Source organism: Hyla sarda, chromosome 8, assembly GCF_029499605.1.
Source record: "Hyla sarda isolate aHylSar1 chromosome 8, aHylSar1.hap1, whole genome shotgun sequence".
Classification (NCBI taxonomy): Eukaryota; Metazoa; Chordata; class Amphibia; order Anura; family Hylidae; genus Hyla; species Hyla sarda.
In genome coordinates this window covers 48,275,167-49,169,818 of record NC_079196.1, presented here as the reverse complement: position 1 = coordinate 49,169,818, position 894,652 = coordinate 48,275,167, and the positions used below count along the sequence as shown (strand labels likewise).

At 43.2% G+C, this 894,652-nt stretch overlaps 2 protein-coding genes, 1 long non-coding RNA gene, 1 other non-coding gene and 1 pseudogene across 11 annotated transcripts in view; 3 read left to right on the top strand and 2 right to left on the bottom strand.

Moving 5' to 3' along the window:
* Positions 1-51,082: 51,082 nt before the first annotated feature.
* B3GALT1 (beta-1,3-galactosyltransferase 1) lies at positions 51,083-494,859 on the bottom strand. Of its 6 annotated transcripts, XM_056536926.1 has the most exons (6): positions 494,639-494,859; positions 313,995-314,052; positions 285,838-286,004; positions 210,730-210,863; positions 180,612-180,754; positions 51,083-54,025 (listed from the first exon to the last, which is right to left on the bottom strand). In XM_056536926.1, exon 6 carries the CDS (start codon positions 53,840-53,842, stop codon positions 52,862-52,864), a length of 981 nt encoding a protein of 326 aa, XP_056392901.1. In that variant the 5' UTR covers positions 53,843-54,025; positions 180,612-180,754; positions 210,730-210,863; positions 285,838-286,004; positions 313,995-314,052; positions 494,639-494,859; the 3' UTR covers positions 51,083-52,861. The 6 variants fall into 6 exon arrangements, with proteins under 6 accessions (XP_056392901.1, XP_056392899.1, XP_056392902.1 ...); XM_056536924.1 differs by lacking the exon at positions 285,838-286,004; XM_056536927.1 differs by lacking the exons at positions 285,838-286,004; positions 494,639-494,859 and adding an exon at positions 368,511-368,561.
* On the top strand, positions 380,711-380,820 carry LOC130289995 (U2 spliceosomal RNA; annotated as a pseudogene).
* A 3,110-nt stretch (positions 494,860-497,969) lies between the features above and the next one.
* On the top strand, positions 497,970-608,836 carry LOC130285478 (uncharacterized). 3 transcript variants are annotated; one of them, XR_008847344.1, is made up of 5 exons: positions 497,970-498,123; positions 500,437-500,502; positions 500,588-500,752; positions 515,600-515,651; positions 608,444-608,836. It is a non-coding gene; the product is annotated as an uncharacterized LOC130285478 (long non-coding RNA). The 3 variants fall into 3 exon arrangements; XR_008847345.1 differs by lacking the exon at positions 608,444-608,836 and having other exon boundaries at positions 515,603-516,052; XR_008847343.1 differs by lacking the exon at positions 608,444-608,836 and having other exon boundaries at positions 515,600-516,052.
* On the top strand, positions 596,916-597,103 carry LOC130290062 (U2 spliceosomal RNA). The gene has a single exon (XR_008847501.1). It is a non-coding gene; the product is annotated as a U2 spliceosomal RNA (small nuclear RNA).
* A 49,202-nt stretch (positions 608,837-658,038) lies between the features above and the next one.
* XIRP2 (xin actin binding repeat containing 2) overlaps positions 658,039-894,652 on the bottom strand; it is a 468,169-nt gene continuing 231,555 nt past the window's right edge. The window contains exons 5-14 of the mRNA XM_056534393.1: positions 761,182-761,330; positions 751,886-752,011; positions 713,454-713,546; positions 713,166-713,238; positions 678,294-678,412; positions 669,023-674,523; positions 667,016-668,968; positions 664,764-666,805; positions 661,011-661,144; positions 658,039-658,173 (exon numbers count right to left, since the gene is read on the bottom strand). Of these exons, the coding sequence (XP_056390368.1) occupies positions 661,050-661,144; positions 664,764-666,805; positions 667,016-668,968; positions 669,023-674,523; positions 678,294-678,412; positions 713,166-713,238; positions 713,454-713,546; positions 751,886-752,011; positions 761,182-761,330 (10,151 nt within the window). The 3' untranslated portion in view covers positions 658,039-658,173; positions 661,011-661,049. The remainder of the gene's footprint in view (positions 658,174-661,010; positions 661,145-664,763; positions 666,806-667,015; positions 668,969-669,022; positions 674,524-678,293; positions 678,413-713,165; positions 713,239-713,453; positions 713,547-751,885; positions 752,012-761,181; positions 761,331-894,652) is intronic.

Genomic DNA, 894,652 nt, shown 5'->3' with positions numbered 1-894,652 from the left:
AAAAGGGAACAATGGTGACATTAAGAGGTTATACTCCCCATATTCCTTAATGAAAAATGTATGGAAGTTTGAAGCAACTGTGTCCAAGCCCAGGGATGGGGGAGGGAAGAGGCGTGCATGCTGCAGCTCAGCCTGGCCTCTACAACTCTTGAGCAAAGAAGTAAAACATGATTTTACAACTTTACAAACAGCCATCAGCTAAGAGACTAACAGTTTAGGTTGTATTATCCCAGATTGCACTAAGCCCTGGTATATGCCTAGGTTTCCCTGGTGAGGTCTCTTGAAGTTCTCATAAAGATTGGCATGGTTACCATCTATATGTATGTGATAGTAGCTTTTATTTTGGTGTCCTTGCCAGCACTTTCCACCCCTTCATTGGTGCAGGGAGTATTTTCTTATTATTTTAGCTTTGAGGAGGGTAGATGAGATCACAGTTCGAAAGAGAATGGGAAATATTCAAAACTGACTTTTTTGTGCATATTGCGCCAGATTTGGTAAAAATTTGTGAAAGACACAATTTGAAAAGAATCTTGCCTTCCTCACACCATGTAAGATAATTTTTCTAAGGGGTGTGGCCTTTTAAAAAGCAAATGTTAAAAATTTTTGAAAGTCTGCAACCAAAAATTTTTGTCTTTAAAGGAGTACTCCGGCTAAAAACATCTTATCCCCTATCCGACGGATAGGGGATAAAATGTCTGATTGCATGGGTCCCGCCGCTGGGGATCCCCGTGATCTCCGGCGTGGCACCCCGGTCATCCGTTTATAGAGCGAATCGCGGCACCCCGGTCATCCGTGCATGGAGCGAACTCCTTTGGATAGGGGATAAGATGTTTTTCGCTCGAGTACCCTTTAATTAAAACCCCCATAAGTGCTGTAGACTAAGCACACAATGTAAACTGCACCAGATTTTAAAACAGCCTGAGATACTTTCTTAAACTCTTATCTTAGTCCCCCAATGTCCCAAATTTTCTAAAACTGCCTAATTCTTAAATTGTGTCTAAAACTTAGACTAAGAATGTGACAGATTTATTAAACAGCATTCTTAGATTATCTAGTCTAAATTTAGACCAACTGTTAGGCCTAAACTGCCTAAAACCTTGCCCCAGAATTCTCCATAGTGATGCATCGTAAGCCACGCCCTTTTGACGGAAACCATGCAGATTTTACCGAGGCCGCACCCCTTTTTTAGGACATTGAAGAAAAGGGTCTTAAACTTTAATGTGGAACATGTCATGCAAGTCATGTTTTTTAGCGCATGATGCACTTGCAATAGGAAATCAGCTTTACTGTCTTGCTGCTGAATTTATAAATCCAGCCCATAAAATGATTTCATTTCTAGTTTATTTTACACTAAATGTAGACTAAAACTTAACATTTATCAAATACCTTATAAAAAAAAACAGGCCAAATACAAATGTGCACCAAAGCCCAACGGTGTTGTCCGTTTTTTTGAGGATATTTATAAGGTATTTAATAAATGTTAAGTTTAAGTCTGCATTCAGTATATGGTTTTGTTGGTAGACTTTTTGATATCATGTTTTGTGATTCTAATTTATAGTTCATTAGCTTATTCATGAGTAAAGTCCAAATGGCAACTAGCTAACAAAATCCCTATTGTCTTTGCTGTACTTTGTTATAGTGCCTTGCACCAAAAAATACTCTGCAGAGATTTCCAAATATAAAATTAAAATGAATTTTCTAAATATCTGTTCTATTTTAGTTTGTGTGGGCAAGCTAATGCTAGTGTTCCCAGCAGGTATACAGATGAAGCCTCCCTAGGAGATGATGCTATATTTTTCATATTTTTCTTAGGCTATATATAGACATTCCAGTTAGAATTTTTCCAAAAAGTTTGAAAACTTTTTATATTTTTGATCAGCCTAGGATCGTTTCAAAACAGCTATATTGGGCTTATGACTATGCCTACGATAGATCTGTGATGAGTATGTTTAAAGGGGTACTCGGTTGGAAACATCTTATCCCCTCTCCAAAGGATAGACATGAAAGATTGAAACAGCTTAGGCTGCCTTCTTGCAAAAGTTCTCAAGACCCTTTTGTCCTTTACGAATGGACATGATGAGCATGGTGGGACTCCCAGAAAAATGGTGGGACTCCAATGAAGGTCTTTGTGGGAGTCCCACCATTTTTCTCCTACAAGCCATGAGCAGCGTGGTCAAACAAGAACGGGGGCTACCCTGTCATACCTACAGATGCCTGAATTAATACGAGAACAGGACTTCTTTTAAGGAAAGCTGGTTGGACAATTTAGTCTTTAAAACCACCCCTTACTGCCGTGATGATAAGGATTCCTATAGTGTCTTCGGTATTGTTTTTGCACAACCAAAAATTCAGCCTTTTTTTTTTTTGTATGGAAATAAACCTTGAACAGGCATCGGGGCATTCTTTACCACTTCTTTTTTGTATTCATGCCTCTCATTCATGGAAAATATGCAGGACGTCACTTGCTTGCTGAAATCTCAGGTGTGTCCATAAGCGATGATTGGCCTCTAGTCTGTGTCATTGTATTAGGCTGGGATTACATATGTCCGGTGTCACATGCATGAACTTAGCCCAAATCTTGACGCAACTGATGCCACAACGTCACATCAGTTGTGTAGCATCCGGCGTCCTTTGTTTCTGAACGCCAGACAGGGCAATGCAGCAAGATGCGTTCCCCCTGTCCGGTGCTGGTCCGCCAAGTCCAAATTGAGATGCCAGATGAATGTGAACTGTCTCATTCAAATGAATTGGATCAGTTCTAGTATCAGTTTTTTCAGGCTCCAGATGAATATCCTGCGGCAATCCTCTTCTTCAAGGCTATAACACAAGCGCACTAAGGCCTCTTTTACATATGCCTCTGGTATCTTTTCCCTCCGGCGCATTTTCAACAGCACCGGAGGGAAAAGATACCGGACATATACAAAGAAGGCCTTCGTGTGCTTGTATCATTGCTGCCGTACGTCCATCTGGAGCCTGAATTGACCGTAGGAATTCAGGCTCCAGAAGAACATTCCATGGGGATCCTTTCCTTTAAAATAATGTGGGGCTATGATGCATGCGCATTGAAGCCAATGTGAGAAGTACAGGATTCTCTGCGCATGCCCAGCCTGAACAGTTTAGCAAGCAAACATGCGATATTACAGCCTCTTTGTCCATTAGTCATGCCTAGAGATCCATAAATTCATTCACTCTAGTCTTTGACCTGATACCTACTTAGGGCTTATTTGCATATGGCATGTGCAACATGAAAAGTAAGAATTTGTGAAGACGCGGTAGGAATCCTCATCATTACAGCACTTATGCGGTTTAATAGTGTACATAGTCCTTATTTAGGATCACCCAGGTCTTTAGCATGTAATCTGGATCAGCGTTTCCCAACCAGGAGGCCTCCAGCTGTTGCAAAACTACAACTACCAGCATGCCCGGATAGCCAACGGCAGTCTGGGCATGCTGGTAGTTGTAGTTTTGCAATAGAGGTAGGCATCCTGGTTGGGAAACATGGATCTAGATAATATGAAATAGTGGATACAGCACTACAAGGGTGGAGGGAAAACCAAGAACCAAAAAAAAGTTAAAAAGATGCCATCTGAGAACCTACAAATTTACATCCCATAAAAATAAAAAAAAAGCCTTATGCCGGAAAGCATAAATAACTGAAATAGGCTGCAACCAAAACATATTAGTTTTGGCTGATTGATCACAAATTAAATTACTAAAAGTAAATGTCAAGAGTTTCTCGGGTTACAACATACGCAGGTCACCCACTTACATCATTCAATGAGCTCCTACAAGACCGGTTATAGTGCGCCAAATAGAAGTAATTAGCTTAGACGTAATTTATCGTCTGACGCAGCTCGTTGAATTATTATTATTTTTTTATTATATATACCTTACAGGCTTTTCTTGCAGCTTTGCCTTAAATTGTACAGCGAGGAAAAATAATTTTGCACGATGATGTAACTAAAGGCTGAAAAGTATAAATGTTAGAAAATCCTCAAAAGGTACAGTAAAATCAATACATTAACATGTTTTTCCTCTTGAGACCTCCTTTAATAGCTCTAAGGGTAGGGTCACACGTAGAGTATTTTGCTGCGTATTTGCTGCTGGCATATTTTCCCACCCTTTGAAGTCAATGGGTAGTAAAATCAACTGCACGTTTTACTTCCAATTGACTTCAATGGGTAGAAAAATACAGCACATTGGACCCTACCCTATAGATGGAACATTCTATTTATTACCATGTTCTTTAGTCATTAATGGTCTATGCCCAGCATTTATCATTGTATGTGTAAGTGAAGCATTTTTTTACACATTTTTTTTACGCATTTTTTTTTTGTGTAGGAGCAACAATGTATTAAATGGTCACAGGGCATTTTCTGAAATTTCTCTCTTCACATACACCAAAAAGCTAAGCTAAGTCTGGGCTGGTGTAGTTTAAGAGACTTTTCAGTGGCTTTGCATCTTTTTGCGCCTTTTCACAAAAAGGTGCAGTTCATAAAACCCGTCCATATCATGTGTATTGCCAAAATCAGTGGATTGCAACTCAAAATCACCAGAAATGTATAAACCAAAAGGCACAAATAAACCCTGTTTGCGCCTTTTGTAGACCCAAAAACAGTTTAAAGACAATGATAAATGTCGGCCTATGTCCTCAACCGATTGCTAGGAGCCGGTAGGAGTCCGCTCTGAGCGCATTCTGGCTTGAGGCTTTTCCTGGCTCAGTGTCATGTGACTAATACGGCCTCATAATGCAAGTCTATGGGACTATCTTGCTCACGTAGACACCCAGACCCCGATCGATTAAAACCTTTTACCTGTCCAAATTTAATGTTTTTCTTTTTAAAGGTACCTTTTAAAGTGAATCTCTACCTTTTATCATCATGTAATTTTTAAGTCCGACTGTTTTTTTTTTTTTGTTGCTTAATAACTGCTGGAACTCTATTTTTCTAATACAGAGCCTCAAATCCTATGGCTAGATATAGAATTACAGATGTAGCAGCTGCCAAATATGGTGGTGGTGGTGTGACATCATGAGGCCACAGTGCAGGGTATGGACCAATGTACTTGAGCATTTATGCATCAACCACCTGCTACAGTACGTACAGGAGACCCTGCCATGGGAGTGACAGGAGTCCCTGCTCTTATACTACTTTCAGTGGCACATTACACTATTAGCATGAATTGCCATGGAAAGTACTAGAGGAGCAGGGACTCCTGTCAAAGAAAGATATGACTCACTGCCGATCATCTTGGCGTGGTGGCTACATCTGTACATAATAAAATTCTCCCTGCTGGCAGCCATCTTTAGTGGACGCTTAAGAGTTTACTGCATACTGTTTATACATTGAGCTCAACACTAAACCTGTATACATTAAACTCTTGAGCTCCCTCTATTGGGGACTGTAGCCAAACAGAATTGTATCATTGAATTTATTTCTGGGCAGAGGATTTGGAATGGTATAGCTTTGACCTAAATGAAGAAATATTAGGTACTGAATTTTGGATTTATTTAGTTTAAAAATGTAAAATCTTTTTCAAGGATGCACATTCACTTTAAAACTTCTCCCTACTTCAGTATGGACCTGCTCATTCAGAAAAGCCCTTATGTCCTTGTTCTTTTACTGGTGGGCACTTCTATCCTGGACCCTATATGTTGTATTGTATACATTAGAAAATATTATGCAAAAAGAAATATTAGCTTTATTTGTACATTTTACAGGGAGATACAAGAAATCGAAGACTTTGCAAAATGTTCACCATTGTAAATGGCAGCGATATGATATGTGTGTATGTAAAGAACCAATAGACATTGGTGTGCAATAAAACCTACTGATATTCAGATTATGTGAAGGGAAATGTTCTTATTGATTTACTGTATCTCTATTATTATTGGGTAAATCTAGGAGAGATACATTTCTTTCTGTGCTGACTTCAGCCAGTAGTTCTCCCCTTCGGAAATAGACCTGTTATTAATAACTCAAATGTTGCTGCGTTCAGAGCATTTCCACGTGTCTATGTATTTCCATTCTGTTGTACTGTTTACACAGAGGTGATGCCGAGATGACAGATACAGTGAAAGGAATTAAAATCTACTACACCTGTTGTCTGACTCTTTATTTTGCAGTGGATGATCTGAGTGATGGAACCGTGTGGGCGCTGACACCATCTAGATATTGCATGTGAAGTAAATCTGGGACGCTTGCAGAGATGTAGCAGAGCTGAAATGTTCATGTGTGGTTATATTACTGTAATCAGTGCCTCTGGTTCTGGTAGCAGTTCCTACCCCTCCTGTGTTCAGCTGCAGCATTACTCATTGCTGTGTTGATCCCATCCCTGTCCCTCCTGTGAAAGACAGTCAGCTGGAAGCAGAGCCCTGTTTCCAAATTTCACACCTGCACACAATTTGTATGTGAAGCACAGAATTGAGGTTTGGAAACAGGGCTCGGCTTCCAGCTGACTATCAATCAAGCAAGGACAGGAATGAGAGGGGAAGCGAGGAGACATTCCAGCCTTCAGCACTTCAGGGGCTTGGGGACCCCTCTTTTGACACTTGACACTGGAGAAAAAAAGCGTATTTCTATGTTATGGAAGCACAGACGGATATATAAGAGGTACCATGTGATAACAGTTTGGAACATGAATTTCAGCTGACAGATTCCCTTTAAAGGGGTACTCCGGTGCTCCAGCATTCTAGACATTTTGTTGTGAATGCTCGGAGCCGGAGGCTGTGATCGAGACATCACGGCCACGCCCCCTCATGACGTCACGGCACGCCCCCTCATGATGTCATGTCACGCTGACATGCCCCCTCCCATAGACATGAATGGAGGGGGCGTGGTATGACATCATGAGGGGGCGTGGTCATGACATCACGACCACTGCCGCAGGAACCCAGCGTTTGTTTAAAACTCCAGGGGCTGCGGGAGATCGCGTGGGCCCCAGCAACGGGACCCCAGTGATCAGACATCTTATCCCCTATCCTTTGGATGGGGGATAAGATGTCTAGCGGCGGAGTACCCTTTAAACCTTGTATCTATTGCTCTTCAGATTCCTCTCATAATTTGTAACAACCTCTATAATTATGGCATCTGGTAGTTAAAATTGCCAGAGCAAAGCATCTTGGGAAATATAATTAGAAGAGTTACTGACAGCAATCTACAATAAAGATGGAAGGCATAAACAGGATTCTTCTTTTTTTAGAAAAAGTAAAAGTTGCCTGGGGGAAATATTTTCGCTAAGGTAGGTGAGTACAAAATGATCACATGTTTGCTGGAATTTCTCATCAACTAAGTTATGATGGAGGCCAAAATAAAATGTTTAATACCTTAAACAGGTTTCCTTTAACCTCTTAAGGACCCAGGGCATATGGATACGCCCTCACACCCTGGGCCTTAAGGACCCAGGGCGTACTAGTACGCCCTGGCGTTTTCCGGTCTCTGCTGCGCGCCGGGCAGAGATTGGAACCGGATGCCTGCTGAAATCCTTCAGCAGGCATCCAGGGCAAACGCCGAGGGGGGCCATGTAGGCCCCCCATGTCGGCGATCGCCGTAAATCGCAAGGGAAATCGCCCTTGCGATCTGCGGCGATACCGGGCTGATTGGGTCTCTGGGACCCGACCGCCCGGTAATTTTGCATGATCCCGGCTGTCACAGACAGCCAGGACCATGCTAAAGAATAGGAGCGAGGTGGCAAACCGGCCACCTCCTCCTATACCCTGCGATCTGTCGGTTAGTTAACCGACCAATCGCAGGGGGGGCGGTTACTTCCTCCCGTCCTGCCCGGCCCCTGAAAGTCCGGAGAGGACGGGAGGAAGACCGGAGGACGCTGCGGGGGACGGGGGAGTGCTGGGGACCGGCCCCGGTACTTATTTCGTCCCTGAAGACCCGGATCCCTGCGATGAAGACGGCGGCAGCGGCGACAGGTGAGTAGATCTTCAGCCGCGGTCGGGCCCTTTACAGAAATGCACGTCGCCGTAAAGCGACATGCATTGCTGTATTGGGACCCTGTAAACTACAACTCCCAGCATGCCCAGACAGCCCTTGGCGTCTGGGCATGCTGGGACTTGCAGTTTTGCAACATCTGAAGGTCCACAGTTTGGAGACCACTGTGCCCTTCCAGATGTTGCAAAACTACACATCCTCAGCATGCCCTTACTCTGCAGGCATGCTGGGAGTTGTAGTTCTGTAACATCTGGCCCTTCAGATGTTGCAGAACTACAACTCCCAGCATGCCTGGACAGTTTTGGCATACTGGGAGTTGTAGTTTTGCAACATCTGGAAGGGCACAGATTGGGAACCACTGTATTAGTGGTCTGCAAACTGTAGTCCTCCAGATGTTGCAAAACTACAACTCCAAGCATGCTGGGAGTTGTAGTTCGGCAACATCTGGCTCTAAAGATGTTGCCGAACTACTACTCCCAGCATGTTTGAGAATGCTGAGAGTTGTGGTTTTGCAACAACTGGTGGCACACTGGTTGGGAAACATTGTCTGTTTCCTAACTCAGTGTTTCCCAACCCGTGTTCCTCCAGCTGTTGCAAAACTATAACTACCAGCATGCACTGATAGACTGTGCATGCTGGGAGTTGTAGTTTTGCAACAGCTGGAGGTCCCCCCCTGTGAATGTACAGGGTACTTTCACATGGGCAGGGGGCTTACAGTGAGTATCAGGCTGCAAGTTTGCGATGCAGCAAATTTTGCGCGGCAGCTCAAACTCGCTGTAACCCCCCGCCCATGTGACTGTACCCTAAAAACACTACACTAACACAAAATAAAATAAAAAACACTACATATACACATACCCCTACACAGCCCCCCTCCCCTCCCCAATGAAAATGAAAAACGTCTGGTACGCCACTGTTTCCAAAATGGAGCCTCCAGCTGTTGCAAAACAACAACTCCCAGTATTGCTGGACAGCCGTTGACTGTCCAGGCATGCTGGGAGTTTTGCAACAGCTGAAGGCACCCTGTTTGGGAATCACTGGTGTAGAATACCCCTATGTCCACCCCTATGCAATCCCTAATTTAGGCCTCAAATGCACATGGCGCTCTCACTTTGGAGCCCTGTCGTATTTCAAGGCAACAGTTTAGGGTCACATATGGGGTATCGCCGTACTCGGGAGAAATTGTCTTACAAATTTTGGGGGGCTTTTTCTCCTTTCACCCCTTATGGAAATGTGAAGTTGGGGTCTACACCAGCATGTTAGTGTAAAAAAATAATTTTTTTACACTAACATGCTGGTGTTGCCCTATACTTTTCATTTTGACAAGAGGTAAAAGGGAAAAAAGCCCCCAAAATTTGTAATGCAATTTCTCCCGACTACGGAGATACCCCATATGTGGGCGCAAAGTGCTCTGGGAGCGCACAACAAGGCCCAGAAGGGAGAGTGCACCATGTACATTTGAGGTGATTTGCACAGGGGTGGCTGATTGTTACAGCGGTTTTGACAAATGCAAAAAAAACTAAACCCCACATGTGACCCCATTTCGGAAACTACACCCCTCACGGAATGTAATGAGGGGTGCAGTGAGAATTTACACCCCACAGGTGTCTGACAGATCTTTGGAACAGTGGGCTGTGCAAATTAAAAATGTTGTACAGACCACTGTTCCAAAGATATGACAGACACCAGTGGGGGGTAAATGCTCATTTTATGCCTTGTTACGTTCCTCAAGGGGTCTAGTTTCCAAAATGGTATGCCATGCGGGGGTTATTTTGCCTGTCCTGGCACCATAGGGGCTTCCTATATGGGACATGCCCCCGAGCAAAATTTGCTCTCAAAAAGCCAAATATGACTCCTTCTCTTCTGAGCATTGTAGTTCGCTCGTAGTGCACTTCAGGTCAACTTATGGGGTACCTCCATACTCAGAAGAGATGGGGTTACAAATTTTGGGGGGTATTTTCTGCTATTAACCCTTGCAAAAATGTGAAATTTGGGGGGAATCACACATTTTAGTGAAATTTTATTTTATTTTTTTACATATGCAAAAGTCGTGAAACACATGTGGGGTATTAAGGCTCACTTTATTCCTTGTTACGTTCCTCAAGGGGTCTTGTTTCCAAAATGGTATGGCATGTGTTTTTTTTTTGCTGTTCTGGCACCATAGGGGCTTCCTAAATGCAACATGCCCCCCAAAAACCATTTCAGAAAAACGTACTCTCCAAAATCCCCTTGTCACTCCTTCGGTTCTGAGCCCTCTACTGCGCCCACCGAACACTTTACATAGACATATGAGATATGTCCTTACTCGAGAGAAATTGGGTTACAAATATATGTATACATTTTCTTCTTTTACCCCTCGTAAAAATTCAAAAATTGGGTCTACAAGAACATGCGAGTGTAAAAAATGAAGATTGTGAATTTTCTCCTTCACTTTCCTGCTATTCCTGTGAAACACTTAAAGGGTTAATAGGCTGACCGAATATCAATTTGTATACTTTGGGGGGTGCAGTTTTTATAATGGGGTCATTTGTGGGGTATTTCTAAGATGAAGAGCCTTCAAATCTACTTGAAACCTGAACTGGTCCCTGAAAAATAGTGAGTTTGGAAATTTTGTGAAAAATTGGAAAATTGCTGCTGAACTTTGAAGCCCTCTGGTGTCTTCCAAAAGTAAAAACTCATCAATTTTATGATGCAAATATAAAGTAGACATATTGTATATGTGAAAAAAAAATTAAAATATTTTGAATATCCATTTTCCTTACAAACAGAGAGCTTCAAATTTAGAAAAATGAAAAATTTTCAAATTTTTCATAAAATTTTCAAATTTTTCACCAAGAAAGGATGCAAGTTACACATTTTTTTTACCACTATGTTAAAGTAGAATATGTCACGAAAAAACAATCTCGGAATCAGATTGATAACTAAAAGCATTCCAGAGTTATTAATGTTTAAAGTGACAGTGGTCAGATGTTCAAAAAATGGCTTGGTCCTAAGGTGTAAAATGGCTGGGTCCTCAAGAGGTTAAAGGGGTACTGAATTAGCACTGTTTAAAGGGGTACTGCGCTGCCCAGCTTTTGGTACAAAATGTTCCGAATGCTTAGAGCCGATGCCGGGAGCTCGTGATGTCATAGCCCCGCCCCTCATGACATCACGCCCGGCAGGACGTGATGTCCTGAGCGGCGGGGCTGTGACATTACGAGCTCCTGGCGCCGGCTCTAAGCATTTGGAACATTTTGTTCCAAAAGCTGAGCAGCGCAGTACCCCTTTAAACAGTGCTAATTCAGGATTTTTTGTGATATAGGCCATTTAATACCCATTCTATACATTCTTTTTAGTGTACATATCTGTAATTATTTAGGTCGTCTTTGTAAGGCTGTATTTACATCAGGTTTGGGGCATACAACAAGCCACTGTTCCCTTATTTATTTTGAAAAGCTGGTTGGGGTCAGCTAGTGACTCCGGTCAGGTTATTTTCTAGCCGTTTCAAACTTTTTCTCCAAACTGAAAACCACAGTCTGCTGTGGTTTTCGGTCCAGCAACAAAAATAGATATGGTCGACTGGAGCTCATGAATTGGGTACGGCACATGTCCGGCGGGGATAGAGCAGCAGTCGGTTTTCAAATGTGATGTGAATGCAGCCTTACTAATATTTTTTTTCATAAACATCATCCTAAAGGGCAGGCCTGTATTAAAACAGCAACCCAGTACTTTACACCTTTCATAAAACTTAGTAAGGACCTGACACTTGATGACCATTGCTCCCACATGCAGGCTCCCCATCTGTTCTAGCCAGTGGTTGTCTACCACCATAATGGCTGTATTGTAGACCTATATTGACCCTGGGATGCATGTAAGCACTTGTATGGGATATGCTATTTGCACTTTTTGAGTTCCCTGATGAACCTGTGGAGAAGCGCGTTGGAACTGGAACCTAAATTAGCTCGAATACATAACAGTAGTTGGAATTAATATTTTCAGTATGTATTTTTTTATTGAACTCTTGGCCATATGTCCTAGGGAAGCTTGTTAAGAAAGAAACAGTCATCAGGTCATGGTCACCCTTATCTGGACAAGTGCTTAAAGAGGTTATCCAGGAAAAAAAACTTTTTCATATATATCAACTTGCTCCAGAAAGTTAAACAGATTTGTAAATTTCTTCTATTAACAATTCTTAATCCTTTCAGTACTTATAAGCTGCTGAAGTTGAGTTGTTCTTTTCTGTCTAAGTGCTCTCTGATGACACCTGTCTCGGGAACTGTCCAGAGCAGAAGCAAATCCCCATAGCAAACCTCTTCTACTCTGTGCAGTTCCCGAGACAAGCAGAGATGTCAGCAGGGGGCACTGTTGCCAGACAGAAAAGAACAACTCAACTTAAGCAGCTGATAATTATTGGAAGGATTAAAAAATTTTAATAGAAGTAATTTACAAATCTGTTTAACTTTCTGGTGTCAGTTGATATATATACATATATATATATATATATATATATATATATATATATATATATATACATACATTTTCCTTTAATACCCCTTTCAAGAGGCATGGTTATATGGCTGGGGAGGATCTTATTTGGGAGATAGGGTTACCTTAGTCTAGCCACAATTTGACTCCTCCCATACCAGTGTGTTCCATAATGACCCATCCATGTCCATGTTGTCTAAATCTGGGCGTTAGGTTTCATAGGACGCAAACTAAAAATTTGGTTTTAATCCCTTATTGGGTGTAAATCATCGTGTTTTTTCCTTAGTGTTGCTCGCGAATATTCGCAATTCGAATATTATTTGCGAATATCGCATATTCGCGAATTCGCGAATTTCGCGAATATAGCGCTATATATTCGTAATTACGAATATTCGTTTTTTTTTTTTGTTTTTTTTCTTCACAGTACACATCACAGTGATCACCCCTCTCTGCTTCCAGCTTGGAGACCATGTGACTTATGACACATTGGGAGAGATTTATCAAAGTTGTCTATTTCCCGCATCATTATAGACCAACCTACAGAGTGTTAGTCTGGTCTATTGTGCACCTAATTTATCAAAAGTCGCACGGCTCTTGATAAATTCTGCGCACAGACTTCGGGATCCATGGTTTAGACTGTATTTAAAGGGGTACTCTGGTGAAAACCTTTTTTCTTTTAAATCAACTGGTGCCAGAAAGTTAAACATATTTGTAAATTACTTCTATTAAAAAATCTTAATCCTTCAAGTACTTATCAGCTGCTGAATGCTACAGAGGAAATTCCTTTCTTTTTGGAACACTGAAGCAGTTATATGCTTAGGACAGTATGGTGGCTTAGTGGTTAGCACTGCTACCTTGCAGCACTGGGGCCTTGGGTTCAAATCCCACTAAGGACAACAATAAATAAAGAAAGAAAGACTCATTATTATAATAACATCAGCAGAGAGCACTGTGCTCGTGATGTCATCAGAGATCATTCCAAAAAGAAAAGAATTTCCTCTGTAGTACTCAGCAGCGAATAAGTACAGGAAGGATTAAGCTTTTTTAATAGAAGTAATGTAAAAATCTGTTTAACTTTCCGGAGCCAGTTGATTTAAAAGAAAAAAGGTTTTCACTGGAGTATCCCTTTAAACCTGCTCCAGCATGGTCTGACATTTCGGTGTACTTTCAGCCGATGCGACTTGTCGCAGAAAAGTCGCTTTTGATAAATTCAGCACCAATGCATTTTTCTGTCTAAAATAGACTTGAATGCATAATGTTCTAAAAATCCTCTAGAGCAAAAGTCGCGAAAAAGTCGCACATATTTAGACTGCGGCTTTCTGTGCGACAAATTTAGACAGGAAAAACCGGTCTAAATCCTTTGATAAATCTCCCCCATTGTCTCTGGCCGCATGGAATGCTGGGAAAGATCAGAGACAACAGTAAAATAAAATGACTTGCTCTACAACACTTCCAGGTGTGGGTTTTGTGCATGAAAACGGAACAAAGCGGCACACAGAGGTAACAGAAGAAACTGATATTGTATTATAACAAGGCATCATGGGCTCAAAGGCAGAAGAAAGAAAAATCCTGCACAAAAACTTGTACAAAGGATAGGGGGTAAGTTTTTGATGGCAGGATGTCCGACCGCTAGGACCCCCCCCCCTCCCCCTTCCGCGATCTCCTACACAGGACCTTGGCTCTCCCTGGGAACATAGGGGGAGATGTATCAATGTTGTTTTTGATAGACTTTTTTGTAGATCATTTTGGTTGGTCTAAATTTGGAGCAATTTCTCCAAATTTATCAAACTTGTGCAAGCCCCATGATAAATTTCATGCAATGGTCTAAATCTCCACAAAGTTCTATTTGTAGACCTGTTCTACACCTCACAGGAATAGTGGTGTATCCTGGACGCTCGGCTTTTGTTCTATTGTTTTTCATGATTCCACTGAGGTTTTTTTTTTTGTCCACCAGCAAAAACGCCTGAAAAACGGTCCCAGCTTTTCCTGCATTTTGGTAATTTTTCTTGGGGGAGATTTATCAAAAACTGTACAGAGGAAGAGTAGTGCAGTTGCCCATGGCAACCAATCAGATTGCTTCTTTACAAAAATGGAAGGAGCAATCTGATAGGTTGCTTTGGGCAACTGCACTACTCTTCCCCTACATAGGTTTTGATTAATCTCCCCCCTTGTGTTTTTTCCTGCATTTTTGCTGGTGTGCGGAAACAAACATTTTTGTACCTTGTGTGCATTTTTTTCACTGCAGGTACTACTCCATGGGTCGGATGCAGAGCGCCCGCCCTACGGAGTGTAAGGAGTGATGTATAGCATATACATATACAGGGTGCAGAGCATCACTACTTACCTCCGCCCGCTGTGTAGTATACAGGGGGCATAGTGTATCCATGTATACTATACAGGAGCCCAGCAAGGAAAGAGTTAACCCACACTGCAGCTCTGAGTTAAATCTTTGTGCGCTCTCCTGTATATACAGCCATCTATAGATGACTGTATATACAGGATACAGTAGGCAGACAAGAACAATTGGAGGCTCCCTGTTACACACTGCAGTATGGGCGCACTCACCATGTGAGATCGCAAATGATGTCCTAACCTTTTTTTTTCTCATTTCAGATCCGTGAATGGGGAGGACTACGTCAGATTCAGTGTATTGCGATGATTACCAGCTTTTTTTTTATGTCAATAAAAGGTTTAATGAGGGCTGTGTGGGGAGTGTTTTTTTTTTTTTAAATACATTTTTTTTTCAATGCCGGGCTTAGCGTTAGCCACAAAAACAGCTAGCGCTAACCCCCAATTATTACCCCGTTACCCACCGCCACAGGGTTGCCGGGAAGAGCCAGTACCAACAGGCCTGGAGTGTCAAAAATAGCGCTCCTGGCTGGGGTTATTTAGGTTGGGGAGAGCCAGTAACAATGGTCCTCGCCCACCCTGGTAACGTCAGGCTGTTGCTGATTGGTTGGTATCTGACTGACTGAAAATATGGGGAACCACACACTTTTTTTTATTACAAAAAAAAACAACACATAGGCTTCCCCATATTTTCAGTGTCAATCAGACACCAACCAATCAGCAACAGCCTGACATTACCAGGATGGGCGAGGACCATTGTTACTGGCCCTCCCCAGCCTAAATAACCCCAGCCTGTTACCGCCTAGGCCCAGGAGCGCTATTTTTGATGCTCCGGGCCTGTTGGTAACGGCTCTTCCCGGCACCCCTGTGGAGGTGAGTATCGGGGTAATAATTGGGGGTTAGCGCTAGCTGTTTTCGGGGCTAACGCTAAGCCCAGCTTAGTAATAGATTCCGTCTACAAGACGGCTTCCACTACTAAGCCTGAAACTTCAATTATAAAAAACACAACACATGAAATAAAAAATGGATTTAAAAAAACACTCCCCCACAGCCCTCGTTAACCCTTTTATTGACATTAAAAAAATGCTAGTCATCGTCACACTCCACCGAATCTCAGGTAGTCCTCTGCATTCACTTATCTGAAATGACAAGAAAATAAAAACACGAAAAATGGGTCAGTACATTTTTGGCGCTCTCCCCTGAGTAGAGCGCACATAATGCAGTGTGTTCCTAAAGAGGGAGCCTCCAATTGTTGCTAAACTACAACTCCCATCATGGGGGCTGTAGGTAAACAACAGCTGGAGTCTCCCTGTTTGGGAACACACTGCCAAAAAGGCTCTGTTCCCATTATGCAAAACGCATAATGAGAACAGAGCCATACTTACCACCCTGGCTTCAGGCCTGGACTGTGAAGCTCCGCCCCCTAACGATGTCATCACTAGGGGGCAGGGGCGGAGAAGTTGCAAGGGGTCTCAAGAGTGAGACCCCTGAGATCCGTCAGTCTGCCCTTGGACTACTACTCCCATCATGGGAAATTTTGTGTCCCATGATGGGAGTAGTTGTAGTACCGCAGTGCTGAGGGATGGCTCTTACACATCCTCCAGCTGCGAAACTGTATTGTGACTGTTAGGACTACTACTCCCATCATGGACAGACTCTGTCCATGATGGGAGTTGTAGTCCTCGGGCTGAAGGACAGATCGCAGCAGGTCATTCTCCAGAGACCCGCTGCGATCTGCATTTATTAACTTAAAAAGCCAGCGGCAACACTGCACTCCCCTCCCCCCCCCTCCTCCTGTATACAGATGTCACGATTCATAATCCCCGCCACCGGGAGAGGGGAGCTCTGATTGGTGGAAAGCTATTCATCACTATACACCAATCCGAGCTCCTGTCTTCTGGCGGGGATTATGAATTGTGACAGGTCTATACAGGGGAGCGAGTGGAGCCGCTTCTACAGTACTGTATATAATTGTTATGTGTATTGTACCCCCCCCCCCCAGACTAATACTGACCCCTTCTACAGTATATAATTGTTATGTGTACTGTACCCCCCCCCCCCCAGACTAATACTGACCCCTTCTATAGTGAGCGCTGGGACCGCTGTGTGATTGACAGGTCCCCAGCACAAGTGTCCGGCCCCACTGACCTTTATATGTTATAAATCTTTATGATACACACTGCCCGTCCTCCTCTTCATTCTTCTCATACCGGAGTCGCGCGGCTTCTGTATCATAGTCTATAGACACAGCGCCCCCTCCCGGCCTCCACACTGCACGGGGCTGGGGCCAGACAACGGCAGGGGGCGCTCTGACTATAGTGAAAGCAGAAGCCGCGCGACTCCGGTATGAGAAGAATGAAGAGGAGGACGGGCAGTGTGTATCATAAAGATTTATAACATATAAAGGTCAGTGGGGCCGGACACTTGTGCTGGGGACCTGTCAATCACACAGCGGTCCCAGCGCTCACTATAGAAGGGGTCAGTATTAGTCTGGGGGGGGGGGGGTACAATACACATAACAATTATATACTGTACTGTAGAAGCGGCTCCACTCGCTCCCCTGTATAGAGCTGTCACAATTCATAATCCCCGCCAGAAGACAGGAGCTGATTGGCTAATACTAGTGAACAGCTTTCCACCAATCAGAGCTCCCCTCTCCCGGAGGCGGGGATTATGAATCTGTATACAGGAGCCGGCAGCAGCGCAGTGGAGCCGCATGTACCGCCGGCTTTTTAAGTTAATAAATGCAGATCGCAGCGGGTCTCTGGAGAATGACCTGCTGCGATCTGTCCTTCAGCCCCAGGACTACAACTCCCATCATGGACAGAGTCTGTCCATGATGGGAGTAGTAGTCCTAACAGTCACAATATAGTCCCGCAGACGGGGGATGTGCGTCTCTCAGCGCTCCGGTACTACAACTACTCCCATTATGGGACAGATTCTGTCCCATGATGGGAGTAGTTGTAGTACTGCAGTGCTGAGAGACAGCTCCAGCATCCTCCACCTGCATCTTCCACCGTCTGCCATTTTCTACGAGTCCTTGCTAGCACTCTTAGGTTTAGACTACTTTTCTTGCAAAAAAGCGCAATTGCGCAAAAAAAAACATCTACTTTTTTTTTGCGCAATTGATAAATACCAGTCCACTGGATCAGGTGGTGTACGGTAGGCCAAACTGGTGACAACTTTAGAAAACTGTCCACCAAAAAAAACGCAGCTCTATGCAAAAAAAGCGCAATTGCGCAAAATTTGTAGACGTGAAAAATGGTCTAAATGCAATGATACATGTCCCCCATAGTGTGTGGACCTCCGCACAAAGTGGTGGTCAACAAGCCCCCTCCACGTATCTCTATGGGCTCTCCCATAGAGATACATGGAGGGGGCATGTCAGCTGCAGCTTCGTGCAGAGGTTGACACGCCCCATTGCCGGGGAGAGCTGGGGTTCCAGTACTCGGACCTTGGATAGGGGATACGTTTTTGTGCACAATACATGCCCCATTGCCGGGGAGAGCTGGGGTCCCAGTGCTCGTACCTTGGATAGGGGATATGTTTTTGTGCCCGATACTTCTCCTTTAACTGCTGTAGAATTAGAAAGGTATGGGAAGTATGATCATTAAAGGGGTACTCCGGTGAAAACCTTTTTTCTTTTAAATCAACTGGTGCCAGAAAGTTAAACATATTTGTAAATTACTTCTATTAAAAAATCTTAATCTTTCCAGTACTTATTAGCTGCTGAATGCTACAGAGGAAATTCCTTTCTTTTTGGAACACTGATGACATCCCGAGCACAATGCTCTCTGCTGACATCTCTGTCCATTTTAGCAACCGTGCATAGCAGATGTATGCTAAGGGCAGCATGGTGGCTCAGTGGTTAGCACTGCTGCCTTGCAGTGCTGGGGATTTGAGTTCAAATCCCACTAAGGACAACAATAAATAAAGCGTTATTATTATTATTATAACGTCAGCAGAGAGAACTGTGCTCGTGATGTCATCAGAGATCATTCCAAAAAGAAAATTTCCTCTGTAGTATTCAGCAGCTAATAAGTACAGGAAGGATTAAGATTTTTTAAAAGAAGTAATGTAAAAATCTGAAAGCAACAAGTAATGCCGCTCACCACTTCAAACAAATCCGGAGCACCTGCGCAAGGACACTCCGGTCCCGCCCTTGGCTTTGTACAATAGTAGAAAGAAGAATTGTCCAGCGCTGGGTTTGCAGGTAAACGCAAGCTTTTACCTGCAAACCCAGCGCTGGACAATTCTTCTTTCTACTAATGTAAAAATCTGTTTAACTTTCCGGAGCCAGTTGATTTAAAAGAAAAAAGGTTTTCACCGGAGTACCCCTTTAAGGCTTTAGGGCCAATGGACAGGTAGGACCCATGCCCTAATAGATCAGTGTTTTCCAAACAGTGTTTATCCAGCTTTTTTCACCTCACTATCTTTATTAAAGGGGTATTTGTATCTCTAAAAGTTGTTCCCTATCCATAGGATAACAAGCTGTTCGGTGGGCGTCTGATTGTTGGTACCCCTCCGATCCCAAGAATAGAGGAACATGAAGCTTAATGGAGCTTAATGAAGCTTAGTCAGAAAGAAATGTTTCCCCTTTATAGGGAAATTGGCATCAGCCTTCTTCTGGATGAACAATGTAAGGACACAATAGGGATTTAGGTTGAACTTGATGGACAGTCTTCTTTTTTTAACCCTTATGAACTATATAACTATATGTAGCTTGCTGAACCAACTTGTTGTTCCCCACCCTGTCTATAGGGGATAACTTTTAAAGATGGGAATACCCCTTTAAAATTATTCCAAGTTTCGTGCAGTTTCCATTCTGGCCACTAGGCCTAACAATGACCTGAGATTTCCTGTTTTGTAGAGATGACTTCTCCGCAAACTCCTCCTTATCATCACACACAGGATTACAATAAAAGTTAACAACCTCTATACAGATAGCGTAGTATCCACCTATGACAACAGGCGATGGTCAAAGCTCATTTCCTCCCCCTCCCTGCACCCTGACCCCTGCACAGATCACAGAGCATGTCCACAACACTCAATAAGGTTCAATGAACCAACTCCGGACTGCAGGTTCCTATGGTCCATGCGGTTGCTGTAAAGCACTAAATGCAGTTCATAAAGTAATAAAGACAATAAAACAAGATTAGAAAAGAGAATGTACTGAATATTAGAATCTGGCTTTAATTAGTAAAATAAATTATGGGGTATATAATAATGGCTCCTCGTGTTATTTTCATTATCCGCCATCAAATATATTAACTGCAATGGTTGGTAATGGGGTGATGACCTTTAAAGTATAGCCCCAAGGAAAAATGAAAAACTTGGAGCGCTCCTAAAGTGAAATGATAACATTCTGTCTGCCTTCCGCCACCACTGGGGGCTCTTGAAGCAGGCTGTAGACAAGTGTTTCCCAACAGCTGGAGGTACCCTGGTTGGGAAACACTGCTATAAACTGTATTATTGTTAAAGGGGGTTAAAGAAAGTTAAACAGATTTGTAAATTACTTCTATTTAAAAATCTTACCAGGACATTTATCATCATTGCTTTGGTAAGCGAGTTCTATGTATGACACATTTATTATACTATCACAGGGGGTTTATACATTTGGCTCACATAAGCGAAAACCAATAGATGACTTCAGAACACAAATTTGCAGCTTTGAAAAAAATGTGCGATAAATCAATATATATATGTATATATATATATATATATATATATATATATATATGTGTGTGTGTGTTTGTGTGTGTGTGTGTGTGTGTGTTTATTACATTATTTTTACCACTTTTTTTGCCCTAAATGTACTAATTTTTCGTTTTTTTTTTTTTTTTTTTACTTCTGATTTCAGATCCGTGTATCCTGTGGATTACTTTAGATTACAGTACAGAGTACAGTGACCAGTGTTTTTGGAACACATATAAAGATGGATATCTGGATAAAAAAAACATTTTTAGTCTCCAGGGGCAAAAAGCCTTCTTTACCAAAAGAACTATGAATTAATGGAACAGTTTACCTCAGGAACTGGTCACAGCCGAACAGTTAAATGGGCACTGTCATCAACTTTATTTTTTGATATGTTATAGTACTTATGTACTACAACATATCTCTAATATACTTCCATTATTTATTTTTTATTTTTCGTGGTGATATTTACGTTTAACCCCTTAAGGACTGAGCCCTTTTTCACCTTAAGGACTCGGCCATTTTTTGCAAATCTGACCACTGTCACTTTAAACATTAATAACTCTGGAATGCTTTTAGTTATCATTCTGATTCCGAGATTGTTTTTTCGTGACATATTCTACTTTAACGTAGTGGTAAAAATTTTTGGTAACTTGCATCCTTTCTTGGTGAAAAATCCCAAAATTTGATGAAAAATTTGAAAATTTTGCATTTTTCTAACTTTGAAGCTCTCTGCTTGTAAGGAAAATGGATATTCCAAATAATTTTTTTTATTCACATATACAATATGTCTACTTTATATTTGCATCATAAAATTGATGAGTTTTTACTTTTGGAAGACATCAGAGGGCTTCAAAGTTCCGCAGCAATTTTCCAATTTTTCACAAAATTTTGAAACTCGCTTTTTTTCAGTGACCAGTTCAGGTTTGAAGTGGATTTCAAGGGTCTTCATATTAGAAATACCCCATAAATGACCCCATTATAAAAACTGCACCCCTGAAAGTATTCAAAATGACATTCAGTAAGCGTTTTAACCCTTTACGAGTTTCACAGGAATAGCAGCAAAGTGAAGGAGAAAATACACAATCTTCATTTTTTACACTCGCTTGTTCTTGTAGACCCAATTTTTGAATTTTTGCAAGGGGTAAAAAGGAGAAAATTTTTACTTGTATTTGAAACCCAATTTCTCTCGAGTAAGGACATACCTCATATGTCTATGTTAATTGTTCAGCGGGCGCAGTAGAGGGCTCAGAAGGGAAGGAGCGTCAAATGGTTTTTGGGGGGCATGTCACTTTTAGGAAGCCCCTATGGTGCCAGAACTGCAAAAAACCCCACATGGCATACCATTTTGGAAACTAGACCCCTCGGGGAACGTAACAAGGGGTAATGTGAACCTTAATACCCCACAGGTGATTCACGACTTTTGCATATGTAAAAAAAAAAAATTTTTTTTTACCTAAAATGCTTGGTTTCCCTAAAGTTTTAAATTTTTAAAAAGGGTAATAGCAGAAAATACAACCAAAAATTTGAAGCCCAATTTCTCCCGATTCAGAAAACACCCAATATGGGGGTGAAAAGTGCTCTGCTGGCGCACTACAGGTCTCAGAAGAGAAGGAGTCACATTTGGCTTTTTTGAAGGAAATTTTGCTCTGGGGGCATGCTGCATTTAGGAAGCCCCTATGGTGCCAGGACAGCAAAAAAAAAACACATGGCATACCATTTTGGAAACTAGACCCCTCGGGGAACGTAACAAGGGGTAAAGTGAACCTTAATACCCTACAGGTGTTTCACGACTTTTGCATATGTAAAAAAAAAATAAAAAAATTTACCTAAAATGCTTGGTTTCCCAAAAACTTTACATTTATACAAAGGGTTAAAGCAGAAAATACCCCCCAAAATTTGAAGCCCAATTTCTCCCGATTCAGAAAACACCCCATATGGGGGTGAAAAGTGCTCTGTTGGCGCACTACAGGTCTCAGAAGAGAAGGAGTCACATTTGGCTTTTTGAAAGCAAATTTTGCTCTGGGGGCATGCCGCATTTAGGAAGCCCCTATGGTGCCAGGACCGCAAAAAATACCCACATGGCATACCATTTTGGAAACTAGACCCCCCTTCGGGGAACGTAACAAGGGGTTAAGTGAACCTTAATACCCCACAGGCGTTTCACGACTATTGCATATGTAAAAAAAATAAAAAAATTTTTACCTAAAATGCTTCTTTTCCCAAAAACTTTACATTTTTAAAAAGGGTAAAAGCAGAAAATACCCCCCAAAATTTGAAGCCCAATTTCTCCCGAGTACGGCGATACCCCATATGTGACCCTTAACTGTTGCCTTGAAATACGACAGAGCTCCAAAGTGAGAGCGCCATGCGCATTTGAAGCCTAAATTAGGGATTGCATAGGGGTGGACATAGGGGTATTCTACGCCAGTGATTCCCAAACAGGGTGCCTCCAGCTATTGCAAAACTCCCAGCATGCCTGGACAGTCAACGGCTGTCCGACAATACTGGGAGTTGTTGTTTTGCAACAGCTGGAGGCTCCGTTTTGGAAACCATGGCGTACCAGATGTTTTTCATTTTTATTGGGGAGGGGAGGGGGGCTGTGTAGGGGTATGTGTATATGTAGTGTTTTTTACTTTTTATTTTATTTTTTGTGGTAGTGTAGTGTAGTGTTTTTAGGGTACAGTCACTTGGGCGGGGGGTTCACAGTAGTTTCTCGCTGGCAGTTTGAGCTGTTGCAGAAAATTTGCTGCAGCTCAAACTTGCAGCCCGATACCTACTGTAAGCCTTCGCCCATGTGAGTGTACCCTGTACGTTCACATTGGGGGGGACATCCAGCTGTTGCAAAACTAAAACTCCCAGCATGCGCTGACAGACTGTACATGCTGAGAGTTTTAGTTTTGCAACAGCTGTAGGCACACTGGTTATGTATCACGGAGTTTGTGACCTTACTCAGTGTTTCAAAACCAGTGTGCCTCCAGCTGTTGCAAAACTACAACTCCCATCATGTACGGTGCATGGTGTAAGGTGACTGCTGGGAGTTGTAGTTTGCAACTGCTGGAGGCACACCGGTCGTGAAACACTGAGTTAGGTAAAAAAAAAAAAACTCTAAGTTTCACAACCAGTGTGCCTTCAGCTGTTGCAAAACTACAACTCTCAGCAGTCACCGACAGCCAACGGGCATGCTGGGAGTTGTAGTTATGCAACCAGCAGATGCACCACTACAACTCCCAGCATGCACTTTAGCTGTTTGTGCAAGCTGGGAGTTGTAGTTATACAACAGCTGAAGGTACACTTTTCCATAGAAATAATGTGCCTCCAGCTGTTGCAAAACCATAAGTCCCAGCATGCCCATAAGGGAATGCTGGGAGTTGTGGTGGTCTGCCTCCTGCTGTTGCATAACTACAGCTCCCAGCATGCCCTTTTTGCATGCTGGGAGCTGTTACTAAGCAACAGCAGGAGGCTGTCACTCACCTCCTGCTGTTGCTTCATCGCTGGACTGTCCCTCGCCGCCGCCGTCACTCTTGGGGCCCCGATCCCAACATGGACGCCGGGGATCGGGGTCCCCAGCACCCGGGGTCGTCTTCCCACACCCGCTCACGTCCTCCGGAAGAGGGGCGGAGCGGGTGCGGGAGTGACGCCCGCAGCAGGCGCCCTGATTGGTCGGCCGGTAATCCGGCCGACGAATCAGGGCGATCGTGAGGTGGCATCAGTGCCACCTCACCCCTGCAGGCTCTGGCTGTTCGGGGCCGTCAGAGACGGCCCCGAACAGCCAGTAATTCCGGGTCACCGGGTCACTGGAGACCCGATTGACCCGGAATCGCCGCAGATCGCTGGACTGAATTATCCAGCGATCTGCGGCGATCGCCGACATGGGGGGGCATAATGACCCCCCTGGGCGATATGCCGGGATGCCTGCTGAACGATTTCAGCAGGCATCCGGCTCCGGTCCCCCAACCGGCTAGCGGTGGGGGCCGGAATTCCCACGGGCGTATGGATACGCCCTGCGTCCTTAAGAGGTTAAAAACCGGCCACTAGGGGTCACCCTCCTAGTGGCCGGCTGCAGCCAGGTGTGACGTCACGCCAGAAAAAGGACGGTTTTTGGCTGGGCAAAATCAGTCCTTTTTCTTTTCGGCTGCACTCGCTCCCTGCCTGTCAATCAGACAGGCGGGAGCGAGCGCATTAAACGCCGGGGCTGCACGCATTGGCTGGTTATAGTCGCGCGCAGCCCATTCAGCCCCGCCCCCGACATGTACACTGTAGTGGAGACGGCGCACGCACACTAGTTATCAGTGCTGCGCTGATGCTTCACTACTGTCGCTATGCAGGCTACTCCTATACTCCTCCTCCCCGGGTATCACATGTACAGATAAACAGGGAGGAGGAGACCCCGGAGCAGCCTGCCATGTGATTGGCAGATAATCTCTGCGCGCTCCCGACTCAAGCTCAGCTTAGATGAAGTGAGGGCGGAAGTCTTTACCTAGCAGGCGTCAGTGACGTGACGCCTGCTGGGAAAGCCGGCTTCCAGTAGAGGAATGGGCAGCCAGCAAGAAGACGTGCAGATGACCGCTATGTGAGTGCCAAAAATGTTTTTTAAAGGCAGGGAGGGGGTTAGGGATAGATTACCTATAGGTAGGGACAGAGTAAAATAAATGTGAGATGGTGGGAGCTACTCTTTAAAGAATATAGAATAGAATCCTTTCCCTTCACTTCTAGGATGAACCAGATGGACATGTGCCTTTTTTTCCACCGTACTAACTCTATAACTATGTTAGAAATGACAGTCAATTTTAGACACATATATTAAAAGGTAATTGTATATTAGGGCACAGGAGAGATACTGTTTACATGTCCTTTTAGCCTATGCCACTATAGAAATAAAACCTCAAACAGTATGGCTGCACTTGTATTAAAGGTTTTTTTTTCCAGGATGAGTAAAAACATAGTTGCCTTCCTTCAGAAACAGCGCCACTATGGTCCTCTGTTTGTGTGTACACAAAACCTCCAAAAAGAAACACAGGATCAAGCAGGGTGCATGGATCTCAGGTGAGGTAGAAAGGTTTATTACCCACAATGCAACGCGTTTCGCGGAAATCCGCTTCATCAGGCATATGCCTGATGAAGCGGATTTCCGCGAAACGCGTTGCATTGTGAGTAATAAACCTTTCTCCCTCACCTGAGATCCATGTGCCCTGCTTGATCCTGTGTTTCTTCTTGGAGGTTTCGTGCGCTTGCTGTCTATCCCAGGAGCTGCTGGATCCGTGATCTATTTGATCTCTACTATGCTATTCCATTGTTGTACTTGGCTCATTACAGCCATCGGGGTGAGAACCCCAATTTATGTTCATCTTCCGTTTAAATATACGGTATCACACTATGGAGCGCTTTCCTTTGTTTTAGCCTCTGTTTGTGTGTGGTATTGCCGTTCAATTCTATGTGGATGGAGCCACATTGTAATACCACACCCATCCTGAGGACAGATGTGGTGCTGTTTTTGGGTAAAAAGCAAGCGTTCTATAAATATAAGCAGGAATCTACTTTTTCTCCTGGAAATGTCATGTAGGATTCAGCAGAGGAGATAGTGTAGGTCATGTTTTTGTCCTTTTACGTATTTATATTACCTATTATTGGATGTCATGAAGGAGAATGATGGGATATTTCCTCCGTTCTCTAAGAAGTTTCCATTTACAGCCTCCAGCATTGCCTTCAATATACGGTGCCGGATTTGGAAATTCACCTGCTTCCGAAATAGTCAAATCTATGAAGTGGAAATGTTATTGTATAATGTTATAGGTTTTTTTCAATCTATTGACCTGTGATTCACACAATTGTTTTTCTGTGAGAACGGTGCAGCACAGGAGAAACTCTCAGCTGAAATGAAGTAAAGAATGGAACAATTTACAGACTGTAACGCTCAACCAAGGCGGCGAGGCCATCGGACATTTACAGCGCTTTATCTACCTTCACTGAAAAGCTGTAAAGATTATTCTTTTTGTTGTGAATTGAATTACTGTGAACCAGTACAATGGAGAAATTAGTGTTTGGATAGGCGAGTGCAATGACCTCTGACTCCATTCCTTTTATTACAAAGTTACAGCGCGTGTTTACTGGGACTTAATTGAAAAAGTCCATTATATCTTTTACTAAAGGGGTTGTTCAATTTTTATAGTCATCAATTTTTAAACTAAGCAACTTTATAAGTCGTAAAAAATATAAATACGAATGTACAGACCTCTATATAAATATATATAAATCTATATATATATAAAACTCAACGTGTGTGTATGTACAGTGGTCCCTCAACATACGATGGTAATTCGTTCCAAACGACCCATCGTTCGTCGAATCCATCGTATGTTGAGGGATCCGTGCAATGTAAAGTATAGGAAGTTATACTCACCTGTCCCCGTCACTCCGGACCAGGTCCTCACCGCTCCCGATGCTGTCCCAGGGGCTCCCGATGCTGTCCCGCTGCTCCGGTGTCTTCTTCGCGATCCTCCGGCTTCTTCCACATCTACTGCAGGGTTCTGGCCTCGCTTTCTGGTGACGTTATTACGCTGCTGCGCCGGCGCGGCGTGTGTAGTGACGTAATAACGCCGCCGTAAAGCGAGGCTCGGACCCTGGAGAAGATGCGTAAGACACCGGAGGATCGCGAAGTGGACCCGGAGCAGCGGGAATAGGTAAGCGAACCTGCCAGGGATGCTTAAACTGCTATCCGAGAGCAGCTTAAGCATTTTGTGCTGTCGGATAGCAGTTAATGCGATGGCCCCGACATATAAAAGCATCGTATGAGAGGCCATCGTATGTCGATTTTATCATATGTCGGGGCCATCGTAGGTCGGGGGGTTACTGTATGTATGTATGTGTGTATGTTCCAGCATCACGTCCAAATGGCTAAAGATATTAACATGAAACTTGGCGCACATGTTACTTATATGTCAACAACAAACATAGGATAGGTGATTTAACCCTTACTCACCCCCATTTGCCAGGGGCGGGGTTTATGTTTAAAGTCCCATACAAGTCTATGGGAAATATATGTTACTGCATAACTTCCAAACGGCTGGAGATATTTCGATAATACTTGGTCACATGTTACTTATATGTCCACTTAAAATATAGGATAGTTAATTTAACCCTTAACTACCCCCATTTGGGAGGGTTGGGGTTTTTATTTAAAGTCCCATGCAAATCAATGGGAAATGTATGTTCCCACATAACTTCTGTACGGGTGGAGGTATTTCAATACCTGGTACACATATTACGGGTCGGGATAGGAGGACGGGATGGTCGGGATAGGAGGTCGAGTTAGGAGGTTGGGATATGAGGACGGGATAGGAGGTCGGGATAGAAGGACGGGATAGGAGGACTGGGATAGGAGGACCGGGATAGGAGGACGCGATAGGAGGACGAGATAGGAGGACGGGATAGGAGGAGGGTATAGGAGGTCGAGATAGGAGGACGGGATAGGAGGTCGAGATAGGAGGACGGGATAGGAGGTCGAGATAGGAGGACTGGATAGGAGGTCGAGATAGGAGGACTGGAAAAGAGGTTGAGATAGGAGGACTGGATAGGAGGTGAGATAGAGGGACGGGATAGGAGGTCGTGATAGGAGGTTGTGATATGAGGATGGGATAGGAGGATGGGAAACGAGGACGGGAAAGGAGGAAAGGAAAGGAGGTCAAGATAGGAGGACGGGATAGGAGGACGGGATAGGAGGAAGTGTTAGGAGGACGGGATAGGAGGACGGGATAGGAGGTCGGGATAGGAGGTCGGGATATGAAGTCAAAAGCTTCCTCCTTTTTTTAATTTCCTCCCCAACACGGATTAGGAAGGAAAAACCGGGCAACACCGGGTACTCAGCTAGTATAGGTATATATTAGACTAGTGGTATAGGAAATATTACAATCATATTATTTATTAGTTAATAGATAAATGTCCAAGCAGGGCCCTTCCTATAGACTTTATCATAAATATATACAAAGGGTATGATAGATTAAAGGGGTATTCCAGGCAAAACCTTTTTTTATATATATCAACTGGCTACGGAAAGTTAAACAGATTTGTAAATTACGTATATACTCGAGTATAAGCCGACCCGAGTATAAGCCGAGACCCCTAATTTCAACCCAAAATCCCAGGAAAAGTTATTGACTCGAGTATAAGCCTAGGGTGGGAAATACATCATCCCCCCCTGTCATCATCCAGACCCCCGTCATTAACATCCTCATCATCATCCCCTTGTCATCATCCCACACATCCCCCCTTCATCATCCCCTTATCATCCCACACATCCCCCCTTCATCATCCCCTTATCATCCCACACATCCCCCCTTCATCATCCCCTTATCATCCCACACATCCCCCCCTTCATCATCCCCTTATCATCCCACACATCCCCCCTTCATCATCCCCTTATCATCCCGCACATCCCCCCTTCATCATCCCCTTATCATCCCACACATCCCCCCTTCATCATCACACACATCCCCCCTTCATCATCCCCTTATCATCCCGCACATCCCCCCTTCATCATCCCCTTGTCATCCCGCACATCCCCCCTTCATCATCCCCTTATCATCCCGCACATCCCCCCTTCATCATCCCCTTATCATCCCACACATCCCCCCTTCATCATCCCCTTATCATCCCACACATCCCCCCTTCATCATCCCCTTGTCATCCCGCACATCCCCCTTCATCATCCCCTTATCATCCCGCACATCCCCCCTTCATCATCCCCTTATCATCCCACACATCCCCCCTTCATCATCCCCTTATCATCCCGCACATCCCCCCTTCATCATCCCCTTATCATCCCACACATCCCCCCTTCATCATCCCCTTATCATCCCACACATCCCCCCTTCATCATCCCCTTGTCATCATTCGCCCTCAATGGTCTTCAACCTGCGGACCTCCAGAGGTTTCAAAACTACAACTCCCAGCAAGCCCGGGCAGCCATCGGCTGTCCGGGCTTGCTGGGAGTTGTAGTTTTGAAACCTCTGGAGGTCCGCAGGTTGAAGACCACTGCGGCCTTCGACATCATCCAGCCCCCTCTCACCCCCTTTAGTTCTGAGTACTCACCTCCGCTCGGCGCTGGTCCGGTCCTGCAGGGCTGTCCGGTGAGGAGGTGGTCCGGTGGGATAGTGGTTCCGGGCTGCTATCTTCACCGGGGGTGCCTCTTATCCACGCTTCCGGCCCGAAATAGAGGCGTTGCCTTGACAATGACGCAGAAGTACGTTGGCAATGAACGCACCTCTGCGTCGTTGTCAAGGCAACGTGACTATTCTGAGGCCGGCCCCGAAGCGCTTAGAAGAGGCCTCCCCGGTGAAGATAGCAGCCCGGAACCACTATCCCACCGGACCACCTCCTCACCGGACAGCCCTGCAGGACCGGACCAGCGCCGAGCGGAGGTGAGTAGTCAGAACTAAAGGGGGGTGAGAGGGGGCTGGATGATGTCGAAGGCCGCAGTGGTCTTCAACCTGCGGACCTCCGGAGGTTTCAAAACTACAACTCCCAGCAAGCCCGGACAGCCGATGGCTGGTCGGGCTTGCTGGGAGTTGTAGTTTTGAAACCTCTGGAGGTCCGCAGGTTGAAGACCACTGCGGGTGGGGGAGTTCACTCGAGTATAAGCCGAGGGGGGTGTTTTCAGCACGAAAAATCGTGCTGAAAAACTCGGCTTATACTCGAGTATATACGGTACTTTTATTAAAAAATCTTAATCCTTCCAATAGTTATAAGCTTCTGAAGTTTTCTGTCTAACTGCTCAATGATGATGTCACCTCCCGGGAGCTGTGCATGATGGGAGAATATCCCCATAGGAACTGCACAGCTCCCGGGACGTGAGTCATCAGAGAGCAGTTAGACAGAAAACAACAACTCAACTTCAGAAGCTAATAACTATTGGAAGGATTAAGATTTTTTAATAGAAGTAATTTACAAATCTGTTTAACTTTCCGGAGCCAGTTGATATATAAAAAAAAGTTTTTGCCTGGAATACCCCTTTCATACATAAGATAATGCACAGAATATGATGGTTTAAAATAATTCTATAAAAAGTCTGAGAATGTCCAGATATGAGTCAATTGTATATGTACAGAGCCTCCTATTATATTGTTACTGGATCCAATTTTCAGTGCCCTCCACGTTATGGTAGATAAAGTTAGTGGATAATAGTAGTTGATACAATAAAGCCTGTGGTTGATACAATTTAGTTTGTAGATAATTTACAACATAGTTAGGTGCTCTGCACCACTCACCGCACCGCTACACAGGAGAGCACTCCGGGGTGATGCATCAGCTTCGTGACGGACCTCGCTCCTGCAGACTGGCACGGCTATGCAGCCGACCCAGAGATGTATCCGCGCGGAATGTAAGGTCACAGCTTCTTCTCGGAGTGGCATGAACTTTCGTCCGGCCGGTAGATGGATGCGGTGGAGAAGCGGTGAGTGGGATTGCAGACAGGCAGCGTCTTCGTGGATCCCGCAGCAGAAAGTGTGCGTCTGAACAGTGGTCCCTGCACTGGGGGGTTCCAGCTGTTGCAAATGTGAACATAGGTCTTTTCTTGAAGGTGGTCTGTGTTATTGGGGTCTGTACATCAGCTAAACGCATTTCGGGGTGACCTCTTCTTCAGTTGCGGTATATATTGAGTGCCCCATGTTAGTTCTGAACTTGTATAGTCCAAATATTCTGAATGACGTGGGTTTCAGCTTATTGAAAAGTGCGGACTGGACAATGTAGGCACTTATGTATAAATAGTATTATAGGGTATAGATAAAAAAAACATACAATAAATGGTAATATATACAACTAGTCATATATAAAAATAAATAGAATAAAATGAAATAAAATAAATATGGATATTTATGTAAGTATATACAAAGGACACATTATTGAACCAACTAAAAAAAATGATATACAGGCACTGATATACAGCCTGGCACTAGATGGGGCGAGAGTCAGGTTCACAAAAAGCCAAACACCTCCAGCTCGGAATGAAGTCCCCTTGGTTCCATAGTTTCTAACTCACACATTTTTCTTGCTTCAGCTTTGGACATTTTTGAAATATAATTGCCCCCTCTCCAATCTTTTTTAATTCTTTGTATGCCTATATAGATTAAATTAGATTGATCTTGATTATGGTATTGTACAAAATGTAGGGACAGAGGATGTTTTGTATTATCTTTCTTAATGTTATAGAGATTCGTGTTTTTGTAGCCGTTTTGTCCTCCCTACATACTGTTTATTGCAGTTGCATTGGATGATGTATATTACGCCATTTGTGTTGCAGAAAATATTATCCATATTTTTTCCATTTAAAACTATTTACTGTGGAAATAATTTCTTCAGTTTTCTTTTGAAAATTAGTTATTTTACAGTTTGAGCATTTGTTACAATTATAAAACCTTTCAGATGAAGCCAAGATTTTTCTGTATAGGAACAAGAGTTGTTCTGTATGGTAGGAGCTATTTGTAAACTAAGATTAGGGGCTTTTGTATAAATAATGGGGGGAGTGGATGATATAATTGTACTTAATGTTTTATCTTGGTGCAGTAATTGCCAATTCTTTTTACTAATTCTCTCCACTTTTTTATATTCATGCTTAAAAGTGAGAATAAGACGTATTTTATCGTCTTCAGTAGTTACCAGAGGTGTGTCGATGAAATAAGAACTTCTATCCTGATTTTCTATTTTATCTTTTGCTTTTTGTAGAATCTTGTTAGGATAACCCTTCTCTATAAATTTGTTGGTGAGAGACTGAGCTTCTATCTGGTACTGATTATCATTTGTGCAATTATGTTTTAGTCTTCTATACTGACCGGATGGGATGTTTAACAGCCACCTGGGAAGGTGGCAACTAGAAAATAAGATATAACTATTTTTGGCAGTAGGTTTGTGGAAAGTACTAAGTTCTATTTGACCACCAATACTAGAAATTTTTAGATCTAAAAATCCAATCGATCTAAAATCTGTAGATGCTGTAAAGGTTAAGTTCCAATTATTAATGTGAAGACCATCTAAAATTATTTTTCATTCTTCTGGGGAATATTGCCAGACTAGGATAATGTCATCAATGTAACGTTGCCATAAGACCAGGCCCGCACCAAGTTGGGGAGTGATGCTTGACTCCTCCCATGCAGACATAAATAAGTTTGCATAGCTGGGCACAAATCTAGTTCCCATGGCGACACCTGTTTTTTGGAACTAAAAAGCATCATTAAAAAAGAAATAATTATGTGTTAAAATAAATAAAATGCTATCTAAAATAAACTGACGGGCTCTGACTCATCTAGTGCCAGGCTTTATATCAGTGTCTAGATGGGGCCAGGGACCTAGCCCACAGGGTATTCACGTCTACGTCTTCTTTTTCAGTATTTTCTCCTATATTTTCTGCTGCACTTTTACTGAACTGTTTTACTGTAATTCTCCACTGTATTTTTCAATTGCATTCCATGTATTTTCATTAACATTCACAAAGCCTCATACAATTCTGTAATTTTCATATTCCCACGATGGTACATTCTTCAATTTGTATGTATGTTTATATACGGTATACATTTAATGTATATGTGTATATGTATGTATGTTTTTATATATATATATATATATATATATATATATATATACATTTTTTTCAATTTTTTTTAGTTGGTTCAAGAATGTGTACTTTGTATATACTTATATAAATATCCATATTTATATTTATTTAATTTCATTTTATTCTATTTATTTTTATACATGGCTAGTTGTACATACTATCATTTATTGTATGTTTTATTTAATCTACCGTGTACCCTATAATACAATTTATACATAAGTGCCTACATTGTCCAGTCCGCACTTTGCAATAAGCTGAAACCCACATCATTCAGAATATTTGGACTATATAAGTTCAGAACTAACATGGGGCACTCAATATATATCGCTACTGAAGAAGGGGTCACCCCGAAATGCGTTTCATACTACAGCATATATATATATATATATATATATATATATATATATATATTTATGTGATAAGCCTCGGGGGTGTAGGGTAGTTGGGGTGTTGCTGAGTAGGTATCAGGGGTTTATTAACCCTTGTCACTCGTGACGCCAGGGTGAGGGTTAAATGCTGAGGTAACGTTGGGCCTATTGCCACCCTTCCCAAGAGCGATAGGTGAGTGCAGAATAACGGATTGTCCACAACCAGTGCTTAGCTGAAAACTTGAAGAAACTTTACTGATGATTTTCTGTAACATGCAGCAGTAACAACAGTCCAGATAACAGAGTCTATATACAGCTGAAGCAGCGATTGACAGGTGGTTGGGACCTGGTAAGTTCTCTTTAGTTTAGGAGGATTTTTGTAGCATAGATCCGCTGGATTTAGGGGTAGGTTTAGGTCCAGTGATCTTGCGGAGTTAGCGGGGATTTGCGAGGCTGCAAGGCTTAGGCCTAGTAATTGTCTTTGTAAGTTGCGGAGGTCCTACCTCAGCCAATGTCAGCAACCCAAGAGAGCGATCAATGGCTGCAGCTCCCTTATATGGGCAGGGGCTGAGCGGTTTTGGATTGGTCCATACAGCTGTCACTCACCGTTACATTGCATTATCCTTTGGATAGGGGATAAGATGTCTAGGAGCGGAGTACCCCTTTAAACTCTCAAAATTGAACTATGTGCATGGACATTCATTGAAACCTCTTTGAGAAGACGACTCTAATTTGCATTGAAAAATTGTCTTCTATGAAGGGGGGGGGGGGGGGGGTCTTTTCAAAGAAAACACCCACTATGCATAATATATGTTGGACTTAAAGCTAAAAGTCGTTTTTTCAAAGAGGCAATATTTTTGAGAGGTTTCATTGTAATTTAAAGGCATGAATAGATAGACAGTTAGACACACCAGGTTTGCCTAGTTGCCAAGACTACAGTATATACTGTACTTGCACCGCACTGGAATACTTTTATACTAAATAAAAGGGAATGTTCAAATGCAAAAGGTTTTTCCTGCTGAGGAAAGGAAACAAAACATGAAACCAATTTCTACTGAAATAAAGTGTACATAGAATATTAAGTATATTAATATATGATGAGGCATGTATAAAATGTAGGTTCCCCAATCTTTCTCACCAGACATTATCTCAGTAGGCTGAATAAATGTATAAATGAAAGTTCTCTTTACCGCTGGAGGCTTAATAGATAAAAGTCTATGACTCCGGAGTCATTACTTAAGATGGAAAAATACACAGTGCAAATATCCCTTTGTGTTTCTCAATATTCTGCACTGATTCCTTGACATTCCTTTCAGAGACGAACATAGTATAATAGATCAAGATAGTCAATGCAAAGACATCGCTAATAGTTTTTTTCCATTATATATGTATAATTGCAACTACTGTATTAGAGATCTATTCATAAATCTTAAAGGGGTTATCCACCATAAGGAGACTTTAGTACTTACCTGCCAGACTGTAATGGACATGCTTAGAAAGGATCCATGCCTTTCCTGGTGCTAAATGGCTGTGTTGTGAGTCCCTTATAACACTGCTGCTTTCCTTTTGTGAAATGGCTATTTCCTGTTGGAGTTACCTTCCTCCAACTAAAAGTCCCAGGATTCCGTGTTTGTAAGTGTAAGGTGACTTATCTTCCACCCACACATCAGTCACCTTACCCATTGCAGCACAGCTGAGTTCCCTTCCATGCTGTGCTGTGCTTGAAACTACAATTCCCTTCAGCCCTGTGGAAAATGATCGCTCTCCCACCCAGCGGTTGTTCCTCCCATTAAAGCACTTGCACGAATTGTGAGATCAGCCATCAAACACAGGTACAGGCACCATATTGTGAGCTACACTAACTGCACTGTGCCCCTGTAGCATAATGAAATAAAAACAATTCCTGGAATACCTCTTTAAGTCCCTGGTAGAGGTATAGATGTGTTCACCTTACCTTTCCAAAAACGTTGTTAAAGGAGTACTCCGGTGGAAAAAAATTTTTTTAAATGAACTGGTGCCGGAAAGTTAAACAGATTTGTAAATTTTAATCCTTCCAGTACTTTTTAGTTACTAACTACTACAGAGGAAATGATTTTCTTTTTGGAACACAGAGCTCTCTGCTGAATCACGAGCGCAGTACTCTTTGCTGACATCCATTTTAAGAACTGTCCAAAGTAGGAGAAACTCCTCATAGCAAACAAATGCTGCTCTGGACAGTTCCTAAAATGGACAGAGATGTCAGCAGAGAGCTCTGTGTTCCAAAAAGAAAATAATTTCCTCTGTAGTATTCAGCAGCTAATAAGTACTAATAAGCATATTAATAGAAGTCATTTACACATTTGTTCATCTTTTTGGCACCAGTCGATTAAAAAAAAAAAAAAAAAAAAGTTTGCCACCGGAGTACCCTTCAATTTCCCACAATACTAAAGTAAATACATCATTGTAACATGCTAGCAAAACCCTCAACAGGCTGCCAATGAATTAACCCCTAATGACTTAATTAACCCCCGCCATATCTCTTTCCACTTTTCATCTACAGACCCATTTTAGGGCTTGTTTTCTGTGGGACCAATTGTATATTCTAATAATAAAAAAAAAAAACAACTAATAAATACATTTTGGGTCGTGCTCTTTCATTTTTATAGATACCAATTTAATATAGATTGGACTTTTGGATCATATTTTTTTCTGGGATGTAACCCCATTACCGCAATTCTGGCATTTTGTCCTTTTTTTTCTTTTACGCTGTTTACCATGTTGGTTCAGTAATATTATATTTGAATAGTTTAGATAATTCTGCAAGGGAGGATGCTGTACATGCTTATTTTTATTTAGTATAATAAATGTAACACATTTTTACCATCTCACACTATTCATCTTTCATATGTGGAGCCAAGTACAAGGACAACCAATTTAGATGCATCATTTACCAACCTTTCATGAGAATAATTGATTTAGTCATTTCTATTGTCTTTTTTAAACCAAAACTGGGGATTGATAAGACTTGAAAACCTAATTTCTTCCTCCACTTCACTACCTAATATGAAATTCATTCTACTTTTACATCATAAAACATTTAGAATTTGTATTCTCAATTATACATAAGAGCGAGTCGGTATCAGAGCTAAATTATTACGTGTATGATTTCCAATTCACAGGGTCAGACCGGCCTAAACTAAAGCACGAACACGAATCATCTCCAAAAAGTGTTGATAGGGACCAGGAGAGGGAAACTCATCTAAGAGTCTATTCACATGGCAGAAATTCCGCCTCAAATTAAAGCCCATAGACTTCCATGGGATTCTGCACTCCCTCTGGGCTTTTAACCCCTTAAGGGTTTTTCAGTTTTTGCACTTTCGTTTTTTCCTCCTTACCTTTTAAAAATCATAACCCTTTAAATTTTCCACCTAAAAATCCATATTATGGCTTATTTTTTGCGTCGCCAATTCTGCTTTTCAGTGACATTAGTCATTTTACCCAAAAATGCACGGCGAAACGGAAAAAAAAATCATTGTGCGACAAAATCGAAGAAAAAAACGCCATTTTGTAAATTTTGGGGGCTTCCGTTTCTACGCAGTGCATATTTTGGTAAAAATTACACCTTATCATTATTCTGTAGGTCCATACGGTTAAAACGATACCCTACTTATATAGGTTTGATTTTGTCGCACTTCTGGAAAAAATCATAACTACATGCAGGAAAATTTATATGTTTAAAATTCTTATCTTCTGACCCCTATAACTTTTTATTTTTTTCCACGTACAGGGTGGTATGAGGACTCATTTTTTGCGTCGTGATCTGAAGTTTTTATTGGTATGATTTTTGTTTTGATCAGACTTTTTGATCACTTTTTATTCATTTTTTAAAGTGACCAAAAATGCTCTTTTTTTGACTTTGGAATTTTTTTGCGCGTACGCCATTGACCGTGTGGTTTAATTAATGATATATTTTTATAGTTCGGACATTTACGCACGCGGCGATACCACATATGTTTATTTATTTTTATTTTTTTTATGGGAAAAGGGGGGTGATTCAAACTTTTATTATGGAAGGGGTTAAATGACCTTTATTAACACTTTTTTTTTACTTTTTATTTGCAGTGTTATAGGTCCCATAGGGACCTATAACACTGCACACACTGATCTTTTACACAGAGTATTAACACGCCTGTGATCAGTGTTATCGGCGCTTGACTGCTCCTGCCTGGATCTCAGGCACGGAGCAGTCATTCGTCGATCGGACACTGAGGAGGCAGGTAAGGGCCCTCCCGGTGTCCGGTCAGCTGTTCGGGACGCCGCGATTTCACCGCGGCGGTCCCGAACAGCCCGACTGACCAGCCGGGTCACTTTCACTTTCGCTTTAGAAGCGGCGGTCAGCTTTGACCGCCGCTTCTAAAGGGTTAATACTGCACATCGCCGTGATCGACGATGTGTGGTATTAGCCGCGGGTCCCGGCCGTTGATGAGCGCCGGGACCGACGCGATATGATGCGTCGTTAAGGGGTTAAAGGGGTACTCCACTGGAAAACATTTTTATTTTTAAATCAAAGTTAAGCATCTTTGTAAATTACTTCTATTTAAAAATCTTAACCCTTCCAGTACTAATAGCTGCTAAATGCTCCACAGGAAGTTATTTTCTTTTTTAATTTCCTTTCTGTCTGCCCGCAGTGCTCTCTGATGACACCTCGGTCCATATCAGGAACTGTTCAGAGCAGGATAGGTTTGCTATGGGGATTTCCTCCTACTCTGGACAGTTCCTAAAATGGACAGAGGTGTCAGCAGAGAGCACTGTGGTCAGACAGAAAGAAAATTCAAAAAGAAAATAACTTCCTTTGTAGTATACAGCAGCTGATAAGTACTGGAAGGATTAAGATTTTTAAATAGAAGTAATTTAAAAATCTAACAAAAAAGAAGAAAAGGTCTCAGCTCACCTGGGGCATGTACGGCTACCTCCAGACATGTAGAAAAAAAGTAGAAAAAAGCCAGCACGGCTGAATGAAATCTTCAAAACTTTATTCACGAATCCTCGTTAAAAACCTTCACGGTGGCAGAAAGACATGGACATATACAAAAATAGAAAAAATTGCACATGGAAAAACAGTCCCAAACAAGGCTGACGCGTTTCAGGTTGCCATACCCTTACTCATAGCTTGCCAATACTCAAATGAGAATGCCTTATATACTACAAGGCCATCCTTCCCATTAGTAAGGGGAGGGACATCTTATGTCAGTGTGCAATCCAACACAAGTAAAACCAGGAAAATACATGCATCATTAAAACACACACACATAAAATCCAATAGGACTATGTAACAGCTAAGGAAAGAGAAACAAATAATTCACTTATTAATAATGCAGTATTAGATCCGTCTTGTTATTTAGGCCGTGTGGATATGTGCAATTCAACAAATAAATCCACAAAACCTCTCTATTGTGGAGAATGCGTATAAGATCATCTCCTCTTTTACCTCTTTTAATTTTTTCAATACCACAAAAACGCAAGGACGATGTGTCTGAATTATGTTTGAGAAAAAAATGTTTTGAGACATTCGACATGCTAGGCAAAAAAGGACCTGCCGCGTGCCTGATATGCTCCTGCATTCTCTTTTGTAAGGTGCGTTTTGTGCTACCTACATAATCCCTTTTACAAATAGTGCAGGTCACTCTGTATATTACCAGGGTACTATCGCAGTTAATAAATTTGTGAATCATATGGACTTTGCCATCTATTGTACCTTCTATTTTGTTACCTTTTGTTGCATAAGGGCACCCCACACACCTAATAGAAGGTACAATAGATAGCAAAGTGCATATGATTCGCGAATTTATTAACTGCAATAGTACCCTGCTTTTGAAGATTTCGTTCAGCCGTGCTGGCTTTTTTCTACTTTTTTTCTACATGTCTGGAGGTAGCCGTACATGCCCCAGGTGAGCTGAGACCTTTTCTTCTTTTTTGTTAGATTTGTAAATTACTTCTATTTAAAAATCTTAATCCTTCCAGTACTTATCAGCTGCTGTATACTACAGAGGAAGTTATTTTCTTTTTGAATTTTCTTTCTGTCTGACCACAGTGCTCTCTGCTGACACCTCTGTCCATTTTAGGAACTGTCCAGAGTAGGAGGAAATCCCCATAGCAAACCTATCCTGCTCTGGACAGTTCCTGATATGGACCGAGGTGTCATCAGAGAGCACTGTGGACCAGACAGAAAGGAAATTAAAAAAGAAAATAACTTCCTGTGGAGCATTTAGCAGCTATTAGTACTGGAAGGGTTAAGATTTTTAAATAGAAGTAATTTACACTGCTACCTCTATACCTACGCCCCTGTACACACAGTGAACAGCCTCCAGACAGCCCACACAGACCACTGGTATAAAGGACCATTTGATTCACCCTTCTTTGTCCAGACCGTTTCTTAATGCTTAGCAGGAGAAATTAGGTGTTTGGAATCTGACAACGTCCAGGTTTAAGTATGAACAGTTCAAAGTATATTCGGTCGGCACTGTAGTATATAGGTGCCCGTGGATCAAGTATATCCAATGGAGGTTAAAAGAATCCCGGCACTCACACATGCTGATAAGGAGCTTCTTTATCCAAGCATAAACTGCAGATAATATAGCAGGCGAGGGGCCGGGAGCTTGGAGCCAGAAGCGAAAACCCCTTGGGGCTCGCCTCCCAGCCTTACCGGGTGAGTGAATAAACAATGGTGAAGCCGCTGGTGAAATATCACTACTCATCAATTTTTCACTTACCCAGTGAGGGGGGGGGGGGGGGGGGTGGATGCTGAGGAATGAGCCCAGAGGGGTTCTTACTTCTGGCTCCAAGCCCCCAGCCCCTCGCCTGCCATATTATATACAGTATATGCTTGAATAAAGAAGCTCCTTATCAGCATTTGTGAGTGCCGGGTTCTTTTACCCTCTATAGGTTGTAGTATGAAGGCCTCTCGGTGAGTGCTGCAATCCTGCTATTTCCAGCTGCTGGTGTGATGATTTGGGGAACCATTGCTTACCTCTTGTAGCACAATGGACACTAACAGATCAGTGATATATGTGTAGGACATCCTGCGGCCACATGTGTTGTCTCTCATGGCTCCCAACTGGCATTATTTAATAGGATAATACTCACCCCACACACAAAGGGTTTCCCAGGAATGTCTCTGCTAGATTGCAACACTTTCTTGGCCTTCACGGTCACCAAATTTATCACCAATAAAGCTTTTATGATGAGCCATCTTGGGCATCTACAGGCTCACCTACAATGTCTGTGGACAAATGTGCAAGATGTCTTATGTCTCCATACCCCCCCACAGAATATCTGGTATACAGGCTAGAAGTGGCCAAACAGAGTAATAGAGTTTCTATTAAATCGCACAATTTTCCCCAATTAAATTACCATTTTGCTTTAATATTATAATCGCTCATTGACATTCACACATACAAAGATTCATTTGATCACAACAATTCCTTCTTGGTGTGTTATTTTGTATTTTTATTTTTGTCAATGAGTGTAGCTCTTTTCACGTCAATGTATAACAAAATCTGCTATGGAGGCTTCAAACAGAGTTTCTGACGCAGATGTTAAAATAACCTTACAAAAACATATTGATTGAAAACACACATTAGTCATCTCTACTAGTCAATGTAATAAGCTTATAATGCTGGTGGTTGATGGACTGCAGGACTAGGCTTCACCTACAGCCATCACCTTTCTTGGGTCTTAACTGTAGGTCGACCAAACAGCAAAGGTCTCTCTGCTTCTAGAGAGTAACATAGTTCATAAGATTGAAAAAAGACCAGAGTCCACCAAGTTCAACCTATATCCCTAATGAGTCCCTACTGAGTTGATCCAGAGGAAGGCAAAAAACACTCATACTAGAGGTAAAAATTCCTTCCCGACTCCAAATCTGGCATCAGAAAAAATCTCTGGATCAACGTTCTGTCCCTATAGATCTAGTATACATAACCATATGTATAATAACCAATGTTATTTTCTCCAAAAATGCATCCAGACCCCTTTTTGAACTCTTTTACCGAGTTCACCATGTTCCCCTTCTCCGGGAGAGAATTCCACAGTCTCACTGCTCTTACAGTAAAGAACCCCCAACTGTGCTGGTGTAGAAACCTTCTTTCCTCTAGACGTAGAGGATGCCCCCTTGTTATAGATATAGTCCTGGGTATAAATAGATCACAGGAGAGATCTCTGTACGGTCCCCTGATATATTTATACATAGTTATTAGGTCGCCCCTAAGCCTTCTTTTTTCTAAACTAAATAACCCTAATTCTGATAATCTTTCTGGGTACTGTAGTCCTCCCATTCCCCGTATTACTCTGGTTGCCCGTCTTTGAACCCTCTCCAGCTCCACTATATCTTTCTTGTACACTGGTGCCCAGTACTGTACACAGTATTCTATGTGTGGTCTGACTAGTGATTTGTACAGCGGTAGAATTATTTCCTTGTCGTGGGCATCTATGCCCCTATTGATGCACCCCATGATTTTATTTGCCTTGGCAGCAGCTGCCCGACACTGGTCACTACAGCTAAATTTACTGTTAACTAAGACTCCTAAGTCCTTTTCCACGTCAGTCGTCCCAAGTGTTCTCCCATTTAATACATAATCCCAGTCTGGATTTTTCCTCCCCATGTGCATTACCTTACATTTATCAGTATTGAACCTCATCTGCCACTTCCCAGCCCAAACCTCCTACCTATCCAGATCCATTTGTAACAGTGCACTGTCCTCTATTGTGTATATATATATGTATGTATATATATATATATATATATATATATATATATATATATATATAATGATGCAGTAACTCTGAGAAAGCCTGATGCTTTGTTGACATTGATTTGTACAAGAAATCTCCTACAAGGCATAATGAAAAATTTATGAAAAAGAAAACGTATACCTTTAAAAAAAAAAAAAAAGCAATAAAAAAATAACCAATATCATAATGTATCATGATATTAAACCCAGAAGTGTCTTTGCCCATATTGAATAAAACATATCCCATACTCACAACTGTTATGTTTTTTTTTCTTTATTTTAGATTGTAAAAAAAATCAACCTTAATACAGAACAACAATCCTCATCATACAGATCTGTCTATACACTGAACTCGTGCTTCTGTACTTCATCGCTTCATTTTTACAAAGGGAGGATTGGATGTGACTGTGCATGATTTACTCGTTTTTTTTTTCCGTTTTTTTTTCCGTTTTCATGACAATAATACAAAATAGAATATTTTCATATTAGCAGCGCGACCGGTAGCTGCACAAAACACCATATGATACAATAAACATCCCAAAGATTGCACTTTACAGACATTTAGCTGAGATATTATTTACAGCTCTGACAAGTTGATATCGAACACTGTATATTTCTGCACACTGTACAGCTGTAAACTTTTATATTCTTGTTTACTCTTCGTGGTTGAGAAAGACAATTATTTACTGTGTAGAAAAAGGTTGTAGCTGCTGTAACTAGCAAAACGATATACAAAATAAAGCATGTTGATTTTCTGCACAACCTGAGTGCTGACATTTTAATATATTCATATATATGTATATATATATATATATATATATATATATATATATATATATATATATATTTATATTTATTTTTTTTTCTTCCACATTTTATATATATATATATATATATATATATATATATATAAAATATATTAATATAAATATATAGGTGTATATGTGTATATATTTAAAATATATAAATATATGTGTATATATATATATATATATATATATATATATATATATATATATATAAAGATAATATTTAGCACAGATAGTTGTGATGTGATATGATTGACATAAAAAAAATTTAATCAAATTATATATACATTGTAAAATAAATTTAGAGTTGATTAAATATTAGACACAATTTCTACTTTCTGTGTAAGTGGTCTCCAAACTGTGGACCTCCAGCTGTTGCAAAACTACAACTCCCAGCATGCCCGGACAGCCGTTGGCTGTCCGGGCATGCTGGGAGTTGTAGTTTTGCAACAGCTGGAGGTCCACAGTTTGGAGACCCAGGTTCCATATAGTAAAGGGAACATTCAGACGAGCGGATTTTCGCAACGGATTTCGCTGCGGATCCGCCGCTGAAGGACCTCCTATATGCTGCCTTTACATGTGCCTGCTCGGAGCGGCAATACACTACGATGTGCATTCGCCGCACGCATGCGCAGTATACTCACACATAGCGGCAGCTCATTGAGCAGGGGGGGGGCGGCCGCGATGTTTGTGAGTACACCGTACACCGTGCATGCGCGGCGCCTCGCACATCATTTCAGTGTGTCTGCACGTAGCGGCGTATTGCTGCTCCTAGCAGGCACATGTAAAGCCAGCATATAGAGGTCCTTCAGCGGCGGATCTACAGAGCAAAATACGCTGCAAATCCGCTCGTCTAAACGTACCCTTATACAGAGAAAAGAAATTGTATGCAACAATAAAAGTTGACCGTCACCGGTTCTTCATTTAAGTTTCCTAGTGAGTTCTATGCATGAGCTTATTTTCTGTTTACACTACGGAATATACATCCAGAAAATGTAATATCTTGACGGAAATTTCGCAGACAGCAGGCCCCGGCAGAACATGCCGGCACTAGGACTGCTCGGAAATGTGCGGGAGCAGCAGAATTCCAAGGAAAACAAAAGGACTCTGCTGTAACAGGATTTCTAAGCAGATTTTGTATCACAGATTCTACTCGGAAATTCCACTGTGTGAACATAGCCTATGGGGGGAAAAAACAGATTTCATCCGAAAATAGCACCACATCTGGCTGTGTGTGGTATTGCAGCTCAGTTCCATAGAAGTGAATGGAGCCAAGTTGTAATGCCACACACAAACTGAGGAGAGGGGTGGTGATGTTTTTAGAAGAAATCAGCTCTGTTTTTCTACTTCTGGATATCCCCTTTAATAGGACGTATACACGGACCCTGCAAAGCATTTTAAGGCTGTCTGAGCAACCCTATCATCCAGAATGGACCTGCGTCTCTCTACATCAATACGAAGAATGGCGGGTGGGGATTCAACTTTTTAGGTACCCTTTATTGCAGTGTTTTCCAAGCTATGTGTCTCCACATGTTTCAAAACTACAACTCCCAGCATGCCCAGACAGCCAAAAGCTGGATGCACACTGGAAAACACTGCCTAAATGAAAGGAAATTGTGCAATGAGATACATTTTAAAGGGGTACTGTGGTGGAAAACATTTTTTTTTAACTCAACTGATGCCAGAAAGATAAACAGATTTGTATATTACTTCTATTAAAAAATCTTAATCCTTCCAGTACTTATCAGCTGCTGTATACTACAGAGGAAGTTCTTTTCTTTTTGAATTTCCTTTCTCCCTGACCACAGTGCTCTCTGCTGACACCTCTGTCCATGTCAGGAACTGTCCAGAGTAGGAGCAAATTCCCATAGGAAACCTCTCCTGCTCTGGACAGTTCCTGACATGGACAGAGATGTCAGCAGAGAGCACTGTGGTCAGGAAGAAAGGAAATTCAAAAAGAAAATAACTTCCTGTGGATCATAACAGCAGCTGATAAGTACTGGAAAGATAAAGATTTTTTAATAGAAGTCATTTACAAATCTTTATTAACTTTCTGGCACCAGTTTATTAAAAAAAATTGTTTTCTATCGTAGTACCGCTTTAAGTTAATATGGGTTATGTAGGATTAGAAAAACAGAGTAAATTTCTTTCAATACTAGCACCACCTCTGTCCTCAGGTTGTGAGTGGTATTGCAGCTCAGTTCTGATCATGTCAAGCCAAGTTGCAATACCACATACAACCTAAGGACAGAGGTGGTGCTGTTTCTTGGAAGAAACTAGTTTTTATTTTTTTTTTTTGTATTCCTGGATACTTTCTTATTATAATAATAATCGAAGCGTCATCTTTATTGAAAAGCGTGTACAAAGAATTGTTGTAATTTTTTTTTTTTTTCTCAATTAGGGAAGCCGAAATAGGTTCCCAGGCTTAAGGCGTCTCCACAGTTCTAAAAAAATAAAATAAAAAAACAGAACTACGTGCTATATATATATATATAAAAAAAAAGGTTTGCAAACCACAGTATGTACAAGAGATAAAATAAAAAATATCCCTATTACATACACCTTGATCAGTATATATACAAATGTACAGGCGGCTGAAAGATTATGTAGAAGAACACGCGTTGTGGACTTATCTTTATTCTGTACTGTAAAGATATTATTTGGTTTACACACTCAATAAATTCAGAACAGTGTTTTCCAACTCTAGCTATTGCAAAACTACAACTCCCAGCATGCCCGGACAGCCAACGGCTGTCCGGGCATGCTGGGAGTTGTAGTTTTGCAACAGCTGGAGACACACTGCTTGGAAAACACTGACTTAGATTGACATTTACTAACGACTCAGCCCATATTGGGTCCATTGGATCTACTAAGAGGCCGACGCGTTTTTGTAAATTTAGTGGTGCCATGGCTGCCCTTGCCCCCGGCACAGAATTATGAGCCAGCCAGGTGTTGCATGTTGGCCAGAAATTCTCATGTGCGGAGAGCGCCCTCTATGTGAGATCAAGCCCCCTTCATCCCTCCTTCACAGCCACTTTGTGTTGGCGGTGCTCATGTGCCATGTCATTCACTTTTGGCGTAAATTTGGAAAATCGTCATTTTTTTGCGCAAAAATAAACTATCGGCATGCATGCTGTCCATGTCATGTATTAGCTTTTTCACATGAATCACCATTTTGCGGGAAAGTCATCATTTTATGTGCAAAAATAAGCTGGCGGTGTATGCGCACCAAATGTCCTTCACTTTCCCGCATAAATCAGGATTTGGCTTGAAAATCGTCATTTATGTGTAAAAATTAGCTGAAAATGAACATGACTTGTTTAAAGGGGCACTCCGGTGGAAACATTTTATTTTTATTTTTTTAAATCAACTGGTGCCAGAAAGTTAAACAGATTTGTAAATGACTTCTATTAAAAAATATTTATCCTTCCAGTACTTTTTAGCAGCTGTATGCTACAGAGGAAATTCTTTTTTTTTTTTTTTTCTTGTCCACAGTGCTCTCTGCTGACACCTGATGCCAGTATCGGGAACTCTCCAGAGCAGTAGAAAATCCCCCTAGCAAACCTATGCTATTCTGGACAGTTCCTGATCCGGGCTTCAGGTGTCAGCAGAGAGCACTGTGGACAAGACAAAAAAAAAATATATGAAATTCAAAAAGAAAATAATTTCCTCTGTAGCATACAGCTGCTAAAAAGTACTGGAAGTGTAAAGATTTTTTTTTGGTATCAGTTCATTTAAAAAAAAAAAAAAAAAAAAAAAGTACCCCTTTAAACTGTAGATAAAGGAAAATCTTGTGGAATGTCTACCCACAAAGGTTTAAGGGTACTCCGGTGGAAATCTTTTTTTTTTTTTTAAATCAACTGGTGCCAGAAAGTTACTTATTACTTATTATTACTTATTAGCTGCTGAATACTACAGAGGAAATTCTTTTCTTTTTGGAACTCAGTGCTCTCTGCTGACATCATGACCACAGTGCTCTCTGCTGACATCTCTGTCCATTTAGGACATTTCTGTCCATCTCTGTCCAAAGCAACATATGTTATCTATGGGGATTTTCTCCTACTCTGGACAGTTCTTAAAATGGACAGAGATGTCAGCAGAGAGCACTGTGGTCGTGATGTCAGCAGAGAGCTCTGTGTTCCAAAAAGAAAATAATTTCCTCTGTAGTATTCAGCAGCTAATAAGTACTGGAAGATTTTTTTATATTAATAGTTTAAGTAATTTATAAATCTTTTTAACTTTCTGGCACCAGTTGATTAAAAAAAATAAAGTTTTCCACCGGAGTACCCCTTAAAAGAGTCATGTGGGATAACAAAAATATGGCCGCTTTCTTCTAGAAACAGCACTTTACCCGTTTACGGAGTGTGATTTTGCACAGCTGCAATATCCCAGCGAGACACCCCAGCACGTACGTCCATCTGCACCGCACTTGATGTACTGAGGATACTTCAATATAGTATACACTGAAGCATTACAGAAGTGGCGAGTGCCCTGTTTATTCTATTTTTGGAATTATACATGGAATGAACTGTCTTTACTGAAGAGTGAGCATAGCCCACTACAGTACAGTAATTCCGGTGCTTGCGTCCATCCACGTAAAGGTGAAGCAGCCTAATCAGTGCCGAGTTTATTTGTTGAAACATTTTGAAGTACTTAAAGGGCTTGTCCAGAGAACTGAACTTTTGAGACACATCTCCTATCCATGGAAGGGGGGTAAGTGTCTGATCAGGGGAGGGGGGGGGGGGGTCTGACTGCTGGGACCCTTCTCCTCAATGTCGAAGGGTCCCAGTTCTCAGACGCCCCCCATCAGAAACCTATCCCCATTCCATGGATAGGGAATAGGTGTCTTTCCAGCACCCACCTTCCTGGACAAATGCAAGTGACGGCCCGCTCAGCCTATTGATGTCAATGAGTACCATGCACTGCTTTATTTCTCCAGTGTTGGCGCTGCAGGTTTGCCAGTTCCAGATGATTGTTGGGGATCTCGATAATAGGACACCCTGTTACCAACTTACTTTTGGGGGACCTTTCTCTCATATAAAATTAGTCCTAAGCAGGTACCTCTACAATCATTTTTTTTTCTCTTTCATTTTCGTTTTCTCATCTGACTTCGCCTGGGAGAAAAAATAAAATAATAGTTCTAATTAAAAAAAACAAAAAACTAGAGAGATAGGTAGATCAGCTCACCAGCTGTGCGTTCCCGTCCACGACACGGCAGGTGCATGGCAACACCAAATCACAAGGAGAAGGAGAAAAATGGCAGCGTGAAATGTGCAGAAAGTCCCATTTATTGAATAAAATCAGAAACACAGGTCAGGGAAAAGACATGATGACGCGTTTCAGGCGTGGACCGCCCTTAAGGGTTAGGGAAAAGACAGGTCAGGGAAACACAGGTCCGGGAAAAGACATGATGACGCGTTTCAGGCGTGGACCTCCCTTAAGGGTCAGGGAAAAGATAGGTCAGGCAAACACAGGTCAGGGAAAAGACATGATGACGCGTTTCAGGCGTGGACCACTCTTCAGGGTCAGGGAAAAGACAGGTCAGGGAAAAGACATGATGATGCGTTTCAGGCGTGGACCGCCCTTAAGGGTCAGGGAAAAGACAGGTCAGGGAAACACAGGTCAGGGAAAAGACATGATGATGCGTTTCAGGCGTGGACCGCCCTTAAGGGCGGTCCACGCCTGAAACGCGTCATCATGTCTTTTCCCTTACCTCTGTTTCTGATTTTATTTAATAAATGGGTCTTTCTGCACATTCCACGCTGGCATTTTTCTCCTCCTAATAACAAAAACCGCCTTGCCATAGCAACCAATCAGAGCTTATCTTTCATATCTTAAACTTTTATTGAAAAGACATTTTGTCTTTGAGACACTTTTTATCAATGACCCCCGCAGTTCCTACAGTTAGGCAAAACACTGTCTAACAGGGAACCCGTCTTTGTTGCCCATAGCAAGCAATCACAGTGGAGCTTTCATTTCACAAAAAATGAAAGCTGAGCTCCAGATTTGTTGCTATGAGCAACAAGGGCAGTTAGTCTTTGAAACAGTTTAAACTTCTATTTAAAAGAAAAAGTTTGAGCAATAAAAGCTGGGCTCTGATTGGTTGCTATGGGCAACAAAGACCATCCCTCCCCCCCCAAGTTTTTCGGTTTTGATAAATCTGCCCCGGTGCAATTAAAATTGTACTCCGGCCCTGAGACATCTTATCTTATGATAAGATGTCTCACCGCGGTCGTCCCGCCGCTGGTATCCGCCGTCCGTCACGCCCTCTCCCATAGACTTGCATAGCGGGGGCGGGGGGTGACATCACACGGGGGCGGAGCCGTGACGTTACTATTAGAGATGAGCGGACTTACAGTAAATTCGATTCTTCACGAACTTCTCAGCTCGACAGTTGATGACTTATCCTGCCTAAATTAGTTCAGCTTTCCGGTTCTCCGGTGGGCTGAAAAAGGTGGATACAGTCCTAGGAAAGAGTCTCCTAGGACTGTATCCACCTTTTCCAGCCCACGGGAGCACCTAAAAGCTGAACTAATTTATGCAGGAAAAGGCAGCAACCGCCGAGCCGAGAAGTTCGTGACGAATCAAATTTACTGTAAGTTCGCTCATTTCTAGTCACGATACTCCGGCCCCAATGTATTTGCCACCCGGCTGTTTGTGAGCCGGCACCGCGGCGTGCAGCTCAAACAGGTGGGTGGCAAATACAAGATTGCGGGGTCCCCAGCGGCTGGACCCTCGCGGTGAGACCTAACCTTTGGATAGGTGATAAGATGTCTCAGGGCCGGAGTACCTATTTAAAGAATCTAATAATAGTGTTTCCTCACCAGTGTGTCTCCAGCTGTTGCAAAACTACAACTCCCTGAATTCCCGGACAGCCTTTGGCTAAACGTATGCCGCACCTTCCGCTTACTGGTTTCCTTGATAATCCAGTTGCTAATAGAACTGTAAGCTTGTTGTCTGCATAGAAGTGCACACAAGAAACTGTAGGGGTTTTATCATAGCTATTAGAAAAGTTAGTTCTTTTTATTTTAGTTGCATTAAACAGACTTAATAGATGTAACAGAAGAAATCCAAGCAACATTTTAAGAAATAATATAATGGTTATGATATGAAGATACTTCCCAAGAAAAATATTAGGAGAAACAGTTTTTTGCAAATCAGCTGTGACCTTTCAAAGGTGAATCATAAATATCTCCTAATTATTTTATGATTTGTCTTATGTACTGGTCATTGTGTAAAGAGTAAAAGAACACTTTTTAAAGAAGATATCCAGTGCAAGACAACTTATCCCCTATCCGCAGGTTTTTGTTTTTTTGTTCCTGTATTCTTGGTCAAGCATTCAAACCAATGGTCAGCAAACAGCTATATAAATGTATGTCCATATTTAATGTCAATGTATACCGTATTTTTCGCCGTATAAGACGCACTTTTTCTTCCCCAAAACTGGGGGTAAAAAGTCGGTGCGTCTTATACGGCGAATACACCCCTATCGCGGCGGTCCCTGCGGCCATCAACGGCCGGGACCCGCGGCTAATACAGGACATCACCGATCGCGGTGATGCCCTGTATTAACCCTTCAGACACGGCGATCAAAGCTGACCGCCGCGTCTGAAGGGAAAGTGACACTAACCCGGCTGTTCATTCGGGCTGTTCGGGACCGCCGCGATTTCACCACGGCGGTCCCGAACAGCCCGACTGAATAGCCGGGTTAGTGCTTACAGGACACCGGGGGGGACCTTACCTGCCTCCTCGGTGTCTTCTCCGTTCAGGGATCCCCTGTATGGCCGGCGCTCTCCTTCCTCGTCATCACGTCGTCGCGTACGTGCGTCGGCGTGCGTAACAACGTGATGACGGCGACGGAGAGCAAGGATACCCGGCCGGCAGCAGAGACGTTCCGGAGCGATGGGGACACGGCGACAGCGATGGAGCGACATCCAGGGCAGCGGTGATGGGTCCGGAGCGGCGGGGACACGTGAGTATTACCTCCTATGCAGTGGTCTTCAATCCGCGGACCTCCAGATGTTGCAAAACTACAACTCCCAGCATGCCCGGACAGCCGTTGGCTGTCCGGGCATGCTGGGAGTTGTAGTTTTGCAACATCTGGAGGTCCGCAGGTTGAAGACCACTATTGGGTTCAAAATCTTGAATTTTTTAGATTTTGCACCTAAAAATAGGGTGCGTCTTATACGCCGGTGCGTCCTATAGGGCGAAAAATACGGTAGGTCTAGAACTGGGTAGACACCTATAATGTGTCTTTAAGTAAAGTTGTTACATTGTCTGGGGGAAAGCAATGTGCTTAAAGGACTATGCTACAGGGGCTGTAAAGTTAGTGTAGTTCATTATATAGTGTCTGTACCTGTGTGTGACGGTATTTTTAACAGCATACAAAATTTGTGTCGTCTCAGATTTTTCCAGGTTGCAGTGCGGCCCGAGACATTACATCACTAGTTTGGTATTCAGAGGGAGCCTGTCTTTGCTTCAATGGGTGGAGCTAATGATGGGTGGGAGGTAGTTCATTCTGCAAGAATTGTAATTTTGCAACAGCTGGAGGCACCCTTGTCAGAAAACACTGGTCTATTGCATGAAATGGATCACAGGTGTGTTTCAATGGGTTGGGTGGTTAATGCGTGGGAGGCAGGAAAATTGACCTCACACTTACAAACAAGGAATCATGGGATGTATAGTTTTAGGTAACAAGCTCCAACAGGAAACAGCCAGTTAACAAAAGCTAGCCACAGTGTTATGGTAATCTCACAACACAGCAATTTAAGCCCAAGACAAGTATGGATCCTTCCTAAGAATGTCCATTACTGTCTGGCAGGTAAGTACTAAAATCACCTTATGGCGGGGCGGACATACTGTAAGACATACTGTAGTTTCCTTATCTTAGGAAGAAAAATTTGTTTTTGCTTTGTATACTAGGCATAATAACTATTGTGTAAACTGATTAGGAACTCACTAATCTACAATACTTTAGAAAATGACTTAGTACATTCTCAGTTGAATACCTTCTATAAATCTAGGCAGCGTGACTGCTACATGGCACAGCACTAAACAGAATCCTGACACAATTTTATATCATTTGGAATTAGATTTTACATCTCCTTTTGGGTTCAATCCAGGCTGTATTGATCTACTGACAATAGGCTCCCCCTAGTGGTGGATGTTGGTAACCAGAATTTATCATTTAACTTTATTATATAATGGGAAGCTAAATTTATGGAGCTATATGTGTAAAAAAAAAATTATAATAAAAAAACAGTTTGTACTCATCACAAAAAAATATTTAAAAAAGAATTAGGGCAGCTTTAACTTTTTGATTTGGGGCCTAATCATTTCTATATATACCTTTGACCATTATACAGTGAGATTTGCTACTACTGTATATTTTTGGCATATATGGATGATATTGTGTATAAGGTAAGCATGTGATTTTTAGAAGGTCTATTATTCATTTGTTTATTTTTTCAAAATACTGCTGAATTGGAAACACAGTTAAAATATAATAACACACAATGTTTCTCCTGGCTAAGCGCATAGAACATTCTCAGTACAGTCAAATATGTCCAGTAAACAAATATTTTCAGAGTGTCACATGGGGGACACAAATGGCTACATACAGGTTACATTTTGAATACTTGATAATATTGCACTCATTGAAATGATATACAGATTGTGATGTTGTGTTGAGTCCAGATTGTATTTTCAAGTCATCAGAAAAAAAACTATCCTCAAAACTTTTTACATTGGATGAGAAACTGGTGTCTCAAAGTCTGTAATCGCCAGCAAAAGTGAAAAAGTTGTAGAAAAGTCTTTACATGTCCAAGTAACAAAAAAAACAAAACAAAACCAACATGACACAAAAAACTCAACATCGCAGATGTTTTTTACTCGACATGTCATTCCAAATCCGGTGCATTTCCTCAGGGCCAATCTGGTGCACCGTGATGACCCTCCGATAGCGACACAAGCTGTAGGCCATTTTCCAGTGATTAAAACCACTGTTTTGAAAGGGGTGTATTCCCAGTTTTCGTAAGCAAAGGCCAACATACACATCCTCCAGATGTAAAAGTCTTGTATGGAGGGAAGTTTTATAAATGAGCTCCGCTACATCAGCAGAGAATATATATCCAGTTCCCGAACAAAAAGGGGGGTAATTACTCTCCGGGTACAAGTCCCTTGGCATGTACCATTTGCTGCGGACATCCCTTATAGGTCCTCCATTGATGACATAACCAGTGAAGTATCTTCTTCTAGGTTTGGTGGTTGGTTTCAGTAGTTTGTATATCAGGTTGTCCATATTTACAAAAATATCGCTGTCTGTTTTCATAACATATTTGGCCTTTGAGCAGAATGTGGCCACCCACCTCATGCCCATCAAGGTTTTGAGAGTCAGGTTATGATAAGAATCTATGAAATCTTCTACGACAATATCATGAAATATCTGACTTTCTTGCTCCACCATCTGATTCAAAACAGGGTCAGCATTTTTACCCAGAAGAAAAAGTGTCACAATTTTAATACCTTTGAAGTTACTTTCATTGCCCCAAGTCTCTCGAATCGCTTGCCTCGCATCAAACTCCTTATGGGTTGTGCTTATCAGAATGACCAGAAAAGGACTCCCGTTATTCTCACATTTCTCAGGTTCATTGATCACAAACTCAAAGGAATGAGGGTTTATGGGTCGAGTTCTTATATTACCAAAGGAAATGTTTTTTTGAGATATGACGACCTTGTTCAGCCGGTAACCTGTGTAGTTGGATGTTGGACGGGTGACACTTAAGTACCAAAGAGCGCTGGCCCAACACACTACTGTCAAAATGTATAAACATGACACCTTTGAGGCCATCGCTTCGTCAGTCTTCTAGAAGATCTTTCCTGTAGACTGTCTCCCTGGGACCTTGATCATTTTCTTGCCCAATGGTTGCAACATATCAGTTGAGAGGCATTTTTGAATTCTGGAGAAATGTCTTGAATACAATGATCGCTAATTGTTGTTCTGTCGGAGTTTCAGAAATTCCATTTTTTTGTCCTGCAATACAGAAATAGACAATAATTAGGCAATTAATTAAACAGGACCTTTACATTTATTTCTGAAGTGGAGTTTAAAAGGGTTATCTGGGCAGCATAAAAAAAATGTATATATATATATATATATATATATATATATATATATATATATATATATGTATTATTATACCCAAAAATACAGTTAAGTTCCTCACTCCCCCGCCGATGGGATCACAGAGTTCCAGTACCTGCTGTGCAGTGCTTCCAGGTTCGGGGACAGGAAGTCATAGGCCTGCCAGTCAATCAGTGGCTGCAGCGGTGTCCATTGATCGACTGACTGGGTCTATGACGCCACATTTCTGAAACCTGGAAGTGCTGAGCAACAGGTACCGGAGCTTTCTGACCCCAGTGGTGGCAGAAAAGAAAGGAAGGTAAGTTTTTTTTATTTTTTTTATTTATAACCTTCCTGAGCAAAATAAAAAAAACAAACAAACAAACAAACAAAAACCTGCTGTCTGGATAACCCCTTGAAACAAATTATCCCATGAATCATTCCTCTTCTATTCCGTCTGGAAAATGTATGAATAAATTTACAGCTGTGGGACGAATATATGAAACAGAATTTGCCTTTTTTGTGTGTATAATGTGCCAGATATGTAAAAAAAAGTGGTTCCTTTTTGACAGGATGCCAACCTATACTTACAATGTAGCAAGTAAACACAGAGTGAGCCCAGCCTGAGAAGATATGTTTCAGAATGGTTGTTTTATTCATAATGCAAGTATTTATTAAAATAGACTAGACAAGTCATCATTACAATAATTCAAAACTGTATGAAGGAGATTTATCAAGCTCTGGAGTAGATTTTTTTGGTGTAAATAAGTTGCATGTAATTGCGCACGTGCGACTTTTCTATACATGCTGCGACTTTTTGCTTATTTCAAAGCACATTTCTTAAATCTGCTCACGTAGTAAATTTTTTTCTTTTACTTTGCAGTGGTCATGTATTTATCTAATGCGATATTCACTATTTATGAAGAAAAAAAAGTCACATTTCCATTTAAAAGTCTCATATGTATTCCAGGTCCAACCTGGCTTAGGGTGCATGCACACTATGTTTCTTAAGATACGGGACCGTATACGGCTGGGGAGAGGGGGGCGGAAAGTCGGGGACGGGGCAACTGCACGCTGCCATATGCGGTCCCGTATCGAATGTGTTTCAATGAGCAACCGGAGTGAAACTCTGCCTCCGGTCGGCTCCGTTTTGGCCCGCATACGGTTTCCCGACTGGACCTACAAACGTAGTCAACAGCGTTTTAAGGTCCGGTCGGTAAACCGTCGCAATACATTAGATACATTAGATACGGGACCGCATATGGCAGCGTGCAGTTGCCCCGCCCCCGACTCTCCGCCCCCCTCTCCCCAGCTGTATACGGTCCCGTATCTTAAGAAACGTAGTGTGCATGCACCCTTACAGAAAGTGCATACGTCCGCAGAAAAGGAAATTAACACCCACTTTAACAACTGTTCTTGTTCTGCATCATGAAACAAAGCTACTACATTAATGTTAAATATAGAAAACATTTATTATATAACTAATAACTCTATTAATTTTAAGGTTGAAAATACACACTGCACACCTTGTTAATTTTAGGACATGTACATGCTGGCGTACCCACTAAATTTTTTAATTAATGTTGTAGTAAAATAGAAAAAGGCACAAAATAATTGTGTAAGAATTTTTACACACTATGTAAATAACCCATATGTGGCACTAAAATTTTTCCTTAAAAAAAAGAAACATCCATAGTAATACAGCTTCCTGCACATTTTGGGGGTGGGTAACATACCGAGACTTTTTTTTTGGCTTCATTATTGTTTATGTGCCTGTTTGTGCTGCGCCTCAGGCGATGCAAGACTCCGCCCACCAACGTCAATAAATGCGGGCTCAAAATTCACGGATATTCATGGTGCGGCATAGTATGTTTTAATATTTTTTTTTATTTCTGAGGAGGGTGGATGGGTTGTTGCGGGATAGTTGAAGTGCAGCTATTTAGTGCCAGGCAGGCCAGTCAGGGTGTCACCCGATGCGATACGCCCCCCCCCTCCCCCCCTATAACTCTCTAGCAACGCTACTGGTAATAAAGGGTAGATAAAGATCTTCGGCCATTAACATAAGGGAAAACTTTTCGGCATTAAAAAAAATGCTTTTGTAAGCGGGTTTCCCAGGTTTTGCTTGCGTGAGATTTATTTATAAAGGTCGTGCGACTATTTGATAAATAGGTTTCATGTAAGCAAAAGTAAGTAAAAAAAAATTGTCATGTAAAAGCCATACGCTTGAAAAGAATGATAAATCTCCTTCTATATTTTTGTTACCACAATAGCCAAAATGTATAATATGAAAACCCTAAAGAAATGAACCTGATATACATGGAGTCCTATCCGTGGGCAGCACCTTATAGAGAAGAGGGAACGGAGCAGCTGATATATAGTAAAGATTCAGTATAACTTGTATTTTATTCATTCAAATCCCTGCTCCTTCTAAACTTCGGAGCTAAGTGGGTGGTCCTACTCAGTGATTGACAGCTGTCTCATTATGCCCAGTCATACAGTGAGGGATACGAGTCATCGGTTTGGACCACCCACTGGACTACAAAGCAGAGAAGGGGCGGGGACTTCATGAATCCAATACAAGTGATACAAAATCTTTTCCCACAAATGTATCTATCAATCTGCTCAGCTTCTTCTGCTCTATACAATTTCACCTGCAGATCAGACAGCGTGTGCAACATGGCAGGTTTTCTTTAAAATATGTATAGATCGTGATCTTTAAAACTTCACAATTACATATCTCCCAACCCAGACCAGCAGACCAGGACTTCTAGTGGTAAGATATTATTTAAAGGGTTACTCCGCTACCCAGCGTCCAGAACATTGAGTTCGGAATGCTGTGTGTGGGCTTCTGTGTTCATGCCCCTCTTGACGTTACGCCCTGTCATGTGCCGCCTCCTCAATGCAAGTCTATGGGAGGGGACGGGCGTGAACATGGAAGCCTGCACACAGCATTCGTAACTCAATGTTCCAGACACTGGGGAGCGGAGTAACCCTTCAACACTACCTTTTGGAAATCTGAGGGAGTACTGTGAGTCCTTCATTGTCTACTGCCTGCCACCCAGCTTGACCAGTCTCCTAAAGAAAATATCTGTCTGGTAAAGCCATATTGAAGCTCCTCAGGAGACTAAGAAAGCTAGGTGGCACGCATAGGAGAATATCTGTCTAGTAAAACAGTCATTTTGGCACTGTTAAGGATACTTGGAGAGCTGGGGGGCAGGCATACGACAATATCTATCTGGTAAAGTAGCCCCAGGAGTGAGAGGCTGCTCGTCCTCCCTGCATGCCTTCCTGCAGCATTGCTGTCATGCTCTCTTCCTGCCCCTGCTCTGATGTCTTATTTTCTCCCTCACTATTCTGTCAGCTGACAATAAATCTTCTCTACCCTGCCCCATCCCCTGCACTAACTATTCTCTGCACCTGCCTACCAGACAGATAAATCATACTTTACCATGATATTGGGGAATCTTTATAGCCCCAAAATAACAAGATCATTTTGGGGATATGAAGATTGAGAGACTGTTGGTATCGGGACATTCCTAAACTGTACTATATTTTTAATTGACATATAAGAAACGTGTACTAAGTTAAGAAGGAATATCTGCAGCCACTTGAAAGCTTTGCTGGAACATCAATATACACACATAGGTTGAGTTTTATAGATAAGAGACTTTAACATTGTCCATAAAAGATTTATGGACACTTGAGCAGAATGACAGTGGTTTCTTAGGGAGATACACTGGGGTGGATGAGGAGCCATGGCTGGAATTCTAATAAGCTACAGAGGAGGAAGAAGAAAGAATCTATAATTGTGTAATGTAATTAGATTGTAGAACTTGAGAGGTTATAGTCTTAAAAGTACCTTTAGATCACCCCCTGAGACCCAAGAAGAAGGTTAAGAACTCAGCCCTCAGCAATGAGTTGGCATAGATATGTGCAAGTGTTTGTAAGGAACTAATCTAACTAGGACTTGGCATCATTGCCTTCCAATTTACTGTGTAGCTGGAATTTGCATCTGCTGAAATATGTAATTCATCTCCAACTTAATAACCAAGTGATGAGAGATGAACTGTTAGACTGTGATGGCCAAATGGTGGCCCCGAGACAACAAGGATCAGATTCCCCCTTTTGCTCTTTATGTTACATAATGATGCCGTCTATCAACTTTTCTTAGCTCCAGCTGTTTGATCACAGGAAGGCAAAAAAAAAAAAAAAAATTCCCCGGACTTAATGTAGCTAGAGATGAGAGAAGTTACAGTGATTCGATTGATCACGAACTTCTCGGCTCGGCAGTTGATGACTTATCCTGCAAAAATTAGTTCAGCTTTCAGGTGCTCCCATGGGCTGGAAAAGGTGGATACAGTCCTAGGAGACTCTCTAAAGTCAGCAACTGCCGAGCCGAGAAGTTTGTTAAGAATCGAATCACTGTAACTTTGCTCATCTCTAAATGTAGCCTATTATACCTTACAAGAGAAAACGCTACATGGCAGACAGATAACTACTCCAGATCAATGGAAAATCATTTGTTACTATATGTATTATAACATGTAATGTCTTTAGTACTGAGATCAATTTCCAGCCCTTTGTAAGTGTCGTCTTTGGATCTTACTTCTTCTAGGGCAGTGATTCCCAACCAGTGTGCCTCTAGCTGCTGCAAAACTACTTTATGGCTGTCAAGCTTGGAGTTATAGAGGTATATTGGTTGGAACACACTGGCAGGGCCGATTTTAGACTAAGTGTGGCAATGGGCAAAAATAAAAAATGGCTGTGACTACAACATGGCAAACGTAATAATTCCATCCAGGATAAATTTGTGGATGTGGTAATTTGAGGGTCGCCATGTGACCCCATTTAGTGCAGATCAGCTCCCCCCTTTGCATCAACGAAGTGCACAGACAACTGTGGAGCAACAGGTTGTAAGGACACATGAGAAATCCAGTGCAAAACGGCATCATAAAACGTATGGTCACAGGAAACCATAGGGTCACAGAAAGCCAAACATTTTATGATGCCGTTTTAAGGGTTTAATAAACCACCTAAAGAGCAAGAACGGATTTGCGCTTGATTTCTCTACGTACCACATTTACTTACATTAGCTCAGATTCAGCATGATTCAGTGCGGTTGGTTAAATGGATGCTGCGGGGATCCGGTCATTGAGCATGGCGGACGGAGGTCCCCTCACCTGCTTCCGGCCATCTCCAGGGGTCTTCTGCTCTGGTCTTAGATCGAGATGACCAGAGCTGAAGATGGCTGATAATACTGATCAGTGCTATGCCCTATGCCCTTTTTATCTGCTTTTAGATGTGATTTTTATATTGGCCACACCTGTTACTTGCCCCAGGTGAGTTTAAAGGAGCATCACATGCTTGAAACAATCTTATTTTCCACAATTTTGAAAGGGTGCCAATAATTTTGTCCAGCCCATTTTTGGAGTTTGGTGTGACATTATGTCCAATTTGCTTTTTTTCCTCCCTTTTTTGGTTTTAGTTCCAATACACACAAAGGGAATAAACATGTGTATAGCAAAACGTGTGTTACTGCAATCCTTTTCTGTGAGAAATACTTCATTTTCTAGAAACATTTCAGGGGTGCCAACATTTACGGCTATGACTGTAGCTCCAGTTTCCATTCATTTTATAATATTATTCCAGGGTATTCCAGGAATTTTCATTTTATTTTACTATGCTACAGGGTCTGTAAAGTTAGTGTAGTTCATATTATAGTGTCTGTACCTGTGTGTGACAGTGATCTCGCTATTCTTTGGATTTTTGCCCCAAAGTTTATTTTCAACAGCATAAAAAAATGACGTCTGCCAAAGACATTACATCACTAGTCAGGTGATGACAGGGAGCCTGTCTACTTCAATGGGTGGAGCGACTGCTGGGTGGGAGGGAGATCATTCTTTTTTGTTTTTTGTAACAGCTGTAGGCACCCTGGTTAGAAAACACTGGTCTTCCATGCAGCTCATTTGTGTTTTCATTGGGTGGGGTGGCTGATGTGTGGGAGGGAGAAAAGTGACCTCCCGCTTACAAACTAGGAATCTTGGGACTTGTAGTTGGGGTTAGGGAACTCCAACAGGAAATAGCCATTTCACAAAAACATAGCCACAGCGTTATGGTTGACTCTGAACATAGCCGTTTCGCTCCAAGACAAGCACGGATCCTTCCTAAGCATGTCCATTACTGTCTGGCAGGTAAGTGCTAAAATCCCCTTATGGTGGAGAACCCCTTTAATTAAAAGCAAAAATCAGCTCTAGAAATAGCGCCACTCTTGTTCAGAGGATGGAAAGAGTATTGCAGCTGAGCCTTATTTATTTATTTAAAGGGTTTATAATATTGTGAATAACGTCATTTGAATGGTTGAGCATTAAGCATTGTTCGTGTCCCGTTTCTTTTTCATAAACCTCGAAGTCAAAGGCAGAAATGCTCAGAAACCATTTATTCCCCATTATATTCATGTCCTGGAAGCGACACGCATACATTATAGAAGGTTTTCAAAAGTGATTCACTGCCTTCAGCCGTACACAATAGTTATTTACCGTTGCGGCACGGCAGATTTAGCATCGTATCTCCAGCTCACTTTTTACTTATGGCGCAGTATTATTGATGGTAAAACCTACAGGCGCTGCATACGATTTCCAGCCTCCAGAGTCACCTGAACAGAATTAATCTGTGATAACAATCTTACATCTATAAATACAAAGAGAAGTATTGATCTATAGTGCTACTGTACGCTAACAGCGATTCCTATTACTCTTTTTATGGCCGCTTTACCAGTTTATTCTCTCGAATCGGCGAGAGACAAAAGATCCTTTGTAAACCAGAAGAATAAAATACAAGGTTGCAATTTTTTTTTTATGTTGCTTTTTTACTATATCTTAAAGGGGTAATCCAGGAAAAAACTTTTTTTTATATATATCAACTGGCTCCAGAAAGTTAAACAGATTTGCAAATTACTTCTATTAAAAAAAAAAACGTAATCCTTTCAGTACTTATGATCTGCTGAAGTTGAGTTGTTCTTTTCTGTCTAAGTGCTCTCTGATGACACCTGTCTCGGGAAATGTCGGGAGTAGAAGCAAATTTCTATAGCAAACCTATTCTGCTCTGTGCAGTTCCCGAGACAAGCAGAGATGTCAGCAGAGAGCACTGTTTTCAGACAGAAAGGAACAACTCAACTTCAGTAGCTGATAATCATTGGAAGGATTAAGACTTTTTAATAGAAGTCATTTACAAATCTGTTTAACTTTCTGGAGCCAGTTGATCTAAAAAAAGAAGTTTTTTCCTGGAATACCCCTTTAATTATATAGCGTTTGGCTCAGGATTTTATGTTGTTTTATTGCTGATTTAGCACTGTGTTTTCCAACTAGGGTGCCTAGAGCTGTTGGAAAACTACAACTCCCAGCATGCCCGGACAGCCAACGGCTGTCCGGGCATGCTGGGAGTTGTAGTTTTGCCACAGCTGGAGGCACCCTGGTTGGGGAACACTGATTTAGCACAATCAACAGCATTCGGAACCTGTTGTACACAACACACAATTTAAGAACTAAAAACTTTCTGAACTAAATCTCAAGGACTTAATTTGTTTTTTAAAGGTAAAGAACATAACCCTAAAGGGACTCAAAGATGTACGATATTTTTTTGCTATTATTTTATCTGTACGCTACAAGGTTATAAAGAGAAGGGCTAAAAAAAACCCTAGAGTAGCAATATGGAAGATGGAATAAATGGCTCTATACCAATTATATCTTCTTTAGATGGTTGTAATATTGTGGATGGTTCTATATTACGGACATTAAATCTGAACCTTCCACAGACAGATTGAGTTTAATTATTGATTGATAGCTGTAGTCTATAAGATTGCATGTACCTCAATGTATTGCTTTGCACAGCAACTGTAGCTTAACCCCTTGGTGACTGAGCCCATTTTGACATTAAATGGGCACTGTCAGATACAAAAACTTTCGATATGTTGTAAAGCATGCATAATCCAATAGGTTTTGCAATTGCTTTCATTAGAAAAATTTCAGTATTTCATACTGAAAAATCCAGTCAAACAACTGCCCGCTTGGACACATACAGTGGGGATCAAAAGTTTGGGCACCCCAGGTAAAAATTTGTATTAATGTGCATAAAGAAGCCAAGGAAAAAAAATACATCAAATTACAGATTAGACATTCTTATAATATGTCAACAAAAGTTAGATTTTATTTCCATCATTTACACTTTCAAAATAATAGAAAACAAAAAATGGCGTCTGCAAAAGTTTGGACACCCTGCAGAGTTAATGTCTTGTACTGCCCCCTTTGGCAAGTATCAAAGATTGTAAACGCTTTTTGTAGCCAGCCAAGAGTCTTTGAATTCTTGTTTAATGTATCTTTGCCCATTCTTTCTTACAAAAGTCTTCCAGTTCTTTGAGATTTCTGGGCTGTCTGTCACGCACTGCTCTTTTAAGGTCTATCCATAGATTTTCAATTATGTTGAGGTCAGGAGATTGTGAAGGCCATGGCAAAACCTTCAGTTTACGCCTCTTGATGTAATCCCTCATGAATTTCGAGGTGTGTTTAGGATCATTATCCATTTGTAGAAGCCATCCTCTCTTTAACTTCAGCTTTTTCACAGATGGCATTAAGTTAGCATCCAAAATTTGCTGAAATTTTATTGAATCCATTTTTCCTTCTACTCGTAAGATGTTCCCTGTGCCACTGGCTGCAATACAACCCCAAAGCATGATTGATCCACCCCCTGCTTAACAGTTGGACAGGGGTTCTTTTCATTAATTTCTGTTCCCCTTCTTCTTCAAGCCTACCTTTGCTCATTCCGGCCAAAAAGTTAAATTTTAACCTCCTCTGTCCACAGAACTTGTTTCCAAAATGCATCAGGCTTGTCTATATGTTCATTTGCAAAGTTAAAACACAGATTTTTGTGGTGAGGACGTAAAAGAGGTTTTCTTTTGATGACTCTTCCATGAAGGAAATATTTGTACAAGTATCTCTTTATAGTGGAAAAGTGTACCACAACTCCAGTGTCTGCCAGATCTTTCTGGAGGGATTGTACAGTCAAACATGGGTTTTGAATTGTTTTTCTCACAATCCTGCGAGCTGTTTTGTCTGATATTTTTCTTGATCTTCCAGATCTTGCTTTAGCTTCCACTGTTCCTGATGACTGCCATTTCTTAATTACATTCTGAACAGAGAATATTTACATCTGAAAACTTTTGCTATCTTCTTATAGTCTTCTCCAGCTTTGTGAGCGTCAACTATTTTCAGTTTCAGATTTCTAGACAACTGCTTAGAAGAACCCATGGTGCTGATTGTTGGGGCAAGGTCAGATGAGTCTGGACATTTAAAACCTTTGAGATTTACATAACCTGGTCTTCCCAGATGATGATTGAGAACAATCCATGACACTGGCAGGTCTCAGCTTTGCAAAGGGGGCAGTGCATGCTATAAATTCTGCAGGGTGCCCAAACTTTTGCAGATGCCATTTTTTTGTTTTCTGTTATCTTGAAAGTGTAAATGATGGAAATAAAATCTAACTTTTGTTGACATATTATAAGAATGTCTAATCTGTAATGTTATGCCTTTTGGAGATTTTTCCATCTTTCCTTGGCTTCTTTATGCACATTAATACAAAGTTTTACCTGGGGTGCCCAAACTTTTCATCCCCACTGTACTAGTCCTGCTATGTCCATGCATCATCACCTATGTCATGGACGCAATTCCTTGACTGACAGCTGTGAGTGCAGGGCTCACAGCTGGAGAAAAAATCCTCCCGGTGTCAGCGTGTGTCCCGCTACTGTCAGTGAGGACAAGCTGGGAGTTGTAGTTTTGCTAATGCTAGGGGAGATGTGAGCAGACAGCATACTGAGGGAGGGGGCGGAGACCTGCACAGTGAGGCCACGCCCCCTCCCTTTGAGAGGAGTTCAGACTAGTGAGCTAAATTAAAAGTGTAATAAAAAAATAAATAAAGGTGCTAGACACGTAAAAATTAGATGTACATGGTCAGGATTAGGTACTGAGTGATATATTAAAAAAAAAAATAGTTGAATCTAATGGGTACGCTTTAAAACTTACCCATCAGATCCAACAAAAAATCATCTGAATTGATTGAAAATTTTTTGGAGATGGATCAGTGAGATGCTTACAAGGGAAGAGCTCAGGTGGAGGTCTTAAAGGGATACTCCGTTGCTAGACATCCTATCCCTTATCCAGAGAATAGTGGATAAGATGTCTGATCGCGGAGATCTGGCCGCTGGGACTCCCCGCCATCTCTGTGCAGTCACCTAGTGTTCTGAACATTATGTTCTGAATGCTAGGTTCTGGTGGCTACGCCCCCTCCACTCATGTCTATAGGAGGGGGTGTGACAGCCACCACACACCCTCCCATAGACATGAACAGAGGGGGAGTGGCGGGACATCACAAAGGGGCGTGGTGTGGCGTGAAAACCACGGCCTTCCGAACAAATTGTGTTCAGTGTGGGGGGGGGGGGATCAGCAGATCAGACCAGAGACATATGGAGGAGACAGGTTGTGGAAGGCCTTGTATGTCATGTGGACGTGCTGTAAATCAATGTCTTCAGTCTGGATGTGTTTCACGTTTTGTTATATTTTAGAATGTATTTTTAACATATTCTGTAGAACGATGCATTTGCTTATATTTCTACAACATTTCCAGACACCTAGAGAGTGTATACAGTTAAGAGAACTTTATTTCTACAATGTGCGCAAAGGCATAAAAGGGTCACTCGGAGAATTATTGCACTTGACTTGTTTGACCTGTTTTTACTGCACGGCACCTATGAATAATTGAATAATCCCTTTTTATGGAACATTATCAAAAAATTATGATGAAAAATTCCATGACAAACATTGCAATATATTTATAAACAAACAGCGATATAGTCAGAGAATAGTGAAAATGTCTCCATCTCTCTGCGCAAAGACTTAACATAAATAATTAACACTATGGGGGAGATTTATCAAAACTTGTGCAGAGGAAAAGTTGATTAGTTGCCCATAGCAACCAATCAGATTCCTTCTTTTATTTCTCAGAGGCCTATTTAAACATTAAAGAAGCAATCTGATTGGTTGCTATGGGCAACTGGTCAACTGCGCAGGGTTTAATAAATTTCCCCCAATGTGTGTGTATTAGTAATAATTACAAAAGGGAAGATTTACTACAGCAAATATGCATAAATTCTGAATAATTTGCCCCCCAAATAACTGGGTTAAAAGTAATGTCCAGCGCAGACTTTCTCTATTCCGTCCTGCCCGGGCTGCAAAAAAGACAAAACAAACTTTCACTTACCTCCATGTGTTGCCCCGGAGCTACGCACCAGCTGATCGGTCGGCCGGTCTGTCTGCTTCCTACTTCCTTTAACTCGGTACATCACACGGCACTTCAGCCTATCACCGGCCACAGAAATGTCCCGTCTCGGCCGGTGATAGGCTGAAGCGCCGTGTGACGTACCGGGCTAAAGGAAGTAGGAAGCAGACAGCCCGGCCGACCGATCAGCTGTTGCGGAGCTCCGGGGCAACATATGGAAGTAAGTGAAAGTTTGTTTTGTCTTTTTTGCAGCCCAGGCAGGACGGAATAGAAAAATCTGCACCGGATCTCCTTTAACCCCTTAAGGACGCAGGACGTAAATGTACATCCTGGTGTGGTGGTACTTAACGCACCAGGACGTACATTTACGTCCTGTGCATAACCGCGGGCATCGGAGCGATGCCGGTGTCATGCGCGGCTGATCCCAGCTGCTGATCGTAGCCAGGGACCCGCCGGCAATTGCAGACTCCCGCGATCTCGCGGGCGTCCGCCATTAACCCCTCAGGTGCCGGGATCAATACAGATCGCGGCATCTGCGGCAGTGCGCGATTTGAATGAATGATCGGATCACCCGCAGCGCTGCTGCGGGGATCCGATCATTCAGAACGCCGCACGGAGGTCCTTCGTCCGGCTCCCGGCGTCTCCTGCTCTGGTCTGTGATCGAGCAGACCAGAGCAGAAAATGACCGAAAACACTGATCTGTTCTATGTCCTATACATAGAACAGATCAGTATTAGCAATCATGTTATTGCTATGAATAGTCCCCTATGGGGACTATTCAAGTGTAAAAAAAAAATTTAAAAAAATGTAAAAGTAAAAGTAATAAAAAAGTGAAAAATCCCCTCCCCCCAATAAAAAAGTAAAACGTCCGTTTTTTCCTATTTTACCCCCAAAAAGCGTAATTTTTTTTAATAGACATATTTCGTATCGTCGCGTGCATAAATGTCCGAACTATTAAAATAAAATGTTAATGATCCCGTACGGTGAACGGCGTGAACGAAAAAAAAATAGTCCAAAATTGCTACTTTTTAATACATTTTATTAAAATAAAATTATAAAAAATGTATTAAAAGTTTTTTATATGCAAATATAGTATAAAAAAAAAGTACAGATCATGGCGCAAAAAATGAGCCCCCATACCGCCAAAGGAAAAATAAAAAAGTTAGAGGTCATCAAAATAAAGGGATTATAAACGTACTAATTTGGTTAAAAAGTTTGTGATTGTTTTTTAAGCACAACAATAATAGAAAAGTATATAATAATGGGTATCATTTTAATCGTATTGACCCTCAGAATAAAGAACACACATCATTTTTATCATAAATTGTACGACGTGAAAACGAAACCTTCCAAAATTAGCAAAATTGCTAATAGGGGATAAGGATAGGGGATAAGATGCCTGATCGCGGGGGTCCTACCGCTGGGGACCCCCATGATCTTCCTCGCCGCACCCCATTAGAATCAGCCCCTGGAGCGTGCTCGCTTCGGGTCTGATTACTAGTGATCACGGGGCTGGAGCATAGTGACGTCACGGCTCCACCCCCGTGTGACATCACGCTCCGCCCCCTCAATGCAAGCCTATGGAGGGGGCGCTCTGGGGGCTGATTCTAACGGCAGGACCTCCGCGATCAGACATCTTATCCCCTATCCTTTGGATAGGGGATAAGATGTCTTAGCGCCGGAGTACCCATTTAAGTACGGTCACAAACAACTTATATGCAGGGTATTTCAAGCTGCGCAAAATTGTCTGCACAGCGGGAAATACACAGTGTATTCTTCTTCTTCTACCCGGCGGCAGCGCTGTGTGTTCAGTAAGGTTTGAAGCTGGGCCGTGCATTACGACTATGACCACGTGCTGCTCCGCCTCCAAACTTCACTGCATTCACAGGGCTGCTGCCGGGTAGCCTTGTGTGTCAGCTAACAGAAGAATATGCAGCTTATTTCTTGCTGCTCTGCGGATTTTGCGCATTGTGAAATACGCTGTGTGTACGTTGTGTGTGACCCTACCCTGATTTACATACTTTTTAGACACTTTTCAAGGAGATTAGACACAGAATCATATACTCTACGTGGTGTTTATTTGGTGTATAACTTTTCAAGGAGATACACTGCTCAAAAAAATAAAGGGAACACTTAAACAACACAATGTAACTCCAAGTCAATCACACTTCTGTGAAATCCTACTGTGAGAAGACACACAGGCTACATGGCGGCAGCTCTGTGTGTGCAGTACCTTACTGCATACACAGGGCTGCCGCAAAGTAGCCTGTGTGTCTTCTCATAGGAAAATATGGTGCGTATATGGCATGTGTGACCCTACCCTAAAAGTCTGAAAGTAGGTTGCGGGTGTCCGTGGAGAGGGACAGACCCAAAAATCCGACTTTTGTGCGGCATTTCTCCGGGATGGAACAAATGATGTCGGCAAAGATGCTGTGTAATTTTTATTTTTTTTCAAATTACAATAGTAACATGGGCAGCAAAATTTACACAGATTCTGGATTTACTGGACAACGTGTTTCTAGAGGGGATTTCATTCTTCGTCAGGTCCGCACATCAATTAAAGCGCATCCCAGAGTTGTGCCTGAAAATATGTACAACTCTACAAGTTGAGCAACATTTATTTTTATTTTTTTATTTTTTTTAAATCCCATCAAATGTAACGGCACTATCAGGCGCCATCTCTGCATTTTCTTCTTTTTCATACCACCTACCCACCTACCCTAAAAGTGAGAGACCAATTTTATAAGACACCCCCTACGGCAGTGTTTGCCAACCAGGGTGCCTTTGTCTGTCCAGGCATGCTGGGAGTTGTGATTTAGCGATAGCTGGAGGCACCCTGGTTGGGTAACATTGCCCTAGATCAGTGTTTCCCAACCAGAGTGCCTCCAGCTGTTGCAAAACTACAACTCCCAGCATGCCTGGACAGCCTTTGGCTGTCCAGGCATGCTGGGAGTTGTAGTTTTGCAACACCTGGAGGCACCCTGGTTGGGAAACATTGCCCTAGATTTACCCTCCGGCTTTGACAAATGACACAGATTCCCAGCTAGTCATACAGTTCAGTTCCCGGAGCTGTAAGTTGTGCAAACCCTTAGGATCTGATATAAACAGTATGATAGAAAATGGTATAGATTTTCTTTATAGAAAGAATGACCTCTTTTGGCTGAATTCATAAGATCCCTCAAGACTGATGGGGTTAAAAGGTTCAAAGTGCTGTTCCCGACGTGTTTCTCATATCCTCTATTATTTAAAACACTGTACCTGCCGTCCCATACGCATACATGAACGCACTTCTACCGGCCGCCACCTGCTTCCCCAGTTATGCTGTTTGTTTTAGAATAAACATTACACGTTCCAAGGCTTGTAAGATCCGAGGGACATGCCGCCGAATGTATTTCCACTTATCGGAAAAAAATATAAGGAGATACGGAGCGGGCACACTGTGGTCTCCCCGCGTAAACCTAAATGAAATGATTTAGTCTCGTGGAAGTAAAGAACACGTTGTAAGATGAACATTCCCATGATGATCTTTCCTTAAGAACACAATTTAATTTCCCTCCTAAAGTCCCAGGTTGTAAACACAGATGTTGTTCTACACGTAATTCTTATATTGCTACATCTTTTTGAGTTGATGCCGCCTTAATGAAACACAAAGCTACACATACAGCTCTGCTGCATCGCCAGGGGATTCTCCTGTGCGTTTTAATTTATGCTGATCAGAAAAAAAAAATAAAAAATGGCGGCAGATACTTTCAAGGCCCATCTAATGTTGAATGAGGCTGAAAAGCGCAGCATTTAGGTGATGATTGTGTGCAACGCATTAGAGGACTAATTCCTGTTTCAGGTTATTATGAGATTGGTTACATGGTTCTGAAGAAATTGTGATCTGTTTTTTACTTGGCCAAATGTCTTGTCATTTTTTTTATTTTTTTTCCCCTCATTCGCATTATGTTTCAAGATTCGGACGCTTTTGTGTCCCACAGGAAAAATGATCACAAAACATAACATAAACCAGAGTAGACTATAAGCAGATACATTAAAGGGATACTCTGATGTCAGAAAGTTAAACAGATTTGTAAATGACTATTTAAAAATCTTAATCCTTCCAGTACTTATCAGCTGCTGTATGCTCCATTGAATTTCCTTTCTGTCTGACTACAGTGCTCTCTGCTGACATGTCAGGAACTGTCCAGAGCAGGAGAGGTTTGCTATGGGGATTTGCTCCTGCTCCGGACAGTTCCTGACATGGACAAAGGTGTCAGCAGAGAGCACTGTGGTCAGACTAGAAAGGAAATTCTATAAGAAAAGAACTTCCTCTGTAGTGTACAGCAGATGATAAGTACTGGGAGGATTAAGATTTACAAGAGGTAGTAATTTACAAATCTGTTTAACTTTCTACCACCAGTTGATTTAAAAAAAAAAGAAAAAAAAAGAAAAAAAAAAAGAAAAAGGTTTTCCACCAGAGTTCCCCTTTAGCATATGAGTCAGAATACGTTTTGCTGAAATGATGTGATGTGAATGGGGCTTTAGCTATACTACTAATTCTTTATTTATATAGCGTTCACCAGTGTTTCCCAACCAGGGTGCCTCCAGATGTTGCAAAACTACAACTCCCAACATGCTTCATAAATTTTGTGTCCTACAACAGGTTCCGAATATTGTTGATTGTGCTAAATCAGTGTTTCCCAACCAGGGTGCCTCCAGCAGTTGCAAAACTAAAACTCCCAGCATGCCCTGTCCGGGCATGCTGGGAGTTGTAGTTTTGCAACATCTGGAGGCACCCTGGTTGGGAAACACTGCTCTAAGGTATTAGTGGGAGGTAACAGAAGGTAATCTCCAGACCCTCCAAGTAAACCCGGTAAGTCCTTTCTATAAATAATACTTTATTTGTTTTTGATTCTATACATTGGATAGCAGCAGCAGCACCACCTGTTTTTTTTTTTTTTTTTTTTTAGCTATATTTGTGTTAATATTTTCATTATGGTAGATATAAGCTTGGTGAACAGTATATTGAAGGGAGTACGCAGTTTAGAAAACCCATTTTGATATGCCCTATTAGGGTATGTTCACACGTGCATATTTTTCTGCAGATTTTCTGCAGCAGATTTGGCTCCTTATTGAAGTCAATGGGTAGCAAAATCAGCTGCAGAAAATAAGAAGGAAAATTCTCAGCATAATATGCATGTATGAACGCACTCTTAGTTAGGGGTAGGGGTACTACGCTGCTCAGAGTTTGGAACAAACTGTTCCGAACGGGCACCGGGCGATCGTGAAGTCATAGCCCCGCCCTCTCATGATGTCATGCCCCACCCCCTCAATGCAAGTCTATGGGAGGGGGCATGACAGCCATCACGCCCCCTCCCATAGACTTGAATTGAGGGAGCGGGGCATGACGTCATGAGGAGACGGGGCGATGTCATCACAAGCTCCCGGTGCCTGCTCCAGTGTTGGGAACAGTTTGTTCCAAACGCTAAGCAGCGGAGTACCCCTTTAAGGTCTGTTCACACAAGCGTATTTTGCTGAGTTTTTCTGCTGCTTCTTTTTAGTTACTTATTTTCTGCTGCTTATTTTATTTTTGATCTACCAGCAGAAAATAAGCAGTAGAAAATAAGCACTCAAATTTGCACCAAAATACATCCGTGTGAATGGGCCCTAAAGGAGGTAATAAAAACGCCACCTCAGCTCATAATCTTCATCCCTCAGCCACAGTGAATAATGACTTTGAATTGCAACTCTGAAGGATCTGACGTGTCCTGTATTACGGTGCATTCACATCACGATTTTACCATCCTACTTTTACTCACAATTTTTTATCTCCAAATTGTACAAATCTGCATGTAGAGTCGTATCCATTGACTTCCATTCAGTAATCATATCCCTCACATGCATCAGTTTTGATCCGCATCCAAACTTTGCATGTTTTTAGATCGGGGGTAAAATAGTGGTTTACCACGATTTTTCGACCACATTCAAAATCAGATCGAACTCGTGTAAATTTTTTTATTATTATGGCTTATGTAAATCGTATGGAATTGTGTGATGATGCGATTTCATCAGATTTATCACACACCAATTTATATTTTTTTTTTACCCATGCGCTGTGGCTTTGGAATACTCTGGAAAGTGTTTGAAATCTTAATTTTTTTTTGATAAAATCAGATGAAATTTTCTACCATACGATTTTTGGACACAATTTTAAATCTGATGGCCAAAAGAAGATTTAGATTACGATTGTATACAATTTCAGATAGATTACGATTGTATACAATTTCAGGTAGATTACAATTGTATACGATTTCAGGTAGATTACGATTGTATACGATTTCAGGTAGATTACGATTGTATACGATTTCAGGTAATCCGATTTTGTCCAATTTTACTGTCCGTTAATCGGATGGTAAAATCGTGATATGAACCAAGCCTTACAATGACAACTAATGGACTTGAATCAGCGTTGTGTAACCCCACCCCTGTGGTGACAATGCAGAGAAATTGGACACTCAGGCAGTGTTCACATGGTAAAATGTCTGCATGTAAATTTTTCGTGCGGACATTCCACAGACAGCGGAGCGCCAGTAGAACATGCAGGCACTAGGACCGCTCGGATATGCTCTGTCTCATAGACGGCAATGCATTCCTGAGCGGAATCTGCAAACACATTGAACAGGTTAAACATTTTTGTGGATACAGGAATCAAGATTTCCGTAGCAGATGTTGCTGCTGTGGAAATTCTGCCATGTGAACAGAGCAATAGAATCCCATGCGGAATATTCATGAGGAATGTCCGTGCAAAATATTCATACGGAATTCCGCACAGCCATTCTGCTGTGTAAACATAGCCTTACTAAGAGGTTAACACACAGATTTAAGGGGTTATGCAGGAACAGAAAAACTGAGCTAATTTCTTCCAAAAGCAGCACAACCCCTGCCCGCAGGATGCATGTGGTATTTCAACTTGGCTCCATTCACTTCAAAAGAACAAAGCTCCAATACCACACACAACCTGAGCACAGGTGCGGCGCTGTTTTTCTAATCTTTAATAATACGTCTATAGGAGTTTCAGTGTGGCACATGAGCAGCCACAGACCGGTGGCCCTTAATGGGGTACTCCGCTGCTCAGCGTTTGGAACAAACTGTTCTGAACGCTGGAGCCAGCACTGTGAGCTCGTGACGCCATAGCCCCGCCCCCTCATGATGTCACGTCCCACCCCCTCAATGCAAGTCTATGGGAGGGGGCGTGACGCTGTCACGCCCCCTCCCATAGACTTGCATTGAGGGGGTGGGCGTGACATCATGAGGGGGTGGGGCTATGACATCACAAGCTCGGAACAGTTTGTGTTTCAAACGCTGAGCAGTGGAGTAACCTTTAATAAATTCTGCATATCTTACTCCAGAAGCAAAAAAAGTCAATATAGAAAAAAACAGCTCACTGCCATGTAATCTCTTGTGTAAAGAAAGGACTGCAGGTGTTAGAGGAGGCACGGATTAACATCAAACCGCATTCTTGGAGTGAGCAATACGTGACAAAAAGGAACAGGATCCTGCTCCCAAAAAAAGTGATTAAAAGTCCAAAGTTTAATTCACATATTGTTAGAAGACAAAAGGAATTAAAAGCATAGCAGAAACTCCAACGCGTTTCGAACCATATGGTCCTTAATCATGCCATGATTAAGGACCATATGGTTCGAAACGCGTCAGCATTTCTGCTAAGCTTTTAATTCCTTTTGTCTTCTACCAATATTTTAAACATGTGAATTAAACTTTGGACTTTTAATCACTTTTTTTGGGGAGCTGGATCCTGTTCCTTTTTGTCAAGTATCTTACTCCAGCATACTTTGCATTACGACCAGCACATTAGTGGCCGGTCTTATTGAATTCACTTGTAGGATGAATTTTGGACATATTTAGAAGAGAACAAAAGTAAATAGTGTACAATGGTGATCATGGACATTCACTTTCCAGCTCATACATTTCTTAAAATGTTTTATGACAAAAACCTCTAATGAACAAACGTCTGCCAATAGAAGCCATATTTTTATTTCCATCCTCTCACAATTTTTAATCCTTTTAGGCTTCATAAAAAAATCCATCACGTTTTGTACATAATGATATTATGCATATTCAACATGTAGATATTAGAAAGTTATAAATTGTCTCCATACGTTGCACCGTACAGCCGAGCATAAACCTTCCTCTTGGGACTCATTTTAGGAACAACACAACATACCCCAGATTTTTTTTAATTAGAGGAATATAGATCAGCGGCCATAACTACAGCTATTACTATGGGTTTATGTCTGGGGAATGTCTGCTGTGAAGGTGAATGCTGCCCATAATTTAAGACAAACTGATGTTTTTGGAAGCCATCTGGTTACATTTTATAATAATTTATATGATGGATCACGTCTACCACACATCACTTCCAGCATTTTTATTGTAGCTTATGTGTAGTATTGTGGTGGACAGTATTTTGTCCATATTTTGCTCAATATTTTTAGTCAAAACCAGGAGTAGGCCCATTGCGGCGTTATCCCAAAATGACAATACAATGGGCCATGAGAATAAAACATGTAAAATACAAGATTCAAGGCAGATAAGATTCTATATAATAGACTGCTCAAAAAAAATAAAGGGAACACTAAGATAACACATCCTAGATCTGAATGAATGAACTAATCGTATGAAATACTTTCGTCTTTACATAGATGAATGCGCTGACAACAAAATCACACAAAAAATTATCAATGGAAATAAAATGTATCAACCCATGGAGGTCTGGATATGGAGTCACACTCAAAATCAAAGTGGAAAACCACACTACAGGCTGATCCAACTTTATGTAATGTCCTTAAAACAAGTCACAATGAGGCTTAGTATTATGTGTGGCTTCCACGTGCCCGTATGACCTCCCTACAACACCTGGGCATGCTCCTAATGGTCTCCTGAGGGATGTCCTCCCAGACCTGGACTAAAGCATCCGCCAACTCCTGGACAGTCTGTGGTGCAACGTGGTGTTGGTGGATGGAGCGAGACATGATCTCCCAGATGTGCTCAATCGGATTCAGGTCTGGGGAATGGGCGGGCCAGTCCATAGCATCAATGCCTTCCTCTTGCAGGAACTGTGGGCACACTCCAGCCACATGAGGTCTAGCATTGTCTTGCATTAGGAGAAACCCAGGGCCAACCACACAAGCATATGGTGTCACAAGGGGTCTGAGGATCTCATCTCGGTACCTAATGGCAGTCAGACTACCTCTGGCAAGCACATGGAGGGCTATGCGGCCCCCCAAAGAAATGCCACCCCACACCATTACTGACCCACCGCCAAACCAGTCATGCTGGAGGTTGTTACAGGCAGCAGAATGTTCTCCACGGCGTCTCCAGACTCTGTCATGTCTGTCACATGTGCTGAGTGTGAACCTGCTGTGAAGAGCACAGGGCACCAGGGGCAAATTTGCTAATCTTGGTGTTCTCTGGCAAATGCCAAATGTCCTGCATGGTGTTGGGCTGTTAACACAACCCCCACCTGTGGACGTCGGGCCCTCATACCACCCTCATGGAGTCTGTTTCTGACCATTTGAGTGGACACATGCACATTTTTGGCCTGCTGGAGATCATTTTGCAGGGCTCTGGCAGTGCTCCTCCTGCTCCTCCTTGCACAAAGGCGGAGGAAGCGCTCCTGCTGCTGGGTTGTTGCCCTCCTACGGCCTCCTCCATGTCTCCTGATGTACTGGCCTGTCTCCTGGTAGTGCCTCCATGCTCTGAACACTACGCTGACAGAAACAGCAAACCTTCTTGTGTGGGTTGTAGACTCTGTCTCATGCTACCACTAGAGTGAAAGCACTGCCAGCATAAAAAAGTGACCAAAACATCAGCCAGGAAGCATAGGAACTGAGAAGTGGTCTGTGGTCACACCTGCAGAACCACTCCATTATTAGGGGTGTCTTGCTAATTGCCTATCATTTCCACCTGTTGTCTGTTCCATTTGCCCAACAGCATGTGAAATTGATTGTCAATCAGTGTTTCTTCCTGAGTGGACAGTGGGATTTCACTGCATAGCACTGATCAGTATTATCGGCGATCTTCTGCTCTGGTCTGCTCGATCTCAGACCAGAGCGGACATCAGCGCAATCACTAATGTCTGCCATTACCGTTGAGTCCCTGGCTGCTGATAGCAGCCGGGACCTGCCGTACATGACGCGAGCACCTGTCCGGTGCTCGCAGTCATTGCAGAGCGTGAATGTACATCATGGTGCGCTAAGTACCATGGCACCATGACATACATTTATTTAAATTGTCATTAAGGGGTTAAAGGTCCTTCAACCACAATCTGTTTATCCCTGCTCAGCAACATATAATGACGGCATGTGAAGACAGGACATGAGGACGAGATATGAGGCTGGGATATGAGGTCAAGATATAAGGACGGATCTGAGGTCGGGATATGAGGACAAGATAGAAGGTTGGGATATGAGGACAGGATATGAGGTCAGGATATGAGGATAGGATATGAGGACAGGATATGAGGTCAGGATATGAGGTCAGGATATGAGGTCAGGATATGAGGACAGGATATGAGGACAGGATATGAGGACGGGATATGAGGACAGGATATGAGGACGGGATATGAGGTCGGGATATGAGGATAGGATATGAGGTCAGGATCTGAGGTCGGGATATGAGGACAAGATATAAGGTTGGGATATGAGGACAGGATATGAGGTCAGGATATGAGGATAGGATATGAGGACAGGATATGAGGTCAGGATATGAGGACGGGATATGAGGTCGGGATTTGAGGACAGGATATGAGGTCAGGATATGAGGTCGGAATACAAGAAAAAGATGAGGATGGAAAGTCTGAACACTGATGTAAAATATAGGTGATGTTTAGGTCATTTATCATCTGCTGCTTTTGAACACAATGTGGGTTTTGTATTTGGTAAAAGAGAATAAAAAAAAGGTAAAAATGCAAAAAAAAAAACCTTACAGTGTCCATTCAGAATTGAGGGCACCACCGCGTGGTGGATGAGGGACACGTTTTGAATAAAAAATGTGCTAATGGCCTCAGTTTCTTTGACCATGAGTGCTGCGGCAGCCTTCCATTTGTAAACTTTGTATTTGTCACAGCAGCGGTGTCTTTTTTTTAAAAATAGTCTCTGAATCTAGAGAAAAATCCTCTAAATAATGCTGACACCTTTACTGGTTGCAGAATGACTGGTGTCTCATGCATCTCTGTTGACTTGTGTAGTGAGGTGATATATTGGAGCTGTAATTTGGTAAATAGGAATATGGCTTCTGTTGGAGCTCAGATGAAATAGTTTATGGCTATAGATGAGAAACCAATTTAGACTCGAGTACTTAATCCCATTGATTTATCACCTACTGAAATAATCTTCTTTTACTTACAATGCAAATTCTGCTTGGTTTAGTGTTATTTATAGTCCTGATCAGTCATTTGACTTGGGGCGGTATTTTTTCACGACACTAAAGGTGTTTTAAAGTATTTGATACCACTTTATAAATGTGCTTTCCTGTATAAATGTCCAGAGGGAAGAAAGTGGATGTCCGTCCAGCTTAAATCTAAATAGGCTCAAAATTCTGAGCGGATTCATTTCTTCATAAATATTCTTCAAATATTTTTAGTGGTCAGAAGTCTATTATGAAAACAGCGATGTTGCTCATACAACTCCCATTAAAGGGGTAGTCCAGTGGTGAAAAACTTATCCCCTATCCTAAGGATAGGGGATAAGTTTGAGATCGCGGGGGGTCCGACCGCTGGGGCCCCCTGCGATCTCTCTGTATGGGGGCCAGGCTCTCCGGCCAGATAGCGGGTGTCGACCTCCGCACGAAGCGGCGGCCGACACGCCCCCTCAATACATCTCTATGGCAGAGCCGGAGATTGCCGAAGGCAGCCCTTCGGCTCTGCCATAGAGTTGTATTGAGGGGGCGTGTCGGCCACCGCTTCGTGCGGAGGTCGACACGCTCCCTTCCCACGGGCTGTCGGGGCTCCGTAGAGGAGATCGCAGGGGTCCCCAGCGGTCGGACCCCCTGCAATCTCAACCTTATCCCCTATCCTTAGGATAGGGGATAAGTTGTTCACCACTGGGTCACCACTGGACTACTCCTTTAATGTCTATGGTAGACTGTTGTTGTTCCTCAACGAGTGTGCCTCCAGCTGTTGCAAAACTACAACTCCCAGCATTGTCAGGGCATACAGTAATAGTGCCCCCTGTGCCCCTTTATACATTAATAAAATGTCCCCTGTGCCCCCTCATACAATAATATAATGCCTTTCTTGCCCCTTACACTTTAATATAATGCCTCCTGTGCATCCTCATACATTAATATAATGCTCTCCCCATGCCCCCTAAGACAATAATATAATACCCCCTGTGCCCCTTATACATAAGTAAAATGTCCCCCTGTGACCTAATAGAATGCCTCCAGTGCACCCTTATACATTATTTAAGCCCCCTGTGCCCCCTTATACTTTAATATAATGCCCCCTGTGCCCTCTTATACCTTATTGTAATGCCCCCTTATACATTAATAATAACCACCCTGTGGCCTCCGAATGCTCATAGTTTCCCATTGCATCTAAAAGTAACAAAAAATGAAACCATCAATACTTACCTAGTCCACATTCCCACAATGTATGGAGCTCTTCTCTTTAGCTCTGCAGCCTACAAGCTGCAGGGTCAGGGTCCGGTCAGAGCAGTGACTTCAGTTCTAAAGTTTTAAAGGACTTAAGAGGAATGTGGGACCTCAGCATCGTCCAGTGTGGCCGCATCACTTCCCTTTCACAGCCAGCAATGTCCTCATTTTCTGAGCTGTGGCACAACTCTCAACCGCCTCTCTGTTATAGCGGAGAAGCAAGGAACGATACTTATCTAACCTAACCTTAACTTTGCCATAAGAGAGAGGCAGGGAGGACATGTGCCAACAGTCCAGCCAATTTAAACACTGCTTACTGTGAAGGGAAAGTGATGTGGTCACACTGCACGTGCTGTAGGTCAACATTCCTCTAAGTCCCTGAAAACGTTAAACCACCGGTCTGCCGGGGATGATGTTGCAGTGGCTCATAGGCTGCAGAACTGAAGTACCTGCGGCCTATGATAGTGATTGATGGAGCAGGGAACTGACAGCTCCAGCGGTTCCACCATTCTGCTCCCGGAGGAAGCTGATGCAGTGGCAGGGGTGACAACACTGCAGAGGATGATTGTTTCGGTGATGTCATCCCATTTGGGGGTATCACCTGATGTAAAAGGCCCAGGAGGGTAACGTAGGGGCCACATGGGATGGGCTCCTCTCCCCTGCCCCCACCCCCTCTTTTCCATAAGTGTTACCTAAAGCACATAAAGGTTTTACAGTTTAACCGGTCAGTATAGTAAGGGTTAATGAATATTTACCCATTTACGTTGGTGCTGAGCTTCTCTTGCAGGGCTGTTGCTGGGCAGATGTTAGCTGGCTGCGGATTGGCTGCGAGTCTAGAAGCGGGAATCTTGGAAGGTATATATGACCAGGCATCGCTGTTGCTCGGGTCAGTCCGGCGAACCTGCAAAGAAAGAAGATTCGAGCTCTGTTCCTGCCGTGGCCAAGTCATGTCCCAGCCCGAGGATCCAGCCCCTGCCGGCGCTGTCAGCTCCGCTGTAAAAGAGCTCTATTTGCGGTTGCTGGAGCGTGCGGCGGGGGCCGGGGGAGAAGAATGGCTTACCCGATGTCTTGAAGATGCGCCCGGACCTTCGGTGGAAGAAGATCCCCGTCCTACCCGGGACGCCTCCGCATCCGAGACCCAAGACCGGAGGATTCGTCGACCGGAAATGGAGGAAGAGGAGGAGACACGTCACTTCGCCGCGCCGCAGACGTCATCAGGGCCGGAAGTTCCGTTACCCAGAAGATCCTCCAGAAACTCAAGTCGTTCCAAAAGAAGAAGACCGTCGCCAGCGGAAGCCAGCGCCAGTCGGGCAGCGCCGAAGAGAGCTCCCGCCCCACCCGCCCAAGCATCAGGAGCAGCGTCACCCGATAGGAGGGACAGGTCCGCTTCGGCCACAGTTCCTGGGGCGTCGGGCGGTGAGTATAATACTGTTATACCCCATATTGAACCCCAGAGGGTTGCCGGGGGGGAGGGCTCCACTCCTGGGCAGGATATTTTCGCGGGGTTGGCTGCGATTTTTAACATGTTCGCCGCTATGCCCCAGAGAGAGGATGGTCCGCTGTCTCAGGCTGTTCCGGCCTGGGTCAGACAATCTACGGTCTGCGGTGCTGTCCGGGAGGCGGCGGTGCCGCCTGGAGTACAGGACAATCGGTTGTCCGCGGCTCGCGCTCCCCGCCCGGACAGCGCCGCCGACAAGGAACAACCATCAGGTGTTAACAGTATTAATGCAGTTTCCTCTAATGTGGTTCCTGGGATTTGTATGAAAGAAGCTCTCACATGTGAGGTTTCACCTCTTGGCTTTCACCTCCTGCCAGCGGTGAAAGAAAAGATATGGCGGGGGGAGTACATAGATATGTTCTCCCTCCTGCCATCTGCAAAAGAGCAAGTTTTTCATTCCACTGATAAGAAAAATGAGGAGGATAGAAAGCGCCCGTTACCTTTTAAAACATTTCATAACTGGGTCCAAGCATTCTGCATCTTTGCTGCAGTGATGGGGGAAAAGCACTCTCATCAGTGTACCGCCTTGTTTCAACATCTGGATATAGTTCTGGAGGCTTATAGAAATTTTGGCGGGTCTGCTTGGATTTCCTATGACGAAATGTTTAGACAGAAGTTGTCAGTACACCCTCAGGTAAAATGGGGACAAAAAGATGTGGGCTTATGGCTCAATCTAATGCTTCCCCAGAGGAATCGCAGCTTGCCTGCCACGGTGCAAGGTAATTTTCGTAAAGGAGTGTGTTACGCATTCAATGAAGGACAGTGCAAGTGGCAGGCCAGCTGCAGATATAAGCATGAATGCTCGCATTGCACCGGTAATCACCCGGTCAGCAAGTGTTTCAAGAAAATTAATTCATCCACCCAACACATGCCGTCCAGCAGGGAGACGCTTTCCCGTAGCATCGACTTCGGTGAAGCTAATAAACATGCTTCCTTATCTAAACAAGTACCCAAACACTCAGATGGCTAACTTACTTATTGAGGGTTTTTCCAAGGGGTTCTTTGTCCCGGGGTTTTCTGGTCAGGGTTGTGTATGGGTGGAGAACCTAAAATCCGTTGCACAATTTTCAGAGGTAGTGAGAGAGAAAATATACAAAGAAGTCGCTGAGGGCAGAGTGGAGGGTCCTTTTGATTCCCCCCCCTTCAGAGACTTCAGGTTATCTCCACTAGGCTTGGTCCCCAAAAAAGAGCCAGGGTCTTTTAGATTGATTCACCATTTATCATACCCAGACAAGGGTTCATTGAATGATGAGGTTAATGGTAAGGACTTTACAGTAGAATACGCATCTTTTGATTCTGCTTTGGCCAAGTTGAGGGAAGCGGGCAATGGAGCTTGGTTGGCTAAGGCAGATATCAAATCTGCTTTTAGACTGTTACCAGTGAGGGAGTCTGGTTACAACTCATTGGGCTTTCAGTTTGAAAATCAGTTTTATTTTGATAAGTCTCTGCCCATGGGGTTTTCTCTTTCTTGCTTTTATTTTGAAGCGTTTGCTTCATTTCTAGAATGGGTAGTTAGGGAAGAATGCTCAGTAGGTCACATGGTACACTACTTGGATGATTTTTTATTTTTGGGTTCCCAGTTTAGTTCTGATGTATTTAGATTGTTTGACACATTTATTGATATGTGTGGCAAGTTTGGCATCCCTTTAGCTCACGAGAAAACAGTTTTACCAGTTAAGGAATTGGTTTTCCTAGGTATTAAGATAAATAGTCTACTAATGAATTTTAGTTTACCACAGGATAAGGTTCAGGCAATGTTATTAAGTATTAGTAAGTTGATGGTTAGGAAAAAAGTTATGCTGAGAGAGCTCCAAAAAGTTTTAGGTATGTTTGTGTTTGCATCCAGAGTAATTCCGATGGGTAGGGTTTTCTCCAAGAGACTGTATATAGCGACGAGAGGTATCAAATCCCCTAAACATTACATTAGGCTGGATAGATCTCTGAAGGATGATTTGTCCCTATGGGCTGAGTTTCTGGCTGATTTTAACGGGTCATCGGTGTGGCAGGAGGATTTTAAGGACCTAGAGCAGCTAGGGGTTTATACGGATGCAGCTGGAGCCTTTGGGTTTGGGGCTTATTTCCAGGGACATTGGTGTGCTGAGCCCTGGCCAGCTCAATGGGTGGCGGCAGGGTTAAATACTAATATTGTCTTGTTGGAACTGTTCCCAGTGGTAGTGGCATTAGTGATTTGGGGTACGATATTTAGAAATAGACGTATCATCATAAATACGGATAATAAAGGTGTAGCATTTGCAATCAATTGTCTTTCATCAAGGTCAGACCCGGTCATTAAGGTTCTCAGGCATTTAGTATTACTGTGTCTTAAATTAAATGTGTGGGTTAAAGCTACTTATATAAGGGGCGAATCAAACATTATAGCTGATGCTCTGTCACGGGGTCAGTTTTGCAGGTTCCACCAGATTTGCCCAGATGCGGATATGGAGGGAGTACCTTGTCCACCACACCTTTGGAACCTGGTATGGGACTGATCCAGCATTTTGCACTAAAATCTATTTCTGCAAAAACCCATGCTGATTATAGTAAGTCATGGGACAAATGGTGTTCTTTCTGTGTTGCCAAGGGTTTATCCGTATCTCAGTCTGATGTTAATGGGTCATTGTTATTCCTATCCGGGTTGTTATCAAAGAAGTTTTCTTATAGTCATCTATGTGGCATTTTAGCAGGCATAGCTTTCTTTCAGAAATGGCTGGGGATCCGCCCTATCAATTCCTTCTATCAGGTTAAACAGGTACTGAAAGGGTACCGTTTGGCGTTTAATAGCAAGGATCAGCGGAGGCCTATTAATTTCGCCTTGCTGGAGCAGTTGGTCAATGCTTGTAGTTCAGTCTGCATGGATGAGTATGAAACATTATTGTTTCAGACCGCTTTTGTTTTGGCTTTCTTTGGTGCATTGAGATTAAATGAAATTACAGCTAAGAACAAATGGTCAGCATCACCGCTGGATCTTTCAGACATTAGTGTTACTGCAGTCAGTCTGATTATACACATTAAGAGGTCCAAAACGGATATAGTAGGTCGGGGTAAACAGTTACAAATCACACGTTTGCCCAATAATCGCATGTGTCCAGTAGGTATGACGGAAAGGTTTTTATTGGCCCGCCCCCAAGGGTATACACCTTTTCTGATACATAGAGACGGCTCTGCCATGACCTGTTTTCAGTTCAGGTTTATTTTAAAAAAATGCTTAATATGCTTAGGGCTCCACAGGTTTAAGATATGCGCGCATTCATTTAGGATTGGCGCTGCAACCGAGGCGTCCATGGCCGGCCTTTCGGTTGACAATATTAAGTCCATCGGTAGGTGGAAATCTGATAGGTACAAGATTTACATCCGGCCGGAGCTGTTAATTAACTAATCTTTTCATTGCAGAGGAGCCTGTCAGAATAATATGGATAATGGGGCACTCCTTCATTTATTGGGCGGAAAAACGTGCAGCAGTTAGACCCTACAGCCTGAATCTGGGTTTCCCTAGTGATAAGGTTTGTGTATTCTGGGATGGTGTTAGAGGTTTAAGATGGGATGACTTATTTGACTGCTGCACCAATAAAGCTGGCTTTTGGCCGCCCCCCGATGTAATTATAATTCATGCCGGTGGCAATGATATTGGCAAATGTAACACCTCCTTGTTGTTCCAAAAACTTAAACAGGTTAGCTTTGCAATCCACGATCTGTTCCCAGCTGCAGTGTTAGTATTTTCAGAAATAATTCCCCGGCTATCCTGGTCTACCAGGAGGGCAAAGTTTTTAGACCGCATACGGAAACGCCTGAACAGAGGTATGGAAAAGTTTTTAAAGACTGTAGGCGGTTTTTCCTACAGGCACAGGGAACTGGAAGGGTTCGTAGTGGGCCTTTTTAGGGATGATGGAGTTCATCTCTCTGAGATCGGGGTGGACATTTTTAATGTCGGTTTGCAGAACATGATAGACTTGGCCACGGCTGTGGGTGATGCACGCCTGTGATCAGGCTTGCCTGTGGGGGTCACCCAGAATGTTCTGGGTGGACAGCTGGTGGTTATTTAAAATTGGTGAGTTCATTACAGTCTATGGAGTTTATTAGTTTATATACATTTATGGTTTAATGGAATTTTATTTAATCAATTATTTAATAAATTATTTATTTATTTAATATTTATTCCACTCAATAAACGGCCGTGGCCTTTATTCCCAAATGGTTGTTGTCGTTATTTAGGGAAGGTGTTCGGTTGGGTGGGGGCGGTGTGAGGGGTCCCTATCCCATGTAAAAGGCCCAGGAGGGTAACGTAGGGGCCACATGGGATGGGCTCCTCTCCCCTGCCCCCACCCCCTCTTTTCCATAAGTGTTACCTAAAGCACATAAAGGTTTTACAGTTTAACCGGTCAGTATAGTAAGGGTTAATGAATATTTACCCATTTACGTTGGTGCTGAGCTTCTCTTGCAGGGCTGTTGCTGGGCAGATGTTAGCTGGCTGCGGATTGGCTGCGAGTCTAGAAGCGGGAATCTTGGAAGGTATATATGACCAGGCATCGCTGTTGCTCGGGTCAGTCCGGCGAACCTGCAAAGAAAGAAGATTCGAGCTCCCCCACCCCCCCTCCCCTTGTCACGGCCGTTGTTGATGGATGCCACCGGTTCAGGTGGGCAGCTGTGTTGGTTGGTTATTGAAAGGGGGTCACCCAGAATGTTCTGGGTGGACAGCTGGTGGTTATTTAAAATTGGTGAGTTCATTACAGTCTATGGAGTTTATTAGTTTATATACATTTATGGTTTAATGGAATTTTATTTAATCAATTATTTAATAAATTATTTATTTATTTAATATTTATTCCACTCAATAAACGGCCGTGGCCTTTATTCCCAAATGGTTGTTGTCGTTATTTAGGGAAGGTGTTCGGTTGGGTGGGGGCGGTGTGAGGGGTCCCTATCCCATGTGGTCCACGTGACCTGCACCCTCCCTAGCTACAGCACTGACTCATATGACTCTCACATGCACTTGAGACATTTTACTTCCTGCATAGACATGAAACATTTATGTAGTTAACCTTTGGATCAGTAAACATATTGCTTGTCTACAAGCATCCCTCATCTTGACAAAGTATTGTAATGCAATGTTAGTCATGGTTGGATACTAAGACTGTAATGATGTGAATCTCTCATACACACTTGGTGGCCAATAATGGATGAATGTTCATTTAACACTGTTTGGTTCATTAGGTGTTTGTTTTCTTGTCTGTATTTCTTTTCTGTGTTGTTGTTATACAATATGATGATGTTCCACATGCAGTAAATGACCCAAAATAAATGTGCAAATGCAAAAATACATAAAGAAATACATTTGAAAAACAGAAAAATAAATTTATGCAAAAAAGTACACACTTTGCCAAATGAAATCTGCAGACCCCACAACACTTAAAGTGACCATCATGTTTTTTATTTATTTATTTGGTTATAATTAGTTCTCAATTTATTTCCTGAGTCATCTCTCAATGTTTTCAGATACAAAACTCCATCCCAAGAGGGTGCTAAGGTGTAGGGATCGACCGATTATCGGTTTGGCCAATATTATCGGCCGATATTCACGATTTTGGGCGTTATCGGCAATTACCTTGCTGATAATCCGATAAAGCCCTGGCCCCCGCATCGCCCCCCCACCGCACCGTGCTGCCCACCGCACCGCCCCGAGACGGCTGCCGCCGCTGCCCCGTTGCCTCCCCCATGCCCGGTTTTATAATTACCTGTTCCCGGGACCTAGGGTCCGGGCTACTTTTGTCTCCGGCGACGTCCTGAGCTATTGCTGTGCGCTGCAGTACGCAATGATGTGTGACGTCCTCAATGTGACGTCACCGTCAGTGCGCACAGTGACAGCTTGGGACGCCGCCGGAGCCAGAAGTAGCACGGACCCCGGGCCCCAGGAACAGGTAATTATAAAACCGGGGATGGGGGAGGCAATGGGGCAGCGGTGGTGGTTGGACTAAGGACCGGCAGGGGAAAGAAGCGGGCAGTGGCGGTCTCTGGCCAGAGGATAGGCAGGGGGGCAGCGGCGGTGGTTGGACTAGGGAGGACTCCATGACAGGCAGGGGGAGAGAAGCGGACGGCGGCGGTCTCTGGCCCCACAAAACCACTGCAGTTCATTGATTTAAAGCACCCGCTTTAAATCAATGATGGGGGGGGGGGGCAGGGTATATCGGTGTAAGTTATCGGCCTGAAAGTCCACAGATTATCGGTATCGGCCCTAAAAAATCAATATCGGTCGATCCCTAAGGTGCTTACTAGTTTTTATGTTTGAATGTATTTGATATATGTGTTTCAATAAAAGGTGATTATTTTTGTCCTATGTAGGCTTAAATTCTCATATTTTAGGTATATGTTACGTAGGTGTAAGACTCCTTACACCTACGTGATTCTGGCAACCTGTGAGTTTTTAAAAAGTATTTTTATGGTGAGTGTGCCAGGCATCACCACAGCTGTATGTGATATTCCTTGAGTCATATGCGGTAAATAGTAGCAATAATAAGACAGATAGATAAATATAAGTGATGTTACATTGGACTGTATGGAATAGAAACATGTTTGTTGGCAAAGAAGACCACCTGGTCTGTCTAGTCTGCCCTTATATTATTCTCTTGTTGTAATTATCTTAGTAACACACACACATATATATATATATATATATATATATATATATATATATATATATATATATATATATATCTTATTCCAGGCATGCTCATGTTCACTTATTATGATAAGCAATGTGTCACAAATAATATAGGTCCAAACTGCTAAATTGCTTTAGCTCTGATACCTCTGTCAATTAAAAAAAATATACATTTTCTTTCTACACACAGAACAGGAAAGGTTAAAGAAGGCAAGTGTCATCTCAATCTAAAGGACAAGCCTTCCTAAGAGCCTGATCCTCATCGATCTTTGAGCTCGGAGCTTGTACCGGTCTGGATTTTTGATGTTGTGCATTCCTAATCCCCGCAGGTAATGCTATCAATAGTTCCCATCCTGCACTGGGCTGCAGCTGGGCTGACTGATGTGAAGTGGCAGAATGCTGCACTAATAATGTGTCATTTCATCCAATTGTGCATGTTTACAGCGTAACCAATTTGCTTTGATTGCATGTACAGAACGAACATGGAAGACATAAATAAAATATACACAGCGCCATTTCCTGGCCCAATCCTCGGAGCTGTTCTCATTATTCTGTGGCAGTACATGCAGATCTCTGCACATTTATAGGCAGTAAATTATTGGTCTGGCCAGCAGTACGGAACTAAATAACACAGCGAGGCTGTTGTGCAGCTTAATGATGAGGCCGGGCGCTCAGCTCCATCCCCTGCTGTCTACTTGTGTGCCGTGCTTTTCTGCAAAGTTTAGACATGAAAAACACAGCTCGTGTGTGTCAGGCTCAGGTTAATGTAGTTCTGCTTTAGAATTTTTTATGTTTAATAATTTAACTAACAATAAACAATGACAACATAGCAACATGATGCCCCCTGCTGGCACTGACATATAACATCCTGCCCTCACCATTCTGCAATTGAATGAATCAGAACTCCTTTTCATTTTTACACTGCATCTTATAAAGTCTATAAGAGCTATATGTTGAAGACTGGAGTCCCCAATGTATACCCCCGAAACCTTTGTGGTTGTCCCACCATTATCCGTAGGGAATATGTTCCTGAATGCAGGTGATCTGATCTTTGGGACCCCAAGTGATCTTGGGAATGGGACCTACGTCTCCCTTTAGAATGAAGCAGCGGCCACACATGTGTATCAGCACTTCATTCATTCTCTCTGGGAGCTATTGGAGATAACAGAGCATAGTGGCGGCCTATCTTCAGCAGTGCCCAGAAAGAATGAATATTATGACCACTGTAACTTTTTTTTATAATGGTTCCATCAGGGATAATTTTTCATGCTGTAATCTGTTTTTTTATTGTACCATTTTGGTGTATAATATATTGACCTGTTTTGAAGGTAAAACCTTCTTTATCAGTTTGGAGCTCCAGTCTGATGAAGGAGGTTGCAACTCCGAAATGCGTCATTGTTTTATTTAATTAAAAAATATATATATTAAGTTTGTATTAATCTAAGATGCCGATGTCCTGCAAAGTCTCCACTGCGGTTTGCAGCACCATCAATGGTGTTTTTCTATTATTGCTTGTATTATAAATTTATCTTGAGAATCTGAATTTCTAGTCATTCTAATTGAAGCTCTTACTTCTTAATGGAGGGAAATATATAATGCAAAAACATTGAAAAATTGCTATTTTACCAATAGTTAAGCTACAAAACCCTAGTTATACCAAACAGACCTCTCTTCTTCCTATGTCCCAGTTCATCCTCATGTATAATTAGAAGTCATGGATTCTTTATGTTGCATGCTGTGTTCTGGTGGGCAGCATATGGTCTATTAGCAAAGCTATAGGGGTTACAGATGTGGCAATCATAATTGAACTCCATCATCTTCACGATTCACCCAGCCATACCATACAAAAAAAAGAAGACGCATAGAAGGTAAGTGATATGATAATAAATTTATTTAAAGATACTGTCTAGTTTAGGGAAACCATTTTCTAGTACACTTCTAGAGAATTCTTGTTTAAAATAGAGGAGATCCTAATTCAAACATCCTAATGAACAATCGACAATATAGATAATCTCTCCCTCTCTCTCAAGGACCCATTACCTCCCTGTGTAACACATATAACTCTTAACTTAAATTAGTTTCACGCAGTACTTCATCTATCCTGCAGGGGCACTCCTTTTTGGTTCCCAGGCACCCAACTTTGAGCTATAAGTAAGGTATTTTTTTTGCACTTTACTCATTAAAATAAGTATTTGATCCCCTATCAATTAGCAAGGTTTCTGGCTCCCAGGTGTCTTTTTATACAGGTAACAAGTTGACATTGGAAGCACTCTCTTAAAGAGAGTGTTCCTAATCTCAGCTTGTTACCTGTATAAAAGACACCTGTCCACAGAAGTAATCAATCAGATTCCAAACTCTCCACCATAACCAAGACCAAAGAACTGTCCAAGAATGTCAGGGACAACAATGTAGACCTACACAAGGCTGTAATGGGCTACAAGACTGTCGCCAAGCAGCTTGGTGAGAAGTTTACAACAGTTGGTGCGATTATTCACAAATGGAAGAAAACACTAAACAACCGTCCATCTCCCTCTGCCGGAGGCTCCATGTACGATCTTACCTCATGGAGTTTTAATGATCAGTAGAACGGTGAGGAATCATCCCAGAACTATACATCAGGATCTTGTCAATGATCTTAAGGCAACTGGGACCAAAGTGACCAAGAAAATAATTGGTAACATATTCTGCCAAAAAGGACAGAAATCCTACAAGGCCCCCCTACTCAAGAAATCACATGTACAGGCCCGTCTGAAGTTTGCTAATGAACCTCTGAATCATTCCGCTCCTGTAAAGCGCTGTTGGAAGTTTTGATGGCTTTGATATAGAGCGCCTACTCTGTTTACATAGCATGCTGTTCATACACGTTGGATTAGAATGGACCAGCTATGTTAGTAAAATGTTGTGGTGTGCTACATTAATAAACTAGCACATTGAATGTTCGTCTGCTACATCGGTAGGACTCTGCCCTCCTGCTGGGCGATCCTAGTATACAAAATGCTGCAATGCAGTAATTGAGTAAAAAATAAATAAATAAAAAGAATTAAAAAAAGTTTCTCAAATTAGAGAAGAAACTTACAAGACACAAAATAAGAAAGTGGAAGATTTTAAAATCTGGATCAAATAAAGCATTCTTGCAGAAGGTCTATGTAATTTCTAAAATTCTTTTCGACAAAACCTACAGTAGCTTATATTAAGGTGACAGGTCCGTTTTAAGCACAATACAATTATATGTATCCGAGCCAAGAGCGACAATAATAAAAGATTTTCATCCATGAATTTTCGTCTCTATTCTGCCAATCTATTTGCAATCCTGCTGGAACGTTCTATGACTTTTGATGCTTTAATGAATAGAAACTACTGACAGCCATTCCCACTTTCAAGTTAGACAAAAGCCAATGTCTTCGCCGAATTGTTTATTAAGGTAAAACTTTTATATAAAATAGAATAAAGCAGGAGATGTTTAAGTGGCAAATATAAAGGTTGTGTGGACAATTTTAATGATGCTAAAAAAAAAAGATATTTAGCTCTGTTCTCTACAAGGGTATATCCCCCATGGCAGGTAAGTTGCAGAGATTTTATAATTGAAAATCAGTTCAATTCATTCAAACAGAGTTGAATCAGACATTTTGGCAACTAAAATCTCCACTTGTAAATCCCCCTTAAAATAAAACATTAGATAATGCAAAAAAAAATAAAAATAGAACTTTTTAGTAATATGAGAGAGAGGGGGACCAGCCTTGGTTGTGTCATGCCTTTTGGCTGGTAAGAACCTGTGCATTGTTAGCAAACAAGTGGTAAAGGTCAAGGCATGGGCATGAAGACACAGGTCAACAGGATGAAGAAGCATTTGTGTCTAATAAGATATATTATGGTGGGTTCACACTGGGTTTTGATGATAAGGCCCTGATCTAATTCATTTGAACGAGCCTACCGAAGTCAGATAGTGACTCCGGTCGTCTCATTTTTGCCCCGTATATGGTTTTCTGACCGGACCTAGTAGTGTGAACCCACCCTTACAAAGTTTCTTATATTTGCTTGTAAAATTGACCTATGCAAAGTTTGTTTAAATAATAGTCTAAACAGGGGTACATATGATTTTGGCTTAAAGGGGGTGTTGTTCCGAACCCTGAGTGCCGGCTGCGGGGTTCGTGACACCACTCCCCCTCAATGCAAGTCTATGGAAGGGGGCGTGGCAACTGCCACGCCCCCTCCCATAGACTTGCATTGGGGGGGCATGGTCGTGACCTCACGACCCCCTCAGCCCACACCCAGCGTTTGGAACAAAATGTTAACAACGCAGGGGCAGTGGAGTACCCTTTTAACATGTTTAGTGAGAAAAGAACTAGAAGTTAAAAAAAACTATGGGCATTTCTTTTATAGGATTTATTGCCGTAAAGTATTATGCTCCTTGTTACTCTCCTTAAGAACATACAAAGAAACTTGTAAACTTAGACTTTACTTTGTGGATCAGAGGAATCAAAATAAATGTTTGCCCCAGATGAAAGAAAGGCAAGCCTTATCCCTGGGCATAGCCACAGTCACATTAAATTCAGGATTAGGCTGCATACACATCACGGTTGCAGCCTTCGGCTGCCGGATCTGGCTGGGGGATATGGAAACCGGGCGCTCCCATACCCCAGCCGGACCGGCACTGAAACCCATTCACTTTACTGAGCTGACTAGAGCCAAACAGTGACTCCGTTCGGCTCATTTTTGCCCTGTATCCAGTTTTGTGACCAGACCTAAAACCGTAGTATACTGCAAAATGTTCTGGTTCTGACCGATTTAGCTCTGTCTAAACATGTACTTCACCAAAGCCCAAAAATGTGTATATAACACCGTTTAAGAGCCCTTCAAACCTGTATAACACTGTTAGGTCACCTAATAATATATCTATGTACTTCTGAGCTGTTTTTAAGGCTAAAGTTAACAACAATTTTCAACAACATGTATGGCTATTGGTAAATAGATGGTGCCCAATGGTAACTAACAAGTTGTAACAAACATACTGTATTGGTGGATTTTTTTATGCTTTTTAAAATGAATGTCCAAAATTATCCCTTTTTGGAGGCAGATGCCTGCCAGTGTTTGTATGCACACAACGTAGCACGAGAAGCATTGGCTTTTTACAATTAGTCCAAAAATTATCCCTTTTTGGGAGTACCATCAGGTTTTGTGCTTTAAAAGGGAAGAAGCAATGGCTTTCTACAAGCTGTAAAAATTATTCCCATTTTGAGGGGTAACAACAGGATTGGCGTGCAAGAAATATGGTTTCCCAGCACCAAATGCTGTCCTGTGGGCTGCAGATCTCCTTGGGCATGCCTGCTGCTTCTGTGTTAGGCCCACTGTTCTATTGTTTACTGTGTTTATGCACTTTGCTATATTGACTGTATTATGTTATTATCTGTGTACTGTACCCTTAAGAAGACAGATGCAGAGTAATCAGATGACCCTGTTATCCAATGGGAACCCCCAAATTGCCCTGTAAATAGAGTAAGGGGGAAGGAGTTGCCCCAGTTGAGTGAGTGAGTCTAGTCACTGCTGTGTGCAGAGCACCATGTGAACTGCAGTGTGGAAAGGAGGTGAAAGAAGTGTGAGGTGATTCCAAGGGAAGTCTGAAGAAAATCTCCAATCAAATCAGCCCCGCCATTCTGCAAGTCATACCCTGGCGCTGTTAGAAATTGGACCTTAGCAGAACCCTAGTCAGCATGGGACATCTCTTGATCTCCAAGTCTCAAGTCTCCAGTTCATCTAATTCAAGGGGGTGAAAAGCACCATAAGTCCCAGCAAGGTAACAGGGCTTCCAATGGTTACACTGCATCCCTTCTACTCTGCTCCGTACTGCTAGTTTTGTACCATCTACTCCTGCCTTAGTAAAAGACATGTTGTGACCCAGTACAGAATAACGTGTTCTTCTGTACTCCTTCCCATTCTGTGTGGCAGATGTTTCTTTAATGTCCGTCTTGGGCCCACATTCCTCAGGACTTTATATTCTAAACTATTATGCAATGGTTAAGTTATTAATATTTTCTATGTACTTGTCACTTTAAACCTTAAACCTGTTGTTAAGGAGCTTGTTGTTAGGGGAGTATGCAGAGGTGAACCATGTGACTTATCTGTCCAATGGGAATGCTCTAAATCTGATCCATATATAGTGTAACCAGAGTTCAGAGTTTAGTCTTATGCTGAGGTACAGTTGAGAGAAGTGTATAGTCTGTCTGTGAGGTGATTCTGAAGGAGGCCTGAGGCCTGGCCTAGAAACCACGCATCTGCTACCAGTTAACCCCTGCGCCTGGATGAAAGTCAAAGTCTGGCGGTAAGCACTACAGTCTGGGGAATTTAAGTCAAGTCCAGCAAGTCAGTTAAGTAGTCCAAGTAACTACAGTCTAGCATGGGTTGCATGCAAGTCAGACACAGCACAATCAACTATAAGTGCCATCAAGCCGATAAGCTTCCCAAAGTTTACCTTGAATCTCCTTCATGCTAATCTTAGCTGTAATGGATTGTACGATCTTTCCAACCTCAGTAAGGCAAGCCAGTTATCCATAACCTTGCTTTGGAGTAATTATTTGCCCTGTGCCTGGCACAGGAGAAGCAGGTCTACCTTGAGTGGTGTATAGGTCAATCGCCCTGGCATCAAGAAATGGTTAATTACACACATTACCCTCACACGACACCTATCTGTAACCTTGCGTCAGTGTGTTCATTGCCCCGAGCCTGGTCCAGAAGAAGCTGTCTCCCCCTCGGACCGTGTATAGGCTATCAAGACCTGACAAGTATAACTTGCACCCCCATGTCAACACAAAACCCTCTATGTGGCCTTTTCACAATTAGTGTAAAACAAAAAAATATATTTTGCACCAATAGAACAGATGCAGAACACTCTTTACTGCTGCTGCTTTACTACTAATATTATACACGTGTGGACCTACTCCTGTTGTGTTAGTCACTGCTCAGTGTCCCTCACAGAGATCTTCACCTAACACCTGCTATCTCAAAAATGGCTGCTAAAGCTGTTATAGTGGATCTAACATCACTCCTATACTGCCCCCTGAATGGCTGGAAGAGCTGTCTGAATTACATTATGGGACTTACTGAGGTCATGTGACCATTCCTTCTTCTTTCTCCCTAGTGACTTATATTATTTAGCAGGCTCTGCCAAATCAATCCACCTGAAGTTCGAGTTTTAGATGAACCAAAGATTTAGCAAAGTTCCGACTAAAAATTCAGGTTCTACAGGTTCAATTTACTTGTCTCTAGTCATGATAGATAAAGGTGTTTGGCAACATTGCACTTTAATGGTTTTGCAAAGTGCATTTCTTATGTTATTATCCCCGGTTTCCACCACAAGTCTAAACTGCATGTAAAGAAAATCTGTTGGCGTAATGTGACACTTGATTTATATATTGCTACCTATTCCTTTGTGTACAGCTCTGCTTGTTCAGAAACATGCTATAAATATTATGAACCTGCCTATGTACAAGTCTGCAATAAAATGAGTAATACCCTCACATCTGCTTTAATATTCATTCTCGTGGGTTGACATTTAAAGCCAGCATCTCAGTCTTACACATATAATACGGCATTAAAGATGCCTGCTTACAGCCCAATTTTACCTAATGCTAATCATTTCGGAGTGTTCATGTTGATGCTGACCTTTAACTACCGATCCTAGTTTGCATATCATTATGCCAACCTCCCATAGTAGTATATTATCAGCTTGTATCTCCTATAATACAGTCGGCTTCTGGTGTGCTTCACCTTAGTAAGTAGGTTATGTACATGATCTGTCCTGGTATTACAATGCACCCACTAGGTTGAAGGGGTGTAATTGTTTCTGAAACAGTTCCACAAGCTTGCATGGATGTGTCTTGTATCATACCATTTTGTTGAATGGGGATGAACTGCAATACCAGGCATGGACAAAAGTGGTGCTGTTTCTGGAAAAGCAGAGCTATCATATAAATGATTGGTCTCAAAACTGTGGCCCTCCAGATGTTGCAAAACTACAACTCCCAGCATGCCCTGTCTGCTTTCTCATTGCCTCCTCAGGTCAATACCATTAATGTAAAGAGGAGAGCTCATATTACTGCTCATTAGATTATAAGGCAGCAGGAAGACTTTCTCAGTCACAGTAGTTTAAGTCACTACTGGCTCACTGCTGTCTTATCTGAGAAAGGCTTTCTGCTACCTTAAAATCTAATACGAAGTAACATTCGCTCCCTTCTCTTCACATCAATGGTCTTGCCCTGCGAAAACAGGGAGGAGGGGGAGCAGGAATTGGAGCTTTGCATTAATAACTAATAACATTGTATTAATAAGTTACTTTATTATACTTTTTGACATCATACACAGGTTGTTTCTTTTGCTAGACAGCCCCTTTAAAGGTGTATTCCAGCATCCGAGTCCAATCTCTGGGATCCCCTGTATGCACAAAAATGGGGATCCAGCTCTTTCTGCTGAATTCAGCAGTGGGCCAGCACACATTACATTAATTGTCTGTGGAGTCACCCGAGATGGTCAAGGACAGGACTCGGCTATCCTTGGTAACACCATAAAGCATAAATGGGGTGGCTGGGTGAGCTTATTGACCTGCCACTCCATTTAGTGGGGATAGTCGGGTCCCCATTTTCACAACTGCAGGAGTATCAGAGGTTGGACCCTCATGATCAGACACTTATTCCCTATCTTGTGGTTAAGAGATATATTTCAATTTCTTTAAAAGAGTTTTCCAGGACTTCAATTTGGATAATAGAATGTGTCAGCAGATAAGAACCATTTGGCCCATCTAGTCTGCCCAATATCCTATCCTATCAATAGTCCCTGGCCCTATCTTATATGAAGGATAGCCTTATGCTTATCCCATGCATGTTTAAACTCCTTCACTGTATTTGCAGCGACCACTTCTGCAGGAAGGCTATTCCATGCATCCACTACTCACTCGGTAAAGTAATACTTCCTGATATTACTTTTAAACCTTTGCCCCTCTAATTAAAAATGATGTCCTCTTGTGGTAGTTTTCCTTCTTTTAAATATGCTCTCCTCCTGTACCGTGTTGATTCCCTTTATGTATTTAAAAGTCTCTATCACATCCCCTCTGTCTCTTCTTTCTTCCAAGCTATACATGTTAAGGTCCTTTAACCTTTCCTGGTAAGTTTTATCCTGCAATCCATGTACTAGTTTAGTAGCTCTTCTCTGAACTCTCTCTAGAGTATCTATATACTTCTGGAGATATGGTCTCCAGTACTGCGCACAAAACTCCAAGTGAGGTCTCACCAGTGTTCTGTACAGCAGCATGAGAACTACTCCCTTTCTCTTTATACCTCTCCCTATACACCCAAGCATTCTGCTAGTGTTTCCTGCTGCTCTATTACATTGTCTTCCTACCTTTAAGTCTTCTGAAATAATTACTCCTAAATCCCTTTCCTCAGATACTGAGGTCAGGACTGTGTCAAATATTCTATATTCTGCCCGAGGGTTTTTACGCCCCAGGTGCATTATCTTGCACTTATCCACATTAAATTTCAGTTGCCAGAGTTCTGACCATTCTTCTAGTTTTCCTAAATCCTTTTCCATTTGGCATATCCCTCCAGGAACATCAACCCTGTTACATATCTTTGTGTCATCAGCAAAAAGACATACCTTACCATCGAGACCTTTTGCAATATCACTAATGAAGATATTAAATAATATTGGTCCCAGTACAGATCCCTGAGGTAACCCACTGGTGACAAGACCTTGCTCTGAATATTCTCCATTGACTACAACCCTCTGTTGTCTGTCACTCAGCCACTGCCTAATCCACTCAACAATATGGGAGTCCAAGCTCAATGACTGCAGTTTATTGATAAGTCTTCTATGTGGCACAGTGTCAAAAGCCTTACTAAAATCTAGATATGCAATGTCTACTGCCCCTCCGCCATCTATAATTTTAGTCACCAAATTAAAAAAATCAATAAGATTTGTTTGACACAATCTCCCTGAAGTAAACTCATGTTGTTTTTCATCTTGCAATTCATGGGATTTTAGATGTTCCACAATCCTATCCTTTAGTAGGGTTTCCATTAATTTCCCCACTATTGGCAAAGGCCATTTATGTTTGGCTGTCCGGGCATGCTAAGAGTTATAGTTTTGAAACAGATAGAGGCACCCTGCTTGGGAAACACTGCTATGATGTATAGCTCTGTGACCACATCAGTTAGAGGAAGTAGCCAGCTTCCCATAAATGGTCCTAAGTGTATTATATAAAAAAACATCTAAGACATGGGAATGTAGTAAAATTTATTTTCTGGAAGTTATCTATTTGCTACTCCATAATTAAAATACAGTGCAGCGTACATTAGTTATCAGCGCTCCACCCAACAATGCTGCCTTTGTTCCATAAGCACTTCCCATCCCATTATGGCCGAGAGATACTATCTGAATTTATAGATACTCTGAAAAGTAATTTACTTGGATTGTCTACTTAGATTAGAACTACACTTCTGAAATTCATATTTTGTCTTTTGCCTGTTCATGCAGATTCTTTTGTCAGGGTGCAGCTGTGTGACAATAAAACCGGAGAATGCAGCACCTTCCAAGATACAGAGTTCATTTTCTGCACCGGAGTACAATGCAGAACTGAAAAATCCAATTAAACCACATTTAAGAATATAAAAGATGCAACACCCATCAGTCAAAGTTTGAGACTTTATCCTTTTTCAAACAGGGGTGGATATACAGAAAGGTGTATTCCAATGGGGCTACTGCTGTTTCACACTGTTCCAGTTGTTATCTGGAAGAAGAGCATAGCACGAAACAGCTGTCTCTCTGTCGGAATGCACCTGTCCATATATCCACCTCTGTTTGCAATGGAATAAAGCCTTAAAATTTTACTGGTTAGTACCGCATCTTTAATGCACTTCAGTGCTATTTGGATAAAATCTTTTTGCAAAGCACCACAAGTGAGGCAAATGCAATTGTGACAGTGCCCCAGTGTAGACTGGGATTCAGGGCTATTATTTTCACACAGCGGTAGCATCAGCCTCATTTCTACTTGCTTTGAAAAATTCTTTGCCCTTTTTCTTTAAATGAGAAATTAAATCCTGCTGCTTAATTTTCTATTTCTATGTGTATTTATGGTTCATCTTAATTTGTAACCTCCATCTTGTTTCTTTCCATTATAATTATCAGAAGCATTTGTTACAGAAGATTAAGTAAACTGTGCGGATTGCATTAAATTGGCCCTGCTTGAGACATTGGTCTTGAAGGATTCTATGCACATCAATCTCCTTCCTTTATAAGGCTCCTCTCATGTAACAGTTGGTAGAATAAAACCGTGCAATTAGTTTCAGTCAATAAAAATAGTTAATCTCTACTTTGTTTCAAAACAACTTTATTAAATAACTGGCGGCGATGAAATATGACCCCTGAGGAAGGCGCACTGAAATATGAATCTCATTAGGAATGCATCACCAGTTAAGCATATCAAAACCTCTATAGCAAGACATTTTAGGTTTATGGAGATTCATCATTCCATCTTTTTGGAGAACTGATACCTAATTGTCTAATTACCCAAATAGACATTGGCAGTTGGCACCAGGTTTTCATTATTGTTTAATGAAGATTTGTATAGTTAATACGTAATTAGATTTAAATAAGGAATATACTTATGGTTCACAGTTGTAGGTGGAAAATCTACTAAACAGAGGAGGAGGACATAACAGAGATGAAGATAGAATATGTGACATCAGTATTTCAGTAAATACATTCAATGGTATGATGGCGAGCTGCTGGTGTACATACCACATTTTCGTTATTCCAATGGAAATAAGTGTTAAGACAAATAGTTTGTTACCTGTCACATTAGGTAGGGAGAAATGCAGACCTAAACTCACCCCAACCCCTGTCCTTACCTGCCTGGATGATCCTCCCTAAATAGCAGTCCCCCACTGAGAGATGGTCCCTACACTAAGCTATCTTAACTGTGCACCAAGGTAGGTCAGACATGCAAGGTCCGCAACACACTGGCTGAATTGGTGACAAATCAGCAGACAAGGGGTTAATCAGGGAAAAGCCAGAAAGTCAAAATGGTGAGGGAAGCGCAGCACATAAAACATAACCAGAATCAAAGTCTTAGCAAGTAAGGGTCAATCAAAGAAGGCAGCATAGTACAAAATAAGCAGGCAAGAGAATAGTTAAAATACAGGCAAAGGTCAGGTCCAAATACAGAAAAAAGAAACACTAATGAAGGGTATAAACCCAATCAGTGGCACCTGATTGCAGCAGCTGGTTTAAATATACCCTATCAGTGGACCCTTTAATGTGTGCCTGTCTCCCCAAAGACTACTAATATAGTGAATAGTGACAGGATTTTCTATTGGCCACATGCTCCTCCATAGGACTCAATTTTATGGATGGCGAGCAAACAGAGGAGCAATACATCGTCAGTGTCCCCCATCCGCTCGGCAACATTAGTGCTGCCAGGTAAGATATGTGGACTGGTAAAAAACTTGTTGTGGGCCAGATGTGGCCTGTGGGCCGTAGTTTGGAGCAGAGCTGCAAGATAACCAGCCGTGCAGAACACCCAGCTACCAATAATATTGAGATGTTAAGCACAACATGCTGCTTTTTGTTATTATCACCAGAACAGGGCATTCATAAGCATCTACAATATAAATCTCAGCAGAACAATTCTTATTTTTCAAAACTTATCTGAAAATGAATAACTGCCGTGGATGAGTCGCTGCATCCGGCCTTGAAGCATTGAATACTACAGTATTATCTATTAGAAAAGTAATTAAAGTATCAATATTTTATGGTGATATATGTTCTGCTAGGTACATTAAAAAAAATTCTCCCCGGAGCTCTGACAGAGGAGCTCTAAGTGCAGCAAAAGTGCTGATAAAAATTCATAAACTATTACTGCCCAGATGCCTTATCTCATTGTCCATGAATAATAATGAATTTATGATCAGTGCATTTACATTCACTGAGAAAAAGTTATATTTCTGCCTTAAAAGTTTAAAATGAATATAATAAAGATTCAGCACTGGCTTTATCACCAGTTTCCCTTCCGTTCATAAAGATAATCATTCAACCTTACTGCTTAAGATTTTACACACCCACATACAGCAGAAGCCCCTGTATAAGAGAAAGATATGGGTCACATGCTTTCCAATAAATCATTATAGAGCATCCTCTTCCCAATCAACAAGGAACCCATCAAATACACATATATATCTTGTGCTGAATAATGCCACACGCAGAGGAACAGACAGGGAATGAATAACAGGTGCTGCAGATATACTGACTGCAGAAAAATAGTCTGCTGTGGACTACAATGTTCTGGAACAGCTCTGGGTAGGGACTGGCTGGAGTGTTGTTTGCATACAAACAGGCAATAGTGGAGTAGTCATAATTTGTTTTCTTTTATGCCCTCTCTGATTGCAGTCATTGAATGGGAACCTATATTTTTATTTCCTAGTAAAACTAAAGCCACACTGCATTGTTGTGACATCACCAAATATACTGTGTCGCCAGGAGCTTTTTCACTTCTGTCAGTCTGATATTGATTTGGAGTACCTGTTACTATACTAAACTTTTAATATATTTTTTCTTATGTAATTATAATACACTTTGCTATTTACTTGCTGTTAACATTCTCAACCTTTATATGTTTTGAATGTGATTGAAAAAACTGCCACTAGTTACATAGTTACATAGTTAGTACGGTCGAAAAAAGACATATGTCCATCAAGTTCAACCAGGGAATTAAGGGGTAGGGGTGTGATTAAGGGGTAGGGGTGGCTCTGTTCTGTTCCCTGCCGCAAGTAGAACAGTTTGTTTGGTCTCTTCCCAGCCTAGCAGGAGACCAAACTCAGGAAGTGTGTGTGGGTCATGGCGAGGCACAGCTCTCACAGGCTTCAGTGATGTCGCGCCTGCTGCGGAACGCCCACTTTCTCCTGCCGGGAGCCCACACAATGTGAGCAAGTGGAAAGGTATAATACACAGCTTTTTAAAGCCCGGAAAAATGTTTTAAGGGCAGGAGGGGTGTTAGGGAATATAATCTGAATTAGTTTAGAAAATATGGTTTGATGACAGGTACTCTTTAATAATAAGGTTGACTACCATCTTTCCAAAATTTTTAGGTCTTGAGTTAAGTAGGGAATCCAATATACTCTTGTAAAATGCAACAAAACTTTGTCTGAATCTCCTTTGTTATCAAGTTTTTGTGACACTTCAATTAATAGTTAAGGGTGCCCCATGAGAAAAATTCATCCTTTAGGCACAGAATAGTGTGTAAGTGTGTGATTGTAGGAGGCCTGACTGCTGGGACACCCACCATCTCTAGAATAAGGAGCCAAGTCTCCTGTCAGGATAGAACAGCAGTCACGTGTATACACTTCAATCATTCATTCATTCATTCATTTCTTCTCTGTGGCAACTGCTGGAGACAGCCGAGCACAGTACTCAGGTCCCCCTGTTCTGGAGATGTCCCAGCAGATAGACTGCCCCATAATAAAGACACGTATCTTCTATCCTGTGGATAAGTTTTAATCATAAGACAACCCCTTTAAATGCTATTTACAGCAATCCTATCTCAAATGTAAAGGGATAGTCTGGTTTTAAAACACGTATTCCCTATACACAGGATAGGGGATAAGTGTCTGATTATGGGGGGGTCAAACCTCTGGGACCCCTTGTGATCTCCTGAACGGGCTTTGAATCTCACTGCTGCATGGAGCTGTGTCGGAGCTTGTGTTTCTCCAGGGTTCCCATAGGGAATGTATGAAGCCCAGGCTGACCCTGTGCTCTCTGCAGCAGGGAAATTCTGGGACCTGTTCAGGAGATTGGGGGGGGGGGGGGGTCCTAGAAGTCAAGACCCCTGCAATTAAACACTTATCCCCAACCCTGTGCATATGTGTTAACGGCAGATGGTAGTGGATCCACTGACCTATGGGGACTATGGCTTAACCGTACCAGGAGCAGAGTCTAAGGTACTGCTGGTTTTCACCAGAGGCCACCGCAAAGCAGGATAGACTTACGGGGGCAGGCGGCACCCAGGTCGCTACCCCTGGTACGATCCATCCACACAAGTTGCCCAGATGTAACTTGGTACCGAAGGTTATAGACATAGTCAGGACGTAGCAAAGGTCAGAAGGCAGGCAGCAAAAGAGCAAGGTCAGGTCACTAGCGAGGAGATCAAGAACACAGTAGGCAAAACACAAGTAACGCTTTCTCAGAGGCACAAAGCACAAAGATCCGGGACAAGAATAGGGAGGTACAGGGCTTAAATAAGGTACGCCCATCAGCAGACCAATCAAGAGCGCACTGGCCCTTTAAATCGAAGAGAGCCAGCACGTGCGCGCTCAACGATCCGCATGCAGAGAGAAGCCAGTGACAGCATGGGATAAGGAGATGCCCGGAACTCGCATGCGGCGCATTCCGCACAGCAAGTTCCAGAGCCGCCAGAGACAGGAGAAGGGAGCTCATGGCCAGAATGAACGGCTGGAGCGTTGCCCATAGCAAGGCCTGGAACTCGCATGCGGGTGCGTCCCACACAGTGAGTCCCGGAGCCACCGGTGACAAGAGGAGGGGGCGCTCACGGCCGGAATGAGCGACCGGAGCGCTGCTCATAATCTGTTTCTTAACACTGGAGTACCACCTAATTTTAACCCTGACAAGTTCTGCAAAGCGCCTACAAAAGATGTATTTTAAATTTTTACTTTTTTTTCCCCTAAGAAATCTCTTTAGAGACAGTAAAATAGTTAATAATAATCTTCACAAAATCCAAGGAACAAAATGACGGCAGAAATATCTGCTATATGGACATGTGTCGCTGGATTCCTAGACACTTGTTCATCTGAATTGTTCTAGACAATGTGCCCAAACTACAAATCATTAACACTTCATTACTGTGACAGCTGGCTGTCTCGCCTCAGTGTTTGAAGGCAAGGTGTTGTCAAGAGACTGTCAAAATATGAGATAGTAGATTTGTTCAGCTTCTCTGTCCTCTCATTCCCTTCATAGCTACTTTTCATTACTTTCATTATATAATTAACATGGATTTTCACTCTTTGACCCTTTTGGTCGATAACAAACTTAAGAATAAAGATTCTCTACTTTTGTTGAAAAGTGAAAAAAAGACATTTAAACAGTTGATGGTATTTGTCAATTCAATGATGCCAGGTTCCTCTCAAAATGGCACTGAAAGGAATGGCGTACAGGTCAAAAACAAACATTTTAGGGCCCTCTTGCTGACACCTCTGTCCATGTCAGGAACTGTCCAAAGCAGGAGAGGTTAGCTATGGACAGTTCCTGACATGGACAGAGGTGTCAGCAGAGAGCACTGTGGTAAGACTGGAAAAAACTACACAACTTTCTCTGGAGTATAGAGCAGCTGATAAGTACTGAAAGGATTTTTAAATAGAAGTAATTTACAAATTTGTTTAACTTTCTGGAGCCTGTAGATTTAAAAAAAAATGTTTTCCTCCGGAGTACCCCTCAAATTAAACAGTGTCAGACTAAGGCAGGGGTCCACATCACAATTTGTGCCTCTGTGGCATGGATACATTGGGGAAAACACATGCTAATGAATCCATATTTGGAGGAAGATATTGTGGTATGAACTAAGCCTAAGGGGTAACCAGAGGAATGGAAACAACCAGTTGTCAAGTTATTCATGCATTTCCAGAAAGATTGTAGATGCATAAAGAACACATAACAGTGAATACTGGTGAAAATAAAGTGAACAACAATGCGCAAGGACCTCAACCAGACCTAAGATGGTTAAGAAGTAAAAATTTAATATAGGAGGTCCTTTTAAAGGGGTACTCCGGTGGAAAACTTTTTTTTTTAAATCAACTGGTGCCAGAAAGTTAAACAGATTTGTAAATGACTTCTATTAAAAAATCTTAATCCTTCCAGTACTTATTGGCTGCTGAATACTACAGAGGAAATTCTTTTCTTTTAGGAACACAGTGCTCTCTGCTGAATCACAAGCACAGTGCTCTCTGCTGACATCTCTGTTCATTTTAGGAACTGACCAGAGCAGCATATGTTTGCTATTTGAATTTTCTCCTACTCTGGACAGTTGTTAAAATGGACAGATATGTCAGCAGAGAGCACTGTGCTCGTGATGTCAGCAGAGAACTCTGTTCCAAAAAGATAATAATTTCTTCTGTAGTATTCAGCAGCTATTAAGTAATGGAAGGATTAAGATTTTTTAATAGAAGTAATATACAAATCTGTTTAACTTTCTGGCACCAGTTGATTTAAAAATAAAAAGTTTTCCACTGGAGTACCCCTTTAACCTCTTAACCCCTTAAGGACTCAGGGTTTTTCCGTTTTTGCACTTTCGTTTTTTCCTCCTTACCTTTTAAAAATCATAACCCTTTCAATTTTCCACCTAAAAATCCATATTATGGCTTATTTTTTGCGTCGCCAATTCTACTTTGCAGTGACATTAGTCATTTTACCCAAAAATGCACGGCGAAACGGAAAAAAAAATCATTGTGCGACAAAATCGAAAAAAAAACGCCATTTTGTAACTTTTGGGGGCTTTCGTTTCTACGCAGTGCATATTTCGGTAAAAATTACACCTTATCATTATTCTGTAGGTCCATACGGTTAAAATGATACCCTACTTATATAGGTTTGATTTTGTCGCACTTCTGGAAAAAATCATAACTACATGCAGGAAAATTTATACGTTTAAAAATGTCATCTTCTGACCCCTATAACTTTTTTATTTTTCCATGTATGGGGTGGTATGAGGACTCATTTTTTGCGCCGTGATCTGAAGTTTTTATCGGTATGATTTTTGTTTTGATCGGACTTTTTGATCACTTTTTATTCATTTTTTAATGATATAAAAAGTGACCAAAATACGCTTTTTTGGACTTTGGAATTTTTTGGCGCGTACGCCATTGACCGTACGGCTTAATTAATGATATATTTTTATAGTTCGGACATTTACGCACGCGGCGATACCACATATGTTTATTTTTTATTTTTTTTACACTGTTTTATTTTTTTTATGGGAAAAGGGGGGTGATTCAAACTTTTATTAGGGAAGGGGTTAAATGACCTTTATTAACACTTTTTTTTTACATTTTTTTTGCAGTGTTATAGGTCCCATAGGGACCTATAACACTGCACACACTGATCTCTAATGCTGATCACTGGCGTGTATTAACACGCCTGTGATCAGCATTATCGGCGCTTGACTGCTCCTGCCTGGATCTCAGGCACGGAGCAGTCATTCGTCGATCGGACACCGGGGAGGCAGGTAAGAGCCCTCCCGATGTCCGATCAGCTGTTCGGGACGCCGCGATTTCACCGCGGCGGTCCCGAACAGCCCGACTGAGCAGCCGGGTCACTTTCACTTTCACTTTAGAAGCGGCGGTCAGCTTTGACCGCCGCTTCTAAAGGGTTAATACCGCACATCGCCGCGATCGGCGATGTGTGGTATTAGCCGCGGGTCCCGGCCGTTGATTTGTAACTTGCATCCTTTCTTGGTGAAAAATTTGAAAATTTTAGAAAAAAATTGAAAATTTAGCATTTTTCTAACTTTGCAGCTCTTTGCTTGTAATGAAAATGGATATTCCAAATATTATTTTATTTTATTCACATATACAATATGTCTACTTTATGTTGGCATCATAAAATTGACAAGTTTTTACTTTTGGAAGACACCAGAGGGCTTCAAAGTTCAGCAGCAATTTTCCAATTTTTCTCAAAATTTCCAAACTCCCTATTTTTCAGGGACCAGTTCAGGTTTGAAGTGGATTTGAAGGGTCTTCATCTTAGAAATACCCCACAAATGACCCCATTATAAAAACTGCACCCCCCAAAGTATACAAAATGATATTCGGTCAGCCTTTTAACCCTTTAGGGGTTTCACAGGAATAGCAGGAAAGTGAAGGAGAAAATTCACAATCTTCATTTTTTACACTCGCATGTTCTTGTAGACCCAATTTTTGAATTTTTACGAGGGGTAAAAGGAGAAAATGTTTACTTATATTTGTAGCTCAATTTCTCTTGAGTAAGCACATACCTCATATGTCTATGTAAAGTGTTCGGTGGGCGCAGTAGAGGGCTCAGAACCGAAGGAGCGACAAGGGGATTTTGGAGAGTACGTTATTCTGAAATGGTTTTTGGGGGGCATGTTGCATTTAGGAAGCCCCTATGGTGCCAGAACAGCAAAAAAAAACACATGCCATACCATTTTGGAAACAAGACCCCTTGAGGAACGTAACAAGGATTTAAGTGAGCCTTAATACCCCACATGTGTTTCACGAATTTTGCATATGTAAAAAAATAAAATAAAATTTCATTAAAATGTGTGTTTCCCCCCAAATTTCACATTTTTGCAAGGGTTAATAGCAGAAAATACCCCCCAAAATTTGTAACCCCATCTCTTCTGAGTATGGAGGTACCCCATAAGTTGACCTGAAGTGCACTACAGGCGAACTACAATGCTCAGAAGAGAAGGAGTCATATTTGTATTTTTGAGAGGAAATTTTGCTCGGGGGCATGTCGCATTTAGGAAGCCCCTATGGTGCCAGGACAGCAAAAAATACCCACATGCCATACCATTTTGGAAACTAGACCCCTTGAGGAACGTAGCAAGGAATTAAGTGAGCCTTAATACCCCACACGGGTTTCACGACTTTTGCATACGTAAAAAAAAAAAAAAAAAATTCATTAAAATGGGTGTTTCCCCCCCAAATTTCACATTTTTGCAAGGGTTAATAGCAAAAAATACCCCCCAAAATTTTAAACCCCATCTCTTCTGAGTATGGAGGTACCCCATAAGTTGACCTGAAGTGCACTACGAGCGAACTACAATGCTCAGAAGAGAAGGAGTCATATTTGGCTTTTTGAGAGCAAATTTTGCTCGGGGGGATGTCGCATTTAGGAAGCCCCTATAGTGCCAGGACTGCAAAATAACCCCCACATGGCATACCATTTTGGAAACTAGACCCCTTGAGGAACGTAACAAGGGGTACAGTGAGCATTTACCCCCCACTGGTGTCTGTCAGATCTTTGGAACAGTGGTCTGTACAACATTTTTAATTTGCACAGCCCACTGTTCCAAAGATCTGTCAGACACCAGTGGGGTGTAAATTCTCACTGCACCCCTCATTACATTCCGTGAGGGGTGTAGTTTTCAAAATGGAGTCACATGTGGGGTTTTGTTTTTTTTGTGTTTGTCAAAACCGCTGTAACAATCAGCCACCCCTGTGCAAATCACCTCAAATGTACATGGTGCACTCTCCCTTCTGAGCCTTGTTGTGCGCCCCCAGAGCACTTTGCGCCCACATATGGGGTATCTCCGTACTCGGGGGAAATTGCATTACAAATTTTGGGGGGCATTTTTCCCCTTTTACCTCTTGTCAAAATGAAAAATATAGGGCAACACCAGCATGTTAGTGTAAAAAATTTATTTTTTTTACACTAACATGCTGATGTAGACCCCAACTTCACATTTTCATAAGGGGTGAAAGGAGAAAAAGCCCCCCAAAATTTGTTAGGCAATTTCTCCCGAGTACGGCGATACCACATATGTGACCCTATACTGTTGCCTTGAAATACGACAGGGCTCCAAAGTGAGAGAGCGCCATGCGCATTTGAGGACTAAATTAGGGATTTGCATAGGGGTGGACATAGGGGTATTCTATGCCAGTGATTCCCAAACAGGGTGCCTCCAGCTGTTGCAAAACTCCCAGCATGCGTGGACAGTCAACGGCTGTCCAGCAATACTGGGAGTTGGTGTTTTGCAACAGCTGGAGGCTCCATTTTGAAAACAGTTGCGTACCAGACGTTTTTCCATTTTTATTGGGGAGGGGAGGGGGGCTGTGTAGGGGTATGTGTATATGTAGTGTTTTTTACTTTTTATTTTATTTTGTGTTAGTGTAGTGTAGAGTAGTGTTTTTAGGGTACAGTCATATGGGCGGGGGGTTACAGCGAGTTTAAGCTGCCGCGCAAAATTTGCTGCATCGCAAACTTGCAGCCTGATACTCACTGTAAGCCCCCTGCCCATGTGAATGTACCCTGTACATTCACAAGGGGGGACCTCCAGCTGTTGCAAAACTACAACTCCCAGCATGCACAGTCTATCAGTGCATGCTGGTAGTTATAGTTTTGCAACAGCTGGAGGCACACGGGTTGGGAAACACTGAGTTAGGAAACAGACAATGTTTCCCAACCAGTGTGCCTCCAGTTGTTGCAAAATCACAACTCCCAAACATTCTCAGGCATGCTGGAAGTAGTAGTTCGGCAACATCTTTAGAGCCAGATGTTGCCGAACTACAACTCCCAGCATGCTTGAAGTTGTAGTTTTGCAACATCTGGAGGACTACAGTTTGCAGACCACTAATACAGTGGTTCCATATCTGTGCCCTTCCAGATGTTGCAAAACTACAACTCCCAGTATGCCAAAACTGTCCAGGCATGCTGGGAGTTGTAGTTCTGCAACATCTGCAGGGCCAGATGTTACAGAACTACAACTCCCAGCATGCCTGGACAGTAAGGGCATGCTGAGGATGTGTAGTTTTGCAACATCTGGAAGGACACAGTGGTCTCCAAACTGTGGACCTCCAGATGTTGCAAAACTGCAACTCCCAGCATGCCCAGACGCCAAGGGCTGTCTGGGCATGCTGGGAGTTGTAGTTTACAGGGTCCCATTACAGCAATGCATGTCGCTTTACGGCGACGTGCATTGCTGTAAAGGGCCCGACCGCGGCTGAAGCTCTACTCACCTGTCGCCGCCGCCGCCGCCAGGATCCGGGTCTTCAGTGATGAGGTAAGTACCGGGGCCGGGCCCCAGCACTCCCCCGTCCCCCGCCGCGTCCTCCAGTCTTCCTCCCGTCCTCTCCGGACTTTCAGGGGCCGGGCAGGACGGGAGGAAGTAACCGCCCCCCCTCCTGCGATTGGTCGGTTAACTAACCGACAGATCGCAGGGAATAGGAGGAGGTGGCAGGCTTGCCACCTCGCTCCTAGGCTCCAGCATGGTCCTGGCTGTCTGTGACAGCCGGGATCATGCGAAATTACCGGGCGGTCGGGTCCCAGAGACCCGATCAGCCCGGTATCGCCGCAGATCGCAAGGGCGATTTCCCTTGTGATTTGCGGCGATCGCCGACATGGGGGGCCTACATGGCCCCCCTCGGCGTTTGCCCTGGATGCCTGCTGAAGGATTTCAGCAGGCATCCAGTTCCGATCTCTGACCGGCGCGCGGCATAGACCGGAAAACGCCAGGGCGTATGGATACGCCCTGGGTCCTTAAGGCCCAGGGTGTGAGGGCGTATCCATACGCCCTGGGTCCTTAAGAGGTTAAAGTGTTGCCGTCGTTCATAAAAGTATATACAATTTAGCTCCGAAACCCGCACCACTTTTTACCAAGTGGCTTTTCCTTAAAGTCAATGGGGGACATGTATCAATAATGGTGTAGCAATGTGTGATTTTATGTATGTTTTTTTGTGTCAAAGGGAGCATATTTGCGCCAAAATTAGCAATTGTTGTACGCAAGTTTGTAATTTTGGCACAAATGTAGCCCTACAAAAGGCGCAGACCCCAGAATTCCAGGCAGTAAATCTGACTTTGGGACATTCTATTGTTGTAGCTATTTTCTCTGTCACTTTATTCATGGTGTAGATTTGCGCCTAAATGAAGGTATTTGCGCCTAAACTTGCGCAAAATCGAAAAGTCGCAATTAATGAATTCCAGACCAAAGAATGATTGTAACTGAAATCACGACTAACAAAGTGAAATCAGTGATTTTGTTCTAAACCATTTGGCGCAATTGTTTGGCGCAAAAAGGGACATAAAAGGAAATTTGAGACAAATCACAGTCAAAAAAACAGGGTAAAATCCTTCATACATACCCCCCAATGTTTTGCTCCAGTTAAGAGCCTTGGAAACTGACTGGGAATGCATGGGATAGCCAGATGGGATGCATGAGATCTTTCCAGTAGGAGAGAATTCCCATGTGCAGACAGCTGTATCAGAGCAGGGTGCTGGCTAGATAGCAAGATGCCTATTGTTGGGGGATAAAAGGGGTAATGTTTCTCCTTAAGAAGAGGATCATAATAACGTGTGCAGTCTTATAGGCCATTCATGCTCCACTAGATTTCTGGGAAAAAATTATATGAAAATCAGCTCTCACAACAGTTTTTCCTGATCTGTACTGATGAGGGGCAAAACCTTAAAGGGGTCCCCCGGTGCTTAGACATCTTATCCCCTATTATATCACATTGGACCCTGCAGCTGAGGATTTTCTTTCATGTCCATTTAATGAATCTGTATTTTTCCAGTCTTGTCAAGGTTTTATGAGGTAGAAATATTAGCAACACAAATCTCTCTGCAGATGGTTTTATACAATGTATCAGGCCAGATAAAATGTATCATCCTGAAATCCAGGCCATTTATCTACAACCTGAAACGGTTGTGGCAAACCCTCAGCTGTGAGGAGCTCTTGGCCTGTGCAGTTTTTTAGCCTTTTTTCTTAGCCTCTTCAGATGTTAAAGAAGCTTTTTTTTTTTTTTTTTTGCTTATACAGTGATCCCTCAACTTACAATGGCCTCAACATACAATAGTTTCAACATACAATGGTCTTTTCTGGACCATTGTAACTAGAGATGAGCGAACTTACAGTAAATTTGATTCATCACGAACTTCTCGGCTCGGCAGTTGATGGCTTATCCTGCGTAAATTAGTTCAGCTTTCCGGTGCTCCCGTGGGCTGGAAAAGGTGGATACAGTCCAAGGAGACTCTTTCCTAGGAATGTATCCACCTTTTCCAGCCCACCGGAGCACCTGAAGGCTGAACTAATTTAGGCAGGATAAGTCATCAACTGCCGAGCCGAGAAGTTCGTGACAAATCGAATTTACTGTAAGTTCGCTCCTCTCTAATTGTAACTTGAAACCAGACTCAACATACAATGTGCAGACAGTCCAGATCTGTGAAACGTGTCAATGGCTGGAAGAACCGACCAATCAAACTGGGAAAACACCTGTATTACTGAAGCGTATGCACTGACTGATGTCTGGTAGCGCCCCCTATAGTACAGGGTGGTATTACATGTTCTGTACACTTTAGCTGTCCCAGGGTTACCTGCTCTTTTGGACACCAGGTGAAGGCAACTCCATTACTTTTTTAGGACATTTTGTGTACTGTACAGGACCCTGAAGAAGCTCCTGTCCTCTACATAAAAGTAAGAAAGATCTGCTGGGAGCTGTAAATAACTGCCTATGTCAGTTTTTTCCAAGCAGGGAGCCCCCAGCTGTTGCAAAACTACAACTCCCAGCATGCCCGGACAGCCTTTGGCTGTCCGGGCATGCTGGGAGTTGTAGTTTTGCAACAGCTGGAGGCTCCCTGCTTGCGAAACACTGACATAGACAGTTATTTACAGCTCCCAGCAGATCTTTCTTACTTTTATATGGAAGGATTTGCTTTATCTCTATTAGTTATCTACTTATTTTTCTTTAATTCTCACTTTTTCCTATTTTTGGATGACATTTTGGGGCTTCAGAACCAATTACCAGGTTTCCATAGAGTTATGGTCTCAACATGCGATGGTCTCAACATACAATGGTCGTCCTGGAACCAATTAATATTGTAACTTGAGGGACCACCGTATAGTGCAGCACAGGTTATTATTAGAGAATAATGTAATTCTTGAACATGCCTTCTGATTAGCGGATTTGCAGGCAGTGGGGTTGAGTCATTTTTAATTGCAAATCTATAACTGAAGGGATTTGTCTGTGAAGAGAGGGGGGTGGGGTGTTTGATCATAACACCTGTTCATCTAATCAAGCTGCTAGTGCTGGAGGTCATCCAGGTAAAGTAAACTCATTAGACTCATAAGTGGGTTCACATCACATGTAGTTTTGGTGCATTTGCAAAGTTAGATTTTTAGACAAATAAATTACCAGTAAGTGATTCGACAAATATTCACAACTGAGGTGTTTTATGGAGATTTGAAATCTTTGTTCACAAGTTGAATATTTACAGCATTTTTTTTTACATGTTTTTACTGCATTGTGGCTGTTTCTACTGTGGTTTTAAAAATGATAAGTTTCTACCGTGATTTTCACAATTGCGCTAAAATAGCACCTTTTTTGCCTTGATTTTGGGAAAATCACAGGGAAAACAGTAAAAGCCACAGCAAGAAACGCAATATGTGAACACAGCCTCAGGAGAGGTGTATACCTACTATATATATATATATATATATAAAAACCAGATACAGGCGCAGCACTCCAACAAAATAAGTGATTTAATGTCTCATGTCAGCATTACAACGTTTCAGCTCCTCCTGGAGCCTTTTTCAAGCATAGTGATACACAAACCTATGAGGGCTTTTATGCCCATACAAATCATTAGTGCCAAACAATTTCATAAAGTGATCATTAATACAAATCAAATAAAAACTACATAAGTGCAAATATAAATTCATGTAGAAAATAGTGCATACTGGTATATAAAGTGCGCTAGTGCATACTTTGCAGAGTAATAGTAAAAATATTAAAAACACAGCTTGAAAAATACAATTCATAGTTAAATTACATATAACAAGAAGATATGCAACACATGTGTACACAAAACGATTCATAGAAATACATACATACTGAACAATGAAGGGGAGGCATTCACCTGATCCATGTAATGGTGCTGCAAGCGTGGGTAATTAGTTACTGCGCCTGCGTGAGAGACTGAAAGCACTTCCAGATATGAGATCCCCGTCATGAGACCAGTCTGGTCACATGACCCGTTGTCCCGGCAACTGTCAACACTGTGTGCAAGGCAGAGGCAGTGTTTCAGGATCGCAAGAGCACAGGCTGTCAAACCTGCTGAGAGCAGATGTTAACCCTAAGTGAACCAAACCTGCTGAGAGCAGATGTTAACCCTAAGTGAACCAAACCTGCTGAACAATATGCAGAATTAGGTGTAGTGCATCAGTACTGTGGATATAAGTGACCCAGATGAGGGAAGTAATCCATGAAACTAGCAGAAGAACAAGAAGAATCAAAAGAAGAGTGAATAAAATATAGTAGAGAAATATAAACTAATAAAATTGTATGGATAACGAAAAATTAAAAATAGACAAGACAGACAGACAAAATGGACAAAATAAGAATAAAAATGTAAAAAAATATAGAAAAATAAAAATACGTAATAGAAAAATTAATAATGAAAACATAAATTATTTTGAGGAATCCTATTATTTTAGCTGTATATCATACAGTAAATATTGTGATGGTGATTTTAGAGGGGTTATAAAAACTTGTGTAGCTAGGGACGGGTCCCAAACTGGACCCAGTTAAGGGCCAGGATGTTATCCATCAGAGGGGGGACCCCTGTGTTCGGGACCGTCAAGTCCCCACCCCACTAAGGTCACCCCACCCAGCTTCTTATCAAGTGCGCCCGCTTGTCCAGCAGCGCTAACCCCAATGTATCAATACACCATATCTCAAGAGGGAATATATATATTCTTAAAAAAAAAAAAAAAAAAAAAAATAATAATAATAATTAATAAATAAATAGATAAATAAATAAATAAATAAAAAATAAAAAAATAATTTTTTTAGAGTATAGCAGAAAGAGCAGTCCTTACAAGAGAGTATCATGAAGAAAAAAACCCCAAACAAGGTCTCCCATTCCCAGCACAGATACTACTACACCACTACTGCACTCATACAGCATTTATTCAGTTCAACAAAGCATAGATGGAAATCAAACATATAGATAGTACATTCCAAAACTGTTCATTTTTGCAATGTTGGAGCAGGTGAAGTCTCCTCCTTCAAATATCCAATTCTGGAAGAAAAAAAGGAAATTTGTTATAGTTGTTGTAAAGTCATAATTGTGTATCACATCACATATGTAGAGGGAGGAGGTACAGTACATAGAGAAAAACCTGGGGTACCTACACCTATATATATATAGATGATATGTTTAGATAGTATTAAAGTCTACATTAAGACCATGGGGACGTAATGAGTTTAACTTATGTATCCACCACAGTTCGCGTTTTTTAAGAAGAGCTAACCGATCACCCCCTCTCACAGGGTTCGGAATATGGTCGATAGCCATAAAGTGTAGGTCTTTTTCCAAGTGTCCAAACTCAGTGAAGTGTTTGGACACTGGAAGATCCAACCGTTTTTTACGTATGCTGAATCTGTGGTTATTAATACGTGTCTTAAGGCTCCATGTAGTTTGTCCCACATAGACCAAACTACATGGGCAAGTAAGAACATAAATTACCCACGTTGAATCACAAGTAAGATAAAACTTTAAAGGATATTTAACTTGAGTCTCCGGATGTGTGAAAAAAGATCCCTTGAGCATGAATTTACAGTCAACACATGATAAACACGGATAAGAGCCAGTTTTGCGTGTACCTAAAACGGTCTGTCTAGTAGTCTGTGGTAGGTCAATAGTTGATTTTACAAGTTTGTCCTTCAAATTTCTAGATCGTTTATATGACATTAATGGGAATGTGGAAAATTCCTCAATCCCATTAAAACTCTTCTGTAAAATAGGCCAGTATTTATTAATAATGCCAGCAATTTTACCACTGTGACTATTGTACACAGAAGTAAAAGGGATTCTTCCTGGTTTATCAGTCTTGGTTACTTTCATTAGAGTAGATTGTCTGTCAAATGACTGGAGCCTTTCCCTCTGTTTATCTACTATCCTCTTTGGATAACCCCTCTCCAAAAAATTGGTAGAGATGGTATCCAAAGTGGAATCGAGAACCCGTTCATCGCTAACTATACGTTTGGCTCTGAGCAGCTGACTGAACGGAAGAGATTCAATCATCTTTCTAGGGTGACAACTTTTAAAGTGTAATAACGTATTTTTGTCTGTTTGTTTAGTATAAAGGGAAGTGCAAATTTGCCCATCCCTTTTACTTACCCAGACATCAAGGAAACTAACTCCCTCCAGGGAGTAGGACATGGTAAATGAGATGTTCGGATCAATGGAATTCAAAAATGTGTGGAAAGTATTTAATTCTTCAACCGTACCATTCCAGAGGAGGAAGATGTCATCAATATATCGCCACCATGCCAGACAATGTCTGGCATGGTGGGACGGATAGATGACATCCTCCTCCATAGCTGCAACGTACAGATTTGCATACATAGGTGCGACATTTGTCCCCATAGCGGTCCCGACTAACTGTAAATAAAATTTATCTTCAAACATAAAATAATTATTGGTCAGTATCAATTCCAATAAATTTAACATAAACTGTCGGGCCGCCATGGGGAACTCAGATGTCACCAGTACCTTGTAGATTGCCTGTAGGCCCCTCTCATGGCTAATCGAGGTGTATAGGCTCGCGATATCGAATGAAACCAAAATGGTTTCCTCGCTAATCTGCACATCTCGAATTTTTGTAAGAAAATCGGTAGTGTCTTGTATATACGACTTTGTGCGAAAAACAAAAGGTCTTAAAACGCGGTCTAAAAAAATAGAGGCATTACTAAGAAGTGAGTTGCGTCCAGAAACGATAGGACGGCCTGGTGGATTAACTAAAGATTTGTGAATTTTAGGAAGAACAAGTTTTTATAACCCCTCTAAAATCACCATCACAATATTTACTGTATGATATACAGCTAAAATAATAGGATTCCTCAAAATAATTTATGTTTTCATTATTAATTTTTCTATTACGTATTTTTATTTTTCTATATTTTTTTACATTTTTATTCTTATTTTGTCCATTTTGTCTGTCTGTCTTGTCTATTTTTAATTTTTCGTTATCCATACAATTTTATTAGTTTATATTTCTCTACTATATTTTATTCACTCTTCTTTTGATTCTTCTTGTTCTTCTGCTAGTTTCATGGATTACTTCCCTCATCTGGGTCACTTATATCCACAGTACTGATGCACTACACCTAATTCTGCATATTGTTCAGCAGGTTTGGTTCACTTAGGGTTAACATCTGCTCTCAGCAGGTTTGGTTCACTTAGGGTTAACATCTGCTCTCAGCAGGTTTGACAGCCTGTGCTCTTGCGATCCTGAAACACTGCCTCTGCCTTGCACACAGTGTTGACAGTTGCCGGGACAACGGGTCATGTGACCAGACTGGTCTCATGACGGGGATCTCATATCTGGAAGTGCTTTCAGTCTCTCACGCAGGCGCAGTAACTAATTACCCACGCTTGCAGCACCATTACATGGATCAGGTGAATGCCTCCCCTTCATTGTTCAGTATGTATGTATTTCTATGAATCGTTTTGTGTACACATGTGTTGCATATCTTCTTGTTATATGTAATTTAACTATGAATTGTATTTTTCAAGCTGTGTTTTTAATATTTTTACTATTACTCTGCAAAGTATGCACTAGCGCACTTTATATACCAGTATGCACTATTTTCTACATGAATTTATATTTGCACTTATGTAGTTTTTATTTGATTTGTATTAATGATCACTTTATGAAATTGTTTGGCACTAATGATTTGTATGGGCATAAAAGCCCTCATAGGTTTGTGTATCACTATGCTTGAAAAAGGCTCCAGGAGGAGCTGAAACGTTGTAATGCTGACATGAGACATTAAATCACTTATTTTGTTGGAGTGCTGCGCCTGTATCTGGTTTTTATCTTGGATGGACTCTGATCAAGTCCTTTGGGACGCTGGCACCAATTTTTTGGTTGGACTGGATAAGTAGTGCTGCTTTATTTTGGGATTATAATTGTGATTCGATTGCTGGCACACTGAAATAATGGAAAACTTAAATAGAAGTATTGGTTCTCATGTTTCTTCATATGCTGAGGAAGAGGTCAATAGAATATTGGGAGGCCTTAAAGGGGATGCCACCTTTCTAGCTACACCTACTACCATTGATGTTAAGAGAAGCTTTGAGTATGAGTCTAAACGGTTAATCAACATGGAATTGCACCTTACTACTTTGGGGGAATACTATAGAAGTAAACGTATCCCTAGAGGAATGAGATCAAGGTTACGGCCCTCGGTATATACAGAGAGTGTGGACTTTAAAAGGAGGTTTGAAGAGATTTCGGATAGATATGCTCTTGATATCATCCTTTTGAATCTGGATCATTTACAAAGTGAATTGACTGCTGTACAAGCAAGAGTTTTGGATTTAGAACAGAGTCTGTCTAAGATGTTGTCTGGAGATGAATTTTCTGCATATATGGATAGCAACAGGGAACGCTTGGATAAATTCAGAAACGAAGTTATGGATACAAAGAAAAGAAAATGGTATAGAGATCAGATGGACTATACTAAAGGGAGAGTGTACACATGGAACCAACAATGGCTTAATAATGTGGATAATCAATTTTCTTCTCCCCGACGGGGCAAATCTAACAAATCACTTCCAAGAAATGTAACTAACAATTCTGCTCCTTCCAAAGATTTTTTAGTAGCAGGACCATCAGTGAACAATTCTACAAGAAACCCACCAGAAGAGGTGGTCGAAAAAGACATCGGTCAAGGAAAAACCCGAAGACAGAAGCAAGGGAAACTGACACCTGCCCTATTTCAGGACAACAAGAGAAAGACTTAAAAGACACAGAGACTGTGGTAAATATTTCTTCTCATGTACTTACAAAAGCAGAATTGTCTTTACTAGTGAAAGGATTATCATTTTGTCCTGTGTCTACAGTAAATTGGTTCGAACTAGAGTGTGATATGCAAGATTTTTTTAGACGCATTAAATTGAAGGTCTGGTTTGGTGAAGCTAAAAATAGGAAAGAGGACACACTAGGTTCAAGTGAAGGTGGTACTCTATTACAGTTGAAGAAATTTGATTTGTATAACAAGGGAAATTTCAATCCAGCTCTTGTATCCCACCCATTAGAAACTTTTATTTCATTGGTTCGGAGGGACATAGAAATACTTAAAGAACAAACTTTACAAACGGGTACCACATATCATAATCTCTCCAAGGAAGAGGGAGAAGCCATTGATCTGCTTGTCCATAACCACGACCTCACCATTAAACCCGCTGACAAAGGGGGTGGGGTCGTGGTTATGGACACAGCAGACTACAAAAAAGAGGTCTTTAGACAGTTACTTGATGCCCATACGTACAGAAGGTTGGAATTTGATCCCAAGCAAGTTATACTGGGAAAACTGACATCTATGGTAGAACAGGCCTATGTAGATGGTATCATTGATGAAAATCTTAGAGAATTTCTTATAATAAAAAATCCGGTCACCCCTATCATTTATGTTCTTCCTAAAATTCACAAATCTTTAGTTAATCCACCAGGCCGTCCTATCGTTTCTGGACGCAACTCACTTCTTAGTAATGCCTCTATTTTTTTAGACCGCGTTTTAAGACCTTTTGTTTTTCGCACAAAGTCGTATATACAAGACACTACCGATTTTCTTACAAAAATTCGAGATGTGCAGATTAGCGAGGAAACCATTTTGGTTTCATTCGATATCGCGAGCCTATACACCTCGATTAGCCATGAGAGGGGCCTACAGGCAATCTACAAGGTACTGGTGACATCTGAGTTCCCCATGGCGGCCCGACAGTTTATGTTAAATTTATTGGAATTGATACTGACCAATAATTATTTTATGTTTGAAGATAAATTTTATTTACAGTTAGTCGGGACCGCTATGGGGACAAATGTCGCACCTATGTATGCAAATCTGTACGTTGCAGCTATGGAGGAGGATGTCATCTATCCGTCCCACCATGCCAGACATTGTCTGGCATGGTGGCGATATATTGATGACATCTTCCTCCTCTGGAATGGTACGGTTGAAGAATTAAATACTTTCCACACATTTTTGAATTCCATTGATCCGAACATCTCATTTACCATGTCCTACTCCCTGGAGGGAGTTAGTTTCCTTGATGTCTGGGTAAGTAAAAGGGATGGGCAAATTTGCACTTCCCTTTATACTAAACAAACAGACAAAAATACGTTATTACACTTTAAAAGTTGTCACCCTAGAAAGATGATTGAATCTCTTCCGTTCAGTCAGCTGCTCAGAGCCAAACGTATAGTTAGCGATGAACGGGTTCTCGATTCCACTTTGGATACCATCTCTACCAATTTTTTGGAGAGGGGTTATCCAAAGAGGATAGTAGATAAACAGAGGGAAAGGCTCCAGTCATTTGACAGACAATCTACTCTAATGAAAGTAACCAAGACTGATAAACCAGGAAGAATCTCTTTTACTTCTGTGTACAATAGTCACAGTGGTAAAATTGCTGGCATTATTAATAAATACTGGCCTATTTTACAGAAGAGTTTTAATGGGATTGAGGAATTTTCCACATTCCCATTAATGTCATATAAACGATCTAGAAATTTGAAGGACAAACTTGTAAAATCAACTATTGACCTACCACAGACTACTAGACAGACCGTTTTAGGTACACGCAAAACTGGCTCTTATCCGTGTTTATCATGTGTTGACTGTAAATTCATGCTCAAGGGATCTTTTTTCACACATCCGGAGACTCAAGTTAAATATCCTTTAAAGTTTTATCTTACTTGTGATTCAACGTGGGTAATTTATGTTCTTACTTGCCCATGTAGTTTGGTCTATGTGGGACAAACTACATGGAGCCTTAAGACACGTATTAATAACCACAGATTCAGCATACGTAAAAAACGGTTGGATCTTCCAGTGTCCAAACACTTCACTGAGTTTGGACACTTGGAAAAAGACCTACACTTTATGGCTATCGACCATATTCCGAACCCTGTGAGAGGGGGTGATCGGTTAGCTCTTCTTAAAAAACGCGAACTGTGGTGGATACATAAGTTAAACTCATTACGTCCCCATGGTCTTAATGTAGACTTTAATACTATCTAAACATATCATCTATATATATATAGGTGTAGGTACCCCAGGTTTTTCTCTATGTACTGTACCTCCTCCCTCTACATATGTGATGTGATACACAATTATGACTTTACAACAACTATAACAAATTTCCTTTTTTTCTTCCAGAATTGGATATTTGAAGGAGGAGACTTCACCTGCTCCAACATTGCAAAAATGAACAGTTTTGGAATGTACTATCTATATGTTTGATTTCCATCTATGCTTTGTTGAACTGAATAAATGCTGTATGAGTGCAGTAGTGGTGTAGTAGTATCTGTGCTGGGAATGGGAGACCTTGTTTGGGGTTTTTTTCTTCATGATACTCTCTTGTAAGGACTGCTCTTTCTGCTATACTCTAAAAAAATTATTTTTTTATTTTTTATTTATTTATTTATTTATCTATTTATTTATTAATTATTATTATTATTTTTTTTTTTTTTTTTTTTTTTTTTTTTTTTTTTAAGAATATATATATTCCCTCTTGAGATATGGTGTATTGATACATTGGGGTTAGCGCTGCTGGACAAGCGGGCGCACTTGATAAGAAGCTGGGTGGGGTGACCTTAGTGGGGTGGGGACTTGACGGTCCCGAACACAGGGGTCCCCCCTCTGATGGATAACATCCTGGCCCTTAACTGGGTCCAGTTTGGGACCCGTCCCTAGCTACACAAGTTTTTATAACCCCTCTAAAATCACCATCACAATATTTACTGTATGATATACAGCTAAAATAATAGGATTCCTCAAAATAATTTATGTTTTCATTATTAATTTTTCTATTACGTATTTTTATTTTTCTATATTTTTTTACATTTTTATTCTTATTTTGTCCATTTTGTCTGTCTGTCTTGTCTATTTTTAATTTTTCGTTATCCATACAATTTTATTAGTTTATATTTCTCTACTATATTTTATTCACTCTTCTTTTGATTCTTCTTGTTCTTCTGCTAGTTTCATGGATTACTTCCCTCATCTGGGTCACTTATATCCACAGTACTGATGCACTACACCTAATTCTGCATATTGTTCAGCAGGTTTGGTTCACTTAGGGTTAACATCTGCTCTCAGCAGGTTTGGTTCACTTAGGGTTAACATCTGCTCTCAGCAGGTTTGACAGCCTGTGCTCTTGCGATCCTGAAACACTGCCTCTGCCTTGCACACAGTGTTGACAGTTGCCGGGACAACGGGTCATGTGACCAGACTGGTCTCATGACGGGGATCTCATATCTGGAAGTGCTTTCAGTCTCTCACGCAGGCGCAGTAACTAATTACCCACGCTTGCAGCACCATTACATGGATCAGGTGAATGCCTCCCCTTCATTGTTCAGTATGTATGTATTTCTATGAATCGTTTTGTGTACACATGTGTTGCATATCTTCTTGTTATATGTAATTTAACTATGAATTGTATTTTTCAAGCTGTGTTTTTAATATTTTTACTATTACTCTGCAAAGTATGCACTAGCGCACTTTATATACCAGTATGCACTATTTTCTACATGAATTTATATTTGCACTTATGTAGTTTTTATTTGATTTGTATTAATGATCACTTTATGAAATTGTTTGGCACTAATGATTTGTATGGGCATAAAAGCCCTCATAGGTTTGTGTATCACTATGCTTGAAAAAGGCTCCAGGAGGAGCTGAAACGTTGTAATGCTGACATGAGACATTAAATCACTTATTTTGTTGGAGTGCTGCGCCTGTATCTGGTTTTTATCTTGGATGGACTCTGATCAAGTCCTTTGGGACGCTGGCACCAATTTTTTGGTTGGACTGGATAAGTAGTGCTGCTTTATTTTGGGATTATATATATATATATATATATATATATATATATATAAAACTCAATGGGGGAGATTTATCAATATAGACCAACCTACAGAGGGTTAGGCCGGTCTATTGTGCACCTAATTTATCAAAAGTCGCACAGCTCTTGATAAATTCTGTGCACAGACTATGGGATCAATGCTTTAGGCTTTAAACCTGTTCCAGTATGGTCTGACATTTCGGCGTACTTTTAGCCGACGCGACTTGTCGCTGAAAAGTTGCTTTTGATAAATTCAGCACCAACGCATTTTTCGGTCTAAAATAGACTAGAATGCATCATGTTCTAAAAATCCTCTAAAGCAAAAGTCGCAGAAAAGTCGCACATATTTAGACTGCGACTTTCTGTGCGACAAATTTAGACGGGAAAAACCAGTCAATCATTTGATAAATATCCCCCAATCTTAATCCTTTTGGTACTTATTAGCAGCTGTATGCTACAGAGGAAATTCTTTTCTTTTTGAATTTCTTTTTTGTTTTGTCCAAAGTACACTCTGCTGACACCTTATGCCCTGTCCAGAACAGGAGAAAATCCCCATAGCAAACCTATGCTGCTCTGGACAGTTCCTGACACGGACAGAGGTGTCAGAAGAGAGCACTGGGGACAAGACAAAAAAGAAATTAAAAAAGAAAATAATTTTCTCTGTAGCATACAGCTGCTAATAAGTACTGAAATGATTAAGATTTTTTAAATAGAAGTAATTTACAAATTTGTTTAACTTTCTGGCGCCAGTTCATTTAATAAAAAAAAAAAAAAAAAGTTTTCCATCGGAGTACCCCTTTTAGTCCATTTAGGCCGTCAGTGATAATAGATTGCTGCCTTCTGTGAGTTTGTTGCCCATGTTCCACTTCTTGCCTAACTTATGACAAACACGTCCATTCACCCAATGGCTGTAAGATGTTAGGCTGCTTTCACACTATGAGCATTCATCCCTTATTAAATGTCCGTTTTATGTGTAAAAAAGACGTATAATAACAGATGAAATAAAGGGTGATAAGGGATGAATAAATATTCATCCGTTAAGACCCGTTATCCCTTATGTATGGCCAAACACCTCTGCCTACAGGCTCCCACAGCCGGGACTACTACTGCTCCCATCATGGAACAGACTTTTCCATGATGGGAGTAGTAATTCCCTGGCTGCAGGAGTCTGCAGACAGCTGGGGAGGCTACATTACTGCTTGTACTACTACCCCCATCATGGAACAGACTCTGTTCCATGATGGGGGGTGTAGTACAGGGGCTGAGAGATTGATCGCACCGGGTTTCACTTCTGAGACCCGATGTGATCAAAAGTTATTAAGCAGGGGAGCGGGCGGCATGGTCCGCAACCCTGCGATGTATAGTGTGTTTTAACTCTAATTTTTGAATCCCCTGAGCCCTGAATGGCCGGTACAGAGGAGCCAATCAGGGCTCTCAGCGAGAGATTGAAAAATGAACTTTGGGATTAGCAGGGGCAAGATATATAGCGCTGCAGAGGGGGCAGATATATAGCCTATATATCTAGCCCCCCAGCAGCGCATTAGATAGGACCCCCGCCGGTGCATTAAATATATACCCCCGCAGCGCATGTGTATGCTTCTATATACCTATGCCACTGCAACGCTATATGTGAAAAGCATTCTAGTAGCAGGATCGGCCGCCCGATGCTGCTGATAGAAATACTTTTTATACATAGTGCTGTAGTGGCATATGTATATAGAAGCGCTGTGGGGGGCAGATAACGCTATTTGTCTGCCCCCCACAGCTCTTCTATATACACATGCCCCTGCCGCCGTATGAATGAAAATTATTTCTATTAGCAGTGCATAGTGTCTGCTCCCGGAACTATACGCTGCTAATAGAAATACCTTTCATTCATACGGCAGCAGAGGTATATGTATGTAGAAATACTGTGGGGGGCAGATAATACTATATGTCTGCCCCCCACAGCTCTTTTATATACACATGCCCCTGCCGCCGTATGAATGAAAAGTATTTCTATTAGCAGCGCATAGAGTCGACTCCCGGCACTATACGCTGCTAATAGAAATACTTTTCATTCATACGGCGGTAGGGGTATATGTATATAGAAGAGCTGTGGGGGGCACATATACATGCGCTGTGGGGATATATATGTAATGCGCCGGCGGGGGGTATATATTTAATGTGCCAGTGGGTATATATTTAATGCGCAGGCGGGGGTCATATCTAAAGCGCTGCTGGGGGGGCTAGATATATAGGCTATATGTCTGCCTCCCCCCCCCCCTCTGCAGCGCTATATATCTTGCCCCCCAGGGTGCTCTTTGGCCCTTGCTACTCTCAAAGTGCATTTTTCAATCTCTCGCTGAGAGCCCTGATCGGTCATTCAGGGCTCCCTGCGGGGGATTCAAAAATGGAAGTTAAAACACACTGACGTTTCTTGTGACGGAAGAAAAATTAGTGCATGTGCCGTTATTTCTTCCGTCACAACTAACGGCCGTTATTCATGACGGACTATAACGGATCATAAAGGATAATCAAAAAATGCCATAGACTTTAATGGGATTGTTTAACGGCCGTTTACCAGGGCTTTTCTAACGGATGTTTGTAACGGATGAATTTTTATAGTGTGAAAGCAGCCTTAGCGGGTGCATTCAGCGGTGCCATAAGCAAGTAATGACCCATCGCTCTTCTGATATATCCAAGTAGGTAACGTATGGGATATATGTCTTCATGCACAAAAGGACTGACTATAGTGTTCACTTGTTAAATGCTTTGTAAATTAAACAACGTTCCACAAGAGGAGGTGATTATTAAAGGGGTTATCCAGGAAAAAATTTTTTTTCTTATATATCAACTGGCTCCAGAAAGTTAAACAGATTTTACATTACTTCTATTAAAAAATATTAATCCTTTCAGTACTTATGAGCTTCTGAAGTTAAGGTTATTCATTTCTGTCTAAGTCCTCTCTGATGACACGTGTCTCGGGAACCGCCCAGTTTAGAAGCAAATCCCCATAGCAAACCTCTTCTAAACTGGGCGGTTCCGGAGACACGTGTCATCAGAGAGCACTTAGACAGGAAAGAACAACCTTAACTTCAGAAGCTCATAAGTACTGAAAGGATTAAGATTTTTTAATAGAAGTAATTTACAAATCTGTTTAACTTTCTGGAGCCAGTTGATAGATATATATATATATATATATATATATATATATATATATATATATCTATTAGTTTTTTTTTCCTGGAATACCCCTTTAATGACAATGGTTAATGTTAATGTAGCAGTAAAGAACTATACATCTGTAAATATTTCATTAGCCTTATAATTTCTATCTGTATACATATGACGATGTGAGATGGTATAGATCAGTGGTCTTCAACCAGCGGACCTCCAGATGTTGCAAAACTACAACTCCCAGCATGCCCGGACAGCCGTTGGCTGTCCGGGCATGCTGGGAGTTGTAGTTTTGCAACATCTGGAGGTCCACAGGTTGAAGACCACTGGTATAGATGATGATTTATTAAAGCCAGCTTGTATAATGAACTAATTGCAACTTGGAGATCAAAACCTACCACTGATTTAGAGAGGAGATACAGTCATGCCCTAGTTGTATGAGCAGCTATTTGTACCTTACTCTAGAACAGTGGTCTCCAAACTGTGGACCTCCAAATGTTGCAAAACTACAACTCCCTGTGTGACCAGACAGCCAACGACAATATTGGCATTAGAGATGAGCGAACTTACAGTAAATTCGATTCGTCACGAACTTCTCGGCTCGGCAGTTGATGTCTTTTCCTGCATGAATTAGTTCAGCTTTCAGGTGCTTCCGTGGGCTGGAAAAGGTGGATACAGTCCTAGGAAAGAGTCTCCTAGGACTGTATCCACCTTTTCCAGCCCACCGGAGCACCGGAAAGCTGAACTAATTTATGCAGGAAAAGTCATCAACTGCCGAGCGGAGAAGTTCATGACGAATCGAATTTACTGTAAGTTTGCTCATCTCTAATTGGCATGTTCATAGTTCTAAAGTTTCCCATACCCCTTTCCTTTCTCCTCATCCTCTCCTTGCCCTTTGTTGAACTTACGCCCTCATTTACTAAGCGAAAAACCACTAGTTTTGTCGGGTTTTTTCAAGATATTTTGGCGCATAGCGTCTGAGACATGAGATTTTTTGTCAGTTTGCGACAGTGTGCACCAGGAAAATCTAACTAACCCGACATTGCACTGGGAAAAGTAAAAAAGGGGCGTGGCTGCCACAAATGAGCGTGGTTTTACAAAGAGGCATGGTTTCACAAAGAGGCGTGGTTTCACAAAGGGGCGTGGTTTCACAACCTGACCTATTTACTATTGAATTCACAGAAAAACCTTTGAATAAATGGCTGGAAATTTCCACCTAGAAAGTTGGTCAGAAAAATTTTCCCGAATCTGAAATCTCATAATAAATAGAGAGGAAACAACATTTCACACTAGTAAAAACCCAACACTCTTAGTAAATAAGGCCTGCAGTCTTTTTTCTGTGTTATCTATGTAACTATTCACACAATATTACTTGGTAAACAACTTTCTATAGTTCTATCGGCCTTTTCCTCCACAGAACTGTTGTTCATTGGATAATTTCTTTTTTTCGGACCTTACTCTGTAAATTCCAGAGATGGTTGTGTTTGAAAAATTCTTCCCAATTCTGATACTCAGTTTGAACTTCAGAAAGTTGTCTTGACCATGTCTACATGCCTAAATGCATCGATTTGCTGCCATGTGATTGGCCGATAAGCTATTTGTGTCAACAATCAATTGAACAAGTGTACCTAGTGGTCAGTGAGTCTATCTATCTCATATCTATCTATCTATCTATCTCATATTTATCTATATATCTCATATCTATCTATCTATCTATATCATATCTATCTATCTATCTCATATCTATTTATCTATCTATCTCATATTTATCTATCTATCTCATATCTATCTATCTCTATCTATCTATCTATCTCATATCTATCTATCTCTATCTATCTATCTCATATCTATTTATCTGTCTATCTATCTGTTTCATATCTATCTATCTATCTATCTATCCGTCTCAAATCTATCTATCTACAGTATATCATATCTATCTCATATCTATGTATCTATGTATCTATGTATCTTTCTATCTCATATCTATCTATCTCATATCTATTTAGCTATCTATATCTATCTATCTCTCATATCTATCTATCTATCTATCTATCTCATATCTATATCTATCTATCTATCTATTTCATATCTATCTATCTCATATCTATCTATCTATCTATCTATCTCATATCTATCTTTCTACCTCATATCTATCTATCTATCTCATATCTATCTATCCAACAAATACACCAAACCATAACCTCTTGCCTAAAGTACTATATGAAAAAGATGGAAAGAGGACACAATAAAAATTTTTTTTTTATAAATAAATAAAAAAAATGTCAGTATTTTAGTGGAATCTTGTATTATTTAAAGAAAAAATATATGTTTTTAAGTAAATTTACATCTTTCAAATCCACACGTACTAAAATAAACAAAAACAATTTCTAGTCATGAAAAGGGAAACTGGAGGATGAACGCGCTGTCCATGGTGCTGGAGAGATTCTATTATAGACAATTGAATAGACAGTCTGCAGCAGTTTCCTCACTTCTCCCCTTCACACCAGTCCTGATGCCAAGTGAAGCCTTTCTCTTAATTAAGGTACATTAGTAAATTGTTGGTTATATAGATCTTTGAAACACTGGTCAAATGAAGATAAAAAAGAAAAAGAAAAACAATGAAGCAACTTTGCAAATAATGTGGATTAAAAACCTTGTTTTGTTTCTTCTCAGAAGAGGAATGAATGTCTTATCCAGTGATCTCGAACCTGTGTGCCTCCATCTGTTGCTGGGAGTTTTGCAACAGCTGGAGGCACACTCGTTAGAAACCTTTGGTTTAATCGGTGGCATGCAGACTTTGGCAGTGCCGCAGCTCCGGCCTATACGTAACTACCAGGGCTGGTAGCAGATGGGGCCATTCGTTGTGCGGCTCGGCACCCATTTACTTCAATGTTATTGCTCTTCTGAATCTAAAGTAAAAAGTAACATTGCAAATAGTCTTGATCAAAAATCTTCTATAATTTTATGTCTACAGCTCCATGTGTATCCATGGTTACAGTCCGCAAATACAATTTAGATCAGAAGCCTTCGCCCCTTCTTTCTGTCTTCTACTTTTTCTCTTCCTACATTTGGTAGGTCACGAGTACAAGTAAAATACATATGGAAAGGAGCCTGACTGCAGGAGTTGTTTGTAGTCTGTTACCATGGAGACACAGGGGGACATTTATCAAAACTTGTTCAGAGGAAAAGTTGCTGAGTTGCTCATAGCAACCAATCAGATCGCTTCTTTCATTTTTCAGAGGCCTTTTCAAAAATGAAAGAAGCGATCTGATTGGTTGCTATGGGCAACTCTGCAACTTTTCCTCCAGACAGGTTTTGATAAACCTCCCCCATATTATTTTAGATGTTTTAAACAAGGCAATTTGTGATGTAGCTCTTTTATTTTTAGATGCATCAGAGCAATAACAAGGGGGAAAACATTAAACATTGCATTTAGAGATTTTTGTGCTTACGTTGGGCGCAAAAAATGTCGCATGTGCGTCTAAGCATTTTTTTTTTTGGGGGGGGGGGAGCTTTTGTGGGTGCACACAGAAAGTATCAAACAGCCTTTCCTAAGCAACTTTCAGTTTCTGATTTGCACTAGTCACGGACATATGAAGTGCGAATGTTGCACATAGGCATTAAAGAAGTCACAAACCCCTCCAAAAAGTCACAAACCTAAGCCAGGTCAGACCAGGTTTACGAAACTGCCTTTGGAGTGCACTTTCAAAAAGTCTTACCGCATATACTCGAGTATAAGCCGAGATTTTCAGCACGATTTTTCGTGCTGAAAACGCCCCCCCCTCGGCTAATACTCGAGTGAACTCTCTGCCGGTCAATCCCTTCTCAGTGGTCTTCAACCTGCGGACCTCCAGATGTTGCAAAACTACAACTCCCAGCATGCCCGGACAGCCATCGGCTGTCCGGGCATGCTGGGAGTTGTAGTTTTGAAACCTCTGGAGGTCTGCAGGTTGAAGACCACTGCGGCCCTCGTTATCATCTAGACCCCCCCCCCCCCCCCCCTTTAGTTTTCTACTCACCTCCCCTCGGTGGGAAGGAAGGGCGAGCTGATCCGGGCCATCTATGCTGCAGGGACCGTCTGGTGGGGAGGGTTAATCGTTCCGGTCTGTCCATTTTCCCTTCCTTCCCACCGAGGGCAGGTGAGTAGAAAACTAAAGGGGGGGGGGTCTGGATGATGACGAAGGCCACAGTGGTCTTCAACCTGCGGACCTCCAGAAGTTTCAAAACTACAACTCCCAGCATGCCCGGACAGCCGATGGCTGAAGGGATTTACAGGCGGTGATGATGAACGGGGGGTCTGGATGATGACGGGGGTCTGGATGATGACGGGGGTCTGGATGATGACAGGGGTCTGGATGATGACAGGGGGGGGATGATGTATTTCCCACCCTAGGCTTATAGTCGAGTCAATAACATTTCCTGGGTTTTTGGGTTGAAATTAGGGGCCTCGGCTTATATTCGGGTCGGCTTATACTCGAGTATATACGGTAGTTTTTGTGCAGAAAATTCGCAAAGGAGAGGAGGAAACATACAAAATGGTGTTTTAAAGAGATTTATTGTTTCCCTATGTGCACCAAATTTATCAACTCCCCCTTGATAGTATGATACATGTGTCGCACATAAGCAAAACCAAAGCAAAAAAAAATATTACTTTAAAAATTACTTTCCAAAGACAACAATGATTAAATGTTCCCACGATAGTTATGAAAGAGGAAAAACCTTCAATGTTATGCAAATCAGGTCTTATGTAATGCTTCACTTTAGTTCTAGTTGTAGGAGTCACTGAAAATGTATGTGGTAAAGACCTACAGGGGAGTCTATATGGATGTGGAATGTTCTGATCATTGTAGCATTACATTGCAGCGCTCTATGTCAAAGCAGCACAACTCTCCGCCTTAAGAAACCTGACATGTAACGCTAGAGTCTCATTACTTATTATCTGCCAAGGCAGCAATAATAGGCTATGGCAACTGACAGCACATGTATAGCATTGTATCTGTAGAATCTGGAGTATTAATTAAAGCTATAGAGGTAACCCCTGTAAAGAGGCAGAAGAGGGAGAAGGCACCTAATGGTAGAGAGCTGCAAGGTGGAAGGAACTGACTTAATACATGAACTGGGATACGAAAAGGTTGAATAAACCATATTATCACCGTTTAAATTGTGTATATAAACAAATCAGCAATCTAAAGAAAATGTTAGAAAATGATTAGCATGAATTTCATAGGTGTAAGGCAGAACTTTGCACATCTGCTCAAAATGAAGATAAAACTAGCTGGGTGCCAAGTGTTGCCCAGTCTTCCTACCTAAACCTTGAGTGGTAGGAAAATAGACAATAATGCCCTTGTCCTCATATCCCATCCTCATATCCCTCCTCATATCCTGTCCTCATATCCTGTCCTCATATCCCCTCCTCATATCCTGTCCACATATCCTGTCCTCATATCCCCTCCTCATATCCCTCCTCATATCCCTCCTCATATCCTGTCCTCATATCCCCTCCTCATATCCTGTCCTCATATCCTGTCCTCATATCCTGTCCTCATATCCCGTCCTCATATCCCGTCCTCATATCTCCTCCTCATATCTCCTCCTTATATCTCCTCCTCATATCCTTTCCTCATATCCCCTCCTCATTTCCTGACCTCATATCCCCTCCTCATATCCTTTCCTCGTGTCCCCTCCTCATATCCTGTCCACATATCCCCTCTTCATATCCTGTCCTCATATCCCCTCCTCATATCCTTTCCTCATATCCCCTCCTCATATCCCGACCTCATATCCCCTCCTCATATCCTTTCCTCATATCCCCTCCTCATATCCTGTCTTCATATCCCCTCCTCATATCCTGTCCTCATATCTCCTCCTCATATCCTGTCCTCATATCCCCTCCTCATATCCTGTCCTCATATCCCCTCCTCATATCCCCTCCTCATATCCCCTCCTCATATCCCCTCCTCATATCCCCTCCTCATATCCCCTCCTCATATCCCCTCCTTATATCCCCTCCTCATATCCCCTCCTCATATCCTATCCTCATATCCCGACCTCATATCCCCTCCTCATATCCTTTCCTCATATCCCCTCCTCATATCCTGTCCCCATATCCCCTCCTCATATCCCTCCTCATATCCCCTCCTCATATCCCCTCCTCATATCCCCTCCTCATATCCCCTCCTCATATCCCGTCCTCATATCCCCTCCTCATATTCCCTCCTCATATCCCGACCTCATATCCCCTCCTCATATCCCCTCCTCATATCCCCTCCTCATATCCCGACCTCATATACTGTTCTGATATCCCATCCGCTGCACTGACTGTTCTCTGCATCTGCCTACTGGACGGTCAGCAGGTTGTTTATAAGTCCCAGGCAATCTCTGCAGCCCAAGAGTTATTGAGAGATGTATCGGAAACACCATAGACTTGCAATTGACTTCAGACAAAAAACTCCACCCTTGAATAAGGAGGTGTGTTAGGGTTAATATAACTACATTTTTATCTGCCATATGAGTAACATGTGCACTGAGTTTCATTAAAATATCTCCAGCCATTTGAAAGTGATACTGGAACATACATTTCCCATAGACTTGCATGTGACATCAGAGAACCCCCCCCCCCCCCCCACACACACACACACACATACATAAAGGGGAGGGTTAGGGTTAATTACTCTACTGTATTTTTAATTGACATATAAGTAACATGTGTAACAAGTTTCATTAAAGCTTTTTTGAAATTATGTTGGAACTTCCATACAAGGAGTTTTAAATATATAGATCTTGCACACAAAGTAAAAGAAAGAATAAAACAATAAATAATAAACAAAATATTAAACAAACTCACCAGGTAAAACAGAATCATTGTACAATGCCTAGTGCAGAGCCTGAGGGGCCGTTACATGACTCTGGATATAAAGAACACCATAAAGAGAATCCCTGTGCCATACGCTGCCCCCTGAAGCTTTGTAATTGACATAACACAGTGGATCAGTTATGCCCGGAGTATTCCTTTAAAGTATCCTAAAATGTAAAAATCCAGCCAGTTCTAAACCTGATAAAAACATATTGTGCATGACTGTCATGACAGTATAACTGTGATAGTGTGCCTAATAAATGGAGCCCATAAAGATCCTACTGAAGTTGACCAGATGATTTGATCAGGTTAGTAGGAGTCCATTTGATGGGATGAATTCTTTCCATTCCTTTTACTTTATTATTTTGCATTAATGTATTTTAGGCATGGATCCGTTGAATATCTGACCTAGTACCGATTTAACTTACTGTTGAGGCTATCAGGAAGACATTATTCCCTCTACAAATCTCAATTTCCAGTTAACAGCTGTAGTTGGAATTTGACTGCTCATAAAGTACGACCACTAGGGAATCCTTAAATCAATCCGCTGTCAAGGAGTTTGTGGCAGAGACAGATTTTTTATACTTTTAACCTTCTTTGCCTCAAGTGTAGAATAAGTGATCCGATAAGAGTGATGAGAATGCAGTTCAGGACTTGTCGGCACTACACGCTCACAAAGACCCAATACTACTTGCTCAGTGTTAACAAGCAAAATACATTGGATTGTTTTTACATCAACTTTCTCATTCTTTACTTTTTTTTTTTTTTCACTTTTAAGTCATCTATTTCTAAGCAGGTGTATAAGCTCATAAGACAATTATGTAAAATGTCATCTTTATTAGTCACATATGAAGGTATTGGTTCCTAGGAAGTTTTAAGATCCTGTCGGGAAGTTTTAAGATCCTGTTGGGGTGGGTAGATGACTACTCAAATACTGTGGGGATAAAGATGAGAAAGTGCACTGCTCTTGTTGGAGGGTAAAATATGCAAAACAAAGACACATTGAAGAGTGTTGTGGGCATGTTTTGTGCCATGAATTAAATTACTGGTTCAGGGAAGTCCCCACTGTGGCAAGTGATTGGCTTAGCTGGCATTTCCTGTGTGTCAAGATGGTAACAAGGAAGTAGTGGTTGGCAGGAACCTGGGATCCATCAAACAGCAGCAGTGTGGGGTAAGTGAGGTATGGTCTTTAATCTGTTAACCAAGCCTGCCCCCTTTAAATTTTTATTTTGCCAGACAATCTCTTCAAAAGGGTATTCCATTTAATATATTTTTGTAAATAACTGTGCTCACGCTGCTTTAAAAAAGAAAAAAAAACTACACTTACTTTCCCTGCTCCCCTGTTGCTGCCATTCTTACAGAGCACGGTCCATGTAAGCAGTTTGCCTTTTGTCATGATCACATCATGTAGGGCAGGGAAGACGTGGGCCCTAACTTTCTCTAAAGCCACTTTCCCATTCTACTTACAAAGACACCATAGCGGTGTATCACAACTTGGAGCTGGTCCATAAACTGCACTAATGTGCTGAGTCAAAATAACAAATAAATTGTACAAGGTATGGGTAGACGTCAAGATTACGAGTGGTTAACACAATAACCAACAAACAGGACTAAGGACCTAATACAGAGCAGGAATGCTAAATAGCAATAAACAGGAACATCAAGGCTAAATATATCATCAGTTCAGGAAACAGCAGATAGGATAATATGAACAGGAATGATTTAAAGAATAAATATAACACAGACTAAACAGGACCAGGATATGCAGGGTCAGAAACCATACAGGTCAGGAATACTAAAACACAATTCACACTAGACAGATACAAGAAAAACTTTGAAAGCCAAACTCCATAACATGGAGTAATACGGGTCAAGTTTCTAAACAGGAATACTAAATATCGAACACTGAACAGAGAACCGGATTAGTCTGAACAGGCTCCAAGAACTAAACAGGGAATCACTAACAAGAACCAACAAGGATAGATAACAGAATACAATATGAACACGGGTCTAACCAAGATACACTAAACATATACAAATCATAACACTTAAACCCTGAACAAAGTACAAACATAACAAAGCTAAAATATAGATACACAAATACAGGATAAGAAGCCATGGCTGAACTAAGGATACATGTGAACAGACTAAGGTACTGTGTGAAACATAGTGCAATTAGCAACCAGGAATACCAGCAGAGCTGTCGTCTAAATAACCCCACCCAGGAGCCTATTGGCTTGAAACATTAACACTATCCTGACCAAAGCAAACATCATGCAAAAACTGGTCAGGCATGCAAAGTACGGAATACAGACATTACACCTTTTCAGCCAATTGCTGGCGGCAGCAGCTTTGAACTCCAACCAGTCATTGCCACAAAGGGCACTGACACCAGGAGGAGCTGTGCAGAGAGACTGGGCTCTGACAGAACAGCAGCTGTCGGGGAACGGGGAAGATAAGTATAGTTTTCTATATGTTATAGCAGCCAAAGCATAGTTATTTATAAAAACACTCAATGGAATACCCCTTAAAGTAAATTATAATAAAAAATAATGCCATATGCTACAGCAGTATGTTCAGAGCTTGAAAAATGAGACCTGGGGAAGTGAATTTCAAATTACTTATGCCCATGGTTGCATCTAAAAAGAGACATGCCGGACACCTTAGAGCTGGATGCCAGGGGAGAACCAACAAGGGTACGACTCTGGCAATGTTCATTATATTACTATAATCCAATCAAATAGAAACATAACTCAGAAGACGGCGAGACTTAATGTTATTACCTTGGTATAAGACCTGTAGAATAGCTTGAATAATAAAATTGATTTACAGTAAAGGAAAAGCTGATATAACCCCAAAGAACAGCGAGAGGATTCTCATTCTTCACTTTGCATCGGCTGTGTTTTTTTCGCTGGGAGCTGAATAACAGCAGGTGTGTATTCTCTTCTGGGATAGGCTTTTCATCACATTGTCTCATTACACAGCACAAAACATACAGCAATGATCCTGCTGTCTGCCACTGGATTATATCTCCCAGTATGGTCTGTACAAAGCAAATGCTTTCTCCAAAAGGTCAGAGCAAGTTTAGAACCAATTTGTCAGATTTATAAGCAGCAGTGTTGTTTTTGTGTATTTGCGAGCAACCATCATTGCCATAAGAAAGATTATCCATCATTTGTCATTTAAAGAAACCTAAGATGCATCAAATACAGTTATTGCTGTCGGTTACAAGAACCAGAATTAAGCCCTTAAGGATTAGTCTCTTTCGGCCCTCAGAACCATTCGTTTTTAAAATTTTTCTTGCAAAGCGAAAAATATGACGTTTACATTCCTGTAGACAAAGTCGTATGATTACTTATTTTTTACAGAACAGATTGTAGTTTTTAATAGGCTACATGCAGATTATTGATTTACCGTATTTATCGGCGTATAAAACGCACTTTTTAGGCTAAAATTTTTAGCCTAAAGTCTTTGTGCGTGTCATACGCTGATACACCCCCAGGAAAGGCAGGGGGAGAGAGGCCGTCGCTGCCCGCTTCTCTCCCCCTGCCTTTCCTGGGGTCTAGAGCGCTGCTGCTGGCCCTTCTCTCCCCCTGGCTATCGGTGCCGCTGCCCGTTCTGTCCCCCTGACTATCGGTGCCGGGGGGAGAGAAGGGGCAGCGGCACCCATTGGCGGCACCTCTGCCCCGTTGCTTCCCCCCATCCCCAGTGGCATAAGTACCTGGGTCGGGTCCGCGCTGCTGCAGGCCTCCGGCGTGCATCCCCGGCGTCGTTGCTATGCGCTGCACGGCGCGGCGCATGACGTCAGTGCGCCGCGCCATGCATAGCAACAACGCAGGGGACGCGCGCCGGAGGCCTGCAGCAGCGCGGACCCGACCCAGGTAATTATGCCACCGGGGATGGGGGGAGGCAACGGGGCAGCGGCGCCGGCAATGTGTGCCGCTGCCCCTTCTCTCCCCCTGGCTGTCGGCGCCGCTTCTCTCCCCCTGGCTATCGGCGCCTGCACCGATAGTCAGGGGGACAGAACGGGCAGCGGCGCCGATAGCCAGGGGGAGAGAAGGGCCGGCAGCAGGGCTCTAGACCCCAGGAAAGGCAGGGGGAGAGAAGCGGGCAGCGACGGCCTCTCTCCCCCTGCCTTTCCTGGGGGTATATCGGGGTATACACGCGCACACACGCACCCTCATTTTACCATGGATATTTGGGTAAAAAACTTTTTTTACCCAAATATCCTTGGTAAAATGAGGGTGCGTGTTATAGGCCGGTGCGTGGTATACCTCGATAAATACGGTACTTTTATTCTTTTTTTGTTTTGCTCTGTAGGAAATGGAAAAAAACAACAATTGCAACTTTTTTTGCAATTTTAAAATATACTGTATAAATATTATGTTTAATTGATTATGTATATTCACTATATGATATAATATTTATTTTATGATTGTGGAGATAGCATACAGTATATATATTCTTTAAAAAAAAAATATATATATATATATATATATATATCTATATATATTTTATTTTTTTTTATTTTATTTATTTTTTGATAAATAATTCAAGTGTAACCTTTTTCTATAATACCATAATATGTATATTTGTAATATACATTGGTTAAAAAATGTGTTTTTTTTTTTTTGGATGAAAAAATTCTGTTCCTGCAACTATTTCAACTATATAGCTGCAGGGACAAAATGTACACGTTTTTTAATCAATGTTTATTACAATTATACATATAATGATATCTGTATTATATAAAAAAGTTTCTGTTGATGACAGGTACCTTTTAAAGGGGTTTATTTTTTTTTTATTTTTATTTTTTTATTGAAATTAATGAATGTTTTTATTTATGTATTAAACTTCAAGTCTACCAGAGGGATTGAAGTTGTGATCTCTTGATTACTTGTCTAATCCTTTGAAATACTCAGTACTCTGAAGCATGGTTATGTTTCTGACATATCCTAATAGGCTCATACCTATGGCAGACTGGGAGGAATTTAATGAGTCATAAACTGACATGGTAACTCGGCAACACCCAATGATGCCATGCTCATGATGCCAATGGGCTGACAAAAGGAACTCTCTCCATTAAAGGGGTAGTCCAGTGGTGAAAAGCTTATCCCCTATCCTAAGGGTAGGGGATAAGTTTCAGATTGCGGGGGCTCCCACTGCTGGGGCCCCCGGCGATCTCCTGTACGGGGCTTCGGCTCTCTGGCCAGATGGCGCATGTTGACCACCGCACAAAGCGGCGGCCGACACACACCCTCAATATAACTCTATGGCAGAGCCAGAGATTGCCGAAGGCTCTGCCACAGAGTTGTATTGAGGGGGCGTGTCAGCGGCCTCTTCATGCGGTGGTCAACACGCCCCCTTCCCGCGGGCTGTAGGGGCCCCATACAGGAGATCACGGGGGGCCCCAGCGGTCGGACCCCCGCGATCTGAAACTTATCCCCTATCCTTAGGAAAGTGGATACGTTTTTCACTACTGATATCTCCGTTAACATGCTACAAACATGATGGCTGTCAATGATAGGTTACAGCACTTACAGTATGTCCATTTGCAGGAGGGGTTAAGATCTGTTCAAACATATTTGTTACAGTGCTTCACAAAGTTATTAACACAAATTTATTATTAGACTGTAATTTTATCAGTACATGAAAAGTTAATGTTCTGTAATGGTCTATCTCTGCTTGGAAACAAGTGTCATAGCTATATTCTTCTCTGGTATATTTGTTTGTTTGGGAATACATCACAGTAGAATGATTATTGTGGATCAGCTAATCTCAGTGACTCAGGACTCACTTGGAATTAAGTTTCTGATTGGTGATACTCTCTATATTCCTAACCTTGGCAATGTGGTGCGGATTATAGTGTATGCTCAGTTTTGTTCCTTGTCAGTTCAGTTAGTTCTTGGTTTGTTCTTTTGTAGTCAATGGGGTTATTTGTCATGATGTTCTATTGCTTTTCATGGTCTACATTTGCAAATTTCTTTTATTTTTGCTCTAATTGCTGGGTTTTTTTTTTTGCTTTTTTTTATTGTAAAATCTGTTATGAATTTATTATCTGTGTGTTTTTGACTTTTTGCGCAAATTTTGCCGCAACTGGCGCAAAAAAAAACCCGCAAATCTAGACCACTTCCTGACCAGTTATAAAAAGATTAGTACCCCTGTATGTTTGCCAAAAATAAAAAAAATCATCAGTCAGAATGAAAGAGAAGGAGGGAGAGAGGGAGAGAGAGAGAAAGAGGGAGAGAGAGAGAGAGGGGGGGGGGGGGGGGGGAGAGAGAGAGAGAGAGAGAGAGAGAAAGAAAATAAGGTAAAGAATAAGAATGTTTAAAGAGTAGCTCCCACCATCCTATATATATATATATATATATATATATATTTTTTATCTCTTTTTGCAGACCTTTTTTTTAGACATTAAAGGGGTATTCCAGGAAATAATTTATTTTTATATATCAGCTGCCTCCAGAAAGTTAAACAGATTTGTAAATTACTTCTTAAAAAATCTTAATCCTTCTAATTATTATCAGCTGTTGAAGTTGAGTTGTTCTTTTCTGTCTGACAGCAGTGCTCTCTGCTGACCTCTCTGTCAGAGAGCAGATCAGAATAGGTTTGCTATGGGGATTTGCTTCTACTCTGGACAGTTTCCGAAACATAAGAGATCACTTAGACAGAAACGAACAACTCAACTTCAGCAGATCATAAGTACTGAAAGGATTAAGATTTTTTAATAGAAGTAATTTACAAATCTCTTTAACTTTCTGAAGCCAGTTGATATATATAAAAAAAGTTTTTTTTCCTGGATAAGTCCTTTAACCCCTTAAGGACTCAGGGTTTTTCCGTTTTTGCACTTTCGTTTTTTCCTCCTTACCTTTTAAAAATCATAACCCTTTCAATTTTCCACCTAAAAATCCATATTATGGCTTATTTTTTGCATCGCCAATTCTACTTTGCAGTGACATTAGTCATTTTACCCAAAAATGCACGGCGAAACGGAAAAAAAAATCATTGTGCGACAAAATCGAAAAAAAACGCCATTTTGTAACTTTTGGGGGCTTCCGTTTCTACGCAGTGCATTTTTCGGTAAAAATTACACATTATTATTCTGTAGGTCCATACGGTTAAAATGATACCCTACTTATATAGGTTTGATTTTGTCGCACTTCTGGAAAAAATCATAACTACATGCAGGAAAATTTATACGTTTAAAAATGTCATTTTTTGACCCCTATAACTTTTTTATTTTTCCACGTACGGGGCGGTATGAGGACTCATTTTTTTCGCCGTGATCTGAGGCAGGTAAGAGCCCTCCCGGTGTCCGATCAGCTGTTCGGGACGCAGCGATTTCACCGCGGCGGTCCCGAACAGCCCGACTGAGCAGCCGGGATACTTTCAGTTTCACTTTAGAAGCGGCGGTCAGCTTTGACCGCCGCTTCTAAAGGGTTAATACCGCACATCGCCGCGATCGGCGATGTGTGGTATTAGCCGCGGGTCCCGGCCGTTGATTAGCGCCGGGACCGACGCGGTATGATGCGGGATCGCGGCGCGACCCCGCTTCATATCGCGGGAGCCGGCGCAGGACGTAAATATACGTCCTGCGTCGTTAAGGGGTTAATTTGCCTTAAAATGAAAACTAAAACAAATAAAGCCAAACACACAGACAAACAAGCTCCTCAGAAGCAGGGTAGACATGATCTGAAAGCGGCAGAAGAAAATGATCTGGGTGCAGATCTGTGCAAAATTTATCATGGACACTGCGACAATATGATACATTTGGAGCATCAACGCCCAAAAAAATGCATCTAGACTAACAACAAAAATTATCTAGTCAAGACCATTATTGAAAAGTAACCCCCATTGTTCCTATATCTTATTGTATTTGCTCCAGTACTATTCAATCTTATTGAATTCTGGTAATAGTATCTTCCTTTTTTTGGTGCAAGGATCGGTTTTGCAGATTAGGGTTTTCATTAGGGATATTTTTAGAGACAGCGAGGGTGAGTGCTGTCTTCTGTTTGGGTTAGTATTTAGGGTCAGTTTTTATGGTTTGTTTTTACTATTCTTATATCTATCTCAATTTACACCGAGCTCTGGTCCCCACTATCTGGTGCCTATAGGTTTAGAAACGTGATGTCAAATGACTGCTGAGCTAATCAGTGGCTGAGGTGGGACACATCAAGTCCCCTAAACCAGGAAGCACCAGACAGTGGGGACCGGAGCTCTGTTATACTGGTGATGCCGCGGGAGCAAGGAGGGTAAGAGAGTTTTTTTTTTTCTTCTAAAGACCTCAGATGTCACTAAGTCCAGTCACTTCCAGACAAGTTCTTACATACAAGAGAATGTTATGCCAACCATTAATATTAATCCCCGATTATGATTCTCCAGTAGGATCTATGTTTACCCCCAGTTTAAACTTTTATCAATCAAATTCTGTCTACTATAAATAATTCTTAATAATGACAGTTTTAAGGCAATTTTATGACTATAAAAAGTACAAAAAAAATCTCTCTCCAATCAATGAGGCCTCTTCTTTTTCCTACCTCTCAGCTGCGCCTGGTATTTACGTAGACACATAGGCTACTTTTATGATTTCTCTTTATGACCCCGGGTAATCTTTGTTTCACTGTTCACTCTTCAAAAATGTGTTCTTAATCCCTTCAGTGCTAGAGGGTCTTGCAGAACACTAAAGGGATTAGAGACATGAAACTCTCCATAATCCCTTCACTCCTATGGAGGATTGGATTTGACTGCTCTGCAATCCCTTTCAGCACTAAGTGTTGACGCACTGACCTTCTTCATAGGAAAGTCACTTTCCTTGTGCACTTGAGACAACTGGACTTTTAATTAAAACTAGTTTGTCATTTAATCCTTAACTGTTTTCCCTAACATCTTGGGCTTACATAAAATAGTAGATACGGCAAGATTTGTCGCACCAAAATATCACTTTTTTTAAATGTATTTTTATTTTACAACAGGCCACATGCAAAGCCTTTGGGAACTGTAATCGTGTGTCTTGCTGAATACGATGCAACCAGTCATGGGTAATTTGGCATATAAAACATGTGGGCATGATCTTTATGAGCAATATGTTTCACTTGCCTGGAGCTGATGAGCTGAAATTGCCTTTATGACACCAACTGGTTTACGTTTCTCATCTTGACTGCACAAGGGGGTGCATATATATTTTACAATCTTCCCATACACATATATTATCATATCCAGTAGCTCATGGCGGCCTTCTCTTATATACAAGCTTAAAGTGAATCTCCATGTTGGTGTTAAAGGGGTACTCCGCCCCTAGACATCTTATCCCCTATCCAAAAAGGATAGGGGATAAGATGTCTGATCGCGGGCTTCCTGCCAATGGGGACCCCAACAATCTTGGCAGCGGCACACCAGACATCCGGTGCATGGAGCGAACTTCGGTCGGTGCCAGATGACTGGCGATGCAGGTCGGAGGCTTGTGATGTCATGGCCACGCCCCCTCAATGCAAGTCTATTGGAGGGGTCGTGATGGCTGGCTCTGCATTTGACACTCTAAACTAGTGCAGGGTGCAGCAGGGAGATTGTGCGGGGCCCCAGCAGCAGGACCCCCGTGATCAGACATCTCATCCCCTATCATTTGCATGGGAGATAAGATGTCTAGGGGCCGAGTACCCCTTTAAGTCCAGTATCCTGTGCCTATTAAAAAGGCTATTCATGATTTAAAAAAAAAAAAACAGGGCTGTTTTTGTTTTTTTGTTTTTTAAACCAGTGCCATCCCTGTCCTCAGGTTGTGTGTGGTATTGCAGCTCAGTTACATTGAAATGACTAGAGCCAAGTTTGAATACCACACACAACCGGAGAACAGGGTTGGTACCATTTTTGGAAGAAATTAGCTCCCTGAATAGCCCCTTTCATTTCCTAATATATATTTATAAGGGCCTACATTGTACTTTTCTGATATACAGCTCCAAATCCTCAGCAGAGACAAATATTTAAAAGGCAGCATGTCTGCCATCTCCACCAGAGGATGTTTAACCCCTTAACCTCTTAAGGACCCAGGACGTATGGGTACGTCCTGGGTCCCGGTCCTGCGATATAACGCGGGGTCACACGGTGACCCCGCATCATATCGCGGCAGGCCCGGCGTCATAGTGAAGCCGGGACCCGCCTCTAATAGCCGCGTGGCTAAAAACGAAAGTGAAAGTTGCCGGTTAGCTCAGGGAGCTGTTCGGGATCGCCGCGGTATAATCGCGGCATCCCGAACAGCTGTAGCACAGGAGGAGGTCTTCTTACCTTCTCCTGCGCTGTCTGATCGCCGAATGAATGCTTCAAGCCTGAGATCCAGGCTTGAGCATTCAATTGCCGAAAACACTGATTGATCCATTCCTATGGAGATGGATCAATCAGTGTAAAAGATCAGTTAATGCAATGTTATAGCCCCCTATAGGAGCTATAATATTGCATAAGAAAAGTGTAAAAAAAAATCATTAACCCTTTCAATTATCCCTTCCCCTAATAAAAGTTTGAATCACCCGGCATTTCCAAGAATTAAAAAAACATTATGTAAATAATAATAAAAATAAACATATGTGGTATCGCCACGTGCGGAAATGTCCGAATTGTAAAAATATACTGCTTTTTAAACTGCTCATTCAATGCCGTACGCGCAAAAAAATTCCGTACAATGCCGTACGCGAATAAAAAGTGATCAAAAAGTCTGATCAGAACAAAAATGGTACCACTAAAAACTTCAGATGACGGCGCAAAAAATGAGCCCTCATAGCGCCCGGAACACAGAAAAATAAAAAAGTTATAGGGGTCAAAAGATGACCATTTTAAACATATAAATTTTCCTGCATGTATTCATGATTTTTTTCTGAAGTGATACAAAATCAAACCTATACAAGTAGGGTATCATTTTAACCGTATGGACCTACAGAATAAAGATAAGGTATCATTTTTTCCAAAAAATGTACTGCGTAAAAACGGAAGCCCCCAAAACTTACAAAATAGTGTTTTTTCATCAATTTTGTCGCACATTGAATTTTTTTCCCGTTTCACCATAGATTTTTGGGTAAAATAACTGATGTCATTACAAAGTAGAATTAGTGACGCAAAAAATAAGCCATCATAAAGAATTTTAGGTGAAAATTTTTAAGAGTTATGATTTTTTAAAGATAAGGAGGAAAAATTGAAAATGAAAAAACGGAAAAAGCCCAGGTCTTTAAGGGGTTAAGGACGCAGGGTTTTTCCATTTTTGCACTTTCGTTTTTTCAACATCACCTTCTAAAAATCATAACCCTTTCAATTTTGCACATACAGACACATATAAGAGCTTTTTTTTTGCACCACCAATTGTACTTTATAATGACATCAATCATTTCACTAAAAAATTTACTGCGAAACTGAAAAAAAAAATATATATTTGTGGGCAAAATTGGAAAAAAAAAGCCATTTTGTTAATTTTAGGGGCTTCCAATTCTATGTAGTGTACTTTTTGGTAAAAATGACACCATATCGTTATTCTGTAGGTCCATACGGTTACAAGGATACCTAATATATCTAGGTTTTATTTTACTACTTTAAAAAATTCTAACTACATGCACCAAAATTAATATGTGTAAAATTGCCTTTTTCTGACCCAAATTACTTTATTTTTTATTTTTCCCTATACAGGGATGTATGACAGCTCATTTTTTGTGCCATGATCTGAAGTTTTATCGGTACCATTTTTGTTTTGATGTGACTTTTTCTTTTTGCTCGCTTTTTATAAATTTTTTTAGAGTATACAAAGTGACCAAAAATACGCAATTTTGAACTTTGGAATTCTTTCATGTGTACGCCATAGATCGTGCGGTTTAATTAACATTATATTTTTATAGTTTGGACATTTACGCCAGGCTTTATCAACTTCAGAGCCGGGACAGCTGCAGCAGGAGAAGTAAGCCCTCCGGCTACCTCTACAGATGATCCCCCCCCCCCCATGATCACGCTGCGGGGAGGCGATCCACCCCACCAGGGATTGTTTAAATGTCCCTTTAGACGCAGCTGTCAACTTTGACAGTGGAGATCTAAAGGGTTAATAGCCGGCCGTGGCTACAGGAATCAGATGGGGGCCAGCCGGTATGGCACAGACTCGAGTTGGCAGCCCGCGTCATACACCACTTGCTGTGTCAGGACGAGCCGGCTCGTCCTTAGACGGAAATCTGCCACATTGAAAACACAGTACAATCTGTAGGAATCATGGTATAGAGCAGGAGGAGCTGAGCAGATCAATATATAGTTTGGTGGGAAACATTGCAAGATAACTTGTCACTTAGATATGTAAACCTCTACTCATTCTGAGATACGTAGTCAAGTGGGTTGTCCTACTCAGTGATTGACAGCTCTGTCTCTATGCATACTTATATACACATAGCTGTCAATCACCTACATGACTTTTAAGCTCGGAATGGGCAGAAGTTTACATGAATAAATAACAAGTTATTCTGGAACGTTTCCCACAAAACTATATATCAATCTGCTCATCTCTTCTTGCTCTACACCATGATGCATGTAGATTGGACAGCATTTTTAGTGTGACAGGCTCCCTTTAAGAGTTAACATCCTGCGAAATCATTTTGTTAGCTTCTAAGGGTTTTCTCCAACAATATCTGTGAGCAATGGGACAAACCCCATAGTTACCCTTAGCTATGAATTAGACCAATGGTCATCAAACTATGGCCGTTGGCTGTCCAGGCATGCTGGGAGTTGTAGTTTTGCAACATCTGGAGGACCACAGTTTGGAGACCACTGGATTAGATTGACAGTAAAAATACACGTTAGGAGTCATAAACGTAGGTGTGCTATTGGGACAGAATCTGTACAACATCTACAAACGTATTTGTTCAACCCCATTATACGGCTTTTTACTAGTGGGTCTATTAATCGAGAGGGAAGATGGCAATAAACTCCTGTACTCTACCTACTTTAATATGAAACACCTTGGACATGTTGGGACAGTGGGTAGCCACAGTGTGGCATTCACTATGTGCTTCAGGCGTTTTTTTGTAGGTATATGTTCATTCCCTTTCTTGTATTTGTTGTATTGGAACTAAATCATAAAAGGGAGTAAAATAAGCAAATTGGACATAATGTCACACCAAATGGGCTTGACAAAATTATTAACCACTTAGGGACCCAGGGCATACAGGTTTGCTTCGCTCCCTGGTACTTAAGGACCAGGATAACTGCTGATATTTATCAGCAGGCATCCTGTGCAAATGCCCCCTCCCCCCCATCTGAATGTACAGGGTACATTCACACGGGCGGGTTTACAGTGAGTTTCCTGCTTCAAGTTAACCAGAAACTCACCGTAAACCCCCGCCTGTGTGAATGTACCCTAAAAACAATACACTATACTAACACATAATGAAGGGTAAAACACTACATATACACCCCTTACACTGCCCCCCCCCAATAAAAATGAAAAACGTATTGTACAGCAGTGTTTCCAAAATGGAGCCTCCAGCTGTTTCAAAACATCAACTTCCAGCATTTCCGGAAAGCCACTGACTGTCCAGGGATGCTGGGAGTTTAGAAACAGCTGGAGTCACCCTGTTTGGCAATCACTGGCATAGAATATCCCTATTTCCACCCCTATGCAATCCCTAATTTAGTCCTCAATTGCGCATGGCGCTCTCTCACTTCGGAGCCCTGTCGTATTTCAAGGAAACAGTTTAGGGCCACATATGGGGTATTTCCGTACTCAGGAGCAATTGCACTACAAATTTTGGGGTGCTTTTTCTCCTTTTACCCCTTATGAAAAGGAAAAGTTAGGGTCTACACAAGCCTGTTAGTGTAAAAAAATAAAAATATTTACACTAACATGCCGGTGTTGCCCCATACTTTTTATTTTCACAAGAAGGTAAAAGGAAAAAAAATGCCAAAATTTGTAACTCAATTTCTCCTGAGTATGGAAATACCCCATATGTGGGCGTGAAATGCTCTGCGGACGTACAAGGCTCAAGAGTGAGAGCGCACTATGTACATTTGAGGCCTAAATTGGTGATTTGCACAGGGGTGGCTGCTTTTACAGCAGTTCTGACATAAATGCAAAAAAATATATGCCAACGTGTAACCCTATTTTGGAAACTACACCCCTCACGGAATGTAACAAGGGGTATAGTGAGCCTTAATACTCCACAGGTGTTTGTCAAATTTTCGTTAAATTTGGATGGGAAAATGGAAAAAAAAAAGTTTTTAACTAAAATGCTGGTGTTACCCTATATTTTTCTTTTTCACAAGGGTAAATAGGAAAAAGCACCCCACACATTTGTAACCCCATTTCTTCTAAGTAAGAACATACCCCATATGTGGACGTCAAGTGCTCTGCTGGTGCTCAGAAGAGAAGGAGCGCCATTGGGATTTTGTAGATAAGTTTTGTCCTGAATTGAAGGCCACGTGTGTTTACAAAGCCCCCATGGTTCCAGAACAGTGGACCCCCCACATGTGACCCCATTTTGGAAATGACACCCCTTACGTAATGTAATAAGGGGTACAGTGAGCATTTATGCCTCACAGGTGTCTGACAGATTTTTGGAATAGTGGTCCAAATGGTTTCATTTGCACAGCCCACTGTTCCAAAGATCTGTCAAAGGCCAGTGGGGTGTAAATACTCACTACACCCCTTATTAAATTATTTGAGGGGTGTAGTTTCCAAAATGGGGTCACATGTGGGGGGGGGGTCCACTGTTCTAGCATCATGGGGGCTTTGTAAACACACATGGCCCCTGACTTCCATTCCAAACAAATTCTCTCTCCAAAAGCTCAATAGTGCTCCTCCTCTTCTCAGCATTGTAGTGCGCCGCAGAGCAGTTTACATCCACATATGGGGTATTCCATACTCAGAAGAAATGGGGTTACAAATTTTGGGGGGCATTTTTATCCTATTACCCCTTGTAAAAATGTAAAATTTGGGGGGGGGGGGATGCATTTTTGTGAAAAAAAAAGGTTTTACATTTACACATCCGACTTTAACAAAAAGTCATCAAACACCTGTGGGGTATTAAGGCTCACTGTATCCCTTGTTACGTTCCTTGAGGGGTGCAGTTTCCAAAATAGTAGGCCATGTGTTTTTTTTATTGCTCTTTTGGACCATAGGGGCTTCCTAAATGTGACATGCCCCCAAAAAACCATTTCAGCAAAATTAGCTTTCCAAAAGCCCAATGTGACTCCTTCTCTTCTGAGCACTGAAGTTCGCCCGCAGAGCATTTTACGTCCTAACATGGGGTATTTCCATACTCAGAAGAGATGGGGTTACAAATTTTGGGGGCATTTTCTCAGATTACCCTTTGTAAAAATGGTAAATTTGGGAAAAAACAGCACTTTAGTGAAAAAAAAAATTATTTAGATCACACATCCGAATTTAAGGAAAAGTTGTCAAACACCTGTGGGGTGTTAAGGCTTACTGTACCACTTGTTAGGTGCCTTGAGGGGTGTAGTTTTTTTTTTTTTTTTTTGCTGTTTTGGCACCATAGGGGCTTCCTAAATGTGACATACTCCCCAAAAACGATTTCAGTAAAATTCACTTTACAAAATCCTATTGTCGCTCCTTCCCTTCTGAGCCCTCTACTGCACCCGCCGAACACTTTACATACACAGATGAGGTATTTCCTTACTCGGGAGAAATGGGGTTACAAATTTTGGGGTGCTTTTTCTCCTTTTACCCCTTGTAAAAATTCAAAAACTGGGTCTACAAGAACATGCGAGTGTAAATGATGAAGATTTTGAATTTTCTCCTTCACTTTGCTGCTATTCCTGTGAAACACCTAAAGGGTTAACAAACTTTTTGAATGTCATTTTGAATACTTTGAGGGGTGCATTTTCTATAATGGGGTCAGTTATCGGGTATTTCTAATATGAAGGCCCTTCAAATTCACTTGAAAAATTTTACGGGTCCCTGAAAAATTCTGATTTAGAAAATTTCGTGAAAAATTTGGAAATTGCTGCTGAACTTTGAAGCCCTCTGATGTCTTCCAAAAGTAAAAACATGTCAACTTTATGATGTCAACATGAAGTAGACATATTGTATATGTGAATCAATATAAAATGTATTTGAAATGTCTATTTTCCTTACAAGCAGAGAGCTTCAAAGTTAGAGAAATGCAAAATTTTCAATTTTTTGATGAAATTTGGGAATTTTTCACCATGAAATGATGCAAGTATCGACGAAAATTTACCACTATGTTAAAGTAGAATATGTCATGAAAAAACTATCTTGGAATCAAACTCATAAGTAAAAGCATCTCAGAGTTATTAATGCTTAACCTTTTAAGGACGCCGGGCGTATGCATACGAGCTGCATCCCGAGTCCTTAAGGACTGAAGGCGTATGGATACGCCCGTGGGAATTCCGGTCCCCACTGCTAGCCGGTTGGGGACCGGACCGGGATGCCTGCTGAAATCATTCAGCAGGCATCCCAGCACATCGCCGAGGGGGGTCGCCATGTTGGCGATCGCAGAAAATCGCATGTCAATTCAGACATGCTATTTTCTGCTATTCCGGACTGATCAGGTCTCTGGTGACCCGATCACCTGGAAAATAGGGATGATCGGAGCTGTCAGTGACAGCCCTGATCATCCTGAGGGATAGGAGCGAGGTCGAAGTGCTGCAATCTCATCCTATCCCCTTCCATTGGTCAGAACTCATTCTGACCAAAGGCAGGGCAGGACAGTGGGTTGCCATGGCAACCCCCCATTCTGCCCACCCCTTGACACGTGAGGAGAAGATAGAGGCCGGTACCTGGAGGAGAAGATGCCTGGGGACCCCCGATCGTCGCTGGAGACTGCTGGATCCTGGCTCAGGTAGGGAAACTATGGTGGGGGGGGGGGGAATGAAAGTGAATGTAAACTGATCTTTATTGTGGCAACAACTAGGAAGGCCAAACTGTTGTGGTGCCCAAACGGTAGCCCTCCAGATGTTGCCAAACTACAACTCTCAGCATGCCTAGACTGCCCAGGCATGCTGGGAGTTGTAGTTCTATAACATCTATCCCTTCAGATAATTTTCATGACCTTTTTGAAAATTGCTGCTTTACTTTGAAGCCCTCTGATTTTTTCAAAAAGCAAAAATCTGTCCATTTTATGATGCCAACATAAAGTGGACATATTGTATTTGTGAATAAAAATAACATTTATTGGGAATATCCATATTCCTTACAAGAGAGCTTCAAAGTTAGAAAAATGCAAAATTTTCAAAATTTTCATGAAATTTGTGGATTTTTCACCAAAAAAGGATGCAAGTAACGCCGAAAATTTACCACCAAAATAAGGTAGAATATGTCACGAAAAACAATCTCAGAATCAGAATATTCGGTAAAAGCGTTTTCGAGTTATTAATTCGTAAAGCGACGGTGGTCAGAATTGCGAAAAAGGGCTCAGCCCTTAAGGTGAAAAAGGGCTGCGTCCTTAAGGGTTTAAAGTGACAGTGGTCAGATGTGCAAAAAATGCTCTGGTCCTTAAGGTGAAAATGGGCTTGGTTTTTAAGGGGTTAAGGGTACTCCGTCGGAAAACTATATATTTTTTCAAATCAACTGATGTCTGAAAGTTATACAGATTTGTAAATTACTTCTATTAAAAAATCGTAATCCTTCCAGAACTTATTAGCTGCTGTATGCTTTAGAGGAAGTTCTTTTCTTTTTGAATTTCTTTTCTGTCTGACCACAGTGCTCTCTGCTGACACCTCTGTCCATGTCATGAACTGTCCAGAGCAGGAGCAAATCCCCATAGCAAATCTATCCTGCTGTCCGATCTCCAGGCTGGCAGCGGTGGTATCCGGAACACGAAAGCTTGGAGCTTCCGTGTTTGTGAAATCACGCTACTCCCCCTCCCATAGACATAAATGGAGGGGGTGTGATGGCTGTAGTCGCCAGTCATCTGACATGGAGCGGAGTTCGCTCTGTGCACCGGATGACTGGGGTGCCGCAGCGGAGATCCCCACCGGCCTGACCCCCGCTATTAGACATCTTATCCTCTATCCTTTGGATAGGGGATAAGATGTTTTGCAGCAGAGTACCCCTTAAAAGCATTAATGTCCCTTAAAAAATAAATAAATGAATAAAACTGATTTTTTTAATATATCACACAGACATGTGTTACTACCAGCTCTATCCAGACCCTAACCGATCAAAACGTTTGACACCTCTGTGTGTGACATGTCAAGAGTTTACAGCCACTGCTCACTGGTAACTGCTATCACTTTCCTCCATTATCATAGATAGGGTTAGTGATCTCTCTGCCACATGATGTTGTGATGTTTATTTAAAGAAAAAGAAAATACAGGACAGGACAATGTTGTGCAGATTTAACAATTGTGTTGTGATTGTATTTAAGCCCATTCAATGTTGCTTATCCCAACATCATCCATTACTCTGGTTTATGTGTTACTTTTGTCTTCCTTTGTATTCCTTTTAGATGATATAAAAGGAGCAATTGTTATTGTAATTGGCAATCTAATCAAAATGGCCCAATAAAGCCAAGTAATTGCCTGGTAATGAAGTGGCTGGAAATGACCTCACAGTAATATACAGTCATATTGGCAGGATTGTGCTTCACATGGCTTCATTTGATCCGTTAGTGTTTAATGGATCAGTGTAAAGTTCCCCCCGGGATGTAGTCTCACAATCGAGACCAGATTTTCCATTCTAAATCTCTAGGCAAAGACGCATTTTATTCCCTTTTGAGACCAGAAGCATTAAGGAGATTGATCTAGGAAAAAAATGTAAAAAAAAAAAAAAACTAAAAAAAAACATAAGAAAGAAAGAAAGATAAAAAAGAAATAGGATCATTTTTTATATTGAAAGAAACATTAAATATTAGAAATATTTACAGAACTTTCATAGGAGTTCAATTTGTAACCAGCAGTTCATTAAAGGGTTACTCCAGGGGGAAATATTTTTTTACTAAATCAACTGGTGACAAAAAGTTAAACAGATTTGTAAATTACTTTTATTTACAAATCTTAATCCTTCCAGTACTTATGAGCTGCTGTATGCTCCAGAGGAAGTTGTGAATTTCTTTCCAGTCTGACCACAGTGCTCTCTGCTGACACCTCTGTCCATGTCAGGAACTGTCCAGAGCAGGAGAGGTTTGCTATGGGTATTTGCTCCTGCTCCGGACAGTTCCTGACATGGACAGAGGTGTCAGCAGAGAGCACTGTGGTCAGACTGGAAAGAACTACACAACTTCATCTGGAGCATACAGCAGCTGATAAGTACTGGAGGGATTAAGATTTTTATATAGAAGTAATTTACAAATATGTATAACATTCTGGCACCAGCTGATTTGACATTTTCTTTTTCTCCTGTGGAGTACCCCTTTAATACTGTGGAGGAGACGTCTGTTAATATTATAACATTGTTAAAGGGGTACTCCGGTGGAAAACGTTTTTATTTTAAATCAATTGGTGCCAGAAAGTTAGACAGATTTGTAAATTACTTCTATTAAAAAAAATCTAAATCCTCCCTGTACTTATTAGCTGCTGAATACTACAGAAGAAATTATTTTAATTTTGGAGCAGAGAGCTCTCTGCTGACATCACGAGCACAGTGCTCTCTGCTGACATCTCTGTCCATTTTAAGAACTGTCCAGAGTAGGAGAAAATGCCCATAGAAAACATATGCTGCTCCGGTCAGTTCCTGAAATGGACAGAGATGTCAGCAGAGAGCACTGTGCTCGTGATTCAGCAGAGAGCGCTGTGTTCCAAAAAGAAAATAATTTCTTCTGCAGTATTCAACAGCTAATAAGTACTGGAAGGATTTAGATGTTTTAATAGAAGTTATTTACAAATCTGATTAACTTTCTGGCACCAGTTGATTTAAAAAAAAAAAAAAAAAAAACGTTTTCCACCGGAGTACCCCGTTAATATCCAGTAAATGAATTAAGAGGAATATATTCATTAGTTTCTGCCAACAGGCACATATGTACCCGAGTCGAGCTTCTGGACCCCATCAGGCACCAGGGCCCCGGTTGTGACAGCTACAGTACCTCTGTGCCCCTTATAGCCATGTCCCTGGAGGAGATATCCATAGCAATCAATCAAATCTTAGCTCTCAGCAACCTAAAGGGATTTTCTAGTTTACTTTTTTTCCCTGTTTTGATAAATCTCCGAAGCGGCTAAAAGAAACTTCATTAAAATTCTCCCAGTGTTTGTGTGGGTTTCCCCCAGGGGCTCATCTTCTTTTTTTTTCGCAAAAATAAAAATAAATACTGATAGGTTAATTTGCTGCTTATGAAATTGACCCAATGTCTTTGAATATTTGATATAAGGAAATTAGAATGTGTTGCCACTGGGGACAGAGACTGAAGCAAGGGATGATAATCCATCTCACTTCAGTACACAGACAATGGTGTAGATCATTGTTTCCCAACCAGTCTGCCTCCAGCTGCTGTAAAACTACAACTCCCAGCATGCCCAGACAGCCTTCGGCTGTCTGGGCATGCTGGAAGTTGTAGTTTTGCAACAGCTGGAGGCACACTGGTTGGGAAACACTGGTATAGATGCGCTGAATACAGCAAACAAAGACAAACTCCAGAGTTTCTCACTTTAGGCAAAGACCTAAAACAAGAACCATCTACGTGTTTCGCGCTTACAGGTCCTTAATAAGAGTCTGTGTGCCTGAAACGCATGGTAAAACTGGAGTTAAAACTTGGGGTCACATGACCAGGACTACCGTAAGTAATACTGGCATTCCGGAAGTAAAATGGGCACTCTCATTAAAACTAATTTTTGCTATCGCACTCCTTATGGTAAATAAAAAAAAAAAATCTTTCTAATGTAATTTGTTTAAAAAAATTAAGTTTTCTGTTTTATTTGTATTTAAAAAAGCTGCCACTAGGTGTCTCCCTACTTGTCCAGAGCACATCCCCCCCCCCCCCCCCCCCCATCTCCTGCACAGGCTTTGGACTCCTGCTGGCCTGGCAGAAGTCCAAAAGCAGGAAATGCTGAGGAGGGGTGTGTGCAGCCTTAGCCAATCATAGCTCATCTCATATTGAACTGCGCTGGGCTGTGTGTAGCAGAGTTAGGGAGGAAGTTCTCTCCTGTATGGCTTCAGATGATGTCATGCCTGCTGGGGAATGCCCCTTCCCAGTCTGTGAATATGACTGAGACTGAGCAGAAAATACAGAGCAATATCAAGGTAGAAAACTATAAAATAAACTAAAAATAAAGGCAGGGGGTGGTTTATCAAGATGGGGGGCTAGCCCCCACCTTCCTGCTCTGAGCAGCATTTGACAGGTTCAGAATGTGATTGGCTGAGGCTGCACACACCTCCCAGTTCTCAGCACTAAAGAGAGCATGACTTATCAGTGCAGGGCAGAAAGCACATGGTCTGTGTCTCTTAGGAGGGTGGGGGCTGCTTTCAGAGAGGGATTTGGACAGAGAAAGAGTGGATGGCTGGATGATGTCCCTCACTTAATGCATGTAAGTGACAACCAAAGAGAGGAACTTGCTGTATATAGATAAATAATGATATTAAGACGATTAAATAGGTCTATGAGAGGGAAAGGATGAGCTATGGGTTTAGTTCATTGGAGTACCCCTTTAAGCAATGCTGGGCGTTGCAGTTTTGCAACAGCTGGTGACAACACTGGTTGGGAAACAATGCATGATGCTAACATGCGTCTGAATATGAAATCTACACAATATTGGAAATTCTGAGTTTTTATTTTGTTGTGATGTAGTAAAAAGTTATATCAGGTTTTATTATGAAGAATTATCCAGTAAAATATAATGTATAACAACCACAGATGGTAAAAGCAGTTACGCTCTGTGAAATCTACTAGACATATGAGTAATGGGTGATTAACTTTCTAAACAGACGACGCGCACATATATTAGGTGCTGAAAATGTCACATTATTGCATATCTCGTATGAAAAGCCCCGAGTAGCGCCATTTCATAATGTAAACCTGTTCGGTATTATAATTTGTTATTATATTTTTTGGCAGCTATAATAATGGATGCTACACAGCTCTGCTTTAGGAAGTACATGTCCAGGCATTTTACAGCATTTAACAAGATACAAAGTTGTAGGAGCAGATTAGGGCCGGGTTCACAATGTCCGCCTGGAAAACACGGGTAGACATTCCGCACATCCCATTAATTCAGCGGACGCTAGGACCGCTCGGAAATGCGTTGTCTCATAGACGCCAATGCATTTTCGAGTGACATCCCAAAATGAACAACCAGGTCTAGATAGATGGCTCCTTTCATTTTTTAAAAGACCTTTGAATAATGAAAGAAGCAATCTGATTGGTCGCTATGGGTGACTGGTCAACTTGTCTGTGGTATTTTGTGGTCTGTTCACAAAATATAAAAAAAAAACACCCTGAAAGTATTTTATTTTTTTTTTAAACTTAGTAAATAAGAGACATTTCTTTCACAAAGAAATATGCCTAAAAACACAAGTGTGAACCGTGCCTTAGAGTAAGTTCACACTTTGGAAAATTTACCAATGTGTTATATTTAATTTGGAAAACAAAATTTGCATTACAAAATCTTCAACATTTTCTGATGTGTGGAGTTACCCTTAGATTGTCTAGTCTAAGAGGGGGGGTTACTAAGATAAATGTTTTTTTACATAGGTCTTAAAGATCTGACAGTGTCTGACAATATATTTTTATTTTCAATAGTAGACTTGATAAAAATTCAATAAATAAATAAATTAAAAAGTGTACTGCCAAAAAACTGTATCTGCTGACATCCCCTAACACTGACATTTGGTTGGTACCACATCCTTGCTGATCCTCACTTCCTGTACAGTGGTCCCTCAACATACGATGGTAATCCGTTCCAAATGGACCATCGTTTGTTGAAACCATCGCATGTTGAGGGATCCGTGCAATGTAAAGTATAGGACAGTGGTCTACAACCTGCAGACCTCCAGATTTGGCAAAACTACAACACCCAGCATGCCCGGACAGCCGTTGGCTGTCCAGGCATGCTGGGTGTTGTGGTTTTGCAACATCTGGAGGTCCGCAGGTTGAAGACCACTGGTATAGGAAGTTGTACTCACCTGTCCTCTCCGCTCCGGACTGTCACCGCTGCCCGGGATGTCACCCTCCATCGCTGTCGCCGCGTCCCCGAGGTGTCCCCGACGCTCCTGTAAGGCCTCTGCTTCCCCGACATACACGCACTCCGTCGCCGCCATCACGTCGTTATGTACGCCGCTCCTATTGGATGACGGGATGGCGTGCGCATCGACCTGATGACGACGATGGAGAGCGCCGACGATGCAGGGGATCCCGAAGAGGACGCGCCGGAGCCCCGAGGACAGGTAAGAGACCCATCACCGGAGCTCACGGGGCACCGAAACCGGCTATCCGGTAGCAGCTGAAGCAGTCTGCGCTGCCGTATAGCCGTTTATGCGATGGCCCCGACATAAAAAAGCATCATATGTTGATGCTGCCTTCAACATGCGATGGCCTCTGAGAGGCCATCGCATGTTGAAATTATCGTATGTCGGGGCCATCGTAGGTCGGGGGGTCACTGTACTTTATGTCAACACAGGAAGTGATTGTTCAGCTTATCACTGGCGGCAGTGTGCCAAAAAGGAGACCTAGAATTGTTGAGCAGCAGGGACCTGGCACTGTCGAAACTGCAGTGTTGGAGGTTCTTAGCAGGTCAGTACATCTTTTTTTTATTTTTTATAAAGTACAGCACCAGTCAACCCTACAAAGGGGTTATCCATTGAAAACCATCTTATTCTCTATCCACAGGATAGGGGATAAGTGTTCAATCACGGGGTCTGACAGTTGGGACCCTAGCCCTCAGTGAGGAGCATATACTGTAGATGGCAAGTGCTCCATTAACTTCTACAGGAGTGACAAACATATCCAAATACAGCACTCAGACATCTCCAGCACTTCAATAGAAATGAATGGAGCAGTTGCCAGTACTGCACGCACATCTCACTGAGAGTCAGGGTCCCATGCTGGAGGTCGTGGGGGTCCCAACTACTTATTAGTTACTTATACCCTATCCTGTGGATAAGGGATAAGAAAGTTTTTACCAATCTGACTCTTTGTGATCCAGGGGAAATTTTTATTTTTGCATTTTCATTGTTTCCTTCTCTACTTCTAAGAGACATTTCTTTATTATTTCCTCATCTGCAGGGCCATTGGAGGGCTTGTTTTTTGTGGGACTGATTGTACTTTGTAACAATACCCTTCATTTAACCATAACGTATACAGCCTAGCAGAAAAACAAATAGTTTGTAATGATATGTTTATGCTTTGTAAAATTGTAGGGCTGACTTTATTTTACACACCCATTTTGGGGCATAATAGTAAAAAACGCAGCCACATTTTTGCAGTTCACGGCTGAAAATGCATTAATAAAATGTATGACAAATGGTATTTTTTCTGTATATTCCATTCACAGTGCGGGATCAATAATGTATGTGTACTTTTCGATTAATCAATTTTCTGATCAGTTGGGGGGGGGGGGTGATGCTGACACCCTGCATCTACGCAATCTACGACACCAGAGTCATGATGCTTACATATACAAGAACTGAGCCTTAAAGGGGTGCTCCCGTGGAAAACAATTTATTTTTATTTTTTTTCAAATCAACTGGTTCCATAAAGTTAAACAGATTTGTAATTTACTTCTATAAAAAAAAAATCTTAATCCTTCCAGTACTGATCAGCTGCTGTATGCTCCAGAGTTCTTTACAGTCTGACCACAGTGCTCTCTGCTGACACCTCAGGAGCAGATCCCCATAGCAAACCTCTCCTGCTCAGGACAGTTCCTGACACGGACAAAGGTGTCAGCAGAGAGTGGTCAGACAAAAAAGAACAACTCAACTTCCTCTGGAACATACAGCAGCTGATAAGCACTGGAAGGATTATTTTTTTTAATAGAAGTAATTTACAAATCTGTTTACATTTCTGGCACCAGTTGGTTTGAAAAAATAAAAATTAAATAAATAATAGTTTTTCACCGGAGTAACCCTTTAAGAAGACAGCTCCATACGCTGCATAGTGGCCGTGCTGGGTTGGTGCAGCTCAGCTCCTTTTGAAGTAACTCAGAACTGACCTGCAGTAACCCAACACAGCCATGGTGTAAATCGTGGAGATGTCTGCTTGTCTCTCTGTTCTACATATATGTGGGCACAGCTCAAGCCAGCAGCTGATCGGTGTGGGTGCGGGGTGCCAGCGCCCACGATACAATATTGATGATAATGACCTATCTTAAAGGGGTACTCCGCCCCTGGCATCTTATCCCCTATCCAAAGTTAATCGCCACGGTCCCGCTGCTGGGGACCCCGGGGATCGCCGCAGCGGCACCCCGCCATCATTACTGCACAGATCGAGTTCGCTCTGTGCGTAATGACGGGCGATACAGGGGCCGGAGCATCGTTACGTCATGGCTCCGCTCCTCATGACATCACGGCCTGTCCCCTTAATGCAAGTCTATGGCAGGGGGCGTGACGACCGCCACGCCCCCTCCAATAGACTTGTATTGACGGGGGCGGGCTATGACGTCACGAGGGGCGGAGCCATGACGTAACGATGCTCCGGCCCCTGTATTGCCCGTCATTACGTGCAGAGCGATCTCGCTCTGTGCAGTAATGATAGCGGGGTGCTGCAGCAGCGATCCCCAGGGTCCCCAGCAGCGGGACCCCGGCGATCTGACATCTTATCCCCTATCCTTTGGATAGGGGATAAGATGTCTAGGGGCGGAGTACCCCTTTAAGAATAGGTCTTAATAAATTTAAGAACAGCTGTGAGATCTATCAGTATATATTTATTGTGCTCCTTTTCATCTAACTACTGTTCTGTTTGATGCTGAAGATATTATTCACCTTTGTATATACTTTACACAATATATATAAATGTGTATCGGCACTCTAATAATAAAAACTATAAATAGTAATAGAGGCTCACTTACTAAAATCCTGATGGGGAGTGTACTCAGAATCTCTGCCCTCTGGGCAGAGATTCTGAGTACACTCCCCATCAGGATTTTAGTAAGTGAGCCTCTATTACTATTGATAGTTTTTATTATTAGAGCACCGATACACATTAATATATATTGTGTACAGCTCCATATTGGTGGTCTTAGCCGAGATCCACCTGTTGTATCTAGGCAGCTTGTACAGGATCTATTCAGCGCTGGTGTTATCTTTCCATTTTGTATATACTTTATTTTAACAATTTTTATTATTCTGAATCAAAATCTTAGAATCTTAGAAAATATTAGACTCTTCCTTCTGGGGGGGGGGGGGGGGGGGGGTTATTCCTTTATTGTTACTATGTGGAATCCTATATAAGCGGAGACCACTGCATGTCACACCGCCTTGACACATTCAACAGAAAGAAGTCATTTATCTGTATCTGTGCTGCAGGCGATGAGAACTAAAATCTGTAAACTGCCCACATTGAATCCATCATGTTACATTATGCGGAATAGGCCCACAGGGTACACAGTGTGCGGTAAATCTTTTACATTTTTTAACCTCTTCAGGACACAGGGCGTATGGATACGCCCTGCATTCCGAGTCCTTAAGGACACGGAGCGTATCCATACGCCCGTGGGAAATCCGGTCCCCATCGCTAACCGGTTGGGGACCGGAGACGGATGCCTGCTGAAATCATTCAACAGGCAACCCGGCACATTGCCCAGGGGGTCCTGAGACCCCCCCCCATGTCGGCGATCGGAGAAAATCTCATGTCAATTCAGACATGCGATTTTCTCTAATTCTGGACTGATCGGGTCTCTGGTGACCCGATCACCCGGAAAATAGGGCTGATCGGAGTTGTCAGCAACAGCCCCGATCAGCCTAAAGGATAGGAGTGAGGTCGCAAAGCTGCGATCTCCTCCTATCCCCTGCCATTACTCAGAACGGAGTTCTGACCAATGGCAGCGCAGGACAGGGGGTTGCCATACCCTGTTCTTCCCGCCCCTGGATGTCGAGGGGCTCTGGGAAGAAGATGGAGGCCGTACCTGCAGGAGAAGATGCCTGGGGACCCGGGATCTTCGCTGGAGCCTGCTGGATACTTGCTCAGGTAGGCAATCGACGGTGGTGGGGGGGGGGGGGGGGGATTGAAAGTGAAAGTAAAACAATCTTTACTGTGGCAACCACTAGGAAGGCCAAACTGCAACTCCCAGCATGCCCAGACAGCCGAAGGCTGTCTGGGCATGCATGGAGTTGTAGTTTTGCAACATCTGGAGGGTCACAGTTTGGAGACCACTGTTACAGTGGTGCCCAAACAGTAGCCCTCCAGATGTTGCCAAACTACAACTCTCAGCATGCCTGGACTGCCCAGGCATGCTGGGAGTTGTAGTTCTGTAACATCTGTCCCTTCAGATTTAGCAATTTTCATGAAATTTTTGAAAATTGCTGCTCTACTTTGAAGCCGTCTAATTTTTTCAAAAAGCAAAAATATGTCCATTTTATGATGCCAACATAAAATAGACATAATGTATTTGTGAAGAAAAATAAAATGTATAGTGAATATCCATTTTCCTTACAAGTAGAGAGCTTCAAAGTTAGAAAAATGTAAAATTTTCTACATTTTCATGAAATTTTGGGATTTTTCACCAAAAAAGGATGCAAGTAACGCCGAAAATTAACCACCAAAATAAAGTAGAATGTGTCACGAAAAAACAATCTCAGAATCAGAATATTCGGTAATAGCGTTTTCGCGTTATTGATTCGTAAAGTGACGGTGGTCAGAATTGCGAAAAAGGGCTCAGTCCTTAAGGTGAAAAAGGGCTGCGTCCTTAAGGGGTTAAAGATATGTAGTATATGACAAGGTTTTGATTAAGTTATTCTGCTTCCTCCTGTCTGGGAGTCTGTGCACAGATAGGAATACACTAAATATTACTATTGATAAATGGGTTTAGGATGCCCCATCTCCAGCAGGACTCCACTGACAGGCAGCTTCACGGAATCGGGGCGGAGCTGTAGATGTGATGACACAGTGGCGATCCGCCAATCACTGGCCACAGCATTGTCCCACCTCAGAGGTGCTGTCAGTTCCACCGGCTACAGACGACACGCTCTGAATGTTAGGAGAAAGCAGAATTACCTGTCGCGGATGGGGCACCCCGATACTGAAGCGGAGGAAGGAAGTTAAAGTGTTTGTTATTTTATTAGGCAGCCTGGGGACAATAAGAATAAAAAATATACAGTGATCCCTCAACTTACAAAGGCCTCAACATACAATAGTTTCAACATACAATGGTCTTTTCTGGACCATCGTAAGTTGAAACCAGACTCAACATACAATGTACAGACAGTCCAGATCTGTGAAATGTGTCAATGGCTGGAAGATGTGACCAATCAGAATGGGCAATTTACTGGAAAACACCTGAAGCGTATGCACTGACTGATGTCTGGTAGCACCCCATACAGTACAGGGAGGTATTACATGTTCTGAACACTTTACCTGTGCCAGGGTTAGCTGTTGCTCTGGACACCAGCTAAGGGCGACTCCATGTTACTTTTTTAGGACATTGCATGTATTGTACAGGACCCTGAAGAAGCTCCCGTCCTCTAGATAGACCAGTGTTTCCCAAGCAGAGTGCCCCCAGCTGTTGCAAAACTACAACTCCCAGCATGCCCGGACAGCCTTCGGCTGTCCGGGCATGCTGGGAGTTGTAGTTTTGCAACAGCTGGAGGCTCCCTGCTTGGGAAACACTGACATAAACAGTGATTTACAGCTTCCAGCAGATCTTTCTTACTTTTATATATACGTTCTTGCTTTATCTATATTAGTTATCTACTTATTTTTCTTTAATTCTCACTTTTTCCTTTTTTTGGATGACATTTTGGATCTTCAGAACCAATTACCAGGTTTCCATAGAGTTATGGTCTCAACATACAATGGATTCAACATACAATGGTCGTCCCAGAACCAATTAATATTGTAACTTGAGGCACTGTAAAATTCTACCGGACAACTGCTTTATCAATGTAACCTTTTTTTCATTTTTTATTAATTTTTATCTTGACAGCTGTTTTTCTTGCATATCCCAAAGATGAGGTGATTAATATAAAGGAATATGTACAGAAATAGTCTTCAACTCGTTGCTCTCCAGTGGTTTTGGGTATTAGGGCTTTTTTTTTTTTTTGCATTTAAAGGCATTTTTGCATTTTCTGTTGCACATTTGTGGCAGTTTTAAAATGGATTCCTAAAGTGCTACAGAGGAGCCTACAGAGAAAAAAATGGCAGAAATACCGTAACCCCATAACTAGATGTATTCTGCATTTTGATGAAAATTATACTTATCCCACAAATGTTAGAAAAACACCCCAAACCAAAATTTTGTGTAGACAATTTAAAATTAAAAGAAAAAATGTGTTTATTGCAGCATAAAAGTTTAAGCATTTTTGTGTAGAAAAAAACGGTGTGCATTGGTAGGAATTGGTCATGGATAGAGTGTGTGTGGCACGCTGATGTTGTTGTATACCTTTCCATTTGTCTCCTACTTCATGTCAATATATATTTGTACAATTCGAAAACAGCAAAGTTAGAGCGGAGAATGACTGCAAAATCAGACTACAAAGATTCCGCTTAGTAGTCTGTATACATGGAGACACATATTTCTTCATAGCATCAGTGTTAAAGGGGTATTCCATGTTTTTTTTATTTGACTATGCTGTAAAGTTACACAACCTACAAAATTAGCCCAGAATTACGGTATATTCAAAAATGTAATCTTTATTATGTATACAAAACAGGTAGAAAAAACACCCATAAAATGACCCACCCTTAAAAAAAAAACCAACAAAAAGCTGAGCAGGATATCTCTGGGATAAGTACAAAGATCACAATGTTGCCAATAATACAATCCTACAATATAGGTTTAGTCAGCGTATAGTAGGACAATATCTCAAAACACTTTACCTAATTGTGACATGCCAACGGCCTCCCAGTGATAGTCCTGCGACCTCGACACGTGTTTCGGATGATTCCTTTCTCAAGAGGCGCTGCTTGAGGTGAGAACTACTGGCTCTTTATAATGGTCGCCCTCCAATGGCGCATGTAGCGGAACCAGACGCCGGACGACTTCCGGGTGGCGTCACCGGCGGATGCGCGTCAGAACTTGAAACACATCCGCCCGTACTGACTGCCCTCCGAAAGAGGGCACAGCGTCACGAATACGCGCATGCGCTCCGGGCGTAACCATCCTCTTTGTGAGTATCACCCAGGGGAGCCGCGTCACATGTCCCAATAAGGGAAAAGTTATAGAACATTATCAATTGGCTATACTATATTCGAAAAAATAATAATGATATATAAATAATAATAATATATAGGAAATGTTTAGTCATATATCAAAAGTAGGAATGCCATATAATCGGATCCTAAATCAAAACAATTTAACAAAGTAGTTGTAGAATAGCCCTCATTGTTTATTCCAGCAAGAATTATGTAAATCTATTCTATACTCATATCTCTTTCAATCATATAATCTATTCCTATCCCTCGCATTCATGTATCCTAGTCCTAAGGGAGCCCCCTACAGACTAATGTGGGACCTACACATGAGTACCAATCACAATTTAGCCACAAGACAAGCACAGATCCTTCCTCAGCATGTCCATTACTGTCTGACAGGTACGTAATGAAATCACCTTATGGTGGAGAACCCCTTTAATTAAATGTTAGCATATCATTAGTGAAGACTATTTGAACTATAGGAATAATAATAAAAAGTTACAAGAAAGGACATAGGGGGAGATTTATCAAAATCTGTGTGGAGGTAAAGTGGAGCAGTTGCCCATAGCAACCAATCAGCTTATTTCTTTCATTTTTAAAAAGGCCTCTGAAAAATAAAAGAAGCAATCTAATTGGTTGCTGTTGGCCACTGCACCGCTCTTCCTTTACACAGGTCTTGATCAATCTTACCCACAGCCTTTTCCTGAACCGGTCAGGTCCCTTAACCCCTATTACCTCTCCCCAGTACCCGGTAGCCATAGGGCACAGCGTTCAGATATTGAGCCCATACCTTTTTTTGGGCCTAAGTAGGTACGGTGGCAAAACTGCAGAAACAAGTAGACATGGTGAAGGCTATTTAACCCTTTGTACTGTCTCATTGGGGAGAGTATATTCTTTTAACAGAGCGGTAACATGCTGATGTATAGATATAAAACACTGACAAAAGAGATTTTTCTTTCTGTCTAGAACTTTCACTGCACAGAATATCGTTACTTTCATCTAGAGAATCTGTCACTTAAAACATCTTTAGCAATAAAAGCCTGTATGCCAATTGTAGCGATATATGCCATTATTCTCCTTCGGAAGTCAAAGTGTCATAGAAACTTCAAAGTAAATTTGAAAATACCAAGACTCTTTTATATGTCACAAGGATCAAAACCTCATTCATATAAAGTTATTATTACAGTGGACAGATACTTTTAAAGCATTGTTATCCGTAATGTTCTTGTATAAACAGTGACAGTCATACTCCGTTAACGTTATCGGTATAGTATGCATTTGCAGAATAGGGTCAGTAGGGGTGTGAAGTCAAGGTAGAACTTTGAATCCCCCCAATCCCCCTCACCTCACCATGTAGTTAAAAAAAGATCCCTATTACCTTCTTCATATTACACATAATGGGAATCTGCCTTCTTTTCTCTCCTTTTTATTAATCTTTTTGGAGCAGTTGCTATGCAAGTGCCTTATAGCTGATCCTTTGCTCTGGATCAGCTAATCTTGACTGCCTGTCCTGGAAATATTTTAAAGTGGAGTTACTGATTGTTTAGCATCTCTTAAAAAAAAAAAAAAAATCCCTGGCTTTTGCAGTTTTATGCGGATTATAACAAACTCTATGCATTTTATCTTAGTATTCCTTGTAACTCTCTCTAGAATATTGTAGTATTACTGATTTTTTAGTTTGTTCTTTGTTTTCCTTTGTGTCCAGATCCAGACCCCATAAATCAACACTGTTTTAGGGACAAGTCCCTCAGGAACCACCCTAAACTAGAGACTCCCCAAATTTATAAATAAAACTTGACTTTTATTAATCCTATAGTTAAAATGTAATATGACAGTGCCCATAAATACCACTGTGTGGCAAAAAGTGTTTTAAAATTCTGTACACCAAATCATGTGATCACTTGTTTTATGTTGGTCTCTATATGAGACTCACTTATGACAACGTTATTGAGTGTCAGCTGTATTAATGAGCATATTTCTCCTATCCCTTGCTAGGACTAGCTGCGCTCAGATGTGTAAGTCACACATTTTACACATGTTTGGTGCCGAGCTAAAAATAAACACCTCCCTCCCAGATCCAGCCCCCGGCCACCAATCATCCCGTTATTCATTTGTATCGGTGTCGATGTCTTACAGGGAACAGTAGATTTGCATCCCCCACACTTCAGTTGCTCATTATACCCTGTGACTTATTATTTGGGTAATAATAATGTTGTACAACAGGCAGCGCCTGGTTCTTGCATAGCACTGTCGGCCTTAGCATTCAGCTTGGACCTTCATCGGATGGCAAACCTGAAAAAGCGGACCCTTACTAAAAATAGTTGAGTATACCCCTGCTCTAGAGGAACTTTAGGGACAACCAGCTAAGGTTAGTCTTTGATCTTTTTTGATCTTCTGGGTATGGCTTGGAGAGCCAAGCCTCGTTCTCATTATGACACTCAGTGTATTGTATTGAGAGCCAAGCCTAATTCTGGGTATGGTGTGGAGAGCCAAGCCTCGTTCTCATCACGACAGTCCGGGAACCGGGTTAGACGCCATACAGGTAATATCACAGGTGTATATAATTTATTACAAGATAAAAGGGAGGGAGAGAGGTATATGGATCACTCCTGAGGAAGCCTTCCTAGCTGAAGGCGGAACGCGTGGGGTCTGTTGCCCCCCCGTGTTTGGGATGAGGACATTCTGCCATTGCACCTTTACTAGCTAGAGACGGTCATCTCTCTCATGTCACATGAACTTTATTAGGACTGGTATTTACCTTGATTTGACCTGCTAGCCATTAGGATAGTTGGATAGATGCAGGTCAGTTGGTATTCTCATATTTGGATAGTGTGGAATTGATTTCATCTTGATGTAATTACCTTTGTGAACGTTTTGTACTAACTGCATTATATATTTGAGACTGGTGTTACTCTCTATTCAGCAATTTTTGTGGCAGGATTGTCCTCTCCCTGCAGAGTGGGTCATTTACCCAGCACGGGGTGGGTGTAGTAGGGTTACATTCCTCCATCCAGAATGTATGTTTTCTTCTTTTCTGCATATTGAAATAAAGATGTTTTTTGTATGGCACATGAGACTGATTAAATAATTTATTGGTGTGCAGCATCGTATAGTTGTTAGCTTTCTCTCTTTTTTCTGAAATAGTACTTTTTTGATCTTCATCATCATCTCCAGTACCAGTTTAGAGTTGCTATTCTAGTTTATGTTACCTGAGTGTAATGCAAGCAGACATGTTTTCTGTCTGCTTGTCATTTATTCAATTTTGCTGTAAGTCCTAAGGGTATCTGAGTATTGGGAGCCCCAGGAAAGGCAACTGCTATAAGTGAAGACCAGTTCTGCTATCTAGTGGCCAGCCAGAATTGCATGACTTACAGAATAATCATAGCAGAATCTCCCCTCCCCAGCAATTAACACATTATACAGAAGTACCAATCCAGTCCCCTCATATAAGCCTCTTCTCAGTTCCAGCCCCTCACACCCATGAATTTCCCACTAAAGCTCCTGCATTGTGTCCTCAGTTAAACACAAGCAGCCTATAGCTGACTATAGCTTCCTTCAATTGTCAATGACGGCATTCATCTGCATGCGTTCAACACCGATGACATAACTTAGGCATCAGGGTAAATTTTCTAGTTGTCGTGGCAACATGGCGACTGGATTTTGTCTAATCCTAACATATTGGTTCTCTGAAAAAATCCAAAGTCTGTATATATAATAAAAACAGAGGGCCTTAAAGGGGTTTTCCCGAGTCCACAGGATAGGGGATAAGCATCTGATGGTGGTGCAGTCCAATTGTTAGGACCCCCCATGATTTCCAGAATAGGGCCCTGGCTCACACAGCTGCAGGGAACAGCAGACGGCTCATGCTACATGCACTGTCTATGGAAGTGGCAGAGATACCCGGGTGTTGTACTCATGTTTTCCCAGCAATCCCATAGACAATACATAGAGCAGCAGATGGCACATGTAGTTGGAAGAGCTGTGGCCCTCTTCTACATATCGCGGGGGATCCCCCTTACAATAAGATGCTTATCCCCTATCCTGTGGATCAGGAATAAGCATGTTTTGGCTGGATAACGACTTTAAAAGGTACATATACAAATGTTAAAGTCAAGTTTTCAGCTTTGGTGGAGTTTCCCTTTAAGGAGTTAAATGAGCTCTTTAGAGAGAAAAAAAAGTAAAAGCAATTATTTTCCTGTATGATCATTTAGAGGCTCAGATAAAGAATTTCTTATTTACTAAGTTACTACCATTTCCTAAATCACAACAATATGCAATGAAAACAATCTTATTATCCCACAAAACGCACGCTAGTAAACAAATCACATCTCCCATTTCCATAAACTGCTTAATGATGAAGTGAGTTTCCTCCTGCCAAGATATCATTAGATGTGGATTAGATCCTCCGCCGCTCGCGTCTAATTGTAACGCAGGCCGCTCCGGATTATTGGCAATTTTATACTTTAGCTAAAGTAACTTAAACAAAAACATTGCACTGGCATCCTGGTAAATGTAGGGACATCAGCGAGCGCCATTAAATCCGCGCTTGCAGCCTTCTGCCCGAATCCAAGCTTTGATTACTGTACGATAATGAGCTCCTGATACATAATTGGCTATTACTGAGGCCGGTAGCTGCGGAGGCCGAGGTTTACCAGTGTTTATAAAGAATCCGTCACCACAAAGATATGTTTAAATTACGGCATCTATTAGAGACATGTACCGCGCCATTACTCCAACAATAGGTACCATGGACCTGGTTAAATGATTTCTCCAGGAAAGACACATTGGCCCTGATTTACTAAGAGTGGAGTTTTTTTTTTTTTTTTTGTGGAGTTTTTTTTTTTTTCCTCACAGGTATTCTTCTATGGTATTTACTAATTTGGTGCTTTTTCCAATGTTTTTTTTTATTATATATATATACACCTGATCTTTTCAGGTTTTCAGAGCTCAAATCCAGCACCTGTTATGTGAGAAGATTAGTAAATTTGTTGGAATTTTTTGAAGCTGTCAGAGATATACCCCTTTTTCTGGTCCACGCCACCTATCCCTGGTGGCCACTCCCCTTTTCTTGGTTTTCTAACTAAGGCCATTTTCACGTAAAATGTGCAGAATGTACGTCCAGAAAACAAGCACATTTGAATAATCCTTTGGGCGTTAGGACCACTAGGAAATGACGGCAATGACGTCTCATAGATGGCAATGCATTTCCAAGCCAAATCCACAGAAAGAATAGACATGTCTATTCATTCTGCAGACTCCAGAATAAGGAGCAGAATCCCATTGTGCTACAGCAGAATATCTGTGCGGAATACTGCCGTATGAACATAACCTCAAAGGAAGAGTTGGTCAGATATTTGGGGGATTTTTTGGTCGCAAAATCTGGTGCACGAAACGTGAGGCACAATATGGACCCATGTTTGGAGTCACGTTAGTAAATGGCCGCTATTGTCTAGCATGTAGAGTCCTCCTCCCGTCTTCATGGGTAGGTCTGAGGGGTCTGCTATTATTAGAGAGTACAGTCATTGTCCTAATTGAAAGTTTTTTTTTGCCCAAAAATGATTGGCGGAGTGCCAACACCTGGCACTTATGCCGATCAGCTAATTGGCACAGATGTAGCTCTGGAAAAAAAATGCATATGGGAGCCAGAAGTCTATATTGTAGTAATGGTTCAAGGTTACTGAAGCACAACTCCCATTGAAGTGAATGGGAGCTGCGCTGCAGCTCCCATTCACTTCAGTTGGGAGCTGCGCTGCAGTATTCTGGCATCAGCACTAATTAAAACTTTTGGCTGACAGCTATCCCATGTGTATTGGTGCCTTAAGTCCACAGTGGATTGCATTGAATGGATGATAGTGTCAGCCAACCACATACTTAGAAATCACAGTGTAGCCATGGATCCAATATATAGCAGTATTTAAATAAGCACTGCCGTTTGAACAAACTTTACATAGATTAATAGTACAAGTGAATATAAGAAACTCTGTAATATATCTTTATTCATTAGACAATAATACTTCTTACTCCTTTTATCAAGTTTCTCCCCCCCCCCCCTCCTGCGAGCCTGTATTCTACTCTGAAAATCAGATGAACTTTGTCCTTTGTCAGCAAGACAAGCAATACAAGTCTATGGAGGAGGGAGGAGAGAGCTCCGCCCTCCAGCTCTGGGAGAACTGCAAATTAGAGATAAAGCCTGCAGGGCAAAAATATACTTTAAAATATCATATACGAATTAATATAATGGTCAGAAATAGGGTTGCCCCTCATGTCAACACACAAGGAAGGTTATCCTAAAAAGTCACTTGAAATGACAGGTACACTTTAAAGAAAATGCAAAAATATTGTAAAAGGGTAGGGTCAGACGTGCCATATTTGGTGCATATTTGTGCCTGCATATTTTCCAACCCATTGAAGTCAATAGGTAGCAAAATACATAGCTTATTTTGCCACCCTTTGGCTTTTGTGCATCAAAATATAGAAAGTGTGACCCTACCCTTAATGGTAATGGCAAAAAATAAAGAAAAACACACGGACCACCGTAAGAACAACAACTGTAAGAGACAACCTTTAATACCCTTGTAATTGTGATACACCAAGAATGGGCTGAACTGTATGGGAGCATTAAAGAAGTTCTCTGGTGGGAAACAATCTTTTTTAAATCAACTGGTGCCAGAAAGTTAAAAAGATTTGTAAATTACTTTTATTTAAAAATCTTAATCCTTCCAGTACTCATCAGCTACGGTATGCTACAGAGGAAGTTGAGTTGTTCTTTTCTGTCTGACCCCAGTGCTCTCTGCTGCCACCTCTGTCCTTGTCAGGAACTGTCCAGAGGAGGAGAGGTTTGCTATGGACAGTTCCTGACATGGACAGAGGTGTCAGCAGAGAGAGCTGTGGTAAAACAGAAAAGAAAGTAAAAAAGAAAATAACTTCCTCTGGAGCATACAGCAGCTGATAAGTACTGGAAGGATTAAGATTTTTGCTCCTGCTCTGGACAAGTTCCTGACATGGACAGAGATGTCAGCAGAGAGCACTTTGGTCAGACAGAAAGGAAAGTAAAAAAGAAAAGTACTTCCTCTGTAGTATACAGCAGCAAATAAGTACTGGAAGGATTAAGATTTTTAAATAGAAGTCATTTACAAATCTGTTTAACTTTCTGGCACCAGTTGATAAAAAAAATATAATAAAAAAAATTTTTCCACCAAAGTACCCCTTTAAAAATGAGTTCACGTATGAGTAATGGATATGGTGGTTCCTGTGCCTGAGATATAATGGCCTGTTAGATCATCACAGTAACTCTGCATGTGCCTATAAGACCGCACTACAGCAAATCACATGGAGGAGTATGAAAAAAAAAAAACCTGTATAATGTAATACAGTTCTTGCGCAGCTCACTGCCATTTCTAGAACATTGCTTCCCAAATAGTCGGCTCATGAATATGATTAAAGCAGAAATTCACGTTAATCATCCGCGTAGGCAAAACAGGTGGTTTAAATATTTATAGCAGCAGCGTGAACTGTTCATGGGCAGAAAAAAAAAAAAAGGGCTCTTGACTTGGAAATGAAAGTCCTCCGTATACGGCAAGCGCTTCACGAAACTCATTATCCATGTTTGGTTGCATCATTAAATAGTCTTGGCGCGGCAAGAGGTATGAGGCCGCATCTACGCGAGGATATAGGTGACAGGTTGTTGATTAGAAATGAGTGGCAGAATATCTGCACCGCCTAGGGGGGGATTTATTGACTGGTGCACACTTGCAAAATTGCGTGCGCAGTGTGTTTTTATTTTTCGCATTGACCTGAATAGTGCCCAAAAAAATCTGTGCTAAGAATAAATCCCCAACCCCCTTTGTTCGCTTAGGGATATAACTGTATTAGCAACATCAAACACAGCAGTGTTTCCCAACCAGGGTGACTCCAGCTGTTGCAAAACTACATCTCCCAGCATGTCTGGAGAACAACCCCCTACCCATATGGACCCATACAGCAAACAAGGTGAACTCCTAAAATGTAAGAAACGTTACCGCTTCCAGGGTTTAGGCAAAAACAAGAACCACCAGTTTACAACGTGTTTCAGGCACACAGACTCTTATTCATGGCTGGGCCATGAATAAGGACCTGTAAGCCTGAAACACGTTGGTGGTTCTTGATTTATGTCTTTACCTAAAGTCAGAAACGGTGGAGTTTGTCCTTGTTTGCTGCATGCTGTGTGTTCCCCAGCACCTCCCTGTCTTCCTTGATCTTCAGTGGAGCTGGGTTAATGATCAAGCTGTGTATGGATATATATATATATATATATATATATATATATATATATATATATATATATAATGTTATACTTTGGGATTATCTACACCAGTGTTACCAAACCAGTGTACATCCAGCTGTTGAAAAACTACACATCCCAGCATGCCCTAAAGGGTAACACACAAGGTGCTGTTTCGTGGTCTGTGTTTTTCACCCTTTATTTTAGATATGTCCTTAAAGGGGTACTCTGCCCCGAGACATCTTATCCCCTATCCAAAGCATAGGGGGGTAAGATGTCTGGTCGAGGGCGTCCCTGCTGCACCCGACGTTCATTTAGAGTGTCGGGTGCAGTGCTGGAGGCTCATGACATCACGGCCACACCCCGCTCATGATGTCACAGCCACTCCCCCTTAATGCAAGTTTATAGACTGAGGGGGTGTGGCCGTGATGTCATGAGCGGGGCGCTCCGTGCACCACATGTCTGGGGTGCCGCTGCCGAGTTTGCAGGGGTCCCCAGCAGCAGGGCCCCCACGATCAGACATCTTATCCCCTATCCTTTGGATAGGGCATAAGATGTCTAGGGGCAGAGTACCCCTTTAAAACCCAGCTTGAGCAATATCACCATAAGACTTCACTGAGATTAAGGATTTGTTAATACAGTGAATTTTCAAACATATTATTTTTTATTTAAATGTATCCGTATAGCATCTGTTTTTGCAAAATGAATGTGCTATGTGAATGCTGTTGTCTGTGCTCAGAATGTGAAAAATATTACTTTTTTTTTCATCTGCAAATTAAAGTGACATGACATGTCACCATTTTGCATAAACTGATGCACATTTTCCCCAATTTTACAGGCTTTTTTTTTATAAAGACAAATTAATTAATAAAAAATAAAAAAATACTGTGTGAACATAGCCTAGGCATAGAAATGGTTAATGGTTAATAGTGGTTCAATAAATGGGTCATGAAAGGAATATATATAGCTTCCTGTGATGGCCTGCAATATACAAACATAAAAAATGGGGAATAATGGGGATTATTCAAAACAATATCCAATCCAAAGGATGTCCGGGCATGCTGGGAGTTATAGTTTTGCAACAGCTGGAGGAACATTGGTTTGGCAACATTGCTTTTCCATATGTATTTAAATTAGTCTTTTCCAACCATGTTGCCCCCAGCTGTTGCAAAACTACAACTCTCAGCATGCCCGGACAGCCGAAGGCTGTCCGGGCATGCTGGGAGTTGTAGTTTTGCAGCAGCTGGAGGCACACTGGTTGTGAAACACTGGCATAGAAAGGTATGGGAGTCATTTTAGCATTCGATGGGAATCGCAGTAGCCAGGTCCTCAACAATCAGCAAGCGATGGCAAATCTTAACAAAAAAAACCCCAATATGTCCTTGAAATGGAACAGATGAGCGCTATCCAGTTTTCCTACACATCTACCGTAATCCCAATACTTGTTTTTAATCTGTATTTAAAAATGGTATCAGATATTATCTTCACATTAGGTACAGGCCACAGAATGGGAATAGCGATAACAGCAAAGGAAGCAGCAGCCTACACGATAGAGGAGACATGACATGTAAAGTAAATCCGGATGTCTGACTCTTATCTCTCGGCACAGACATCTGATCTAATATTCCGCCAATAAAACTTAAGAAAATGACTTGTCATTTAGGAATAAAATAGCACCAGTGGCCGAAAAAAAGAGCATATATTCTGCTATACAACACTAATTCTGATGGATAGCAATGACGAAGTGTCACCTCTGCTCAAAGGTCCAGACGAAGCAGAGATGAATTTATCATTTACCTGTTCTTATATGTAGGAGCTTTAATACTAAAGAAATCTGTAAATGACACACTGTGATAAAGAAGAAGCTACGTCTAGTAACAAACTCTAAAGTTTCCCATCTACGAATGAGAACCCCTCTGCTCCCTCTGGTCGGAAACCAAAAACAGCCGAGCTCCCTGTTTTATGTAATTTGTATAACAAAAAAAAAAATTCCTTTAAATGTGTTTATTTATTTGCTTTGAACTGTTTAACCGAGCAGTGAAACATATACCATATGTCTCTCTGCTCAGTGAAAAAGAAGCAGAGACACCTGTCAAAATGACAGAAGTCTGTGCTCTTCTATGTATTTTATCTACCTATCTCTGGCCTGCTTGTGGCTGCCAAATGCCGTCAGGAAACCAAAAACAGCCGAGCTCCCTGTTTTATGCAATTTGTAAAACAAAAAAATAGTTCCTTCAAATTATTTATTTGCCTTGAACTTTTTAACTGAGCAGTGATGCATTTACGATACATGTTTCTCTGCTCAGTTTAAATGAGCAGAGACTCCTGTCAAAATGACTGGAGCCTCCGCTATTCCTTGTATTTTATCTTACTCTCTATGACCTGCTTGTGGCTGCCAAAGGTGGTCAGGAAACCAAAAACATCCAAAAATGAGCTCCTTGTTTTATGCAATTCTTTCAAATGTATTTATTTGCCTTGAACTGTTTAAATGAACAGTGAGGCATATACCATATGCCTCTCTGCTCAGTGTAAAGGAGCAGATGCTCCTCTCACAATGACATGTGTCCCTGCTTTTCTATATATGTTTTTTGGTTTCTTATGCTAGGGTACATACACTGTATACCCCCTGCTCAGTGAACACTTGTGGTCTGGTTGCAAATTGCTTGGGTGAGCGCTTGTTACTGAATAAGTGGTCATTCTTACAACCTCAACACTTCCTTGCATGCAGCACATATTCACAGTGAGTATGAGCTGAGCTGCTAGTATACAGTGTATGCCCTCTATTCAGTAAGTAAAGTAGCAAGGACACCTGCCTATTAATGCCATTACAACCCATTGTGAGTGACTATAGGAATATTATTTCTCCAATGTTCTATTTGGAGAAATTCTATTATTTCCTTTTGTTTTTTTTTAATCATGTTTCTTTTATTTCTTGTTCTTTATTTGAAATGTTAAAGGTGCAAGAGAGATGAGTGTGCAAGTTATTTAATATATGGAAAAGAGTCAAACATAACCCCAAAACAGCAGATTTGTTGTCTAGGGCTGGGCGGTATACTGGTTAATACAGAATACCGAAATGTTTAGGCTGCACTATATGAATTTTAGCCCATACCGCAATACCGGTTGAGCCCCTTGGGAATGTATTATCAGTGCAGCGCAGTCCCCACATCGGGGAACTAATCCTATGTTACCCGTCTGCGCTGTTCTGCTCCCCCCCAATTAATTATCAGCCCAGCCAGCAGGGTACTACCCACAGATGTCAAGCACTCCCCTCCTCCTCTTTGTTGCGGGCCGACACCGGCGCTGGAACTCTATACTGTACGCCAGTGGTCTCCAACCTGCAGACCTCCAGATGTTGCCGGCTGCAAAAGATAAAGAAAAAAAGCTTTTAACTTACCTACGTCGGCCCTGGAACACCGGACAGCCGTCAGCCTATCACCGGCCGGAGCGATGTCCCGCCCCTGCCAGTGATAGGCTGAGCCCACTGTCATGTAAGAAGCCGGCTTCTTACATGACAGTGGGGTCAGCCTATCATTGGCCGGGGCGGGACATCGCTCCGGCCGGTGATAGGCTGACGGCTGTCCACGTTCCAGTCCCCTGCGTGCGGTCGAGGTGGGTGAGTTAAAAGTTTATTTTTTGTATCTTTTGCAGCCCGGGCATAGGTATACAGCGTACAGCAGTGGTCTCAAACCTGCGGACCTCCAGCTGTTGCAAGACTACAACTCCCAGCTGGGAGTTGTAGTTTTGCAACGACTGGAGATCCGCAGGTTGGAGACCACTGGCGTACAGTGAGTTCCATTGCCGGCGGCCCCCAGCAAAGAGGAGGAGGGCAGTGCTTGACATCTGTGAGTAGTACCCCGCTGGGCTGATCATTAACTGGGGGGAGCAGAACAGTGCTGGCCGGTCAGATGATTTGGAGGGGGGAGCCGAATACCGCACGCAGGTCACTTGATTGGGTGGGGGGAGGGTTGGGGGGACAGAACAGCGCTGGCGGGTCACATGATTTGGGGGGGGGGGGGAGAAAATTCCGTTATATACCGTGGAACCGCCGTAAGTTAAAAAAATACTGTGATACACATATTTGGTCATACCGCCCAGCCCTAGTGTTGTCTGTAAGTTATGGTACAACCTCAAACTGATGAAATGGAAATATCAGGTTTAGGTAGGTTAGTAGATGTCAGAACACAAAAAAGTAAATTTTTTGTAAGATTCAGTAGTTTCAGATAGAAAGGACACATAGTGAAATTTATCATGTGAAACTACAGAATCCTTCAAAAACTGGACTCAAGGGAAGGAAGAAAACTCTTTCACAGGCAAAGCAAAGGGCTGCAACCAGTGTGAGGAACAGCACTGAGCCAATTGGTTTAATCTTCTCACCTCCTGATAGGCTCAGCCAATACAGAGGAGGATGGATGTGGCACTGTGACCGGGCAAGGTACCTGTAACACACTCATGTCACCTGCACTATGAAACATCTCAAATAAGCAACAAGTAATAAGGAACATAACTAAAAAGCCTGAAGGTCAAAAAACAACATTGGAGAAATATTATCCATATGGTCACTTGGAGTTAAAATGGGTTTTCATTATTACTATCGAATGAAATTTTGATATTTTCTTAAACTTTGCATATTTGTTTTCACTCTCGAATATCTGTTTTGCTACATCTTCAGCTCCGAAGGATTTTCAAGTGCCAAATATCAGCTTTTTAACTGACCTGTACAAAGGACCAAGGCAAATCTATGCTTGTTGTCATCTCGTGGTCATATTCCCAGCCATCCATGATTGGCAAATAACACGGAGCCAATTTCCAAGACGGTATTGAAGGAAAAGGCACAACATATTTATTTAGCTATTTCGGGAAATAAAAATTTCACATCGCCGTTTATCTGTTTGACGTGTTCTGCAAATGTCAACTCCATCGATGGACACATTTCTCATTTGCATGAGAACAAATGCTAAAGTGCAAGAGTTCTCGAGATGCGCTGTCATTCCCCAGAAGCAACCGAAGAACAATATGCAACGATTATGCAAACTAGCTGAGATAATATGAACATGCATATCGCACAATAAACAGAGCCACTATAGCAACTAAGAAGGATGCCGGCTACTGAATTGCAGAAGTAACAAAGAGCTCTTCAAAAAAAATAAAAAATAATAATAATGCTTCACATTTTTATAAATGCTGCACAATACACACGGAGATGAGTACCTAGAAATGATTAAATGAGCAAATTGGCTTAATATGTCACAATGGTCCTTGTTACAGGGAAGCAGGTACTTTTCCAGATGTATAATTGCTATTTCTGCTCATAATAAGCTTTATTGAGAAACCTAATACAAAAACCCAAGGCAGTCGCTAATGTGATAACAAATGGTCTTCTAAGGGAAACAGTCCCTGGTCAGATAGATCTGCTTGCATTTTAAGTACAGTGACCCCTCAACCTACAATGGCCCCGACATACGATAATTTCAACATGCGATGGCCTCTCAGAGGCCATCGCATGTTGAAGGCAGCATCAACATACGATGCTTTTGTATGTCGGGGCCATCGCATAAATGGCTATCCGGCAGCGCAGACTGCTACAGCTGCCACCGGATAGCCGTTTACGGTGCCCCGTGTGCTCCGGTGATGTCTCTTACCTGTCCTCGGGGCTCCGGCGCGTCCTCTTCGGGATTCCCTGCATCGGCGGCGCTCTCCAGGTGTCGCTGCACACGCCGTCCCGTCATCCAATTGGAGCGGCGTGTGTAGCGACGTGATGGCGGCGTCGGAGAGCGTGGATGCTGGGGAAGCAGAGGCCTTACCGGAGCGTCGGGGACACCACGGGGACGCGGCGACAGCGACATCCCGGGCAGCGGTGACGAGCGGTGACGGTCCGGAGTGGCGCGGACAGGTGAGTACAACTTCGTCTAACAGTGGTCTACAACCTGCGGACCTCCAGATGTTTGAAAACTACAACTCCCAGCATGCCCGGACAGCCTTTGGCAGTCCGGGCATGCTGGGTGTTGTAGTTTTCCAACATCTGGAGGTCCGCAGGTTGTAGACCACTGTCCTATACTTTACATTGCACGGATCCCTCAACATACGATGGTTTCAACGATGGTCCATTTGGCACGGATTACCATCGTATGTTGAGGGACCACTGTAATTGTTGAATAAGAAAGTTTAGTAAATGTAATTGAAACTTCTACACAACCTTATTGCACAATATTATTGCACCTTTGGACTCACAATGTAAAAAATATCATTATATAAAGAGCGAAACTATTGGTTGAATTACCATGGAAGAGAAGAGACAGCGTGTGTTTCCCTTAGCGAACAATAGATTTTTTTCAATGAAGTCATACATTTTGAGTTGAACAGATGTTTCCAGGATCATTTATCAATGCTTATTATACAGAAAGGCTTTTTTGTTTACTTACTTTTCCAAAAGATTCATCAATTTTAAAGTAAAAGAAAAGTTTTGAGCCATCAATATATTGATGTTGAGGAGGGGAGTGAAGGTAAAGGGATACTGTCATGTCCGTAAAAACTTCATACAATGCTGGGTCGGTAGAAAAAAGGGCTATTTAGTTTAAAAAAAAGATGACTTTATAACTATATCAGGGGGCAGTACAGAGATCTCTCCCATGACCTATTTATACCCAGGACTGTATCTAAAACAAGGGGGAATCCTCTACGTCTAGAGGAAAGAAGGTTTCTACACCAGCACAGACGGGGGTTCTTTACTGTAAGAGCAGTGAGTCTGTGGAATTCTCTCCCGGAGGAGGTTTTCATGGGGAGCTCAATAAAAGAGTTCAAAAGGGGCCTAGATGCATTTCTGGAGAATAATAATATTACAAGTGATGGATACTAGATTTATAGGGACAGAACGTTGATCCAGGGATTTATTATGATGCCGAATTTGGAGTCAGGAAGGAATTTTTTCCTGGTATGTGTCACGATGCCGGCTGGCAGGTAGTGGATCCTCTGTGCCAGAGAGGGATAGCGAGGACCGTGCTAGTGGACCGGTTCTAAGACACTACTGGTTTTCACCAGAGCCCGCCGCAAAGCGGGATGGTCTTGCTGCGGCGGTAGTGACCAGGTCGTATCCACTAGCAACGGCTCACCTCTCTGGCTGCTGAAGATACTGAAGATAGGCGAGGTACAAGGGAGTAGGCAGAAGCAAAGTCGGACGTAGCAGAAGGTCGGGGGCAGGCGGCAAGGTTCGTAGTCAGGGGAGATAGCAAAGTTCTGGTACACAGGGTATAAACACACAAAAACGCTTTCACTAGGCTCTAGGGCAACAAGATCCGGCAAGGGAGTGCAAGGGAGGAGACTAGATATAAGGAGGGAACAGGTGGGAACCAATTAAGCTAATTGGGCCAGGCACCAATCATTGGTGCACTGGCCCTTTAAGTCTCAGGGAGCTGGCGCGCGCGCGCCCTAGAGAGCGGAGCCGCGCGCGCCAGCACATGACCGCAGGAGACGGGAACGGGTAAGTGACCTGGGATGCGATTCGCGAGCGGGCGCGTCCCGCTGTGCGAATCGCATCCCCAACGGCCATGAGAGAGCAGCGCTCCCGGTCAGCGGGACTGACCGGGGAGCTGCAGGGAAAGAGACGCCGTGAGCGCTCCGGGGAGGAGCGGGGACCCGGAGCGCTAGGCGTAACAGTACCCCCCCCCTTAGGTCTCCCCTTCTCTTTATCGGGTAACTGCCTCCCCTGGGATGAGGACACCGGGAAAGGATGGAGGGATTCCTCAACGGCAGGCAGAACCGCAGGAGTAGGAATGGGGAGAGAGGGCAGAGGGCGGGACCTGGCACGGGGCAGTGTGACACCAGGAGGAGGGCCATGAGGGGACACAGAAGCTTGCCTGATGGAACTGGGAGGGGGGAAGGGCATTTCCTGTGGCAGGCAGAGTCCTTAATGACCTTAGGGGGACCAGATACAGGAGGAACCACAGAGTTACGGCAAGGGTTACTGGGAACCGGTTTTAGACAGTTCTTGGAACAAGAGGACCCCCAACTCTTGATCTCCCCAGTGGACCAATCCAGGGTTGGGGAATGAAGTTGAAGCCAGGGAAGTCCAAGGAGAATTTCCGAGGTGCAATTGGGGAGGACCAAAAGTTCAATCCTCTCGTGGTGAGATCCGATGCTCATAAGAAGGGGCTCCGTGCGGAAACGTATGGTACAGTCCAACCTGGCTCCGTTGACCGCGGAGATGCGGAGTGGCTTGACAAGACGGGTCACCGGAATATGGAATTTATTCACAAAGGACTCCCGAATAAAATTTCCAGAAGCTCCAGAGTCCAGACAGGCCACGGCTGAGAGGGGAGAGCTGGCTGAAGTGGAAATCCGAACAGGTACCGTGAGACGTGGAGAAGCCGACTTGGCATCAAGAGACGCCACACCCACGAGAGCTGAGTGTGAGCGTGCGTTTCCCAGACGTGGAGGACGGATTGGGCAATCCACCAGAAAATGTTCAGTACTGGCACAGTACAAACAAAGATTCTCTTCCTTACGGCGATTCCTCTCTTCCAGGGTCAGGCGAGACCGATCCACTTGCATGGCCTCCTCGGCGGGAGGCCTAGGCGCAGATTGCAGTGGAGACTGTGGGAGAGGTGGCCAGAGATCTAAGTCTTTTTCCTGGCGGAGCTCTTGATGCCTCTCAGAAAAACGCATGTCAATGCGAGTGGCTAGATGAATGAGTTCATGCAGGCTAGTAGGAGTCTCTCGTGCGGCCAGAACATCTTTAATGTTGCTGGATAGGCCTTTTTTAAAGGTCGCGCAGAGAGCCTCATTATTCCAGGAAAGTTCAGAAGCAAGAGTACGGAATTGTATGGCGTACTCGCCAACGGAGGAATTACCCTGGACCAGGTTCAGCAGGGCAGTCTCAGCAGAAGAGGCTCGGGCAGGTTCCTCAAAGACACTTCGAATTTCCGAGAAGAAGGAGTGTACAGAGGCAGTGACGGGGTCATCACGGTCCCAGAGCGGTGTGGCCCATGACAGGGCTTTTCCAGACAGAAGGCTGACTACGAAAGCCACCTTAGACCTTTCAGTAGGAAACTGATCCGACATCATCTCCAGATGCAGGGAACATTGGGAAAGAAAGCCACGGCAAAACTTAGAGTCCCCATTAAATTTGTCCGGCAAAGACAGGCGGAGGCTAGGAGTGGCCACTCGCTGCGGAAGAGGTGCAGGAGCTGGCGGAGGAGATGGTTGCTGCTGCTGTAGCTGAGACTGAATCTGCTGTAGCTGCGACTGGAGTTGCTGAGTCATGGTGGTCAAGTACGACAGCTGGTGATCTTGTTGGGCAATCTGTCGGGCTTGCTGGGCGACCAGTGTGGGGAGGTCGGCGACAACAGGCAGAGGAACTTCAGCGGGATCCATGGCCGGATCTACTATCACGATGCCGGCTGGCAGGTAGTGGATCCTCTGTGCCAGAGAGGGATAGCGAGGACCGTGCTAGTGGACCGGTTCTAAGACACTACTGGTTTTCACCAGAGCCCGCCGCAAAGCGGGATGGTCTTGCTGCGGCGGTAGTGACCAGGTCGTATCCACTAGCAACGGCTCACCTCTCTGGCTGCTGAAGATACTGAAGATAGGCGAGGTACAAGGGAGTAGGCAGAAGCAAAGTCGGACGTAGCAGAAGGTCGGGGGCAGGCGGCAAGGTTCGTAGTCAGGGGAGATAGCAAAGTTCTGGTACACAGGGTATAAACACACAAAAACGCTTTCACTAGGCTCTAGGGCAACAAGATCCGGCAAGGGAGTGCAAGGGAGGAGACTAGATATAAGGAGGGAACAGGTGGGAACCAATTAAGCTAATTGGGCCAGGCACCAATCATTGGTGCACTGGCCCTTTAAGTCTCAGGGAGCTGGCGCGCGCGCGCCCTAGAGAGCGGAGCCGCGCGCGCCAGCACATGACCGCAGGAGACGGGAACGGGTAAGTGACCTGGGATGCGATTCGCGAGCGGGCGCGTCCCGCTGTGCGAATCGCATCCCCAACGGCCATGAGAGAGCAGCGCTCCCGGTCAGCGGGACTGACCGGGGAGCTGCAGGGAAAGAGACGCCGTGAGCGCTCCGGGGAGGAGCGGGGACCCGGAGCGCTAGGCGTAACAGTATGGGGCAATTAGCATAAGCCTTATACGTTTTTTTTTGCCTTCTTCAGGATCAACACAGTTAGGACAAAATAAAGATATAGGTTGAACTTGATGGACTCTGTTTTTTTTTTCAAACTTAAGAAATATGTAACTTTGTAAAATACCCCCAGTCTCCTACAGGTCCCACTGCCGATCCTGTTGTAGCTCCTTCTGCCTGCTTCAGAGACAAGATGTAGAAGCCAGATCTTCCTGCTTAGTCAGTCGCTGGCCCATCTCAGAGAGTGATTGGTTGAGGCATGCAGAAGAAATGAGCATGGGGACAGAAGGAGTCTCATCGGGAGCTGCAGTGGGATCCGGGAGGGACCCGAGGTAGGTACATAAAGCTTTTGTTTTTCTTTTCCATATCTAAATCTTCAGTTTTTTTATGAAGTTTTTTGGAGACACATGAATACCCCTTTAAACCTTCTTTAGAAAAAAAAAATGTCTGATATCCTGGTCACCACTACAGCAAGTGTCTAGGAGGGGGGACGTTTGCATTTTGGTGCACAGAGTTCTATATATTGAGAAATCCCCTGGCTCCTTAGCTATGATTGACATTTCTGCTGTTCTCCTCATTGGAACCATTAGAGTGGAATTAGCTAGCAAAGAATACTTTTTGAAGATATAATAACCCACCAAGTATGTTCTATTCCCACCAAGACTGGCTGAACACCACAAATATCTGTAACTTGAAGCCCACAGTAAATAAATATATACTTTCAAACCAATAAGCCAAAACATTTATGTGAAAACATTTTTTGGGGGAATTTTAGTTAAATAGGGCTTACATATATCTTCACATATGGGTTCACATATGTCTGGTGATCCAGCTCCGTGAACCCAGCCTTAAACTGATGCCACAGCCGATGGCAAACTACATCAGTTGGCATCAGTTGTCTAGCATACGTGGTCATTAATTGTGCAGGCCGGACGGGGAAACACAAGATGTGTTACATCATCGGGTGCCCATGCGGTGTGACTGTCCATTTTGTGTCCAAATTGAGGTGCTGGATGAATGTGAATGGAATCAGTTATATCATCAGTTTCCCTCCAGTGTCATTCTTCAGTACCGGAGGGAAATGCCGCCGGATTGTCGGATATTTGTAAAGGAGGCCTTAGGGAATTTGTAAAGTAAAATTAACTAGTACCTTTTTTTTTTATAGAATAATTCTTGACTCATCTGATATCATCAGTGAAGACACATAAACATCTTAACATGTAGATTGAACACTCGACATGCAGATGTCCACTCTATCCTCTTGGTCTGAGATCAATATCATATCAATAACATCTGTTAGAAAGAAGAGCAAAAATTACATCTGTTAGTGTATATATATATTTACCAGTATTTCTTATTACTGTCTCATCGCTCATTGCTCTAAAATTTGGCTCAGGCAATATTTGCGTTTAAAGGGGTACTCCTCCGCTGGGGACCCCCACAATATAACATGCGGCACCCACCTGTTTCTGGTCCGGAAGCGCTGGAGGGTCTGGGTCCCGACCCAGTCCCTCCAGCGCTTCCGGACCAGAAATAGGTGGGTGCCGCATGCTATATTGCGGGGGTCCCCAGCGGCGGGACCCCTGCGATCAGACATCTTATCCCCTATCCTTTGGATAGGGGATAAGATGTCTAGGGGTGGAGTACCCCTTTAAAGCTCAGAGCCTCCATAGCAAATTGCATATTTGACAAGAAAAGTAGCCCAGAAGGCAGAATGAAGAATGATATGATGGACTTCATAAGTCGATGAGTTTTATCAGCTCCAGGTGGTATCTGTCTACTATGAATGGTACTAATGTTGCAAGTATGAACTAATTACTATAAATCCCATTGTGAATTCATATTACCTCTAAAAAAAGACAAGGCCCTCACCTTCAACACTTCTCCCATACATTATCTTGTCTGGAATTCATTATGCCTACATATCAGACTCTCCTAAACTATTATAAGTACTAAAAACCCTCCTCTACAGCTTATAACTATATCAAAGGATTCTTCAGCCTCTGTGCTCTGGTTCAAAAAAATGTCTTTATGTTCGGAAAAGAGCAAGAGATAGAAAGCAGCAGGCACTCAGAAAAATCATTTTTGACCTTAAAGGGGTACTCCGCTGTTAGACATCTTATCCCCTATGCAAAGGATAGGGGATAAGATGTCTGATCACAGGATCCCACTGCTGGGGCCCCCTGCAATCTCCCGCAGCACCTGGCATTCTAAACACATGCCAGGTTCCTGTGGCAGTGGTCGCGACATCACGGCCAAGCCCCTCGTGACATCGCGCCATGCCCCCTCCATTCATGTCTATGGGAGAGGATCTGTTGGTAGACACACACCCTCCCATAGACATGAATGGAGGGGGTGTGGCGTGACATAATGAGGGGCTTGGCTGTGATGTCACAATCATGGCCACCAGCTCCGAGGGTTCTGAACAAAATGTTCAGAACGCTGGAGCACTGGAGTACCCCTTTAAATACATTCCGGTGCATGTCTATAACTTCTTTGTATACACTATAAAAACTAAGAAAAAGAGGCAAAACACAGAATTTAAAATAACTATGAAAACTATGAAAATCCTATATTCAGTTAAAAAGAAGAGCTAGGGTTGGTCATCATGATGTGCTACATCTAAATGTATACAGACTGCAGGCTCCCCAGATACACCTATATGACTAACCATGTATAAAAGGCGTTGACAAGAGCATAAAGTACCAGACACAAGAGAAATAAAGACCAGCGCATAGTAAAAAGAAGCAAAAAAGTGTAAAAGAAGCAAAAAATACCAGATGAAAATAAATAAATAATAATAATAATTATATGATATATACCGATGCAGCTCTCCAGATGAGAGTGGGGATAGGAAGTGATATGTAATCGCCTTACATGTATCACACTAACTTCCTCAGTGGTCTGTCCATACAGAAATACAGCATACAGTGTGATGTGTCACAAATACAGTTCCCATCTATTTGTAAAATAATAAAAATAAATGAAACAAACAAACAAACTAGGGCATGCTATGTTCTGACAAAAAGTGGCTTACCCCTACACAATACAAAATGTACATATCTTTATGAAGACTTTTAGGTAATATCTCTAACATGCCTTTGAAAACAGTTTGTTGTCTATTACACAACTGATTTATACATATGTTCAAACACATAAGCCGTATTTTGTATTTCTTTAAGGTTAGGGAATTCTATAAATCAAAGCATATACATCTTTATATTTGCAATCATTTTAACAATGAATAATAATTAGAATAGATGTGTCCTTTCATAACTTATGTTTAAACTCAATATATAAGATGTATGATGTGAGATGACCAGCTTTTCACAACAACATGATCTCATGACACTCTGACATGCGATGTATATTTAAAACCTTATGAGTGTTTCTTAAAGTTTACCTGTCAACAAACAAGGGACATGTCAAAAGTTTTTATTAGTTGGCTGTCCAGATCTGTCTGATCATGAGAACAAGCTGGGAGAGAAATGCACTGTCTCTATGATACCTGGACAGCTACATAGCCGTACATAATGAGTCTGTCATGGTCAAGCTACATAGCACGAGAGAACTTACTAAGCGAGCACCTCTCCTGGCTCATTCTTGTAATCGTTCGGAATCTTGAAGGAGTAATCCGGTAAAACAAAATGTTTTCCCTATCCGCAGCCAACATGTTCCCTCCATGCATCATTACGAGAGAGATAAAGATACAGCATTAGGGAGATCACAGGGAGTGCCAGCGGTAGGACACCCCGTGATCTGACACTAAGTTTTGTTATTCTGGACTACTCCTTTAACACTCAGACCCGACGGTAATAGTGGACACATCTCTAGCTTGAAATGCTTTTACTGACTGACTTTGCTTGGATTTGTTGCTCTTTTTGTCCTTCAGAATAGTCTGGCAATCACACAAGGTAATAGGATGCAGGGCGTAAATGTACGCTCTGTGCCTGTTCCAGGTGTTTGAAGTGTGCTCAGGATCTGAACACTTTTGATACCTGATGAGTCCTAACTGCTATCAGCAGCCGGGACCCATGGCTAATGCCGGAGATCGCCAATCCGCAAAATCGCGTGGTACCGATCAGCTGGGAGCACAGACGGTGGTCTCTTTCCTGCCTTCCATCTGTATGATTGGCACTTCTATAGTGCAGGCAGCCTCAGCTACTAATGGAGCACCCATAACACTGATCAATGGTGCTCTATAGGAAACAATACTTAGTGTTTTCAATTGCAAGATTACATATAATTGTCCCCTATGGAGACTTAAAAAGAGTGAAAAAACTGTGAAAAAGAAATGTTAGCAAATGTGAATAAGCTCCCTCCCTAAAAAAGTCTGAATCATCCCAATTTTCCCCCTTTTTTTTTTAAATTAAATGATAAATATAAACATGTGTGGTATCAACATGTGGGTAAATGTCTGTACTATTAAAATATATTGTTAATTATAAAACATGGACAATGACATACATGTAAAAAAAAATACCAAAGTCCAGAAAAGCATATTTTTGATCACTTGGTATTTCAGAAAAAATAATTAATAAAAAGCGATCAAAAAGTCCCATTAAAACAAAACTGATACAAAACAATGACCATCATTCATCCCCGTTTACAGTAAAATAAAAGTTAAAGTTATAGGAGTCAGAAGAGGAAAGCATAGAGGACAGCATTTTCGTACAAAGTTATAATTTTTTAGTAATAAAATAAAGAAAAATCTCTAAAAATTTGGTTTTGTTGTAATTATATGAACCTACAGTATTAAGATAATATGTAATTTTTTACCGAAAAGTGCACTGCATAGAAACGGGAGACCCCAAAATTTGCAAAATAGCTGTTGTTTTTTTTCATTTTGCTGTTGACAAGGATGTTATTTTTCTTAAACTAACATATAGGGTTAAAATACTCTGCTGAGAATAGACACATCTACTGTACACACACAATAATAGTGATTACATTACCTAATTACAGTACCTTGATAGTGTTTAATGGTGCACGGCAAACCGTCCTTTACAGTACAATAATTTACTGTATTTTTAGTGACCATTACTACCATGAAGTGCGAACAAGCCATAAAATAAGAAATAAATGTTAATCACATTTTCAGAAGAACATCCATTTTTGCTGTGTAATGGGGCAATGCTGAGATTATCACACAACAGTACCTCATACCAGACTGCTTCATATGCAGGGCTCAAGTCCTGCAGGAACACGTGGGAACTGAGTTCCTGCACTTTTTCCATAGCAGGAACACCATTCCCATTAGCAATACCAGTCCCTGAAGGGAAATCTTGGGTGAGTTCCCACACTTTTTTTTCCAGGACTTGGCCCCTGCTCAAATGGTTATTTCTTTGGTCTTTACAGACAACAAGCTTCTGGTCACAGGTGTAGTGTTACTATGTGGGATAAAATAGAAGCAACACTAATTGTCTCTGATGTTTGCCTATTATCCATATAATATCACAAGCAAAAAGGTTTACATCATGGCGGCCACTGCTGCACTGCTGAATCGCACACAACCCTGAAATTTTGAATTTTTTGAATTCTTGAATTGAAAAAAAAAAAAAAACACAAAAAAAACCTAGATATTGGCCCTCATTTACTATTCTAAACCCGACTTGTTTTGTCGTTTTTTTTTGGCGCATCTTTGTCTGCGACATGCCACAGACATCGTGCGCCAGTCTGCGACACGATGCAACATTTTTTCGCGACGGACCCGATGTGGATTCTCCCATACCCGAAAAAGGGGCGTAATACGACATTTCTGAGCTTTCCCACGTATTTATAAAGGTTTCCAACCCGAATATGTTGAATTGTTGTGGATTTTTTCCCGACAACTCAGAGGAGTTGGAAACCAAAACCAACAAAACCCACGAGCGACAAACAGGATGCGACATAGTAATAAATACCAGGGGAAAAAAGCAGTCGGGTAAGAAAGCAAGATAGACTTACAACCCGATTTTCGAAGTAAATGAGGACCATTGTCTCCAAAAATTTGCAGTGTGCCCCCCCCCACATCTAAACATATCATGTAATAACATACAATGCTGCATTTTGTATCCAGAACATAACTTCTGATAAAAACAAAATGAAGTCATAATTTAATATTTTATTTCTCCCACAGGCAAGATGTAGAAAGAGCGAAACCCTTTAAACATAAAGGAACAGAGTGTGTTGAATACTCAGTACTTAACACATCTAGATTTTCGAACTGAAGCTTTAGAGAACATCTACATCAGGGGTCTCAAACTCCCGGCTCGCGGGCCATTTGCGACCAGCGGAACAAAAGTTTGTGGCCCGCGCCAGGTATGTAGTGAAGAAATCTGTGTCTTGAAGCAGTTCTGTGTCCTGAGCAGAGCAGAGACTGCACCCCCCCCCATCAACCAATCACAGTGTCTCAGCACTCAGCACAGTGACTCAGCACTTTCCTCAGCTATTCGGGACACAGAACGCTTCAAGACACAGTTTTCTTCACTACTCCGGAGTAGTATGTGTGTGTGCATGTGTGGGTGTCTGTCTGTCTGTCTGTCTGCGTGTGTGCATGTGTGGGTGTCTGTCTGTCTGCGTGTGTGTGTGTGCATGTGTGTGTATCTGTCTGTCTATGTGTGTGTGCATGTGTGTGTGTCTATCTGTCTATGTGTGTGCATGTGTGTGTGTCTGTCTGTCTATGTGTGTGTGCATGTGTGTGTGTGTCTGTCTATCTGTCTATGTGTGTGCATGTGTGTGTGTCTGTCTGTCTATGTGTGTGTGCATGTGTGTGTGTGTCTGTCTGTGTGTATGTGTGTGTGTCTGTCTGTCTATGTGTGTGTGCATGCGTGGGTGTCTGTGTGTGTGTGTCTGTGTGTGAGTGGGGGGGGGAGGGGGGTAATCGACAATGCTACCTAAAGTGAGGAACCTGCTACTACCTAATGTGGGGAACCTGCTTCTACCTAATGTGGGGAACATGTTACTACCTAATGTGGGGAACCTGCTACTACCTAATGTGGGGAACCTGCTGCCTACCTAATGTGGGGAAACTGCTACTACCTAATGTGGGGAACCTGCTGCCCACCTAATGTGGGAAACCTGCTACTACCTAATGTGGGGAACCTGCTGCTACCTAATGTGGGGAACCTGCTGCTACCTAATGTGGGGAACTTGCTGCCTACCTAATGTGGGGAACCTGCTACTAGCTAATGTGGGGAACCTGCTACTACCTAATGTGGGGAACCTGCTGCCTACCTAATGTGGGAAACCTGCTGCCTACCTAATGTGGGGAACCTGCTACTACCTAATGTGGGGAACCTGCTGCCTACCTAATGTGGAGAACCCCCAGAAGTAGCACCCCCATCATTCGTCAGCTCCTGCTATTACCACACGGGGTAAGGGGAATGGGGGGGGGTTGCTGGTGGATGATGGGGGTGCTACTGCTGGTGGAGGGAGTTGCTGGTGGATGATGAGGGGTGTATGATGAGGGCATTATATGTAATGGTCGCATGCGACCCAGCCTCACCCAGCTGCTACCTCCAGTGGCCCCCGGATAATTTGAGTTTGAGACCCCTGGGGTGTTGGTGAGTTTCAATTGACATTAAAGGTGTGCGGTAGATTTAGGTGGGTATGAGGTTAGTGAGTGGTTGGTGGAATGAAATAAAGAGGAGGTAGACAGCAGGGGTAGCGGGTACCAAATATAAACAGTAAAGGGAGTGCTTAAAAATTAGGAAATCAATTATTGTGTAACTCAAGTCTAGATATAAAAACTAGTGTGAATTGCAGGACACATTGATCATCGATATTTTGAATGCACATTGCGGCCCGGGTTCCTCCCAGAGCTACGCCTGTCTGAGGGTTACTTATATAGTGTTATTAGCCATACTGCACAGATCTCTCCATATTAGCTGAGCTGTCTGGCTTGTAACTGTGGCATCACATCACACTATCTGAAAGCAAAGTTCCCGTCCCTGCTTCCCCTTCCCCTCCTGTCTGCTCAGTACGAGACCAGTAATGTGAAGAGGGGAGCTCATATTTTTGTTCTTTAGCTTTTAAGGCAGCAAAAAACCTTTCTTGGATAAAACAGCATTGAGTCGGTTATGAGGTAAACTACTGTGACTGAATAATAATATCTAATATCTAATCTAATATCCCCTGTGTACATCACTGGTCTTATCCTGAGCAGACAGGAGGATAGGGAGGAGCAGGGATGAGAGCTCTGATTTCAGGGAATATGACAGGCCAGACAGCTCAGCTCATACGAAATATGAGATATGCGAAGTACAGCTAATAACATTATATTAGTAAGTGGCCTTATTATACTTTTTGACACCATAGACAGCTAGTTTCTTGTGTTGGACAATCCCTTTAAAGGGCTTATCCAGGATTAGAAAAACAGAGGTGATTTTTTCAAAAAACAGCACCATACCTGTCCTCAGGTTGTGTGTGGTATTACAGCTCAGCTCCATTTTGGATGGAGCCAAGTTGTAATATCACACACAACCTGAGGATAGGTGTGGTGTTGTTTTTTTGACAATTTAAAGGGGAAGTCTAGGGAACTGAACCTATTACACACTTATCTTTTTATCCGAGAAAGTAGACAGGGCCCCATACAGATCGTGTGGGGGTGGGGGTCGCAGCTGTTGGACCTACCACAATCAGACACTTATACCCTATCCTGTGGATAGGGGATAAGTGTCTGATATGTTCAGTTCCCCAGACTACCTCTTTAACTCGTTGTCTGCTGTGTGCCTGATAATATTGCTATTATGAAGTATAATTAATGACATTATATCAGCTAGTAATGAAAAGTGAATTTATGACAAATAATAAGATTATTCAATGTAAAAATTTAGGAAATTAAATTTCATTCTGAACTTTCATTATCTGTGAAACGCCGCTCCATGGATTTACTAATTACTCCAGAATTGTATTTGAGACATAACTGCTGCTTATTGGAAAATCTATCTCCTTCTATCTAACAAGGAAAGAATCTCTTAACAGATGAGAAAAGCTTTACTTACATCTCCCAGAGCAGCTGCAAGTCGGGTTAAATGACAGCAAAAGTACAGCGTCTCATTGTTCTAGTGGATTTGCTCCAAACAGTAGGGCTTAGAAAATGGCTTTTTTTGATCTTCTCCCTATGAGTTGATGATTGTTCTCCAGTAGACGGAGCTGCCGGTAACATATATCTGAAGGTTGCTTAGGAAATAAGAGAGATTTTGCATAGTCTGTATATTCCCATGTGACCCATCTGCCATGTCTGAGTGATCTATAGGAGTTTTCCTGGCATGTGCATTTTGCCGATAACCGAAAACAAATGTTCTATTATTGGGATACATTTGAAAATTCAATTGGAAGAAGGCAGCTGTCTGTGTATAGAGCCTTTTCCAGTGTATTCTCAGAATTCAATTATACTAGAAATTAACTGGTCACTCAGCCAAATCCTATACTGATTTACATGCAGGGATCATCTCCTCAACGAGATAGAGGTCTCCATAAATAATTATATGATCTGGACACTTACTTTTGCATTGATCATTTTTTTTTCATATTTCTAAAAATGAAATCCATGTTATTTTCCAAAATCCAGCTTTTGTTTCAGATCTTTCTAACTAAAATGTTTAGGGTTCTTTAGCAGGTCAGCTTAAAATTATTAGCTCCATAATCATTACCGTGCTCCATTATTGTAATAGAATTGGATATACAGGGCCCCAGCAGTCTGCAGGAAGGTGATGTGTTCAACCCCCACACGAAGCAGCAGCTAACAAGCCCCCTCAATACAACTCTATGGGAGAGCCGGAGTGCTGAATTTGGCAATCTCCGGCTCTGCTATAGAGCTGCATTGAGGGGGCAGGTTGGCCACCGATTCATGTGGTGGTTGACCCACGCTATTTGGCCAGAGAGCCAGGGCTCTGTACAGGATAGGGGATATGATTTCATATCCCGGAGGACTCCATTAAGGGTAGTATAACATGAGCAGACCCTTGCTTGATGCAGACAACAATCAGGTAGATCAGCACTTGTTTGAGTAGCCTATTACACGTCCTGATGATATTATCTAACAAATAATCATTGTCATTGCAAATATCAAAATGGGCCCACTAATATGGTGTTGATTTTACCCTCCAGGACAGAAAAAAATGGTGTTTATTTCCCCTTTTTGCCTTCCGTGACCTATTGGTCAATATTCCCTCCAATAATTTGCTGACAATGCAGCTTCCTGGAGAGAGGAGTTCTGCACAGTTTCTTACTAATAAAAAAAAGGAATGGGACCAACCAGGATGGGGTCCTTTCTCTCCAAGGGCATATAACAGCCTCTTGGTTTGCCACTATGGTACGCAGACACTAAATCGCTGGATTGCTTGTATGACCCCATTCGTTATTCCATCATTGTTGGCCACAGATGCCCTATTAGGTTGGGAAATGTCAAATGACAAAAGACTAAAAGATGTAATCAGCTAAGAAACAAGCAATTGCTTATTTGTTCGATGAGCACTGGGCCTATTACACTGTGCAATGTCAGCCTGTTTGACGCATAGTTTTTCAATGTACTAGGGTCTTAGGCCTAGTCCTAGCGTATACTCTGATCTATTGTTTAATCGGACAATGATTTAACAACTTTATTTATGGACTGCTCTATTGCTTTGGGTAATGTTGTGCTAGGAAACACTGCAAAAATTGTTTGGAATGTTTTGAGAAAGACAGACACATACAAAGTGTTCTGGGTGTCGGCTTGACCCAACCATTCCCCAACACACTGTATGTTCACACTGCGGAATCTCCGTCAGGCGGCTGCCACAGAAGATACTTTGGCGGTAGGACACCGGGGCACTGGGCCGTCAACATTGACGGCTATGCAGTACTCACGGAATTCCGTGCAAAGAATGAACATGTTTTTTCTTTGCACGGAACAATTTCAGCGGCGGAATTGTCGCAGTGTAAACAGGTCTCTCGGAAGACCCATTCACACAGATGATAATGTTTCCGCGGGAATTCTGCAGTGTGAACATACCTTAAAGCTGAACAATGCTCTAGATCCTTTGCACCATAGGCCTCCAAGGTATGTGCACATTATTTTCCTACTGTTTTTGACTTCCCTAAAATGTTATTTAGCAGTTTAATGGTAGGGTTACATGTAGCGCATCCGGAGCGTATTTGACACTCCGGATGTGCTACTGACCGTCCCTAGAGTGAGCCTCCTTCTATGCCCATGCATCCTGCTTTTGTCTGCTCGTAGCAGCAATCTGCCACTACAAGAAGACACACAGTGTCGCAGCACACACGCAGCACACAGTAAGAGGCACACTCTAGGAATGGTCAGTAGCGCACTACGTGTGACCCTACCCTAATACAGCAATAATGGGAGCACATGTGTTTTTTTTAAATTGCTTGTCTGCTTGTGATACCAATTTATTAGCTTTTTATACTAGTGTTTACAAATAGAGTTACTTTACATCACACATTGTTGGCCACTATAAGGTTCTATTAGTCTGTTTGATTTCAGAGAGGATCTTAGATTTTTGAGCCATATGAATTATCTTATTGTGTCTTGGTTATTCACTTTATTTCTTCTGGTGGATTTTATGAAATATTTATTTCCTAGCACCACATTTATTTTAAGTTGTTACGGAATCTCATCATTTTAGTTTTTATTGATTTTATGCCATAATGATATCTTGTGTATGTTGATGGATTGATAGCTGTTAATATAAGAATTGAAAAATCAAGTGATTTATTAAATTTTTGGACCATTTTACCTCTATATCATTGAGTCAGATCTTATTATAAAGTAATTTATGTAGATTTACTTTGCTCTCCTGCTGTGTGAATATTTCTTTGGAATATATTTTTAGAATCTTATACCCTATATGTAATAGTTTAAATAAATGCTGGAAAAAAATGTTTTCTACTAAAATTATAGATTATAGATCCAGTTTTATTTGGTAAAATGTTATTATGATATGGTAAAACAATATTTGATTTAGAGATGTATCCCAAAAAAATCCTCAAATTCCCCCCAACACTCTGACCTGAAATAGTGTTTGAAGAAATGAGTATTTTCACATTTTTCACATTCTTATATTAGAATGGGATCATAGTCATGAATCACTTCCAATGTTAGGAAGTGTCTTACCATATGAGACAGCTTATTGTTCCCTGCCAAGAATACCACAAAGCATCAAAATGTCTAAAAATACAGTTTATAAATGCTGCCAGAGGTTTATCTTAACAGATGAGTACATCATATCCAAAGGAGGGATCAATCTGAAGTAACAGGAAGATTTGTCCTTCAAGTCATGAACAACTGTCAGCCATGCAGCTGCCCACACTTCATAGGCCAATGTCAATATAAGTGTTTACATGTCTCATAAGCAGAGAATAGGTTATTCAATATACCCATATGCAACATAAGCAATATATATTTTAATTGTTATAATAAAAAAACATGTTAGATCCAATTTAACGTGACACCTAGCAAACTGTTTTCTTCTTAACACCAAGTTTTAATAAGCATTATATTCAGCCTGGAAGATAAAAATGTTTGTTGACTGCTAAGTACACAGTGTTATCCATCAAATTTTGGAAACAAAAATAAATGAATGGGTATGCCAGTAGTCGGATACTTAACAAACCAGTAAAAGTTTTATGCCTATTAAACAAAGTTAATTTCAAACTCTGTTTAGATAAGGTGTGTTCTGGACCAAAAGTATTTAGTAGGTGGGAAACCTAGATGCTAGGACTAGAACATTATACTACAAATTAGTGAATTTCTAGGAATTCATTTTTGGTTGATTTATCAGAATAGGCCACCAAATTTGACTTGGTTCAAAGAGGAGACCGAGGATGTGTGGGGTGTATGGTATGATGAGGAGACCAAGGATGACCGAGGATGGGGTGTGTGGGGTTATGGGGTGATGAGGAGACCGAGGATGGGGTGTGTGGGGTGTATGGGGTTGTGTATGGGGTGATAAGGAGACCAAGGATGGGGTTTGAGGTGGGCAAAGGGGGCATTGGGGTGATGAGAAGGCCGATGGTGGGGTGAAGGGTTGAGGAGGCCAAGGATGGGAGGGGGATGTGTGTATAAGTATGATGTGTATAAGTATGATAGATGTGTGTGTATGTATGATGTGTATATATATGACAAATGTGTGTATGTATGATAGATGTGTGTATGTATGATGTATGTATGTATGATAGATGTGTGTATGTATGATGGATGTGTGTATGTGTGATAGATGTATGTATGATAGATGTGTGTAGGTATCAATGATAGATCACTCATCTAATATACATACACACATCTTTCGTACATACATCTATCATTCATACATACACACATCCATTATACATACACACATCTATCATACATACACACATATCATACACACATCTATCATACACACAGACATCTATCATACACACATACATATACTGTACATCAATGCGGAGGGGTGGAGGGCCAGGGGGTGATGGGATACAGGTTGGACTAGGGCAGCAAAAAATAAAATACACTGCTGATGGGTTGGGAAATATTGGTTCAGATTGGTGTTCTCAAATCTGTTGCTTTCCAGCTGTTGCACAACTACAACTCCTATAATGTTTTGACAGCCTTGTGGAGCAGGACATTGGGGTCTGGGGAAGGAGGTAGAGGAGTCTGAAGAGGACTTAGAGGTCTGGGGGGGGGGGAGTTCAGGGGAGCAAGAAATAGACTTTCAAGTCTAGGGGGGAAGAGGGGTGGAACAAAGGAGCCTGGAGGAAGATTTATATTATATTCAGGGTACCACGTATAGCAAGGTTATATTCAGAGGCTACAGTGTGTAGCAGTATTTTACTCAGAGGGTACATGGTGTGTCAGTATTATGTGCAGGGGTATAGTGTGTGGCAGAATTATTTTTAGGGGTACAGTGGTTGATAAGGCTATATTCAGGGGGTACAGTGTGTGGCAGTATTATATTCAGAGGGTACGGTGTGTGGCAGCATTATATTCAGGGACCCAGTGTGTGGCAGTAATATATTCAGGAGGTACAGTGGGTGGCAGTATTATATTCAAGGGGTAGGGTGTGTAACGATAATATATTTAGAGGGTGCAGTGTGTGGCAGGATTATATACAGGGGGTACAGTGGGTGGCAGGATTATATACAGGGGGTACAGTGTGTGGCAGTATTACATTCAGGGGTACTGTGGTTGGCAGTATTATATTCAGGGGTACAGTGGTTGGCAGTATTATATTCCGGGGGTACAGTATTTGGCAGAAATATATATATATATATATATATATATATATATATATATGAGGCTGTCCGACTCTGCAGAGAAGATGTAGCTGGAAGAAGTCCTGGTGCCTGGACCAGATGAAGAAGAAAAGGAAAGACAAGGACAATTTTTCGCATCGGGGTCCTGTGGTTTCTAGCATCACCTCTGCCTCTGAGATTAGTTAAAATAAGCACATTAGCTCAAAGTTAGAGGAAGCCACCAATGTAATATTTCTGGGGACCTTGCCGACTGTACCCCAATACCATCTGTCAGAGAAAATAAATGATTCTTTTTGCCCATGAAAGAAAACAACTAACATATTGGCTTACTTATAGGGAATCTGTCACTTTAAAAAACAATCTGCAGACAGCATGTAATAGAGGAGGAGGAGATGAGCAGATTGATGTATAGTAGAATGGGAAAAGATTAATTGGAATGATTATGCCCTTTCACCTGGATGCTACAGGCACTGTGTGCACCACATATATTTTGGTACTGGGATAACTCTTTAGGTGAATCCTAGATGTCCTTGTGTACATTGCCCTTCTGAAGAGATATACAAGACACTACTATGTAACATTTATAATCTCCCTTCAAAATATTTACACAAAATAATAAAATTATACACAACCTAATTTTTCCCTTCAAAATATTTCAAATAATTAGATTTCCCAACCACAATCATTACCCTCTTACCCAGATAAAGAAATGAGTTAAAATGAAAAGCTTGTCTATTTCCAGTGAATTTATGTATACTGTTTCTACTTTAATACAAACAAATGTGCTGTATAACTTCCACTGTTTTATAAAATGTCTCATAAATATTTTTGTTACGGAATTTATAAGGCGCACAACCTCAGTGTTTCAGGAATTGGCGTACATGCCAACATATTGCTTGAGCTTGATCGTTCGCACCCCCTGAAGGCTCTCTGTTTTCCAGTTGTTCCATGTGTACTGCAGAATGAAAACACTCATGGTGTCAGGAGGAATTATTGATGTAAACTGTAGTAACCAGACGGCAGATGGTAGCATGTTAAGTGACAAAACGCTTGACTTCAGAAATGTCATTGAGATAAAAGAATCACTACAATAATTAGACAGCGGACATCTAGAGAGTTCTGTAGACAACATCCCAATGACCCTAACAATGTAGTTGTCAAGAAAATGTAGGGACTTAAAAGATTTAAAGGAACAGGAACTTAGGATATGCAGGAATATTGGTTTAGTTTAAAGGGGTACTCCGGCGCTTAGACATCTTATCCCCTATCCAAAGGATAGGGGATAAGATGCCTGATCGTGGGGGTCCCGCCGCTGGGGACCCCCGTGATCTTGCACGTCGCACCCTGTTTATAATCAGTCCCCGGAGCGTGTTTGCTCCGGGTCTGATTACTGTCGATCACGGGGCCGTCGATCATCTGCCACACCCCCTCCCATAGGGTTGCATTGAGGGGGCGGATCATGACATTACACGGGGCGGAGCATTGACGTCACAACACTCCGTTGTGAGCGCCGGAGTACCCCTTTAATGATGTATTCAGTACGGTAAAAAGAGGGAAACGACGGATTTCCAAAAGCCTTTGGTAGAATAGAACATAGAGAACGTGTCCTATTGACTTAATGGTAACCATACCCAACTTAAATACCTAGAAGCATCACACTATGAATATTATTTATGTGTCATAAACATAACTTTCGATTCATGGATTGGACGTGTGTTTTTATGAATTCTGGTTCAGCAATGAAAATACGTATCTATCCTTCTATGCAAAATTCTTTAGTTTTTTTTCACAGTTTTACTACAAATGTTGGCATCAATGTTTATTAATGGGGTATTCCAGTATTTTTTATTTATTTAACTATGCTACAGTGGCTGTAAAGTCAGTATAGTTCATATTATAGTGTCTGTACCTGTGTGTGATAGTGGTGTCGCAATTCTTCTGTGATTTTCACCCCAATATATATTTTTGACAGCATACAAAATTACTCAGGTCTCAGGTTTTCCCAGGTTGCAGTGTGTCGAGATGTAATATCACTAGTCAGGTGTGCAATGGGAGCCTGTCCTGCTTCAATGGGTGGCAGAAAGATCATTTTGTAACAGATGGAGGCACTATGGTTAGAAAACACTGGTCTTTTGAATGGAATGCAGCCCATTTGTGTTTCAATGGGTGGGGGTGGCTGATGTATGGGAGGGAGGAAAGTGACCTCAATCTTACAAACATGGAACAATGGGATGTGTAGTTTGAGAATGAATTAAAACAGGAAACAGCCAGTTCACAAAAAGATTGCCTCAGCATTATGGTAATCTCACAACATGGCCATTTAGCTCCAAGACAAGCGCAGATCCTTCCTAAGCATGTCCATTACTGTCTGGCGGGTACATACTAAAATCACCTTATGGCGGATAAACCCTTTAATCATATTGCATTGCATTTGATTCATATACATCCTTTGTTTTTGCAGAAAGTATGCATAAATATTGGGTTTCAGTTGCATATTAGTGGGCCTATTAGTTTGCATTCGCGAATGGTTGTTTTTTTACTTTTTTGTTTTACTTTTTTATCATTAATAACTACATAAATCCTGTGCAAAATGTATGTTACATTTCTATACTGTTCTGTACATAAAAAAAGTTGAAAACAGCACTCCAGAAATAAGAAAGAAGTTGAGAATTTATTCACCCACCAAGTGAATATTTTAATCTCACACTGAGGTGCCTGACTTGATGAAGATTTCTTTCACTTAAAGGGATACTCAGTTTCTAGACATCTCATCGCCTATCCAAAGGATAGGGGATAAGATGTATAATCATGGGGGTTCCGCCGCTGGGACTTGCCGCGATCTACAGGCCGGCACCCCAGCGTTCTGAACATTATGTTCAGAATGTCGCCTTTTGGTGGTGACATCATGACCACACCCCCTCAATTCATGTTTATGGAAGGGGGCATGATGGCTACAGCCATCACGCCCCCTAAAATTGACATGAATGGAGGGGGTGTGGCGTGACGGCATGACCACAGCTGCCCGAAAATGGCGAACGAGTGAATATACAATATATTTTTTTTTTATTTCTGAAGGGCCGTTTTCCACTTTCTCTATTTTTGGATTACGTAAAACTGTAGTCAGATCTTAGAAAGCTGAGCACCCTTGAATTGAACTATAAGTCCCAGCACTGTGCCGTTTCTGACTTCCTTTGTGGACTATATCCATTTTCTTTTCTTTTTTTATGTAGGTTATGGGGTGTTCTGTATGTGCATTTGCTTTGATCTTGCTTAGATACAGGTCTTGGTACAATTCATAACTAAATCACTATTCGCTGGATTGTGATTCTATTCAACACACGTTAACATCACCAACAGGAAATTAATGGCAAAAACTGAATTATTTTGCTGCTCAGCCTCAGTACTTGTCTTAAGATGCACTTGACCTCACTAAATTACAATTTTAATAAATGAAGTTTCATACCAGAAAGTCCCATAAATCTCTAATTATTCAGTTAATCTGCAAGTGTTGGATTAGAGCTGCCCCCTGACCCAGCACCACCTTGCTTGTCTTTCTCTTCTTAGTATATACAAACAAATATAGATGTGCTTGGAATATAAAGTATAAATATTTACACAAAAAGGAAGTTAAATTATAAACAGCACATAACTTATGAGTAATTCTACATTAACAAACACATAAAAGACTTTCAGTACCATGCATGTGGATGAGGTTTTAACATATCTTTATATTCTATAGTATCTTTCCACAAGGAAACAGACCTGATGTGCAGGTTTTGAAATCCACCAATTTCAGTGACCAATACAGTGACGACAACAAGGCTTGCCATATTACTGACAGCCACAATACCTCCCATAAAAGATAGCCACAGTGACTGCCATAATAGTGACAGACTGACAGTCACAAAGCCTCCCATAATAGTGACAATCACAATACCTCCAATAAAAGACAGTTACAGTGCCTGCCATAATAGTAGTGACGAAAGAGTCCCAGGCTCAGCACTCACCAATATTTCAAGCTTGCGTGGTATTTTATTGTAAATTCTTCAAACAGGACGCATTTAGCACACTTAACCTTTCTCTGCTGGGACTCTTTCTTCACTACTATATCTACTTATCCTTGTGCACCACCCACAACGGATGTGCCGACCCACCTACATTACAGTACCTGCCATAATAGTGACAGCCACAATACCTCCAATAAAAGACAGTCACAGTGCCTGCCATAATAGTGACAGCCACAATACCTCCAATAAAAGACAGTCACAGTGCCTGCCATAATAGGGAAAGCTGCAATACCTGCCATAATAGTGACAGCAACCATAGCTCCCTTAACAGTGATAGTCACAATACAGCCATAATACCAAAATAATGTCGACAGCCACAATTCCCCCATAAAAGTGACAGCCACAATATCTCTCATAAGAGTGACAGCCACAATATCTCTCATAAGAGTGACAAGAGTATATCCAATAACTGTGACAGTCAAAATACCTCAAATAGCAGTGACAGTCACAATGCCTGCCATAATAGTAATAGCCACAATAATTCCCACAACAGTGACAGCCACAATACCTCTCATAACAGTGATAACCATAATATCGCCCATATCATTGACAGACACCATACCCACAACACAGTGACAACCACAATGTTCCCCAAAACAGTGACAGCCACAACACCCCTTCATAACAGTGACAGCCACAATAACGCCATAACAGTGACAGACACAACACCCCTTCCAGTGACAGCCACAATACCCCATAACAGTTTTAGACACAATGCCCCCCTCCCCATAACAGCGACAGCCACAATACCTCCCATAAAAGTGACAGACACAATGCCCCCCCAGAACAGTAACAGCGACAATACCTCCCATAACAGTGACAGACACAATGCCCCTGTAGCATTGACAGCCATAATACCCCCCATAATAGTAACAGCCATAATGCCCCCATAAGAGTGACAGCCATAATACCCCCCATAACAGTGACAGCCATAATGCCCCCATAACAGTGACAGCCATAATACCCCCATAACAGTGACAGCCATAATGCCCCCATAACAGTGACAGCCATAATACCCCCTTAACAGTGACAGCCATAATGCCCCAATAACAGTGACAGCTATAATGCCCCCCATAACAGTGACAGCCATAATGACCCCCATAACAGTGACAGCCACAATACCTCCATAACAGTGACAGACACAACACCCCTTCATAACAGTGACAGCCACAATACCCCATAACAGTTTTAGACACAATGCCCCCCTCCCCATAACAGCGACAGCCACAATACCTTCCATAACAGTGACAGACACAATGCCCCCCCAGAACAGTAACAGTCACAATACCTCCCATAACAGTGACAGACACAATGCCCCTGTAGCATTGACAGCCATAATGCCCCCCATAATAGTAACAGCGATAATGCCCCCATAACAGTGACAGCCATAATACCCCCATAACAGTGACAGCAATAATGCCCTCCATAACAGCTACAGCCACAGGGAGGAAAAAAAAAACCTCCTCCACTGTTCCACTGCTTTTCGTCCATCTCTTGTTCCCTAAAGAGAAATCTGTTCTGCATAGATAAATGATATGCAGACAAGGAATTCACAAATCTCGTTTTTTAACATAATTGTCAGACAGGATTTTTGACTGACAGTACACAATACAATAACTGACAGCGCGCACGACAAGCGCAATGCTCTGTAAAATAGGACAAGAAATGTCAATCCCAAAGGTGAAGCTACATTTTGAACGGCAAAACAGCAAGACCATAAATGCCCATAACTAGATCGATCAGGAATGGAAAGCTCTGTTGTGCACATGGTGGAGATTTCAGCACAACATTCCTAAGGAGCGTTACATTGCCCGTTTGCACATTTACTTTATTTACTTAATTATAATACCTAAATGCACCTGTAGTTATAGATGTTAAGCTGGCCACTAGAGGTGATAAGGAGCAATTTCTCAGCCTACTATCTCTAAATGGGGATGAATTTCTTTATTGGCTGGCTATAGGATGGAAGAGAGCTAATAAACACTGTTACTAACGTTAGTGCAGAACTTTCTAGACCAGTTGGGAAAGACTGGTCTAGTCTATTGTATGTCTGCTCTGTAACTTCTCTGCTTGTAGTTCCATTAGGTTTAACACCAAGAAAAGGGCAGGCGTAAAGTTATTGCTATTAAAACCAATGAAAAACTAGAATGTAACAATTATGGACCTCACTGTAAGTCATTAAGGTCCATCAGGAGCCAGGATCTGTTGTGTAACATATCCACCACCATTGTGTCATGGCTTCCGTTATGAAGAGAAGGTGCAACATGGATGTGAACAGAGCCATACCTAATCAAAGATAAATATAATGATATGTTGTTTATTTGGTATTTAAGGTGTTATCTGCTTATTTAGAACAGATGGCCAACCCTTAGGAAAGGCCATGAATATCATATCAACAGGGGCCTGACTTGGCATTCCTACTGATCAGCTGTTCTAACGGGGCCACAGCCTTCTGGCAAGTTCTGCCCCATTCATAGTTTACACCTCTGTGTACTACTCAACACCAATACATTCATAGAAGTCTTGAATTGTATTAATATATAGCCCCTTAATAATGATAAGCACATTAAAGTGTCCCTTTACTTTATCAAAACTTTTGACATGCCAAAAGTTTTGACCGGTCAGAATCAGTGTTCAGACCCCCACGGATCATTAGGATCAATCTCTGTCCAGATGCACTAGATGGGTTCCATTATTATTAGTCGATAGTTTTAGAATATAAACTAAGGCCATGAGTTTACAGGGCGTTTGACCATGAATCAATACATACCACCCATTAGTTAATTAACCCCTCCAGTGCAAAAATATTGGAGTTTAAAAAAAAAAGCTAATTAGGCTTTGGAGCCCACTGGGCATTCCCATGAGCTTCTAGTGCCCAGCATAGTTTGGCCCCTTCATTGGTTGTCATTCCCCTCTGTACAGGGGGGTTAGAGGAGGTGACCAGCATGGTCAAAAGGAGGAGTGGAGGTGACGATTCACGGTCAAAATCCCAATACAACCATGCTCATACTTTAAACCCCTCATTCCTGTTGTAAGAATTTTTTGAAAAGCCCAATATCTATCTATCTATCTATCTATATATCTATCTACAAACAGGAGAATACAGCAGCACACTGCTAACACAAAGATATATATGAAATATAAAATGCTATATTGCTATACTGAAAAATTTGAGGTACTTGGTTTACCATTTGGCGTAATAGCATGTACCATTCCACCACGATAAGGAGACCTCATTGGGACAGACCTTACACTATGAACAGCCTCTGAGCATTCAGTAACCAGGCTTGTAAGATCTGGAACATCTTGCACCTTATAAAATGGTCACTTTATCGTGGTGGGATGGTACACACTATTTGGCCAAATGATAAGCCAATTACTTCAATTTTTTCACTACAGCAATATAGCATTTTATATTTCATATATATATATCTTTGTGCTAGCAGTGTGCTGCTGTATTCTCCTGCTTGTGTATATTTAGCCTAGCAGCGTGCACCTGTATGCCGGGTACATGCAATAGTTGTGTATCAGTATGAGTATGTGCTGGCCAACTTATCCCTTTTTTGTATTGTACATTTGGGGGGAGTGGCTAACTCCATGTTGGTTCGTGCACCCCACCCATTTTATAAGGTGCAGGATGTTTCAGATCTTACAAGCCTGGTTACTGAATGCTCAGAGGCTGTTCATAGTGTAGAATCTGTCCCATTAAGGTCACCTTATCGTGGTGGGATGGTATACGCTATTTGGCCAAATGGTAAGCTAAGTACCAAAATGTTTCACTATATCAATATAGCATTTCATTTTTCATATATGTCTTTGTGCTAGCAGTGTGCTGCTGTATGGGAGGCCATTTTGGATTTGGTATTCACAAATGGGGATTTGGTATATGATGTTACTGTAGGCGAAAGCTTGGGATCTAGAGATCACAGTCAGTGTGGTTTAATATAAGAACAGTGAAGGAGTCACACCACACAAAAACAAAAGTCTGAGATTTTAGAAAAAACTTGATTAGTCGTAAATGAGTCTCTATCAGACTGGGACTGATCACAGTCCAGGAAAAATGGGACTCCTTAAAAGATGCATTATTGAAGGCAACAGAAAATTGCATTAGATTTGTCAGTAAAAGCAGAAAAAGGAAGAGACCACTGTGGTACTGTTCAGTTTTTACAAAAGAAAAAGAAGGAAAAGGACCTCCATTAGGGGGGAAGACTAGTGAATCATTTGATGCATGTGTCTTAGCAAAGTTCTAAGTTTGCTGTCTACAGTTAAGACAAATAAGTCACAGGGGCCTGATGGGATACGCCTAAAATTATTAAAAGAGCTTGCAAAACCATTAACAGATTTATTTAACAAATCACTGGTAACAGGAGCCGTCCCGGAAGATTGGAAATTAGCAAATGTCGTACCCATTCATAAGAAAGGTAGTAGGGAGGAATCAAGCAACTATAGGCCAGTTAGTCTGACATCAATAGTGGGGAAATTAATGGAAACCCTACTGAAGGATAGGATTGTGGAACATCTAAAATCCCATGGATTGCAAGATGAAAAACAACATGGCTTTACTTCAGGTAGATCATGTCAAACAAATCTTATTGATTTTTTTGATTGGTAATACTAAAATAATCGATGGTGGAGGGGCAGTAGACATCGCATATCTAGATTTTAGTAAGGCTTTTGACACTGTTCCACATAGAAGACTTATCAATAAACTACAGTCACTGATCTTGGACTCCCATATTGTTGAGTGGATTATGCAGTGGCTGAGGGACAAATAACAGAGGGTTGTAGTCTATGGGGTATATTCAGAGCAATTTCTTGTTACCAGTGGGGTACCTCAGGGATCTTCTTTAGTGATATTGCAAAAGGTCTCGATAGTTCGGTATAGGTCTTTTTGCTGATGACACAAAGATATGTAACAGGGTTGATGTTCCTGGAGGGTTACGCCAAATGAGAAAGGATTTAAGAAAACTGGAAGAATGGTCAGAACTCTGGCAACTGCAATTTAATGTGGATAAGTGCAAGATAATGCACCTGGGGCGTAGAAACCCTCGGGCAGAATATAAAATATTTGACACAGTCCTGACCTCAGTATCTGAGGAAAGGGATTTAGGAGTCATTATTTCAGAAGACTTAAAGGTAGGAAGACAATGTAATAGAGCAGTAGGAAATGCAGAATGCTTGGGTGCATAGGGAGAGGTATAAGCAGTAGAAAGAGAGAAGTGCTCATGCCGCTGTATAAAACACTGGTGAGACCTCACTTGGAGTATTGTGCACAGTACTGGAGACCAGATCTTCAGAAGTATACAGTGGTCCCTCAACATACGATGGTAATCCGTTCCAAATGAACCATCGTTTGTTGAAACCATTGTATGTTGAGGGATCCGTGCAATGTAAAGTATAGGAAGTATAGGAAGGGCTGGTCACCGCTGCCCTGGATGTCGCCCTCCATCGCTGTCGCCGCGTCCCCGTGGTGTCCCCACCGCTCCGGAACGTCTCTGCTGTCCGGGTACGTCACTCTCATGTAGCCGTCATCACGTCACTACGTACGCCGCTCCTATTGGATGATGGGATGGCGTGCGTGGCGACGTGATGATGACGATGGAGAGCACCGGTGATGGGAGGGATCCCGAAGAGGACGCTCCGGAGCCCCGAGGACAGGTAGGAGACCATCACCGGGGCACACGGGGCACCGTAAACGGCTATCTGGCGGCAGCTGAGGCCGTGATAGCCGTTTATGTGATGGCCCCGACATACTAAAGCATCGTATGTTGATGCTGCCTTCAACATGCGATGGCCTCTGAGAGGCCATCGAATGAAATTTTCGTATGTCGGGGCCATCGTAGGTCAGGGGGTCACTGTATAGATACTCTAGAGAGAGTTCAGAGAAGATACTAAACTAGTACATGGATTGCAGGATAAAACTTACCAGGAAAGGTTAAAGGACCTTAACATGTATAGAAGAAAGAAAAGACAGAGGGGATATGATAGAGACTTTTAAATACATAAAGGAAATCAACACGGTAAAGGAGGAGAGGAGATTTAAAAGAAGAAAAACTACCACAAGAGGACCTAGTTTTACATTAGAGGGGCAAAGGTTAAAAAGTAAAATCAGGAAATATTACATTACTGAGAGAGTAGTGGATGCATGGAATAGCCTTCCTGCTCAAGTGGTCGCTGCAGATACAGTGAAGGAGTTTAAACATGTATGGGATAAGCATAAGGCTATCCTTCATATAAGATAGGGCCAGGGACTATTGATAGGATTCGGATTATTGGGCAGACTAGATGGGCCAAATGGTTTTTATCTGCCGACACATTCTGGCCCTGATTTACTAAGAGTGTTGTATAGGTTTCCTTGTGGGTTTTAATTCCCTACAATTTATTTTCCACGGTGCTTATTAAGGTTTCCCTACATTTTCCACTTTCCCTACAATTTGCTTTTTTTTTTACACATGCTCTGATCTGTAGGGTTTTCTTCAGCTCAAATCCACCACATTTTATGTGGAAAAAGTATTAAATATGTTGGGTTTTTGTGAAACTGTCAGGAACACGCTCCTTTTTGGAGACCACGCCCCTTTCCCCGGCTGCCACGCCCTTTTTAAAGGGTTTTCTTAGCAAAATGGAGAGTTAGTCTGGGTTTTTTCAATTCTGGCACAAATTCTGGCGCAAAATCTGGCACAGACAGAATTTATGGCACAATGCGACAGAATCTGGCGCACAACCCGACAAAACATGTCGGGTTTGCAATAGTAAATGAGGACCTCTATGTTTCCTGCTTGTGTATATTTAGAATAGCAGCGTGCACCTGTATGCCGGGTCCATGCAATAGTTGTGTATCAGTATGTGCTGGACAACTTATCCCTTTTTTTTTATCTCTATCTATTTGTTTTAACGGAGCTAGCTATACAGTAAAACAATTACCTAATGGTTGCGAAAATCCAGTTGTCAGTACATGGTCACTGAGCATAACATGCAGCTAAAGAATACATTACTGAGGTCATATTATCCATTAATGAACAATTACCAGTAATGTTTTCCCTTTAGGCATAGGTTAGGTATTTCATTATACTGTAACTGCATACATTTTAAAGCAATGTGTTGTTCGATAATGTACTATTCTTTAAATCAAGTTTTTACATTAAAGGGGTACTCCGGTGGAAAACATTTTCTTTTCATATCAACTTGCTCCAGAAAGTTAAAGGTGTTGTGCGCTGCCCTGCATTTCGGAGCTCCGCACACAGTGTCCGGAAGTTCATTACTCCGAACGCTGTGTGCGGGCCTCCGTGTTCGCGGCCGCCGGACGTGACATCACGCCCAGCCCCCTCGTGACGTCACGCCCGCCCCCTCTACCAAAGTCCATGTGAAGGGGGCATGACAGCGGTCGCACCCCCTTCCCATAGACTTTCGTTGAGGGGGTGGGCGTGACGTCACGAGGGGGCCGGGCGTGACATCAACCGCGAACACGGAAGCCCGCACACAGAGTAATGAACTTCCGGACGCTGCATGCGGAGCTCCGAAAGGCAGGGCAGCGCACAACCCCTTTAAACAGATTTGTAAATTACTTCTATTAAAAATCTTAAAGGAGTACTGGTGCCAAAAAGTTATACAGATTTGTAAATTACTTCTATTTAAAAATCTTAATCCTTCCAGTACATTTCAGCTGCTTTATGCTCCACAGGAAGTTCTTTTCTTTTTTAATGTCCTTTCCGTCTGATCACAGTGCTCTCTGCTGACACCTCTGTCTGTCCCAGGAACTGCCCAGAGTAGGAGCAAATCTCCATAGCAAACCTCTCCTGCTCTGGGCAGTTCCTGACATAGACAGAGGTGTCAGCAGACAGAAAAGAAAATTCAAAAAGAAAATAATTTCCTGTGGAGTATACAGCATCTAATAAATACTGGAAGGATTAAGATTTTTAAAATAGAAGTAGTTTTGCAACAGCTGGAGGCACACGGTTTGGAAAACACAAATTCAGAAGAAGACCCTTATTATTATTGAACCATTGAAGGCTCTTCAGTCACTAACACCAATGTTATCAGAATGACACAGTGCTATTATATTACCGGCATAAAGATTTTATTTTTCCTTCTGCTTTCCTTTGCTTTTAACATAATTAATATTTTAGGAGAAGTTATTTTCAGCGGATTATACAATGTACAACAAGAATATTTCAAACGTAATATGCATGTGACTAAAAGCAATGCCAGGAAATTCATTATTCATGAAGATAACTTTAATATTTCATACTCATTTAAAAACATAAGAAAGCAACAATATACCCTGAACAGAGGGTGGCACAGAGTGTGCCCCTGGCTGTGTGGAAAAATACAAGACCACCAGACAGCCTGGGTGTTGTAGGGGATTTAAATCCAAGATAATGCATGGTCATGTGACCAGAGGGGGCGCCAGTGATTGGATTTAGTAAAATTAATCACGAACATCTGGCAAGCACCTTAATTCACATTAGGGCTGGTTCACATCTAAACCCATAGACTATCATTATGCCAAGGTATGGTTGTCCATGGCAACCATATTCCAGCTTTCATTTTTTTAGAGGCCTTTTGAAATTGAAAGCTTGGTTTGATAAATCGGCCCCACAGTATGGACACATAGCAACCAATCAGATCACTTCTTTTATCTTTGAAAAGGCCTCTGAAAAATTTAAGAAGCAATCTGATTGGTTGCTATGGGCAACTGGTCAACTTTTCCTTGATAAATCTCCCACTTTGTGTGCATGAGCCCTAAGGGCAGGGTCACACGGGGTGCATCCACAGCACATTTCACGCTGTGGATGCACCAACGGCAATCACAGAAGGACTGCAGAGCGAGCTCTCAGCTGCGGCCAAATAGCTCTATGTGATCACCTGTAGTGGCGGATTTCTACAGTGGGAAATACGCCACTACAAACGGATACACAGAGCTACCCTGACACAGCTGGGAGCTTGTTCTGCAGTCCCTCTGTGACTGCCGTCAGCGATGTGAATGTGCACAGTGTGACCCTGCTCTGACCATGATCGACCCTAGAGTGAACCCCCTGCGTGTGTCCGTTCATAGCAGCACAATCACAGGGATGTGCGCGACTGTAGTCAACTGCGCAGGTGCAGTTTACTCAAAGACATCGAGGCTGCTCCTTTGCCCCCTGAGCTAGGCAGAGCGGCCGCAATGACTGAGAGTAAACCGCGCATGCACGCGCAGTTTTCTAAATTTGTGCAGATCCCTGTGTGTGTTCGTAGCAGTGGATTGCTGCTATGAGCAGACACACAGGCACAGGCAAAGGGCTCACTCTAGGGTCGGTCATATGCTGATCCTTTATGCGTGACCCTTCCCTAAGACTATATTATGCTTAGGGTATGTTCACACATACTGTCTAACCTGCAGAAGTACTGTAGTTGCCAACTGCATAGCCACTGCACCTCAATGCAACCGCATAATGGGCCTCATTTACTAAGAGTGTCGGATTTTTACTAGTTTAAAATGTTGTTTCAGACTTGCAGGATTCCTCTGACCAGCTTTTTCTGACCAGCTTTTTCTAGGTGGAAATTTCCTGCCATTTATCCACATGATTTTCTGTAAATTCAATAGTAAATAGGTCGAGTTGAGAAAGGACACCCCTTTTTGATCAGCCACGCTCTCTTTGCAACAGACCATGCCCCTTTTTCGGCTTTTCACAGTGCAATGTCGGGTTTTCCTGGAAAACACTGTTGTACACTGGCACAGACATGTCGCAGACACTGCGCCAAAATATCTCAAAAACTGGTCGGTTTCAGTTTAGTAAATGAGGCCCAAAGTGTTTTCACCCTTTTGAAAAAATGAGGGTCAGTGTATTGCCTACCAAAATAGCTAAAATTTAACAACTTTTATTAAATCCAGTTAAAACCTATATTTACTGTAAAATGGATACAGAGTCATCGGTCTACAGTATATAAAGACTCAAAACAGGGTAAATTCCCTCCAGGGTCAATCCCCTATTTAACACCCTTGTCAAAACCCGACGCGTTTCCCCGTGGGTTAGATAAATCCACGGTTCATCAGGGGTTATACTTAAACCCCGGATACACAGTGGAGAAATATACCTTATTCTATTCAATGTGTAACAGACAGGATAGGCACATAAAACATATAGCATAAAGCAAGCAGGGTTAGTTAGTGTGCAATATAATTTCTGTGGGATTCCTCTTCGTATCTAATCTCCAAAGATGTATTTGATAAACAATAGAACCAAGGTCCTTGATATGACCTCCAGATTTAGTTCCACTTCCTGAATATCAAAATACAGCAAGGAATGCCCATATGATATGAAGTGGGCTAATAAATACAATTATTTTCTTCCTCAACGATGGCCCCTTTTAACTCCGTGTGTATACATTGATAATAGCCATGGTAATGTTATGGTTCCCACAAAATCCACACTTTAAAGATAGGTTTCCTCCATATGAGGGACTAAATAGCCCATAATAATTCATACACTTCCTATCCTTCACTGCTGAAAGGCTCAATATATCCCTGACTGCCACAAATCCACACAGGTCAAACTCCCCTGCTTACTTGGGGTCTACCCTGTCTGAATAAAACATATGCTCCACTATGATCCGGGTGTAGATAATGACCATACCAGACTCCGATCCAGGCTGGCGGCATTTGCATTTCCACACGGAGTTAAAAGGGGCCATCGTTGAGGAAGAAAATAATTGTATTTATTAGCCCACTTCATATCATATGGGCATTCCTTGCTGTATTTTGATATTCAGGAAGTGGAACTAAATCTGGAGGTCATATCAAGGACCTTGGTTCTATTGTTTATCAAATACATCTTTGGAGATTAGATACGAAGAGGAATCCCACAGAAATTATATTGCACACTAACTAACCCTGCTTGCTTTATGCTATATGTTTTATGTGCCTATCCTGTCTGTTACACATTGAATAGAATAAGGTATATTTCTCCACTGTGTATCCGGGGTTTAAGTATAACCCCTGATGAACCGTGGATTTATCTAACCCACGGGGAAACGCGTCGGGTTTTGACAAGGGTGTTAAATAGGGGATTGACCCTGGAGGGAATTTACCCTGTTTTGAGTCTTTATATACTGTAGACCGATGACTCTGTATCCATTTTACAGTAAATATAGGTTTTAACTGGATTTAATAAAAGTTGTTAAATTTTAGCTATTTTGGTTGGTTTTGAATTAGTAATTAGCTAAATTGGATTCATGTTCCATATATCAGTGATTTGTTCAGTGTATTGCCTGTCTTTTTATCTAGCAACATAAGTTAAATGGCACCTATATATAAATTTGTCCATCTAAAACTAGATTTACACTCTTCGATACATTCACTTTAATTCAATGGCTAGCAAATACGCTACTAAATTTGCACAAGACATGCAGGTTTTACACTCCATGAGTTGGGTGCAGAGCGCCCAGCCCATTATGTATAAGGAGTTAAAGAGGTCTCAATAGATTACTGCTTACTATAGAGCTCTCAAATGAGAGAGGGGTTAAGTTGTGATGTTCAGCATCACCACTGAACTCCTTAGGGGCCAGACCATAATCAGTGATCTATACAGATCGCTGCTTACAGTAGAAGAGCAGAACACCTGTCAAAATGATGGGTGTTCTGTTCCTGTAACACTTACCCCTCAATGCTCCTGGCTGTGTCCTGACATCTTCACCTGCTCTGCCGCCTCTAGGGATCACCTGATGGTGAATGTATGCGAAAAAACCAAATGGTATATAAAGTGTCAAATTATGTAAAAATAACTTTTTTTTGCCCCAAAGCAGCCACTTGCATTCCCAATTCATCTAATTATCCATTTTACAATAACACAAGGGATATCCTCCTGTTCCTGAACAATTTCTATTCCTCTCTGCCAACCTATGGCTGATGTATATTCAGACACCTGCAGCAGCTGTCAGGACAGTGCTGGGAATGAGGCAATCTGGTGCCCTGCCAATAACCTGTACTAGTTCTTCTAAACGACACACTAAAAGAGTAGGAAAGGCTACCCGATGTGCGCTGTTGGGCTGCATTACATTGTTTGGTAATATTTTTCAAATAGTTTTAGTTAAATGAATAATATTTTTTCACGGTGTATTTGTTTAGTTTCTAAGCTGATGGACAACTTGAATTTTGAACAAACACCAACTTCATAACTTCATAAACAGTCAAAGGAACAAAAGTAATGTATAAAAAAAATAAAGACATATGTGGACCTTCATGCCTGACCATTTCAAGCTTCAACTCTACCCAAATTAAAGGGGTACTCTGCTGCTAAGACATCTTATCCCCTATCCAAAGGATAAGGGATAAGATGCCTGATTGCTGGGGTCCCGCCGTGATCCCCCCCGTGATCAGGCATCTTATCCCCTATTCTTTGGATAGGGGATAGGATGTCTTAGAGCCGGAGTACCCATTTAAGGTACAATAAAGAATCTTTGAGTATTTAAATATTGGGTGTTCAGAGTCAACTTTGGATTGAGGGTGAAATCCCAGGTTCTAGGGTACTGTATTGTGGTTATATTTACTCTTCAACTCTAGTCAGAAATAACCCATAAGAAAAGCTTTTGTTGTTGCTCTTTCAATTGTTAGTCATAGGGTATCACTATTTTAGGACTGAAAGGATTTATATTTGAAAAACTTAGTAATAAATGTTTAGTTCATCCCGTCATGATGTGCTGCCCACTAAAATAAATAATTTGCATTTTCTTCCTTTTTGGTTCGCGAAAGCAGGAAAATGTAATTTGCAGGCCGAAATTGATCAAATAAAATAAAAATTCAATTCTGCTAATATTGGGGAGCTGTACACAAAGTAATCAAGTAATAAATAGTAAAGTAGACAAGTGGATCTGGCACATACAACACCACTGTTCACATAGGGTCGTTTTTTGTGCGGCAGCATGCATACTAACTACAGCTATGGGGGTGCTCACTCTAACAAGGCAGTTCATATATGAAACAAATCCAGAGGAGAGAAGAGGGCAACTCACCCACTGTAGTGCAACTGTGGTTTATTTTCTTTGGTGCATACAATTCATAGCAGCGGGGATATGCAGCGTGCGGGCAGGGGAGCTGCAATCAGACGACAGCTGTTTCAGACGCTGCTACGTCCTTTCTCAAGCCTCTGAGAAAGAAAGAAATAAAATTGGCATGTTATCATTATTCTGCAGGCCCATTTGATTACAACAATTTATCAAGTTTATTATGTTTTTCATAACTATTTTAATAATATATATTTTTCAATACTTTGCATATCTATATTCTAACCCCTATAATGTTTTTTTCCATCTACATAACTGTGTGAAGTCTCATTTTTTGCAGTGTTCTATATTTTTTTTCTGTACCGTTTAGCGATAAATGGGACGTTTTGACTCCATTTTGTATGAGACTAAAAAGCAACATTGCTGAATCATCCCAAAAAATGTTTATATTTGTTTTTATTGTGGCTATGGTGTTCACAGTGCAGGATACACACTGTTATATTTAATTTGTATGCATAGCAATACTAATTTTTTGTGCTTACAATTTTTATTATTTGGAAAAAGGAAAAGGGAAAATATTCAAATTTTTATTAGATGGTGACTTATTTTATATATATATATATATATATATATATATATATATATATATATATATTTTTTTTTATTAAAAAAAATTTTTAGTCTCCCTTGAGGATCTATACATGCAACATTTTGATCGCTTATACAGTACACTGCAATTTTATAGTCAGGTTGGTGATCTACCAGTACAGTCTGCCTGTGGCAAATTGTAGTCATAGATCTGACATGGCAGCCACAGAGGCCTTCAGAAGACATGTCTACCATAGCAACAGAAGAATCCCACAGTGGCATCGCAGAAGTGCCAACCACTGCCCACACATGATGGACACCTGTCAAAAAACATCTACATGCCATAGTCACTACTGACTGCGGCATCTAGAGAGTTAAATGACTGCCACTGTAGTGATCTCTGATGCCGGTCCCCGATGGTGAGTGTTGTGCTAATAGCAGCATCATAAATCAGAAAGAAGTTAATATGGGACTACATTATTTAAGTATTTATTATAATATTTGTAACTTTAAAAAAAACTTAAAGGGGTACTCCGGTGAAAAACTTTTTTTTTTTTTTTTTAAATCAACTGGTGCCAGAAAGTTAAACAAATTTGTAAATTACTTCTATTAAAAAAATCTTATTTTTTCCTGTACTTATTAGCTGCTGAATACTACAGTGGAAATTATTTTCCGTTTGAAACACAGCTCTGTCTGCTGACATCATGAGCACAGTGCTCTCTGCTGACATCTCTGTCCATTTTAGGAACTGTCCAGAGTAAAAGGAAATGCCCATAGCAAACATATGCTGTTCTGGACAGTTCCTAAAATGGACAGAGATGTCAGCAAAGAGCACTGTGCTCATGATGTCAGCAGAGAGCTCTGTGTTTCAAAAAGAAAAGAATTTCCGCTGTAGTATTCAGCAGCTAATAAGTACAGGAAGGATTAAGATTGTTTAATAGACGTAATTTACAAATCTAAAAATAAGGAAAGAGTAGCTGGATGACACCACTGATTAGCAAGCCTAATGGGAATTACGAGACAACCAGCACTGTATAGAATCCCTTGAGTCAAATACGCTGTCCGGTGGTGCTAGGAAGTAATATAAATCACAGTATCAAAAGTGGGGAAGAGTACGGCAATGCCGCCGAGCTTCCTGCACTCACCGCTACAGCTTCCAAAGGTAAACTCCTAAACGGACTCCTCCCGCGGGGACCTCAGATGACAGGGGCGCTGAGACTTGAGGCGACTGCCGGCGGTTTCGCACAGAGCGTGCTTCGTCCGGCCTCGTTCACATCATTGAGCTGTCTGATCCTATATAGGGAAGAAAGAGGAAACGGGAGTGATGTGTTCCCGCGTAGTGGTCATGTGATCACTCACATGACCTAAAGTAAACAAAGGGGAGAAAGAAAGGAAATATAAGTAAACCCTATCTTCTAGCCGTGAGTATTAACTCTTAAACTACCTATCTATATTAACTATTTATAGGAATGGGGACATGTCTAGTTTATCATTGAAGCCCAGGGGCCCCTGGGCTTCAGTCCGTATAATCCATTTTGCTTTAACTCGCAGTAATAGCGTATGCCGATCACAGCCATGTTTTGTTTCTTGGATGCGCTCTAAGCTGCCAAACTTAATGGTTTCACAGGACCCTTTGTGACATTCCCTCAAATGCTCAATAAACCTTAATGCCCCTTTTCCAGTTCTGACTGAGTAAAGATGTTCTCTTACTCTATCTTTTAGCTGCCGTATGGTCTTCCCTATATAGTATTTTTGGCAGGAGCACATCAAAAAATACACTACATAGGTGCTTTTACAAGTAATAAGATCTCTAACACTGTAATAAATACCACCCAGCCTTCCTGCTTTTGTACCTATGTTATGTTTGCAAAATTTACATGAACCACATTTTCTGTTGCCTTCTAAGGGTTCCATAAAAGACCACTGATTTAGGTTCTTCTTTTTAACTTCTAAGTGTTTCATATTTAATTTCTCCCCTATAGTCCTATTTTTTTTATAGGTTACTATAGGTCTAGATGAAGTAATCTCAGCTAGATCAGGATCACTGCTGAGAATATGCCAGTTCTTCAGAATAATTGACTGGATCCTTTCATTCATAGGGCTGTTCCCAAAGACAAAAAACTGGTCTATCAAGTGAAGATTTATTGTCTCTCCTGGAAGTATGAAGCAACTCTCTCCTTTGTTTTGTTTTTGCTTTTTGTAGGGCCTGGTGGACTATCTCTTTAGGATACATTCTTTGAATTAACCGTCCGGTAAGTTCAGTACTTTGATGATTAAATTGACTTTCTTCACTGTTGTTACATCTTAGTCGTAGAAACTGACTATAAGGAAAGCTTTCCTTGGATTTTGTTGAGTGTGAACTGGAAAAGTGGAGGATAGAATTCCTAGCTATAGTTTTCCTAAATCCTTCTGTATTTAGTTTGCCATTCTGGGCAAAAATTCTCAGATCCAGGAATTCAACACTTTTATCCCCAAAATTACTTGTGAATACCATATTAAGTTTATTAGAACTGTTTAGGTATTCAACAAATGTGTCAAATGATTGATGATCACCCTCCCAAATTATCAGTATGTCGTCTACAAAACGTAGTACCGCTTTAATCTGATGTTTGAACATGTTCTCATTGCTGAAGACATCAACATGTTCTAAAAAATTGCCAAAAATTGGCGTATGAGCAAGTGGTGGGACTGAGAACATCTTTACTCAGTCAGAACTGGAAAAGGGGCATTAAGGTTTATTGAGCATGTGAGGGAATGTCACAAAGGGTCCTGTGAAACCATTAAGTTTGGCGGCTTATAGGGCATCCAAGAAGCAAAACATGGCTGTGATCGGCATACGCTATTACTGCGAGCCGAAGCGAAATGGATTATGCGGACTGAAGCCCAGGGGCCCTTGGGCTTCAATGATAAAGTAGACATGTCCCCATTCCTATAAATAGTTAATATAGATAGGTAGTTTAAGAGTTAATACTCACGGCTAGAAGATAGGGTTTACTTATATTTCCGTTCTTTCTCCCCTTTGTGTACTTTAGGTCATGTGAGTGATCACATGACCGCTACACGGAACACGTCACTCCCGTTTCCTCTTTCTTCACTATATAGGATCAGACAGCGCAATGATGCAAATGAGGCCGGACGAAGCACGCTCTGTGCGAAACTGCCGGCAGTCGCCTCAAGTCTGAGCGCCCCTGTCATCTGAGGTCCCCGCGGGAGGAGTCCGTTTAGGAGTTTACCTTTGGAAGCTGTAGCGGTGAGTGCAGGAAGCTCGGCAGCATTGCCGTACTCTTCCCCACTTTTAATTTACAAATCTGTTTAACTTTCTGGCACCAGTTAATTTAAAAAAAAAAGTTTTTCACCGGAGTACCCCTTTAAGAACATGGAGTGTGACCTGTCAATAGAGCCATAATGTGTACGAGGTTTGCATTCCTGGCAATTCCGGCTAAATGGAATATTCTGCCTTGTTATAAAAAGCTTAGAATACAGTACATGAGTGTCCTGTTGAAGAGTTACATTGATTTTTTGTTTTTTAGTAAACTTCCTGAATAAAGCCGGCGCTTTCATAGTTTAAATTGCTACAAGCCTCTCACTTCATGAAAACTGCCGAGTGCATAAATGTGTCTGGCTAAAAATATAGGAGTGGGTGACATAACTTTTATGTGAGAGGGCAGCAGTTCACAGAGTTCACCTGTTTTCCGTGTTACTACATCCAATCGCAGCTCTAACCTCTTCTATGAACACGGCACACTTAATGAAGAAGGACAAGCTTACTGCAAGGTCACAGCCTCCTCTACACTACAACCAACTATAAAAACGGAATGTACACATACTGCCTGACCTTCCAAATCAGCCATCCAAGCAGAAACATTGTGACTATATATAACTACACTTTATATATGGAGTATATTTTCCTGTGTATATAATACAGTATGTATGCAATATATAAAGAACAGTTAAACTGATACTTAAAGGAAATCTACCATCAGTATCACCCACACTAACCTTTCATACAGGCTTGTAGTGAGAGTGATACTGATCAAAATGATACTTACAACGTCTGGAACCATCACACCCTTCCGCCATTATTTCTTGTTATTGTACGGTGCATGCGCCACTCAGTAGCTCGGCCGCGCAAGCAGGGATGGGGTTATGCATATGGATGAGCCGGGCAGAGCGCCTGCCCGGCCAAAGATTAAGACAGAGTGCCTGGAGCTCAGGTTGGAGCTCCGTCCATGCCCCAAGGACCTAATTTGCATACCCCAAAAATGAGCAATAACGGCGGAATAGCGTGACGGGTCCGGACGCCATAAGTATAATTTTGGTCAATATCACTCATACTACAAGCCTGCATGACAGGTTAGTGCGGGTGATACTGATGACAGATTTCCTTTAAATAGTTATTACACTTTCATCTAACTATGCACAAAGAAACAGTACTAGTACTAGAAAAATGTCTCTGTCTCTACTTACTAGACTCCTTTACTCATGCCCCTTTCTAAACACATTAAAAAACTACTTAAAGGTATACTCCAGTGGAAAACTATTTTTTTTTTTTAATCTACTGGTGCCAGAAAATTAAACAGACTTGTACACTACTTCTATTTCAAAATCTTAATCCTTCCAGTACTTATCAGCGGCTGTATGGACAGGAAGTTCTTTTCTTTTTGAATACATTTTCTGTCTGACCACAGTGCTCTCTGCTGACACCGCTGTCCATGCCAGGAACTGTCTAGAGCAGAAGAGGTTTGCTATGGATATTTGCTCCTACTCTGGACAGTTCCTGACATGAACAGAGGTGTCAGCAGAGAACGCTGTTGTCAGACAGAAAAGAAATTCAAAAAGAAAATAACTTCCTGTGGATTATACAGCAGCTGATAAATTGTGGAAGGATTAAGATTTTGAAATAGAAGAAATTTACAAATCTGTAAAATTTTCTGGCACCAGCTGATTTAAAAAAAAACATGTTTTCCACCGGAGTACCCCTTTAAAGCATATCTTCAGAAGAATAAGATCACTGAAGGATCAGATACCATGCTACCAATAGAGGTCTATGAAAAGGGGAGAAAGAAAGTAAAGATAGCAGCAGAATGAAATTGGTGCAGTGAGAGACATAAAAACATTGCTGGATGATCTAAATATTTATAGAATTTCTGTGATCTACAATGAGTTAATATTGCTTTCTTTATTGTATAAAATGTTTATACAGTTCATGTGATGTATTGTGATGTTTTTAGGGTCAACTCCTAGCCCTTCCAGGAATTATCCAAGAAATTATACTCAGCCTTCAGTTTCCCTCCTGCTCAGCACAAGTTTTCTTGTTTGACCTGTTCTACCTTACCCTGGGTAATATTGGCAAAAGGTTTAAAAATAAATAAATAAATGGGCATGGATGGCTGCCAATGAAACTAGTTTAGGCTGAATTCACTTAATGATTTAGGCATACGGCAGCTGGATCGCCATATGCCCAAAACGTGATGTGAATATAGCCTAAACCATGTGCATTGGCAGCCATACATGCCCGTGCTACTTTAGTGACTTCCTGTGGGAAAATTTGAAAACTGTCTGCTGGCATATCCCCACCATACCCGTGCTGTACCCTACTCATTTCAATGAGCCAGATGGAGTCAGCTGGTGACTCTAGTCAGGTAATTTTCGGACCAAATCGTTTGTTTTTTACAGACTGAAAACCGTTGCCTGCTGCAGGTTTTAATCTAGCAAGAAAAACACAAACGGACCAAAAATTACTTGATTAGAGTCACTACTAGTGTTGCTCGCGAATATTCGCAATGCGAATTTTATTCGCGAATATCGCATATTCGCAAATATAGCACTATATATTCGTAATAACAAATATTCTTTTTTTTTTTTTTGTAATTTTTTTTTTCACAGTACACATCACAGTGATCATCCCTCTCTGGTTCCAGCTTGTGTGGTGTAAAGAAGGCTCTAATACTACTGTGTGAGAGTGGTGTGCGAATTTTCGCATATGCAAAAATTAGCATATGCTAATTTTCGCATTTGCGAATTTTCACGTATGCTAATTTTGGTTTATGCTAATTTTCACATATGCGAAAATAAAACGCGAATATTACGAATATGCGAATTTAGCGAATATATGAGGAATATTCCTCCATATATTCGCGAAATATCGCGAATTCGAATATGGCCTATGCCGCTCAACACTAGTCACTACCTGACTCTGGCTGATTGAGATGTATGGGGTACGGCAAGAGTACGGTGAATATATGCCAGCAGCCGGTTTTCAAATTCTCCCACCGGTCCCGGGCTGCCGTATGCACGGATCCGTGCTATGAATGCACCCTTACCTTACTGGTATTTATTGATATTGAGACCATAGATGCAGCAGGATGAATTCTGAAATGTACAAAGTTATATTTTCTGCTGAGATTCAATAAAAATATGCCAAAAAAATGATTGGGCAGCACTTTACAGAACAGATGAATAATAACCATAAAATATACCACAAAAGCAAAGAGCTTCTGAAGGCAAAGAAACGGAATATTCTTAAAAAGTCAGTCATCTGATCTCAACCTGACTGAGCATGCATTTCACTGACTGAAGACATAACTCAAAGAAGAGAACTCACAAAAAAGGCAACAACTAAAGGCGGCTGCAGTAAAAGCCCGGCAGAGCATCACAAAGGAGAAAACTCAGCATTTTAAGATACCAGGCTGGTTCCAGACTTTAGGATACAGACATTGACTTCAAATTAAATGAATCCTTCTACATAAAATGTTGTTAGTTTCTATAACTAAGACTGCGAAAATGGCATAACTATATATATATATATATATATATATATATATATATATATATATATATATGTATAGCTCTCCGACATGTTTCAAATCCTTAAGGATTTTTTCACCATAGTCTCTTAGTCACAAATACTGAAGAAGCTAAAACGCGTAACAGAGTGTCTACGATTTTTAAAATACTTTGGTCCATCCCTTGTTTTTTTTTATAGAAATAAATAAATAATAATAATGATATCTTTAAATATAACTTGAATGCATGAGACCCCATATATTTTCTACTTAGCCCTCTATGGACACTGTATAACACTTACCTGGGAAAATGATGAAGTTTGGACTGTGTATATCAGTGTTTCCCAAGTAGGGCGCCTCCAGATGTTGCACAACTACAACTTCCAGCATACAGACATGCTGGGAGTTGTAGTCTGCAACAGCTGGAGACACTCTGCTTAGGAAACACTGATGTATATAGACAGCATATAGCAATCACCTATAAACTTCATCCTGTATGGCAAATTCTATAAATTCATGGCTTACTCTAAGCATATTATTTAATATTAATTTAAATACTGTATGACAGCATATTTTCCAATAAATATTGGTATTGAAAAGACTAGTGTTGAGCGGCATAGGCCATATTCGAATTCGCGATATTTCGCGAATATATGGACGAATATTCATCATATATTCGTTAAATATGCATATTCGTAGTATTCGCGTTTTATTTTCGCATATACAAAAATTAGCATATGCACATTTTTGCAAATGCGAAAATTTGCACGCCAGTCTCACACAGTAGTATTAGAGCCTTTTTTACTCCACACAAGTTGGAAGCAGAGAGGGATGATCACTGTGATGTGTACTGTTAAAAAAAATAAATAAAATAAAATAAAAATGAATATTCGTAATTAGGAATATATAGTGCTATATTTGCGAATATTCTGGAATTCGCGAATATGCGATATTCGCGAATAAAATCTGCATTGCGAATATTCGCGAACAACACTAGAAAAGACAGATCCTATTCGGTCTCTCGAGTCCCTCTCTGGCTCCCTTAACAACTCAGTAGTGTTGAGCGGCATAGGCCATATTCAAATTTGGGATATTTTGCGAATTTATGGACGAATATTCATCATATATTCGCTAAATTCGCATATTCGTAATATTCACATTTTTTTCCGCATAGGCGAAAATTCCCATATGTGAAAGTTCGCCTATGTGAAAATTTATGAACTTTATAGTAAGTATGACAGTGTAACTTGATAGAAGCAGTAGAAGTACAAGTCATACAAGTATCATCTATCAACATGGTTCGCAGCCAATTTGCGAGGAAGGAAGAAAGAATCATCATCAGTGTAAGTATTTTCGCATTACTTTTGTAGTTGTATCTTGTTAATTTATTTTTGATATATTCGTGCATGAGAAAAACTTACAAAACTACAACTCCCAGCATGCCCAGACAGTAAACAGCTGTCTGGGCATGCTGGGACTTGTAGTTGCGTACCTCCATGCTGGGAGTTGTAGTTTTGCAACAGCTGAATGGCACACTGGTTGGAAAATACTGAGTCAGGTAACAGAACTTAACTGAAGGTTTTGCAACCAGTGTGCCTCCAGCTGTTGAAAAACTACAACTCCCAGAATGCACTGACAGACCATACATGCTGGGAGTTGTAGTTTTGCAACAGCTGTAGGCACAATGGTGGGGAACCACTGAGTTAGGAAACAGACTCTTGCTCATTGATTCCAACCCGTGTGCCTCCAGCTGTTGCAAAACTACAACTTTCAGCATGCACTGACTGCCTGGGCATACTGGGAATTGTAGTTTTGCAACATCTGGAGGGCTACAGTTTGAAGACCACTGTATAGTCAACCACGGTTTTAGGTCCGGTTGGATAAGCGCATACGGGGCAAAAATAAGCCAACCGGAGCAAACGTTTCACTCCGGTCGGCTCATTAAAATGAATTACCATACGGCGCATACGGCCGGGATACGGGAGAGCACGGTTTTAGCTCCCCCCAGCTGTATGCGCTCCCATATGGGTAAAAACGTGGTGTAAACCCACCCATAGCGGAGGGGTGTGATGCTTTCCTATTGGTTTCTGGGTATGTTGCTAATCTCCGACAACTGTATTTGCATCATTCTCATTGGCCCACAAGCTAAAAGAAGGGAGGGATCAATATTTGCGAATATTCGCATATGCGAATATTCACCCGGCGGTCTCACACAGTAGTATTAGAGCCTTTTTTAGACCACATAAGCTGGAAGCAGAGAGGGATGATTCCAACATGGGGTCACATGTGCGGGTCCACTGTTCTGGCACCACGGGGGGGCTTTGTAAATCCACATGGCCTCCCACTTCTATTCCAACCAAATTCTCTCACCAAACGCTCAATGGTGCTCCTTCCCTTACATCCACATATGGGGTATTTCCATTCTCAGAAGAATTGGGTTACAAAATTTGGGCAGCTTTTTCTCCAATTATCTCTTGTGAAAATGAAAAATTTTGGGTAAAACCAGCATTTTAGTGAAAAAATCTAATTTTTCATTTTCATGTCCAACTTTAGCGGAAATTTGTCAAGCACCTGTGGGGTGTTAAGGCTCACTGTACCTCTTGTTACGTTCCTTGAGGGGTGCAGTTTCCAAAATAGCATGTCATGTGTTTATTTTTTTGCTGTTCTGGCACCATAGGGGCTTCCTAAATGTGACATGCCCCCCAAAAACCATTTCAGCAAAATTTGCTTTCCAAAAGCCAAATGTAACTTCTTCTCTTCTGAGCATTGTAGTGTGCCCGCAGTGCACTTGACGTCCACACATGGGGTATTTCCATACTCAAAAGAGATGGGGTTACAAATTTTGGGGGGCATTTTCTCTTATAACCCCTTGTAAAAATGTAAAAAAAAATTAATGTACACATCCAACTTTAACGAAAAGTCGTCAAATACCTGTGGGGTGTTAAGGTTCAGCGGACCCCTTGTTACATTCCTTGAGGGGTGTAGTTTCCAAAATAGTATGCCATGTTTTTTTTTTTAGCTGTTCTGGCACCATAGGGGCTTCCTAAATGGGACATGCCCCCCAAAACCCATTTCAGAAAAACTCACTCTCCAAAATCCCATTGTTGCTCCTTCCCTTCTGAGGCCTCTAAAGCACCCACAGAGCACTTGACATCCACATATGCGGTACTTCGTTATTCGAGAGAAATTGGCTTACAAATTGTGGGGCTTTTTCTCCTTTTACACCTTGTAAAATGTCAAAAACTGGGTCTACAAGAACATGCGAGTGTAAAAAAAATGAAGATTTAGAATTTTCTTCTTTACCTTGCTGCTATTCCTGTGAAACACCTAAAGGGTTAACACACTTTCTGAATGTCATTTTGAATACTTTGGGGGGTGCAGTTTTTATAATGGGGTCATGTATGGGGTATTTCTAATATGAAGACCCCTCAAATCCACTTCAAAACTGAACTGGTCCCTGAAAAATTCAGATTTTTAAAATTTTTAGAAAAATTGGAAAATTTCTGCTGAACTTTGAAGCCCTCTGATGTTTTCCAAAAGTAAACTTTATGATGAAAATATAAAGTAGATATATTGTATATGTGAATCAGAGTTATTAATGAATAAAGTGACAGTGGTCAGAATTGCAAAAAATGGCTCAGTCCTTAAAGGGGTACTCTGCACCCCTAGACATTTTATACCCTATCCAAAGGATAGGGGATAAGATGTCAGATTGCCAGTGTCCCCCTGCTGGGGACCCCCGGGATCTTGGCTTCTGCACCCACCTGGACGGCTTCCACCTCAAACCGGGAACGCTGGAGGCTTCTGATCCCGACCACAATGGCGGACGAGCGTGACGTCACGACTTCGCCCCGTGTTACGTCACGCCCCCTCAATGCAAGTCTATGGGAGGTCCATCATGCCCCCTCCCATAGACTTGCATTGAGGGGACGGGGTGTGACGTCACACGGGGCGGGGTTGTGACATCACGCTCGTCCGCCATTCTGGTCGGGATCCGAAGCCTCCAGCGTTCCCGGTGTGAGGTGGAAGCCGTCCAGGTGGGTGCAGCAGCCGAGATCCCAGGGGTCCCCAGCAGTGGGACACCGGCGATCTGACATCTTATCCCCTATCCTTTGGATAGGAGATAAGATGTCTAGGGGTGTGGAGTACCCCTTTAAGGTGAAAAAGGGCTCAGTCCTTAAGGGGTTAAATAACCTGAATGCTGGGGAACCAACTTTTTCTATATGAAACTCTATGGACACTGTATAACATTTATCTGGGAAAATGTGACAAATGTAGTTTGCACTTTGTATGTTAGCGTTTCCCTAGCAGGGTGTCTTTAGCTGTTGCAAAACTAGACAGCATCCCCAGACAGCCATTGATGCTGGAGAACCCATTATTTTTCTATATAGCATTCTATGGACATTGTATAACACTTACCTGGGAAAATCTGACAAATGTAATTTGCATTGTGCATATCAGTGTTTCCAAAGCAGGGTACCTCCAGCTGTTGCAAAACTACAATTACCAGCATGCCTGGACAGCCAAAGGCTGGTCAAGGCAGGCTGGGAGTTGTAGACTTGCAACAGCTGGAGACACCCTGCTCGTAAAACACTGGTGTATATAGACAGCATATAGCAATCCCCCATATACTTGATCAAGTATAAATGGGTTTTGTCCTGTATGGCAAATTCTATAAACTGCATTGCTTCCTCTAAGCAGATTATTTAAGATTAATTCTGGTGCCATATGCCGCCATGGCAGTATAATTTTCTAAAATTATTGGTATTAAAATTACAGAGCCAAAATGTGAAAAGTTTGCTATCTAATGGGATATACAGAATGAATAAGTACTACTATCTAAAATGCAAAGCGATTTTTGTGGTAATGCCCCTAGTTTACCATAATCTAGCAATCTAAAGGCTGGCCTTACCTACCTCCGGGGAAATTCTGCTAAGCAAATAAACTCAAGTATAACAGATGGAAATATGCAAATGTGCTTGGAAGCTAAAAGGAAGCCTATAACTTATTTCTTCCCTTTTTTGTTATAGACTGAACTCTGGGTGAACCAGACTCCGACGGAAGTAGCAAAACTATCGGCAAGAGTACATTTTCAGGCAGAGGGCACCTCTTTATTGGAAAGGAGCCACGCTATCGGTGGCTCGTCTGCGAGGTACAATATTTCGACATTATTATCGTCAAGCTGTGATAATGATTATACTATTATTATTAACTGTGCTACAGTAAAAAGGCAGAATAGCTAGTTAAGTTAAAATCATTGCCCCCCTGTTGTCTACTCATTAGACTTCCTATAATCCTATGACTGCTTGATTACAAATAGAATGTGTTCCTTTTGTTATTTTATTGCGATAAATCATATCTCCGTTAACTTAATGTTTCAAAGGGATGAAACTGTGATGAGAAAAAGCATATAAAAGGCACAAAAAAATACATTAAAAAAATTGTTAGTCAAATAAAGTGGAGCATATCGAAGCTCATCGTGCTGAGGCTAAATGTTGATTTTTAGCCACGGAACGGGTTGCACGACCCAAAATCTCAGTGGATTGCACCAGGTAAACAAACGTGGCAACGAGCATGACCTATGTGGGTTGCATTGTTCTGGTCATGAGCAGGGGTCCCAGCTGGACCCCCTTTCCCCACTTGATTGGCTTAAGCCCCCACACACATTACAGAAAAGTCAGCCAAACCCATCAGTTTTGGCAGGACTGGTTGGCTATCTCAATTGTCTCCCTATCCCCCCCCCCCCCCCCTCCATCGACCGTCTCGACGCCAACAAAAAATGATGTCATCCATGTTTACTTCCAACACCCTTTCCTTTTGTTCTTCTTGGGGAAGGACCCATACCCATCAGTTTTGGCAGGACTGGTTGGCTCTCAGGATCCTGATCCCCTCCCCCCCCCCCCAATAGAAGATGTCATCCATGTTTAATTTCAACACCCATTCCTTTTGTTCTCCTTGGAAATGAACCCCCGCTAGAGGTGTCTGGTAACTTCTTCCTCTTCTTTGCCCTTTCGAAACACAAGCTTGGCCAAACAAGGCATGCGTTTGCGGGGATTGGGAAGAACAGCAGTTGATTGTTCATCCAACTGTTAGTAAAGAAGAAGAGAACGTAAAGTGACAAAAGTAATAACAATTTCAAATCTCTTGCAGAAAAGATTCATTATCAATGACACGCTATATGTGTTTAACTTTACAATTCCGTAAGAAGGAAATTTTATTTGAAGAACAGAGGCAGGCAGGTAGGCATGTAGAATACACCGGGTTTTCATTGCTCCTGCGCTATTTTACATTTTTTGTAGCAACAGAAAAACATAATATACTCTGTTCAGACATGGAACCAGATGACAAAATATATGGTGGGCCCTGAGGAACGCAGCTTTTATTGAGTAATACTTTGGCCAGAGGCACAACATCATGTGCGAAAGTCATCATGGGATTCACAGAATGATGAAAAACATGGCTCCGTTGTCTGTAATCCTGAAGCCTAGAGCTAACATGTTACTTCTATTACTGATCACCTAATGCTGCCCATCTAGCGCCTGATGAAAGAGCAAAACACATAGTTCTTGAGCAACAATGCACTGGAATATATAGGTTTAAGATACAAGATATATTGTATATGGTTTGAAGTACTTGTAATTGTGGCTGACAATAAATATTTAATGTAGATATGTAACGAAATATGACAGATATGTAACGAGGTAATTCCAATATGATGTGGGGTTTCTATGACTTATTTGTGACTTATTTTTTCTGCTCAGGTACTTTAATAAGTTGTATTAGATTTAATTGTTCCATCAAAAAATCTATTGATCCTCACCTAGTTGAGATTATATATCAAGAGTAGTTTAGTTAAAAGTCAACAAGAGAGTCAAGCAAATCAAATGGAGCTTTTACAAGGGCATGCACTACCCCAATCCTGAGCATCTTGATCAGTGCTTGTTTACAGAGCCTTCTCGAGGGTCCAAGATAGAAAAGCATGCATCTCACACCTCTGGATCCGGCTAGGACACTGACTTGTATTTTATTTAGTGGAACATTTTAAAAGCCATGCAATTAGAATGTTGTTGACAAGTTGTGTATATAAACCGAGACCGTTGTAATAATTAAGAGGGGCTCTAGAGAAAAACAATTTTAAATGTAATTAGAATTTAGAAGTAATTAGAAAAGATCTACTTTAGAATTATTAAGGAAGCTGTAATGGGTAACGGCAGATGGTAGATCCTCGGGACCTGTGTGGATGATGATGACGTGAGCCATGCCAGGGAGCAGAGTCTAAGGTGCCGCTGGTTTTCACCAGAGCCCGCCGCAAAGCGGGATGGTCTTGCTGCGGCAGGCCGCACCCAGGTCGCTACCCGTGGCACGACTCGTCCACACAGGTTGCTGTGATGTGGCATGGCACAAAAGGAAACTGGCAAGACATGGTCAAGGTAACAGAAGGTCAGGGCAGGCGGCACAGGTGCAGGGTCAGGTAAAGGAACAAGGATCAGGAACATGGATATCAGGAACGAAATTTGCTTTCTCTAGGGCACAAAGGCAACAAAGATCAGGCAGGGATACAAGGGAGGAGCAAGTACTTATAACAAGAGCACAGGTGAATACACTCAATTAAATGAGTACTGGCCCTTTAAATGTAAGAGCTAAGGCACGTGCCCTAGGAGGCAGGGGCACACGAGCTAGGGGTTGCGGGGACAGAAAGACCAGGGAGGTGAGTAACGTGCTGGGATTTGCACGCGGGCGCGTCCCGCAATGCGAATCCCAGCCCCGCCAGCAGCGGGGACATGACAAGAGAGCGCTCATGGCCAGCGTGTCTGGGTGGAGCGCAGATGTTACAGAAACCTTCGAAACCTTCCCTTACTGTGCCTTTTTTTTCAGCTCCAAGCTACAACAAAAAAATCAGAAAATTGTTATGCTTATACCAGCCGTAGCCTAAAGTGGCCAAAGCTTAAAATAAATCCTCTGCTTCTCAGGTTCTCAAAAATTGTCTCCAGGTAAGAAATCTAAAATGATTAACATAAGACTAATGTAATATGTAATATAAAAATAAGAAACATGTTTAATCTTAGTATTAGAGAAATAGATATTAAAGGTTTTGTCTTTTGGAAAATTGCCACAATTTGTTCTCAACAGGCATGAGTAATATCTGCTTACAGCAAACACAATGATAGGAAAGTGGAAATGTTCTGCACTTATTATCTGTGTCTCTAAAGAGAAATGAGAGAGGCATGCATATGTCCTTTTAGTGACAATCACAGGAATAGTCAGTGTATCTGCCGTCATTCTAGTTGGCTTGACTTCCTTACCATGACTGCTCTTCAACACATAAGCATCCAACATATCAGCAAATGGATTTTAATTTGTTTTACACCAAGCTGACTCTATGCTCAGTACTGTATGAGTTTAAGGTTCAACCCCTTAAGGACCAGGCCCATTTTGGCCTTAAGGACCAGACCAATTTTATTTTTGCCTTTTCGTTTTTTCCTCCCCGCCTTCTAAAAATCATAACTCTTTTATGTTTCCATATGAGGAATTGTTTTTTGAGTCACCAATTGTACATTGTAATTACATCACTTATTTTACAGCACAACCAAACAAATATTATTTATGTGGGAAAATTGAAAAGAAAACTGCAATTTAGCAAATTTTTAAAGGTTTTGCTTTCACGCTGTACATTTTCCGGTAAGAATTACATGTTTTTTTTTATTCTGTGGGTCAATATGATTAAAATGATACCCATGTTATATGGTTTTCTATAATTGTACCGCTTAAAAAAAATCTCAAACCATTTTAGCAAAATTAGTATGTTTGAAATTGCCCTATTTTGACCACCTATAACTGGAACTATTTATAGCAATCATTTGATTGCTAATACTGTTCAGTGCTATGCATAGAGCATAGCACTGATCAGTGTTATCGGTGATCTTCTGCTCTGGTCTGCTTGATCTCAGACCAGAGCAGAAGACCCTGGGAGACAGCCAGAGCCAGGTGAGGGGACCTCCGGCTGCCATGCTAGATGATCGGATCCCCACGGCAGCTCTCCGGGCGATCTGATCATCCATTCAAAGTACCGCACTGCCGCAGATGCCGTGATCTGTATTGATCACGGCATCTGAGGGGTTAATGGCGGACATCCGTGCGATTGCAGATGTCTGCCATTACCGGCGGGTCCCTTGCTGCTGATAGCAGACGGGACCTGCCGCGTATGACTGCATTTAGTACCACGGCACCATGACGTACATTTACGTCCATTGTTGTTAAGGGGTTGAGCTGCCTATTAACCCCCTTCTCGACCCATGGTGGATCTGATCCATCATAGGACCATTAAGGGTGCATGGAGCTCAGGACTCAAGTCGGACTCCTGCTGCTAATAGCCTGGGGGACTCTTGCAGCTATTAACCATTTACAGGCTGCTGTCAATGTTGACATTGACATCTAGATGTAGTTGTAGGATTTGTTGTTCTAGCAGCTAGAGTGTTTACCTAAGCCTCCATGGCTGCAGGTTTTTTTTCTTTCGAATTTGTACTTTGTTTTGGGCAATCACTGGGCAATTGGGGCCCTTCCAAATCAAAATCCAAAAAATGAACCTCAAGAGATTTGCCAATCTCTACTGTCCATAGTAGATATGTGTCAACCAAATTAGCCAGTTTTGGTGGGTCCAGCCAACCATCTAATGTGTATGGGATTCTCACCCCTCTTCTCCAAACTCCAAAAATGGTCTGGACAAAATTATTGGCAACCTTTCAAAATTGTGGAAAAATAAAATTGTTTCAAGCATGTGATGATCCTTTAACCCCTTAAGGACCCAGCCATTTTACACCTTAGGACCCGGCCATTTTTTGCACATATGACCACTGTCACTTTAAACATTAATAACTCTGGAATGCTTTTACTTATCATTCTGATTTCGAGATTGTTTTTTCGTGACATATTCTACTTTAACATAGTGGTAACATTTTGTGGTATCTTGCATCCTTTCTTGGTGAAAAATCCCCAAATTTGATGAAAATTTGGAAAATTTTGCATTTTTCTAACTTTGAAGCTCTCTGCTTGTAAGGAAAATGGATATTCCAAATCATTTTTATTTTTATTCACATTTCCAATATGTTTACTTTATGTTTGCATCATAAAATTGACGTGTTTTTACTTTTGGAAGACACCAGAGGGCTTCAAAGTTCAGCAGCAATTTTCCAATTTTTCACAAAAGGCTCAGAAGGGAAGGAGCGACAAGGGGATTTTGGAGCGTACGTTTTTCTGAAATGGTTTTTGGGGGGCATGTTGCATTTAGGAAGCCCCTATGGTGCCAGAACAGCAAAAATACCCCACATGGCATACCATTTTGGAAACTAGACCCTTTGAGGTACGTAACAAGGAATAAAGTGAGCCTTAATACCCCACAGGGGTTTCACGACTTTTGCATATGTAAAAAAATAAAAATAAAATTTCACTAAAATGTGTGTTTCCCCCCAAATTTCACATTTTTGCAAGGGTTAATAGCAGATAATACCCCCCAAACATTGTAACCCCATCTCTTCTGAGTATGGCGGTACCCCATAAGTTGACCTGAAGTGTACTATGGGTGAACTACAATGCTCAGAAGAGAAGGAGTCATATTTGGCTTTTTGAGAGCAAATTATGCTCGGGGGTATGTCGCATTTAGGAAGCCCCTATGGTGCCAGGACAGCAAAAAAAAAAAACACATGGCATACCATTTTGGAAACTAGACCCTTTGTGGAACGTAACAAGAAATAAAGTGAGCCTTAATACCCCACAGGGGTTTCACGACTTTTGCATACGTAAAAAAAAAAAATTAACTAAAAGGTGTGTTTCCCCCCCAAATTTAACATTTTTGCAAGGGTTAATAGCAGAAAATACCCCCCAAAATTTGTAACCACATCTCTTTTGAGTATGGAGGTACCCCATAAGTTGACTTGAAGTGCACTACGGGCGAACTACAATGCTCAGAAGAGAAGGAGTCATATTTGGCTTTTTGAGAGCAAATTTTGCTCGGGGGGGCATGTCGCATTTAGGAAGCCCATATGGTGCCAGGACAGCAAAATAACCCCCACATGGCATACCATTTTGGAAACTAGACCCCTTGAGGAACGTAACAAGGGGTACAGTGAGCATTTACCCCCCACTGGAATCTGTCATATCTTTGGAACAGAGGGCTGTACAAAATGTTTTATTTGCACAGCCCACTGTTCCAAAGATCTGTCAGACACCTGTGGGGTGTAAATTCTCACTGCACCCCTCATTACATTCCATGAGGGGTATAGTTTCCGAAATGGGGTCACATGTGGGGTTTTGTTTTTTTTGCGTTTGTCAAAACCGCTGTAACAATCAGCCACCCCTGTGCAAATCACCTCAAATGTACATGGCGCACTCTCCCTTCTGGGCACTCTCCCCCGGAGCACTTTGCGCCCACATATGGGGTATCTCCGTAGTCGGGAGAAATTGCGTTACAAATTTTGGGGGGCTTTTTTCCCCTTTACCTCTTGTCAAAATGAAAAGTATAGGGCAACACCAGCATGTTAGTGTAAAAAGTTTATTACATGCTGGTGTAGACCCCAACTTCACCTTTTCATAAGGGGTGAAAGGAGAAAAAGACCCCCAAGATTTGTTAGGCAATTTCTCCCGAGTACGTCGATACCCCATATGTGACCCTAAACTGTTGCCTTGAAATACGACAGGGCTCCAAAGTGAGAGCACCATGCGCATTTGAGGCCTGAATTAGGGATTTGCATAGAGGTGGACATAGGGGTATTCTACGCCAGTAATTCCCAAACAGGGTGCCTCCAGCTGTTGCAAAACTCCCAGCATGCCTGGACAGTCAACGGCTGTCCGGCAATACTGGGAGTTGTTGTTTTGCAACAGCTGGAGGTTCCATTTTGGAAAGAGTGGCGTACCAGACGTTTTTCATTTTTATTGGGGAGGGGAGGGGGGCTGTGTAGGGGTATGTGTATATGTAGTGTTTTTTACTTTTTATTCTATTTTGTGGTAGTGTAGTGTAGTGTTTTTAGGGTACAGTCACATGGGCCGGGGATTACAGCAAGTTTCCCGCTGCGAGTTTGAGCTGCTGCGCTAAATTTGCTGCATTGCAAACTTGCAGCCTGATACTCACTGTAAGCCCCCTGCCCATCTGAATGTACCCTGTACATTCACAGGGGGGGAACCTCCAGCTGTTGCAAAACTACAACTCCCAGCATGCACAGTCTCAGTGCATGCTAGTAGTTATAGTTTTGCAACAGCTGGAGGCACACGGGTTGGGAAACACTGAGTTAGGAAACAGACAATGTTTCCCAACCAGTGTGCCTCCAGCTGTTGCAAAACCACAACTCCCAAACATTCTCAGGCATGCTGGGAGTAGTAGTTCGGCAACATCTTTAGAGCCAGATGTTGCCGAACTAAAACTCCCAGCATGCTTGGAGTTGTAGTTTTGCAACATCTGGAGGACTACAGTTTGCAGACCACTAATACAGTGGTTCCCAATCTGTGCCCTTCCAGATGTTGCAAAACTACAGCTCCCAGTATGCCAAAACTGTCCAGGCATGCTGGGAGTTGTAGTTCTGCAACATCTGAAGGGCCAGATGTTACAGAACTACAACTCCCAGCATGCCTGGACAGTAAGGGCATACTGAGGATGTGTAGTTTTGCAACATCTGGAGGGGCACAGTGGTCTCTGGACCTCCAGAAGTTGCAAAACTGCAACTCCCAGCATGCCCAGACGCCAAGGGCTGTCTGGGCATGCTGGGAGTTGTAGTTTACAGGGTCCCATTACAGCAATGCATGTCGCTTTACGGCGACGTGCATTGCTGTAAAGGGCCTGACCGCGGCTGAAGATCTACTCACCTGTCGCCGCCGCCGCCGCCTTCACGCCGGGATCCGGGTCTTCAGTGACGAGGTAAGTACCGGGGCCGGTCCCCAGCACTCCCCCGTCCCCCGCCGCGTCCTCCGGTCTTCCTCCCGTCCTCTCCGGACTTCAAGGGGCCGGGCAGGACGGGAGGAAGTAACCACCCCCGCCCCTGCGATTGGTCGGTTAGCTAACCGACAGATCGCAGGGAATAGGAGGAGGTGGCCGGCTTGCCACCTCGCTCCTATACGTTAGCATGGTCCTGGCTGTCTGTGACAGCCGGGATCATGTGAAATTACCGGGCGGTCGGGTCCCAGAGACCCGATCAGCCCGGTATCGCCACAGATCGCAAGGCCCCCCTACATGGCCCCCCTCGGCGTTTGCCCTGGATGCCTGCTGAAGGATTTCAGCAGGCATCCAGTTCCGATCTCTGCCCGGTGCGCGGCAGGGACCGGAAAACGACAGGACGTACGGGGACGTCCTGGGTCCTTAAAGCCCAGGGTGCGGGCAACATAAAAATCACACCTGAAAGCAGATGAAAAGGAGAGAAGTTCACTTAGTATTTGCATTGTGTGTCTGTGTGTGCCACACTAAGCATGGACAACAGAAAGAGGAGAAGAGAACTGTCTGAGGACTTGAGAACCCAAATTGTGGAAAAATATAAACAATCTCAAGGTTACAAGTCCATCTCCAGAGATCTAGATTTGCCTTTGTCCACAGTGCGCAACATTATCAAGAAGTTTGCAACCCATTGCACTGCAGCTAATCTCCCTGGGAATGGACGAAATAGAAAAATTGATTAAAGGTGTCAACACAGGATAGTCCTGATGATGAATAAGCAGCCCGTAAAAAGTTCCAAAGATATTCAAAGTGTCTTGCAGGCTCAGGGAGCATCAGCATCAGCGTGAACTATCTGTCAACATTTAAATGAAATGGAACGCTATGGAGGAGACCCAGGAGGACCCCACTGCTGACACAGAGACATAAAAAAGCAAGACTACATTTTGCCAAAATGAACTTGAGTAAGCCAAAATCCTTCTGGGAATACTTCTTGTGGACAGATGAGACAAAGATAAAGCTTTTTGGTAAAGCACATCATTCTACTGTTTACCGAAAACAGAATGAGGCCTACAAAGAAAAGAACACAGCACCTACAGTGAAATATAGTGGAGGTTCAGTGATGTTTTGGGGTTGTTTTGCTGCCTCTGGCACTGGGTACCTTGAATATGTACAAGGCATCATGAAATCTGAGGATTACCAATGGATTTTGGGTCGCACTGTACAGCCCAGTGTCAGAAAGCTGGGTTTGCGTCCAAGATCTTGGGTCTTCCAGCAAGACAATGATCACAAACATACGGCAAAAAGCACACAGAAATGGATGGCAACAAAGTGCTGGAGAGTTCTGAAGTGTCAGCAATGAGTCCAGATCTAAATCCCATTGAACACCTGTGGAGTGATCTTAAAATTGCTGTTGGAAAAAGGCCCCATTCCAATAAGAGAGACCTGGAGCAGTTTGCAAAGGAAGAGTAGTCCAACATTCCGGCTGAGAGGTGTAAGAAGCTTATTGATGGTTATAAATTTCAGTTATTTTTTTCCAAAGGGTGTGCAAACAAATATATAGTTAAGGGTGCCAATAATTTTATCCAGCCCATTTTTGGAGTTTGGTGACATTATGTCCAATTTGCTTTATTTCCTCTCTTTTTTTGTTTAGTTCCAATACACACAAAGGGAATAAACATGTGTATAGCAAAACATGTGTTACTGCAATCCTTTTCTGTGAGAAATACTTAATTTTCTTGAAAAATTTCAGGGGTGCCAACATTTACGGCCATGACTGTATACATATATATATATGCGTGTGTGTTTGTGTGTGTTGATAATTTTTTTTGAGGTTAATACATTTAGCTGTTGAGCGTAACAAGGACAACAATTTCAATGAAATCTATTTCCTATAACTGGAAAAGCTCAACATGTAAAAACCTCCAAGTATTTCAGGGAATGATAAGGGATTTTATATCTTATCCAAGCAAAATGCAGTGTGGTAAATCTCAGATTATGGTATCAAACACGGGCAGAACATTGAATAATCCTACATGTCAATAAGCAGAACATCTTCAGCTTGGTTAAAAAAAAAAAAAAAAAAACGCCTTGGCTATAGGCATATTTATAGGGCACCTATCGGTTCTGAGAATAATGCAGTAGATAAAATTATAAGACTTTAGAAAACACTGTGATTTCTCTCACTGTATTACAGAAAAATAGGTGTTACTGTGACTTAAAGGGGTGCTCCAACCCTAAGACATCTTATCTCCTATACATGTCTGATCGCAGGGGTCCTGCCGCTGTGGACCCCCGCAATCTCTCATGCAGACACCCACCTGTAGCAGCGGCACAGAGCGATGTTCACTCAGCGTCTGAAGGGTCAAGACTACGTAGTTTTGTGATGTCATGCCCGGCTCCTCAATGCAAGTCCCATAAACTTGCATTGAGGCGGGGGGCGTGACATCACAAGGGGGGCGGTACCGTGACGTCATGAAGCTCCGGCCCCGTCGTTGTGACCCTTTAGAAATGGAGCAAACATCGCTCTGTGCAGCTGCCTTAGGTGGGTGTCTGCATGAGAGATTGCGGGGGTTCCAAAGTGGTCCCCCTTTGGATAATGGGATAAAATGTCTTAAGGCCAGAGTACCCCTTTAAGCAGAGAGAGGTCACAATTTGGTGGATTTCTTCTTCTTTGATAGGTACCAGCTCTGAAGGGGAAGATTTAGTTTTATATGTACAGTGATCCCTCAATATACGATGGTAATTTGTTCCAAATGAACCATTATTAGTTGAAACCATCGTATGTTGAGGGATCCATGCAATGATAAGTATAGGAGCTTATAATCACCTGTCTCTGCCGCTCCAGAACGTCACCGCTGCCCTGGATGTTGCCCTCCATCACTGTCGCAGCGGTGTCCCCGCCGCTCCGGACTTTCATTTCTGCCGGGGATCGTCGCTCTTCTTCGCCGTCATCACGTCGCTGCGCACACCACTCCTATTGGATGACGGGACGGCGTGCGCAGCGACGTGATGATGACAAAGGAGAGTGTCGGCCATGCAGGGGATCCTGAAGAGGACGGTCTGGAGTGCCGGGGACAGGTGAGTGATCATCACCGCAGAACACGGGGCACCTTAAACGGCTATCCGGTGGCAGCTGAAGCAGTCTGCGCTGCCAGATAGCCGTTTATGCGATGGCTCCAACATACAAAAGCATCGTATGTTGATGCGGCCTTCAATATGCGATGGCCTCTGAGAGGCCATCGTATGTTGAAATGATCATATGTCGGGGCCATCGTAGGTCGGGGGGGGGGGGTGTCACTGTACAGCGCCCTGAACCAAGGGCATTATACAAATAGATAATAATAATAATAATAATAATAATAATAAATTCCACCAATCTGACTACCCCATTTAGAAACCCATCCGAGTTGTTACAAAAATTACTTTTCACTCTCTAGGACCCAAAACATCATTTCATTACACAAACAGCTGATAAATTTCATGTTTGTGTATTACTTGATTTCTCCTGTGGGGGCACTGTAGGCAATATAAACACTTCCAGTTGTGTTCCCAGACAGATTCAAGATGATTGTTGGAATTGCCCAGGGTTTCTTAATAAAAACAAAGTAGTGAACCCTTTTAGCATCCAAATAAAAGAGGACAACCCAAATGTTTTTAATTATTAATAACTTTTTTAATTTAAGTTAAACATGCACTTGAAGGAACTGACTCTTCTTATGAGTTTTGGCTAAAGCCATGAATGATACCACTGTGGGAAGATGTTTTTGCACTTTCATGTAATCCATCTCTGAAAATGTATACCTTACTGACATTTTTTTAATGGCATTTTCGAAATGCTAATACCATTGAAAAGCTTGTGAAGAATCCAAAATAATGTATTACAAAGACGGCAGATAATGTTCTTTTGCAAATATTTCCTCTTACGTGAAAAAACAGTGTTGGCCTTTATGTTTGCAAACATATTTACATTTTATGTGTAACCCATGTAACCTTTAGCAAAAACATCCTAAAATGTCTCACTCTAGCAATATTATGGAAGGGAATTTGAAAGGAAAAGCCCGGCTTTGGGTTATAGGTTGAGACAAGGCAGCTCGTAAAATCTTTTTTTTTCACTGCCCACTTTATACACTGCAAAAACTACAGGCTTTATGGCTTTTATGCTCTAGTTACACTAATGGCTACATAGAGCATATTAGTAATAGGAATTTGTCATGTACAGTACATTGGTTTCTATGGGAAACCTTGTACTTGAACATTTAACTGAAAAGAAAAAAAAATAAAGATATAATGCACATTGCATATTTAACTCTGCACATTCCACTACAGACTCTTCTACCTACAGAGGTTTGTTATTTGCGGCAATTTTACTTTGTAATACCATTAATCATTTCACCACAAAATCGACGGCGAAACCAGAAAAAAATATTTGTGGGGCAAAATTGGAAAAAAACTGCCATGCTGTAAATTTTTGGGGCTTCTGGTTCTACGCAGTGCAATTTTCAGTACAAATTACTTTATTTTGTAGGTCCATAAGGTTACAAGGATACCTTATTTATGTAGATTTTATTTTATTTTACTACTTAAAAAAAAAAATGATAACTACATGCACCAAAATGAGTATGTTTAAAATTTTCCCTTTTGACCCCTATAACTATTTTTATTTTTCTGTATATAGGGAGGGATCATTTTTTGCACCATAATCTGAAGTTTTTATCGGTTTTACATTGAGGGCACCTTTTGATCGGTTTAACTAATTTTTTTCTATTATATGAAGTGACCAAAAATACAGGATTTTTTACGCAAAAGGGATCCACCGGACACTCTGGTGGAAAACATATATTTTTATTTTTTTCAAATCAACCAGTTCCAGAAAGTTAAACAGATCTGTAAATTACTTCTATTGAAAACTCTCAGTCCTTCAAGTATTCAGCTGCTGTATGCTACAGAGGAAGTTGTGTAGTTATTTCCAGTCTGACCACAGTGCTCTCTGCTGACACCTCTGTCAATGTCTGGAACTCTCAGCAGAGAGCACTGTGGTCAGACAGAAAAGATCAACTCAACTTCCTCTGGAGCATACAGCTGATAAGTACTGTAAGGATTAAGATTTTTTTTAACAGAATTTACAATCTTTCTGGAGCCAGTTGATATGAAAAATTTTTTTTTTGCTCTGGACTACCCCTTTAAGGTTTTTTTCATTTTTGTTTTTTTCCCCCTCACCTTCCAAAAAATCATAACACATTTTGTTTTTCACCTACAGACCTATATGATGGCTTGTTTTTGTGCTACCAATTTTACTTTGTAATGACATTAATCATTTTGTCATGACTGGGGGTCCCTAGAAACACTCTCCCTCTAAACGGTGGATAGACAACTTGGAGCCGGTCCCTCTCTATGCTAAACAAAAATACCTCGACAATAACACAATAGAAAAACAATAAAACCTCAACCATCCCCTCAACTTAGCACCTTGGAACACAAATACCCCTACAAGAAGTGCACCAGCAATCATTCCCCTTTAGAACAAATAAACAATTTTTAGTACAGCACAAGTAAAAAAAAAGTTTATTGACGGCATGGTAACTGAAAAAAAAAAGGGGCTTTACCGGTGATGGTAGTTGTGTAAGAAAGAGTCCAGCGAAGCACTAAGCATACATTTGCATTTCAGGATAACCAATCAGTAAAGGTGAAATTTCCCTAACCAACTATCCTCACACATAGGGACTTTGGCAGTTTGATTCCAAGGCTAATAGCAATGCCAAGATATATATATATATATATATATATATATATATATATATATGTATATTATATTTGTATAAAGCTCAAAGCCGAAGATTATGCTAAAAGTAAAACTTTTCTTAATGTACATACTAAAATGATATGCATTGCTCAGATGTTAGGCAAATTTATTCTAAATGATGTCAAGGATAATTTCTTAAAGTCCTTTGCAGATACTAGATCATAACTCCTACTAAGATAAATGGGTTATTATGATGATAATAATGACCCTCTATTCATAATAAAAAGTTATGAGGCTCCATCATTGGGAGTTGAGTGATTTCAAAGCAATACAATTTGCAAAAAGTGTAACTTAAACCAGGACTAAACATCGTAGCCTTTGCAATACTTAAGAGATATCAAAGTAAGAATTATGTGTCATAAGGATGATAATGGTTATTATATCTTCATCATTTTACTGCCATACATTAAGAACAGTTAATAAAGACTTACTAGTTACTCTAGCTGTGAATTTACACTTTTTGAGCATATCTTTGTATATTCTCAGAAATGCTTGTGAACATTTATATGTTTCATTTTAGATAATGCATCAGTTCAGTCCTATTTATCTTCACAGTCAAAAAAGGAGAAAATGTATACCCTATTTGCAGGGAGAGCTGAAGATAGCCGAACAGCTTTCCTATAGAGATATATGGAGGGGCGGGGCTGATTTCAGGACTTCACTGCACATGTGCTGGCTTTCTGTCTACACCCAGAAGCCGCTTCAGCGCAGTGGAGTCCTGAAATCAGCGGGGAGGAGAGGGAGATGATGAGGGAGAACATGAATATTCATAAGCCGGGCGGTGCTGCGGGCCAGGCGGCGGTTACGTCACAGTGCTAGATGAAGGCAGTAACCCCACCCGTGCCAGTTAGCAGCTAATTTGCATATCAAGAAGAAAGAAGATAACAGGCTAGGCGGATCCGGGCATGGTATACATTAAACTGATCAGCGCCCCCCCCCCCCCCCAACTACCAGCCAGTACTAACCGCTGGTTAGTGTGGGGGGAGCAAGCTGACAGTTTTCCTTTAAGACTGAGACCAGACATTGTTGCCCAGTGTGAGTAGGCACCATTGAAGTAGCCATTGCAGGGGATCAGTGCAGATGAGTATACTTTTGTTTTTACTTCAGGGTGGCCATATTTAGCTCGTAAAAGGATTCCCTGGACAACCCTAATTAAAAGGTATTCATTAAGTTATATATCCCAAAATGGTACCACTGGTGTCACGATTCGGCTGGCTGGAGGTGGATCCTCTGTGCCAGAGAGGGATTGGCGTGGACCGTGCTGGTGGACCGGTTCTAAGTTGCTACTGGTATTCACCAGAGCCCGCCGCAAAGCGGGATGGTCTTGCAGCGGCGGTAGCAACCAGGTGGTATCCACCAGCAACGGCTCAACCTCTCTGACTGCTGAAGATAGGCGCGGTACAAGGGAGTAGACAAGAGCAAGGTCGGACGTAGCAGAAGGTCAGGGCAGGCAGCAAGGATCGTAGTCAGGGGCAACGGCAGGAGGTCTGGAACACAGGCTAGGAACACACAAGGAAACGCTTACACTGGCACAATGGCAACAAGATCCGGCGAGGGAGTGCAGGGGAAGTGAGGTATAAATAGGGAGTGCACAGGTGAACACACTAATTAAGCCAGCTGCGCCAATCAGTGGCGCAGTGGCCCTTTAAATTGCAGAGACCCGGCGCGCACGCGCCCTAAGGAGCGGGGCCGCGCGCGCCGGGACAAGACCGACGGAGAGCGAGTCAGGTACGGGAGCCAGGATGCGCATCGCGAGCGGGCGCCTCCCGCATCGCGAATCGCATCCCGGCTGAGAGAGGTATTGCAGCGCACCCGGTCAGCAGGTCTGACCGGGGCGCTGCAAATGCGAGGATGTTGCGAGCGCTCCGGGGAGGAGCGGGGACCCGGAGCGCTCGGCGTAACAGTACCCCCCCCCCCCTTGGGTCTCCCCCTCTTCTTGGAGCCTGAGAACCTGAGGACCAGACTTTTGTCTAGGATGTTGTCCTCAGGTTCCCAGGATCTCTCTTCTGGACCACAGCCTTCCCAATCCACCAAGAAATTTTTTTTCCCTCTGACCGTCTTGGAGGCCAGAATCTCCTTCACGGAGAAGACGTCAGAAGAACCGGAAACAGGAGTGGGAGAAACAAGTTTGGGAGAGAAGCGGTTAATGATGAGTGGTTTAAGGAGAGAGACATGGAAGGCATTGGGAATACGAAGAGAAGGAGGAAGAAAGAGTTTGTAAGAGACAGGGTTAATCTGGCACAAGACTTTGAAAGGACCAAGATAGCGTGGTCCCAGTTTGTAACTGGGGACACGAAAGCGGACATATTTAGCGGAGAGCCATACCTTGTCTCCGGGAGCAAAAATGGGGGGAGTTCTTCTTTTCATATCGGCAAACCTTTCATGCGGGATGAAGCCTGTAAAAGAGAATTTTGGGTCTCTTTCCATATGGTGGAAAGATCACGAGTCACTTCATCCACAGCGGGCAAACCAGAGGGCAAGGGAGTAGGGAGGGGGGGAAGAGGGTGACGGCCGTACACCACGAAAAATGGGGACTTAGCAGAAGATTCGGAGACTCTGAAGTTGTATGAGAATTCGGCCCATGGTAGAAGATCTGCCCAGTCATCCTGGCGGGAGGAAACAAAATGCCGTAAATAGTCACCCAGGACCTGGTTAATTCTTTCTACTTGCCCATTGGATTGGGGATGATAAGAAGAAGAGAAGTTTAATTTAATCTTGAGCTGTTTACAGAGGGCCCTCCAGAATTTAGACACGAATTGGACGCCTCTATCCGAGACTATCTGCGTGGGCAAACCGTGAAGACGAAAAATGTGTACAAAAAATTGTTTTGCCAACTGAGGCGCTGAAGGAAGACCAGGAAGAGGAATAAAATGTGCCATCTTGGAAAATCGATCAACGACCACCCAAACAACTGTGTTGCCACGGGATGGGGGTAAGTCTGTAATAAAGTCCATACCAATCTGTGACCAAGGCTGTTCGGGAACGGGCAGAGGATGAAGGAGACCAGCAGGCTTCTGGCGAGGAGTCTTATCCCGGGCACAGACAGTACAGGCCCGCACAAAATCAACAACATCCGTCTCCAGAGTCGGCCACCAATAGAAACGAGAGATGAGTTGCAATGATTTTTTGATGCCCGCATGGCCTGCGAGGTGGGAGGAGTGTCCCCATTTGAGAATCCCGAGACGCTGGCGTGGAGAAATGAAGGTCTTCCCTGGAGGAGTTTGCCTGATGGAGGCTGGAGAAGTGGAGATCAGACAGTCAGGAGGAATGATGTGTTGCGGAGAGAGCTCTACTTCCGAGGCATCCGAGGAACGAGAGAGGGCATCAGCCCTAATGTTCTTGTCGGCAGGGCGAAAATGAATTTCAAAGTTAAAACGGGCAAAGAACAACGACCACCTGGCCTGGCGAGGGTTCAGCCGTTGGGCAGACTGGAGATAGGAGAGATTCTTGTGATCAGTGTATATGATAACTGGAAATTTTGATCCCTCCAGCAGATGCCTCCATTCCTCAAGCGCCAATTTAATGGCCAGTAGTTCTCGATCCCCGATGGAGTAGTTTCTCTCCGCCGGAGAGAAGGTCCTAGAAAAAAAAACACAAGTAACAGCATGCCCGGAAGAATTTTTTTGTAGAAGGACAGCTCCAGCTCCCACTGAGGAGGCATCTACCTCCAATAGGAAGGGTTTAGATGGGTCAGGTCTGGAGAGCACGGGAGCAGAAGAAAAGGCAGACTTGAGATGTTTAAATGCGTCTTCCGCTTGGGGAGACCAGGACTTGGGATTGGCATTTTTCTTGGTTAAAGCCACGATAGGAGCCACAATAGTGGAAAAGTGTGGAATAAATTGTCTGTAATAATTGGCGAACCCCAAAAAACGTTGGATAGCACGGAGTCCGGAGGGGCGTGGCCAATCTAAGACGGCAGAGAGTTTATCTGGGTCCATTTGTAGTCCCTGGCCAGAGACCAAGTATCATAGGAAAGGAAGAGATTGACATTCAAACAGACATTTCTCCATTTTGGCATAAAGTTGATTGTCTCGAAGTCTCTGAAGAACCATGCGGACATGCTGGCGGTGTTCTTCTAAGTTGGCAGAAAAAATCAGAATATCGTCCAGATAAACCACAACACAGGAATATAAAAGATCACGAAAAATGTCATTAACAAAGTCTTGGAAGACGGCAGGGGCGTTGCACAGGCCAAAGGGCATGACCAGATACTCAAAGTGTCCATCTCTGGTGTTAAATGCAGTCTTCCATTCGTCCCCCTCCCTGATGCGGATGAGATTATAAGCACCTCTTAAGTCCAGTTTGGTAAAGATGTGGGCACCTTGTAGGCGATCAAAGAGTTCCGAGATAAGAGGTAGGGGGTAGCGGTTCTTTACCGTGATTTTATTAAGTCCGCGGTTATCAATGCAAGGACGTAGGGAGCCATCTTTTTTGGACACAAAAAAAAATCCAGCTCCGGCAGGAGAGGAGGACTTGCGGATAAACCCCTTTTTTAAATTTTCCTGGATGTACTCTGACATGGCAAGAGTCTCTGGAGCAGACAGAGGATAAATTCTGCCCCGGGGTGGAGTAGTACCCGGGAGGAGGTCAATAGGACAGTCATAAGGCCTGTGAGGAGGTAAAGTCTCAGCTTGCTTTTTGCAAAACACGTCAGCATAGTCCATATAAGCCTTAGGAAGACCGGTTACAGGGGGAACCACAGGGTTACGGCAGGGAGTACTGGGAACCGGTTTAAGACAGTCCTTGAAACAAGAAGTACCCCAGTTCTTGATTTCTCCTGTGGACCAATCAAGGGTTGGGGAATGACGTTGAAGCCACGGTAATCCAAGAAGAATTTCGGAAGTGCAGTTGGAGAGGACCAAAAATTAAATTTTTTCGTGATGAGGTCCGATGCACATTAGGAGAGGTTCCGTGCGGTAACGCACGGTACAGTCCAATCTTTCATTGTTAACAGAATTGATGTAGAGGGGTCTGGCGAGACTGGTCACCGGGATGTTGAACCTGTTGATGAGAGAGGCCAAAATAAAATTTCCTGCAGATCCGGAATCCAAGAAGGCCATAGTAGAGAAGGAGAAGGTAGAGGAAGATATCCGCACTGGCACAGTAAGGCGTGGAGAAGCAGAGTTGACATCAAGAACTGTCTCACCCTTGTGCGGAGTCAGCGTACGTCTTTCCAGGCGGGGAGGACGGATAGGACAATCCTTCAAGAAGTGTTCGGTACCGGCACAGTACAGGCACAGATTCTCCATGCGGCATCGTGTCCTCTCTTGAGGTGTCAAGCGAGACCGGTCAACTTGCATAGCCTCCACGGCGGGAGGCACAGGAACGAATTGCAGAGGACCAGAGGAGAGAGGAGCCGGGGAGAAAAAACGCCTCGTGCGAACAAAGTCCATATCCTGGCGGAGCTCCTGACGCCTTTCGGAAAAACGCATGTCAATGCGGGTGGCCAGATGAATAAGTTCATGCAGGTTAGCAGGAATTTCTCGTGCGGCCAGCACATCTTTAATGTTGCTGGATAGGCCTTTTTTAAAGGTCGCGCAGAGGGCCTCATTATTCCAGGATAATTCGGAGGCAAGAGTACGGAATTGGATGGCGTACTCGCCAACAGAAGAATTACCCTGGACCAGGTTCAGCAGGGCAGTCTCAGCAGAAGAGGCTCGGGCAGGTTCCTCAAAGACACTTCGAATCTCCGTGAAGAAGGAGTGTCCAGAGGCAGTGACGGGGTCATTGGGGTCCCAGAGCGGTGTGGCCCATGACAGAGCTTTCCCAGACAGAAGGCTGACTACGAAAGCCACCTTAGACCTTTCAGTAGGAAACTGGTCCGACATCATCTCCAAGTGCAGGGAACATTGCGAAAGAAAGTCCCCATGAAATTTATCCGGCAAGGATAATCGTAGGCCGGAAGCGGCCACTCGCTGCGGAGGAGGTGCAGGAGCTGGCGGAGGAGATGATTGCTGAAGCTGTGGTAGTAGCTGCTGTAGCATCACGGTCAGTTGAGACAGCTGGTGGCCTTGTTGCGCTATCTGTTGCGACTGCTGGGCGACCACCGTGGTGAGGTCGGCGACAACTGGCAGTGGGACTTCAGCGGGATCCATGGCCGGATCTACTGTCACGATTCGGCTGGCTGGAGGTGGATCCTCTGTGCCAGAGAGGGATTGGCGTGGACCGTGCTGGTGGACCGGTTCTAAGTTGCTACTGGTATTCACCAGAGCCCGCCGCAAAGCGGGATGGTCTTGCAGCGGCGGTAGCAACCAGGTGGTATCCACCAGCAACGGCTCAACCTCTCTGACTGCTGAAGATAGGCGCGGTACAAGGGAGTAGACAAGAGCAAGGTCGGACGTAGCAGAAGGTCAGGGCAGGCAGCAAGGATCGTAGTCAGGGGCATCGGCAGGAGGTCTGGAACACAGGCTAGGAACACACAAGGAAACGCTTACACTGGCACAATGGCAACAAGATCCGGCGAGGGAGTGCAGGGGAAGTGAGGTATAAATAGGGAGTGCACAGGTGAACACCCTAATTAAGCCAGCTGCTCCAATCAGTGGCGCAGTGGCCCTTTAAATTGCAGAGACCCGGCGCGCGCGCGCCCTAAGGTGCGGGGCCGCGCGCGCCGGGACAAGACCGACGGAGAGCGAGTCAGGTACGGGAGCCGGGATGCGCATCGCAAGCGGGCGCCTCCCGCATCATGAATCGCATCCCGGCTGAGAGAGGTATTGCAGCGCACCCGGTCAGCAGGTCTGACCGGGGCGCTGGAAATGCGAGGATGTTGCGAGCGCTCCGGGGAGGAGCGGGGACCCGGAGCGCTCGGCGTAACAACTGGAAAATACTGTACATCTCATCCTGAAAGAATAGGCACAACTACAGCTCCACAGTAAGGGGGAAAAAATGTTCTCAAAATATGTTGACACACAGACCATAAAAATTCCCCTGTCTCCAAAATAGGCATAGTGCTTAAGGGGTTAATATGTAAATACATAAAAGGCCCCCACAACACTAACAGGTGCACAAATGTATCAAATCTCTCAAAAATTTTAAACAGGTAAACAAAGACTTAAATAATTTGTCATCTCAGAAACAAGATGAAAAAACATTGTACAACCTCACTCTAGAGATTCAACTTGAAATAAAATACCTGTTTTGTAATTTTTAATTTTTTTAGTTAAACCTATTTTTTACAGTGTAGAACATTAAAGCTGGCTGAAATACATTCATAGTTAATGGAACATTTTTACTTTGCGATTTCATTTGGCAGCGCACTCTGAAATCTCACAAATAACTGTAGGCTTGTATGGAAATCGAACTTTTACTGTAAATTTTATGGTACATCTTTAATTACAGTTTTAAAATATCCAGCAGATTCTATTAATTTTTTTAAACGCTTTCTAGTTAGAGGTATCAAATAAATATTTGTTTCTAGTTTTGCCTTGCAGCACTTTTTAACATAGATTTTTTACATTTTAGAAGTCTAAACTTTTGCCAAGTGATACCTAATGCAGTCTTATTAACAGTAGTTTTGAGCGGCATAGGCCATATTCGAATTCGCGATATTTCACGAATATATGGATGAATATTCATCATATATTCGCTAAATTTGCATATTCGTAATATTTGCGTTTATTTTGCATATACGAAAATACGCATATGCGAAAATACACATATGCGAAAATACGCATATGCAAAAATTAACATGTGCGAAAATTAACATAAGCAAATTTTCGCATATGCGAAAATTCGTTCACCAGTCTTACACAGTAGTATTAGAGCCTTCTTTACACCACACAAGCTGGAAGCAGAGGGGGATGATCACTGTGATGTATACTGTGAAAAAAAAAAAGGATATTTGTAATTGCTAATATATAGTGCTATATTCGCGAATATTCGCGAATTCGCGAATATGCGATATTCATGAATAAAATTCGCATTGCGAATATTCGCGCGCAACACTAATTAACAGTTCATAAGAGGCCCTGGAAATAATGTAAGCTACTACAACTCCCACCAGTTATCCACTTCCTGCTCTATGCTGGATACTACAACTTTCACCAGTCAACCACTGCCTGCTGTATGCTGGCTCCTAACCTCCTACCAGCTAAGCACTACCTGCTGTATGCTGGCAGTACTACCATTCCCACCAGTCCACCATCACCCTTGCTGCCGCTACTACCAGCCAGATCTACAAATAAACAACCCATGATCACCAAAAAGGGAATTTTTTTACGACTTTTCATACAAAAGCTATTTCATCTTCACTATTTTGGAAAACCAATCATGTTGCAATTCCCAATAAGGGATACTTAGTGGAACACTTGAAAAAAGCCATTGTGTCTTTCGATACCTCCTTTTAACACTGGCAAGCATCTGCCAAACTAAAGGATACATCATGTAGTTTTATTTTAGTACCATGGGATACTGCAAATCGCTGTAACTTTAACCCCTTCCCGACCAATGACATACCTGTACCTCATGAGTGTCAAGGTGTTCCCGACCCATGACATACAGGTACGTCATGAATATTTTTGCCGCTACTCGCGGCATCCCGCAGCGCCCGCTAAGATGGTGGCTATCACTGATAGCCAGCCATCTTACCATGAGACCACGGGGGGTTTCATCCCCCCCCCCCCCCCCCCAGCGATCGCTGCTATCAGCTAGTCAAATCTGACTAGCTGATAGCAGCGTTTCGCTATGAGAATACTTAGCAGCGCGGTGTGTGAGTCCCGATTACGGGGATCGGGACACACACTGCTCTGCTAAGTGTCCCTTACCCGTCCCCCGGCGTCACTTACCCGGCCATGCGATGTCCCGAGCGGTCCCGGCGCGAGCGGCGTCCTCCAGGCGGTCCCGGCAGTGGTGCGTCCCCAGCGATGAGTTTCCAGCAGCAGGGCGGCATTTTCATTGGTGATCTCACCGCTGCCTCTGGGAGTTTCAAAACTGCATCTCCCAGCATGCCCAGACAGCCTTTGGCTTTCTGTGCATGCTGGGAGTTGTAGTTTTGCAACATCTGGAGGTCCACAGTTTGGAGACCACTGTATAATGGTCTCCAATCTGTGCTCTTCCAGATGTTGCAAAACTACAAATCTCAGCATGCTCAGTCTGTCCAGGCATGCTGGGAATTGTAGTTCTGTAACATCTGGTAGAGCACAGATTGGAGACCATTATACAGTGGTCTCCAAACTGTGGACCTCCAGATGTTGCAAAACTACAACTCCCAACATACCAGACTGCCCAAGCATGCTAGAAGTTGTAGTTCGGCAACATCTGATCCTTCAGATATTGCCAAACTACAACTTCCAGCATGCCTGGGCAGTCCTGGCATGCTGGGAGTTGTAGTTTTGCAACAACTGGAGGCACACTAGTTGGGAAACATTTTCCGTTTCCTATCTCAGTACCTCCAGCAGTTGCAATTGTTACAAAACTATAACTCCCAGCATGCACTGACAGACCATGCATACTGGGAGTTGTAGTTTTGCAACAGCTGGAGGCACACTGGTTTGGAAACACTAAGTTAAGTAATAAACTTTCAAGTTTTTTGCAACCAGTATGCCTTCAGCTGTTATATAACTACAACCCCCAGCATGCACGGACAGCCAAAGGGCATGCTGGGAGTTGTAGCAGTATGCCTCTAGCTGTTGCATAACTACAAGTCCCAGCATGCCCTTCTGCTGTAACTGCATGCTGAGATTTGTAGTTTTTGCAACAGCTGAAGGCACACTGGAGTGCACCATGTACATTTGAGGTGATTTACACAGGGGTGTCTGATTGTTACAGCAGTTTTGACATAAACGCAAAACAATAAATATCCATATGTGACCCCATTTTGGAAACTACACCCCTCATGGAATTTAATAAGGGGTACAGTGAGCATTTACACCCCACTGGTGTATGACAGATTTTTGGAACAGTGGTCTGTGAAAATGAAAAATAACATTTTTCATTTGCACAGTCCACTGTTTCAAATATCTGTCAAACGCCAGTGGGGTGTAAATGCTCATTGAACCCCTTATTAAATTCCATGAGGGGTGTAGTTTCCAAAATGGGGTCACATGTGGGGGGGTCCACTATTCTGGCACTATAGGGGCTTCCTAAATGGGACATGCCCCCCAAAAACCCTTTTAGAAAAACTCACTCTCCAAAATCCCATTGTCACTCCTTCCCTTCTGAGCCCTCTACTGCGCCCGCCGAACACTTTACATACACATATGAGGTGTTTACTTACTTGAGAGAAATTGGGTTACAAATTTTAGGGTGATTTCTCTCCTTTTACCACTTGTAAAAATTAAAAAATTGGGTCTACAAGAACATGCGAATGTAAAAAATAAAGATTTAGAATTTTCTCCTTCACTTTGCTGCTATTCCTGTGAAACACCTAAAGGGTTAAAACACCTACTGAATGTCATTTTGAATACTATGGGGGGGGGTGCAGTTTTATAATGGGGTCATTTATGAGGTATTTCTAATATGAAGACCCTTAAAATCCACTTCCAACCTGAACTGGTCCCTGAAAAAGTACGATTTTGAAAATCTTGAGAAAAATTGGAAAATTGCTGCGGAACTTTGAAGCCCTCTGGTGTCTTCCAAAAGTAAAAACATGTCAACTTTATGATGGAAACATAAAGTAGACATATTATATATGTGAATCAATATGTATTTTATTTGGAATATCCATTTTCCTTACAAGCAGAGAGTTTCAAAGTTCGAAAAATGCAAAATTTTCAAAATTTTCATGAAATTTTTAGATTTTTTACCAAGAAAGGATGCAAATATCAGTGAAATTTTACCAATATCATAAAGTAGAATATGTCACGAAAAAATAATCTCGGAATCAGAATGATAAGTAAAAGCATCCCAGAGTTATTAATGTTTAAAGTAACAGTGGTCAGATGTTCAAAAAATGCCCAGGTCCTGAAGGTGGGGCTGGGTCATGAAGGGGTTAATATTAATTTAGCCTTAAAACCACTTTAAAACCTATTGAATAGATTTCTAGTGACTTAGCAGTGTTATACAGGGCTTTAGAGGTCTAAGGCAGCATTATACACTTATTTTGAATCTGATCTCTTTGCCAGTTCATGGAGAACTAGTTAACAGTGAACCAAACTTTTTCAAGCCTGTCGAAACCAAACCTTTAAAAAGTTGGCTCAACTCTACTAAAAATGTAACCTGAAGCTCCTGAGCCCAAGTGCAAAACGGGATAGGCTCACTTATGACAATGCTATATTATTTACTCTAAACAGCCAGGCTTTTCAGAGAAATCATGACTGGAGGGATTAAGATTGAAGCTCCAACCCTAAATACTGCCCTTCACCCCCCAGTTTCCCAACTATACCCTTTCTTAAAAACACATGAGCCCAATTATGTAAACATATTAACATTACATACAACCATTTAGCATACAATTGTCCAAATTATAAAAACATTGAATAACATTACCATCTTACATTTACAGAACTTGAATATCCATATAACAGCAAGGGTCCGTGTGGGTCTCTCACTTACATATCACTCCAACAATTCTCTCAATGCACTTGGTAACATCCCCCTCAGCCTCTTCCACCTGACCCAATGGCACCCATTTAACATCTTAGAGCATGGCCCAAATAACTCCTGAGGCCCAGAACTACCACCAGGGGGCCCATTCCAGCTGTAACCATAAAACAGCTGGTAACTAATAGCTCCTCCATTCCTTGTCGCAACACTCTTAATCCCTTGAAAGATTACCTCAAAGGGCCCTTTAACATGGCACAGAGGAAAGCAGGGCACCCCACTCAAAGGGAACCAACCCAAAACCTGAAAGCAAGCACCCTCAAAAAGGTAAAAGGAGAAAGTGAAGTACCACACTTCAGCTTGCTCATCCAGCAAGTGAAAAGCTCCTCCCCCATTCCCTCTCTTTTACTCCTCTCCTTAAGCCAACAGTTAACCCATTCCATACCTCATTTCTGCCCCCTAAGTCCTAGTTTGCTCTTAAAGGGGACCTCACCCAAAATTTCCCCTACTCTATGATCTCCCCTAAACTAACTGCCCTGACCACACTGTCCATACTTAAACCTTCATCAAGCTTTCCCTACACTAGTCTCCCCTATGCTCCAGGATACTCAGAATTTTAACTGGAAATGCGGCTTCAAATCACTAAGGTGGCCCCTTTCAGCCTTGATTGACAAACCCTGCGAGGCCTAAGTTATGACACTGTTTCCCCTTAAATGTTGCAGCAGTTAATTATACATTATTGTGATAAGAGAACTTGACCCTTTTTCATACTGACTATAGTTTGGGCAGCATGACACTAGCAACAGGTTCCCTTTAAATAGATACAATAGTCATTATTATACAGTTATGTTTTCAAATAAGTACTGAGACCCTCCCTGAGGAAATAATATCCTTTATTCTCTGTACTGCTGTTTAGAAATGTTACGATTGATCACATTGAGAATCAACTTACTGTAATGAAAATATCTGCATATAGAAAGATGAAGCAGAGCTGAGTTTGGCATTTGGACAACTCATACTGATTTCCTACAGCATTGTTTGTGGTGATGCTTCTTTCTACTCACTACATTAAATCAGCATTACACTGCTATAAAGGCCACCAGAATAGCTACAACAACACTGCACCAAAAAACACATTCTGTAAGGGAAATATATGCATCTGCATTGGCTGAAATGAACCACCGAGTCCCAGCTATTATTCCTTACATGTAACAAGATACATTCCCTCAGGTCCAACAAACGTCTTAAGAAATGCAGTTCTGAAACGTTGCCCAGGACACATTCTGGCTTATCCATATCTTCTAGATGAGCTTATTGTATGAAGAGCTCAGTGCTATGAAGCATGTAGTGAACATGAGCAGTGCACTGTAACAGACCGCCATGCTCATCTATAATTGTCATCCTATGTATGTTTAAAGCATATTGGTTTGTTTTGCTAGGGGGTTAGTTTTTATTTTTTTTATAGCAAGGAAATGGATGTTTATACATTTTCACCACTAAAACTTTAATAGAAAGCTACAAGCATCACTCCAGATCAAAATTGATGTAAACGAAAATTGTGGTAAAGTCCATGTCCCCCTTAACAAAAGATCCCAATTTGTGGAGATCCCTTTTAAAAATTATAGGTATTTTGCTCCAACAATGCTCCACAAAATTGGTAAAGAGTGTCTGATTGCTGGACTCCCCTGCCACTGGGATCCCTCCAATGAGAAGAATGGGGTCTATCATTTGACTTTATGGTACTGATAGAGATAGCAAAGTATAGGAAATCATAAACAGAAGTGTGCTCTTGGTGGGAAAACCCTTGTAAACCAACAATCGGACCAGTCTTGATAACTCTTCCCCATTTATTTTAGATATCTTTTATATGGCCCATGCACGTTGTATTACTGCAGATTTTGGCAGAATCCACAAGCAATGTGATGCATATAAGGGCCTCTTGCTTTCCCCCAAATGGTAGATCTTGGGAGAAATAAACATCAGGCTTCTTTGGCTTCAACTCGTTGAATCTTTTTGTTTTGCTGGAAAACAATTTTGGTCGTGGCTTGTCCCTTACTCTACCAAAATAAAAATATTTTTGAGAAAGGTCAAAAGCATTCAGTAAACTCAATAGTAGGTCCCCAGTCTAAATAAAACATTACACAACATGAACCTGCTTAAGAAGCAAACTGTTATCATTAGAACACAGGCATAAGGACAGTAAGGACTTAATGAACTGAGTAATATTGATGTGTTTATTATCAGTCCTAAAAATGTTTTTGTATAGTATGTTTTAGCAATTTTTGTGTAACTTTTAGTCCTGCAAATATGTTCGTATGTTTTGTACAATGGTGGAATATTTATATATATAGCACTAACATGTTTAAACAGGGGTTAAGTAGTTGTGTTTTAACCCCAATGGTGAACAAAGGGTTACTTTGCCAGGGGTTGGAACAAGAAAGTTTGTTGAATTTAAGGGTGGAGACACAGGGATGACATAGGGACCAGTTGAAGCAGCAGAGGCTGTGAAACGGATGTAGTCCTGACATCTAACTCACTCCTGATGTAACTTGTTGTTCTCATTGGAATAAAGAACCTGGATTTTTTACCTGCAGAACGTGAGTGCTTCTATCTTAAATTATGCTAAATAAAAAATTATCTGAACACGGTGTTATAATTAAAGATCATATACTGTATGTATTCTCCCCAATCCTTGCAAATCAGAAGTTCGAGATGACCCTAGGAACTCTCTCAAGTTTTAAGTTATGGCCCTTGTAGAAATGGCACTTCTCCAAATAGCTAAAGGAGGGATGAGTCTTAACCAGTTCCCCTTCACTACAGACATAGACTACCTCTCTATGGTCTATGCCATTGGTTCTGATTTACAGCACAACTTGATGTTTCTGGTCCCATTGCAACATTTGTAAAAGACACCCTCCAGCCACCATGTGCATTTTATAAAACTGTGGTCTTCTTTGTGGCAAATGTGGCAGATTTGTAAATTACTTAATTTTTTTTGTCTTTTTTATTTTTATTTTATTACAATTAACATTTACAAAATTGCACAGTTTCATACTACAAGATTTCAACAATTACATACATAAATACATCCCAATCATCTTCCATACAATGGTGCTATCGTCTTCTTTTATCTTTTTATCAATTTCTATCTAGTATGTTTCTAGTTCTATAAAACTATTAAGATTATCTGAATCCATATCTATACATTCCAGTATTTTAATAGAATTCTATGTTTCTCCCTTAAATTCTTTCCATAACGCCCATTTTTGGTGAAACATTATAATTTCATTCCTTCCTATCGCTATTATTTCTTCGAATTTATAACAATGTTGTATCATATTCACAACTTCTTCCAGTTGCGGGACTTCAGTTTGTTTCCAATATCTACAGAGAGCTAATTTTGCTACTACAAGAATTTTACAGATCAAGAACCGCATCTCTACTGGGTATATTTGCTTTGGAATAATAACAACGCTCTTTGTGGCGACAGCGTAATTGGGATATGGGTAATGTTTATTAAAAGTGATTCCATCCTATGCCAATATTCTTGACTCATTGGACATTGCCATAAGATATGTATAAGAGACCCTGTCTTCCCACATTTGCGCCAGCATTCTTCCGAATTAGCAGAAGACATCCTATAGAGCCTTTCAGGAGAATGGTACCAGCGCAAATTAGTTTTACCAATGGCTTCTCTGTGTGGGATTTGCAACAGTGAGGAGTGGGTCAATTTGAACGCATAGGTCCATTCTTGATCTGTATAAATTTGCGACAGATCCTTTCCCCATTTTAAATATGGTCCTATGTGTTGGAATGTTGTGCGGTTATTCATTACCCCATACATTTGCCTCAACCTTTTAGAGGTTGGATTATTCATATAAGAAAGCAGGAATGGGGAGCAGTGGTGTGGTGTAAAATTACACGCTTCTAAATAATGCCTAATTCTAAGGTATTTAAAAAGTTCCCGTGATGGAAGATCACATTTCTTCTGTAGCTCTGTGAATGGTATTATATTATTTTATGTATATAGTTGATTGATTTGTACTATAACTTTTTTTCCCATTCTCACAGATCTAGATCTTATATGTCTATGTTTTAGTCTTAATCCTTCCAGTACTTTCCAGCTGCTGTATGCTCTAGAGGAAGTTCTTTTCTATTTGCATTTCTTTTCTGTCTGACCATAGTGCTCTCTGCTGACACCTCTGTCCATGTCAGGAACTGTCCAGAGCAGGAGAGGTTTGTTATGGGGATTTACTTCTGCTTTGGACAGTTCCTGACATGGACAGATGTGTCAGCAGAGAGCACTATGGTCAGACAGAAAAGAACTTCCTGTGGAGCATTAAGCAGCTGAAGTACTGGAAGGGTTAAGATTTCTTTAATAGAGGTAATTTACAAATATGTTTACCTTTCTGGCACCAGTTGATTTAAAAAAAATGTTTTCCACCGAAGTATCCCTTTAAGGCTTGTAGGACTGATACATCCTGATAGATTAGAGGCACCTAGCCTAGATATGTTTTTATGAAGTATTCTCGGTTATATTATTATCTTCAACAGTTTAGTTAGTCATTAATGAAGACATTTCTGTATCCTCTTGACAGGTGGTTTTACCGCTAAAGCTTATTTTTTTATACTTAGAGAACACAAAAGGAATACCCTGGGACATCTTAACCACAATTTTTTATTTTTACGGAGTGGTAAAATTCCTCTATTGTTATTTTCTCTGTGCTTATGATTTTTGTTCCCCAGAGACGCAGTACACTGATCCAAAGGAGCATTCCCTTCTTATATTGTAAAGAGACATTAGGACCGTACAAGTAACAGGAGAAAACAACACAGATTGCGCAATTTATCAAAGCAACTAGATATGAAGACGTTTTAAGATGTTTGAAACAGGCTAAAAGATTACAAAGAGTTTGATGGGGTTCTTCAAAGGACGTTTTTTGTTGTTTTTGTTTACACTATTCTCGGGCCTCTATGATGCACATGTGGCTCCCTCCTCACCCCCTGCAATGTGACTGAAGCTTCAGATGAATAATGTTACTTAATATCCAATGTGCTTAGCCTCGGTCAGAGGGCAACTCAAAATCGTCAGCTTCATTTCGCTCCGGCGGGACACCCGCGATCAGGCATCTTATCCCCTATCCTTTGGATAGGGGATAAGATGTCTTAGCGCCGAAATACCCCTTTAAGTGATTGCTGCAGGGCCTGTAAAATGTGTTTCATAGTAAGTGGAGTCGCTGGTGCATTAGAGGTTGGAAGCAGGTCAAAGCTGTCCTGGTGGCCAGAGTCAACTAGGAGCATATCTAATGGGTCACCTATCCTAGTAGGAGCTGAAGGCAGGGGTGTAGCTATAGAGGTAACAGAGGTAGCAGTCGCATCGGGGCCCTGGTGCCTAAGGGGGCTCCAAACCACATCTGCCCCATAAGAGACAAGTATTATAATTGGCATATGGGGCCCTGTTGCTGATTTTGCATCGGGTCCCAAAAGTTACAAGCTACGCCTCTGGCTGAAGGGTCCTCATTCTGCAGGGGCGGATGCTGCTTTAGAAGACTCCTGGTAGTAGTAGAGGCCGGGGCTAATATGGCAATGTCGTGGCTTCTGGGCAATGCAGGCTTTGCATTATTGCTCCTATGTGACATCACATGCATAATTGTGACCACAAATTGGTGAAACTGCGCTGCTCCCTGAGGATCCTGCCAAGGTGTCTGAGCTGCGTTGTGAGCCATCAGCATGCTCAGTTTTCAGCATGCCGTGTGAGAAACACAGTATCATTTTGGGGTAGGCTTTTGGGATAGACTTTCGTAAAAAAACAGTTACAATATTTGGCTAAGCTGATGATTTGCTCTTTTTCCAGATTTAGACATGTGCCGGGGTAAGGGTGCATTCACACCATGTTTTGGCTATACAGCAGCTGGACCCGGCTGCCTTATAGCCAAAATGTGGTGTGAACGCACCCTAGAACAGGACTACAAGACGGCCATCCCAATACTTTTTTTTTTATATGCATACATGTAGATAGATATCTTATACAGTACACAACCGTCTAATTCTGAGATGGTCACATTTCCAAACCCTTTACAATGTTGCACAGACACAATACCTAATAGAGCAGAATCTTATGCCTGCTTACATTTATTGACACAACCATTTAATTACAGTTGTTAGAAAAGAACTGGATAGAAAAAGGTTATATTCATAGGGTATATGAAGCAGGGGATAAATGCAGTATTTATCTGAAACATTTGTGTACCTCTATAATTAGTCGTAATTATGTGCTAGACATTTTCTCTTCTTTTCATCTCACATAAAAAGATACACATTCCACAATGTGAGGTCAATGGCTGCTGGTGATGATGGGTGAAAAGACAAAGCAGAGCTCTGGAGTACTCCTCAAAATCATTGAAAATACTAGTATTATAATTTTTTCATTATTATTTTTTCTTTTTTCACAGCATTTTTCTCTTTTTTAACAATATATTCATACAGTACTGGATTTTTAGTCTAAGTACAATCAATTCTGTACAATAATGTTGTATTGAAAAGAATGTATCTTGCGTTTAAAGGGATTTTACCACATTGATAAATTGGTCTAATGTAATGCATTATATTAAAATGCATTCCTGCACTGTTTGAGAGAAACTGAACATACATTTACCAATCCCCCACGTGCCTTCTTTATTTTGCCCGTTGTCCTTGGTTATGACTAGAGTTGAGCGGACTTTCCAAAAGATCGTCTTCCTGACTGAAAGTGTTTGGTTCACGGCGAACAAGTTCGTCACAAACCGGAAGTGAAAGGAAAGAGTTGCACATCTGTGCAGCGCAGCCTAACACTAAATATGCTGGTTTACTGTAACATGTTGCTTGGCTGAGCTCTATGCGCTGGCCCAGCAAGAAAGACGTTTATTAGCGCTATTGAGCTTCGTAAGGAGGTGGGTGTATACATTATATAACTTTATATATGGCTACATAATGTATACAGTGAAGAGAGTGATACCACCTGTCGCTGGTCCGGTCTTCTTCTTGAATTCCGCCTCTAGTGATGATGTCATGAGGGAGTGGGGCTACACAAGAAGAGGCCCAGACCAGTGATGAGATGGTAAGCATAACTTTCTTCCCTGTATACATTATACAACCATATAGATTGCTGTATAATATATACCCCCCACAGACTAAAGAAGTTAACTGGTGATGCTTAACAGCGCTAATTAACTCCTTCCTTGCTAGGCTAAGCTGTACTTGTGGCAGCCAGCTGTGAGCACAATTCAGCCCTGTATGGTTTGCTCGAGCGGAACCTGGAAATTTTCAAAAGTTTGGTGAGCCGCGAAAGTTCAGATCAAATCCGGTTTCAGGAGGCTCGGTCAACTCTAGTGATGACATCCACAGAGAAGCTCACACATGCTTAGTTCAATTTCTCAGTAGTCTCTGTTGATCCTGCCCTAGTCTACAAATGAAAGTTGGAAATGTAACGCATGCATCAGTGCACAGTATCGAGACAAATTGAAAATGAATCACAAAAAATGTGAATTCTAATTTTTTTTTTTTTTAGAAATTCAGTAGGTAATAGTGAACAACCCAACTTTTTTATATTTTTTGGTCATAATCTAGTAAACCCTTAAAGGGGTACTCTGCCCCTAGAAATCTTATCCCCTATCCAAAGGATAGGGGATAAGATGCCAGTTCACTGGGGTCCCGCTGCTGGGGACTCCCTGGATCTACCATGCAGCATCCACCTGTGGCGGCTTCTGGAACCGCTGGAGGTCCTCAGGCTGAGTCCATCTCGACCACCGGGATGGAAGATTGTGACGTCACAACTCTGCCCCCGTGTGACGTCATGCCCCCTTCCATAGACTTGCATTGAGGGACGGGATGTGACGTCTCATGGGGGCGGAGTCGTGACATCACGATCTTCCATCCCGGTGGTTGAGATGGACTCAGCCTGAGGACCTCCAGCATTTCCGGAAGCCGCTACAGGTGGGTGCTGCATGGTAGATCCAGGGGGTCCCCAGCAGCGGGACTCTGGTGATCTGACATATTATCCCCTATCCTTTGGATAGGGAATAAGATGTCTAAGGGCAGAGTATCCCTTTAATGAGTGGATGTAGAAAAAAACTGAGATATGGAGCTCTATGAGGCTTTATTTCAGTAATAAAAAATCAATGGGTGTAATGAATAATCTATTGATCGTAGTATAAATCAATGTTTTAACATGGAATGTGTTAAACGTATTGTTTATAGCTTTGTTTCCAATAACAACCCATCACAGTTGGGCTTTAGATATTTCTGTTGCTGATTTATTCTGTAAGGGTATATTCACATGGATGCACAGCGCATTTTATGCTGCGTGTCTGCTTGTAGTGGCGGATTGCCGCTATGAGAAGGCACAGATGAAAGCAACACTGTAGGGTCCATCGTCAGTGTACCCTAACACAGAACAAAGTTATCAAAGCTCAAATCGGGTCTTGTTTCAAGTGAGGTTCTTGATTTATACCCCATATCTGAGAATACACAATTTCATAGGAAGCAACATACAATTCCATCCAGATGGGGCCCTTGGATGGAATTAAAGGGGCTCTCAGGTGCTTAGACATCTTATCCCCTATCCAAAGGATAGGGGATAAGATGCCTGATCGCGGGAGTCCGCCACTGGGGACCCCCGTGATCTTGCACGCGTTACCCAGTTTGTAATTAGTCCCCGGAGCATGTTCGCTCCAGGTCTGATTACTGTCGATCACGGGGCCGGCGGCATGTGACCTCACGCTCCGCCCCTCAATGCAAGTCTATGGGGGGGGGCGTGACAGCTATCACACCCCCTCCCATAGGCTTGCATTGAGGGGCGGAGCGTGACATCATACGGGGCAGAGGCATGACATCACACACCGTCGGTCCTGTGGTCGCCGCTAATCAGACCCGGAGTGAACACGCTCCGGGGACTGATTACAAACGGGGTGCCACGTGCAAGATCACGGGGGTCCCCAGTGGCAGGACTCCCGGGATAAGATGTCTAAGCACCGGAGAACCCCTTTAAACTCAAGACCCCAGTATGCTTTCACGTTGGTCAGGGATAGAGTGAAGCCCTAAACTTGCCCACATATTCTGTCCCTGCCTACTTGCATACTCGTCCTAAACAACGGGTCCACAACCACGAGGACGGTCCCTTCCTATATACATGCAGTGACAGAAAGAGTCAAAACGATAAAATACAAAACAGTTGAAGTCGGGGAACAGCTGGAGACACACAAAACTAACAGAAATGAATCTAGACAGACACCCAGTAAAGCAAGGTCAGACTAGCTGGGGTCAATAACGTGAGTAAGCAGAGTACCAGAACACTAATCCAAAGAGTAGTCAGAAAGCAGAGCCAAAGATCAAAACCAGAAGTCAGAAACACTATAAGATTGCTGGTTACTAAACATTATAAGATTTCTGGTTGCTCTGTTGATCCTGTCTTAGTCTCCACAGAAAAGTTGAAAATGTATCTGTTGCAAAACAACACTTAACAGCATGCCCAGACTGCCAAAGCCAGTCTGTGCATGCTGCGAGTTGTAGTTTTGCAGCAGCTGGAGGTACACAAGTTGGGAAACACTGCTGAAGACAGTTTAGACCAATAATCACGTTCTTAACATTTCTCTATATTTTATTACATTATTATATTTTATTCTCTATATTTTATTACATATAGTACGTTTAGGATTTATAGTGTCTAATGATCTCTAAACTTCTGCGCTTGAATAACCTCATTAAACATTGTAAAAGGAAAGAAGGAATTACAATAATAAAATTAATAAAAAAGTAAAAAGAAAAAAAAGAAAAGAAAAAGAAAAACCTACAAAGTTTTTATAGCCTGGACTAATATAAAAATCCAATGACAATCCTGGGAAATTGTTGAGTTTTGTAAAGGTGGAGATAATGACATTAATACGGCTACCCTCTCCAAACAGATTCACAACTATACTGCGTCATAAAAGGTGAGTTAATTAACCGGTCAGCCCGCTGTTTTTACGAGTTCAGGAGGATTAAGCACAAACACCTGCTTTTCCTGTGTTTATATAGCGTCGCTACAAACTTGTTAGATATAATTAACATACCGGTAACAATCAGTATAGCGACATATACGGGTGTTGTGTAATACACTTCTGGGAATAAAGTAAATTAAATCTGCTTTATTAAATTATTGTGTCTGTCACAAGCCAATGAATCGTAGGATAATTATTAAAATAAAAACTGATATAGTTATAAAATGCAATTAATACATTCGGAGCAGTCGCAGACACTAACAACCGGCTCTATGTCTGGGAAGATACATTCAGAAAAATAAATCTCCTCCAGGCTAATAACATCTCAATGTCACTTTGATTTTGGCAGCGTAAATATCACTGATAAATATTGATGATCTTTATTTTATAAGGTCCTGGGATTGAGGCCTCCTTACGGTGACAGAATATTGACCCAGCATGATTGACAATGTTGAAATGCGGCTAATGAACCCTCTGACTGTATATCTGTCTCAAGGTGGCCCTGGATGAGAATGAGCATTAGCATCAGAAACACATTGTGGTTGTGTAATGTTTTACATCCCATTGACTTAGTGGTTCCGAATATTATTTGTTGGAAAAAAAAAATATCTAGGATTTCTAAAAATTTACTTTTTCTCTGGAATCAATGTTAATCTATTCATGTGCTGTTCAAGGGAATGGGACTGAACTGGACAACCCAGTTCAGGACAACCTGTGGAAAAGACTGGCACCATTTCTGGAAATTTGGATCATATTATGGAGTAACTGTTCCCTAAAGGAAGCAAAAAAAGTCCCAATAGACAGCACTGGACCACTCGGCTGTGCCCGTACCTATCCAGAGGGCCAATCCAGAGTAACAACAATCCAAGAAGAGATGTACAGCACAAGCCGGAGACTCCAATAGCAAAGGAAAGTGACTTTTATTGGTTGCTACCCAGATTCAAGCCTGCTTGAAAAAGGCAGTCTTGTTTGCCGAAACGTTGCATCTGGGTAGTAACCAATAAAAGTCACTTTCCTTTGCTATTGGAGTCTCCGGCTTGTGCTGTACATCTCTTCTTGGATTGTTGTTCCCTAAAGGCAATACTGGGGCAATAGCAAGGAATACTCCTTTAAAAAAAGAAGAGGTATACAGAAGGGTCTCAAAGAACTATATAAGCATCATAGTATGGTTCTATAGAGCTTGGAAGTTGTAGGGGAGTATGTAAGTTTGAAACCACATTATAATAATAGTAATCATTAATAGTTATTTATTTAACAATCCACCCTAAATGGCAGCCCCCAACTAGGATATGGGCCCTAAACTGGGCTAAGTGCATGGGGTGTCAGGGAAGTCAGACAGGCAATGTCAGCAACTTACGGGCAGATAGAGTACAAATTCAGTAGACAAGAGATTAACCAGGGACAAGCCAGAAAGTCAGAAACCAAGAGGGCAACGTAGTACAAAATCAAAACTAGAGGCAGAGTCAGGACAGGGAAGGTCAATCCTAGAGAGCAACAAAATACAAAGTCAGTAGCATAGAAAGTGGAGTCAGGTCCCAATATTGCAATCTAAATACTCCACCCCTGGGAGGTGTGAGCACCCACACCTCCTCATTGGCTAGGCTGGCTGTGTCACACATTGATGGACAGCCCTGCAAAGTGCAGGGCCATCACCAGAACAAGGAAGAATGCCGCCAGCTGCCTGAGAGATGACTGGAGGTGGCATTGTAGCTGGGCAGGGTCAGTGACTTCAGAGGTGATGGCCTTAAAGCATCATAGAACGATATCTTAAAACGGCCAAATGACCAAAAAAGGCTCACATAGAATTGTTTTACATCAACAACACTGCTATACTTGGATGCTGACTATACTTAATAGGATTGTAATATCTAACATCATACTTCTAGGGTATGCCATCTTTTACCAATTGTTTTTGTCATTTTACCTCTGGGCCCCCTACTGATATAAAAAAAAGGGTCTTTCTAAAAAAAAATTCTGCAAAGATGTGCTTTTGTTCAGATGCTGTGCTATGAAGGTCTCTTTGTTCTTTTGATCCGTCGGGTCTCTTAAGTAGAACCTTCATCAGTGATGGTAAACCTAGACATATGTCATGGCTTGCTAATGTAGAAAAACTCATTAATAAATACTTTTTTAGGGTCTATTCACATGTACAATATTCTGCACAGATTTGATGCGCAGGATTTTAAGCTGCGTTAGGTCATTCAGTTTACATTGAAATCTGCAGCAGAAAATCCTGCGCATCAAACCTGCGAAGAATGCTGTACATGTGAATAGACCATTAAAGTGAATAAGGTCTTGAAGGAGAATTGAGAAGACAACATGTCTTTGATAGGAGTCTCTGCTTGTGTACAAAGGCAATCACAGGGGAATCAGGGCACTTCTGAATCCGAAAAGATTGCAAAACAAATCCTACAGTCAGATTCGGACACAAAATGAATCTTGGCTGATTCACTCAAGTGCCATGTAAAATTACATTTGCCCTGGTGGCTTCTGCAAGGAGAATGTAGGATTTCTTGTATGTGCTCACCTGCTGATTAATAAGTATGGGGGTTTTAGGTGAATTAGAAAAGGTGTTGCCCACATGATACAACCAATTCAAATTAATGTCATACAGTAATTCACTAAATCTACATCATGGAAAGAGTAACAACTGGTCTAATCCTTTACAGTTACAAAAAGGGTTAATAAATGGATGTTAGCTGAAAACTGGTACTTTAAAAAAAAAAAATATGAAGGTCAAAATACCTGTACTGGATGTAATGGCATTTTAATGGTTCAGTCATTTATGTATTTGGTACATTACCCATTTTATGGTCTTGGGAAGTTTTAGAAGCAGACAGATGAATTTGCTGAAACAAAGCAGTTCATTTATCCTTAATTTCATTTAACTTTAAATCTATGACTTTATAGAAATTTCTACAGAACATTAGCAAATTTTTCCTATCAGTTAACAGTTGACAAGTTATTTGGGAGACCAAAAAAAAAAATCTATATTCTTAAGTGATTCTTCCTTAGATTTATTCTTCAATTAGACCCATGGCAGTACTTTACAAAGCGCGTTGTGACCCAGTGGATATTAAATTGTGGGAAGTGAAAGAAAATCATTAATATCTTGATCCAGTTGGATTTACTCATTAGAAGACAGCTGTGCACACCGGAGCATTTCAACTATAAAAGAAGGAGAGAAGATATTATCTTGGTATGTTCTGGACATTTTCTCTGGATACAATTATTTTAACAAAGTGGGACTCAGCACGATCAGTGTTCAGTAAGACTAAGCCTGATAACATGCACGGAGATAGTTTGATTTATTTCTTTAATCTGGATATATGGTTTTCAGAACAAGATTTACCTTAAGATGCAATTTCACATTTAAAGGGGTACTCCGCTGCTCAGCGTTTGGAATAAACTGTTCCGAATGCTGGAGCCGGTGCTGGGAGCTCGTGACGTCATAGCCCCGTCCTTCAAGGCATCACACCCCGCCTTTCAATGCAAGTCTATGGGAGGGTGCGTGACGGCTGTCACGCTCCCTCCAATAGACTTGCATTTATGGGGCGGGCGTGATGTCATGAGGGGGCAGGTCTATGACGTCACAAGCTCCTGGCGCCGACTCCAGTGTTCGGAACAGTTTGTTCCAAACGCTGAGCAGCGGAGTACCCCTTTAAGGTCCAGTAATATAAATGCGGCTTCTAAGGCCCGTATAACATGGACCGACACACTCTGTAAAGAAGCACCGACCTTGTAGATTGGAGCTTGTTTACCGACCCTTACAATGCTCCACTTTGTGGAGCAGGGGCAATCACCGGACCATTAGCGAGGCCCTCTGCTGCCACCATTCATAGGTTACACTTGCCCTATTACAGAAAAAAAAAATTGGCTACGAAAGATGATTTTACAATGAGTACTGTCAGAGAGAACCCCTTAAAGCCTTAGGGAAGCTTCTACTGAACCTGTCTACAAAGGAGTGTTTTTGTAGTCAGACTTCTCAAGTTAAGACATGAATTAATACACAAGTTGTAAATAGACTTGAAGGGAAACAGGACAAAAGGGGCAAAAGAGATAGTTAAGCTATATTACATGGTGTGATATTTTTATTTTATAGCTATTGGCCCAACTTCTCTAAATCCAACTTTGTACTCTGTAAGGATTATATATATATATATATATATATATATATATATATATATATACAGAACACAAGTCAAAATTTACTTACAGAAACATGTTATATATTACATTTAAACTGACATTCACATATAGTTTACCGTTAGACTTTACCAAAATTAATATTTAAGAATTTCCTTGTGACTTGAAAAAAGAACTTTGTATACCACATGCGACATGCTGCACTTATACAAGAACTTGAGAACTTAAACCTTTAGGCAAACAAATATTAAGAAATTGAAATATTTATAAGCAGAAGAGTAATAGCATCATCTGTGGTATTATTACACTCCAAGTATGCAAACAAGGCAGATGTCTGAATAAACAGAGCAGATGAATGCCATTTCAATATGCTATCCATTTCTTTATTTTCCTCTGTTTTACTAACGGTAAACTATATGTGAATGTCAATTTAAATGTAATATATAACATGTTTCTGTAAGTAAATTTTGACTTGTGTTCTGGATATATATATATATATATATATATATATATATATATATATATATATATATATAATCCTTACAGAGTACAAAGTTGGATTTAGAGAAGTTGGGCCAATAGCTATAAAATAAAAATATCACACCATGTATTATAGCTTACCTATCTCTTTTGCCCCTTTTGTCCTGTTTCCCTCCAAGTCTATTTACAACTTGTGTATTAATTCATGTCTTAACTTGAGAAGTCTGACTACAAAAACACTCCTTTGTAGACAGGTTCAGTAGAAGCTTCCCTAAGACTTTGCGGGGTTCTCCGGCCTTAAGACATCTTATACCCTATCCAAAGGATAGGGGATAAGATGTCTGATCGTGGGGGTCCCGCCGCTAGGGACCCCCGCTATCTCTCATGCAGTACCCACCTGTCTCAGCTGCTCAAACCAATGATCGCTTCATGTCTGAAGCCTCAAGACCACGAGGCCGGGTCTCGTGATGTCACAATACTCTGGCCCCGTGGCCGTGAGGCTTCAGACACGGAGCGATCATGCATGAGAGATTGTGGGGGGACCCCCGCGATCAGACAAGATGTCTTAGGGCTGGAGTACCCCTTTAAGCCACAGACCATTCTCTTTAGTGATTGATCAAGCAGCTACATCCTCTCTCAGATGTTGCTCAGCAGGCTACAGTGATGAAGAACTGAAGAACTCATAGGAGCAGGAAGAAATGGAGGCTTGAGGAGACATTACAGTCTACAGTAGTGAGAGGAGATAGGACAGTATAGAAGGGAATGGATTCACATTTCTTGAAGGGCGTCAGTTCTTGCAAATTTTCTTGAGCATGTAAACCCCTTTTGATTTCTAAACTTCATCAGAAAAACTGATTCCTTAAACTGTGACAACACTTGGCAAAATAATATTTTATAGTTAGTATTTTATATTTTGGTGGAACCATGAAGATGCAGGCAAAGTTATCAATTTGTTTTTTAAGTGGAATAAGTCAACTGTTGATGTAATGAATGATAAAGATTGTCATCGATTAACAGTGGTCCATAATATCATTACTTTTAACTTGTTTTAGATATAAAGTTCCCTTGGTGTAGGCAGGTATGATATATAGGCAATCTACTCATATTTTAGTTCTTTGAAATCTACTTCATACGATCTTCTGGACAAGGACAGTTATTTAATATCCAATTGTGTGGCAATATGTTTAAAGCATTACTGTCATTAAAAAAAGATAAGGCATATAGATATGTCAAAAGTTTTAATAGGTTGGGGCAGTGGCGTTGCGACCCGGGTGCGGGGGGTGCGGCCCGCACCGGGTGACACCAATCTAATGGGGTGACACCAAGACGCTCCGCAGCACCCCCCCCCCCATCTGTGCCCGACCGGCCTCCCATCCGTCAGCCCCCCCCCCCTGCGCTGTGTGTGCGGTGCGCCCGTCCGTCATCACCCCCCCCTCTTTCACCTTCACTCTGCGCCCGTCCGTCATCACCCCCCCCCCCTCACCTTCACCAGCATTGTGCCCGTCCTCCGCTCCCACGTCTGCGCCGGCCTGACGTCACACCGCATGGCCGCGCAGGAGGACGTGAGTTACGTCACTCGCACGGCGCCCGGTGAGAAGGAGCACTGCGCTGGATGGGTGAGTGTGTATGTCTGTCTCTCTGTCTGTCTCTATCTATGCTTGTGTGTGTGAGACTGTGTGTGTGTGAGACTATGTGTGAGACTATGTGTGTGACTGTGTGTGTGACTGTATGTGTGTATGTGACTGTGTGTGTGTGTGTCTGTCTCTATCTATGCTTGTGTGACTGTGTGTGTGTGACACTGTGTGTGTGACTGTGTGTGTGTGTGTGTATGTGACTCTGTGTGCGTGTGTCTGTCTCTCTAACTGTGTGTGTGTGTGTGTGTGTGGGGGGGGGGGGGGGGGTGTATAACCAGCGATCTATTGTGGGGAGACTTTGACCCATTGTGGGGAACCTGCGGCCTAATGTGGGGAAACTACTACCAGATGTGCGGAGTCTATGCTACCTGTGGGGAGTCTATGCTACCTTATGTGGGGAGTCTATGCTACCTAATGTGGGGAAATTGCTACCTAATGTGGGGAATCTGTGCTACCTAATGTGGGGAAATTGCTACCTAATGTGGGGTAACTGGTACATCCCTAATGTGGGGTAACTGGTACATCCCTAATGTGGGGGAACTGGTACCAAATGTGGGGAATCTATGCTGCCTAATGTGGGGAAACTGCGACCGACCTAATGTGGGGGCACTGCTGCCTACCTAATGCTCCCCCCCCTGGCAGTAGCACCCTCATCATCCACCAGCAACACCCCCCCCCCCCCAGCAGCACCTCCATCAGCAGATCCTGATGGTGGATGATGGAGGTGCTCCTGCCAGGAGGATGATCCTGCGGATGGATGATGGGGGTGATACTGCCAGGGGGGATGGCCAGTAGCACCCTCATCATCCTCCAGCAACCCCCCCCCCAGTAGTAGCACCCCCATCATCCACTAGCAACACCACCAATACCCCCCTCCCGTGGTAATAGCATCAGCTAACGGATGTTGAGGGGTGTTACTGCGGTTGTGGTATTATATTCAGAGGGTGCACTGTATGCCAACGTTATATTCAGAGGGCGCAGTTTGTGGTAGTATTATATTCAGAGGGCGCAGTTTGTGGTAGTATTATTAGAGATGAGTGAACTTACAGTAAATTCGATTCATCACGAACTTCTCGACTTGGCAGTTGATGACTTTTCCTGCGTAAATTAGTTCAGCTCTCAGGTGCTCCGGTGGGCTGGAAAAGGTGGATACAGTCCTAGGAAAGAGTCTCCTAGGACTGTATCCACCTTTTCCAGCCCACGGGAGCACCTGAAAGCTGAACCAATTTATGCAGGAAAAGTCATCAACTGCTGAGCAGAGAAGTTTGTGATGAGTTGAATTTACTGTAAGTTCGCTCATCTCTAAGTATTATATTCAGAGGGTACAGTATGTGGCGGTATTATATTCAGGGGTACAGTATGTGGCAGATTTATATTCAGAGGGTACAGTATGTGGCAGATTTATATTCAGAGGGTACAGTATGTGGCAGATTTATATTCAGAGGGTACAGTATGTGGCGGTATTATATTCAGGGGTACAGTATGTGGCAGATTTATATTCAGAGGGTACAGTATGTGGCAGATTTATATTCAGAGGGCGCAGTTTGTGGTAGTATTATATTCAGAGGGCGCAGTTTGTGGTAGTATTATATTCAGAGGGTACAGTATGTGGTAGTACTATATTCAGTGGGTATAGTATGTGGCAGATTTATATTCAGAGGGTACAGTATGTGTTGGTATTATATTCAGAATGTACAGTGTGTGGTTGGTAGTATTATATTCAGTGGGTATGGTGTATGGAAGGTTTATAATCAAAGAGTGTAGTGTATAGTAGTATTATATTTAGAGGATACAGTGTCTGTCAGGTTTATAATAATAATTGTTTTCATATAGAGGATGATAATCCGCTGACATAGTGAGGAGACGTCTGGGCGTCACATTCTGCAGAGAGAAGTTTTAGCTGGAACAAGTCCTGGAGGTATGTACCATCTGAATTAGATAAGGGAAGACTATAGAGAAGACGTCACCTGTAATCACTGATATCATTGTGTATTCCCCTCACTATAGAGAAGACGTCACTGATATCATTGTACATTCTCCTCTCTATAGAGAAGACGTCACCTGTAATCACTGATATCATTGTAGATTCTCCTCACTATAGAGAAGACGTCACCTGTAATCACTGATATCATTGTACATTCTCCTCACTATAGAGAAGACATCACCTGTAATCACTGATATCATTTTGTATTCTCCTCACTATAGAGAAGACGTCACCTGTAGTCACTGATATCATTGTGTATTCTCCTCACAATAGAGAAGACGTCACCTGTAGTCACTGATATCATTGTGTATTCTCCTCACAATAGAGAAGACGTCACCTGTATTCACTGATATCATTGTGTATTCTCCTCATTATAGAGAAGACGTCACCTGTAGTCACTGATATCATTGTACATTCTCCTCTCTATGTCCTATCAGAGCTGTAGTCACTTGTCAGTTCTACAGTTAGGTCAGTGAAACTACAACTCCCAGCATAACCTCACCACTGCTCAAAGGGGTACTCTACTGGAAAACATTTTTTTTAATCAGCTGGTGCTACAAAGTTAAACAGATTTGTAAATTACTTCTATTTAAAAATTTTAATCCTTCCAGTACTTATTAGCTGCTGTATAAGCGATTCACAGGAAGTTATTTTCTTTTTTAATTTCTTTTCTGTCTGACCACAGTGCTCTGTGCTGACACCTCTGGACAGTTCCTGACATGGACAGTTCCTGACATGGACAGAGGTGTCAGCAAATAGCACTGTGGTCAGACTGGAAAGAACTACACAACTTCCTGTGGAGCATACACCAGCTTATAAGTACTGTAAGTATTAAGATTTTAAATAGAAGTAATTTAAAAATCTGTTTAACTTTCTGGCACCAGTTGATATAAAAGTAAATGTTTTCCAGTGGAGTACCCCTTTAAGTAATTCTGGGAGCTGTATATTTCAATGGTGAAAACTTCTTTAACAGTTTCCCATTCTGTGGCAACTGGTATATCTGATTATTTATACTGGAATTTCTCACAATGCGCTACAACAGTGGTGTCTGTCACAACAGGCTAAAAACTTACTGGGGGGAGGGGGTACGTATGGGGGTGACACCATTTTCTACCGCACCGGGTGACACCAACTCTAGCAACGCCACTGGGTTGGGGTCTAGGTGCTGAGATTCCCAGGTCTGTAGAAAGTCTACGGAGTCCACCTCCTCTGGCAAGGAGACAGCAAAGAGATAAACCCTCAGCTCTCAGACCCCCCACTGATCAAAACTTTTAACAGCGGATGGCTGTTCATTTAATGGGGTCCAGGCTCCAGGGCATCTGAAATGGCAGATCCACATGTGAGGACATGGGGCAAGGAATCCTGGGAAGGCAGGGACAAGGGTAGGCAGGATGACCCTGAATGAGAATGCAACATGCAGCCTATCAGCAGCCAGCCACCCCTGTGATGTCACGGCCCTATATAATCGACAGCCATCTTATGGCCAGTCACTTCAGCCTTTTATTACAGAGAGATAGAGAGGGACAGAAAGTGCTGGGTGTTGCACAGAAAATCATTTTTCCAGCAGTGATTCACCTCCCAGTCACATCAGCGTTCTGTTGCACAGAGAGAGGGACAGAGAGCAGTGTGTGTTGCACAGAAAAGCATTTTTACAGCAGTGATTTACCCCTCAGTCACTTCAGCATTCTATTACAGAGAGGAACAGAGAGCAGTGTGTTGTACAGTGTGTTAAACAGAACCGCAGTGATTCACCTCAAGCCCAAATCCTGCCTAGAAGCACTGATAGGGAAGGGAGTGAGACTGAGAGAGACAGTGCAATTTTGGGTGTAGTACACAACGACTGTGTGCTGCAGCACTGGCCTTACTGCTTGTGTTGTACACAAATACTGTTTTAAGCGTACTGGAGCACATTGTCCTCCCCCCATAAGTGAATACCATATATTTACATCTCAGTGGTGTACTATTTTGTTCCTGTTAAAGTCTTAAGGGCCTAGATACTATGAAAGGTCAGCCAAAAGTACACACATGCTGGTGTTGTAGACAAATACTGTTTGTACTGAAGCACCTTATCCTCCTCTCATAAGTGCATACCACATATGTATATCTCAGTCTACACAAATACTATTTTAAGCGTAGTGGAGCATATTGTACTCCCCACATAAACACACTAAGTATGTCAGGCAGAGAAGTGCCAGGACATGCACAGAGGAGTGGCAGAGGCCTTAATTTATCAGGCAGAGGTGGCAGCAGACTAGGGGCGAGTGGCAGCAGGAGTCGCGAGAGGCCTGAGCTCCCGGTATCAGCTAGCGGTCGTGTCTCGACCAGCAACCCATCTGCCATCATTGATTGGTTAATACGGTCATCCACTTCATCACAAGTGAGGCAGCAGCTGAGCAAGCAAGTGGTTGGCAGTCAGCATGGCGGCAGAAGTAGAAAGTCTGGAGCCAAACGTGCACAGAGTAGACCACCTGCTTTGCGGCAGCCTACCTTCCCGGGAGGTAGTGAAAAGGGGTTCCTGGAGTCAGCAGCAGTAGCAGTTAATCAGTGCGGACTGCTGGTTGGAAAATCAGCTACTCTGCGGTGTTGCAGTTTTTTTTTATCAAGCATCCGAAGAAGGTTAACATGACCACACGCAAGATGTGTCGGCAGAAGGTGAAGCATGGCCAGGGTCCCAATGTTGGCACTACGGCCCTGCGTCAACACATGCAGCCTCACCATGAAGCGGGAGAACCGTGGCTCCGATGTCATGGTCCAGCCTGCTGCATCACCAAGGGGCAGGCCGCTCCCTGATTCAGCCAGCCAAGGCTCCACCACCTCAGCAGAAGGGAGCTGTGTGTCATACCCATCTTCTGTCGCTCCAGATGCTCCTGCTCCTCCTTTTTCAAGTCACTCATTCCGCCAGCAATCCATCGGCGAAGCCATGTCCAAGAGACAACAGTATGCGCCCACTCATCCAACAGCACAGAAGCTGAATGTGCTCCTGTCCAAGTTGCTGGTGCTGCAGTCCCTCCCTTTCAAGTGGTGGACTCTGCACCATTCAGAGAACTGATGACTTGTGCCGAGATGAGGTGGAGAGTCCCAAGCCATCATTTCATTAAGAAGAAGGCAGTACCAGTCCTGCACAATTTTGTGGAACAGAAGGTGGGCCAGTCCTTGAGGCTGTCGGTGTGTACCAAAGTGCAAGGCAGCGCCGACGTGTGGAGCTGTAACTATGGTCAGGGACAATACATGTCCTGTACGGCCCACTGGGTGAATGTGGTTCCAACACAGCCCCAACAGCAACTTGCACAGGTCACGCCGCTTTCACCTCCATGCTCTCAGGCCGTTGGTCCTTGTTACGCCGAGCGCTCCGGGTCCCCGCTCCTCCCCGGAGCGCTCGCTACACTCTCGCTACTGCAGCGCTCCGGTCAGATCCACTGACCCGGTGCGCTGCGATACCGCCTCCAGCCGGGATGCGATTCGCGATGCGGGTGGCGCCCGCTCGCGATGCGCACCCCGGCTCCCGTACCTGACTCGCTCTCCGTCGGTCCTGTCCCGGCGCGCGCGGCCCCGCTCCCTAGGGCGCGCGCGCGCCGGGTCTCTGCGATTTAAAGGGCCACTGCGCCGCTGATTGGCGCAAGTGGTTCTAATTAGTGTGTTCACCTGTGCACTCCCTATGTATACCTCACTTCCCCTGCACTCCCTCGCCGGATCTTGTTGCCATTGTGCCAGTGAAAGCGTTTCCTTGTGTGTTCCTAGCCTGTGTTCCAGACCTCCTGCCGTTGCCCCTGACTACGATCCTTGCTGCCTGCCCCGACCTTCTGCTACGTCCGACCTTGCTTCTGTCTACTCCCTTGTACCGCGCCTATCTTCAGCAGTCAGAGAGGTTGAGCCGTTGCTAGTGGATACGACCTGGTCACTACCGCCGCAGCAAGACCATCCCGCTTTGCGGCGGGCTCTGGTGAAAACCAGTAGTGACTTAGAACCGGTCCACTAGCACGGTCCACGCCAATCCCTCTCTGGCACAGAGGATCCACCTCCTGCCAGCCGGCATCGTGACAGTAGATCCGGCCATGGATCCCGCTGAAGTCCCTCTGCCAGTTGTCGCCGACCTCACCACGGTGGTCGCCCAGCAGTCACAACAGATAGCGCAACAAGGCCACCAGCTGTCTCAACTGACCGTGATGCTACAGCAGCTACTACCACAGCTTCAGCAATCATCTCCTCCGCCAGCTCCTGCACCTCCTCCGCAGCGAGTGGCCGCTTCAGGCCTACGACTATCCTTGCCGGATAAATTTGATGGGGACTCTAAATTTTGCCGTGGCTTTCTTTCTCAATGTTCCCTGCACTTGGAGATGATGTTGGACCAGTTTCCTACTGAAAGGTCTAAGGTGGCTTTCGTAGTCGGCCTTCTGTCTGGAAAAGCTCTGTCATGGGCCACATCGCTCTGGGACCGCAATGACCCCGTCACTGCCTCTGTACACTCCTTCTTCTCGGAAATTCGAAGTGTCTTTGAGGAACCTGCCCGAGCCTCTTCTGCTGAGACTGCCCTGTTGAACCTGGTCCAGGGTAATTCTTCCGTTGGCGAGTACGCCGTACAATTCCGTACTCTTGCTTCTGAACTATCCTGGAATAATGAGGCCCTCTGCGCGACCTTTAAAAAAGGCCTATCCAGCAACATTAAAGATGTTCTGGCCGCACGAGAAATCCCTGCTAACCTACATGAACTCATTCATCTAGCCACTCGCATTGACATGCGTTTTTCCGAAAGGCGTCAGGAGCTCCGCCAGGATATGGACTTTATTCGCACGAGGCGTTTTTTCTCCCCGGCTCCTCTCTCCTCTGGTCCCCTGCAATCCGTTCCTGTGCCTCCCGCCGTGGAGGCTATGCAGGTCGACCGGTCTCGCCTGACACCTCAAGAGAGGACACGACGCCGCATGGAGAATCTCTGCCTGTACTGTGCCGGTACCGAACACTTCCTGAAGGATTGTCCTATCCGTCCTCCCCGCCTGGAAAGACGTACGCTGACTCCGCACAAAGGTGAGACAGTCCTTGATGTCAACTCTGCTTCTCCACGTCTTACGGTGCCTGTGCGGATATCTGCCTCTACCTTCTCCTTCTCTACTATGGCCTTCTTGGATTCCGGATCTGCAGGAAATTTTATTTTGGCCTCTCTCATCAACAGGTTCAACATCCCGGTGACCAGTCTCGCCAGACCCCTCTACATCAATTGTGTTAACAATGAAAGATTGGACTGTACCATACGTTTCCGCACGGAGCCCCTCCTAATGTGCATCGGACCTCATCACGAGAAAATTGAGTTTTTGGTCCTCCCCAATTGCACTTCCGAAATTCTCCTCGGACTACCCTGGCTTCAACACCATTCCCCAACCCTGGATTGGTCCACTGGGGAGATCAAGAGTTGGGGTTCCTCTTGTTTCAAGGACTGCCTTAAACCGGTTCCCAGTTCTCCTTGCCGTGACCCTGTGGTTCCCCCTGTAACCGGTCTCCCTAAGGCCTATATGGACTTTGCGGATGTTTTTTGCAAAAAACAAGCTGAGACTCTACCGCCTCACAGGCCTTATGACTGTCCTATTGACCTCCTCCCGGGCACTACTCGACCCCGGGGCAGAATTTATCCTCTCTCTGCCCCAGAGACTCTTGCTATGTCTGAGTACATCCAGGAAAATTTAAAAAAGGGCTTTATCCGCAAATCCTCCTCTCCTGCCGGAGCCGGATTTTTCTTTGTGTCCAAAAAAGATGGCTCCCTACGTCCTTGCATTGACTACCGCGGTCTTAATAAAATCACGGTAAAGAACCGCTACCCCCTACCTCTCATCTCTGAACTCTTTGATCGCCTCCAAGGTGCCCACATCTTTACCAAACTGGACTTAAGAGGTGCTTATAATCTCATCCGCATCAGAGAGGGGGATGAATGGAAAAAGGCATTTAACACTAGAGATGGACACTTTGAGTATCTGGTCATGCCCTTTGGCCTGTGCAACGCCCCTGCCGTCTTCCAAGACTTTGTTAATGAAATTTTTCGTGATCTCTTATATTCCTGTGTTGTTGTGTATCTGGACGATATCCTGATTTTTTCTGCCAACCTAGAAGAACACCGCCAGCATGTCCGCATGGTTCTTCAGAGACTTCGTGACAATCAACTTTATGCCAAAATGGAGAAATGTCTGTTTGAATGTCAATCTCTTCCTTTCCTAGGATACTTGGTCTCTGGCCAGGGACTACAAATGGATCCAGACAAACTCTCTGCCGTCTTAGATTGGCCACGCCCCTCCGGACTCCGTGCTATCCAACGTTTTTTGGGGTTCGCCAATTATTACAGACAATTTATTCCACATTTTTCTACCATTGTGGCTCCTATCGTGGCTTTAACCAAAAAGAATGCCAATCCTAAGTCATGGCCTCCTCAAGCGGAAGACGCCTTTAAACAGCTCAAGTCTGCCTTTTCTTCGGCTCCCGTGCTCTCCAGACCTGACCCATCTAAACCCTTCCTATTGGAGGTTGATGCCTCCTCAGTAGGAGCTGGAGCGGTCCTTCTACAAAAAAATTCTTCCGGGCATGCTGTTACTTGTGGGTTTTTTTCTAGGACCTTATCTCCGGCGGAGAGGAACTACTCCATCGGGGATCGAGAGCTACTAGCCATTAAATTAGCACTTGAGGAATGGAGGCATCTGCTGGAGGGATCAAGATTTCCAGTTATTATTTACACCGATCACAAGAACCTCTCCTATCTCCAGTCTGCCCAACGGCTGAATCCTCGCCAGGCCAGGTGGTCTCTGTTCTTTGCCCGATTTAATTTTGAAATTCACTTTCGGCCTGCCGATAAGAACATTAGGGCCGATGCTCTCTCTCGTTCCTCGGATGCCTCGGAAGTAGAGCTCTCTCCGCAACACATCATTCCTCCTGACTGCCTGATCTCCACTTCTCCAGCCTCCATCAGGCAAACTCCTCCAGGGAAGACCTTCGTCTCTCCACGCCAACGCCTCGGAATCCTCAAATGGGGTCACTCCTCCCATCTCGCAGGTCATGCGGGCATCAAGAAATCCGTGCAACTCATCTCTCGTTTCTATTGGTGGCCGACTCTGGAGACGGATGTTGTGGATTTTGTGCGAGCCTGCACTGTCTGTGCCCGGGATAAGACTCCTCGCCAGAAGCCCGCTGGTCTTCTTCATCCTCTGCCTGTCCCCGAACAGCCTTGGTCTCTGATTGGTATGGACTTTATTACAGACTTACCCCCATCCCGTGGCAACGCTGTTGTTTGGGTGGTCGTTGATCGATTCTCCAAGATGGCACATTTCATCCCTCTTCCTGGTCTTCCTTCAGCGCCTCAGTTGGCAAAACAATTTTTTGTACACATTTTTCGTCTTCACGGGTTGCCCACGCAGATCGTCTCGGACAGAGGCGTCCAATTCGTGTCAAAATTCTGGAGGGCTCTCTGTAAACAACTCAAGATTAAATTAAACTTTTCTTCTGCCTATCATCCTCAATCCAATGGGCAAGTAGAAAGAATTAACCAGGTCCTGGGTGATTATTTACGGCATTTTGTTTCCTCCCGCCAGGATGACTGGGCAGATCTTCTACCATGGGCCGAATTCTCGTATAACTTCAGAGTCTCTGAATCTTCCTCCAAATCCCCATTTTTCGTGGTGTACGGCCGTCACCCTCTTCCCCCCCTCCCTACTCCCTTGCCCTCTGGTTTGCCCGCTGTGGATGAAATATCTCGTGATCTTTCCACCATATGGAAAGAGACCCAAAATTCTCTCTTACAGGCTTCATCACGCATGAAGAAGTTTGCTGATAAGAAAAGAAGAGCTCCCCCCATTTTTTCTCCTGGAGACAAGGTATGGCTCTCAGCTAGTGCCAATCCCTCTCTGGCACAGAGGATCCACCTCCTGCCAGCCGGCATCGTGACAGTCCTGTGACAGAGTGAGACTCCGCCTCCTCATCTTCCACCGTGTCCTCAGCCTCCACTGCACGGACAAGTCTCAGTGCCCCTCCAGCATACCATTTGTGCAGGGCATGGCGGTGTCACGCTGTTCTTCACATGGTTTGCCTTGGCGAACGGAGTCACACAGGAGAGGAACTGCTATAAGTATTTCATGAAGAAATAGAATCATGGCTTACTTCACGAAAACTGGAAATGGGAACCATGGTGACCGACAACAGGAAGAACTGTGCTGCAACAAGGAAGCCTGAGACATGCGCCCCGCATGGCACACATGCTCAATCTGGTTGTCAAGTGGTTCCTGAAGTGTCCCCCCCCCATCTGCAAGACATCCTAACAATGGGAAGGCAACTTTGCATGCACTTCATCCACTTGTACACCGCAAAGCACACCCTCCTTGAGCTGCAGCATCAGAACGGTATCCCCCAACATAGTCTGATTTGTGACGTTGCCACACGTTGGAATTCCACCATCCATATGTTGGATCAACTGTACGAACAGAGAAAAGCCATCACCGATTTCTTGATGATCCAAGCGGATAGGGTGACTCCCTTGTGTAACTTCAATGTCAACCAAGGGCAGCTCATACGTGACACATGTCGTTTGCTCAGGAAGCCACATTATTAGTCAGTCCCCAGGATTATAGGATGAACAACGTCATTCCACTGCTTCACCTGCTACAACACGTATTGGAAACAATGGCTGGTCAGGGCACTGGAGACATGGCGCCTGCATCTCATGGCCACATGAGCCCTGGGGGGGCTGAACTGGGGAGGGGCACAGTGGAGCTCAGTTTAGGTTTCGTGAGATAGGCGGTTTTTGTTGTCATCTGACTTGAGAGGAGGAGCAGGAGGGTTATGAGGAAGGCGAGACAAAGAACCCAGACAAACCGTGGCAGTATGCAGTGAAGATGGAGGCAGGAAGTCCCTCCAAGTCACTTGCACAAATGGCACGATGCATGCTCACTTGCTTGCGTAGAGACCGCCAAATGTCACCATTTGGCAGCGGGATGACTTCTGTCTCTCCACCTTATTGGACCCTCACTACCGGCACAAAAAGGGGGCCTTTTTTTACACCCAGTGAGAGGGAGGACAAACTGACCTACTACAGAGACATCCTCTGTAGTCAGTTGGCCAATGCCTATCTGTGCCATCGTCCATCCTCTCGCAGGTCTGACTCGGGGGGGCCCTCTGCGCTCACCTTCCACTGCCATGGCTGCTGGGGAGTGGTGGGGTGGCAGGAGCAGTACCAGCTTCATCAGCAACAGCCTGAGTCTACAGTCACTGCTCCAGTAGCTTTCTTCACCCGCTAAGTGAAACAACTCATCAGCAGCAGGTAGACCTGAAGCAGGTATACCTTGACATGACCATGCCAACACACCTTGAAGATACGCTGGACTTCTGAGCAGCCAAACTTGATTTGTGGCCACAACTAGCAGAGTTTGCCCTGGAAAAACTGTCCTGCCCGGCCAGTAGTGTGCCATCAGAGCGGCTGTTTTGTGCGGTGGAGGCCATAGTAACCCCAAGGAGAACTCATCTGTCCATGTAAAATGTGGAGAGACTGACCTTTATGAAGATGAATCAGGAATGGATCAGCCAGGATTTCCACCCACCAATGCCTGATGCATCAGAGTAGATTGACCATGGTGCCACATCAACACTTCACAAATATGGATAGTACTAAACATATTTGAGGCGCTGCTCCTCAGTTACAAACATTCCTCCGCATCAGACCACAAGTAGGTATTGAGGATATGCAGTACGTAAAGCTTAAATTTTAATAATATGCTTAGGATAAAATATATGGATAATGTAAATATAATGTTTTTTTTTTTTTTATCAAACAAAAGGAAAGGTGTGCAATAAACACCATGTGCCACCAACACCACCAAGTATTGATGCGATGCAAAGACCTCTAAAAGGTGGAAGGGAACAACAAATGGTCCATTGTAACCGGTGGGGGTAAAAACTTCCCCTGTAAGGCCCTATTCTGGCCTATTCGTGTCATTCGGCCACTATATGTTCTCCTCATGCTGACGCCATCTCCAGGCTGTGTCATTAAGCCACTATATGGTCTCCTCATGCTGCTGCCAACTCCAAGCTGTGTCATTCAGCCACCATATGGTTTCCTCGTGCTTCTGCCACCTCCACGCTGTGTCATTCAGCAACTATATGGTCTCCTCATGCTGCCGCCAACTCCAGGCTTTGTCATTCAGCCACTATATGTCTCCTATTGTTTCCGCCATCTCCAGGCTGTGTCATTCAGCCACTATATGTTCTCCTCATGCTTCCGACACCTCCACACTGTGTCATTCAGCCACTATATGGTCTCCTCATGCTTCCGCCACCTCCAGGTTTTGTCATTCAGCCACTATACATACACCTCATGCTGCTGCCAACTCCAGGCTGTGTAATTCAGCCACTGTATGGTGTCCTAATGCTGCCGCCACCTACACGCTGTGTCATTCAGCCACTATATGTTCTCCTCCTGCTGCCGCTACCTCCACGCTGTGTCATTCAGCCACTATACATACACCTCATGCTGCTGCCAACTCATTCAGCCACTGTATGGTGTCCTAATGCTGCCGCCACCTACACGCTGTGTCATTCAGCCACTATATGTTCTCCTCCTGCTGCCGCTACCTCCACGCTGTGTCATTCAGCCATTGTATGATCTCCTCATAATGATGCGATCTCCAGGCTCTGTCATTGTGCTGCTGTGCAACAGTGATTCTAATAGTGATGCCTCTGATCTATATGTCATACTGAATGACAGTATTATTTCACTAACCCAGCAAACACCCTATGCGTGTTACAGCAAGGCAAAGTGTTCTACACCCCTGTTGAAATTCGGACTGAAAAAAATATTTTGGGAAAATTTGGCGAATCGGCCGAATACATTTTTTTAAACTTCGCTCATCTCTAGCTGTTATCAAAATTATTAAATCATATTTTACTTCAAGAGTAAAATGTAAGCTCAAGAGTCATGGAGGCAGTGCTAAGCTGCAGCATGCATTCCTTCTCTGCCCCCCACCCCCCATCCCTTCCTGCCCTGCATGATTAAGGTACATGGTTTGGCTTCCAGCACTTAGCCTTGTACTTCAATCATGCAGGATAGGATGGGTTGCAGGGGGTAGATGCATGCATTCAGCAGCATCTTCTCTCAGCTCTTAAGACTTTTGAGCATGGAAGGAAAACATAGAATTTGGTTTCCTATCCACCCATGTCTGCAGCTCTGAGCATGAGATAGAGCTGACAGATTCCTTTAAATCCTTTTATAGACATCTATAACTTTCCTTCTGAAGGACTCCAAGATTCCTCTCAGACATAGGAAGATTGATACTACAGATTTCAACAACTAAGACCAAACTAAACTTATTGTTTCCTTCAAGATTTATTCGCTTGATATATTGTTCGATATGTCTGCAACCAGTACAAAATAAATAAATAATTTATAACGATAAATAATAATAATGATAATCATATAAACTTATCATGGGATTAGAGAGGCACTCCACACTGGGGACCTGGATTTTGAAAGGTGTACCAGACTTCTATGTTGTTAGGTCATGGCGCTGCCATACTTTAATTAATGACGCCAAGCAGACAAAGTCTTTTGTTGGCATAAAAAATAACCTTCGTCTGTACAGTACAGACTTGATGAAGCAAAAACACAGCAAGGGCAAAGCCCAGCTGTACCGACTACTCAATTATTTCCTGCTGGCTTGGCTCAGGCGTCGGGCTTGCTCGGGTGTTTGATCTCGTTAATTGGAACGTACAGGATCTATCAATAAGACGCTTTGAGGTCAGGTTCATGCAAAACAATTTGGGATGTTATTTTAGTCTTTAATTTTATTGTTTCTTTACTTCCCTGCTCTCATACAGATCAAAATCCGGCAATAATGCTTTGATTTGATGCTTTCTTGGCTCCTGTTGCTATACTGATCTACAGGAAAATTCCATACATTAACTTTCAAAGCTGACTTTCCCAGAAGACCTAATGCATACGCACCACACATAAATAGCAATGGTGCTGAATAAATCAGTTATATTTAGAATGATAAATAGCAATTACAGGTGAGAACTTGTAGATGAGATTGTGCTGTCAGGGGGAGCTGATAAACTGCCAGTTGTTTCTTTGCCCAAGTACAATGCAGTTGGCATTTTTCTTTTACATTTTTAAAGGCATAATAAGTCATTTACAAAGCCTGCTCTCTACAGAATAGAATAAATTACACAGCTTTGCGAACCAAATCCTAGAGACTTTTTTTAAAGTTAGGACTTAAAGGAGCTCAATTGGATTAGAAACATTTGGCTGCTTTCTTGGAAACGGTGGCATACACTTCTATAGGTTGTGTCTGGAACTGCAACTTAGTACCCCTGAAGAAAATGGAGCAGAGCTGCACTTCCTCACTCATTCTTTGGACAAATATGTGCCAGTTTTTGGGAAAAAGCAGACAAACATTTCTTTCATCCAATTTTTGAAAAAAAATTATTGTTACAACAGTCGACCAGTGTTACTGTGAAATCTGTAGGGAGATCTAGGAGCAAGTGTTCAATTATCTCACAACGCCACCACAGGAGACATAAAGAGAGTCACAGTAGCTACTAAGATCAAGGGACAACCTCCACAACTGCTGGGACCTGGCTAGGTTGTCATGGGCATGGCTAGGCTGAGTGAAGCATCTCTTTCTATCACTCTTAGGAGAAGGGATGAAAAAACACAGGGGGCGCTCCCTGATGAGGTATATCCACCGGTGTGTACCCTACACCACACCCAGGTGATCTAACAACTTTATAAGTAGCTGCACTGGACTGTGCCGCATTTGAAAGGGTGGAGAGACTTGAGGTTGCTGGCTGCTGCACTCTTACGGTATCGGAGCCACCAGGGTGGTGTCCGATAGAGGACAATGGAAATTAAAATAAGGAAAAAACGGTTCGGCGAGGCGCTGCTCTGTGTTCGGTCGATAAAGAAGGACTTGAGTGGCACAGGACAATAAAAACTTTATTGGTGTAGCAGGGACAACGCGTTTTGGCATTCAATGATGCCTTCCTCAAGTCCATTACAGTTCCCAGTTGAAGTACTTGCTATGTGCTGGGTTGCTGGAGAGGAGTCCTGTTGTGTATATGTGCCGTCTCGGACCTGAGTGAATCATAGTTTCCCATCAGAGCACTGCCTGCACCGGTTCTATGCTCACCACAATTTGAGCAGCATAAAAATAATGGTTTCCTTTAACTCCACTCACAATCTCTCCAATGCTATCTTATTCTTGCTCTCGCTGCCTTTCTTGCACCTACTGACTGGTCACTAGACACACAAGGAGGCCATCTTTCACTTTCTACGGTCACTGCCTGCCCCCCCCGCATCTTCTAGTTACGTCCACCCACGCTTACAGTCAGCCGCTCCCTAACAGCAACTGCCCTTGCTCAAAAAACTAAAAAAAGAAACAAAGGCGCTCCATGTGAAGTATCAAACGTTCTGGAGTGGAAGGGAGATCAAGGGGGGTTCAGATGGTCGCTAACCAACTCTGGTTGTGTACCGACATAACACAACAATGGACAGCACGTAATGATTATCAAAAGTTCCCGTCTACAGCCTTCCTGGTATAACTTTAAAAGAAGAGCAAAACTTCAGAGGTAGCAGGAATTTGCGTGGTGTTGATGGCACAGACACAATGCAGGTGTGGTGACTTGAGAAAAAATTCTTTATTAACCAAGATGCAACGCGTTTCGCTGCGCTTGCACAGTGAAACGCGTTGCATCTTGGTTAATAAATAATTTTATCTCAAGTCACCGCACCTGCATTGTGTCCGTTCCGGTCAGCGCCACGCAAATTACTGCTACCCTTGAGGTTTTGCTCTGCTTGCTACAAAAAGACATCTACTTTGGGATTTATATACACACAGTTTTACCTTCTTGTGGTCCCACATGGGAGTCCTCGTAGACACACAGCACTAAACATCTCTGCAACTGCGTCTTCGTAAAACATCTAAATTGTGATTATAGGTTAAGTGACTTTCTTCTCATGTCAGTATTTCTCTAAGAAAACGTGTGAAAACTGTACAGTGTGAACTGACACCAACCCGCTTGTGTGTTTAATGAGTTCACCTGGGTGACCTCCAGCACTAGCAGCCAGAAAGTTAAACAGATTTGCCAGTGGGTCGCTCCCCCCCCCCCCCGTAGGCACCTGTGTCACGGCGGTGGTGGTCGCCGCCCAGTGCTATGCCATTTTATGCTAGGGACGTTAAGGACCCACTCTGAATAGGTGGCCTTGACATGGCGAGTGGGCTTGTACTTTTTGATCAAAAATGTATACTAACAACCTGTTAGTTTTTGATATTGTGCTGAGAAGCAATCAGATCATTATACAAGATTGTAGATGTGCGCTATGTCTATATTCTACTCGAATTCATATTGTGATTTCTATCCTTTCTTTTTTTTAACATGTGCTGCACTCTTCCCCACCCCCTCAGCCCAAACCTATATAGGTGGTAATTAGCCACACTAGGGCCATTTCACTCCTAGCAGCCTCCCAGTCTTACTGGGAGAGCAAGGTAAGAGAGCCTTTACACCTTGTTCACACTGGTGTGGTGCAGGGTGGCGTCCGTTGCTGCCGTGGCGCTGTGTCTGCGGGCGGGTGCGGCCTATAGACTGGTTTGAGAGGCATTGGGGCCGCTCTGCCAGTGGGTTGATCCCCCCCCCCCGTAGGCACCTGTGTCGCGGCGGTGGTGGTCGCCGCCCGGTGCTACGCCATTTTATGCTAGGGACGTTAGGGACCCACTCTGAATAGGTGGCCTTGACGTGGCGAGTGGGCTTGTACTTTTTGATCAAAAATGTATACTAACAACCTGTTAGTTTTTGATATTGTGCTGAGAAGCAATCAGATCATTATACAAGATTGTAGATGTGCGCTATGTCTATATTCTACTCGAATTCATATTGTGATTTCTATCCTTTCTTTTTTTTTTTTTAACATGTGCTGCACTCTTCCCCACCCCCTCAGCCCAAACCTATATAGGTGGTAATTAGCCACACAAGGGCCATTTCACTCCTAGTAGCCTCCCAGTCTGACTGGGAGAGCATGGTAAGTGAGCTATTACACCTTGTTCACACTGGTGTGGTGCTGTGCGGCGTCCTTTGCTGCCGTGGCGCCGTGTCTGCGGGGGGTTGCGACCCATAGACTGGTTTGAGTGGCATTAGGGCCGCTCTGCCAGTGGGTCGCTCCCCCCCCCCGTAGGCACTGGTGTCGCGGCGGTGGTGGTCGTTAGGGACCCACTCTGAATAGGTGGCCTTGACGTGGCGAGTGGGCTTGTACTTTTTGATCAAAAATGTATACAAACAACCTGTTAGTTTTTGATATTATGCTGAGAAGCAATCAGATCATTATACAAGATTGTAGATGTGCGCTATGTCTATATTCTACTCGAATTCAGATTTGTAAATTACTTCTATTAAAAAATCTTGATCCTTTCAGTACTTATGAGCTTTTGAAGTTAAGGTTGCTCTTTTCTGTCTAAGTGCTCTCTGATGACATGTGTCTCGGGAACCACCCAGTTTAGAAGCAAATTCCCATATTAATCTCTTCTAAACTGGGCGTTTACCGAGACACGTGTCATCAGAGAGCACTTAGACAGAAAAGAACAACCTTAACTTCAGAAGCTCATAAGTACTGAAAGGATTAAGATTTTTTAATAGAATTAATTTACAAATCTGTTTAACTTTCTGGAGAGAGTCGATATATATATATATATATATATATATATATATATATATATATATATATATATATATATAAAAAGTTTTATCCTTGATAAAAAGTCATTTCAGAGATTCTACGTGCATCCAACATGGAGACTATTCCATGTATGCCACATCAGCTAACAAAGGTAAGCACAAGATATACACAAAAAAAAAAACATCATTATTATTCCCTAATCATTGCCTATGTTGCATTATATAAGAAAAAAAACATAATAATTCCCAGGATGCCTCTTTAATAACTATTTCTATTGTTAATATCACACTTTGTTGCTCACCAGGTCATTCTCATGCAGCGCGCACCATATTCAGCGGGTAGAGATTATAAATGAAATGAGTTTTCCTCATGAGCTGATGTAATTTATCATCACCCAGCGATGTGCACTTCCGTTACACTTACATATCATGTTGAACATTTTATTTCACTTTCTCCTATAAGGAGCCACAGCAACTGTTTGAAATGCTATAAATTATTCACACAACATGGCACTTCTAATAATGATCACATGATTCCTAGCGATAAGTGCCCGGGGGCTCCGCTAACAACGGTTCAAACTATTGTACTAAGGAATTAATTCAAAGCCCAGGCACCACAGTTTACCCAGTGTCTCATTTCCATTGCCGAGGTTCAAAGAGACGCTCGCCTCCATTCTTCCTTTTCTTGGAATATGCAATTGTGCTAATTTCAAGGACACTTCTGAATAACATTTCTACATAATAGTGATGCTAAAATATAACCGTACACACAACAGTAAGTGAGAATTGCAAGCAGTTTAAGAAAAATTGTAGATGTGAGCTGGATGATTACACCTGTAAACATAGCGCAAAAGGCCAATGTAGACCGAGAATCTATGTTCGTCCTATTTATTACACATTGCACAAAATGAAGCAAATCCCACACCACCCCTGACCCCCCCCCCCCCCCCCTAACTAATAACACAATGTTTACTTTAACGTAAGCAACCTTGTTAAGGAAGATAACTTTTGGTTTAAATTGCGACCTTATCGTAGACTATTCCATATGATTTTAGGTTTAATTTGTGACTTTACTGTACATTGTGCAATATTTACCACAATTTCAGAAAATAGCAGTAAAATTAGGAATCAGGGATGGGAGTGGGGGACGGGGGGGGGGAATAATGGTGGTACCCTGTGTGAACAAAGCCTTAAAAGAGGGTTCAAAGGAGGAAACCCCTACAGATCAGAGCATGTGTAAAAAAAAGCAAAGTGTAGGGAAAGTGGAAAATGTAGAGAAACCTTAGTAAATACCGTGGAAAATAAATTGTAGGGAATTAAAACCCACAAAGAAACCTACAAAACACTCTTAGTAAATAAGGGCCAATGTGTATGTGTGTGTGTGTGTGTATGTGTGTATGTTCCAGCATCGCGTCCCAATGGCTAAAGATATTAACATGAAACTTGGCACACACGTTACTTATATGTAAACAACAAAGATTGGATAGGTAATTTAACCCTTACCCACCCCCATTTGCCAGGGTCGGTGTTTTTGTTTAACCTCCCATACAAGTCTATGGGAAATAAATGTTACTGCATAACTTCCAAACAGCTGGAGATATTTCGATAATACTTGGTCACATGTTATTTATATGTCCACTAAAAATATAGGATACGTAAATTAACTCTTAAAGGGGTATTCCAGGCAAAAACTTTTTTATATATATCAACTGGCTCCAGAAAGTTAAACAGATTTGTAAATTACTTCTATTAAAAAATCTTAATCCTTCCAATAGTTATTAGCTTCTGAAGTTTTCTGTCTAACTGCTCTATGATGATGTCACGTCCCGAGAGCTGTGCATGATGGGAGAATATCCCCATAGGAACTGCACAGCTCCCGGGACGTGAGTCATCATTGAGCAGTTAGACAGAAAACAACAACTCAACTTCAGAAGCTAATAACTATTGGAAGGATTAAGATTTTTTAATAGAAGTAATTTACAAATCTGTTTAACTTTCCGAAGCCAGTTGATATATAAAAAAAATTTCTGCCTGGAATACCCCTTTAACTACCCCCATTTGTGAGGGTCGGGGTTTTTGTTTAAAGTCGCATGCAAATCTACGGGAAATGTATGTTCCCACATAACTTCCATACGGCTGGAGATATTTCGATAATACCTGGTACACATATTACTTATATGTCAAATACAAATATATGACAGTTAAGTTAACCCTTACCTACACCCTTATATAAAACATGGGTTTTTGTTTCAAGTCCCATGCAAGTATATAGGACTTCTGGTACCTTACTCCACAAGCTCCGCTCTGCATCTCCTGGTGTTAGTCCGGCTTGCAAGCCAGACCCTCCATGCAAGCCATGTCCCATTTCACAAAGACAGGCCCACTGTTTAAGCCCCACTTTATTTTCTACCCTTTTTGTGCATCAGTCTGGCTTGCAAATCATGCCCTTTTCCACAAAGTCAAGTCACAGGATATGAGGACAGGATATGAAGTCAGGATATGAGGACGGGACATAAGGATGGGATATGAGGACGGCACATGAGGTAGGGATATGAGGTAGGGATGTGAGGTCGGGATATGAGGACGTGAAATGAGGTCAGGATATGAGGACAGGATATGAGGACGGGATATGAGGATGGGATATGAGGACGGATATGAAGTCGGAATATGAGGTCGGGATATGAGGGCGGGATATGAGGATGGGATATGAGAACAGGATATGAAGTCGGGATGTGAGGATGGGATATGAGGTCGGGATATGAGGTCGGGATATGCCAACAATATGAGGATGGGATATAAAGTCAAAAGTTTCCTCCTTTGTTGATTTTGCTTCCCAACAAAGATTAGGAAGGAAAAACCGGGCAACAGCTAGTAAATAGCAAACAATGAGAAAAAAAACATTGAAAAAAAACACGGAACACCCTAAATATTCTTTTTGAAAAAGCATAATGAGAAGACTATTGAAAATCTCATGCTAATTCACATTATATCTGGCCAAAATTTTAGTAGAAAAGTGTTAGTACTAGTATGTTCTTGGACAAAACATCAGCGTATTGTATAAGTAGAGGAGCCATTATAGATTTATACATTTTGCTATGCTTAATTGTAATTTACAAGGGCGGTTAGACAAAATGTATCAGTGCACCACAATAAATCCTCATACTGACTTACTCCAGGGGAACACTTAAACGTAAATTGCCTGTTACATAAGCAGCCATGGGTGAAATGGCCTTTCTCAACTAATGTCATACGTATAATTTCAAGGTATACTAATTGAGAAAAGATGACGCAGATCTGTTTAACATGTCCCTGCAATAGGCGTCTAATGAATGTAGAAATATAGCACTGTAGGTAAAACAACAGTGCCGCTCCGCCAACGTCCGCTGGAATTTCTGGAGATATAATGGGGCAGATGAAATTACCCTAATGACCTCAGATGGAATTGTATAAACTATACTGAGAAAATATATTAGGAATGGATGTCATAAAACATACATACATAGTAAGGCTGAATAATGATGAAATTCCATTAAACTCCAATTTAAAAAAAAAAAAAAAAAAAATCACAGCCTTCCGAGTGAATTGTTGTCGTTCTGGTCCACCGCGGTGCCTCTGTTTACTTACTCTGATGATGTATTCCACAGGGTCCCCTGATGATGTTCTGAACCCACTACAGCAGCGTTTCCCAACCAGTGCGCCTCCAGCTGCTGCAAAACTACAACTCTCAGCACACCCAGACAGCCAAAGGATGTTGCATACTGCACGTAATAAATGTCCCCCAGAATGTTCAGCTATAAAAAAAAATAACACAAGCTGCTTTATATCACTTGTGTATTTTATTGTTTCCAAAGTAGAAAAACTGGCTGACCATTCCCCTTGATAACACACAGGAGAAAGAAGAATTTTTGTCCCATAAGATACATTACAAAGTTTCTTATATCCGTATATTGTACTATTGATCTATGCAAAGATTGTTCAAATGAAGTACCTATTTAACCAAAACCAGGAGTAAAACCAACACAGAGAAAAACTATAACAGAAGAGTTGCACCTTTTTTCTGTGTTGGTTTCATTTCTGGTTTTGCTTAAAGTGTACCTATCAGATCCGACACAAAAAAAAGAAAGAAAAATAAATATGTTACTCAATACCTAATCCTGACCATGTACATCTACATGTAATTTTTAGGCCTTTATCACCTATATTTATTATAAAAATTACTCCTTTCATTAGCTCACAGTATTAGAAATCCCCTCAGGGGAAGGGGACGTGTCACTCCCTTGTGGTGGTGGAAAGTGATTGGTGTGTGGTAGGAGGAGGCGTGTCCCTCCCTTGTTGTGGTGGGAGGTGATTGGTGTGTCTAATCATGCAGCCTTGTCCATGAGATATCTTTTGTCCATGACTCATGGACAAGCCTGATGCTGCTGTAGGACTGGTTAGTGTCCCAGTAGGTATGGGGACCCCTAGTGGTGGGATTTTCAGGAGCAGTTTTCTTTATTAAATATAAAAAAAAATTCAAACAACCATATAACAAAAGGTCTTTCATTTTCAACAGTAACAACATATAAAATTATTTTGGATCTGACAGTGCCCATTTAAAAATACTGATCAAAATACTGTGTGTGAACATAGCCTAAGGCAATATTTTCCAAGCAATGCGTCCCCAGCTGTTGTAAAACTACAACTCTCAGCATGCTGGGAGTTGTAGTTTTGCAACAGCTAGAGGCACAGTGTTTTAAAGGAATCCTTTAAGGAGAGATTCTATAAAATCAGACACCAAACAATATACACATAAAACAACGATCTATGGAAACCTTACTTCTTTGAACACAAAAGCTGCACGTCATTGAGTATTTTCCCTTTTATGTCCATGCCTGTAGTGTTTCTATGCCGTCCGTAATGCTTTGTGTATAGGTATTTATACCATCATAATGTTGTGGTTTATTTGCTGCTCCGTCAGTTGAAATTCTCATCAGGCACAAGGGCACAACCTGATCTCTTCATTGCATTAACTGCAGGTCAGATTACTTTAAAGAGCCATAGTGTCCCATTAGCCTTTCTAAAAGTATGCATGTAATATTCATAACATAAGAATTCTCAGAGGGTTGCCAACGGTGAGAAACAACATAGTGCATAGCTTTTGATGATCAGTATAACCCTTAAAGGGGTATTACAGGATTTTTAATTTTATTTGACTATGGTACAGAGGCTGTAAATTTAGTGTAGTTCATAATATAGTGCCTGTACCTGTGTTTGATGGATGGTCTCTTTTACCCAATGTTTATTATTAACAGCATACAAAAAAAAGTGTTGTCTCAGGTTTTCCCAGGTTGCAGTGCAGCCTGAGACATTACATCACTAGTCAAGTGTTGAAAGGGAGCATGGCAGTGCTTCAATGGGTGGAGTGACTACGGGGTGGGAGGGAAATCATTCTCCACACAGCAGCAGGGAATTGTCCTAGGTGTGCTTCAATGGGTAGGGTGGCTGATGTGTAGGAGGGAGAAAAGTGACCTCACACTCACAAACAAGGGATCTTGGGACTTGTAGTTGGAGAAAGGGAACTTCAAGAGGAAATAGCCATTTCACAAACAGAATTTAGCCCCAAGTCAAGCACAGATCCTTCCAATGCATGCCCATTACTGTCTGGCAGGACACAGCCAATTTCTATTTTTGCTTTTCCCTCCATAGAGCCATGCAAGGCCTTGTTTTTCTATGGGGCTGCCTATAATTTGTAATGACACGTTTTATTTTACCATATGATGTATGGTAAAGCTATAAATATTTTTTCCAGTGGAGATTTAGAAAAAAAAAAAAAAAAAAGCAATTTAGCAATTTTTGGGTTTTCAGTTTGCACATTATGGTAAAAATTACATGTAATCATTATTCTGTGGGTCAGTATGATTGAAATGATCACCTTGGTTACATTCTTGTTTATTATTGTACTACTATTTAAAACACTTTTTTTTGACAAATAAAGAATGTTAAAAAGCTCATTTTCTGCACCTTGATCTTTAGTTTTTATCAGAACTATCTTCATTTTTAGTGGAACTTTTTGATCTCTTTTTAATAATTTTTATTTCTGACGTATGATTTTGCCAAAAATCAGCATTTTTGGAATTTGTCTTTTTTTTTTTTTATGTTTTTGTATTTACCATACCAAATATGTGTTCTTTTTTAATGGTAAAAGGGTAAAATGATTAAAAAAAATTATTGGGAGGGGAAAGGAACATTTTTATTTTACACTTTTTAAGCCACCATAGAGGACTATTTATAACAATTAAAAGATTGCTATGTACTGTTCAGTGCTATGTAATATCACAGTAATGAACAGTACTATCAGTGATCTTCTTGTACTGCCTGGCTCTGCATTCTGTATGGCAGAGAAGGCATTTGTGCTCATTGGACTCCAGCTATTTCATTTCTGATGAGCTCACATCTCATGAGTTCTCTTTGGGATAAATTTTACTCCTAGTCAGCTACCTGTGTATTGTTCTGTTGCGTGTTTGTTATATGATGTTTATTTGAGCAATCTTACTATGCGATTCAAGGTCTATAAGACTCCGATAGCTGAGTACAGCACTTGGCTATCTATGTCAGTCCCCTAGACTTTGAATAGAGCATGAACACATGGTCATCCATCACTTCTCATCACTGTGGGGTAACAGGGGACAAGGAACCCCCGTTCCAGTGATTGGTGTGGGTCCCGGTGTGGGGGATAAGAGTGATCTGACATTTGTTATCTATCCTGTCGATCATGGGGAAAAAAAAACCCTCTAATTCCTTATCTCTGAAGACTGTCCTCAGACTTACACTCTCTTCTATCACCGCTAATGATGGGTAAAGTAGGGTAGGAAAGCAGTATAGAAATAGCGGGATTTCCTGCATTTGACTCTGCAAAATAAAACCTGATAATGAGACTCAAACAGAGCCTGATTAGTTCTAAAGCCAATATTATGTAAACAGTAATAGTAATCAATACATTGTGTCACTTTCTGGGAGTTTGCTGGCAGAGTTTACATCAGAAAGTTAGGAAGGTAAAACCTAAAAGAATAATGTCTTATTTCAATTATGTTTATAGCAAGTTACAGTATATGAGCACAGGGAGATGTAGAAGACTTTAAGATATTACATTGCTGAGTAGTAGAGCTGAATTAGTGCGCTAAAGCAAAGCTAAGTTTCTGAGATGCAATAGAGCTGAAATAGCAAAAAGTATAAAAAACAAACAAAAGTAAAACAGAGGTCCCTTATGTAGCTTATAAAAGAAATCAGAACAAGATGTGAAAGCAGAAAAGTGAACATTCTACCATTTTGTAGCCTAGGGTGCCCTGATTCCTAATTCCAGGATTTTTTTTTTATTTGACTATGCTATAGGGGCTGTAAAGTTAGCGTACTTCATAATATAGTGTCTGTACCTGTGTGTGACGGTTTTCTCACAATTCTTCTGTGATTTTCACCCCAATATTAATTTTTACCAGCATACAAAATTATTGTTGTCTCAAATTTTTCCCAGATTGTAATGTGGCTGAGACCTGACTCACTAGTCAGCTGATGACAGGGAGCCTGTCTGCTTCAATGGGTGGAGCGATTGCTTGGAGGGAGAGAGATCAATCTGCAACTAATGCAACAGCTGTAGGCATCCTGATTGAAAACCACAGGCCTTTGAATGGATGCAGCTCATTTATGTTTCAATGGGTGGGGTGGCTGATGTGTGGGAGGGAGGAAAATGGAATTGTGGGATTTGTAGTTAAAAAAAGAAAAGTCAAACAGGAAATACCAGTTCACAAAAAGCTAGCCACATCATTATGGTAATCTCACAACATAGCCATTTAGCCCCAAGACAAGCGCAGATCCTTCCTAAGAATGTCCATTACTGCCTGCCAGGTACTAAAATCACTTTATGGTGGATAACCCCTTTAAAATAAAATGCACTGTAGTTTCAATTGCTTAAAGAGTACCCACAAATTGTACATGTTACTCAGTATCTAATTGTGATCATGTAAATATGTATTTTTATGTGTCTAGCACCTATATTTCTCTCACTAATACCTTCTATTTGTTGCTCACTTGGTTTGTCATCTTCCTCTTTATTTTATTTTTTCAACTGATTTGAGGCTTGCATTGAGGGGCGGAGCGTGACGTCACACGGGGGCGGAAGCATGACGTCACACGCCACCGGCCCTGCGGGCGACCATAATCAGACCCGGAGCAAACACGCTCCGGGGACTGATTACAAACGGGGTGCCGCGTGCATGATCACGGGCGTCCCCAGCTGCAGGACTCACACGATCAGGCATCTTATCCCCTATCCTTTGGATAGGGGATAAGATGTGTAAGCCCCGGAGTACCCCTTTAAAATGATAAGCTAACAAGGTAGTGTTTGAGTAATAAAGGATATTATTCATGTAATAAAGGATAAATGTTGATTAAAAGAATGTAAAGGTGATTGGAATAAAATAGGAATATTTAATTATGCAAATAAAGTAGAAAAAAACTAGGGTCATCCACAGGATCCTTGTGAAAGACCAAGTTTTTAGTTTGAAATTTTTTATTAGGTGGTAATTTACTTTGGTACTTATTTTTAGTAAAAAACATCCTGATGCTGTGCACCGCTCCCTGCTTGTTCTGTGCTGCTCCACTTGTTGGTCAGATTGATTGTGTGCCAAGTGTTGAGCTTGAGATGGATGAATGGAATGAATGAAGTGGTAGCAGCTCCTTCACCGACAGCCAGGTGTGAAAGATGGAATCCTGAGCATGTGCTCCCCAGTGTATAGCGGTAATGGCATGTGCTTTAGGTTGGTTGGAATAGATAGATGCAACATAATGACGATATGACGATACTTAGATTTAGATCATGGAGGACAATCATTCATGCAACTGTGTGGTGGTACATGAGGTTAGGCTAGACACGTTTTGTCGAGTCCATGTCCCCTTTTTCAATAGCAATAAAATGGCAATAATTTAAAGCCAGACTGGTCTAACAGTGCCTGAATGGGTACTGGGACCTATCCTGCAAGGAATAAACATTAAAGGAGATATATCATGCATAAAATTTAGGGTAGGGGACAAGCTTTAGATTGTGGGGGTCCGGCTGCTGGCACCTCCTACGATATCCTGCACGGCCCCCTTGCTCTTCCAGGGAAGGAGCATCACGACATCCACACTGAGCGGTGGCCGACACGTCCCCTCCATAGAGAGGGCATGTCGGCCACCGCTCCGTGCGGGGGTTGTGATGCTCTGTTCCCTGGGAGAGCAGGGGGCTCGTGCAGGAGATTGCGGCGGTCCCAGCGGTCTGACCCCCTGCAATCTAAAACGTACTCTCTATCCTGTGGATAGGGGATAAGTGTTTATGCGTGGCAACTTATAGAGTTCTCTTTCAGTCTCCAACCTATATTACTATTTGCATCCTTGGGTCCCTTCATTTTTATCCAGTTTTATATATCATACATTATGCTATATCATTGTTATCCTTATTCCTAGCTTCAAAATTTGGTTCATAGTTTTCATTCATATTATCAGGTATACTATGCTTTTTTGAATATCCACATTATTGATTTAACATAGTCTGCAACATATCTGGTTTTCACGTGAAGTTCCATTTAATGTATATTATTATGAAAATTAATATGACTATCATAGCTTATGTATTTATTGTTGAACTTTTTATTTTCATTTTTTTCCTTTCTTATTATTTACTCACAACATCTCTACAATAGTCATACTATGATTATTAGTAGAGATGAGTGATTTTCCGAAAAATTCAGTTTGGTCTGAATTTATTCACGGTGAATCTGTTTTAAAAACAGCTATTTCTGGCCTACAGAGAGCCTCAATAGGCGTGTAGAACACTTTGCCTTGCTGTAACACGCATAGGGTGTGTGCTGGGTTAATAAAATAATACTGTTATTAAGTATGACATGCAGATTAGAGGCGTCACTATTAGAATCACTGTCGCAGCATGAGGAGACCATATAGTGGCTGAATGACACAGCATGGAGGTGGTGGCGGCAGCAAGAGCAGACCATATAGTGGCTGAATGACGCAGCCTGGAGTTTGCAGCAGCATGAGGAGACAATATAGTGGCTGAATGACAGAGCCTGGGGTTGGCGGCAGCATGAGGAGACCATATAGTGGCTGAATGACACAGCCTGGAGTTGGCGGCAGCATGAGGAGACCATATAGTGGCTGAATGACAGCATGGAGTTGGCGGCAGCATGAGGAGACCATATAGTGGCTGAATGACACAGCCTGGAGTTGGCAGCAGCATGAGGAGACCATATAGTGGTTAAATGACACCGCCTGGAGTTGGCGGCAGCATGAGGAGACCATATAGTAGCTGAATGACACAGCCTGGAGTTGGAGGCAGCATGATGAGACCATATAGTGGCTAAATGACACAGCCTGGAGTTGGCGGCAGAATGAGGAGACCATATAGTGGCTGGATGACACAGCCTGGAGTTGGCGGCAGCATGAGGAGACCATATAGTGGCTGAATGACAACTTGGAGTTGGCGGCAGCATGAGGAGAACATATAGTTGCTAAATGACACAGCCTGGAGGTGGCAGCAGCATGAGGAGAACATATGGTGGCAGAATGAGACAGCCTGGAGCTGGCATCAGCATGAAAGTGACCCGGTGACATAGTGCGGTGGTGGGTGGCAATACCAGTACCCGGTGACGAAGTTGGGTGAAAAAGGAGCACTTGGCACCAGATGTGTGGCATCAGGTGAGTGGCAGGATCACCACCACCAAGTATTGATGTGATGCAAAGACCTCTAAAAGGTGGAAGGGAACAACATATGGTTCATTGTAACTGGTGGGGGTAAAAACTTCCTTGTAAGGACCTACTCTCGCATTATCAATTACCTTCTTGGCAAGTGTTACTCGCCCTAAAAAGGGTGGCCCCACACAGAAACCTCTCCCTATTTCCACCTGAAAACACTGCCATTTCCCAGGGTTTTTAGGTGGAAATAGGGAGAGGTCCCTGTGTGGGGCCGCCCTTTTTAAGACCAGTAACACTTTCCTTGAAAAAGGTGGAAAAGAACAACGTATTGTCCATTGTAGCAGGTGGAGGTGAAAAATTCCATTGTAAGGCCTTACTCTTGACCTATTAATTCCCTTCTTGGCAAGTGTTACTCGCCATAAAAAGGGCAGCCCCACACAGGAAACTCTCCCTATTTCCACATAAAAACCCTGTGAAATGGCAATGTTTGTAGGTGGAAATAGGGAGGAGTTCCTGTGTGGGGCCGCCCTTTTTAGGGTGAGTAACACTTGCCAAGAAGGGAATTAATAATGCGAGAGTAGGGCCTTACAGGGTAAGTTTTTACCCCCACTGGTTACAATGAACCATGTGTTGTTCCCTTCCACCTTTTAGAGGTCTTTGCATCACATTAATACTTGGTGTAGGTGGCACATAGTGCTTTTTGCACACCTTTCCTTTTGTTTGATTTCAAAATAATTTGGGTACATATATTTTATCCTAAGAAAAGTTAAGTTTTAGCTAATGCATATCCTCAATACCTACTTGTGGTCTGATGCCGAGGAATGTCTGTAACTGGGGAGCAGCACCTTAATTGTTTTGCACTATCCATATTTGTGAAGTGTTGGTGTGGCACCATGGTCGATCTACTCTGATTCATCAGGCATTGGTGGCTGGAAATCCTGACTGATCTATGCCTGATTCATCTTCACAAAGGTCAGTCTCTCCACATTTTTTGTGGACAGACAAGTTCTCCTTGGGGTTACTATGGCCCTCACCGCACTAAACACCCACTCTGATGGCACACTACTGGCCGGGCAGGACAGCTTTTCCTGGGGAAACTGCTAGTTGCGGCCACAAATCAAGTTTGGCTGCCGAGAAGTCCAGCGGATCTTAAAGGTGTGTTGGCATGGTCATGTCAAGGTATGCCACCACCTGCTGGTTCAGGTCCTGCTCCAGGTCTACCTGCTACTGATGAGTTGTTTCACTATGTGGGTGAAGAAAGCTACTCCTCAGCAACTGTAGACTGGAGCTGGTACTGCTCCTGCCACCCCACCCCTCCCCAGCAGCCATGGCAGTGGAAGGTGAGTGCAGAGGACCCCCCCGAGTCAGATCTGCGAGAGGATGGATGATGGCGCAGATAGGCATTGGCCAACTGTCGGATGACGTAGGATGACTCTGTAGTAGGTCAGTTTATCCTCCCTCTCAGGGGGTGTAAAAAAAAGACCCTATTTTGTGCCAGTAACAAGGGTCCAATAAGGGGGAGAGACAGAAGTCATACCGATGCTGAATGGTGACAATTTGGCAGTCACTACGCAAGCAAGTCACTCGGAGGGACTCCCTGCCTCCATCTTCACTGCATACTGCCATGGTCTGAGTCCTCTGTTTTGCCTTCTTCATAACCCTCTAGCTGCTCTAGCTGCTCCTGCTCCTCCTCTCCTGTCAGATGACTAGAAAAAGTGCCCATCTCGCACAACCTAAACTGTACTCCACTCTGCCGCCCCCCCCTTCCTCCTCCAGTTCAGCCCCCAAAGGGCTCATGTGGTCGTGATATGTAGGCGCCACATCTCCAGTGCCCTGACCAGCCACCGTTTCCAACACGTGTTGTAAATGAAGCAGTTGAATGACATCGTTCATCCCATAATCCTGGTGACTGACTAATAATGTGGCTTCCTCAAAGGGCCTGAGCAAACGGCAGGTGTTACGTATGAGCTGCCACTGGTTGACATTGAAATTACACACGGAAGTTCCTTCTATCCGTTTGGATCATTAAGAAATCGGTGATGGCTTTTCTCTTTTCGTATAGTAGGTCCAACATATGGAGGTTGGAATTCCAATGTGTGGAAATGTTGCAAATCAGACTATGTTGGGGATACCATTCTGACGCTGCAGCTTGAGGAGGGTGTGCTTTGTAGCATACAAGTGGATGAAGTGCATGCAAAGTTTCCTTCCCATTGTTAGGATGTCTTGCAGATGGGAGAAACACTTCAGGAACAACTTGACAACTAGATTGAACACGTGTACCATGCAGGGCGCATGTCTCAGGCTTCCTTGTCACAGCGCAGACAAGATGTTCATCCCATTGTCAGTTTCCATTTCCAGTTTTCATGGAGTAAGCCATGATTTGATTTCTTGATGATTGACTTTTAGCAGTTCCTCCCCAGTGTGACTCCATTTTACAAGGCAAACCATGTGAAGAACAGCGTGACACCGCCATGCCCTGCACACATGGTATGCTGGAGGGGCACTGAGACTTGTTCATGCAATGGAGGCTTAAGAGGAGGAGTCACACACTGTCACAGGACCAACGGCCAGAGAGAGAGAGTGGAGGAGGAAGCTGCGTGACTTGTCCAAGTTGCTGTTGTGGCTGTGCAGGAACCACATTCGCCCTGCAAGCCGTAAAGGACATGTATTGTCCCTGACTGTAGTTACAGCTCCACACGTCGGCACATACTGATATCTCTTGGACATAGCTTCGACAATGAATTGCTGGTGGAATGACTGACTTGAAGTAGGAGGAGCAGGAGAATCTGTCTAGTCTTAGAAGGTATCATGAACAATTGTTCCCCACAATCTAAATCCAAACAATCTTTCTTCTATTTATGCCAATTTTTTTCCTGTTTGGAAACGAGATCCAATTTAATAAAGATTAATTTAAAAAGAAAATCATTAATTATGCTTTATCACACAAATACTATCTGTTATTACTCAGACACTATGTTTCAAAATTTTACTAAATTGGAGAGAGAAGAGGTAATAAAGCACCCGTTCTGGATGCAAGAAGGCACTTTTATTCCATATATTCAAGCAAAGCACAATGCAGGGAGGAGAGGAAAGAAACAGAGCCCCGAAGAGCTTGTAAGTGACGGTCCCATTTCGCGGGTATTCCGGCTTGGTCACGCCCACCTGAACTGCACACAGCCCTGGTTTAAATAGCCCTGCGAGCAGCGATTCGTCATCTGACGATTCAGGTATGTTGCGTAGCAACAAAACGCTAAAACAGTGCATTCATCCTTGCCGGCTGGGCTTAGGAATGACATACTGTTGTATGTGCTGATGGGGGTTTCCCCCGCAGTGTTAGCCTGTGAAAGAGAATGAAAGAGGGGAGATAGCAGAGAACAAGGAAGTAGGGAGCACAAAAGGCAGAACACACGGAGAGACAAACAATGTTAGTGATTAAATTAAAATGCGGACATACAGTAAATAAAAGGAATGAGCTGAATTTGTTTCTCTCGTTGAAACCAAGGAGTCCCGTCGCTTCAAGACTGGAAATCTACTGTGCTTCCTTGTGCAATAGGTGTATATGCTTGTCCAAACCTGGGGCTGCATCGATCACATCGGCACAGCCATTATGTTCTTTATGCAGATGTTCTGCTAATCTGGGTAAGCCTTGACCCATGCGTGAGAGCCTCATATGTTCACGAAACCTCACAAACATTTGCCGGATAGTGGAGCCCAAGTAGAACCTATTGCAGGGACATTCCAAGCAATAAATTATGAATTGTGTCCTGCAAGTGATGAAGTCGCTAACATATATGTCTTCACTTCCTACATGGAAGTCTTTTCCCTTTATGAGTTGGTGGCAGTAGGAGCATCTGCCATATTTATGATTGCCGCTTGCTTGTAACTGGTGTAGCCACATTCTTTCCAAGCCCAATTTACTTTTAAAGATACTCCTGACAAAGTTTGTTCTTTAACGTTTTTGTCTGGGGTTTGTTGGTTGCCACTTCTTTTAGCACAGGGTCATCTTCAAGTATATGCCAGTGCCTGTAGATGGTTTTCCTTATAGCATCAGTTATCGTCCTATATTGTAAGGAAAAGGTAATGCATCTTGTTTTTTTCTGTTCTTTTTTATTTGCTTTTTAAATCAAATCCATTCTGGATTTTTTTGTCCGCTCTTGCGAGTCTCGTTCTAAGGCATTTCTTGGGGTATTCTCTATATTAGAGATGTTCTTGTAATGAATTTGCTTGTTGCTGGAACGCGTCTTGGTTTGTGTTGATCTTCCTGAGGCATAAAAATTGACTATATGGGAGTGACTGTTTAGTGTGATCTGGATGGTAGGAGTTGTGGTGAAGACATAACAGTGGTGAGGAAGGTTTTCTATAGCCTTGTTTTTGTATTGTACCTTCACTTAACTTGACTAACACATCCAGAAATTTAATTTGGGAGGCATTGAATGTGGAAGTTAATGTCATATTCATGGTATTATTGGTGTTAAAGGGGTACTCCACTGGAAAACATTTTTTTTGTAAATGAACTGATGACATAAAGTTAAACAGATTTGTAAATTACTTCTATTAAAAAACCAGCTGCTATATACCACAAAGGAAGTTCTTTTCTTTTTTCTTTTTTTCCTGTCTGACCACAGTGCTCTCTGCTGACACCTCTGTCCATGTCAGGAACTGTCCAGAGCAGGAAAGGTTTGCTATAGGGATTTGCTCCTGCTCTGGACAGTTCCTGACATGGACAGAGGTGTCAACAGAGAGCACTGTGGTCAGACAGAAAAAAAAGAAATTCAAAAAGAAAAGAACTTCCCTTGGAGCATACATCAGCTGATAATTACTAGAAAAATGAAAAAAAAAATATGGAATAATTTACAAATCTGTTTAACTTTCTGGCACCAGTTGATTAAATTTTTTTTTCCAGTGGAGTACCCCTTTAAGGTGCAGTACAAAATGTTCAAAGCTGATTTTGTCCCCGGACCAGATGACAAAGACATCATCCACATACCGTCTGTATAGCATCCAGAACGGGTGAGTGCTTTTCCACCTCTTCTCTCTCCATTAATGCATTGCTGTTTTGTCTAAGTAAGAGCATCCCTGGGACGCAAATTCACTGTGTCACACCAGCATATCACCTCAAGTTATTAGTAAAGTTATAGGATTTTTGTAGCTTGAAACATGTCAGCCTTTCCCTGAATTTTTTTTCCATATTTTTTCAAATATCATTTTTAAAGATGACCTATTGAGGTTTTGCTTTTAAAGAAAAAAGAAATATATATGCATTAATTAAATTTTTTTTTTCTAATTGTGCAATACCTAGTTAGAATGCATTTACTTTCGTCCTAAATATTGCATGATAGAAAATTTAATCAGGGTTCATAGCAATATAGGATTAGAGGATATTTGCTTACGGTGCACATACACATACAGCAAACAGACTACAGTTTAGACGTATGGTGCACTTCCTCAATCAATTCCATTGCGAGGTTAGAGACTGAATGTCTATAATAGCTTAATTGCTTCACTAATGTAACTTGTAACATTGTTGGATACAAGGCCTATAATACCCTAACAACTGTATTTCTAAAAAAAAAAAAAAAAAAAGGAAAGAAAAAAATATATATAGGGGAATATGCAAATCAGCTTATGAGTTAAATACTCATCCCGTTTAGTTGGTCTAAGGCCCCTCATCTCAGCCAAGCCGGATCACCCTGCTCTGTACTGACGAGGGCAAGAACCCCGAAACAGCTGTCTGCAGATGGGTCCCTCTTTCCTTCTGGAGAGAGAGTTCTGGTTTGGCATTAATCCCGATTAGCTTTTTATATTCCGTAACTGAAGCTAAGCTGATACCAGGGAACATTGCCTGAATAGGTGATGTAATGAGCTGATTTGCATATTCCCCTACCCAGAATGCCTGCGGAGTGCTTAGTGGCCCTTGAAAGCTCCGTCACACCAGGAGTGGTGAACTCGCCCTGAGTTAAATACTCATCCCGTTTAGTATATATATATATATATATATATATATATATATATATATATATACACACATACATACAATGATCTGGAAATTCTAATACTAGTTACTATAGTAACATAAGAATAATTTATCTTGTCTAGACTATTGAGTGTGTGTTGGTCCATCAGTTCTTCTAGGTGTATGTCAAAGATTAGTAGGAGAAATCTATTATTCTCTTAACCCTGACTTTACCCCATGTCCAATATCAAACTTTCTGCAAGATGTAATATTAAGAGTTACATTTTCACGTGACCATAATAGAGGTGCATTATATTGTCTGCAATCCTTATAGTCCCCAATATAAAAGAGCACCTTTTCTTAGAACTGTAAGTTGAAACGTGTGAATGCGGTGTGTCCCTCCAGTGTTTCCCAACCAGGGTGCCTCCAGCTGTTGCAAAACTACAACTCCCAGCATGCCTGGACAGCCTTTGGCTGTCCAGGCATGCTTGGAGTTGCAGTTTTGCAACACCCTGGTTGGCAAAAACACTAGTATAGGAAGTATGCATTTCTATTAAAAAAAAAATATTGTTGCAAAAACAGAATAGTAGCAGAAGGGCCCTTGCACAGTGAGGAAACATTTTCTTGCAACATTCAAAATACTTCGGGATTGGCTCTTATTTTGTGTGTAATTTTCTGCGGAAATAAGTACGGAAATTTGAACTTCCATTAACAAATGGGCTTTCCCTGTTTGCTACATAACTTCCAACATGTGCACAGAGCAACAGAATCCCACTGAAAACAATGGGAGGCTTCTGCAGGTAGATTCTGCTCAGTATTTCCTCTTGGAAATTTAGAGCGACATTTTTCAGGGTCCCAAAACCCAAAAAGTAAATATATTATCAAAGCAATACACAAATAGGCCTGATATAAAATGCAGAGATGTGTTTGACTGCTTTTTGCAAGTCATGAGTGAAGGGCTTGGAGACAGTTTTCTGCATTCTATTTGTAAATTACTTCTATTCAAAAATCTTAATCCTTCCAGTATTTATCAGCTGCTGTATGCTCCAGAGAAAGTTGAGCAGTTATTTTCAGTCTGACCACAGTGCTCTCTGCTGACACCTCTGTCCATGTCAGGAACTGTCCAGAGCAGGATAGGTTTGCTATGGGGATTTTCTCCTGCTCTGGACAGTTCCTGAGACAGACAGAGGTGTCAGCAGAGAGCACTTTGGTCAGACAGAAAATAACTATTAAACTTCCTGATAAGTATTGGAAGGGTTCAGATTTTTAAATAAAAGTAATTTGCAAATCTGTTTAAGTTTCTGGCACTGGGACCCCTCGAGATCTCCTGGCTGGCGCGCTGGCTCCCCCATACATGGAGCTCATGTATCTCTAGCTCTCCCAAAGAGATGCATGGAGGGGCATGTCAACCACCACTTTGGTGCCCGCTCTGTGCATGTGGAGAGCCCGGATGCCATGCAGGAGATTGTTGGGTGGGGATCCCAGCGGTCGGACCCCTAGCGTTCTGATACTTATCCTGTATCCTGTGAATAGGGGATAAGCTGTTAAATTCCAGATTATTGTTTAAATTCCCCTTCAATATCAGCATGTTTCCTCTGAAGAGGGGAGTTCTGCAGAGTTTTTTGCCTTTTAATAACAAAGTGACTGAAAGCAAGTAAGGTAAGTCATCCTGGCATATATTGTGAAGATAAAGTAAAGCAATGTGAAGCTTAGGTTACAATTATACTGTTGTTTTGCATTCTTACAAGTTGAGTTGAGCAGACCTTGGAGAGATGGTGGCCTTTAGAACAAACCAATTGGACTGAGACAGTTTTACTGTTCCTTGATCTGTTAACATACTTGTGTTGTGCATAGTGTTAAGCAACGTAAATGAAGCATGTTCACTGGTGTGGATGAGTGGTCGGTAAATCAATGCCTAGCAGTCACGAAGACCCATGGAGATCAGATTCATACAAAGTTGCTGCTGCAAATCCCCTAAGTAATGCCTAGGTGAGGCAGAACCCCCAGAGACCTACAGCAGCACTGTGATGGGGAAAACAAGCCAACAGTTTGGGTGCAATCCAACCCTGGTGGTCATGTCGAAGCATCTCACAACCCCTGTATATGGATGGGTAAGAAATTGTTTTTGCTTAGTTTGTTCTGCAACCAGAAAAAGTATCCTGTCATTGCTATTAATAAAAAAAAAAAAAAGAATAGGTTCTTCATATCAGGCAGTAAGCAACCCTTAGGAGTTTATGTGGAATTTATGAGGAATTTACTCGTATAATTCCGCACCAATTTCACCTTGAATAAAAGTTACATTGACTTTAATGGCCTTTCTGCTGCTCTGTTCAAACAGGAATTTCCACAGATAAAATTCTGATGCTGAATTGTATTTCGCCAGAAGATTGAACATGTTCATTTGTCTGGCGGAATCTGCGAGTAAAAGCCTATGGAAGTCAATGGGACTTTATTTTTCCTGAAATAAGTCTAGTGCAAAAGTGACGCAAAATGTTCACGTGGATCAAACCCCAAAGTGACTCGAGTTCATCCACAGCATTTCCTGAATGTCCTCCTCATTTCCTCTGTAAATTCCATGCAAATTCTGCACCCGGCATAAGATCGCAGATTTTCTGAATTTCCTGACCGAAACAATTCTTCATCAATTCCTCAATGTAAACATACCCTTACAAGCAACCAGAGCTGGATTCCCTTTCTGCAAGGGCCCCAGAGCAGCCTCCTAGCCTACCTCTATAGTATGTTGGGTCCTCGACTGTAGGTAAAAACCTAATTCTTCAAACTACGGTGACTAAGAGAATAATGATAAGGCTCAAATAATGCGGCACCAAGTTCATCACTGCTACATCTGAATTCCGCGAGCGGAAATTCCATTCTGCTGGCCGCCGCAAAATACTTTGGTGGTAGAACCATGCGGCACAGCGCCATCACCATTGACGGCTCTCAGTGCTCGCGGACTTCCACACAAAGAATGAACATGTTCCAACCCATTCACACTGATGCTAGCAGTTCACAGCACGAATTCCCATCACGGAATTCCGATTGCGGAATTCCTTGGGAATTACATAGTGTGAACATACCCTTGAGGAGTAAAAAAACAAAACATATCCCCTATGCACACGATAGGGGATAAGTAGCTGGGGTGGGGGGGGGGCGGGGGGGGGCGCTAGCAAGCACTGGAACAGGACCTGGCGCTCAGTGAGGAGCGCATGCTGCAGGTGGCACGTTTTATTTACTTCTACGGGAGCACCAAAAAGACCCGAATTCAGCACTCGGGCATCATCGCATTGAAATGAATGAAGGTCGTGCCGTCTACCGGTAGACGACACATGCAACTCACTAAGAGAGCCAGGGTCCCGGAGATCGCGGGGGGTCCCAGAGCTACTGTGGAATGGGGATAACTTTACTTTAGCTGGAGTTCTCCTTTAAAAAAAAGTCCCATTCTCGACTATGACTGCAGTCTACATCATTTATATGAGATAGCTATATTGGCTAATGATGCAATTTCTCTGCTAGGAAGCCTGAGTGGAGACGTTGATGCCTTTTAGTAAACCTTCCTATACGCGGCTTATAACTCAGCAGTTTTGTCAGTGTATGCTTTATACAGCACTAAGTCTACATTATGCTAATGAGAATGCATACAACTTTACAAATTGCTTTCTGGTAATTGCATCCTTCACTCTGCCAAGTCCTTATACATATAGCTCCTTCTTGCCGCCTCCTGCTTTGCTCATTTCTGTGGGGTCTCCGACCTTATCTCCACATTAAATGTTTAATGCTCCCATATATTTCATTTTTACAGCTCGGTTTTGGTTCTTGCTGGGACATTCCCCACTATATTCCTGTAAACTTCCTCAACTGATACGTTGGCAGCTTTCCCTGAGGATGTTCTGAAATATTTGGTAAGTTGTCGTTCCGTTGTGACTAAACATACCTGAAATAATCATCGCTGCGCTGTTCACAAACTCAAAGGCAGTGCTCTGAAACTGTGGCCCTTCAAATGTTGCAAAACTTCAACTCCCAGCATGCCCGGACAGCCAACGGCTGTCCGGGAATGCTGGGAGTTAAAGTTATGCAATATCAGGAGGGACACAGTTTAGGACAGCTTTATGGAACCTTGAGTAAAGGATCAATGGAGCAGTTGCCCATAGCAACCAATCTCATTACTTATTTTATTCTTTAGGCCTCCAAGACAGCAATCTGATTGGGTGTTATGGGCAACTGCCCAACCGGTCCTTTACACAAGGTTTAATAAATCTCCCCCTATGACCTATAGATTTAACATTGTACCAAAAGTTACTACTACCAATATTTTCCCCATCATCACATGACGTCCTTCAAGCGGCAACTTTAGCCATCGACATCTAGTTGGATGACCACAACTTTTTGAGACAAACAGTAATTTTCCCTGTTAAAAAGCCACTTAAAGAGATAAACTCAAGGTTAAAAGATACCCCCTATCCTGTAGATAGAGGGTAACTAGCTGATCGGTGGAGGTCTGACCACTGGGACCCCCATCAATCATAAAAGTAGAGGTCAAATGATTCCTGAATGGAGGGGCAGCTGTCTATGGGACTTTAAAGTTCAGCACTCGGCAATGTTCAAAATTCCTATACAGAGTGAATTGAGTAGCGCCCGGGCATTACATGCTGCTGCTCAATTCATTCAATTAGTTTGGTGTGGGTTCCCCTTGTGCCACCAAAACATCTCTGATCCTTTAAGGCATGGAGTCCACAAGACCTTTGAAGGTATCTTGCGGTATTTGGCACCAAGATGTAAGCAGCAGATCTGTTGGAAAGTCCTATACAGAGTGAACTGGAACTGGTTATTGGCCGGGCATTGCATGCTGCCGCTCGATTCATTCAAATAGTTTGGTGTATGTTCCTTTTGCTCCACCCAGACAACTCTGATCCTTTGTAGGAGAACTGTAGTGCAATATAACTTATCCCCTATCCAAAGGATAGGGGATAAGTTATAGATCGCGGGAAGTCCGACCGCTGGGGCCCCCCGGGATCTCTTGTTTGACAGACACGCCCCTTCCATTTATCTTTATGGAATACATGGAGGGGACGTGCCGGCCACTGCGTCATGCGGGGAAAGAAAGTCCCCTTCCAGCACTGCCGTGGCCCCATACAGGAGATTGCGGGGGTCCCAGTGGTAGGACCCCCCGGGATAGGTTATATTGCACTACAGTTCTCCTTTAAGGCATAAAGTCCACAAGACCTCTGAACGTGTCCTCTGGTTCTAGCACCAAGATGTAAGCAGCAGATCTGGTGGAAAGGTCCCTATAGTATGATCAGAGGGAATTGAGCAGTAACCCCTGCATGCATGCTGCCGTTCAATTAAATCAGGGGACATGTCACCTCCATTTTTGTGATCAGTGGGGGTCTCAGAGGCAGGACCCCTACCAATCAGCTAGTTATCCCCTATCCTGTGGATACATTTTAATCTTGGGCAACCCTTCTGCAGCCCCAGCGCTGATGCAATGACTTTTCCCGCCGGTCTTTGTTTACTTTCCTGTAGCGATGACGTAGCCGTAACAACACTTGCGACCACCAGCCAATCCCTGGCCTTAATGGTAATGCCAGCATGTACACTGATATGACTCTTTAGGATGGTGATTGGTGGCAGCACTTCAATACTTTTTTTCTCTACAAATTCTATATCATCCACTTTATAAGATATCTGAATAAATGTTCTGAAACTTCACTCTGTTGTATTCCTCAACATTTCGGAGACTGAAAATCGCTATAGACCTACAGCTGCTCGGGACCAATTAAATGATAGTAATCCAACAACATTGTACAACAAAAAAACGAAGTCGTCCGCCACACAAACAAAAATATATATTAAAACTTCACAAATTTATCTATCAATAATTAAAATATTACATAAATAGCCAGTAATATACAAGGCAGGTACGGATGGTATCAAGGTGCAAACAAGTTTATATAATGAAGATAGGACCATATAAAGTGCTGAGAGAATCACTCCAACCAGGTGACAGCAACCATATATCACACCACCCATTACTGGGTCCCTACAATCCTCACTTCTCACTCACCCATGTAGCACAGGAAATGTGCCAAAGAAGATTCAGCAATCTTTGGGGTCAGTGCAACTAAATATTTAATTTTTTTATTGCTTTATGGCTAAAACATAGAACAATGCTGCATCCACACTAGATGTGTTTCGAACAGCAGCATTGATGAAGAACATTATTGTTCAAGACTCAGATATGCTATTGTAACAAAAATGTGTGTTTTAGAAACTTTTTTCACTTAAAAAGGTGGTGTGGCTTTACTGGAAAACGGGGGCTGCTTTTCAGGAAAGGGGCTGATCCCTCGTTTGTAAGGTGTCCCTGCTGGCCTGTAAGAAGTCCCCTGGCCGGGAGCCATTTTTTTCTAGTCTTGTTTGCTCTGGTTGTAATCACACCCCCTCAGCTGTAATCATGCTCCCTAAACAGACAGAGCGATGGTGGGGGCTGTGCCCGGGCTGTCAATGAAGCTGAGGGGGGGATGATCACAGCCCGAGCACATAGTACAAGAAAAGGATGGTTTCCCCCTCCCAGGGGACTACTTATGGGCCAGCGGGGACATCTTTTAAACTTCATTTCTTCACCATCGCTGCCAGCAGGAATGTCTCATGGGGCATTTTACCATATGTAAAGTGTTTCCACATGTTATATATGGTAAAATCTGTTGACAGGTTCCCTTTAAGGTCTGTTCACTTATATGGCCGCTTATTGTGAACAAGAATGCAATGTTTTTCAGATCTACCCACCAAACCAATGTACAGTGATGATTTATCATTTCAGTTTTCTTCCCCCCTTAAGAACATCAAGTGCATTTTTTTTTTCCGATTGACCAATTCACTTTGACCCCTTTTCTTAAAAACTACTTCATCATGTTGTACTTTACCTCGGAACAGTGGAGCTGTGATTATGTCACTGGCGCTCCCATCAATCTGAACACGAATTTACTGTGACCTTTAGAAAGCTCCACACAAAACCAACTCTTATAAGGCCGAGACCGCTCCGAAACTCAAAGACCAGGAGAACTTTACTGCACCACTGACATCTTATCTTGTAAAACGTTAGCACTGGAAAGTGTGAAGTAAATACACAAGGTACATTGATCAGCCATAATATTAAACTCATTTTGCACCTTGTGCCACTTAGACAGCTCTAATCCATTGAGGTATGAAGTCAAGACCTCTGAAGGTGTCCTGTGGTATCTGGTACCAGGAAGTTAGCAGCAAATCCTTTAAAGTGTACCTGTCAGATCTTACAAAAAAAAAAAAAAAAAAAATATATATATATATATATATATATATATATATATATATATATGTTACTTAGTACCTAATCCCGCCCATGTACATCTACATGTACATTTTTATGCCTCTATCCCCCTGTATTTATTATAAAAATACTTATTTTTTTATTTTCTCACTGTGTTAGAAATCCTCTGAGGGGAAGGGAGCATGTGTGTTGGGAGGGGGCGTGTCCCTCCCTTATGGTGGGAGGTGATTGGTGTGTGGTAGGAGAGGGCGTGTCCCTCCCTTGTTGTGGAAGGCAATAGGTGTGTGTTGGGAGGGGGCGTGTCCCTCCCTTGAGGTGCTGGGAGGTGATTGGTGTACCTACTCATGGACAAGTTGATGCTGCTGGAGGACTGGTTAGTGTCCCAGCAGGTATTGGGACCCCTAGTGGAGGGATTTTCAGTAGCCATTTTCTTTATTAAATTTTCATATATTTTTTTTAAACAACCATATTACAAAACGTATTTCAATTTTATCAGAAACATATAAAACGTTTTTGGATCTGACAGTTCCCATTTAAGGTCTGTTGTGAGGTGTGGCCTCAATGGATCAGATATGGTTTTTCCAGCACATTATACAAATTCTCAATTGGATTGAGATCATTGATATTCCTAAAACCATTCCAGAATTTTTTTTGCATGGTGGTGGGGACATTGGGGGAGATTTATCAAAACCTCTGCAAAGCGTTGCCCAGTTGCCCATAGAAACCAATCAGATCGCTTCTTTAATTTTTCAGAGGCCTTGTTAAAAATGAAAGAAGTGAGCTGATTGGTTGCTTTGCACAGGTTTTGATAAATCTCCCCCATTATCCTCTTGAGAGAGACCACTGCCATTAGGGAATCCTGCTGCCATAAGGGACAGGACTTGATCCGCAATGCCATTTACCGTATTTTTCGCCGTATAAGACTCTCTTTTTCTTCCCCAAAACTGGGGGGAAAAAGTCGGTGCGTCTTATATGGCGAATACACCCCTATCGCGGCGGTCCCTGCGGCCATCAACGGCCAGGACCCGTGGCTAATACAGGACATCACCGATCGCGGTGATGCCCTGTATTAACCCTTCAGACGCGGCGATCAAAGCTGACCGCCGCGTCTGAAGGGAAAGTGACACTAACCCGGCTGTTCAGTCGGGCTGGGACCCGACTGAATAGCCCGACTGAATAGCCGGGGTAGTGCTTACAGGACACCGGGAGGGACCTTACCTGCCTCCTCGGTGTCTTCTCCATTCAGGGATCCCCTGTATGGCCGGCGCTCTCCTTCCTCGTCATCACGTCGTCGCGTACGTGCGTCGGCGTGCGTAACGACGTGATGGCGGCGACGGAAAGCAAGGATACCCGGCCGGCAGCAGAGATGTTCCGGAGAGACGGGGACGCGGCGAGAGCGATGGAGCGACATCCAGGGCAGCGGTGACGGGTCCAGAGCGGCGGGGACACGTGAGTATTACCTCCTATGCAGTGGTCTTCAATCTGCGGACCTCCAGATGTTGCAAAACTACAACTCCCAGCATGCCAACGGCTGTCTGGGCATGCTGGGAGTTGTAGTTTTGCAACATCTGGAGGTCCGCAGGTTGAAGACCACTATTGGGTTGAAAATCTTTATTTTTTTAGATTTTGCACCTATAAATTGGGTGCGTCTTATACGCCGCTGAGTCCTATAGGGAGAAAAATACGGTAAGTAGGTGGACCTTGTCATATCCAGAGTAACATCCACATAACTGCTATTAACATGCCCATATGGCTATGCATATGATAGTATGATTGTTTTTACACCTTCATATCATAGTCAGCATTAAATGCTATGGACAACTTTGCAAGTTTTTTTTTTTTATGTTTTTTTTTATGTTGACTTTAAACATGGGCTACTATTCAACTGCTACTCATTCTTACAGTATATATAGCTCTTATAGTATTAGAGATAGCAGCAGGAAGAGGGTTACACACCAGCTTAAAGGGGTACTCCACCCTTAGACATGTTATCCCCTATCCAAAGGATTGGGGATAAGATGTCTCTGATCGCAGGGCTCTGGCCGCTGGGACCCCTTGCAATCTCTAGGCTGGCACTGTGGCGTTACAAACACAAAAGCCTAGGGTTTCCGTGTTAGTGACGCCACGCCCCCTCTGTTCATGTGTGTTGGGAGGGGCCAGTGCTGGAGATCGCTTGGGGTCCCAGCGGCCAGACCCCCACGATCAGACATGTTATGCTCTATGCTTTAGAAAGGTAGTTGGCATTGGAGAATCAGATTATACAAGTATAGAGAGACAATAGAGCTTAAAGAGCAAGCTGCACTTGTTATAGAAGCAAAAGTAAGCTAAATTTTCAATGAAGATCTATGGAAAAAATGGCAATAGCCTATATCTTTTTTTTAAGCAATTTGTGCGACAGTAGCACTTCTGTGGGATCAGCTAAATAGGAAAGCCTTGAGCGTTGGTCAGCCATGATCCTGTTCCCTGTTCTTCTTGGACCATGTCTGGTAGAACAAAGTATGCAAACTGGGAACAGCCCAAATGTTCTTGTCCATTTTTCTTTGGTGAAGAGGTACTCCAATAGAAAACAATTTGTTTAAAATCATCTAGTGCCAGAAAGTTATACAGATTTGTAAATTACATTTAAAAGTACTTATCAGCTGCTGTATGCTCCAGAGGAAGTTCTTCTCTTTTTGAATTTTTTTTCAGCCTGACCACAGTGCTCTCTGCTGACACCTCTGTCTATTTTAGGAACTGTCCAGAGTAGGAGCTAATCCCCATAGCAAAACTCTCCTGCTTTGGGCAGTTCCTGACACACACAGAGGTGTCAGCAGAGAGCACTGTGGTCAGACAGAAAAGAAAATCAAGAACTTCCTTCTGTAGTATACAGCAGCTGATAAGTACTGGAAGGATTAAGAAGAAGGATTTTAAAAAAGAAGTAAGTTACAAATCTGTTTAACTTTCTGGCACCAGTTGATTTAAAAAAATAAAAATAAAAAGAAGTTTTCTACTGGAGTAGAAAACAAATCAGTTTCTAGACTGTTCACTTGCCGCCTAATACATTCCACCCCTTAAAGGGGTATTCCAGGCCAAAACTTTTTATTATATATCAACTGGCTCCGGAAAGTTAAACAGATTTGTAAATTACTTCTATTAAAAAAATCTTAATCCTTTCAATAGTTATTAGCTTCTGAAGTTGAGTTGTTTTTTTTCTGTCTAACTGCTCAATAATGATGTCACGTCCGGGGAGCTGTGCAGTTCCTATGGGGATATTCTCCCATCATGCACAGCTCCCGGGACGTGACATCATCATTGAGCAGTTAGCCAGAAAACTTCAGAAGCTAATAACTATTGGAAGGATTAAGATTTTTTAATAGAAGTAATTTAGAAATCTGTTTAACTTTCCAGAGCCAGTTGATATATAAAAAAAAAGTTTTTGCCTGGAATACCCCTTTAAAAAGCATCACTGAGATAATCAATGTTATTCACATCATCTGTCATCATAGATTTAATGTTATAGCTGATCAATGTATAGACCAGTGGCGGATCCAGGGCAATTGCCCCCCCCCCCCCCCGAGATTGCTGCCCCTCCCGATACTATATTAGTGATGAGCAGGAGCTGTCAGCCCCGGCTCAACTGTCCCCTCACCTGCAGCGTGTGAATGGACACCATTCTCTGCAGGACACCATTCTCTGCGGGCTGCCTGTCAGTGCTGGGAATGCTCTGGTCTGAGCATCATTCAGTCTGCAGCCATTACACTGTGCAGGGGCTGGTAAGAGATAAGCTCCTCCCCCTCTCACCCCTCTGTGTTTCTAGCAGGCCGGGCTCAGCTTACTGCCCTCCACCACAGGCCCGGACACCCACCCAATGCCTCCAGACCCCCCCCTGCCCACCCTGATGCTGCCCTTCGTGGTAAGTAACTTTGGGGGGGGGGGGGGGGGGAAGGGGGGGAGGGTCAGGCTCGGGAGACAGGTAAAGGGGAACTTTTATCAGTGTTTCCCAGCAGAGGCCTCTAACTATAGTAAAACTACAACTCCCAGCATGTATTTGGCTTTGTAGGCATACTGGGAGTTGTAGTTTTACAACAGCTGGAGGCACCCTGATTGGGGAACACTGATCTATCTGTCTTTCTATCTCCTATCTATCTCTCATATCTATGTATCTATCTCATATCTATTTATCTATCTATTGTCATGTGCCCCTTTCTTATAATGCCCCCCTGTCATGTGCCCTTCACTTATAATGCCCCCCTGTCATGCACCCCTCACTTATAATGCCCCCCTGTCATGTGCCCCTCACTTATAATGCCCCCCTGTCATGTGCCCCTCACTTATAATGCCCCCCTGTCATGTGCCGCTAACAAATAATGTGCTCTGATTTATAATGCCCTCCTTTTATGTACCCCTTACTTACAATGCCCCCTGAGGGTGCAGGACAGGGGGCATTATATGTGAGGGGAACATAACGGGGCATTATAAGTCGAAGCACATTATATATAAGCGGCCCAAGACAGGGGGGCATTATAAGTGAGGGGCACATGACAGGGGGCATTATAAGTGAGGGGCACATGACAGGGGGGCATTATAAGTGAGTGGCACATGACAGGGGGGCATTATGAGTGAGAGGCACATGACAGGGGGGCTCCTCACATATAATGCCCCCCTGTCATGTGCCCCTCACATTTAATTCCTCCTGTCATGTGCCCCTCACATTGAATGCCCCCTGTCATGTGCTCCTTACTTTAAATGCCCCCTGAGGGTGCAGGATAGGGGGCATTATATGTGAGGGGAACATAACGGGGCATTAAATGTGAGGGGCACATGAAGGGGGCATTATAAGTTAGGGGCACATAACAGGGGCATTAAATGTGAGGGGGACATGACAGGGGGCATTAAATGTTAGGGGCACATGACAGGGGGACATTATAAGTGAGGGGCACATAACAGGCCCTCACTTATAATGCACCCCTGTCTTGGGCCCCTCACTTATAATGCCCCCCTGTCTTGGGCCCCTCACTTATAATGCCCCCCTGTACTTCAACTTACAATGCCCCCTGTTATGTGCCCCTTACTTACAATGCACCCTGAAGGGGCAGGATAGGGGGGCATTATATGTGAGGGGAACATTACAGGGGCATTATATGTGAGGGGCACATGATAGGGGGGCATTATAAGTGAGGAACCCCCTGTCATGTGCCCCTCACATATAATGCCCCCCTGTCATGTGCCCCTAGCATATAATGTGCCCTGTCTTATAATGCCCCCTGTTATGTTCCCCTCACTTATAATGCCCCCTGAGGGAGCAGGAATGGGGGGCATTATATGTGAGGGGAACATTGCAGGGGCATTATATGTGAGGGGCACAGCACAGGGGGCATTATATGGTAGGGGCACAGGATGGAGGGCATTATTATTATGTGGGGGGAACAGGACAGGTCATAGTTATATGTGGGGGCACAGGATGGGGCATTACTACTATATATGAGGGGCACAGAGTATAAGGAATTTCTGGGGTAGTACGGTTTTCATTAGCCACAACACATCACGATATTGTATTCAGAGGGATATTTAGAGCGTACAGTGTGTGGTAGTATTATATTCAGAGGGTACAGTGTGTGGCAGCATTATATTCTGAGGGTACAGTGTGTGGGCAATATTATATTCAGGGGTACAGTGTGTGGCAGTATTATATTCTGGGAACAGTGTGTGGCAGTATTATATTCTGAGGGTACAGTGTGTGGCATTATTATATTCTGAGGGTACAGTGTGTGGCAGTATTATATTTTGAGGGTACAGTGAGTGGCATTATTATATTCTGAGGGTACAGTGTGTGGCAGTATTATATTCATTGGGTACAGTGTGTGGCAGTATTATTCATTGGGTACAGTGTGTGGGCAGTATTATATTCAGTGGGTACAGTGTGTGGCAGTATTATATTCAGTTGGTACAGTGTGTAGCAGTATTATATTCAGAGGGTGCATTGTGTAGCAGTATTATATTCAGAGGGTACAGTGTGTGGCAGTATTATATTCAGTGGGTAAAATGTGTGGCAGTATTATATTCAGTTGTTGCAGTGTGTGGCAGTATTATATTCAGTGGGTACAATGTGTGGCAGTATTTTTCAGTTGGTACAGTGTGTGGCAGTATTATATTCAGAGGGTACAGTGTGTCAGAATTATATTCGAAGGATATGGTGTTTGGCAGTATTATAATAATACTTTTTTCATATAGATCAGAATCCGCTGACACAGTGAAGAGCTGTCTGGGCGTCAAGTTATGCAGCGAGAACATTTAGCTGGACCCGGTGGTATGTACCATCTGAATTAGATAAGGAAAGACTATAGAGAAGACGTCACCTGTAGTCACTGATATCATTCTGTATTGTCCTGACTGTCCCATCAGAGCTGTAGTCACTTGTAAGTTTTGCAGTAATGATGGGTGAAACAACAACTCCCAGCATAACCTCACCACTACTTAGGTCATACAGGGAGCTGTAGTTTTAAATGGTAAAAACTTATTTAGCGTTTTCCCATTCTGTGGAAATTGGTGTATTTGATTATTATACTGGATACATTTAATAATATTATAAGTTCTTTAAGCAACACCTTATTTTCTGCCGTTGGCTGTCCTGGCATGCTGGGAGTTGTAGTTTTGCAACAGCTGGAGGCACCCTGGTTGGGAAACACTGACATAGACAGTGATTTACAGCTCCCAGCAGCTTTTTCTTACTTTTATATGTAAGGATTCGTTTTATCTGTATTAGTTATCTACTTATATTTCTTTATTCCTCACATTTTCCAATTTTTGGGATGACATTTTGGGGCTTCAGAACCAATTACCAGGTTTCCATAGAGTTCTGGTCTCAACATACAAGTGTTTCAACATACAATGGTCGTCCTGGAACCAATTAATATTGTAACTTGAGGGACCACTGTATAGATTCCCCTCACAGGGCCCTTGTGGGAGGAATAACCACGTAAATATAGCATGAAACATGATTTAAAAAAAAGGGAAATAATATAAAATAATGTGAGATAGCAGACTGCCAAATAATCCGGCAATGTCACTGATACTCCGTCAATCTTAAACGGGTTATCCAGGAAAAAACTTTTTTTCATATATCAACTGGCTCCAGAAAGTTAAACAGATTTGTAAATTACTTCTATTAAACAATCTTAATTCTTTCAGTACTTATGAGCTTCTGAAGTTAAGGTTGTTCTTTTCTGTCTAAGTCCTCTCTGATGACACCTGTCTCGGGAAACGGCCAGTTTAGAAGAGGTTTGCTATGAGGATTTGCTTCTAAACTGGGCGGTTTCCGAAACAGGTGTCATCAGAGAGCACTTAGACAGAAAAGAACAACCTTAACTTCAGAAGCTCATAAGTACTGAAAGAATTAAGATTTTTTAATAGAAGTAATTTACAAATCTGTTTAACTTTCTGGAGCCAGTTGATATATAACATTTTTTTTTTTTTTCCTGGATAACCCCTTTAATTATCTAATAGTCCGGTGTAATGTACCAAATGATAATAATAACGGTCGAGTAATAGTAGAATTATGTATCCAAACAGTACTGTACAGTTAGCCACTGGTGGAAAAATATATTCTATTATTTTACCGACTTCACTGTGGGTGCCATCCAGGCACTGAAATCATGAATTACACTGTCAAATCAGTGATAATGTTCTAAACCATTTGGCACAACTTATTGTCACAAAAAAGTTACATAAAGAAAATTGTGACAAATGACAGTAAAAAAAACTGTGTAAAATCCTTCATTCATACCCCTCATTATCTTTTTATAATATAAATATATAGATATTACGTGGACATACCGGAGAAGCTCAAGTCACTGTGGTCTTTTCATTTGTCATCTTCAATCCAACAGATAAGCTATAAGATATAATAAAAAAAAACAATATATATATTATAAAACTGAAAAACTAAGAAAATTTTAAAAATAAATAAATAAATAAGCTTACCAATCACGTTTTTGCAATACGGCAGCCGGATCCGGCAAGATAATTTAAAACCGGCTGCTGCCGTATCCCCGCCAGACCCACGGCGCACCCTATTCACTGATGAGCCGGACGGAATTAGATAGTGACTCCAGTTGGCTCATTTCTGAAACTGTATTCATTTAATTGCCAGACTAAAAACCACGGTATTCAGTCTGACACCAAAACCGGATACGGTCCATAAATGAGCCAACTAAAGTCCCTGTCCGGCACATTCCTATGAATGGAGTGCGGTGCAGGAATGGCGGGGATACGGCCCCGGACAGCATTGAAATTCCCCCGGTTGCTGTATTGCAAAGACGTGGTGTGAGTACACCCTTATATTTCAATATTAGGGGTTTCATTTGCCGCCATCCCCTTTCCTTGGGCAACTAACTGGAGACTATGGGACCCTTGGATAATAATCCTGCTTGTGCCTCCTTCCCTTCCTCTACCTCTTCTTGAGAATAGCCCCCCATGGTCTTTTGCTCCTATATCTCCTGCCTCATCACTTTCTGGTAGTACAGTGATCCCTCAACTTACAATGGCCTCAACATACAATAGTTTCAACATACAATGGTCTATTCTGGACCATTGTAAGTTGAAACCAGACTCAACATACAATGTACAGACAGTCCAGATCTGTGAAACGTGTCAATGGCTGGAAGAACCGACCAATCAGAATGGGCATTCACTGGTAAAACCCCTGTATTACTGAAGTCTATGCACTGACTGGTGTCTGGTAGCGCCCCCTACAGTACAGGGAGGTATTACAGCCTTTGGCTGTCCGGGCATGCTGGGAGTTGTAGTTTTGCAACAGCTGGAGGCAACCTAGTTGGGAAACACATGACATAGACAGTGATTTACAGCTCCCAGCAGATCTTTCTTACTTTTATATGTAAGGATTTTCTTTATCTATATTAGTTATCTACTAATTTTTCTTTAATTCTCACTTTTTCCAAATTTTGGATGACATTTTGGTGCCTTTAGAACCAATTACCAGGTTTCCATAGAGTTATGGTCTCAACATACAATAGTTTCAACATACAATGGTCATCCTGGAACCAATTAATATTGTAACTTGAGGGACCACTGTATATCTAGGATAGTCATTATTGTTGATATCTGGTTCCTGGTACTTTCGTATTATAATTCAAGATTTTAACCTCCTTAACCTCTTCAGGACATAGGGCGTATGGATACGCCCTGCATCCCGAGTCCTTAAGGACCGAGGGCGTACCCATACGCCCGTGGGAATTCCGGCCCCCACCGCTAGCCGGTTGGGGACCGGAGCCGGATGCCTGCTGAAATCGTTCAGCAGGCATCCCGGCATATCGCCCAGGGGGTTCATTATGCCCCCCCATGTCGGCGATCGCCGCAGATCGCTGGACAATTCAGTCCAGCGATCTGCGGCGATTCCGGGTCAATCGGGTCTCCAGTGACCCGGTGACCCGGAATTACTGGCTGTTCGGGGCCGTCTCTGACGGCCCCGAACAGCCAGAGCCTGCAGGGGTGAGGTGGCACTGGTGCCACCTCACGATCGCCCTGATTCGTCGGCCGGATTACCGGCCGACCAATCAGGGCGCCTGCTGCGGGTGTCACTCCCGCACCCGCTCCGCCCCTCTTCCGGAGGACGTGAGCGGGTGCGGGACGTGCACCCCGGGTGCTGGGGACCCCGATCCCCGGTGTTAATGTTGGGATCGGGGCCCCAGGAGCAGCAGCGGCGGCGGGACTGACACCATGCGCTGGATCGTTGGAGGTGAGTGACAGCCTCCTGCTGTTGCTTAGCAACAGCTCCCAGCATGCAAAAAGGGCATGCTGGGAGCTGTAGTTATGCAACAGCAGGAGGCAGACAACCACAACTCCCAGCATTCCCTTATGGGCATGCTGGGACTTATGGTTTTGCAACAGCTGGAGGCACATGTTTTCTATGGAAAAGTGTACCTTCAGCTGTTGTATAACTACAACTCCCAGCTTGCACAAACAGCTAAAGTGCATGCTGGGAGTTGTAGTGGTGCATCTGCTGGTTGCATAACTACAACTCCCAGAATGCCCGTTGGCTGTCGGTGACTGCTGAGAGTTGTAGTTTTGCAACAGCTGAAGGCACACTGGTTGTGAAACTCAGAGTTTTTTTTTTACCTAACTCAGTGTTTCACGACCGGTGTGCCTCCAGCTGTTGCAAACTACAACTCAGCAGTCACCGTACACCATGCACCGTACATGCTGGGAGTTGTAGTTTTGCAACAGCTGGAGGCACACTGGTTGTGAAACACTGAGTTGGGTCACAAACTCAGTGATACATAACCAGTGTGCCTACAGTTGTTGCAAAACTACAACTCTCAGCAGTCACCGACAGCCAACGGGCATGCTGGGAGTTGTAGTTATGCAACAGCTGGATGTCCCCCCCCCCAATGTGAATGTACAGGGTACACTCACATGGGCGGAGGATTACAGTAAGTATCTGGCTGCAAGTTTGAGCTGCCGCAAACTTTCTGCTGCAACTCAAACTGCCAACGAGAAACTACTGTGAACCCCCGCCGTGTGACTGTACCCTAAAAACACTACACTACACTACACTACACTAACACAAAATAAAATAAAAAGTAAAAAACACTACGTATACACATACCCCTATACAACCCCCCTCCCCTCCCCAATAAAAATGAAAAACGTCTGGTATGCCACTGTTTCCAGAACGGAGCCTCCAGCTGTTACAAAACAACTCCCAGTATTGTCGGACAGCCGTTGACTGTCCAGGCATGCTGGGAGTTTTGCAACAGCTGGAGGCACCCTGTTTGGGAATCACTGGCGTAGAATTCCCCTATGTCCACCCCTATGCAAGTCCCTAATTTAGGCCTCAAATGCGCATGGCGCTCTCACTTTGGAGCCCTGTCGTATTTCAAGGCAACAGTTTAGGGTCACATATGGGGTATCGCCGTACTCGGGAGAAATTGTGTTACAAATTTTGGGGGGTATTTTCTGCTTTTACCCTTTTTAAAAATGTAAAATTTTTGGGAAAACAAGCATTTTAGGTAAAAAAAAATTTTTAACCCCTTGTTACGTTCCCCGAGGGGTCTAGTTTCCAAAATGATATGCCATGTGGGGTTTTTATTGCTGTCCTGGCACCATAGGGGCTTCCTAAATGTGGCATGCCCCCAGAGCAAAATTTGCTTTCAAAAAGCCAAATGTGACTCCTTCTCTTCCGAGACCTGTAGTGCGCCAGCAGAGCACTTTTCACCCTCATATGGGGTGTTTTCTGAATCAGGAGAAATTGGGATTCAAATTTTTAGGCGTATTTCCTGCTATTACCCTTTTTAAAAATTAAAAAATTTTGGGAAAATAAGCATTTTAGGTAAAAAAAATTTTTTTTTTGACATTTGCAAAAGTCGTGAAACACCTGTGGGGTATTAAGGTTCACTTTATCCCATGTTACATTCCCCGAGGGGTCTAGTTTCCAAAATGGTATGCCATGTGTTTTTTTTTTGCTGTTCTGGCACCATAAGGGCTTCCTAAATGCAACATGCCCCCCAAAAACCATTTCAGAAAAACGTACTCTCCAAAATCCCCTTGTCGCTCCTTCGCTTCTGAGCCCTCTACTGCGCCCGCCGAACACTTTACATAGACATATGAGGTATGTCCTTACTCGAGAGAAATTGGGCTACAAATAAAAGTAAAAATTTTGTCCTTTTACCTCTTTTAAAAATTAAAAAATTGGGTCTACAAGAACATGTGAGTGTAAAAAATGAAGATTGTGAATTTTCTCCTTCACTTTGCTGCTATTCGTGTGAAACACCTAAAGGGTTAAAACACTTACTGAATGTCATTTTGAATACTTTGGGGGGTGTAGTTTTTACAATGGGGTCATTTATGGGGTATTTCTAATATGAAGACCCTTCAAATCCACTTCAAACCTGAACTGGTCCCTGAAAAATACTGAGTTTGAAAATTTTGTGAAAAATCGGAAAATTGCTGCTGACCATTGAAGCCCTCTGGTGTCTTCCAAAAGTAAAAACTCATAAATTTTATGATGCAAACATAAAGTAGACATATTGTATATGTGAATAAAATAAATATTTGGAATATCCATTTTCCTTACAAGTAGAGAGCTTCAAAGTTAGAAAAATGCTAAATTTTTAAATTTTTCATCAAATTTACGGATTTTTCACCAAGAAAGGATGCAAGTATCGACAAAAGTTTACCACTATGTTAAAATAGAATATGTCACGAAAAAACAATCTCAGAATCAGAATGATAACTAAAAGCATCCCAGAGTTATTAATGTTTAAAGTGACAGTGGTCAGATGTGCAAAAAACGCTCCGGTCCTTAAGGCCAAAATGGGCTCCGTCCTGAAGGGGTTAAAGGGGTACTCCAGTGGAAAACATTTTTTTCAGCTGGTGCCAGAAAGTTAAACAGATTTGTAAATTAGGCTGGGTTCACATCACGTTTTTCAACTACGGTTCCCAAATACGTTTTCATTAGTGAAAATGTATGGAGCGGTATTGAAAACGGTATACATAGGCAAAGCATTGCAAACCGTATGCACCCTGATGCATTCGGTTGCGTACGGTTTGCTTGCAATACGGTTTTTAACAGTACTGCAAACCGTGTTCAACCACGGTTTTGACTCTGGGTTAAAAACCGTATTGCAACCGCATACTTTTTTTTTAACATGGACGTCAATGGGAAACGCACATGTATACGGTTCCATATGGCAAAACCGTATGCATTTTTTCTTCCTCCCATTAAAAATGGACAGAATTTTCAAAAACGTATGTTTAAAAAAAAAAAACGTACGGAACTGTATGCACTTTTAAAAACAGTATACGGTTTAAAAACGCACACGGTTTACTTTTCCCATACTGTTCCATCCGTTTTTTTTTCCCATACTGGTTTTGATAGAAAACGTATGTGGGAACTGTAGTTGAAAAACGTGATGTGAACCAAGCCTTACTTCTATTTAAAAATCTTAATCCTTCCAGTACTTATCAGCTGTTGTATATTTGTGAGGAAGTTGTGTAGCTCTTTTTACTTTCTGACCACAGTGCTCTCTGCTGACACCTCTGTCCATGTCAGGAACTGTACAGAGTAGGAGTAAATGCCCATAGCAAACCTCTCTTTCTCTGGACAGTTCCTGACATGGACACAGGTGTCAGCAAAGAGCACTATGGTCAGACTTGAATGAAATTCAAAAAGAAAAGAACTTCCTGTGGAGCATACAGCAGCTGATAAGTACTGGAAGGATTAAGATTTTTTTTAAATAAAAGTAATTTCCAAATCTGTTAAACTTTTTGCCACCAGTTGATTACAAATGTTTTTTTCCCCATCGGCGTACCCCTTTAAATTCTTGGCTGCCCTATTTGTCTGCACTTCTCTAATAAGCAACACAGACTATATATAGGTAACTAAAGGTTGTATGTGTTATATCATTTACCAGTGCTATTGCATCGGTTATCCAACCCCGTTACATCAAATGCTTATTTTTTCCGAACTTGAGATGTAATATTCTCCATCACGAGTTGACATATACGAGGCCGAAGCAACACTTGCTAACAGCACTGACATACAGAGTGTTACGTATGTGTAAATGGCGCCTGTATACGCTTACAAGCACATGTATGTGTTATATAGTCATCAAAGGTTTATTAAAGGATGTAACACTGAACAAGACTGATTTATTTCCACACTATACTAACAGAACTAAACCTGCGAGAATTAGATGTGATCACACATTGAAATATACAGTAACGGCATCCTCTACAGTGGTGGGCTCCAAACGGTGCACCTCCAGCTGTTGCAAAACTACAACTCCCAGCATGCTCGGACAGCCGTTGGCTTATTAGCTGCTGAATACTACAGCGGAAATTATTTTCTTTTTGAAACACAGAGCTGTCTGCTGACATAACGAGCACAGTGCTCTCTGCTGACATCTCTGTCCATTTTAGGAACTGTCCAGAACAGCATATGTTTGCTATGGGGATTTTCTTTTACTCTGAGAAGTTCCTAAAATGGACAGATATGTCAGCAGAGAGCACTGTGCTCATGATGTCAGCAGAGAGCTCTGTGTTTCAAACAGAATAGAATTTCCACTGTAGTATTCAGCAGCTAATAAGTACAGGAAGAATTAAGATTTTTTTTTAATAGAAGTGATTTACAAATCTGTTTACCTTTCTGGCACCAGTTGATTTAAAAAATTTTTTTTCCTCCAATGGAGTACCCCTTTAATGCCTTGTTACGTACAAAAGGACTTTTCTTGATAGATGATGTAAATCCGTAGAATACTGTAAGATCATCTTAGCTTTATAATATGATTTTCTGTACTTGATTTTAAGATTCATCATATGTCCCTTGTTCATGAGAATACGTCCGCTCTAGAAGACCTTTATGAAACTATTTTGGGTGGTTTCCCAGATTTACTGGACCCTTTTACCTGTAGATACTTTAAGGGGTACCCCGGTGAAATTTTTATTTTTTTTTCAAAACAACTGGTGCTAGAAAGTTAAATTGATATGTAAATTACTTCCATATCAAATCTGTACAACTTTCTGGCACCAGTTGATTTGAAAAAAATTAAATTAAAATAAAAGTTTTCCACCAGAGCACCCCTTTAAAATGAGTTTCCACCTTTAAAGAGGTACTCCGGTGAAACATTTTTTTTAAACCAACTGTTTCCAGAAAGGTAAACAGATTTGTAAATTATTTCTATTAAAAAATCTTGATCCTTCCAGTACTTATCAGCTGATGTATGCTCCACAGGAAGTTATTTTTGAATTTCTTTTCTGCTGATACCGCTGTCCATCTCAGGAACTGTCCAGAGCAGGAGAGGTTTGCTATGGAGATTTTCTCCTTCTCTGGACAGTTCCTGACATGGACAGAGGTGTCAGCAGAAAATTAATTTAAAAAGAAAAGAACTTCCTCTGTAATATACAGCAGCTGATACGTACTGGAAGGATTAAGATTTTAAAATAAAAGTAATTTTCAAACCTGTTTAATTTTTTGGCACCAGTTGATCCAATGTACCCAAACATTGTGGGTATGTATGTTTAGGGAATGTTTACACTATGGAATCTTTGCATAGATGGGCGACCTCCACCAAAATTCACTCATTCACCCTAACCTGAGAATAACAGATTTGTCACTGACCAGGCATTTCATTAGTAATATCTACAATTCCAATCATATCTCCTTAATTAAAACACCTTTGCCTAATACGAGAAGCCATTGACACGGGTTCATTTACTCTTCCTCCCTGCACTGTGGATGTTTACTCAATATGCTCTATTAAAGATGTGAGATGAAATGTTAAATTGTTATGTATATATTAATATTATAACTTTTTTTTTACACAGCTATCTCTGTGGGGGGTTGCAGTAAATAATAAACAGATTTTTTTTCAAAATTAAACTTTTATGACATATTTACAAGTTGAAGTCATAAATGTTTAAAGTTCCTTTAAATGCTATGTTTAGAATAGCAATCAATTCTGGTTTATGTTTTGTATATTTACCAGTAGGAGATAACTACCTAAAGAAAAGAAAGCTAATATAATACCATATTTACTGGGACTGTTGACAAAGCATAATATTTATGGCATACAAATGATACGGCTGTCACCTGATAATTACCACCCAGTGTGGATACAGTCAACTACCACTGATTACATCTCAGTCTGTGTCTTACGTAAGTAATATCCTTCACTATATGACAAGGGATATATCATTATGCATATTCCAACCGGTCTTCTCTCGAGCTAATAATAAGAATTGTCCTATCGCATGTCACAATATAGAAGTTGTCTTCCCCTGTATTATTTATAAGAAAGTATACAGCACCTCACAGATACAACACAGAGAGTGACTATAGGTCCATCATACAGACCCATAAAGACTCTATGATATATATATATATATATATATATATATATATATATATATATATATATATAAAGACTCTATGATATAATTTCGTTTGGTATGACTTAGTAAATGCCAAAATATTAATAACTTCAAATATAACAATTTCTTTACCCCAGAAATTGAAAACGGTAAAAAAAATAAATAAAAAAATACCATGTGAAGCAACTATTCAGCCCTAGGATAGTAGGAAATGTATTTATGGCAATTGTAAAAATAGTCACTACTTGAGAACCAAATTCCCTGTGGCCACCCTTCCTAGTGTCATCAACAGATTAGCATAATAGCACCTACATACTGTACTGTCACATTGATGGTTAATGCTTAATTCCCTTTAGTAGTAAGTTAGTGGTCATCGAAATGATGTCTTAGTACATATGCTAACGAGGTACTCTGCACACTGTTGTTTTTTTGCGATTCAATTAGAAATTTATTGAGTCATTGCTCTACACATCATCATTGACTGTTGCTCTTTATACCGACATTAACCTCTGCTCTACACACCAGCATTGACCTCTGCTCTACACACCAGCATTGACCTCTGCTCTACACTCCAGCATTGACCTCTGCTCTACACACCAGCATTGACTACTGCTCTACACACAAGCATTGAACTCTGCTCTAAACACCAGCATTGATCGGTGCTCTACACACCAGCATTGACCTCTGCTCTACACACCAGCATTGACCTCTGCTCTACACACAAGCATTGAACTCTGCTCTAAACACCAGCATTGATCGGTGCTCTACACACCAGCATTGACCTCTGCTCTACACACCAGCATTGACTACTGCTCTACACACCAGCATTGACTACTGCTCTACACACCAGCATTGACCTCTGCTCTACACACCAGCATGGAGCTCTGCTCTGCACACCAGCACTGATCGCTGCTCTACACACCAGCATTGTCCTCTGCTCTAAACACCAGCATCGATCTGTGCTCTACACACCAGCATTGACCTCTGCTCTACACACCAGCATTGACCTCTGCTCTACACACCAGCACTCATCAGTGCTCTACACACCAGCATTGACCTCTGCTCTACACACCAGCATTGACCTCTGCTCTACACACCAGCATTGACCTCTGCTCTACACACCAGCATTGACCTCTGCTCTACACACCAGCATTGACTACTGCTCTACACACCAGCATTGACTACTGCTCTACACACCAGCATTGACCTCTGCTCTACACACCAGCATTGACCTCTGCTCTACACACCAGCATTGACCTCTGCTCTACACACCAGCACTGATCAGTGCTCTACACACCAGCATTGACCTCTGCTCTACACACCAGCATTGATCGCTGCTCTACACACCAGCATTGACCTCCGCTCTACACACTAGCATTGGCCTCTGCTCTACACACCAGCATTGATCTCTGCTCTACACACCAGCATTGAACTCTGCTCTAAACACCAGCATTGATCGGTGCTCTACACACCAGCATTGACCTCTGCTCTACACACCAGCATTGACCTCTGCTCTAAACACCAGCATTGATCGGTGCTCTACACACCAGCATTGACCTCTGCTCTACACACCAGCATGGAGCTCTGCTCTGCACACCAGCACTGATCGCTGCTCTACACACCAGCATTGTCCTCTGCTCTAAACACCAGCATCGATCTGTGCTCTACACTCCAGCATTGACATCTGCTCTACACACCAGCATTGACCTCTGCTCTACACACCAGCATTGACCTCTGCTCTACACACCAGCATTGATGGCTGCTCTACACACCAGCATTGACCTCTGCTCTACACACCAGCATTTGCCTCTGCTCTACACACCAGCATTGACCTCTGCTCTACACACCAGCATTGACTACTGCTCTACACACCAGCATTGACTACTGCTCTACACACCAGCATTGACCTCTGCTCTACACACCAGCATGGAGCTCTGCTCTGCACACCAGCACTGATCGCTGCTCTACACACCAGCATTGTCCTCTGCTCTAAACACCAGCATCGATCTGTGCTCTACACACCAGCATTGACCTCTGCTCTACACACCAGCATTGACCTCTGCTCTACACACCAGCACTCATCAGTGCTCTACACACCAGCATTGACCTCTGCTCTACACACCAGCATTGACCTCTGCTCTACACACCAGCATTGACCTCTGCTCTACACACCAGCATTGACCTCTGCTCTACACACCAGCATTGACTACTGCTCTACACACCAGCATTGACTACTGCTCTACACACCAGCATTGACCTCTGCTCTACACACCAGCATTGACCTCTGCTCTACACACCAGCATTGACCTCTGCTCTACACACCAGCACTGATCAGTGCTCTACACACCAGCATTGACCTCTGCTCTACACACCAGCATTGATCGCTGCTCTACACACCAGCATTGACCTCCGCTCTACACACTAGCATTGGCCTCTGCTCTACACACCAGCATTGATCTCTGCTCTACACACCAGCATTGAACTCTGCTCTAAACACCAGCATTGATCGGTGCTCTACACACCAGCATTGACCTCTGCTCTACACACCAGCATTGACCTCTGCTCTAAACACCAGCATTGATCGGTGCTCTACACACCAGCATTGACCTCTGCTCTACACACCAGCATGGAGCTCTGCTCTGCACACCAGCACTGATCGCTGCTCTACACACCAGCATTGTCCTCTGCTCTAAACACCAGCATCGATCTGTGCTCTACACTCCAGCATTGACATCTGCTCTACACACCAGCATTGACCTCTGCTCTACACACCAGCATTGACCTCTGCTCTACACACCAGCATTGATGGCTGCTCTACACACCAGCATTGACCTCTGCTCTACACACCAGCATTTGCCTCTGCTCTACACACCAGCATTGACCTCTGCTCTACACACCAGAATTGATGAGTGCTCTACACACCAGCATTGACCTCTGCTCTACACACCAGCATTGACCTCTGCTCTAAACACCATCATTGATCTGTGCTCTACAGACCAGCATTGACCTCTGCTCTACACACCAGCATTGACCTCTGCTCTAAACACCAGCATTGACCTCTGCTCTAAACACCAGCATTGTCCTCTGCTCTAAACACCAGCATCGATCTGTGCTCTACACTCCAGCATTGACCTTTGCTCTACACACCAGCATTGACCTCTGCTCTACACACCAGCATTGACCTCTGCTCTAAACACCAGCATTGTCCTCTGCTCTAAACACCAGCATCAATCTGTGCTCTACACTCCAGCATTGACCTCTGCTCTACACACCAGCATGGAGCTCTGCTCTGCACACCAGCACTGATCGCTGCTCTACACACCAGCATTGTCCTCTGCTCTAAACACCAGCATCGATCTGTGCTCTACACTCCAGCATTGACCTCTGCTCTACACACCAGCATTGACCTCTGCTCTACACACCAGCATTGACATCTGCTCTACACACCAGCACTGATCGCTGCTCTACACACCATCATTGTCCTCTGCTCTACACACCAGCATTGTCCTCTGCTCTAAACACCAGCATTGACCTCTGCTCTACACACCAGCATTGACCTCTGCTCTACACACCAGCATTGACCTCTGCTCTACACACTAGCATTGATGGCTGCTCTACACACCAGCATTGACCTCTGCTCTACACACCAGCATTTGCCTCTGCTCTACACTCCAGCATTGACCTCTGCTCTACACACCAGCATTGACCTCTGCTCTACACACCAGCATTGACATCTGCTCTACACACCAGCACTGATCGCTGCTCTACACACCATCATTGTCCTCTGCTCTACACACCAGCATTGTCCTCTGCTCTAAACACCAGCATTGACCTCTGCTCTACACACCAGCATTGACCTCTGCTCTACACACCAGCATTGACCTCTGCTCTACACACCAGCATTGACTACTGCTCTACACACAAGCATTGAACTCTGCTCTAAACACCAGCATTGATCGGTGCTCTACACACCAGCATTGACCTCTGCTCTACACACCAGCATTGACCTCTGCTCTACACACAAGCATTGAACTCTGCTCTAAACACCAGCATTGATCGGTGCTCTACACACCAGCATTGACCTCTGCTCTACACACCAGCATTGACTACTGCTCTACACACCAGCATTGACTACTGCTCTACACACCAGCATTGACCTCTGCTCTACACACCAGCATGGAGCTCTGCTCTGCACACCAGCACTGATCGCTGCTCTACACACCAGCATTGTCCTCTGCTCTAAACACCAGCATCGATCTGTGCTCTACACACCAGCATTGACCTCTGCTCTACACACCAGCATTGACCTCTGCTCTACACACCAGCACTCATCAGTGCTCTACACACCAGCATTGACCTCTGCTCTACACACCAGCATTGACCTCTGCTCTACACACCAGCATTGACCTCTGCTCTACACACCAGCATTGACCTCTGCTCTACACACCAGCATTGACTACTGCTCTACACACCAGCATTGACTACTGCTCTACACACCAGCATTGACCTCTGCTCTACACACCAGCATTGACCTCTGCTCTACACACCAGCATTGACCTCTGCTCTACACACCAGCACTGATCAGTGCTCTACACACCAGCATTGACCTCTGCTCTACACACCAGCATTGATCGCTGCTCTACACACCAGCATTGACCTCCGCTCTACACACTAGCATTGGCCTCTGCTCTACACACCAGCATTGATCTCTGCTCTACACACCAGCATTGAACTCTGCTCTAAACACCAGCATTGATCGGTGCTCTACACACCAGCATTGACCTCTGCTCTACACACCAGCATTGACCTCTGCTCTAAACACCAGCATTGATCGGTGCTCTACACACCAGCATTGACCTCTGCTCTACACACCAGCATGGAGCTCTGCTCTGCACACCAGCACTGATCGCTGCTCTACACACCAGCATTGTCCTCTGCTCTAAACACCAGCATCGATCTGTGCTCTACACTCCAGCATTGACATCTGCTCTACACACCAGCATTGACCTCTGCTCTACACACCAGCATTGACCTCTGCTCTACACACCAGCATTGATGGCTGCTCTACACACCAGCATTGACCTCTGCTCTACACACCAGCATTTGCCTCTGCTCTACACACCAGCATTGACCTCTGCTCTACACACCAGCATTGACTACTGCTCTACACACCAGCATTGACTACTGCTCTACACACCAGCATTGACCTCTGCTCTACACACCAGCATGGAGCTCTGCTCTGCACACCAGCACTGATCGCTGCTCTACACACCAGCATTGTCCTCTGCTCTAAACACCAGCATCGATCTGTGCTCTACACACCAGCATTGACCTCTGCTCTACACACCAGCATTGACCTCTGCTCTACACACCAGCACTCATCAGTGCTCTACACACCAGCATTGACCTCTGCTCTACACACCAGCATTGACCTCTGCTCTACACACCAGCATTGACCTCTGCTCTACACACCAGCATTAACCTCTGCTCTACACACCAGCATTGACTACTGCTCTACACACCAGCATTGACTACTGCTCTACACACCAGCATTGACCTCTGCTCTACACACCAGCATTGACCTCTGCTCTACACACCAGCATTGACCTCTGCTCTACACACCAGCACTGATCAGTGCTCTACACACCAGCATTGACCTCTGCTCTACACACCAGCATTGATCGCTGCTCTACACACCAGCATTGACCTCCGCTCTACACACTAGCATTGGCCTCTGCTCTACACACCAGCATTGATCTCTGCTCTACACACCAGCATTGAACTCTGCTCTAAACACCAGCATTGATCGGTGCTCTACACACCAGCATTGACCTCTGCTCTACACACCAGCATTGACCTCTGCTCTAAACACCAGCATTGATCGGTGCTCTACACACCAGCATTGACCTCTGCTCTACACACCAGCATGGAGCTCTGCTCTGCACACCAGCACTGATCGCTGCTCTACACACCAGCATTGTCCTCTGCTCTAAACACCAGCATCGATCTGTGCTCTACACTCCAGCATTGACATCTGCTCTACACACCAGCATTGACCTCTGCTCTACACACCAGCATTGACCTCTGCTCTACACACCAGCATTGATGGCTGCTCTACACACCAGCATTGACCTCTGCTCTACACACCAGCATTTGCCTCTGCTCTACACACCAGCATTGACCTCTGCTCTACACACCAGAATTGATGAGTGCTCTACACACCAGCATTGACCTCTGCTCTACACACCAGCATTGACCTCTGCTCTAAACACCATCATTGATCTGTGCTCTACAGACCAGCATTGACCTCTGCTCTACACACCAGCATTGACCTCTGCTCTAAACACCAGCATTGACCTCTGCTCTAAACACCAGCATTGTCCTCTGCTCTAAACACCAGCATCGATCTGTGCTCTACACTCCAGCATTGACCTTTGCTCTACACACCAGCATTGACCTCTGCTCTACACACCAGCATTGACCTCTGCTCTAAACACCAGCATTGTCCTCTGCTCTAAACACCAGCATCAATCTGTGCTCTACACTCCAGCATTGACCTCTGCTCTACACACCAGCATGGAGCTCTGCTCTGCACACCAGCACTGATCGCTGCTCTACACACCAGCATTGTCCTCTGCTCTAAACACCAGCATCGATCTGTGCTCTACACTCCAGCATTGACCTCTGCTCTACACACCAGCATTGACCTCTGCTCTACACACCAGCATTGACATCTGCTCTACACACCAGCACTGATCGCTGCTCTACACACCATCATTGTCCTCTGCTCTACACACCAGCATTGTCCTCTGCTCTAAACACCAGCATTGACCTCTGCTCTACACACCAGCATTGACCTCTGCTCTACACACCAGCATTGACCTCTGCTCTACACACTAGCATTGATGGCTGCTCTACACACCAGCATTGACCTCTGCTCTACACACCAGCATTTGCCTCTGCTCTACACTCCAGCATTGACCTCTGCTCTACACACCAGCATTGACCTCTGCTCTACACACCAGCATTGACATCTGCTCTACACACCAGCACTGATCGCTGCTCTACACACCATCATTGTCCTCTGCTCTACACACCAGCATTGTCCTCTGCTCTAAACACCAGCATTGACCTCTGCTCTACACACCAGCATTGACCTCTGCTCTACACACCAGCATTGACCTCTGCTCTACACACTAGCATTGATGGCTGCTCTACACACCAGCATTGACCTCTGCTCTACACACCAGCATTTGCCTCTGCTCTACACACCAGCATTGACCTCTGCTCTACACACCAGCATTGATCAGTGCTCTACACACCAGCATTGATCTCTGCTCTACACACCAGCATTGACCTCTGCTCTACACACCAGCATTGACCTCTGCTCTAAACACCAGCATTGATCTGTGCTCTACACACCAGCATTGACCTCTGCTCTACACACCAGCATTGACCTCTGCTCTAAACACCAGCATTGACCTCTGCTCTACACACCAGCATTGACCTCTGCTCTAAACAACAGCATTGTCCTCTGCTCTAAACACCAGCATCGATCTGTGCTCTACACTCCAGCATTGACCTTTGCTCTACACACCAGCATTGACCTCTGCTCTACACACCAGCATTGACCTCTGCTCTAAACACCAGCATTGTCCTCTGCTCTAAACACCAGCATCGATCTGTGCTCTACACTCCAGCATTGACCTCTGCTCTACACACCAGCATTGACCTCTGCTCTACACACCAGCATTGACCTCTGCTCTAAACACCAGCATTGACCTCTGCTCTACACACCAGCATTGACCTCTGCTCTACACACCAGCATTGACCTCTGCTCTACAGACCAGCATTGATGGCTGCTCTACACACCAGCATTGACCTCCGCTCTAGACACCAACATTTGCCCCTGCTCTACACACCAGCATTGACCTCTGCTCTACACACCAGCATTGATCAGTGCTCTACACACCAGCATTGATCTCTGCTCTACACACCAGCATTGACCTCTGCTCTACACACAAGCATTGACCTCTGCTCTAAACACCAGCATTGATCGGTGCTCTACACACCAACATTGACCTCTGCTCTGCACACCAGCACTGATGACTGCTCTACACACCAGCATTGTCCTCTGCTCTAAACACCAGCATCGATCTGTGCTGTACACTCCAGCATTGACCTCTGCTCTACACACCAGCATTGACCTCTGCTCTACACACCAGCATTGACCTCTGCTCTACACACCAGCACTGATCGCTGCTCTACACACCAGCATTGTCCTCTGCTCTACACACCAGCATTGACCTCTGCTCTACACACAAGCATTGACCTCTGCTCTAAACACCAGCATTGACCTCTGCTCTACACACCAGCATTGACCTCTGCTCTACACACCAGCATTGACCTCTGCTCTACACACCAGCATTGATGGCTGCTCTACACACCAGCATTGATGGCTGCTTTACACACCAGCATTGACCTCCGCTCTACACACCAGCATTTGCCTCTGCTCTACACACCAGCATTGACCTCTGCTCTACACACCAGCATTGATCTCTGCTCTACACACCAGCATTGACCTCTGCTCTACACACCAGCATTGACCTCTGCTCTAAACACCAGCATTGATCTCTGCTCTACACACCAGCATTGACCTCTGCTCTACACACCAGCATTGAAGTCTGCTCTAAACACCTGCATTGACCTCTGCTCTACACACCAGCATTGACCTCTGCTCTAAACACCAGCATTGTCCTCTGCTCTAAACACCAGCATCGATCTGTGCTCTACACTCCAGCATTGACCTCTGCTCTACACACCAGCATTGACCTCTGCTCTACACACCAGCATTGACCTCTGCTCTAAACACCAGCATTGTCCTCTGCTCTAAACACCAGCATCGATCTGTGCTCTACACTCCAGCATTGACCTCTGCTCTACACACTAGCATTGACCTCTGCTCTACACACCAGCATTGACCTCTGCTCTACACACCAGCATTGACCTCGGCTCTAAACACCAGCATTGATCGGTGCTCTACACACCAGCATTGACCTCTGCTCTACACACCAGCATTGAGCTCTGCTCTACACACCAGCATGGAGCTCTGCTCTGCACACCAGCACTGATCGCTGCTCTACACACCAGCATTGACCTCTGCTCTAAACACCAGCATTGATCTCTGCTCTACACTCCAGCATTGACCTCTGCTCTACACACTAGCATTGATCGGTACTCTACACACCAGCATTGACCTATGCTCTGCACACCAGCATTGATCGGTACTCTACACACCAGCATTGACCTCTGCTCTACACACCAGCATTGATCGCTGCCCTACACACCAGCATTGACCTCCGCTCTAAACAACAGCATTGGCCTCTGCTCTACACAGCAGCATTGACCTCTGCTCTACACACCAGCATTGATCGGTGCTTTACACACCAGCATGGATCGGTCCTCTACACACCAGCATTGACATCTGCTTTACACACCAGCATTGATCTCTGCTCTACACACCAGCATTGGCCTCTGCTCTACACACCAGCATTGACCTCTGCTCTACACACAAGCATTGACCTCTGCTCTGCACACCAGCATTGAACGGTGCTCTACACACCAGCATTGATAGGTGCTCTACACACCAGCATTGACCTCTGCTCTACACACCAGCATTGACCTCTGCTCTACACAACAGCATTGATCGGTGCTCTACACACCAGCATTGACCTCTGCTCTACACACCAGCATTGATCGCTGCTCTACACACCAGCATTGAGCTCTGCTCTGCACACCAGCATTGAGCTCTGCTCTACACTCCAGCATTGACCTCTGCTCTACACACTAGCATTGATCGGTACTCTACACACCAGCATTGACCTATGCTCTGCACACCAGCATTGATCGGTACTCTACACACCAGCATTGACCTCTGCTCTACACACCAGCATTGATCGCTGCCCTACACACCAGCATTGACCTCCGCTCTAAACAACAGCATTGGCCTCTGCTCTACACAGCAGCATTGACCTCTGCTCTACACACCAGCATTGATCGGTGCTTTACACACCAGCATGGATCGGTCCTCTACACACCAGCATTGACATCTGCTTTACACACCAGCATTGATCTCTGCTCTACACACCAGCATTGGCCTCTGCTCTACACACCAGCATTGACCTCTGCTCTACACACAAGCATTGACCTCTGCTCTACACACCAGCATTGAACGGTGCTCTACACACCAGCATTGATAGGTGCTCTACACACCAGCATTGACCTCTGCTCTACACACCAGCATTGACCTCTGCTCTACACAACAGCATTGATCTCTGCTCTACACTCCAGCATTGACCTCTGCTCTACACATCAGCATTGACCTCTGCTCTACACACCAGCATTGACCTCTGCTCTACACACCAGCATTGACCTCTGCTCTACACACCAGCATTGAGCTCTGCTCTACACACCAGCATTGAGCTCTGCTCTACAAACCAGCATTGACCTCTGCTCTACACACCAGCATTGACCTCTGCTCTACACACCAGCATTGACCTCTGCTCTACACACCAGCATTGAGCTCTGCTCTACACACGAGCATTGACCTCTGCTCTACACACCAGCATTGACCTCTGCTCTAAACACCAGCATTGATCGGTGCTCTACACACCAGCATTGACCTCTGCTCTACACACCAGCATTGAGCTCTGCTCTACACACCAGCATGGAGCTCTGCTCTGCACACCAGCACTGATCGCTGCTCTACACACCAGCATTGACCTCTGCTCTAAACACCAGCATTGATCTCTGCTCTACACTCCAGCATTGACCTCTGCTCTACACACTAGCATTGATCGGTACTCTACACACCAGCATTGACCTATGCTCTGCACACCAGCATTGATCGGTACTCTACACACCAGCATTGACCTCTGCTCTACACACCAGCATTGAGCGCTGCCCTACACACCAGCATTGACCTCCGCTCTAAACAACAGCATTGGCCTTTGCTCTACACACCAGCATTGACCTCTGCTCTACACACCAGCATTGATCGGTGCTATACACACCAGCATGGATCGGTCCTCTACACACCAGCATTGACATCTGCTTTACACACCAGCATTGATCTCTTCTCTACACACCAGCATTGGCCTCTGCTCTACACACCAGCATTGACCTCTGCTCTACACACCAGCATTGACCTCTGCTCTACACACCAGAATTGAACGGTGCTCTACACACCAGCATTGATAGGTGCTCTACACACCAGCATTGACCTCTGCTCTACACATCAGCATTGACCTCTGCTCTACACAACAGCATTGAGCTCTACTCTACACACCAGCATTGACCTCTGCTCTACACACCAGCATTGAGCTCTGCTTTACACACCAGCATTGACCTCTGCTCTACACATCAGCATTGATCTCTGCTCTACACACCAGCATTGACCTCTGCTCTACACACCAGCATTGACCTCTGCTCTACACACCAGCATTGACCTCTGCTCTACACACCAGCATTGTCCTCTGCTCTAAACACCAGCATTGATCGGTGCTCTACACACCAGCATTGACCTCAGCTCTACACACCAGCATTGAGCTCTGCTCTACACACCAGCATGGAGCTCTGCTCTGCACACCAGCACTGATCGTTGCTCTACACACCAGCATTGACCTCTGCTCTAAACACCAGCATTGATCTCTGCTCTACACTCCAGCATTGACCTCTGCTCTACACACCAGCATTGAGCTCTGCTCTACACACCAGCACTGATCGCTGCTCTACACACCAGCATTGTCCTCTGCTCTAAACATCAGCATTGACCTATGCTCTACATACTAGCATTGATCGGTACTCTACACACCAGCATTGACCTCTGCTCTGCACACCAGCATTGATCGCAAATCTACACACCAGCATTGACCTCTGCTCTACACACCAGCATTGATCACTGCTCTACACATCGGCATTGACCTTCGCTCTAAACAACAGCATTGGCCTCTGCTCTACACACCAGCATTGACCTCTGCTTTACACACCAGCATTGGCCTCTGCTCTACACACCAGCATTGGCCTCTGCTCTACACACCAGCATTGACCTCTGCTCTACACACCAGCATTGATCGGTGCTCTACACACCAGCATTGACCTCTTCTCTACACACCAGCATTGACCTCTGCTCTACACAACAGCATTGATCTCTGCTCTACACTTCATCATTGACCTCTGCTCTACACACCAGCATTGACCTCTGCTCTACACACCAGCATTGACCTCTGCTCTACACACCAGCATTGACCTCTGCTCTACACACCAGCATTGAGCTCTGCTCTACACACCAGCACTGATCGCTGCTCTAAACATCAGCATTGACCTGTGCTCTACACACCAGCATTGTTCGTTGATCTACACACCAGCATTGATCGGTGATCTACACACCAGCATTGACCTCTGCTCTACACATCAGCATTGACTACTGCTCTACACACCAGCATTGACCTCTGCTCTACACACCAGCATTGACCTCTGCTCTACACATCAGCATTGACTACTGCTCTACACACCAGCATTGATAGGTGCTCTACACACCAGCATTGATCTCTGCTCTACACACCAGCATTGATCGGTGCTCTACACACCAGCATTAACCTCCGCTCTACACACCAGCATTGACCTCTGCTCTACACACCAGCATTGAGCTCTGCTCTACACACCAGCATTGACCTCTGCTCTACACACCAGCATTGACCTCTGCTCTACACACCAGCATTGACTACTGCTCTACACACCAGCATTGATAGGTGCTCTACACACCAGCATTGATCTCTGCTCTACACATCAGCATTGATCAGTGCTCTACACACCAGCATTAACCTCCGCTCTACACACCAGCATTGACCTCTGCTCTACACACCAGCATTGAGCTCTGCTCTACACACCAGCATTGACCTCTGCTCTACACACCAGCATTGACCTCTGCTCTACACACCAGCATTGAGCTCTGCTCTACACACCAGCATTGACCTCTGCTCCTCACACCAGCATTGACCCCTGCTCTACACACCAGCACTGATCGGTGCTCTACACACCAACATTCACCTCTGCTCTACACACCAGAATTGACCTCTGCTCTACACACAGCATTGAAACCTATGTTCTCCTTGATCTCATATCGCATCCTGTATCTGATGAAGCTCTAAGAACTAAAACATAATAAATATTAATTGTATGACTGCCTTACAATAAATCACATGGGAAATATCAACCAAATACAGTGTGCACAATACCTTTCTATAATTTTTCAGATCCACATCCTTTCTCTGACACCTTCTTTGGGGTCTGTGAACCCTGATATGTAGTCATTCATATTTCCTGCAGAGAGCTGTGATTGGCCAGATGGTTCCAGCTTTCTGTGGGAAATATGAATAGGTGTATATACGGCAGTGCAGGGGACCATGGAAGAGCGGCCGCCCATCTATACATTATACAGGAGGATCACAGCGAGTGTCAGGAGTGACATCAGCTGTGACATTAGCTGTGTGACATCAGCTGTGATCTTTCCTTAACTGCAGATACTACTACTCCTAACATGGAGCACACTCTGCTCCATGCTGGGAGCTGTAGTACCTGCATTAATTGACAGATCGCAACAGGTGTCAGAAGTTACACTCGCTGCGATCTGTCTATTAATGAAGGTACTACAGCTCCCAGCATGAAGCAGAGTGTGCTCCATGTTGGGAGTAGTAGTACCTGCAGTAAGGGACCAATCAAAGCAAGTGTCTCTTACACCCGCTGCGATCGTCTTGTCCATAGCAGAGATGCAGAGCGGCTCTGTACAGCGCTTGCATCTCTGCTCTGTACTCCGGCCGGCCACTCACTCATTCATATTTCCCTCTGAGAGCGAGGATTGGCTGCAACCAATCCGGCCAATCACCACTCTGGGCGGAAAGTATGAATGAGTGATGTTCTATTCACATCACTGGCCGGAGTATAGAGCAGAGATGCGAGCGCTGTATAGAGCCGCTCTGCATCTCTGCAATATTATGGGCGTTGCACACCCCGGGCGATATGTCTATTAGTACAGGTACAACTACTCCCATCATGGAACAGTGTGTTCAATGCTGGGAGTAGTAGTACTACCTAAAAACATGTAAAAAAAAATAAGAGAGAAAAAAGTTCAACACAAACACACTTTATTAAAAAAAAATTGTTATAAAAAAAAAAAATATTTGTTAAATACATTTTTTCCCTTCCCTACTGCAAATGCAAAAGCATGAGATGCAGGAAGTTGCACTGGCGTTTTTTCTGGCGTTTTTTTTTCAGTGAAAAAACGCCCCAAAAAAATTAAGTGGAATCCTAGTCTTAGAAGCAGGATAGACATGATCTGAAAGCGGGGTAGAGAATGATCTGGGTGCAGATCTGCGCAAAATTAATCTTGGTCTCTGTGACAATATGATAAATTTGGAGCATCATCGCCCAAAAAAACGCATCTAGACAAACCCCAAAAATGAGCTAGCCAAGACCATTATTGATAAATCTCCCCCATTGTGTTTTATATGCACCATGTAATGCCACATTTCCCCTGTGGTGGCGCTCAGCCACAGATTACAGCTAATTGCTTCGGAAGCCAGAAGTGAGACAGAGACACCATGGGGGTTATTTATCAATATTGGTCTTGGCTAGATCATTTTTGTTGTTTGTCATGATGCATTTTTTTGGCGTTGATGCTCAAAATTTATAATATTGTCATTTTGCGCAGATCTGCACCCAGATCATTTTCTTCCGCCGCTTTCAGATCATGTCTACCCTGCTTCTGATGAGCTTGTTTGTCTGTGTGTTTGGTTTTATTTGTTTTAGTTTAAATTTTAAGGCAAATTAATGTCTAAAAGATGGTCTGCAAAGAGAGTCTCCCTCACATTTGAATAGTGGTTTATTTAGCTTTATTCTTCGAGAGACGGAGGTTTTAGTTCAACAGGTATTTTTCTTTTTCTTTTTTTATCCTTCACCCTTTTTTTTTATTATGCTTTTTATTTATTTATCATCACTTTGTCGAATATTTTTTTCAACTTGGGCACATGAAATTGTGAGATATTGGTCATTGCTAACAATCTTATTGTTTCTTACATCTTTACCATTCCTTTTTGTACCTTAAAAAATACATCTGATTGTTTCATATGGACACCTGTTTTACTTTTCCTTTACACATTTTTTTTAAACTTTTTATGTCTTTAAACATTCTTATTCTCTACCTTACCACCCCCCCCCCCCCCCCCCCCCTCTCTCTCTCTTTCTCTCGTTCTCTCTCTTCCACTCTGGCTGATTAATTTTTATTTTTGGCAAACAGACAGGATTAGTAATCTTTTTGCAGGTTTGCACAGATTTGCAGTTTTTTAGCACCATTTGCGGCAAAATTTGTGCAAAAATCAAAAACATGCAGATAATAAATTTGTGACCACTGCATCCGTCACTTCATCCGTCTAGCAACACCAAAAGGTCAAAATAACTTAGAAAAAAAACGCAAAAATACACAATTAGCGCAAAAATTAAAGAAATTTGCAATTGTAGACCAAAAATACAATAGAACACAATGATAAATAACCCACCATGTGTTCAGATTATTCTTGGGGATAAAATTCTAAGACAAATTAATACCGTAGTCTATTGTGGACTACCCCTTTAAAGAATCCTCAACTGGGTTTTTTGTTGTACATATGCAAATACAAATTGTATATCATATCCAATTAATAAAAATAGGTATTGAAATTTGAATAAAATGATATTATGCTAGAATGTTTATTTATGTAAAAAGTAACACAACCCACATAGCGCCAAAGGTGTGCAGGCCCGTGTAATCTATTGGATGACCTTCTTAAATCAAAAATGTTGTATTTCTTGGAAAAAAAACTATTCTGCTTTGTGTCAAGCTCTAAGTGTTGCTTTACTCCCACGTCCTTTCAAGGAAAGCAATGGCTGGTTTACAAAAGATCTATCCCACTCAGTTATTTTAAGGAAATACTATGGAATAAAGGCCACTGCTATGTTCAATAGAGTAATAACGCCCTAAATAAAATCACAGCAGATGAAGTGGCTTTTGAGCACATTTTCCAGAAGGATTAGATGAAAAGAGTATAACGCTGCTTGATGGAAAATGTTGGGTACTTGTGAAATAGATGAAGAATAAATAAATAAATTATAAAGACACATTGTAAATCTACAGTAGATAATAAAGGTGTTCTTCAATCTTTGTGTTGCCTATACAACTAGCACCAAGTGTGACTTTTTGTAATATTCTACTGGTAATTCTGCCATTTTACCCCCTGGGGAGCTGTTTTTTTTCATTTCACCATTTGACTCCTAGCAGTTTTTTTTTGTAGAATAAGTTAGAAATACCGATTGGAAATGTATCAACGCATTTGCACAAGTTTTTGGTGTAACCTGTGAGGCCGTCACACCCCCTCCCATAGACTTACATTGAGGGGGCATGGCCGTGACATCATGAGCGGGGAGTGGCCGTGAAGTTCGCTCCATGCACCGGATGTCTGGGGTGCCGCAGCCGAGATTGTGGAAGTACTCCTTGGATAGGGGATAAGATGTCTAGGGACGGAGTACCCCTTTAAATGTTTGTCACAAATCTATTCCTGCTCTTTGCAATTTGGTCTGGAAACTGGAAAAGTCTAAAGAAAAAAAAAAAAACATAACACTTGTTGGCCGACAACTATTTCTGCTAACTTAGCTTGTGTTTTTCTCTCTTGGATGAGCCTATGTGTTTACTTTATTAGGGATAGGAGAATAAGTTGATGCCAGGCCCCTCTAGTGGTGAGCAGTGACTTAAATTTTGCTCAAACAAAACCTCAGACATGAGGAAACCCAACAAGTTCTATAATTAATAGTCAACCAAAATTAGCCAAAATTTACCTGTTTGGCCTAGTTTTATCCTTTAAAGCTTTGTCCCAGTGCTATAACTCTGCAGTAAATCACATATTGATAAAGCATAACTCTGACCATGCTCCGCCAGCAGGGCTGCCATCATGGGGGTACAACCCATACATTTGCATGGGGCCGGGAGCTTCAGGGGGGCTCGGCCGTCCCTGAATCTTTTTTTTTTCTTTCTGGTAGTCAGTCAAGTCAGTGAGTGGGCCCACCACCACTCCTGCCTGAAAATAACTTACAGTCATCATGGTCACGCTGCGGACAATGCTGCTTCCATGCAGCAGGGATACCTCCGGCCTGTCTCTTTAAATTTGAAGTGGCCGGCGGGAGGTGCTATTTACTCCCACACGGCCGCTGCACATTGATATAGCCGCCGCCTCACAGTAGAGCTGTGGCGGAGGCTGAGCAGAGGAGAGTCTCTCTCTCTCTGCTGCCTGCTGACTAAGAAAGTCAGGTGCGTCGCAGCTCCACTCCGCAGTGCTGGCTAAGGTGAGTGGTGGCCGCAGCGGTGGTATAAGCAATAGAGCAGCGCCGGCGCCATAAATAAATGTTTATAAATATATAATGATCATTTGGGGCTGGGGGGACCGGAGGCGGAGGCGAGCTGTGGCACTCTCAGAACTAGGTGGCAGGCAGCTGAGCTGGGGCCTGCTGCCTGGGCAAAATATGTCATGAGGACTGAAGGCATTCAGGCATAAACTATATGGGGGCAACAATTAGCAGCAGAAAGGGGCCAACAGCAACTATATGGGCCGGGGCTGCCTGCCACCTAGTTCTGCGAATGCGACAGCTCGCCTCCGCCTCTGGCCCCCCCAGCCCCAAATGATCATTATATTATATAATGATCATTTGGGGCTGGGGGGGGGGCAGAGGTGGAGGCGGGCAGAACTAAATAGCGCAGCTGGGGCCTGCTGCTTGGGCAAAAGATACGATGAGGAGGCATTCAGGCATGAACTATATGGGGGAAACAAGTAGCTGCAAAAAGGGGCATACAACAACTATATAGTGTAGGCCCGTCTTTGCTAATAGTTCCCCCCCCCCCATATAGTTGTAGGCCTCTCTGAGAGGGGTCTACCACGACTATGAAGGAAACTATTAACAGAGGGGCCTACCCAAATTATACAGAACCCCCTATATAGTTTGGGTAGGCCTCTCTGTTCATAGTTGCTACTTCCATATACTTTGGGTTGGCCCCTCTGTTAAAGGAGTAGTCTGGTGAAAAATAACATCAAAGGATAGGGGATAAGTTATAGATCGCAGGGGCTCCAAGCTCTGGGCTCCCCGCGAACTCCTGCACAGGGCCCCAGCAGTTTCCCGGAAGCTGACGTCTGTACCCTGCATGAAGCCGCACCGCCTCCATTTATCTCTATGGGGTACATAGAGGGGCATGTCGGCCGGTGCTCTGTGCGGGGTGCCACCCTTCCAGCCAACTTCCAGGACCCCGTGCGGGAGATAGCGGGGGTCCCCAGTGCTCGGACCCCCCGCAATCTATAACTTATCCTATCAGGGGGGGGGGGGGCAGGCCTTGAGCTGTGTGAGGGGCCCCAAAATTTCTGATGGCAGCCCTGTCCTCCAGCAGGATATCTGTTTAAATCTCCTGGCAACTTCGTAGCCCAAGGATTTTCCAGAGACTACAGTGATCAGGATACGGTTTTGCCATGCAAGTCTATGGGACTTCTGGCAAATCCGTATCCTGATTACTGTAATCTCAGCAAGTCTTGGGCTATTAAGTTGCTGGGACATTTAAACAGATACTTGGCCTCTGCAGTATGATTAAAGTTACATTTAAAAAATAAAAAATTGATCAGGCCAACATCCATCATCCACAGCAACTAAACCTGGAGTCTCCATTGTCTGTTAAAAATGTTGTAAAATATGTTCTAAATAAAAAAAAACTGTTATTTAAAAAAAATAAAAAAAACAGAGTCTCAGTCATAATAACAAAAATCACGAGAATAGATAAAAGAGAGAATAAAGGGGTTGTCCCAAAATCAAAAGATATCCCCATTCACTGGATAGGGAATAGCTAGATAATTTGTGGGCATCTTATCCCTCAACTAGTTATCTCCTATTTAATGAATGAGGATAATGATGATTGTTGATTAACCCCTTTAAATGGGCACCGTCAGAATCAAAACCTTTCATATGTTGAACATCTTGGCAAAACAATGTCCTTTCTTATATACTTCATGAGGAAATTTTATCTCCTTTTTATTAGAAACCATGGCTTATAAAAAAAATACCACTAAGGGTCCCCATACCATCCAGAACATAATCCTGTGCAGATTTGTCCCAGCTGAAGTATCAGTTTTGTCCCAGCTGAAGCACAGGCTGGGACAAAGTCCAGGAAGTGAGGACAGGACTATCACTCCTCTGTGCTCACTCCTGTCCTATCAGACTGCACCATGAAAACAGAGAGAAGGGGGTTACAGAGTATCCTGTAGTGATTGGATGAAGAGACCCAGCACAGCAGACTCAGGAGGAAGTGTATGCATGGTAAGTGAATATGGGATTAGTGCTTGCCTCGGACATGCCTCTTCCTTAGCAGTTGATGTCAGAATGAGTGAGCAGCAGCACAGAAGGATTTGTGATCCAAATACAGAAATTAGACACATAAAAATGACATGTAAAGAATCAGCATGACCTAGCGAGTAAGATATATAGAAGCATGATTCTGTTATATGACAGGTACATAAGACATAGAAAATAGCAAACTTGCTAATATTACAGGCGAAACCCTTCAAAAATGATAGTGAGACTTTCAATGCTTTGTTGGACCATAAAATGACTTTTTTTTTTTCATGTACCCGTATTAGTATTCTGTACATGAACACGTTATACATTTACATAATTACTTTTCATGCTCCTTTTTTCTACAGTACTAAACAGTTAACAGGCAGCTGTGTATTTCTTCACTTCATTAATGTATGTAAAACCTATTTTAACATTTCCTTTCTCTAAAGAGTCCACATGGAGAATTTGTATGTAGAACTAATGATACCACGCTTATTAATAATGTATCTCAGTAATTCAGGCTTTGGTTTGGATCCTTTACTTGGAATTCCTTGGGGTCTCTTTTTCTAATATTTAAACTAAAGACTATGGGTAGAATGGAAGGCGATTCCCTTGGTCAGAATTTTAAAGTTGTTCCATGAATTGCTAAATAGGCTCCGACACTCATGGAAGAACATACGAAAAAATATTTTTGATCCTATCATATTTAAGAAAGTATACAGCAGCCGATCACGCTGATGTCAGTCATTAACCCTATACTGATCAATACTGATCACAGCATTTGACCATATGACTCATCAGACCACCCATGGTGCAATTGCAGGGATCTGATAAGTCAAGATGGAAGCCAGATCTTCCCTCACTGCCTTCTGGCAGACCTTAGAAATAGATCCCCGATATTACTGATCACCATACAGTGAATAAACCCCAACATAAACCAATGGAATGGAAGCCAAAATGACACTTTTTTTTGTGTCTGTTGGGAAATGTAGGCCTATGAATATTTTCACTGTATACTGAAGGCAATGACATGGGGAGTACAGTTACAACAATGTATAGGTTTGCGGTAAGTTGTGATGTTAAGTGTGTTTTATTATTCAAGAATTTGTGCTATCCCCGATTCACCAGTTGTTCTACGTTGAAGCACTTTTGGTAGGTATTATCTACTACGTCCCAGAAATTTCCAATGCTTTTTCAACTTCAAGAACTGATTTTGCACTAATATATTCCACCCCTTGACAGATGCCAATGTTACAAAACAATCAATGTCACTCACTTCAGTTGTCAGTGGTTTTAACGTTATGGTTAAAGATGGGTTATTTCTTTAGGTTTGGCTTGGTATATCCTGAGATAAGTGGAAAAAAAAAAAACCATCATTTCATCATACTCTGGTGGAGGATGTATATGTTTTAGGGGTACTTCAGTATATGACAACTTATCCCCTTTATACAGGATAGGTTATATGTGTCTGATCGCAGGGGTCTGACTGCATGGGCTCCCAACGGTCTCCAATCGCCCCTTCCAGGCATTCTCTATGGGAGCACAGGAGACAGCCGAGTACAGAGCCCTGTTGTTTCCACAGATAATGCATAGAAGTGGTGTGTTGACCCCGTGATTTGGAGATTTGCCATTTTGGAGAATGCAGGTGGTCCCAGTTGTCAGACCCCCCCCTATCAAACACTTATCCCCTATCCTGTGGATAGTGGATACGTTATCAAACGCTGGACAACCCTTTTTAATGCACCTATGTGTGGCCACCCAGTGGTCCTGACAACTTTTGTATGCTTGTGTTCTTTATGAAAACCAGAATTAAATGGTGTCAGTAATTTTATCTCTTGTGTCTTTATTTGTACTGACTACAAAATGAGTCATAAAACAAAAAATACCAGCACCACAACCTGGACAATTCAAATATTTTAGTTGGGCCAAAGACAGGGTTACCACTTGGCTGATATTGGCCCAGACAGTAATCTAATGAGGATACTGGTGCTGGTAGTTTTTTTTATTGTTTTACTGGAAATAATAGCTCAGAACTATTTTATATCTCTTATTCCTGCTTTACCATGTGCTACTTGCTATTGACTGGTGGATCCTTTGTAATTTAGGCAGGAAAATGGTCTCATAAACAATATACAGTGATCCCTCAACTTACAATGGCCTCAACATACAATAGTTTCAACATACAATGGTCTTTTCTGGACAATCGTAAGTTAAAATCAGACTCAACATACAATGCTACAGACAGTCCAGATCTGTGTCAATGGCTGGAAGAACAGACCAATCAGAATGGGTATTCACTGGTAAAACCCCTGTATTACTGAAGTGCATGCACTGACTGGTGTCTGATAGTGCCCCCTACAGTATAGGGAGGTATTACATGTTCTGTATACTTTACCTGTACCAAGGTTAGCTGCTCCTTTGGACACCAGGTGAGGGCGACTCCATTACTTTTTTAGGACATTGTGTGTACCCCGAAGAAGCTCCTGTCCTCTACATAGACAGTGTTTCCCAAGCAGGGTGGCCCCAGATGTTGCAAAACTACAATTCCCAGCATGCCCGGACAGCCTTTGGCTGTCCGGGCATGCTGGGAGTTGTAGTTTTGCAACAGCTGGAGGCTAACACTAACATAGACAGTGATTTACAGCTCCCAGCAGATCTTTCTTACTATTATATGTAAGGATTTGCTTTATATACATTAGTTATCTACTTATTTTTCTTTAATTCTCACTTTTTCCTATTTATGGATGACATTTTGATGCCTTTAGAACCAATTACCAGGTTTCCATAGAGTTATGGTCTCAACATACAATGGTTTCAACATACAATGGCCGTCCCGGAACCAATTAATATTGTAACTTGAGGGAGCACTGTATTTATACCATATATTTTTAGACATAGTCATCTATCAAGAACACAGAAATCACTTGATCCGTGTAGCTATTTTGTTTTTCTTTGCTTGATTGAGCTGTTTCTATAGCTTCTTCAGAAATGTATGTCTGTCGGGTGGAGAGCATTGTTGAAGAGGCTGGAAAATGTACAATATAATGGGTATATTCCCAAATGCTAACCCTCCCGAAGTCTCAATAGGTTTGATATATATATTGGTGCAAGAGAACACAGTACGGTAGGTTATTGCCGCTTTGGCAACTAACCTATCACTTGAGATAGCGGCATCCAGTATGCGCCATCCATCCTTCATCTCCTCTGACAAACATGCTGGTTACCTGGCAATGGTGACTGAAAAACTCGCAAAAGGAAGCATTTTGTCTCTCCAGTGACAGGTATATGTTATAAAGCTCCATAACAGAGGCTGTAATAGTCTGCAGTGTGAAAGACATCAATGAGGGATTACAAAACCCATATACTAAGATTGTACAAGCTCAACGAGCACGCCAGTGTTTTTTAATTCTCCCAAATAGAACATTTCCAAACTGGTTGCATAATGGATTTAAATTTTTTTTAAATAATATTTGCACTTTTATAACTTATAACCAGAATAGAGAATTATATATCAATATTGGGTTTTTTTCTGTAGTGATTTAAGTGAACCCTCAGACTTGACTTACGCGCGCAGTGGAAGATATTACGATAATATGATGGTCTATAGGGGACAATTATCAAAACCTGTGGAGAGGAAAAGTTGACCAGTTGCCCATAGCAACCAATCAGATCACTTCTTTCATTTTTGAAAAGGCCTCTGAGAAATAAAAGAAGCAATCTGATTGGTTGTTAAAGGCAACTGGGCAACGCTTACTCAGCACAGGTCTTGATGAATCTTCCCTTTTGATCTTTTCCACAATCCACAATCTAGTTGACAGAGTTTGGCTTTAAGGCCAGGTACACACTACAGACATTCCGTGCACATCAGGCGCCTAGTGAACCAGCTGGTGCTAGGACTGCTGCACTCCATAGATGGCAATGCACATACCACAATAGATGGCAATACCACAGAAATTCTGCAATGTGGACGGAACCACGGAATCCCACTGAAGTCAATAAGAGGCTGCTACACAGAAATTTCCAAATAGAATTTCTCCCCTCTGAAATGCCATAGTGTGACTGTAGACTATGTAGACACATTTAAGTCTAAAGCGATGTTCACACACACACACACACAGACACACACACACACACAGACACACACACAGTAAAATTGTCTGTTTCTGCTTTCTGCCCATTTTTCTAGCCACTTAGGCCAGGTTCACACTGCGTAATCTGGCTGGAGATTATGAGCGCTGGCAGCGCTGGCTGAATCAGTCGGCAGTAGGACTGCACAGACATTGCTGTCCTCATAGACGGCAATGTCTGCAAAGCAAACACGTGCCAGAACATTGACAAGTTCAATATTCTGGTTGAATTTTTTGAGGGGATTTACCTGTCAGAAAGTCCACCTCAAAAACTCTGCAGTATGCACTGTGCAGTGGAATCCTATTGCCTACCACTTAAAGGGGTACTCCGCCCCTTGACATCTTATCCCCTATCCAAAGGATAGGGGATAAGATGTCAGATCGCCACGGTCCCGCTGCTGGGGAGCCCTGGGATCCCCGCTGCGGCACCGCACTATCATTACTGCACAGAGCAAGTTTGCTCTGCATGTAATACAGCAATACGGCAATACAGGGGCCGGAGCATCGTTATGTCACAACTCCGTCCCTCGTGACGTCACGGCATGCCCCCCTCAATACATGTCTATGGGAGGGGGCGTGGCGGTTGTCACGCCCCCTGCCATAGACTTGCATTAAGGGGACGGACCGTGATGTCACGAGGGGCGGAGCCATGATGTCACGCTGCTCCGTCCCCTGTATCGCCCGTCATTACGCACAGAGCGAACTCGCTCTGTGCAATAATGATAGCGCGGTGCTGCAGCGGGACCCTGGCAATCTGGCGATAAGATGTCTGGGGGCAGAGTACCCCTTTAAAACAATGGGAAGCTGCTGAACTGGAATTTCTGAGCTGAGTTTCTGATCTGAAAGGCACAATACTCTGCACTACCCCTACTTCTGCAATGTATTATATCAGTGATCTGATGTAAGCTAAATGGCATAAAAAACTAATAGCATTAGCATAATAATAATATTAATAATAATAATATACAGGAGCCCCAAATTGATGGCAATAAAAAGTACAACTTCTCCCACACACACACACACAAAATAATAGTAATAATATTACACCAAAGTTATAATATTACACTATTAAAAACTATTCAAAAAATATAATGGTCAATTTCCCTACATTATGCAATCATTTCCAACATGGAATCATATGTGGATTCTAAATTGTCACTTTCTGTAGGGTTAAAATGATAAGGCTGATGGTTTTGTAAACCTTTCTGCCTCCTTTTCTCAAACCCTAATAGAAATTGTAAGATCTGTGGGGACTTCATTCTCATTTTCTGGCACATGTGAGATACAGCTTTCGCACACAGGCACAGGCGCCAAAATTGTGTCTCACAAGCCGAGAAAAAAAATGTGTAGCTTTTACGATAATAAATCGCCATCAGTAAGTAGATTTATAGTAAGTACGAGTAATTGTTTATAGATTATAGATCACCTAATGAAACCCAAACATTTGTAAATAAGGGAAAATGACCCTTATACTTCAAATGAAATAATCCTCTTCTATTTCTTGATTTCTACATTTCCCATTATTACAGCACTGCCCTTTTTTTTTAACTATTTTAGGGGATGAATTTTTCCAAACATGCTGTGTACTATCATTTTGATTTTTATAACTTTTCTGCTTATCTGGCCATAGACGAATAACCTACTTATAAAGCACTCCGTCTTCCATTACCTGAAGCTCTAAAGTCAATTAGAGATTATAGAGACGGCAATATCTTCCAAAGTGCCGTGTAGGTTTATCTCACAAATGTATTCCATACCGGGTCAGCCAAACAATTAAATGTATTAGCTTTCCGGGAGCTCTGTTGTACTGCAATTTACTGTGTAAAATATAACACGGAAATGCATTTTTAATGAATGGACAAGGTAAGATAAGTGTGATGATTACATTCTAATAAACATAGCAAATAATAAATATTCTATTTTCGTCTGCATTCCCCTATTCCTAACCCCGTATATGAGTCAGAGCAGAGAACTGCTGGAAATAGTACTGTAGTGGACTCATATGAACTAATATAAACTGGAGAAGGAGATTTAACCAATAAAGTGCTTTTAACACCCAATTCACACAACCCCTTTTGCAGACGTCACTATCATCCATATAAACCTTGTACAGTCTCTTCCTGGTTTAATAAAGAAAGCATAATTTCAGCTAACAGGTGTCTGGGTGGTCTTTCGTAGCACATGCGCCGCTTCTGATAAAACTAATCAGGAAGGGGGCAGATCTTCACTGGGTACAACCAGGATCTATTTCAGTACCTGTAGTGCAAAATTTAGCTGTAGTGACCAGTGTCGGGCAGCTGCAGCCAAGGCAAATAAAATCAGGGGGGGGCATCTATAGGGGCATAGATGCCCACGACAAGGAAATAATTCGACCGCTGTACAAATCACTAGTCAGACCACACATAGAATAGTGTGTACAGTACTGGGCACCAGTGTACAAGAAAGATATTGTGGAGCTGGAGAAGGTTCAAAGATGGGCAACCAGGGTAATACAGGGAATGGGAGGACTACAGTAACCAGAAAGATTATCAGAATTAGGGTTATTTAGTTTAGAAATAGAGATATCTCCCATGATCTATTTATACCCAGGACTGTATCTATAACAAGGGGGCATCCTCTACGTCTAGAGGAAAGAAGGTTTCTACACCAGCACAGATGGGGGTTCTTTACTATAAGAGCAGTGAGACTGTGGAACTCTCTTCCAGAGGAAGTTAACAATGCTGAACTCAGTAAGAGAGTTCAAAAGGGCCTGGATATGTTTCTGGAGAGTAATAACATTAAAGGTTATGAATGATAAATTTAAAGGGACAATATGTTGATCCAGGGATTTATTCTGTCTTGGCTGGCGTAGTTTTGCGACATTTTGGTGGCTTTTGCGACTTTTTTAAAAGTGTCGCAGTTGATAAATTCATTACCACTGCACAAGCCTAACCTTAACAGCTATTCTGTATACTCTTTTTAAAAAAAGGTAACCAGGGTAATACAGGGAATGGGAGGACTACAGTACCCAGAAAGATTATCAGAATCCCCATAGCAAACATATGCTGCTCTGGACAGTTCCTAAAATGGACAGAGATGTCGGAAGAGAGCACTTTGGTCATGATGTCAGCAGAGAGCTCTGTGTTCAAAAAAGAAAATCATTTCCTCTGTAGTATTCAGCAGCTAATAAGTACTGGAAGGATTAAGATTTTTTAATAAAAGTTATTTACTCATCTGTTTAACTTTCTGGCATCAGTTGATTAAAAAAAAAAAAGTTTTCCACCCTTTAATGTATGTTAGCTAGTGCTAACATCAACACATTTAAGCACAGGCCCAGCAGCATCACTAAACCATTTAGTTGAAACACACATCCTGGATCAGGTTGCAGCAGAAGCACACAAGAGGGCTTAATAACCCCTAACATTAAAAGGTGAATATTAAAATCTGTATAGAACATGTATTTTCTGCTAGTGCTAACATCCAAAAAAATTAGGCACAGGCCCAGCAGCATCAGTAAGCCAAGTAGTTCCTGAAACACACAGCCTGGATCAGGCAGAAGGTTGTGTACATAAGAGGGCTTCACAACCCCTAACATTAAAAGATCAATGTTGAAATATTTATTGAGCATGTATGTTTGCTACTGCTACCATAAAAAAGTAGGTAATATCCAAGACAGTCCAAGCAACATCAGAAAACAATATATTGGCTGAATGACAAAGCCTGGAGGTGAGTAAAGCATAAGGAGCCCATATAGTGTCTGAATGGCACAGCCTGGAGGTGGCTGAGGCATGAGGATACCTTATAGTGGCTGAATGGCACAGCCTGGAAGTGGCATCAGGAGTCCTGAAAGTGACCCTAATGCAAGTAATTTCTGAAACTGGGGACCAGCACCTTAAATATGTTTTGCAGTATCCATGGCAGCACAATGAGGGAGCCTGGAGGTGGTAGCATCAGCATGATGAGACCATAGAGCAGCACAATTATAGAGCCTGGAGGTGGCAGCATCAGCATGAGGAGACCATAGAGAAGCACAATTATAGAACCTGGAGGTGGCAGCATCAGCATGAGGAGACCATAGAGCAGCACAATTAGTGAGTCTGGAGGTGGCAGCATCCCCATGAGGAGACCATATGGCGGCATAATGACAGAGCCTGGAGGTGGTAGTATCAGCATGAGGAGACCATATGGTGGCAAAATGACAGAGCGTGGAGGTGGTAGCATTAGCATGAGGAGACCATAGAGCAGCAGAATGAGAGAGCCTGGAGGTGGCAGCATCAGCATGAGGGCCATGCCAACTGAGGGTTGAGTGTGAGGAACCCACTGACTGTTGACTGGGGGTGTCAGATGTCACTTGAGATGAAGTGGATGACCGAGTGAACTGATCAATCATGGCTGCTGGGTTGCTGGTCGCGACACGACTGCTAGCTGACACTGGGAGCTAAGACCTCTTGCTGCGACTCCAGCTGGCACACACCCCTACTCTGCTGTGACCTCTGCCTGCACCTGATGAATTTAGGCCTCTGCCACTCCTCTGTGCACGTCCTGGCAATACTCTTCCTGGCATACTTATTGTGTATATGAGGGGAGTACAATACGCTACACTACACTTAAAACAGTATTTGTCTAGATCAGTAGCTGGTGTGTACTATTGGCTGTCCTTTCACATTATCTAGGCCCTTGACAGATTAACAAGTACAAAATGGTACACTACTTAGATTTAGGTATGCAGTACGCACTGATTAGGGCAGAAAAATGCTGTCATGCATTTTGGACATCCTAAGTACACACTAAGTTGTGATTCATTTCTTCCAAGGTAAAACTTGCGTTATCCAATCTACAATGATTTGGAGTATTTAGCCCTTAATTGTATTTCAGCTTAATCAATCTTCTAGTAATGAAGTGGATAAGCTGAAAGGGGGGATTATGTCATGCATTTTGGACACCCAAAAAAATGAATCACTATGTTTAATATGTTTCATAGCCTAATAGCATGATGTCAGCCATTTTGTGTATGTTCTAAATAAGACCACAATAATTCTAAAGTCCTTCTCTATATAACTGCCAGTCGGGGAGTAGAGATGTCTACTTAGTTTATTTATGGTGTTTAGACAAGAATCCAGGGTTTGATTACTTATAGATGTCAAAAGTAATCCCTGTTTGTTAATTATTGTTCCATTCATCAAAGTGTGGAATGTTGGTTTAAGACCAATTATTGACAAGTTAACCCTTAATGGTAATGATGCTAATTGCTTATGCAATAGCACCCCCTAGTGGACGGGTAGGTGACATTACACCCACAGGAAAGGCATTATGGGTGATGTGCTCAATGCATTCTGGGTAGTATAGTGATGTCATAGTCATTACCATATGAACACGCCCAACCTACATTCATTGGGGAATTCCAATTTAGGAGGGTGTGTCTAACTAATTAAAAAGTCTGGTAAACCAGATGTTAGTAACTGATACTGAAGTCTGAACTGAAGTCTGAACTGCCCTAACTGAAAACTGGAGACTCTGATCTGAACTGTAGACTGTAGGCTGAAAAGGACAGACAAAGAGGTCTTCCACTAAAAGAGGTCAACAAGAAGGAAGCCATGAAAGCCATGTGAGATCCCTGCCAGCCGGTCTGATTACATGGTACCGACCCAATGGCTGTCCCTGACAATGAGATGGACCGTTCTGTGTTCCTCAGAGCAGAAGTAAGGTTCTTACAAAGTTTTGGTAAGAGACACAAAAATGGTATTCCATTTAATTAAGACTAAGTGGGAAAATGTGGATGGAATTATATCATTTAGATTGGCGAATAAATTAATTAAATAAAATAATGAATTATCTCGATATTGAGATTATAGTTTTAGGATATTGTGAGACTTCATTCTATCTGCAGAAGAATCAAGACTCATAATCTATCAAAGCATTAAATAATTGCTTAGATATTGATAGAATTCCTACTCGCCAATTTAAGTGTTATAAATATATTTCCCACACAGGAAACTTGTTTCAAGGTTTTCCTCCTAAAATATAGAGCAAGATCCTTTATCTCTGCTAATTGTCTTAATGTCTTACCAAAGTCATGTATAAAATATAGTCCAGAATGGGGGGAAGTATATCATAGTTCTTCCATATTTATATCCTTAGATGATTTCCCCATTCATGGAGTCATGTGATTTGTAATGGTTAGAAGGGGGCGGGGAGTGAATTTAGCATTCCCTATTGATGTCTAATAATTAGATATTGCCCATCTTAATATCATGAGGTTCCTCTGAATAGAGTGATATGTAACCTTTTTCTTATATGATATTCTAACCTGGTAGCTTTTGTTTATTGTAACAAGTTACTTACTACTCACATGTATTGTTCTGCTAAATGTAGTCAATTAACAATCTTATACTGTTTACTAATATCTAATTGATATTCATTTGCATATATCATTGTGTTTATTACTCATTTATGTTTATAACCTTGTAACCAATACATCTGCATACTTTATAATACATGTGTATTATTGTCTATTGCAAAACTACATCCTTAAGCGTTAATGTCATCCCGTCATGAAAAGAACTAGTTGAAATCTGAGGAAATAGTCGGACTCAGATGTGAATTGTATTGATTAGCTTTGTCTACAATTCACCAGGTCATAATATTGATATTTTTAATAACTTTAATAATTTTTTATTTTTCAATTAAAAATTGTATGATCATAATTCATAATTAAGTTATTACCGTACGACAATGTGCTACAATATGCCTAAAAACTCTGTATTTTTGGAAAACACCAGCCGGTGAGTACTGTTGCTTGGACTTTCCCAGTATGTAGGTTCTTGACAGATTAACAGGTACAAAATAGTAGACTGCTTTGATGTAGGTATGTGGTATGCACGTATGAGGGCATAAAAATGGACTACAGTCCGTTGAAAAAATTATTTTTGCACAGCAGCAGGACACAACAGTGCAGCACCACAAAAAAGAAAAATGTGTATTAAACCCAAAATTGCAATCTGTCACAGAGTATTAAGAATGGTGTGAACTGCTGGTTATTAAACCGTCTACAGACTAGTATAAGCAGCATATGATTTCTTGTGGGAAAAATAAGGAGAATTGCGCTGAAAAATCACTCCTGCCTCCTGTGATAAGGTTCATGAAGTTCAGACAGCTTGTTGATATGTATGAGGCAACGAAAAGCTATCTGTCCCTCTCTGATAAATTGCTGAATAATGTGACTGGGAGGTTAATGGCTGGCATAAAAATCCTTCTCAGTGAGAACAAGCAAAGCACTGCACTTCTCTCTGTCCACAACGCTGATGTGACTAGCAGTTGGCAGTTGAACGCTGCGTTATAATCAATTCAGCGTGTCTGTGTAACACACAGAGACACGCATTCCCTCCTATTTCTCTACAGTGTATGGCATGAAATGAGCAGCCACAAGATGGCTGTCGATCATATAGGGCTGTGACATCACAGGGGTCAATGAATGCTGATAGGCTGCATCCCGCATGTGATTCAGGGTCAGCCCGCATACCTCTCTTCCCTCCTTGCCTTCCTGCCTTCCCTGCATCCCCTGCCCCATGTACTGACATGTGGATCCGCCATTTTAGGTGTCACGGAGCCTGGAACGCTGTTAAATAGAGTTTAATGAAGCGATTTGCGCAATAGATTCACGGTGATATTCGCATTTGTTGCGAATTGAATAAATCATGAAATTCCCAACGAATTCGGGTTTGTCTGCTTCGATTCGCTCATCTTTAATTGTAACTTACCCAAGGTCCCATTTACAGCTTGTTTTTACTTTACATCCGCTGGAGAAATTATCATTATTGTCTGTGCCACATTTATTAACTGACGCACAGAATATGATAAATTTGTTTGAGCAATACACAGCTAAGGGAAATTACCTTAGCACAGCCAATTTCAAACTGAAAGAACAAGTGTCTGTGTTGCATGTTGCTGTATTGCATTGATGATCTCAAGATGTGGTGGTAAAAGGGATTTACAGTAATCTTGTTATTCAAGATGCTAAAGTCTGTTTCTTACAGCTTAAAGGGGTACTCCGCCCCTGGACATCTTACCACTATCCAAAGGATGGATTGGGGATGAGATGTCTGATCGCAGAGGTCCGGCCGCTTGAACCCCCAGCCATCTGCAGCCCCGCACCCCGTAATCCACATGCACAGAGCGAACTCCGCTCCATGCCAGATTATGAGCTACCATAGCCGTAAGCTCCCCATTAATAATAGAGTAAGTGTGACGGCCACGGCCACCTGCAGCCTAGCACAGCCGGCGTTCACAGCAGGCCAGAGATCATGGGGGGGTCGCAGAAGCCGGATGCCCCTCGATCAGACATTTTCCCCATCCCCTGTCATTTGGATAGGGGATAAGATGTCTAGGGCGGAGTACCCCTTTAAATCATTTGCCTTCAACGTCTGTGGATGAAACTGTTGATGCTAATGGTGGAGGTGATATTTCATAAAAGCTATTTCATTTCATATAAAGCATTGTCCAACAATGCTGGGACTTGCAACATGTGCAGTGATAAATTTCTGGCCACTGCATCTACAAACATAAATTTGACTGCACATAGTATTTTCTCATAAAGCTGCTGTGGGCAAAAAAGTTGAGAAAAAAAGTGCATGTAACTTTTTTTGCACCAAACCACAGACAAAAAAAACAACATCTAAATACATTGATAAATTCCACCCCCCAGAGTTTACATCAAGTTACTGGCATACAGGTATCTCAACGAATACTGTGTCAAATACAAACTTTAAAAATGGGAGACATATTGAAAACCTGTGTAATTTATGCTGCAGTATTTTTAACTCCTTAAGGACACAGCTTATTTTGTCCTTGAGGATACGTCCACTTTTAATTTTTTCTTTATTTTTTTTTGTTTTCTTCCTCGTTTTTTTTTTTTTTTGCTTCTCCAAAAGCAAGGAGTTCCAAAAATTGGACCCCCACCAATATAATATTAACAGCTTAATCTAAGGATGGGCTATCAATTGTAAACACCTGGATAGATATCAATAGTAGACTATATTCAGTCCATTTAATATAATAGGCCCATCGCGAGTACACTGTGGTCTACATCAGCATAACTTTTTTGGGGTATTCCAACATATACCTTTGATGTACAGCAAAAACAAAGGGTAAATGGCACCAAGCAATAGTAAATACAAATCTAAAAGCTGTTCTTGTAATTGTACCATAGTGCATAGGAATGCCCACATTTTATAAGCAAATTTACACAAGCCCCACCTCCCTTAAGGACTCAGCCCATTTGGGCATTAAGGACGCAGACAATTTTATTTTTACGTTTTAATTTTTTCCTCCTCGCCTTCAAAAAATCATAGCTCTTTTATATTTTCATCCACAGACTAGTATGAGGGCTTGTTTTTTGCGAGACCAGTTGTCCGTTGTAATGCCATCACTCACTTTACCATAAAATGTATGGCGCAACCAAAAAAATACTATTTGTATGTTGAAATTAAAAAGAAAACCACAATTTTGCTAATTTTGGAAGGTTTAGTTTTCACGCCGTACAATTTACGGTAAAAATGACAGGTGTTCTTTATTCTTTGGATCAATACAATTAAAATGATACCCATGATAACATATTTTTCTATTACTGTTGCACAAACTTTTTAACCAAATTAGTACGTTTAAAATCCCCCTATTTTGAAGACCTATAACTTTTTTATTTTTCCGTATAAGCAGTGGTATGAGGGCTCATTTTTGCACCGTGATCTGTACTTTTTATTGATACCATATTTGCTCATATAAAACTTTATATCCATTTTTAATAAATTTTTTTGGGAATAAAATGTTATAAAAAAGCAGCTATTTTGGACTTTTTTTTTACGTTCACGCCATTCACCGTATGGTATCATTAACATTTTATTTTAATAGTTAAGATATTTACGCACGCTGCAGTTTTTGAACACTTTTTGGGGGTGAAATAGGGAAAGTGGGACAACTTAGGTTTTTATTGGTGAGGGGGTTTTTCCCATTTTTTTTTTACTTAAATTTTTACACTTTAATAGTTCCCATAGAGGACTATTTATAGCAATCATTCGATTGCTAATACTGTTCAGTGCTATATATAGGACATAGCACTGATCAGGGTTATCGGTCATCTTCTGCTCTGGTCTGCGGGAAGGCAGATCAGAGCAGAAGATGTTGGGAAGGCAGTGGAGGCAGGTGAGGGGACCTCCGGCTGCCGTGCTGGATGATCGGATCGCCCGCAGCACTGCCGCGGCGATCCGATCATCCAGCACGGCAGACGGAGGTCCCCTCACCTGCCTCCACTGCCTTCCCGACATCTTCTGCTCTGATCTGCCTTCCCACAGATCATCATCCATTTTAACAACCGCGATGCTGCAGATGCCGTGATCTGTATTGATCATGGCATCTGAGGGGTTAATGGCGGACATCCGCGGGAACGCGGATGTCCGCCATTACGGGCAGGTCCCTGGCTGCGATCAGCAGCTGGGACCTGCCGTGCATGATCCGGCATCGCTCCGATGCTCGCGGTTATGCTTAGGACGTAAATGTACGTCCTAATGCGTTAAGTACCACCTCACCAGGACATTCATTTACGTTCTGCGTCGCTAAGGGGTTAAAGTCACATTTAAATGGGCTCTGTCGGAATAAAAAACGTTGCTCTACATTTTCGCAAACAATCAACTTTTTCTAATATACTTCATAAAAAAAATGTTATCTCCTTTTTATAAAAATCATAGCTTATTAAAAAAAAAAAAAAGACCACTAGGGGTCCCCATACCATCCAGAACATAATCCTGTCCGGCTGAAGCATCATCTTTGTCCTAGGTGAAGCACAGTTCAGTAAGTGAGGGCGAGACTATCACTCCTCTGTGCTCACTCCTGTCCTGTCAGACTGCAGCATTAGAACAGAGAGGAGGGGGTTACAGAGCAGCCTGCAGTGATGGGATGAAGATGAAGAGACCCAGCACAGCAGACTCAGGGAGGAAGAGAATGCATGGTGAGTGAGGGTGGGCTCGGTGCTCGCCTCGGACATGTCCCTTCCTTAGCAATGGATGTCAGACTGAGTGAGCAGAAGAACGGAGGGATTTGTGAGCCAAAGTCAGAAGCAAGACACATAAAAAAAGATATGTAAAGCACTTAGCGAGTATTGTATAGAAAAATTATTCTTTTTCTGTGATATACCAGTGGAGCCAGTGTTTCCAAACCAGTGTGCCTCCAGCTGTTGCCAAATTACAACTCCTAGCATGTCCGGGTATGCTGGAAGTTGTAGTTTTGCAACAGCTGGAGGCACACTGGTTGAGAAATACTGCTTTAAGCATACATACAAACAAAAAGTAAAAAAAAAAAATAACATATAAAAAGTTAAACAAATAGCCGTTACTAAATAAAAAATAGCAAAGAGGAAGAGTGATGATCAGCCTACTCCATCCGCAGCACCACCTACCACTGGGAGAACATATGCCATAAGACAAGGCTAAAACTTCTTTGGGGAGCGTTTACTGGCAAAGAGATGGGACAGGGGAATACTATGAATTATATTCCACATACAGTAGGTGACCAGCCAGCTGGTACCTGTAAGCTTCACCAGGGCCGACTCTGCCAATAGGCAAAATAGGCAGCCACCTAGAGCGCCTTCTTGATGGGGGCGCCGCTCTGTCTGCCACAAGAAAGTTAGACAACCAGCATCCGAACCACTCGCTCAGCCAGCAGCATGAAGAGGAGGTTTGTTACAGTGTGTCACCCCAGTAGTAAGACGAGGTGTGTCAAAGGGCAGGCCAATGGGCGGAGTCAATGGGGCAGCAAAATTAGCTTTTGCCTAGGGTGGCAAAAATCCTTGCACCAGCCCTGATCTTCACAATCAATGTGTCGATATTCTGTATAATAAACATAAAATAAATATTTCTTTGATCGACCTTTTATTTCATTTTTCTGTTTTGTTCTCCCATGCGATTTCCTACAATTTTAGGATTATTCTGGAACTTTTTGCAATAGGACCACCACAAACAGTGGTTTTCCCACAGCACCAGCCTGACCAGACATTTTAAGAGAACTTCTTTCATAGCATTATTTAATATTGTTGTGTTAATTTTCATCTGCCTTATTATACAATCAGAGACAATATTATATTTCTTTTGTTAATTGACCATTGTGCCCGTCTGACAAGTAAAGTACTGGAAAATGTGTTGACCTTAGGAAATAGCGGGTAAAGCACTACAGCTACAATTAAATAAAAGCATCAATTAGAAGAAACATCATAAATCATTATAATTATTGTAAATAATTAAATACAATCCTTGATGCTACATAAATAGACGTTGTGTATTCCATAGATGTTTATTAATCTTGAGTTACCCTAAAAGGGAATATATTGCTTAGATCTTTTTTTAAGAGGCAGATACTGAAACATGTCCTCTTTTCTCTTTTTTTCTAATCTGTTTCTATTTTTTTTTTCTTTTGTACAATATTATGGTGTCTGCCATCTAGCCTGAACTATATTTAAATGAGTATTCCTGGAATTTTTTTTCATTTGACTATGCAACAGGGGATGTAGTTCATAACATAGTGTCTGTACCAGTGTGTGACGGTTTTCACACAATTCTTCCGTGATTTTCACTCCAATATTTAACAGCATGCAAAATGACTGTTGTCTCAGATTTTTCCAAGGTTGCAATGTGGCTGAGACCTGACTCACTAGTCAGCTGATGACAGGGAACCTGTCTGCTTCAATGGGTGGAGGGATCGCTTGGTGGGAGAGAGATCAATCTGCAACTAATGCAACAGCTGTAGGCACCCTGATTGAAAACCACAGGTCTTTGAATGGATTCAGCTCATTTATGTTTCAATGGGTGGGGTGGCTGATGTGTGGGAGGAAAATGGAATTGTGGGATTTGTAGTCAAAAAAAGAAAAGTCAAACAGGAAATACCAGTTCACAAAAAGCTAGCCACAGTGTTATGGTAATCTCATGACATAGCCATTTAGCCCCAAGACAAGCGCAGATCCTTCCTAAGCATGTCCATTACTGCCTGCCAGGTACATACTAAAATCACCTTATGGTGGATAACCCCTTTAATAGCATGTATAGATGTGCTTTACAGCAATACCCATGGACATAGGCAACAATTGGCTGGACCTGTCCCACTGCCATTAATCGGATAGATTTATGGGTGTGCTTTGTGACCTTTAAAGAGGGTAAGGCTGAGCTGTGAGCATCGCCTACTGTCTTCTCTAAATAGTGGTTTCATCTTTCAATGCTGTACTGATCACTTTCCATCCACCTTCTTCTTATAATCACAGTCAGAGCTTTAAAGCATAAGTTGCCTTTAGAGTTTGCATTCACTTAAGATTTAAAGGGGTACTCAGTCTCTAGACAAGTTATCCTTGGGGGGCCGTGTTTGTGATGTCAATCCTGGAGCTTCCGTGTTCGTGATGTCATGCCATGACCCCCCCATTCGTGAATATGGGAGGAGGTGTGACGGCTAGTACACACCTCCTCCCATAGACATGGATGGAGGGGGCGTGGTGACTGTACATCGGATGACTAGGGTGCCATGGTGGAGATCCCCAGCGGCCGGACCCCCGCGATCAGACATGTTATAACATGTCTAGGAGCAGAGTACCCCTTTAAGTTGTTGGCCAAACCTCATTTACCCAACAGATATGCCCAATCCTTCTTGTCACCCACATCTGCCCCACACACACACTCTCTCTATATCTGGTGATCTTACCAAACTCAACAAATCCAGACAACATACAAAGTATCGTGGTGACAAAAAAAAAAAAGAATCTGGTGCACATTTTCACTATGCAAAGAATGTTTCTTCTCTATTCTCTTCACGTTAATTTTATTTCCAGATATTGGTTATGAAACCATTGAAATCTGCCGAGAGCTTACTATTAAACATTTCATATCACTTCTAATGAATCCATTTTACAATTATTCACAAGTATAGAATGGAGACAAGCAATCATTCGGACTGTCTCTCCAGATTTCCTACTTTATTGTGGAGAGGAAAATGGGTTTTGACAGGGAGCATACAAGAGAGCAGCTTTTGTGGAATTCTTCAGGGAAGATATCCCTCAAAAACTAAAAAAAAAAAAAACAGATGCTCAACATTTACCCCAAAATGTATGCCCCAGTCTTCAGGCTTACAGCAGTCATTGTATATCTAAATCTTAGCAAACAAGTCTTTGGCCAAAGATAAACCGCATCGGTCCTTTTTCAGGCGTGACGTCACGCCAGGCTGCAGCCGGCCACTAGGAGGGAGACCCCTAGTGGCCGGTTTTCAAATGTAAATTAAACTATTTTAATAAATAAAAAAAATAATTAAAGTATATTAGAGATATGTTGTAGTACATAAGTACTACAACATATCAAAAAATAAAGTTGGTGACAGTGCCCATTTAAATATTTTTCTGAGTTTTAAAAAGCTCTGTATCATATCTTCCCCCTTGCTCAGATTGTCTGAACTCCCGGCAGGAGAAAGTGGGCGTTCCCCAGCAGGCGAAATGTCACTGAAGCCTGTGAGCTGAGCCCCACCATGCCCCAAAAGCACTTCCTGAGTTTGGTCCTGCCAGGCCGGGAGGAGACCAAACCAAACTAACTGTTTGACTTGCAACAGGGAACAGAACAGAGCCATCTAGTGGCCGTTTTTCAATCAGATTAAAAACATATAAAGGTTGAGAATTTGAACAGCAAGTAAATAGAAAAGTGTCTTATAACTACATAAAGAACAATATATTAACCTCTTAAGGACATAGGGCATACCTGTATGCCCTACGCCCGGTCCTGGTGCTTAAAACGGGGTCACACCGTGACCCCCCATCACACCGGGTCGGTACCCGCTGCTAATCATAGCCGGGACCCTGGGCTAACAGCGCACAGCCTCGATCGTTGTGCCGCGCGCTGTTAACCCTTCAGACGCAGCGATCAAAGTTGGCCGCCACGTCTTAAAGCGAAAGTGAACGCTTCCCGGCAGCTCAGTCGGGCTGATCGGGACATCGCGATAAAATCGTGATGTCCCGATCAGCTGGGTCGCAAGCGGACTACTCCTTACCTGTCTCCGCGGTGTCCGATCGTCGATTGATTGCTCCAAGCCTGAGCTACAGGCTTGAGCAATCGAGCCCCTATCTCACTGATCCGTGCAAAGCTATGGCTTTGCAGGGATCAGCGTAGGAGATCAGTGTGTGCAGTGTTATAGGTCCCTATGGGAGCTATAACACTGCAAAAAAAAGTGAAAAAAAAAGTTAACAAAGGTCATTTAACTCCTTCCCTATTAAAAGTTTGAATCACCCCCCTTTACCCATAAAAAAAAAACAGTGTAAATAAAAATAAACATATGTGGTATCGCCACATGCAGAAATGTCCGAACTGTAAAAATATATCATTAATTAAATCGCACGGTCAATGGCATGCGCGCAAAAATTTCCAAAGTCCAAAATAGTGTATTTTTGGTCACTTTTTATATCATCAAAAAATGAATAAAAAGCGGTCACAAAGTCAGATCAATACAAAAATGGTACCGCTAAAAACTTCAGAACACGGTGCAAAAAATTAGCCCTCATACCGGCCCGTACGTGGAAAAATATAAAAGTTATAGGGGTTAGAAGATGAGAATTTTTAACATATAAATTTTCCTGCATGTAGTTATGATTTCTTTCCAAAGTACGACAATATCCAACCTATATAAGTAGGGTATCATTTTAACCGTATGAACCTATAGAATAAAGATAAGGTGTCATTTTTACCGAAAAATTTACTGCGTAGAAACGGAAGCCCTAAAATTTACAAAATGAAATTTTTTCTTCAATTTTGTCGCACAATGAATTTTTTTCCCGTTTCGCCATGGATTCTTGGGTAAAATGACTAATGTCACTGCAAATTAGAATTGGTGGCGCAAAAAATAAGCCATAATATGGAATTTTATGTGCAAAATTTTAAGCGTTATGATTTTTAGAAGGTGATGAGGAAAAAATGAAAATGCAAAAACTGAAAAACCCTGAGTCCTTAAGGGGTTAAAAGTTTAGTTTGGTGACAGGTACTCTTTAAGGGTCCCAAGCTCCTCACGCCAGAGGATAGGATGCAACATGGCCCCACATTCCTATGGCTATCTTTATTGTAGCCTATACTTTGTCTTATGCTAGTCCCTCAAGTTACAATATTAATTGGTTCTGGGATGACCATTGTATGTTGAAACCATTGTATGTTGAGACCATAACTATGGAAACCTGGTAATTGGTTCTAAAGGCACCTAAATGTCATCCAAAAATAGGAAAAAGTAAGAATTAAAGAAAAATAAGTTGATAACTAATATAGATAAAGCAAATCCTTACATATAAAAGTAAGAAAGATCTGCTGGGAGCTGTAATCACTGTCTATGTCAGTGTTTCCCAAGCATGGAGCCTCCAGCTGTTGCAAAACTACAACTCCCAGCATGCCCGGACAGCCAAAGGCTGTCCGGGCATGCTGGGAGTTGTAGTTTTGCAACATCTGGTGGCACTCTGCTTGGGAAACACTGGTCTATGTAGAGGACAGGAGCTTCTTCAGGGTCCTGTACAGTACACAATGTCCTTAAAAAGTAATGGAGCCACCCTCACCTGGTGTCCAAAGGAGCAGCTAAGCCTGGTACAGGTAAAGTGTACAGAAGATGTAATACCTCCCTGTACTGTAGGGGGCGCAACCAGACACCAGTCAGTGTATACACTTCAGTAATACAGGGGTTTTACCAGTGAATGCCCATTCTGATTGGTCAGTTCTTCCGGCCATTGACACGTTTTACAGATCTAGACTGTCTGTAGCATTGTATGTTAAATCTGGTTTCAACTTACGATGGTCCAGAAAAGACCATTGTATGTTGAAACTATTGTATGTTGAGGGATCACTGTATATGTTTTATTTATGGGTCACACAAGCGTGGTAGACTGAGTTTTTGTTTCCCACAAATGAAAAATATACAGGCATGAAGCAGACAAGCACAGACACAAGTAGACTATGTCTGGCCTATTGAACCCTGCTGTGGTATATGTTGGAAAACCTTTTGACAGTATCCCAATCTATACCCATGGCCCTTGCTGATAAAAACACCAAAAAAGGATATCATGGCCTGCATTAGACATAACACAGGAACAGTCGTAATCCCACAAATTAGTCCTTCTAGTCACATGGGACACAACACTATTGAAATCAATGGCTTTCCTGAGAGTCTACTGACATTAGTTTCCTGCTGTCAGTGTGTAAAAGCTGCTATGTCTTATTGGAATAAGGTTAGCTCTAACTATGACTTACATACATAAAATAATAAAAAAAAACAAAAAAAAACAATTACAATTCCCCCAATGGCCTACACAGTGTATAAAAAGAAAAAGTAGAACAAAATAATAGCTATGCTTAAATACCAAAGAAAAATACATTATACAAATACAAAATGCATTGGTGCTGAATTCATCAAAAGCGACTTTTCAGCGACTAGTCGCATTGGCTGAAAGTACGCCAAAATGTCAGACCATGTTGGAGCAGGTTTAAATACAGTCTAAAGCATAGATCCCGAAGTCTGTGCACAGAATTTATCAAGAGCCTTGTGACTTTTGATAAATTAGGTGCACAATAGACCGGACTAACCCTCTGTAGTTTGGTCTATATTGATGCGGGACGTAGACAACTTTGATCAATCTCCCCCAATGTTCCAGACGCTGGGGAGCAGAGTAACCCTTTAAGCATGCTAACCTATTTTTGATTGAACCTGTTAGGGAGACACCCAATGAAGGTGTGAATTCAGCATTACAAAATAGAAAAGCATAAGAGAAATAGAGAGAAAGTGATTGTCAGGAACTGTAGTCTTTTACCTTGGTAAGCCCATTGACAGCAAGCCCTGGCAGCATCACAGCAAATGTGCTGCACAGCAATAAAAAAAAAATAATAATAATAATAATGCTTCTGTGCTACAATTGCTTCCTTTACTGAACATTCAGACACATTTAGGGACATTTTGTATTTCTTTATATTGCTTTATAAGCTCTAAAAACTCAAGTAAGACATATAAACAAATAGCTAATGCAAACTGTAAGCCTGGCCTTTCTTGAGCACACACCAGTTGGTTATTGATAAGACAAAGCTAAGGATGCAATTTGGACAGATGTGATCAGATGGTACACAATACTTTGTGTTGTATGAACATCATTAATGTTTTTTGTACTTACTTTACACTACTATAGGTTCAGCAGACAAATGATCTTTGACCACTAATAAAGGTAAAAGGAGATCCAAGAAAGGGAGATGGATCGCGCTGCCACAAGAAGTATATATATAGGTAAATTTATTGCACACAAAGGATCCATGCAACGCATTTCAAAGCCGTTCTGGCTATTTCAAAAAAGCCGGAACGGCTTTGAAACGCGTTGCGTGGATCCTTTGTGTGCAATAAATGTACCTATATATACTTCTTGTGGCAGCACGATCCATCTCCCTTTCTTGGATCTCCTTTTACCTATATTTGCGCCTGGACGCTGGGAGCAGCAGCAACCGCTATTAGAGGATTCCTGATCAAGCGCATTGAGTGTTGTGCCTCCATTCGCACAACTCGCATAGGTGAGTGCGTTTTGATTGGGCTCTTCACTATCTCATCCATCAGGTTCCAACCAGGGGCGAGCACCCTGTTCTCTTTTGTATTGACCACTAATAAGGCCAAGTCCTCACCGTCCTGCCATACACATATACCAATATCTGCAGTGTATCTATTGAAAACACTCTTTCAAACTGGCTTAGGTGCAGCTGTGTTGATATATTTGGCATCATGTACTAAGAATTCTATTATACTGAACATTGGGAGTAATGCCAAAAGACAACCCAGAAAAGTGCTCTTCAAACAGTGGACCTCTAGATGTTGCAAAACTAAAACTTCCACCATGCCCGGACAGCCAACGGCTGTCCGGGCATGGTGGGAGTTTTGTAGTTTTGCAACATCTATATGGCTTGCATTTCGCCTCTTCCAGAGAAATAATGCTCAATTTCGAGATTTGATCTGGAATGGGCGGAAACCCCAGAGAAGAATGACTTCAAGAAGAAACCACTCCTTTCCCTTCCAACCTTCAACTTACCGTATTTTTCGCCCTATAAGACGCATCGGCGTATAAGACGCACCCAATTTATAGGTGCAAAATCAAAAAAAATTAAGATTTAGAACTAAATAGTGGTCTTCAACAGCCGTTGGCTGTCTGGGCATGCTGGGAGTTGTAGTTTTGCAACATCTGGAGGTCCGCAGATTGAAGACCACTGCATAGGAGGTAATACTCACGTGTCCCCGCCGCTCCAGACCCGTCACCGCTGCCCTGGATGTCGCTCCATCGCTGTCGCCGCGTCCCCGTCGCTCCGGAACGTCTCTGCTGCCGGCCGGGTATCCTCACTCTCCGTGACGTGATGACGAGGAAGGAGAGCGCCGGCCATACAGGAGATCCCTGAACGGAGAAGACACCGAGGAGGCAGGTAAGGTCCCTCTCGGTGTCCTGTAAGCACTAACCCGGCTATTCAGTCGGGCTGTTCGGGACCGCCGCGGTGTCACTTTCCCATCAGACGCGGCGGTCAGCTTTGATCACCGCGTCTGAAGGGTTAATACAGGGAATCACCGCGATCGGTGATGTCCTGTATTAGCCGCGGGTCCCGGCCGTTGATGGCCGCAGGGACCGCCACGATAGGTGTGTATTCGCCGTATAAGACGCACCGACTTTTTCCCCCCAGTTTTGGGGAAGAAAAAGTGCTTCTTATACGGCGAAAAATACGGTAATACACAAAATCTGGAGCAAAATTAAACAAATTAGGGGGTTGGAAAAATTTATGAATATACTCCATTATGGAACAATTTACGGCTCCCAGAATTATATCAACTGGAAGGCTCCGCTATGTGGAGCAGGTTGGGCGTGGTATGGGTTAAAGATCTTTTCAAAATGAACAGAATGAGGTCTTTCGGTGATTTTCAAGAGGACTTCCATGTCCCCCGCTGAAGTGTTTTTCCATTATTTTAAGCTGCGGCACGCGATTGCTGCCCAGCAAAAGCACTTCCCTCTGTTAGTAAGTAGGGATTCAGTTTTGGACCTAATAATAAAACCAAAGAATCAGAGTGGGCATATCTCTAGTATATATCAATTGCCAGCTGAGAAATGCTGAGAAACTTTTTCTATTATATGTTGCACTGCTGTGAGACACTAAAGGTTTGTTGTGACATTATTTTTCATAAACATCATTAATCTTATTTTGTACAATAATGGATCTGAACATTGGAAAGTAGTCAAAGTGTCAGCTCGGTTGTGCATACTAACAAGAAGTCATTTTGCAGTCTGTCACCCCATGCTGTGCACTCTCTCCTGGTTATTATTGCGATGGTATGCTGATTAGCGCTACAAGTTTACCGGAAAGCTCATTGAAGTAAGCAAACTCTCTAAAATAGAGATTACACCTCATTTCATCGCTAGCAAGCTAATGCGCAGCATTTGTAAGTGCAGGAAATACAGAAAAGTGTGAACATTGTAGCATTCCTTTCTGATAAAGTAAGTTCTAGGTCAGGGGTCAGATAAAGTAAGTTCTAGGTCAGGGGTCAGATAAAGTAAGTTCTAGGTCAGGGGTCAGATAAAGTAAGTTCTAGGTCAGGGGTCTCCAAACTGTGGAAGGCAGACCAAAGGAGAAGATCGCCGAAGCAGCAAAGGAGAAGGCAGAGGTGTAGCTTGTAGCTTCTGGGCCCCAAATTCTGCAACAATGTGTTTTGGGGTCCCCTTAGGCACCAGAGCCCGGTGCGACTGCTACCTGTATAGTTACGCCCCTGGGAGGAGGTGGGAGAAGCCTCAGGTGGTCCAATGAGTCTGTGCAAGCCACCCTAACACTTGAGTATTGATCACGGCTTCTAAAAGGTTAATGGTGGGCATCAGCGGGGCATGATCGCCATTAGTGGTGGATTCCGAGCTGCTCATAGCAGCCAGCACCTGTAGCCTATGAAGCAAGCGCAGCTCCTGCACTCGCTGCATAGATCGTACATAGTGCAGGGAGTAAATGTACTCTCTGGAGCGCTAAGTACCCGGCAGCCAGGGCATCAATTTATGTCCTCCGTCCTCTAGGGATTAAATGTTGTGTTTTAATGAGAAATGGAATGGATTACTTGTATTCTGTGGTCTTCTCTTTTATTGAAATGACACTGTATTAATCATCTCAGAACACATGACCAGTCATAGACCAATCTCTTTTGTATGTTGTAGATCAGTGGTCTTCAAATTGTGGACCTCTTTTTTTTTTTTTCTTTTTTGTTGTTTTTACATGATTTTACAAAATATCACCCACACAAAGAAAGCATATTCATCCAAATTTTCAGGATACATAATATCGGTTCCTACCAAATAGTAACGGGCTCACCCCGAAAAAATTAAATAGATAAGAACGAATACAAAAAAAGTAAGTATTATCTTAATTACCCAAGGGCCGTACACAAAAGAAAAAATAGAGGAAAAAAAATTATAAACGCCTCAACCCCTCTCTCTCCAACTCCAAAGTTATCCTCAACCTCTGTTTATCCATATATTCCAAATTAAGCTATATTTATCTGTTAATCCCCTTTTTGTATATATTGCTTTCTCCCAAAACATTATCCTCTCCATCTTCCTAATAAAATGTTTTTTAATCGAGGGATTTGGGTCTTTCCAAAATTGCACTATTAATTTTCTCGCATTGTATAATAATCTACCGAGGGCAATTTTAGTATAAACTGATATTTTGTTAAACTATCCAGACAGCCCAGTATACAGGTTTTTAATTCCATAGGTATAACAATATCCCAAACCTCCACCATAAAATCTGTTATTGATTTCCAATATCTCTGAATATACATTCAGAGATATTGTATATACATCATTGTATAAACACACTCCCAAAACTTGTGTATAATATCTGCATTATCTTGTGAGCTCGATACCCAATCTTATATAAAAGGGTGGGAGTTCTATGCGACCTATACAGAATATATAAGAATATATTGAGTTAATCTTGCCCCTTCAACAAGTGCCAGATTCGGAGTATTGTCAAGAATAGACTTCCATTGCTCCCCGCTGACATTTGCTTCCAGTTGTCATGTCTGGAATGTCGGTGTTATGTTCATACAGCTTATTGCTTTGAAGTAGATGATCCTAAATAGGAACACCGTTGCAAATGTATCCCTGCAGTGCCGCCACAGGATAATCCCAGTATTACACATTTCTTACTGAAGTTAAAGGTGTACTCCATAGATTTTAATTTATTTTTTTCAAATCAACTGGTGCCAGAAAATTATGCTGATATGTAATTTACTTCTATTTTAAAACCTTAATCAATCCAGTACTTTTCAGCTGCTGCATACTACAGAGGAAAATGTGTAGTACTTTCCAGTCTGACCACAGTGCTCTCTGCTGGCACATCTGTCCATGTCAGGAACTGTGAGGCACAGGAGAGGTTTACGATGAGGATTTGCTCCTACTCTGGACAGTTTTTGACAAGGACAGAGGTTTCAGTAGAGAGCGCTCTGCTCAGATTGGAACTGCACAACTTCCTCTGGAGCATACAGCAGCTGATAAGTACTGGAAGACTTGAGATTTTCAACGAGAAGTAGCCTACAGATTTCTATAACTTTCTGGCACCTGTTGATTTGAAAAAATTTTAATTCCTTCAGAGTATCCCTTTAACTCTGAAATGACCATTTTGGCCTTAAATGGGCACTGTCAGATATAAAAACTTTTGATATGTTATAAAGTATTGCAAAACAATATGTTTTATAATTGCTTTCATCAGAAAATTTTTTGTATTTCATGGTGAAAAAGGCAGTCAAAAAAATGGCCACTAGGGGGTCCTCCTGCCTTCTGGGACACATATGTGGTATCCCGGTACGGTATGGTATATCGTACCTTGTATGGTGGTCCCCAAAGTCAGAGTTACTTCGTTCCAGTGGGGTCCTCCTGGTGGGATAGCCCCTAGTCGCCTCTTCCTTCTTCAATTTTGTGATGTTTGCATGTATATGTAATTATATATTTAATGCTGTATAAAGTGTTGCAGGACCTTAGGTCATGTGATTAGTGTTAATTCTATTAGAGTATGTTGAAGGACCTTCCTAGGTCACGTGTGTGGTCACATGTCTAGACCATAATTCCTTGTAAAGTGAATGACAGATGGTATGGACCAATGAGCTCAAGGCCAGCTCCTGCCCATATAAGGGAGCTGCCAGCCAATCCTCGCTCTCTTGTGATCTTGCTCTCTTGCTCCTGAGCTGCAAAGCAAGCAGCATTATCTCTTGGGTGCCGGACAATCAGAGAGAGAGGAGATCCGTGCTACTTTCAAAGACAAGACCAGGCCAGAAGCCTGCAAATTCCGGTGGAACAGCGCATATTAACCTACTAAGCTCTATAAAACTCACAAGGTCCCAACCAGCTGTCAAACTCCAAATAGACTTTGTTACATGGACTGTTCCTGTTTAATCCTGCATAAAAGCTGCAGTAAAAGTTCCGACAGTTCCGGGCAATCATTTATTTAATACCTCCCTATCGCTCTTGGGATGGGTGGCGGTAGGACAAGCATACATAGGAGCCCTCACCCTGGTGTCACGAGTAGAAAGGGTTAACCAGACACCCGCACAGCTACACCCCTATACACTGCCCCCACAAGCTACCACACATACCAGTCTGGCCCCGTCCTGCCGTCATCGCTAATGTCACGGACGATTTCCTTGATTGACATCAGGTCAAGCACTGCTGTGCTCGCTCCCGGCGTAGTGAAGAATTTTGTGTCTTGAAGAGTTCTGTGTCCCGAACATGAGAGTGTATGGTTTGCAGAAATCTGTGTCCAGGCAGTAAGGCTGCAAAACAGTGAGCAGTGCAGTGAGCAGAGCGAGACTTCACCCCCCCCCCCCCCCCCCCCCCATCAACCAATTACAGTGTCTCAGCACTTTCATCAGCTGTTCGGGACACAGAACTCTTCAAGACACACAATTCTTCACTACACCTCACTACACCGATCCTCGGTGGCGTTGCCAGGTGGCACATCCTGCACATCCACAAAGGTACCTGTACTGAGGGTCCGTGATGGGACATCACCCGTGAGTGGGCATAGTTTGCTGGACGGCGCCGTTGTGACTGTGACCTGCTAAAAACTGGACCAGTGGTGCAGGTCAGTGGTGCAGGTCAGTGGTGTAGGTCTGTTTCCCTGCCAGGGCGCCTCCAGCTGCTGCAAAACTACAACTCCCAGCATGCTGGGAGTTGCAGTTTTTAAACAGCTAGAGGCACCCTGGCTGGGAAACAGTGCTCTCCATAACCTGTCACTCTCTGAAACTACAACTCCCATCGTTCCCTGAGATATACAGGCTGTCAGGACATGTTAGGAGATGTAGTTTTAGAGCGACTGCAGATTGACTGTGGAGGGATCATATAAAACTACAAATCCCATCATGCCCTGACAGATATACAGGCTGTGAAGACATGATAGGAGTTGTAATTTTATATGATCCCTCCACATACAGTCAATCTGCAGTTGCTCTAAAACAGGGGTCCTCAAACTTTTTAAACAGGGGGCCAGTTCACTGTCCCTCAGACCGTTGGAGGGCCGGACTATAGATTAAAAAAAAATAATAATAATATGAACAAATTCCTATGCACACTTATATATCTTATTAGTGGACTACCCCTTTAAGTATGCAGCACAGTTCCCCCCACATTAGGTTGGCAGTAAAGATCCCCCCACATTAGGTTGTAGTTCCCCCACATTAGGTTGTAGTTGCCCCACATTTAGTTGGCATTATAGTTCCTCCCACATTAGGTTGGCAGTATAGTTCCCCCACATTAGGTTGTAGTTCCCCCACATTTAGTTGGCAGTATAGTTCCCCCACATTTAGTTGGCAGTATAGTTCCCCAAAATTAGGTGCAGTATAGTTCCTCCACATTAGGTGCAGTATAGTTCCCCCTCATTAGGTTGGCAGTATAGTTCCCCCCACAATATGGCTCCACCAGATTAGTTTGGCAGTATAGTTCCCCCACATTAGGTTGTAGTTCCCCCACATTAGGGTTGGCAGTATAGTTACCCCACATTAGGTTGTAGCTCCCCCACATTTAGTTGGCAGTATAGTTCCCCCACATTAGGTGCATTATAGTCCTTAGTCAGCGGCGGGCCGGACAAATGTCCTCGGCGGGCCGCATGTGGCCCGCGGGCCGTAGTTTGAGGACCCCTGCCCTAAAACTACAACTCCTAACATGTCCAGACAGCCTGTATATCTGTATATAGCATAACACCAGAGAGGTAAGGGTTACAGATGAGAATTATAAAAGGTAATTCTAACAGAAATAAAGGCCATACACATGTACATGATCAGGATGAGGTACTGAGCAACATAGAACAGTTTTTTTTTTTTTTGGCTGATCTGACAGGTACGCTTTAAGGCCAAATTTTTCAAATCTGACCTGTGTCACTTTATGCATGAATAACTCTGAGATGCTTTTACTTATCAGTCTGATTATGAGATTTTTTTTTGCAACATATTCTACTTTAAGATATTGGTACATTTTTGTCGATACTTGCATCATTTCTTTGTAAAAAAAAAAAAAAAAATCACGAAATAAAGTGAAAAATGAGCATTTTTCGAAATTTCAAATACTCTGCTTGTAAGAAAAATGACATGCCAAATAAATGACATATTGATTCACATATACAATATGTCTACTTCATGTTGGCATCATAAAATAGATGGTTTTAGTTTTAGAAAACATTAGAGGGCTTCAAAGTTTAGCAGCAATTTTTCAGGGACCAGTTCAGTTTGAAGTGGATTTGAGGGGCCTTTCTGTAAGAAATCCTCCATAAATGACCCGTTATAAAAACTGCATCCCTTACAGTATTCAAAATTACATTCAGAAAGTTTGTTAAACCTCTAGGTGGTTTACAGGGGAAAACCCTTGTGAGGCCAATGCCATTTACCCCATACCGGATTGATTCCTTCCTGACTCCAAATATATCAAACTAAATCCCTGGATCAAGGTTCTGTCCCTATAGATCTAGCACCTATAACCTGTAATGTTATTGCTCTCCAGAAATGTATCCAGACCCCTTTTGATCCCCCATCTATGCTGGTGTAGAAATCTTCTTTGCTCTATATACAGAAGATGCAGAGATACAGTCCTGGCTATAAATAAAAGTTTTGTTGAGTCTGTCCTGTGAGCATCATAACGGATCAAGCAATCGTTAAGCTTTAATCGTTAAGCTTCGGTGTTAAACATTTTTTTCTTCTAATCAACTGGTGCCAGAAAGTTATACATATTTGTAAATGACTTCTACAGTATGTAAAAATTGTAATTCTTCCAGTACTTATCAGCTGCTGTATACTCCACAGGAAGTTCTTTTCTTTTTTGAATTTCTTTTTTGTCTGACCACAGTGCTCTCTGGTGACCCCTCTGTCTGTGTCAGGAACTATCTGGAGCAGGAGAGGTTTATTATGGGGATTTGCTTCTACTCTGGACAGTTCCTGACACAGACTGAGGTGTCAGTAGAGAGCACTGTGGTCAGACAGAAAATAACAATACAACTTCCTCTGTAGTATACAGCAGTTGAGAAGTACTGGAAGGATTAAGATTTTTAAATAGAAGTAATTTACAGATCTATTTTTATACTGGTGGTCTAAAAAATTTTTATACCACCGGAGTACCCCTTTAAGGAAATCAATAAAGAATCAGTTTTCCCCGATTTTTTGAAGGCAGCATTGAGTTTACTTATGAGAGATGAATATTGCATATCTGAATATCATGTCCCAGTGAATCCAGACGAGTCAGTATATTTAGCAAAATCTGTAAAACTCCATTGTAATATGGGGCCCCGAATACTTTTACTTGGCGTAATATCTCCCACTATTATAAATCCTTTTTATCATGAATGTTCTTCTAAAACTTTCCTTTCCTTAGGTATATTAGTATGTACTACAGTATATATATCGTGTGACATAGAAACACTTTACACTTGCATCCCCCATAAGCTTGCATTGATAGCTATTGAATACCATCTTCATAAATATTCCAGTTTTACCCCGATTTAAAAATGTTTATTCTTATGGTTATGGAATATTTGTTAACACATCACTTTTTTATGTTTAATTCTAAATATTATTTACAGCGAGTAGGAGCTTCAATGGGTGCCAAATACTCTCCTTCTTTAGCTATCCTTTTTGTTGCATGGTGGGAGGAATTATTTTTGTTCGATTCACTTAACCCTTTTCTGCCTGACATTTTGTGGTACGGCCGCTACATAGATGATATTATCATCATCTGGACTTCTGATGTGGCGGCCGTACCACAGTTTGTTCTGTATCTTAACTGCAATCCCCGTGCTTTTAAATTCACTTATGATTTCCATTCTGTCACAATTAATTATCTTGATGTGAAGTTGGAAGTCATAGATCAGAAAATTGTCACTTCAACATACAGAAAGCCTACTGCAGGCAATTCTGTACTTCATGCCAATTCTTGCCATCTGAAACATATTATTAGAAATTTGCCGTACGGAGAATTTGTCAGAAGTAAAGGAAAATGTTCTTCTGATCATCTTTTTGAGGCTGAAAGTGTTAAACTGTCTGATAGATTGAAACAGAGAAATTATCTTGAGGGTCTGATAAATTCTGCCATCGACAAAGTTCGTTCAATAAAAAGAGAAGACCTTTTACAGGATAAAAAAATCTAAAAATTCTAGACATAATAAATATAAACATCGGGATACTGTTACCCACAGCAACAACAAAGAAACAGTTACTTTTGTAACTACATATAGTCGACAATACAATAAAATCAAAAACATTGTTAATCAATATCTTCCTATATCGGAACAAGATACCATTCTTAAAAATGTTATACATAAGGGCTGCAGATTTTCAGCTAAACGTCCACCCAATTTACAAACTATACTGGCACCCTCCCATATAACAGCAAATAGCTCCCATAATACTTGGCTTAATATCAAGGGCTGTTTCAGATGTGGCGGTAATCGCTGCGGTTGCTGTGCGTTTCTTAAACAAACAAAATAATTTAATGAAACCATTGCGAGTATATCCTATACCATTTCTTCCTTTATAAATTGCAATACCACTTGGGCTATTTATTATATACATTGTAGCATCTGCAATTTAGGTTATGTGGGCTGCACAAGTAGACGCATTAAAGATAGACTTAGAGAACATGTCTATGGAGCCACCCAAATCACCAGAAATCCTTCTAATGTCTCCAAACATTTTTCACACGCGCATGCAGGCGATGTAAGTGCCCTTACGATTACAGGAGTAGAAAGGGTTACTAAGCCACTACATGGAGGAGACAGACGTTCTAAACGGTTGAATCATGAAGGTTACTGGATACTCGTGTTTAATACCTCGTTCCCTAAGGGCATGAATCATAGGCTTGATTTGGTTATGAGTTATTGATATTGTTATATTTTTTCTGAGTTTATTTTTTGTATTGCTTTTGTATTTGCTTGTGCTTTTGTATTGTATGATTAAGGCCCGGTAGGGCGGAAACGCGTCAGAGGGGGAGGTTGTTAGCTCCACATTTGTCGATGTACACCTGTTTGTATCGTATGGATTTTAACATGGATTTCCAATAAAGTTATGGTTTTACCAGTGCTGTGAATCTTCTGGATATTTATATTTATCAAATTACTACTCTGGGGTAATAGAATTGCATGGCCTAGGGCTTTATAAAACCTTTGCCTGCTTTCATGAATAAAGGGCAACCCACAAGTGCAATGAAGGGAAAGTCATTGGGTGACAAAGGGGCCCATTCCTCTCTAATGGTTAAGATGATACAGCATCTAATTATATAGCTTGGATTGGAGGTACAGTATCTCCAATCTTGGGCGCAGATGGTGAGTGTCAGCTGTAAATAGGAGCCCACTCAGCTCCTGAGCCCACTCAATACTCCCCTAATGACACCATGATGCAGCAATTAGGCTAGGTTCACACTACGGAATTTCTGCCGGCTTTGAAATTGCAGGCAGAAATTCTGCTTGCTAAAATGTATAGTAGATGCCTGAAGATGGTGGTATGAGACTCCCGAAGCGTGGCACTTTTTGTATATCTTGCTAAAGATGGAATAAATAGCACCTTTTTTTGCACTTGAGATACTTTTTGTGTGCTGCGTTTTTTTTCTACTGTGTTGAAGTTGGCGTCCATAACCATGACTGCGTGCACTAGAATACTTTTCATTGACCCTGGGTGGTTGTGCTGCTTCTTTGGACTTTTTTGTTTTTGTTTTTTAGATAGATAGATAAATAGATAAAAATCGGAGAAAAACGCAGCACACAAAGTGTCTTCAGTGCGAAAAATATGATTTGTTTTATTCCATCATCATTTGTGTGCTGCGATGTTTTTCAATTTTTATTGAAGTTGGAGTCCCTAACCAAGTCTCATGTGACTGCGTGCACCTTACTACTCTTTGGGATTCGATTGCTGGCTGTGCTGCTTTTTTTGGAACTCTAGATAAATAGATAGATAGATAGATAGATAGATGATAGATAGATGTGAGATAGATAGATAGATATGAGATAGATAGATAGATAGATAGATATAGATAGATAGATATGAGATAGATAGATAGATAGATATGAGATAGATAGATATGAGATAGATAGATATGAGATAGATAGATAGATAGATAGATAGATAGATAGATAGATATGAGATAGATAAAGATATGAGATAGATAGATATATATGAGATAGATAGATATGAGATAGATAGATATGAGATAGATAGATAGAGATATGAGATAGATAGATATGAGATAGATAGATAGAGATATGAGATAGATAGACAGCTAGGTAAATGCAGTAATTTAAGAAGAATTGTACTAAAGTCTCATTTAATAGTTTTCCTTGACTCTTGTTACCATCTGAGCACATTTCGATCAGTTAGAATCATAATCATTTAGTACGATGAACCTTATGCTGGAAATTTAAGCAGTGTTAAGTGTCTCAATAATATGTAAATGAAAAACATACATTTACTTATCCAGAAAGGTCAGGTAATAAAAACTGCAGAGAACTATTATTAACTTTAAGTATTTTCTACCTTAGAAATTGAGGCAATTTGCAAATTACATAACCAACATTTACTACAGGTGTTAATTGAAATGATCTTGACATTTATAGATCGATGGATTTCTCCATTTTCATTAGCATGCGGTTACATTTTAAGATAATGCCCCCACCCTCCCGAGAGTCTCTGCACACAGGGGAGGTGCAGTATGGGCCCGTGGCAGTCTATGGTTGCCAAGTTATAGCTCTGTATAACAGGTTTGGATAAAGAATGACATGGTGTTTTTCTATCTATACTATCAGTACAATGACTACTGGCTTCAATGGAGTCTTCGCATAATCCAAATGTATCACCTCTTTACAGATGGAGTTCCAACAACTGGGAATACCATTGATCATGGGCTTTGTCCCAAAGAGTTTGAATGGAGGCACAGTACACATACTTTACTGTTGCTCGATTCATTGGGGTGGCTGAGTGCATGGGTCCCCTGTTCTTATGAGTGGTGAAATTCTGGGCAGTCTTATCCTCACATATGAGAAATTTTGTTAGAAGATGATAAGTTGGTTATGGGAAAATCCCTTTGGGGTGTATTCACATGGGAGCGAATTCCGCAGCGTACATAACTCCACGGATGTGCTGCCGGCACAGAGTTAAGACAGAGCAAACTCTCTGCTCCTGCTGCAGTAGCTCTGTTTGCTTGCTGGTGACTACCGGTGGGAAATCCGCAGATACAAGTGGACAAACACAGAGCTACAGAAGCAACAGTTAGATTGCTCTCTGTAACTCTGTGTGTGCCAGAAGCGCATCTGCAGCATCAAATACGCTGTAAATGCGCTTCTGTGTAAATACATTCTTAAAGGGATACTCCACTGGAAAACATTTTTTTTTTTTTAAATCAACTGATGCCAGAAAGTTAAACAGATTTGTAAATTACTTCTATTTAAAAATATTAATCCAGAAAATAGTCTGCGCTGTAGATAAAATGTCCTAATAAGATAAATATAGAATAAATAAAGTACTATAAAAAATATATATATAAATATTTGAATATTTTAAATTATATATTTATTTATATTCAAATATTTATATATATATTTTTTATAGTACTTAATTTATTCTATATTTATCTTATTAGGACATTTTATCTACAGAGCAGACTATTTTCTGTATTTTTATCTTATTTATTGGTACATTAAACAGGGATCGGTACCTTTAGTCTAGCAGCAGTAGATATTATCGTCTCACATATATATCTGCATGGTAGCGCGGGTGTTACTATATATTTTCTAAAAATATTAATCCTTGCAGTACTTACCAGCTGCTGTATGCTCCACAGAAAGTTATTTTCTTTTTGAATTTCCTTTCTGTCTGTCCACAGTGCTCTCTGCTGACACCTCTGTCCATGTCAGGAACTGTCCAGAGCAGGAAAGGTTTGCTATGGGGATTTGCTCCTACTCTGGATGGTTCCTAAAATGGACAGAGGTGTCAGCAGAGAGCACTGTGGTCAGACAGGAAGGAAATTCAATAAGAAAAGAACATCCTGTGGAGCATACAGCAGCTGATAAGAACTGGAAGGATTAAGATTTTTAAAAAGTACCGTATTTTTCGGCGTATGAGACGACTTTTAAACCCAGAAAAATCTTCTCCAAAGTGGGGGGTCGTCTTAAACACCAGGTGTAGGGCGGGTGCTGCAGCGTACGCTTCTAGCAGTGTCTCCGTCCCCCTAGCAATGCCGGAGCTCCACAGTGGGCTCGAGTTTATACAGCTACAGCGCTGCCTAGCGCTGATCTGCATGCCCAGATATGGCGCGGGCTCCTGACTCGAGGTCGTGCCATACTGGCCGGCCCCAAGCTGATTCCTGTAGCTGGAGGCCGGCGTTAATAGTCAACATGGCCGCAGCTGGCTATTAACCCTGCTGACAGCGGTGTCTAAAGGTGTCCCTGGTGGTCCAGTGGAGTGGATCGCCCCCCGCAGCGTGATCACGGGGGGGGGGGGGGGGGGGGAATGGGGGGCGATCCACCGCTGAGGTAGCCTGAGGGCTTACCTCTCCTTCCAGGTTCCTGCCGGCTCTGTGCTGAGAATGATAAAGCCTGGCAGGACCAGGCTTTATCAATCGAGCGCAGATCTCACAGATCAATGTGGTTCTATGGAACCAAATTGATCTGTATGAGGAATCAAATGATTCCTCCTAAAAGTCCCCTAAGGGACTAAAAGTGTAAAAAAAAAGTTTAAAAAAAGTTTAAAAACACACACATTATCCCCTTCCTTATTAAAAGTTTAAATCACCCTGCTTTTCCCAAACTCCATATAAAAAATATAAAAACATAATAAAAATAAACAGATGTGGTATCGTCGCATGCATAAATGTCCGAACCATAAAAATATATTGTTAATTAAACTGCACGGCCAATGGCGTACCCGCAAAAAAATTCCAAAGTCCAAAATAGCGTATTTTTGGTCACTTTTCATAACATAAAAAATAAATTAAAAGCGATCAAAAATTCGGATCAAAACAAAAATGATTCTGATAAAAACTTAAGATGACAGCGCAAAATATGAGCCCTCATACAGCCCCGTACACAAAAAAAAAAAGTTATAGGGGTTAGAAGATAACAATTTTAAATGTATTAATTTTTGTGCATGTAGTTGTGATTTTTTTCCAGAAGTACAACAAAATCAAACCTACCGTATATACTCGAGTATAAGCCGAGTTTTTCAGCACGATTTTTCGTGCTGAAAACACCCCCCCTCGGCTTATACTCGAGTGAACTCCCCCACCCGCAGTGGTCTTCAACCTGCGGACTTCCAGAGGTTTCAAAACTACATCTCCCAGCAAGCCCGGGCAGCCATCGGCTGTCCGGGCTTGCTGGGAGTTGTAGTTTTGAAACCTCCGGAGGCCCGCAGGTTGAAGACCACTGCGGCCTTCAACATCATCCAGCCCCCTCTCACCCCCTTTAGTTCTGAATACTCACCTCCGCTCGGCGCTGGTCCGGTGCTGCAGGACTGTCCGGTGAGGAGGTGGTCCGGTGGGATAGTGGTTTCCGGGCTGCTATCTTCACCGGGGAGGCCTCTTCTAAGCGCTTCGGGCCCGGCCTCAGAATAGTCACGTTGCCGTGACAACGACGCAGAGGTGCGTTCATTGCCAACGTACTTCTGCGTCATTGTCAAGGCAACGCATCTATTCCGGGCCGGAAGCGCGGAGAAGAGGCGCCCCCGATGAAGATAGCAGCCCGGACCACCTCCTCACCGGACCACCTCCTCTCCGGACAGCCCTGCAGGACCGGACCAGCGCCGAGCGGAGGTGAGTACTCAGAACTAAAGGGGGTGAGAGGGGGCTGGATGATGTTGAAGGCCGCAGTGGTCTTCAACCTGCGGACCTCCGGAGATTTCAAAACTACAACTCCCAGCAAGCCCGGACAGCCGATGGCTGCCCGGGCTTGCTGGGAGTTGTAGTTTTGAAACCTCTGGAGGTCCGCAGGTTGAAGACCACTGAGGGCGAATGATGAGAAGAGGATGATGAAGGGGGGTGGGGATGATGAAGGGGGGGTGTGGGATGATTACAAGGGGATGATGAAGGGGGGATGTGTGGGATGATAAGGGGATGATGAAGGGGGGATGTGCGGGATGATAAGGGGATGATGAAGGGGGGATGTGTGGGATGATAAGGGGATGATGAAGGGGGGATGTGTGGGATGATAAGGGGATGATGAAGGGGGGATGTGTGGGATGATGACAAGGGGATGATGATGAGGATGTTAATGACGGGTCTGGATGATTACATGGGGGGATAATGTATTTCCCACCCTAGGCTTATACTCGAGTCAATAACTTTTCCTGGGATTTTGGGTTGAAATTAGGGGTCTCGGCTTATACTCGGGTCGGCTTATACTCGAGTATATACGGTATATAAGTAGGGTATCAATTTAATTGTATGGACCTACAAAATAAAGATAAAGTGTCATTTTTACTGAAAAATTTTCTGCATAGAAACGGAAGCCCACAAAAGTTACAAAATTGTGTTTTTTCTTCAATTTTGTCATACAATGATTTTTTTTCCGTTTTGCTGTCGATTTTTGGGTAAAATGACTATTGTCATTACAAAGTACAATTGGTGGCACAAAAAATCACTCATATGTTTTTTTAGGTGCAAAATTGAAAGGGTTATGATTTTTAAAAAAGGAGGAAAAAACAAAAGTGCAAAAACAGAAAAACGATTGGTCTTAGTCTGCATTTGCGAGATCAGAGAGACGGAGAAGGAGGTACGGTAATGGGATACAAAGGCGGGCCAGACAGGTGAAAGAGGCATGTACTGCTCTGATAGTCTTGGAGACAGGGAGGGCTGGGCCGATATACTTGTTGTATACAAGCAGGCTTTGTACACAACAACCAGCCAATCACTGGTAAGGTACTGTACATCACGGTAGAGGGGTAGTCTTATACGGCGGGTATATCCCAAACTCTATATTTTAACTGTAAAAGTTGGGGGTCGTCTTATACGCCCAGTCGTCTTATATGCCGGAAAATACGGTAATTTACAAATCTGTTTAACTTTCTGGCACCAGTTGATTAAAAAAATAATGTTTTCCAGCGGAGTACCCCTTTTAGGGTCTATTCACATGTACAGTATGCTGCACATTTGATGCTCAGGAATTAAAGCTAAAATATTTGAAGTTGTGTTCAGTCATTTAGTTTACATGGAACTCTGCAGCATAAAGTCTACAGCTTCAATTCCTGTGTATTAAATATGCACAGGATACTGTAATATCCTAAGACCCTACAGCATCTACTGTTAAAAATAAAAAGGACATAGCACAGACTCACCTTTAGGCAGCCATAGATGCATATTTTAGAAATATTGGTTGTTTGTAAATATTGGTTGTAATATTGGTTGCAATTTGTATATTTAAAATATTTTCCCCGCCCTCTGCTGGTTTCTACACCTGCACATTCTCTCTCTCCATGCTTGCTGAGTGGGCAGCCTGATACTGGTGTGTTGTCAGAGCTCTGCTGAGTGCTCAAAGCCAATCAGACAACTCCTTACAGCCCATCCCCCATTTTTTCGCTTCTCGGCCTTTTGGCTAAGATCAAGTGTAGTATCTGTTCTTATCAGTTTTCATGCTGGTGGGGATGGGTGCTACATGGAGGATGCAGGTGTACCAGGGCTTTCCGGGGCTGGTTCTGAGGAATCAGCTCGACGGCTGCCCCAATGTGACCTGTTCCCTCCGGGTCTCGCCATGAGGCTGAGAGGGTCTAGAGCCGAGGTACTTTTGTGCCTCGGGGAGCGGTGACCCCAAGGTGCCGAAACTCAATGGGAGGATGGACTCACTGAGTTGAAGCATGGGCACCATAATCTCTTCACCTTGTGGCACTCACCTCTTGATTCCCGGCCTTCTGGCTAGGATCAGAGAAATTTTTATAGGATGTCCGGGCAGTATATCTGCACACATTCACTTATTTATTTCTTTTTTGTCTCACTGTGTCACTTTTTTTGTTGTGTGTTCACAGGATTTGTCAGGATGCGGTAGCCCTTCTGGGTGTCCCTCCTGGCGGTCTAGGGGAGGTGTGTGTGGCCATTAGGTTCCGCACCTCCCTGCAAACACCCCGGTTACTCCTGCTTTGGCAGGGTACCTACCGTTATCGGCTCTGCGGGCAGATACCTTGGCTAACGCCAAGGGGGATGCCGGGAGCATTTGTGGTCCCCTAGTAGCTTCGGCGAAAAGGGACATCGAACCTGGAACCTTGCAGGTACCTTTTGGTCCGGAGGCGAAGGGTAAGGTTTGTTGGGGGGCCTCTCTCCTATCGGAGAAGGGCTTGCGATAGACCGCATCCTTTGTGCATGTTTTTTTAGTGTAACACGTTTGCACTTTTTCTTGCACTTTGGGTGATTCGAGAGCACGTTCCTCGGCTTTAAAAAAAAAAATCCCCCATTTTTTCTTACATTAGGCAATTTCATGAACATACGGAATGAGGAAAACTGCAGCTGAATTACCCCCCTCTCCCCACCCATCATTTACTCTATTCTAGATAAAGTTTCGGGGAATCACCTGTGCATTACATCCTGAGAGGTCAGTGTTGTGACCCGCCTGTGTTTTTTACTCTTTTTGCCTTCTGTCCCATCTCTTTCCCGTCTTTTTCCCTGCCCGCTCTGTCTTTCCCTAGTTCCTTGTCTCTCCCTTTCTTTCTCTCTTTTCTCTCCTCTTCTTGTTCTCTCCCTGGGTTTCCCGAAGCCCTAACGGCTACCTTAATGAGTTAGTAATAATCAGGACAATGCTTTTGACTCTTCATACATTGTGTTTTTCATGATCCTCATGCTATTACTAATACTTTTGACGTGGGTATTATTGTCATGATGCTCCTGGTGCTTTTGCGCTTTCTGTTCAGATTTATATTGCCATTTGTGTCGGTACATTGTTTGTATATTTGTAAAACTTAAATAAAAATTTACTATAAAAAAAAGTTTCAGGGAACTGATGAGATGTCTAAATATTTACAAAGAGTCTGTTGTCAGGGAAAGGGGAACTACAGGCAGCTGTAAGCTGATACTCTCCCTTACTAAGATATACAACATTACAAAGAGCCATGAATTCACATGGACTGATCATTAATGGAAAAATATTATGATAGATTTACTTTAAGGTGAACAGTAGATCGAACCGGTCTGGTTATTAGGGATTCATTGTCTAAGTGCAAAAATCTTTATAAGATTGTCAGAGAACTTGTCTTTGGCCTCAAGTCTGTTTCAGATGACTCAGATCTTTTCTTCAAGACTAAATTGACATTGAGTTAACAACTAAATCCGATCTTACCCATCAGATAAGTATTGGCTGAACCTGGGGATTTTGGTGGCACATCTAGTTTGTATGGTGGCCTCCTGACTCTCCCCTGACATTATATATTGGGGGAAAGCACAGGGTATGGCATGTTGGATTGTAACTGCCCGATCCTTTTGTTTTCATAATTTCACATGAGTTCTATTTCTGTAAATTTAAATTTACATAATGAGTAGAGATGAGAAAACTTTTCAAAAATTCATTTCGGCCGATTCGCCTAATTTTTCAAAAAAAAAAATTGGTTAGATCTGAATTTATTTGTGGTGAATCTATATTAAAAATGGCTATTTCTGGCCTACAGAGAGCCTCAATAGGGGTGTAGAACACTTTGCTGTGTTCTAACACGCATATGGAGTGTGCTGGGGTAGTGAAATAATACTGTTATTCAGAATAACATGCAGACTACCGGCATCGCTTATAGAATCACAATGGCACAGCCTGGAGCTGGCATCAGTATGAGGAGACCATATAGTGGCTGAATGACACAGTGTGGAGGTGTTGGCAGCATGAGCAGACCATATAGTTGCTGAATGGCACAGTGTGGAGGTGTTGGCAGCATGAGGAGAACATATAGTGGCTGAATGACACAGCTTGGATGATGTTGAAGCATGAGGAGACCATATAGTGGCTGAATGACACAGCGTGGATGTTTGGCAGCATGAGGAGACCATACAGAGGCTGAATGACAGAGATTGGATGAGGCTGAAGTATGAGGAGACCATATAGTGGCCGAATGACCCAGCGTGGAGGTGTTGGCAACATGAGGAGACCATATAGTGGCTGAATGACACAGCTTGGATGAGGCTGAAGCATGAGGAGACCATATAGTGGCTGAATGACAGCGTGGAGGTGGTGGCAGCATGAGGAGACCATATAGTGGCTGAATGACAGCGTGGAGGTGGTGGCAGCATGAGGAGACCATATAGTGGCTGGATGAAACAGCTTGGATGAGGCTGAAGCATGAGGAGCTAGTGCTACCATCAAAAAATGTAAAGGGGTTGTGCGCTGCCTTGCCTTTTGGAGCTCCGCTTGCAGCGTTCGGAAGTTCATTACTCCAAACGCTGTGTGCTGACTTCCGTGTTCGCGCCCGGCCCCTCGTGACGTCACGCCCGGTCCCTCGTAACGTCACGCCCGCCCCCTCAACCAAAGTCTATGGGAAGGGGGCACGACCGCTGTCACGCCCCTTCCCATAGACTTTGGTTGAGGGGGCGGGCGTGACGTCACAAGGGGCCGGCCGCGAAGACTTCCGGACGCTGCGAGCGGAGCTCTGAAAGGCAGGGCAGCACACAACCCCTTTAAGGCCCATGCCCAGAAACATCGGTAAGCCAAGTATTTCCTAAAACACACAGTCAGGAGCAGGCATCAGCAGTACACCAGAGGGTTTCATAACCCCTTACATTGAAAGATCAATGTTGACATTTCTATTAAGCATGTATTTAGCTTGCGCTAAACATCCAAAAATGTAAGGCCCAAGTCCAGAAGCATCAATAAGCCAAGTAGTTCCTGAAACACACAGTCAGGAGCAGGCATCAGCAGTACACATGAGGGTTTCATAACCCCTTACATTGGAACGCTGCGTTATAATCAATTCAGCGTGTCTGTGTAACACACAGAGACATGCAGTCCGTCCTATCCCTCTGCAGTGCATGGCATGAAATGAGTAGCTGCAAAATGGCTGCCGATTATATAGGGCTGTGACATCACAGGGGTGAATGAATGCTGATAGGCTGCATCCTGCATGTGATTCAGGGTCATCCTGCCTACCTCCCTTCCCGCCTTGCTTTCCCACCTTCCCATCATCCCCTGCCCCATGTACTGACATGTGGATCCACCATTTTAGGTGTCTTGGAGCCTGGAACGCTGTTAAATGGAGTTTAATGAAGCTATTCGCGTGAAAGAATCACGGCGATATTCGCATTCTTTGTGAATCGAATAAATCCTGAAATTTGTAATGAATTTGGGTTCGTCAGCTTCGATTCGCTCATCTCTAATAATGAGGTAAAGAACCATTAAATGTCCCCACACACATAAGTCAAAAGTCAGCTAAACCCGCCAAAATCAGCAGGACCAACCAAGTGTCTAACATGTATAGGGTTCTCCCATGGCAAGAAAAAAAATGAGACATGTTGGATTTTAATTGCTTGACCCTTTATACCGCAGAGAGATAAGCTACCGACAGAGGGTCTTACGCTTTCTCTCTCCATTGAGAACATTTAAACACATTAATGAACATTGATGCACTTGATAGAAGAATGAAAAAGTCGGCACTCACCAGTATTCAAGTTCAGCAAAATTTATTGCACATACTCACAGCCTAGTACATGTACAAGGGAGGACAGCAGATGGTACCGGGGGGGGGGGGGGGGGTATTACAGAGAGGCGCCACCGGGGTTTCGCCCTGATTAGTGCTTCAACGGGCCATGAATGAACATGTATGTGAGGAAACGGAGTGATTGGCTGTCACTCCCGAGACCAGTTAATCTTGGAAGGTGGGGCCAAGGTATTCAGAGGTAAGAGTCGGGGCCCATTATCAAGATCGCAGTGTGTCCCAGCAGTCGGACTCCATACTGTTTTAATAACCAGCCAATTTTAGGCTTATGTTAATCTTCTTATGTCATTATTATGTCAAAGTTATTGCACATTTTTATGTTTTTTGTTAGTTTTTTTTGCTATGTTGTACTAAAAAGAAAATATTCTTAATTTTACTAACTTAAACTGTATGATGCGCTGTACATGTAACTACTGATTATATTCCAGCACATTCTGAGAAAGGAACGTCCTTCAGCTCCTCAGAGGCCCTTTTGCATATGAAGGCTTATATTTCTCTTTTCTTTTTATCTTTTTGATTTTAATCAGGATTCGCTAAGTGCTAATTTGAGGTGTATTATTCCTTTAATTACACTCTAGCATTAATTTAGGAGTTCAGTGTATAATGTTAAATGGAGATTAAAAATAGATCTTTTATAGTAACTGGAATTGTGAAAGAGTTGTATAACCTCAATTATGTTTTGATTTACTTTATTTATTTAATTATATGATAGGTCTCCAATAACTGTTTTATGAAACAAAATATTCCTTCTGAGATTATATATATATATATATATATATATATATACAGTGATCCCTCAACTTACAATGGCCTCAACATACAATAGTTTCAACATACAATGGTATTTTCTGCACCATTGTAACTTGAAACCAGACTCAACATACAATGCTACAGACAGTCCAGATCTGTGATACCTGTCACAACTGGAGGAACTGACCAATCAGAATGGGCATTTTACTGGTAAATCACCTGTATTCCTGAAGTGCATGCACTGACTGGCTGTTCGGTAGCGCCACCTACAGTACAGGGAGGAACTACAAGTTCTGTACTACTCCTTACCTGTGCCAGGGTTAGCTGCTCCTTTGGACACCAAGTAAGGACGGCTCCATTTGGGACACTGTGTGTACTGTATAAGACCCTGAAGAAGCTCCTGTCCTCTACATAAACCATTGTTTCCCAACCAGGGTGCCTCCAGCTGTTGCAAAACTACAACTCCCAGCATGCCCGGACAGCCAACGGCTGTCCGGGCATGCTGGGAGTTGTAGTTTTGCAACAGCTGGAGGCACCCTGGTTGGGAAACACTGACATAGACAGTGATTTACAGCAGCTCTTTCTTACTTTTCTATGTATGGAATTGCTTTATCTCTATTAGTTAGTTATCTACTTATTTTTGTTTTAATCCTCACTTTTTCCTTTTTTTCGGATGACATTTTGGGGCTTCAGAACCAATTACCAGGTTTCCATAGAGTTATGGTCTCAACATACAATGGTTTCAACATACAATGGTCATCCTGGAACCAATTCATTGTAACTCGAGGGATCACTGTATGTATATATATATATATATTTGTGTGTGTGTGTGTGGGAATATGATAAATAACAAATAAATAATCACACAGAGGGTTTTGCTGGTGAAAGCCATGGCCTGCCAGACATTTTGAGAACTGCATTCAGAAATTACGTATTACATGTAGTACATGGTTCCAGACCCCCTACTATGATTGGCATTGACTAGGGTAGTGTTTCTCAACCATAACGTTGTGATTTTGCATTTGGTGTCATTTGATAAATAAATAAAAAGTCTATCTTGGACAAGTCAAATCTTTATTAGGCTGGGTTCACACCACGTTTTGTTAAATACGGTTCCCGTATACGGCTGGGAGGAGGGGGGCGGGGGCTTAATCGCGGCGCCCGCACTCAGCCGTATTCGGGAACCGTATTTAATGCATGTCTATGAGCCGACCGGAGTGAACCGCAGCGTCCGGTCGGCTTAGTTTTGGGCCGTATGCGGTTTCCTGATCATAGGCAAAAACGCGGTCGACCACGAAGCCGACCGGAGGCTGCGGTTCACTCCGGTCGGCTCATAGACATGCATTAAATACGGTTCCCGAATACGGCTGAGTGCGGGCACCGCGATTAAGCCCCGCCCCCTCCTCCCAGCCGTATACGGGAACCGTATATAACAAAACATGGTGTGAACCAAGCTTTATGCACACTAGCCACTTTTTCATAGATGCTTTGAGAATAATTCTTCATAGGTTGTTTTAAAGAATTGTTGTTGGAGAACACATTTGCCCATGATGGGACAATTTTCACATCAAAACATGAATTTTCTCTGCTGTTACTGGTTATTTTCCTAAATGTTTAATGTAACACACTATTTACATGAACATAACAACCAGGGCAGCAGGCATAGCAGCTGCTAAGGAGCCCAGTAATTCTGTATAAATGTGAAGCGTTGGGATAACTAGAGGTAATGCAAGAGGAGCACGAAGCATGAAATACGAATCGCTGGGAAACCAAAGGACAATGGGGGAGATTTATCAAAACCTGTCCAGAGGAAAAATTGCCCAGTTGCCCATAGCAACCAATCAGATTGCTTCTTTCATTGTTAACAAGACCTCTGCAAAATAAAAGAAGCGATCTGATTGGTTGCTATGGGCTATTTTTCCTCTGCACAAGTTTTAATAAATCTCCCCCAATATTCCTGCATTGTAATATCATCCCAGGCACTGTCCCTGTACGGTGGCATTGATGTTTGCATTTATTCTCTGCTGTGATGCCATATGTGCGTTACCACTGTACTGCCGTAAAATATAATTAAAGGGGTTATCCAGGGGAAAAAAATAAAAAATAATATATATATATATATATATATATATATATATATATATCAACTGGCTCCAGAAAGTTAAACAGATTTGTAAATTACTTCTATTAAAAAATCTTAATCCTTTCAGTACTTATGAGCTGCTGAAGTTGAGTTATTCTTTTCTGTCTAAGTGCTCTGTGATTACACCTGTCTCGGGAACTGTCCAGAGTAGAAGCAAATCCCCATAGCAAACCTCTTCTACTATGTGCAGTTCCCAAGACAAGCAGAGATGTCAGCAGAGAGCACTGTTGCCAGACAGAGAAGAACAACTCGACTTCAGCAGCTGATAATTATTGGAAGGATTACGATGTTTTAATAGAAGTAATTTACAAATCTGTTAAACTTTCTGGAGCGAGTTGATATATATATATATATATATATATATATATATATATATATATATATACATTTTTCCTGGAATACCCCTTTTAGTTAATTATTCATGTGCTATTTTGTGCAATTTCTCCGTACAATCACTGTGTGAATTAGTCATGTGCTATGCTTCTCCTTGTGGAGGTGGATTCAACATCAATGCTTATCTCCATGCACATACATTCTCTGGGCACTTTTTAGTGTATGCCTCACTGCTCAGTGTACAGAAGCAGGGCCTTCTGTCTAGACAGGAGTCCCTGTTCCTCTACTTTGTGATTTTACTGAACCAGTCACACAAAAGTCTGATTGGAATTACCTGATTCACTAGTAAAGACTAATAGCAACATTGTTTCATTTCTCAGTTTAGATTAATCCCTTCCCGACCTATGACATACCTGTACGTCATGAGTGGCAAGGTGTTCCCGACCCATGACATAAAGGTACGTCATGAACATTTTTGCAGCTACTCGCGGCACCCCGCAGCGCCCGGTAAGATGGTGGCTATCACTGATAGCCAGCCATCTTACCATGCGACCACGGGGGGTTTCATCCCCCCCCCCCCCCCCCCCCAGCGATCGCTGCTATCAGCTGGTCAAATCGCTATGAAAATACTTAGCAGCGCGGTGTGTGAGTACCGATCACGGGGATCGGGACACACACCGCTCTGCTAAGTGTCCCTTACCTGTCCCCCGGCGTCACTTACCCGGCCATGCGGTGTCCCAAGCGGTCCCGGCGCGATCGACGTCCTCCATGCGGTCCCGGCGGCGCTGCGTCCCGGAGGTGAGTTTCCGGCAGCAGTGCGGCATCTTCATTGGCAGCAGTGAGATCGCCGTAAAGCGATCTCACTGCTGCCTCTGGGAGTTTCAAAACTGCAACTCCCAGCATGCCTAGACAGCCTTTGGCTTTCTGGGCATGCTGGGAGTTGTAGTTTTGCAACATCTGGAGGTCCTCAGTTTGGAGACCACTGTATAATGGTCTCCAATCTGTGCTCTTCCAGATGTTGCAAAACTACAAATCTCAGCATGCTCAGTCTGTCCAGGCATGCTGGGAGTTGTAGTTCTCTAACATCTGAAAGAGCACAGATTGGAGACCATTATACAGTGGTCTCCAAACTGTGGACCTCCAGATGTTGCAAAACTACAACTCCCAGCATGCCCAGACTGCCCAAGCATGCTGGAAGTTGTAGTTCGGCAACATCTGATCCTTCAGATATTGCCGAACTACAACTTCCAGCATGCCTGGGCAGTCTGGGCATGCTGGGAGTTGTAGTTTTGCAACAACTGGAGGCACACTAGTTGGGAAACATTGTCCGTTTCCTACCTCAGTGCCTCCAGCTGTTGCAATTGTTGCAAAACTATAACTCCCAGCATGCACTGACAGACCATGCATGCTGGGAGTTGTAGTTTTGCAACAGCTGGAGGCGCACTGGTTTGGAAACACTAAGTTTGGTTGCAAAACACTTGAAAGTTTATTACTTAACTTAGTGTTTCCAAACCAGTGTTTCTTCAGCTGTTGCAAAACTACAACTCCCAGCATGCACGGACAGCCAAAGGGCATGCTCGGAGTTTGCAACAGCTGGATGTTTGCCCCCTCCCCTCAATGTGAATGTACAGAGTACACTCACATGGGCGGAGGTTTACAGTGAGTGCTGCAAGTTTGAGATGGCGCAAATTTTGCGCTGCAGCTCAAACTTCCAGCGGCAAACTTGCTGTGAACCTCTGCCCATGTGACTGTACCCTAAAAAGACTACACTACACTAACACTAACCTAAAATAAAAAGTAAAAAACACTGCATATACACATATCCCTACACAGCTCCCCCTCCCCAAAAAAATTAAAAACGTCTGGTACGCTACTGTTTCCAAAACGGAGCCTCCAGCTGTTGCAAAATAATAACTCCCAGTATTGTCGGACAGCCATTGACTGTCCAGGCATGCTGGGAGTTTTGCAACAGCTGGAGGCACCCTGTTTGGGAATCATTGGCATAGAATACCCCTATGTCCACCCCTATGCAAATCCCTAATTCAGGCCTCAAATGCGCATGGCGCTCCCTCACTTTGGAGCCCTGTCGTATTTCAGGTCAACAGTTTTGGGACACATATGGGGTATCGCCGTACTCCAGAGAAATTGCTTTACAAATTTTGGGGGGCTTTTTCTTCTTTAACCCCTTATGAAAAGGTGAAGTTGGGGTCTACACCAGCATGTTAGTGTAAAAAAATAATTTTTTTACACTGACATGCTGGTGTTGCCCTATACTTTTTATTTTCACAAGAGGTAAAAGGGAAAAAAGACCCTCTAAATTTGTAATGCAATTTCTCCCGACTACGGAGATACCCCATATGTGGGCGCAAAGTGCTCTGGGGGCGCACAAAAAGGGCCAGAAGGGAGAGTGTGCCATGTACATTGGAACAGTGGTCTGTGAAAATGAAAAATACAATTTTTGATTTGCACAGTCCACTGTTTCAAATATCTGTCAAACGCCAGTTGGGTGTAAATGCTCACTGCACCCCTTATTAAATTCCATGAGGGGTATCGTTTCCAAAATGGGGTCACATGTGGGGGGGTTCACTGTTCTGGCACCATAGGGGCTTCCTAAATGGAACATGCCCCCCAAAAACCCCTTCAGAAAAACTCACTCTCCAAAATCCAATTGTCGCTCCTTCCCTTTTGAGCCCTCTACTGCGCCCGCCGAACACTTTACATACGCATATGAGGTATTTCCTTACTCGAGATAAATTGGGTTACAAATTTTAGGGTGATTTCTCTCCTTTTACCCCTTGTAAAAATTCAAAAATTGGGTCTACAAGAAAATGCGAGTGTAAAAAATGAAGATTTAGAATTTTCTCCTTCACTTTGCTGCTATTCCTGTGAAACACCTAAAGGGTTCAAACACTTACTGAATGTCATTTTGAATACTTTGGGGGGTGCAGTTTTTATAATGGGGTCATTTATGGGGTATTTCTAATATGAAGACCCTTAAAATCCACTTCCAACCTGAACTGGGCCCTGAAAAATTACGATTTTGAAAATCTTGAGAAAAATTGGAAAATTGCTGCGGAACTATGAAGCCCTCTGGTGTCTTCCAAAAGTAAAAACTTGTCAATTTTTTTATGCAAACACAAAGTAGACATATTGTATATGTGAATCAATATGTAATTTATTTGGAATATCCATTTTCCTTTCAAGCAGAGACTTTCAAAGTTAGAAAAATGCTAAATTTTCAAAATTTTCATGAAATTTTTAGATTTCTTACCAAGAAAGGATCCAAATATCAGTGAAATGTTACCAATAACATAAAGTAGAATATGTCACGAAAAAACAATCTCGGAATCAGAATGATAAGTAAAAGCATTCCAGAGTTATTAATGTTTAAAGTGACAGTGGTCAGATTTTCAAAAATTGCCCAGTTCATGAAGGTGAAAATGGGCTGGGTCATGAAGGGGTTAAACCAATACAATGTTTGTGAAGGTGCACACAGTCTTCATAGCTATATTTGAGTATATAACTCCTTATGGTTTATTATCATGTACCATGTGGCGGTTCGCATACATCAGTTCTGCTAACTACAACACGGGGATGTAAAATCCAGTACGACTGTAGTATGGCAGTTGTCATAGCAATGAGATCAGACAAGTATCATTATCTTGTCCTAAATTACATATCAGGAAGAATGCAGGACAGTTTTAGTTACACATAAGCACAATTGTTATAACTGACATATGGAGAATTACCATATTACTGGATTGTGCATATATTAATGAACAAAATGATTAGGATTTTAACTTAAAGAGCCACTTCACATAGAAATGAACATGATTGCTTACTATAAAAGTCTTATATGAGGGAGACAAAAATGTAATGGATGCCTCATATTATACACAGAACATCCACTAAACTACTTTGCTTAACTTATTGCTTATGTGTTAAGGACTCAGAGTTTTTCCGTTTTTGCACTTTAGTTTTTTTCCTCCTTACATTTACAAAATCATAATTCTTTCAATTTTGCACCTAAAAATCCATATGATGGCTTATTTTTTGCACCACCAATTTTACTTTGTAATGACATCAGTCATTTTACCCAAAATTCTACAGCGAAAAGGAAAAAAAAATTGGGGGGGCTTTCGTTTCTAAGCAGTACATTTTTTGGTAAAAATGACACCATCTCTTTATTCTGTAGGTCCATACGATTAAAATGATACCCTACTTTTATATAGGTTTGATTTTGTCGTACTTCTGGAAAAATGTCATAACTACATGCAGGAAAATTTATATGTTTAAAATTGTCCCTTATAACTTTTTTATTTTTCCACGTACGGGGTGATATGAGGGCTCATTTTTTGTGCCGTGATCTGAAGTTTTTGGCAGTACCATCTTTGTATTGATCGGACTTTTGATCGCTTTTTATAAAAAAAATTTCATGATATAAAAAGTGACCAAAAATACACTATTTTGGACTTTGGAATTTTTTTGCGCGTACGCCATTGAACGTGCGGTTTAATTAGCAATATATTTTTATAATTCGGACATTTCCACACGTGGCGATACCGCATGTGTTTATTTTTATATACACTGGGGTTTTTTTTTAATGGGAAAAGGGGAGTGATTCAAACTTTTATTAGGGAAGGGGTTAAAGAAGGAGTTGTTAACTTTTTTTTTGCAGTGTTATAGCCCCCTCTAGTGGCTATAATACTGCACTAACTGATCTTTTACAATGATCAATGGTATCTCATAGGAAAACATTGATCGATGATTCTGCCGCTTGACTGCTCATGCCTGGATCTCTGGTACTGAGCAGTCATTCGGCGATTGGCGACGCAGGAGGCAGGTAAGGACTCTCCTTGTATCGGCCAGCTGTTGGGGACACCGCCACTTCACCACGGCCGTCCTGAATAGCCCACTAAGCTAGCCAGGAATTGTTTACTTTCACTGTAGACGCGGTGATCAACTTTGAATGCTGCGTCTAAAAGGGTTAATAGCGCACGGCACCACGATCAGTTCTGCAAGATATTAGCCACGAGTCCCGGCCGTTGTTAGAGGCCGGGCCTGATACACTGTGGCCCCTGCGTTATAGAATGGGAGCGGACTCAGGGCGTACAGGTACGCCCTGAGTCCTTAAGTGGTTAAAGGGGTACAATGGAGGGAAAAAAATTCATATCAACTGGTGCCATAAAATTATACAGATTTGTAAATTACAGTACTTACTTCTTAATCCTTCTAGTACTTGTCAGCTGCTGTATGCTCCACAGGAAGTTGTGTTGTTCTTTTCTGTCAGACCACAGTGCTCTCTGCTGCTACCTCTGTCCGTGTCAGGAACTGTCCTGACACGGACAGTTCCTGACATGGACAGAGGTGGCAGCAGAGAGCACTGTGGTCAGACTGGAAAGAACTACACAACTTCCTCTGTAGTATATAGCAGCTGATAAGTACCAGAATGATTAAGATTTTTAAATATATGTAATTTACAAATCTGTATAATTTTATGGCACCAGTTGACTCTTTAAAGTGTACCTGTCTTGAAAAAAAATAAAAAAAGACCATTTTGGTGAGTGCCATCTCTGGCATCTATTTTCTCATTGACTTTTATGAATACCACTACTACCACTAATATCCATACACAGAAACTCCAATTGAGCAAGGACAGGTTTCTCTAATATATTGGCCATTCAGTGCTTAACAGAACAGTCTGAAGGAAAATGGTGATATCTATTTGTATTATGTTATATATATATATATATTTGTGAGCTAAGTGCCTCACTATTTCATAGTTTCACATTTGCATCTATTACACCATAGCTGTATAGCTCTCCATGTTTTAACTGCATTTTCATGTTTCACCTATATCCTTATGCTGGCAGTGTGCTGCTGCATTCTTCTGTTGCTGTATATATATATATATATATATATATATATATATATATGTTTTATCAGAAAAATCTGAAATTCAGAAATTCATATTTTTTTATGTAAATATTCTTTTATTGCAGCTGATTATACTTAAAATAAGGATATTGTTACTATGATTTGACCATATAGTGGCTGAATAACACAGCGTGGAGGAGGCGGCAGCATGAGACCATATAGTGGCTGAATGACAAAGCGTGGAGGTGGCGGCAGCATGAGGAGACCATATAGTGGCTGAATGACACAACCTGGAGTTGCCAGCAGCATGAAGAGAACACATAGTGGCTTAATGACACAGCCTGGAGGTGGCAAAAGCATGAGAAGACTATATAGTGGCTGAATGACACTGCCTGGAGTTTGTGGCAGCATGAGGAGAACATATGATGGCAGAATCAGACAGTCTGAAGCTGGCATCTGCATGAGGAGAACATATTGTGGCAGAATGAGACAGACTGGAGGTGGCATTAGCACGAGGAGAACATATGGTGGCAGAATGAGACAGCCAGGAGGTGGCAGCAGCAGCATCAGGAGTCCTGAAAGTGACACGGTGACAGAGTGGTGCGGTGGGTGGCAATACCAGTACCCGGTGATTAAGGTGAGTGAAAAAAGGAGAACTTGGTTTCATATGTGTGGCATCAGGCGGGTGGCAGAATCAGAATAGTAGCTGAGGCAGGTAGGCAGAAGAAAGCGGTCTCTTTTGTAAGTGTTAGTGTGCACAAGTATTGAGGATAAGCATTGTGTAAAACTTAACTTTTAGTAATATGCTTAGGATAAAATATATGGACCTAAAACTATTTTTTAAATCAAACAAAAGGAAAGGTGTGCAAAAAACACCATGTGACACCTACACCTCCAAGTATTGATGTGAGGCAAAGACCTCTAAAAGGTGGAAGGGAACAACATATGGTCCATTGTTACCAGTGGGGGTAAAAATTTCCCCTGTAAGGCCCTACTCTCGCATTATTAATTAATTCCCTTCTTAGCAAGTGTTATCACCCTAAAAAGGGCAGCCCCACACAGGAACCTCTCCCTATTTCCACCTACAAACACTGCCATCCCCAGCAGACATGGAAGTGGAAGTTGAGCGCAGAGGGCCCCCAAGTAAGACCTGTGAGAGGCTGGACTATCTATGGGCATCGGCCAACTGACTACATAGGATGTCTCTGTAGTTGGTCAGCTTGTCCTCACTCTCAGTGGGTGTAAAAAAGGCCCCTCATTTTGTGCCGGAAGCGTGGGTCCAATAAGGTGAAGAGCCAGAAGTTATCCCGCTGCCAAATGGTGACAATTCGGCGGTCACTTCGCAAGCAAGTGAGCATGCATCATGCCATTTGTGCAAGTGACTAGGAGGGACTCTCTGCCTCCATCTCCACAGCATACTGCCATTGTGTATCTGGGTCCTCTGTCTCGCCTTCCTCATAAACCTCTAGCTCCTCTAGCTGCTCCTGCTCTCCTGTCAGATGACTAGAAAAACCGCCCATCTCACGAAACCTAAACTGTGCTCCACTGTACCCCTCCCCCTCCTCCTCCAGTTCAGCCCCCGTAGGGCTCATGTGGCCATGAGATGTAGGAGCCACATCTCCAGTGCCCTGACCAGCCATTGTTTTTGTTGTAGTAGATGAAGCAGTGGAATGACATTGTTCATCCCGTAATCCTTGCAACTGACTAATAATATGGCTTCCTCAAAGGGCCTGAGCAAACGGCAGGTGTCATGTATGAGCTGCCACTGGTTGATATTGAAGTTACACAGGGGAGTCCAACTATCCGCTTGGATCCTCAAGAAATCAGTGATGGCTTTTCTCTGTTCGTATAGTCTGTCCAACATATGCAGGGTGGAATTCCAATGTGTGGAAAGTCGCAAATCAGACTATATTGGGGGATACCGTTCAGATGCTGCAGCTCAAGGAGGGTGTGCTTTGCGGTGTACGAGTGGCTGAAGTGCATGCAAAGTTTTATTTCCCTTTGTTAGGATATCTTGCAGATGGGGGGAACACTTCAGGAACTGCTTGTAAACCAGATTGAACACGTGTGCCATGCAGGGCGCATGTCTCTGGCTTCCTTGTCGCAACGCAGACAAGATGTTCTTCCCGTTGTCGGTCATCATGGTTCCCATTTACAGTTTTCGTGGAGTAAGCCATGATTCGATTTCGATGAATTACTTTTTGCAGTTCCTCCCCTGTTTGACTCCGTTCGCCAAGGCAAACGTGAAGAACAGCGTGACACTGCCGTGCCCTGCACACAAGGTATGCTGGAGGGGCACTGAGGCTTGTCCGTGCAGTGGAGGCTGAGGACATGGTGGAGGATGAGGAGTCTCACACTGTCACAGGACCAACGGCCTGAGAGCGTGGAGGCGGAAGCGGCGTGACCTGTCCAAGTTGCTGTTGTGGCTGTGCAGGAACCACATTCACCCAGTGGGCCATAAAGGACACGTATTGACCCTGTTACAGTTCCACACGTCGGTGCTGCCGTGCACTGTGGTACACACGGACAGGCTCAAGGACTGGCCCACCTTCTCTTTCACAAAAATGTGCAGGGCTGGCACTGCCTTCTTGGCAAAGAAATGATGGCTTGGGGCTCTCCACCTCAGCTTGGCACAAGCCATCAGTTCTCTGAAAGGTGCAGAGTCCACCACTTGAAAAGGGAGGGACTGCAGCACCAGCAACTTGGACAGGAGCACATTCAGCTTCTGCGCTGTTGGATGAGTGGCACACACTGTTGTCTCTTGGACATGGCTTCGCCGATGGATTGCTGTCAGAATGACTGACTCGAAGTAGGAGGAGCAGGAGCATCTGGAGCGACAGAAGATGGGTATGTCACACAGCTCCCTTCGGCTGAGGTGGTGGAGCCCTGGCTGGCTGAAACAGGGAGTGGCATGCCACTGAGTGATGCAGCAGGCTGGACCACCACATCAGAGCCATTGTTCTCCCAGGCCGTTTTATGGTGATGCTGCATATATAGACGGAGGGCCGTGGTGCCAACATTGGGACCCTGGCCATGCTTCACCTTCTGCCGACACAGCTTGCATGTGGCCAGGTTAGCATCCTCTGGATGCTTGATGAAAAACTGCCACACTGCCGAGTAGCTGATTTTCCCACCAACAGTCCACACGGATTTACTGCTACTGTCGCTGACTCCAGGAACCCCTGTTCCACTACCTTCCGGGAAGGTAGGCTGCCGCGAAGCAGGTGGTCTACCCCAGGTACGTTTAGCTACAGACTTTCCACTTCTGCCACCATGCTGACTGCCAACCATGCTACCACCTTGCTGGCTCAGCTGCTGCCTCACAGGCAATCTGCAACCCTCTTCTCCTGATGATGATGAAGTCCTTCTGCACACCTGGCTCCCAAGTGCGATCGGCTTTATCATCATCGAGTTGTGTCTGCACATCACTAATGTCCTCCTCAGGTTCGTAAACATTGTCTGCTTCAGGAGTTTGAACGCTCGCAACACCACCTCCCACGCCACTCTCCTCCTCACTACTTGCCCGCCTTGCGGAGGAAGCGGTGGATGTCTCTTCCACTTCTCGGCTGGGCAGTAGCTGCTTATTGTCTTCTAGTAGATCATCCTCACTAAATAGTGGAGCTGAACCCACAGCATAAGATACTTCTGTGGGGGAGGGAACAGCATAGGACAGAGGCAATGGAAGGACAGGGACTGTTCCTGGGCCATGCCAACTGAGGGTTGTGTCTGAGGAACCCACCGACTGTTTACTGGGGGTGTCAGATGTCACTTGTGATGAAGTGGATTACTGTGTTAAACAATTGATGACGACAGATGGGTTGCTGGTCGAGACACGACTGCTAGCTGATACCGGGAGCTCCAGCCTCTCACTGCGACTCCTACTGCGACCTCTGCCTGATGAATTTAGGCCTCTGCCACTCCTCTGTGCACCCTGTCTGACATACTTATTTTGCTGGCCTTTCACAGTATCTAGGCCCTTTAGACTTCAACAGGAATAAAATGGTACACCACTTAGATGTACGTATGTGCTATGCACTTATGAGGGGAGGACAATGCGCTCCAGTACCCTTAAAACAGTATTTGTCTACAACACCAGCAGGTGTGTACTTTTGGCTGGCCTTTCACAGTATCTAGGCCCTTTAGACTTTAACAGGAACAAAATAGTACGCCACTTAGATGTGGGTATGTGGTATGCACTTATGAGGGGAGGACGATGCGCTCCAGTACACTTAAAATAGTATTTGTCTACAACACTAGCAGGTGTGTACTTTTGCCTGGCCTTTCACAGTATCTAGGCCCTTAAGACTTGAACAAAATGGTACACCACTTAGATGTATGCATAGGTTATAGTTAATAGAGGACAATATGCTTTTAGTGCTCTGCTCACCCTAACTGGCTGGCTACTATTAGCTTTTCAGTTGTTGTACACACCAGTGCTGCAGCACACAGTTGCTATATACTACACCCAAAATTGCACTTTCTCTCTCAATCTCACTTCCTTCCCTATCAGTGCTTCTAGGCTGAATTTGGACTTGAGGTGAATCGCTGCTGTAAAAAAGCTTTTCTATGCAACCCCCTGCTCTCTGTCCCTGTCTGCAATAGAACGCTGATGTGACTGGGAGGTGAATCGCTGCTATAAAAATGCTTTTCTGTGCAACACACACTGCTGTCTGTCCCTCTCTCTGCAATAAAAGGCTGAAGTGACTGGCTGCAAGATGCCTGTCGATTATATAGGGCTTTAGATGCCCTGCATCCTGGACCACACTAAATGGAGTTTAATGAAGCGATTAGCGTGATCGAATCGCAGCAATATTCGCATTCATTGCGAATCGATAGTTGTAACACTACGAAAACATTAAAACACAAAACCTTGGGAAATGCTTAAGGGGCAGTATAAAGATGAGGCAGGTAAGACATTTTGCATGAAGATATGTAATTATTTATAATGCTCTGTTGATAACATTAACCTGTTATTACTGCTATTTTTTCTGGGATTGAATACCATATGCAACCACTAGTTTCTTCTATAAGTATCTATTGATAACCAGATCCTACTACACAAATTGTAACCCAATGGAGGAGAATCAGAAATATAGTAATATCCACTCCCATCCTAGGACAAGAGGGCCAAGAACCCATTCTGCCTGCTTTAAAACTCCATACATGAAAGCTACACTTCCTTGGGGTGGTGTCATACTGTTGTGACTGTGAAGAGACCTGCAACAGTTTGCTATGATTACAGGAAGGGGATAGGGCCAACATGACTCATTATGGACTTTTGCACCATGTCTTAAAGGACTCCTCTGTGCTCTCTCCTGTCTGATAGTACTCTTCTGTACTCTCTCCTGTCTGATAGTACTCCTCTGTGCTCTCTCCTGTCTGATAGGACTCCTCTGTGCTCTCTCCTGTCTGATAGGACTAATCTGTACTCTCTTCTGTCTGATAGCACTCCTCTGTGTTCTATTTTGTCTGATAACACTCCTCTGTGCTTTCTCCTCTCCGATAGCACTCCTATAGTAGTCCTCTGTGCTCTCTCCTGTCTGATAGTAGTCCTCTGGGCTCTTTCCTGTCTGATAACACTCCTCTGTGCTCTCTCCTGTCTGATAGTAATGCTCTGTGCTCTCTCCTGTCTGACAGCACTCCTCTGTGCTTTCTCCTGTCTGATAGTACTCCTCTGCACTCTCTCCTATATGATAGAACTCCCCTGTGCTCTTTCCTGTCTGATAGTACTCCTCTGTGCTCTCTCCTTTCTTATAGGACTCCTCTGTTCTCTCTCCTGTCTGATATGACTCCTCTGTGCTCTCTCCTGTCTGATATGACTCCTCTGTGCTCTCTCCTGTCTGATAGGACTCCTCTGTACTCTCTTCTGTCTGATAGCACTCCTCTGTGTTCTATCCTGTCTGATAGCACTCCTCTGTGCTCTCTCCTGTCTGAAAGTACTACTCTGTGCTCTCTCCTGGCTGATAGTACTCCTCTGTGCTCTCTCCTGGCTGATAAAACTCCTCTGTACTCTCTTCTGTCTGATAGTACTCCTCTGTGATCTATCTTGTCTGATAGGACTCCTCTGTACTCTCTCCTGTCTGATAGTACTACTCTGTGTTCTCTCCTGTCTGATAATACTCCTCTGTGCTTTCTCCTGTCTGATTGTACTCCTCTGTGCTTTCTCCTGTCTGATAGTACTCCTCTGTACTCTCTCCTGTTTGATAGCCCTCCTCTGTGCTCTCTCCTGTCTGATAGCACTCCTCTGTGCTCTCTCCTGTCTGATAGTACTCCTCTGTGCTCTCTACTCTCAGATAGTACTCCTCTGTTTTATCTCCTCTCTGATAGTACTCCTCTGTCCTCTCTTCTGTCTGAAAGTAGTCCTCTGTGCTCTCTCCTGTCTGATAGAATTCCTCTGTGCTCTCTCCTGTCTGATAGTACTCCTCTGTGCTCTCTCCTGTCTGATAGCACTCCTCTGTGCTCTCTCCTGTCTGATAGTACTCCTCTGTACTCTCTCCTATCTGATAGTACTCCTCTGTGCTCTCTCCTGTCTGATAGTACTCCTCTGTGCTCTCTCCTGTCTGATAGGACTCTTCTGTGCTCTCTCCTCTTCTATCAGACAAGAGAGAGCACAGAGGAGTGCTAGCCCACTCTCACTTACTGGACTTTGTCTATGCCTGTGCTTCAGCTTGGACAAAGCCATGCTTTTATAAGCCATGATTTATATAAAAAGGAAAATTTCTTATAAAGTATATTAGAAAGGTTAATGTTTTGCCAAGATGTACAACATATAAAAAGTTGTTGTATCTGACAGTGCCCATTTAAGTCTAGTTGTAATACTAATAACATAGTGTTGTTATTTAAGTGTAGTGTTGTAGACCAGAAGCAGACGTGTTATTCTAATAGGGGACAACACCTTTAATTCAATTGGAAATCTCTGACATCAGAATAGCAGTTTAATTCAGTCCAGAAGGTTGTATACTGTACACGATCATTAAAGGGGCATACCGCCTTTAACATATGCAATTGTAATCAGACAGAATACCAAAACACACTAGAACTACATGGGGTAAGGGGGGTCGAGATAATTTCTCTCACTTCACGCCATTTCATGTTTCTTGCTGGCTTTTTTTTTCTCTTAAGTATATTTTATCAAGATATAAAACCCATAATAAACTTTCAAATCTATGATAACAGTAGTTTTAAAGCTAATATATTTTCTTATGATTTATTCAGAAGTTTGTGAATAATAAATGGAATCACCCCGTCCTTAAAACCCTGTAATCTCAATGAATATCTCAGAAATCTGCTTTTAAGTCTGTTGTGTTTGATGAAGTAATCTGGAGTATGGGAGCGAGGTTATACAAGGTTAACAAATGGAAACCAATCAGAGGCGCTATTAACTTCAATAACTGTCTGAGCTATTTTGGTCGTCCTTGACTCATATGACAGTTCTCTAACAGCAAGCCAACCCCACATTCTTCCAACTTAAGTCGTAAAGGATGTTACATAAAATTCATCAATAAACAGCTGTCACTGCACCTATCTTGTGGATGGGAGAAGGTCGCATTACTGATTTTTTTTTTTTCTTTTTAAATTAGCTACAGTTCACTGCTGAAAAGATATGAGCAATTAATGCATTTGTCTTTGTATGTACAGAATATCAACATAGTGTGCTGTATGTGAAGTCAAAACTTTTCCTAGGTTATGGTGCAATAATAATTACAATGACAGAAGGGTGATGCAAGGGTCAGGCAGTGTAGGCAGCTGCCTAGAGCGCCATTATAAGAGGGGCACAATTTGTTAAAGAAAATGCTGTTAAATTTCTGTCTACAGTCAATGGGGTTTATTTACTAACTTGATCCCGACTCTTTTATGTCGGGTTTTGCGCCCAAATTGTGTCGCACCAAAGGGGGCGTGGTCACATGATAAAGTGGGCATGGCCCGCAAAAGGGGTGTGGCCCCGACAGTTTTGAAAAATCACAACATATTTACTAAGGTTTCCACAGAAAAAGTGTTGTATTTGAGCTGAGAAAAACCCGACAGATCAGAACAGTTGTAAAAAAAGCAAAATGAAGGGAAAAGTGCAAAATGTAAGGAAACCTTAGTAAATATATTGGGAAAATACCAGTGGGAAATCAAAACCCACAAAGAAACCTACACTCCACTCTTACTAAATAAACCCCAATGTGTCACTGTGTCACTCATTAGGCTATGTCCATACAGTGTTTTCTCAGGAATATTAAAATCAGTCGTTAAATTAAAGAAACTTTGGCCCTTATTTACTAAGAGTGTTGTGTAGGTTTCTTTGTGGGTTTTAATTCCCTACAATTTATTTTCCACGGTATTTACTAAGGTTTCCCTACATTTTCCACTTTCCCTAGATTTTCCTTTTTTTTATACATGCTCTGATCTGTCTGGTTTTCCTCAGCTCAAATCCACCACATTTTATGTGGAAACCTTAGTAAATATGTTGGGTTTTTGTGAAAATGTCTGGAACACACCCCTTTTTGGAGACCGCACCCCCTTTTCCCGGCGGCCTCGCCCCTTTTTCAGGTTTACTTAGCAAAATGGAGAGTAAGTCGGGGTTTTCTCAATTTTGGTGCAAATTCTGGCACAAATTCTGGCGCAGACAGAATGTGTGGCACAATGCGACAGAATCTGATGCACAACCAGACAAAACATCTTGGGTTTGCAATAGTAAATGAAGGCCTTTGTGTCAGTTTTTGGAAAAAATGTATGTGCTCCATGTTATTGTATGGAAAAATTGTTATCTGTGCACACAGTGTTAAAACAAATTGTTGTATTTTTGCGTTAATAAAAATAAGCAAAATGCTGCTTATTTGCTGATGATTTAAGCCCTTAACCCCTTAAGGACCAAGACCATTTTTACCTTAAAGGAGAACTCCAGAACATAAAAATTGTCCCCCCATAGTACCGGCAGTAAAAAAATAAAGATGTACATACCTTCCTCCGCTCCCCCGGGGCCTCTGGTAACCGGCTCCGGTCTCTGCCGCGATCCACTTCCTGGTTGCCGGTGGTCAGATGAGTCATACTGCGCTCAGCCAATCACCAGCCGCAGTGAAGTCTTGACTCGGCCGACGATAGGTTGAGCGGCAGTGTGACGTTTTCGGCCGCGGCAGCAGGTGCCGGTGTAGTGAAGAATTTTGTGTCCTGAAGCATTTTTACACTGCCACCTAGCCTATCGCCGGCCGAGTCGGACTTCGGTGCGGCTGGCGATTGGCTGAGCGCAGTATGACTCATCCGACCACCGGCAACCAGGAAACGGATCGCGACGGAGACCGGAGCCGGTTACCAGAGGCCCTTGGGGAGGAAAGGTATGTATTTATTTTTTTACTGCCGGCAGTAAGGGCCACAATTTTTATATTCCGGAGTTCTCCTTTAAGGACCAGGACAGTTTTATTTTTGCGTTTTCGTTTTTTCCTCCTCGCCTTCTAAAATCCATAACTCTTTTATATTCCATCTACAGACCCATATAAGGGCTTGTTTTTTGCGTGACCAATTGTACTTTGTAATGAAATGTCTCATTTTACCATAAAATGTACAGCGAACCCTAAAAAATATTTTTTTAGGGAGGAAATTTTTATGAAAACCACAATTTTGCACATTTTGGAGGGTTTCGTTTTCACACTGTACAATTTACAGTAAAAATTACATGTGTTCTTTATTCTGTGGTTCAATCCAACTAAAATGATACCCATGGCTAGATACTTTAGATATTTTATTTTTGTACCGCTTAAAAAAAAATCTAAAACTTTTTGTACAAAATCATCTAAAATCATCTAAAATCGCCCTATTTTGACCACCTATAACTTTTTCATTTTTTCGTATATAGGGCAGTATAAGAGCTAATTTTTTGCGCCATCATTTGTACTTTTTATCGATACTACATTTGCATATATAAAACATTTATATAATTTTTTATAAATTTTTTGGGGAATAAAATGTGACAAAAAAAAAGCAGCATTTTTGGACTTTTTTTATATTTTTTACGTTTACGCCGTTCACCGTACGGGAACATTAACATTATATTTTGATAGTTCGGACATTTACACACGCGGTGGTACCATATATGTTTATTAAAAAAAATTAAGCTTTTTGGGGGTAAAATGGGAAAAACAGACAATTTTCATTTTTATTGGGGAGGGGATTTTTCACTTTTTTTTACTTCTAATTTTTACATTTTTCAATTAAATATTTTTTTTACACTTTTTATGTCCCCATAGGGGACTATCTATAGCAATCATTTGATTGCTAATACTTTTCAGTGCTTTGCATAGGACATAGCACTGATCAGTATTATCGGCTATTTGCTGCTCTGGTCTGCTCGATCTTAGACCAGAGCAGGAGATGCCGGGAGGCTGGTGAGGGGAACTCCGCCTGCCATTACAGATGATCGGATCGCCGCGGCAGCGCTGCGGGCGATCCGATCATCTATTTTATCATGCGCATTGCCGCAGATGCCGTGATCTGTACTGATCACAGCATCTGAGGGGTTAATGGCGGACATCCATGCGATCGCGGATGTCGGCCATTACCGGTGGGTCCCCGGCTGCTGATAGCAGCCGGAACCTGCCGTGTATGGCGCGTGCACCGCTCCGATGCTCGCGATCATACACAGGAAGTAAATGTACGTCCTGTGCGCGATGTACCGCCAAACCAGGATGTACATTTAAATGGTCATTAAGGGTTAAGGACGTAGGGCATACAGGTATATCCTGCGTCCGATCCTACACTTAGAAGGGCATTTCATACCTGTTGGGTCCTGGCTGCTGATAGCCGATCAGGCCGATTTCGGACATTAACCCTTTAGACACCACAATCAAAGTTTATTTTGGCATCTAAATGCGGTTTTGGACAACTGAGAGGAGGATTGGAAGGCCCAGGGCTGTTTGAAGGAATTTGGAGCCCCCCCCCCCCCCCCTTGATGTTCACGCACGTCACGCTCTAGGGCCGGCGTCAGGACGTAGTAACACCGGCCCTTAAATTCTGGGAGCACGACGTGAGTGAACGTCAATACGAGGCCCCCACATTAGGTGCAGCAGTGTTCCCCCCCACATTAGGTAGGCAGTGTCTCCCCCACATTAGGTAGGCAGTGTTTCCCCCACATAAGGTAGGCAGTGTTTCCTCCACATTAGGCAGGCAGTGTTCCCCCCCACATTAGGCTGGCAGTGTTCCCCCCACATTAGGCTGGCAGTGTTCCTTCACATTAGGCTGGCAGTGTTCCCCCATATTAGGCTGGCAGTGTTCCCCACAGACATACAGCCTCCAGCCATATACAGTGTATAGCTGGATGCTGTATGCCTGTGTACTGCCCCACTTCAGTGCTCCTACCACCACTCCTCCGGTCTGGCCATAGCATTAGTTCTCGGGACCGGAGAAGCGGTGGTCAGAACACCGAAAATGACGTCCCGTTGGCCACTTACCAAGCTGGCCAGCGCGCATCTTCCTCCTCCTCGATGCTCCGGTCTTCTGCTCCTCCGTTGCTATGGGCGCCCGCACGGGACGTCAGTGACGTCCCGGCGTGCGCTATCTCCCCGCGGCCCCTGCGTATTTAAACTTAACGCGGGGCCGCAGAGAGTTAACGGGGGCATCCCTGTGTCCCGAAAACATCTTTTGGGACACAGGGATGTCCTTAATAGTGATGGGGGAATTGCCCCGTTGCTACAGGACGGGCAAGCACTGGCTCTGCTCGGGGCCCTGGGCCAGCTCGGGGCCACAAGCAATTGCTTGGTTTGCCTGTCCTGTAGTGACAGGCCTGGGAAGGCCCTTACCTCCCTTCTTGCCATCTGATCAGAGCTTTTATGCTCCACTCAGCCATGGCAGCCTGTAGTAATGGAGTACTGATAAAACTGATCAATGCTGCTCTATGGAACAGTGTATGCAATCCAAGGATTGCATGTAATAGTTCTCTATGAGGACTAAAAAAGTGTAAAAAAAATGACAAAATAAGGTTAATAAATGTGAATAAGGCCCTTCCCTTTGAAAGTTTGAATCACCTCCCTTTTCCCATTTATAAATAAAATAAGCTAAACAAAAAAACATATGTGGTATCGCGGCATGCATAAATGTCAGAACTCTTAAAATAAAAGAATAATTAAACCACGCGGTCAATGGTGTACACGTAAAAAAATACCAAAGTTCAAAATTGTGCATTTGTGGTCACTTCATATACCAGAAAAAAATAATAAAAAGTGATCAAAGAGTCCCATTAAAACAAAAAGGGTACCGATAAAAACTACAGACCACGGCGCAAAAAATCCCCCTCATTCAGAACGTATGCGGAAAAATAAAAAAGTTATAGGGGTCAGGATAAGATAATTTTAAGCATACTAATTTTCATATAAAAAGTTAACATTTTAAATAAGTAAAATGAAATAAAACCTTTATATATTGGGTACATTGTAATTATATAGACATACTGAATAAAGATAAGGTGTCATGTTTACTAAAAAGTGCACTGCGTAGAAACAGTACCCCAAAAATTGCATTTTTTTCTTTTCAGTTTCACCCCACAAATATTTTTTTAGTTTTGTCGTAGATTTTGCGGCAAAATAAGTGATGACATTACAAAGCAAAGTTGGTGGTGCAAAAAACAAGCCCTCATATGGGACTGCGGGTGGAAAATTGAAAGCAATGTGATTGTGAGTCCTTAAGGAGTTTAACAATAAATAAATAAAAATATGACCGCTTTCTTTGATTGTTCACAAATGTTTTTTTCCCCACAGGCATTAATCATTAAAACAGGTGTCCGTTTTAAGCTAAATCAATGTAAATAGCGAATTGCCCCTCCCAAAACGGTTAAAAGGAACTAAAAGACTATGAGTTTTGAATGTGTAGTTATGCAGTTGTGGCTAAATGTCCAGGAAGGGAAAGGTGTATGCATAATAATAATAATAGTAAAAAAAATTAATAAATGCATAGAAATTTTAAGCAATAGAGGAAAAGTAACATGAGGCAAAATTACTGTTGGAAAAAATGTGGCCACTATATGAGAAAAAAATTATTGTAATATTACAATTAGGGATAAGCGAATCAAATCTGACGAATCCGAATTTGTTACGAATTTCAGGAAAAATACAATTCCCAACAACCGATTATTGCCACGATTCAATGAAACAAATCGCTTCATTAAACTCCATTTAGTGCGGTCCAGGCTCCAGGGCATCTAAAATGGCGGATCCACATGTGAGGACATGGGGCAAGGAAGTCTGGGAAGGCGGGTAGGCGGGATGATCCTGAATCACATGCAGCATGCAGCCTATCAACAGCCAGCCACCCCTGTGATGTCACAGCCCTATATAATTGGCAGCCATCTTGCGGCCAGTCACTCAAGCATTTTATTTCAGAGAGAGCGTTTCATTGCAGAGACAGATAGATAAGTGTGTGTGTTGCAGAGAAAAACAGCTTGACAGAAGCGATTCAGCACAAGCCCAAATCACTGCAGAAAAACAGGCACAAGGAAGGGAGAGAGAGAAAGTACACTTTTGTGTGTAATACACAGGGACTCTGTACTGCTGCAGTGGGGTGTACAGCAACTCTAAACCTTATAGGGGCCAGTTAGGCTGAGCACTAAAAGCCATTGTCACCAGCTATTAGTGCCTAATAATACTGTACTGGGCTGTACTACACAGGGATTCTGTACTGCTGCAGTTGGGTGTACAACAACTCTAAAGCTAACAGGGGCCAGTTAGAGTGAGCACGAAAAGCTATAGTCACCTGATTACAGTGCCTAATACAGGTTGCGTAGCAGAGCGTACTGTCCTCTCATAAGTGTAACCTGTGGTGTAGGTTATTTTTTTTCCTGTCAAACTAATTTTGGGCTACTTACTGTGAAAGGCCAACCAAAGCTACACACTTGTTTTTGTAGCTTTATACAGTTTGCAGTGGAGTGCATAGTCCTCTCATAAGTGTAAACTGTACATACACCTACATGGTGTATGTTTTTTTTTCCCTCTTAAACTAAGTTGGGCCTAGTTACTGTAAAAGGCCAGCCAAAGCTACATACTTTTTTTGCAGACTTATACAGTTTGTAGTGGAGCGCACAGTCCTCCTCTCACAAGTGTAAACTGTACGTAAACCTAAGTGGTGTCATTTATATATTTTCCTGTAAAACTAATTTGTTACTGTGAAAGGTCAGCCAAAGTTACACACTTGTTTCTGTAGGCTAATACAGTTTTAAGTGTAGTGGAGCGCATAGTCCTCCTCTCATAAGTGTAACATATAAGCGTGTATTAGTAAGTCAGGCAGAGAAGTGCCGGCAATCCAGCAGCCGTGATTGATTGGTTCACTCGGTCATCCACTTCATCTCGTGACATCCGACACCCCCCAGTCAACAGACAGTGGGTTCCTCATACTCAACCCTTAGTTGGCATGGCCCTCATGCTGCTGCTGTCACCTACAGGCTCTGTCATTGTGCTGCCATATTGTCTCCTCATGCTGTTGCCACCTCCACGCTGTGTCATTGTGCTGTCATGTGGTCTCCTCCTTCTGCTGGCATATTAAATGAAACTTTTCATCTATTTTAAATCTTCAGAAAAAAAAAATATATATCTTTAATCTTTTCAATTGTGAGGCCATATGGTCTCTTCAGGCTGTTTCTACCTCCAGGCTGGGTCATTCTGCCACATTATGGTCTCCTGCTGCTGCTATCACCTCCAGGCTGTGTCATTGTGCCACCATATGGTCTCCTTATGCTGTTCGCACACTAAAGGGGTACTCCAGTGGAAAACCTTTTTTTTTTTTTTTTTTAAATCAGCTGGTGCCAGAAAGTTAAACAGTTTTGTAAATTATTTCTATTAAAAAATCTTAATCCTTCCAGTACTTTTTAGGGGCTATATACTTCAGAAGAAATGTTTTTCTTTTTGGATTTCTCTGATGTCACCAACACAGTGCTCTCTGCTGACCTCTGCTGTCCATTTTTGGAACTGTCCAGAGGAAGAGAAAATCCCCATAGCAAACATATGCTGCTCTGGACAGTTCCTAAAATGGACAGCAGAGGTCAGCAAAGAGCACTGTGGTCGTGACATCGGAGAAATCCAAAAAGAAAAGCATTTCCTCTGTAGTATACAGCCCATAAAATGTATTGGAAGGATTAAGATTATTTAATAGAAATAATTTACAAAGCTGTTTAACTTTCTGGCACCAGATGATTTAAAAAAAAAAAAAAAAAAAAAAGGTTTTCCACTGGAGTACCCCTTTGATGTGCGAACAGCATAAGGAGACTATATGGTGGCACAATGACACAGCCTGGAGGTGATAGCAGCAGGAGGAGACCATAATGTGGCAGAATGACCCAGCCTGGACGTAGAAACAGCCTGAAGAGACCATATGGCCTCACAATTGACCATATGGCCTCATAATTTACAAATCTGTTTAACTTTCTGGCACCAGATGATGTAAAAAAAAAGTTTTTTCACTGGCGTACCCCTTTAAACAAAACTTTTTAAATTTTAATCTATTTAAAATATTCAATTTGCATTTTTAAAATCATATTTTCAATGGTGAGGCCCAACGGTCTCGTCGGGCTGCTGCCACCTCTAGGCTCTGTCAATGTGCCACCATGTGACTCCTTGTTATATTGGGTTTTGTGGTCATACAGTATTAGTTAAAAGTAAATGCTTCGGGCACCTGGGACATTAAATTTGTGAATTTATTCAAATCTTCAATTAAAATAAAACAAAACAAACCCATCAGAGAGATAGCCAAAACATTATGTGTGGCCAAAACAACTGTTTGGAACATTCTTAAAAAGAAGGAACGCACAGGTGAGCTCAGCAACACCAAAAGACCTGAAAGACCAAGGAAAACAACTGTGGTGGATGAGCGAATAATTCTTTCCCTTGTGAAGAAAGCCCCCTTCACAAAAATTGGCCAGATCAAGAACACTCTCCAGGAGGTAGGTATATGTGTGTCAGAGTCAACAATCAAGAGAAGACTTCACCAGAGTGAATACAGAGGGTTCACCATAAGATGTAAACCATTGGTGAGCCTCAAAAACAGGAAGATTAGAATTTACCATATGGTCTCCCAACCCTGCTACCACATCCAGACGCTCTGTGTAAGTGATTCTAATAGTGATGCCTGTAATCTGCATTTTATATTGAATAACAGTATTATTTCACTAACACAGCACAATCCCTATTCGTGTTACGACAAGACAAAGTGTTCTACGCCCCTTTTGAGGCTCTCTGTAGCCCAGAAATAGCCTAAAAATTTGCTCATCTCTAATTACAAAAAGTCAGCATACCTCACAAAAATACTCCAGAATCATACCCTAAGGCTGTAGGATACAAAAGATATAAAAAAACAAATTGTCAAAGCCAAATATAAATAAATAAAATCATAAAAAAATAAAATAAAATACAAATCTAGCATTATTTGCCATTATACTCTCCTGGCACTTGCTTATATTTTCTTTAATATTGGAGTTAACTTATGAAATAGAAGCATAAAGGACGATCATAGGAGATGAGCCCTACTCCATTTCTCCTTCTTCGGGTCCGGTGTCTGGATGCAAAATAGAACCAGGAATGCCGAGTCCTGCAACTTAGCTAAACCCCATCACCTTTTCTCTCTCTTTCTGTCTCTCACTTTCTCTCTCTCTATCTTTCTCTCTCTCACTTTCTCTCTCTCTCTGTCTCTGTGTGTCTCTCTCTGTGTCTCTCTCTGTCTCTCTCTTTCTCTATCTCTTTGTGTCTCTCTGTCTGTCTTTCTCTCTGTCTCTCTGTCTGTCTCTCTCTCTCACTTTCTTTCTCTCTCTCTTCCCTTTCTCTCTCTCTCTGTCTCTCTTTCTCCCTCTCTGGCTCTTTCTCTCACTCTCTCACTTTCTCTCTCTCTGTCTCTCTCTGTATCTGTCTGTCTCTCTCTGTCTCTCTGTGTCTCTCGCTATCTCTCTCTGTCTCTCTCTATCTCTCTCCTTTTCTTTCTCTCTCTCTCTCTGTCTCTCTCTGTCTCTCTCCTTTTCTCTCTCTCTCTGTCTCTCTCACTCACTTTCTCTCTCTGTCTCTCTCACTCACTTTCTCTCTCTCTCTCTCTGTCTCTCTCTCTCTCTCTGTCTCTCTCTCTCTCTCTGTATCTCTCTCTCCCTTCTCTCCCTCTTTATAGCTTTAGTTATAAGGACCTAATATTAGAAGGCATGTTGACAGGTGGCTGTGCATCTTTAGGTGACCTTGAGGAGATAGGTGTGATAGTAATGATGTAATAATTAGTAGGATTAATTCAAGTAAAACATGAAATAGTTCTAAATAAAGAGTCATTTATGTCACTTAAACAAGATGAAATATTGCACATATTCCAAAGGTGCTGCACCCAGTAACAACTGAGATTTTTTGCCCTATACATTACGTGGATATTTCTGAGCCGTCCGTCACTCCGCAAACCTTAGGAATTAGGCCTCGTTCACACAGAGTAATTCAAGAGGAATTTACTCGAGTAATTCTTCTTGAATTCTCCGCTCCAAATTAATGCACATCTCCTCTGCCCATTGACTTTAATGTTTTTTCCGCTGTCCCGTTCACATTGCAGAAATTCTGCTAGCAGAATTCTGACGCTGAATTCTTTTCCGCTTGAAGAAAGAACATGTTCATTCTTCAAGCGGAATCTGCGAGCAGAATCCAATAGAAGTCAATGGTAAAAAAAAATTCTGCCCGATATCTTTTTCAAGCGGAATTCAAGCGGAATTCATAAAAGTAGATTAAATAGCCTCCTCCTTCATTCCTCTTCATTTCCGCATGAAAATTCCGCTCGAATTCCGCTTGATGGAGAAGGCAACAATTTCCTGACCGAAATTATTCCTTGTGAATTACTCTTGAAATCCTCAGTGCGAACATTCCCTAAGGAATCCAAACAATCTGCACTTCATATGCTAATGGACGATACATCACATCAAAGAAGAGCTATTACTGTACAAAGTGCACACCTAAAAGAACAATGTTCAAATGTAATATATTTATTATGACAAACACATACTACAAAAAATTATAGTTAAAATAGTTCCTAAGGAGCAAAGCACAACATGGGAGAGGGGCCATGAACTCCCTCTCTCCACTATCCCGTCCTCCAATTATAAGATATATAAGTAGCTGCTCGTTCTGAGTAACACAGTGCATCCTAATGTAAATCAACAAAGGCACTGTGGTATAAATAAAGCATCAAGTATTACATAGTAAGTACATGAAAATAGTAATCACCACAGGGCACAATGTATCTAGGACATAAAGCAAATAGAGGGTAACAAACCCCAAACAGAGGAGCAGCTGAGTATGCAAAATGCAGGACAGGATACCAAAGTACCCCACGCGTTTCGTCACTGGTGGTGACTTCCTCAGGGGTGTTGTTTCAAGCTGTGATGACATATGCTAATGGGCTCCGTGCCCTTCAGTGAACTCCCTCTGTGAATCAGAGACGGCTCATGTGTCGTGTTTCCTCGCCACTCAGACTTGTTAGCAAAATTTCTGCTTCTCGTGTGTCTAAGAGAACGGTAAATGCTGATATGGGTCAAAATCTACTAGAAGTGAGAGTAAATCTCTGAATGGGGATTTCGAGCTCTTTAGTGAATACAATTTATTCTTTGCTACTTTTTAGAGTTGCAAAACTACAACTCCCAGCATGCCCGGACAGCCTTTGGCTGTCCGGGCTTGCTGGGAGTTGTAGTTTTGCAACAGGTGGATACACACTGTTTGGAAAACACTGACCTAAGCCATGGGACAGGACATTAATGTGTTTAAAGGGGTACTCCATTGCTAGACATGTTATCTCTATCCAAAGGATAGGGGATAACATGTCTGCTCGTGGGGGGTCCGGCCGTAGGGACCCCCTGCAATCTCCGGGCCGGCACTGCGGCATTACGGTCCTGGAAGCCTGGGGGTCACGCCACTTCTATGTATGTCTATGGAAAGGGGCGTGACGGCTAGTACACAGTCGTCACGCCTCCTCTCATAGACATGAACGGAGTGGGCATCACGGCTGTGTCCGCCAGTCGTCCGACATAGAGCGGAGTTCGTTCCATGCACCGGATGACTGTGATGCTGCTGCAGCGGCTGGACCTCCGAGATCAGACATGTTATCCCCTATCCTTTGGATACGTGATAACATGTCTGGCGACAGAGTACCCCTTTAAAGCATGGCTTTGCCCTTAGTCATGACTTCATCACAGGCTCCCATATTGGAACCAGCTATGGTTGCAGCACTTGAGAGAAATCACTGTTTATAAACCATCCAGAAATAGGGAGAACAGATATCTGGGTGGCACTCTACTGTCTTCGACAAGCTAAGCTTGGCTCTTCCTATACACAGACGCAATAAGATCTGTGACTCAAGCCTAGGGGCATGGGAAAAACTGGTAAGGACCACCCAGATGTCTATGCTCCTCCTTTCTGGCTGCTGATATCATAGCCTGAACAGCATAAATCACAATTCATGTTCCCTTTAAAGATAACCCATAATTTTTTAACACTTTTGACATGTCCCGGTGACATGTCCCGATGAGTAAGGCTGTTTTTTCCGGCTGAAACGCGTTACATTGTGTCCTGCTGTCCTATGGCTTGAATCTACAATAAATATTGGCTTTTATTGCACGTTATCCTGCGCTGGACCTTCAATTTCTTTATTGCTATTTCGGTGATATGTCATTAGATTTTATTGGTGGGGTTCAAGGTGCTGACATTCCCACTGATCACTAAAATGAAAGGGCAGAAACACTTAGCAGGGCATTTTGCCCCTTGGCTTTGCTTGGTGAGCAGAACACACTTAAATTGATTGGTTGTCTTAAATGGGCACTGTGAGAATCAAAAACTTTTTATATGTTGTACATCTTGGCAAAACATAAACCTTTCTAATAAACTTCATAAAAAAATTGTATTTCCAGCACTCTAGCACTCTTCTGTGCTCACTCCTGTCCTGTCTATCAGACTTCTGTCTGAAAACAGAGAGGAGAGGGTTACAGAGCAGCATGCAGTGATTATATGAAGAGACCCAGCACAGCACAGCAGACTCAGGGAGGAAGTGGATGCATGGTGAGTGGAGGGGGGGGGGGCTTAATGCTTGCCTGGGACACACCTCTTCCTGAGCAGTGGATGTCAGAATAATAGAGCAGCAGAACAGAGGGATTTGTGAGCCAAAAGACATGTAAATCATCTGCATGACCTAGAGAGGAAAATATATAAAGGAATCTCTCCTTTTTAGGACACTTCTAAGTTGTTCAAGAGAGTAGACAAGCATGCGAGAATGGCTGCCATTATTCCTAGTATATCACTACACCTGCACGCTTAATGGGGTACTACCGTGCTGACAACTTTTCCTCTATCTAAAGGATAGGGTATAAGTTGCCTGATCGCACGGGGTTCTGCCGCTGGGGACCCCTGCGATCTCGCACACAGCACCCCGCTCTCATCAGGCCCGGAGCGAACATCCGCTCTGGGTCTGATGACAGGGCTGGTGATCGTGATGTCACAGCTCCGCCCCGTGTGACGTCACCCTCCACCCCCTCAATGCAAGTCTATGTCAGGGGCGAGACAGCTGTGACGTCAGCATGACGTCACATGGGGCGGAGCCGTGACATCATGATACTCCGGCCCCGTGATCGGCAGACATCAGACCCGGAGCGATGTTCGCTTTGGGGCCTGATAAGGGCGGGGTGCTGTGTGCGAGATCACAGGGGTCCCCAGCGGCGGGACCCCGTGCGATCAGGCAACTTATCCCCTATCCTTTAGATAGGGGATAAGTTGTCATCATGGGAGTACTCCTTTAACATAAATCGAACAGATCAAGTACAAATGTAGGCATCAATAAAATGCGATGCCCGCTGACATCACAAGAGTTCTTGAACAACTTTTTTAATCTGTTAAATTATACAATTAGTACGGATTCCTATTCGGAGGTTGCCTGCTTGATTTATGCACTTTCCCCACAATATACAAAGGCTGCCATGCATTATGACTGATAAAATCATTAGCAATGACATAAACTTATAATTTTATCTTATTGATGTCTGCGCCAATCTTCCAGTATAGTCCTAGCATACAGTGCCTAACTCAATTCCGACAAATGACTTTCTGGAAAGGAAATCCATTCTCATTTTAGAACACGACAAAAAGCGACCAAAGAGACGCGGGGATAGGCGAGAGCCCAAAGTGCTTGTGACAAGCTATATAAGTGGACCACGCAGCTAGCCAGACATCACACTGTCACTGTATGGCAGTGGTTTTCCAAGCAGGGTGCCTCCTGCTGTGGCAAAAATACAACTCCCAGCATGCCCGGACAGCCGAAGCCATGCTGGAAGTTGTAGTTTGGCAACAGCTGGAGGCACCCTGCTTGGAAAACACTGCAGTATATGTGAAGGTAGAGGTGGAAAATGGAGAACAACATTGTATGTTAACCCCTTCCTTCCCTAGGACATATGCATATGTCCTAGTTGCTAACTAGTTAGCGCAACTGGACATATGCATATGTTCTACAGATCTCCTGTCAGAACATGACAACACACACAAAAAAGAAAAAATATTTTGTTGAGAAAAGGAAAAAGAACTAAAAAAAAAGCTACATAAATTGGGTATCGCCATAATCATACCGTCCCACAGAATAAAAATAAAATTTTTACCATAGAGTGAAGGTCATTAAAAAAAAAAAAATTAAAAAAACACCAGAAATTTTCCAATTTTTCACAATACTTTGGAGTTTTTCACAAAAATGCTGCATAAATCAACAAAGATTTACTACTAATATAAAGTACAATATGTCTTGAAACAATCTCAGAATCGTGTCGCTAAGTAACAGCATGCCAGAAGTATTACCACTTAAAGAGGACAGGTTTGAAAAATTGTGCTTGGTCATTAAGATAAAAACAGGTGGCGTCCTTAATTGGTTAAAGGGGGTTCCAATGAAGATGATAAAGAAGAAGACCACCAGACTGGACTAGGGATTCTAAGTCATGCAGTGCTAAGTCATGCATGCAATGCAATGCAAAAAAATGCAAAATAGTTCTCCAGCTTCCTAATCTATGCTCAGTTCCTTCCTGTCATCACTGTCATGCTGCCTGAACCAGAAGTCATCTAGGTCAGTAGAGTCCCCAACCCAGTCCTCAAGGCCCACAAACATTCTGTTTTTTTTTTTTTTTTTTTTTATAAAGTTAAGTCCATTGGACTAAAACAGGGAAAATTGGTGGCCTTTAAGACTGGGTTGGGGACCACTGCTCTAGGAGGTCAACTTCTCCTGCAACTCCGGCTTTGATTGATAGCTCTTCTCCCTGTTTGGGCATAAGCAGAAAATTATCAATGGAAGCTGGAGGGATGGGGAGAGGGCACTGAGGACTGATTCAGCAATGACAGCCTCAAAACATGACAAGTAATTATGAGCAAAATCAGAATCTATTCTTAAAGGAAAAAGATTACTTATGATTACTTTTCATTCTTTATCTAACATTTGCTTCAGTGAGCGGCCCTTGCATCAGCAGTATTACATGAAACGATTGATAGTTGCAGAATAAAGCTAAACAAATTTCCTACATTCTTGGTCGGAGGATGTTTTCTACTCTTGAACTTTACCTGGTGATTTATCTTACATGAAGGCACATGAGGAGGGCACAATACACAGAGGCAAATAATAATTCCACTATACACAAGCTGCATCAGCAGAAGATTGAGCACAACTTACCTCTCTTCCAGCATTTTGCCTCACCAGGCTAAGGCTGGGTTCACATGACTAGGGTATCATCCACCTGCGCTGTGACCCTTCTTCTTACTTACTCCCCCCATAAAAGACACGGACCACATACTTTTGGTATAAAGGCCACAGCGGCCATTTTATTCAAAACATCATAACTTAATCCTCAAATATTAATTAACCTTTAAATAACATTAAACATACTCATGTAACATTACCTGACCACACATATCCCTATACAAACAAACTAGTGCAAATATCCTTTAACTCGACTCTACCACCTAGCCAGAGAGAGGTCTTGGAGGCATCCCAAATTTTCCTCGGGTCTCCTACTTTGCCCTGGGTCGTCCCTTCCCTTAACCCCAGGGCACCGCCTTCAGAGACCCCCGCCCCTTTGGGCCTCTCCCGCAGGGTTTCACCACACGAGGCTGGGTACCGCCCCCAGCCTCACCATCCCATTCAGTGCCAACTCTCTCCAATTGTCTCCAAGTCCCCCTCTAGCTCCTGCCACCGACGGCCTCTTGTGACTCCTTACAAGTGGCCGCTCCCCCACAACTGAACCGCCCTCTTCAACATGTCTCGTATTTCCCATGCCCAAAGATCCGTCCAAATGGGATTCAAATGGACCCCATCAGGCCCCAAAAACTCGGAAGAGGCAACCTCCAGTTCCCTGTGCCTGACCGCCAGGCCCCCGTTCCTAGCCACAAAACGACTGACCACTCTATTAACTTTTGCCCGTGCCCTGTTCAGGCTAGCCACCGACCTTGCCCGCTTCCATTTAAGCCTGGCCACAATGTCCGACCATATGATAAAAATCCCCGGAAATGACGACCAGATTCTCAACAGGTCCAGCTTAATGTCCCTCATCAAGGACCTGGCCGTCCTACCCCCCAAGTCGTTGCCCCCCACGTGAAGGACTAACACATCAGGGGCCCTATCAAGGTCGACATATTTCTGTAAGAACGGCAGAACTCCCCCCCACAGCAACCCACCTTGTCCCAACCACCTCACCTGTGCCTCTTCCCTGGAAAACCCCAATTGCCGCCCATCCGGGCGCACCACGGCCCTCGCCGCACCCCTCACCACATATGAGTGTCCCAGGATCCAGATTAGGCACGGCGCAGCACCTGAAAAACATAAACAACAAACAAAAAAAACCTTACAGCAACAAACCCACCGAAATTACATCAAATGAGGACGCACATATAAACGAAATCTATCAGATTCCCACCGGCCTATCCGCCGTATAGCATCTGGTCCCAACCCCCACCTTGCAGCCTCTGTAGCAGCCCCAATCCTGAATGAATGGGAACTAAAGTCCCCACTACCCCTACCCAGTTTTTTCAAGGCCAGCTGGAAAACTCGAATAAACTGAAACCTAGATAAAAATTCACCACTTTCGTGCATCAGCAATGGCCCCCCCATTGCCGGGCGAATAGCCACGTATGCCCTAAAACAAGACACCGGGCACATGCCCGACCCAGCCAACGGCGCCAATCTCACCACAAAATCCAACTGATCTGTCTTGGAGCGCCGGACCACACATGCCAAATTACCCCCGTCATCAGTCACATCAGACACCAACAACCCTCCCACCGAGACCTTACTCGGCGCCACCAATTCCGACACCCGAAACGCTCCAAAAAACGCTAATGAAAAAGCAAGCCGAAACAGAACCAGCTCAAAATTCGAAAGAAACACCCGGGACAAAACACCACCTAACTCCACTAACAAAGAAAAGGACACCGGCCTCCTGGAGTCCCTAACCTGCAAGCCCCTCCGAAACCCCCTGGCCGCCTTTCTAACCAAAAACGCCTTAGTAGCGTCCTGCATTCCCCGTACCTGAAACCAAAACGCCAAAGCCGACAGCCGCCGGCTAAGTCCGGACCCGGACACCCCGTCCTCATACAACCTCCCCACAAAACACAAGACTGCCGCCTCCCAATCCCCCACAGACTGCAACACACCCATACCTGCCACCAGTTCTTCCCACTCTTTCCAGCACTTACAATAGCCGGCCCAGGTGCTCGCACAGACCGACCGCCTGACAAGCCCAAAAGCCGCCGTTAAACCACTCTCCATAGCTCCTCCGGACATGCGATCCCTTCGACCTCCGCTTCCGGTGCCAACGCCCAAAATCGACCCCACTGGAAATGAGAAAGGGAGTCAGCAATTTCGTTCTGAACCCCAGGAACATGCAAGGCAACAAACTGCGCATTAAGACGCAACCCCCTCAACACCAGCTGCCGCAACAAACGCACAACCGGCGGCGAATTCGCCGTCTGCGCATTAATTGCTTGCACCACCCCCAGATTATCGCACCGAAAGCATACCTTCTTGTCCCGGAGCCTATCCCCCCAAATCTCAACCGCCACCAGAATAGGAAATAATTCCAATAGAGCCAAGTTCCGCACCAGCCCTGCCAACTTCCACTCATCCGGCCATGCACCGACGCACCATTCCCCCTGCCAATATACTCCGAACCCATGGCTCCCCGATGCATCGGTAAACAACTCCAGATCCCAATTAGACACTTGCCCCCCCATGATGACCGACCTACCATTATAGACCTCCAAAAACTCCGCCCACACCGCCAAGTCAGCTCGCAGATCCGCAGTCAGGCGAACATAATGCCGCGGCCTGGTCACCCCCGCGGTCGCTGCCGCCAACCTGCATCGGCATAATGCGACAGGCAAAATTCAGCCTACCCAACAACGATTGCAAGTCCCTAAGTTGCAACTTCCGCATCCCCGCCGCCGACGCCACCGCCCCCTTTAATTCACTCAGTTTATCTTCAGGCAGCCGGCATTCCATGGCCACCGTGTCTATTACCAAGCCCAAAAACTTCAATTGAGTGGACGGCCCCTCCGTCTTGTCGGGCGCCAAGGGCACCCCAAAGCCGGCCGCCACCCTCTCCATAGTCTGCAATAACACCGAACACAACGCCGAACCACCCGGACCCACGAACAAAAAATCGTCGAGGTAATGCAGCACCGAATCAACTTGAGACTCGGCCCGCACTACCCATTCCAGAAACTTGCTAAAACACTCAAACAGTGCGCACGACACCGAACACCCCATAGGTAAACATTTATCCACAAAATACTCCCCCTCCCAACAACACCCCAACAACACAAAACTATCCGGGTGCACCGGCAAAAGGCGAAACGCCGCCTCAATGTCTGTCTTAGCCAAGAGCGCCCCCCTCCCATATTTCCGGACCCAAGCCAGCGCCGCATCAAAAGAGGTATACGTCACTGCGCACACCTCCGGATCAATCCCGTCATTCACCGAGCCTCCCACCGGATGTGAAAGGTGGTGAATAAGCCGGAATCTATTCGGCTCCTTCTTCGGAACGAGCCCCAAAGGGGACACCCGTAATTCCGGCAAAGGAACCTCCGGAAATGGGCCCGCCATGCGGCCCAACGACACCTCCTTCAACTACTTCTCCCTAACCACCTCCGGGTGCCGCAGAGCCGACACCAAATTCCTAACCACCCCTTGCGGTTTAACATTGGCACACGGGATACGAAATCCTAACTCAAACCCCTCCCTCAACAGTCGAGCATCCCCCCTATTTGGGTACTTGTCTAAAAACGGCCCCATCCTTGCCACTCTCACTGGTGTTTCCCCCCTTGTGCTCAATCTCCGATCCCCCTCTCTTCCCCTTTTTAAAACATCGGGACAAACTGTGAGCACCTCCGCAACCGGAGCATTCATGCTTAAAACGGCATCCCTCCCCGAATCGGCATTGCCCCTCATTAAACTGCCAGCAGCACCCTTTACCCGTCCCCGCCGGCCGACCGGACCCAGATCCGGTCGCACCGGCCCCGTCCCGAAAGGACTGGCCCACACCCTTCGGTGCCGCCATCAACCTCATCCAAAGCCCAATGTCTTTATGATCCCAGCGTAAAGAAGGCCTAACCGCCTTCCGCTGCCGGAACTGTTCATCATACCGCAACCAAGCGGTACCCCCATAAACCCTGTACGCCTCCCCCACTGAATCCATGTAACAAAAAAGACCTGAACAATTCCCAGGCGCTTTCTCCCCAATGACACTGGCTAGGATGGCGAAGGCCTGCAACCAATTGGAAAACGTCCGGGGTATCAACCGATACCGCCGACGCTCCTCCTCTTCCTTCTTAGACTCGTCCGGCTTCACCCTGTCTAAATTAAATTTCTCCAGAGGCAAGAGAGAAAATATCTCCACATACTCATCCTTCCATATTTTCTCCCTGACCTCCGCCTTCAAATAAGCCCCCAGCGGCCCTTCAAAACAGACATAAACCTCCCCCCTAGCCGCATCCGCCAATCTCACCTCATCCCCCGCCTTAGCCGCCGGCGCCGCGGGTGCCCCCACTATCGCACCCCTCCCTATCTTGACCTCAGTACCAACCGCAGCCGTCACCACTGCAGACCCCCCACTCCCCCCAGCTGCCTTGTCTGCCGCCACCAACCCCTGCGGACCCTGTCCTGCCTCCCACACAGCAACCGGGGACCCCCTGCTAGACGCGGCCCTGTCCTGCAAAAGACTTCTAACATCACGCAGCAAAGACTGTAGCCCCTCCCACAACCCCCCCCCCCACATTGGAAAATGAAGCAGACTCACCAAGCCTCTCTGGCCCCAGGTGACCAGCGGCTGTAGCTCCCGAATCTCCACCAGCACCCGATGCAGCAGCTCCCGTAGATTCAGACGGCACGCGGTGGGCAGATCCAGATGGAGCTGTTGCAGCTCCACGAACATCCACTCCATCAGCAGCAACACTGCCTCCAGCTGGTGCAGGCGGCTCCACCACACTCCCAGCCACAGACAGCCTGCGTCTTCCTCCTGCCCCGACTCCTCTTGTCTCCACTCTCCTGACAACAGAGGCAAGTCTCTCTCCTGTAGCACTCAAGGCAGGGGAGTCCCAGCCCCTCCCCTCCACATCACTGCTCAGTTAAGCTGAGCTCGCTTCAGACGTGCCCAGGGCCAGACCATTCCCCGACCTCCCCCGTGCAGGATCTTGGCCTCTCCCGTTGTCATGGTGCCCAGACCTCCGGCCCCCATAGTTCCTGGGGGCCTCAGCGATACCGGAAGCCTCCTCCTGGCTCCCTCCAACAGCCACCCGCGTGGTTCGTGCGCCCCTCCGGGCCACTGGAGAAACACTGCTCCTCCTCCCCGACCTCCGGGCCCCCCTCGCTCTCGGAACATCAGAGCGAGGGACAGCCGTATCGTCCAGGTTCGCGTTGCGGCCTCCTCTCCCAGCAGCCGCGACAGCGCCGCTCATCTCCGCCACCAGCTGCACGCCCGGTGGATTCCTCCCCGCCCCCCTGCCCTCAGGAGTGGGATCGGATGGTGCAGGGGTAGCGGGAGGGTCCCGCAAGGGGCTCGCATGGCGGCGGCGGGTGCGTGGAATTACCTCCGGGCTCAAGCGCGAAGGGGGCCTGGATCGGCGGGCACTGGACCTGGGGGCCCCGGATCCCTCTGCAGCGCTCCCGGCCTGAAGACCCTGCAGCTGCGGCACCAGCCAGTCAGCGCCCCTCGCCACTACCTTGTCCCGGACCCTCTGCATCAGATCTTCCAGCGCAGCATCCATGGTAAGCCCAACTTTCTCCCTCGATGTCTCCTCGGCCAGTGGTCACTGTCCCCACTGCCCCCTTTATTTATAACTTACCCTAACTCTCCGCCCCTTGTCCCCCATCTGCCCTCCCTGAACTTTCCCTGACCCCGGACCCTCCAGAGCTGTCCCCTGTCATGGACCCCCTCCCCTCCCATACTGTCTGGTCCGGGGTTGTCTCTACGTTTTCTCCCATACAGGAGCGCATACGGCAGGGGGGAGCTAAAACCTCGCGCTCCCGTATGCCTTCGTATGCGCGCCCGTGTGTCATTCATTTCAATGAGCCGGCCGGAGTGAAACGTTCGGTCCGGTCGGCTCATTTTTGCGCCGTATGCGCTTTTCCCCCGGACCTAAAACTGTGGTCAACCACGGTTTGAGGTCCGGTCGTAAAAGCGCATACGGCGCAAAAATTAGCCGACCGGACCGAACGTTTCATTTCGGTCGGCTCATTGAAATGAATGACACACAGGAGCACATACGAAGGCATACGGGAGCGCAAGGTTTTAGCTTCCCCCTGCCGTATGCACTCCCGTATGGGAGAAAACGTAGTGTGAACCCACCCTAAGACAGGGGGAACAACTATTTTCTCAGGACTTTTATATATCTCATCCTTCCATGCCCCAACCCATGTGGTTCCTTCCTCCCTCTAAAACCGGGTTCACACGGGCAAAAAATGTGCAGAATGTCCACAAGAAAAATCAGGTGTGGACATTCCGCACATTTGACTAACTGTCGGGCACTAGGACCGCTTGGAAATGTGCTATTTCATAGACGGCAATGCATTTCCTTGCAGAATGCAGAAAGATTAGACTTGACTTGATTCCTTCTGCGGACTCCAGAATCTGAATTTTTGATGTTTCTGGCACAGAAATTCTGCCGTGTGAACAGTGATTTCAATGGGATTCTGCTGCTGCAAAATGTCTGTGTGGAATATTCATGCGGAATACCGCACGGACATTCTGTCGTGTGAACATAGCCTAAGACTGCCTGATCTGAGCACCGACCAACTTGGTGTTCACATGTCCATATACCTATGGATCAGCCAATAATAAACATTTGCTTGTTCATAGGCTGATCTCTGGGGCTTTTAGGATTTGTTCACACGTTCAGGTTTTTATTCACAATTACTAAATACAAAGCCAGTGGCAGGGCCAGATTAAGGATGCCTGGAAGACGGAACAATTCAGCATGATGGGGCCCCCAAACAATCTCCCCAATACAGTCCCCCCTCCCCACCCACTGAGACTTGTTCAAATCATAAAGAAAATGTAGCAAAATAATGCCATTTTGGAAAGTTTTTGGGGGTGTGGGTTTATTTCTACACAATATATTTTACGGTTGAAATTACAGATTATCTTCATTCTGTAGGTCCATATTATTACAACGATAACCAATTAATGTAGGTTTTGTTATATTTTACTAATTTTTGTGAGAAAATTTACATGCATAAAATTTTCCCATTCTGAACCCTATAACACTTTTATTTTTCTGTATAAAAGGCTATACCATTTTTTTATGCCATGATCTGTATTTTTATCGGTATCATTCTTGTTTAGATAGGCATTTTTGATCACTTTTTATAAAAAATTTTATGGTAGATGATTTGACAAAAAAGAAGCAATTCTAGACTTTGGTATTTTTATTTTTTTACATTTATGCCATTCACTGTCGTCTGCTAATCTCACCACCGAGTGCGGACTGACATCACCCCCTGACTTCACCAGTGACATCACCCCCTGACTTCACCAGTGACATCACCCCTGATATCACCACACAAGTGCTCACTGACATTAACCCCCAACAAGTATTGTAATGTATGTGTACAGTGATCTCACCAGCAGAATAGTGAATACAGCTCTGGAGTATAATACAGGCTTTAACTCAGGATCAGTACAGGACAAGTAATGTATGTACACAGTGACTCCACCAGCAGAATAGTGAGTGCAGCTCTGGAGTATAATACAGGATATAACTCAGGATCAGTACAGGATAAGTAATGTAATGTACACAGTGACCTCACCAGCAGAATAGTGAGTACAACTCTGGAGTATAATACAGGATATAACTCAGGATCAGTACAGGATAAGTAATGTAATATATGTACATAGTGACCTCACCAGCAGAATAGTGAGTACAGCTCTGGAGTATAATACAGGATATAACTCAGGATCAGTACAGGATAAGTAATGTAATATATGTACATAGTGACCTCACCAGCAGAATAGTGAGTACAACTCTGGAGTATAATACAGGATATAACTCAGGATCAGTACAGGATAAGTAATGTAATGTATGTACACAGTGACCTCACCAGCAGAATAGTGAGTACAGCTCTGGAGTATAATACAGGATATAACTCAGGATCAGTACAGGATAAGTAATGTAATATATGTACATAGTGACCTCACCAGCCTCCAGATGTTGCAAAACTAAAACTTCCAGCATGCCTAAACAGCCTTTGACAGCCTTTGGCTGTCCAGGCATGCTGGGAGTTGTAGTAGTGCAACACTTGGAGGCACCCTGGTTTCCCCACTGATGTACACAGTGACCCCACCAGCAGAATAGTGAGTGCAGCTTTGGAGCTCACATGTATGTACTGTATATTACATTCTAATTAAATACCTAATTTTGCTTAGTATGTTTAATGGGGGAGATTTATCAAAACCTGTTCAGAGAAAAAGTTGCTGAATTGCCCATAGCAACCAATCAGATCGCTGCTTTCATATTTGAAAAGGCCTCTGAAAAATGAAAGAAACAATCTGATTGGTTGCTATGGGCAACTCGGCAACTTTTCCTCTGGACAGGTTTTGTGTTTACAGTGGGGCAAAAAAGTATTTAGTCAGCCACCAATTGTGCAAGTTCTCCCACTTAAAAAGATGAGAGAGGCTGTAATTTTCATCGTAGGTATACCTGAACTATGAGAGACATAATGAGAAAAAAAAATCCATAAAATCAAATTTTTTAAGAATTTAATTGCAAATTATGGTGAAAAATAAGTATTTGGTCACCTACAAACAAGCAAGATTTCTGGCTCTCACAGACCTGTAACTTCTTCTTTAAGAGTCTCCTCTGTCCTCCACTCATTACCTGTATTGATGGCTCCTGTTAGAACTTGTTATCAGTATAAAAGACACCTGTCCACAACCTCAAACAGTCACACTCCAAACTCCACTATGGCCAAGACCAAAGAGCTGTCGAAGGACATCAGAAATAAAATTGTAGACCTGCACCAGGCTGGGAAGACTGAATCTGCAATAGGCAAGCAGTTTGGTGTGAAGAAACCAACTGTGGGAGCAATTATTGAAAAATGGAAGACATACAAGACCACTGATAATCTCCCTCGATCTGGGGCTCCACGCAAGATCTCACCCTGTGGTGTCAAAATGACCACAAGAACAGTTAGCAAAAATCCCAGAACCCCACGGGGGGACCTAGTGAATGACCTGCAGAAAGCTGGGACCAAAGTAACAAAGGAACTCCATACCTACTGTGAAGCATGGGGGTGGAAACATCATGCTTTGGGGCTGTTTTTCTGCTAAGGGACCAGGACGACTGATCCGTTTAAAGGAAAGAATTAATGGGACCATGTATCGTGAGATTTTGAGTGAAAACCTCCTTCCATCAGCAAGGGCATTGCTGGGTCTTTCCACATGACTATGATCCCAAACACGCCGCCCGGGCAACAAAGGAGTGGCTTCGTAAGAAGCATTTCAAGATCCTGGAGTGGCCTAGCCAGTCTCTAGATCTCAAAACCATAGAAATCCTTTGGAGGGAGTTGAAAGTCCCTGTTGCCCAGTGACACCCCCAAAACATCTCTGCTTTAGAGGAGATCTGCATAGAATAATGGGCCAAAATACCAGCAACATTGTGTGAAAACCTTGTGAAGACTTACAGAAAACTTTTGACCTCTGTCATTGCCAATAAAGGGGATATAACAAAGTATTGAGATTAACTTTTGTTATTGACCAAATACTTACTTTCCACCATAACTTGCAAATAAATTCTTTAAAAATCAGACAATGTGATTTTATGGATTTTTTTCTCATTATGTCTCTCATAGTTGAGGTATACCTATGATGAAAATTACAGGCGCCTCTCATCTTTTTAAATGGGAGAACCTGAACAATTGGTGGCTGACTAAATACTTTTTTGCCCCACTGTATACCACTTGTATCTTATAATGTTCTTTACACCCAAGTATACTATATTCGCTAACCATTTGCGTGTGAACCTATTTATTCCTGAAATCCTTAACCCCTACACAAACTCCTGTATTTTTGATTGTGGCTTACATTCTCTTTCTCCTTACCGAGACCGATAACTTTTTCACTTTTACACTGATAAAGTTATATGAAATATGACATTTCAATTATTCACAATATAGTAAAGCTGACATGCAAACTTTATTCTATGGATCAGTTGGACTTAACTTATACTAAACTTGGATAAATTATGTTTTATTTTATTGAAAAAAAACTTTCCACCTACAAAGCTGTGTTAGGGTTAATGTTTTTTTGCATCATGAGTTGTACCGTAGTTAACTGGTGCCACTTTTGTGTAGTTCTAGCTTTTCGGTCACTTTTTATTACATTTTTATCTTTTTTTATTTTAACTTTTTCTTATGAAAAAAAATCCACAGGGTTTCCACACCAAAAAACACACATTGGATGCTTATGTGAACATACCCTAAAACATGAAGTGGAAAAAAATAGGTCAGCTACTATAGAAAATGTATTCGGTTTTATTGGTGCCCTCTGGAACCTGGGCGACGCAATTTTTCCATGCCTGAAAACAAGGGACAAATCTGACAATGTAAGGATCATTTACACTGATAACTGCATGTCTCTGCGAGCAATCTCTATGGAAATTACAGGACTCCTCTGAACTGGCCATTATTACAAAACAAGCAGCGGTAAAGAGACGATGAACTATTTAGTGTAATGGCTGTTCTGTGAGGATTATCACTTGAGGTGCAACTTGAGGCTTGAAATATCATTTCTGCTTAGAATGTGCAGCTGCATAACGTGTCGAGAAAAGCTGTTTATGACAAAGCTGCGCAATGTTCACCATAGTGCATCAGGCTATGATGGGAATCAATTACTGTTTTGGAAAGTCGACAGGTATTGCTTTCTGTTGACAGTCAATATTGGCTTTGTTCCCAGAATACTAGAGATATATACTATATGGATAGATAGATAGATAAATAAATAGATAGATATGAGATAAATAGATAGATATGAGATAGATAGATAGATAGATATGAGATAAATAGATAGATATGAGATAGATAGATAGATAGATAGATAGATAGATAGATAGATAGATATTAGTGTCAGGCTGGGCAGGGTTGAGGTGTTAGAGGTTCTATGAACTGGTTGTAAGCAAAGAGGACTGGGAGACGTGGTAACAGCAGTGAAGGGATTGGGGAAGATAAGTGTGCGGTCAGGGTCCGGGCGGATATGCGGGGAGGACACGGGAGTGGATCCTCTGTGTCAGTGAGGCGATGGCATGGGCCTTACCAGGGGAACGTAATCTAAGGGGTTACTGGTATTCACCAGAGCCCGCCGCAAAGCAGGATGGACTTGCTGTGGCAGGTAACCCCCAGGTCGTTCCACCCGATAGTGACTCAACCTCACTGACAGCTGAGACAGGCATGGTACACAAGGATAAGGCAAGGCGAGGTCAGACGTAGCAGAAGGTCAAGGCAGGCGGCAAAGGTTCGTAGTCAGGGGCAAAGGCAAAGGATCTGGATACACAGGTTAAGGAACACACAAAACGCTTTCTCAGGGCACTAGGGCAACAAGATCCGTCAAGGACAGGAAGGGGAAGTGGGTTTTTATGTGATTTGCAGTGATTGGGCCAGGCATTAATTAATGGTGCACTGGCCCTTTAAATTTAATAGAGCTGGTGTGCGCACGCCCTAGAGAGCGGGGACGCACACGCCGGGAGGACACAGCAGGCAGAGGGACGTAAGTAGAACGGGATGCGGTCCGTGGGCGGACTTGTGCCGCCACGCGGATCGCATCCCCGCCGACATCACTGTAGCAGCGCTCCCGGTTAAAGGGACAGACTGGGGTGCTGCAGTAGGGCAAACGCCGTGAGCGCTCCGGGATGGAGGCGGGACCCGGAGCGCTCGGCTTTATATGTGCTTTCTTTTTTAAATTTCTTTACCACCCTGACTCGCTTTATTTTTCCCTGGGGCTGGAATTTGCCTTTAAAGAGGTTGTCCCACCTTGTTGTTTAAGTGTTCCACCACAGTTTATGTCTGTCTGTGGACACAGGTGATGATCGGAAAAGCTGTAAACAGTTGAATCTGGCATGGTTATGCAATTTGTTTTACTCTTTTTGATTTTAATGGGGGTTGCGCAAACAGCATAGCCTTGCTAGCAATAGGAGCTACGCTATTTGTCTAACTCCAATTATAGTGAATGGGAGTTATACAAATTGGCTAACCATGCCTCCATGCCTGCTTCAGCTGTTTCCTGCTTTTTTGACCACCTCCTGTGGCCACAGACTGGCAGGAACTGGGCATAAAACTGGAACAAGGTGGCATAATCCCTTTAAAGAAATAGTCTCAGGGATAAGAACTTGTCCCTTTTCCGCAGGAGTACTGGACCCCCTCCCGCAATCTTCTGTATGGAGCCCCAGCTCCTCCCTGGAGCAACGCATCACGACCCCTGCCCCCTTTTTATATCTCTATTGGAGAGCCGTTCGGCTATCTTCGGCTCTCCCATAGAGATATGTAAAGGGGGCGTGGCGGCCCCTGTTTAGGGCAGGGGTCTTGACGCGCTGCTCCATGGGAGAGCTGGGGCTGTATCTTAATCCTTCCAGTTCTTTTTAGCTGCTGTATGCTCCAGAGGAAGTTGTGTAGTTCCTTTGAGTCTGACCACAGTACTCCCTGCTGACACCTCTGTCCATGTCAGGAACTATCCGGAGCAGGATAGGTTTGCTATGGAGATTTGCTTTTGCTCTGAAAAGTTCCTGACACAGACAGAGGTGTCAGCAGAGAGCGCTTCCTGTGGAACACAGTAGCCAGGAGCAGTTGTGTGTGAAGCAGCTTTGGGTGTGTCCCTTTTTGTGTTTCTCCAGAGTTCCAGAGGCAGAGCAGGTGATTCACCAACCTTTCCCAGGGGTGTGGCAGGCTCCTTGGGAGAGTTTTCCCTGCATGGAGCCCACTCCCCGTTCTTCCAGGCTGGCGGGGGGTGGAGAGAAAACAGCGACAGCCATTTTTCCGGCCGGAGGAAGAAGATCTGGCAGAGTCTGCAGCAATGCAGGCTCGGCTCCTCCGGTAATGGGTGCCAGCCAGATATCCAGTGGAAGGAAGGCGAGGAGGCAAAGTATTGAGTTGTGGGCTGAGAGAGGGCCCGAAGAGTCCAGCGAGACCTACTGCTCCCGCATGACCGCACGGTTTGCGGAATACGACCGCTGCGGTAGGGAGCTTAGGTTGATGAGAGAGGACCTGCGTGGAGCCCAGAATCTGGCATGCTCTGGGTCCAAAAAGAATAAACTGGAACTGAAAAAGAGGATTGCAGCCCTGAAGAAAGACATTGCAAAGATGGAGGAGAGGAGAGCAGAGATCCTGGAGGGAAGCGGTCTCTTCAGGGAGAAGATGGAGAACCGGGATCGGTTTGCCGCCATGAAATCCCCAGGTAAGGTGGAGGTGGATGATGGGGAGAGTAGTGGCGGTGAAGAAAGAGAGGATGGTGGTGTTGGTGTAAAGGAGGAGGAGGTGGAGGAGAAGAAGTTGGAGGAAAGTGTACAGGTTGTGGAGGATGATGTATTGCCTGACCCTACTCCCTGTGACACCCAGACCACTAAGACTCAGGACAGCTACATAGAGCCGGCTCAGGTGGCACTACCGCTAAGCGATAGTGAGGATGATGATGTGGAGAGTGAGGCTGGGGGATTGCTGAGGGCTATAGTGATGCAGGAGTCCCCAGCCCACCTCCAGAATTTTACATTTGGTGATGACCAGTGTGATGACACATTAGTAAAAAGAAAGGCAAAAAAACAGAAGACCCAGGAAACTGTGCATTATGTATTCCGTCCTTTCCAGCAGTCTGGGCCAGCTGCAAAGCTGGTTCAGGCTGCTGGGTCCTCTAAACTGCCAGACTCCGTTTCTGTGGTGGAACGGAGCCAGCATGGGGGATACAGCATGGCGTCAGTAAAAGCTGCAGACGCAATAGATGTGAAGCCCACCCATCCTGCCGGTAGGGAGGGGCAGGATGGGCTCATGGTGGGCAGCGCGAGTTATGCCCCTGGGTGCTCGGGGGGCGGTTCCCCGAGTACTGTGGGCATTACCGGCACTGCAGGGCACTCCCCTGTGAGGGGGGGGAGTGTCCGGGCGCCGGGATTATCCACAGAGCCTGTGAAGTCGGGTGAAGCAGCTGCTGGCGCTGTGGGAGGAGCTGGGGTGCGCCCGGTGGGGCAGTCCCAGAATCAGGATGTGATAGCAGCCATGAAGGAGAAGCCATCGGCGTCGACCCCAGCAGCGGCTAAGCCAGCACAAAGGGCTTTACTAAAGCCAGCCATACTACAAGTCCCAGCCAGCCCAGAATTTGTTAGTCAGGACAAGAATGTAGGATGTGATATTGATGGGTGTAGTAGTGTTGTGGGTGAGAGGAGTGTATGTGGGAGTGTCAGTGGAGTGAATGTTGATGGGAGTGGTAATAGTATGGCTGGAAATAAAGAGGTTGAGAGTTGTGGTGTGAATGGTGTTGTAAGTGGTTCTGGCTCTGGGTCTGGTCCGGCTGCCCCCCCGGCAGTGACTGCTCCCAGGAGCTATTCTAATGTCGCTGCCGGGGGTTCAGGGGGGTCCCCGTCTCTGTCCGGCCCTGGGGGCCATTTGCAACAGCGCCTCCTGGAGGCTCTACGCAGGGGTGACAGGTCGATCCAGGTAGAGGGAAGGGGTGAGGTCGACCTGTCTTTCTGGATAGAGAGGCATGGTTTGGGGGCTTTTCGAGAGAGAAATGGGGAGGTGGTCTGGTCCCTCCCGACACCCGGGCAGGACAATAACCGTAGGAATGTGGTCCGTCTGATTTGGAGGGGCGAGGATGCGTGCCCACCTCGCGCAAAAGTGGTTGAGCTCCTCCTTCAGATGGAATTCAGGGCGAATGACATCTTTGCCCTGATTCACCCCTATGGTTCGTTTGAGTTTGACGTCAGTTTCGTTCGGCCAGAGGGTCTTGAACTCTTCTGGTCGAACTACGAAGTGGCGAAGAACGAGCCCGGCTGGCGGGATTTCGCCGTAAAGGCGATTTCCCGTCAGAACTCTGTCAAGAAAGTGACCGTTTTGACCCGTAACGAGTCGCTTTCTTGTTATGACATTATGACCTGGCTTGGTCGGTATGGGGATGTGACGGACATGCCCAAGAAAAACTTAGATGAGCACGGGATCTGGTCCGGGGCTTGGACGTTTTCCGTCAAACTCAAGCGTTCAGGGAGTACAGTTGCCCACATTCCGTCAGCCGCCTTCCTTGGACGTGATAGGATCCAGGTCTTCTACCAGGGGCAGCCTAAGGTCTGTCACAGGTGTGGCAGCCCCACCCACTTTAGCGCAGCCTGTACTGTGCAGGTCTGTGCTTTGTGTGGTGGGGTGGGTCATCTGGCAGCATCCTGTAGGCAGATCCGCTGCCATCTGTGTGGTGTCCTCGGACACCCTTTCAGCCGTTGTCCTAGCGCCTTCGCCCGTGCAGCGGCCGCTCCGGCTGAGGAGAGCTGTGAAGTTGCCTCAGCTGGGGAGGGCACGGGCAGGGATGGGGGCGCAACAGGGCTAGTGAGGAGGAAAAAGGGCCCCGCCAAACTAAGGCGGGAGGAAAATCGGAGGAGGAGTAGGGAGCTGGAGAGTGCCCAGGTGGCGGGGGTAGCTCCGGCCCCTGCTCCTGAAGCTGGCCCTGTAACCACTGAAGCCCTGGAGGAGGACGTGCTGGATGAGGAGGTCAGGAGACTGCGCAAAAAGGAGGGCAATATGGCCGACACTTCCGATTCCTCCCACTATGAAAGTGTGGATGAGGAGAGTGGAGAGAGGCCTAAAAAGAAAGACAAGGGCAAAAGGAAAGGGAGAAAGAAGAGGTCAGAGCCCTCTGTTCCCTGTACTACGGGCCAGGTCCAAAACGGAAGCCTGATTGCCCCCCCTCTGATTGACCTGTCAAACCGGTACCTCGTCCTCGATACCATCTCCTCCCCCTCCTTGGAGGGGGAAGGTGAGGGCGGGGTGCCTAGGGAGAAGGAGCCTCTGGGGGGAACTGGGCCCTGTCCTATTAAGGCTCCTTCCTTGGAGGGCAGGGCTAGACCAGGGCCAGACGTAGACGGGGATCAAATGGACCAAACTGAATCAAAAAAAAGAACTAAGAGTGGTCCGGCCCTCTCATCTTCTTCGGGGGATGAGGGGGCTAAAAAGAAGGGAAAGAAAAAGTAAAGGGTGTGGCCGTCTAATTTAATCACCCTGTATGGCGGCACTCACCCCATTGACGCTGGCATCTATTAACTGTGCCAGCATAAAGTCAGATACGGCTAAATTCGCAGCCTTTGATTTTCTCGGCCGTGTTGAAGCCGATATTTTCTTTTTACAAGAGACCAGGTTGTCAGATCTAGCCTCTCTGGTAAAAGCCAGAAGAGAGTGGAGGCGCGGTCCCTCCCACTGGTCTCTTGCGGCTGAGCCGTATAGTGGGGTGGCGGTCCTTTTTACCGCTCCTGTTGAATGCCGACGGGTTATTGAATTAGAAATGGGGAGGTGCCTGATCTTAGATGTCTTCATGAAGGGACAAGAGCTTCGGCTCATTAACATCTACGCCCCGCAAACTAAGCGGGGCCGTAAAGATCTCTTTATGAGGATTAAGCCCTTTCTTTTTACAAGTCGGCAAGTGATCTTTGGAGGGGACTTCAATAATGTCACGAGGTCCCAAGATAGGAGAGGCTCCAATAGTCCGCTGACTTGTGATAGTGTGGCACTGATTAGCATAACTAGAGAAGCTCGCTTAGAGGACGCCCACATCCGGAGCCCCTCGGGCCACACGGGTTTCACCTATCATCAAGGTAGTCGCAGGTCTAGGATAGATAGGTTTTATTTAAAGGAGGAAGCCGTTTCTTCCGCAGTGTCCGTGGTTGAGGTGGAGTTCTCCGATCACTGTATGATTTTGTTTTCCCTGAATGTTTCAGAGACCCCCCGGATGGGAAAAGGTTATTGGAAGCTGAATTCGTCCCTCCTGGAGGAAGCGGAGATAAGACAGTCCTTTGAGGATTTTCTTCAGAGTCAGGTACCTTTACTGGGCCTTTGTAGTAGTAAGTCAGAGTGGTGGGAGATATTCAAGAAGCGGGTTGCGGGGTTCTTCCGCCAGCTCTCGAGCCTCAGGTCCCTAAACAGGTACCGCCTGTATCAGGGTCTGAGGAGGAAACTCGAGCTCCTTGTCTCGACTGGAGGTAGCCGGGAGGATATCTCCAGAGTGAAATCCTTGCTGATGAGGTGTCAGTACGATAGGCACGCATCTTTGGTTTTTGAGAGGGATTTCGGGAAGTACCGATCGCCCGACCCTTACAGAAACTGTAAGATGTCAGTGAGTAGTAAAGTCATTTCAGGACTGATTGATAGTACAGGATCTCTGAATCGGTCCAGATCAGGGATCTTGGAGGTCGTCAGATCCTTCTACTCGCACCTCTTGGGGAGGAAGGATCTAGATCGAGACAGGATGTCGGCTTTCCTGGCTGAAACCATTCCTGAGCCAGGGGTAGACCCTTCTCTTGATGTTTTGGCAGAAGAAATCAGGGAAGAGGAAGTGAGACTGGCGATCGAGGGGCTCGCCCCTAAGAAGTCGCCAGGTCCGGATGGCTTAACATCCGAGTGGTACAGGACCTTTAAGGAGTCTTTAGCTCCCCTCTTGACTGAGGTATTCAATGAGTGTTTCTCCTCGGCACTCTGCCAAAGTCAATGAGGAGGTCAGCCCTGATTCTTCTGTCAAAGGGTAAAGATCCTAGCCGTATTGAGAATTGGAGGCCCATAGCTCTTCTCAATGCGGACAAGAAGCTTCTGGCTAAGATAGTGTTTAATCGGCTGGTGAAGTTTGCACCCCGGCTCCTTTCGGGGGCCCAGCACTGCTCTGTTCCAGGCCGAAGCACCTTAAGTGCTGTCCTTAGTGTCAGGGAGGCAGTGGAGCGGAGTAGTGCAGGTCTTTGGAAGGGGTACTTGCTGTCCTTGGATCAGTCCAAAGCATTTGATCGGGTGAACCACGAGTACCTCTGGTCCGTCCTCCTGAGATATGGCTTACCAACTACTTTTGTTAATTGGCTTAAGATCTTGTATGCAGGGGCAGAGAGTTTCCCGCTGGTGAACGGGTGGTCTGGCCGCTCTTTTGAGGTGGGATCCGGAGTCCGTCAGGGTTGTCCTTTGAGCCCGCTTTTATACGTGTTCGCAATCGATCCCTTCGTCCGGAGGGTAGATTGTGGGCCGTTGGCGGGAGTCGGGATGAGTCTGGCGGAGCCGGCTGTCACCCAGAGAGTGGTGGCGTACGCTGACGATGTCACTATTTTCGTCTCCTCGAGAGAGGAGGTCGATGTGGTGATGTCGGAGGTGGACTGCTACTCGGAGGCATCCGGGTCTAAGATCAACCGGGATAAGTGTGAGAGTCTCTGGCTGGGAGGGGGGGATCCCACGTTTGATCTCCCGGACACCCTCTCAGGGCCCCAAGAATCAGCAAAAGTCTTAGGCATCACATTCGGCCAGGATGATTATCCCACCAAAAACTGGGATGGTAAGCTCCAGGATGCCGCTCAGAAGGTGGACCAGTGGAAGGGTTGGTCTATGACCCTCAGGGAAAGGGTACACCTGATCAAATCGTACCTGCTCCCCTTGTTTATCTATCTGGGCAGCGTATGTATCTTGCCAGAGGCTTACTACACTAGGATCTACAGCCTGTTTTTCCAACTGTTATGGGGGAACAGAATGAACCTAGTCAAGAGGGAGGTTACGTACCGCACGAGGAGACTAGGGGGTTTATCTATGGTAAACCCTGTGGTGTTCTTTACGAACACCTTCTTGAAAGCCAACATCGCAAACCTCTGGTCAGAGAGGGCTTCTCCGTGGGTACTCTCCTGCAGGGAATGGTTTCGGCCTTTCTTCCAGGAATGGGAGAGAGGAGGGCGAGTGAAGGACCTCCGTACGCCCCATGGATATCTTCCGGCTTACGCTACCCCGACTCTGAAGGCGATACGTCGGTGGGGTCTGGGAGTGTGGGAGATCAGGACCCAGTCAAGGCAGTTCCTTGACAAACGGGTTCTGTTGACCCACCCAAGTTAAAAAACAAAAAAGAAAAAAAAAAGAAAAAATGTGTGTATGTGTGTATGTGTATGTATGTGGATGTGTGTATGTATGTATGTATGTATGTATATATATATATATATATATATATATATGTGTGTATATATATATATATATATATATATATATATATATATAGTATATAAAAAAAGGAAAAAAAAATATAGATGTATAAAAAAATAATACATATTTTGTTATCCAAGTTGGATTATTTTTGTTACGGCAGCTAGCCATTATTTATTTTTTTTTTTGTCTTGTTATTAGGGGGGGGGGGGGGGGGGCAGTGTGGTTATGTTTCCTAGTTTGGATATTTTTAGTTTTTGATCCCAGCGAGGAAAGCTTTATTTATGTTCATTAGGTATGTGTGTGTGTGTGTGTTGGACTATAGTAGGTAATGATTTATTTATTTATTTTTGGTTTATCTGGGCTGGCCGGTTTAAGTTGTTATTTTGAGATGAATAGTTTGTTGTTATGTTCAGTTTTGTTAATTTTGTTACAGTGAAATGAACTTGTTTTGTGTTTTGTACTTTTATAATAAAAAAGAGTGTCAGCATAGAGCACTGTGGTCAGACAGAAAAAAAAACACTCAACTTCCTTTGGAGCATAGCGATAAGTCCTGGAAGGGTTAAGATTTTATAATAGAAATAATTTACAAATCTACAATGAATAAAGAAGTGGTGAAGGGAGGCACATACCAAAAACACGTGTGTAGGTACAAGGGTGGAAGTAGCGTGAACAAAAAAAAATAGAGGTCCACGTCTCAAAGGTAAAAAACAAAGCAGTCCAACCAATATAATAAATTGCAGTCTAGTGGTGGTGCCAGGATCCAAGAAATAGAAACAAATATACGGTAAACAAGGGAAAAGATCCAGCAACTCACCGCCGAGATGACCGAGCAAGTGGAGGCACAGCGAGGAAGCAGGTGGACAGATGGATGTAACGGGAGCCTCTGAGCCTCCCGTTACATCCATGTGTCCACCTGCTTCCTCGCTGTGCCTCCACTTGCTCGGTCATCTCGGCGGTGAGTTGCTGGATCTTTTCCCTTGTTTACCGTATAATTTACAAATCTGTTTAACTTTCTGGCACCAGTTGATATAAAAAAAAAAAGTTTTCCACCGGAGTACCCCTTTAACCTGTTGGGGAGGAAGGGCGTACAGGTACGCCCTCGCGTCCTGGTACTTAAGGACGGAGGGTGTACCTGTACGCACATGGGAATTTCAGTCCCTGCCGCGCGCTGGGCGGGGACCAGACTGGAATGACTGCAGATATCTATCAGCAGGCATCCCATGGCAATGCCTAGAGGGGTCCTTGGACCTCCCCATGTCGGCGATCGCCGCAAAACGCCGGTCAATCCAGAGCAGAGATTTGCGGCGATTCCAGGCTAATCGGTTCATTGGTGACCCGATCACCCAGAAAATAACAGTGGTCGGATCTGTCACAGACAGCTCTGACTACGCTAAAGTATAGGAGCGAGGTGGCAGTGCTGCCACCTCCTCCTATCCCCTGCCATTGGTCGATCAGGCTGATGACCAATGGCATTTGGGGGCGGGAGGGTTAAAGTTCATTTCCCCCACTCTGCCCACTGTTCGAAGTACGGGCAGAACGGGGGAGAAACAAGGGAGGGGGAGAATCGGCTTACTGGAGTGGCATCGGGCGGCGGTGGGAGAGACCAACGGGCGGCGACAGCGGAGACATCAGGAGTGCAGTCGGAAAGTGCGACAGAGTAGGCTGCAGTGAAGATCGCCGGTAAGTGATCTTCACTGTGGCCTTCTAAAAGTTGCAAAACTACAACTCCCAGAATGCAGGATATATGTGGAAAAATAGGATCAGAAAAATGGCGCTATCTAAGTGCCGTAAAAGATGAAAAAATGACAAAAATTTTTTACTTAAATCGCACGTTGATATATGTGGAGGTAGAGCACAAATAATCACATATATGCAAATCTCATGCAATCACATATATACAAATCTCATATAGGTGAATGGTATCTCACTCACCTATTTCTGTTGTGCTGCAGGCACAACACTGTTTAGGGCATTGAAAGAGTATGGCAGCTTTCAAAAAGATCCTCTGGCAGCCTTGCATCCGAACCCGAACAGCAGCTGTGTCAGTCTAGGCAATAGAAGAAAGTGTGGTCCCAGAATGGAATTGCTCGAGCAGTTTCCGGGGAATGTAGGATGATATTCGTGGCGCCTTGAGGGTATTATCCAGTCAGACAAGCAACCGACCATACAGGTTGTAGAGATGTGTGAAGATCGGGCCGGCACGGAAGCGTCCGGTACAAATGGTAGTGCCCGTCTGTAGGATAAGGTCTCTGTACTCTGTGGCTGTCACGGGATGGCGTCCGGCCTGGGGAGGAGGTGAGTTGATTGCCGTAGTAGGTAGAATTGACACAGCAGTGGTGCGGGAGTGGGAGCCAGCGTCCACGTGTCTGTGATGCGCTAGGTGTGCGTGAATAGGAGTGGTCCCAAAACAAGGGGCATCCAGCTGTTGCAATTGCGGATACCAAGTTGGCATACAGGTAGGTATAATTTCTGAGAGTAGTATAAGATACTAGATGAGTTTTAAGGCCGCGGGTCTCACATCTCAGTGTTTCTAAAACAGAGCCTCCAGCTGTTGCAAAACAACTCCCAGTATTGCCGGTCAGCAATTGACTGTCCTGGCAGGCTGGGAGTTTTGCAACAGCTGGAGGCACACTGTTTGGGAGACACTGCTGTAGGTAGAGACAAGCGCCATCCTTTATCCGGGTCCGCCCCTATTGCAAGGTCCTAATTTAGGCCTCAAATGCGCATGGCGCTCTCTCACTTCAGAGCCCTGTTGTATTTCAAGGCAACAGTTTAGGGCCACATATGGGGTATTTCCGTACTCAGGAGAAATTGTGTTACAAATTTTGGGTGGATTTTTCTCCTTTTACCCCTTATGAAAAGGAAAAGTTAGAGGCTACACCAGCATGTTAGTGTAAAAAATAGAAATGTTTACACTAACATGCTGGTGTTTTCACAAGAGGTAAAATGAGAAAAAGTCCCTCAAAATTTGTGACACAATTTCTCTTGAGTACGGAAATACCCCATATGTGGGTGCAAAATGCTCTGCGGACGCACAACAAGGCTCAGGAGTAAGAGCGCACTATGTACATTTGAGGCCTAAATTGGTGATTTGCACAAGGGTAGCTGATAGTTACAGCAGTTCTGACATGAATGCAAAAAAAAAAACACCCACGTGTGACCCCATTTTGGAAACTACAACCCTCACGGAATGCAACAAGGGGTATAGTGAGCCTTAACACCCCACAGGTCTTTGACGAATTTTCGTTAAAGTTGGACGTGAACATTTTAAAATTAGTTTTATTCCCCTGAAATGCTGGTGTTAAAAGCCTCCCAAAATTCTGAGTATAGAAATACCCCATATGTGGATGTAAAGTGGTCTGCGGGCGAACTACAATGCTCAGAAGAGAAGGAGTGCCATTAGGATTTTGGAGAGAGAATTAGGCTGGAATTGAAGGCCATGTTCGTTTACAAAGCCCCCATGCTGCCAGAACAGTGGATCCTCCCCCACAGGTGACCCCATTTTGGAAACTAAACCCCTCATGGAATGTAATAAGGGGTACAGTGAGCATTAACACCCCACAGGTGTCTGACAGATTTTTTGAACAGTGGTCCGTGAAAATGAAAAAATGTATTTTTCATTTGCACAGCCCACTGTTCCAAAGATTTGTCAAATGCCAGTGGGGTGTAAATGCGCACTGCACCCCTTGTGACAATCCCTGAGGGGTGTAGTTTCCAAAATGTCACATGTGGGGGGCTCCACTGTTCAGGCACCATGGGGGGCTTTGTAAATGCACAATCCCCTCGTTTTCTATTCCCACCAAATTCTCTCTTCAAAAGCCCAATGTAGTTGGAGTTCGCCCACAGAGCCCCATTACATCCACATATGGGGTATTTCCATACTCAGGAAATGGGGTTACAAATTTTTGGGGGCTTTTTCTCCTATTACCCTTTGTGAAAATGAAAAATTTGGGGTAATACCAGCATTTTTTTTGTTTTACGTCCCATCACCTGTGGGGTGTTAAGGCTCACTTTACCCCTTGTTACCTACCTTGAGGGGTGCAGTTTCCAAAATAGTATGCCATGTGTTTTTTTTTTTACTGTTCTGGCATCAAGGGGGCTTCCTAAATGCGACATTCCCCCCAAAAACCATTTCGCTATCCAAAAGCCAAATGTTGCTCCTTCCCTTTTGAGCTCCTCCATTTTGATGGTGTGAAACACCTAAAGGGTTAACAAACTTTTTGAATATTATTTTGAATATTTTGAGGGGTGCAATTTTCATAATGGGGTCCATCATAGTTGATTTCCAACATAAAGACGCTAAAATTCACTTCTAAACTTAACTGGTCGCTGAAAAATTAAAATTTTGAAATTTTTGTCAAAAACTGGAAAATTGCTGCTATACTTTGAAGCCCTCTGATGTTTTCAAAAAGTAAAAACATGTCAACTTTATGATGCAAACATAAAGTAGAAATATTGTATATGTGAATCAATATGTAATTTATTTGACAAGTCCCTTTTCCTTTCAAGCAGAGAGCTTCAAAGTTAGAAAAATGCAAAATTTTGAAATTTTTCCAGAAATTTGGGAATTTTTCACCAAGAAATTGTAACGCCGAGCGCTCTGGGTCCCGCTCCTCCCCCGGAGCGCTCGCGGCGTTCTTCTCCTCCTTGCAGCACCCCGGTCAGACTCGCTGACTGGGAGCGCTTCTCTGTGTTTCTCGGCCGGGATGCGATCCCCGCAGCAGGACGTGCCTGCCCGCGGGTCGCATCCCGTGTCTCTCACCTGCCCCGTCCTCCTGCTCAGTCCCAGTGTGCGCGGCCCCGCTCTCTAGGGCGCGCGCGCGACGGGTCTCTCAGATTTAAAGAGCCAGTGCATCATTAATTGGTGCCTGGCCCAAATAGTTTCAAGCACTCCCTACACTATAAAAACCCACTTCCCCTTCCTGTCCCTGCCGGATCTTGTTGCCTTGTGCCAGTGAAAGCGTTCCCGTGTGTCCTTTGCCTGTGTTTCCAGACCGTTGCCCTTGACTACGAACCGTTGCTACCTGCCCTGACCTTCTGCTACGTCTGACCTTGCCTTTTTTGCCTAGTCCTTCTGTACCGCGCCTGACTCAGCAGTCAGTGAGGTTGAGTCGCTATTGGGTGGAACGACCTGGGGGTTACCTGCCGCAGCAAGTCCATCCCGCTTTGCGGCGGGCTCTGGTGAAAACCAGTAACCCCTTAGATTCCGTTCCCCTGGTACGGCCCACGCCATCACCTCACTGACACAGAGGATCCACTACCTGTGTCTACCCTGCATACCACTCCGGATCCTGACAGAAATGATGCAAGTATCGACGTAAATTTACCACTAACATAAAGTAGAATTTGTCACGAAAAAACAATCTCTGAATCAAATTTGTAAGTAAAAGCATCCCAGAGTTATTCATGCATAAAGTGATAGAGGTCAGATTTGAAAAAAATGCTTCCGTCCTTAGGGTCATAATGGGCTCCTTCCCCAAGGGGTTAAAGAAGTTTGAGATTAGAGAAGCCAGAGCTGCCTTCTACTTGAATAATATTGGAATTGGTTGATGATCACTATATCTCCACCTTCTTTCTTACTATATAATTACAGATTCAGAAACAAAAATAAAAAACACATCAATTTTTGTTCTTCGACCTATTAAAAAGGCTCCATCCTGGGCAGTGGCAGCAACGTGAAGTGGTATGGTACAAACAGTAATACATTACCATGCATTAGGATCTGCGGACCCGTCACTTCATTTCCAGAATTAAGTGGTGTGCCATATTTGCATACTACGTGACCAGTGATGAAAGCAAGTATTAATAAAAAATCCATTATGAAGTGCTTAGAAAGGTTTGCGAATATGAAGAATATTTAATCGATTTGAAGATCCACTTTAAGGATTTCTGACTGAGCGGATGAACTCATTACCAGCTCAACAAATTGGATACATTTTCTTGCAGAAGATATTTTTGAGAAAAAAAAAGATAATTATTAAACATTTATTATTTAACGTATATCTGTGTATAAATAATATCACAATTAAAGTGTGGCAAAGATTTGTGTGAATGATGTATCATATACATGTAATCTGATTATTGATTATTTTCCTCTATGACACCCCCTTGTGTTCCAATCAATATCTTCCTGTCTGCGTCTGTCAATTATATGTTACTTACTATCTCAATGACCATAAAGCCTAGTCAGTTGACAAGCCAAATTGTTGTAGTAGCGCAGTGTTTTCCAAACAGTGTTTCTCCAGCTGTTGCAAAACTACAACTCCCAGCATGCTCGGACAGCCTTCAACTGACTAGGCTTTGTAGTAGCAGAAAAGAGAACCTAGGAATGAAAAAAGCAGGGATAGGTCATAAAGGACTTAACCCCTTCCCGACCTATGACATACCTGTACGTCATGGGTGGCAAGGTGTTCCCGACCCATGACATACAGGTACGTCATGAACATTACTGCCGCTACTCGCGGCATCCCGCAGTGCCTGGTAAGATGGTGGCTATCACTGATAGCCAGCCATCTTACCATGCGACCACGGGGGGTTTCACCCCCCCCCCCCAGCGATCGCTGCTATCAGCTGGTCAAATCTGACCAGCTGATAGCAGCGTTTCGCTATGAAAATACTTAGCAGCGCGGTGTGTGAGTCCTGATCACGGGGATCGGGACACACACCGCTCTGCTAAGTGTCCCTGACCCGTCCCCCGGCGTCACTTACCCGTCCGAGCGATGTCCCGAGTGGTCCCGTCGTCCTCCATGCGGTCCCGGCTGTGCTGCGTCCCGGAGGTGAGTTTGCAGCAGCAGTGCAGCATCTTCATTGGCAGCAGTGAGATCGCCGTAAAGCGATCTCACTGCTGCCTCTGAGAGTTTCAAAACTGCAACTCCCAGCATGCCCAGACAGCCTTTGGCTTTCTGGGCATGCTGGGAGTTGTAGTTTTGCAACATCTGGAGGCCCACAGTTTGGAGACCACTGTATAATGGTCTCCAATCTGTGCTCTTCCAGATGTTGCAAAACTACAAATCTCAGCATGATCAGTCTGTCCAGGCATGCTGGGAGTTGTAGTTCTCTAACATCTGGAAGAGCACAGATTGGAGACCATTATACAGTGGTCTCCAAACTGTGGACCTCCAGATGTTGCAAAACTACAACTCCCAGCATGCCCAGACTGCCCAAGCATGCTGGAAGTTGTAGTTCGGCAACATCTGATCCTTCAGATATTGCCAAACTACAACTTCCAGCATGTCTGGGCAGTCTGGGCATGCTGGGAGTTGTAGTTTTGCAACAACTGGAGGCACACTAGTTGGGAAACATTGTCCGTTTCCTACCTCAGTGCCTCCAGCTGTTGCAATTGTTGCAAAACTATAACTCCCAGCATGCACTGACAGACCATGCATGCTGGGAGTTGTAGTTTTGCAACAGCTGGAGGCACACTGGTTTGGAAACACTAAGTTTGGTTGCAAAACACTTGAAAGTTTATTACTTAACTTAGTGTTTCCAAACCAGTGTTCCTCCAGCTGTTGCAAAACTACAACTCCCAGCATGCACGGACAGCCAAAGGGCATGCTCGGAGTTTGCAACAGCTGGATGTTTGCCCCCTCCCCCCAATGTGAATGTACAGGGTACACTCACATGGGCGGAGGTTTACAGTGAGTGCTGCAAGTTTGAGATGGCGCAAATTTTGCGCTGCAGCTCAAACTTCCAGCAGCAAACTTGCTGTGAACCTCTGCCCATGTGACTGTACCCTAAAAACACTACACTACACTTACACTAACCTAAAATAAAAAGTAAAAAACACTACATATACACATACCCCTACACAGCCCCCCTCCCCCCCAAAAATGAAAAACGTCTGGTACGCTACTGTTTCCAAAACGGAGCCTCCAGCTGTTGCAAAATAATAACTCCCAGTATTGCCGGACAGCCATTGACTGTCCAGGCATGCTGGGAGTTTTGCAACAGCTGGAGGCACCCTGTTTGGGAATCAATGGCATAGAATACCCCTATGTCCACCCCTATGCAAATCCCTAATTCAGGCCTCAAATGTGCATGGCGCTCTCTCACTTTGGAGCCCTGTCGTATTTCAGGGCAACAGTTTTGGGACACATATGGGGTATCACCGTACTCGGGAGAAATTGCCTTACAAATTTTGGGGGGCTTTTTCTTCTTTAACCCATTATGAAAAGGTGAAGTTGGGGTCTACACCAGCATGTTAGTGTAAAAAAATAAATGTTTTACACTGACATGCTGGTGTTGCCCTATACTTTTCATTTTCACAAGAGGTAAAAGGGAAAAAAGACCCTCTAAATTTCTCCTGAGTACGGAGATACCCCATATGTGGGCGCAAAGTGCTCTGGGGGTGCACAACAAGGCCCAGAAGGGAGAGTGCACCATGTACATTTGAGGCGATTTGCACAGGGGTGGCTGATTGTTACAGCAGTTCTGATAAACGCAAAACAATAAATATCCATATGTGACCCCATTTTGGAAACTACACCCCTCACGAAATGTAATAAGGGGTGCAGTGAGCATTTACACCCCACTGGTGTATGACAGATTTTTGGAACAGTGGTCTGTGAAAATGAAAAATAAAATTTTTGATTTGCACAGTCCACTGTTTCAAACATCTGTCAAACGCCAGTGGGGTGTAAATGCTCACTGCACCCCTTATTAAATTCCATGAGGGGTATAGTTTCCAAAATGGGGTCACATGTGGGGGGGTCCACTGTTCTGGCACCATAGGGGCTTCCTAAATGGGACATGCCCCCCAAAAACACTTTCAGAAAAACTCACTCTCCAAAATCCCATTGTCGCTCCTTCCCTTCTGAGCCCTCTACTGCACCCGTCGAACACTTTACAGACGCATATGAGGTATTTCCTTACTCGAGAGAAATTGGGTTACAAATTTTAGGGTGATTTCTCTCCTTTCACCCCTTGTAAAAATTCAAAAATTGGGTCTACAAGAAAATGCGAGTGTAAAAAATGAAGATTTAGAATTTTCTCCTTCACTTTGCTGCTATTCCTGTGAAACACCTAAAGGGTTAAAACACTTACTGAATGTCATTTTGAATACTTTGGGGGGGGTGCAGTTTTTATAATGGGGTCATTTATGGGGTATTTCTAATATGAAGACCCTTAAAATCCACTTCCAACCTGAACTGGGCACTGAAAAATTACGATTTTGAAAATCTGGTGAAAAATTGGAAAATTGCTGCGGAACTTTGAAGCCCTCTGGTGTCTTCCAAAAGTAAAAACTTGTCAATTTTTTTTTGCAAAAATAAAGTAGACATATTGTATATGTGAATCAATATGTAATTTATTTGGAATATCCATTTTCCTTTCAAGCAGAGACTTTCAAAGTTAGAAAAATGCTAAATTTTTCATAATTTTCATGAAATTTTTAGATTTTTAACCAAGAAAGGATGCAAATATCAGTGAAATTTTACCAATAACATAAAGTAGAATATGTCACGAAAAAACAATCTCGGAATCAGAATGATAAGTAAAAGCATTCCAGAGTTATTAATGTTTAAAGTGACAGTGGTCAGATTTTCAAAAAATGCCCAGGTCATGAAGGTGAAAATGGGCTGGGTCATGAAGGGGTTAAAGGGGTATTCCAGGGGAATTTTTTTTATATCAACTGGCTCCAGAAAGTTAAACAGATTTGTAAATTACTTCTATTAAAAAATCTTAATCCTTTCAATAAGTATCAGCTGCTGAAGTTGAGTTTTGGTTTTCTGTCTGGCAACAGTGCTCTCTGCTGACATCTCTGCTTGTCTCGGGAACTGCACAGAGTAGAAGAGGTTTGCTATGGGGATTTGCTTCTAAACTGGGTGGTTCTCGAGACATGTGTCATCAGAGAGCACTTAGACAGAAAAGAACAACTCAACTTCAGAAGCTCATAAGTACTAAAAGTATTAAGATTTTTTAATAGAAGTAATTTACAAATCTGTTTAACTTTCTGGAGACAGTTGATATATTTAAAAAAAGTTTTTTTCCTGGATAACCCCTTTAAAGGCTTCACTCATGAAGGTAACTGGGTAGGAATGTTCCACCCATGAAAAAGAGAGGGCATGGAGGCTCCACACATGAGGAACTTGGCTGTTGGTACACTGAACAGCTATAGAAAATGACTACTAGTCATCTTATAATTGGAAGGATAGAGTCATTTGATAATTGGAATGGTACAAGCTTATACTAACGTATAAAAACATATAGAGAGAAAGATGGTAATGATGTCAAGCATAGAGCTAGAGAGAGAGAAGGGATATAATATAACCATTTATATTCTAATCGGAAAGTATATAAACTATTAAAATAAGTTATAATATTATTATTTTTATTATTATTAATTATAATAATATATATCATAATTATTATTATAATATTAATAACACTTTAAAAACAAATAATATGTGTCATGGCGAGCACTCCGGATGGTCACACTGGCCGTGAGTGCTCTCTCCCTCTTTCCTCAGGCCGGCCCGGGATTCGCATCGCGGGACGCGCCTGCGTGCGAATCTCGGGCCGTCACTCACCTCCTCCCTCTTCTGTTTCCTCCGTGTTCTCATACCGCCGGAGCATGTGTCCCCGCCTCCTAGGGCACGGGCCAGAGCCCTGAGATTTACAGGGCCAGTGCGCCCTTAATGAGTGTTTGCACCTGTCCCTTCTCTATAAGTATGTGCTCCTTCCTCTACCTTTTGCCAGTTCTTTGTGTGCCCATTGCCCTAGTGAAAGTGTTAATTGTGTCTTGCCTTGCCGTGTTCCTGACCTACCTGCTTCGTGACCTGACCTTGCTCCTGTGCTGTCTGCCTACTGACCTCTTTCTACGTCCCTGTTCTCGCTACCATGCTGCCTGCCCTGACCTTCTTCTATCCTGACTACGAGTTGCCATATTTCTCCTGTACCACGTTTTCTCCTCAGCAGCCTGTGTGGATGAGTCGTGACAGGGGTAGCTTAGACTCCGCTCCTTGACACGGCCCACTCCATCATTCACACAGACTCAGCGGATCTACTACATCCTTGCCGCTAACAATATGACAAAGAAAATATTATAGGATATATAATAAATAATAAGATCTAAAATAAATAACAAAAATAAAATATAATATGACAATAAAAATTATATAATGATGGTGTTAGAAGGTAAACCACAGGGCCCTTGTGTCAACCTCACACATATAGCCAGTACAGAAAGGTATTAGAACACTTTAGTGTAACCACTTTAAAATAAATATTTCCCTGGTAATCAGTACATATAGAATAAATCATACTAACAATATTTAGAAAAAACACTACCATGAATAGTCCATAGATAAAAATATTTCTCAGAGAAATAAATGAATAATGTTCACTCTCTGTACAATAGCGCTGCTCTAATAGCAATGTAATTATAGTCCAGTTATTCCATAGTATTCTGAGCAGAATAAAGAATATTAGATGAAATTAGCTCAGTCAGTCATTCATTGGATCTTTGCTTATAGGTGCTAATTGTTTATATCGGCCAGTGGATGTCAAGCTGAAAAGAAGGTTACTTTGTAGAATGAACATATAGTACTTGTGGTGTCAATGGCTGCTATTATTCTCACTAATGTCCTATAAGGGAAGGAGGGATGTACTGGTGCTCTGCACCGCCATACTGTGTACAGTATGGGGGAGATTTATCAAACCCCGTCCAGAGGAAAAGTTGCTGAGTTGCCCATAGCAACCAATCAGATCGCTTCTTTCATTTTTCAGAGGCCTTTTCAAAAATGAAAGAAGCGATCTGATTGGTCGCTATGGGCAACTCAGAAACTTTTCCTCTGGACAGGTTTTGATGAATCTCCCCTTATTTCCCTACTGAAGGTTTCATAGTTTTCCGTACCTAGCACTACAATGTTACTACATATTTAATTGTCTGCATATGGCTTGATATTAGGGCATTGGGTCCATCCACCTTATTTAGTCTGGTGTTTAGCATTGCTTCTTTTTAAGTGTTTTTATCTACATCATCATAAGTACATAAAGAATTATATTATGTATATTTTCGTGATACTATTGTCCTGTACGCAGGTTTTTAGTGTGCATGTGTATGCGTTTAGGATACATTATTTAAGGATTATATAGGTGTTATATTATTATAGCATGTATCCTATGATTATTGTTATTATCATCATCATTCATTGGCTTGTGGCTAATCTTGTGCAGAACATGTGTCTATATATAGAAGCCAATGTGAACAAGAAGAGCTGCGATGTGGCGGATTTTGAAACAGAGACCACGGAACAACAGTGATCTCTGCAAATGAGGCATTTTTTTTTACCTAGTCTTTGGTGTTTTTCTTCACCATAGAACTCAATAGTTAAAATGAAAGTCCAGTGTTGGTCTCCCATCTGTTCTGCAAAGATCAGTGGAGAGAGAAGCAGCTGGCAGCAAGCAGTACAGTTGCTAAGGCAACCGTACAACACCCAGCAAGGTCTGTGCATGAGTCTCATTTATGAGAAGATGACTTGTGCATGGAACTTGCTGGGTGTTGTACAGATGCCTCGGCAAATGTACCTTCCAGAGTGAGCTCCATCTATTCAGACCGATCTTTGCAGAACAGATTGGAGCCAACACTGGACATACACTTAAATTTTATGATTTTTAGGAAGTTTAGTAGATACTGTATTATGGTAAACTGGATTGAGCAACTTTTTACACTCTTTTTAGTTTTTAGAAAAAAAGTAGAGTTTGCTGGGAGGGGTGGTCTGACCTAGGAGGGTGCCAAGTCCTCTGCTAGTGGCATATCTACCATAAAGGCAGGACAAAAGGACACAAGCATGCTAAAAGGGGCAGAGAAAAGTCTACTGATGTTATAGTTATACAAAGTATGCAAAGTACATGAGCCCCTGTATATCAGAATAGCCTAAATGTAAGCTCCAATATATATAGAACACACTCACAAAAAGAGCTACTGAATGCTATTTCATACAAAAGCAAACAATATTAATGCATAATTCATACAAGAAAAAAAACATGTAATAAAAACGGAGGAAGGAACAAGAAGGAGGCAGTCGGACTGGGACAACTCCACTAAAAATACATCTTGTAATTGGCAAAACAACACAATGGTGTATAAAAAGAAAACAGAGGACTGGGAGCAAGTATAAAAATATATAAACATAGCCAAAATACATCCCAAATAGGAGTAATGAGGAAGTGCTAAGTGCAGTAGCTGAAGAGACTGAAAAAAGTGTAGATACAAAAAAAACCACTCCCAGGACCCCCACTATCACTCCATTTAACACGGTTGGTAGTAACCTAATAGGATTGTGGTTTTTTGTATCTGCACTTTTTTCAGTCTGTTCAGCTGCTGCACTTAGCACTTTCTCATTACTCCTATTTGGGATGTATTTGTGGCTAAGACATTTATATATTTTTCTACTTGCTCCCAGTACTTAATTTTCTTTATATGCACCACTGTGCTGTTTTACCAGTTGTATGATGCATTTTTAGTGGAGTCTTGCCGCCTCATTCTTGTTCTTTCCTCATATTTTAATTAAATGTTTTTTTTTTTGTCTAAATTATGTATTAATAAAGATTATTTACTTGTGTAAAATCGTTTTCAGTAGCTCTTTATTTTGTGTTGCATTCTACTAAAAATGCACTGTTATGGCCCCGACTGTTCGACTGTTATGGCCCCGGTGGGTCAGAGGGGCCTGGTTAAGGACCAAAAAGCCATGACCACCAAGTGCAATATTACCATTTGGAGACTCTGATGGGAGTTTGTATAGGGGTAAAGAGGTTGCTGTTTTAATGGATTCATATGTACTAGGGATCGACCGATTATCGGTATGGCCGATATTATCGGCCGATAATCACGATTTTGGGCATTATCGGTATCGGCAATTACCTTGCCGATAAGCCGATAATGCCCCCCGCACCGCCCCCACCGCACCACAACCGCCCCCCCCCCCGACCCGCCGCACTGCACAGCGACCGCCCCCCCCCCGACCCACCGCACTGCGTCGCATCCCCCCACCGTAGTGCTGGACGGTATACCGTTATGGATTTTTGCCCATACCGCTATACCGGTCGGGCCCCTCCCCCACCCTCCAAGTCAATAAAAAAATTAAACTTACCCGTAATGGGGGTGGTCCGGGCCATCCATCGTTCCTGTAGTGTCCGGGGGCGTTCCGGGTGAAGGGTGAACTGGTCCGGGCTGTCCTTCTTCTCCGGCGGTCATCTTCTCCACTCCGTGCAGGCTCCGGCCTAGTAGCTGCATAGACGCCGCTACGCCGTGACGTCTGGTGCGTCGCTGCGCATGGGCGCCACTGCGCAGCGGCGTCTATGCAGCGTGCTAGGCCGTAGCCGGCCCGGAGTCTGCCCGGAGTGGAGAAGATGACCGCCCGGACCGGTTCACCCTTCACCCGGAACGCCCCCGGACACTACAGGAAGGATGGATGGCCCGGATCACCCTGACAGGTAGGGGGAGAGAAGCAGGTGGTTGCGGCGGCCTATGGCACCGCAAAAGCCACTGCAGTGCATGGATTTAAAGCGCCCACTTTAAATCAATGATCTGCAGCGGTGTCGTGGGGCATAAATAGCCGATAACTTATACCGGAATATCAGTATAAGTTATCGGCTATCGGCCCTAACCTCCACCGATTATCGGTATCGGCCCTAAAAAACCGATATCGGTCGATCCCTAATATGTACTAATATAAAATGTCTATTTTTCCCTAAACTTCTTACTAAGATATTTGCTGAACTAAACTGCTCCCTCCTCCCCCACCTGTATGCTCCTTACCTCTCCCATCATGTATCGAAGATGGCGGTTAGCTGTGGAATGTAGCAAAGATAGCAGAAAATGTATCTAATGAAGAATTGCATAGACAAAGTTTTAACCAATAAAGTGCTTCTAACACCCAATTCACACAACCCCTTTTGAAGATGTCACTGTCATCTATATAAACCTTGTACAGTCCCTTCCTGTTTTAATAAAAAAATAAAGTATCATCTCAGCTAACAGGTGTCTGGGTGGTCTTTCCTAGCATGTGCACCACTCTTGATAAACTAATTCGGAAGGGGGCAGATACTCATCTGATACTGGGTCTGGTTGCAATCCATTTCAAGTGGCACCCCAGATGGGACTCCGGGTTGTGAGCTAATGAGCAGCTACAAAAGGCAAGTGGTGGGAGTAAACCAGCAGCAGACACAGGGAAATTGATTACTTCCAGGTAGAGTGGGAAAAGTCTAGTTATCTCACCGCTACATTCTCTCTCTTCCATTGGTCTATTTCTGTGACTTATATAGCTGTTCTGCTGCCACCAAAAGTTTTTGTTTGGAGCCCAGTTATCTTGAACCTGTCATGCTGCCCAGTTATCATTACTTGTAAGTCTGTTATGTGTATGTTGTTATGTGTAAGCCTGGCCAGTGCTTAAGGGACTCTGGGGGATTGCGTTCTAGTAACAAGACATCCCCGTGATCTGTGAAGGGACTCAGTGGGATTAAGTGAACTGGGGGAACTCCCATAATAACAAGACATCTCCGTGATCCCTAGTACGACTCTGGGGGATTGAGTGAACTGGGAGATTGGTGCGGTCATTCCTCTGATTGCAACAGAGTGGGCCTGTCTCTTAGGAAGAGAACTGGGATTGCCCCTCACGGTCGGCAACAGTGTGGGAAATTGGCGCAGGATGCTGGGATATTGACGCAGTAACTCAAGTAAAGGAGGAGTGTCAGGTTGTGTGTCACACTTGGTGATAACGTGGGACTCCTATAGTAGCAAGACATCTCCGTGGCCCCTGGTTACTGTTGTCTGTTATTGTTGTCCGATGTCATGTCCTAAATGTGTTACTAGATTAATGTTTGGTATAAATGAGGATGAGAAACAGAATGTTACAGAAGGCACAGAGGAAGTAGATCAGAAAGTGGTAAGAGAAGAATGTAGGACAAAATATAAAGTGTGCCGGGACTGTAGAAAGTGTTAATACTTTGTTCAAGAATGTACTGAAAGAGTCAGGGGGAACACAGGGGCCCCCCTGGAACCAATGAACAGCATTATAATATTAGTAGTGAATACTTTCCTTTTTAAAACTGTTAGTATAAATAAAAAGTGTTATAATGAATCATTTCAAACTAGCAAAAAGATAAAGAAAATCCATGTGGTATTAACTGAATTTTATGTTAATATATTTGCATCATTTTATCCTTTTATATTTTTGTGAATGTGTGAAGAGCCCTTTGTGTGTGTCCTATCTGTTATTATGTTATCTCTTGTATATGATTGTTTGTGTTTGCAGTCTTTGTGTTATCGGTTGTTACAAAAGAAGAGAATGCTTGCTGATAGTGTTGTGTATTCTGTATACAGCCCTCCCCATCTCCTCTCTGCCTGGAGTCTGTGTGCATGTGTAAGTGTATGATGTTGTAAAATCTGTTATTTACTGTATACACAGCGCTTGCTACATCTAACATGCTGCATTTTTTAAGTGAGTATTGTATTTCTATGGTAATGGAAGACAAAGTCAAATTTCTTTTTCCCTATCTCTTATGTGAGATATGAAACATGTATAATATTTGTTGTATAAAAATATAGAATTTTCAAAGCATAGGCATAGTGCTATGTCTAAAAATGGCATCCAGGGACTAGCCAACACCCAAACATTCCAAAAGGGGGGTCTTGTATGTTATACAAAGCGATATCTAATTAACATAGGAGAATTTGTGAATGGTTTTAATAAATGCTAAAGACATAATATCATAGGAAAAAATCAGGTATTCAATGTTTGCAGTACATACATTTAGTAAATGTAAAAGTTGCCGGATTAGTGGAAATTCTGGAGTATGCAATGTCTAATTGAATAAGGATAGCAGAATACAGTTTCTCAGCGAGACTATTTATCAGGCTGGGGATTTTTAGTTAAGCTTCTGTGTTTCTGAGTATGTTCACACTGTATTTGTGTCAGTTCTGTTTTTGTTTTGGTTAAAATTTTGGATCTCCGCAGATAAAATTTCTTTCTGAGACTATTATGCAGTTTAAAATATCCGTAAAACATCTAAAACTAAAAAAATAACAATAGAAAAATAAACATTAAAAAAACAAAAAACATTAAAATACTCAAAAGGGACTTTACTTCGACAATTCTCCTTACTGGTAAATCAATCATAATTAGCTTAATAAAGACTCCAGACTTTACTTAATTAGAACGGCTAAGTATTTCAGGTCATTCTTTCCCACCAGAACCCCATGGGACAGAGACTTTGTTTAATGTTTTTCATTGAAATCCTCTCCTGAAATAACATCTAAGGAACCTTTCTTATTAATCTCCCCCTATTAAATTTTTCTTTGCTGAGACAAAGTAGGGATTAAAAAATAATAATAATATAAAATATATATATATATATATATATATATATATATATATGTTCTAGTATTAAACGGAACCTTGAAGCGCCACTGTGCAGGGAAAGACTGAAAAGACTTCAGTTCTTATTCATTCTCAGAATCTTTCAGGGTCCCACATGTCAGACCCCCACCAATCATATAGTGACAACACATTCTACCTCGTAAATTTTTTGTGTGCTTGAAGCTACAGCCTGATTGCACATACACTGCTCAAAAAAGTAAAGGGAACACTAAGATAACACATCCTAGATATGAATGAATGAACTAATCGTATGAAATACTTTTGTCTTTACATAGATGAATGAGCTGACCACAAAATCACACAAAAATTATCAATGGAAATCAAATTTATCAACCCATGGAGGTCTGGATATGGAGTCACACTCAAAATCTAAGTGAAAGACCACACTACAGGCTGATTCAACTTTGATGTAATGTCCTTAAAACAAGTCAAAATGAGGCTCAGTAGTGTGTGTGGCCTCCATGTGCCATTATGACCTCCCTACAACACTTGGACATGCTCCTGGACAGTCTGTGGTGCAATGTGGCGTTGGTGGATGGAGCGAGACATGATGTCCCAGATGTGCTCAATCGGATTCAGGTCTGGGGAACAGGCGGGCCAGTCCATAGCATCAATGCCTTCTTCTTGCAGGAACTGCTGACACACTCCAGCCACATGAGGTCTAGCATTGTCTTGCATTAGGAGGAAGCCAGGGCCGACCGCACCAGCATATGGTCTCACAAGGGGTCTGAGGATCTCGGTATCTAATGGCAGTCAGGCTTCCTCTGGCAAGCACATGGAGGGCTGTGCGGTCCCCCAAAGAAATGCCACCCCCCACCATTACTGACCCACCGCTAAAACAGTCATGCTGGAGGATGTTGCAGGCATCAGAACGTTCTCCATGGAGTCTCCAGACTCTGTCACGTTTGTCACATGTGCTCAGTGTGAACCTGCTTTCATCTGTAAAGAGCACAGGGTGCCAGTGGTGAATTTGCCAATCTTGGTGTTCTCTGGCAAATGCCAAACGTCCTGCACGGTGTTGGGCTGTAAGCACAACCCCCACCTGTGAACGTCAGGCTTTCATTCCACCCTCATGGAGTCTGTTTCTGACCGTTTGAGTGGACACATGCACATTTGTGGCATGCTGGAGATCATTTTGCAGGGCTCTGGAAGTGCTCCTCCTGCTTCTCCTTGCACAAAGACGGAGGTAGTGGTCCTGCTGCTGGGTTGTTGCCCTCCTACGGCCTCCTCCACGTCTCCTGATGTATTGGCCTGTCTCCTGGTAGTGCCTCCATGCTCTGGACACAGCAAACCTTCTTTCCACAGCTCATATTGATGTGCCAATCTGGATGAGCTGCACTACCTGAGCCACTTGTGTGGGTTGTAGACTCCGTCTCATGCTACCACTAGAGTCAAAGCACCGCCAGCATTCAAAAGTGACCAAAACATCAACCAGGAAGCATAGAAACTGAGAGGTGGTCTGTGGTCACCACCGGCAGAACCACTCCTTTATTGGGGGTGTCTTGCTAATTGCCTATAATTTCCACCTGTTGTCTGTTCCATTTGCACAACAGCATGTGAAATTGATTGTCAATCAGTGTTGCTTCCTGAGTGGACAGTGGGATTTCACAGAAGTGTGACTGACTTGGAGTTACATTGTGTTGTTTAAGTGTTCCCTTAATTTTTTTGAGCAGTGTAGTTCATAGAAGCTATTTTATATTCCCATAACAATATCTAACTTAATGTTTTCACACACCATAAAAATATGTCTGCCAATAATTTATTTTACAGTCGTATTTTCAGCTGACCACAGCCGCTTTGTTTTTTACTGCCTTGCTCTTTATGGTGTGTGAACATGGCCTTACCTGAGAAACTAACCATGTCCTTAAAACTTTGACATTATAAATCTCCCCTATTGTGTTTGTCCAACTTAGCATCTACATCAATCTACAGTGGCTTTTTCCTATCTCCAGTGTTTATATGGTTGGCCATTGATTTTAATCTTACTGTAACAATGTTGAACTACTAAAGCACAAGAAAATGACTGTTATATGGACACAACATTTTTTTTTGTATTCCTCCTTTAGGATTCATCAGTGCATATATAGAATATTTGGTTATTTTGTAAACAACTCTTATCAGAAAATATTAGTTCTCAATCCCCTATATCAGTGGTCTCAAACTGTGGCCCTCAAGATGTTGCAAAACTTCAACTCCCAGCATGCCCAGACAGCAGTTGGCTCACCCTATATGTCCAATTTTCCATAAATGCATAAACAGCATTTTCCACCCCACTCACCCCAACCACAAATCCCCCCCCCCCCCCACCAGCGTTCACTAGGCTCTTGGGTTGATGCTTTACTCCAACCATTAGTGTGCCGCACACTGGGTTATATAAAAGATACAAAATCCCTGCTTAGTTACCATGGCATAATTATGATTCTTTTTTTATCCAGTGACATTATATCACTATATTGTATCCCACATGATAAGGAGATAGTAGCTATTGAATATCATCTCAGCAAGTACAGTGTGTATAGTCATGACCTATGGGGGGGGGTATTTACGAATAATGGAAGTGGTATGTGTTTTTACTCCTTTTTTTTCATGGGTGGCTTTTGTACTCACTGCACCAGATTTACAAAAAGGCACAAGTTGGGCTATAAATTTGGTGCAATTTCAGAAATTATTGTCATATGTGTGAATTTCGCACCTTTGGCTACATTCACACTGCCGGTTGTCTCCGACAGTGTGAAGCCCATTATTTTAGGATTGAGAATAGCCAGGGATTAAAATAGTGCGTGCACCATCTTTTTCTGCCACTATTCTCTCCAAAAATAATTGCACCCGGCAGTCCAGAGTGACTATAATGGGGTCCATCGGGACCCCTTATTGGCCGTTATGACCCCTCAAAATTACGTCCGTCAAACTGCAAAAAAAAAAGGGAGTTTGACGGACGAATCTGACGAATTGACAGCAGTGTGAAAGGGCCTCTTTCAGAGGTGATTCCTTGTGTGTCACTGCAGGGCAGTTTAGCAGCTTTATTGTGAATGTCCTTTATTTTACATTTCAAATATTTACATTACAAATATCCAGACTTTTAAACATGTCCATCCTTACCATATTCAAATTTTTTTTTGATAGGAAATAAAAAAAATACATATATTTCAAATAACAAGGAGATCTGCTTATAAAGAGTAATTTCAACACATTTTTGTAATCTGTGTTTTCTATGCCACATCGCGTTTTCATAAATTCCTGACCAATACAAAAACCCGACAGAAAACACACATACAACAGCCAATCAAAGGAATGTGCGTAAATGAAAAGGCGCACAGAAAAGGCACAAAAACTCAATGTGCCAAAAGTTTGCGCCAGATTTAGACAGGAGAAAACAGAGTAAAAGGCTTCATAAATACCCCGCTATGTGATTACATTCTGCAATTTTTTTTTTCTAAAACATAATTTCTTTGAATTTCACCACTATTTTTATTTACAGGTGACAGGCTGCCCAATGGGCGCAAAATTCGCCCCCACTTTAGCCATATATAAATGTTTTTTTCTGGGAGGAGAACTACTTGTATATGGCCACCAGCCCACTGCACAATGTAGTAGGCTGATACGGCCAATACATAGACGATCTTCTGATTGTATGCTTGGTTTAAAGTTCGTCCTTGAATGAGGAGGCAATTTTATTTACTTTTTAGATTTCACCCTGAAAGATGACGAAATGCGAAATGCAACATCTAGACACAGCTATACAGAAAACCAGCATCAGGCAATAACATCTAACATTACATTAGTTGTCACCCCAAACATGTGGTTGACAATCTCCCAGTGGGAGAATTAGTTAGAGCTAAAAGAGCTTCTTCTAATTACTGGTGTTTAGCGCGAATATTTGAATGGAAATTTTTTTTTCGGGAATATCGGCACTTCGTGATTTTGCTAATATTTAGAATATCGTGATATATATTTGTTATGATTTTTATTTTTTTTTTCACAGTACACATCACAATGATGTGTACTGTGTAAATAAAAAGTGATCATCCCTCCCTGCTTCAAGCTTGTGGTCAAAAAAGGCAAATATGCAAATTTTATGAGAAAAATATGCAAATATCGGCACTTCCAGAGGACACTGATCCCTCCCTTCTTTTAGCTTGTGGGCCAATGAGAAGGATGCAAATACAGTTGTCAGAGGTTAGCAACATCCCTAGCAACCAATAGGAAAGTGGTCAGTTGAAAGATATAATCGCGCATGTTGCAAATTTTATTACGGATTTCGCATGGGGAAAAAAATGAACGAATATGCGAAATTCGCCAATATAGGGCGAATATTCATCCAAATATTCATCCAAATATTCGTCCAAATATTTGCGAAATATCTCAAATTTTAATATGGACTATGCTGATCATCACCACTAATTACCTGGTTTATGAAAATACATGTAAATTACTCAGTTTTATTATTATAAAGTTGTTTTATTCTGTTCCTCACATGTATCGACCGAATATGATCTATGTGATAGATCATTATTCTCGACCGTGTCAAAATACTGTAACTTTTTGTTTACCATGCTTTTCCTATTGACATGCATATATGTGACCTGTTTTTACTGGTTATTTTTCTCCTAAAAAACAAAACTACAATAAAAATATTGTTATAAAAAAAAAAGAAAATACATGTAAAGATATCAAACATAGACTCAGCAAAAGAGGTTATCCTATCAACATCCGAAATAGAGCAAACAATATAGTTGCATCTAAGTCTAGAGATCAATACTTACTAATGAGTTACATCATACTGTTCAGACGCCTACAAACAATCCTGCTGTGGTCTTTTTTCCAGCATATAGCACCGAATTGCAATTACATTGCAAAAATGTAATCAATTATTAATAAACATTTACCGGTGCTATTTGAGAATGATACCTTATCTGAAATTTTGCAACAAGGTGTACGCTATGTCGTAAAGAGAGGTTGTACATTGTCAAATCGATTATGTCCGATCATGTAGTAGCCGAACATGGCTCCGTACTCAAATGCTCTCATCATAAATGCAACTTATATAAGTTTATGCTCAAGTCTGACACATTCAAATCTACTGTAACACAACAGTCCTACCAAATAAATGTGTTCATTAATTGTAACACCACACGTTGTGTACATTAAAGGGGTACTCCGCCCCTAGACATCTTATCCCCTATCCAAAGTGACCCCTCCCATAGGCTTGCATTGAGGGGGCGGGGCGTGACATCACCATACTCCGGCCCCTGTATCGCCCTTCATCAGCCATGGAGCGTTCTTCGTTCCATGCAGCTGGTGAACGGGGGTGCTGCAGGAGAGATTCCCCTTTGGATAGGGGAGAAGATGTTTAGGGGCGGAGTACCCCTTTAATTGTAACACCACAAAGCTTGTAACCTGCAATATATTGGGTGTACTGCCAGGAAATTTAAAAGACAAATCTATAAACACTATCGTGTATCCCCCATGTCTTTTACCAGTACCAGAACTATGTCTGGATTATCCATACACATTCTGGATGTACATCAGGGAGACTTTTCAAACTTAAAGGGGAACTCCGGTGCGAACAAGTGGAAAACAAATCTTTTCAAATTAATTGGTGCCAGAAAGTTAAACAGATTTGAAAAATGACTTCTATTTCAAAATCTGAAGCCTTCCAGTACTTATCAGCTGCTTTATACTACAGGGAGATTTGTAAAGTTCTTTCCAGTCTGCTCTCTGCTGACACCTCTGTCCGTGCCAGGAACTGTCCAGATTAGAAGCATATTCCTATAGAAAGCCTCTCCTGCTCTGGACAGTTCCTGCAATGGACATAGGTGTCAGCAGAGAGCACTGTGGTCAGACTGGAAAGAACTTTACAAATTTATCTGTAGTAAACAGCAGCTGATAAGTACTGGAAGGCTTCAGATTTTGAAATAGAAGTAATTTACAAATTTGTTTAACTTTCTGGCAAAAGTTGATTTGAAAAGATTTGTTTTCCACTTGCTTGCACCGGAGTTCCCTTTTAAGTTTGAAATGTCACCCTGATGTACATCCAGAATGTGTTTGGATAATCCAGACATAGTTCTGGTACTGGTAGAAGACATTTCCTTTCCACCAGAGTTCCCCTTTAAAGATCATGGGAATTAAAAAAGTTTCTCCCCCATGAAGAGGAGGAGATTGGTCTCATATATTATTCATGAGAGAAGCCTTCTGGATTCTCAGCTTGGAATCACATTTTCCTTTGGGTTTTAATTGCTGTCACAATTTATTTTATATCTATTAGTACGGAAGTTACATTGTGTTGTATTGGATACCATTTCCCTTTTTTCTTTTTTTTGCCATATGGGTATGTTGCAATTTGATCATTTCGTTAATTGGTATTGTTACCGTATGTGTAAGATTATCACATATGTTTTGGTAATGTGTATGGCGGTGTTTTCCAACCAGGGTGCCTCCAGGTGTTGCAAAACTACAACTCCCAGCAAATTACTTCTATTAAAATGTTTTAATCCTTCCAGTACATATTAGCGGCTGTAAACTACAGAGGAAATTCTTTTCTTTTTGGATTTTCTTTTGGATTTCTTTGCTATCTGTCTTTTTGAATTTTTTTTCAGCCTGACCACAGTGCTCTCTGCTGACACCTCTGTCCATTTTAGGAACTGTCCAGAGCAGCATATGTTTGCCATGGGGATTTGGACAGGATAAGGAATTTTTTATAGAAGTAATTTATAAATCTGTTTAACTTTCAGGCACCAGTTGATAAAAAAAAAAAAAGTTTTCCACTGGAGTACCCCTTTATAATGTGTAACAGACATGTGTACTATGCCATGACTAAGAACTGGACGGTTCAAAACGTGTCAGAGTTTCTGCTAAGCTTTTAATACATTTTTGATATACTTATTTTTAATCATGTTAAAATAAATTTTGGACTTATATTTTTCCAGGGAGTTGGATTTTCCAAAATATTTTTTCTATGAACATCTGGGGGGGCACAGTTTGAGACCACTGCTCTATGTCTTTGCTCAGCTTTATTCTCTCTAGTAAATAAGTAAAAAATAAAAAAATGATTTGTACTGGACAAAGAACTTGAAACAAAAACCCAGGTTCTTGGGTTGGAATTCTGTCATCAAAACAGCAGCAAAGGAATTTATCAGGACATTGGTATGGAGTAAAACATTTTTTTTTCTGTTTAGTGTTTTGAGTAATAAGGTTGTGATATGTGGATAGAGTAAATGTCTACATGTATTTATTTGTTCTTAAGAATTTTTTATATAAAGATTAGTGTAAAAAAAACGTATTAGTTGCGGAGTGATCCTTTAAAATCTGAATAATTTCACAACTAGTGTCAATGGGTTGTACATTTTTACATGTCAATAAATTATTAGTTTTCATTCACACCAGATTTTTATCAAATCAATTTTTAAAGTTGGTTTCAGGCAGCAGCAATAAAGCCACATTTTAACATCTCTAATACCACAACAACCTACTGACCAGAACTTAGAGGATGACTGATCCATGTAAAGGAAAGAATGAATGGGGCCATGTATCATGAGATTTTGAGTGAAAACCTCCTTCCATAATCAAGGGCATTGAAGATGAAACGTGGCTGGGTCTTTCAACATGACAATGATCCCAAACACATCGTCGGGGCAATTAAGGAGTGGCTTCGTAAGAAGCATTTTAAGGTCCTGGAGTGGCCTACCCGGTCTCCAGATCTCAACACCATAGAAAACCTTTGGAGGGAGTTGAAAGTCTGTGTTGCCCAGCGACAGCCCCAAAACATCACTGCTCTAGAGGAGATCTGCATGGAGGATTTGGCCAAAATATCAGTAACAGTGTGTGAAAACCTTGTGAAGACTTACAGAAACGTTTGACCTCTGTCATTGCCAACATAGGGTATATACCAAAGTATTGAGATGAACTTTTGTTATTGACCAAATAAGTTTTTTCCACCATAATTTGCAAATAAATTCTTAAAAAATTAGACAATGTGATTTTATGGATTTTTTTTTCTCATTCTGTCTCTCATAGTTGAGGTATACCTATGATGGAAATTACAGCCTCTCATCTTTTTAAGTGGGAAAACTTGCACAATTAGTGGCTGACTAAATATTTTTTTCCCCCCTACTGTAACTAAAGTAAAGGTTTCCACCCCTAATCCTGGGATAGGGAGTAAATGAGGACATCTCTTGCATTCATTGGACAAGAGCTGGGCATGAGACAATTCTGCTTTTCCATTGTACAGAATACACATTTTGCTAATGCAGTAGGAAAGGTTTTGTATGATTTTAACCCTCTATTCTCTGTAACTCAGTGTTTGCATGTTTCACCATAGAAATTATCTGCTGTATTTCCTGGTCTTCCTGCTCTGTGTCTCTTGCTACAGTTTCTGCTCTTTCCACTAGGGGCTGCCTGTGAGAACTGGCTGAGTTTCATAGAGCCAGCGTGCACTCCCTAACGGATCCCCCTCCAATCTCTGCCTGACACTCCCTATATAAGTCAGCCACACCTGTTGCCTGATGACTCAGCAAGGTTGCATTCTGGTTGTTCATCCTGCTCTGCTAGGTCTCTTTAGCCTGCCTGTCCTAAAGCCTGTCTGTCTGTCTGTCTGCCTGTGTGTCTGCTGATCCTGGTCCTGCATGTCTACTGGAGTTGCTTGTTGCCTCATCCTTAGGACTCTGTACCTGGTCTGTTAATAAACCCCTTATCAGCTCTGCGGGGTCTGACGCTATATTTAAGTGTCAGTTTTCCCTTTTCTGCCTGCTTGGCCGGCTGCCACTTGCAGCACAGTGGATCCACACCTGTGGGGCACTACAGAAATTCAATAATAGGCCAATGCAATGTAGAAACACAGTGACATAGCCCTCTATACAGCACTTTATATGCACATTTCACTGTCCAGCAAACCTTATGACACTACAGCCACCTGACTAAAGTTCAGCAAAGCAGCTGGTACAGCAGTGCTGGGCAACAACACATGCTCATGGTCTGTATAGGTGGAGGTTGTTTTCTCTGGTTACTCCAAACGATCACTTAAAATGAGTAATATCTAAAAAATTATATTTATATTTTTTTCAATCTGGTTTGATATTGAAAACAAAAAAAGTTGAAAAAAATTATATTGTTGCAATTACTTTGATGTTGATGTTTGTTATATGAAATTCCTATTCGCTTTTGACAACTGACTGTTGTCATCAATCATTCCTGTTTTTAAGCCATTTCTCATCCAATCCCCGGTGGTGTGAACATACTTCTACCATATGTGCAGTCTTTCTATAAAAAGCCTATGTGTATAAGATCATAAGTATCGAGTAGAAGAATACATAGGATACAGTTTAATTAACCACTTAAGGACTCAGGGCATATCGTGGCCCCGCATCATAGTGGGTCGGGCCTGGCCTCTAACAACGGCCGAGACCCATGGCTAATAGCGCGGCACGTCCCGAACAGCTGGAACACACAAGGAGGGCCCTACCTGCCTCCTGCGTGTCCGATCACCAAATAACTGCTCAGTGCCTGAGATCCAGGCATGAGCAGTCAAGCGGCAGAATCATTGATCAATGTTATCCTATGGGAGAATAATGATCAATGTAAAAAATCTGTGTGTGCACTGTTATAGCCCCCTATGGGGGCTATAACATTGCAAAAAAAAAGTGAAAAAAAAGTTAATAAAATCATTTAACCCCTTCCCTAATAAAAGTTTGAATCACCCCCCTCTTCCTATAAAAAAAAATTGGGTAAATAAAAATAAATATATGTGGTATCGCCACGTGCGGAAATGTCCAAATTATAAAAATATATTGTTCATTAAACTGCACGGTCAATGGAGTACGCGCAAACAAATTCAAAAGTCCAAAATAGCGTATTTTTGGTAACTTTTTTATACCATGAAAAAATGAATAAAAAGCGATCGAAAAGCATGATCAATACAAAATGATACCGCTAAAAACTTCAGATCATGGCACCAAAAATTAGCCCTCATACCGCCCTATACGTAGAAAAATAAAAAAGTTATAGGGGTCAGAATGTGACAATTCAAAACGTATTAATATTCGTGCATGTAGTCATGATTTTTTTCCAGAAGACAAAATCAAACTTATATAAGTAGGGTATCATTTTAATCGTATGGATCTACAGAAGAAAGGGAAGGTGCCATTTTAACCGAAAAATGTACTGAGTAGAAAAGGAAGCCCCCAAAAGTTACAAAATGGTGTTTTATTCAATTTTGTCACACAATGATTTTTTTTCTGTTTTGCCATAGAAAAATAAGCCACAAATGGATTTTTAGGTGGAAAATTGAAAGGGTTATGATTTTTAAAAGGTAAGGAGGAAAAAACGAAAATGCAAAAACTGAAAAACGCTGAGTCCTTAAGGGGTTAAAAGGCCACTCTGGCTCTAATACATCTTATCCCCTATCCAAAGAATAAGGGATAAGATGTATGACCGCAGGGGTCCCACCGCTGGGGACCTCCGCAATCTGTCATTGCGCACCCACCTTTTGAGCTATCCGCAGCGCTGGAGGCTCCAAATGTGTAGCGTGATGACCACGAGGCCGGAGTATCATGATGTCATGACTCCCCCCTGTGTGACGTCACGCTCCGCTCCCACAATGGAAGCCTATGGGAGGGGGCGTGATGTCACACAGGGGTGGAGTTGTGATGTCACGCTACACACTCTGAGCCTCCAGCTCTGCAGAGAGCTCACAAAGGTAGGTGCACAATGACAGATTGCGGGGGTCCCCAGTGACACAACTCCCGCGATCATACATATTATCCCTTGGATACGGGATAAGAAGTATTAGGGCCGGAGTACCCCTTTAAAGTAGAATTCTATCTTGCTAGACCATTTCTAGAGCAAAGAGCATGTGGAGTTACCATAGTAACCATTGTTATCTTAATCAATCCAACCATCAATTACCTAATCAATCAATTAATCTTCTGATTTAATTAGGTAATTGTATGGTGTAAAAACATTGCATCCAATTTATTTCACCAGTGTATTCATGCTGGTTGAATGTCAATGACTGGATAATAGAGGCATGTGATGTTTTTTGCTGAGAAAGGATTGTTGGCTAAGAAAACAAATAAGATATCTTTACCCAGGCCATCAACCTCAGCCTCATTTTAATAATAAACTACCACAAACTATTGGAAAATAAAATATGATATTTTCTAAGACAGGAATGCACTACTGGTGCATTGTTTTGCATCAGGATTTTGCTCTATCCTGCATACAGATTAATGGGAAGAAGGTAGAATGAGTTACCATCTGATATATAATAGGATAGAACAGCCTTTATTTGTCATTCTGTAAAAATAATTAAGTTATGTTACAAGTATTGTGAATCTAATATAAAAGTATGTATTGTTCGTTATAACCTGGTTTGGGTAAAACACATAATCCGGTTGTGCTGCTGTTGGTTTTCCATATGTTGTAAATACTTCTGAATTTTTAAAATGTATTTATTTAGCTTTTTAGCAATGTTCACATAGTATATATTTTTTTTAAACATCAGCAGAATCCCGAAAAATTTGTTTATTTTTTTTAGAAAAATGAATGTGCACTATTTAAGTTGATGGGAATGTGGTTTTCTGTGCACACAGAGTATTAAATAAAAAACGTTGTATTTTTTGTGTCCATGAAAGTGATGTGCAACGTATTTGCGGACGCATTTTTTTTTTATTGATTGTTTACACATGAATAATTTTTTTCCACACAGGTGTAAATCATCTAAAAAGGATGTCTGTTTTTAACTAAATCAATTTAAATGATGAATTGTCCCTCCTAAAAGGGTGTTAAAAGGAATTTGAATTTTGACTTTATAATGATATGGGTGTGGCTAATTGGCCAAGGGGACAGGTGTATGCATAATTTGCATAATTAAATAATAACGCATAATTTGCATAAAAAATTATGCACCTAAAATTTGAAACAATTATTAAAAATGAACATAAATATACAATACTGATGGGGATTAAAAATGTGTCCCACCAAATAAGAACAAAAAACAGAAAAAAAAATAGTTGAATCCTACTGCTTGATTTCATTGTAAGATGTTTTGTTTAAAAAAAAAAAAAAAAAGAGAGAAAAAAAATCTTGCACAGTGATTGGCTAAATTTCATCCACATGCAGGAGACAGCTCCCAAATTTTTTTCACCTTGATGGGTGTACGTTTTTTCAGGCAAACCACAGTTTTACTGGCTAGACCTCACAGTCATTTCCAGTCAATTAGAAATCTGACTACATCACGGCCACGCAGCTTCTGCTTGGTGAGACTATATACTGTATTCATAACCTGTAACGTACCCCATCTGGGATCTGGGTGCTGTCACAGGGCGCCTGCCTCATCAGTTATATCTTTCTTATTGCAGGAGTCAAGATGGGGCATTATTCTTTTGTGTTAGACAATGACTATAATAAAAAATAAAAAATACACACACAACCATATGGCACTCAACTATATCACTGAGACTCCATCTGAATGAAAACAGAGGAGATTCTGTTTTTTCTTTTTTTTTTTCTTTTTATAGGTTTATTAATTAATTAATTAATTAATTAATTAATTTTTTCATTGGTGCACATGCAGTTTGAGGTTAAAAATGAGTACCCATGGTAGTACCCAATAGTATTTTTCTTAGATCTTTATTAATTTCTTCTTTTTTTTCCATTCATTTAGTTATTTATTTTTATATATCCTTGTTAATTTTTTTTGTTTTATATAACTGTTTATTTTTGAGAAAGTTAAAAAAAAATTCCACAGAACATGTAACAAAAAGAGAGCCATGTAAAGTACATATCTGAATACGACAGATAAAACAAACATTAAAAAAGAGCAGAAGGAATATGTATTCATCCAAACATATTAGCAAATCATACAGACCAAAGGTATTGTCCGTATTTGACGCATTTATTTTTTTTATCTTTACACATAGGTGCTACTGTCCTGCTTCCATTGATATCTGTGAGGCAGGCCACAATGTCTCTTTCTTTTGGAAAACATTTTTTTTTTTGAGAATAGTTCTAGTCCATGCAATAGCTACCCGGCACTGCCCGCCTCAAAGCACTTCAAATAGACTTTCACCGATCCCACTAGTAGCAATTCCGTTCACACAATGATTCAGTGGTGCTCACAGTGTATAGTAGATGCAGTCCATTGCAACAAAATCTTCACTAAAAGAAAGAAAAACACTGGGCACTCACGGTTAGATGCTTGTGTGGGTTTAATATTCAAAACGGTACATCAGTGCGGCAGACGCTCATGCAGGGGTTTTACACAAGCTACGGTCCGTTTCTCGCGATACTTCGCGCTTCAACAGGCCTTGTGTAAGGCCTGTTGAAGCGCGAAGTATCGCGAGAAACGGACCGTAGCCTGTGTAACACCCCTGCATGAGCGTCTGCCGCACTGATGTACTGTTTTGAATATTAAACCCACACAAGCATCTAACCGTGAGTGCCTAGTGTTTTTCTTTCTTTTGGTGAAGATTTTCGAGAATAGAATGTCACAAGGAGGTAAAAAAAAAAAAAAAAAAATACATCAATTAAAATCTGTGCATATTACCATTCCTTACACCATAAAACTGTAACACATTCATATTATAATAATTTTTTACCTTAGAATCAAGGCACGTGGCCTTTCCACCTGCATGGTAATAGTGCAATGACATGGAGTCCCAATTAATCCATATTTTGGATCTACTGCAGTGGTCAACAAACTGTGGCCCTCCAAACGTTGCAAAACTTCAACTCCCAGCATGCCCGTATCGCCAACGGCGGTCCGGGCATGCTGGGAGTTGAAGTTTTGCAACATTTGGAGGGCCACAGTTTAAAGACCACAGATCTACAGTATAAGAAATTCAGTGTGCCACCATTTAGTGCATATAGGTCACACCGAGTTTCTATCTAGAAGTCATCTAAAATACAAAAAAAGGGCATGCTGCAAATTTCAATCATGGATTCTTATGGTGTCTATTTAAAAAAAATCAATCCTTACAGGATGGACCAATAGAATTGTATGGTAACACCATTACGGAGAGGAAATATGATCACTGCGTAATTCCAATAAAACAAGCAGAATAGAAAATATTTATCACAATCTCTAAACTATATCAATAAAAGCCATCTCAGATATTGCACCATTTAAAGACACTTTGAATATAGTGGCAGAATATATTCCCGAGACAGTATTGATAAATACCGCGCCGCCTCATTCCCAATTTATAGAACGGCTCAATTCTAATGGCCGATCTGCCAAGCGACAATAAAACAAGCACTCGCCAACTTGATGTATTTAACTTGTAAATGGCCAGAGATGTCAGATTTACCGATGCGCACCTCAGCTTCAGGGTGCATTTACATTTAAGGTTTTACATCCACGTATTTGTCTGGAAAGAATACTGCTAATCCTTGTGAAATACTAAGATCAGCAGATTTACGCCCTGAAAGCATGACCCATCTAAAAAGCAGAGTACAGCAAGTCATTCTCATACCTGACTACAACAGAATTGTAATGGGCGCCTTAAAGGGGTACTCCGCTATAGGATTCCAGGATCTTTCCTCAGTTTCCTAGAACAAATTTTGCCAGCTTTGCCTACAATTTAAGTTGCTTAATGCTTAACCCCTTAAGGACTCAGCGTTTTTCCGTTTTTGCATTTTCATTTTTTCCTAATCACCTTCTAAAAATCATAACACTTTCAATTTTGCACCTAAAAATCCATATGATGGCTTATTTTTTGCACCACCATTTCTACTTTGCAGTGACATTAGTCATTTTGACCAAAAAATCCACGGTGAAACGGAAAAAAAATCATTGTACCACAAAATTGAAGAAAAAATTAAATTTTTTTACTTTTGGGGGCTTCCGTTTCTACGCAGTGCATTTTTTGGTCAAAATTACACCTTATCTTTATTCTGTAGGTCCATACGGTTAAAATGATTCCCTACTTATATAGGTTTGATTTTGTCGCACTTCTGGAAAAAATCATAACTACATGCAGGAAACTTTATACGTTTAAAATTGTCATGTTATTTTTCCACGTATGGGCCGGTATTAGGACTAATTTTTGCGCCGTGTTCTGAAGTTTTTATCGGTACCATTTTTGTGTTGATTGGACTTTTTGATCGCTTTTTATTCCTTTTTTTATGATATAAAAAGTTACCAAAAATACGCTATTTTGGAATTTCGAACTTTTCTGCGCGTACACCATTGACTGTGCGGTTTAATAAATTATATAATTTTATAGTTTGGACATTTTCGCACGCGGCGATACCACATATGTTAATTTTAATTTTTATTTACACAGTTTTTTTTTTATGGGAAAAGGGGGGTAATTCAAACTTTTATTAGGGAAGGGGTTAAACTTTCTTTTCATTTTTTTTTGCAGTGTTATAGCTCCCATAGGGACCTATAACACTGCACACACTGATCTCTTATGCTAATCCCTGCAAAGCCATAGCTTTGTACGGATCAGCGAGCTAGGGGCTCGATTGCCCAAGCCGGTAGCTCAGGCTTGGAGCAATCAAGCCCCAATCGGACGCCGTGGAGACAGGTAAGGAGACCTCCGCCTGCGTCCCAGCTGATCAGAACATTGCGATTTTATCGCAATGTCCCGATCAGCCCGACTGAGCTGCCGTGAAACGTTTACTTTCGTTTTCAGACGCGGCGGTCAAGTTTGATCGCCGCGTCTGAAGGGTTAACAGCGTGCGGCACAACGATCGGTGCCGCGCGCTGTTAGCCCAGGGTCCCAGCTATTGTTAGCAGCCGGGACCGACCCAGTGTGATGCCGGATCACGGCGTGACCCCGTTTTTCACACCGGAACCTGGCTCAGGGCGTACAGAGGTTAAAGGGGTACTCCAGTGGAAAACTTTTTTTTTTCTTAATCAACTGGTGAAAGAAAGTTAAACAGATTTGTAAATTACTTCTATTAAAAAAAATCTTAATCCTTCCAGTACTTATTAGCAGCTGTATACTACAGAGGAAATTATTTTCTTTTTGGATTTCTTTTCTGTCACAACCACAGTGCTCTCTGCTGACACCTCTGTTCATGTCAGGAACTGTCCAGAGCAGGAGAAAATCCCCATAGCAAACATATGCTGCTCTGGACAGTTCCTAAAATGGACAAAGGTGTCAGCAGAGAGCACTGTGCTCGTGACAGAAAATACATCGAAAAAGAAAAGGAGAGAAGAGCAATGCCACCCGCTTCCCCGGCTAATAACTCATGACTGCAGCAGGCCTCAGGAGTGAGATCCGATGCGATCAACAACTTTTGACATGTTTTTTCTAAATCTTAAAATCAGGTAATATGTAATGTCCTGTCTTATATGCTACTTTATAAAACACAGTCATGATCTCTTTTTATATCATGTCCTCCCGAAATCTAACTCTTTCCAAAATGTAACTTCTTGTATTTTCTCCATCAACTCATCTACCTATACCTGACATTTCCATCTCAGTGTGTGGTATTACCATTACTCCCGGGCAGCACACCTGTTGTCTTGGAGTTATACTAGTTATACTCCCTATATTCAATCCCTTTGACGTTCTTGCCACCTGCACCTCAAAAACATCTCCAGAATTTGCTTGTTTCTCACTATTGAAACATCTAAAACTCTCATTGTTGCTCTTAGTCATTTTCTCCTTGACTACTATAACTCTTTACTATTAGGCCCTCAGACATATACCCAACATTTTACAGTGGGGCAAAAAAGTATTTAGTCAGCCATCAATTGTGCAAGTTCTCTCACTTTAAAAGATGAGAGAGGTTGTAATTTTCATCATAGGTTATAACCTCAACTATGAGAGACATAATGAGAAAAAAATCCATACATTGTCTGATTTGAAAATAATTTATTTGGTGGAAAATAAGTATTTGGTCACCTACAATCAAGCAAGATTTCTGGCTCTCACAGACCTGTAACTTCTTCCTTAAGGTTCTATTCACACATACAGTATTCTGTGCAGATTTGATGTGCAGGATTTTCTGCTGCAGATTTCAATGTCAACTGAATTACTTGAAATCCTGCGCATCAAATCAGCGCAGAATACTGTATGTGTGAATAGACCCTAAGAGTCTCCTCGGTCCTCCTCTCGTTACCTGTATTAATGGTCCCTGTTTGAACTTGTTATCAGTATAAAAGATGCCTGTCCACAACCTCAAACAGTCACACTCCAAACTCCACTAAGGCCAAAACCAAAGAGATGTCGAAGGTCACCAGAAACAAAATTGTAGGCCTGCACCAGGCTGGGAAGACAATCTGCAATAGGCAAGCAGCTTGGTATGAAGAGATCAACTGTGGGAGCAATTATTAGAAAATGGAAGACATACAAGACCACTCATAATCTCTCTCGATCTGGGGCTCCACACAAGATCTCACCCCATGGTGTCAAAATGGTCACAAGAACGGTGAGCAAAAATCCCAGAACCACACGGAGGGACCTAGTGAATGACCTGCAGAGAGCCGGGACCAAAGTAACAAAGGTTTCCATCAGTAATACACTACGCCGCCAGGGACTCAAATCATGCATTGCCAGATGTGTCCCCCTGCCAGTACATACAAAAAAACAACAGACAACAAGAAAATGGGGAATAGTATACTCTAGTATTATACAAGTGTATCCCCAATATGTGTATGGGCATCAGTATGTGGACTCCATATATATATATATATATATATATATATATACCGCATGAACGCTGTCACGGACTGCCATCCGGGAGCCGGAGCAGCCGTGTCACATGACCACAGCACATGATAAATCATGTGACTGCATCATAATACAGACACGACATCCCAGATCCCCGACGGATGCTGGACTAGTGCATGCGCACATGCGACCGGTGCAGCAGCTGCGCTAGACAGCATACTGAGAATGCCATTGATAGGCGCCGACTAATGGAATGGAGGGGAATATACAGTATAATGAAAATGGCCAAACAATTATGAATTTAAACAATAAGGATTAAGGATTGATGAAATAGCATAATAATGATGAGTAAAATCACCGTAATTGTGAACAGGGGTGTGTGACTCCATGTCACTAGGATGTGGAGTTGAAGTAAATGCATATGCAAATAAGGGGGACAGGCTTAGGCACCTTCCTCTGGGACCAAAAGTATCACTGCCGACGGGGACACGTCTGCAGAGCGCAACTAAGGGGGTGAATTACGGGATTTTACAGGACGAAAACTCGGCGGCAACCCAACAAAAAAATGTAAGTGACCCTTGTATGGACTCCTCTTCAACCCCACTACAACCCTGTGCATTGGGTTTAGTGTGGGGGAACTTGCTGACATTTTACCTTTAAGATATTCAGAGATTAGCCAGTGACTGCACAGGTTTTGATAAATCTTCCCATTTTTGCTAAAATATCCTATTAGCATTAGAGTCTATTAACCTTTTATTACTTGAATAAGATATTAAAATATTTGCGATATGTTTGCCACAATTTATGCCTTATTACTAAGGTAGGTAGAATAAACCATTGTTATTTCTAGAGTCCGTAGAATAGGTGAAATACAGGTGGAATACATGGATTATTATTTTTCCTATTTGTATTTTAATCATATCCCAGAAAAGATATGTTTTCCCTATTCCAGATGCTAGCTGGGTTACACATCATATTACAGCCTTACCGTAATGCTCTGCAACAGCTGGGGTGCTGTAGACTACCCCTCTCCCCTTGCAATAAGCCGTTCCTCATCTCCCTGTACTGATCAGATATAAGCTTGTTTATATTGTACCATTACTGACTCCTTCTCACCATCTGTCAAGGAAGAGCTGCCTGCTTTCAGCCACAATACTGGCTTTATTCAGTGTACAGTAGATTGCCATTAAGCCACCAAAGCAACATAAAGGTCAGCGGCTTTACTGCCTCTCCGGTGAACACCGTATCTGTTTAGAGCGACATGCAGCTTCCTACCATGTGATAGCAGAGTCATGTACAGTCATGGCCGTAAATGTTGGCATCCCTGAAATTTTTCAAGAAAATGAAATATTTCTCACAGAAAAGGATTGCACTAACATATGTTTTGCTATACACATGTTTATTCCCTTTGTGTGTATTGGAAATAAACCAAACTATAGAGGAAAAAAACCTAATTGAACATAATGTCACCAAACTCCAAAAATGGGCTGGACAAAATTATTGGCACCCTTAACTTAATATTTGGCTGCACACCCTTTGGAAAACATAACTGAAATCAGTCGCTTCCTATACTCATCAATAAGCTTCATACACCTCTCAGCCGGAATGTTGGACCTCTCTTCCTTTCTGCTCCAGGTCTCTCTTATTGGAAGGTGCCTTTTCCCAACAACAATTTTAAGATCTCTCCACAGGTGTTCAATGGGATTTAGATCTGGACTCATTGCTGGCCACTTCAGAACTCTCCAGCGCTTTGTTGCCATCCATTTCTGGGGGCTTTTTGACATATGTTTGAGGTCATTGTCCTGCTGGAAGACCCAAGATCTCGGACGCAAATCCAGATTTCTGGCACTGGGCTGTACAGTACAACCCAAAATCCTTTGGTAATCCTCAGATTTCATGATGCCTTGCACATACTCAAGGCACCCAGTGCCAGAGGCAGCAAAACAACCTCAAAAGATCATAGAACCTCCACCATATTTCACTGTAGGTACTGTGTTCTTTTTTTTGTAGGCCTCATTCCATTTTTGGTTAAAAAAAAAAAAGAATGATGTGTTTTACCAAAAAGCTCTATCTTGGTCTTATCTGTCCACAAGACGTTTTCCAAGAAGAATTTTAGCATACTCAAGTTCATTTTGGCAAAATATAGTCTTATAGGCTTTTTTATGTCTCTGTGTCAGCAGTGGGGTCCTCCTGGGTCTCCTGCATTGGGTTTCAATTCATTTAAATGTCGACAAATAGTTTGCGCTGATGCTCCCTGAGTCTGCAGGACAGCTTGAATATCTTTGGAACTTGTTTGGGGCTGCTTATCCACCATCAGGACTATCCTGTGTTGACACCTTTCATCAATTTTTCTCTTCCGTCCATGCCCAGGGAGATTAGCCACAGTGTCATGGGTTGCAAACTTCTTGATAATGTTGAGCACTGTGGACAAAGGCAAATCTAGATCTGTGGAGATGGACTTGTAACCTTGAGATTGTTGATATTTCTCCACAATTTTGGTTCTCAAGTCCTCACAGTTCTCTTCTCCTCTTTCTGTTGTCCATGCTTAGTGTGGCGCACACACACACACAAAGCAAATACTAAGTGAACTTCTCTCCTTTTTATCTGCTTTCAGGTGTGATTTTTTTTATATTGCCCACACCTGTTACTTGCCCCAGGTGAGTTTAAAGGAGCATCACATGCTTGAAACAATCTTATTTATCCACAATTTTGAAAGGGTGCCAATAATTTTGTCCAGCCCATTTTTGGAGTTTGGTGTGACATTATGTCCAATTTGCTTTTTTTTATTCCCTTTTTTTTGGTTTTAGTTCCAATACACACAAAGGGAATAACCATGTGTATAGCAAAACATGTGTTACTGCAATCCTTTTCTGTGAGTAATACTTAATTTTCTTGAAAAACTTCAGAGGTGGCAACATTTACGGCTATGACTGTATCAGCTTGGAATTACTAGTTACATAGATCAGTGTTCCCCAACCAGGGTGCCTCCAGCTGCTGCAAAATTACCACTCCCAGCATGCCCGGACAGCCTTCGGCTGTCCGGGCATGCTGGGAGTGGTAGTTTTGCAACAGCTGGAGGCACCCTGGTTGGGAAACACTGACATAGATAACATTTTCTCAAAAATTATTAAAATTCACTATCGCTCCTGGTGTTGTCACTCCAACATCCATTGCCATCATGTTGATTTTACAAAGCCTGATCCTATAGTTATATAGCTTCTGAATAGGTCCAAAAGGGTTAACTTAATAAAATGTGTCCAAAATACAGTGTACAATAAACTATTCAGTGTTAATTGGGAAAATGTTTTGGTTTTTTAAAAACATTAAATCCCAATAAATGTGTTCTTACATAAATGTGCTTTATATAGCAGTACAGAGTAAGGAAAGACTCTGTTTCAGTATTGCCTCTTCGCTGCCCTTAGCTGAGGACCAATTCAACAGAGACAGTTTGGTTGCTAGGGGCACATTCCCCTAACAACTCAACAGATATGTTATGCAATATATCCATAGCAACCAATCTGTCTTAAATGACTCAACATGTTCAGCTTAAAGTGAATGTTCACCCATTGCTTGAAGAAGTCTAAAGTTCTGCGCTAAATAATTTCATAATTTCATTTTCTTCTCAACTGGCTCCAGAAAGTTAAACAAATTAGTAAATTACTTCTATTAAAAAATATTAATCCTTCCAGTACTTATCAGCTGCTGAAGTAGAGTTGTTCTTTTCTGTCTGACAACAGTGCTCTCTGCTGACACCTCTGTCTGTCTCAGGGACTGTCCAGAGCAGGAGAGGTTTGCTATGGGGATTTGCTGCTACCCTGGACAGTTCCTGAGGCAGACAGAGGTGTCAGCAGAGAGCACTGTTGTCAGACGGAAAAGAACAACTCAACTTCAGCAGCTGATAAGTACTGGAAGATTTTTTAATAGAAGTAATTTACAAATCAGTTTAAATGAGTACTCCAGCCCAACATAACTTATCCCCTATCCAAAGGATAGGGGATAAGTTATAGATTGCGGGGGTCAGAGCGCTGGTGCCCCCCCGGGATCTCCTGGACAGGGCTGCAGTCTGCAGGAATTGCAGTTTCCTCCCAAGCAGAAAGCAGGCACCCCCCCCTCCATGTATCTTTATGGGGTACATGGAGGGGGCGTGTTGGCCGCCACATCATGCGGGGACAGAATGCCCCCTTTGCGGCATACTGCCACGGCCACGTCCAGGAGATCCCGGGGGGCCCCAGAGCTCAGACCACCGCCCACGATCTTTAACTTATCCCCTATCCTTTGGAAAGGGGATAAGTTATGTTGCGCTGGAGTACTCCTTTAACTTTCTGGAGACAGTTGATATGAAAAAAAAAAAAAAATTTTCATAGAATAATCCTTTATGTACCTGGGTACATTTCCTCCATGCATTTATAATACTAACTCAACATCAGTGGGCTTATATTTTAGCACGTTCATTTGTTTCATTCTAGATCAGTTGCATCCATACATTTTAATCCCTTTCCTTAGTGCAGCTGGGTCATGTAATCCCATCTAAGACCACCAATAAATGACATGCTCTACTGTCTACGGGTCTGACCTCCAGTGAACTACATTATCACCTATTAGATCCCCTCTGGAAGTTCTCAGACCTCTCCCCTTTTCACCCAGCTCCATCCTGGTTTTCCCTTTAAATCAATGTTTCCTAACCAATGTGCCTCCAGCTGTTGCAAAACTACAACTCCCAGCATACTGGGAGTTGTAGTTTTGCAACAGCTGGAGGCACATTGGTTTTGCAACAGCTGTAGGCACACTGCTCTATATGTTTCTCCTTGTAAAGAGTGCTGCAATAATCAGTTTCAGAGTTATGAAACTACTTGGATTATTTGGTGTATCCTATGAGTTGCAGTTTAACACTGCTTTCCACTGCTATGGGGAGGCAGAATGAAACTGCATCTCATAGGAATGCACTGAACTGCATCTCATAGGAATGCACTGAACTGCATCTCATAGGAATGCACTGAACTGCATCTCATAGGAATGCACTGAACTGCATCTCATAGGAATGCACTGAACTGCATCTCGTAGGAATGAACTGAACTGCATCTCATAGGAATGCACTGAACTGCATCTTGTAGGAATGAACTGAACTGCATCTCATAGGAATGCACTGAACTGCATCTCGTAGGAATGAACTGAACTGCATCTCATAGGAATGCACTGAACTGCATCTCATAGAAATGCACTGAACTGCATCTCATAGGAATGTACTGAACTGCATCTCATAGGAATGCACTGAACTGCATCTCATAGGAATGAACTGAACTGCATCTCATAGGAATGCACTGAACTGCATCTTGTAGGAATGAACTGAACTGCATCTCATAGGAATGCACTGAACTGCATCTCGTAGGAATGAACTGAATTGCATCTCATAGGAATGAACTGAACTGCATCTCATAGGAATGCACTGAACTGCATCTCATAGGAATGAACTGAACTGCATCTCATAGGAATGCACTGAACTGCATCTCATAGGAATGCACTGAACTGCATCTTGTAGGAATGAACTGAACTGCATCTCATAGGAATGCACTGAACTGCATCTCGTAGGAATGAACTGAACTGCATCTCGTAGGAATGAACTGAACTGCATCTCGTAGGAATGAACTGAACTGCATCTCATAGGAATGAACTGAACTGCATCTCATAGGAATGCACTGAACTGCATCTTATAGGAATGCACTGAACTGCATCTCATAGGAATGCACTGAACTGCATCTCATAGGAATGCACTGAACTGCATCTTATAGGAATGCACTGAGACTGCAGCACAAGTCACTGGATTTACATTGTCTGCCTCGGATATCTGCTGTGTGTGCAGATTGTCAGGCATATCCTATTGGTTGCAGTTTGATACCACTCTCCTCTGCTTGTAAGAGCTGAAAGGGAATGACAGAATGAAGCTACATCTCATGGGAATGCACTGAGACTCTGCAGCCCAAGTCAGGGAACTTACACTGCCTGCCTCTGATATCTGCTGTGTGGGCAGATTGTAAACTGTATCCAATCTGTTGCAGTTTAACATCGCTCTCCTCTGCTTATAAGAGCTGAAAGGGGGAGATTGAATGAAGCTGCATTTCATAGGAATACACTGAGTCTCTGCAGCACAAATTAGGGGACAGAAATTCTATGTTACTGACCTATCAATACCTACACTTAGCACTCTGTGTGCAATGAGGCGACTCTGCCCCCTGTGTTTCTGCAGAGCCAGAGGCATCAGGAAAGTTGTAGGCTGAGAAGGATGAAATTAAAGAGAGAAGGAATGAATTAAACAGTGCATCCACTCATAAAGCTATATACACAAGGCATATACAAGAGCCTTCACATTATTCTGCAGGTTCTCAGAATTGCAGCATTGAACTTATTGTCTATTCAGGGGAATTGGAACTCTGTCCAAGAAAAATCTGCACAGAATAATAAACACAAATAATAGCAGAAAAGTGGATGCTCACTTTTAAAGTAAAGTAAGTGGATATTGTAAGCAAATTTACATCAATATTTTTAATGAGGTACTCCCGTGCCCCAGCATTCTGAATATTTTGTTTAGAATGCTTGGAGCCCGTGGCCGTAATTGTGACGTCACGGCCACACCCCTCGTGACTTCATGCCACACCCCCTCCATTCATGTCTAAGTGAGAGGGGGTGACGGCTGGCACGACCACTGCCGCCATAACCCAGCATTTGTTTAGAATGCTGGGTGCTGCAGGAGATCACTGGGGCCCCAGCAGTGGTAACCCTGCAATCAGATGTCTAATGCCCTATTCTTTGGTTCAGAGAAAAAATGTCTAGCAGCGGAGTACCCCTTTAACTAATATTGTTTGTAAATAAATAAAATCATAATAATTTTGTTTGTAAATAAATAAAATCATAATAATATTGTTTGTAAATAAATAAAATCATAATAATATTGTTTGTAAATAAATTAATGAAATAATAATAATAATAATATTGTTAGTAAATAAATAAAATCGTAATAATATTGTTTTGTTTATAAATAAATAAAATCATCATAATAATATTGTTTGCAAAAAAAATCATAATGTTTGTAAATAAATAAAATCATAATAATATTGTTTTTAAATAAATAAAATCATATTATATTGTTTGTAAAGCAATAAAATCATTAGAGATGAGCAAACGTACAGTGATTCGATTCGTCACAAACTTCTCGGCTCGGCGGTTGCTGACTTTAGCCTGCATGAATTTGTTCAGCTTTCAGGTGCTCCGGTGGGCTGGAAAAGGTGGATACAGTCCTAGGAGAGAGTCTCCAGCCCACCGGAGCACCTGAAAGCTGAAATTATTTATGCAGGCTAAAGTCAGCAACTGCTGAGCTGAGAAGTTTATGACGAATCGAATCACTGAAACTTCGCTCATCTTTAAAAATCATAAGGTTACTTGTTTATCATATACGTGCAACACACATCTATTACCCATAGATATAAAAAAAAAAAAAAGACTGATTAACAGAACAATCCGAAAACAGTAACAATATGAGAAATACATTTAAATTGGCATCAGAGACGTTGAAAAGAGATTATGGAAACAAGCTGTGTGTAGTTACTGACGGCACCGATAGCTCTCCCTTCTTCCAATCTTATAAAGGGGCATGGATGCCGGCCAATGGAAGTGTTATGTGTATAGAGCTCAGATATTACAGATCCACAAAAGAGTTTGGATAGGGCTACATGCCGACATTTAGTCACATGCAAATTGTAGTAACATTACAGGATTGCCCAAAATTTTACCGTGATTCACAAATAACCAAACATTCCTGAAAACACCCATTAAAACACACCTGTGTGTAATGTCCATTTATTTGTTTTTGTATTTTTCTGTTTAGGTGTGTATTCACACACTTGTTCAGAGCAGTTTGCTATTCCACCTGGATAGGGAATAGTTAATGCTCTGAGTGAATGAGAACTCGGGTGGAGTTATTTAGCCAGAGTTCTCCTGCATTCTGGGGCTGGTTATTGAGTGCAATACTACTATGTCTGTTTGTGCTATATTCTGATTGTGTCTGCTTGAGCATTTACCTTGAATTTATCTTGTCATTTTATCTGGATTTTTAACCATGGTTATATAGCATGCTCCTTGTATTTAAGTCTGTGTTACATTAGTCGGTTTTAGGATATTTTTGTATGTTCTGTGTCCCAGTGTGAACAGTGTCCTATATTTATATCCTGTTTGGTTGATCTGATCTTTGTCCTTTGTACTTGTACCTGCTTGTGATAGTTCTTAGTAACTTACCTGTTCAGTTAAGTGTTTTGGCTCTCAGTTCTTCTGTTTATCCCCTTCATCTCCTGGATTCTGCTGTATACTCCTATCATGCCTAGTCTTGTTCATTTTATCATGTCTGCCGTTTATCTGATATCCGGTTTATGAACTGTTTGTTAATTCACTATATTCTGCCTGTTGGTGTTTGTGTTCTGTCTGGTATATCTGGTGGTCTAGTTGTTTTCCGTTTCTGGCCTGTGACGACTATGTATATTATGTGTTTTTACGCCACTGCACTTTAGCGCAGGAAGGGACCGGCGCCCAGTTGTCTATTCATCGTTTAGGATGGATAGGCAAGTAGGCAGGGAGAGTCTTTTTAGGGTCAGTTAGGGCTCACTCTCCCTGCTCCCCCAGTCGGTCATGACACTGTGCTCCCCTTAATGCAACAGACCAGTGTTTTCTATTCAGGGTGCTTCTACCTGTTTCAAAACTGCAATTGCTTTCTAAATGATCTCCCTCCCACCCAGCGGTCCCTCCACTTATTAAAGCAGGATAGGCTCCCCATCATCACCTGACTAGTGATGTAATGTCTCGGGCTGTACTGCAACCTGGGAAAACCTGAGACAACACATACTTTGTATGCTTTTAAAAGTAAACCCTGGGGCAAAAATCAAAAAAGAATTGCAAAACCCCCACCAAACACAGGTACAGACACTATCTTATGAATTACACTTACTTTACAGCATCTGTAGCATAGTCAAATAAAAAAAAATCCTGGAATACCCTGTTAACTACAACGCTTAATAGAAGCACTATATGGTATGCCTATGGCTTGCCTTTGACTCCACAATACGATATAAGCCCTAAGGCAGTGTTTCCCAACCAATGTGTCTCCAGCTGTTGCCAAAGGCTGTGCGAGCATGCTCGGAATTATAGTTTTGCAACAGCTGTACGCACATTAGTTGGGAAACACTGTCCTGAGGACTAAATCACATAATGCATGAAGAACCTCCAAAAGTCTTTATTAGTTAATTTTTTTTTACAAAAAGCAACAATCCATTGTGGTGTGTCAGTAAACCAACACATTTCAAGCACAACAAATGCTTTTTTGTAATCAGCAGCATACATTGGATAAAGGGGCCCCTAAATATAATATTGAAATTGTCCTCTTATTATGGCATCGGATGTTGCCCCTTCGCCAGGGCAAAAGGGTCTGGTGTTTATTTTCCATTGCTTTCCATTACCCACTGGTTAGTACCCCCTCCAATAAAATGTTGACAGTGCAGTTCCCTAAAAAGAAGAGTTCGGCACAGTTTCTTATCAATAGAAAAAGGAATGGAACCAACCAGGATGGGTCCCCTTCTCTATCCATGGTCTGCCACTATGGTGTGTATTCCCTTGTTTGTAATGCTTGAAATGTTTTGGAGCCAATATACCAAAGTGGGTTGTTCCTTTTAATCTTGTAATAACCTAATAAAGACATTTTACTACAAAGTATGATAGAAAGAAGTGGTGAGCTGGGAGTATAACAAAAATGGATGTATTTAATGAAAGAAATGTCCATGTTTTATCTGTATAGAGTTTTGTAATCATACCTGAGTTACATCTTTTTGTCCATACTAGCTCCATTTTTTATGTCTGCAAGTATTCTAAGATACAATCCAAAACTAGAGAGGAGTAAACCAAAACTGTAGAACACGAGTTCAATCAGAACTTTGAATGGACTAGAACTAAAAGCTTGAATTGACTAGAACGTGAACTTAGGGCGGTTTGATTTGGCAGAACCTGCTAAAATAACATCACAGCGCAGAAAGAAAAAGGTGGAAGGATCACATGACCTCAAGGAATCCCATAATTTCTTTCAGCTTTCCCAGCCAATCAGGAGGGAGTATAGGGGTGATGTCAGATCCACTATAAAGGCCTATGCATAAAGCTTCAGCAGCCATTTTAGAGAAAGCAGGTGTTAGGTGAATATCTCTGCGAGGGACATTAAGCAGTGAACACCACAGATAGGCGTAGGATCATATATATGTTTTATACATATATATATATATATATATGTATATATATATATATATATATATATATATATATATATAATTGTAGTAAAGCAGCAAAGAGTGTTCTGCATCTGTTCTGTAAGTGCAAATTCTGCTTTCATTTGAAGTTAATTGTGACAGTTTTTTTTACACTAATTGTGATAATGCCGCAAAGAGGGTTGTATGTCACTTTTGTGCACTTTCTAGGATGCCAATTCTGTTGCTATGCCCAAAAATAGAAGTAATTTTTCACAGCTTGTAAACCTGTTCTTATTCCCAAAAAAAGGATAATTTTTGGACATTAGTTTAAAAAAAAAAAAAAAAAGCATAAAAAATCCACTAGTGCAGTGTGTTTTTATTAAACCTATTAGTTACCACCAGGCACCATCCCTTTACCCATAGCCATACATCTTGCCATAACTTTGAAGTTAAAGGGGTATTTCGGGCAAAAACATTTTATCCCCTATCCAAAGGATAGGGGATAAGATGTCTGATCACAGGGGGCCCGCCACTGGGATCCCCCTGCGATCTCCCTGCAGCACCCACATTCTATGCGGGTTTTTCCGGGACTGGGGACGTGACGTGACACCACGCCCCTCCATTCATGTCTATGGGAGGGGGCTATTGGTAAAATACAGGTGTGAACATAACTTTTGGCCACAGTTTAGGGAACCGGCAGAATGGAACTTTTAAAATGTTTGCTCATCTTTATTCAAAATACATTCCTCTCTTGTAACAACCCATTGAATTCAGGTCTTACACACATCCAGCATGGATAGTTTTTCTTCCCTAATACAATTATTTTGGGTGTCCCTTGATTTCTACAGACCTTATTGTGTCACCAAATTGCTATCCAACTCTGCGCGCTATGTTTTTATTTTCATGGTTTCTGACTCTGCTAGCATCTGTGCACAAAAAACAGCAGTGTGAACCGAACCCTTTACTATCACAAATTTCACAATGTCAGTCCGCAGACAGAATCGCTTTCATTTTAGACTAGAATACCCCACCAGCATAAACAAGGGTTGTGTGAATTATCCTTGAGGTCAAGGTTACACTTGCAACCTGCAAAGGATGCAAGGTATATAGAGTATATGGCTGTGTATCACACTGATAGATTACACCACAGTGATTAAAACGTGAAATACTGGTCACTCCGATTGACCCGAAACTCAAACTATCAGCTTGATATAAAAAAAAAAAAAGGCTGCATGTAGTCTAATAATATTATATTACTAATCTGAATAGCACAATTCTCAGCCTTGTCACTTGTGAACAGCTATTACCCACCATGACTTCACCCATTGTAATAAAAACCTGATTAAATGTGTAGCACGGCCTCCTGCACAAATACTCATTCTGCCTTATTGTCCAATATCTCTCTAAGAGTCCTGTAGTAATGCAGAGTGTTCTTCGGGGACGCATAGAAATAAATGGCACGTGATGATTTCTTATATGGCAGTTCTTTCTCCGAGCTATTGTCAGATATTGGATCTGTTCCAGAGTGATGTGAAGGGGAAGGAGCGCTATTATTAGATGTGTTTGCTAAGAGATACATAATCCCACCTACAGACAATAATATCTGGTGCTTCTCTGAACAGCCGTGTAAATCAGAGCTGGTGTGAATACACAACCCGCCATAGTAGGACTCCTCTTACTTTTTGCAATGGGTAATGCAAAGAAGGAAATATTGTAAAATAGGATGGTTCTACTTATCGATTTATATAAAAAAAATAATTTCTTAGATGGTCAAGCAGAACAAACATTTCCTAGGGCAGTGGTCTTCAACCTGCGGACCTCCAGATGTTGCAAAACTACAACTCCCAGCATGCTCGGACAGCCGTTGGCTGTCCGAGCATGCTGGGAGTTGTAGTTTTGCAACATCTGGAGGTCCGCAAGTTGAAGACCACTATACAAGGCATGGAGCATCATAGTATACCAAACTTATAGAAATGTAGGTTACTAAGTTTTTGCACAACAAAATATGGTAGAACGTCCCCCAGGAGATGCAATTAGTCATAGAATGTGTCGGCAGATAAGAACCATTCGGCCCATCTAGTCTGCCCGATATAAGAGAAGTGATAAGTCATTGCCTGGTGTAGAAAATGCATCCTAATACCTACTGTTGATAAGGATTCAACATTCAGGACTTTCATCTTTTTAGCAGGCTTCAACAACAAAAAATAAAGTGTGGAAGACCTACCATGTCTGTGCACTACATGGACAGTCCTCTAATTTTAATGAGCACCGTGCAATACTGCATTTCTCCTGTGGGGGTGCTGCAGGGAAATACAGCACTTGCTAATGAGCTCCCTTAGAACATTGGTCTCCCAACTGTGAACCTCCAGATGTTGCACAAACACAACTCCCAGAACTGTGTAAACAGCATTTCTCCTGTGGTGGCGCCGCATGGAAATAAAACACTTGCTAATGGGTCACCATTATTTTCAACCATTTTTTCATTGTCAAAATGTATGTAAAATAAAAAGTAACTTTACAATATCCAACCAATTTGTGTCTATAGTTACTATGCAGAACTATTTGCATTTATGATTAATGTTATAATTAGTTTAATAAAGAATTTTCCAAAGTTTTAATGGTGTCTTTGAGGGTTTACTCTCTGAAATATTTCTATAAATATAAAATGTATTTTATTGTATTTATTTATTTATTTTTAAAGCTATTGGGGTGGGAGTAGGATTTGGTTTAAAAGTTTTCCAAGGTCACAACTTTCTCATAACTTTCTCTGAGGTCAAACTTTTTTTGTAACTCAGAATGGAGCCCATAGAGATCAATAGATTATATGGTGGTCACTCAAGTGGAAGCCATTGTATGCTGGTATGCTGTATGTTAAGTCCATAACTCTATGGAAACCTGGTAATTGGTTCTAAAGCCATCCAATGTCATCCAAAAATAGGAAAAAGTGAGGATTAAAGAAAAATAAGTAGACAATAAATACAGATAAAGCAAGTCCCTAAATATGAAAGTAAGAAAGATCTGCTGGGAGCTGTAATCACTGTCTATGTAGAGGACAGGAGCTTCTTCAGGGTCGTGTACAGAACACACAATGGGGGGGTTATTTATCATTTTTACCTGTTGTCAGTTTCTTTGAAGCCTTTTTTTTTTACTTTGGTTTTTACGGACATGTGCCAAATTTATCAATTTGGCGCATGCCCTTTAGTAACTTTGGTGTATACCATATTCTTCCTTTGGTATGTGTGTTTTCCATGTCAGAATATTGTTGGCGGTGATTTTCGTCAAACATGCATCCAAAACAGGCAAATTATGCCAAAATACAATTGGCACAAATGATAAATTACTGACCACTGCAAAGATCATACGTAGGACCCTCAAAACCTAGCAAGTTTACAAAATGACAGTGGAGAGAATGCGCCAAAAAATGTGCCAAACATACGCAATAAAAGACACATAAATCTGCTGATAAATACCCTCCAATGTCCTAAAAAAGTTACATGGAGCCGCCCTTACCTGGTGTCCTAAGGGGCAGCTAACCATAGGCACAGGAAAGGAGTAGTACAGAACATGTAATACCTCCCTGTACTGTAAAAGGGTGTTAGAGTCATTTTCTCATAAATGTATTATGTTGTCTGTATCCTTCATATTGCTTCTATATGTGATAAAATATATACTTTCAAACTGTCTTACAATAAAGGCACACTGCCAAATGATGAAGTCTGTGGCTAGAACAGATCATGTAAATAGAATGTCTTAAAGAGTACCTCTCATGATCTTGTTCAATTTTAGAATCCTCCCAGTTCACTGCCCCCATCATGATAAACCACCCCTGCCTTTATTTTTATTATTTGTTAGTTTTTTACCTTGATATTGCTCTGTATTTTCTGCTCAGTCTCAGATTCCCAGACTGGGAAGGGGCGTTCCCCAGCAGGAGTGACATCATCTGAAGCCAAACAACGGAGAACTTCCTCCCTCACTCTGCTATACACAGCCCAGAGCAGTTCAGTGTGAGATGAGCTATGACTGGCTAAGGATGCACACACACACACCCCACAGCACTCCAGACTGCATTTCCTGATTTTGGACTTCTGCCAGGCTAGCAGGAGTCCAAAGTCTGTGCAAGAGATGGGGGAAAATGTACTCTGGACAAGTAGGGAGACACCTAGTGACAGCTTTTTGAAACACAAATAAAACATATAAAACATCATTTTTTTTTAAACAAAGTACATTAGAAAGAGTTTTTATTTACCATAATGAGAGTGCCCATTTAACTGTGATGCTTGCAATATTCTTTCTTTATAATGTTACAAATAGATTAAAAAGTATCATTGCATGCTACATAGCAGTTTTTTGTTTATAGATGAGTATAGAAAACCATAAGGCAGACTACCCCTCTGTCATAGTTACTATGTAATCTGTGAGTATCTGTGGTCTCCTGAGCCCATTCAGTAATAAACTTGACTTTTGGATACTGGATTAGTTCCTCCTTGTTAGTAAACAATTGTCCAATCAGAGGCACTGCCAGACAGCCAGTCAGTGCATGCATTTCAGTAATACAGGAGCTTTACCAGCGAATGACCATTGTATGTTGAAAATATTGTATATTGAGGCCATTGTAAGTTGTGGGATCACTGTATTGGTCCATGTTATTCTGAAGAATAAAAACTAGACAGTCAGGAGCAGTCAGAAGCCCAAGAGTCCAGTTGTCCAAGGCCAAAGAAATCTTCAAACTTATCAAAAATGATCACATATAATGCATTGTAATTGTAAAATGGAAGAGAACAAGAAGGTTCAAAGAACTAAATAAAATCCAATCTGCATGAAATATATATACAATAACTGATTATTAGAACCCCTTCTTATAGGAGACATTAGTAAGCACAGGGTCAGTATTATTGCTAATAATTTTATGTAAACAAATATAGAAATATAGAATGTGTCGGCAGATAAGAACCATTTGGCCCATCTAGTCTTCCCAATAATCTGAATCATATCAATAGTCCCTGTCCCTATCTTATATCAAGGATAGCCTTATGCTTATCCCATACATGTTTAAAATCCTTCACTGTATTTGCAGCGACCACTTCTGCAGGAAGGCTATTCCATGCATCCACTACTCTCTCAGTAAAGTAATACTTCCTGATATTACTTTTAAACCTTTGCCCCTTTAATTTAAAACTATGTCCTCTTGTGGTAGTTTTTCTTCTCTTTAATATGCTCTCCTCCTTTACCTTGTTGATTCCCTTTATGTATTTAAAAGTCTCTATCATATCCCCTCTGTCTCTTCTTTCTTCCAAGCTATACATGTTAAGGTCCTGTAACCTTTCCTGGTAAGTTTTATCCTGCAATCCAGGTAAGTTTTATCCGGAATCCTCCAGTACTGTGCACAATACTCCAAGTGAGGTCTCACCAGTGTTCTGTACAGCGGCATGAGCACTTCTCTCTTTTTACTGCTTATACCTCTCCCTATACATCCAAGCATTCTGTTAGTGTTTCCTGTTGCTCTATTACATTGTCTTCCTACCTTTAAGTCTTCTGAATAAATTATTCCTAAATCCATTTCCTCAGATACTGCGTCAAATATTCAATATTCTGCCCTAGGGTTTTTAAGCCTTAGGTGCATCATCTTTCATATTCATATTTCAGTTTCCTGAATTCTGACCATTCTTCTAGTTTTCCTAAATCCTTTTCCATTTGGCTCCTTTTCCCTCCAGGAACATCAACCCTGTTACATATCTTTGTATCATCAGCAAAAAGACCAATACCGAACCATCGAGAGCTTTTGCAATATCCCTAATGAAGATATTAAACAAAATTGGTCCCAGCATAGATCCCTGAGGTCCCCACTGGTAACAAGAACTTGCTCTGAATATACTCCATTGACTACAACCCTCTGTTGTCTGTCACTCAGCCACTGCCTAATCCACTCAACAATATGGGAGTCCAAGCTCAATGACTGCAGTTTATTGATAAGTCTTCTATGTGGGACAATGTCAAAAGCCTTAAAGGGGTACTCCAGTGAAAACCTTTTTTCTTTTAAATCAACTGGTGGCAGAAAGTTAAACATATTTTAAATTACTTCTATTAAAAAAATCTTAATCCTTCCAGTACTTATTAGCTGCTGAATGCTACAGAGGAAATTCCTTTATTTTTGGAATGATGACATCACAAGCACAGTGCTCTCTGCTGACATCTCTGTCCATTTTAGCAACCATGCATAGCAGATGCATAGCAGATGTATGCTAAGGGCAGCATGGTGGCTCAGTGGTTAGCACTGCTGCCTTGCAGTGCTGGGGACTTGGGTTCAAATCCCACTAAGGACAACAATAAATAAAGCATTATTATTATAATAATGTCAGCAGAGAGAACTGTGCACGTGATGTCATCAGAGAGCATTCCAAAAAGAAAAGAACAGGAAGGATTAAGATTTTTTAATAGAAGTAATTTACAAATATGTTTAACTTTCTGCAACCAAATGTTTTAAAAGAAAAAAGGTTTTCACCGGAGTACCCCTTTAAAAAAAATCAAGATTAGAGATGTCGCGAATTGTTCAACCGGCGAACAGTTCCCGGCGAACTTAGCATGTTCGCGTTCGAATCGCCGGGCGAACATATGTGAAGTTCGATTTGCCCCCTATACTTTAACATTGCGGTAAACTTTGACCTTGTGAGTCAGAGTCAGCAGACACATTACAGCCAATCAGCAGCAGTCCCTCCCTTCCAGACCCTCCTACCTCCTGCACGGACGCCATTTTACCTTCCTTCGGCATGCTGCAGGCTCAGAAAGTGGAGGGACAGAGAGGCTGCTCCTGCTGTAATAGGGAAAGCGATAGCTAGGTTGCTGCTAGGTGGTGTATTCAGGGTCCACTTTACTCCTAAAGCACTAGTCTAACATCTGCTTTAAGGACAGCACCCAAAAAAAGCCCTTTTTAGGACTCAAATATCAGTCCATGTGTCTTGCAACAGCTGGAGGCACCCTGGTTGGGAGGGGACCGCTGGTTAAAAGAGGTACTCCAGTGTAAAACTTAAGTTCCTTCAAGCAACTAACTACAGTATTAAAAGGGCTATAAGTTCAGTCCGTGTGTCTTGCAACTGCTGGAGGCACCCTGGTTGGGGACCTCTGCTTAGAAGGGGAACTCCACTGGCAACCTTTTTTGCTCATTGTCACACTGGTGCAAGTCACATTTGGTGTGATAGTTGTTCAAATAAAAAAAAAATATCTTTTTTGGCTGTGAAATAAAACCAGTGCTGCCTAAAGGGGGGCTCTTACTATGTGCTGCCTAATATGGGGGAATCTATGTGCTGCCTAAAGGGGGGATCTAAATATGTGCTGCCTAAAGGGGGCTCTATGTGCTGCCTAAAGGGAGGCTCTAACTATGTGATGCTTAAAGGGGGACTCTAACTATGTGCTGCCTAATATGGGGGAATCTATGTTCTGCCTAAAGGGGGGATCTAACTATGTGATGCCTAAAGGGGGGCTCTAACTATGTGCTGCCTAATATGGGGGAATCTATGTGCTGCCTAAAGGGGGGGTCTATGTGCTGCCTAAAGGGGGGCTCTAACTATGTGCAGCCTAACATGGGGGAATCTATGTGCTGCCTAAAAGGGGGATCTAACTATGTGATGCCTAAAGGGGGGATCTAACTATGTGATGCCTAAAGGGGGGCTCTATGTGCTGTCTAAAGGGGGCTAAAGCACGTTATTCCAAAGAATTTAGGAATAATAGGTGATTTATGCCCTTTATGGATTAAAACCAGACTCTGCATCAACTATGTAATTTTCCATGGGAGTTTTGCCATGGATCCCCCTCCAGCACGCCACAATCCAGGTATTAGTCCCCTTGAAACAACTTTTAAATCACTATTGTGGCCAGAAAGAGTCCCTGTGGGTTTTAAAATTTGCCTGCCCATTGAAGTCAATGGCGGTTCGCCGGTTCGCGAACATTATGTTCGGGACATCACTAATCAAGATATGTGATGTCTACTGCCCCTCCGCCATCTATTATTTTAGTCACCCAGTAAAAAAAAATCAACAAGATTTGTTTGACATGATCTCCCTGAAGTAAACCCATGTTGTTTTTCATCTTGCAATCCATGGGATTTTAGATGTTCCCCAATCCTATCCTTTAGTAGGGTTTCCATTATTTCCCCACTATTGATGTCAGACTTACTGGGCCATAGTTGCTTGATTCCTCCCTACTACCTTTCTTGTCAATTGACACGACATTTGCTAATTTCCAATCTTCTGGGACGACTTCTGCTACCAGTGATTGGTTAAATAAATCTGTTAAGGGTTTTGCTAGCTCACCACTAAGCTCTTTTAATAATTTTGGGTGTATCCCATCAGGCCACTGTGACTTATTTGTCTTTACTTTAGACAGCAAACGTAGAACCTCGTCCTCTTTAAAGACACATGCATCAAATGATTCATTAGTCTTCCTCCGTAATTGAGGTCCTTTTCCTTCTGTAAAAACTGAACAGAAGTATTCATTAAGGCAGTCGACTAGCCCTTTATTCCTTGTTTTAATTTCCTTTTTTCATTTATATATCTGAAGAATGTCTTATCCCCTTTTTTCACAGACTGAACTAGTTTTTCGTCTGCCTGCACTTTAGAAGTTCTTATGACTTGCTTGGCCTCTTTCTGCCTAATCTGGCAGATTTCCATATCTTCATTGCTCTGGGCTGTTTTATAATTACTAAATGTTAGCTTTTAGTTTTTTTTTATGATTTTGGCCACTTCTGCTGAGTATTACAGTGGTCTCTTCCTTTTTCTACTTTTACTGACAAGTCTAATGCAATTTTCTGCTGCCTTCAATAATGCGTCTTTTAAGTAGTTACATTTCTCCTGGACTCCATGTAATCCGTTCCAGTCTGATAGGGACTCATTTATGACTAATCTCATTTTTCAAAAGACTGTTTTTCTAAAATATAAAATTTTAGTTTTTGTGTGGTGTGACTCCTTCACTGTTCTTATATTAAACCACTGACTGGCGATCACTAGATCCCAAGCTTTCGCCTACAATAACATCATATACCAAATCCCCATTTGTGAATACCAAATCCAAAATGATCTCCCTCCGGGTTGTAGAGATAATCCCAATAGGGAATTTAGAATATCTGTACTCCTGGCAGAACTAGCTATTTTGGTTTTCCTGTTTATATCTGGAAGATTGAAGTCTCCCATAATGATAGCTTCTCCTTTCATTATCATTTTAGCTATTTCTTTAACTAGTAGATCATCTAATTCTTTAACTTGACCAGGTGGTCTATATATCACACCTACACAAGTTACTGCATAATTACCAAACTGCAACGTAACCCTAACTGTTTCTATGTTGGCCTCACTAACTTGTATTAGGTTAGATTTTATGCTATCTTTCACATACAGGGCCACTCCTCCTCCTTTCTTGCCTTCTCTGTTTCCTCTGTATAAAGTGTACCCTGGTATGATCATGTCCCAGTCATTACTTTCATTAAACCATGTCTCAGTAACAGCCACTAAATCTACATTCTCAGATGCCATTATTGGCCAACGTTCATTGATTTTATTACCTAAACTGCGGGCATTTGTAGACAGGACTCTGAGCTTGTCATTTCTTAACCTCTGTGCTACTGACATGTTCTGGCATTGTTTCGGGGGGCAATTGGACTCATGGATTTTCATTCTTTTGCCCCCCCCCCTTCCTAGTTTAAATACTCCTTCGCAAATTCTTGGAATTGTTCACTGAGTACATTTGTTCCTTTTGAGAGAAAGTTGCAAACCATCTTTTTGTAAAGTTCCTTTCTATTTCAAGTAGAGCGATCATGAGACACAAAGCCAAATCCTTGCTCTTGACACCATTTACTAAGCCATAACTTGAACTCCTTAATGCGCCTCTGCCTATCATTCTGAACATTCTGCACAGGCAGAACTTTAGAAAATGAAACAGTGGATTCAAAATCCTGTACATCATTACCAAGTGTGATAAAAGATTCCTTCACCTATGAAACTTCATTGCAAGCCAGGTCATTTGTTCCCAGATGGACAAGAACATCCATGTCCCCTTCCTGCTTTGCTTGCTTACAATATTAAGAATACATCTTCTATCTCTTCTAGCAGTAGCACCCGGGAGACATCTCACAAAACCATTTTCCTTAAGCTTCACACTTCTTATGATTGAATCACTCAGCAACAGCTGCTTCCTTTCAGACTTCACTTTATGTTTTTTTCCCCCTTGGCTGCAGTCTTGCATAAATTAGACATAGAAGTTGATGGCTCCTCACCCTCTGTGCTTGAGCCAATATCCATGTTGCCCTTACATTCTGAGAGTGCTGCAAATCAACTATGGAGAACCACAGACTGTGGGACATGTCTTCTATCCACAACTCTAAGTCTTCCAGAACCTCCATAACCCATCTGCCATTTCTAGGGGTCCTCTGTGGCGGTGGCATTGCAGCAGTACCAGCCTGAGTTTGTTTAACAGATAATTTAAACATCTCACATTTCAAAAATGCTATTTCCTGCTGCAGTAAGGAGAACTGTCTACAGACCTGACAGCATCCAAACCTCCAAAGAGTGGAACCTGAAATACATGCACAACAATTCCTGCATTGAACCAAGTCTGCCATTTTAAAGAGGTGAAAAATTTTAAACAAACAAATCTTACCTTTTTTAGATTGTATCCACCTCCAGCCTACCTCCTGACTATCTCCTGCAATGTCTCTCCAGAGCACTTAGAAATAGCAGCACTTTGAATATGCAGCTAATGAATATTGATGGAGTAAAGATATATTGGAGGAAGTTTATAAAAACCTGTATGGTACAGTTGTGTATAGTAGTCAAACAGATCGCTTCTTTCATTTTTCACAGGCCTTTTTAAAACTGAAAGAAGAAATCTGATTGGTTGCTAAGAGCAACTGCACCACTCTTTCTCTACATAGGTTTTGATAAATATCCCCCATTATGTCTAAATCTCCATCACAACATCATGGAGGATAAGAGCTGGAGGTTATCATATTTTGAAAAATGATTGTGCCTTTAAGAATACTCTCTGTTAACTGGTATATGTTTATGTATAGGATTATGTATATTGTTTTATTTTTATTATGGAAACTGTGCACTGGCATGTCACCTACCGACAACACATATACATCCGCCTGTAAACAGCATTGTTTAGATATGACGCCTGAACATCCTACCACTTATCCTCTTGTCCTCATTAAATGCCTCAGCGAGCAACAATCCTATTTCCATAGGTAACAGACATAGATCCCAGTAAGTGTCACTTGTCACAATCAATATTCGGCTTCAGTATGTGAATCATCAAATATCACTGACAATGATCTGAGCACATGTTAGACACTCATATTTATTCATCTATCTATCTATATATCTCATATCTATCTATCTATCTATCTATCTATCTATTCATCCATCGCTTCATCCATATTCTGTACAAATAACTTACACCATCTTATAGGACTATAGTTGTACCTACTGCTTTAACTTTAAACAAACCTCCAGTCCACAGTAAAAAAAAAAAAAAAAAAAAAAAAAACATTTTCTATGTATGTAAAATAGCTGCTAGGCTTCACCTGCTTTGGTAGTCCGAGACACTCCCCCTACTGACTGGTCCATTAGAGAACAGGTGGAATTTTCTTAGACAACCCAAACACATGGAGAGGGAATGTGGTGAACTGTGACTGCAAGATCAAGAGTAGGGCAGTAGGGGACTATAACACTTTGCACATATAGGGAGTCTTTTGTTTTGTTTTTGCTTTTACTTAGCCTAGCTCATGATAAAATAAACATCTACTATCTATCTATCTATCTATCTATCTATCTATCTATCTATCTGATATCTATCTCACTAGTCCAATGTAGAGGAACCAGCACAGGACGATCACCAGTGAGGTGCAAGTAATCCACCTGTTTGCCAAATACCAGGTTCAATCCATTATCCACACTCCAGGACACAGCACCATTCCCCAGGTCTGGTTTGGTTACAGACTTTTTTTTAAATTTATTGCATCAGAGCATATACAAATGCAACGTTTCGGCTAGCAAGCCTTTTTCAAGCATGCTTGAAAAAGGCTTACTAGCCGAAATGTAGCATTTGTATATGCTCTGATGCAATACATTTAAAGAAAAGTCTGCTACTAAACCGGACCTGGTGAATGGTGCTGTGTCCTGGAGTGTGGATTATCTATCTATCTATCTTATATATATGTCATATCTATCTAGCATCTATCTAGCATGCTTGAGAAAGGAAGTGAGATGCTGCCAAAATGTATCTGAACATGGGGAATTAAAACCACTGTTGTTTGAAGTTCCTAGGTGTGCTGCTGAATCCCTTCCCTTGGATATAGCTATACAGTCTGCAACTGGGACGGTTTATTATCAGCTTCCACCTGCTTACTGCATTTCGCTTGGTCGTGCTGCCTCTACTCCGTGTGTTTGTATCTTTGTATCCATCTATCTCATATCTATCTATCTATCACATATCTATCTATCTATCTATCTATCTATCTATCTATCTCATATCTATCTATCTATCTCATATCTATCTCTTTCTCTCATATCTATCTATCTCATATCTATCTATCATCTATTTTATATTTATCTATTCTCTATCTCATATCTATCTTCCTATCTATATATCTTTAATATTCTATCTATTGATCTATGTATCCAATATGCATTGCTTTCATGGTCTCTTTATTAGTGTTTTTACTTGTCTACATATCTATCTATTTATCAATCTCATATCTATCTATCTCATATCTATCTATCTATCTATCTATCTAATATCTATCTCATATCTATCTATCTTCCTATCTATATATCTTTCATAGTCTATCTCTTTATTAGTGTTTTTACTTGTCTACATATCTATCTTATATATTTATATCTATACAATATCTATCTATCTTTTATCTATTTATCTAATATCTATATATCTATCTATCTCGTATCTATCTATCTAATATCTATATATATATCTCCTATCTATCTATTTATCTATATCATATCATATTTATCTATCTATCTATCTATCTAATATCTATCTATCTATCCAATATCCATGTCTGTCTATCCCTATCTAATCTCTCTCATATATATATATATATATATATATATATATATATATATATATATATCTTTACTAAGCTGTCGTCTATGTTACCACCCAAAATCAATCAATCAAATAATACATATATCTGTCTATCCCTATCACATCACATTCTATTTATCCAAACAACTGCAACATTGTATAAAGTAACAACAACCGCTCAAAAATAGCAAAAATCTTCACAAACAGCCACTGACTCCCATGTACTTGGCTTCCAAGACTGGAACTTGCTCTCCTAATACTATTACATTGTGTAACATGAACACCCCATGGGCATGATGTGCATCCTGCCAGGTGCATTGGTAAACATATCCAAGAGGATATATATATATATATATATATATATATATATATATACACACACACACAGTACATACATAGAGCAATAACAGGAAAGGGCCTGCAAACTGAAGCCTCTGTCCCCTGAAGAAGCAGAGAGTGATGCACACATGGCATGCAAGAAAGCAATTGAGAGTTGATGGGATGCACTGAAGAAAACGCCAGACACATAGCAGCTACCATTTTCTGCTTAATATCACCGGCAGAGGAGATGTGTAATGGTAGCGGCTCTTGTGTCGGTGACATTATTAGCAGAGAAGGACCAGAGGGATGCAGTGAGCACCATGTAGGATGCAGCATCCTCTCTCCATAACATTGCTGGAACACTTAGTGCACCCAGCTGCTCTTATATAGGAAACAAAGCGGGCAGCACATACCATCAGTGCAGGAAAAGGGGGTCCTTGTGTATGTCCTGAGCAAAAATCACTGCGGAGGTTGTCACCAGTCAGCCTGGGAAACACAGGGCTTCATATCCACATGCAAGTGATGCTGCTGCCTGCAGCTGCAAGAGGCAGAGAACAGCTATGGGAAAGGGGCCTCCCAAAGCCAAGGCAGTGGCTGCCTACAATGCACACAAGCCCAGCCTTCCATTGCAATCCACACACGCCCAGTCAGCTTTTTTTATTCTGTGCAAAAGAGAAACCGGAGCCTGGCAAGTCAATGCCCCTGATGTCACAAGCCCCTCCTGGTCCTAAAAAGGGGGGCACTGCTGCACTTGCTGTATAGTGAGAGGTTAAATCAAGTGCACAGATGGAGAGAGGAGCAGGAGTGGGTGGCAGCTATTTCATAAAGAATTGCTCTTTTTTTTTTTTACTTCTATATCAGTGTTTTCCAAACGGTGTGTCTCCAGCTGTTGCAAAACTACATCTCCCAACATGCATGCTGGGAGTTGTAGTTTAGCAACAGCTGGAGATGCACTGTTCGAAAACGCTGTTCTATAGCATGGATGTAGTAGTATGTATCACATTCCTACATAACCTATACCTCTAATTACCACGGGCATGATGGGAGTTGTAGTTTTGCAACAGCTGGAGATGCACTGTTTGAAAACACATAAAGAAAAAAAAAGTGCAATTCTTTATGAATTACCTTGGCATGCTGGGAGTTGTAGTTTTGCAACAGCTGGAGACACACTGTTCGTAAATGCTGTTCTATATCATATATGTAGTAGTATGTATCAAACTCCTTCATAAGTTATACTTCTAATTACCATGGGCATGCTGGGAGTTGTAGTTTTGCAACAGCTGGAGATGCACTGTTCGAAAGCGCTGTTCTATAGCATGGATGTAGTAGTATGTATCACATTCCTACATAACCTATACCTCTAATTACCATGGGCATGATGGGAGTTGTAGTTTTGCAACAGCTGGAGATGCACTGTTTGAAAACACTGATAAAAAAGTGCAATTCTTTATGAATTACCTCGGAATACTGGGAGTTGTAGTTTTGCAACAGCTGGAGACACACTGTTCGTAAATGCTGTTCTATATCACATATGTAGTAGTATGTATCAAACTCCTACATAACTTATATTTCTAATTACCTCGGGCATGCTGGGAGTTGTAGTTTTGCGACAGCTGGAGATGCACTGTTTGAAAACACTGATATAGAAGTAAAAAAAAAAGAGCAATTCTTTATGAATTACCTCGGCATGCTGGGAGTTGTAGTTTTGCAACAGCTGGAGATGCACTGTTTGGAAACGCTGTTCTATATCATATATTTAGTAGGATGTATCACATTCCTGCATAACTTATACTTCTAATTACCTTGGGCATGCTGGGAGTTGTAGTTTTGCAACAGCTGGAGACGCGCTATTTGGAAAATCACTGTTCTATATCATATATTTAGTAGGATGTATCACACTCTTTCATAACCTATACCTTTAATTATGTCGGGCATGCTGGGAGTTGTAGTTTTGCAACAGGTGGAGAGGCACTGTTCAGAAAACGCTGTTCTATATGATATATTTAATAGTATGTATCACACTCCCACATAACCTATACCTCTAATTACCATGGGCATGATGGGAGTTGTAGTTTTGCAACAGCTGGAGATGCAATGTTTGAAAACACTGATAAAGAAAAAAAAGTGCAATTCTTTATGAATTACCTTGGCATGCTGGGAGTTGTAGTTTTGCAACAGGTGGAGAGGCACTGTTCAGAAAACGCTGTTCTATATGATATATTTAATAGTATGTATCACACTCCCACATAACCTATACCTCTAATTACCTCGGGCATGGTGGGAGTCGTAGTTTTGCAACAGCTGGAGACACACTGTTCGGAAATGCTGTTCTATATGATATATTTAGTAGTATGTATCACACTCCTACATAACCTATTCCTCTAATCATCTCAGGCATGCTGGGAGTTGTAGTTTTGCAACAGCTGGAGATGCACTGTTCGAAAACACTGTTCTGTATCTTATATTTAGTAGGATACATCACATTCCTACATAACCAATACCTCTAATGACCATGGGCATGCTGGGAGTTGTAGTTTTGCAACAGCTGGAGATGCACTGTTTGGAATATGCTGTTCTATATCATATTTGTAATAGGACCTATCACACTCCCACATAACTTATACGTCTAATCACCTTTCTGATGTATAAGTACACGAGATAAGACCAGTAACAACTCTCAAGAGGTTCTGCAGAAGCTGTCATTTTTTTTGGAACACTACTACAGGTTAGCCATTCCCTATTTAAATATGAGTTATTAATATGGCTTTTCCCAAAATAGATACAAACCAACAGACACAATATTGGGGAAGGTGTATTGCACATCTATAGTGTTACACTCAATATTAAGCACCGTCCAGTGACACCCCAAATACCAGTACGGGCCGTATAATTATGAACTCCAAACTAATACATCAGAAAACCAAGAGAACACAACTGAGTCATTTCAAAGAAAAGTATGTGCCAAACAGGGACAAATGTTATTATTTCCGTAGAAGAACAGTGCATTGATAAAAGACACGTATATGCGAAAAAGAGGAATACAGCAACAAACGGTGATATCACCGGCTCTGCACAGGTAATGATGAAGGTACATGGAATTAATATAATAGGGTATATCCCAATTTAGATATAAAAAGTATATACGTGTAATAGAGATGGCTGTAAGCACATCTATAGCACATATAAGTAACTATTGCACATCAATAAGTATTGCACATAACAAATTTAAATAGTTTGTATACAAAGCTTGCAATGTAAACATGTAAAGAAAGTGCAATGTGCATATAGCAGCAGCCTGGGAAAGTTTCGGTACGTCACCTTCGTCTGGATATTGGTGGAGAACTTCTACAAGAGCTCTACATACATTAAAGAGGTTATCCTTCATAAGGTGACTTCACCAATTAAGTATCATACAGTAATGGATCTGCGCTTGTGTTGGTGGTACTGTAAATGGCCGTGTCCTGCCTCACACTGCTGTTTTGTTTTAGGGAACTGGTTACTTCTGGTTTCCATGGCCTCCCTCAGATTACAATGCCCAGGATCCTTTGTTTGAAGGCAGGAGGTGACTTATTTGCCACCCACATATTGATCACCGCATCCATTGCAACACAGCCAAGCTCCCTCTGATCACATGACTTGCCCAACATCACCTGACACACAAGCTTTAGATCTGTGTGATGACAAATGCATGCACATGTGCGCTGGTATTGTCACCAGGGGCTGGCTTCATACACAACGGACAAAACTGCCAAACTCCTTTTAGCACCTGACTGATATATTGTCTCGGGCTGCACAGCAAGCTGGGAAAGGTCTGAGACAATAATTTTGTAGGCTATAAAAAAAGGTTCTTGCGTGGAAAAGAAAGACAAAGAAATGTGATACCAACCACCAAGCATAGGTAAGAGAAGTATATCAGTAACTAGAGTAATTTTGCTAACCCCTGTCTTATATTCAAAGAACCAAAAATCCCAGTATACTACTTTAAAGGGGATCTCCACTTTGACCAATCCTTACTTGACAATAGGGTCTTTTGACAGTAAGTTTCTCTGCAGCGCCTCCACAGGGAAGATGAAGCCTTACACAGCACCCATTCAAATCAGTGGGTTGTCTCTGCCATTCGGGACAGGACAGGTCCTCCAGATTGAGAGAAACCCTTTGTTGCAACTCTTTACCCAATTTTCAGCCAAAGGATGAAGATCCTGAACAGAAGACGCCTACTCTGCTCTAAAACAATGGATAGGTTAGGGGAAAAATTTTACTTTATTATATTTTTAGTTAACATATGAGTAATGTGTGTATCAAGTTTTATTGAAATATCTCCAGCCATTTAGAAGTGATGCAGGAACATACACACATTTATACATACATTGAATACCTATGGCGGTAAGGGAGTTCATGATCTTTTTGCACCACTTGTTAATCACTGAGGGCATGTTTTTAGCAACAACTATACAGTAACCCCCCGACCTACGATGGCCCCGACATATGATAAAATCGACATACGATGGCCTATCAGAGGCCATCGCATGTCGATGTCAGCATCGACATACGATGCTTTTATATGTCGGGGCCATCGCATTAACTGCTATCCGACAGCACAAAATGCTTAAGCTGCTGTCTGATAGCAGTTTAAGCATCCCTGGCAGGTTCGCTTACCTATTCCCGCTGCTCCGGGTCCACTTCGCGATCCTCCGGTGTCTTGTGCATCTTCTCCAGGGTCCGGGCCTCGCTTTCCGGCGTCGTTATTACGTCACTACGCACGCCGCGCCGGCGCAGCAGCGTAATAACGTCACCAGAAAGCGAGGCCCGGACCCTGCAGAAGATGCGGAAGAAGCCGGAGGATCGCGAAGAAGACACCGGAGCAGCGGGACAGCATCGGGAGCCCCTGGGACAGCATCGGGAGCGGTGAGGACCTGGTCCGGAGCGACGGGGACAGGTGAGTACAGCTTCCTATACCTACATTGCACGGATCCCTCAACATACGATGGATTCGACAAACGATGGGTCATTTGGAACGAATTACCATCGTATGTTGAGGGACCACTGTAGTGCATACTGATGGGTCTATCTGCCATTAGGAAGGGTAGACTTTCTGCCTATGCCAGCAGCAAGGAGAACCTTAGGATTATTATTATCCTTTTCTTAAAGGGGTACTCCACCCCTAGACATCTTATTCTCTATCTAAAGGATAGGGGATAAGATGTCTGATCGCGGGGGTCCCGCCACTGGGGACCCCTACAATATAGCATGCAGCACCCACCGTATCTGCTTCCGGAAGCTCTGGAGGTTCTGGCTCTCAACCACGGGGACGGAAGATTGTGACATCACGACTCCGCCCCGTGTGATGTCAGGCCCCGCCCCCTCAATGCAAGTCTATGGGAGGGGACGTGACGACTGTAACGCCCCCTCCCATAGACTTGCATGGGGCCTGAAGGCACACGGGGGCGGGGGCGTGACGTCACAATCTTTCGTCCCCATAGTCGGGAGCCAGAACCTTCAGAGCTTCCGGAAGCAGATACTGTGGGTGCTGCATGCTATATTGCGGGGGACCCCAGCAGCGGGACCCCCGCGATCAGACATCTTATCCCCTATCCTTTGGAAAGGGGATAAGATGTCTAGGGGTGGAGTATCCCTTTAAAAGAAATCTGAAATCAGTTTCACTTGCATTAACCTGTTGGTACAGACAGGTAGTGTAGGTGACACTGATGACAACGGTACTTACCTGATCCCATTCCATTCTCCGGTTCTTTGGCTATCTTCTTCTGTATCTTCCGTTTTTCCAAGTTTCCTGACGTCACTGCTCCTGCTTCTCTGTTGGGTCCCGCTGCTAGCAAACAGCAGCGGTGATGTCACAAAGCCCCTCCCCCCATGCTCCAAGCCAACCCCGGAATGGAAGATACCAAAGAGGATAACCGAAGAACAGGAGCACAGAACAGGATCAAGTAAGTATGATCACCATTAATGTCACTTGCACTATTTGTCTGTACCGACAGGTTAGTGCCAGTGAAACTGATGGCAAATTTCATTTAAATCCAAGCACAGAACCACAACACAGCTCCTAAGCTGATGAACTGGAAAATGTATATGCATTTCTGTTGTAGAAGGTTACATAAGAGGAATGGGGGGAGTTGTAACCGAGCATGCTTCACGTGTTTCTCCCTTTGTATTATAATGATTATATTCTGAAACTATGGACCTCCTGCTGTTACAGAGCTACAACTCCTAGCGTGCCCCGGCAGCATGCTGTGTGCGTCCACTGTCATGAAGCTCCGGAAAAGTTGAGTATAAAGTCTTTCCACTTTATTATGTATTTAACTGTATGCAGGATATACTGGCATTAACTTACTTGTGCACACTAACAGAGACGGAAAATCACTAGTCTGGTGTATGCCGCTATTGGGCTAGTGGTTCCCCCCATATACCACTCATAAATAGACAATGAAAACTGTTATATATAGCCTACAGCGCGAGTGAGGGTATAGACAGAATCAACGTTATGAAGAGATTAAAGCAGTCAAGCTTAGAAGGTAAGTGTAGAAGGTCACTCGTATGTGTAAACAACAAATATCCTGAATGTGTATAGTGTTCCCGGATGGAGTAAATAGTACCTGCTATTGATGTGTCATCAGATGAGGAAATGGGATCCAATGTTGATCCAGCAGTTCTATGTCCTCTGTTCGGGCAGCACGCTTTGTGTGGAAGACAGCCCTGGCCGGGGGGCGTCTCAACCAAGCAGTATGTGACATCACTATGGAAGCCTAAGAGGGTCAAAAATACTCATATGCATTTAAAGGGGTACTCCGCCCCTAGACATCTTATCCCGTATCCAAAGGATAGGGGATAAGATGTCAGAACGCGGGGGTCACGCCGCTGGGGACCCCCGGGATCTACCATGCAGCATCCACCTTTAGCGGCTTCCGGAACCGTTGGAGGTCCTCAGGCTGAGTCCATCTCGACCACGAGGACGGAGCATAGTGACATCACAGCTCCGCCCCCGGGTGACATCATGCTCCCCCCCCTCAATGCAAGTCTATTGGAGGGGCATGACAGCTGTCACGCCCCCTCCCATAGGCTGGCATTGAGGGGACGGAGTGTGACGTCACATGGGGGCTGAGCCATGACAACACTATGCTCCGTCCTCGTGATCGCCAGTAATCAGACCCGGAGCTAATGCGCTCCAGGGACTGATTCTAACAGGGTGCGGTGTAAAACATCACGGGGGTCCCCAGTGGCGGGACCCCCACGATCAGATATCTTATCCCTATCCTTTGGATAGGGGATAAGACATCTTAGCGCCGGAGTACCCCTTTAAGAAACAAAACTGTTTTCTTCATCGGGGAGGTAGAAGTCCTATTAAGTAAAAAAAAAAAAAAATCTAGGCAATACATTTCCTTTAAGTCTAACCATCTTCCTTCCCCAAATGAACCTCCCTAGTTGTACTTCTGTTTTTTTTTTTTTTTTTTATCGAACATCTCTTATCCATATGGGAAAAGTGTTAAAGTCAAACAATAGCTGAAGGTGTACCGCCATTTTTATAATAGCAAATCTCTCTGTAATCATTATGGGTAATTTTGCCCAAGGATTTTTCCTTCTGCATATAAATGGCAATAAATTTCAAGTAACTTTAATATCTCCTCAGATTTAATACTTAAATAGATAATACTGCCAATGTAGCTCTATGGGAGAGCCGGAGTGCTGCACTCGGCAATCTCCGGCTCTAGAGATCCATTGAGGGAGCGTGTATACCTACATTTCATGCAGTGGTCAAACATGCTCACATTCAGGAGGAAAGCTGCACCCCATACAGAAGATCGCGAGGGACGGGGGACGGGGGGGGGGGGGGGGACTGCAGTCAGACTCCCCACAATCTGACACATATCCTTTACCTTTAGGATGGGGGATACGTTTTTGTATCCCGGAGTACTCCTTAAACTCTTCTTTTGTGTATAGCATATCTACATCTATTGGGAGAAGACATGATTTTCCCTAGTTTATGTCTAAACCTGATATTCTTTTGAAGTCATTAAGTGATGATAAAACCATTGGAACCCTCTGTATGGGGCCTTTAAGAAATACAAGGATGTCACCTGTTTGGAGCAGGATCCTATAATCCCTCCATTTACAACCGAACCCATCATACTGTAAGCTTTCTCAAGATAGTAAACACTGTAAAAAGAAAAAGAGAATGCTTCCAGAGCTGACCACAAGTAGCACCATTCCACCCTGTCAAATGCCTTTGTGGCATCAGGTGACTGGATGGCCTGGGAAAACACACTGGCCCTAATTTACTATTGTAAACCCGACCTGTTTTGTTGGGTCATGTACCAGAATTTGCACCAAAGCCATGGCATGTCCCCGACATTTAAAAAAAATACCAACATATTTACTAAGGTTTCCACAGAAAATGTGGTGGATTTGAGGTTTGGAAAACCCCACAAACACAAAACCCACAAAGTATACTGCACTCCACTCTTAGGCTACTTTCACGCTATAGAAAAAGTTCCATTACAAACGGATGTTAAGAGCCAGGAAGGTAGTTAGGTAGCCAAGTAAGTAGGTAGGTAACTAGCCAGGCATGTAGGTAGGTAGCAAGCTAGCTATTTTGGTAGACAGGTATGTAGGCAGGTAGATAGCTAGGTAGCCAGGTATTTAGGTAATTAGTTCTGTAGCCAGGTATGTAGGTAGTTAGGTAGCCCGATATGTAGGTAGGTAGTTCTGTAGCTAGGTATGAAGGTAGATAATAAGGTAGCCAGGTAGTTATATAGCCAGGTATGTAGGTAGGTAATAAGGCAGCAAGGCATGTAGCCCAAGTACTTTGACCGAGAGGAGGCTTTCAGCTGTATGCGCGTGAGCCGAGCATAGAGCTAAAAGCAGCGTCAGCCTGGGGATCCGGGGCTTGTGTCCTGGATGCCCAGTAGCAGCAGTGGGCCCTTTACATGACATGGCCCTTGGCCCACATCTGAATGGACTGGCCGGTCTGCCCCTGCTAGTATCCATAACCTGTAATGTTATTACTCTTCAGAAAAGTGTCCAGGCCCCTCCTTATCGCTATAGAAAAAGTTCCATTACAAACAGATGTTAAGAGCCAGGAAGGTAGTTGGGTAGCCAAGTATGTAGGTAGGTAACTAGCCAGGCATGTAGGTAGGTAGCAAGCTAGCTATTTTGGTAGACAGGTATGTAGGCAGGTAGATAGCTAGGTAGCCAGGTATTTAGGTAATTAGTTATGTAGCCAGGTATGTAGGTAGTTAGGTAGCCCGATATGTAGGTAGGTAGTTCTGTAGCTAGGTATGAAGGTAGATAATTAGATAGCCAGGTAGTTATATACCCAGGTATGTAGGTAGGTAATAAGGCAGCAAGGCATGTAGCCCAAGTACTTTGACCGAGAGGAGGCTTTCAGCTGTATGCGCGTGAGCCGAGCATAGAGCTAAAAGCAGCGTCAGCCTGGGGATTCGGGGCTTGTGTCCTGGATGCCCAGTAGCAGCAGTGGGCCCTTTACATGACATGGCCCTTGGCCCACATCTGAATGGACTGGCCGGTCTGCCCCTGCTAATATCCATAACCTGTAATGTTATTACTCTTCAGAAATGTGTCCAGGCCCCTCCTTATCTCTTTTATTGAGTTCGCAATCACTACTTTTACTGTCTGTGCAGTTGTAGAACCCCCTTGTTATAGATACAGTCCTGGGTATAAATAAATCCTGGGAGAGATCTCTGTACTGTCCCCTGATATATTTATACATAGATATTAGGTCGCTCCTAACCTGTCTATTTTCTAAACTAAATAACCCTAATTCTGATAATCTTTCTTGGTACTGTAATCCTCCCATTCCCCATTTTACTCCGATTGCTCATCTTTAACCCTTTTCCACTATACTTTTCTTGTACACTGGTGCCCAGTATTGTACACAGTATTCCATGTGTGGTCTGACTAGTGATTTGTACAAAGGAGAAACTATTTCCTTGTCATGTGCATCTATGCCCCTATTGATGCACCCCATGATTTTATTTACCTTGGCAGCAGCTATCTGACACTGGTCGCTACAGGTTAATTTACTCTTGACTAAAACTGCTAAGTCCTTTTCCATGTCAGGCATCTCCAGTATTTTTCCATATAGTACATATTCCCAGCATTGATTTTCCTCCTCATTTCCATACATGTTCAGTCTCATCTGACATTTCTCAGCCCAAGCCTTTTATCTATCCAGATCCATTTGTAACAATTCACTGTCCTATATTGTTTTATCTGCTATACACAGTATTCTGTCCTCTATTGTGTTAATTACTATGCACATATTGGTATCATCTGCAAGGATTAACATTTTACTATACAATCCCTTTACAATGAAAATTTTCTAAAATATAATTTTTTTTTACAGAACTCAATGTTGGATGCAAAGCAGATAGTGATGGGAGAGGGAGGAGGCATGCACGTGGCAGATTAGCCCTTCCTCTATGTTTTTTTTTTTTTTACTTTGCCAAAAGCTAAGATATAGTGGTCAATTGATTTATCTCCCTATCAGGCATCTACTACCCATGTGTATAGTTCTGTACATGATGTAGATCTGACATATTCTCTTAAATTATAGATAGAATTCTTAAATTGGCAAATATTTGAAATAGTCATTTGTTATTACTTACAGGGGATTATTCAGTGGATTGTTTAACTATCCAGTCTCATAAATCATAAGCTTTCATTATATATATATATATATATATATATATATATATATATATATATATACTGCTAAAAAAATTAAGGAAACACTTTAGCATTTGATACAGTGCCACATAAAAGGTTGGTGCATAAAATGAGAAGGATTGGGCTGGCAGTGAATGTGTGCAAGTGGGTAAGTTACTGGCTCAATGATAGGAAACAGAGGGTGGTTATTAATGGTACTTATTCTGATTGGGTGACTGTTACTAGTGGGGACCACAGGGGTCGGTCTTGGGTCCTCTCCTTTTTAATATATTCATTAATGGCCTTGTAGAGGGGTTGAATAGTAAAGTAGCAATCTTTGCAGATGATACTAAACTCTGTAAAGCGGTAAACACTATAGAGGACAGTGCACTGTTCCAAATGGATCTGGATAGGTTGGAGGTTTAGGCTGGGAAGTGGCAGATGAGGTTCAACACTGATAAATGTAAGGTAATGCACATGGGGAAGAAAAATCTGGGCTGGGATTATGTATTAAATGGGAGCCCACTTGGGATGACTGACATGGAAAAGGATTTAGGAGTCTTAGTTAATAGTAAATTTAGCTGTAGCGACTAGTGTCGGGCAGCTGCTGCCAAGGTAAATAAAGTCATGGGCAGCACCATAGGGGCACAGATGCCCACGACAAGGAAATAATTCTACCACTGTACAAATCTCTATTCAGACCACACATAGAATACTGTGTACAGTACTGGGCACCAGTGTACAAGAAACATATAGTGGAGCTGGAGAAGGTTCAAAGACGGCAACCAGAGTAATATGGGGAATGGGAGGACTACAGTACCCAGAAAGATTAGCAGAATTGGGGTTATTTGGTTTAGAAAAAAGAAGGCTTAGGGGAGACCTAATAACTATGTATAAATATATCAGGGGGCAGTACAGAGATCTCTCCCATGATCTATTGATACCCAGGACTGTATCTATAACAAGGGGGCATCCTCTACGTCTAGAGGAAAGAAGGTTTCTACACCAGCACAGACCAGGGTTCTTTATTGTATGAGCAGTGAGACTGTGGAATTCTTTGCCTGAGGAGGTGGTCATGGTGAACTCTGTGAAAGAGTTTAAAAGGGGTCTGGATGCATTTTTGGAGAGTAATAACATTACAGGTTATGTATACTAGATTTATAGGGACAGAATGTTGATCCAGGGATTTATTCTGATGCCATATTGGAGTCGAGAAGGAATTTTTACCTATTATGAGTTTTTTTTTTTGCCTTCCTCTGGATCAACACAGTAGGGACTCAGCAGTTCCTGCAAGAAGAAGGCATTGATGCTGTGGACTGGCCCGCCCGTTCCCCAGACCTGAAACCGATTGAGCACACCTGGGACATCATGTCTCTCTCCATCCACCAACGCCACATTGCACCACAGAGCATGCCCAGGCATTGTAGGGAGGTCATACGGGCACGTGGAGGCCACACACACTACTAAGGCTCATTTTTACTTGTTTTAAGGACATTACATCAAAGTTGGATCAGCCTGTAGTGGGGTTTTCCACTTTGATTTTGAGGGTGGCTCCATATTCAGACCTCCATGGGTTGATAAATTTGATTTCCATTGATAATTTTTGTGTGATTTTGTTGTCAGCACATTCAACTATGTAAAGATGAAAGTATTTCATACGATTAGTTCACTCATTCAGATCTTGGATGTGTTATCTTAGTGTTCCCTTTAATTTTTTTGAGCAGTATATATATATATATATATATATATATATATATATATATATATTGAATAAAGAAAATTTCCCTAAGTAACTTTCATAGCATCTCAACGGTTCTCGGTCAGCCCTATGACCATGTTCTGCTATATTAACATAATATTGATAGGACCTACAGTAGGTACACTTGAACATCATTACCCATAGCTGTCAGTGGTCACCAGGGGATGCGGGAATGGTTTTAGGATCATTAGATTCCAGACACTCAGACTAAAAAGCATTGATCACAAGCTGATGTGCAAGGACTTTCTCAACGGTAAAGTGGTTGCAATACTAATATTTATCTATAAGAACACAGAAAAAGAGCTTACTGAGGAAAGGGTAATCACTAGTTTTAAGCAGGCATACCACCATGCTATATTTATTTATTTATTTATTTATTTATTTATATAGTGCCTACAGATTCCGCAGTGCTTACAATTATGGGGTACAAACAAAGACAAAGACTGCTATATGGCAGTGTTTCCCAGCCAGCGTGCCTCCAGCTGTTGCAAAACTACAACTCCTAGCATGCCTGGAAAGCCTTTGGCTCCCCCTGTTAACTAACAGCAGTCCCGCAATGCGATCACAAGAGCCCGTTGGTTGCCATGGCAGCAGGAGGCCAGCGGATGGCCACCTGTCTGTCTAGTACGGCAGCCTGTGAGGTCCAGTCATAGGCTAGATCGCACAGGCTGCATCTCAGTGTAATACTTACAGTTATACTGTGCTGCAGCATAGTATAACCTGTAAAAAGTGTAAAATATAAAAATAAAAGCTTTTTCAATAAATTAATAAAGTGTAAAAATTAGAGATGAGCGAACTTACAGTAAATTCGAAGTTCTCGGCTCGGCAGTTGATGACTTTTCCTGCATAAATTAGTTCAGCTTTCCGGTGGGCTGGAAAAGGTGGATACAGTCCTAGGAGACTTTTCCTAGGAATGTATCCACCTTTTCCTGCCCACCGGAGCACCTGAAGGCTGAACTAATTTACGCAGGAAAAGTCATCAACTGCCGAGCCGAGAAGTTCGTGACGAATCAAATTTACTGTAAGTTCGCTCATCTCTAGTAAAAATATAAATAAATAAATGACCCTTTTCCAATAAAACCCTGTATTATCGCCCCCCCCAAAAAAAAAAAAAAAATACATACATATATATATATATATATATATATATATATATATATGTATATATATTGCCCAAACCTATGCATAATAGGTATATTTGCATCTGTAATGACTTGTACTATAAAACCATAATGGTATTTATCCTGTACGGTGAACGACGTTAAAGAAAAAAAAAATCAGAAGGCAACATGAATTTAGAAATGATACCAATATAAAGTACAGCTTGTTTCGCAATAAATAAGCACTCACACAATGTGGCGAGAAAAAAAAAATTATGGCTGTCAGAACATGACAACACAAAAAAGGGTAGAAAGTATTTTGTTGAGGAAAGGAAAAAGAAATTGAGTATCGCCATAATTGTAACAACCCACAGAATAAGAATAACATAATTTTTACCATACAGTGAATGCCATAAAAGCAGTAGAGGTATTATAGTCAGAGGTATCACCACTTAAAGGAAATCTGTCAGTATTATCACCCGCACTAAACCTGTCACATAGGCATGTACTGCGGGTGATGCTGATTAAAACGGTACTCCCATTGTCCGCATTCACCCAGCTGTTCCGCTGCAAATCACGTTTTTTCTAATTATGCTAATAAGGGCCTTTGGGCATGGGCGGAGCACATGCACTGCTTACTGTGTACTCCCAGAAGCGGCGTTCCATTCAGGGGGGAACGCCGCTTCTGGGAGTACACAGTAAGCGGCTGGTGCATGAGCCGTACACTCACACGGGCGAAGGAGCCGGGAGGGGGTTTTGAATATTTATGAGCTCCGCCCATGCTCCAAGGCCCTCATGAGCATACACAGAAAAACGCGATTTGCCGCGGAACGTCTGGGCGAATCTGGACAATGTGAGTACCGTTTTAATCAGCATCACCCGCACTACAAGCCTGTGGGACAGGTTTAGTGCGTGTGATACTACTGACAGATTTCCTTTAAAGAGACACAGGCCAGATTTGAAATGATCATTAAAGAAGTACTCACAATTTATTTAATTTTTAAATCAACCGGTGCCAGAAAGTAAAACAGATTTGCAAATTAATTCTATGAAAAACGTAGGAGAAGACTGAGATAATGCACTCACTGCAGACACGGATGCAACTTCATATTTCAGCTTTAACTCAAGACTTGGACGAGTACAACATGCAGGACAAATATGTACGATACAAGTACGGGCCAGAGGAAGCGTCTCAGTGCGTGAAACTGGTTGCCGTCCCTCCGTCACGCCCCCGTCTCACCTGTTGCATCATTGCTCCCTGTATATTTGTTCTGCATGTTGTACTCGTAAAGCTTGGATTATTTATATAGCGCTGCGGAATCTGTAGGCGCTATATAAATAAATAAATAAATAAAGCTGAAATATGAAGTTGCGTCCGTGTCTGCAGTGAGTGCATTATCTCATTCTTCTCCTACGTGTCTTGGATATGCTGCATCTTTCTACTTTTGTTGATAAGAGCACCTCCGTCTCCCCTAGGAACCACTATTGGACAGATACTGTTGTTTGCTGTTGCTTACTTTTCACATCGCTACTCTCATACTTGTTAGCATTAGCGGTGCCAGACTTTCCTGTTTCTTGTGTGAAGATTTACTATTTCTATAAAAATCTTGATCCTTCAAGTTCTTCTCAGCTGCTGTATACTACAGAGGAAGTTCTTTTCTTTTTGAATTTATTTTTTGTCTGACCAAAGTGCTCTCTGCTGCCACCTCTGCCCATGTCAGTAACTGTCCAGAGCAGGAGAGGTTTGCTATTGGAATTTGCTCCTGCTCTGGGCAGTTCCTGACATGGACAGAGGTGTCAGCAGAGAGCACTGTTGTCAGGAACCGGACTAGTATGCACGTAGTGGATCCTCTGTGTTAGTGAGGTGATGACGTGGGCCGTACCATGGGACCGGTTCTAAGAAGTTACTGGTTTTCACCAGAGCCCGCCACAAAGCGGGATGGACTTGCTGCGGCGGTAACTCCCAGGTCGTATCCCCCGATAGCGACTCAACCACGCTAACAGCTGACCGGACAGCAGGAGGACGGGGCTGGTGAGTAGATTGGGATGTGATCCGCCGGCGGGCGCGTCCCGCCACGCGAATCGCATTCCCCGCCGGTAATAGAGCAGCGCTCCCGGTCAGCGGGTCTGACCGGGGCGCTGCACACAGATGAACGCCGCGAGCGCTCCGGGGAGGAGCAGGGACCCGGATTGCTCGGCGTAACAGTACTTCCCCCCCTTAGGTCTCCCCCTCTTTTTGGAACCCAAAAATTTATGAATGAGTACCTTGTCCAAGATTTTGGCCTCGGGTTCCCAAGACCTCTCTTCAGGGCCACAGTCCAATCAACCAAGAAAATGTTTTTACCTCGGATGACCTTGGAGGCGAGGATTTCCTTAACAGAATAGACATCCAAGGTGTCAGAGACAGGAACAGGAAAAGTGACCTTGGGAGAAAAGCAGTTAAGAATGAGAGGTTTGAGCAGAGAAACATGGAAAGAGTTAGGAATACGAAGAGAAGAAGGAAGATGGAGCTTGTGGGAGACAGGATTAATTTGGTTTTTAATTTTAAATGGCCCGAGGTAACGAGGACCCAACTTGTAGCTAGGGACACGAAACCGTATGTATTTGGCGGAGAGCCACACTTTGTCACCAGGGGCAAAGACAGGAGGAATTCTTCTCTTTTTATCAACATGTTTCTTCATGCGAGAAGAGGCCAATAAGAGCGACTTTTGAGTCTCCTCTCAGATAGAGGAAAAGTCCCGGGTTAATTCATCCACGGCAGGAACTCCAGAAGAAGTGGGAATGGGGAGGGGGGGCCGCGGGTGACGGCAGTACACCACAAAAAATGGAGATTTGGAGGAGGACTCAGAATTTTTGAAATTGTATGAGAATTCGGCCCAAAGCAGAAGATTGACCCAATCATTTTGACAGGAGGAGACAAAATGTTGCAAGTAGTCACCAAGAATCTGATTTACTCTTTCTACTTGCCCATTGGATTGAGGGTGATAGGAGGAAGAGAAATTCAATTAGATTTTTAGTTGATTGCAGAGTGCTCTCCAAAATTTTGAAATAAATTGAACGCCTCTATCCGAGACGATGTGCCTGGGAAGCCCGTGAAGACGAAAAATGTGCAGAAAAAATTGCTTCGCCAACTGTGGAGCAGAAGGAAGGCCAGAAAGCGGAATAAAATGAGCCATTTTGGAAAAGCGATCAATGACCACCCAAATGACGGTGTTGCCATGGGATAAAGGGAGGTCTGTGATGAAGTCCATGGCTATGTGAGACCAGGTCTGTTCAGGCACTGGCAGAGGGAGGAGAAGACCTGCAGGCTTCTGGCGTGGAGTGTTATCACGTGCACACACAGTACAAGCTCGTACGAAACCGGTAACATCTTTTTCCAGGGAGGACCACCAATAGTGTCTGGCAATCAATTGTAAAGATTTTTTTATTCCAGCCTGACCAGCCAGATGGGAGGAATGGCCCCATTTGAGAGTCCGGAGGCGAAGATGTGGTGGAACATAAGTTTTTTCTGGAGAAATTGGTACCAGAGAAGCAGGAGCAGACGAGATCAGACACTTAGGAGGAATGATGTGCTGAGGAAGAGTCTCGGCTTCTGAGGCATCGGTGGAATGTGATAGAGCATCAGCCCTGACATTCTTGTCTGCAGGACGAAAATGAATTTGAAAATTGAAGCGGGCAAAAAACAAGGACCATCTGGTTTGGCGAGGATTTAACTGCTGAGCGGATTGGAGATAAGACAAGTTCTTATGGTCAGTGTAAATGGTGATGGGGTGAAGGGATCCCTCCAGAAGGTGTCTCCATTCTTCAAGTGCCAACTTGCCACCGCAAGTGACGTTTTTTCCTTTGGCGGTTTTTTGGAGAAGGACAGCTCCAGCTCCCACAGAGGAGGCGTCAACCTCAAGAAAGAAAGGCTTTAGTGGATCAAGCCTGGACAGCACTGGTGCAGGAGCGAATGCGGTCTTGGGGCGAATAAAAGCTTCATCCGCTTGGGGAGACCAGGACCTCGGATTCACGTTTTTTCTTGTCAGTGCCACAATCGGAGCAACGATGGTGGAGAAGTGGGGAATAAACTGACGGTAGTAGTTGGCGAATCCGAGGAAGCGCTGGATAGCACGGTGTCCAGAGGGGCGTGGCCAGTCCAAGACTGCAGAGAGCTTATCAGGATCCATCTGAAGACCTTGTCCAGAGACCAGATATCCCAGGAAAGGAAGACAGCTGCGTTCAAACAGGCATTTTTTAAGCTTAGCGTAAAGATGATTTACACGAAGGCGCTGGAGCACTTGACGGACTTAGAACCGGTGTTCTTCTAGATTGGAGGAAAAGATTAGGATGTTGTCTAAATAAGCAACAACACAGGTATATAGTAAGTCCCGAAAGATTTCATTGACAAAGTCTTGAAATACTGCAGGAGCATTGCAAAGTCCAAATGGCATAACGAGATACTCGAAGTGGCCATCTCGGGTGTTAAAAGCGGTTTTCCACTCATCCCCTTCACGGATTCTGATGAGGTTATAAGCCCCCTTAAGGTCGAGTTTAGTAAAAATTTTAGCTCCGCGCAGACGGTCAAAGAGTTCCGAGATGAGAGGCAGAGGGTAGCGTTTTTTTACTGTGATTTTATTGAGGCCATGAGAGTCTATGCAGGGGCGTAGCAAACCATCCTTCTTGGCAACAAAGAAGAACCCCGCTCCAGCTGGGGAAGAAGATTTCCTGATGAAACCTTTCTTTAGATTCTCCTGTATGTATTCAGTCATGGCCTTAGTTTCAGGAGCAGAGAGAGGATAAATTCTGCCATGGGGCGGTGTGGTACCAGGAAGCAAGTCAATGGGACAGTCGTAGGGTCTATGTGGTGGTTTCCCAAACAGACCAGTATATGGTGGGTTACTAAATTGATTCACCTATAGATCACCTTAGTGATCCAACAAAACCCTTTTTCCCATATACCCTTTAAAATAGTGCTTTATTATTGCTGGCACATCTATAGCGATTTTAAAATCTCAGTGCATATCTGCTCCCAGTTAATTCTTGTACCATACTGGCTACACAATAGGATGCCTCATGCACTGCAGTTGCTGGGCTAATGCTGGGTAGATATGTCACTGTGTTGAAACACTAAACCTCGGCCCCCCTCAACATGTTCTGCTGCTGCGGCAGCTTTGTCAAGAGGAAAACGGGGCTCCTGATGAAACCTTTCTTTAGATTCTCCTGTATGTATTCAGTCATAGTCTTAGTTTCGGGAGCGGTGTTTCGGGGGCGGTGTGGTACCAGGAAGCAAGTCAATGGGACAGTCGTAGGGTCTATGTGCTGGTAAGAACTCTGCCTGTTTTTTACAGAAGACGTCTGAAAAGTCCTGAAAAGGTCAGGCAAAGGAATAGCAATGGAGACTTGGTTGGTGGGTGAAGACTTGAGGCAGCGTTTGTGGCAGGAAGAGCCCCAGGATTTAATGTCCCCTGTGGTCCAGTCGAGGGTAGGAGTATGACACTGGAGCCAGGGCAGACCAAGAAGTATGTATGAGGTACAGTTAGGCAAAACGAAAAACTAAATTTTTTCTTGATGGAGAACACCAACGGACATGAGCAGAGGTTCAGTGCGGTAACGCACGGTGCAATCCAGTCTTTCTCCGTTCACAGAAGAAATGTAGAGGGGTTTAATGAGACGGGTAACCGGAATGTTGAATCTGTTGATAAATGAGGCTTCCATAAAGTTTGCTGCCGATCCAGAGTCCAGGAAGGCCACCACTGAGAAGGAGGAATTAGCGGAAGGAGAAATCCGCACAGGAATAGTCAGGCGTGGAGAGGAGGAATTCACACCTAGTAATGCCTCTCCCATGTTCACTAGGTGCATGCGTTTCCACTGAAGTGGAGGGCGAATAGGGCAGTCTTTAAGGAAATATTCAGTACTGGCACAGTACAAGCACAGATTTCCATTTCTGCGGCGAGTCCTCTCTTCTTGGATCAGGCGAGACCGGTCCACTTGCATAGCCTCCTCGGCGGGAGGCACAGGGGTAGGTTGCAGAGGACTCTGGAAGAGAGGTCCCAAGTGAGGAAACCGTCTGGTGTGAACAAGATCCTTTTCTTGGCGGAGCTCCTGGCGTCTTTCTGTGAAACGCATATCTATGCGGTTGGCCAACTGGATGAGTTCAGGCAAGGTAGCAGGAATTTCTCGTGTGGCCAGAACATCTTTGATGTGGCTGGATAAACCTTTTTTGAAGGTCGCGCAGAGGGCCTCATTGTTCCAAGCTAGCTCAGAGGCGAGGGTGCGGAACTGGATAGCATATTCGCCCACTGAAGAGGTCCCTTGGACGAGATTCAGAAGAGCCGTCTCGGCAGAGGAAGCCCGGGCTGGCTCCTCAAAGACGCTGCGTACTTCGGAAAAGAAGGACTGGACTGAAGCAGTGGCAGGATCGTTGCGGTACCACAGCGGTGTGGCCCAGGACAAGGCCTTTCCAAATAACCAACTGACCACGAAAGCCACCTTCAACCTTTCTGTGGGAAACTGGTCCGACATCAAATCAAGGTGCAGGGAACATTGGGACAGGAATCCCCGACACATCTTAGAGTCCCCATCAAATTTCTCTGGAAGAGACAAGCGGACTCTAGAGGTAGTTGCAGCAACTCAGAGTGGAGGAGAAGCTGGAGCTGGCGGAGGAGACGGTTAATGCTGGGCAGGCAGAAGCTGCTGGAGCATGGCGGTCAACTGTGTCAGCTGTTGTCCTTGTTGGGTGATCTGCTGGGACTGCTGGGCAACAACGGTAGTCAGATCAGCAATACTCGGCACCTCAGCGGGATCCATGGCCGGATCTACTGTCAGGAACCGGACTAGTATGCAGGTAGTGGATCCTCTGTGTTAGTGAGGTGATGACGTGGGCCGTACCAAGGGACTGGTTCTAAGAAGTTACTGGTTTTCACCAGAGCCCGCCGCAAAGCGGGATGGACTTGCTGCGGCGGTAACTCCCAGGTCGTATCCCAGGCGACTCAGCCACACTAACAGCTGAGATAGGCGTAGTACACAAGGACTAGACAGAGGTGAGGTCAGACGTAGCAGAAAGTCAGGGCTGGCGGCAAGGTTCGTAATCAGGGGCAACAGCAGGAGGTCTAGACCGGAGAGACCGGATAGCAGGCGGACCGGGCTGTTGAGTAGATTGGGATGCGATCCATGGGCGGGCGCGTCCCGCCATGCGAATCGCATCCCCACCGGTAATAGAGCAGCGCTCCCGGTCAGCGGGTCTGACCGGGGCGCTGCACACAGACGAACGCCGCGAGCACTCCGGGGAGGAGCAGGGACTCGGAGTGCTCGGCGTAACAACTGTGGTCAGCCAGAAAAGAACTACACAACTTCCTCTGTAGTATACAGCAGCTGATAAGTACTGGAAGGATTAAGATCTTTAAATAGAAGTAATTTACAAATCTGTTTAACTTTATGCCACCAGTTGATATAAAACATGTTTTTTTCCATCGGAGTACCCCTTTAAGGTAAAAACAGGCGCTGTCCTTAAGGGGCTAATAGAACAATACAAAAAAATGGAGAACGGTGGAGATTTTTTTAAGAGTATAAGAATGGCTAGAGACTAAATATTTACCTTACTTGAGGGACTACTTGACAAATTTATCGATACAAATTATATCATAAATAGAGTTAATTTTGTACAAACAACAATCACTCAAGAATATGGGAAAAAGTATAGATTGGGTATTACCTACAAATCTAAGATAAAACTTTACCATTATTTAGCGAGGAAATGGTGGGAAATAAGCTTTAAACTGTGATCTGTAACTTCTTATAATAATCAGATTGTCTTGTGATTGATTTATAGTCTGAACTTTTCTTTTTATCTTATCCAGCAGATGCTTAATCACATCAAGCTGGCGCCAACTTCTGCTGGAACCTGTACAGGTCTGTCCTAGCCTTAAGGTGTTGTCGAGAGAGCCCGTTCATAGATTATTATAATGCCGCCATGAAGTGTGCACCTGTTTGGCAGCCATGTTTAAATACGGTCTATTTCTGTTCTCCAAGTATATATGGTAGAGGTGGAATCTGTAGGGAACCAACAATCATCAGGAGCATCCCTAATTGTTTCTGGAAGAATTGTCACAACTGGCAAAATACTTGGTGACTTGGAATCATTTGCATTTGTTCAATCACCATAATAGAGGAGTCTAGAAAAGTGTTGAAGATAATTAATCTATATTTACAGCCATGTCACTTATATAAAACATCTGATATTACCACCTGTTAGCTGTTGCTCTAGATATAGTAAATTGTTTAGGCTTTTATAATAACAAAACTAGATGTAAATAAACCAACTAGTAATACAGGGCCATTCACTTTATGCCAGTGCAGCAACATCTATGTGATACATCTATGTGCTCTAACTGGGTCATGTGATCACTATTCTGACTCACACAGTAAAAAAAATACTGTGCTTAATGTGAGTCACAGGATGTCTGTCCTGGGTTTTTACTGGGAGGTTTATAAATACTATACAGTGGGGCAAAAAAGTATTTAGTCAGCCACCAATTGTGCAAGTTCTCCCACTTAAAAGAGATGAGAGAGGCCTGTAATTTTCATCATAGGTATACCTCAACTATGAGAGACAGAATGAGAAAAAAAAATCCATAAAATCACATTGTCTGATATTTAACCCCTTAAGGACAATGGACGTACTCCTACGCCCCCGTTTCCGAGTCCTTAAGGACCGAGGACGTAGGAGTACGTCCTGTCCTTTCCCGGCCCCCCGCCGCTAGCCGGAGGGGAGCCGGTGCCCGATGCCTGCTGAAATCGTTCAGCAGGCATCTCGGCATATCGCCCAGGGGGGTCATTATGCCCCCCCATGTCGGCGATGACCGCAGATCGCTGGACAATTCAGTCCAGCGATCTGCGGCGATTCCGGGTCAATCGGGTCTCCAGTGACCCGGTGACCCGGAATTACTGGCTGATCGGGGCCGTCAGAGACGGCCCCGAACAGCCAGAGCCTGCAGGGGTGAGGTGGCACTGGTGCCACCTCACGATCGCCCTGATTCGTCGGCCGGATTACCGGCCGACCAATCAGGGCGCCTGCTGCGGGTGTCACTCCCGCACCCGCTCCGCCCCTCTTCCGGAGGACGTGAGCGGGTGCGGGATGTGCACCCCTGGTGCTGGGGACCCCGATCCCCGGCGTTAATGTTGAGATCGGGGCCCCAGGAGCGACGACGGCGGCCGCGGCGGGACTGACCTGTGCGGCGATCAAGCAGCAGCAGGAGGTGAGTGACAGCCTCCTGCTGTTGCTTAGCAACAGCTCCCAGCATGCAAAAAGGGCATGCTGGGAGCTGTAGTTATGCCACAGGAGGAGGCAGACCACCACAACTCCCAGCATGCACTTATGGGCATGCTGGGACTTATGGTTTTGCAACAGCTGGAGGCACATTCTTTCTATGGAAAAGTGTACCTTCAGCTGTTGTGTAACTACAACTCCCAGCTTGCACAAACAGCTTAAGTGCATGCTGGGAGTTGTAGTGGTGCATCTGCTGGTTGCATAACTACAACTCCCAGCATGCCCGTTGGCTGTCGGTGACTGCTGAGAGTTGTAGTTTTGCAACAGCTGAAGGCACACTGAGTTAAGTAGCAAACCAGTGTGTCTCCAGCTGGTGCATAACTACAATCCCCAGCATCCCCAGCCAAAGTAGTATGCCTCCCGCTGTTGCATAACTACAACACCCAGCATGCCCTTCCGCTGTCCGTACATGCTGGGGGTTGTAGCTTTTGCAACAGCTGAATGCACACTGGTTGCAAAACACTGAGTTTGTTGCCAAACTCGGTGTTTCACAACCTGTGTGTCTCCAGCTGTTGCAAAACTACAACTCCCAGCATGCACTGATAGACCGTACATGCTGGGAGTTGTAGTTTTGCAACAGCTGGATGTCCCCCCCCCCCCCCCCCCCAATGTGAATGTACAGGGTACACTCACATGGGCGGAGGATTACAGTCAGTATCCGGCTGCAAGTTTGAGCTGCAGCAAATTTTCTGTCGCAGCTCAAACTGCCAGCGAGAAACTACTGTGAACCCCCCGGCCGTGTGACTGTACCCTAAAAACACTACACTACACTACCACAAAATAAAATAAAAAGTAAAAAAACACTACATATACACATACCCCTACACAGCCCCCCTCCCCTCCCCAATAAAAATGAAAAACGTCTGGTACGCCACTACAAACACTACACTACACTAACACACAATAAAATAAAAAGTAAAAAACACTACATATACACATACCCCTACAATAAAAATGAAAAATGTCTGGTACGCCACCGTTTCCAAAACAGAGCCTCCAGCTGTTGCAAAACTACAACTCCCAGCATGCACTTATAGACCCTACATGCTGGGAGTTGTAGTTTTGCAACAGCTGGATGCCCCCCCCCCCCCCCCCCAATGTGAACGTACAGGGTACACTCACAATGGCGGAGGATTACAGTAAGTATCCGGCTGCAAGTTTGAGCTGAGGCAAATTTACTGCCGCTGCTCAAACTGCCAGCGAGAAACTACTGTGAACCCCCCGGCCGTGTGACTGTACCCTAAAAACACTACACTACACTACCACAAAATAAAATAAAAAGTAAAAAAACACTACATATACACATACCCCTACACAGCCCCCCTCCCCTCCCCAATAAAAATGAAAAACGTCTGGTACGCCACTGTTTCCAAAACGGAGCCTCCAGCTGTTGCAAAACAACTACTCCCAGTATTACCAGACAGCCACTGACTGTCCAGGCATGCTGGGACTTTTACAACAGCTGGAGGCACCCTATTTGGGAATCACTGGCGTAGAATACCCCTATGTCCACCCCTATGCAAGTCCCTAATTCAGGCCTCAAATGCGCATGGCGCTCTCACTTTGGAGCCCTGTCGTATTTCAAGGCAACAGTTTAGGGTCACATATGGGGTATCGCCGTACTCGGGAGAAATTGTGTTACAAATTATGGGGGGTATTTTCTGCTATTACCCTTTTTAAAAATCTAAAATTTTTGGGAAACCAACATTTTAGGTAAAAATTATTTTTTTTTTTTACATATGCAAAAGTTGTGAATCACCTGTGGGGTATTAAGGCTCACATTACCCCTTGTTACGTTCCCCAAGGGGTCTAGTTTCCAAAATGGTATGCCATGTGTTTTTTTTTTTGCTGTCCTGGCACCATAGGGGCTTCCTAAATGCGGCATGCCTCCAGAGCAAAATTTGCTTTCAAAAAGCCAAATGTGACTCCTCCTCTTCTGAGACCTGTAGTGCGCCAGCAGAGCACTTCTCACCCCCATATGGGGTGTTTTCTGAATCGGGAGAAATTGAGCTTCAAATTTTGGTGGGTATTTTCTGCTATTATCCTTTTAAAAAATGTAAAAATTTTGGGAAACCAAGCATTTTAGGTAAAAAAAATTTTTTTTTTTTTACATATGCAAAAGTCGTGAAACACCTGTGGAGTATTAAGGTTCACATTACCCCTTGTTACGTTCCACGAGGGGTCTAGTTTCCAAAATGGTATGCCATGTGTTTTGTTTTTTTTTGCTGTTCTGGCACCATAGGGGCTTCCTAAATGCAGCATGCCCCCAGAGCAAAATTTGCTTTCAAAAAGCCAAATGTGACTCCTTCTCTTCTGAGACCTGTAGTGCGCCAGCAGAGCACTTCTCACCCCCATATGGGGTGTTTTCTGAATCGGGAGAAATTGGGCTTCAAATTTTGGGGGGTATTTTCTGCTATTATCCTTTTTAAAAATGTAACATTTTTGGGAAACCAAGCATTTTAGGTAAAACATTTTATTTTATTTTTTTTACATATGCAAAAGTCGTGAATCACCTGTGGGGTATTAAGGTTCACTTTACCCCTTGTTACGTTCCCTGAGGGGTCTAGTTTCCAAAATGGTATGCCATGTGTTTTTTTTTTTGCTGTCCGGGCACCATAGGGGCTTCCTAAAGGTGACATGCCCCCCAAAAACCATTTGACGCTCCTTCCCTTCTGAGCCCTCTACTGGGCCCGCCGAACAATTAACATAGACATATGAGGTATGTGCTTACTCGAGAGAAATTGGGTTTCAAATACAAGTAAAAATTTTCTCCTTTTTACCCCTTGCAAAAATTCAAAAATTGGGTCTACAAGAACATGCGAGTGTAAAAAATGAAGATTGTGAATTTTCTCCTTCACTTTTCTGCTATTCCTGTGAAACACCTAAAGGGTTAATACACTTATTGAATGTCATTTTGAATACTTTGGGGGGTGTAGTTTTTATAATGGGGTCATTTATGGGGTATTTCTAATATGAAGACCCTTCAAATCCACTTCAAACCTGAACTGGTCCATGAAAAATAGCGAGTTTGAAAATTTTGTGAAAAATTTCCAAATTGCTGCTGAACTTTGAAGCCCTCTGGTGTCTTCCAAAAGTAAAAACTCATAAATTTTATGATGCAAACATAAAGTAGACATATTTTATATGTGAACCCAAAAATGTTTTATTTTGAATATCCATTTTCCTTACAAGCAGAGAGCTTCAAAGTTAGAAAAATTCAAAATTTTCATTTTTTTCATCAAATTTTGGGATTTTTCACCAAGAAAGGATGCAAGTTACCATAAAATTTTACCACTAAGTTAAAGTAGAATATGTCACGAAAAAACAATCTCGAAATCAGAATGATAACTAAAAGCATTCCAGAGTTATTAATGTTTAAAGTGACAGTGGTCAGAATTGCAAAAAACGCTCTGGTCCTTAAGGTGTAAAATGGCCTGGTCCTTAAGGGGTTAAAGAATTTATTTGCAAATTTTGGTGGAAAATAAGTATTTTGTCACCTACAAATAAGCAAGATTTCTGGCTCTCACAGACCCGTAACTTCTTCTTTAGTCTCCTCTGTCCTCCACTTGTTACCTGTATTAATGGCTCCTGTTTGAACTTGTTATCAGTATAAAAGACACCTGTCCACAACCTCAAACAGTCACACTTCAAACTCCACTATTGCCAAGACCAAAGAGCTGTCGAAGGACACCAGAAACAAAATTGTAGACCTGCACCAGGCTGGGAAGACTAAATCTGCAATGGACAAGCAGCTTGGTGTTAAGAAATCAACTGTGGGAGCAATTATTAGAAAATGGAAAGACATACAAGACCACTGATAATCTCCCTCGATCTGGGGCTCCACGCAATATCTCACCCCGTGGTGTCAAAATGATTACAAGAACGGTGAGCAAAAATCCCAGAACCCCACGGGGGGGACCAAGTTAATGACCTGCAGAGAGCTGGTACCAAAGTAAGAAAGGCTACCATCAGTAACACATTATGCCGCCAGGGACTCAAATCATGCAGTGCCAAACGTGTCCCCCTGCTTAAGCCAGTACATGCCCGGGCCGGTCTGAAGTTTGTTAGAGAGCATTTGGATGATCCAGAAGAGTATTGGGAGAATGTCATATGGTCAGATGAAACCAAAGTAGAACTTTTTGGTAAAAACTCAACTCGTCGTGTTTTGGGGGAAAAAGAATGCTGAGTTGCATCCAAAGAACACTATACCTACTGTCACGATGCCGGCTGGCGGGTAGTGGATCCTCTATGCCAGAGAGGGATTGGCGTGGACCGTGCTAGTGGATCGGTTCTAAGTCACTACTGGTTTTCACCAGAGCCCGCCGCAAAGCGGGATGGTCTTGCTGCGGCGGTAGTGACCAGGTCGTATCCACTAGCAACGGCTCAACCTCTCTGGCTGCTGAAGATAGGCGCGGTACAAGGGAGTAGACAGAAGCAAGGTCGGACGTAGCAGAAGGTCGGGGCAGGCAGCAAGGATCGTAGTCAGGGGCAACGGCAGGAGGTCTGGAACACAGGCTAGGAACATACAAGGAACGCTTTCACTGGCACAATGGCAACAAGATCCGGCAGGGAAGTGCAGGGGAAGTGAGGTGATATAGGGAAGTGCACAGGTGAAGACACTAATTGGAATCACTGCGCCAATCAGCGGCGCAGTGGCCCTTTAAATCGCAAAGACCCGGCGCGCGCGTGCCCTAGGGAGCGGGGCCGCGCGCGCCGGGACAGGACCGAGGGAGAGCGAGTCAGGTACGGGAGCCGGGGTGCGCATCGCGAGCGGGCGCTACCCGCATCGCGAATCGCATCCCGGCTGGAAGCAGAATCGCAGCGCCCCGGGTCAGTGGATCTGACCGGAGCGCTGCAGCGGAGAGAGTGTAGCGAGCGCTCCGGGGAGGAGCGGGGACCCGGAGCGCTCGGCGTAACAGTACCCCCCCCCCCCTTGGGTCTCCCCCTCTTTTTAGGGCCTGAGAACCTGAGGAGCAGACTTTTATCTAGGATGTTGTCCTCAGGTTCCCAGGATCTCTCTTCAGGACCACAACCGTCCCAGTCCACTAGAAAAAAAGTTTTCCCTCTGACCTTTTTAGAGGCTAAGATCTCTTTGACAGAGAAGATGTCCGAGGAGCCGGAAACAGGAGTGGGAGGAACAGATTTGGGAGAAAAACGGTTGAGGATGAGTGGTTTAAGAAGAGAGACGTGAAAGGCATTAGGGATACGAAGAGAAGGAGGAAGAAGAAGTTTGTAAGAGACAGGATTAATTTGACACAAAATTTTGAAAGGACCAAGATAGCGTGGTCCCAACTTGTAGCTAGGGACACGGAAGCGGACATATTTAGCGGAGAGCCATACCTTGTCTCCAGGGGAAAAAACGGGAGGAGCTCTTCTTTTCTTATCCGCGAACCTCTTCATGCGTGATGAAGCCTGTAGGAGAGAATTTTGGGTCTCTCTCCATATAATGGAAAGGTCACGAGAAATTTCATCCACAGCGGGCAGACCAGAGGGCAAGGGGGTAGGGAGGGGGGGAAGAGGGTGACGGCCGTACACCACGAAAAATGGGGATTTGGAGGAAGATTCAGAGACTCTGAAGTTATACGAGAATTCGGCCCATGGAAGGAGATCTGCCCAGTCATCCTGGCGGGAGGAAACAAAATGTCGCAAATAATCACCCAAGACTTGGTTAATTCTTTCTACTTGTCCATTGGACTGGGGATGATATGCAGAAGAAAAATTTAATTTAATCTTGAGTTGTTTACAGAGAGCCCTCCAGAATTTAGACACGAATTGGACGCCTCTATCCGAGACGATCTGCGTAGGCAATCCGTGAAGACGAAAAATGTGTACAAAAAATTGTTTAGCCAACTGAGGCGCTGAAGGAAGACCAGGAAGAGGGATGAAATGTGCCATTTTGGAGAATCGATCAACGACCACCCAAATAACAGTGTTGCCACGGGAAGGGGGTAAATCAGTAATAAAATCCATACCAATCAGAGACCAAGGCTGTTCGGGGACAGGCAGGGGATGAAGAAAACCAGCGGGCTTCTGGCGAGGAGTCTTATCCCGGGCACAGATAGTGCAGGCTCGCACAAAGTCCACAACATCCGTCTCCAGAGTCGGCCACCAATAGAAGCGGGAGATGAGTTGCACAGATTTCTTGATGCCCACATGACCAGCGAGATGGGAGGAGTGACCCCATTTGAGGATTCCGAGGCGTTGGCGTGGAGAAACAAAGGTCTTTCCTGGAGGAGTTTGCCTGATGGAGGCTGGAGAAGTGGAGATCAGGCAGTCAGGTGGAATGATGTGTTGCGGAGAGAGTTCAACTTCTGAGGCATCCGAGGAACGAGAGAGAGCATCGGCCCTAATGTTCTTATCGGCAGGACGAAAGTGAATCTCAAAATTAAATCGGGCAAAGAACAGAGACCACCGGGCCTGGCGAGGATTCAGCCGTTGGGCAGACTGGAGGTAGGAGAGGTTCTTGTGGTCGGTGTAAATAATAACTGGAAATCTTGATCCCTCCAGCAGATGCCTCCATTCCTCAAGTGCTAATTTAATGGCTAGAAGCTCTCGATCCCCGATGGAGTAGTTCCTCTCCGCCGGAGAGAAGGTCCTAGAAAAAAAACCACAAGTGACAGCATGCCCGGAAGAATTTTTTTGTAAAAGAACAGCTCCAGCTCCCACTGAGGAGGCATCAACCTCCAATAGGAAGGGTTTGGAAGGGTCAGGTCTGGAGAGCACGGGAGCCGAAGAAAAGGCAGACTTGAGTCGTTTAAAGGCGTCTTCCGCTTGAGGAGGCCACGACTTGGGATCGGCATTTTTTTTGGTTAAAGCCACGATAGGAGCCACAATGGTAGAAAAATGTGGAATAAATTGCCTGTAATAATTGGCGAACCCCAAAAAGCGTTGGATAGCACGGAGTCCGGAGGGGCGTGGCCAATCTAAGACGGCAGAGAGTTTGTCTGGATCCATTTGTAGTCCCTGGCCAGAGACCAAATATCCTAGAAAAGGAAGAGATTGGCATTCAAACAGACATTTCTCAATTTTGGCATAGAGTTGATTGTCACGAAGTCTCTGAAGAACCATACGGACATGCTGGCGGTGTTCTTCTAGATTGGCAGAAAAAATTAGGATATCGTCCAGATATACAACAACACAGGAGTATAGCAGATCACGAAAAATTTCATTGACAAAGTCTTGGAAGACAGCAGGGGCGTTGCACAGGCCAAAGGGCATGACCAGATACTCAAAGTGTCCATCTCTGGTGTTAAACGCCGTTTTCCACTCATCCCCCTCTCTGATGCGGATGAGGTTATAGGCGCCTCTTAAGTCCAATTTAGTAAAGATGTGGGCACCTTGGAGGCGATCAAAGAGTTCAGAGATGAGGGGTAGGGGGTAGCGGTTCTTAACCGTGATTTTATTAAGACCGCGGTAGTCAATGCAAGGACGTAGGGAGCCATCTTTTTTGGACACAAAGAAAAATCCAGCTCCGGCAGGAGAGGAGGATTTACGGATAAAGCCCTTTTTTAAATTTTCCTGGACATACTCAGACATGGCAAGAGTCTCTGGGGCAGAGAGAGGATAAATTCTGCCCCGGGGTGGAGTAGTACCCGGGAGGAGGTCGATAGGGCAATCATAAGGCCTGTGAGGAGGTAGAGTCTCAGCTTGTTTTTTGCAGAAAACATCCGCGAAGTCCATATAGGCCTTAGGGAGACCGGTTACTGAGGGAACCACAGAGTCACGGCAAGGGTTACTGGGAACCGGTCTTAGACAGTCCTTGGAACAAGAGGGCCCCCAACTCTTGATCTCCCCAGTGGACCAATCCAGGGTTGGGGAATGAAGTTGAAGCCAGGGAAGTCCAAGGAGAATTTCCGAGGTGCAATTGGGGAGGACCAAAAGTTCAATCCTCTCGTGATGAGATCCGATGCTCATTAGAAGGGGCTCCGTGCGGAAGCGTATGGTACAGTCCAATCTTTCATTGTTTACACAATTGATGTAAAGGGGTCTGGCGAGACTGGTCACTGGGATGTTGAACCTGTTGACGAGAGAGGCCAAAATAAAATTTCCTGCAGATCCAGAGTCCAAGAAGGCCACGGTAGAGAAGGAGAAGGCAGAGGCAGACATCCGCACAGGCACAGTAAGACGTGGAGAAGCAGAGTAGACATCAAGGACTGTCTCACCTTTGTGCGGAGTCAGCGTACGTCTTTCCAGGCGGGGAGGACGGATAGGACAATCCCTCAGGAAGTGTTCGGTACTAGCACAGTACAGGCAGAGGTTCTCCATGCGGCGTCGTGTCCTCTCTTGAGGTGTCAGGCGAGACCGGTCGACCTGCATAGCCTCCACGACGGGAGGCACAGGAACAGATTGCAGGGGACCAGAGGAGAGAGGAGCCGAGGAGAAGAAACGCCTCGTGCGAACAGAGTCCATATCTTGGCGGAGCTCCTGACGCCTTTCGGAAAAACGCATGTCAATGCGAGTGGCTAGGTGAATAAGTTCATGTAGATTAGCAGGAATTTCTCGTGCGGCCAGAACATCTTTAATGTTGCTGGATAGGCCTTTTTTAAAGGTCGCGCAGAGGGCCTCATTATTCCAGGACAATTCTGAAGCAAGAGTACGGAATTGTACGGCATACTCGCCAACGGAAGAATTACCCTGGACCAGGTTCAACAGGGCAGTCTCAGCAGAAGAGGCTCGGGCAGGTTCCTCAAAGACACTTCGGATTTCCGAGAAGAAGGAGTGTACAGAGGCAGTGACGGGGTCATTGCGGTCCCAGAGCGGTGTGGCCCATGACAGGGCTTTTCCGGACAGAAGGCTGACTACGAAAGCCACCTTAGACCTTTCAGTGGGAAACAGGTCCGACATCATCTCCAGATGCAGGGAACATTGGGAAAGAAAGCCACGGCAAAACTTAGAGTCCCCATCAAATTTATCCGGCAAGGATAGGCGTAGCCCAGGAGCGGCCACTCGCTGCGGAGGAGGTGCAGGAGCTGGCGGAGGAGATGACTGCTGAAGCTGTGGTAGTAACTGTTGTAGCATAACGGTCAGTTGAGACAGCTGTTGGCCTTGTTGCGCTATCTGTTGTGACTGCTGGGCGACCACCGTGGTGAGGTCAGCGACAACTGGCAGAGGAACTTCAGCGGGATCCATGGCCGGATCTACTGTCACGATGCCGGCTGGCGGGTAGTGGATCCTCTGTGCCAGAGAGGGATTGGCGTGGACCGTGCTAGTGGATCGGTTCTAAGTCACTACTGGTTTTCACCAGAGCCCGCCGCAAAGCGGGATGGTCTTGCTGCGGCGGTAGTGACCAGGTCGTATCCACTAGCAACGGCTCAACCTCTCTGGCTGCTGAAGATAGGCGCGGTACAAGGGAGTAGACAGAAGCAAGGTCGGACGTAGCAGAAGGTCGGGGCAGGCAGCAAGGATCGTAGTCAGGGGCAACGGCAGGAGGTCTGGAACACAGGCTAGGAACATACAAGGAACGCTTTCACTGGCACAATGGCAACAAGATCCGGCAGGGAAGTGCAGGGGAAGTGAGGTGATATAGGGAAGTGCACAGGTGAAGACACTAATTGGAATCACTGCGCCAATCAGCGGCGCAGTGGCCCTTTAAATCGCAAAGACCCGGCGCGCGCGCGCCCTAGGGAGCGGGGCCGCGCGCGCCGGGACAGGACCGAGGGAGAGCGAGTCAGGTACGGGAGCCGGGGTGCGCATCGCGAGCGGGCGCTACCCGCATCGCGAATCGCATCCCGGCTGGAAGCAGAATCGCAGCGCCCCGGGTCAGTGGATCTGACCGGAGCGCTGCAGCGGAGAGAGTGTAGCGAGCGCTCCGGGGAGGAGCGGGGACCCGGAGCGCTCGGCGTAACACCTACTGTGAAGCATGGGGGTGGAAACATCATGCTTTGGGCTGCTTTTCTGCTAAGGGACCACGATGACTGATTCGTGTAATGGAAAGAATGAATGGGGCCACTTATCATGAGATTTTGAGTGAAAACCTCCTTCCATCAGTAAGTGCATTGAAGATAAAACGTGGCTGGGTCTTTCAGCAAGACAATGATCCCAAAAACACTCCCCAGGCAATGAAGGAGTGGCTTCGTAAGAAGCATTTCAAGGTCCTGGAGTGGCTTAGCCTGTCTCCAGATCCCAACCTATATGAAAACCTTTGGAGGGAGTTGGAAGTCTGTGTTGCCCAGCAACAGCCCCAAAACATCACTGCTCTATAGGAGATCCTCATGGAGGAATGGGCCAAAATACCAGCAACAGTGTGTGAAAACCTTGTGAAGACTTACGGAAAATGGTTGACCTCTGTCATTGCCAACAAAGGGTATATAACAAAGTATTGAGATTAACTTTTGTTATTAACCAAATACTTATTTTCCACCATAATTTGCAAATAAATTCTTTAAAAATCAGACAATGTGATTTTATGGATTTTTTTTCTCATTATTTCTCTCATAGTTGAGGTATACCTATGATGAAAATTATATAAGAGTGAATCGAAGCTGATGAATCCGAATTCGTTACGAATTTCATGAAAAATTTGATTTGCAACGAATGTGAATATCGCCGTGATTCTATCGCGCAAATCGCTTCATTAAACTCCATTTAGAGCGGTCCAGGCTCCAGGGCATCTAGAAATGGTGGACCACATGTTAGGACATGTAGCCCTTCAGATGTTGCCAAACTACAACTCTAAGCATGGCTAGACTGCCCAGGCATGCTGGTAGTTGTAGTTCTGTAACATCTGTCCCTTCAGATTTAGCAATTTTCATGAAATGAAGCCCTCTGATTTTTTTCAAAAAGTAAAAGTATGTCCATTTTATGATGCCAACATAAAGTGGACATATTGTATTTGTGAATAAAAAAAATGTATTTGGAATATCACTTTTCCTTACAAGCAGAGAGCTTCAAAGTTAGAAAAATGCAAAATTTTAAAAATTTTCATGCAAATCATAAAATGTTGCAGTATCTTATAGATTATCATAGACTAATCATTATCTGCATCACTGGACTAATACGGCTACTCAAATTTACTACAAAATTTTCATGAAATTTGGGGATTTTTCACCAAAAAAGGATGCACGTAACAACGAAATTTTACCACCAAGATTAAGTAGAATATGTCACGAAAAAAACTATCTCAGAATCAGAATATTCGGTAAAAGCGTTTTAGAGTTATTAATGCGTAAAGTGACAGTGGTCAGAATTACGAAAAAGGGCTCAGTCCTTAAGGTGAAAAAGGGCTGCGTCCTTAAGGGGTTAAGCATACTGTAGCACATTTTTCTGCCCTCCTAAGTTCATACCACATACTTGCATCTAAGTAGTGTACAATTTTGTACCTGTTAATCTGTCAAAGGCCTAGATACTGTGAAAGTCCTGGCAAAAGTACTCACTGGCTGGTGTTGTACTTTTTTAAGTGTACTGTAGCACATTTTTCTGCCCTCATAAATGCATTCCACATACCTACATCTAAGTAGTGTACTATTTTGTAGCTGTTAATCTGTGAAATTCCTGGCAAAAGTAATCACTGGCTGGTGTTTTACTTCAACTTTTTTTATGGGAACTGTAGTGCATTTTTTTGCCCTCTTTGTTCCACAACAAATGGCCTGCTGGTTATACTAGTCTGTATATGGTATAATACATACCCAGCAGTCCATTCCTAATAGTCTGTGAGAGAGTTCAATTTTGGGTTTAGTACACCGCAACTGTGTGCTGCAGCACTGTTGTGTACTGCTGGTGTTGTGCAAAAATACATAATTTTAAGCATACTGTAGAGCATTTTTCTGCCCTCATAAGTGCATACCACATATATACATCTAAGTAGGGTACTATTTTGTACCTGTTAATCTGTCAAGGGCCCAGATACTGTGAAAGTACATGCAAAAGTACACACCTGCTGCTGTTCTAGACAAATACTGTTTTAAGCGTAGTGAAGCGTATTGTACTCCCCTAATATACGCACTAAGTATGTCAGGCAGAGAAGTGCCAGGACAGGCACAGAGGAGTGGCAGAGGCCAAAATTCATCAGGCACAGGCAGAAGTCGCAGCAGACTAGGGGCAAGTGGCAGCAGGAGTCGCAGCAAGAGGCCTGAGCTCCCGGTATCAGCTAGCGGTCGTGTCTCAACCAGCAACCCATCTGCTGTCATCGATTGGTTAGCGTGGTTATCCACTTCATCACAAGTAACATCTGATACCCCAGTCAACAATTGGTGGGACCCTCAGATACAACCCTCAGATACAACCCTCAGTCCTCCCATTGCCTCTGTCCTATGCTGTTCCCTCCCCTACAGAAGTATCTTATGCTGTGGGTTCAGCTCCACTATTCACTGAGGATGATCTAATAGAGGACAGTCAGCAGCTACTGCCCAGCAAAGTGGAGGAGACATCCGCCGCTTCCTATGCTAGGCGGGCAAGTAGTGATGAGGAGAGTGACGTGGGAGGTGGTGTTGCCAGGGTTTAGGGTCCTGAAGCAGACACTGTTGAGGAACCTGAGGAAGACATCAGCGACGTGCAGACACTTGTTGATGAGGATGGCTTCATCATCGTCAGGAGAGGAGAGTTGTAGGTTGCCCGTGAGGCAGCAGCTGAGCCAGCAAGGTGGTAGCATGGTTGGCAGTCAGCATGGTGTAAGAAGTGGAAATTCGGGAGCCAAACATGCCCAGGGGAGACTGCATGCTTCACGGCAGCCTACCTTCCCGGGAGGCAGTAGAGCAGGGGTTCCTGGAGACGGTGGCAGTAGCAGCCAATTAGTGTGAACTGTTGGTGGGAAAATCAGCTACTCGGCGGTGTGGCAGTTTTTCATCAAGCATCCGGAGGAGGTTAACATAGCCACATGCAAGATATGTCGGCAGAAGGTGAATCATGGCCAGGGTCCATGCGTCAAAATATGCTGCGCCACCATAAAGTGGCATGGGAGAACTGTGGCTCCGATATAGTTGTCCAGCCTGCTGCATCCCCCAGTGGCACGCCACTCTCTCTTTCAGCCAGCCAAGGCTCCACCACCTCAGCAGAAGAGAGCTGTTGGACCTTCCTTGTTGGATCCTGCTCCTCCTCATTTCACCAACAATCCATCGGTGAAGCCATGTCCAAGAGACAACAATATGCACCCACTCATCCAACGGTACAGAAGCTGAATATGCTCCTTTCTAAGTTGCCGGTGCTGCAGTCCCTCCCTTTTCAAGTGGTGGACTCTGCACCTTTCAGAGAACTGATGGCTTGTGCAGAGGTGGAGAGGGCCAAGCCGTCATTTCCTTGTGAAAATGGCAGTACCAGCCCTGCACAATTTTGTGGAAGAGAAGGTGGGCCAGTCCTTGAGCCTGTCAGTGTGTACCAAATGCACGACAGCACCGACGTCTGGAGCTGTAACTATGGTCATGGAGAATACATGTCCTTTACAGCTCACTGGGTGAATGTGGTTCCTGCACAGTCACAACACCAACTTGGACAGGTCACGCCGCTTCCTCCTCCATGCTCTCAGGCTGTTGGTCCTGTTTCAGTGTGCAACTCCTCCTCCTCATCCTCCACCTTGTCCTCAGCCTCCACTGCCCAAGCAAGTCTCAGTGTCCCTTCAGCATACCATGTGTGCAGTGAATGGCGGTGTCACGCTGTTCTTCACTATGGTTTGCCTTGGCGAACGGAGTCACACAGGGGATGAACTGCTACAAGTAATTTGTAAAGAAAACGAAGCATGGCTTACTCCACAAAAACTGGAAATGGAAACGATGGTGATTGACAAAGGGAAGAACATCTTGTCTGCTCTGTGACTGGGAAGGCTGAACCATGTTGTTGCCACACGTTGGAATTCCACCCTCCATATGTTGGACCGACTATACGAACAGAGAAAAGCCATCACCGATTTCTTGATGATCCAAGCGGATAGGGGTACTCCCCTGTGTAACCTCAATGTCAACCAGTGGCAGCACATACATGACACCTGCCGTTTGCTCAGGCCCTAAAAGGAAGCCACATTTTTAGTAAATCGCCAGGATTACGGGATGAACTACATCATTCCACTGCTTAATTTCTTACAACATGTGTTGAAAACGATGGCTGGTCAGGGCAATGGATACGTGGCACTTACATCCCACGGCCACATAAGCCCTGTGGGGGCTGAACTGGCAGAGGAGGAAGAGGAGGAGGGGCACAGTGGAGCACAGTTTAGGTTTTGCAAAATGGGTGGTTTTTCTAATAATCTGACAGGAGAGGAGGAACAGGAGCAGCCAGAGGAGCAAGAGGGTTATGAGGAAGGAGAGACAGAGGACCCCACACCGTGGCAGTATGCAGTGGAGATGGATGCAGGGAGTCCCTCCGAGTCACTTGCACAAATGGCACGATGCATGCTCAGTTGCTTGCGTAGTGACATACGAATTGTCACCATACAGCAGCGGGATGACTTCTGGCTCTCCACCTTATTGGACCCTCGCTTTTGCCACAAAATACGGGCCTTTTTTACACCCACTGAGAGGGAGGACCAACTGATTTACTACAGAGGCATCCTATCAGTGCCATCGTCCATACTCTCACAGGTCTGACTCGGGGGGGGGGGGGGGGCCCTCTGCACTCACCTTCCACTGCCATGGCTGCTGGGGAGGGGTGGGGTGAAAGGAACAGCACCAGCTCCATCAGCATCAGCCTGAGTCTACAGTCGCTGATGAGTACCTTTCTTCACCTGCATAGTGAAGCAACTGATCAGCAGCAGGTAAACCTGGGGCAGGACCTGAACCAGCAGGTGGTGGCATACCTTGACATGCCCATGGCAACACACCTTGAAGATCCGCTGGACTTCTGGGCAGCCAAACTTGATTTGTGGCCACAACTAGCAGAGTTTGCCCTGGAAAAGCTGTCCTGCCCGGCCAGTAGTGTGCCATCAGAGGTGGTGTTTAGTGCGGCGGTGGCCTTAGTCACCCAAGGAGAACACGTCTGTCCATGAAAAATGTGGAGAGAGACTGACCTTTGGGAAGATGAATCAGGCATGGATCAGCTAGGATTTCCACCCACCAATGCCTGATGCATCAGAGTGGATTGACCATGGTGCCACACCAACACTTCACAAATATGGACTTCACAAATATGGATAGTGCCAAAAAGTTTTAAGGCGCTGCTTCCCAGTTACAAACATTCCAACGCATCAGACCTTTTTTCATTCACCTTCATCACTGGGTACTGGTATTGCCACGCACCGCACCATTCTATCACCCGGTCACTTTCAGGACTCCTGATGTTCCTTTTGCCCCCTTTAGGCTGTCTCATTCAGCCACAATATTGTCTCCTCATGCTTCTACCGACTCCAGGCTGTGCCATGCAGCCACTATATGGTTTCCTCATGCTTCACCACCTCCAGGCTGTGCCATTTAGCCACTATATGGTCTCCTCATGCTTCTGCCAACTCCAGGCTGTCTCATTCAGCCACTATATCGTCTCCTCATTCTTCTGCCAACTCCAGGCTGTGCCATGCAGCCACTATATGGTCTCCTCCTGCTTCACCACCTCCAGGCTGTCTCATTCAGCCACTATATCATCTCCTCATGCTTCTGCCAACTCCAGGCTGTGCCATGCAGCCACTATATGGTCTCCTCATGCTTCACCACCTCCAGGCTGTGCCATTCAGCGACTATATGGTCTCCTCATGCTTCACCACCTCCAGGCTGTGCCATTCAGACATTATATGGTCTTCTTATGCTGCTGCCAACTCCTGGATGTGCCACTCAGCCACTATATGTTCTCCTCATGCTTCAGCCAACTCCAGGCTGTGCCATTCAGATACTATATGGTCTCCTCATGCTGCCACAAACTCCAGGTGGTTATTGAGTCAATATATGGTCTTCTCATACTGATGCCACCTCCAGGCTCTGTCGTTGTGCCTCCATGTGGCATGTGACTCCTTGTTAAATTTGGTCCATTGTAACCACACGCCGGGGTCGGGACATTAAAACTTGGGAGTTTAATCTTACATTTCAATTTCAAAATCTTAAATTTCAATTTCAAAAAAATCGATTTAATCTTTTCAAGACTGAGGCCCTATGGTCATCGACATCATATAGTAGCTGTGGGATTAGCACAAGAATCCAATTAAACAGGTTGGAGCGATCACAATGAACCATTACTGATTAAATGAAACATTTTCAGGGGGGGGGCGGGGACGGTGAGAGGCACGGGCTAGAACAGGTGGTAGCTCGCATCAGGGCGAACCGCCAGCTTGATGCTCACCAGAATGGGTACTCAAAAAATGTAAAATGTAAAAATGAAAATAATTTCAATTTTGACGCCATATGGTCTACTGCAGTGATTCTGCAATCTGCCTGTAATCTGCATGTCATACTGAATAACAGTATTATTTCACTAACACAGTACACTCCCTATGCGTGTTAGAACAAAGCAAACTGTTCTACACCCCTATTGAGTCTCTCTGTAGGACAGAAATAGACTTTTTAATACAGATTCGCCGCAAATAAATTCGGACATAATCTAATTTTTCAAAAGTTTGCTCATCTCTAATGAAAATGACAGACCTCTCTCATCTTTTTAAGTGGGAGAACTTGCACAATTGGTGGCTGACTAAATACTTTTTTGCCCCACTGTATATCTTGATCCCACAAAGATAGTAGCAGCATACAGATAGAGCTGGGGGGGGGGGGTATAAATACTATATATCCTCATCCCATAAAGATAGCAGCAGCTGTATACAGATGGAGCTGGAGGGGAGGTGCATATCTACAATATATCCTGATTTCGTAAAAATAGCAGAAGCAGTATACAGATAGAGCTGGATGGGAGAAGTATAAATACTATATATCCTGATCCCATAGAGATAGCAGATGGAGCTGGGAGGGGAGAGGTCTTGACCCCTCCCCTCCCAGCTCCATCTGCTATCTCTGTGGGATCAGGATATATAGTAGATATACACCTCTATGGTATCAGGATATATAGTAGATGTACACCCCCCCTCCAGCTCTATCTGTATTTCTGCTGCTGTTATCTTTATGGGATAAGGATATATAGTAGATATACACCTCTATGGGATCAGGATATATTGTAGATGTACACCCCCCCTCCAACTCCATCTGTATTCTGCTGCTGTTATCTTTATGGGATAAGGATATATAGTAAATATACACCTCCCCTTGACTCCTCCCCTCCCAGTCTTGACCCCTCCCCTCCAAGCTCCATCTGCTATATCTATGGGATCAGGATATATAGTACATATACACCCCAGATCCAGCTCTAGCTGTATACTGCTGCTGCTGTCGCTATGGGATCAGAATTTATAGTAGATATACACCTGCCTTCCAGCTCTTTCTGTATAGTGCTGTTGCTATCTGTATAGGATCAGGATATATAGTATTTATATACCTCCTTGTGTTCATACTCTTGCTGCAGTTTTTTTTTCTCTTTTTTTTGCTGTGATTTCCCAACTTTGTGGAACAAATTGTGATATTGTACTGCAGTTGTGCAAGTCACAGTAAAAATGTGTCATTTTTGCTACTTTTGCAAAAATAGCCAAAATGCAGTAAAAAAAATAAAAAAAATAAAAAGGTGTAAAAATGCAGTTTGTGTGAACACAGCCTAAATTGTCATTATAGATTAAATCACTTTTGCATCATGGCAATATTTCTCTAAAAAAGAGACTTTAAGTAAAAAAAAATGCATCTAAACTACATGTAATGTAAATTGACCCCCAACCCACTTATGAATCTAATGAGTTCACCTGGGTGAAACAGCTGGTGTGATCAAACACCTGAGTGTTAGCCAGAGAAGATGGAAGGCAGAATAAAAAAGAACAAAAAAGAAAAGAAAAAAACACAGTGGCCCTCATTTACTATTCTAAACCCGACTTCTTTTGTCGGGTTTTTTTGTCGCATCTTTGTCTGCGCCATGTCGCAGACATGGTGTGCCAGTCTGCGACACGATGCGTTATTTTTTCCCGACGGACCCGATGTGGATTCTCCCAAACCCGAAAAAGGGGCGTAACCCGACATTTCTGAGCTTTCCCATGTATTTATAAAGGTTTCCAACCCGAATTTGTTGAATTGTTGTGGATTTTTTCCCGACAGCTCAGAGGAGTTGGAAACCAAAACCAACAAAACCCACGTGCGACAAACAAGATGCGACATAATAATAAATACCAGGGGAAAAAAGCAGTCGGGTAAGAAAGCAAGATAGACTTACAACCCGATTTTCTAAGTAAATGAGGGCCAGTATTGTAAATTTGCAAGTTAAAATTGACCCTATCCCATGCCTGCCACATTAGCAAAAGGATGGTAAGCACAAAACATACACAAGAACATTATTCTCTAATAATAGCCTATGCTGCACTATATGAGAAAAACAAACAAACAAAAAAACAAAAACAAAAAACAGAATGCTTAATAGGGTTTGTTTGATGTAAATATTTTTGTTAGAATTGTGTTGATCACTAGTGTTGCTCGCGAATATTCGCAATTCGAATATTATTCGCGAATATCGCATATTCGCGAATTCGCGAATTTCGCGAATATAGCGCTATATATTCGTAATTACGAATATTCTTTTCTTTTATTTTTTTTTCTTCTTCACAGTACACATCACAGTGATTATCTCTCTCTGCTTCCAGCTTGTGTGGTGTAAAGAAGGCTGTAATACTACTGTGTGAGACTGGCGTGCGAAAATTTGGACTGGCGTGCGAAAATTTGCATATGCGAAAATTAGCATATGCTAATTTTCGCATATGCGAATTTCACATATGCTAATTTTGTATATGCTAATATTCACATATGATAATTTTCGCATATGCGAAAATAAAACGAGAATATAACGAATATGCGAATATTCGCGAATATATGACGAATATTCGGCCATATATTCGCGAATATTCGCGAATTCGAATATGGCCTATGCCGCTCAACACTATTGATCACAGGTGATCAGCTGTAACATCCAATTCCCCTGCAGCACCATCTCAGGGAAAATGAAGAATTGCATGCAGTTTATTGAAATCCATAATCATCCATATGATACATTAGAATGCATTGGATATTTGCTTTTGCTAAATTTAAAGAACAAATAGGCACAATGGGGGAGATTTATCAAAACCTGTCCAAAGGAAAAGTTGCTGAGTTGCCCATAGCAACCAATCAGATCGCTTTTTTCATTTTTGAAAAGGCCTCTGAAAAATGAAAGAAGCGATCTGATTGGTTGCTATGGGCAACTCAGCAACTCCCCCCCCCACCCCATGTATTTTATAGCCTGATAAATCTGTCAGTCATTGAACATAGTAAAAAGACAAATCAGACAAATTACCGTATTTATCGGCATATAACACGCACTTTTTAGGCTAAAATTTTTTAGCCTAAAGTCTGTGAGCGTGTTATACGCCGATACACCTCCAGGGAAAGGCAGGGGGAGAGAGGCCGTCGCTGCCCGCTTCTCTCCCCCTGCCTTTCCTGGGGTCTAGAGCGCTGCTGTCGGCCCTTCTCACCCCCTGGTTATTGGCGCCGCTGCCCGTTCTGTCCCCCTGACTATCGGTGCCGGCGCCGATAGCCAGGGAGAGAGAAGCGGCACCGACAGCCAGAGGGAGAGAAGGGGCAGCGGCACCCATTGCCAGCGCCGCTGCCCCGTTGCCTCCCCCCATCCCCGGTGGCATAATTACCTGAGTCGGGTCCGCGCTGCTCCAGGCCTCCGTCGTGCGTCCCCGGCGTCATTGCTATGCGCTGAACGGCGCGGCGCATGACGTCAGAGCGCCGCGCCGTGCATAGCAACGACGCTGGGGACGCACGACGGAGGCCTGGAGCAGCGCGGACCCGACTCAGGTAATTATGCCACCGGGGATGGGGGGAGGCAACGGGTGCACCTGTCCCTTCTCTCCCCCTGGCTATCGGGGTGAAAAGGGCCGACAGCAGCGCTCTAGACCCCAGGAAAGGCAGGGGGAGAGAAGCGGGCAGCAACGGCCTCTCTCCCCCTGCCTTTCCTGGGGGTATATCGGGGTATACACGCGCACACACGCACCCTCATTTTATCATGGATATTTGGGTAAAAAACTTTTTTTACCCAAATATCCTTGGTAAAATGAGGGTGCGTGTTATAGGCCGGTGCGTGGTATACCCCGATAAATACGGTATGTGTTCATATGTTTTAGGTCATGATTTCTTTTTTCTATTTAATAGCTAATATTTGCATACCCTGTACATAAGTAGATTTGGTGCAGTGACCCTATTTTGGGTTGAGGACTGTTCCTCGATCAGTCGTCAATAACAATGTAATAATCTTCCCTAACACCAATCATTTGTGTCCTGGATATGTACAAATCACTTCCTAGGCTCTAATTGTTTGCGACCATTTAATAGCCTTTATTTGAGCTCAGTTAAATTGCCCCTTTAATGCATATTCAATGATAGGCTCTTTATTGTTTGCAAACAAATATGGCCTATTTCTCCAAATTTCCAGAAATAATGTTGAGTGTTATTTACAGGGAAGAATATTACACATTACAGACAGTATTTTGCTGTTTGACATCTAAACTCAAATTATGTCCCAGAACCCAGTACTTTCTGATTTTCACACTGAATTGATTTTAGTAGGAATGAGATGGAGCTATGAAAGGAAGGTAGGTAGAAGGTGAGAGAGGGAAGAAAGAGGTATGGAGGGATGAATGGAAGAGAGTGAGGGTAGAAAGGAACTGATGGACAGAAAGGGAGAGGGAAAGAATGATGGCATGGGGTGAAGAAAGAAATGCAGAGGAGAAAGGAAGATAGGAAGTGAAGGGAATAAAAAGGAGAAGAAGAGAGAAAGAGAAAAAGAAAGAGGAAGAAAGAAAGAGAAAGAAAGAGAAAGAGAGAAAGAAAGAAAGAAAGAAAAAGAAAGAAAGTAAGAAAGAAAGAAAAGAAGGTAGGAGGAAAATAAGGAATAGAATGAGAAAAAGAAGGGAATTAGGAAGTCGAGGGAGGGAGAAGGTATGGGGAATGGATAAGAAGAACATAATGCAGAAAGAAAGTGGTTAAGAGTGGGAAAAGAGGGAGAAAAGAGAGGGAGAGGGGAAACGGAAGGAAGAAAAAGAAGGAAGGTAGAAAGAAAGAGATGGTGGAAAGGTGGGGAAAAGAAAAAGGAGAAAGGAAGGATAAACAAATAAAGTAGGACATAAAGGAGACATTGAGGAAAGGACAGAAGAAAGGTAGAAAAAGGTAGAAAAAAGCTAAGTAGGAGCTACGTAGGAGATATTAGGTGGAAATAAATATATTAACCTCTTGCTGCATATGGATGTTTATAAATGTATGACGCATGCTTAGCAGGTGAGCACGCATCATACCTGGTAAAATCGCAATGTCCCGATCAGCTAGAACGCAACAGGAGGGTGCCTTACCGGCCTTGTCACGATTCGGCAGGCTGGAGGTGGATCCTCTGTGCCAGAGAGGGATAGGCGTGGACCGTGCTAGTGGACCGGTTCTAAGCTGCTACTGGTTTTCACCAGAGCCCGCCGCAAAGCGGGATGATCTTGCAGCGGCGGTAGCAACCAGGTCGTATCCACTAGCAACGGCTCAACCTCTCTGACTGCTGAAGATAGGCGCGGTACAAGGGAGTAGACAAGAGCAAGGTCGGACGTAGCAGAAGGTCGGGGCAGGCAGCAAGAATCGTAGTCAATATGGCAATAGCAGGAGGTCAAGTACACAGTAAGGACAAACACAGTAAACGCTTTCTCTAGGCACTAAGGCAACAAGATCCGGCAAGGGAGTGCAGGGGCAGTGAGTAGATATAGTCTGGGAGCAGGTGGGAGCCAATTAAGCTAATTGGGCCAGGCACCAATCATTGGTGCACTGGCCCTTTAAGTCTCAGAGAGCTGGCGCGCGCGCGCCCTAGAGAGCGGAGCCGCGCGCGCCAGCACATGACAGCAGGGGACCGGGACGGGTAAGTGACCTGGGATGCGATTCGCGAGCGGGCGCGTCCCGCTGTGCGAATTGCATCCCCGACGGCCATGACAGTGCAGCGCTCCCGGTCAGCGGGACTGACCGGGGCGCTGCGGGGAGACAGACGCCGTGAGCGCTCCGGGGAGGAGCGGGGACCCGGAGCGATAGGCGTAACAGTACCCCCCCCCCTTAGGTCTCCCCTTTTCTTTGTCCGGTAACTGCCTCCCCTGGGATGAGGACACCGGGAAAGAATGGAGGGTTTCCTCAACGGCAGGCAGTACAGCAGGAGTGGGAATGGGGAGGGAGGGCAGAGGGCGAAGCCTGGCACGGGGCAGTGTGACACCAGGACGGGGGCCATGAGGAGGCACTGAGGCTTGCCTGACGGGACTGGGAGGGGGGGAGAGGCACTTCCTATGGCAGGCAGGGTCCCAGTTCTTGATCTCCCCGGTGGTCCAATCAAGGGTGGGAGAATGAAGCCGGAGCCATGGCAGACCGAGGAGGACCTCAGAGGTACAGTTGGGAAGGACGAATAACTCAATCCTTTCGTGGTGGGGTCCAATACACATCAGGAGGGGTTCTGTGCGGTAACGCACGGTGCAATCCAATCTGACTCCGTTGACCGCGGAAATGTAGAGCGACTTGACGAGACGGGTCACCGGGATGCAGAATTTATTCACAAATGACTCCAAAATAAAATTCCCAGAGGCACCAGAGTCCAAGCAGGCCACGGCTGAGAGGGAGGAGTTGGCTGAAGGAGAAATCCGCACGGGCACCGTGAGATGTGGAGAAGCCGACTTTGAATCAAGAGACGCCACACCCACGAGAGCTGGGTGCGAGCGTGCGTTTCCCAGACGTGGAGGACGAATAGGGCAATCCACCAAGAAATGTTCGGTACTGGCACAGTACAGACAAAGATTTTCTTCCCTACGGCGATTCCTCTCTTCCTGGGTCAGGCGAGACCGATCCACTTGCATGGCCTCCTCGGCGGGAGGCCCAGGCGTAGATTACAACGGAGACTGTGGGAGAGGTGCCCAGAGATCTAAGTCTTTTTCCTGGCGGAGCTCTTGATGTCTCTCAGAAAAACGCATGTCAATGCGGGTGGCCAAATGGATAAGTTCTTGCAGGTTGGCAGGAATCTCTCGTGCGGCCAGCACATCCTTGATGCGACTGGATAGGCCTTTTTTAAAGGTCGCGCAGAGAGCCTCGTTATTCCAGGATAATTCGGAAGCAAGAGTACGAAATTGGATGGCGTACTCGCCCACTGAAGAATTACCCTGGACCAGGTTCAGCAGGGCAGTCTCGGCAGAAGAAGCTCGGGCAGGTTCCTCAAAGACACTTCGAATTTCCGAGAAGAAGGAGTGTACAGAGGCAGTGACGGGGTCATTGCGGTCCCAGAGCGGTGTGGCCCATGACAGAGCTTTCCCAGACAGAAGGCTGACTACGAACGCCACCTTAGACCTTTCAGTAGGAAACTGGTCCGACATCATCTCCAAGTGCAGGGAACATTGCGAAAGAAAGCCACGGCAAAACTTAGAGTCCCCATCAAATTTGTCCGGCAGGGACAAGCGGAGGCTAGGAGCGGCCACTCGAAGAGGTGCAGGAGCCGGCGGAGGAGATGGTTGTTGCTGCTGTAGCTGTGACTGAAATTGCTGTAGCTGTGACTGAAGCTGCTGTAGCTGCGACTGAAGTTGCTGTGTCATGGTGGTCAAGTACGACAGCTGGTGATCTTGTTGGGCGATCTGTCGGGCTTGCTGGGCGACCAGCGTAGTGAGGTCAGAGACAACTGGCAGGGGAACCTCAGCGGGATCCATGGCCGGATCTACTGTCACGATTCGGCAGGCTGGAGGTGGATCCTCTGTGCCAGAGAGGGATAGGCGTGGACCGTGCTAGTGGACCGGTTCTAAGCTGCTACTGGTTTTCACCAGAGCCCGCCGCAAAGCGGGATGGTCTTGCAGCGGCGGTAGCAACCAGGTCGTATCCACTAGCAACGGCTCAACCTCTCTGACTGCTGAAGATAGGCGCGGTACAAGGGAGTAGACAAGAGCAAGGTCGGACGTAGCAGAAGGTCGGGGCAGGCAGCAAGAATCGTAGTCAATATGGCAATAGCAGGAGGTCAAGTACACAGTAAGGACAAACACAGTAAACGCTTTCTCTAGGCACTAAGGCAACAAGATCCGGCAAGGGAGTGCAGGGGCAGTGAGTAGATATAGTCTGGGAGCAGGTGGGAGCCAATTAAGCTAATTGGGCCAGGCACCAATCATTGGTGCACTGGCCCTTTAAGTCTCAGAGAGCTGGCGCGCGCGCGCCCTAGAGAGCGGAGCCGCGCGCGCAAGCACATGACAGCAGGGGACCGGGACGGGTAAGTGACCTGGGATGCGATTCGCGAGCGGGCGCGTCCCGCTGTGCGAATCGCATCCCCGACGGCCATGACAGTGCAGCGCTCCCGGTCAGCGGGACTGACCGGGGCGCTGCGGGGAGACAGACGCCGTGAGCGCTCCAGGAAGGAGCGGGGACCCGGAGCGCTAGGCGTAACAGGCCTCCTGCATGTCCGATCGGCAATTGATTGCCCCAAGCCTGAAATCCAGGCTTGAGCAATCAACCGCCGATAACACTGATCCCTGCCATTGCAACGCATGCGTGATCAGTTTAATAAATCAATGTACTGCATGTTATAGTCCCCTATGGGAGCTATAACATTGCAAAAGAAAGTGAAAAAAAATGTTAATAAAGATGATTTAACCCCTTCCCTAATAAAAGTTTTAATCACCCCCCTTTTCCTATAAAAAAAAAACTGTGTAAATAAAAATAAACATATGTATTATTGCCACATGCATAAATGTCCGAACTATAAAAATATATAGTTAATTTAACCGCACGGTCAATGGCGTTAGCACAAAAAAATTCCAAAGTCCAAAATAGCGTATTTTTGGCCACTTTTTATACCATAGAAAAATGAATAAAAAGTGATCAAAATTTAGATCAAAACAAAAATGAATAAAAACTTCAGGTCACAGCGCAGACAATGATCCCTCATAACGCTTGTTTGTGTGTGAGTCTGTGTGTCTGTGTATGTGTGTCTGTGTGTGTGTCTGTCTGTGTGTCTGTGTGTGTGTGTCTGTGTGTCAGGGGGGGGGGACTACCTAATGTGGAGAAACTGCTACCTAATGAGGGAAAACTCCTACCTAATGAGGGAAAACTCCTACCTAATGTGGGAAAACTGCTACCTAATGTAGGAAAACTGCTACCTAATGTAGGAAAACTGCTACCTAATGTCGGGAAACTGCTACCCAAGGTCGGGAAACTGCTACCTAATGTGGGAAAACTATGCCGCCTACCTAATGCTTTATTTTAATTTTTTGGGTGGGGCGGGGGGGGGGGGGGGGGGCAGCATTTCACTCTTGGACCCAAGCAGTGCAATATCTTGGGCCAGCCCTGTATGTGGTGCCTACAGGGTGAACAGAAGTAGTAGTGGAGGGCCAACTGGGAGTAGTAGGGCCTGACCGGACTCTCAATATCCTTCTGTGGTCTTAGTAACCTTTATAATCGTAGTCCTCACATAGTGGAATAGGTTAGGACCCTGATGCACTTCATGGGATGGCGTCAGCACGCGTGCCTGTAATGTTATGTGCAAATAAATTGGACCCAACACAAGTATAAACTTGAAATAAGAACACAATTACTCTGTGCATGCTAATACAATATACACCCTCCTTACAGCACTGGGCGATGACAAGTTTACACATACTTGGCTTTAGAGTGGGAGGGTAACATTCCCCTTAGTAGCGTTCTTAGCAGGAGTAATTTGGTAAGTCTTTAGAAACACTGAAAGCACTTGAGGTGTTGATTTAGAATACAGTCCATAACAATGAACTCTATATATACTTTTAGAATAATTTATTTACTCACAGTTAGTTGTGTTACAATACCCTTTGTGGCATTGACGCAGGTTTGAGGGCAATGAAAGATTCCAGAGCTAACCCCAGAGGGAAATCTCTACACCTATCATAGGAGGTAAAGGTCATGGCAGGGCTGGTGCAAGGATTTTTGCCACCATAGGCGAAAGCAAATTTTGCCGCCCCCTTGACCCCACCCATTTGACACGCCCAACCTTACTACTGGGGTGACACACTGTAACAAACCTCCTCCTCATTAAATCTCCTTACTACTGGGGTGACACACTGTAACAAACCTCCTCCTTATGTAATCGCCTTACTACTGGGGTGACACACTGTAACAAACCTCCCCCTCATGTAATCACCATACTACTGGGGTGACACACTGTAACAAACTTTCTCCTCATGAAATCACCATACTACTGGGATGACACACTGTAACAAACCTCCTCCTCATGTAATCACCTTACTACTGGGGTGACACACTGTAACAAACCTCCTCCTCATGTAATCTCCTTACTTCTGGGATGACACACTGTAACGAACCTCCTCCTCATGTAATCTCCTTACTACTGGGTTAACACACTGTAACAAACCTCCTCCTCATGTGATCCTTACTACTGGGGTGACACACTGTTAGGGTACGTTCACACTATGTAATTCCCGCTAGCAGGATTATGTGTCGTGGACTTTAACATTCACACTGAGCAATTTCAGCCATGGACAGTTTTGCCGCTGAAATTGTTCCGCGCAAAGAATGAACATGAACTTACAAACTAAATACTAGAGGTAACAATATTATTGCTCTCACCCTCTCTCAATAGCAGGAAACAAATGCTTACAAGCTATGTTAATAAAACATAGAATTTTGTGTTAACACCACAATTCAGGGTCACGCCCCCTCCCAAAGACTTGCATTGAGGGGGTGGGGCATGACATCACACGGGGCGGAGCTGTGACGTCACGATACTCTGGCTCCGTGGTCATCACGCTGCACACTCGGAGCCTCCAGCGCTGCGGAGAACTCGCAAAGGTCAGTGCTGAATGGTAGATTGTGGGACCCCCGCGATCAGACATCTTATCCCCTATCCTTTGGATAGAGGATAAGATGTATTAGGGCCAGATTACCCCTTTAACCTTTCTAATATACTTAATAAAAAATTATCTCCTTTTTATAGAAATCATGGATTATAAAAAAAGACCACTAGGGGTCGCCATACAATCCAGAACATAATAACATAATCCTTTTCTAATCTTCTTAGTCCCAGCTAATGCACAGGCTGGGGCAAAGTCCAGTAAGTGAGGACAGGACTAGAACTCCTCTGTGCTCACTCCTGTCCTATCTGACATCAGCATGGAAACAGAGAGGAGGGTGTTACAGAGCAGCCTGCAGTGATCGGACGAAGAGATTTAGCACAGCACAGCAGACTCAGTGAGGAAGTGAATGCGTGGTGAGTGAGGGGGAGACTCAGTGCTTGCCTCAGCTGTTAATGAGTTACATATATATAAGAGGTACTCTACTTATTAGCATTCGGAACAAAATGTTCTGAATGCTTAGAGCCGGCAACGGGGGCTCGTGACGCCCTCTCCCATAAACCTGCATTGAGGAGGCAGGGAGTGACGTCACGAGGCGGGGTCGGCTCTAAATGTTCATAACATTTTTTTTCAAAATGCTGAGCAGCGGCGTACCGATTTAAATATCATTGTGTCACCTCTAAGACAGGCCATATACTGTAACTTGTTAATCCGTAGCTTAGTGTTTTCCAAACAGTGTGCCTCCAGCTGTTGCAAAACTACAACTCCCAGCATGTCCTGCCTCCAGCTGCTGAAACATTACAACTCCCAGCAAACTGTTTTCCAAATAGTGTGCCTCTAGCTGCTGCAACACTACAACTCCCGGCATGCACGGAAAGCCGAAGGCTGGGAGTTGTAGTGTTGCAGCAGCTAGAGGCACACTATTTGGAAAACAGTTTACACCTTAGTGCAACAGACATGACTTGGTCACAAAGTTTTATTCTACTTCTACTTTTATAATAATGTTCCAGGATATACATTTAACACTTTCTCTACTCCTCATGATATTCTATCATATATTATATTATTTTTTATATTATTATTATTATTATTTTTTTAACTTTATGCTCTCATTTAATTATCATTATCAATTAAATCCTGTACACGGATTCCCCGGAGTTATATTATGGAGTTAACTTTGTTGTTTCTCCGGTTTAAAATAGATTTAATTAAAGAGCTATACCAAGCAACGCGGCCCCCACAGATTGTAGGCACAGATGCAGCGTGTCTTACTGATCATAATCCCATGTTTTATTAATGTTCACCTGTCTTCTGTGTTCTTAAGCAAAGTTTTAAATATTTACTGTCTCTTTGTAGATGGAGCCATAGTTACATTGATTGCGATCATAATAGAGTGGTGGCTAACTGGGGTAGCGTGTGTAATGAATGACAGGGTGCAGTGAACGGAACAGAGTTTGTGACGCCAGGGTAGTGTTATCTGACTGTGTCAATATGGTTTAGGATATATACAGTAACTTTATTGAAATGGTCCAAATGGGCTAAGGAGTCTAACATTCTGTACTGAACATTTTCATCGTTTACATTATTTTGGAGCTTCATTTTTCTAATAGAGAGCTTCATGGTACACTGCTTGCCTTTGCATAGCCAGAGTTACATGATAATATTCTGCCTGCAGCTGCCATTAGGGGTTATTATTAGCTGGACTTAGACAAACCAGAACACACATGTCCTTGGCGCTCATAGATACTTTGAAGTGAGCTCAGGAGCTGAGCTTGCTTCCAAGCCGATGAGTAACGGCTGCTATCAGCAGCCAGAACTCCCCGCTAATGCGGTCAAAGGCAATCACATGTTCAGCATTAACCCTTTAGATCCTACAATCAAAGCGGCATGACGAAGCGCCTAGGGGCGTGTAACGGTCCGTGGCCCGACGCCTGAGCTCCCCCGGTTACCAGCTGCCGTCTCCCTACACAGATCCATGCCCGGTCCTGAGATCACCCCATTGAAGTGATCTGTCTGCCCTGGAACGGTGAGCGCTCCGCTTTCTTTCTTTTTCTTTGTGGAGTTATATGCAAAGTGTAAAATACATCTGCCGATTTGCTCAGAGGGCTGATTGTGACCTCCAGAGCACAATGGTGGGGTCCTAATCGGCTAAAATAAGGTCTTCAGCTTCCTGCTACCTATGGCTCTTCTTGTGTGGTCTGCCTCAGTCAGGCTGTACAAGAAGAGCGCTGATAACACTGATCGATGCTATCCTATGGCATAGCATTAAACACTGTTTGCAATTGAAGGATTTAAAGCTCTTAACCCACCAATAAATGAAATATTTATTGTTCAAATCATGGAAGAGGAACAACATTTCCATTTATGTGCATGTCATTGTCTGTTTTTTTTTTTTTTTTTTTTTTTGATCCATACTGTCTAACTATTTGCAGGGGAACTTACTTGGGACTATATTTACAGCTGCAAGAAGGTGAAAGAGACTGACTAGAGAGCCTTTTTATAACTATATTAACAGTTGCCAGACTGAGACTGACAAATTCAGATTCAATGCTTTGCTCCTAACCTCTCAAGCAACCCTCCCCCCATTCCTTCTTAGAGCCTTACTGTTACCACATGTGGTGTCCCGGTACCGCATCCTATCCGGTACCTGTGTGTATAGGTCCCCATAGCCAGAGTCCCTAGGACATGCGGGTCCTTATTGTCTAGTCCACCCCTAGCCACCTCTCATCTAGGTATTAGTTATCTAGTAAATATTTAGGATTTATATATAAAGGATTGTATAAATGTATATAATTAGTTAATTACCTGTACGGAGCATAGCAGGACCTGCGGGTCACGTCATCAGGTAAACTCTATGGTTTTTGCTTAAGGACCTTTGGAGGTCCCTGTGACTTATTGCACCCATCATTCTTTGTGACGGTGAATGACAGATATTCGGACCAATCGGAACAACCCCGCCCCTGCCCATATAAGGGAGCGGCGGCCATTGTTAGCTCTCTTTCCTCGTGGGCTGTTGACAGGGAAGGATCTGCGCTGCTGTCATCAGTGAATTTAGGCCCTAGCCTTGCGGCGATGGCTAATCTCTTCCAAACCGTGAGTGTATCAATCCCTAAGCACTCTGCAAGATGACCGGACCTTATCTATCCCCTAAATCCGGACGGATCTTCAAAATTACCCTAAATCCAGAGACTTATAATACAATTCAAGGTCCGCAACAACTGTCGCTGAACTATATAGAGACTGTTTGCATGAGACTGTTATTGTGCATTTGATGTACCGCAAGCATTTAAGTAAAGTTATCCAAGTTCAAGTTCAACTACTTTGTAGACCTTCAGTCATTTTATGCATGCATCTATCGTTACTGGGAAGGGCGGCGGTAGGCCGGAGAATTGCCTCAGCATACTAGCCCTCAGCCTGGTGTCACGAACTATAGGGTTAACCTTAACCCCTCATCTACCGAAACAACACCCCAGCTACCATACACCCCCCAAGGGCTACCACACACATAACAAAAATTATATTTAGACTAATAGTCCCCAATTTAGTGACCATATAGCAGTATATGCAGCAGTGACTTACAAGCGATGGCTTCTCTGCCTAAGATTGCCCTAATAAGCCCCTTACAGTAAGCAGGCAAACCCCCAGTTTAACCAGGTAACTCCCTTTGTAGGTAAGTAATCCTTCCATTGGGTAGATACACCTCCCGCCCAGTAGCCAATATGTATTTACATATGTGATTTAAACCCTTTACTTAGTTCAAAGTAATATCATGATAATCATAATAAAATCAATGCACCCCCCCTCCCCCAACATGTTAGATCAGAAAAATACATTGTGAGTCCAGTAACATAACTTTTCATTGGAATAATGTGTTCTTCCATTCACAAGCACTTCACAGGTTGCAATATGAGTATTACACTACACCCCTGGGGAGGCAGCCAAAAATGCCAACATGAAATGTGATACATCTACTTCCTCCTGTATTCAGACATGTCCCATATTTAGTTACCGCAAAGATTCAGAACATGTTATATTTCTGGGCTGCCTTATAAGCCTTATATTTGTTGCTTTTTGTGCTACTATATGTCTGTGTACGGTTTTCATTAACGGTATATACTATATAAGCTGACGCGAATATAAGCCGAGGCCCCTAATTTCACCCCAAAAACCCAGGAAAAGTTATTGACTCGACTATAAGCCTAGGGTGGGAAATACATAATCCCCCCATGTCATCATCCACCGCTGTCATCATCCAGACCCCCGTCATCATCACCCTGTCATCATCCCCCCTGTCATCATGCAGACCCCTGTCATCATCCCCCTCCCCCTTCATCATCTCCGCCTGTCAATTCCTTCAATGTCAGTGGTCTTCAACCTGCGGACCTCCTGATGTTGCAAAACTGCAACTTCATGCGCAGGTACGTCTGCTGCGCACGGACGTCCCTGTGCGTCGTTGTCAAGGCAACGTCACTAGTCGGGGGCAGGCCCGGAGCGGAGAAGAGGGCCCCCCGGTGAAGATGGACAGCCCGGAACGACTAACCCTCCCCACCGGACGGTCCCTGCAGCATAGATGCGACGGACCAGCTCAACCTTCCTTCCCACCGTGGGGAGGTGAGTAGAAAACTTAAAGGGGGGTCTGGATGATGACGAAGGCCGCAGTGGTCTTCAACCTGCGGACCTCCACTTTTTTCAAAACTACAACTCCCAACATGCTGGGAGTTGTAGTTTTGCAACATCTAGAGGTCCGCAGGTTGAAGACCACTGAAGAAGGGATTGACAGGCGGAGAGTTCACTCGAGTATAAGCCGAGGGGGACGTTTTCAGCACAAAAAATTGTGCTGAAAAACTTGGCTCATATTCGAGTATATACGGTATGTATTGCCCTCAAATTAATGGTATGTTAAGATAAATCATGAAAATATTCTGCAGGGGCCAGTGAGTAGAGGGCCCCTGTCATCTTAATAGCATCTTTTGTCTATAAGATTGCATGTGAGGGACTGAACCAATACATTTCATGGCTCTGAATTACTGGTGAAATGAATCATTGAAGGTTTGCTTTTGTGACACTTTTCAGGAGCAAGAGGACTGATAGCTTTATACTTCTCTTCTTGGCTTGGCATCCATTCAAAAATTGTAGCAAAGGTACAAACCCCTGTTAAAATGCAAAGTGTGAGTTGTGCCTCATGTACAGATGTAGCTGCAGCACTCTACACTATCGGTGCAGCCGGTTAGAAAAGTGTATGTGGTGTCCCAGCACCAATAGCTGTCCTGTGGCTTTGGACTGTCTCGGGCAGCTTGGTAGCGTATGGTGTTGGGCCCATTGAAAGACTGACTGTTATATTAATTATGATTGTATTCTATTGCAAAGTAATATATTTTTCCACATTAATTATATTCTTGTTTCATGTATATATGTGTTTTATGTGTTACTGTACCATTAAATGAGAGCAGTTAACCCATGTGACCCTGCCTGCCAACGGGAACCCCTTAAGTCTCCCCTATGTAGTGTAGTGAGGGGAGTTCAGTTTAGTTTAATTCCAGCAAGCTGAGCTGGTTCAGGCGTGCTGTGTGTCGTGTGCTAGTTCAAATCTAATCTCAACTGGTCATCCTGCAAGGATTACTCACACGGTGGAAGTTCATACCCCTGCAGAAAAGGCTTCAGTACCTTGACAGGGCCCTACCTACCAGGATTCGTCCTTCCATCTCACAAGTCAGTATTAATCTGTTTAGTGTAAGTACCACAAATCCCAGCAAAGCAGCAGGGCTCCCAAGGTGTTATGCTGCACTCTCTCACCTAATGCCAGCTGTACGTGTATTACCATGTGCACCCAGCTCAGTAAAGACAGATATCCATAACCTGACGTAGGTGTATGCATTCACTCCCCATATCTGGCCCAGGAGAAGCTGTGGCCAACCTCGGACCATGTATAGGATAATGGTCCCCTAGTGTCACGAAGTGATCAGGTGTTCTTACACCCCGTGGACACCACATGCACACAGGAGCAGGAACTCATGTCAAAAGATAGACTCCCTGTATTTCCTCTACATTGAGAGGCAAAGCATATCGTATTCTATGTCTTACTACTTGCTTAAAGGGGTACTCCACTGTTAGACATCTTATCCCCTATCCAAAGGATAGGGGATAAGATGTCTGATCGCGGGGGGCCCACCGCTGGAGACCCCCGTGATCCCCCCTGCAGCAGCCGGTACCTCAGCAGCCCGGAGCTAAGTTTTCTCTGAGGCTGATGACGGAAGGTGCAGGGGACAGTTCATTGTGATGTCATGGCCCCGACCCCTTGTGACGTCACGTTCGCTCTCCTAAATGCAAGTCTATGGAAGGGGCCTCACACCCCCTCCCATAGACTTGTATTGAGGGGGCGGGGCATGACGTCCTGAGGGGGCAGCCCGTGACGTCACAATACCTCATCCCCTGCACAGCCTCTGAGAAAACTTAGCTCCGGGTTGCTGAGGTATCGGGCTGCTGCAGGGGCCCCCCCTCGATCAGACATCTTATCCCCTATCTTTTGGATTAACGGCAGTGAGCAGTGATGCATGAATATATTGACGCCAGACTGGGGACAAAAATAAGCCCTGTAAATTATTGCATACCAGCCCCACAGCAGTGTGTCATTGTGCCTGGCAACGGCTGCCACGCGCTCGATTTATTTGCCTGCGCATATAAATTATATATAAATATATATATAAAAAAAATAATTATATATATATATATCACAGAATAAATACAGCACCACTTTTTTTTAAATGGTGCAAGCACCCAAGACCCAATCACAGTAAAATAAGTAAAATGGCGCAGCACTCCATTATAGAAAAAATGGTGGCAATGCTTGAAAAAGGTTCTATGGATGAACTGAAGCATTACATCTGGAACCTGTATGCTGGGACCAATATTATCAATAATACCAGTATACAAGGAGGAATACTATGACCAAACATATTACCATCATACTGTTACTGACCAAATCCTGTATATTGAGACCAATATTACCATTAATATCAGTATAAAATGAGGAATGTTATCACCATATATATTACCATCATGCTGTTACTGACCAAATCCTGTATACTGAGACCAATATTGCCAATAATACCAGTATACAAGGAGGAATATTATCACCAAACATATTACCGTCATAGAAGAAGTTTTATGAAAACATGTCGAAAGGAAAAGTTGCCCAATTGCCCATAGCAGCCAATTAGATTGTTTCGTTCATTTTAAACAAGGCTTCTGCAAAATGAAAGAAGCAATCTGATTGTTGCTATGGGCCACGGGGCAATTTTTCCTTTGCCCAGGTTTTGATGAATCTCCCCTATAGTGTTACAGACCAAATCCTGTACAGTGAGACTAGAGATGAGCGAATCGAATCTGACGAATCCAAATTCGTTACAAATTTCAGGAAAAATTTGATTCGCAACAAATGCAAATATGCCCACTATTCTATCGCGTGAATTGCTTCATTAAACTCCATTTAGTGCGGTCCAGGCTCCAGGGCAACTAAAATGGCGGATCCACATGTGAGGACATGGGGCAAGGAATCCTGGGAAGGTGGGACCAAGGGTCGGCAGGATGACCCTGAATCACATGCAGCATGCAGCCTATCAGCAGCCAGTCACCCCTGTGATGTCACAGCCCTATATAATCGGCAACCATCTTGCGGCCAGTCACTTCATCCTTTTACTACAGAGAGATAGTTACATAGAAAAGCTTTTCCCAGCAGTGATTAACCTCCTAGCCAAGTCAGCATTATGTTGCACAGAGGGACAGAGAGCAGTGTGTCTTTCACAGAAAAGCATTCTTACTGCAGCGATTTACCTACCAGTCACTGTCTACAGCGTTTTATTACAGAGAGCAGTGTGTTGCACAGAAGAACAGCAGCGACTGAGCTCAAGCACTAATCCTGCCTAGAAACACTGATAGGGAAGGGAGTGAGATTGAGAGAGAAAGTGCAATTTTGGGTGTAGTACACAGCGAGTGTTTGCTGCAGCACTGGTGTGTACTGCTGGTGTTGTACACAAATACTTTTTTATGTACTGTAGCGCATTTTTCTGCCCTCATGAATGCATACCACATACCAACATCTAAGTGGTGTACTATTTTGTACCTGTTAACTCTCAAGGGCCTAGATACTGTGAAAATCCAGGCAAAAGTACTCACCGGCTGGTGTTTTACTCAAATACTTTTTTAAGCATACTGTAGCGCATTTTTCTCCCTTCATAAGTGCATACCACATGCGTACATCTAAGTGGTGTACTATTTTGTACCTGTTATACTCTCAAGGGCCTACATACTGTGAAAGGACAGCCAAAAGCACACACTTGCTGCTGTTCTTGAAAAATACTGTTAAGTGTAGTGGAGCGCATTCTACTGCCCTCCACTAGGGGCAAGTTGCAGCAGGAGTCGCAGTGAGAGGCCTGATCTCCCGGTATCAGCTAGTGGTTGTGTCTCGACCAGCAACCCATCTGACGTCATCGATTGGTTGACACGGTAATTCACTTCATCACAAATAACATCTGATACCCCTAGTAAACAGTTGGTGGGTTCCTCAGACACAACGCTCAGTTGGCATGGCCTGGGAGCAATCCCTGTCCTCCCATTGTCTCTGTTCTATGCTGTTCCTTCCTCTACAGAAGTATCTTATGCTATGGGTTCAGCTCCACTATTCACTGAGGATGATCTAATAGAGGACAGTCAGCAGCTACTACCCAGCCAAGAAGTGGAGGAGACATCCGCCCCTTCCTACGCTAGGCAGGCAAGTAGTGATGAGGAGAGTGACGTGGGATGTGGTGTTACCAGTGTTCAGAGTCCTGAAGCAGACACTGTTGAGGAACCTGAGGAGGACATCAGTGACGTGCAGACACTTGTTGATGATGAAGAAGCCGATCGCAATTGGGAGCTGGGCGCAGAAGGGGCTTCATCATCATCAGGAGAAAAGGGTTGCAGGTTGCCCGTGAGGCAGCAACTGAGCCAGCAAGGTGGTAGCATGGTTGGCTGTCAGCATGGTGGCAGAAGTGGAAAGTCTGGAGCCAAATTTGCTGGGGGAGACCACCTGCTTCTTGGCAGCTTACCTTCCCGGGAGGTAGTGGAACAGGGGTTCCTGGAGACGGCAGCAGTAGCAGTCAATTTGTGCGGATTGTTGGTGGGAAAATCAGCTACTCAGTGGTGTGGCAGTTTTTCATCAATCATCCGGAGGAGTTTAACATAGCCACATGCAAGATGTGTCAGCAGAAGGTGAAGCGTGGCCAGGGTCCCAATGTTGGCACCACGGCCCTGCATCAACATATGCTGCGCAACAATAAAGCGGCCTGGGAGAACCGTGGCTCCGATGTGGTGGTCCAGCCTGCTGCATCACACAGTGGTATGCTGCTCCCTGTTTCAGCCAGCCAAGGCTTCACCATCTTAGCCGAAGGGAGCTGTGTGTCATACCCTCCTTCTGTCGCTCCAGATGCTCCTCCTCCTCCTACTTTGAGTCAGTCATTCTGACAGCAATCCTTTGGCGAAGCCATGTCCAAACAAACAACAGTATGTGCCAACTCATTCAATGGTGCAGAAGCTGAATGCGCTCCTGTCTAAGTTGCTGGTGTTGCAGTCCCTCCCTTTTCAAGTGGTGGACTCTGCACCTTTCAAAGAACTGATGGCTTGTGCCGAGCCGAGGAGGAGATTCCCAAACCGTCATTTCTTTGCGAAGAAGGCAGTACCAGCCCTGCAAAATTTTGTGGAAGAGAAGGTTGGCCAGCCCTTGAGCCTGTCAGTGTGTACCAAAGTGCATGGCAGCACCGACGTCTGGATCTTTAACTATGGTCAGGGACAATACTTGTCCTTTATGGCGGGTGACGCCACTTTCTCCTCCACGTTCTCAGGCTGTTGGTCCTGTGACAGTGTGCGACTCCGCCTCCTCATCCTCCACCGTGTCCTCAGCCTCCACTGCACAGACAAGTCTCAGTGGCCCTTCAGCATACCATGTGTGCAGGGCACGGCGGTGTCACGCTGTTCTTCACATGGTTTGCCTTGGCGAACGTAGTCACACAGGGGAGGAACTGCTAAAAGTAATTCATAAAGAAATCGGAGCATGGCTTACTCCATGAAATGGGAAATGGGAGCCATGGTGACTAATAATGGGAAGAACATCTTGTCTGCGCTGCGACAAGGAAAGCTGAGCCATGCGCCCTGCATGGCACACGTGTTCAATCTGGTTGTCAAGCGGTTCCTGAAGTGTTCCCCCCATTTGCAAGACACTTTGCATGCAGTTCAGGAACTCGTACACCCTCCTTGAGCTGCAGCGTCAGAATGGTATCCCCCAACATATTCTGACTTGCGACATTGCCACGTGTTTGAATTCCACCCTCCATATGTTGGAACGACTATACAAACAGACAAAAGCCATCACTGATTTCTTGATGATCGAAGCGGATAGGGGGACTCCTCTGTGTAACTGTAATGTCAACCAATGGCAGCTCATACGTGACACTTGCCGTTTGCTCAGGCCCTTTGAGGAAGCAACATTATTAGTCAGTCGCCAGGATTACGGTATGAACGACGTCATTCCACTGCTTCATTTCCTACAAGACGTGTTGAAAATGATGGCTGGTCAGGGCAATGGAGACGTGGTGCCTACATCTCACGGCCACATGAGCCCTGTGGGGGCTGTACTGGAGGAGGATGAGGAGGAGGGGCACAGTGGAGCACAGTTTAGGTTTCGCGAAATGGGCAGTTTTTCTAGTCATCTGACAGGAGAGGAGGAGCAGGAGCAGCCAGAGGAGCTAGAGGGTTATCAGGAAGGCAAGGCAGGAGACCCAGACACACAGTAGCAGTATGCAGTGGAGATGGAGGCAGGGAGTCCCTCCGAGTCACTTGCACAAATGGCTCGATGCATGCTCAGTTGCTTGCGTAGTGACCGCCGAATTGTCACCATTCGGCAGCGGGATGACTTCTTCCTCTCCACTTTATTGGACCCTCGCTTCTGGCACATAAGGGGGGCTTTTTTACACCCACTGAGAGGGAGGACAAACTGACCTACTACAGAGACATCCTATGTAGTCAGTTGGCCAATGCCTATCGGCGCCATCGTCCATCCTCTCGCAGGTCTGACTCGGGGGGCTCTCTGCGCTCACCTTCCACTGCCATGGCTGCTGGAGAGGGGAGGGGTGGGGTGGCAGGAGCAGTATCAGCTCCATCAGCAGCAGCCTGAGTCTACAGTTGCTGATGAGTACCTTTCTTCACCCGCATAGTGAAGCAACTCATCATCAGCAGGTAGACCTGGAGCAGGACCTGAACCCACCTTGAAGATCCGTTGAACTTGATTTGTGGCTGCAACTACCAGAGTTTGCCCTGGAAAAGCTGTCCTGCCTGGCCAGTAGTGTGCCATCAGAGCAGGTGTTTAGTGCGGCGGGGGCCATAGTCCCCCCCAAGAAGAACTTGTGGTGAAGCACTATGTGGAAAGCCTTGTGGGGTGTAGGGTAGTAGGGGTGTTGCGGTTCTATATGATAAAGCGCGCAGTTAACCCTTGTCACTCGTGACGTCAGGGTGGGGGTTAAAACTCTGTAGTGATGCTGGGCCTATCGCCACCCTTCCCAAGAGCGATAGGTGAGTGTAGAATAAATAGATTGTCCACAGCAGTGCTGAACTTAAAACTTGCAGGAATCTTTACTGAAGATTTTCTGTATGTGCAATAACGATAACAGTCCAGATAACAGAGTCTATTTAAACAGCACAGCAGTGATTGACAGATACTTAGGACCGGAAAGTTCCCTTTAGATTTTGAGGATTGTATTTGCATAGATCCGCTGGATTTAGGGGTTAGATTAGGTCCGGAGATCTTGCTGAGATAGCGGGGAATTGTAAGAACTATCCGTCTCTAGCTCATGCCTAAGCCGCAAGGCTTTGGGCCTAGTAATTTGTCTTGTAAGCTGCGAAGGTCCTACCTCGTCTAAAGTCAGCTACCCATAAGAGCGACAAAATGGCGCAGCTCCCTTATATGGGCAGGGGCTGGCCGTTTTGGATTGGTCTAATCAGCTTTCACTCACCGTCACAATGGATTGTGGGTGATCACATGTCCAAAACCACCAAAGGTCCTTTAGCAAAAACCATACAGTTCTGCAACCCGGTCACATGACCCGCAGGTCCTGCAACGCCAAAACAGTGAGTATTACCATATACATTTATTTAGATAGATAATATTTACAAATATTAAGTTACTAAGGGGTGACTAGGGGTTAAATGAGGAAAGCGAACCCCTACAGTCCTATGGACTCTAACTTTGGGGACTAATTACAAGAAATGCGGTGCCAGGACACCACAAACTCATCTGTCCACGAAAAATCTGAAGAGACTGACCTTTGTGAAGATGCATCAGGCATGGATCAGCCAGGATTTCCCCCCACTGATGCATGATGCATTAGAGTAGATTGACCATGGTGCCACACCAACACTTCACAAATATGGATGTTGAAAAACAGATTTAAGGCGCCGCTCCCCAGTTACAAACATTTCTCTACATCAGACCTTTTTTCACCCACCTTCGTCATGGGTACTGGTATTGCTACCCACCACACCACTCTGTCACCGGGTCACTTTCAGGACTCCTGCTGCTGCTGCTGCCACCATATGTTCTTCTCATGCTGCCGCCACCTCCAGGCTGTGTCATTCAGCCACTATACAGTATGTTCTCCTCATGCTGCCTCCACCTCCAGGCTATGTCATTCAACCACTATATGGTCTCCTCTTGCTGCCGATAACTCTAGGCTGTGCCATTCAGCCACTATATGGTCTCCTCATGCTGCCGCAAACTCCAGGCTGTGCCATTCAGCCACTATATGGTCTCCTCATCCTTCCACTAACTCCAGGCTGTGTCATTCAGCCACTACATGTTCTCCTCATGCTGCCACCACCTCCACGCTGTGTCATTCAGCCACTATACAGTATGTTCTCCTCATGCTGCCTCCACCTCCAGGCTATGTCATTCAACCACTATATGGTCTCCTCTTGCTGCCGCCAACTCTAGGCTGTGCCATTCAGCCACAATATGGTCTCCTCATGCTGCCGCAAACTTCAGGCTGTGTCATTCAGTCACTATATGGTCTCCTCATCCTTCCACTAACTCCAGGCTGTGTCATTCAGCCACTATATGGTCTCCTCATACTGCCGCAACCTCCACGCTGTGTCATTCAGCTACTATATGTTCTCCTCATGCTGCCGCCAACTCCAGGCTGTGCCATTCAGCCACAATATGGTCTCCTCATGCTTCCGCCACCTCCAGGCTGTGTCATTCAGCCACTATATGGTCTCCTCATGCTTCCACCAACTCCAGGCTGTGTCATTCAGCCACTATATGGTCTCCTCATACTGCCGCAACCTCCACGCTGTGTCATTCAGCTACTATATGTTCTCCTCATGCTGCCGCCAACTCCAGGCTGTGCCATTCAGCCACAATATGGTCTCCTCATGCTTCCGCCACCTCCAGGCTGTGTCATTCTGCCACTATATGGTCTCCTCATAATGCCGCCACCTCCACAGTGTGTCATTCAGCCACTATGTGGTCTCCTCATACTGCTGGGACATTACCTAAAAATCTTTATGGTAGCACTAGCCACCATGAATCTTCAAATTCAATTTGAAAATTCATTTTTTAAGATTACGTTCACACTTATGCAGATTTGATGAGCAGGATTTTTCTGCTGCAGATTTCATTGTAAACTGAATGACTGAGCACAGCTTTTAATCGGCAGTTACAAATCCTGTGCATCAAATCTGAGCGGGATACTGTATGTGTGAACATACCCTTAAGCTTAAGGATTGTGAGGCCCTATGGTCTCCTCATGCTGCTGTGACATTACCTAAACATTATTATGGTAGCTTTAGCTACCATAAATCTTCAATTTAAATTAGAAAATTCTTCTTTTTATCTTAGGGATTGTGAGGCTGTCACGATTCGGCTGGCTGGAGGTGGATCCTCTGTGCCAGAGAGGGATTGGCGTGGACCGTGCTGGTGGTCCGGTTCTAAGTTGCTACTGGTATTCACCAGAGCCCGCCGCAAAGCGGGATGGTCTTGCAGCGGCGGTAGCAACCAGGTCGTATCCACCAGCAACGGCTCAACCTCTCTGACTGCTGAAGATAGGCGCGGTACAAGGGAGTAGACAAGAGCAAGGTCGGACGTAGCAGAAGGTCGGGGCAGGCAGCAAGGATCGTAGTCAGGGGCAACGGCAGGAGGTCTGGAACACAGGCTAGGAACACACAAGGAAACGCTTTCACTGGCACAATGGCAACAAGATCCGGCTAGGGAGTGCAGGGGAAGTGAGGTATAAATAAGGAGTGCACAGGTGAGAATACTGATTAGGCTTGCTGCTCCAATCAGTGGCGCAGCGGCCCTTTAAATGGCAGAGACCCGGCGCGCGCGCCCTAAGGAGCGGGGCCGCGCGCGCCGGGACAACACAGACGGGGAACGGGTCAGGTACGGGAGCCGAGATGCGCATCGCGAGCGGGCGCGTCCCGCATCGCGAATCGCATCCCGGCTGTGAGTAATATCGCAGCGCACCCGGTCAGCAGGTCTGACCGGGGTGCTGCGAATGAGAGAACGCTGCGAGCGCTCCGGGGAGGAGCGGGGACCCGGAGCGCTCGGCATAACAGAGGCCCTATGGTCTCCTCATGCTGCTGCCAACTCCAGGCTCTGTCATTGTGCCGCCATGTCACTCCTTGTTAGATTGGGTTTTGTGGTCATACAGTATTAGTTCAAAGTAAACACCGGGGAATTAAATTTGGGAATCTAATATAAATCAATGTATTCTTTTCAAGACTAAAGCCCTATAGTTGTCGCCATCATATTACCTGTGGACTTATCACAAGAATCCAATTAAACAGCTTGGAGCAATAGCAATGAACCATAACTGATTAAATGAAACATTCGCACTTTCCAGTCAGGGGGGCGCTGAGAGGCAGGGGCTGGAACAGTTGATATCTCAGCTGGCGGAGGACCGCCAGCTCGATGCTTACCAGAATGGGTAATCAAAAAGTTAAAATAAATTCAAATTAAATTAAATAAAAATTACATATAAAATCTGCCACATCCAGATGCTCTGTGGCAGCGATGCCTGTAATCTGCATGTCCTACAGTATTATTTCACTAACACAGCACACTCCCTATGCGTGTTAGGACAAAGCAGTGTTCTACACCCCTATTGAGCCTCTCTGTAACCCAGAAATAGCCATTTTTAATAGCGATTCACTGCAAATAAATTCGGGCCAAACTGAATCTTTTCGGAAAATTTGGCAAATCGGCAGAATCAAATTTTTGAAAAATCACTCATCTCTGAGACCAATATTACCAATAAAACCAGTATACAAGGAACAAATAATACCGCCACAAGATAATCACTACAGCCACAGAATGACTTATACCCCCACAATGCTCCTAAATAAAATCTCCTATGCAAAGACCAAGATTCCCACATACAGTGCCCATATACAGGTAGACACCAACACTACACATGTGCAGCAGACCATATAAGTGCTCACAGTTACATCCAGTGAATCACAGGTGATGTCTTCTTTGTTCAGAGTTGTTCACTTTTACTATTCTTCTCCATCAGTCCTGGGCATCATGAAGACTTCTCCGGTTCAAGACTTGTTGCTGCAGAATCTCCAGACACACATTTTAGACACCTCGCTTCAGCATCATCCTCATCTCTATACAATTTTCCCATCAATATTGCCTCACATAATAATAATAATACCCCCATATAGCAGTAAGGACGCCTCTGTGCCCCCATATAATAGCTAAGCCCCCTCAGTATCCCATATAGTTTTAGGCCCCCTCTATGCTCCTATATATTAGTGATGCCCTCTCTGTGCTCCCATATAATAGTTTGGCCCCCCTCTGTGCCCCCATATAAAAGCTAAGCCCCCTCAGTATCCCATATAGTTTTAGGCCCCCTCTATGCTCCTATATATTTGTGATGCCCTCTCTTAGCTCCAATATAATAGTTTGTCCCACCTCTGTGCCCCCATATGGCAGTCAGGCACCCTTTTTGTCCCATACGATAGTAAGCACCCTTGGTGCACCATATTAGCTCCCTCAAACCTATTAGGTGGGCAGAGAGCCCACCTCACATTAGCTAGGTAGATTAAGGTAGGTAGGTAGGCAGGCAGATCCACCCTACACACATTAGCTAGATAGATCTCCTCCACCCCACCATATTAGCTAGGTAGATCCCCCCGTTAGTTTGGGTAGGTAAATTGGCAGGTAGACAACCCTCCCACACAAACACACAGGCATAGGTGTATTCCCCTTAGATTATATTGAGTAAGTAGGCAGACAGATAGGCAGGCTGGCCCCGTCCCTACCCCCACACTGTAGGTAACAGCCTTCTGTAGGTAGCAGCTGCAGTTCCCCCATAGTTAGTAGCAGCCCCCTGTAGGATTTTTTTTACTCACCAGGGGCCACGGCAAAACATAGGAGTCTGAAGCAAGGATGTTTCACCGAAGTGGGTAGATGCAGATTTAGTCACAGGTGACTTGTGAGTCCACAGCAGAATGCCTGACTTTGTTTACAGTGCCGGCAAAGCATCATCTTCCAGTTCATCTCCCATGCCCTCCTCTTTGGTGGAAAACCATTGGTGGGTCGAGCACCTCTTCTAGCAGACTTGACAACGCGTGCCACTTCTGGAGCGAGACTTTATTGATTCATAGAACTGTCCAGTTTTTGCCAGGACACTTAACTCGCTTGCAGTGAACTGCCCTGGCAAAACAATAGACAGTAGGAGACTATGGTACCCAGATTTTACTCTACCATGTTCTTGCTTGTGCTTCGCATACAGTCCCCATAGCTTGGTAAAGGGCCATACTGTACATCTACAGTAAATATAGATGACCAGAGGATGTAAAGGGCAGTAATATGAAACCATAGAGACTCATTTTGTCACCACCTCACACAGGGTTCACACATATAACTTTGCTGTGTGTATAACTCCTTCAAGGGATACTCCAGTGGAAAACATTATTATTATTTTTTTTAGATCAACTGATATCAGAAAGTTATGCATATTTGTCAATTACTTCTTTTTAAAAATCTTAATCCTTCCAGTAATTATCAGCTGCTGTATGCTCCACAGGAAGTTCTTTTCTTTTTGAGTTTCATTTGTGTCTGATCACAGTGCTCTCTGCTGACATCTCTGTGGTCAGACAGAAAAGAAATTCAAATAGAAAAGCACTTCTTATGGAGCATACAGCAGCTGATAAGTACTGGAAGGATTAGGATTTTTAAATAAAAGTAATTTACAAATTTAACTTTCTGTCTCCAGTTGATTTAAACAACAACAAAGATGTGGTCTCAAATGGCAGGAGGTGCTCAACCCTAAATGCAGTTGTGCAATTCTGCTGGGGGAGCAGATCCTGCGCTTGTGGTCCATTGCTAGGGGCGATCCCCAGCATAAAAATGCATACAAAGGGGGATGCCTGCAGCAGACTACAGTTGATTTAAAAACAATTATTTTCCACTGGAATACCCTTTTAAGGGTATTAAAAGGGGCCTGAACTGAAAGGAGCATAACACATGCCATCTATGCTAGTGTCAGTGAAAATATGTTATCTCAAAAGTCATATCTTAGACTCTCATTATGAACAGATTGGCTACATCTAGGATTCTTAATCACATGTTTTTATACAATATCTTCGTCAGCTATGACTGTGCATTTATATATCAGCTTCCCCATTTGGTTCGATGAAGTTTTCACACATACAATATTCAGTAATTAAAATAATATAGGATTACAGTGTGACAGCATACTTTATGACAACGGTGCATGGGCAAGAATAAAGGATTCCTATTGATTTGCCTGAGACCATATAGAAGGGTGAGTATGTGAGATCCTTTTACCTGGTGTTGGTTTTGTGTGGGGTCTGTAGTTTCTGTAGTGCTGTGCATATGACAGTGTTTCCCGACCAAGGTGCCTCCAGCCGATGCAAAACTACAACTCCCAGCATGCTCGGACAGCCAAAGGCTGTCCGGGCATGCTGGAAGATGTAGTTTTGCAACAGCTTGAGGCACATAGTTTGGGAAATGCTGGTGTAGAACCCATAATCCACGTCTCACTTCTCACTGTACATTGCTGGCAGTAGTGGTTGACAGCCACCACAATGTGGCAAGGGAATATTTAACTCTTGTACTTCTCTAATCAACTGCAATATTAGCAAAAAGAAGGGGCCAGCCTTGGCAAATTTTACATACAGTCTTGAAAAGAGAGGAGAAAGCTGAGCTTCCCGAACTCGGATTCAATTCGAACTTTGGGGGGTTCGTGGCTTGGCAAACTTTTAAACATTGCCAGGTTTGGCTCGCAAGAACCTGGCAATGTCAGGCCTGAGCTGTGCTCCCAGCGGACAGCAGTGGGTATAGCTCAGTCCAGCAAGGAAGGAGTCATTTAGCACTGCTGGGCAGCACTTGTTAACTCCTTGGGAGGGTGTATACATTATACAGTCATCTATATGTTTGGCGAGTCCGGCGAGCTGAACTTTCCTAAAGCTTGCTCTAGTCCATTAGCTAGGACTGTCTTCAAAAAATAACAGTTAACACACACCAATTTGCTCAGGCTTGAGATACTGTACTAGGTATGGCAATGTGCAGTTAGAGTGAAGCTGGGATGCATATAAAGGGGTAGGTAATATCAGGTCCGAGCGGATGGGAGCAATTCCATTGCTCAGAAAATAAAATTTGCATATTTGAATAAATACAGATTGCTCAGGAACAGTGCGACAGATTTTCTTTCCGGGTAAAATGTATTTTAAAGCATTTCTGTAATTAGTAAGAAAATAAAAAAATGCTTAAATCAGTGTAGTAATTTGCCCTAAGACCTGTATGCATAATAATATGCATGTGTTAATATGTAAAATACCTTATTAGGTCCTCTCCTCCCCCCTCCCCTCTCCCCTCTCATGAGATCTGCACAAACATTTTTACATTTCCAAAGTATATTGGCTGAATGCTCTATATAACTCTAATGCAGCCATGCATGCTCTATATAACTCTAATGCAGCCATGCATGCTCTATATATCTCTAATGCAGCCATGTGAAACTATATCATGCAAGGACAGAAGAAATACCTGCATTTGTTCTAAAAAATACAGATTTTTACATTTTCACAGCTTTGCAACCAAAGTGAATGCTTTTTATAACCCTAAAGCAACCATGTGGAACCTATATGCACATACACAAGAAAGGGAAATCATGTTGCATAGAAATAATAGTTTAGCACCTTGTATTGCTTGTCACTGTGCATGTGAATGCTTCTCCTGAAGAGACTGCAGGCTGTGTGCATCTTGTCTGTGCTCTGAGGAAAAGCATGGAGATAACCACACCTCCCTCCCTCCCCCACCCCTCAAAGATTTTGGTCCTTTTTAAAAAAGGACCGAAAAGGCAGAATTTTCTGGGTTCCTTGCAAAATTAAAAAGAAAGAGACACCTAGTGGCTATTTTTTTAAAATCTGTTTTTCACATCTTTAGCAATAACATTTTTTATGAAGTATATTAGGAAAATGCTTAGTTTTTAAGGAAGTATTAAATGGAATAAAGTTATTTCTGATGACAGTAACGCTTTAACACCTGTCTGGGCGTTGACATGTATGCCCAATAACATTAAGTGTCTATGAAGTGAGTGTTACGCCGAGCGCTCCGGGTCCCCGCTCCTCCCCGGAGCGCTCGCTTCTCTCTCGCTACCGCAGCGCTCCGGGCAGCTCCACTGACCCGGTGCGCTGCGATACCGTCTCCAGCCGGGATGCGATTCGCGATGCGGGTAGCGCCCGCTCGCGATGCGCATCCCGGCTCCCGTACCTGACTCGCTCTCCGTCTGTCCTGTCCCGGCGCGCGCGGCCCCGCTCCCTAGGGCGCGCGCGCGCCGGGTCTCTGCGATTTAAAGGGCCACTGCGCCGCTGATTGGCGCAGTGGTTCCAATTAGTGTGTTCACCTGTGCACTCCCTATTTATACCTCACTTCCCCTTCACTCCCTCGCCGGATCTTGTTGCCATTGTGCCAGTGAAAGCGTTTCCTTGTGTGTTCCTAGCCTGTGTTCCAGACCTCCTGCCGTTGCCCCCGACTACGATCCTTGCTGCCTGCCCCGACCTTCTGCTACGTCCGACCTTGCTTCTGTCTACTCCCTTGTACCGCGCCTATCTTCAGCAGTCAGAGAGGTTGAGCCGTTGCTAGTGGATACGACCTGGTCACTACCGCCGCAGCAAGACCATCCCGCTTTGCGGCGGGCTCTGGTGAAAACCAGTAATGACTTAGAACCGATCCACTAGCACGGTCCACGCCAATCCCTCTCTGGCACAGAGGATCCACTACCTGCCAGCCGGCATCGTGACAGTAGATCCGGCCATGGATCCCGCTGAAGTTCCTCTGCCAGTTGTCGCCGACCTCACCACGGTGGTCGCCCAGCAGTCACAACAGATAGCGCAACAAGGCCAACAGCTGTCTCAACTGACCGTGATGCTACAGCAGCTACTACCACAGCTTCAGCAATCATCTCCTCCGCCAGCTCCTGCACCTCCTCCGCAGCGAGTGGCCGCTTCTGGTCTACGACTATCCTTGCCGGATAAATTTGATGGGGACTCTAAATTCTGCCGTGGCTTTCTTTCCCAATGTTCCCTGCACTTGGAGATGATGTCGGACCAGTTTCCTACTGAAAGGTCTAAGGTGGCTTTCGTAGTCAGCCTTCTGTCTGGAAAAGCTCTGTCATGGGCCACACCGCTCTGGGACCGCAATGGCCCCGTCACTGCCTCTATACACTCCTTCTTCTCGGAAATTCGAAGTGTCTTTGAGGAACCTGCCCGAGCCTCTTCTGCTGAGACTGCCCTGTTGAACCTGGTCCAGGGTAATTCTTCCGTTGGCGAGTACGCCGTACAATTCCGTACTCTTGCTTCAGAATTATCCTGGAATAATGAGGCCCTCTGCGCGACCTTTAAAAAAGGCCTATCCAGCAACATTAAAGATGTTCTGGCCGCACGAGAAATCCCTGCTAACCTACATGAACTCATCCATCTTGCCACTCGCATTGACATGCGTTTTTCCGAAAGGCGTTAGGAGCTCCGCCAGGATATGGACTTTGTTCGCACAAGGCGTTTTTTCTCCCCGGCTCCTCTCTCCTCTGGTCCCCTGCAATCCGTTCCTGTGCCTCCCGCCATGGAGGCTATGCAGGTCGACCGGTCTCGCCTGACACCTCAAGAGAGGACACGACGCCGCATGGAGAATCTCTGCCTGTACTGTGCCAGTACCGAACACTTCCTGAAGGATTGTCCTATCCGTCCTCCCCGCCTGGAAAGACGTACGCTGACTCCGCACAAAGGTGAGACAGTCCTTGATGTCTACTCTGCTTCTCCACGTCTTACTGTGCCGGTGCGGATATCTGCCTCTGCCTTCTCCTTCTCTACTATGGCCTTCTTGGATTCCGGATCTGCAGGAAATTTTATTTTGGCCTCTCTCGTCAACAGGTTCAACATCCCAGTGACCAGTCTCGCCAGACCCCTCTACATCAATTGTGTAAACAATGAAAGATTGGACTGTACCATACGTTTCCGCACGGAGCCCCTTCTAATGTGCATCGGACCTCATCACGAGAAGATTGAATTTTTGGTCCTCCCCAATTGCACTTCCGAAATCCTCCTTGGACTACCCTGGCTTCAACTCCATTCCCCAACCCTGGATTGGTCCACTGGGGAGATCAAGAGTTGGGGGCCCTCTTGTTTCAAGGACTGCCTAAAACCGGTTCCCAGTACCCCTTGCCGTGACTCTGTGGTTCCCCCTGTAACCGGTCTCCCTAAGGCCTATATGGACTTTGCGGATGTTTTTTGCAAAAGACAAGCTGAGACTCTACCTCCTCACAGGCCTTATGATTGTCCTATTGACCTCCTCCCGGGCACTACTCCACCCCGGGGCAGAATCTATCCTCTGTCCGCCCCAGAGACTCTTGCTATGTCGGAGTACATCCAGGAAAATTAAAAAAAAGGCTTTATCCGTAAATCCTCCTCTCCTGCCGGAGCCGAATTTTTCTTTGTGTCCAAAAAAGATGGCTCTCTACGTCCTTGCATTGACTACCGCGGTCTTAATAAAATCACGGTAAAGAACCGCTACCCCCTACCCCTCATCTCTGAACTCTTTGATCGCCTCCAAGGTGCCCACATCTTTACCAAACTGGACTTAAGAGGTGCTTATAATCTCATCCGCATCAGAGAGGGGGATGAATGGAAAACGGCATTTAACACTAGAGATGGACACTTTGAGTATCTGGTCATGCCCTTTGGCCTGTGCAGCGCCCCTGCTGTCTTCCAAGACTTTGTTAATGAAATTTTTCGTGATCTCTTATACTCCTGTGTTGTTGTATATCTGGACGATATCCTGATTTTTTCTGCCAATCTAGAAGAACACCGCCAGCATGTCCGTATGGTTCTTCAGAGACTTCGTGACAATCAACTTTATGCCAAGATAGAGAAATGTCTGTTTGAATGCCAATCTCTTCCTTTCCTAGGATACTTGGTCTCTGGCCAGGGACTACAAATGGATCCAGACAAACTCTCTGCCGTCTTAGATTGGCCACGCCCCTCCGGACTCCGTGCTATCCAACGTTTTTTGGGGTTCGCCAATTATTACAGGCAATTTATTCCACATTTTTCTACCGTTGTGGCCCCTATCGTGGCTTTAACCAAAAAAAATGCCAATCCCAAGTCTTGGCCTCCTCAAGCGGAAGACGCCTTTAAACGGCTCAAGTCTGCCTTTTCTTCGGCTCCCGTGCTCTCCAGACCTGACCCATCTAAACCCTTCCTATTGGAGGTTGATGCTTCCTCTGTAGGAGCTGGAGCGGTCCTTCTACAAAAAAATTCTTCCGGGCATGCTGTTACTTGTGGTTTTTTTTCTAGGACCTTCTCTCCGGCGGAGAGGAACTACTCCATCGGGGATCGAGAGCTTCTAGCCATTAAATTAGCACTTGAGGAATGGAGGCATCTGCTGGAGGGATCAAGATTTCCAGTTATTATTTACACCGATCACAAGAACCTCTCCTATCTCCAGTCTGCCCAACGGCTGAATCCTCGCCAGGCCAGGTGGTCTCTGTTCTTTGCCCTATTTAATTTTGAAATTCACTTTCGGCCTGCCGATAAGAACATTAGGGCCGATGCTCTCTCTCGTTCCTCGGATGCCTCGGAAGTTGAACTCTCTCCGCAACACATCATTCCTCCTGACTGCCTGATTTCCACTTCTCCAGCCTCCATCAGGCAAACTCCTCCAGGAAAGACCTTCGTCTCTCCACGCCAACGCCTCGGAATCCTCAAATGGGGTCACTCCTCCCATCTCGCAGGTCATGCAGGCATCAAGAAATCTGTGCAACTCATCTCTCGCTTCTATTGGTGGCCGACTCTGGAGACGGATGTCGTGGACTTTGTGCGAGCCTGCACTGTCTGTGCCCGGGATAAGACTCCTCGCCAGAAGCCCGCTGGTTTTCTTCATCCTCTGCCTGTCCCCGAACAGCCTTGGTCTCTGATTGGTATGGATTTTATTACAGACCTACCCCCATCCCGTGGCAACACTGTTGTTTGGGTGGTCGTTGATCGATTCTCCAAGATGGCACATTTCATCCCTCTTCCTGGTCTTCCTTCAGCGCCTCAGTTGGCTAAACAATTTTTTGTACACATTTTTCGTCTTCACGGGTTGCCCACACAGATAGTCTCGGATAGAGGCGTCCAATTCGTGTCAAAATTCTGGAGGGCTCTCTGTAAACAACTCAAGATTAAATTAAACTTTTCTTCTGCATATCATCCTCAATCCAATGGACAAGTAGAAAGAATTAACCAGGTCTTGGGTGATTATTTACGACATTTTGTTTCCTCCCGCCAGGATGATTGGGCAGATCTTCTACCATGGGCCGAATTATTGTATAACTTTAGAGTCTCTGAATCTTCCTCCAAATCCCCATTTTTCGTGGTGTACGGCTGTCACCCTCTTCCCCCCCTCCCTACTCCCTTGCCCTCTGGTTTGCCCGCTGTAGATGAAGTGACTCGTGATCTTTCCACCATATGGAAAGAGACCCAAGATTCTCTTTTACAGGCTTCATCTCGCATGAAAAAGTTTGCCGATAAAAAAAGAAGAGCTCCCCCCATTTTTGCTCCCGGAGACAAGGTATGGCTCTCCGCTAAATATGTCCGCTTTCGTGTCCCCAGTTACAAACTGGGTCCACGCTATCTTGGTCCTTTCAAAGTCTTGTGCCAAATTAATCCTGTCTCTTACAAACTTCTTCTTCCTCCTTCTCTCCGTATTCCTAATGCCTTTCATGTCTCTCTTCTTAAACCACTCATCATCAACCGTTTCTCTCCCAAATTAGTTTCTCCCACTCCTGTCTCCGGTTCTTCTGACGTCTTCTCAGTGAAAGAGATACTGGCCTCCAAGACGGTCAGAGGAAAAAGGTTCTTTTTGGTGGATTGGGAGGGCTGTGGACCTGAAGAGAGATCCTGGGAACCTGAGGACAACATCCTAGACAAAAGTCTGCTCCTTAGGTTCTCAGGCTCTAAGAAGAGGGGGAGACCCAAGGGGGGGGGTACTGTTACGCCGAGCGCTCCGGGTCCCCGCTCCTCCCCGGAGCGCTCGCTTCTCTCTCGCTACCGCAGCGCTCCGGGCAGCTCCACTGACCCGGTGCGCTGCGATACCGTCTCCAGCCGGGATGCGATTCGCGATGCGGGTAGCGCCCGCTCGCGATGCGCATCCCGGCTCCCGTACCTGACTCGCTCTCCGTCTGTCCTGTCCCGGCGCGCGCGGCCCCGCTCCCTAGGGCGCGCGCGCGCCGGGTCTCTGCGATTTAAAGGGCCACTGCGCCGCTGATTGGCGCAGTGGTTCCAATTAGTGTGTTCACCTGTGCACTCCCTATTTATACCTCACTTCCCCTTCACTCCCTCGCCGGATCTTGTTGCCATTGTGCCAGTGAAAGCGTTTCCTTGTGTGTTCCTAGCCTGTGTTCCAGACCTCCTGCCGTTGCCCCCGACTACGATCCTTGCTGCCTGCCCCGACCTTCTGCTACGTCCGACCTTGCTTCTGTCTACTCCCTTGTACCGCGCCTATCTTCAGCAGTCAGAGAGGTTGAGCCGTTGCTAGTGGATACGACCTGGTCACTACCGCCGCAGCAAGACCATCCCGCTTTGCGGCGGGCTCTGGTGAAAACCAGTAGTGACTTAGAACCGATCCACTAGCACGGTCCACGCCAATCCCTCTCTGGCACAGAGGATCCACTACCTGCCAGCCGGCATCGTGACAGTGAGTTTGTGTGTGTGACGGTGAGTAGCCAGGCACTTGTCGCTGCCCGTCATTAACCTTTCAGACACCGTGATCAATGCAGCTCATGCCGTCTAACAGAATAAATGACAGATAACCAAAAATAAGGGCTTGATTGCTTGATTACAAAACCAAAGGAAAGCTTCAGTGTCCAACACCAACGCTATAAAATCCCAACAATTGACACCGAGACACAGGTAATAGAATAAACTTCTAAGCACCAAAGCAGCACATATTCAAATGGATAAATAATGGACATAAGTAATCAATGCTTAGGGTATCTCCGTTCCTGTTATTTCCACTTGATTATTATGTCCATTTGAATATGTGCTGCTTAGATGTGCACTTTATACCATTGTATATTGGTTTACAATGTGATGGTTACATATGTGCAATATAACATGAACCAGCCATATATTGTTTATTTTATTTATGTTGTGGAAACTCCTAGCAGCAAATTTTTAGTTTGACTTTTGTTGCTCCTTTTACAATTATTTTTATTATAAATTGCTGTCTAATAAAGTTTGTCACTTATTCTATTACATGTGTCTCAGTGTCTATTGTTAGGTTTTTTGTTTTTTTTTAGAATAAATGACAGGTGCCGTTTTTTTTAGTAGTGTTGATTGGACCCCTACAGTGTAATCTTGGGAATCCGATGAGTGAAAATGATGGCAATGGTCCGCTTACTGAGCCTCCTACCAAAGAACTGTTGCTCATATGATAAAGAAATGCAGATTTTTGGTCACATCATATAGCAGAAAAAAATTTATAAAATATTATCAAAAAGTACCATTAAAGAAAAAATGAAAGTCAAAACTACACATCATCAAAACGAGCCCTTAAAAATAAATGTTATAGGGATTAGAATAGGGAATTTTTTTCATTATGAGTTTGAGCCTGTGTCTTGAAATAGCTGCTTGTCAAACCAGGTTATACTATTATGCTATTTTTTTTAAAAATGATGGAATAATATTCAGAAATGGATTACAACGAGACCCATGGATGGCACAAGTCTGCAAGAAAACAATTTATAAAAACTCAACAAAAAGAAATATAATAAGAGAGAATTATATAACCAGTCCTCAAGAAGTAGTGAAAATAAGTAGTGAAAAAAGGGGAAAGAATAAAAAAGGGGAAAATTAGTGGTTACGAATAAAAAATGTACAATGATATGTGAAATAAAAATAAAAATAAAAATAAAAATAAAGACAACAGTAAAAAATAAAAAATAAAAAATAAAAAAATAAAAAATAAAAAATAAAAAAAATGAAAAAGAGAAAGGGGAGAAGAAAATGATAAATAAATGAGGAAAAATAAAAAATAAATAAAAGTGCACAGTATCGAAGAAAAAAGAATGAAATCAAAGTGATAAATAGAAAAAAATGTGAATATTAATAATTTGTTAAAAAACAAAAAAATAATGAATAAGCCTGCAGAAAATAATAATACTTAAACAATCATATGCATTTATTAAAAATAAAACTGATTGATGCCTGGGCAGGGCCCTTGCTCAGGCATGCGATAAAAATATACCAATAAAATAATAAAAAAATGCCAACTATCTCAAATTACAAAAATAGTCCTTTGTAGCCGAAAAAATGATGTGAATAGCAACAATATTAAATGAAAAATCCGGTGATCGGAGAGACTGTGTGCTCCAATGATACTCCTATATAAAATACAGTCACCTTGAGCTGTGATAAATGTTTCAATGTTTCATTGTAATTGCTCGCTCTTATCTACTTGTGTCCCACAACAAATGTTTGTAGAAATAACAATATTGATAGCAAGATACAGTTGCTTATGTGAGATCAGGCACAGTACCTTATGCTTATGTTCACCGTGATGATCGGCGGCTGTATATCTCCAAAGTTGCAGTCTCCGGGGACTGTGGGAGCCCAGTGCCTGCACGGACCGGATCGATCACTGCCCTGGTATGGGTAAAGAGGTACTTATCGTGCCGTGGTTGGGACGATGTGATGATCCCGATTACGATAATGTAAGCCGCTGGGTAATAGATCGTAGCCAGGTGGGAGTATCGTGCTTCGCCCAGCTTAGTGGCCGGTCTATGGAGAAAACGGCAGCCGCTGCCCGGCGTCCTCGTGGCGTGTGAATGGCGCGTTAATTCACAGTGGTCCACTAGTCCGGGTCCTACAGCGCTGTCCAGGTAGTATCGGCTGATACAGGTGTCAAGCCAAATTTGAGATAGGGATGGCAAATGGATGTAAGACAAGGCTAAACGCGTTTCACGACTTAATGTCGCATTCCTCAGTAGCCTGATTAGGCACCTGATTAGGTGACTGTATTTTATATAGGAGTATCATTGGAGCACACAGTCTCTCCGATCACCGGATTTTTCATTTAATATTGTTGCTATTCACATCATTTTTTCGGCTACAAAGGACTATTTTTGTAATTTGAGATAGTTGGCATTTTTTTATTATTTTATTGGTATATTTTTATCGCATGCCTGAGCAAGGGCCCTGCCCAGGCATCAATCAGTTTTATTTTTAATAAATGCATATGATTTTTTAAGTATTATTATTTTCTGCAGGCTTATTCATTATTTTTTTGTTTTTTAACAAATTATTAATATTCACATTTTTTTCTATTTATCACTTTGATTTCATTCTTTTTTCTTCGATACTGTGCACTTTTATTTATTTTTTATTTTTCCTCATTTATTTATCATTTTCTTCTCCCCTTTCTCTTTTTCATTTTTTTTATTTTTTATTTTTTATTTTTTTATTTTTTATTTTTTATTTTTTACTGTTGTCTTTATTTTTATTTTTATTTGTATTTCACATATCATTGTACATTTTTTATTCGTAACCACTAATTTTCCCCTTTTTTATTCTTTCCCCTTTTTTCACTACTTATTTTCACTACTTCTTGAGGACTGGTTATATAATTCTCTCTTATTATATTTCTTTTTGTTGATTACTGGGTCTTTTGGAGTTTTTTAGACCTACCAGTTAACCTCGGAGTAGATGGTAGATTGAGCTGCACTGCCTCTTTGTCTTCTAATTTATAAAAACTCACTGACATTGAATAGGCTATACACCTTATGCATACAATTCCAAAGTATAGAACACATCTCGATGTCTGGTGTCAGGACCTGGACCTACCTGACGATCCTCTTATTCTTTGATGGCCAAGCCATACTTAAAGGGGTACTCCGCCCCTAGACATCTTATCCCCTATCCAAAGGATAGGGGATAAGATGTCAGATCGCCGCGGTCCCGCTGCTGGGGATCCCCGGGATCCCCACTGCGGCACTGCGCTATCATTACAGCACAGAGCGAGTTCGCTCTGCACGTAATGATGGGCAGTACAGGGGCTGGAGCATCGTTACATCACGGCTTCGCCCCTCGTGATGTCATGGCCCGCCCCTTTCAATACAAGTCTATGGGAGGGGGAGTGGCGGTCATCATGCCCCCTGCCATAGACTTGCATTAAGGGGACGGGCCGTGATGTCTCGAGGGGCGGAGCCATGATGTCACGCTGCTCTGTCCCCTGTATCGCCCGTCATTATGCACAGAGCGAACTCGCAGCGGGTATCCCGGGGCTCCCCAGCAGCGGGGCCGTGGCGATCTGACATCTTAATCCTTTAAAGGAGTACTCCTTTAAAGGAGTACTCCGCCCCTAGACATCTTATTCCTTATGCAAAGGATAGGGGATAAGATGTCTGATCACTGGGATCCCGCAGCTGGGACGCCCGCGATCTCTGTGCAGCACCCGGCATCCATTTAGAACGCTGGATGTGGGCGGTGGGGGTCATGAGATCACAGCCATGCCCCTTGTGATGTCATGCCAAACCTCCTCCATGCAAGTCTATGGGAGGAGGCGTGGTGGCCGCCACGCTCCCTCCCATAGACTTGCATTGAGGGGGCACGGCATAATGTCACAAATGGCTTGGCCATGACATCACGACCCCTGCCGCCTGTTCCAAGCTTTTGGAACAAAAAGGGAGACCATTAGATATTGTCTTTGTTGTTGTTTTTTGTCAACTGGTGGAAGGAACTTCACTGGAAATCTGATTATCTGTAACTGTCTTATTTATATGTGCGGCTACTTATCCGCCATCAGGGCTGTACAGGTAGCACAGTAGTCAACCCATTGGCCAAAATCAGAAACTTATACTCACCTGTATACTTCCCACCACCTGCTACTCACTACTAGTCATTGCATGGGAGCTACAACGTTTCACTTCTAAAATAAAATAGCCTTCTTTAATATGCAATGCATCAACCTGGTTCTCAGAATGTTGCCTTAGGTAACTGCATCGGCCTTAATTATTTTTCCTCTTATCCAAATTGTTCCCCTTCACTTTAAAACCAATGAGTCACTGGCCTTGAGGAGAAGGTTCTCATTGAATGTACACAATAGCTTACGTCATGGAGATTGATGGACAGAATACTGAGGACAGGGGCCTTGACCAGTAATTTAATGGCGGCCCCGTATGGTGACACCATTTAATACTACAGTCACTTCCAAATACGATTATTCTTTTTGCTGTTTTCTATTCTTGTTATTTTCACAACATGTTTGTTCTATTTGACTATTATTGTTCCTCATATATTATTGACCTTAATTACAAAGCAGTACCTAACAAAACACTGTTAGCCATTAATACTATGTCATGTCCGAGGGCCCACGGTGCAGAGAAGACGTTTTACTCATGCAGGGTCAATAATAGGTAATGAGAGGTAATTACGGCTCGCCATTGATCACTTCCATGGGAATCCAATGGAATTTTGACATTAAATAACAAAGAAGAAACATATGGGGAAGGTATTGCAAGCCGAAGCAATATTCTCTCTGCATCAGTGTGCTTCAACAGTCATGGCAAAGGGAGGAACATGATATTATGTTGTGTAATAGCTGAAGCTAGGGGATTTATACAAATGGCTATAAGAGGTAATTTACTGATGTAAGATATTTTTTAATGTCTAGATTCTTGCCGATTTTTGAAGATGATGTATCACAGAGGTAGGCCATGAGGCTGCTATGGTGCCATTGGGTAGAGGCCAGGTTGTCTCTCATTTGAATGGTTGATGAGTAGTGTTGAGCGGCATAGGCTATATTCAAATTTGCGATATTTTGCGAATATACGGACAAATATTCATCATATATTCGCTAAATTTGCACATTCATAATATTCACGTTGTTTCGCATATGTGAAAATTTATGAACTTTATAGCAAGTATACCAGTGTAACTTGATAGAAGCAGCAGAAGGGAGGGATCAATATTCACGAATATTCACATATGCGAATATTCGTATATTCAAATATTCGCCCGGCGGTCTCACACAGTAGTATTAGAGCCTTCTTTAGACCACACAAGCTGGAAGCAGAGAGGGATGATCACTGTGATGTATACTGTGAAAAAAAAAAGCGAATACAATTCGAATTGCGAATATTCGTGAGCAACACTAGTGATGAGAAGCTGTTCAGGAATTCTGCCTTTATAGGTCCCACAAGCATGGATGTAGGAAATTACACCAAGGGATTCTGAAAAGAAAGGGGAGGCCAGGGGTTATGGGTAATGGGTGCATCTGCCTCTGGTTTTGGCAGAAGAGTTAATTCCTCCTGTGTGTGGCTGATGCATAATTCATTGCCATTTTTATTCTCTGTGTTTTGTTATTGCTCCTTGTTGTGTGCCTGTTTAAAGGGGTACTCTGCTGCCCCAGCGTTTGTAAAATTTTGTTCCGAAAGCTTGGCGCACGCGACAGAGGACGTGACGTCACGCCAGGCCCCGTCAATGCAAGTCTATGGGTGGGGGTGTGGTAGCCGTCACTCCCCTTCACATAGGCTTGCATTGAGGGTGTGTGGTCGTGACATCACAAGGGGTTGTAGTTATGATGCCACGACCCCCGCATCCAGCATTCTAAATGAACCCCGAGCGCAGTACAGAGATTGTGCGGGTCCCAACGGCGGGATAAGATGTTTAGGGGCGGAGTAACCCTTTAACCTATTGTGTCCTGATCTGCTCACTGATGTCTGTAAATTGTTTGTTTTTGAGAACAGGAACACTCAGGTGGGTAGGTATGTGCTAATATTTATCAGGGGTATGGTGTCCATTTTAGGACATCGTCAGTCGTCAGCCGTTCCCCCGTCCTCCATCAGGCAAAACAGCATCCCGCCTCGGACCAATCTTTGTCAGGCATCAGCCGCAACTCCCTCCTTCCTCCTTTGTCATCCTAAAGTCTCTCATCCAGAACTCTGTCATCCTAAAGTCTCTCATCCAAAACTCTGTCATCCCTCAGATGAAAAACCTTCCTGCCGTGTAGCAGAGCCGAGTCAGTGTCAGCTCTCTGCTATACAGGTTCTGCTGTATATGCTATTCAATGTCGGCTCTACTATACAGTGCTTTGCAGCATCGGCTCTGCTATGCGTCTGAGGGAGAATAGTCTGAGGCATGATGCGTTTTGGATGAGGGACTTTCAGATGAGGGAGTGGTGGCTGAAGGATGACAGCGATTGGTGTGAGGGAGGACGCCGTTTCGCCTGACGGAGGACAGAGGTACAGCTGACGATGTCCTAAAATGGACACCGTACAGTGGTTTTCTTTTATATCTTTGCTATGAAGTCTCCTAGAGATGAACAAAACCCCAGAAATGTGTTTTTGCACATTTAGTGGGAATAAATTTGGTATGAATTGGAAGTGCCCCCATTGTGGTATCTACTAACAAAGTTGTCTGCTCCCTTATTCCTGACATTCCCTTGTTCCTGATATCTGTGTATGACCTGAGCCTTACATCCTGATCCTGCTTTTGCCTCATCCCTTCTTGGTTATCCTGAGTCTGACCCAATTTGACACCCACGCCTGTCTGCCGTTCAAGTCTACTCCATCTGGCTGCATCAAAGTTCCTCAGCTCTGTTGTTCTTATAACTGCAGCTCAGCTATAACACCAAGTCATCTCTGTTTCCTCAGACTTTATTGCTGCGCTAATACCATCAACATGCCTCTACTACCTGTATCCCCAGTGTTTTTTCACTGGAGCGTTCTGTTTAGCGGACTACTCTAGCAGGGGCGACCTGGTGTCTCCCCTGGTGTGAATGGTACATCGTGTCCACCCTGTTACACAAGGAAGGCAATGTGTGGCTGTGTAGGGTTAGAAGTTGTAGGGCTATGCTGCCATTTTGAGAAATTTGTCTGAAACTCATCACACAAATATTGGATATTCATCACACAAATATATGGCAGAATTTTAGGAGAATTCAAAACAAATTTGATTTGTGCCAAATTGTTCAACTCCTGGGGGGAGATTTATCAAAACCTGTCCAGAGGAAAAGTTGCTGAGTTGCCCATAGCAACCAATCAGATCGCTTCTTTCATTTCTCAGAGGCCTTTAAAAAAAAAAAAAAAAAAAAATGAATCAATCTGATTGGTTGCTATGGGCAACTCATCAACTTTTCCTCTAGACAGGTTCTGATAAATCTCCCCTCATGTCTATATATGGTATGAATGTTTTGTCAGTGAGAAGTAATCATTTGTAATCAGGTATGTTTATATATGGAGGAGATTTGTTGTGTTTTTACTGCTTCTCTTGCATTTTTGGTTAAAAAAAAAACAACCAAAACAAAAACAAAACAAATGTTTCAAAAAAAGCCACTTGTAAATATAACTTTGCCATGCAAGGAGATGCATGTTCAATATTGATGAACTAATTAGTTATACAGCATTAGCAATCCACTATAATGCACAAAAATGACAATTATTGAAACAAATTATTTTAATAATGATGAACATTTTATTCCAATTTCTAATAACGGTTATAATGAAAGCCATGAATAAAAGGCTTTATGACGTGTAATAAACGTTAATGAGTCTGTGTAAATTAACACGTCTTGCATATACAAATGTATACAGTCAATTTACACTTTTGCATGAGAGTCTATATTACTGCATTTGACACAGCAGAGGTCCTAAAATTATTCTCATTGCTTTAAAGGTGTACTCTGCTGCTCAGCATTTGGAACAAACTGTCTCGAACGCTGGAGCCGACGCCGGGGGCTCGTGACATCATAGCCCCGCCCCCTCATGACATCACATCCCGCCCCCTCAATTCAAGTCTATGGGAGGGGGCGTGGCAGCCGTCACGCCCCCTCCCATAGACTTGCATTGAGGGGGCGGGTGTGATGTCTTGAGGGGGCGGGGATATGACGTCCCGAGCTCCCGGCTCTAGCGTTCGGAACAGTTTGCTCCAAACGCCGAGCAGCGGAGTACCCCTTTAAGGCACAGTTCACACTTGTATTATATAAAACATGAACTAATTATTTTGCTACAATCTGTTGGAGATTGGTTAAAAGTATTAAAGTAGAATGGCAAAAATACGAGCTGTCAGGCATTTTTGCTACATAATGCTTTAGATGGATATTCTGGATGTTATAAAAGTATTCATATATTACTTGGGATGTTGGTAAGAGCAAGGAATGTCCAGCGTGGATGTCAAGCAATACGAACATGTATTCAGCCATAACACCAAACGATGACAAGTGACGCGTTTCGGCCACAATCAACCGCGTCACTTGTCATCGTTTGGTGTTATGGCTGAATACATTTTCGTATTGCTTGACATCCGCGCTGGACATTCCTTGCTCTTACCAATATTATCTAAACCAAGGTCCGGTTCGGTCCGAGACGCGGGAGGGGCGAACGTGTGAGCTGTGCCATATCGATCATCTACTTGGGATGTTGTAAAGAAGGACATGCAAACCAGCTTTCTGATGCTACTGCTTGGACATAGTTTTCACTTCAAACCTTACACAAGACTGGGGAATTTAAAGGGGTACTCCGGTGGTAAACACTTTTTTTTTTTTAAATCAATTGGTGCCAGAAAGTTAAACAGACTTGTAAATTACTTCTATTTAAAAATATTAATCCTTCCAATACTTATCAGCTGCTGTATGCTCCACAGAAAGTTGTGTAGTACTTTCCAGTCTGACCACAGTCCTCTCTGCTGACACCTCTGTTCATATCAGGAACTATACATAGTAAGAGCAAATCCCCATAGCAAACCTATTCTGCTCTGGACAGTTCCTGACATGTCAGCAGAGAGCACTGTGGTCAGACTTGAAAGAAATTCAAAAAGAAAAGAACTTCCTATGGAGCATACAGCAGCAGCTAAGTACTGGAAAGATTAGATTTTTAAATAGAAGTAATTTACAAATCTGTTTAACTTTCTGGCACCAGTGATTTAAAAAAAAAAAGAAAGAACTGTTACCTAGTTATACACAGCTGTTCTGAGTTTGTTGCTCCTGTCCATTTCTGTTCATTTTAGTAACCGTTCAGAGCAGCAGCATAGGTTTGCTATGGGTTTTTTCTCCTGCTCTGGACAGTTCCTGACATGGACAGAGGTGTCAGCAGAGAGCACTGTGGACAGACAGAAAATAAATTCAAAAAGAAAAGTAGTATACAGCAGCTGATAAATACTGGAAGGATTAAGATTTTTTTTTTTAAAGAAGCAATTTACAAATCTGTTTAACGTTCTGGCACCAGTTGAGTTAAAAAAAAAAAGTTTTCCACTGGAGTACCCCTTTAAACTCTGATTTGAAGGCAAAACTAATGCGAGATTGTGGCATCAGATTACTAACTTGTATGTTCTTACATAACTAGTCATCATTTGTAGTGGAGCATGGATGGTTTATAAGTCTCCTTAGAGAAACATCACCCCTCAGCCAATCAGAGGCCTAACAAAGCCAACATCCAATGCATATGGATGGGCCTCAGCTTCGGACCCCAAGCCATAATATCCAGGGGTTAAAAAAAAAAAAAAAACCTAGATGAACTTGTAAAAGCTTTAAAAGAAAACTGTCAGATATTTTCTCCCGCACTATCCACAGGTACTGATTAAAACAAGCCCTACCAGATCCCTCTGGCCGTTCGCCCACAATTGTAGTTTTATTCTATGTGTAAATCTTGCTGTAACTGGCATGGGCGGGGCTTCTGCAGGTTAACTGGTACTGACGTCATGAATATTATGAATCCCCCCTCCCTCCAGTTCTCCCTCTCTTCGCCGCTCCTAACTGGAAGGAAGGGGGATGAATATTCATAAGTGGCGCTGACATCAGTACCAGTTAACCTGCAGAAGCCCCGCCCATGCCAATTACAGCAAGATTTACACATAGAATAAAACTACAATTGAGGGCGAATGGCCGGATGGATCCGGGTAAGGTAAGGCTCGTTTTAATCAGCATCTCCAGCACTATGCATGAGTACCTGTGGATAGTGCAGAACAAAATATCTGACAGTTTTCCTTTAAATAGGATAAGCTATATGCACTTTAACCACATACACGTACTTAAGGACCCAGGGCGTACCTGTACGCCCGTGGGAATTTTGGTCCCTGCCGCATCGGGCGGGGACCGGACCGGGTGACTGCTGATATCGATCAGCAGGCACCCCGCCCAAATGCCCAGGGGGGTCATCAGACCCCCCCATGTCGGCAATCTGCACAAATCGCAAGTGAATTCACACCTGCGATTTACGCCAATTCCGGGTCATACGGGTCTATGGTGACCCGAAATATAAGGGGGATGGTGGTTGTCCATGACACCTACGATCCCCCTCAAGTGCCACCCCTCTTATACCTGCTATTGGTCGTCAAGACGCGATGACTAATAGCAAATTGGGGGTGGGGGTAACTTTCGATTTCCCCGTTCTGCCCACACACAATAGGCGGGGCAGAAAGGGGAAACCGACGGGGACCGGCGCCGGAGTCCACTTATCTCGGCGGAGGCGACGATCAGCGGCGGAGATCGCTGGCAGCAGAGGACGACTATGCGGCTCCCTGGATCCTACGGAAGCTGGTGAGTTGCCTAGCAAGGTCTGGAGGGCTACAGTTTGAGACAATTATTCAGTGGTCTCTAAACTTTAGCCCTCCAGATGTTGCAAAAATACAACTCCCAGCATGCCCTGACATCTGTTTGCTGTTTGTGCATGCTGGGATTTGCAGTTTTGCAACAGCTGGAGGGCTACAATTTGGAGATCACTGTGCAGTGATCCAACTGTGCCCCTCTAGATCTTGCAAAACTACAACTTCTAGCATGCCCACACAGAAGTTTGCTGTCTGGGCATGCTGAGATTTGTAGTTTTGCAACATCTGGAGGGCCACACTTTGGAGATCACTGTGCAGTGGTCTCTAACTGTAGCCCTCCAGATGTTGCAAAACTGCAAATCCCAGCATGCCCAAACAGCAAGCAGCTGTCTCGGCATGCTGGGAGTTGTAGTTGCGTACCTCCAGCTGTTGCATAACTACACCTCCCAGCCTGCCATTCGGCGATCAGTACATGCTGGGAGTTGAAATTTTGCAACAGCTGGAGGCACACTGGTTGGAAAATACTGAGTTAGGTAACTGAAGGCTATCCAACCAGTGTGCCTCCAGCTGTCACAAAAGTACAACTCCCAGCTTGCACGGTCTGTCAGTACATGCTGGGAGTTGTAGTTTTGAAACAACTGGAGGTTTGCCCCCCCCCCCCCCATGTGAATGTACAGGGTACATTCAAACGGGCAGGTTTACAGTTAGTTTTCTGCTTCAAGTTTGGGCTGCGACAAATTTTTTGCCGCAGGGCAAACTCCTAGCGGGAAACTCACCATAAACACCCACCAGTGTGCATGTACCCTAAAAACACTACACTACACTAACATATAATAAAGGGTAAAACACTACATATACACCCCCTTACACTGCCCCCCCCCCCCCAATAAAAATGAAAAACGTATCGTACGGCAGTGTTTCCAAAACGGAGCCTCCAGCTGTTGCAAAACAACAACTCCTAGCATTTCCTGACAGCCACTGACTGTCCAGGCATGCTGGGAGTTTAGCAACAGCTGGAGGCACCCTGTTTGGGAATCACTGGCGTAGAATACCCCTATGTCCACCCCTATGCCATCCCTATGTAGTCCTCAAATGTGCATGGCGCTCTCTCACTTCAGAGCCCTGTCGTATTTCAAGCAAACAGTTTAGGGCCACATATGGGGTATTTCCGTACTCAGGAGAAATTACACTTCAAATAATGTTTTTTTTTTTTCCTTTTACCCCTTATGAAAAGGAAAAGTTGGGAGCTACACCAGCCTGTTAGTGTAAAAAAATATATATTTTTACACTAACATGCTGGTGTTGCCCCATACTTTTTATTTTCATAAGGGGTAAAAGGAAAAAAAAAAAAAAAACATTATTTGAAGTGCAAATTTTGTAACAAAATTTCTCCTGAGTATGGAAATACCCCATATGTGGGCGTAAAATGTTCTGCGGACGCACAACAAGGCTCAGGAGCGAGAGCGCACTATGTACATTTGAGGCCTAAATTGGTGATTTGCACAGGGGTGAATGATTTTGCAGTGGTTCTGACATAAATGCAAAAAAATAAATACCCAGATGTGACCCCATTTTAGAAACTACACCCCTCACGGAATGTAACAAGGGGTATAGTGAGCCTGAACACCCCACAGGTGTTTGATAAATTTTCATTAAAGTTGGATGGGAAAATGAAAACATTTTTTCACTAAAATGCTGGCGTTACCCAAAATTTTTCATTTTCACAAGGGAAAATAAGAAAAAAAAATCTAAATTTGTAACCCCATTCCTTTTGAGTAACAAAATACCCCATATGTGGATGTAAAGTGCAAAGAGAACTACAAAGAGAAGGAGCGCCATTGGGATTTTGAAGGGAAAATTTGTCCGGAAATGAAGGCCACGTGTGTTTACTAAGCCCCCATTGCGCCAGAACAATGGACCCCCCCCATTTTGGAAATCACACCCCTCACGTAATGTAATAAGGGGTACAGTGAGCATTTACACCCCACAGGTGTCTGACAGATTTTTGGAACAGTGATCCGTGAAAATGAAAACATTTATTTTTCATTTGCACAGACCACTGTTCCAAAGAACTGTCAAATGCCAGTGGGGTGTAAATACTCACTGCACCCCTTATTAAATTCTGTGAGGGGTGTAGTTTCCAAAATGGGGTCACATGTGGGGGGTCCACTGTTCTGGCACCACGGGGGGCTTTGTAAACGCACATTAAGAATTATTAATGCCGAAAGTGACAGTGGTCAGATGTTCAAAAAATGGCCGGGTCCTTAAGGTATAAATGGGCTGGGTCCTTAAGGGGTTAAAGGCAAAATTCAGAAGAACAAATCCAAGGTAGTCACCAAATTTGGACACAATACAGCCTATGTCAAGTGGTCATGCTTTGCCAAGGATAGGGGATAAGATGTCTGATTGCGGGGGTCCCGCAGCTGGGACCCCCGCGATCTCCCTGCTGCACCTGGCATTCGTTTAGAGTGTTGGGTGTATTGTCGGAGGCTCATGATGTCACAGCCACGTCCCCCTAAATGCAAGTCTATGGGAGGGGACTTCACGCTCCCTCCCATAGACTTGCATTGAGGGGGAGTGGCCATGATGTCACAAGCCTCCGGCAATACCGTGACGCCCCACATGGCCAGTCATCCAGCATGGAGCGAAGTTCGCTCCGTGCGCCAGAAGTCTGGGGACTCCGCCGTTCAGAAATCTTATGCCCTATCCTTTGGAGTTCCCCTTTAATGATACTAAATACCGTGTTTCTTCGAAAATAGGACCGGGTCTTATATTAATTTTAGCCCCAAAAAACACACTAGGGCTAATTTTCAGGGTAGGGTTTATTGATTTATGGTACGGTATGCACATTGAACAACATGGCGGTTCCACAGTATTTACCCCCCCCCCCCCCTCATTATCATCAAGTGATATGCGTGAGCTGTGTGTAAATGCCCTCCAATGTCCCTAACCCCCCCCCCCACCCCCGCTGGTTTATCAGCCCAGCGCTGCACCCCACAATCCCCACATCGGGGTACTGATCATTTCTCACCCGCGAGCGCAGCTTCTCTCCCCCCCTGCCAAATAATTATCAGCCGCTGCGCTGTATCTATTCCTGTGCCCGGGCTGCAAATATTAAAAAGCAATCTTTAACTTACCTTTGTCCTCTGTTCCACCGTTGCTAAGGCGCCGGCCTCATGGTCCCTCCGCTGTTCTTGCTGCTTCCTGGTGTTGTGAGGTCTCAGAGCCTTCAGCCTTTCACCGTCCGCAGCGATGTCCCGCCTCTGCCGATGATAGGCTGAGCCGACTGTCATGTAAGAAGCCGTCCGGCTTACATCACAGTGACCCAACACCAGGACCGAAGCGAGAACAGCGGTGGACAGTGAGGCTGGTTCCTTAGCAACGGGGCAACGGAGGACAAAGGTAAGTTAAAGATTGCTTTTTAATATTTGCAGCCCGGGCATTGTCTATGTCAGTGGTCTTCAACCTGCGGACCTCCAGATGTTGCAAACCTGAAGGTCCGCAGGTTGGAGACCACTAGTCTAGGTCTTATTATCGGGGTAGGGCTTATATTGCAGCCCACCCGATAATCCGGCTAGGGCCTATTTTCGGGGTAGGTACTATTTTCAAACACTATTTTAAACACAAATACCAAAAATTATTCGTGAAATGAATTATACAAAGCAGATTCTTTAACAATATATATACAATTTCTTATTTAAAAAAAAAAAGGTAAAAATGTACTCGAACCCAGGTAGATGAAACCATCGGATCTATTGTTAAAGGGGTACTCCGGCGCTTAGACATCTTATCTGCTATCCGAACACGCTCCGGGGACTGATTATAAACGTGGTGCGCTGTGCAAGATCACGGGGGTCCCCAGCAGCGGGACCCCCGCGATCAGGCATCTTATGCCCTATCCTTTGGATAGGGGATAAGATGTCTAAGCGCCGGAGTACCCCTTTAAGATCCATTCAGATTCCTTATGAAAAAATAGATTGAGTATTATGCATATCACAGTGTTTACCAACCAGTGTGCCACCAGCTGCTGCAAAACTACAACTCCCAGTGTGGTTCTGCACTGGTTATGGCAATTGTGCATATTGTTTATTCGAGTGCAGTAAACCTTCTCCGATGCTAAGAGAACAATCATGATCCCTGAATTTCTTATACGTCAAGTAAATGGTTTTTCTGATGGAAGCGGGACCACAGGGGCAGGTTATCACATACACCACAGAATTGGTTTTATAGGTGATAACATCCGCTTGATAGGACGGCTCTCTATGAAGGTTCCTTGTATGATTCATGTAGTTACAAAACTTGCAGTCAACACCTCTATAATTGCCTCTTATTGAAAAATTCCCTATCCAGTTTATGTTGGAGTCTGTGCAGCATCTAGATATCTTTTGCATATTTACAGTGCTTGAGAAATACTGTTGGATTCCTTGTCTCTGTTCCTCACAACAGGATTTTTTTTTTTTTTTTACCAACACACCAGTTTCTTCTTTCTGGATGATTTTGGGCTGTGCTGGAACAAAACAGCAAAAGAAGAAAAAAAAAAACATAAAGAAAACTCCCCCCCCCCCCACCTTTTTTTTGGTTTTGCTTCCCACCACTCTGTAAAAGTAATTTTTTTTTTTCATGGACAAAAATCATGGCATAAAATATATCATAGATTTTTCCGCTGTGTGAACAAGACCTTAAAAGAAATTATTAATCCAAAAATGACCTGTTATTCAACCTTTAAAGGGGTACTCCACTGGAAAACATTTTTATAAACCTACTGTTTCTGAAGAATATATATTGCAGCAAACCCTGACAGCATCAAAACAACTGTGCTGCACAGCTAGGTAATATGGTGAAAATAAGAAGAGTTATCTTGGTGAGCATTCTGGCACATAAACCATTTCAATAAGCATGTTTAATCCTCGATTCAAGGAGGTCTAGCAATGTGAGGTGATCACAATATTCATAGTGACATCTCTGCATTATTTTTGAATTTTTCATATGCATAAAACTGTTGCTCTAAACATGGGCATTTATTAGATGCTCATAAGGTTTAAAGCAAGGGCCCTCATGGCAGTACTGACTGGGGTAGGGGTGTCTCTAACTTTTTAGAAAGACTGTGGATGATGTATTTAACAACCCCAAACTCAACTTATTGACATCCTCAAATGGAAAGCTATCGAAAGCAATAATGTGTGCTCCATACTGGTATTAATGAGGTGGCCTAGTGCCAAAGGCTTTCCTGGGGCTTCGGACTGCCTCAGGCCTATCTGCAGCACCCCCTAAATTCTTGCCCATATAGTGTAGTGTGGAGGAGTTACCCCAGTTAAGTTGAGACAAGCCTGAGCCCCAGTATGGTTAAGGTGTGTTGTGTGTGGAGAAGCCTTTAAGGGAAGGCCCAGAGGAAAATTTTCTTATCCGGTCATTCTGCAATGATCACCAAAAAGGTGGAAGTTCATGCCCTGGCGGAGAAAACTACATGACCTTGACAGAACCCTAGTTACCAGGATCAATCTTTACTTCTCTCAAGTCAGTATCAATTTACTGGATAAAAGCACCACAAGTCCCAGTAAGGCAACAGGGCTCCCAAGGGGTTACGCTGCATCCTCTCACTCTGCACCATACTGTACGTGTAATACCATCTGCACCCTGCTCAGTAAAGACAGTTATCCGTAACCTGACATCTTTGTGTTCCCTGTGTCTGGCCCAGGAGAAGCTGTCTCCAACCTCAGATCATGTATAGGATAACGGTGCCCTGGCGTCACAAAGTGATACGGTATTTCCCTTCAACACCCGTGGTACCATCTTAATTTTATTACATATTCATAAAACATATATAAATTTTGCTCTAAAAGAAGACAACATGCCGTAGTTTATGGTTAGTGATGAAAATTTAATTTAATGTTTTAGTTTTTTACTTCATATTGTTGTTCATATGTTTTGGTAGTGAAGGGAGCATGTAACATGTTCTTAAATCCATCCCTTGTGGATATATATTTTTTAATTAACTCAGTAATCCAACATCATTTATAGACAAATCCTACCCAGGAGCTTCTGAACACACTCATTCCTGAGCTCCCATAAAGCTGCTAGATACTGATAATCTTTAGGGTGAATTCACACGTGGCAGATTTATTTTTATTTGTTTTTTCAGAAATGTCTGCAACTGTCCCAAACTTCTGAATGGAGCTTGTAGAAATCCACTTGCGTGCTGCCAAAACAATTCTTTTTAGATGAATAGAACTGATTTTCAGTCATAGACATTTCTGCATCAATGTGCTTCATGTGTATGTTCCATTGTAAATTTTGAAGTGAAAATAGCTTTGGCACAACCTCTGAGAACTCCTATCATTTGGTGAAAAATAGTCAATATTAGAAAAAAAAAAAAAGCCCCCAGTGTTCCTAATGACAAGCAAAAAAAGTATGAAGATCACAGAGGGTGAATAGGTGAAGTTGTCTCTTATTTTCTATCCCACCCCATGTGACCACTCTTTATCTCTTTCATCCTGTCTCTGATATTCTTCTCTTCTGAAATGGACAGCAGGTGTGGACCCACTCTGCCCCCTTGCCAGTTTAACTTTGTGCCACTACTGTGGGTGTTAAAGGGGTACTCCGCACCCCTAGACATCTTATCCCCTATCCAAAGGATAGGGAATAAGATGTCAGAGCGCCGGGGTCACGCTGCTGGGGGCCCCCGGGATCTCTGCTGCTGCACCCACCTGTACGGCTTCCACCTCACACCGGCAACGCTGGAGGCTTCAGAGACCAACCACAATGGCGGACGAGCGTGACATCACGACTCCGCCCCGTGTGACGTCACGCCCTGCCCCTCAATGCAAGTCTCTGGGGGGGGGGGGGGGGGTGACGGACCTGGGCATGCTGGAAGTTGCCATTTGGCAACCACTAGAAGGGCAGCAGTAAAGATCGCTTTACTGCCCCCTTCCTTCCCCCCCCCCAACCGTTGCTTCCCTCCCTGCACCGCTGATCTCCGCAGTCTTCACCGATGATCGACAGCCCCCACGGCATCTTCTCTTCAGGTACAGGCCGCCATCTTCTCCCCCGTTCTGCCCGACTTCCAGGGGTGGGCAGAGTGGGGGGTTTCCATGGCAACCCCCTGTCGTGCACTGCCATTGGTCAGAATTAATTTCTGATTAATGGCAGGAGATAGGAGGACATCGCAGCACTGCAATCTCACTCCTATCCCTCAGGATGATCGGGGCTGTCACTGACAGCTCCGATCATCCCTATTTTCCAGGCGATAGGGTCACCAGAGACCTGATCAGCCCGAAATAACAGAAAATCGCATGTCTGAATTGACATGCGATTTTCTGCGAGCGGCGACAAGGGGGGGTCTCAGGACCCCCCTAGATGATGTGCCGGGATGCCTGCTGAATGATTTCAGCAGGCATCCTGGTCCGTCCCCAACCGGCTAGCGGCAGGGACTGGAATTCCCATGGGCGTATGCATACGCCCTACGTCCTTAAGGACTCGGGATGCAGGGCGTATGCATACGCCCTACGTCCTGAAAAGGTTAATTTCTTTCCTGTCTAACCACAGTGCTCTCTGCTGACACCTCTGTCCATGTCAGGAACTGTCCAGAGAGTTCCTGACATGGACAGAGGTGTCAGCAGAGAGCACTGTAGTCAGACAAAAAAAAAACTTCCTGTGGAGCATACAGCATCTGACAACTACTGGAAGGATTAAGATTTTTAAATAGAAGTAATTTACAAATCTGTTTAACTTTCTGGTACCAGTTGATTTAGGGCGTTCCCACCTGGCGTATACGTAGAGTATTTCACGCTGCACAAAATTTGCGACAGCAGCAGGCAATACGCTGCATATCCCTCGCTCACTATACACACAGGGTTTTCCGGCGGCAGCCCTATGCGTGTAGTGAGTTTTAGAGGCGGGGCCATGTCCCGGAGTGACTGTGACGCGCGGCTCTGCCTCCAAAACTCACTGCACACATAAGGCTGCCGCCGGAAAGCCTTGTGTGTATAGTGAGCGAGGAATATGCAGTGTATTTCCTGCTGCTGCCGCAAATTTTGTGCAGCGTGAAATACGCTGCGTATATGCCAGGTGGGAACGCACCCTTAAACATTTTTTTTTCCCCCGCTGGAGTACCCTTTAATGTCTATACAGGGATCTAACCTTCGCTGCAGGAGACCTCCAGGACCCTACTTCTAGGAGTGGTCAAAGTGTAGGTGGTGGATGAAGACAAGAGACACTGGTGCAAAGCACAACCACACCCATCTGGTAGAACAGTGGTCTCAAACTGTGGCCCACCACATGTTGCACAACCACAACCATCTGGTAGAACAGTGGTCTCAAACTGTGGCCCACCACATGTTGCACAACCACAACCATCTGGTAGAACAGTGGTCTCAAACTGTGGCCCACCACATGTTGCACAACCACAACCATCTGGTAGAACAGTGGTCTCAAACTGTGGCCCACCACATGTTGCAAACCTTCAATTCCCAGCATGCCCTGACAGCCGTTGGCTGTCCGGGCATGCTGGGAGTTGAAGATTTGCAACATGTGGAGGGCCACAGCTTGAGACCACTGTGGTAGAAGAAAGTCTTCATATAGGCCAAGGTTTTGGTTGGCTGAGATCTTGCATGGTCAGAGGACAAGTAGACAAGCCAGAGATGGGCAGCACGGGGTGACAGGTGAAAAACAGAACCTTGAGTATATAACAGGAGGCAAGGATGGGTTTAAGATGGCAAAGTGTTTGGGTATGTACACTGGGCTTTAAGTGGAAGGAAAGGAGAACATACACAACCTATGGGCAGAGCTAAGAGAAGCAGAAGGAAAGAATACAGATATAAGCACATCCAAAATAAGTAATCCAGTCAGGATGAGTAGAACACTAAGTGCCCTGCCAGTGTTACATCTACCAGTTTTCTTTGCCATCTTCCTTTTAATTTTGGGTAGGAGATCCTTTTTTACAAGAAGTTCTGTGTGTCTTTACTTGCTATCCCAGAATGTGGACTCATGTCCTAGAATGGACAGATGTGTCAGCAGAGAGAACTGTGGTCAGACTAGAAAGAAAATTCAAAAAGAAAAGAACTTCCTCTGGAGCATATAGCAGCTGATAAGTACAGGAAAGATTGAGATTTTTTAATAGAAGTAATTTACTAATCTAATACTAATAAAGCCTGAGGTTCCCCCGAAGTACCCGTCCATCCTCCCCACCCCTCTACCGACACACCCCAAATTGAAGCAATAAAGAAACGAAGGGATCTTCAACATGGTATGTGCTCCGTTCTTTCTTCATATCCTTTGAAGTTGGTTAATTTATTAATCTGTTTAACTTTCTGGAACCAGTTGATTTAAAAAAAAAATGTTTTCCAGGGGAGTACCCCTTTAACTATGGTAATAGGCAGAAGTCATCAGCATTAATATGGAATTAATCTCAACTGTGTGCACCTTCTCAGTGACGCGCTGTCATCCTATCACATAAAACATATCAGGATATTACATAAAATCTAATTATCTGTGGAAAACACAGATGTTCCCGGATTGTAAGATGAGTAAATATTTACGGCTGTTGACGTTCCATCATTCACACAGATGTACCTGGAGATACAGCATCTGAATCCTGACAAATCCTATCCAGTGTATTGACACCGCTCTTCGCATGTTCCTATATACATCTGTGTTTGATTTGTTTTTAGTGCTTGGAAAGACACTTGGTTTTTCTAAAGATACTGTAGGTAAAATGTAGAGAACAGATAAGTCATCTCAATATAGATGCCTTCATTTCCTGCAGGATGTTGTGCGGAATATCAGGAAAGTAAAATGTGACATACGGATGGCATAAGCAACGCAAGTTAGATCAGTAAGAGTCAGACCACTATGTCCCTTTCTAGTTGTCAGTACTAGTGTTGAGCACAAATATTCGTAATGCAAATTTTTATCACGAATATCGGCCCTTTGCGATTTCACCAATATTTAGAATAAAGTGCTATATATTCGTAATGTGTACTCAAGTAGAAAACAGACATGGTTCACATCTACAATCTTGAACAATGATCCAATTGATTCTCAGCATAATATCAAAAACGAACAGGTTGTTAGTATATACGTTTTGATCAAAAAGTATAAGCCCACTCGCCACGTCAAGGCCACCTATTCAGAGTGGGTCCCTAACGTCCCTAGCATAAAATGGCATAGCACTGGGTGGCGACCACCACCGCCGCGACACCAGTGCCCACAGGGGGAACGACCCACTGGCAGAGCGGCCCCAACGCCACTCAAACCAGTCGCACCTCCCCGCAGACACGGCGCCACGGCAGCAACGGACGCCGCACTTCACCACACCAGTGTGAACAGGATGTGCACCATGTCTGTTTTCTACCTGAATTCACATTGTGTTTTCTATCCCCTCTTTTTTTGTTTTTGTTTGAACATGTTGTCTGCACTCTTCCCCACCCCCTCAGCCCAACCCTATATAAGTAGTAGTTAGCTACACATGGGCCTTTTCTTTCCTGGCAGCCTCCCAGTCTGACTGGGAGAGCATGGTAAGTGAGCTGTAACATCCTGTTCACACTGGTGTGGTGCTGTGCGGCGTCCGTTGCTGCCGTGGCACCGTGTCTGCGGGGAGGGGCAACCCATGGACTTGTTTGAGTGCCATTGGGGCCGCTCTGCCAGTGGGTCGTTCCCCCTGTGGGCACTGGTGTCGCGGCGGTGGTGGTCGCCGCCCAGTGCTACGCCATTTTATGCTAGGGACGTTAGGGACCCACTCTAAATAGGTGGCCTTGACGTGGCGAGTGGGCTTTGTACTTTTTGATCAAAACATATATACTAACAACCTGTTAGTTTTTGAAATTATGCTGAGAAGCAATCAGATCATTGTGCAAGATTGTAGAGGTGCACCATGTCTGTTTTCTACCTGAATTCACTATATATTCGTAATGACAAATATTCATATTTTTTTTTTTCACATGCTAATTTTTATGCAAATTTTCCATGTGAATTTTCAGATTGGAAAAAAAGTGAACAAACATAGCCAATATGCGAATTTCGTGAACAAAGGGTGAATAATGGTCAATATATTCGTGAAATATAGCAAATTTGAATATGGCCCCTGCTGCTCATCACTAATCAGTACTACAGTAAGTGCCATTGGTACTTGGAAAGCACTATGTCAATTTGTCTCCTTTTGCTTTTCTTTTAATGGTCATGTGGGTACCAATTGATTGTGATGGACCATCCTCATTACCTCTGCAGAAAGCTAAGTGATGGTAATAGGAGACAATGTAGACCTTCGTTTAATGCAGCTGTAACATGTTATAGTTAAAGGGGTTATCCAGGAAAAAACTTTTTTATATATATTGTGGTGTCCCGGTATCACATCCTATCCGGTACCTGTGTATATAGGTCCCCATAGCAGGAGTCCCTAGGACGTCGGGACCTTATTGTCTAGTCCACCCCCAGTCACCTCTCATCTAGGTATTAGTTATCTAGTAATTATTTAGGATTTATGTGTAAAAAATTGTATAAATGTATAGAAATAGTTAATTACCTGTCCGGAGCGTAGCAGGACCTGCGGGTCACGTGATCAGGTAAACTCTATGGTTTTTGTTTAAGGACCTTTGAAGGTACCTGTGACGTATTTCACCCACCATGCTTTGTGACATGAGTGACAGATATTCGGACCAATAGAAACAACCCCGCCCCTGCCCTTATAAGGGGGGCGGCGGCCATGATTTCTCTCTCTTGTTCCCGGGCTGTCAAACGAGCAGGATCTGTGCAGCTATCTTCCGCAGTGAGTTAGGCTCGAGCCTTGCGGCAACGGCTGATCTATTCAGAATCGTGAGTGTATCAATCCCTAAGCACTCTGCAAGATCACCGGACCTTATCTATCCCCTAAATCCGGACGGATCTTCGCAAATTACCCTAAATTCAGAGACTAGTGTTACGATTCAAGGTCCGCAACAACTGTCACTCACTGAACTATATAGAGACTGTTTGCATGAGACTGTTATTGTGCATTGGATGTACCAAAAGCCTTTCAGTAAACCTTAACCCCTCATCTACCTAAACAACACCCCAACTACCATACACCCCCCAAGGGCTACCACAATATCAACTGGCTCCAGAAAGTTAAACAGATTTGTAAATCACTTCTATTAACCCCTTAAGTACTCGGGGTTTTTCCGTTTTTGCATTTTCGTTTTTTCCTCCTTATCTTTAAAAAATCATAATTCTTTCAATTTTCACCTAAAAATCCATATGATGGCTTATTTTTTACACCACCAATTCTACTTTGCAATGAAATTAGTCATTTTACCCAAAAATCTACGGCGAAATGAAAAAAAAAAATTGTAGTGAGACAAAATTGAAAAAAAAAAAAAACGCCATTTTGTAACTTTTGGGGGCTTCCGTTTCTACATAGTACATTTTTCGGTAAAAATTACACCTTCCCTTTATTCTGTAGGTCCATATGATTAAAATGCTACCCTACTGATATAGGTTTGATTTTGTCATACTTCTGGAAATAATCATAACTACATGCAGGAAAATTTATACGTTTAAAATTGTCATCTTCTGACCCCTATAACTTTTTTATTTTTCCGCGTATGGGGCGGTATGAGGGCTCATTTTTTGCGCCGTGATCTGAAGTTTTTAGCGGTATCATTTTTGCATTTATAGGACTAATTGATATTTTTTTCATGATATAAAATGTGACCAAAAATGCACTATTTTGGACTTTGGCATTTTTTTGCGCGTACGCCATTGACCGTGTGGTTTAATTAGTGATATATTTTCAGAATTTGGACATTTCGGCACGCGGCGATACCACATATGTTTATTTTTATTTACACTGTTTTTTTTATGGGAAAAGGGGGGTGATTAAAACTTTTATTAGGGGAGGTGTTAAATGATCTTTATTCACTTTTTTTCACTTTTTTTTGCAGTGTTATAGCTCCCATATGGACCTATAACACTGCACACACTGATCTTTTACATTGATCAGTGGTTTCTCATAAGAAACCAGTGATCGATGATTCTGCCGCTTGGCTGCTCATGCCTGGATCTTAGGCACTGAGCAGTCATTCGGCGATCAGACAGCGAGGAGGCAGGTAGGGATCCTCCGGCTGTCATGTAAGCTGCTCGGGATGCCGCAATTTCGCCGCGGAGATCCCGAACAGCTCCCTAAACTAACCAGCATGGTTTCACTTTCACTTTAGACACGGCATTCACTTTCACTTACGCTGCGTATCCCTTTCTCACCATACACACAAGGCTTTCTGGCGGCAGCTCTATGTGTGCAGTGAGTTTTGGAGGCGGAGCCACGCATCACAGTCACACTGGCACACGGCCCCGCCTCCAAAATTCACTGCACACATAGGGCTGCCGCCGGAAAGCCTAGTGTGTATGGTGAGCGAGGGAGACGCAGCATATTTCCTGCTGCTGCTGCGGATTTTGCACAGCGTGAAATACGCTGTGTATACGCCAAGTGGGAACGTGCCCTTAAACTAAGGTCCACCTGACCTAAGGTGTAAGTTAAAGGACGTTGCTATAGGAAAAAGAAAAGGGAGAAGGTGCTCTCATGTGAATTAATCCAGGTAATCCCACAAGAAGGAGGGGGAGAAGAAAGACACCCCTTTTACCAAAGTTGGTTGTGTTACATACACAACAATGGGGAGCGCATGTACAATAGGTGCCGTCCACAGCCATCCTGTCGAGATATAGATGCAAGTAGAAAAGGACTTCAGAGAGAGGCAGGATCATCCGGCACTGATCGGAATAAGAAAAGCGGAATCACGGAAGCTTCAGGTAAGTAACTTTATTGTTCCAACACGCAACACGTTTCGCTGCGCATGCGCAGCGAAACGGGTTGCATGTTGGAACAATAAAGTTACTTACCTGAAGCTCCCGTGGTTCCGCTCTTCCTGTTCTGATCAGCACCGGGTGATCCTTCCTTTCTCTGAAGTCCTTTTCTACTTGTTGCTATAGGAAAGCTCTGCAAGATGTAAAAAAATGGCTGAATTATAAGTGACACATGGTAAGTGGGGTTTTGGTGCTGATTTTATATATTTTTCCTAGCCAGGTCTAAGCTTATACAGCAATGCACTGGTGTTGGGGAGAAGCGTAGAAAAACAAAACAAGATCTTCATGATAAAAAACATAAAGAGAAGTTATAAACCGATGCTGACTAAACTCATAGCTATGCTCTATCTATATTGCTGCAAAACACATTGTGCAGCATTGAATGCTATACGCAGAAGACGGAGGCTGCTTATGATGGTGTGGTCTCTCTCCCCTGTAGGACAGCAGGTATTCAGTAAGGGATTATGATATATGGGATGCACAGATAATAAGACGTCTTCAGCAAAGCTCCGGGCACATCAGGCTGCTTCTAAGAAATGGAAAAATCAGGATGTGCTGACCCATAGTCTTTATAAGAGAGGAAACCGGAATACTAGACAGCGGGACAAAGTGGAAAAGCAGATTGTACAATGTTAGGAACTGATACCATCTTAAAGGCTTGTAGAATATGTCCCTGTAATCTCTTCATTATAAAGGATGTAGGACAAGTAACCGCAGGTCAGGACAGAGACCATACATTGTAGGAAGCTGAAACTGTCTTAAATACTCGCAGAATATGTCCGATAATCTACCCAGAATATGGAGGAAGCTTTATAGGTTGTTTTTATGGACAAAGCCGGGGTAGAGCTCAATATTGTTCTTTCCTTCCACTTTCATAAATGAGACATAGTCATGAGTATAATAAGTGGTAATATTTTAGATTTAAAGGGGTAGTCCAGTGGTGAAAAACTTATCCCCTATCCTAAGTATAGGGGATAAGTTTGAGATTGCGGGGGGTCCGACCGCTGGGGCCCCCCGCGATCTCTCTGTACGGGGGCCAGGCTTACTGGCCAGCTAGTGCATGTTGACCACCGCACGAAGCAGCAGCCAACACGACCCTCAATACATCGCTATGGCAGAGCAGGAGATTGCCGAAGGCAGCGATCCTGCTCTGTCATAGAGTTACATTGAGGGGGCGTGTCAGTCACCGCTTTGTGCGGTGGTCAACACGCCCCCTTCCCGTGGGCTGCCGCGGCCGTACAGCAGATCGCAAGGGGGGGGGGGCCCAGTGGTCGGACCCCCCTCGATCTGAAACTTATCCCCTATCCTTAGGATAGGGGATACGTTTTTCACCACTGGATATCTCTTTTTAAAGGCTTTTTCCTCCTTTGCAAGCAATATTTTAAAATTGTATTGGTCAATTTTAAGGGGTTATCCAGGAAAAAACTTTATATATATATATATATATATATATATATATATATATATATATCAACTGGCTGCAGAAAGTTAAACAGATTTGTAAATTACTTCTATTAAAAAATCTTAATCCTTTCAGCACTTATGAGCCTCTGAAGTTAAGGTTGTTCTTTTCTGTCTAAGTGCTCTCTGATGACACATGTCTCGGGAACCGCCCAGTTTAGAAGAAGTTTGCTATGGAGATTTGCTTCTAATCTGGGCGGTTCCCGAGACACGTGTCATCAGAGAGGATTTAGGCAGAAAAGAACAACCTTAACTTCAGAAGCTCATAAGTACTGAAAGGATTAAGATTTTTTAATAGAAGTAATTTACAAATCTGTTTAACTTTCTGGAGCCAGAATTTATTATTATGATTTCCCCTTTTTATCCTCTTCCCATTTGTTTGCACCTCAAGGAACAGGTTATATAGGTGGTTGGGTAGATAGTCAGGTATGTAGGTACAAGTACAGAAGCTCCACAGCACTCCACAAATGGTGAAAAAAAATGCACTTTATTTACACATGTTTCAGGATACAACGTTTCAATGGCCTCTCCCCATCTTTCTCAAGCACCAACCACTATCCATAAACCAACTGGTTGTGCTGCTCCTTCATCACGTGTGTAGGTATGTAGGTAGCTAGGTAGGTAGTTAGGTGTTCAGGTATGTAGGAAGCCAGCGAGGTACTTAGGTAGCCATGTAATGGCTGGGTGGGCCACCCCAAACACCACCTTTGCGCAGTATGTGGATAAAGACCACAACACTTTTGTCACCACAATTGGGAGTGCTGCTTTTCATTGGTTTACTGTAGGTAGCCAGGTTGATATGTAGATATGAACCCCTTTCCCCCTCCTTTGCACCAGGTTGGAAAAAAAACGTCCATCTATCTGCACAGTGCAGGCATTAATGAGCGGCGTCATTGCACCTGCCCTGCATGGGGGTGAAGGTCACAGTCTTCTAGCAGTATAAGCCGCAGATCATGTGGTTTACACTGACAGGCAGCTTTCACCAGTAAGCCTGTGTGCTCATGCAGCTGAAGGCAGCACTCTCTCACCTGGGGATCTGGGGAGAGTATTCTGGTCTGTGCCAGACCTGGGGCTTCAGCTCACGTACCTACCCCTAGCGATGCCTCTGACTGGTATTATAACTCAGGGGCACTAAGAGACTAGATTTTTAAATACCAGATATGGCCGCCACTTTTATATTGACTTGTGCCAAGCAAGCAATAAATGGGACACATTGCTTGATGAAACTACAAGGACCAATTTGATATTAATGGTTTATTCTGATTTCCTGGCCTAACTAATTACAGATATATAGTAGCAGGGTTAACAGCCAGACTTGGTGGCTTAATGCATCTAGTTAAATTTACATCTGTTATTCTTATGCAAATCTATGCAGATACAGATGCAGCAGAGTTAACGGTCATAACTGCTGGATGAACACATCTAGTTAAAGTGTTTTACTGGCAAAATAAATAATGTGTGTATTGTGTCAAAAAGTATAATAAAGCAACTTACTAATATAATGTATTTAGCCATAGTGCAGAGATCTTCCATATCAGCTGTGCTTTCTCCCATATAAGCTTTGACTTCATGACTCAGGCTCTGAATGTAGAAAGCTTCTACCCCTCTGGTATTACTTCTCACTATATTCATGACTCATTAGGTAAGGCAGCAGTGGGCTTCTCGGCCTTTTGGCTAAGATCAAGTGTAGTATCTGTTCTTATCAGTTTTTCATGCCGGTGTACTGTGACGCTGGTATGGGGCTGGTGGGGATGGGTGCTGCATGGAGGATGCAGGTGTACCGGGGCTTTCCGGGGCTGGTTCTGAGGAATCAGCTCGACGGCTGCCCCGATGTGACCTGTTCCCTCCGGGTCTCGCCATGAGGCTGAGAGGGTCTAGAGCCGAAGTATTTTTGTGCCTCGGGGAGTGGTGACCCAGAGGTGCCGAAACTCACTGGGAGGATGGACTCACTGAGTTGAAGCACGGGCACCATAATCTCTTCACCTTGTGGCACTCACCTCTTGATTCCCGGCCTTCTGGCTAGGATCAGAGAAATTTTTATAGATCCGGCCGGATGTCCGGGCAGTATATCTGCACACATTCACTTATTTATTTATTTTTGTCTCACTGTGTCATTTTTTGCGTGTTGTGTGTTCACAGGATTTGTCAGGATGCGGTAGCCCTTTTGGGTGTCCCTCCTGGCGGTCTAGGGGAGGTGTGTGTGGCCATTAGGTTCCGCACCTCCCTGCAAACAGCCCGGGTACTCCTGCTTTGGCAGGGTACCTACCGTTATCGGCTCTGCGGGCAGATACCTTGGCTAACGCCAAGGGGGATGCCGGGAGCATTTGTGGTCCCCTAGTAGCTTCGGCGAAAAGGGACATCGAACCTGGAACCTCGCAGGTACCTTTTGGTCCGGAGGCGAAGGGTAAGGTTTTTTGGGGGGCCTCTCTCCTATCAGAGAAGGGCTTGCGATAGACCGCATCCTTTGTGCACGTTTTTTTAGTGTAACACGTTTGCACTTTTTCTTTCACTTTGGGTGAATTGAGAGCACGTTCCTCGGCTTTAAATTAAAAAAAAAAAGGCAGCAGTGGGCCAGTTCTGACAGAAATTGCTGTGACTGAGAACAAGTTTCCTGCTGTCTTATCTAATAAGTCATAAATCTAATGAGCAGCAATACCATCACTGGTGGTTTTCCTGTGATGACAGCAGGGGAGGAGGAAGAGGGATGATAGTCCTCCTCATTCAGAGCCTGTGGATTAACATCACGGCTTACAAGGGAGAAAGCACAGTTAATACGGAAGATCTCTGAACTATGGCTAATTGCATTATACTAGTTGCCTTATTCTTTTTGACACCATACACTCGTTGTTTCTTTTTGCCAGACATCTTCTTTAATGTGCTATGACTCTGACTGTTACCTCTGCTGCATCTGTAGCTATCTGTGTGACTCCTGTTGATTCTGGAATTTCGGTATAACTGTACAGAAAAGACTGCCTTGGCACATGTTGACATATGAACCATTGCGCCACATTTATGAGCTTCTGTCTAGCACATTCAAAATTCAGTCTAATCATACACCAGCTTGTATTTTAGTATTCTCAAACAAGAACATGAATAATAATAAAGTTGCCTAATTGTCCGTACATAGTCCTCTTCATCAGCCACTGTCACTGGATAGTTTAATGCTATTAGACTTTTCAATGGTCATAGTCATAGTTACATAGTTACATAGTTAGTACGGTCGAAAAAAGACATATGTCCATCAAGTTCAACCAGGGAATTAAGGGGTAGGGGTAGGTTATCCCCTTTTTTTTTATTTGCAAAACCCAAGATATCAAAATTGCAATAAGTGAAAAATCTTTATGATTAAATGGTCTGAAATAAAAAACTAAAGTTTTTTTACTGTATCAATTTGTGGTTGGTGTGAAGACATCTGCAGATCTCTATAGATTTATAACACATAATCTGCAAGTTCCAGATTTCAGTCCACAGTGAGATTTCGTATAGTGCAAGTTTTTCGGATGATAGCCTCACTCCCCCTTGGAGACTCCACACTCCACTACATCTGTTCAGAATGAGATCACATATCCACAGGCTTCTCACCATCCAAACAGACTGTGTTCTAAAATTGTCAGGCAGAAGTAAAATTAACAAGAATGACCAGCTTGGAACGATCCCCATTCTTCTTACCACGAGGAATAAAGGAGAAAGTAAAGCTAATATCTAATATTTTTTCATTAGATTTTTTTTCCAAATTCCTAAGCTACAAATTTGAGTAACTTGGAAGGTTATAGTAGAGAATTACATAAATAGCAATTGTTCTTATTTCAGTTGCTTATATAACTATTTATGGCAATCTCTAGACAATAAACCCAAGGCAGGCTGTGACTGGAAGCAGATGTAAAATGTTTTAGTGGCTGTGATCATTGGTACAGATATAGCCAGCAACAACTTCATAATTGGTGTAAATACTAGTTTTTGTGTTTCTGCTCCCTTGCACAATTTCCATGGCATCTTATGCTAATTTCATAAGTTACCATGGAAAGAGAATAAAGAACAGTAAGCCATGAATGATTTATTCATCCCTGGTTTAGTGTTAGACTACCATGTTAGGCACTCTGAGCCTGTCCCAGGGAATCTTGGCTGTGCACCACAGTAAGTCAGCACTGGATCAGTACTGGCTTACTGTATTCTGTCAATCTTTCAGTTTTATGTCCAGCTTTTATGTCTGTCTGTGGTCACAGGAAGGGATCAGAAAAGCTAGAAGCAGCCAAAGAGGGGAAGTTATACAATTTGCATTGCTGCCACTGACTATAATGGGAGTTAAACAAATGGCACAGCTCTGGAGAAGTATAGTCAAAGGACTTACGCAAATTGCCTAACTTTCCCTCTTCGGCTGCTTCTTGCCCAGTAAAACCCTGTGGCAGTAAGCAATCACAATGCTGGATCAGGGAGAGGTACGTATGATATTTGTTTTATTTACATGCTTATTATTACTGGAGTATTCTAGACTACTTTTTTTCCCCATTTTAAATAAAATGGTCAAATAAGTGTTTTTATTTACAGGTTTTATTTTATTTTTTTACTTTTTACTGACTTTGTAGTGTAGCAGTGTGATAGATGCCTATTACTAAGGGGTTTAGGGTTAGCCTGTAAAATGGTTAATACTAAACCCCTTATTATGATACCCACCATCATTAGGGGTACCAGAAAGAGCCCAGTACCGTCAGGCAGGGAGCATCAATGATGTTCAGGGCTTGGAAAGGCCACAGACTGGGTAGAAAAGGCCCATGGCTTTTCCTACTCTGGTAATACTAGGTGGTTGCTACTGTTTGATTTGTATCTGGATGGTGTAAAGAAACAGGGGGCCCAAAATATTTTATATAACCTTAATAGTCTCACCACGTTTATGTGATCCATCTTGAAAATAAAAAAAGGAAAAAAAACAAGTAAAGCCTAGTGACAGTGAATGAATATATGTCAGCCACATTTATGCCTCTAATATGGATAAAGAATATCCCCCTGTCTATGTAGTGAAATATTTATACCATCATAAGTGTGACTGTATGTCTGAGGTTAAAGGAGTACTCCAGAGAAAAAAAAATTGTCGTTATTAAACTGTTGCAAGAAAGTTCTACAGATTAGTAAATTACTTCTATTTAGAAATCTTAATCCTTCCAGTACATATCAGCTGCTGTATGCTCCAGAGGAAGTTGTGTATTTCTCTCCAGTCTGACCACTGTGCTCTCTGCTGACACCTCTGTCAGGAACAGTCCCCACAGCCAATCAGCTGCTGCTCTGGACAGTTCCTGACATGGACAGAGGTGGCAGCAAAGAGCACTGGGATCAGAAAGAACTACACAACTTCCTCTGGAGCATACAAAAGCTGATAAGTACTGGGAGGATTAAAGTGTACCTGTCGTTAAAATAAACTTTTTGTATAATGTTGTTAATACCATTATATGTATATTTGTAATATACGGTACATTGGTTAAACTGCACTTAGGACAAGCAGGGCTCTGTACATTGAGGAAAAGCAGTGTTCTGTGCACTGAGGACAAGTAGGGCTCTGTACATTGAGGACAAGCAGGGATCTGTGCACTGAGGACAAGCAGGGCTCTGTACACTGAGGACAAGCAGGGCTCTGTACACTGAGGACAAGCAGGGCTCTGTACACTGAGGACAAGCAGGGCTCTGTGCACTGAGGACAAGCAGGGCTCTGTGCACTGAGGACAAGCAGGGCTCTGTACACTGAGGAAAAGCAGGGCTCTGTGCACTGAGGACAAGCAGGGCTCTGTGCACTGAGGACATGCAGGGCTCTGTGCACTGAGGAAAAGCAGGGCTCTGTGCACAGAGGACAAGCAGGGCTCTGTGCACCCAGGACAAGCAGGGCTCTGTGCACCGAGGACAAGCAGGGCTCTGTGCACCGAGGACAAGCAGGCTCTGTACACCGAGGACAAGAAGGGCTCTGTACACTGAGGACAAGCAGGGCTCTGTACACGGAGGACAAGCAGTGCTCTGTACACGGAGGACAAGCAGGGCTCTGTGCACTGAGGACAACAGGGCTTTGTGCACCGAGGACAAGCAGGGCTCTGTACACCGAGGACAAGCAGGGCTCTGTGCACCGAGGACAAGCAGGGCTCTGTACATCGAGGACAAGCAGGGCTATGTACACCGAGGACAAGCATGGCTCTGTACATCGAGGACAAACAGGGCTCTGTACATCGAGGACAAGCAGGGCTCTGTACACCGAGGACAAGCAGGGCTCTGTTCAGTGAGGCTCAGTGACATGCTCCCGACTCACATAGTAGGATGATTAACAAGCCGGGAGCCTGCACAGAGCCCTGCTGGTTCTGCCCTCACTTCCTGTATTTGGTCTCTTCACAGAGACACACATGCAATAGCTGCAGAGACAGCATTTTTTCACCCAAAAATATACAAATTTTTTAACCTATATATATTACAAATATACATATAATAGTATTGTTCACATTATATTAAAAGTTTTTGTTAACGACAGGTACACTTTAAGATTTTTAAAGGAGAACTCCAGTGAAAGTAAACTGATCCCTTATCCACAGGATATTAAATTACTTCTATATGTTTTTTTTCTGGAAAAATATACTTTTACAGGTTGTAGATATTTGATTTATGGGGATAGAACATAGATCCAGGGATTTATTTGGATGCCATATGGGTTTAGGAATACATTTTTCATTCTGGTATGGGGCAATTGGCATCAGCCCCCTCTGGATCAACACAGTTGGATTATAGGTTGAACTTGATGGGCTCTTTTTTCAACCGTAATAAAAATGTAACTATTAGAAGTATTGTAATGTCTGTATTTCATGTTTTTCTGTGTTATTATGTATTCACACTTGCTTTTCAAGCCTTATTAGTTATGTGCTTTGTTCAGGATAGTGTTAATGTTTCCAACCAATAGGCTTCTGCTTGGGATTATTTAGACCCCAGCTCTGCTGGAATTCCTGGCTTCTAATTGCATTATGTTTTTTATGGCACGTTAGAATTTGCACATGTATCCTGAGTTCAGCCATGGCTTCTTATCCTGTATTTGTTTTCTAGATTTTAGCCTTGTTATGTTTGTACTTTGTTCAGTGTTTTATTGTTATGCTTTGTATATGTTTAATGTACCTTGTTCAGATTGTATTTTGTTTTCAGTCCTATTCAGTTCTAGTTTTCAGTCCTGTTTGGTTCCGTATCTGTTTAGCATTTGAAGTTTGGCCTTTGAAGTTTTTCTTAGAATGTGTTTAGACTTATCCGTTTCTCAGTCCAGTGATCAGTATTTAGTATTCCTGTTTAGAATCTTGACCTGTATTCCTCCATGCTATGGAGTTTGGCTTTTGATGTTTTTCTTGAACCTGCATATCCTGGTCCTGTTTAGTCCCTGTTATATTAATCCTTTTAATCAGTCCTGTTCATATTATCATATCTGCTGTTTATCTTGTTTCTGGTTCCTGAACTGACTGCTATGTGCTTTATCTTGTCTTGATATTTCTCTCTGTTGCTGTTTAGCATTCCATCTGTTTTCAGTCCTTAATCCTTAGTTTGTTGGTTATTTTGTTAACCCTTGTAATCTTGACGTGTACCCTGACTTTGTACAGTTCCATTTATTATTTTGACTCTGATGCCCCAGAGCACATTAGCGCAGCATATGGACCGTCTTCATGGTTGTAGATCCGTAGCATAGGGTGGGTATTCCATAGGATGAGATAGATAGATACATCCGAAAATTTGGAAAACCCACAGCACTCAAAAATTTCATGACAAAAGGGCAAAAAAGGTGCCTTTTTCCATCACATGCCAGCAGGTGAACATTGCAACATTGCAGCCTTTTTCAAGCATGGAATCTTCCTTTCACACATCCTCTTCCCTCTCCAGGTAAAATTCAATGGACTGGTTTCTTTTCTCTACCCTTACATAATGAACTAGAGTGCAATAAATTGTCAAAAACAATCAAAAGATGTAATAAACAGAAATCCTAAAAAAAAAGGGAAATTAAATAATCAGTCAACATATAGTTAATGATGTATGAATTACGGACTATAAGCATTGGTGACATGGAATCTGCAGTGGAGTTGCTGTATACATAATCTATATTTGAGAATGTATAATAAATAATATTCCATTTGTCACATTATATGAGACAATAATAAATCAGGCACATCTGTCACCATTGTGTCTCTGCAGTATATTGTTCTGGGAGGTAAGACTGCAACGTAGGTATAATTTTGTTCAAAAAAACAAAGAAATAAATCAAACCCTTCGCTGTAATGTTCATATGTGATTTTCATAAAATCCTAGAAGAGTGCTGTAAATAACCGTCCTCCCATTCACTCCCCAGCATTGCTGTGTATGCAAAACATTATTGTAATGTCATGGAAATACCTTCCTCTTAATATGGTTCATTTTCATATAATATAATATGGTTGTAGGATGAGAAGGAACAGTCAGCAAATGGTAAATGCTGAATAAATGCAGGATATCCCATGCCTGGTTCAGGGCCGTCAGATGTGCGAGAAACATTGTCATCCCATTTAGGTGCCACTTTTTATAGAACAAAATGACTGGATTAACAAATCCACACATGTAAATTAGGCAAAAAATTTAACAAGTGTTTGTAAATTCAATTTATTGACTATTTACCTTTCGAAATTATTTTGTGGTGTACATTTGCCTTATGTGTTAAGAAATCTCCATATATATATATATATATATATATATATATATATATATATATATATAATAGACCTCCATTACCCGACATGGGCCAGAAATGTGTTATTTTGGCTTCTGGGTAGTTCATGTCAGGGTTTTTATGGATTTGCTGGATCAAATTGCGCAGATTTCAGTGCTATTCCATAAAACAGGATGCAGTAAGAAGTGCAATATATGTTTGTTTTTACATGGGAGTCTATGTACAGGATTTAGCCAAATAAAGTATGTCATATTCCGAAGGATAGGGGAAAAGTTATAGATTGGGGGGATCTGACCACTGGAACCCCCCGCAATCTCCAAAATGGGGCCTGGCAGTCTGCTGGAAAGGAGCATACCGACCCCCACACGGAGCTGCGACTGACACCCCCCTCCATGTATCCCATAGAGATAAATTACGGGGGCGGCTTTCTGCGAGGGTCAGAATGGCAGACTGCCCTGGGCCCCGTTCAGGAGATTACCAGGGGTCCCACTGCTTGGACTCCCTACGATCTATATTGTTAAACGAGTCAGGCCTCTCCCGGCCAGCACTATTACCTCTTCTTCCCCTGTGCACGGTTACAATTCCTTTCAGGACCTATAGCAGTGTTTGTGCTGTTCTATTTGGCTTTGAACAGCCTAAAGAGCTTTAGGAAAAAATCATGTTATTGCAGTCTTCCACATTTGTGCAAAATCGCTACGTTTTTGTCACAATTTTACCGCTATTATGCACAAATCGTTTCAAAATGCAACATGACTGTCGATAAGGCATCTAAAGGCAGGTTCTGAGAAGGGGCGGGGCTTCAGCCCCTTTGATGTGTGCCTATGTGCGCACGTCCCTGCTCGGCTATGCATAACATTATATGTTGTCACATTCTCGTAGTGTTCTGAGCGAGATATTTTACTTTAGCATACTTGAGATCCTCGTCTCAATCATGTGGTTCACATTGCTGTTATGCAGTAACCTTGTCTTTCATCTTTGCTGCAAGCTAAATTTTAGAACTCTTCAAAAGTTCATTGGTAATTTGCTGTGATTGGAGTAAACCGCTGTCCTGACTCTACCAATAGGTGGTAGGGCCCTGACTGTCCTGGTCAATGGGATCTCAATCTGGGACAGAATGTTTTGGTGGGCACCCTACACTCTATTATTCTATTATTTCTCATCTGGATTTGTTGCTGAGTTAATAAGTAGAATTTTCAAGTTCCTGGAAGGCTTTCTGAACATGCTGGAAGTTGAAGTTTTGCAACAGCTGAAGGCACCCTGGTTGCCAGAAAAAACCTGTGTAAAACCTAGCCTTACACCATCTAGTTTAGCCGTCAAATAGACTAAAGAGACCAAAAGCATCAATGTGGGTGAGAATAAAGCATAAGAAGTGGACTTCTTCCCCAAGCACCGCCATCAACCACCTGTGAGGACTGATGTGCATATAACTTATGCAGTATTTATGTTAGGGACTTTTACACGGAATGGCCTCTATTTTACGTATACATGTTCAATTGCTTGTTAACAGAAATAGCTAATCAGCCAGTAACATGGCAGCAACGCAATGCATTTAGGAATGTAGACATGGTCAAGGCAATTTGCTGAAGTTCAGACTGAGCATCAGAGTGGGGAATTTAAGTTACTTTAAATGTGGCATGGTTGTTGGTGCCAGACGGACTGGTCTGGGTATTTCAAAAACTGCTGATCTACTGGGAATTTCACACACAACCATCACTAAAGTTCGCAAAGAATAGTCAGAAAAAGAGAAAATATCCATTGAGCAGCATTTGTGCGAATACAAAATACATTATTGATGTTAGAGGAGAATGGGCAGACTGGTCAGAGATGACAAAAAGGCAAAAGTAACTCAAATAACCACTCATTACAACCAAGGTATGCAGAATACCTTCTTTGAACTCACGACATGTCCAGTCTTAATGCAGAGGGGCTACAGCAGCAGAAGACCACCCTGGGTTCCACTCTGGTCAGCTTACAACAAAAAACTGAGGCTCTCGATTCCAGCTGTGCCATTTGGTGTAATAATATGAAAACATCGATTCATCCTGCCTTGTATCAGCATTTCAGGCTGCTGGTGGTGTAATGGTGAGAGACATTTTCTTGACACACTTTGGATCACCTATTACAATTGAGCATGGTATAAACATCACAGCCTACCTGTGTATTGTTGGTGACCATGTCCATCCCTTTATGACCACAGTGGACCCATTTTCTGATGATTCTTCCAGTAGGATACTGCCCCATGTCACATGACATCATCTCATACAATGAGGTCACTGGACTCCAATGTCCTTCACAGTCACCAGATCTCAGTCCAATAAATCAAACCTGTGATGTGGTGGAACCGGAGATTCTCCTCATGGATGTAAAGACGGCAGATCTGTACCAACTGGATGATGTCATCATGCCCATATGGAGGAACTGTGTGATGTCATCATGTCCATATGGAGGAACTGTGTGATGTCATCATGTCCATATGGAGGAACTATGTGATATCATCATGTCTATATGGGGGAACTGTGTGATGTCATCATGTCCATATGGAGGAACTGTGTGATGTCATCATGTCCATATGGAGGAACTGTGTGATGTCATCATGTCCAAATGGAGGAACTGTGTGATGACATCATGTCCATATGGAGGAACTGTGTGATGTCATCATGTCCATATGGAGTAACTGTGTGATGTCATCATGTCCATATGGAGGAACCTCGTGATGTCATCATGTCCATATAGAGGAATTGTGTGATGTCATCATGTCCATATGGAGGAACTGTGTGATGTCATCATATCCATATGGAGGAACTGTGTGATGTCATCATGTCCATATGGAGGAATTGTGTGATGACATCATGTCCATATGGAGGAACTGTGTGATGTCATCATGTCCATATGGAGGAATTGTGTGATGACATCATGTCCATATGGAGGAACTGTGTGATGTCATCATGTCTATATGGAGGAATTGTGTGATGTCATCATGTCCATATGGAGGAATTGTGTGATGACATCATGTCCATATGGAGGAATTGTGTGATGTCATCATGTCCATATGAAGGAACTGTGTGATGACATCATGTCCATATGGAGGAACTGTGTGATGTCATCATGTCCATATGGAGGAATTGTGTGATGACATCATGTCCATATGGAGGAATTGTGTGATGACATCATGTCCATATGGAGGAATTGTGTGATGTCATCATGTCCATATGAAGGAACTGTGTGATGACATCATGTCTATATGGGGGAACTGTGTGATGTCATCATGTCCATATGAAGGAACTGTGTGATGTCATCATGTCCATATGAAGGAATTGTGTGATGACATCATGTCCATATGGAGGAATTGTGTGATGACATCATGTCCATATGGAGGAATTGTGTGATGTCATCATGTCCATATGAAGGAACTGTGTGATGACATCATGTCCATATGGAGGAATTGTGTGATGACATCATGTCCATATGGAGGAATTGTGTGATGTCATCATGTCCATATGAAGGAACTGTGTGATGACATCATGTCTATATGGGGGAACTGTGTGATGTCATCATGTCCATATGAAGGAACTGTGTGATGTCATCATGTCCATATGGAGGAACTGTGTGATGTCATCATGTCCATATGGAGGAACTGTGTGGTTGGTTATCAGTGCATACTATATAGTCATACAATAATTTAAGTCTCCTATGAGAAGCCACACAGAAGGGAGTAACAACACAAAAGGCCATACAGTGCACAAATAGTAATATTACTCATAATTCAACAAACGTTTAAATAAAACCATTTTAGATATCATCATATAATCTTAAATATTTTTGTACATCTTAACACCAGTGAATTCCACATTTTACATAATACAGAGATTTCATAACAGGCAATACAGTCCATCCCCTCCAACACAGAAAGTGCTTTATGAAGGCATTGCCTCTCTTGTGATGGTATAGTACGTGTCTTAAGCTCTGAGAAGCACTCGTGTGCTATAGGGAATGATGATTGTTATCAGACGTTATATATATCTCACATTCTGGAAAAGAAGAATCATTTCTCAAGGAGGTGTAAGTCTTCCTTGCTATGGGTAACAATTGTTTGATTTGGACAATTCTCTTTTTCGCCTTTTTTCACTTTAAGGAGGTGATTTTGTGGGTCTAATAGTTGTGAGCTCCTTAACCAAGGTAACCACTATTTCATCGTTGTTTTGACAAGTGAGTTCTGTGGGCATTTTTTTGTATTTGTTTTGCTTTAGTTTTGCTTATGTGTGACACATTTATTACACCATCACAGGGGGTTGATAAAGTTGGCTCACATAAGCAAAAACCAATAAATCACATTTGAATGCCATTTTTTTAGTACAGATATGCAAAAACCAATAAATGACTTCAGAACACTAATTTGCAGCTTTGAAAAAAATGTGTGTTATATATGTTTTTTCCCCTAAATGTACTAATTTATTTATTTAATTATTTATTTTTTCTTCTCATTTCAGGTCCTGTGGATTATTTTAGATTTGGAGGAGTACAGACAGTGACCAGCATTTTTTTGGTTTATTGTTAATAAAATGGTTAATGAGGGCTTTTGGGGGAGTGTTTTTTTGGAATATTTTTTTTTTTTAAACATGTGTTTTTTTTTATTTCATTTTATTTACTTGACATGCTTAGTAGTGGGAGCTGTCTTATTGACGGAGTCCATTAGCCACAAAATAAATAATCCCAGCCTGTTACTAACTATGCCCAGGAGCCCCATTTTTTGATGCTCCAGACCTGTTGGTACTGGCTCTTCCCAGCACCCCTGTGGCGGTGGGTCCAGAGGGTAATAATTGGGGGCTAGCAGTAGCTGTTTTTGGCCCAGGCTTAGTAATGGACTCTGTCTATTAGACAGATTCCACTACTGAGACCCCCCATGATCTCCTGCACGGGGCCACAGCTCTGCCATGGCTCTCGGGTGCAGAGAGTGTGTCAGCCGCAGCATAATGTTGCGGCTGACACGCCTCTTCCATGTAGTTCTATGGGAGAGGCAGGGAGGCAGCGTTCATCCCTCCCCGCCTCTCCCATAGAGCTGTATGGGGAGGGGGCGTGGAGTGGGCACACAGCGCAGCAATGCAGGGGCCCTGTTCGGGGGATCGTGGGGGTCCCAGTGGTCAGACCCCCCACGATCAGAAACGTATCCCCTATCCTGTGGATAGGGGATAAGTTTTGATCGCTGTAGATGTCCTTTAAGCCCTAAGATGAGATCTAATATTTACAGTTAACTCTTGTATACTCTGTCTTCCTCTTCTCTCTGAACTCACTCCCCTCTCGACTTCCTCTTTAACCTTCCCCTCTCCGTAAACTTATATAGATAGCATATAACCTGATATATCCTCACCATGAACTTGTATAGATAGCATATAACCTGATATATCCTCACCATAAACTTGTATAGACAGCATATAACCTGTATGCCCTCTTCATAAACTTGAATAGACAGCATATAACTTGATATCTCAGTGAGCTGCTTGTCCATCTTGTAAACACCGAACAGAATTGAGCAGTTCTACTCAGAGTGGATGAAAGTTTAGTGTTGGTGATTGGGGGGAGGGTTAAAAAGCTTTAAAAGAGGAAAAGATAGCACTTTTTTTTTTCAAGATACATATTCGCTTGTACAACACAAATAGAGAAACATAGCCCCACATCCAACATTTTTATCTTGATCTACTTGCTTTTCAGAATAATTTAAAAAACTAACAGGTTGTTAGTATAAATTTTGATCAAAAAGTACAAGTCCACTCGCCACGTCAAGGCCACCTAGTCAGAGTGGGTCCCTAACTGAATACTCGCTGGGTGGCGACCACTGCCTCAGAGACATCATGACCACAGGGGCAACAACCAAGTGGCCAGGCAGCCTCACTGCTGCCCGACCAAGCCCCTGGCTCTGGGCCGCACCACCCCACAGAAAAAGCATCACAGAAATCATGGCCGCCACAGACCACCACACCAGTGTGAACACCTACCATGTGTTAGGAGGAAACCCATATGCAATCTCCTGCTAATTAAAGGACATCTGCAGCCCTTTAACACTCATCCCCTATCCACAGGATAGGGGATAAGTGTTTGATCGTTGAGGGTCCAACCGCTGGGGCCCCCCCGCGATCTCCTGCACAGGGCCACAGCTCTGCCACAGCTCTCTTGTGCAGGAGGCGTGTCAGCTGCAGTAAGACGTTGCGGACGACACGTCTCCTCCATGTAACTCTATGGGAGAAGCGGGCAGGCAGCGTTTGTGCCTCCCTGCCTCTTCCATAGAACTGTATGGGGACGGGGCGTAACCGTCGACATCTCAGGTCGACGCTATGCGCATTAGCACTCACACTGAACGATGATGCCAGGGCCCCGTTTAGGAGATTGCGATGGGTCCAACCCCTGGGACCAAACACTTATCCCCTAATCTGTGGATAGGGGATAAGTGTTAAATGGCTGCAGATGTCCTTTAAAAACATCTGGGCCAAATGGGTGGAGTGAAGTGCTGGCCATGGAAGAAGGGAGAGACTACAAATGTAAATAAATGTTTTAATTTATGCTGAGAAGCAAGTAGATCTAAATACAAATTGTGGATGTGCGGCTGTGTTTCTTTTTCTCTTTGTGTTTTACAATTCCCCTCTTTCATGGCCAGCACTCCACTCCACCCATTCGGCCCAGATGTTTTTAATTAGCAGGAAACTGCATATGGGTTTCCTCCTAATATTCTCCCAGCCCTCTGGTAGGGAGCACATGGTAGGTGTTCACATTGGTGTGGTGCTCTGCGGTGATCATTGTTACTGTGATACTTTGTCTGTGGGGTGGTGTAGCCCGGAGCAAGGGGCTTGGTCGGGCAGTAGTGGGGCTGCCCGGCCACTGGTTTGTTCACCCTGTGGGTATGGTGCCTCGTAGGCAGTGGTCGCCGCTCAGCACTACACCAGTGTCAGGTTAGGGACCCACTCTGAATAGGTGGCCTTGACATGGCGAGTGGGCTTGTCCTTTTTGATCAAAATGTATACTAACAACCTGTTAGTTTTTGAATTTATGCTGAGATGCAAATAGATCAAAATACAAATTGTGGATGTGCGGCTATGTTTCTTTTTCTCTTTGTGTTTTACATATTCTCTTGTACTTTAGATTTTTGGTGAAGTTTTTTTTAAATAAACCATATACCATCAGTATTGCTTTCTTGTCATCAATCATATGGAAAAATCCAATGGAACAATATAAGGCTAAGGGACTAAATCTGCACAAAAAAAAAAAAAATCTGATACTTTGTATTTACAACTGGAAGCATATTGATTGAATTCCTGTGATGTTTCATGTTAGTATTCACGTTCCACATATCGCTGTACAGAATCATATTCCATCCCTGAGCACTTCCCAAGCTGTGAATCACAGGGAGATGGAAAACCACTGTTTATACTGCTCTTAAGTGTAACAGCCATTTCATCTCCACAGCTGTGTTTTGCCTTGTTAGCACCAACATAATAAATACATAAAATAAATAACTATTCATTTAAATACTTCCTTGATGATGCGCAAAGTAGCAGGAGCTGCATTTAGATACATACACACTATTTAGGAATTATGTACATACAGGGACATTGTCGTACTATCATGGTTACAGAAAGATTTTTTTTAAGTTCTTTTGAGATTACTGAAAATTTTCCTTTAAAGGGGTACTCCGCTGTCCAGCGTTTGGAACAAAATGTTCCGAACGCTTAGAGCCCCCGCCCCTCGTGACATCACACCCGCCCCCTCAATGCAAGTCTTTGGGAGGGGGCGTGACGCCCCCTCCCATAGACTTGCAGTGAGGGGGCGGACCGTGACTTCACAAGTCCCCGACTCTAAGCGTTCGGAACATTTTGTTCTGAATGCTGAACAGCGGAGTACCCCTTTAATGTCTGTGTAGACAAAATCTACAGCCTATTTGTTGGGACAGAATGGCATTACATGGCAATAACGTAACCACTTTAACCCCTTAAGGACACATGACGTACTGGAACGTCATGTGTCCACTCCCGATCTATAACGTGGGGCCACGGCGTGGCCCCGCGTCATAGCGGTTCGGGCCCGGCCTCTAACAACGGCCGGGACCCGTGGCTAATAGCGCGCGGCATTGATCGCTGTGCCGCGCGCTATTAACCCTTTAGACGCGGCGTTCAAAGTTGAACGCCGCGTCTAAAGTGAAACCGAAAGCATGCCGGCTAGCTCAGTGGGCTGCTCGGGATAGCCGCGGTGAAATCGCGGCATCCCGAACAGCTGACAGGACAGCGGGAGGGCCCCTACCTGCCTCCTCGCTGTCCGATCGCCGAATGACAGCTCAGTGCCTGAGATCCAGGCATGAGCAGTCATGCGGCAGAATCATCGATCACTGGTTTCTTATGAGAAACCAGTGATCAATGTAAAAGATCAGTGTGTGCAGTGTTATAGGTCCCTATGGGACCTATAACACTGCAAAAAAAAAGTGAATAAACATCATTTAACCCCTTCCCTATTAAAAGTTTGAATCACCCCCCTTTTCCCATAAAAGAAAAAACACAGTGTAAATAAAAATAAAAATAAACATAAATGGTATCGCCGCGTGCGGAAATGTCCGAATTATAAAAATATATCGTTAATTAAACCGCACGGTCAATGGCGTGCGCGCAAAAAAATTCCAAAGTCCAAAATAGTGCATTTTTGGTCACTTTTTATATCATGAAAAAATGAATAAAAAGCGATCAATAAGTCCTATCAATGCAAAAATGGTACCGTTAAAAACTTCAGATCACGGCGCAAAAAATGAGCCCTCATACCGCCCCATACACGGAAAAATAAAAAAGTTATAGGGGTCAGAAGATGACAATTTTAAACGTATTAATTTTCCTACATGTAGTTATGATTTTTTCCAGAAGTCCGACAAAATCAAACCTATATAAGTAGGGTATCATTTTAATCGTATGGACCTACAGAATACATATCAGGTGTCATTTTTACCGAAAAATGTACTACGTAGAAACGGAAGCCCCCAAAAGTTACAAAACAGCGTTTTTTTTTAAATTTTGTCGCACAATGATTTTTTTTCCCGCTTCACCATAGATTTTTGGGCAAAATGACTGACGTCATTACAAAGTAGAATTGGTGGCGCAAAAAATAAGCCATCATATGGATTTTTAGGTGTAAATTTGAAAGAGTTATGATTTTTTAAAGGCAAGGAGCAAAAAACGAAAATGCAAAAACGGAAAAACCTCCGGTCCTTAAGGGGTTAATAATGCACTGGCCATTTTTTTTCTTTTTTTTTTTTTATAAAATAAAATAATTAATACTCACCTTGCCAACCACTGCTGTCTCCATGGTGCCATTATCTCCAGTTCCTTTTGAACGTCTCAACAGAAGTTTCAGAATGGCAGTGGTGAGGGATCAAGAAGGTGAGCATTGCTTTATTTATTTATTTATATACACACATATATATATATATATATATATATATATATATATATATATATATATATTTTTTTTTTTTTTTTTAGCTCAGCCAGATCCCTTTAAAAATAACAAACAACACCCTGAACTATATTCACAGCATGAGGACACCACCACAGAATGCTCCAAGTAGCTCCCAGGAGTGGCTAACATAACCTCTGCCATTGGAACTTCTTCCAGACATCGAGCCAGACGCAGAACCATGCCACCCAACAGGCAAGACAGCCGGTGTCCCGCTGCAGTTTCCTTTTGTACGGCAAGTCCTATTGTACAATCTTACAACATCTTCTAGAGCTCAGGTAATACCCATCCAAAGGCCGGATGCAGCCCGTGCTCAGCCTGTGCCAAGATTTACATCATATAAGGACATATTAAGGACTTGATAAGACTTTGAACTATACAGTGACCCCCCCGACCTATGATGGCCCCGACATATGATCAAGTCGACATACGATGGTTTCTCAGAGGCCATCGCATGTCGATGTCAGCATCGACATATGATGCTTTTTTATGTCGGGGCCATCGCATGAAGTGCTATCCTGCAGCGCAAAATGCTTAAGCTGCTGCCGGATAGCAGCTTAATGTTCCCCGTGTGGTGCGGTATTACTTACCCCTCCACGAAGCTCCGGGGTGCCCTTCGGGTCCAGCGCTGGTCCTCCGGTGTCTTCTTGGCCCTCTCCGGTGACGTCAATACGCTGTTGCGCATGCCATCCCGTCATCCAATAGGAATGGCATATGCAGTGGCGTAATGACGTCGCTATGCCGGCCCAGTAAGGCCTTGCGGAAGACAGCGGAGGACCGGAGAAGACCAGGAGAGCCCAGCAGAGGCCCGGGGTCACCAGCGGGAGCAGCGGGGACATCATCAGGAGCGGCGGGACGCGGTCCGGAGCGGTGGGGACAGGTGAGTACAGCTTCCTATACTTTACATTGCACGAATCCCTCAACATGTTGAGGGACCACTGTATCTGTCACAAAATATTCACAGTGTTTACAGCGCAGCCTGTTGGACATTTCATCCTTTAGAAGGCTGCGGACATATGCCCGCCACCTCTTGATAAAGCTGCAGAGGCAGCAAAACATGTCGAGGGGGGCTATCACGATTCGGCTAGCTGATAGTGGATCCTCTGTGTCAGCGAGGGATTGGCGTGGACCGTGCCGGTGGACTGGTTCTAAGAAGCTACTGGTATTCACCAGAGCCCGCCGCAAAGCGGGATGGTCTTGCTGCGGCGGTAGCAACCAGGTCGTATCCACTGGCAACGGCACAACCTCGTTCACTGCTGAGAAGGCTTGGGGCAGAAGGACTAGGCAGAGACAAGGTCAGACGTAGCAGAATGTCGGGACAGGCGGCAAGGTTCGTAGTCAATGGTGGAATAGCAGGAGGTCTGGAACACAGTATGGGTAACACAGTAAAGCTTTCTCAAGGCACAAGGCAACAAGATCCGGCCAGGAAGTGCAGGGGAAGTGAGATCATATAGCCAGGGAGCAGGTGGAAACTAATTAGGGTGATTGGACCAGGCACCATCATTGGTGCACTGGCCCTTTAATCTCAGAGCGCTGGCGCGTGCGCGCCCTAGAGAGCAGAGCCGCGCGCGCCAGAGCATGACAGCCGTGGACCGGTACAGGTAAGTGACCTGGGATGCGATTCGCGAGCGGGCGCGTCCCGCTATGCGAATCGCATCTCCGCCGGCAATGTCAGTGCAGCGCTCCCGGTCAGCGGGTCTGAGCGGGGCGCTACAAGGAGAGAAACGCCGCGAGCGCTCCGGGTCCCTGCTCCTCCCCGAAGCGCTCGCGGCGTTTCTCTCCTTGCAGCGCCCCGGTCAGACCCGGGAGGAGCAGGGACCCGGAGCGCTCGGCGTAACAGTACCCCCCCCCTTAGGTCTCCCCCTCTTTTTGTCGGGATATCGCTCCACCTGGGACGAGGACATTGGGAGCGATTGTAGAGTCTCCTTCTGGGGGACAGTGAAGTCCTGGGTATACTCATGAATGGCAGACCGGTCAGAAGGAGTGGGAATGGGGGGGGGGGCAGAGGGTGAGGCTTGGCACGGAGCAGAGTGTCACCAGGAGGGGGACTATGAGGAGGCACGGCACAGTCCTGACAGGCCTTGGGGAGAGCAGGCACAGGAGGAGACACTGAGGACCGACAGACGGGGCTGGGAGCAGACGTGAGGCACTCCTTGCGGCAAGCAGGACCCCAATTCTTGATCTCCCCGGTGGTCCAGTCAAAGGTGGGAGAATGGTGCTGGAGCCATGGCAGACCGAGGAGGATTTCAGAGGTACAGCCGGGCAAAACCAAAAATTCAATTTCCTCGAGATGCGGTCCAATGTTCATAAGCAGGGGCACTGTGCGATAACGCACAGTGCAGTGCAGCTTGACCCCGTTGACCGAAGAAATGTAGAGCGGCTTGATGAGACGGGTCACCGGGATGCAGTACCTATCAAGCAAAGAGGCCAGAATAAAATTTCCAGAAGAACCAGAGTCCAAGACGGCCACAGCAGAGAAGGAGGAGTTGGCAGAAGGAGAAATCCGTACGGGCACAGAGAGAGATGGAGAAGCAGACTCCGTACCCAGAGACGCCAGGCCCACATGAGCAGGTTGCGTGCGTGCATTTTCCAGACGTGGAGGACGAATAGGGCAATCCACCAAGAAATGTTCGGTACTAGCGCAGTACATACATAGATTTTTATCCCTACGGCGAGACCTCTCTTCAATAGTCAGGCGAGACCGATCTACTTGCATAGGCTCCTCGGCGGGAGGCACAGGGGTAGATTGCAAGGGATACCGTGAGAGAGGTGCCCAGGGATTAAGGTCTTTTTCCTGGCGGAGTTCCTGGTGTCTTTCCGAAAAACGCATGTCAATGCGGGTGGCCAAATGGATAAGTTCATGCAGGTTGGCAGGAATCTCTCGTGCGGCCAGCACATCTTTGATGTTACTGGATAGGCCTTTTTTAAAGGTCGCGCAGAGAGCCTCGTTGTTCCAAGATAATTCGGAAGCAAGAGTACGAAATCGGATGGCGTACTCGCCTACTGAAGAATTACCCTGGACCAGGTTCAGCAGGGCAGTCTCGGCAGAAGAAGCTCGGGCTGGTTCCTCGAAGACACTGCGAACCTCAGAGAAGAAGGAGTGTACAGTGGCGGTGACAGGGTCATCGCAGTCCCAGAGCGGTGTAGCCCAAGACAAAGCCTTCCCAGAGAGGAGACTGACCACGAAAGCCACCTTCGACCGTTCTGTAGGAAATTGGTCCGACAACATCTCCAAATGTAGGGAACATTGTGACAGAAAACCACGGCAGAGTCTAGAGTCCCAATCAAATTTGTCCGGCAGGGACAAGCGGAGGTTAGGAGCGGCCACTCGCTGCGGAGGAGGTGCAGGAGCTGGTGGAGGAGATGGTAGCTGCTGTTGCAGATGCTGTAGCTGCGACTGAAGTTGCTGTACCATGGTGGACACTTCCGACAGCTGGTGACTTAGATGGGCGATCTGTCGGGATTGCTGGGCGACCACCGTGGTGAGGTCAGAGATAACTGGCAGGGGAACCTCAGCGGGATCCATGGCCGGATCTACTGTCACGATTCGGCTAGCTGATAGTGGATCCTCTGTGTCAGCGAGGGATTGGCGTGGACCGTGCTGGTGGACCGGTTCTAAGAAGCTACTGGTATTCACCAGAGCCCGCCGCAAAGCGGGATGGTCTTGCTGCGGCGGTAGCAACCAGGTCGTATCCACTGGCAACGGCACAACCTCGTTGACTGCTGAGAAGGCGTGGGACAGAAGGACTAGGCAGAGACAAGGTCAGACGTAGCAGAAGGTCGGGACAGGCGGCAAGGTTCGTAGTCAATGGTGGAATAGCAGGAGGTCTGGAACACAGTATGGGTAACACAGTAAAGCTTTCTCAAGGCACAAGGCAACAAGATCCGGCCAGGAAGTGCAGGGGAAGTGAGATCATATAGCCAGGGAGCAGGTGGAAACTAATTAGGGTGATTGGACCAGGCACCATCATTGGTGCACTGGCCCTTTAAATATCAGAGCGCTGGCGCCGTGGACCGGTACAGGTAAGTGACCTGGGATGCGATTCGCGAGCGGGCGCGTCCCGCTATGCGAATCGCATCTCCGCCGGCAATGTCAGTGCAGCGCTCCCGGTCAGCGGGTCTGACCGGGGCGCTGCAAGGAGAGAAACGCCGCGAGCGCTTCGGGGAGGAGTAGGGACCCGGAGCGCTCGGCGTAACAGGGGCAGAGTAGGGATACAATTTTAACATACAGCAAAGCAGCAGCTCAGAATTGCTCAGCATGCACTGCAGGCACGCCGGGCATTTCCATCATAGCAGAGCAAATCAATCTAGGCTAGAGGACTGTATACTAGCCTTTATATACAGAAGCTAGACAAAAAGCTTAATGTACTGAGCTGCTGTTCTGCCTACTTTTTAACTCGTATGAGTTTCATTATATGTTCATGCACATTTACTTTATGATTTAATAAAGCTTGTGGGTACACCATAAAGTAAATATATGGGAAAATAGGGAATATTTTAAGAAAGAAACATTTTTAGTATTTTAATAATCTATTATATTTTATTTTCACATTTTGGCATAATAACTGAATCTGTAGCAAGGGCCCTGCTCAGATGTCAGTACAGTATATCTAATAAAGTATTTGCTTAATTGTAAAACCAGTTATATCTCCATTCTTCAATCTATTTATCGTACATCTACACCTTGAGGTCTGGTTGTATAGATATGGGATAGATAGATAGATAGATAGATAGATGGATAGATAGAAAGATATGAGATTGATACATAGATATAGGATAGATAGATATGAGATAGAAATATAGATAGATAGACAGATATGAGATAGATAGATATTAGATAGATAGATATGAGATAGATATGAGCTATATAGATATATATGAGAGAGAAAGATATGACATATGAGACAATGACTGTCGGGTCTGTTGCCAGATGGTGGAAAAGTCACAGACCAGCTCATCAACAGCAGGCACACCAGAGGAGACTGGAAGAGGAAGAGGAGGACGGAGATGGAGTCCGTAGACAACAAAAAAGGGAGACGACCTCGTGGACTCGGAATCCTTAAGATTATATGAGAATTCAGCCCAGGGGAGAAGGTCGACCCAATCATCTTGGCGAGCTGAAACAAAATGCCGAAGATAAGTCTCAAGGATTTGATTGACCCTTTCCACCTGACCGTTGGGCTGAGGGTGGTAGACCGAGGAGAATTCCAGATTGTTGTCCAGACGGTTACAAAGGGCTCGCCAGAACATAGAAACAAACTGCACACCTTGATCCAAAATGATATGCTGAGGAAGACCGTGTAAACGAAAGACATGCAACAAGAAGTACTTCGCCAGCAGCGGAGCAGAAGGAAGACCTGGTAGAGGAATGAGATGAGCCATCTTGGAAAATCGATCTACCATGACCCAGATGACAGTGTTATTATGAGAAGGTGGCAGATCGGTGATGAAATCCATGGCGATATGGGACCAGGGAGTCCCTGGAATGGGTAAAGGCTGTAAGAGTCCTGCAGGTCTTTGCCAAGGAGTTTTGTCAGGGGCACAAGTTACACAGGACCGAACAAAATCAGAAACATCACACTCAAGATGGGGCAACCAGTAGTGTCGGGAAATAAGAAGTAGGGTCTTGCGTATTCCAGGATGTCCTGCTATCAAGGAAGAATGACCCCATTTCAAGACCTTACGTCTCAATCTGGTGGGCACATAGGATTTTCCCCGAGGAACTTGCTGAATCTCGGCAGGAGCGGCAGGAATCAAACGGTCAGGAGGAATAATGTGCCTAGGCGTGGAGTCCAAACCAATGACGTCAGAGGACCTGGAGAGTGCATCAGCCCTGATGTTCTTGTCTGCAGGACGGAAGTGAATGAAGAAGTTGAAACGGGAAAAGAACAGTGATCATCTTGCCTGGCGGGGGTTCAAACGCTGAGCAGACTGAAGGTATAGAAGATTCTTGTGATCGGAGTAGATGCTGACCGGATGAGAAGAACCTTCCAGTAAATGTCACCATTCCTCCAAAGCTAGCTTAATAGCGAGGAGTTCACGATCTCCAATGGAGTAATTCCTCTCAGCAGGAGAGAATTTTTTTTAGAAAAACCCACAAGTTACACTCTTGCCCTTGGCTTTTTTTTGAGTGAGAACGGCACCTGCTCCAATAGATGAGGCATCAATCTCCAACGCAAAGGGCCTCTCTGGATCAGTTCTTGTAAGCACAGGAGCAGAGGCAAATGCAGACTTTAAACGGGAGAAGGCCTCTTCAGCCTCTCCAGGCCAAGACTTAGGATTGGAAGCTTTTTTTGTGAGAGCTACAATAGGAGCAACCAAGGATGAAAAATGTGGGATAAACTGACGATAATAGTTAGCGAATCCCAGAAAGCGTTGAATTGCATGTAGGCCCAAGGGACGAGGCCAATCCAAAACTGCAGATAACTTATCTGGATCCATCTGCAAGCCCTGATAAGAGACAATGTAGCCAAGAAATGGAGACTAGACTTTTCGAACAGGCATTTCTCCAATTTGGCGTAGAGATGATTCTTCGGTAGTCTCTGAAGAACCAGACAAACATGAGCATGATGCTCCTCTAAGTTGGAAGAGAAGATCAGGATGTCATCAAGGTATATGACAACATAGGTGTAAAGAAGATCACGGAAGATATCATTAACAAACTCCTGGAAAACGGCTGGAGCATTGCAGAGACCAAAAGGCATAACAAGATACTCAAAATGTCCATCATGAATATTGAAGACCGTTTTCCCCTCATCTCCCTTGCGGATACGAATGAGGTTATACGCACCGCATAAGTCCAGCTTGGAGAAGACCTTGGCACCACGTAAACGATCAAAAAGTTCTGAGATAAGAGGTAGAGGGTAACGGTTCTTGACAGTGATTTTGTTAAGTCCCCTGTAGTCAATGCATGGACGGAGTGAGCCATCCTTCTTCCCTACAAAGAAGAAACCTGCTCCAGCTGGAGAAGAGGACTTACGGATAAATCCCTTTTGGAGATTCTCCTGGATATATTCAGCCATGGCTTTGGTCTCAGGAACTGAAAGAGGATATATCCTCCCACGAGGAGGAGTGGTACCAGGCAGAAGATCAATAGGGCAGTCATAAGAACCATGTGGAGGCAGAGACTCAGCCTGTTTCTTGCAGAAGACATCCGAGAAATCTTGGTAAGGTGGCGGCAGGCCAGGTAAAGGTGGAAGACGAGAAACAACTTTACGCAGAACAGGTTGGAGGCAAAAATTTTAACAGGATTGTCCCCAGCGAATTATTTCTCCAGTTCTCCAATCCAGCTGTGGGGAATGGAGTTGCAGCAAAGGAAGACCAAGAAGAATCTCAGAAGTACAGTGTGGCAGAACATAGAATTCAATCTTCTCTTTATGCGATACTCCCTCTTGTATGACGAGAGATTCAGTACGGAAGTGAACCTTACAGTCCAGATTTTGTCCATTTACAGAGGAGATGAACAAGGGCTTGGCAAGCCGAGTAAGAGCAAGATGATACTTGTGGACTAAAGCCGCATCAATAAAATCACCTGCAGATCCGGAGTCCAAAAATGCTGTAGCGCTGAAGGAAGGCTTGGCTGAAGCGAAGACTTGTACAGGAATAGTTAAGTGTGGAGAGGCAGTATTCACACCCAGGGATGCCTCTCCCACATACCCTAGGTGCGGACGAACAGTACAGTCCTTGAGAAAGTGCTCCGGGCTAGCACAGTACAAACAATTATTCTCATTGCGTCGTCGTGACCTCTCCTGCTGCATAAGACGAGGATGATCTCCTTGTATAACCTCTTTGGCAAGAGGCGCAAGAGACAGAAGAGGAGAACGTTGGGACACAGGTATCAGGTGGGCAGATTTCCTCTCAAAGCGCAATTCTTCCTGTCTTTCGGCAAAACGCACATCAATGCGTGTGGCCAAGTGGATAAGTTCAGACAAAGAATATGGAGGATCTCGTGCTGCAAGGGCATCTTTAATCCTGCTTGACAGTCCTTTTATAAATGTGGCACACAAGGTCTCTTCATTCCAGGCAAGTTCAGAGGCTAGAATGCGGAACTGAACCGCGTAGTCACCAACGGTAGAATCTCCCTGACAGAGATTCAGCAACGCCGTCTCAGCTGAACAGGCACGTGCGGGTTCCTCAAAGACACTGCAAAATTCGGCCAAGAATGCAGACAAATTGGAGGATACTGGAACACCACCATCCCAAAGGGGTGTAGCCCAAGCCAGGGCTTTTCCAAAAAGTAGACTAATGACAAAGGCCACCTTACTAAGTTCAGTCGGAGACAATTCAGACATGAGCTCCAAATGCATGGAGCACTGTGTAACAAAGCATCTGCATGACTTGGAATCCCCATCATACTTGGAAGGCAAAGGCAGGTGCAGCTGGGAGCCAGCAGAGACTGCAGGAGCTGGAGGTGGGACTGGGCCAGATTGTGGTACCTGCTGCTGGGACCTATAACACTGCACACACTGATCTCTGATGCTGGTCACTGGTGTGTATTAACACACCTGTGATCAGTGTTATCTGCGCTTGACTTCTCCTGCCTGGATCTCAGGCACTGAGCAGTCATTCGTCGATCGGACACCGAGGAGGCAGGTAAGGGCCCTCCCGGTGTCCTGTAAGCTGTTCGGGATGCCGCGATTTCACCGCGGCGGTCCCGAACAGCCCATCTGAGCAGCCGGGATACTTTCACTTCAGAAGTGGCGGTCAGCTTTGATTGCAGCGTCTGAAGGGTTAATACAGGGCATCACCGCAATCGGTGATGTCCTGTATTAGCCGAGGGTCCCGGCCGTTGATAACCGCTGGAACCGATCCGATATGACGCGGGGACACCGCGTGACCCCGCGGCATATCGCGGGAGACGGCGGAGGACGTAAATATATGTCCTGCGTTGTTAAGGAGTTAAATATGTACACATAAACATTATAAAATTAGAGAAGTAGGAGGTGACTAGGGGCTTTCCCACCTGGGAGACCCTACCTGAACGTAGTAACTCTGACTTTGGGGACCACCATACAAGGTACGGTATGCAATACAGTGCCGGGACACCACATATATGTGACCACCAGCACTGGGGACATTAGGTGCACAAGGGAACAGTAAGGAGCACTATAATAAATATGTGGCGACAATATCTAGAGGAGCCATGAAAACGTGCATTTAAAAGATGGTTGCATTGTGCATAATCTATCAGAGTAAATTCACATTTATTCATGGGACAAACCATTTAAGCACGGAGGCTGGGGTGGTATAGTCAAGGATGGAAAATGCATGACTGTGATCAGTGCAATAAATTAAAGGGATACTCAGGTGAAAAACATTTTTTTTCCTCATATCAGCTGGCTCCAGCCTTTTTTTTTTTTTTATAGATTTCAGACTCATGCTGGAGTCCTAAATCTCAGACTGCAGCTGGGACACAGACAAGCTCAGCACAGCACATGCGTCTGTGTCCCGGCTGCAGTCTGAGATTTAGGACTCCAGCATGAGTCTGAAATTTTTAAAAAATGGTTTGCGGCCAGGACTGGTAGGGAGACCTCTAGTGGTCATTTCTTCAAAGTGAAAAATTAAATAGAAAGAAGCATATTTTTTTTAATAACATGCTATTGGAAAGTTATTCTACATACATTAATCTATAATATATCAAAGTTTTTTTGATGAAAGGTACCCTTTAACTGACGCACAGTAGTTAAACCCGTAGGGCACGTCAAGAGAGAGTAGTAATTGGTTGTGTCTTAGCTTGTCATATGACTTGCATCACAAAGGAAGGGGATTATGTAGAAAAGTGATATACTTTTTTTTATGTTGTTCTGAAATAGAGTTGGAAACTTTACCTTCATATTCAGGGAAGTGCACACATATAGGGATCTAAGGGGGCCGGAGCCCCTGCCCCTTCTCAGCACCTGCCCTTAGATGCCCTATAGAAAGGCATATTTTGCATTTTGGCACGTTTTGCGCAAAATTGCGGTAAAATCATGACATAAACACCGTGATTTTGCGCAAATGTGGCAGACTGCAAAAATAAGAATTTATTCCTATAGCTCTTTGGGATGTACAAAGCCCATAGAGCAGCACAAACAATGTTAGGCTGGGTTCACACTACGTTTTTCAACTAAGGTTCCCGCATACGTTTTCTATCAAAAACCGTATGGGGAAAAAAACGGATGGAACAGTATGGGAAAAAGTAAACCGTATGGGTTTTTAAACAGTATACTGTTTTTAAAAGTGCATACTGTTCCGTCCGTTTTTGTAGAAAAAAAACCCATACGTTTTTGAAAATTTTGTCCATTTTTAATGGGAGGGGTCTTGGGTGGGGACTTTAGGATTCAAATGCGCATGTGCAAAGTAAAAACGTATACGTTTTTCCCGTATGGAACCGTATACATGTGCATTTCCCATTGACGTCCATGTTAAAAAAACGTATGCGGTTGCAGTACGGTTTTTAAACCGGAGACAAAATCGTGGTCAACCACGGTTTTGATTCCGGTTTAAAAATCGTACTGCAACAGCATACGTTTTTTTTTTAACATGGACGTCAATGGGAAACGCACATGTATACGGTTCCATACGGGAAAAACTTATACGTTTTTACTTTGCGCATGCCCCCTCCCCTACCCAAGACCCCTCTTATTAAAAATGGACAACATTTTCAAAAACGTATGATTTGTTTTTCTATAAAAACTGAAGGAACTGTATGCACTTTTAAAAACAGTATACTGTTTAAAATCGCATACGGTTTACTTTTTTCCATACTGTTCCATCCGTTTTTTTGCCATACGGTTTTCTTTAGAAAAACAGATTGAAAACAGTATGGCAAAAACGTAGTGTGAACCCAGCCCTTACAGGACCTTTCAGGACGTTTTAGGACCTGTGGTGACATCATCAAGTCCTGAAAGGTCCTCTAACAGTGCATTGAGAAAGAGGAGAATAATAGGGGACATGGCGCTGGAAAGGAGAGGCTCAAAACAGTGTGTTGCCAGCTGCTGCAAAACTAAAACACCCAGCATGCCTAGACAGCCGTAGGCTGTCTGGGCATGCTGGGAGTTGTAGTTTTGCAGCAAAAGCTTGACACATGATGTTTGAAAAACACTGATCCATGCGATTACAATGATATTCAATTTATTTAGGTTTTATTTTTTATTTTACTACTACGAAAATGAGTGTGCTCAAAATTGTCCTATTCTGATCCCTATAATTTTTTCATTCTTCCATATACAGGGATGTATGAGAGTATTTTTTTGCGCAGTGATCTTTCTTTTTATCGATACCATTGTTGCTTTGATGGGACTTTTTTTGATCACTTTTTAGAATTCTTTTTATGGTAAATGAAGTAACAATTCTGGTTAGTGCAAGATTTTGGGATTTGGGGACCCCTTTACAATTTTGCCACACTAAGCCTAAAACTGGCCCTGGCAGTATATGCGAGCTAGGGGGCCATAGGGAGCTGTATTTAGGGGGGTGTAAGGAGTAGTATATAGGAGGCAGTGTGTGGAAGGGCCATTTGAATTGATTTGGGGGTCTGTATCCCAAGATTAACCCCTTAAGGACACAGGCCAATTGAAAAGAGAACCGCAGTTTTGTAATTATAATTTTTTTTTATGCTCTGCACTTTATGGTTAAACTAACATGTCTTTATTCTGGGGGTTAATACCATTATAATGATGCCCATGGTGACACGCTTTTCTATTATTGTACTGCTTTTAAAAAAAATACTCAAACGGTTCAGACAATATTGGAATGTTTAAATTCACCCTATTCTGACCCTCTATAACTTTCTCATTTTTACATATACAGGGCTGTATGAGGGTCAAATTTTGCTCCATGATCTGTAGTCGGTACTACTTTATAACATTTTTGTACCACTTTTCATAAATTTCTTCTGACATATCATTTGACATCACTGTGTGTAATATCCCTGTACTGTGACATCACTGTGTATTATCCCTGTACTGTGACATCACTGTGTATTCTCCCTGTACTGTGACATCACTGTGTATTATGCCTGTACTGTGACATCACTGTGTATTATCCCTGTACTGTGACATCACTGTGTATATTATCCCTGTACTGTGACATCACTGTGTATATTCTCCCTGTACTGTGACATCACTGTGTATTATGCCTGTACTGTGACATCACTGTGTATTATCCCTGTACTGTGACATCACTGTGTATATTATCCCTGTACTGTGACATCACGGTGTATATTATCCCTGTACTGTGACATCACTGTGTATTATGCCTGTACTGTGACATCACTGTGTATTATGCCTGTACTGTGACATCACTGTGTATATTATCCCTGTACTGTGACATCACTGTGTATATTATCCCTGTACTGTGACATCACTGTGTATTATCCCTGTACTGTGACATCACTGTGTATATTATCCCTGTACTGTGACATCACTGTGTATATTCTCCCTGTACTGTGACATCACTGTGTATTCTCCCTGTACTGTGACATCACTGTGTATTCTCCCTGTACTGTGACATCACTGTGTATTATCCCTGTACTGTACTCCTGAGGAAGCCACCGTAGTGGGTGGCGGAACGCGTGGAGCAAGCTGTCCCCCTATCTCGTGGTGGAAACTGTCCTATGTCTGTGCACCCTTATACTTTTCCTATGGGCCCAAGTCTCTGAGTATATATTTCCTTAGTTATTTTTCTTATTTAATACCACATATTTCTTTTTTTTGGTTAGGAGTATAGGCTTGTTACACACATATATATTTTGGTGCCTTCTGCACTTTGGTGTTGTATTGTTTAGTATATAGTGGCATTGTATTAATTACTGTCTAGGATTATCATCTATATATTATTTATATATATATATATATATATATATATATATATATATATATATTTCCCTTGTGTCACATTTTTGGTATTTTTCTGTGTGAGGGCATTGCTTACATTATATTTATTTTCTATGCATATTGCTGCATTTATTGTTTGTGGACTTGGTAGGATTTATCTGCATTGATTTTGTGGACAGTTTTCCACCGATACGCTATTTAGCGTCAGCTAGGGGGTTGAGGTAGGGTTACATCCCTTCTCTCTGTACATCAATATTTCATGTTTTTAAGTGTTTTTAAGATGGTCTCTCCCTTTGTGGTTTTTCTAATAAAGTAATATTTATATTTATTCGTACATATGGTGGTGTGCATTTTTTGTGGTTGCCAGTCTTTTTCTTCTTTTTTCAATTATCCCTGTACTGTGACATCACTGTGTATATTATCCCTGTACTGTGACATCACTGTGTGTATTATCCCTGTACTGTGACATCACTGTGTATTATCCTTGAACTATGACATCACTGTGTATTATCCCTGTACTGTAACATCATTGGGTGTATTATGCCTGTACTGTGACATCACTGTGTGTATTATCCCTGTACTGTGACATCACTGTGTATTATCCCTGTACTGTGACATCACTGTATATTATCCCTGTACTGTGACATCACTGTGTATATTATCCCTGTACTGTGATATCACTGTGTGTATTATGCCTGTACTGTGACATCACTGTGTATTATCCCTGTACTGTGACATCACTGTATATTATCCCTGTACTGTGATATCACTGTGTATATTAGCCCTGTACTTTGACATCACTGTGTGTATTATCCCTGTACTGTGACATCACTGTGTATTATCCCTGTACTGTGACATCACTGTGTATTCTCCCTGTACTGTGACATCACTGTGTATTATGCCTGTACTGTGACATCACTGTGTATTATCCCTGTACTGTGACATCACTGTGTATATTATCCCTGTACTGTGACATCACTGTGTATATTATCCCTGTACTGTGACATCACTGTGTGTATTATCCCTGTACTGTGACATCACTGTGTATTATCCTTGAACTATGACATCACTGTGTATTATCCCTGTACTGTAACATCATTGGGTGTATTATCCCTGTACTGTAACATCACAGTGTGTATTATCCCTGTACTGTGACATCACTGTGTGTATTATCCCTGTACTGTGACATCACTGTGTATTATCCCTGTACTGTGACATCACTGTATATTATCCCTGTACTGTGACATCACTGTGTATATTATCCCTGTACTGTGATATCACTGTGTGTATTATGCCTGTACTGTGACATCACTGTGTATTATCCCTGTACTGTGACATCACTGTATATTATCCCTGCACTGTGATATCACTGTGTATATTAGCCCTGTACTTTGACATCACTGTGTGTATTATCCCTGTACTGTAACATCACTGTGTATATTATCCCTGTACTGTGCATCCACTGTGTGTAATATCCCTGTACTGTGACATCACTGTGTATTATCCCTGTACTGTGACATCACTGTATATTATCCCTGCACTGTGATATCACTGTGTATATTAGCCCTGTACTTTGACATCACTGTGTGTATTATCCCTGAACTGTGACATCACTGTTTATATTATCCCTGTACTGTGCTACCACTGTGTGTAATATCCCTGTACTGTGACATCACTGTGTATTATCCCTGTACTGTGACATCACTGTGTATATTATCCCTGTACTGTGACATCACTGTGTATATTATCCCTGTACTGTGACATCACTGTGTATATTATCCCTGTACTGTGACATCACTGTATTATCCCTGTACTGTGACATCACTGTGTGTATTATCCCTGTACTGTGACATAACTGTGTGTATTATCCCTGTATTGTGACATCACTGTGTGTATTTTCCCTGTACTGTGATATCACTGTGTAAATTATCCCTGTACTGTGACATCACTGTGTGTATTTTCCCTGTACTGTGACCTCACTGTTTGTATTATCCCTGCACTGTGACATCACTGTGTATATTATCCATGTACTGTGACATCACTGTGTGTATTATCCCTGTACTGTGACTTCACTGTGTGTATTACCCCTGTACTGTGACATTACTGTGTGTATTATCTCTGTACTGTGACATCACTGTGTGTATTATCCCTGTACTGTTACTTCACTGTGTGTATTACCCCTGTACTGTGACATTACTGTGTGTATTATCCCTGTACTGTGACATCACTGTGTGTATTATCCCTGTACTGTGACATCACTGTGTGTATTATCCCTGTACTGTGACATCACTGTGTGTATTATCCCTGTACTGTGACATCACTGGGTGTATTGTCCCTTTACTGTGATGTCACTGTGTATTATCCCTGTACTGTTACTTCACTGTGTGTATTACCCCTGTACTGTGACATCACTGTGTGTATTATGCCTGTACTGTGACATCACTGTGTATTATCCCTGTACTGTGACATCACTGTATATTATCCCTGCACTGTGATATCACTGTGTATATTAGCCCTGTACTTTGACATCACTGTGTGTATTATCCCTGTACTGTGACATCACTGTGTATTATCCCTGTACTGTGACATCACTGTGTATTCTCCCTGTACTGTGACATCACTGTGTATTATGCCTGTACTGTGACATCACTGTGTATTATCCCTGTACTGTGACATCCCTGTGTATATTATCCCTGTACTGTGACATCACTGTGTGTATTATCCCTGTACTGTGACATCACTGTGTATTATCCTTGAACTATGACATCACTGTGTATTATCCCTGTACTGTAACATCATTGGGTGTATTATCCCTGTACTGTAACATCACAGTGTGTATTATCCCTGTACTGTGACATCACTGTGTGTATTATCCCTTTTCTGTGACATCACTGTGTATTATCCCTGTACTGTGACATCACTGTATATTATCCCTGTACTGTGACATCACTGTGTATATTATCCCTGTACTGTGATATCACTGTGTATATTATGCCTGTACTGTGACATCACTGTGTATTATCCCTGTACTGTGACATCACTGTATATTACCCCTGCACTGTGATATCACTGTGTATATTAGCCCTGTACTTTAACATCACTGTGTGTATTATCCCTGTACTGTGACATCACTGTGTATATTATCCCTGTACTGTGCCACCACTGTGTGTAATATCCCTGTACTGTGACATCACTGTGTATTATCCCTGTACTGTGACATCACTGTATATTATCCCTGCACTGTGATATCACTGTGTATATTAGCCCTGTACTTTGACATCACTGTGTGTATTATCCCTGAACTGTAACATCACTGTGTATATTATCCCTGTACTGTGCCACCACTGTGTGTAATATCCCTGTACTGTGACATCACTGTGTATTATCCCTGTACTGTGACATCACTGTGTATATTATCCCTGTACTGTGACATCACTGTGTATATTATCCCTGTACTGTGACATCACTGTATTATCCCTGTACTGTGACATCACTGTATTATCCCTGTACTGTGACATCACTGTGTGTATTATCCCTGTACTGTGACATAACTGTGTGTATTATCCCTGTACTGTGACATCACTGTGTGTATTTTCCCTGTACTGTGATATCACTGTGTAAATTATCCCTGTACTGTGACATCACTGTGTGTATTTTCCCTGTACTGTGACATCACTGTTTGTATTATCCCTGTACTGTGACATCACTGTGTATTATCCCTGTACTGTGACATCACTGTGTGCATTATCCCTGTACTTTGACATCACTGTGTGTATTATCCCTGTATTGTGACATCACTGTGTGTATTACCCCTGTACTGTGACATCACTGTGTGTATTATCCCTGTACTGTGACATCCCTGTGTGTATTATCCCTGTACTGTTACTTCACTGTGTGTATTACCCCTGTACTGTGACATCACTGTGTGTATTATCCCTGCACTGTGACATCACTGTGTATATCCCCTGTACTGTGACATCACTGTATATTATCCCTGCACTGTGATATCACTGTGTATATTAGCCCTGTACTTTGACATCACTGTGTGTATTATCCCTGTACTGTGACATCACTGTGTATTATCCCTGTACTGTGACATCACTGTGTATTCTCCCTGTACTGTGACATCACTGTGTATTATGCCTGTACTGTGACATCACTGTGTATTATCCCTGTACTGTGACATCCCTGTGTATATTATCCCTGTACTGTGACATCACTGTGTGTATTATCCCTGTACTGTGACATCACTGTGTATTATCCTTGAACTATGACATCACTGTGTATTATCCCTGTACTGTAACATCATTGGGTGTATTATCCCTGTACTGTAACATCACAGTGTGTATTATCCCTGTACTGTGACATCACTGTGTGTATTATCCCTGTTCTGTGACATCACTGTGTATTATCCCTGTACTGTGACATCACTGTATATTATCCCTGTACTGTGACATCACTGTGTATATTATCCCTGTACTGTGATATCACTGTGTATATTATGCCTGTACTGTGACATCACTGTGTATTATCCCTGTACTGTGACATCACTGTATATTACCCCTGCACTGTGATATCACTGTGTATATTAGCCCTGTACTTTAACATCACTGTGTGTATTATCCCTGTACTGTGACATCACTGTGTATATTATCCCTGTACTGTGCCACCACTGTGTGTAATATCCCTGTACTGTGACATCACTGTGTATTATCCCTGTACTGTGACATCACTGTATATTATCCCTGCACTGTGATATCACTGTGTATATTAGCCCTGTACTTTGACATCACTGTGTGTATTATCCCTGAACTGTGACATCACTGTGTATATTATCCCTGTACTGTGCCACCACTGTGTGTAATATCCCTGTACTGTGACATCACTGTGTATTATCCCTGTACTGTGACATCACTGTGTATATGTTACGCCGAGCGCTCCGGGTCCCCGCTCCTCCCCGGAGCGCTCGCTTCACTCTCCCCGCTGCAGCGCTCCGGTCACGTCCTCTGACCCGGGGCGCTGCGATTCCGCTGCCAGCCGGGATGCGATTCGCGATGCGGGTAGCGCCCGCTCGCGATGCGCACCCCGGCTCCCCTACCTGACTCGCTCTCCGTCTGTTCTGTCCCGGCGCGCGCGGCCCCGCTCCCTAGGGCGCGCGCGCGCCGGGTCTCTGCGATTTAAAGGGCCACTGCGCCGCTGATTGGCGCAGTGGTTCCAATTAGTGTGTTCACCTGTGCACTTCCCTATATCACCTCACTTCCCCTGCACTCCCTTGCCGGATCTTGTTGCCTTAGTGCCAGTGAAAGCGTTCCTTGTGTGTTCCTAGCCTGTGTTCCAGACCTTCTGCCGTTGCCCCTGACTACGATCCTTGCTGCCTGCCCCGACCTTCTGCTACGTCCGACCTTGCTTCTGCCTACTCCCTTGTACCGCGCCTATCTTCAGCAGCCAGAGAGGTGAGCCGTTGCTAGTGGATACGACCTGGTCACTACCGCCGCAGCAAGACCATCCCGCTTTGCGGCGGGCTCTGGTGAAAACCAGTAGTGGCTTAGAACCGGTCCACTAGCACGGTCCACGCCAATCCCTCTCTGGCACAGAGGATCCACTACCTGCCAGCCGGCATCGTGACAGTAGATCCGGCCATGGATCCCGCTGAAGTTCCTCTGCCAGTTGTCGCTGACCTCACCACGGTGGTCGCCCAGCAGTCACAACAGATAGCGCAACAAGGCCAACAGCTGTCTCAACTGACCGTTATGCTACAACAGTTACTACCACAGCTTCAGCAGTCATCTCCTCCGCCAGCTCCTGCACCTCCTCCGCAGCGAGTGGCCGCTCCTGGGATACGCTTATCCTTGCCGGATAAATTTGATGGGGACTCTAAGTTTTGCCGTGGCTTTCTTTCCCAATGTTCCCTGCATCTGGAGATGATGTCGGACCTGTTTCCCACTGAAAGGTCTAAGGTGGCTTTCGTAGTCAGCCTTCTGTCCGGAAAAGCCCTGTCATGGGCCACACCGCTCTGGGACCGCAATGACCCCGTCACTGCCTCTGTACACTCCTTCTTCTCGGAAATCCGAAGTGTCTTTGAGGAACCTGCCCGAGCCTCTTCTGCTGAGACTGCCCTGTTGAACCTGGTCCAGGGTAATTCTTCCGTTGGCGAGTATGCCGTACAATTCCGTACTCTTGCTTCAGAATTGTCCTGGAATAATGAGGCCCTCTGCGCGACCTTCAAAAAAGGCCTATCCAGCAACATTAAAGATGTTCTGGCCGCACGAGAAATTCCTGCTAATCTACATGAACTTATTCACCTAGCCACTCGCATTGACATGCGTTTTTCCGAAAGGCGTCAGGAACTCCGCCAAGATATGGACTCTGTTCACACGAGGCGTTTCTTCTCCTCGGCTCCTCTCTCCTCTGGTCCCCTGCAATCTGTTCCTGTGCCTCCCGCCGTGGAGGCTATGCAGGTCGACCGGTCTCGCCTGACTCCTCAAGAGAGGACACGACGCCGTATGGAGAACCTCTGCCTGTACTGTGCTAGTACCGAACACTTCCTGAGAGATTGTCCTATCCGTCCTCCCCGCCTGGAAAGACGTACGCTGACTCCGCACAAAGGTGAGACAGTCCTTGATGTCTACTCTGCTTCTCCACGTCTTACTGTGCCTGTGCGGATGTCAGCCTCTGCCTTCTCCTTCTCTACAGTGGCCTTCTTGGACTCTGGATCTGCAGGAAATTTTATTTTGGCCTCTCTCGTCAACAGGTTCAACATCCCGGTGACCAGTCTCGCCAGACCCCTCTACATCAATTGTGTAAATAATGAAAGATTGGACTGTACCATACGTTTCCGCACGGAGCCCCTTCTTATGAGCATCGGATCTCATCATGAGAGGATTGAACTTTTGGTCCTCCCCAATTGCACCTTGGAAATTCTCCTTGGACTTCCCTGGCTTCAACTTCATTCCCCAACCCTGGATTGGTCCACTGGGGAGATCAAGAGTTGGGGGTCCTCTTGTTCCAAGAACTGTCTAAAACCGGTTCCCAGTAACCCTTGCCGTAACTCTGTGGTTCCTCCAGTAACCGGTCTCCCTAAGGCCTATATGGACTTCGCGGATGTTTTCTGCAAAAAACAAGCTGAGACTCTACCTCCTCACAGGCCTTATGATTGCCCTATCGACCTCCTCCCGGGCACTACTCCACCCCGGGGCAGAATTTATCCTCTCTCTGCCCCAGAGACTCTTGCCATGTCCGAATACGTCCAGGAGAATCTAAAAAAGGGCTTTATCCGTAAATCCTCCTCTCCTGCCGGAGCCGGATTTTTCTTTGTGTCCAAAAAAGATGGCTCCCTACGTCCTTGCATTGACTACCGCGGTCTTAATAAAATCACGGTTAAGAACCGCTACCCCTTACCCCTCATCTCTGAACTCTTTGATCGCCTCCAAGGTGCCCACATCTTTACTAAATTGGACTTAAGAGGCGCCTATAACCTCATCCGCATCAGAGAGGGGGACGAGTGGAAAACGGCATTTAACACCAGAGATGGACACTTTGAGTATCTGGTCATGCCCTTTGGCCTGTGCAACGCCCCTGCCGTCTTCCAAGACTTTGTCAATGAAATTTTTCGTGATCTGTTATACTCCTGTGTTGTTGTATATCTGGACGATATCCTAATTTTTTCTGCCAATCTAGAAGAACACCGCCAGCATGTCCGTATGGTTCTTCAGAGACTTCGTGACAACCAACTCTATGCCAAAATTGAGAAATGTCTGTTTGAATGCCAATCTCTTCCTTTTCTAGGATATTTAGTCTCTGGCCAGGGACTACAGATGGATCCAGACAAACTCTCTGCCGTCTTAGATTGGCCACGCCCCTCCGGACTCCGTGCTATCCAACGCTTTTTGGGGTTCGCCAATTATTACAGGCAATTTATTCCACATTTTTCTACCATTGTGGCTCCTATCGTGGCTTTAACCAAAAAAAATGCTGATCCCAAGTCCTGGCCTCCTCAAGCAGAAGACGCCTTTAAACGACTCAAGTCTGCCTTTTCTTCGGCTCCCGTCCTCTCCAGACCTGACCCTTCCAAACCCTTCCTATTGGAGGTTGATGCCTCCTCAGTGGGAGCTGGAGCTGTTCTTCTACAAAAAAATTCTTCCGGGCATGCTGTCACTTGTGGTTTTTTCTCTAGGACCTTCTCTCCAGCGGAGAGGAACTACTCCATCGGGGATCGAGAGCTTCTAGCCATTAAATTAGCACTTGAGGAATGGAGGCATCTGCTGGAGGGATCAAGTTCTCCTGTTATTATCTACACCGACCACAAGAACCTCTCCTACCTCCAGTCTGCCCAACGGCTGAATCCTCGCCAGGCCCGGTGGTCTCTGTTCTTTGCCCGATTTAATTTTGAGATTCACTTTCGTCCTGCCGATAAGAACATTAGGGCCGATGCTCTCTCTCGTTCCTCGGATGCCTCAGAAGTTGAACTCTCTCCGCAACACATCATTCCACCTGACTGCCTGATCTCCACTTCTCCTGCCTCCATCAGGCAGACTCCTCCAGGAAAGACCTTTGTTTCTCCTCGCCAACGCCTCGGAATCCTCAAATGGGGTCACTCCTCCCATCTCGCAGGTCATGCGGGTATCAAGAAATCTGTGCAACTCATCTCCCGCTTCTATTGGTGGCCGACTCTGGAGACGGATGTTGTGGACTTTGTGCGAGCCTGCACTATCTGTGCCCGGGATAAGACTCCTCGCCAGAAGCCCGCTGGTTTTCTTCATCCTCTGCCTGTCCCCGAACAGCCTTGGTCTCTGATTGGTATGGATTTTATTACTGATTTACCCCCTTCCCGTGGCAACACTGTTATTTGGGTGGTCGTTGATCGATTCTCCAAAATGGCACATTTCATCCCTCTTCCTGGTCTTCCTTCTGCGCCTCAGTTGGCTAAACAATTTTTTGTACACATTTTTCGTCTTCACGGGTTGCCTACGCAGATTGTCTCGGATAGAGGCGTCCAATTCGTGTCTAAATTCTGGAGGGCTCTCTGTAAACAACTCAAGATTAAATTAAATTTTTCTTCTGCATATCATCCCCAGTCCAATGGACAAGTAGAAAGAATTAACCAGATCTTGGGTGATTATTTGCGACATTTTGTTTCCTCCCGCCAGGATGACTGGGCAGATCTCCTCCCATGGGCCGAATTCTCGTATAACTTCAGGGTCTCTGAGTCTTCCTCCAAATCCCCATTTTTCGTGGTGTACGGCCGTCACCCTCTTCCCCCCCTCCCTACTCCCTTGCCCTCTGGTCTGCCCGCTGTGGATGAAATTTCTCGTGACCTTTCCATCATATGGAGAGAGACCCAAAATTCTCTCTTACAGGCTTCTTCACGCATGAAGAAGTTCGCGGATAAGAAAAGAAGAGCTCCTCCCGTTTTTTCCCCTGGAGATAAGGTATGGCTCTCCGCTAAATATGTCCGCTTCCGTGTCCCTAGCTACAAGTTGGGACCACGCTATCTTGGTCCTTTCAAAATTTTGTGTCAAATTAATCCTGTCTCTTATAAACTTCTTCTTCCTCCTTCTCTTCGTATCCCTAATGCCTTTCACGTCTCTCTTCTCAAACCACTCATCCTCAACCGTTTTTCTCCCAAATCTGTTCCTCCCACTCCTGTTTCCGGCTCCTCGGACATCTTCTCGGTCAAAGAAATCTTAGCTGCCAAAAAGGTCAGAGGAAAAAATTTTTTTTTAGTGGACTGGGAGGGTTGTGGTCCTGAAGAGAGATCCTGGGAACCTGAGGACAACATCCTAGACAAAAGTCTGCTCCTCAGGTTCTCAGGCTCTAAGAAGAGGGGGAGACCCAAGGGGGGGGGTACTGTTACGCCGAGCGCTCCGGGTCCCCGCTCCTCCCCGGAGCGCTCGCTTCACTCTCCCCGCTGCAGCGCTCCGGTCACGTCCTCTGACCCGGGGCGCTGCGATTCCGCTGCCAGCCGGGATGCGATTCGCGATGCGGGTAGCGCCCGCTCGCGATGCGCACCCCGGCTCCCCTACCTGACTCGCTCTCCGTCTGTTCTGTCCCGGCGCGCGCGGCCCCGCTCCCTAGGGCGCGCGCGCGCCGGGTCTCTGCGATTTAAAGGGCCACTGCGCCGCTGATTGGCGCAGTGGTTCCAATTAGTGTGTTCACCTGTGCACTTCCCTATATCACCTCACTTCCCCTGCACTCCCTTGCCGGATCTTGTTGCCTTAGTGCCAGTGAAAGCGTTCCTTGTGTGTTCCTAGCCTGTGTTCCAGACCTTCTGCCGTTGCCCCTGACTACGATCCTTGCTGCCTGCCCCGACCTTCTGCTACGTCCGACCTTGCTTCTGCCTACTCCCTTGTACCGCGCCTATCTTCAGCAGCCAGAGAGGTGAGCCGTTGCTAGTGGATACGACCTGGTCACTACCGCCGCAGCAAGACCATCCCGCTTTGCGGCGGGCTCTGGTGAAAACCAGTAGTGGCTTAGAACCGGTCCACTAGCACGGTCCACGCCAATCCCTCTCTGGCACAGAGGATCCACTACCTGCCAGCCGGCATCGTGACAGTATATTATCCCTGTACTGTGACATCACTGTGTATATTATCCCTGTACTGTGACAGCACTGTATTATCCCTGTACTGTGACATCACTGTATTATCCCTGTACTGTGACATCACTGTGTGTATTATCCCTGTACTGTGACATAACTGTGTGTATTATCCCTGTACTGTGACATCACTGTGTGTATTTTCCCTGTACTGTGATATCACTGTGTAAATTATCCCTGTACTGTGACATCACTGTGTGTATTTTCCCTGTACTGTGACATCACTGTTTGTATTATCCCTGTACTGTGACATCACTGTGTATTATCCCTGTACTGTGACATCACTGTGTGTATTATCCCTGTACTTTGACATCACTGTGTGTATTATCCCTGTATTGTGACATCACTGTGTGTATTACCCCTGTACTGTGACATCACTGTGTGTATTATCCCTGTACTGTGACATCCCTGTGTGTATTATCCCTGTACTGTTACTTCACTGTGTGTATTACCCCTGTACTGTGACATCACTGTGTGTATTATCCCTGCACTGTGACATCACTGTGTATATTATCCATGTACTGTGACATCACTGTGTGTATTACCCCTGTACTGTGACATTACTGTGTGTATTATCTCTGTACTGTGACATCACTGTGTGTATTATCCCTGTACTGTTACTTCACTGTGTGTATTACCCCTGTACTGTGACATTACTGTGTGTATTATCCCTGTACTGTGACATCACTGTGTGTATTATCCCTGTACTGTGACATCACTGTGTGTATTATCCCTGTACTGTGACATCACTGTGTGTATTATCCCTGTACTGTGATGTCACTGTGTATTATCCCTGTACTGTTACTTCACTGTGTGTATTACCCCTATACCGTGACATCACTGTGTGTATTATCCCTGTACTGTGACATCACTGTGTGTATTATCCCTTTACTGTGATGTCACTATGCATATAAAACCTGTACTGTGACTTCACTGTTTGTATTATCCCTGTATTGTGACATCACTGTGTGTATTATCCCTGTACTGTGACATCACTCTGTGTATTATTCCTGTACTGTGACATCACTGTGTGTATTATCCATGTACTGTGACATCACTGTATGTATTATCCTTGTACTGTGACATCACTGTGTGTATTATCCCTGTATTGTGACATCACTGTGTGTATTATCCCTGTACTGTGAGATCAATGTGTATATTATCCCTGTATTGTGACATCACTGTGTGTATTATCCCTGTACTGTGACATCACTGTGTATTATCCCTGTACTGTGACATCACTGTGTGTATTATCCCTGTACTGTGATGTCACTATGCACATAAAACCTATACTGTATGGTCACTGTGCACATAATCCCTGTCCAGTACAAGGTAAATATGTTATGTCACAGTACAAGGTTAATACGCATAGTGACGTTGCAGTGCAGGAATTATACACAGAGCATATTTTTGTTTTACAGTTGTAGTCTGTCCCCTCTTTCATAGCCAGCACTCTGCTCCCCCCATTCGGCCTAGGTATTTTCAATCAGCAGGAGACTGCATAAGAATTTCCTCCTAGCATTCTCCCAGCCCTCTGGCAGGGAGCCCTTGGTAGGTGTTCACATTGGTGTGGTTGCACTGTGGCAGCCATTATTACTGTGATGCTTTGTCTGTGGGATGGTGTGGCCCTGAGCCAGGGTCTTGGTTGGGCAGCAATGGGGCTGCCTGGCCACTGGGTCGCTCCCCCTGTGGGCATGGTGTTGCGATGGTGGTGGTCGCCGCCTGGCATTACACCAATGTTGGGTTAGGGACCCACTCTAAATAGGTGGCCTTGACGTAGCGAGTGGGCTTGTACTGTTTGATCAAAATGTATACTAACAACCTGTTAGTGTTTGAATTTATGCTGAGAAGCAAATAGATGAAAATACAAATTTTGGATTGCGGCTGTGTGGATGTGCGGCTGTGTTTCTTTTTCTCTATTGTTATAATACACAGTGATGTCGCAATGCAGAATTTAATACACAATGTGATGTCACAGTGCAGGGATAATACGTTGTGCTGAAGTTTGATTGTGGCATCTAAAGGGTTAATACCGGACATCAGCATGATCGGCAATGTCCGGTATTAGCCGTGGGTCCTTGTTGCTGATAGCAACCGGGACCTAGCAGGTATGAATCGCGCTCAGCTCCTGAGCGCGCTTCACATAACAGGAGCCAACCACGGATGTACATATACGTCTGTGATCATTAAGGGGTTAAGGATTCTATAGGAGACATCACTTTCATGCTGCCTGAACCATGCCCCTTTTAAAAGAGAACCAGTTCCCTTTAAAAGAGGTTAGATGATGTGGTACTTGGACCTACATATCTTGATTAACTTGTATAGGAAGATAATGGTCATTTTTGAAGAAATAATGCTTCTTGGTATTAACAGATCACTGTAAAAATTGTGTGGATTGTGCATTTTTTTTCTCTATTTGAAATCACTGATAACAAATGTTCTGTGGATATTTTACTCTGACATTAAAGGGGTATTCCAGGAAAAAAAACTTTACATATATATATATATATATATATATATATATATATATATCAACTGGCTCCAGAAAGTTAAACAGATTTGTAAATTACTTGTATTAAAATAATCTTAATCCTTTCAGTACTCATGAGCTTCTGAAGTTAAGGTTGTTCCTTTCTGTCTAAGTGCTTTCTGATGACATGCGCCTCGGGAAACGCCCAGTTTAGCAGAGGTTTGCTATGGGGATTTGCTTCTAAACTGGGCAGTTCCCGAGACACATGTCATCAGAGAGCACTTAGAAAAGAACAACTCAACTTCAGAAGCTCATAAGTACTGAAAGGATTAATATTTTTTAATAGAAGTAACTTACAAATCTGTTTAACTTTCTGGAGCCAGTTGATATATATAAAAAAACGTTTTTTTCCTGGATAACCCCTTTAACATATTGGGGGAGATTTATAAAGGTTGTCTTTGGTAAGTTATTTTTTACGTAAGTTTTTTGTTTTGTTTTGTTTTTTGTTTTTTCCTTACATGTGCCAAGTTTAGAAAAAAAATGAAAAAGTTGCACCTCCTTTCTAAATTGGCGCACATAGGCAGAAAACAATAAATCCCTTCAGTACACCATTTTGTATGATACATCCTCTTCTCTGAGACTTTTCTACACAAAATGTAGCAGTTATGACTTTTTTATTGTGTTCAACTTTTTAAAAGTGCCTTCCAAAGGTAGATTTGTAAGCCAGGTCTGGCCTGGCAATGATTTGCGGTGTTTTGGAGGGGTTTCTGACATTTTGGGCGACATTTGCAGTTTATAAATACATTTCCACTGCAAGTTGAAAAATGGAAATACCTTACAGGAGATCTGCAGTGATAGACAACATATCCCCTGTCTACAATATAGGGGATAAAAGTCTAATCGGGGGGGGATCCGAACACTGGGATCCTTCGGCTATATCCTGTACAAGGCTTCAGCTCTGCCGCGGCTATCACTGTGCAGGAGGCTTGTCGACCGCAGTATGACGCTTTTGCCAACACGCACCCTCCATGTGTCTCTATGGGAGAGGCAGAGAATGCAGCGTTCGTGCCTCCTGCCTCTCCCATAGAGCCGAATGGAAGGAACGTGTCTGCTGACCTCAATATGGTCGACAACACAAGAATTAGCCGCGCAGAGTCGTGGCAGTGTCTGGTCCCAATACTGGAGATCGTAGGGTCCCAACTTTCGGACCCCCCGCGATCAGACACTTATGCCTGTGGATAGAGGATAAGTTGTCTATCACTGCAGTACTGCTTTAAAAAAGTGAGTTTGCACAATTTGCCTCACACTTGTAAACAAAAGAAAAGTCACACAGAAAAGTGCTTAGGCTCACACATGACATTTTATGAGCTAAAAAATAAGCCCCAAAAACTTCTAAATAGCTTTATAAATCTCCCCCATAGACAACCCAGTTGAATTTATGCAAAAAGACATTGGAGGTATTTACAAAGCTTTTTACTCAGGTTTTCCTGGATAAATTTGTTGCAATATTTTGGAGCAGTGCAATTTATGAAACTTTTTGCCCGACTTTTCATTTACGTGCTTTTTTGTTTTTTGCTGTGGTAGACGTGTTTTGAGTTAAGTTTTTTGCAGTGGCCAGGAATTTATGAAAGTGCAACTTTTTGAAAAATAAAAAAACATCATACAAATTAACTGTGGATAGCATTATTATAAAATTGCATTATTGACGTACAGGTTACGAATTCGCACAAAAACATCATACAAAATGAAGTACTGATGTAAGAAATGTGATCAGCACCAGATTTATCACTTGCTCTGCACCATGTAATACATTTGGTGCAGGTACACCGTTTCCACCACATGAATTAATGGAGTAAAATGACATTCACCTACAGCACTTTTCATGAATACCCCTCTTCTAGTTTAATTTAGGCAAGCAAAAAGATCCACGTCACCATCACTGTCTCACATGTAAAAGAGGCTCAAACTAATCTGAGCCAAACACACATGAGGGACGTGGAAGATAAATAGCAGACATGTTGGTTAACCATCTAAATAACAAGTACAACAGTCGTCTTCTAGTGTAACACAATAAGATGATAATAACATCCTGCAGCTCACACTCCCCTATTATAATTTACTCTGGTTTGTAGTTCAGGGATTAAGCTCAATGAACCATAACATCTATATATAGAACTTAGTTATAATTCTTTCCTGCTATTAAAGTGAAATTTACCCTGGAGGAATAAACCTTAGTCAACGCTGATAGCTCCGGTATCCATCCTATAGATAAGCTCTAGTTCTTCCTCGGTTAATTAGAATAATATGGCTGAAGGTGACTCAACCTGTATGTTATCCTGTGCCAACCATCTGTCCAAGATCAAACGGCACAAAGCCAATCGTTCTATAATTGGACCGCCAGTGGTTTACACATGAAAAGCCCATAGGGGATGCATTGCGGTAATCCTTGTAGATCGATGTATTAATCCACAAATTCTACTTTAGAAGGATGTGGCTGAAAAATAGTGCAACATTTTGGGCATTTGTGTTAAGGTATTGTCTTGTCAATGACCTGACATCCAGAAGTCGATATAAAATACGGCATTCACCATATGTGATACATTTTCTTTATTCACAGATGAGGTACATCACAAACATACAGCGAGGGAGAAAGATGTGGGAAGCAGGGGTGCTGTTTCCTGAAGCCGACACTAGAGTGGTGAGAAAGAAGCAGGGGAGCTCGGGAGAGCCGACGCTAGAGCAGGGAGAAAGACGTAGGAAGCAGGGGTGCTTGGGACAGCTGTTTCGTGCGTCACTGCGCACTTCCTCAAGAGTCGGCTTTAGGAAGTACGCAGTGTTACATGAGAAAGTGCATCTTTCTCGTCGACTGTCCTGAGCGCCCCTGTTCCTCCATCTTTCTCTTCAATCTAGCGTCGGTTTGAGGAAGTGCGCTTTGATGCACAAAACGGCTGTCCTGAGCGCCCCTGCTTCCTTGTCTTTCTCCCCGCTCTAGCATCAGCTTTAGGAAGTGCGCAATGATGCATGAAACAGCTGTCCAGAGCCTCCCTGCTTCCTCAGTCTCCCACTGTATTTATTGTGATGTACCCCATCCCATAAGAAGATTCTCTGCATATGGTGAGTGCTGTATTTTATATCTACTTTTGGATGTTAGTGTTGCTGCTTGTGTGTATACTGAGCACCACTGCACATTAGAAGAAGAGGGGTGGACTTACAGGATCTAGTGGACTCCTATGATTGTGGTTCCATGTTCTGAGGTTGTAATGCCGGAGACTTGCTACTTAGTGTTTGCCAATGACCTGTATGGCATAATGCTAAGAAATGGCGCCAATATTTACTCACTAGGGGTCAGACTATATCACCTCTTTTATTGATAGAATGGAATTTCCAGAACAGAAAAAAACCCTGTGCCACTTCATCTGCTGTTGGCTCCAATGATTTCAGTTTGGCTATACTAGTCAGTGGCCACCTAGAAGCTTGACATTAGACAATGTGGCACAGTACTTTAATGGATTGTCATCATTTTCATGATTCCAAAACCATAAGTCAAGGGTTCAGTCCCGGTGGCTTTTCCCTGTCCCACCTGCCTTAAATTATAGATGTTTTCCTAGGGCTCAAGTCCTGCAGGAACGTATGTGAACAGATTTCCTGTACTTTTTCCACAGCACTGATCCTATTGGTAAAGGTCCTGCAGGACCAGCCCTTGAGGGGAAATCTTGAGTGAGCTCACACACTTTTTTTCCCCAGGTCTTGATCCCTGTGTCTACCTTTACATGATCAGGGTTAAATTCAACAATCAAGGCTGGCAGGGCAGGGAGAAACCACCAGGGACAACCTTGTTGACTTATCCTTCAGGCAACATGAACATGTGAAAATGATGACAGGTTCACTTTAAACATTGTTGTTGCCACTTCATTCTATAAATCACCAACTGGACATCGTTGACATATGGTAACAACATCTGGGATGACAAAAACTAGTTAACATAAATTATATAATTGAAGCCAAAAATTGGGGTTTCTAAACAATTTAGTGAAGAATTGACTGAATTTGCAGACTTTGGTGGGAACAGTTGACTGTCTAAAGTGCACAAGGTCCTCCTGACTCTCCCTGGACAGATGATGGAGAACAGAAGGCTTGGGTATGTTGGATTTTAACTAAACAACCCAATTTGCCTTCAGATCTATCTGGCAGTGGCTTACCCTTCCTTTCTCCATCAAAAATGTTCAGCCATGCTAAAAGTTCATATGTGTAACAAGATTGTTTGTGTTTTCGAAAGACAGCTATTGAGAGTGTATGGTCACTGGCAAACTAGATTGTCTTCTGCTGGACCCTTGGAGCCATTTATTGTGTCTAAATCCTCTCGTATGCTGGAAGGCCAGTTTGTACATAATAAGATCCAGAAAGTTGTTAATTTGTTGGCCGGCAACAGCTGAAGTAAAGTTTCCATTAAAAAGAAAATGAAAAAGTAAAAGTAAAAAGAAAAATAGTGAATTGGATTACAATACATCAATGCTGAGTTAAGAACTGCAGCTGTAGGTGCCAGGAAATCTTCTTTTACATCAATATTTTTTAACAGTGTAAAAACCTCCAGAGTGTTCCTACTGAAGTTTGCAAGAAATAAGCAAGTGAATTGCAAGGGAAAGCGTTGATTTAATAAGAAGAAGATTACAGTCGGTTTTATGGTCAGCAGAGCTGCCAATTTTATCTTCTTCGGAAAAAAAATAATAATAATTAATCCGGCATCTATAGCACCAAGGATCGTTGGAACTAAGCTGGTCCGAAATCTGACTGTAACACTCAGTGATATAAAAATGAATACATTGTATTCAGCTGATGCCAAGTGAAGCGGCCATTAAAGCAGAAATTATACACTGGATGTGGCTCCTCACACATATAACAACATTACTCTGCTGATGTAGCCAGCACACAAAGTGTGCAAGTAGAAATTTACATCAGCATGGGATTGCAGCTGGAATTTACTAAGATAAAAACACAATCCTTACATGAATGCTTTGCCAAAAAGTATTTACCGATTTAAGAAGAAATGTAACTACGCAGTGTGTGGGCGATGGTTTAAAATGGAAGAAAAATGAAAATTTTTAACAAGGAAAGGTACTGAGTAAAATTATAAGTTATCCGTATTGCTTGAAAATGGGAAAAATATTCAGATGTATATTCCATTTTGATTACATATGTCCATATTTGTAATTAATTTTCTTCATTTGGTTAAGAAAGATAAATAGAATAAATAAACTTTACTCATCCTAAATATCTATCTATCATCTGTAGGGGCAGAGTTTGAAGGCCCCCCATACACATAAGGGGAAGATTTATTAAAACCTGTCCAGAGGAAATGTTGCCCATAGCAACCAATCAGATTGTTTCTTTCATTTTTTGAAAAGGCCTCTAAAAATGAAAGAAGCAATCTGATTGGTTGCAAGGGGCAACTCAGCAACTTTTCCTTTGGACAGGTTTTGATAAACCTCCCCCAAGATGTTTAGTCAGTTCCACTGAAATTGGTGGGTTTGGTTGACATTAACCTAATATGTATGGCTGGCTTTAAGAGCAGCTTCTGCAATGGTAGTGCAGGGGAAAGAGAACATGATCCAGTAGGAAGCAGTGCAGACCTGAATTTTTCCCCAACCCCTGCCCCATACCTACTTGTATGATCTAGCCTAAATGGTGGCTTACATTGGGCAATGGTCCCTACACTCGCTAAGTGCACAGACATCAGGGTTTTCAGAGAGGCTAGGTCAGCAACACACAAGCAGAAAAGTACTAAATTAGCAGACAAGGGATAAACCAGGAACAGGTCAGAGAGTCAAAACCAAGAGGGCAGAGCAGTATACAACAGAATCAAAACCACATAATCAAAGCAAGCAAGAGTCAAACCAGGAGAGTAGCAAAGTACAAAATCAGAAGGCAATAGAATCGTCAGAGAACAAGCAAATGGTCAGGTCAAACAAAGTAGCAGATGAGTGAACATGAATGAAGGAAGATATCCCCATTCTTTAGAATCCTCCTTTGCTTTCCTATCTATCTCATCTCTATCTATTTATCTATCTAACTCATATCTATCTATCTCATCTTTATCTATCTATTATCTATTTAATCTTTATCTACCTCATCGTCATCTATCTATCTCATATCTATCTATCTATCTATCTATCTCATATCTATCTATCCATCTATCTATCTATCTATTGATAAATAAGATGTATTTAGTTAAGCTAAAGATATGCCATCATTCATCTCATGTTAAAATTCTGTCTTGAACATCATTTTTTTATCTCATGCCCCAGTAAAGAAGCAATGCCCCCGAACAGCACGACATTGCACGCTCTGTAATTTGAGCCTTATTTAGATAAATACATAAAGCCCTTTTAATTCTTTTTTTTAATTACGTTCCTCACAATTCCTTGTAGATGCAGAGAATAATTCTGTGTCTATGTTCTCCAAAGTAAAAAAACAAGTTTAATACAAATCAGAAATGAAAATCTTTTTAATTTATCAAAAATACCCCCCCAAAGATTTAATCACAAACTGTAGAAGAAATCTACTTATAACATGGAAATAATACTGGAAGGATACAGGAACATCTTAATGAACCTTGGGATGAACCGAATGCGCGACATGTTTTCCTGGATTTCTTCTCGCTAGCTTGGGATATGCTTCTTTGAGCTCCACCAGAATAGTTGCCAAGACTTGTTCCACAGGGGTGTCTGGTGTCTTTATCTTAAATTGGTACAACTCCTATGACACTATGATTGTAAGTCTTAGTTACATCAGAATATTTTGGAGGTTATATAAATGAACGTGGGTTTAAAAGCAATATGTATCGAATGTGAAACATAAACACTACGGCATTATTAAGGTCAATTTGTGGTATAAATTATGGTAAATCTGCTGGGCCATGTTAATTCACACCCCCCTACTATTTTCCAAAAGTGACAAAAGCAGTGTAAAAAAAAGATGTTGCACATATTTTTTAATGTGCCTTTGTGATCCAGGCCTAATGATAAGAACTGCAGAGGAAAAGGAAAAGTCAGACCTGTCTCTAGTGCCTGATGGGAGCCCAAGATACCTTTGTCTGGCAAGAAAACATCAGTAATATACAGATTTTGCACTTGTGCCTGAGAAATTAAAAGTGTACCCTGGAAATTTTTTTTTTAAATAAACTAGTGCCAGAAAGTTAAACAGATGTGTAAATTACTTCTATTTAAAAATGTTAATCCTTCCAGTACTTATCAGCTGTCGTATACTACAGAGGAAGTTGTGTAGTTCTTTCCAGTCTGACCATAGTGTCCGGAGCAGAAGCAAATTCCCATAGCAAATATCTCCTGCTCCCGACAGTTCCTGACATGTACAGGGAAGGTAGTAGGGAATACACAACTTCCTCCATGTAATTCTGTAAATGGAAAAAAGGCAGCCTTGCATGCAAATTCCATGGCGTGTTATGTAAATAGCATAGCAAGCCCCTAGAAAGCAGGGCCCATGCAAAAATAAATAAAATAAAAATAAATAAATACACAAGAGCCTATGAGCCTTTAGCATCTGTTTAGCTCTTTGTATTCTGGTACAAGACAGATCAGAATATCAGATACCAGATTATTATTATTATTATTTTTTTACTTTTACATAAGTAAGATTTAATAATAACATTTACAGTGGGGCAAAAAAGTATTTAGTCAGCCACCAAAGTATTTAGTCAGCCATAGAATTTATTTGCAAATTATGGTGGAAAATAAGTATTTGGTCACCTACAAACAAGCAAGATTTCTGACTCTCACAGACCTGTAACTTCTTCTTTAAGAATATCCTTTGTCCTCCACTTGTTACCTGTATTAATGGCAAATGTTTGAACTTGTTATCAGTATAAAAGACACAACCTCAAACAGTCACACTCCAAACTCCACTATGGCCAAGACCAAAGAGCGGTCGAAGGACACCAGAAATAAAATTGTAGGCCTGCACCAGTCTGGGAAGACTGAATCTGCAATAGGCAAGCAGCTTGGTGTGAAGAAATCAACTGTGGGAGAAATTATTAGAAAATGGAAGACGTACAATTATCTCCCTCGGTCTGGGGCTCCACGCAAGATCTCACCCCGTGGTGTCAAAATTATCACAAGAACGGTGAGCAAAAATCCCAGAACCACATTGGGGGACCTAGGGAATGAACTGTAGAGAGCTGGGACCAAAGTAACAAAGGCTACCATCACTAACACACTACGCCGCCAGGGACTCAAATCATGCAGTGCCAGACACGTCCCCCTGCTTAATCCAGTACATGTCCGGGCCTGTCTATAGTTTGCTAGAGAGCATTTGGATGATCCAGAAGAGTATTGGGAGTACGTCATATGGTCAGAGGAAAATCAAAGTAGAACTTTGCCCAGTGACAGCCCCAAAACATCACTGCTCTAGAGGAGATCTGCATGGAGGAGGTGAAACCTTGTGAAGACTTACAGAAAATGTTTGACCTCATTCATTGCCATTGCCAACAAAGATATATAAAAGTATTAGTATTAACTTTTGTTATTGACCAAATACTTATTTTCCACCATAATTTGCAAATAAATTCTTAAAAAATCAGACAATGTGATTTTATGGATTTTTTTTCTCATTCTGTCTCTCATAGTTGAGGTATACCTATGATGAAAATTACAGGCCACTCTCATCTTTTTAAGTGGGAGAACTTGCACAATTGGTGCCCGACTAAATCCTTTTTTTTGCCCCACTGTATTTGTAAATAAATAATTGTCCTTTTGAGCAATACAAACTGTGTTTCCATGTTACAAAATAACTAACTAATTCATGTGTCACAGGTATTTTCCTGCACTGTAAGCACTGATATAGAACCAGAAGGCTAATGTTGTTTGTAAGCTGTGCCTAGGTAAGGCGGGCACTGCCAGGGAGGCTCAGTCTGACAGCTGCTTTAGCCCTCGGGGTCTCATTACTCCATGCCTGTCTTCTGATGCTATAGGATGATACTATAATAGGCGCTCATTGACCATTAGTGTGATCTGCAGAAGGACACATTATAATTTGGTCAGCAGACTTCCTTTTCTCTTCATGAAATATATTATGTGACTTCTGGGATCTATTTATCAGAATGAGTCAGTGTCTCCATAAACACCTTTCAGCAGTTCCTATGTCTGGTGTACAGCCATTGAAGGGCAGCGTCTTTACTCTATTACATCAAGGGCAAAATCAAATACGTGAAGTTTAATAAAAATAGAGGAAGATTAATGTGCAGATATTGCAACAACCTGCCGTCTTCCATGTTACTTGGGAGGTTTTGCAACCCACCTGTGCAGTGTAGTCATCATCATCATTCTTCACTTCTGTGTTTGCTGCATGTCCTGCTTAGTTCTTCCTTGTGTTGCTCTCTGCTGCCACCTGTTGCTCTAAGGGTGTGCACACCCAAGGTTTTCCTTCTTGCAGGGATAGTACATTAGGCCCATGAAGATTTAACCCAAGCTGCAGCTCCCTAACCAGGCCCAGGCTGGCTTTTGGGCACACTGGGCATTTGCCTGGTGGGCCAGGCAATCCACCTACCCCCAATGCCAGACAGTTTTTTCATAAGCATCTGCAGCTTCAGCTGCTATGCCAGTCTGTGTGGCTGTTCAATTGTTGTCCTGGATGGGGCCTCAATCCAGGCTGCTGACATAGTGAGGAACCAATGATGTCTGAGCATCAAACTCTACAGAGGGATGTTGTAGCTGGAATAAGTCCTGGCTCTACAGGCATGAAGGGAGTTGTGGCTTTGCAACATCTGGAGAGCCACAAGGTGATTAGAAGAGGTCCCAGCAGTTGGACACCCACCCAAAAAATAAAATGGGCTGCATAGTCAAAAATGCCCTGACCTATTTTTGTTCCCAGTATAGCCCTATCCCCAACTGTATATATTCCATTTCTGGACATCATTCTGAAACCTGAGCAATAAGTTCAAAAAGTTTTGACTTGCTTTATTTTAATTCACTTGCTGGCAGCAATTTTAGTTTCAATTAAAGTTATAGATCCATGCTGGGTTTTTGTGGTGTCTGACTTAAGGTGATTCCTCATAGTTCTACTAAGTTTTTTGGTCCTGTTGTTGTCAGCTATGTCCATCAGTCTGTGTTGGTCTCTTAGGTTTTACTTGTTGCACTTTATCTGAGCCATTCTGTAAGACTACTATTCCCTGAAAGACTACTAATCTCATTGGTTGGTGAGTCATGGTTTTAGTTTCAGACATTTCATATGTGCTTGTATGAATTTTCTGCAAGACTGATGTTTGGTCCCACTATTCTTCCCCACATTAAGACCTTGGCGTATCTGAATACTGGGAGCCATTGATAGCAACCTGGAAAGTTGACTGCTAAAGGTGAAGCCAGGTCCGGCAGTCTAGTGGTTACACTACCCTCATGGTTACACTACCCGGGATTGTCTATGATTCTGCCAGTCAACTTTGTTTCCTATCAGTTTTTGTTATTTGAGACACTTGAGAGAACTGTAACCACTTGTCCAAACCTCTGGAAGGGGTTATTGCCAGGGGTGGGGTCTAGATAGTTCTCTCATGTTCTCCCAAACTGGTTGGGAATTCTGACTTGGTTCCACTAAATGTTATTAGCTGTTAATGATGGGTTGCAGGGAGCCCTTGGCTCTGTGCTCTGTCATTTGGTGCTTCCTGTATTCACCTTCCACCTGTTTTCCCTTCCCAGGTTTGGCTAACAGAGGAGTGTCTGTGCAAGACAGCGGGAGAACAGGGAGAGGTGAGTATCTTTTACTAGACTACCATTCTCAGTGGGTGTAGTACAGGGTGGGCCATTTATATGGATACACCTTAATAAAATGGGAATGGTTGATGATATTAACTTCCTGTTTGTGCCACATTAGTATATGTGGGGGGTGAAACTTTTCAAGATGGTTGGTGACCATGGTGGCCATTTTGAAGTCACCCATTTTGAATCCAACTTTTGTTTTTTCAATAGGAAGAGGGTCATGTGACACATCAAACTTATTGGGAATTTCACAAGAAAAACAATAAGGTGCTTGGTTTTAATGTAACTTTATTCTTTCATGAGTTATTTACAAGTTTCTGACCACTTATAAAATGTGTTCAATGTGCTGCCCATTGTGTTGGATTGTCAATGCAACCCTCTTCTCCCACACTGATAGCAACACTGCAGGCTTCCAGTATCCTAGGTTTCAGGTGCTGCACATCTCGTATATTCACAGCATAGACATTTGCCTTCAGATGACCCCAAAGATAACAGTCTAAGGGGGTCAGATCAGGAGACCTTGGGGGCCATTCAACTGGCCCACGACGACCAATCCACTTTCCAGGAAACTGTTCATCCAGGAATGCTCAGACCTGACACCCATAATGTGGTGGTGCACCTTCTTTTTGGAAAAACTCAGGGAACGTGCCAGCTTCAGTGCATAAAGAGGGAAACACATCATCATGTAGCAATTTCGCATATCCAGTGGCCTACATGAAGATTTGTTTCCCTCTTTATGCACTGAAGCTGGCACATTCTCTGAGTTTTTCCAGCAAGATGGTGCACCACCACATTATGGGTGTCAGGTCCGAGCATTCCTAGATGAACAATTTCCTGGAAAGTGGATTGGTAGTCGTGGGCCAGTTGAATGGCCACCAATGTCTCCCGATCTGACCCCCTTAGACTTTTATCTTTGGGGTTATCTGAAGGCAATTGTCTATGCTGTGAAGATGCAAGATGTGAGGCACCTGAAACTACGGATACTGGAAGCCTGTACTAGCATTTCTCCTGCGGTGTTGCTATCAGTGTGTGAAGAGTGGGAGAAGAGGGTTGCATTGACAATCCAACACAATGGGCAGCACATTGAACACATTTTATAAGTGGTCAGAAACTTGTAAATAACTCATGAAAGAATAAAGTTAAGTTAAAACCAAGCACATCGTTGTTTTTCTTGTGAAATACCAAAATAAGTTTGACGTGTCACATGATCCTCTTCCTTTTGAAAAAAACAAAAGTTGGATTCAAAATGGCTGACTTCAAAATGGCCGCCATGGTCACCACCCATCTTGAAAAGTTCCCCTCACATATACTAATGTGCCACAAACAGGAAGTTAATATCACCAACCATTCCCATTTTATTAAGGTGTATCCATATAAATGGCCCACCCTGTATATTAAAAAGCAATTGCTGTTGGGTACTGTATATTTTATATTTTAGCCCAACACAAAGTCCAGTAGTAACCATGTGAGTTCACTTCTTGATTTTTCACAAATAAATTAATTCAAACTAAAAGGAATTAAGCCTATTCACTGTATGAACAAAATGTTGTACAATTATTTAATGTTTCAGTTTGTCACCATTTTCAAGACTAGAAATGAGAACTTCCTTGTTATCTTTCAGAGGCAATAAACTTGTGCATAGTTAGGCCTTAGGCTGTGTCCACGCGTTGCAGTGCCACTGTTTTTCTTCTGCAATTTGCTGAAGTTGTGGTTGAAATTACTCGTTTGCACAATTGCTGTAAAAAAAAAATGGATACAGTTGTATGCATTATAGGCAATGCCCTGTGAGCTAGAGAGCCTGGGGTCCAACCTGATGCATTGTAGTAAACTACTGTAAAGACAGCATTTTCAATGTTGTAACTATATATATAAATATATATATATATATATATATATATATATATATATATATATATATATACATGTGTGTGTGTGTTTATATGTGTGTGTGTGTGTTTGTTTGTGTGTGTGTGTTTATATGTGTGTGTGTGTTTATATGAGTGTGTGTGTGTGTGTTTATATGAGTGTGTGTGTGTTTATATGTGTGTGTGTGTTTATATGAGTGTGTGTGTGTGTTTATATGTGTGTGTGTGTGTTTATATGAGTGTGTGTGTGTGTTTATATGTGTGTGTGTGTTTATATGTGTGTGTGTGTTTATATGAGTGTGTGTGTGTGTTTATATGTGTGTGTGTGTTTATATGTGTGTGTGTGTTTATATGAGTGTGTGTGTGTTTATATGTGTGTGTGTGTGTTTGTGTGTGTGTGTTTATGTTTGTGTGTGCGTGTGTGTGTGTTTGTGTGTTTATATGTGTGTGTGTGTGTGTGTGTGTAAAAAGCTTAACATGTTGCTTTTTTTTTTTATAACCAAAGAAAGAGACAAGATATTTGCAAAATGATATTTTATTTATTGTGCATAACTAACAGTCAATACATCTTATTGTCCCATGCAAAATACAATATAGCTATAATAAGAGCATCACACACATGGGTTTAGCCAGTGGAAACGTGACATAGTCGTGGATTAAACATCATGTACTGTTTTATACATGTACTGATTTATAAATGTAGATGTGTTTTTGGAGCATTGTTTTGCACTAAATATACAGTGCTAGTCGTCCATCATTTTTTGGGAAGATGGGAGATTTCTCTAAATGCCAAATAATGCCTTCTATAATTCTACTATTTGTGTTTGTAACAAGAACTTTTTTGGGTACAACTAAAGAACTTTTCTAGATCTGAACCTATTGCTTACGTTTGTTAGTGGTGACTTTATTTTAGGCTAGAATTAATGTTGCTTAGTCCACAGTGGAGTTACTGTAGTCCTAATCTGCAATAAATTGGTTCATACACATTTGGAACAAAGAGTGGCTACACATATTGTAAATTATGCAGCAACATTCAATAACTATGCAGCACCATACATGAAATATTTGGCACGGCAACGTAGAAGAATTCCAATATGTTATTGATTTATAGTAAAATGCGTACGACTATGTTACTGTCAACAAGACTCACAGAAAACTGGATTATTTAGAAACTTTTAAGTTTTGAGTCTTATACTGAGAATAATCCAAGGGATTGTTGGATTGAAAATGCCCCCTCACTTTTTAAGCGAGGGGGGTCGGGACTGTTTTTCTGTTACAGAGCTCCAAACCCACTGCTTCCCTTAACACAGCCATAGACTATACAATTGTGGCTGCTTACAGAAGAAAGATTTGTTGAGCTCAATGGGAGATCATAGAGGTAGTCCTGTTTTGTGGCCATGTTGGAAAATAAAAGAATTGGGAGTCTGGGACAGGAACCCCAAAAATGTCCTAAAATAGTTTGTTTTTATAATTTTCTTTAAGGCTCTGTCTGCACTGCATTTTGGAAGCCATTTACCATTCACATCTCAAAAGGTGGGTATGTCAAATGGAGCCACAGTCCCCAATTTAAGACTATGTATGTCTTTTTTAGCTTCCATTTGGTGTTAAAGTGTGACTGTTTTGGCTGACCTAATAAACAAGTTTAAGGGGGACCTGGATGTTTTTCTGTAAAAATATAATATAAATTAAATACATTTTTTTAGTTATGGATACTAGATTTATGGGGCTAGAACGCTGATCCAGGGATCAATCCAGGGAATTTTTCCTCCGTTATGGGGCAATTGGTGCCAGCCTCATCAGAGTTTTTGCCTTCCTCTGGATCAACATAGTAGGGTTATAGTGCGTGATGGACATATGAATCAATGAATATAACATTTAATATCACCAAATATAATTACATCAAATCCCAAAAATATAAAAATGAAAAATAAAATACAATAAAATATTCCGCAGGGCCCTTGCGTTTATTGTGATATCCGGACTGTTTAAGTAGCCTATGTTCACTATCTCACTATTGCTGCGAAACAGAGTTTCTCTTAAGTTGTATTTTCAATAGTGAAGTCCACCTAAATGAAACTCATATGGAATCCACCTGTAAATGTTCATAAAAAATCTTCACACAAGTTATGGATATAAGATGTTCCAGTATATATCTCTATGCCGGCAATAGAATGATTAATTTCCACCTGTAGGAAAAGAATACACAGTTCCACCTGATAGCAAAGATTGATATCCACCTGTATATAAAGAATGGCAAGTTCCACCTGGCAATATACCAACCTTTGCTATTAGGTGGAACTGCATATTCTTTTTATGCAGGTGGATATTAATCATTGCTATCAGGTGGAACTGTGTATTCTTTTCCTACAGGTGGAAATTAATCATTCTATTGCCGGCATAGAGATATATACTGGAACATCTTATATCCATAACTTGTGTGAAGATTTTTTATGAACATTTACAGGTGGATTCCATATGAGTTTCATTTAGGTGGACTTCACTATTGAAAATACAACTTAAGAGACATTCTGTTTCGCAGAAATAGTGAGATAGTCAACATAGGCTAATTAAACAGTCCGGATATCACAATAACCGGTCCGCAAGGGCCCTGGGGAATATTTTATTGTATTTCATTTTTATTTATTTTTATTTTTCATTTTCGTTTTTATATTTTTGGGGATTTGATTCAATTATATTTGGTGATATTAAATTTTATATCCATTGATTCACATGTCCATCACGCACTCAATCTTTTGGGTAGGACACTAAGGACTGTTGGCTGTTTTTCTTTTGTTAATTTATATATAAATGTTAATTTATATATAATTTCTCTCTTTGGGTGAGAGGATCACAGTTAACCTCGTGTTTTTTTGTTGTGAGCTCCACATTTTTCATAGTTTATAATAGGGATATAGGCTGAAGTTGATGGACTCTTTTTTTTTCAACCTTATAAAACATATAACTAGATAATGTTAGATGATCTCCCTATCGTAGGTACCATACAACTTCATCCACTACTGGTGATATCCCTTTGAGGGCTACATTTTTAAAACAGTTTAAAAATTCAATTTAGGCAGTTGAGTAAATTGTTAAAAGCAGACGAAACTCATAATACTTAAAAAAATATCCTAAATAGCTCCAATTCTGACAGCACATGTAACCTAAGCTAAACATATATATATTTCCACTGACGAGACCCATTATTTGGATAGAAATACTGCACACCTGACATTTAGCATAAATGTCCAAATTGCCAGCAAATATAAATGTAATTCAGCCATCTCTTCACTCATCGTATTCTAAGCGACTAGTTTGTAGGTTCCTGACCCGCAGTTATTCATGTGTTATTAACTTTAAGCCATGTTCAGTTTTTGTTTTCAGATTATTTAATAGCTCCACCATAAACCGAAGAACGTTTATACATAACATTTTACAAGAAGTTTCCGCTTGAGTGTGAATAGGTGTTTTGTACAATAAAAAGATTATCATAGCCAAACATATTCCCTTTTCTGTCTGAAATATAATCTCCCTTCCGCGCGACCGATTTTACATACAAAAAGTAACCAAAAAAATTATAATCAAATAAATACACATTCGACTCTCAGTATCATTCTCGTGAAATAATGAAAATATTATGTCCCATATCTCATGATAAAAACACATTTTATCGCCTTTCAATCTTTTAGGCACACCAGGTGCTTATAGTAAGGTATCGGAAAAAGCAAAATAAAAGACAAAAACCAACATGTAAAAACATCATTGTCTATTTTTTTTGTATCTGTCCATGGAATATTACTGTTTACCTCTATGGATTGTTTTGGATTAGGGGAAAAAATAAGCTCTTCTATTTTACTCATGGGCTGTGTTTTGATATTGAGGCTCAGTGCTATTAAAGGGGTACTCCGGAGGGGAAAAAAAAGTATTCAAATCAACTGGTGCCAGAAAGTTATACAGATTTGTAAATAACTTCTGTTTAGAAATCTTAATCCTTCCAGTACTTATCAGCGGCTGTATGCTCCATAGGAAGTTGTGTAGTTCTTTCCAGTCTGAGCACAGTGCTCTCTGCGGACACCTGTGTCCGTGTCAGGTACTGTGCAAAGCAGGAGCAAATTCCCGTAGCAAACCTCTCCTGTTCCCGACAGTTCCTGAGATGGACAGAGGTGGTGGCAGTAGAGAGCACTGTGGTCAGAATGGAAAGAACAATACAACTTCCTCTGGAGCATATAGGAGCTGATAAGTACTGGAAGGATTAAGATTATTAAATAGAAGTTATTTACAATTCTGTTTAACTTTCTGGCACCAGTTGATTTAAAACCTTTTTTTTTACTGCCTGAGTACTCCTTTAATAAGGAAGAGTGGCAGTACCAGACTCAGCCCATATATAATGCTAATTTCTAAACCCTTACAACCCATTTTAACTGCATTCTGCCTCAAAGGAATACATTTAGTCAATCTCTGACTTAACTTTTGTCAGTAGACTTGACTCTACCTTTCAAATCTGCCTAATAAATTTGGGTTCTCTTTTAGGATAAGAGTGTGGGGGTGACCAGTAGCGCTCTTGCTAGTAAACCAATGGTCCCAGCACAACTGACTAGGATTGTCCTATGATGGGTACCATAGCTATAGTCTATTTTTGTTGACATAGCACCAATGGGTAGCCAATCCTTTTGTAGCCAAGACAAATTATAAATTGGGTCTCTAGAGCAGTGTTTTGCAACCAGTGTGCCTCCAGCTGTTGCAAAACTACAACTTCCAGTATGCCCGGACAGCCTGCGGCTGTCCGGGCATGCTGAAAGTTGTAGTTTTGCAACAGCTGGAGGCACACTGGTTGCGAAACAATGCTCTAGAGACCCAATGCCCAATCTGGTATAGTCCAACACACTTATTTGACTGGGCACCCCATATAAATACTCTCCTAAATTGAGATATAGACTGTTTATGTAATACTTATAAACCTCAATGAGCGACTGTCTAAATTCATTTCTATAGAAGACAATTCTCCTTTTTTTAGCTACTACTGAGGAGGATTTGTATTTTTCCAATCGCAGTCTTGGAACATTGGTTTTAAGGCTGTTACACTGTATTCTGTGTCTCCCAGACATGCATCACTGTCTTTCTCTCTTGTTCCTTTCAAACCTGTGCTGAAAGTGCTTTGTAGAATTGGCTCTCTACCTAGAACACATGGCTCAATTATGCCTGTGCCCCGCAAACCACATGCATTAGGTTTCTCAAGAGCGGGAGACTGTGTTGACAAGCCATGCAGAACAATTGCTTCTGTCATTTCTTTATCCCGAAATGTATTGCAGCGATGTGATAGTTCAGCTTTGCTCTTCTCAGAATCCGCCGTCTTATTTGTAAAAGGAACCTGGCAGAAAGTTTCTTTAGGATTATTATCCAGTGAACTGAAGTTACCTGAGTCATATTTTTGGATTTTCAGAGTTAAATTATCTGTGAAATAACTGTTGTCAATCTGGAAGTCAGGTCCGTCATTGTTTTCTGGGTCTACTTTTATATTTCCTTCCCATTCTGTATATGGAATATCACAATTATTATTATTATTATTATTATTATTATTATTATTATTGTTGTTGTTGTTACTGTTCGGGTTACTATGGTTTTCCTCTTCACCTCCATCAATTTTTGTGACCTTCACCAGACCCTCTACGTTCTTTACTTCAATCTTATCCAAACTTGCCGAACCCATTCTAGAACACCGTTTCTTGTCACTCGGGACACTTTGAACGCCCCCCGTGCCGTCGTCTATAACATCCTTTCCTTCCCTATATATATTAGCAGATTTTTCACTTTCAGCTTTGCCTTGTTCTCCTCCTTCGGGAGGAGGTCTTACCACATCTACATGCTTCATGCCATCTTCCGGGGGCCATTTTGGTTTGCTTACTATAACTTTCTCGACCATGGAACTTTGTCTAGAGCTTTCTTCTGAAGGTGGCCACGTGACACTGAGTTTACGTCGTTCACTGGACATCAGATTGACACAGTCTGCATTGCTGTTTTCTTCATTCAGGGTGACGTTCTGAGGATTACTTTCTACGCTGAACTCCTTGGCCAGTGATTTAGTTTTGTCTTGACTTTCTCCTCGAGGATCTTCTTTCGGATTCCAGCGCTCTTTGTGGGGTTTGTATCCAAAACCTTCATCATAATTTCCTTTTGATTTGAAGAGTTGTTTAAAGTGGGGCTTGCAGTAAGTATGTCCATGGAGAGATGCATAATTTCCTAAACTGTATGGAAGGTTAAGAAAAAAGAAGAAAATAATTACAAATATTATTATTTACTTAATCAACCATAAGTCACACATATCCTATCTGAGCTTAAAGCTTTTTTGTCGTTTCAGGTAACTTTCCGGGGCAAGCTGGCATGTGTGTGCCTTAGAAACAGCACTATTTCTTGCCATTTTATAAGTTGTATATGGCATTTTCCTCCAGTTTTCCTCCCATCTGCAGTGGTAGCATGTAGGACATTATAAAGCAGCAGTGAACAGTCTGACCTGTTTATCAAGCCCGGGAGTAAAGTCTTATATTAAAGCTATGTTCACACTTTGGAACGTCCACACGGGAAATCTCCATGCAGACATTTCAAAGACTGTGGGCGCCGGCGCTAGGATTGCACGGGAATGTACCATCTCTTAGACGGCTATGCATTCCGTGTGGAGTCCGCAAAAAGAATGAACAGGTTGATTCTTTCTGTGGACAGAAACACATGTGTGCACAGCTTAGTAGAGTCCTATTTAATACAATGGGACTCTGCTGCTTTGGAATCCCTGGCAGAATTCCGCATGGAAATTACGGACGTGTAAACATGGCCTAACAGTTAGCTCTTGTCTCACTTTTTGTGTACCTTTGCCTCTGAACTAATTTCCTTTCCTATGTTACTCCTTACCCCTCCACTGTTCATAGACTTGTATTGGCAGTATGTAATATGATCCTTCAGTAAGTTGCCAATTTGTCTTGTAAACACAAGAAAGAACTGAGCTGTGAAATAAAGTTTAGATGTGGGGAGGGGGAGAGGAAAGAACATTTATAATAGAAGAAAGAAGCTTTTTTCTCAGATATATTACAAAGTAATGTTTTCATTTGTTGTAAACTGATCCCCACATATTTAGCTTCCTAATCTCCCAGCTATAACAACTGCATGTTCAAATGACCACCATTATCTTCCCTTAAATCTTATAAAGGACTTCAATGCAAATTTATTACATTATTGCAACATGCTAACAAAACACTAAACAGGCTGCAAATCAAATAACAACAACTAGGTGGCCATATTTTGCACCCCACATCTTGGGATATGTTCCACTAAGGCTGCTTTTACACTATAAAAATACTTCCGTTATGAACGCCCATTATAAAAAGCCTGGATATCAGCAGTTATACGGCCGGTACAAAATCGCTAACGGCCGTTAGAAAATCCCATTATCCCGTTTGTACTGATTATTTATCTTTGTGCGCAAAACTTATAATAAAAACATTGTTTTTATTAAAAAAGAAAATCCCATTATACTCTATGGGATTATTCTAATAGCCGTTTTAACCCGTTATCGCCCTTTATTAAGAACGGCAGTTATTTTGTGACGGGCGATAGTAATGGGAGAATTAGTGCATGCACAATTTCTTCCGTTCATTCGCCCGTCACAAAATAACTGCCGTTATTAATAAAGGGCGATAACGGGTTAAAACGTCCATTAGAATAATCCCATAGAGTATAATGGGATTTTCGAACGGCCGTTAGTGATTTTGTACCAGACGTATAACTGCTGATTTCCAGGCTTTTTACAACGGGCGTTAATAACGGAAGTATCTTTATAGTGTGAAAGCAGCCTAAGAGAAAAGGTAAGGATGAACATATCGGTATGGACAGACTTGGACTCCAAGGATATGATCTGCTTAATGCCTATATTTATTAGCAGCTCTATACTACAGAGGAAATTTTTCTTTTTGACTTTCCTTTCTGTCATGAGGAAATTCTACAGAGGAAATGCTTTTCTTTTTGAATTTCCTTTCTGTCATGACCACAGTGCTCTCTGCTGACACCTGTGTCCATTTAAGAAACTGTCCAGAGCAGCATATGTTTGCTATGGGGATTTTCTCCTGCTCCGGGCATTTCCGAAAATGGACAGCAGAGGTCAGCAGAGAGCACTGTAGCCAGACAGAAAGGAAATCCAAAAAGAAAAGAATTTTCTCTGTACTATACACCAGCTGATAAGTACTGGAAGGATTAAGATTTTTAAATAGAAGTAAGTTACAAAACTGTTCTGGCACCAGTTTATTTAAAAAGAAAGTTTTCCACCGGAGTACCCATTAACTAACCGAACACTAAAGTAAAAGAGTAGAAGATTTCTGGAAAACCATGAAAGCCTCTTCCATTTGAGTGCTAACATGTTTTATTACTAATGTTTTAAAATATGTGCTGTAATAGTGACATGTACGTCATAACTTATTCTTATGGCAAATTTGTAGGCAACGGGTGTCCCATTTTTTCTTTAATACTTTTTTTCATCTGGTCACTCTAAACATCTGGTCTATTAGTAAACCATATTGGTTGGGTGGTCTTTTTGTCTACTAAGCATTTACTAAATAATTACACAATTTACTACTTCACCTGAGACTTTGTAAAGACATTATGGCTACTTCATGAAGGAGGTGACAATGGATTGCCAATGATCAGGAGCTCCTGTACTTCTACAGGTAGTTACACTATTCTACATATTGAACATTATACTTATTTGGAAATGTCAATCCATTACCCTAACCTATGCTAAAGGCATGCCCCTTTTTTAAGTTGAATTGAAAGGGGTGCCGACTACATTATAATTTTATCAACACACAACGCATTTCTGGGCGGTACCAGCCCTTTCATCAGGTGTGAACGCCTGATGAAATGACTAGTACAGCCCAGAAACGTGTTGTGTGTTGATAATAAAATAATTTTGATGTTTAACCTTCCTCCTCCATAATTTGAATCACTGGCAGTGTGAACAAAGCTCCCATCCTATTGCCTATGTGCCTTTCTCGCTCTAAGCGCATGTATGGAAATCGCTATTCTGTATTTCTTCACTCACCTTAATTTAGCGCTGCAGTGGTTGCAACGAAAGCAGTTCTTATGAAAAGTCTGCTTGTCTGCCACCAGGCATTCCATTGGGTAAACCTTCTTTTGACAAGCGGTGCACATTTCCTTTTCCTGTGGAAGCATTTTCTGAAGGAGACATAGATAAGGAATTTTCAGCTTCACTATAAAGATCACAGTCCCCACATTTCTGTCTTCCAATTGCATGCTGTTATTTAAGTCCATTCTCGTGGTTTTAAATGTAAATGTGTTATTCTTAAACCTGAGACCTCCTTACTTGGAGCAGCAATGTCCAATGGCTTTGAATGTGTCAGGTTCTGAACAGTTATATCTACAGATGTGTCTGCCCTCACCTTTTTGCCTATTTTGTTAAGGACTCTAATTTCTCATGCCCGTGCAAGCCCTCAGACCCCTCCCACCCATTCCTTCCCAGCTCTATCTGTATACTGCTGCTATCTCTATGTGATCAGGATATATAGTAGTTATACACCTCCCCAGAATCAGTTTTTACACATTGCATTTTTTTGTTTTTACTGTGATTTTCCCAAAATCAAACCAAAAATGTTGTTATTTTACCGCAACTGTACGAATCACAACAAAAATATGCAGTTTTTACAGAAATTTTTGAAAATTGTGGCAAGAATGGCCAAAGTAATGTAAAAATGTGTGTAAAATGCAGTAAAAATTCAGCATTTCAGCACAGCCCAAAGACTTCAGTTCTTCATAAAATACCTCAATTGTGATGATAGGTCAAATCACTTCACTAAAATGCACTTCAACTTTAATTCAACCCACTTATAAGCCTGGGTGAACTCCAAAACCAGCTGCCTAATTGGATGACCAAGTGCAGTGATCAAACACCACACCCAATCTCTCTGCAAACACCCAATCTCTCTGTATTTATGGGAAATGTAGGCAGCATTACAGGACCATTTTATTGATGGATTTACATCCTATCCCATGCCTGCCACATCAGTTATAACAGGTAAGCATAAGGGGTAACAAGAACCTCTACATTATTCTCTAATAATAGCTTTTGCTGAACTATATAAGCAAAAAAATAAAATTTAATGTTGCAATTTTATTCATGCTTGCTTAACATGAGGACTAATGGAAAAATGTAGGCAGCATAAAAGAACCATTTTATTGATGAATTTACATTCAATATGGAGACTATCCAACGCCCGCCACATCAGCTAAAACAGGTAAGCACAAGGCGCACACAAACATCTCTACATTATTCTCCCGTGATTGCTGATGCTGCACTGTATAAGCAAAAAATAAAAATACATTTCCGGAGTCCTTCTTTAAATTGATACTGCAATAAAGGCTTCATTCAAACTTTCTACTATATACCACTGTATACAAACCAGAAGACGTCTCCAAGGTTGTACCTTCAAGGGTATGATTTTGCTTGTCTGACATAGCCAACATCAGTTTCTGTATTATCTGACAATTACAGTAGAAAAAACTGCCCCCGAACCACTTGCTTTATGTTAATGCTCATTCTATGAAGAAAGACATCTCTGAGAATATTGATTCCGACATCAAGTTCATTAAAAGGGGGGTCAGACGGTGTTATTTGAGAAGATCCAGATGCCAGCTACAATAACATCACTCAGTATGGCCGCCTCACTTCCCGGCTGTTCTAGGACGATGTAATGATGCTGCAGGATGTGCGGAGTTTTCCTGAATAATATATATCTCGCATTGATTCATATTTAGTCAGACAGTAAAGCTCAATGGAATAGTCCATAGGATCGCACTGCTTATCAGGGAGACAGATAATTAAGTACAGAATTAGGGGGAGTCTATTAGACGGATGCCGGATCTAGTAGTAAATGCTGGAAGCGCTGCTCAGGAATAGTTTACGGTGCACCGGCAGAAGGGTTTCTATAAAAAACAGATGTAATGCAGTGGAATTTCCCAATCGGCAATGCTTATTGTGATATTATGCTGTCTTACCTGTGGCTGTGCTGGATTTGCTGGCAATAGTAAAAAAACAAACAAACAAAAAAAAACAAAAGCCATACTATTGCCAGCCATAGTAAAGCCATACAATTGTAAAATAATATAAAATAGTATACCGTAGAGCAGTAGTCTTCAACCTATGGCCCTCCAGATGTTGTAAAACTACAACTCTCAGCATGCCCGGACAGCCAACGGCTGTCCGGGCATGCTGAGAGTTGTAGTTTTGCAACATCTGGAGGGCTACCGTTTGGAGACATCTGCTATAGAGAGGTGGTCTCCAACCTGTGGACCTACAATCTACTGCTATTGAGCCATAGGATGGAGAACCTTGGGCCATGTTCACGCAATGGAATTTCCACTTGGTAGTCGACTGCAGACGGTGGTATTTCCATTGTGGAAACATCTGTTTCGAGAATCACCATTCCGGCCTTTGCCGAAAGAATTGACATGTCAATTCTTGGCACAGAATGTGATCGGACATGCTTTGCTATGTCCTGCCGGCGCACTCTTTGTCCGAAACCACACCCCCTTGGCACAATGCTTGTCAACTATCCATTGGTCAGATCCCCCACGATCTCCAAAACAGGCCGCGGCTCTTACCTCTGAGCACTCCACGCCCCAACTTTCGAGACAAACTGGTTTTAGGAGTGGAGGCCTGCTCAGCCAATGAATGGCTAAGGCCAGACATCGCTACTGCCATAGATTGGCGGACTGAGCCATTACCCCTGAGATCAGTCATCTTGGATGGTTGGGGGCCAAAGCATTCAGAGGTAAGACGGGTTCCAATTTGGAGATCATGACCAGACACTTATCCCCTAACTTGTAGATATGGGATACATTTTGCATAACTGAAGTACCCCTTTAAAGGGGTTGCCCTATGAAAACTATCTTATCCCTTACCCACAGGATAGAGGATAAGTAGCTGATCGCGGGGGCTCTGATTGCTGGGATCCCCCCCATGATCTCTGCAACGGGACCCTGACTCTCAGTGAGGAGAACTAGCTGTAAACAGCACTCCATTCATTTCTATGGGAGCAGTAGAGATGCCTGAGTGCTGTATTTTGGTCTTTTTGGCACTCTCATAGAAATGAATAGAGAAAATGCCGTCTACAGAGCCAGGGTTCCGTTGCGGAGATCACGGGGGTCCCAGCAGTCAGAGCCCCCTTGACCACCTACTTATCCCCTATTTTGTGGGTAAGGTATAATGTAGCTTTCACCGGACAACTCCTTTAAATGGGTACTCTAGTTATGCAAAATGTATCCCCTAAATTGGTGTAGCTTCTCTGGCTATTTGGTGAATTGCTGTGACAGGTGTTTACTTTGTTGTTTACGTGTTTGGATTATGTTTTTTCGTGGATTTTTTTTTATATCATCATGGAAACGTTCTGTGTTCTATCACATAATAAGCAGTGTCATATTTAGTCTACAGATTATATGTGCATATATCACAATATTTCATGCAATCATAAAATCGTATGCAGAAACATGTTTAATGGGAGCAATAAGCATGCAAACATATGCAAAATATAATGTCCCGTTTACCTGGAAATTCATTTCTGCTTCATATTCAACACAGCAATCATTGTTAGTCACAAACACACACAGCATGAGGTTAGGAAGAAGCCTTCAGGAAGACAGCAGAAAAGAAACAGAAAAAAAGAAAAAAAAAATCACTATATTATTAATATTATTATTATTATTATTATTAGCCTAGGCTCAATTCATGGTTGCAAACTCTTAGTCTGTTAGGCATTCCTCACACTTTATGCCTATTTACCAGTTATGAATTCTTCCTGGTGGTAGCTGCTTATCACCTCGGATGTGTCTGAGACAGTATAGCCAAGACTCTTAAATACTTTTTCACTTTCCTCCCAGGTCTTTTGAAAATTCTTCAGTATTTCGTCTGGGGATTCAGTGGCCGAAATATCGAGCATGTGACCTGATATGACATCTTCATAGGTTGGAGGTGCATGCTTGAATTCAAATCCGGCCTTCATGCCTTCAGCATTTTGTGATGTTCTTGACCTGGTCACTTTGCTGTCCATCTTCTCAACACCAGAAGCTTGTAATATGGTTTCAGGATATAACATGGGCTTGAATAGATGTTCTTGACTCTCTTCATGTCGGTTCACAAAAATTTGCTTGGAAGAGTTCTCCCTGTGATCTTTAATCTGACGTATAGGAACAGTTCTAGCTTTCCCTTGTGAAGGCATCTCATTGGACGCCCTTTGGCCTTCACTGGCTACCACTTTCTTCTGTTCACTTTGAAATGTACTACTTGGTGTCCTGAAATGAGAACTTGCACTTTCCTTTGAGGCCGTCATGTGTTCTTCCCTCTCACCTCCTAAGGTAGTCTTCCTATGGATGTTCTCTCCATCTCTTATGTAAACATTTTGGATTTTTGTTTCAAATACATGATCTGTAGGGAGCTTGATTTTCTGTGATATTACATCCATAGTTTCCATATCTGGGCCCAGCCACTTTGGAATGTGTGTTGGATCTTTTTCAGAGCGTGTTTGTTGTTTTTCAGACAGTCTAGATTCCTCATAAATTTCTGTTCTGTCCTCCACAGTGCTGACAGTGACTTCTGTCGGTACAGGGGTGGTACTTAAAGACTCTCTTTTATGACTTTCTATTTTAAGCTGCCTTCGCAGAGTAGCAGGAGAATGGATTACTTCACATTTTTTCTCAACTACTATCGGAATAGGGGTGATTGCTCGAGGCTGTGTTGTTCCTTGAGAGAGTTTTACAGTGGTGTCCTTAAGTTTTGCTAGTTGCTCAGAACGACTTTTTTGAGGGGATGGGGATTTCGGTGTTGTGGAACGTCTTGGTGGCAGTGGTATTGTCACTGGCTCTTTAGGGAGTGGAGACGAAGAAGGAACTCTGTCTTTTTGTGGGGAGTCAGTACGTCTTACAGTAGATTCTATAGTAATATAAGTAGGTGATGGAGATCTCATCCTTAAGAGAGGAGAACAAGCCCTGATATCCGTCTGCTTCATGTCACTTGGAAGTCTTCCAAAGTCGTTGCTGATCTTTCTTTGCCTACTTGATGTCTCAACTTTTTTTGCAACCGCAGTAATCTGCTTTTGTGATCCTTCACTCACGGAATTAGATTCATTCCTTCGTTTCTGAAATGAAGAGGATCTCATAGCTGCTTGGATATTTCCTTCGAAAGTTGACCTCATGTTCATGGCATGGTTTTTAATGGAAGATACTTGTTCTGTAATATCCATTCTGTTGGATTCAGCCAGATCTGCTATGTTCTGCTTTTTCTCCTGACTGATCAACCAAGAGGGAACAACACTTAGGAACATTCTAAATGTGTTAATATTCAATGTGTGGGGATCGGATTCAAATTTTTTGGCATTGGACACTGTCTGCTGCAGCTCTTCACATTTCCTAAAATATTCAATAACATCTGATGAGTTGATCTCCTGTTTGCTTTGTGAGTCTGAATGAACATTAAAATTCTTCTCCAAGCTTTCTTTTGTTGAAGCTGTTTCTTTGACTTTTTCTTCTGTAACAACATTTTTGGCAACACGTTCTAATACTACTTGGGAGGGTTTAGGGTGTGGTGGTGGAGGTGGTGGAAGAGGAGATTTTTGTTGATGGACCTGGTGTTTATAAAAGTTTTTGGGTTTTTCAGTCTGTCTCACAGTAGCAGAGATGTTGGGCTTGACTTCAACTTCCTTTTGAATTTGATCTTTTTTTATTTGTAGCTTTCTTTGGAATTTTGGTGACTCTATTGTCTTGGTCACTGTACCACCCAAGCCCGTAAATTGGTTTTGGACTCTCTTAGTTTCTTTCTCATTAGTCAATGTTTCAGTATTACTTGTATTCTCAATCTGTTTTTGTTCTAAGCTTTGAGACATAGATTGAATTTTCATTTCCTGACTTAACCTACTTTCAGCTCTTTTGGTGAAATGAGATTCTTCGTGTACTTTTGGTGACTCTGTTGTCTTTATCACCGTACCACTCAAGTCTGTATTTTGGTTTTGGACTCTTTTAGTTTCTTTCTCATTAGTTAATGCTTGGGTATTACTTGTATTCTCAATCAATTTTTGTTCTGAACTCTGAGATATTGATTGGATTTTTAATTCACGACTTAACCTATTTTCAGCTCTTTTGGTCGTATTAGTTTCTCCATGTACTATTTGCCGCATCACAACAGCTTTGTGATCTATGTGTTTCATACCCTCTACATTGTTTGCAGCTTGAACAGTCATTCCAGACTTTGCTGTTTCTTGGCTTTCCCTGTTAAATTTAATACTGGTTTTAGGAGAAGACACTCTTGTTGTTTCAGAATAATCCATCAGTTTTGACTTTTCTAATGTGTCAACATATTTACTTGAATGCTCTTCTGCACTAGATTCTTTAACACCCTGAGCACTTTGTTGCTGAATCAGCTGGGTTTCTTTCAAGAGAACTTGATCTTTTGGAACAATGTTAGAAATTGTTGAGGATGATGCTAATAATTGTGTCACATCTTCCTTATTTTTATTATATGATTCTTTAGTTGCCTCACTAGAAACCACATTGTTTGCCTTTACTTGATATTGTGTATTTACTACCTCATTTGTTGAAGTTGATGCTATTTTTGACAGATCTGTTGTCAAAAACAGGACAAAGTCACTTTCTGCCGAGACCTGTTTTCTTTGCATTCCTGGAGATGTTGGCATATAAACCTGGGATATCGACTTGCTCTTATTTTTTTCCATTTCCTCTCTTTGTTGACGGTATTTTTCCTCTGCAATCATTAAAGGAGTCTTAAATTTTCTGACATATGTTTTCGGCTTTGGAGTTTCAGCTTGTATGGCTGGAGACATCCTACATGGAGTAAACAATTTTCTTTTGGGTTTCAGTGTTTCTTCATGGATTTTTTCTAATTCAAGATCACAGTTCAGTTGATCTAGTTCTTGTTCACTTAACTGGGTGGTGCTTACATTTTCGGCCTGTACAGAAGTCATTGCTCTAGAGATTGATGTCTTACTTTCATTAACATGGCTAAACTCCTTACTCTTTGTGTTGAGTTTGGATGTTTGGCTCACATTTGTCTGGGTTGGAGTTGGGGGAATCATTTTTTTCTTGGGTCTTAAAGACTCCTCGTGAATTCTTTCAAGTTCTTGATCACAGACTATTTGGTCATAGTCTTGAGCAGTTAAATGGCTAACATTCTCATTTTCCTTACATGATGCTTGTTCTTGAGAAAAGGCTTTGGAATCAGATGCAAAAGTCTGAGTTTTTAACACTGGAGATATGGCTGGCGAATAGAACATCTTCTGTTTGGCATTTACAATTACATTGTTATTATTGACTGCTTGTTCTGACTGTTCAGAAAAATTTAACTGAGACTGAAAGTTGGTAACTATTTGTTGACTTTCGGAAGCCTTCGATTGTTTGGTGAGGTTTTTGTTTTCGTTAACCGTTGCACTTGACACAGTTCCCAATTTAGTATGAAAGGCGGCCTGTTTAGACTTTGGAATTACATCAGGTCCTTGATTTTCAATATTCTTGGATTTTTCCTTTTCGGTATATTTTTGTGACGATTCTTTACTTGATTGTTGAGCTGAAAATTTGTTGAATTGAGTCTTTAATTCTTTACTGGTTGTGGATGACTGCTCATGAGATTGAAAACCTGTTTTTTTAATAGTTGATTCTTTGTTTTGTTCTTTGTGTTTTATCATTGGTGCTAGTGTTTCTAGTGGAGGTGGAAAAATATAATTGTCTACTACTGGTGGGGGAGGGGAAGGAAAATATTCTGGCTCTGTGTATGCCTTAAGAGAAAACTGAGTTGGCAATGGTGGTGGAGGTGGTGGTGGTGGTGGGGGTGGAGGTGTTGGTGCGAGGGGAGGTTCTTCTATAGGAGTCTGCAGTAGTGGTGGTGGAGGAGGAGGGAAGCTCCCTACAGAATTTTCTTCAGAATCAGTTGCAGTTTTGATGTTCTTTGTAAGCTTATATCCACCTTTAGTAGATATAGTTTTGCTATTTTCGCTCATCTCTTGGACTCTTTTCTTTGTGACCACATGTTTCTTCTGCTTGTTTTCGCTCATCTCTTGTACTGCTTTCTTTGTAAGCACATGTTTATTCTGCATATTTTCTGTTTCTTTTTGCAATGACATCTTATCCTCTAAGTGTTCTTCTTTCTGCGTAATGCCTACATTGTTATTGATAGTATCCAAAACCTGTGCTTGTTGAGCATTAAATGTATTGCCAGAAGCCATTCTTCTTGACTGGTTGGATTGCTGATTTGTCACTCGTTTCTGGACAAGGTCTGATTTTTGGAAGCTTCTAGTATCAGTCACATTCATAATGGTGGTTTTTGATGTGTTGGTATTGGAAACCAACTTATTGTGATTCATTAGGTCTTCTTGTGACTTCTCCTTTTGTCTCTTGCTTAGTTCATGAACTGAGAAACTTTGCTCTTCAGGAAATTCTACAATTTGGGTATCAGAACCAGTGTTACCTTTCTTCAAGGCTTTGCTGGCTAATGTCTTTTGGGAATTATACAATTCTCTCTGCTCAGTGTTGCTCATGCTGGTAACTTTCTGCTGCGAAGCATTCTGTATATTTTTGTGATCAGTTTTCATGGTTGCCTCTGAAACTTTGTTTTGTACATTATTAACATTTTGTAGACATTTCTGATCAAGTGTTGATATTTGCTGGTTATCGATATCCACAGTGACCACTTTGCCACCTGCCATGCTTCCTCTATGAGATACCTCATGACTTTCTTCATTAGATTGCAGGAAAGTTTTGATCGTGTCTTTCACATTTCCTTCAATGCTAGCTCTCCGTTGGACTGTCTGAGAAGAAGGTTGTAGTAATGTATTCATGGTACTTTTTACATCACCTTGAATGCTGACCTGATGTTGTACATAATTTCGTTCTGTAGAAGAGTCCAACAGACTGTTCTTGGTGGCATTTATATCTCCTCTTATTACGTCTTCTTTTTCTATTTGCTTTACAGACTGTTGTGCTTCTTTCAAAGATTTTAATGCTGCCTCCACATTGCCATGAATGACTTCCTCCTTTACAAACTCGCTCTTCTGCTTTACAGCTTTTTCTAAAGAATCAATGGTTCCTTGAACATCTCCAGGGATGACATCTGGCTTTTCTGTATCCTTGACTTGATACTGTGATTCAGTAAGAGACTTCAGTGTTGCTGAGAGATCAGCTTTTATAATCTCTTCTTTCTCTACCGCTACAGCCTGATTTATGGCTTGGTTGAGAGAACTTAAGGTTACTTGCAAATTACCTTTAACAATTTCTTCTTTATTTACATCATATGATTTATTCTCCGGTTCAGTCATAAAAACTTTGACTGTATTATATACATCTCCGGGGATTATATCTGTTTCATCAACAGTTCGTTCAACTTGGGATCTTTGCCGTTTTAGTAATAATTTTGTGCCTTCAACATCACCTCCAAGAATTTCCTCATTGGTTTGCTCAGTCAATATCTCCTCAGATTCTCCATGAAGTCTTTTCAAGTAATCTAATGCTCCAGATTCAATGCAAGTAGTAAAGAACTGGACATTTCCTCTTTCAGAATCTTCTATTCTAACCTTATCCTTCTTCTCATTCAACATGATGGAAGACTTTAAGTTGTAAACTGTACGTTTCACATCTCCACCTAACACTTCATCCCGCTGAAAATCATAGCAGTCATCTTTGTTAAATAGAGAGTAGATAGTCATTTTTATATCACCTTTCTCGCTCTCTTGAATAAGTATGCCTTGTTTCGCAAAATCCTCTCTTCTGAGAAGGTTCTTTATGGCTTCCTGTATATCTCCTCCAATAACATCCTCTTGCATTGCTTGTTTGTCAGATGATTGATTCATTAACTGGGATTTTGTCAAGTTGATGTTGCCCTTTTCTTCCGCATTTAATAGTACTGTCCTTTCAGTAGACGACTGCTGAGACAACAAGTTCATCATTATATTCTGTAGATCTCCCCTTATAATCTCCTGTTTTTCAATCTTTGGAGCTTCCTGACTCATAAGCTGAAATTTGGCCATACGGACATCACCAATCTCATCTGCTTCCAAAATAATTCCATGGGACTTAACAATTTTTTGGCTATACAATTCTTTTAGTGTTTCTTGGATACTTTTCCCAATGACTTCTTGTTTCTCTAAGTTGTATTCATTAAATTCATGTAGTGGTGTGGTTTCGAAAAGCCATGTGGTTGTTCTAACATCGGCTTGAGGAATCTCTTCTTTTTGTAATTTTTGATCAGTTTCATCAATCTCTCGTATTGAATCTAAGTTTTGGTTTTCAAAAAGCCACACGGCTTCTTGCACATCTCCTTTTTGGATGTCCTCCACTGTGACTCTCTTAATGTCCTCGTAATTTTCTCCATGAAGCTCATCAACAGTGTGGGTTTCGAACAACCAAGTAGATGTCCTCACGTTGCCTTTTTTAATCTCACTGATGCTCACTGTGCGCACAACTGGAATTTTTTTCTCTTTTTCAAAGAGCTCTTTGTTGCCTCTTACATCACCACCTATAATATTTTCAACAGTGTGAAAATCCAACTTATCCTCTTCAGAAATCTTATCAAGTGGATGAGTTTCAAATCTCCATTTAACAGAGCTGACATCTCCTTTTTGGATGTCCTCCTGGGTCACGGCTTTGATAACAAACACTTCATTGGAATCACTGAAACCGTCTAGAGGCTTTGTTTCAAAAAGCCATCTTGTTCCACGGACATTGCCATGAAGTACCTCTTCTTTCTTCACTGTTGTTATTTCATGGTAAAATCCTTCTTTATCTTGAATAGCATAGAGAGGTTGAGTTTCAAACATCATTGTATAGTTTTTCACATCACCTTTTAATATCTCATCCATGTAGACTGTTTTATTGGTACTTTCTGAACTCTCCTCCTTAATTTGGTCTAAGGAAAATGTTTCAAATATAAAACATCCTTTTCTTACATTCCCGCCTTGGACATCTGTGATAGTATATGCTTCTTTATTTTGCTCATGGTTTTCATTGATCTCATCAATGGAATGATTCTCAAAAAGCCATCGACAATTCAAGACATTTCCCTTTTGTATGTCCTCAGATTTCATGTTCTCTATCCTTTGGAGAACTTCTTGTGAACTAGAACTAATTTCATCTAGTGCTTGGTTTTCAAAAATATATTTCATGGCAGAAACATCGCCAGACTGAACATCAATCTCAACCACCCTCTTGAAGTCTTTCTTCTCTTCTGCCTGAATGTGTTCTAGATTTTGTGTCTCAAAAAGGAAGCAAACAGATTGCACATCTCTACCTATGACCTCCTCCTTTTCCAAATGTAAAGACCTCCCTGATTCATCCTGTATTGTGTCAAGTGCCTGAGTTTCAAAAAGCCATGTGCAGGTTTTCACATCTCCCTTTTGGATCTCCTCACTGCTGGTCATTGTTGCCTGTTTGTCATATAAGTTTTCCATTGGTTGAGTTTCAAATAGCCATTTACATGTTCTCACATCGCCTTTGACAATATCATTCCTCTGGTTTTGTACCAACTCTTCATTTTCAGTTTGGCTGAAGTATTTAATAGAATCCATTGGCTGTGTCTCGAAAAGCCACTTTCCCTTTTTGACATCTCCAGATTGTATTTCTTGAGAAGAGATTCCTCTTATTACTTGGTAGTTCTCAACACTTTCCCCAAACTGATCAACTGGAATTGTTTCAAACATCCATTGATATGTTCTTACATCTCCTCTGACTACTTCTTCTTGACGGATTGTTTTAACTTCGTGATAGTGGCCAAACTGATCTTGTATGGCATACAGAGGTGTTGTTTCAAAAAGTTTTTTGTTAAGCTGGACTGCTCCCTTATCAACATCTTCTAGCTGGATTTTATAAGAGGAATTATCTCTTTGCCAATCTTCTCTCTCAAATGTATTCCTACAGGTGCTAACATCCCCTTTCTGGATTTCATCCAGACGGACAGTCCGAATATACTCTTTCTTTTCTTCTCTAATCTGTTCCAATGGGCGTGTTTCAAAAACACATCTTTGATGGCGAACATCCCCTTTCTCCTCTTCAGTGGTGATTACTTTTTTGAGCTTGCCCACTTCAGCATTTTCTTTGAGTTCATCCATTGGTACATTCTCAAATAGATATTTTGTATTGCTCACATTACCCCCTATTATCTCCTCACCCTCTAGGGGCCTCTCATTGGCATTGTCTTTTAAAATGTCCATTGGTAGGGTTTCAAAAATCCAGCATTTTTTATATACATCTGCACCAATGATCGCTTCCTTTTGGGTAACAGAATCATCATCCTCTTTAATGGAGTCCAAAGGACGTGTTTCGAATAGCCACTTTGCCTTTCCAACCCCACCTTTAACACTTTCTTCCATAGATATGCCTTTGACAACTTTGACCTCAGCTTCCTCTTGATTGATCATGTCCAAAGGTTGCGTTTCAAACATCCATCTTGCTGTTTTAACATCTCCTTTCTCAATGTCTTCTCTAAATACAGTTGTTATTTCAAGAACTTTCCCAGAACTGTCCTGTAAGACATATTTAGGATCGGTTTCAAATTGTTTTATAGTTCTTTTCACATCCCCTTTGAAACCTTGAAGTTCTGATTTTAGTCTAAGCATATTAATTTCGTCAGAAGAAAGTGACCTGTCATTGTACTGCGTTTCAAAGAAGTATCTACCAGCTTTAACATCTCCTCCATGAATGTCTTCCGAAGTTAAAACTGTGTCTGAATCTTGTTCCTTGTAAATTTTGTTCAGAGAATCCAATGGCTGGGTTTCGAATAACCAGGCTGCCGTTCGGACATCTCCTCTTGCAAGCTCTGGTACTTTCTCAGATTGTTCCGAAGAGCTTGAGGGATCCATACCAAGGGCATGAATTGGCTGTGTCTCAAACATCCATGCTGTATATTTTACATCCCCTCCAGCTATGATTTCTTGTTCTCCAATACTTTTAATATGACTTTGCTCAGGTGACTCGTCTTTAATGGTATCCAAAGGTTGATTTTCAAAAACCCACCTCATAGACCGCACCTCTCCTTTCAAAATTTCATCCCATTCCAGATATTCTCTTTCAGGACTAAGACATTTCTGTGGGCTACCGGCTGGATTTTCGAACACCGATCTTGCATGTTGAACCTCACCTTTTTGCTCATATTGACTTGATACGATATCAGACACTTGGTTGATAAATTCACTTTCTAAATTCTTTCTCACTTCTGGATGGATATGTTTATATAAACGTTTTAGCTCATATAAATTTCTTTGTTTTGAATATACATCGTTGGGAGCACCTGACATATATTTTTCAGGAGAGCTTGGAGGTTCTGGGGACTGGGAAAAATCTGCTATTTCGTCTGTCTCTAAAATATCCGGAGGAGGAGGAGGAGGAAGAGGAAACTCTTCTAAACTTCCAAAGTGGACAGACTTAGTGTGAGCGGACTTAGAACTATGTTCTGACTTCAGGACTGAACATATACCATCATAGACACTGCTTGCCGAGCCAGAGACCTTGGTGTTTACCACTGGCCATTCGAATTCTGCATGATCATTATATATCTTGAGGAAATAAAATACAATTATTTAACTTCCCAGTTCTACAATCACTATCACAATAAAGTATTTTGTATACTTTTTAAGCGTTAATAGATCACTAATATTGCAATATATCTGAGCTGAGTTTTTCAGTTGCAGGAGTGCATCTTTGGTATAAATGTTATTTTTCTAGATACACAGGCTCATACATTACCCACAATTCTCGAATATGCCCTTTTTAGCAGGAGTTTAAATAGAATAGCAGACAACTAGTTTAGAAAATTCTGATCCAAAGTTTGCCAACATATTTAAAGTGCAGATACAGGGATGCTGCATTACTTAACTATATCCATTTGTGAAGGAAGTACATGGCCGAGGACATGCTCAGTACATTTTATGTCAAAAATGTTGCGCTTCCCCAAAATATATTTAGATATTCAAAGGGTTTTCTGTAACAAGGATCGGAGGTTTACATTATTCACATCAGTTTTGCAAAAGTCTGCATGGTTTTGTACATTTTATGTTTAACATGATATTTTTAATAGATGAGAGCCTATTTTATATAAAAAATTACATACTAACTCTTTGCTAGTGTAGAAATCATTAATTTTTTTTTTTTAAGTGTTATTCACTCAATTATAAAATATAAATACTAATCTTGGGCAGTTTAAAAAAAAAAATGTTATAAGCCCCGACTTTAAGCTCCTTTTTTCTTCATATAGTTGCAATAACACATCTGTCATTATGGATGTTTCAATATAAATTGCAAGTTGTACTACTTGATAACAAAGTCACTGCACCTGCATCCACATTTACCGTAATTGGCGCACAGCGACATACATGTACATTGCTGAAGGTTTAGCATATATAAAGTGAGTGCTGGAACTGCACTTGATTCATTCATAGACTGCGGGTCCTGGCTGTTATCAGCAGTCATCACGTGATCACGGTAATGTCCGCCATTAACTCTTAAAACACTGTGATCTGTACTGATATCTATATCTATTTTTCTAATGTATTTGCCTTTACACGTTTCATCTACACAGTTGTTGCTTTTTCTGGGCACTGATAGTATAATCATGGAATATTCCGTGAGATTAACTCAATGGTATTTTCAAAGATTTATAATTTGGTGCCTAACTCAAACAATTTTGATGCGAAAATGAACTCTCACATATTTTTTAAGCAGCACGAGGAACCTTTAAAAATGTATATTGTTGTGACAAATTACAGCAATTTTTGAATATGTCCCCAGGTATCTTCATAAAAGCACATAGGCATATGCCGCGGGTGCAGAATCCTGTTTTTGTTGCACAGAGGCAGATGGTATGTTTAAAAGTATAAGTTGCATTTATTGTTAACATAAAATAAAATTGGTAACTAGACAATGTGTTTTGTGTCTTATTTACTAAATACTATATCAGATCTCAGACCTGACAAAGTAAACAGGACTCGAAACTTGTCTAGATACCAGCTAATATAGTGCTGACTGAATATTGTTGTACGAATTGGGAAGCCATGGTGAATTTATCAATTAAAACAGACGATCTATGCCTATCCTGACAAGAAACAATACTATCTACAAGAAGATGTCACCAGCTCGGCTTAAAACCCAAGTCATGTTCTAAGGCTGTTAGGCTGGGACTACACCACAAATGTAGCTATAGGGAAGGGATATATGTAACTGATCCGTAGAGTAAAATACTGATCCGCTGGTGATCTGACACTATAGAATTCCTCCAGGTGTCCCCCCCCCCTCCTCTGTGTCCTGTGAGTCGCCGCACACACTCACAGTGTACTCAGACATAGTGGAGTAGCCGCAATGTCTGAGTACACTGCGCATGCGCGCGGCGACTCGCTTTTCCCTGTGTGGCTGCTCGTAGCGGCGAATTGCTGCTGCGAGCAGGATGGGGGTGGTTAACAGTATGTGGCACACTATATGGTCGGGTCACCGGCGCATCTGCAGTGTACAATACGCTGCAGATCTGTTTCGTGTGACCCTACCCATCACAAGGTCAAACATCACAAGGTCAAGTTGAATGTTTGTGAATGTGGTAACGATTCCACAAGTGGTGTATCTGAATATGACATCAGAGTGGTGAAGGATCCAATCCTGATAGGTTGCAGATCACAAGTGACATTTCCAGCATATATGTCAATGTAAGTTGCATGCAACTGCAACTAATTTCCGACACTTCACACTAGAGTCACAAACTACATCCTAAAATTACTGAGCAGCTTCAATTTAACATCAAATCATAGTCGAATTTGTGCAAATTTCTATGTATACAACTTTTTTTTGTCACCTGATGTTATCATGTAGCCCCAGCCTAAAGGATTAGCCACTGACTTACAGAGTAGCTGCCTATAGGTGGCACTAGAGAGACAATTTTCTTCCTTCTTGAGGAGAGCAATGTGAAGACTCTATCCCAGGGAGAATTTCCCTTAAAGGGTCACTCTGCCCCTAGACATCTAATCCCCTATCCAAAGGCTAGGGACTAAGATGTTTAATTGCTGGGAGCCTGCCACTGGAAAAATCTGCAGCATTTTCTTTAAACTAAATGTATTTTTGTTTTCTAAATCCTTATCTACTGTACATACATTAAGGGAATAGGAAAACTGAATTCACTTTTTTTTAGTGTGTGTAAACAGTTTTCTTTAAAGGGGCATGGAATCAGGAAAAGGGGTGTGGCTTATATTGCACCAAATTTTCTAAGGTGTGCACAGAAAAAATAACATTAACCGTAGCACCTTAGAGGTGGTGTAGACTGAGCACACGGTGTAAAATATGCCAGATTTTCAAATTGTCTGTGTTAAATATCTGACACAATCTTAGGGTATGTTCACACTATGGAATATCTGTGCAAATTCTGTGACCATACCATAAAATGCCAGTCTCAAAACCTATACCAAAAATCCAAAGCATCCTAATGTGGACTGAAGCAATTTTGTATATTGCAATTTTAAATTATATGAACTTGTGAACCCTCAAATAATAAGTAAATTTCAGCCCTGAAGACTTATCAGGATGCACAAACCCTGCAACTGAAATAGTCAATTGACAAATTCAGCTCTGCTACATGATCAAATAAAGAGACAGGTAAGTAAAAGAAAAAAAGTAGATAAAGCAGAAGATAAACATCATTCACACAGACGTACATCTTAGGCTGCGTTCACACGTCCGTCTAGACCCGTTCCGCTCTTCTCCTGGCAAAAATAGAAACGAACTTTAAAAAAAAAAAAAAACGGACAATAACGGATGCAAACGGATGTTATCCGTTTGTATCCGTTTGGACCCGTTAAAGTTCAGTTAATAAACCCCCCCCCCCCCCCCAATTTTTTTTTTGTTCTGAGCATGCTCAGAAGTAAAAACGGATCAAAAAACGGATGCAAACGGAGGACATTAAAGGCTCATCCGTTTTTCATAGACTTCAATGTTAAACTTACGGTATCCATTTTCTCTTCCGTTTTTTTTTTTTTTTTTTGGCGGGAGAAAAATACAGCATGTGCCGTTTTTTCCGCCGTCAAGAAAACGGAAATGAGTGCAGACGGTTACAAACGGATGTAAACGGATTGTAAAAAATAAATCCCATGAATGGGATTTTTTTTTAAAAAAACGTTTTTAATCCATTTACAGCCTGCAAGAACGGTACCGAAACGGGGAGAAAAAAAAAACGGGGACAGACGGCCGTGTGAATGCACCCTTACAATTTCTAATGTAATTCTGTTTATTTTTGCTTTATTCTTATTTTGTAAACAACTTGAAAGTGACAGTTATCAGACTCGGTAAATACCTTTACTTGTTTTCCTTGAGGCCCTGTGGTTCCGACCCCGCTGGAGCTTTTTTCTTTCAGAGTTTTTTCGTATTGTTCTTTAAGAACTTGGGCAGACATTTTAGGCATCTCCATGTAACCTGAGGAAAGCACAAATGTATTCATATTTTGCTACAATGTATCATTACGAGAATAATCCACGGGGTTCCTGTGAGCACAAATATTATCCTCGCTTTCACTAGTTTCACTGTTGATACTTGGGGTTGAGGCTTTTCTTCATTTAGGTCAGTGGTCTCTAAACTATGGACCTCCAGATGTTGCTAAACTACAATTCTCAGCATGCCCGGACAGCCAACGGCTGTCCGGGCATGCTGAGAGTTGTAGTTTTGCAACATCTGGAAGGCCACCATTTGGAGACCACTGACCTAGGGCAAGTTCAGATCATTAAAGCAGTATTTTTGCAAAGAAGACAAAAACTGGTTGCAACCTAAAGGCAATTTTAAATGTTCACGCTCAAGATGGTAATTATGCAGGTACATGCAAAAATCATAAACATTCAAATCTGTAGTTACGGGTTGTACATATGTCGTGAAATCTTTCATTAAATGGGTACTCCGGTGGAAAACTATTTATTTTAAATCAACTGGTGCAAGAAAGTTATACAGATATGTAAATCACTTCTATTAAAAAAATCTTAATCCTTCCAGTACTTATCAGCTGCTGTATACAACAGAGGAAGTCCTTTTCTATTTGAATTTCTTTTCTGTCTGACCACAGTGATCTCTGCTGACTCCTCTGTCCATGTCAGGAACTGTCCAGAGTAGAAGCAAATCCTGTAAGTTACTAATGCGGGAAGCCTTTTGGATTCTCAGACTCGACACCCTCTTTCCCCTAGGTTTTAATTTCAGAAACCATCTAGCCTATATTTACTAATCCATGAATATGCTGCATATATTTTTCCTTTTTTCTGTGTAGAGATTTTTTCAGTTTTTTTGCATGTATAAACCCTTGATTTCCTATGGATATTTTTATATGGCCTCTAGATACAGTATGTTTGTTCACGTGATTTGTATATGATGTCACGGGTCTAACCCAGGGAAGTGCGGCAAATGGGGGCTGTTGATGGTATAAAATGGTGCTTGATAGTCAGTTGTGCTGTGCCATGACTAAGAACTGGACTGGTTCGAAGCGCGTTGGAGTTTCTACCTAGCTATTACCTTTGTTTTTTTCACATATTTTTAATCATGTTATAATATATTTTTGTCATTTTAATTATTGTTTTATGCACTTGTCCTCTTAAAGGGGTACTCCATTCCTGCTGCTGGGGACCCCCACGATCTCTCCTGCAGCCCCACCAGTTATCAGCTACTCGGAGCGAAGTTTGCTCAGTGCCTGATGACTCACGATACAGGGGCCGGAGTATCATGATGTCATGGCCCCGCCCCCTTGTGATGCCCCACACCCTCAATGTAAGTCTTTGGGAGGAGGCATGGTGGTTGGGATAGGGGATAAGATGTCTAGGGGCAGAGTACCTCCTTAACATCTGGAGGGCCACAATTTGGAGACCACTGACCTAGGGCAAGTTCAGATCATAAAGGGGGTATTCTGGGATTTTTTTTTATATGACTATGCTACAGGGGCACAATATGGTGTCTGTACCTGTGTTTCATGGTGGTCTTGCAATGTTTCTGTGATTTTTGCCCCTACATTTTTTATACATATATAACTTTATATATTAGTTTAAAAAAAAAAAATAACATTCACATTTTCACAAATATGTAAGATAATAAAGAAAATGAGAAAAAAATAAAACAAAACAATAATATGGAAGGGCTACAAAAGTAAAACAGTGATCCCAGTATATGTCACTACCTTGTTTGGATACAGCTAAACAGGAAGAAGAACAATTTTTAACAGCATATGAAATGACTGTTGTCTCAGGTTTTCCCAGGTTGCAGTGCATCTATGAGCCGGCGCATTTCTGAACGGTACTAGTGCCGGCATATTGTGTGTCGGCGCTCAGCTGTCGGGGTAACGTCCGCTCAGAGATTTTCTGTGCGGACATTCCCCTGTGTGAACATATCCTTAGGCTTTGTTCACAGGAAAATTTTCGGAAGGATATTCCGCAGACAGCGGGCACCGGCAGAACATGTCGGTGCTAGGACTGCTTAGAAATGCACCATCCTTATAGACGGCAATGCATTTTCAAATGGAATATCAATTCTTTCTGCAGAGGCCCAATTTATTTTTTCATGCCAGATGTTTCTGGGACAGAATTTCTGCCGTGTTCACTAGGGCGGATAACCGGTGAATTTCCCGCTGTGGGTTTGAGTTTCAGTGGAATCTCCACAGCCCAAAAAAAAAAAAAGCCTCCACAGCAGATAACATTGACCTCAATGCCAAAATTCTGCTGCAGAAAACTTTCGGGTAATCTGCACGTGTGAATGTGCCAATTTGTGGCAGATCTGCATGAAAAAAAAATTCCCAGGGCCGTCTTTAACGCGGGGCAGCTGCCCTGGGCCCTGTCAATCCTGGGGGCCCAAATCAACTAGCCCTTTAGCCGAATGCTAAAGGAGCTAGCCGACGGCCCTGACACTGAGCTGCGGGCTCATCTCCCAACCGTCTCGGATCCAGCGGGACATTCCGTCTTTTGTGGTGATGTCCCACCGGCCCAGAACGGCCCCCACATGTCCCACATTTAACTGTATGTGCCTAATGCGGCACATACAGTTAAATACGGCACTCAGTGTTACAAGGTGAAGAGCCATTGGCTCCTCTCCCTGTCAATCACTCTCGTGTCCCTATCTACAGTAAGTCAGTAGACGCAAGAGGCTGGAGCCTTCCTCTGCGCTCCAGCGCAAAAGTGATGGCATCAGACACCTGAGCACAGAGGAAGAGAAAAGACCAGAAGGAGAGGCCACGCTGAGCTGCAGGAGCCGACAGATGAAGAGGACCAGAGACAGCAAGAGGCAGAAGCTGACCAGGAAGAAAACTTGCAGAAGGTAAGTATACCAGAGCGAGGGAGAGGGCTGGGAAGGGGGGTGGCGGCCTGCTGTGGCAGACCCTGCTGCTGCCTACTGTGGGGGGGGGGGGGGGGGAACGCATTATGGTAGACCCTGCTGCTACTGCCTATTTTGGGGGGGACCTATTATGGGGGACCCTGCTGCTACTGCCTACTGTGGGTGAGGACCTATTATGGGGGACCCTGCTGCTACTGCCTACTGTGGGGGGACCTATAATGGGGGACCCTGCTGCTACTGCCTACGGTGGGGGGCGGGCTATTATGGGGGACCCTGCTCCTGCCTACTGTGGAGGGGACCTATTATGGGGACCCTGCTGCGGCTGCCTACTGGGGGACCTACAATGGGGGACCATGCTGCTATTGCCTACTTTGGGGGGTCCTATTATGGGGGACCCTGCTGCTACTGCCTACTGTTGGGGACCTATTATGGGGGACCCTGCTGCTACTGCCTACTGTGGGGGAGAACTTTAATGGGGGATCCTGCTGCTACTGTCTACTGTGGGGGGACCTATTATGGGGGACCCTGCTGCTACTGCCTGCTGTGGAGGACCCTGCTGCTGCTGCCTACTGTGGAGGAGGGACCTATTATGGGGGACCCTTCTGGTGCTGCCTACTGTGGGGGAGGGACCTATTATGGGGGACCTTGCTGCTACTACCTACTGTGGGGGGGGGGGACTACTATGAGGAAGCCTGCTGCTGCCTACTGTGTGTGGGGGGGGGGTGGAGACTGCTTACTTCTATGGGGAAAACTCTGCCGCTACCTATTATCGGGGAAACTCTGCTGCTACCTATTATGGGGGAAACTCTACTGCTTCCTACTATTATGGGGGGGAACTCTGTTGCTACCTATTATGGGGGAAACTCTGCTGCAACCTACTATTGGGGGAAATTCTGCTGCTGCCTACTATGGGGGAAATACTACTGCTGCCTACTTGGGGGGGGGATGCTGCTTATTATGGGGGAAAACTGATACTACCTATTGTGGGGGAAACTCTGCTGCTGCTACTATGGGGGGAACTGCTGCTACTATGGGGAGACCTTTGACACTATTTAGCAAACTGCTGCTTACTATGGGGGACCTCTGCCTATTATGGAGGAAACTGTTGCCTAGTATGGGGGAATTTGCTGCATACCTAATGTGGGGGGGGGGGGCTATCTACTATGTCCCTGCCTAACAAATATGGGAGGCTATCTACTATCAAGCTGTTATAGGGACTAACTACCAATCTAATAGGCGGGGAGGGGGGGGGGGAGGGGGCTACCAACTACCTTCAGAGTTTTCATGAGGGATTTACTTACCGAGGCAACTCTCTCTCTCTGGGGGGGGCCCTACCTACTCGGGGCACTTATTTGATGGGGTAACTACCTGAAGGGACCTGTGTACTTACTGGAGTGACCTAAATATGCAATGCAAGGGACTTTCAGACTACTAAGGGGAGCATTATTAGAGTTTGGGGCATTATAGTTGTTAAAAAATATGCAGAGCTGAAAATTTGTTTTTCCCGCCATATTCTCCAGAGAGGAGTCGTAGCTGGAAGAAATCGTCATGGTGTCTGAGCTGGAGAAGAAAAAGGAAAGTGAATGACTGTGAATCAGAGAAGACGTCACCTGATATAACTGTATGTAATCTCACGGCAGCCTACCTTCCCGGGAGTTAGTGGAACAGGGGTTCCTGGAGACGGCAGCAGTAGCAGTGAATTAGTGCGGACTGTTGGGAAAATCAGCTACTCAGTGGTGGGGCAGTTTTTCATCAAGTATCTGGAGGAAGTTCACATAGCCAAACGCAAGATCTGTTGGCAGAAGGTGAAGCGTGGCCAGGGTACAAATGTTGGCACCACGGCCCTGCGTCAACATATGCTGCGCCACTATAAAGTGGCCTGAGAGGACCGTGGCTCTGATGTGGTGGTTCAGCCAGCTGCATCACCCAGTGGCACGCCACTCCCTCTTTCAGCTAGCAAAGGCTTCACCACCTCAGCCGAAGGGAGCTGTGTGTCATACCCATCTTCTGTCACTCCAGATGCTCCTGCTCCTCCTACTTTGAGTCAGTCATTCCGCCAGCAATTCATCGGTGAAGCCATGTCCAAGAGACTACAGTATGCGCCCACTCATCCAACAGCACAGAAGCTGTATGTGCTCCTGTCCAAGTTGCTGGTGCTGCAGAGAACTGATTGCTTGTGCCGAGCCGAGGTGGAGAGTCCCAAGCCGTCATTTTTTAGTGAAGAAGGCAGTACCAGCCCTGCACAATTTTGTGGAAGAGAAGGTGGGACAGTCCTTGAGCCTTTCAGTGAGTACTAAAGTGCACGGCAGCACAGACATCTGGAGCTGTAACTATGGTCAGGGACAATACATATCCTTTGTGGCCCACTGGGTGAATGTGGTTCCTGCACAGCCACAACACCAACTTGGACAGGTCACGCCACTTCCTTCTCCACGCTCTCAGGCTGTTGTTCCTGTGACAGTGTGTGACTTCGCCTCCTCATCCTCCACCGTGTCCTCAGCCTTCACTGCACGGAAAAGTCTCAGTGCCCCTTCAGCATACCATGTGGGCAGGGCACGGCGGTGTCACGCTGTTCTTCAAATGGTTTGCCTTGGCGAACAGAGTCACAAAGGGGAGGAACTGCTAAAAGTCATTCATTAAGAAATCGGAGCATAGCTTACTCCACGAAAACTGGAAATAGGAACCATGGTGACTGACAACGGGAAGAACATCTTGTCTGTGCTGCGACAAGGAAGGCTGAGCCATGTGCCCTGCATGGCACACGTGTTAAATTCTGGTTGTCAAGTGGTCCCTGAAGTGTTCCCCCATTTACAAGACATCCTAACAATGGGAAGGAATCTTAGCATGCACTTCAGCCACTCGTACACCGCAAAGCACACCCTCCACAGAATCAGAACGGTATCCCCCAACATATGCAAAGTTACTCCCCTGTGTAACTTCAATGTCAACCATTGGCAGATCATCCATGACACCAGCCATTTGCTCAGGCCCTTTGAGGAAGCCACATTGTTAGTTGACAGGATTACGGGATGAACGACATCATTCCACTGCTTCATTTCCTGCAGCACGTGTTAGAAACAATGGCTGGTCAGGGCACTGGAGACATGGCGCCTACATCTCATTGTCACGATGCCGGCTGGCAGGAGGTGGATCCTCTGTGCCAGAGAGGGATGGCGAGGACCGTGCTAGTGGACCGGTTCTAAGACACTACTGGTTTTCACCAGAGCCCGCCGCAAAGCGGGATGGTCTTGCTGCGGCGGTAGTGACCAGGTCGTATCCACTAGCAACGGCTCACCTCTCTGGCTGCTGAAGATAGGCGCGGTACAAGGGAGTAGACAGAAGCAAGGTCGGACGTAGCAGAAGGTCGGGGCAGGCAGCAAGGATCGTAGTCAGGGGCAACGGCAGGAGGTCTGGAACACAGGCTAGGAACACACAAGGAACGCTTTCACTGGCACGATGGCAACAAGATCCGGCAAGGAAGTGCAGGGGAAGTGAGGTGATATAGGGAAGTGCACAGGTGATCAGACTAATTGGAACCACTGCGCCAATCAGCGGCGCAGTGGCCCTTTAAATCGCAAAGACCCGGCGCGCGCGCGCCCTAAGGAGCGGGGCCGCGCGCGCCGGGACAGGACCGACGGGGAGCGAGTCAGGTACGGGAGCCGGGGTGCGCATCGCGAGCGGGCGCTACCCGCATCGCGAATCGCATCCCGGCTGGAGGCGGTATCGCAGCGCCCCGGGTCAGTGGATCTGACCGGAGCGCTGCAGTGAGGAGAGTGTAGCGAGCGCTCCGGGGAGGAGCGGGGACCCGGAGCGCTCGGCGTAACAGTACCCCCCCCCTTGGGTCTCCCCCTCTTCTTAGAGCCTGAGAACCTGAGGAGCAGACTTTTGTCTAGGATATTGTCCTCAGGTTCCCAGGATCTCTCTTCTGGACCACAACCCTCCCAATCCACTAAAAAAAAGGTTTTCCCTCTGACCTTTTTGGATGCCAGAATTTCTTTGACGGAGAAGATGTCCGAGGAGCCGGAAACAGGAGTGGGAGGAACAGATTTGGGAGAGAAACGGTTGATGATAAGTGGTTTAAGAAGAGAAACGTGAAAGGCATTAGGAATACGAAGAGAAGGAGGAAGAAGAAGTTTGTAAGAGACAGGATTAATCTGGCACAAAATTTTGAAAGGACCAAGATAGCGTGGTCCCAACTTGTAGCTAGGGACACGGAAGCGGACATATTTAGCGGAGAGCCATACCTTGTCTCCAGGGGAAAAAATGGGAGGAGCTCTTCTTTTCTTATCCGCGAACTTCTTCATGCGTGATGAAGCCTGTAAGAGAGAATTTTGGGTCTCTCTCCATATGATGGAAAGGTCACGAGAAATTTCATCCACAGCGGGCAGACCAGAGGGCAACGGGGTAGGGAGGGGGGGAAGAGGGTGACGGCCGTACACCACGAAAAATGGGGATTTGGAGGAAGATTCAGAGACTCTGAAGTTATACGAGAATTCGGCCCATGGAAGAAGATCTGCCCAGTCATCCTGGCGGGAGGAAACAAAATGTCGTAAATAATCACCCAAGACCTGGTTAACTCTTTCTACTTGTCCATTGGATTGAGGATGATATGCAGAAGAAAAATTTAATTTAATCTTGAGTTGTTTACAGAGAGCCCTCCAGAATTTAGACACGAATTGGACGCCTCTATCCGAGACGATCTGCGTAGGCAACCCGTGAAGACGAAAAATGTGTACAAAAAATTGTTTAGCCAACTGAGGCGCTGAAGGAAGACCAGGAAGAGGGATGAAATGTGCCATTTTGGAGAATCGATCAACGACCACCCAAATAACAGTGTTGCCACGGGAAGGGGGTAAATCAGTAATAAAATCCATACCAATCAGAGACCAAGGCTGTTCGGGGACAGGCAGAGGATGAAGAAAACCAGCGGGCTTCTGGCGAGGAGTCTTATCCCGGGCACAGATAGTGCAGGCTCGCACAAAGTCCACAACATCCGTCTCCAGAGTCGGCCACCAATAGAAGCGAGAGATGAGTTGCACAGATTTCTTGATGCCCGCATGACCTGCGAGATGGGAGGAGTGACCCCATTTGAGGATTCCGAGGCGTTGGCGTGGAGAAACAAAGGTCTTTCCTGGAGGAGTTTGCCTGATGGAGGCTGGAGAAGTGGAAATCAGGCAGTCAGGAGGAATGATGTGTTGCGGAGAGAGTTCAACTTCAGAAGCATCCGAGGAACGAGAGAGAGCATCGGCCCTAATGTTCTTATCGGCAGGCCGAAAGTGAATTTCAAAATTAAATCGGGCAAAGAACAGAGACCACCTGGCCTGGCGAGGATTCAGCCGTTGGGCAGACTGGAGGTAGGAGAGGTTCTTGTGATCGGTGTAAATAATAACTGGAAATCTTGATCCCTCCAGCAGATGCCTCCATTCCTCAAGTGCTAATTTAATGGCTAGAAGCTCTCGATCCCCGATGGAGTAGTTCCTCTCCGCCGGAGAGAAGGTCCTAGAAAAAAAACCACAAGTAACAGCATGCCCGGAAGAATTTTTTTGTAGAAGGACAGCTCCAGCTCCCACTGAGGAGGCATCAACCTCCAATAGGAAGGGTTTGGAAGGGTCAGGTCTGGAGAGCACGGGAGCCGAAGAAAAGGCAGACTTGAGCCGTTTAAAGGCGTCTTCCGCTTGAGGAGGCCAAGACTTGGGATCGGCATTTTTTTGGTTAAAGCCACGATAGGAGCCACAACGGTAGAAAAATGTGGAATAAATTGCCTGTAATAATTGGCGAACCCCAAAAAGCGTTGAATAGCACGGAGTCCGGAGGGGCGTGGCCAATCTAAGACGGCAGAGAGTTTGTCTGGATCCATTTGTAGTCCCTGGCCAGAGACCAAGTATCCTAGGAAAGGAAGAGATTGGCATTCAAACAGACATTTCTCTATTTTGGCATAGAGTTGATTGTCACGAAGTCTCTGAAGAACCATACGGACATGCTGGCGGTGTTCTTCTAGATTGGCAGAAAAAATCAGGATATCGTCCAGATATACAACAACACAGGAGTATAAAAGATCACGAAAAATTTCATTAACAAAGTCTTGGAAGACAGCAGGGGCGTTGCACAGGCCAAAGGGCATGACCAGATACTCAAAGTGTCCATCTCTGGTGTTAAATGCCGTTTTCCACTCATCCCCCTCTCTGATGCGGATGAGATTATAAGCACCTCTTAAGTCCAGTTTGGTAAAGATGTGGGCACCTTGGAGGCGATCAAAGAGTTCAGAGATGAGGGGTAGGGGGTAGCGGTTCTTAACCGTGATTTTATTAAGACCGCGGTAGTCAATGCAAGGACGTAGGGAGCCATCTTTTTTGGACACAAAGAAAAATCCGGCTCCGGCAGGAGAGGAGGATTTACGGATAAAGCCCTTTTTTAAATTTTCCTGGACGTATTCAGACATGGCAAGAGTCTCTGGGGCGGATAGAGGATAAATTCTCCCCCGGGGTGGAGTAGTGCCCGGGAGGAGGTCGATAGGACAATCATAAGGCCTGTGAGGAGGTAGAGTCTCAGCTTGTTTTTTGCAAAAAACATCCGCAAAGTCCATATAGGCCTTGGGGAGACCGGTTACAGGAGGAACCACAGAGTCACGGCAAGGGTTACTGGGAACCGGTTTTAGGCAGTCCTTGGAACAAGAGGGCCCCCAACTCTTGATCTCCCCAGTGGACCAATCCAGGGTTGGGGAATGAAGTTGAAGCCAGGGAAGTCCAAGGAGAATTTCAGAAGTGCAATTGGGGAGGACCAAAAGTTCAATCCTCTCGTGGTGAGATCCGATGCACATTAGAAGGGGCTTCGTGCGGAAACGTATGGTACAGTCCAATCTTTCATTGTTTACACAATTGATGTAGAGGGGTCTGGCGAGACTGGTCACTGGGATGTTGAACCTGTTGACGAGAGAGGACAAAATAAAATTTCCTGCAGATTCGGAGTCCAAGAAGGCCATAGTAGAGAAGGAGAAGGCAGAGACCGACATCCGCACAGGCACAGTAAGACGTGGAGAAGCAGAGTAGACATCAAGGACTGTCTCACCTTTGTGCGGAGTCAGCGTACGTCTTTCCAGGCGGGGAGGACGGATAGGACAATCCTTCAGGAAGTGTTCGGTACTAGCACAGTACAGGCAGAGGTTCTCCATGCGGCGTCGTGTCCTCTCTTGAGGTGTCAGGCGAGACCGGTCGACCTGCATAGCCTCCACGGCGGGAGGCACAGGAACGGATTGCAGGGGACCAGAGGAGAGAGGAGCCGAGGAGAAGAAACGCCTCGTGCGAACAGAGTCCATATCCTGGCGGAGCTCCTGACGCCTTTCGGAAAAACGCATGTCAATGCGAGTGGCTAGGTGAATGAGTTCATGTAGATTAGCAGGGATTTCTCGTGCGGCCAGAACATCTTTAATGTTGCTGGATAGGCCTTTTTTAAAGGTCGCGCAGAGGGCCTCATTATTCCAGGATAATTCTGAAGCAAGAGTACGGAATTGTACGGCATACTCGCCAACGGAAGAATTACCCTGGACCAGGTTCAACAGGGCAGTCTCAGCAGAAGAGGCTCGGGCAGGTTCCTCAAAGACACTTCGGATTTCCGAGAAGAAGGAGTGTACAGAGGCAGTGACGGGGTCATTGCGGTCCCAGAGCGGTGTGGCCCAAGACAGGGCTTTTCCAGACAGAAGGCTGACTACGAAAGCCACCTTAGACCTTTCAGTGGGAAACTGGTCCGACATCATCTCCAAGTGCAGGGAGCATTGGGAAAGAAAGCCACGGCAAAACTTAGAGTCCCCATCAAATTTATCCGGCAAGGATAGGCGTAAACCAGAAGCGGCCACTCGCTGCGGAGGAGGTGCAGGAGCTGGCGGAGGAGATGATTGCTGAAGCTGTGGTAGTAACTGCTGTAGCATAACGGTCAGTTGAGACAGCTGTTGGCCTTGTTGCGCTACCTGTTGTGACTGCTGGGCGACCACCGTGGTGAGGTCAGCGACAACAGGCAGAGGAACTTCAGCGGGATCCATGGCCGGATCTACTGTCACGATGCCGGCTGGCAGGAGGTGGATCCTCTGTGCCAGAGAGGGATGGCGAGGACCGTGCTAGTGGACCGGTTCTAAGACACTACTGGTTTTCACCAGAGCCCGCCGCAAAGCGGGATGGTCTTGCTGCGGCGGTAGTGACCAGGTCGTATCCACTAGCAACGGCTCACCTCTCTGGCTGCTGAAGATAGGCGCGGTACAAGGGAGTAGACAGAAGCAAGGTCGGACGTAGCAGAAGGTCGGGGCAGGCAGCAAGGATCGTAGTCAGGGGCAACGGCAGGAGGTCTGGAACACAGGCTAGGAACACACAAGGAACGCTTTCACTGGCACGATGGCAACAAGATCCGGCAAGGAAGTGCAGGGGAAGTGAGGTGATATAGGGAAGTGCACAGGTGATCAGACTAATTGGAACCACTGCGCCAATCAGCGGCGCAGTGGCCCTTTAAATCGCAAAGACCCGGCGCGCGCGCGCCCTAAGGAGCGGGGCCGCACGCGCCGGGACAGGACCGACGGGGAGCGAGTCAGGTACGGGAGCCGGGGTGCGCATCGCGAGCGGGCGCTACCCGCATCGCGAATCGCATCCCGGCTGGAGGCGGTATCGCAGCGCCCCGGGTCAGTGGATCTGACCGGAGCGCTGCAGTGAGGAGAGTGTAGCGAGCGCTCCGGGGAGGAGCGGGGACCCGGAGCGCTCGGCGTAACACTCATGGCCACATGAGCACTGTGGGGACTGAACCGGAGGAGGAGGGGGAGGGGCACAGTGGAGCACAGTTTAGGTTTTGCAAAATGGGCAGTTTTTCTAGGCATCTGACAGGAGAGGAGGAGCAGGAGCAGCCAGAGGAGCTAGAAGGTTATGAGGAAGGCAAGACAGAGGAACCAGACGCACCGTGGCCGTATGCAGTGGAGATGGAGGCAGGGAGTCCCTCCGAGTCACTTGCACAAATGGCACGATGCATGCTCAGTTACTTGCGTAGTGACCGCCGAATTGTCACCATTCTGTAGCAGGATGACTTCTGGCTCTCCACTTTATTGGACCCTCGCTTCCGGCACAAAAAGGGGGGCCTTTTTTATACCCATCGAGAGGGAGGACAAACTGACCTACTACAGAGACATCCTATGTAGTCAGTTGGCTAATGCCTATCGGCGCCATCGTCCATCCTCTCGCAGGTCTGACTCGAGTTGCACTCTGCACTCACCTTCCACTGCCATGGCTGCTGGGGAGGGGTGGGGTGACAGAAGCTGTACCAGCTCCATCAGCAGCAGCCTGAGTTTACAGTCACTGATGAGTACCTTTCTTCACCCGCATAGTGAAGCAACTCATCATCAGCAGGTAGACCTGGAGCAGAACCTGAACCATCAGGTGGTGTCATACCTTGACATGCCCATACCAACACACCTTGAAGATCCGCTGGACTTCTTGGCAGCCAAGCTTGTCTTGTGGCTGCAACTAGCAGAGTTTGCCCTGGAAAAGCTGTCCTGCCCAGCCAGTAGTGTGCCATCAGAGCGGGTGTTTAGTGTTGCAGGGGCCATAGTCACCCCAAGGAGAACTCGTCGGTCAACGGAAAATGTGGAGATACTGACCTTTGTAAAGATGAATTAGGCATGGATCAGCCAGGATTTCCACCCACCAATGTAGATTGACCACGGTGCCAAACCAACACTTCACAAATATGGATAGTGCTAAACAGATTTAAGGAGCTGCTCCTCAGTTACAAACATTCCTCCTCATCTGACCTTTTTTCACCCACCTTCGTCACAGGGTACTGGTATTGCCACCCACCGCACCACTCACTGGGTCACTTTCAGAACTCCTGATGACCCTGCTGCCACCTCCAGGCTGTCTCATTCTGCCACCATATGTTCTCCTCATGCTGCCGCCAACTCCAGGCTGTGCCATTCAGCCACTATATGTGCTCCTCATGCTGCCGCCAACTTCAGGCTGCGCCATTCAGCCACTATATGTTCTCCTCATGCTGCCACCAACTCCAGGCTTTGCCATTCAGCCACTATATGGTCTCATCATGCTTCCGTCACCTCCATGCTGTGGCATTCAGCCACTATATGGTCTCCTCTTGCTGCCGCCAACTCCAGGCTGTGTCAATCAGCCACTATATGTTCTCCTAATGCTGCCGCCAACTCCAGGCTGTGCGATTCAGCCAGTATATGGTCTCCAGCTGTTTCTGCCACCTCCAGGCTGGGTCATTCAGCCACTATATGGTCTCCTTATGCTGCTGGGACATTAACTAAAAAATTTATGGTAGCACTAGCTACCATAAATCTTCATTTTAAAGTTGAAAATTCATTTTTTTATTTTAGGGATTGTGAAGCCCTATTGTTTTCTCATGCTGCCAATTGCTCCAGGCGGTGTCATTCAGCCACTATATGGTCTGCTCATTCTGCTGGGACACTACCTAAAAATCTCTGTGGTAGCACTAGCTACCATAAATCTTCAATTTAAATTTGAAAATGAATCTTTTAATCTTAGGGATTATGAAGCCCTCTTATCTCCTCATGCTGCTGGGACATTACCTAAACATTTTTATGGTAGCACTAGCTACCATAAATTTTCAATTTAAATTTGAAAATGTATCTTTAAATCTTAGGGATTGTGAGGTCCTATGGTCTCCTCATGCTGCCGCCAACTCAAGGCTGTGTCATTCAGCCACTATATGGTCTCCTCTTGATGCCACCAATTCCAGGCTGTGTCATTCTGCCAGATTATGGTCTCCTCATACTGCTGTCACGATGCCGGCTGGCAGGTAGTGGATCCTCTGTGCCAGAGAGGGATTGGCGTGGACCGTGCTAGTGGATCGGTTCTAAGTCACTACTGGTTTTCACCAGAGCCCGCCGCAAAGCGGGATGGACTTGCTGCGGCGGTAGTGACCAGGTCGTATCCACTAGCAACGGCTCAACCTCTCTGGCTGCTGAAGATAGGCGCGGTACAAGGGAGTAGGCAGAAGCAAGGTCAGACGTAGCAGAAGGTCGGGGCAGGCAGCAAGGATCGTAGTCAGGGGCAACGGCAGGAGGTCTGGAACACAGGCTAGGAACACACAAGGAAACGCTTTCACTGGCACAATGGCAACAAGATCCGGCGAGGGAGTGCAGGGGAAGTGAGGTGATATAGGGAAGTGCACAGGTGATCAGGCTAATTGGAACCACTGCGCCAATCAGCGGCGCAGTGGCCCTTTAAATCGCAAAGACCCGGCGCGCGCGCGCCCTAAGGAGCGGGGCCGCGCGTGCCGGGACAGGACCGACGGAGAGCGAGTCAGGTACGGGAGCCGGGGTGCGCATCGCGAGCGGGCGCTACCCGCATCGCGAATCGCATCCCGGCTGGAGGCAGTATCGCAGCGCCCCGGGTCAGTGGATCTGACCGGAGCGCTGCAGTGAGGAGAGTGTAGCGAGCGCTCCGGGGAGGAGCGGGGACCCGGAGCGCTCGGCGTAACAGTACCCCCCCCTTGGGTCTCCCCCTCTTCTTAGAGCCTGAGAACCTGAGGAGCAGACTTTTGTCTAGGATATTGTCCTCAGGTTCCCAGGATCTCTCTTCTGGACCACAACCCTCCCAATCCACTAAAAAAAAGGTTTTCCCTCTGACCTTTTTTGATGCCAGAATCTCTTTGACGGAGAAGATGTCCGAGGAGCCGGAAACAGGAGTGGGAGGAACAGATTTGGGAGAGAAACGGTTGATGATGAGTGGTTTAAGAAGAGAAACGTGAAAGGCATTAGGAATACGAAGAGAAGGAGGAAGAAGAAGTTTGTAAGAGACAGGATTAATCTGACACAAAATTTTGAAAGGACCAAGATAGCGTGGTCCCAACTTGTAGCTAGGGACACGGAAGCGGACATATTTAGCGGAGAGCCATACCTTGTCTCCAGGGGAAAAAATGGGAGGAGCTCTTCTTTTCTTATCCGCGAACTTCTTCATGCGTGATGAAGCCTGTAAGAGAGAATTTTGGGTCTCTCTCCATATGATGGAAAGGTCACGAGAAATTTCATCCACAGCGGGCAGACCAGAGGGCAAGGGGGTAGGGAGGGGGGGAAGAGGGTGACGGCCGTACACCACGAAAAATGGGGATTTGGAGGAAGATTCAGAGACTCTGAAGTTATACGAGAATTCGGCCCATGGAAGGAGATCTGCCCAGTCATCCTGGCGGGAGGAAACAAAATGTCGTAAATAATCACCCAGGACCTGGTTAATTCTTTCTACTTGTCCATTGGATTGGGGATGATATGCAGAAGAAAAATTTAGTTTAATCTTGAGTTGTTTACAGAGAGCCCTCCAGAATTTAGACACGAATTGGACGCCTCTATCCGAGACGATCTGCGTAGGCAACCCGTGAAGACGAAAAATGTGTACAAAAAATTGTTTAGCCAACTGAGGCGCTGAAGGAAGACCAGGAAGAGGAATGAAATGTGCCATTTTGGAGAATCGATCAACGACCACCCAAATAACAGTGTTGCCACGGGAAGGGGGTAAATCAGTAATAAAATCCATACCAATCAGAGACCAAGGCTGTTCGGGGACAGGCAGGGGGTGAAGAAAACCAGCGGGCTTCTGGCGAGGAGTCTTATCCCGGGCACAGATAGTGCAGGCTCGCACAAAGTCCACAACATCCGTCTCCAGAGTCGGCCACCAATAGAAGCGGGAGATGAGTTGCACAGATTTCTTGATGCCCACATGACCTGCGAGATGGGAGGAGTGACCCCATTTGAGGATTCCGAGGCGTTGGCGTGGAGAAACAAAGGTCTTTCCTGGAGGAGTTTGCCTGATGGAGGCTGGAGAAGTGGAAATCAGGCAGTCCGGAGGAATGATGTGTTGCGGAGAGAGTTCAACTTCCGAAGCATCCGAGGAACGAGAGAGAGCATCGGCCCTAATGTTCTTATCGGCAGGCCGAAAGTGAATTTCAAAATTAAATCGGGCAAAGAACAGAGACCATCGGGCCTGGCGAGGATTCAGCCGTTGGGCAGACTGGAGGTAGGAGAGGTTCTTGTGATCGATGTAAATAATAACTGGAAATCTTGATCCCTCCAGCAGATGCCTCCATTCCTCAAGTGCTAATTTGATGGCTAGAAGCTCTCGATCCCCGATGGAGTAGTTCCTCTCCGCCGGAGAGAAGGTCCTAGAAAAAAACCCACAAGTGACAGCATGCCCGGAAGAATTTTTTTGTAGAAGAACAGCTCCAGCTCCCACTGAGGAGGCATCAACCTCCAATAGGAAGGGTTTGGAAGGGTCAGGTCTGGAGAGCACGGGAGCCGAAGAAAAGGCAGACTTGAGTCGTTTAAAGGCGTCTTCCGCTTGAGGAGGCCAAGACTTGGGATCGGCATTTTTTTTGGTTAAAGCCACGATAGGAGCCACAACGGTAGAAAAATGTGGAATAAATTGCCTGTAATAATTGGCGAACCCCAAAAAGCGTTGGATAGCACGGAGTCCGGAGGGGCGTGGCCAATCTAAGACGGCAGAGAGTTTGTCTGGATCCATTTGTAGTCCCTGGCCAGAGACCAAGTATCCTAGAAAAGGAAGAGATTGGCATTCAAACAGACATTTCTCAATTTTGGCATAGAGTTGATTGTCACGAAGTCTCTGAAGAACCATACGGACATGCTGGCGGTGTTCTTCTAGATTGGCAGAAAAAATCAGGATATCGTCCAGATATACAACAACACAGGAGTATAAAAGATCACGAAAAATTTCATTAACAAAGTCTTGGAAGACGGCAGGGGCGTTGCACAGGCCAAAGGGCATGACCAGATACTCAAAGTGTCCATCTCTGGTGTTAAATGCCGTTTTCCATTCATCCCCCTCTCTGATGCGGATGAGATTATAAGCACCTCTTAAGTCCAGTTTAGTAAAGATGTGGGCACCTTGGAGGCGATCAAAGAGTTCAGAGATGAGGGGTAGGGGGTAGCGGTTCTTAACCGTGATTTTATTAAGACCGCGGTAGTCAATGCAAGGACGTAGGGAGCCATCTTTTTTGGACACAAAGAAAAATCCGGCTCCGGCAGGAGAGGAGGATTTACGGATAAAGCCCTTTTTTAAATTTTCCTGGACGTATTCAGACATGGCAAGAGTCTCTGGGGCGGACAGAGGATAAATTCTGCCCCGGGGTGGAGTAGTACCCGGGAGGAGGTCGATAGGACAATCATAAGGCCTGTGAGGAGGTAGAGTCTCAGCTTGTTTTTTGCAAAAAACATCCGCAAAGTCCATATAGGCCTTAGGGAGACCGGTTACTGGAGGAACCACAGAGTCACGGCAAGGGTTACTGGGAACCGGTTTTAGACAGTCCTTGGAACAAGAGGGCCCCCAACTCTTGATCTCCCCAGTGGACCAATCCAGGGTTGGGGAATGAAGTTGAAGCCAGGGAAGTCCAAGGAGAATTTCAGAAGTGCAATTGGGGAGGACCAAAAGTTCAATCCTCTCGTGATGAGATCCGATGCACATTAGAAGGGGCTCCGTGCGGAAACGTATGGTACAGTCCAATCTTTCATTGTTTACACAATTGATGTAAAGGGGTCTGGCGAGACTGGTCACTGGGATGTTGAACCTGTTGACGAGAGAGGCCAAAATAAAATTTCCTGCAGATCCAGAGTCCAAGAAGGCCATAGTAGAGAAGGAGAAGGCAGAGGCAGACATCCGCACAGGCACAGTAAGACGTGGAGAAGCAGAGTAGACATCAAGGACTGTCTCACCTTTGTGCGGAGTCAGCGTACGTTTTTCCAGGCGGGGAGGACGGATAGGACAATCCCTCAGGAAGTGTTCGGTACTAGCACAGTACAGGCAGAGATTCTCCATGCGGCGTCGTGTCCTTTCTTGAGGTGTCAGGCGAGACCGGTCGACCTGCATAGCCTCCACGGCGGGAGGCACAGGAACGGATTGCAGGGGACCAGAGGAGAGAGGAGCCGAGGAGAAGAAACGCCTCGTGCGAACAGAGTCCATATCTTGGCGGAGCTCCTGACGCCTTTCGGAAAAACGCATGTCAATGCGAGTGGCTAGGTGAATGAGTTCATGTAGATTAGCAGGGATTTCTCGTGCGGCCAGAACATCTTTAATGTTGCTGGATAGGCCTTTTTTAAAGGTCGCGCAGAGGGCCTCATTATTCCAGGATAATTCTGAAGCAAGAGTACGGAATTGTACGGCATACTCGCCAACGGAAGAATTACCCTGGACCAGGTTCAACAGGGCAGTCTCAGCAGAAGAGGCTCGGGCAGGTTCCTCAAAGACACTTCGGATTTCCGAGAAGAAGGAGTGTACAGAGGCAGTGACGGGGTCATTGCGGTCCCAGAGCGGTGTGGCCCAAGACAGGGCTTTTCCAGACAGAAGGCTGACTACGAAAGCCACCTTAGACCTTTCAGTGGGAAACTGGTCCGACATCATCTCCAGGTGCAGGGAACATTGGGAAAGAAAGCCACGGCAAAACTTAGAGTCCCCATCAAATTTATCCGGCAAGGATAGGCGTAGACCAGAAGCGGCCACTCGCTGCGGAGGAGGTGCAGGAGCTGGCGGAGGAGATGATTGCTGAAGCTGTGGTAGTAACTGCTGTAGCATAACGGTCAGTTGAGACAGCTGTTGGCCTTGTTGCGCTATCTGTTGTGACTGCTGGGCGACCACCGTGGTGAGGTCGGCGACAACTGGCAGAGGAACTTCAGCGGGATCCATGGCCGGATCTACTGTCACGATGCCGGCTGGCAGGTAGTGGATCCTCTGTGCCAGAGAGGGATTGGCGTGGACCGTGCTAGTGGATCGGTTCTAAGTCACTACTGGTTTTCACCAGAGCCCGCCGCAAAGCGGGATGGACTTGCTGCGGCGGTAGTGACCAGGTCGTATCCACTAGCAACGGCTCAACCTCTCTGGCTGCTGAAGATAGGCGAGGTACAAGGGAGTAGACAGAAGCAAGGTCGGACGTAGCAGAAGGTCGGGGCAGGCAGCAAGGATCGTAGTCAGGGGCAACGGCAGGAGGTCTGGAACACAGGCTAGGAACACACAAGGAAACGCTTTCACTGGCACAATGGCAACAAGATCCGGCGAGGGAGTGCAGGGGAAGTGAGGTGATATAGGGAAGTGCACAGGTGATCAGGCTAATTGGAACCACTGCGCCAATCAGCGGCGCAGTGGCCCTTTAAATCGCAAAGACCCGGCGCGCGCGCGCCCTAAGGAGCGGGGCCGCGCGCGCCGGGACAGGACCGACGGAGAGCGAGTCAGGTACGGGAGCTGGGGTGCGCATCGCGAGCGGGCGCTACCCGCATCGCGAATCGCATCCCGGCTGGAGGCAGTATCGCAGCGCCCCGGGTCAGTGGATCTGACCGGAGCGCTGCAGTGAGGAGAGTGTAGCGAGCGCTCCGGGGAGGAGCGGGGACCCGGAGCGCTCGGCGTAACAACTGCTTCCACCATTAGGCTCTGTAATGGTGCTGCCATGTGACTCCTTGTTAGATTGGGTTTTGTGGTTATACAGTATTAGTTCAAAGTAAACGCTGGGACATTAAACTTGGGAATCTAATATAAATATTACGTTTAAATTTAGAAAAATCTATGTAATCTTTTCTAGATGGAGGCCCTATGGTCGTCGACGTTATATTAATTTATCACAAGAATCCAATGAAACAGCTTGGAGCACAATGAACCATAACTGATTAAATAAAACATTCACACTTTCACAGTCAGGGGGGCTTGGAGAGGCAGGGGGTGGAACAGGTGGTATCTCGCCTGGTGAAGGACCGCCAGTGCGATGCTCTCCAGAATGGGTAATCAAAAAATTAAAAATAAATTCTAATTAAATTAAATAAAAATTACATAAAAAATCTGTCACATCCAGACACTCTGCGGCAGTGATTCTAATAGTGATGCCTGTAATCTGCATGTCATACTGAATAACAGTATTATTTCACTAACACAGCATACTCCCTATGCGTGAAACAGTACACTTTTATAATACAAACATAAATACATTATGGTGATACTATAAGGTGGGGGGGGGGGGGGTCCTGGGGACATGCAGGGACTCTGCCTGACAGGGCAGGAGGACAATCCAGGGCCACATCATCCCGTACTGGGATACCACATAACTGTAAGTAATTTCTTATATGGTCTGTAGTGGTAATGAGGGGGATTGTTGTCAGTCTGTCAGTATAGAACATTCTCCTAAACTTAGGTGACAGACTGACAATATTAGTGCTGTTAAAGATGTATTCCCATTCTGCAGCTACAGGCGTAGTTAGGGTGAGGTTAGGGCATGGCAATGGGTGTGGTTAAGGGAAATGCTTGTCCATCTATGCTTTCAGCAAAAGTTGGGAGGTATGTTGTTCTAAAGCGGAGCTGCGGCCTTTAAAACAGTGAGCCTGCGGCCAGGTCTGACTGGAGACGTCGTACAAGTCACGTTCCTCCGCAGACCTGCGCCGGAGGACATCAGCTACGTCCCACGTCAGTCCTGGCTGCCGTAGGAGAAGCCATGGACGGCCAGGTGAGTGTGTCTGTAAGTGTATCTGTCTGTAGTGTGTGTCCGTAAGTGTATCTGTCTGTAGTGTGTGGCTGTAAGTGTATCTGTCTGTAGTGGCAAGACCCAGTATCAAGTGTGTGTCTGTAGTGTGTGTCTGTCAGTATATGTCTTTAGTGTGTCTGTAAGTGTATGTCTGTAGTGTGTGTCTGTAAGTGTATGTCTGTAGTTTGTGTCTGTAAGTGTATCTGTCTGTAGTGTGTGTCTGTAGTGTGTCTCTGTAGTGTGTGTCTGTAAGTGTATCTGTCTGTAGTGTGTGTCTGTAAGTGTATGTCTGTAGTTTGTGTCTGTAAGTGTATATGTCTGTAGTGTGTGTCTGTAGTGTGTGTCTGTAAGTGTATCTGTCTGTAGTGTGTGTCTGTAGTGTGTGTCTGTAGTGTATGTCTGTAGTGTGTGTCTGTAGTGTGTGTCTGTAGCATGTGTCTGTAGTGTGTGTCTGTAGTGTGTGTCTGTAGTGTATGTCTGTAGTGTATCTGTCTGTAGTGTGTGTCTGTAGTGTGTGTCTGTAGTGTATGTCTGTAGTGTGTGTCTGTAGTGTGTGTCTGTAGCGTGTGTCTGTAGTGTATGTCTGTAGTGTGTGTCTGTAGTGTATGTCTGTAGTGTATGTCTGTAGTATGTGTCTGTAGCGTGTGTCTGTAGTGTGTGTCTGTAGTGTGTGTCTGTAAGTGTATCTGTCTGTAGTGTGTGTCTGTAGTGTATGTCTGTAGTGTATCTGTCTGTAGTGTGTGTCTGTAGTGTATGTGTGTAGTGTATGTCTGTAGTGTGTGTCTGTAGTGTGTGTCTGTAGTGTATGTCTGTAGTGTATCTGTCTGTAGTGTGTGTCTGTAGTGTATGTCTGTAGTGTGTGTCTGTAGTGTATGTCTGTAGTGTATGTCTGTAGTGTATGTCTGTAGTGTGTGTCTGTAGTGTATGTCTGTAGTGTATCTGTCTGTAGTGTGTGTCTGTAGTGTATGTCTGTAGTGTATGTCTGTAGTGTGTGTCTGTAGTGTATGTCTGTAGTGTATGTCTGTAGTGTATGTCTGTAGTGTGTGTCTGTAGTGTGTGTCTGTAGTGTATCTGTCTGTAGTGTGTGTCTGTAGTGTATGTCTGTAGTGTGTGTCTGTAGTGTATGTCTGTAGTGTATGTCTGTAGTGTATGTCTGTAGTGTGTGTCTGTAGTGTGTGTCTGTAGTGTATCTGTCTGTAGTGTATGTCTGTAGTGTATGTCTGTAGTGTATGTCTGTAGTGTATGTCTGTAGTGTATGTCTGTAGTGTATGTCTGTAGTGTATGTCTGTAGTGTATGTCTGTAGTGTGTGTCTGTAGTGTATGTCTGTAGTGTATGTCTGTAGTGTATGTCTGTAGTGTATGTCTGTAGTGTATGTCTGTAGTGTATGTCTGTAGTGTGTGTCTGTAGTGTATGTCTGTAGTGTATGTCTGTAGTGTGTGTCTGTAGTGTATGTCTGTAGTGTATGTCTGTAGTGTATGTCTGTTAGGCTGGTTCACATCACGTTTTCCTAAATACGGGACCGCATACGGCAGGGGGGAGCTAAAACCTTGCGCTCCTGTATCTCAGCCGTTTGTGCCCGTATGTAATTAATTTCAATGAGCCGACCAGAGTGAAAAGCTGGCTCCGGTCGGCTCATTTTTACTCCGTAAGCGGTTTCCACCGCACCTCAAACCGTGGTCGACTATGGTTTGAGGTGCGGTGGAAAACCGCATATGGGGCAAAAATGAGCCGACCGGAGTCAGCGTTTCACTCAAGTCGGCTCATTAAAACAAATTACATACGGGCGGCATACGGTTGAGATACGGGAGCGCAAGGTTTTATCTCCCCACTGCCATATGCGGTCCCATATTGAGGAAAACGTGATGTGAACCCAGCCTAAGTTTATGTCTGTAGTGTGTGTCTGTAAGTGTATCTCTCTGTAGTGTGTGTCTGTAGTGTATGCCTGTAGTGTGTGTCTGTAAGTGTGTCTGTAGTGTGTGTCTGTAAGTGTATGTCTGTTGTGTGTGTCTGTAGTGTATCTGTCTGTAGTGTGTGTCTGTAGTGTATGTCTGTAGTGTGTGTCTGTAAGTGTATGTCTGTTGTGTGTGTCTGTAGTGTGTGTCTGTAGTGTGTGTCTGTCTGTAGTGTGTGTCTATAGTGTGTGTCTGTAGTGTATCTGTCTGTAGTGTGTGTCTGTAGTGTATGCCTGTAGTGTGTGTCTGTAGTGTGTGTCTGTAGTGTGTGTCTGTAAGTGTATCTGTCTGTAGTGTGTGTCTGTAGTGTGTGTCTGTAAGTGTATCTGTCTGTAGTGTGTGTCTGTAGTGTATGTCTGTAGTGTGTGTCTGTAGGTGTATCTGTCTGTAGTGTGTGTCTGTAGTGTGTCTGTAGTGTGTGTCTGTAGTGTATGTCTGTAGTGTATGTCTGTAGTGTATGTCTGTAGTGTGTGTCTGTAAGTGTATCTGTCTGTAGTGTGTGTCTGTAGTGTGTGTCTGTAAGTGTATCTGTCTGTAGTGTGTGTCTGTCTGTAGTGTGTGTGTGTAGTGTGTGTCTGTAGTGTGTGTCTGTAGTGTGTGTCTGTAGTGTATGTCTGTAGTGTGTGTCTGTAGTGTATGTCTGTAGTGTGTGTCTGTAAGTGTATCTGTCTGTAGTGTGTGTCTGTAGTGTGTGTCTGTAAGTGTATCTGTCTGTAGTGTGTGTCTGTAGTGTGTGTCTGTAGTGTGTGTCTGTAAGTGTATCTGTCTGTAGTGTGTGTCTGTAAGTGTATCTTCCCGTAGTGTCTGTCTGTTAGTGTATCTGTCTGTTGTGTGTGTCTGTAGTGTGTGTCTGTAAGTGTATCTGTCTGTAGTGTGTGTCTGTAGTGTGTGTCTGTAAGTGTATCTTCCCGTAGTGTCTGTCTGTTAGTGTTTCTGTCTGTTGTGTGTGTCTGTAGTGTGTGTCTGTAAGTGTATCTGTCTGTAGTGTGTGTCTGTAGTGTGTGTCTGTAGTGTGTGTCTGTCTGTAGTGTGTGTCTGTAAGTGTATCTGTCTGTAGTGTGTGTCTGTAGTGTGTGTCTGTATGTAGTGTGTGTCTGTAGTGTGTGTCTGTAGTGTATCTGTATGTAGTGTGTGTCTGTAGTGTATGTCTGTAGTGTGTGTCTGTAAGTGTATCTGTCTGTAGTGTGTGTCTGTAGTGTGTGTCTGTAGTGTGTGTCTGTCTGTAGTGTGTGTCTGTAGTGTGTGTCTGTAGTGTATCTGTATGTAGTGTGTGTCTGTAGTGTATGTCTGTAGTGTGTGTCTGTAGTGTATGTCTGTAGTGTGTGTCTGTAGTGTATGTCTGTAGTGTATGTCTGTAGTGTATGTCTGTAGTGTGTGTCTGTAGTGTGTGTCTGTAGTGTATCTGTCTGTAGTGTATGTCTGTAGTGTATGTCTGTAGTGTATGTCTGTAGTGTATGTCTGTAGTGTATGTCTGTAGTGTATGTCTGTAGTGTGTGTCTGTAGTGTATGTCTGTAGTGTGTGTCTGTAGTGTATGTCTGTAGTGTATGTCTGTAGTGTATGTCTGTAGTGTATGTCTGTAGTGTATGTCTGTAGTGTATGTCTGTAGTGTGTGTCTGTAGTGTATGTCTGTAGTGTATGTCTGTAGTGTGTGTCTGTAGTGTATGTCTGTAGTGTATGTCTGTAGTGTATGTCTGTTAGGCTGGTTCACATCACGTTTTCCTAAATACGGGACCGCATACGGCAGGGGGGAGCTAAAACCTTGCGCTCCTGTATCTCAGCCGTTTGTGCCCGTATGTAATTAATTTCAATGAGCCGACCAGAGTGAAAAGCTGGCTCCGGTCGGCTCATTTTTACTCCGTAAGCGGTTTCCACCGCACCTCAAACCGTGGTCGACTATGGTTTGAGGTGCGGTGGAAAACCGCATATGGGGCAAAAATGAGCCGACCGGAGTCAGCGTTTCACTCAAGTCGGCTCATTAAAACAAATTACATACGGGCGGCATACGGTTGAGATACGGGAGCGCAAGGTTTTATCTCCCCACTGCCATATGCGGTCCCATATTGAGGAAAACGTGATGTGAACCCAGCCTAAGTTTATGTCTGTAGTGTGTGTCTGTAAGTGTATCTCTCTGTAGTGTGTGTCTGTAGTGTATGCCTGTAGTGTGTGTCTGTAAGTGTGTCTGTAGTGTGTGTCTGTAAGTGTATGTCTGTTGTGTGTGTCTGTAGTGTATCTGTCTGTAGTGTGTGTCTGTAGTGTATGTCTGTAGTGTGTGTCTGTAAGTGTATGTCTGTTGTGTGTGTCTGTAGTGTGTGTCTGTAGTGTGTGTCTGTCTGTAGTGTGTGTCTATAGTGTGTGTCTGTAGTGTATCTGTCTGTAGTGTGTGTCTGTAGTGTATGCCTGTAGTGTGTGTCTGTAGTGTGTGTCTGTAGTGTGTGTCTGTAAGTGTATCTGTCTGTAGTGTGTGTCTGTAGTGTGTGTCTGTAAGTGTATCTGTCTGTAGTGTGTGTCTGTAGTGTATGTCTGTAGTGTGTGTCTGTAGGTGTATCTGTCTGTAGTGTGTGTCTGTAGTGTGTCTGTAGTGTGTGTCTGTAGTGTATGTCTGTAGTGTATGTCTGTAGTGTATGTCTGTAGTGTGTGTCTGTAAGTGTATCTGTCTGTAGTGTGTGTCTGTAGTGTGTGTCTGTAAGTGTATCTGTCTGTAGTGTGTGTCTGTCTGTAGTGTGTGTGTGTAGTGTGTGTCTGTAGTGTGTGTCTGTAGTGTGTGTCTGTAGTGTATGTCTGTAGTGTGTGTCTGTAGTGTATGTCTGTAGTGTGTGTCTGTAAGTGTATCTGTCTGTAGTGTGTGTCTGTAGTGTGTGTCTGTAAGTGTATCTGTCTGTAGTGTGTGTCTGTAGTGTGTGTCTGTAGTGTGTGTCTGTAAGTGTATCTGTCTGTAGTGTGTGTCTGTAAGTGTATCTTCCCGTAGTGTCTGTCTGTTAGTGTATCTGTCTGTTGTGTGTGTCTGTAGTGTGTGTCTGTAAGTGTATCTGTCTGTAGTGTGTGTCTGTAGTGTGTGTCTGTAAGTGTATCTTCCCGTAGTGTCTGTCTGTTAGTGTTTCTGTCTGTTGTGTGTGTCTGTAGTGTGTGTCTGTAAGTGTATCTGTCTGTAGTGTGTGTCTGTAGTGTGTGTCTGTAGTGTGTGTCTGTCTGTAGTGTGTGTCTGTAAGTGTATCTGTCTGTAGTGTGTGTCTGTAGTGTGTGTCTGTATGTAGTGTGTGTCTGTAGTGTGTGTCTGTGGTGTATCTGTATGTAGTGTGTGTCTGTAGTGTATGTCTGTAGTGTGTGTCTGTAAGTGTATCTGTCTGTAGTGTGTGTCTGTAGTGTGTGTCTGTAGTGTGTGTCTGTCTGTAGTGTGTGTCTGTAGTGTGTGTCTGTAGTGTATCTGTATGTAGTGTGTGTCTGTAGTGTATGTCTGTAGTGTGTGTCTGTAGTGTGTGTATGTAGTGTGTGTCTGTAGTGTGTGTCTGTCTGTAGTGTGTGTCTGTAGTGTGTGTCTGTAGTGTGTGTCTGTAGTGTGTGTCTGTAGTGTATGTCTGTAGTGTATCTGTCTGTAGTGTGTGTATGTCTGTAGTGTATGTCTGTAGTGTGTGTCTGTAAGTGTATCTGTCTGTAGTGTGTGTCTGTAGTGTGTGTCTGTAAGTGTATCTGTCTGTAGTGTGTGTCTGTCTGTAGTGTGTGTGTGTAGTGTGTGTCTGTAGTGTGTGTCTGTAGTGTGTGTCTGTAGTGTATCTGTCTGTAGTGTGTGTGTGTCTGTAGTGTGTGTGTGTCTGTAGTGTGTGTCTGTAGTGTATCTGTCTGTAGTGTGTGTCTGTAGTGTGTGTCTGTAGTGTATGTCTGTAGTGTATCTGTCTGTAGTGTGTGTGTGTCTGTAGTGTGTGTCTGTAGTGTGTGTCTGTAGTGTATCTGTCTGTAGTGTATGTCTGTAGTGTATGTCTGTAGTGTATGTCTGTAGTGTATGTCTGTAGTGTGTGTCTGTAGTGTATGTCTGTAGTGTATGTCTGTAGTGTATGTCTGTTAGGCTGGTTCACATCACGTTTTCCTAAATACGGGACCGCATACGGCAGGGGGGAGCTAAAACCTTGCGCTCCTGTATCTCAGCCGTTTGTGCCCGTATGTAATTAATTTCAATGAGCCGACCAGAGTGAAAAGCTGGCTCCGGTCGGCTCATTTTTACTCCGTAAGCGGTTTCCACCGCACCTCAAACCGTGGTCGACTATGGTTTGAGGTGCGGTGGAAAACCGCATATGGGGCAAAAATGAGCCGACCGGAGTCAGCGTTTCACTCAAGTCGGCTCATTAAAACAAATTACATACGGGCGGCATACGGTTGAGATACGGGAGCGCAAGGTTTTATCTCCCCACTGCCATATGCGGTCCCATATTGAGGAAAACGTGATGTGAACCCAGCCTAAGTTTATGTCTGTAGTGTGTGTCTGTAAGTGTATCTCTCTGTAGTGTGTGTCTGTAGTGTATGCCTGTAGTGTGTGTCTGTAAGTGTGTCTGTAGTGTGTGTCTGTAAGTGTATGTCTGTTGTGTGTGTCTGTAGTGTATCTGTCTGTAGTGTGTGTCTGTAGTGTATGTCTGTAGTGTGTGTCTGTAGTGTATGTCTGTAGTGTGTGTCTGTAAGTGTATGTCTGTTGTGTGTGTCTGTAGTGTGTGTCTGTAGTGTGTGTCTGTCTGTAGTGTGTGTCTATAGTGTGTGTCTGTAGTGTATCTGTCTGTAGTGTGTGTCTGTAGTGTATGCCTGTAGTGTGTGTCTGTAGTGTGTGTCTGTAGTGTGTGTCTGTAAGTGTATCTGTCTGTAGTGTGTGTCTGTAGTGTGTGTCTGTAAGTGTATCTGTCTGTAGTGTGTGTCTATAGTGTGTGTCTGTAGTGTATGTCTGTAGTGTGTGTCTGTAGGTGTATCTGTCTGTAGTGTGTGTCTGTAGTGTGTCTGTAGTGTGTGTCTGTAGTGTATGTCTGTAGTGTATGTCTGTAGTGTATGTCTGTAGTGTGTGTCTGTAAGTGTATCTGTCTGTAGTGTGTGTCTGTAGTGTGTGTCTGTAAGTGTATCTGTCTGTAGTGTGTGTCTGTCTGTAGTGTGTGTGTGTAGTGTGTGTCTGTAGTGTGTGTCTGTAGTGTGTGTCTGTAGTGTATGTCTGTAGTGTGTGTCTGTAGTGTATGTCTGTAGTGTGTGTCTGTAAGTGTATCTGTCTGTAGTGTGTGTCTGTAGTGTGTGTCTGTAAGTGTATCTGTCTGTAGTGTGTGTCTGTAGTGTGTGTCTGTAGTGTGTGTCTGTAAGTGTATCTGTCTGTAGTGTGTGTCTGTAAGTGTATCTTCCCGTAGTGTCTGTCTGTTAGTGTATCTGTCTGTTGTGTGTGTCTGTAGTGTGTGTCTGTAAGTGTATCTGTCTGTAGTGTGTGTCTGTAGTGTGTGTCTGTAAGTGTATCTTCCCGTAGTGTCTGTCTGTTAGTGTTTCTGTCTGTTGTGTGTGTCTGTAGTGTGTGTCTGTAAGTGTATCTGTCTGTAGTGTGTGTCTGTAGTGTGTGTCTGTAGTGTGTGTCTGTCTGTAGTGTGTGTCTGTAAGTGTATCTGTCTGTAGTGTGTGTCTGTAGTGTGTGTCTGTATGTAGTGTGTGTCTGTAGTGTGTGTCTGTAGTGTATCTGTATGTAGTGTGTGTCTGTAGTGTATGTCTGTAGTGTGTGTCTGTAGTGTGTGTATGTAGTGTGTGTCTGTAGTGTGTGTATGTAGTGTGTGTCTGTAGTGTGTGTCTGTCTGTAGTGTGTGTCTGTAAGTGTATCTGTCTGTAGTGTGTGTCTGTAGTGTGTGTCTGTAGTGTGTGTCTGTCTGTAGTGTGTGTCTGTAGTGTGTGTCTGTAGTGTATCTGTATGTAGTGTGTGTCTGTAGTGTATGTCTGTAGTGTGTGTCTGTAGTGTGTGTATGTAGTGTGTGTCTGTAGTGTATGTATGTAGTGTGTGTCTGTAGTGTGTGTCTGTCTGTAGTGTGTGTCTGTAGTGTGTGTCTGTAGTGTGTGTCTGTAGTGTGTGTCTGTAGTGTATGTCTGTAGTGTATCTGTCTGTAGTGTGTGTATGTCTGTAGTGTATGTCTGTAGTGTGTGTCTGTAAGTGTATCTGTCTGTAGTGTGTGTCTGTAGTGTGTGTCTGTAAGTGTATCTGTCTGTAGTGTGTGTCTGTCTGTAGTGTGTGTGTGTAGTGTGTGTCTGTAGTGTGTGTCTGTAGTGTGTGTCTGTAGTGTATGTCTGTAGTGTGTGTCTGTAAGTGTATCTGTCTGTAGTGTGTGTCTGTAGTGTGTGTCTGTAAGTGTATCTGTCTGTAGTGTGTGTCTGTAGTGTGTGTCTGTAGTGTGTGTCTGTAAGTGTATCTGTCTGTAGTGTGTGTCTGTAAGTGTATCTTCCCGTAGTGTCTGTCTGTTAGTGTATCTGTCTGTTGTGTGTGTCTGTAGTGTGTGTCTGTAAGTGTATCTGTCTGTAGTGTGTGTCTGTAGTGTGTGTCTGTAGTGTGTGTCTGTAGTGTGTGTCTGTCTGTAGTGTGTGTCTGTAAGTGTATCTGTCTGTAGTGTGTGTCTGTAGTGTGTGTCTGTAGTGTGTGTCTGTCTGTAGTGTGTGTCTGTAGTGTGTGTCTGTAGTGTATCTGTATGTAGTGTGTGTCTGTAGTGTATGTCTGTAGTGTGTGTCTGTAGTGTGTGTATGTAGTGTGTGTCTGTAGTGTGTGTATGTAGTGTGTGTCTGTAGTGTGTGTCTGTCTGTAGTGTGTGTCTGTAGTGTATCTGTCTGTAGTGTGTGTCTGTAGTGTGTGTCTGTAGTGTGTGTCTGTAGTGTATGTCTGTAGTGTATCTGTCTGTAGTGTGTGTGTGTCTGTAGTGTGTGTCTGTAGTCTGTGTCTGTAGTGTGTGTCTGTCTGTAGTGTGTGTCTGTAGTGTATCTGTCTGTAGTGTGTGTCTGTAGTGTGTGTATGTAGTGTGTGTCTGTAGTGTATGTCTGTAGTGTATCTGTCTGTAGTGTGTGTGTGTCTGTAGTGTGTGTCTGTAGTGTGTGTCTGTAGTGTATCTGTCTGTAGTGTGTGTCTGTAGTGTGTGTCTGTAGTGTGTGTCTGTAGTGTATGTCTGTAGTGTATCTGTCTGTAGTGTGTGTGTGTCTGTAGTGTGTGTCTGTAGTCTGTGTCTGTAGTGTGTGTCTGTCTGTAGTGTGTGTCTGTAGTGTATCTGTCTGTAGTGTGTGTCTGTAGTGTGTGTATGTAGTGTGTGTCTGTAGTGTATGTCTGTAGTGTATCTGTCTGTAGTGTGTGTGTGTCTGTAGTGTGTGTCTGTAGTGTGTGTCTGTAGTGTATCTGTCTGTAGTGTGTGTATGTAGTGTGTGTCTGTAGTGTATGTCTGTAGTGTATCTGTCTGTAGTGTGTGTGTGTCTGTAGTGTGTGTCTGTAGTGTGTGTCTGTAGTGTATCTGTCTGTAGTGTGTGTCTGTAGTGTGTGTCTGTAGTGTATGTCTGTAGTGTATCTGTCTGTAGTGTGTGTCTGTAGTGTGTGTCTGTAGTGTATGTCTGTAGTGTATGTCTGTAGTGTGTGTCTGTAGTGTGTGTCTGTAGTGTATGTCTGTAGTGTATCTGTCTGTAGTGTATGTCTGTAGTGTGTGTCTGTAGTGTGTGTCTGTAGTGTGTGTCTGTAGTGTATGTCTGTAGTGTATCTGTCTGTAGTGTGTGTGTGTCTGTAGTGTGTGTCTGTAGTGTGTGTCTGTAGTGCATCTGTCTGTAGTGTGTGTCTGTAGTGTGTGTCTGTAGTGTGTGTCTGTAGTGTATCTGTCTGTAGTGTGTGTGTGTCTGTAGTGTGTGTCTGTAGTGTGTGTCTGTAGTGTATCTGTCTGTAGTGTATGTCTGTAGTGTATGTCTGTAGTGTATGTCTGTAGTGTATGTCTGTAGTGTATGTCTGTAGTGTGTGTCTGTAGTGTATGTCTGTAGTGTATGTCTGTAGTGTGTGTCTGTAGTGTATGTCTGTAGTGTATGTCTGTAGTGTATGTCTGTTAGGCTGGTTCACATCACGTTTTCCTAAATACGGGACCGCATACGGCAGGGGGGAGCTAAAACCTTGCGCTCCTGTATCTCAGCCGTTTGTGCCCGTATGTAATTAATTTCAATGAGCCGACCAGAGTGAAAAGCTGGCTCCGGTCGGCTCATTTTTACTCCGTAAGCGGTTTCCACCGCACCTCAAACAGTGGTCGACTATGGTTTGAGGTGCGGTGGAAAACCGCATATGGGGCAAAAATGAGCCGACCGGAGTCAGCGTTTCACTCAAGTCGGCTCATTAAAACAAATTACATACGGGCGGCATACGGTTGAGATACGGGAGCGCAAGGTTTTATCTCCCCACTGCCATATGCGGTCCCATATTGAGGAAAACGTGATGTGAACCCAGCCTAAGTTTATGTCTGTAGTGTGTGTCTGTAAGTGTATCTCTCTGTAGTGTGTGTCTGTAGTGTATGCCTGTAGTGTGTGTCTGTAAGTGTGTCTGTAGTGTGTGTCTGTAAGTGTATGTCTGTTGTGTGTGTCTGTAGTGTATCTGTCTGTAGTGTGTGTCTGTAGTGTATGTCTGTAGTGTGTGTCTGTAGTGTATGTCTGTAGTGTGTGTCTGTAAGTGTATGTCTGTTGTGTGTGTCTGTAGTGTGTGTCTGTAGTGTGTGTCTGTCTGTAGTGTGTGTCTATAGTGTGTGTCTGTAGTGTATCTGTCTGTAGTGTGTGTCTGTAGTGTATGCCTGTAGTGTGTGTCTGTAGTGTGTGTCTGTAGTGTGTGTCTGTAAGTGTATCTGTCTGTAGTGTGTGTCTGTAGTGTGTGTCTGTAAGTGTATCTGTCTGTAGTGTGTGTCTATAGTGTGTGTCTGTAGTGTATGTCTGTAGTGTGTGTCTGTAGGTGTATCTGTCTGTAGTGTGTGTCTGTAGTGTGTCTGTAGTGTGTGTCTGTAGTGTATGTCTGTAGTGTATGTCTGTAGTGTATGTCTGTAGTGTGTGTCTGTAAGTGTATCTGTCTGTAGTGTGTGTCTGTAGTGTGTGTCTGTAAGTGTATCTGTCTGTAGTGTGTGTCTGTCTGTAGTGTGTGTGTGTAGTGTGTGTCTGTAGTGTGTGTCTGTAGTGTGTGTCTGTAGTGTATGTCTGTAGTGTGTGTCTGTAGTGTATGTCTGTAGTGTGTGTCTGTAAGTGTATCTGTCTGTAGTGTGTGTCTGTAGTGTGTGTCTGTAAGTGTATCTGTCTGTAGTGTGTGTCTGTAGTGTGTGTCTGTAAGTGTATCTGTCTGTAGTGTGTGTCTGTAAGTGTATCTTCCCATAGTGTCTGTCTGTTAGTGTATCTGTCTGTTGTGTGTGTCTGTAGTGTGTGTCTGTAAGTGTATCTGTCTGTAGTGTGTGTCTGTAGTGTGTGTCTGTAAGTGTATCTTCCCGTAGTGTCTGTCTGTTAGTGTTTCTGTCTGTTGTGTGTGTCTGTAGTGTGTGTCTGTAAGTGTATCTGTCTGTAGTGTGTGTCTGTAGTGTGTGTCTGTAGTGTGTGTCTGTCTGTAGTGTGTGTCTGTAAGTGTATCTGTCTGTAGTGTGTGTCTGTAGTGTGTGTCTGTATGTAGTGTGTGTCTGTAGTGTGTGTCTGTAGTGTATCTGTATGTAGTGTGTGTCTGTAGTGTATGTCTGTAGTGTGTGTCTGTAGTGTGTGTATGTAGTGTGTGTCTGTAGTGTGTGTATGTAGTGTGTGTCTGTAGTGTGTGTCTGTCTGTAGTGTGTGTCTGTAAGTGTATCTGTCTGTAGTGTGTGTCTGTAGTGTGTGTCTGTAGTGTGTGTCTGTCTGTAGTGTGTGTCTGTAGTGTGTGTCTGTAGTGTATCTGTATGTAGTGTGTGTCTGTAGTGTATGTCTGTAGTGTGTGTCTGTAGTGTGTGTATGTAGTGTGTGTCTGTAGTGTATGTATGTAGTGTGTGTCTGTAGTGTGTGTCTGTCTGTAGTGTGTGTCTGTAGTGTATCTGTCTGTAGTGTGTGTCTGTAGTGTGTGTCTGTAGTGTGTGTCTGTAGTGTATGTCTGTAGTGTATCTGTCTGTAGTGTGTGTATGTCTGTAGTGTATGTCTGTAGTGTGTGTCTGTAAGTGTATCTGTCTGTAGTGTGTGTCTGTAGTGTGTGTCTGTAAGTGTATCTGTCTGTAGTGTGTGTCTGTCTGTAGTGTGTGTGTGTAGTGTGTGTGTCTGTTAGTGTGTGTCTGTAGTGTGTGTCTGTAGTGTATGTCTGTTAGTGTGTGTCTGTAAGTGTATCTGTCTGTAGTGTGTGTCTGTAGTGTGTGTCTGTAAGTGTATCTGTCTGTAGTGTGTGTCTGTAGTGTGTGTGTCTGTAGTGTGTGTCTGTAAGTGTATCTGTCTGTAGTGTGTGTCTGTAAGTGTATCTTCCCGTAGTGTCTGTCTGTTAGTGTATCTGTCTGTTGTGTGTGTCTGTAGTGTGTGTCTGTAAGTGTATCTGTCTGTAGTGTGTGTCTGTAGTGTGTGTCTGTAGTGTGTGTCTGTAGTGTGTGTCTGTCTGTAGTGTGTGTCTGTAAGTGTATCTGTCCTGTAGTGTGTGTCTGTAGTGTGTGTCTGTAGTGTGTGTCTGTCTGTAGTCTGTGTCTGTAGTGTGTGTCTGTAGTGTATCTGTATGTAGTGTGTGTCTGTAGTGTATGTCTGTAGTGTGTGTCTGTAGTGTGTGTGTATGTAGTGTGTGTCTGTAGTGTGTGTATGTAGTGTGTGTCTGTAGTGTGTGTCTGTCTGTAGTGTGTGTGTCTGTAGTGTATCTGTCTGTAGTGTGTTGTCTGTAGTGTGTGTCTGTAGTGTGTGTCTGTAGTGTATGTCTGTAGTGTATCTGTCTGTAGTGTGTGTGTGTCTGTAGTGTGTGTCTGTAGTCTGTGTCTGTAGTGTGTGTCTGTCTGTAGTGTGTGTCTGTAGTGTATCTGTCTGTAGTGTGTGTCTGTAGTGTGTGTATGTAGTGTGTGTCTGTAGTGTATGTCTGTAGTGTATCTGTCTGTAGTGTGTGTGTGTCTGTAGTGTGTGTCTGTAGTGTATCTGTCTGTAGTGTGTGTCTGTAGTGTGTGTCTGTAGTGTGTGTCTGTAGTGTATGTCTGTAGTGTATCTGTCTGTAGTGTGTGTGTGTCTGTAGTGTGTGTCTGTAGTCTGTGTCTGTAGTGTGTGTCTGTCTGTAGTGTGTGTCTGTAGTGTATCTGTCTGTAGTGTGTGTCTGTAGTGTGTGTATGTAGTGTGTGTCTGTAGTGTATATCTGTAGTGTATCTGTCTGTAGTGTGTGTGTGTCTGTAGTGTGTGTCTGTAGTGTGTGTCTGTAGTGTATCTGTCTGTAGTGTGTGTATGTAGTGTGTGTCTGTAGTGTATGTCTGTAGTGTATCTGTCTGTAGTGTGTGTGTGTGTCTGTAGTGTGTGTCTGTAGTGTGTGTCTGTAGTGTATCTGTCTGTAGTGTGTGTCTGTAGTGTGTGTCTGTAGTGTATGTCTGTAGTGTATGTCTGTAGTGTGTGTCTGTAGTGTGTGTCTGTAGTGTATGTCTGTAGTGTATCTGTCTGTAGTGTATGTCTGTAGTGTGTGTCTGTAGTGTGTGTCTGTAGTGTGTGTCTGTAGTGTATGTCTGTAGTGTATCTGTCTGTAGTGTGTGTCTGTAGTGTGTGTCTGTAGTGTGTGTCTGTAGTGTGTGTCTGTAGTGTGTGTCTGTGTCCTGGTGACAATTAGTTGCCATTGCTCCATGTGTCCCAGATGTCTGATGGCATGTATTGTTCTGCACGCCGGCTTTAATAGGAATATTCCCCGGTGGTTAGTGCTTGGCAGGAATCCTGGATACAGATTACGGGGAGATAAGGATTTCTCTGTTGTCTTATGTCTATATCTGGAGACAGATGAAGTCTTCAGAGCTCTGCGCAATTCTTTCTTCATCCTGAACAAGGTTCCTGTACGAACCTTCACAAGATGAATCCAATGAAGATGAACTATAACCAATGAGCAGAAACAATTTCTGCATTCAGAACCATCCTCCACTTTCTAAGGAATCGTTTCCCAACCAGGGCGCCTCCAGCTGTTGCAAAACTACAACTTCCAGCATGATATAGATTTTCCACTGCAAGGATAGGGGATAAGATGTCTCAGGGCCGGAGAACCCCTTTAAATCTCACCATATTCTTACCTTGTAGTGGAACATACACCTAACATTTGCATCCCCTGAAATGATGGAAGTTATTTATAAGGTGTTTATATTTGACATTCTTTGGCTTTATCACTCCCGAAATTGTTCTTCATCAGTAAACTTACATGTTACATTCACAAGACTTTAATTTGCTACTTGAATGCCTTCCATTTTGTGGCTGCACTAAACACATTTCGAGCCGTATTCTTACCTACTCCATCAGCTTCTTGATTATAATTAGACGCCGCGCTCGTCTCTTGGGTGCTTTGCTCATGAACCGATACCTGGGTAAAGTAAATTATGGCATTTAAAATTTAGCTTTATCGCAAGCCAGAAAACATAAATATATACATGAATGGACACACCGCCGCGTAGCTCCGGTAACTTTTGTCGAGGATAAACTTATTTTTGGGGGAATTAATAGTAATAATTTTATTTGTGTGCACGGGCTTCCGATGAATATAAATACTTAGCGTGCGAATGAAAATTTGTATAATACCTGTTCTGTATTACAAGCTGAAAATTGAGTTTCATGTTGCTCAGCTGCTTGGCTGCTACTCATGAACGTGACTTCATTGCTTCTTCTTGTTTCCTATAAAAATGAAAGCATTGAATTAAAGCAAAATGGTAAGTTATTATTAAAAGCATAATTATATTTTACCAATTAAATAACACAAGGTCATATGTTTCATACATTTTTTATAGAGTACATATATGGTGTTCATAGTCTTCTTTTGGGCCTTGCTGTAACTTTGTATACACCTCTGACTTCATTTCTAAATGTAGCAGAAGAAAAATCTAGCAGAATATCTCTAATGTAGTACAGAGATACTACGACCTGCAAGCTGTGCTGACAAATATTGCTGTAATATAGTGCCTATAGTGCCATATGAACAGCTGTTCCTCCTGACCCCCCCCCCCCCCATACACATGCATACTTATGTCCTGTGTTTACATTGAGAAAAGGGGAATATCCCACCGGAAGACACCTCTGATGACAACTTATTTGTAAGAAAAAATGTATCTGTACACTACCCAAAAGTAACCTCTGAGGTTTTTTTTTTTTTTTTTTTTTTTTTTTAGATATGGCAATGGGGAAAGCACTTTTACTCCCCCTTGTGGCAAGACCCAGTGTCAAATCAGACCAGTCCTGTTATCATTACATATCTGCATGTTGAATTTTGCAGCAGTCTGACATTTCTATCTAGCTATAATGTCAGGGACCAAAATTTACCTGCACCCCTGTACTACCTACTTGGAGTATCCAACACTAGTGACAGCCCCCAACTAGGCGACAATCCCTTCCTAACTAAATAACCAGGGAAGGGAAGAATCATCAGCATGCCGAGTTAAAACCAAACAGGCACGTCAGTAACAGCATTGGAACCAAAACTGGAGTGAAGAACCATAACAAAGGTTTAGAACCAGGAGACAGCATCACGGAAAGAGTCAGTGACTATACCAGAGTTATATGTCAGAAGCAGAAAACAAGGGAAACTAGCCAAGGGTCAGAACAGAGAAGGTCTAATATGAAGATAACGTGTGTAAGGCACAATAAAGTACGGTAACTTTCACAGGCAACTGTAGCCTGCAGCTGCCTGTGTATATCTGGTGCCAGCAGGTTGTGCAGGAAGCCGGTGCCGAGTCTGATTGGTCCGACATCTCCATTTCCCAAAAGGATAAAACACGCCCTACTTTCAGTGGGGCTGATAGCCATAACAACAGAAAAAGGCCATTGGTGCCGCCATAAGGAAGGGACCAGGACAGCCGCTGGACCGAGGCAAAGTAACTTTTTTTTGCGCCATTTCCACCATCTAATGTAATATGTCTTTGTTGTAAACTATACCACAAATTGTGAATCGTACCTTAAAGGTACTCGGAAAAACAAAAAATATTAAATGAACTGGTGCCAGAATGTTAAACAGATTTGTAAATTACTTCTATTTAAAAATCTTAATCCTCCCAGTACTTATCAGCTGCTGTATACTACAGAGGAAGTTCTTTCTTTTTGAATTTCTTTTCTGTCTGACCAAAGTGCTCTCTGCTGACACCTCTTTCCATGCCAGGAACTGTCCAGAGAAGGAGAGGTTTGCTATGGGGATTTCCTCCTGCAGCAGAGAACACTGTGGTTAAACTGAAAAGAAATTCAAAAAGAAAAAAACTTCCTCTGTAGTACACAGCAGCTGATAAGTACTGGAAGAGTAAAATATTTTTAAATGGAAGTAATTTTACAAATCTGTTTAACTTTCTGGCACCAGTTAATTTAAAAAAATGTTTTCCACCGGAGTACCCCTTTAAGTTAATGTTTCCCAACCAGTGTTCCTGCAGCTGTTGCAAAACCACAACTCCTAGCATGCCGGACAGCCTTCGGCTGTCCGGGTATGCTGGGAGTTGACGTTTTGCAGCAGTTGGAAGCACACTGGTTGGGAAAGACTGCCTAAGGCTCATTCACGCTAGTGAATCTCCACCTGCAAAACAACAGGAAAACTAGGACCGCTTGGAAATGTGTTGTCTCAATAGACAGTAATGGATTTCAGAGCAGATTCCACCGAAAGAATGAACATGTTCATTCTTTTGGTGGAGTCTGAGGTCCTGAATTTCCTTGGGGACATTTTGTAGTGTGATTGAAGCAGTACAATCCCATTACGAACAATGGGAGGCTGTTGCACCGTATTTTCCAGCGGAATTTTGGATCAAAAATCTGTATTGTGTATGGGCCCATAATAGGGTATTACACAGCTTTGTAAATTACTTCTATTTGGAAATCTTAATCCTTCCACTAGTTATGAGCCGCTGTATGCTCCACAGGAAGTTGTGTAGTTCTTTCCTTTCCGACCACAGTGCTCTCTACTGCTACTTCTGTCCATGTCAGGAACTGTCCAGAGCAGGAGAGGTTTGCTATTGGGATTTTCTTTTATTCCGGACAGTTCCTGACACAGACAGAGGTGTCAGCAGAGAGCACTGTGGTCAGACTGTAAAGAACTATAGAACTTCCTCTATACCATACAGCAGCTGATAAGTACTGGAAGGATTAAGATTTCTACATAGAAGCAATTTACAAAGCTGTATAACTTTCTGGCACCAGTTGATTTCAAAATATTTGTTTTCCACTGGAGTACCCCTTTAAGCTGTTAGTTTATTATTAAGGTTTTCTACTCTGTATTTACAATCCATTCCAAAGCTTTCAAACCACATAGCTGACATCAACCATGCTACAAACAAAAACCTTTAACACATTAACTTGCTTTGAATAATTAATTCTCCCAAATAATTTCGGCCTAGTGCAATGCTCCCGTTTCTTCATTGCAGGTGAGCGCTTGTATATTACTACCTAGTTAATTCTGAAGTATTAAGCTGTTATGAAATAGGAGAGTAATTGGAAATGCTAAATCTGGGCCGATGGTGAATACACGGCTCGCGCTGCCTCTGGGATGCATTAGTTTAAATGTAGTCATTTGTGAAAAGCATTTCAAGCTTTGTTTTAAATGACTAAATATCTACGCTGAAAGCCCAGCTTAATCAGACGAGAGCGCTCTCCGGTCGAGCTGCCGTACAAAAGGAAAATACTACTTCATTTCAATATATTAGGATATTGTGAGATTGAAGCCAATTTTATTTGCACAAGTACAAAACAAAAAAAAAAAGTAAAACTACTAATGAAAGAAAACATTTAGCGCGGGCATTACTGTCGTACATTAAGAGATATTTGTGATTGGAGTTCACAAAACAATTCAATAATGGGACACAAAAATTCAGTAAACATGTTTTGAGTGTTCACATTAACGTCTTCAGGACCGAGGGCGTATCATTCAGCAGGCACCCTGGCACATCGCCCAGGGGGGTCCTGAGACCCCCCCCCCCCCCCCATGTCGGCGATCGGAGAAAATTGCATGTCAATTCAGACATGCGGTTTTCTCCAATTCCGGGCTGATCGGGTCTCTGGTGACCCGATCACTTGGAAAATAGGGCTGATCGGAGCTGTCAGCAACAGCCCCGATCAGCCTAAAGGATAGGAGTGAAGTCGCAAAGCTGCAATATCCTCCCATCCCCTGTCATTATTCAGAACGAAGTTCTGACCAATGGCAGCGCAGGACAGGGGGTTGCCATGGCAACCCACCGTTCTGCCCGCCCCTGGATATCGAGGGGCTCTGGGAAGAAGATGGAGGCCGTACCTGCAGGAGAAGATGCCTGGGGACCTGGGATCTTTGCTGGAGCCTGCTGGATCTTTGCTCAAGTAGGGAATCGACAGTGGTGGTGGGGGGGGGGGGGGGGGGGGGGGGGAGAATTGAAAGTGAAAGTAAATCGATCTTTACTGTGGCAACCACTAGGGGGGCCAAACTGCAACTCCCAGCATGCCCAGACAGCCAAAGGTTGTCTGGGCATGCTGGGAGTTGTAGTTTTGCAACATCTGGAGGGTCACAGTTTGGAGACCACTGTTACAGTGGTGCCCAAACAGTAGCCCTCCAGATGTTGCCAAACTACAACTCTCAGCATGCCTCGACTGCCCAGGCATGCTGGGAGTTGTAGTTCTGTAACATCTGTCCCTTCAGATTTAGCAATTTTCATGACATTTTTGAAAATTGCTGCTCTACTTTGAAGCCCTCTAATTTTTTCAAAAAGCAAAAGTATGTCCATTTTATGATGCCAACATAAAGTGGACATATTGTATTTGTGAAGAAAAATTAAATTTATTTGGAATATCCATTTTCCTTACAAGTAGAGAGCTTCTAAGTTAGAAAAATGCAAAATTTTCAAAATTTTCATGAAATTTGGGGATTTTTCACCAACAAAGGATGTAATTAACGCCGAAAATTTACCACCAAGATAAAGTAGAATATGTCACGAAAAAAACAATCTCAGAATCAGAATATTCGGTAAAAGCGTTTTCGCGTTATTAATTCGTAAAGTGACGGTGGTCAGAATTGCGAAAAAGGGCTCAGTCCTTAAGGTGAAAAAGGGCTGCGTCCTTAAGGGGTTAACCCCTTACAGACACAACATATGTTATCTTTGCATTATTGTTTTTTCCTTGTCGCCTTCTAAGAGCCATCATTCTTTTATTTTTCCATCCTCAGACCCATATGAGAGCTTGTTTCTTATGGGACCAATTGTACTTTGTAATACCATCACTCAATTTCCAATAAAATGTATGGCAAAAAAAACTAAAAAATATTATTTGTGTTATGTCCCTATAGGGTAATCAAAAAATCCCCAAGGATTCCCAGGGTTAATATACTTTTACACAAAGCCCTCCGGGCCGAAGCCCCACAAGGACTAAATCCCTATCTCTAGGGAACCAACCCTAAAAATCTTATCTTTATTGGTTTCCAATTAAAATACAGTGGACACGTGGTGATGGTGGCTCCATGTTACTTTTTTTAGGACATTGTGTACTGTACAGGACCCTGAAGAAGCTCTTGTCCTCTACATAGACCAGTGTTTCCCAAGCAGGGTGCCCCCAGCTGTTGCAAAACTACAACTCCCAGCATGCCCGGACAGCCTTTGGCTGTCCGGGCATGCTGGGAGTTGTAGTTTTGCAACAGCTGGAGGCTCCCTGCTTGGGAAACACTGACACAGACAGTGATTTACAGCTCCCAGCAGATCTTTCTTACTTTTATATGTAAGGACTTTCTTTATCTGTATTAGTTATCTACTTATTTATCTTTAATCCTCACTTTTTCCTATTTTTGGATGACATTTTGGTGGCTTCAGAAGCAATTACCAGGTTTCCATAGATTTATGGTCTCAACATACAATGGTTTCAACATACAATGGTCGTCCTGGAACCAATTAATATTGTAACTTGCGGGACCTCTGTACAAAGCCGGTTAAACTGACGAAACGTTGTGGAGGTGCATGAGTGTATCTTTTAAATAGCATTGGGGGAGATCTGAATAGGAAGAATTGGCAGCATACCATCTATGATAGGGTAAAGGAGTATTCCAGGCAAAAACTTTTTTTTTATATATTAACTGGCTCCGGAAAGTTAAACAGATTTGTAAATTACTTCTATTAAAAAAATCTTAATCCTTCCAATAGTTATTAGCTTCTGAAGTTGAGTTGCTGTTTTCTGTCTAACTGCTCTCTGATGACTCACGTCCCGGGAGCTGTGCAGTTCCTATGGGAATATTCTCCCATCATGCACAGCTCCCGGGACGTGACATCATCATTGAGCAGTTAGACAGAGAACTTCAGAAGCTAATAACTATTGGAAGGATTAAGATTTTTTAATAGAAGTAATTTACAAATCTGTTTAACTTTCCGGAGCCAGTTGATATAAGTTTTTGCCTGGAATACCCCTTTAACCCTCAGAATCAGCTGCAAAATTACAACAAATAAAATAAGGATGATACTGCTGCAAAAACTCTAATAAAGCCACCTAGAAAAGGATCTCATTCCCCTTTGTAATATTTATATCACTGTATATATACAAGATGACACAGGGTTTTTATTTTGCATTTTAATTGGTGACCAATAAAGATAAGATATTTCCAGGGGGTGTACATTCATGTCCAATGTCCTTAAGGGGTTAATCCCTTAAGGACCACGGATGTATATTTATGTCCGTGGCCGGCTCCCGCGACATAACGGGTCGGTCCGGGCATGTAACTGAAGCCGGGACCCGGGGCTAATAGCGCATGGCAGCGATCCACCAGATTAACCCTTTACACGCGCCTTTCAAAGTTGAACGCTGCGTCTAAAACGAACATAAAAGCTTCCTGGCTGCTCAGTGGGGCTGATTGGGACCACCACCGTGAAAATGTGGTGTCCCGATCAGCTATGACGCGAGCGGAGGGTCACTCCCCTTCCTCCGGCACATCCGGATTCAGGCTTGAGCAATTGACCGCCGATAACACTGATCAATGCAAAGCTATGGCTTTGCAGTGAACAGTGCAGGCAATCAGTGTATGCAGTGTTATAGCCCCCTATGGGAGCTGTAACACTGAAAAAAAAAAGTGTAAAAAAAAAAAAGTTAATAAATGTGATTTAACCCTTTCCCTAATAAAAGTCCAAATCATCCCCCCTTTTCCCATAAAAAAAAAAAAAAAACATACAAATAAAAATAAATATAAACATATGTGGTATCGCCGTAAATGTCTGAACTATAAAAAATATATCATTAATTAAACTGCAGGGTCAAATAATTCCAAAGTCCAAAATGGCGTATTTTTGGTCATGAAAAAATGTATATAAATCAATCAAAAAGTCCAATCGATACAAAAATGGTACCGATAAAAATTTCAGATCACGGCGCAAAAAAGTTATAGGGGTCAGAAGAGGAGAATTTTAAACGTATAAATTTTCCGGCATGTAGTTATGATTTTTTCCAGAAGTACGACAAAATCAAACCTATATAAGTAGGGTATCATTTTAATTGTATGGACCTAAAGAATAAAGAGAAGGTGTCATTTTTACTGAAAAATATACTGTGTAGAAACGGAAGCCCCCAAAAGTTACAAAATGGCGTTTTTTCTTAAATTTTGTCGCACAATAATTTTTTTCCCATTTTGCCGTAGATTTTTGGGGAAAATGACTGATGCCACTGCAAAGTAGAATTGGTGGCGTAAAAAATAAGCCATAATATGGATTTTTAGGTGCAAAATTGAAAGGGTTATGATTTTTAAAATGTGAGGAGGAAAAAGTAAAAGTGCAAAAACTGAAAAACCTGTGGTCCTTACGGGGTTAAAGAGGTTGTCCAGCAAAATGAAGAAAAAAATATACATTGAAAGAAGCATTCCAAGATTTTTTTCTGCTTATATAGTGCAGTTTAGGCTATTATTAGAGAACATGTAGAGGTTGTTGTGTGCAGAGAGATTGGGTGGGGTGTTTGATCTCTTCACATTACCATTTAATCGCGCTGCTAGCGCTGGAGTTTACCAAGGGCTCAAGTCCTGCAGAAGCATAGGAATGGAGTTCCTGCACTTTTTCAAAACTTTTCCCATTAGCAGGACCAGCCCTTGAGTGGAAATCTTAGGTGAGTGCTCACACTTTTTTTCCCCAAGGACTTAACCCCTGAGTTTACCCAAGTGAAAGTGGTGACTTGGGTATGTTGTGACTATTATTTTGGCTATGTTGAATATTTATTTTGGCTACTGAAGAATGCGACACTAGTCGTGAAACGCGTATAACCCTTGATATTTTACTACTGCCATATCCATCTCAACGGCTAATAGCCGCTACACCAGCCGATCCAGTCTTGACAGCGCTGCAGTACCCCGGTTTGAGGACCACTGCAAATCGCGTGCAATTCGCACTGCACGCGGACGCCGACTCACCTCTGCTGAAACTCCCCTATAGGCCGGCTGCCGATCCGTGCCAAGCAGAGTGATTTTCTCAATGCACAAATATCCAAAGCCGGTTACTGCTGTACCGAAAGCGAGTGCTTGCCGCAGGAGAAGCGCACTCATACATTGCCACATCAAGGTATCCACATGCCCATGCCAGGGCAGTGACGATCTGAGCACAGGACATCGTCAATGCGGACACTTACTGCTATTGCTCTCTGGAATCTGCCGTTTTCAGGGACACTCGGCTGCCTACAATCTCTGTCTACTCAGCGGTAAAGTATCACTTTAATCCTATCATTAAAGGAGTACTCCGGCACGCATTTTTTTCCTTTTATCCCATCCGGGCTGCAAAATAAAAGAAAACACACTTTCTCTTACCTGCCAACTAGCCCCGGAGCTCCGGTACACTCCGGTACAGGTGTTCGGTCCCCGGTCTGTATTCTTCTTACTTCCTGTTAGCCCGGCACGTCACAAGGAGCTTCAGCCTATCACCGGCCGAGGAGGGACATCGCTGCGGCCGGTGATAGGCTGAAGCTCCGTGTGACGTGCCGGGCTAACAGGAAGTAAGAAGAATACAGCCCGGGGACCGAACACCTGTACCGGAGTGTACCGGAGCTCCGGGGGCTCGTTGGCAGGTAAGATGAAGTGTGTTTTCTTTTATTTTGCAGCCCGGATGGGATAAAAGGAAAAAAGTGCGCGCCGAACTACTCCTTTAACTGTATCAGTATTCTACTACAATTTTGTTACTTTTTGGATACAATTACCGGCATCTTACTAACTTCTCCTCTCAACACTTTGATGAATGACATTTAAGTCTGCCTTAATTCGCACATGTAACCTTGTGGAATCTCTCAAGTTTTTGCTGTAAATTTTTTGCTACTATAGACAATTTTTTCTTCTTTTCTGAGATGGCTGGCAATTTTTAGCATCATATTTTAGGTCACTTTATTCTATATTTTTAATACCTGAGCAAGGGCCCTGCTCGGGTATTGATTGTATTATTAAAATGTAATAAATGTTTAAGATGATTTAATTCATTGTACCCTTTCAGGCTTTTTATTACCAAATTTATTTTTACTATCACTATTACTGTATATTGTTTATTGTCCCCCCCTTTTCTCCTATTCCTTTTCCCTTTTTTCTTTTTTTTTCCTTTTTTTCACTACCCCTTGAGGACTGGTTATATCATATTTTATTATTATATAATTTTTCTCTGCCTACTATTTGGTCTTTTGGGGTTCTTAGACCATACCAGTTAACCTCGGGTTAGAATATTGATTGAGCTGCACTAACTCTATTCTATATCTAAATAAAAAAAAAATAAAAAAACTTTTTTGGCTGTGAAATAAAATCAGTCAGTTTACTTCACACTTGGGAGTTTTTAAGTCTCTTAATACAGTGGTCCCTCAAGTTACAATATTAATCAGTTCCAGGATGACCATTGTATGTTGAAACCATTGTATGTTGAGACCAGAACTCTATGGAAACCTGGTAATTGGTTCTGAAGCCACCAAAATGTCATCCAAAGATAGGAGAAAGTGAGGATTAAACATAAATAAGTAGATAACTAATACAGATAAAGCAAGAACGTATATATAAAAGTAAGAAAGAGCTGCTGGGATTTCAGTGTTTCAGTATTTCCCAACCAGGGTGTCTCCAGCTGTTGCAAAACTACAACTTCCAGCATGCCCGGACAGCCTTCGGCTGTCCGGGCATGCTGGGAGTTGTAGTTTTGCAACAGCTGGAGGCTTCCTGGTTGGGAAACACTGGTCTGTGTAGAGGACAGGAGCTTCTTCTGGGTCCTGTACAGAACACGCAATGTTCTAAAAAAAAAAAAAAAAAAAAAAAGGAGAATGGAGCCACCCTCACCAGGTGTCCAAATGGGCAGCTAACCCTGGCACAGGTAAAGAGTACAGAACATGTAATACCTCCCTGTACTGTAGGGGGTGCTACCAGACACCAGTCAGTGCATGCACTTTAGGAATACAGAGGTTTTATCAGTGAAATGTCCATTATGATTGGTCAGTTCTTCCGGCCATTGACACGTTTCGCAGATTCCATAGCATTGTATGTTGAGTCTGGTTTCAAGTTACAATGGTCCAGAAAAGACCATTGTATGTTGAAACTATTGTATGTTGAGGCCATTGTAAGTTGAGGGATCACTGTAGTTTATTAGAAATAATGCAGACAATTAGGAAAATAATGCAGACAATTAGGAAAATCCCCATCAATTCCAAAACAACACAGTATATATAGTGTATTAACATTGTTACTCTTTACTTTTTAATATATATACTGTGACAGTGCAAATACAATTTTTTCTAAATGTACAGAATGATGAGAGAAATAATGTACAGTTGTCTACACTCTTCCAAGGTAGAAATTCTAAGGGTCAGAGGACTTGTACAGGACTCATGGTTACAAATAGTGTTGCTCGCGAATATTCGCAATGCAAATTTTATTCGCGAATATTGCATATGCAAATTTTTGTATATGCACATTTTGTGCATATGCTAAAATAAAACGCGAGTATTATGAATATGCGAATGTAGCGAATATATGATGAATATTCATCCATATATTCGCGAAAAATCGTGAAATCGAATATGGCCTATGCCGCTCAACACTAGTTACAAATGGGGGGGACACCTTACTTGGTATCCAGAAACCCAAAGTCATTGTTATAGAAGTACAACTAACAAAGCTCATTCCTGGCTTAAAGTCTACTGTTTTAAAATAAGAACATGTGTAAACAGTACTGGGAGCACTTCTGATGTCTATGTTAAAATGAACAGTAATTCCCGTCTGAATATCAAATGTTGATTATATGTAAAGAGTTCATTTTGTTTTGTACGGCTACTCTGTCAGTGACAATGCAAGAATTACAGAAAGCACTCCCTTGTCAGAGCTCATATACTGGATTCACAATGTATTTAGGAGACTAATTATTAAGTCATGTTGACTGGAAGTACTCTGTATTTACAACTTGGGTATCGGAAGGTGTGTGGCCATTTCAGGCGTTCCTACACCGCCATGGCGCAAAGCGTAATGCACCGAATGGTACGATAGGTAGTTCCTGGGTACTGAGTCTCTAAATTCAGGCTCCAGGGCATTCAATAGGCCCTGTGCAAAGGGGCACTGCCAAAAGACGTGCATAGATGTTTCCTCCACATAGAGGCACCTGGGGCAGTACCTGGTTTTGCACAGGCCACGGACATGCATGAATGACCTCAGAGATAGTCCCCCCTGAATGCCATCCAAGACAAGTCCTTGTGTCCATTGATTAGCCTTGCAGAGGCTACATTGTCCCAAACAATCTCTGCCGTGGCCTTAGGGAGCCCTGGAACTGGCTCCAGCAAGTCCTTAGCTCTGGTGAGCTTGTAAACAGTCTTAGGCTTCCACAAATTGGGCTTGAGCCCCTCCAAATGGTGTTCCCCTATGAACTGAACAACATCCCCATAGTACCAGGGAGTGTGCTAGTTGTAAGGGATGGAGTTGTCCCACTTGTCCCAGCCGATCCTCTTCCAGTGGGGCAGGAGAAACAGGCAGGACATGGACCTGCCCGCGGAGCCTTTCTTTTCTACCAAAGTCCTCTGCACGCTGAAACATGCGAAAGAAGCCCGGAGCAGAGTGGAAATATCGGGGACTCCCTTCCCACCCTTGCTGGGCTCCTTGTACATAACAGTCCATTTAACTCTGTCCATTTTGCCCCAGATGAAGCGAAACACGGTCCGGGTGATGGCCCTGCAAACGGTGGCAAGAGGGGGCCTTTTCAGAAAAACAGGTCCGAAGCGGAGGATACGCATCAGGCACCAAATATAGTGCCACTCAACTGAATCAAAAGCCTTATAGATATCCAGGCTGACCACGTAACCAGGTCCGCTGCAGACATGTTGAGCGGAAGTCTCAGCACAGGCCAGCAGAGAGGGGGTTAATAGAGCAGCAGCAGGATCAACTGTCAGCACCACTCAGGCTCCAGCAAGTCCTGCAGTCAGGACACTTCCTCAGCACGAGAGCCCCACCGTCCCAGCAGCTGGAGGAGCAGGGATTGCCCTGGAGACCAACACTACCTGATCAATACAACATCATACCTGATGTTTTAACCCCTTCAGGACGGAGCCCATTTTGGCCTTAAGGACCGGAGCGTTTTTTGCACATCTGACCACTGTCACTTTAAACATTAATAACTCTGGAATGCTTTTAGTTATCATTCTGATTCCGAGATTGTTTTTTCGTGACATATTCTACTTTAACATAGTGGTAAATTTTTGTCGATACTTGCATCCTTTCTTGGTGAAAAATCCGTAAACTTGATGAAAAATTTGAAAATTTTGCATTTTTCTAACTTTGAAGCTGTCTGCTTGTAAGGAAAATGGATATTACGAATACATTTTTTTTTGGTTCACATATACAATATGTCTGCTTTATGTCTGCATCATAAAATTGACGTGTTTTTACTTTTGGAAGACACCAGAGGGCTTCAACGGTCAGCAGCAATTTTCCGATTTTTCACAAAATTTTCAAACTCAGTATTTTTCAGGGACCAGTTCAGGTTTGAAGTGGATTTGAAGGGTCTTCATATTAGAAATACCCCATAAATGACCCCATTATAAAAACTACACCCCCCAAAGTATTCAAAATGACATTCAGTCAGCGTTTTAACCCTTTAGGTGTTTCACACGAATAGCAGCAAAGTGAAGGAGAAAATTCACAATCTTCATTTTTTACACTCACATGTTCTTGTAGACCCAATTTTTGAATTTTTACAAGGGGTAAAAGGACAAAATTTTTACTTGTATTTGTAGCCCAATTTCTCTTGAGTAAGCACATACCTCATATGTCTATGTAAAGTGTTCGGCGGGCGCAGTAGAGGGCTCAGAAGGGAAGGAGCGACAAGGGGATTTTGGAGAGTACGTTTTTCTGAAATGGTTTTTGGGGGGCATGTTACCTTTAGGAAGCCCCTATGGTGCCAGAACAGCAAAAAAAAAACACATGGCATACCATTTTGGAAACTAGACCCCTCGGGGAATGTAACATGGGATAAAGTGAACCTTAATACCCCACAGGTGTTTCACGACTTTTGCAAATGTAAAAAAAAAAAAAAATTTTACCTAAAATGCTTGTTTTCCCAAAAAAAATTTATTTTTAAAAAGGGTAATAGCAGAAAATACCCCTAAAAATTTGAAGCCCAATTTCTCCCGATTCAGAAAACACCCCATATGGGGGTGAAAAGTGCTCTGCTGGCGCACTACAGGTCTCGGAAGAGAAGGAGTCACATTTGGCTTTTTGAACGCAAATTTTTCTCTGGGGGCATGCCGCATTTAGGAAGCCCCTATGGTGCCAGGATAGCAAAAAAAAACCCACATGGCATACCATTTTGGAAACTAGACCCCTCGGGGAACGTAACAAGGGGTTAAGTGAACCTTTATACCCCACAGGTGTTTCACGACTTTTGCATATGTAAAAAAAATTTTTTTTTTTTTACCTAAAATGCTTGTTTTCCCAAAAATTTTACATTTTTAAAAAGGGTAAAAGCAGAAAATACCCCCCAAAATTTGTAACACAATTTCTCCCGAGTACGGCGATACCCCATATGTGACCCTAAACTGTTGCCTTGAAATACGACAGGGCTCCAAAGTGAGAGCGCCATGCGCATTTGAGGCCTAAATTAGGGATTGCATAGGGGTGGACATAGGGGTATTCTACGCCAGTGATTCCCAAACAGGGTGCCTCCAGCTGTTGCAAAACTCCCAGCATGCCTGGACAGTCAACGGCTGTCCGACAATACTGGGAGTTGTTTTGCAACAGCTGGAGGCTCCGTTCTGGAAACAGTGGCGTACCAGACGTTTTTCATTTTTATTGGGGAGGGGAGGGGGGCTGTGTAGGGGTATGTGTATATGTAGTGTTTTTTACTTTTTATTTTATTTTTTGTGGTAGTGTAGTGTAGTGTTTTTAGGGTACAGTCGCACGGGCGGGGGTTCACAGTAGTTTCTCGCTGGCAATTTGAGCTGCAGCAGAAAGTTTGCGGCAGCTCAAATTTGCAGCCAGATACTTACTGTAATCCTCCGCCCATGTGAGTGTACCCTGTACGTTCACATTGGGGGGGGGGGACATCCAGCTGTTGCATAACTACAACTCCCAGCATGCCCGTTGGCTGTCGGTGACTGCTGAGAGTTGCAGTTTTGTAACAACTGTAGGCACACTGGTTATGTATCACTGAGTTTGTGACCTTACTCAGTGTTTCACAACCAGTGTGCCTCCAGCTGTTGCAAAACTACAACTCCCAGCATGTACGGTGCATGGTGTAAGGTGACTGCTGGAAGTTGTAGTTTGCAACAGCTGGAGGCACACCGGTCGTGAAACACTGAGTTAGGTAAAAAAAAAACTCTAAGTTTCACAACCAGTGTGCCTTCAGCTGTTGCAAAACTACAACTCTCAGCAGTCACCGACAGCCAACGGGCATGCTGGGAGTTGTAGTTATGCAACCACCAGATGCACCACTACAACTCCCAGCATGCACTTTAGCTGATTGTGCAAGCTGGGAGTTGTAGTTACACAACAGCTGAAGGTACACTTTTCCATAGAAAGAATGTGCCTCCAGCTGTTGCAAACTACAAGTCCCAGCATGCCCATAAGGGCATGCTGGGAGTTGTGGTGGTCTGCCTCCTGCTGTTGCATAACTACAGCTCCCAGCATGCCCTTTTTGCATGCTGGGAGCTGTTGCTAAGCAACAGCAGGAGGCTGTCACTCACCTCCAACGATCCAGACGCTGCAGGTCAGTCCCGCCGCCGCAGCTGCTCCTGGGGCCCCGATCCCAACAGGGGCGCCGGGGATCGGGGATCGGGGTCCCCAGCACCCGGGGTGCACGTCCCGCACCCGCTCACGTTCTCCAGAAGAGGGGCGGAGCGGGTGCGGGAGTGACACCCGCAGCAGGCGCCCTGATTGGTCGGCCGGTAATCCGGCCGACGAATCAGGGCGATCGTGAGGTGGCACCAGTGCCACCTCACCCCTGCAGGCTCTGGCTGTTCGGGGCCGTCAGAGACGGCCCCAAACAGCCAGTAATTCCGGGTCACCGGGTCACTGGAGACCCGATTGACCCGGAATCGCCGCAGATCGCTGGACTGAATTGTCGACATGGGGGGACATAATGACCCCCCTGGGCGATATGCCGAGATGCCTGCTGAACGATTTCAGCAGGCATCCGGCTCCGGTCCCCAACCGGCTAGCGGTGGGGGCCGGAATTCCCACGGGCGTATGGATACGCCCTCGGTCCTTAAGGACTCGGGATGCAGGGCGTATCCATACGCCCCATGTCCTGAAGAGGTTAAAGCACGTTATTCCAAAGAATTTAGGAATGTTAGGTGATTTATGCCCTTTATGGATTAAAACCAGACTCTGCATCAACTATGTAATTTTCCATGGGAGTTTTGCCATGGATCCCCCTCCGGTACGCCACAGTCCAGGTATTAGTCCCCTTGAAACAACTTTTCCATCACTTTTGTGGCCAAAAAGAGTCCCTGTGGGTTTTAAAATTTGCCTGCCTATTGAAGTCTATGGCATTTCGCCCGGTTCGCACGTTCGTGAACATTTGCGGATATTCGTTTTCGCCGTTCGCGAACCGAAAATGTTATGTTCGCAACATCACTAGTTGGGACAAGTCACAACACCTATATTTTGCATCTTTGTAATGAGTAGGATGGGCTGTTAAGTTGATGGAGCTGCTGCTTTAAGGGAAATGACTGCAATATCCAACTTCACTAAATGTGATCTGATGCAATATAGGAGAATAAGTAAAAACCTTATTTTAAGAGTTTGTACTCTTACACAAATTTTTTTTCTCAATTCCAGTAGTAAAATGTTATTTTCTTCATTGGTCTTATTATAACACATTTTGAGGATGCGGCTTCTCTTCCTCAGATACCAGACAGTAGTATTAGTAGTAGTTTCAGCCATGTGCTTATGTTTGTCTGGTATCTGATGAAGGGGAGCTGCATCCCCAAAATGTGCTATAATTAGACAAATAAAGAAGATTGAACTTCACTACTGGTTTTGTGATGAATTCCTTTGCACATCATCCAGAAGTTTTCATTTTTTATTTTCCCTTTATACTACTTAGTAGATGGTCCCTTGACAAAGCACCCCCTGCCGGGATAACCAGTATTAAGCTGAAATCTGTTTCGGAATAAGTGTTCATTCTTTTTGGAGCACCACAGGGGAATATAGAAAAATGTCACTGTCAGCTCTGATTATATAATGTTGCAACCAGAGTTTTTCCATTGACTTGAATGCTTACTGGGTTTACAGGCAGACATGTTGATGAATCAATAACGAATTAGAAGGTTTTTTATTCCATGACATGCTCTATATGACTGTAATGGACAGGGTTCTCTCCTGTAATTGTTCTCTAACTGCACAGCGGGACCTTGTCTCTCAGTTTGCCCATTAAAAGCTGACACAGAAAACTATCCTTATTAAAATATGATCTCCATTATCTAGTGTGGGCTGACATCCCTATGTATCCAAGAGCCACTTAATGATTAGATGATGTGATCTACGTCCTGCTCGCCGGTTCATAAAGACTAATAGACAGGAGATCATTATCAATAATACCGTAACCAATTACATGTTAGAGAGCAAATAAAAGTCTATCAGATAAAATGCTCTTTATATCAGGTCAGTATGTTGTGGAAAATAAATGAGCTGTGCCCCTACCTGATAGCTCAAAGAGGTGGTCTCATGAAGACCAAGGACAAATTAACCCAAAGGAGGGTAAGGGGTCTTTAATTAGAAAACCACCAACTCCTGGGCTGAAGCCCGGAGAAACTCACACCCCTATATAATGTGTCCCCTACAAAATATCATTTTTATTGTTTTTAAATAAAACCCTTTAAATGGGCACTCTCATTAAAACTAATTTTTGCTATTGCACTCCTTATGGTAAATGAAAAATATTACTAATATACTTTGTTTAAAAAAATGAATTATTCTATGTTTTATTTGTGCTTAAAAAAGCTCAAAAGCACATTTTCCCCCAACTGGAGTCTGGAGGGGGGGGGGGGATCCAGTCAACAGCATATGGCAGTTATGTGTGAGAGGTGCTATGATTGGATGGGGCTGGACCCCCCCCCCCCCCCCCCCCCTCAGCACTCCAGGCTGCATTTCCTGTGTTTGGACTTTGGTCCTAAGTCTGTGTATAAGATGGGGGAAAATGTGCTCTTGAGCTTTTTTAAGCACAAATAAAACATAGAAAAATTCATTTTTTTTAAACAAAGTATATTAGAAATATTTTTCATTTACCATAAGGAGTGCAATAGCAAAACTTAGTTTTAATGAGAGTGACCATTTAAACATTGAATTAAAATCTGGCTGTGACAGTGCTGTAATCAATATAGGATGTATATCACAGGGTGACTCCCTGTCTCAATACTATAAGTGGTGCTGCAGACATCTTTCTATGGCACCATCACAGTGTGCCATAGAAACTCACACCCCTATATAATGTGCCCCTGATAAGCAGTGCTGCAAACACCTTTCTATGGCACCATCACAGTGTGCCATAGAAACTCACACCCCTATATAATGTGCCCCCTCTGCCCCCTCTAGAGGGTGGCAAAGTCTTAGCTTTTAATTGCAAACTGTGATGGTGCCATAGAAAGGTGTTTGCAGCACTGCTTATCAGGGGCGTACCTAGAGCATTTGGCGCCCGGGGTGGACCCTTTTTTTGGCACCCCCCCCCACCTGCCCCCCCCCCCTTAATTACACAAACCTCCCTCCCCCAAATACACCCCCTCTACCCCCCTTAATTACACCCCTTCCCCCCTTAATTACACCCCCTCCCTTCCCCCTTAATTACACCCCCCTTTATTACACCCCCTCCCTTCCCCCCTTAATTACACCCCTCCCTCCCCCCTTGATTACGCCCCCTCCCTCCCTCCTTAATTACACACACTCCCTCCTCCCCTAAATTACACCCGTCCGCCTCCCCTTAATTACACCCCACCCTCCCCCCTTAATTATACGCCCTCCCTCCCCCCTTAATTACACCCTCCCTCCCCCCCCTTAATTACTACCCCTCCCTCCCCCCTTAATTACACCCCTCCCTCCCCCCCTTAATTACACCCCTCCCCACCTTAATTACACACCTCCCTCCCCCTTAATTACACTCCCTCCCTCCCCCCTTTAATTACACACCTCCCTCCCCCCTTAATTACACCCCCTCCCCACCCCTTAATTACACCCCCTCCCTTCACGTAGAATTATTTACTTATATTTTGATGATGCTTCCTTTAAAAGATCTGTGAAGGCGGTGTCAGCGGCTTGACGTCACGTTGCGCGCCCCCGCAAGACAAAGGAATGATCCAAAATCTCATTTTGGAGAACAAAGTGATAACCAAAGTATATAGCTGAGACCTACCGGCTGAAAGTACAGAACCCATATAATACACAATTCCATAGCTTTCTATGCTACAACCCAACTGGCTCCAAACTGTGAACCTCCAGATGTTGCAAAGCTACAACTCCATCATGCCCGGACAGCTGGATGTTTGGGCATGCTGGAAGTTTCAGTTTTGCAACATCTGGAGGTCCACAGTTTGGAGACCACTGCTATAACCCATCATTTTTTTTAACTACATTAGTGACACAACTGTTTCCTATGGTTCCTGGGATGATGAAACTTACTATAGAAACAAAGGATCCATAAATAATGTCACATCTTCTGCACATGTCACATGTCTCTATGTCCCAGACATTGATCGTCTGCAGTGATAAAACAATGAGCACATACATGTGCCTCAGCCACACCATCTAAGTCAGTGTTTCCCAACCAGGGTGCTTCCAGCTGTTGCAAAACTACAACTCCCAGCATGCCCGGACAGCCAAAGGCTGTCCGGGCATGTTGGGAGTTGTAGTTTTGCAACAGCTGGAGGCCCCCTGGTTGGGAAACACTGATCTAAGGACAAGATCTCCAGCAGTCCCTCTACAATCACTAGGACTTTAATAAACTATATATGAACTAGATACTAAACCACAAGTCTAATACTTTGTTTCTACACAACTGCAACATGTGTAGCCAGCTTAACCCTATATCTGCTAGAGCACATGCAAATCTCTCTACTGTATCTATTCCACTCCTATACTAATTCATCCCCTATATCTGCTACTGTTCATAGGAAGTATAGAAGTTACTGGTATCGCCATCTTGCCTCACAGGTTCTACTGTACATGCTTATCTATGTGTAATCCATCAGTGAGCAATGCTCTGTGAGTAACGTGCTGTACAGGTAGGGGTCTCCCCCGGGCTGTAGAGGGGCAGGAGCAGGTGCCCGCTCTCTACTCATCTTGGACTATCCTGATACAAGTTCATCCTCACAGCTGTCACTGCTGCACATGGACAGTAACTTACCAAACTCTGGAGGGGATGGCGGGGGCTCAGGCTGCCTGCACAGCTCATGGGGCACAGCCGCTGATCCTTCCCATCACAGATACTCTCTTCTAGCAGAGCTCCTGTAATCCCGGCTCACAGGACGTGTCTATTCAGCCTGCAGGTGCCACTCACAAGGGGGTATTTAGTATTTAGTGCGTACAGTGTATGGCAGTATTATATTCAGGGTACAGTGTGTAGCAGTATTATATTCAGGGTACAGTGTGTGGCAGTATTATATTTAGTGGGTACAGTGTGTGGCAGTATTATATTCAGGGTACAGTGTGTGGCAGTATTATATTCATGGTACAGTGTGTGGCAGTATTATATTCAGGGTACAGTGTGTGGCAGTATTATATTTAGTGGGTACAGTGTACTCAGCGGTACGTTCTCCCCCCCCCCCCCCCCCCGCGATCTCCAATAAAATAATATTGGGGGCAGGCCATGGGGGGGGGGGGTTCCGCCACAAGGTTAGCTTGCACATGGCGCCTGAACACCTAAGGCCGGTCCTGGGTGCCATGACGGAGTCACCCCCTCCCCCCCAACCACTGCTGCACCACGACCGTGACGCTTTTCCGCCCCGCACCTGCATCTGTGGAGTCAGAGCAGCAGGGGGAGGAGTCACTCCTCCCCCTGCTGCTCTGACTCCACAGATGCAGGCGCCGGGCGGAAAAGCATTGCGGTCACGGTCCACCAACTTGTCCACCCCTCTGACCCTGTCTCCCATGTCCACCCCCCTATCTAACCCTCTGTCACCCCTGTCCATCCCTGTCACCCATCTTCACCCTCCATTGTCCACCCCTCTGAACACATCCTTTTCACTGATGTCCACCCCCTATCCACCCATTTGTCCCTTTGTCACTCCTGTCCACCCCTCTGTCACCCCCTATGCCCCCCTGTCACCCATGTTCACTCTTCTACACACATCTGCCACCCATGTACACTCCTCTACACCCCTCTGTCACCCATTTACACCCCTCTGTCACCCATGTACACTCCTCTACACCCCTCTGTCACCCATGTACACTCCTCTACACCCCTCTGCCACCCATGTACACCCCTCTGTCACCCATGTACACTCCTCTACACCCCTCTGTCACCCATGTACACTCCTCTGTCACCCATGTACACTCCTCTACACCCCTCAATCACTCATGTACACTCCTCTACACCCCTCTGTCACCCATGTACACTCTTCCACACCCCTCTGTTGCTCATGTACACTCCTCTACACCCCTCTGCCACCCATGTACACTCCTCTACACCCCTCAGCCACCCATGTTCACCCCTCTGTCACCCATGTACAGCCCTCTGCCACCCATGTACTGTTACGATTCGGCAGGCTGGATGTGGATCCTCTGTGTCAGCGAGGGATTGGCGTGGACCGTGTTGGTGGACCGGTTCTAGGTTGCTACTGGTATTCACCAGAGCCCGCCGCAAAGCGGGATGGTCTTGCTGCGGCGGTAGCAAGCAGGTCGTATCCACCGGCAACGGCTCAACCTCGCTGACTGCTGAGAAGGCGTGGACAGAAGGACTAGGCAGAGGCAAGGTCAGACGTAGCAGAAGGTCGGGGCAGGCGGCAAGGTTCGTAGTCAATGGAGATAGCAAAGGTCAGGAACACTGGTAAGGAAAACACTGTAAACGCTTTCACGAGGCACAAGGGCAACAAGATTCGGCAAGGAAGGGAAGGGCAAGTGAGGTTATATAGACAGGTGCACAGGTGGAAGCTAATCAGACTGATTGGGCCAGGCACCAATCATTGGTGCACTGGCCCTTTAAATCTTAAAGAGCTGGCGCGCGCGCGCCCTAAGGAGTGGAGCCGCGTGCCAGGACGTGACAGCCGGGGACCGGGACAGGTGAGTGACTTGGGATGTGATTCGCGGGCGCCGGCAGTGTCAGTGCAGCGCTCCCGGTCAGCGGGTCTGACTGGGGCGCTGCAGAGAGAGGAACGCCGTGAGCGCTCCGGGGAGGAGCAGGGACCCGGAGCGCTCGGCGTAACAGTACCCCCCCCCTTAGGTCTCCCCCTCTTTTTGTCCGGTTGTCGCTCCACATGGGACGAGGATATTGAGAGCGATTGTAGAGTTTCCTTCTGGAAGACAGAGAAGTCCTGGGTATACTCATCAACGGCAGGCAGTTCAGAAGGAGAGGGAATGGGGAGGGGGGGCAAAGGGTGAAGCTTGGCACGGGGCAGAGTGTTACCAGGGCGGGGGCTATGAGGATGCAAAATCTCTGCTCGTTTATTGCAAAAAACCTCGGCATAGTCCTGATAGGCCTTGGGGAGACCAGGTATAGGAGGAGAACTGAGGTTTGACTGACGGGACTGGGAGCAGACGTGAGGCATTTTTTGTGGCAAGAAGCACCCCAGCTCTTGATCTCCCCGGTGGTCCAGTCAAGGGTAGGAGAGTGGCGTTGGAGCCATGGCAGACCGAGGAGGACTTCAGAGGTGCAGTTGGACAAAACAAAAAGTTCAATTTTTTCGTGATGCAGTCCAATGCTCATGAGCAGGGGTTCTGTGCGGTAACGCACAGTGCAGTCCAATTTTACTCCGTTGACCGAGGAAATGTAGAGCGGTTTGGCGAGGCGGGTCACAGGGATGTTGAACTTATTAACAAAAGAGGCCAAAATGAAATTTCCCGCAGAACCAGAGTCCAAGAAGGCCACAGCTGAGAAGGAGGAGTTGGCAGAAGGAGAAATCCACACGGGCACAGTGAGACGTGGAGAAGCAGACTTCATACCAAGAGACGCCACTCCCACGTGAGCTGGGTGCGTGCGTGCATTTCCCAGATGTGGAGGACGAATAGGGCAATCCACCAAGAAATGTTGGGTACTAGCGCAGTACAGACGTAAATTTTTATCTCTGCGGCGAGTCCCCTCTTCATGGGTCAGGCGAGACCGATCCACTTGCATAGCCTCCTCGGCGGGAGGCACAGGGGTAGATTGCAAAGGATACTGTGAGAGAGGTGCCCAGAGATCAAGGTCTTTTTCCTGGCGGAGCTCCTGGTGTCTTTCAGAAAAACGCATGTCAATGCGGGTGGCCAAATGGATAAGTTCATGCGGGTTGGCAGGAATTTCTCGTGCGGCCAGCACATCCTTGATGTTACTGAATAGGCCTTTTTTAAAGGTCGTGCAGAGGGCCTCGTTGTTCCAAGATAATTCAGAGGCGAGGGTACGAAATTGGATGGCGTATTCCCCTACAGAAGAATTTCCCTGGACCAGGTTCAGCAAGGCAGTTTCGGCAGAAGAAGCTCGGGCTGGTTCCTCGAAAACACTACGAACCTCAGCGATGAAGGACTGTACAGTGGCAGTGACAGGATCATTGCGGTCCCAGAGCGGTGTGGCCCATGACAGGGCCTTCCCAGACAGGAGACTAACCACGAAAGCCACCTTCGACCGTTCTGTAGGAAATTGGTCCGACAACATCTCCAAATGTAGGGAACATTGTGACAGGAAACCACGGCAGAGTCTAGAGTCTCCATCAAATTTGTCCGGCAGGGACAAGCGGAGGCCAGGAGCGGGCACTCGCTGCCCAGGAGGTGCAGAAGCTGGCGGAGGAGATGGTTGCTGCTGAAGCTGTGGCAGAAGTTGCTGTAGCATGGCGGTCAACTGCGACAGCTGCTGTCTTTGTTGGGCGAACTGTTATCCAAGTTGCTCTATCTGTTGAGACTGCTGGGCGACCACCGTGGTAAGGTCAGCGACAACTGGCAGCGGGACCTCAGCGGGATCCATGGCCGGATCTACTGTTACGATTCGGCAGGCTGGATGTGGATCCTCTGTGTCAGTGAGGGATTGGCGTGGACCGTGTCGGTGGACCGGTTCTAGGTTGCTACTGGTATTCACCAGAGCCCGCCGCAAAGCGGGATGGTCTTGCTGCGGCGGTAGCAACCAGGTTGTATCCACCGACAATGGCTCAACCTCGCTGACTGCTGAGAAAGCGTGGACAGAAGGACTAGGCAGAGGCAAGGTCAGACATAGCAGAAGGTCGGGGCAGGTGGCAAGGTTCGTAGTCAATGGAGATAGCAAAGGTCAGGAACACTGGTAAGGAAAACACTGTAAACGCTTTCACTAGGCACAAGGGCAACAAGATCTGGCAAGGAAGGGAAGGGGAAGTGAGGTTATATAGACAGGTGCACAGGTGGAAGCTAATCAGACTGATTGGGCCAGGCACCAATCATTGGTGCACTGGCCCTTTAAATCTTAGAGAGCTGGCGCGTGCGCACCCTAAGGAGCGGAGCCGCGCGCGCCAGGACGTGACAGCCGGGGACCGGGACAGGTGAGTGACTTGGGATGTGATTCGCGAGCGGGCGCGTCCCGCTATGCGAATCGCATCCCCGCCGGCAGTGTCAGTGCAGCGCTCCCGGTCAGTGGGTCTGACCGGGGCGCTGCAGGGAGAGGAACGCCGCGAGCGCTCCGGGGAGGAGCAGGGACCCGGAGCGCTCGGCGTAACATGTACACTCCTCTACACCCCTCTATCATCCATGTACAGCCCTCTACCACCCATGTACACTCCTCTACACCCCTCTGTCACCCATGTACACCCCTCTGTCACCCATGTACACTCCTGTCCACCCCCAACACCCCTCTGTCACCAATGTACATCCCTCTATCACCCATGTACATTCTTTTACATACCTCTGCCACCTATGTACACCTTTCTACACCCCTCTGTCACTCATGTACACCCCTCTGTCACCCATGGGAAAAAGTGCAGAGTCTAATAGATTTGTTTTGCAGGTATAACGGTGAAGAATTGTGGCTGGAAGAAATTATCATGATGGCCTGGACCAGATGGAGAAGAAAAGGGAATTACGCTGATTAGAGAATAAGTCAGTGAGTTGCTGTCTAAAGCAGTAGTGTAGCAGCACCCTTACCCTGCGGCGCTTTTACCTTTTTTTCTTTTTTGCTCGTCAACTTCGGTCAGGGTGCCCCGCAAAAAACACTGACCTATACTGTAGAAAAAAAACCTTTACATTACTGCCTACATAGGTGTGCTATTCATGACTCTAACAAGCTGCCATCAAGCCAATAGCCAACAAGATGCCTCCTGGAGAATACATCAGCGTGATGTAGTGATTCAGACTGCACAAAATGGAAGAAGCCCATAGAATGATCTATTCTGTACATCATGAGAAAGTGATTATTACGTTTTTTATTTTAAGAGGTACTCTGCCCCAAGACTTCTTATCCCCTTATCAGCTGGGGGCGGACCTCCCGCGATCAGACATCTTATCCCCTAGCCAAAGGATAGAGGATAAGATTTCTATGGGCAGAGTACCCCTTTAAAGGGTTCTTGGCATTTTTATGGTAGTGAAGCACTAAAGGGAGCATCAGTACTGTAATAGGACACTTTGGGGGCATCCTTGCTGGGAGGAGGCAGGAGAGGGCCTTATATTTTGCACAGTAGTTACCTGTTCATTTTCTGTCTTTATGTAAAATGGCTACAAAGAGAATATTTTTTACATGGAGGACCTTTTTTGGCCATCACTACAGAGGCTGTTCACTGTTAGATGTCTACAATGTTATTTAATAAAGTGAGTCCACTGTGACCTTTGCTCCATATACTGGAGTCAGTCCTTTTTCTGGGGTAAGGGGACTGGTGGGGTGCCAAGTACAGATTTTATTGACTATCCCATAGTCATGTAGAAAAAGGCTTTAACCTGTTGGGGACGAAGGGCGTATGCATACGCCCTTGCGTCCTGGTACTTAAGGACGAAGGGCGTATCCATACGCCCGTGGGAATTTCGGCCCCCGCCGCGCGCCGGGCGGGACCGGGCCGGGGTGACTGCTGATATCTATCAGCAGGCACCCCGTGCAAATGCCCAGGGGGGTCATTAGACCCCCCCATGTCGGCAATCGGCGCAAATCGCAAGTGAATTCACACTTGCGATTTGCGACGATTCCGGGTCATTACGGGTCTATGGTGACACCCACCCACGATCCCCCTAAAGCGATAGGAGAGAGGTGGCAGAGTTGCCACCCCTCCTATCTCTGCTATTGGTGGTCTAGACGCGACCACCAATAGCAGATCTGGGGCGGAGGGGTTTACTTTCGTTTTCCCCGTCCTGCCCTCCCACAATAGGCGGGGCAGAAAGGGGAAAACGAAGAGGAGCGGCGCCGGAGTCCACTTACCCCTCCGGAGGCAGCGGAGCGACGGGGATCGGCGGTCGGCGACGGAGATCTGCGGCGGCGTGCGGCAGAAGAGGACGGCTCCCGGATGCGACGGAAGCCGGTGAGTAGTTGCCTAGCAACATCTAGAGGGCTACAGTCTGAGACTACTATAGTGGTCTCTAGACTGTAGCCCTCCAGATGTTGCAAAACTACAACTCCCAGCATGCCCAGACAGCTGTTTGCTGTGTGGGCATGCTGGAATTTGTAGTTTTGCAACAGCTGGAGGTCTGCAGTTTAGAGACCACTGCACAGTGATCTCTATACTGCCCTCTACATCTTGCAAAACTACAACTCCTAGCATGCCCACACAGCTGTTTGCTGTCTGGGTATGCTGGGAGTTGTAGTTTTGCAACATCTGGAGGTCCACAGTTTGGAGATCACTGTTCAGTGGTCTCTAAATTGTAGCACTCCAGATGTTGCAAAACTACAAATTCCAGCATGCCCACACAGAAAACAGCTGTCTCGGCATGCTGGGAGTTGTAGTTACGTACCTCCAGCTGTTGCATAACTACATCTCCCAGCATGCCCTTCTGTGATCAGACATGCTGGGAATTGTAGTTTTGCAACAGCTGGAGGCACACTGGTTGGAAAATACTGAGTTAGGTAACAGAACCCAACTCAGTATTTTCCAACCAGTGTGCCTCCAGCTGTTTCAAAACTACAACTCCCAGCATGTACTAACAGACCGTGCATGCTGGGAGTTGTAGTTTTGCAACAGCTGGAGGCTCATTGGTTGGAAAATACTGAGTTAGGTAACAGAACCTAACTGAAGGTTTTCCAACCAGTGTGCCTCCAGCTGTTGCAAAACTACAACTCCCAGCATGTACTGACAGACCGTGCATGCTGGAAGTTGTAGTTTTGCAACAGCTGAAGGCTCACTGGTTGGAAAATACTGAGTTAGGTAACAGAACCTAACTGAAGGTTTTCCAACCAGTGTGCCTCCAGCTGTTGCAAAACTACAACTCCCAGCATGTACTGACAGACCGTGCATGCTGGGAGTTGTAGTTTTGAAACAGCTGGAGGTTTGCCCCCCCCCCCCCCCCCCCCCCCATGTGAACGTACAGGGTACATTCACACGGGCGGGTTTACAGCAAGTTCCTGCTTCAAGTATGAGCTGCGGCAAATTTTTCGCCGCAGCGCAAATTCCTAGCGGGAAACTCACCGTAACCCGCCAGTGTGAATGTACCCTAAAAACACTACACTACACTAACACCTAAGAAAGAGTTAAACAATACATATACACCCCCTTACACTGTCCCCTCCCAATTAAAATGAAAAACGTATTGCACGGCAGTGTTTCCAAAACGGAGCCTCCAGCTGTTGCAAAACAACTCCCAGCATTTCCGGAGAGCCACTGATTGTCCAGGCATGCTGGGAGTTTAGCAACAGATGGAGGCACCCTGTTTGGGAATCACTGGCATAGAATACCCCTATGTCCACCCCTATGCAATCCCTAATTTAGTCCTCAAATGCGCATGGTGCTCTCACTTTGGAGCCCTGTCGTATTTCAAGGAAACAGTTTAGGGCCATATATGGGGTATCGCCGTACTCGGGAGAAATTGCACTACAAATTTTGGGGGGCTTTTTCTCCTTTTACCCCTTATGAAAATTTTTACACTAACATGCTGGTGTTGCCCTTTACTTTTTATTTTCACAAGAGGTAAAAGGAAAAAAAGACCCCCAAAATTTGTAACGCAATTTCTCCTGAGTACGGAAATACCCCATATGTGGGCGTAAAATGCTCTGGGGGCGCATAAGAAGGCTCAGGAGTGAGAGCACACCATGTACATTTGAGGCCGAAATTGGAGATTTGCACAGGGGTGGCTGATTTTACAGCGGTTCTGACATAAATGCAAAAAAATAAATACCCACATGTGACCCCATTTTGGAAACTACACCCCTCACGGAATGTAATAAGGGGTACAGTGAGCATTTACGCCCCACAGGGGTCTGACAGATTTTTGGGACAGTGGTATGTGAAAATGAAAAATAATTTTTTTTTGTTTGCACAGCCCACTGTTCCAAAGATCTGTCAAACACCAGTGGGGTGTAAATGCTCACTGTACCCCTTATTACATTCCGTGAGGGGTGTAGTTTCCAAAATGGGGTCACATGTGGGGGGGTCCACTGTTCTGGCACCACTGGGGGCTTTGTAAATGCACATGGCCCCCGACTTCCATTCCAAACAAATGATCTCTCTAAAAGCTCAATGGCGCTCCTTCTCTTCTGAGCATTGTAGTTCGCTCGCAGTGCACTTGACGTCCAAACATGGGGTATTTCCATACTGAGAAGAAATGGGGTTACAAATTTTGGGGGGCATTTTTTCCTATTACCCTTTGTAAAAAAGTTAAATTTGGGGAAAAACCAGCATTTTAGTGGGAAAATATTTTTTTTTCATTTACACATCCGACTTTAACAAAAAGTTGTCAAACACCTGTGGGGTGTTAAGGCTCACCGTACCCCTTGTTACGTTCCTTGAGGGGTGTTGTTTCCATAATAGTGTGCGATGGGTTTTTTTTTGCTGTCCTGGCACCATAGGGGCTTCCTAAATGGGACATGCCCCCCAAAAACCATTTCAGAAAAACTCACTCTCCTAAATCCCATTGTTGCTCCTTCGCTTCTGAGCCCTCTACTGCGCCCGCCGAACACTTGACATACACATATGAGGTATTTTCTTTCTCGAGAGAAATTGGGTTACAAATTTTGAGAGGATTTTTTTCCTTTTACCCCTTGTAAAAATTCAAAAACTGGGTCTACAAGAACATACCAGTGTAAAAAATGAAGATTTTGAATTTTCTCCTTCAATTTGCTGCTATTCCTGTGAAACACCTAAAGGGTTAACACACTTACTGAATGTCATTTTGAATACTTTGAGGGGTGCAGTTTTTATAATGGGGTCATTTATCAGGTATTTCTAACCAGAAGACCCTTCAAATCCACTTCAAACCTGAACTGGTCCCTGAAAAATTCCGATTTTGAAAATTTTGCCAAAAATTGGAAAATTGTTGCTGAACTTTGAAGCCCTCTGGTGTCTTCCAAAAGTAAAAACTCATCAATTTTATGATGCAAACATAAAGTAGACATATTGTATATGTGAATCAATATATAATTTATTTGGAATATCCATATTCCTTATAAGCAGAGAGCTTCAAAGTTAGAAAAATGCAAAATTTTCAAATTTTTCACCAAGAAAGGATGCAAGTATAGCCGGAAATTTACCACTAACATAAAGTAGAATATGTCACGAAAAAACAATCTCGGAATCAAATTTATAAGTAAAAGCATTCCAGAGTTATTAATGCTTAAAGTGACAGTGGTCAGATTTGAAAAAAATGCTCCCATCCTTAGGGTCATAATGGGCTTCGTCCCCAAGGGGTTAAAGGGGTATTCCAGGAAAAAAACTTTGTTTTTATATCAACTGGCTCCAGAATGTTAAACAGATTTGTAGATTACTTCTGTTAAATTTTTTTAATCCTTTCAATAATTATCAGCTGCTGAAGTTGAGTTGTTGTTTTCTGTCTGGCAACAGTGCTCTCTGCTGACATCTCTGCTTGTCTCGAGAACTGCACAGAGTAGAATAGGTTTGCTATGGGGATTTGCTTCTAAACTGGCCGGTTCCCGAGACACGTGTCATCAGAGAGCACTTAGACAGAAAAAAACACCTCAACTTCAGCAGCTTATAAGTACTAAAGGATTAAGATTTTTTAATAGAAGTAATTTACAAATCTGTTTAACTTTCTGGAGCCCCCCGTGCCTTCCTGCTTGAACACATACTAGTCCTGCTGTGTCCATGCATCATTCCCTATGTCATGGACACACTTCCTTGATTGACAGCTGTGAGCTCAGAGCTGGTGGAAAAATCCTCCCACTGTCAGCTTGTGTCCCGCTACTGTCAGTGAGGACAAGCTGGGAGTTGTAGCTTTGCTAATGCTAGGGGAGATGTGAGCAGACAGTATACTGAGGGAGGGGGCGGAGACCTGCACAGTGAGGCCACGCCCCTCCGTTTGAGAGGAATTCAGACTAGTGAGCTAAATGAAAAGTGTAATAAAAAAAAATAAAGGTGCTAAAAATTCGATGGTCAGGATTAGGTACTGAGTGATATATTTAAAAAAATGTTTTTTTTTGTTGGATCTGATGGGTACACTTTAACATCTGCTTTGCCATTGACTTCAATGTATTTTACTCTGCACTGTGCACACTGCATAAATTCTGCTCGCGGAATTCCGCTGCAGAATTCCGTTCTGCTTGAAGAAAGAACATGTTCATTCTTCTTGCAGAATATGCGAGCAGAAGTCCATTGAAGTCAATGTTACAAAAATTTCCGCTTGAATTACGTGTGGAAATTCCGCACAAAAAATAAAAAAATAAAAAGGGAAATTCCAATTGGTGATTGTAGTCCAGCAAAAAAAAATAAAAGTTTCCTATATATTTTCTCCTCCTATAGGAATCCTTGCTTAAAAATTCTGCAGCAGAATTTCTGTTTTATTCCACACAAAATTTGCACAAAAGTCACGTGTAATTAACACAGAATTCTGCGTTAATTCCACGCAATTATCGTGCAAATTTTGCACAAAAAAAAGGAAATTTTAAGTGAAGATTCCTCTCTTATTCCTCAGTGTGAACGCACTCTTATTCTATGTGCAGAGTCAAAAAGACGTACCCAACCCCCTAAGAGCTGGGAACCCCTTCACTCCCACCAATGGTGAGGGCTTGGCTTCCAGCTGTCAATCACGTAAAGGCAGGGATTGGAGGAGGAGCAAATAGGCATTTCCTTTCAGTCCTCAGCACTTCAGGGGCTTTGGACTTTCTTAGTAATGGGTGCAGCTTATTCATACTCTATGGACAGCCTGGTAAATTTATGTATACAACTCATATATCGTAGCAGCTGTATAGGTAACTCTGTGAGAAACAATTTATAGCCAGTAAAGTGTCAAGATCTTAATCAGTGTCCATTACAAACCCATTGAACATTTATTGTGTGATTTTAGGAACACTAACTTGTGTAGTTGTAGAAAGCCCTGTAGGATGTATCATGCACTTATTAGGCCCAGGGGAAGGGTTTATGAATAGCAAGATCTTTATTCTGCTGAGCGATTATATTGTCCTTTCACATTTCACTCCTGCAAAGTGAATCATATATAGGCTTAGCAGGTCCATTTACTGACATTGGTGTACTACAGAACATATATAGAAGGGGAAAGACAAAAAGAGGAAACCGGGAGGCAGTGCTTCGTGTATTACCCTCTGGGGAATCTAAACATGTGCAGAGGATATAACACCCAGGTAGTTAGTCTGGGTGGCTGCTCACCTTATGTCAGGTAAAATGTGCATATCACCCCTTCCAAGGGCTACCAGATAGTGGAATGATCTACTCAGCCTGATGGTCACAAGAGAGGGGGGACACCCGACCTGTGGTAACTTGAACAATAGAAGAAAAAAGACCAAAGGATCCAGGCGCTGCTTGATCCAAATTAATCCAAAAGATGCAGGAAGGTATAATAATTAAGGAACTTTATTAGTATATCAAAGTAGAGGATGATGACACATTTCGGGGCTGGCTTGCCCCTTCCTCAGATAATCTAAAGAACAACTGGCACCAGCAGGCTTTAAATAACACAAGATGGGGGATGTACAGGTCAGGGGGCGGGATTAGCATGATGTCATTTCCAATAATATATATATATATATATATATATATATATATATATATATATAAAGAGCAGGCTAAAAACAGAACAATCATACTTGCAGTATATCCAATATCCATATATGAACAAAAATATACAGTATACATGTACAGTTCCAATGGCAACTACTACCGCATCCCAGTAGTAGTTAGTCAGCACAAGGCTCCATAGAAGCTTGGCGATAATAGTAAACAAACAAGCCATGTGGGCAGGCTGTCAGCGGTATTGGTAAATAAACAGGCCATGTGTGCAGGCTGTCAGCGGTATTGGTAAATAAACAGGCCATGTATGCAGGTTGTCAGCGGTATTGGTAAATAAACAGGCCATGTGTGCAGGCTGTCAGCGGTATTGGTAAATAAACAGGCCATGTGTGCAGGCTGTCAGCGGTATTGGTAAATAAACAGGCCATGTGTGCAGGCTGTCAGCGGTATTGGTAAATAAACAGGCCATGTATGCAGGTTGTCAGCGGTATTGGTAAATAAACAGGCCATGTGTGCAGGCTGTCAGTGGTATTGGTAAATAAACAGGCCATGTGTGCAGGCTGTCAGCGGTATTGGTAAATAAACAGGCCATGTATGCAGGTTGTCAGCGGTATTGGTAAATAAACAGGCCATGTGTGCAGGCTGTCAGCGGTATTGGTAAATAAACAGGCCATGTATGCAGGTTGTCAGCGGTATTGGTAAATAAACAGGCCATGTGTGCAGGCTGTCAGCGGTATTGGTAAATAAACAGGCCATGTGTGCAGGTTGTCAGCGGTATTGGTAAATAAACAGGCCATGTATGCAGGTTGTCAGCGGTATTGGTAAATAAACAGGCCATGTGTGCAGGCTGTCAGCGGTATTGGTAAATAAACAGGCCATGTATGCAGGTTGTCAGCGGTATTGGTAAATAAACAGGCCATGTGTGCAGGCTGTCAGTGGTATTGGTAAATAAACAGGCCATGTGTGCAGGCTGTCAGCGGTATTGGTAAATAAACAGGCCATGTGTGCAGGCTGTCAGCGGTATTGGTAAATAAACAGGCCATGTGGGCAGGCTGTCAGCGGTATTGGTAAATAAACAGGCCATGTGTGCAGGCTGTCAGCGGGAGCTCTGTGAGTAGTGAATGCCGAAGTCTCCCACTGACATGGGTCTCCACGGATGTGTCGCTAGGCGCGTGGTCACGTGACCTACAGGAATCCAATCTCGCTGTGAAAGGCTTGTCTGCTGACAGAGGTCCATGCTGTGTAAGTTAAAAGGAGACACAATCGCATTGCATCGTGCCTGCTTTCAACTTACACAAGGATCAAGCTTGGGGTTATTTAGTTTAGAATAAAGACATATTAGGAGCGATTTGATCACACTGCACAAATATATGAATGGACAGTACAGAGATCTTTCTAGTGACATTTTCATACCTAGGCCGGTAACCATGACAAGGGGGCATCCTCTACGTCTAGAGGAAAGAAGGTTTCACCATCATCACAGACAGAGATTCTTTACTATAAGAGCAGTGACACTATGGAACTCTATCCACATGAAGTTGTGATGTCTGACTCAATAAACAAGTTCAAGGGGGGACTGGATGTTTTTTCTGGAGCAATATAATTTTACAGGTCATGGATACTAGATTTATGGGGATAGAACGTTTATCCAGGGATTAATTATGATTGCCACATTGGAGTCAGTAAGGAATTTCTTTCTTCATTTGTCACCGGGGGGTCGGGGGTTGTGCCTTCTTCTGGATCAACACACACAATAAGGGTTTAGATTGAACTCTAAGAACTGTTGTCTTTTTTCAAACTTGCAAACTATGTAACTATAGACATTCATTCACCCTAGATCTAGTTTACTACCCTACACCTGCATCGTAATACCCTGGCAAAAGGTGAAGTGGTTTATTGGTAACTTCTGATGTGCATTATTGGTAACCCCCCTCCGCCCGCCCCCCATGAAGAAGACTTGTCTAGTGAAGGTGGATCTTTCGATACTTGCCCAGCTTTTGCCATGTACTGACAGAAACAATAAGTGACTTTCTTTTCTTCTACTTATTATACTGGTTAAAAAAAATGCAAAAAACATATTGTTCACATTAAGATTTATCTATTTTCTTAACCATAGAGAATAATTGGTCCAGCTTTGCCTTTGTGTATAATCTTTTTATAATCTGTATCTTTATTCACCACTAGCCGAATACCCGGCATTGCCCGGTTTTTCCTTTCTAATCCTTGTTTCTTGAGGAAAATCAAGAAAGGAGGAAGCTTTTGACTTTTTATCCCGTTCTCATATCCTGTCATCATATCCCCTCCTCCTATCCCCTCCTCATATCCCGACCTCCTATCTTAACCTCATATCCCGTCCTCATATCCCAACCTCCTATCTCGATCCATATCCAGTCCTCATATCCCGTCCTCATATTTCGACCTCCTATCCCGAACTCCTATCCTGACCTCCTATCCCGAACTCCTATCTTGGCCATATTTCGTCCTCAAATCTCAACCTCATATCCCATCCTCATATCCCGTCCTCATATCCCGACCTCCTATCTGAACCTCATTTCCCGTCCTCCTATCTCGACCTCATATACTGGACTCATATCCCAGCCTCATATCCTGACCTCATATCCCAACCTCATATACTGTCCTCACATCTCATCTTCATATCCCGACCTCATATTCCATCCTCATATCCCGTCCTCATATCCCGACCTCATATGCCATCCTTCTGTCCCATCGTCATATCCTGTCCTCAGGTGGGACTGATTTGTGAGGAAGATATTGTAAACTCAAAATAGAAGGGGACGTGGCTTTGTGGAACTCGACCTCATGTGGGACCCGACCTCATATTCCGTCCTCATATCTCGACCTCATATCCCATCCTCATATTCCGACCTCATATCATGACCTCCTATCTCGACCTCATATCCCATCCTCATATCCCGACCTCCTGTCCTCCTATCTTAACCTCATATCCTGACCTCATATCCCTTCCTCATTTGTGAGATGGGGTGTGGCTTGCAAGCCGGACCAACACATTCACCAGGAGATGCAGGGCGGAGCTTGTAGAGTAAGGTACTGGGAGTCCCATAAACTCGCATGGGACTTGAATCAAAAACCCAACTTGTATATTAGGGTGTAGGTAAGGGTTAATTTAACTATTATATCTTTTTATTTGACATATAAGTAATATGTGTAACAGATATTATTGAAATATCTCCAGCCGTTTGGAAGCTATGCAGAAACATATATTTCCCATAGACTTGAATGGGACTTTAAACAAAAACCCTGACCCTATGTTTGTTGTTGACATATAAGTAACATGTGTATCAAGTTTCATGTTGATATCTTTAGCCGTTTGGACTTGATGCTGGAACATACACACACACACACACATACAGACATACACACATACACACACACACATACACACATAGTATATATATATACTAGCTGAGTACCCGGCGTTGCCTGTTTTTTTCTTCCTAATCCTTGTTGTGGAGGAAAATCAACAGAGGAAGCTTTTGACCTCATATCCCGTCCTCATATATTGTTGTCATATCCCAACTCCATATCCCGTCCTCATATCCTGTCCTCATATCCTGACCTCATATCCTGACCTCCTATCCCGACCTCCTATCCCAACCTCCTATCCCAAACTCCTATCCCATCCTCCTATTTCGACCTCCCATCTCGACCTCCCATCTCGACCTCCTATCCCGATCTCCTATCCCGTCCTCATATTTCGACCTCCTATCACGACCTCCTATCACGACCTCCTATCCTGACCTCCTATCCCGACCTCCTATCCCGACCTCAAATCCAGACCTCCTATCCTGTCCTCGTATGCCGACCTCCTATCTCGACCTCCTATCTCGACCTCCTATCCCGACCTCCTATCCCGACCTCCTATCACGACCTCCTATCCCGGCCTCCTATCTCGACCTCCTATCTCGACCTCCTATCAGACCTCCTATCAGACCTCCTATCCCAACCTACTATCCCGACCTCCTTTCCCATCCTCATATCTCGACCTTCTATCCTGACCTCCTTTCCCGTCCTCATATCTCGACCTCCTATCCCGACTTCCTATCCCGTCCTCCTATCCCGTCCTCCTATCTCGACCTCCTATCGACCTCCTATCTCGACCTCATATCCCGACCTCCTATCCTGACCTCATATCCCATCCTCATATCCCGACCCGTAATATGTGTACCGGGTATTGAAATATCTCCAGCTTTACCGGAAGTTATGTGGGAACATACATTTCCCATTGATTTGCATGGGACTTTAAACAAAAACTCCAACCCTCACATATGGGGAAGTTAAGGGTTAAATTAACTATCGCATATTTTAAGTGGACATATAAGTAACATGTGACCAAGTATTATCGAAATATCTCCAGCCGTTTGGAAGTTATGCAGTAACATATATTTGCAATAGACTTGTATGGGACTTTAAACAAAAACCCTGACCCATACACACACACATAAACACATACACACACACATTGAGTTTTATATATAGATTACAGACTCCCAAGAGTACTTTAGGATATGGCCCGTCAGATCTCCGGCATTATCATAAACGCGTCTCACAATTATCTGGTTCCTTTATGGGTCTTCTATACGTCATCTGATGAGCTTTATGATAAGACTATTCACAGACTCCAGAATTGTTATCTCCTGCCATGATTTACAGAGATGTACAATAATGTAGCAGTAATGTCAAGAAACCTCTTCTTATGTGAAACAACATTTACTTGGTGGACAACGTGTCTATGCTGTGATGGTGAGTGCTGAGGAATTCAGATTAAATTCTCTCCAGAAATAGGGGTGGATACTTTCAAAGGAGGATGCAGGATCATGTATAAAAAGTTTCCCACAGGTTTATAAGGGAATCTGTCCAATGTGCATACATGTTATGTTATAGAGCAGATTGAGGGAAAGTTTTTGAAACGTTTCAGTATCACTTGCCATTTAATGCAAATTTCTGCTCATTCTGGGCTTAGGAGTTCAGTGGGTGGTGCTAGCTATCAGTCCAGACAAGTCAGCTCACTTAGGGCGTGGTGTGCGACCCAAATCTTAGACATATAGAAGAAAACATATAGATAGTCTGCACTCCATAAAACTTCCTATTTATTCCAAGCAATTTAAAAAAGCCATTCCAGCTTAGGATATAGAAAAAATGGAAACGTCAGGAGATAGCAATGGATCTGACATGTTTCGGATCTTTAGAGATCCTTAGTCATAGTCATTTTAATACTTGGAATGACCTACTTATATATGGAATTCCAGGACAAGGAGGAGAAAAGAGGAGTGTCCACACCCCATCCACCATTGCCAGGAGATCTTTTTCTACATACATTAAAGAAACAAAAACATGCAAAAAACATGCGACCAACTTACATATTTGTTATATCAGTAATGTAGAATTAGTCTGTTTAGATTAGAGCAATCCATCATAGAAATCCAATAAACGTCTCTATTGCTGAGTGCTCTTACCCCATCCCTTTCCTGTCATGTCAGGCAGGGAATAGTGCAGTCCTAAGCCCTTCCCCTGCCTACTTGCATTTCTGCCCTAAACAGCGGATCCACAACTGGGCTTTAGTCCATCCATTGGACTAAAGTGCAGAGGTGACAAAAGTGAAAAAAATAAATAAACAGAACTGGAGATTGGGGAAAAAAGGTCAGTATGTGAAGGGTTAACAAGCTATAACAAAGAGATAGGGAACTAGGATACTATACGGCAAGAAAACAAAGTAGTAACAAACAGATATCAGAAAGATATAGCAGCAGGTATATAGCGTATTGATAACAGCCGCAGGACCAAAGCAATATAAGACAGGTATGAGAGAAATTACCAATTAGGTTACCAAGAGATATAGCGGCAGGTTTACCAGGTATGACGGTGAGAGAACATGTAATTGAAGTCAGGACACTATACAGATCAGGATATACTGGTACTTGTACCCCACAAGACTAAACACAGTAAATCAACACCAGGTATAGGGGCTAAGCAAAAAGCAATGGATCAGAGCCCATATTGTGGCAGAGCACAAAACACAAGTCTGAATACAAGACAAAGCCTCAGGACCAAAGCAATATTCGGCAGGTATGAGAGAAATTATCAATTAGGTTACCAAGAGATATAGCGGCAGGTTTACCAGGTATGACGGTGAGAGAACATGTAATTGAAGTCAGGACACTATACAGATCAGGATATACTGGTACTTGTACCCCACAAGACTAAACACAGTAAATCAACACCAGGTATAGGGGCTAAGCAAAAAGCAATGGATCAGAGCCCATATTGTGGCAGAGCACAAAACACAAGTCTGAATACAAGACAAAGCCTCAGGACCAAAGCAATATTCGGCAGGTATGAGAGAAATTATCAATTAGGTTACCAAGAGATATAGCGGTAGATTTACCAGGAATGAAGATGATAGAACATGTAAGGATTCTCTACAGATCAAGAAAACACAGGTTTTGGAACACAAGATTAACATAGTAAAACAACACCGGGTATAGAGGCAAATCAAGAAGCAATGGATCAGGGCCTATACCATGGGGCAACACAAACAGGTCTGAACACAGGTCAAGATACTATACAGATCAGAATTAAAACTCAATAATAAATACAGACAGATCAAAAGATGAGCATGACTAGGCTAAAGGCTAAACTAACGAGTAAGAACTACAAAGCCATGGTTGAAACAAAGTAACAAGTCAGAACAGACACAGACAGGAATGTCATTAAAACTGAACTAAAACAGGAAAAAAGCAAGTGTGCAGCTAAAAGGCTGAGAAGTGATGAAAAACTCCTCCTCAACTGCTGATTGGCCCAGGCCTGTAACTCCCCACTGACCAGAGTGCAGCATGTAAAGCCTAGCCATGTGCGATCGTTACACTTCACTTTTCAGTTTTCAGTTTTTCCATGCCAGAAAAGGAGAAAGGTCCTGGAATACCATATATAAGTAGGAGTTTCCTAGTGTAAACATGGCTACAACAATAGCTCTCTAACGATCTGAAACACATCAGATACATTGCTATCTCCTGAGGTTTCCATTTTATCTGTTTCCTAAGCTGCAATGGCAGCTTTAAATTGTTTGGAATGAACATGGAACTTTATGGAGTGCTGACTACCAACCCATTTTCTTCTAGACAGCTATCATTTTTCACAGTCATACAGAGAGAGCTGCCAATCACTGATAAAGACCGCCCACTGGACTACTAAGCAGATCTTTACATAAATAAATGACAAATTATCTGGGGACATTTCCCACAAAACTATATATCAATCTTCTCAGCTCCTCCTGCTTTATGACATGGGCCCTGCAGATTGGACTGTATTTTCAATGTGCCAGGTTCCCTTTAAGACCTTTTAATTATTTTTACCTTGACAGATCTCTGCTGATACTGTGACACAGTGCTGCGAGACGAAACATTGTCTGACTTTTCAAAGTGCTTCTTCATGCTCGCCAGTCCGCCAGGCATTACGCAGGCTTCCGATTCCTCCAGCATCTAGAAAATTAAAACGATGTAGAAATGTAATCTATTCCCTTCATCTAAAACCAGGGAAACTATCTGATAGATCTGCACATAGGATCTAAAATCTAATAACCAACATCCAGTACATTTTATTGGGAAATAAATGGAAGCTATATCTAAAATGCCTGTAAGATGCATGGAGCCGGTCTCGGAGGTATAAACCAGGCTGCCGGCGCCGCAATGTTTTATATAAAGAAAATGAAGTCAGCGATAACCAATCAGCATAAAACATTCTACATATTCCTGAGCCGGCTAATACCAGGACCATGTGATTACACCCGGAGAAGACAACCTGCCCGGCAGGAGGAAATAGACAGAGAAAATGGCAGGTCTCACATATTACTGCTGACAGCTCCGATGCATCACCTATCACCGTGTCAGGACGACAAGCCATCTACATTTTTTTCATAGCATTTTGATCCAATTTGGTTTTGCCTCTCGAGGGAAGGAAAGTGTTCATAAAACAGAGGAGACGGTGATGAATAAAGAGATGAAGCCTCACTATTCTATCACCGGGGAAAGGAGGGAATCAGATTGATGGGACTCAAAGATGGGTTTATGTATTCTGTAAAAATACAATGTTTGTTACTGATATAAATGCAGGATAGATAGATAGATAGATAGATATAGATAGATAGATAGATAGATAGATAGGAGATAGATAGATAGATAGATAGATAGATCGGAGATAGATAGATAGCTAGATAGATAGATAGATAGATAAATAGATAGATAGATAGATAGATAGGTGAAAGATAGATAGGAGATGGATAGATAGATATGAGATAGATAGATAGATAGATAGATAGATATAAAGGGAATAGATAGATAGATAGACAAGAAATCACTAGCACACCCTTCTCATGCTACACTGTGTATCTATGAGCAGGATTCCTACACCTGTTTGAACCCTTAGGGTACATTCACACTGCACCGCACAGTGAACATTACCATCAGTGTGAATGGCCCTTCCGCAACACCCGTTCACACTGAGGAATTTCAGTGGTGCACAATTCCGCTGCTGAAATTGTTTTGCGCAAAGAAGGAACATGTTCTTTCTTTGCGCGTAAGTCCACAGAATTCTGTGAGCGGAGATTCCACAGTGTGAACATACCCTTAGACTATGTTTACACAATCGAATGTCTGTGTGGAATTCCGCATTAGAATTGCATAAGGTGGAATCCAGCAGCAGAAACATGCTCCTCCTGCAGAATTCCAGATTCCAGAGTCAGCAGAAAGAATAGACTAGTTAATTTCTAACAATAATTTGTATTCCCTTAGTACTAACAGCAGCACAGATGGGGTATTCCACCCCCCGCAAACTGGTAGGACAAATGGAACTTTTATTGATTAATAAACTAATTAATTAATTAACAAAGCAGACCCAAAATAACTAGTATAAAGGAGGGGTCACCCTCTGTCCCCTTGTGTTGTAACAAGAAGAACTAAGAAATAATAGTAATAATAATAATGAGATAACTACTAGGGAGGGAAAGTTGTGCTACTAAGGGAAAACCAATTAGCATTAGAAATTAATGATTCCCTTACGTCCTAACCAGTAGCACAGATGGGGATATGGCAAGCAGAATACCCTATGAGGGAGGGCTCTCATGCCTGACGGCAAATTATACTGACCGCCCAAAGGAAGAGTAATCGGCAACTCTACTATCAAGCCTGTAGTGAGCGATAAAAGTGGAGCGTGAACTCCAGGATGCAGCCTTGCATATGTGTTCCAAAGGAACTAAATTCCTTTCCGCAAAGGAAGTCGATACAGACCTGATAGAATGAGCTCTTACGAACTCAGGAGGCTCCATTTTCTGAGATACCATGGCTTCACGAACAACATATTTTACCCATCTACTAATGGAGGGTTTAGAGGACTTGTGACCCTTTCGGGCCCCTGCAAAAATAATTTGAAGATGAAAGTATGATCCAGGAGGGTTGGATCAGGGACTTGCCATCTTGTAGGTTAGACCACCATCTTAGAGAAGATCGGGTTGCGAAAGACAGGGAGTGGCTCTTGTCAAGGCCAGATGGCCAGTGATTCCAAGTGGCAAGAACCTCTGATTGAAGAGGGCGTAGATGCCAAAGAGCCCAAGGTACCGTATCTGCGGTAGTGAACATAAGTCCCAACATCCGCATGAGATTGAGGATGGACACTCTCTAAGAGATATTGAGCCGATTCCTGAACCTGAGATTTCCTCTCAGGAGTGAGGTAGAATGTCATTGAGATTGTATCGACTATGAAGCCAAGGAACCTCACTGATGTTGTTGGGAGGAAATTGGACTTGGCCCAATTGACTATGCAACCCAGTTGGTGAAGGAACGATACGGCTAGCTGGAGATGTTGGGACAGGTTCATTTGCGATGGAGCTCTGTGGAGCCAATCATCTAGGTAGGGAACTATGCTGAGTCCTTGGAGCCTTAAAGCAGCTACAACTGCCACCACAACTTTGGTAAATGTGTGTGGGGCTGAAGAAATTCCAAACGGGAGGGCTACAAACTGGAGGTGTTTTAGAACTCCCCCTACATGGACAGCGATTCTTAAATACTTCCTGGAAGCAGGATGAATGGGAATATGGATGTAAGCATCCTTTAAGTCCAGGGTAGCCAGGTAATCCCCTGGCGAGATAAGGTTGACCACAGATTGAATAGTTTCCATGCGAAAGCGTTTGCGCTTTACGAACTGATTGAAAAATGTTAGATCTATAATCATCTGCCAGTCTCCCGTTACCTTGGGAACAAGGAAGACTGGGGAATAAATCCCTGCCTCCTGTTCTGGAGTAAGAACCTCTTCCAGGGCACCTTTCTGGATGTACTCCAAAATGTAAGACTCCTTGACTGGAGGAAAAACTCTTGTCTGCACATATCAGGATGGAGGAATTGACATAGCTCTATTAAATAACCATCCAAAAGTTTCTGAGCAATCACTTGTTTTAATTCTTCAATGAATGCGTGCATGGCAGACATATTTGTGGAAATCCACACATACATGTCTTGTACAGTAGATTCCACCTGCTGGGAGGGCAGAGTCTTGGTCCTACAAGATGGACATCTAGAAAATTCATAGGAATCGTCTAGCGGAATATTACAGTCATGGCAAGCGAGATGTTTCCGCTTGGAAAACCCTTTCCCAGAACATAATCTGAGGAAGATATTGATATTATTATTAAAGCAGGCTCAGAGAAAAAAAAATGTAAAAAATAAAGAGATAGAAGACTACTAAAAGCAGTCCAAACTAGGAAGAGAAGATAAGTCACAGTACTTTCCGCAAGGACAGTACAGTAATTACCTTAGGTCTCAAAAAGACAGATACGTGGAAAAAACTATGGATCTGCGGTCAGAGAGACTGAGCTGCGTATTGAAAGGGTTTAAATACCCTTCAAATCTGGCACCTAAAGAGGCTCTGCCCACCTTGCTTTAATAAAAATAGATATAAGTATACAATAATATATGTATATATAGAATAGAAGAAATTTGGAAATTACTTCTATAAAAAATCTTAATCCTTCCAATAGTTATTAGCTTCTGAAGTTTTCTGTCTAACTGCTCAATGATGATGTCACATCCCGGGAGCTGTGCATGATGGGAGAATATCCTCATAGGAACTGCACAGCTCCCGGGACGTGACATCATCATTGAGCAGTTAGTCAGAAAACAACAGCTCAACTTTAGAAGCTACCGTATTTATCGGCGTATAACACGCACTTTTTAGGCTAAAATTTTTAGCCTAAAGTCTATGTGCGTGTTATACGCCGATACCGCCCCAGGAAAGGCAGGGGGAGAGAGGCCTTCCCTGGGGTCTAGAGCCCTGCTGCCGGCCCTTCTCACCCCCTGGCTATCGGCACCGCTGCCCGTTCTGTCCCCCTGACTATCGGTACCGGCGCCCCACTGCCGGCACCGATAGCCAGGGGGAGAGAAGGGGCAGCGGCACCCATTGCCGGCGCCGCTGCCCCGTTGCCTCCCCCCATCCCCGGTGGCATAATTACCTGAGGTGGGTCCGCGCTGCTGCAGGCCTCCGGCGTGCGTCCCCTTCGTCGTCGCTATGCGCTGCACGGCGAGGCGCATGACATCAGTGCGCCGCACCGTGCATAGCAACGACGCAGGGGATGCACGCCGGAGGCCTGCAGCAGCGCGGACCCGACTCAGGTAATTATGCCACCGGAGATGGGGGGAGGCAACGGGGCAGCGGTGCCGGCAATGGGTGCCGCTGCCCCTTCTCTCCCCCTGGCTGTCGGCGCCGCTTCTCTCCCACTGGCTATCGGCGTCGGCAGTGGGGCGCCGGCACCGATAGTCAGGGGGACAGAACGGGCAGCGGCGCCGATAGCCAGGGGGAGAGAAGAGCCGGCAGCAGCGCTCTAGACCCCAGGAAAGGCAGGGGGAGAGAAGCGGGCAGCGACGGCCTCTCTCCCCCTGCCTTTCCTGGGGGTATATCGGGGTATACACGCGCACACATGCACCCTCATTTTACCATGGATATTTGGGTAAAAAACTTTTTTTACCCAAATATCCTTGGTAAAATGAGGGTGCGTGTTATAGGCCGGTGCGTGGTATACCCCGATAAATACGGTAATAACTATTGGAAGGATTAAGATTTTTTAATAGAAGTAATTTACAAATCTGTTTAACTTTCTGGGGCCAGCTGATATATAGAAAAAAGTTTTGGCCTGGAATACCCCTTTAACTTTCTGGCACAAGTTGATTAAAAAAAAAAAAAAATTCAGGGAAGTACCCCTTTAAATGGAACTGAGCTGCAAAACCACACCCAACCTGGAGACAGACTTGGAGCGGTTTATTAAAGAAAGAAGCTTTGCTTTTCTATTCCTGGATAACCCCTTTAAGTAGCCCCCCATGTAATACAAAAAAGTCCAAACCAGCTTGCAGTGTGGAATCGGTGTAAATGACATCTATTACATTAACAGTGAAATACCTGCAGAGACGCCCGTCAGCTCCCTGTTGCCTTTATATAAAAACACAATAATCAGATTTCTTTACATGTTAGCTGTTCATTAAGGAGAGAAAATGACTTTAGTCGTAGAATTTTATTATCTCCTGCCCATAGAGCTGCCAATAGCGCGGCATCCAGCTCCTTCCACTAATCATAATTGGTTTAGCGTGGGGAGTCATGGCCCCTTATTTCTATGTTGATTAGGCAGCTCCTAATGGATTTGGAGTGTATGGAAAGAGAAGGGAAAACTGTGTGGCCAGAAAATGAAAATTAGATTTTATTAGGAAGAAAAAAAAAAAGATATTGGCATCCAGTAACAAAAGCAAAGCTGCAACGTTATCTATAAATCCATAAAGTCTTATTAAAAAAATTGCTATTTTGCACTTGGGTAGAAGAAACTTTTAATATTGTAGATGAATAGGATATGTATTCTCATTAGCAAATTTTATCAATGCTTTGACCCATGATTCATTTTATTTGCTTGCATTATCTTTATATTTTTTTTACTAGATTTCAATTGCAATTACTTTTTAGTATATATTGAGAAAAATCTATAGACAATCCATTGAGATGGGACTTTTTGTTTAACTCCTATGAGTAGTGTTTTCCAAACAGTGTGTCTCCAGCTGTTGCAAAACTACAACTCCCAGCATGCCTGGCCAGCAGAAGGCCACAGATGGAGACACACTGTTTGAAAAACACTGCCTAAGGGTACGTTAACACGTGCGGATTTTCAGTGGATGTTACGCTGCGGATCCACTGATGAAGGCCCGCTCTATGCTGTCTTTACATGTGCCTGCTCGTAGTGGCAATACGCCGCTACCAGCAGGCACACTGCGATGTGCGAGTCGGAGTATACCCACACATCGAGGAAGCTCTCTGCCTAGCTGAGAGCAGGGAGAGCGTCCGCGATGTGCGAGTACGCCGCACACATCGCTGCAGTGTGTCTGCTCGTAGTGGGGTATTGCCGCTACCAGCAGGCACATGTAAAGGCAGCATAGAGCGGGGCCTTCACCAGCGGATCCGCAGCTAAATACACTAGGTGGGTGTGGTGCAGGTTACAGTCACATTCACTGGACCCCCTCCCTCCAGGACAGTGGAATTAATAACAATAATAATAATCATCCTAATAATAATAATAATCATCATCATCATCATCCTAATAATAATAATAATAATAATAGTTATTATTATTATTATTATTATTATTATTATTATTTTCTTCCACACTCCAAAACATACTGATAGGTGAAATTTAGTGTGAGCAATTTGAGTGTACAACGCTGCGGAATCTGTGTGTGCTACAAAAATAAAGAATTATTATTTACTGTAAAATCAGTCACATTTGCCCCCAATACAGTTAGTTTTCATCTCTGTGGCACCACAGAAAGTTCAGGGGAACAGCAGTGGAATGTTGCTCTTCTGACCTGTCAGGTCCATGGACCTGACAGGTTTCCTTTAATTCTGCAAGTGTTTTGGGTCTTAATAAGTCACCATTTCTTTTTTTTTTTTGCCATTTCAGGAGCCAACTTTATAGGTCTCACTGATGCCCAAGCAGGACTGGAGCAAGGATTTTTGTCACCCTGGGCAAAAACTAATTTTGCCACCCCCTGACTCCACCCATTGCTCCGCCCTTTGATACGCCCACCTTATTAGTGGGGTGACACACTGTAACAAACCTCATCCTCATGCTGCTGGCTGAGCGAGTGATTTGGATGCTGGCTGTCTAACTTTCTTGCGGCAGGCAGAGCGGCGCCCCCCTTTTAAGAGGGCGCTCTAGGCGGCTTCCTATTTTGCCTATAGGCAGAATTGGCCCTGTGCCCAAGGTTGTTTCTAATAGCCATGCCGTGGATAGCACTGTGATCTTCTGTAAAAAGGTGTAAAAAGGTAATAGCACTATACCATGGTCGTCAATTCTGAGAGAATTAAAAAAACAAATGTGTCACAGGGTACTAGTGATGTTGTAGCTATACAGGGGTGCAGAGGCTGCAGCCCCACCCACAGCTGCACTGCAACAAAACAGTATTGACGGCATTATACATGGTATTTGGTAGGTTGGGTACCCTCGTACAGATTATGCATTGCAGCCCAAACGTTATTCACCCCTTGGATATAGTGTGCATTATTATGTTTGGCAAACTCTTGGTGGCCATGTGTCAAAATCATCCGAGAAAAAAAGTGATCTGGTTGCCCACTGCATGTTATTCTTCTTCCAGCAGATGGCGCTACATTAGTGTAATGCATTAAGGAAAGTAGCTGCTACAGTGTCCAATATCCAGGCCATTTGTAGTGTATGGCTCCTGCAGGGTGTTTCCTTGTTTCTTTATAAAGCCCAGTGGTTCCCAACCAGGGTGCCTCCAGCTGTTGCGAAACTACAACTTCCAACATGCCCCGACAGCCTTTGGCTGTCCGGGCATTCTGGGAGTTGTAGTTTCACAACAGCTGGATACACCCTGGTTGGACAACACTGATGTATTTTATGGTACTAAACACTAAAAAGGGATTTATTTTTTTAATGTATACATAGTTGCAGCTATTTTAGACTGTGATGGGTTCAAAGAAGAAATAGATATAGTGGTGTATGTAATATGGTCCAGAAAGATTTCTATGTTATCCCTGAAACGTGGTCCTTTTAGACAAACGTTACATTTACAGGCTTTAGGAAGGTCTTAGATTTAGTGTCACTCCTATAACTCTAAAGGTGGAGCGACTGATCTGGTCACCTAGAGCCTTCACCATAAGTCACACACTTGGTAAATGAGTCAATGGAAATACAGCTGCATGGGATACATTTTTATATATTTTCTTATTGTGCACTGAATCACTGCATTTTTGGGCCATATTTGGTATGACATAAGGGGAGGGACACATTAGAAGACTCTGCAAAGGGTACTATCCCAGGGAGGGTACAGGTGCAGCATAGCGGATCAAAACTGTGCAAAATGTAGCACCATTGGTAAGAATGAGGATAATGGGAGATAATGTTTACACTTGTTGGGTTATTAGATCTTTTTAGAAATTGTTATTATTGGCCTTGCACTTGGTCAGTGTTTCCCAACCAAGGTGTTTTCAGATATTGCAAAACTACAACTCCCAGCATGCCCAAACAGCCAGGGGTCCAAGCTGCACAAGTGATTAACTCATGTAAAGGCTTAGTAAACAAGTTTGAATCACAGCCTATCCTTGTCCCATCACCTGCTAAAGAAATATCTCTTTGAAACAGCACATGGGCATATACAAAATGTTGTAACTAAATGTGTTATGTTCTGTCCTTAAAAGAGTACTTCAAAACTTTCCCCCTATTCCCAGGATAGGGGATAAGCATCTAATTGCGGGAAGTGCTGTACACTGGTGCTTCCACAGAGAATGCATGGAGCGCTTGACATGCCGCTCCATACACCAGGAGAGACCGGGCCCCATTCTGGAGATCACGGAGGGTCCTGTGGATAGGGCAGAAGTACTGGAGTACCCATTCAAATGGACACTGTCACTAAAAAAAAACTTTTAATATGTCATAGAAACATATAAAAAATTTTAATCAGTCAGAATCTAAGTGTTCAGATCCCAACCTATTGGTAGGCGGGTCAGGAGAGGTGCACGCTAAGTGTATTGTCTTCCTACTCTAAACCACCTGACTGTCTCAGTTCTATTGACTGCAGGGAGAGAAGGGCTCAGCCACATACTTCTTTCCTCGCTTATTCTAGCCATCAGTAAGGGTCTGAACACTCAGAGCCCGATCGATCAAAACTTTTGACGTTGCCTAAAAACAGTTGATTGGTTGGGGACTTAGTGCTGAGGCCGAGGAAAAGAAAGGGCTGGGGAGAAGAGCATAGTAGGGTGCTTCACTCCCCAGGTCATAGCGATCTACATTAAACATCCCCATCCAATTGGACAGAGATCGCCTGCGATATATGCGCTACCTCTTGCTTCTTCCTGCTTGTTCCCTGATCATTTGTTTGGAATGACAGGTACCCTAAATATTTTATTGCTGCAACAGGCAAAGATAAAAATAAAGATATGGTTAATGCTTATTTTGTCTTTGTATTTTAAAACTTGAGGAAAGATGCTATGGTGAAGATCCACATAAGGAGTAATATAAATAATAATTTAATATATATATATATATATATATATATATATATATATATACACACATGTAACATAACTGTTAATATAAAATTTACACAAAACGTACATGTCTGCTGGAGGTTTGCCCTTTGCTAGTAGCAGCCGCTTGGTACATGGCCATTCTGTCTTTCAATGGTAAAGATTCAGGCAGGTCCTGTGGTATGTTACCACTCTTGGCAGTTTCCTCAGATGGTCCTTTTTTGGTTCTTGTAATACCTGACAAAGAAATAATGCACAAGTGAATATTTGATCCATACATTGAGTATTAAGCAGTACAAGATGGCATGGACCCAACACCAGCAGTCAGCCTTTATGTAAAAAAGTATATGAGCCCCCTGCCACCCGCCATAGAGCTCTGTGACAAATAAATTGTAAGCTTTCCTAATAGGAAAAGAGAACAAGTATAGTGCCCCAGTACAATATCTAAAGAGTAATATGTGTGTTTGTAAGCAGGAGAAAACTTTCTCATCTGGGAGACTTGTGCTTGGAGCACAATGTCCCTCAATAACTTTAGGCCAATTGACCCAATGGTGGGCATGGGGTGCAGCCTGGTGTCCTTTCAGGGGATCTGAAGGAATACCAGAAGTGTAAACTCTGCAGCAGCCCAGTAGGGGCTCTGTCACTTTAAAAACAGTCTCTTACCTACTATGATATTACATTAGAGCTCAAGAATCACAACTTACAACTGAGGCCCAAGTCCTGCAGAAACGCATGGAAATGAAGTTCCTGCACTTTTTCCACAGCAGGAACACTGTTTTTATTAGCAAGAATCCTGCAGGACCAGCCCTTGAGTGGAAATCTTGGGTGTGAGTTCCCTCACTGTTTTCCCCAGAACTTGATCCCTTAGTTGAGGTATATTCCCAAACTAAAATAATGGACTCTTCACTTGGCGCAACCACAGAATTCCGGGAAGCTTAATCCATAAGAGAATATTTATCCCGATCCCGAAATGTGTTATATGTTCAAATAGAGAAGAATCTCTTATGGATTAATCTTCTTGGTACTCTGTGGCTGAGGTAAGTGAAGGGTCCATTTGATTGATTTGGGAATATACATCAAGCGTAAACTATGGCATTCTTGAGTTATAATCTAATCTCTTTAAGGGTAGGAGACTGTTTTTTTTTTTGTCTTTTTTTAAAGCGACAGTACCCTTTCTGCACAGTTTACACATACAGTATGATGGCCCTGTGTACAAGAGACTTGGGACAAAGACCACACACTATGAAACCTATTAAATTTCAAACAACAGAAGCAATTTTAGTTTAGTCCAATCAAACTGCAGCACCTCAGCTGGAGAAATGAGGCATTACATGACAGCTCCTGAAATTAATTGATCTGTCTGTGTAATGCACGGTCACAATGAGTCCTCCAGTTTAAGAGATACTCTTTGAAGTCATACCTTTCTGATGGATGAGGGTTAACTCGGATTACCACTGTTAACTCAGATTTCTACTATTAATTAAGATTTCCTCACCTGGGCATCTAAGATGCATTTTTTTTAATCAGAGATTTTTCGATTTTATTTAATATATAGAAAATCCAAGAAAAAGAGAGCACACCAGGTAGCAAACCAAATAGGTGGAACAAGCAAACATACAATACCACGAGGTAACCGGTAGGAGCGTCCGGACTCACTTCTATATGTAAGCAGCACCTGCGGGGTGCACATGCAAGGTAAAATATCGATATAGGCAAAAACAAAGATAAGCATGCACTCACCGCTGGTAAGCTGCTACGGGCTCCGAGTCCGGGATCACCAAGGCATAGGTGTAGACGGTAAGGGGCACTCAGAGGCTACGCCGGCTGTTTCGGACGTAGGAACGTCCTTCTTCAGGCCAGAAGAATGACGTTCCTACGTCCGAAACAGCCGGCGTAGCCTCTGAGCGCCCCTTACCATCTAAACCTATGCCGTGGTGATCCCAGACTCGGAGCCTGTAGCAGCTTACTGGCGGTGAGTGCATGCTTATCTTTGTTTTTGCCTTTATTTAATATATTTTAAGAATATTCACAATTAGCTCACAATACGTATAGACATGCATAAAAAACTGTAATGCGATTCTTCAACACTACCAAAAGTGAAAAAGATTCAGAAAAAAATACGGTACATGTTAAGCGATAATCACATTTGTGATGGTGACCATATCATGGCAAATCTGGCACCTAACCCCACACTTTAGCACTTTTTGTGCAAACGCTTCACTTAGCAGTTACACAAACAGCGACATGTTCAGCGTCTATTATATTATGAGATCTCATTGTAAATGGATGTAATTAAAAACAAATTGTAATCTACAAGAGATTATATAAAAGCTAAATAAAATGACTATGTCTTGTGTAATGTAAAACAGCAAATTCCTTCCTTTATCAGACAAAACACCGACGCTGTCCTTAAATTGAAATGGGAATGATTTACGCTGAGTCTTAGGTGTTGTTGCCGTAATGTGAGTTTCCCATGAAAATAATATATGTGTCAGGTTTGCTGTTACGTAGTGAGAATACAATAAATCTTGTCTGTGCAGTGATGAAATGCTGATAATTCGCTTCAATATAAGAAACAGTTGGGAAGTTACCGCAGGGAACAATTACAATGTGCAGAGATAATTAGGACAATTTGATGTTTGTCTTACTATTTTAGCATTTAATTTATGTTGCATTGAATAAAATCAGATAGATTTTCTAACACGGAGGGGGTTGGATGAGGAATAGATGAATTAAGGGAAAGCTGAATGGAGCAAAGTACAGAGATATTGTTAACCCCTTAAGGACTGGGGGTTTTCTGTTTTTGCATTTTCGTTTTTTGCTCCTTGCCTTTCAAAAATCATAACTCTTTCAATTTTGCACCTAAAAATCCATATGATTGCTTATTTTTTGCGCCACCAATTCTACTTTGTAATGACGTCAGTCATTTTGCCCAAAAATCTACGGTGAAACGGAAAAAAAATCATTGTGCGACAAAATTGAAAAAAAATGCCATTTTGTAACTTTTGAGGGCTTCCGTTTCTACGTAGTAAATTTTTCGGTAAAAATGACACTTTATCTTTATTCTGTAGGTCCATACGATTAAAATGATACCCTACTTATATAGATTTGATTTTGTCGTACTTCTGGAAAAAATCATAACTACATGCAGGAAAATTAATACGTTTAAAATTGTCATCTTCTGACCCCTATAACTTTTTTATTTTTCCGTGTATGGGGCGGTATGAGGGCACATTTTTTGCGCCGTGATCTGAAGTTTTTAACGGTACCATTTTTGCATTGATAGGACTTTTTAAATTATATAAAAAGTGACCAAAAATGCACTATTTTGGACTTTGGATTTTTTTTGCGCGTACGCCATTGACCGAGCGGTTTAATTAATGATATATTTTTATCATTCGGACATTTCCGCACGCGGTGATACCATATATGTTTATTTTTATTTTTATTTACACTGTGTTTTTTTTTTTTTTTATGGGAAAAGGGGGGTGATTCAAACTTTGAATAGGGGAGGGGTTAAATGATATTCATTCACTTTTTTTTTGCAGTTATAACTCCCATAGGGACCTATAACACTGCACACACTGGTCTTTATCATTGATCACTGGTTTCTCATAGGAAACCAGTGATCAATGATTCTGCCGCATGACTGCTCATGCCTGGATCTCAGGCACTGAGCAGTCATTCGGCGATCGGACAGCGAGGAGGCAGGTAGGGGCCCTCCCGCTGTCCTGTAAGCTGTTCGGGATGCCGCGATTTCGCCGCGGCTATCCCGAACAGCCGACTGAGTTAACCGGCATGGTTTCACTTTCGCTTTTAGCCGCGCGGCTCAGCTGTGAGCGCGCGGCTAAAGGGTTAATAGTGCGCGGCGCCGTGATCGGCGCTGCGCGCTATTATCGGCGGGTCCTGGCATCACTATGACGCCGGGCCCGCCGTGATATGATGCGGGGTTACCGTGTAACCCCGCGTTATATCACGGGAGCAGGACCAAGGACGTACCTGTATGTCCTTGGTCCTTAAGGGGTTAAAGGGGTACTCAGGTGATCGCCTTCCATTTATAAAAGTTTGGTAGGAGGTAAAAAGCCTCTCTTACCTTCAGAGCTGTTATCAGAATCACCTAACACCGATTCCTGGTGTCCAGTGTTCTAGGTTTGGTGACATGACATCACACAGCTTCTTATCCAATCAGCAACCGCAATGATGTCCCGCCTCAGCCGCTGATTGGATGAGTGACCCAGAAACACTGGACATCAGGAACTGGAATTCAGGGATTCTGGTGGTGGCTATGGAGCGAGGAAGGTAAAATGGGTTTCTTTTTTTTTTTTTCCCTTACACCCTCCTCAAGCATATTTTAAATAGAAGATAACAACCAGAGTATCCCATTTAATGATAACCTGATCCAGAGTGCTCTGGACCTAAGACTGGGCCGCAAGTTCACTTTCCAACAAGACAATGGGGGAGATTTATCAAAACCTGTCTAGAGGAAAAATTGCTGAGCTGCCCATAGCAACCAATCAGATCGCTACTTTCATTTTTCAGAGGCCTTTTCAAAAATGGAAGAAGTGATCTGCTATGGGCAACTCAGCAACTTTTCCTGCTATGAGACAATTCTGTAAATGTGCTTGCGTGGCCCAGCCAGAGCCCTGACTTGAGCTCATTTTGACATCTCTGGTGATACCTGAAAATGGCTTCCACCGATGGTCACCATTCAATCTAACAAAACTTGAAAGGATCTGCAGAGAAAAATATCAGAAAATCCCTGAATCCAGGAGTTCAAACCTTGTGGCTTCATACCCAAAAAGACTGAGGCCTGTAACCACTACTAAGCACATGAGGAGGAGGTGCAGCATGGAAGAAATTGCACCAGGATCCCCTCTGCAGAAAGTACAGCACACAATACATTCCCCTAGGGAACTAGTAGTAGCCATTAACCAATGATTAACAAATGGATGTGACTTCTTCAAGCAGGACAATGTAAGAGAGAGAGGGACAGAGAGCAGTGTGTTGCACAGAAATGCATTTATAAAGCAGTGGTTCACCTCAAGCCAGAATCCAGCCTAGAAGCATTGATAGGGAAGGGAGAGAGATTGATAGAGAAAGTGCAATTTTGGGAGTAGAGCTGCACAGCGACTGTGTGCTGCAGCACTGGTGTGTACAACAACTGAAAAGCTGTAGCCAGCCAGTTAAGGTGAGCAGAGCACTAAAACAACCACAAAAAGAACCCCTGGGTGGGTTAGGGATCCCACTAATATATATCACACAATGGCACTTTTTATCACCAAACACAAGGCACAGCTATGGGGGCTTCCTGTGCACCGACGTATGCTAATTTATTTCTTGGGTGGTGGGAAGACACTATTGTTTTTGATGAGGTTTTTAGTTTTTTCACTGATCACATTATTTTCTGGGGGCGCTATATCGATGATGTCCTAATTCTTTGGGACGGAGATATTTCACTATTCACAGATTTTGTTCACCAACTTAACACTAATAGTATAGGCATGGTATTCACCAGCGAGGTAGGAGGCAGATCCATTAATTTTCTTGATTTGCACATCTACATAGATGAAGACCTCAAGATACAGACGGAGGTTTATCGCAAGCCTACATCAGCCAACTCGCTCCTTCATTGGAACAGTTGGCACCCGGATCGCCTCAAGGCCAGTATCCCCATAGGACAATATCTACGAACACGTCGTAATTGCTCAGAGGACGCTAAGTTTGAAGAGGAAAGTAAGAGACTTTTCTCCAGATTTAGACAACGACAATACCCCAGGAAACATCTCAAAAGAGCATATCATCGGGCAAAAGAAACAGACAGAAATTACACACTTAGGTCTGAAACTCGTAGAGATCAAGAAAACCAAATACGATGCATAGGATCCTATGATGGATATACCAACAAGATCATGGGAATCCTTCGCAAACATTGGCATTTGCTGTCGAATGATAGGGATCTGGCACCTGCGATAGGAGCGAAACCAAGCATAACTTTTAGGAGGGGACCTAATTTGAAAGATCTGTTGGTGCATAGCCATCTAGATATATCTAACATGAACAAAAATTGGCTGAGCAACAAGACGGTTGGCTCATACGCATGTGGACATTGCACCTTCTGTACATATATTATTAAAGGCAAGACCTTCACGAACCCCATAGACTCTCGGACTTATGAGATTAGGCAATTTATCAACTGTAATAGCAAAAACATTATCTATGTGGCCGTCTGCTCATGCCCGAGAATCTATGTGGGTAAAACGACTGAAGAATTTAAGAGACGAATTTCCCAGCATCTAAGCTGCATAAGAACAGCAAAGGACACCCCTATATCTCGTCATATGCAGGCTTGTCATAACAGCAGTTTGAAAGACATACGTTTTGTAGGTCTCTGTCAGTTACGTCTAGGTCCCAGGCGAGGTAATATAGACTCATTACTACTGAAAGAAGAGGCGAGATGGATAAAGTATGGCCCCTTTGGGTCTAAATGAAGGGTTTTCCTTCGCCGCTTTTCTAGATCCGCAATAAGTTATTATGGTTCAAGGCAAATTTGAGATGACAATAAAACACCCCTTATGTACACTATGTCCACTCTGTTAATATGATGGAAGGTCCCATGGAAATAGGGACTTTGAAGGAAGTAGGAGTTAAAACTCTACTCTACAATTGTTTGTCACTGGTCATTTATCTCCCCAGCACCAAAATTCGATTGAATAACATAGATAATACTTACCTTTATGTTTATGTATGGTCATCCCATAATTTTTAAGATCGCATGATGTCGTTAACTAACTATAGGATCATGACCTATTGATTGTATAATTAACTATATATAGGAATATTCAATGCAGTTAGTGACTTAAAACACTAATTGACCAAATGGTGGTCTCATCCTGTGGGACAAATATCCTCCGGGAACATTTGATACATTTGAGTCAGAGTAACTGTATATCTATGCTCCGGAATAGTAACATACATAGAAAATGAATGGACTGTAGATTTCTAAGTCCCAGCGCATGCGCTGTATCTGTCATTGAGTTACACACTGGAAGCGAGCGGAATATTTTCTAAGTCCCCGCGCCTGCGCACCAAACGGGAGGCGATGTTTAAGTCCGGGCGCATGCGCGGCAATAGGACAAGCGATTAACCGATCATGTGATTACACACATGATCGGGACATCATAACAATGGCGCATCGTGATGACAGTAGTTCACGTCATCAGATACGAACAGGTAAACATCAACCTGGTTGGCCACATTCCACACAGGTAAGTGAGGTGGAAAGCACCTATTGGATATAAGGAAAAGAATCAGGGATTGGCTCGGTAGAGTGTCGGGGAGTGATGAGGTAATAAACCTAAGATATAAAAGACAGAGTGAGACACGTGGACGGGTGTTTGCCGCATATTCCTCCTGAGGACGGCGCAGGTGCGCCGAAACTAGTAGAGGAGGCAAAATTTCAGATTTTAATCAATTTCACAGATTCCATTTGTTTGGGTACTGCAGACCCATAAGACAGGAAACTACTGGGTTAATCCCAGAATTCATTACTTATCTGGAACTGTGAAATTTGTGGTTTTAATCACTAGTCATCATTTTATATGATAATACAATAAAAGTTATATTTTATTTTGGGGGGTTCACCTTAAAGGGATTTGTGCTCTGGGCTTAGGCCCCGTGTTTGTGTGATATACAGAGCACTAAAAGCCACAATCTTCTGCTATTAGTGCCTAATACTGGTTGAGTAGCGGAGTGTATTGTCATCTACTAAGTGTAACTTGTGCGTACATAGGTGGTGTAACACTTTGTTCCTGTTAAAGTCTTAAGGGCCTAGTTACTGTGAAAGGCCAGCCAAAAATACACACCTGCTGGTGTTGTAGACAAAAACTGCTTTAAGCGTAGTGGAGCACATTTGACTCCCTCTTAAGTGCATACCATGTACGTACATCTAAGTGGTGTACCATTTTATTCCTGTTAAAGTCCTAAGGGCCTAGTTACTGTAAAAGGCAAGCAAAAAGTACACACTTGCTGGTGTTGTAAACAAATACTGTTTTAAGCGTAGTGGAGCGTTTTGTCCTCCCCTCATATACGCACTAAATATGTAAGGCAGAGAAGTGCCAGGACGTGCACAGAGGAGTGGCAGAGGCCTAAATTCATCAGGCGTAGACAGAGGTCACAGTGAGAGGCCTGAGCTCCCAATATCAGCTAGCGGTGGTGTCTCGACCAGCAAACCATCTGCCATCATCGATTGATTAACACGGTCATCCACTTCATCACAAGTGACATCTGACACTCCCAGTCAACAGTCGGTGAGTTCCTCAGACACAACCCTAAGTTTACATGGCCCACGAGCAGTCCCTGTCCTCCATTTCCCTCTGTCCTATGCTGTTCACTCCCCCACAGAAGTATCTTATGCTGTGGGTTCAGCTCAACTATTTAGTGAGGATGATATACTAGAGGACAGTCAGCAGCTACTGCCCAGTCAAGAAGTGGAGGAGACATCTGCCGCTTCCTCCACTAGGTGGGCAAGTAATGATGAGCAGAGTGGTGTGGGAGGTGGTGTTGCAAGTGTTCAGGCTCCTGAAGCAGACACTATTGAGGAACCTAAGGAGGACATCAGTGACATGCAGGATGATGAGGAAGACAATCCCATTTGGGAGCTGGGTGCAGAAGAGGCAATCATCATCAGGAGAAGAGGGTTGCAGATTTCCCGTGAGGCAGCAACTGAGCCAACAAGTTGGTAGCATGGTTGGCAGAAGCGGAAAGTCTGGATCCAAACGTGTCCGGAGTAGACCACCTGCTTCATGGCAGCCTACCATCCAGGGAGGTAGTGGAACAGGGTTCCTGGAGTCGGCAGCAGTATCAGTCAATCAGTGCGGACAGTTGGTGGGAAAATCAGCTACTCGGCGGTGTGGCAGTTTTTCATAAAGCATCTGGAGGAGGTTAAAATGGCCACATGCAAGATCTGTCGGCAGAAGGTGAAGCATGGCCTGGGTCCCAATGTTGGCACCCCAGCCCTGCATCAACATATGCAGCGTCACCATAAAGCGGCCTGGGAGAACTGTGGCTCCGATGTGGTGGTCCAGCCTGCTGCATCACCCAGTGGCACGCCGCTCCCTGTTTCAGCCAGCCAAGGCTCCATCACCTCAGCCAAAGGGAAAAGTGCATCATACCCATCTTCTGTTGCTCCAGATACTCCTACTCCTCCTTGTCAGGGACCAACCGGGGGGAAAGGGAGAATGAGCCCTACACTTACCCTAATACCGGTCTCCCTGCCTACTTGCCCAACCACCCTAAATGGTGGATCGACAACTGGGCACCGGTCCCTCCCTGAACTAAAGTGCAGGGGCCTAATAAAAACAATAGTCGGTCACAAACCAGAAACATAACAGGAACATAGAACTCTATAATAACATGTTAAGTTCAGGTCAGAGCATTAGTACAGAGGACACTAAGGATCAGCGGTCATGAACAGAGGACACTATAGATCTGCGGACATGAACAGAAGACTCAGTGGTCGTGAACAGAGGACACTATCAATCAGTAGTCATGTACAGAAACTCCAAACATATGAAATCAAGAGCTAATATACATAGAGTTCAAAACACCAAACAGGAAAACAGATGAGTCTGAACAGACTCCAGGAACAAACAGGAATTAGCTCAATCCTGCAGAAGACCTTCGGTAGAGAAGGGGAATAAACAATACCCCCAGAGTCCCCTACACAAAGGTAAAAGAGATCTATTGCTAAACCGAATGTACACAATCCTTAAACCTCCAGTAGACACAGGATCAATCTCCCAGAGTCCCCATGGACCGATAAAAGGGGTACCTAGTTACAACTCAGAAAACAGATACAACAGGATATAATATTGAACACTGTTCACTCTGAACACAAGACAGGAATAGCAATCCCTCATAAACCTCCAGTAGACAGGATTGTCCCCATGGAGCAGAAACAGGGAAGCCAAAATAGGACATTGTTTACATTGGACACGCAAACTGGACACACCACTCCACTAAAGGAGTAGCCATTAATAATAAATCCAAATAGACTACTGGCCAGCGGCACATTCCACAGTGTAGTCAGGTAGCTGACCCAGTAGGAAAAAAGAAATATAAAACACAGAGCTTCATATAAATGGATACAAGAGAAAATGCAGTGTGAACCAACAAAGAGGATAGACAAATAGCAAAGAGGATATACAAATCCTAAAAGCAACTAAACAAACACAGCTTAAAATCTACTAAGAGCATGCCACATAACATGGCTAAAACCAGAAAATACAAAGTGCAGGCTAAAACAGAGATAGTAGATTAAAAGCTCAAATAAAAGCCTCCATTAGCAGCATGTCCAACACAGCAGCTAGACATCAGGAAGTCCATCAGTAAATTAAGTCAGGATCTCAATCACCAGCCCAGAGGCTAGGCTAGGCTGAATTTAAATAGGCACACCCTAGGAGCAATTGGCTAGAAAGCCAGAGATATCCAATAGCTGTGTGTGAACACATGCCAATACAGACAAGTCACTCCTACTTCAAGTCAGTCATTCCGCCAGCAATCCATCGGCGAAGCCATGTTCAAGAGACAACAGTATGCGCCCACTCATCCAACGGTGCAGAAGCTGAATTTGTTCCTGTCCAAGTTGCTGGTGATGCAGTCCCTCCCTTTTCAAGAGGTGGACTCTGCACCTTTCAGAAAAATGATGGCTTGGGCCGAGCCGAGGTGGAGAGTCCCAAAAAAGGCAGTACCAGCCCTGCGAAAAAGGCAGTACCAGCCCTGCACAATTTTGTGGAACAGAATATGTGCCAGTCCTTGAGCCTGTCAGTGTGTACCAAAGTGCATGGCAGCACCGACATCTGGATCTGTAACTACGGTCAGGGATAATACATGTCCTTTACGGCCCACTAGGTGAATGTGGTTCCTGCACAGCCACAACAGAAATTTGGACAGGTCATGTCGCATCCGCCTCCACGCTCTCAGGCCGTTAGTCCTGTGACAGTGTGCGACTCCTCCTCCTCATCCTCCACCGTTTCCTCTGCCTCCACTTCACGGACAAGTCTCAGTGCCCCTCCAGCATACCATGTGTGTGTCACGATTCGGCTGGCTGGAGGTGGATCCTCTGTGCCAGAGAGGGATTGGCGTGGACCGTGTCGGTGGACCGGTTCTAAGTTGCTACTGGTATTCACCAGAGCCCGCCGCAAAGCAGGATGGTCTTGCAGCGGCGGTAGCAACCAGGTCGTATCCACCGGCAACGGCTCAACCTCTCTGACTGCTGAGATAAGCGCGGTACAAGGGAGTAGACAACAGCAAGGTCGGACGTAGCAGAAGGTCAGAGAGGTTGAGCCGTTGCCGGTGGATACGACCTGGTTGCTACCGCCGCAGCAAGACCATCCCGCTTTGCGGCGGGCTCTGGTGAAAACCAGTAGCAACTTAGAACCGGTCCACCAACACGGTCCACGCCAATCCCTCTCTGGCACAGAGGATCCACCTCCAGCAATCGTGACAGTGGTCTGACCGGGGCGCTGTGAATAGGAGAACGCTGTGAGCGCTCCGGGGAGGAGCGGGGACCCGGAGCGCTCGGCGTAACAGTGTGCAGTGCAGGTGTCAGCAGAGAGCACTGTGGTCAGACTGTAAAAAACTACACAACTTCCTCTGGAGCATACAGCAGCTGACAAGTACTGGAAGGATTAAGATTTTTGTATAGAAGTAATTTGCAAATCTGTATAACTTTCTGGCACCAGCTGATTTAAAAACATTTGTTTTATATCTGAGTACCCCGTCAAGGGAATGTTCCCATCTTATAAAGTAATAAAAAATTGCTACAATACTTTATAGCAGTGTTTCCCAACCAGGGTGCCTCCAGGTGTTGCAAAACTATAACTCCCAGCATGCTGGGAGTTATAGTTTTGCAACAGCTGGAGGCACCCTGGTTGGGAAATACTGCGTTATTGGATAAAAATAATCTTTAGGGTATTTACTGTATAGTAGCCTATAGTCGGGGTATGAACAATAGCGGGATATTTCTCTTGGCTAAGCACGCGTTCAGATAGGAAACCACAGGAGGGAATGTCATTGAACATGTAAGACAGGCTCTTCCTAATAATTGTGTGGTTTGTGGCTCTGCAGAAGAAGGCGGTAAGGTCAAGTAGCATAATCAGAGCTAAAGTGTTCTTGGATTTTAACAAGTAAGTGCCTCTAAATAATAATAAAACCCGCCTTTAATCTCAGACGCGGGCGGCGATTCTCCTCCTGAACCTGGTAACAAAGTCGTCTCAGAATGTCCTGTTCCAGCAAATAAAAGCAATTACATTAAGCTATTAATACATCCTCTCCAGCATAGCCTACGGCATTTCAACCTACTCAGTCCCTGGACTTGACACACTTTATAAGAGATTCATCAAAACCTGGCCAGAGGAGAAGTTGCTGAGTTGTCCATAGCAACCAATCAGATCGCTTCTTTCAGTTTTGAAAAGGCCTCTGGAAAATGAAAGAAGCGATCTGATTGGTTGCTATGGGCAACTCAGCAACTTTTCCTCTGAACAGTTTTTGAAAAATCTCCCCCTTTGTTCTTGCAGTAAAATCTGTCAATTTAAAAGGGTTTACCTAAAAGATGGACACATGTAAGTATCAACTGCTTAAATGGGTACCGTCACTTTAAAAAGTTTTGAAACGTTGTAGAGACATGCCAAATGTTTTTTGTTTTTTATTTTTACATATTTTTTATTACATTTTCACATAAAAAGTTTTGATCAGTCGGGGTCTGAGTGTTCAGATCGCGATAGCTAGAACGTGCTAAAAGATACAAACTTATTATGAAAAGCTATTTTCTCAGTGAGCTAAACTTTTAACCCCGCTAGTTCAAACAAATGTTTTATATGTTTTACATCTTCATAAAACATTAACCTTTCTAATATACCTCATAAAAAAATATTTTTTTTTATATAGAAATCATGGATTATTAAAAAAAAAAGACCACTAGGGGTCCCTATACCATTCAGAGCATAATCCTGTCCTGCTGGAGCATCATCTTTGTCCTAGCTGAAGCACAGGCTGGGACAAAGTCCAGGAAAGATTACTGAGAGCCAGAGAGTAACATGTTTTACGTGCAATCCTGCTTGTTTTCTTGTGGTGGGGGTCTCTGTGACATGTCAAAAGTAATTTAAATTGTCACTTTTAAGATGACAAGAGGGACAAAAATTAACAATATTTGCAATATATTGGCCCTGATTAACTATTGTAAACCAGACCTGTTTTGTCGGGTCGTGCTCCAGAATTTGGCGCATTGCGACAGAATTTCTGTCTGCGCCAAAAATTGTTCCAGAAATTGCGCCGAAATATCAAAAACCCGACTGACTCTCCATTTTACAGTGAAAATCCGAAAATGCGGCATGGCCGCTGGGAAAAGGGGGCATGGTCATCAAAAAAGGGGCGTGTCCCCGACATTTTCGAAATATCACAATATATTTACTAAGGTTTCCACAGAAAATGTGGTGATTTTGAGCCGAGGAAAACCCGAAATTTCAGAGCATATGTAAAAAAAAGCAAAATGTAGGGAAAAATTTGTAAATACCGTGGAAAAATATCTGTAGGGGAAAAAAATCCACAAAGAAAACTACATTCCACTCAGGGCCAATGTCTCACTTCAAACGACCTCATTTCCGTCACCACTAGGGGAACTTATTTTCAGAAGAAGCTGACATGTCCCTCTATCGCAGCAATCTGTGCCTCGGCCATACAGCGCACCGAGACACAGTCCCAGAAGTTTGGGTAAGACAAGCAAGTCTTTGGGGGAGATTAATCAAAACCTGTCGAGAAGAAAAGTTGCTGAGTTGCCCATGGCAACCAATCAGATGGCTTCTTTCATTTTTAAGAGGCCTTTTAAAAAAAAAAAATGAAAGCAGCGATCTGATTGGTTGCTATGGCCAACTCAGCAACTTTTCTTCTGGACAGGTTTTGATAAATATCCCCCTTTGTGCGCACCCACCGAATGTCCATCTGTATGCTTAGAGCGAGCATTGAGACAATGCACAGAAGCACACAGTAAAGAAGCATAAATCGAAACGAGGGCAATGATTGGTTGCAAAGCTCATGCCACACAGCTCTGCTGAGGAGAGAGAAGTTCCTGCATGGCATGCGCCCAGACAAGTGAAAAGTTTCGATCACACTGGATCTAACTCCTTAAACCCGCTGTGATTGAGAGTTATAAGCGGAGAAAGTTTGCCGCAACACGCACCTCAATTCTCGGTAGTCAGACAAATCCAACCTTTTTTATTTTGCAACAGCTGGAGGCACACTAGTTGGGATACACTGATATAAACAGAAATATTTTCATTTACTGACAGCGAAGAGATATAAACAATGTATCTTGACAAAAACGAAAACATAGCGTGTCCTACAAAGTCACACAACTTGTCATATACAATGATTTAGTATTCGCTTCTGTAATGGACCAACTTTGCATCGCACAGATAACGAATTGTCATAGCGATGATCTTTTCTCAGAATCAATACAACTAAAATGGCTAAATAAAACATTTAGCCACTTGACAGAAAAGGACAACTCAAGGATGTATATTTATCCAAGGGAAGCCATTCTTCTTCTTCATAGATCACTTATAGTGTCCCCAAACATGACATCTATCTTCTTATAAAATGATTGACATTTGCAATCTTCTTTTTTTTTTTTTATGGATTAATCTATGTTGAAAAAACAGATGCATTTACAAAAAATAAATAAAAAATAAAATACTTTTCCAATTTGGTATTCCAATCCTATTTTTTTTTTTATTCAGATCATTTAAAAAATATTCATTAAAGGGGTATTCCGCCCCTAGACATCTTATCCCCTAAGAAAAGGATAGGGGATAAGATGTCTGACCACAGGAGTCCCACCACTAGGGACCCCCATGCACGGATGACTGGCGATGCGGGACGGAGGCTCGTGACGTCATGGTCACGCCCTGCTTGTGATGTCACAGCCATGCTCCCTCAATGCAAGTCTATGGGAGGGGGCCACTTGCATTGAGGGGCATGGTCATGACGTCATGAGTAGTGTTGAGCGGCATAGGCCATATTCGAATTCGCGATATTTCGCGAATGTATGGACGAATATTCGTCATATATTCGCTAAATTCGCATATTCGTAATATTTGCGTTTTATTTTCACATATGCCCAAAAAATTGCGTATGCGAAATTTAGCATATGCGAAAATTAGCATAAACCAAAATTAGCATACGTGAAAATTCGCAAATGCGAAAATTCGCATATGCTGATTTTCGCATATGCGAAAATTCGCACGCCAGTCTCACACAGTAGTATTAGAGCCTTCTTTACACCACACAAGCTGGAAGCAGAGAGGGATGATCACTGTGATGTTTACTGAGAAAAAAAAATGTTAAAAAAATCACGAATATTCGTAATTACGAATATATAGTGCTATATTCGCGAATATTCGCGAATATGCGATATTAGCGAATAAAATTTGCATTGCGAATATTCGCGAGCAACACTAGTCATGAGCAGGGCATGGCCGCGACGTAACAAGCCTACGGCTCTCGAGATCAGACATCAGACATCTTATCCTCTATCCTATGCATAGGGCATAAGATGTCTAGGGACGGAGTAGCCCTTTAAGCCAAGAACATTGCGATATCTGAAATATGAACACGGTAAAATCTCCATATACAGTTGGGCCCAGAATTATTTGGGTTAAGTGTCTATTACCATCAACTGGAGTCTTGGCCACATTAGTGATGTCCTGTATCGTCTCTCCAGCAAGATACTGTATTGCGTTTTCTTTTCTCGGAGAATGTTGTGAAATGAAAAACAATAGCTCAGCGGTAACTGGAAACTTACTTTAAATGATTTTGGGGTCAGGAGCTTTTGCCTCTATACACAGCTTTAATAATGCTGCTTATTTGTTACCGGAGCCGCAGGGAGCGAATGACGGCATTTAATGTAATTTCATCTTACAGGAGTAAATAAAGCGGCTTTCAGTGTAAATTGTATGAATCATCTACATAGGCATCTGCCATCTGACACAGGGTACGGTGTAACTGATAGCAATAAATACATTCTACTGCTATCACCTGCCTGGGTCCATGCGGTAATAGGGGAGATACAGGGTCTGCGGATCTACGCGAGGGGCTAAGTGCTACAGAGCACTGGATTAAAATGAAGAAATGACAAGTTATACCGAATCTTTTCCAGAAAAAAATATATCCACTCACTCAGCTCCTTCCGTTCAATAACACACCGCTGACAGATCAGATTACATGGGATTGCAGGACACCGATCGGTTGTCAGGGCAGCCCTGTATTAGGCCTCCGTGGTTGCCGTGGCTTAGATATTGATATAGCCTTTCAAATACGTGATCTGTATATTATAATATTGATCTGTATAAGCAATAAGACAATTGCTTATAAAAGGCCCCTAAGGGGACTAAACTAAAGACAGTGTTAATAAAAAAAAAAATTAAAAAAAAAATACAAAAGAAGTTGAAAATAAATTAAAAATGTGAAGAAAAAGCCCCCCCCCCCCCCAAAAAAGAGGCACCCAAAAAAATGTACTTGGTATTACTATGTATATAACCGTCCAAACTATTAAAGGGGTATTCTGCCAGAGAACATCTTATCCCCTATCCAAAGGATAGAGGATAAGATGTCTGATCGCGGGGGTCCCTCCGCTGGGAGCAACCCCTCAGGATCTCTGTGCAGCACCTGGCATTCTGTGCCTGCTTCTGCTCGAGTCTCGGAAACCACTCAGTTTCCGGGACTGGAGACCTGACATCACACCACGCCCCCTCGTAATGTGACATCACACCCCCTCCATTCATGTCTATTGGAGGGGGCATGATGGTCAATGGCGTGCATGCAGATATATTCCAAATGCCAAATTACATCCAAGAAAGAAAAAGATAAAAAAAAATGATATATATATATATATATATATATATATATATACACACACACAGTGCGGCAAAAAAGTATTTAGTCAGCCACCAATTGTGCAAGTTCTCCCACTTAAAAACATGAGAGAGGCCTGTAATTTTCATCATAGGTATACCTCAACTATGAGAGACATAATGAGAAAAAAAATCCATAAAATCACATTGTCTGATTTTTAAAGAATTTATTTGCAAATTATGGTGGAAAATAAGTATTTGGTCAATAACAAATGTTCATCTAAATACTTGGTTATATACCCTTTGTTGGCAATGACAGAGGTCAAACGTTTTCTGTAAGTCTTCACAAGGTTTTCACACACTGTTGCTGGTATTTTGGCCCATTCCTCCATGCAGATCTCCTCTAGAGCAGTGATGTTTTGGTGCTGTCGCTGGGCAAAACAGACTTTCAACTCACTCCAAAGGTTTTCTTTGTGGTTGAGATCTGGAGACAGGCTAGGCCACTCCAGGACCTTGAAATGCTTCTTACGAAGTCACTCCTTCGTTGCTCGGGCGTAATGTTTGGGATCACTGTCATGCTGAAAGACCCAGCCTCGTTTCATTCTCAATGCCGTTGCTGAAGGAAGGAGGTTTTCACTCAAAATCTTACAATAAATGGCCCCATTCATTCTTTCCTTTACACGGATCAGTTGTCCTGGTCCCTTAGCAGAAAAATAGCCCCCAAAGCATGATGTGTTCACCACCATGCTTCACAGTAGGTATGGTGTTCTTTGGATTCAATTTAGCAATCTTTCTTCTCCAAACATGACGAGTTGAGTTTTTTACCAAAAAGTTGTACTTTGATTTCATCTGACCATATGACATTCTCCCAATCCTCTTCTGGGTCATCCGGACATGTACTGGTTAAAGCAGGGGGACATGTCTGGCACTTCATGATTTTAGTCCCTGGTGGTGTAGTGTGTTACTGATGGTAGCCTATCTTTCTTTGGTCCCAGATCTCTGCAGGACATTCACTAGATCCCCCTCTGTGGTTCTGGGATTTTTGCTCACCGTTCTAGTGGTCATTTTGACACCACAGGGTGAGATCTTGCGTGGAGCCCCAGATCAAGGGAGGTTATCAGTGGTCTTGTATGTCTTCCATTTTCAAATAATTTCTCCCACAGTTGATTTCTTCACACCAAGCTGCTTGCCTATTTCTGATTCAGTCTTCCCAGCCTGGTGCAGGTCTACAATTTTGTTTCTGGTGTCCTTTGACAGCTCTTTGGTCTTGGCCATAGTGTAGTTTGAAGTGTGAGCGTTTGAGGTTGTGGACAGGTGTCTTTTATACTGATAACAAGTTCAAACAGGGGCCATTAATACAGGTAACAAGTGAAGGACAGAGGAGACTCTTAAAGGAGACATTGAAGGGCTTTGAGAGACAGAAGTCTTGCTTGTTTGTAGGTGACCAAATACTTATTTTCCACCAAAATTTGCAAATAAATTCTTTAAAAATCAGACAATGTGATTTTATGGATTTTTTTCTCATTATGTCTCACATAGTTGAGGTATATCTATGATGAAAATTACAGGCCTCTCTCATCTTTTTGAGTGGGAAAACTTGCACAATATTTGGAGTGCCCTTTTCCTAACTTTCCCTCATACAGCAGAGAGGCTACATGGTGTTGCAACAACACTTGTCCTTGGCCTATGTCCATAGACTGTGGCTGGTACTGCAGTACCACTCTTGTTTTTTGCCTATATTCCTGCACTGTGTCTGGTACTCTAGTAATCCCCCCCCCCCCCCCCTGCAGTTCAGATATTGCAGCATCACACTTGTCCATGGGCTATCTTTGTCCTGTGGGTGTGTCTGGTAGTCTTTGGGCTGCGTCTAACAGATTATGTTTTTAAGGTCTGGACTACCCATTTAACCCCTTAAGGACTCAGCCCATTTTGGCCTTAAGGACTCAGACAATTTAATTTTTACGTTTTCATTTTTTCCTCCTCGCCTTCTAAAAATCATAACTCTTTTATATTTTCATCCACAGACTAGTATGAGGGCTTGTTTTTTGCGCGACCAGTTTTCCTTTGTAATGACATCACTCATTATATCATAAAATGTATGGCGCAACCAAAAAACACTATTTTTGTGGGGAAATTAAAACGAAAAACGCAATTTTGCTAATTTTGGAAGGTTTTGTTTTCACGCCGTACAATTTATGGTAAAAATGACATGTGTTCTTTATTCTGAGGATCAATACGATTAAAATGATACCCATTATTATATACTTTTATATTATTGTTGCGCTTAAAAAAAATCACAAACTTTTTAACCAAATTAGTACGTTTATAATCCCTTTATTTTGATGACCTCTAACTTTTTTATTTTTCCGTTTAAGTGGCGGTATGGGGGCTCATTTTTTGAGCCATGATCTTTACTTTTTTTTGATACCACATTTGCATATAAAAAACTTTTAATAAATTTTTTATAATTTTTTTTTAATAAAATGTATTAAAAAAGTAGGAATTTTTGACTTTTTTTTTTTTTTTCGTTCACGCCGTTCACCGTACGGGATCATTAACATTTTATTTTAATAGTTCGGACATTTACGCACGCGGCGATACCAAATATGTCTATAAAAAATGTTTTTTACGCTTTTTGGGGGTAAAATAGGAAAAAACGGACGTTTTACTTTTTTATTGGGGGAGGGGATTTTTCACTTTTTTTTTACTTTTACTATTACATTTTTTTACATTTTTTTTTACACTTGAATAGTCCCCATAGGGGACTATTCATAGCAATACCATGATTGCTAATACTGATCTGTTCTATGTATAGGACATAGAACAGATCAGTATTATCGGTCATCTCCTGCTCTGATCTGCTCGATCTCAGACCAGAGCAGGAGACGCCGGGAGCCGCACGGAGGAAGGAGAGGGGACCTCCGTGCGGAGTTATGAATGATCGGATCCCCGCAGCAGCGCTGCGGGCGATCCGATCGTTCATTTAAATGGCGAACTGCCGCAGATGCCGGGATCTGTATTGATCCCGGCACCTGAGGGGTTAATGGCGGACGCCCGTGAGATCGCGGGCGTCAGCCATTGCCGGCGGGTCCCTGGCTGCGATCAGCAGCCGGGATCAGCCGCGCATGACACGGGCATCGCTCCGATGCCCGCGGTTATGCTTAGGACGTAAATGTACGTCCTGGTGCGTTAAGTACCACCTCACCAGGACGTACATTTACGTCCTGCGTCCTTAAGGGGTTAAGTGAGTAGTGCTCGGCAGTAAAAGCAGACACAGTCCATGGACAAGAATTGTACTATTTCTAGAAAAACATTAGCTGATTCTTTTAGCAACCCCTTTAAATTGATCATTGGCGATGGTTAATACTACATATAACATTTTTACATTACTTGTATATTGTGTCGTCACTATTTCCTTTTTTTAGAGACTTTATCACTACTTAAGTCACAATGAAGCTTTCCAGGAATCATCAGGACCCCGAGCCATTGATCGTGACTCACAGTCGTCATAATCTAAGAAAATGGATGGTCACAGGCCCGCATTCTGGCAGGGTTGTACTTTAACAACAGCTGGAAAGTCACGGGTTGCTTATTCTTTCATTAGACCATTGCAGCGAGCAGCAATGTATGACGGAAACTCTGCAAAGTATTTTACCCTCCAGTTGAGTCACAGGTGGATCTGTCATAATGACTTATTCCCTGTTTGCTTCATGTTCTCATGAATATAGCAACAACATGTACTGGGAATGGAATCGCTGGTAGCAAGGAGTAGGCAGGGCGACAATTCGCTGTTATAATTAAAAAAAAAAATACATTTCTACTGACACTGATACATTTATTCATTATGGTTTTACTTAAAGGGGTCCTTCCGTGGAAAACTTTTTTTTTTTTTTTTTTAAATCAACTGGTGCCAGAAAGTTAAACAGATTTGTAAATCACTTCTATAAAAAATTGTAATCCTTCCAGTACTTTTTAGGGGCTGTATGCTAAAGAGAAATCAAAAAAAGAAATGTATTTTCTGTGATGTCCTGACCACAGTGCTCTCTGCTGACCTCTGCTGTCCATTTTAGGAACGGCCCAGAGAAGCATATGTTTGCTATGGGGATTTTCTCCAGTTCCTAAAATGGACAGCAGAGGTCAGCAGAGAGCACTGTGATCAGGACATCACAGAAAATGCATTTCTTTTTTGAATTTCTCTTTAGTATACAGCCCTTAAAAAGTACTGGAAGGATTAAGATTTTTTAATAGAAGTGATTTACAAATCTGTTTAACTTTCTGGCACCAGTTGATTTAAAAAAAAAAAGTTTTCCACAGTAGTACCCCTTTAATATCCTTATATCCTTTTATTCCAGTGTTTCCCAATCAGGATGTCTCCAACTGTTGCAAAACTACAATTCCCAGCATGCCCGGACAGCCGTTGGCTGAAATAGTCAAAGCTTTCTCAGACTCCTGAATGACAAAGAAGTTGATCAGACATTCAGGAGTCTGTGAAAGATGAATGACACACATAGTGACAGCTATGCTGATTAGCATCCAGCTTTACTAGGAGAAGATAAAACAGATAGAACATGTATTCATAAAAATGCTGTACTTTTATCTTAAAAATCCTTGCACTAATGTTATAAAGATCTATTCTTATATTTATACATTTTATCCTGTTATGAATTCACCATAATGTCTTCTGATTGCTGCAGGCAAGCTACAAGCATCTTCCTCTGTGTAACATGACACAGCATAAAACCAGAGAGGAAAGGGTTACAGAGTAGAGAGTACTGATTGGCTGACTGCCCAGGCTTGCTCCTGTGAGGGAGACAGACTGACACGCCCCCTCCAGCCTGCACAATGAAAAAGTAACTCACCAGCAGATAAATGCTTATATCTCTGGATATATAGGTCAGAGACACATAAAAATTATATGCACATTATCAGGATTGGGTCCTGAGTAACATATCACTTTTTTTCTTTTTTTTTTGCACTATGACAGGTACACTTTAACATAAAGGAGCCTATACTATTAAGAAATGTAGTGTAAAGTCTCATAGGTTGCAATTTTCTATTATCAGTACTGCCTTTTTACCAAAGACAATTCTTGTAGTAGTGGCTCCTGTGTATAGAAGACCATAGAATGAGGTGAAAGTTCGAAAATTGTTCCCCTCTTTGTTTTTAGGCCTCGAGGAATAATTTTGCTGTGGTTCGGCCGCCTTGATGTTCAGCAACGAATCATTAAAAGGTTACTCTGATGGAAAAAATGTTTTTCAAATCAACTGGTGGCAGAAAGTTATACAAATTTGTAAATTGCTTCTATATAAAAATCTTAAAGGGGTACTCCGGTGCTTAGATCTTGCACGCAGCACCCCGTTGTAATCAGTTCCCGGAGCTTGTTCGCTCTGGGTCTGATTACTGGCGATCACGGGGACGGAGCATTGTGACGTCACCTCCCTGCCCCCGTGTGACATCATGCTCTGCCCCCTCAATGCAAGCCTATGGGAGGGGGCATGACAGCTGCGGGACTCCCGCAATCAGGCATCTTATCCCCTATCATTTGGATAGGGGATAAGATGTCTTAGTATCGGAGTACCCCTTTCATCCTTCCAGTACTTATCGGCTGCTGTATGCTCCAAAGGAAGTGTAGTTCTTTCCAGTCCGACCACAGTGCTCTCTGCTGCCACCTCTGTCCGTATCAACTGTCTAGAGCAGGAGAGGTTTGCTATGGGGATTTGTTCCAGCTCTGGGCAGTTCCTGACACAGACATAGGTGTCAGCAGAGAGCACTGTGGTCAGACTGTAAAGAACTACACAATTTCCCCTGGAGCATACAGCAGCTGATAAGTACTGGAAGGATTAAGATTTTTAAATATAAGTAATTTACAAATCTGAAGACACAGGTTTCGAAGCTTTATCTTTGAGCCTTTGTGTCCTGGGACTATATCACAATCCCTCAACGAGTTAAAAGTTTGTCAGTAAATGTTTCCTTATAAATATATTACATTGTCTTGACAGCTAATTGAGTTTCCATGGCAGCCAAGGCTGTTAGGGGAACTTCTAAGAGTCAATTTTGAGAAGGCGTCGGGCTCTGTTAATGGACAGTGAAATAAACAACGCCATTCATCAACCAAACGCTGAGTTGTTTAAAGTCTTCGAGAACATTATTGAATTAAGAACCCTCCAAAAAAACCTACAATGAGGAAGAGCTATGGAAATCTAAATGTGCGCAGCGCAGAGGCAATTATTACCGGAGTCTCAGAAGCTTTTCTCATTTAGGATCCTACGACTCCCTGATATCCTAGACAAAGATATATTGAATTATTTTCCGCCACAAATGTATTTGGCTGTAATCATGTAGGAAGTTTAATGGACTGATCTGAAGGAGACAAATCAAGGGGATCTGCTCAACCGTATATGGCGGCTCCGGTTAGACGGAAAAGTTATTCTGAGGTTTCGCTCACTACAGGCATCTATGGAATATCAATTGGACCCCATTACAAGTATAGGACAGTCACTATCCATTATGGTATTGTAAAACCTCTTTGTAAAGACCACATTAAATTTAAAGGGGTTATCCAGGAAAAAAACTTTTTTTTTTATATATCACCTGGCTCCAGAAAGTTAAACAGATTTGTAAATTACTTCTATTGAAAAATCTTTATCCTTTCAGTACCTATGATCTTCTGAAGTTAAGTTCTTTTCTGTTTAAGTGCTCTCTGATGACATCTGTCTTGGGAACCGCCCAGTTTAGAAGCAAATCCCCATAGTAAACCTCTTCTAAACTGGGAGATTCCCGAGACACGTGTCATCAGAGAGCACTTAGACAGAAAAGAACAACCTTAACTTCAGAAGCTCATAAGTACTGAAAGGATTAAGATTTTTTAATAGAAGTAATTTACAAATCTGTTTAACTTTCTGAAGCCAGTTGATATATAAAAAAAAAGTTTTTTCCTGGAATACCCCTTTAATTGAAAAGTGGGTCTTCTATGAGGGTGGTCTTTTCAAAGAATGCATGCAATGTATGGCAGTGTTTGCCAAGCAGTGTGCCTCCAGCTGTTTCAAATCTACCCAAACATTTACAATAGAAATGTTTTTTACGTTTAGAGCAGTGGTCTTAAACTGTGGGCCTCCAGATGTTGCAAAACTTCAACTCCCAGCATTAACAGTGCTCTCTGCTGACATCATGAGCACAGTGCTCTCTGCCGACATCTCTGTCCATTTTAGGAACTGTCTAGAGCAGCATACTCTGGACAGTTCCTAAAATGGACAGATATGTCAGCAGAGAGCACTGTGCTCATGATGTCAGCAGAGAGCTCTGTGTTCCAAAAATAAAAGAATTTCCTCTGTAGTATTCAGCAGCTAATAAGTACTGCAAGGATTAAGATTTTTTAATAGAAGTAATCTACATATCTGTTTAAAGGGGCACTCCGGTGGAAATTATTTTTTTAAATCAACTGGTGCCAGAAAGGTAAACAGATTTGTAAATGAAAAAAACTATAATGATCCAAAGGATGTAGGTCTCCCAACTCGTATAAATATATCAAAAATGAAAAAAATTAGGGAACCATTAAAATGTTAATATTTATTGTATCCATTAAAATATGAAAAAACTTTTTGGAAAAAATCACACCACGTGAAAAAACTAAGAATGTATTACCACCGCCATATGTTGGTATCTTTCTTGGTGCTCACCTCTCCACATTAATTCATACAGATGAGAGCCCCAACATTGTATTCTTATATTCTTATATTAACGCCACAGTCTTTTGATCACTGTTCACACTTCTAGTAACGACACAGTCTTTTGATCACTATTCACACTTAGTTTTTAGAGCCAAGCGAAAATAATCATGCAAATTTCGCAATTGGAATCCATAAAACTGTTAGTAATTTACTGCATCCAGTGCTATATACTTTAGATCACTGTTCACACTTCTAGTAACGCCACAGTCTTTTGATCACTGTTCACACTTGGTTTGTGGAGCCAAGAGAAAATATTCATGCAAATTCCGCACTTTAAATCCAAAAAACTGTTTGTAATTTACTGCATCCAGTGCTATATACTTTAGATCACTGTTCACACTTCTAGTAACGACACAGTCTTTTAGTAACGACACAGTCTTTTGATCACTATTCACACTTGGTTGGAGCCAAGAGAAAAAATAATCATGCAAATTTCGCAATTGGAATCCATAAAACTGTTAGTAATTTACTGCATCCAGTGCCATATACTTTAGATCACTGTTCACACTTCTAGTAACGCCACAGTCTTTTGATCACTGTTCACACTTGGTTTGTAGAGCCAAGAGAAAATATTCATGCAAATTCCGCACTTTAAATCCAAAAAACTGTTAGTAATTTACTGCATCCAGTGCTATATGCTTTAGATCACTGTTCACACTTCTAGTTACGACACAGTCTTTTAGTAACGACACAGTCTTTTGATCACTATTCACACTTGGTTGGAGCCAAGAGAAAAAATAATCATGCAAATTTCGCAATTGGAATCCATAAAACTGTTAGTAATTTACTGCATCCAGTGCCATATACTTTAGATCACTGTTCACACTTCTAGTAACGCCACAGTCTTTTAGTAACTACACAGTCTTTTGATCACTGTTCACACTTGGTTTGTAGAGCCAAGAACAAATATTCATGCAAATTCCGCAATTTGAATCCGTAAAGCTGTTAGTGATTTACTGCATCCAGTGCCATATGTTTGAAATGGATGATTTACTACATGCACTGTTCCTTTTGATGTTATGGGAACACGCTTCAGTGATTGTCCGTAATATTTATTATATATGAATGTCTGCGTTTTTACAGATATTTAGCACCAAGCTCAATCATCCACACACAACAAATTGGTACAGACTGGAAATGTCTAATATAGATGTTGCACCAGACTATTCATCCATAAAAATCGCATCAATGTGAACAAGGTGAAGGCGTTTTATATAACTTTTTGTGCAAAAAGCTTCCTTGTCCCATGGGTGTTTGTACAAAGTCCAATAGGTCCACTATCTGCATGTGTATCAGCGCCTTATTGGATATTGCACAGTTCCTCTTAAATGAACTTCACTTAATCCCAGATATATTTTAACCAGTATTTTTACATTTGCAAACGTGTTACTAGTTTAGTTATTTTTGTTAATAGACATGTTTAAGCTTCATATATTATTGCACTATCCCTTTAGAATACTAAGATGATTTCATTTCATATATTCACACACATGGTGGCAAATAGATAGAGGACGTGAGAAAAAAACCTGATGTCTTCTCCTTGTGTTCGTTCACACTGCTCCTCTGTAAGATTTCGGTTCAACGCGTTTCCTTCAGCCTTTAATTCATCAGGAACCGTACTTAGGCTTTGTTATTCCAGCATCTCCTTTCTTTTTGTTGTTTGTTTGTGGAGTGAGCTTGTGCATAACTCTGATGGCGGTCGCACACTGATCCAGATCTCCACTTGTTATTTATACAGGTGTGTAGCCCTCCCCTACACCGCATCATCACTGGATCGTCCTATCATTCCACTACACGTCACTGTGTACTTTTAGCAGAATGGAGGGATTAGATCCAGGTGCCTGGAAGGGGATTGTTAGATACGTATCCAGGGGAAAAGGGTTTCCCGTTCCAGAAATCTATTGTCCGTACTTTACAATTGAATTATGTTTTTGGTCTATTGATGTTAAATAAGTTTGTTTAAATACTTTAAGATGACTTTGGACTGGATTACACCCAAAATCGGTATTTTAGGGAACTGAGCACTGTACCAATTAAATGAAGCAGGAAAAACATATAGAGTCATTCAGCCCCCGTGGTTTCACCGTTTCTAGCTGAAAAGTCCAAGATGCTTCACATTGTAGGAGCTGTCTGTCCCAACTCCCTCCTCTTTTTGGGGGAGGGATCACTTCTATTACCTGAGCTTGCAGGCCTTCTGGGCAGCTATCATGGAACTTAGAAAAATGATTTCCAATTGGTGTGTCCCTGCTATGTACAATGTCTGCTACGTGTTCTTGGAGTCTTTTTTTAAAAAACCTGAATGTTTTACCCACGTAGTTCGCTGGACATGGACAGGTTAGCATATAGACTACCCCTTTTGTGTTACAATTTGCCAATTGTTTAATCATAAATTCTTGTCCTGTACTTGCACTGGTTATCTTTTTTCCTGTTTTAATGAAGGGGCACATCACACATTTCCCACATCGGAATGTACCCGTCACCCCTTTTTGTAACCATGTTTCTTTAGATGTTAATGGTTCAAAACAGCTTTTAGTGAGTCTATCCTTTAAATTCTGACCCCTCCTGTATGTTATCTGGGGTTGTTCTGATAGAGTTTCTGCTAGGGTCTTGTCACTTTTTAAGATTGGCCAATATTTCTGGATTATGTTTTTTACTTCAAAGTTTTTATCATCATAAGTTCCAATAATTCTGACTGTATTCGTGTTCTCTTTTCTTTTTCTTTTTGGGGGATAAGTAATTTCGATCTTTGACTCCTTAAAGCTCTACTATAGGCTTTCTTCAATATTTTATTTGGGTAGCCTCTTGCTCTCAGCCTAGTTCTTAATTCCTGCGCTTTGATTTTAAACTCTCCTAGGGTGGAGCAGTTACGGCGCACCCTCAAGTATTGACCGGTTGGAATACCCCTCTTCAGCGGGAGTGGATGACTACTATCCCACCGAAGAAGGGTATTCGTTGCAGTAGGTTTTCTATATAAGGAGGTCTCGATTGTACAGTCAGGCATGATCCGAATCTGAAGATCCAAAAATTCAAGATGGGTCTTGCTTATTGTTGAAGTGAACCTCAGATTAAGATCATTGTTATTTAGTGCTGATACAAATTGCTCAAATTCCTCCTCCGTAGAATTCCATACTAACAGAATATCATCGATAAATCTAAGCCAGATATTTACATGGTCTGTCCATTTTGTCATTTCGTCCGAGAAGACTTTTTTGTCCTCCCACCAGCCAAGGTACAGATTTGCAAAAGTGGGGGCACAGGGGCTCCCCATCGCTGTACCTTGTTGCTGGTGGAAGGACTGGCCCTCAAAGACGAAATAGTTTCTTGTAAGTACATATTTAAGGAGATCTAGCACTAAATGATTATGTGCGGCATATTGTATCCCCCTTGTTTTTAAGAAAAAATCTACCGCCTGGATCCCCCTTTCGTGAGGGATAATAGAATACAGTGCTTCTACATCCAGTGAGGCCAGAAAAGACCCTTCTTCTAGTTTGACGTCTTCCAATCTTTTAAGTACATCCGTAGTGTCCCTCACAAAAGATGGGAGGGCATACACAAATGGTCTTAGTACCGCATCAACGTACTGACTTGGAGCTTGTGTGACATTATCTACCCCTGATACGATAGGTCTTCCCCTCAAAGGGGGGTACCCTTTATGAATCTTGGGTATTGAATAGAAGCAAGCTATTCGTGGAAATTCTGGTTTCAAAAATTGGTATTCAGTGCCGTCAATTAGCTTATCACTTTTAGCTCTGTTCAGTATAATTTCCAGTTCATCACTGAATCTTTTTGTTGGATCAATTGACAGCAGTGAGTAGCACTTTTTGTCTTTTAGTATATTCATACACATTTGTTTATAGTCCTCCCTGGTCATCAAAACAATGTTTCCCCCTTTGTCCGAGGGTTTGATGACCAGGGAGGAATCTTTCTCCAAAATATTTAGAGCCTGCCACTCCTGAAATGTTAAATTGTAATTTGTCATTTTTTTATCCAATTGTTTCAGTTCTTTAGTAACAACCTCCAAGAAAATCTCCATGTTGCCATATTCATGGCAGGCTCTAAATATTTTGGAGAAAGATTCCTCCCTGGTCATCAAACCCTCGGACAAAGGGGGAAACATTGTTTTGATGACCAGGGAGGACTATAAACAAATGTGTATGAATATACTAAAAGACAAAAAGTGCTACTCACTGCTGTCAATTGATCCAACAAAAAGATTCAGTGATGAACTGGAAATTATACTGAACAGAGCTAAAAGTGATAAGCTAATTGACGGCACTGAATACCAATTTTTGAAACCAGAATTTCCACGAATAGCTTGCTTCTATTCAATACCCAAGATTCATAAAGGGTACCCCCCTTTGAGGGGAAGACCTATCGTATCAGGGGTAGATAATGTCACACAAGCTCCAAGTCAGTACGTTGACGCGGTACTAAGACCATTTGTGTATGCCCTCCCATCTTTTGTGAGGGACACTACGGATGTACTTAAAAGATTGGAAGACGTCAAACTAGAAGAAGAGTCTTTTCTGGCCTCACTGGATGTAGAAGCACTGTATTCTAGTATCCCTCACGAAAGGGGGATCCAGGCGGTAGATTTTTTCTTAAAAACAAGGGGGATACAATATGCCGCACATAATCATTTAGTGCTAGATCTCCTTAAATATGTACTTACAAGAAACTATTTCGTCTTTGAGGGCCAGTCCTTCCACCAGCAACAAGGTACAGCGATGGGGAGCCCCTGTGCCCCCACTTTTGCAAATCTGTACCTTGGCTGGTGGGAGGACAAAAAAGTCTTCTCGGACGAAATGACAAAATGGACAGACCATGTAAATATCTGGCTTAGATTTATCGATGATATTCTGTTAGTATGGAATTCTACGGAGGAGGAATTTGAGCAATTTGTATCAGCACTAAATAACAATGATCTTAATCTGAGGTTCACTTCAACAATAAGCAAGACCCATCTTGAATTTTTGCATCTTCAGATTCGGATCATGCCTGACTGTACAATCGAGACCTCCTTATATAGAAAACCTACTGCAACGAATACCCTTCTTCGGTGGGATAGTAGTCATCCACTCCCGCTGAAGAGGGGTATTCCAACCGGTCAATACTTGAGGGTGCGCCGTAACTGCTCCACCCTAGGAGAGTTTAAAATCAAAGCGCAGGAATTAAGAACTAGGCTGAGAGCAAGAGGCTACCCAAATAAAATATTGAAGAAAGCCTATAGTAGAGCTTTAAGGAGTCAAAGATCGAAATTACTTATCCCCCAAAAAGAAAAAGAAAAGAGAACACGAATACAGTCAGAATTATTGGAACTTATGATGATAAAAACTTTGAAGTAAAAAACATAATCCAGAAATATTGGCCAATCTTAAAAAGTGACAAGACCCTAGCAGAAACTCTATCAGAACAACCCCAGATAACATACAGGAGGGGTCAGAATTTAAAGGATAGACTCACTAAAAGCTGTTTTGAACCATTAACATCTAAAGAAACATGGTTACAAAAAGGGGTGACGGGTACATTCCGATGTGGGAAATGTGTGATGTGCCCCTTCATTAAAACAGGAAAAAAGATAACCAGTGCAAGTACAGGACAAGAATTTATGATTAAACAATTGGCAAATTGTAACACAAAAGGGGTAGTCTATATGCTAACCTGTCCATGTCCAGCGAACTACGTGGGTAAAACATTCAGGTTTTTAAAAAAAAGACTCCAAGAACACGTAGCAGACATTGTACATAGCAGGGACACACCAATTGGAAATCATTTTTCTAAGTTCCATGATAGCTGCCCAGAAGGCCTGCAAGCTCAGGTAATAGAAGTGATCCCTCCCCCAAAAAGAGGAGGGAGTTGGGACAGACAGCTCCTACAATGTGAAGCATCTTGGACTTTTCAGCTAGAAACGGTGAAACCACGGGGGCTGAATGACTCTATATGTTTTTCCTGCTTCATTTAATTGGTACAGTGCTCAGTTCCCTAAAATACCGATTTTGGGTGTAATCCAGTCCAAAGTCATCTTAAAGTATTTAAACAAACTTATTTAACATCAATAGACCAAAAACATAATTCAATTGTAAAGTACGGACAATAGATTTCTGGAACGGGAAACCCTTTTCCCCTGGATACGTATCTAACAATCCCCTTCCAGGCACCTGGATCTAATCCCTCCATTCTGCTAAAAGAACACAGTGACGTGTAGTGGAATGATAGGACGATCCAGTGATGATGCGGTGTAGGGGAGGGCTACACACCTGTATAAATAACAAGTGGAGATCTGGATCAGTGTGCGACCGCCATCAGAGTTATGCACAAGCTCACTCCACAAACAAACAACAAAAAGAAAGGAGATGCTGGAATAACAAAGCCTAAGTACGGTTCCTGATGAATTAAAGGCTGAAGGAAACGCGTTGAACCGAAATCTTACAGAGGAGCAGTGTGAACGAACACAAGGAGAAGACATCAGGTTTTTTTCTCACGTCCTCTATCTATTTGCCACCATGTGTGTGAATATATGAAATGAAATCATCTTAGTATTCTAAAGGGATAGTGCAATAATATATGAAGCTTAAACATGTCTATTAACAAAAATAACTAAACTAGTAACACGTTTGCAAATGTAAAAATACTGGTTAAAATATATCTGGGATTAAGTGAAGTTCATTTAAGAGGAACTGTGCAATATCCAATAAGGCGCTGATACACATGCAGATAGTGGACCTATTGGACTTTGTACAAACACCCATGGGACAAGGAAGCTTTTTGCACAAAAAGTTATATAAAACGCCTTCACCTTGTTCACATTGATGCGATTTTTATGGATGAATAGTCTGGTGCAACATCTATATTAGACATTTCCAGTCTGTACCAATTTGTTGTGTGTGGATGATTGAGCTTGGTGCTAAATATCTGTAAAAACGCAGACATTCATATATAATAAATATTACGGACAATCACTGAAGCGTGTTCCCATAACATCAAAAGGAACAGTGCATGTAGTAAATCATCCATTTCAAACATTTGGCACTGGATGCAGTAAATCACTAACAGCTTTACGGATTCAAATTGCGGAATTTGCATGAATATTTGTTCTTGGCTCTACAAACCAAGTGTGAACAGTGATCAAAAGACTGTGTAGTTACTAAAAGACTGTGGCGTTACTAGAAGTGTGAACAGTGATCTAAAGTATATAGCACTGGATGCAGTAAATTACTAACAGTTTTATGGATTTAAATTGCGGAATTTGCATGAATATTTTCTCTTGGCTTTACAAACCAAGTGTGAACAGTGATCAAAAGACTGTGTCGTTACTAAAAGACTGTGTCGTTACTAAAAGACTGTGTCGTTACTAGAAGTGTGAACAGTGATCTAAAGTATATAGCACTGGATGCAGTAAATTACAAACAGTTTTTTGGATTTAAAGTGCGGAATTTGCATGAATATTTTCTCTTGGCTCCACAAACCAAGTGTGAACAGTGATCAAAAGACTGTGGCGTTACTAGAAGTGTGAACAGTGATCTAAAGTATATAGCACTGGATGCAGTAAATTACTAACAGTTTTATGGATTCCAATTGCGAAATTTGCATGATTATTTTCGCTTGGCTCTAAAAACTAAGTGTGAATAGTGATCAAAAGACTGTGTCGTTACTAGAAGTGTGAACAGTGATCAAAAGACTGTGTCGTTAATATAAGAATATAAGAATACAATGTTGGGGCTCTCATCTGTATGAATTAATGTGGAGAGGTGAGCACCAAGAAAGATACCAACATATGGCGGTGGCAATACATTCTTAGTTTTTTCACGTGGTGTGATTTTTTCCAAAAAGTTTTTTCATATTTTAATGGATACAATAAATATTAACATTTTAAAGGTTCCCAAATTTTTTTCATTTTTGATAGATTTGTAAATGACTTCTATTAAAAAATCTTTATCCTTCCAGTACTTTTTAGCAGCTGTATGCTACAGAAGAAATTCTATACTTTTTTGTGTTGTCCACAGTGCACTCTCCTGACACTGCTGGCTGTGAAAGGAACTGTCCAGAGCAGCATAGGTTTGCAATGGGGATTTTCTCCTGCTCTGGACAGGTGTCAGCAGAGAGCACTGTGGACAAGACAAAAAAGAAATTCAAAAAGTATAGAATTTCCTCTGTAGCATACAGCTGCTAAAAAGTACTGAAAGGGTTAAGATTTTTTAATAGAAGTCATTTACAAATCTGCTTAACTTTCTGGCACCAGTTGATTTAAAAAAATAAAAGTTTTCCATGGCAGTACCCCTTTAAGGTTAGACCTATTTATGTATGTTCATGGTAATACCCCTTTAAAGGGGTACTCCAGCCCTAAACATCTTATCCTCTATGCAAAGGATAGGGAATAAGTTGACTGATCGTGGTGGGGTCTGGCCACTGGGACCCTCCATGATCTCCGCCTCGTTATTCATATGTATGGGAGGGGGCGTGATGGCTAGTACATGGCCGTCTTGCCTCCTCCCATAGACATAAATTGAGGGGGCATGGTGGCTGTGGTCGCCAGTCATCCGGCACAGAGCAGAGTTTGCTCCGTGCACCGGATAACTGGGTTGCCGCGCCAGAGATCGTCAGGGGTCCCCAGCATTCGAACCCCCTTGATCGGACATCTTATACCCTATCCTTTGGATAGGGGATAGGATGTTTAGGGGCGGAGTGCAGGCACTGGGGGACAGTGGGGATTCCCTCATTAACAATACAATAGATTGCTGTCACATCCTGTTAACAACAGCAATATCTGCCAACAGTTCTCTAATACGTATTCCCAGTGTAAGTGAAGGTATTATATGACACTGCTGTTGGGCAGGAAGCCTACATCACAGTATATGCTCAGGGGTCTCCACAACCTTGGGACTACAACTAAAGTCATGTTCATTTCCGTATGTCGTGTCCTGGCAGCCGTGCCATATACTTTATCCTCTGTGTCTATTTATCTTCACTAGTTCTCAGCTGACGTCTTCACGATCGAGATTAAAAACTGATTTGGAATAAAAAGTTGGAGCCCTAAGTGTTCTAAGTTACTTCTCCTCTCTATGGGCCAAACTACCCGGGTACAGACATAGAAGCTGCAATAGAGCTCAGCAGGGTTCATTTAGTTGACATCATTTTCATCCTAGTTTTATTTAACAACTAAACTTAGGGCAGGGTCACACTGGGCGCATTCGCTGCATATTTCACATGATGGATTTGCCAATGGCAGTCAGAAAGGGAATGCAGAGCGAGCTCCCAGGTAGCTCTCTGTCTGCTCGTAGTAGCTGATTTCTACAGAGGGACACACTATGACTACTAATAAGCTGATACTCACTGTTCCCTTAAGAAAACTTTTCAACAGTCTCCTTCTTATCATTGTGGACAGGATTACAGGGAAAGGTTACACCAGTGTATAGATAAAATGGGATTAGACCATTCACAACAAGCGATAGTCACAGCTCCCCTCCTTCCCTGCACAGTGATCTCTGCACAGGTCACAGAGTATTCCTAGAAAACTCTCCCATAGAAGTCAGTAAATCCGAACCAGATTGTTCCCAAGTCTGTGTCACTGTTGTAAATATTCTCTTTGAATTCTATTAATAGAGGAGAGCAGCAGCTCATGCAATATGACTACAGCATAATAAAGTGAAAAACTGAATTTAAAAACATAAAATAGAAACCTAATTTTTATTTTTGGTTAAAAGAAATTTGTTGACTAATAGAATAATTGAATGATCTAGTTGTTAAATAATAATACTTATTATTAATAATTATAATAACAACTATAATAATAACAATAATAATAACATAATAATAATAATAATAACAACAGTAATATTATTATTAATAATAATAATTATTATTATTAATATAGAGGCAACAGATTCCACAGCACTTTAAAATTGTGGGGGTACAAATAAAGACTAGTATCAGACATTACAGTATTGCACACAAAAAAGGAGGAGTGAGGACCCTGCTCGTGAGAGCTTAAAGTCTATGAGGATTGGGGTTGAGAGGAAATGCAGAAAGCGCTCAACTGATACAATTGTCCAGCCATGTTTTATATCTGATGACCACGGGGTGTTGCAGTGAGTGGTGGGGTCGGATGGTATTAACACCTGGGGCGAGATGTTGTTAACCCCTAATGTTCGTGGCGCCAGGATGTGGTTGTTTGGTGTAGGGCACCGCCGACAACCAGCCCAAAAACGGCATGTGATGAATGAGAGTCCAAAGCAGGGATTTGATACAACTTGAACTTTTACTTGGAGAAGGCATAAAACAGTCTTTACAACCGGGACACCGGGACACAGGGAACCTCTCAGCCTTGCTTAGACTTGTAGTTGCAGTAATAATGATGTAGGCCACTGTGCTACTGTAATCACTTTGGTAGGGACAGTAGAGACTTGACTTGTACTCACAGATCTGATGTGGCTACAGATTTATAGTCTTTGGCCTAGATATGCCGACTTGACTTGTACAGGACTTTGCTTGCAGGGACTAAGAGAGTGAGAATAGAGACTACAGCCCCTTATATATCAGGGGGACAGGACTAAAACCGATTGGTAGCTGGTTGCCTGTGGTTACCTGTGCCCATGGAATTCTGGGTATATCATGTGATTACACTTCACATGACATATCACATGACCTTAGGTAGGTCCTATACCGGGTAAATATCCTAATAACCTTCATATACAGTTTACATTCACTGTACAATACTTACATTACAGGTACATACTTATTATACAATATAATACAATAGAATACCATATGATTTAGGGGGAACCCTGCAGGAGAGCTCTATGGACCTGAGGGACTCTACCTGAGGGGACTTAAGGAGTGTGCAGAACCGTGTTCTGTACCGGGACACCACATATATATGTGGGTAAACTGGTCACCAAATACATTTTGAATGTATAAAGTGCAGTGAGTGTAGGGGGAGACTGTCAAATATGGCACAAGGGGTCTCAAAAGGGGGCAAAATGATAGTAGGGGAGACCAATTAGGGAATGTTATAGGCCTGCTTGAAGAGATGTGCCTTTAGAGCGCATTTAAAACTGAGGATGTTGGGTATAAGTCTGAGGGTTTAGGGGATTATATTCTGGAGAATTGGTGCAGCATAAGCAAAGTCTTGGTGACGGGAGTGAGAGGTTTGGATTATAGAAGATGTTAGTTTATATTATTAGCAGAGTAGAGAGAACATGTAGGATGGTAGACAGAGGTGAGAGAGGAGATGTAGGGAGGTGCAGCACTGGGGAGAGCTTTGTGGGGGAGACTGAGGATTTTGTACTGTATTCTGGACTGAACAGGTAACCAGTGAAGTGACTGACAGAGGGGGAGACATCGGTGTAATGGTTGGAGAGGAGGATGAGTCTGACTGCGGCATTTAGGATGGACTGGAGAGGGGAGAGTTTAGAGAAGGGAAGGCCTAATAGTAAAGAGTTATAGTAGTCAAGGCGGGAATGAATCAGAGCAACAATGAGAGTTGAAGATGTTTCAAAAGTAAGAAAAGAGCAGATTCGGGAGATATTTTTGAGGTGCAGGTGACAAGGCAGCAAGCTTGCCACCCGGGAGTAATGGTAGCACCACACACTGAGATGGAAATGTCAGGTTTAGGTAGATGAGTTGATGGAAAAATACAGGAAGTAAAATTTTAGAAATATTAAGTTTCAGACATTCCATTTAAAGGATTCTCGGGGGTGGGGTAATGCAGGGGAGAGCATATAATGGACAATATTGCACTGAAAGATAGGGGAAAAAATAAGAAAAGAGTAATTGTTATTTATTATTTCATTCTTGAACATGCTTAAAGCTCGCCTGTCTTTTAGGTGACTTTTTAGGATAAGCTTCCCTGTGTGTGTACATGAGGAGCAGCACTCTTTCTGCCCATTATAAAACTTTTTGCTATGTGGCCTCTCACAGGTTTTGCTATGTAGTTCTATGATTAATTATTTTGTCCAGTAAACCTTAATTTATCACAGAATAGCAAACAAAAGCTAAATATAAGAAATATTTTTAATCTGACAGATCAGCAAATATAGAATTAGATTGCTGTCCTCTGACAGGGCTGGCGGCATAAAGTGACCTGTTATATTTATCTGTCAGGTTATACTATACAGATAAGTGTTCTATGACTGAACAACGATTGGATTTTACAGAAAATGTTTTGGCCAGACGCCTAGAAACAAAGTCTGTTGTGACGAAGAGAAGTGATAGGAACCTAAATTTACACATTGTGTCATATTACTTGCAGTATTTTTTATTTTTTTTTAAGAGTCAGGATGGTAGTGGCAATGTATTCATCTGGAAGCTTTATATAACTTATTACTATAATATTTTATACAGGGAAATATAGAAGTAGCTTTTCATTTACTATGCAAAGAAAAAAAACGGAAAAAGTTGAAAATAGTGACTACTGACTTAAAGGCACTAAATGGGTAATGTTTCTCCTTAAGGGGACTGTCATAAAGACAATTGGAGACTTATAGGCCATGTACACTTCACTGTGGTACACTCCAAGTGGTTTTCCCTTTAAAAGTCAGTGTCTCACTTCAACTGGGAGTCTTGGACACTGACTAGGAATCTATGTCAAGCCAGAGACCTCTCGAGAAGGATAGAGTACCTATCTGCAGACAACTGTTTTGGGGTGACTGCCACTTGTCAATACAGAGCAGGGTGTTGGCTGGCAGGTGAGAGGCCTATCATTGTTAAACTTAACGGGTAATATTTCTCCTTTAGACCTCTAATGGAAAAACCACTTGGAAAAAGTGTTCTGAGAACTGCATTGTATATATTTTGTTTCCAGAATTCCTAGTAGCCAGTAGAGTTCAAAACAGCTGTCTGCAGATGGGTATTCTCTTCTTCTTGAGAGAGCTCTGGCTTTAAACAATGAATTATAAAAGGAAAACCACTTGGAAAAAAACAGTGTAAGAGTTTTTCATATCCATTCTTACTGACTTCATGACACCAGACATGAGGACAACACCTTGTGGTGGCAAAAAGCTAAGTGTCGAAAGCCCTCAACTTGCCCAACACTTGGAAGATTTAAGTGGGGGTGGGGTATGTTGTCTGTCCGATTTTTTTTTACTGAGGTCATCTAAGATAAACAGTAAACATTAGTGCAACCCACATAGAGATGCCCTGTGTTCTGTTAAGTGACCCTATAACTATTGGCATAAGCCAGGCACATTCATTAGTTTCAACATGGACAATTGCATGTACTCTAGGATAATAACATTTTGGTTATTCTATCAAAAACAGCAATTGGTGGAAATGAAAAGATACTCTCCTTTTAAAGCCACTTTACATACCGTATTTTTCGCCGTATAAGACGCACTTTTTCTTCCCCAAAACTGGGTGGGAAAAGTTGGCGCGTCTTATTCAGCAAATACACATTAAAACCCTGTCCTATCGCGGTGGTCCCTGCAGCCATCAACGGCCGGGACCCACGGCTAATACAGGACATCACCGATCGCAGTGATGCCCTGTATTAACCCTTCAGACGCGGCGATCAAAGCTGACCACCACGTCTGAAGCGAAAGTGACACTAACCCGGCTGATCAGTCGGGCTGTTCGGGACCGCCGCGGTGAAATTGCGGCATCACGAACAGCTTACAGGACACTGGGAGGGACCTTACCTGCCTCCTCGGTGCCTGCTCCGTGCCGGGATCCCCTGTATGGCCGACGCTCTCCTTTTTCGTCATCACGTTGTCGCGCACACCGTTCCGTCATCCAATCGGAGTGGCGTGTGTAGTGGTGTGTGTAGCAGCATGCATAGCGACGTGATGGCGGCGATGGATAGCAAGGATACCGGGCAGCAGAGACGTTCTGGAGCGACGGGGACACCCCGAGGACGCAGTAACAGCGATGGAGGGCGACATCCAGGGGTCCGGAGCGGCGGGGACACGTGAGTATTACCTCCTATATCAGTGGTCTTCAACCTGCAGACCTCCAGATGTTGCAAAACTACAACTCCTGGCATGCCCGGACAGCCAACGGCTGTCCGTGCATGCTGGGAGTTGTAGTTTTGCAACATCTGGAGGTCCGCAGGTTGAAGGTTCAGAATCTTTTTTTCCTAGATTTTCATCCTTTAAAATTGGGTGCGTCTTATATGCCGGAGCGTCTTATATGGCGAAAAATACGGTAATTAGCTTCTGACATGGACAGACACAATCTGAAATGGGACTGTCCAATAACTAGAACTATATTTTTGCAGGCAAATATGATTGATGGTCTCTCCTCAGCACCCACAGTACATAGTGAAAGAACTTAGAAATAGAAGCTGTGTAGTGGCCAAACCTAGTGTTTGCTGCTCAGCTCCTATTCAAGTTAACCAGAGCTGAGCTGCAGTACCAAGGCTCTGCCACTACACAGCAAATGGAGCCAACAGCTTTGGCTCCATTGACTGTGTGGTGTAGATGCTGCAGCTGTGCCAAAAAGCTATTCGGTGAGGGTGCCAGAGTGCACCCCACTAATTAGCATAAGATGGCCTCTTCTGATGATAAGCCAACTTACATTCAGATTTATCATGTGTATGACCTAACATGGATATGACATGGAGCCCTTAAAATAGAGACCTGAGAAAGAGGATCTCTCATGAGACAACATCCACTGTTGCCTGGCCCCCAAAAAGTATATATTTCTCATTAGTCAATAGGAACCAGACTGAAAAGAGAAAATGAATGGGGTTGTCTCATACAGAAGACATTAAGGGCACATGTGACATGTTGATATTATTGTGGAGGGGGCTTCTTTCTATAAGTAAAGCAGAAATTATTGTTCGCCTCTAACGCACCAAACCCACTTATGCATTACATGATCGGCTATTTGTTTGAACCAGCTTCATGTAATACCACAGTTCTCCTATGGAGGCACTGTATGGCTACTTTCTGCTACTTCTCAATAAAGACCTGTACTGATCAGCTGTTCATCCTTCATGATACAACCTTTTTTAAGTAATCTTAGAAACCCCTTTAATTAAGTTATCACCAGCCTGAAGCTATACTAACATAATATACCCTTCTTCTGACTTCTCCCTCTTTGTAGAGCCAAACATTTGTGCATCTAAGAGCCATAGGATATTCTGTCAAATGACGCTCACGGCTTTAAACAATTTCACGCTGGGCTTTTTTTTTGCCCTACCGCTCTCTGATTTCCAGCTTTAAATTCGATCTCTAGACAAGAAGAATTCTTGGCATCTATTAAAGGCATACTTAAATTTGGGGTTCTATATCTGACTTGCAGAAAGTAATAACCCCCCCCCCCCCTATCACATTTCATTATTCTAGGACACTCACCAACAAAACAATATATTTCTTTATTTTTTTTTGTCCTTTTGCCATTCTGCCCAGAGGTTGAATTAATATTTAACATTATAATTGAATCAATCAATTACCCAGAGCCCTGACAGCTGTGAAATCCATGGTTATCATAATATGCATATTGATTGAGAGTTTATAATATACGTGATATTTTTATTTGATTATATCCATTTCACAAAGTGATGGCTCTTGCAGTTTTTTGTTCAGGGTGATCAATTAATACTACGTTTTCAATCAACCTTAATGTTAAAATTGAAAGGCGGATGATACAGTGAAACTTGCTTCAGAGTGAAATAATTCTACCGTGTTCATTTCGACAATTTTTATTTTTATTTTGGAAGATAAAAATGTGTTGTGAAACAATCCCTTCCTCGAGAATTCCTCAATCATTTATCAAGTTTACATGCAAGTGTTATTACTGTTTATAGTTGGGAAAAAACAACTTAATTTCTAATTTTTCAGGAATGTCACTTTATGTAAATAATAGTCACTAAGAAGCCACAAACCTTTGATAATATAAACAGTGATGTCACATGGTACAAGGAGAATAAACAGTGATGTCACATGGTACAAGGAGAATAAACAGTGATGTCACATGGTACAAGGAGAATAAACAGTGATGTCACACGGTAAAAGGAGAATAAACAGTGATGTCACATGGTACAAGGAGAATAAACAGTGATGTCACCCAATACAAGGAGAATAAACAGTGATGTCACACAATACAAGGAGAATAAACAGTGATGTCACACAATACAAGGAGAATAAACAGTGATGTCACCCAATACAAGGAGAATAAAAACAGTGATGTCACACAATACAAGGAGAATAAACAGTGATGTCACACAATACAAGGAGAATAAACAGTGATGTCACCCAATACAAGGAGAATAAACAGTGATGTCACACAATACAAGGAGAATAAACAGTGATGTCACATGGTACAAGGAGAATAAACAGTGATGTCACCCAATACAAGGAGAATAAACAGTGATGTCACACAATACAAGGAGAATAAACAGTGATGTCACTTGGTACAAGGAGAATAAACAGTGATGTCACCGAATACAAGAAGAATAAACAGTGATGTCACCCAAAACAAGGAGAATAAACAGTGATGTCACACAATACAAGGAGAATAAACAGTGATGTCACTTGGTACAAGGAGAATAAACAGTGAGGTCACAAAATACAAGGAGAATAAATAGTGATGTCACCCAATACAAGGAGAATAAATAGTGATGTTGGACAATACAAGGAGAATAAATAGTCATGTCGCACAGTACAAGGAGAATAAACAGTGATGTCACCCAATACAAGGAGAATAAATAGTGATGTTGGACAATACAAGGAGAATAAATAGTGATGTTGCACAATACAAGGAGAATAAACAGTGATGTCGCACAGTACAAGGAGAATAAACAGTGTTGTCACTCGGTACAAGGAGAATAAACAGTGATGTCACACAATACAAGGAGAATAAACAGTGATGTCACACAATACAAGGAGAATAAACAGTGATGTCACACAATACAAGGAGAATAAACAGTGATGTCACTTGGTACAAGGAGAATAAACAGTGAGGTCACAAAATACAAGGAGAATAAAGAGTGATGTTGCACAATGTTACGCCTAGCGCTCCGGGTCCCCGCTCCTCCCCGGAGCGCTCACGGCGTCTTTCTCCCTGCAGCTCCCCGGTCAGTCCCGCTGACCGGGAGCGCTGCACTGTCACGGCCGTCGGGGATGCGATTCGCACAGCGGGACGCGCCCGCTCGCGAATCGCATCCCAGGTCACTTACCCGTCCCGGTCCCCTGCTGTCATGTGCTGGCGCGCGCGGCTCCGCTCTCTAGGGCGCGCGCGCCAGCTCTCTGAGACTTAAAGGGCCAGTGCACCAATGATTGGTGCCTGGCCCAATTAGCTTAATTGGCTTCCACCTGTTCCCTGGCTACATCTGATCTCCTCCCCTGCACTCCCTTGCCGGATCTTGTTGCCTTGTGCCAGTGAAAGCGTTTAGTGTGTCCAAAGCCTGTGTACCTGAACTTCTGCTATCCATCCTGACTACGAACCTTGCCGCCTGCCCCCGACCTTCTGCTACGTCTGACCTTGCCTCTGCCTAGTCCTTCTGTCCCACGCCTTCTCAGCAGTCAGTGAGGTTGAGCCGTTGCTAGTGGATACGACCTGGTTGCTACTGCCGCAGCAAGACCATCCCGCTTTGCGGCGGGCTCTGGTGAAAACCAGTAGCCTCTTAGAACCGGTCCACTAGCACGGTCCACGCCAATCCCTCGCTGACACAGCGGATCCACAACCCGTAGCCGAAACGTGACACACAATACAAGGAGAATAAACAGTGATGTCACATGGTACAAGGAGAATAAACAGTGATGTCACACAATACAAGGAGAATAAACAGTGATGTCACACAATACAAGGAGAATAAACAGTGATGTCACACAGTACAAGGAGAATTAACAGTGATGTCACATGGTACAAGGAGAATAAACAGAGATGTCACAAAATACAAGGAGAATAAACAGTTGTTACGCCGAGCGCTCCGGGTCCCCGTTCCTCCCCGGAGCGCTCGCCTCATCCTCGTTGCTGCAGCGCCCCGGTCAGATCCACTGACCGGGTGCGCTGCGGTCCCGCCTCCAGCCGGGATGCGATTCGCGATGCGGGTGGCGCCCGCTCGCGATGCGCACCCCGGTCCCCGTACCTGACTCGCTCTCCGTCGGTCCTGTCCCGGCGCGCGCGGCCCCGCTCCCTAGGGCGCGCGCGCGCCGGGTCTCTGCGATTTAAAGGGCCAGTGCACCTATGATGGTGCCTGGCCCAATCTTCCAATTAGCTTAATTAGTTTCCACCTGTGCACTTCCCTATATCACCTCACTTCCCCTGCACTCCCTTGCCGGATCTTGTTGCACTTGTGCCTAGTGAAAGCGTTCCCTTGTTTGTTCCTAGCCCGTGTTCCTGACCTCCTGCCGTTGCCCCTGACTACGATCCTTGCCGCCTGCCCCCGACCTTCTGCTACGTCCGACCTTGCTTCTGCCTACTCCCTTGTACCTCGCCTATCTTCAGCAGTCAGAGAGGTGAGCCGTTGCTAGTGGATACGACCTGGTCACTACCGCCGCAGCAAGACCATCCCGCTTTGCGGCGGGCTCTGGTGAAAACCTGTAGTGGCTTAGAACCGGTCCACTAGCGCGGTCCTCGCCACCCCTCTCTGGCACAGAGGATCCACTACCTGCCAGCCGGCATCGTGACAGTAGATCCGGCCATGGATCCCGCTGAAGTTCCTCTGCCAGTTGTCACCGACCTCCCTACACTGGTCGCCCAGCAAGCCCTAAAGATCGCCCAACGAAATCAACAGCTGGCATACTTGACCTCCGTGACACTGCATCTTCAGTCACAGATACAGCAAATTCAGTCACAGCTACAGCTGCAACAACCATCTCCTCCGCCGGCTCCTGCAACTCCTCCGCAGCAACCGGCCGCTCCTAACCCCTGCTTGTCCCTGCCGGACAAATTTGATGGGGTCCGCAATGATCCTGCCACAGCCACAGTCCAGTCCTACTTCGCTGAGGTCCGTGGTGTCTTCGAGGAGCCTGCCCGAGCCTCTTCTGCCAAGACTGCCCTGCTGAACCTGGTCCAGGGTGTTTCTTCCGTTGGCGAGTACGCCATTCAGTTCCGTGCTCTTGCTTCCGAGTTGTCCTGGAATAGTGAGGCTCTCTGCGCGACCTTTAAAAAAGGCCTATCCAGCAACATTAAAGATGTTCTGGCCGCACGAGAAACTCCTGCTAACCTGCATGAACTCATTCATCTTGCCACTCGCATTGACATGCGTTCTTCCGGATGGCGTCTGGAGCTCCGCCTGGATATGGACTTTGTTCGCACGAGGCGTTTTTTCTCCCCGGCTCCTCTCTCCTCTGGTCCTCTGCAATCCGTTCCTGTGCTTCCCGCCGCGGAGGCTATGCAAGTTGACCGGTCTCGCTTGACACCTCAAGAGAGGACACGACGCCGCATGGAGAATCTTTGCCTGTACTATGCCGGTACCGAACACTTCCTGAAGGATTGTCCTATCCGTCCTCCCCGCCTGGAAAGACGTACGCTGACTCCGCACAAAGGTGACACAGTTCTTGATGTCAACTCTGCTTCTCCACGCCTTACTGTGCCTGTGCGGATATCTGCCTCTACCTTCTCCTTCTCTACTATGGTCTTCTTGGATTCCGGATCTGCAGGAAAAATTTTTTTGGCCTCTCTTATCAACAGGTTCTACGTCCCTGTGACCAGTCTCGCCAGACCCCTCTACATCTATTGTATTAACAATGAAAGATTGGACTGTCTCATGCGTTTCCGCACAGAACCCCTCCTAATGTGCATCGGACCTCATCACGGAAAAATTGACTTTTTTTTCCTCAGGTTCTTTGGCCCCAAGAAGAGGGGGAGACCCAAGGGGGGGGGTACTGTTACGCCGAGCGCTCCGGGTCCCCGTTCCTCCCCGGAGCGCTCGCCTCATCCTCGTTGCTGCAGCGCCCCGGTCAGATCCACTGACCGGGTGCGCTGCGGTCCCGCCTCCAGCCGGGATGCGATTCGCGATGCGGGTGGCGCCCGCTCGCGATGCGCACCCCGGTCCCCGTACCTGACTCGCTCTCCGTCGGTCCTGTCCCGGCGCGCGCGGCCCCGCTCCCTAGGGCGCGCGCGCGCCGGGTCTCTGCGATTTAAAGGGCCAGTGCACCTATGATGGTGCCTGGCCCAATCTTCCAATTAGCTTAATTAGTTTCCACCTGTGCACTTCCCTATATCACCTCACTTCCCCTGCACTCCCTTGCCGGATCTTGTTGCACTTGTGCCTAGTGAAAGCGTTCCCTTGTTTGTTCCTAGCCCGTGTTCCTGACCTCCTGCCGTTGCCCCTGACTACGATCCTTGCCGCCTGCCCCCGACCTTCTGCTACGTCCGACCTTGCTTCTGCCTACTCCCTTGTACCTCGCCTATCTTCAGCAGTCAGAGAGGTGAGCCGTTGCTAGTGGATACGACCTGGTCACTACCGCCGCAGCAAGACCATCCCGCTTTGCGGCGGGCTCTGGTGAAAACCTGTAGTGGCTTAGAACCGGTCCACTAGCGCGGTCCTCGCCACCCCTCTCTGGCACAGAGGATCCACTACCTGCCAGCCGGCATCGTGACAACAGTGATGTCACACAATACAAGGAGAATAAACAGTGATGTCACACAATACAAGGAGAATAAACAGTGATGTCACACAATACAAGGAGAATAAACAGTGATGTCACACAATACAAGGAGAATAAACAGTGATGTCACTCGGTACAAGGAGAATAAACAGTGATGTCACACAATACAAGGAGAATAAACAGTGATGTCACTCGATACAAGGAGAATAAAAACAGTGATGTCACACAATACAAGGAGAATAAACAGTGATGTCACACAATACAAGGAGAATAAACAGTGATGTCACACAATACAAGGAGAATAAACAGTGATGTCACACAATACAAGGAGAATAAACAGTGATGTCACACAATACAAGGAGAATAAAAACAGTGATGTCACACAATACAAGGAGAATAAACAGTGATGTCACACAATACAAGGAGAATAAACAGTGATGTCACACAATACAAGGAGAATAAACAGTGATGTCACACAATACAAGGAGAATAAACAGTGATGTCACACAATACAAGGAGAATAAACAGTGATGTCACACAATACAAGGAGAATAAAAACAGTGATGTCACTCGGTACAAGGAGAATAAACAGTGATGTCACACAATACAAGGAGAATAAACAGTGATGTCACACAATACAATGAAAATAAACAGTGATGTCACACAATACAAGGAGAATAAACAGTGATGTCACACAATACAAGGAGAATAAACAGTGATGTCACACAATACAAGGAGAATAAACAGTGATGTCACACAATACAAGGAGAATAAAAACAGTGATGTCACACAATACAAGGAGAATAAACAGTGATGTCACACAATACAAGGAGAATAAACAGTGATGTCACACAATACAAGGAGAATAAACAGTGATGTCACACAATACAAGGAGAATAAACAGTGATGTCACACAATACAAGGAGAATAAACAGTGATGTCACACAATACAAGGAGAATAAAAACAGTGATGTCACTCGGTACAAGGAGAATAAACAGTGATGTCACACAATACAAGGAGAATAAACAGTGATGTCACACAATACAAGGAAAATAAACAGTGATGTCACACAATACAAGGAGAATAAACAGTGATGTCACACAATACAAGGAGAATAAACAGTGATGTCACACAGTACAAGGAGAATTAACAGTGATGTCACATGGTACAAGGAGAATAAACAGAGATGTCACAAAATACAAGGAGAATAAACAGTGATGTCACACAAGACAAGGAAAATAAACAGTGATGTCACTCGGTACAAGGAGAATAAACAGTGATGTCACACAATACAAGGAGAATAAACAGTGATGTCACTCGATACAAGGAGAATAAAAACAGTGATGTCACACAATACAAGGAGAATAAACAGTGATGTCACACAATACAAGGAGAATAAACTGTGATGTCACACAATACAAGGAGAATAAACAGTGATGTCACACAATACAAGGAAAATAAACAGTGATGTCACACAATACAAGGAGAATAAACAGTGATGTCACACAATACAAGGAGAATAAACAGTGATGTCACACAATACAAGGAGAATAAACAGTGATGTCACTTGGTACAAGGAGAATAAACAGTGATGTCACTCGGTACAAGGAGAATAAACAGTGATGTCACACAATACAAGGAGAATAAACAGTGATGTCACTCGATACAAGGAGAATAAAAACAGTGATGTCACACAATACAAGGAGAATAAACAGTGATGTCACACAATACAAGGAAAATAAACAGTGATGTCACACAATACAAGGAGAATAAACAGTGATGTCACACAATACAAGGAGAATAAACAGTGATGTCACTCGGTACAAGGAGAATAAACCGTGATGTAACACAATACAAGGAGAATAAACCGTGATGTAACACAGTACAAGGAGAATAAACCGTGATGTAACACAGTACAAGGAGAATAAACAGTGATGTCACAAAGTACAAGGAGAATAAACAGCGATGTCACATGGTACAAGGAGAATAAACAGCGATGTCACATGGTACAAGGAGAATAAACCGTGATGTCACACAGTAGAAGGAGAATAAACAGCAATGTCACATGGTACAAGGAGAATAAATTGTGATATCACTCGGTATTACAACAATAATGCACACAGTGATGTGACGATACATAGACAACGAACATAATGATTTTATGGTAAAGGGACCTTGAATGCAGAGATGTCATAAAAAGGGATAATGAATGGAGATTTATAACAAAAAAGGAATAATACATGGATGATTAAGCTAAAAGATGATAAACAGTAGTCATAATTCATAGTATGGGATAGTAAACTGGTATTTCGGGCTGAGCACCCATGCTCCTTAGCATACACTGTGCGTCATGCGTCAATATCATCAAAGGCAATTCAAATATTTTTTTCTGTCATTTATTGTTTTATGTTTTTTTATGTCATTACATTTTTAATGTTTACTTTTCAATTGGGGAGCAGAGATTGTTACTCGGGAGCATTTTTTTGCGGCTTTGATGACAAGGATGTAATTGTTTTAGTCCCTTGTCACATTACTTGGATCAAGTTGTCACCATGATAGCTTTATCCGGGCGATGACAGCCTGTTGTTAAGTGCAATCTGCCATCAAATTCAAGACTTAAATATACAGATTGCTGAGTCAAAGATGGTTAGAGAATGGCTCTGAGTCTTAAGTGCATATAAACAATACGATATGTTAAGGTCATCATTACAGATTGATATAACACTTGCATTATTTAAAAAAAATCGTTTAAAATTGAAAATAGAAAAGAAATGTAACAAAAATAGGTAAAAAAAAAGCTTAAGAAGATCAAAAGAGGCATATATAATTTATCTACAGAAGTGAGAGGGACCAAAAGCATCTATGTCTCCTGGGTGAATGGGGCATACAGCAGATGAGACTAAGCAGGGTCCAAAGCAGGAAATGTTCTTTACATGACTAAATTTTGTTATATTCTATCTATCTATCTATCTATCTATCTATCTATCTATCTATCTAGAAAAGGAATCTCTCCACAGCACTCCATAGGTGAAAAAAGGTTGAATTTATTCCATAGAAAGTGTCTTACAAAGTGACGTTTCAACTATTTCTGCCTGGTCTTTCTGAAGCTTCTACACGCATCCCGCTGTATTTACTCACCTGTAGTGGTTGTGCTGTTCTTCTTCGCTTTTTTTTTTAATCTATCTATCTCATTTATATCTATCTCATATCTATCTATCTACAAGCAGGAGAATACAGCAGCACACCACTAGCACAAAGATATATATGAAATATGAAATGCTATATTGCTATAGTGAAAAATTCAGGTACTTAGCTTACCATTTGGACAAATAGCATGTACCATTCCACCACGATAAGGAGACCTCATTGGGACGGACCCTACACTATGAACAGCCTCTGAGCATTCAGTAACCAGGCTTGTAAGATCTGGAACATCCTGCACCTTGGGTGGGGTGCATGAACCAACATAGCGGTAGCCACTCCCCCCCATATGTATAATACAAAGAAAGGATAAGTTGGCCAGCACATACTGATACACAACAATTGCATGGACCCGGCATACAGGTGTTGGCCAACTTATCCTTTCTTTGTATTGTACATATGGGGGGAGTGGCTACCTCCATGTTAGTTTGTGCACCCCATCCATTTTATAAGATGCAGGATGTTCCAGATCTTACAAGCCTGGTTACTGAATGCTCAGAGGCTGTTCATAGTGTAGGGTCCATCCCAATTAGGTCACCTTATCGTGGTGGGATGGCACATGCTATTTGGCCAAATGGTAAGCTAAGTTTTTCACTATAGCAATATAGCATTTCTTATTTCATATATATCTTTGTGCTAGCAGTGTGCTGCTGTATTCTCCTGCTTGTGTATATTTAGCCTAGCAGCGTGCACCTGTATGCCGGGTCCATGCAATAGTTGTGTATCAGTATGTGGTGGCCAACTTATCCTTCCTTTGTATATCTATCTATCTATCTCAAGAAACTGGATGTCCAGCGCCAAGATTCGTGCAAAACGGATTCTTTAATGCTTAAAAAGCCATAACAGGGGTCAATGTGACGCGTTTCAGATGCGTTAGCACCCTTAATCGTACATAAGATAAAACCACATTTGTCTGGGTATATATAGAGGAAATGACATGGTTCTCCCAGGTGGAAGGAAAAGTGATTGCTCACATGACCGACCTCCTGGAGTCAGACATTAACCCCTTACAACCACAAAGTAAAATATACATAGTATAACATACAAAAGTGTTGGTTAAGACAAAAGTACACATTTAGGGGCATACATATGTTCGCAAAGTGTAAAGAACTTATTACATGTAGAGGAATTATTATTTAAATTTTCAAATACGCATTCTTATGTATGTACCTAGGGTGTGTAAAAAACGCACACATGTCAGGGAAACCTGTGTGAATAGGTCACAATCACTTCAAAGAGGAGATTGAGGAAAGACATGCATGGTTGTACAAATGTATTCGAACAGAAATTGACAAAATTTATATATAGAAGAAGTATATTTTATATTCTGAATAATACAAAAACAAACCCAGATGCATGTCCCGCTAATGTTTAAACCCGATTTCTGGACTCCAACATGCTGCTACATAAATAAAATGTATCTATAGTGAATATAAAAAATGTTTTTATATTAAATTATATAGCAAAAAAGAGCTCAGATAGATAGCAGAGCCACATATGAATATATGGATACAAATATAACATTTGCTGCTTCCAAAAACATGAGGGCAAAAAAAGAGGGCAGAAAAAATACAGGATGCCATAACACAGAAATTTGGAAAAAACGAGGGAAATGTAAAAATAGTATGTAATACTAATTTAAATATTTAATAGTACAAAATAACATCTTGTCTTTTGTTTAAGCCCTGAGGCGCCCTGGTTCCCAATTTGATGATCCAGTATACCTCGCGGTTCAACAATTTCTGTCTATGGTTACCACCGCGTTTGGGCAAAAAAACTTTTTCAATAGCAGATAACTTAATAGAGGAAAAATCCCCGTGATGGTGTTGGGCACAATGTAGTGATACAGATGAAACATTTCTGGAATTAAAGTGAGGTATATCTGATAAATGTTTCCTAATACGGGTTTTAAGACTATTGGTGGTGCACCCCACGTACTGTACCTTGCACGTCACACACGACAGGAGATACACGACATATTTTGTATTACAGTTGATGTATTGTCTAATGTTATATGTCGCTCCTGTCGCGTATGACGTGACCACAGACGTGGGAGACAGGATATTGCAGCAGATGCAGCGTGTATGTCCGCATCTGTAAATGCCTACAGTTTTCAACCAGGTAGGTGAAATAGTAGTGTGGGAAGAAAAAAGTGAGGGCGAAATAGACTGACCAAGTGTTGGAGCACGTTTAGCCACACACCGAAGACCTGCATGCATGGTATCTGAAAGTTGAGGATCAGATGAAATTAATGGTAAGTATTTTTTTATAATACTGCAAATCTGGGGAAATTGGAGACTATATTGTGTAGAAAAGACCATGGGTTTAAAAGTACTGTTTGTAATTCTCGGGTGTTGGCTTTTGAGTAGACGGTCTCGGCTCCTGGATCGGGCAATGTTGTCTGCACGATCCAGTGACCACTGTGGATATCCTCTGTTGCGAAGGCGTTTGGATAACGCATTCATTTCAACAGAAAAATCCATATCCCTAGTGCAATTCCGTCTGGTTCTGATAGCTTCTCCAATAGGAAGGTTATGGATGACATGTGGGGGGTGACACGAACGAGCATGTAAGATAGAATTAACCGCAGTTTCTATCTATCTCATATCTATTTATCTACCTATCTATCTCATATCTATCTGTCTATTTATCTACCCATCTACCTATCTATCCATATCATATCTATTTATCTATTCATCTAATATCTATCTCATATCTATCTATCAGCCTCACATTTGTGGGAATAAAATACCACTTTTTTACTTTATTGGAGTGCCGCTGTCTTTTGGATTATTATCGATCGATCTATCTATCTCATATCTATCTATCTAATTTCTATCTATCTACATCTACCTATCTATCCATCTCATGTCTATTTATCTATCTTCTATCTATCTATCTATCTATCTATCTATATATATATATCTTTCTCATTTCTATCTATCTATCTATTTCATATCTACCTATCTTATATTTATCTATCTCATATCTATCATATATCTATTTTATATGTCTTTATCTTTTATTCACATGCAAATCAAGAAATGTTGCAGTATTTTGTAGACAAGCTTTCGGGATTCCTCCCTTTATAAAGTCCAAAGCAAATCAGCATTACTGGACTGATATGTCTACTCAAATTTACTCTTTAATTCACCATAGACAGACACAGGGTAGATAAAGTCCATCCAAAACACCATATGAGCCCCTAATAGTTTAGCAGACAGCTCTCCCCATCTATGTCTTTTACCATCAACCAGTATCTCAGCCCCATACATACAATCTAGTAGAAAGTGCAGACGCAGTGATGACCTGTTGTACGCTTCTCTGTCTTCATACTGCACAACGCTATAATATAAACAGGAACAGAAACCCCTGTATCACCCCTGGCTCCTGTGCAGAACCTTGAGCCGCAATGCATTCAGTATGTGTAAGTGCTGCTTCTCACTAACTAACACAATCACTGGGCTGGGTTCAAGAGCGCCCTGTCAGGAAAAGATGCATATATAAAGTATAAAAATATATACAATAAAAATATACACAATTAAAGTGAAGCCCGACTATAAGGTTGTTCTTTAATGCACAGGTATAGTTAGTGCAGAAAAAAAAAAACTTATCTCACACATTTGTAATTGTGCCTTTTGCTTATTTAATACATTGTAGTAAAATGATGAATCCCAACAAAAAGTAGAATTTAATTCTAAAATTATTTTTTTTTAAATAAGCCATTATATGGCTTTATGGATGGAGAAATAAAAATGTTATGGGTCTTGGAAGGTGAGGAGTCAGAAAACAGTAGAAAAAAAAAACTTGCAGGGTTAGGAATGAGTTAGAGAGGATGGGGGAAATTTATCAAAACCTGTGCAGGGGACGAGTGGTGTAGTTGCCCATAGCAACCAATCAGATCGCTTCTTTCATTTTAAAAGAGGCCTGTGAAAAATGAAAGAAACGATCTGATTGGTTGCTATGGGCAAATGGCCAACTTTTCCTCTACACAGGTTTTGATAAATCTCCCCCAATGTGTTGTGAAGACAATGACTGTCCATCTGCCATATTGGGGCATATAGATGTCATAGATGGGGGTCCCCAGCTTGGGACCCCCTCTATGAGTCAGAACAGTGAACACTACAAAAATAAATAATAAAAACAAAAAACAAAAAATAAGTAAAAAATAAATAAATAAATAAAAAGAAACTTGATATGTTGCTAGGGGCGGAAGTAGCCAAAGCTGTGGGAGACTGGACCATGTAACAGCGGGTACCCCAGCAACTGAGGTAGGTCAATATGCGTTTTTTTGTTGTTGTAGTTGTTCTTTGTTTGTATGCGGCCCCAACAACATGTCAAGGATTTTAGTTATCGGATCCCTTTTATCTGAATAGCAGTCATGTAATCATGTGTTTAGTGGAAAACATGGAAGTTGGGCTCATGTGTACTCTGGTGGATTTTTTTTTTTTTTTAATCAATTGATGCCAGAAAGTTAAACAGATTTGTAAATGAATTCTGTTTTAAAATTTTAACCCTTTCAGTACTTATCAGCTTCTGTGTGCTCCAGAGGAAGTTGTGTAGTTCTTTCCAGTCTGACCACAGTGCTCTCTGCTGACACCTCTGTCAATGTCAGGAACTGTCCAGAGTAGAATCAATTCCCCATAGCAAACCTCTCCTGCTCTGGACAAATCCTGACATGGACAGAGGTGTCAGCAGAGAGCACTGTGGTCAGACTGGAAAAAAAAAAATGAAAAAAGAAAAGAACTCCCTTTGCAGTGTACAGCAGCTGATAAGTACTGGAAAGATTAAGATTTTTAAATAGAAGTAATTTACAAATCTGTTTAACTTTCTGAGACCAGTTGCTTAAAAAATAAATTAAAATGGTTTTCCCCTGGACTACCCCTTTAATATGAAATATATAGAGGCCAAAGCAAAGTAGCTTGGCACATAGCAACTGCGGGACATTACACATCATCACCCCCTATATATATATATCTACTGGTGAAAGGTGGCTAATCTGCCAAGAAAATCTATCGTCTATAGCAGTGGTCTTAAACTGTTGCCCTCCAGATGTTGCAAAACTTCAACTACCAGCATGCCCGGACAGCCAACGGCTGTCCGGGCATGCTGGGAGTTGAAGTTTTGCAACATCTGGAGGGCCACAGTTTGAGACCACTGGTCTATAGTAACATGTGGAGTACAGAATAGAATGGAAAGAAGGCAGATTTCATTAATAAAATGTTCTTAAAGGGGTTATAAAGGAAAAAAACGTTATATATGGCATTAAAGGGGTATTCCAGGAAAAAACTTTTATATATATATATATATATATATATATATATATATATATATATATATATATATATATCAACTGGCTCCAGAAAGTTAAACAGATTTGTAAATTACTTCAATTAAAAAAATCTTAATCCTTTCAGTACTTATGAGCTGCTGAAGTTGAGTTGTTCTTTTCTGTCTAAGTGCTCTCTGATGACACGTGTCTCGGGAACCGCCCAGTTTAGAAGCAAATCCCCATAGCGAACCTCTTCTACTCTGTGCAGTTCCCGAGACAAGCAGAGGTGTCAGCAGAGAGCACTGTTGCGCGACAGAAAAGAACAACTCAACTTCAGCAGCTGATAATTATTGAAAGGATTAAGATTTTTTAATAGAAGTAATTTACAAATCTGTTTAACTTTCTGGAGCCAGTTGATATATATATATATATATATATATATATATATATATAAAAAAGTTTTTTCCTGGAATACCTCTTTAATGCCACACTCTTCAGGATATATGGTTTTAGGATATTTATTTGATGTCATATTTTTTGCTGATCTTCACAATGAATTATTTACTTATTTCCCAGTTTGAATTAATTTCTCACAACATCACATACGTAACAGTGAAGTTCACACTCCGCACATGGCACCTTAGTCACTTTAATGTCAGCTTGGCATTGTGATAACAAGACTTGTTGACCTCTCATTATAATCTAACACATTCCGCGCAGTTCTTTAACCCTTCTCCATTTATAAATCAATAGCAACATCTGACAATCGATCTCATTTAGAAGCGATGGGTCTTTGAAGACGATCAATCTTGTTTCACATTGTTATACTGACTCCCTCAAGTGCACCCAAAACCGATCCCTCAGCCAATTGGTATGACAAATTAAATTAAATTAAATTTATATCTTAGATCTTAAATGTATATCTTAAATATATCTTAAATGTTTATCTTAAACATCACTTGTTTGTAATTTACCTTAGGTTACAGTAATTGTAACATTTCTGGACCGTTGTAACTCGAAACCAAACTAAATGTACAATGCTACGGACAGTCTGGATCGACGATATGTGATAATGGCTGGAAGAACCGACCAATCAGAATGGGAATTTTGAGAGTAAAACACCTATACAGTGATCCCTCAACTTACAATGGCCTCAAGATACAATAGTTTCAACATACAATGGTCTTTTCTGGACCGTTGTAACTTGAAACCAGACTCAACATACAATGTACAGATAGTCCACATCTGTGTCACAACTGGAGGAACTGACCAATCAGAATGGGCATTTTACTGGTAAATCACCTGTATTACTGAAGTACATGCACTGACTGGTGTCTGGTAGCGCCCCCTACAGTACAGGGAGGAACTACAAGTTCTGTACTACTCTTTACCTGTGCCAGGGTTAGCTGCTCCTTTGGACACTAGGTAAGGGCGGCTCCATTTGGGACACTGTGTGTACTGTATAGGACCCTGAAGAAGCTCCTGTCCTCTACATAAACCATTGTTTCCCAACCAGGGTGCCTCCAGCTGTTGCAAAACTACAACTCCCAGCATGCCCGGACAGCAAACGGCTGTCTGGGCATGCTGGGAGTTGTAATTTTGCAACAGCTGGAGGCACCCTGGTTGGGAAACACTGACATAGACAGTGATTTACAGCTCCCAGCAGATCTTTATTACTTTTATATATAAGGATTTGCTTTATCTGTATTAGTTATCTACTTATTTTTCTTTAGTCCTCACCTTTTCCTATTTTTGGATGACATTTTGGTGGCTTCAGAACCAATTACCAGGTTTTCATAGAGTTATGGTCTCAACATGTAATGATTTCAACATACAATGGTCATCCTGGAACCAATTAATATTGTAACTTGAGGGACCACTGTATTACTGAAGTGTATGCACTGACTGGTGTCTGGTAACGCCCCCTACAGTACAGGGTGGTACTACATGTCTGTACTACTCTTCAGCTGTGCCCGGGTTAGCTGCTCCTTTGGACACCGAGTGAGGGACGCTGGGTGTTCTATGCAGGACCTTGAAGAAGCTCCTATATTCAACAAAGTGATTTACAGCTTTCGGCAGCTCTTTCTGACTTTTAAATGTAAGGACTTGCTTAAAGGGGTAATTTGGCCCTAGACATCTTATCCCCTATCTAAAGAATAGGGGATAAGATGTCTTATCGTGGGGGTCTGGCCACTGGGACCCCCACAATCTCTGGCACAGCCCAGTCTTTTGGTGCACGGAGCCAACTCTGCTCCATGCCAGATGATGGGAGACCACTGCCGTCACTAGGGGGGGAGTACCCCTTTAACATGTATTAGTTACAATGCAAACAAGTCCATTTTCTTTTATTTTAGCTGTTCCTTAACCAATTACCAGTTTTCCATAGAGTTCTGGTCTCAGGATACAATGGTCGTCCTGGAAATAATTTGTATTGTAACTTAAGAGACCATTGTACAGTAGTCAATCAAAAAAAACTTACATTAAATAATTGCATCATTTTTTGAGACTTATGTGCCTCACTGGGGCAGCCATCAAGCTGTTCTAGGGAATTTTATAGGCCATATAATGCTCCCTGGGGGAAGTATGCAAAGTAGCTCTCCTCTAAAAAAGAAATGAACTGCCACCTATTGTCAGTAATGTCCCTGTAAGTCAACGCTCAACCACTTAGAGGGCCGAGAAACATGACTCCGGATTGTCAACCAAACCAGAATCCTGTCCAAAAAGATCATTACCCATCTCTATACTACTGTTTATGGTTCTGGTTCTTGCTCTTCATCAGTGAAAAGAGTTCTATGATGCGGGGGTTTGAGGGGGTCATGTTTCTTCTTTGGGAGACTGCCAAGCTGGCCTACGGTGTCTTATAGGTCATACAATGTTCACAGAAATAAGTATGCAAACTAACACTCATCCAGAAGGAAAAGAACCTTCACTGTTCTACCTATTGAAGCAAAATCAAAGCACATCACGGCTTGGTGGAATGTCCGCAGGAAGAACACAGGCTGATGTTTCGCACATTTGCACAATTCGGCAGACGCTAGGACCGCTTGGAAATGCTCCATCTCATAGACGGCAATGCATTTCTGAGAGTTTAATCCAATTCTCAGTGTAAGCCGAGTAAGGCCTCTAACCTTATATATAGGTAGATGGAAGCTACAAGAGTAGAGAGGATCGAGCTTAAAAAGACTTTAAGATTTCATCAAATACTTTTTAATAAAAATGACATTGTACTTGTATCCACTTTTGCCATATTAAGGCCCTGTGCAACCTCTCAGTCATAATATAGCACAATTGCACCAACAGAATTCTATGGGCCTTGCCATTCTCTAGATGCCTGCAATTTCATGTAAAGCTGTTGCTTTCCCAAGGGAATAATGGTACATTAAGTAGCTATGACTCTGTTGTATTGATCCCCAGGGACTCAGGGCGACAGAACGGTGTCAGGTATGAAAAATCTTTGGTTACTTCAGAGTACGATTGTACATTGACATAAGTCAAGTCAGCCAGGCATTTTTACCAAGCGTACCTGCTGTTTTAGGCAAATTGCGAGTATCTTAGGAGAAGCACTATTTTCAGCCATTACATAATTTGCATATGGCATTATGCACCATATCTCTGCTCTGCAGGCTTAAGCTCTAATTTTCAGTTGTACCTGAGCTGCTTGGTGGAGACTAGAGGCTATGATGTCTCCCATACATTGCTCACACACACACACACACACACACACACAAAAGAACATCCTAATTTCTATATCTCTAAAGCATAGAATCATGGAGAACATTTTACAGCAATACTAAGCAGTGTAAGCTTCAAATTCAGCACTGGGTGAGATATAACACTCACTACAATTCACTGTAGTGTCTCTGTATCACCATGCCTGACTCCTGCTTCTCTTCAGCCACTGTCCCTCCTCCCGCTCTGCCCTCTACATAGTCATTTCTGAATAGCTGTAACCTGACACTTCAGTGTGCTGATCTATCTCAAGACAAATTAGAGCAATGGATGATGAGTTTAGGAGGAATGGTAGAGCAGGAACGTAGCCTGAAAAGTAGAGATTTTTTTTCCCTCTAAGATACTTTACAAAGATTTCTTTATAATTTGCCTGTACAACTAATTTATACAAAGTTTGCTGAAACAAGCAACCATTAAAAGTCCATCTCCAATTTTGTTCATCAATGTATTTTTCCATGTCCATTTTTAATCTGATTAAAGGGGTAATTAAGCATTTCTTTTTAATCAACTGGTGCCAGAAAGGTAAACAGATTTGTAAATTAATTCTATTTAAAAATCGTAACCCTTCCAGTACTTTCAGTTGCTATATGCTCCATAGGAAGTTATTTTCTTTTAGAATTTCCTTTCTCTCTGACCACAGTGCTCTGTGCTGACACCTCTGTCCATGTCAGGAACTGTCCAGAGTAGGAGAAAATCCCCATAGGAAACCTCTCCTGCTTTGGACAGTTCCTAAAATTGACAGTGGTGTAAGCAGAGAGCACTGTGGTCAGACAGAAAATAAATTCAAAAAGAAAAGAAATTCCTGTGGAGAACATAGCGGCTGATAAGTACTGGAAGGGTTACAATTTTTAAAGGGGTACTCCGACGCTAAGACATATTATCCCCTATCCAAAGGATAGGGGATAAGATGCCTGATCGCGGGAGTCCCATCGCTGGGGACCCCCATGATCTTCCACACCGCGCCCCGTTAGAATCAGCCCCTGGAGCGTGCTCGCTCTGGGTCTGATTACTGGCGATCACGGGGGGCGGAGCCGTGACATCACTATGCTCGTCCCCATGATCGCCAGTAATCAGACCCGGAGCAAACACGCGGCGTGGAAGATCACGGGGGTCCCCAGCGGCGGGACTCCCACGATCAGGCATCTTATCCCCTATCCTTTGGATAGGGGATAAGATGTCTAAGCACCGGAGTACCTCTTTAAATAAAAATAATCTACAAATCTTTTGTTCACTTCTTGGGTCTAGCTACCTTCTGCTATTATGGTCTATACTTTTATTATAGTTAACACTATTTATGTATAGTTTCCATTAATAGCTCTATTCTCTATTACTTGACAATGGAGCCTATTTCTTTCATTTTCGATTCACTTTCGCTTTTATGGACCTTCTTTTTGATCCCCACGTTTACCCATAGTTTACATGTTTCTATGGTTACTCACGTTATCCACGGACTTCCATAAAAGGGCAACGCTATGACGTGAACGTTGAGGCCAGAAGAAGGACGTTCCTACGTCCGAAACAGCCGGCGTAGCCTCTGAGCGCCCCTTACCGTCTCCGTCTATGCCGTGGTGATCCCGGACCTTGGGCCTGCAGCTGTCTACCCGCGGTGAGTGCACGCTACCTCTCTTTCATTGTATTATTTGATACTTTATCTAGTGTGTGCACCCCGCAGGTGCTGCGTTGTTACTCATCGGGTCCGGAGGCCGCCAGTGTACACCAGCGGTATCGTATATCTGCATGTTTAGCTGCACGGTGTGCTCTCTCCTCCTCCAGTGGCTTAATTTACAAATCTGTTTAACTTTCTGGCAAAAGTGGATTTAAAAAAATAATAAAAATTTCCACCGGAGTACCCCTTTAAGCATAATTAATTATTAAATATACTCCAAAACAGTAGTCTCAAACTGTGGCTCTTCAGATTCTGCAAAACTTCAATACCCAGCATGCCCGGACAGCCAAAGGCTGTCCGGGCATGCTGGGAGTTGAAGTTTTGCAACATCTGTTTAACTTTCTGGCACCAGTAGATTTAAAAAAACAAAATAATATTTTCCAGGGGAGTACCCCTTTAAATAAAGTTTATAGAATTTTAATATTTATTTTCGGAGCTCCAAAAACGTCTTCACTTCACACCCTGTATTCCTTTAATGTCTAAAGCTGCTTTCACACTATGAATTTCTCCGTTTAGGAACTTCCGTCAGAAGTTCCGTCACTACAGCTGCGAAACCCGGCCGTTAATTCATTACGGGCGTTATACAGTGACGGGACATCGTGGCGGAAAAATTACTGCCACGATGTCCCGTCACTGTATAACGCCCGTAATGAATTACGGGCATATACGGGTGCAAACGGGCAGTTACAAAACCCCATAGGCTGCAATGCAATTTAGTCTCGGCCGCCAGGGGTTTTGTAACGGCCGGGTTTCGCCGATATAGTGACGGAACTTCTGACGGAAGTTACTAAACGGAGAAATTCATAGTGTGAAAGCAGCCTTAGCAGAATTCTTCACTGTATTTAAAAAAAATAAAAAATAAATAAATAAACAACAAAAATATCCAGACTTATTTTAAAACCATTTTAAATGACTTTCCTGTACCTTAGTTTATCTTAACATTTGTGTAACAATAACACTACACTATGTACTATATATACCGTATTTTTCACCGTATAAGACGCACTTTTTCTTCCCCAAAACTGGGGGGGGAAAGTTGGTGCGTCTTATACGGCGAATACACACCTATCGCGGCGGTCCCTGCGGCCATCAACGGCCGGGACCCGCGGCTAATACAGGACATCACCGATCGCGGTGATGTCCTGTATTAACCCTTCAGAAGCGGCGATCAAGCGACTGAAGCGAAAGTGACACTAAACCGGCTGCTCAGTCGGGCTGTTCGGGACCGCCGGGGTGAAATCGCGGCGTCCCGAAGAGCTTACAGGACACCGGGAGGCACCTTACCTGCCTCCTCGGTGTCTGCTCCGTGCCGTGATCCAATAGGAGCAGCGTGCGTAGCGACGTGATGACGGCGACGGAGAGCGTGGATCCCGGGGAAGAAGACATCCGGAGCGACGGGGACACCCGGGGACGCGGCAACAGCGATGGACCGACATGCAGGGCAGCAGTGACGGGTCCGGAGCGGCGGGGACACATGAGTATTACCTCCTATCCAGTGGTCTTCAACCTGTGGACCTCCAGATGTTGCAAAACTACAATTCCCAGCATGCCCGGACAGCCAACGGCTGTCCGGGCATGCTGGGAGTTGTAGTTTTGCAACATCTGGAGGTCCGCAGGTTGAATATCACTGTTATGTTCAGAATCTTTTTTTTCTAGATTTTGCACCTTTAAAATTGGGTGCGTCTTATATTCCGGTGCGTCCTATAGGGCGAAAAATACGGTAGTTATTTTAATTGGGTAGAAAGGGGCATGTACTGTACCTTAGAAACCAAGTATCATCTCTTCGCCAGACTTGAGAAGTATCATTTACATAATATATAACTAAGACTTTTCATGCATTTATAGTGCTCCAAACTGTAATTTCTTGCAAACTGTACCATTTCTCGCTCTGAATATCAATATTTTTCCTACTATTATCTGCAGGGAAATTTCAAGGCACCTGTATATTTTCAGATAAAGCACAAAAGTGCAAACTTATAATCCTGAAACAACGGCATAAAGGTGGTCTTTAAAACTTTGAAATATAAAGATGCAAGTGAATGACATATGAGATGCACTTTTGCTGTGTATCAGTTATATCTCCTGTTTTCCATAGAGGATAACTTCAAAAAAAAATAAAAACTTTTCTTGGATTTTTATCAGGAAGTAATAACTGTATACTGTGATATTTACCTCTATTAAAGGGGTACTCCCGTGGAAAACTTTTTTTTTTAATCAACTGGTGCCAGAAAGTTAAACAGATTTTTAAATTACTTCTATTAAACAAATCTTAATCCTTCCAGTACTTTTTAGGGGCTGTACACTACAGTGGAAATGTTTTTCTTTTTTGATTTTTGCTCTATGCTGACCTCTGCTGTCCATTTTAGGAACTGTCCAGAGCAGCCTATGTTTGCTATGGGGATTTCTCCTGCTCTGGACAGCAGAGGTCAGCAGAGAGCACTGTGGTCATGACATAAGAAATCCAAAAAGAAAAACATGTCCTCTGTAGTATACAGCCCCTAAAAAGAACTGGAAGGATTAAGATTTCTTAATAGAAGCGATTTACAAATGTGTTTAACTTTCTGGCACCAGTTGATCTAAAAAAAAAATAAAAATAAGTTTTCCACGGGAGTACCCCTTTAAAGGGCCATTCCGCTGGGTGCGGGCTGTGGGGGGGTCATGACGTTACAGCCATGCCCCCTCGATGCAAGTCTATGGGAGGGGGCGTGATGGGCTAACAAGGTGATTGTTGTGGGTTTGACTGCTGGAACTCCACCAGTCAAAAGAACGGGGATAGAATTGTCCTCAGAATGATTGCTATTCACTTTGCATATGAGGCCAGTGCTTTATTTATTCTATATGGGGCAGCTGAATATTGCCAAGTGCTTAAAGGGATACTCTGCAGGAAAGAAAATGTTTTTTAAGTCAACTGGTGCCAAAAGTTATGCAGATTTGTGAATTACTTCTATTTAAAAATCTTAATCCTTCCAGTACTTATTAGCTGCTGTATACTACAGGGGAAGTTGTATAGTTCTTTCCAGTCTGACGACAGTGCTCTCTGCTGACATCTCTGTCCATTTTAGGGACTGTCCAGAGCAGGATAGGTTTGCTATGGGGATTTATTCCTGCTATGGACAGTTCCTGACACCGACAGAGGTGGCAGCAGAGCGCACTGTGGTCAAACTGGAAAGAACTACACAGCCTTTTCTGGAGCGTACAGAAGCTGATATTTAGCGAAAGGATTGAGATTTTAAATAGAATATTTGAGCAATTTACAAATCTGTATATCTTTCTGGCATTTTTTCCTCCAGAGTATTGCCTATTATTGTCTGGGCAATTGATGACAGGTTCCATTAAAAGGTGATGTCCCAAACCTAATAGGGCATATGGACATCAAAGAGTTAACCCTGACTATGGTCCCAATCTAAAAGCCAGAATGGGGACCTGGTAGCATCTCAGGTTGTCAATGTGTTACACATAACAATTCTTCTGAATATCACCATGTAATACTGCTTTTCTCCTGCAGAGGCACTGTAGGTAAAGTTTCTGGCTGGCCATGGATTGCTTTGGAAAAATCAGCTGTTTGTTTAGGGTTTGTCAACAATAGGATCTTACGATGAGATCACATGACTAATGACCAGACAACCAGCCGACAATCCGCCCAGAAATAGATCATCTCACTTTAAGTCTGTATATATGACATGAATACTGGTCTGAAATGATCCCCCCAGAAATATACCAAATACTTCAGATGCTTCTCTGTTAATTGTATCTCCAGCATGAACGAGAGAAGAGTTTATGGCTAATAGAAATGGTGCTAAAAATATTGTCTGATAAATCAATGTGACAAACAATTCATCCTGAATGAAATATGAAGTACAGCTGTGTCTGAGGATTCAGGAACCAGAGACTAATTGTTTGTGGATTGTCTTACGGCCATTTATCTGTTGGTTTTAAATGCGACGAAGACGGCAACAAGCGGCATTAAAGGGGAATTTATCGTAATTGGGGTTATAAAACAATGACAATAGAATGCTGGGAGGTTGGGACACATTAATGGATTCATGTTATAGATGTGGATTTACATTCATTTATCATTCTCTTTATCAGCATTCTTAGCAGCGCCATTATTGATAATTAGTAGATATAGAGAAGCTGAGCTTAGTCTGAGATAGCAGAGACGACCAAAATGGGCACTGTCACTTAAAAAAAAACAGAAAAAAACAAACAAACACTTTTGACATGTTATAGAAACAGGCCCAAAGTTTTGATAGGTCGGGGTCTGAGTGTTCAGACCATAACCGATCTCTAGGATGACCCAGGAAAAAAGCGTGCTAAACATGTTCTTTCCCGGCCAGGGTCTTAAAAGCGGGTACTCCGGGGAAAAACAAACGTTTTCAAATCAACTGATGCCAGAAAGTTAACCCCTTAAGGACACAGGGTTTTTCCGTTTTTGAACTTTCGTCTTTTCCTCATCACCTTCTAAAAATCATAACGCTTTCAATTTTGCGCATACAGCCCCAATATGAGGGTTTTTACACCACCAATTGTGCTTTAGAATGTCATCAATCATTTCACCACAAAATTTACGGCAAAACCAGGAAGAAAATATTGTGGGGCAAAATAATAAGCCTTTTTGTAACTTTTGGGGGCATCCGGTTCTATGTAGTGCACTTTTCGTAAAAATGACACCATATCTTTATTCTGTAGGTCCATATGGTTACATGGAGGCACCAAAATATGTATGTGTAAAATTATCATCTTCTCACTCCTATAACTTTTTTATTTTTCCATATACAGGGATGTATCAGGGCTAATTTTTTGCACCTTGATCTTAGTTTTTTATCGGTACCATTTTTGTTTTGATGGGACTTTTTGATCGCTTTTTATACATTTATTTAGGTCACAAAGTGACCAAAAATACGCAATTTTTGACTTTGGAATTTTTTTACGTGTACGCCATTGACTGTGCAGTTTAATTAACATATTTTTATAGTTCAGACATTTACACATGCGGTGATACCACATATTTTTATTATGGTTACATATTTTTTATATGGAATTTGGGAAAAGGGGGGTGTTTTAAACTTTAAATATGGAAGGGGGTTAATGTTTTTTTTTTTAATACTTTTTTAATACTTTTTATAAAAAATTATTTTTTTTTTTTTTACACTTTTAGTCCCCTTAGGGGACTTTTAGGAGGAATCATTCAATTCCTTATACAGATCAATGTGGTTTTATAGAACCACATTGATCTGTGTACTTTGCACTCGATTGATAAAGCCTGGCCCTGCCAGCACAGGACACGAGGTAAGCCCTCAGGCTAGTTCAGCAGTGGATCACTCCCCAACCCCCCCGCGATCATGCTGCGGAGGGGGGATCTACGCCACTGGACACCGGGGATGGTTTAAATGTCCCTTTAGATGCTATATATATATATAATATTCAGCTCACCGCTATGGAGTCCAATGACTGAAGATCCAGTGAAGGTAGGAGAGCAAGGCAGGCTTGGCAGGCTCTTCCTCCTATCACCCTCAATCCAATGGGAAAGTGGAAAGAGTAAATCAGATTCTAGGTGACTACTTGCAACATTTTGTCTCCTCCCGTCAAAATGATTGGGTCAATCTTCTGCCTTGGGCCGAGTTCTCGTACAATTTCAAAAATTCTGAGTCCTCCTCCAAATTTCCATTTTTTGTGGTGTACTGCCGTCACCCGCGGCACCCCCTCCCTATTCCCACTTCATCTGGAGTGCCTGCCGTGGATGATTTAACCCAGGACTTTTCCTCTATCTGGAAGGAAACTCAAAAGTCGCTTCTATTGGCCTCTTCTCGCATGAAGAGACATGCAGATAAAAAGAGAAGAACTCCCCCTGTCTTTGCCCCTGGTGACAAAGTGTGGCTCTCCACCAAATACTTACGATTTTGTGTCCCCAGTTACAAGCTGGGTCCTCGTTACCTCGGGACATTTCAAATTAAAAACCAAATCAATCCTGTCTCCTACAAGCTCCATCTTCCTTCTTCTCCTCGTATTCCTAACTCTTTCCATGTTTCTCTGCTCAAACCTCTCATACTTAACCGCTTTTCTCCCAAGGTCACTGTTCCTGCTCCTGTCTCTGGCTCCTCGGATGTCTGTTCTGTCAAGGAAATCCTTGCCTCCAAGATCATCCGAGGTAAAAAAAATGTTTTGGTTGATTGGGAGAACTGTGGCCCCGAAGAAAGGTCTTGGGAACCCGAGGCCAATATCTTGGACAAGGAGCTCATTTATAATTTTTTTGGGGTTTCAAAAAGAGGGGGAGACCTAAGGGGGGGGGGGATTGTAACACCGAGCGCTCCGGGTCCCGCTGTATCCCCGGGCGCTGCTCCACTCCCACCGGTGGGGACATGATCCTATGGACGGGATGTGCCCGCTCACGGACCGCGTCCCAGGTCTCTTATCCACCACGTCCTCCTTCACTGCCCTCCCGGCACGCGCAGTCCCGCTCTCTAGGGCGCGCGCGCGCCGGCTCTATGAAATTTAAAGGCCCAGTGCACCACTAACTGGTGCCTGGCCCAATCAGTTCAAAACATATAAAAACCCACTTTCCCTTCCTGTCCTTGCCGGATCTTGTTGCCCTAGTGCCCTGTGAAAGCATTTTGTGTATCCCTAGCCTGTGTATCCAGACCCTTGCCGTTGCCCCTGACTACGAACCTTTGCCGCCTGCCTTGAACTCTTGCTACGTCCGACCTAGCCTCCGTATTGTCCTTGTGTACTACGCCTATCTCAGCTGTTAATTAGGTTGAGTCGCTATTGGGGGATACGACCTGGGAGTTACCGCCGCAACAAGTCCATCCCGCTTTGCGGCGGGCTCTGGTGAAAACCAGTAACTTCTTAGAACCGGTCCCCTGGTACGGCCCACGTCATCACTAGCACAGAGGATCCACTACCTGCATACCAGTCCGGTTCCTGACACCAGTAGATGTGGGAGCTGAACATATTGGAGGAGATTTATTAATACAGCATAAAACTAAAATATGTTAATACAGCAATTCCCAAACAGGATGCTTCCACCATTTTTTGGTGCAAAACATTCAAGTAAAGTAAGATGACCAAGAGGTGGAGTATGGAGCCACAACATGAGCCACTGAGATACATTTGGAACGTCTGTTAACCCAGTGTTTCCCAACCAGTGTACTTCCAGCTGTTGCAACACTACAACTCCCAGCAGGCCCGGACATCCTTTGGCCTCACTGAAAGATGCGCATAGCTTGAGGTGTTCTATAAATCACAGCACTGCAACGATGTGAGGGCAGAAGTGGTCCCCCTGCAGGCATGACATCACTGAAGCCTGCTAGGAGATTGCACTATGTGAGCAAGAACAAAAGTATGATACACAGCTTTTTAAAGCTCTGACATTTTTTTTTAAGGGATGGAGGGGTGTTAGGAGTAGTTAGGGAACATAGCCTGAGTTAGTTAAGAAAAGTTTATTTGGTGACACATACTTTTTAACTTATCCCCTATGTTCAGGTTAGGGGATAAGTGTCTGATTGCAGAGAGTCCGACTATTGGGACCCTACAAAATCTCCTGTTTGGTGCTTAGCTACTCACCCATCCTCAGAGCGCTCTGGCACAGAGACAAGCAGGAGTGATGGCACACTCAATCAGGGGTGTATCTATAGAGGGTGCAGAGGTAGCAGTCGTACCCGGGCCCTGGTGCCTAAGTGGGCCCCAAACCCACTCTGCCCCATATGAAAACACCAGTATTATAGATGGCGCACATAAGTCACAGAGCCCTGTTACAGATTTTACATTCGGACCCTGAAGCTAAAAGTTAGGCCTCTGCACTTAACCCATTCACTAGACAGGGGACCATTTATCCAGCCATATTGGTTCTCACCATACTTTAACAGAAACAGATGATACCAAGAAAAACATTCGTACCAGTTGTGAAGTTACCAGCTATTTGTAGATTGGTACATAGGCCATATGCATGCGGCATAAATAGACGGCAATAAGTAATGGATACGTAGCAAAGAAAGAATTTCTAAACAGATACAAAGAATGACTTCAGGAAAGGAGCTTGTCAGATTGGATTTCACTAGCAGCTAACTTGGGATGTCCAAACATACAATGTGACCTTTGACAGTCAGCAGCACCTAATTCAGACCATGATTTCACACCAAATTCCAGGAGACGGTTTACAGTCTCCTTCCCTTTCCAGAAATACCTGCACTGAGACGACAAGCGTGGTTTCTGCGTGACTCCCTCTAGAAAATTCTGCTGTATGAACACTGTATCTATATCAGGTCATGAGGTAATGGACTTCCATCCTACCTGAAATGAATTTATCCAAGTCTTCCATTATATCGGCTTTGATTTTTTTAATTTTATTTAAGGCTATATGACAGGATAGGGGAGCTATATGGGTACTCTGCCTCTAGACATCCTATCCCCTAAGGATAGGGGATAAGAGGTCTGATCGCAGGGGTCCCACTGCTGGGGACCCCTGTCACAAGGGGTGTGTGGATGTGATATCACGAGCCTCCGCCCCGCATCGCCAGTCATCCGGCACGGAGCGAAGCTCGTTCCGTGCACCGGATGTCTTGGGTCCCGCAGCCGGGATTGCGGGGGTTCCCAGCAGCAGGAACCCCACGATCAGACATCTTATGCCCTTTCCTTTGGATAGGTGATAAGATGTCTAGGGGCAGAGTATCCCTTTAAATGGGTTGTCCAGTTTAGAAAACACACTTTCATGCACCCTATTAGAACATTTAAAGATAATCAAGGGTGACCTTCAGGATCCTGATCTCTTGACCTTAGTGGAGATAGGTTACAAAGAGCAGCTTTCACTCTGGAGAACCTGTCCTGTTGAATTGAATAGGCATAGTGTAATGTTTAGATGTCCCTGTGGTGGCGTTGCAGATACATTGAGCACTTACTGTCAGGTTTATCTACTGATTGTTTCATGTACCTGCAGGGGGACACATAGTGACCTTCCTAATGTCAAGGGACTCAAATAAGGGTATATTCACACAACGAACTCTCCGCATAAAATTTGATCAGGAATTCTGCTCGGATATTCCATCTGAGCTGCCACCGCCAAAATCCTTCAGCGCTAGGACTGCATGGACCTGCGCCATCACCATTGATAGAGCAAAATTAGACAGAGAGGCAGAACCTGAGCTGTGATTGGTTGCTTTGGGTAAAGCAGACAAACTTTGTCTCATGCAGATTGATAAATCTGGGCCACAGTTTATCAGGCTGTTTGATAGATCTGGAATATCCGAAGACTATTTAGCCTAACGTCAGACCAACTATTGGTTGTACTGGCACATTTAGGTCATGCTATTTGCTGAAGTCCTTTTTGTTTTAGAGGTCACATCCCAATTTTCAGGTCCAGTGGAAAAATATTTAAAACTCATAATAAACGTGGTGCACGTCATGTAAAAACATTTTGGCAGAAATGACACAAGAATTCTTGTGCATTTGTCATAGTAAATTTGGGACACTATGTAGTGAATGAGGTGACTATTGTTAAGACAAGGGGACAATTCAACAAAATCAAATGTGCCGCACGAGCTTATTTAAAGGGGTACTCCAGCCCTAGACATCTTATCCCCTATCCAAAGTACAGGGGATAAGATGTCTGATCGCAGGGGTTCCACCGCTGGGGACCCCCGCAATCTCGGCTACAGCACCCCAGATATACGGTGCACGGAGCGAACTTGCCCCCTCAATGCAAGTCTACGGGAGGGGAGCATACTTGCATTGAGGGGGCGTGGCTGTGACATCACCAGCCTCCGGCGCTGCACTCGACATTCTAAACGAACGCCGGGTGCAGCAGGGAGATCGCGGGGGTCCCCAGCAGCAGCCCCCCCCCCCCCCCCGTGATCAGACATCTTATCCCCTATAAGATATCTAGGGGCAGAGTACCCCTTTAAGTATTAGTGAGCATAGTCAAAGACGATGAGATTTCTCCTGGAGGAGATCACCATTTCTGGTGTGTGGCGCTTCAAAGGCCATTAGCACTGTACTGGGCATTCTGAAAAGAGGGAATATTCAAAACAGCTCAATCACATGACCTTTGCAGGGAGTTTGCCCTAAATATCAGTTTTATATTTGTATTCCAGAGTTTTAGAGACAGATTGAGATTTAATGCCAAGTCAGAAACTAAATCTTTGTTTGCTTAAATTGAATGTGAATGTTCTAATTCAATAACAACAAGAAGAGATTATAAAAACAGTAAAAACTGTGAAAAGTAGATATGCAACGTAAACAGAATATTGTATACATTTCACTACACAATAAACAAGCTATATGTGTGCCGAACCCCTTTAAGCTAATATTATGAAGGTACTTCAAGGTAAACAATTTGAATCTAGAATAAGGTCAGATCAGAATGTTACAACCAGAGCAAAGTACATGTCAGTGAGATGTCTTGGCTTTTGTTATGATAAAATTGGAATTCATGCCCTTAGTCAATAACTCTAGTAAATTTAGATGGCTGGAAGCTATTCAACTCAAACAATGCCCCAGTTTGCCAATTCACTTGGTTTGGCAGTCCTAAATAGAACAGTATTTAACTATGACACTATAAAACAAAAGTGGAGCCGATCCAACCCGAGAGGCAAGAGAGCATAATAAATAAACATAATCCCAAACACAGATTCTCTTCAGTTTATAAACCTATTATCCATTTTGATGATTTGGCCTCCCTACCAGCTGTGACATGACGATTCATAGAATGTAAATGTCTTATCAAGGGCTACATGTTAGCCAAGTGTTACCCCGGAATAAATAATATCTACAGCCCTACTATCATTGTCTGGCCAAGCTGAGCAAAAAAAGGATCCTAAATTATAATAATACACAATATAATATATAATTAAAGGGGTATGGATAGGGGATAAGATGCCTGATCGCGGGGGTCCCGCCGCTGAGGACCCCCTTGATCTTGCACGCCACACCCCGTTACAATCAGTCCCCGGAGTGTGTTCGCTCTGATTACTGTCGATCACGGGGCCGGAGCAATGTGATGTCACGGCTCCACCCCCGTGTTCCATCACGCTCCACCCCCTCAATGCAAGCCTATGGGAGGGGGCGTGACATCTGTCACGCCCCCTCCCATAGACTTGCATTGAGGGGGCGGGGCGTGACATCACATGGGGGTGAAGTCATGACGTCACGATCTTCCGCTCCCATGGCCGGGAGCCAGAACCTCCAGCGCTGCCGGAAGCAGATACAGGTGGGTGCTGCATGCTATATTGTGGGGGTCCCCAGCGGCGGGACCCCAGCAATCAGACATCTTATCCCCTATCCTTTGGATAGGGGATATGATGTCTAGGGGGGGGAGTACCCCTTTAATAATAATATGCTAATACTATAAATATATTGATCACATTATGTAAAGCACAGAGACATAACTGATAGGGGATAAAGTGGGTTCCCCTTACATGGTGAGGCTTACTGTGCGCAACCATGGGAAGCTTCTCAGATATATTCGCTTCTTTCAACTACATTCCTGTTCTGAGGATGCATATGTAGTTGAATACTATGACAGAGCACAGAGACATCAAACTTCATGCCTCCTCTCTACAATGCACAACACAGGCCATCGTAATGCAGTGATGGCCTCACACCTACCGGGGCTGTGCCTCTTACAGTGTAGGCCATAGGCCTGAAAGAGGTCTACAGCTTGAACTGTTCCACTCATTCGGGGTATTTTTTTGCAGGGGTGCATTTGCTTTATGAAGACTTTGTAGGGGCACTATTATTGTCAAGGGGGTACTAAGAAGGCACTTTTTCTGTGTGGCCGCACTAAGGGACATTGTCTGTTTAGTATTGTTTTGAAGGGCATACCTTTAAATATGAGGGCACCAGGGGCAGCAGTTTACACAGTATTGGGGAAAGTAGCAGAAATTATTTTTTGAATTGGTTAAATAGGATGGGAGGTTTTTGTTAAAGGGCTTAGCCAGCTATTAAAAACCTATTCCATATCTACAGGAAAGGGCCTTGGGGAAACATTTCAGGAATGTCATGGAGACAAATACGACACTAACTCTATGTGTTGCCTCCTTCTCCAAATTTACTCTACTCGCAAAAACCTGTCTGTCTGGACGCTCCCTAAATATAAACTGAACTGACTTTAATGACCACATGATCACTTTCATAAGTTGCTAGCTCTGTTTCCAGTTGTAAAGGAAGACTATAAGGGTTGGTCAAATGTTCTTACACTTGACCCTATTAAGGAAGGACGTAGTCACATCTCTTGCCGGACACGTGTAACAGGCGAGTCGTCTATAAATTTAATTCTATATTTGGCTCAAGTGTTCAAAATGACCAAAACAGAACAGTAAAGCACTGATAGAATTCACCAGTTCTGCATTGGTCTAATATTTTTGCCTATATTTTTTCAGTTCACCTAGAAGGCCAATCTAATAATTAAGCTAGACACCAGAAACCAGGAATGTAAACCGCTGAAACTCATAAGAGGGTTAGTTTTGATTCATTTTCTTATTCAAACTTTTATTTTTAGAGAAATATTGGGATTAGGTGAAAGTGATTTGACCTTTAATCACAATTAAAAATTCTTAATCCTTCCAGTACTTATCAGCTGCTGTATGCTCCAGAGGAAGTTGTGTAGTTCTTTTCTGTCTGACCACAGTGCTCTCTGCTGACACCTCTGTCCATGTCAGGAACTGTCCAGAGCAGAAGAGGTTTGCTATGGGCATTTGCTCCCGCTTTGGACAGTTACTGACATGAACAGAGATGTCAGCAGAGAGCACTGTGGTCAGACAGAAAATAAATTCAAAAAGAAAGAACTTCCTCTAGAGCATACAGCAGCTGATAAATAGTGGAAGGATTAAGATTATTATTATTATTTTTTTTTAAAGTAATTTACAAATCTGTGTTACTTTCTGGAGCCAATTGATATGAAAAAAACAAATGTTTTCCACCAGTGTACCATTTTAAGTGCCATAGCCTGGTATACCTTTTAGCTCAACCTCACCTCTAGCTTGTCCATAACTGATGTACAGAGCTCTTTATTTTAATCAGTGAGGGGCTGGGAGGTGGAGGCAAATGAGGAGGCATGTCTGACTGTGGCACTTTAGCAGTTTGACACCACCTCTTTGACACTTGGCTAAGAAATTAAAGGATAGTTTTTGAGTTTGTCAAACACCACCAGCTCCAGGAAAGGTACCGTAGTTTGCTTTTATACCCTAAGAGCCATCGTTCCACAATCACTTGCATGAATAATTCTGTGGTCGTTGTAACAATATACTACATGGCCCAAGACCAAAAGATTTTTTCCTATAAAACACTTTATCATGAACCAGCTGTCACTTGTCACCCTGCTGTTGAAAGTTCAGGCCTACTGCTTCTATCTGTCCCTAGAATACCTATTACTAGTGTCAATGTACCTAGAAAATGAGTGATTATGTTATGCCCGTACCAGGTTATGAACAGATGAAGTTACACAGTGAGTGTTTGAGATGCTCCGCTACCTAAGTCCCTATGACATTTCTTGACTCTTTGTGTTGGCAGGCTTGATTAGATCTAGATCTCCACATTGATGTCCACATCTAGAATTACCTCCTAGGGTATGTGCACGAAAAGGATTGCAATGAAATAGAAAAAAAAATTATCTCAAAAATAGAGTCACATTTATCCAAGGTTATGTGTTGTTCTGCAGCGCAACTCCACTGAAGTCAATGGGGCTCAGCTGTAATACCACACACAATCTGTGGACAGAGGTGGCACTGTTTTTGGAGCAAAGCTGCCTTGATTTTCTCATTCAGGACAACCCTTAAACATTGACTGAAATTGGGATCCATACAATGCCTCCATGACAACACCAATACAGTGGTCCCTCAAGTTACAATATTAATTGGTTCCAGGATGACCATTGCATGTTGAAACCATTGCATGTTGAGACCATAACTCTATTGAAACCTGGTTATGGGTTCTGAAGCCACTAAAATGTCATCTAAAAATTGGAAAAAGTGAGGATTAAAGAAAAAGAAGTAGATAACTAATATAGATAAAGCAAATCCTTATATATAAAAGTAAGAAAGAGCTGCTGGGAGCTGTTAATCACGGTCTATGTCAATGTTTCCCAACCAGGGTGCCTCCAGCTGTTGCAAAACTACAATACTGCAATACTTTTATATGTTACTTTTTTGACACAAAACTCTAATTTTAGTATAAGGTACCGCATGTATACATAATGATTAAGAGAATAAAACTTAAACATGGCATTCTACTTTAGATTTCTGAGCATGTAAGAGATTGGCTACTATGATGTCCCCATGCAATGCAAACACAGAAGAGGAGATCTTGCTTCAATATATATTTATAGCTCACCCTCAGAAGTAGGAGCAGCATATAGGACATTATAGAGCAGTGCTCACCCTAAATCCAGCACTGTGTTGAGACGCAGGGGCGGACATATCACTTGTTCAGCCGGTTCGGCTGCACAGGGGCCCAGCGTGTTAGGGGGCCCACCTAGTAGCCCAGGTCACAGCCTGGGCCTCACAGTCTGGGCCCCTGCAGGGCCCCCTGCCAGTACTTCATACTATATGCTGCAGCAACAGGTCCCGGACCTGCCGCTGACAGCAGTAATTTACCTTTAAACTGGCCGGGCGAGACAGACAGGCCAGGGGCTGATGGCCTGATGGCCTGCACGGGGCACGTCTGTTCCAAGCCCCTGATGTCTCGTGTCATGGCCTCTGACCCCGGCAGAAGCGAAAGGAGCAGCAAACCCTCCCGCCTCACACTGCCGCATCGCTGAGCAGATAAGGTGAGGAGAGTGACGGTCGGGTGCAGGGCGGTGGGGGGTTGGGGAGGGAATTGTAATGATGATGAAGAGGACAGGAGGGGTGTTGAAGAGGTTGGTGGTGTAATGATAAGGAGGATTGGGGGTCTGGGAGAGCGTAGTGTTGATAAGGAGGACCAGAGGGGGGGTCAGGGGTGTAGTGATTAGGGGGTTTAATGTTGATGAGAAGGACTGGGGGGGGGGGGTGTCAGCTGTGTAATACTGATGAGGTGCTTAAGGTATATGAGGTGATGAGGAGACTGAGGATGGAGTGCATGGGTTGTATGGGGTGATGAGGATGGAGTGCATGGTGTGTATGAGGTGATGAGGAGACTGAGGGTGGAGTGCATGGGGTGATGAGGAGACTGAGGATGGGTTGCATGGGGTGCATGGGGTGATGAGGAGACTGAGGATGGAGTGATTGGGTTGTATGGGGTGATGAGGATGGAGTGCATGGGGTGTATGGGGTGATGAGGAGACTGAGGATGGAGTGCATGGGGTGATGAGGAGACTGAGGATGGGGTGAATGGGTTGTATGGGGTGATGAGGAGACTGAGGATGGAGTGAATGGGTTGTATGGGGTGATGAGGATGGAGTGCATGGGGTGTATGGGGTGATGAGGAGACTGAGGATGGAGTGAATGGGTTGTATGGGGTGATGAGGATGGAGTGCATGGGGTGTATGGGGTGATGAGGAGACTGAGGATGGAGTGCATGGGGTGATGAGGAGACTGAGGATGGAGTGCATAGGGTGATGAGGAGACTGAAGATAGAGTGCATGGGGTGTATGGGGTGATGAGGAGACTGAGGATGGAGTGTGTGGGGTGTATGGGGTGATGAGGAGACTGAGGATGGAGTGAATGGGTTGTATGGGGTGATGAGGATGGAGTGCATGGGGTGTATGGGGTGATGAGGAGACTGAGGGTGGAGTGCATGGGGTCATGAGGAGACTGAGGATGGAGTGCATGGGTTGTATGGGGTGATGAGGATGGAGTGCATGGGGTGTATGGGGTGATGAGGAGACTGAGGGTGGAGTGCATGGGGTGATGAGGAGATTGAGGATGGAGTGCATGGGGTGATGAGGAGACTGAGGATGGAGTGCGTGGGGTGTATGGGGGTGATGAGGAGACTGAGGATGGGGTGCGTGGGGTGATGAGGAGACTGAGGATGGAGTGCATGGGGTGATGAGGAGACTGAGGATGGGGTGTGTGGGGTGATGAGGAGACTGAGGATGGGGTGCATGGGGTGATGAGGAGACTGAGGATGGGGTGCGTGGGGTGATGAGGAGACTGAGGATGGAGTGCATGGGGTGTATGGGGTGATGAGAAGACTGAGGGTGGAGTGCATGGGGTGATGAGGAGACTGAGGATGGAGTGCGTGGGGTGTATGGGGTGATGAGGAGACTGAGGATGGGGTGTGTGGGTTGTATGGGGTGATGAGGAGACTGAGGATGGAGTGCATGGGGTGATGAGGAGACTTAGGATGGAGTGCATGGGGTGATGAGGAGACTGAGGATGCAGTGCATGGGGTGATGAGGAGACTGAGGATGGAGTGCATTGGTTGAGGAGGAGACTGAGGATGGAGTGCATTGGGTGATGAGGAGACTGAGGATGGCGTGCATGGGGTGATGAGGAGGCTGAGGATGGAGTGCATGGGGTGTATGGGGTGATGAGGAGACTGAGGATGGAGTGCATGGGGTGTATGGGGTGATAATGAGACTGAGGATGGAGTGCATGGGGTGATGAGGAGACTGAGGATGCAGTGCATGGAGTGATGAGGAGACTGAGGATGCAGTGCATGGGGTGATGAGGAGACTGAGGATGGAGTGCATTGGGTGATGAGGAGACTGAGGATGGAGTGCATGGGGTGATGAGGAGACTGAGGATGGGGTGCATGGGGTGATGAGGAGACTGAGGATGGGGTGCGTGGGGTGATGAGGAGACTGAGGATGGAGTGCATGGGGTGTATGGGGTGATGAGAAGACTGAGGGTGGGGTGTATGGGGTGATGAGGAGACTGAGGATGGAGTGCATGGGGTGTATGGGGTGATGATGAGACTGAGGATGGGGTGCATGGGGTGATGAGGAGACTGAGGATGGGGTGCGTGGGGTGTATGGGGTGATGAGGAGACTGAAGATGGGGTGTGTGGGGTGTATGGGGTGATGAGGAGACTGAGGATGGGGTGTATGGGGTGATGAGGAGACCGAGGATGGGGTGCGTGGGGTGTATGGGGGTGATGAGACTGAGGATGGGGTGCGTGGGGTGATGAGGAGACCGAGGATGGAGTGTGTGGGGTGTATGGGGTGATGAGAAGACCGAGGATGGGTTGTATGGGGTGATGAGACTGAGGATGGGGTGCGTGGGGTGTATTGGGCTGATGATTAGACTGAGGATGGGTTGTGTGGGGTGTATGGGGGGATGAGACTGAGGATGGGGTGCGTGGGGTGTATGGGGGAGATAAGGAGACTGAGGATGGGTTGCGTGGGGTGTATGGGGTGATGAGGAGACTGAGGATGGAATGCGTGGGGTGTATGGGGTGATTCAGTGGTGTATAGTGGTTGGCAGTATTATATTAATAGAGTACAGTGGTTGGCAGTATTATATTCAGGGGTACAGTATATGGCAGTATTATATTCGGGGGTACAGTGGTTGACAGTATTATATTCAGGGGTACAGTGGTTGGCAGTATTATATTCAGGGGTACAGTGGTTGGCAGTATTATATTAATAGAGTACAGTGGTTGGCAGTATTATATTCAGGGGTACAGTATTTGGCAGTATTATATTCAGGGGTACAGTAGTTGGCAGTATTATATTCAGGGGTACAGTGCTTGGCAGTATTATATTCAGGGGTACAGTGGTTGGCAGTATTATAATAATAGAGTACAGTGGTTGGCAGTATTATATTCAGGGGTACAGTATTTGGCAGTACTATATTCGGGGGTACAGTGGTTGGCAGTATTATATTCAGGGGTACAGTGGTTGGCAGTATTCAGGGGGTACAGTGGTTGGCAGTATTATATTCAGGGGGTACAGTATTTGCCAAGGTTATAATGATTATTGTCATCATACAGAGGATGAGGATCTACTGACAAATTAAGGAACCAATGATGTCCAGGTGTCAGACTCTGCAGAGAAGATGGAAGAAATCCTGGTGTCTGGACCAGATGAAGAAGAAAAGTAAAGACAACAGAGAAGACGTCACTCAGGTCAGTGATATCATTGTGTATTTTCCTAACTGTCTCATCAGAGCTGTAGTCACTGATATCATTGTGTAGTCTCCTGACTGTCCCATCAGCTGTAGTCACTTCAGACATGATGTGAGTTGCAGCTCTCCAACATCTGGGGAGCAACTTGAACCAAGGTGATTGGTGGGGGTCCCATGAGTCAGACCCCCACCATAAAAATGGACTGTTTATTTTAAAATGCCTGGGCCTAATTTTGGTCCCAGTCTGGCCCTGCCTGTAAGTCACTTCTATCACTAAGGATAAGAAGCTAAGGAACATGGGGTTGCCAAGGGTTGTCGTGCTAAGTCCAGGGGTGCAAATATAAAGGGGAGGACTGCCCTCTGCCTCCCAGCTAGATACGGGTCAGGCTGACCCGGGGGAGTACTCACTGGGCCGCACACTGAGAGGGACAGGGGCCACCCGGAGCCCACCTCAGGAGCCGTTCCATCCACCTGTGGTGAAATAGGCAAGTGGCGACACTACACACGCGGGGTAAGTGGAGGCCCTCCGGTGGGGTCTAGGTACATGAGGGGGCACAGTCCTGGGGGGGGGGCCCAGGCACACTCTTTGCACAGGGGCCCTCTGCTGTCTGTGTCCGCCCCTGTTGAGACGTAATGATCAAAGTGTACCTGTCATTAGCAAAATCATTTTCTATAATGTAGATAATACCATTATATGTATATTTGTAACATACCGTATTTTTCGCCGTATAAGACGCACTTTTTCTTACCCAAAACTGGGGGGGGGGGGAAGTCGGTGCATCTTATACGGCGAATACACCCCTATCGCGGTGGTCCCTTCGGCCATCAACGGCCGGGACCCGCGGCTAATACAGGACATCACCGATCGCTGACCACCGCGTCTGAAGGGATAGTGAGACTAACCCGGCTGTTCAGTCTCACCGCGGTGGTCCCGAACAGCCCGACTGAATAGCCGGGTTAGTGCTTACAGGACACCGGGAGGGACCTTACCTGCCTCCTCGGTGTCTTCTCCGTTCAGGGATCCCCTGTATGGCCGGCGCTCTCCTTCCTTGTCATCACGTCGTCGCATACGTGCGTCGGCGTGCGTAACGACGTGATGGGGGCTACGGAGAGCGAGGATACCCGGCCGGCAGCAGAGACGTTCCGGAGCGACGTGGACACGGCGACAGCGATGGAGCGACATCCAGGGCAGCGGTGACGGGTCCGGAGCGGCGGGGACACGTGAGTATTACCTCCTATGCAGTGGTCTTCAATCTGTGAACCTCCAGATGTTGCAAAACTACAACTCCCAGCATGCTGGGAGTTGTAGTTTTGCAACATCTGGAGGTCCGCAGGTTGAAGACCACTATTGGGTTCAAAATCTTTATTTTTTTAGATTTTGCACCTATAAATTGGGTGCGTCTTATACGCCGGTGCGTCCTATAGGACGAAAAATTTGGTACATTAAATGTGCATATTTTTGGGTGAAAAATGCTGTCCCTGCAGCTATTGCCTGTGTGTCTCTGTTAGGGGACCAAATACAGGGAGTGTTGGTGAGACAAGCAGGGCTCGGTGCAGGCTCCTTGCTTGTCAACCATCCTGCTGTGTGAGTCAGAAGCATGTCACAGAGCTCTGCTTCCGCTCAGTGTACAGAACCCTTCTTGCCTTCAGTGCACAGAGCCCTGCTTGTCCTCAGTGTACAGAGCCCTGCTTGTCCTCAGTGTACAGAGCCCTGCTTGTCCTCAGTGCACAGAGCCCTGCTTGTCCTCAGTTTACAGACCCCTACTTGTCCTCAGTGCACAGAGCCCTGCTTGTCCTCAGTCTACAGAGCCCTGTTTGTCCTCACTCTACAGAGCCCTGCTTGTCCTCAGTGCACAGAGCCCTGCTTGTCCTCACTGTACTGAGCCCTGCTTGTTCTCACTGTACAGAGCCCTGCTTGTCCACAGTGTACAGAGCCCTGCTTGTCCTCAGTGTACAGTGCCCTGCTTGTCCTCAGTGTACAGAGCCCTGCTTGTCCTCAGTGTACAGAGCTCTGCTTGTCCTCAATGTACAGAGCCCTGCTTGTCCTCAGTGTAGAGCCCTGCTTGTCCTCAGTGTACAGAGCCCTGCTTGTCCTCAGTGTACAGAGCCCTGCTTGTCCTCAGTGTACAGAGCCCTGCTTGTCTTCAGTGTACAGAGCCCTGCTTGTCCTCAGTGTACAGAGCACTGCTTGTCCTCAGTGTACAGAGCCCTTCTTGTCCTCAGTGTACAGAGCCCTGCTTGTCCTCAGTGTACAGAGCCCTGCTTGTCCTCAGTGTACAGAGCCCTGCTTGTCCTCAGTGTACAGAACCCTGCTTGTCCTCAGTGTACAGAGCCATGCTTGTCCTCAGTGCACGGAGCCCTGCTTATCCTCAGTGTACAGAGCCCTGCTTGTCCTCGGTGTACAGAGCCCCGCTTGTCCTCGGTGTACAGAGCCCTGGTTGTCCTCAGTGTACAGAGCCCTGCTTGTCCTCAGTGTACAGAGCCCTGCTTATCCTCAGTTTACAGAGCCCTGCTTGTTCTTGGTGTACATAGCCCTGCTTGTCCTCAGTGTACAGAGCCCTGCTTGACATACATATACACATTTCTTTAACCAATGTATACTACAAATATACATATAATGTTATTTTCTAAATTATATATAAGGTTTTCGCTAATGACAGGTACACTTTAATAGAGATAGAGCTTCTCTGTGGGCCTCTTCACCTCTGTCTTTGTAGCACCCCTCCCCTCTTCATATACCTTTATGGGCAACCTGAAACCTGATCCTTCAGTGAGCTGATTTAGTGAGTCTAGGAGAAAGGATTGGGAAAGGAATGGAGCCTTTTAAGTAAAAAAAAAATTAAATTTTTCTCTAATAGGATATTGTATTATTACAAAGTTTCTTGTATTCGCTTATGTTGCTAACATATTCAGAGCTTGTGGAAAGGTAAGTGAACATTTGATGTTTAGCAAAGAAAGTTATTTGAAAAAATATGGTTGTTTCCTCAAAACGTTTGTATGGCGATGCATTCTTTTCTATAGAAGACGACAATAAAATCACTGAATGTTCTTGCCTTTTCTTTGACAGAATAATACATGGGTTTCTGGCTTCAAAGTTACTGTATACGTTGTAACATTTTATGGAACTTGCAGTTCAACAATTTAGCTTTGTGTGTTTTCTGTGCTTTAGATGTTCGGATTGAATGTGTCGTATTTGATTTTTGCATTGAATTTAGTGTGTTTAGTGTTAAGAATGAATGTTTTTAGCTGGTTGTTGCATGTTAGATATTTTGTGCTTGATATCTGCTGAAATTAGCTTTGTACTAGATGTTGTTTAGTCAGATGTTTAGCCTAAAAGCTGCCAGAAGGTCAAATCACAGACACATTGTACTCGAAATGATCACGAAACAGAGGATGAGAAACAAATACTGGAGATCATAATAGGTACCTTGGTAACTATTGTTTGTTGGTTAAATGATGAAATGATGGGTCTAAAACAGAAAACTTTATATAACTAAATAGTACGAGTGAATATTATTAAATTTGTAATGTATCTTTTTCTATTATCAGTTTTATTTCTTGTTCCCAACGTCCTTCCTAGTCTAATTATTCAATCACAAAAAACTGCTAAAATATACAGTACAGACCAAAAGTTTGGACACACCTTCTCATTCAGAGTTTTCTTTATTTTCATGACTATGAAAATTGTAGATTCACATTGAAAGCATCAAAACTATGAATTACCGTAACACATGTGGAATTATATACATAACGAAAAAGTGTGAAAATATGTCATATTCTAGGTTCTAGCCACCTTTTGCTTTGATTACTGCTTTGCACACTCATTCTCTTGATGAGCTTCAAGAGGTAGTCACCTGAAATGGTCTTCCAACAGTCTTGAAAGGGTTCCCAGAGATGCTTTGCACTTGTTGGCCCTTTTTGCCTTCACTCTGCGGTGCAGCTCACCCCAAACCATCTCGATTGGGTTGAGGTCCGGTGACTGTGGAGGCCAGGCCATCTGGGGCAGCACCCATCACTCTCCTTCTTGGTCAAATAGCCCTTACACAGCCTGGAGGAGTGTTTGGGGTCATTGTCCTGTTGAAAAATAAATGATGGTCCAACTAAACGCAAACCGGAAGGAATAGCATGCCGCTGCAAGATGCTGTGGTAGCTATGCTGGTTCAGTATGCCTTCAATTTTGAATAAATCTCCAACAGTGTCACCAGCAAAGCACCCCCACACCATCACACCTCCTCCTCCACACCAGCACACCTGTGAAGTGAAAACCATTTCAGGTGACTACCTCTTAAATCTCAACAAGAGAATGCCAAGAGTGCGCAAAGCAGTAATCAAAGCACAAGGTGGCTACTTTGAAGAACCTAGAATATGACATATTTTAAGTTGTTTCACACTTTTTTGTTATGTATATAATTCCACATGTGTTAATTCATAGTTTTGATGCCTTCAATGTGAATCTACAATTTTCATAGAACAAAACAGATTGCCAGCGTGGAATGTGCAGATAATCCTTTATTGAATAAAATCAGGAACACAGGAACGGGAAGACATGACGCGTTTCAGGCGTGTGCCGCCCTTAGTCGTATGTCTTCCCGTTCCTGTGTTCCTGACTTTATTCAATAAAGGATTATCTGCACATTCCACGCTGGCAATCTGTTCTGTTCTATGCTGTTTGGTGTAGCCATACACCTGCCGGGCTGTGGAAAGGACGCCTATCCGGTGAGCTGATCTACCTGTCTCTTACTTTACAATTTTCATAGTCATGGAAATAAAGAAAACTCTGAATGAGAAGGTGTGTCCAAACTTTTGGTCTGTACTGTCTATCCAGTGGGATCGGTTTTATAGACAAATATGGTGAGGGGATTTGGGAGGAGGACTTAGCTGCACAGACAGAAGTAAAAAGAAGCAGAAATGTTGATAAAAGCTCTAATAAAGTTATGTCTCAACCAAGTAGTGAATTCACATCTTATACTGCTCAGTACTGCTTTATAATGTCTTTCATGCTACTGCTTCTTCTGAGAGTGTGCTGTAGCGAGCGATTGAGCAAGGGCAAGAGACTCTTCTTTGTGCGTATAGTGTATAGGAGAAATCCAAGTAACTGGTCTCCATCAACTAGCTCAGGGACAACTTGAAATTCGAGATGGAGTCTGCAGAAAGGATAAATGTTAAACATGATTTTTGCACTCTAATTTGAGTAGGACAGATCCCAGTAGAGTGCCTACCAAAGAGGTAGGTGGCCAGCGATACAGCCTTGAACTGCCTCCTGACTTACAGATTTATACAGCACCTATTGAGATCAAAGCTAGCTGTATGAACCCATATACTGCAGCATTTGGCTCTTTCCATAACTGATATAGACATAAGTTATCTTAAAGAGTACGTGTCATCAAACCATATTTTCTAAACTAACTCAGATTATATTCATTAACTACTCCTAACATCCCTCCTGCTTTAAAAAAAAATTCTGAGCTTTAAAAAGCTCTGTATCATACCGTTCCCTTTGCTCCAATTGTGTGAGCTCCCGACAGGAGAAATAGGGCATTCCCCAGCAGGGGCGATGTCACTGAATCCTGTGAGAGCTGTGACTCGCCATGCCCTGCACGTACTTCCTGAGTTTGGACATATGCAAGTCCGGGTGAAGACCAAACTTACTGTTTGACTTGTGCAGGGAACAGAACAGAGCCACCTAGTGGCATTTTTTTCAATCACATAAAAAACATATAAAGGTTGAGAATTTTAGCGGCAAGTACATAGCAAAGTGTCTCATAATTACAAGTTTAGTTTGGTGAAAGGTACTCTTTAAATAGGCTCTGTAATTTGAACAAACTATGCATAGTTCAGTAGTACAAGCAAATATAAGAAGCTTTGTAATTTATCTTACTAAATAAAAATACTTTTTTCTCCTTTAATTAAACTTTTTACCTCTACCCTCCCCTTCCTCCTCTTGTTTACATTTTCTTCTCTCAAAATCAGCTAAGCTTTGTCTTAGGTCTTTAAGAAAAGCAATACAAGTTTATGGAGGAGGGAAGGAGAGCTCCACCCACCAGCTCTGGAAGAACTGTAAATTACAGATGAAGCCTGCAGAGCAGAAATCTGCTGAAAAATACCTCATGTACACATACAAGGCAGTTTTTTTTGAAAAGTCAACTGAAATGACAGTTACACTTTGAGACTTCATGATTAGAGGAATGGGTGTCATTGGACATGCAATAAATGTACAGCATCCCAAGAATGATTGTGAATAATCACATTTGCAGCCCATTGTGGGTTTTGCTAGTTTGTTGTGATAATATATTACATTTAAAGTAGAGTTCTCCAGTGGAAAACATTTTTTTTTTAATCAACTGGTGCCAGAAAGTTAAGCAGATTTGTAAATTACTTCTATTAAAAAATCTTAATCTTTCCAGTACATATCAGCTGCTGTATACTACAGATGAAGTTCTTTTCTTTTTGAATTTCTTTTCTGTCAGACCACAGTGCTCTCTGCTCCTCTGTCCATATCAGGAACTTTCCAGAGCAGGAGAGGTTTGCTATGGGGATTTTCTCATGCTCTGGACAGTTCCTGACATGGACAGAGGTGTCAGCAGAGTGCACTGTGATCAGACAGAAAATAACTTCCTCTGTAGTATACAGCAGCTGATAAGTAGTGGAAGGATTAAGATTTTTTAATAGAAGTCATTTACAAATCAGTTTAACTTTCTGGCACCAGGTTATTTAAAAAAAATGTTTTCCACTGGAGTCTCTCCTTAAAGTATTAGTCTCATTAATGTAAACTTTTAGCATGTCGTCCAGAAAGAAGTTTAGATTGCACCGGGCTGCAATCAGGAGTGAAAGGTAGCTGAAGTGTGCGGCGGTGCACACTTCACTCCCGGGCTGTCAGTCAAATCTGACTAACTGCATTAGTGTATGGAGTGAATGAGCTGATTCAGACAGCCGGCCAGGCAGCGTGCACATCAGCCTCCTATTACTCACAATTCCAGTGGGTCTCAGGACTGAGTCCTGGTGCAATCTAAACTTTTGACATGTCTGGATGACACAAATGACACTAATGCTTTGTTAAAATTCTCAGAAATCCTCATTCGTACTATTGCTCGCAACAGTGATTTTCCAACAAATATATGAATTATCAAAATGTTTCATATTTTTATGCACAGTTATAAAGGATTTGTCACAAGCTTTACTTTTATACTTAAAGAGCTGTCACCTAAATTGCACAGTACCAACTCTCCCCATAAAGGCATCCTCCTTAAAGGGGTACTCCGGCCCTAATACATCTTATCCCCTATCCTTTGAAGATGTATGATTGTGGGGGTCCCACCGCTGGGGACCCCAGCAATTGGTCATCCGCACCCACCTTTGTGAGCTCTCCGCAGCACTGGAGACTCCGGGTGTGAAGCGTGACAACCACGGGGCCGGAGTATGCCGTCACGCCCCCTCCTATAGACTTGCATTGAGGGGCGGGGTGTGATGTCACACAGGGGTGGAGTGGTGACGTCATGATACTCCGGCCCTGTGGTCATCACGCTTCCCACTCAGAGCCTCCAGCAAAGGTGGGTGCGGAATGACAAATTGCAGGGGTCCCCAGTGGTGGGATTCCCGCAATCATACATCTTATCCCCTATCCTTTGGATAAGAGATAAGATGTATTAGGGCCGGAGTACCCCTTTAATGTGCCCTTTTCTTATATGTTTTTATTATCCTGTTTGCTGGCTAAAAAATATGTTCAAAGGACTTTGTTAAGCACATGAGGGTGCCCTGGAGGCGGGGCCAGCGCTGGTCTGCCATACCACTAAGCGCCATATCCCAGTCGAGTGACAGACATCCCACACTATCCGGTCACCAGCAGCTCCTTCTGTGTAGTCTGCGTGTGAGCCCGTATGTTCCACTCAAAATTAAAGGGGTACTCCGCCCCTAGACATCTTATCTCCTATCAAAAGGATAGGGGATAAGATGTCAGTATGCCGCGGTCCCGCTGCTGGGGACCCTGGGGATCGCCGCTGCGGCACTGCGCTATCATTACAGCACAGAGTGAGTTCGCTCTGTGCGTAATGACGGGCGATACAGGGGACGGAGCCGAGTGATGTCATGGCTCCGCCCCTCGTGACATCACGGCCCGTCCCCTTAATGCAAGTCTATGGCAGGGGGCATGATGACCACCACGCCCCCTCCCATAGACTTGTATGAAAGTGGCGGGCCGTGACGTCACGAGGGGCGGAGCCGTGACGTAACGATGCTCTGGCCCCTGTATTGCGCGTCATTACGTGCAAAGCGAACTCGCTCTGTGCTGTAATGATAGCGCAGTGCCACAGCGGGGATCCCGGGGCTCCCCAGCAGCGGGACCACAGCGATCTAACATCTTATCCCCTATCCTTCGGATAGGGGCTAAGATGTCTAGGGGCGGAGTACCCCTTTAAGGTACACTGAATAGAAACTTTGGAGAAAATACAAAAAAGCAAAGTTTCTATTAGGTGTGACTTAGTTTAATAAACAAAAACAAACACAAACAAAGAAAAAAATAAAAGACTGTACTTACCTACAGCCATTCCCCCACTGCTGGTGTTCCAATAGTGTAGATCTCCTTTCAATACCCATGGTAATGACCCGCCTCATCTGGTGATTGGCTCAGTACCATTTTTTATGTGTCATAAACTGAAAGTACTAAGCAGTGGGGATCGGCATTGTTGGAATGGCAGCAGCGGGGGATCGACAGCAGGAAGGTACAGGTCTGGTTTTGTATTTTGTTTTGTTTTTATTAAATAATGTTTTAGTATTTTGGGCAAAGTTTTTATTGAGTGGACCTTACTTTGAGTGAAAATTCATGTTTTAAGTAACTGCATTGCCTGAATTACAAGCGCTTATGGATGTACATACCACAATTACAGACCATGCCACTGCTATGGGGCCCATCCTGGTTTGCCTCATTCCTTTTTCTATTGGTAAGAAACTGTGCAGAATTCATTTTTCGGGAACTACATTGGCAGCAAATTAATGGAGGGAAATATTGGAAAGCCAAGGGGAAATAAACACCTAACCAATCCTGGGGGCAAAATCAGACATCATAATAAGAGGTCCATTTTAAGAACCCCCTTTCTTAATGTACGCCACTGTAAGCACTGTACATAAATATAATTTTTTTCCTTTTAATATTGGTGGAAAACATTTTTTTTTTTAAATCGACTGGTGCGAGAAAGTTAAGCACTATTTGTAAATTACTAAAAATCTTAATCCTTCCAGTACTTATCTGCTGCTGTATAGTACAGAGGAAGTTGTGTAGTTCTTTTCTGTCTGACCACATGGCTCTCTGCTGACACCTCTGTCCATGTCAGGAACTGTCCAGAGCAGATTAGGCTTGCTATGGGGATTTGCTCCTGTTCTGGAGAGTTCCTGACATGGACAGATGTGTCAGCAGAGAGCACTGTGGTCAGACAAAAAAGAAAAGAATTTCCTCTGGAGCGTACAGCAGCTGTTAAGTACTGGAAGGATTAATATTTTTTAATAGAAGTCATTTACAAATCTATTTAACTTTCTGGCACCAGTTCATTTTTAATTTTTTTAAAATATTGAGCATGGGACATACATCCCCTTCAGCTACATATTACTTACTCTGTAGCCTAACTTTCTTCAATATGTTGCCTAATTTATACAAAGCAGTTCCCAGGGTATTATGCCATAGTAGAACAATTCTATAATCAAAAGTTAGGCATAGTCAGCTCTACTGCATAGACTTTATTTCTATTTCTGAATCACTGCTGACAAACATGCACATAGAAGCCAAGACTTATATCAGAGATTAGAGGAATCTGAAAGCATGTAATACAGATCCTTTAATGCATGAAGTGACCAGCTGCTCCTGTATATCTTAGTGTACTTGTCCTGGGACCTGTCTCTGAAAAGTTAGAGTTCAGCTAGGGATAAAGGTCTGAGCTGCACTTATTCATGGAAAGGCAAATGCAATTCACTTCAAGAGCGAAAACTACTCCTCAAGATGGAGTTAGCAATTTTCGGGTATACATAAGGGGGAGATTTATCATTAGGTGTCTATTGTAGGCACAGATCTACTCTTTACACTGCTTGTCTAATTTACACTCTTGCTCAAGATTTACTAAAGTTGTGCATGTCCTTTGATGAATTTTGTGCAAATATAGAAACACCCCCCCCCCCTCGCTCTACCGTACACTCCTTCTCTACCGCAAACTGCACAGAGCTGTGGCATTTTCCCGCTGTACACTGCTCACATAGCTAGAAGTGCTGGAGCAGCAGTGTGTGCCGAACAAAACTCTGCACAGTAGCGAAATCATAAATCTTTATAAAGTACACAGAGGGGGAAATTCCCAAAGAATTTTGCACCCAAAAAATACTAAATAAATCAATTTTGCCACGAAAAGTATTGACCACACTTTCACAGAGATTTATGCTGCGCTTTACACTGTTCACGTCAGTTTTGTAAAAGTGGGCATGTCCACGTATATTGTCTTCTTTAAATGATATTTTCGAAGGGGTGAGAGTCCAGTTTACATCAAAAATTTCACACCAGCTTTTTGATAGTTTAGAAATCACAGAAATGGTTGTAGTTTTATTGTTTTTGTTTTCTTTTCATTTTAGGTCTACGTCAGATTTGGCGGATTGCGATGATAAACAGCGTTTTTTTAAACGTCAATAAAAGGGTTAACGAGGGCTGTGGGTGAGTGTTTTTTTAAATAAAACATTTTTTCAATGTGTTGTTTTTTTTATAATTGAATTTTCAGGCTTAGTAGTGGAAGCCGTCTTGTAGACAGAATCCAGTACTAAGCCAGGGCTTAGCGTTAGCTCCAAAATTAGTTAGCACTAACCCCCAATTATTGTTCCCCGGTACCCACCGCCAACAGGGTGCCATGAAGAGCCAGTACACACAGGCCCGGAGTGTCAAAAATGGCGCTCCTGGGCCTAGGCGGTAACAGGCTGGCATTATTTAGGCTGGGGAGGGCCAGTAACAATGGTCCTCGCCCACCCTGGTAACATCAGGCTGTTGCTGCTTGGTTGGTATCTGTCTGATAATGAAAAAATGGGGGAACCACGCACTTTATTTTTACTTATTTATTTAAAATAATAAAAAAACGCAGATGGTTCCCCCTATTTTCAGTATCAGCCAGATACCAACCAAGCAGCAACAGCCTGACGTTACCAGGGTGGGCGAGGACCATTGCTACTGGCCCTCCCCAGCCTAAATAACGCCAGACTGTTACCGTCTAGGCCCAGGAGCGCCATTTTTGACTCCCCGGGCCTGTTGGTACCGGCTCTTCTCGGCACCCCTGTGGTGGTGGGTACCGGGGTAATAATTAGAGGTTAGCGTTAGCTGATTTAGGGGCTAACCCTAAGCCCTGGCATAGTAATGGATTTTGTTTATAAGACGGCTTCCACTACTAAGCCTGAAAATTTTGTTATAAAAAACACAACATAGACCCACTGTGATCCACATTTATTAACTGTCAAAGCCGTTGGAACATGCGGCTCCACTGCGCTGCCCGCCGGCTCCTGTATACACCGTTCCTAATTCATAATCCCCATATTCATAATCCCCGCCGCCGGGAGACAGGAGCTCTGATTGGTGAAAAGCGGCGGGGATTATGAAATGTGAAACAGTATACAGGAGCCGGCGGGCAGCGCAGTGTAGTCGCATGTGCCGCCGGCTTTTACAGTTAATAAATGTGGATCGCAGCGGGTCTCTGGAGAATGACCCGTTGCCATCTGCACCTCAACCCCTGGACTACAACTCCCATCATGGGCAGAGTCTGTCCATGATGGGAATAGTAGTCCTAACTGTCCCAAAATAGTTAATATAATTCTCAGATGCATTAAAACACTTTGGTATGTGTCCTCCGAGGTGGTGTATATTTGCGCTAGAAAAGTGCATATGCAAATTATTTTTGCATTTAAAAAAAACATGCAGTTAATAAATTTAATTCTACAATAGAAAGTGGTCTATGGTAAACTTAACCGTAGACATGGCTATGAAGAATTCTATCAGATGTTGCACAAAAAAAAAAAAAGACGCAAAAAAACTCCTGCGCCATATTACTGTTGCGAACCCCGCGAGGTACGACCAGATTGATCTCTTTCCTCCTTCTGGCAGCCAGAATAGTGATACCCCATCTGTGGAGGTCACCATCCCACCCACTATCTCTTCCTGGCTGCGAGAGGTTGGCCATCTTCATAGGATGGAGGAGCTACTAGTGAGCTCTCCTTCTCAGCTATCCAGATACAACGCAGTCTGGAGTCCATGGACCTCTTTCCTTTCCTCCACGGACTATCCGTCCTTACATTTAGCTAATTAATACCCGATACCTAGCTTCCATGCCCTACCTGACTGATTCAGACCACTGGCTTTTCCAAATCATTCATATCTGCCCCTCAGCTACGTGTCTCGGACGCCTTAATGTGGCTCCATTGCGAGGTAAGTCCATCTCCTTATTCCTTTGCTTTGCCTGTCCTCCCCCCACCTCCCCCTTCTTCCTGCTCCCTGCTTCTGTCCCTTTCTCTTTATTTTCTTTATTCCCTCAATTGACTGATACCAGCTTCAGTTTCAGTTTTCGTTTTTTTAATTCTTAGGTTAACGGCACAACATTTTTGACAGTAGGCTATCAAGAGGATTGTGCTTATCGTTTCCTCACTAGTACTTCCAACTCTGAGACAAACGCCCACTCGACTAGGAAATTAAGTGCCTTATTGCTTTCACCGTGACTGTTGCCAGTTTGCTGATACTGTCCTTTGTATTGCTCTTAAGCATTATGTACCTGTTACATGTGTCTTTCCTCTCTGTATTTTGCTGAAAATTTTAATAAAATTTTATTTGAAAAAAAAAAAAAAATCTTGCTCAAATGTTATGTTAAAAAACAGACCAAAAAAAAAGCTCTATATACAATGATAAATTTACCCCTGCCTCCCCCAAGGAAACTACAGTGTGGGGTACATTTTTATAGACTTAAAGGGGTACTTCGCCCCTAGACATCACATCCTCTATCCAAAGGATAGGGGATAAGATTGTCTGATCGTGGGGGTCCCGCCTTTGGGGACCCCCACGATCTCCCTGCCATACCCAGTGTTCATTTAGAGCATAGGGTACAGCGCTGGAGGCTCATGACATCACAGTCACGCACCCTCAATGCAAGTCTATAGGAGGAAGTTTGACGATAGACTTGCATTGAGGGGGCATGGCCATGACATCACGAGCGGAGTGTGACTGTGATGTTGTCAAGTTGATTAAAATGACTCTGACTGCCGATCAAAAAATATAAATATATATATATATATATATATATATATATATATATATTAATACTTATATATTTATATGCCATTTCTAATGCTGAAAAAGTATATTTGTTACCTACTCTTCAACTATACACCATGTTCCTGATGTCATGTTCCTGATCTTGCTATCTGCTCGAGACTAAGATTGAAACCTTGGAAGATGAGACATTAGAAGACAAAATATTTGAGGAAGATACGGATCCAGGTTTTCGCAGTCTCAGAGTGAAAAGAGCCGCATGAATGAACTTTGGCCGAGAAAGAAATAGATGCCTAAAATATGCTAATATATACAGAGATAAAGCTCAAATAACCAATCAAAATGGGACATGCTGATTTTGACGTCATAACTAAACCTCCTTCTTTGTCAAATGTACTTCCTGAATTAAACAGAACTCCTTGGGCAGCTGATTAGTATGAGTATGAGTATGCTGAGAAGGAAGATACTATCCTAACATCCTGTATGGTTTGAATCCCTTGCGCTGGCCCTCAGCATATGCAGCAGCTGTCACTCACATTTTAATGCCTCACCTCGGTCAAGCTTAGTAAAAAAAAAAGTACTGTACATATCAGCATGATCCCCGACCATCTTCAGTTCATGGTCCAATTACCAGTTAACCAATTACTGACTAAGATGGGTCACTTTGGGAGAGATTCATCAAAACTTGTGCAGAGGAAAAGTCAACCAGTTCCCCATAGCAACCAATCAGATCACTTCTTATTTTTTAAAAGGCCTCTGAAAATGAAAGAAGCAAGCTGATTGGTTGCTATGGACAACTGGTCAACTTTTCCTCAGCACAGGTCTTGATGAATCTCCCCCTTTGTGTGGAGAGGGAGTGGTGAGTAGTAGTTACCTGGCATGGTTGTAACAGCAGGTGTGGGGGATCAGGCAGGTAAGTACATGTTTCTCCTTGTGAAGAGTGTCATAAAGATGTGTAGAAACATTTATGCTCCACTGGGAATTTTAAGAAGAAAGGATAGGCAAACCTGCTCTCACATTACTTTTTTCAAAGTGGCTTCTTTCGGTATACTCTATTTACAGAATTCCCAGTGGAACATAAATGGTCTATAAGTCTCCATATAGGTCTGCAGCGTGGATTGGCAGACGCCGAACATGTTATCTCTATGAATGCCGGATTGGGGATTTATTTGTTTATAGCAACAATTTGTCTTGGACGGTGTACACATAACATTACACTGTCTAGGTGACATTAAAAACCTTTTTGGGTCACCCAGTCTTGTGAATATTGGGAATTGAAGTCAGCCTATGTGGTCCTAATCTATCTTTAGGCCCCCATGTGTGGGGATTCTGGTTGCACTTGGCATCCTTAAATATACAGAGGAATGCGGCCTGTTTGATCTATAGGAAGGTGCTCATCAACCAGTGAAATATCTTTTGATATCGTATTTTTGGTATATTATTATATGAAGGACTGGCAACTTCAACAAGATGCTACAAGAAATTTGTCCAGCTATATGTCTGCAATTTGTCCAGCTATATGTCTGCAATTTGTCCAGCTATATGTCTGCAATTTGTCCAGCTATATGTCTGCAGTTTGTCCAGCTATATGTCTGCTTCTATGTGAAGGCTTAATTAACTTTTTGTGTATATTTATGCTTTATTAATATCTGACTGCCGCGTGCATACAATACGTTTATCATCTTTGTTACATGTAATTTTCGACATTTTTGTGCTATTTTGTAACATCATTATTAATCTTTTTGCATTCTTGTATATTTTTCACTTGTTTCTTGTAATCCCCTGGTGAACCACTGTATATTATAGGATAGACGGGGAAACGCGTTGGGATATGCAGGTGTTCATCATAGGATAACTTAATGAATTAATCTTTTTTCATCTTTTTGATAATTGGTCTTTTTAAATATTACGGGCGTTTTTAAAGATTTGAATAAATGGATGTTTTAGCTCTATGTGATTTTGGTTATTTATACTCCATATATGACACTCTCTTCTTAAAGGGGTACTAAGCCCCTAGATATTTTATCCCCTATCCAAAGGATTGGGGATAAAATGTCTGATTGCGGGGATCCCGCCACAGGGGATCCCCACGATCTTGGATGCGGCACCCCAGACATCCGGTGCTACTCCCAACCGTATTGATGGGGGGGGAAATCATTTAAAATCAGATGGAGGCTGGCCTTGCCGTCTCAATTTGAATATTCATTGTCGCTGGTTACAAGAGAGCTCAGTGAGCGGCAAATTCTGGGGTCCTATATAATGCCACAAAACCTGATTATGTATTCTGGCCTATTTTACACACAATGATACAGATCCTGAATATACAAGAGTAAGTGAGGCCTAAGGACCATTTCAGATGGCCAAACTTCAATATATTGTGGACTGCACATAGTACTTCAACTGAACATACGACTATAGGGCGCTGTGGTGATATATCATGAGTTGTGGCCATAATATGCTAATATGTTGCCACATTTTCATTCTTAAAGGACCTTACTATTTTTTTCCAATAAAAGGACATTAGACGATGCTTTATTGTTCATTAAACACCCACAAATCCAATGTTTAATTCAGTATCTGGCTGCTTCCTATCTAAAATTGCAATGCAAACCAAATCTAAACGTAGCTAATGGTTCTTCTCTCAATAATAATAGTATTCCGACTTTTCTTAGTCCAACGAGCCTGAGCCTGAATGCAGACAGGCAGAACACATTTTATTATTAAACACGGAGCATGTCATTGAATCTTTACTTTGGCTGATTTAAAAGTTTGTCTTTCCTGGTTTCATTACTTGTTAAAATATCCAATCCTGAGGAATAAATCACAGTAAACTGTGATGGCTCCATAACCGATATGGAATAACCTGGTCTACAATCCGGGAGCGTGCATATTTTTCTTTACCCTTGACAGTAATCTATGTACATTTGTTACGGCTTCCAGCATTAATTTTCAGCTCGTCGCGAAGCAATGTCGATCTCGCAATGTGTTTCAGTAATATAAGTAGACTAGGTTTATATTTTGTTTGCATAAATATACAGCGGGACAAAGTAAAATATGTATGTGCCATATTCCGGAGAATTGCCTAGACTAAGGCTATGAGGCTTGTGTATGTGATGCTTGGTTCACATTTGTTTTTGTGATACTTTATAGATTTCTGAATTATATAGGAAAGATAAGTTGTCCTTTGTCAAAACTGTTCCAGTGCAAACAAAGTGCAAACGTGTTCACACAAAAAGTGCACAAGGATCCGGACTTTCCCTCTGGGCCAGAAGGCACCTGTAAGGCTAGGTTCATACTGCGGAATCTCCGGGCAGAAAACTTCTGCCTGGAGATTCCGAGTGTAGCCAGTGCCGACTGAATCACTGCAATGTCCAATAGACTGCAATGTGTTCCGCCAGTATTTCCGCCTGAAGAATGAGCAATGCCATTTTTCAGACGGAAAATTTCAAGCGGATTTTCCGTTCACAAATCCGGCATCACAAATTCTGAAGTGTGAATTTGTGAACGGAAACCAATTCACTATACTATAGATTTTAGTAAGCGGAATTTCTGCCTGCAATTTCAAAGTGGAATTGCAGGTGGAAATTGCAGGGTCCAATATCAAAGAACCACAAATGCTTTAAGCCAAAGAGCTGCCAAAAACTGTCTAAGTGGCATCCTTTCCAAAGCATGAACTCGGGGTTGCAGGGAAGTAAGGAACCAGATGGCCACACAGATCTTTCCTACATTTCCAGGAGGGACACCCAAATAGGCACCACACCTTGAAAAATCCTTATCTGACCCTTGTCTGATTGCGGGGGTCCCACCAATGGGGACCCCGTGATCTCCCTGCTGCACCCGGTGTTTGTTTAGAGCATCAGGTTCAGTGCCAGAGGCTTGTGATGTCATGACTGCACCCCGCTCATGATATCATGACCACGCCCCCTCAATGCAAGTATATGGGAGAGGACGTGATGGCCATCACTCCTCCTCCCATAGACTTGCACTGAGTGGGCATGGCCATGACGTTATGAGCGGGGTGTGACCGTGACGCCACGAGCCTCCACCCCACATCACCAGTCATCCGGAATGGAGTGAAATTTGCTCCGTTCACTGGATGTCAGGGGTGCCGGAGCCAGGATCAGATCACGGGGGTCCCCAGCAGCGGGACCCCGCGATCAGACATCTTATACCCTATGTTTTGGATAGGGGATAACATGTATAGGGGCGGAGTATACCTTTAAAGCCAGATCCAGAGGTCCCTGAGGTAGCTGTTGTGCTAACTTCTGCATTCCCAGAACATATACCTCCATGTGGTTCTCCATTCTGCCTTGGTAGAGTTCGCAACACCACCAACTAACAGAACACATGTTACATTTAATCTAAGCCATAAATCTGACAAGCTTCTCTGGATAGTATTTTTTTTTTTTTTGGGTAGGTAGTTATTCCTATTGAGACTTACTTTCAGGGGTAATGGGTTTTCTTTTTCAATCTGGAGGGATCTCTGGCTTGGCATATATTCCCACTCAAGTTCCAAGGCTCCTAGTTGGAGTACAACACTGCGAGCTGCATTGCATATACTTTCTTTCATAGGGAAAATACATGAAAATTAACAATCTTCCATCTGAGAGAATGAATCCAGACCAGAATCATTTAGGAGAAGACTGGCAAATATAAGAAGGCAAGCTGATGTGCATACTTGTATCCAAGCTGCATAGGCTGCAAATGAGCTGAGATCTTTTTACAAGACCAGTCAGGCTAATAAAACAGTAAAAATAAAAAAGCTTAATAGCCTTTTATACCATTATTATTGGAATCCCTTCCATTTCAAACATGTCATATCCCCTAAATGAGTTAGGAAGACATGGGAAAGTTGTATTTTCTGCAGCTTTGATGTAACTACAGTATTCATGAGTGAACTAGGCACCGGGTGGGTTTAAAGCCTTTGGAGACTCTAGGGCAGTGATCTCCGAACTGTGGACCTCCAGATGTTGAAAAACTAAAACTCCCAGCATGTCCGGACAACCAACCACAAAACAATTATGTAAAGATGTTCTATACAGCAGAGTCTCCCAATAGTGGACACTCACAGGAAAAGTGACTCATAGGAAAAAAAGGCTCAACCATCTTTCTAAATGACCGAATACTGTCCTGTACTCACTCCAGAATGGAATTACCTATAAAACATGATAAAAAGCAATATTACAGTACAATCTCTCAGTGATGTTTAATCACTCCTTATCCCTCCTCCGTATCGTTTCAACACATCCTTTTTTACCCTGTGCCAAAATAATCCCCCTCCCCTTTATCCCCTGTCCCATTATTACCCTCTGTGTATATTCATCTCCCCCCTCTTTATGAAGTGGCACAAAGGCATGAAGGGGGATGAAATGGCACAGGGGGTGGTAAAGAGGGGGTGATTAATTCTGAAAAGAGGGTAAAAAAGGGGGAATGAAATAGAACAGGAGGGGGATCAAGAGGAAATCATGTGGCATAGGGGGTAATAAAGGGGGGGTGATTTGGCACAGGGGAAATAAAGTGGCACGGGGAATCAGGGAAGGAGGGGGTGAATGATGTGGACGGTGAACTTACAGAAGCAAGAGATCACAGATTAAACTTCTGCTTCTGTGCTGGGGCAGCTGCAGGGGGTGCAGTGGGGGCCAGGGTCCCTTACTGGGGTATTGGCTGTACCCCCTGATGGTTGCCCTGTGTACAAGGTAGGGCCGGCACATAAACTTGGTTGTCCCCTATTGGGATTTTTTTGTCCGCTATTCGGAGAGTTTTGTCCCCTATTGGGAATGTCCCCTATTCTGAGGGTGCAAATACATTAAGTCTTATGGAATTGAAAACTGTCCACTATTGGGAGGTGTCCACTAAGGGAGATTGTAACATGAAATATGCAAATAAGTGTAAAGTGCACTGTTCAACTAAAACCCTGATGGTATGGGGTCCGTTTTCAAGTTTCGCTATGGGGTCCCTTGGTTATTTTAAATTACTGCTCTGGACAGTTCCTGACATTGACAGAGGTGGCAGCAGAGAGCACTGTGATGAGACTGGAAAGAACTACACAACATGCTCTGAAGCATACGGAAGCTAATATATACTTGAAAATTAAGATTTTTAAATAAAAGTAATTAAAAAATTTGTATAACTTACTTCACCAGTTGATCTGAATTTTTATTTATCCTTTCGGTGTATACATTTAAATTTAACCACCCCCAGAGCAAAATTCTTGAAAAACAAAATTATAGTAATAAACCCCAAAAAAATATTATTATTAATAACAACAACAACAATAATAATAATAAATATGCCCAAAAAACCTTCAAGGTTTTGCTCACACTAGCATCACTGCCATTAATTCATACTATGACATTTAGGAAGATTCCAATTTTTTAACAGATCCCAAATCTATTGGATCCCATTAACTTAGGTGCGTCATGTTTCCGTCAGAGTGTTAATATATTTTACAGTATGAACAGCAATTCATATTGCTTCTTCTTGTTATAAAAAGAAAATGTTAAATACCTGATGGAAATGACATTTTACAAGTGTGAACAGAACTTAATGCTTTTATTTCTCCGTATGCTAAAAGCAGGAGCAGATCCTGGAGGGAGGAGAGGCAGTATGGAGCTTTAAACGTCTCTTTTTTGGGGGGATTCATTCCCAGTTTTGAAAAGAAACAGCATCATAATGCAAAGTGATTGCAAAGCTTTATAGGAACACTTCCGCTATTAAAGAGAGCAATTCTGAACACTACTAATTGAAAGTTAAGTAGTCTACTAATATACATTGCCAGTCATCGGGCGCGGAGCGGAGTTCGATCCGTGCACTGAATGACAGGGGTGCCACATGGGGAGAGTGCGGGGGTCCAGGTTAGGGGATAAGATGTTTACAGCACAGTACCCCTTTAAATGGGCACTGTCGGATTCCAAAACTTTTTATATGTTGTACATCTTGGCAAAAAATTTACCTTTCCAATATTCTTCATAAGAAAAATGTATTTTCTTTTTATAGATCCCGAAATCAGGATCTCCCTTTCTATCCCATGACATCCTCAGATAGGAGACCTGACAGATCCACTGTAATTTAACATTATATATATATATATATATATATATATATATATATATATACACACACATATATATTTATAAGTTTATCGCTTTTTCTATCTCTCACAGTACTATGATGCCAATAAAACTGAGAATGCACAGACAAGTATGCAGACCTAGAGAACACTATCGTACCACTAAGAGACAAAGTTCTCTATGTTACTGGCAGCATATAACACATGGCAGCTATACTATCCACCTGATTCCATAGGCCCCAGTATTGGCTATGCCTTTGCTTGTAGAGCAGTGTTTCCCAAGCAGTGTGCCTCCAGCTGTTGCAAAACTACAACTATGTAATCTAACTCCTTTATGGTAGGTCACACGTGCTGTATTATATATATATATATATATATATATATATATATATATATATATATATATAAAGGACCACTATGATGCATCATCTTCGACCACAGGCATGGACAAATGGGGCATTTATCATTATCTTTAGAGTTGTTTTTGTGTGTAGATTTGTGTCTATTTAGCCTCCTGGTATTTTTTGCACCTTTTTGATTTACACCTTTTTTTAAAAAGAGCATACAGGCCAGATGTTAAGGGTTAGTCTTGTGCAGTGGTAATGAATTTATCAACTGCGTCTTTGACAAAAAAAGTCACAAAACTCCCCAGTAAGGCACAATTCTACACCAGCCCAGACCTAGCATAGCTTTTTGGTGTATGTGAAGAGTGAAATTTCAGAATATGCCCTGTGACCATGTGATAAATTTGAGTCACCCAAAAAAACACGCAAAAAAAAGAATTAAATAATTACACACACACACACATCTTAGTAAATGCCCCCCACAGTTCTGTAAGTTAGGGTGGGACTTGCACTTTGCTCTCTCCTGTCCAATCAGACTGCAGAAAGGAGCATTCAGGGAGGAACATGAGTCATGTAGAGTGAAGACTCGGCCCTGCCAAACCACAGAATGACAAACCGAGTGAGCAACAGACAGAAAGTATTTGTGAGAAAAAATATAGGTGCTAGTCACATAGAAATATAGGGGGAGATTTATCAATACTTCTGTAGAGGAAAAGTTGCCCAGTGGTCCACAGCAACCAATAAGATTGCTTCTTTCATTTTTCAGAGCCGCAAAAATAAAAGAAGCTATTTGGTTGGTTGATTTGGGCAGCTGGGCATTTTTTCCACTACACAAGTTTTGTTAAATCTCCCCCTATATGGGCAAGTATTTTTAACAGCTGGAGGCACACCCCGGGAGGTGTTTCCCAAAGGCCCTGCCCCATTGCTGTGTTGGGAGTTTCAACAATCGGGACATTTTAGGGCCAACTGTCCCCAGCGGGAAGAGCCCATGGACATGATCTATACTCTCCGCCAGTCCATGTATGCCCAGAGACTGTGTGCTACCTGTGTTCCCAGGGCAGCGAACTCTGGTCATCTCTGCCAGGTGACGGTGGGAGATAGTGTCGTGGTGGCCCTGATAGATTCTGGTAGCATGGTTACACTGGTGAGATCCGATCTGGTACCGCCCACCCAGTATACAGGTTAAAAAAGTGGGGGTGGTGTGCATTCACGGGGACTTGAAAGACTATCTTACTGCCCTGGTAACTTTGTCAACGACGACCGGACGATGGACTCATGAGATGGCCATTGCCACGAAGTTGCCACATGAGTTGATAATTGGGAGAGACTTTCCAGGGTTCTTGTCTTTGTGGCCTCAGACAGGAGTCCACCAAACCCCTGAGGCAGGGGTGTCCCCAATAGACTGGCCATACTCAGAGGTGACCCTGGAACTCTGTGAACCTGAGTCAGAAGGGACAGCAGTTGGGATGACCACCACTACGGTGAAAGAGGAGGTGTCGTCTCCACTGAGTGTAATGGTAGGAGATGTGGAGGAACTGCCGTCAGGACCAGAGTTGGCAGACCTCAATGTCTCAGGAGAAAATTTTGGTACAGCACAGCACCAGGACCTGACTCTATCTCGGGCCTGGGAAAATGTATTAATTGTAGAAGATGCACCACATAAACCGGGAGCTGAGACTGTATACCCCGGTTTTGTGGTCCACCAAGGGATGCTGCACCGAGTAAACCAGGTACGGGGTGAGAGTGTGGAACAATTGGTGGTGCCTAAAGCATATCGGAGGCTTGTGTTAGAATAAGCCCACCAACATGTTCTGGGGGGCACCTGGGCCAGCAAAAGATGCTGTAGGGTGTATAAGGAGGTCAAAAGGTATTGTGAATCTTGCCCATCATGCCAAATAACTAGTCCCCAGCCACATTACCGTAGTCCCCTGGTCCCCCTCCCGATTATCGAGGTCCCGTTTGAACGGATTGCTATGGATCTTGTAAGCCCGTTGCCAAAATCCGCTAGGAGGCGTTTATGTCAAAGGTAATAAAAAAGAGCTCAGTAAGTTACGGCAGTTAAAGCAGCTATGGACCTCCGTGTACCACCAACAGACGGACGGCCTGGTAGAAAGGTTTAATCAAACATTAAAAAATATGTTAAAGCGGGTGGTGGCGAGAGATGAGAAGAATTGGGATCTTTTGCTGCCCTATCTCATGTTCGCACTGCCCTTTGAACTACTGTATGGCAGACATCCGCGTGGTCTGTAAGACATAGCCAAAGAGGCATGGGAACAACAGCCCACGCCGCATAAAAGTGTGGTTGAGTATGTCACCCAGTTGCAAGAGCGGATGGAAACAGTGTTGCCCTTAGTTAAGGAACATATGGAGGCAGTTCAGCAAGCCCAGAGTAGAGTCTATAATCGCCAGGATCGGGTTTGGAATTTTTAACCGGGGGATCAGGTTTTGGTTCTGGTACCAATGGCAGACAGTAAGTTTCTGGTTAGGTGGCAAGGTCCCTACAAAGTGATCGAAAAGGTAGGGGAGGTGACGTACAGAGTATACCATGCCCGAGCGGAGGAAGCCAGAGCAAGTGTACCATGTAAACTTGTTGAAACCTTTGAAAGATAGGGAGACTAGTGTGGATGACAGCCCGGCCAGGTTTGTTAGGGGTGGAGTTTCCCGTCCCTCAGTCTAGTGCGAGAGAAGCAGTTGCCACAGTGATAATTGCTGACAGCCTTTCATCTCCACAGACTCAGGAGGCCAGGGAGTTCATCAGTAGGAACACCGATGTGTTCTTAGACCTTCCTGAACATACTTCTGTCATCCGCCATGACATTGTCTCTGAACCCCAGGTAAAAATACGGTTGAAACCATACCGGGTACCTGAGTCGCGGCAACAAGCCATCTCGGAAGAAGTACAATAGATGTTAAAATTGGATGTCATTGAGGAGGCCGACACCAGGTATAGTATAGGGGAGAGAGAGTGCCTGGCCATTAAGTGGGCACTCGAGTCTCTCCGCTATTATCTGTTGGGGAGCAAGTTTTGTCTCGTGACGGATCATTCCCCCTTAAGTGGATGTGCCAAGCAAAGGACAAAAATGCCAGGGTCACCAGGTGGTTTTTGTCCTTGCAGAATTTCAAGTTTAGTGTTGAACACAGGGTGGGTCGGTTGCTAGGCAACACTGATGCCCTATCACGAGTCCACTGTTGCACAAGTATTCACCCCCTCAGGGTTGAACAAAGGGGGGGTATGTGAGAAGGTGAAGGGCATTGTGGTTGATGGTCGGTATGTGCCACCAAGGCTCCTGGCCTTGGTGAAGTAAGAGATAATAATTGTCCAGTGTCTGTGCTGCGATGCAGACTGAAAGCCAATCTGGGACGGCTCTTACTGGGAATGGTCAAGTGTTGGGTGGGGGCCATTCCCCACAATCCAGGCCGCCTTTTGTTGGCCTTAAAGACAGGCTGCTCCACCAGCTGAGGGGGATTGGCATGTTGCAACTCACACTGCAAGATAGCTAAGTTTTGAGATCTTCCTTGTGGAGTGTGGAAGCTGGTGAGCAGAGTGCCTGGAGGCTTGGAAAAGACTTGCTTGATGCCGCATGGCATGGACTCAGGTGTGAACAAACACCTAAGGAACGCAGGTGGACTTTTGTTACTTTTTCTTTGATCTGCATTTAAGACTGTTTGCTGTTTGCCAAGTGTGAATAAAACACTGAACTTTGATTTGAAAAGTCCTGTTTCCGTGCCTCTATACTGCAACTGCACCTGTCTGCAAGAGCGAGTCATCACAACCTTTACAGAAAAAAAACTTGATTTTGACATAGCTACACACTTACTACTACGAGAAGGTTGTCAACTTGAAAAGTCGCAAAAAAAAAGTTGTAAAATAAAAAAACTAACTGCAACAAATTTAGAGAAAAAATATAGGCCCAGATAAGGGTGGGTTCACACCACGATTTCACTCTACGGCTACCAGATCCGGTTGGGGGGATCGAAAACCGGGTGCTCCCGTATCTTAGCCAGACTCGGCCTGTATCTCATTAATTTCAATGAGCCAAAGAGCCAATAGCTGTAGAGTGAATTTGTGGTGTGAACCCACCCTAACCGAGAGGATTATACATAACAGATCAAGACATGCACATACAGAGAGGAGTAATTTAGATTTAAAAAAATCCAAGTCTGGGTTAAAAACATTTTGGGGGGCAACTGTGCTATTTGAGTTCAGTCTAGAATGTTCAAAGCATTGATATGGGGGGGGGGTTATTAATATTGGTGTGGGTAAAGTGACTTTCTACACAGTCTAAATTCGTTTTTTTTTAAATAACTGCACCAAATTTCTCAAAAAGACGCACTCTGTATGATAAATTAGGTGCAAGTTCACACACCTTACTTTTCTCACACAAAAAATGTTGTTGAAAGCACTTTTTTCTAAGCCAACAAAATGATGATGTACAACTGCGCAAAAATGTCATGCATTGCGCAAAACATTGCGCCTAATTGTAAAAAGGTGCAGTTCTATAATACATTACCACTGCAAATCACATCTGGGAAAAAAAGTTCTGCTACATCACTTTTTACAAAAGTACTTACAGCTGCACCATGTGAAAAGGAGCAAATTTTTTCGCAAATTAAAAATGTTTGCACCACTTGCGCCTAATATGGACTACAAAAACTGATCTACTACTAATACTACATTTCCCCACTAGTACTGTATTTAGAGTAGTATAGAATAAATTATACTCCTTACAATGTTTCATAAAACTTATTAGCTCAAAAAACATAAATAAATAAATAAATAAATACATACATAAATAAATAAATATAAATGACTAGAATCATGTAATAAAGGCAAATACTCACCCTGTATGTTGGCAACACCTAATATACTGGTGAGAGACGACGTGTAGGCAAATGTTCAGCTCCTCCTCTGCTGCTTACTTGAATTTTGTAGAATATTTTGGTTATAGTATATAGAATAATTCCCAGTCCCCGCTATATTACAGTGAAGCCTGTGGAGACCAGCTCCACACTCAGTGCTTCTTCCTTCTCAGACATGCGTTCATGGAGACAGCTGATTTTATTTTTGCAATAAGGTGGACCCAGGGGGGCTATTTATAGGGCAGAGTCCGGTTCGCCCTGAGCCAGACTTAATCACCGTCTCCAGAAACTTGTTAGGAGAGAAGATATTCACTTTCCTTACAGCAAAACAACAAACCAAAAATATTTATAGTTTTATCTCTTCATTGAGTTCTTAGTTAGTTCTTATTGTTGGAATCCATAACATAGCATAGGCATAATAATTATGGGCTGTCGGGGTCGCACTCGTACTTATCCCTGCTGCTGGCAGATTTGTGATTGGAGCTAAATCCATCTCCCGGGCTCAGGTATCACACTTTGATTTCATATAGCAGGATGAGACACTGGTTTATATAGGTGTTAAATGTTGCAGGATTTCTTGGTAAGCATAGCTGTCAATATCGTGCTTGCTAAACATAAGTCAGTGACAGAAGGCTGTAGGGGCGTACAGGCTGTAGGTTTCTGTGCAGAGTTGTGCATGGAAAATCTTCAGTAGTATATGGTGCAATGTATGCGACTTCCACATGGAAAATGACCAAAGGTTCATGGTGTTTTTTGTCGTCTCTACTGACAGCAATGCGTTTTCAGTGGATTCCACTAAAATAATTGATATTGACAATTCTTTCGGTGGTGGAAGGGATAAGGATGTCCGTGGCAGATGTTTCCGCCATGGAAATTCCACCGTGTGCATGGTGCAGCACAATCCCATTGATTACGCCATCATGTATCTCCTGTCCAGCCCGCGCCTTTATCAATATTCACCTCCTCCTACTGCTGCCATCTGTATGACGAGCCAAGTCCAGAGCGGCAACATTGCCTGTGTAGAGACCATAGCCCATGCACCAGCTCATCATGGCTCAAGTCCTGCAGGAACGCATGGGAATGGATTTCCTGCATTTTTTCCACAGCTGGAACACTGTTCCCATTGGCAGGAGTTCTGCAGGACCCACACTTTTTCCCCAGGCCTTGACCCCTGTGATCATCCTTTCAGTTTTCCTTTATGGTACGTTTCTGTTCGTCACAGTCACGTCGGTGCATGGCTCCCCCTACAATCTTCACTGAAAATGCAGGGCTGCGGCCGGTAACCCTTTGTATATGATCATCAGGCAATTTTGCACAGCATAAAATATGCTGTGTAAGCAGTAGGTGGGAACGTACCCTTAAAGGGAACCAATCAGCAGATTTTAGCATATATAACGCTCAACAACACTTTATATATGCTAAAATCATAATCCTCACTATCCCCAGAGGACGTTTGTGCCCCCAGGGATGGTGAAGATATTAAGGTATAAAGTCCCCCCCTGGCCGTCCGGCAAGTAGTCCCCTGGGCAGGGACTTACACTCACCAGCTCCGTTCGCTGCGTCGTTATAAATGCTAAAATCTGCTGATTGGTTCCCTTTTAAGGGGGTTATTTAACATTAGAAAAGCAAAGCTACTTTCTTTAATAAACAGCGCCTTTCTCCTGTCCTCAGGTTGTGTGTCGTATTACAACACAGTTTATAATCACTTCAATGTAACAGAGCTGCAATATCACACAGAAACTGAGGACAAAAGTGGTGCTGTTTTTTTGGGGGGGAAAAACAGCTATGTTTTTATTACCCAGGATAACTTCCCTGGATACCCTGAATAAAGTGAATATGCCAATAGAAAATGGCCATTGTTTTTATCAACTTTTTAAGAATTTAGTGATATGTTTTGTGATATTTTTATTCTAATTTTCCATTTTGTTTCTATATTATAAAATATTCAGAAATCTTGCTGTTTCCATTCTGGCCACTAGGCCTTATATAAAGCTGAGACTCTCTGTTCTGTACAGATCACTTTGCAGCTGTCTCCTTCTTATCATCACATACAGGATTGTAGTAAAAGGTGACACCAATAAATAGATAAGGCACCATTTACAATAGCTGATGTTCACAGCTCGGCCTCCCCCTCCCTTTGGAATTACCTCTAAAGAGGTCACAGAGCATGCCCAGTAAACTCTCCTATTCATGTATATGGGACAGATCCTGTCTACTGTTATCTTTATTCATGGGGTTACCGTAAAGCATTTCCTTAAATTCTAATAAAACAGCCAAGGCAAGATGGCTGCCCATAAAAATGTACACGCAGCTCACGATGGGCGGAATAGTTGCTGAGTTCTGTGCACATGCCCTTTTTTTGACAAACAGAAATTGTGCACTGAACTTGCTGGAGGTTGTACAGTTTCCTTGGCACCTGTACGGCCCAGCATGAGCTATGTCTTTCCACATCGATCTGTGCAGAAGAGGCAGGAGACCAATTCTGGAGCTACACTATAATAAAGTTCAATTATGATAATCTAACATCTGTCTATAGAAGTTCAGTAAAATATACGGGCAGGAGGATAATCTAATTGAGTTCCCCTTAGTGGCCTAGCACTGACCAGTTACCAACGCTCCAATGTGGCTTATGGTCCCCATAGTTATTATACTTCTTTCTTATTCTTCCTGTTATCGCAATGCCATAGGATATGTTGACAACATAAAACAAATAAAAATTGCCATTCTTAAGAATATTAAGGATGTAGGACTAGTTTTATATTATTTTGTTATTTTCTCAAAGAGCTCCCACAATAATGATGACTAAGGGACTTTTCAAATTGTATTTGTCACTAAACTGGAAATGACGGGACTCAACTTCTTTTAACCCAACATTGTATTCCATCTAAGCTGTATTGCCCTGCAAGTATTCAGAATTAATCTTTTTTAGGTCAACCTCTAAAAGCTCTTGCATGGTAATGTCTTCAGAAGTGTATCATGGGAAATGCTGTATCCAGGTTAATAGGTCCCTTGGGAGGTTTTGACCTTTCCTGTGTAGGATAAAACATGTTTTAACTTTTAGGAGATTCAGTAGAAAGGATTGTGTATAGATGAGGATATTCCTTAATCACCCCGGGCAGGTGGCCTCCTAATAATGTAAGGCGCTGTTCACATTTGACTCTCTTAGACTCTCTCAGGAAGAACAGTGCTGCATGAGCACCGCCGCAGAACCCAATGGACCTCATTATAACGTGGATGATATGAACAGAGCTGTATTCCAGGCTATTTAAAAAATAATTCATGAATATTACACTTTTTAATGACAAATGGTCTAAATGACAGATTGGTACAATAAGAAAGCCTGCTACCTATAGTAGTTCTGAATCCGGACCAATATAGATTTAAGTGGTATTTTATTTTGCTTAAATAGAGTTATACTTTTGAATAGAATACAATTGATTCCAACTTTTCCCAAATTGCTTCTAGCAAATTGTAACAGGAGCAGTGACTCCTATCAAAGGCAGGATTCCCTGCACCTGCATGTACTGAGCAGCAAGGTATACTCTATACACCTCTCAGCTCAGGTAACGCTCGATGGGCTTGTCCCCAACAACATGTGCGCCCCCTACAGGTAAGCAGAAAGCCACTAACACTCCCTTCATTCACATGGTCAGACGCTCTGCACCCATCACAGCTAATGTTAACTAGGTGGCAAGACATACATTGTATTCCTCACTGCTCGACATCTACAGAAGCAGAGACTCCTGCCTTTTGACAGGAGTCCCTTCTCCTGTATAAATCAAAATCTTCTAGCAGATTAAAATGATTCTAATGACCGATTTGATCAAATCAAATCCATCCATATATGAATTTTAAAAGACCATGGAGTTTCAGAGGAACCGGGAGTTTTCGTGGCGCTGTTCGGGACGAAGACAATCCAGGTGCGTATGTCAAGATAAAATTCCTTTAACCTCTTCAGGACATAGGGCGTATGGATATGCCCTGCATTCCGAGTCCTTAACCCCTTAACGACATCCCGCATCATATCGCGTCGGTCCCGGCGCTAATCAACGGCCGGGACCCGCGGCTAATACTACACATCGCCGATCGCGGCGATGTGCGGTATTAACCCTTTAGAAGCGGCGGTCAAAGCTGACCGCCGCTTCTAAAGTGAAACTGAAAGTATCCCGGCTGCTCAGTCGGGCTGTTCGGGACCGCCGATCGGACACCGGGAGGGCTCTTACCTGCCTCCTCGGTGTCCGATCGACGAATGACTGCTCCGTGCATGAGATCCAGGCAGGAGCAGTCAAGCGCCGATAATGCTGATCACAGGCGTGTTAATACACGCCTGTGATCAGGATGAGAGATCAGTGTGTGCAGTGTTATAGGTCCCTATGGGACCTATAACACTGCAAAAAAAAAGTTAAAAAAAAGTGTTAATAAAGGTCATTTAACCCCTTCCCTAATAAAAGTTTGAATCACCCCCCTTTTCCCATAAAAAAAATAAAACAGTGTAAAAAAAAGAAAAAATAAACATATGTGGTATTGCCGCGTGCGTAAATGTCCGAACTATAAAAATATATAATTAATTAAGCCGTACAGTCAATGGCGTAAGTGCAAAAAAATTCCAAAGTCCAAAAAAGCGTATTTTGGTAACTTTTTATAACATTAAAAAATGAATAAAAAGTGATCAAAAAGTCCAATCAAAACAAAAATCATACCGGTAAAAACTTCAGATCACGGCGCAAAATCCTCATATCGCCACGTACGTGGAAAAATAAAAAAGTTATAGGGGTCAGAAGATGACATTTTTAAACGTATACATTTTCCTGCATGTAGTTATGATTTTTTCCAGAAGTACGACAAAATCAAACCTATATAAGTAGGGTGTCATTTTAACCGTATGGACCTACAGAATAATGATAAGGTGTAATTTTTACCGAAATATGCACTGCGTAGAAACGGAAGCCCCCAAAAGTTACAAAATGGCATTTTTTTTTCGATTTTGTCGCACAATGATTTTTTTTTTCTGTTTCGCCGTGCATTTTTGGGTAAAATGACTAATGTCACTGCAAAGTAGAATTGGCGATGCAAAAAATAAGCCATAATATGGATTTTTAGGAGGAAAATTGAAAGGGTTATGATTTTTAAAAGGTAAGGAGGAAAAAACGAAAGTGCAAAAACGGAAAAACCCTGAGTCCTTAAGGGGTTAAGGATCGAGGGCGTATCCATACGCCCGTGGGAATTCCGGTCCCCACCGCTAGCCGGTTGGGGACTGGAGCCGGATGTTTGCTGAAATCGCTCAGCAGGCATCCCGGCATATCGCCCAGGGGGGGTCATTATGCCCCCCCATATCGGCGATGGCCGCAGATCGCTGGACAATTCAGTCCAGCGATCTGCGGCGATTCCGGGTCAATCGGGTCTCGAGTGACCCGGTGACCCGGAATTACTGGCTGATCGGGACCGTCTCTGACGGCCCCGAACAGCCATAGCCTGCAGGGGTGAGGTGGCACTGGTGCCACCTCACGATCGCCCTGATTCGTCGGCCGGATTACCGGCTGACCAATCAGGGCGCCTGCTGCGGTTGTCACTCCCGCAACCCGCTCCGCCCCTCTTCCGGAGGACGTGAGCGGGTGCGGGACGTGCATCTCGGGTGCTGGGGACCCCGATACCCGGCGTCAATGTTGGGATCGGGTCCCCAGGAGTGGCGGCGGCGACGACGAGGGACTGACCTGTGTGCCGGCAGCAGCAGGAGGTGAGTGACAGCTTAGCAACAGTTCCCAGCATGCAAAAAGGGCATGCTGGGAGCTGTAGTTATGCAACAGCAGGAGGCAGACCACCACAACTCCCAGCATTCCCATATGGGCATGCTGGGACTTATGGTTTTGCAACAGCTGGAGGCACATTTTTTCTATGGAAAAGTGTTCCTTCAGCTGTTGTATAACAGCTGCACAATCAGCTAAAGTGCATGCTGGGAGTTGCAGTGGTGCATCTGCTGGTTGCATAACTACAACTCCCAGCATGCCCGTTGGCTGTCGGTGACTGCTGAGAGTTGTAGTTTTGCAACAGCTGAAGGCACACTGGTTGTGAAACTCATTTTTTTTTTAACCTAACTCAGTGTTTCACGACCGGTGTGCCTCCAGCTGTTGCAAACTCTCAGCAGTCAATGTACACCATGCACCGTACATGCTGGGAGTTGTAGTTTTGCAACAGCTGGAGGCACACTGGTTGTGAAACACTGCGGCTGTACACTGCGGCTGTACCCTAAAAAAACTACACTAACACAAAATAAAATAAAAAGTAAAAAACACTACATATACACATACACCTACATACATTCTGGGAGTTTTACAACAGCTGGAGGCACCCTGTTTGGGAATCACTGGCGTAGAATACCCCTATGTCCACCCCTATGCAAGTCCCTAATTTAGGCCTCAAATGCGCATGGCGCTCTCACTTTGGAGCCCTGTTGTATTTCAAAGCAACAGTTAAGGGCCACATATGGGGTATCGCCGTACTCGGGAGAAATTGTGTTACAAATTTTGGGGGGTATTTTCTGCTTTTACCCTTTTTAAAAATGTGAAATTTTTGGGAAAACAAGCATTTTAGGTAAAAATTATTATTATTTTTTTTTACATATGCAAAAGTCGTGAAACACCTGTGGGGTATAAAGGTTCACTTAACCCCTTGCTACGTTCCCCGAGGGGTTTAGTTTCCAAAATGGTATTCCATGTGTTTTTTTTTTTTTTTTTGCTGTCCTGGTACCATAGGGGCTTCCTAAATGCGGCATGCCCCCAGAGCAAAATTTGCTTTCAAAAAGCCAAATGTGACTCCTTCTCTTCTGAGACCTGTAGTGCGCCAGCAGAGTACTTTTCACCCCCATATGGCATGTTTTCTGAATCTGGAGAAATTGGGCTTCAAATTTTTAGGGGTATTTTCTGCTATTACCCTTTTTAAAAATGTAAAAATTTTGGGAAAACAAGCTTTTTAGGTAAAAAATATTGTTATTTTTTTTACATTTACAAAAGTCGTGAAACACCTGTGGGGTATAAAGGCTCACTTTATCCCATGTTACTTTCCCTGAGGGGTCTAGTTTCCAAAATGGTATGCCATGTGTTTTTTTTTTTGCTGTTCTGGCACCATAAGGGCTTCCTAAATGCAACATGCCCCCTGAAAACCATTTCAGAAAAACATACTCTCCAAAATCCCCTTGTCGCTCCTTCGCTTCTGAGCGCTCTACTGTGCACGCCAAACATTTTACATAGACATATGAGGTATGTACTTACTCGAGAGAAATTGGGCTACAAATACAAGTAAACATTTTCTCCTTTTACCCCTTGTAAAAATTCAAAAATTGGGTCTACAAGAACATGTGAGTGTAAAAAATGAAGATTGTGAATTTTCTCCTTCACTTTGCTGCTATTCCTGTGAAACACCTAAAGGGTTAAAACGCTGACTGAATGTCATTTTGAATACTTTGGGGGGTGTAGTTTTTATAATGGGGTCATTTATGGGATATTTCGAATATGAAGACCCTTCAAATCCACTTCAAACCTGAACTGGTCCCTGAAAAATATAGAGTTTGAAAATTTTGTGAAAAATTGGAAAATTGCTGCTGAACTTTGAAGCCCTCTGGTGTCTTCCAAAAGTAAAAACTCATCAATTTTATGATGCAAACATAAAGTAGATATATTGTATATGTGAACCAAAAAATTTTTTATTCGTAATATCCATTTTCCTTACAAGCAGAAAGCTTCAAAGTTAGAAAAATGCTAAATTTTCAAATTTTTCATCAAATTTACGGATTTTCACCAAGAAAGGATGCAAGTTACCACAAAAATTTATCACTATGTTAAAGAAGAATATGTCACGAAAAAACAATCTCGGAATCAGAATGATAACTAAAAGCATCCCAGAGTTATTAATGTTTAAAGTGACAGTGGTCAGATGTTCAAAAAACGCTCTGGTCCTTAAGGCCAAAATGGGCTTGGTCCTGAAAGGGTTAATGACCAGCATTCTGGTCATTAAAGAAATTTTATCTTGACGTACGCACCTGGATTGTCTTTTTCCCGATCAGCACCATGAAAACTCGAGATTCCTCCGAAGTTCCATGGTCCTTCAAAGTATATGCGGGAAGGCTGCAGACGGGTCTCCGAATACATTGTTATTCACTATGTGCTGTCCATTGTTTTGTATGCCGGTACACAACCGGAGGGGGTAAGAGGCCATCGTGCCCCCTCTGTATTACTTCCATTCAGCATGTGTGATCCTCCACAGGGAGCGCCTTTTGTTGCTTTTATATTCCATATATGAATTTTGGAAGATTCCATTATCTCTAATAATACATCATAAAGCATTTTCCCTGTTATATGTATAAAGCTTTGTTTTCCAGCCTGTAGCTCTCCAGTTATTGCAAAACTACATCTTCCAGCATGACTGAAGGATGTGATGTGAACATTTGCAACAGGTAGGGAAACATCGTATACAAGGTCTGTCTGGACAGTATGTAGCCAGTATGTAGCCAACAAGAAGACTTTGTGAATCATGGATATGGCCTAGCAGGCAAGGGTGGTGAACTAAATTGCACATGCGTGAGCAATGACGCCTTCACTTTACAAGTCAGTGGGGGTACCGTATATTATTGAGTGAGTATATGTAAGCTGTGGCTGTTGCATTCAAAATGACTGAGCAAGCAGAGCAATGGATCTACATCAAGTTTTGTGTTAACGAGGTTGTCCAGCAAAAGAAACAGCATGTGGTGTCAAAAAGTATAATAAAGCAACTTACTTATATAATGGAATTAGTCATAGTGCATAGACCTTTAAGCATGGTGGGGCTGGTATTACTGCTCATTAGGTTTAGGACTCATTTACAAGTCATATATCTAATGAGCAGTAACACAAGCTCCCCTCTTCCCATCACTGGCCTTACGCCAGGTTGACAGCAGAAGGGTAGGGGGGAGCAGGAACAGAGCAGACTGCTTTCACAGCCTGTGATGTGATGTCACAGCTTAACCTCTTCAGGACATAGGGCGTATGGATACGCCCTGCATCCCGAGTCCTTAAGGACCGAGGGCGTATCCATACGCCCGTGGGAATTCCGGCCCCCACCGCTAGCCGGTTGGGGACCGGAGCCGGATGCCTGCTGAAATCGTTCAGCAGGCATCCCGGCATATCGCCCAGGGGGTCATTATGCCCCCCCATGTCGGCGATCGCCGCAGATCGCTGGACAATTCAGTCCAGCGATCTGCGGCGATTCCGGGTCAATCGGGTCTCCAGTGACCCGATGACCCGGAATTACTGGCTGTTCGGGGCCGTCTCTGACGGCCCCGAACAGCCAGAGCCTGCAGGGGTGAGGTGGCACTGGTGCCACCTCACGATCGCCCTGATTCGTCGGCCGGATTACCGGCCGACCAATCAGGGCGCCTGCTGCGGGTGTCACTCCCGCACCCGCTCCGCCCTTCTTCTGGAGGACGTGAGCGGGTGCGGGACGTGCACCCCGGGTGCTGGGGACCCCGATCCCCGGCGCCCCTGTTGGGATCGGGGCCCCAGGAGCAGCTGCGGCGGCGGGACTGACCTGCAGCGTCTGGATCGTTGGAGGTGAGTGACAGCCTCCTGCTGTTGCTTAGCAACAGCTCCCAGCATGCAAAAAGGGCATGCTGGGAGCTGTAGTTATGCAACAGCAGGAGGCAGACCACCACAACTCCCAGCATTCCCTTATGGGCATGCTGGGACTTGTAGTTTTGCAACAGCTGGAGGCACATTTTTTCTATGGAAAAGTGTACCTTCAGCTGTTGTGTAACTACAACTCCCAGCTTGCACAAACAGCTAAAGTGCATGCTGGGAGTTGTAGTGGTGCATCTGCTGGTTGCATAACTACAACTCCCAGCATGCCCGTTGGCTGCTGAGAGTTGTAGTTTTGCAACAGCTGAAGGCACACTGGTTGTGAAACTCAGAGGTTTTTTTTACCTAACTTAGTGTTTCACGACCGGTGTGCCTCCAGCTGTTGCAAACTACAACTCTCAGCAGTCACCGTACACCATGCACCGTACATGCTGGGAGTTGTAGTTTTGCAACAGCTGGAGGCACACTGGTTGTGAAACACTGAGTTAGGTCACAAACTCAGTGATACATAACCAGTGTGCCTACAGTTGTTGCAAAACTGCAACTCTCAGCAGTCACCGACGGGCATGCTGGGAGTTGTAGTTATGCAACAGCTGGATGTCCCCCCCAATGTGAACGTACAGGGTACACTCACATGGGCGGAGGATTACAGTAAGTATCTGGCTGCAAGTTTGAGCTGCCGCAAACTTTCTGCTGCAGCTCAAATTGCCAGCGAGAAACTACTGTGAACTACACTAACACAAAAAATAAAATAAAAAGTAAAAAACACTACGTATACACATACCCCTACACAGCCCCCCTCCCCTCCCCAATAAAAATGAAAAACGTCTGGTACGCCACTGTTTCCAGAACGGAGCCTCCAGCTGTTGCAAAACAACTCCCAGTATTGTCGGACAGCCGTTGACTGTCCAGGCATGTTGGGAGTTTTGCAACAGCTGGAGGCACTCTGTTTGGGAATCACTGGCGTAGAATACCCCTATGTCCACCCCTATGCAATCCCTAATTTAGGCCTCAAATGTGCATGGCGCTCTCACTTTGGAGCCCTGTCGTATTTCAAGGCAACAGTTTAGGGCCACATATGGGGTATCGCCGTACTCGGGAGAAATTGTGTTACAAATTTTGGGGGGTATTTTCTGCTTTTACCCTTTTTAAAAATGTAAAATTTTTGGGAAAACAAGCATTTTAGGTAAAAAAATTTTTTTTTTTTTTTACATATGCAAAAGTCGTGAAACACCTGTGGGGTATAAAGGTTCACTTAACCCCTTGTTACGTTCCCCGAGGGGTCTAGTTTCCAAAATGGTATGCCATGTGGTTTTTTTTTGCTGTCCTGGCACCATAGGGGCTTCCTAAATGCGGCATGCCCCCAGAGAAAAATTTGCGTTCAAAAAGCCAAATGTGACTCCTTCTCTTCCGAGACCCGTAGTGCGCCAGCAGAGCACTTTACACCCCCATATGGGGTGTTTTCTGAATCCGGAGAAATTGGGCTTCAAATCTTTAGGGGTATTTTCTGCTATTACCCTTTTTAAAAATAAAATTTTTTTGGGAAAACAAGCATTTTACGTAAAATTATTATTATTTTTTTTTTTACATTTGCAAAAGTCGTGAAACACCTGTGGGGTATTAAGGTTCACTTTATCCCATGTTACATTCCCCGAGGGGTCTAGTTTCCAAAATGGTATGCCATGTGTTTTTTTTTTTGCTGTTCTGGCACCATAAGGGCTTCCTAAAGGTAACATGCCCCCCAAAAACCATTTCAGAAAAACGTACTCTCCAACATCCCCTTGTCGCTCCTTCCCTTCTGAGCCCTCTACTGCGCCCACCAAACACTTTACATAGACATATGAGGTATGTCCTTACTCGAGAGAAATTGGGCTACAAATACAAGCAAAAATTTTGTCCTTTTACCCCTTGTAAAAATTCAAAAATTGGGTCTACAAGAACATGTGAGGGTAAAAAATGAAGATTGTGAATTTTCTCCTTCACTTTGCTGCTATTCGTGTGAAACACCTAAAGGGTTAAAACGCTGACTGAATGTCATTTTGAATACTTTGGGGGGTGTAGTTTTTATAATGGGGTCATTTATGGGGTATTTCTAATATGAAGACCCTTCAAATCCACTTCAAACCTGAACTGGTCCCTGAAAAATACTGAGTTTGAAAATTTTGTGAAAAATCGGAAAATTGCTGCTGACCGTTGAAGCCCTCTGGTGTCTTCCAAAAGTAAAAACACATCAATTTTATGATGCAAACATAAAGTATACATATTGTATATGTGAACCAAAAAAAATGTATTCGTAATAGCCATTTGCCTTACAAGCAGAGAGCTTCAAAGTTAGAAAAATGCTAAATTTTCAAATTTTTCATCAAATTTACGGATTTTTCACCAAGAAATGATGCAAGTATCGACAAAAATTTACCACTATGTTAAAGTAGAATAGGTCACGAAAAAACAATCTCGGAATCAGAATGATAACTAAAAGCATTCCAGAATTATTAATGTTTAAAGTGACAGTGGTCAGATGTGCAAAAAACGCTCCGGTCCTTAAGGCCAAAATGGGCTCTGTCCTGAAGGGGTTAAAAGGGAGCAGTACTGCTGATATGAAATGAGCAGTAATACCCACTCCCCAATTCATATCATTGGTCTTATTCCGGGCTGACAGCAGGAGGGTGTGGGTGTGGGGGGCAGGGAAGGAGCAGACTGTTTTCACAGCCTGTGACGTAATGTCATAGCTTACAAAGAAGCAGCACAGCTAATATGTAAGATCTCTGCACTATGGCTAATAACATTATATTAGTAAGTTGCTTTATTATACTGTTTCACCCTATACAGGGGTTGTTTCTTTTGCCAAATAACCCCTTAAAGCTTGAACATTCCTTGACAGAATATTACAATGATTAAAAAGGCTTTCAGGGACAATATAATGAATGCAGCACAAAGAAAAATGTGGCACAGGCGCTTCAAAGATGGTCAAGAATCTGTCGAAAGTGATCCAGGTACAGGCTGCAGTGAATGAAGATCGGCAACTCACAGTGCGATAACTAAAAGATTATCTGGGGAGTCCTAAATTGACTCTGGATTTTGGCTTAAGATGAACTTGGGACTGTTTGTGGTCCCACGGTATCTACTTTGAAGGGGACCGAGATGTCATTGTCCTATGTATAATGTTTCAAGAATCTTGTATATTTGTCAGTGAATGTCTCTATTATTCATGGCTGGATCCTTCATGGCTGGATCCCACCAAGCTGCCTCGGGCTGTTGTAAAACTGCAACAATCAGAGGGATTCTGGTTGGGATACACTGTTGTAAGGTATAATTGGACTATTAGTAGAACAGGAGTAAACCTCAGATGGTCGTGGGTTCTGTTGCCATCAATGGCAGTTCATCCTTAAAACCTCCCCATATAATGAAGTGAATACGCACTGGATTTCCCTATTGGGGTGGACTATGGGTAGGTTATAACGCTAACCCACTCATCAGAGCATGTACTTTTCTATATTACCCTGAAAAATGAATTTTAGAAGCAACTGGTCTGTTCTGCATTCAGACCTTTCCCAAGAAACGGTGCGAGCCATCAGCATGCTGAGCGCGTATAGTAAATGTTGATCGCTGACCTCCACTTATTTTATGCAATGTTACTGAAATGTCCTTTCCATTAGACTCTAAAACTCTTCTCTGGTAGTGATACAGTGACATGCGGATTATAAATTACAGCTAATCATTCATGTTTTGACACAGGTATAATTTTATTTTCTGCCGATGCCCTTTTCATCTTTAATTTCCATGCTTTATGCCTGGCTAGTAACCAGCCGTGCACAGAGTTTCAACCTTCTTGAAGTACCTCACTACGGAAAGATTTCCAGCGCGCCTACCTGCATATATAACACACGCCACGCGTATCTCACTCTCTATACATCATAAAGGAAAAGTTTAGGTTTTGTCCCTGCCTTTTTGAAGAGAATGTGTCACATATTAAAGGGGTATTCCAGCTCTTAAAAAGTAATAATATGCTGCTAGGGTAAAGGGGTTGATAGATAGAAAAATAAAAATACCAAGCCCCAATCCCCTGCTGCTCCAGTTTACGTCCTTTTGGTTCCTTTATCTTCTCTCTATTTTTTCCTGTTTCCAAAATAAGCGTGTGGAGCAGGAGCCAATTACTGGCCAAGACAGACACTACTACGGCTGAACTGGCAGGTCCTGCTACAACTGCTTGTCTGGGTATCAGAAGATAGGGCACCGAGGGAGCTGCATGGAACCGGGGCTAGGTAAGTGTGCTTTTTTCCCACTCCCACCACCCTGAATATTTTTATTATTATTTTTTATTTATGTAAAATAAGGCTGACAGGAGGTTGAAATAAAGTACCAAATTAAGCTTTTAATATATTGTTTCCCATGTAATTATACGACACTTTGCTATTTACTTGCTGATGTGAATGAAAAAGCGGCCTCTAGGTGGCTCTGTTCTGTTCCCTGCCGCAAGTCAAACAATTAGTTCAGTCTCCTCCTGGCCTGGCAGGAGACCAAACTCAGGAAGTGTGTGCGAGACATGGCGAGGTACAGCTCTCACGGGCTTCAGTGACGTTGTGCCTGGGTAACGCCCACTTTCTCCTGCCGGGAGCTCACACAATGGGAGCAAGGGGAAAGGTATGATACAGAGCAGGTGGGGTTTTAGGAGTAGTTAGGGAATATAATCTGAGTTAGTTTGGAAAATATGGTTTGATGACAGGTACTCTTTAAAAACACAACATATTGCAGTTTTAAGGGCATGATAGTTTTTATTTCTTTCTTTATTCTTGTTTTTTGATGCTCATAAAATTTTCTTTGAAATAGCCTTATGAAGGATTTTTTTTTTAATCCCAGCTTGCTAGGCTACTTTCACACTGCTGCCGTGCCCCGTCCTTAAACGTCCGCTAGGCTTTTTTTTTTTTCCCCAGCCTTTAACAGCTGTTATCGGTACAGGGCACAACAAGCAATAACGGGTCCTGATGGATCCCATTTACTATAATGGGATCCTTCAGGCACCGTTATTTCGTATCGGGAGTAGTGGGAGAAAAAAACGGCACATGCAGTAATTTTTCTCCCGCTGTTCCCCTGGGCTCCCCCGATGGCCGTCACATTGCCGTGTGCTACCAGCAGTGTGAAAGAAGCCTTACCTGTATGAAAAACACCCGTCCAAAGATCAAAAAAGCAATCAGATTCCAAACTTTCAACCATGGCCAAGATCTAAGAGCTGTCCAAGGATTTCAGGATTGAGATTATAGACCTGCACAAGGCTGGAATGTCTACAAGACCATCGCCAAACAGCTTGGTGAGAAGTTTATAACAGTTGGTGTGATCATTCTCAAAAAGAAGAAACGCTAAATAACCATCAATTTCCCTCCATCGGGGTCTCTATGTAAGATCTCACAAGATCCTCCTACACAGGAGGATCTTATCAATGCTGTCAATACAGCTGGGGCCATAATCTCCAAGAAAACAATTGGTAACACATTCCGCCATAAAGAACTGAAATCATATAGCACCTGCAAGGTCCCCCTACTCAGGAAAAAAAAATGTACGAGCCCACCTTAGGTTTGCCAATGAACATCTGAATGATTCAGAGGAGACCAAAATGGAGCTCTTTGACATTAACTTTTGGAGGAGGAAGAGGAATCCTGAATATGACCCCAAGAAGGCCATAACCACCATCAAACATGGAGGTGGAAACATTGGGGGGGGGGGGGGGGTATTTATCAATTTTGCCTGTTGACAGTTTCTTTTTACCCTTTTTTTTTCACTTTGGTTTTTGTGGACATGCACCAAATTTATCATTTGGTGCACATTGTTAGTAATTTTGGCGGAAATGTTGAAATCAGCTGTTTACAGCGCCTTTTACACAGAGCAAAATACTAAAACAGAGACAATCCTGCACTCACCTGTTCAGCTCATCTCAGGAGGACGACATCCGACTGGCAGGTAAGCTTGGCGTGGGGCGCTCAAAGGTGACTGCCGGCAATTTCGATACAATACGCTTCTTCCGGCGCTATTGTGCACGAAATTGCTGGCAGTCGCCTCTGAGCACCCCACGCCAAGCTTACCTGCCAGTCGGATGTCGTCCTCCTGAGATGAGCTGAACACACAGTACCTGGGTGGTGAGTGCAGGATTGTCTCTGTTTTAGTATTTTGCTTTGTTCTGACATTGGTTTCTTTGGTCCTAGCGCAACCGCAGGACGAGGTTCCTAGGTCTGAATACCCGCCTATTGTATCCTTTTCAGTTCCGATTGTTAATGAGGCATACCTGTCCAGGAGTACTAGTGGTGCCACTCGGACTTTATTTCTTTTTCTTTTGAGTCTTTTACACAGAACTTACCACCACAGAGGACGCGTATTTTACCCTGTAGAGCAGCCATTTCGGAGTCCCTCCAGCAGTATATCAGCAAGCGACGTGAGTTATTTTCTTTTGGGGGGTTTATAGCCACCATGTGAAATGGATTTTATTTTTAACTTGAGTGTTTTTTTTTTTTTCCTGAACCTGTGCGGCCATGTCCAATGCTGGCTCAACGGAGGGTGAAGGTTCCTCAGAGACAACTATGTCGCAGGATAGTATTGAGCAGCCCTGGAGGTGTCGCAGCTTTCACAAAAAATGTTTTCATGTATTTTGATGCCTTTACATTTTCTGACATTGCTATGTGTGTTTTCCATGTACAAAATTTCTTGGCGGTGAATTGCACCCCAAAAAAAAACTAAAGGCGCAAAAGTGCGCCAAAAATCGATTGGCGCAAATGATGAATTACTGACCAAAGTAAAAATCACACACAGGACCGTGTCATTTTGAGAAAGTTTAAAAAATGACAGTGGAGAGAATGCGCCAAACTTTGGCGCAAAAAGACACTGCACCAAATAATTGCGCCAAAGTTGCGGGGAAAAAACACATAAATCCTTTGATAAACACCCCCCATTATGCTTTGGGGAGTTTTTTCTGCTAAGGAAATAAGACAACTTCACTGTGTCAAAGGGATAATGGATGAGGCCATGTATCAAATCTTGGGAACCTTCTTTCTTTAGCCAGGGCATTAAAATGTGTCATAGATATGTATTCCAGCATGACAATGACCCAAAACAGACTGCCAATGCAACAAATGAGAAAAAGTACATAAACCCCTTAAGGACGCAGGGTTTTTCCGTTTTTGTACTTTAGTTTTTTCCTCATCACCTTCTAAAAATCATAACGCTTTCAATTTTGCACCTACAGACCCATATGATGGCCTATTTTTTGCGCCACCAATTGTACTTTGTAATGACATCAATCATTTTACCACAAAATTATAGCGAAACCAGAAAAAAATATTTGTGTGGCAAAATTGGAAAAAATGCCATTTTGTAACTTTTGGGGGCTTCCGATTCTACGCAGTGCACTTTTCGGTAAAAATGACACCATATGTTTATTCTGTAGGTCCATATGATTACAAGGATAACCAATTTATATAGGTTTTATTTTATTATACCGCAAAAAATATATAACTAAATATACCAAAATTAGTATGTTTAAAATGGTCATATTCTTACCCCTATAACTTTAAAATGTTTCCGCATATGGGGCTATATGTTCATTCTTTGCGCTATGGTCTGTAGTTTTTATCGGTACCATTTCTGTTTTGATGGAACTTTTTGATCGCTTTTTATAAATTTTTTTAGGGTATACAAAGTGGACTTAGAATTTTTTTTTTACGTGTACACCATTGACCGTACAGATTAATTAATTATATATTTTTATAGTTCAGACATTTACGCATGCGGCGATACCACATATGTTTATTGTTGTTTACATATTATTTTTTAAATGGGAAAAGGGGGGGTGATTCAAACTTAAAGGGGTTCTCCGGTGGTCAAAATGTGTTTTTTCTGTTTTTGACTTACCCTATTTGTTTTGTTTCGTTTCTATTCTTGTTGTTTAGGCGACTCTATTTCCGTTCTTTGTTGTCTTTTTATCCCCCACTTTGTTTTCCTATGTTTGCTTCTATTTCCTGTTTCTTGCTGTGCTGGAAACTACAAATCCCAGCATGCCACATGCCTTGCTGGTTTGGGGCGGCTCCTTTTTTTTTTTGTTTGTTCCGCCCTTTTATGAGATTTATTCCCCTGCAGTCCATACATCCCCAGTCCGTGCACCTTGTCATTATCCCCTTTAGATAATACTCTTATCTTCTCTGTGTTCCCTCTCATCTGCAGATCTGCGTCCTCAGAAGACAGAGCAGGGGGAGGGGAGGTGAGGAGCTGTGTACTCTGGCTTCTCATGCAGACCTCGGGAGGGGGGAGATGAGGGGCGTGGCTTATTTCTCATGCAGACAAAGAAAAAAAAAGCTATGACATCTTGTCCACAACAGACTCAGAACATGGCCGCTGTGGACAACAGTAAAAGAAAACCCTCTGAACTACAGAACCTCCTGCCCAACAAACAGGTAAGAAAAACACATACATGCTGCCAAAACATATAACACATGTATAGTGCAAAAAAAAAAAAAAATAAATAAAAAAATTAATTTATAAAGAAGATGCCATATAGTCAAAAATGTTTACCACTTTAACTTTTTTTTTTTACACATTTATAGCCCCCATGCAATCTTCAGACTGCCTACACTGTTCAATACTATGCCATAGCATTGCAATGATCAGTGTTATCTGTGCTCTGCTGCTCCAGTCTGGATCTCAGGCATGGAGAATAGAATGCCGATTGGACAGCAAAGAGTAAGGTAAGGAGCCTCCTGCTTTCCTCTCAGCTGTTTTGGACACCACAATTTCACAGCATGCAGTCTTGGACAGCCCACTGAGCTAACCGGCAACAGTTTTCTCCCATTTAGACGCAATCAACTTTGATTGTGGCGTCTAAAGGGTGAATACCTGACATCAGCCCGATCGGCAATGTCTGGTATTAGCTGCAGGTCCTGGTCACTGATAGCAACCGGGACCTGGCGGGTATGAAGCGTGCTCAGCTCCTGAGAGTGCTTCACATATATACATAAATATACATCCTGTGTCGTTAAGGGGTTAAACTAGTAATCCCGGACTAGAAAAGCAGAGCTGATTTCTTAGGAAAACAGCACCAATGTCTGTTCTCAGGTTGGGTGGGGTATTGTATCTCAGTTCCATTGACGTAAATGGAGCCAAGTTGTAATACCACACACAACCTGAAGTCAGGTGTGATGCAATGTTTGGAAGAAATTAGCTCGTTTTTTTAAATTCCTGGATAACCCCTTCAGGTCATGTTCATACGTCAGAAATTCGGTGCTGGATTCTGGATTGGAATTCAGCTTAGAGATTCCGCTACAGCAGAGTCTCATTGAATTTAACTGGATTCTGCTGCGCTGTACACGCGGCCGGCGGAATTTCCGTGCCGAAAATTCCATTTTCCGTGTCCGCAGAAAGAATAAACCTGTTCCTTCTCTCTGCAGACATCGCACGGAATTCAAAGCTGTCTGTCTGCAAACTCTGAATGCTGACATTCCAGCGTATGAACATAGCCTTATGGTTCTACAGTGGACTTGTCAGTCTTCAAACCTTAATCTAATCCCATAGAAAATCTGTGGAGGGCGCTGAGGGTTCGGGTTGATAAATGTCAGCCCCAAAACCTTAATGACTATGAGGGGATCTGCAAAGAGAAGCAGAAAAACATCACTGAGATGTCTGCAAACCTGGTGGCCAACTCCAAGAAACGGCCGACCTCTGGGATTGCCAACAAGGGTTTTGCCACAAAGTACTAAGTCATGATTTGCAAAGGGGTCAAATACTTATTTCAAATCAATTAATAACTTATTTGAAATGCATTTCTCTCGATTTTTTGTTGTTATTTCCATCTTTCACTTTAGATTAATCGACCATTAAAATTATAGACTGATCATTACTTTGTTAGTGGGAAAGTGTAGAAAATCAACAGGGGATCAAATAATTCTTCCTTCACTGTGGATAGATAGATAGATAGATAGATATGAGATAGATAAATAGATAGATAGATATGAGATAGATAGATATGAGATAGATAGATAGATAGATAGATAGATAGATATGAGATAGGTAGATAAATAGATAGATAGATATGAGATAGATGGATAGATAGATATGAGATAGATCGATAGATAGATAGATAGATATGAGATAGATAGATATGAGATAGATAGATATGAGATCGATAGATAGATAGATAAATTGATATGAGATAGATATAGATAGATAGGCGATAGATGATAGATAGATATGGGATAGATATGAGGTAGATAGATATGAGATAGATAAATAGATAGATATGAGATAGATAGATATGAGATAGATAGATAGATAGATATGAGATAGATAGATATGAGATAGATAGATAGATAGATAGGTAGATAGATAGATATGAGATAGATAGATAGATAAATAGATAGATAGATATGAGATAGATGGATAGATAGATATGAGATAGATAGATAGATATGAGATAAATAGATATGAGATCGATAGATAGATAAATAGATATGAGATAGATAGATATTGATAGATAGATAGGCGATAGATGATAGATAGATATGGGATAGATATGAGGTAGATAGATATGAGATAGATAGATAGATATGAGATAGATAGATATGAGATAGATAGATAGATAGATAGATAGATAGATAGATAGATATGAGATAGATGGATAGATAGATATGAGATAGATAGATAGATATGAGATAGATAGATATATAGATATGAGATAGATGGATAGATAGATAGATAGATATGAGATAGATAGATAGATATGAGATAGATAGATAGATAAATAGATATGAGTTAGATAGATATTGATAGATAGATAGGCGATAGATGAGAGATAGATATGGGATAGATATGATGTAGATAGATATGAGATAGATAGATAGATAAATTTATAGATAGATCCAAACAAACCATAATGCTCAGATCATTAAAGTGCTCAGTAGCTTTTATCTGCCAAACACGGACGGCACGACCGACAATTGTTAGACATTGATTTTTATGTCCAACAAGTCAGATTAGGAAGTGGACTACATCCCTAAATATCTTGGGGATTGTGATTGATGAACTATACTGACTTTCTCTTGTAATGCCAAAAATACATGCTGGCTCATTTTCCCTGTCGGAGCTCTGATATTTACAATGCTGGCTTCCCCGGCTGATAGTTTTCTCCTTCCTATGGCAATCCATAGAGAACAATTAGTGGCTATCACTTACAATTAGCAGACATCTAGCACAGTGACAACTTGCTGGGTAAACAAAAGGAAATGTCAGCATCAGTGAAGGGAGGAGAAAAGAGAATCTATGTGTCTGCCGCTGATTATACTGGCGTACGGGCTAGAAAGATACTAGGGGAAATATTACAATACATTTTTAGATCAGGCAAAACATAACAAGTTTACGGCTGAAGTTGAGTTGTTCTTCTCTGCTGACATCTCTGCTTGTCTCTTGATTCCTGAGACAAGCAGAGGTGTCAGTAGAGAAGAACAACTCAACTTCAGCAGCTGATAACTACTGGAAGGAATAAGATTTTTTTAATAGAAGTAATTTACAAATCTGTTTAACTTTCAGGAGCCAGTTGATATAAAAAAATTAAAATAGAAAAAAATAAAGTAGTTTTTCCTGGAATACTCCTTTAACAATGCTGTAGAAAGACCCATGCCTTTCAGGTCTTCTAGAAAGTACCATTGAGTGCACGTAAAAGATCTCTTTATCTGAGCTATCTTATAAGGACAATAATATGATGTTAGGAATAGTTTCAGTTTATTAAATAATTTATTTGGCCATTTTATTGTTTTAAGAAGGACGCCTCTTCTATCCAGTGATAAACATTTTTTTTTTTTTTTTTAAACTCAACTAAGTATGGGAAGGTTGGGGGCAGAGGGGGTTAAGCCATAGGAACTGGATGAAGAATCACCCATTCAATCAGAGTAGAGATGAGCGAACTTACAGTAAATTCGATTCGTCACAAACTTCTCAGTTCGACAGTTGATGACTTTTCCTGAATAAATTAGTTCAGCTTTCCGGTGCTCCGATGGCCTGGAAAAGGTGGATACAGTCCTAGGAGACTCTTTCCTAGGACTGTATCCACCTTTTCCAGCCCACCGGGGCACCTGAATGCTGAACTAATTTACGCAGGATAAGTCATCAACTACGAGAAGTTCGTGACAAATCAAATTTACTGTAAGTTCGCTCATCTCTAAATCAGAGCAATGACCCAGTGCCAGATACTTTACAAAGATTAACCTTGCCCAAAAGCAATATGATAGATCTGCTTTAGAGTTGGACACGGAGGAGACACTTCCCTGATATAAAATATCTAGGAGGGAGAATAGAGGTGTGTATAGCTGAATGATCGAGCTCCAGTTATATCTCCCTTCAGGTTTTATCATGTACAGTGGTCCCTCAACATACGATGGTAATCCGTTCCAAATGGACCATCGTTTGTTGAAACCATCGTATGTTGAGGGATCTGTGCAATGTAAAGTATAGGTCAGTGGTCTACAACCTGCAGACCTCCAGATGTTGCCAAACTACAACACCCAGCATGCCCGGACAGCCAACGGCTGTCCGGGCATGCTGGGAGTTGTAGTTTGGCAACATCTGGAGGTCCACAGGTTGAAGACCACTGGTATTGGAGGTTATACTCACCTGTCTCCGCCGCTCCGGACCGTCACCGCTCGTCACCGCTGCCCTGGATGTCGCCTTCCATCGCTGTCGCCGCGTCCCCGGGGTGTCCCCGACGCACCGGCAAGGCCTCTGCTTCCCCGGCATCCTCGTTCTCCGACGCCACCATCATGTCGTTATGTACGCCGCTGCTATTGGATGACGGGACGGCGTGCGCAGCAACGTGATGACGACGATGGAGAGCACCGACGATGCATGGGATCCCGAAGAGGACACGCCGGAGCCCGGAGGACAGGTAAGTGATCGTCAGCGGACCACACGGGGCACCGTAAACGGCTATCCGGTGGCAGCTGAAGCAGTCTGCGCTGCCGGATAGCCGTTTATGCGATGGCCCCGACATAAAAAAGCACTGTATGTTGATGCTGCCTTCAACATGCGATGGCCTCTGAGATGCGATCGTATGTTGAAATGATCGTATGTCGGGGCCATCGTAGGTCGGGGGGTTACTGTATAAGCTCCTGAAATTCAATAGGCCTTTTAAAGGGGTTCTCCACCACAAGGTGATTTTAGTACATACCTGCCAGACAGTAATGGACATGCTAAGGAAGGATCTGCACTTGTCTTGAGATTACCATAGCACTGTGGCTAGCTTTTTGTGAACTGGTATTTCCTGTTTGAGTTTTCTTTCTTTCTCTTGCCTACAAATCCCATAATTCCATTTTCCACCCTTAAGAATTGTGAGAAAACCGTCGCACACAGGTACAGACGCTATATTATGAACTACACTAACATTACAGCCCCTGTAGCATAGTCAAATAAAACAAATTCCTGTAATAATCCTTTAAAATAGGTGTTGAGGCTTTAGGGTCATTGAGGACTTTGGACCATGACTTTCTTATCTGGCTGAAAAGAAAATGAACATTTTTTTAAGAGTTCTAGTAGATATAGATCTACCTGACGGAGAACAAATAAATGTGTCAAAGGCGTTAAAGGAAGTTAGGTTTTTGTTTTGTTTCTTTTTGTGATCTAAAAAGGTTTGAGAAGCAACCTACCTATTATTTATGCAATAAACAACATAATAGCACAGTATGCTGTAAGCTCGTAGGCGGCCTCTAGTGGTGACTGCAGGTAGTCAACATGTTCTCTTCTAATCCAATATTTATGAAGGGAACTCTGTACTATATATATATATATATATATATATATATATATATATATATATTAAGCAATAAATCAGCACAGCATATATCTGACAAATATGGAAAGTGTTGACATCAATGGGTTACATGTATGGCATCATCATGGAACAAATGTACTTACATCAAATAATATTAATTAAAAAAAGTGCACATAATTGGTACCCCCAGTGCATGATGTTCCTAACTATAAAATTATCATGTTATCTAACTTGAAGGATGAACATTGTAAAACATATTTATTTCACCTCCTGAACAAAAAAAGCATTTATGGTAATTAAACTATAAGAAGTAAAACATTATAACACATATAGTTATTATCTCTATAATGATAATAATTGATGAAGTTAGCAGAGTTAATATATTTTTTATAATTATTCTGATATGTTATTTCTATGTGTGTTATTTAAATGTGTTACTGTACCTTTAAGAGAGGAGCAGGGCACCCCATGTGACCCTGTCTGCTAATGGGAACCCCTAAATTCTTTAGTATATAGAGTAGCGGGGGGGGAGGAGTTACCTCTGACTAGTCTGAGCATCAGTGTGGTTGTATGTGAAGAAGCTCCAAGGGAAGGCCCAGATCAAATCTACTTTTTCCGTTCATTCTGCAAGGATCATCCGCACGGTGGAATTTCATGCCCTAGTGGAGAAAGCTACAGGACCTTGACAGAACCCTAGTTACCAGGATTAATCTTCAAGCCTCTCAGGTCAGTATCAATTTATTGGGTGAAAGCATCACAAGTCCCAGCAAGGCAACAGGGCTCCCAAGAGGTTACCCTGCATCCTCTCACTCTGCACCATACTGTCCGTGTAATACCATCTGCACCCTGCTCAGTAAAGACAGTTATTCGTAACCTGAAGTCGGTGTTGTCACGATGCCGGCTGGCAGGAGGTGGATCCTCTGTGCCAGAGAGGGATTGGCGTGGACCGTGCTAGTGGACCGGTTCTAAGTCACTACTGGTTTTCACCAGAGCCCGCCGCAAAGCGGGATGGACTTGCTGCGGCGGTAGTGACCAGGTCGTATCCACTAGCAACGGCTCAACCTCTCTGGCTGCTGAAGATAGGCGCGGTACAAGGGAGTAGACAGAAGCAAGGTCGGACGTAGCAGAAGGTCGGGGGCAGGCGGCAAGGTTCGTAGTCAGGGTGGATAGCAGAAGTACTGGTACACAGGCTTTGGACACACAAAACGCTTTCACTGGCACAAGGCAACATGATCCGGCAAGGGAGTGCATGGGAGGAGGTCAGATAAAGGCAGGGAGCAGATGGAAGCCAATTAAGCTAATTGGGCCAGGCACCAATCATTGGTGCACTGGCCCTTTAAGTCTCAGGGAGCTGGCGCGCGCGCGCCCTAGAGAGCGGAGCCGCGCGCGCCAGCACATGACAGCAGGGGACGGGAACGGGTAAGTGACCTGGGATGCGATTCGCGAGCGGGCGCGTCCCGCTGTGCGAATCGCATCCCCGACGGCCATGACAGTGCAGCGCTCCCGGTCAGCGGGACCGACCGGGGCGCTGCGGAGAGAGAGACGCCGTACGCGCTCCGGGGAGGAGCGGGGACCCGGAGCGCTAGGCGTAACAGTACCCCCCCCCCCCCTTAGGTCTCCCCTTCTCTTTGTCCGGTAACTGCCTCCCCTGGGATGAGGACACCGGGAAAGGATGGAGGGATTCCTCAACGGCAGGCAGTACAGCAGGAGTGGGAATGGGGAGGGAGGGCAGAGGGCGAGGCCTGGCACGGGGCAGTGTGACACCAGGACGAGGGCCATGAGGAGGCACCGAGGCTTGCCTGACTGGACTGGGAGGGGGGGAGAGGCACTTCTTAAGGCGGGCAGAGTCCATAACGACCTTAGGGAGACCGGATACAGGAGGAACCACAGGGTCACGGCAGGGAGTACTGGTAACCGGTTTAAGGCAGTCCTTGAAGCAAGAGGTACCCCAGCTCTTGATCTCCCCTGTGGACCAATCCAGGGTTGGGGAATGGTGTAGAAGCCAGGGTAGTCCAAGGAGAACTTCAGAAGTGCAATTGGGGAGGACCAAAAACTCAATTTTCTCATGATGAGGTCCGATGCACATTAGGAGGGGCTTCGTGCGGAAACGCACGGTGCAATCCAACCTGGCTCCGTTGACCGCGGAAATGTGGAGTGGCTTGACAAGACGGGTCACCGGGATGCGGAATTTATTCACCAAGGACTCCCGAATAAAATTCCCAGAGGCACCAGAGTCCAGGCAGGCCACGGCTGAGAGGGAAGAGCTGGCTGAAGAAGAAATCCGTACAGGCACCGTGAGACGTGGAGAAGCCGACTTAGCATCAAGAGACGCCACACCCACGAGAGCTGGGTGCGAGCGTGCGTTTCCCAGACGTAGAGGACGGATGGGGCAATCCACCAAAAAATGTTCGGTACTGGCACAGTACAGACAAAGATTCTCTTCCTTACGGCGATTCCTCTCTTCCAGGGTCAGGCGAGACCGATCCACTTGCATGGCCTCCTCGGCGGGAGGCCTAGGCGCAGATTGCAATGGAGACTGTGGGAGAGGTGTCCAGAGATCTAAGTCTTTTTCCTGGCGGAGCTCTTGATGCCTCTCAGAAAAACGCATGTCAATGCGAGTGGCTAGATGAATGAGTTCATGCAGGTTGGTAGGAGTATCTCGTGCGGCCAGAACATCTTTAATGTTGCTGGATAGGCCTTTTTTAAAGGTCGCGCAGAGGGCCTCATTATTCCAGGAAAGTTCAGAAGCAAGAGTACGGAATTGTATGGCGTACTCGCCAACGGAAGAATTACCCTGGACCAGGTTCAACAGGGCAGTCTCAGCAGAAGAGGCTCGGGCAGGTTCCTCAAAGACACTTCGAATTTCCGAGAAGAAGGAGTGTACAGAGGCAGTGACGGGGTCATTGCGGTCCCAGAGCGGTGTGGCCCATGACAGGGCTTTTCCAGACAGAAGGCTGACTACGAAAGCCACCTTAGACCTTTCAGTAGGAAACTGATCCGACATCATCTCCAAATGCAGGGAACATTGCGAAAGAAAGCCACGGCAAAACTTAGAGTCCCCATTAAATTTGTCCGGCAAGGACAGGCGGAGGCTAGGAGTGGCCACTCGCTGCGGAAGAGGTGCAGGAGCTGGCGGAGGAGATGGTTGCTGCTGCTGTAGCTGAGACTGAATCTGCTGTAGCTGCGACTGGAGTTGCTGAGTCATGGTGGTCAAGTACGACAGCTGGTGATCTTGTTGGGCAATCTGTCGGGCTTGCTGGGCGACCAGTGTGGGGAGGTCAGCGACAACAGGCAGAGGAACTTCAGCGGGATCCATGGCCGGATCTACTGTCACGATGCCGGCTGGCAGGAGGTGGATCCTCTGTGCCAGAGAGGGATTGGCGTGGACCGTGCTAGTGGACCGGTTCTAAGTCACTACTGGTTTTCACCAGAGCCCGCCGCAAAGCGGGATGGACTTGCTGCGGCGGTAGTGACCAGGTCGTATCCACTAGCAACGGCTCAACCTCTCTGGCTGCTGAAGATAGGCGCGGTACAAGGGAGTAGACAGAAGCAAGGTCGGACGTAGCAGAAGGTCGGGGGCAGGCGGCAAGGTTCGTAGTCAGGGTGGATAGCAGAAGTACTGGTACACAGGCTTTGGACACACAAAACGCTTTCACTGGCACAAGGCAACATGATCCGGCAAGGGAGTGCATGGGAGGAGGTCAGATAAAGGCAGGGAGCAGATGGAAGCCAATTAAGCTAATTGGGCCAGGCACCAATCATTGGTGCACTGGCCCTTTAAGTCTCAGGGAGCTGGCGCGCGCGCGCCCTAGAGAGCGGAGCCGCGCGCGCCAGCACATGACAGCAGGGGACGGGAACGGGTAAGTGACCTGGGATGCGATTCGCGAGCGGGCGCGTCCCGCTGTGCGAATCGCATCCCCGACGGCCATGACAGTGCAGCGCTCCCGGTCAGCGGGACCGACCGGGGCGCTGCGGAGAGAGAGACGCCGTACGCGTCTCAAAGTGATAAGGAATTTCCGTACACCACCCGTGCTACCACAATTGTGCCTGCCTAAAAGCCATGTAAATCTTACGGAAAAAATGACACAAAAATTCCCACTGAAGTCCAAGTTCCCCAAAATGTTTCTCTATGAAAGAAAAACGGAAAACACCATCAGTGTTATCATAACCTTAGAGCACTAGGACTGGTGATACATTCTCTGTCCTCATTGTCAACACTATATAAACCAGTGTTTCCCAACCAGGATCAATCTTCAAGCCTCTAAAGTCAGTATTTATTTATTGTGTGAAAGCACCACAAGTCCCAGCAAGGCAACAGGGCTCCCAAGAGGTTACCCTGCATCCTCTCACTCTGCACCATACTGTCCGTGTAATACCATCTGCACCCTGCTCAGTAAAGACAGTGATCCGTAACCTGACGTCAGTGTGTTCATTTACTCCCTGTGTCTGGCCCAGGAGAAGCTGTCTCTAACCTCAGGCCATGTATAGGCTAACAGTGCCCTGGCGTCTCAAAGTGATAAGGAATTTCCGTTCACCACCCATGGTACCACAATTTTGCCTGCCTAATAGCCATGTAAATCTTATGGAAAAAAACGGCACAAAAATTCCCACTGAAGTCCAAGTTCCCGAAAATGTTTCTCTATGAAAGAAAAACAGGGAAAACACCATCAGTGTTATCATAACCTTAGAGCACTAGGACTGGTGATACATTCTTGGTCCTCATTGTCGACACTATATAACTCAGTGTTTCCCAACATGTGCGCCTCCAGCTGTTGAAAAACTACAACTCCCAGCATGCCCGGACAGCCGTTGGCTGTCCGGGCATGCTGGGAGTTGTAGTTTTTCAGCAGCTGGAGGCACATGGGTTGAAAAACACTGCTATATCCAGTACATAATAACCTCATTTGGAGTGTACACTATTATACTGTATAGGATTTTCATGGCTTTGTCTTCTCAGCATCTGCCTTACAGTTTAGACCTGAGATCTGGAAGTTGCTTAAGAGTTTATTTTTACAGAACTACCTTCCAGGGGCGAGTGTCATCGCTGTCAGGGGGTAGGATACAAATAGAAGTATGACTTGTGAAAATCATTACCGTTATTTATAGCCTTGAATTAAACACGACAGAACGGTATAAATAAGGACTTCCCTTTCATTGTGCGTTCACATCAGAACATGGATGGCTTTCCTGTTAGGAAAACACATTATCCAGTGTATGACAACTTGTACTGAGCCTGCGCTGAATGCGCAGTCATATCATAGTCCTGGGTTCTACTAAACATCTAAATATATAACTTACTCAACACCCAAAACAGCAAACGATGTAATAGTCACATAACAACACATTTATGAGACAGCAAAATTGTCTAGAGCAGTGTTTATCGACAAGTGTGCTGTACCGGCATGCTGGGAGTTGTAGTCTTGCAACAGCTGGAGACACAACGTTCTAATGGTTAGTAAGGGGCCCTGAGGCAGTACAGAGTTGTAGTACAGCAATGCACATTGTGCTTAAAGGGGTACTGTGGTGGAAAAAAAAATAAAAATTTCAAATCATCTGGTGGCAGAAAGTTAAACAGATTTGTAAATTTGTAAATCTTAATCCTTCCAGTACTTGTCAGCTGCTGTATGCTCCAGAGGAAGTTGTGTAGTTCTTTCCAGTCTGACCACAGAAGTGTTGGGCGTGAATATTCTCATTTCGAATTTTTATTGCGTAAATATTGCGAATATATTCGCTATATATCTGAAATGGCAAATATTTGCTTTTTTCGCATATTCGAATATGTGAATATTTGCATATTCCTTCTTTTCACTTGTGGGCCAATTAGAATGATGCAAATTCACTTATCAGAGGTTATCAACAACATCCCTAGCAACCAATAGTTAAGTTGCCCACCCCCTCACTGTTTTCTTCCTCGAATACGCAAATATGCGAATATAATGAATATGCGAAATTTGCGAATATAGGATGAATATTCGTCTATATATTCGCGAAATATCGCGAATTCGAATATGGGCAATGCAGCTCATCACTAGACCACAGTGCTCTCTGCTGACACCTCTGTCCATGTCAGGAACTGTCCAGAGTAGGAGCAAATCCCCATAGTAAACCTCTCCTGCTCTGGACAGTTCCTGACAAGGACAGAGGTGGCAGCAGAGAGCACTGTGATCAGACAGAAAAGAACTTTACAACTCTCTACAGAGCATACAGCAGCTGATAAGTACTGGAAGGATTAAGATTTTCAAATAGAAGTAATTTACAAATCTGTATAACTTTCTGGCACCAGTTGATTTGAAAGCATTTATTTTCCACCGGAGTACCTCTTTAAGTCTTATACTTCTCAGTATGTAGTTAGCTGGCTTTCTATAAAATTGCATGAGCCTCTGTAGTAGGGAAATGAGATGATGATCCGGGGACTGATGTAAGGGAATTTATTCTTTCTATAGAGCTGCAGAAAATGTCATGGATGGTTATATAAGCAATGAATGTCATATATAACGGGATTAAAATTCACATATTTTATTAAAGGGGTACTCCGGTGAAAAACTTTTTTTTTTTTTAAATCAACTGGTGCCAGAAAGTTAAACAGATTTGTAAATTACTTCTATTAAAAATTCTTAATCCTTCCAGTACTTATTAGTGGCTGTATACTACAGAGGAAGTTATTTTCTTTTTGGATTTCTTTTCTGTCATGACCACGGTGCTCTCTGCTGACACCTCTGTCCCTTTTTAGGAACTGTCCAGAGCAGCATATGTTTGCTATGGGGATTTTCTCCTGCTCTGGACAGTTCCTGACATGTACAGAGGTGTCAGCAGAGAGCACTGTGGTCGTGACAGAAAAGAAATCCAAAAAGAAAAGAACTTCCTCTGTAGTATTCAGCAGCTAATAAGTACTGGAAGGATTAAGATTGTTTAATAGAATTAATTTACAAATCTGTTTAAGTTTCTGGCATCACTCGATTAAAAAAAATAATAAAAAAAAGTTTTCCACCGTTGTACCACTTTAAAGTAATATTGCAGTGAAAATAATTTATCCCCTATCCAAAGGACAGGGGATAAGTTATAGATCGCAGGGGGTCCGACTGCTGGGTCCCCCCGCGATCTCCTGAAAAGGGACCGGCACTCTGCTGGAAGGGAAGCCCCCCCGACACGCCCCCTCCATGTATCTCTATGGGATGCATAAAGAGGACATGTTGGTCGCCGCTCCGTGTGGGGCTCGGAATGCCCCCTTCCAGCAGACTGCTGGGGCCCCGTTCAGGCGATCATGGGGGGGTCCCAGCGGCTGGACCCCCCACAATCTATAACTTATCCTCTATCCCAAGCGGTCGGACCCCCCACAATCTATAACTTATCCTCTATCCCAAGCGGTCGGACCCCCCACAATCTATAACTTATCCTCTATCCCAAGCAGTGGGACCCCCCACAATCTATAACTTATCCTCTATCCCAAGCGGTCGGACCCCCGCAATCTTAAACTTATCTCCTTTCCTGTTAACAGGGGATGAATTTTTGTGCATGATATACCTCCATTAAACTGGCTTATTTGGCTAATAAACCCCCATAAATAAGCACCTGAGTTCTTCGCATTTGCTTATAAATGAACTGATCCGCTTCCGACTTTTAGCATATGACTTTTGCAGAACCTGTGCACATAGTAATAACTCCCCCAA

Bases quoted from the DNA above. Each gene is read 5' to 3' on its own strand.
- B3GALT1 (XM_056536926.1), bottom strand. From the start codon at position 53,842: ATGGCCTCAAAGGTGTCATGTTTATACATTTTGACAGTAGTGTGTTGG.